General features: G+C 45.4%; 46 protein-coding genes and 2 non-coding genes across 127 annotated transcripts; 26 read left to right on the plus strand and 22 right to left on the minus strand.

The window, feature by feature from the left end:
* The first annotated feature begins 935 nt into the window (after positions 1 to 935).
* fut8b (fucosyltransferase 8b (alpha (1,6) fucosyltransferase)) lies at positions 936 to 67246 on the plus strand. The gene is made up of 10 exons (XM_040160709.2): positions 936 to 1177; positions 37850 to 38461; positions 44432 to 44550; positions 45573 to 45735; positions 49346 to 49460; positions 54420 to 54657; positions 58956 to 59202; positions 63643 to 63819; positions 63957 to 64107; positions 65388 to 67246. The coding sequence occupies exons 2-10, from the start codon at positions 38259 to 38261 to the stop codon at positions 65724 to 65726; spliced, it is 1752 nt and encodes a 583-aa protein (XP_040016643.1). The 5' UTR covers positions 936 to 1177; positions 37850 to 38258; the 3' UTR covers positions 65727 to 67246.
* Positions 67247 to 108299: 41053 nt separating this feature from the next.
* Positions 108300 to 174801, plus strand: gphnb (gephyrin b). 15 transcript variants are annotated; one of them, XM_040159883.2, is made up of 26 exons: positions 108300 to 108450; positions 128432 to 128510; positions 134966 to 135023; positions 135123 to 135215; positions 137794 to 137888; positions 138357 to 138423; positions 141556 to 141828; positions 144001 to 144135; positions 155283 to 155324; positions 156792 to 156866; positions 160973 to 161029; positions 163465 to 163507; positions 164219 to 164356; positions 166770 to 166862; positions 168384 to 168439; positions 169012 to 169131; positions 169325 to 169383; positions 169582 to 169735; positions 169849 to 169869; positions 171311 to 171432; positions 171980 to 172067; positions 172331 to 172404; positions 172485 to 172552; positions 172674 to 172777; positions 173770 to 173866; positions 174217 to 174801. In XM_040159883.2, exons 1-26 carry the CDS (start codon positions 108327 to 108329, stop codon positions 174348 to 174350), a joined length of 2469 nt encoding a protein of 822 aa, XP_040015817.1. In that variant the 5' UTR covers positions 108300 to 108326; the 3' UTR covers positions 174351 to 174801. The 15 variants fall into 15 exon arrangements, with proteins under 15 accessions (XP_040015817.1, XP_040015819.1, XP_040015820.1 ...); XM_040159885.2 differs by having other exon boundaries at positions 172485 to 172549; XM_040159886.2 differs by lacking the exon at positions 169849 to 169869.
* A 3383-nt stretch (positions 174802 to 178184) lies between these two features.
* Positions 178185 to 191635, plus strand: pals1b (protein associated with LIN7 1, MAGUK p55 family member b). 2 transcript variants are annotated; one of them, XM_078093103.1, is made up of 14 exons: positions 178185 to 178472; positions 180794 to 181260; positions 182115 to 182323; positions 184359 to 184436; positions 186580 to 186699; positions 187041 to 187202; positions 187479 to 187556; positions 187650 to 187833; positions 188726 to 188794; positions 188968 to 189042; positions 189627 to 189788; positions 189965 to 190167; positions 190251 to 190361; positions 190641 to 191635. In XM_078093103.1, the coding sequence occupies exons 2-14, from the start codon at positions 180933 to 180935 to the stop codon at positions 190815 to 190817; spliced, it is 1956 nt and encodes a 651-aa protein (XP_077949229.1). In that variant the 5' UTR covers positions 178185 to 178472; positions 180794 to 180932; the 3' UTR covers positions 190818 to 191635. The 2 variants fall into 2 exon arrangements, with proteins under 2 accessions (XP_077949229.1, XP_077949230.1); XM_078093104.1 differs by lacking the exon at positions 178185 to 178472 and adding an exon at positions 180069 to 180148.
* Positions 191636 to 191924: 289 nt separating this feature from the next.
* Positions 191925 to 194698, minus strand: atp6v1d (ATPase H+ transporting V1 subunit D). Its single transcript, XM_040159901.2, has 9 exons — positions 194448 to 194698; positions 193828 to 193945; positions 193650 to 193729; positions 193495 to 193562; positions 193360 to 193404; positions 193176 to 193279; positions 192873 to 192939; positions 192696 to 192774; positions 191925 to 192588 (listed from the first exon to the last, which is right to left on the minus strand). Exons 1-9 carry the CDS (start codon positions 194486 to 194488, stop codon positions 192444 to 192446), a joined length of 747 nt encoding a protein of 248 aa, XP_040015835.1. The 5' UTR covers positions 194489 to 194698; the 3' UTR covers positions 191925 to 192443.
* On the plus strand, positions 194687 to 199243 carry eif2s1b (eukaryotic translation initiation factor 2, subunit 1 alpha b). Its single transcript, XM_040159900.2, has 8 exons — positions 194687 to 194908; positions 195922 to 196164; positions 197036 to 197115; positions 197327 to 197478; positions 197576 to 197682; positions 198163 to 198260; positions 198367 to 198510; positions 198637 to 199243. The coding sequence occupies exons 2-8, from the start codon at positions 195924 to 195926 to the stop codon at positions 198760 to 198762; spliced, it is 948 nt and encodes a 315-aa protein (XP_040015834.1). The 5' UTR covers positions 194687 to 194908; positions 195922 to 195923; the 3' UTR covers positions 198763 to 199243.
* An 18802-nt stretch (positions 199244 to 218045) lies between these two features.
* utrn (utrophin) lies at positions 218046 to 344033 on the minus strand. Its single transcript, XM_040159944.2, has 79 exons — positions 343475 to 344033; positions 341968 to 342133; positions 331820 to 331881; positions 330736 to 330828; positions 329856 to 329933; positions 328730 to 328822; positions 328280 to 328452; positions 327201 to 327316; positions 326445 to 326611; positions 323734 to 323964; positions 322498 to 322679; positions 321931 to 322081; positions 320943 to 321062; positions 320215 to 320316; positions 319963 to 320070; positions 319656 to 319835; positions 319118 to 319269; positions 318910 to 319033; positions 318720 to 318807; positions 318188 to 318432; positions 317541 to 317709; positions 315895 to 316019; positions 314399 to 314536; positions 314188 to 314301; positions 313900 to 314055; positions 313645 to 313815; positions 313315 to 313506; positions 312588 to 312722; positions 311440 to 311589; positions 311114 to 311275; positions 310700 to 310831; positions 310287 to 310460; positions 309993 to 310148; positions 309706 to 309876; positions 309218 to 309397; positions 308678 to 308806; positions 307746 to 307916; positions 307474 to 307530; positions 307197 to 307325; positions 306345 to 306482; positions 306085 to 306198; positions 305740 to 305913; positions 305428 to 305600; positions 304115 to 304265; positions 302834 to 303009; positions 302367 to 302502; positions 301792 to 301941; positions 301472 to 301624; positions 301273 to 301374; positions 300961 to 301081; positions 300289 to 300506; positions 299995 to 300112; positions 299670 to 299875; positions 298684 to 298838; positions 298347 to 298536; positions 266840 to 267012; positions 265414 to 265570; positions 258967 to 259096; positions 257351 to 257619; positions 256525 to 256671; positions 254799 to 254877; positions 253634 to 253694; positions 249112 to 249173; positions 248298 to 248372; positions 246453 to 246654; positions 245733 to 245818; positions 244376 to 244533; positions 241147 to 241313; positions 239290 to 239401; positions 236408 to 236544; positions 232954 to 232992; positions 232397 to 232462; positions 230758 to 230823; positions 225497 to 225661; positions 223735 to 223960; positions 221287 to 221362; positions 220981 to 221064; positions 220051 to 220076; positions 218046 to 219380 (listed from the first exon to the last, which is right to left on the minus strand). Exons 2-79 carry the CDS (start codon positions 342038 to 342040, stop codon positions 219372 to 219374), a joined length of 10596 nt encoding a protein of 3531 aa, XP_040015878.2. The 5' UTR covers positions 342041 to 342133; positions 343475 to 344033; the 3' UTR covers positions 218046 to 219371.
* A 1868-nt stretch (positions 344034 to 345901) lies between these two features.
* trnal-uaa (transfer RNA leucine (anticodon UAA)) lies at positions 345902 to 345984 on the minus strand. Its single transcript has one exon. It is a non-coding gene; the product is annotated as a tRNA-Leu (tRNA).
* Positions 345985 to 347147: 1163 nt separating this feature from the next.
* LOC120808387 (syntaxin-11) lies at positions 347148 to 349512 on the minus strand. Its single transcript, XM_040161278.2, has 2 exons — positions 349028 to 349512; positions 347148 to 348369 (listed from the first exon to the last, which is right to left on the minus strand). Exon 2 carries the CDS (start codon positions 348361 to 348363, stop codon positions 347467 to 347469), a length of 897 nt encoding a protein of 298 aa, XP_040017212.1. The 5' UTR covers positions 348364 to 348369; positions 349028 to 349512; the 3' UTR covers positions 347148 to 347466.
* Positions 349513 to 349752: 240 nt separating this feature from the next.
* Positions 349753 to 353148, minus strand: stx11b.1 (syntaxin 11b, tandem duplicate 1). 2 transcript variants are annotated; one of them, XM_040161277.2, is made up of 2 exons: positions 352159 to 353148; positions 349753 to 351405 (listed from the first exon to the last, which is right to left on the minus strand). In XM_040161277.2, exon 2 carries the CDS (start codon positions 351321 to 351323, stop codon positions 350427 to 350429), a length of 897 nt encoding a protein of 298 aa, XP_040017211.1. In that variant the 5' UTR covers positions 351324 to 351405; positions 352159 to 353148; the 3' UTR covers positions 349753 to 350426. The 2 variants fall into 2 exon arrangements, with proteins under 2 accessions (XP_040017211.1, XP_040017210.1); XM_040161276.2 differs by having other exon boundaries at positions 349753 to 351431; positions 352159 to 352455.
* A 24732-nt stretch (positions 353149 to 377880) lies between these two features.
* On the plus strand, positions 377881 to 405416 carry mthfd1l (methylenetetrahydrofolate dehydrogenase (NADP+ dependent) 1 like). Its single transcript, XM_040160832.2, has 27 exons — positions 377881 to 378520; positions 379361 to 379445; positions 379706 to 379756; positions 379861 to 379914; positions 380524 to 380648; positions 381214 to 381314; positions 382884 to 383020; positions 383331 to 383442; positions 383745 to 383800; positions 383900 to 383997; positions 384133 to 384306; positions 384554 to 384690; positions 384986 to 385032; positions 385471 to 385578; positions 385859 to 385933; positions 386575 to 386677; positions 387376 to 387452; positions 388725 to 388865; positions 389524 to 389592; positions 392336 to 392447; positions 396899 to 397038; positions 397427 to 397468; positions 398746 to 398849; positions 398975 to 399152; positions 399622 to 399729; positions 399838 to 399990; positions 404558 to 405416. The coding sequence occupies exons 1-27, from the start codon at positions 378285 to 378287 to the stop codon at positions 404645 to 404647; spliced, it is 2913 nt and encodes a 970-aa protein (XP_040016766.2). The 5' UTR covers positions 377881 to 378284; the 3' UTR covers positions 404648 to 405416.
* Positions 405417 to 409290: 3874 nt separating this feature from the next.
* Positions 409291 to 444595, plus strand: akap12b (A kinase (PRKA) anchor protein 12b). 2 transcript variants are annotated; one of them, XM_078093113.1, is made up of 4 exons: positions 409291 to 409680; positions 425431 to 425506; positions 437655 to 441812; positions 442489 to 444595. In XM_078093113.1, exons 1-3 carry the CDS (start codon positions 409552 to 409554, stop codon positions 441806 to 441808), a joined length of 4359 nt encoding a protein of 1452 aa, XP_077949239.1. In that variant the 5' UTR covers positions 409291 to 409551; the 3' UTR covers positions 441809 to 441812; positions 442489 to 444595. The 2 variants fall into 2 exon arrangements, with proteins under 2 accessions (XP_077949239.1, XP_040015926.2); XM_040159992.2 differs by lacking the exons at positions 409291 to 409680; positions 425431 to 425506 and adding an exon at positions 433517 to 433933.
* Positions 444596 to 445818: 1223 nt separating this feature from the next.
* zbtb2b (zinc finger and BTB domain containing 2b) lies at positions 445819 to 453190 on the minus strand. 2 transcript variants are annotated; one of them, XM_040159993.2, is made up of 3 exons: positions 452678 to 453190; positions 449974 to 450154; positions 445819 to 449295 (listed from the first exon to the last, which is right to left on the minus strand). In XM_040159993.2, exons 2-3 carry the CDS (start codon positions 450144 to 450146, stop codon positions 447876 to 447878), a joined length of 1593 nt encoding a protein of 530 aa, XP_040015927.2. In that variant the 5' UTR covers positions 450147 to 450154; positions 452678 to 453190; the 3' UTR covers positions 445819 to 447875. The 2 variants fall into 2 exon arrangements, with proteins under 2 accessions (XP_040015927.2, XP_040015928.2); XM_040159994.2 differs by lacking the exon at positions 452678 to 453190 and adding an exon at positions 451771 to 452384.
* A 2834-nt stretch (positions 453191 to 456024) lies between these two features.
* Positions 456025 to 459698, plus strand: dcph1 (damage control phosphatase 1). Of its 3 annotated transcripts, XM_040160004.2 has the most exons (5): positions 456025 to 456506; positions 456908 to 457013; positions 457128 to 457369; positions 457619 to 457784; positions 458148 to 459698. In XM_040160004.2, exons 1-5 carry the CDS (start codon positions 456445 to 456447, stop codon positions 458934 to 458936), a joined length of 1365 nt encoding a protein of 454 aa, XP_040015938.2. In that variant the 5' UTR covers positions 456025 to 456444; the 3' UTR covers positions 458937 to 459698. The 3 variants fall into 3 exon arrangements, with proteins under 3 accessions (XP_040015938.2, XP_077949240.1, XP_040015937.2); XM_078093114.1 differs by lacking the exon at positions 456908 to 457013 and having other exon boundaries at positions 456269 to 456506; XM_040160003.2 differs by lacking the exon at positions 456025 to 456506 and having other exon boundaries at positions 456625 to 457013.
* Positions 459699 to 461130: 1432 nt separating this feature from the next.
* On the plus strand, positions 461131 to 471723 carry esr1 (estrogen receptor 1). Of its 5 annotated transcripts, XM_078092970.1 has the most exons (12): positions 461139 to 461229; positions 461408 to 461460; positions 461835 to 462248; positions 463045 to 463265; positions 463937 to 464053; positions 464555 to 464763; positions 464943 to 465096; positions 467065 to 467203; positions 468067 to 468200; positions 468777 to 468960; positions 469743 to 469855; positions 471494 to 471723. In XM_078092970.1, the coding sequence occupies exons 3-12, from the start codon at positions 461953 to 461955 to the stop codon at positions 471574 to 471576; spliced, it is 1650 nt and encodes a 549-aa protein (XP_077949096.1). In that variant the 5' UTR covers positions 461139 to 461229; positions 461408 to 461460; positions 461835 to 461952; the 3' UTR covers positions 471577 to 471723.
* Positions 471379 to 586403, minus strand: syne1a (spectrin repeat containing, nuclear envelope 1a). 9 transcript variants are annotated; one of them, XM_078093108.1, is made up of 147 exons: positions 586006 to 586403; positions 574149 to 574210; positions 569134 to 569229; positions 568406 to 568489; positions 566721 to 566741; positions 566404 to 566496; positions 565579 to 565760; positions 565300 to 565496; positions 564577 to 564689; positions 562870 to 562977; positions 562360 to 562497; positions 562019 to 562183; positions 561672 to 561784; positions 561413 to 561581; positions 561165 to 561261; positions 559531 to 559736; positions 558883 to 559047; positions 558552 to 558704; positions 558043 to 558186; positions 557769 to 557921; positions 557276 to 557434; positions 556889 to 557053; positions 556516 to 556650; positions 556080 to 556241; positions 555774 to 555982; positions 555575 to 555683; positions 555295 to 555459; positions 555030 to 555197; positions 554449 to 554613; positions 553625 to 553765; positions 553372 to 553532; positions 553048 to 553204; positions 552260 to 552487; positions 552059 to 552157; positions 551579 to 551766; positions 550447 to 550570; positions 550192 to 550358; positions 546829 to 546982; positions 546080 to 546735; positions 545431 to 545610; positions 545099 to 545252; positions 544766 to 544924; positions 543942 to 544124; positions 543720 to 543821; positions 542939 to 543142; positions 542243 to 542450; positions 541525 to 541637; positions 541016 to 541221; positions 540778 to 540939; positions 540407 to 540686; positions 539980 to 540152; positions 538766 to 539075; positions 538513 to 538677; positions 536773 to 537132; positions 535038 to 535174; positions 532333 to 532510; positions 530280 to 530462; positions 529822 to 529965; positions 528181 to 528336; positions 527158 to 527322; positions 526727 to 526899; positions 526379 to 526532; positions 525933 to 526076; positions 525527 to 525691; positions 525112 to 525429; positions 524168 to 524323; positions 522544 to 522714; positions 519966 to 520292; positions 519395 to 519547; positions 519008 to 519175; positions 518041 to 518217; positions 516862 to 517008; positions 516594 to 516719; positions 516333 to 516509; positions 515934 to 516199; positions 515554 to 515710; positions 515069 to 515467; positions 513294 to 514898; positions 512635 to 512972; positions 512360 to 512504; positions 511884 to 512102; positions 510381 to 510661; positions 510078 to 510243; positions 509041 to 509196; positions 508655 to 508807; positions 508082 to 508264; positions 507803 to 507940; positions 507346 to 507531; positions 506831 to 506953; positions 506452 to 506634; positions 505578 to 505721; positions 503466 to 503696; positions 501846 to 501986; positions 500839 to 500952; positions 500556 to 500717; positions 499823 to 500017; positions 499517 to 499690; positions 497727 to 497918; positions 497051 to 497182; positions 496725 to 496825; positions 496347 to 496497; positions 496083 to 496211; positions 495776 to 495949; positions 495434 to 495649; positions 495215 to 495316; positions 494976 to 495095; positions 494687 to 494887; positions 494423 to 494596; positions 494194 to 494325; positions 493887 to 494083; positions 493549 to 493681; positions 493249 to 493431; positions 493005 to 493154; positions 492712 to 492888; positions 492469 to 492624; positions 492226 to 492381; positions 491958 to 492128; positions 491625 to 491758; positions 491315 to 491519; positions 490409 to 490591; positions 490154 to 490300; positions 489837 to 489991; positions 488961 to 489108; positions 488769 to 488863; positions 488446 to 488680; positions 487859 to 488110; positions 486530 to 486655; positions 485423 to 485578; positions 485019 to 485177; positions 484633 to 484799; positions 481879 to 482041; positions 481232 to 481419; positions 480807 to 480957; positions 479817 to 479999; positions 479127 to 479264; positions 478488 to 478679; positions 477805 to 478120; positions 477428 to 477496; positions 476839 to 476972; positions 476637 to 476763; positions 476335 to 476546; positions 475914 to 476120; positions 475459 to 475587; positions 475072 to 475335; positions 474881 to 474970; positions 474202 to 474260; positions 471379 to 472690 (listed from the first exon to the last, which is right to left on the minus strand). In XM_078093108.1, exons 1-147 carry the CDS (start codon positions 586070 to 586072, stop codon positions 472423 to 472425), a joined length of 26574 nt encoding a protein of 8857 aa, XP_077949234.1. In that variant the 5' UTR covers positions 586073 to 586403; the 3' UTR covers positions 471379 to 472422. The 9 variants fall into 9 exon arrangements, with proteins under 9 accessions (XP_077949234.1, XP_040015929.2, XP_077949232.1 ...); XM_040159995.2 differs by lacking the exon at positions 586006 to 586403 and adding an exon at positions 576246 to 577788 and having other exon boundaries at positions 487859 to 488053; XM_078093106.1 differs by lacking the exon at positions 586006 to 586403 and adding an exon at positions 576246 to 577788 and having other exon boundaries at positions 474908 to 474970.
* Positions 586404 to 589889: 3486 nt separating this feature from the next.
* Positions 589890 to 592248, plus strand: myct1a (myc target 1a). 2 transcript variants are annotated; one of them, XM_040161417.2, is made up of 3 exons: positions 590035 to 590398; positions 591149 to 591357; positions 591466 to 592248. In XM_040161417.2, the coding sequence occupies exons 1-3, from the start codon at positions 590344 to 590346 to the stop codon at positions 591694 to 591696; spliced, it is 495 nt and encodes a 164-aa protein (XP_040017351.2). In that variant the 5' UTR covers positions 590035 to 590343; the 3' UTR covers positions 591697 to 592248. The 2 variants fall into 2 exon arrangements, with proteins under 2 accessions (XP_040017350.2, XP_040017351.2); XM_040161416.2 differs by having other exon boundaries at positions 589890 to 590398; positions 591149 to 592248.
* On the plus strand, positions 592227 to 599409 carry serac1 (serine active site containing 1). Of its 2 annotated transcripts, none has more exons than XM_040161392.2 (17): positions 592227 to 592513; positions 593147 to 593247; positions 593333 to 593369; positions 593468 to 593610; positions 594074 to 594163; positions 595238 to 595369; positions 595454 to 595575; positions 595674 to 595802; positions 595957 to 596070; positions 596785 to 596947; positions 597134 to 597284; positions 597367 to 597508; positions 597602 to 597702; positions 597945 to 598042; positions 598212 to 598394; positions 598505 to 598648; positions 598794 to 599409. In XM_040161392.2, the coding sequence occupies exons 2-17, from the start codon at positions 593154 to 593156 to the stop codon at positions 598928 to 598930; spliced, it is 1980 nt and encodes a 659-aa protein (XP_040017326.2). In that variant the 5' UTR covers positions 592227 to 592513; positions 593147 to 593153; the 3' UTR covers positions 598931 to 599409. The 2 variants fall into 2 exon arrangements, with proteins under 2 accessions (XP_040017326.2, XP_040017327.2); XM_040161393.2 differs by having other exon boundaries at positions 592317 to 592836.
* A 169-nt stretch (positions 599410 to 599578) lies between these two features.
* Positions 599579 to 600708, plus strand: gtf2h5 (general transcription factor IIH, polypeptide 5). The gene is made up of 3 exons (XM_040161426.2): positions 599579 to 599666; positions 600158 to 600221; positions 600396 to 600708. The coding sequence occupies exons 2-3, from the start codon at positions 600187 to 600189 to the stop codon at positions 600574 to 600576; spliced, it is 216 nt and encodes a 71-aa protein (XP_040017360.1). The 5' UTR covers positions 599579 to 599666; positions 600158 to 600186; the 3' UTR covers positions 600577 to 600708.
* A 786-nt stretch (positions 600709 to 601494) lies between these two features.
* On the minus strand, positions 601495 to 601658 carry LOC120808557 (U1 spliceosomal RNA). Its single transcript, XR_005709979.2, has one exon. It is a non-coding gene; the product is annotated as a U1 spliceosomal RNA (small nuclear RNA).
* A 1557-nt stretch (positions 601659 to 603215) lies between these two features.
* On the plus strand, positions 603216 to 605055 carry dynlt1b (dynein light chain Tctex-type 1b). Its single transcript, XM_040161425.2, has 5 exons — positions 603216 to 603940; positions 604109 to 604150; positions 604423 to 604546; positions 604643 to 604720; positions 604861 to 605055. The coding sequence occupies exons 1-5, from the start codon at positions 603917 to 603919 to the stop codon at positions 604929 to 604931; spliced, it is 339 nt and encodes a 112-aa protein (XP_040017359.1). The 5' UTR covers positions 603216 to 603916; the 3' UTR covers positions 604932 to 605055.
* On the minus strand, positions 605049 to 611963 carry tmem181 (transmembrane protein 181). Of its 2 annotated transcripts, none has more exons than XM_040161398.2 (17): positions 611525 to 611963; positions 610215 to 610318; positions 609888 to 609955; positions 609158 to 609248; positions 608912 to 609030; positions 608530 to 608646; positions 608270 to 608350; positions 608050 to 608149; positions 607722 to 607852; positions 607540 to 607631; positions 607388 to 607445; positions 607184 to 607286; positions 607052 to 607103; positions 606846 to 606928; positions 606640 to 606729; positions 606488 to 606554; positions 605049 to 606387 (listed from the first exon to the last, which is right to left on the minus strand). In XM_040161398.2, the coding sequence occupies exons 1-17, from the start codon at positions 611647 to 611649 to the stop codon at positions 606303 to 606305; spliced, it is 1566 nt and encodes a 521-aa protein (XP_040017332.2). In that variant the 5' UTR covers positions 611650 to 611963; the 3' UTR covers positions 605049 to 606302. The 2 variants fall into 2 exon arrangements, with proteins under 2 accessions (XP_040017332.2, XP_040017333.2); XM_040161399.2 differs by lacking the exon at positions 611525 to 611963 and adding an exon at positions 610589 to 610723.
* A 618-nt stretch (positions 611964 to 612581) lies between these two features.
* Positions 612582 to 637689, minus strand: tulp4a (TUB like protein 4a). 2 transcript variants are annotated; one of them, XM_040161369.2, is made up of 14 exons: positions 637526 to 637689; positions 635399 to 636337; positions 626963 to 627091; positions 625728 to 625889; positions 625083 to 625263; positions 622667 to 622774; positions 622387 to 622553; positions 621946 to 622170; positions 621561 to 621795; positions 620507 to 620651; positions 619938 to 620082; positions 619578 to 619671; positions 615675 to 619477; positions 612582 to 615493 (listed from the first exon to the last, which is right to left on the minus strand). In XM_040161369.2, the coding sequence occupies exons 2-14, from the start codon at positions 635648 to 635650 to the stop codon at positions 615377 to 615379; spliced, it is 5763 nt and encodes a 1920-aa protein (XP_040017303.2). In that variant the 5' UTR covers positions 635651 to 636337; positions 637526 to 637689; the 3' UTR covers positions 612582 to 615376. The 2 variants fall into 2 exon arrangements, with proteins under 2 accessions (XP_040017303.2, XP_040017302.2); XM_040161368.2 differs by having other exon boundaries at positions 619938 to 620109.
* Positions 637690 to 638461: 772 nt separating this feature from the next.
* Positions 638462 to 640396, plus strand: mrps10 (mitochondrial ribosomal protein S10). The gene is made up of 7 exons (XM_040161415.2): positions 638462 to 638605; positions 638749 to 638801; positions 639212 to 639281; positions 639396 to 639535; positions 639652 to 639760; positions 639835 to 639924; positions 640018 to 640396. Exons 1-7 carry the CDS (start codon positions 638534 to 638536, stop codon positions 640099 to 640101), a joined length of 618 nt encoding a protein of 205 aa, XP_040017349.2. The 5' UTR covers positions 638462 to 638533; the 3' UTR covers positions 640102 to 640396.
* Positions 640397 to 640532: 136 nt separating this feature from the next.
* On the plus strand, positions 640533 to 643385 carry LOC120808471 (mesogenin-1). The gene has a single exon (XM_040161422.2). It carries the CDS (start codon positions 642579 to 642581, stop codon positions 643017 to 643019), a length of 441 nt encoding a protein of 146 aa, XP_040017356.1. The 5' UTR covers positions 640533 to 642578; the 3' UTR covers positions 643020 to 643385.
* A 3860-nt stretch (positions 643386 to 647245) lies between these two features.
* Positions 647246 to 649005, minus strand: LOC120808472 (mesogenin-1-like). Its single transcript, XM_040161423.2, has one exon. It carries the CDS (start codon positions 648092 to 648094, stop codon positions 647654 to 647656), a length of 441 nt encoding a protein of 146 aa, XP_040017357.2. The 5' UTR covers positions 648095 to 649005; the 3' UTR covers positions 647246 to 647653.
* Positions 649006 to 649147: 142 nt separating this feature from the next.
* gen1 (GEN1 Holliday junction 5' flap endonuclease) lies at positions 649148 to 658706 on the minus strand. 2 transcript variants are annotated; one of them, XM_040161388.2, is made up of 14 exons: positions 658599 to 658706; positions 654942 to 655166; positions 654631 to 654829; positions 654363 to 654539; positions 653633 to 653743; positions 653462 to 653535; positions 653254 to 653336; positions 652835 to 652985; positions 652501 to 652537; positions 652329 to 652409; positions 652109 to 652239; positions 651936 to 651997; positions 651178 to 651327; positions 649148 to 650812 (listed from the first exon to the last, which is right to left on the minus strand). In XM_040161388.2, the coding sequence occupies exons 2-14, from the start codon at positions 655100 to 655102 to the stop codon at positions 649545 to 649547; spliced, it is 2685 nt and encodes an 894-aa protein (XP_040017322.2). In that variant the 5' UTR covers positions 655103 to 655166; positions 658599 to 658706; the 3' UTR covers positions 649148 to 649544. The 2 variants fall into 2 exon arrangements, with proteins under 2 accessions (XP_040017322.2, XP_077949247.1); XM_078093121.1 differs by lacking the exon at positions 658599 to 658706 and having other exon boundaries at positions 654942 to 655275.
* ppil6 (peptidylprolyl isomerase (cyclophilin)-like 6) lies at positions 655443 to 658217 on the plus strand. 2 transcript variants are annotated; one of them, XM_040161412.2, is made up of 8 exons: positions 655443 to 655642; positions 655726 to 655821; positions 656549 to 656737; positions 656965 to 657027; positions 657122 to 657269; positions 657529 to 657588; positions 657728 to 657863; positions 657959 to 658217. In XM_040161412.2, exons 1-8 carry the CDS (start codon positions 655565 to 655567, stop codon positions 658068 to 658070), a joined length of 882 nt encoding a protein of 293 aa, XP_040017346.2. In that variant the 5' UTR covers positions 655443 to 655564; the 3' UTR covers positions 658071 to 658217. The 2 variants fall into 2 exon arrangements, with proteins under 2 accessions (XP_040017346.2, XP_040017347.2); XM_040161413.2 differs by having other exon boundaries at positions 657756 to 657863.
* cd164 (CD164 molecule, sialomucin) lies at positions 658613 to 667941 on the plus strand. 2 transcript variants are annotated; one of them, XM_040161418.2, is made up of 6 exons: positions 658613 to 659002; positions 659531 to 659602; positions 662988 to 663053; positions 663386 to 663478; positions 664098 to 664178; positions 664279 to 667941. In XM_040161418.2, the coding sequence occupies exons 1-6, from the start codon at positions 658933 to 658935 to the stop codon at positions 664443 to 664445; spliced, it is 549 nt and encodes a 182-aa protein (XP_040017352.2). In that variant the 5' UTR covers positions 658613 to 658932; the 3' UTR covers positions 664446 to 667941. The 2 variants fall into 2 exon arrangements, with proteins under 2 accessions (XP_040017352.2, XP_040017353.2); XM_040161419.2 differs by lacking the exon at positions 663386 to 663478 and having other exon boundaries at positions 658632 to 659002.
* Positions 667942 to 669630: 1689 nt separating this feature from the next.
* On the minus strand, positions 669631 to 672923 carry cep57l1 (centrosomal protein 57, like 1). 2 transcript variants are annotated; one of them, XM_040161401.2, is made up of 11 exons: positions 672716 to 672923; positions 672166 to 672319; positions 671873 to 672061; positions 671663 to 671784; positions 671383 to 671496; positions 671224 to 671301; positions 670958 to 671047; positions 670779 to 670853; positions 670428 to 670690; positions 670203 to 670347; positions 669631 to 670097 (listed from the first exon to the last, which is right to left on the minus strand). In XM_040161401.2, the coding sequence occupies exons 1-11, from the start codon at positions 672734 to 672736 to the stop codon at positions 669906 to 669908; spliced, it is 1443 nt and encodes a 480-aa protein (XP_040017335.2). In that variant the 5' UTR covers positions 672737 to 672923; the 3' UTR covers positions 669631 to 669905. The 2 variants fall into 2 exon arrangements, with proteins under 2 accessions (XP_040017335.2, XP_077949248.1); XM_078093122.1 differs by lacking the exons at positions 671224 to 671301; positions 671383 to 671496 and having other exon boundaries at positions 672716 to 672852.
* A 9-nt stretch (positions 672924 to 672932) lies between these two features.
* On the plus strand, positions 672933 to 711571 carry sesn1 (sestrin 1). 2 transcript variants are annotated; one of them, XM_040161396.2, is made up of 11 exons: positions 672933 to 673043; positions 673502 to 673846; positions 674885 to 675195; positions 707455 to 707520; positions 707615 to 707815; positions 707900 to 708082; positions 708230 to 708466; positions 708620 to 708877; positions 708968 to 709158; positions 709466 to 709610; positions 709697 to 711571. In XM_040161396.2, exons 3-11 carry the CDS (start codon positions 674926 to 674928, stop codon positions 709781 to 709783), a joined length of 1638 nt encoding a protein of 545 aa, XP_040017330.2. In that variant the 5' UTR covers positions 672933 to 673043; positions 673502 to 673846; positions 674885 to 674925; the 3' UTR covers positions 709784 to 711571. The 2 variants fall into 2 exon arrangements, with proteins under 2 accessions (XP_040017330.2, XP_040017331.1); XM_040161397.2 differs by lacking the exons at positions 672933 to 673043; positions 673502 to 673846; positions 674885 to 675195 and adding an exon at positions 706458 to 706757.
* Positions 711572 to 712336: 765 nt separating this feature from the next.
* On the minus strand, positions 712337 to 734100 carry armc2 (armadillo repeat containing 2). 11 transcript variants are annotated; one of them, XM_078093115.1, is made up of 18 exons: positions 733634 to 734100; positions 731590 to 731883; positions 731433 to 731505; positions 731160 to 731343; positions 730546 to 730672; positions 722420 to 722484; positions 721663 to 721770; positions 720459 to 720643; positions 720235 to 720337; positions 719934 to 720148; positions 719108 to 719253; positions 718145 to 718244; positions 716506 to 716821; positions 714952 to 715074; positions 714686 to 714799; positions 714195 to 714327; positions 713230 to 713384; positions 712337 to 713059 (listed from the first exon to the last, which is right to left on the minus strand). In XM_078093115.1, the coding sequence occupies exons 1-18, from the start codon at positions 733723 to 733725 to the stop codon at positions 712926 to 712928; spliced, it is 2667 nt and encodes an 888-aa protein (XP_077949241.1). In that variant the 5' UTR covers positions 733726 to 734100; the 3' UTR covers positions 712337 to 712925. The 11 variants fall into 11 exon arrangements, with proteins under 11 accessions (XP_077949241.1, XP_040017317.2, XP_040017316.2 ...); XM_040161383.2 differs by having other exon boundaries at positions 722420 to 722487; XM_040161382.2 differs by having other exon boundaries at positions 731590 to 731919.
* An 11097-nt stretch (positions 734101 to 745197) lies between these two features.
* Positions 745198 to 780388, minus strand: foxo3b (forkhead box O3b). Its single transcript, XM_040161391.2, has 4 exons — positions 779981 to 780388; positions 778933 to 779655; positions 749225 to 750693; positions 745198 to 748583 (listed from the first exon to the last, which is right to left on the minus strand). Exons 2-3 carry the CDS (start codon positions 779488 to 779490, stop codon positions 749254 to 749256), a joined length of 1998 nt encoding a protein of 665 aa, XP_040017325.2. The 5' UTR covers positions 779491 to 779655; positions 779981 to 780388; the 3' UTR covers positions 745198 to 748583; positions 749225 to 749253.
* Positions 780389 to 782713: 2325 nt separating this feature from the next.
* afg1lb (AFG1 like ATPase b) lies at positions 782714 to 805862 on the minus strand. Its single transcript, XM_040161400.2, has 13 exons — positions 805268 to 805862; positions 804767 to 805047; positions 801477 to 801561; positions 801285 to 801386; positions 800903 to 801030; positions 797802 to 797901; positions 793995 to 794053; positions 786976 to 787058; positions 786187 to 786257; positions 785629 to 785729; positions 784661 to 784801; positions 784100 to 784207; positions 782714 to 783682 (listed from the first exon to the last, which is right to left on the minus strand). Exons 1-13 carry the CDS (start codon positions 805380 to 805382, stop codon positions 783536 to 783538), a joined length of 1521 nt encoding a protein of 506 aa, XP_040017334.1. The 5' UTR covers positions 805383 to 805862; the 3' UTR covers positions 782714 to 783535.
* A 302-nt stretch (positions 805863 to 806164) lies between these two features.
* Positions 806165 to 816215, plus strand: snx3 (sorting nexin 3). Its single transcript, XM_040161420.2, has 4 exons — positions 806165 to 806375; positions 813342 to 813437; positions 813691 to 813815; positions 815455 to 816215. The coding sequence occupies exons 1-4, from the start codon at positions 806214 to 806216 to the stop codon at positions 815558 to 815560; spliced, it is 489 nt and encodes a 162-aa protein (XP_040017354.1). The 5' UTR covers positions 806165 to 806213; the 3' UTR covers positions 815561 to 816215.
* Positions 816216 to 816708: 493 nt separating this feature from the next.
* Positions 816709 to 823736, minus strand: nr2e1 (nuclear receptor subfamily 2, group E, member 1). Of its 6 annotated transcripts, none has more exons than XM_078093126.1 (10): positions 823204 to 823733; positions 823026 to 823100; positions 820437 to 820582; positions 819744 to 819831; positions 819290 to 819525; positions 818789 to 818935; positions 818420 to 818516; positions 818139 to 818288; positions 817834 to 817939; positions 816709 to 817736 (listed from the first exon to the last, which is right to left on the minus strand). In XM_078093126.1, the coding sequence occupies exons 2-10, from the start codon at positions 823084 to 823086 to the stop codon at positions 817574 to 817576; spliced, it is 1194 nt and encodes a 397-aa protein (XP_077949252.1). In that variant the 5' UTR covers positions 823087 to 823100; positions 823204 to 823733; the 3' UTR covers positions 816709 to 817573. The 6 variants fall into 6 exon arrangements, with proteins under 6 accessions (XP_077949252.1, XP_040017339.1, XP_077949251.1 ...); XM_040161405.2 differs by having other exon boundaries at positions 819281 to 819525; positions 823204 to 823686; XM_078093125.1 differs by having other exon boundaries at positions 823026 to 823736.
* A 13862-nt stretch (positions 823737 to 837598) lies between these two features.
* On the plus strand, positions 837599 to 842886 carry ostm1 (osteoclastogenesis associated transmembrane protein 1). The gene is made up of 6 exons (XM_040161410.2): positions 837599 to 838315; positions 838606 to 838723; positions 839440 to 839537; positions 839637 to 839747; positions 840286 to 840451; positions 841839 to 842886. The coding sequence occupies exons 1-6, from the start codon at positions 837911 to 837913 to the stop codon at positions 841892 to 841894; spliced, it is 954 nt and encodes a 317-aa protein (XP_040017344.1). The 5' UTR covers positions 837599 to 837910; the 3' UTR covers positions 841895 to 842886.
* A 4141-nt stretch (positions 842887 to 847027) lies between these two features.
* otofa (otoferlin a) lies at positions 847028 to 897188 on the minus strand. Of its 19 annotated transcripts, XM_040161356.2 has the most exons (49): positions 896813 to 897169; positions 892275 to 892333; positions 882077 to 882165; positions 877507 to 877606; positions 875864 to 876063; positions 868596 to 868669; positions 868317 to 868443; positions 868093 to 868147; positions 867486 to 867617; positions 866512 to 866574; positions 866111 to 866195; positions 865813 to 865972; positions 865462 to 865648; positions 864857 to 865043; positions 864114 to 864337; positions 863102 to 863210; positions 862776 to 862962; positions 862553 to 862673; positions 861955 to 862055; positions 861574 to 861664; positions 861005 to 861121; positions 860685 to 860837; positions 860294 to 860486; positions 860031 to 860155; positions 859656 to 859790; positions 858762 to 858923; positions 858379 to 858450; positions 858064 to 858183; positions 857825 to 857986; positions 857558 to 857720; positions 856928 to 857094; positions 856713 to 856742; positions 856450 to 856590; positions 856262 to 856337; positions 855412 to 855551; positions 855204 to 855338; positions 854971 to 855108; positions 854745 to 854872; positions 854489 to 854659; positions 854212 to 854372; positions 853717 to 853859; positions 853541 to 853629; positions 853210 to 853308; positions 852890 to 852988; positions 850734 to 850975; positions 850463 to 850641; positions 850210 to 850310; positions 849621 to 849808; positions 847028 to 848730 (listed from the first exon to the last, which is right to left on the minus strand). In XM_040161356.2, the coding sequence occupies exons 1-48, from the start codon at positions 896892 to 896894 to the stop codon at positions 849628 to 849630; spliced, it is 6255 nt and encodes a 2084-aa protein (XP_040017290.2). In that variant the 5' UTR covers positions 896895 to 897169; the 3' UTR covers positions 847028 to 848730; positions 849621 to 849627. The 19 variants fall into 19 exon arrangements, 17 of the variants coding, with proteins under 17 accessions (XP_040017290.2, XP_077949255.1, XP_040017291.2 ...); XM_078093129.1 differs by lacking the exon at positions 849621 to 849808 and having other exon boundaries at positions 859659 to 859790; positions 896813 to 897188; XM_040161357.2 differs by lacking the exon at positions 849621 to 849808 and having other exon boundaries at positions 896813 to 897188.
* A 2805-nt stretch (positions 897189 to 899993) lies between these two features.
* fndc1 (fibronectin type III domain containing 1) lies at positions 899994 to 922174 on the plus strand. 4 transcript variants are annotated; one of them, XM_040161371.2, is made up of 22 exons: positions 899994 to 900120; positions 903702 to 903893; positions 905125 to 905193; positions 907647 to 907895; positions 908085 to 908183; positions 908263 to 908380; positions 908490 to 908677; positions 909211 to 909318; positions 909474 to 909662; positions 909754 to 911925; positions 912104 to 912219; positions 912394 to 912505; positions 912608 to 912964; positions 914025 to 914099; positions 915019 to 915153; positions 917159 to 917395; positions 918676 to 918784; positions 920081 to 920160; positions 920441 to 920470; positions 920957 to 921118; positions 921220 to 921342; positions 921481 to 922174. In XM_040161371.2, exons 1-22 carry the CDS (start codon positions 900048 to 900050, stop codon positions 921594 to 921596), a joined length of 5109 nt encoding a protein of 1702 aa, XP_040017305.2. In that variant the 5' UTR covers positions 899994 to 900047; the 3' UTR covers positions 921597 to 922174. The 4 variants fall into 4 exon arrangements, with proteins under 4 accessions (XP_040017305.2, XP_040017307.2, XP_040017306.2 ...); XM_040161372.2 differs by having other exon boundaries at positions 900008 to 900120; positions 903705 to 903893; XM_040161373.2 differs by lacking the exon at positions 914025 to 914099.
* Positions 922175 to 934451: 12277 nt separating this feature from the next.
* Positions 934452 to 937384, minus strand: sod2 (superoxide dismutase 2, mitochondrial). Its single transcript, XM_040161414.2, has 5 exons — positions 937193 to 937384; positions 936265 to 936470; positions 935971 to 936087; positions 935245 to 935424; positions 934452 to 935146 (listed from the first exon to the last, which is right to left on the minus strand). Exons 1-5 carry the CDS (start codon positions 937225 to 937227, stop codon positions 935001 to 935003), a joined length of 684 nt encoding a protein of 227 aa, XP_040017348.1. The 5' UTR covers positions 937228 to 937384; the 3' UTR covers positions 934452 to 935000.
* Positions 937385 to 938348: 964 nt separating this feature from the next.
* On the plus strand, positions 938349 to 944097 carry wtap (WT1 associated protein). The gene is made up of 8 exons (XM_040161407.2): positions 938349 to 938681; positions 939258 to 939295; positions 939411 to 939466; positions 939541 to 939599; positions 939691 to 939821; positions 940335 to 940513; positions 942612 to 942766; positions 942866 to 944097. The coding sequence occupies exons 2-8, from the start codon at positions 939266 to 939268 to the stop codon at positions 943507 to 943509; spliced, it is 1254 nt and encodes a 417-aa protein (XP_040017341.2). The 5' UTR covers positions 938349 to 938681; positions 939258 to 939265; the 3' UTR covers positions 943510 to 944097.
* A 194-nt stretch (positions 944098 to 944291) lies between these two features.
* On the plus strand, positions 944292 to 947913 carry acat2 (acetyl-CoA acetyltransferase 2). The gene is made up of 9 exons (XM_040161409.2): positions 944292 to 944470; positions 945207 to 945341; positions 945478 to 945659; positions 946252 to 946369; positions 946465 to 946608; positions 946695 to 946817; positions 946909 to 947063; positions 947148 to 947258; positions 947335 to 947913. The coding sequence occupies exons 1-9, from the start codon at positions 944422 to 944424 to the stop codon at positions 947503 to 947505; spliced, it is 1188 nt and encodes a 395-aa protein (XP_040017343.2). The 5' UTR covers positions 944292 to 944421; the 3' UTR covers positions 947506 to 947913.
* A 44-nt stretch (positions 947914 to 947957) lies between these two features.
* tcp1 (t-complex 1) lies at positions 947958 to 953094 on the minus strand. The gene is made up of 12 exons (XM_040161395.2): positions 952731 to 953094; positions 952149 to 952234; positions 951793 to 951921; positions 951372 to 951469; positions 950628 to 950738; positions 950358 to 950539; positions 949943 to 950069; positions 949617 to 949792; positions 949402 to 949525; positions 948986 to 949178; positions 948713 to 948876; positions 947958 to 948344 (listed from the first exon to the last, which is right to left on the minus strand). The coding sequence occupies exons 1-12, from the start codon at positions 952801 to 952803 to the stop codon at positions 948134 to 948136; spliced, it is 1674 nt and encodes a 557-aa protein (XP_040017329.1). The 5' UTR covers positions 952804 to 953094; the 3' UTR covers positions 947958 to 948133.
* An 836-nt stretch (positions 953095 to 953930) lies between these two features.
* LOC120808443 (pleckstrin homology domain-containing family G member 1) lies at positions 953931 to 985222 on the minus strand. 2 transcript variants are annotated; one of them, XM_040161377.2, is made up of 17 exons: positions 984776 to 985222; positions 970955 to 971523; positions 967610 to 967710; positions 966808 to 966877; positions 963630 to 963676; positions 962013 to 962163; positions 961499 to 961630; positions 960623 to 960805; positions 960439 to 960534; positions 960001 to 960087; positions 959702 to 959735; positions 959493 to 959585; positions 959350 to 959411; positions 959074 to 959259; positions 958847 to 958966; positions 956890 to 958750; positions 953931 to 956795 (listed from the first exon to the last, which is right to left on the minus strand). In XM_040161377.2, exons 2-17 carry the CDS (start codon positions 971372 to 971374, stop codon positions 955816 to 955818), a joined length of 4623 nt encoding a protein of 1540 aa, XP_040017311.2. In that variant the 5' UTR covers positions 971375 to 971523; positions 984776 to 985222; the 3' UTR covers positions 953931 to 955815. The 2 variants fall into 2 exon arrangements, with proteins under 2 accessions (XP_040017311.2, XP_040017310.2); XM_040161376.2 differs by lacking the exon at positions 984776 to 985222 and adding an exon at positions 978659 to 979163.
* Positions 985223 to 1005987: 20765 nt separating this feature from the next.
* Positions 1005988 to 1008778, plus strand: LOC144389361 (uncharacterized). Its single transcript, XM_078093141.1, has 2 exons — positions 1005988 to 1006119; positions 1007940 to 1008778. Exon 2 carries the CDS (start codon positions 1007994 to 1007996, stop codon positions 1008366 to 1008368), a length of 375 nt encoding a protein of 124 aa, XP_077949267.1. The 5' UTR covers positions 1005988 to 1006119; positions 1007940 to 1007993; the 3' UTR covers positions 1008369 to 1008778.
* Positions 1008779 to 1009886: 1108 nt separating this feature from the next.
* Positions 1009887 to 1014176, plus strand: paplnb (papilin b, proteoglycan-like sulfated glycoprotein). Its single transcript, XM_040161394.2, has 13 exons — positions 1009887 to 1010018; positions 1010123 to 1010202; positions 1010458 to 1010567; positions 1010824 to 1010884; positions 1010984 to 1011086; positions 1011252 to 1011382; positions 1011495 to 1011812; positions 1011996 to 1012172; positions 1012267 to 1012417; positions 1012501 to 1012581; positions 1012766 to 1012913; positions 1013032 to 1013110; positions 1013548 to 1014176. The coding sequence occupies exons 2-13, from the start codon at positions 1010146 to 1010148 to the stop codon at positions 1013812 to 1013814; spliced, it is 1683 nt and encodes a 560-aa protein (XP_040017328.2). The 5' UTR covers positions 1009887 to 1010018; positions 1010123 to 1010145; the 3' UTR covers positions 1013815 to 1014176.
* A 137-nt stretch (positions 1014177 to 1014313) lies between these two features.
* erh (ERH mRNA splicing and mitosis factor) lies at positions 1014314 to 1016693 on the plus strand. Its single transcript, XM_040161424.2, has 4 exons — positions 1014314 to 1014505; positions 1014957 to 1015044; positions 1015797 to 1015917; positions 1016015 to 1016693. The coding sequence occupies exons 1-4, from the start codon at positions 1014464 to 1014466 to the stop codon at positions 1016115 to 1016117; spliced, it is 354 nt and encodes a 117-aa protein (XP_040017358.1). The 5' UTR covers positions 1014314 to 1014463; the 3' UTR covers positions 1016118 to 1016693.
* Positions 1016694 to 1017002: 309 nt separating this feature from the next.
* smek1 (SMEK homolog 1, suppressor of mek1 (Dictyostelium)) lies at positions 1017003 to 1025730 on the plus strand. Of its 2 annotated transcripts, none has more exons than XM_040161390.2 (15): positions 1017003 to 1018151; positions 1018365 to 1018420; positions 1018511 to 1018609; positions 1018711 to 1019328; positions 1020232 to 1020309; positions 1020416 to 1020532; positions 1021486 to 1021602; positions 1021704 to 1021835; positions 1022096 to 1022198; positions 1022281 to 1022439; positions 1022527 to 1022696; positions 1023222 to 1023364; positions 1023518 to 1023708; positions 1024221 to 1024432; positions 1024515 to 1025730. In XM_040161390.2, exons 1-15 carry the CDS (start codon positions 1018010 to 1018012, stop codon positions 1024644 to 1024646), a joined length of 2469 nt encoding a protein of 822 aa, XP_040017324.2. In that variant the 5' UTR covers positions 1017003 to 1018009; the 3' UTR covers positions 1024647 to 1025730. The 2 variants fall into 2 exon arrangements, with proteins under 2 accessions (XP_040017324.2, XP_077949266.1); XM_078093140.1 differs by having other exon boundaries at positions 1023225 to 1023364.
* A 77465-nt stretch (positions 1025731 to 1103195) lies between these two features.
* Positions 1103196 to 1108663, minus strand: mycn (MYCN proto-oncogene, bHLH transcription factor). The gene is made up of 3 exons (XM_040161406.2): positions 1108492 to 1108663; positions 1107421 to 1108066; positions 1103196 to 1105286 (listed from the first exon to the last, which is right to left on the minus strand). The coding sequence occupies exons 2-3, from the start codon at positions 1108043 to 1108045 to the stop codon at positions 1104505 to 1104507; spliced, it is 1407 nt and encodes a 468-aa protein (XP_040017340.2). The 5' UTR covers positions 1108046 to 1108066; positions 1108492 to 1108663; the 3' UTR covers positions 1103196 to 1104504.
* Positions 1108664 to 1144845: the final 36182 nt, after the last annotated feature.

Below are 1144845 nucleotides of genomic sequence, written 5' to 3' on the forward strand. Positions count from 1 at the left end.
GGATATTGTGAACCAAGGCTGTGAGTTACTGAATAAGCAGGTCTCTGCAGGGAGACTGCTGAGCTCCGGCCTTTACGAGAGGGGTTTATAGTGTGTAGCTGCTGACTAGAAGCTGTGTCCACTCAGGTATGCGGTTTACCAACATAAATGGATGACCATTGCACCAGACCTTTTACAGCAAAGAAATCATCAATCTCTTAAAAAGCTGAGTCATGCAGAGCTGTAAATTGCATCGTGTAACATTAAGACTTCCATTCAGTAGCCCACTCATCCTTTAATTATACTTCAGTAAGACCACTTTGTCATTTGCTCCGGAAAATTGGCGGCGAAAACAAAATGCAGTTGAAGAATATTTTTTTGGGCCATTTGTTGTCAACATTCAAATGTTTTTGTGTATAAGAGTTTAGGGGTTTATTTGGTCACACACTGAGACATCTCAGACATCTGCCATCACCTCAACACAATTTAGACGTGGGATGTTGTCTATGATGGCTAATTAACAAGAAGTTGAATAATAATTTCAAAATGGAAACTTTGCACCTCGTTGTGCCCCTCATCACCCCGGTGGCACCAGACCTGTCTGTCCGATCTGTCTGAGCCCGACTGCAGTACAACAAAATAACGCTGGTGTGCGCACTGCAGCTTCCACTCCACCCGCCTTCCATCCGTAGCCAAGTCAGCCGGTGACAGCCAGAAACACACCGGAAATGAACCCGCCATGCCGTCAAAATAAAACACTCATTCTGCTAGAGAACGAATTTCTGACCTAGTATGTATTGTTCTTAATCTTAAAGGTTGCCTACCGTAATAAAAACATCTGTCATTTCCTCACAGCTACAGCAGTCAAATGCAAATAAATCACTAAATTATAGCTGTTTAAAGGCCGAACCGGTGCGTTGCGAGCTATCCAGTGGCCGCGCAGGCTTTTAATCTGAAGTCAGGACAGGATATGAAATAGCCCCCTCGCCTCCCTTCGGTACGCGCTGACACGCCATCCACCTAGCAGATCCCCACAGAGCCGCCTCGACTGCCGTATTCAGAGATCCCAGCTCCCCCAGTTCCTGTTTCCGCCGCAGGCTTTTTTTTGTTGTTAAGGGAACAGCCATCCTCAGCTGCGCCAGACCGAGTCTCCGCAGCCCCGGTCGGATGCCGCTGGAAGCCGGTATACCATGTCGAGGTAGGCGATACCATCCCCGCCGCGCGGCGGAAACGTTTTTGGTAGCTGCGGTTGCTCGGTTCACAGATTCCCCCTCCCCGCTACGTCGTCGCCCCCCGGCCCTGTTGACTGCGTCGCCGCTGAGACCCCCGGTGACCACAGGGCGCTCGCGGTAGGTTAGGAATCTCTGGTGCCCCGTTACACCGGGTGCCCGTTACTCGGACGCATTCGGTTCGCGGTGTTCCGCCCGGTGAACCTCGCAGCGCCCCTCGCCGCGCTTTCGCCCTTCCGATGGTTATTCTCAGCCGGGCGAAGAGAGTGGAAGTGTTTGAACACTTCCACCTGGTGTCCGTTACCTGCTCCGCGCGGAGTGATGCTGTTTGTTTTCACAGCTAACGGGCATCAACAGGGGCTACAAGCATGTAGCATGCAAGCTAGCTGTCTGCATGGGGTGCGTTTGTTTTGCTTTTTTTTTTTTTTTTTTATATCCAGCAAATTGTGGCCGCATAACTCAAGTTATCACCTTCCGGCGAGGGTGCACTCGCCTTTTAACCCCCACGCGCACACAAACACACGCACACAACGAGGAAATAAGAGACACATGACTCTCGGGGAGGCGCCCTGGCAAGTGTGCGTGTGTCCTCCGGTGTGGACAAAGCAGCTGCCCGTTAGTCCGGCAAAGAGTCCTCGCAGCCGGGCGTGCGTTTCGTTTTGTTGCTCGTCTTGGAAGTGTGTTGCATTTATTTATTTTTATGAATGATTTATAATGCGTCACATTACGTCACATTACGCTCAGTCCGAGCTTCATATTTTTATTGTCACCTCCTCTGGACAGTCGGAGGAAGAAATGGGAGGAGGGGGCACTTTACACAGCGGATGATGATGATGATAGAAGAGGTGGCAGCACAGGCAGACGGTGTATGTGCTTCAGTGTAGCTCATCTAAAAGAGTCTGGCATCCTGGTGCTGGGGGGGTTAGAGGTTCAAACCCCCCACCTCTGTGGAAGATGTGTGTCTGCCTTCACAGACTGTTAAGGATGACATGCAAATGGACAGCTCACACAGCAGATCACCGTGGATGTGGATGTGTGTAATATTGATATTGTCATGATCTCCACATCTGAAGTTGAAAGCCTTTTTAAAAATGTATATTCCATGTGACCGATTTAATGAGCAATACTTCTTTTTGTTTTCACGTGAAATCAATGTGTGATACCGGTGACGAGGCTTTTTGGTGTCCTCAGCTGTAGTACGTCGTATCAGCGTGTCTTTCCGTGATATTACAAGACATATTGCAACACGCTGTGTTCCTCTTTCCCTGTCAGTCCTTCTGTGGCCTGTTATATAGTGCCGCAATTAATTTTTTGATGTTTCGATCAATTTGCGGCCGATATCTACTTTGTTCTTGTTTGAATTGGAGCCGCTGACGAGGGAGAAACTCGACACCGAATTGACAACTAATGCATCATTAATGTTATCTAATAAAGACAGCCGTGGCAACTGGAAGCAGATGGATTGAGTTAGTTGCCCTCACCCATTCCTGAATAAGTAAACAGTCGTGTGTGTGTGTGTGTGTGTGTGTGTGTGTGTATATTGCGGTGACAGCCGTCAATGCCGTGGCATGAGCGCTCTGTCTCCGATTGCAGAGGGATGTGCTCCTGCAGATGGACTCCTGTCTGTGTTTTTAAGCTGTCAGAGGCCGATTATTTGACATAAAGCAAAGTGACTGACTGAGCAATTTGCTTGGATCTGTGCCACGCCATTTTGGGAATGAATAGGCACCGACATTTATATCAGCCAACTGCAAATAATTACACTATAGCAGTTTATTTTAGGCTGTGTAATTTTGATGAAGCACTTGCGTTAAATAGAAGCGATAACACTCCAACCAACCATTGGAATTTACTCGGCACGTTTTGAAGTTTTTTTTTTTTTTTTTTTTTTTTGCAGAAGTTTGTGTTGTTTCCGATCACATTGGACAAATGTTGGACTCGCCGTCTCGTGCTTTGTAACACATGACACTGCATCTTTTAATACAGTACAGTGGGCTCTCTAGAGCGCCTCACTGCAGCTATTTCCTCCCTCTCGCCTCCCTCCGCTTTCCCCCCCCCCCCCCCTTCTCTCAGTTTTTGACCTTTGGTCCCTCCGCGTCTCACGCCGCTGTCTGTCTTCATTCCTGACTAATGACTTCGTTAAACACATCAGTGTTGCTCCGCCGGCGAGGTTATACGCCGTGCGCCTGAGCCCCAAAAATAATGGGCGGCGGCTAATTTCATAGCTCTTTATCTGTATTTAACACCGTGCCCATTCGTCACATGGCGAGCTCAGTTCGCCTGGTTCAGCGCTGCGCTCCGAGTCAAGTGGACTCCTATTATGAAATCGCAGTCAGATTTGTTTTTCATTTCAATTCGGTTGGCAGTACCAGCTTGTCACCTGCACAGCAAGCGCCTCTGTTTGCATGAAAAGCCATTCTAATTTCAAGCATCACAGTGTTTTGGCTCACTGTACTGTGTGTGTGTGTGTGTGTGTGTGTGTGTATAATGCTTGATATTGGCTTCAGTGTGCTGTTCATACATCCCTCTTTTTGCACCCTGTTGTCCCAGGCATACCAACATTTTCTTCCTCCGGTGTCAGGTGGATGAGAGGAGACGGCTGAATAGAGCGACGGGGGGAAACAAACAAACACATTTTGAAGGCATGTTTTCCAGTTTGGGGGGCTTCGTGCTTACAAAACACAAAGGACATTGAAGTGAGGCGGCTCTCTAAGACTCTGCGATGCTCGTAGCGAGCCGCAGTAAGTAGCAATGCTACCAAAAGAGGAAGGCTCAATGTGGAAGCATTGTTTTGTTGCAATAGTTAATCTCTATGCAGGGTATTTCTGCAACCCACTTCCAGACAATGTACTGTAAATAGAGTGGTGGAAAAAAATAAGCTTTTTCGCCTTTGGTGTATCTGAAATGATTATGTATAGATGAATGGAAACGCACTCATTTCTGAGTCTTCTATTATGAAGCACTTGGTCTGTTGGGGAGATAAAGAATTCGCTGCTTCATCCCCATGGTTCAGTGAATAATGTCCAGTGTGGGTATTTGGCCGCCACTTTTCTGAGAGCTTCTGTCTCATCTACCCTTTATTTTTTCTTGCAGTCATCAGTAAATCGATGGAAAAAAACGAATCCCATAGATGCTGATGGAGTGATGTCTTGTACATCAGAGTAGTTGGTACATACGGCTCTGCAGGGTAAAAAACTTCTGCCATCAGTCTTGTCCTGCTGTCGTCCCGCTTGAGGGCCATTATTATCTGTACTGAAAGACAGTGTCTGTCTAGTGAGCGTCCGAGCCAATTGCAGGACGAGTGTGGGGTAGGTTTCCATGGAAAAAAAGCAAGCCGGCCCCTACGAGGCCGCTGAAGCTCAGCCTAAGCAGCCTAGCCCGATCGAGACTGATAGCATGTAGAAAAAAGGCCCCAGCAGGCCTGCCCTGCTGTCTGCCTGTCTAAATGTCCTGCTGCTTGTCTACCTGTCTTACTCTGCCGAATGTGTGAAGGCCGAGTGGAGGAAAGGGGTCCTGTCTGATTAGGAAGCCATTCAGACAGGCACAATAGGAACTGTGCCCGATAGCCATGTGGCATCAGATTGGATTTGTGTAGGGACTCGGTCTAGATCACACAATGCCGTCGCCACAGCTGTCACGGATGGGTTTTCCGGATGTGTGAATGTGTGTTGGGTTTGGGCTGAGGGGTCCGACCCGTCAGAGATCCTGTGTGCTGCCCCAGCTCCGCTCAGCCCTGAGGGAAGGCTACCCAGCCTGCAGTGCACTCGCATCAGAAAGGGGCTGTGTGTGTGTGTGTGTGTGTGTGTGTGTGTGTGTGTGTGTGTGTGTGTGTGTGTGTGTGTGTGTGTGTGTGTGTGTGTGTGTGTGTGTGTGTGTGTGTGTGTGTGTGTGCTTTCTTGCTGTGTCTCTGAGAGTTATTGCTGATCCAGCCTGAGATGGGAAGTGTGTCTTACGATATTCCTTCTTCCAGAAATAGGCATGTACCCTCTACCCATCCACATGCAGTGCTACAAGTCTCTCCTTCCCCTTTCTTTCTCATTTTCAGTTGAAAGCACTGAACTGCCCCTTAGTGCACAGCCGCTTTCACGCCTTTGCATTCAGTGACGTGCGTGTGTGTGTACATATTGTCATTGTTTAATATATCTCCTTCAAGGCTTGGCCCCAGAAGAATGCAGTGAATGGCACCTCCTCAGCATGATGAACTGTATTCACATGGGTATGACACACACTGAGAGTTTTTAGCTCATCAGACATTGCTCGGGGACTCACCACGGGACACAAACTACCACCCTTCCCCATCCCTGCCACCCACCCACATACCTAACTAAAAAAATCCCCCGATGCTTAGTGCCATCAAACAGCCTTGTCGGCCCGTCTGAGTCCTCAGCTCATGCCAGGATCAGAGCAGGCTTGGAGGGATTCAGGGATGCTGCGGGAAATTCACTGTCTGGGCTTTCTGCGCCCACAGCGTCGAACCTAAAACGGGATCTGAACCTACTTCGGGTCTATAAAGGGCTCTTTCGAGAATGGCAACCTCCTGGCAACGCATACCCACACTAGCTGCATCTACGAAAGGAAAAGGGACAGAGATTTGAAGAGCGGGAGAGACAGATGGGTTTGGACGGCAAACTCGGAACGAAAGGAGAGGTAGTAATTGGGACAGCTGCACAGCTCGAGGCGTACAAAGTCATATCACCCATCTTACTTCAGCCCCTCAACCTCCCCCTGCGCCCCCCCCCCCCCCCCCCCCCCCCCCCCCCCCAAATAAAACATTTCCAGAGAGCTAGATACTGGCCATTAGGATCACAGTGACAATAGCCCAAAATTCATTGTGCAGCCAGAACACAGAATGCGCAAGCCAACAAAGAAACACACATGGGGATAGAAGAGAACAAGACTCTGAGCTCATCTGACAGAATGGGTGCAGATCCCACACTTGGGCCGAAAGGTTGTGTGACAGGCTCGCCTCTGCGTTGGGGATTTTGGATATTGTTCGGTTTTCTACAGGAAGTCCAAATTCCCAGCAGCCACTCCACCTCCACCGCCACAAACAAGGACGATTTGAATGGCCCTCATTTAGCCAGTGGTATCCAATACAGTGCTCGCCAGTATTGGGTGGCCCGTATGTGACCTCCACACGGGTCCAGAGAGGGTTCAACCCGGGGCCCTTGGAAGGTGGGACCTGGACCAATATGAAAGGCCTGTATTATCTTTTCCACAAGGGAGGAGGGCGGGGGTGCAGAGGGTGGGGGTATTATGTCACTGGTGCCATTCCTGCTACCAGCAGGGTTTGTTTGCCGTGGGAGTGTCTGGGAATTTTAGCTGTGACACTATTGATCCCCAAGGGATACATTTATCTCAGTGGCCTCCATTGCAAGGCCACGACATAAGGTCTGCTACACTACGTTGTCCTTGTAGCTGAAGGGGACTCGAGGCTTCTCTGACCACTAAGTCGCCCCCCCCACCAACCCAAAACCGCTTTGCCCATTTCAGAGGAGGTGAGTTGGATAATGTGCATGTTGCGATCTCCCCAGCTATCAATGAGTTCATTGTGTGTGTGGCATGTGCAGTGTGTGTTACCGCTGGCTTGCGGTGTACGGCGGCGGCTGAGAGGATTGTAAGGGATCGTGGAGGATTGGCCTGATTGGATTTCCGTAGCGGGAGTTCTGTCACCTGGCTCAGCATGGCGCTTCTGAAAGGCAGCAGGGGAGCAATCAGGCAGCAGTCACATTGTGAATATACGGCAAAATCTGCAGTCAGCCATTGCAAAGAGACCCATCTACTATTCTACACAGAATATGAAGATACACTTCCTGATTGTAGAGTCAATTTTATTGTTATAGTTCAATATCGCAAATCAGAAATTGGCCTCGGGGGGCTTCGTAAGCTGTACAGCAGATAAGCGCCTTCTTTCTTCCTCAGCCCATGATTTGGAAAAGGTACCAAACGGCTATTGAGGGACATGCTCATTTGCTTTAAATGATGAAGATCGACCATCCATTGTTAACCAGGCGGCTCTGGTAATTGCCCCAATAGGTTGTCTCAAAAGACCAAAATGTAAAGCAGGAATCGGAAATTTGTGTTCTGTTGAGAGAACTTGCTCTTGACCTTTTTAAAAATAAAAAGCTCTGAAATGCTTACATTATTTTGTGTCATTTTATCTCTACATACAGATAACCCACATACATACAACAGTTGAATACAACAGTTCCATTGAGTGAGACGGCCCTTTTCTGCGCAGGTTGTTGAAAAGCGCCCTGGGAAATATAGGAAATCACTAACTGAATTCAATTTAGACAGGGAAGGTTGAAAGAAAGTGAGTAACACAAAATCGTACACAATCCCAGCACAACTCCTGGAATGCATTGTTCATCGCATATTGAATATTTTCAACTGTCTGAGTATCTGCGGGTGAATTGTTCTTTTGGGTTATTTTCTCAGAACTGCCTTTTAGGGCTTAGTTGGATTCAATTGAATACATTGGAAAATCATGACTGTCCTGCTTTATAAAGGACAATTTTAACCACATAAGTGCAAACGGTACGTTCAATTTTTATTTTTGTATGCTGCAGTTGGCTGAGTCGGATCCACCTCGTCATATCATGCAAACAGCAGCGGGCAATTCTGGTGTTTCTATCCTTTTATTTGAAGGAAATATCTGCATGTTCGTACAAGTGGAGGACACCGAAGTGTTAAGGTGTTGATTACACTGTGATCCGCGCACAATGATGTGACATTCAGTTCTACCGATCTAATTTGCTCACCCGAAGACAGCAGGCAATACCTCCGAGTTCGTGATGGCAAAAATGTCGACAAAACACCATATATTCCAGATGCAGTGTGTTCGATTAGAATGGATTTTAGGATGTATTTATATAATAAATGGCACTTGATACAAATCGAGGAGGAGTGTGAGAGTAACTTATATAATGGGGCACTCCGAAATGTCCAATCTGTTTAGTGATATTTCTTGATATTAAGGGTCTCCTCAGGGCCAGAAAAGTCTCTTGCCCGATATTATTGAATTAGTTATATAACGATGAATAATTCTTGTGTGGCAGGCGTTGTATTATACTGATTTAATTATTTTATACTACAACATCAATACGCATTTTCTTGCCATGTCAATGCAGTTGCATAAGCAATGCGCATCTTTTGCGAAGCAACATGTATTACAAAAAACAAAAAACAATCCTGTTGTTTGCCAGGCTTTTTCACAATGGGGTGTATCGATTTTTCAGTTCCACATCACTTCTAAAATGTGTTATTTCAGACGTGAGAGGGCCGTGTACACAGTGGTAATCATTATGTTGAGGGTACGTTGAGCTGTACATTTGCTAGACAGCCGTGTGTATATTTGAATTATTATCTTTGATATACCGACACACCTCGCAGAACAATTGTTTGCCAAAGGATGTCTTATGAAACAGACACGTTTCTTGGTTCTATCCGACTGAAGCGTGGATGTCTGCAACACAGTTTACAGCATCTGTCTTCAGGATATAATCTCAGCATGTGACTGATACAGGGGCGGGTTATTAAGTGTTCTCCAGCGTCTAGTGCTTCTAAAGTTCAGCTGGTTGCATGTGGGGAGTGTGATCTTACCAGCGTGAACCCTTAACATTTTGAAGCATCTGTCTCTGGGGCGGTGTGTGGTCTTTTATCAATTTGGGATTTGGGAGGTACAGTTACTGCTTCTCTTTGATGCTTAAAGGTCCACAAAAGGGGAGAAGTACAAAGCGCTCTCTAGTGATCTGTTTATTTTTCCCGCTCCTTTCCTTTTTGGCTCTGTCCCTATTCGCTTTCAGCATTGGTTTATCTCGAAGAGATCATTGGGTTGAAAAAAAAAGGCAATTATAATATCTTTTGCTGGTAGTTCGGCTGGACTGACCCCCCACCTCACCCAAAATGTGCGCTTTGCTCTGTTTGATTCAAAGATGCTCTTTGCCCTCCCCGCGTAAGTTGTAGAGTTGGGGTTCATCGGCATGTCATTGGATCCTACCACCGGACCGACACTTCAAGCTATGACACTCTAGGTCCCCCACTAGGGCTGGCTTAGTACTTTCTAAATATGGAAGGAAGTTAGTTTTAGGTAACAAAACCATTGTGTTTCCCATTACAACAGGAGGGGGGGACAATTCACTTGAAACACAGGGATGTTGTTTGACCCCTTCGCCTCTACGACCTGCACCGAGCAGCAGTGATTTAACCAACAATCAATCGCACTGTTTGAAATCAAGTCTTAGTGATGGGTGTTATCTGCCTATATTCTGTAAGATATGCGATTAGGACCCTCGGCAAGCTGGCTCTGCTCGTTGGCCATCTCTGATGTTACATTGTAAGCAACTAATCCGTGTTGGGTTGGACAGGAGGAGAGCGAAGGGTCCCTTTGGTGGAATTATGACGGGTATGTTCACGTCATAAAATGTAGTTTTGGTGAGGAACTCGAATGGATCCAGGTTTTTTGAAGATGTTTTCCTTAAACAGCAGCTCACAGGACAAAATCTTGTCATTTGTAGTTTTAATTAATTGCTTTTCTCTTGAATGAGGAAAAAACAGGTCACTATAACGAAGTAAAAAGATAACATTTAGACTTTTGTATTGTTTACACTGACTTCAGGGCAGTGGAAATGGGTTTTGGGGTGCACTGACTTATTCGACTAGCTGGCTGTGAGACCAGGTCGTCCAGTAGCTTGAATGAATTGTCCCAAATCCCTCCTCCTGTGCAATGAGCCAAAGCCAGTAAAACTAAAAGGACCGATGAAAGATGCATCGGAGTTTTTGCCGACAGGAAACTGCATCCAAAATGCGACCAGTTATCGGACCCCATTCCCCAGCTGTGCTTTTCTACACGTCCTCCCGCTGCGTTGACTCCCCTCCGTCCCCCCTGTCAGAGTTTGTGTGAGTGGCAGCACAGCGACCACCTCTGGCAAAGCCCCTGGCAAACCAGCATGAGACCATTTGCATCATGTGTTGCATCACAAGGTGTTACCACCCACTCCCTCCTTTTCATGCTGTCCCTGGTACCATCCCTCCTCCCGACCCCCATTGCTCTTCATTGCCGGTGTCATCAAGGCAGAGGCAATTTTAAAAAAAGGCCCCGCCTGGCAGAACCCATTTCTCAATTCTTGCTGTGGTTTGGAAGATTAATACCAACATGCCAGCCAGATATAAGAGCCCTTATTAGGACTTGATGAGGTTACCCAGCAGTCCAAGGCTTATTATGCTGTGGAAGTTGCGGGCCATGTACGAGGAGGGAGAGAGCCGGTGATTGACCACGTGCCAAAAAAGCTTGATGACGTGACTGCCTAGACGGCTGAACCAATAGGGTGTACACATCCGTCTGTCTGCGACCCGGAGCCGCTTTTGACGAGGACGCGTGCGACGGCAGCCACACTCCCAGGTTCTCAAATATGCATCTGTAAAGTGTGACAAGCCGCTCCAGAGAAGCAAAAGCAGCCTCCCCTAGTCGGGTGTTTACTTTCTTTGATCTTGTGACGACAGCAAAGAATTGAAATTGGCACATCAGTGAGGAGCTTTAAAAACCCGGCCAGGGCTTTGCCTCCACACTCTGATTTATAGAGTAAATGAAGGATTACTGTAGACGAATCCAGTGTTACGGTTGTCCTCCAACTCTTGATGTTTAAACAAAAAACAAAGCGTGCAACCACCTGAGCTGCTGCGCTGCCACGTAAGAGGATGAATGAGGCAAACCAAAACCCGTTTAGGGAAACTCACTCTTCATTATTCCACTCTCGCTGTGCAAAGATCATGTTATTTTGAGCCATAATGGTTCCCCGTAGTTGCTGCGTAATAACGTGCTCTTGTCTCCATTTGAGGGGTGATTACATGTACTTGTGCTCGAGCTTGCCCCGGTGAGAGGGGGCGTCTTTACAACATGGAGTGGGTCAAGAATGGCCAAGGTCAATCGGTTTGAAAAACTGACCCGTCCACTCGGTTAGAATAACAAAAGGCTTTTCCCACACTCTCTTTTTTTCCTCTTTTGGCCTCACTCGGTCCCGTCTGGAAATTGGTGCCCTAATTGAGGCACTCTTGAGCCATGTTATCGCCGTGGCAACGTTGCCCTGCCGATAATCATTGTCTTGTGGATTAGCCTAACAACAGAGGAGAGGCTTTGCTTTAATTCCACTAACGCTGGACCCAGCTTCCTTTTGTGTGGGCCGGCCTGCCGAGCTTGTCTTAACTGGGATTAGAAGCATTGGGTGCGTTCGCCCACCAGGCCCCCACGCTGCGCTCCTAGTGCCCCCGGCCCTCCTACTTGAGTGAACCCTCAATGGATCCTTGGAGGTTTCTTCCAAGCCAATCCAGAAAATCTAAATTATGGACCCCAACCCTGAATGTTAAACTTTAGCACCTTTCTAAAATGTGATTTGAGAAGTGTCGTTCACCACTAAGTACCCAAGTCAATCGACACAATGTGAGTCACCCTTTAGGTGCCACCCGGGCCCTGTTTTACAGAGCTGAAGTTATTACTGTTAAGAAAAAGTAAAAGAAAAACATTTTTCGACTTGTTGTTTTAATCCGCTTGTACAGCAAGCCTGATTTTATTTTTTTTTCTTTTCTACAATTTCATTAACTTGTTTCCTTTGCTACAACCTAGACGTTTTGCTGTCAGGCTTGCTGTCATAAAGAGGAACATGATGCGGCAAATTGTTCAAATGGAGATGAGGCCCACATATTCAGGTGTGCCATTCAGTCTTTATACACAGGAAGTGATGCGGCTCACAATGTGGAGAATGGCTCTTGGTACTTTGGCAGAATTGCTGCTTGAAGTAATCACTCTGGTTGCTCGATTGATAAAAACTGACCTTGCATTACTTTTTGTGAAATGGCACAAGGCAGCATCATGTGTCCGAGACCAAGCATGTAACAGTTTGCACATACACTTCAGCTGCCTTTTAAAATCGCGGATTGAACCTCTTGCATCTTGTTGCAGCTCCAATTTGGCAGCTTGTTTGGCTGAACTAAGGAGAAGTTAGTGTCACATTATTGTAGCAGTATCTGAATATCTGAGTTGTGTGTCTTTATACAAAAGACCACCACCGGTGACGATAACGTTTTAAATATCTGACACTCTAGGATGGTTAAATGACTCTTTGTGAAAGTCCCAGGACGTTATCTAAATAATGTTTTTCGTGCTCTCTGTAGAACTGTAGTTCTCAAAACGAATCTGCAGGTCAGACTTTAAATAAATCTGCAACCAGAATGGGCCGAGAAAATTGCAATCGACAAATCTCCACTACTGTCGCCTCATTCTTCGTTGAAAAAAATTCAGACACAAAAACGGACTAGCTGATAAATAATAAAAATCCTAACCATGCAGTAAGTTAACAAGACGGAACTGGCATGCAGAACTGCCTGGCTGGTTTTATGCGAAGCGAGTCGCGGCTGGTGGCGAGTGCAGAGCGAGGAGGCTGGCGTGTGGCGGGGTCGTGGCACGCTGTCCCGCCCTGATCTGTCGCTGCAGTGCAGCACAGGCTCCACGGGAGACCTGGTGGAGCCACTTGTCTGTTTCTGCAATGTCAGTGATGTGTGTGTGTGTGTGTGTGTGTGTGTGTGTGTGTGTGTGTGTGTGTGTGTGTGTGTGTGTGTGTGTGTGTGTGAGAGAGAGATGCACACATCCACAATCACCATGGAGGATTCCTCTGGTAAAAAGCATCTTGCTTCTAAAGCAAACAAGTGGTGAGGCGTGCAAAAGGAATTTCAAGGCCCTCTCGAAAAGATGACCACACAAATGGATGGGACCTCCCCCGAAAACATTAGCAGTCTATATGCTCTCGCCGCAGACTCACAAACACACGCCTCTTTGTCTCGCACTTGATTTATCTGGTTGGATGGTGGTTTCACACTTCTCCTCATGGCTGACATCCTCTAAGCACGTTTCCCTCTGCCGGGCTTCTTTCCAGGCTAATCTGCCGTGTTTAAGGCCACCAACCCACCAGCCAGTACTGTTTAATTCAGTTCAACTTTGCCGTGTCAGTACTTGGCATTGTCACGGCAGCGCAACATAGCCGGTAGCCCCAGATGGCATTTTACTTATTTAGTCCTGAGCGACCCATGTGCACGTCCCGGGAACGTTTTTTTGACCCGCATATGATTCCCAAAACAATCCTATTTACTCCAAATAACCACCGACACTGTGGGCTACTTGTGTTCCCCCCCCGGAGCAGGGATGTTGTACAAGCGGTGGCGTGGTGGGGGAGGGGCGGGGGGCAAGCGGTGCAAGGCGGGCCACTGCAGCAGGTGACATCTGTGACCCAGCACGACAGCAGTGGACGCCGGACACATGCTCCTTCCTCAAAGGCTGCTGGCAGCCTTTCTGCCTCGCTGGGCTCATGCCCACACGCGTGTCCTCTATCTCACACACGCATGCATAAACATATTTTAAGCACTGAATGAATCCACCGTACATGAAGTAGCAAAGGACACGACTCGACATACCTTTAGGATATGAAGGCTATAAAACACATTTCCCCTTGCAGAGTTTTTTTTTTTTTTTGTCTATTACGGTGACTGGAGGGATTCATTTTAGACATGTTGACCTACACGCTCCACACGCCGCCACATGCAGCTACTTTCTCAACACGTTACACTGCCAAACATTAGGCTCATCGGCTTATAGGAAATGACCTCCCGGTATGTACAGCTAAGAGCTGATACTAATCTAAAAACACCACCTCGGGCATGGCTGCTGCTCTGTACCATTTACCAATACAACACACACACACGCCAACATACTAAACATTAACGCGTGCCTACATTGGGGCTTTCTTTAGCTCCCGAAAATGAGACTTTAGATGATTGATCGTGCTGGCTAAGTTATTAACCCAATATATATGTATAAATTATATTGTATTAGCAGCCTAGCAATTTAACCGTTAATTAAAACAAAGGCTGTTTCCCCGCTGAGGCCCCAACGCTCCAGACCATTATATACAATACATGAATATAAATACTCCTCCCACTTCCCTTCCCTCCCCCGTGCACCGTTGGTGTTTTTAGATATTCATTAGCAAGTATTGCAATCTTGCAACAAGTCCAATGGCGTTATTGTTTCATTTTCTGTTAATGGTGATGATTTAACACCGTTTTCCATGCGCTCTCCCCCTCCGGATTGCCCATCCCGTGTCCCCCGCAGGGACGGTGTTTCTCCTGATGAAGCCGATTCTCCTTCTGATGCCTCTAATCGCCGCTCATCTCCTTTCAGTGGAGACGGCCTCTATCTGTTTCATTCCTTCCTGACTCTTTTTTTCCTCTTTCTATCCCCCCCCAATTATCCTCCCAGTGCTCTTAGGTGGCGCCCAGTGCCTCGTCCCAGTACTGCGTGACCCCCCCCTTCCCCCTCCGCTGTTTATCAACCTCTGTCATACATGGTGGCGAGATGCCCCCATTCTGTGGGAGTTACAGATGTGTTGCTTCATATCTCCGGCGGTGCAGCATCCCAGCTCGGTTCCCGCCGTTGACCGTGTGTGTCGGTACTCAAATCCGCCAAACGAGCAGCATACATCGAATCCGATGGGAGGAGAGTGGTTCTACAGCCGAGGGGGCTTCGCTGCGGCCTGTGTTGTTTGCACAATCGCCTCAGCGGGTGCGTTGACCTACAATGTAGGGAACACGGCAATGCAGCCGGACTGCGTCCAGCCATCCAGGCTGTGGAGTAAACAGCAGAGTTGAACTTGTGGTTTAGTTATTTGAATGTTGTTGAGACCAAATAACTCATTTAAAGACATCCCCCTGGAAATACATGCATTTGTCCAAAATGTTTACATTTCGTTGACCGATTTACTAATTGATGGAAGAAATAACTGATGGCAACAAGTTGTGCTCAAGTTTGTCTCTTTTCAACCCAGCAACAGTTCCACACAAAAGTTTACAGCTGTAAACAAGAAAATATCGGTTTAAAGAGTAAAAAAAATTGGGCATCAGGTTTTTAATTTCCATGAGAACGTCTCCATAAAGAAAAGCAATATTTGATAGTGTCGCATATAAACTGTACACAATCTGAGTTTTTCATTAAATGGATCAAGCAGTTGAATGAAAGTGTGCAGCAGAGTTGTTCATATTCTATGTTGACAGCAACGAATTTTCACACTATAGTAATATGGAGAAAAACCCAAGGACGCAAAGGACAAATCATAAAAAGTCAGTTTCAGTTTCTGGTATCTGAGAGAATAATTAATTTTCTGATGCAAGTTGCGAGTAACAAGGTGCCTTAGCTGCCTTCCCTAATCCAAATACCTCTGCTGAAATACTCTTTTATGCAAAGTAACCGCTGAAAATGCGTTATAGGGCAGGGTTATAATTAGTAGTCTGTCCTCTGAGGTATTTCCCTTTTGGGCTTTTTATCATTGTCTCATCCCGAAATCGTCCCTTTCCTCGTACACCGTGAATCTGTTCTCAGGGGCTTAGTCCTGTTTCAACATAATATTTTGCACTATAAACTCTGCATATCCAAGTCAATTCACACACCACCGGGCAGAGTATATCTGATCATCTGTCAGCACAACATTTTTATACAAGCGCAGGTTAGATGTCGACAACGGAGCGAGCAATGCTGACCACGGCCTCGAAGTCAGGAGGGGAAACCGTCCTGCAGCCTCTTTGAGTTCCAGCAAAAGCAATCGTTTGATAGGATTATGCAAGAGAAACCCTATATGCATTTGGAAAACTCATCTTTATCCAAAAACTGTAGTCTTTTCCATGTGAAATCATTTATTCTTCAGGACTTTCCATGTGCAAAGGCCAATATCAGGAAAATGCTAAATATGCTTGTAGAGATATTAACGTTGCATGTTATTCAGATTAACTTAAAGAAACATTTTGTCCATTATTTTGTCTGGGAGTTGACAGTGTTGTACTATGACGGTTGTACGGTGTCTTTTCCTGGCGACCTCGAGCTGGGCGGACACAAATGGACTGTGTGTACTTCCGGAAAGCCCCTGTTGTTCTGAGGGTTTCTGGTACACAAATGACCCTGATCACATGTGACGTATGATATCAAAGGAGCAGTCGTTTTGTTTCGGGACGCCCCCGTCTGTATGATCCGACACACTTTGTAATATCTCTTTTTCTCTCCATCTGTTGCCGCTGCTGCGGCCTTCTTTATCTCGCAAACCGCTTTCCAGCGGCGGCCGACAGATGTAGTTCTCAAATCCTCCCTTCGCACACTCGCAACACACGAGACGTGGTGTGTGGGTGTGGGTTTGTTTGTGTGTTTGTGAGGTGGCCGTCTGCTCTCACCGTTATGTCCTCGGCTCCCACCAGCCTTCCAGATGGCCACGCTGTGGGCGCCACACCTTTTTGACCACATGGCACTCCCTACTTCCTACCAGCGCCGCCCACACCCGCTGACCGCCCTGTTCAAGTACACGGACGCAAACCAAGCGAGAGGCTGCATTTTATTTTATATTTTTAGACGTCTGTAGGGTGTCAAAGGAGGATTGCATCAAAACAAAGTGGGAGGTTGTTGATGTAATCAAATCTTAGTGCAACCTCCCCCCCCCCCGCAAAAAAAAAGAAGCACCTTCTGTGTGGATGAGGATATTTTCCCTGTGAAGGACTTACCAGACACCTATTTGTTTTGCAAGAGAGAAAATGCAAAAGCTTCCACAAACTGCCACATCGCCGGATCAGTCGGCAACAGAAAGTAGAAAAACGGTCTTATTTTCTTTAAACACAGATCATTAAATTATTCAGCGGAGGTTTGCAGAGGATGTTTGCGCTTGTCCTCCGATGCCCTGCTTCACATTCTGCAGGAGATCCACATGTTTGTTTTCTCCACACTGGAGCCCGATTGGGCAGCATGTGCTTTGCTCGCGGGTTTGAGGGCAGGGAGGGGGGGGGTTCTTCATTTGTCCTCACTCGGGCCCCTTCTTGTCAAAATATCATCACTTTGGACTTGTTGCTGATTTCCATTTCTCCAAGTTCGATTCAGTCCGCTTGTTCACCTCCTTTTTACTTCCGCTCCCGTCGCCGCGCCTTCCATTCGTTGCTGCTGCGAGGTTCAGCTTCTCGAAAAGCTGTGTTCTCGCTCACGCAGCCGCATTCCTTTTCATTAACGTGCCTCATTCATTCATTCGCTGCTGTTCTCTATTAATGCATTTCTTATGGAAGTAAATCTGTGTCATCGGATTTTGAAAGAAAAAGGTGATTGAATTTCTAGCACTGAATATTTATGCATTGAAATCATGTATCTGAATGTTTTTCAACGTTAAAATATTCAACCGCAATTCAATGCAAAAATTCAACCGCAAAAATTCAACCGCAACATCCGGGAACCGAAAGAAGAGCAATCGATTCTAGATTCAAGATCGGGAGCGTGCGTCCAGCAAAAGGAGCGAGCGCCCCAGCACAACTTCGGCTTGAATCTAGAATCGATTGCTCTTCCTTGGGTTCCTGGATGTTGCGGTTGAATTTTTGCATTAAATTATTTGCGGTTGAATTTTTTGCAGTTGAATATTTTAACGTTGAATTATTTTCAGTTGAATATTTTAACGTTGAAAAACATTCAGATACATGATTTCAATGCATAAATATTCGGTGCTAGAAATTCAATCACCTTTTTCTTTCAAAATCCGATGACACCGATTTACTTACTAATTTCTCCTTTCACCCCCCCTTGGTGAATTCCTGTGTACTGTACATAGAATCTCCCCATTTGTTGTCCCTATAATCCTCACCGCTGCCCTCTCTTCCTATCCCCTTCAGTTTTTCTTTCCTTCGCCATGTGCTCTTCTTGCCCCCCCCCACTCCCCCCTCATCCCTGCGCGTCCGTCCGGGGGCCTCATCACGCGGCGATGGCGCGAGCCGAGCTGACATCTTGCCACAGCGCTCGGGGCCTCTGATGTCCATGACGCTTGCGCTGACCTGTCCCTCATCCCTCAAAGCCCCGACATCATCAAAGCGCTCTATTAATTGCCGAGGATGGAAATGGAGGCAAATTTCCATTCGTGCCGTTTCCAGATTAGAAGAGGAAGGAGACGAGGGAGTTTTTCATCTTTGTCTTCTCCTTCCCTTTGTCTTCTTATCAAAGATGTATCCCAGCTGGCTGCAGGTTTTTAGGCCTTTTTCATCTGGCTGGTATCCTGCTGTCGCCTCTGCTTGGTGCTATCTGACGGTTGTCGGAGAGAGGGACCACATCAGCACTATTCTCTTCACAGCCTCCCGTCACTTGGGAGACACTTCTCCCTCATCCTCCCCCTCCCCGCACTCCGCTTCAAGCGGCACACCTCGGATCACACGCCCCAAACGCGCACGCAGAATTCCAAACAGCCGAACCGCCGTCCCCCGATGGAAATGAAAGCCCCGGCATCCTCCTCAGTGGAAGAAATTGAGTCACGGCCCTTCTGCTGGCGTGAAGCGACGGGCAAGCCGAGCGAAAGACGGAGTCACAATGTGCGCCTATATGTTTCGGGGAGTGTGTGGCCAATGAGCAGTGGCGCCGTGTGATCCTGTAACAAGCCCATGCAAATCAAGTCAAACCATCCCCGGGCTCATTAAATAAAGGATGGGCGCGAGGACAAAAGGCCGCTCCTACTGCAACCTTGCATTTTCCTAATGAGGGCGCTTCCCTAATGTGGATTGAAAGGATGTTACACGGCTTGACATCGTGTGGCCGGGTGCCTCTCTCTTGTTTCCTGGCTCCTAGGACGAGGACGGAGGACTTTGGTCACACTAGTTTCGCCGCGGTCCAAAGCTGAGCTTTTTTTTTTACTGAGAATTGATCTTTTGATCCAGCGGTAAAAAAACAAGGACCCTGACAATCCACAATGTTGCGTTATTTACTGCTTTGTCTGTTCGGGCTCCACAGTGGAATCTGGTAGCACAATAAAACATGCCGTGTTTGTTCACAACCGAAATTGGTAAGCGCTCTTCAGTCGGAACAGAAGCACGTAAATGCGATGAACAAATTTAATGCGATTATGCCAGAGGTCAGAATATATTAGGACACTTGTGATTGCACTCAGTGTTTGCGTCTTATTCGAGAAGCCAAAGCTGACAACTTAACTGAATATCAGTTGGCTGGGTTTGCTTAGTTCTGTGCTGCAGTTTTAACCAGAATTTGAACTCCTCTGGATCATGCTTCTACACTGCAATTAACACCAGGAGGTCATTTTATAATGTTCACAAAAAGTAGTATCAATAACAGTACCGTTAAAGGATACTCATACCCATTGAGTGCTTCATTTATTTTCTTTTTCTACTTCATGCGATACACCATTTGTCTCCAAGGTGCCTCACGGCTAGCTTAGCTGTTAGCCCCATTAACATGGCTGCCAACAGCGCCATCATTGACGGCCGCGTCGTCGGCTGTAAGGGTTCCAGTTGCTGCGGTATTATCAGGTCGTATTACCTCACAATAATTCATGCATGTGATTGGATGAGATTGCAAAAGGATGGTTATGCTGCTGAATGTTGTTATTTCCTTCAATTAAGATATCTGGTACTAATACCCAGGCCTGCAATAAGTAACCTCATATAACTATTTTCGCTCTAAGCGGGTATGTTCATACGCAGTATTGGTATATTTATTTTAAATAGTTTGTTCACAGTTAATGAGATTGTTGCCACTCAGTGTGCCGCCGACTGTAACCAAATGATTGTTACCAACCGCATGTATAGTTCTATACCTACATGAAGTACGGGGGCTCATACTGAATGTATTTTTTAATTCATTTCTTATCTTTAAATTCTAATATCTTTATTTCATCGGCCTGTCATTTCTAAAACATAAGAAAGGAAAAGGCTTTATTGAGGTGTTCGGCCCTAACTCACTTCTCTGATTCTGACTCGGACCACTACCAAAGCACCGCCGTGAAACAGCCCTGAGGGCGGTGGGCCGAGAGAGACCAGGATTAAATGACCCCACCGGTCAGCAAAGCAGGCTGCGGGAGAAAAGTAAAAAGCAAAGTGAGCCCATTTCAATCAAGCGGCGGCGGTTTCCCTGGCGCAGAGTCACGGGCGAGGGGCCGGCTAAGAGGACCGTGCCAGTGACGGCCAGTGTTCATTAATGTTCCTGCCTCCAATCAAGGGGCTCCACACACAAGCCACCTCCACCACTAAAGCTCTCACACACACACACACACACAGCCATCCGAGCAATGAGACGGGGGTGGGGGGTTGGGTGGTGGGGGATGGATAAGCGTGGGCACTGATGGCTTCGCTGCCTGGATTGATGGGTGCTCAGAGGGTAGCGAGGAGGGGGAGCTGGAGCGGCAGGTCCGCTCCGTCGATGACTCGCTGATAGCCCGAGCTTAGCGCCTCTTCTGCTCAACATGCCAGGCCATTACATTAACCCACATGCCGCCCAGCTGTTTCCATTAAACGCCACGGCTGTGAAAAGCTCTCTGGCTGTCACAAGATACACTACAACCCCCCCCCTCCCCCGTCCTCCCTCCCTCCTCCTCAATAAAGCCCTCTCTCCCTTCCAGGTGCTGAGTTCTACTGGCAAAAAGCTGCAATTTATCCCACAGACATTTAGCCAATGGCCTCATCCAGAGTGGGTGACGGGGAAGAGGGGGGACGATGGAGTTGGCTTAAGGTTCTAAATCGCCATCATTTGAAGGAAGCGATACCGCACTAACTACCAGCCCCGGCACAAGTCCCTCCGTGGAACGCGCTCGCCAGTCTACAGTCGCGGGGGCCGAGTGGGTCAGAAGCGGCGAGCGGCGTCGCCGTACTGTCTGTTTGTACGGTTCCTTCAAATGTTTACCCCCCAAATACCCATCTGGAATGTAATCAGCAGTGTGTGCAATGTGTGTAAGCCTGTTTGGTGGTGCGATTGACTCAAAGGCTGGACAAACAGGCGGAGTGCCTGCGAGCACTTTCCTCAGATAAAACGGACAACTGCTCCCCGTAAGGGTGCGTTGGCACGGATCTGTCCTTGACCTAGACAGCGGGGGGGTAAAAACTAGACCGCAAAGCAGAAAATAAGTGCACTAGTGCTTTTGCAGCAGTTTGGTTCATTCCGGAGGAATTCTTCATCGACCAATCAGAGTTCATTCTGGGTTTCCATTAAACTTCACTGCAAGTGCTTGTCGTGTAATCACATCATATAATGATGTGTGTGCTGCTTCCACCGTGGTTCTTCTATGCAAGTTAAAGCATAACTAGTCTATAAAAGTGCTTCTCTCTTGGCCTAAACAGGAGGCGGATCCATTGATGACCAGAAAAAGTAAAAAGGAAGAAAAACACTTTCTGCGGTCTCATTTCAGCTCCTGTGTTGTTCAAAAATTCCAATATTCAAATGAAAAAGAAGCTGGCGTTTCTCTCAAAATGGACGTCTGTCCATTTTACAAAATGCATCACCGAAACTTTTCATAGCTGATGTTTCCTTTGATATCTAGAATGAGACCTAAATTGGATTTGAAAATCTGTAATGAGGGTGCATGCCTGAAAATTTTTTTCCAAAGTTTTCCATTGACATAAAAGTAGAAGTTGTTTCCTTGACCAGTCCGAAAGCTTCGTTTGCCAACATTAAATAAAACCCAATGTTGTAGTTCTAGATGTAGGTTGTCTATTTGGTGACATGTTTTTTCATGTTCCTCTGTGAAGAATGTTTGTGCGGTCACATGAGACGGTAGTCAGCGGGGGACACGTCCAATCAGTGTCTTTTAGACCAGATGACACGAGTGTGATTGCTGGACACGTCACGGCCAAGAGGGCCGTTTGAGTCGGAGTGCGTCCGTTGGAGTGCAGCAATGAATTCCGGGAGGCTGAGCACGCTAACGAGTTTATTATTCCAGCGTGGTTTAGGAGTAATTACCATTTTGCATCCAAAGTAATTCAAGAATGGCTTGCTCATGTGAAATGTAGCCAAGTGTGAACTCCGATAAACATTTGCATAAGCACAGTCGCTACATGGTGGGCTCCTTGTGACAGTCAGAGTTTGCCGTGGCCATTTTGGATCATTCATTTTCACACATCCCCGTTGGTGGTGGTTGGCCGATCCGCATACAAGACCGTGTCTCTGATGGGCTCAAAGCTCGCGGGCTCATAAATGTGATAAGAACATCCCTCCGCGACTCGACGTGAACTTGTGACACCCTTCCTTTCATGCCGGTCTGCTTTCTAGCTCTAAACCTGCTCTCTCCATGGGTCATTTCCATATTTTTGCATTGATCAAAATGGCACGATCCTAATAAGCAGCCGTGCATGCAGCCTACATCAGATAAGCGGACTCATTTAGGTCTCGGAAGAATCATCATTAATTCTACAGAAGAACGGGCCCCTCTGCTTGTCTGTGTCGGAGGACTTATAGCCCGACTTCACTAACAGTGAAAGAGCAAATGTTTCCACCAAGCGATGGAACTCCCCTATGCATCATTAAATCCTTTTACAGAAAATGTCTAATCAATTTCACTAAAAATTTGGATTCAAGTGCATCCCAGCTGGTGTGTCGAGAGAGACTTGCTCTAATAATGTCAGTAATTTACCACCTGCAGCAGAAACTTTGTGGCTGAAACCGGTGCCTTTTTGGGCTGAAAAAAACATCGCTGTGTAAATTGGAATTCAGAAACACGCCATCTTCATTTAATGGAGCAAGTTACTAAAAACGCAACATAAAATCGTACATCATTTCCGTTTGACACCGTGAAGCTGAAATTGAACTATGAATTCGCTGATTCATCTCTTACCCGTAGATAATGTGTGCAGCAGTTTTTCTCTTCCTTGTATGGAGCCACGCTACTGTGACACCTTAACTGCCTCCGATCAAAGTAAATAATGGCCCAGCGGCTGTTATTAACAGATACACACTGTAGCAGCAAAGCGACATGCTGTTTGGAAGAGGAAAAACAAACGAGCCGCAGCAGCGTCGGCGCTTGAGTTACCGTCAGCGTGAAAACTTCATTTCACCAAGAAATGATCCTGTGGCAGGAAACGCGTTCGGCCGCCGTCGGATACAAATTTTGATGGGAAGTGACACATTACCGCCGTGTGCATTGTGAGCCCACCCCGTCCACTGGTATTCATCACACAGGGTCTTTGTTGTCTTGAATAAATAGACGTATTAGTGGGAGTCCAGAGTTCAGCCCACACTGCCGGCTCGCCACAGGCACACGCTCAGTCTTCAGGCTGCTCCGGCATTAAGACGGGACCACCCTCACCCTCCCTCTCCCCCCCGAGTCAGTTGAAATATGCCGGCGTCACGAAGTAGAAAGGAAGAGATTCGGGACTGACATGTTATCTATTTCCATAAGACACCCGATTTGACAAAAAGATACCGGGAAGTTCAATTAAAACGGACAAGTAAGATGGAGAAAAGATAATTGTTTATTTCAAAGAGATGATATCTTATGATTAAGTCTTGACAGAGTGCGGCGGGAGATTGGTGGCTGAACGAGGAAGCTGATGAAAACGTGCTGTTACAGCGCAATGACCCTCCTAATGAAATGTTGAGGATGTGTGGGGAATAAACCACAGGCCTGTAGCACGCAAGAGTTCAGTCTTCCTCACTGACCTTAATGCTCCATTTACACCAAGTGAACGCACCCGCAGGCCTGCGCTGCATACGCCCCTGCGTGGCTGGATACATTCAAGCATTTCATTCCAAGCGCACACACCACTTCCTGTGTACCGCCTGGAGTCGTAAACTTAATCAAAGAATGAAATCTATTGTTTCCTTGTGAAGAGATAATAATGTAGCAGGTGTCCGCAGGGTATTTAGTTGCTAGGCAAAAGTTGTTGGTGTTCATCTGGTACCGTCAAGTGTAGGAAACGGGGAAAGAGGCGCTTGGGGTTTGAGGTGCGTTTAATGCAAAATGGAAACTTGTCTCGCAAGTGCGTCAAAGTAGGTGGCATCGGTAAAATGTCCCCAGGCTTGTAGTGGTTCGGACAAATTGTCCCACACACGGGACAGTTGTTTACCAAACCAAGGGCCTTTGATTAGCGTGGCCCACTGTCATCGCAACCGTTTCCCGAAATCCCTTCTTCAAACATTTTAACTTTCAATTCTTCTTTTTTTACTTTGAAACCGTGAATCTCAGGCTGCTGTGATATCGGATCACTGTAGGTCTTTAAAACCGCTTCCTCCCTCGACTCCCCAAGCATCGACTACAGCTGACCACGTGAACCCTTGTCTCGTCGCTGTTATTCTTCCTCCATCTTTGGCTTGTTTTATTACCCGCCCCTCTCTCTCTCTTTCTGTGCCCTCTGGCAACCAGTGAAGAAGTCCGTGACATTGATGTGAGATTTTCTTAACACGGTTTCCCATCCAAGCCCATTTTCTTCCTCCGATTGGAAGTTTGGATATTTATAATCTCGGGGCACCAGCTAATGGTATTTGCAGAGCAAAATCAGTTCAGCGCGTGTTTTCCGTAATGGCCTTGACTGCGTGGCATTGCCAGCGGCCCCGTCTTGAGTGGTGGAAGGATGGCTCTAATTTGGGCTAATGGGTGACTCGGTCGCCGTCGTCTTCATCGCGTGTCCCTCGGTGGGCTGCAGACGGCTGCTGAGCCCCCGTTGGAAACGCAGCACAAAACAATGCATCAAGCCAGTGACACGTCAGCCGACACATACGTCCGCAGGGGCGCAGCTAGTTGAGGGGGGGGGGGGGGCGCGCAGAGTGAGACCTGCCCAGCTATAGGTACACAACACACAGCGGAGGAGGTTAATCAGTGGCCGAGCTAATGGAATCGTTTGTCATCAGATTAGATTAAATCGTTTGAACCCTCCCTTGGGCAATCGCCCGGGGAGATAGCTGCGGCTGGTGTAAAGGGGGGGGCCCGCGTATCACTGCGTAGCTGTGAAATCATAACGAGCTAGCAAGCGACTGCTCGCTTGTGTTCAAAGTCTGCTTATCCGCGCGTGCTCGGAAATTGAGAGAAGGCAAGCGAGTCGCCGTAGCAACTGGAACGCAAGGTGGGTGCTAGGCAGGCCGCTTGAACAGGGATGGCGGCCGTGTGTGTGTGTGTGTGTGTGTGTGTGTGTGTGTGTGTGTGTGTGTGTGGGTGTGGGTGTGGGTGTGGGTGGGTGGGGTGGGGGCAAGCAAGCCAAGCAGGAGTGCTGCAGTGGCTAGTTTGCATTCCATAGAGTCCTTGCTCAGTCTGCACACACACACACATTGTGATATATTATCAATTTCAGAAAACTCCATATTTGCTGTTCCTCGACGTTCTCACTCGTACAGGATTCCCAAACCTCCATCAGTCCGTCATTACCTCCACCGTCGGGACACAATCGCATTTTGTCTCGCATCAACCATGGAGGCAGATAACAAACCACCTCATCTGTACCTCCTGGCTCCCCTCCCGCCCCAAAGGTAACCTTGGCAACGGCGTCGTTTTGCCTCATTGTGGTGGGCGGAGGAGGAGGGGGGGGGGTTAGATGATGGGAGGTTGCAGCATGTGGAGGTCAGTCCCAGGGGAGGGCCCAGCCGCTGTACAACTGTACACAGCAGAATAGGCTTTTGCTCCCCCCTCCTCCCCCCACCGTCCCCCACCCACACACACACACCACATCAGAGACCCATTACCAGGGGTGAAAGTTGTGGTCTTGGGGCGGCTCCGCGCAGGCCTCCGTACGCAACCTGCCAAAGATCAGCTGCGTGACCGGAGTGTATATGCAGGGCATGCCTGGGCCGCGAGGAGGTGACCGGTGTCTGCCGTGTATCACAAGCTCAGGAGCTACTAACAGGGACGGTGCCTTCCTCCTCATATGGAATTGAACTTTGCAGCTTGTGGAGGTGAATTAACGGCCCTTTAACTACATTTTTCTATTTCATTTGGCTGGTGTGATGCAGTCATCAGGGTTTTTTTCCTGACTAATATTTCAAGGTTAATTTAACACTGTTGCACATTGATGTTCTTTCTTGCAGTTTTCGTGGTTTTTAAATGGCAGCATTCATTTTTTCCCGTGCACATTCAAAGCTGAGAAGTAGTAAAAGTACTTACTAATGTATTGGACAACAATGAGGATAATATGTTGCACTTGTGATCATTTCTGCTGTAAACTAATGCAACACATACTGCCGTGCCTTTGTGAAGGTCTTTGTTGGTGAAATACTAATGCAACTTTGCATTCATTTTTGACATTGCAGTTGGTAATAGCGTGTTATGTTGGCCCAATGGAAACATAACACCCGACAGCTTATTGCAATACAATACTGAGACGTTTTGCCTTATTGAAATATAATTAAATAAAGCTGACAACATAATGTAATCCAGCACAGCACAAACTACATTGTTGTGTCGATCTCTTACTGACACCATGTCGACAAAAAAAGTATTCATAATAATCTCAAAAGTCGAATATGTTGCTTGGCTGTTTCATAAAATGTACATGACTCGAGATATTTTGGCCCCCACGTCATGGAAACAGATATTTGAACCAGACCCTGAACAACACGATATGCATATAATTGAGGGTATATTCGTCTGACTAAATTGTAGATGATCACTTCAAGTTACTGTCATTAGCTTATTATGCAGTTATGCTCTTGTGCCTGAGCAAAGATGAGATATTGAGCCGACTAAATAAAATGTCAACAAAAAATGCCGCTAACATACAGTCCATTTCAATATGGATAACCAGGGGTGGGCCGGGATTTAAGAGTGTTTTACAAGTAATTAATAGACACATCACACCCCTCCCTCCCTCCCTCCCTCCATCCCCCAGCACTTAAATTCACTCTCAACCATTGGGGAACGCTGCATATAGTAATTTAGCACTTGTGTGTGTTTGTGTGGGTCTTAAAGAAAGCTGTGTGTGTGTGCGTGTGCTTGTGCTTTGATTCGAAACCGTGTACGCTTGAGTACGGCCGGGCTGTGAGAGCCCCGCAGCCCCCACCCCTGTTTCGCCCCTGGCTTTAATGGAGCCACCGGAATCAAATCAAGTCAAACTCATTTCTTGTCTCCCACCCCATTCTAACAGACTTCCTCTGCTTTCCCTGGCACCAACAAAAATATAAGATGGCGTTAAGGAAGCGTGTAAACCTCCCAGCTGATCGCCCACGAGGTCAACGGGGGAACACGCGCACACAATCATCACCGCGTAAAGATGACTCAAAGCAGCGGCACGTGGCGCTCCTTCCCCCCTTTCAGCCCGGCAGGCTCCCAGTGCCTAGTTAAAAGCACCTGTAGCCCAGCGGATACGTCTTTTCTTCCCTCTTTCTCTTTGTGTCCTCCAGGAGACGGCCTGTAATGAGGAAGCACCATTATGGGTCCAGCAGGAGGCTTCACCGCGGTGCGGCTGCCTCTGCTGCCTCTGCTGCCGCAGCTACTCATGCGGTATTTCTCTTTGTTGGTTAAGGGGAAGAGCAGCCGCAGACGTCCCTCGCTCTCAGCTTGTTAGCCAGCAGTAATGACTCGGCTGTGTGTGTGTGGAGGGGGGGGGTGTAGGAGGATTGGCGGCGGGCTCCCAGGCAGAGACGTGGGAAGCCCGTTCTCCTCCGCTGGCTCGCGGCTCACCGACAGGAAGGGGCGCAGAAGTAGACTCCGCCGAGGCGGGGAGAGATTTCTACCCACTAACGGACCGAGACCGAAACCGGCCATTACCGACTCTTCCAGGCGGGAGCCGACACCCCGCCTGCTCCCGGGATGAGCGTTCGATCAATGCCGGCCGCGCTAAGATCAATGCGTACTTTGTACAAAGCGTGCCACGTGGGTCCCCCGGGATCATGTATTCAGAGGGATGTGATTAAAATTTCCAAACCAAGGAAACTTTGTCAAAGGTATCGGCTAGAGGATCTTCCAGGACTCGCTCATGATAAAAGCAAATGAAAAAGACACACAAAAAAAGATCCTGCCTGTGTGCTTGCACTGTGTATAATAAAGTAGTTGCTATAATCTTGCGTGTAACATTTTACAGATGGTCTGTGTTTATCTATCCGTAGCCTTTGCACACACTCGTATCCTGTGTGTTCTGACAATGAGGTATTGTCATGGCGGTTTGTGTTTACTTAACACCGGAGCAGATCAATAATTGACTGAGATACGAACGCCATCTGCGTTACAAGGCAATATAGCACAACAACAGGCCCGATTGTCACCCTGCCCCTTGAATGGTCACCAGGAAACGCAAAGGGTGTACGTCCTGTGGTAATGAATCCGTGTGTGTGTCGATTGTATGGAACCCAATATACATAAAAAGCTGAGAAGTCAGTGCAAAGACTGACTGACAATGCAATACTTATTTTAGTAGTTTGCTTCAAATTGAATGCATCAAATGAGGTATTCATTGCATGTGAACGTTATGAAGAAGATGTTGTTGCATTATTTACATCCTGGTGCCTCGGCCCAGGGCCATAGCCCCGCTCGCTTTTGGTGTATGTGAGGAGGGAGTGCAGCGTTGTGTGAAGTTTCGCAAACAACATCTGCATCAGTGGCAACCAGGCACTCCTTCTGTGCCTCGTTCTCCTGCCAAGTCCTCCCACACTCCCTCCCCCCTCTCATCTGCTCGGGACACGATCCCTTCTCGCCCCCCCCCGCCTTTTCGCTGATTTGATACCGCCGTTAAATTCAAGGAGAGCGACCGCCCCTCTGAACTGTTGCCTTAGATACTCCAAAGGAACCGACTGCCGTAGCCAAACACAGTATGCAGTGTATTATAGATGGCCGTGCTGATCTAACCTTAGTGCTGACGATTACCGCTCCCTTCCCTCTGCCCAGGCATTACTTTTGCAGCAACAAGTTCTTTATTTCTCAGCACTAAATGCTAAATGCAACTTTGGGTAAGAGATTTCCAATCACTCCGCATTAGGCTTTCGAGTTCAGCTCCCCTGTGTTTTTAGCGCGCGTTGCATTCTAGTTCCGGGCCAGTCAAAGGTCAGCGTGGAAGCCTAAGAGGAAACGGAGAGGAGAAAGAGAGTCCCATCTCCAATCGATGCCATCAATCAGGGGAATGTCCTTCGTTTGGCATGCGTCAGTCCTGGAGGGAGAACTGCATATTCAATCTGGAACAATGAACGTCAATCACAGCGCTTTCACCAGACACATGACAGCTGTGAGCAGCGGCTGGTTACACAGATAGAAAATGGAAGCTGCGAGCTAGTGAGGGGAGAGGGAGGTGGGGGGGTAAAGGCCCAAGAGGGGAAACGAATAGGCAACAAACGGGTACGATTAATGAACTTCCCTCCCCCGCCGAGACTTGTGTCAGGACCGATAGTCGGGATGATTGACAGACGCTCATGTGGCATTACATATATGCAACAGGGATGTCATGGGCGATGTGCAACGTCGATTAGTTCCTTGACAAGTCCTCCTTTGTGCAGACGGACAGTGTGTTGTCGGCGTATTGTTGAAACCAGCGGTGCAGCTGCTCCCGGCTGCGTCGCGACGTCCCCGCCGGCAGCGGTTAGCGTCTCCTCTCGAGCTGCTACCGAGTCATGTCGTCAAAACTCCGGCTCCAGCTTTGCAAAGTGTCAATGCTGCCCGCACTCGATAGCGGGAAGGAGCCGAGAGATTGTGGTTTCGTTCCTCCATTTTCCCCCCCTGTGAGAGACTTGAGTTGTAAGGGGAGGGGAGGGGAGGGGAGGGGGGGGGGGTCGCGCTCGTCTGTGCGATTGCATCAGGTCGGAGTCGGGACGCCCCGGCCAGCTGTGTATTGAGCTTTTTGCATCTGCTGCTAGTTAATGTGGTCTGAGCAACACGTCCTGCTTAGCGGCGGGGGGGGTGGGGGTGGGGGTGGGGGGGGGCTGTTTTCTCATCTGCGCTAATGGGGGTCAAGGAAGACAGCGTGCCGGTATTTTTTTATTCTCCAATCGCATTTAAGAGATGCCCAAGAGGTGAGAGTTTTTCTCTTCTTTATTTTCTTCCCAATGAATCTTGAGGCTTTTGTTATTGTCCTCTGGAGGGATACCGAGTCGATCCATTTAGGGCCAACCTCAAATGACTACACTAAAGGAAAAAAGCCTCTTGTTATGAAAAGCCACAGAGGGATATGTTTGCACTGTAGCCAGTAATTGTCAGTTTCATTACACTAACAACCACCATTGGTGCATCCGGAGGCCAAGCCAGACGAGGGTGGATGTAGCGAACGCGAGTGTCCACAATAGAGCAGAACGCCTTCAAGCTGACGACGGGATGCTTTTACTCCACAAGAAGCGGTTTTTCTGCCGGTCTAATTTAAATCACGGCACCCATCGCTGCAGTGGCACATTCCCGACGGAAACTGCTTCCACGTTTTGTTTTGTTTTTAACGTGGAACTGTTCCACGATCTATACATCGACTGCAAACGGGTCACGTGGAAGGAGCATCCGAGTGGAAGTCGACGGGCTGAGCACACACACACACACACACACACACACACTGTGCCCGACGTCGAGACCAGAGTGGATGGAATGAGCACGGACCCCGGGCAGAAAGAACACAACCCGACGAGGAACTCGGGCAATACACCTCGTGTTGTGACGCATTCCGGCTGCTTGTGGAGGCTCTTGAAAGGGAGACGGGCGCTGAGCGTCGGTTTAGGAAGCGCAAAGCTTGGATCTGTGCCTAAGCTTTCTCCAGCTCTTGTGAGGCTCTCCCTAATCTACAACCAAACGCCGCTATATCCAGGCACACTGAAACCCAACGTTTGCTAAGTACTTTCTCGAAGTTAAGTGAGGCTAAGAGTATTTTCACATTTTCAAACAAAGCAATTAAATAGAAAACGCGGAGCTAAAATGAACCCACCCCGTGTCGGTTCTGGGCAGATCCCAGTGCGGTACGGGCTTTAATGTCGAGCGCTGACGAAATCAAAGGGTACGAGGAAATGCAGTGAGGAGATGGCCGGTGACCGGAATAGAGCGCAGCTGAGGGGTCGAGAACCCCCCCCCCCCCCTCCTCAACTTGTCAATTATTCATGTTGTAGTCCGCCTTAACATTTATTCATGCCGCTCGACAGTCCATCGCGCCGGCCAAGGCAGGCAGGCAGGCAGACGGACGGACGGATGCGTGCAGCTGCGGGCCCTTTTCGAGTCTTCATCTCGTGTCGCTTGCACGTCTTTGGAGTGTGGGAGGAAGCTCAGAGGAGGCGCAAACACGGAGGCGGAAGTCCGTGCTCAAGAGACCGGAGCTGAGAGTCAGGGACTTCAGCCTCGAAGGTTATTTTTGATACCTGCGTAGATGGCGTGAAATGAATGAATGCCATATGGCGTTAGAATTTATTTAAATCTCTTAACATTTCCAAATACGTGGAAGGGGGAGCTATATTTCAAGAGGAAGGTGCTTGCTTTGAACTAACGATTAGTCAGGGACTTAAGGTCACTGCGCACAGGAGCTAAGGGTCGACGACGAGGGGACGGAGGTAAAGCAGCACGGAGCCATGAATCTCCCCGAGCTGTGTGTTTCTGCTGTTTACAGTACTCCTTTTTCAGTATTAGTCAGGACTCTAGACCCTCGAGGAACGCTCTTCACCCCCCCTTCCCACATTGCCTACCACGCTTTTTATTTATTTTTCTGTGACTTTAATTCCGGTGTGGTATGTAGCTTTTCTCCCAAGCCAAGTTATGTGGAATTTTAATCACAATGTGGATCTGACCACACTGATTATAATCCATGATCAGCGTAGCCGGGCGTATCACCACATATTCAGATGATAAAATCACACAATGTACAGTGGAGCTGCAGCTGTTCTCTCTGCTTCTCCCTCACATGTTCTTCTTGTATCCCTTCTTTTTGCTCTCTGCTGTGCTTAAAGCATGCTACCAATATGTTATGGTTCCCTGTGCAACCTTCCCAGGTTAATATCCGTTCGTGGACTTTTTAATGTCCTCTAATCTCCTGGCGTGATAAATGCAGAGTGACAGACAGTTCTTTCCCCTTCACCCTCAACCTCTGTCTGTCTCTCTCTCTCTCTCACACACACACACACACCGTTGCAGAGCCAGTTCATCACCCTTACTGACACGGTGAATTTACAACGCTGTCCTTGACCATGTCTGGGCCACCGGGATCCACCCTCACTCGCCAGGTGACGGATTGGGGCTGGCAGATGGGGCCCGCGCCCGGGTCCACGTTTTTATTTGGACATAAAAAGTGATAGAACTGAGGAACGATTGGTGCTTTTTACTGTTAATCATATGTCCTTCCATCCCAATTAAAAACCTGTCCTCCAACCCCAACCCAAACACACTCCCACAACGGACCAGTGAGATTTGTGTGTGTGTGCGCTTTGTCGAGCTATCTCCGTCGCCATGCATGTGTGAGTGCGTGTGCGCGCGCGTGTCCCGCTGTCAGCGAATTCTCCTCAGAGATAACCTTGAGGGGGAGGCTGTGTGTTGCGCTCTGATACCGGAGGCTCAGCAGGCCGCACGGCCACGACTTCTCTGAGACCTTCAGCCACTTGTGTCAGACGAAATCTCAAAGATTGCAATGAGGTGGGCTGCTTTTCAGTACCTTCAAGTGGAGGCCCGGCTCACAGAGCCCAGGCCGAAGGATCGCTTGTCTCTTTTGAGTGAGTGGTACTCTGTCAACACTCCAAATGACACTATGACTTATTAGACACGTTACGTCGAAAGGCCAACGTTATTGGACATCTTCATGTAAATGAACCCGTTGGGCCCCTGTGATCCACCCCCACCTTGCTACCATATGTGGTGCATTCTGTTTGTACGCTGTAGCCTCCAAATTCCCATTTAGTAAATTTCTTCTTACACATGTACGTCAACGGCTTCATACAGATACATTTACTTTACTGCCACAACTTTGAGTGTAAAATGAGGAGTTAACGCAACAAAATGACCACAGTGCGCCAAAGCCGGCCGTAAATACGGGACATATTGTACATTCCTTTCAAACTTTGTTATAAAATGTTTCCTGAGTTAAAGATGTCATTCACTAAACAAAAAACATCCGTCCGTTTTTCCTTTTCTGTTCATCTCTATTCGTTTTACCTAAAAACACTCACATTTAAGAATGTATACCTCTAAAAATGTCCCAATTCAAAACCTGCCGCGTGTAATTTGCTTCTGATTATAAAACCTTGCATGAAGACTCCAGAGTTCTCTGAAACGGCTCTGAGGTGCTGACCCTGACGTTCGCTTCGGGGCTTTCTGTGTTAAAACCGCCGCAGTTACTTGGGGCGTCTCTCCTCTCCCAGCTTGCCATCTATCTGTGTTCGTCTCGCTCTCTCTCTACCAGCCGTTTGGTGCAAGTTAATGGTCTCCTCCACATTTAGCTTGGGAATGTTGTGAAGTAAACAGCCACTCATAAAATATTCACTGCTCTCCTTTAGGCCGTGTGTTAGAGAGAGAGTGCGTGTGCGTGCGTGTGCAGTCAGGTATACCCAACCACGCCCGGTGACTCCCAAACAAGCACTCATGGGCTCACACGTGCATATGAAATGTGGGGGCGCCCCCCACTACCCCCCCCCTCCCCCAAAACAAGCTAACGGTGTGTCTGCATCTCGGCTCGGAGCCAGCTGACGAGAGAAAACGAGCACTGGGAGTCTGAGTGTTCTGCTGCTGCATGAGTCAGACGTTTGCTGCTATTCACATCGATTCAAATAAATAAACAAGTCGCTGAATAACACTGAAAAATGTAATCCGAATGTTTTTGTTGCAAATGGCAGAAGAACAACGGCGGCAACATTTCCGGGTTTCAATCACGTGAAACTTTGATTCAGGATTTTCATTATGTGGTGACTTTGGTTCCGGTGCCTGTGCGTCAGTATGTTTCATCCTCTGACATCGGCGTGATCTATTGCTTGGAAACTGGGGTAGAGGCCGAAAGGTCGCCGGATTCAAACTCCCGACCAGCTGAGAAAACAGCCCACAAAAAAGCTGCTCGGTGGCCATTTGTAGCAATACTTGGCCGCGCCACGCGGCTATCGGGCGGAGCCGAGTGCGGCTTTATGGCAACAACGACAGCTGTTCCTCGAGAACATTGTTTTGGACATCATTCCTGGATGAGTAATGGTCACAAAGTGCAGCCGGAGTTGATGTTCCTCTTGCTGCATCCGTGTCGACCAAATGGCTGCGAGAAGCCCCGCCCCCCCTGTTGTGCTCATGAGCTGGTACAGAGGATCAGACGTCTCAAACCAAACCGGGCCAAAGCCCGAATAGAACATTCATTTCATGCACCGTTGACAGTATCGGCACAAGAATACAGCTGCTGTCCAACCGTCCAGATAAAGAAGCCGCTTTTTTTTTGTGTTTCCATTTCTCTCCCCCCACTGGCATCCTTTCAATGCTACCCTGTATTTACTCCTGATCATCTGATAACTGTTGTTCTCCACCCGTGCTGCATAAATCTTTCCCTCTCACGGTTGCCCGTAGCAACACACGCTAACCCACTCTCCCGCACCAGCGTGGATCAGAAGTGACACACAGGTTATGCATATAAATACGTAGAGAGGGCGGGCGGGAGGGAGGGAGTTGGTATAGATGACGCTTCCTTGCAGTTGTCCTCAAGCTGTAGCGATCGTGTTCGTGAAGTGGGAGCCGTCCTCAGCCGAGCGCCATGCATAATTCAGCGGCGGGGCCTCGTCGCGACGCTCATTGCCTGGAGACCGGAGCGCGCTGATGGATGACCCCTGCCGCGACCCGAGTCAAGTTGAAGATTAACCAGCAGGACGGAAAACGGGTCGTTTTCTTCCCGACCGACCCACCACTTCCCCCCCTCTCGGGGGGCCATGCGTGTTGCTGCGGCACAAGGGCATCCAGTGACGGCGGTGACAATCGTCCCCCGCGGTGCCGCGTGTACCACGGCCAGCCTCTACGGGCCGAGCCCCCCTCCCCCATCTCCGGGGTTGCCGTGGAAGCGAGGCGAAGAGCGTTGTGGGAGACGGATGATGATTTGAGAGCGTGCGGGAGGATGATTTGGGGAGTGAGAGTTCAGGTGGAGCAGAGCGGTTACGAGCAGTAAGGACCCACTTCATCCGGTGACATATTCTATTACGTCCGGAGATCTCGGAACCATATTTCCATTTGACTCTGAAGCTGATTGAAGAGGGGCCCGGTGGAAGAAAAGAAGATTCCTCTAAAATCCCACTGTCAGCAAATCTGTCACACTTCATCATTCCACTGTGGAGAAGCTTTTCTTTTTCTTTTTTTATCAAACTGACATTATTATAATTCCCGATATTTATGCCCCCTGTCCATGGCGACTGAAGTGCAAATGTGAGAAGTTTGAGAAAATGCAAAAATCTTTAGCGCTGGTTTCACTCTTGGATATCTCTGGAATATTCAAAGTCGTCCGTGAAAATGAAACCGCGTATCATCTTGTCTTTAATAAGGCCACATTCTGCTGACACGGGACTCGATAGAGCGCTCCTTCTTTTACTTATCAAACAGCAATCTATCAAAGGGGGGCCATCAACGTGTTTCTTCTCCGCCAAGAAAGACATGTTAAAAATAAACGGTAAAAACTGAGTAAACGGTAATTGCCGAGATGTACGTACAAAAAAAGACGTCTCAAATCATAAAACCAAACAAGGCGATAAACCTCCCGATTTCTTTTTTTTTTTCCCCTCTGAAGCGGAGTACGTCTCTTTTAATAATGATCATTGGGTGCTTCCAGTATCTAATTACAAGTGGCTGATCTCGGGTTCTGTTACCTAACCTTTACACACCGAGCTACGCTCACATTACTCACAGCGCACACACACACTTCTCTGCACACACACAGCAAATGCACCTTAATGTGTAACAGTTTCACCAAAAGCGTCTGCAGCAACTATTCTGCTGCCGTTTCCCATAATCGAAAAACAACATCGATGACCTTTTAGTGTGATTAATGTGTTTTTCAATGTGGTTGAATTGACTTTTTTTAATACAAAGAATATTTGCTCTGTGTTTTTAGGGCAATTAAAGGCACTCCAGCTATTAAGTGATGGACTTTCAAAAAGTTAAAGACAAATTATAAAAGAAAAGTCCTCATCAAAGCAACCAAGGCCGAGATATTCAGATTTTTTTGTCCCCAGAATTTAAAAAAAGCTACAAGCTTCAATTTCTAAAAGGGAATTCCATTAAGGTTATATTGGATCACCCATACCTATTAAACCTCAATTCTTCCATTGTAACCCAGTATTTCTCTCACACACAGCTACACCCTGATGACCTCAGCAGCGCTTGTAAATAAACCAGACTCCTTTTAATGCATTTTGTTATATTCGGTTGTGTATCGCAAACTTGACTAGCTGCTACCCGAATTGACAACCACTGCACCATTAATGACTCTATGACATTATCAGGACAAAAATGTGTCCCATATTCTCTATATTCTTCGCGGTTGCCTGCCTCCCCCAACGCTTTCATATTTATCAATTTTAGTCTACTGTGCACAAACCTTACTATGGCTCCTCAAACACAGTGACAAGGGTTTTGGCAGGCTGCCTTTTAGTAAAGTCCCAGTTGTGCATTAGCTGGTGGAGTGCAACCCTCTCACGGCTCTTTATTTTTACATAATAAAACACAGCTCAGCACTTCTTTGTGCCGCATGCATAAAGAGGAGCCACCCTTGTGTCAGCCTGGGTTAGTCACAACGGGAGCGCCGGCGAGGAAGCAACGTCTGCACACCTTTCAATAATACCACATCATTCAATGAGAAACGAATCGCTGCTGCTTCATTCTGAGCAGCCTCTCCGGTGTTACAGCACGCCACCGTTTAGCTCCGACATACCTCGGCGTGCCGCCATGGCGAACGGGATGAGCGACTGTTAACCCACTTCTGTGCTGCCTGACGAAGCGCGCCGGAGAAACACTTTCCTCCTTCTGCCACGCTCCAAGGCGGAGACACTGAGACATGTCGATCAAGCACATGCACGTCTTCCCACCACCGATCGCACCGAGTCCTGAGATGCCTGCTTGGCATTACTCCAGCGCGCTGCGGTACACGTCCAGAGATGATGGCACACGCGCTCGCACACACCTGCCACTCTTCATCCCGTCACATGACTAGTTCCAGTTGCGTGACTCTGTCTCGGCGGGTTGACAGCGAAGGTTGCTTCGTAAACAAGGCGCCCGTCTCGGGCCCCCTGCTGCTTTGGGATGAAGGGAACTGATATTATTTATTTTTTTCTTCCCTGCGCTCCATTCAGTCACCTTGGCGATCTTGCGTTCCCCTAACCTCCGTGGCCGAATGTAACTGGCATTTGGTGGAGTGAAATACTAGAACTTTTTTAGGGATTTTGGCCTTCGCCAAACCAACCCATTACTGCTCTGGGTTTAGCAGTGCTTTACTTAGAGTGAGGAAGAAAGCGGTTGTGGTTGAAGCTGTGGGACGGGTAATGAGGAAATAACACATCCTTGGTTGTGTGATGCTTATGGATGTGTGCGCAAGCGAGACCTTTCGGGAACTGTGTGTGCGTGTGTGTGTGTGTGTGGGTGTGTGGGTGTGTGAGAGAGCGGGATCGGCAGGACTTTGGAACTGAACATCCTTGTCCTGCCTCGACAGCAATGCAGCTTCCTGAAGCTCAGGGATTGCACATCACTATATAAATGCAAATTGCTGTGTCATGCTGATCCATCCTGTAGGCTGCAGAGGGGGGGTTTACTCGGTAGCCGTCCGCTGCATCCTGGTGTTATTTGTTGGTCTGTTCTGTGCACTCCGTTTCCATATAGCACGTCTCATACGCTGCACCACGCCTTTGCTTTTTTTAAATGTGCTTTTGTCAGACACACACACGCACATAAAAGGTAAGAGAAAACCTCGTGCAATAAGCTCAGCTAACCCCCCCTATGTCTTTCTTTGTTTTCCGACAGGACACAACTCCAGTAAAGGAATCCTCTGGGACTGGGAGGAAACGGCGAGGCGGTGTGGGACAACCTGGTCCACACGGAGCTGGGCGGAGGGGAGGAGACACCGACGGGGCCGTCTTACCGCAGGCATCTGAGCGTGCCAGCCATGCTTTAGCACTCACAGAAAAGGCTTGTCCATAAGCTGGAGACACACCCGGCGCACGGACACACATCTCTTCCCCCCCCCATCCGCCGTTTAGTGCACACCGCCCGGGCGAAGATGCCAGAGCCAAGGTTGTGGCACTTGTGGTGACTGGGCACAGAGTGCGTGTGCGCACATCCGGCAGGCAGGCCGTGGGGTCGGCGCGTGTGCAGGCACTCCGGGAAGGCTTTTTTTTAGGGGGGCGGGGGGTGGGGGGGCGAGGTTGGCACCATGCGGCCCTGGGCGGGGTCATGGCGGTGGATTACCCTGGTGCTGTTGGCCTGGGGCACGCTCCTCTTCTACATCGGCGGCCACCTGGTGAGGGACAGCGAGCACCCCGAGCGGTCCAGCCGGGAGCTCTCCAAGATCCTGGCCAAGCTAGAGCGGCTCAAGCAGCAGAATGAAGACCTGCGGCGCATGGCCGAATCGCTCAGGTAAACCACCAGCCAGACGCCAAGCACGTTGAGTGTCTTTGCATGCACACCAGAGTGGGACATTGCCCCAAAAGACAAAGGGGGGGGGGGGATGCGTGGTGCTCAGCACTCCCTCAGAGCGTGTGTTTAAGTTAGCTGCTAGCTCTGTTAGCCGGGCCCCGCTCACACCAACAACTTTTATACATACATGCAATTGTCTTAACGTCTGGACGTGCAAACGGGGGAAGGGGATTTAGCACAGAGTTCTAGATGAGCACGAACAACGGTAGGCTGAGGGGTCCAGCAGTGTGCGAGAGGAGCTTTTGACAGACAGACGCACACATGGATGCAAATCCATGTTTGTTCTGGTGGGTGTAATGATGATAACAATAATGATAGTCAGACACAACGTCTGATTTTGAAATAAGATCATCCCTTTTAAGTTTTTGCAGGTCCAGCGGTGAAGTACATCCTCCAGCTCCCTAGTAGTCCAACATTAAGAATCCACTAATGAGGCATTCTGACGATTGTTTTTTTTTAGTTTTTGTGAAAGTCTAATCAGTACAAGATTAAATCATTATCCCAAGACATCGCTGCAAATGGAAATTTCATTTAATTTCATCCAAAGCCGATGGGCTGTGCCGTAGATGCAGTGTGCAACAGACAGACGGATGGACTGTCCCGCACGTCGCCGGATTTCATCATGTTATTTTGGCAGACAGCGCGTCGACCACGCGCCACCGTTCACACAAGCTACGTGTAACAGAAAGACAGATGGCTCTGTCCTTACACGCACCAACCCTGAGCGCGGCCGCGGCTGTGGACGACACAGTGGGCATGCGCGTGCGCTCAAATGTCTCCTGGTAGTTGCCGTATCTACGGGCAACTCGAGCTTCAGATGTTGCCATCGCTGCTCTTCTGTGATATTCCGATTCCCTTTGATGCAGGGCCCCTGGTTGGTACACACGCACACAAACATACAAAAAAAAACAGACAGCTGGTCCCTGATTAAATCCCTTGCTTTTGTAATTATTTAGAATTGGCTCAAAAAACAAAGGTGGAATTAATGGCATGAAAAACAAGTGCTTTTTATTTTTTTTTTCAGTCGACCAGCGTCCAGATGGGTCCCCGACACACGGTGCGCTTGTTGCTTGTTATTAGTGCGATAGTTGACCCTGGACTCGGGCCTCCACAGTTGTTTACTGGGGCAGCGGTACTGTGCCTCCTCAAGTCCCTCTAAGCCACAGCTTCAACCAGGTACCTGGCACAGCGAGCCCAAAGCAGGCCACTGGCTGGCCCAGATTAAGCTCCATGAGCTGTCCAGTTCAAAAGTGTTTCTGTGCGTGTGTCCCGAGAGAGTACTGCACCTCCCTGGAGTGGTTCGGTCCTTCTAGGGCCCTAATATACGCAAAGAGGCAGTTAGTGAGCTGCCCGTCAGTCGTGCCACTGGCCCCGGTTCACTCCTTCTCCCTCCCTCATCACTCACTCGCCTCCAAATTCCACTACTAAAAGTGCTGACAGCTGCACGGCAGCCAGCCAGACGCCAGCGTGTAGGTTGTCCGACTGAGTACTGATCGACGTGCTCCCGGCGCGCCGAACCCCGATTCGCCGACTCACACACGTTCTGCAGTTCCGGGCTGAGAAGATTCGCTGAATGTTGCAGAAAAGACGGAACCCGTTTTCCCTTCCCGCTGACATTAGATCGTAAAGGTTTCATCCGAAGCACCCTACATTTTTTTTATGATTCCATCCTTTTGTGTTGAGAATCCCACGACGTTGGGAGTGCTTTATAGTACAGAGGGGGGATTTAACCACACACATTCATCAAATACCTGAAGGGATCTTGTTTACATTTTCTCGTTCAGGCTGATGCAGTTGCATGAGATATTGATTTTTAAATAAATTTTTTCTAATCACAAAATGCACTTTTTTCATCACTGAGAGGATGAAGGCACAAAGTAAGTCGACCTGCTGAACATATTCATAGCACACTGCTCATCGGGTTTATCTAGCTCTGCTGAGTGCAAACGTCATGTGCAATCAATCAATCACCACTCTGATTCAAATTACTATCACCTGCCTGGCCTACAGATTCAGTCCAGTGATTCGGTTATTCAGGCCACCCTTAAGTGATTTCAGTGACAGGCAACGCGCCAACCTACCAATCACCCCGCAGCATTAATGAGAGGTGATCGCCAGGTCGAGTTGCTCAGTCTGTCTGGCTCCGCCCTCTCCGCGGCTGTCAGTCACCTCGGGCGCGAAGCCACGGCTCTCGCGGAGACAGTGACACGCGCCGGCCCGGTGGTGTGACATCGGAGGGAGCGAAGGTTGAGAGTGACAGCTGGGCTGAGCGATGAGGACCTGATCGATTTCCCCCCCGCCTCCACCCGGGCATGCCAACATAGGGTTGGAGGGAGGGGAAGGGGAGGCGAATCATGATGGATGGCGTGAGGACTGCGCCAACGGAAATGCAGCAAGCAGGAAAAATGCGGTGGCGGTGGGAGGAGTTGTGAAGGCTGCCGTCGAATGGCCCTGAGATCTCGTGTGGAACCTTTTGCATCTCTGCGTCATTTGGGGCCCTGTGTTGCAAGTAAATCAGATTCATTCAAATTCATTTACAAAACTATAAAAAAACGTACGTACGCAGTTTGGTGCGCTGGAACCGATGTCCACCTGTAAAGTTCTCGAGCAGCATGTTGGATCACTGATTAAACATCAAGTTAAACCCGGATAGTGAAGACAAGAGTCACACTTGTTTCGACCATTTACCTTACTTCCATTACCACGCTGGTGAAAACTATAGACAACACAAAACGTTCGGTAGACATCAACCTTACATTACTGAGGCCCAGCTGGAGAAGGTTGACCACACACACACACACACACACACGCATTAGCCCCGTTGGTGGAGCTGTGGGTTGTCAGCTCATCTCTGTGGAGCAGGGCTCGGGTGGAGCTGGCTCGCCGTGGCCGCGCTGAGGCTTCACTGCAGGCGACGTGGGAATGCACCGCGCCGAATCGCTTTACTCTGAACCGTACCGTTTAGGTCAGTGGCCATAACAGGAAGACTGCAGAGGAAGGCGATGTCAAGGATTACCTGATTAGACACAATGAAGAAACATTTGCATGAACACAACCGACGCACTGTAGCACATGCACAATGCAGTATTGTACAGTCGTGCACGGTGTTAGCGTTTTTTATTGTTCCGACCGGATGTTCCGCCGTGTTTACCCTCATGTTCCCACCGACACGTTCCCGTGGCTTATTAGCTTGACTTATTGGAGTCAAGTGATGTGCTTGAACACAGTTGAGTTCACAGCAACGTTTGGGACGGATCCGTTCCTTCTGCGGCGCGTCCCCGGATGTAGTTGGTGCAGAGCGAGGCGACGTGAAATCAAACGCCCAGTTCAGATTTTTTTTTCTTTTTTTTTTTTTTTAAGGCAAATTGCGTTCACGTAGCCTGCTTTCATCTACGCCTCCCCGAATACTTTACATCTCCATCCATATGCATGGCTTCCCAGGTCAGCGCATCGGGTTTTCTTTGAAGTGGAGCAGATTACATTAAATCGAACAGCAGAAATATGGATGAGTCACAGTGCCACCCGGGCCGCCGACAATCAAACCGCTCCGCCCGGCTCTGATCGCCGTGTGAACTTCACTGGTTACCGGATGAGGGGGGGCGGGAGCCCGTGGAGCAGCCGTACCGCCATTTCAGAGGAAACTGGGTCGCACGCTGATCCTCACCTGCTTCTGTTTTTTTTGGGGGGGGCTCAGTGCTGTGGCTCATCGGGCCCTGCTGCCATAGCTCGTCTTTTAGTCCGCAGTATGTTACAGTTTTAGCAACACTTAAAGCCCCCAGGGAAATGATGTCATAGTCTGCCTGAACAATGGAAGGGTGGGTTAGGGTGTGGCCTGTGGGAGATCGAGTTGATTATTGTTTGAACGGATTGAGCTACGGGAATAGAGGTAATACTCGAGGAGGAAATTGAACTGGGTCTTATTTCAAGAGATCTGGGACAGGAAGGTGGAGTGAGCAGTCACAGGTTTCCCAGAGAGAGGAAGTGTGAACTTTAAGGCAAATGTATCCCCGTGATGCAAAACGTGTGTGAAGGTTTATCTCCGTCGATCATTCCGTTACATAATCATTCCTTTTCCGTAATTTCTCCGCCTGCTCAGTGAGTGCGCCGTTAAGTCGAAGGCCATGGCTCCCCACTGATGGAGGCTTGAACAGAGAGGAGGGTGGGGGGGTATGCAGCAAGACGGGTCGATGCGACTCCTCTTTATGCCTGCCAGCGACTGCTGTTCCTCACTCATGGAGCAAATTGAGTTTGCATGCCTTGATGACTCATTAGCATGGCCTTTTGCAGCATTTCCCCGATGCCCCGGTGCATTCAAACATATTCTATTTGTAACGTTTTTGTGTAGAGGAATTTATTGTGCGTAATGTCAGCTCCTTGTTTGTTGTTGGCTGATTTCACGTGTATGTTCTATGTTGACTTGTGGATGCATTACATGCACACGGTAGTGTTCATTGTTCATCGACAGTGTTTAAAATGTGTTTTTACCCATGTTAAATAGTTAACGAGGCAAAAAAGCTGGCCCAACATAATTTGCCATTTTGTAAAAATCAGCAGCTGTGAATTTGTACCATAGTTTGCCTCCACAGTGTAAATGATTTACTGTTTGCTACCTTTTATACATGACATGATCTTTTTAGTCCTACAGGGCCACCTCAGGCCTCAGCACACATAGAGTATGAACAATAATGAAAGGCATTTCCCACTCTAAATTGAAAATAGATATTGTATCTATTACAGTTAAAACCTTGGTCCATTACATTTCAACAAGCAGGCGTTCTTAGTTATTGGGCAAAGTCATGGGAGGAAATGTTTTTGAATTACAGTCACAAAGAAATGTAATTTAACTGCCACTCATCTCCATAGTTTGACTCTCATTACAAAAGTCCTTGGGTAGTGAAACAGGTTGTAATTACTGGATGTATGGTTCAGAAGTAGACAGGCTGGACCGTAAAATCACATGAAAAATGATTCTGTGCTTTGTGGATCGTTTTAAAAGAGGACTGTTGTCTGTTGTAGTCCAGAAATGAGAAAAAAACATCGGACAAAGCATGATGAACATTCTGTGTGTCTCTCCAAACTCCTCATTAGTGGCAGTTTAGAGCAGGTGTACACCTTCAAATGAAGCAGAATCCTGCAAAAGCGAGGCCTGCAGTATTTATTGACATGTTTTATTCAGTGACTGTTTTTTGGGGGGGATGGTGGAAGCAGAAGTTCAAAGTGTTTTTTTTCCAAGTTGAAAACCTGGAGCCAAAGACCAGAGACCAGATATGGATTCACACCAGCCGCGTTACTGAACCGCACGAGTGCCCTCTTCCTACTTCCCCTGCTTCCCCACCCATGTCTGAACTTTGCCTCCCCTTTTATCTAAACCACACCAGTGTAGTTGGCTTTCATCGTCTCGCATGGCTGTGACGCAAAACAATACCGACCGCTTGACACGTTACTTTGAATGTAATGACAGGGTTTACAAACGGTCCAGTAGTTTTACATAAAGTTGAGATATGTCGTTGAAATTAACCAGTCGCTAAGAGTGTCAATGAACACAATCTTTGAGAAACCTATTTAGTTTTTTCCTTCCTTATTACTTTATAAAGTAATAAATCGTGATGGCTTCTATGATGGGAAAGCTTTTGTTGCCATGTGTGCGTGTGGAATTACTGTGCTCTCAATTGGCATACATACAATATGCAAAAGAAATAAAGACAAGGAATGTGTATATACAAAAACAAAAAAGAAATATTTAGCCACTATACAATATAAATATGCAAAAGTATGTATACACTTAAACAATATGGGATGATGTTTGATAATTACTTCTGCATCATTTTTCTGTGCGCTTTCATCTCTTTTGCGCGCCCTTCCTTTGCACGCTCAGCTATCACATCCTCTCCCTGTGCCTTCCTCCCCCAGGATACCAGAGGGTCAGGCGGAAGCCGGCTCCCTGGCTGCGGGGAAGCTGCGCTCCCTGGAGGACCAGCTAACCAGAGCCAAGCAGAAGATCCACAGCTTCCAGAAACTCACTGGGGACGGTAAGCAGGGCAGGGCCATGTAAAAGGTCGCTGGGAAGGACTTGGAAATATGAAAGGTAGAGGGGGGGGGGGGTGACTGTGCTGGCCCTTGTGAGCTTTTGCCCGCAGCTAGAAACTCCGTCTAGTCCGCTTCTAAACCTGCTGTGGCTCAGCAGTGGCGACGCCGGCGAGCGGGGTTATGAGTGTATTTGCCTGCTCAAAGCGCCGTTCAGAGGGGCAGCAAAGCTTCCGGGTTGAGCGCGGAAATATGTGAATGAAGTGCATGCGGGCTGAATGCCCCAGTGGCAGAATGGAGGAGAGAAAAGGGACGGACGGAGAGAAAATAAAGAAGGACATGCGAGCGGGGAGGGCAGCGCAGGGTCAGCCTTTCAATCTTGCCGCAGGGGAAGAGAAAGCTAAAAATATCCTGCAGCCTTTTTCTTTTCTTTTTTTCCCCGGTGAGTAGAGAACGTGGAGTGTAAGATACAACGGTAAAAAAATAAATATACAACCACAAGCACCTTCTCTTGCTCTCGGCTGTCCTTATCTTTCGTAGATTTTTCTTTTTTCATTTTTTTGTTTGTTTCTCTCCCCAGAAACCAGAGCAGCCAGCTGTGTTATCGATGTGCGCTGCTCCAGATTGTTGGACTCGGGTGGGGTGTAGAGTTTCTTCCTGTTGTCGGAACAGTGGGAGAAAAACCCATGAGACAGAGAGCCACAAGACAAAAACAGTGATCAAGCGCTCTTTATTGAGGTCAAAGCAACACCCAGGGACAACGAATAATAGATGACCATTTTAATGGTTATATTCCAAACCCTTCCCTGCCCCCATTAGCCTATTTAGACTTGTTTAATCCAATGCTGCACATTCTTAAAGACCTCTTGGCGGTTTTTAAGCCTCGTTCCTCCGAGCCGCGTTCCCGTGGAGCTACTTTGAAGTCCTCCTTTCTTTGTTTAAGATCCTACCTGCGCGCTAAATGTGAGCGCTAATGTGAGCCGCTCTCTCTCTCTATCTCTCTTTCTCTCGCCCTGCAACCTTGCAGGCCCCGGTCCTACTCAGGAGGAGCTGCGGAGGAGGGTGGACAACGGCGTCAAGGAGTTCTGGTACTTTGTTCGCAGCGAGGTGAAGAAATTGGCCAACGGCGAGCTCAGCGAAAGGCTGAAGTATGCAGACACACTCCTGCAGGACCTGGGACACCAGGAGAGGTGAGCATGCAGTTGCTGGAAGGTGGAAATGTGGCACAAGGGTGTGAAGAGAACTCTGATGTATGTGCCAAAGCTACCGTTCCTGTTCTTATGGGAACCAGGGTTTCCTCCCTTAGCCAAAAGTCAGGCGCATCTGGTCATTTTGAAACCCCAAAGTTGGCGGTGGATGTGCGTTTGATTCTCTTAGCTGTGTGTTGTTTCTTCAACTTAAGACGCTCTCAGCAAGTATTGGGAGAGTCATTCCTTCAGGATGTATTTCTTATCAATACATATCAACCCTTGTACACAGTTTGAATGATTCTTAAAAACTTCCTTTAGCTTAACAACTATTAATACATTTCCAAATCCTAAACTAACTAAACTAACTTCAAATGTAGAGTTTTGTTCTTATCTTAAAGACCAGACATTCACCTCTGACAAAATGATCAACAGATCAGTATTGATGATGAATGTAGTCCTCAGTTGATAGATTTGAAGTGCTAATAGTTGTTTGAATAGGAAACAGCTCAGAAACCATTTTTTCCTTGTGGATGTTGATCACAGCGACTGTTTACCAGCTCTGCCTAGCTACGATGTCCAAAGTTGACACATTTGACAGGCGAACTTGAAAGCAGCAGCGCTGAGAAACAAAGGGCAAAGGTCACGGTCACATTCTGTATGTCATCTAGATGGCTTTCACCCGTCTCAATGAAGAAAGGCCCAATCACTTAGCCAAGTGCTTCATTGTAATCCTGCCGAAGTGGCTTACAGGGCCTATTGTCTTTGCGTTTGCTGCCTAAGCAGCTTTCCAGCGACTGATTCCTCGCTCTGTACTCATGGGCATGCTGTCAAGCACACACACATACAGTCCCAGACTTTCGCATGTATTCACTCTGCTCTATCTAAGCCCCACAGGGTTCTTCGTATCAGCTGCAGGCCAGAGGCCAGCACAGATAGGGGCAGAGGTGGAAGGAGCAATGAAATGTTTGACTTGTATGAAAGCGAAGCGCCCTCGTTGAAATTCTACTCAGGGTGTACGGCCCTTGTTGCAAACTTGATTCCCCAAGGGGAATAAAAAGGCTTGCAACTTTGCGGACATCCCAGGGTAAAACAATCCGTGCATGATGGAGAGCTTTTTGTTTCCACGTTTCATTGACATCTTGATCATTCAATAAAGAACGAGACAATACATTTAGGAGAATTCATCCACACAATGTTGTTAGGCATTATAAACGCAAGTATAGCTTGACGATGACGCTGTTGTGTTGTAGGCAGAGCCGTACATGAGAACAGGTTGAGAGATAAAGATTAGGTTAGGGAACCTCAGTTTGCTGTCTACTTTCCACCCAATGGCTCACATCACGCCCTCGACAGACCAGCACTCTATAGTGAAAGCATCCACATCCTCCCCCATCCTCCCCCATCCTCTCTCTCTGCCTCACATGAAACCTTGTACATGCCTTCACCTTGTAAATGCTCTCCCATTGGTGCAGCACCGGTACTCAGAAAAGCTGTGCTCTGCTGCCAAACCCCCCTTCCTCTCTTCCCCCCCACCGGCTACCGCCTCAGCGTCTGCAGTCTGAGCCAATCAGGAGCCCTGGGGAAGCCCACGAGCTTCACACACTGGCTGCACACACACACATTCAACAGCACGCACACACCCCAGTGCACATGGACATCAGGGCTATGTATTGTCTAAAAATGTTGTGCTTATGTGTGCTGTGTATTTGCATGAATATATGCATAAGAGCTCTCAGTCACACAGGATGTGACTGATTTGGGTCAAAGAAGTTGACTAAGCTTGCATAAGTGTGTGTGTTTGTGTGAGAGAAAGACGCAGAGTGTGATGGGTTTGCGTTTCGCCCCGTGGCTGCGAGTATCGGAGCTCTCGGGCACGTCTGTGAGCGGATGGTCACGATAGTTGGCAAGTGTCAGACATGACACAAATTCGCCGTCAGAGGCGTACCGATGGCAGGCTTAATCCAAAACGGAGCTAAACAACCAGAAAGACGCTGCTGTCATCAACCGGCTTGACAAACGCATCACTTTTTTTCTATAAACATCCTGAAAGCGCGATGAGCCTTCGGGAACGTCAAACACACACACACACACACACACACTGTGCCGCTAACATATGCCGGTGGAGGTTCTTATCTAAAGCCCTGTTTAATGTGGTGGGAACTTATGTGGGAGTTTTACACAAACCACATGCCAGGGCAGGAAATAGTTCTCCACATGAACCCTGATTTGGAATAGAAATCAGCATCAATTCTTTTAGGTCGCACTCTAATATGCAAGTGTCTAAACTGAGATGTGTAAAATATAAGTCCATAGATTGTGTCAACATAGCTGTTCATGTTACTTTCCTATTTGGAAATGGAGAAACTGTCACATTATATTGTGTATTTTCTGTACATATGTTCTGATCCAGTGAAGAATAAAGTGCAGTCCAATCATGTAAATCCACAAGTTGACCATAAAACAGCCACACTGATTGATGATTGATTTTAAATGTCTCAGTTGTCTAGGAAAACCATAGATTAAAAGTATCTGAAAAAAAACCCGAAATGATTTTACAAAGTATAGACACCATAGAAAATAAATCCAGAGATTCTGTGATACAGCCTTCATCCAAATAGAAGAACACAAACACAGGCAGCAGGAAGATGCTTCACATATTAACAAGCAGCCGGAGTCAGAAATTCTGTTTTCCTTTTCTGTGTTTTGGATGTGAGATGTGAGAGTGTGAATGTTATTTTACACTCTCACATCTCACATCCAAAACACATTGTTTTCCACCATCATGATTATGACACATAAATATTCCACTCTGATCCCCTTGACATATTGGCATGCAGACCCGGCAGCCGCAGTACACCAACGCCGTCCTATTTAACCCAATTAAAGTGTGTGAAGTTTGAGACTAGTTGGACTCCGTTCCCCGGTTGCTGGAAACAGAAGATTACAAAAAAAGAAGGTTGAGTTCAACCGGTTGTAAAGTTTCCTTTGTGCATTTTCTTTTTTTAATTGTTAATAACAAGGTCAGCGGAAGCCTTCCATCATTCTCCCTGAACAGGCAACAGCTAATTTTCCAAACTAGACCATTCAAAGTTGAGATCTATGTATCTCTCAATCACTCACTTTCCTGGATGGAAATCCTGCCGCACGCTTTCCTTCTCCTCCTGCGCTGCTGGTTTAGCTCCGCCCCTCTTGCCACAGACTCCTCCCACAAGAACGCTTGGTCAGTGCTCCTCGATGTATGGGACTGACGTCCCACGTCACTGTCAGACTGTCAGAGAAGGTGGGCTGCACGTTGCTGTGAATTACTTCCAGTGGGTGTGTTCTAATCCGTTGGAATGACAACCAGTCTTCAGACGTTACCCTCGCTGTCAAAAGGATGACGTAAATCATCTGAGATGTTCAGTTGCTGCGACATCTGCTGTTTAGAGATGTTTACAATTTTGATGTGATGTGGCCAAACATTGTCTTTTTTAATGAGATAAAAAGAGAACTGTAGATCCTGGAGGTTCTTTTCAAAGATTATTAAGTAGCAACCTCTCAGATAGAATTTCTTTTCTAATGGATATAATATATGAACATTTACAGTTTTGAAATGTGCATGTGTCTGCAGATCCATCATGACGGACTTGTACTACCTCAGCCAGGCGGACGGAGTCGGCGAATGGAGAACGAAGGAGGCTAAAGACCTGTCCGATCTGGTCCAGAACCGGATCACCTACCTACAGGTATCTATGGACCCACCTGCAGCCAACTGGACTTGCGCTCTCTTACTTACACACACACCGCTTGTACTGTAGACACAAGCGCATGGTAAGCATTTACGTGAATGTTTCCCTCACAACAACACGTTACAACTTCACGTTTACCTTTTTGAGGACATCCTTCACAGTCACTTGTCTCACACGCGCCACCCATAACTGTCGGCATCAATTTGCACAGGGAGCAAGTGATTGGTGTGATAGCAAACCGTCTCGGCAGTTGGATCTGACAAGCAGGGTTCTTGTTGCTTGTCAGCGATTTAGTGACACACGCACGCCAACGGCAAAAGACAGACACACAAATGCAGACTTGCAAAAATGACAGATGCACACATATTAACTCCGGCTAAGATAGAGGCGCGTATGCTCACAGCACTCGTGCACATCCTGAGACCCACGACACATACATGCAACCCCTCCTCCCGGACCGGCTCCGGTGTTGCCGGGTTCCCGGGCGGCGCGGCGCGACACCGGGCCCTGCAGCATTAATGAGCCGGTGTGTTTGATGAAGAGGACCCAGTCAGTCTGGCTGGGCGGGGACAGCACCACTAACAGCTGCTGTCACCACCGCTGAGGGATCACACCGCTCCACCAGCTGCTGTCACTAATTCATCACACACAGACGCACACGCCGAGTCGCGTGCAGATGGATTCGCCCGCACCTACGAATGCAATTTGGCGCAGGCAGACACAAAGTCGAGAGATTGATGCATCGGTTGGTATGCAAAGAGATGCCCTCTCTTGTGCGTGCGTGAGTGTGTGTGTGTGTGTGTGTGTTGTGCTCACCCTCTCGCTCACACATCTCTATGAACATACACTGACAGACTCCGCCCTCCAATCCTGCTGCCTCTGCCACCCGCACCAGCCTCTCCCTTCACTCCTGGCTTAACTAACTCGTTCTCTGCGTCCGCTCCATCTGTCCACTCACGACGGTCACCGATCAAGGCCGGCTTCCTCAGATGGCTTTCTTTTGAACAAGCTTTTCATCTATCTTGGTATTAATTATTAGTGAGGAAGACGAGTATTTTTCGATCCAAAAAACAATGACAAAAACATTTGTCCCTCAATTAGCCTGTTCAGTATACTTGAATGTTACAATGTGTGAAGAGGCTCTAATCAGTAGATTTAAATTACTATGAGGAACTTTGGCTGGTTTTAAAACGTATCTTCATTTAAAACTATATGACCTATAAAAACTGATGTGCACCTACTTGTCACATGCTGAAACCTGGCTAGACCGCTTGGCGTCCCCTTTCCAACGCACTTGGTAGCCCAGCCCATCGAGTGATGGCGCTCCCAGATAGTAAAGGGTGCCTTTACCGTTTTTCTTAATGCTTGTCATCGGTCCGATTTCCCGCGGAAGCAAACAGATTTGCGGCTTGCCGGTTACTCAGAAAGGCCTTCAGCTCCGACTCCGGCTTTGATCACCTCAAAGGTGATATGAGAGTGTTGTGCTTATACGCCTCGTTGAAAGTAATTCCGTTTTTTGTCATGTTTTTTTGACATGTTTTTTGACACCTCCCAGAGTAAAATTCAGAGTGGATGGTTTGTGGAAAGACGAGAAGGAGAGAAACGGGTGTGTCTGCATCATCATTTTGACACAGAATAGGGAACCTGAAGTCAAACGTGGTCTTCTGCACTGTGTGAAATTTCTTCATTGCACAGGCTCATGATTTCCACAACTTGTCCAGTGCGCACATACATCCTTTCTGTGACTCCCTCGTGTAGGTAAATCATCTCAGTCCATTAGTGGAAAAGGCAAGCTCGGCAAGAATTAAATGAAATATTCAAACCAAGAGGCAATTAGAAAATGCAAAACGTTGAATAGCTTTTACTGAGAAATATTACCAGCAGTAAATGGTACAAAACCAGGGCTTGATATAATAGAATTAGAGTTAAGATCTTCTGATGTGTAATATTTGGGTTTTCTCTCAGTGGAGCTCAATGATAGTTGAGCGTTGTGGAGCTTTTTGCTCTTGCTAGCAACTTATAGCAAATACAAAGTATTTGTAAATGATGACATTATTTCCTCTTCATGCAAAACAAAACTGTCATTACAGGTGGTTTTCCATTGAATAATAAAAATAACCGTACTATTTTACTACATTATACTACATTACTATTTCTAGTAAATAGTAAAAACAAATGTAGTTGAGTTAGGCCTGGGCGGTTACGTTAGATCAGAAAACAATTTATTGCAAAGTCTGTCAAGCCTCTGGTGGCAACAGCCCCAACAAGCTAACAGGCTAACGAGCTAACACTCAGCTACCGGCCTCCTCTTCGGGGTCAATGAATGAATGTGTTTACTCGAAAAAGCTAAAGTTATACAGACACATACCGGGATACCGTCAGAATCTAAATACGGTGATATGGATTTTGGGCCATACCGCACAGGTCTAAGTTGAGTTATGCTTCAGATACCTTGAAGCGTGAGCAGCATCTGCCGCTGTGCTTTAGAACTTGGCCATCACAGTGGATAGATACTTGAGCCTGACACACTGTTTCTCCAGTGGTTCTCAACCAAATTCCACTGCACAAACAATACCATTGAGGTCTTTCTGGAGCGGCTGCCTCTTTGTTTCACACTCAAAAAGCAAAGCGTAAAACGGGCACTTAACCTATAACACAGAGCGGTACTCAGGAGCTGCCTATGTGCACGCATCTGCCGCCATTATCCTTGAACCCAGTCTGTCAGCGCTTCGGAGTCTTTCCAGCCTCATCATCATCATCATCATCAACCAAGGGATCCAATTGCGGCCTCAGCGCCACATGGCTCACGCCGCGAGCGTGCACACATTCCGGCTCAGGTGCCAAACGCTGTGCATCATGCATATTCTTTTGCCCCTGTCGATTATTAGTACAGCGAGTTAGCTATTCTCACCCACGTGAATAGCTTTCAACTGGCCGCCTGTAAGGCGGGAGAAACACCTGCGCAGCCTCGTCTTTTCAGCGGGTCGGGGGCCCGCGCTACGCCTCCGCAATGGGATTGAACAGCAGTGGTCGTAATCAGTTTTTTTGTTTGTTTTTTTTAAGCTTCTGTCTTATTTTCCAACGCGCCTCTTTCGTACTGCCTCTGTCCTTGTTCCTCATTTCATGTCCGCCGTGTCGCTATCCTCTCATCTCCTCTACTATTCCCGTCCCCTCTCGCTCCGTCTCCCTCTCCCTCGCCTGGCAGTGTGCGATAGGCAGCGCTAGCCGCTGGCTGCCGCGCGGCCTGATTACTGTGAACTATCCACAGCTGCAGCAGCCTAATGAGGAAAACACTCCCATCAGCCGGTAATTGCTGTTTAGGAAGCCGGTTGGCACCGGCGTTGCGCCGTGGCTCCGACCGGCTGCCGAGCGAATCACAAACCGCCCGGCGGCGCACCGACAACACAGCATGTGTCGCTCTGTTGGCTGGCGAAAATGAAGAATCCTCGGTTCTTTCCCCGGTGCCTCTCATTTGGCGTTCCTCCCCTTCGAACTGTAAGATGTTCAAGCTAAATTAAGCATGATGAATGAGAGGGAGTGGAGTAGAAAAAGGAGGTAGAGAATGGTGGTATGAAGATGGAGGATGGCAGAACATGGGGAGGGGGGAGGAGAGAGGTGAAAGGTTACTAATCAGGCCGACCGCCCCCTCTCGGAAAAAACTGCTATCTACAATAAAACAATGTTAAAGAAACTCCATTTGGACTATTAGAAAGAAAGAAACTAGAGCAGATAGTAGGCGATTAGACCGTTATCTGGTCCTAGAGACTATGAATTGGCAGGCGATCTCTGTCCTATTAGAAAACAGACACAGAACATAACCAAGCGCTGTCTCCATGTGCACAGATTGGCAATCAAAAAAGGGAAGATGGAGAAAATCCTGGCAGCCAAGAGAAAATAGAACATGTGGCCATTATTCGACAGTTGAGGCTGTGACAGAATACATCTCCTACAATGTCCTACATCTAAGGGAATATGGAGCGTTTACTTTAACAGGCTCAACTTTAATTTCCGATTCCAAAGAGCTTAATTGCCTCTCAAATTAAAAAGTACTCCTTGGAGAAAGTGACTTGGCATATCTTACTGCCCAGAACATATCAACATGCCACAACCAGAGGGACTGTGAAGGACACACGCATTCAGTGTAATGTCATCCGCATTACTGTGATTACTGAGGGAATGATGCTGTTTTCTCCATACTATTCATTAATGTTAACTGGAGATCCTTTTCAGTATGGCTACTGTACCCCTTCATCACACAATGAAACAAACACATGCATAGGATACAGTAAGCCCTATTGTGGTTTAAATTAATTGTTTCCGACTTAGCCTGCGAATTAAAAGGGGATAAATGATGAGAGTACAGACAACACCGGGGATTAATGAAGGCTTGATATAAAAGGATAAGGCTGGAGATTGTTCCTATTGCCAACAAATACCAAAAGACCAAATCCAAAGAATACATCTCTTTATAATTTCTATCCTCCCCCTGTTATTGGCTCGCTGGCCCACTGGCTCCTACTGACAACTTGTTAACAGTATCCAAGAAATATGCCACTTAGTGCAGCGGTGGGGGTTATTTATGCGTTTTCATAAAAAACATCTATATCGGGCTTTGAATACACTGACAATACTAGTTACCAAAGCCTAATACAAATATAGAACATTCTTTAACAACAAGAAGGAAAGAAGCGGGGGTCGGATGGAAGGAAGATGGGAAAGGTAGTGTGAGTCATTTCCATGGCTGTCATCTAGGGAGAAGAAAAAAAACTAGAAGGTACAGAGAGAGAGGGAGACGCGAATCGAGAAACAGGCATAAAGTATGAGTATGAGACGGACAAAGGGAACAAACAAAACCATATCAGCCATGTGTTTATTACAAGTCCGAGCGCAGGGCTTTGAGAGATCCAAATAGAAGGTCAAGCAATAAAAAAACATTCCTTCCCGTCCTCCTCCCAGAACCCCCCTGACTGCAGCAAGGCGAGAAAACTGGTGTGCAACATCAACAAGGGCTGCGGTTATGGCTGCCAGCTCCACCACGTCGTCTACTGCTTCATGATCGCCTACGGCACCGAGCGCACGCTCATCCTGGAGTCCCACAACTGGCGCTACGCCCCCGGCGGCTGGGAGACCGTTTTCCTGCCCGTCAGCAACACCTGCAGCGACCGCGCCGGGGCCACCACTGGACACTGGTCAGGTAGGTACCAAGGTTATTATCGTTAACGAAAACTAACAAAAAAACGAGATGTGATTTTTTTTTTTTCGTGAGGTCAAAGTATGTAGTTCATATTTACCTCATTTTCCTTTGCTAATTTGTTGTTGGCCATTTTGCTTCCACGGAGGGCGTCCTCTGTGACCTCTAACAACCTCTAGAATACAATATTTACACCACTTTCTTCCAACAACAGTTTCCGATTCTCTGCGTTGATTCAATTTCCTCCAGTGGCCACAGATGGTATTACAACGGAGAATCTCCTGTATCCCAAAAACAAAGTTCCGCAGAGACCACTTTTGTAGAATAGAGACATCTGTAAAACTGTTCACACGTATACACGTGTGCAATTATTACTCCAAATGGGTTACATCTGTGTTTCAAAAGCCCCAAATACTTTTTTTATGAACGTTGTCCCACGTTTGTGTCGTGTCTTGGGAACGAGAATGCTTCCTTGGTTAAAGCAACAGCGGTACATGTGTAGAATACACTGTTGTTCAATAGTTTTGGGTCAGTCACAAATGTCGTGGTTTTCCCAGAAAATAATTTAGTTTTTTAATTGAATTGACTCTTCTCCACCACCCGAGGAGCCCCAGACCATCACATTGCCTCCACCAGGCCTAACAGACGGCATGCAGCCGTCCTCCAGCATCTATTTGTTTGGCCAGTGCCTCACCCACGTCCTTCTCTGAAATCTAAAATCCGTCAGTCCTTAACACTTTCTTCCAGTCCTCCGTGTCTTTTTGTTACTGGCCAGTCTGAGACATGGATTTGTCTTTGCACCATCCCAGAGTGGCCTCTTCCCTGTTGACGCCTCTGTACGCCTTTGTAGACGTGTCATTAAAAATCAGCTGCTTACGTGTGCGGGATATTTCTATGTGACCTCAAACTTCCACCGTGTTCAAGGCTCAGCTAATTTAGTACCTGGTATCGACACACCTTGGACTGGCGATCGATGCGCTTGTTAGGGGGACATACGTCTCCCTGTCAATTCACAGGCAGCAGAATCATTGACGAGTGAGATTGCACACAGTGGATAATTTAACGGCATATGTTCGTCTGTTAAGCTGACTGGGATGATTTTGAGGTTTTACTAGACCATGCCTCTCCCCCTTGCATTCATGTGCTGATCACTGCATGCAATCAGCTCTACGTATTTCTCCTATCGCTTCATTTGACTCGTGCTCTCCCTTCTCATCTGCTGCTCCCTTAGTGCATTCGCTTTCTTATTCTCCTGCCTTTTCATCCTTTTCCACTATCTAGTATCTTTCTCGGGTGTCTGTTTTACAGACCGACTCCTATGGACCATGCATACCATCTGACTGCTCCCAGTCAACAGCACAAGAGGCCTTTCAGCATTCTGAATTATTCTCCTCGTGGGTCTTGTAATTAGCAGGGGCAGTTCTTTCTGCTAACAAGCATAGCATAGCTAATGTAAGCCTGTTGGGTTCCTGGCTACTCCTGTGGTCATGTCTGGTTTGTTTACAGGCTAGGTACTATACTCCTTGGCCACAAAGGCACACCGAAGCCTTGGATTAATAAAGAGATAAACAATGAATGTCTCATGGATTGGAGTGTTTTCCCGTGCCAGTACAACTGATGCATTTGGATATGTGCCTGAATTTGCAAGTGTTACAGTATATTATCTGTGTTTTATTGCTATCCATGCAAAGGGCTCGTGGTGAAGTGTGTGCATTGTCCCAGGATAGCAGGGGGCTTTGCAACTTAGAGACATTTTTCTCTTGTTTCTCATGTTTTATCATTCCTCGTTAATACCACCAGTGCTATTTCCTTAATTTTGTGTTTATGTGTGAAATCAACATTATTGGTATTTGTTGGTTTTATTTCCAAAATACCGAAATAATAATCGTTAATATTTTTTAAATAAGTTTGATAATATGACTAGGAATCTTAACAAGTCCATTAACCCATTGGTGCACGTTGCTGTTTTACGACAACTTGTATGTTCAATGGACAACATGAGAGAGCTTTTGGCGCGGACTAAATTCACAAAGGGGAGACTTGTCTCCTCGTGGAACAATGCTTCGCTGATCAAAGAGCTAATTTGCCAAAGAGAGTATTCCTTTGAGCTTCTCGGTAGAGATATTACTGCCTTATGAGTGAGTCAGAGAGCAGCAGAGGAAACATAATGTCCCCCGCCATGTAAAGGCTGGAACAAGAGCTGTGCAAGTTCATAAACCTCATCTTATATGTATTATAAATGGAAAGGCTCCTTACTTTGTGTCTGCGTGGTGCCACTCTTTCTTCAGCAGCTGTGTTAAGTATGTATTAGATAAGTTATGCATCACAGGCTTAAAACACAGTGCAGGAATTCTGTGTCGGTTCAGGCCCATTCGCTTTGAGGCGCATGGACACTATGCCCACGCTTTGTAGTTGGGAGGAAATTTAACAGAGCTTTGTGATCTAATTAAGTAGCTTTGGGAGGCAGACATGCTGCATCTTAGGACATTAATGCCAGGCTGTGCAGGCCTCAAAATATTCCCCCTTATGTGAATTATGCCAATGATGTTATATAAGCAAAGACAGGCATGGGAATCATTTTTCTGTTCAATATTTGATGCTTCCAGTCATTTATATTCAGCTCATGTTCAGGCGCACACGCACACACAAATTGAAGCCTCTGTTTCCGACCTTGTTTTTTCTCTTGGTTTTTGTATGTACCCTTTTTATCAAAGGCCACTTTTAATGGCTCATTATGCCATTTAGTTGGTAGCGTGTTGTCCATGTGCGTTTGCAGCTGTCTGCGGCAGTTAGAGAAGCCGCTTCAGTCTAAAAGAAGCCGGGCCTCCAACTTGTTTTTGTGTAAATCCGGGGTTTATTCGCACGCACGCACGCACGCACGCACGCACACACACACACACACACACACACACACACACACACACCCCGACTCCTTGGGTTTTAAGAATGAAACCGAGTGAAAGTTTTGTCTGCCAAGCGTACACCTTCTGGAGCGATGAGATTAGCTGGGTCTCTTTGTGTGTGTTTGTTTGTATACATTTGTTATGTGCTGTTTATTCGTATTCACGTCAGTTGTCTGTTTTTGATCATATTTTTTTTCGGGGGGGTGGGTTCTGCCGTCGAGCACACGCGTGTTCATGGACAGTTGGCTGTGATCTGGCAGTGCACGGGGCCGTCTTCCCCCCCCCCCCCGTCCAGGAAGATGACCTTTGCAATCAGCCCAATGCTCAACCCTCTGCCTGCAGCTTCTGCCAAGCAGCACTGTCTCTGCTCAATGCCAGACTCCCCCATCCACTCCCCCACCGCCCCCATCCTCCCCTCCTCCCCTTCCAATCCAGGTCCTTGCAGCAGCCCTTGGCCCTACGCAGCCTTGATAGAAAGGAGCTTAACTTGGCCTTTAAACGAGGACAGGCAAAGAGCAGTTGTCAATCATAAAAGCTGGATTTGTGGGGGTTGGGAGACTTGGATTCATGCGGGTAACAGAACAGGAGGGAATGCAATAGGGAAGAAGAATGATACTGAGGCATCTGACTGCATCACAACATCATGTTCTTTTTCTTTTTGACCAAGTAACATATTGTAGAGTAATTGGTTCAGTTAAAAAGACACTGAAAGGTTTAGTGAACCCAAAAACGTTGGTCAGTGTTGTCGTTGGCGTCGTTATTTGACTCTGCTGTCTCCAACCTCATTATATTTAAGAAAGCATAGTTATCTTCAGGAAACAGGAATCATGTCAGAACATAAAAAGACCTTCTTAATCCTACGGAAAGTTGTTACAAGGTCACTCTAGAACATTTTATTTACATAGTGAAAATCTCAAAGGGCTTTACAATCTGCCACTCCTTATATCCGTAGAACCATGAGATAAGGAAAGTGCCTGTACAGGTTTTTAACTTGAGTAGGGCTGAAATGGTCAATCTGCACAAAATAATTCACCAACGACTTTGATAATCCATGAATTATTTTAGCTGTTTATAAACCGTAAATATCAAACATTTGCTGGTTTTATCCTCTGGAATGTGATTATTTGCTGCTTTCTCCGTCGGTGTTATTTGCAAACAGAACCCCGTTTGCCGTTCGATCTGTTGGCCTGACAAATCAAGCGGTTTGAAAACATGAGAGCGTTTTCTCTTGTTTCTGACATACAAGTCAATCAATTGTTGAATTGCTAAACAATGTTTGCGTCAATGATAATGAGCCCGATCCTCAGCTCCGTCCCCAAACGAGCCGGCCTGTTACAAATGCTCAGTATGTTCTGAATAACGAGTAACACTCGACCTTCTCCTCTCTGAACCAATTAGGAGAGGCCCACGATAAGGACGTCCAGGTTGTGGAGTTGCCCATAGTGGACAGCCTCCACCCGCGGCCCCCCTACCTGCCTCTGGCCATCCCCGAGGACCTGGCGCCACGCCTGCACCGCCTGCACGGCGACCCCTCCGTGTGGTGGGTGTCCCAGTTCGTCAAGTACCTGGTGCGACCGCAGACGTGGCTGGAGAAGGAGATCCAGCAGACCACCGCCAAACTGGGCTTCAAACACCCCATCATCGGGTGAGGACCCTCGACCCCCGTCCCTCCTCAGTGGGGCTCGCTCGGGCGTTTATCCTTTTTCTGTGCTTACGAAACACTTCAGTAAGAGTGGCTGTGTGGCTGCAGCGTCTCTCTGCCGTGACGTTTACTAAGGGCTTTGCAATCAAAGCAAACTGAAGAAAACAAAGACTTTGCCTCAAGGGCCTGCAAGTGGGATAGAAACCCTGCTGTGGGTGAGTTAGGAGGTTGAGTGGTATTAAAAGTAACTCAATTGGATGAAACCCTTTAGTTTGGCAGATTTTCTACCTTTTATTCTGCCTGGAAGGCTTTTGCTTTATTATTACGGATACAGCCATATTATATACTATATTCATTAAATAAATGCAATCATTCGTTCTTTTCAAATATTAAGCTTTGTTATATTCTGCCTTGTTTCATTTATTAATGTCCCCATGAGGGGTTTGAGTCTCTAGCCAAATGCAATTAAATGAACACTGAAGACCTCCTCATCAGATATTGGTGCGAACGCATTTGCATAGCAGGCAAAGCAAAACCGTCTCTGACAGATTTATATAAATCAGTGAAACCAATAAAGACGTGAAAAGAGAAGGATATAAAAAAGTGAAAAAAGAAAATGCCCATGCAGCTTTCTTTCTTTAAAGGATCAGAATGGCTGTATTCTGTATTGTTCTTATTACCGTTGTTATTGTAGACCTCATCCTGTGGGAATACATGGATATACACTTACTGCATCCAATAGATGGTGAGATGTTTCGTGTTGGACTGGTAGGCTGACCGACATCCTCGAAGAAAGAGAACTTCCTCATTGCACAACGGACAATGTCCACGTTTCTCCACAACACGCCTCGCCGTCTTGAGTGCCTCCCGATTCAGCAGGAGAACGGCTTCTCAGAGATGGATTCGACATATTTCGACAGTCCTTGTTGAACTCGACGTGCTGTCCGCCGGCCTCTCAGAAATAACTGCAGCAGACTTTGAGCAGGACTTCACACCTGGATCAAATACACTTTGCAAATCCTTTTTTTTTTTAACCCACTACCTAACCTTACAGCGAGTGCAGAGACTTACCATATATTAGGACAATGCCAATAATGACTGCTTATCTGCCTCCCATGAGGCTGATTCCATCTGCCTTACAGTGAGTTGTGCTGTAATCATTTGTGAAAGCAGCCCGGTTGACTTTAATGATTCCCGACACTCTCACCTCCATATGTTCACAGTGTCGTCCTCCAGCTTCTCGCTCTCGCCTTCTTCTTTGCGCCTCTGTGAAAGCAAACCTTACTTTTTCTGTCCTGCTCTGCTTAATTCTGACTCTCTCTTGTTACACTGTGTCTCTCTCGCTCTTCTCTTTGGTTTCTACCTCTCTGCCTTTCATCACCTGGCACCTTCCGTCTCTTTCTTCCAGCTCTTTAAACTCTCCTCCCTTTATTTTTTCCTCAATTTTATTTTTTGCTGTGACTTATCCCAACTTTATCTCCCCGACCCTCTGACATCCTTTCATTTGTGATCGTTGCTCGCTCGTCATTTGTTCATTCGTTTCAGATTGTTCTCCCTCACGTTCCCCGGGCGCTCATCCCTACTTGCAGTTTCTCTTGCTCTCATGGTTTTACGCACAACTCTATCACTGTTCTTTGTGTTTCCCACTCCACAAACCCCCCCCCGCTCTCCTCCATGTGCTCGTATATACCACCCTTTCCTCCCTGCATATCACTTAGCAAAGGCTCACTGAAATGATGTGCTGGGTAGAACAAACTTTTCATCTATTATCCCCCCTCCCTTCTTAGCGCTTCATACTTCCACTCTGCACTGCAACAAAGTGCCTTTGCTATTCTGTCAGCACTGTGGGGGAAGGCAATGTGTGCATGTGTGTGTTGAAAAATGGGGGGGGGGGGGGGGGGGGGGGCACTGTAAGAGATCTGTTGTGTCAATGCAAAAAAACAAGCAAGAGGGTGCGGCAGCATTCGGAGCTGCAGGGGGCGGATGGAGAAAGAGGGAGGGATAGAAGGGCAGCTCGTCCCACGAGCACCCAACAACCAGCAGCCGACCCCCACCCCACCAAAACCACTCTCTCCCCGCTGCTCTCTGAGGACGCGAGACGCAGGGAGGCTGGAAGCCACCGACTGAAAGCAGCCATCAGCACAGCGGCGCCCTGCCACCATTTAATGTGTCCTAATGGCAGCAGGGCTACTCAGAGAGAGAGAGATGTTGCTGCTTCTCTACCAGAAACCACAGCAGCCTCATCGCTATGGCTGGATTTACTATAGATATGTTTTATAAAATCCACTTTTAGGTTTATACCAATATATTGTGTGTATGTGTTCAGTACCAGTCGAAAGTTTGGACACGGTTCCTCATTCGAATAAATGAGAAAGCCTATATAAATATTTATATATATATATATATATATATATATATATATATATAAAATGATGAATATGATTCTAGGTCAGGTATTTCTTCACTAAGAGATCCTCTGGTGAATAACCAGCAACTCATTTTTATATCCACAGTGTATTAATAACTTCCTTTAATGTTATTTATTCAATGTTGTTTTTTTGATCTGTTGCTCATTATAAGAGCGCTTTTTAACAAGAAATTGCGGCAGTTGACATTTTCAGAACAAACCTATGTGCATGGGGACAAAGTAATGTGCAGCCCACCCTAATAGAACACTTTATTTTGGCCTTTCCTTTCATCTGCTACGCCTCTGTAATTTCAGTAACTTAGAACAACTGTGACATTGTTCTGTCATTCTGCAGCAGGCACAGACCCACTATGGTAATTTGTTCTTTATTGTCAGCTGGTCTGCATCCAGAGGTCAAATAATTCATTCAATAGTCAATATATTATTGTCTCTAACAGCCCAAATAAGCATCGGCGTGCTGCGTGTGGGAGGGTTTGATGTCTCTAATGCATGCTTTTACGCCCACCGCTAGGATTGTCCTCCACAGTGTGAATAGTGAGAGGAAAAAATTGAATTATAGAGGCGGTGGTGGGAGAGGTCTGAGAGGGGAGGCCGGGGGAGGGAATAGATGGCTAAGAGCCCGGCGGTGCCCTCAGTGCGGGTCTCCGCTGCTCTGACACACACACAGAGAGAGAAAAGGGTTCACGGGGAACAAAGAAGCAGAAGACATAGAAATGCGTGGGGGGGGGCGGGTGAGATGGACCCTTACAGAGGATGGGAAAGCTTCAAGTCGAGACCTCTGTCTGATCAGAGACACCGGATAAAAGCCTCCGACACACCTTGTAGCCCACTCACCAGCTGACACTCGCACTATTCTTTTGGCTTTCATTTGCCACGTAGGAGCTGTTCCTGAGGGGGTGTGTCCCATTTGTTCCTCTGAACCCAACCTTTTATTCTCCCCCCCCCTCGTTCTCACAAAAGTGGGAATCTGTTCCTCTTGGAATTGAATTTGCTCCTCAAGGCCAGAAGTCGCCATGCAGATATGTTTGGGGGGTTTTGTAATTGAACAGTTGTGGACGGCGTAAAATAGCGTTTCGGCTTCCATCAGTTGGAGGGATGCGTCTGCGTCAGGAAAGGGAAATGTTTTTTCCCCCATTCTTCTCCTCACCAGCAGTGCGCTTCCTCTCATCTGTACAGCCGGGGACAGCAATCTCTCCGTCCTTGTGGACCAAAAAATGTAGTTTTGTTGGATATTTATCTGTCAATTTTACTCTCTCCCTATATCCAAAATCTCTCTCTCTCTGTCACTGCTCACGTTTTATTTTTCTCGCTATTTCTTAATTCTGGCTATTTGATTTTTTTTTTTTTTTGACCTATCATTTTTTTGTTTGTTTTTATACCAACAATTGAAAGATGTCTACGGTATGGCAGTCTAGTTGAAGTCATTTTTAATATATTTCTTTGAGAACTTAATACACATCAACATCAAAGTTTGGACTAGTCGCTCTAAATAAGGATAAAGAAACTTACTAAAGTAATTAAATACAGAACTATGATAAGCTCACAAACATCCTATTTTTTAATAATACACTACATTATGGAGCCTAAATTTAAACTTCAAAGTACATGTAAGCAAAGTGACCGGGACACCATTTCTCCTCCTTGGAAATGTTGAACCACGGCACGACGGTTCTTAACAAAGCAGGGTGGCAGGAAATGTATTCATACTTAAAAGTGTACTGATCCCAAGCTGCTCTGCTTCACGGGACAAACAAACATCGCCTCCCGGTTTAAAATAGGACGTTTTTGCAGCCGACATCAGTCCAGTTGCAATTCACTTTGTCTTTACTCACTTTTCCGATGTTTCTTTGTGCATAATTAGAATAATTAGAAAAGACGTTTGAGGGGTAGAAATGACATCACAGTGGTTGTCTTGAGGGACACCACCACATCTGTGTCCATAGACCCCAGTAGCCGAGAGCGCAGATGCGCCAGCCACCCTGTAACTGTCCGTCCGTGTGCCTGTCTGTCTCTAGAGTCCACGTGAGGAGGACGGATAAAGTGGGGACGGAGGCGGCCTTCCATCCCATAGAAGAGTACATGCTGCATGTGGAGGAGCAGTTCCAAAACCTGGCCAGACGTGTCCACATCGACAAGAAGCGGGTTTACCTGGCCACCGACGACCCGTCCCTGCTGCAGGAAGCCAAGACCAAGTCAGTGTTTGGCAGTGTGTGTCTCCGCGTGCGTGTTGTGTGTGTGTGTGTGTGTGTGTCCAGTTGGTAAATCGTCGTACGTTTTCTCTCTAAATGTTACCTTCTCTGGTTAACGCTGGACTCGTCGTCCCTTCCAGGTATCCAGACTATGAGTTCATCAGCGATAACTCCATCTCGTGGTCGGCAGGCCTTCACAACCGATACACCGAGAACTCGCTCAGAGGCGTCATCCTGGACATCCACTTCCTGTCCCAGACGGACTTCCTGGTCTGCACGTTCTCCTCTCAGGTCGGTCCAGGCTACGCAAAGCGACAACGAGCCGCCTCGAGTACATCATTCACACTGACGGCAGGACAAGCAAACGCACAAAGGGGGGGGAGACCGACGGAGAGGACGGCTGGCACAAAGTGGGACACAAACAACAAGGCTTCTTGGGAAGTGTCTTGTAGGCTTAAATAATACATTGAGACTGAGACAGACCTGTCAGCCAAATAATGAAAGAATAATCAACTAGTTGAAAGTTAGAGCTAAAACATGACTTCCGTGTTTGGGTTTAAAGGCCTGCACAGGATCAGACCGCTTGATGAGTTTATTTCGGAGGAAGAAGGATGAGAAAAAGGCCCTTTGGCCCTTTGACTTGTTTTTCACTGGGGACCGACCTGTATTCTGGGAACAGGATCCGTAAAAGGTTTAAAAATATGTATTTTTACCTGCCAATCGACAGGGAAGCGATGAAGTGGAATAAAAAGAATAATGTTCGGACGTGTGGTAAAGTTATTCTGAATGGACATGAATTGAAAATAAAATACGCTGCCTTCGTCAGTGGTCGTTATCCTGGAGTTCAGTTTGTCCCATGTTGTCACGTGACCAAACTGTTGGACATGTGATCACAATTTTGCTGTTTCTATGAGAACAAAGAGAACTGCATCCACGTATGAAGGCCTCCAGATGAGCCTGAAAGCTCTTTTATCTTTTATTATGAGCTTTAATGTTTGTCAAACTGCTTTTTCCAAGATGTTTGGCTCTCAGGCTCAAAATGTTTTTGCTCTTGAATTAATAATAATAAAAATAAGCAGCATTATGAAATGACAGTTGAAGAAGAATAACCAAGTAATAGATTTAACCTGCAATTGTTACCGTATGCAAAAAAAAGAATTTGCTAAAGGAGTTCAATGTTTTGTGTTAAAATGGTGCGTCACAGAGCAAAGACAATCATCACTTTCCAGTTCGGACTCCGGAACAATTCTAATAGTCACGATCGTGTCATCGTCAACAACCTCATTGTCCCATTTTCAGCCCCATGATTCAAAGCCTATTTTTCACGGCTCTGACATTGCAGTGGCATTTGTCGTCAATCATTCTGATCATCTCGGCTTCTAAAGTGCCGTTTTACTGTAACTTATAATGTGCCGTGATCAGGCTTTCTGCCAGCCCTGAAAATAACGCCGGAGCCTCATATTTCCTCCCCACACTGCGAGGATCTGACTCGCCCCCCCTCATAGCATGTTCCCTTTCCTTATAGATTTATAGATCTAAGAAAATAATCCCCGGCTGTGTTTCCGTCTCAGGTCTGCCGCGTGGCCTACGAGATTATGCAGACGCTGCATCCAGACGCTTCCTCCTTCTTCTATTCCCTGGACGACATCTACTACTTTGGAGGTCAAAATGCCCACAACCAGATCGCCATCTACCCCCACCAGCCGCGCAACAGCGAGGACATTCCCCTGGAGCCCGGCGACGTGATCGGAGTGGCCGGCAACCACTGGGACGGATACTCCAAAGGCATCAACCGCAAACTGGGCCGCACCGGCCTCTACCCTTCCTACAAGGTCAAGGAGAAGATCGAGACCGTGAAGTACCCGACGTACCCCGAGGCAGACAAACTGCTCAGCTCCCAAAAGAAGTAAAGGAGGTGAAATGAACAAAATCAAATAAAAGAGAAGGCGCGAGGATAAAAAAAATAAAAAAAACACATGCGGACTCCGGTTCCGGGGGAAGGGGGCTGAGGGGGCTGCTTTTGTACAGAGGAGGGTTTGCGTACTTGGTGCGCTGAGCTGGGAAGAAAAGAGAACGGCTGCACCCGGGGGTGACGGCAATGAGCACGCACTCCAGGTGTTAATGAGCGCGCGTGTGTGTGTGTGCGCGTGTGTGTGTGTGTGTGTGTGTGTGTGTGCACTTGTGTAAATGCCCGTGCGTGTAACAGGTCAAGGGAAGACCTGCACCCTGCTACGCCCCCCCCCCCTCCCCTGCCCGGTGCTCCGGGTCCGTAGAGATGTAGACATGAACGTTGATTTTATCTAAAGCAAGAAGAGAACAATTCAAATCTACACGACTGACCGAGCTCGCTCCTCCTCCGAGACCAGACTGGGACTACTGTTGGACTCGCACCCCCCCGCCCTCGCCGAGTGAGCTTCGAATCGATGCCCGAAAAAATGATGACAAACTGAGGGGGGGGGGGAGAAGTGTTTTGATTTTTATTTAATTATTTTCAGTGGTTTTGATTCTAATCTTGCCTTTTTCCTCTTGTTTTTACTTTCTTTGTTTACTGAATGTACTGTATCCTCTTCTTGCCATGCTCACCACTGACACCCCCCCTCACCCCCCCCCCCTCCCCCCACACACACACACCCCTTTCCTCCTGCTCACTCCACTCACTGTGCTTACTCCATGTCGTCTCTACATGTGCAATTCATTTTAAAACCACATTGTGCTTTTATCGAGTGTTTTTAACGGTCTTAAATTTGTGCGTGTGGGGCTTGTGCATTGTATACTGTACAGTGTGCGTGTGTGTGGACGGACGCGTGCCTGCGTGCGTGATCGAGTGTGCGCGTGTGTGTGTGTGTGCGTGTGCGCTGTTTTAAGTCGGGCCACATCGACGATGGGCAGCGTGCGTTTTTTTAAATTCTGGCTTTCCCCCCGACTGAGTAGTGTCTGTGTGGCCAGCAGGAGACTGGCAGCGATGGGGGGGACTGTCCCCCCCCCTCCTCCTCCTCCTCCTCCTCCTCCGCCCCCCAGCACTTGGAACAATGGTGAAGTCCAGTCACTCGGCTGGGGACCTCTAGTTAACAATGGTGGGGCTGTGTGGAGTACGGTGAACTCATGGTGCACACACACACACACACACACACACACAGACGTCAGAGCCGTCCCGAGGCTCACCAAAATGAAGCACTCCACCGGGATGATGTCCTCATCTCCGCTGTCCCTTCTGTCCATCTCAGTGTTTGTTTGTTCTTTTTCTTCTTTTTTTTTTTTACGTTTAACATTGCTGTTTTAAAATAAATGAGAAATGATACCTATGTTTCAAAATAATGATGCTATGTCATATCAAACTCAACGTCCCCATCATGAAGGCTATTTTTTTCATAACTTATGTTCTTGGGCATTGTCTTTGATAACCACGGATCGAATAAACTTGAGAAACCAACAAGGCGTTTTTTAACTTTTTCAGTCGGATTCAGTTCGCTCCTCCGTCTCTGAACCGGTGACACCAGCTGGTTCAATGAGGCTGAACGCGCTTCAACTGCTTTACACATCTTCCAAACTGGGAAGAAAGGCTGATTTTATTTTATTTTTCATATTTGAAGAGTTCATTTCCTAAAGGGTATCCATCTATTTTAGAAGAGTAAAAGTCGTTACTTGAAGTTCATCTTTTGATATCTCGTAGAAAGGTCGAGCCCTGCCTCTGAGATCATTTTGGGCATTCAGGATGAGAGGCGCACTCCTAACTTTAAATAAATCATTCAGTTAGTGTGAATCCATTTTCTGTTCATTTCAGAGTGAAAATCTGATTTTACATCCCAAGCTGAAGACCCAGATGAACCAGAGACAAATCGTTCATTCGGATATTCCTCCTGACGGCTACGGGACATTTCTCCTCCGGTGTCCTCCTTCCTACCTCCTGCTTCCTTCATGTGACCTCGCTCTGTGTGTCCTGGTTACTTTCTCACTCAAGGGGCTCCGGGACTTTCATTACAGATCCTTCTTCAATTCCAACGCGGATCTGCCGGCTTCAGCGGACAACCCGTAAGGGCGCTGGTGTGGAAATGAGATGTTTTTGCTACGTGCGAGTAGGGGAAGGGAAAAAATAGTTTTATTGTCTTGTTTTTCTCCTCCCGCCTCATAACAATCCGCAAACCAATTTGGCCCGCGAACGACAGAGCGTCGGTAACGCACGCGGCGCCTCGAGCGGCTCATCGAATGTCTCAATTCAGGGGGAAAAAAGGGCTCCCTCGTGGGCTTTTCCGAGCGCACGCGCTAACTAGAGGCCACTTTAATTAAAACGCTCTGGTTGCTGTCACAGTGGCCTGCAACAAGCCGCTTAAAGAGAGAGAAACGTTAGTTCGGTTAAATATTCCGCTAATTGGAGCCGTCTCCTGAAGGAGAACACTCGGGGGGGGTTTTAGCAGGCGGCTCGGGGGCCGCGGGCCTCACCACATGAAGGCATTCCGTCCCATCGAAGTGTCAACCTTATTTTTATTTTCAAGTCGGTCCCAAAGCAGTAGAAGCAAAGAAACAAGGGGAGTTGGTTCCACGGGAGTAAGAGCCGGATGTGCCTGCAAAGTACAGCTGATGGGAACGTCGGGTTCATTTTGTATTGGATGTAATCAAGTATTTGGGTCACCAGAGGTTGTTGTAAATTCCACCTAATTCCATCTAATTGTTGATGATATTTAATGTTCTGAGACTTAAATGTCTGTGAAAAATGTCACGCCATTGTTGAGATATTTCAGGGCCGAGCGGAGAGGAAGTGATCCACGGATCGCACGGCTCTATGGATTGATGGTAAATCCATAGAGCCGTGCAGGTGGCTGAAACACCAACTCATACTGATGCTAATACATATTCTGCATGCATATGCAACATGGAAGGGTTTTGGTATCGAAAGTTGTTTTTTGTTTCAGTTTGTAGTGTGTGTAGCGTTGACCAATCACGTTCTCGCAGGCTTCGGTTGAATTCAGGCAAAAAGGCCGAAGTGCAATGGCAAAAAATGAGCTTGTTGGCTGGCAACTCGGCCTCAAATCTTGCATTCATGTAACTTCAAGGAAAAATCGTGAACCTGTCGCTTCAACGCTCCCAAGAACCCGGACCAAAGATTTCAACGTGGTCCGTGTGACTCTGATGGAATTCATATTACTGATAAGTGGGTAACCCACCGCCTGCTGGAATTCTAATCTTGTAAAGGGCAGCAGAATTAATTCTGACTCAGTCATGAAAACGGATGGAGGGGGGGGGGAAATGGAAAATGATTATTTCCTCGCCGGCTTCAATCAGCCCGCCGTAGGCGCAGCAGCAACGGGTGAAGTCGGCCCCACGGTACCCGGTCCGCCTCAGAGCCGAGCCCAGGAACTAGAGGAGGAAACCCTCAGCTTGTCCCAAGGTAATAACCCCCCCTGCCCCCCCCGCCCTGCCCCCTCTTCACCTTAAATCAACTCAGCAATTGGCTGCAGTTAGGCTTTTATTAGCTCTGTATTTGAAGCCCCACCTGTTATCTCGACACACTATAAACCTGATTCTTGGCACGGAGCGGGGCCAAGTGAAGCCGCTGTGAAGCGCATCATCGGTCAGAGGGACACAAGCATTTTGTTTGGCACACGTGCTGTACTTGTACTTAACCGTGATCACTGCTCTGAAGCCAATAAATCCAAGTTTCTAACGGCGCATGAATAAGTTTACCTGATATTTACCTCTTTAAACAAGAGAAAATCATTTGCCACCACATTACTCTTCAGGAATAAATGTTTGCTTCATACAGCGAGTTAAACACTCCACTCTGTTGGAGGTGGAGGTCTGGACAAAGATCGTTTGGATCACTTCAGTCTTTTAGAGTACGAGTTGAAGTTGAGTACTAGAAGTTTTCAAGTGTCTGACTGACAAACTGCTGCGATGGTACACAAAGTGTTTAAGCGTTCAGTTGTATACTCATTCATTGTGTTAGGATTATTTAAATATATATATATATATATATATATATAATTACATGTGCATACTCATGCATGTCACGATCAGTCAATAAAAGTTAATAGTAGTGTGATTTTATTCAAACATATCTGCGCGCTTGACAACAGTTGAGGCCGTTGTGAGATAACGGAGCCGCAGACGCTCGACTCCCGGTTGCTTTCTTTGTTGCAAAGCGCACAAAGGGCTTTGTGTTGCCAGCCTGATGAGAGCCCAGCGTGTTATTGACTTTGATGCCACAAGAGTTCATTTCAATACACGGTAATTATGGCAGTGACTGATATTGTGACAACATGTTTTGATGGATGATTTTAGTGTAGTGTAAAGAGTAGTTTTGGCCATCAGCACTATTGGAACGTGGGACTGCATCTTTGAGCAGACAATTATTCAGGATTTAAAGGGATTAGTGTTTAACATTAAATGCCTTTTTAGCCCGTTTCTAATAATGTATTCTGATTTAAATACATCATCTTGTGTGTTTGATTAGTGCCTGACATCTTACACAAACTCCCAGTTCAGAGAGAAACTCAATGAAACGTATGAAATGATTCCCCCAGCTCTACGCAGTAAACATCCAACATGTTTTACAGGCCAAACGTATACTTAGCAGCGTTTGTGCGCCGTGGGGTATAATTACCTCTCACTTTTGCTTTTACCATCAAGTTATTTATCCCTAGGCGATGGATCAGTACCATGGATCATGTGCAGCGGTCAGAACAGGCAGAGTCATGAACCAGAGGAAGAAACACCAGAGGGGAAGACTGGAAAAGCCATGAGCACACCGGGGGAGACCAAAACATTATATATATATATATATATATATATATATATATATATATATATAAGCTTCGTCAGCACGTATCCAGTTATGAACCGCAGTGAAATACAGACCTGAAGAAGATTACATCCCACCTGTATCCCATGTTGTCTTACCGCACTGGACACGATGTTGCCGTCCTCCCATGTACCTCAGCACTTCTTTTAACGGGAAAAGCCTCCATCCCAGATCTCAAAGATGGTCAAATCCCAGAACTTGAGACCCAAGTTGTGAGGAACCAGTGTATTCTGTAAATTGAGGACTCTTTTACAGAAACCCAATGGGCCTTATGGGACACCTGTTCACCTGCACAACACAAAGACCCCACCGTCCCTCCCCATCACCACCTCGGGCCCCCCTCCCTCCCGCCCGCTGTGATGACCATTAGCGTCTGGCTGAGGCTGCGGGAGATAACAGGTGATTTAAGGCTCTCCACCCCAACGCAGCCAGAGAGAAACGGCGGCCGCTGCTTATCTCCCCCTCAGCAAACACTCCACACACTTTTACATTAGGCTCCCCTATTCAAAGCCATCCGTCTTCCCGGTCGGGAGTTTGATAAAAAAAAATCACGCCGGCGTACATCACGGAGGGGGGAGGAGGAGACGGAGACGAGACGCGTCGACAACGTCCCGCTCGCTGAATACTTTATCCACGCCGGCTTGGAGCCCGGTGGGGGGGGGGGGGAGACACGGCGGGACGCAACAACAATAGCTGAGCGCAGCACACAAAAGACGCTGGAGCAGGTTGTAAAGGGACCCGAGTGTGTAACATCACCCCTGGACTAATTGCAAATCAATGGTTCTTGGGAAGATGAATGAAGATGAATGTAGTGGTGGGTGGGGGGGGGGGGGGGGGGATAACCCAGGGCTTCCATACATGCACCATTTGTGCCCAGTGCCAAGCAATTATCACAGTAGGGGCGCCAATAAAAGCCCAGGAGATGTTATCGTATAAGAGGAAACAGACAAAAACATTATATGGGAATGACAGGAATATCATTCTTTGTGATGGCCAAGGCTGTAGACTGGTGATTAGATCTTAATACTAGAACATACTTGGCGCCCCCCCCCCCCCACCCCCAGCAGGAAGAAGGATTAGTTCATCCTTCTTGGATGTGCATATGTGAGGCAATAACCGTTATCTATAAGGCATGAGAGAAAAATAGCGGCCGTTATCTTAAGGGGAACACACCAGCGATCCAGAGGAGATGTAAAGACGGAGGCCGTTGGATGGAGACGTGAAGCGGGAGTTTCACAAATGCCACCGCTTGCTGATTTGGCCACTGGGGAGGCAAAGTGGGCAGTGTCTGTCCTTCTTTTGGTCCCCTGCTCTGTAATTACGGTGTCATTGTGTGACAGCGTGAGCTGCAGCTGAAGGACAGAAAGTCCTCTGGTGTCTGAGAGGAGAGTGGGCTCCGGCTCCTTCGCTCCGTCTTTTCAGTTTTGAGTACTTTGCAGTTTTTTCAACTTTCCGCACCCAGTTTTTCTCAAAAACCCGATGACCAAGCAGTGGTTAGAAGTGCACGTGCAATTATTATACAGCACAGGTTATATCTTTCCTCATGACGGCCAGTTAGGGACTAAAACCTCTATACTCGTCGTCATGAATAAGCGTTCTTCTCTCTCAGAAGAGATGAAAGTCAGAGTGATGCTCTGAATTCTGTTAAAATCCTCTCCAATATTTGTTTGAATATTTCAGTCTGGCTTTAGAGTGTTAAAGGCAGATGAAGAGACTTTTCTAAAGCAAAGCAAAGCAGCCAGCATGGCGGGAAGGATCCGAGCTCCAGGACCTGCACCTCGCTTGTCCACCTCTGCTTATTTTGGCTGCCACTCTACTGCAAATAATGCAAATAATGCTGACGAGCAAAACTCTTTACCGAGGCATGGAGGTGGACAACTGAGTGCTCTAAATAAGAGAGTGCACGTGGCGTTTCAATGGAAAAGTGGCCGCTTTTGATAGTTGGCACCCAACCAGATAGATGAAGATTCATGAATCCAACTTGCTACGATACATTCACTACAAGGCTTTTAATGGACCACGCAAAATAAATGTTAATTACCTGAGTACTAAAAAAAAACATTTCAACATTTGATTATGCAGAGTTGGATGATTGGTTAATTCAGAGACATTTATCTGACATTAACCCACAATTATCCAGATAACATTAGCGGAAGCAGGTGTATAAAGGAGCCTTGGATGAAAGGTATTAACTGTAAGCCTTATTATGAATAAGCCTTTTTAGTAATCAGAGTAATTTCTAAAGGGGATATTTCTCCATTTTTGCTCTTTTGGGGGCATTAGAGGAGGGAGGCTTTTAGCTACTTGCAGGGTGCCACCCCTTGATTTCAGCAAATACATAAAAACATGATACTTTGTGAGGAATGTTCTTCCTCTAAAACATTTAGTTCTGCCTTTTGAAGCCCGGCCGGTTTTATAATTCCATTTTTTTGTCTTTTTTCACTCCCATGCAGACCGGTAGAGCTGTGGATTGGGCAGCTTCGATTAGACCCGCTGTTAGATTACTGCCTGCAGCCAGCAGTTCCCCGTGGAACGACAGCCTCGCCCTTGACCCCACACGCCCCCGCTGCCATGTGAATCTAAGCCGCCGCCGTCGTCAAGGCAAAGGAGGCTGCAGACCGGGAGGTGCTTTTGCGCGTGTCGTTGACACACGGAGGAGCTCTTGAACCCCTTTTTGGAAACGTTTTTGTATTTATTCGCAGTTTTTCCCCCAGCTGATCTTCCGAGATTAGCCCGAGATCGTTCCTGCGGGTCGTGTTTCACTGTGGCCTCAGTGACTGTAATTCCAGCTTGAAAGTCACTTTTGAAACTGTGGTGTAATTTCAGACTCAGTTCAGGGTCACATCACAATTTATCATTTTCCCAATATATCTTCATATGAATCGATTAAACATTAGGCAATGTTCATTTGTTGGGTGCAGATCCAGTTTTCCCTTTTGATTTGAGCACAGTGATTCTATTCTAATGCCCCCATTCAAAGCAATGAACACCTTGCCAGCCGACCTTGTCGCTCGCGCTCTCTCTCTCTCAGCGTGAAAGTGATTAGAAATTATGAGTAAGTATTTATTAGGATGCCTGAGCACGCTGTTCATCAGCCACACAGCGGGAGTCATTTCATTTTTTTCCAATTTTTAGTGGAAAATTTCCGTTATTTATAACATCCTAGATGTTTGCCGATTTGCTTAACATCCATGCGGAAATGCAATCGCCCGAAGCAAACCAGCTCCCTGGCTAATCACAGGTCACTGATTCCAATGATGCCAGTTTCCATGCAACATGACATAACTGTAATGTCACCCAGCCAAAGGGGCGCACACAGCGGAGGGTCGCTAATGACTTTCAGTGCCGCAAACACCTTTTTACTCAAACCTCTTCAAAGGGTCAATTCAACCAATTTATAAAAAAGAATGCCTTTTTTTTCAATCTCACTGATCCATTCTTAAGTTTCATGCACGAGTGATGTTCGAGAATTTCTTGATTTATGTTTCGGGGGGATTTTGATTGTATCAATGTAATGTTTACATTCGGTTAACAGCATCAGTGGTTTTTTTTTAGCTTTATTGGTACATGTGTCGTGACAGCTCCAACAGTTCTGTACTAGCTCTCACACTCCAAAAGCTGCCTCAGTGATGCAGTGTCTTATTGTCTTTTGGTGTAAAATATCACAACAACGAGTTTCTTATCGCTACATTTCTTCAGCTAATTTCCCATAAAATCACGTCCAAGTTCCACTTTGAGAACTTCTTGGGAGACTTCATGGGAATGACACTTGGCCACATGTGGAGCGCGGCGGGCAGCCTCAGGTTTCCCCGTGTAGCCGCTGTGTGTTGATTATGCTAATGACCAAAGCCCCAACCCCTCTCATGAACAGGTGGCCCTCATCAAGTTGAAATGGGCTAATTTACAAGTCTGTGCTGCTTGAAGGGTTTTGGGAATTCAAGCTGGAAAACCCTGAGCAAGTAGAAAGAACAGCACAGCATAGAAACCAAAAAAAAAAAAAATGTTTCTGTCTGATACACAGCTCATTATGAACAGTTTTCATGGAAACAGCCTCTAAAGATAGCGTCTCTGAGGAAACAGTTGACAGCGATCTGTGTGGCTGGTTGGATACCACCAGCGGTAAGTGAGCAAAATGTTTTTGCTTTCACTTGAATTCAGTAACACTTTAAACCTTTGTCTCATGAGCGGTGTCTCACACAGCAGCAAACACAACGTCTGTTGACTCGTTGCAGGAGAATTTCACAGAGTGAAGAATTCTAGATGTTTTTGTGCATCATCTAAACGTACTTTTCATCCCAAATTTCTCCTCCTGTTTCTGTCTTCTCAAACATACATACGGAGTTGGCGAGACTCCTCCCGCAGGTGAAGATTGAGCGGTTAAAATGACCACGAGGATTTGCGCAATTTTGTGCTCAAAAACAGGACAATGTGTATTCGCTTCTTTTTTTAATTTTGCAGATCACCATAAATCCACTGTAGCCCCGGTTGTGTAAGGCTGCGTACTGCGTGTGGCATAATGAGATGCAAAGCAGTTATGTGCAGAACTGTCTCCAGATTGTCAGAGGATGAACTTAGTTGAGTACATAATCCAGGGAATGTTTTTGCTGAACAGGCATGTTCTTTTGCATACTTGTTCTTTTTTAGCTCTGCTCTACTTTACGTTCCGACTATATATATTTACATACGTGCAGTATATTCTCCCAGTGCAGCCTCAGTGTCCCCACTCTTCATATGCTGAGCTGCTTCACTGTGCCGGGTTCCTCCCGCTTTCTCCGGCAGCTTCTTCCAAGCAGGTCTGAGGTAACAAAGACTGGTGTTGTCTCGCCTGTGGGATGGGACAAGACACAAAGTAAGCCTCTGCCTCCTTCTAGATTAATAATGCAGCGACGCCACACAGCGTCTACGCGACTAATCCAAGCCCCCGAGAGCCCCGCGGTGCGTCGGCGTCCTCGTGTAGAGGCTTTTCTTGCATTGTGTTTCGGGCCACTGAGCTTCCTGTGAGCTCGTAACATGAAGCTCAGATCCAGTCTGCCCCAAAAGGAGTTCCCGCTCTATCCGCTGCGTGCTGCAAGAAAAGGCCCGCCGCACAAGGGCGTCATGATCAATATTCCTGGGAGTAATTGCCAAGGCAGATCTTATCCCTGTGTGTGTGTGTGTGTTTGAAGAATTGAGTGGGGGTTGTGAGACGGAGCGAGTAAGCAAGAAAAAGACTGATGAAGTAAGAGTCAGACGGAGAGAGTTCGACACCAACGGAACAGCGTGGCTCCGTTGGAGATAAATGTTGGGGATGCACTCTGAATAATTTAAAAACACCAAATATAAAATCCCCAAAACCTTGTTCTCGCAGATAGAAGAGTTCACTGGGATGCCGGGAGGCCTGCAGACAGAGAAGCATGTTTGGGAGACTGGGCAGGATGTGTGTTTGTGTTGTATCCAGGTAGTGCACCATTCATCTGTGGTTAATTAACATTCATGCCTCGACGTACTTTACTGCTGTGGATTTGGAATTGAACTAGACAGAGGCAATCACTCATGCGCGTCATTTACAGAAAGCCTTGCATTACCTCACAGAATGTGCAAATGGTACCAACGTGGGCTTGGACGCGGAAAGTAAAAGTAAATGCAACTGCCGAATACATACTTTGCATAACTAGATTACTTATTAATGTTGTGCGGTAAAAAATGTCACTTCAATAAATGAAGTCACTCTCCCTCCTTTAAATCCGAGTTTCTTTGTGCCGTGTTAACGTGGTCATGCTGGCCACTCGTTCATGCGTGTTCAGTCCCAGTGTGCACGTCCCGCCGGCAAGTCGAATTTTGATATTGATGAGGCATAATTAAGTATTTCTTCTTCCAAGTTATTGTGTGCAAATGTCCAAAATGAACTCCAGCAGCGGCTCTTGATAAGTAATATATATATTCTTCCATTTTAATTGCCTTTTTCCAAAAGTACAAAGCCCTGTAATCCTACAGGAATATCTACAAAACAGAATTACCCTGCAAACTAAAATCCAATACGACCAAATCGCTTCCCATGTCGCTTTTTTTTTTTTCGAAACTCTACACAAAATTCTGAAATGATAAATTAACTACATTCCACACACATCCAAGGATGAAAAACAGAACGTGTCATGTCCAGTAGACTTGGGTGACTGCAGGCCACTGATTCACACCGGCTATGTGTAAATTGGACGTCTTGTCCAACAAGCTTTGTCATGTGAAACTCTCACCAGAGGTTCCCCATTTTTTTCGGGCATGACGTGTTGCTATTATTATGACCCACGCATCCAGTGACAAAAGTCCAGCCAATGCTGCAGAAAACCAAGACGACAAATGTGTTTCCTTTAATTTCAAATTATTCTTTTAAAGTATCAATTGACTAGAATAACCATTCCAATGAATTACTCCCCATATGTTGATACATTCTTTTAAAGAAACCTTTTTTTTTTCAAGCTAAGGTATTTGTGCTGAATGCCTCCTGTAACGTGCTTGCACAGGCAGACTGCTAGTCATCAATTCTGTTTATGGAGAATTACTTGAAATGGTCAGGTTTGGTTTGACTAAGGATGCTACTGGATAAACAAGGCTCTCATTAAACAGATATTCAATGATCAAATGTCTCTGGTGAAGATTGTGGCACAATGATCCCAGTGGGTGAAGCCAAATAATCCCTCCAGCAAAGTTCACATCAGACTGAAAACCTGTGACTAAGTAAGTAAGGAAGCATTGTCGCTGGCTGAAAAGAATTTCAGACTCTTCTTAAACTAACTTACTCACTCGGCTGTGGGACTTTGTAACAAAGCCACGGATTGTCCCTTGATGACACAAAGTCCTGCAAATCCAGCCTCTGGACTTCTCATGGGGCCTTTTTAGCAGCTGTGTCCAAATTCTCAGGTCTCTGAAAGCCTCCACAGAGCAGCGCGGAGCGCTTGGGAAGCATCTTCAACAGCAAGTAGCTACAGCACATTTCTATTTGGGCTCATGAGATTCATTTTGGCAACACTTACACATTCCCATTTGAAACATTAATACTTTCTGACTTAAAGATGCTTTTATTATTTGGTATTATTGTTTCACTATGCAAGCCTCTTGGGTTAGGGTTAATTAATTCCTGTTAAATGCATTGTGTTTTGAATACAATGTGTGTTCGTGTCACAGCGTTAGAATAGAATAATACATAATTGGTATTAAAGTCAGATAAATAATACGTTTAGTTCTATTGTTACATTCCCTCCACGGATGGAGTAACAAAAAAATCCTCCAAACTAAAAAGACTAAAGATTCTGTTACATTCCGCCTGTGCCTGGCCATGCAACAGAGAGGGAAGACCACGCGGATGAGTTGATTGAAAGAAAATACCGTTTATTAAGGACAACGAATGAGCAACGTAAAGTAAATAAAGTCAGTATAAGTGTTAGTCAGGAGAACTGAAAGCGTATGAAATCAGGGTATGTGAAAAGTCATGTAAAAGGAAACAAAATCAGCAAAACGGTGCAGGAGAGAAGGAGAAGCGGCAGCCCTCCTTCCACCAGGTCTCCCCAGCTTTTAAACCCCTCAGGATACATAAAGCCATCCCAGGTGTTCCTGGAAGGAATCATAGGAAACCCGTCACACCTGTGCTCCGCTCACCTGTAGGGGAGATGCAAATAGACAAAACGAGGAGGAGGAGCCGGCAGGTCCGTAACACTATGCTAAAGCAGCATGTTGTTGTTTTTTTTAAATATGCGATAGAAATGATAAACTCTTACTTTGCTAACAAATACATTAATATTTTTGAGGGAATAAAACATTAAGAAAAATGATTTAGTGTCTATGTTGATGCCATTTTGCCATAAGACAAATATATTGAACTCTCATCCCATTTCCCTGTTTTTGTTTTTCTCAGGCGCATTAAAAATTTTTATTCACATACAATGCGAATAACGCAGTGTGACCTCCTGAAGTTCCCAAATCACTCCATCAAATGTATCTGGGATTCAAGTGCGCACGGAACACGTTTGTTCTTGCACATCTAAAATGCACACGAACACTGAAACGGTTGCGGTGAGAAATAATGAGAGCAGTTTCAAATATCCAACTCTTAATTGTACCAAAAGTTATCACATCAATACCCTCAGCCACCAACCCACACCCACAGTTGTTTGGAGCTCACACATGCAGACACACAAAAGTAGGAAGGCCATAAAATGTAGCAATTAAAGCAAAAGTAATGGGGGGGGGGGGGGGGGGCAACAAAACCAATGGTGTCTTGCCTTGTTAGTGGTCCCATGAGGCCGCGATACTCTGCATGACATGGAAACAAAATTGAGTGGAGGAGAAATGAATAAACATGTTCGGTCTTGAAAGTGCGAATCGAGGAGAGGCCGTGTTTTTATCAATTAAAGGGGTCGGGGAATGATCAATTATAGACGTATCGCACTGCTCTATAATGTCTGAGTTTCCTAAACTTTCATCAATCCAAGCTCTGCTGAGGCTCAGCTGAGTTGTTTTTTTATTGTTTTATGCTACTCCATCTGATACAGCAGTTAATGAGATTTTTCACTTTTTCAGAAATTACTTAATTTGTTAAATGAAAAATATCCATATCCGAGTGCCTCTGTGCTGAACTCGCACATAAATTAAAGTAGTATTATGTTTAAAGAAATCTGGATTGAAAATGAAATCTTGTTTTATTCATGAGCAATATTATCATTTCATTGAGCCTTGGACAAACGGAGCTACTCAGCTATACGACTCACTTGGTAAACATTTAATAACTCTTTTTTTTAATGGAACAGAGGATCCGTATCTTGGTCCTGCAGATTTATTTCATTTAACTGCACGTTTCTGCTGCTTAAAGATAAGTCTCAATATAAATGAGAGCTAATCCAGACAGCATTCCAATAATTTATGAGAAGATTGGACGGGAGAATATTGAAAAGCTGTTATGGTAAAAATGTCCAAATGATTCAGCCTCAGAGAACACAGAGCTGACAGAACCATTAGAATATTCTTAATATTACTTTTTGTTTTACAAGATCTGGGTACACTTTTCAGGCAAGCATGCAATCTGTCTGTATTATACCTTCATTTCTCAATGTAGCAGGACTCCCTGAGACGCCTCCACATGCACCAGACCTGGTCAGAGTTCAGATTGATTCACCTGATGACCCGCTGTTTGTTCTACGCGCTGAGTGCTGAAATGATGAAGATGTGCCTTAAGCTGCTTATTTTAACGGTCGCTGTAAGCTGGTTTTAAGAGGGTCACCAGAGGGAGCAAAAGTAAAAAGAGCCACAGGCATCAGTGACGTTTGTCTCTGTGAACCTAATTTATTAGTTTCTTTACTGTGAACAATGTGACTGCTTTAATTGAGCTATTAGCGTTTGGTCTGGTTATGCACAGTCATCTGGCATAGTTCCTCCCGTTTGTCCTGTGCTTGCTTTGTCATCTTCACGGCATCTATATCACATTAGACGCTTTCTACCCTTAAGCCGTAAGAGATCACAGAGTTATTTAAATTTTCGGATTTTCATTATTGGATTTTTGGTCCCTGAGGGTAAAGCAAAAATAATGATTTATTGCAGAGTTTCAACTGATCCACTGAAAGTAGACCTGTGTCAGCGGCTCGGTGAGGCTCAGTCTCTGACCGCCAACCTTCAAAGTGTCTCCACATCTCATAAAAACAAACCATATCGATACATTGATATCGCACTGTTAAGGAAATCCGACGATAGGGAAATAATTTTGTTTTAATCGTCATTGAAATGTGAATCCTATTATTTCAACTGACACTAAAGTCCTTTTGTCTTCACAGAGAAATGGCCCGGGGGGGCAGCAAGTATCTATTCCCCCAACTCCAATGTGGGGCCAATAACCTTTTTAGGTTACCCGATAAACTTTGTAAGAACACTTTCCTTCTTCCATAGAACTGCATTTGCTTTTGTTTAAAAGCCACACTCGCGTTTTTTACATATTTCATGATAAGCTGATGTATGCAAACGTTTAACTGCCATGAAACCTTGAAAGCGTTGACGTTGATCCCACGGACTAATGTCCCTGTCCCCTATAAGCCGTCTGTGTTTGCTTTCTTTTACCCAGGGCCGTGATCTTTTTCCTTTTTTTATCTACATCAATTTTGTTTTTTAGAATTAAGTCTCTTTTCATTGAAGACGTTGAATATGTGAGCAAACGGTTGTTTATACAAACATCCAGCAGGGAAACGTTTATACGGAGTTGTGTTTCTCTCCACCTGGTGTAAGCCTGTTAGTCGGTATTTGCCACAGTAGCTCTGTTTTGGTCTCCTCCAACTCCTCAGGGGAATATCAGGCTCTTCACTTTATAGATGCTGCACTTTGTTGCAAAGCTCGTTGTCAACGTTGTTTGCCGGTAGTTGGCGGCTGCCAGCTGCATTTGGAAGCCGCTTTCTGAGCACTGAGACTGAGCCAAAACAGCAAAGCTGCATGCAGGAAACCCTGACAGACACTCAAACAAACCGAAGGGAAGATGAGTCGGGTAATTAAGGGGTTGTTAGTTGTCCAAACTAGACTGGACCCAATTGTTGATGACTGCTTTTAGAGTTTGCTTTGATACATTTGTCACAGGCTTTAGACCAGATGTCCTGACTTGGTCGGGCATCGTGACACAATACACCAATCAATCGGTTAAAATCGAAGGAGCGCTGAGGGACGATGAATGATTCTCACGCTATCGCAAACCGTCATCAAGCACAGTCAGACAGGCGGCTCGTCTTCTCACACACGCCCAGAGGTTGTTTATTACATCACTTTGATCCACTTCTAGAAACCCTGCTTACTCATCAGCGTTGACTTAAACCGCTGATCGATGCAAACGGTTTCATTGGTCTCTGGTGATTGTTTAGGAAAATCAAATACATCCCGACAGAAACAGTGCAGAGTGGCGGCGATGTCGGACCGTAAACTCGAATTGAGTTGACAATTCTGTCTCGCGGGCAAAACAAAATCCACGTACGTGTGCATCAATCAACATGACCTCTGTAAATGGGACATAATATAGCCGTAGACCTTACGAATGACGACATTTTTGCAAAACGAAGACCATTACCAACTTTATTACTGAACTAGTTTAAAGTCAGAAGACTTACCTCTCAGGGAAATTAGAGGCCCGTGTGAAGAGGTGTGATAATATGCTGCAGTCTTTTAGGAATCATCGATCACCCTGAAGGTTATCGTACAGGTTGCAGCTATCTATCCGTTAATAGCTTTGGTATTAGGCTGAAGTGAAATGCGCGTGGTTATGAAATATGTATTGAAAAGTCATTTTGCCAGTTTATTATCAGCAGAAGCAGATATGAAACATCATCTCTCTCACTGGGCTGATTTCATCGAGCCTTTTTAACTCAACTTTAATCATCCGCGCATACTTGCTGAGAAGTTGAATTTACTTCTCTCGGATATCTGTCGTATTTTCTTTTGTGTAGGGAAAGTATTTGACTCTGTCTGACCTTATCTCCACGAAAGATAAGTCGAGAACAAGCCGGTGAATAACTTTAATCCACATGCAGGACTCTGCTGGCGATTCTGAAATCCTTTTTATCGGGTCGTCTTCCAGCATCAAAACCAGCCGAGGAACGTAAGCGACCACAGCGTCACATGATTAGATCTTCTTTCTGACATCCTGTCAGGCTTTGTGTGCAACTGTTGTGCAAACTTACACGATCATCATTATTATGGCAGAACTCAAGTGGATTTCACTTTATCAGCCTCATGGCCTGTGGACGGCTTCTAGGTTCTTGTTTTATTTATGCAGGACTAAGTAATACGAGAAGACGGGAATCTGCCTGAATGCAGAGTGTGAACGTACAGTGACAAAGGTCAAAGGTCTGATAAAACGCTGAGTTACAACTTTGATTGTTCTTATTGCCCTCGACCCACCAAGCTGTGTTGAAATCCTATTTCCTGTCCTCTTCAGCTTTTTTCTTTTTACACGAAAGAGAGGTGGCAAAAATGGAGGTCAGTTGGTGATGGAAAACGTACTGCAACAGCCTCTTCTCAGCCAGCAGGTGTACGGGTGTGATGGCGCCCTGCAGAGCCTTTACTTCTTCCCTCTTTTTGAAGGCTTCATCTCTTGGGTTTGGTTTTGCTTGGCACAGTAACAATTTCAACAAGAGATTTAAATAAGAAATAGAATAAATACATTTTGTGTGCTTTTTAAAAAACTTTGGTACTATTTTGTCCAATGGAGTTCAGTAGATTGAAGCGCGGCCTTGATTCTGAAATGTTTTTTTTGCTTTTGTTTCTCATTTTATTCAAATGGAACAATTGCAGCAGTAGGAAAACTTGTATCCGCATTTGTTCAGGGCACAAGAATACAGATATTTTAAAAGTTAGACATTTTATCCAGCGCTTTGGCCGCTTTCACTCTTCCTGGGTGTTTGTGGAAACAATGACGTATTAATCGTTGAGTGTGCATTTTTCTACATTTTTTTTTCTTTCTTAGTGGATGTAGTTGACTTGACCAAAAAGCCATAGAGGCTCCCGAAAGAGAGGACTATCATCTGCCTCCTTCGACAAACCGTATATGCATCGGGAAGGCGTCTCATGCGGAGGTTCTTTTTCCTCCGTTGGCCTGCATGACGCGAGCCCTTTTTTAGAGCCTTCGAGTGGCTCGTCTGTCCCTCTGGTAATGATGGCTGATGCCAGTTGATAAGTGGGACCTGTCAGACAATGTTGAAGAGGCTGATGAAAAGTTCACTCGTCTCAAAGCAATTAGGCTCCTGCAGAAAGGGTGTCACGCCGAAAGGTGAAGTAAGAAATGGACTGCTGGTAGGCTGTCAGAGAGTTTTTACAATGGAGGGCTGCAGAGATTGCAGTGTTGTCAGTGTTGGAGGTAGACGGGGAGCGGAGCAAGGTGTGGAGAGCAGAAAGAAGAAGACGACGAGCGGGACACCGCTTTGTTTGAGGGGGGTGGAGGTCCCTCTGCTCGATGGTATTGGGGATGATAGTAGTACAACGTAAAAAGTAAAACATGGTGAACACAAAATTCCTTTGGTGATCTGCTGACAACATAAAGAAGCTTTGAAGTCACATGCTCTGCATTCCATCCAATCACAACAAACACTACTCGCTCAAACAGCTGGGCAATCTTTAGAGATCTGATTCTTCTTTTTTCTGAATACGCAATACGACAATGTGTGCTGTTTCATCTGCTAGCTGCTCGCGAGCGGTTTGAAGGTGGAGGAGGTTAGCTAGTGTTTTTCACTTTACATCCAATGAGTTCATTAGAAATTGTTGGGAAATATTGGGATACTTGGACCAAAATGTGTTGTTCTTTAACTGAGCATGATAGAGTTAGTTTGTAGCATTTGTTTCCACTTCTCTTTTCCCAACATTGTTTTACGGAGGCTCACTTTGATTCATTGTTCATTGGTTCTGTGAAGCACTTCTATGATAAAGGGCTCCACTAGAAAACTCAATTGGCGTTATCTGTGCTTGTGTTTGGACACAGTCAAGTGTTGTTGATTATATAACCTCAAGACAGAATGAAAGTCAAGTTTAACTGAGTGTTCATTCATTAATGAAGGAGACCTTGGCTGTGTTTGTGTCCATGTGGAGTGGCTTCATAAAAGTATACGCATAATCTAATGTTCCTTATATTGTCGCTCACCGGACGAGATGAAGTCTCCTCCAAAACGTTTTGTCTACTACTCGTCACGTTCATATTCACATATTCAGGGCAGTTAACGTCAAACTATGCTGTGCAGCTCAAACGGTGTGTTCGAAAAAGCTCAAAATAGAAATGCAATGTGTTGGAAAATGGCTTGTAAGTACCTAGAGACACGGTACGCAGTAAAAGGGGCTGATGTGAGAATCCGTTCATTAGTCATTATAATCGGCTCTTCACCCATAACGGTTGTTTTGAAGTTTATTGTCTGCAGTCAGAAATGGGAAATCTTTGTTTTTTTGCAAGTTGGAGAGTTCTCAAGGCTGATATGAAACTGTTTGCCTTCAATAGTTCTCGCCACGAATGCAAAATGGATCTGGTCAGTGGAACTAGTTTTGGCTCAACAAGATGTCCAGGCTCTTTATGCTCAGACACCAACACCAGAGTCTTCAAAACCATTTTTAGTAAAAGGAACATTTGGCCAGATGCACTTGAAACTTTTCAGGAAGGGAATGTTGAGCTCCAGGATAAAGAAAAAAGAGGATTGGGATGTTTTTTCTTACAATAACTGGGTTTTATAGTTTATGCATTTGTCTAACAACTTCCAAGACATATTTTTCCTATAAAGTCTTAACTGCTTTAAACCAGTCAAAGACGATGCATACAGTATTGCTTCACGGGAAGCACCAGTATAAGTCTAACTTTAGCTGATATTTGTGTGTTGATGTAGGACCCCGTTGCTTGTGAATTAATAACAGGGCATTTTGGCGCCACCTGCAACATCTGCAAATTAACTTGATGTTTACAGTCATCAATTATTTAACACCCTGATGGCGCAAATTCCTCATGAGGAATGCTTTCAGTCCGCTGTTGCCTACTGAACATAGTTACAAAAATGTAATTCAGGGTTTTCACTATCAAACATTTTAATACTAACTCACCCTGCTTGTCTGGAGGTGACCCCACTGCATGCTGGGGGAAAGAGGCTCCGGCTGCTAAAGCTGCGAGCGAGCTGTTAACTCGCACACTTATCAGGAGGCGAAAGGACTGTGATGTTATCTTCTCAGGTAGACACGCAGGTATTTCTACTCTGCTGCCTTCCATCTAGTGTGTGTGTGTGTGTGTGTGTGTGTGTGTGTGTGTGTGTGTGTGTGTGTGTGTGTGTGTGTGTGTGTGTGTGTGTGTGTGTGTGTGTGTGTGTGTGTGTGTGTGTGTGTGTGTGTGTGTGTGTGAGAGAGTGACCGGCGCTCAGACGCCGGCTTATGATGACATTGTTGCGGGGCATATTGCTCATCTGTACCCGTTACGAACGCACAAGCACACACCTTTCTTTTTTGTCCGCCCCCCCATCATCTCAAGTGTACCAGATTCTCACATTTTTGTTCCCGGATAGTTCTTCTTCTTTATCCTTTCACATCCAACCAGGCGCCTGCTGCTTTAGCCTCATGATGTTGCAGTGTCGCCCGTTTTGAAACCTTCAGTTTGTAATTTGGACCATTTTGATCTGTGTTTTGTTTTATCCAAAAGTAACATGAGCATGCAGCGGCGTAAAACCAAATACTGAATAAGTCATTTAAAAAAAAAAAAGGTTTTAAAAGGTTAAAACAAATGGGTGCATTAAGCACACCACTCTGCTAATCACAAGGGAGACACACCCTGAATATTAATCAGCTTTATTATCAATTTTGCTCTAAAAGGGACCATCACTTAAAAAACATCATATTTTATTAAATCAGTGTTGTTCGCAATTTCTACCGTCTCACAGACTTCAATACAAGCTGTCTTCTTTTTGCACGTTGAAGACACTTTGCTTCACTTTTCAGTGTAATCTTTTAGCTTCCAGTCCCCAGGTGGAATGGAAAACGTATATTTTTATCGAGGCATTCTTTCCAATAGGCTCACCCACCTTATTTTCCATTGCTGCAAGCAATTAGCTTAGTGTTTTGAGAATAAGTGGAAGCGATGTGTTGATTCAAGACTGCGATGACCTTTTAGATGAGACTATGCAAGTCTCATCTAAAGGTTTCGGCATTTTTCTGATGCTATTTGTCACGGATGTCGCAAGGAAGCTTGAAAAATGGCAGTCAGTGAGCATACGACCTGACCTTTTTGAACCAAGTCATATATGTGGGCAGCAATTCAGAGATCTGGAACCAGGCTATCAACTACCTGCCACCTGAAATGTCTACGCGGGAAATTACCATGACCTTTTACTTCCTACGTTGTTACTCCCAGGACACAACACACCCTTTGTCATTGTGCAGAGGAGAATCACATATTCAAATGTATTTCTGTCACCTGGTATTTGAGTGCATCCCGGGCTTCTGTGTGTCCTCTTCAACAAAAGCAGCTCTGGAGGGATTCCATGTGCTGGTAATGCTTCGCGGCCCCCGGAACAAATGAATCAGTCAGTAACCCCGGCCTGCATTAAAGAAGCTGTATTCAACATCCCGAACATTAATGTAACATGCAAACAGCCATTTGCCCTGTAAAGATTTACTCGATAAATGTTGACCTGTGCGTAGAATGAAGCCTGCTTCTGCTTTGTTAGCGCATTTGTGTTCAGAGCATTCGAAATGCTCCCAATCTTTGTATCTTTGGCCTTAAACTAAAAGCACCAAGAGAGGCAAACTGCTCAGCCAGCCTTTGATCCTCCCAGACACTGCTGGTGTGTTAGATGATGAACGCCGGGGCTACATATCAAATTTTATAGACACAATCCTCCAATGCAGGCATTGAGAACATTATTTGGTGTCAGACCTATTTAAGTAATGGCTTAAAGGGGGAGGATGAAAAGGGCTAATGAATGAAAAGGTAGGGCGCCATCAGAGATGGCCGACACTTGGGCAAATGGAAGTTTCCTGCGCTTTGGTGCGTTTCATCACGAGTAATGAAAATTAGGTCCCTCAACACCGAAATGACCCCAAAGATGAGACGACCCTTTATCTCCCCCCTTTCATCCAAGCGGGATTATTGATTCATGAATGTAAATGATCGTTCGGGGTTTGATGTGCCCTTGAAGGTATCTCTCTCCCCTTTGAATCTTTTATCTAGTCCGTGTTGTCTGCAGTTGGTTAAAATTAAACGTGGCGCCGGCAGTTGGGGGCTATTTGTTCATGTCCTGCAATATTCATACACTGCTGTATTTCATTTTTTTTCCCCCAACCTCCAATGGAAAAATCCTCCCAGCTCTGTGATGTTGATGGATATAAATGAATGAATTTTTGTGCAGCCGTGGACTAATCTCCTAATAATGTTGGTCCGTCTGTGGCAGTGACAACAAGTACAGCACCTTCACTTGATTACTCGATCTCGGTTGACACGGATGGTATTACATTGCCAGGCAAGTCCACTGTCCGATGTCACGGCATCCCGAATCTAATTTACCGTTCCATTTGGGATGTTGCTGTTGTCAGTACACCTGTTGATTGCTAACACTGCTTTCCTCGCGCCTGACATTTTACACACACGCCCACACACACACACACACACACACACCCTCGCTGCCTGCTCTCCCTAAAATGGTTTCTCCCACATTGTTTCCATAGCAACAGTCCGGTTTTAGTGTTCTGTTGTTTTTGACGGAGAGTGTCTAATTTTTGCGAACGCGGGTCTTTGATGATAAAGGAAGCCAGGTTTGGGAGATTTACATAATGAATGGATGCCAGGCCGGATCAGTCGCCACCAAGTACTGATGATTGCTTTTTGATGAATCCCCCCCCCCCCTAACCCCCCTACCGCGCTTCGGTAGCTCAGCTGTGGCAACCCTCTGTGTCCTAGAAGTGAATTGTACACATGCATCTTTTTTAGGGTCAGCTTTTAAAAAATGTCTAGTCCAATTTAAAACACCATGAGGGCAAATGCCAACTTGTCAATTGACACCTAAGACCATTGTTTTTACAAGAGAAAATCGCCCATGCGTGTCTGTTTCGATGTGAAGTCGGGCTTCTGAGGTCACTCTACTTTGGGGCAGACGTAACACCTCAGATCTACCCGCTGCCAAGTGCAAATGATGCATTTCTGTGTGTAAATATGTATAAATCCGTAGATGTTTGTGTGTATGTCAAGGGTGGCGTCGGGGGAGCGGGAGAATTTAATCACACCCTGACAGATGTGTGCAGTATTGATTTGTGGCGTTTTTTTTTGAGTACCGCTCCAGGGCCTGTGGGAGGAACATAAACTCTATCACAGCGACCTCCCCTCTGGGTTTGCAGCGCACCAACATGTTGCATCCATTTGTGTGCGTATGCAGGTGGGCTGTGTGTGTTTTTGGGGGACTCCAGAGGTGAACCCATGGCACTCGTTAAACCACCCCAGCATGACGAGGGAAATGTATAGTTCTTCAGTGGGAGAAGGAGAAGATTGGGCTCAACATATTACTACTTCAGTTTAGGCGTATTGACGGCATGCCAGATAGTTAGGAAATTGGTTTCCTCACAGGAAAATCATCATTAAATTTGTCCTCCTGAGTGCTGGCTTTGATAACAAATGTTTACTTTCCCCCGTCTGAGATGAAGGAAATTACCTCTAATGAAGTGAACTGGTGCCAGTGTGATCTGACCCCTTCTGTCTCTTCTGAGAACGTGTCAAGCTCAGTGTCCCTTCATCCATCTCTGGTGGCCATTGCCTCAGCAGCAGGGGGGGGGGCTGTAAAAGAGTGCAAAAAGTGACCTCCCCGCAGTCTAATGGGTCGCAGAGAGGGACTGCGTTTGCTGCCATGGCTAATATCCTCGTTAACTATCATCTTTGGGGAGTGTGCAAGACTGAGAAAATGAGGGCTGTTCGGGAAAGAGAGGGAGAGGGGGAGAGAGAGAGGGAGAGGAAGGATTGCTTGGGAGTGAAAAGAAGTTTGAGAACGAGTGAGATGAAGAACCACACAGGACGGATGACCAGTGGACTCGTCTGGGCACTTGATAGGTTCCCTGATGGACTGCGATTGGTGCATTAGCCTCTCTTCTTCGGCCAGGCTGTACTATCTGCTGCCCTGCTATATATTCAGCGCACACCACCTTGCAGATCCCCCACTTACATGCAAACAAATACACTAATTAGCAAGCAAATTACGTGGGCAGGCATCCACATACAATCCATTTCTTTAATAGATACACACAGGCGATGGATCATTACGCTAAGTACGTTTTCTGCGAAGACTGAACCTTGAACAGCAACGACCTCTGAGTGACGCCGTGTTATCAGGTCGTCAAAGATGTAAAATGGCACACAGTGCACACTTATTTAATCCAACAACTGGTTATTCTTACCAATACCACATGATCTGATAGTCAACACATTACGGGCAGCGACTTAGTTGCTGCGCAAAGTTGTTGTTTTTTTCTTCTTTACTTTATTTGACCCTAGATTTCAGCTGTTCTTACCCTGCAGAAACCCAAACACTGCATACGGTAGTAACAACTCAAACTCTCTACTCTGACTGCGTACCCTGCGGTAAAATAACAGTGTGCAAAGATTAATCATGCATCACTGAAAGAGGTTGTTATTTCTTTATGCAATGGGTGCAATGACCGGGTGGTTGATGACAAGGAAATAAGGTTGCCTTTTAAGGCCACTTTGCTGTGTTTGCGTGTTCTCATCAGTTTGTTGATGAAGAATCAGAGGGTGAAAGGTCTACACGTGGCTCACTAATTGGAAGAGCAAAGACGGAATTAAACTGTCTCTTTGTGGCCTCCAAGGTAATCTGCTAATGTTTGCAGGCCTCGTCGCAGGTTTCCATTATTTGGGGTTATCTACAAAAGAGTAGTTAAAGAGTACTTAGTTGATATCCAGTATATTAAGTGTGCTGTTGAAAAGTGCCAATAGCATTGAGCTAATCATCCACCCTTTTAGACTGAAAACCGTCATATTTTTTGCTGGCAATAATCAAGAAACCATAGCAACAGTAACTCTGGTGGCTGTGGCTTGAATATCTGACAAACGAGTAGGTCACTGTACTTCAAGTTGAAGAACTAACAGTTATTTTTCCCAGCATGACCCTTTTCAGAAGATTCACCAACACGTTATCTGAACACCGTTGTTACTTTTTCTTATCAGCTCATTTACATTAGTGAGTTAGTCAATACGTCTGTGGCTATGGATTAAGGTGTCACCCTGCCACGGAGACCATTCACTCTTCATTTATTTAATATTGTCTTGCTATTTTTTATCTCTTGTTGTGGAACATTTGCTGTCATGTATGCCACTGATTTCTATTTAATGAATGTCATTGATTTGCCCTTATCAAATCTTCATCGATCGCCATGAAACTGGCAGTCTCCATGTGTGTTCGTCATGGTTACTCTACTGGAAAAGCCTTCACACATGAATTTGAGCAAATGTATAGAATATTTGAATGACACCTGTGCATTAACAGCATGTTCTTATCAGGCCTCACTACCGCCTAAGGGGTTTGAAGCATGAGTATGTCCAGCCGTGTGCACATGCATGAATAAAAGTATATATGTACAGTATGCAGCAGGGAGTTTGTCTTCTTTAAGGCACTTTGCTGGGTGCAACAAACTGTGGCTGAAAAGCCGGCAAACCACTATTACTTCCTCGGTCTTCACAGTGTTTCTCGTGTAGCTCTTCCAGGGCGAGGTGCAGTAGCAGAATGCATATTAAGCTCCATCTCTCATAGTCTCCATGCTCCAGCACCTGGAGGATAAGGCCCAGCATCAGCTCCTGGGCTCTGAGTCAATATTAATCTGCCAATATGAAAGACTGGATTATCACTGGGGTCGATTTGCTCGGGCCTCGTGTAAGAGAAGCGAATAATGGGAGGGAAGAGTCTGAAGGGAGGGAGAACGAAACGGACAGGGCCGGAGGAAGGCTGGGAGAGAGATAGAGAACTACCAGCGCTACTGTATGATAAACCTTGACGTGCGTTTTCGCTGGGGTAGCACCCTGAAATTGATTTGAATCAAGAGTTACAGCAGAGGGCAGAATCCCAGGAGGAGGGAGTAATACAAGGAGGGAGCCACGGGCATTGGAAAGGTGGCTTTCATTGCATGAGCCCATCTGCTGGGGCTTGGTGCATATACATTACACGTGTACTGTGTGTGTGTGTGTGTGTGTGTGTGTGTGTGTGTGTGTGTGTGTGTGTGTGTGTGTGTGTGTGTGTGTGTGTGTGTGTGTGTGTGTGTGTGTGTGTGTGTGTGTGTGTGTGTGTGTTTTGCATTAAACTGCTGGATGGAGAAGGTTGAGGGGGACAAAAGATAAATATTGGCCTCAAGGGTTTAGGAAAACATGTGGCCATTTATTTGCAATCTCCAACGTTTCATTATGATTTCATAAACTTTTAAAGGGAATAAAAAATAAATGACTGTATTTATATATTTCACCATTTGTAATTGTCCATCATTGAAGGTCTATTTGCTAGGCCTCGCAGGAAGACAGGAGTAGTTTAAAAAAAATACAAACCGTATACAGTATTCCTTAAACTACAATAATTAATGAAATCCATTGCTTTGGATAAAAGATTTTTATTCCAGTAAATAAACCGTCCATTTAACTGTATGAATAGGAAATTGGATGAAACAGAATGCACAAAAAAACTATTCAGTTGCCTAATTAGGTCTGTGGCGCTAACTACTAACGTGTCTATGTGTGCGCGCATCTGGGTCTGTATGCCGTCCCAGTTTGCAGCAACGGCCCCCGAAGGGCAATAAAACGTTTTGCGGCAGATGCTAGATTGCGGCCTCCTTCGAGGCCTTCGTGCCTCCTCATCTCCTTTCCCACCAAGATCATTTATGACTTTTTGTCTTCCTTGACTGGCTGTTGAACTACTCCCCCCATTACCCTACGAAACCCTCCTCACACACACATACACTCCACCTCTCAGGATGTTTCCCCCCGTCCAGTTCCTGCCCCGCTCCACCTCCACGCCTCACATCATCTCTCCTGGGCCACGGATCTGGCTCCAACTCCTCGACAGCCGTCTCTCTGCACTGCGACACTTGGTTCCCGTCCGTCGCCTGCTGCCCGCCCGCCTGCCCGCTAATCGGGATTGGTGGGGAGGAATGGATGGCTGTGAGACACGGCCGTCCTCTGGAGCCCACAGAACCAGGCCAAGGTCACTCGCATCACTCTTGTGTTACTGCAGCCCACAGCGAGTGGGGTAGGAGAGAGGGAGAGCAAGGGAAGGGCTGCGGGAGTTAAAGGAAACGGCGATAAGATGTCTGCTGAGCAGTGCTTTGCAATCGAATGAGGTCCCGTAAATTGAAGTGGAGTCAATAAAAAGACCAGGCTTCATTTTATCTTTCAAATGAGCAATTAGAAGGAAAGCGTTGGAATATTATCATCACATCACATGCCTATTTACCCCTTTTTGATATTCTGGCACGTCACCGTGTTTGATTGTGAGCTTACAGGTAACCTATTTTCTGCTCTCTCCTTGATCAACACTCATCAATAATTCACACGTGGCCCATTAGTTTTGCGAGAAATGCCGGGGAGCAACTTAAACTCAGGAATTCATTTCTTATTCATTGTGCGCAGAAACGTACGGATCCGAGAGCGGCTCTCATCGAGGATGTTTAGCGATGCTTCGCCGGGCAGCATAGTCTGCACGGCACACTTAAGGCTCGCAATTAGCCTGGAGATGAGCAATGGCGTTCGAAACGCGACTCTTCTCAGGTCTCTGTCAGCAGTTGGTGTGCTGTCAGTCAGTGGCCCATTTGCCCTCACAGCCGACGACGGCTTTTATGGAATAAGTTGAGCGATGGATACTTAAGTGAGGGTCTCTGTCACAAAAAAGCACACAGCGCTGTCATCAACAAGGCCGTTCTTTTTTTCCAGCCCATTGCTTTGCTGTCATTTGCACTTTCTCTGGCGTTCTCCCCTCCCTCTCGCCGCCATTATTGCAGACAATGTTTTAGAAAATCGCAGCCGGTTTCGCAGCACAGCGTTCACACATTCGTCATCCCCGTGTCAGCAGGGCCTGGGGATTTTGCTGCTTCACTTGGCAAAAAGCAATTGTGCGCGTCAAGCTGCGGCTCCGTCGCGGAAGCTGACACACCTCGAGTGAAAAGGGCTTGTGGGTAAAGACGCCTCTGATGTCATTAGGGGGCGTCCTTGGTTGTGGAGTCCGCACCGTTTAACATGCCCAACTGCAAGCGTGGAACTGGTGTCTTTTTTTTTCTGTCTGGCTTTTGTCAACACGCTTGTCTCTGAGCCCTCTGAAGGCCCGAGCGTCCCTTCTTCCTCTCCAGCGAAACGCTCAAACCGTAACCTCAACGGCTCTTTAAGCGACTCCTCGGCGATGTTTCCGGAGCCCGGCTTCCAGATCCCGGCTTCTCCCTCTGGGTGGCTACAATGATTTTGCTAAATGTGCTGAAGTTTAAAAAGTTACATGTTGCAACTAGTTCAGAATGGAGATTTCCTTTTTAGTTAGTGCGCGTTGTATCTTGTGGACACAGCCGCCGTTTTATTATTGAAGCATATCTGTGTTGTCTGTCTTTGTGTTGTTTTGTTCAGCTGTTAATTTATGTGGGTAATTGCATGTTGCATCTGCCTCGCGGTCGTTATTGTTTCATGGTGATGAGTTTTAGGCACAAACTGCAGAAAAGTGCTTGTCTTGAAATGCAATTCATTGTTGGTTTTGACATAAGGCCTCAAATGTTCTTTAATTGAACCCCACCATTACCGTAGCTTTTTTCTTTTTTCTTTATTTCAAGATGATTTGCAAGAAGTGTTTTTCTTTTTGTTCTTTTTTTTGAAATACTGGATATTTTCCCCTGTAAATGACTAAAAATCGGGAGAGAAGATTTTGCGATATTGCGCAGGGTGAGATTTAGTTGGTGTTACAAACATTACTCATCACCAGGGGAGACTCGATAATTGGGTGCCTAAACCACGACAAGACCATAAGTGGCAGCAGCACTGAATAGTTAGTTGGTGATGTTTGCGAGAAGAGTGAGAGCCACACTCTCATTGCTGAGACGTGCAGCGTGAAGGCGATGAACTGCAGGGGGGCTTTTCACAGCAGCCTCCCTTCTCGCTATTTTACTTCTTTTTTTTTTTTTTTTAAACAATACAGCTGTCAAAAAGGCTTGATGACAACTCTGTAGATCACATGGAGGGCAGCAATCTGTTCCACTTTGCCATCAACTGCAGGTCGAATCCATTACTGCCACTGGAAGAAATGTTTGAGTAATGGAGCTGATTGTTCGTGGGATTACTCAGAGAATATTTGGGGCAGAAAAAGGGCATTTTGATTGCAGGCGGTTCGATGCAAACACCATCGTTCTCCTCTTGGAACCGTTGCTGGCGCTAAACATTGGGTGAGAATGGCTACATTTAGTAGTGGCTCAGATCATGTGGTCGCAGTGGACATCACCACACTCATTGGGTCATTAAAGGACTCCCTGATGCCACAGCAGAGATCAAACTCGCTTACCGAAGCAGCAGCAGCAGCAGTATAAGTAATGACTTTTTCCATTGAAATTGTGTTATTAATTTTGGCAAATATTGAAATGTAGTGGTATTAAGTCACTTACACGCACACACACACGTATGCTTATACTCGATACATATTAATGTGCTTCACCCTTGGCACAAGAAGCGGGGGGGGGGGCGGCATTAATGTTTTCTCTGATTTTCCATACACGCGAGGCAATAAAATCCTGCCGTTAACATCATTAACGCCACGGAAATATATCAACAAGTCATGTTGAATCAGTGTTAATGTGCACGCTGACAGGGTGTGTGTGTGTGTGTGTGTGTGTGTGTGTGTGTGTGTTCCCCTCTGCCTGGATGAAATGCCAGCGTGCTGCTTTCTGCTCGGCGTGGCAGGAGGCCGGCTCCGGATGCCCCCCGTGACCCTCAAACACTTGCTGTTGTCAGGGAAATGGTTCAGATTTTCTGGTGCGTTAAGTTCTTTAAAAAAAAAAAAAAAATTGGATTAATTGGAGTAATAGGCCCTCCCTGCCGTGCTTTTTATCTCTCGCTAATTGCTCCTCCTTTCCTGCCTCCCTCCTTCTCTCAATCTCCAGATTATAATGCTGCTTGCTGACTCTTGCTTCTTGACGCTCTATTTTTCTTCCCTCTTGGTTTTTTTTCCTCCTTTTCTGACCATTGTTTGCCCCTCAGTGCTTCCTTTTGTGATGGAATCTGTGCTTTTCACACACTGGTATTCAAAAGAGGTGCTTTGCTCACTCGCTGCTCTTCTACCTTTTTTGTAAACAGTCCGAGAATGACACGTGGACAAGAAGAGCGAGACGGATAACACACACCAACGGGAGGGAGTCATTAATTAGCAGCGCACACCCATGTGTTGATCCTCAGGATGGGAAGAAACGTGTTGCCATGGTGAATGCATGGATGTGTGAATCAGTGTTTGACAGTGGCATTTCCTTTCTACCAGTTTACATTCACAGAGAATTCCCGCTGTTATAAAGAACATATTGCCGCCCATTGCCAATAAACATTGGCATTCAATATAGGCAGCATTTAGTAGTTCTGTTGAAATTGTTAAAGTAACGGTCTGTACTGTTTTCCAATGGTTGGGCTTGTTTGTGGTGGCACTCTATGTACTTCTATGCTGAAAGAATAAACGATAGAATTTTCAAGTAGTTTCTTAAGCAAACATACTACTAAGTCGGTGGTCCTGCTTCTTAGAGAAATACTTCTACATTTTTGGAACTGCGCTTGCTGAGAGTCATATCTGTTTACAGGCTGCAGCTGGAGAGCTCGGCTCAGACTAAAGACTGACGGTAAACACCCATTCATTACAGTGTCATGTATCTTTTTTTAATACCTAGAAAAACATCAAAAGACACATGTGCTGCACAATTAAGAGTGTGGAATCAATCATATCATCCAACTGTAACAAGCAATTATTTATGTATTTAAACGAAATATTGGTGAAAATGTTTTTCTCTTTTTTTTTTTTTTTTTACTTTCTCAATTTTTCAATTGAACTTTGGGTTTTGCTGTTTGGATACAACGGGACATTTAAAGATGTGACTAGATTTTTGAAACTTTTGATTGGAGTTTTTTAGGGCTGTCCTGCGGCCAACATACTCGGCTAACACATTGTGTTAAACCCAAAAATGTGATGAAATGTAATTAATGGACTGAGAGCAATGATGTGCATTATGATGACTGGGAAAATAATGAACAGATTAATTAATAGTGAAAATAATTGTGTTAGCCCGAACACCTTCATGCCAGAGTTACAGTATGTTAATAAAAAAAACACTGGACCTGACTGACTGTAGTTGTTTTACAATCTCTATATTCTAACAAAGCAGTAACTTTTACGAGCATCAGGAAAAGTAATAAAGGAGGTTACTCGGGTTAACGGGGGACTTCCCTCCGTGTTCAGCCAATAGCAACAAAGGACAAAGTCCAATTGTTAAATGTTTTTTTATGTGCAGTGTAACCTGCAGGACGACGTTGGCCGACAGTAACCGCATGATGAACTCGCTGTGACATTGTCGTGCTACTGCTCGTTGTGCGCTGTGTGACTGGAGTGGTGTCATGTGTCTGGAAGAGCGCACAATAAGGGATTTTATGTCCTCACCGTCTACACACTGCCTTTTGTTTTGTCTCACTAGCCACACAGGATGGGACAAACGTACGTCCTAAGTATCCGACACACTCGCTGATGGGTAAAAGAGATTTATACTGAATGAGGTCTAAGAGGCTTGTGGGCCGGAGGGTCCATAAATCCGGCACTAGGCCATGTCACACTGCCCAGCCAAGCCTGCTCTTGCTTATTAATAGCAATTTACCCGCCTTGTGTTTGATGCAGTGCGGCTCTGGCTGGCCAGTCCACTGCAGGCCGCTCCCCTCTGTACTCCACTCAAGGTTCAATCCCCACGTCTGGTGTCTGCTGTGGAGGTTGAGGCCTACACTGACACCTTCTGGTCGCCAGTTGCACTTTAGTTTGATACCGCCTGTTTCCCAATTAACCCATGCAGTGATCCTGATCCTAGAGTGGTGATGAAAAATAAAAAAAAAAAATAAAAAAAAACGTGTAACACAGCCGAAGGCGCACGCCCCATTGGCTGCGTTCACATGGTGATGGGGGAGGAGGTCTAAGCCCTTTAAGAGTGGCTTAAAAACTCCTTTTAAGACATATTGAATCACGTCCTACTTTCCCCCTCATTCTTTTCAGAAAAACACTATTGCCTTTTATGAATTACAAGAGCGAGGAAGTCCTCAGAGAACTGTCCTACTCTGGTTTTAATACGTCTCTCTTTAGAACAGGCGCTGCATGGGTAATCACTCAATGTTTAAATGGGGAGGAAAGTGTGAGGATTGAACTGCTTTCTCTCAATCTCCCTTTCCCTGCTCTTCCATCAAGTTATATCTAAACTGAGGGTTCTGAAGCTGTGGTATTAAAGCACAGATCGCATATTGAGTGAGTTTGTGTTGTGTGACCCTTTAAATCCATGTGATGACCACTTTCTGTTTCTGTTTTAGACATTTTCGGAGAGAAGGGAAGTAATTTGATTTGAAAAAGGCCCTTTTTTAAGGGTTCAGATTGGTAATTGAGATTAGCAAGAGGTTTATGGTTAGGGTTGTATGTTCCGTTATGATGGTTAAGCTTTGGGTAAAGAGCCAGGGAACATATTACAATGATTAGTACAGGTGTGCGTGCATCTGTCTGATTCCATAACTTGTCATGTAAACACTTAGTGTAGTAGTTCAGAGCTATTTGCCCTCCCCCCCCACCCCCTTCATCACTAACATGTCTTTTGCATTCCCCCGTCAATTTTGCTGAGCGCTAATTTTCTCCCACCCACGCACACACAATCACATCCACACCTCCTCCCTCCTACGAGCTGAATTAAAGTTATTGGCTCTGAGGGAGGATAATAATACAGACATATCATCACAGGCATTTTTAATAATATCAGCAGCATCCAACTGTTTTACACAGAAGATTATACATCATCAGATGGTATGTGGCTTTGCTATTAACAATAAATGCAACTCTACCTCCCACTTAATGCATAAAGCACAATCTCCTCAGCAGACAGTAATATAATGTAATGGTCCAGGGGTTTAAAAAACGACACTGAGTTATTTTGGCAGGCAACCACCTAATAAACATGATTATTGATCCTTCATTCGACCACAGTGAGGCGCAGTTAGGTTTGGGTCGTATGAACACAGGTTCAGGCCCTAATGCATTAGCAGATTACATGCAGTGTAGTTTATTGTTTGTCATGATTACTTAACAATCGTATTGATCCTCATTTAGCACTGCAGAATAGTCCCTTTGGCTTTAAATTGATCTCCTCAATTACAGTGCAGAATAATAAGTGAGGAATTATTCAGGTGTTGATTGGGCTCCTGTCCTGTAATACTAGTCAATGCTGTTGCAAGAAGGACGTTTTGTCCCAAAGAGCTTTGCTTCTTGTTCTGTTAGGTTGATGGGGACCTAACGAGACACTGAAAGTGTTCATTCCAACCCAATTGTCAGTTTGTCTGGTCAGTTGTCCTTAGCCCCTTTATAATGGACGCACTGACTGTGTGTGAGAACAGAAATCTAAGTCAAGGTTGAGTCTAATGCCTTTATGAAACATTAACACACGGTGGTGCTCTTGTCCTCTGGAAGAGCCCCTTGTCAACCTGACGCTGTGTGGCTGCTTAGACTGGTGGACATTGAATGCCTTTTTAATTCCAGGTTTCAGCGGCTGGGATGGAATTAAAATTGAAATATCTGATAGTATATGATGTTAGGGGGTCCATTTTTGATAACTCTGAAAATGTAAAGTTTCCATGCTGAGGCTATAATAAATAAACTTCTTAGAGATTCAATGATCATGACAGATAAACAATTTGTTTTCATAGCCCCAAGAAGAGTTATTGAACGATGTGAAAATATTATTCACAAACAATAAAGTGCCAATATTGCTTGAGGAGAAATAAAGTGCTTCCTTCTCTCCCACCGTGCTCTCTATTAGGACGTAGTCTCAGTTGGCAAGGGCCTTGTTAAATTGGTAGGCAAATTGGGCCATTTTAATGTGATTAAGACACAATTTGAGCATGCTGCCCACCTCCTCCTCTTGGCTCCCCTTTCTCTGGACGATGCAGACGGTCAAGCACGTGTAGCTGGAGAACAGAGGTGGGGGAGATGCCGGGCCCTGCCCCCCTGCATCCTTGACCCAGTCAAGCAGGAGCTCTACAGTCCCGTTAGCTCTATATTACTCTGGAAGGGTGTGTCGGTAACTGGAGTGTGAGGAGGAGACGTTTTCTCGTGTGTGTTTTGTTTTTAAAAGGGCAAAGTTGAAGCATCCCACAGCTGTGATTGAAGCAAAGACGCACTCTGCCCCCCCCCACTCCCCCCCTCGCCTCTGTCTTCTTTTCTGCGGCCCTCTGCGGTCCCCCGGCCGTCCCCAAGTCATTTCAATCTAAATGCAAATTTCATCAACCTCCCTCTAAAAAGACTGATATTAGTATCAAATTCAATGTGTTATGGCGGCGTCGTGTGGACGCGTCACTCTCAATAGCATCTCCAGTGCGGAAACCTGCCAATCTCCCTCCACCATTGAGCATAGATCTCAGCTTTCTTTCCCTCTCTTTTTTTCACTCGGTCTCCGTTTGTGCTTCTTTTTCTTTTGCCACCTCCCTATTATTCCTCTCTGGGCAGCACTCTACATGGCTAACGCGTTTCCTATCTGGACACTCTGTTTTCTCTTAACTCCACATCCCCTCATATTTGGCCTCGTCTAACCTTTCCGCGAGAAGCCCTCCAAATAGATCCTCATTAGCCCTCCATATGTTGTGTTTCGCCTCCCAGAGCCCTCTTGCCCCCGCTCTGCACTTAGCAGCTCACTGGGACTCTGCACATGCTTGCGGACCAACAGAGAAACACAGCAGAAATTCACTTGGCTCCTCTCTGCAGTCACACACACTCTTTCTTCCTCCTTTCACCCCCCCCCCCCCCTCCCCCCTTTCCCCTCTCTGAAAACATCCATCCTCCATTTGCCTCTCCTCTCTGTGTTTGCAGTCAGGTGAGGACAGGTGGAGTTTTCCGGGATGGAGGGACGGGTGGAGAAGTGATCGGTGGAGCCAAAGAGCGGGGAGGTGGGAAGGCTGCGAGAGGAGGCAGAGCACCCCGGGGGGGCTGCGCTCCAGGGGTTGTTAACATGCAGGTTGCATATTTCTGAATTGCAGAGCAGCCTTATCTCTCAGTGCTGGGTCACTGAAGCACTTCCTCGCCCGCTGTGTGCGTGACCGTGTGCACACTGCATTCCCCCTGCAAGCCTGCTCTTGCATGCATGCATGCATGCCTCTATTTTTAAAGTGTTTGTGCATGCATTTGCATGTGCTTATGTGCATGTGTATGCAACCCTTGATTTTAACACCAGTAAATGTGAAGCTCTGACAGGAAGGGGATCTTTCTCGCTCTCTCTCCCTCTCTCTTTGTCTCTCTCTCTCTCTCTCTCACTCGCACTGCAGCAAGAAACACTCATCAAACTGCAACACACATCTCGAAGTAGCCCTCAGATACAGCAGCAGCAGCCGCAGCAGCAGAGCCCGGGCCTCCTGTTAACACACAGACATGACATAGCGACAGGCAACAGCTTAACACTCTGCTCCCAAGCTGGCTCTGCTCTCAGGTGGGCCTCTAAGGTCTGCCAGATAAAAGCTTGCACTGCAGGGTATAAGGCGTTCTAGCCAGGGGATTTGGCTTGCTGATGACTTGCCCCCCCCCCCCCTTTATAACTGTTGTCGCTGACCGACTGGTGTAAGTTTAGGAGTGTGTTCGTCATTGGGAGGCTCGGCTGAAGGCGGCGTTGCATTCCGGGCCCTTACGTCTCCAACATGTGCCGTGTTCTAAATGAGCCTCCCTGCTTAACACAATCCCGCAGGTTTGTCAAAGCGCGGCAGCAATATCAGGGTCATACACGTCGCTGTTGTCATTCTCCAATAACGCAGTGTCATGCAGAGGTCAGAGTTTAGACTGCGAGTTGTGTGTGAACCATACATGAAGACCGTGAACTCATGTTTACCGATGCAATAAATCAAGTAAGGCGTCTCTGCAACCACAGGATTATAATTTGAATGTGACTTCTCTTCTCAGACCCGGAGATTACAGCAGTCCCAACGCTTATGTTTCAAATCAATTAATGATTTTATATATATATATATAATATCCAGGGATGCATATTGTCATCTCACGTCACTCTTTTCGGTCACAACATGTCACTGTATGTGCGCTCATGCATCTTTGTTCCTATGTGTTTGTTTGACTGAGTGTGTTTTCCTTCTTGTCTGTTAGTGTTTTATGTATGTGTGTGAGGAGACTGGATTGGGGGGGGGGGGCCGCGACCCGTCCCTGCGGTCTCTCTTCATGACACAGTGGACTTGCACTTTGCAGATTCCGGTTCAAAACGGCCGCTTATAATAGACGCACTTTGGATCCGAGAAGCCGGCACCGCTCTCGCCTTCGATGGGCTCACGGTTGAACGGAGCATGTACTTGTTTAGAAAATAACATGTCTGTGCTAAACTACGACATGTACATCACGGGTCCTTGAGGAGCACTCTACCAACAGCTGAAGCTTGCTGCTTCCACCTCAGCTGGCTCCATTGTGGAGCTCTGGCCCCTGCAAATGCAAACACATTAGAGCTGTATATTTGCAACATCCAGGCCATTGTATTTTCGGAGAAAATTCCTTTTCAGCTGCTGATATGACTTATCTTAAATCCCCTGGCCCTGCGACGACACACCAACGCAAATGGGCCAGACAGAGACGTGTTCAGGATTTAGAAAGCAAGAGATGCTTATTCTTGGCTCTTCTTTTTCTTGTCAGATCAAAATCACCGGCTTGAAATGATTCAAGATGATGATGGTTTTGAACTGTTTCGAAAAAATCGAAATGGTTTTCCGCTGTTGGTATCATCACACGTGTGTTTATTCATATTCTGGGTAGAATTTATCTCGCACGTTGTTGTTTGTGAACGCTGAGCCTTTTTAGGATTAAAAACTGAAAAAGATGCTGTTTGCTACCTGTCATGTCAAATCTTTGATGCTCAACATCTCAGCGTTTCAGAGCTTAAGGGTACAAAAGTCGAACCAAATGGGTAGACTGCACCTTTTGAACTCAAAGTATAGAGTTAGGAAAATGTGAAATGTGATAAAGGCCTTTTCTATATTTCTGGCGTTCCTCCCCGCTCTAATTTGCCCACACATCCTACTGGCTTTCCCTCTTTATCGCCATACTTTGAATGATGTGTATTTATTGGTGGCGTTCCTTTCCTCTCTGCATTTTATCTCGTTTGCATGGCTGGCTAATCTTTCCGACTGGCCTGGGTGTGAGTAAGGGCTCTCGCGGAGAAACGTGAGCCCATGCAGACGGGTTTATAGCTGACGCTCTGCGTGCGAAACGGACAGGAAGAGAAGAGCCTACGCTCAGGTCCTCCCAGGTGACGTGGTTTTAGGAGCAGCGAATGAAAGGGGAGGGGGGGGGAGTAGACGGGAGAGAGGGGGAGGGGGGGTAAACTGTGTGGCTGATCGGCGGCTGACAGACTGGCGTGCCGGCTGGCTGATTGACAAGCTTAACGGGCCGAACCAGGAGGGCGTGTGTTCGCAGCTCCACGCTACTTCCCATCAGGCACCGGTGGTCCACCGAAGGCCTGGATGTGTAATAGGCCATGCGGTGCTCACCCCTCAACCCCAACTACAGCACCTTCACTTTAGGGGGGATGGAGAGAGGATGAGAATGAAGGAGAGGGTGACGATACGAGAAAAGAGGAAAGGAGAGATTAAGAGAGAAGAGAGTCGGAAATGAGTGCTGTTGGAAGTATCTGGGCTGCAGAAATGAGCTCTGTGTCCGTTTGGGCTCATGCACACTTGAGTACGTACATTTGAGCACATGCATATGTGTGTGTGTGTTGTGTTATGTGTGTGTGTGGGAAGCATCAGGAGAGAGATGTCCAATCCAGTCAGGCTATGCCAGTGATCCCAGGCCACTGACTCTGCTCCCAGGCCCTGTCAGGTCCAGCTTCTCTCTCGCTCTCTCTCCCCCTCCTCGGAGTTTCTTACCAACCCCCAACCTTTAACTCTGCCACGGAGCTGACAGCTTAGCCCCAACAGCGCGCTAACCACATTACCTGAACTCACCACAGTCATTATCCTGCGCTGAACCTACTGGAGCTTGAAAGTCATTCCAACTTCACTGCTGGTAGAGGTTAATAGGTGTGTGGGCGCGAGATTACATCCCAAAGGCTACGTGGCGCCCAGAAAATCCCACTACAATTCTGTCCTGGGAGCACCTTGGAAGGACAGGTGCCAGAGGGTGTATTTTTCTTTTTTTGTCTCTATTTATTGGTTTTATTCCGTTCACGCTTCTTGACTTGCATGTCAGATTTGATGACAAGAGACAGCCACAAGTGTCTGGAACATTTCCGTGCACCTGAAGGCACAAACGTATCAGCAGTGTGCAACTAATGCTGAAGGAGATGCTTCTTTAGGGACTAGACCATAAATTAACTTAAACGACTCTTGCCACATTTGGAAATGCATTATGTTTCCTTAATGTTGCTTTTTACAGCAAGATATCTACACAATAAGAGACATAAGTAAAACAAAAACAATATCATTTTAGACAGATTTATCACAGGACACCAAGCACTTTGTTGCAGATACAATGTCCTTTTATAGCAGTTGTCAATGTAGTTTTGGTTAAGGTGGAATCTTCATCCATACAATGGCATCATAACTGGCTGGTAGCCACCCTATAACAAGATATCTATCTATATTACCTCTAGAAATGGCAATGCAACATGTTGATTGAGCCCCTTTAGCCAGCTAATTAATGAGGTTTGGACTTTAAGTAGACCTTCATAGTCTGTATATAATACAAAGTGAGGCAATTCATCCAAACTATTATTGCTGTAAATACGATTAATGTAATATTAATTAGTTAAAAGTTCAAGGAGGGACAATGAATAGTTTGAATAATGAATAATTTATTACCATTACCAAAAATATTCTAATGGTTCCGAAACAGCTTCTGCCAAGCCCTCACTGGATTTATCAGCTTTAGGGCAGCCTTCAATAAAGGTTCATTCTATCTACTGCAAATTTACTGGAGATTGCATGTAGCTGTCAAGTGAGTTGCGCAGTTGGGACGTAGCACAAACATGATGTGCAAAGCCAACTGTGGTTTGCCTGCAGATCAGCAGCAAGGCTTCCCAGACACGCTGCAGCAAAGGTGAACCTTCTTTTCAATCGCCATTTAAATGGTCAAGTGGAAGTGGAAGTGCCATGTTGCAGATGTACACACAAGAGAAGAATGGAGATCCATCATTCAGCCATGGTCTTTTACTAAACTTCCAAAAGTTCAAGCCGGCTGGGAATCACCGCCAGGAATCCGGGAGTGTTGAGCCCATTAACAAAGGGAGATTTTTTTTTTGTTGCATTAAGGGCAGAAAATCTCTGTTTAACTCCTCTGCACGAGGAGCCAATTATGCGGCTGGAAAAAAATGACCTGGGGTAGTTTGGTGTCCGAGGTTGTTTGTGCTGACATTCTGCTTTTCAAATGCCAGTCTGTTAATTATGCAAATGGTCAACAAGGCCCCTGTGCAAACATATACATAGTCCCCTTCATGTGGACGTAGTCCCACGAACCGGTGAGTTTTTACAGACAATTGTGCTGCATCTCCTTGTGCAGCGATGCCATGCGACACTGGACGGCTTTAGAGAAGGCGAGTCCACATTGCATTAATTCTGAGCAGAGAGAAATCTAGTATCAGATGTAATGGGTTTGATTCCAAAGCCCTGGGGCAATGTTCTGTGCTGCTGTAATGGTGGTGGGAGTCGGCAGAGATCCTGCTCTCATCAGAATGCTGCCTAGCACACACACACACACACACACACACTCCTTCCCTCTCATGTCTGCTTTCTCATTCTTCCCCTTCTTGTTTACTCTTGTCTCATCTCCATCCCTCCATTTTTCTCTCTCCTTGAATGACCAGAGGTGTACTCCAACCCGCCTCTGATGCCGTGTTGTCGCCTAATTACTGTCTCCAAACAAGAGGCTTGGTACCCAGCAGTCCTGAATTTAGTGTCTTTTGCTAATTCGCAGATGGATAATTGTTTTTGTATTTTTTTTCTCCTCTTCAGCTGAGGCCAGATTTAGTGCAGGTATTCTAGAGAATCACTGAAAAAAGGTTGAATAAGCCCCGGGGTAAGTTCCTCTCTCTGCTTTATGCTTCTTCTTTTAATTAAAGCGCAGGGTGCTATCGTGAACAGGGCTCCTCTCCGGGACAACATGTGATTGGTTTTAAGAAGTGACAAGTCTTAATAATTGTTTGCTCCAATCATTGCCATCACAGGAACTCATGAAACTCCCTGAAACAAACTGATATTCTGTTGGCTAAACAAACACACGTCGAGTACAATTTGAAACTCAACAAAATCTTTGACCCCTTATAAAATGATGAGGTACAAAGTTGGAGCCATAAAAATATGTTTAAGCGAAGAGCTCCATTAAACGTGCAGCTGCATGCTTTATCAAGCATTTAACAACATTAGTCTGGTGTTTCTTTTCGGGGGCAGGCTTGAGCTCATTGCGATGGGAGTAAATCTTTATGGCTCTTTGGCGACCATGTCCTATATGCTTTATGGCAATAAATGGATGTTCACCTTTTTCCGGCCTCTTCCCAAGCCCCAGAGGCCTTAAGGGGAAGTCATGAGACTGAAGTAATAAAACTGCCTCCAAAAATACATCCTTTTATTATTGTATAAGGTATGCGCCTTGTAGCATGTTTGCATTAAGGTGGAGTGTGAGTTCTGTCTCCTTATAGTTTCTGGGGAGTTTCCTCCCCAGCAGCCTGAAGACGGGGCTTAAACACCTCTAATGTTGCATAATTGAACCCCTGCAGCAAGCTGCTGGACCCCGGCTTGTACGTTTCCAGCTCCCTCCATCAGCTGGGACCCCCCCCACCCCCCACCCTTTGTATTGTGATGGATGGCGAGGGACAAGGGGAGAGCGATGGCCCTTGCCTTCTCATAACCTGTCCGTGAACAGCGAGTAGCTCCGTCGACAGTGAGGTAATTGTAATGTGCACTTTTGCACTAACCACGCACACTCTCACGCGACATAAACGCGGGCCTGTACACACCAGATGTGGTCCCCAATGCCTTCAGCCCGGTGCCTCCCTCCTTTGCTCTTTCATACATCTCGGTTCTGCTATCTTCTCTCCTCAGCGCTCCCTCTCGGCTCCATCGAGGGATTTCCAGCCTTACAAAAGAGCTCTGCCAGCGCTGGACCGTGTCTGCACGCGTGTGAGCATCTGGTTGCATTGTGTACGAGCACGTGCTCGCATGCATTTTACATCTCCTCTGTTCATGCTAATCCTTCAACGGGGCCTGTTTAGCATTGGGCCCTCTCCATCACTGACAGCTGTGGATGCCATTGTGATGCCACGCCACAGAGGGCAAGATCTCCTGCTCTACACCAGCAATTGGTTTTGTTTCATAGATGTGGCAAGCCTGAGTCAACATGTGAGAACAGGAGTTGATTCTTCGAGAGCCGCTGAAAATGTCGATGTGACCTCTGGGGGGGGTTTCAATTATTATTGCCTTGCTGTCCTGATGTAGTTGTACAACACAACATCACTGCTGGCTGTGGTTACTGGTCTGACCACACAAAAACCACTCCCCGCAATGAAGGTGCACACTGCTTCTGAGCCTCGTATTAAAGGGAATGTTCCACGTTTTGTGGGACACTGCTCTTGCTTTGCTGTGGAGAGTTAGACAAAAAGAAACCAATGCGACTCACGTTGGTACGTTGAATATGAAGCTAGACAGCGGGAAGTTTAGCCAGCAAATGGTCCAACACATAATCCCAATAAAACCACCAGCAAGCTGAAACTTTTCACTTGGTGAGCTTTGAAAGTGCTGGTAGACGGATTTCTTTTCCCTTTGGGGAAAGCCAGCAGAGCTAATTGTTTCCTGAAAGCAGATTCATGTTTACAGCACACTATCATAATCATCTTCTCATCTAATTAACTTCAAGAACGCGTAGAAGCGCATTTCCCATAATGAATGGCCAAAATGAGTAGCTGCAGCCCTCTGGATGGAGAAATGAAAGAAATTGTTGGATTGGATTGTTGAACTCGTCATATGACATGCAGTTGTAGTGGAACGCCACTCCGTCAAAACACAATTCTGTTTAAGAGATCAGCTGTGTTTTTAAAGGTCAATTCCATGTCCTTGGCCGACTCTCACCTCTTGTTGCTAATTGTAACACGGCGGAAGAGGGAATTGGCCAGTAAATAAAGTGTGGTACCTTTGCCAGTTCTTTCGGTCCGGTCATCGGACACGGACTTGGCGAGGCTGTTGAGGTGAGTCAGTCATGCTGGAAGAGTTGCCCCCATTTCTTGCCACGTCACATGCGTCTCATGTGTTAATGAATCATGCATACTGATACATTTCCAAAAGGAGCTCTAGGATGGGCATTTTCTTTCCATGGGAATACACAGGAGAAATTATACAACATGGAAGCTGCAACTAGTCTATAAATAGCAGCTGTGGGGTTTTTTATACTCAGGGATGCAGTTGCAGTTTACAGGTCAGTCTAGGATCTTCTGTTAAGTCTCTGCATTAAGATATCCGGGGTGCTGTCTTGCACATTTGCCCTTTAATCTCTAAAAGCAGCGGTGCATTATGGAGGAAAATATGGTGGGAAAGGGAGGGGATTTTTTTTGTAGTCCGAAATACTTTTATTTTGGAGAACCGACAACGTCCCTCATCAGCAAGGGGGGGTGAAATTGAAGCACTCAAGGTAGAACAGATCTAAAACCTCCGCCAAGCAGAATGTCTCAAATGCAGGACGTGAGAAAAGTTGAGTGGTGTCTTCTCATCAGTCCCTAAAAAGCATTCACAGGAAATCAATAGTGGTCTCCGTGAGACTTAATCGGGGGGCCACACAGCTGAGTGATGTGTGCGCTTTAATCGCCCCCCCCCCCCGCATCCTGCCCGCTCATCTGTAGGTGTCCCGATGATCGCTCGACTTTCGGCTCATCTTGTCTGGTTGCCTTTTTTTTTTTTTTTTGCTTTATCCAAGCCCTCCTCCATCTCGTCCTCCTCCTCTTCCTCCTCCTGCTCCCCTCCCTCTCCCCACCAAGTTCGATGAGATCGGCTCTGGGGCCCTGCCGCGAGTTCTCGGTGCGGGCGACAGCGCTGCTGAACATGGCGTCAGACGGGATGATTTTAACGAACCACGACCACCAAATCCGGGTTGGGGTCTTGACAGGTAAAAAAAAAAAAAAACGCAGATTTTCCCATCGCATCTCTCGCGTTTCTTTCACATTTCCATGAAATCACGTCCGCCGGTTGTCCGCGCGGATCTTCATACATGTCGGTGGATTTTTTTTTTTTTTTTGTTGCGTGGTGGCAGCTTCGAGGCTTTTTTGCAACCTCCTTGAAGTCGATGCTGAATTAAAGCCTGTTTTTTTACCATGTTTGTTTTGCTTTCGTGTTTTTCATTCACCGGCAGACTTTGCGTAAATGCACATGCTACATTGCATCCAGCGCGTACGCGGTGGAAGCGGTAAATGTGCGCGCCGCACTGGTTTGTTTCCGCTCGTGTCGGCTGCATTTTCTTGTCGAGCTCCGGTTTTATGTGTAATGAATAATTAATGCCCCTGTGTGCTAGAAGATGTAACGTTAGCTGACCGTGTGTCGCCGCATGAGATGTTCGGGCTATAGATTGCGTTATTGACACCCAGCTGACCACAGCGGGGGGATTTTTCTTTTCTGAAGTGCCGCTCACGACAGTTGCTGAAGGTGGATGCGCGCATCGTCGGCCTATTAATAAAGACCAAAGGATATCATCTGAGGAAAATGCCTGGCTCACGTGTGTGTGTGTGCGTGCGTGTGCGTGTGCGTGCGCAGGCGTCGGATGTGGGTTGTTTTGTGAACGACAGTGCCAGCCGAGGAGCTCACATGACACATGCATAACGGCCCCGGCTCGGTTCCACCGGGTAAATCCTCCCGACGGTCCCGTGAACGCAACGCGCTGACGGCGCGTCTCTCACGCGCAGATACTGGAAACGTTTTGCGCGTGCATATGCGATGCGAAGCGGCGTATGGGTGTTAGAGCTGGCCCTCCTTTTTGTCTGTGTGTGTGTGTGTGTGTGTGTGTGTGTGTGTGTGTGTGTGTGTGTGTGTGTGTGTGTGTGTGTGTGTGTGTGTGTGTGTGTGCAGCCTATTGCTTTGTCACGTTTCTGATCGGCTCACATCGTGCGGGGGGGAATCCAGCGGCTGTTGACATGATCGGGAGGTATCTTTTTTATTATTTTTTTTGGAGAATGTGGGGAGGGTGGTGGTAGGGTGGATCTGGTATCTCTCTCTCTTGTCCATCCTGCGTGAGGCAGGGTCGATCAATATTTCATGAAAGCCGTGATCTCACACATACGGTATTCCTCCGGACGGGAATCCAGCACGGAGGGGGGGGGGGGGTTATGCGATGCAGCCATGGAGGAATGACTGTGTTTCGAACCCTCTCCCAAAATCTGCCAGGGGAAACCCCCATCACCACCACCAGCCCCAACAACAACAACACCACAACCACCCTTCGTCTCCTTCTCCAGCCCTCCTCCTCCTCCTCCCCCTCCTCTTCTCCCCCTGCTGGAGTGAGAGCGCTGTCCGTGGTTCTGAAATCCAGCATCACTCACAAATCAGTGCGGTACTGACCTCACCACGGTAAATACTGCATCAGCTAGATACACCGAGGGACGGAGGGGGAATAAAAATCCATCTAAAGTCACTTCTTTTTTTTCTCCATCTCCGCGGCTTAACGATGACGTGTTTTAAAGAGTATTTTTAGAAAAGCATAGGTGAGGATTTGGTATTTTTTAGCAGAAATAAACATCCTGTCAGATTGTTTTTCTGTCGAGGTGTTCGTCTGTTACACCAAACACATATGTTGTTCACCAGCTAAAGGTGAGAATAGACCTGTCACTTTTTTTTGTCACACTACATCAATGCCCACACCACATTAGAGAGGTTATTTCTCTATGTGTCATCAGTCACTTGCATCCCCAACTGAATCTGTAGTGACAGATTGCCGGTTTGATCTTGCTGTGCCGTGTTGACAATTCCAGCATACATATGTCGATGTTGAGAAGCGCTGAGACCCAACAGACAGGCTTATTTGTCTCATTTTGATGTATTTGTGTGTGTGTGTGTGTGTGTGTGTGTGTGTGTGTGTGTGTGTGTGTGTGTGTGTGTGTGTGTGTGGAGTAGGAGGGCTTGTACTGTCAGGGAAACAAAGCATCTAATGGGTGAGCAAAAAAACAACGAGGAAACGATGTACGGTGGCATTGAGTTGCCATGTTCTAGCTGACCCTCAACCTTTTCGAAGAATCTAATCGTGGCAAGATTACTTATGCTCCAAATACAGATTTCTTTTTGTAAGATGATGCATTTTGACAGCAAAATGTCCTCTGCTATGCTTCTAAGGGGAAGCAAAGATCCAAATATGCAGGTTGCATCTAAAGGAGGAACCTTTAGTAGCCATACCTCAGTCTGTTACATCCACAGTGTTGATGGCTTTTGGTTTGCTGTGTTGTGGGGCCTGTGTGAGCAGAATGCTGATAGAGTCTTTAGCAGTGCTCAATCTCCCTTCTTGTGGGGGTTAAAGGTCAGCCGTCCACCCCTGCATTCAGTCACCGAGAAGGAGATAAGACCTTGGCTCATCCTCCTCCATCCCATAGCCCCATGGCTCTCCAGGTGACAGAGCCCAGGGGACATCTTTACTTCGACCCTGGACGCACAGTACAGGGGAGTTCAAGCTGAAGTGTGTGTGTGTGTTCTTATTTTGTTGGGATGTTTTAATTAAAATGGGGGTTTTAATTGCATGGAAAGGGCGGTAACTTGGATAATTGGGAACATGCTGTCACTTGTCAAATATGAAAATGTGACCTTTTGTCAGCAGTGGATGAAAGCTTCTCTTGCTGTGCTCAGCTTATTGTGACGTGTGTGTGTGTGTGTGTGTGTGTGTGTTTATGTTTCTCTTTCTACCTACCTGTTAGTACGTGTTTGTGTATTTTGATGCACGAATGCTCATTGCCCAGTTTCAGTTGTACCTTCCTGCTGAGCGTGAGTTGTAATTGTCCCGTGTCACTCTGCCTGGGGGTCTGGGCACACGGCTTCACACTCACTCACGTCAGCTGATTATGTGTGTCTTGTTTCCTGATTCTTGCGTGTTCGTGTATTCCAGAGATTCGGTCGTAAAATAAGAGGAGGTGAATTGTGGCACAAACATACCAAAGATACATTTTTTAGGGGCGCTAGTAGTATGATTCATAGTGGTAATTCATAATGTAATAATAGACGTTTAAAAATTCCTCCACCCACTTTGGAACCAGACTGGGTGATACAACACATCAGATGCCCAAACCAGCTGAGTTTTCCCGCATTTGTAACCACACATTAGTGTGCACATGCTTGTGCGGCGTGTTTTCCCTCAATGTGGGCAGTGTGTGCACATGCACGTGACTTTCCTCTGCACGTTGTCTCTCTGCACTAATACTGCGCTCTGGCTGCAAAATAGAGCTTAGCATATCACCCCAGTCCCAAATATAGCTACAGTGTGCATACGTTCCATGATCACACACTGAGAGAGAGAGAGATGATGGCAAGGTGAAAGAGAGACGCCTTCAAAAGGCATTCGGTTGTTTTAATCAATGAGGAGCGAGGGCAGGAAGGCTTCACTCTGCAGCACACGCTTTTCTTTAGCCTCAAACGTAAATGTGTGGGCGGCTCGCTATCCTTACATGTCTGTCAGAAAGACATGAGTCGTCGGCAGACAGGCAACCCTCCCTTTTGTTAAGTAGAATATTCCTGTGACTCCTTGAAAATGAGTGGAAGCTTTTATTTTGGCAGGAGTTTGTTGTCCATTCCTTAATCGAATGGGGTCTGCATTTGGTTTTCTGTTAAACAGGTGAAGGTTGTCAAAGAAACGTTTTTGGCACGTTCAAGTTTGAGACACACCACGCACACTATCGGTAAAACAAATAGCGATAGTAATCTACATTGAGATAATGCATGTTGAACAGATACAGGAAATTGTGCAAGTTATCTTTTGGTGCAGGGCAATGTGTTGCTTGTGTGAGTGAGCGTCTCCACAAGGGTTTGCAAACATATGCAACATATGCGTGTCTGCTGTTGTGTGTACTTGTCTGGCTGCAGATGGGATAATAACTATTTAATCTGCTTTTCCACATAATTTAATCCTAAACTCACCTCCACAGCTCAGGCGCTAAAGAGGCCACCTAGCGTGCCAAAGCACCTTGACCCGAAGCCGGAGACACTGTCATCTGCCACTGAATGGCGGGGGCGACTGCCAAGTTATGGAGCAATCCCCTCCTGCTGTCCGTTTCCTAATGACTCAATCTAGTGTCTACAAGGGAAGCCAAAGGTGTCGGCTGTGGGTCTCTTAGTAGTAGTGAGCGCCAGTGGCAGACTGTCCTATTAGATGGAAAGAAGTCACGCTGCAGATGCTAAAGGCGGATGGTCCTGTGGGTTCTGTAGCTGCAGGCCTGTTGCTGCAAAGATCTCCAGGGTGAAACATTGTGTGGAGTTGGTACATGAATCCAAACGGTTTAATTTCTCATCTTAGTTCTGCATTCCAATTTAACACAATTGGTCATTTTTGCCGGTGGTATGCTTTAGAGAGGTTGTGTGCGTGCACTGGAGTCAATGATTGACTATTACATGGGGTCTCTGTGATAACTCAATATCGTTTATGTTAAAGTTCAACATAATTCTGTCTGTTGCATCGGTGGTTTCACAATGGATTCAGGTAATTGTGCCAAAGATCAACTTTAATTTTCAAAATGAATCCTGCAGGAAAAAACGGAAATTGGGCACAACCCTCATCCAAATACCTTTTGTTCTAAATCATATTTAAACCAAATTTGAGGGACAGTTTTCTTTCATAGGTGGGGCCTTTATTCACTTGGGTTTAAAACAACGGTATAACCAGAAATATCCATTACATTGTTATCCAAAGGCCATAAAGACAAAATGGCAGCAGTGTTGAAGAGGAAAGCCCTCGGCTGGTTTGTTTGCCGTTAGTTACACTAGCAATATACTGGAGCCCATTGATTGCATGCGGTCAGACACTGATTTATCTTTCCTTGGGATGGGGTACATGCAGTGGTTAAAACACTAGCTGAGCCTTTTTCTTACTTCCTCACTCTCTGCATCACACACACACACACAAAGACGGGACAGCAGTGAGGCGGGCGGACCACGTGACCAGAATAGACAATACAGGATCAGGGACACGAACACAGAATGAGAATTAAGCCTTCACTGCAAAGGAATTATTTTCAGCTTCGAGTAGTGGGGAGTGAAGTGTGGAAAGAGGGTGACTCTCCTCCCCTTTTGCACACACCCCTCTCTTCCTCCCTCACTCTCTCTCTCTCTCTCAGCTTTCATAGCCTTCAGAAGTAATCCTCCCTTACTGTAAATAGTCTTCAATTGGGATGCAAGCTAGAACAACAGACAGACGGTGTTTGGCGGACACGAGCAGAGAGTCTCGTCCGCTCCCGGCTCTTGTCAGCTCTCCAGAGAAGAGCTCCATCGGGGCTTCCTGGAAAGCTGTTGCCCGACTGGATGCGTAGGTGTAGGAGAGTTGGTCCGTGCCCACTTCCTCCTGGCCCAAAGCAGTGCCACAGTCTGTCATTCATTCGAGGTGCAAATCACAAGGGGGATGGCGTTGACAAAAAAAAAAGAAAGAAAGAAAAGAGGAAGATTGCGCTTGATATTTTTGAGAGTAAGCAAAAGAGATGCTGGAGCTTTTTGCTGTCAGCACTTAACTTGTTTTGACAGAACAAGTAGAATTGGACGTGCAGAGCTTGAAGCGATTTCTCTCTCATGTTAAATTGGTGATAAATAGGAGACTGTTTAAAAATGAGTTGTAACACCTTCCAGCCAAGTGTTTGCTGAGCAGTGGGGCAGCTACGTTGAAACCGTTCTTATAATGTGAAACTTCCCGGGTCGGGAGAGGTGAAATTATCAGTCTATCTCAAAAGCATATAATCAATCATATAATCTTATTTGGAGCCTTTAATTTGTATTTACTTCAGTGACATTTATCATTGTTTAACAGGTTTTCCAAACATTATCATTACACTGCCGACTTATCTTATGAAACCGTTTCAGTTCAATTTGGACAAAGCATAAGCTGTAATTTGGCCTATTCAAATATTTTCTTTTTAAAAGTAATAGTGAATGTATTCCTACAAATCGATTTGAAATCAAAAACGCTGCTGCAACAGTGAAGCTTAAAATATCCGTTTTGGTTTTACAACAAAAGACACTTCTGCTTCTTCTGGCGTTTCCTTTTTTGTATTTCTTCTTACATTAACCTGGAGAGAGACGGCACATGGATCCCCTCCGCTCCTTGGCTTGGATCGCTCGCTGGCGATAACCTTTGCAGGCGGAGGACCGCTGAGTGATGGCGATACAGATTGAGATAAAAGATACAGTGGTGCTTTTTAACTGATGAGCAACTGCCGCCGGGTCCCGTGTCCTGTCTTTGAGGTGATAATTAGAGTTGGAGGGACAGGGGGAAGGAAGAGAGGGGGAGGTCGGGACAAGGGGGGAAAAAAGGAGAGGATGGGGGGTGAAAAAAAGTAATTGATTCATCATTGTTGCCCCGTGTGCTGCCGTGCCGCCTCACGTCTTTATCAGTCCTCATCTAATAGGTGTCTGAAAGGTATATCTCTCTCATGTTTCACTTACGGGAGGAGGTCGGCTCGCCTGCACCTGGCATCCATCACCGGCTGACGGGGTGCTGATGTCACAGGGAGCCCCTCACAGATAGCGGAGGGCTATGCTAACACCGCTAACCGTCTCTCCAACTACAGTGTTTTAACCACAAAGACACTGAAATTGAAGAGTCATTACACAAATTCTAAGAAATCATGTTCCTGTTCTGATTGGTTGCTTTATGTTCTTTAGGTTTTGCGTCCAGGGGGGGCAGAGTGTCTCCCACCCTTCAAGTAAGGGTAGCAGTGAAACACTATATGAAAATACTTCCTGCAATCCAAACCTTATTTAAGTCCAATAGTGTTCATTGTGAAATAAAATGTTGCCTGTCAGTGTTTCGCATATGCACATATTATGTTTTTTGCATGAATAATCATCTGTGTGTGTGTGTGTGTTTGTGTATTTTAGTATAAATGCAATGGTTGAGAACGCAATTTTATTTGTATAGCACATTTCAACAACAAGGCACTTTATTGTGAACTCTCATTCGATTGCATCATATTCGTCAAGATCGTATGCTTGCAGTGACCTGTGACCACCATGTACCTCAAAAAGTCAACTTAACCTGAGCTCAAGGGGCTTGATCCAAAAGAGGAGGCTTTATGGTGTTCACTGTACAGGAAGGATGATCCAAAATATAATAAATAAAGGTTAAAGTTACAAAATGGCATGAAGTGACAATATTTAAGTAACTTTTTCTGGCATATTAAATAGTATGGATTTATCTCTTTGTCCACAATGTAGACAGCTGGTGACATCCTCACTTATTTCCAGCACATGTGTTCACTTCTGTTTAAGGCTCATCAGATCTTTACTGACGCGTTGTTGGGTTTCATGTCTTGTCAGGTCACAGACATGTCAGTGTTAAGGGAAGATACAAAGTGGAAACATCCTAGTGGAGAAGTGTCATTTTGTCCGTTTGGTCAGAGGTGAAGTGAACGCAAATATTATGATTTTGATTTTGATTATGATTTTGTGTCGAATCTAAATGAGCCAAACAATGTCTGTATGTTCTTCAATATTAAAGACCGTTTAGTTGTCATGGAGGAATCTGTTTTGTTATGGAAATAGGCTCTGCTAAAGATCTTCTATGTTACAAACAGGAGGATTAGAAGGGCAACATTTAGTTGTATGAAGAGTGTGAAGGTTAGTTTTTCTGGACCTGTCCTACTTTGATTTTTAACATCCTAACATCTTTCTTATTCATTTGCCAATCGCATGTTGTTGTCTGAAAAGGGCAAGATACTTGGTGGTAGCGCCCAAAATCTACATTGTTTGATGCTACTCAATTAAAGAGGCTTTTCTCTTCAGTGTTTTGAGTTGCTAGGGAGCGAGAGTTAGGATTGCATTCATAACTGGCAGCAGTTTTATCCGCCGTTGGCTTGCTCACACGTTTATATTTGCATCACTTTCATTAATCAGTTCCATATCAATGATAATTGAGATCGGGTTCGACATGTTACGAGACTTCAGATACAGACATAACACATTAGTTCTCTCTTTCCCACTCCGACATCACATTTTATCTCCGCCCATCTTCCTGTCTCTCGCGGGCTATTTTTGTCCCCCGTCTCCTCACTTCTCTCTCTCTCGCTCTCTCTGTCCACCTTTTCTCACCTTTTTTTTTTTTTTTTCTTACCTTTGCTGTCTGTCAGTACTGCTCCATCTGCCCGGCAAAGTGAGGGAGCGAGCAGTATGCGGGGAGCATGTATATTTGAATAATTGAGGAGGCCAGCTTCTCCCTAACGAGGTGTGTGTGATGGCCGACCTCAGCCTGTTGTGTGTGTGTGTGTGTGTGTGTGTGTGTGTGTGTGTGTGTGTGTGTGTGGTCATGGCGTTCTCCCATTCTGCTCCTGTATTATTCAGCATCATGCATTTGCCGTTTCTACCACAAAACCCTTTCAGATGATGACACCTGGGAATCAAATGTTAATAGACACCTGCCCACACACACTGGCACACACATCACAACCGTAAATGCTTAACACACGTACACGCGCACAATAACCGGTTTGACTGACGTGACGTGGATTGGCTCGACGGCTTTGTTGGCTTTTTTAATATCATTTATGGTCTTACAACAGGCCTGACTGATGTTTTTTTTTTTTTTTTCGCCACATAACGGGGAGTTTCTCACTCAATTTTCTCCGTTCTGCCTCATTGCCCCACCGGTTCTTTAGCAATCTGTCTTCTCTTATTGTGGAAGCAGATTGATGGAGGAATTAAGTCTCGGTGGGAAATCCCCCTTGAATGTGCTGAGAATCCAGACATGAGAGCCCCGAACATGTTCAAACTATTAGTTGACTGACGAAGAAATGCATCAACTATTTTGTTGGACAATTAATAATTTGATTTATAGATTGTCAATCATTGCAGTAGCATTTCTAATGGTAATTTTAGGTTTGAATAGATTAAATAAACACATGTTGAAATTATCTAAATATCTGATACCAATCAGTCCCCAAACATCTGCAACCAGAGCACCCCAATCCGATGATCAATGACCACAAAGGAAATAATCTGCAGATTAAGCAGTAGAAAAATATCATCGGTTGCACCTATCAGGGATGAAAGATGCATTTGTGATCCCCATCATTCATCTCCATATCATCAGCCACATTTTGCATACCTTTGTCAGTGAGACCTACTTCCCTGTATACACCGTTGCCCAACAGTCAGGATTCATTTCCTCCACAGCACATCAGGCAGTGGGGAAACCCCCCCGAATGCTCTGACTCCTCCCGCGGCATCCCTCCTGGTTTCTGACATGCACATGTATGTGTGTGTCTCAGTGGGATAAGTGATGAGATGTGTGAAATATGGCAAGTGGTGCACTCTATTAGGCAGCGCCCCCCCCCCTCGCCTTCTTTCTGCTCCCAACATCCAGAGAAGCTGAGAGAGCGCGACGTCATCGAGGCTGCGCTGGTGTGGTAGTGGGCCTGGATTTGATGCATGGAGGGATTTGGGATTTAAACAGCCAGTGCTGAGTCAGACACCCACCAACGAAGAAGACGAAAGTGCAGGAACTCGTCTCTGCATTAACCTCAGCTAGCTTAAGCCCTGAGAAGGACAAGCTTCCAATTAAGTGTGTGTGTGTGTGTGTGTGTGTGTGTGTGTGTGTGTGTGTGTGTGTGTGTGTGTGTGTGTGTGTGTGTGTGTGTGTGTGTGTGTGTGTGTGCACGTGCGCATACATGTTTGAGCTCCGACAGTGGGAAGCAGCAATGTAACTGCTGACGCCGTCCAGAGGATTGAATGTAATGAAGGTAGCTGCTTACAGGCTGCTTCATTAGTACAGCTGGGCCCGGGGCACTCCGTGTGTGTGTGTGTGTGTGTGTGTGTGTGGGCATGTAAAACTCTGCATCCTGGGAAATAAGGAGAGTCGACTGGTTCAGACACACACACACTGTACACACGTGTATTACCAGCCACCCACTCACACATTAACAAATGTATCCACAGCAGTTAATTTCCTAAATGTTTTGGCATATTTCTGCAGTTCTAACTGCCCATTTCTCTCTCGTGACAACCCTAATCTGCATTTATGAAGAGATAATGCTGAATGTATTGGGGTGTGATGGAGCAATCCACTCTTATTTCACATGAAACTGCCACCTGATCGTGTTGTTGGTTATCACAGTTAAGCGTAAGCAAGTAGTACCAGGAAGTTCCTTCTCTTTTTTTAAGATTTTTTTTTTATTTTTATTAATGCATTTAGCTTTATGCCGCCTGTCGAGCGACGACATTGATTTGATAGCTGCAGAGTACTGCTTGGTTTGTTCCACTGATTCACAACATTTGTCCGCCCAATGTGCTAAAGCTGCAGCTGTGCTGATCGGGCTTTTGTCTTTCCTTTTGGTAAGCGCGGCTGCCATGAAATTTGGAATTATGGGCAGGGAGCCGGAGCCGGTCATGAGGAGGGCAGCCGGCGGACCAGACGATGATAAGGCCGCCATCCTCGCCTCGTGGGACCCCCCCCCCCCCCGTGGAGATGCGGTTTAGATTAACTTTCCACTTAGTGAACAATGTGTCACTTACAATATGGCTGCGTCTCCTTCTGCCACGAATCGCCTTGACAGCTCGTACCCCCCCTGAGACACGTTTGTCTCATTCGGGCGTCGGGGGGCAAATGTGCATTTGCTTTGACCAGCGATGGACTCCGCTGGTCAGCGTTGAGTGTGACCCTTTACCTTTTTCATCAGAAACCTGCCTTTTTGAGTTTGAACGGCCATCTAGCCCGCCTAACCTTGACCTCTTGACCCCTCCCTCTGTTGCCTCGGTTGCTTCCTTCCCTTCTTTTCTCTTGAGTGAACGACCACAGAGAAGCAAAGGGAGCATTAAGCTTCCCCCATGAAGACCAATCAATAATTAATCTGATTAGGCCCATGCACATACATTCCACTGCAAACCCTCAAAGCCAAAGGATGGAGAGCCCCATTGCTGATGCTAGTCGTCCGTTTCCCTGCCCGAGCGCTCTCCTCCGACCCTTCAATCGAGTGAAATGAACGAGCGAAGTGAAATGAACGAGCGGAGGGTTTTCCATGCGGATTCACGCAGCTTTTCCAAGGATGCAAACTGGAATGAGCAGCTGAGCCGTGGCGCAGCCCCGGGTTTCCCTGCATCAGCAGCCTGGAAGGATGAAGGAGGAGGGGGATAGACGAAGGGATGTTAAAGGAAAGAGGGAGGGGGGGGCTTCTAATGGGAGGTATCAGAAATTTGCGGCTATATTGATGTCCGTGTAAGCACATTTCTATTGAAATCAATAGAGCAGCTCTCGAGCTCATTTTGGCTTCTAACAAGAGAATGGTACCTGTCTCACTAATGGAGCAGCCAGAGATAGCACTCACCGAAGGCGCTGAGTTGGGAGGGTGAATGAACACGCCAGCTCGTTGTGAATTCTTTCATTCATTTGCGTTTCTGCCAGCCTGAAGTGAAATATTGCTTGTGGTCTTTTAACATATTTGGTTGTCTCAGCTGCAGGATTCTATAAACCAGCCAAATTGAAGGGTCAGTCCACACAAATTACACACAAACACTGTTTTCACACTTGGTGTCACAGATATCTGGCAGTTTTGGTGTTATTCGTCTTGTATTTTGAGAACACTCCTACACTCGTTTCTTCGGGTCGGCTTTCCGGGTGGCAGATGACGTAAATTCAATGTTTCCAACTCCCTGTTCAGATCTTCAGACACTTTGTAATAGTAAAACTATTCAATTTAGGTACACAATGTCAGCTGTAACTAATAGAGGATCAAACAAAAAGTCACTAGGTGTGTTTTTGTGTTTCAAGAAGACCAGCTGACTTGTATACATATCATATCAATATTTCAGGCCTCTCGACATAAAAGTGTGTCAAATTAATGAATCAGCATATCTTCTGCTGCTCATCTTTGAACTTAAATAAGGCTTCTCAGCTAATGAAAGGTGATATTTTATTATTCATTCAGTTGCTTTAAAAATGTTCAAAGGTAAATGTAATTGAAAGGTTTAATACTCCGAACTATAGTTGCAGTACTGGATTTGATAAACGTAATCAAACCCTAGCCCTAATTTGGGATGATTAAATGCCATTTAAGAGCTAAACAGTCACTCTTCTCGCCATAGAATGCTTTTTTGAATCCGTACAGTTAACAACAACTTCTATGTTATTGTCCTTCTTGCACTGACATATACTTAAAATGGCATCTACTACAACATTGTATATTAAAGTGCATATGAATGACTTATACAGCAAGTGCACTCTTGTGTTTCACAATGCGCATTGACTTTGTGTGTGTGTGTGTGTGTGTGTGTGTGTGGGTGGGTGTGTGGGTGTGTGGGTGGGTGTGGAAAAAGCTTTGGAAATGTCACCAAGAGCAGGCTAGCCGTGAGTCCTCTGCCACCAAAATGTCATGCTAGCTACATAGAGGGAAACATCTGCAATACCTCATACACGCACACCCATCCAGCCCTCATGCACTACACGCACACCCATCCAGCCCTCATGCACTACACGCACACCCATCCAGCCCTCATGCACTACACGCACACCCATCCAGCCCTCATGCACTACACGCACACACCCATCCAGCAGTGTGATAAGGCCACACCGAGCAACAGACACATTCATCACGCCTGTTGTCAGTAGAAACAAGCCTCATTATACCGAGCCTGTGATTTATGATTAATATTCACAAGGGGTGTGGCGGCTCGTCAAGCCCCTCCAATCCATTGATTTTATTGAACAAGAACAACACAGAGGGGGGAAGACGATGTGTGTGCATGGGCACGGGGGGCAGGGGGGTATGAGGGGTTGGCGTAAAAGCTGCAGGGCATTCCAGGTGGAAGACGAGATGAAGGAAAGTAGAGTGGGGGGGTTGCGTAGGGTGCTATATGCAAAGTCCCTGTATTCACTGACACTGTAAATTGTCTCTGGAACTTTTTTCCGTAGCTTCATTAGTAAGTGTCTTTTCAATATTTATAGCTGTAGTTAATAATACATCTGTACGAGAGGTCTTTGTGGAGAGCCGCAGGCTGAGGGGGGGATACGGTCTCTGGCGCAGGGTGAGAAGGGACAGATAGTGGGCTGACTCGGGAAGTTCGCAGGGTAAAACGGGCCGTTGGTTATCTAGAGGAAGTTAAAGCCGTATTTTCTGCCTTGGTTTTTGGTGATTGCTGTGTCGACTGCGTGTGTGTTTTGTGATGGTGGTGGTGTTTTATTGGTTGCTGACTGAGCACACTGGTTTTGGGGTTTGGTCTCTCATTTTTTAGTTATTCCAGAAGATTATAGTTGAACCCTCTGGAGCTGGGTGAACACTCCGGGTCAGCACAATCTTTCTCCCAATTTCCATGACTTCAAATCAGGACTGAATTAATCATCCATAATCTGTTCGATTTTCTGTCTTTTGATTGATCAATTAGTTTTCCGTCTATAACATGTAAAAACGTGTTGCTGGTGCACAAAGTGGTTTACTGAATTGCTTGTTTTGTCCAACCACCAGGCCGAAACTATTAAAAATATTAAATTATCAATAATGTCAAACATAGAACAGCACAAATATGTGGTTTTATCGGACAGTGTGTCTTGAAAAAATATACTACTCGGTGAAGAGATCATTAAATATTTGGCATTTTTCCACTTGTGAATTAACTTGAAAGAGTAATCAAATACGATACATTCCTGTCAATTAATATTCAGTCAGTAGACTCACTGATTATTTGACTAATAATTTCCGCAGTAGTCACATGCACACGTCTCGTATATTGATTCAAAAGCTCTTAAGTGAGGGTGCTTGTGTGTTTTAGAGCAAATACGTTGCTATAGTATGATAATATTGTGTGCAAATGGGGTGTTAATGTTTCTGTCTTATATTCTTCACATCCGTTTGTCTAACTGTGACCTTTGCACTTGTGCAACTATACCTTGCATCTCTCTTCTCGTAGCATCCGTCTCGCAGTCATTTCGCCGTCTTCCCATTTTACTGCCCTCCTGTTCTACTTTGGGAGTATTCCCAACATTGCTCCCCTCCTCTCCTCTTCTGTCTCCCCCCTCTTCTCACCCAGCAGGAGGTAGAGAGAGTTTGAGGAGCTCGGGCCTGGGACACAGCTGTGAAGAACAGTGCTGTCTCTCCCTCTGTTTTCTCTCTTTCTTCACATCTGGTTCGTGGTGGTGGGTGAGGGGGCGGCCGGCCGGCCATGTTGCGCTGTGTTGTTTTGTCCTCGGCTCAGCGTGGTTGCTGGATTTTGGCCCGGGCTATACGCTGGAGTACATTCGGGTTCGAGAAGCGGATTGGCCCCGCTGCTGTCCCCGCGCCGATGAGCTGGGCTCCTTTTGCGTGGCAACTGATGGGCTATTAAGCCAAACGACTAGTAATTATTAGCTGCAGTATTAGCGTGGGCCGAGTGCCTTCTCTGGGCTGTTCTCCATCCGTAGTGTTCTTCAATGGCTGGCTCAGAGGCAGCAGGTGGAGTGTCGCACTCCTTGCCTTATGTAACTCCACCCCAATTTAGATCTGACTTCAAATAAATGAAAATCAAGCTGCTGGTTGGCTCCTTTCCCCGCCGGATATAAATAGCGTATTCAAATCTTATCTAGAAACAGTGTTGTAGAGGGGAGAGGCTTTGAAATGCAGCCCGACGATTAGGATCCCATTGTTCCGCTCCACACCCCCTCCATTCTCCCGGCTGCTTACAGTAAGCCTGAGGATCTGTGTGCATGTGCCCGAGTGTGTAGGCCTGCACATGTGTGTGTGCGTTCATCTGCATCACAGTGCGATTGAGATAGCGGCTAATGGTGAGATAGCATGTGCGTGGTGTTGTTGGTTTGAGAGTTTGTGAGTAATTGGTGTGTATACGTGTGTGTGTGTGTGTGTGTGTGTGTGTGTGTGTGTGTGTGTGTGTGTGTGTGTGCGTGTGTTGCTGCTGGGTGTGTCTTTGATGATGGATGCTCTGCCTCTGCTGCTTACCCCACCGCTCTTCTCCGAATTAACAAGGTTGCTAAGATACAGTGGGCTTATATTAGATTAGGTTATCTTCTGTTATTGCTGTTACTATATTTTACTCAGCACCGTGAAGCTTTTATTAATTTGGAAATTTCCCCTGCCATGGAATGAAGATGCTGGTATATGTGCACCACTGCTCCTCAGCTCCCCTCTCGTGGCTCAAGGTGCTGAAAGCCCCCTAGCCAGATGTTTCACCCTCCCCGTTACGATCTGGAGGCGGGTCCATACTTCTATTCATCATTAAACTCATTTAATCCAAGGCCTTGGGCCCAGTGTTTCCATTTGACACAAAACAAGCCGGTAAAATAGCGGATAGGAGGCAGTCGTATTACTTTGGTCGAGGCGTATTGGTGTGCAGAGGTGTTGTCCCACCCACCAGCAGATGTCCGCCCAATCCAGTGTTGGACCTCTATGGTAGCTGCTCCAGGGCTGGAGGGCCATTGGCACTGCTGTTAGCAGATAATGTACAGGAAACAATCAAGGTGCCAAGTGGGCCGTTCAGACGCTGCCATCCTTCCACTACTGGAATTTTTACGCATTCAGCCATGATGGGACAATTTGAATGAGCTCTTTTTTTTCAATTCGAATTTAACTGGCAAAGCTTTTTCAAATATATTAATGAATAGTTGACAATTGGAACACTCTATTTCTTGCTTGGTACAAGAATACCCAAGATAGCCATATTTCCTTGGAGAGCACCCTGCCTTAATGATGGATAAGCGCGGTCATAATTGGCCTGCAAGCAGACATTAGCTCAAGCATGCTTAGGCACTCTGTCTTGCACTGCGATTTGTAACTCATGTTGTGTAAAATTGCTGATCCATGGAAAGGTGACGCCCTGTGTGTGTGTGTGTGTGTGTGTGTGTGTGTGTGTCTGTAAGAGAACGTTTGAGAAAACCTGCATTAAGGGAACCCCCATTAGTGTGGGATCCCAGGGAGATGATGATTGCTGACTGCTTTATGTACTGGAAATGATTGAGTGGAACATGGTAGCAGTTCATGAATCCTCTGTGCCAGTGGCTAACAGACTGACAGCCCACAGCCTGCTCGCTCGCAAAGCTGTTGTATCACATATGGAAAGGCCCAGAGCACATCATCAGAAAAATGTCTCCTAAGTTTTAACCCTCCTGTCTCCAGACAGCATCTATCCTTCTTGTTAGACGGAGCTCTGTCCCAAATCCACATAATGGATTTGGACTCAAAGGGGACTAGGGTTGCGGAAAGTTTCCGGAAAGTTTCCACGGGAATTTTGGGAATTTTGAAAAAAATAATGTGCCCAAGTTTCTTTGCAAAAGCATATAACAGGGAACGTAAATGTAGTTGAGAACAAGACTATGCACGCCTAGCTTAGCTGGACTCTGAATGCAGCTGGTTGGGAACATTGTCTGGCAGAAACATACACGTAAATCAGTGGCGATTTTAGGCTGAAATTTCTGGTGGGGCAATTTTGTATGACGTCATGTCACCGTCACAAAAATAGAGGTAGCTGATTATTATAAGCAGTAGGCCTATATAGACCGGTAAAATATGGTATGGGCTGTATTTTGAGTGCCAGCAGGGAACAGAAATCCTATTTCAAATACATTTCACATGCTTCAGCGGCGAGTCAGATGTTGAGGAAGTGGACAGTGAGGAGTACATTGATGAGGTCCAGGAAGAAAGCATTTAGACCTGGAAGGATTCAGGGAAAAACACAAAAAAAAAAATTGGTGTTGGGGGGTGGTGATTTTTTTAGTCAACGTTCATGTTTTTGTTGTACTTAAGTTCTACTCACAAAATGTCAAAAAAGTACAAAATGTCATGTTTAAAAGTTGTATTATAAACGTTTGCACGCATGTCTGCCCTTATGACAAGGTAAATACAGTTAAATTACCCCAAATTTCCAGTTTATTCCCATATATTCCCGTGGAAAGTTGGAAACTTTCCACGGGAATTTTGCAACCCTGAAGGGGACTGAAGTATGTAAGAAATTCTTTCTTGAGTATCGCCGTTTAGATGACTTGAGCCTGCACCACACAAAGGACATGGCAAGTTTAGTTACTTTCAAGTACCGGAACTTTACAAAATAACGTGGATGGATTGTATTCTGATGCCAGAAGTGCTACTTCGTGCGCAACTGTTTGTGTTTGGAGGTGCGCGCCCAGATCCCATGTGTGAGCGGTGCTGCCCCGGCTTAATGCTTCTGAAACACGGCCTCCTGCTCTCCTCCCACTGCTGCAGCCTGGGGACATCCAGGAGACATCCGGGCTGCAGCAGTCAGGCGTACTCACAGGTGGAGGCAAAGACGAGTTGATTGCACTCAATACTACCAGACAATACAGATATAATTGAAAAATAATTACAGAGTGGCTCATATGGATGGATACAGTGTGGTTTAAAACATTAAGATACTTCATCCCATTCATGTAACATATATAATATTTCTCTAGTGCGGTCTTTGGTCGCACTCAATATCACGATTGCTACATATGAAATTAATTGCACTGGTTTGAATCAAAATAGGGTAAATAGAGTCCTCTGGGATGGGAACGGGTCCCTGCATTGCGTCTTCACACGGGACTAGTGGCTCTTGTCTGCGGGTTGACAACAAAGTGGACGTCGGCTGTGATCCCTGCATGCAGGTTTTGGGAGGGACACCGGATATATTTAAGGGCAGGCGGTGAAAGCGGAGCTGCAGAATTACCTGGAGAAATGGTCCGTGGGGGCGGAGCTCGTGAAGTGGGAGTCAGCGAGCGTCACCGATTCTTGCGCTCCTATTTTTTTTTTTTTCCTCCCTCCCTCTTCCCCTGTCTTCATCTCTTGCACAGGATCACATTAATATTCCTTTGAAGCCCGTTTGGACTGCAGCCAGATTTCCTTCTTTCCCACTCTCACCCCTCTTCTCCCTTTCTGTGCTTCCACCGTTGGCTCCCCCCTTGCTTTTTGACTCGATTCCCTGCTATTGTTCTGTAGGAGGGATCATTTCCCTATAATTTCTACTAACCGATGCAGCAGGGAGGGCTTTTATTACCTTCACTCAGGAATTCCCCTTCCTGCGCACACACACACACACACACACACACACGTACGTGAGCATGCACGCACATAGGGGTGGTGGGTACCGATGCCTTTGACAGAGCGTGTTGATTGGTTCAGAATGGTTACTGCCTCTTGTAGGAGAGTGGAACGGCTATTTTTAGATCAAGGGGTAGCTGGGAGAGAAAGACTGAGGAGGCTTCTCTGTGTGTGTGTGTGTGTGTGTGTGTGTGTGTGTGTGTGTGTGTGTGTGTGTGTGTGTGTGTGTGTGTGAGGAATACTGCAGTCTTGAAGGAAGTTCCCTCTTCACACACACACATGCACTTATGCAGCAGTGCCCCTCTAAAGCCAGGGTGGTGTGTATTCCATGTGCTTGCTCCCCTTTCTCTCTCTCTCCCCCCGCAACCTTTTTTCTTGCCCCCCCCACCCCCCCCACACACACCCTTCCCGCAGCCTTTCAGTCGCTCTTGTTTCTCCCTCTCTTTCTGAGCTTGCTCGGTGTGCAAATGTCAGCACTCGACCATTTATTTGCCAGAGCCCAGAGCAATGTCCTGCGCCCTCTGTTTACCTCTGTCTCTGAGTGCTGCCCCATCGCCACTGCTTTTCTACTCGTCCCCCCACCCAAAACCTCCATCTGACATCCTTTTCATCCACTCTGCTCCACCTCGATCTTTTCATTTTACACGCCAACATCCCTTCCATCCGTCGGCCCTGTTGCCCCCCCACCGCAACCTCCCCTGCAACACAGCTTTTTTTTTTTTTTTTACACCATTCTTGCTTCACCCAGCCACTCACCCCCTCCCTCCCTCCGCCCCTCCTGTCGTTCATGGATCATGGCACTTCATTGGAGCAACATCATGACATTTCCAGTCTTTACAACTGGCACATCAAGTTTTTTGGGGGGGAATTACATCGACTGCACCACCACAACCACCACTTTCCACCACTATCGCCGCCCCCACCCTCCGGTGCTTCCTTTTAAAATCTATTTTAAGACACAAGCGTGTCCGTTCACGCTTCGGCCCCGTCGGATCTCAAAACACCTTGTCCCTCTCTTCATCCTCCTCATCCGTCTCTTTCTGTCTCCTCTCACTTTATTTCCTTTCCCGTTTCCCTCCGTGTCTTGGTCCTTTTATCCCTGACTCGCTCCATCCGTCACTCTATCTGTCTGCGATCACCAGGATGACTCATGTGGCTCGCACCTGCTCTGCAGTCGAGGGGCCGCCGTGCTTTTATAAGAAGCGGTTAGAGACGATGAAGACGAGGCTTCACGTCGGGCCCAGTGTGATCAAACAGGGTGTGCAGGGTGAAGGTGATGTCAGTTCACACTGTGGCAACATTTGGTTTGCAACACGACGCGGAAGACAATAGAGCAGTTGCACAAGATGTGATTTCTTTACACGTGTTCACTTATTACAGTCAGAAGTGACAAGTGGGGCTGCAACAAATGAGAACGTTGGATCCTCCCCAATTTAGGCACAGTGGATGAGCTCCGTACCGTCCAGGGTACAGATTATTTTCACTGGCGTGAAATGTGGATCAAAATTTAAGAATGAATACAGAAACAGGCCCAAATTATTCATACGAGGGATCAGAGCGCCTTGGACGTTTTTTTTTTTTAAATCTAGTTTTCATCATCATCATTAAAAAGAGAGATCCTTTTAGTGTGTTTCGTCATTTTCTCCGTCTGAGGAGAAAATCACATGTGGATATCCATTACTCAGATTAGATAAGCGCGATTCTCGGTCAAAGCAAGTGAGTTAGCTGGGAGGAGAGTAGAGGACTTTTGGGAAGAAAAGCATTTCAACTGTCCCTTGTAATGCGTCACAATTAAAAGAATCAGTTGCCGTGAATTGTTTCTCAACAGTGATGTATAAAGTTCTCCTGACGCTTTTCATTTGAGATCATTTATTAGCATGTGCTAATTCTCCTCTCCCCTTTGTGTCTCTGTCTATCCAGTGAGCGACAGCTGTTTTCGGAACCTTGCAGAGGATCGCAGTGGCGTCAACCTCAAAGATCTCATCCATGACCCGTCTCTGTGAGTATTTCATTGCAACTCTGCGCAACCAACTCATACGCACAATCATTTATTCAAGAGTCCTTCAACCGACCTCAAATCAACCCCAAAACTGTCTTTGCGAGAAGAAAAGTCATTAGGGTTACTCTACATTCAGCTGTGTTATTGCTATAAATGCTATATGATCAAATATCAAAAGGCATTGCAGAGATACATTTTGTGTGTGTGTGAATTTTTTTGTTTTTTCTTTTGCGCAGCAATGATGATGAAATGCGATAACGCCAGGCAGTTTAGTGGCATCGCCACAGTTGTCGACTTGCTCGGCCATGAAATCTAATCCAGAGTCCTCTTTGTCATGTAAACAAGTAAAAAAAAAGATGGTTGGTTCAGCGTTGAGACCTTCTATAAATGCAAAAGAGGCCAATCTTTTCTCCGGACATATATAATATTATACTGTTAATGAGCATCACTTTTGTAAATGATTTAACTTTAAACCAAAGTAAATTGTCTCGGGTTAAAGAGTCTAAAGGTAATAATAACAAAAGGAAAGATTAAAAACGCTTATTACCCCGGACGTCCCTTGTGACACGCATGGCTAAAAGTATAATGTCCATAAACCGGTGTTCTGCTCCTACAGTCAATATTCCAACAATAGCATCCCACAGCAGAAAGTGATGAGGTAACGTTTCATGTCAGATCCATCCTGATACCGCTGCACACATCACGCGCTGCCATTCCAAATGTCACCTCAGCCCCCCGTGACTCACGAGCCGCCAACACGAGACCCTCGACCTGCAACCTCAGACGTGCGTCTCCAGACAAGCGGGCCGCGCCGCCATTGGTCCGCTGCAGCAGCTGCCCCCCCCACCCCCCTTCAGTCTCCACGCTGCGGGAGCTACACGCGTGTCAAGTCGTTTTGCGGTGTGTTTTATTTTGAGGCCGACGTGCAATGTGTGTGTGTGTGTGTGTGTGTGTGTCGAGGCCGTGTGACACGGAGAGGCGGTGCGAGAAGGCTTGTGCCACGTCATGTGCGTCACGCTAGACAGAGCGCCAGAGAGTGATTATCTGCTGCACGCTTGTTTGTACAGTACGCTCGGGGGAAGATTTAAGAGGGGGGGGGTTTGTGTACATGAATGTGCTTTAATCTAAGTATGGATTTTTTTTTTTGTGTTTTTCTTTTCACAGTTGTGTATTCTATGAGGTGATGTCCAGACAAAGCTGTGAGAATCCCGACAGCATTGATTAAAGATAATTGTTTGACTAAACACGCCTGTGAGAAGTGGCAGTGCCTTTTCACACACACATGTAGTTTGCGTTACATATACCATCCAAAATAAGGAAGGCGTTTGATGCGTCTGCAAAGTAACAAAATATGCGTACTAAACTTTTCAGGAAATATATTAACATTAATGTTTAATTTTAGGCAACTCAATGCACTTGATCTTGGTTAAGTGTTGAAAAAGTCAACAGGAAGCACCAGACATGATTTACTTTGAGTCCTTCGCTTTGTACACCCACACCAGATCTCTAGGTGCATCAGCCTTTAGAAGCTCTAAACTAAAAGGATTTTGCAAGAGGAAAACACTTTTCCCAGGTAGAGTGCAACAAAAGACTTTTAGACATGTAAGCTGTATTTTACTTGCTTTTTTTAATCTAAAATATTATTTAAGTGAATCTCAGAAGGTAAAAAAAGACAAACATTTGGACGTAGTCGATACATCAGTATGTTGTCATGCGGCTAAAATGTTTCTTAGAAAATAAGTGTGTTTTGTGTTTTTTACGTAGCCAAGTAGTTTCGTTTTTTGGATTTCATCCTTTTTTGACTACGGCGGTAATCAAACGAGAATATGTTTCTCTTTAAACACATTTGAGGATGCAGTTTAGTTCTACAGGATCATGAAGGGAGGGATTGAATGACATGTTCTATTCTCCATCCTCGTTAGGCTTCATGGAATAGAAATAGTGGACTAGCATCATTTAACATTTGGATACAAATAAACGTGGGGCTTCATATTCCACTTTAATGGTACCTATTAGGCTCTATTAGTAGTTATAGAGACTTGTTTCATAAGGCTAAAATCAACTTATTTTGCACTGTCGCCAAAGAGAAAACGCTTGTTAACAGTTAAAAAAATATTACAGCCAATTCATTTGGGTTGGCAAGTTTATTGACGTGATTCTTGTTGGAAAGGTTGTTTCTCTGGGAATCAAATGGACTTTTGCACATGTGGAGTTGAAGGCTGTGAAAAGCCCTTTTGGATCAAGTTGTTTTTACACAAGTCAACCAAGAGAGTTGATCTTGGATCAAACCGGGTGCTGCTTAACACTGGAATTGGACCTTGCAGACAGGCGGCCAGTGTCTGCTCTGCTGTGTCGCGGCTGATGGCGGTTGATGCAGACAAGCTCTGGCTGACCACCTCTGGCCTGAGATCCTCCACGCCATGTCCATCCGGGCCGCGCCACGAGTCAGCGGCTCCATCGGGTCGACCAGCCGGAGCGCTGTGGCCTCAATGTGCCACCCTGCTGTGACAGAGATGCATAGACAGAGCGAGGGAGAGGAGGGGGAGGGAGGGAGGGAGTGTGGGCCCAAGGCACGACGCATAACGTGAACTATAATCACAAGCACACAAAGTGACTCGCGCAAACACACACGCTGGCACGCGCTCAGCGACTCAATCAGTCTGCCCAGGTCGGCCTTCAGAGGTGTGGCAGGTGAGTTTGAGCTCTCTGCTCCTCAGCAACTTGCGTTGTAACAACCATTGTCAATTTTAAGAATCATGCTGACTACGGATAGCCGGGTGTCCATCAGATGGGTGACTGTGGGCTCAATTTTACTATCATGAGACAGTCAGGGGACACACACACTTATAAATTGTACTGCCAGAGATCCATTGTGTTACATTTGACTTGGACTAACTTGGCTATTGCGAACATATTTGGGACAATAAAGTTGAAATGAATCTGAATCCGGGTAAATGTGTAGTTTACATCGCAAGTTATTGAAAAACACAAACAAGCAGATTGTTTTGCCACAGATGTTAACTTTGTTGTTTAAATGGATAAAAGAAGTCAGTTTCATACGTGGAGCAGTCACGATGCTTTAGGAAGAAAAAGGGGGAAGAGACTGTCGGCAATGACATTTATTCTGTAAATAAATAGCACGCGTGTGGGCTGGAGTGGTCTGCAGAATATTTAAAAGTTTGTGTGTGTGTGGTGTGTGTTTGTTTCCGAGGGCGTGCGCGTGCTGTTTAGTGGCTGTGAGTGGAGTCATGAGAGTGGAACCCCTCGCTGAGCACTCAGAGCTCTCATCACGGTAGGGGTTTGAAGAGGTGGGCCAGTCCGCTCCTCCTCCTCCTCCACCTCCTCCTCTTCTTCCTCCATCCTTCTCTCTATCAGCTAACATGTTGAGAGGTGACCCCTTGAGAGCTTTCCTACACATGGACGAGCCGACCACTCTGCTTCGATGCTGCTGCTGCTGCTGCTGCTGCTGCTGGGAGTGTGGAGATCCTCTCCTCCTTGGGCGGAGAGTGTGTGTGTGTGTGTGTGTGTGTGAGGAAGCAAGAGAGAGAAAGCGAGTGAGATTGAGTGCCCTGTACAAAGAGCTTGTATTATTAATGAAATCACCCTGGCAGATGGGTCTTATCTTGGAAGTGTCCCACAACCACAGAGATTTGCAGCCGGCTCAAATGCACACAAGTACACACATACTTTTACTCTCTCTTGTTAAGTGTGCTCCTGACAGTCTGTCTCTCCCTTTTCTCACTTTTTCCATTCCGTGCCCGTCTCTCTCTCTCTCTCTCTCTCTCTCTCTCTCTCTCTCTCTCTTTCTCTCATCGCGCCTTTCACTCTTTATCCTCCTCCACACGCTCGTCTTTTATTCATAGAAAGGTTGGGCCGAGGCGTCCCGGCTTTCAGGCCAAAACTACAGCCGTTCCACCCCCACCCGCCCCCCCTCACCACCCTCCCATCTTCCATTCCTTCCTCGACCCGCATCAGGATTTGTCCACACCTCAAGCAATTCCGAACCACCTCCGGCCTGCAGTCTGAGGAAGAGCTTTATGTGCTGTTACCCCCTGCGGTAGAAAGAGACATAGATGGGTGATGTAGATGAAAATGTTGCAGGCCCCTCTCCTCTCTAATAGGCTTCCCTCAATTCACAGCACATCCACTAAAAAATACAGCCAAGGACTCTAGCTGCAGAGAGAAACGCAAACGTGCAACAAAGGTCTCGAGATGTAATTTCAACCGTGGAAGATGCAAAGCGTATCAGAGCTGTAAATGAAAACCGCCCGAACGCGTCGCAGCTCATTCCCTGATGCCACGGACACGTGGAGGACGTCAACGGACAGGAAGCCAACGCCATCCAGCATCACGGTTCTGCTGACACGGCCCACATGCGTGCGCCACCTTTTTTTTTTAAGCTAACATATTTAGTTAAGATTATGGTGCAACCTGTGCGTGCGTGGACGCCAGGTAGAAGAGCTGCTCACAGAGATCGTATTTCCATGCAGGTTGAGAAGTTTTTGGTGTTGAACCAACTGGTATTTTGGAAGCTGTAGTTTTGTGTAGTACACATAGCAATACGATGCAGTACAGGTAAACCCACATACTGATACTTAGTTATCCAAGTACTCAAGAATACCATACACGTTCACATAAACTGATGTTGTACACTGTATAAGTGTGCATGCCCATATGTCTGTAATACAGTTTGTGCATGTATGCTTATATAAATAAACACACACGACTGCACAAATCACAGCATCCCTCAAAGATACTCAGCGTGCCAAATACTCAAAAATGTCCACTCATCAACATGTTGCTTCCTTCGCACAGAAAAATGGCATCCCCGACATTGACGAGAAAAAACAAAATACCAGCACACAAACTCTCACACGCTCGCAACGAACAACACAGCGACTAGAGGCTTCGGGCAGGAGTGGTTGCCTAGGAAACGGCGCGAAGGAACCCCAGTTATTTGTGTTGAGCATATTTTCATTTGGGCTGAAACAGAGAGGCATTAAAACCCCAGGAGAGAGAGAGGTGATTTGTCCTGACAGCTCCTTTACTCTCCCGAGGTGTAACGCAGACACACGCACAACTAACTCGTACACCGAGAAATGCACGCGCATGAACGCAGTCACACACATGCCTGCCCCCCCACGCCCTCCAAGCACATCAAGTGAAGTAAATCACTCGTGCCATCACATGTCAGAGGAGACAGAGTGCGTGTGTGTGCGTGTGTGTGCGTGTGTGTGTGTGTGTGTGTGTGTGTGTGTGTGTAGACGTTTTGATGCTCTGAGAAGCCGCATGTGCCTCTGAACGTGCACGCGTGCTCGCTGCAGCATTCTGGCGTTTCCTTGCTCAGTGTGTCTCCCCTGCTTGCTCCATCGCACAGTTTAAGAGACGATGGATTCGCTGAATGATGCTTCCGTGATGCAGGGTTTCTCTTTCTTTTAAAGTCGGTGTGGGTGAAGAGAGAGATTTTTTTTGGTGCGTTTTCTTTGTGTGATAAATCTGCACGTGAAAATGCAGAAGATTAGCAGGCGCTTTAATGTGCACGCTGTTCATTGGGTATTTGTCCCAGGAAGGCCCTGGTGTCGTTTTAGTGGCGGATGCGAAGGAGAAACGTGATTCCGTAGTCTCCCTAAAATAGCGGCCTTTAAAAAATAAAAAAAGCAAAGGGTTACATAAGGGGTGTCTGTGCAGAGCCTTCACCTTGAGCCCGAGGTTGTTCCTGTCGTGGTGCCGTTCCCGGTCTGGCCACAGGAGGTCAGCGTGGATTGCTGTTAAGCAGCTGCTGCTCTGTCCTTGTCAGAGCTCCCGTCCTGTGAAAAATCCTTTCAGCAGGGGATGTTCAAGGGCATTCGATGTCTCCTCTTTACTTGCTGCGATGATCTCTTGCTTTCTCTCTCTCTCTCGTTCCTGTCGCGCTCGACAACGGCCTTTGGGTCTTTCCTACCTTTCATACTTTACGTCTCTGTCTGTTCTCTTCTCTCTCCACCGTAATAATTGATCGTTTCACCGGCCTGGATTCTCTTAGATGACAGACGTACGATTACACGATTAAGTCTTCGGTTTCGGTCATGCGTTGTTTTAGTCGGACGAACACTACACTTTTGAATATTCAAGTATTTTCAAGGATACACGTTTGGGTCTTTTTAAGTGGGTGGTTTCCTTCTTTATTACTCTGAGAAATATAGAGGTGAGCCTACTCACAGGACTGTTGACTGCTACCCTGCAGATCTGCTTGGACACTACGGCGGCAGGAAAGTGCATATGGACAGAAGAAACATTCCTCCAACTACTCATGTTCTACTTCTGCTTGTTAAAGAAAGCACTGACGTCTCAAGAAGGTCCATAATTCTCTAGCTGGTGTTTTTAACCTCCCTGTAGAGCGGCAGTAAGACAATAGAGGATCTCCTCTATATATTAATAACTGTATCTGTGATCTAATGGCTTTCTCACCTTCTCAGGTTGGGCGGTATGATCACGGCCTACAAGATAGTGCCAGATGAGATAGACGAAATCAAGGTAACTGTGCGTTCACGTACTGCATCTGTCGTTTTTTATCCAAAGTGATGATGAGTTATGCAATTACAATTAATGCTTTGTGTGTGTGTGTCTGAACAGGAGACTCTGGTGGATTGGTGCGATGAAAAGGAACTCAACCTCATCCTCACTACCGGAGGCACCGGCTTCGCTCCGAGAGACGTCACACCGGAGGTGGGTTTTCTGACGGCGAGCACGGCATTAATTTGCCGTTTTATTGTTCGCAGTATTTCAGAAGGATATAAATTGTATTGTGAAGCTTGAGAGGTGTATTAAAATACACCCAACAAGGACGGCTCGAGGGTGAAATATGGTTTGGTAAGAGGTCGAGGGCAGGGAAGTAATGAATTACAACTACAGCAGAGGTCTGGAGGTACCGTGTACCGATAATGCTGCTCATATGTGTTTTTAGAGGAAAAGGTGGTCGAACATTCCCTCCTGTTACTTCACTCAAAGAAGATCTTCCTGTTTTTGCTGATTACACACACGTGTTGCACCACCGATTAACACGGTGCAATCAGCCCGTTGGCCACGTGGGAAATAAAGAGGCAGAAGTTAGATCCTTATTGATTCCCCTTTTTTTAAAAGATATGGGACTATGTGGCAAGCAATTCAAAATAATGTCTCTCTGGTGTTGGTAAAATAAATACACTACGAGACAGGAGGTCTAGACACACTATTCCACGTTTCATAATTCTTTACTGACTCACACAAATGATCTTACACTTGGAATACGATGGAAAAGATATTTTTCATCCTCGGATTGGAATGGTTGAGTCGACCAGTATTATTTTGCAGTGTGCAGGCCAACGTGCTTTTGGCTATTCTGTCTACTACTGTATACTTTGAAGGCAGTGTAATACTCAATTGTTCTTTCTCAACTCATGTCTCTGACACTTGTTAACCACAGAACTTTGATTATTTTAATTATTGTTCTAGTAGTACCACGTGTTTCAGTCTTTTACATTAAATACAATGGATAACCATGTCTCTTCTGTCTAAAAGTCTGTCTCTTAACTTTGTTGGAAATCAATGTATTGTTCAATTTGCAAAAAAAATAATATTTGAATGACCTGTTGTTCATCATATTTTAGCACAATGTTTGTTTACATCATTTGGTAGAAGGAATATCATTAGATATGAACCTGCAGGGCTACATTTGGTTTCCAAAGGTGGAGGTTTTTCCTCACATAACCACCTCAAATGTAGCTCAGGTACCCCTTTTTACCTATATATAGATATATGTACAGAATATATAGCGTTAAGATTTTCCTGCAATGAGACAAAAAAGCAGAATATTACCCAAAACATACAGTCCGTCTTTTATACTTTGTCTGAATGCCTGTTGTATCAATCAATGTCTCCTCATTGTGTCCCAATAAAAACAACTTTGTATGAGGTATGAATCCAGCCCCACCCCTGTCTCTCTCCCTCCTCCCCTCTACTTTCTGTCTCACCCCTCCTGCCGTCCCTCCCACACTCTTTTCCTTCTCCCCATCTCCATCCCCTCCTGAGTCCGAGCCCACGATGCTCATCAGTGGCTCCTCGTCTCTTTGAAGTCGTTTCTCTCCCTTCTCCCTCGCCGATGGTGCGTTTGAAGTGTCATTCAACTCAAGGGCACCGAACACACACACACACACACACACACACACACACACACACACACACACACACACACACAGCTGGAGGAGAAGGCACCAGCTCCTCTGCCTTCTATGCCGTAGCCTCCTCCCAGTCCCACACATGTGTGCACACTCGGACATATATACAAGTGCATTTGTGGCACACGCACCCTGCAGAGATTGTGAAATTGTAAAAAAAAAAAAAATGTTTTAAAAGAAACATCCCTGGAAAGCATACGAATCCCTGCTGGGACAAAATCACCAGGCTATAGGATGAATTAATTCAACATGGAACTCTTTTATTGCAATGACTGACCAATGAAAAGACCTATCGCTCTATTGATTCCCAAAATGTTATCCATCTTGATTGCTAATTGGGGATTGAGGTGGAGATGAGACAGGTCGGATAAGGATTTTCCAACCTTGAGACAATCACAAGATGGATTGTGCTAGAGGGGATGGTAAATCAATATCGGAGGGGCAGTCCATATCTTTTTAGTCAAGACATGCATTCATGAGGTTAACGTAGGAGTGTGTGACGATTATCAGTATTTCTGGCCAGACATCTGCAGACTTTTTTATTTACCAAGATGTTTTAATGAGGCAATACTCTTAACAGTTGATTTCCTGTAAAGTTGTAAATGCTGTCAAGTATCTTCTGTGGATTTTCTTTCACTCTGAATTATAGCCTTGGCTGTCCGATGCATATGACATGAAGGTTGATTCCTCAAAATGCATTTTGAGTTCAAAGGGGAGTTAAATATTAAAGGTCTTTTTCACCACACAACAAGAATAGAGAGGCGAACCACATTCGCATGTTAACATGCCGCTTTACCCAATGGAATAAAGACGGTTCTGTTTTTGTTTTTGACATTCAAGAATGTATTTGTTTCAGAAATAGTCAAGTTATAAGTAAATTGAAATATTGCAGATTACAGATTCCCTTTTTCCAAACCAGCAGCAGTAGTGCGGTCGGCATTAGTAGTTGTTACGTCGTCATTTTGAATGCTTTATCCAAAGGCTCCGATACAGCCTTTGAATTAATTGTTTACCAAATATGTAAGATGGACACATCCTTTGGTTGCTATAATTACGCTAATGACCCTCGGCTTTATCTTCCCTCTCTGCAGGCCACTAAAGAGGTGATAGAGCGCGAGGCTCCAGGGATGTCTCTGGCGATGCTGATGGGATCCCTCAACGTCACACCACTAGGGATGCTCTCCAGGTCACGAGCGCACGCTCTCACATCCGACGCACAACCATAGCACACATGCTTTAGTTTTACACAATTTTCAATTAATTTGATTTTTTTAATCCTTCTGTTTAAACAGGTTGGTGCATAAAGTCGCAGTGCACAGGGTTAAAACTTAATACTGTATAAACGTAGACAAAAGCACAGAAATCCACAGCAACAAACATGGGATTCAGCACATGCTGAAGTCACCTCAAATTTGAATAACCGTTCTGTTACGGGCAGTTATTCAAGTAGAGTCTAATAGATGAATAATGCACATTTTAAGCTGCTGCTATTCGACTTTGATGTAAGTCAAATCGGCGAGTGGGTTAATGTAGTGGCTGTGATAAAGTGCAGCACGCTGACATCCATCTGAATCAAAGCTTTGAGGTGGCCGTTAGAGGCACGTGTCCCTTCCTCCCTCCGTATTCACGTAAACTTTCTCTGGTGCGTTTGCAGACCTGTCTGTGGTATCCGAGGGAAGACGCTCATCATCAACTTACCAGGAAGCAAGAAAGGCTCCCAGGTAGGAAACACACGAGGGCGGATCTTTCTCCAGTGGACGATAGCGTCAGGCGCAGTTAAGTCAAAGGTCAGGGATCACGCGCCATCGCTGAGTGAATCAGAGGCAAATTGTAAGGCGCTTTGGATCAAGTCACTACATCCAGTATCCATATGTGCATATTGTTTTGGTACAGTTCCTAGATCCCAGTAAATTTATCTTTGAACATTCAAAACTTGTACCTCTTTTTACAAAATGCCCTTTTAAATTGAGGAAAACCATAAAGGACGTTTGGCTGTGTCACTAGTGCAACTATGACGCGTTCGTCTGGACGGCATCAGCTAATGTGACTCCTTATGCGAAGGTCAACTTTGCTTGAGACTCTAACGTGAACATTGTTTGCCATAAACTGATAGATCCAAACAAAGACATCATTGGTGTATGTTTATCCGAGCAGCTATGTGCCTACCGTATACCGTCTAGATTATTTTTGCCGGTACACGTTTTTTGCGTTTTGATGCATTTCTACCAAGACAAAGATGTAGCTGCAGGGTGTGTGTGTGTGTGTGTTTGTTCTCGCATGCGTGAGCGTGTTTATGTATGGTAATGTAACCTGTACGTGTGTGTATCCACCCACTGCTGTCTCAGTGTCCCCCGCCATCTGTCTCCCTCTCTGCTGCGCTGACCTGCGCATCTGTCTCTGTCTCGTTACGCTCCCGCTTCTCCTGATCGATTTTAGTATTTATTTTAATCAATTACTCCACCTCTCCCCCCCCATCTGCTGCCATATTACTGTCTCCCTCATCAACCCCCAGTTAAAGTTAACTGCACAAGCTGCCTATTGCAGGCTTTTATAACGATGATCTGCTGTCACGGCGATACCGATGGAGTCCAGCGCAGCCGGCCAGAAAAGGGGCCTCGTGTCAGAGCGTCGGCTTGTTCGTTGTCTTTGGCCTAGTTTACGCTACTGATACAGTTTCATATGCTCTCAGATAGAGAACAATTTCAATCACCGTTTTGTAGAGTTGATATGTCCTGGTTGTTTGCATTTTGTTCATATTCAGGAATATTCTCAGACTCGGCGGTGGTAGTATTTCCAATGAGACCTGCCGTAACTGATCTACGAATTCATGACTTTGATCAGAAACTTTTAGTTTGTTTCAATTCAAGCAGTAGCAGAAGAGACATTCCGACACTTTGCAACTGCTGGATCCTACGTTTCCCACAATGCTTCACTGTGGTACATCATGTTAAGCCATCTCCGCCTGGCAAATGCCTCCATCTTTCAAACTCCACCTCCCAAAACAGACATTCTGTTTTGAAGTCCACCTTTAATACATTTTTTAATTTGTCAAACTGCAGTTAAATGTTACACAAAAGGAAAGTACAAGGTTGGCTAAATAAAACAGAATATTAGTGTTACAGTCAATGCAACCTGCTCACTTGCACCACTATTCCTTGACATCACATGAAGACCTTCTGCTGTAATGTTGCTGCTGGGTGACACTATTTCTACCCGCAGGAATGACAGTGTGACATTCTGTGATGACCCTTCTGTCTAATAGGAAGGTTTTGTTTTTTTGCCAAAGAAATAGATTTACCCTGTGAGGTATAATAACTGCGTAGCGCCATTTACTAGTTGCTCACGACAAGGTGATGATGTTTAAATAAAAAGAACACAACAAGTCCATATTGTACAAAAGGTCCTCAAAATTCACGAGCTCCGACTTTTACCCTCAAGATTTTTAGTTTTATTTTCTGCTGTCTTTTACCAAATCTCCGTCTCTCCAACTCGCTCCCTATTCATACGTCGAGATCCCGTCCTCCGTGTCTCACTCACTTCCCTTTCTCTGTCTGGTCTGTCACACTCCCTCGTCATCTCCTGCACCCCCCCCTCTCAAAACAACAGTGCCTTCCCCTCATCCTCCATCCTTTTCTCTCCTTTGTGTTTCTCCTCCGCTGGCAGTACATCCAGGGATTCTGCTATTTAGTGTTCTTGACAGTTACTTTCCTGCAGGACAAAACGGAGAATAAGAGCGGTAGAAAAAAAAAAAAAAAACACTCCTGACGTACCTAAAGAAAATTCCTGGCATGCAATGAAAGCCCAAAAGGGGAGAGGAGGAACGTCTCCAGGCTCTTGACACTATCCTCACTCTTTCCTTTGCTCAATCCTCAATCCCACTTCAGCCCAACACTCCTTTTACCCTCTTGCAGAATGTTCAAATGTGGGCTTCTAACACCCCAGCAAGAGGCATAAACCGTCTGCTGTGGGATTTGGTGTGTGCATGTGTACGTGTGTGTGTGTGTGTGTGTGTGTGTGTGTGTGTGTGTGTGTGTGTGTGTGTGTGTGTGTGTGTGTGTGTGTGTGTGTGTGTGTGTGTGTGTGTGTGTGTGTGTGTGTGTGTGTGTGTGTGTGTGTGTGTGTGAGTGAAGGTGGGGGTTTTAGTGGACAGGTTAGCTCGCGGCTACACAGCAGGGCTGAAGGTTTCGTGGTAACCCATTCTATCTCTTTCATCTACCAATCCGAAGAGTCTCGCTGCTCTCTTTTTGTGTATTTTTGATCAACAGTGTTTCAGGATGCTATTCCAGGCATGCATGCATCCGGGTGTGGATCTACGAGCTTTTTTAATTCAGTCAAATCAAGGTTGCGATGTGCACACATAAAATGGGACGTGGAGTGGAGGGGTGGCTCAGAATGCCAGTAGACACCGTGAAGTGTGATTAATAATGTATCTTCTCAATGCTTAAAAAACACAGAAGATAAATAATTGCATAGAGTAGCTCTTGTTCTGGGGGTGAGGAGAACAGGGAACATTTAGCCTTGTGGAGGCTGGGCACACGGGAGAAAATGGAGGGATGGAGGGAGAAAGGAATGAAATCAAGCTGTTATAAATGTGTCCAGAGGGAGGCGCTGTTATCTGCTGAGGCGGAAAGAAGAGAGGAAATCTCTTCCTGTGCTTCCGATGCCTCGAGCATGGTCACTCAATGTGTTTGTCACATAGGACTAAGTGCATAACAGCGTAACCGGTTACATCAGCGCGCTGTAGATCTCAAATACCTCGACTACAGCGGCAGCAAAGCCTTTATCGCCGATCGGACAAAGGGTTTTATTTTGACAACACAAATCCCTGTCACTGACATTCTCTACGCTTCCAGGAATGCTTCCAGTTCATCCTGCCAGCGCTGCCGCACGCCATCGACCTCCTGCGGGACGCGGTGGTGAAGGTGAAGGAGGCAGCGGACGAGCTGGAGGACCTGCCCTCGCCACCGCCGCCCCTCTCGCCGCCGCCCAACAGTTCGCCCTGCTGCCACACAGAGGACAAGGGCGTGCAGTGCGAGGAGGAGGACGAGGAGAAGAAGGACAGCGGCGTGGCGTCCACCGAGGACAGCTCCTCCTCGCACATCACCGCCGCATCCATCGCCGCCAAGGTACCAGGACGGAGGAGAAGAGAGGGGAAGGGGAGGGGTCTGCTGTTGCAGTTTTCATCTGACTTCATCCATTTCAAACGGTCATCTGTACACGTTCATGTATGTGATGTATACAAGCGTGTGCATTTTAACATCAATACAACCTTACCAAAATGATCTAAAGGCAAGACCGTCATTACTGAAGCGCACAGAAAAAACACAGGAAAGGTTGCGAGGAGACGTCCAACATCTTTGCTAGGAAACAGGGGTGTTTGTAGGAATTTGGCCTCAAACGGGTTGAACCTTTATCACCATGTGTGGTCCTGACAGAGAGCGATACACGGGGCCTCCTGCAGGGTCACTGTGTCCAGTGTACTGTAATGAAACGGGACAAGGGTTTAACATTATGTAATTGGTTATTTTTGTGTCTATGTGAAACATTTTGGCAAGTGGGTTGACAAATACGAAGTACAAAGACGTATTGTTTGTAAATTAGATGTTTGATAATGCTTTAATTAGAAGTCTGCGAATTACGGAGGGAACTTTTCTCAGATATGCAATTACTCTTTGGAAAAGAAGAAGTAGCACGTTTGCATAATTGGAGCAGATCCAGGCAGCTAAATGACTGTCATGTTATTACACCAAAGGTACACGATCTTTCTGAACTTGATTGATGCATAAAAATGCTACAGGAAACACCTTTTAGATTCAATGGTTTTTTTTAACCCATACCCTAAAAAATGGCCTCTGCTGCTGCATGCCGCCTGGCTTGAATGGGAATCATTCACCTCATTCAAAATATATGATGAGGTTATTCTACAATAACAGGAAGTAGACAATCACAGATTTCCTTTTCTGGGTTAATTTCTTTCTTCTGAGATTGGCATTCACATAAATGACCCGGATGTCTCGGCGTTCTTCTGCACGCATGCACCCGTCAGGCAAGGGCAGTCGCCTTGTGTCCGATGCTCAAAAGTATCTCTTTCTGGCTGTTAGTGCCTTTTAAAACATTAAGATTTAAATAAGTGCCATTAGTGTTCGTACTGGGAAGTTGATTTACTCTTGGAAGAATAAATGAAAATGCTTATCTTCGCCCATGAGGTTCATGCCAATGAGCATCCAAATGCAGATAGGTGGTAAAAAGATGTGATGCCGTATTTTTCTTCTTTACAAGATTAGCCAAATACTACATAACATTTGCCTCTAGCATGAGGTCACTGAGGGGTTCTCAGGATACATCTGTTATAAGTCTGAGAATGGAAGGCTGCATTTTGAGAAGCGTTCGACATGAGACCTTGCTGGACACGCATGTGGACTAGAGTGTGTAGTCCTGCTCTCAGATACTCGCAGGCCTTCTCTCAGGATTCATCATTTGTCCCAGCTACTTCTTTGCCAGAAGCGATATATATAAAAGTGAAGCCTATAAACACAAAGTAGAATATTCTTTCCAATGCTTTTCATCATTATGAGGACGCATCTGCATAAACTGAGTTTCTTATTATAGTGTCACATGAAGGATAGAATTTCTTGAGTTGAAAAATAGTGAATCCATTCCTTAACATAGGTCTGTCATCTCCGTCTATCATATAACATGTTTGTCTCCGCATACATTTGTGTGTGAGTGTGTGTAGGTGTGTGTGTGTGTCTATTTTGTGCAGTTACATGCAACATCAAGTATCTCTCCATACCCATCATCCTATCCTGCCCTGTCTGCAGCCTGGACCCTGCTTTGTGGCTCTGTTGTCAGGGTAACATCCCACTTCATTGTCCAGTCACAGAAGGATGTTGGTAAGACTTCGCCCCCCGATATCTCATTACTTGTCATCATCATGTCACATCTTTGAGGTCATCTGTCTCTCATCTTCATCAACCCTGTGAGTAGGCGTGGTCGTTTAAGTTCGACATGATTACACATTAGAGGCGTTGAATTATTTGTTGTCTCGGGCTGTTTTCTGTGTCTGTATATAGGTTTGTAGCATCTATATATGTGTGGGTATATATAAATATATATATATATATATATATATATATAATGTGTGTGTGTGTGTATGTCTATACGTCCGTGTGTATGTGTTTTTCCTAGATCTTCAATATCAGTATATGTACCGGACGTTGGGTCTTCGCTGCGAGGTGTTTACATGCGTGTGTGTCTGCATACGCTTTGTGTGTGTGTGTGTGTGTGTGTGATCTCAGATCCCAGACTCCATTATCTCGCGGGGTGTGCAGGTGTTACCCAGGGATACAGCCTCTCTCAGCACCACGCCCTCGGAGTCGCCCCGCGCCCAGGCCACGTCCCGCCTCTCGACCGCTTCCTGTCCCACACCCAAAGTGAGTACACATGCGGGGAAAAACACTCACGCTCAAATATATATTATTAACACAAATTCATCTAGTTTTTACTTATTATTAAGGGGCGATTTCCCCAGTGAATACAATTCACCTCTTTAAAAAACATAATTTTTCTCATGTTTTCTGAACCATTTTGTCTAAATATGCACCCCATCCTTTTAAGTGGGCACTAACTTCAACACATTCAATCAACTTTTCTATTCAGCTTTCAGTGTAGTTTGATATTTGGTAAATGGGGTAGAAAATGGAACTAATACATATGACCGTGACACACAACTGACAAACAACTTGTTTTGCAAGGCATGTTATACACGCAATGCAATTTGTTGTTTAATTTAAAGCCTCTAACTACACACATGCTGTCTACGCTTATACACACAAACACACAGTACGCCTTAGCGCGTCTTTCTGCCTGTTCAGCCCTTCTTTTTGTCTCCTACAGCTCAACCGCGTTTACCTCCACAAACTGATTATTCTAGCTATACTATTTCGTGTACAAAGAAATTGTATTTTTCTAGTGGAATTACTTTTTTTTACTAACCAAGATTTTTGGCTGCGATTAATTATTTAATTCCAGTTATTTTTGGGGGGGAGAGATCATTTACTACTTTTTTCCCTCAATTTTATTGTTGATTGAATTTTGCATGGTTAGAATGTGTTTTTCATTTGTATTTATTTGTTCATTTTGAATCAGTTTCAAATAAAACAACATGTTGCATGCACCAAAACATCCCACACCCACAGGTTCTCTGCCAGTTACTCAACTTTGCAAAGTGCATGTTTTGTGTGCGTTCCATGTGAAGCCCCTGTTGTTTGTGTGTGAGTGTGTATTTGTGTCTATGAAGACAGCAGGTTGTGGTTTTGGTGCTTGGATGCGTCAGCCTACAAAAGTATTCCCCAGGTTTAATTCAACATATTGCAATTTTTTTTAAAACTGTATCCCCTCAGTCTACTGTCCCTGCGTTAATGGGCTACTTTAACATTTTGTCCACATGTTGACGTCGTGGCAGTTTGTTATAATGAAGAGAGAGACATAATGAGTTCTACCTTGTTTTCTGTTTGAGTCACACAATTATTGATGCAAAAGTATCCTTCTATATTTTCACCGATCTCTCCTGCAGGTTTTTAAAATCCCAAATGTCAACTCTTTTTCACCTCATCTGTCAGTCACGTCTCCATGTGTCTCCCGGACAGCAGGCAGGTGCTATGGGAACAGATGAGAGGGTTGCCATGGGAACAGTAGGCTGGGACGTTTGTGGAGGAGGGAGAGCGGGAGCATAGGCGGGTCATGAGACAGAGGAGATCTCTCTCTCTCTCTCTCTCTCTCGCTGCTCGGTGTTCCTAGAGCAAAGACAACCGGCTTAACCTGCAACATATTTCTCAAAATCTGTTACAAATGTCGGTATATAAAATATGCAGATCGGCCATATGTGAAAACAATTGCTCAATGTGGAAAAATGGCTTTGAGAGTTCTCAAATTCCCCGGCTAAAAACAGACCCCTTTTATGATGGAGCAGCGCTTCTTAAGCGTTTTCCAGAAATCTTTCAAAAAAAAAAAAAAGAAAATCACAGACTCCCTGACACTCCAAAGTACGCCTTAAGACACACCAAGTACAGCACAATAGGACTACACAATGTTACTGCACATTATCCCTTTACATCTTATTGACAACATTGTTTTCCAGTTTGATGCTCGATCTTGATTCAGTGATCCTCTTTTTCATTTCATAAATTAACATATTAGCTTAAAGGATGAAATGACAACAGCTTAGACATATTCTTCTCTCATAAAAGCTCATGTAGAAATTGCTGCTGAATCCCCTCTTGTTCTTCATCCAAATTAGCCATACGGTTCTCTTCATTTGGCCCAAAAACGTCAAAACACAATATTTTTTCATTTGAATCTGGCCTCGGCCTTAACGGCCTTGTTTTTTGTGGAGAGATGCTGAACATGGTCGCAGCACCGTGTTCATGCATTGCGTGGCGATTGAAAGGTGTGTGCTGAAAGTTCTTTCCTCAAAAGCGTTGACTTTGTTTTTTTCATAATGCTTCACTGAGCGACCAATGAGACGAGAGCGGCCTTGGACAGAACCTGATAAAACGCCATAAACTGGGCAATCACCAGTGTTTTATTCAGGATTAACGAAAACGCTTTTTTAAATCACCAGCATTTTTTGCCTGTGAGACGGATCGTGGTTAGAGCGCCTAAGACTTAGCCTCGGTGTTTTTGACCACAATAGAGCTCTTCGAAGAAACATAAATAATTGGGGGAGGACTTCTGGGAGCTTTATTGCTGCTGCAGCTGCGTCTGTTGGTGTTGTTCCAATGCAGCCAGCTCCGCCGATGCAGTGAGGCAACCACCTGTCTCTCCGCCGAAGCCTTTCTTTGTCAATGACCCAGTTTGAGCATCGCCGGCTCGTCACAATCACTTGCCAACCGCATTAGTCAGCGTTTGTGTCTTTTCGGGACAGACAACAGACAGTTAACGACTTTCCTAGGTGCAGCTCTTCGCTTATTTAGATTCTGTCACGGGCTGCTTCCCGGCGACGAGCTGCCATATGTTCTTTGAAATTCCCATGTTGCGAGCGGGCTGTCGACAGCATGTACACAATGTCCCCGGAGCCGGAGCCTCTGTTCACTGATGCGTCTCATGTGCCGCTGTGTGGCTGCGTTGATTTCTTAGCGTGGTTTGCCGAGCCACGAGACCACGTTGGTGTGTGTGTGTGTGTGTGTGTGTGTGTTTCATTTGAAAGTGCAGGTAGTTTATGATGATGTGACTAAATTTTGACCATCTGCATTTGCGAAAATGTGAGTTTGTGTGCGCATGCGTAGTCCAAAGGAGCTATGTACCTGATATTAATTAGGTTTTGCAATTAAGCATAAACCCTGTAGGAACTGATGTCCAATCCTATGTGTCTACGGAGTAACAACTGGAAATACACAACCACAGTAAGATCTGGACCCACATTCTTAAGGGAGAAAGGGACAGTCTCACCTCATACGCCACACACACACAAACAAAGCCCACAGCCCTGAAATGCAAGCAGATACAAAATGATTACAAACGGAGCAGTTCTACAGTCATTCATGTAACCAGATTTCTTTTTGCTGGCACACTGTCTCCGACTTGGGCACGCACAGACACACATAGGCCAACACACACAGAAACACACTCACACACACAAGCACAGGGAGGGTAGTCGTACCCTTCCACTCCTGTGAGCATTTAGTACAGTTACGTAAGGGTGAGTTTGGATTAATGAAGCATATGGTAGATGGGGCTTTGACTCAGAGGATGGTTGTGTGTGTCTGTCTGTGTGTGTGTGTGTGTGTGTATCTTGTTCCTATTCTCAATAACAACCACAAAAAGTACTACTGCTCTAGCTTATCAGTGTATCATATTGCAAAAGTTAATTTCCAGGTGCACTTTGAATTAATAGTCCAAAGTTGATGAGACATACTTTTCATTTGACTATTGACTGTTACATTTACGAGTCACTTACCTTGAGATAGTAATTGTGAGGAAATCATCATTATAAGAAGTTAAGAAATGCATACATTCACCTCTTAATAAAACACCACCGTACTTGTGGAAGTTGCTGAAACAGTCAGACATTTTCGGGGACTACTGCCTGTGTTTAGTTGGACTTGTTGGCTCAACGTTGGACATGTACATTTCTGGGTAGGCTCTGGAAAGTTTGTACTCCGTGTGTGCCGATGAATATTGTTTTCGTCTGTTTCTTCCTTTTCTACGCCGTAGAAGTCAGTCATTGTGGAGACACACACAGACAATAGGTTGAAATGTACCTATGAAGCTTGATTGTTCAGATATTTGATTATTTAGACTTTATCAGATTGTTCCCCTGTTATTAAGACTCCCAGGAAGACTTGTCGATGGAAAAAAGTAGATTGTTTACCCTAGTTGGCCTTGCTTCCTTTCAAGTACAATACATGTCACCTCATTTTCTTTGTTTTAATTCAAGGGTTGAAGTAATAATGAGTGCTGAGCCTGAGTGCTTCCCTTCGCCTCCACCCTCCCTCCTCCATCACAGCTTTCACCTTGATGCATCTGCAGGTGCTGCCCATATTTATGCTCTATGTATTGTACGGTGCTCCAAACATCTCTTCAACTTGACTGATATTGGCATTTATTATGATTAAACTATGCAACGCTCTTTCTCTCCCACAATACCTCAAACTCTTTTGGGTGCTGGCTGTGCACATAGAGGACACTGCCTCACTGTGCATTGGTCCCGTAGCTTTTGCTTTGATTAATGGCTTGATGTATGACTGTGCAGCCAAGGCCAAGGCTTATGGAAATCAGCTCGTCCTCTGCTGGTATGTGAGAAATGAGTCACGCGCAGTAGTGCAATTCAGCACACGCCACTTCCATGACCTGCAGCATTTCGTCTTTGACAATGCGGTCACTGCTACAGCAAACCTTGAAACATAGAGGGTTGTTCCTTCTTTGTTTTGGATTAATTGCATTATAAAATATGTAAAATAAGTACATATCATTTCACTTTTCCACTTGACAGTTTTATTGCATTTTGTAGACATATTTCCAAGTGAATTTACATCAGTATTAAAATTGAAGTTGGGAACAGTGAAAAAACGTAAATCTACACATTTTAACAGGAGGTTTTTCCACACTATTTTTTTCTGTCTCATGTCGGTTTTCCTTTTTCTTGTCTTTTTTTTTTTTGTCGTGGCTGTGTGTTAGGGTTGGTGATGGAGCCACAACCCCCGCTGGGTACTGAAAGTAGATCGTTGGGTTAATCGAGATTCACTTTGCTCACATACAAGTACAAGCTCGGCTGTGAACCGTCGTCCTTGTGGGATCTTCACAGCAGTCATTAAAAAAAAAAGTGTGATAATCACGGCCTGTGAATTGCGCGTGCTGTTTGGCTTGAGCCCAAACCTGTATGCAGATCACAGGATCCTGACTTGCAAATGAGTAGCGACAGAGGATCTTTGCCGGAGTGAAGGAGCGATGAATGATTTATGCCCTGGCTGTGTGCGTAAGCGCCACTCCGACGTCAAATGAGCCCGCTGTAGTGTGACGGATCAATGACATTGTAGAGCATCTTCTCTTCCTCCTCTCAGAACAGCACGGGCCTAACTATCAATGATGAACAGCAGAAAGCGGTGGACAGAATGTGTGTGTGTGTGTGTGTGTGTGTGTGTGTGTGTGTGTGTGTGTGTGTGTGTGTGTGTGTGTTGTAACCCCCTTGTCCCTGTGGTGTGTGTTGAGCTGAGAGGATGAAGAGGGGGTGTTCTGCTGGAGTTTCTGTGCTAATGTCCGATGGGGTGCATCGCTCATTCTGCACTGTCGAGGCCCTCCGCGGGGGATTGTTTGTGCTCATGTTTGTGTTTATTTTTGTTTGGGTAATCATATACAGGAACTCGCAACACTCCTCTGGCACATTTTTGAGTGTTGACACATTGTTTTTGTTATTTTCTTTCTTCTTCTTTCGCATTTCAAATTCGAACAAAGCATAGTTCAGGTGTGAAGGTAACAAATGACCGGTTTAAAAGTTAATAGGCGCCTACAAAGATGCACACGGTCGTACTGTGGATGCCGCACAGTCTGAGAGAGACACAAATTGAACGATTTTCACCGAGCGAGTGTGTAACTGGATGGTGTTGTCGTTCTGTTCGGGTGAAGACTTGAGGCCCGGTGCAAAGTGAAGCTGCAGCGTCGTTTTGACAACACGCCCTGTGTCGTCATTCCTTACGATCCTATTCCCCTATGGAAAGTATGGATAGGGGATGTTAAATGTCTTTGTGTCGGTAGCATTCATGTTTTATTTCACCCGACAGTATTGCCCTGCTTGTGTGTGTGTGTGTGTGTGTGTGTGTGTGTGTGTGTGTGTGTGTTCGGCAAAGCAGCGGTACTACTAGATATGTATCATTGTCTTCTAATGCAGTAAAGCTCATGAATGTGACTGCTTGTCTCCTGGCCTGCTGGAGGAGGGGAGGATTTATGATGGAGTGAGTAAAAGGGAAGAGCAGAGGGAGGAACAGAGAGGAGAGCACAGAACCGAGTGGGAGGGCGTGAACAAGCTAATGAGTTGGATGAGTTGGAGAGGACGGGGGACTGAGCGACAGTGGGAGGCCCGTTTGCGTGGACGTCAGCCCGGTAGCTCGCCTCACATTAGCCTCACCCGTCCAACTCGTCTCACTTCAAATCAGTGCGAACGCCACTGAGCGGCAGTGACGAGGGAATACGTGATGAAAAGAAAGTAAGAAAGGGGGCGGAGGGAGTTGGGGGGTGGGGGGGGGGCGCAGAAGTGGAGGAAGCATCACATTTGTCGTTTCCCTTAACACCGAAACGCTCATGGGAATTGCAGGCACACACATGCGCACACACACCCACGCAGACATGCGCACACGCGGACCTTAGTCATGCTTGTATGATTTAATGCAGCACCGTATGTGCAGCCGTACACCCTCCTCCTCATCATCTTCTTTCTCCATCTTCTTGCCTCTTCTTCGGCTGTTGCATTTCCTTTCTGCTCTTTTGCTCTCTTGTGGGTCCTTCTTGCTCCAGCCTTCACTTCTCTCACTCTCTCTCTCTCTCTCTCTCTCTCTCTCTCTCTCTCTCTCTCTCTCTCTCTCTCTCTCTCTGTTTTGGTCACTCCCCCTCATTCCCCTTCTCCCACTTAGTGTGTGTAAAAGTGTGTGTGTTCTTGAGGGTGTGCATGGGCCGGGGAGCTCATTCTGTTCCGACTCCAGGCAGAAGATGGTAAGTCATTTCTTTCCTCTTGCATATCTGAGAGGATGTTTACAGGTTTTGAGTGTGTGTGTGTGTGTGTGTGTGTGTGTGTCCCTGTGTTAATAAGTAAAGGATTTTGTATTATTGGGGGTGTGAGGTTACATTGTGTGTACACTGTGTGCTTGTAAGTAGAAGTTGTGCTGCTATACTAATATATTTTTACGTGTGTGTGTGTGTGTGTGCTGATGATGCCTGAAGGGGGTACGCAGTCGGGCCATGAATGAGATTAGAGTGCAGGGGGGAGAATAATGTAGCAAGGGTACTGTTGACTATCTTCAACTAGCTTGGGGGCTGCAGGGTGAGGAAGAGGAGGGGGGGGGGGGGGTAAATGGGCTCCTGTGCTGTGTAGTGTAGCCGTAAGGTATCTGCAGTAAAGGGATGGTGGGGGGGCGGTGGACGTTAAAGGAGGTTCTGACAAAGGAGGGTGAGTGCAAGCAGGGCTTCATGTCTGTTTTAAATCCAGCGATCATCTTCTCACAAACAGAAACAACCGCATCTCCCTTCCTCGTTTAGCTGCTGGCTTTTACCAGCATCTTTCAGGGAGTTTCATGCAAGAAAGGAATCAGAAACCCCTCAGTACAGATGTGCACGCTGCTATTCATTTCCCCTCCAGTTACCATGTGCTTCCCTGCAGCCACCGACATTAGTGGCTGAGCAGGATGTTGATGTAGCAGTGGAGATCCTAACGATGGCTAAATGTCAGGAGATACATTTGCAGCCTTATCGATGCGAAGTTACACAAAGTTTCCCACTGTGTGAAGAATCATCCAAGCGGTGATTGTTAATGCCCTGCAGAGGTCTATCGGTTGTTCCTGTTTGCGTTACAAAATTACTCCAATAAGTCCAGCTGTTTTGTGCAGAGACCAGAAATAGCCATTGATGATGTCAGGACAGGCCAATGAAATTCAAAATGATGTGTAGTGTAGATTTGGTTTGCCTAAATGTATTTGGTATGCTGCAAGAAACAAGTAATTTCTCAGTTTAGGAAATATGTATGCTTATTAGCTTTCTTTCTAGGGGGAAATATTTAGGAATAATACCACTGTCTTACACATAATATAACAATAATACAACTACCAGTACCTTTAACTCATTAATTAACATGTTACTATAGTGGTAGCGTAAAAAAAAACTAGTCATCTCTCATCAAGAAACCAATCAAACATATTTCAAAATAAAGGCTCGCCGTTACAAAATACATGGCGTTATCATTGGAGAAGTACAATACTCGTATTGCATTGACAGATTTGTTTAACTTTCAGGAGGAGATTTTGCAGTGCGCTTCTCTTTTTCTCCTTTTGAAAATGTGCTCAGCAAGATCTTTCTAAGCCCCGAGGGGAAATACAAAGATGCGTGTCCAGCTAAAATTATATCATCCTCTGTTTGACAACAGATTTCAATAACCTGATTTAAAAGGCAGTTTGATGTTAATTGAGCTGTGAAAAATAACCTTATCCTGGGATATCTGCCGTTTCCAGATAGTTGGCTTGGTCCTACAGGATGTTTGATAATACATATAATGTATTGTTGCTGTGACAAGATGAAGGTAGCTGAGGCCTGAACGAAAGTGCTCTTTTGTCTCGGATTAATGTAAACGCATAAAGCCTCTTCCCTTGCTTTATGGCTCAAAGCACCGATGGACCATTAGGGTCAAGTTTCTGAAGGCCACGGGTCCAGAAGACCTCAGCTGAGCGCAGTGTGCTTGTTCATTGGTCCATAAAGAATGTTTATTATTTGTTATTAAGATAAATACTGTAGATGTGTGTAGAGTGTTTAGACGTGTCCGTACTTCAGTCCTATGAACAAGCATCTGTGTAAGAAGTGCATGTGATATTATATGTGTCTGGAGAAACTCTTGCCCAAAGGGCGATGGAGAGAATGGAATGAGGGCAAGAGAGGTTTGAATAGTGAGATAAAAAAAAAAATAGACAGTCAGGCCGGACGGGAGGAAGACGGACAGACAGACAGGCGCCAAATTAAGGGGAGTGGGATGAATGGATGAGGCCAGTCTGTCCAGCTGTACTGAGCATGTTCATGCACAACACAAGCCTGTCCAATCAGCTGTGTTACCATGCCAACCCGCCTAATAGTTAATTCATTTTCATTGGAGCGCAGCGATGAGCGAACCAGGGCGCGGCTGCAGGGCACGCAGCGCATGCAGCGCATTCCTCCGGTCAGCTGTGGTCACCGGTCGCTTGGCCCCCCGAGTGTGGATTCGTTCTCTCTTTCTGTGCACTCAGAAGGGGCCCGTTGCAAGTTGTGCAAGTTTTTTGTCTTCAGGAACTTGCTGTTCGTAAGCACAAAACTTCAAGTCAGCTTAAAGTGCTGACAGCACACACGTTTAATTTGACAGCGAAAGACATCACCTCCTCGGAATGCTGCACACTCAGCGTGTGTGATGCCACTGCAACTGGATCCATTATTCGGCCAATGTATGAGGAACATACCCAATCTGATAACCGCTGTCTGAGTGTAAGTGTGTTGTATGTCAAACCACTTTTACTAAAGTAAAAGTACAATACATAGAGAGAATGCTAGTGTGTGTCTCTCCCGTACTAAGTTTGGCCATTCTGTCTCACGTTCATTTTGTATAAAAACATTTTGGTGTTTGAATTTGGGATTGAATTTCCTTAATCAGGTTGAATTGTCAGCTTCATTTTACTTTTTTATTCAAAAAGTTCAAAGAGACAAAGTATGTTGTAGAGCAACTATGTGACGCTAGTATAAAAGTCACCCTGCAGGCACCAATGGACTTCAGTATCATTCCGAAGATTCTAATGAAATAATGTACATATGCAGCAAGTGGTTTCAGACTGAATTGAATCAACTTTAAATCATTGAATTGGCAGGGACTGGGATTTTGGTACCTTGAGCTTTGTCTTAACAGAGTGCTAACTTGCTCCTGTAGGAATTTAAGAGATTTTTTGTGTAGTTCACTCCCGTGGTTTCCTGCCAGTGTCCATTACCTGAGCTGTGAGTTGGGCGAGTGCAGCCACTGTGAATCCAAAGCATTTCAATTAGGAGGAACGGGATGCTCGACAGCCCCGCTTTAGAAAGGCCATTTATCACATCATCTAAAACTGTTACTATGTCATGAGGAAAGGTTGGGGATAATCTAATGTCTTCAGTAATAATTCACAGTGAGCTCTGGCTTCCACGGCGACCATTATTTTGCAGGGAATATATGTGAAGGATTTTCCAGTTAGCAGCTAAAACGCCACTGCCAACGCAGTTTTACAATTTTTTTTAATTTTTTGGACAATTTTTCCTCACACCTGTGGAATTAAATTCCCTACATTTAATGTTGCGTGTACAGTGAATGATTCTCACACCAGTAAATTAACGGCATGATCGCTGTAGTTAGACACAAATATCGAGAACAAGATCACCTCTGAAATCGAAAGCAACGGTTATCCGTCCATTAGAATTTAAGGAAAGCTGAGGGGCAAAAGAAACCTCTTTCCAACACCATTAATGTCGGTAATAAAAGCCCTAATGTGCTTTTAGGTGGAAGCAATGTGGTTAGAATTGCCTTACCACAGCATGGATGAAAGTGCTCCAATCATAGCTGACCTCAGTGGAGCAGTGATAGTTGATATTTCTGCAAGCTAGAAATAAACTACATTGCATTTTCCTGTAAATCCTGTGTGGTTTCCGATTAACTCGTCTAGTTAGTCTTGCTTAGTCGGACATGATGGTGATGAAGGGAGATCAAGGAGACATTTTAGATCAATTGTTGACACGTCTATAGATTTCAGGGCTTACCGTCAATACTGTGTTTTAATGAGGTTTTCATCCTTAATCGATTAATTGATCTGGATTTTTGCCACCTTCGCAATCATTGGAATATAGGAATTTTGTCACAGAGAACATGGTACACACATGCACGTGGTACATTTCACACATCCTCCAGACTCCGAGGGTTGGATTTACTAGGAGACATTTAAATCCTGGATTAGGACGAATACATAGAATGGAATAGTATAGCGGCGGCAGTTCATTCAGTCAGGTCTTGTGAATATGAATTGACTTATTGTTAGAAATGTGTGATGTTTCCTGTAACAACTCTGCTCCTATTGCTCTGAAACCCTACCTGCTGTCCTGTCCTTGTCCTGTACTGTCCTATCTTGTCCATGTCTTGTCCCGTCAAGCCCTTTGCTGTCATGGCTCATCCGAGACAGTCACACAGAGACCTGTCAAGCAGATGTCCTCCCGAAAGACAGAGAGGACGGCGTCCTGCTTCCCCCGTCCGTCTCTGTGTGTCTCTGCCCCCGCCCCCCTTGCTCAACCCAGCTTTGCCTCTGTTAACCCTCTTCTCTTGTCCCCTCCTCTCTCTCGCGGGCACCAGGCGCGGCTCCCCTCCTGTTCATCCACCCTAAGCATTGCCGAGGTACTCCTGCATGCGTTTCCAAGACAACGTCGCAGCCTCCTCCCTCACTCCCCAACCGCACCTCTTACCCCCTGCCTGGAATGATTGCTCTATCCCCCTAAACTTCACGCCCCCCCCCCCCCCCCTCGTCCCCCATGTGCGTGCTGTCCTGCCTGCTGCACTCCTGCTGTCTCTGTGTTGTTGTTGTTTTTCAACACACTACCCACAGTCCTTTTTGTGCGTTCTTTCGTTTTTTTTTGTGCGGATGTGGTCTTGTTATCGTTTTACTCTAATTTTTGTCTTGTAGCAAAATGCCCCGTTGCCTTCGTTCTGGTACACGTTCTGTATCTAACCGTCGCCTTGTTTCCACACTCGCACACCATCAACAAAAAAAACAACAATATACCCTCTTTTGGCATCTTCCTCGACCTTATTTCAACCTCAATATTGAAGTTGAAAGATGCTTGAATTATGTATGTGAATGAAAAGGATATTGCTCGCAAGAACAAAGTGTGTTTATGTGCGTAAAAGGGCCTCTCACTCACACAGCATCTTGTAAAAGGCAAAAGGCCCAGTTAAGTGTGTGTAACTCTTCCGTGCTTGTTACTCTGGTCAGGCCCCAATGACTCTGATAAACTGATAAAGACATGGCCTCAGAGCAAGGGCGTGCAAGAGTGCTGACACTTGTTCGATGTGATATCGGGATCCATTAAGTTCCTGTAATTATACAGTAATGACATTTTTTTTATGTCTGCTTCGAAAGCCTTTCAAAGCAGGCAGTATGTTTGCATCATGATCTATAAACATGCTTATATGTATTTTACTATAATTTCTAAGTTTATTTTTCTTTAATTAATTTGAGCAGTGTTTTTTTTTACAACATATTATAAATTATTAGTTTCAATATTAATTAGGAAATAGTCCAAGCAGCATCTCCTCTTTCCTCCCAAAATAATTGTACTTCAAACATTCACTTCAAGCCAAACCAACAGGCCACAACTGGAGTATTTTAGACACATTTTCCTTTCGGGGTCAGACAGGGGCCTTGGGTACGGCCAGGGGTCAAGCACTCACCTGGGCTCATTTGACCTCCACCTGCACACAATAACAGAGAAATGTGTCCACAGCAGCAGCGCTCTTCTGTTGTCAAACCCACTGATCTGGTTCTGTTCTTCATCCATTTGTGATGTTGTCGGTGGTTTTACAGTTGTTTGCAACATCTTTTTTTAATTTTTATTTCCTTTGATGCGATGCAGTGGGTGTCAGGTTAGTTCTGCTGTGTGTGTGTGTGTGTGTGTGTGTGTGTGTGTGTGTGTGTGTGTGTGCGCGCAATTGTGCTCGGAATTCAAAAGCACCGCTAACTGTTATGTTGTGTCGATCAGAGTGGGATTGCTTGTCTGTTGCCTTCACCTGTGCGAGTGTGTGTGTGTGTGTGTGTGCGCGTGTGTGTGACATGAAAGTGAGTGACTGTCCTGTGGCTTCCCCCAGGCCTCACGGAGAGAATTCAGGGCTCACCTGGATGAGGTCATCACGCTCAAGTCAAGGTACTCTACCTTGGACCAGGTAAACCCGCTAACCTTCTACCGAGCTCTCTTCCACCGGCATGCTGGTCACTAGCATCCCACACAGCACCTCACCACACTGGGGACACACACAGAATACAGGCAAAGGGGGCAGCTGAGGAAGAGCAGCACATATAGACATAGACAATATTTCATGTAGGACTACAAAAAGATCTGGTCTTACTATCATTGTTCTACTGATGAGAAACAATATGATCTGCACACTATATGGTGTCTTATGTTAAGCTGTAGCTGGAGACATTGAGACACAACAGTTCAAATTCTGAGACGTGAAGATGTCACAATGCTAACGCAGGGTGATATTGATGGAGTAGACACCAGTTTCGCACATGGTTATAAGGAGTTATCTGCGTCTGGATATCTGATGAGCTCAGGTTTCATTTTTATCTCATTAGAGATTTCAGAGAGGGCTGTATTTTCAGAGCTCCTCTCTCTGGCTTGAGTTGGACAGGGCTCACCTTGTAAAGAGGTGATGTGTACTTTCTATGCACCAAAAAATACTTAAATCAAAACGTAGTGTCACCTGTGGGGATGTTGGCCTTTTTAATGTTGCACTGTTGAACAGCACCCACACCTGACGAAATGGACTAAGGCTGAGTTGTAAAATATTAAACACCTAGAGTTTGTTTGTAACTTTAACTCAATAGTTTTTATCAGTGAGGTTGCAGATGTAACCAACTTTAACCGCGACCGTTAATGTAACAACTAAGATTTAAACTCAAGCTTTTAGAAGGTCGAAGAGAAAAGCGTGAGCAAGAACTCCAAAGAACCACACAACCTACATAAAGTAATATATGTAGAGCTCATACGGCATCCTCCGTTCCATTGACCCAGAACATACAATGTGTGTTAACAAGTCCTGTTCAATTTGCATATCCACGACAGATCTTAAGGGCAAAAATGAAGACCAGAATAGTTATTAATACAAGGTCTATATGCAAGAGCAGTGAGCTGATATCATTATCCAGATACAGAGTGGCTGTTAAAACCAGGTGTGAACGGTGCCTTTAAATTTGAGGTACATTTTTTTATATCCTCATGGATATAACATCTGCAGGGGGAGGTGTGCAGAGCAAAGGTCCTTCAAAGACGTTTTCAAGTTACTGCGGCGATACACCTGGAAGTATAGTGGACTAAACAAATCAAGACAAAAGCGATTTTTTTATGCTGTTTAATGTGAAGAGACACACGGTTAAGCAGCATTTTGTCTCGCCGAGGAGTTTCCCTGTGTATCACCCCTTTTAGTGGTCCTCTCAGGACCTCCACCAGCACTCATTCTCTCTCACTCATTCCACATCTGGTCATTTCATATGATTTGTGTATCAGTGACTGGTGATGCTGTGGTGTTTTTGCAGTGTGTGTGTGTGTGTGTGTGTGTGTGTGTGTGTGTGTGTGTGTGTGTGTGTGTGTGTGTGTGTGTGTGTGTGTGTGTGTGTGTGTGTGTGTGTGTGTGTGTGTGTGTGTGTGTGTGTGTGTGTGTGTGTGTGCTTTTGCACCTGGTCTAACTTGGAGCGCAAGTATTTGTCTGAATTAACAGAAGATCAATGGGGCAACACGAGAAAGCCAGCGGTGCTTCGCGGTCAGGGCAGAGAGCGGAGGCCTTTGCTGAATCCTCTTCCTCGCCGCTCCCCAGGGAGGAGCACTTGGCTGTGGGTCGCCCCCGTAGCGTTTTGCCCCGCCGTCTGCCTGCCCCGCCCTCTGCCCCACTGTCGCTGTCACTCCAGCGCTGGGTCCACCGCTTCGTCGCTCTCTTGCCCCGTGTCCCATGTGGACAGGCGGTCAAAGCTGGTTGAAACTAGCCTCCCTTCGCCTCCTGTCACAGCCCTTTCGTCCTGGAGGCAAACGGATAGACCCCCCCACCCCCACCCCCTCTTTTTTTGCATAATTTGTCTTGACAGCTCCTTTGTTTTGCGCTGAGCACAGCACCTCAGCGGTGACATCCCATAATTTCCTGGAGCATCTTCCCGGCCGGCTGCTTATTGGCGCCATCGATTTTCCTTGGTGGGGCTCGCGGTCCCTGGAGCCACCGGTCTCGCTGACCGGGCCAAGCTCACCACTCTGTGTCTGTTGACACCGCCGCCGCCTCCATCCTTTCCCCAGACCATTGATCTTCCTGGCAGATCTCCATGACAACCCATCGTCACGCTGTTTCCCTGGCGACGACGGGGTCGGCGTGTTGAGTGATTAGTGTTCCTGGCATGAGGGCCAGTGTTTTTTTATTTTTATTTTTTTCTAGTATGTGCGTGTGTGTGTGTGTGTGTGTGTGTGTGTGTGTGTGTGTGTGTGTGTGTGTGTGTGTGTGTGTGTGTGTGTGTGTGTGTGTGTGTCGGCATTCCCAGCATACTGCAATATTCCAATGAGAGTAAAGGTGAAGGTGTCCGGCCCAAATGTTCAGACGCACACACTCACACAGTTGTGTCAACTACGCTTCTCAGCAACATTGTTTTATGTCTTTGCTCACTGAGGCTTTCTAAGCTCTTTTCTTTGAATTTGTGTGTGTGTGTGTGTGTGTGTGTGTTTGCATCACTTGTTTGAGCTCACTGTCTTTTTTCCCGTGGTGCTTGCAGTGGAGGGTAGATTAGAAATGAGTGCCAGAGTGTTTGAAAGTCTACTTTTTTGCACCCGACCAAGCCCTCCGACCCCCCCTCCCCTTAAACGTCCAACCACACCCCATTCTGCTTTTTCAGTCATTCTCCACACACTCACTTCACCCCCCCTCCCCCCACCCCCCTCCTGCAGCTTTACCACTGTGTTCATCCCCATTTGCAACCAGTCTCCCCCCCCCATGGCCCTCTGATGATATGATCTATTCTACTTACCTGTTTTCTTTGGTCATACGGAGGTCTTGTTTTCCACCGGTTTGGGTTTTAGTGTCGTCACTCCACACTGCATCAGGGTTTCTAGCTGTTTCTTAGTGAACAGTGACTGTATATTTGCTGCATTACCCTTAGCTGCAGGGCAGATTCATCATTCATTACTGTAGAGGAATATGTGAAACTGGATGAGGAAGCTTGTGATTATTGTGGTTTGTCTGTGTGTTTAAAGAGACCGGCTAGGTAGTGAGAATCTGATGTTTTTGTCCTGCGTTAAATGTCTCTTCTTTTTATGTTAGATGTCTTTTGCAGTTCTTTTTTAGCAAGGCACACCTTGTGCGAAAATGTACTAGCCGTCGTTAGTTTTTATATGTGCTGTTCAATGTCTGCAAGTTTGATCTGTGTCTTGCTGTAGCTGTATTTAGCTCCCTTAATCCCACCTTTTGCTTTTTTCTGTCTCTTTTTTGTATCATGCCTTTCCTTCTCTCTCCATATGAGGGCTCAGCAGTTGTGGCACAAATCTCTTAGCGACTACAGCTGGTGCCATCATGGAGGTCTACGTGAACAAATCAGCTGTATCATATCTGAAATGAGAATGTACTAATTGAATTATCTTATTCAATTATTATAGATATATATGATACCTGTGACGAGTCTGAAAAGGTTTAAAAGTAAAAGATAATTGAGTACTTACAGCTGCAGGGTGGTGTTATTTCGGGATTGTCATAGAATAAGTATGTTCGTGTTAAAAAGGATATTCGATTGTGGCACTAATATTAGAAATACAGATGCCAGACTTTTCAGATGCATATATTCATTGAGTCAGTCTTTTTTTTTTATTGCTTTTATTGACTCACTAGACTTTTGGTTTAAGAGTAGCCAGGTAGTTAACCATATTAACCACTTATCACGGACCAATCGTTGGCCAACGCGCCTCCAAAACATATTTTTTTAATGCTGTTTAATTGCAAACGATGTCAGCGGTTCATCTCTCCAGTATGGCTGCCACCGAGTGCACTATGACACCTGGAAGCCTCCTGTGCTCTCCTTCCTTCTTCTCTCTCCCCCCTCTCCCCCCTCTCTCAGCTCTCTCTCCTTGCTGCTCCCTCCCCCTGCTAGGGTTGTTCGTCGTAGTGGATGCCCGCCCGTCCGTCTGTCTGTCTGTCCCTCGGTCCATCTGTCCGTTCCTCTGTCCTGTCCTGTCTGTCTGTGTTGTTGCGGTTGCCGGGACAGATGCACTGATGCCTGTGATTCGATGCTTTATCTCCACTAGCTCCAGTGTAGGTTGGAGGGGCTTAAAGATGATCGCAGGAGGACCTTCAGCTCTCGAGTAACTATCCCGCCCCCCCCCCCCTCTCTCCCTCCTTGCCTTTTCCTCTCCCTTCTCCGAGGAACGCGCAAAACAAATGCCCCGCTCTGTGTGCCCCCCCCCCCTTCCCCTCTCTCCCTCTCGCTATCTCAATTTCTCTCTATGTCTCTCTATCTGCCTGTGGCCACTTTGACTCTCCCTCGTCTTCGATCTGTCTATCGTTCACCCTCGTCACTCTTGTCTTACTACTCTCTCTGTCCGGTACGTTTGGAGTCTCCCCCTTTCCACGTCTCCCACGCACACTTTCCTGTCTGTCTCTCTTTCTCTCCCTCCGCCCGTCTGTCCGTCTCTCCCTCTGTCTCTCCGGTTTAACATGCTCTGCTTTCAGTAGCTCTGTCTGGTGTGCTGGATGTCTGTTAAGTAGACGCCGTCAGGCCGCTAGAGTGGTCGTTATTGTTTTGTTCCTTTCCTCCCGTTTTCCCTCCTTTCTGCTGTGTCTCGGCTCTGTAGTTTAGTGAAGTCTGTCAAGTCCGTGCTTCCTGTTTTCGTTTGTTTCTTTCCTTTTTTTTTTTTTTTTCTTCCGGGCTTGTGGGACCACGTCATGCCGATCCTCATCCTTTCGCCCCTCTGTCTATTTCTGTCTCTCTGTCCCTCCATCCCTCCTCCTCCACCGTCCCACCCACCTCGCCACACCTCCCATCGCTCACCCTCTCACCTCGGCTGTTTGGTGCCCAGTGGTGTCACAGTGGTAGCCTAGGATGGCAGTGAGGGAGGGAGGAGGAGGAGGAGGAGAGGGACGGGTGGAGGGACCTTAGCCATGGAACACACACTGATGTATGTGTGTTATTGAGACGCAGCAGTTGCCAGAACACAGAAAAGGTGAAAGACAGGACAGGGAGGACAACGGACAACCAGGCATTCATGCCGGTCAACTAGTCTGAATAAAGGTAGATCTACACGGTCAAATCAAGCCCACCAATTGGACAAAAGCCTGCCCTGATTTTTGGCAGACTGAAAAATATTGGAACCCAAAGGCATCCCAATTGATCCTGACTGGAGTTATGTATTATTTATGGATGTTGGTGTACAGGGCGTGTAAAAAGTATACTTTTATTCTGTGGCAATCTTGTAGCCTGAACACCTCTAACATGTGATTATCATTCCCTTATATAGTCCTTCCCTCAAGCTGAGCTTTCCAAAAGCATGCTCATACTGTGAGACAGGATCTTCTTCATGAGCCTGTAACTTGTAGCTTTTATTAGTTTTCTATAAATACCGTTAACAAACAGCATGACCACTAGGAGGTTGGCGGCTCCTAACAGCAGCAGTGAGACAAAAGGGGACCACTGGCTTGTCGATTTCCCACTTGACAGTTACAATATAGAGCAGCCGTCCGCTCTTTCCTTTGTTCGCCACTGATGATATGCAGTAAACTTTTAAGTATTGAGCAAACTGATCCCAGCTGTATCCCAATTTCACTCTATCAAACAAGGAGGTGTGTGTTGAGCCAACGGCCCTCGGACCACTTTTCAGCAGTCAAATGAAAAGTAATTGCTGCTTGACCTTTTTTAATAGTAGCTTTTCCATATCAACTCAGAAAATAAAGAGTATAGAATATAGTGATGCACTTCAAAGTATGTTGTTTGGAATTGAGACATTAGAGTTTCAAGATTAAAGATTTTACGGCAAACGTGGTCTTTTTTATCTCACGTTAAACATTGGCTACTTTTTTTCTCGTTTTGTTGTACTGCACTAAAAAAATACATTAGCTGTGAGTAATAGCAGCACTACTTATCATTTAGTTAGCTTTCCGTTCGCTCACCATTAACAACCATTAACCGTAGTCTGAAGATGCTTCTGGGAAGCTCAGCCCAGTTGGACCCCTCTCTGTTCTCCTTCCCCACCTTGCCGTAGATTACAGGTAGTAAAGCAGCAGTGCGGACATCCATCGTGCTGCATCAGCGCTCTCCAGAGAAGCCTTTACCGTCCTGCACCACATCTGAACAGCCGCTATCTATGCTCCACACCACATTTTCACTACATTTGATGTGACACCGTAGCACAGTTAAAACATCTGTTATGACCTTGTGATGAGATATTGTCACTCTGTATGTTGTTGCCCTTGTCCATATATATATATTCCTTTTCGTAGTGCTTCAATCTAATAGTGATGGGAAATGTCAGCGCATTTATCAGTGTGAATGTCACCTGTGATGTGACCAAGTAGTGTACAGTAAGTGATGCTAATGCAGGAGATGCTGCCATCTCCCAACAGCAGGACAAAGTGCACAGTGTAGTGTGACACGGCGCTTGTGCTTCTGACTGTTGTAAAAAAATAAAAACAGATTCTCATGTCAAAAGGGCAGTCGGGTTAATCTCAAATTACCACTTCCTCTGCTTTCTCTCTCTCTCCTTTTGTCCTACGTCTTTCTCCCAATCGCCGTCTCCATCTCAAGGTGCAGTCGCGATGCAGCAGCAAAGAAAATATCCTAAGATCAAGTGAGTACTAAGTTTCCAATCGCAAGGCGACACTGTGAGGACGGTTTGTGTGTTTGCTGTGTGTGGCGGCTCTCGTGTGTGTGTGTGTGCGTGCGTGCGTGCGTGCGTGCGTGCGTGCGTGCGTGCGTGCGTGCGTGCGTGCGTGCGTGCGTGCGTGCGTGCAGGATGTTTTGCCAGAGGTTGTTAAGCCTCATGGTAAGCATCAGAATATGCTGAGGAAGCATAAGTATGTTTAAAGGGGAGAAATTGGGTCAAGAGAACTCAAAGCACAACCACTGTTCAGAGAGAGAGAGATGTCTTGTGTTTGGTAGTTTTACTTCTCCTGCTACAGCTGCAAAACCAGTGCAATAAGATCAGTGTTAATTTGTAGGGGTTTTTCCAAAGAAATCTTCTTAAAATACAGTTTTTGTCCTCGGAGATAGTTGGGTGGTTCAGTTCCTTGACTTCAGAGCCTTCACTGTCTTGGGATTGTGTCAGCGCAGAGTCGTCTCCTCTCCCCCTTCCCTCCATCTTTATCTCAACTGTCTAAATAAAGAAAAAAAAATGCTTGACAATATATTGAAAATATTTCATGTGATCAATTTCAACCGGTATGTTTTTTCAGATTTCTATTTTTTAATCCAATATGTCTCTTTTCATCGGGTGAGTTGATCAGGTGAATTATTTCGGATGGGGCATCCCAACTCTACGTTGTTCCTTGTGTCCTCCCAGGTCACAGTGCAGTGGACATCACTAAGGTGGCCCGGAGGCACCGCATGTCCCCTTTTCCGCTCACCTCCATGGACAAGGCCTTCATCACTGTGCTGGAGATGACCGCTGTCCTGGGCACTGAGATCATCAACTACAGAGGTGAGGGGGACAAGAAACCCTGCAGATCGAGCAAATATTCTTTCCACCTACTGAAATGTTCTCATGCTTTCATTCTTCACACACACACACACATCGATTTGGCTACAAAGGCACATAAGATACAAACCCTTCCTCATGATCCAAGTGTCACTTACATCTATTGCTCCCTAAGCAGAAGAAAATCAGTTATTGCTAGTCACTTAAATGCTGTATTAACATAATAGAACCTGTATTCATATTTAAATAAAGGTGAAGGGTCCCACCGTGGGACCACAGGGACATCACATGACTGCAGTCTCTCTGCGATTTAAGGAGGATAATGGCGTCTTTAAGCTCATTGTTTTGGTTTTGTTTCAAGTTACTTTTTAAAAAGTTTTTACTTTAAATAATAATTCACAATGTCACATGGGTTATTGATGACAACACCGACCGTAGGCCTTTCGTACTACACAAATATAATACAAATATTGAAATTAAAAAAGAATAAATGCGCCGCAATCAAAACAATACATGAAGTTACTCATTCAACTTGATCTCTGTGTTTTGATTTTTGATGAATTATGCGCGTCTTAGCGCGGACACGATGCAAACATGCAGAGAGAAGTTGGTTAACACCCGTGGCTCTTGTAAGCCTTCCGGCAGAGTGGCCTCTGAGCCTGCGGATGGGCGACACAGAAACAGGCTGAGGGCCAGAGGGGGAAAACACACTCTCTTTAATTCATCTCTCTGAAAATGGGGTAAGAGAGGATTCGGGGCAATAACACCCTGCAGCTCACATGATGTCGAGATGAATGAAGGTGCAAGGAGCCTCTTTCTTTTCCCAAGTGTAAAGGGATGTTTCATGTTCTTCGAGAGGGGGGGGGGGGGGGATTGCACGATCTGCAAGAACACAGCTGGGAGGAAGACAGAGGGGTAAAGAGGTGAGGAAGATATGAGAGTTAAAATATTTAGAAAGACAACAGCTGGACGCGGTCCTCTGCTGGATGGAGAGGGCCCTGCATGTGGGTGTGTAAAGTGTGCACTGTATTATAGTTTGTTAATGGATGCATATCATGCGTGGGGCATTATAAGGATCAATCTCTTTATATTGTCATCATAATGGTGTAACACACAAAATAATTCCCCAAATGTCAATCCATGTGCAAGAATGTTTGTATACCTTTTCACAGATGTTTGCATTCCCATTTAATACCTATTCCAGTATTTATTTAGTACTTGTATAGAGCCAATACAAATCGGTAAATGTGCAATATACAGAAATACAATGTATTACTGTTTTCACTGAAAATATATATTTCCATTTATAATATGTATTGGAATTATTATTATATTTTTTATTTGTATGACTGTTTGACCGTATGCATGTGCAGTATTTGCTGCATAATTAAAGGAAATATATTCCTTTCTACATATACACAGGTATCTATGTAAATGTACCGTCTTCTAAAGTTTCAGATTGTTTCTAGGGAGACGACTGATGTGACGACGCTCCTTGATTTAATTATCATAATTTAACCCTTTTTAAAACCTCTGTCTGCTGCCAGAGATGTTTTTCGCAAAGCGTCTGATCAAATATATTTTTCATCTTCGGCAACAAGGCACCACCTTTGTTCTATTTCTATTCAGAGCTCAACACATGGTTCTAACAAGCCGTTTGAATAGCAGCTTGGAAGCAAAACCAAAACACACCGAAATCTCAGATGAAATGCTGCCAACTTAAAAAAAGGCACGAGTTTCTTCTTCGACGACTGAGATGAATTATTCACTGCGGCTCGTTGTGATTTCCCTAAGCTGATGCATGTATGTATGTGTGTGGGTGTACTTGCATATTTTTTCCTCTTCAACATATTGATATCAAAGCTTAGATCTTGATATTAACGCCCACGTAATCATAGCATAAAGGCTCTAACAAATGCTATATATAGCCAAACAGCAGCTTAAAGTATTTTTAGTGGCAGGATTTTTCTCCTCCACCCACTCTGCCTCTGTCTGTCTCCATCTTCCTTTCCGTCCCTCACTCTCTCTGAGCTATTGTGTGTGTGCCGAGTCTATTTTCTTACCGACGATAATGTGTTTTGAAGTTGTCTGGCTGGTTAAGTAACGGGAATTGCAACACCCGCAAGCTTCCGCTTGTTGTTTGTGAATCGGTAAAGGAGAGCGTGCGTCCGGGTGTGCTGGTCAGGTAGTGAGTCACGCAGAGAGATCCTGATGCGCGGCGTCACACTCGGCCTCTGTTTAAAAACACACACGCACGCACGTATACACACCGCCGGCACATGTGCCTCTCTGTGTCTCCATCTGATTCAGATGCGCTTTCTCCCCCGCGCTTCTCTGCCCGTCTCTCTCCCCCCGCCGTCCCTCCCCCAGCTTCTCCTCCTCTCCTCACACCCGTGTTCTGCCTCTTCTCCCACAGATGGGATGGGTCGAGTCCTGGCTCAGGACGTTTATGCCAAAGACAACCTGCCACCCTTCCCAGCCTCTGTCAAGGATGGTTATGCGGTGAGAGGTAAGCGCTGAACATTATGGCAGGTTACCTGAAAATAAAGTCCTGTAATTATGTTCTGTCTAGGATAGAAGATGTGGAACGGCAGGGATTTCCAATTTCACTTCAGTAATTAACACCATCACCTAATTAACGTTTTTGTACACCTATATATTCCAACACTGGGTCGTTTAAAATACTTTTTACTGTCCATTTTAATTTTAGGAACCTTTACGAACACCATTGCGACAGCTGTTCATTCAGAGTAGCGCATTGGCCTTATTATATAGTGCTATTACATAGTAAATATTACTAAGTGAAGACTTTCACATCAGTGAATTAAAATAGGTTCCACGACACAAACAATATCTAACATAAAGATTAGTTGTTTGCTGCAAAGTTGATGGCAGAATGAATGTTGGGCTTACTATGTGAACCGTTTGAGGAAAGACTTAATAAAGAGGTAATATAGGATATAATTCACACTTCTGACAAGACACTTGATCACAATTAAGTTTAAGGTGACATTATAATAATACAATATACCGTATATCTGGATCCAATGCCAATAACCTATCCTACACATACTGATGCATTTGCAGAGAGAAGGAAAGAACATTACAGACAAACTTGGTGGTAGATTTATGAATCTAGTTTACCATTTCTTATTTTTTCTTCTGACCAAGTTGCAGAACATAGATGAAGCCGAAAAAGTAACTGGGCCAGTGTGTCTTTCCTCCTGTACAAATGACCTGATTGTGGTTGGAGAGGAACAGGACACTGGGTCAGTGGTGAACGTTCTCAGTAGCAATGCCGCTGTGAACCGAGGAGGAGGTTGGCTCTTTGCATTGTGGGTCGTGGAGGGCGATGATTCCCAACATCTGCCAGGTGACGGGTGACGAGAGATGTGGCTTTTACTTCTGCTCGTGGAGAGTTTGTATCATTCCTATGGCTCTAAAGTTTTGGGGTTGAATCGAGGCAAAGTTTTGGTCAAAGGAGTCCTGCAAAGCGTTGAGGGCGCTGTGATCTTGGCGAGCGGCGCGGCGGCTTGCCGGCTCCAGGCGGAAGCAGGAGCGGAACGCCACGGGTCTCTCTGGGTCGTATGCGTCTGTCCCGAGGGCCCGGCATCGGCCGAGGCGTCCCTCTGCAGATTTTAGGGATTTGAGTTCCTAGACGTTTTGTCATACTTGTGGAGCCTTTAATCCTTTAGTTTAAACCATGAGTCACAAAGTTGTTCACTCACCAAAGGCACTTTGCAATGTCAAAGGGTATTTTGTAGTCTGAATTGGGCTTTTCCTTTGTCTTGTGTGTCCTCACAGTGCGGGGCGTTGTGTTGGACCGTAGTTCTGAATCTGTGAGCCGTGCAAGCATTGGAAATACCGCGTTCAGATGTTTAATTAAAGATCATCGAATGTCTTTCCTTCTCTGCCCATTTGTGGCCCACTGAAATAAAATGACTCACCTAGATGATTCCACACTCCTACAGACACACACACTCATAGCTGCAAACGTGTGTAATGCTATTAAATCTTTCTTTTATTTTAGCGGCTGACGGCCCAGGCGACCGCTTCATCATTGGAGAGTCCCAAGCTGGAGAGCAGGTCCGCGCCCACATTGACACTTTAGACACATACACCCTTTTTTTAGCTCACAAAAAAAAGCCCCAAAACACACGCGCGCAACAACGTTGTCTCCGTCACGCAAACACCCACGCAACCGGAGTATGAAAATAAAGTACTTCACTTTTGCCCTTCGCCCTCACGCCTTGACCGGCTGTAATTGCACGCCAGTGTGTTCCCTTAGCAGGTGATGAAAAGCCCCTTCGCCTCCTAGCGGGACTAGAGAGTCACAGCGCTGCCAAACCGTAAAACACATTGGACCTCTCAGACGGGCGCATGCTGCGGAGATTTATTCACCAACCCAGCCTCTTATCCTGAACAAAATTATGCATACAAATCTCTACGTGCGCTCATGTCCCGTTATTATGTTTTTTATTCTACTTCAGTCTACTTGTCTTCAGCTTGCGAGATGCTTTTTAGGGAAACTTTGTGGAAGACTCACTTCATTTTGACTCATTTTACTTGGGTGAAAAGAGCTATCGCATAGAAAGGCATAGACTGTTTTATAGATATATATCGCTGAAGTTAAATGATGAACTCTTGTTTCCGTGCAGCCCACCCACACGGTGATGCCTGGCCAGGTGATGAGGGTGACGACAGGCGCCCCTATTCCATGCGGGGCCGACGCTGTGGTCCAGGTGGAAGACACCGAGCTGCTCCGCGAGTCTGAAGACGTAAGCGTCCCTTCTGGTGGGGCTGTCTCGGGTCACTTCTGGCGTCAACCCAACCAGAACGAACTTTTGACTCACATTCTCACTCTTCATACTGGGATTGGTCCATTTCAACACCACAGCAACTGAGCATATATTATACACAATGGACATTAAAATTTGTTCCATTTGATGTATTTGCTGGTTTATCTTTTAGGGCACAGAGGAGCTGGAGGTACGGATCCTAGTACAGGCTCGCCCCGGGCAGGACATCAGGTTAGTGTGTTACGCGTTTCTATTAAGAAGCCAAATCCGCCGTCCTCTTTAAGCTTCTCCACCAGGGTGTTTATTTGTGCTACATTTGGTGTTTGGTTGCACTTTAAGTTATACAATATATTTAAATTTAAATTGCAATGTGCTCTTCCATTTCTCTTTATTGTCCTCTGAACTATCGTCTTTGCTGTCCCGCCCTAGGCCCATTGGCCATGACATTAAGCGTGGGGAGTGTGTGCTTGCAAAGGGCACCCACATGGGCCCCTCTGAGATTGGTCTCCTGGCCACTGTGGGAGTCACAGAGGTGGAAGTCCAGAAATTTCCCGTGGTGGCCGTCATGTCGACAGGAAATGAGGTAAAGGATTTAAGAAAAAATATCCATCAACATTTTTTTTTATTTTTTTTATTTGGGAAACTATACTACTCCTCGTGCACTCAACCCACACTGTATCTGTATTTGCCAAAAAGGTTCGGCCTCAGCTGCTAAAGGTAACAACCACGTGCCGTCTCCTCTGGCAGCACACCTTGTTCATATTTTTGCACAATCAACATTGTTTGCCTTGACTGCGGACACCCGAACGACATTCAGAGCTGAATGCGCACTCAGCCGATTCATGTGTGCTTTCAGTTGTGAAGACTGTGTTTATCTGTGACCGGGTGTTTTTTCCTAAACACTGGGATCATATTGGTGCATCTGTGTGACTGATATGCCGTTTAAATTTCATGGGGTGCGTAACCTTCATGGAGATCCTCAGCAGACTGTAGATACCATAACACATTGTTCCCGGTGCTATAAAGGTATACCTGAATTGTGTAAATCAGCTGAGAGTCACCTACCCCATGGCCACATTCCAAACCTGCTCAGTGGTATATCGTCCTCACCTCCCCTCTTTGAACAAGATTGATGGAATGGAGGATTTGTCTTCTCCTTTTTACACGCGGTTAATTTGACCATCCAGATTTTTGAGTATATTCTCTGTGCTACTGCTGCAGATGAAGAGAAACAGGAACACGTGTGCAGAGCTGGCATTTACAACTGAAAGTATGCAGTATGTCTGCCCATAAACCCACTGTGAACCTGCTGAATTAGATGCATGTTCATTTGTGGTGTTGCTTTCCTTTTATACTTATAGTAATTAGGGGTGCTTGTTGACGTTTCCTCAGAAAAAGAAAGTTTAGATTTGATGTTCTACTATAAAAAGAAGCAAAGTCTAAATGTATGAATGTAATGTAAATAGAAGACAAACTTAATGCTAATACACGTCTAACCAAATTGTGTTCGTTTTTTTCTGAAAGGGCTGCAAATAATAATAATTTTTCATAATTCATTCCATATATACAATCAATTTATATTTTTTTCAATTAATCGATTAGTCATTTATTCTATAAAATTTGACAAAATAAGGAAAAGGGTGCATCACATGTTCCCAGTGGCCTAATTGATGTCTTCAAATTGCGGGTTTTATCGCCATCAGTTCAAAATCCATTCAAAACGGCAGAAACTGAATATGAATCTGAATATATATCGGAAAATATATGATATTTAATTCTGTTTTCCGACTAATCGATTAATCATTTCAAAGCACAAGCAACAGCAAAGGTTCAATTGATCCCTTCCAACTTCAGACAGTGTCTACCATCATTCACTGTAAAATGTGTATTTTTAAAGTTAAATTTCATGCGAATCACTTTATTGTCCTATTCTTTCACGAGCAACACATTTGGTACCAAGGACAGAGTAAACGTGTGAGAGCAAACGAGAGATGTTTGCCTTCAACCCCTCTGTCTAGCTGAATAATAAGTTATATATTCACCAAGAATATATTCAGATTAACGTTGAAGGCGGATTGTTTTTTTTCCAACTTAAATAACTACAGCGATTGAATGATTGAAAGTGTTTCTGAACATTTCCCCCTTTGTGTCGTGGTAGCTGCTGAACCCAGAAGACGACCTCCATCCTGGGAAGATCAGGGACAGCAACCGCTCCACTCTGCTGGCCACCATCCAGGAGCACGGCTACCCCACCATCAATCTGGGCATCGTGGGGGACAAGTAAGTAGCAGAGTGCAGATCTTCGCCCGGGTGCATCTGCCGCGACCACTGGTATGATGCCTGATTGAATACAAACCACAATCCCCCCCCTGTGTTTACAACCCAAGCAATTCAGAAGCCTATTTTTTCAGCAAGATAGACTTTCATTTCAACCTATCCGGCCACGTGCATCCGCTCCGTGCAGCTTACCTGCAGTTCACTGTGCGGTGCTTCGTGGCGACGGTTTCACGCTTCCGCTGAACAGAATTGGTCGGTCCTGGTTTAGTGAGCTGTCAGCATTGTTGGCCAAACACTCAGCGCATTCTGCTACCCACTAACAGCCGGGCCCTTCTCCTCCCATTGAACATGAGACTACCACTGTCGCCAGCGCTGGGTTCCTTGGTTCCTCTGCTAAGAGCTTCATTTAACAGAACTAAAAGGAAAGACAGTTGATTCACTGAGTTACATACAAAAGTTGTTGAACACACTGTTTCCGTCCATAATTTCCTCTTCTGTGAGTTTCTGATTAATATGTGCATGTGCGCGTGTGTGTGTGCGTGCCCTACAGCCCTGATGACCTTCTCAACGCTCTGAATGAAGGCATCAGCCGAGCGGATGTCATCATCACCTCAGGAGGAGTGTCAATGGGAGAGAAGGTATCATTGCAGGATGAAAAGTGCACACACGCCATCACGCCGTTGTCTTTTACTGACACCTTGTGGTGGACTGGGAGAACGACGGCCATTATTTGAGAATAAATTATGACAAGAAGCATCAGATAGTAATGTTTTTTTATATTATCTTACTTAATTGTTTGGTCTTTATTTTATTTCATATTCACACAAATTCAAAAGTATTTTAAAAGTAAAATTGATTTTTGTTTTTGTTAAATGCTTTTTAATTACAATGCCTTTTTCAGGACTACCTTAAGCAGGTGCTGGATATTGATCTTCATGCTCAGATACATTTCGGTCGTGTTTTCATGAAACCAGGGTAAGAAAATGCCACTTTTCACAGAAATTTTAAAAATACCAAATAAACCTTTACATAAAACGTTTTTTTTTCTTCCTTAGTCTCCCAACAACATTTGCCACCTTGGACATGGACGGTGCTCGCAAACTAATCTTTGCCCTCCCAGGTAGTGTGTGAAGTTGAGAGAAAGAGTGATTCACTCCGCTGCTTCTGAAGAGGTGTTTCTCATATATTTCTGTCTTTTTTTTCCTCTTGTCGCTGTCCTCTCTCTGTCCGTCCTTCCGTCCTAGGAAATCCTGTGTCCGCTGTTGTCACCTGTAATCTTTTTGTCATCCCTGCCTTGAGGAAGATGCAGGGCATTTTGGACCCTAGGCCCACCATCATCAAAGCGAGGGTAGGGTGCACAGAGCAACCAGGAGAGCCTGATCTTCTGTTGAGGCTCTGGTGGTTGCAAGAAGCTATTTTATCTGTTTAATGACCAGGCACGAGTATTCCAGTAAGGTCAGAGGCAGAAAGAAGCGTCTCTGTATGCAAAAGGATCATTTCTCTTCCACCTATGTGAACTGTTGAGCGTAGATGCAACAAACTGCAACAGAGAAGATAAATTACAACCATACTTAAGTTCCAGGGTGTGTAGCTGCAGTCCGTTGCATCTTAACTCATGACTCAATGCTATTTTATTCATCCGTTTGATACATATTCATGACCACCAAGTTTTTGCTTTGACTTGGCAGAGGAAAGCAATCACGGGCCGACACTGACCTAAAGGCGTACACCAAGAAAAATCATAATGATACCAAACAGCCGCAGACTGTGTCCCCAAGTAGCATCATAAAGTGGAAGGTCTGGTCATTTGCCAAAATGGAGGCTATCCAGAGAGCAATGTTACGTAATTTGCTGTTACAGAACAGTTAGAAATCCACTTCAATGCATTACTGCCAGTTAGTGGTGGGACCGATGGCCTGGGAGCACAGATGGAGCTGGATCATAACCCTCACAGAAGACATCTGACGCAGATCAAACAGGAAAAGAATAAAGTTAGAAGAGTATGGTTTAAAAAAGGCTAAAAAATGTGTTTGGCTTAATTTGGTGGGAAGATAGACTTTAACCCAAGTTAATTACATTTAGTTGATTGTCCAGATGTGGGATTATTTTAGCCTAACTCCTTAGAAGAGAAAGTTGATGTTGGCAGATTAATAATAATAATACTAATAGTGGGGTTTGCAACATCAGCCTGTGCAATGAAATAATCTGCCCATTTCAGCACTCTACAGTAAATCCATCTGTTTTTTTGACGGTGTGAAAGACTTGCAGACAGAAAACCAAGGTGATGAGGATAACTCGCTTATACATCATTGTAATTTATGTTGTATGTTATTTCTCTAGTTATCTTGTGATGTGAAGTTAGATCCTCGCCCTGAATACCACCGCTGCATTCTGACGTGGCATCACCAGGAGCCTCTGCCGTGGGCACAGAGCACAGGTACCAGAGTCAAAGCCTACAGCTACAGTACTGTTTACTGGTAACTAATAAAAGCAAAGAGCCCCCCAAAAAAAGAATTGTGTGGACTTGATCACGGTAGATTGATCACATCTGATGCTCTTTGTAGACACACTAGAAGTAATCATTATCCCACGCCACAACTTCCTCTTTTTTTTTTTAGAGCAACAGGCCACTATTGTAGTTTGGTATTGAAGAGTATGACGACAGACGGCAAACCTAAAAAAAAATCATAATTTCAATATGATGGTATGAAAAGAAAAAAAATAACTATTCCCAATTTGCTTCCTATTAATTCTCATCTAAAATATGATGTCCTCTCTCTGCTGCAGGGAACCAGGTGAGCAGCAGGTTGATGAGCATGCGCAGTGCTAACGGGCTCCTGATGCTACCTCCGAAAACAGAGCAATACGTGGAGCTGCACAAGGGCGAGGTGGTTGACGTCATGGTCATCGGCCGGCTATGATGTCATCACAGGGGGGACGGAGCGAAGGCGTCGTATAGCGAGGGTTGGAATGGGTGGTTCACGGTGCATGTCCACATATCATTGACTATTCTGTAATATGCAACGGCACAGCTAGTTTTTATTGATTTGGATAACGTTGAGGTATAGTCAACATCTTGATCACAACCTAGATACATATGAAAAAAATTACTTTAAAAAGATTATAATATTTCAAAGAAAGAAAATATAACTTTTAATGAAAAAAATCTAATTATAAAAAGAGATTTATTCTGTAATATATTATTATGATTATTCTTATTATTATCATTATTCTTCTTCTTATCATTATTATATTAAGGCAACTTCGTTCCTTTCATTGCAATTGCTTTGTGTGTTCAATGCTAGACCTTATCTATAGCAGTAGCATTTTAATAAACAGCTGTAGGTGCCTGCCAGGACAAAAAAAAGAAAATTATTATTTTCTCTTTAGTGAAAAAAAAATCTGTTTTTTGAAAATGACGAAAACATTGAGAAAGACTCCAGATTTCCCATGGTGCTCAGCTAAAAGGAAGAGGGGGCACATCAAGACCACTTCCTCTTTTGGGCGCCCATCAAGGTGACACTTCTGTTTTTCTCTCATTAGTATGCATCATAATGGCTTCACAAAGAGCTTTGCTTGTTGTTTATCTTGTGAGTCTTGTTCATGTGCGCAGTGCCAAATGCCTGGGCAGGGAAGAGGTGACGTTGGGATGGGGAGGTGTGTGTGGGGGGGGGGGGGGCACAACCCATTCTGCCCAGACCCTGAAGCTTCCTTATATTCACAGTGACCGGGTGTAAACTTTGCCCCAAACCCCTACCCCCCCCTCAGGGGCAAGCTTAACCTGGGAAAAAAATAACCTTTTATTTGATCAACTATTTAAGAATAAAAAAAAAATTAATGAAGCAGCTTCTTTAAGTGCTGACAGCCTTTTTAACCAACTTCACAAAAATGTACAGAAAAAAATAAGAACCATATTGTACAGATATATGTGACCAGCACTCCTAAGGAAATTATTAAGCAATGAGGAGACATTGAACAACGCTGTACTATAACATTTTCTGTAATGATATGAAACTGATGAAAGAGACTAAGATAATAAAAATCCTTGATCATTATGTAAAAAAAGTTCTTGTTGGGTTTCGTTTTTTAATAAAATATATCAACAAAAAAAATAGTGATTTCCTTATTTGGTACATGGTAGCCAGAAGTTTAAGAGAAATGCATGAATCACGAATGATAGAGAAATGTCTTTCCTTCCATAACAACAATTCATCCTTTTTAAAACATTTATCTATTTGGGCGCATTTTCAGATTATTCTGTCAACCGGTTGTTAACAGCTTCACCCTTCCATCTAAAACTCCTCACATGGTTTCATGGAATGTTTTGGATCTCAAAGATCTCCGTTTTGTTTTCTTTGAAGGCAGCAGGGGAGAAAAGCGGTAATGGCAGGTGTGAGTTTGGATCCAAGACATCCAGACATCCAAACAGTGTAACAGTGAGAATTCCCCGGAATGTCAGCCAGTCCCGAATACTGCAAATACAACAACCTGCATCGATTATTCTAATTGTCTTATAGTAACTTAGACATTTCTTTCAAATGAAAATCTCTGAGATTAATATTTTAAATAACTGTTTGTGGCCAAAATAGGTCGAATCATCCAATAATTCACAGAAAACTACAAAATTGATGCAAAAGCTTTTCCAATCTTTTCATCCTGTTACTCATCTCATGACCCCCCAAATCTTTCTTGTGACCCTGTAGGGGACCCCAACCTTGGATAGAGGATCACTGCACATACTATTTGTGGCTAGTTTTAGGTACAACTACTGCAGAACAAGTACTTTGACTTCTATTCTATTTTTTGAACATAACTTTGACGGTAATTGTTCTACTTGGGTTGAGTATCCGAGTACTTCATTCCACATTGCTTCTCAGATGAACAAAGAAAAGACGGCTGAATTTGACTGAAGCAAAGGGGATTTTAACGGTCTCTCTTTCTAGGATGGAAAGTAATTCATAATCAGGGACTGGCAGGAGAGCGCCTAATGAGGAAAGGAGGTTAAGCACAGAGGTGTCGGAAAGGATTAACCTAATAAAAAATATAGCGGGGAAAAAGGCAGCTTCAGGCTTTGGTGTAGATATTTCTGAGGCCGCATGAGATTAGACCGTTTCTGTTCTGCTCTGCAAGGTGAAATGACAGTAGATCCCATTAGTTGATGATTAATGCTACTGTGACGAGAACTTATGTAAATTCATCTTTGTAAATGGGTGGAATGTAAGGGGATCAGTGTGGAGATGACGGTGCAGAATGGTGGTAAATGCTGCATAACTAGTGCAATAAGTGTTTTATTTATTAGAGGATACGGTGACAAAGCAACAATTGGTTTATTCTCTGAGTTTCTTTCTCTTTTTCTGAGAAATACTTCAACTGGCTTTTTTACGTGTTCCCATCCTCTCATTTTTAAATCTGCTAACACACAAGTATTCATTGTGGAGCCGTTCGAGGCCCAATCAAGCTTTTAGAACAAGTTATTTGTAAAGTCACAATGAACCTCTCTCAGGCCTCTGGCTTTTACAACCACATGCTTCTAAGCATCTTAGCACATCCATGTAAATTAAAAATACCAAAATACCTGAAACCCCTACAGTTTAAATTAACACCACTACAACCTTAATTATATTTACTTTTGATGGATGTAATTTCTACTTGAGAAGGCTTGTCATACCTCAGAGTATGTGCTTTCTGCTCTCTTAGTTCACAACTGTTTTAAAAGTTTCAACTTTTCTGTCAAGAAAACCCAATTTTATTGTAAAATTACAATGTGTCTTTTCTAGCTAATACAGAATGACTGCTAATGGATGCATTGCTATGAAGTTTTGTCCATACGTGAATGTTGCCAGAGAACAAACCATACTCACTAAGGCAATACACAGATTTTTCCAGCTTGAAGTTCAATTTTGTGGTTTTGAGGGAAATAGTGAAGCATTTAGCTGCTAAAGAGCCATATGCATTTAAAATAGAGCCAAACGAGACTGAATAAAGGACTTACATTACACATGGGGGCAGAGATTTATCTCTTAATGAACCATAATAATGCTCCTTATTTGCTAGATGGTTAAATAAAAGTTGTTGCTTTTTGCTTCAACTAAAAGCTAATTTGTCAATACTATGTTCAACTTATTTTCACTGATCGCATATATTGTGTCAGTTATTACATGAAAGCCCTGTCTTAAGGACTGTACTTTTGCTAAAGAACCTAAGGAAAATCACAAATTTGACTTTACTTTCACCACTTATCACCATTTTAAGAAATCAAATAAGTATATTTACTCCAGTATTGTACATCTAATTTTACGGTACTTTACTCAAGTAATTCTATGTCATGCATCTTCATACATTGGAGACGACGATACATTATTGACTGCAAAAAGATACTAGTTACTTGTTAGATTCAGGTTAATAATGCATCATCAAAATAATATTGATAAAATCAATATAAATCCGCTTTATTATTGGCAAATAAACTACCTGACAGTTTCTAAAGTAATCAAAACACCCACCACCTTTACCAGCTGCAACATGGAAATGATTCGCCAATAACTATAGTCCATTAAAGAATAATATTCTGAAATTGATCGATGTGTATTACATGATTCCTTTATGCTAATGTATGGTAGTTTCCCCTTCATTAAATTGTGTTTTTTTTCTTTTCTGGTATTGTTTCTTGTATTTATCATTTTTGAAGTTAGGCCTACTCGCTGCAATGTGGGCGATGTGGTGATCACGTGGTGGGGAGTGTGGGGGGGGGGGGGGGGGGGGGGGGGGGCGCTGTTGAGCCGCAGTGTTGCCAGGGAAACGACTCAAAACACCAATCTCGGTTTCGCAGCAATGGCCACAAGTGACTGTCCCGGGACCGAGGGGTCCCGACTGTGCCTGGACTAAACTCACTGCGGCGACTGAACGCGATCCTGTGAAGACCGGTTCGGTGGAGGGAGGAGACCTCGGTGGAGACTTTTTTTTTAACACAGACATTATCGACTGGACCATGCAGGGATAAGCACTTCTTCCCTAAACCCATTCAGCGTCCTGCGGTTCGACTGGTGAGTAAAGGCGGTCTGCTCCGGGACAGAGGTGCCGTAAGGCTACGGGACAGCTAGCATGGTTAGCGTTACGCTACGGGACAGCTAGTCCGGAGTTAGCGTTACGCTATGGGACCGCTAGCATGGTTAGCGTTACTCTACGGGACAGCTAGCCTAACGATGACGCTAAACTACGCAGTTAGCGGCAGCAGCCGCTAAAGTTAAGCTAAGTTGGTTGTTGTTCGCAGGGGTTCTCTAACTCCGAGGGGCATGAAGAGCAGTGTGCTTTTTGTTGGTGTATAGCTGCTATTTCATGCTCTGTGCAAATGTGCAGACTTTACATTATTGCTCTGTCGTGAAGTTTTACGAAAAGGAACAGATTTTTTACAAAATAGGAAATACTTTAATTCCCCGCGTGACTCCGTGAAATACACCTAATCTTGCTATACATTTAAAGTTAACGTTACTAAAATTACAATACTCTAAAATGAGACTTTTCTATTTTTACCTTCAGGATTTATGCTATTTAAGTTAGTGGTGGTGGAGGGTCATTTATCCGAGGCGCAGTTTGCCTTAACTACCCTTCATTTAGGTTACTTTTAGTGCTAAACTTTACTTACATGGTAATAAAGTCAAGTATTTTAACAAATCACTACTACTACACCGTAGGAGCTGTTATTCCAAGAACTGTTGCTTTCATGAACATACTTAGATCATTACACTGTCTGTAAGTGGCTGCAAGTACTCGGACATCTGAATGTTCATTTTTAAGGAAATTGCATCAGGACGTCAATCAAGAAATACAGTGTTACCACGTTGAGGGGCCGAACACACTTGTTGGCAGAGGTGTGAATACTCCTCCAATGAGCGCCATAATTAACCGCATATTGCAGACCATATCCACCCTTATCTCACTGAGCTGAGAGAGAGAGTGACAATGTTGTTGTGGTTTTAAACATGCATTGTCTTGCACACAACACACAAAGCTGCAGCACTCTGATCCATTGTGTAAGTACTTTTTTCTATTTCTATATTTCATTTCGCCGAAACATGTCATCATCCCTGTAATCCCTTAAACTTGCTCCGAATATAGCAATGACACCGAACTCGTCGTATATTGCGTCGTTTTGTTTACGTCTGGGTGGGTCACAAGTGTCCTTCTGTCTCTGCCCTCCGAGCATCCCTCCCCCGTGCTGTTGTGGCCGCTGAGCTAGACTAGTGCACGAGGGCCCGGGCTTAATTAAGCCCCACAGGAGCAGATGGCCCGCTGGCAGCCTCCTCTGATTGTCAGCCGTGCACGGCCACTTTAAACGTAGCTAAACGCTTCTGCGCGGGAGGGGTTCAGGAGCTCCTTCCAAGAGCTGGGGGATAGACCTGCCAAGTGTAATTAGCTGTGGGACGTAGGCGGAGGAGGGGGGGAGGGCCGCCAGGAGGCAACAGGTGGCATGTGTGTGTGTGACGGACTGTATGACGACGGTGGCTTTTGGGAAGAAAGCCGTGTGTGTTCTTTTGGTAATTGAGGGGTTGTCATCTTCCGTGCGTAATTGTGTGGGTAACTTAGTGGTAATAAGGCCACAGATGTAAGTTGAATGGTCTTTTTCACAAATCTGTTTGCAGGAAACAGGTGTGTCGAGCCTACGAGGTATTTAAGTCATTGCAGGTTGGGAGAAAGAGAGCCGTACCTAAGTCTCTGAATGGTATTTAAAGCTAATTTTATTATGTGAAAAAATGAAACAGGCTTTCTGAATACTTGTTTTTGACCTGTAGTGAAAACATTCACTCCTCACTTTACGGGTTCTGTTCTAAAAGATACAATTAATTGTACATACAATGAACTAACTCCAAATGAATTTCTCCCAGAAAGCCAATTCACCAATTTGTGAATCGAGGTTGATGCACAAAGATTCCTTAAATAAATTAGAATCATTTCATAACAACCAGGGGATCTCAGGTAGCCAGTGTGCTCGGGATCTTCATATATATTGTGGGTTTTTTTTATTTTGGGATCCGTAAAGGCTACTGATGGATATTTTCATTAAGCTGCTCATGAGGACGGGACAGTTGGGGACAAGTGTACCTAAGCAAGTGACTGGATGATGTTTGACTAATGGGATATCAGGTGACTAAGGCCGCGGAGCTTTACATGATAGGAGTTAGATTAGTGGTGTAATAGATGGGAGGAGGTTAGAGTAACGTTGGCCTCTGTACACCAGGGCTGGGAAATATGACTAAAATCACTATGTGGGTATGTTCATATCTCCATAACAACATATATTCTTGTTTTATGCCATTCAATAAATACATGATTTTGTATACATTTTAATTCTCTGTTTGTTTTTCAGGAGGACAGATCGCAGACAGAAAATAAAGGACATCCTCCTCTGGCGTGCTATGGCCACTGTTTTGACCAGTGCTTCATATTACTCAAGCAGATCTCAGTAAACACTGGGGTGGTTTGAGCTCTATGCTGCTGCAGCAGGGATGATCATGTCCCATATGAACGGTCATGTGCAAGACGCCTCCGGTCAGGCCAAGAGCCACAGGGAGAGGGCGGTGGACTGTCCAGGGGACGGAAGTAGAATAGTCAAATCTTCAAACTGCAGTGCCCACATGGAGAGGATTCAGCACTACCAGGAAGAACTTAGGAAAAGGAGAGAGGAGGAGAGCAGGGGGAAGCATGACATCGACCCCAATGCTTCACTGAGGCTCAAGAAGCTGTCACAGAACCCCATGGTGGGCATTGACAATCCCACCTTTGAGGGGAAGGAAAAGGCCACCAAAGACGCATTCCCCCAGGATCCAGTCGCTGGTGAGTTGGGGGTCCTTATTGTGGTCCAGAAGGGTGGAAGGAGGAAACAAGGTCACAAAGGAGCGGAGCCGTCCTGAGCAATCAGAGAGCACTAATAAAACAAAGGGAGTAAAACAATGACTATGGAGCAGAGGGTGGAGGGGAGGAGGTTTTATGTGATTACGGGGCCGTCCGCCATTCCTACTGGTTGTGTGGTCAAATTACAGAAAAAAAAGACGTAAGGGCTTTTGCACAAAATGTTTAATTTACTTCCTCACCTCTGCCAAGGAGGTTGAAAAATAACAACCTTTGGGAAAGTTTAGAAGGGTGTATAACATGTCACGGAAGAACACACATTTAGGAGTGGATCTGAATCATAGGGCAGATAACACGCGTTGTTTTTCACTGATGGGGAACAACCTTGTCTGACATCTGCAGGCTCCCAGTGACCTTCTAGTCGCAAAGATTGTCTAGTGAGAGCAGAACCGATAGTTGACTGTCATGCAGAACGTTCTGCTATCTTTGATAGTCCACATGCACAAAATTACATCCCTTCCATGTGAAGACAGTGATGCACGCACGGTTTGGCCTTGCGTGTTTGACACACCTGTTGCAGAAGTGTGGACCAGCAAGCCATACACCTCTATACCTCTGAAAGAAGAGAGCTGGAATCCGGGAGACTCAAGAGCCTACGTCCAGTCTTTGACTAAACACCTCCCAGAGTGATGTAAAAGCTCTTCTGCATATTATATGAAGCTCCACTCAAAGAAACAGACATGTTAGCATTTTGACTATTGCTGAATTGGGAGATGTCCCTCCGTTTTCTCTGTTTTTGCCTCTGCACTCTTCCCTCATTGTCTCCACCTCTTGCTCAGAACTGGCGGAGTTGTTGCAGGCTCTGAAGTGGGCGCATCACTGCCTGGCTGATGCGCAGAGCCAGCAGGACGTGGAGCTGATCATGCAGCTCCTTTCCAAGGAGGACTTCAAGAATGCTTATACCATCTTCATTGCTGTATCCCAGCAGATGAGCAAAGTCATTCCCACCTCACCTCTCACAGCACAAGCAGAAGATCTCTGCCAGGAGGTACGCATAATGATCATTTTGAAACACCAGAAAAAACAACATCGTCTGCAAGCACTTAGACTTTTCTTTATTATTAAAAGTCTTGCTGAATTGGGGTAAGCAGACTTAACTTTTAGTGGAGTAGTGAATAACTCACTTTACCTTTTTGAGAAAAGCATGCCACAAAATATGTTTTGAAGAGAGACCAGCAGTAGTAGATTAGTAAGCGGTGGCATACGCACATAAACACGCTTCGATTGTATTTGCCAATTTGTGTTTTTTGGAACACATTGAGCCTGTCGTTACAGACACGTACCTTGTGGGTGAAGTTTCTGCACAAACTCAGTGAAGCATGAAACATCTTTGCCTGTGGTGATTTTTAATTCAACAAAGCTTCCCAAAAGACAGCAGTGCCAGTCTGAATAATTGTGAAATGTAAATTATCTTTTCAGTCAACAAGGGGAGTGAAAACAATAAATGAGGCATCTGTTGGATCCCGGCCACGCATTTAATTTGTGAGTGCTGTGAATTGAAAAGAGGCAGAAGGAAAATGTTGTGTCGAAAAGATTAAGGTGAAAGAATGGTGAGATGACAGGAACATGGACATGGAATGAAAGGGGAGAAAGTCAAAAGTGAAATATGTGATTCGGTGTCACCAGTTGGGAAATATAACTGTATAAAACATCGGTCTTTTAAATTTCCTGCGACAGTGCTGACCCACCAACCCCATTTCCAACGTACAGACATCCCCAAAAAACGCATCTCCGTGTCCCGGTTTGAGTAGGCGGGAACGTGCCACACAAAACGCGGCCCGATTGTTGCCACTGAAGGCGGGCGACAGTAATTGACTCGTGTCGAGTGTTCCAATGCAGCCACAGACGCACAAAGCTCGGTTTTGCCGACGGAAACTGTGATACGGTTTGCTGTGAATTGGGTCGGGGCTCTGTTCAAGATGACAGGCTACACCCGCTACGGGCGATTCATTAGGATCAGTGTCAACTTCTGATAGGTGTAGCGTGAGAGAATGTAACACTCAGGCTGCCGCAGTGTGATTTTCGGCAGCCGACCTTGTTTTTGACGAAACGGGGCTGCTAGAGTTCATTCAAAGGACAGCGAGCAGTACGGCTGTGGAATCTGTATTTCAGTCTTAACAGAGGTGGTTTGAGGATAGACGGGCTGAGGGAGATTATCTGTCTTTTTCTTGTCACACACACACAAACGGCACGTTGTCTTCCTGCGTACAGTAAAGCAGTGCGTTCACTCCCCCCCCACCACCACCACCACGCACATATCCCAAAGTGCTTAACAACACTTAATAGTTTGAGCTGCAGTGTGTCAAAACTAAGTGCCCGGGCTGTGTGACACTCAGATTGACTGTCGGGTAAACTAATCTCCCGGCAGCCCGTGTGTGAGCGGTACAGCACGTCGCAGGAAGGAGGGCCGGATCTGGGCGGCTAGAAAAAGAAACTCCAGCGGCTTACGGCGGTGTGGGCGGCCAGGGCGAATGGCTGCTCGGGGGGAGGGATGGGGGGGGGAGAAAGTGCGTCATCTTGTTAGCGAGGGTTTGATTAGTGTGATGGATGAACTAAGCTCCAAACAGGCGAGGAAAGAAGGAGTGTCAGAACACTTAAATGCCTTCTTTTATTATTTAATACACAGTCCGATTCAACACACACAACAAAATTAATCCTTTTCTGGATTGTGTACAGTATAGGATTAGTGTCTAGACTTAATATAGAAATATTTACATCCCGACTTTGGTCATGTTGACCTTGTAATCCTGAAGTATATGATTGTTATACAGTTTGGTGTCTGGCAAACCTCTTCTCAAGCCAACATCCAATCCTTCTCAATGAACAATGTTGGGTCTAAGAAAACGAGAAAAGACTCGTGAAAAAGATACCCAGACCAAGCGAGCGACACAAGTAAAGTAAGATGTGAAAATACAGTTTCCACCATTCCAAAGCACAGCACGTCAACCACTCAGGAGCTTTTCTGCGTTTAGCTCAATGCAAATGGTACTGAGACGTTCACACTGTATTGTGTCTCTATTCAGGTCCAGAAGATCCTCCAGTCCAGCCAACATAAGGAGGGTTTGGAGCTCAAGGCCCTGCTCACCAATCCTCACCTACAGGTCAGATGTCAGCTTCTGAGTCGGGACTTACATTGATACCCTTACAGGGCTTTTACAAAAACTCACTCTTCAGGTGATATCCAGATAATTTCAATACTGGAAATAGAATCATTGTTATACTGCACTAGTCCAATTCAACTGTGACGCAACACGCGGCTGTGTTGTGTTTGACTTAAATCCATGTTGTTACTCGTTACACATTGGAATGATTGCCCTTTTAAATATTTGCTAAACAACAATTCTCCCTTTGCTCTGCTTCACAGATTTATTTTGAATTCCCTGATTTAAATGTAGGTTGAACAAAACATGAAGTTTTCATCAGCTTGAATTAGTATACATTTTGATTATGAAATAATTGCAAACGGCCTTCTGACAGATGCTTCTCTTATATACAGTAGCGGTCGACAGACAACTACCACATGCAACGGGTTGGAATGATATCATTACATGATGAAATCAATGACAAAGTAGAGCTATAACATCTCATCTTTATTCTTTATGAGCAAGATTATTGTGACGTCCTGGGAGGCGATCTGCTCGTAGACATCATTTGTGTCTCGTCAGTCAAACAGAGAAGAAGAATCCAATATAAGAAACTGATTTTCAAATTGCATTTGCTCTGAAGTTGCCTGAATTTGTCAGTTTAGGCTTCACTGATTCTTCTGTAGAAAAAAATGTCACCCCATTATCCTCCATTAGAGAGGCGGTAAGGTGAGAGAAGACCCCGGGTGGGTGAAGCTGCTTTGATTCTACGGTTGAGGGTTCTGACAGGCGAACGCCAGAGGTCTGATTTTCGGCCAACATAACTTTGAACTACCGATTTCTCTCTCTGCCCTGTTAAGCCCTCCGCTGAGCTGGATCCATGTAGCCAGCGGGGGCAAAGTGATGTGATGTGAGCCTGCCTTGTGACACAGAAAGAGGAGCAGTTTATGTTGCTCTCGGCGGGGCAGCAGAGGCTCACATGAGTCACGCTGTAGTATGTACAGGTAGACAACCTCGTATCCAAAACCGTATGGGCAGGTACACGTGTGTAATAGGCTCCTTAAGTTGGTTTCATCCTTAGAAATATGAGTTTCTACCCATAACCACTTTTTTTTGACGTAAATTGTTTTTTCAAGTGGTGTGTTTATAAAAATCCAATAATACGCTGTATTCTATAACGAGAGCAAAGATGTTTGAAAGAAGACACCTTTTTTGTTTTGTCTATGAGTTAACGAACAGGCGCAAAGTTTAATGGGATGAGCGTAAATCCGTCTGCACACTTCGACTAGTGATCATCAAAATAGCGCCTCCTTTGAGAGTTTGTCACCACTCAGGATGACATTCATTACAGTTATGCTCACTTCAGACAAGAGTTCTTTGTTCCATTCGAAACCCTTAGAACCCTTTCGGAAAGAAGACTTCTTCAAGGATAGTCAGCCCTTACCCTTTTTAAGCCCCGTGGTTGTGCTCTTGTTAGCACCCTTACAAGGTGCTGGGAGAGGGTTCAGGGTAGAACTGTTAAACCATACAAGGATTCTCAGTAGAGCCTCTGTTAGCTTGATGGATTTATTAATATATTAAGAAAATGTTTAAAACCAAAAAATGGTTCTACAATGAGGATGAGCCAAATAACCCTTTATGGTTCTAGTCAGCACCTGCGTTTATGAAAGTGCAGGAAAAAGCGGCTTTGCAAGCAGGGACAACAGTGATTTATTGATGAGGGGGGGGGGGGCGGGGGTCCTGACTGTTAAATGGAGGTGGAGATTAGGACGGATTGTGTGCACGGCAAAGCTGAGCCCGGTCTCTGCTCTCTCAGGTCCCCTCCGCTCCAGGACAGAGAAACTAATTTGGACCGACGGTTATTAATCGCGGAGCTCAGAGCGCTCTGTCACTTTAAATGAAGCCAAGGAGCAATCCTTGCAGTGCAAACCACTCAATAAATTTGCGTTATGTTGTCAACCGCGCTACGTTATTTTCATTATGTCCAACCTAAGCTTCTATAAAGGTCAACGACACGCAACCTGAAGCCATTCATGCGTTCATTTTCTTTAACTCATGCTGCCTCCTCCGTTATTTTTCTGTCTGTTGTGTGTGCGTGTGTAAAACCTGTGTCTGTACTGTTTGTGTCGCTGTGTTTGTCTTTGTGCGTTCGGCGTGGCAGGCTCTGATGCAGGCTCATGACAGCGTGGCAGGGCAGGAAGAGCCAGAGGAAAATCTGACTCAGTACATTGGAGAGACGGTTAAACTGGTGCGGCTGGTGAAGGCCCGTGACACTCCGCTGGTGAGACGCCATCTAACACTACCCTGCTTTATTGCTGTGTACACACAGCACGTCTTTGTGTGTTTCTACACGGCTGAAACACACACAAGTTGTTACACAATCCTAAAACCTAAGTTGGTACTGTATGTAACACCAGTACAATGGAAATCTTAAATGATCCACGCAGCATTTAATTAGTTATTGACGCAACGACAAAAAGGGTGAATGATAAACAAAGACGCATATGGTTGTATATAATCGTGTTATTTATTGTTGAGCCCAAAAATCAACAGGGCTACAAAATGCCTGTCAGTGTTAGATATCGGGAAAACTAAGATTTTGTTTGTGTGTGCGGCCATCAGGGTGCAACAGTACGTAACGACATGGACAGCGTGTTGGTGAGTCGTGTGGTCAAAGGGGGAGCAGCAGAGAAGAGCGGCCTCCTCAGCGAGGGGGACGAGATCCTGGAGATCAACGGGATATCTATTCGTGGGAAACACGTCAATGAAGTCCACGACTTACTGGTAAAGGCCCAGAAGTTGCTTTGTTATATTATAATTAATATAATATTAGTGAGTTTGACAAACATGTCAAGCCATAGAATATCCAAAGGTGGTCGTTGTTGAGAATTAGTGGGATCCACTCGTTCCTTTTTCTTGAATATTAATTAGACACCTAATGTATTTATTTTCGGAAAGAAATGACAAACAGCAAAACAGTGCTGAAATTTAAAAAAAATGGAATTGAATAGAAATATGATCTTGTCGTGTTGATTCATTGCTTCTCACCTTTTCCATTAGCAACAAATGCAAGGCACTCTGACCTTCCTCCTCATCCCGAGCTCTCAGATTAAACCTGCTCCACACAGGCAGACTGTGGTGAGTCTCTAATGATGGTTGTGTGTGCGTGTGTGGGAACGCCTGTTTGAGAACACGCAACGCCAACCGTGAGGTTTCAAACCCCGTCCACAGATGCACGTACGAGCTTACTTTGACTACGACCCCTCCGATGACCCCTTCCTGCCGTGTCGGGAGCTGGGCTTGTCCTTCCAGAAGGGAGACATCCTCCATGTCATCAGCCAGGACGACCCCAACTGGTGGCAGGCCTACAGGGACGGAGATGAGGACAACCAGCCTCTGGCGGGACTTATTCCAGGTAGGCATCTTGTAAAATGTATAAATGTAGTTAATTGCTTGACAAGGGCAGATAACAACTGCAAAGAAAGAAATTCTACCAATACAAAAAAACAACATCTACTGGTGTGGTCAGTTGCTTCCATAACACATTTACACACATGTGCTGTATCAACACTAAACAGCTGTATGCTTTACTACAAATATACATTTCTCAGTCTCATTTTATGTATTCTTTTCTTAATATCTTGCATTTTGTTCTGTTCAGTGCTTGTGGCTAAAACATATGAGAAAGAATAATTAATAGTTATTGTTACATCAACACAAAACGTTCTGCAAAAAAAACTGTTCTCGGAAAGAAGAACACCTGGTGTTAGAACAAAAACGTGTGGTTAGATAGTAGATGCTAAATTTGAATACATTTGTTTATTATAAATTGTATAACGAGTGCTCACATTTAGGTCCATTTAAAAAAATATTACTGTAATATTACTAGAATATGTCACACCACATGGGACACTGGACAAACACAGTAAGTATCGTGAGTAATAATAAACCAGAAACTACAGTTCTGGCAGGAAACACCACCCATCTGGCACATCAAGCAGATTAAAACCAACACCTTAGAATTATTTACAATTAATCTCTGCTGCAATTTCTGTGCAAAGAAAGGCTGGAAGAAAATGAGTTTAAGTAGTGGAAATTGAAAGAGTTTGTTTGTGGCTTTTGCTCAACACTAATAGGTGGATTATGAAAAATCATTCCAAGCCAAAATTTAGATGGTGTTTTTTTTGCTTCTTTCCGTTCCATGTTCTTAATTCATAAGAGCTTTTGAAATAGAAAACGCCGGTTTCCTGTATGTATATTTACAGTTGGAGAGCTGATCTGCATGTTTTTGCTTTTCACTTTTTCAGGAAAATGCTTCCAGCAACAGAGAGAAACCTTGAAGAAAACTATAACAGACAAGAGTCAAGAGCAGCAAGGTAAGCACCCGATGTGTAAACACACACACTGTGATTCTAAAATACAAGATATCATTTGCAAACATTTTGCTTCAATCCCGACTTAAATCACAATAGAGTTTGTGGTGTCCAGGCGCTTGTGACAAAGTGAATGTGAACCATTCTAAAGCTTTGTTGACTTGTCATTTCTCCAGGGAGGCTTTGGTATGTAAAGAAAATCAAGAGACAGAAGAGGAAGATCATGTCTACTTCGTTAAGCAGAAACACTGGTACGACTCTACTTGTTACTTCCTTTTTTTCCTCACTGGTTTTCTTCAAAAACGTAACATTTCTTGAAGTGGGTCGCCGGTAGAGAAAGTTCCTTCCTCGACGACCGCTGTTGAGAAGCTGCATCCGTAACCTGCAAAGCACCTGCTGTCGCTTCTCATTCAGCACAAGTGCAAGACTACCCCCCCCTGTCTTGAGCAGCTCTCCAAGTGTCCACACATTGTCAGCGTTAACCCTACACGTTAGCCGGAGTTGACACGTCTTGTCGCTCTAGCAGGAGCTTGTCCAGACTTGTGTGTCACAGCTCAGATTAGTCTCGTCTTCACAGAAAGGATCAGAGCAGGCATCAGCAGGTGCTCAGCAGAGGCCTAAATGGCTTGAAGGGGGATGTGTGTGACATGTGTGATGTCGCTAGTTAAGACATTGAAACGCACACGCACGTGGCCTGTAGTAGGTCGAACATGAAGCTGTCCGTTGGTAGGAAAGACCAGAGAGAGGGACAATCTCACAGTTACAGAGCAGCATCCCAAGAGCTACAGAAAAACGCTGTACGGGGTTTCACTGTCTATCCCAACTGTCTCTTCAGACTATGATGACATCCTGACCTACGAGGAGATGTCCCTTTACCACCAGCCAGCCAATCGCAAGCGTCCCATCGGCCTGATCGGTCCCACAAACAGCGGTCACGACAATCTGCGTCGGAAGTTTCTGTCCATTGAACCAGAAAAGTTTGCTGTTGCTGTTCCTCGTAAGTCGGCGCCATGAGTTCAGCTGAGGAGCAAAACAAATGTTTGGAGAGTTGTCATATCTCCTTTCAACCCCGATACCTACACAAAATTCCCCAAATGTCCAATGTCAAAACATTTAACTGACACCTTATAGACTAGGAATGCAGTAATAATGGTCTGTCCTTCTTCATGGCAGACACCACCAGAATCCCAAGGATACATGAGCGGAATGGCCGCGAGTACCATTTTGTGAGCCGGTCTGCCTTCGAAACCGACTTGGCAGCAGGGAAGTTTGTTGAGTCGGGGGAATATGAGAAGAACTTGTACGGCACCAGCACCGACTCAGTTCGACATGTCATCAACTCCGGACGGATCTGTCTGCTCTGCCTCCACACCAGAGTAGGAGACTTGAGTACCCGTTACGGTCTCGACAATTCCCAACACATGTTGTTCCGGTCTTTACATCCTCCTCCTCTTGTCAGTCACTGCAGGTCTTAAGGTCCTCTAACTTGAAGCCCTATGTGATCTTCATCGCTCCTCCTTCCCAGGAACGACTGCGCACTCTGCTGGCCTCAGACGGGAAAACACCAAAGGTACCCGCAGTGTTTCCCTATCGACGCTTTCCACACACATTGTAACTTTCAGGCTTTGTACATCTCGCATGAAGAATCCCTTCATCAAGACGTTAATAGGTAAAAACTAATATATGCAATGAAAGTATTGTATCACATGAAACGGATACTCAGCTGTCAACTTCTATTCAGATCCTTTAATTATAAAAGTGAGAATGACCTTACAAGCATTTATAATGTATGTTCAATACATATTATTCATTCTAGAGGAAACCGTCTTGTTTTGTGTTCATTGCACAGCCTGAAGACCTGAAGGAGGTCACTGAAAAGGCCCGCGAGATGGAGCAAACCTTCGGCCACTTCTTTGATGCCACCGTCGTGAATATGGATCCGGACCAAGCTTTCCATGAGCTGCGCAGGCTGATAGACAAGCTGGACACCGAGCCACAGTGGGTGCCCACGTCTTGGCTGTGCTAGAGATCACAGGCTGCAGCTGCAGGGAGCCAGTGTTGGACAGACGTGAATGTTCCAGGTGATCGGCCGTGCTAATCGTCCTTGGATTTTAACTCGGTCATCGTCCTCGCTAACGGATAGACATGATCTTTACCACATGATGCAGGGATGGACTCTTTCTCACGTTTTATTTTGTTGCTGTGTCTGTGTGCGTCTTTGTGATTTTTTTTTTCTTCCTGTTTTGTTCATTGTTTGTCTCAGTTTTATGCAAATTCATCTATCAATTACATAGAAACGTCTCTATCCTATTAGCAATAGTTATTTATAATTGTAAATATATATATTTTCTAGCCAAAAAGATCAAATATTTTATGGAATTTCCTGTGTGTGTGATATACAAATGGTACACTTGACTTGAAGGATGTTACAATTTTTAAATGGCTTCCTGCTGAAGCACCAAACAGAAGAGAAGCCCCTGTGCTCAAAGTGGCTGCCGTGTCACGGCTTCCCTTCAGTAACACAGATGGGACACAGTGCTGTAACTTGCAGTTTTTGAAGGTACTTCTACACCAGTGTCAGTATTATTTTTTTGTAGTTTCATGTCTCAACTACACTGTGATAACAGACCTCAAATCTGAAGTATTGTCTCTAAGCTGGTGATCATTACACCATGCTGCAAAGTACTGCTTGTGATTGTTTCCACCAGGTTTGTCTGAAACAAACAGCTTATTGGTTAAGGTGTAAATCCAACAAATATGGGATTACTTCTTGGCAGAGAACTTACTGAATCATGAGCACAATTCTTGAAAAGTATTAATAAAATCAGATACATATCTGCACAACTGATCTACGCATTGATTTCGGTTGTCTCGTATTCCCACATTAGAGAACATCATTTGGAATTGGTTGGTAAAAAAAACATGGTTACGATCTCAACCTTTGCAAAGGCCTACAGTAACTAAAAATGTGTTCATGTGGCATTTCTCATCTTGCTCGGTTATTTGCACAAAATGTTTCCTCGCACATGTGGAAGGAAATTGGATGCTGCGCTCCGACCCTAAAACCAAAAAGCTTCCAAATTAGTATAAAAGGGAAAATGATGTTGTGCTAACAGTGTCAAGGAATCTAGGCGATGATTGGACATATTTATTTGAATGACGTTTGGGATTTGTTGACTTGCACTTTACAGCAGGGCCGTTTTCTGGTTCAATGGTAAACATCCTCAAATGAGGTAACACAAAAACTCCACAACACAGACTCACACACTTTGAAATCTACAACCAGCGTAAGTGCCACAGCATGCGATGGGTGTTTGGGTGTTTATGAGGAGCAGGAAATATCTACAAGTTAATCACAGCGAATCCTCCTTTGACTTCACTCACAAACCATGTGTATGCATCTAAGAGTGTTGTTGTCGTTTATGTTGTTTAGTGAACAGTACGTAGGGAACTGATTCCCCTTGAGGGCAACCAGCCCTTTGGTTCTTTACAGTGATAAAATCTGGAAATACACTGAAGCAATAGAACAAATCATCACAGACAAGTACTCAGCAAACCACTTTCATCACTTGCAGACATAAACGTGGCCTTAGAGGCACAGAATAAATAGGATTTTATGTGAAGTCGGGGACTCGTCTGCCCGGAGAGCTGTTCACTCGAACAGCATGTCCTCGTCCGTCTCCTCCGTCAGCATGTTGGTGGGCTCCGCGATTGGACCCAGTTTAGCCAGACGGGCGGCGATCTCCAACTCTGTCCTCTCCCTCAGCTGCTTCTTCTTCTCCTGGATTTTCTTCAACCTGCCAGAGCACAAAATCAGTTCAGTGGTGAGAATGAATAAATACATTAGTTTGAATGGAGAGAAAAAAAGACGGGGAGGGGGGGGGTGTCGATAAAATGTTCTCACCTGTAGAACTCCTCTCGTTCTCTCTCATCCAGTTCTGTGATTATGTAGGTGAGGGTGCGATCAATCCGGGGAATAATCACTGCAAAGGGGGATGGAGATGAGCTTTAATTGATCGGTCTTGGTCCTTAACTACGTGACTATCAAAAGGCAGCGGCTGGGTGAAGCGTGTGAATTTACCGTGTTCAATAGCGTTCACGCGGCGGTTGGTGATCTTTATGGCTTCGTCCAGAGTGACAAAAGATGTCTGCAGACAGAGAGTGGGAGGCGTGACGGAACATCTCATACCGCGCTAACTTTTCTTATACTGATTCGGAGTTCTGAGGTCGTTTTAATTGGTATTTCAAACATTCACTTCGAAAACCTTAGATGAAATTCCTTATGCTGTTTAATGGTTTAATTATTATTCCACCACTGACCAGACCACCTGAGGAGTAATAAAACTACGCTGAATTCCGGTATATGTGTCGGAGCGCTCCCTACCTGCAGGGAGGCCAACTCCACCAGCAGCTCAACGGCTCGGGCGTAGTTCCTCTTCAACCTGGACAGCTGCTCTCCTCCTCTGGCCAGACCAGTCAGCTCGTAACCTGAAAGGCGCCGGCAGGGTGAGAGCGTGTCGCAGTCAGTCGTCACGGAAAACGGAAACTTTTATCCAAACATGACTTACTGTCCCCGCCTTCTTGGTAGAATTCAAAAACTGGAAGGGTGACACCTAAAAGAAAAAGAGAAAACGGTGTTAAGATGAAGCATATAAAAACTGGTTTTATCAAGAGTCAAAGTGAGAAAGTGTGTTCACACTAACCGGCCACGTTGTCCCTCTTGGCACGGACTTTCACTTGGGCTTTGTTGACATTCTGGATGATAGTTGTGCTGTGGACACAATCACAGATGTGAGCTACAGTTGCGTCTTCTTTTAAAAGCCACAACCCGTGACCGTTTAGTGATTAATTTGTTCACCTGAAGTCTCCAGCTGCAAATTTGGCTTCAGCCAAAGAGAAAGCCGCCTCCCTCATCACCTCTCCCATCTTAGTCTTAGTCTGGAGAAGAGAGAACAGAAGTCCTCATTCGGGGAACTATGGAGAGCACTTAAAAAGACACGGATGCGAGGAGAACAACCGATCCTTTTCAAACTGACTTCGATAATTTTGCGAAGGATCTGACGGAAGCGCATAGAGAGGGCGTCGGATTTCTTTTTGAGGAGGTTGCGGCCGGTCTGCGCCCCCTTGAGCCGAGCCTTCATGATGGTCTGGACCCTGCAAGGCGAAAAAACAAAAACACATTTTGAATGCCGTATCTAAATCTCACCAATTACACTGCATGTGTACAAAGATTACATGTTTTTTGTTTTTGTTATGTACATTCTTTGGCACGCATGTAAAGAAAGTACAGCTGGTTCTTCTAGTTCTCTAGCTTTTTTATGGTGGTTTTATTTTATAACATGCAGGCACAGATCAGGAACCCTAGTTCACCCTGAATGCTACATTCAATCCCTCCAATAGATTCAGACACCACCTCAGACTGACAGCTCGCACTGTGATGATGCTAGCAAGATCACATGACTAAAGAAACGCAGTCTTCCTCTTTTAAACAGTCCCCTGGCATCGGCGTAGAAGACACTTTTGCAGACAACAACCATCGTCTAACGTTATACAAGACACTGTGACACAATTCGCAAGTCGCCAAAAACAGATGATTAACATTTGGCTTTGAGGCTACAGTGGGGTTAGCAACTAAGCTAGCAAACAAGCTGCTTACATTCTGGAGGGGAAAACGTCGAGCCTCTCTTTTCCAGACATCTTCTCGTCGTTTGGTCGATGATGGCGGACTTCTGTTTACTGAGCTTCCCCCAAAAACAATGACTGAAACGTTAGCTTTGTTCTACTTGAATAAACACATAACCCGTTGTTTTTTGCGCAGGATTAGCCTTGGTCGATGTTCGTGATCTTGTCCTCCTGCTCTCTCTCTCTCTCTCTCTCTCTCTCTCTGGTGATCAGCTGACCTCGGATCATATGACTGGACCTAACGCGTTCTGCGCATGCGCGGGCCGATAAACCCTGACGATCTTTTCCGGGTCGAGAAAGTTAGCACACCCACGAATGTGAGCTAGCGGGCCCCAAGTCGTTCATTTAGAAACCTCCCAAGGACCATTAATCCGATTTTTAAACGCGTACAATACAGAACATTCAAGTGTATCATTCCGTAACCATATGACACAGGTGAGTTTGTTGTTTTATAAAGAGGGTTTTTGCCGGGTAGCGGCGAGCCTGCTAGCTAACTGCTAGCCTCGGCAGCGGTGCATGTGCCGCATGTGAGTTGTGAACCGGGTAATTAGCCATGAAGCTAACGGGTATCAAAGTGAACAGTCTGTAAAACCTGAACCACCATCTTCTGGTATTTAACTCCGTGATTGTTACCAGTTACAGTCGCTATTAATGTGTTGCCTCCATTTAAGCGCACGTTAACATTTAACATCAGTTCGCTAACTCGCCGGTCTGCATTGCATCATCCCTTTCATAGACTATACAAAAACCGCTAACGTTACATCTCCCTCTACTTATTCTGGGGGGGTATTTCAGTTTTCTTCTGTTATTTGACTTTGAAAAGTGAAAATTGTTTTAAAATCGGTATCCAGAAACTAGCACCAACGTTGTGTCATTCAAAATATCACGTTCAATAATTCTCATTGAGCGTTTTAAACACCCCCTGCGAACAATCGAGTTTAATCTCATCTCAAGTTAAATGGAAATCCATTTGAACCCAAAGTAAATAAGATAAAGTGGAGCTAGAGTGCATTAATACATGTTAGATGTTCATACAACCAGCATGTGCATTGATGAAGACATTTGACATCTAAGTTTGTTTTTCAACGTTTTGCATCAAGACATAGAAAAAAATAACTCGTAAAATATATTAATAGTTGTCGGGTCCAAGATCCAGTCAAGTCCAAAGATGTTAAGTAGATAGTAGTTTGTACTTGTGTCTGTTTTTTTCTTCAATTCAACATGCTCTGTTTTTGAATTCTTTCAGCTTTGAAAATACCCACATTCTCAATTCAGTTTTTCTGTTTTAAAAAAAAGAAATGGGAAAAAGACTATATTCTGATCAATGATCGGCATCATTAGGGTTGTTTTCTCAAACTTTAGAAAAGCCTATCCCACTCGAGAGGATTTTCGCTCACATTGTAAGCTTCAAACATCTCACCTCCTTTCTTCTGTTTCCATCCTCTCAGCGATGCCGGCGCTCAGCTGTCGATTTTACCACCACCGGTTCCCGGAGGTGGAGGACGTTGTGATGGTGAATGTCAGGTCCATCGCCGAGATGGGCGCTTACGTCAGCCTCTTGGAGTACAACAACATCGAGGGCATGATCCTCCTCAGCGAGCTGTCCCGTCGGCGTATCCGCTCCATCAACAAGCTCATCCGCATCGGCCGCAATGAGTGCGTGGTCGTCATCCGAGTCGACAAAGAGAAGGGTGAGTGCCCGGAGGCCGTTATTGTTCAATTTAACCAGAGAATAATTTTACTCTGGTGTGTCTTCTGTTGACACAACTCATATTTGGACAGGTTTAAAAGTATCCACTGCGGGGGTTTACAATAAATACACTTTACGTATTTATTAGTTACTTGCATCTCAACGTCACAAACTTCAGAGAACAATGAGGGGGAAAAACATCTGTTTTAATATTTATAATTAATATTTAATACCATAGTTGTCACCATATTTGTTTCATATATATTATTCTGCGTGGGATGAATACATGCTGTGATAAAAAAAGTAATCGCTTCATGCGTAAATACTGATTCTTTATTTTACGCTTGTTTTGAGATCAATTAGTCACATTTACCGCAAAACAATAGAAGTATGTTTTATAATAATGCAGCAGCCAGAGAACAACTTCTGAAGCCTAGCGAAAGATGAGGAATCGATGAATGAGGATATTGATTAATCAGTCGTGATCAGATATATGTATATCAACATTTAGAGGGATAATGGTCGCTTGTTCTGTTTCAACTAAACACCAAGACATCAAATGTCTGCTCTCTTTCAACATGTAAAGTTTTTTTTAAAGCTTCAAATATGTTTATTTTATGATGTAATTTGCGCCAAAAAATAAGACGACATGTCATTTCTGGTCACATAAATGTATTTAATGGTGCTTTTAAGTTGCTGCTTGACGGTCCCATTCAGAGAGTTTAGTTAGTTAGTTTAGTTAGTTAGTTAGTTAGTTCGCTAGCTAGCTAGTTAGTTAGTTTAGTTTTTAAACAGTAGTGGAAATCTTGTTTTGGAAAGTCTCCTATTGCAGATCTTAAGTTACCACAATAACCCCTGTGCTTTGTCTTCAGGATACATTGATTTATCAAAAAGAAGAGTTTCACCAGAGGAGGCCATCAAGTGCGAAGACAAATTCACCAAATCCAAAACTGTGAGTCAAATTTGCCCTACGGATTTTTTAAATTAAATTTTGAAATGCTTGCCGACGTCATTTGTGTTCAGCATTGCCAAAAGAGCAATTATACTTTCACGATAACATTTTCCTACGTTTTTTTTGGGATCGCTCCCAGCGTTTTTATTTCCGTTGACCTCTCTGTGACCCTTCGGATGCATTGTGACGTCGGCGCTCGTTGCGTCCGCAGGTCTACAGCATCCTGCGGCACGTTGCCGAGGTGCTGGACTACAGTAAGGACGAGCAGCTGGAGGACTTGTACGAGCGCACCGCCTGGGTGTTCGATGAGAAGTACAAGCGGCCGGGATACGGAGCCTACGACGTCTTCAAGCAGGCCGTCTCGTAAGTGGTCGTTTCCCGCCGCGAGGCGAGTGGTCCGCCCAGCGACGGTATGATTTGATGACGACGAATCAAACTTTGGTCCTCTTCCCCGCAACAGAGACCCGGCCATTCTGGACTGCCTGAAATTGACGGACCGGGAGAAGGACGTGCTCATTGACAACATCAACAGGCGACTCACTCCGCAGGCCGTCAAAATCCGAGCAGGTAACGAGTGTAGCAGTGTGAGAGTTTCACTGTTGTCTCCATGGTTACTATCAATAACCTTCACCAGGACAGCTTGACAAATGGTTTTATATATTGATTTAAAAAAAATTTATTTCACTGTTAAGTAACTAAAGCATGGACATTCTTCTAAATGAAGAAAGTCTGCTTTGAGCTTTTTTTCCTGCACAAAAGTCCGGATGGAGTCCTCTTGTCTCTTTAACTAAACAATTAAAATGACACCACCTCAATCAGTTTTTTCTAATACTGTACACGGTATAGCGGTTTATTCAGTTTTGTACGATTTGTATAATGAGATACTGAAATGCTGCAGCCACACGGCTTCCGTATGCTCTGATATCTGATGTTTTTTTTTTTTAGCTATGTCATGATCTCAGTTGGACTTTAATCGAGGAACCCGATGAAGATGTGACGTAGAGCCCATTTTGTGATCATCTTTTTCTCTCGTTTCCTCCCCCACAGACATTGAAGTGGCGTGCTACGGCTACGAGGGCATCGACGCCGTGAAGGAGGCGCTGAGGGCCGGGCTTGGCTGCTCCACGGAGGCGATGCCCATCAAGGTTTTCACCGCAGCCCTCTCGCCTGGGCCTTTTTTCGTTTCCGTGTGAACGCCACGTGGACGCGCCGCTGTCGTGAGACTTAACGCGCTCTTCCTCTGCTTGGCAGATCAACCTGATCGCTCCCCCCCGCTACGTGATGACCACGACCACTCTGGAGCGCACGGAGGGCCTGTCCGTCCTCAACCAGGCCATGGCGGCCATCAAGGAGAAGATTGAGGAGAAGAGGGGCGTCTTTAACATCCAGATGGAGGTGAGTGACTCCACTTGCTTCACGTGCAAAGGAATTCTCCCCTTTAGACACACGATATAACTTTTATCAGTCCCACAGTGGGGAAACAGGAATCCACAAAGATATTATAAATCCCCAATGTCTCAGCCCAAGGTGGTGACGGACACGGATGAGACCGAGCTCGCCCGGCAACTGGAGCGGCTAGAGCGGGAGAACGCGGAGGTGGACGGAGACGACGACGCGGAGGAGATGGAGGCCAAGGCGGAGGACTAGATCCGGTCTGCAAAGCAAACTACATGAGGAGAGATGTGGACAGACCTGGCCACAGCCCCCCCCCCCACCACCCACCTCACCCCTCCAGTCCATCAGATGTTAACTTTCACATTGCAAACACTGGCGTTAGTAGTTCATTGGCAAACGTCCCCGGTTGGCCGCAGCACAGCGAGCTCTCGTCCCGTGCAGATATCGAGGGAAGGTTGAGTTACAAAGCTAAACAACAATATAGTTTTTTTTTTAAATTACATCAATTTGAATAAATCTAAAAAATAAAAGCAGCTTCTTGAGGAGTGGAGCCCAGTGTCTTCAGTGTCCATGGCGCTTAACCTCTGGCGTGCGATTGGTTCAAAGGGGAGAAGCAAAGGCTCATCAGGTGGGACTTATGTGCTTTTTTTTTTTTTTTTCCAGTTAGGTTTTTACTGGCAAAAACTGTTTAGATCACATGACATCAATAAAGTTCTGGAAGTTTTGATCTTAATGTGTCTTTGTGCGCTGCTACTGACTTTTTAATTTTATTTAAAGATTAGTGTAACAGACCTTTATTTCAGCTCTAAGCAATGAGGTACAGAAATGGAGGAGAGTGATCGGGCCGGGCGATCTGCCCCATCGTGTTTGGGGAAAATGAAAGGACTAACAGTAGGGTATAATTAAATGGTCTCCGATGTTTTCTGTAATCGGCATTGTGGGTCATCGCCTGTTCACTGTTTATGGGTTTAATGTTGTTGGCGGGAAATACGAGCCAATAGATTGTTCTGTTATTTTTCAAATGTTACGTGTTCATGAATGGATTTCTCATCAATGCGTGAACGTCAACCAGATTTCAGTACTGTAAGTACACAGGGATCGGGGGCTCCCTATTTCAATTCAACATGTTATTCGCCTGCACCTCCTCCCGCCTACCAACAGCCAGCCAACACATTGACCTAATGAAGACAGGATTTACAATGCAGGGGCTACTGCAGGATGGGCATACTCAAGTTATGCATCTAAACCTCGACTAGTCTTTTCAGTCATTGTGCACTTTTTTTGGGCTATTTTTTTTTTTTTTTATGTCCCTCACTTGGTGACGTCCCAGTCATTGTTTTCCAACCTTTTTTAATCGCATTAAATACTTTAGTTTTCACGTTATTGGGTCTGAAAGTCGCTCGGCGCTGCCACAATTGCATTGTGGGTAATCACCTGTTCACAGTTTTGTGTCGTTAGCCAATAGTGTTCTGTTATTTCTGTGTGTGCGTGTGCACCTGAGAGAACGGTAGTGATATGTCATCCTGATTACCAAATAAGGTGATAATATCACCATGATAACCAAATAAGGTAATTTGGCTCCCAAAACTCACTGACATACCGTACGTCGCTGATATAACATAAAATGTATTTCTTTCTCTTTTTTTTTTTTTTAATGTGAACGTGATTCAGTCGTGTAGGATTTGTATGCAACTTCAAAAACGTAACATTTATCAGATCCATGTTGCAATAAACCAAGACAATCGAGTATCTGGACATGACTGCAAAAACCAAGCCGAAGGCCGTCTGTCACAACCAGATTAAGAAGGTACACGTTGACCCGCACATGGAAAAAAAAGGTAAGCAGATATCCACTGCAATCCGTCTAAATGTAAAAGTATATGTGCATTAATGTCTGCATATCTTAGCTGCTAGTTATATAATCTCGAGAATGATCAATACTCGTTTTACAATCCGCTACAATCGTTGCTCTGAAACAAAATTAAATTGTGAGTTTTTTGGGAGCGTCGCCTCGAAGTATTACCCCTAAGCAATCAGAATTTGTATCCTAAAATGTAATTTATTTTCACTTCAATGCACTAGATTAGCTTGTTAACATTAGCTACTTTACATAAAAATATATATTGTAATCAAGATAACTTAATTACTTAACCTTCATGGATATTAATTGATTGTTCTATCTGACTTTTTTGCAGCATTTTCTGACTACAAAAGTGTCTGCTATCCCCCAAAGAGTGTCCACCTCACTGACTGCACCATCCCACTGCAAGAGTGTCCTGGTCCACCTAACTGACCTGCCAGGCATAAAACGGTGAATGTTTCTGACTGAAAAAGCGATTCCAATGTTGAAAAGCGCATGTGTGATGGTCTAGCTAAATTAGATTTGCTGAGTTCCCATGTGTGTTTTTATGTTTTATATGTGCAACCTGCTGCTAGTAAAGGTTGCTCGTTCTGTTAGGTCAGTTGGAAATTTGATTACATTCTTGTTTTAATATTCGTTTTGGTTTTGTTTGGCTGAGGGGATGTGGAGGTGCACTCTGCATTTGCATTTCTGCACAAGATCCCAGGACTCATCAAGAGAACAAGCCCCAATGAGATATCGAGAGAAGACGAAATCCCTGAAGTCAAGTGCATTTCTATCAGTGTTCGTCACACAGAAAGGTAAGCAACATATCTGCGTCCTCATGCAAATTAAATATTCAATACTATGATCAGATGTTAGTCCGTTCATGTTTTAACACCTGCGGTGTTCATTGTTATGTTTTGGGGGATACAAAACAGCTGACCGTGGCGCGTGGAGTAGAGAGGGTGCGCTGGGAACCGCAGGGTTGGCAGTTCGAACCCTGGCTGCTCCATGTCCCATGTGGAAGTGTACTTGAGAAAGACACCCAACCCCTAACTGCTCCCACTGTGTGGGGTGGGTTATACATGCAAACCATAGCGTAAAAATGTAAACCCTCTAATGCGTCAACTTTAATGACATTGCATTTACATTACATGTCAAGTCGCTTTGGATAAAAGTGATCTTGAAAAACCTTGTATTTACCGACTGCAAAGCCTTCATTTATGAAAAATAACTAATTGTTTTTCCTCTGTGTTGATGGATTGTGGTGAGTGACACTCTCCAGAAGAGGGCAAAAAAGAACCGCTGCATCAGAAACCCATTCAATACTTATATCAATTCTCCCAACTTGACACCTGACATTTGTTAACAAATGCCATTTAAAATTCATCTCATAGCACTTGGTTGTTGTTTAGCTGTACTTAGATGGGGTGTATACATTTACTTGCACTATAATGATGGTAATTATTTAATGAATAAGCTTCAAGTGAACATGGAGGGGTGTTTGTGAGGGAGACTTTGTGAGTGTAGTATAGAGAACAAGTTCTGTTAAAACAAATCCTGTCACATTTTCTGATCTGTATTTTTCTTTATTTTTTTATAAATTATGTTCAAGGTGCAACCTGTACTTTCTGAAGTATTTTTGCTATGTGAATTTGCAGTTTTGTTTTAAAATAAAGGGTTGGAAATTATAGCTTTTTAATGCTGTTTTTAAAAAAAAATCTGATTCATAGATTAATCGAAGAAATAATCAACCGATTCATCGATTATCAAAATAATTATAGTTGCTGCCGTAGTGCAACAAATGACCATCTTGGTATCACAAAGAAGAAAAATGTACAAACATTGTGCCATTATTAGTAACAGATATGTCAGTAATCTTTTTCTCCATGCAGGTGCCAACACCCCTTTAATGGTCCCGCCCACAGTGTGGATTTTATGAATGGCTTTGGGGGATGAGATGATATCAGAGACAGAGAGAGACCAGGTCACGGTGGGTGAACAATAATTGAACGCAGAGCCAAACCTTGGGGAGAGCAAAAAGGGTTCAGGAAAGAAATGATCCCAAAAGAAGAAGCTTTTAATCACAGGTAAATACCAAATAAACTGCCCAGGATCTTTGGTCCATTAGAAAACACTTCAAATTACAATTAACAATATCACATTTAATTCAGTTTCAAATGGATGAAATGTCAAGATAAATAATTAGATGTACTGTACGAATTATTAAAATTAGCCTCGAACTTCCTTTCCTTTCTTGTTTCAGTATTTTTGAAAGTAGGCAAAAAAAAAAAAAAAACAGTCCTAATCTTGGGATTCACGACAAATCACCCCGGTGCATCCCATCAGTCAGCTCTGCAGGAATGTTTATTTCTGACGTCTTTGTGAAGCCTGCTATTTTTCCCCAGGCGCCTTAGAAATTCAATCATGTCCTGCAGAAACCAGGGTGGGAGGGAAGAAATAGGAATGGGAAATGGGACATTTTATGATTTCCAGGGAGGAAATCAGTCTCAATTCTGAATATGTTCCAGAAATTGATGTTGGGGCTGCTGAATAATAGACGGCCCAAATGGCAGCCGACGCACTACGTCTCTCCTGTTTTAATAAGAGGATACTACAGTGAACGCACACTATTACACTACCAAGACACCATTGAACTGGAAAATTGTGAAGCTTAGCTAACGGTCGAGCATAGTGACTATCGAGTGAGGGTAACTTATGAGGTCCTTGTATATACCTCATAACATCACAGTCAATACAGCTCATTATCATTACATGGGCCAATGCCATTCATGCTTAAACTCTAGATTAATTAAACCTTATTCAGAAAACCTGAGCAAATGTGTCCTTCAACCAACTCATGGAGATATTTTGATGAAAAAAGAAAATCCCATCCAATCTCTATATTTTAGGCATCAGATATTGGATTTGAAGCGGAAGTTGGGTGGGTGAGAAAAGACATCTGTGGTAAAGTCTGTTTTGACCAGCAGAGACAGTGACATTAAAAAGCACATTGGAAGATGTCATCAATCATCCCCTAGGTGTCCGAGTGTCCATTTGCACCAACCCCTCTCTCCGCCCACGGAGTAATGAGAGCTGATGTCGGCGTCCTGATGGCGGCCCCGTGTTCAGGGCCGTGGCCGTGCTCTCGCCCTGAAGCCCTGAGCAGAATCTCTTTATTCCGCATGGATCCTCTTCTCCTGGCGGCCAGCTGCTGCCCTACTTCGGTTTCTCATTCGCTGCCTGTGATTGCCCCCTCCGCTCAATGCCTGTGCCACTTTCCTCAGATGGCTATTTGAATCCATTCCGCCTTGAATAATTGTGCAGGTCAGATCTCCGTGTGGACGCGCACGGTTTGAAAAGGTTCGTAATGCAGGTCTGACCTCGGTTTTGTGCATTTCAGTAAATGGGTTCATTTGGAAATGTGTTTATAGCAGATAGGGTCTCCGTTTAGGGCTAAATGTCAGACGTTGAGTCTTTTCAAGTATTTCTCACTCATCTGGTCTTTTTAGTATTCAGTTTGGGCCCCTCATGCACTAATGGAACCTGTTGCATGGGAGTGGGACATTTAGCGCTACTTAAGCTGGCATGCAACTCATTGTAATTAGCAGTGGAGAGAATGTTAAAGGGTTTAGTGGTGAAGCCGCAAGTGTGTTGCATTCATCCCAATCAGATGAGTTGTGCACCGGGCGGTGGATTCACAGAAACATCCGGTGAAACGCCAAGACGAGCCTCATTACGGCGCTCTTCCTTAGCGAGGTGAATATGCGTTGCTGGTTATGGGTGTGGCTTAGTGCTGGTTAGGCGACCTGGTGTCCATTTGTCAGGATTTAACATGTACCTGTGTTCAGGTTGAGCTGATATGTTCCGGAAAGAAGGTCAACCAAGGTTTTCCCCCCTTCACAAAACCCCCATGTGAGGCGTGTTGAATGTTTTTCGTTTCACTCAGTCAAGATTTACAGACACGATGATTTGCTGTGACAGGACAAGTGGTGAGTCACATGTGCAACATGGCGCAGAGCGCGATGACTGACAGGGACAGACAGGAAGAGCAGTCAAGGGGAAAGAGTCATTCCATGCAGTCCCTTCGGTCCCTTAACAGCCAACCCTGATGAGGTTATAGAGACGTAGAGCTCCGCTCTCTTGCACAATCTGCACCTCCACACACTTTCTGCCTGACATGGTTTCCCTAATCTGTGGTTTTGTGTTCAGAGTTCACACCTTCGGCGCTACCTGCCGTCATCGTATCCCGGGCTGCCATGATCATCAGCAGACAGGGTTACTGTTGTGTCTGTGACATTTTCCCTGGAGACATGTTCCAGATGTGACAACCGTGGAAAATATGTGTCCAACTTTTCAATACATGTTAATGTGTGTAACTTTAAGTCTACTTATCCCTTGCAGGTGAACATTTTCTGTTTAGCCAGGCTTGAACACAATGTTCATGTGCGCCAGAGAAATATGTCGACCAATAAAGTCCAATATAGATTTGGTCTCAAAATTGGCACATCTTGTTCTATTCGGACTTGTTTGTAAAACCATTGTTTCACACTTTCAAAAATAATTGGCCGGTGATTGGATCTGCATCTGTCTATCAAAGGCTTGCCTAAGCCAGATGGTAGAAAATTCCAAAGATAATTTCCACTGGGAAAAGCATTTCGGTGCCTTTACTTTTTATTTCAATTAAGAAATACTTTCCCCTTCCGCCATGAATGACTGCAAAGTCTACACCAACTTCCCTAAAGCCACCACTGATGTTATGAATAAAGAGTTGTATCTCTGTGCCGTCTCGGGGACACCTTCACTCCATTGATCGAAGGATCACAAATTTGATTTTAAGAGAAATTTGGCACATGGAGCCCAGAGGAAACCCTCGGGTTACATCTTCTGAACGAGAGCAATGGTGGATTACCATAAAACTGCCATTCTCACATACTTTATATTTCTTGCTTTAAAAGCTGCAATGTGGGGAAAAACAGCCAACTAAAGGGTAGAAAAGCCCACCTGATTAGGGGTTAGATTTTCCCAAATAAACTAAATAAAAAGTTATTAAGAGTATCTTCACATAAAAATGATAGTTTTCATGTGACCTGCTCACATGTCGTGTCCCCCTTGCATCATTTCTGTGAAAATGTTTCACTTTGTTTGAGAAACTATTAGGCTTTATTTCCTCGCCTCTTGTCTTCTCATTCAAAGTGAAGCGCAGTGGAATGATGGAGGTTCGCAGTCAGCGTTTCCCATCAATGAGCTACTGTAGACTGTGGCAGCCAGCCAAAGTCCACTTTGTCCCCCCACAGTTCATTACGGAACTGTGGAACTCAAAGTTGCTTCATATTTAATTGTTTGTTGATCATTTATGATCCATCTATTCAAAATCCAACTTAAGTAAAGAGATAAAAGTAATGTCTTCTAAATATACATAAAGTACACATGTCAATTGATTGATTAGGCCTCTATTATTGGATTTTGCTTATGAAGTTTGCAGCTGGTAAAGAAGGTGAAGTGAACTTCGCAACATATTACTTAATGAAACATCTTGAGTAGCATATCTTCGTCCTGTCCCGTCCTGAGTAGAGACCTACCACAAATTAATAGCTGGCCTGCCATCGCCTAGGAGGAGTTGAATGACTCAGAAACATTATAGACTCAATTAAAAGATTTGCACATATTTCCGTGTGTGCTACTGTGTGTATCAGTAAATTCAATTTCCTTAAATGTTCTCCATCACGACAGCGAAGATTCCAATTACTTATTCATGGCATTTAATGGAAGCAATCTAACTCTGAAGTGGGTAAAAAATGGCCGTTAGGGATTCTTGCAGGAAAGAATAACATGGATATTGGTCTGGGCTTCATGTTAAGCTTACTTACTAATCTCTTTTTTAATGTACAGTTTTATAATAACAAGCGGTTTTCAACAAAATGACAGTACAACAACCATTGTGGCTATTTTGGTGGCAAAACTGGCTTTGGGCAACAGCCAAAAATGGTAAAATATTACTTCAGAGGCAGGAAAATTAGGTTTCAATGAGACTACGGCCCTCTTGTGCTGGCTTTACATCATTGACGCTTAATGCCAAATGGGAATTAATGACCTAATAATCAATTCCAGATCATCAAAGAATGTGTGTACTAATCTATTTTCTTATGAAATAGTCCAGCATTAAAAAAATCCTGAAACTGATACCTTGCAGATAAATTGTTCATTAAGTAAAAGAGCTTGCGAAATGAAAAATAAAAAAAAGATACATACAGAACTTGCAATAAGTGTCACTAATGCATTTTGGACCTCTTCCATGGAAGTAAATTGGATCGTAAAGGCAAGATGGCGCCTTGGGCTCCTTCTCCAATCTACAAAGCTGCCACTGGTCTCCACGTCGGTAATGAGTGGGCTTCAGCCAAATAAGATGGAATGAATATCTGGAATGGATAATGTACTTTTTACGAGCAAGGGTTTCCAACCATTAAAATGTGTTAATATCCATCCTTCCTCCTCCCCTACAGAGAGTTCACTGTCCTTCTGCTTCCCAGAAGGTTAGGGAAGTTCTCCGGGGCGGAGGGGACGCCGGGAAGTCCAGACGGGAACGGGAACAGGAAACCAGTCGGAGGGTAAATACGGGGAAAGTCTGGGCACGATGCAGGGAACAAACTGGCAGCGAGTGAGTGAGCGACTGGGTTTAACGGCTGCAGGGATGCAGCAGGGCAGGCAGGGGAGAGGGATTGGGCTGACGAGGTGGATGTTACATAGCAGAATGTGTCCACTGGAGGGTAACGTTTCCAATCATTGCAAAGAGAACCAACAAAATAACATAAAACAGAATTCATCGTGGTACATCGATTACAGATCACAGACTGCTTCTATGGGGAAAATATCCTCCAGAGTGCTAAAAGAACAAAGCTGCAGGATGAATGCATTCTTCACAATGTCAGTCTACTGGAAAACAACATCACACAAGTAATGATCCTCCACTTTAACAAACATGTACAGAGTTGCGGTCCTCACTATGTTCACCGACACTTTTGCTTTACTCACCACAGCTCAAAAATACGATAGAAAGTCAATGCGATTGATGCATTTTAAATTATGATTATATAAAAAAATTCTCTTCAGATATACAGTATGTACCGTGCTTTATTTTAGCAAAACATTTATTCAAATGTAAACGTAAAACGGGAGAAATGTCTTTGGAGGTTTGTGATGGATGAAGCGCTCCAGGGAACTAAAACCGATACGCCGCTAAACCGATCGCATCTTTTCTTTCTGCAGAATATTTAACCCTCATATGTTTTAAGTGGGTTTGCTTGTTCGTTGTCATGCGAGCTTGAAATAGACAAGAATCTCATTTCATGGATAAACATGTTGCATAACATTGTGATTCCAGCCCACAGTCTCAACAAACCTCTGTTGCTGTGCACCGTTACCATGCTGGGACTCACTGTGGTGGGATTTATTCATGGCCAGTTAGCCGGGGAGATTCAAGGTACTTTTTAGAGGATGTAGATGAGGAATATCACCTCACCATGATTTCTGGGGCAAATGCATAAACGGTACTTACACTATTTCTCCACCAGGTGTCCTTTGGAGAGAGAGCGAGCAAAACGATCTTCATGGACAGGATGCAGATCTTCCCACTGTGACCACTGCATGGACCACACACACACACACACACACACACACACACACACACACCACATTCCCCCCCAAAGAAATTGAAACAAAGTCTGTGCCTTGGATTGCAAAAGGGCGTATTGATGTGTGGAACACCCAAAAACCCTCCTCCAATATACGGTAACCTCAAATAATAATGGCATAATGTATACTAATAATGTTGGATTACGATTACATACTGAATATCACATCATTTTTTGCAGAAGCATTGAATACATCAGCACAGATTTTGTACAGGCAGAGGGCGGGACGTCATTATTCTGACTCATACCTTGCCAGGATTCGAGACATTTGATCAACGTTCTCTTCTGAATCGAAAACAAGCACAGCTGATTATTTTCTCGTGCAGGCAGTTGATGGCTGAGGTCCATCTTCCACACGCTCAGACTGTGACAATGCGATATTATGATGAAGAATAGAAGTGTACACAAAAACAAGAAATCTAATTTACATGTGTAGAAAATGAGGAGAAACATTGCAACAGTTCTTCCTGTTGTCTGCAGCGCAATAATTACACAGTTTAACCTTGAACACCATAGTGTGAAATAAAATTTGACTGCCATCGTTATTTGGCCTATTCAGTAAAATAAGCAATTAGGACATTGACATTTATACTGTTCTTGCTGCGGATCTCTAATAACGCAACAAGAACGCTGTCAAACTGACCGGAGGACAACGAAGGATACGTTTAGTTATATAAGGATTTCAGAATATGTTAAGAGAATACGACTATTGCGCAAAGGTAAATTATCACTTGTTCATGATGTTTTCACATATGATCCTATTAAATGTAGTGCTGGCAAACAACTTGACTAAATCCACTTTACAACCCCATAAATAGGAGTTAGGACCTGTGAAAATAGCTATAAACCGTTTATATTACTTAATTAAAACTACCAAGATTTGTTTACGTCAATAAAAACACAGGAGAATTGGCAGTGAATAGCTGAGAGGTCTGAAGTGTTAAAATGCTGGATATTCATTATAAGGTATCCTTTTCCATCGTAGAATATCATGTGTGACTATGGAAAGCTGCTGTGAGAGCCGGTCATTGACCGGATTAGCACAGATCAGTGTTGCCGGCGCGTCTCATTGAATTCAACTGAGCTTTCCCGATAATTCTGTTGTCTTTGGTAAATAGTGATTTGTACAGAACTAGATAATCCCGTACACAGGGAGGGATTAGCCCGAATCAATAATGACCCCACAAATGGCAACTGGAACTCACCCCACACAGCCGTTTGTTGTTTATGTTTCTAAATCAGGGCTCGAGCTTTCGGTGGTATCTGTGGTTCGTTGTGAGAGAAAGGGAGAAGCCACCCTCCCAAAACGGGTTCGAGCACTAAACCCCATGTGTCGGTTTCCCTTCTCTTCCGTTTCAGGCAGATTGAACAGGTTCTCATTCATGAGCTGCATTAAAAAGCAACGATTAGACACTGAATGTACCATTAAAAATCCCATAATTGTATTACAGTCAATCTTTTTGTCCGGAAAGCACTAAACTCAATGTTCCTCTCATTCGCTCGACACTAAAACCCTGTCGGCAACTCATCATTATCACAGGTCCGGCCAACTCATCAATAAACTGGTCAATGGAGACCACTACACATGCATGGAAAGAGCAGTAACTTTATATCGAGGCTGTTTAATGCTTCTATCACTCACCCTTTGGCACTGGAACTACAACAGAGAGGAAGACTAGTGAAGCACAGAACACACCAGAAAAAAGACAACACAAATAATACCGACGCAAAAGCTTCAAATCCACGGCTCCCAGTTGATGAGAGACTTGTTTCAGGTCCTGACTGGTATCGTGTAATCATGAGGATATTTCTGGCAAAAACAGGGAAAAAGAATGAGACGGGCCAATCACATCGAAGAGAACAGCAAAAACAGGGGCGAACACATGCCAACCAACATGCACATCTTTCATTTACATTCAAATACGTTTCTAGTATGTAACAACTCCTTTGAAACGTAAAGCGTTGATTCGTGTAATTATAATCAACCATTACAGTTTGTTGGGGAGCCAGTAGCACCGACTCCTATGCTGCATTGCTCCTCACAGGTAGAAAAACACCTCGTACGCTGTTCTATAGTTGATTACAAAAGTCAAAGAGGGTTATAGTATCAGGTCTTAGCAACTAAAATGTGACCATTCATTTTGCGTTACAGACTCGTGCTCGTGCTCATATTGGATTTAGTTTTTCTGAGGAGCACAAATGTGCAAACCTGACCCTAGGGATGGTTTTTATTGCCTGATTATATTGTGCGTTTTTAAGTCTTTTCTTTGGTTTGATTGGTTTTTGTGTTGGGTTGCAAAAGGATTACCTCCCCAAGCGGGAGGGTTTGTTCCTTCATTTTCCTCATTTAAAAAGTGGCGATAAGTAACATATGGCCCCAAAAAGAAAAACATTGTCAACAAATGATGAGGCGGTTAGAGTGCTGACCTTACGTCCAAGATGTGTTGTAGTGAAACGAGCGTGCTGACTAATCATCCGCAGCCCGCCTTGTGCCTCCACAGGCGTAAGAAGACATGAGTTGATGAAGGAGTACAAACCAAAAGCTACAGTCCTTTTAAACGCTTGTTTGTCAGATTAAATCATCCTTGTGTTTTCATGTTGCCCTCCCCGCCTCCGGGAGGTTGCTTTGTCAAGTGGAGAAGCGGCGAAGCAGCTATCTGCGATTCAGCCTGTGAGTTAACTAAACCACGAAGGCCTTATGGACAGAAAAACTAAACTTGATTAGCAAACTGCAGACTCGCCATCTCCGCCTCAAATCTATTGCTCTGAACAGTACAGCACGGGGTAACATTCTTCCCCTGCCGTTGGTTGGTTGACTTTGCTTTTTTTGTATATTTGATTAATGACTTTAGATCGAGTGGACCTGGTAGTAGAGGTAACTTGCTCGTAAGATGATGAGAAGACGGCAGCACGAGAGAGAGAAGCAGAATAAGACAGTGCTTAAATGATGCAACAAATGAATTGAAGTGAAGTAATGCAGGAGATGAGAGAAATGTACGGGAAGAATTAACACAATATTAACTGTAGATATGTCATTCTTACGGGTGGTGGGAAGAAGCCAAATGCGAAGAGAAAAAGAGAGATTCATTCATGTAGCGGACGAACGTGGACCATTAGGCGATTGCTGCAATGTTTGCCAATAAGACTCTGAAGGCCTTTTGTTTATTTAGTTCCAAACACAAGCACAAAGGCCACAGTAGTCTCTCACTATAGCTCACTCTCAAGCCGTCTGGAGGTCAAACATTTGACCTTTTCCTCTTTCTGTTTTTTCTGCTCCTATTGTTTCTTCCCCGCATTGTGATAATTAACAATTGACCTTTTAATGGAATATGCTTGTCACAGCTCACACTTAACATGTCCAATAGTTCCATGCCGTGCACAGCCGATACAGCAGCCAGCACACACTTAATATCTCACATAATCCAAAGTACACAGGGTCTGACCTTCTGGCTATTGAACAGACAATTAACCTTTGTGCTCATTTAACTTGATGAACTTTTAATTTCACAGCTGAAATCAAATTCTGAGAACCGTCCCCTAGAAAATCCATATCCAACCCTTGGAGTCAGTAAATGCTCAAATTGAAACCATCCGCACGTTTTGTCTTGGTCTGCCAGCTGCCAGGAACAACAAAACGTCTTACCTGTAGTTAAAGGAATCTGTCTAATCAAACTTTTGTCCAAGAAAATTTCCGGCAACCAAGAAAACCTCTCTCAGTATTGAAATCTCTAATGTGAAAAGCTGTTCATTATGACTGATCAGTGGCACCAGGAGCCTGTCTTAGATCTTCAAGCCGCTTTGCTGCTTCAGGATCCAGAGACAAAGAATTCTCCAAAGCAGATGTTGTTTTCAATAGTTAATGGAAAGAATAAACACTTCCCAGAGAAGAACTAACAAAGCCCAAAGCTACAGACTCGTAACCCACACGGACAATATTCAGGCGCACTACACAACTTAATGAAAGCAAACCCCGTATAAGCTGATTGTACCGCATTCCCATTTGTGTTAACTCAAACGAGTGAGCAGGTTTCTGATATATTCGGCTTTTTGCTCCACTTTTGCGCTTTAGCTCGGCCCTCATCGTTGGTGTTCTCATCAGCAGAACACCGGGCGTGTGGCGGAGACGAGGCCGCCGCCTCTGCTTCAGCGGACGCCAGTAACCGCTGGAGATTGTTCAGCTGCGGATTTGGGAACAGAAACAAGTTGTTGTTTCATCCCTGTCCTATTCCTGTGAAAGGATAACCTGCTTCCCAAATGCAATCTGTATCTCACACACACACACACACACACACACACACACACAGGCCTGATTCACAGCTAATTTGGTTAAAACCACAGCAACTGAAAGGGGCTACGAGGAAACGCATCGAGGGCCTTAAGCCGGATTGGTTTTAGCTTTATTGCAACATTTAGGGATGGGGGACAGGGACAAGTGGGGGGGACACTTTCCCTGGCCATCCACGTCAGCCAAGGATAACGGAACACAGAGTAGAGGGAGCGAGGAGGTGCAATTACAAAGTTTTAATTCCAGCCATGCAAAGGTTCAAGGTTTGATTTAACGCGCTTGTAGCAGTAGTTTTAAATGTGTGTCGGGCTGCGTAAAGAGAAACGTGGCTTTGTGAAAGAGCCATTTAAAGAAAGGTCTCTTTAGAGAACCTCGCTCTCAAAGGTTTACAAGTCGCTAAATTAGTTGAGTGTTTGTTGGAAGAAGAAACCAAGCCTGCGAAAATGTGACGGTGTGAACATCAAGCATATGGGAAGGGGAATGTCAAAATGCGACTGCCGCAAACCTGCAAAATATATTGCTAAATGTGGGAAATGTATTTATTATTTTGGAGAATGCAAAAAGGACGATGTTCTCAACGAGGCTACAAGGCCTGACGAACTGCCGAATAAAGACACAAGCAGACACACAGCCGAACGTCCCCGCACCTCCACGGATGGAATTTGGCACATTCACTGCAGCTGCCGATGAAGTATTTAACGTGTTGGAGCATCGGGGCTGTTACCAGCAGCTTGATTCTCTGTTTACATGTCCTCCTTTTCTTTGGCTTTAGCAAACTTATTATTTCTGCTTATGCCGTGGAAACGTCGCTATTGGCCTTCCTGTTTTTCTTCATTCATTTTGCAGTGTGTTTTTCTAACATATTTTAACATGTAAATCAAGCCTTGTTTCTTCGAAGAACCACTGTGCATTTCCTCATTTCCCTTTGTGAAGCATCGAGTCTTTCTGATGAAGTTAAAGCTTCCCCACATACATTTGACTCACTCTTAGATACAAGTTCAATAAGTATATCAAACCAAACTCACACAAAATGACTACTTGCTGCACTATTCCTTTGACACATTTCCCCTTCGTTCGGATTTGACCGGTTCTTTAAAGGCCTGTGTGAATTGTTTCCTGATCATTAGCAGCAAAAAGAATACAACTAAGCCGGAATAAAATGAAAAACGGGATGCCAATCAGCATGAGAAACGGCGCTTGATGATTTAACACAGTTAAATGGATAAATGGATGCAATGCGATCAAAACAGCCGCTTTCCTTTTTTTACTGGCAAAAGCTTCACAAGGTTCCATAGACGTCGCACAGCAGCCCACTGCGGGGCGCACTTTGCTGCTACTTTGTGTGTCTTTGATGTTGTGTTAAATATTAGCTGTGTATTGGAGATAACGCTGATCTGGGAAACCACCTCAGGTGAAGACAATCCAATGTAAAATTTAATGAACCCCAATAATCAAATCAATCAATGATGGATTGCTGTTCAAATTTAACCTCCTGTGCATAAGCGGTGTATTTTTAAAGTGTGTTGTAAACCTAAAATGTGCTGTACACGTCCTTTTTGAAGTGAAGTTAAATCCAGAGTTTCCATTTTCATTTTCAGGAGATTTAATGAAAGTCAGCATGAGCAGAACACCTGCGGGACCATTTAACAGGCCAGAAGTTCGGCCTCATTTAAACATCAGAAAATCATCTGCATATCAAACAACTATCGCTACGCGGTGGTTATTTTAAATCATAGCGCCTGCTGCAATGCCACAAATTGTTTGTGTAACTCACCGATTTCAAAATACGGACCAATTCTCTTCAGTGCCCCATTTTAAATTCAACCTGTCACTTGGTGGATACTGAATTCAGTGTGGTGCTCATAAAGTACTGACGGCAATCTGTGCATCAAGCACAACCTGTCGGCCGCGGAGGTGTGATGAGCGTGTGATTAAGTTCTGGCAGACGGTTTGATATGAAAGTCAAGGTGTGAGGAACACCTGGCACCTGATGACTGTCTGTCCAAACACAACGTAGGAAATATGGCAATCAAACCGAAATCACTTGGCACAGCATTTTGAATACTGCTGTTATAATGAATTTGAACGGTCCGATACTGACCGATTCTCTGCACACCTCCCACTGCTCTGATTCCAGCTATCTCCTTCCATTAGTCCGTGGCCCGGACCAGGCCTCAGGAAAGAGCCTTTTGCAAAAAGATATAAAAGCTTGGTACAGTAATATGTGCTTTAGAGAGAAAAGCAAGCAGTGTACTGCAACAACACACCTCCAGTGCATGTGCACAGCGTGTGTGTCTGGAATGTGTAATGAGGGGTTGTTAAGGTCAGCAAATGACTGCCTAGAAATAAGAAAATAAAGCAGGCGGAAAGGTGAAAGGTTCATTAAATGGCAGTTTATCACAGTTATTTTAACAAAATTATCTATCACGAGAGAGAAGATGAACGATTATAAATGACGAATATACCAATTTGTTAGTCGGTAGTTTGAGCAGGGCTGACTAACAGTAGAGGGTCAGAGCTTGAAAGCTGGTGCATTGTGCTACATACCACTGGCTTAAAATCAAGTACATGAAATGATTTAGAAAGTATACTTGACATATCAGGTTTTGCTCCCTATTTCAATAATTTAATGCTGATGTGGGACAAACGCCCGGAATATTGCTTGAAGCATCCACAGTTCAAACCCCAAGTCGATGCCCTTCCTGAAGAAGCTCAGTTAGATACTGACAATGAATCGTCGATGAGAGAGCTGGAAAAGTGCGAACGCTAACTCGCTCTGCACACGCAGCATTTCAGGAGATTTCTGCAGTGTACTGGGGACAATAAACCTCAGCAGATAAGTACTGCGAGGTAGTTGTTAAAGCCGGGAGGTTCGTTCGGATATGAGTTCATCGCAGGTTTCCCTGCGCTGGAACATTAACGTGGAGGAACACAACAGAGATTACGAACATAAACGCAATAATGAAAAACTGCTTGATGTATTCATCCCTCCCCTCTCGGTTGCCTTCCTCTTTCCCAAAGTCTGGAGTTCTGCCCGTTTACCACATCCCGGACAGGTCCACCCCCCCATTCTCAACATCTGTTCCCAGTCCTCTGTGCCCCTTTGCCCCTTTGCCACATGCCAGTGGCAGCTACCCGCCAGGACGCACACAGCACCGGCTCCGGCGCCGCCTGCCAAGCTGATCAAAGCGGGCAGCTGTCGAACGGATCTACGTGCCAGCTGTAGCCCCCCCCCCCCCCCCCCCCCTTGCGCGTGAATGGGAAAGGGGCCGAGGGATGGGAACAAAAATAACCATCCCAGCACCGTCAGTCACCGCGGTGCCATCCAGAAGAATGGGCCCGTCGGTCGGACGGCCGAAAGGCCGGTGGGATCGTCTCAGGCTGTTTTCACCAACAGCAAAGAGAATCAGCCGGTCGCAGATAGCGATCGTCGGGGGAGTTTAAAGGACAAAGGGACAAGGAAATGAAATTGATTTGATATTGTGGGTTTTCCTGTGAGACGCTCAGGATACGAGAGGGCATGACGAGTGGAATTAATCTGCATGTGGAGCACAAACAAGGTCGGGAGGTGTTTTACTGCCAAAGAGGGCACCTTTACTAAAAAGTAGTTAACAAGGACAACTGGGATGACTCACGGAAGTTCTTTTTAAGCTTAAAGTTTTTCAAGCTGTGTCCTTTGTAGGCGCCCGAGAGGTTGATGCCATAGTCACTGACCTGTGAATGCATGTGTAGCTGGTCTGGTCTCAAACGCCGCAAAGTCAGATCTGTGTTGTTTGTCTCAGCGTCCAACTCCAAACCAGCCAACTGCTGACTGGCTGGGTTCAATCTAAAGAAAAGAAAATGAGCAGATACTTAGTGTAGTAGTACTACCCGAAACAAATACACGTGTAAAGGAAACCCGCGTGTTAATCCGCAGCGTGTGTATGTAATAATTAGGCAATACGGTGTTGGTACCGACTTCAAAATAAGAGCCATGTTCCAGTATCAATAAATCTGACTAAATTAAAAATAATACATAATGACTGAATGCAAACTTTTTTTAGGACAAATTCCAATCGTGTGAATAAATCAAATATATTTTTAATTGCAAGGTTACAGGAAATTACTAGTTGCCCCTGAGAATGATGGCGGACACCCTGAGAGCATATCAGGACATTCTTATGAAGAATTAAAGATTACAAGCTATTTAAAGTCTCATATATGAGCCAATTTACTTCTTCCGGCCCACCTTCCCACTACTGTATTACCCTTCCACTGTTTCATGTTTAGTTAGATTTCTTGTGGATTTTCTAGCCCACAAACTAATCAGTTAGTGCATCTTCTATGTAGACAATCTTCTTGCAATTCTTGCCAGCGCCTGACCTTCGACCTCCATTTCAAGTGACAAGAGATTTCACATAAATGCATATTGTTTAATTATTAAAACATCCACTAATGTTGTTTCTGTTGTACTGCAGGAGACTCGTCTTTGCTCAGCCAGGCGAGCAGACTGTAACTCACTGGAGCTCCACTGTTTAATGCATTAATTCCCAGAGAGCTCCGTCTGAGTAGGATTAAAATACTTGGAAAGATGGCTAATAAATCATGCATTCTTGCATTGACGATGTTTCATATGAGCACATTAGATTGTTGCAGTAATTAAACCAAATCCTCCAATCACATAATAGCATTATTAATATTAATGTGACAATAAGGCTCTAACGGGATCTAGTGAGCAATAATTACCACCTCTCTTGTTTAAGCTGCTTTGTTACAGAAACTTCTTTGCCAAACAAGCAGATTCCTGCAGAGTATTACAGAAAGGGGATTGTTGGACTAATTAAAGCACCTCAGGGAGCCCAGAGCAACGTTATTGTTGGACCGGAGATGGTAGGGAGGGATATTAAGACAAAACTTGGGAGAGGAAAAGTTAGCACTTTCATTTGGGGAGAATTTGCACAGCCGCCACAACATACATACGGAAAACATCAAGGGATTGATATGTCAGTTATCACCTTTTCCTCAGAGGAAATGAGTGCACGGCTAGGACTCGCCCGTGCACCCAAAGGACAGAGACCACTCATTTGTGGTCTGATAACGGCACCCCGAGTTCAGGCAATTTCCCGTCTGGAAATATTAAAGGTTTGACAGATTGCTAAAATGAGCTGATTTCACACGATTAAATGACTCGCCCAGTCAGATATGATTTATAACCAGCAACAAGTGACAGCCATTGGAAAGGCGCCAATGTAAACCGAGCAGAATGTCTTCAATGGAACATCGAGGAAGCTTCAAGAATAATCGATGTGTGCGGCAACCCGCTGCTCAATCAAAGGAAAATGTGAAGCAACTAAAGGCTAATTACCTTTCATCCTTCATTTGCGGTTCTTAGTAACAGCTCAGCATGTTCACTGCAAACGTGTAACAACACAGCGGCTCCCTGCATGATCAATGCCTGTGATAAACAGTGATGCTGCGGCCCCGGCTGGATGGCGCTGAAGGCTTGAGGCACTAATGAGGCAGGTGTGGGTGTACAACAAGCTTTAAACGCGAGGCCAAGTGCTGCATATGAAAACACTTCAAGTAGTGGAATTGAATTTCTAATCAGTGTTTATGAAGTTCTGCGATGAGGCAGAAGTGATTCATCTGTATTAACTTTAAATATTTACAGCCTCAACCTACTATGAGAGGCCTTAACAACACGATTAAGTGAAGTAATACTCAGGGGAGGCAAACGTGTTATAAAAACTTTATTTAGAGTAAAACACGGCCATATTACACGTAGTGTGGTCAATCTATTTTACATACCTCAGGATAAGCGACACAGTTCTGCCATCATTGGAATCATTAAAAATCCTCACCATCACCATCGTCATCGTCGGTCTACAGTCCGAGGAGGTTATAGTAGTGTTCAGTCTCACAAGTTTTACAGGATAGCACATAGCACGACAACACGACGCAGTGAGGGACCAGTGCTAGTAGGCCAGTGGAAAAACCAACATGAAGCAATACTCGTCATAACGCCTCATCGGGCCACAGACCCACTGTGGTACAGTAATACATTTCCTTTCTTTTTTTTTTTTTTACTTGGCGTCTCCTTGTTGCAGTGTACACCAATACAGCAAGCTAAAGCTTAGGAAGCTAAACCAGGTTGTTCGTGTTCAGTTAATTATCACAACTGTTTTAAGCCAGTTTGAAAACCACAAAAACAAAAACTGTCTGTGAGTCTGAGGTAGCAAGGCAATCATGGCTTTCCTCTGATTTCTGGACAAATATCTTTAAAAAAAAAAGAAGAAAAAAAGATTTCTAACTAATGTCAGCGGGCCTCTTAAAAACCCAAATTCAGAACTACTTTTAGATTAAAATCTTTATTCTCCAAAAACGCCCTCTTTATACACAAACCCTCTTTCATTTATCAACTCTTATCTCGGTCTGACAAACTGTATAGGCACAGAAGGGGTAAAGTTTACATCAACAAATCGCCGTTGATCACAAAGTCCGCCGCCATATCAACGCTTTAAAGGGGAACTTGACATCGAGCATGCTACGAGAAACATTATCAAAGCAAAACGGAGGCTTGAAAAGTGACAAAAACAATCATCCTTCTGCCCGCTAGATGTTTTTACTCAGGAACTGTGCGTGCTCCCAAACATGGAAACCTGTGGCTACTCCCATCGACAAAGGAACCGCAGTGGAATGAAAACATATGTAACATGTTTGATCCTCGGTGAGGGCAGAACTTAAAGAACGAATCTCAAACCACTTGCTGAAAAAAAGAAATGAAAAGAAAAGCATATTTTTTTACTATACAAAGCCTCATCTGCATAACTAAACAAATCACCGACAAACCAGGTTCAGTTTACAATCTACAGTCCATCAAATGTACAGTTTGCATAGTACAAGACAAGGTGGTCAAAGCAGTTAAGTTGTCTGGTCCTGTGCGTCTTTGGGATCGGAGAGGGGGCGTCGGGGGAGGAGGGGGGGGGTGGTGTTTGTTTGGGACTCGTCGACCTCCAACCTTTGTGTCCACGCACACACGCGGCGCGCTCCGCAGCGAGTGTCCTCACAACGCCTGCAAAGCAGAGAACACAAACATTAAGTCGTCCTGTCGGATCGGACCTTCTGAAACGCAGCGGTGCAGTAGGTGTGGGGGCGGCGCGGGGGGGGGGGGGGGGGGGGGGGGGGGAAGGGGGGAGTTCTGGGTATTACTCCCTTTGAAATGTGCGGGAATATCGGATGTCCGAACATTGTAATCAAGTTTGAAAGCTGGTAAATGGGCTGCAGTCCCTGACGCCAGTAACAGCCCATTAGGCGCTCGCCGTGGAGGGGGAGGGAGGGAGGGGGTGATGCAGGGGAGATTTTAAAAACATCGCTGTCTTCTGAGAAGTGGAATGAGGCACTAAATACCAGTAAAAGAAGAATGAGGAGATGTAAGAGGTTTGCTTCACTGCGTCTCCTGAGTGTACTGAGAACACAGTGTGCAATAGAGAAGAGTCGAGCAGCACTTCAGCCACACGGTGGAAAATGCTGGAATGGGGGCGGCGCCATTAGTCGTAGCTTTCTCACAGGCCACCTAACGCGGAGGCCCGAGGCAGGCGGCCTTTGGTGACAGCAGCTGCGGTTACCTCCAAAATGGAGCCCTGCTTAAAGTTCTGGCACCTCGGGCCAACGAGTGGCACCTTCCAGAGCAGACGGGAATACCGACCGCGTTATAGGCGTGTTGTGGAGGAGCTTCGTCTTACCTGTGGTCTCGAGGAGAGGCTCGAAGCTGAGGAAGACAAAAACAAAAGAGCGGTTTAACACTTGATTTCACACACACACACACACACACACACACACACACACACACTCTGCAGTAACCAAACGGTTTCGTAATGCCGGCGCTCTTCTCTGCCGGATTGGAATGGATTTCTAACTAAAGTCTGCAAGTTTTGATTCTTAAATTCGAATACAATTTAAAGTCAGTGAGCTCCGACTCGCTATTCAAACCCTTTTTGCTTATTTCTCGATTTAATGAACATTCTCAGGGGGGGGGGGGATTCCTTCCGCTATAAAGATTAATGGGTTGCGCCGGGTTTTCCTGATCATATCGCACACCAAATTTAAATGATAACCAACAAAACCTTGAGGCTGTTTTAAAATCCGATGTGCTTGAAAAAGCAGAATGCAGTGCATAAACCTTGATAGTAATTATGGGAAAAGCACTCACACCACCTTTATATACAGGACTAGAGCTTCTGTATTCATGACCACAGCTGCTCAGCTGCACACACCAATACATGTGAAAATTCATCATCTACAAACAAAGTCCGATGACAGTACGAGTTAAAAAATAATACACAAATGCTGCGCAGCTAAACGTGAGGTGGGGAAATAGGACAAAGAAGACAAAAGCATCAACAAAAGCAGTGAGAGGACACATTTCTCCCTTCCTGATCCTGTTGGATTAATTGTTGCTGCGACATATGGCCGTGAACCTCGTAGGAGTAAGAAGAAGACGTCCTCTGTCCCGAGCCCCTCGCATCGGTACAGGAACCCCCACCCCAAAAAACTCATTATGTTAGATAGAGGGACGTGCGCTGCCTTTCTGCAGAGCGGCGTCCGTGTGGCGAAGCACAAATCTGCCTACAGGCGGTGAGAAGACACGGTGCGAGACGGGGGGGACAACTTACGACTGCATGCAGGGAAGGAGTTGTTAATCTGCTCCATCACGTCTGCCAGGTCAGAGCTGCTGTGGTGGGACTCCAGCATCTCGTCTGAACGAACACACACACACACACACACACACACACACACACACACACACACACACACACACACACACACACACACACACACACACACACACACACACACACACACACACACACACACACACACACCATCCTGCGCTTACACTTCATATCTTCATACATCAAGATCAATGGGAGTGTGTTGGTGTCGGAGTACGCGAGGTTCCTCGAGCTCGAGCTTCTCACCTGAGTTCTCAGCAAGTGGTCCTCTGTCTTGCACATTTAGAGAGGAGACTCCGTTCACCCTCGAGTCCATCTCCGGCTGCGAGAGAGAGAGAGACAGGACGGCAGAAAAACAAAACGCCATAATTATAAACAGCAGTTATTATTGTTATTATATTGAGATTCCTGGACTGCTGCCCATGAACGATTCAGATTGAACTCTTGACCCCCCAGCCGTCCAGATTCGAAAGACATCCCTCCGTCCACACTCATACGTGCTCTACAACAACGATGTACATTTTCTCCCGGGGGGGACAAGATATGTCTCGCACATCAACAGGTTTGCCGTCTACCACATTTGGAAGTCCCTCTCGACCCGAGGCGAATGTGTCTGACATCAGTGCGGCTGCCACGGTGAATGCTGATGACCCAGATTAATATGAGCAGCGTTTCCATTCACATTGTTCGGGTCAGGGCCTTGTGGGTGACAGATTGCCTCACTGTTCTCTTGGGTTTCTATTCGCTCACGCTCACGTCTGCACTTGGACTGTGGAATGCCTGTCGTGGCCCAAGATGCCCCGGGTATTAATGAAAAGGCCACTTTGGCCAAATGCAGAATAGAAAACTGCAGAGACACGCAGAGGATGATTCTCCATTAAGCTCCAAGTCGTAGTTTGCAGTCGACGTCTGACAAAAGCAATTTCTCAAACCAATGAAAATACATTATGTTGCCAGTACAAAAAAAAACATGCACAACAAAGCCGTATTCCCATCAGTCAATAATATTTAAGGATTGTGTCACTGACGGGCTGTGGACAGATCAATCGGGGAGAACGCGCTCCATCGCTTTCACGCACAGAGGAAAAAGCTTGACGTCTGGTGACATTTAAGGCAGATTCACACACTCGCTTTTCAACTGCAAATCAATGTCGCCTCATTCCCCTCCCCTCCCACGTCTCCCCCTCCCCCCTTTCTCCTCCTCCTCTGTCTCCTCCTCCTCCTCCTCCCGGTGGCGCTGGCGAAGGCTAAAATGTTGGAAACGTCTGTCGCGCGCCGGCGCCGTCCTGAGGCCCGTCTGAGAATAGCGAAGGTCAGCGCTCCGGGGGAGGGAATTTGGTGCGAGCCATCAGGCTGGCCGGGCGTATTATTCTGCACCGGGGGGTTGATGGAGAGACTTGTTGACGTATCGTCGGGACCCGGGGGACTCAAACGTCAGAAAACGCAAGTTCCTATTCAGTGTGGGGGAGTTTTAGTTATTGCAGGTGAGCGTCAACTAACGCTACAACGAACGCACAGGAGGTGATGATATTTGATGAGGAAAATTCTCCCGTTAACTCCTTGACACTTTGAATGAAGGAAGATTTATATTGGAGGGAAATCTCCAATATGGTGAAGGGACGCTGCATCTTTTTATTGTCAAATTGTTAATCTTCATCCATTAAAAATCTGCCGAGTCACGTCAGCTGGCTTCCTCTGGCCATATTTGTTGAGAGTTATTACTGTGCCTCTGCGGATACCAGAGAGCCAATATTGCTCCATCTGATTTGTTGGTTTGGCTTGAGGATTGGGCATTTCTGACTTTGCACAAACAATCCAACCTCAGCGAGCAATTAGTCCGGCCATAAACAAATCTGAGAGGTATTGATAGGAGGACTGCAGACAAATGCTGGACTGCTGGGTGGAATGGAAATCATGTGATTAGGATTTCATCTGAATGTTGAACAGGTTTTGTTATACACACGCACAAAAACTATAACTAAAAATTAAATGAGTCTGCGCGTTTGCATACAAATCTATGTGGAGGTTAATTGGGGGAAAAGAAAATAAAAATAAAAAGATCCTTTCAGAGTTATTTAAATAAATCATCGTGATAATTAAAGGACATTTTGTTTTGGCGTTGGCGTTTTTTAAATGTTTTTTTTTCTCGATTCTGTGGCACTGGAAGCTGGTGTGAGTGAGTCTGTGAACTGTGATTATTGCTCCAACAATAGACTAAGACAAACAAACAGCCCACAATAAAGACACAAATCATCAGCCAGAAAGATACGCAATCTCTGAAAAAAAACGTTACTTGTCCAGCAGTACTTTCAAATGTCACATACTAAACGCATAATTACAGCTTACAAATGCTACCGACTCACTTTAATATCACGGAACTGTGATTAAGCTCCAGGTTTGACGTCCTTTTCCATTAGAGCACAGTTAGCGACGTTCATGTGGTTTTCTGTCTGCTAACCAGCAGAAAGAGCAACCGGTCTCTCTGTTAACGGCCTCTTCACGGCTGCAGTTCGAATCCATTTAAAACAATTCCGCTTTGCAGTTGTCCGAAACTGCCCCGAGGACTCAGCGCCCGCGTGATGTACGAGCCTTCGACTACCCACCCTCCTCTCAGCCGTAGCCCGTAGCTTATTGGAGGGGGGGGGGGGGGGGGAGGGAAAACTACCCGACGGATTAGTGCAAGTGTCCCGTCACCTGGTGCAGCAGCTGTCGGAGGCGATGGAGCTGCGACTCCAGCTGTTTGTTGTGTTCCTCCAGGATGTGCATGCGGGCCTCCAGCCGGCCCTTGTGCTGCCGCAGCAGCTTGGCCTCGGCTAGAAGATCGGCTTCATCCGGACCCTCGGGGTCCCAGGGGCTTCCAGCGGGGGCCCCTCGCTGGCCGTGCTGCTCCCTTAGCTGCTCGTACTCCTTCTGTAGGCTCCTGGGAAAGAAGAGGAGGGGGGGGGGAACAAATCTGTCACACCCAAAAGGTCAAAGAAGTGATGGGATTATACACTGTAAGGAGAGGAAGCAATAGAACAACGCAAAACTAGAGGATTGCAAGTAAGAGTCCTGCATTCTAAAGGTGACTCAAGTAAATTAGGTAATTTGATACAAATATCAGAGGTTGAAGTAGAAAAAAGGCACCTGTGACAAATCGTACCACTATTGTGATTGGATTACTACTACTGATGCGTTAATGTGCATTAATGTAGAACACATTAAGTTGATTTCTGTAAATTCACCATTAACTCCAGATTGTAGATAAAGGTAATGGAGTAAAAAGTACAGTAGAGAAGGATACAATTCAATTAAGTCGAAGAGCTGATTTCCATTGTGATCCTGATACACCTGTTTCCGGTGTTTATTTCTATATTTGTCATCCATCTCAGGGTCAAGGAAGAGGTTGTAGTCATTAGTCCCCACATAAAGTACAAAGGAGAAGGACAGAGCGGTCCTTCACTGCCAAGTTGAGTCTGTATATTTATACATGTTCGAGCGCTTTACTTGATGAACGTTGAGGTCAGTATATACATGTACATGGGAATAATTCCATCTCTCAACTGTATGTAAACTATCTGTGCATGTATTATTAGCATAAAGTATATTTAAACAAGAATTCATACGTATGTGTGCATGCACAGTATTACTAAATACAGTATATGTAGTAACGCGTACATTTTTATCCTGCAGGTTATCTCCTTCTGCTTTAACGGTTGATTATTTTACATTCGTGTTTAGCAGTAAGAAGGTGTGTTGTATTCCTCGGCGGCTTGTATAAATAGATCAGAGGACTGTTCCTGAGAGCGGGGCTTTTATGTTATTATTAGATATATCTTTGCCTTTTTTTCATGCCGCGAAAAATAATTGTCTCAAACTACAAAAAACAACAACTACATTTTATTATAAACCGAGCTTCGAAAACCTCCTTAACTCGGCTTTCTGCCGTCTCAGTGAAATACTTTGATTATATCGTCGATATATACAAACACAACAACCCCCCCTGCGCGCGCCAAATCTCTGGCACGACTCCCGCCTCACGCTTTCGCTCTCTCTAAGCCGCTGTGCTTTACTCGAGTTGGCATTCATGAGCCGGGCAGTAAAGCTCTCCTCTCTGCTCCTCAGAGTGCCCGTATGTGTGCAGAGGCACCACTGCAACAATAGGTGGTGGAGTGGCTCCGTCTGCAGCCTCCAGGCCGCCTGCATTTAGTGATCAAAGCGGGGGACGGACCTGGCGTGCGAGACTGACTCGAGGTAGGAAAAGCGCCCGGATGTCTTTGTATTGGATGCAACAATTGCCTTTGAAAAATGTTCAAGTTCCATTAAGCAGATATTGCCACACTTGGGTATAAATAAGTTCAAAATTCGCCCAATTTTACCATTTCACAATTTTCCAGCGCAGGTCACATTTCGCGTACATTCTCACCGTCTCAATCGACCTCTTTGGTCAGCGACGTTCTTATTCCTGCGGCCTTACCTCTGCTCCTCCTCGAGACGAACGATGATCCGCTCCAGCTCCCCCCGTTCCTCCCTCTCTACGGCCTGCAGGATCTGAGCAGGACTCTGGGGCTGGCTGCTGGGGGGGGAGCCCTCCCCCCCCAGCGTCTGACAGTACTGCAGGATCAGGGCGTGCTCGTCGTCCCTGTGGAGGTGAGTGACGGGAGTTATGTGACGAGGCGTGAGCAGAGACATCTCGTCCCCTCTCGACGGTTTATGTACTGTCCATAATCATATGGAAACGTCAGCAACACTGTGATGAATTTGTGGATATTACAGATTACAGATTACAGCGATCAGTGTGTAAATTGACCCGCAGCCTAAGGCGATTAATCATCTTTTTTTAAAATACAAATACATACGACAGCTTGGAAAAAACGTAATCCAAACAAAAGACTGTGCTTGCTGCCGTGATATGTGCGATCTTCAGCTATTGTGGGTCTGCTGCGGCGTAAGTTCCACAACACACGGTGGAATGTGCGAGTCCCTCCCATCGGATACCGGGAATGAAGGAGGGCCGTGTGGAGATGGAGGGAGCAGAGGAGAGACGAGGCCTGGCTGACAGACGGAAAGATATGGAGGCAGAGAAGGAGAAATGGCTGCTGTTGTGTGTGTGTGTGTGTGTGTGTGTGTGTGTGCGTGTCAATCTCTTTGTGTGCTATCTGGGTGATCTGAAAGGGGCTGGCAGGTCTTGCCGAAGCCCAGCTGTCACCGTCATTGTGAAAACAACCTTGAGCCTTGACGACTAAAACCAGACAGCCACACCAGCACAAAACAACATGGCAACATGTTATTTAATAATCCTTTCCATCGCTAGGGAGACTTTAATTTTCAGTGTCGGTTTGACAACTGGAAATTAAGTTTGTCTGAGAAAGTTGAGGCGCACGGTGACTCAACGTGTGGTTTCCTGTTGTTAGGTGTCGACTCGGTTTTAGTATTTTTATTCGTGGTTCCAGCATCTGAAATATCCATGCTGTTATTCTTTGGCGTCAACATCCTGCAGGTATGTCATATTAAAATGAATATATATATATGAGACTCATGGTCTGCTTGTATATAAAGTATTAAAATCTGAGAACCCTGTTTGTTATGACCACATGTAACTGATTATAGCATAACATGGCTGCAACAAAAGACAACGCACTGACCAACAATTTAACCAGATGATCAAAAAGATGAGGCGATGATCAGCGATCTGAAGTGTCATTAATGATCCGTCTTTGTGCAGAAAACGACAGAAAGGTCGTGAATAGAAACAGCTGAAACCTCGGCCGTACTTCGCTCAATCGGTGACGTCCAGGCACGGCGGCTCGGCACCTTTGGAAAAACGCGGCGACTGGCTGTGAACTGGGTTCACAGACTCTTATCAAGGCCAGGCCATAAAAAGAGTGCATAATCCCCGGCTATAATGAGGAAGTTAATCGAATGCGATCCGGAGGGCGGGCTTGCAAACTGAAATGTCTCAGGTTTTTACACACGACACACCCCCGAATTCCACCAGAGGAGACAATCAATGGGTGTCGCAAAACGATTCAGAACGAGACGATTACACTATTTCAGGAGCGAGGATTGGGCCGAACGGATGGACATGAAAGGTACAGAATGCTGCGTTCACCTCTTTTTACATAAAAGGAACAGAATCCCGAGGGGGGCTTTTTTTTTAATCGTTAACCAGCCTGAGGTTCCCGTAAGTTGAGGGAGTGCACGATTTCTGTCGAGTTGCACCGAGAGGCACAAATTATGAAAGACACACGAATTAAACTTTCCATACGGGGAACTCATTGAAGTACATTTTATTCCACTGCTTTATTTGATGCAACCAGCAGCTCATCCAGAGATATCCAAATGTTCCTCATGCAGTATTTTTATTATGCGTCTGACTTTTACAGTATTTCTGAAAGCTCTAACCGAACATCCCTCATGTGACGGCACATACAGTATATATATATACACACGTAGTATATATATACACGTACTTATTCATCTATTTCCCTCTTGTGGGGACGTGCAGCCACTTCCCGCTGTCGCAACATGCAGCGGCAAACCAACACACACTCACACACACACACACACACACGTGCACGCGCATTTAAAACGTGGATTTGCTGCAGCAAGGCAGACGGGGATGATGAAGAAAGGCTTCGTTCTCGTGGAGAAACTTGACAACCGGTGGCATTATTGTCTGCCGGGCCGGGGGGACCAGGGTCCCGCGCGGAGACAAGAGAGAGACAAGCTACTCGGGTCCTTGGCAACAGGAAGCTGCATCAGGACATTATGGCTGACGGCGGGAGCCCAGAGGACAGCGCGAAGGGGATCATTACACGCAGAGATGAGAACTACAGGAAGCTGAGCAGGCTCACGAACCACCTGCTCTGGAACACCGGGAGCAGAGAGGAAGCGCAGCGAAAGGACGGCATAATGTGGATAATCGTGCTGAATGCCGAGGATATGAGCTACATACGAGCATCTCATCCATCCGACAACAACAGCCAACGAAACACGAATCAAGCTGCTCTTCTCAAGCAAGAAATGATGAGAGATAGAAAAGTATTTCATTGCTCCGTTCCGGTGAGATGTTTAAACCTTCCTCCCTTTTGGGACGGATCACAGAAAAGTCCAGGTGTGTCGTGTATGTAGCTCTGTGCTTAGTGTTCAATCCAAAGGATTTCTGGCCCCAAAGGTAAAACATGAGTAGGCCACAAATAAGAAACATAAAAGGCAGAGGGAGAGGAGGGGGGGGGGGGGGGGGAGTTATGATGAAAGCAGGTTTAAAAAGAATCGGGTGGTGAAATTAAAGGGAGAATGAGAAATAAAGGAGCAAAGTATCAAAAGGCACAAACAAAGGGACAGCACTGTGGGAACCACTGGAGAGGGAGAGATAACCAAACAATAAAGCCGGACGAAAAGCAAAAGCAGAGAGGAGACTCTCGCTCCTCTGTGACGTCCCGAGGCGTCGAGGACAATGCGGTGCTTCGGCTCGAGGTCAGAGGAAATGGGCAACATCGACTTTGTAATTCAGGATTCCCTTTAAGGTAAAAGCAACACAGGACAACAATTATTCAAGCGCTGAAACCACCTAGTGTGCGCGCACACACACACACAGACAAACTCACACAGTATCTCTAGAGCTTTCTCACATACACAAACTTTTACATTTAATTATTGACATCAGTGCAAAGCTTGCAGCTCAGTGTTTGCAGGCAGGAAGCGATCAGAAAGTACAAGCCGAAAGCCAAACATGCATGTAATTGGCAAACGCAGTCATCCATGTTGCACTGCATGTTTTCATGAGCTCAAACACTGTCAAGAAGACACCTTCTGCTATCGCACTCAGCACCGAGATCATTTCTCATTTGCTTATGTGTGTGTGTGTGTCCTTCACACACACACACACACACACACACACACACACACACACACACACACACACACACACACACACACACACACACACACACACACACACACACACACATAATCAGAGCGGTGTAATAGTCAAAGAGTGAGTAAGTGAATTATTCTTTACCGCCTACAGCGAATTATTAGAAATCAAGCGGGCTGTAATGATGAAAAATGACTTGTTTTGTTTCTGAAAATCAGAATTTCTTTTGTTCAAAAAACAGGTGTACATTTCAATATGTTAATCATCCTGCACCCAACCAACAAATAACCAACAGACTAATTGGATGTTAGCCTGTTTGTTTTTGTTTTCTGCACAGTTTGATAAGTTACAAAGTATAAAAGTGTATAACGAGTCCTAAGCCCTCTGTGATGAGAGCATCGTTATTCATTTTATGTATTAAAATAACCAAAACGTACGCACACTCTGTTGCACGCTGATGAGCATGAAGTCGTTCTTGGCAAAACTGTGTGCATAGTTATCAAAATAGTGACTGTTGTTTTGCGGTAAAGTTGAAGGAAAAGCCTCCATGTGTGAGACTTATGGGAAAGAGTCAGTGAAGAACCACGATTATGTTCTGAATGTGTCCTGGTGGGTTTATTCCCTCTGATGTTGAAGCCATTAGCCGTCATCAAAGCATCATCTCCCTCACGTCATCAGCGTGTGTGCGTGTACGAGCATCAGTGTTATTTTGGAGCTGCCAAAGAAAGGAATAATAACGGCATCCTCTCTTAAATAAGAGCACAAAGCAGTGAGGAGGAGTGAGAATAATGCGTTTGTGCCACATTACAAACGCTCCAAGAGGAACATGAATCCACCTCGTGCTCACCACCACATTTTTGTCTTTCCGTTCCACGTTGTATTAATCAGTTGAAAAGCGAAGATAACTTTTTGGGGGGAGGTGGGGGGACTGCAGGGGTGGAGGAGGGTGGAGCTGTGGTCCACACAACACCGGCACGTCAGCAGGGGACGCAACCTACAACAGAACCAAGCCTGATGCTCCATTTCATCTTCACTCAAGCTCCTCTGCGCTCCCGTGGGCCTCACTGTTGTGCTGTAATACTCCTTTTTGAGATTTTTCTATTTAAAAATCCCCAAACTTGTTCTTCCTTTAGATGCCATACAGGGAACTGCTTCTCTCTACAGTTTACAACTACTACTAGTACATTTTAGGCTTTGTGCTACCTGGAATTGTTGCAAATGAGCCTATATTCTGCCTAATTTAAAGCTAATCTTTAAAAGTAAAATGATGATCCCTGATCTGGAAAATATCTACAAGTGTCTCATCAAAGCAGGCGCTCGGAGCGGAAAGGGATGAAAGCGTGTGCCTGTATGTGCGCGTTTCGGTTTGAACGCACACATTAGTGTAACCGTGAGTTCAAAGGGCGTTTGAACCTACGGAGCTCGTTCCCTCCCGATGGGGATCTCACTCAGGGAGGAATCACCTCATAGGCCCCCCCCTTTTATTGTGATTTCTTCTTTGCCCACGTCCCCATGTCCTCTGATGGAAGATAACGGGTCGTTATCAGACATCCGCAAAACCAATCACTCCCAGTTCTCATTGTTGGCTCTCTAATCCATTACGTTCTCACAAAAGCCCAGACCGTCGCGCTGAATTCAACCACGTCTCATTGTCTTTTTTACCCCTTAATCCACACGTATTCTACTCTCTCTAAGCCATTCTCAGTTTCCTCTCTCTGGGGTCTCTCGCTCTCTCAATTTCTTTACAGCAATGCTCAGTGTTTCCTCTACCATTATAACGGGGGTTTGAAACCTGTAAGAAAAAGGTGAATTGAAGGAAACATAGAAACAAACACACAAAGGTCGAAATGGTGACTTACATGCTGCCTGTGGCTGAGCTGCTGTCGGTGGGCAGCGAGCCGTTGGAGCGCTCCATCTGGGCCAACCTGAGGAGGAAAACCCCCGTCAGCGGTGGTGACTTAAATGACCACATCAAAAAACGTCAAACGCGGCCGTCATCTCGTCAAAAATGCAGAGCAACCGCGTCAACAGCGCGCGCATTTTTACCAAAGATTTATCCTTTCAGCCACATGTTCGGAGACGTTTGAGGTGTGTGAGGCTGCGTGCAGACGGAGCAGCCATGCCAGCGAGGCCAGTGACATCTAAGGATGTATTTCTATATGCCGAATGTAGCGGAGAGGAGGATTAAGAACACGATCCACACACTAAACTTTAGGATGAAATTCAATGTGCACAGAGAGATACTTAAAAAGTTATTCTGCCCGGGGGTGAAACCTCATCACTGTGTGCATTTTTCCATGCAAATCTATAAGCTACGCTCTAATCTTCAATGTCGGCGTCTATATTTCAGGGGAAATAGTAATTCCACGAGGCTCCTGTCTGTGTCATTGCTGATAAAACAATGCGAGCGGAAGCGCTGAGCGAAGGTTAATGGCGTGTGACCGATGAAAGGTTACAGGCCAGACAGAGCAGCAGCAGCAGAGGAGCCTTTATGATCGAAGCCTTTCAAGGAAGGACGACGGGTTCCGTTTCGGCAAAAGTAACCCTGCTGCCATTTAGAGAAGATAAGCGTTGGACGGAGAAGAGATTCGTTCAAGAGGCAAAGTGGGATTTGTGACCATTTGCAATCCTAATACTCACTTATCTTAACGCTCAACGCGACGTATCCATTTTCAGTTTGCTGATGTCGGCGATATTTAAGTGCAGATCGCACACTATGTACACGAATGGCAACTACACAGCAGGATCGTTAGGAGGAGGAGGAGGCTGAAAACAGCTGCAGGGTGCGAGCGGCTGCCCGAGTTCACTCACTTTGACATTTAACGTCTTAGATCACCACATGATAGAGACAAGATATATGAAGTGCACATATGGTTTTCTATCTTATAATGTTAAGTTATAATGCTGAACAGTCTACTGAAATCTAGTGGTAGTTGCCATAACAAGACTTTAGTTACACTTTGGGGAGGATCCGTTGCTACAGATTCCTGCCGTGAGAGAAATACAAATGGCGGTCAGATGTTCTGGTGCTGTCTGAGAGGAAGCTGGAGAAGCTGTTTTTGATCCTCTCATTTGCATGTAATTACGTGGTGAAAGAGATCTCAAAGTTCTCATTTTTTGTAGTAAACTTTCTTTCTGTCGGAGTAATGTGCCGTAAATAAAGGAAGTCCATGTTCCCTCAATATGCAAAAATGTTCTTTTGTACAACGTGCTTTGTTTTTTGTTGAACCTCGTTACACATTACAGTGTAATTATAATAAATAATTATTTCCTCAAAAAGCTCAGGGGCCACAAACAAAGACATCCTCCATCTGTGTGATTCTCTGGAAGCTTTCCAGTCGACAGTAAACAATTCTTTATTTGTTTTTCTTTAACCGTTATACTACATTATTACACTCTTTTAAGAGTGGATTAGTATAATTTAAATGTGCTACATCTACATGCAGGTAGGAGGTCTTTCTGTGTGTGGGTTTGTGGCTTCTGTGATAAGATGCGTACCTGATGGCATACTGCTCTATCCGGGAGTGGGTGTCATCATGAGAGAGCTGGGGTGACTGGGACAGCCTGGAAATGAATGGAGCGATGGAGATGAATGAGATTCTGCATGCTCACACAACCTCGTTAACACACAGCGATTCACAGGCACATGCCAACTCACTCGCGCACACACACACACTCTCAGACTCTAATGGCCCCTCACAACATCACCTAGAAAACAAATGTGATGATCCTAGAGGGAGCAATAGGAGAGCGGGATGATCTACGGTGCGGTTGCATGTTTTTGGACGGCCGCTGCTGGGATGAGAAACCTGATTTCTCTAGAGAGGAGCGGGTGACGGCGAGGAGGGAAGTGGGTGAGCTTTTAGTCTGCATGTTCAACCAGTGGACCATGCAGACGAGTGAGCGGGCAGGCAGCATGCAGCGCATTCATGGCTTAGTGGGATTGGGGACTTAAGGGGGGAAGTGAGTGAGGAGACAAGGGAGCAAACGAGGTGTCGTTAAAAGGCATTCCGGTCCGGAGACGAGGTGTTGCTGCTGGTGCCGTAGATACTCACTCGTACTGCTCCGGACACATGCTGATGAGGGTGACGGGACTGCAAGAGAATCGGAGGGAGGGAGGGAGGGAAGTTTAGGTACCACAACACATTTCAGGGTCCAAAACACAGCAGATGGAGGAAGAAGTGGAAGGAACGTCTGAGTGGCCTGAGTCCACGGGGAGCCCGCACATGGGAGGCAGTCACAGATACACACACCGCATGTGGCTATGACTGCTCCCCCCCCCCCCTGACGTTACAACAAACCTGCATCAAAATAGGCTTGTGACACAGGAGGAAAGATCCAGATGTGCATGTGGACTTCTCAGTAATGTACCCAGATATGTCGGTGTGTGTGTTTGTGAAAGCTCGTAAAGACAAATCATAGATTGTGCCTGTTGGCTTTGCTGCAGTAACACACATTTAATTTAAAGTTTTGTTTTGTTTTTAAACAGGACATTATTTCCTAAATTCATGCGCCGTTGTTATTTGTTTCAAGCTGGCTCTACTGAAATAAAATGCGGGCAAAAGACGTACATAATCTGTTTTGCTGTTAATTAGCTGTTGGGTATATTATGTTATAAAAAGGTGCAGTGCGTGAGTGCATGCATCAGTTGATGAAGCTGGTATTAATTAGAGATTTGGGAAACAAAATGTGGAAAGCCAGGATGCTGGAGGCCCCGCGTCTTGGAAGTGCTTTAAAGGTACTGGTTCTTGGTCCATGATACATGAGACGCAGAGCATTACTTGTTATTTGTAACCAAATGGGATTCTCTTATCTAAAGAATCGTTTACACAGAGGAAGCTTGATAGAAATTGGTAAGATAAGGTTGAGGTCGGCATATTTTTGCCTCATGCTTTCGTTCCTGTATTAAAGCAGGGAAATTTAAAAGCAAGCCCGTGTCTCGGTGGTTCCGTTTCTCACAGCGGGGCTGCTAGTGTAGTCCCGCTTCTGTCGCTGCGAGGCAAATTTCCAACGTAGCGGGGGATTCAGACGAAAAAAAAGAGAAAGAAAAGAAACAGCGAAAAGAACAAGGGATCGGGGTCGGCAGGGCAGACTGAGCTAAGTACGCAGGGAGGTCGCCTCGTCGCTCAGGAGAAAAGTCCGTCTGCTCATTTGGTTTTTCGGCAGTGTGGTTTCAGTTCTAGTGAAGGCAGAAAACAAGCTGCTGCGACAGAGAAGGAGAATAAGGAAATAGGACAAAAAGCGGAATGGAAGGAAAGGTGACCAAAGGAAAGGGAGGGAGGGGAGAAATCCCGTCAGCTCGGGAGACTGACAAATGTGGCTGCTGTAATGGTTTGTGTTTAATGGAAGGTTTGTACCTGTTAAAGTGCAACGAGAAGTGAGCAGACCAGACCTCTGGTCACGTTTCCCTTCCACTGGTATTGTGTGAAAAGTCTGACTACTGCAGATCATCATTAGTCCATCTATGACGATGAGTAGCTTCATTTTTATTTCCCCACCTACAAACGGTTGCTTTTCAATGACAATGTGGTGTAAGGAATCAACCTAGTTGCTCTGATAAGAATAAAAAATAGCCAATGTTTTTGCTAAAGATTCTCCTCCTCTGTCGGGGATGAGGGACAATCGGAGATGCTGACACCTTAACGGCGGTTAAAGGCTGAGAGGAGAACACATGTTTTATGTGGAGCCTCAGGCTTATATGCTGTATGCCGACACAAAGCACAGCTACATATAAACATGCAAACAGAAAAACTAATGTTAGGATTAAGGAATACTCGGCTCACAACAAAAAATTAAGTATTTTCCGTTTCAGTAAAGTACATTGGGGCATAATCAAACAAAAAAAAAAGACAAATTTAGACAGTAATTTTCAAATCCAAATTAAGACCGATCAGCCACGGCGAGATCCACTTGTTCTGGTTATGTAGTGTAACAAGCAAGAGCCACCACTGAGTGGGAAACCATTAAAGGGGCTCTTTCACATTATCAAACATAGCTGTGACGAATCAAAATCCCATCTGCCGTGAAAAGAAGCAGAGGTACAAGTGGAACACAAGGGAGTGGGCGGTGCTTAGCGCGCTCAAAGCGGAAAGAAACAGCGGGTGCAATAAAAAAAAATCTAATTTTCTCTTCTGCTGCTGCAGTATTTAAAAATATCACCTTCTTGCCATTCAAATTGGTCCCTTAAAATTGTCAAAACGGTACACAGCAGCACGTACATGTGTTTGTTTTTTTCAATTGACTGATTTATCATTGTTTGATGAGACATAAATATCAAGGTGAAAGCATCCGTTATAATCTGTACATTCATGCATTTCAAACATGGACCGTGTTCCAATTACAGAAATATCCACATTCATTTAGGTCACATGCATTTCAGTGACACAGAGATGGCAAAAGCTCCTTAAATGGGATAATGAGTCTGAAGGAATGCCGCGTTTCCAAACTCGGGTCTCAGTTTTGAGCCATATCCAAGAAAGCGAAGAGCAAACAATACCACATTCAGGCTAATTACACATCGAGCTGTGCATCGTGTACTCGAGTCTGTGGCTACATGCCCACAGTCCACAGGGGACAGCTAATACAGCGTCCTAAACTTCTTAAGTCTCCTTCTTTTAGCCTTTAAGAGACATTTATCAAGCAGGCATCTCAGCAAGAGTCATTTTTCAGAGAGGAAGGGCCGTGAAAATATGAAGCAAGGTGGGAGGTGAGGGTGAGGATGGCCGGGATGGGAGGGAGGAAGGAGGGAGTGTAATCCATCTGAGAAGTGACTGTGTGCGGCTGGATGTCGGGGAAAATCTATCTTGTGTGAACGAGTGAGGCATTGTCAGGTGTTTTTTTGCTGCTAACAAGATGCAAAACTACATTGTTGAGAAGTTAAGAGTCCGAGCGGGAAACATGTGACGGGCAGAGAAAAAGGAAACCGTAAATAGATTAATGGATTAAGTGTAAGAGAAATATCCGAAAAATGTACAAAGGAGTTTCTGAGCGCACAAAGTGAGTGGGCTGGTATTCCAAAGGGCCACAACTCAGGAAAAAAAACACTCCGACGGGGAGGATGAGGAGCTCGCCTGAGGCGTCTGCATAATGTGGGCCGGGTTGAATGGCTCTCCACGGGGGGATTTAAAGCAGGGACATAAATCAGACGCAGCGAGGCAGGTACTGCAGAGGGAAGATCTACGGTGTAGCAGCGGCAACCACGACGCGCAAAAAAACACATTCACTAAGTGGGAAATAAACATGTGTGTGTGTGTGTGGTGATGGTACCTGAGGCCGTTTGGCAAGAGGATACATTTAAACAGGCACTTTATCACGTCACAGAAGGCACTCAAGTTGTATCTTGAGAGGTCAATGAAATGTAATATTTGAAGGTATTTCAAGTTCGAGTTCAGTTTTATCCAGCAGCCAAAGATAACATCCCTTTCACTGTGACTTAAGAACAGCAGGGGAAGCATTGTGATGACAGGGGTTTGAACGTTCTTCAGCTAATTACATTCCAGTGTTACTTACGTCTCCATGTTGTCGCCCTCCAGAACCGTCTGGACCGGTAGGTAACCGAGCCGAGGGTGTTTGGCGAAGTACTTCTTCGATCGGAACTTGTTCTTCAGCACTTTGGTGAAATCGCGCATGTCCTCCCCTGATGTCGTCTGCAGTACGAGAGACGGAGGGAGAGAGGATGTTATTCATTGCAGAGTGTTTGTGTGTGTGTGCGTCTGTGTGGAGGAGAGAAAGTGTTTTGTTAATTAGATACTTAGCAGAGGAGTTTCTCCTGCAGAAGGGGTTTCTGCCTCGCGAGCAAACAACAAATTACAACAACGGTGTGACCGGAGGGGGAGAAAATCCCTTGTCAGAGCAGTCGCACAACCACGGCTTAACACACACACACACACACACACACACACACACAAATGTACAGCTCCCACAGTCGATGGAGGGACGTATATGGAGAGACTCTATCGAGCTCACTTGGCTTATTAACTAATTCTCGCGATTTACGGCGGTGGCTTGATTAAAACAACAGCAGTTACTGAACAATTAAAAGCTGGAGAAGAAGTTAATTCCTGCCTGTGCGCTTTTCGGCTTCTTGTGTAGTTTTAAGCTTTCGTTCCTTTGAAAATGTGTGTACATACAAGGACGGATAAGGGGAGAGAGAATGGGGGGGTGGTTATAATGTGTGCATCATAACCACAAGGCAATCACAAGGCACCCACGGATAATTCATTTTGACATCTCCGCTCAGGAAAGGTAAAAAACATGCAGCTTCTCCAGCAATGAAAATTCCCATTGGAAGTGTAAAAATGTGTGTCGCTCCCATAAAAGTGAAAACCTAATGAAAAAAAGAAATATTGCGGCAATAAAGTACAGAAAAGTGCAGAAAAAAAGAGAAGGAATCTTATTAAACTCACGAACCACTATCAGTCTTTAAATCTCAACAAGATCTTTGTATTGGAGAATCATTCGTACAACACAATCATTTCAAAGGTATAAAATTGAAAGGCATTTGGTTTGGGGAGAGGGGGGATTACACATGAGGCTGATGCTTTCAGAACAAACAGAGGGATTCAAAATGTCCCGATAAGTGGATTCAGGTGAGGTTTCATTTGGTTTTTCGCAGGTGTTTGGCAGGTACAACATTTGGGCCTCAAATACATCCAACAGCCCTCTAGTCTCTTGCAGTTCAATAAAGATGTGTTAAGTTTCGGTGTTAATTTTAGCGTCTCGTCGAGCGTTTCCGAGGTTTTTCTTGCTTTTGTTCTACAGGCCTTCCCGTATCGATCTGATGGTGCTGAATGCTTTAAGGAAAGTGTGAGTAGAAGATAAGCTGTTGCACACGTCTGTGATTCTTGGCACAGCGAAGCCAGCTGTCGTCAATAATTTGCTGGTATTTGGCTCTATTTGCGGCTCCTTTTCTCCTTGTTTGTGTCGAAAGGCCTGCGGACGGTACGATGCTCTCACAGCCATTCTTTAAAAGAGCGGCGTCGGTAAGTTAAAGTATTAATATAATTTGGATTACGTCTAACTGTACTTTAGGGTAGTTTTTATTTGAATTGGGAATAACATTAGCGGTGCACCAACAGGACTTGTACATGGGCCGATACACAGCACTGACCTGAGACCCGTTTTGAATTAATTAACTGTAGTGCTCGTTGCACAGCATGCAGCTTATGTTAACCAAACCTTTCTCACTCTGAAACAAAATGTGACATAGAAATACACAGACAGAAATGCATTGAATCGTTATGTCTTAAAATAACGCTATCCAATACCAGATAGACCTACAACAACCGCTAATCCAGCTAACTGGGTCTGTATCCAAACAATATCTATATCAGTATCACCCAATGCGGAAAAAGTTGTTGGGAATGTGAATTCCTCTCTCAAAGCAGTTTATCTCCTCCTTTTATGGTAAAGCAGCAGAACAGTAAACTCCCGAGTGACTAACGCACCCTGCAGCTACGTAATAATCTTTACACAGCATTTTAAGTGTTTGTTGCTGCAAAACAGATAACCTTTTTCCAAGTTGTTGCAGGCAGCTGCTCGGCAAACTCGGCTCAGGGAAGAGTGATCGCTGCTCCCCGCAGCTCCTCTGCGAGAGTCAATATCCATCCCATTTGCAAAATTGAAAAAGCAAATTAAACGGCAGAATTGAGAAACCTCTCCAGTTGAGTCACTCAAAAGTTTGACGCTGGGCATTATTGGGACGAGTTGCCCCACAAGTGCGCGATACTAATTGAGAAAGAGGCCGATGTTCAATTTCCCCAAGCTCCCCATTCTGTAATATTCTTCTCTCTGCGCAGCCGTAAAGTGGAATATTGCTTTCTGGCAGAAATCATAAAAAGACCTCAGAGAGCCACAAGCATTTCACCTTTTGTTCATGAAAAGTCAAATTAAACCAGCGCTCCGTCGGGAGGGTTGGAACGAGTCGGAGGGATCTACTGAATGCGCAGTAGGAGGTGAAGGCAAGAGGAAGGAGTGAGGTCAACCACCATTCATCACAGTGATGGGATACACATCTGTTCACATCTGTTGTTGGGCACAACACCATGAGGCCAAGTGGTTTTCTGAGCCTTGAACCCGTTTGATCTCCAGAGTCCTGACAGGCCTTGGTGGGCTGTCGGATGGAAAACGGTGCAGCATTAAACAAGTCGGGGTGATAGATGGAGTTTGGAGGCTTATCCGACCCCCAAAAAGAAGCACAGCTCTATGTCATATTACGAGTGGGGATTTTACAACTTGTCAAAGTGTTTTGACCCCTTGTTGCTTCCCGACAGTGCAAAACTACCATCGTGTTGCAAAACGACCCGCAGTGCCTGTGAACTAGCAAACCCTTGACAGCCGACTTTGAAAAACTTCAGTACGAGATTGCGAATGAATGTGTGTCGCCAACTCACCGGCGTGCAGTACTCCACCATGGGGTAGTTGAGCTTGTGGCCCTTGGCGGTTCGCCCAGAGAAGAAGCAGCTCTGACACACGTCGTAGTTGAAATGCTTCAGACTGCGATACCTAGAGAGAGAAAGAGAGAGAGAGAGAGAGAGAGAGAGAGTGTGAGGACACGACAGGAAGCCAAAAGTGAGCCAAGTTGTGAAGTTGTGCGGGTAGACGGGACTTGTGTAAGACCGGAGGAGGCGCACACCCGTCTCAACGCGCTGACGGCGTGACGGAGAGTTGGACCACCAAAACACAACAACGTGACTGTCGGGATGTTGTTCTCAGAAGCTGTAGCCAGGGGGCTGTTTAACAGCTCAATTGTGACAGGACCCATTCAGACATAACGGATCAAGTCTTTTATCTCCTGCTCTCCCAAGGTTAGCTGACTGATGAGCTGCAGGCGGGCCGCCATACATCAAAGGGATGCAACATCGCACACGACACCGGCAAGTCGGAAGCGCCATTACGTACGAACGGGTAGCATATTATCATGAAGAGGGGGTGTTGATTCACCTTCATAGCTGGAGAGGACCCTCCTCTGGATAAAAATAGCTTTTTATTAAGTTCCTTAAGTAAGAAACTGTCGATGTACGATCTATTCAAGAAGTCGCTCGCAGCTCACTGGTTATTGTCACAGAAACATGGATTTTTGTTGTTTTTGATGATTTTCTTTCCTCAAATCATGATTTCATTGGGGTTTTTTTTTATTAATTGCTTCCAGTGGGGCATGTAGAACAAATCGTCAAGTAGCTCAATTGATTTGTTGCAAGTAGTCACTGATTGAAACCATAATAAGATAACTTCACCAAAAGGAGATTAAAAGAAGAGGGAAGTATAACCCCATGAAGGGCTTTTGTCTCGCTGACCTTTTGAGAAGCCATTTACGTTTTAAATTATTGTTTACAGGAACAACCCTGAGAAGCAAGTACGCGAATGAAGCGCGTGTTCAGGGGTCGGCCTGAATGCTCAGGAAATGGTGCCTGTTGAACGATGTCTCAGCCGCCCTCGGCTTTTTTTAACAAGTCGAGAGCGGCTGGGACGGGTTGGCATTTATCAAATATAAGCACGTCTGCTGACACGTTACCCTGCTGGAGTCCGAGGACGATCCCATGTCCATGTTCCCTTGTTCTTGCAGACAGAGGGGGGGGGATGAAATCTACAAAATGCCTGCTGTGCAATTTCCCGCCTCTTTCTCTCTGCCATTCCCTCCGTGGCTCCCTCTCATCGATCAATGACAGAACTTGGCGGCCGTGTGCTTCATCAAATGTCTGACTATATTTCTCTTTCTGCTGGCCAAGCAAGGAATCCGGAGGGGACAATACAGCGACCTCCATTCACTTGGCACAGCGTCGGGCACATCTCCAGCCACGACTGGTCAGTGAAAAACTCAACTGTGGGATAAATTGACTACGGCGACGCACATCTTTTGTGCACCTGTTGAAGACAACATCAGAAAGCAGCTGAAACAGAGGCAGCCACGTGCGTGCGTTGCATGTGTGCGTGTGTGTGAAAGTCCGGCACAGAATCAGAAGCTGGTTCCGTTACGGATCGCCGCGACCCAAACGCCTCTTTTCTGAGCGCGTGAGCGTGTTGTGGCCTTTGTGAGGAGTTGTGTGTGTTTCTTCGCAAACCACCACGTGGTATTTAGTCAGGGGCGTATCGGCTGTTGACATTTAGACAAATGTCTGCCCTCCAGCACCGATCTGCCCTTTATGCTCAACCAGGAGAGAACAAGACCGGACACAGACACGTTGGGTGTTTGCGCGTGCGGCCTAATCACAGGTTGCAACCTTATTTATATTTTACGTGGATGTGCTCACCTGAAGCCAACAATAGGACACTCCTTGCAGATGTTACACTTGGCCTGATGTTTTGCCGTCTCCGCGGCAGCCACCCTGTGTAGGACCGGAAGCCAAACCATGGACTGGGGTTCCAGACGCATCCAATCGACAAACTGCCTGGGCTCCAGCTCCACCTTATTGGTCACCTGGGTGCAAAAGTGGCAAAAGTTCACTTTACAGTTGCCATTAAAAGTTCCCACAAGGCCGGTAAACCGTGAGGACACTTTGTGTCACGGGAAATAGTAAAAACATCCACTGCATCATCCGCATGAATGACAAACAGGCTGTTACTCTTGGCTTGTTGCTGAAAGCCTAATAAAGATGCAGGCAAATTGAAGATGACCGTACATAAAAAACAAACATTCCCTGAGGACACATTAATGCTTTGAATTGCGGAGAAGATTATGTCACTTTTACGAGCTCTCAATTCACATCCCTTGGTTAAAATAACAAACAATAAACATTGATATTGCTCCGTACAAGTAGCTGTAAATTACACCCCTAAACTCCTCTCTACGGCAATCAACTTTTTGATGTGTAATAGTTTATCTGACCTTTACTCGCACAGTGCTACATATGTTGTTTTAGATGGAGTATGGATTAAAAATCTAGGCTTTTCCAATGAAAATCATCTTAAAAAAGGAAGTCTCCAATTTTTCCAACATTTTTCCCTTTTAAAAGCAACCTGTCAGTAAGAAGAAATATCACAGGAATCCAGAAGAAAGAAAGAAATCACAAATTCTATTTGAGGATTTGCTGGGCTGCTGGTTATAATGAGCTCATTGGAAAACTGTGACTTGGTTGCTAAACAAATCCAAGCTGACCTTTCCATCATCCCTGACACACAAAAAGGGCAGCAAATGGAGCAAAGGGCTGAATGCATTTGAAACAGTAGGAGAGAATAATCGGGAAGAATAGGTAGTGGTGTGTGTGTGTGTGTGTGTGTGTGTGTGTGTGTGTGTGTGTGTGTGTGTGTGTGTGTGTGTGTGTTGCTGATCCCCTCCCAAGGCTTATGCCATACAAGACTGTAAGTGTCTTAATATTATTAGCATATCCTCCTGGAAATAAACTCAAACTGCAAAACAAGCAACAGTAGCTAGAGGCCGACCTGCCAATTGGAATCAGGGATTGAGAATCAATCAATTCAGTCAGTTCACAGTAACAACTTTCTCCAGTGAATATACATTTTTGATAAGTTTAAGGAGTTCATAGCCCCAGATATCAAAATATCCCAGTACCAGAAACTGGCATCAAATATTAATTCAGTTGTGCTCTTCTTCACTGATTAAAAATGTCTTCTATTTAATTCATGAAGCGGGTTCTTGCGCCTTTGTTTAAACAATGTTGAACAGTTGAGATATTTTTGTTCAGTTGGAGAAAAATGTGTCTATGTTACTGAAAGTAGATGTTGTGTGGGCACAAGTGTAAATGTAATAGAATGTCAAACGATACTTAGGCCTGAATATTGCCCATTTAATGATTTATCTTTAATGTTCAGTGAAACATATGACCATTTAGTAAAGTTAAAAAACATAAAATCGGTTATTAAAGTGTGGGTTCTTTCAGGTGAGTTGAAGGGCAGACTGTAAGAAGACGGCTGTAAGTTACCGGTTGAAAAATGAGAACACTGACAATTAAACCCCCCCCAGCCCCCTTGACGACATCTCAAATCCTCTCTGCCCCCTTCACTCTTCCTCGTGACCTTCCCCTGCACAATCAGTGCACATCTCCTTCTCTCCTTTCCCATACGTTAGTCTCATCGCCGCCTCCCGCCCCTCCTCCGTGTCATCTAACGGCAGAATTATAGCACTTACTGATTAATTACTGCAGAGGGGAGACGGCTCGCAGGGAGGCTAGACGAATGGACGGACGGATGGATAAATGAAGGAGAGGGACAAAGCAAACGGCGAAAGCGGCCATATTTATGGCGGAGCGCCTCGTTCATCACAGGCCCATTAAACCAAATGGACTGGGTGACTGCAGTGTCACTGGCAGGGCAGACACACACACACACACACACACACACACACACACAGGTGGCTTCGCTTGCATTTGTGTGTTGGATAAAGGAGAGATAGCGAGTGTGTGTGTGTGCCTGTGTTTGTGTGTCTGGTTCCTATCTGCCAACTTGGCTTAATTATTGAATGATTTATGAGAAACTGAACGACAGCTGGCACAACGCTTCCTGAACAAGAGTGTGCGTGTGTTCATGCTCACCTCGGTGTGTGTTCACATGTCATCAGGAGAGTGAATTGTTGAAAACAAGTTCGCCCCTTTCATTATTTTGACAAGACAAGAGAAATAAGGTTCAAACTGCCTCACGCTGCTATTCTGAGAGGCGCGCAGTGCAGGAGATCAGTCTAATTTATAGGTTCCTAATTTTAATGTCTGGCTCCCATTTAGACTGACGAAGCCCGAGCCAGGGGAGGGAGTTATGGAGAAGAATGAGCCGGCAATCCCGGGGGATGAAGACGCCGTCGAATGTTAGTAACGTGCAGTGAAACACCAAAGGACAAACAGCCAGAAGACTGAAGGCCGTTTGAGGTCAGCGGCGCTTAAATATTGAAGCACTTTTGCCGGATGGAGAGAGGCAGGCGTTACAGGACACTGGAGGAGTCTGGGGCGTTTGATGACAATTAACTTTGGGAAGAAAAGAAACTGAATCTCTTACAGTACTAATTACCTGCCAAAAACTATTATGGGTAATGCGAGTCTAAACGCACTGACCTCTTTGACGTACGATTACCGCGACTCTAAAACCGCTACACGTATGAGAAGCTAAAGACAAACCCACGGGTACATTGAGCAGCCAGTGTAGAAGTGTTGGCAGAGACAGTTCTGGCACCGTTAAAGTGCAGCGGAAGTGCGGCAACAATAAATATTTTCATCTTTTGGAACTCACGTAGTCTCACGTAGATGTTAATCCACGTCAAACAGTGTGACAAGAAAGGGCTTTAGAAGAAGTCCTGCTGGGATAAACTACAATTCATTTAAACTGAAGCAGATTGCAGTCCCCAGTTTTGTTTGTCGAGACGGCAAACTCTGTGCCCGTGGAGCTTCTTTCACTCCACCACAGGGCTAAAAACCAACAAACCCTGATCTGGGCGTATGCTACTTCATCAAAATAAGATCGACTAGATATTATAAAAGTTGTGGCCCACTGTGAGACCAGTTTACCATTGGACTGTGTGTCCGTGTGTGAACCTACGTGCTGGAAGCAGCTGCGGACGCTGGGTTCGATGTTGGAGCCTCCGAAGGCGGCCACCTCCCCGAGCTGCCTCGGGACCTGGATGGCCTCGTGCAGCAGCAGACCCAGCTGCCTCTGGTCACACGTGTCACCCGCTGACGCCACCTGGCTGAAGAGGTCTGTGGGAGCAATACAAAACAAAACATTTTAAAGAAGCGAAAGAAGGAGGGTTGGGTGAGAGAGTCCATTCATGTGGGGGATATTTGGAATAAAGATATAGGTATTAGTAGACGTAGAGGGAGAAAGTGTGACATAATAGCACAGCGGGGAAGAAATCAGGGAAGAGACGTATTTTTAATCTGTTTTACTTCAAACGTGCCAGGCTCTTCCTCCTCTAATCTCCCTCCCCACACTCTCCCAGAGATTGAGCCGTTACTGGATAGGGACGCCTGCCCAGTGACACCAGAGGGTGATCCGAGAAACGGGTTGGGTGCCGCACGGCAGGTCTTTCTGCTCTGCTTACAGTCGACTTTGATCTCTGAGTAAAGACTGCCCCCCCGATGCCGGCGCCTGTTAAGTGTGCGCTCGCCACGTGCAAACGCCAGCAGCGAGACGCGCTTGCGACCCGCCTCGTACGCACGCTCCGTACGTCGTCACCACACGTCCAGCTCACTAATGCCACAAAATTACATTCGACATTCAACTGTCACAAAAAACAAGCAACAAAAAAGTATTGAATAGCGTGTGTGTGTGTTGCACAGTAGCCATGTGCATGCGACTGACAGCAAATGAGACTCCAAAAGAGTAAAGGAAGAACCACGCAATCAAGCATGGTCGATACCCTCCTCGGGCTAATAGAAACTGCCAGTGGAACGAATGGGCTCGGGTAGGCCGTGGCAAGAGACGGGGAGGAGGGGGGGATGGAGAAATGAGGGAACGTGAGAGTAAGTAAGACAGGATAGAAGACGAAGGGGCACCGTGGGATGGATGAACAATGGTGTTAGCAGTGACAGCAGTGGAAGATAGACAGAGAGAGATAAAGCAGCCGAAACAAAGAGCGGGGAGCCAGAATGACAGTCTCCTCCCGGGTGCAGCGAGCCCATATTCACGCTTTGCTAATCCTCAAAAATAAATCGGAATAGAAAATTAAATAAAGAACAGGGGAGACGCGTAGGAGGTCTCCCATGCAATTAGGCGACCCGCTCTCCAGCTCCTCTCTGTCTCTCTCTCTCTCTCTGTGAGTTTGATTAATACAGCTGGGACAGCAGCTTTGCTGGAGACGTGGAGGACGGACTCGCGGCCAACAGGCTCGGACAGCGCGGAGCGTTTAAGTGCATGTGTACATCAGCGGATATCTTACCTAGTAGTCGGTACTTACACTTGTATTTCTCCTCCAGGTGTCCTTTGGAGAGAGAGAGCAAACCGATCTTCATGGACAGGACGCGGATCTTCCCACTGCGACCACTGCACGGACCACACACACACACACACACACAGCAAATATGTTATATGCAACAGCAGTGATAGATAGTCATTAAGTGTTTGTGTGTGGGAGGGAGAGGGGGGGTAATTCTAGCATTGTAGGTGAGATCACTACTGCATTTTCTGAATACCCACAAACAATATTTTGACCAGGTAGCACGTTGGTTTGCAGCATGTGAACACATGTTTAGTTACACGGTACGTTCATGCATGTATATGTGCATGTCCGGTAGGTATGCCAAATGATGCACTTGCTAATGCAAGAAGCCTGTTAACATTGCCGCAATATGTATATACATAAGAGAGTAGGTATACCCTAATCGTTATGCACAGACGAAGCCAACGCAGATGGATTTAAACATGCTGGAGCACAGTGACAACTAGATGTGTCAGTTCTGCTGCTTTCATCAGATTCAACATTTTACACAGTGTATTTCAAAGCGCTGGATCAAATGTGTCTGAAAACCCAAAATTATAGCAACCCTGACAGCATTCATTAGTTACGTTTTTGAAAAAGAAAAGGATGCAGGTGGCGACAGGCTTTGTCATAATCTGTGACAAATCCAGCGGAGAAAGAGGCATCGCGCCCTAAATGGGAAGCAGGCGGCGGACATACGTGTCGTAGACGTTGAGCAACCAGTTGAGACACATGTCGACGCAGAGCGGCACGTTAACCAGGTCTTTGTGCTCCTGCTCCAGGCCGTCGTAGATGGACGTCAGGCAGTTGATGACGTCGGGGACCGACAGCAGCTGACTGTTGTTGGTGAGCTTGTGCTGCTCGAAGGTGTTCTGGGCCACGCTGAGGTCCAGCAGGTCCACTGCACGTGAGATGTAGCAGGAGGAGTAGGAGAGGAGGAGAGGACAGGACAGAGAGCAGATTATTGTGCTGAAATATTAATATGAGTGAGAATTCTTTACAGGGATGTTTGCGCTGCAATGTTAGCGCCATATCGTTTGTGCATTAGATCTTGAGACGGCACAGACCTTTGTTGCAAATGATGCCCATTTCATGGTGCTGTCAGCGGCTATAAATCAATTATCTGTGAATTCACCCCACGGCGTGTTGTTTAATGTGGTGGAACCATACGTATAAGGATACGGCGATTATGGTACAAAACAGTTGCTACACATTGTGATACTGTAGGCACAGTGATGCATTTCAAATCTAATGGTAACGTTTCACAGATTAGCCATGGACATGACCCCTCTATTGCTCCCTCTGACCTCACCTCCTCACGTGTCTCCTCATTTGCCCTGTTGCATGCCTCTTGCAAAGCCCCCTCTACGGCTCCACGCCTTGCGTCCCCTCCTGGTCCCCAAAAAGCACCTCATTAGTGTGGTGCATGCGCGTGGAGCGGGCCCATGCAGCAGTGCGGTCTAGCTTCCTTTAGCATGATACCGCGCAAGCTCATTTGTGCTGCACCAACCCCCCCCCCCCCTCCAACACCCCCGGCGCAGACTTAACCCAATTAGACGTTTGATAGGATCCCTGTCATGTGTGTTTGTGTGCCCCACACGCACACAAAAGGTCTCTAAGCAAAAGTTCCACATGAATCCAGGCTAATAACTGCTGATCCTTCTGCTGTGTGTGTGTGTGTGTGCTGTGCGCCTGTACGTCTGTGTATTTGCGGCGTGGCTCTAATCTAATGGGTGAAATTGAATTGCAGTGCCTCCAGTCGAAATCACTCGGGCTAAAGCATTCCCATCAGAAACGCGCGTGCGATCGTACAGCCAATATGAGATAGTGAACCAGAATGTCTGAATCACTCAAACCCATTAACGACCAACAAACAGAAAAACACTCACTGATAGCCACGGCTATTCAGGTACCCATGCCTACTCTGCACAAACACAGGCACGGCCTATTTTGGTGTTCGTTTAGCACAAACGTCCTACAAGCAGCAGGATGTAAATGAGCAGTTGGAGCTCCCGGCGTGTGTGTTTCAAAAATAATGTCAACAGCTGGATAATAGTTAACATTTGTCAACATTATTATTCTGTGCAGAGCACAAGTAGCTGCAGCCGTGCTGGTTGAGTCTTGCATGCACCTGCAGTGTGTGCGAGTATGTGTGTGTGTGCGCCTCCATGGGTTTGATAGCCACCTGAGACCGTAGGTAATAGCCACCTTTATCCAGGCTTAGGTCATAAACTAGGAGACAGCAGCTCTTGTGTTGCGAGAAATTGGGCATAAAAAAAAAAGCATAATAAAGCCTAATGAAATCCCACCTGTGCACACCAAATGAGGCTGGACACAACAGGTGGAACACAATCACCTGCTGTGACTGCATGGTCAGAACCACGCCTGTACACACACCGACACAGCGTATAGCACCCCAGGCTCCTGCACTGTTCTGGCACAGTGTCTGGCAAAGCTCCCAGTTATTGCTGGAGCCGCCCCGCTGCACTCAAGTAAATCAAAATCACGTACGAAGGTGTGTTCGAGTGCGTGCGCCTCACTCACAGCACAGCGCTTTCTGCAGTCTCCGGATCTTCATGGCCGTTCGGTACGCTGAGAATCTCACGTTGTTCAGGTCCGCTACAGATGGGGGGGGGGGGGGGGGGGGGGACAGAGGGATGAAAAACAAGCAGAGCGGGAGCAGGAAATCAGGCCTACGCCGACAGATGTAGTTTTTTTGTTAGTTATTGTCTATGGAGATGACCGGGGGGACGCGGGGGGGCTAATGCGCACTGTGTAATTAGGTTAGTGAGTCCTGTCTCTCGGGGAGCCGGGGCTATTTGTTGAGCTGCTGGCCTAAAGCAAACGCTCCCAAAGTTTCACAGCTTATTACTTATCCGGCTGCTCATTAATGAACGGCCATACTAGCCCCCCCACCCCCCAATCCCCGGGGAAAGACCGTGTGGATATTAACAAGGAGCAGGAGAAAGAGCCAAAAAGATCAAGGTGCAGTTTTCATCACGTTAAATCTAAAGAGTAAACTAACCAGACACGAGAGGAATGAGTCCGCCAGAGAAGCGAGAGACTTTCATCGGAATATTTAACTGAAGAAACGCATTAAACGGTTCACAGCTAATTTAGTTGATTATCCAGAGTGACGGAAACATGAGTTCTGCACTGCAAGGACCAGAACTGAAATTCACCTCCATGCTTTTGGAGTGCAGAACATCTCTGAGGTGTTATATGTGTGAAATAAAACATGTCTGATTAATCCAGGCAACTGAGAAAATGTGTTGTTTTATAATTAGTTAACCCGCTGCAGCCGTTTGGCTCGGGATTATTCCCGGTAGTCAAAATACCAAGCGGTTGTGTTTCTCACCTAGTGACTGGTACAGTTCTGTCATCTTTGGATGGTCCCAGCAGGTCGTCTGAATCTGATGACTGCAAAACACAACAGATGAGGGACGTTAGAATGAAGAAATAAAAACACACAAACAGAACAGGAGCCACTGACGACAACACACACACAGAAACACAACCGTTTGAGGCTCATCACAGAAACCACCTCTGTAATTATCTAGAAACTAAACAACACACAAAAAAAACATGGACCCATTATGACCATCACTTGATGTGTGAAAACATTGTCGCTGACTTCATTACAAACTCTTTTGTTGTTGAGCAGAAATTGACGTCTTTCCTTTCCAAACACCATTACACGTCTGCCTCAGACAGAAGCCTCACAAGTACACACACAACAGACCAACAAACAAGAATCAACTGAAACACCGATGCCATGAAAACAAACAACAAGGCTGATCGAACGAATTGACTTCGCTCAAGAATCTGACTTATGGCTCGGTGTGTGTGTGTGTGTGTGTGTGTGTGTGTGTTTTATCTGCCTGCCACATGATCGCAATTATATCTGTGTGGAATGTTTGAGAACATTTCTGGAAGACCGGCTCCTGGAAAGAAGTCTGCTTCTGAATGCCCCCGTGGTCCTAGCACTGACCGGCAGCAGAGCAAAGTGAAATGAGGCGGCGGAGCAAGATGGCGGAGCAGGGCGGCGGGAGCCCTCCTCCCACCCGGGCCATCGACACTATCGCGGACTGATGGAGCCTTTCCCGCTGCCACATGCATCAAGGAGACGCGAGGCGGGATATCCGGGCCGTAATTGGCCCACGGCTACAGAAAAAATGCTTGTGACGCTAGACACACGATCAATTCCTTTGAGCGAGTTTATGTAAACACACGTATACACACAGTTCCATCTTCAAAAAGATGACAAAACCCGTGCTTACATCCGCGACTCATGAATGCCGTAATGAGGGCGGCCGAGTTGCCAGGTTCGACTGCACTCAGCGCTTTGCCGTCACTGTATTCCCTTTGTAATGCCAAAGGCATCTTTTTTGACACGTCACGCAGCGGGCGAGAGGACAGGCGACAGAGAACATCAAAGAGCAGCGGGACACAAACAGATCCGCACAGACAGATATTCGAAAGCTTCTTGTAAATTGCAGAGGTAAATCCTCAGTCTACCGCGAACCAGCGTGAGGTCAAATCAAAAGCCTTTCTTCCACTCCCAGTAACTCAGGTGCAGTCAACAACTTTCTTGCGCATTTATTTCAGCTCTCTAATTAGTTATTATTTTTGATTGGACAAGCAACAGAAAATAACTCCCCGGTAGTTTTGTTTTTGATGAGGAGACGTGGCAGCGCACTGTCCTTCGATCCGGGCTGGTGTCTTTTCTCAGGGGGTGGAGGCTGACGGTGAGCTTCTGGGGTTGACTGTCCATTGCGTCTTTTTAACATTTTCCTTCATTTAATGATCTCTCTTATTGAGCAGCAACAAATCAGATGAGGTCACAGACCTCTGCAGCAGGCGCAGGTCGGATGCGAACGTCTACGATAAGTGTGCCAGTAAAGTAGGCAAGCATCTGACAGTGCGGTCTAACCCCATCAGGCCAAGAGATCACAATAACAATGAAGCTTAGATAAAAATAATTGCTATTGACCTGCTGACCTATTGCTATTGATGCGAGTGCGTGTTATTGTTCCACACTTCGAGAGCACGGAGAATAATCATGAGTGATTACTTTCCAAAGAGACAGAATTTTGAAAATATCAGAGTATGGAAGAGAAAGATTTCAGGAACTTTTCTTTTTCATTCGGAGACGACAACCTGCCAGATCCCTCCCAAAGTGTCTGTGACAGGAGAGCAGAGGCTGCTTTCACCACCTGACATCTTCTCTCCTCCTTTGCTCTGACAAACGTACACCCGCCCCTCCAGACGCCATCAGCATTCTGCTTTTGACACCCATTTCAAACTACATTTATTCTCCTGAGACCAAACGTCTCCTACATTACTAGGGGATGCATTAGGTATTTTTTCATTCCGACCAGCCAACTACCACTAAAGGTTTCCACACAAGGACACAGAGACTTTCTCAAACTATGGCAGAGATGCAGTCCTGCTATATTTCCCCTAAATTAGCCCACACGGCCTGCCTCCTCCCCCCTGAAGTGCCGTAATGGGAGAAAGTGGACGGCGTGTGAGGTCGCCAGCATGAGACGGCAGACACAGAAATAGTGCAAAAGCCACCCCCCCCCCCCAATGTGTCGCCCGAACGCTGCAGGAGGCGGACAATGCGCTCTCTTAATCAGGGGGCCCTTTGTCAGCCCCGAGAAAGGAGGCAGAGTGCGAGAGGAGATGGAAGAGGAAACGAGGATCGGTTCGGGGGGTAATGAATGTGCCAAAGACTGATGCGGGTGTCCTAAGGATGTCGAGGCACTGGAAGCGACCTGTGATTAGTCCTGGAGATGGATTTAGAGTTCAGCCTCCCAAGGGCTCCAAATGAAGTGGATTTGCACGAGTGTGTGCAGCGGCCTCATTGCGTGCGTCTGTGTGAGCGAGGTCCAGTGAGGGTATTTTAACATGAAAGAAAACCTCACACGGAGGTAAAGGCTGAAAAGGAATTGATCCTTTTCTTGTGGTTTCTGAAAAGCAATTTAATGTTAAAAAAAGAAGAAAAGAAAAGCCAGGCAGAACCCAGTCGGAGTAATCAACAACACAAATGGTGTGTGCTCACTCTGTTGTGTGTTTGGTTAGTGAATCCTAGCTCGTTTCCGGCGGGAGCGCACATGCGTGTGTGTGTGTGTGTGTGTGTGTGTGTGTGTGAGCGGTGGCTTATTGCTTTGTGCGCGTCTGCTTTGTGTTTGTTCCATGGAGCGGAGGCCGGGTCATCGGCTGGGCACATCCGTGATCACAAGGAGGTGTTGACTGTAAAGTCAGAAGCCTGTCCTCGCAGGCCATTCATCTGATCCTCCTCTGATGCCAAGTTGCAGCCTAAACGCACTGCAGGTGTCCCTCCCCTGCTCGCTCGGTCTAAATCCTTGGATTTTGATCTTTGTTGTCCATCTGAAAAACACCTCCTTTAAAATTGAGTCGGACTTATCAGAGAAACGGGAGCGGTTCATTTTAATTAGCTTGTTACATCATTTTGGAGGCCAGCTTTCCAGAATCACTTGAATGCAACGCTGAGCTAAAGTCTTCAAAAACATATACTGTTATCTATCCCGAGCAGACGTAAAAGTCCAAGTAAAATACAAGTAAAAGTACGGACCGTACTGAACCAAAATGGATATGCTTTGGAAAATGTTGCATTAAATCTCTTTGGTGACATTTAACTTATCACAACCCCGGGACGGATCAGTTCATCTCCGTGGCCGAAGCTTTTACGATGGGTTGTTCTGTGAACAATGGCACAAGGGGGGATTTTTAACAGTGCTAGGTTGTCGTTTTACTGATGCGATGACATTCTCAATTCAGAGCAAAAGGCAATTTGAGGGAGTCCTAAAAATGACAACTTTTCTATTATCCTAAATCCCAAAGTTAGACAGCCAAAGCGCCCCAGTAACACGAGTTCTTGATAATGAGGTCCATCCAATTTAGAGAGACGTCATTTCCTGGGAAGCAGCATTGTTTGCGACTTGTATCGACACAGAGAGCTTTTTTAAATAATAACCTGCTGTTTTTGCAGCAAAAAAATAAAACGGGACCAAGACGTCCAGCTAAAGTTATAGTCACTATTAAAACGGGGTGGAGGGCTCCCAGGGACTCAGCCGGGTATTTAGCAACTCAAAGGGAAATGCAAATGGACTGAATGACAAATGTGCAGGTGGAATTTTGACATATATACACACAGGAGCTATTGGGCCGAGCCGAGCGGGTAATTGGGAGCAATAGAAATGAAGTACGTGCACAGGATGTAGATGGGACAGCGGCTACCTGATAGCTGGTGGCTGATGTATGCAGGAGGTCGCTAGCGGTCAGAACTTTTATATGAAGAGGTTGATGAGCATTAGATAGAAAAGATAATGGGCTCTTTCCCTGTCAACTGTGAACATTTTTTAAAAGGGGGAAATATCGAATATAGAAATATAGAAATAATTGGAAATATCAACTCTATTTGCACAATACAGCCCACATTTCCTCTTTCTGGAGGAGGAAATATCAGTTGGAAATCTACATACCAATGCATTTACCTTTCAAAGGCCAGCTAAATTTGCGGATATATTTCTGAATATTCAGTACATTTCAGCTGGTCCAGAATGAATCAACTTGCTTTTTTTTTTTAAACTCTCCAGCAGGAATCTCAATTCAACCCGGGAATGAAGACAAGCGCAGCGGGCACAAAGTAAGCTAAGGGGTCAAAGATCATCACCAGTGCCAAATATTAATAACCTTTTTTTATTCTTTTTCTTTTCTCAAACCTTTGTTTTTATTCAAAAATACTTTTAAAAACAAGCCTGAGACAAGAAAATCTCCCTTAAATTTCGTAAAGACAAACCCCCGGTGAAGACACACAAAGATGGCTATCGAAGTCATCTTTCAACACTTACTTGATGTAATATGGAACCTTATTCTGAGACACTGCACGTTGCCAGGGGAGCTGTACCGAAGCTGCAGACGGAGAGCGACAAGACGAGGGGGAGAGAAAGACAAACGTCAAAATCAAAACACCATCTTGATAAATATTGCAGAGTTTTAAAATGAAGTACAATAATCCCTTTTGTGTTTGACTTGAATATAAATATATAACACTTCCATAATAATAATACAAATAATAATAATGTTACAGCGATGTGTTGAACTTAATACGAAGGAGACAATAAACAGTGACAGACAAATGGCACGTTCACCGTGACGGGCTTATACATTGTAGAAAGGAGCCAGATATAAGACTCTAAGAGAGCCTCTTAAGAGAAACACGGAGCAGAAACGTTTGATTTATTGCCCTTCCACTTTCCCTCCTACTTGACACAGCTATAAGCCGAGATAGAGAGATGAAAACACAGTAAGAGAAAGAGATTAAGTGAGATTGGGAGATGTACGAGATGGAAAGGCGAGATAACGACGCAGTGCTTTATTGATCCCCGGGGGAATATTAAGCTACAAGTGTAATGAGAGCAAATGTGTGATGGAGTAGATAGCGTCCTAGTACCAGGAAGATGAAAGAAGAGACGTAGGGGCTGTGTCGTCTGCTGCGGTTTGCTGGGCTCTCAGCGGGGCTTACTTGGGATATTCATGTCTATTGGAGACGCTGGGGCGAGCTTACCACCTGCCTCTGAGTCACACGCCGTCCCATTTTATCCCCGCGTCTGACAGCCAGCAGAGCAAATGGGGAGCAGCAGAAATAACACTAATGGCCTCATGATTATAGAAATGACATTAGAAAGAGACACACCGCGAGAAAGAGTCTGGCTGCTTTGTTTACTGTTCACACTCGTACATTTATTCTTTCTCTCTGTTGCCTCTCTCTGCTAATCACCGCTCTGAAGCGGGGGGAGGAGGGGGGAGGTATGCAGAGCAGAGCTGTAATCACGCATTGCATTATTCAAGATTGAAACGCTCTTCTGTGTGTGTGTGTGCGCGCCTTTACCCACATATCTCAAAGCACGCGTGGCTGTGAAGCACGTGGTCGAGGATTAGAAGATTAAGCGGGATGTGAAACAGTGTAAGTGAGTCTCGCGTGTTTGTCCAATTCCCCGCTGGCTCTGCACTTACTGGAGAGGAAATGTTGAGACGACGGGCCGAAGTCTCTGTGGGCTTCCTGAAGCAGCTTCAGTCTGTCCTCCACCGCCACCTGACAGACAGACAGGAGAGGAGACAGTCAGCTGTGGGCCTGAGGGCGGTGCTCAGAGTAATAGATCTTTAAAGTTCCTGGTTCATGATTTTCATTTCTGTGAGAGTGGAGTCGCGCGTGGTTGAGAAAGCTTTTCCTTTTAGGAGTATAAACACATTATCTTGAATATACATTCATATGTGCCGTTATTTACCCTTTCAACATCATATCCTGCTTTCCAACGGGACAAATCTCCAGACGCAGATGACAGCGACGTGGCAATAAAACATGGCATTATAACAAAACTTATGACATGACAAAAACAAATAGCTTGCTTATAAATTACACTCCTCTGCCCTCGAGTAAACGGAGTATTGACCTCGCAGGCAGCGCACACGTGCCGTCCGTGGCAGTGGTTTTGCTTCGCTCCATGAGGCTGACTGGCAGGATGGTATTGGCAGTCTGTGATATTAAGACTCACACACACACACACACACACACACACACCTCAGGCGGTATGGAAGCCTGATAACAGCTGTGCACGCAGGCTATTTCTTGGAAATAGGCATAAAAAGGCCAATAGCTCAGTTTCTTTCTGGCTACTAATGGCTGTTATGGCAACTGTCCCACTGAGAGGAAGATGGGAGCTGTCTGCATTTGAAAAGCAAATCATCAAACTGCACAGCCAGAACTGGCTTGTTAGTGAAGCTGTGGCCTCCATGCAGACTGGAAGGTTCAAAGTCAACGGACAACAGAGAGAAGTGTGCAGACCACTGACCACTTTGCCCTCCTCTGACTCTGTATGCGAGTTATGTTTATTCTCCAGGCAGAAAGACTATTAGTGGGTGTCAGTGCAGGGCAAATATCACAAGGCTACAAATTAGCACAGCTGCCCACAACCATCACCAATAATGCTGCATGACAGCATACAAGAACATCCTTGCCTGTAAAAGTTTCCTTGACAGGGACATCTTTGGCTGTCATGTGTCCTCCAATATGATGTCATGTGGTTATTTGACCTACATTCAACCCTTCTACCACTAAGCACCACGGACATCCCCGGCCAGCTGAGCCCGCTCATGCACATCCGAGGCAAAAGTACTTTGGCATCACCTTGTACAGGAGACGTAGAAACGATGACATAAAAAAAAACAGAAAAACTCAGCCAATGTTTCAATGAGACCCGATGGAAAGGTAAACAAATAGAAACAGATGACCCGTGACCTGTTTTAATTAAACAAGTCATCACTTCTCTTCCCATCTCACGTTCCTTCCCAAAATCACGACTCCACAACTTTCCCCCTCGGGCTGAGACATGCTCCACTCTGAGAACAACTCTGGGTCCCACAAGTGGATCAAACCGAGACACCGCGGTGCGTGGAGAGTCAAGAACGTGACTGGTGTTGTGTGAGAATATGGTCCATTGATGTGCAGAGAGAGAGAGAGCGCGGAAGTGAGCACTGGGGCCGCGTTTCAATAAAACAGGTACACAGGCAGAGGGGCAGCTCTCAGTCTCTGAGAAATCAGCATGCATACAGCAGGACAGGAAGAGAGAGAGAGAGAGACGCTGTGAGACAAAAAGCGTCTCCTCCAACCCGAGAGACAGCAAGCTAGAGATATGCGTGGGAAAACCCCGGTCCGCTCCGAACCGAGGAGGACTTCGGCTACCTGTAGTAGTTTCCACCTCATGTTGAGCTGGTCCAGTTGTCTGAACGCGGTGGAGGACAGCTGGATGTCCAACGGCGTCAGCTCCGCCGAAAGCTCGTTGACGTCTCGGACGTCCTGACGTAACGGGGCCGTCTCCTCTCTGAAGGTCTGGACAGAAAGCCAAATGTTGTTGCAGGGTGGAAAGTATTTACTGGGATTTGTTGCTATTCAAAACTTGGGCTGTCTGATCACTTTAACCGTGACGTTTGTGCTTCACAAACAATAATTATGTCGCAGATGAACAGAACGTGGTTATCCTTTTAGTTGATCTTAATTGCTATTTAACTTTTCCTTGTTTACTCTGTTAAAATGATCTCTGGTTTGGAGATGAATCCCGTTTCCGGTTATGTTTTGTTGTGTGACAGATACTGTGGACGTGTTTTCACTGTCGTAACAAGAGCTATTGAAAGATAAATAGATTTGGTCACAGTGGATGCTTACACGACATTGATTTAAAAGAAACAAATGGCCCGACTGTCTGTGCCACCGGGAGGCATCATTAAGTCGGAAAGAGCTGGCAAAGACAATTTCATTTTTGACCATTTTACTGCCGTTCCTGCCTGTAAATCAAAACGTGCTGCTCGTTTCTCTGGGCCAGGTGTCCTTGGCAAAATACACTCTGACACATGCAACCAAACAGGACTCAACCGAACCGCGTAAATCATCAAATAAACAAGTGGAAAATGTGAAGTGAGAGTTCACAGACGTCACTTGTATTAAAGCAGACTTATTTTCCGGATGTGCCTCTGCTGATAAACGAGATCCACGCGGGACGGAGGACACTCACCACGGTCTTGTCGATGTGGTCCTGCAGAGAGTCGATCAGCAGGTCCCCCACCGGCTGCCAGGTGGCTTTGACCTCCTCCGCCCGAGTCAGCCGCAGGTCGAGCTGGTCCATGGAGCTCTGCAGCTCTTGGAGTCGCTCCAGGGCCCGCTCCAACTGGTTGTGCCAGCCCCCCATGTGTCCCTTCAGGCGCTCCCACCGCTCGCTCACCTCGCCTGTCTGCTTGCGGATGGCCCGCGCCAAACCTCGAGCCTTCTCCTCCGCGGTGAGGTCTGGAGGAAGAGGAGAGCGAGACAACATCACACATGGACTTGTGATTGAAAAAAGAGAAACATTCTCCAGTAAGTACATTATAAGACGTTGGGGTTATGAAATATGGAGCTCTGGAAATTAAAAATGCAATTACATCTAAAGTTTCTGAGCAAGCCTTTCTTGGGAACTTTCCCTCTTCCTGAACATTGCTTTCCTCTCGTTTGATTGCAGCTTGGGCAATAAGGAAAACTCAAGAGGAGAAGAGAAGAACAGGAGGTGATAAAGAACAATGCTCTCAATTACAGTGAAAATAGCCTAGGCTTGAGAAAACTCAGAGAGATATAAAAAAAAGAGTGAGAGACACCGAGGATGTGGAGAGGAAAGAAAAGAGGGGGCAGAGGAGAAAACTTCTATAGCCAATTTGACCTCGAAAGAAAGATGAGCAGCTTTTATGAGGTCTAAGGTCTCTTCTCCAGGGTAGTGACACGATTACCATCTTCACCTGTTGCACCTCTCATTTTCCCTCTATCCCCTCCTCATGACTGCATGCGCACACAAACACACACACACACACACACCGCAGGCAACTGAAGTACTGCAGGTGGAACCTCTTAGATACATGCAACGTCATGCTGCCTGTGATAACATGGTGCACAAACAAAAAAAATACAGGTCAATATATTAAATGGCTAAAAGGAAGACAGACTGACTGCTGCAGTGTCACTTTTTTACTTCTACCATCTCCACTGGTTAAACAACAAGCATGGCGTCTCATGTGCAATCAGCTTTTAAAATCAATCTATACAATGTGTCGACACTTTAATATCCGTATCAAAGATCACAAACTACAGGCCTATCGGATCGCACTCAAGTCTTTCCACACCCCTACAAAGCCCTTCGGGGAGGTTTAATTATTTACACAGTTGAGTTTTAGATTGAAGGGAAATGTGCTGACTTAACCGAGACTTCAGCGGCGCATCCGACAGAGACGGAGTGGAAAGGCTGAATGAGTCTTTGCATATTTTATTCTCCTGTTAGATATTGGCATAACCACAAGCTCAGACTTGAGCGAATGGCGTCTCTAGAGCGCTTAACCTCAAAACTGGCCCAAATAAGCCCTGGTGTTTGATTTAAAGACAACCAGACAGGCCTGCTGTGCATGTCTGAGTGCTTTCTGGTACAGGGTGTACTGATTCCAACTGGCACTCCAAGCTGATTAAAAAGTATTCTACGGGGACATTTCTGTGACCTACTGGGCCTGACTCACAGAACATGCAATCGTAATGTATCGAGCACCACTTACACCCTTTTTCACAAGAAAAAATAAAGTGTCCATAGCATGCTTTGATTTTTTTTTTTAAACATGCCTGTCTTTGGCTGCAGGTTCTTGCGCGGCTCCCCGGGACCCTCGATGGGCTGGTCAGCGAGAAACATCCGGGCTTGATCCAACGTGCTGATCACCAAGTACTCACGTTCCTTCAGCTCGGACCGCAGTATCTGCAGGAGAAATGCAACGTGATACGAACATTTATTGTAACAATTAGAATAGAAAAGACAGTGTGCGTTATCCTGGCAACCCTTTTTTTGCAGAGATAGAAGGCAGAACAAGCCATCTCAACGGGAAAGAAAGTGCATTTAATTACCGTATCCCCTGTGCAGGCACGTGTATATATTTGACTCTTTAATCTCGTCAGCACCAGTGAACTCCACATGAACCTGCTGAACAAGGTGTTGCACCCAGATTGCTGCTCGCCCAACTGAAATACCCCGATCTTGCAAATCTGTTTGAATGAGCTCAGACTGTCCTTTTCTCCCCAAAGATGACCTCACAAACACTAACATGGCGAAAGAAGACAAGGGAAAGATTATTTTAAACTTAGTGGTGAGATAAACAACACTCCCGGAGAGCGGCTATATTACGAGGGGCAGCGAGAGAGAGACGGAGAGCGGCCATCGAGGTTCAAACCGGGCATCTCTTTGTATCGGTCCAGTTAACTGTGGAGCAAAGTGAGCAGCTTGGAGCTCTGGCCATGCACAGTTATCAGTATAAAGTTGGCTAGAGATACTGCATGTCCCAGTCATCTACTGCGATAGACACGTTTACTACGCGTGTAACCATCTGCTATGTATTTTAGGACACAAAAAGAATATGGAAAGCAAAGAAAATAAGAAGATGTCCTTACCACAGCAAGATAAAAAGAATAAACAGAGGTAATAAGCATGGCATGTAACGGTATAATTATTGTGGTTTTAATAAAACGGTTTCCCCCTGTTCTATCACTTCGCGAGGAGGCGATGTGGTTGAAAAGACGCCGTGAGGAGAGTTGATTAGACGGGACGACGCGCTTTGAGGAAGTTTCACACTCATCAAACAGGCCCGATTGCGGGTAAAATGAGACGCCGAAAATTTTGTTTTCATCAGGCGCGCAACATTGACTGAGCGGCAGATGTCGAACGCGCCGGGTGCAGTGGGATTGTGTATGCAGCACCATCTGGAGAGAAAAGAAGAGTGGGTGGGAAGTAACCGTCTGCTCGCAGGCTGCGAGATGTACCTTTTTTTCTCGCTTAAAAAACGTTAAAGAAAAGCAGGGAGTAAGTTGCTGAGTGAAGTTTAGACCACTGCAGTGACAATTTCACACGGCGTGCTGAAATGGAACGACCCGCCGAAGACAAATTAAACCACAAGCTGCTAATTAATGGTTTGCTCCGATTTCCGACCTGGAGGAAACAACAGACAGGTGGACCAGGAGAGATGGAAACTAGATGAAGGGTGACTAGGGGAGAGGAAAAGAGGCGTTTGTGGAATTGAGATAAGTAAAAGGAGGGTGAGGAGTGTGTCACACGGCGCTGGTTTGATAAATGCCGTGTTATTTGTGACACTGCAATAGAGGTTGACATTTATGAGAACTACATTGTTTAAAGACGCAGCAGGCTGGTACATTGGCGGCGAAAGTAGTGCCAAATAATTCCCTCTGTTAGAAACCTCTCTGTCCGTCACCCAGCCACTCCGTATCCTTTCAGTACAGACGCACTCCAAAAGACTCCAAACACCCAAATGAATCATTTGAAAGACACTTTGCACTCACATCATCAGAGTGACACACAGGGACACACTTTTCCAGAGGAAGCTGAAATGAAAAATATCAAACAGATGTGCAGCATTGGATGTAAAGAAAAGGCTTTCTTTTAGCGAATCCCAGGTGGTTTATGAGTGATAAGACATGGCTGTCAAAGATTTTCTTTTAAAAGGGACCAGGTTCCGTATGCTTCACTAGTTTTTTTTTTAGCATTTCACAATATGGTTTGGACTACTGGGATTCGTGAAAAGCAGAGGAAGACGAGGCTCCTGTCAATCCCACAATGCAGGATGAGTGCCTCCGACCTTGGTTCAGAGCATGTGTGTGTGTGTGTGTGTTGGAATGATTGTGTCTGCGTGGGGCTGCTTGTGTCCAGGTCTGGGATTGCGTAACACCAACTCTTATCGCCGTGGTGGAGATAAGATACCATCACAACACGGCTACTTTCCCAGCTCCGCCGAACATCCCTCCTTCCTGCTCTCCACACCAGGCAATCTCTGCCTCGCCGAAATATCCCTGCACTCCGCATCTTCAGGAGGAAAATAAGCCTCCGGAGAGGAGCACTACAATATATATATATATATTTATATACGTGTGTTGTAAACATCGGAACAGAACGTGACTGGGGCTCGAAGAGCCTTTGAAATGAGGATTTCACTCACATTCAAAGAAATAACAGACTGTCAGGAAACCGAAGGACTTCAGAATAAAAATAAAATATTTTTTGGTACGATCAGTGGAGGCGAATCATTGACCTTGTAGTCTGAGCCAAAGCAGACTTTACAACAGCTCAGTAAAGTAGCCGCAGCGCGACTACAAAACATTTATTTACACCTTTCCTTTAACACCCACTGTTCTCTCGGAATAGCCAAAAGCCACAGATATGTAGATGTTGTTGTTGTCGTTTGAAATCATACCCACCGACATGCTCCACTAATCTCCTGCTTCCAGCCAGAGACATTTTAGAATGAGTAAAATACGCACAGATCCATGTGTCAGACGAATAGAATAGTAAAGTAAATAATGATGCAAACGGAAGTTCCTTCAGCAACGGTCCCAAATACGACAGTTATTTTATTATTCCCTCTAAAATATGCATTGGATATTCTTATTTTACAACTTAGCTGCCACTGCAATGCTTTGTCAAGGATTTGAGTTCTGTTGCTTCTGGCAAAAAGAGAAAAACCTTCGATTCCCAATGGAAAGACTTTGACATCATATTATTTCTCTCATTTTTATCACCACCGATCATCATCACAACTGTGTCGCAGTTATTCATTCATGTCTTTGTTGATTCTTTTGTTTTTCGTTGTATTTTGTCTTAGTCACTTGAGAGCAGAAACAGACATAATATTTTTTCTCCCTTCTCTATTAGCTGCTGAATGCCCCACTGTGAGTTCGTTGCTGGACAGGCAGCGTACAAATTGGTTTTGAGGATTCATTTGCTAAAAGAGCTGCATGCTGTGCCTGATGAGAGCAGCACGAATTAATCAAAACACGAAAGCTGTGGGCCGAAAAAAATAAAAACAATGAAGTAAAGGACAACAAAAGGCTCCGTAAAGGAAACTTCATATTCATGTGTTATTCATCCGTGTTTTGCTTTTAGCGACCCCGTTCACATACATGTATTGATTTTAGCTGCCACCATTTGATTGTTGATGCTGCTGAGATGTAGAGTGGGTGGAACATTTAATAAGCCACGCACTGAAAGTGAACAGGCAGGCCTACACAACGTCAGGACACAAGCCTGTGCAAAGAATACAAAAGTTGCTCTAAATGAGGCAATTGAGTATTTAGAAATGCCCTTCCTTTCCCGAGAGATACGGTGAAGTTAATTCATTCCATTCTTCTTCACTACCTGTCGTCTGAGGTGCAAATGGTGCTAATCAATCATGCAGGCACAATGATTAAGATGGCTCTCTGGAGTTATACCCTGCTCACTTTAGACAGAGCAATTGTGCCCCGCTTACGCATATTGAGAGACTGCTGTAGAAACCATGGGTGAATACGCTTTCTAATGGAAATAGAATCCCACTTTTTGCCAGTTTACTCGGTTACTTTATTCACAGAAACCCAGAAACCCTCGTGTAGACGAGACTGTTATTGAAAGACAGGAGTCCCACAAGCGCCTGTCGCCTTGTTCCCCTTTCTAGAAGCTGTTCATTTAATTGAGGAGAATAATGAGTTTAATCAGCAGAATGCTGACGGAGGGGCTTTTTATTGGATAATTGAATGTGCAATTAATAGATGCCATTAGGCTCATTTTAGCAGAGGAAAACACGGACACAAATCAATAGAGAGGAAGGAGCACAAAGACGCTCAAGTGAGCAGGGACGGTGCCTTTTACCTCTCTGTCTCCCACTTGAAGCCCTCCTGCGTGTTGCCAAATGAACAGAAAGGCTTTCGGGCAGATTCGAAAGGCAACAGCTGTGGTGGGAACTGAATAACGTGAAAACAGGCGAGTGCTCTGCCTTTGTTGTGTGCCTTTGTGTTTCTGCCTTTTTGCCTTCTCTCTTCCACGTACGAACCTCTTGCTGTCCATCGCTTTCTTCAACCGTTCGGACGACTGCGCTCTCATATTTTTCTCCCCTCAGATTCTTTAATAACAGCGATATCCGTTTCTCTCTGTTGGGTAAAGTGGATCAAGCTTCCCTTTTCATCTCCCAGAAGAGAGGGGGGGAAGACAGGTTTTTCCACTTAGCCCTTCTAAGCTCTCCGTACTGCATCGATACCCATTTCCAAATAGCAATGCACATTTCCCGCATCACATGGAGAGAGAAGCTGTGTATCACTGAGTGACTGTGTGTGTGTGTCTGTGTGTGTCTGTGAGCACAGGGGAATAGCGTGCGCGTCGGTGTAAGCAACTAATGGTGCACGACGTGTTCAAAGCCAGAGCTCTTTGTGCCGCTCAGGCCCCTCATCCCTCTCAGGGTCGGCAAGACCCTCAGGCCTCAAACTGTTAAGAGTACAAGGAGCGGAGGGAAAATACGCCGCAACGTGGTCCAAATGAAAAGAGGGCCTTCAACTCCCACGTTTCATTATTTCCCCATTCCGGCGTTCGCAAAGCTAAGGACCCGGAGTACGAACAAGGAGACGGAGATAGGAAGGACTGTGGCGCGAAGGAGACGCAAAAGGCCGGGGAGAGCGACAAACAGGGCGGGAGGGCGGCGGGAGGGTAACGAGAGGAGGACGGTGGAAGGAGAGACGCGGGCAGATTGTATTCTCCTGCGGTTACTGTGTCCTCGCAGTCACATTCCTTATCGAAAGGACCCGGAATGATGGGGGGGGGGGGGGGGGGGTCAGTTTCTGAGAACAAGACACATCTGTATCATCTCCCACCTGAAGAGGACACGTTTTGATTAACTCGGGCAGTTGTCTCACGGATCAATCAGACAGAAGTGGAACTCAGACGGTGAGTCATTCGTTCTAGTCCTAAACCCACACATGAACACACACACTCTGTGAATCTCTTTCCTTTAGAGAATGAATTCATAATGATCCTTTTAGTTTTTTTGTCCCTGGATACAGTGGACTGGAATTATCCTGGCATGAATTGTTTTAATGATATAAAGATTCCAGCCATGATTATAGGGGAGGGGGGGGGGATCTTATTCTTTTACATAATCAGTACTGTCTTTGAATGATGATGACCCATTCAATGATTAGAAGTATATACTTAGCAGGCATTACAGCAGCCAAGAAATTGATTGTCTGCCGATGCAGAACCCCACTCCGTCCCTACAATAGATCAGTTATCTGCTATTCGCAATCTATTCGCCGTCTTACATTGGTCTTGATGAGATCTAATACTCCTCAAGTTCCTGGACTTTTATTACGTCGAAAATATTCTTATTTCGTTTGACTTCTTCTTCTTCTCTATCCGTGTATTAGTATTGAGGAGCGTTAGTATTCACTCCTTATAATAAAGGACATATCTTATTTAGCTCTCTTGGAAAGCGATTTTATCAGTGTTTTATCTACCAGAGTGACACACACACACACACCGGGATCCATACGCTATGCACACAGCTGTAAACGTCCTGGGCTCTTGTTGCAATTTGTGTAGGTGTAGTAAGCATCAAATACACAAATGTGATGGAATGTATGTGCGTGTGTCAGAGTCTGTTGCAGACGCACAACGCCGCGTTTATTAACTGTCACGGCGTTTTTGGGGAACAAAATAACAGCACGGTGAACAGAGAGCAGAGAAACGCATTATATTGTCAACAGGGTGAGTTGTGTATCTGAAAGCAATTACACAATAACCATGTCACAATATGTAATACAGTGGGGTACGCGGATGACAAACAGCAGTACAGATAGAAGTGTGAAGTCAAGCAGGACGGCACAGGTGTGAATCATGAGAATGAATGAAGGCTTCATTTTATTTAACTGGTGTAAGCAGGTATAATTAGGTACTGGTAACGTTATCAGCAGGGTGCTAATTTAAATTCTCAGTTATCCAGTTGCCTTTGACTTTTAAGGGGCTGTAAACCCACTCGGGTGTTTTTAATTCATCTGCCTGATAAAAACGGCACAGTTGAGGTATGTCAGTACACACCCAAAGAGCTTTAAAGAAAGATCTAATGAGGCAAAGTAAAATATTAGCCTGGTGGGCAAATTAAAGAAGGGACTTTAATACATGGTTAATGAATGCTTGAAAGTAAACTTGAAGAAAGAAAACCAAGAGACACGGCGCAGTGAATGTAGTAATGAGCCCGTGGCCACAGAGCGTACCGTGCAGTGGTTTTGCTGCTGCAGCAGGGTGGGGACGTCCCCTCCGATTGGCATCTGCTTGGCCAGCTCCTCGTCCTTCACGCAGATCCACCTCCACAGCTCCTCCAGGAGGCCCAGCAGACGAGACCAGCGCTCAGCACTCGCCTCCAGATGGGCTCTGCCAACACACACCGCCCGCTTATTCTTTCGAACGTAGCGCTTTGCGTTTCCAACTCTCACTTTTGAGGCCCGTACAGTCCGGGACGCACATAAAGCTGTCGGTCTAAATGACGGATTCGTAAAATAAATGTACTCCTGTTAAAGCCTGAGTTATTCATACGCAGGTGATGACACATTCTTTTATTTCAAAGATAAACTGATTGTATAAAGAATAGAGCCCAGCTCACCCGGTATGACACTTGCAGAGATGCTTAGTAAAAATAAAAAAAAATAAAAAAAATAAAAAGCTTCCCCATAAAGAAGCCTGAATTACTATAAAAGCCCTGAAAGAACCTGATCCCTGACCACTCGATTGGTGGATCATATTCATAAACGGGAGTACAGTTCAACAGTAATAGTGTGGGTGGCAGAACGCATGCAATGCGTGTAGATAAGCACTTTAGCTTCTCTCCTCTAGGCATATAGTTTCTGAACACAGTGTACAGAGACCTCCTCTTGTGTCTCGCTGAGTTAGCCATAATTACACATATACAGCAATTAAGGCATAATGGGCTATGTACAAATCAACAAACCTGGTGCCCCGTCTCCCACACAGACTGATCTGGCACCGTCTATCTTTTCTCTCGCTTGTCTTCCTGTGGAACAGGACCAGCCCATTGTGGCCGCACCGCTTGACCCCGAGGGAAGAATCGCTCCGTACCACCCTTAGTTATGTCCCCTCCTCAGCCTCCCTAACCATGCCACCTGAAGCTTTGTTGTGCTCCTCTGCTGCTTACCCCCCCCCCCCCCCCCGTGTCGTCTTCATCTCCATCTGGGCCCGTCAACTTCACTTCCACCTTCGCTTTCGTCACCCTCCGCTTCGCCACTCCTATTTATTTTATCGTCTCCGTCCTCAGATGTTTACGCGCCACCGCGCCAGTCGTGTTGTCCCTTTTGGAGCAGATTCTCATCCGTGCGCTTCACGGCGTACATGTAGAGCACAGGAGCTACTGTATGCCTCCATTCGAGTATTCCACAACATGCAGTAGCTATTGGTGTGGTTTCCCATGAATCCACGACATGGTGGCGGAGAACAGTGAACGCCCCAGTCAACAAATGCATCATCAGTTGAGAGTGGATTTGCTCTAGATAACCAACTTGTGTGAGGGAAACTCAAGTATATTTTTAAAATAAGTCTGGCTTTTTGGTTGCTTGGTGTTTCAGACGAAATGTGAGAGTTATACTTCAGACACTTTTATCTGTAAGCATTGGAGGAAGTTCTACTGACCGGATGTTGGCAGATTTGGCCTTCAGGTCGCTCCAGCGTTGGTTCATGTCATCCAGTCGATGTTGGAGGAACACAGCTTCCTCTGAGCTGCCCAGAGCCTTGACCATCTTTGACTTGTTTCCCTCCACACTCTTGTAGATGTCATTGTGCGCATCGATCTCAGCCTGGATGTCCTGCAAATACACAGACAAAAATAGAAAGAATTGTCACAAGGGAACACTTCTTAAAGGGAAACTGTCGTCCCTGAGAGTTAAGGGCAGTCAGTGACGCAGGTGCATGACAAAATCATCCAAAGTTTGGACATCAAACTATTCTAGGATGTAATGTATTGAGAAAAAAAACCCTGAAGATTTTGTTTTGTGGACTGCTCTTGAGGAGGTTCAAAGCTTACCACACAAAACTCTGCAGGGGGCAGAGAAGTTTATTTATATTTTTATGAAATGTCTTCAAGGTGCTTTTTGACGCTTTGACTAAAAAGATTTAAGCTTCTGCCCTTTCGCTGACTTCCGAGTCCTACTCGAACCAGAAGCGAGTCCCTAGGCAGTTTGCCTCGTGAGGCTAAACCAGGGCATCGCCAAATCAAGCTTTGATCATTTCATGCTGGGTCACAGTATGCAACACCAGTGAATTGCAGTGCTATTCCAAAGCACTGCAAATATGTGCGTATGCCATTACATTACAACGTGACATAGTACTATTTTTCCTTGTATATAAGTGTCCTTAACGAGGCTGCACTATTACACGAGCATATCTCAAAAGGGAGTGTGTTACTGTTGTGTTGTGTGCGCGAGCGTAGAACCACAAAGGGGGTAGGGGGGGTGGGGGGGAGGTGACGCAAGAGGAGGATCCTGTCAAATGTTTTATTTTTAGATGTGTAAAACTGCTCCATTTTCCCCCTCACTCTCGCTCTCTAGCGGGACTCCCTTCAGTTCAACCCATTTGAACTAGAGGTAAAGAAAAGACACACGGACGAGTGCAGCACCGCCTGCAGCACGCAGACCGATTTGCAAATGGAAAGAAATGAGTGTTGATAAGAGAAGTGTAATGAGGCATGCAGCGTACATGTGTATGTTGATAGGAAAGAGCGTGGTCATCGTGTGTGAAATGACCCTTCTTCAGTGCCTGTTGCTCGTGTATCCGTCACGTTGTTGCATTACAGATTGGAAACCGCTGAAAGCAATCAAGCTTTTCCTTTAAAAAAGTGCTGCGGCACTGTTTTCTTGTAGTCTCCGTAGTATCAAGATATATTTACAATTACCAACAGAAGTTATTAAGAGACTATTGCAATGTTCTCAGCTTTCACAAATCAGTGAATTAAGCAAATTATTCAGTTTGCATATCGGATGCTTTAATCCAATGTGACACATACAGCATACAGATGGCATATATTAAATGGAAATACAGTAATGGAAACCCCTATTATCCTGCAAATATAGACAGCAATATACCCATCAGCAAGGGATTCATGGCTATTAAATGAAGGCAGAGACACATTATTGAGAATTATGGTGTAAGACACAAAGTAACTGGAGCTCAGATGCTGGATGCTTTTGAGCCTCTCGGCAAGTGTAGTTGAGGGATGAACTGATCCGACTCTTTCAAGCTGCAACACCAAAAGCCCAATCTGCTCTTTGGGTATTGATACAGAGTACCGAAGCGATGCCAGGTGCTTAATTTAAAAGCTGTGTGGCTCACTTTGCGGATGTGACCGGGATCCATCTTAATGTTGCACCCCCCACTTTGTAAAACCACTTGTAACAAATACAAATGTCTAAAAGCACAGAATTGTTATAAAGAAAAATAAAAGGTATTCTGTAAAGCTGGGCATATTGTCAATTATACCAGATGCAGTGATTTGACCCGGATTGGTACCTGATATCAGTACGGCGATGCACTACCAGATTCATCTTTCTTAGCCACCTTAAATGCATTCAGGATGTCGCTCAACACGTGACAACATGAGGTACAGTAAGTTGACCAAGTCACCGCTGTTCTTGGAAAAACTAAAAAAAATCTATTAAAATTGGACAAAGTACAATCCAGGTGCAGCAAAACCCAACCACTTTCAGAACAACTATCAATTACCACAGTCATCTGTGGCACCGCGCTGCAATTCGCTGAATGCCAAGCGTCATTTCACAAAGGCTGAAGCAAATCCTCCACGGTGATCTGCAGGGATCATCACCAGCTGGCTTTTTGACACAAATCAAACGCCTCACAAACGCCACAGAAAGGAGAAAGAGAGACAGACAGGAAGAAGAAGAAAGACACTGTACGAAAGACAGGAAGCAGGAGAAAGGCGCGTAGTTAAGGAAAGACAGCAGGACGGACAAAGAGTGAAAGACAGCGGCATTCTGCCGCTGAGCCAGCTGGCCGGGTTTCAAGTCATTAGCCGAGTGCTTCCTTGTTCGTTTTCTTTAGCACTTCTGCCTCCACTGGATGTGCTACTGACGGCACGCTCTCTCCCAGCGTCACAGGAGGCACGGAGCGGGTTGGCATCCGTTTACTGAGCTCCCTTTAGATTTCAAACCCTCCCAATGAAAGACGACTCTGAGGCGGTGGTTCATGTACGCCACGGCGTATCCTGGGGCCACAGGTCACCGGGCCGCTTCCCACAAAAGTCTCTTGTTTGCCACTATTCTACCATTCATTTGCGTGTTGACAGAACTTAATTAAATGTGGGTTGTTCGGTCCTGTCGAAATAATCTGAAATTTACACCAATAGCTTGAGGCTGACATCAAGGACACGGACAAGGTGATGTTTACACTATGTTAAAAAGGAAGTTATTAATTTCTTAACTCTACTACTTAGTGCTTTATGAAAAGAAAACGGTAAACACACAATCTGTGGCTGAAGTCAAACAAACAATCAATGTCCTATTAATGGTCATTTTTGCCCTATATATTATTTCACATTGACAAACAACCCTCACTGGGCAAAGACGTGTTTGCCGCTTTCCTTTAATAAACACTTTAAAGGTCTCATTCTATACCGATTCTCTCTCTGCATGGCAGTGCTCTCTAATACCTCGCAAAGCAGGCCAGAATAGATTACTCCACTTTAATGAAAGCAATAATGAGTGTTGAGACCTTATAGAGCTGACTACATTAGATCCACAACTACAAACACAAGAAGCAGAATCAATGGCGACTGGGTTTGTATTCATGGAGTCAAAAACACTCAAAAGCCACTGTGAGACCAGATCAGATAAGATTGGTACACATGTACCTGTTCAAGCTTTCTGAGCAGCTCCTGCAAGCCGAAGTTCAAGCCAATCATATTGAAGCGTGTGCACAGGCTCCTCCCTCTCCCTTCCGGTGCCTACGTGTTCTCTACTGTCAAACGGGTGGAAGGTCGCCGATGAGTCCACCAGCGGTGGAAACGGGTGCCTTCGAGGCGGAGGCTTGGATCAACACTGAAGCCGAAGTGCGGACAAACTAGAATCCAACCGAGGAGAAACCCGGCTGTGGTAAAGAATTCAAACGCAAGAGGGTCAAATTCGGGTTGCCGTCGCCAAAGAGGCACTTCACACGCCCCCCGGCAGCCCTTGGGCACGCGTGGCGGTGCGTGTGCTCGCCCAATCCCGCCGCATGTTCGTAGCATCCTCTTTGGAATGGCAGCAGTGCTCAGAGTTTGGGTGACGGCTCCCCGGCTGTCACGCTTCGGCGCTGGGACTCGGATTAACGGGCCGACTCGGTGCTACGGTGGGAGGCTGAGTAGCTGCCTTCGGACTGGGCACTAAAACATGAGGAGAGTTCCAACAAGTCGTAGGTCGGACGTGTGCAGAAGGGAGATAACGGGTTGGTTCTCCAGAGGCCCGATGCAGACCCTCCGAATGGCTCCTTCCACTTTACTGTACTTCCCTCCCAGCACGTCCCATCTGGGCCGCGGAGGAAGCCGCTTCAGCCACGTCCGGCATTTGCTCTCGATCGCTCGGATAAAAAGCGCTCTTGTCCCGCAGCTCGGCACAGTTTCAAGAGGTGTGCATGGTTTTCACCCAGTCGGTCCCCCCCCCCTCCTCACCCCTCCTCTGAGTAAAAAGGTAACGGGCTCAGAGAGACAGAGTCACCTCAGTGTCCGCCTCGCCACCCGCCCCTTTTGGCTTCTCTGACCCCGGCCTGGTCTCACTCCATCACACCCTCCTAATCGCTGCCATGACTGGGCCACTTAGTCAAAGAATGCCGCCTTCTTCTTCTTCTTCTCCCCCCGGAGCCACGTGTTCGCAGGCGCCTTGATCCCGGGGGGCCGTCAGCCCGCCGATTATCTTCTCTTTGCCTCTGGAGAGGGAGGAGAGGTCGATTTGTTTGTCATCCTAGTTGCTCCCTTTCCCCCCCTGAACGAGGAAACTTCCATGAAAAGTTAGGTTTCTTCTTTGGGTTTTCGTTCCGAAAGAGGGGGGTGGTGGGGGACACACCAACACTCGGCTGGTGGCTGGTGTCCACGTCCCTCTGTCCTCTTCCTCTGTTGCCCTCGTCCTCTCCGGCCAGTCGTCCCGCTCTTTTGCACAGCTGTTTATTTCTTTGATCAGAACCCTCCCTTTCCCCTCCTCTGCCTACCTTCCCACCTCTCTCTCTCTCTCTCTCTCTCTCTCTCTCTCTCTCTCTCTCTCTCTCTCTCTCTCTCTCTCTCTCTCTCTCTCTCTCTCTCTCTCTCTCTCTCTCTCTCTCTCTCTCTCTCTCTCTCTCTCTCTCTCTCTCTCTCTCTCTCTCTCTCTCTCTCTCTCTCTCTCTCTCTCTCTCTCTCTCTCTCTCTCTCTCTCTCTCTCTGTCCCCAACCCCCCCTTAAACTAACTAAACATAAGACACACCCACTTCCTGAGGCCTGTGCGGGCAGCGAGCATGGTACAGAACATTTAGAGTGAGAACTTCATATGGAATTTAGTAGTTCAAAAAGTATTCAAACGTATGATGGTAAAAGTATAAAAAATGGAGGATTAAAATAAAGAAAGCGAGGGGCAGAGGGAACGGGAACAGAAGTTGACCTGCCTGGTCTCCGGTTTGATGAAAAATACGGCTATTGTGTTAAAAGGGACAAAGGACAGGCCAGAAATGGTCCTCTGTACAGAAGACATTGTGCGATTGAAAGCAATGTTCAACAACTTTCTATGACCGCTGCTATTAAAAAGTTCAACTCCAGGAAGCAATGAGCCGAAGCCTGTCACAGTTGAGGTGCACGCGTGACGAGGACCACATCAGGATGCCTGATGGAGGATAGCTGCTGTTGTCTATTGGGCAAGAATTACACAAAAATGCATTGCATATGGTGAACCTGTACGCGGAGGTGTTTGTGCGCCTGTTTCACTGAGTGTGTGTTGGTATTTTGAACAGCAGGGCAGACATGTGGTGTGCATCAAAGACGTGCAGACAGATGGCTGTCGAGAGAAAGAGAAAAAAAAAGAGAAGACACAATACATCGTTGCATATTCATACGAGAAAGACTTTCAAGTGCGCTTAGCTAATTCAAGATATTTACATACTCGAGGCCCCTTAAACAGCATTTTTTGATTTTTGCTGACACATAAATACTATTTGAGGGCTTTCCAGCGAAGGATGTGAAGTTAACTGGCGGGAATTGGTCCATTTGACAAGCATATCTAATTAAACAATGAGTGGAAGGCGAGACCGGAAGTGATGAAGAAACGTTATGTTCAACTTCTATCACACAAACAGGCACTTATTAAGAATGGAAACACGCACATATGTGGAGCTCAGAGAGGAAGATGTCGGGGTTAATGTTACTAAAACTAACCGGTAAGAATGGAACGGTTCCAATCCCTCTGGACTGAATGAGTGAGAAGAGAGAGGCACTCACGGAGTAACATGATGAATAAATAATAAAAGTCATCAGAGAGGAAATCATGATATAGGAAAGAGTTTGGAAGAGTTGGGAAAAAATAAATACAAGAGAAATAGACTGGTATGATCTATTTTGAGTATAGCTGCCTATAATTAATTGAAGCTTAGAAAAAGGAAGGAGAGGAAATGAAATGTTGAGATATTTAATTGGAAACTCAAGAATTTCTGCGGTGTAAATTCAGGATAACAAACTTATAAACAAACTGTCCTCTCAGCCACGGCTGTGGTCGCCTGCTGCATCAGGGTTATCAACCCGTAAGGCTGCACAAAGTTCTTCTTTCTTCTGCAGAAAATAGATTAACGCTGCTTTAAGTACAGACACATCGGGACCAATAATTCACGATCTCGACAGAACGTGAAAAAAAAAAAAGAGACGCAAGAGTTTGGACGCTAAGAGGGAGTCTAAATCAAGTCTGGCCACCGTATCGTGGGATCACAAACAAACGCCACAGTGAACAAACATGGCCGCTTAAACACGGCCAGTCTGCAAAGGTGAAGCCTCCTGGCTTTTCCCCCCCAGTCGGATCAATACGACTCATCCAATCCCATCTGATCCAGACCTCCTGCCCCGCAGACTAAAATCAATGTAGCTGCAGCATTCCACTGTAATTCTCCCCAATAAAGTCACTTCCTGTGCCCCGAGGTTATCACTGACACTCCCCTTCCTGTTAGGAGGGAGGCACCCATCTGGGGAGATTAGGGCCCCCCACTTTGTTTGTATACTCAGTATGTGAATGCCGGAGTGGTTCTTCTTTGCCGCCCATTCAAACCGTGGAACAAATCACAGTGGGCGTGCGGAGATGAAAGAGCTCCTCATGCTTTGGGGAACTAGTGCTCTTCAACCAAAAGAAAAACACACACACGCACACACTTCTTCTTAGTAACTCTGGCAATTACCCTGTAGTAGTAGGTCTTTACATAAATGCTCAATAATGTAAGACGTGGTTTTTTTTTAAACACGATTACAGAGCGAATAATAGCGTCGGTACTCAGACCCCTCTTTGCTTTTATCAGCACAAGGTCAGTGCAGCTTGCAGCTTCAACGTAAGAACGGAGAGAAATAGTGTGCTGGGTGAAACAGCATCGACCAAGTGGTTCCATAGCATGTGTGCGTCAACTGCATGACGTGTTCACATCCTGTGCGTCTCCCACAAAAAGAGTCATCCAACCTGTACGTATTATAAATATACACGCGCGTATAAAGGCTTTCAACATGACTCAAGTGGAGGATCTACTGTCTAAATCTAGACTTGTTGACTGAACTGCAGATCATAAATAAAAATAACAAAAACGAAGTGAGTAAATTGTAATGGAAATGAGCGCAATGCCAACGGCAACGTCAAAACCGTAACGCACTTTTCCCACGAGTCGGCAAATTGTTAATGCGCATATTAGAAAGCCTCTCAATTGACAGCTGATGTGACAGAGGCGTCATTACCGGGTACAGCTGGGGTCAAAGGTCTCTCACACACACACACACACACACACACACACACACACACATCACTAATAAAGTATTTCAGGGATCCAAAAAAATAAACACAGAGTCCGCCTTATAATTATGAGCAAGAAAAAGGACATCATGAAATTCCTGTGTAGAGTCCCGAAGCGCGATAATCAGCCACTGATTCTGTTGACTCTTGATAGATGCCCTTAAGATTGAGGTGAAATGCAGAAGCCCTCTCCCTGCATGTCGTTATCTTGCTGTGTGCGAGATGTTCCTGGGGTTCAACCTCTGTGAAACAAAGTACCAACCAGGTGCATGATCTTAAGCGCACATTCAGGAGGAGGTTAGGAAAAGGCCGGACGGGGCATTTAAAAAAAAAAAAAACATCCAGGGGAGACCTGGGAGTAAAGTTCAACTTCTACAGCCGTGCTTACGAACCACAGCAATGCAACTGCGTACATGAAGCACTTCCTATGAAAACCTCGAGCAGAACAAGAGTTGGATTTCATAAGCATCTCAAGCAGTGAAACTTTTAACAATTTAGAACTGAAACCGAGGTCACCAAAAGCAGAAGAAATAATAAATTGCCGGATAAACCCCCCCCCTCTTTTGAGTTAAAGGATTTCCATTCATTGAATGTAGTAAAAGAAATTGCTGCCTGAATGGATTTTCAAACCAGAGAACCAGCTGCTCTGAGTTCTTATCTGCCTCCTCAACCACTGTTGTTCAAACATTTCTTCCCTTTTATCGCGGCTTCCCTCCAGCACGGCGTCCGTCTCTCTCCCCCCCCCGTTCTCTATGGGCATTGGGACCCTTTGAAGTGGCGTTCCTCACGGGAACAGAAGCTCTCGGCCGCGGTAGGTGGTCTGTCAGCGTGTAGGGAGCATCAGGGGAAAAAAGGTCTCAGTGATGTCACCGCTCCTCCACAGCAGGCGGAGATGGGAGCCGGCCACCTGTTGTGTGTGACGGAGGGGGGGGGGGCGGGACTGGAAAGGTCATGTGACTGCACCAATTAATACTGTTGAGGTAACAAAGTGCAGTCCCCCGCTGTAGAGCACCACACAGTGTGGGACGAGAACACGGGTGGAAGCTTACGCCAACATGCTAGACCATCACGCGTCATAACTAAGACCTCCCGGTTGGAGGTGAGTGACAATAGAGAAGCTAAAACCGACAATGGGTCGTGCAACACAATCTCTCTAAAAACCCAGGGAGCACTCAAGAAGAATTACCAATGTTACAGATTTTGTAGTTATAATATTTAGTATTTGGCCTGGCCGGGAGAAATGCTCGGGAGAAAGTGAAGCGTTCAGGCAACACAGCGGGTCACTAGTTTGGTTTTAATCATTTAAACGCTTTGCGTCGGGACCAGAGACAACAGAGAGATGTGGGACAGGGCGTGTTCAAATCCTCCTCTGCCAGCTTCTCCCAAAAAAAAACCCCATTCCACCGCAGTTTTCCCGATAACAGCCCCCAGAATGCACCCGGTAATCACGAGCTTTCCTGTGAACTACTCATCAACTCCACCCACACCTCTGTAACGCCACCCGTATCAACCCAATATGGGTTTAAAGGGAGGCGGGGGATGTATATTAATTCAATATTAATTCTCCCCTGCATTTCCTCCTTGACTTGCACCACATTTCTGCCTCCAGGCGACAAACCAGAGCAAAAACAAAAACACCATTCAGAGCTTTCTTGAAGGCTTAAAGTCTCTGCGCACGGCGAGTTTGTGAAAAAGGGCCCTGCTCTTCACATGTGGTTCTCAACCCCAAGTTAGAGGACTTGCTGAACGGCTCTGGTGTCTCAGTTTATTGAGTTCACAGTGTTCTGCTGAGAGGCTCCCGGTCGCAGTGACCCCCCCCCACCTCCCGGGCGTGAAAAACAAAAAGGTTCAGCTTTGAGCGCTATGACAGAGAAAAAACTGACAGTTTCCGTGCAGCCTCAATTAATCGCTCCGTCGATCTCAAAGATAGGCCGATCCAACGGATGTCTGGGTGACAATTAGAGCTTCGTTTATAGTGAAAATACATACAAACATTACAGTTCTCGTTGACTGAACACTGGTTGGATCAATGACCACAAGCCACACTTTCCCCTCCGTGACGCCTGCGCCCCTATTTGAAAAAGTACCACGTCAATGTAATCAAGCATACGGAGAACCAGCAGCGGCTATTAAGAGTCAGATGACTCCTATTTCCATGACCTAAAAATCACACAGTCTAGGTGTGTGTGTGCGCGTGTGCGTGTGTGTTACAGGCGGAGTTCCGGTCCGGTCCCACGGGGACGAGCCGCTGGGTGGGACTCACAACAACGCCACAGTTGAAGGGAAAGATTCAGCTGTGCTGTCACAGTCCACAGTCATTTGAAGGGACCAAAAGATATTTTATATCAGAAAACATTTTACAGAAAACTAAAAAAGGCAATAAAAGAAACAGTGTAAAGATACACAGAGGACACCGAGGCCGTATTCCACTCGACAGGCTGTGATTAACAGGTGAAAGAGCGGCCGAGAAGAGGAAGGCTGCAGGAGGAGGCCACGTCGCTTGTTGGGTCGTCCCACTTCCCCCTTTTGGAAATCTAAACAGAGCAAAGGTTTCAGGATACGCCAAACCTTCCCTTCTGTTCCAGAGCTCTGCCTCGTGATTACTTTCTACGTTTCTCAGTCAGACCCGAGGCGGGGATTTAAAAAAAGAAAAAACTATGGGATTCACGCCTACAGGCCAGACGATAAACAAAGCCGTCCGTGTTCAATGGATACACCATAAGAGTGTGAGACACCTGTGCCGAGGACGGCGAGGCGATGACGGCGAGGCGGTGGGCGCAGGAGTGAGTTATCCAGCCCGCGCGCTCCGTCCACGCGCCTGCTCCTCCACTCTACCGCGCACATGTGAACTTTTCATCGCTCTCAGTCCCACTCGTCTTCCTCCTCTGCTGACGTCAACACCGGCCGCACTTTCCTCCTCCTCCTCCTCCTCCTCCCCCCCCGGGGCCGACTCTCACTTCCAGCGCCTCCATTTCATCGGCTTCAGCCGTCGTTCAAGCAGGACTCTGGGTGGAGGTCGCGTCTTCATTTGTCCTCGTCGCGCCCCTGTGCACCGCCTCCCTCAACTGAGCTCAGTCAATCAGTCTCCGTCGGCTCGCGTTGCCGTCTTTAACATCGCCGCCGTTTCTGACAGAGTGCAATGACTCATTTAATGGTTTGTAATCCATCAGATTCAGAAGAGATGAGAAAGCAGGAGCCGGAGAGTCTTGGCGAGTGACGTCCGGGTACAGTACTCTCCTCCCTAGGGAGGGTTTGCACGGTGCAACAATTTAGCAGAAGGCGTGAAGGCCTCAGCTCGATTTACTTCCCCCCTCCGGACCAGCCGAGAGCCGCTTCAACTCCACCGGGCGTGAGGTGAAAATGAGAAACCTGAAAGGAGAGACTTGCTCCTGTGTTTTCCCCGAATGCTTTCTCTCTCCAAGCTCTTCGTCTCTAGAGGTGCAGGTCTCCTTTTCATACGTGAGGAAAAGCAATGTTCTTTTTCTTAAATGAATCATCTTTGCCCATTTTTTTTCCCATCTCGACCACACAAGGTCTCGGTGGTTTCCTATCGACTTCTACGGGGGTCAGAACACGACCCAATTCAATCATTGGAAAAGGTGCGACGCAAAAGGCGTCTAGTCTGGAACAATGTCATGTTTTCATTGAAAAATAAACTTAATAAAGAGTAGGAGTAACATGAACTATTAAACACGGCGGTTTGCCCATGAAAGGGGATATGACACCACAAACTGCTCGATGAGTTGGTCCTAATGGGATCTTCTAAATTGGATAGTCACGCGTTTTCTCATTAGCGGATGCACACATTTTCGCGACTATACAACAAATGGGCCGCGACGATTCTTTTTATGTTACCCACACGTTTTGGGTGACTTTTGAAACAATACGTGGCCAATCAGAGGGGAAAAAAAGAGAATACACTGGCAGGCAAGTTAGAGCTCGAGGGGCCACACGCTGTTCGACAGGGCCGAGTTAGAGGATCCGCCTCCACTGTGTATAAGACCGACGCTGTTACATGAATCATAAAGTTACACGCCTTTTCATCAGCAGTTCACAAGTTCCCCCTTTCCTAGCAAAGTTTGTGCACATCCACATCAAGATAAGATATGACCTCGTCCGACTTAAAGTGGGAATCGGGGCAAATTGCATCCACTGGCAACCAAACGTCTGAGGTCTGACCTTTGAACTTGCACTCACCAGTACACCAGAGGTTCATGCAAATGAATCTGCGAGAGGGGCCGCGGCGAGGTGGGGGTGGAGAAAGATCGCAAGGTGGACGGTGCGTGAGATATGTCTGCTACCTAAAAGGAAGCTAATGAACAAACAGCAGCTGCTTCCTTCACCGAGGAGCCGGAGGGGGAAATGAGAGCGGTGAGGAGATCTGCTGGTTCTCATTCAGCATTGTTTTCAGGAATAAGAGACTTAGTAAATATAGTGCGACAGTTATAAATAATAATAAAATAAGATATATTAGACACTAGTAGTGGTACTAAAATATCGACTGATAGGAGAGTCATTCCGCCAAACGACTCTAAATGCATTTTCTTTTTTGAATATAACATTAATGTGTTGCAGTCCCTCCCTTCTGAGATTGAGTGGGGAAGAATCCATTAGCGGACGTACCGGCAGAACTCCATTATTGCATCCGAAAGTGGAGTTGGTGTTATTGTGTCGACAAAAAGGAGGTTTACCCATCACTATAATGAAGTACAAAGTACTAGACAATTGGGATATAGAGCAATAATTAACAAGAAGCAGCTCCGTCATGAAATGGATTATTTTTAGTGGCTTGGCATTAATGCAGTCGCGTCTCGTTAACGAGCGGAAAAACTGTGAAGTTCTGTTACCAGGCAACCAGACTCCACGCCATACGCTCACTTTCCTGCTTTATTAGTTTAAAGCAAGAAGATGTTGTTTGCTAGCAGCCCAGCATGAAACTGAGCCAAAAAGGACACTTATTACATTTTTTTGAACCAGCATTAAAAAATTGTTAGACTTCTACTAGAAGAAACAAATTAAAGTACTTTAATCGAAATCTGTGTTTCTCTGGTTTGTTTTGGAATCTACTTTTACGCCCCAGTGGCCACCATCACTTCATATATCTTTAGTCAAAGTGTGATTTCCGTTCCTGAACCATCGCACGAGCGTCGATGTGCCATAACTCAAAGCGCATGCCGTGCCGTTAAATCAGATTACGATTAAGACAAACAGAGTGTCAAACGCGGATGTATCAGTGTTCCCTCAGATGTTCTTTTTCAGTATGCACGGAGGCATCCACGCGCGCATATTTATACCATCTTCTTCTTTTTAATCTGTAAGTGCTGCCTTTGATCTGCCACGACGAGGAGACGCATCATCAAAAAACCAGCACGAGCCAGAGATGAAAGGCCCGTCCAATTACAGTGAACTAGGAATACACGGCTGTTCATAAACACATGTACACATTAGTTTGATAGGCTGCGAAAAAAGAAGGAATACAATGAGCTACTCCTGTACACCAAATTAAAACTGTTACGTACGGTTGATGTTCGATTGTTGGATCGGTTTCATGCTTCATTTGAAAATGGATTGGTCTCTTTTCAAACGGGATTCTGCGGATTACTCGTAAGCCGCACATTAGTTTCTTGGTTTATTTCAAAGGCTTGTCTAATCGCCGAAGTTTGTGGTATTACATCTGGAACACAAAGACGCTTTAAATAGAGCAGAAAGCTGATTCGCCAATGAAGCCCCCCCATTTTTCAAAGGGCTTTTTTTAGTTAGTGATCCTGAAGTGATGTGAAACATTACCAAAGCAGCATAACACTCCTTCAATGGAAGTCAAGCTTCATTTGCTATAGATGCCATATACATATAACTTAAGAGAGTGAACGGAGGCTGTACTAAACAATAACGAGGTTAGTTAACATAATGATATCAGGCTTAGTTTGGGGCGTTAGCTAAGTAGATGAGAGGTCAGGGAACACCAAAGTCATTACAGTTCATCATGAGGAGGATATGAAGGTACCAAATGTCTTTAACTAAAACCCCAGAAAAGTCACTCTGCTGGTGGTGCCAGAGGGAAAGCGAAAGGATTATCTCAGGCTCATACACGCAGAACGTCTTCTGGGAACCACGAGGGTCCATTTTGAAATATAAGTGAAAACATTGATCATTGGAGGGGATCATCCTCTGGGGACCAAAGGGCGAATGTACCAAACTCCGTAGCGATCCATTTAACAGTCGACAATTTGCTAACAAACAGAAATAACACCCCTCTTGATGGTGGTGGAGGGAAATTGTGTAGATCGCATTCTCTTTGGGACTATGGATGTCTGTAAAAAAAACTGTAAATCTACTGCAATCCATCCATTAGTTGAGATATTTCCGTCGGCAGCCAGACCGCTCCGAGCATTACCGCGTTCCCCGAGTGCTCCTTCCACGGGTGGGAATGTAATAACCTTTCATGTCACATAATCACCTTTCATGTCATCCAAAAATCTCTCCTAGCGATGATGAGCTCTAATGTGGAACACACTAATGTCTCACGCAGTTACCTTTTAAGTGGCAGTAATATCCGTGAGGGAAAGTGCAAGATGATGGCGAACATCCATTTTCAGCCTTTGATTTGCATCTATTTAGTGCTCTCGGGTGTGAGTGGTGTCGGCAGCTGCTCACCTTTCTGGTGCCCAATTAACCCTTAACACTTAGCCGCTGTATTAAGAAGGAGATAAAAGAGAGGAGCGCGAGTGATTCAAGACGAAAATACCGTTTCTTTTTAAGTTTGTTGACTTGACGAATTCAGCAGTCCGCAACGGACGGTTGGAAACAAAAACATGAAAATATGGACTAATTAAAACTAGAAGCACAGAGGCTGCAGCGAGACACCTTCCAGCTTAATTTGATCAGTGAGGTAGAACCTTTAGAAGAAGGAGAAGTCCTGAATTACTGAGTAATATGAAGTGATTAGTCATACGTCGGAAGTCCCACTATTTACCGTTTATTTTTCGTCTTTTAAGTCAAAACCACAGCGCAGCTCTGCGTGTGTATGTCATATATTAGCATATGACTGTTCCTGACTGGCATGCAAATAATAATATTACACTTCCCCTCTTTTAATGAAGCCTGAACTGCTGAGCTGTCCTCCCCGATGATAGCAACCCCTGTAATTGAACCTTTTCTTCTTTAAGGTTGAAAAAAAAGACACCACATGCTTTGAAGAATCCAGGACATCCCGGTAAAAGATGTTTACCATCAGGAGTGGAAATAAAAAAATAATACCAATGGCGTAGAGGGGGTGGCTCTGCGCTCAACAATCTAATTGAGTGTAACATTGCTGGATTTTATTAATATTACAACCAGTTGTAAGGTTCCATCGCTTTGTTTTTTAAGTTATTCAATCATTCTCCACCACGAAGGCCGTTACCAGACCCGCTTGGAGTGCGATGCCGGATGGGATTTACGCCTCGTGCCTCCGTTAGTTCACTTAACGCTCCCTGGGAGAGTTGTGATGCAGTAATTGGCTTGACTTAAAGCCCAGTCTCTAAATCACGTTGCGATCAAACTCAAAGCCACACACACACGCACGCACGCGCACACGGCCTCCTTCAGACACATTGGGATTCTCCAAATCAACAGAAGGCTAATTACAGCCTGAGCTGGCATATTTTTACTACCACACACAAACATACAGGCACATTTGATAAAAGTGAATTTAGTAAATGCACCGGTCCAGAATAATGATCTGCATTACAGAGTTTGCATTCCAGGGAAAACAGTATTGATCGGTAACTCAAAAGAGGTGCTCTAAAAGCTTTAGGACAATTGCAGTGTGGCTTATTTCGCTCTACTTGCTTTATGGTTTTTACGGTGTTTACATACTGCAGAAAAATCAGCACTGCAGCACAGCGAGGCCAGACTACATGGTCCCATCTCTACCTGTAGCTGCAAATGCATAAAAGAAACAAACAAACCCAATGCTGTACCTAGACAAAATAAGAAAACATATAGTTTGTGTGGGAGCACAATGGCAGCACGGCTCATGTTAATGGATCCTTTCCCCTCGGATCCGTCGCGTAGGAGCGCGAGTGTGATCGGCACATCCTTGAGGTCAGTGGAGAGTTGTTTTTCCTCACAGTATTGCAGCACCGTGACGCAGACACAAGGCTTGGGACGACCTCGTGTCCGAAGGCCCGATAACATCTGTTCCAGTTAATTGAGAAAGTCTTGGGGGAACGGCTGTATAAAAACACACATCATGATAGTATTTGTGTGTCAGCTACTCACATCGCGTTACCTTGTTTTCTTGGGAAAAAAATGTGTGTTTTTCTTGCAGACAGATTCCAGGTGTTGGAGTCAAAACTCAAAGATTCACAGATCATGTTTTCTCTGCTACAAAAATGTTAATAAAGTTAATCAGGATAAATTGATTGCCTTATTAACAGCCGATGGTAATGTATTTATAATATTAACCAATGAGCATGGAAAGGTTTCTCCGTGCACAGAAAACAAGCAGGAATCCTTCTTTTGATCTAAAAAAATGCTCATGTAAGCAAATCACCTCCCAACCAAAATATGCTGCAGGTGATATTATCACAAAGGTCATCTCATAAAACTAGACTGCATCAATAAAACAAAATGCCACAGAGAGGGAGCATGGCAAACAATCTCACCAGACTTAACCTTCAAAATCAATAGAAAAGCTGGTATCACATTGACTGCAATGAAAAATAGCATGAAATTTGAATTTTTCCTGTTGATACAATAACAATAGCAATCCTCTACTGAGAGAAGAATATGTTGATGGGGTACGGAGAGCCGGCCTGCCAATAATGCGTAGCAGGTGGATTCCTTTGGGCCTCGTATGTTCACCCATCGGCTGAACAAAGTAACGACACATGCCGTCTTCAGTACGACAGAATGAGCTCAACTTCAAACTAAAGGAAACATTCACATTCTGGTGGTTTGCTTTGAGAAACATTTAGCTACAAGTCTATTTTGAGAGATCGACTCACTACTTCCTAGGTCCAATAAAATGTCTAAATATACAAAAACAGCTTCCTAGACTTGATTTTCCATCAAATCCAAAGTCCAACATGTGCAATTTTTGATTGATGCACCGACGAAGATAAAAACATTTGGGATTTTCTGACATCTTCAGCATATTGGACATAACCCGCGTGCATAGAAAAAGAGAAAGAAAAAAAGTAAAAATCAACTTAATATGCATGTAGTTTCTTTGATAAACAAGACAAGTTTGTATTTTCAAATATAGCTAAAATAATTCAATGACTGATTTCCTTTGCTTAACTTCTCGTTACATTTCACACCAAACTAAAAAGAAAAGAAGCACAAATGTCCATTTCAGGACGGCCTGAAACAACCTCATGGTGATAAAGGAAGCAGCCACTTAAGAGATGTCAGTTCAGCCTTAACAAGGCACTTGGTGCCGACGTGGAGGAAGACAAAGGAAAACAGACAAGTCCGAGACACAGTGTGTGTGTGTGTGTGTGTGTGTGTGTGTGTGACGTCTCAGCTGTGTGGCCAATCAGAGTCACATTCAGCACCTCCAGCGCTAAAGCCATTCATCAGCTCGGTCTGCTCGGTGACAAACTCTGTGCACGTCTGTGTGAGTGTGTGTGTGTGCGCTTGGTTAATTAAAGTATACTAGTGAACTGAGCAATTATGTCGTGAGTGACATGTCCGTGGAAAGGTCGGAGCCCCCGAATTGATTTGCCACCCGGCATAAGGACCCGGGCCTGTCAGCGGATGTTTATGAACATAAAACAAGGCGGGCTGAGGGCAGAAGAGAAAGCGCCATCTCACACCGCCGGTGTTAAAGTCACCGGGGCACAGCGGGCCCGTTTCGCGCAGGAACTTCTAAGAAAAATGAAAAAAGGAGAAAGAGATGAAATGGAGAAGAAAAAAACCCTCTGCTCCGCCGGGTGTGATTGCGCTGCACTGAAATTGGAGAATGGAAGTGAATAAAATCCACAACAGACTGAAAACGGAGTTACAGCACAGACACAGCCTCAGGCCGTCTTCCATTACAGCGGCTATTTGTCCCCTCCGATTCAGCCCCTTAATGCATGTAGTTTCCACACAGGCAATTCAGCAACACACCACATCAGCCCCACATCCTTCACGCAGGCGGAAAAACACAATCCTGGTGTCGGGAGCCAATCAGACGCACGGCGGTTTCATTTGATGGCAGCGACATCGTCTGCGATGCTAAAGAGAGCTCTCTGGAGAGATCGGCTGGACGTTAAGATTCATATCCGGGGGCCAAGTGCACAGCGCCTCAATCAGCTGTGGAGGGTTTTTTGATTTCATTGCTCTTTTATATTATTGTATTTTTATAAAGGGCAGCACATAGCTGCCTCATTCGTTTCCATTATAATCTTGCAAATCACAAGTCCGTCAGGTCAAACAGTCGGCATCTGCACCGCCTCGTTTCCTATAAGAGGACATTTTACCCGCAGGGAGCTGAAACCCGATACAATTACTCTAATGCACGCTATTTAACGCAAGCCAAGTTTATTATATTCGAAGCCAGTAAAGTATCCGCCAGCGCAGAGTTGAACGGGTGGGAATAAACAACTAACAGCCTCTTGTATGCTGTCACTTCTCTCAAGAGGCTTTACCGGCAGCGCGGGCGGCCCTTCTTTCTGCTTGACTGGCATTCGTCATAAAAATGGAGACGTTCCTATAATTGTTGCACCCATAAATCACTTAAAATGTGATTAATTCCATGCACTCAGGTCTCGTTTCCTAAGTAATGCTTTCTAATTTTGCATTATTTTCCTAAAATAAAAGCCAAAGCACAGCAGCCCGTTTCAGTTTCATCTTACTTTGACCAAACCTCAAACTAACACGGTTCATGTTGTTGTGCGTGACACGTTTTTAGCTGAGACCGAAGTACCCGCTGCTTCATGTGGAGAGTAAGGAGACATTTATTTATTCCTTCATTATTTTTCCTTTTCATTTCCTCCCGGCCGACCGCTCACTGGTCCTTTTTTTTTTTCCTTGTTTCTTCCAGCCAGTGACACTGCCATGGCAACCAGCATTTGCAGGTCATGTTCACTAGCTGTGAGCGAGATGAGATGAGATGTTGAGTGGTGCTGTGGAAAGGTACGGATCCCGAGGAGGAGGAGGCAAAAGGATATATGGTTTGTTTACTGCAGAGACATAGATGCCGCGGTAAGAAAAGTGCTCTCAAAAAAATATATATATGGTTTTTCCCAAATTCCACTTGAGCAAGTAGAAAAGCAGACAAATGTCAGAGAACACTGAGAAGTCAGTAAAGCTACAGAGAATCATAATACTTCGACTGAGACGCAGCTGAGTAAAGAAAATACATTATCAGCTGGATTCCAAAAGCATGTACTTTATCTTTTTATTTTGTTTTTGAGGATTTTCTTTTCAGTTGAACAAAAAATGCGACAAAATATCGTAAATGACAAAAAGAAAACGTAATTTACATTAATAGGGACTCAGTAGTTGCTCTTTATAATTTTGGATCAGCTTTTTTAAACTAATTACTCATCTGTCCCCCTTCAGTCCTTTTTCCCCAGCGTTGTTCTTGGGTCTTGCTTTGATCACTATATTTCCTCTACAACGTGCACAAAGTTACCTGCACAGACCGATAATGCTTTTGAACGTTGGAGAGAAAAATAACTGCACATATTTACAGCTAAGATAATTGTTAAAAACAGAATAATCAGCAGTCGGTAATGAAGTTATCGGTCAGCTGCATAAAAGAGAAAAAAAAGCACACACATGCTCTCCAAAGTGTACAATACTGTACAAAGACGAGACGGGAAGATTCTCTGAACGACCCACTTTCTGGACAAACATTCTGGGACAGAGTGATTCCGACTGGAGGCGATCCTATGCTACAGGATTCCCAGGGACAAAAAGCTTTAAGATTCCAGATTCAACCGATGTTCAATCCGATGTGAGAGTGAAGCCGCTGCGATAACAAATAGGAGTTTACACTAAACGTGGTCGCGTTTGTTTTTTGCTGCGCGTGTGAGAATGATTTTGAATCGCGTGGAGCCTCTATAGATAACTAACTTTTTATTTTGATTGTTTTCTTGGATATGGGCACGGGGATCGTGTGTAATACTTTGGGTTTATTTTTTTTCTTGGGAATCACAGTGACAGCATTTTCGGTGCGCTTTCCTTCGAATGAGCAGCTATTGACGCTCATCCTTTTGACCCTAAACAAAACGCCGCTGCTGCTGCAAATGTAACACTTGACCTCCTGTGCACACACTCTGCTCTAAGAAGCACTGAGCTACGCTGTTATGAGCACAGCTTGTATTCTTGAGGATTAAAGGCACAGTGGATACCCACGATAACGTCAAAACAACTCGCTGGTTAGAAATACATTGAAAGCGTAAACTGCACGTAAACAGGGAAACTGACACATTAGTAACACCTGAAACCTCATTTCCCCCTCATTTTCAAATGGTACTTAAAAACTTATAATTAAAATAAATAAAAAACAGACAGCTCGACCAATATACAGGTACAGAGGTTGAGGTTAAAGCGTAATCACTTGTAGTCAAGTACAGCTGGCGTGTGAATGAGTGCTGTATGAACGAGTGTTTTATTACCCGCGTCCCCTCAGGGCGCCGGGTACTCGCTCTGCGTGAGAGGGCGCGTTTGGCGGCGGCGGCGCGCCGAGCCATCCAGACTGAGTTATGCTCTCACACACGGGAAAATAGACAGTCAGACGCTGGTGATGTCACAGGAAAGGTGAACGGGAGGAATGAGAGCGTTCGTGCGGGTCGAGCACGCTTGTCCATTGCCCCGTCAATCATTCAGTTGCCATGGCACTGCCTGGCAGGGCGGGGCCTAAAATGGGCTATAAATAGAGCTGGGTGGGACGGAAAGAGGACAGAGGACAATTACGATACGTCGACCTGGAGTAGAGGTGTCTCCCTGGATGTGTGTGTGTGTGTGTGTGTGTGTGTGTGTGTATCCCCAGAGATGTTAGTAGTAATTAAAGGTCTCTCTCCGGGAAGGAAAACATCAATCCAAAATGAAATTGTGTTGATCTACCACAAATTGACAGACTTGAGTGCAAAGAATGCATACAAATGTAGAGAAGCCGCACCTCAGATAAAGGCTGAGTTCAGTAATCTGACCCGTGTTGTGTCTGTTTTGTTGGATTATTTTATATAAATAAATAATCTCAAAAAAATCCAAGATCTCTCTCATTCAAACCCAAAAGAGCAAATGTATGTAAATGGAGACTTAACGTCCGATGGGAAACAGGGACAGAGCTCAGTTTGACCAGAAGAGACCTGCACTTTAAGTCATCAGCGGTGGATCGTTTATCTTCCTCCGCAGCGCCGACGCTTAAAGAGCTTCGCCATTGTGCCGGTGCAAAGGTCGGTTTCTGCCTCTTAACTGTTCACACCTTTGTCCAGTTCAACTGAGAAAGAAATCTAGAGTTTACCAGCCGCGTTCATCTGTTCGTTATGGGAAAGGCCGTCATATATTTATCAATTGGTAAGAAAGATTATTTTCAGATCTTGTGGTGTTGCGTGCTGGTAGTTGACTATTTGTGTGCTTATCAACTTGCAGGAGTTGTTTTTTTGTGTTTGTGTATCGCTATTGTCACTTGAAGTGGTTTCTCCAAAGGACGCATAGAACTGTCAGTGGAGCGGGTTCACTCAGGTCTGGTGTTGAGCGCCGTGAGTCGGGTTCGTTTTAAGAATGTTCCAACATTTTATCATACATTTCGTATCTTTTTGGCTCCAAACAGTATCAACAGTCACCCAAGACCCACCCGAGGGTCCCGAAATCCCTCACATATAAATCTGCAGTTATACGAGTGAACACAAAAGCATCGTTTGTACTCAGAGAGATCAGTCAGTGATACAGTGAAGCACAAAAACACACACACACACACACACACATTTGGCAGATTTCACTCCGTCTATGGTCTCCAGTATGCAGGGTTCATCAAGGACGCTTCCCGGTGAGTCTAAGACAGATGATCTAATTACTGCCAACATCTAACTCAAGCTTTAAAATGAAATGATTTGCTCTGGTGCCTCCAGTGCAAACCTGTTTCAGGGTTTCAGAGAGCGAAAAATTCAAAAAGGGGAGAGAGAGTAAGAGAGAGAGGGACAGTGGGGAGGAGGAGGGAGCGTGCCAACCAGCTCGTCAGGGAAAAGGACTTTTTCCTCTGAGCGCATCACTTGCCCCTTTAACCTCATAAACAAACGCACAGAGGCCACGAGAGGCCGAGGGGAATGAAGCCCCCTTCTCCACCGTTTCAGCCTTCACCCCTCTTTGCTGATTACCAATTGTTTGTTTTAATCCTCCTTTAATTTCAGCAGACAACTGCACTGTGTCCGTGTTTGCTGTGTGTGTGTGTGTGTGTGTGTGTGTGTGTGTGTGTGTGTGTGTGTGTGTGTGTGTGTGTGTGTGTGTGTGTGTGTGTGTGTGAGATGCACGCTGAGGGTCCGTCGCACCATTCGCCAGATTAGTCGAGCTACTCCTCGCCAAGCGTCGCCCGCAGCGACCAAAGGTAATTACTTTTTAATTAAGCCCCCGGTGCTAATCCCAGTGATATTTAGCAGGCACGAACCGGCACACACACACACACACACACACACACACACACGTGCGCTGAAGAGGGCACGGAGACTAAAGGAGGGAGACACTAAACAAGACCTACCTGGCTGTAAACTACACAAATGCAATAGGCTTTGCTGGCATTTCTCCTTTGCACACAGTGGGAACCAAAGGAGTCGTGGAAATAAAGTCGGTGTAGTCGATGTGGTGAAGCAATAAATTCATTTTCACCCCACGTCCAATCAGAGAAAATGCTTTAGACTGAATACGAGCACTTTGATCGATCAAGTGCGTGTGTGTGTGACCCTCAAATAAACCCGGCAAACCTTAAAGATGTAAAAACGCTATTGTACATTTCTTCTGTCTTTCTCCCCACGCCTTCTCGTCCAAAATGTGAATCTGTTTTCTGTTTTCCATGCATCCATAACGTCATGGTCTTCTTATACCCATCACCCATCCTTTGGCTCATCATCCTCGCTTCCTTTTTGAGGATGGGACGGGGAGGGGGGGGGGTGTTAACTCATCCCCTCCGGGGTGATGAGTGAAAATGTCCCTCTTTTCAGACATTTCGCTGATAACTATGAAATAAGCCGAACCAACAAACACCCACAGTTGCGGCCCCCGTAGTGAATCTAATGTGGCTCCTCGACGCGTGGAACCGCTCCGGGTTCCCTTTCAAGTGTGCGGCCCGATGGTCCGAGGTGCCGCTCATGCTGAGTGAAAGCCGTTTGCTGCTCACACTGATTCTTTTTCTGATTTATGGAATAGAACACATCTTTTAACCACGATGCAATGAAAAAAGGACATTTTAGATTTGATGCGTCTTTTTTAGCGCAAGCTTCTTTGGAAGCAAATTATCACGTCAGCAGCGAGAACTCTTTTTGGGCAGAGTTAAGATATTATACTAAACTAATATCTCTTTGGACGGCTTCTGACTCCCCATCACATCAATTTGACTCTGGCTCCTCATGCAGGCTGTAGCCCCCTGCAGATTACAAACTATATATAGCTCGATTTATCTTTAATCTCCCCGTGACATAACAGTGCGACCGTTTTCAGCAGCTCTTTTGTTTTTGCCGCGCCACAGAATTTACTTTGGGGGGCTGGAGGAGGGAGGGGGGAAGGCGCTGCTCCCTCCACTATCCACCTCCTTTCAATATATTGTTGACACCTTTATTTATTGTATCATTGTCTTGCAGAGTTGGACATTCACTAATTCATTCTATAGAGGCTGCTGGGCAAAGCGCTTTCACACTCAGGTTCAGGCACTCAAAAAAGCGTTTGAGTTGTTGAGGCAGATCACATGTGACGTGGGAGTGGGCGTTTAAGTGAGGGAAACAAGCCCCCCCTCCCCCCGCCGCATATCTGACCCTGCTTAATTACATTGTGCCGTGTCAGAGGAAGCATTTGATCAATGTTTCAGCAGCATGTAATGATCTGCCTCATAAGCAGGACATCAAGGCTTTTTCAAGTAGCGTGTAAGCCATCCGTCTAAAAGCCGTGCAGGAGATGGGCAGAGAGTTTTAGGGAGAAGGGAGGAGGAGGAGAGAGGGAGCATGAATGATTTAAGAGTGGCATGCAAAGAGCAGATGACGGCATAAATGGAAAGTGGATGATATGAGACCCAGCATATGCTAACTTACTGGCTTACTGAGGGGTGGATTTAGGGAAATTGGAAGAGGCAACATAAGAGGAAAAATACAGGTACAGCCAGAGGGGAGAGTTTCAAAATGCTTAATTAGCATAAGAAAATATGTTTTGTCCCGATAAAAATGCAAATAACAACAACAAGACCTGAAACCCAAATGCAAGATTTTGGTGAATGCTGTTTTTTTTAATACAAGTATATTTTAAAACTAAAATGTGTTTTCTACAAAAACACACAAAAGGATTTGTACTGAGTGCACAGTGAAAATAAAATGGCAAACCACTGGGACACAAAGGGAAGCAAAATGTGCCACTTTTCAAAGAATTAACTACCCTTGTAAGGAGAGGAAGAAAGGCCAGAAGGAAGAAGAACACTGAAGGGAAATAACCAAAGCATTAAAGTGAAGGGGTTTATTCTGGGTAAACAGGAGGGCAGCGAAGAGCAGGAAAGAAGTGTAAGCAATATATATTTACATAACAATAAATAGGTCAATGCCCTACTGATCATTATTCCGGCCTAATGTTCATTAATCCGGCCTAATGTTATTGATTGTGCGTGTGTGTGTGAGGCCGACTGAGTCGGCCACTATGTGTGTGTGTGAGTGTGTTAGAGCGAGGATTACACACCATAATCACTCCTCAAATCTGAAACTGTGATGTGGGCATCACAGCAAGGCAACACAGAGTTACAGACGCGCGCGCACACGCACACACACACACACACACACACACACACACACAACTTGGAGAAAATCACAACCCGGGCGGTGAGTCAGCACAGAGCTTAGCGTAGATATTGGCAGGGGGGTTGATCACAAGGCCAGGAAGAGAAGGAGCGCAAAGAATATCGAATGCACTTCTCGTTTTATTCCCCCTCACCTAAGCTGCCCCCCCCCGAACTCGGTGTGGCAAATGGTCCGGCGACGTAAGGGGAACCGCCACATTTATGCTTGTGCTACACAAAGAAGATACGATGGGTTAATTAAGGAGTTTCAGAGGTGCTTCTAGATGATTTTTTTTCCCTTCTGCTAATATCCCCTTTGTTTTTGCTCCAAAAAACAAACTCCACTTGCCAAATGGTTGTAAGGAGTAAAAAGTATTTATACTCAATAGTCGTGATCATCATTGTCCAGTAAGTGAAAAGAATAGAATTTGTCTACTTAATCGAGTCAGGAAAGTATTGCTTTGAAGATTGTGTTTCAAATCACATCAAACCAATTCAGAGACGGCCAAAGCAATATAAATCCCATCCTAATATAAAAATGAATGCAACTCTCCATGGATAGCACTGCGTCTGTCTCTCCCTCCTTTCCACTCCACCCTGACCAGTGCACGTTGTTACATTCCAGCTGACGACAAACCGCACACGCATTAGCATTTAGCCTGCTGCTGCCTGAAAGCCACTAATGGAAGTGAGTGCCCAAAACCCATTGCAGTAGTGCATAAAGACACAAACCCAATACCGGCTCAATAAGTAGGTTTACTGGTTGAGACAACGTGGGGTGAGAGAGAAAAGGACTTTCTCTCCATTTATCTTTGAATCTAATAATACAGCCCATAGTTTATTGCAGCTTTCATCTAATCTCCGGATGGCATTTGTTCATCACATGTCGAGTTTCTCCTTATCTCCAGCTCAACTCTGGGCTGTATCCATGATTTAAGTGCAATTTAAAACCCCTACTCCTGCCATTAGCAGCTCCATCTGCGTTGATCGCCATGTAGTCTTGATTGCGAGCAGAATCTCGTCTTCATTTTCTTTTATTGTTCTCTGTTCGCTCCCAATATGGTCTTGATGAATTTAAATCATCTACACTTATGAATCAGTTACCGTATAATTCCCTTGTCTGCGACTCATCACTCAGACTAGCTGTTAAGTAAGTAGGTGTGTGTGTGTGTGCACTTGTGGTTGAGTGAGTAAATGTGCACATGCACGTGGATGAGTGTGTCTAAGTGTGAGAGTGAGCAGGATGCATTCTGGGCATGTGTGTCGGTGAACTACATTCTTCAGAGTATGCGGGAAAGAAAAGAAATCTGTAATTTGAGTGTGACCCAAAAACAGTGAGAGTGTGTGTGTGTGTGTGTGTGTGTGGGGGTGGGGGGAGGGGGGGGTTCCGGTGGCCCCTCAGGCGCTGACCGCTAATGCTACCACCTGCTAATGACCCACAGGACCCCGTTGGAGCTCAAGGACGGGGAGGTCAGCCAGCCGGGCTACATGCCCGAATCACCTGCCCCGGGGCAACGGTGAGCCACGAGTAAAGGTGGATGGAGCGAGGAGGCGACAGACCAATGCGTTTGCCACAAAAACCACAGGACCGAGAAAACATGACTGAACTCTATCAACGCTTTGGAGGGGTTTTGTAATTGGGTTTTGGCTGATGCGCACGCGCACACACACACACACACACACACACACACACACACACACACACACACACACACACACAGTAGGAGCCAATGCCACAGTAATGAGAGCAGGAGGACACTCCTCAGGAGGGACGTCGGTCCTTCAGCCAATTGGCAGCAAGTGATCACACACACACACACACGGCAGAGCAAAAGTTAGGCGATGAGCTGAGCTGCCGGGGCCCCCTGTATGCCAGAGTAAGCTAACTGAGGAGCGCTCTCAGCCAGGAGGCACAAATGTGCATGCAGGCGGAGATAGGAGCGAGATCGCTGGAGAGGAAGGACCAAAAAGTTAAGTGAATGTGAAAGGAAATAGTCGGGACAGTGCAACAATTCACATCTACTTGAAAAGCCTTCAGTTGCCGCCTTCAATGGAGGCGAGTGCCGTTCCGTTTGTGGCGTGAATACTATAGGACCATGCACATAAAAAAAGCCTTAGGGAGCAGCACTCTTTGGATGTGTTCCCTAATTGCCTACAAGCTCATTAAACCTTATTTCGATGAATTGCGGGAGAACAACAAAAAAAAAACACAATACACAGCACCAAATAATAGATCCAATTTTCAGAACTGTTGAAGCTAAATGGCTTCTGCTTGCAAAGCCTGCAAAGCGCAGTATTATACATCAACGTAATGAGTGCTTTTAAAGAGGAAAACAAACAAAAGCTACCGACGAAGGGCGGTTAACAGAAGAAGAAACAAATAAATTGTTAGTCGGACATGATTCATGAGACTTTATAACACATGGATTCCATCCCTCACATCTTGGTGAACCGGCCTGCTTCATGCTGCCAGACAGTGAGACACAGTGAGGACCAACATGACGGTGGTCCTTGAGTTTTCTTGAAGATAAGTTTGGCTTTGATGCTCAACTGTGCTGCCACGTGCTCACGCCACAGAACGTTGCCACGGTCGGTCTAAATCGGCTGCCGAATGCTGATTTCAAGGTACGGGATGGTCTCCTGAATAAAGAACATTTAAGCTGCCGCTTCTGATTGCTTCTCTCAAGGATTTCTCTCGGTGGTTACGTAGCATTAAATCAATATAAGAGGGGCCACCGGTTTATACAAGTACTCATCATCCCGAGTCAACGGCCATGTGGGCTGTTTTCCCGGAGCAGAACGAACGGCCGGACCCTGGAGGGTGAGCCCCCGAGCAGATCCATCACGCACAAGTCACTGTTCCAGTCTGGCAGCCAGTGAGCGCACCCCAGGGAGGCAGGAAGACAAGCCCAGCATCACAGAGTCCCCGCCCCCCAACTACCCCCCCTACCTCCAAGGGAAGGCCAAACGATGCTGAAATGACTGATGCAACCCAGGGGAGGCTAATCGAGTGTGGAATGACTGATGCCCTCTCGCCGGTAGGGACGCATTCCAGGAAAGGGCGTCGCTTCGGGATGCCCAACGGAGCCAAATAAGCGGAAATGTTCGACCTAGAGGGCGAGTGTTGAATGTGCAGATTCTGGGCACCTGCAGGGGGGGTGGGGGGGGTCATCCAGCTTCACTTGTTTTGCCCAGGAATTGGTTGAACTAGCAGCAAACAAACGAAGCATCAACAAGATGACGAAAAATGCCTGATGCCTGTTTACTGCTCTCCTCTGCCCTCAAAGTCTTGTCCTTGTGCCACCCGTCCAATCCATTCAGTATCCGCCTCTTTGAGAGACTTGAGGGGTGAACCAAACAAAATATAGTAAAGTGCAGTACCTGAAGTAGTGAGAAAACAAACAAAAAGAAAGGGGCGGAGCCCTAAAGAGCGATGAGTTGGTGGATTAAAGCCGGATTAAGTCCAACCACCACATGTTTTTTTTGGAGCATGATTGAAGCTGGCACGTAATCGGGACCTTCACTGATGCATTAGTCTCTCACGCTGTCCGATCTCAACAGCTGGCCCCCTCTGGCCCCTTCCTGAGAGCGGGTCAATGTGGCGCAAAGGCAAGGCGAGAAAGCATTCGGCATCAGCAGTCAATAATAATCAACAGCTCTCGTGCACTTTGTTTTCACCGAGCAGAGAGCATCCCGGTCAGGACGCCTCTCGCAGACCGCAAAGCCCTCAGACGCTCACTCTGAAACGGCACCGACCCCGCAGTGCCTTGTTGGCGTGTTTTAAAATAAACAGAAATAAAGGAGAAACACTTGGATGTGTCCCAGATTACTTGGGGAGTGATTGCTGATTTGTGACATTCACGTTGAAAAAAAATGACACATGCGCTGGAAAGATTTTGTGACGTTCTCCCGGGAGGCACACACGCATCATATGAGCAGAAATAATCTAGATTAAAAAAATTATCCAAAGGGGAGACTCCAAAACATGGCATGAAAGTTTTAGGAGTAAAGTCAAAATAAATTTAAAAGAATCAACTTTACTCCAGCTGAAACTTCCACCTAATTTCCACCCAATGTAGTAAAAGAAAACCCATAAACAGAAACTCTGAGAGGCTCTCCCTCCTCCTCTCTCTCGCCGAGTCCACGTACCTTGCAGAGTTTCTGGTAGCGCGGCGAGGAGATGGCCATCCTCTGGAGCCGGTGTAGGAAGACCACCACTTTCTGGAGGGAGGTCCGGACCATGGCCATCATCTTAAGACTGCTACAACTGTGCAGCAGCCTGCTCCCGGTCCGCATTGCTAGCACTGCCCTACCTCGCTCATATCGTTCTCCTCCCTCACTAGCCAGCCGACCAGACCCCAGCCGAGCCGACGAGATGCGCGCACACACACATGCACACGGAGGGGAGAGCAAAAACACACACACATACACACTTGGAAGGGTACTCAGCTCTGCATGTGTAGTTGCATACACACTCAAACACACACACACATACAGAGGACACTACCCACAGTGCGTGCAGCCCCAGTTCTCGCTCTCTTTGTAGACAGTGACTCTCTCACAGCTCTCAGCGCGCACACTAATTCTCTCTCTCTCTCTCTCTCCCTCACAAACACACACGCATACTATGATGCAAGACGAGACACTCACTTTCTCCTCCACGCGGACAATCACACGCGCACCTCGACAGCAGAGCCAAAAGACAATCAGACAAATCATTTGGTACGGAGTCGGAGGAGGGTGACGAAGGAGAAGAAAAAAATAAATGAAAAAGAAAGAGAGCGGGGGGGGGGGTAAAAAAAAAAATTAAGAAGGGAGTGAAGAGTGGGAAAGTGCCGGGAAGCCGGGGGTTGGAGAGGAGAGAGGAAGGCGCCGTGCGCCGTTCACTTTTTACTGCCAACTGGACCAGAGAGAGATGGAGAGGAAAAGGGAGACAGTGCTCCCGTTAGATCACGTAAAGAGAGAGAGAGAGAGAGAGGAGACGAGAAGGAGCGAGCTGGAGCAAAAGCAGCAGTGCGATGGAGGACAAACGCTGCCTCTGCCGTGAATGTAGAATGATATTACGCACGACAACCGACGGATCAATGAGCGAGAGACAAGCAGAGAGAGAGAGAGGGTGGGAGGGCGAGAGAGATAGAGAGAGAGCGTAACTGTGAGTGGGAACCCGGCGCACAAATGAGATGCAGACACACAATAGAGTTAGGGAGATGGAGGAGTTCTTTCTACCGCCGAGGGTTCCTGGTAAATGTCCCATTCGTCTTCTGCCGTGACCGTTTTAGAGCGCGAGCACGTCCACGGATGCACAATAAAACTCTAGTAGTGGAATCACGAGGACAAAGCCTGAGTAACTAGGAAAAATTGGGTCCAAGGGAAAAACGAAAACAACGGCGTACTGATTAAGAGCATTTTGGGGAAATTTAAATTCCTGACGTGTGTACCAATGACACCGGACTTAAAAGGAGAGATTAAAAGGTGACTTCCGATGAGCACATCTGGTCTCTTCTCCATTTAAAGGCTGTGTGTTTAGCCAGACAGGACTCTGCACCAAGTTCAGACCTTTAATTTGTGCCTTCCATATGCGCTATCATCAAGTATCCAAAATATACGGTTGTTTCAATGCGCTCAATGACAAGATCTTATTAAAAAAGGAAAATACAGCACAGAAAAAAATAGTTCAGATACCAGCAGCTCCTCCTACTTGCAACTGTGTGGTGTGTGTGTGTGTGTGTGTGTGTGTGTGTGTGTGTGTGTGTGTGTGTGTGTGTGTGTGTGTGCGCGTGTGTGGGTGTGGAAGAGAGAGCGCATGTGTTTGTTATGTATTGTGTTTAATTGTTATATTACATAATAGCTCACAAATCAGCTGCAGTAGGAGAGACGATCTTATGTACTACAAGATGACAAGATAACAGAAGAGAACAGTTTATTTCTAACAAATTGAACAGACCAATCGTTTGCAGTTAATGAAATAAACAACAACTCTGTGTCAACACACACACACACACACACTCTGATGCTCGAAGGTTGTTTTATTATTCCACTTTCTACCCATGAGGGACATCCATAAATCCTGAATCCAACTGAGACACAGCGATGGAAATGAGAAGGAAAGGATGATAAAAACATTAACGCAGCAGTATTATTTTAAAAGTTAGCCTCGAACAGTAGCTTCATTACTTTTGTCATAAAACCACAGACTTGACCTTTGACAAGACTTTGAAAGACTTTTAGGAATAAAATCCAATAATATAAAGAAAGTGTCCTTTTAGAGCTTTAAAAGGACTTAAAATGATGGATCATGTTCGACAAAACAAATATAGATCCCTGTGACGGACGGATGAAAGTGAAAATCGTATCATATCCTTTCCCAATGGTCAGAATTGTATTAGACTAAATCCAGCCAAGGCCTAACAGTGAGTGAAAAGTTCCTTAAATCCATACCAAGTTAATACATTCTAAAGGCCATTCATGCAGTGATTCATTGTCATTTTTCTCTCTAGCCTTGGCCTCCTTTTGGCTAATTGGATACTGGAAACAACGCTGGCAATCAAGACAATGAAACCAAAAACTGTTATTGGCCCTAAGCTTTCGGTTTCTAAAAGATGTACGAGGCTGCAGCAATTTCTCAGGGACAAGTGGAAACTTGGGTACGTGCACATCTTTGTCAATGTCTGAAAAGCAGGTTGTGCAAATGACAGCACCTCAGTGTGCAAACTGAAAGAGGTAAAGACGGAGGTGACAGAGGCTTTGTCAAAAAAAAAAAAAAAGAAAGATTTACAGTGCCCATTTTATCCGTCGCATGGCTGAGAAGGAGCGATTTGGGGATTAAAAAAACGTTACATAAAGCATTAGACGATGTGTGTCAACCGATCCCTGAAGGGAGGTCTGAGCAAATGACAAGCTGGTGAGAGGCGGCGCAAGAACGCACGTAAACAACGTGCAAACTCGCGCACACTGAATTTCTGAGCAGCGCGGGACAAGACGATCAATGAGCAGCACTCAATGCATACAAGCACTCACACACCCGTCTGCCTGCCCTGAGTCACACACCTCAAAACAGCCACTTACACATGGATGCACCCACACCCACACACACACACACACACACCTCTGTCTTATTAGTGAAGGATGCCCTAATGGAGACTGACACTGAGATAATAGGCCAGCATCTTGGCAACCATTCCACACACAAAGTTTCTCCATCCGTTTATGTCCCTACCTCCAGTTGTCGCCTCAGCTCTTTCGCGTGGGCGGAGTCCTGCGACAGGTCTTCCCTGTGGGAGGCGTCGGCCAGCACGTTGACCGTGGTTTCCGCCTCTTGGAGCCATTTGAGGAGGGACTCCAGCTCCCGGAGAGACATCTGCAGACCCTTCAGCTCAGTGTCCAGATGGGCGTGGCGGTCACTCGCCCTGCCAATCAAATACGGCGAGTCGAACGCGTCACTTCTCATGTGAAAAGATTTAGGGGTTTAACCACCGAAGCGGGCAGAGCGCGAATAAATAGCGTCAGGCCCTCAAAGTGTGAGCACAGGTAGACAGGCGAGTATGTGCGTGCACCTGTTGTTGATGCCGTTCCAGGCGGCGTTGTGCTTATCGGTGACCTCTTTGATCCTCCGGGTGTCGTCGATGGAATATTCCCGCAGAAGGTGACTGGAGAGCTCGTTGAAGGCCACAACGGCAGCTTGGCCTCGACCCAGGTCTTGGAGGAAAGCCTGTGGCACCATCAACACGATTGGCATTAGGCTCATCGCAACAGAAAATGGGACAAATGCGACTTGACAATTATGTGTCCTTGTGGAGGGCTCTGCAGGCTCATTATTTTTGAGCAGGTATCATATAAGTTATTAACGACCCGTTGTACACACTTCATGAATATCTAATTAGACTTCAGGCGCCAAAGACACAAAAGGCATTTGTTATTCTACCGTTCAGCAATCTGACATTGGGTTCCTAACCTCTACTTAATCAAGCAGGTTACATGAGACAACTGTTATTCATGAGGGCATTATTACTTCAAATTTAGCATTAGCAAAAAGACCATCCATATTTGACCCCCAGGTCCCTGGTCTTGTAACAAAAAGGTACACTTCACTATCGTAAACGGACAATTACTCACGGTTACAAAAGCACATGAACCAGGAGGAGTAAAAGGCTGTTTGTCCTGCTGGATTCGCTTAAACTCAGTTGCCCTCTAGTGTCTGGTCCTTGTAACACGTGAGACACTCGTCCTTTGTTTCAAGAAGCTCTCACACAGGTCTACATCATATTAAAATGATGGATTACGTGGTGTTATTAAGGTTCAAAGTTATACTGCAGAGAGGTGATTTATTCATTCCTCCCGTGCACAGACTTACAGTCATTAAAGCACCTCTGATACTTAAAATGAAATAAAGTTCAGTTAGCATACGATTTTTCTCTCAATTAGGAAAGTGAGCGGACAAATTCCCCCGGAGTATATTTCTAGTCTACCGTGAATGACCGACGGAAGGACAGACACCCGGAGGACGTGGAAAGAAAGTCTATTAGTTTCACTTGTCCCTGACCTTGTTGTCAGCAAGCTGTTTAGTCAGGGGATCGGCAGACTGCTGCAGAAGGTTGTGGAATCGTCCTTCATTGTGCCCAATCACAGCGTTCACCTCCTTCCTTTGCTCCTCCCACTGGTTGCTGTGGCCAATCATGTTATCCAGCTGCTGAAGACGAGCCTCGACACCATGCTGGGTGCTGTCCCACTGGCTGTGTACCCTCTCCACTGGAGACGGACACAGTGACAAAATCATTGAGTAACAGTACCACCTTTCAAACGAGACATTGTATTTTTGTATTGTATTTGTTTTCCTTAAAGCAGCGGACGTGTCTTAAACTGCTTACGTTTCTCGGTGATGGATGTGCGAACGTCCAGATTGGAGGTCTTGTTCTTAATGTTCTGTGCCAGGGTGAAAATGTCCTCCAGCTGGGGGTGACGCTGTTCCAGGTCATTCTTTGTCACCTGCCGAAAAAAGGGCACCAAAAAAACAACATGTTTGGCTTTAGGAAACCGGATTGCAATTGACGTTTCTTTATGGAAAAAAAAAACACGTACTCTTCGATTAATAAATGTTTGCCACACAAGCACGTCCTCAACCTTTTTTTTTACGCCTGTCTTCCCGGCTCCGCATGACTCACCTGAAGACGTCCCATCGTCGCCCTGATCTCCTCCGTGTCCCCCACGGTCACAATGTTAGACTTCAGCATCTGAGTGATGAGGACAAGCCAGTTCGCCAGCTCGGTGGCGGTCTCGTTGAGGTCGGTGGGCGCCACGGACTCGGGCGTGTGCGGGGTTTGGTGGTGAGGGTCCTCGCTGACCAGGCTGGCCATCTGCACGGCCGAGGGGACAGGGGACACTGGAGCAAGGGCGAAAAAACAGGCAGGTAATGTTGACATGCCGAGCTTCTTTTAGAAGACGTTATAGCGAGAGGAGGTGCTGCTGTCAAATGGCTCCCAGAGGACTGTGGCGTCCCACTAAATCATGATGAATGAGGCATCAGGGCTTGTTTGCTCACCTCTTGTTTCTCATTTTATCCTGCATTTTCATGCACCGGATTAAGCCAAGCCTATATCGAATGTTAAATCCACCACCTGAGTACTTATTACGGTCACGTGTTTATATGTGCGTCGCCAGCCTGATAATGATCGAATATCTCATTTCTTCTCTCTCACCAGAGGCTCAATACTTCGATGCAACATTTTTGCATTTTTTTCATACCGTTACCGGTGACGATATATGGAGAGCCGTGGATAAAGAAATGAGAGGAATTTAAAAGGAGTTTTAATAAGCGCAACCCTAGATATCTTTACCAAGCGGCTGGTGCTGGACGAAATGTTGTTGCTGTGTCCACGGAGAGACGGGCGGTTGGAGAGTTTCCCTCAGTCGACAATCCAGAGCTTTCCAATCGCCTGCCAGCTGCTCTACCTCCCCCTGCAAGCATGAACCCATAGATGGGGGATGTATAATTAAAGACTAATGATCAACAACAGGAAAAAGTCTGCATCAGCGTTTAATAAGAAAGCCAATTAAACTTGTGGCATTTTAACAAGCAATGTGGCTTAACTATATGTAACAATCAACAGTATGTCATTATTAAATTGTATTGCTATGGAAACTGGGACCTTTTCCTGAGGCAGCAGCTGCTGTTGTCTCTGTAGCTCTATAGAATGAGCCAACAGGTCCTCCAGGTCTTTCTTCCTGTCCTTCATGGAGGCCTCCAGATCCTACATCGATAAGAAATCATTTTAGGTATTCATGTATGTGTAAATCTTTCAGTGGGGTTTGGTGTCTTGGGCCTTATGATGCATTCAGACAATCTACCTGTGCTTGGCCGGGGCTCAAGCCTCTGGTGAAGATGGTCTGTTGTGTGACGACGATCCAGTCAGTGAGCCTGTTCATCCTGTCCTGGAACTGGGCATGACTTCGCAGGTTATTCTCCACCTCCCCGACTTTCTCCAACAACTCCTGGGTCACCTGTGGAGGACAGAAGGTGAGTGAGACAAAGGACAGGACGTGTTGCAATGTTGAAAAACATGTTAGGTTTTACAGTATCATAATGTTTACATTTGCATTGGTCTTTCAGCCAATAGAAAAACTTGGAAGACAACGGTAGAGTAATAAAAGTAAAAGATAGTTGGCACCTTGCTCCAGCTGAGGTTGATGGCTCTTAGTTTGCCAACATGCTGGTCTCTGTTCTGAGAGCTCACACTCGGGCCGGTCAGGATCTGAGGCGCATGCTTGTTAAGCCATCCGAGACGTTCATTATGTGCATCCATTTCCTCGGCAAGGACCTGGCAGGAGGAAGAAGCACCAACGCTTAATCCCATGAAGACGGACAGATGCGTTGATGAAGTTAACAAGGAGAAATCAGGAAGTACATCTAAACAGGTGAGCAGCGGGACAACACGAGCTGCTCCATAACGCCTCGGAATCTCTCATTGTACTTTTGGCAACATGTTGTTGTTCTTTTTTTGTCCAGAAGGGATGAAGGCCAAAAAAAAAGATGCCAGTTAAGCTTGTGTCTGTTCACTGGGTTTGACAGGTCTGGCTTGGGATTGAGATACAGGGAGCGACATGGCGGCAGAGAGGAAAAGAACAAAAACAGTCAGAGCTGACCATAAAAATAGCTGATTCTTCCAGCCCCGAAGCGGAAATAAAAGAATCCCTGCGCTGCCATGAGTCACGCTAACATGGGCGCGTCTGGGCCTCGGTGTACCTTGAGTTCTCTGAGGTCGCTGTCGGTGGCAATGACGGGTAAGGAGCGGACGGCGTTCTCTGCCTGCTGCAACCACGCAGCCAGCGTCTCGCGTCTCCTCACCAGGTCTGACAGGGCCTGGTCTCCTCCGGCCAGCCTGCAAACACACACACACACACACACACACACGTTGTGCACTCAGATTAGGATCTCCATTTCCTGCGCGTTGCAATCCTATTGTTAAAATTTACATTTAAATTACTGTTATAGCCACGCTGGTGATGTTAACCTGCCAAACACTGATAAAGAAACAAAAGACGGTCGGTGATGGAGAGTGACCTCTTTGCTAAACTATACTGTAAAACCAAAACATTACACAGTCAAGACGCAGCAATGATGTTTATCGTATGTGTGAAAATCCACGCTTGACCTCGTCCGCTTTGTATTTTCGTGTGACAGCCTGTGTGTTTTACCCCAGTATGCATTACCTGCGCTGTCTCTCAAGCACATGTCGGTTGACAGCTCTCCAACGCTGAGCGAGGCTGTCGAGCTTCTCCTCAAGCAGGGATCCGTCAGGGGATGACAGGTGCCCAATTATCTGTTCCCCGCTGTGCGTCAGCTCAGCGAGGACAGGCTGGTGGCTGACGAGACCTTCCTCCAGCTCCTAAAATACGTGTACAAGAAAGGAACAAGAGCATGACAACAAAAAAATGTGAAAAAACGTGGATCAACAGCTTAAGCCGAACTACTGCGATCCAAATCCTGCGATCCAGCTGGAGGCCGTCTCCTCAAGGCAAATGCCGGATTGACACAGAGGCATCATTTGCAGCACATCAAGATTGAAGCTGCTAAATCTCTATTTCCACCGAGAGAGATTTAACTTGCCAAGACAGACCCCAAAACCAGGGTGAGCGAGCGCCAAGTCCGCTAAAAGGGCGAGTAAGCTAATTGATCACTCGATTCCCATCCACTTGATCCCTCGCATCACTCCCAGCGAAAGAGCTCGACAGACAAGGTGCGGCTCGGACTTTGCGGATCAACGATGAAAGTGTTATTGGCAAAGCAGCGCCGTCAGCGTTAAAGCAGCGGCTTCAGAAAACCTAATTCTCACCCTTGGAAATTGAATTATCGCTTTCAATTCAGACAAAGCTCAAAGCTGAGGCCCTTCTTGATCTCACTTTTCAGTTCATCTCTCGCTGTGCATAACAAACTGGTAGACGTGCAGGGCGTTTGTTTATTATTGCACTTATTTTTCCCACTGCTGGTACAAAATGCAATTATCTCTGGTGTAACATTCCCAAACATCAGCTTGTAAGCTCACTGTAAGGGATACAAATCTATATTTGACTTATTTAGTGGGGAAATACCAGAAAGGTTTCGTATAGTGACTAACAATATGTAAGAACATATAATACTCTGTAGTTAGTAAGACATTACATTACATTACATGTCATTTAGCTGACGCTTTTATCCAAAGCGACTTACAATAAGTGCATTCAACCATAGGGATACAAACTCAAGAAACAAGAAAGTGCAATTTCCTCAAATAAGCCAATTTACAATTTTTAGTCTTTTAGTCGAGGTAGAGTCTGAAGAGGGGTGTCTTTAGTTTGCGGCGGAAGATGTGTAAGTCTGTCTGAAGACCCCAGGACCACAGAGAGCCTTCACAGGTATTTGGATTATGTTATAAATCATGTGAAAACACAGCAGCGTGCACATGCAGTCACACATATGCGGATGTTCCCGAACTTCCATTACTCTCCGCTGACCTCTTGGTGTTGTTTGGCACAGTTCAGGTCCAGCTGTCCATCAGGGCAGATGCTCTGTGACAGCAGCGTCTCCGTATCAGTCAGCCACTGGTTCAGGTCGTTCATGTCGCAGTGGAACTGCCTCCACTCCTCCACAGCGCGGTCAAACCTCCTGCAACAAAGAGACAAGCACCAGGCCTTTCTTGAGTGTAATGGAAACGTGTAACAGAAAATCCTACAAAAACAGGTCGGTGTGAAAGACCCGTCGGTATCTGGCAGGTGGCTGCAGATTGCAAACAATGGATAACTGCAATAAGATGAGGTGCAACATGCAAAACGTGGAAAAAGTATTTTGCTTCCCTCAGAGGACATCCGTATTGTAATAACAGAACAAGTTCCATTCCTGATTATGGATCCCCCGGAATGTTACACACCGTCCCTTTAAGTCAATCGCAACAAATTAAAGCTAAAGATACAGCAAAAATTTGCATTGGACACTCTAGTAAAGAAATCCAAAGTTAAGTTCATTGATATCAATGAACTTATGAGCCCAATTGATCTTGAGAATTCCGGCTATATTTGCTCCTAAACAAACAATGGCACCTTCTTTTATGATAATGAAAAATTACACGGTTGACCTCTATCAAAACACCACACAATCTCGTAATAGTCAAGAAGCCCTGACAGCACAGAAAAGTTCACACAGATGCTACTGAATAAATAGGCGGGCCGATTACTTAAACTGCCTAATATAAAAACAGATATTTATCTCATTGATGGTCTTCAAGAGGGCTATTTCCTCCTACAGCACCGCTTGGAGCACAACAAATCTGATGAGAGAGACATGGTGAGGAAAAGCAATTTTGCAAAATGCACGCAATTCTTTAGTTTTTTTTTTAATGATGCCCAAAGGTTATTGTGATTGCAGACAAGAGTGCTTTTGCATCAGCGTGGACTCTTTAGAATGAGCTTAGTTCATTCTCAGCGTTTGCACATTGTGTGCTCAGCAAATGAAGACTGTTTATCCCAAAGGAACTGTGTTGATGGTAGTCAAGGTCACCCAGTATTTATGTACGTGTATGTGTGCGTGCGTGTAAGCACATTGAGTGGAAACGTGAATAGGCATGAGATAGTTTATGCCAGAGGAATTGTTTTGATAGTAATCAAGGTCAGTGTGTGTGTGTGTTTCCCGACATACAAATTCACACACCATCACGTTTTAAGGGAGCGGCAGTTTTTTCTGTGGACGACTTATTCGAATTTGATTCTCCACCATATTTCTACTTGACGGGTGCATGTGCAGTGCGATCTGTGTGCGAGGTTGGCGCACGCACCCCTTGCGGTGGTTGTACATGCGGTTGAGGCGGTCCCACTCGGCGTTGAGCTGCGTGAGGGCGTCTCCGATCTGGGCAACCTCAGCGGGGGAAGCGTCCCGGACGACGTCGGGCTGTCGCTCGTGGATCCCTGTGACCTGCTCACCAACGCACTCTAGACTCTCTTTGATACTCTATGAAAACATGCAAAAGGCAAAAGAGGGGAGTGGGGGGGGTAGAGGGGACAGTGAGTGGGGATAGGGGTGTGCACAATAGCGACAACAATACAATAGGAAGTTTTTGTGACGTTTACGATGACTCTTTCTGACCCACCCTCAGCGTGTCCTCCTGGCTGGAAAAGTCTTCGTAGAGTCCGCCACTGAGCTCAGTGGAGTTCAGAAGCAACTCGTTGTCGGCCATGGCGAGGAGCACTTTGTTGATGTCTAGCAGGTAGTCGGAGCTACCCAGCGGGGGGGCGCCGCTACGCTGCACTGAAGACATCATCTCCTGCGCCGAAGATGAGCCAGAGAGGAAAAACACAAGAAAGCTGTAGCAACGCATATGGGGCCACCAGAGGATACCGAACGTCACTCCGTGATAAATGAACACGACAGTCGAGCCAATCAAGCACAGCGCACAGTTTGGCTATTAGAGTTTAGTTAGTGTCTGTGTACGGACCATGTGCTTCTCCATGTGGGAATCCCTCACTTCGGCTCTTATCTGCTTTGTGAAGATGTGAGCAGGCGTCTCCGCAGAGACTTCGGCCTGCCTGAGTCGTAGCACTCTCAGTTCCTAAAACAGGCAAACACACACACACACACACAATAACTGAACCGCCAGAGTGCAAACTCAATAGGACATAGAGATAGATTGAAGAAAAAAAAAATATTCCCAAAAAAAACTGGTTTAAAGGAGACGCAGCACATTTAGTTTCTCACCCTGTGAGCAGAATATTGGCTCTGCAGCCGCAGCAGTAGGAGCCTCAACTCCTCCCGCTGGCCTTCGTCTGAAGTTTGCTGCAGCAGTTCGTCTCCTCTTCTTAACAATACTTCCACGCTGGCTTTCTCCTCATCCATCTGGTGCAGAGAGGGTAAATGAAGAGCTCAAGAGAGCCGGCGTTTAATTCCAAATAGCAGATTCTACTTAAATTAAACTCCAGCAATTGTCAATGCTTCTTAATCTAGTCATGCAGATACCGTAAGAAACGACTTACACACGAGAAACTGAAATCTGCATCTAGGTGCTCCTGTGCTAAATGAAAGAGAAGGCGATGACGACGCTTCTCAGCAAAATACTGCTTGAAAAACACAAGAGTTTCCCGACTGGGACAATGACCTTGCTTAGGACTGGTCAGGTCTGCTCAGGCAGCGCGCTTTACGTCATAAACCTTGATAACACAGATTGAATTCCAGACCTGTTAGGCTTTAAAAGTCACCAATCAAAGCTTGTTTTATTAGGTGGCAGCTTTATATAGACTAGCACGTCCCACGTAGAAAATCACACTGAACTTCAGAAAGAGAATAATAGGCAGCCTGGGGGCATTTTTTTTTGTTTTCTGCGGCAAACTTTTAACAAAAAACTTTGCTTGACAACAGATTAGAGTGCCCTTATCCCTATTTACAAGACTTGGGCATGTGGGGCTTAACAAAGCGGTTTCCCCTTGTGTACGAGTACATATCATGATATTTGCAGCTTTACGAATCGTCATTATTCCAAGTAACGTTTTCTTTGAAATTTTCAGTAAACAAAATGAAAATGCGACAAAGTTTAAAGGCGACCTGGCCGCTTACCTCGCAGTCATCCAGGACGTTTGTTGGGTCGTGCTGCAGAGCCCTCAGCGTGTCGTGGAGCTCCGCCTGAAGGTCCGTCAGCTCGCTGCTGACCAGCGTCCGACTCGGACTCTCCGGGCTGCGAATGACCTGACGAGAAAGAGCGGAAACAGTCCTTGATTCACAACAAGCTAAATACACCAAACCACCTGGCTGCTTGCTTCGGGTTTTAAAACGTGGTGTAGTTTGTGATCTAAAAGGCTTTGCAGCTCAAGGAGTTTGGACGAGATCTCTGTACCTTCTGAGGGACCTGCTGGTTGAACTCAACACGCCCTGATTCCAGACATGACATCATCTGAATGCAAAAAAAAAAAAAAAACACAAAGAGATTTAGAGAGCTTTTTAAGACGGCACTACAGGCTTTCTATTGGACAGCCAACCCTTTTTTTGTCAATGCAGAATTAGGTTTAACACTGTATTCCCCAGTGTCAGGGTTAGGGCTAAATGCATTACACGGTACTGGCTTGTTTCATGCAGTTGTTTTAGCCTCCATACAGGGTACTTTTGTACCTTGGCAGTTTTGATGTGTTGGGAGACTTTGTCGAAGTTGCAGTTGAGTTCTGCCAGTTTGGGCTCCACCACGTCCCGGCAGGCGGGCCCCCTGCTGGTCATCAGGATGACGGCCTGGTCCCTCACATTGTCCACGCGCAGACTGATGTCCTCCAGCTCCTCCAGCATGCTCTGCGGACAGACAACGCGCCGGCTCAAATCAAAATCACCGTGAAGCCTCGGTACAGAACACAAAGCATGGCACGGCGGTGTTGATTCGAGGTTAGCAGGGCCACACGCACGCTGGTACCTAGTGGAGACCTTTGTGTGAGGAAGGGAGGTGTTAAGGATTTAATAAAACTGAGCTTCTCCTCCTCCCCTTTATATTTCAACAAACCGCTATCTGGCACCATCTAGCTTTCACTCTACTTCTCTTGAAATTGGGATTCTTTAATAAAAAAGGTTTTTTTTTTTTAATGAAGTTGCTAAAGTAACTTTGAAATGCAAATGTCCAAATGTGCATTCCTTGAAAATTCCTATCTTCTGTAGCAACAGTGGCCAACTCCGGTAATGGTAAATCTCAAAATGATTGATCATAACCTTGATACTCCTTTCATGAAGAAAAATTGAAACATAAAACCTCTGCATACTGCAAGGTAACAGGAGGCGGCATTCTTGATGGATTCTTGCAGAATACATTGCTTTGTATTCGTTGCCAAAGTAATTTAGATACAAATACCAAACTACTGTTGCATACTGCTTGTCAGAGTAAAGCTCTGCCAATTCTCACATATTTTCAGGTTTCTAATCTAATAATTTTGCAATGATAATTCGGAAAATCACCAACCAGTAACAATCGTCTAAGTGCAGAGTATGCTGTATCCGCCCTTCATTGATTAATATTGATAGTGACGCTTCTGTCTCTCCCCTGTTGTGAAAACTTGCTGCCTCACCTGTACCACCTTCTCCCTCTCTGTCGGGCCGAGCCGCTCGGCCTCGTCCAGGTGGATCTGGGTCTGGTAGAGCCAGGTGCTGATGTGAGCCAAGTTCTCATCAAAGATTTCCACTTCATTCTGGTGACTCTGCTCTCATGCAATACAAAACAAGAGGAATCAATGTTTCTGTTAGAATTACTGTTAAAAAGGTCCCCCCCCTCGGTTTTCCCCATTCACTTAATTACATTTCTATGACTGCAGTTCACAATTACAAGAAGCTAGAACGATTACGATACGTAGCGTATCGTTTGAAATACAAAACATTAACTAATCCAGCACATATGGATATGTACTATATGTTCAGTGATAATTTAAGGAATAATTCTCGTTACCCACAAGTAAGACAAAAATACAAGCGTTCTCCCAAGACCAGCCATGGTTCATTTCAATTACATTATTAAAATTAGATTTATTTCATTCTAAATTAGTCCAAATAAAAATAAGTAAGAGTTTAGAACGCAAAATAAAGAACACATAAGTATAAATATCAGCACCCACCAGAACGGCACTGAGCCAGTCCTCGGTCCAGGTACGGACGCGGCCCCAGGCCTCATTGATGCCACCGAGTTTCTCCTCCAACGGAGGCCCGCTGTCCTCCACCAGAGTCTGCAGACCAGCGCTGGTCTCCGTCAAGCTGGTCAGCTCCACCTTACGACGCTCCGACTCCTTCAGCAGACCCTGGAGGAGGGACACGTACATACAATTCAATCACCAGATGACCTCCGTGTTTTAATTATTGTCATATCAGCTGGTTGTTGCTAGGACGTATTTTACAGCAGAAACACACTGCAGCACACCTTAGGCATGAGTCGGGTCAGTATTAAAATTATTTTCAACTGCTTATAAAATTTTAAAAGCCAAAGACAAGTAGATCTGCAGTTGAATATTTGACTCCTTCTTCATATTTTCATGTACCGTACTGTGAACCTGTGACTTCAGTCTTTATACTGTTGAGAGTTGATGGAGGTGTTTGCACTGTTACTCACATTAGCCCATGCGATCTCAGCATCAATGTCAGCCGGCATGTCTCCGCAGCCGTTCTTCCGCTGCAGCTCGGCCTCATTGGTGGTCAGCCACTCCTCCAGGACGGCGCTCTCTTTTTGGAACTTTTGAGACAGAGACAGAGCTTTTTCCAGGTCCTGCTTGCCCTCCGTTACCTGTAAAGAGGAAGAAGACAAAAAAGTGTCTTGAATTGGCACTCAGAATTATTCAATATTACAAATAATCCAAGTCAAGCAAGGAGTAGATACACAAATCAGATACACAAATCTACCTGTGCCCCCAGGTCATTGTAGAGCAGTTTGAGAGCAGTGAGCTGTTCATCCATAGCCTTGGGGTTCTCCGTCTGCTGTTTCTGCACAATCTGTCGACCTGTTTTTATCACCGTCTCCACCTCCAGCTTAACCTCACTTAACAACTTGTAAAGTTTCTGTAATTAAAAAAACAAACAAAAAGAAAATCAGCAGAGGGTGAGATAGACTTTGGCCAACGGAACATCCCACAATCTGCCATGAATGAACCATTTGTGCTCGCTCATGAGAGAGGTGGAGAAAGCTGTAGCTCTCACCATGCAACCGCTGAGGTGGGACTGGAGTTTCTCCGGGTCCACGTCCGTGACATCCAGAATGTGGAGCTCAGCCTTGGCACCGTCCAGGACTCTTTTGCAGTCCAACATGCGCTGCTCAAAGTTAGCTGGCTTCTGGAACAGCTGGTACTTTGTGGAGATCTCTCGCAGTTTCCTCTGCGGCGGGTTAAGAGAGAGAGATACTTGAGGAAATTGCACTTTCTTGTTTCTTGTTCTTCTGAGTTTGTATCCCTACGGTTGAATGCACTTATTGTAAGTTGCTTTGGATAAAAGCGTCAGCTAAATGACATGTAATGCATATGTATAACTACATAGATTACACACTCAAACATACATACATACACAAACATGCATTCCTACAGTTACCCATGTTTCCCAGTAGAGGTCAGTGTTACCTGTAGATGGTCCAGCATGGTCCCACCTCGCGCGGCCTTGCCATCAGTGGCGGCGGGAGGCAAGTTGGCCACATTCCTCTTCCTCATCTCCTCCACTGTCACCTCGTGGGCTGCAATCTCTGCCCCGATGGTCTGAACGACGAGGGGAAACAAACACACACACATTGTGAGTGTATGTGCACACAAACAGACAGTCTTCTCTCACCTACTGATGACAGAAGAATGAATTTAATCCTTTTTTGTGTGAATAATAATTATAACATTTTCATTAATACGTTACTACTATTCACAGGCCTCTAGGTAAAGACAAGTGAGATTACAACAAGTAACAATAGTAACATAATTTCTGAGGTTTGGAGACTTCCTTGAGGTTCTTGTCTGGTAGCCGTGTGCGAGTGTGCACTGCACATGTACCTGTGCCTCCTGTGCGAGCTGGATGGCGTCGATGCGGTCAGTGAGGTAGGACGTGAGCGTTTGGTCCAGCTGGCTCAGAGACTCCTGCAGCTTTTGGAGAGCCTGTTCGTTCTCCTTCAGAGTCTGCAGCTGCTGCTCGAGGCCGACCTGCCTGTTGACCGCCTGGAGGGGTACGCGTACATTAAGTTGTGGGTTTGAATATTTTCGCCAATGTCAATTTGGAATTCAAGCAATTGAGGGGACATTCCAGTCTTTAAAATATAAATTGTGTCATTGGTAGGATAAAACATCAATGGATGCCGTCTCTCTACAGCTTAACGCCTGACCTGCTGGTTGAGTTGCTCGTAGCGGGAGTTGAAGGCCTCTAGTTTCTCACTGATGAGTTCGTCCAGTATGCCTCCGTCTATCAGCGTCTGACCCAGCTCTCGGATTTGCGTCCTGTTGTCCCCGGGGTGCCGCAGTGCACCCTCCAAACCCTGGTGGTGAATGACCAGATGGACAACGGGGTAAAGAATCGTGAAAATCAAGCGGGAAGAGGGAAAGGAACGGAAGTGAGGAAGTGAATAAAGAAATAGAACAGTCCTTTGAAAAAAAAAATCTGTTAAACTGCTTCACAGCTCCAAAAATGTGCCAAAGGAACAAGTTGAAAACCGGATTTGTGTGAAAGATTAATTAAGTACCATATAGCTGATAGATAGATGGAGTGCAGATGCAGAAATCGCAGCAGTGGGCGTGTGAGATGAGGCAAAAGAGAAAAAAAAAGATGAAAAGTGAACCAGTGAGAGAAGCTCGTCGAGTGACGACACATGTTTGGATTCCACAGCCAATGTTTTTTTGGGGGGTTCATTAAATCAGATTTTCTTTACCGGAGGTAATGGAGAAAGAGCGACAGCCCCCCTCCACAGGGGTGAGTCTGTTTGCGAAACTGGGAGGGAGGTTTAGAAGAAGGGAAGCAGGAGAAGGGGAAACATTGTCTTTAAGGGTCTTCACTCCCCGTCATCTCTATGCGATGTTACAGGAGCAGCACTGTGAGTGAAGCGAGCTTGACAGTCGCGCCGCAGGCAAGTCCACAGAAATAGCAGCAGAGCAAGGCAAAGTCAATGAGGTTATCAACAGAGTCAGAATATTAAATGGCTTGAATGATTTATGAAATATACGATTTTTCCGTATTACCGCACATCAGTCCTTCTAAAGGCATTATCTAGTGAGCATGTTGAATGGTTGGGGGGATTTTATCTTGGCTAACTAAATTTCCGGCTTTCTATTGGATCGAACAGCAGCTTCTCTAAAATATAATATGATATAAGTACAAGTATGGAATAAATGCATCTAAAAAAATTGAAAGATGGATGGCTGCTCCAACTTTACAATTAGTTGTTAAAACGTGTTATTCATAACTCAGATGAATTAAATGTGTTTACAGCGTGTGTGTGTGTGTGTGTGTGTGTGTGTGTGTGTGTGTTTGCATTCGTACCTCCAGAGCTTCGGTCACGGCCTCGGTGCTCTCTGCCAAGTTCTCGGAAGCTTGGACCTTCTCCCCCAGCGTGTTGAGCCAACCCTGCTCCATATCCAGGTACTGAAGCAACTCCATCCAACAAGACCAAACCTCCTGCACATCAACGGCCAGTCAGTGACATTTAAAGGAAGCTGCGCACAGCCAGAAGAAATGAGACTACACAAGGGAACAGCTGTATTAAGAATGCCCTCCCATACAATCTTAAGAACGGTATGAAAAAAACACTACCAAGAGAGAATAGTACCCAATGGACTTCTTGAACATTAGCACCGCTCATGTTTGACCTTTCCCCCCCGCATTCTGACGGATGATGGACCAAAAACCGCCCCAAACTATGACCTGACACTCGCGGATCCAGCAATGCCCCTTGCAGCTGCTCTTGTTCTTTGCATGAAAATGAACAAAAATGAGCCAGAGAAATGACACATTGTGTAAACAAACATGTCAATCCAGTGGTGAAAAGTGGGATTTGCAAGGTGACGACGGCCAGAACAGCGCATTCATGCATAAAATGTGTTAAAGGAGTTTTTAATACCAGAAAAAAAAACACATTAACTACATTAAACCCACTATCAGCCAATGAGAAGGAACTGATAAACAGAGAGCTTATGCACATGTATAAAAGGATTTCTAAATGATGTGAACTTTACCCCCCCCCACACACACACACACACACACACATCACCTCCAGAGTGTGACACTTGCTCTTGAATCGGTCACAGAGCTTTTGATAATTAGCGAGAACTCCCTCCAGCTCTGAGGTCAGCTCCTCTGAACCTCTTCCGACTGGAGGCGACGTTCTGGACACCAGCAAGTTGATGCTGTCCTTCAGGATCTTCACCTTCACCTCCTTCTGCAGCACGTCCTCTTTGGCCCTCTGTGCGAGAGGTAAGCAGACAGTGGCAATGTTAGCGGAATGAGAGCCCTTTAAAGTAAAAAATCTGAGCATGTACTTATAGTTCTCAAAAGGTTTCCGAATGTTCCTGTTATGTTAGAACCAAGCTCCCCGTCCCACCTTCATCTCCTCCAGCGATGCTTCCAGCTCCTCGGGACTCTTGTACTCATAGTCTCTCATGAGAAATTCCTCATCCACCTGGGTCATCCATTCCTGCATCTCCGCCAAGTCCTTCCTCAGATTCACCTGCCTTTCCTGATTCTCTGCCGCGCGCTCCTGGTGCCTGAGCAGCTGCGAGGACACATTTGCTTTGTGAGCGAAACCAGACAACGAATTCAAAAAACGCAATGCAAATGGAGAGAGGTTCTTCCTCACCTGTTTGCCGAGCGTGTCCCATTTCCCGCGGCACTCGTCCAACTTCTCCTGCCCCCACTTGGCTAGTCCTGGGACTGCAGCGCCCTGTACGGCGCTCACGTTCTCTCCCATCTGCTTCAACGAACCCTCCACTGACTCCATCTCATTCACGTACTCCTTGTTAGCAGAAGGCAGAAGAGTAAGTGAAATGAATGCAGTTTTCACATAAACCGATGGAGAAGGGACTTTCGAGCGCTGAGGTCATTATCATTAGCAGGTTAAAACGTGTCACAATGCACCGCTCCTGACCTGGCACTGGTTAAGCTCTTCCTGTACAGTCTCCTTGCCTCCCAACGACGTGGCGTCATGAGACAACAGTTCCTGAACCGCATCCAACCAACTTTCAACTTCCCCCAAACGCACCTGACGACATTAAAACAAATTAATCAAAAACATTGAAGAGAAAAAAGAAATAACACACTCTTTAGGTTTTTGATGTCACCGACTACAGCTACTTTACCTGATTGTCCTTCATGCTACCCAAGATGCACTGCAGTGTGCCCAGCTCCTCGCGGGCCCGGGAGGAGAGCCGACTCCATCTTTGTAGTTCCGTAGGATCAGAAGCTTGCTGCGTTTGCTCGATCTCCAGACACAGGCCCTGAGGTCGACGAGGCTTATTAGAATTACATTAACAACCACAATGTCTAATGAGTGTCATCTCTTAATGAGAAGACACCACGTCTCTAATCTCTTTGACTGAGGCGGTTGTGCCCTTCGACAAAAAGGATTCAAATGCCGTCTGCAGCTTTCGTGTCGTCCAAATTGTTTGAGAGAAAAGAGAAAGATTCTTATGTCTATGACTTCATGAGCGTTTAACAGGGACACATGACATGAGAGTTTAGGTGTGAGGGTTGACACTACTGAGCATATACAATTTGGGATTAATCACCTGGAGCGACTTTGGCGGAAATGAGGCTCGTGTGTTTGTCTGGTTTTCAGGTACGTTACAATTATTATACTGCAAATCAAACTTTTCCAAAATAATTGACTTTCCCACCTGTTTATTAAACTTGACAGTAGAACTATGTTGGTTCTACTCGAGTTGGGAGACTGGTAGTTACAGTGGCAGTGACAACCCGTTCGTTTTGCAGCTGTCAGTCGGCGGCAGTGGAATGGACACGACATGACTGGCGTGCACTGGCACCTACTTCACAAACGTCTGCTAAAATGTGCTTTATGTGATGACAAATTCAGAATTTCAATTCAGATGTGTGTGTGTGTGTGGGAGACGATGAAGCCATTTAAACACAAGAGAGTCACGTTGCTAATGGGAGTGTGTGGTGCTTGTCGGGCCGGCCAACTGGTCGAGCACCTCTCGGCCCCCCCCGCCGAGCTGTTAGGAGCTCCATGCGGCATGCACAGGCACGCTGCCCGGTATGTGCCAACTCCCCGCCCCTCTCCCCGGCACCATGCCCTATCTGCCACGATAACAGGACTGAGCCACATTCCAGCAAGAGATGGAGGAGGAGTGAAACACACACACACGAGAAACACAACAAAGCATATCACAGAGCTGCATACCATAACACACACACACACACACACACACACACACACACACACGCGCGCGCTATGTTCCTCCTACACAGAAGTTTGGTACAGTGCAGGGGGAAGTGACTGGCTGATAAAGGGGACCTGTTGTTCGCTAAGACACAATCTGATTTACGTAGAGGGGCACACAGACACAACAATGAAATCTTTTTAATCATGTGTTATCAGTTTCCAGATAAACACAAAATACACCAACACATGAGTAAGCAGTTTTTCTGTAGTTTCTACTTAATCTCGTTATTTATTTTAATCATTTGAATAAAAAAAAAAGAAATCTTAGTGGCTGGTCTTTAAATCGAAAGTATTTTTGTTTGTTGTTGAAATGTATAGACTGCCAGTTGAATGCAAACGTTTGAGAAATAAGGATATTAGAAGAAATTGTGTCCTTCATGATGCTGGACTCACCTGAGCGCTCTCCACTGCGTCCTCCCCTGTAGCGATGTCCACTATTCCTTCTCTCAGAGTGGCCAGTCTGGCCTTCAGCCCGTCCACCTGGTTCGACACCCGGTTGGCCTCACAACTGGTCAAAGCTGGAACAAGGAGGATTTATATATCAAGTTAAAGTATCAGGGCTTTTGCATCTGGATTTAAACATCAGGATTAGATCCACAAGGGGGCAGTGAGCAGGTTTGCGATTCCCCAGATATTCGACAGTCTCAAGGGATGTTCAGCTGAGCTCTACAGACAAACTCATGCACATGTCTGATCATCTAGCAATACGCCGAGACGAGAATATATTGCTTTTTTTAATCCCACAGAAAAGAAATTACTGAAATAAGTCAAATGATTTTAAAATATCTCATCCATACCAATATGGTCGCTAACCAAAAAGGAACCATTGAACCAACTGCAAGATCACAAGTTAGAGCTTATACAACGCTTTGAATACCTTCCCCCCCGTGGAATCCCCGCCGCACTTTCACGTTCTAATGCCCGGACGCTGATAATCCAGCGATAACATCTACAACACATTTCACACGGACATGGAAGGACATGCCGGATCTCATCTTTCGTCATGCCTCCTCATCTGTATAGTCTGTGGAGATGTTTACGTTTTGTTCCTGTGTCTGTAATGTAATTGTGATTCGGTCTTCTGTGCAGGAATTTTAATGGAGTCGGGCGTCACCGTAACACATTAAAGGTCACTAGTAACGTATAATAATAATAATAATAATTAAAAAAGGCAATAAAATCAAACCAATTATGACGCATGCATTTTAAAACTACACAAAAGTGAAGTAGTGTCCATTAGCGACTTGTTGAACCTCATTTCTACTGAATGGTTGTAGTCTTTTGTGTACATTCTCTCGCCTCATCTCTTCTGTCATTTCTATAATTACCAGGTGATTTAATGCTTACTCAACATGGCTCTGTTTATATACACAAAGAGCAGAGCTGGAGTGGAACTGGGGGGGAAATAGAGAGAGGCCCTGGAGGGAGGAAAACGGCCCTGATGCAGAAACAAAATGGTTTTCCTTGGCTTTCAGCCCAATCCTCACAGTCATAAAAGCCTAGGAGGCACAGTAAGACACACACACACACACACACACACACACACACACACACACACACACACACTATGTTCTTCCTACAGGATGTACATTTCAGGGTTAAAACAGGGACTGATTTTCTGGACTGCTGCAGGTTGTGACGTCCTCAGGTCAGGATGGAGCTGACAAGGAGGGATGATCCCACACACAATCGCTCAAGTGTACACACACACGGCTTTTGGAGGACATATAAGGACATCACAGATTCATATAAAAGCTGATGTCAAATTTACAGAACCCCTGTGGGACTGAGCCCTGCACATCTTAGTTATTATTCTTCCAGTCACCTTATAAACCCGAGAGCCTTGAGCCAAGAGCAAGAAAAGAGAAATAGGTATTTGTTTTAAAAGGTAGGCTCAAATCTCCTGTACTGCGTTGCTGTGAAATAGGAGGATGCTTCAGGGCTGACACATACCGTTAATACCTATAAACCGCCTCAAAGTTTTTGGTACTTCTGCGCCCATTTAAAAAGCTCATTTCGATGCAGTTCGGCCAACGAACCTGTGTTGACCTCTTGCTCTCTGCTCTGTAGCCGCTGCAGTGTGGAGGCGTGATGCGCTGCTACCACCACCATGTTGTCTCTCAGAGAGGGCATGGCTCCCAGTGACCCGGCCTCCGCAGAAAGCTGCTCCAAACGCGGACTCGAGGCAGCGACCCCGACAAGTCGGGACTGAAGAACGTGAGAGAAAGACACAAGTTGCCTTCATTTGTAAGAACACAGCTGTTCAAGGATAAGTCTTTTGTACCGTCTTTGTACAGCCACACAGAAGGGGATAAATGTGATAAACTTGGCTCAAGTTAAGAATATCGTCTTTCATAATAATGTAAATGTAAAGTTTATGTCGCAGAATTGCATTTCCTTGTATTTGACTTATTTAATCTTCTCTGTCAAAAGGAAGCTGGAGAGTCTGGAGAGAAATCCACAGGCTCCAGAATGTCATGCTTCCTCAAAACTCAAAGGGAATTCATTTATACTGAGAAAAATCGCACCTCCACCCAACATGATAGACCAGAAAGGGGTTTTATCAGACTTAATTTGAACATGTTTTATTGACTTTTGATTGAAGGCACTCCTGTCTGTTAAAGAATTTAATCTCAGCTCATGTAGGAAGGGAAGGGTCGAATCAACGTGAATGTGTGACTCCTACCTGACATTCTCCACTCAGGCTTCTGAACTCTGCCTCGTCACGCTTTTCTCCGGCCGAAGTGGCGTCCAGCCACCGGTCATGTTCCTCGAGGGCTCGGTCCAGGTCCGCCAGCTCTGCAGACAGCGCCGCGACGCGGCATTGAGTGTGAACCCGCTCGCTGGCTGCTTGCAGCTCCCTCGCGCACGCATCCCACTCAGTCTGGGTCAGGTTTATGTCCGCCCTCACCGCGTCCACACACACTCCCTCTGCAGGGGGGGGAAACAGACCGCGGGCTCACTTAAAATGTACTGAACGACTGATTAAGTACACTAGGTGAGAGCAGTAGCAGCCAGCTGTTGGTGCAAGTAAGAAGAGATTAGCAAAAGGAAAAAGTTGTATTCAACAAACAACGTTTCGGATGAGAGAACCGCAGATACGAGGTAAGAGAATAACAGTAATTGTGTGTGTGTGTGTGTTAAATAAGACTAATACAAATTGGGAAAGTTTTTCTGTCTTAGGCCAAACGTGGTGTTCGACATATAATGAGTCGTACCTCTCTCCAGCTGGTCCATCAGGACCCGACCATCCTGGATCACTTGACTAACTGTGGCTTCCTTTGCATTGAAGTCCAACTCCAAACCCTGCATTGATTGGTCAACACACGTTCAACAAAAATAATTCACATGCTCTAAGTTTTAAGTTGAAATTGTTTGTTTTTGAGCCGTATCAACTGCTGGGTCAACCTTAAGGGTGTCCTGCAGGTCTGGTGTGTTGGGCGTAGCGTCAGGGTGTGTGGAGGCCAGTGCCTGAGCGGACGTCTTCCACGTTTTAGTCCAGCTCAGGGCATCAGAAAGCTTCTTCTCAAACCTGCAGAACCCAAAACACAATGAGTCTGTAATTCCTCCGCCTCACGGGCAAAGGAAGAATCGTGCGTGCCGTCCCAGTTCTTACAGTTGTCTGACTTCTGCATCGGTCTCCACCAGTCGTTTCTTAGGAGGAGCCGGCGGGGCCAACTCCTGGTCAGCGAGCGAAGCAGCGGCCGCATCCACGGCGTCCTGCTCTTCCACCGGAGTCATCCCAGCATCCGTCACGGCCTCCATTACCTTTGCGAGAAGAGAAGGAGAAGGTGGAGAAGCCATAAGGATGAGACCGAAATCGACCACTCATCAAGTCAAAACCAAGCTTTATTTTCATTATCTTCTTCCAAGGAGATCTACTATGGCTTCCCAAACACCAACACGCTACATTTAATAAATTAGCTTATATCCTGTAGGATTTATGCCCTGAATTTCCACGGTATCCATGTATTAGTTCAGTTACAGTATGCAGGAAGACAAAAGCCCATTCTGAATAATAGTACATGCAAAAAGGATGAACACACACACACACACACACACACACACACACACACACACACACACACACACACACACACACACACACACACACACACACACACACACACACACACACACACACACACACACACCTGGAAGGAGCTGTCCTCCAGCTTCTGAACTAGGTTGTCCCATCTATGTGCCAGCTCTTCTGTGTTGTTCCCGATGGTGGCTCGCGCCTCGGGGCTCCGCAGTAGCGATATCACATCCTGTCCTGCATCAGAAAGCTGGTCGAGAGTCCTCCTTTTCTTTTCCATGTCTTCCTTTAAAATCTGCAGAATTTGCATTACTTAAAAGATCAATGGCTAAGCTAAACACAATATACTAGATACTAAAGTTCACCAACAAATGGCAGTAGTTAAAGTATCTACAACTACAAATACTAGGAAGAGAACTTACTGCTAATTGGCGCACATTGATGTTCATTTCACTTGGGTCTTTAAAGTTGCTGGTCTGTATTTCACTCAAGGCCTCCTCTTTTTCTTCTAACCACGCATGAAACAAACTCTACGGAGAAGGGGAGAAAGTAGTATCGTCTTGAAATACAAAGAGAATATTGACGTCTTGTTAACGTCAAAAACAGTCAGGGTTTGGAATTCAGCAATCATCCCACAAAAAATACTATACTGAAAATACTGAATCTGAGCCAACCTGGTCTGATAGGAGCTGCTGCCACACCATGAAGACTTCCTGGAGCTTGTGCCACCTCTCCTCCGTCCAGCGACACACGGCCGCCCAGCGCTCCCCCAGAGACTGGAAGACAGGAGAGAAACGTTGAACATGTATGTTCTCAGAAACACAACGTGAAGAAGAGCAACAAGCTGAACACATAGAACAAGGGCGGCCCAAAACCCAAGGATGAACCCATCCATCGTCAAACCGCTTATCCTGCACACAGGGTCGTGGGGGGGCTGGAGTCTATCCCAGCCAAGACGGGGTACACCTTGGATTGGTCGGCAGCCAATCGCAGGGCTACACAGAGACATACAACCATTCAGACTCACATGCACACATCTACGGGCAATTTTTAAGTCCCAAATTAACTTGATCCCCAGAGCATGTCTTTGGGGGAGGAAGCCGGAGAACCTGGAGAGAACCCACGCAGACACAGGGAGAACATGCAGACTCCACACAGAAAGGCCACTGGGCGGAGTTGAACCCAGGACCTTCTTGCTGTGAGGCGACAGGCTGACCACCACGCCACCGTGACGCCCTCCAAGTTTGAACGGATTAGCATAATATTTGGCAACCATTTTTGGATTTGTGAACTTGCTGTTGAAGCTCTCCATATATACAGAGGTCAAGGGTCATGGATTAGTGTTACTAGAGGAAGACTCCCCTCCTTCAGCTGACAAATTCTATAAGGTCCGATAACTTACTTGCAGTTGCTCCTCCAGGGCAGCGGTGGCACTCTCGCCGCTGTTCTCGTCTACCACCACCACCATGTGCGTTAGGGAGTTGACCTTCACCTGCTCCGCCTCCAGGTCGTTCTGAAGCTCCTGGACAGAGAGGCAAATAGTCAATCAAGCGCGGCGGCACATTAGCCATTAACAGAGCTGGCAGAGAAGCCACTGGGCGTTGTAGTGACACGGTGGATGACTCATGGAGGTTCAGCCTCAAACACGAGACTGAAGGCTGCCGCATGCTTCTGCGTCGTTGCGTCGACGCACTCGTTTCAATTCATGGTTCTAAAAGTCTTGCGTGTGTTGCAGAGCAAAAACTCTCTGTTTTTTGTTGAAGACGACCTAGAGAGTCACGTATTTCTGTGTGGAAGTCGTTGGTTTGTTTATTTATTTATCATAGACTTTATTGCCCCGTGCATCGCCACTGCTGCTTTTCATCGCGGACACATTTGTCCCGTATTTCCCTCCGGGAAAACGCCGGTTCGCCGGTCGAGAGATGCACAAAGTTGTTGCACCTCTCGACCGGCAAACCGGCGTTTGTGGCGATCTCCCTCCGTGACTCCAACCTGCTTATACAAACCGCCAATGACGGCTTGTATAAGCGGTCATATTTACGCATTTCTTCCGACAAAAGTTCTCAAATCTGATCCGTTCTCTCGTAAACATTCTGCGTTTTAATAATGGCGGTATTGTGCTATGAAAACGGAAATGTGAGACTCCGTAAATGATGTGATGTGATGTGATGATGATGTAGTTAGCGGACCAATCACAGCCTTGTGCGATGCGGGAGGCTTGAGGCATTTTTCTAGGCTTGCGTCGCAAGCATAAACTAGGCTTAAGTGGTCACAGGACAGTTTGACGCCGAGAACCGTGCAGGGAGACTGAATCATTTTCATGTTCTACTCCATCTTTTCCGTTCTGCATTGAATAGATTTTGACAATTTGAGAGGGAAAACATATTTACTTTGTGTTGTTCCAGCTGTTCTCTGTACAGCTCCAGGTCTTTAGCCGGCGGTTCTGTCTCTATCTTTTTGATTCGCTCCTCTGTTCGTGACAGCCAATCAGAAAGCTGCTGTAACTGCTGCTGCTGGAGATCCATCAGGACTTCATGGAGCCTGGGGAGGGAAAGAGTCAGCGCAGACGGTGAGGAAAGAAGGACATGATAGCCGTCGGTTTAACAATCTTTACGGTGAAACTGCTTATTCAATCGCCTCACATGAACAACTGTGTGTGTGTGTGTGTGTGTGTGTGTGTGTGTGTGTGTGTGTGTGTCTAAAGCAACTTGTTGGGCCTTGGGGGGCTCAAGGCTTATCAAGTGCCACCTTCACACAGTTTGCAGCCATGTACATTCTTCACAAGGGAAACTCTTAAACATTGGATGTCAACAGTGATACTGACAGGAAAATGACCTCTGCTGGGTAAATTGTGCCTCATGTGCAGTGTTCTTTTTACTTTACATTATGTACTTTACTTTGCTATTTCGGTCTACCGCCAATCGTACTAAATTAGGTGTACACAGAAGTGTTTCAACCTGGCCTGGCGGTCCATGCTGGCCACTCGGAGGCTCTCCCAGCGGGAGTTGAGGAGGCACATCTGCTCCCGAATTTCCTCCTCTTCCTCGTCTGTCAGATTGCCCTGTGCGATCAGTTGGTTCCCCGCTTGGAGCACATTACCCACACTGCTCTGGTGCGCTGTCAACTCCATCATAAACACCTTTTGGGGAGGGGGAGGAGGGGGAGTCATAAACATGTTTTACTTCAAAATGTTCCAAACAAAAACACTTCTCTGCCCACCCCCCTCCCGTCTCCCCTCTTCCTTCTAGCTCCTAGGTAGGTACATCCCTTCATAAAGCGTTGCAGAAGCTCTGGGTATCACCTCTGCACCCCTGCCTTAACGAGCGTTGCCGTAGCAATAGTCAGAGAAGCCTGCAAGCACAAACTGAAGAGCAGAGTCTGTCAACAGCCGACTGAGGCCCATTAAAAAACAAAAGAGGGCGGTGAAATACTTCAGGAAGGAAAACAAGCGCGCCTTCGAGGGAGTTACGTTGCTTCTCAACTGTTTTAACGGGGCTGCCTTCGGCCGGTCTTTGTTGTGAGCAATATGAAGCCCAATGAATTGAGTTGTTGTCTGCTTTGAGTGAGCTATTAGGATGTGTAAGCATGTTTGACTGCACCTCCAAGCACATTGTTCTTGATGAGGCTTTGCCGGGGAAGTTGGAGTAAGTTTTAGACCTGCTTAGAAGCCTGGCAGTTAAAGAGGCTTTGTTGCTCAGTCTAACTACCAGCTTTCAGCTTTGACCTGGATTCCAGACATTAGACTTTAGACACAAATACTCACATTTCAGCCAAGGGAATCCAGCCAAAGCCCCTTTACACACATGCACAGACACAAACCCCGCGGCTACGACTTCTCAGGCAGGCGAGGAAGGTTTGTGCCAGGGCACCACGGGGTGCTGCGAGCCCGTGAGCAGCAGAATTCCTGACATTCCCAACATGGACGCAGCATGTACTTTTGTACGGCTGTGCATTACACACATACACATCTACACACATTCAGGCTCAGCAGTTCACTTCAGTTCTTAAGAGTTCCAGTCGGACAAATATTGCAATCGCCATTTAACATATTGACCACACAATGCATCATTTTGTCACTTTATTAAAGTGTCAGAGATGCAAACGAGTATTATGCAAGTTATGCATGATAGATACATGTGCAAGCATGTTTAAATTCATGCAAGCCCCAAGGCGGCCTGCGGGTCTCCTCCTACCTCGTGCGTGTGAAACTGCTCTTTGACTTCTTCCACATCGTCAGACACCTCCTCCTGGGTATGTAGGGCATCCTCGGCCGACAGCAGCCAGGTCAGGACCTCCTCCAGCGTGGTCTGGTAGCTGTCCAGGTCCACTTCCAGCAGGCTGCCCTCCAGCTCCCCTTCCGTCTCCGTCAGGGTGCTGGGGGTCTCGGGCCGGGGGCTGCTGCCCGCCTCCTCCATCTGCACATTCTGTAAGACACAAGCGTATTTCAGACACGCGTCATCATAATCGTGGTAATAGGAAATGTTCGACGATAAAAATTACAAAACCGCCATTCGTCTTTTGGTTTTATTTCTATTTGAGCACAATAGTTGGTACGTTTTGAAAGAGTTTAGACATTTAGGAGGGGCTAGTGTTGGTCTGGACCCCGCAGAGCAACCCGTCCTGCTCAGTTAAGAAGCAAAACAACACAACTGTGCGGCTATTATAGGATGCTAGGAGGGGCCCTTTGAATGCCGGGCAGGGCAATGCTCATTCTAGGACTAGCAGCAAGTTTGTTCTGGGTAAAGTTCTGGGTTGAGTGTACAGTCGGATATGAATGGAGCAGGAGAAATGTCCCTAATTGCTTTAATTACTAGGGGAAAATCATGTTTGAAATTAAACGAAATTGGTCGGTAGTTTTGTCCTTCAGTACAACTTCCCGGAATATATTTCAAAAACAAAAACACCATAAAAAAAAGGGCAGACTATTACTGGTTTCCATTTTTGGAAGGAAAGTTCAACAAAAAAGCTCAACAAATCAGTCCAGCGCTGAAATACACAAGAGATAGAATCTTTGCAGCCAGAGCCATGCCAAGTCAAAGATTAGACGAGTAGAGACTGGCACAGTAACAAGTCAAATGGACCTTTGTCTTCCAGGATGGAACTACACAACGGCGCTCTCTGTGTAGCAAACTCTCAAAAAAGATCACCCGCTGAAAATATGTGATTGGCCTTTGGATGTTAAATACTGTATGTCCTTATGTTAGACTGGTGGAGGCTGGCAGAGACAAAGCAACAACTAAAGAACGAAAGAGAGAGTGGGCGGGGCAGCGGACAGACAGACGGAGAGAAAACTGCAGCCGTGCTCGTTTTATTGACATGAATGGCTGTAAAATAGCTGTGGTCTGGCTCAACAGAAGACTTTATTACAGCCAGATGATTTGCCCGACTCAATCCCTGAATCCATCATGTTTTACAATGTGGAGGTCCTGGAGCGTGCAATGCCTCATCACGCAGACGAAGACGCACTACTGAGACACCATGAACCACTAGCATGCACGTCAAACATCAAGAGGGGAATAAAACACTGTTATCCTACACAAAGGGGGCCCAGCTCACATCCAGCAGCATGACGCGTCACTTCCTATGGAGAGAGGAACTGTGCCAGGAAAGTGAAGGAAAGTATAGGCCCCCGTGGGTAATACAAACTTAAGAGGTGGTTTCTGGGATGTGAACCTCTGGAACATCCGCACCAGGGATGCAGACACACGGGGCTGCGGGTTGATGTGCTGCAGCACAACTTAGCCAAACAGCAGGAAAATCCAACCGAAATCAGGGTGAGACATGAGACACTCTGAAATGTTCACAGATGTAGAACATTGAACAGCACCAGTGTGAGCATGTAAGGCCTCCCGCCAGCACGCAAGACAGTCTTAAATGCTCAAATAACCTCAACTCTCTGCGCACACTCCCGTTCTCACCAACGTGTTCCCTCATTCCCTTACGGCTCCGTGTTTCCAGCAGCAGGCAGTTAGGTCTGTTGGCTAATGTCAGAGGGGTGAGTCATGGCTCTGCTGTGCTTTTCATGAGCCGTGCTGGAGAGAATGAAGGGAGACGGCTTTTTCAGGGTGGGAGGGACTCACTCTATCTGGCAACGCACAATGGGACACTTACGCACAATATTCCTTATGCTTGCACATAACGACGTTTGTGGCCTTCAAGCTGAATGTTATCAGAGACGCATAAACAGCAGCAGAGGTTGAAGCAGTTATGTTGTTTTTTTGCACCTTCAGCTTTTCTGTTGTTGAAGGATTTCTCTGTTAATAAAAAGGAGGCACCGGTTTGTTTCCACAAGGGGGGGGGGGGCGCACAGACAGCCAGCTACAGGGGAGCACTGTGTCAATATTGCAATAACCGAACCATGGGAACAAAAGAGTTAGGACACGGTTTTGTTTGTTTCTTACCGGGTGTTTTGATGCAGAAAATGATCATAAACAGGATGTCAGTCTGGACATCAACTATGCAACTATACATAATACGTCTTGGGAATATGTCTTGTGGTAGACTGTCTTGGGACTAGTCTACCACAATTTATTTGTAGTACTTATACTTCCTATTGGAATTTGTTTATATAAACCCAAATATTAAAGTCAAATGAAGTCAGTTCGTGCAGGGTGAAACTTGATACTGAGGTTAGTCAGCATTTTCAATCTCGTATTAGCTCTGAACTGCTTTTTAATTCCATGTATAAATTCCTCACGTTTGGACTTTTTTTGACATTGCTGGTTACCAGCTGTGGCTTTTTTAAGGTTTGCCCATAAAAGAACACCTTAGTATCTTTGAAAGACAGATGTCTCTGTGCAATCTGCAGTTTAAACAGGCTGTGATAACTGTACCGTGACTCTTTCACATGGACTCGAGTGTCCTTTCCACTATGCCCCGAAATCAGCCGCGTTGTGCCTTGTACCTGCGCGCTGAGGCCGGACCCGAACTTCTCAGACTCCACTTTGTATTTGCGCGGGAGGGTCTCCACTTCTCTGATCGCCTCCATGGTCACGTCTTTGGGCAGCACGGCGAACAGCGAGGTCACGTACATGATGATGGACTTCTTATCTGGTAACTGCACTGCCACGTCTGGGAGGGACGGAGGGAGGGAGGTGGGGGGGGTGGTGCAGGGGCAGAAAGATCACAGGTAAGAATTAAGCAGGAGGAGGAGGATGAGAGGGGGGAGCAAAGCAGAGTAGAAGATGGAGTGAGATAACGGTTCGGGGGACCGGAGGAGATAAGGTGGGAAGGAAGGGGAGGGGGATGGTTGGGGGAGAAAAAGGGCAAGATGAGGCAAGTCGTGCTAATTAAAACAAGGCTTTGACACAGGTCAAGTGTGACTAGCTCTCGGTCGGCACATAACAAGAAGTGCATGAACGTAGACAGCTCGAGTACGTGCAACACTGCGGAATCTCCATGTAAAAAAACCAACAAAAGCTTCTTGATAATCTGCAAGCAACAAGGCATGTGCTCCACTGCTGGCACCACATGAAGGCTTGTTTAAATATTTGAGGATTTCGGACAGAATAATGGGAGTCATGTGGGACTACTATGAAAAAAGGTGGGCAGGTGCCTTTTTCTTTTCACAAAACAGGTTTTCGCAGTTATTTTTTTCCAAATAATTCCAACAGGTGTAGAACGCAGGTTGAGTGTTTTAAACCGCTGGGACGGGTCGTACCTTCGGCATCCAGCAGCCTCTCAATAGCCAGCTGGTCTTTGGCTACAGTGAAGGCATGTTCCAGTCTCTCCACCGGGCTCAGTCCGACCACCTCATCCCAGCCGAACGCGTTCGGCCTGAAGACACAGAGAAGAGCGGCGATGAGAAAAAGCAACATGCAGACATTCAAATAAAGTCTCAGATAATCCATAAAAACATACATCATGAGCATATTTCTCAAAGCTAGTGGAGGAAAAGTAAATGATGGTTAACCCGAATCATTCATTGTTTTGTTGGAACTGGAAAGTGCTTGGAGTTAAACAATACCTTGTGCAGCATAACCTGTGTGCATAGAAAAAGGGAAGGCAAATACTTGGAACATATAATCTGTCCTCTGTGCAGAAAAGATTCTTCTGCAGGGGGGTGGGGGGGGGCTTGTGTTGAGACCAGTTGGGTCTGGAATGTTTGTGTTCAGTTATCCACCTAAACCCCGGCCCACCTCTAAACCAACACTTGCCTTCCTCGTAGCTCACAGGCCTGCTGGTGTGTGTGTGTGTGTGTGTGTGTGTGTGTGTGTGTGTGGTTGTATGCGTGTCACTATTAAAGACGAGGGGTTACATAAAGCGGGCAAGAACGCCTCTGCGCTTCTCCCGCTCTCCTCACAGAGCAGCGTAAAGCCAAACACCCAGCGTGTGTAAACACGGGCACGGCAGGCGTAAACATAGCAGGTCAAGTCGGCGTACACACACCCGGCAGGCGCTGACCTGTGAGACGGACCTCCTGCCACTTAGCCAGGTTATTTTAACTCTCACTCTCTCTCTCACACACAGTCACACACAGCTTTCTAAATTGGTGTGAGGAAATTTACATTCAGTCAAAAGAGGATGAGTCAAATATGTAAAAACAACTCAAAATGTAGAATTCCTCCAAAAGCAACCAATTTCAAAACGTGGCACATGGCACATACATGGTACAGAAAGGGAGTGTAAGAAGTTAATGCAATTCATACTAAACGCACCAAAATTCAAAGACACAAATGAAGACAGAGAATGTTGTCCATTCATTGAGATACGTGTTGTACGAATATGATCTGTGCTCACCTGAAGTGATGCAGGATGCTGTTGAGAGCCAGGCCGTCCGCCCAGCTGGTGGTGAAGTTCAGCACGTTGACCTCTGGGTACGAGCGGCTGCACTGACGAACCCAACTCAGTAGGATCTTCTCACTGTTGGTCTGCTGCAGGTTGGACATGATATCCTTCATGATGTCTTTCACCTACACAAACGGAGCAAACAAAACACAAATAAACAAAGAGGGATTAGTGTAATGATCATCGTACTAACCGAGGCACCATGGCAGATAAGAGCATCATGTGACTGGCGTGGAGAAAAAAAGAAAAAGACAGCTTGTAAAATTCACGTGTGTGTGTGTGTGTGTGTATACTGATTTTCCATCACCCGTTTACCGTCAGAGGAAACATTCATTTATGTGGGTGGAGACAAAGGAACAGCCCATGTGTGTGTGTGTCTACGTGTGTCTAATGTGTGCTCACCTGCCAGTGAAGGATAATACTCCAGATGAGGCCCAAAGTCAGCTTGTGGTTCCCATCCACAATATCTGTCCCGCCTATGTTTACCAGATCAACCTGAGAAAAAAAATGAATAATAATACAAGCGATGGCCCCAACTTGGGTCCGGGCTGGAAAGTAGAAGTGATTCCTGTTTTAAGCAGATTAGCTAGAAAGCCCAACCTGGTCACACATAATAGAAAATAGAGGAAATCTTTTGCTTGCTGTAATCCTAAAATCTGTTCAAAGAATACGCTGGTTACAGCAGCAAACCCTTTGGAGTAAAACGCAAAGTCACATCTGACTGTCTTTACGTCCATACGTTGGATCTTAATGCGTGTCCACACCGACACAGCTGAAACCTTTTGAGCCGTGCCTTTACAGCGCACGCTGGATTAGACGGCCCTAATTAGACCCTTCCATCGGTACCCGTCAAGTGTTGCACACGAATCACACGAGGAGCCGAGTGTGTACTGATTATGTGTAAATATGTTTGAGGGGATCAGAGCACAGAGCAGAACATGAGGTCCAGTGTCTGGTCAAACTCCAAATGGAACTCTGTGGCTGTCAGGCAGCTTTGATCTCTGACCCTTCTCTGGTCCCCATGACTTCAACCCTGCCACACTATGCCTTCTTCTATGTTTAATTCCAAGGCCTTGGTTCCTTTTCTCCAGGCATTAGACATTAAAGGCTCGATGGAACTCCGGCCTTCACCTGAAGGAGAGAAACCAGCTGGAGTTGCCTGCAAACTCACGCTTCTGTGACTTCCAATGAGCACAACCTTCCCGTTATCTCCCACTGCATTAAGCCCAACTAGTGTACACGGGGAGGAGGGGGCACGAGGGAGGGGAGGGGCGACATTCATACGGGATGGAAACGTACACATCTATGATGCTGTGAAACAACGTCGAAGCATTTCTGGATTTTTACTTCAACAACAGCGCTTACACAGTATAGTTCCTCATATTTGGCTGTACGGCTAAAAGAAAAGCCTGCAGACTCTTGGAAGCACCTGGTTAAGAGCCAAAGATGTCCTTGATTTGGCTAAAACCCTCAGTCAACAGAAGCGGCCGGAAACCAAAACAAAACACAGAAAACAGCAGATACTCACATTGTTTTGATGCAGGACTTGAAGAACTTTGTTGACATTGTTGAGAGCGTGCACTCTGGTCGAGCCTCTCTCTTTGGTCTGAGGAACAGGAAGCACAACACCGATCAGGTGACAGCATGTTCAGTGTTATCGTAAGCCTGCAGGAGTCTTTGACGGTTTATTATTGAACCATCCGAGATACATGTAGTAGTTCCTTCCAAATGTAGCTTTTGGCACGTTTATTTCATGTAGTCGAGGCACTCGAGGAAAGAATGTGAGGCATTGCTGCACGCAGAAAATGAATACCATCACTCAGCAGAGCGTTTCTCTCCATACGTTAATCACAGACATTCACCTATCAGCATTGTCCACAGGCCAACTTACGGAAAGAATGGCAGGATGAAGTGTCGCCAGCTGCAAATCCTTTTTAAGTCTGCACATACCTCTACCTCACATTAGCACCCCATTATAGAATTAGTATTCTGGTATTGGAGAGATAGCACGTTCACACGTATGTGGTTTGGCGACAGTTGGTACTCAGTGTGGCTGCAGGTGCTAGAAAGCAGATATGCTGTTGAGGAGGCGACATGGATAAAAAAATTTTAAAAAGGAAAACCCCCAAAAGGTTAGTCACTGAAGACACTGAATAAAGGGTTTTCATCAATTTGTTTCATTGGTTTCTTAACAACTCTTCTTTAAGAGGTCCCCTGAGTGGCTCTTAACGTTTACATGAAGGGTTTGCTTGTTCTACCTTGAGTGGATGCAGCAGTCATGCACTCCTGTATTTCCATTGAATGCATACCAACACAAATCTCAGCAATTTGAGGGTTAAATGATACATTTCCTACTTTGTTGGTTACCGTGTGACCCTAATATACACAGATTTATACACGTAACTCACCAGCACAGTGCCAGTGAGACCCTCCAGCAGGTCCAGCAGCTTCTTCCCATCCCTCAGGTCAGAGAACATCTCATTGATGGGGGTCTTCCCCGTCTGATGAGAGAAAACGGCAGAGCAGGTCAGGCTGTGTCTACAACGTGGAGGCACCAAAGATGAGAGCGGCCGAGTGTGGCTGCAGCTCAGAACCAATAATCCAGATGTGGCTGCTGTTCAATAAACAAGCCAAAGAACAATCGCACAGAGATATTTGTACGGGAAGGTTAAACGCAAGCAGGTGAGGTTAGATAACTTGGTCAATACAGCACACACACACACACACACACACACACACACACACAAACACAGGATTTACTGCATGAATTTACTATTTTCCATTAGCAAAAATGTGGCAAATCTTCCCATGAAGATATTAACTTTGAATCAATCAATCTAGGAAGATTTAACGTGCACTATCAGATGGGCACTCAGAGGACATTTTTTATGACGAAGTGCAATTAAAGTCCAGGAGGCATAACATTTATGCACATTTTAATAAAGATTAAAATGTGCCGTTCAACCACCCAATGAAGCCTCAAATATGGAAAGGATGAGGAGAAGTTTGGCAAGACATAACCAAAGCCATTACCATGGATATTAAACGCTCAAAACAGAACTTTCTAATAGTCTTCAGTGAGCATGCGTCTGAGGAACCGGTTGCCGGGTGGATTAATGGACTCAGACTGGCATTAAAACAGGTGATGTTCAGGTTCAGCTCTGAACTGCGACTGTTCTGAAATACGGTTTGTTCTTCCATTTGACCACATTGAGAGATATACGGTAAGTGAGAGTGACAACAACATTTGCACAATGCAGCAACGCGAACCTGCCGACACAAAATAAAATCTCACAGGGAATAAAGTAAACATTGTAGGACTGAAATAACCTTGACATGGCCTCGTCACTTACGTCACTTTAAACAGTATGTTGTTTACATATTAGGCAGATGAAGCTCCTTCAAAATCAGCATCGCGGCTTTTAGTGGACTTCGGTCTGAATGCATTTGTAGTTAAAGTTCGACCCTCACGTCTGCAGTGTTTCACATTACCTTGGATAACTGTGCATTTATCCATTTGGTGAATGTTTTCTTCTGTACTGAATCATGCTCATCTGTGGAAGACAAAGAAGAGGGATTGTTACAAAAGGTGGTTGATGGACAGATGGTTAAACAAAAATATATTGGACATGGACGGAAAGCACAGTCGGTCTTATGACAAAAACAGAGAGCATTCAAAGTCCATTTTCATTGTGAGGAACCCACTGGCCAAATTCGCTCTGACGGCATTATGCTGGTAAATGGTTACCGGAGCCGTCACGGCTTAAAAGCATCGCGATTTATGCAGCTGGAACACCAGAAAATTACAGCCACAAGAGGGGCATTTGATCATTTGCAGAAAAAAAAAAATCTAACAGGTGTGCTGTGTCAGCAAAGGAAACGCATGTGCATCTGTGCACAAGTCCATGCTCAGTTATAACACTGCCCTGGCCTCTGAACCCGAATGTACAAATATTTCACATTCCCATCCCGCTGGAGTCCCTCCCTCCCCACGGTGTTGTGCCTGGGCGATGGCTGCCTCCTGTAATGGATCAGAGGAGCCCGTAAAAAGCCTTGGACTCCAATCAGAAAATTTATTTTCTCCACTTAAGTGGAGACTTATCCCACGCTTAAAATAATTAAATATTAGGACTGTAATTAAATCTTTACAATTTATTTTGGCCCGTGACATAAAGGAGACCTGACATGTTAAGATGGGTGTTTCACAATCACGAATGAAGACAACCTTTGGTGTCTTCAGCTGTGAGTGAAAAACCTTCATAGAGGAGGCCCCTGCAGCTGTTATGAAAAGTGTAGACCAGTGAGAAATAAAGTGGAAAAACACGTCACCTGTTTCACACCACAGACAAAATGAGCAAGTTTGGACAAAGAATGATCCCTTCGGTTTTGATCAGGATCAGACACGATGCTGTCATTTCCATTTTCAATCCATTCGATTCAGACAGAAATTCGTTAGCCTTAGGTTACATAAAAGCGATCCCAGTGAGTTCCTTGCAGCAAGAAGGTAGTGTTCAGATTTAGAATTGGTAAAAAAAAAGAAGAAAAAAAAAAAAAGGGGGGTGCTGGGACCGGATTGGTAGGGATGATTTGCGCACTAGCATCACATGAGGCAACGAGTGTCATCCGCCACTCTGCACCTCAGGTAATTAAGCCCGCCGTGTTCAACAGGTTTAGTTTCTTTCCCGCACGTGTGCCTCTCCTTTACTTTTAACCTCATAAATGATCCCTTCATTAGGTTGTCACACCTGAGGGAGTCATTACGAGAATAGACAGTCTTGGCTGGAGGTGCAGAGGACTCCGTGTGTGAGCATTAAACGGTCACTGTCATTCAACCGGCCGCTGTGTAAATACCATAAACTGAACAAAAGGTCAAAAGGTTATGATCACCAGCCCCAACAGTCGTCTGCGTCTTTGTTATGGTGTGTGTGTGTGTGTGTGTGTGCGCGCTGGGTGAGAAGAGGGGGTTGAAAAGGTGAGAGGGGGAGATAAATAGTGGTGGAAGAGACAAGACTAGACTAGAGATGGGCTTTTTTGGAAACAATGAAGGGTCAATGTATGTCTCCTATACAGATAATTAAGCCCTTCAAAAAGGGGAAATTAGTGAATTTTGGAACAGACAGACAGAACCCGACTTAAACGAGTTGTGAAGATAAGGTAACAAAGTTTCAACATCTCCAATTTAATCATTAAAGCCTTTTACAACTTTTAGTGGTCAAACAAACGTGCTGTAAACTATGCAAAAATACAGATGCATGACAACGCATGTGAGGAAGTTTCACAAAGACCAGAGAAGACGATTGCGGCTGAGACGATGAGCATGTTGTTTATTTCTGTGGAAAAAAAAACGAGAAAGAGACCGGTCACTCGTGTGCACTGCGTTATTTTCTCTGTGTCATTGTCCAACTGTAAAAAGGCCGTCCTGGGAGTATGTTGACCTATTTATTTTTACCGCATAAATCTCAGGCGGCAAAAATGCAACCAAAAGGAAGACAAGGACGGGACAGCAGAGGGAGGGAGATATGGACGGAGAAAAGGACGCAGGCACTCAATCACGGTGGAGGACTTACCGGGGGAGAACGGCTTAACATGTCCTCACGGAGGGAGGAACAATGAAAGAAAGGTGGACAAAAAACAAGAGAGAAAGAGCGAGAGGACAGGTATGGGACATGGGCCCTCCGCAGGGTGCTGATAAGACTGACCGAACAGGAGGTCCTTTCAGTCTTATCAGCACCCAGTGGAGGGCCTCCGTGAGGAGAGGCTCCCCCAGGGGGTGGCGGGGGGGGCTCAGGTCTCCTGAGGCTCTCCATCCTTCCATTCTACCGACCTGGACAGGACAATACGCTCGATTCATGCTCCATCTGTCGGCTGCTCCCACTCGCCACAGCGCAGGAATGTCTTACTGGTGGACGGATCAAAGCGGCGACGGGGCCGCGTGTGTGCTCAAGAGAGCGTGGGTGTGTTTGTAAGGGGTAAAAAAAAAAAAAAATAGCCTGACCAAGTCTGTAAAAACATCGCTAACACACCACTGCATGTCTCCACTCATGTCCCTTTTGCTTTCCTGCATGCAATGTAGTCCTGCGTGTGTGATTGAGGTGTTCGCAGAGACCTGACTGGCAGTCCCGATGGCGGCGATTAGAGAGAGAAAATATTGATAAAGAGATAATTACAAATGAGGTTACATCCAGGGAGAAGAAAAATGAAATACAACTGAACTCTATGTGCAAGGTGTGTTACTCTGGTCTCCTTGTAGTGTTCTGCAGTGTCCACTTCACCGACAGGAATTCCTGTTTATGTTTAGAATTGAAACCCTATAAGCTCCCGTGCACAGCAAATGGGCCGAGATGTTTATTTTCCTCAACGGCCAAACAGGAAGTAGCAATTACATCACGAAGAATAATCCCGCTGGTGTCGTCTCACAGTTCACTGAGCAACAAACACACATGCTCCCCATATATTGTTATGTACACACACTTGCGCACTCACACAGACTATCTGTTGTGTTTCATGGTTTTGTGTCGGGTTCCCTTTTGAACAAAACAGAAACAAAGACCGTACGTAATTGTTACACCATGTATCAGAATTAGCTGGCTGCTCCCACGTCAGAAAAATCAGCAGAAAAATCAGCATGACTGAGAAGTTTGAGGAAGAGCGAACCGCAAGAAGTCCTTCAAAACCGGGGCCACAAACACACATGTTCCTCACAGCAGCCAGCTGGGAACACAGAACAGACAGAAAGCACACAGCGCGCCCCCCCACCCCGGTCTATTAGTGCAACCCTTCCTCTCACAGGTGGAGAGACCCTGTGACCACACAGCATGGAGAAGGGGGGGGCGGGGGGGCACTGAGGTGGAAATCAAACACACCATCATGGTTTCCACGGCAGCGTTGCACAGTCAACACCAGAGCTTAGAGATTAGACAAACAGAGAAATATTTACAAAGTTCCGCTGCAATAGTGAGCAGCAATTACCTGCCGCTAAGCTATACTTAGCTGCAGCTAAACGTTGTTCCCAGCCATTGATTCATAGAACGTGCATGAAACGTTAAGGAAGGCTTAAGCCTTGGCTATAAAAAGGACGCTTTCCAGGGTGGACGTCTCGGGCTCAGCTTGGGCCGTCTCGCCTCTCAGCCCTGCGGCCCGGTGGAGGTCACCGACTCCTTAAGCTGGGTTTACTCTCACGCTCGGCCGCCGCCAAAGTTACAAATGCACTCACATGGAGATTTGTCACACCGCCGGTTTCTAAGGCATCTAAAAACGAGTTACGCCTTCTGTGTGCAGTCCCTAGATTTGTAGGACTAGTGTTTTACTCAAAACACCAACGGCCCTACAACAATCAGACTGTTTCAAGCCAGCCATTACCCATCACCGAACTTCACAAATCTCCCCTTTTTGTCCTATGTGTTTACATAAAACAAAACCGGCACATAAACTTAATCCATTTAACAGTTGGGTGGCGGAGTGTGTCATTTTGACTTACAATGCGAGGAATTGCTGTAATTTCCCCCCACGCATTCCTCCCTCCAGTGGTCACTTGTCTAAGCTTGTCCCAGGCACAGCCTTGTTGACACTCTTCCCATCGCTAGGATCTGGGAATTTCTAAAAGGAAAACACTTTTACCGCACGTCCAGAGAGATCACGCCGTGTGCCCACTTATCAGCGTGGAAAACACCAGGATGGGGGAGGTGGCGGGCGTCTGGGCGCAGGGAGGTCAAAGCAGGTCGACGCAAGAAGCAGCGTCTAAAAGACGACGTCTCCCAGTTAAATGAGCATCTTCACACACACACACACACACACACACACACACGTTGGGTTGCAGGAAAGCACTAAATCAACACGGCGCCGAGCTACGCGCCACTCATACACCAGTTAAAAGTTCCTACCTCGGAGTTTGAGCCCATGTTCTGCCATCATCTACCAGAAGCCCCCACAGCGTTGCACCGAAGAAGCCACGAAAAAGGGCAAAAAACTAAAAAGGTAGTGCGAGAGGTAATCCCAGAGTGTGAGCACAGAACAAGAGTGTGACATCCGTGCCTCACTCTCATCCTCCTGCAGCCGTCACTCCTTGACCAACGAGGGATGAAGAGATCAGAACAATGCTGCTGCAGCAGAGAGGGGGAGGGAGGGAGGGAGGGAGAGAGAGCGACACCGGCAATGAAAGCAAAACAGTTCGGGGGCAGCGCAGAACGCGACGGGGGCAGGCCTGGTGTGGGCAGTGAGAATGTGACACAGGTAAACACACAAACACTGTGAAGGATGGCAGGCCGAGACGCAGAAGGCTTCGACTTTCAGGTCGCCATCTGCGAGAAATATTCCGATGACGTGGGGTCATAAAATAACTGCAGTGATTCTGAGGGAGATGAACTCAACAACGTGGAGTGTGTGTGAAGCCCGAACGAGAAGTTCAGGGACAAAGAACCGGCCTGCACTTTGAGAAAAGAAAACTGAGAAACATGACGCAAAAAAAGATTTATTTTTAAAAATCGATTTCAAATACTAACGTGATGCCGTGTGAAAGAGTGAAAAAAGGAGCAAAGCCTTATTACAACATCCCCTTTGACGCACACGTTTTTGCATCCAAAAACATTGTACTTTGGTACAAGTCTGAAGTCTGTACCAATGTTGAAATTCAAAAAGGCAAAAACCCGAACAAGCTGCATGCGAGCCACAGCGAGGCGCTTAAGATGCAGGTCCGAAATCCTGTACTGTTAAACTCCCCCTCTGATGGACAGTAATACCGATGTGCTCATCCACTTACCTGGATCGAGACTATCTTCAGGCTTTCTTTTCCTCTTGAAAAGGTTACGCTTCCTCCACGACATCCACTTACTCAAACTCATGTTGCAAAGTAATTCTTCATACAAGAGAGAGAGAAAACAAAAAAGGAGAGAAAAGGCCTGAGAAACAAAGAGAAACAAACCCGGAACAGGAAGGCAGAGCGGCGGTGTTGTCGGTCATAGTGGGTGAAGAGAGAAAGAGGAAGTATGAGGTGTGACGGCATACATCGAGTACGCCGGGTTCGTTTATTTTTACACACACACACACACACACACGGGTGAGAAAAGTGAATGACCAGAGGGCTGACGTGCTGAAGTGACAGGTGACGTAGAGGCTGGTGGATGTACACAAAATATGCTGCTGTGACAGACAGCTGATTCTCGGCTGAAAAAATATATATAAAGCACTGACGGATGTGTGTGTGGCGAGGGGGGGGCTTCACGTGCCACAGACGACAGACGAACGCAATCCACGGCGACCTCTGACCCCTGAAACATACGGCGGCCCAGCGCGGGCTTCAGCAGCCACTGAAGTGAAACGTTTGCCCATCAAAGAAGCGACTATGCAGCGTGCGCTTCCAAGCGGCGACTCGGGACATTTGGTTCTGTGGAACAAGCAGCCGGGCAAAAGGTCTGAGTCCATTTGCTCATTGACACATTTAGTCAATGAGGGGCGACTGAACAAACAACTCTATTCCCACAGAGAGGGTCAGATTAGGACAGGGAGCAAGACTGGAGTGGGGAAAGAAAAGAGGGAGGGAGGGAAGGAAGGGAGGAAACATAGAGAAAGTGACTTTCCCTTTCTTTTGTTTTCCTCCAAAAGGGGGAATAGAGGAGGAATACCAGCCCCGTGACGGGCTTCCTGAGTGTGACTGAATGAAATGTGCGTCTTCCAGGGAGGGAGAGAGAGAGAGAGAGAGAGTTGTAGCAGCTGGCCACTCAGGGGAATGACTTGCTCTGGGTGAGGCTGGGTGGGGTCTGGGGGAGGCGGGCTTTGGCGGCGACTGAAGGAAGCAGGAAACCAAAAAAGGGACTTTCCCCTCGGCTGCATCGGCCCCGGGGACCAAAGACGAGCCCCCCCCCCCCCAACCATCCTCTCACACACACCACATGCCGAGAGCATACATCAACATGTGTGTACGTGTGTGCGTGTGTCTCCTCCTCCGGCCGACCGACCAACCAAACCTGCTGACCCACTCGCGGGAGCAGACGTTGTTATGATTGTCATCTCAACACACAGGAGCACAACATGTAGCAAATGCTGAGAATGGATTTCATTTAAATGTATTTCCGCTGTTTTTTTTTTTTCTTTCTTTGAAACACATAGAAAAAGAAGATGAGTCTCTGACCAACGTGCACGAGACGGCAGATACAAATCTCTCCAAATGCCAAAGGCCTCCACCCTGGTAGGGTGGAGCTTTTATTTGAAATGCCTTGAATGAACTATTATTGCTACTTTGTTTTATCCTGGGAGAAAGATCCCTCCTCTGTTGCTCTCTAATGAGGCATCTCCCCGACCTCGGCTCTTCTAAAACGGTTACTTAGGACGACATTTTTCAAGCATGTGTGTACGGACTGTAAAGCCCTCCAAGGCCAATATGTGGAATTCAAAAATGAATGAAATCCTCAAAGTCTCTTCGTCGAGCTTCTCACCTTTTCTCCCCCCACTTTATTCCCTTCATCTCCACTGAACATATGCAGTATTGGACAAATACAAAAACAATAGCATATGATGAATCAGCAATACGTTTGTAAGACTTTAGCAGCCACAGGAACATCCAACACTGATTATTCTCTGCCATTTGCAGCTGTTTAAATTTCCGCCGGGTGATGTTTGGAGGCCTCAGGGAGCGCACGGCCCCTCACATGGACCAACAAGAGTCCCACACACCCACACCCAGGGGAGACGTTTTTTTTGGCTGGTAAAAAAAATAAGTGCAGGTCATCACATCTCGGAGCGAGAGGGCGGCCACAAGTGAGAGCGTCTTTGTTTGGATCGGTGTTCCGTGCTGCCCATACATGCCCACCAAAATGGAAATCTAGTCAGTGGGTTGACAAATCAACAATATGTAACTTCAGATACTGCAGAAGTAGGTGGGTCTCTGTAGAGCGCGACAGGCGGCAATGATCAAGATGTGAGATTCCAAACCGCTTCAAAGCTGTAAAAGGAGCTGGGTTCCCCCACCAAACCTTTACCGATCAAACCCAAACAGAGGCACTGAGTCACCGAGCAACAGGAGAGAGAGAGCAAAATTAAATAAGAAAAAAAGAACAAGGGCAAGTCAGCCGGCAGAGCCGTGAGCGGGCAGAGCTCTCCGGTGACAAATAAGCAGAGAGGAAATAAGGTGTCCTTTACTGTGGAGTGGATGATATGTGACCTTTCACCCCTGTTTTCACTCTGGAATGGGGAGTGGGAGGAGAAGTGGCCAGGGCAGCAAAGGGAGATAGAGCTTCAGGCGGTTGTGGGCTGATCCAACCAGGACTCAGTCAGAAGATGTTTGGAACTACTCTAACATCTGTTTCAGCCCATTCAAAAACAGCTGTGGCGTAACCTGAAGACTCACATCTGGTTTAAAACAGTCTAACGGTTCGGCCCCAGGGCGGCAGGTAAACATTCCTTCATTGGAGTAGATTATTTTTTAAAGACGTTATGTTGCCTGAAGATGCGAGGAAGGAAAACAAACAGCAAATACTCACAGTTGAAGAACAGGAACCAGTTCATTTGTTGGATTAACAACTTCAACTGTCAAAGCCTTTTTCAGTGGCGTGTACTGAAAAGCTGCATCCCGCCACCTCAGCAAACGAGCACGACAGGTACGCGTGTTCGACACATTGTAATAAGGCATGTTGAATACGTAAACCCGCCAATCACACAGCTACCAAAGTAGAGTCCCTTTTCCTTCCCCACAAGCACTACGTTCTGCAGCCCCACACGGTTCTACCCTGCACATCTTTTTCTCTCTACCTGGTCCATCGCGAGGCGGCGGAACAAATGGAAAACACGAGGCGCCTTTTGACAGGCGAGAGCGAGCAGACGTCTGTGAGAGGGACACACCGTCCATCATAAGGCGCAGGAACAACACACGAACACCCAAAAAACACACACGCTTTAGCGCACATGCTAGTTTACATACGGAGTTAACCGCTACTGAAACAAATTGGTTCAAAATGACACGTTGCGTATCCTCTCTCCACAAGATCAGAATGACCTGCGTTAACTTCCACTCCGTCGGGAATGATGAGGAAAAATTGGTTGTGGACAGGTGTGGAGGAGAGATGAACGAGTGGGAACAATTTTAATGAATATTCGTAATTTTCTCCATTGTTGTTGACGTGTGCAGCTGCTCACGTGTACTCAAGGCCCACTTCATATTTTCACAGAACTAGAAATAATTTGGCAAAAGCCCCCCACATGTAACCTGCTAAATTCTTCTGCAGGGTTTGTTTTTGTGGCCAGCCGAGCTACGTGCTAAATGTTCCCCCTCTTTGCCAGAGAAGAAAACATTACTTCTGGGGTTGCCAGGGAAACCCGATTCTCCGTGAGTAAAAGCATTGTGGTCTGGATACAAGCGTCCTAAATTACAAACTCCGGCCTTTCCGGGGCGGCCGTGGAAAGCTGGCACACGCAACGGACGGACCTACACACTTGTCCTTTTTACCAATTTTAACGTTCCCAGTTTGGCAGTCAGGACCGAGGAAGAGCGAGGGTGGGGCGGGAATGGCAAGCGGGACTGGGGGAGATCCATCCATCCATCCATTGTCAAATCGCTTATCCTGCACGCAGGGTCGCGGGGGAGCTGGAGTCTGTCCCAGCCAACTTCGGGCGATAGACAGGGTACATATTTCAATCATGAAGCACATGCAAAGAGGAGTCCAGGCGCACATTCCTGACGAGGTTATCGATCCGATGGAAGTTACGCATCGATGTTTTTGCTGGATTAAGTGTCAGAACTTCAGCTTTACATACAGGAATTCGTTGGAGGGCAACCGTCGCCTTAGTGTGTTAGTCCAACATACTTTGTTTGTAATAAAGAATGTGTGTACGTTTTCCTCACATTTTCCTCTGTGTGTAATATAATACAGTGGCAAGATTCAAGATGTGGGCTTAGTTGTATGACACTTGAAATGAAGCATTCATTAAATAATTCACTCAAAGTCCTCATTATTACCAGTAACTAACCACATCATCTACCAAGCAAACTTCCCAAAAGTAGAATAGTTTAGCTTGAGTATTTAATAAATTCATAGTTGCAAAGTGCCTTTGTGAAGTTTCAGATTAAAGTCATGTTTGTTAAGAATATGTTTTTATATATGATGTAATGTGTTAATCCTGAATGTTTACAGCTCGACTGAGGCCCTCCAGGTACCAGAGCAACAGTGTGTCGGTGTGTCTCACTTTCACTCTCTCTTTCAGAGGTTGGCGTCTACAAAAGATTAACCTACGGAATGGTATGCTCCACGGAGAAAGCAATCCGAGGGTGCGGCTCTCTACAACCATCCCCGATTCTTGTCTTTTTGTCCGTTTTCTCCGCTGTCATTGGTCACCTGGCTGGAGACTTTTCTGTTTCTCCCGGCAGGCGCGTTTCAAATCAACCGTCTCCTGTTCCCCTCGTCGCCTTTGTTGCTTTGCTTCGTGGGTTCCTTTCCTCGTTTCCATGGGAACCATGCACAACAGGATCTCTGGCTCCGTAGGTCATTTCTCTCAGTGGCTGCTTGTGCACGTACAGCCAAAAAAAGTTCTCACGATGCACACGTATGAGCAGACAACGGTTTTCCTTTCCTTTTTTTTTTTTTTTTTTTAAATGCTCCAACACGGAGCGTCGAACATTAAACATGGCCCCGAGGTGACAAACTAAAATAACTTACCGGATCTCCACTTTATGATGTCGTTGAACTCTTCGTTGGCTCCTCCCTCTGCGGGGTCCCCGTGCGTTGCCATGGTAACCCGTAGATTTAAATGCCTTAGCAGCTCCAACCGTGCGAGTCAGTTCCAGGCGCTTTGACCCACAATGCAACAACCCTCTTTCAGCACCTGTGATTAAGAATAAAACTTTAGCTCCTGTCTGCTTTAATGGGATTTTAAACAGAAAAATTATCTTTAAAAAAGTAGGAATCCAGAGTGGTGGGGTCACATGCTCTTTAAGCTTCACACTCAAAACATTTAAACATGGTCAAATAGCATGCTGATAATCTGAGCATTGACTTTAGTGCAACACAAATTCCAGAGTAATCAATGATGGATAATTGAGAAGCTCAAAAGCACTGGCCGATAATCTCAGAACTTCATTTTGGGGTCACACCACATAGAGATTGGTTTTGCTTGCTTATTTCGCGTTGGTTGGTTGGTCCCCGCAAATCATCCTCCACAGAACAACTCCCAACAAGTTGAACGCGTTCTTCAGATGCGCAGTTCATCTTCACGCTGAATTACCACGTTCTTAAATGAATTATCTGGTGGCTTTATGTAACGAGGGAGGTTTATTGTCACGCTAACACTGAGCTATGAATCATCGCAGGTGGTGAGAGTTTCCAAAAACGACAGCGAGTGATAAGAGTTTTTTCTTTTTTTTAAAAGGGAATGAATCAAATGTTTGTTTCTTTCCTTTGATGGTGAGATCGTGTTCCCAACCTTCAGTGGCTCCAATAAATGAAACACACTAAGGCATAACTGCCTAAATTGGATTTGGACCCAGTGGACAGGTCAGCTGTTGCCGGACTGGTCGTTTCTCAGCACCTGCTATCAGGGTGACATGCGTTTCATTTAAAAACCTCAACTATATCCACTCCCAAAAAATACAAATGAAAGCAGTGAATGTGGAGGGTTTCGTTGTTGTGCTTCAGACATGCTGCAAGTCCCCAGAAGTAACAACTGTGAACTGAAGGAAAGGACAGGCAAAACTTTTACAATTTCGGTTCCCCTCTCTGTGAGTGACGTGGTTTTAAGACAACCGAAAGCCACAAGGGATCAATGCATTAAAAAGGGACCCCCCCCCCGTGTTGTACTAATCCGACGAGATTATTATCACTTTGCGGCCATAAAGAGAGAATCACACACAGGGATTTTTTTAAGCGTAAACCACGATCAGTTAATGTTTTATCTCTTAGGTATTTAGGAGCTCGCTGACTTTTAATCAGGCACATTTAAAGACAGGTCGAAACGTCCACTGAGCGCTGCGTCGGTGACCAGCGACTCTTTCACCTGTTCGGTTTAACTTTTAGTTTTTTTAACAGCTGCCTCACGCGCCGGAGGTCTGACCCGTGTGACCTCGCGACCACCGCCGCCGCCGCATCCCGCGGACACGGGGACGGCGGAAGGTTGACGTTTAACGTCACGGGTCCGACGGCCCGTCGTGGATCCTAATCGAACACTCACCTCCGCTGTCACCGAGGAGTCAGAAGACGTACTCCCTAAAAAACGAGTCCAAAAAGCGTGTGGAGAGGTGGGGTTGAGGGGGCGACGGGGGCAAGGGGGGGGCAAGTGACGTCAAATGTATCGGGAAAAATAGAGAAAAAAGTTTTTTTGGTAACGTTTAATTAGTCCGATTTATCTACGGCATTTTCTGCCGCTCTTCTTAACTTTCGCTAGCTGAAAAAAAATCCGTTCTCCAGCGCATCCAGGCTCCACAATGTGCCAAAAAAGAAAAGATAACGCTTTCATGGACGCCTTTCTTCAGCGCAAAGCAGAACACGACTCTGCTGGTCTTCCCAACTCACGGCTGTCTGTCTGTTGGAAACGGGAAAGATGGTTATTGCGTGTGGGAATCAGGTCCCGCAACTTTGTTCCTGTTGCTTACTTGACTTTTTCTCCCTGCTGTTACAGCGGCGTGGAGCTGACGGCTAAACATAGCGGAAATGCTAGAACGGGGTTTTCAAAGTAAAGGTGCCCTGTGTGATAACCTCTCAGAAGTCATTGAAATTAGCAACTTCACAAGATGTTAACTGATTGACATAGTCTGCATTATGGCCGTAACAGATTAACTCATATTTAAATGTGCTACGTGTTTCTAGTTCATACTCGATAGTCATCATTTGAGGTTGCTACTCGTTACGTATTGCGTCAACGACATTTATTGTGAATGTGTTAACCGGAAATAGAAGGTTCACTTTATGCTCTTTATGCTCATCGCGAGTATTTTCCCTCTGGCTGTAAAAGTTCTCCCAACGCAGAGATGGAAACATGGCGCGGTGGGCGTCACGTGACGTACCATCAAAACCAGTGATTCCCACTGGGAAACACACAACTTTACAACACACTTTAATTGTGGAAAAATAACTGGAATGTTTTCCTAGCAACAAAATGTGGTAAACTGTAGAAGGTAGCACGAAATAAAAATACTCTGGTATGAATTGTTCAAAGGTGTATGGTATAGTCCTGCATGTATTCTAGTTTCCTTAAAAAACATTTAATTTAATTTCCATTATTTTAGTTATACAGTTTTCAAAACATTTCCCTCTGTAAGAATGGACATTATTTATGTAGCACCATTATCTATGTAGCACCATATATTGCCCTTTCAATAAACATTTTTTCACCACCTTTTGTATCAGGTTTGTTGAAGTGAGTGAGGAGTTTGCCTGAAAAGCAACAACTTCTCCGCTACCTGATTAATAGATTAGGGCCCCATTAGAAAGAATCCCTGGGGCATTTTGGGGATGCACAGATGTTGATCATCCATTTTAAGCACCCCTCCGTCCCCATCCCTCGTCTCAGCTGTCAGGAATCTTTTGTGGGCTCTTCCTCACACAGCTCAAAGAAAAAGCTCAAGTTCACAAATTAGTGCTCTCTGAGGCCTCCAACACCTCAGCACAGCTATTGAGTGGTGAGCATAGAGAGAGTGGGGGCAGGCGGGAATGTTTCCCTGTGGTTCACTGACGTGTTTAAATAGATCATTGAGTCAAATAAGGAAATCTGAAGTAATAATATTGCAGTGAAACTGTCTTACTACCACCATTTGTCACAGAACCGCTGTACAGGAAATACGTGTTTACATTGATTGTTCTGTAGCACTGAAGTGCGAAAGACTTATTGATTGTCGTTGGGTGGAGAACGTTTTTAAAGGTTTCCATGCACGCCTCTTGGATCCATGTGACAACAGTGTAACACACTTTTCTAAAACAACTTCAAAAGAGTTAAAGCTATTTCTATCTGTGAAGCTGTTCCTGTGGCAGATGTAGATGACGGGGTTTCCATGAGTCCAAGGCATCGCCCTAACTTTGCAATTATAGGGGTTGAGAGTGTGCAGGCCTTCAATAAACCAATGTTGGACACCACCCCAAGGACTGCAAGAGAGGGTTAGAGTGCCCTCTTCTGCCCCTGAGGTGCAACTGCTCCTACAGGCCACATTTACCTGGAGGACCAAACAAGTTCACTTGAGTGCTCAGATTATTCTGTTCTTGTATAATGAGTACTACTTTCTTGCCAGTCTTGACAAAAAAAGTAGAGAAAAAGGCCATTCAAAAGACAATAGCGTATATGAAAATAGACTGCTAAGAAAAACGGAGAAGTGGTTTGAAAAATGCCAGTTAAATCGCCACTGCTGATCAATAGTTATAATATCACAACAAAGGAGTCTTTTCAATGTTTTCCCTTTTAATGGGTGGTAACATTCTTTCTATTTTAAGTCATAGCTGCAACTATCAATAATTAGACCTAACATGCCTCTTCTAAAGTTACATTTGTCTTCGTCTGTACCAAGTATGTACTGCCTTATCAGGCATTGCAGGCTAAAATCGTCTCTTTTTAAACAAACTTCGTGTTGAGAATGTAAATATACAGTCAGAGACACCATCCAAAAACATATACCAGGAGTGGGGTTCGAACCCACGCGGACATATGTCCATTGGATCTTAAGTCCAACGCCTTAACCACTCGGCCATCCTGGTGTATACACCGCATTTCATGCCCTCTACTATAATTAAACCTATGACAGTCATTCGGTCGGCTCTCTGTGACTATTGTGACAAACAAGCATTGTACGATGACTGACTGAATATGAAAATGTCTCATCCTGGGTGGAACTGATGTTGCTAGCGCAGCTTGCAGCTAACATGTAAGGTTGCAAAGTGAATAGAATGCTCGTGGACAACTAACGTTAGCTAGTTAGCAAGTTAGCTACAGGCATTCAAACGGAGAGCTAACGTTAGGGCGCTTAGCATATAGCTGTTTAGCTGGTTTTCAGCGTTAGCAGAACGCCCCTCACAGAGGAAAAACATTTTGTCTCGTTATCTCTGCAATTTTTAACACACGTCAACAGCGCTAGCTAACCTTAGCTAGTTGGGCTAACTTTAGGATATTTGTCCGTGAACTGTCCCTGTAACGTTACAACTTCCATACTGTTTGGGGTTTCCATTATGATGAATTGTATAATGTATTTTACGTAATGGTCCAACTAAGCCAACAATTTCATGTTCGGGCTCAAAGCCACCATCCCCTAAATAAAGCTTAAGAAGCCGAGCCGACATGAAATAGGACTAACTGGTGGACGCTTTTAGTTACACCGGGTTTTATTTTGCACAACTAAAGCAAGATTTAATGTGATGCATCTTCTTAATAGGACATGTACTTATAACTCAACAGCTCTTAAACTTCATTCGGTTTTTACTCGTGTGCATTTCAGTTGACGTCACCCAAACTCTGTTTCCGCTCTGGGGGGCTTATGTGTGCTTGTGGTATCTTTGATTTATCAGCTTTTTTGGAAGGTTAACTTCAAACTTTTATGGCGTTAAGCCACATTAGAGGGCCTGGAGCAGACACACCAAACAGCACGTTTCACAGGGGAACGTACCTGGAGACACTCAAGAAAAGGGGGACAGGTTCCCCTTTATGCACCTTTGCTTAGTTGGGCCGGACTATAAGCCGCTAGCGTTGCCTAAATGCAGTAAACTCCAGGTTTTCTAGACCTGACCTTGGAACACACACGTTTGAGCAAAGCCATCCTCATTGTGCAGGGGCAGGTAGCAGGTCACTGATATGGAATGGTGTGGTTTTTGTGCACATGACATATCTACAGTGTGTTTAAGAAATAGCATGTGGAAACTCCTAAAAACAGGTTTAAATGGTTTATTTTTTACATATCTGGCAAAATACATTTGTTTTCAAAAGTTTCAGAAGAAGCGCAATGATGAGCAGATTTGATTAAAACCAATTGTTTTCCCTTTTTGATTTCCGAACACAATGAGTGCGGGTAGACAAATAGAATGCTGACCCAAATAAGTTATTCAAGTGTAAATTACATTTTAGACAGTAACTCTATACCATGAAAAAATTTAAGCCCCCCACCTCAAGTACAGCATGCTGCCCTTCAACAGCAGTTTCTCTTACATATTGTCCTCAACTGGGTCCATGTAAACATTCTATATAAAGCCCTACAGTAGTCGGTTTTGATTCCAACAGGGTAGACATGGACAACATTGTTGACAGGGATTCTTCCGCTTGTACTGCAGGGCCCTCTTGACATTGACATTGATTTTCTCAGTATATTCCTGTGTGCCACACACATTGGCCTCTATGTTATTCACTTTGGAGCTCTGCTCCTCCACCAGCACGGCCATGTCCAGGAACAGGTCATGGACCTCCTTCAGCCGGACCTCCAGCTCCACCAGCTCCTTGTGTCTGCCTTTGATCTCGCACATGGCCCAGCGGGACGAGCGTGCACCTTGCAGGCTCTGGGACAGCTCTGTCCATCCCTCGCCACCTTTGTCCACCATCCCGTCCAGCTGCTCATCTGTGATTTCAGTCCCTATTATAGAGGCCTGCCTCTTGATCCTCCGCCGGCAGGCGCTCCTCTGCATCTCCTCTGCCTCATTGTAGTCATTCATGGCCTTCCGGAACAAATGGGACAGCGTGTCATGCTGAGCTCGGGCGATGCGACTCACGGCAGAGTTTGGACCCTCTCTTTCCTCGAGCTGGCCGCTCTCCTGACCCAGGGCCTGAAGGCGGATGTGCAGAGCCCCCCCGCGTTGCTGGATCCCCCTGGCAATGGAGTCAGAATCCTTTTTGAGTAGGGTGAGGCGCCGCACAGAGGTGCCAAAGCGCTCGTTGTTTATCGTCAGGCGCTCCACCTCCAAGTGGAGTAGGGAGATCTCCTTGCTTATGGAGTGGGCCTCCTTCAAGATGTCGTCAATAGGGGAGGTGTTCTCAAACATCACCGCCTGTTGAGACAGCGTCCCCTTGTCGACGTCGTACTCGTCTCCATATAACTCGGGCTCGTAGTCCTCCAGCTCCTCGCTGATGGTCTGCAGCCTCTGCAGCATGTCCCGCATTTTTGCCTGTGAAACCAGTGAAAAAAACAAAAAAATAATTAATTTGAGCTATTTGCACTTTTTTGTGTCTCTAAAAAATAATTATGTTAAATAGTTCATAATTAATTTATCCAAGGAAACTACACGCTAATCCATAGCGAACATGTCAGTATTTTACAACTACAGCGACGGTCAGTTTGTGTGTGGCAGGTTCTCATTCTCTCAGGTGACAACAATGACAATCGACGCGCAAAGGACTTTTTTTCAAACCAGGAAGACGAAAGATGTTATCTTATTAAAAAACCTGCATTTCTTTTTGAATGTGGGGCTCAGGCAAAAAAATACTGTTGCATTATTTACGTTTTAGTATTTCTTCTCCATGTCCATTTTGTCAATAACACTGCGACAAATATTGAAAATTCTCAGGCTTGCATCAATCTGAGATTGATTGTTTTATAGTTTAAGCCTGAACACAGAAAAAACATTTCCTCATACCACAATAGTACAACATCATTATTCCAAAAGCTGCCCTACAGAATGATAAAACCATTAAATGGGATCTTTTTGAAAGTCATTCATTTAGCTTTTTTCACTGATTAGGTCAAATCACACACTTCTCGTCCAGGTGCTCCTGCTCCACACATTACTTTCGAAAAATTAAATGAACAAAATTCAACTAGCTTACCTCTCGTGACGGCTTCCACAAAATCAAAGTAAGTAGATCTCTTCAAAGCGTTTGGGGCACATTTATTTGGTCTAATGCGCTTGGAAAACATATATTTTTAAGATGATGAAAGAAGTCATCCGTCTGCTGTGTTCAGTGTGTGTGTGACAGCGTTGTGCCTTCCCACTGCAACTCTCAATACTTCCTTGAAGGAAGACGCCTTCCTTTTTATCATTTTTCTAGTCACTTCAGGGTGGATTGAGTAACACGACATTCCTGTCAAATCATGCATCCAGGACAAATGATCGCAAGAAAAAAAAACATTTTTTTAAAGTTTGAGGAATTTGACTTTAAGGCCATGTCTTTTAGTATGCTCAGTACTTAACTAAAGAGAGATATTGCTTCTTGTAGAAGTAAGAAAAAATATTTTGGATTTTGGGGTGAACTTTCCCTGCATCTATTTGACAGGCTACACTGGGCAAATGCAATTTAAGCTACCGTATATGTTTGGCAAGTGAGGACACTGGTTTAATTAGAACCTGAAGCGTGTCTGGGATTATTGGGATTATTGGGATTCAACACACCTGTGATTAAGCGGCTGCAACCCACATTTTATTTTGCGCTGCCCCGTGTGAGTCACTGATTTAAAAATTAAGGACTTTATCAAACTCTACTTTAATCCAACCAGGTCTTTGTCATATGTTGATGTAAATTTCATGTTTAAGAAGAATAAAGCGACACTCACATTGATTTTAATATAACCGTTTATGTAATACACACATGCCACCACAAAAGAAAGAAAGCAGTTATAAAATATTCGTGGAAAGTAAGAGATTTGGATTAATCACATCCAAAAACGAGATGGTCAATATAAGATAGTGGTGGATTTTAAGCAGATGAATAGCAGTTTACTTTTAAATAAATCAATTTCTTAAATTATGTTAGTATGGCAGAAAAACGGACAATCTTTATCAAGAACACTAAATTGTACAATTTCTTTGAGCCGTACATCAGGGACGTTCATTCTTTCACATTGTGACAAAGTTCACCTGATTCACTTCTTCAGACATTAGGAAATAATCTTAGGTAACAACAGGATTTATATGTTTTTTAGTTTACTGCATCTGAAACCAGCCAGCTTGTCCAGCTCAAACTAAATCCTAAACAATATTGTCAAACAGTTTGTTTGAGCCCTGGGGGCTGAATTCTGATTTGAGTTAGTAGATTACATTACTTTAAAATACTTTTCCCTTGTCTCTCAATCTAGACCGTTTTAACCCTTCATTGAAACTCTTTACTTCCTGGTAAGGTATCAGCTTGACTTTATTCTAATGATACAGAAAATTGATGTTATCCTTCGGACTCCCCCTTGTTTTTGTCTGTACAGCAGACTGCATATTCCTCTGTCCCTCTACAGTCATCAGTCGACACATGGGAAACAGCTACAAAACATCTTTTTAAATGGGTTGTTCTTGTTATGGCGTTGGGCCCTGCCGATTTTGACCAGGGCCTCCTTTACGTTCTCGTCGGTTTTCTGAACGTTGGTTTGGATGCTGTTCAGCATGGGGCCCTGCTCCTCCACCAGCAGGGCGACGTCCAGGAAGACCTCGTGGATGCCGCTGATGCGGCTCTCCAGGTCCACCAGCTCTTGGTGACGTTTCTCAATCTGGGACAGCGCCGATCGCGCCGTTTTCCCTTCAGCCATGACGTTGTCGTTGAAGGTGTTCCACTGACCTTTCTCCATCATCTCCTCCACCTCATCCCCAGTCACCTCACGTCCCACCACCTCCATTTGCCGCTGGATCTGGGCTTTAAGGTTCTCCCGGTGGCTCATCTCGGCCTCGTTATAGTCAAACATGGCATCGCGGAAGCCGTTGCTGAGGGAAGCATACTGGGTTCTGGCGATGCGCGTGACGGCAGAATTTGAGCCGTGTTCTTCTTCCAGCTTGCGGGCCGAGTCGTCCATCTTCCGCAGGCGGGCCAGCACATCCTCAGCACGACCTTTTATGTCGGCGCCGATAGCGTTGGAGTCCCTTTTGATGATGCTCATGGTGGTGACGGCCTTGGTCATGCGAGAGTTCTGCTCGCGAAGCTTTTTGACGTCCAGGCGGATGAGCTGGATCTCCCTGTGGATTTCCTGTGTCTGGGAGAAGACCCCGTCCAGGGCAGGGCTGCTGTCGTACACCACGGCCTCGTGGGACAGCTCCTCTTCCAGGTCCACGTTGCTCAAGGTGTCGGAGACAGTGGAGTCCGCATACTCCATCTGCTCCACGTGGCCGTTGGACATTTCCTGAAGGTTGCCGAGTCGGTCCCTCATGGTCGGGCCGGAGGATAAGCGAAGGCCACAGACGTCAAGAGGATCTTCTCTGTCCAGCTATCGTTCCTCTTCTACCACGCATCTGTAAAGGGAACTCATTAAGGATGGCTGTCGTGAAAAAGAAAAAAAAAACATATTAGATTCACAGCTCGTGAATTGAATATGGCTTGATAAAGCAAAAGGCAAAAGAAAAGGACACAAGACATCCAAGATCCTTACAGAAAAAACGTTTTGCAAGTTTAAAAACACACCCAGTGTCTCATTCAAGCCAGCATACCTGTTTAAAGGCCTTTCCCTTCAGCCACCCAGCACTGGCTTAACAGGTTCGACAAAGAATAATCAAATGTGTTGTTCCTCACCAGACAGTTCGTTTAACTTGTGATCCGTCTGACGTCTTTATCTAGATTTCTTCTGTATCTAACTCAAGCTTAAGAATCTGCAGTTTGAGTAATACAGCAAAATAAACATTTCCCATGACAAATTAGGAGGCCTGTTGACATTAAAAGGCTTTTCAAAATCCTGCTCCACCAAATGTTCTTACCCTATATTGTTGCAGTCTTTTTCCATTTTTATCAATATTACTACAATACTCAATTCTGTTAACACAGCTTTTTAATTATTAAAAGGACATCCACCTGCTCAGTCTTGTTAGTCTTGTTAAAATGTCAGAATTAATGCAGCCATGTTGTGGGTTTCTACATTGGAGACATTTAGTTTGATTAAAGCTTTTTAGAAGATAAATGAATGCCATGTATCTATATAAAATTGCGACCACAAGACGCATGTGACACAAGCATGAATCATTTCATACAAGCCCAAAAGAAAAGCTTCTTACCTGTTGTGCTCCGATGAGAAATGACATCAAACGTTGTCCTTTAAAGTAAGGGGACCGAGGCGCCTCAGCACCATGCCAAAGCCAAGAAGTCGACTGTGAGCAGGAACAAAGGCCCCTATGCGCAACAGCAGCTATCTCTGGAGGCTAAACTGGTATTCAGCTGTGGTTTTGTTCGGGTGGTGGATTGCGCCACACCATGCAACTGTGCTGCTGTGACTCCAGGAATGAAAGCCGGCTGGTTTGGCTTTTGGAGTGACGCTGCATGTCAGGAGCGTCAATTGGATGGGAGGAGGTGTGTGAGCAGCTGGTGTGTGTAAACCAAGTGAGTGCCAATTTGAGCCACTTTATCCTAATGAAGGTGAATTGTATCAAAGCGTAAAGAGAAGCCCAGGACAACACAGGACAAGTGATTTGATGAGTCTCAAATTTCAAACTTTCACACTTCACTAACTTGGATTTCTTTCTGCTGTATTGGACTGTTGGCCAATTAGCTCAGTTTGTTTAATATGGCATAGCGTCCTCTATTGACACACATAAAGGCTTTTTGCAAATGTCAAAACTTACGACGCACTTGTTGCCAGTCTATCAGAGGTCACCTGGTCAATCGCATTCTATTGATTCCAATGAGACTCATGATTTGCATCCTTTGTTTCCTTTGGTCATATTAATTAGGCCCCCTCATGGAGCGCCTGCAGTGCTTCCTTTGGTGTAGACTAGAGGCTATGCTTAATGTTACTGTATTCAACGTGTCTCTGCGTGGTTTATAATTTAGAAACTTGCTGCATTGACATGTATTCATTGAAGTTGCTCCAAGCTGCCAATAAGTAGTCAAATGCACAACATTCAGGTCCTTTTAATGACTGGTTAAATGACTCTTTACTTTGGCCTCCACCCTGTCAAGCTTTACTCGGCATCTTTTTTTCCCCCAATGCTGCTGTTTTCAGGGCACCTGGTGGTGAACAACATGTAGGACTTCTTCCAAAATATTTCAGTCCTGTCGCTCTTTTACTATCAGCTGTTGTGTTCAAAATGAAGAAATGCCGGACGGACAAAGGGCATCGCAGATCGAAAGGTTAAAATTTAAATGAATTTAATAAAAGAAAGGGTGATAAAAAGAAGATCTCAGCTGAGGAGCCGCTGGTCTTTGCAACTAACAGGCCACAGGGCCCATTGACCCACCAGTACCTGTCTGTTGCCTCCACCAGCGAACTCGAGAACAATGGTTGCCTACAGGTATTTATACCGATCCGTAAAGGTGTGAAAGTTAGTGTCCACACCTCTGGGAGTGGTCTTCTGGTGAGTTCAATGTAACTCGGATTTTGAATGTCTCTGAGTCAACACCAGTTGTTGTGCTATTGAGTATTACACGCATGCATTCCAGGTGATTACATTACATACAATCATAACTGTACATTGATGTTATTTGATTACAGTTGCAGAATTACAGTGGTTTTACAATATTGCCATTACTTTATTGATTACAGTTTCAGAATCATGGCCGTATTCTGGTGTACACTATATGCATTTTATTAATTTATGAACCGGATTGTCAGTTTATTTCTAATATCCTACAATCCATCCCTTTACACCAATTTTGGTGTAAAAACTAATCAGGCGGACGACCATCGGTTCATCAAATTCCTCAGTTTTGTCAGATGTGTCGTCTATACTTACGAATAGGGACATAATTTGTTTAGCATAACGTTTGCCCCAATATGATATGCTTGATCTTACACATTCCAATCATAACTTGTACATCTGGACACCACTTGTTAACTTGTACCTGGCACAGAACAAATACTCCCTCGAAACCCCTTTTGGGAATAAAACGAGAAAGAAATCTGTCGGAGAGATCTTCTCCCAGGATTTAACATTTCCTCACGGATGTCCTTTGTACAGTATGAATTGACACAGGACACATTAATTTAATAAAACCTTATAGCATCATGGGCCTGGTCTTCTTGGATGATTGCGGTGGTAATGACTCTAGTGAGAAGACTTGCTTTCGACGCAAGCCCTACGGTGGCCCTGAAGTGGAAAACACAACGACAAATAGGAAAACTGTCGGTTATCTCCGATCCCCCTGAGTTGGTTTGATCAGAAGGATCGCAACACGTTGATCAATTAAAGTCAAAAAGTTAACATTCATTTAGAAGAGAATAAGATTACATGAGCAATTCTCCGCAGATACATCTGGCTCTATTGCTTGCAAGCAAGAGGTCGAATACACAAGCACGTATTTCATCTGAGCAGTAAGAACGCTGAGTTTTTATAGACATCGAAGGCCATGCTCAGTGCCAGTTACGAGAAGCTGCAAATCAGGTTGAGATAAGAACCCAGGTGAAGATGAGGGTAACACACACTGTTCGAGCGCCTGTGAGAGCAAGTTAACTCCCTTCTTCAGACACAGCTGCACATGGAAACCTTAAATCTTTCTGCTTTTGCACATCAGGGTCAAATACAGACACTTGAGACATGACTTTAGCACAAGACAAATGTTACAAAATATTTTACCATTACATGCATCTCACAAAACACAACAGCAAATAGGAAAACACAACGACATTAACTTGTTACGGAAGAGGTAGGGCCTTATAGCAGGAAGCAGAGGACGGACACTTCTGATTGGACAGACGGACTGTCTTTTAACCCTCTTAATCCAAAGCCTTTCGCCGGCAACAGAAAGTGACATGGTGGATTGACATTACCGTGACTCCTTAACTCTTTGCACAATCGGATTCTGAAAGCTGGAAAATGCAGATTTCTAGATATTATGGCAATCAATAAATCCGTGGGGGGGCTGAGAGCCTGTGACGAGCGGTGGAAGTGAGCGCAGCAGAAAGTCACGCAGAGACGGCGGTGTTTTACGAGTGTCTTAGACGTGCCTTACTAGGATTTCACCGTTGTTTTACCGGTGTTTTCTTGTTCAGTTATATTTAGGTGTTGTAAATAAAAGGGGGGGGGGGGATGCCGCGGACGCTACGGCCGACACTGCTCGGAGACCGGAGTCCGATTCCTTGGGGTGAGGAATTGGATGTGTGGGGGGAGTGCGTGACACTTGAGAGCTCTGTATAAGATAGGACAGACAGTCCGCCTGTCCTATCAGAAGGGTCCGTCCTCTGCTATAAGGCCCTACCCTTTCTGTAAGGAGTAAATTTCATTGTGTTTTCCTATTTGCCGTTGTGTTTTGCACTTCAGGGCCACCGTACGAGCCTCGCAAGCCTCCCGCAGCGCACCAGGCTGCGATTGGTCCGCTAACTACGTCCTTTACAGAGTCTCACATTTCCGCTTTCATAGCACAATACCGCCATTATTAAAACAAAGAATGTTTACGAGAGAACGGATCAGATTGAAGAGCTTTTGTTGCGTGAATGCGTAAATATGACCACTTCTACAACCCATAATCTGAAGTCAATTAAATGAAGTTTAACTTAAATAAATCTAGTTGAAAGCGATTAAACCATTCATATCAATTCAACTGTTCAAACTATATTAACCCAACACAATAACATAGTGTAAGAGTAACGTAATTGTTTAGCATAGAGAGAAACCAATTTAATCTGTGGAAATCCTTTCCATGATTTTTTTAAAAGCCAACGAATAATTTTTTTGAGTGCACCTCTGCAACAGTGTGTTCCCGCCAAAAAAACAACTGCCCCCGGATGAGAAAAGTGCCCCTTCTGCTAGAGCCTTTTCTGTCTTAAGTTGAGCTACATGACAGTCTGGTGAGGTATATTGTGGTATATTATTAGTGTAATGCTGATTATGCTTTAACTCTGTCAGAAAACAGTAAAAAAATGTTTGTGTGTTAACAGCTGCATGATTAAGTTACATTTGATTATTATGCACAACATCGTTTATCTCATTTACAAAATTTGCAGCATAATGCCAAGAAAAGAGAGTCCAAAAGCAGGACAGGGACCAGCAGCACGACCGTTAGTTGTCTCTTCATGCTGTTTCTCTGTTGTCTATAGCAACAGGCGGGATTATTGTCTCTAGGCTACGGAAATGTGATGCACAACGTTTGGTGGCTATTTTTGCTGAAAGGCAGCTCTTTACTTAGTATTTGTAGTTTGGAGGCTTCCGCTAACAACACCCTCGGACTGTAACATTATTGACGATAAAGTACAGCCTCTCCTACCTTATTGCTTGAGTACAATATGCCTGGTTTTGTCTTTTTTTGCCTGTTATTCATTCATTTATACACTTTGAATTAGTTTGTTAACACAAATAAATATACAAGTTGATGGGGGGCAACACGGTGGCGTGGTGGTTAGCACTGTTGCCTCACAGCAAGAAGGTCCTGGGTTTGACTCCGTCCAGTGGCCTTTCTGTGTGGAGTCTGCATCTTCTCTCCGGGTACTCTGGCTTCCTCCCACAGTCCAAAGACATGCTCTGGGGATCAGGTTAATTGGGGACTCTATATTGCCCGTAGGTGTGTGAATGTGTGTGTGAATGGTTGTGTGTCTCTTTGTTAGCCCTGCCATTGGCTGGTGTACTAGTGATGGGAATTCCGGCTCTTTTGGCTCGGCTCACTAAAAAGAGCCGGCTCTTTCGGCTCCCAAAAGGCTCTTCGGATTTTTTGGTCCTTAAATTAATTTATCACCAACAATAATGTAAAATTATGCACAATATGAATTACTAATGTAAAAAAAACACTATATCAAATGTTTATTATATAAATACACTTTTATTTATACAGAGTGCTAAAAAAAATAATTATTCATCCATCTTCAGCCGCTTATCCGGGGTCGGGTCGCGGTGTTCCTTCCACTGCCCGATAACCTCCTCAGTTGCGGTCAACAGGGTCCCATCCTTACTGTACACAGCTTGGATGGTTCCCTGGATGGTCTTCCAGAAGCACTTTGGTACTGACTGAAAGTCCTTCTCCATAGTTAACCCGAACTCCTCCTATACTCGCTGCTTTGCCTCCACCACGGCAGAGGCTGCTGCCCTTCGGTACACTGCAACTTCTACAATGTAAATCCGAGTCCCACCGGATATCATAACCCGGAAGGCCTCCTTCTTCAGTCGGACGGCTTCCCTGACCACCGGTGTCCACCACGGGGTTCGAGGGTTACCGTCCCTTGATGCACCTAAGACCTTGAGGCCACAACTCACTGCTGCGGCTTCAGCCGCAATTCAGAGAATGTGAGCGAACCTCCGCCGGAGGTGTGAGTTGAAAGTCTTTTGGACCGGGGCCTCCTCCAGACGTTCCCAGTTCACCCGCGCTACATGCTTGGGTTTACCGGGTCTGTCCCGAGTCTTCCCCCGTCCTCTGACCCAGCTCACAACCAGATGGTGATCAGTTGACAGCTCTGCCCCTCTCTTTACCCGAGTGTCCAGAACATGCGGCCTCAGATCAGACGATACGATTACAATATCGATCATTGATCTTTGGCCTAGGGTACTGTGGTACTGTGGTACCACGTACACTAACATCCTTGTGTTCGAACATGGGGTTTGTTATGGACAATCCGTGACTGGCACAGAAGTCCAGTAACAAACACCCGCTCGGGTTTAGATCAGGGAGGCCATTCCTCCCAATCACGCCTCTCCAGTTATCTCCATCGTCGCCCACGTGCGCATTGAAGTCTCCCAGTAGGACTATGGAGTCCCCTACTGGAGCCCCTTGCAGGACTTCATTCAGGGTCTCCAAAAAGGCTGAATACTCTGAGCTGTTGGTGCATATGCACATACAACAGTCAGAGTTTCCCCCCCACCACTCGAAGGCGTAGGGAGGCGACCCTTTTGTCCACCGGGGTAAACTCCAATGTACTCAGCCGGGGACATATGAGTATTTTTGAACCATTCTTAGTCTGGCCCCTCACCTGAGACCACTTTGCCAAGGGTAACCCTACTAGGAGCACAAAGCTCCCAACAACACAGCCCTCAGGGTCATAGGGACACACAAACCTCTCCACCGCGATAAGGTGATGGTTCCCCAGAGAGGAAAAAAAAGAGTAAAAAAATAATAATTAGAAAGTGCAAAAACAAATAACTATTTACAAATTAACTTAACTAACTTTTAACTATTTTAAACTTTTAAGTATTAAAAAGTTAACAAATTTAAACTGAAACAACATACAGAACCTTACAGAATCACACAACAAAATATAAATTAAAATGTGTAAAACAAAAAGAAAAAAATCAGCATCCAGAGTTTTGTCCTTCAGCGAAGATTTACATTGAGAAAGACCAAGTGCCTCAGCTTTGAGGGGTTGATCCTGTTTCTTCTCTCTGTAATTATCTGCCCTCTACCCTGAATAGTGTTTTTTTTTGCCGCTGCGGCACGCTCACCTAGTTCAAAGTTCTTTCAATATTCATATCGAGGCGGTAAAGTTTACAAGAAAACTTTTGGTCAGGGGGGGACATGGACGCTATGGTCCAGTGGGGGGGGAGCGTGCTACAAACAGGCCAAGTGATTTAAGATGTGTCTTGACATATTAAGCCACACCGCTGAGTTAAATGGTCGTTTTTAAGGAAAACCCGATGCACCGGGAGAAAACCATAGCTGTTATGGCAATGGGATGCCTAATTACCTTGTGTGCCCTGAAGGGTGCTCTGCAGTTCCTCAACCTGACCTGATCTCTTAGGGGCTCGGAAGGGTCTGCACTGGAAATCGATGGCTCTGATGTGACCCATGGGTCTGATGCCTCTGCTGGGCTGTCGTTCTATTAGTGTGAGGTGGTCCGGGAACTGCGCTGTCCTTCAAAAGGGAGACCGGGAGATTTGCTGGGACACTTTCTAGATTGGTCGTTGTCTTGCTTTTGGTCCTCCTAGAACGACGCTGGTCTTGCTTCTGGTCCGGCTCTGCGCTGCTGGTCCTTCTGTGGTTGGTCCTGGTGCTTCCTTTTGGTCCACCGAGTTCAATATTCTTTCAATTTTCATATCAGGGCTGTCAAGGGGAGGGGGTACGGGGGGGACGCGGATGCTGGGCGGACGCTCCGGTCAACTGGGGGGGGGGGGACTCTGGTCAAGGGGAAGGGGGTACGGGGGGGACGCGGACGCTCCGGTCGACTGGGGCGGGGGGCGCTCCGGTCGACTGGAGGGATGCTCCGGTCAACTGGGGGGTGCGCGCCGGTCAAGGGGGAGGGGTACGCGGACGCTATGGTCAACGGGGGTCCTTTTGGTCCACCGAGTTCAATATTCTTTCAATTTTCATATCGGGGCTGTCAAGGGGAGGGGGCACGGGGGGGGGAAGCGGTCGACTGGGGGGGGCGCTCCGGTCAAGGGGGAGGGGGTACAGGGGGGACGCGGACGCTCCGGTCGACTGGGGCGGGGGGCGCTCCGGTCGACTAGGGGGGGGGGCGCTCCGGTCAAGGGGGAGGGGGTACAGGGGGGACGCGGACGCTCCGGTCGACTGGGGGGGGGGCGCTCCGGTCAAGGGGGAGGGGGTACAGGGGGGGACGCGGACGCTACGGTCGACCGGGGCGGGGGGCGTTCCGGTCGACTGGGGGGTGCGCGCCGGTCAAGGGGGAGGGGTACGCGGACGCTATGGTCAACTGGGGGGAGGGCGCTCCGGTCGACTGGGGGGGACGCTCCGGTCAAGGGGGAGGGGTACGGGGAGTGCCCTACTAGTTTTTCACCATTGTTTTACCGGTGTTTTGTTGTTCAATTATATTTAGGTGTTGTACATAAAAGTAAATAAAAGGGGGTGGACGCCGCGGACGCTACGTGGGTGGGGTGGTGGTGGGGGGGGGGGGGGGGGGGGGGGGACCGCATGAGGAATTGGATGCGTGGCGGGAGTGCTGCAATCCGTCTGTCCAATCAGAAGTGTTACTCTGGCTCTGGTGACATGTGGAGCAGATAACAAAATGTATGGCCTAGTTAAAACAACTTCAATTTTTTCGGGCGAATAGTGTTTTTTGCCGCTGCGCCACGCTCGTAGTTCAATATTCTTTCAATCTTCATATCGGGGCTGTCGAGTTTTCAAGAAAACTTGGCGCGACATTTTGTTGGGTGTGGACGCTACGGTCCAAATCTAATTAGGCGCCTTTTGCCAGGAGTGTAATTATTTCAGACAGTGCTTTTGCTGTGGCAAATTATGCTACATTAGCACAGTAGACACCCATGTACGGTCATTTTTAAGGAAAACCCGGAAGAAAACCATAGCTGTTACTTCAATGGGATGCCTAAGGGTGATTAGGTGTCTTGTTCGGGACCAGCCGGCGAGGGTTCAAACCACCAAGGCCTTTTCCGGTGCACCCTTTCTACATGCGACGGAGGACACTTGCTCCTCGAGAACATCCAATTGTCTGTTATCGATCTCGTTCTCTGCCCTTATTGCCTCGTTGCACTCTTTCAGAGGTGCTTCTTTAGCGGCCTCTTCGTGGAGCTGTTGAAGTTCTCTCAGAAGGTCGTCGTTCAGTAGCTTGTTGGCGTTTTTAACCGATACCAGGGAGTTGTAGATACAAGTCAAAACATGCGTTCCCTGAAGGCTGCTCTGCAGTTCCTCAACCTGCCGCTGCAGAGTGCAGTTTTCACCCATCAGGGTTTCGCTCTCGGACTTTATTGCGTTGTTTTTTTCCTCATACTTCTGCTCTTTTGAGAACTTGTTTTCCAGGGTCTTGTGTTGCTTTTCGAGAGTTTTATTCAGTCTGGTTGCAACTTTTATATCTGTCTTCATTGATTTGTAGTTTGCCTTACAGGCGTCAAGATCTTTGAGACTGTTCATTAGACTGAGGATATTCTCTTTCCACTCATTGTTCTTCAGCTCCAAGGTGTCTTTTAGTTCCCTCTGTGCGTCATAGCCAGACTTCCATTCTTTTTCACTGAGTAGCTTGTTGGTGGCCTCCGTGTGGGCCTTAATTAGCTGTCGCTGCTGCGTCTCCAGAACAGTCTCCTGGACGTTCAGTTGCGCTGCCAAAGATTCTCTGGACGTGAGCTCTTCGTTGAGGTCCTGGATTTGCTGTTTTAAATCATTGGTTGTTCTCTCCAAAGCGTCCTTACGGTGCATTGCGTCCTCATTTTGATGGCGTTGGTTTACAAGTTTCAGGTTTATTTGGCGTTTTTCTTCCCGCTGAGCCAAAACCTGTTTTTCTAACTCCTGTGTCTCTGCAACCAATTCCTTATTCTCGAATTGCAGACGTTTGTAATCCAAGTTAGTCAAAGCGGTTTTGGATTCCAAGTTCTTCACCAAAGACTTCATCTCATCAAGCTGTTGGGCACCTCGTTTACTGGCCTCAGATAAAATGTCACATTCATAGGTTACCTTTTGCAGTGCGGTCTCCAGGAGCTTAATTTTTTGGTCATACTCTTCGTTCTCCTTTGTAATGGATGCAGCGTCAGACTCCACACGTTTTAAGTGGTCCAGCTTTCTCTGCTGCATGTTCAGCTCCACTTGTAGCGTTTGATGTTTCAACAACGTTTCTTTGTTTAATGCTTGTTGGTCTCTGTAGATTGAGTCAAAATGTTGATGATTTTTGACCTTATTAAGGAGACTCGTCACCTCCTTTTGAAGGATTTCACATTTTCTCCTAGCAATGCCTTCCTCCTTCCTGTGATCGGCAAACTTATCATTTTTAACCTTCAAAGATTCCCATCCTGCAACCTTTATTCCGCTCATGTGAATTTTCATTCGCATAGACTTAAGAACTTCGCTGATTTCCCTCAGGCTCATATATTCAGCGTTGACCTGTTCAGATGACTCTTCTGGTCCTTGGTTTGAAAACGGCAGATTCGTTGAATGTCCTTCAGCCATTTCTCCTGTTTGATTTAAATGCTGGTTAAAATACACGATGCAACTTAAAAACGTTGTATTGTCAGTGATCAAAGGTTATGAACTGATAGAGGACTGAGACGAGAAAGCATGCAGCTCTCACAAAGTCCAGTGAAGTTATGAGTGACAAGTGGAACCTTGTTCAGATCAGATTACGGTGACATCACATTCTATTTCCTTTGATGTTAGACATGACTTTCTATGATGTCACTGGCTGGTTGCCTTGGCAACTACCTATGTCATAGGTAGGGGGGTCATGAAAGAGAAATCAGTTTTTTTAAGCTTCAAAAGTCATATATATATCAGGATATATGAGTAAAAAATACAAACACTTTCAATATTTCAAAATATAAACAATAGAAGTTAAATTCATATTTTTTATTGAATTATTTGTATTTTCCTTATTATGAGATAAAACGTTGGCAAAACAGAAACGCCCCCTTGGTAATCGTAGTGGACCGTAGATGACAAACAGCTACAACCATCATTTACCATCATTACTGGCACATTAAGAGCAATGCGTCCAGCTCGCAGACCGGTCTGTATTTGTAAAATACCGGGAAAAAATCTGAATCTGTGAATATCTTGCCGGCTTTCAATACGCATCGACTTTTTGGAAAATCGAAATAATGAGATAAGATATGAGCAGGCTCCTCCATAGTTTGGTAAAGTTGGCAAGATATTCAGATTCAGACTGACAGACCGGTCTGCGAGCTGGATGCATAGCATAGTTTTTATGACCAGAGGAAATAAATATCTCTTGGCAACAAGGAACTACCAATGTCAGCGATTCCCAAAGTGTGGGCCGCGAAGGTACTGCAGGTGGGCCTTGAGAGGTCATTTACAATAAATAAATAAAATGTTTTTAATTTTCAATTTTGAAAAGTTTTAAATTACTATCAAAATATTTATGATGCGGCACATTAGTTATGTGAAACATGAATTGATGAAGCACAAACTATTTAAAGGAAAAGATTAATAAAACAATAGGGCTCTTGCTCGAAGCGAGAAAAGAGAGTCCAAAAGCAGGACAGGGACCAGCAGCACGACCGTTAGTTGTCTCTTCATGCTGTTTCTCTGTTGTCTATAGCAACAGGCGGGATTATTGTCTCTAGGCTACGGAAATGTGATGCACAACGTTTGGTGGCTATTTTTGCTGAAAGGCAGCTCTTTACTTAGTATTTGTAGTTTGGAGGCTTCCGCTAACAACACCCTCGGACTGTAACATTATTGACGATAAAGTACAGCCTCTCCTACCTTATTGCTTGAGTACAATATGCCTGGTTTTGTCTTTTTTTGCCTGTTATTCATTCATTTATACACTTTGAATTAGTTTGTTAACACAAATAAATATACAAGTTGATGGGGGGCAACACGGTGGCGTGGTGGTTAGCACTGTTGCCTCACAGCAAGAAGGTCCTGGGTTTGACTCCGTCCAGTGGCCTTTCTGTGTGGAGTCTGCATCTTCTCTCCGGGTACTCTGGCTTCCTCCCACAGTCCAAAGACATGCTCTGGGGATCAGGTTAATTGGGGACTCTATATTGCCCGTAGGTGTGTGAATGTGTGTGTGAATGGTTGTGTGTCTCTTTGTTAGCCCTGCCATTGGCTGGTGTACTAGTGATGGGAATTCCGGCTCTTTTGGCTCGGCTCACTAAAAAGAGCCGGCTCTTTCGGCTCCCAAAAGGCTCTTCGGATTTTTTGGTCCTTAAATTAATTTATCACCAACAATAATGTAAAATTATGCACAATATGAATTACTAATGTAAAAAAAACACTATATCAAATGTTTATTATATAAATACACTTTTATTTATACAGAGTGCTAAAAAAAATAATTATTCATCCATCTTCAGCCGCTTATCCGGGGTCGGGTCGCGGTGTTCCTTCCACTGCCCGATAACCTCCTCAGTTGCGGTCAACAGGGTCCCATCCTTACTGTACACAGCTTGGATGGTTCCCTGGATGGTCTTCCAGAAGCACTTTGGTACTGACTGAAAGTCCTTCTCCATAGTTAACCCGAACTCCTCCTATACTCGCTGCTTTGCCTCCACCACGGCAGAGGCTGCTGCCCTTCGGTACACTGCAACTTCTACAATGTAAATCCGAGTCCCACCGGATATCATAACCCGGAAGGCCTCCTTCTTCAGTCGGACGGCTTCCCTGACCACCGGTGTCCACCACGGGGTTCGAGGGTTACCGTCCCTTGATGCACCTAAGACCTTGAGGCCACAACTCACTGCTGCGGCTTCAGCCGCAATTCAGAGAATGTGAGCGAACCTCCGCCGGAGGTGTGAGTTGAAAGTCTTTTGGACCGGGGCCTCCTCCAGACGTTCCCAGTTCACCCGCGCTACATGCTTGGGTTTACCGGGTCTGTCCCGAGTCTTCCCCCGTCCTCTGACCCAGCTCACAACCAGATGGTGATCAGTTGACAGCTCTGCCCCTCTCTTTACCCGAGTGTCCAGAACATGCGGCCTCAGATCAGACGATACGATTACAATATCGATCATTGATCTTTGGCCTAGGGTACTGTGGTACTGTGGTACCACGTACACTAACATCCTTGTGTTCGAACATGGGGTTTGTTATGGACAATCCGTGACTGGCACAGAAGTCCAGTAACAAACACCCGCTCGGGTTTAGATCAGGGAGGCCATTCCTCCCAATCACGCCTCTCCAGTTATCTCCATCGTCGCCCACGTGCGCATTGAAGTCTCCCAGTAGGACTATGGAGTCCCCTACTGGAGCCCCTTGCAGGACTTCATTCAGGGTCTCCAAAAAGGCTGAATACTCTGAGCTGTTGGTGCATATGCACATACAACAGTCAGAGTTTCCCCCCCACCACTCGAAGGCGTAGGGAGGCGACCCTTTTGTCCACCGGGGTAAACTCCAATGTACTCAGCCGGGGACATATGAGTATTTTTGAACCATTCTTAGTCTGGCCCCTCACCTGAGACCACTTTGCCAAGGGTAACCCTACTAGGAGCACAAAGCTCCCAACAACACAGCCCTCAGGGTCATAGGGACACACAAACCTCTCCACCGCGATAAGGTGATGGTTCCCCAGAGAGGAAAAAAAAGAGTAAAAAAATAATAATTAGAAAGTGCAAAAACAAATAACTATTTACAAATTAACTTAACTAACTTTTAACTATTTTAAACTTTTAAGTATTAAAAAGTTAACAAATTTAAACTGAAACAACATACAGAACCTTACAGAATCACACAACAAAATATAAATTAAAATGTGTAAAACAAAAAGAAAAAAATCAGCATCCAGAGTTTTGTCCTTCAGCGAAGATTTACATTGAGAAAGACCAAGTGCCTCAGCTTTGAGGGGTTGATCCTGTTTCTTCTCTCTGTAATTATCTGCCCTCTACCCTGAATAGTGTTTTTTTTTGCCGCTGCGGCACGCTCACCTAGTTCAAAGTTCTTTCAATGTTCATATCGGGGCGGTAAAGTTTACAAGAAAACTTTTGGTCAGGGGGGGACATGGACGCTATGGTCCAGTGGGGGGGGAGCGTGCTACAAACAGGCCAAGTGATTTAAGATGTGTCTTGACATATTAAGCCAAACCGCTGAGTTAAATGGTCGTTTTTAAGGAAAACCCGATGCACCGGGAGAAAACCATAGCTGTTATGGCAATGGGATGCCTAATTACCTTGTGTGCCCTGAAGGGTGCTCTGCAGTTCCTCAACCTGACCTGATCTCTTAGGGGCTCGGAAGGGTCTGCACTGGAAATCGATGGCTCTGATGTGACCCATGGGTCTGATGCCTCTGCTGGGCTGTCGTTCTATTAGTGTGAGGTGGTCCGGGAACTGCGCTGTCCTTCAAAAGGGAGACCGGGAGATTTGCTGGGACACTTTCTAGATTGGTCGTTGTCTTGCTTTTGGTCCTCCTAGAACGACGCTGGTCTTGCTTCTGGTCCGGCTCTGCGCTGCTGGTCCTTCTGTGGTTGGTCCTGGTGCTTCCTTTTGGTCCACCGAGTTCAATATTCTTTCAATTTTCATATCAGGGCTGTCAAGGGGAGGGGGTACGGGGGGGACGCGGATGCTGGGCGGACGCTCCGGTCAACTGGGGGGGGGGGGGACTCTGGTCAAGGGGAAGGGGGTACGGGGGGGACGCGGACGCTCCGGTCGACTGGGGCGGGGGGCGCTCCGGTCGACTGGAGGGATGCTCCGGTCAACTGGGGGGTGCGCGCCGGTCAAGGGGGAGGGGTACGCGGACGCTATGGTCAACGGGGGTCCTTTTGGTCCACCGAGTTCAATATTCTTTCAATTTTCATATCGGGGCTGTCAAGGGGAGGGGGCACGGGGGGGGGAAGTGGTCGACTGGGGGGGGCGCTCCGGTCAAGGGGGAGGGGGTACAGGGGGGACGCGGACGCTCCGGTCGACTGGGGCGGGGGGCGCTCCGGTCGACTGGAGGGATGCTCCGGTCAACTGGGGGGTGCGCGCCGGTCAAGGGGGAGGGGTACGCGGACGCTATGGTCAACGGGGGTCCTTTTGGTCCACCGAGTTCAATATTCTTTCAATTTTCATATCGGGGCTGTCAAGGGGAGGGGGCACGGGGGGGGAAGCGGTCGACTGGGGGGGGCGCTCCGGTCAAGGGGGAGGGGGTACAGGGGGGACGCGGACGCTCCGGTCGACTGGGGCGGGGGGCGCTCCGGTCGACTAGGGGGGGGGGCGCTCCGGTCAAGGGGGAGGGGGTACAGGGGGGACGCGGACGCTCCGGTCGACTGGGGGGGGGGCGCTCCGGTCAAGGGGGAGGGGGTACAGGGGGGGACGCGGACGCTACGGTCGACCGGGGCGGGGGGCGTTCCGGTCGACTGGGGGGTGCGCGCCGGTCAAGGGGGAGGGGTACGCGGACGCTATGGTCAACTGGGGGGAGGGCGCTCCGGTCGACTGGGGGGGACGCTCCGGTCAAGGGGGAGGGGTACAGGGGAGTGCCCTACTAGTTTTTCACCATTGTTTTACCGGTGTTTTGTTGTTCAATTATATTTAGGTGTTGTACATAAAAGTAAATAAAAGGGGGTGGACGCCGCGGACGCTACGTGGGTGGGGTGGTGGTGGGGGGGGGGGGGGGGGGGGGGGGACCGCATGAGGAATTGGATGCGTGGCGGGAGTGCTGCAATCCGTCTGTCCAATCAGAAGTGTTACTCTGGCTCTGGTGACATGTGGAGCAGATAACAAAATGTATGGCCTAGTTAAAACAACTTCAATTTTTTCGGGCGAATAGTGTTTTTTGCCGCTGCGCCACGCTCGTAGTTCAATATTCTTTCAATCTTCATATCGGGGCTGTCGAGTTTTCAAGAAAACTTGGCGCGACATTTTGTTGGGTGTGGACGCTACGGTCCAAATCTAATTAGGCGCCTTTTGCCAGGAGTGTAATTATTTCAGACAGTGCTTTTGCTGTGGCAAATTATGCTACATTAGCACAGTAGACACCCATGTACGGTCATTTTTAAGGAAAACCCGGAAGAAAACCATAGCTGTTACTTCAATGGGATGCCTAAGGGTGATTAGGTGTCTTGTTCGGGACCAGCCGGCGAGGGTTCAAACCACCAAGGCCTTTTCCGGTGCACCCTTTCTACATGCGACGGAGGACACTTGCTCCTCGAGAACATCCAATTGTCTGTTATCGATCTCGTTCTCTGCCCTTATTGCCTCGTTGCACTCTTTCAGAGGTGCTTCTTTAGCGGCCTCTTCGTGGAGCTGTTGAAGTTCTCTCAGAAGGTCGTCGTTCAGTAGCTTGTTGGCGTTTTTAACCGATACCAGGGAGTTGTAGATACAAGTCAAAACATGCGTTCCCTGAAGGCTGCTCTGCAGTTCCTCAACCTGCCGCTGCAGAGTGCAGTTTTCACCCATCAGGGTTTCGCTCTCGGACTTTATTGCGTTGTTTTTTTCCTCATACTTCTGCTCTTTTGAGAACTTGTTTTCCAGGGTCTTGTGTTGCTTTTCGAGAGTTTTATTCAGTCTGGTTGCAACTTTTATATCTGTCTTCATTGATTTGTAGTTTGCCTTACAGGCGTCAAGATCTTTGAGACTGTTCATTAGACTGAGGATATTCTCTTTCCACTCATTGTTCTTCAGCTCCAAGGTGTCTTTTAGTTCCCTCTGTGCGTCATAGCCAGACTTCCATTCTTTTTCACTGAGTAGCTTGTTGGTGGCCTCCGTGTGGGCCTTAATTAGCTGTCGCTGCTGCGTCTCCAGAACAGTCTCCTGGACGTTCAGTTGCGCTGCCAAAGATTCTCTGGACGTGAGCTCTTCGTTGAGGTCCTGGATTTGCTGTTTTAAATCATTGGTTGTTCTCTCCAAAGCGTCCTTACGGTGCATTGCGTCCTCATTTTGATGGCGTTGGTTTACAAGTTTCAGGTTTATTTGGCGTTTTTCTTCCCGCTGAGCCAAAACCTGTTTTTCTAACTCCTGTGTCTCTGCAACCAATTCCTTATTCTCGAATTGCAGACGTTTGTAATCCAAGTTAGTCAAAGCGGTTTTGGATTCCAAGTTCTTCACCAAAGACTTCATCTCATCAAGCTGTTGGGCACCTCGTTTACTGGCCTCAGATAAAATGTCACATTCATAGGTTACCTTTTGCAGTGCGGTCTCCAGGAGCTTAATTTTTTGGTCATACTCTTCGTTCTCCTTTGTAATGGATGCAGCGTCAGACTCCACACGTTTTAAGTGGTCCAGCTTTCTCTGCTGCATGTTCAGCTCCACTTGTAGCGTTTGATGTTTCAACAACGTTTCTTTGTTTAATGCTTGTTGGTCTCTGTAGATTGAGTCAAAATGTTGATGATTTTTGACCTTATTAAGGAGACTCGTCACCTCCTTTTGAAGGATTTCACATTTTCTCCTAGCAATGCCTTCCTCCTTCCTGTGATCGGCAAACTTATCATTTTTAACCTTCAAAGATTCCCATCCTGCAACCTTTATTCCGCTCATGTGAATTTTCATTCGCATAGACTTAAGAACTTCGCTGATTTCCCTCAGGCTCATATATTCAGCGTTGACCTGTTCAGATGACTCTTCTGGTCCTTGGTTTGAAAACGGCAGATTCGTTGAATGTCCTTCAGCCATTTCTCCTGTTTGATTTAAATGCTGGTTAAAATACACGATGCAACTTAAAAACGTTGTATTGTCAGTGATCAAAGGTTATGAACTGATAGAGGACTGAGACGAGAAAGCATGCAGCTCTCACGAAGTCCAGTGAAGTTATGAGTGACAAGTGGAACCTTGTTCAGATCAGATTACGGTGACATCACATTCTATTTCCTTTGATGTTAGACATGACTTTCTATGATGTCACTGGCTGGTTGCCTTGGCAACTACCTATGTCATAGGTAGGGGGGTCATGAAAGAGAAATCAGTTTTTTTAAGCTTCAAAAGTCATATATATATCAGGATATATGAGTAAAAAATACAAACACTTTCAATATTTCAAAATATAAACAATAGAAGTTAAATTCATATTTTTTATTGAATTATTTGTATTTTCCTTATTATGAGATAAAACGTTGGCAAAACAGAAACGCCCCCTTGGTAATCGTAGTGGACCGTAGATGACAAACAGCTACAACCATCATTTACCATCATTACTGGCACATTAAGAGCAATGCGTCCAGCTCGCAGACCGGTCTGTATTTGTAAAATACCGGGAAAAAATCTGAATCTGTGAATATCTTGCCGGCTTTCAATACGCATCGACTTTTTGGAAAATCGAAATAATGAGATAAGATATGAGCAGGCTCCTCCATAGTTTGGTAAAGTTGGCAAGATATTCAGATTCAGACTGACAGACCGGTCTGCGAGCTGGATGCATAGCATAGTTTTTATGACCAGAGGAAATAAATATCTCTTGGCAACAAGGAACTACCAATGTCAGCGATTCCCAAAGTGTGGGCCGCGAAGGTACTGCAGGTGGGCCTTGAGAGGTCATTTACAATAAATAAATAAAATGTTTTTAATTTTCAATTTTGAAAAGTTTTAAATTACTATCAAAATATTTATGATGCGGCACATTAGTTATGTGAAACATGAATTGATGAAGCACAAACTATTTAAAGGAAAAGATTAATAAAACAATAGGGCTCTTGCTCGAAGCGAGAAAAGAGAGTCCAAAAGCAGGACAGGGACCAGCAGCACGACCGTTAGTTGTCTCTTCATGCTGTTTCTCTGTTGTCTATAGCAACAAGCGGGATTATTGTCTCTAGGCTACGGAAATGTGATGCACAACGTTTGGTGGCTATTTTTGCTGAAAGGCAGCTCTTTACTTAGTATTTGTAGTTTGGAGGCTTCCGCTAACAACACCCTCGGACTGTAACATTATTGACGATAAAGTACAGCCTCTCCTACCTTATTGCTTGAGTACAATATGCCTGGTTTTGTCTTTTTTTGCCTGTTATTCATTCATTTATACACTTTGAATTAGTTTGTTAACACAAATAAATATACAAGTTGATGGGGGGCAACACGGTGGCGTGGTGGTTAGCACTGTTGCCTCACAGCAAGAAGGTCCTGGGTTTGACTCCGTCCAGTGGCCTTTCTGTGTGGAGTCTGCATCTTCTCTCCGGGTACTCTGGCTTCCTCCCACAGTCCAAAGACATGCTCTGGGGATCAGGTTAATTGGGGACTCTATATTGCCCGTAGGTGTGTGAATGTGTGTGTGAATGGTTGTGTGTCTCTTTGTTAGCCCTGCCATTGGCTGGTGTACTAGTGATGGGAATTCCGGCTCTTTTGGCTCGGCTCACTAAAAAGAGCCGGCTCTTTCGGCTCCCAAAAGGCTCTTCGGATTTTTTGGTCCTTAAATTAATTTATCACCAACAATAATGTAAAATTATGCACAATATGAATTACTAATGTAAAAAAAACACTATATCAAATGTTTATTATATAAATACACTTTTATTTATACAGAGTGCTAAAAAAAATAATTATTCATCCATCTTCAGCCGCTTATCCGGGGTCGGGTCGCGGTGTTCCTTCCACTGCCCGATAACCTCCTCAGTTGCGGTCAACAGGGTCCCATCCTTACTGTACACAGCTTGGATGGTTCCCTGGATGGTCTTCCAGAAGCACTTTGGTACTGACTGAAAGTCCTTCTCCATAGTTAACCCGAACTCCTCCTATACTCGCTGCTTTGCCTCCACCACGGCAGAGGCTGCTGCCCTTCGGTACACTGCAACTTCTACAATGTAAATCCGAGTCCCACCGGATATCATAACCCGGAAGGCCTCCTTCTTCAGTCGGACGGCTTCCCTGACCACCGGTGTCCACCACGGGGTTCGAGGGTTACCGTCCCTTGATGCACCTAAGACCTTGAGGCCACAACTCACTGCTGCGGCTTCAGCCGCAATTCAGAGAATGTGAGCGAACCTCCGCCGGAGGTGTGAGTTGAAAGTCTTTTGGACCGGGGCCTCCTCCAGACGTTCCCAGTTCACCCGCGCTACATGCTTGGGTTTACCGGGTCTGTCCCGAGTCTTCCCCCGTCCTCTGACCCAGCTCACAACCAGATGGTGATCAGTTGACAGCTCTGCCCCTCTCTTTACCCGAGTGTCCAGAACATGCGGCCTCAGATCAGACGATACGATTACAATATCGATCATTGATCTTTGGCCTAGGGTACTGTGGTACTGTGGTACCACGTACACTAACATCCTTGTGTTCGAACATGGGGTTTGTTATGGACAATCCGTGACTGGCACAGAAGTCCAGTAACAAACACCCGCTCGGGTTTAGATCAGGGAGGCCATTCCTCCCAATCACGCCTCTCCAGTTATCTCCATCGTCGCCCACGTGCGCATTGAAGTCTCCCAGTAGGACTATGGAGTCCCCTACTGGAGCCCCTTGCAGGACTTCATTCAGGGTCTCCAAAAAGGCTGAATACTCTGAGCTGTTGGTGCATATGCACATACAACAGTCAGAGTTTCCCCCCCACCACTCGAAGGCGTAGGGAGGCGACCCTTTTGTCCACCGGGGTAAACTCCAATGTACTCAGCCGGGGACATATGAGTATTTTTGAACCATTCTTAGTCTGGCCCCTCACCTGAGACCACTTTGCCAAGGGTAACCCTACTAGGAGCACAAAGCTCCCAACAACACAGCCCTCAGGGTCATAGGGACACACAAACCTCTCCACCGCGATAAGGTGATGGTTCCCCAGAGAGGAAAAAAAAGAGTAAAAAAATAATAATTAGAAAGTGCAAAAACAAATAACTATTTACAAATTAACTTAACTAACTTTTAACTATTTTAAACTTTTAAGTATTAAAAAGTTAACAAATTTAAACTGAAACAACATACAGAACCTTACAGAATCACACAACAAAATATAAATTAAAATGTGTAAAACAAAAAGAAAAAAATCAGCATCCAGAGTTTTGTCCTTCAGCGAAGATTTACATTGAGAAAGACCAAGTGCCTCAGCTTTGAGGGGTTGATCCTGTTTCTTCTCTCTGTAATTATCTGCCCTCTACCCTGAATAGTGTTTTTTTTTGCCGCTGCGGCACGCTCACCTAGTTCAAAGTTCTTTCAATGTTCATATCGGGGCGGTAAAGTTTACAAGAAAACTTTTGGTCAGGGGGGGACATGGACGCTATGGTCCAGTGGGGGGGGAGCGTGCTACAAACAGGCCAAGTGATTTAAGATGTGTCTTGACATATTAAGCCAAACCGCTGAGTTAAATGGTCGTTTTTAAGGAAAACCCGATGCACCGGGAGAAAACCATAGCTGTTATGGCAATGGGATGCCTAATTACCTTGTGTGCCCTGAAGGGTGCTCTGCAGTTCCTCAACCTGACCTGATCTCTTAGGGGCTCGGAAGGGTCTGCACTGGAAATCGATGGCTCTGATGTGACCCATGGGTCTGATGCCTCTGCTGGGCTGTCGTTCTATTAGTGTGAGGTGGTCCGGGAACTGCGCTGTCCTTCAAAAGGGAGACCGGGAGATTTGCTGGGACACTTTCTAGATTGGTCGTTGTCTTGCTTTTGGTCCTCCTAGAACGACGCTGGTCTTGCTTCTGGTCCGGCTCTGCGCTGCTGGTCCTTCTGTGGTTGGTCCTGGTGCTTCCTTTTGGTCCACCGAGTTCAATATTCTTTCAATTTTCATATCAGGGCTGTCAAGGGGAGGGGGTACGGGGGGGACGCGGATGCTGGGCGGACGCTCCGGTCAACTGGGGGGGGGGGGGACTCTGGTCAAGGGGAAGGGGGTACGGGGGGGACGCGGACGCTCCGGTCGACTGGGGCGGGGGGCGCTCCGGTCGACTGGAGGGATGCTCCGGTCAACTGGGGGGTGCGCGCCGGTCAAGGGGGAGGGGTACGCGGACGCTATGGTCAACGGGGGTCCTTTTGGTCCACCGAGTTCAATATTCTTTCAATTTTCATATCGGGGCTGTCAAGGGGAGGGGGCACGGGGGGGGGAAGTGGTCGACTGGGGGGGGCGCTCCGGTCAAGGGGGAGGGGGTACAGGGGGGACGCGGACGCTCCGGTCGACTGGGGCGGGGGGCGCTCCGGTCGACTGGAGGGATGCTCCGGTCAACTGGGGGGTGCGCGCCGGTCAAGGGGGAGGGGTACGCGGACGCTATGGTCAACGGGGGTCCTTTTGGTCCACCGAGTTCAATATTCTTTCAATTTTCATATCGGGGCTGTCAAGGGGAGGGGGCACGGGGGGGGAAGCGGTCGACTGGGGGGGGCGCTCCGGTCAAGGGGGAGGGGGTACAGGGGGGACGCGGACGCTCCGGTCGACTGGGGCGGGGGGCGCTCCGGTCGACTAGGGGGGGGGGCGCTCCGGTCAAGGGGGAGGGGGTACAGGGGGGACGCGGACGCTCCGGTCGACTGGGGGGGGGGCGCTCCGGTCAAGGGGGAGGGGGTACAGGGGGGGACGCGGACGCTACGGTCGACCGGGGCGGGGGGCGTTCCGGTCGACTGGGGGGTGCGCGCCGGTCAAGGGGGAGGGGTACGCGGACGCTATGGTCAACTGGGGGGAGGGCGCTCCGGTCGACTGGGGGGGACGCTCCGGTCAAGGGGGAGGGGTACAGGGGAGTGCCCTACTAGTTTTTCACCATTGTTTTACCGGTGTTTTGTTGTTCAATTATATTTAGGTGTTGTACATAAAAGTAAATAAAAGGGGGTGGACGCCGCGGACGCTACGTGGGTGGGGTGGTGGTGGGGGGGGGGGGGGGGGGGGGGGACCGCATGAGGAATTGGATGCGTGGCGGGAGTGCTGCAATCCGTCTGTCCAATCAGAAGTGTTACTCTGGCTCTGGTGACATGTGGAGCAGATAACAAAATGTATGGCCTAGTTAAAACAACTTCAATTTTTTCGGGCGAATAGTGTTTTTTGCCGCTGCGCCACGCTCGTAGTTCAATATTCTTTCAATCTTCATATCGGGGCTGTCGAGTTTTCAAGAAAACTTGGCGCGACATTTTGTTGGGTGTGGACGCTACGGTCCAAATCTATTTAGGCGCCTTTTGCCAGGAGTGTAATTATTTCAGACAGTGCTTTTGCTGTGGCAAATTATGCTACATTAGCACAGTAGACACCCATGTACGGTCATTTTTAAGGAAAACCCGGAAGAAAACCATAGCTGTTACTTCAATGGGATGCCTAAGGGTGATTAGGTGTCTTGTTCGGGACCAGCCGGCGAGGGTTCAAACCACAAAGGCCTTTTCCGGTGCACCCTTTCTACATGCGACGGAGGACACTTGCTCCTCGAGAACATCCAATTGTCTGTTATCGATCTCGTTCTCTGCCCTTATTGCCTCGTTGCACTCTTTCAGAGGTGCTTCTTTAGCGGCCTCTTCGTGGAGCTGTTGAAGTTCTCTCAGAAGGTCGTCGTTCAGTAGCTTGTTGGCGTTTTTAACCGATACCAGGGAGTTGTAGATACAAGTCAAAACATGCGTTCCCTGAAGGCTGCTCTGCAGTTCCTCAACCTGCCGCTGCAGAGTGCAGTTTTCACCCATCAGGGTTTCGCTCTCGGACTTTATTGCGTTGTTTTTTTCCTCATACTTCTGCTCTTTTGAGAACTTGTTTTCCAGGGTCTTGTGTTGCTTTTCGAGAGTTTTATTCAGTCTGGTTGCAACTTTTATATCTGTCTTCATTGATTTGTAGTTTGCCTTACAGGCGTCAAGATCTTTGAGACTGTTCATTAGACTGAGGATATTCTCTTTCCACTCATTGTTCTTCAGCTCCAAGGTGTCTTTTAGTTCCCTCTGTGCGTCATAGCCAGACTTCCATTCTTTTTCACTGAGTAGCTTGTTGGTGGCCTCCGTGTGGGCCTTAATTAGCTGTCGCTGCTGCGTCTCCAGAACAGTCTCCTGGACGTTCAGTTGCGCTGCCAAAGATTCTCTGGACGTGAGCTCTTCGTTGAGGTCCTGGATTTGCTGTTTTAAATCATTGGTTGTTCTCTCCAAAGCGTCCTTACGGTGCATTGCGTCCTCATTTTGATGGCGTTGGTTTACAAGTTTCAGGTTTATTTGGCGTTTTTCTTCCCGCTGAGCCAAAACCTGTTTTTCTAACTCCTGTGTCTCTGCAACCAATTCCTTATTCTCGAATTGCAGACGTTTGTAATCCAAGTTAGTCAAAGCGGTTTTGGATTCCAAGTTCTTCACCAAAGACTTCATCTCATCAAGCTGTTGGGCACCTCGTTTACTGGCCTCAGATAAAATGTCACATTCATAGGTTACCTTTTGCAGTGCGGTCTCCAGGAGCTTAATTTTTTGGTCATACTCTTCGTTCTCCTTTGTAATGGATGCAGCGTCAGACTCCACACGTTTTAAGTGGTCCAGCTTTCTCTGCTGCATGTTCAGCTCCACTTGTAGCGTTTGATGTTTCAACAACGTTTCTTTGTTTAATGCTTGTTGGTCTCTGTAGATTGAGTCAAAATGTTGATGATTTTTGACCTTATTAAGGAGACTCGTCACCTCCTTTTGAAGGATTTCACATTTTCTCCTAGCAATGCCTTCCTCCTTCCTGTGATCGGCAAACTTATCATTTTTAACCTTCAAAGATTCCCATCCTGCAACCTTTATTCCGCTCATGTGAATTTTCATTCGCATAGACTTAAGAACTTCGCTGATTTCCCTCAGGCTCATATATTCAGCGTTGACCTGTTCAGATGACTCTTCTGGTCCTTGGTTTGAAAACGGCAGATTCGTTGAATGTCCTTCAGCCATTTCTCCTGTTTGATTTAAATGCTGGTTAAAATACACGATGCAACTTAAAAACGTTGTATTGTCAGTGATCAAAGGTTATGAACTGATAGAGGACTGAGACGAGAAAGCATGCAGCTCTCACGAAGTCCAGTGAAGTTATGAGTGACAAGTGGAACCTTGTTCAGATCAGATTACGGTGACATCACATTCTATTTCCTTTGATGTTAGACATGACTTTCTATGATGTCACTGGCTGGTTGCCTTGGCAACTACCTATGTCATAGGTAGGGGGGTCATGAAAGAGAAATCAGTTTTTTTAAGCTTCAAAAGTCATATATATATCAGGATATATGAGTAAAAAATACAAACACTTTCAATATTTCAAAATATAAACAATAGAAGTTAAATTCATATTTTTTATTGAATTATTTGTATTTTCCTTATTATGAGATAAAACGTTGGCAAAACAGAAACGCCCCCTTGGTAATCGTAGTGGACCGTAGATGACAAACAGCTACAACCATCATTTACCATCATTACTGGCACATTAAGAGCAATGCGTCCAGCTCGCAGACCGGTCTGTATTTGTAAAATACCGGGAAAAAATCTGAATCTGTGAATATCTTGCCGGCTTTCAATACGCATCGACTTTTTGGAAAATCGAAATAATGAGATAAGATATGAGCAGGCTCCTCCATAGTTTGGTAAAGTTGGCAAGATATTCAGATTCAGACTGACAGACCGGTCTGCGAGCTGGATGCATAGCATAGTTTTTATGACCAGAGGAAATAAATATCTCTTGGCAACAAGGAACTACCAATGTCAGCGATTCCCAAAGTGTGGGCCGCGAAGGTACTGCAGGTGGGCCTTGAGAGGTCATTTACAATAAATAAATAAAATGTTTTTAATTTTCAATTTTGAAAAGTTTTAAATTACTATCAAAATATTTATGATGCGGCACATTAGTTATGTGAAACATGAATTGATGAAGCACAAACTATTTAAAGGAAAAGATTAATAAAACAATAGGGCTCTTGCTCGAAGCGGCTGCTCTTGTCCGCCTGTCGTTATTCAACAAAAGGCGCTGCCAAACAAAACAATGTCAAATGGGGCGCCCTCTTATTAAAGTTAGTATTAAAGTAAATATACCGCATTTCCGCACTCCAAGGCGCACTTAAAAGCCTTTTATTTTCTCAAAAACGACAGTACGCCTTATAATCCGGAGCACTTTATATATATATGGATCAATTGGCTAATCGGTTGATCCATACTGGTTGAACACGACGCTCAAGGCGCTCTGCCAAACATGCCAAAGCTCGTCTACGACGGCGAGATGCTGAGCGGCGCTCAAGCGCGTGAGATATGGAGCTGCTTTCAGGGCGCGTCGGAGAAACAAAGCTGTCGTTCTTGCCGAGCACTTCACGAGATTAAAGAGCGAGAGACGGTGCCCTTTTCTCTACAGTACACGGTTCAAAAAGTATTGCGTGTGTTGCAGCGCAATTCACCTCCAGAACAACAGGTGGATTAACGTGTTTTTTGTCGAAGACGACCTAGAGAGTCGCGTCTTTGTGTGTGGAAGTCGTTGGTTGGTTTGTTTATTTATTCATCACAGACTTTATTGCCCCGTGCATCGCCACTGCTGCATTTCATCGCGTCCCATATTTCCCTCCACAACTTTGTTCACACCTCGACCGGCAAACCGGCGTTTGTGGAGACCTCCCTCCATGAATCAGATGCCGTCCGCGCGTCCTTATAGTCCGCCAATGACGGCTTGTATAAGCGGTCATATTTCTGCATTTCTTCTGACAAAAGTTCTTCAATCTGATCCGTTATCTCGTAAACATTCTTCCTTTTAATAATGGCGGTATTGTGCTATGAAAACGGAAATGCGAGACTCCGTAAAGGATGCAGTTAGCAGGCCAATCGCAGCCTTGCGGTCTGCAGGAGCCATGAAAATGTGTCGACGCACGTGTCGACACACAGGGGACGCAAGCACGTGTAAAAAGACACACAGGGGGCTCTTGCGTCTCTCTGAAAACACATAAGCATAAACGGGGTTTAAGGGGTTGTTCACGTAATCCCTCCAGAGTACTCAGATATCCGATTTCCCCTGAAGACGGCATACCACCATCAGGACCCTGTTGCCACTTCAACTTTATTTTTTTACCCTCCGGGGGGCGGGGTCCTTCTTGCTAACCACCTCCGAGACCAAGCAAGGAAAGCTGAGACCATCACCAGTACACACAAACTAAAAGAAACGACCATGAAGTTGTCTATAATTCGCAGTGCTTGCGGGAGCCTTCGGATACATCCAGCCCGCCGAGGAAGCGGGGTCGGCGGCTTGTCGCGGAGATGCCACCCGGCGTTACCGACCCACAGCCGGGTGATCCTCCGGGCGGCGAGCGCCGCTTCCCGCGGAGGTCACAACCCGGTACCGGCCGTCCACTTCGGGAACCCACCCCGAAAGGAGGACGGGTTTGAGTACGACACTTCGTTGAGGTAAAGTGTGTTGTTTGTTTGTGTGTGTGCGACCGGACATCACGCTGTTGAATTGCTGTTGTCTTCGCACGCGTTTTACCGGCAAACGATAAAAGGATCCCGTACAGTCAGCGTGGCACGCCGCTGCTTCCGGTCTCATGGCCGCACGTGTAGCCGAAAGCGGTTGACTGCAGCAAGCTGATGTAACTTTTCTCCGTGGTTGCCATTCGCACCGCGCTAGAACAGTGTCTGGATTTACAGAGGATAGAGATGATGATAATAATAAAACGCGTTCATGAGTGGAAGGGTTGTGCTGTATATTTCTTATTTTTATTTTAACTGTGTCGGACATGTTTTGTCGGACATGTTTGTTCGGACCTATTTGATGGTGACAATGTTTACACTCTGCAGCAGAGTAGCTCGGTGTGGAAACGGGGTCGTTTACATGTTGGCTCCTCCCACGATTCGTCACGTGGGCAGTAACGCTCTTCGGCGATGGGTAAAAACCACACAATGGATATTTTGTGTTTATAAAGTTATTATATATTTATTTATATTGTGATGGTACCTATTCGAGTTGGATGTGATGTGCCTTTACCTGCTGCAAATCACTATTACATATTTTGTATGGGTTCCATTGGGGGTGGGGGGGATAATAATAACGTATAATAGTAATAAGTTTGCCATCTTTCTTCCTATGTTCGCCCACAAACTCAGGATAAACCATTCTAAATGTTCTCTCCTTTTTGGTGTTACCTTTTCCAAAATCCAAAATCTCACATATTTGTCTGTGTGTTTCACGTTAAGTGAAAACCTAAATATATGAATGGTCATTGCTAACTAGGTTGTTTTCTCTCGTAGCGAGGTGGTTCGGAGCACCAAGGAGGCCATGTTGGCTCTGCAGAGAAGAAATTCAACGGTCCAGCCTTTGTTAGCCATTATACAGGTATTACAAAAAATCAAATGTGGGTTTTGTGTTTCCCCTTGTAGAAGGGAGTCTGTGTAAGCACATGTGCACGTTACAGTTTTGTGGAAGGATCTTGTATTGCCAAACATAGCATGGAATACTGGTGCTCGGTAGCTGCATTTCATTTGTGTTAATTTACCCTTTTCACCTAAGGATTGTCTGTTTAAAGCCAATAAAGATACCTTTGTCCTCAGGCGTCCACATTCTCCATTAAGCACATTTTCTTTGTTCTCTCAAAGGCAGGTGAAGACGACCGCTTGTTGGAGATCAGCAAGAAAATTGCAGGAAGGGTAGGTTCTTGTTTTGGTGTTTCTTCATTTCAGGCTTTTTCACAGATCTGCACAATTATTCATGGAGTTTAACCCTCCTTTTGTTTGTCCCTGTACGTCCACAGATTGGCTTAAACATCACCCAGATTTGTCTGGAAAAGGGGTGCAGTGAAGATGAAGTAAGTGAAGCTGACCCACAGATTTGTTACTTTCCCCCAGCTCATAAAAGAAGAAGATATCAGAAAAATCAGTGCCTCTTTTACAGTTTTATCATCTTCAAACCTGTCTTTACTAAATCATATATTTATTTGTAAATGGCCTAATCCACTTACTTACTCCTTAAATTTCAATTTATTTTATTTTAGTGTTTTACTTAAAATGTTATTACTTGGGATGGGATGCGGCCTCTAAGCTGTGGCTCTCTTTGCGCATGTTGAAGTTGACTCTTTAGAAAGGAGAAACCCTGTAAATAGGCGGATGATTTACTTCCAATTCCAACTCCATCTAAAGGCCTCTGTATTTACTCACCATCGTCTTTTACACATCTTTCCTCTTTCCATTTTTAGAAAATGCCAAAAAATGTTATGCCCTTTCAATGCCGACATTGAACATGTTGGCGAGTTCAATTTGATAAGTGGAACTTATTGGTTCCACTTGTTCTTAATCTGTTCTTTTATGTCTCAAAATATCAAATATAGAACTCATACCTGCAGATGCACCATTAACAACTCCTGCTACACTACCACTTATTAAAACACTCTTTTTGTGCGTGTTTTGTCTTTGTGTAGATCGTAGAAGAGGTGTTGAAGCTCAACGAAGACCCCGGTGTGCACGGAGTCTACCTCCACCTCCCCCCTGCTTCACTCACCAGTCGGGTGTTGAACACACTCAAACCGGAGAAGGACGTTGATGGGTACAAACAACTAGCTAACCATGAGCATGGAATATAACAGTGTTCAGTTATCTCATGCAAAAGTCTCTAACTGTATTGCATCCGTAGTCCCTTAAAATGACCGGACATGTTGATTAACGCTCCAGTTTCTCCTTCCCAACAGGGACAAATGTATTCACTCACATGGTTGTCTTAATTAGAAAGGGGCTGCTCAGAATCACGGCCGCCTAAAGGCAGCGTGTGACTTCAGCACATGTGTGAATGCGGAAAATCTGCGAGGCCCCCTCGCCAATCAGCACAGATTGAGTAGCGATGGCTCGACTGACAGCAAATTATGTTAAAAATAAATAATTGCGATCAATATAAAATTAGATTGTATCGTTCTTTCGAGATCCCTCTTCAGTGATGAAATGTTACTCAGCAGTGTAGCGCTTTGCCGTTGACTAAATTACGCGTAAATCACGTGTTTAAATCCTCTGAATTACCACAACACTGTCACTGCACCTAACAAGACACCTCAATGCAGTGCCCATATAATATAAAAATATGATTTGTTTTGTTCTCTTCTCTTTTTTCTTGTTCATAGGATATCCGATTTGAATATGGGCCGCCTGGTGCGAGGAGACATCAGTAAAGGCTTTGTGCCGCCCGTAGCCAGTGCCGTCCTCGCTCTGCTGGAGAAACATGGTATGCACACGGACGTCATGGCTGTAATGGTGCTCGCATTTCTTTCGGAAAGGAGTCAGAGACATCCAAGCATGCAAAATGCATTTGTAGGTGAACAAATGAATTTAATGTCAGCTGGAACAGAAGAAATTCCTAATTATCACTAGTATTGTGATACACAAGATCCTACTTGTTACTTGCATGGGATAACTGCATTAAATAACAGAAATGTACTATTTTCTATGTTTAGACATAAGTCCTCGCTGGATGTCGTCATTTTCACAAGTTCTCTGATATAACCCACTTTTAAGTCCAATAATAGTGGCGGGTCTTTTGCTAGAGAGGCAGACAAATCAAAAACACTTTTACACTTGTCTCAATTTCTTTAGTTATTAGTAATCAGTCTTCTTCAAAGGCCATGTTTCTCTCACTGATTTATCCAGGTTGAAACTCTCAGGTAAAAATATTTCCTCGTATAGAGAAATGGGGGCTTTGCAGAATGCTGATTGCAAATAGTAGACGTGCACCTCTCAACTGAGAATCCTCCTGATTCACTACCGTACTCAAGCTGTTAAGAAAATTGGACACTCAAACATTTAATGAATTCTACGGTAATTTTAACAAGTGCATTAAAACTACAAATGAGCGTGTAGAACATACGCTAGTGTGTCTTGCTGCTTCTAGAATACATTTTGGGACTTATTTGGGGAAACTGCAGTGCTCCATAAATGTTGCACAAGAAAAAATGCTGAGCACCAGACTTGAGTTTGGGACTAATTTAAGACCCACCCCGAGGTTCAGAAGATAGGGGTCGAAGTTCAGGTGTACACAGGGTCACAGTTATTCTGAGAGTTCCTAATAAAATTAACATTAGTTGCCAACGTAATGCAGTTTGTCAACATGCAATGTCTTGCAAATGAAGACTGGGTGTTCCAGTTCCAGTAGTATACAAGGTGTTGCATTTCTAAATATATACCAGTTGGTCAACTAAGCGAATAGCCACAGTCAGCAATACAAACCCAAAATGTCCCACATTCTGCCTTCTTCACCTGCGTTCAGGGACATCAGATTATTTTAACCCAATGGCCTATTTTCCGAAAGGTTTCAAGTTTTTTTGACTGCGGTTACATGTAAATGCCCTTCATATAATGTGTAAAGTGCCACAAATCAGCACACCTTATTTGTAATTATAACACAAAGCTATTAAATAGCAACTTTTCAAATTTTTTTTTTTTTTTGTGCGTCACAGACAAGAAAAAAACAATCCAATTACAGACAAATATTGTCTATTTACAAAAAATTATAATTGGGGAAAAATCCGATAACATTTTAGAGGGATGAAATGTATAAGTGAGTAATTACAAACTAATGAATAAACAGTTAGTAGAAATTAAATAAATATTACATGAGCTAAAATTAAAAATACAAAATTTCATTTGGTGTGTACTATGCAGTAAGTCATTTCCATCCATGGTCCTCATTTTAATAGACTTGACTATTAGCGCAATATTTACCAGTCCAGGAAAAATGAGACACTTACTGCACGAATGAGAGGTTATGCCCCAATGTTTCATCGAACTATTCCTGCAGATGGTCCTTTGGAAGGGAAAGCTGTGCTGATGGTCGGAGGAGAAGGGCCCTTCGGGGTGGCCCTGCAGTGCCTGATAGAAAGAAGTGGAATGGTAGCGTTCAAGAGTCACTGCAGCTCCAAGAACCTCCAGAGTCAGGTGTGTGCGTTTTGTGCGACTCTCCACACGTTTTACTCAACATTTATATTTTTTGTATAAATGTACGTGTTAATCAGTTCCTCCCAGGAGACGTAAAACACGGCTGACAAAGGTTTGTAGCACGGCCTGTTGTGTTTGGAAAGACGTACCGCTGAAACAATGGCTCTATAATTAGAAAGACTTCTTATGCTCCATGCCCTCAAACACACACGTCTTCTATGCTTATGAATTTTCGTAACTTATCAATCTTTGTTCTTTTGCTTTACCTATAGTCTTTTTTTTCTTACTGTTTTTTTCCCTTATTTCAAAGGTGATGCAGGCGGACGCTGTGGTCCTATTGGGAGCTGAGATTGTGGATTTCCCCTCCACCTGGGTCAAACCAGGGGCTGCCGTCATCCGCTGTACGCCGACTCTGGAGTCAGGTAGTGTGAAATGTATTGTGATAGTCCTAGAAATCACCTGCAGGGGGCATCCAGGTATCTTACTTGGCAGAGTCCTTCTTGCAGCAGCCCGGATTTGAATCGGAGCTGTGGCCCTTTGCTGCATGACTTTTCAGAATAGATTCGGTGGGATTATAGCGGAATAAAGAATTTGAATGCAGTTTCCATCGACATACTAGTTTAGTTTGCATTTAAAACAAATTTATTGACTTTTTTATGCATTATAGAGCTGTTAGATAGAAAGTATTTGCAGCATATCATTGTTTTTTTTGCTTTTCTCTTAGATGAACATGCCGCTGCGTTGGGGTTGGGGTCCCTCACAGCCGCTTACAGAACACAGGTGCGTCTCCTCCTTTCTGTCTCCGTTATCGATCCATGTTTTTACTGCCCGTTTCTTCTTCAGCCACCTACCTCATTGTCTCCCCTCTGTGTCTACTAGAACGTGGTGCATAGTTGCGGTCGGTGGCTCCAGGAGCAGCAGTACCAACCCTGGCATTTGCGCAGCCTCAAACTGCAGCCCCTGACCCCTGTACCAAGGTATGGACTAGTATCTGTCAGGGTCTATCAGGGTGTTTTCTCATGCCACATTGTTCTTTAAGTTCATTTGTTCATTTGGCACTATTAAAATCAAAGTGCACGAGACTGATGCGTCCACCTTTCTGTATTTGTTAGTGACATAGAGATCTCCAGAGCTCAGACACCCAAGTCAGTGGACCAGCTGGCTGAGGAGGTTGGTTTGCTGCCAGAAGAGCTTGAAGCTTACGGCAGGAGCAAAGCAAAGGTCCGACTCTCTCTGTTAGACCGCCTCCACGAACAGTCCGATGGGAAATATGTGCTGGTTGCCGGGTGCGTGTGACCTATTAACTGAATCATTGTTCTTAACAATCTGTTCCGCATATATTTGTGATGCAAAAGAAAGTAATCTTGACTGGTCCAAAGCAAGGTAACGAGGGTGAGCCGTCTCTCAGCCCCTGCTTCCTTTTATGGCATTAAGTTTAACACGATGTGTCAATGAATTTGCTACAGATGTGATTGAGACTCGAAATGAAGAGATGTGGAATTGTAAAATACTCTGTATGTTCTGTATGTCTAGTATAACTCCCACTCCACTGGGCGAAGGCAAAAGCACGGTGACCATTGGCCTTGTCCAGGCCCTCACTGCCCACCTTAAGCTCAACTCCTTTGCCTGTCTGCGACAGCCTTCCCAGGGACCCACCTTTGGGGTCAAAGGTCAGTAATCACTACTTAAGCCCCCCCTCCTTCCCCCACCATGCTAGTTGCTCATGATATATCCTGTGCTTTTTTTGGAAGAGGCCAGAGACAGGCTCCCGAGGAGCATTTGGGAACGTCTCGAGTAACTGTGATCGGCCATCTTTGTCAGTGTGGGGCTGGCATTTCAGACCCTGCTGCCCCCTGTGCAGGGGTGCAGCGCTCCACTCTGACTACACCGCTCGGCATTCCTCCTTTTGTGCGTCCCCGTCCCGTTGGCTTGCGTCTGACTGTGTTTCCTCTCGTTTGTGCCTAGGGGGAGCCGCAGGTGGGGGATATGCCCAGGTCATCCCGATGGAGGAGGTAAGACACACACAGACACCCTCAAAGCTGCCCAGCGGGACTAATGCAGGCTTCAAAGACTTAAGATATGCAGGGACTCGCAATAGTGTTCGCACACGGACACAACTCCTGGAGCTTTGGCATATTATTGTCTGACAAATCGCTGTCCGTGAGGGGAAGGAGGGGTGAGATGGAAACAGCGCGATTTTAAAGCTGCAGTCTTCGTTGCTCGTAGCAAAAATCCATATCTTTACAATATTTAGTTTCATTTAAAGATGGAGAAAATATGCCGGAATACTTTTCGCGATCGAGCTGAAACCATGAGTCAATTACTCTGTTTGAATTCCATGTCATTTTACTGTAATTCCACTGGTGCCACCCAGAGCTCCAATGTGTACTCTTTCACACTCTTTCTGTACGTCATTCCTGTTTTTTTGTGGTTTTCCTTCTTCTGTTCAGTTCAACCTCCATCTGACTGGTGACATTCATGCCATCACAGCATCCAACAACCTGGTGGCAGCAGCTATCGATGCCAGAATGCTTCACGAGGCGACGCAGTCAGACAAGGTGACCTCAGTAATAACGTTGATTATGTTGATTAGATGTTATTCGTTGTTTAAAAAAAGGAAGCCCTAAACATGTGTTACTAAGCAGATAAACTAATGAATGTAAGAGCATGCTTTTTATGTCCCAATTACATTTATCAGTCCCAACAGCAGTGCTTTTTATATTTGGAGTAATGCATTCTATTCACAAAAACTATTTAATCCCTTGATGTGCAATTAAATGTACTTTATATGCGTATAAATGTGAAGTAATTAAATTGTTTTTTCCTCATTCCTTCAAGGGCCTGTACAATAGACTCGTACCTTCAGTGAATGGAGTCAGACAATTTTCACCCATCCAAATCTCCAGGCTTCGTGTAAGTCCAAAACTTTCAACAACCATTGCTAGCAACTGTGATTTAAAAAAAAGACCCTTTCAGCCATTAGGGGACCTCAGTGAGCCTTAAAAATTCTTCACCGTATCCTCATCTCCCAAATCTATGTTGCCTGAAGCTTCTATACGTCTACAAGTAATGCTGTTTTTTGCGGTATTGATGAAGAATGCCTAATATCAAGTCATGCTAGATAAAACACAAGTGACTTATGTATTGGAGATGGAGTTTGATCATAAATCAATGGTCCGTCTGTCCTCCTGTATAAAAGTCTCCTGGAGGAGAAGTTAAAAGACTATAAAATATTCATTGGTCTTAATGGATCAAGTGAGAGATGAGAGTTGTGTCTATTTAAACGATCACTCCCAGTGAAGCGCATGAACCTGACGGCGGGCTGATCGACTCATAGTCATTGATTCTGATTTTGTTTACACATGCCGGGGGGCGATCCTGCGTCCAGCTAATGTGGACGCAACAAGAAAAGTCCCGCTACTTGTATTTGGGGGGAGGAAAGTAACTGTATCTGGCAGTAGCTGCACAGCTGGGACCGAAGCCATAATGTTGACACACGCATCACAACGCACTCGCGGATGATCCTCTAACGGTCTTTGTCTCTTCGATTCCAGCGTCTAGGGATTAACAAGACAGATCCCGCGTCTCTGACACCGCAGGAAGTCAGCACCTTTGTTCGTCTTGACCTTGACCCCTCGAAGATCACCTGGCAGAGAGGTATCTAATCCAAGTGTGTGGAAGGGGGGGGACCTTCATATGGATTCAACGCGCCTAATGCGACCGCTCTGAAGTCATGAGCTGTGCGCATGCAGGGAATGGGAACCGCTGCCTCAGTGGTAGCCGTGTTTGCTTCAAAGTCATCAGTGAGAACAACCAGCTGGGCTCTTGCTATGACTGATGTGGTATTTACTCCAGTGGCTCCGGAGGGCACTTTTAAAAGACGGACCGTGGAGATTAAAAACAGATTTACAACCTAATGTTATGCGCCTGCGATTGTGTGTCTATGTGTTCGTGAAACAAACCATGTTTTTCACTTTCCCTTTCAATACATCAAACCAACATGAGGATAATGTTTGACTAATGGGGTTCCCCGGGCTCGTTGTAACAACAGTAGAGCCACATTATCGGAGGGTAGGCCAAGTCCTGAGGGAATAAACTTTAGGTAGCAAATCCCTCATCTTCAGTGTGGCATCCACGACTATAACTGATAAGAATCTTTTGTGTCAATTATTTTTTACATTCATGCAGGATCAGGCTGTAAAAACATAAATCTTTTGTATGTCTCAGGCATCCAGGTTAAATAAATTGTGTTCCGTCATTGGCTTAATGACAGTTTTCCGGCTCAAAGTTGCAGATTTTTTTTGGAGAAATGAGCAGGAAACTAAACCTTTTTCTTTTTGTCTTTTGTTTTCCAGTTGTTGACACAAATGACCGTTTTTTGAGGAAGATCACAGTGGGACAGGCGAGCACTGAAAAAGGACAGATAAGAGAGGTATGCTGCCCTCGTGCCTTCACAATCATTCCTTTTGAAATGTTTTTCACCCACCGGCTTTGTTTGTGCATCTGTGAGATAACCGAAGGTTATCCCTTCATTTATGATCCATTCATTGCAAATATTTCCTCATTTCCCTTTATGACAAATGTTGATTTCACTGCAGGTTTTTCTATCGCAGAGGCTTTGCTTTGCTGAGTGTCATTTTTAAAGGGGTAGTTGAGATGTTCTGAATTGGCCCTGCATGAGGCACGTAAACACAGTCAACGTAATGCCCACTGTGGAGAACGGTCAGCGCTCCCAGCCTGGAGGAGATCGGTTAACGTGCACCGTATACGAACTTAAGCCTCACAATAAAACAAAAACATTCACAGAAGGTAATGCACTATGGATCCCTACAACCCCACCTCTAAACATCTCAACTATCCCCTTTATGGGAGCATGAGTTGCATTTATTAGAGGTACTTGTATAAGAAAACTCTGATTATATACAATCTTTTTAATACACACACTCTCCTCCATTTACCATCTTCTCTCTTTATGATTAAGCCCGGGTGTATTTCATCCATATGTCTGCAGTAATGACGGCTAAATGAAATCCTGTAAATAAACACTTCACCTCAATGGGAAGCAAACGGGCTTAAGTGAAAGCAAATGTTTGAAGGAGAAGAAAAGTGACCCCCACACACTCACACACACTCACACTCGCGCACAAAGACACACACACCTGGAACCGCCTCTGAGCTAGTTCAGCAGATGTTTACATTTACCGCCATCAGTTCCTCCATTCTGTTTCCTTTCTCATTCCTCCGTCCTCGTCCTTCCTCCAGCGCTGGACACACTATAGCCCCTCGGGGCATTATCGCTGGGAGTAGAAATGTGTTCCTCGGTGGATTGATGCGGTTTAAGTTCTATTTCTTGTTTCTTTTGACGTGCAAGGGACACTGCCTTGGTTTTTCCATACTCTTCCCATAGGAAATTCCACATTCCATCCATTTTTTTTTTTAGTTTGACACAAATCAACACGGAAAGTCCCGACTAAAATAGTTGATAACACTACGTGATAATAGAATCCTGCAAAACTAGGTCATAATCCTACGACTTCCCTCTCAAGCTGCTTTGCATCGTAACTGCAATCACGCACACGATTTCACACCATGTTTCGTGGTTGATAAATGTATCTGAATGTTCTCGTAGTCCGGGTGCGTCCACTGCAGTGTGTCGGCCTTGTAGTTCACATTGTGCGTGATGTTACTGTTCCTCTCTCTGCAGACCGGGTTCGACATCGCAGTGGCCAGCGAGATCATGGCCATCCTGGCTCTGGCGGACGGCCTGGAGGACATGAAAAGGCGTCTGGCGCGCATGGTGGTGGGCACCAGTCGCTGTGGACAGCCCGTCACCGCAGAGGACCTGGTGTGTGTTTGTGTGTTACTGTGTGTGGTCCTCTTGTTCAGAGAGAGTGTGGGAATTTTAACGCTGACCAGCTCACAGCTGGATTTTCATCACTACATCTCCCAATTGCAAAGGAGAGACTTTCATGTGGCGTCGGGCCTTTGTCTGTGTTTAATGCAAAAAAACACGTACAAAATATGTTGAACTTGCTGTTTAAACATTGCCGGTTTACCCAGATTCCCTTAAAGCACCACTTCCCCTCTTCAAAACAGCACGTCTAATATAGGTGTCAGCTGGTTCTGGATTTGCACAGAAGACCGAGTCGAAGAGGAGGATCGCTTAATAGAGTTACATTAGTCTTCTGATCAGGCCCGTTGCAAAAACATCACCGCGCCTTTTTTAGACCCGGCCCCGGTGAGGCAATGCAGTACGAGTGTGTGTATACTAAATGTGTGTGTCTGTGTGTGTAGATTGCAGACAAGACATATTTTAGAAAGCGAGCACCTACAAATGGACTGTGGTGGCATTAAAAAACTGTAATGGACGACCATTTAACCCGTCTGTACATGAATACGAGGTTCCAGTGAGGTTAAATGTTTATCTGAATCCATCTAACTCGTTCTTGTTTCCATCCCCGCTCCCTTTTCTGTTTTCCCCCCCCCCCCTTCCTGCCTGTCAGGGCGTGAGTGGAGCCCTGGCGGTGTTAATGAAAGATGCCATTAAGCCCACGTTGATGCAGACCCTCGAGGTGAGACACGCATGTAACCCCACTTAAATAGTCGTTATCTTCAGGTGAATGTCCCGTGGAATGAATAGGCTGGCGGTCCGCCGGGGACGTTGAGGTTTCATTACAGCCAAAATCCGCTGTCAGAGAGACGAGAGCGAGCGCTCCGCCGAGGGCTTTTAAGAAAGCATGATGAATTGACTTTTTCCTCCCGCAGCTTGTTATCTTCTGATCAGCTGGGAGGAGTGTAGCGGACAGGTGGAGCCCTCCCGTGCAGATTCATTGTGTCCTAAGTCCCTGTGACTACTTGAACCATAACTCTGCCGCTCGCAGCATCTGGCTCTCATTGGGTTTATGAGACATTACAGTTGGATGAGTGGACACGTGGTCACTCAGGAACATGAGCACATATTTATTCCCCTCTTCTAGAGGGAAAAAGCCCAACCCTCGAGGTGATTAAGGGGGAAATGGAGAGCAGCGGAGTGGAAGGTTGAAATCATGCAATGTATCAATAACAAACCAGGCATTTACTATTGATCTTTGGCCTCTCTGGTATGGCGAAAGCCCACATGAAAGAAGACGAGCCCTCTAACTGTTATTAGACTGTATTAAGTAGTACGGTTCATGGGCGTTCACATATTAGCAGTGTTTTTTTTATAATAAGTCATTCAAGTTAACGATGTTAGCAGAAGGTTTGTGTTTTGCTGAACTATTTTTTTGATAGTTTGTTGGTTTTTGAGAGTTTTGTTACACATGGCAATTGGGTGGAGAAAATAAACACAGAGGGGGTGGAGTGTTGCATGCAGCAAATATGTGTGGATATGTATTTTTTTTCTTTTTTTTTTTGAGGAAGCATTGCGGCCGTGTTGTGTGACAGAGTTTCCTGTGGCTCCGGTCAGGGGACTGGTATCGGCCACCGGCAGGCCCTCGTAGCTCCATGAGAACTTTCCGTTCAGCTGGGCTGCCTGCGCCCTCCGTGCCCTCTTGGCTCGTGATTGTTTGTGTTGAATACAGATTCACACAGGAGAGTGGACTTGGCATGTGGAAGCCAGTTTGTTTTTGTGTGTGTGTGGGTGTTGGAGCACACGTTTCTGTGTTGATTCAGATGGGGTTTGGAGCTTTTCTCAAGAAGAAAGGGGGTAATTTTTTTATCCTACTCCCTGTATGCATCTTTCCTAGCGAGAGGCAGTGGAGGAGGAATAGACAATCAGGCCACTGACCACAACTTTGAATCTGTGTGCTGTCTATGAATCATTTTCGTGTCCCCTATGAGTGTGGCACTGGTTCTGGAGCCGGCGTAGTGGACCATACGAGAGATTAACAAAAACAGGAAGACGGAGATCACGTCACGGTTTCCCTCTCTTGTGCATTTCCCTTTTTTTCCTTCATAACGCTCTCGTTCAGGAGTGGGAAAGGGGACTGACCTGAATTTTATCATCTTTCCGCTTTCAACAACCTGTTGAGGCTAATTAACTGCCCGTCTCTTTCCCTCTTGTACGTAGGTGGAAAGTGTAAACTGGTTCATGTTAAAAGTTCAGGAGGAGAAACACAGATGGGAATAATGTAGGACTTGAGTGGACTTTCCTTTTGAATACAGAAAATAATAATGAAATGGTTACTAAAAGGATTTCTCTTTTTTTTGTCTTTTTAATGTTTAGTCTTTCTCTTTTTCCTCCCAGCTGCCGCTCGTTTCCTTGTTTGCTTGTAGTTGGATACTGCTGGGATCCCTTCAACTAGTTTTCATGTACAAATAGACGGCGGTTGCCTTGTTAAATGGCTGATTTACTCCTCTGAGGGGAGGCTGTTTATGCGGGCAGGGGGAGAGGTATGCAAACAAAAGCTTAGAAAATCAGTCCTTCCCATCCTTCCTTTTTACTTCCCTCAAGGAATTCACACGCAGCTCAACAATGGGTCAGGTGGCTTTTCCACAGTTTTCTTCTTTTGTCATTTCTGTTCCTTTATTTTTTTTTTATCAAGTCTGCGGCAGGATTGTTTTCTCTCCTCGTCTCGCTCAATGCACTCAAAATAGCTTCCATCTTTGAGTGGATGTGGCATTCAAACCCTTTTAGGATGAGTTCACTGCCGCTGTGGCTTTAAATTGTTATCAGCAGAATTTCACTCGATTGAGAAGGAAACGCATTAGTTTTTTATAAAATCGATACGAGATTTGTATTATTAGTCATGCACTCTAACATAGTATTTCTATTCTGCTTGTTAACGCTAAAGTGCAAACAGCCCCAAACAGCCAATACCTTGGAAGAACAACATAAGTGGGTCCATAGTAAATTGCACATGACACACATGAAGAGAAAGCTACACACTTCACTATGTTGTGAAAACATTGCATGAATATCCATCCATTTTGAACACATTTCTGTGAAGTCTCTGAGTGAAGCCTGATCCAGGTACAGGCAATATGATAGATGTTACATCAACAGAGAGTAGTGTGCAGATAAACCGTGATATCTGGTAACCTATACTTCTAAAATTCTTTTAGTGTGTGTGTCTCCAGACTTGCAGGGGGGGGGGCGGAGGGGGGGGCTTGGCCTGTATTCGGGCTTCCACGTCAGTTGAGTACCTCAACTCGAGCCTGCTGCTTATACGACCTCAGTCACAGTCACAGCGTAGCCACACTTCAGCATTTATTCATCTTTCCGAAAGATATTGAATTTAGATCGAGTTAGTCTTTATTTGAACTTGGTCGGGTGGGTTGCACTGTTTTCTGAACCCTCCCCTGCGTGTTTTTGTGCCCCTCTTATTGTTGCAGGGTACGCCAGTGTTTGTGCACGCTGGGCCCTTCGCCAACATCGCCCATGGCAACTCCTCCGTGCTGGCAGACAAGCTGGCTTTGAAGTTGGTTGGACGGGACGGCTTTGTGGGTGAGAACACAACCCGCGCATACAGATCCAGCACGCGCACGCACACACACACGCACGACCACAAAGCCTCCAGAGGATGACCGACCGCGAGATGTTAATAGCTGAGTCTGGGAACCCCGGATGTGCAGGCCCAAGCTTCCTAGCCATGCAGATTAAACTACGGTTTACACCGGTGGTGAACTTCAGCTTGCTTCTACGACCTCGGTTCTACTTTCATCATAGTTCTGCTTCTCTCCTCCTTCGCTCATCCCCTGGATGACTAGTGTGCCGTGTAACTCTCTAGGAAACGGCAGGAAAGATTGCTGTGGGAAAAAAAAAAGAAGCCCAGCAGAGGAAGGAAGCTGATTGATAATCTTCAGAGCCACTGGAATGCTTTAGAGTAAACCACACTAATCCCTTCAACGTCAAAGCATACTTGAGCATTTCCATTTTTATCCGTCCATCTATCCCGCTGCCCACTTTCTGTCCTCTTTTACTTTGCAGAAATATGTTTGGAATGTGCATGTGTGCGTCGTTGGGTTGGTCGGGTGAGTTTGATGTATGTGGGTGGGTGGGGGGGTTCTGTGGAGGGCAATAACCGGTGGAAGGGAACGGGACACAAGCTGTCATCTGTGAGCCGGTGCAGCGTGAGCAGAGAGTTGGGTTTCACAACACTGGAGCGGAGAGAGGCTCGTGTGCGGTTTTTACCCAAACTCTCCACTCCACCAATTTACACCCCCCCCCCCCCCCCCACTCCGCGCACTCCCTGCACTCCCTTTCCCTGTTGGTGTGTTTGTTACCAGACTCTCAGGTATGCCAAGAACTCACTCCTTTCCCTCTCAGGCCTTCATCTGACGCTATACACTTTGCCTTATTTGGCTCCAATGAAAGGGATCATTCAAGCGAAATTGAGTAAATAAATATACCTGCAAATGCAGTCTGGACCGAGTCCTGATTTTTATGAAGTAATTGCCAAAATGAATCAGGATGATGACGTCTGAAGGGCTTTGGCTATCTGTACTACTATATTTGGAGGTGAAATGAAATTCTAGTAATCCGTCGCTGCACAAGAAAACATGCATGACCACACCACAAGTCCATGAGCGCCGATTTAAAATATTCATTGGATTGTTATGCTTGTAAACGTACGGGTACGTTTGTTGTTCACTATGTTTGGGTTGATATTTTCACTCCCAATAAGCGTTCAACTGTGCGTAATGTGAAACCGACAAGAGAATTATCATCCCCAGTTCACCCACTGCTCCCGTCGGCGTGTGACACGGCCGGCAGCTGTTTTCAACACAAAAAGGGCTAAAACGGTACTCCAGCTGTGTGGTACGGTGAGCTATTAAGTTCTTAAGACCCAGATACTGTTTCTAGAAGGAAGTCCAAAAGAATGCCATTGTTATATATATGTGGGTGAATTTTTTTTTTTTTTGAGTATTCTTGCTGCACTCAACCCCCCCACACACACACACCCCTAGAATCGGTTAATGCATGTGTAAAACCAAACGTCTCCTCATATATAATATTGAAATAGTGTTAATAATACTCTGTATTGAGTCTTATAAATAATTCCACTTCTCTTGAATATTTGTATGTGCACCGTTGTGACAAACCCTCACTTCACCTCACTTGTATTTTTTAAATCGTTGCAAACGGTTAAATGAATAAGCTAAAGGAAATTATGGCATTCTTAAGAAATTAAGAATAATGAGAAATTTAAATTGAATTCGTTCTTAAGAAATTAAGCATAATGAGAATTAATAAATCTGATACTGATTTAATAATTCTTACCATAGAAATGGATAGGGTAATTAAAACATGAAACTAAAATTAAACCCAAACCAACTGTTATTATTCATTTTGTCTTTGACACTGATGTAACCACAACACAGCGTCTTACAATGTTTTATTAAAATGTATAATAATAATAATTTATGGCCCCTTTTTGATTATCTCTACAAACTCTGCTCATGTGCTGAAGGAAGTAGATGAACTCGCTGTGAACTCGGTGAGGCTTGTTGGGGGGGGTAAATAAATTCCCAGACACCCTTCATCATGCTCTGTATTATTGTGGGTCACTCTGAGATCTGGACTTAAAATTGAAAAATGCTGCTATTGCGACGAGGAGGCTGCTGTGAGATGAATCCCACATGCTGGATGTGATTGATTCCTGTGTCATTAGCAGTCTGCTGTATTGAACGCAGTCAAACCCCCCCAACGTGGTTTTAAACTAAAGCGACAAATCATTTGGTCTTTTTAGAGAAGTCGCCCCTGAGAAATGATTATATAATCAGCGTGTAAACCTCACTGGAAAACCCCTTTTGACGCCACATTGAAAAGAAAATCTACTTTTTAAAATTCTCCATCCTATTTGTGTTTGCAATACACATATTTAGTAGAACATAATCCCTAAAGATAAGTGCATTAAAGTGACCGTTCCACACACCAAACGTTTGGAAAGACACTCGTGGGACGGACGCCAGAACAGCTGATGATTATTATTCATGACGTGTGCTTTATTCACAATATTTTCCCAAACGGGGAACTGAGAGTGAAACGTAACCGCAGTGAAAATATTGTTAATGTACTGTTCACCTAAACTAATATTGTTCTTTGGGTGGTGTTTTAGATGAAAATGTGTTTCAGGTAGCTAAAATCTATATTTTTCTGCTGTTCCCATTCACGGAAGTACATTTCCCTGCTCCTGTTATCGCACTCATGGCTGCTTTTCCAGACCGGGAACATGGGCACCGCCATTGCATGTAGCTGTAAATGTACACATGAAGAAGTAGTACAGAAATGATGTGTAGGTTTACAGATTAGTTGGCCTTAAACTGGTGTTTAGCAACTAGTAATAGTTTTTAAGATCAAATGTTAATTTAACCGGACAATTTGGCCGCTGGCATGTCGACTATAATTAAGGGCCACTTGAAAACAAGTTATCCCTTTTTGAGAAAAAGGCCATAGTCCAAAAAAAGGATTTGGGCCTTTTTAAAATACATTTTTCCAATAGTTTTAAACTAACTAACTAACTAAATGCAACAACCGGCCTGGAGGTCGATACCGAAGCGCTGACTCGTCGCGGTAACGCCATCCGGCTCCCTTGTCACTCACTGCATCGACCTCGTCTTCCCCTCTCGCCCTTTCGCCGTTTTCAAGGCCGCCACACAGAACGGGAAGCTGGCGAGCGTTTCCTCGTGACCTCCTGCCGGGTGTGATGTCTACTCGCTGTCATTGTGTACTCGCCGTCTTTCCTTCCATTCTTTGTCCTCGCGTTGCTGCGATGCATAAGTGCGTGAGCACTCCTGTGGCGAGCTGGTGGGAGGTCATCACACAAATATCTGCAAATCCTGATTTCCCCCCCCCGAAGGTTTTCCTTGGCAGGCTGGTTGACGAGAAATAGCCGGCTATCTGTCAGCGGTGGAGGCCACACATAGTCTAGTTACATTGTAGAGAGGGAGAGACTTGTTTTCCCGCTGAGGCCTCAACCACTGTAACCAAAGAATCCATTTTTCCAAAATGTTATTTTTTTTCCACGTTGAGAATCAATAATGTAATATATTTTCCATCCTTAGGGAACTGATCCAAATGATTCTCTCATGGCAGCTTAACTGTGCTTATAAAACAGGCGGCATTTAGATAAAACCTCCAAACGTGAACAACATCATATTTAAACGTCAATTGAATTTGTTTGTCAATATCGTCGTTTTTAATTGAATTGCACCCGAGGCTGTTCGTTGTGTCCGGGTGCGAGGCCGCCCTCACAAAGTTCACGCAGAATGAGAATGCAGCTGTTTTTGTACTAATGTTCAGCAAAGTGCACCTCTCACTGTGGGAAACGTCTGTGCTGCACAGCTCAGGGAATCCAGAGTTTAACTAAACCAGCCTTCTTCCTCCATGTTGCCAGTTCTTGTGTAACTGAGATCTGATTTTCTCGCTCTCTCTCTCTGCTGATCTCATTGTTATCTTATAAAGACTTTGTTTCCTTTTTTAAAAGCTGATTTATTTTTCTGACTGAGCAGCTTTCTTTTTACGGGTTTGATTGTTGATGTCATCCGAGTGGAGTTCTGAAACCTCTCGGGCTCGACTGAAGGGCCGAAACTAAAACTGCAGTCACGTCTATCATTAGTTATTCGAAATTCAAACTGTATTTCCCTGAAACCAGACACCATTTTGGGGGCGGGGAGGTGCAATGCGTATTGCTCTCCAAGGTTTAAATGCCGTTGTTCCCATCAGGCTGCTTTAAATGGAAGCAAAGAAAGAAAATCTCCAGAAGTTGTTCTCACTAAACACGTTACGCTCCAAATCCACCGCAGCCTTCGTCTACAGACGATACGTGGTAGGAAACCGTATCCCGACGAGGCCGTGATTCCAGGAGGACTATTTGTTTGTGTGTGTGAGTGATGCACTGTTAGGTTGACGTATAATTCTGTGACGATTCTTAAAATGCACCCGTTCCCTCGCAGTGACGGAGGCCGGATTCGGAGCGGACATCGGGATGGAGAAGTTCTTCAACATCAAATGTCGGGCTTCAGGCCTGAGGCCCGACGCGGTGGTGCTGGTTGCTACGGTCCGAGCGCTGAAGATGCACGGCGGTGGACCGAATGTAAGTTTTTTCTGTCATTAGGACAACTGTCCTTTTTAGAATAACACAAAGGAGTCCTGCAGCCCGGCCCCCACCCACGCGTTTCTTCTGATGTGGTAGAATCAATCAGTGGCACCAATGTTTTCCAGCAACCTAAACTAGAATATGACACAATAATGCACACAAACACACCCAGTAACGTGCTGCTTATGGTCATGAAGAAGCTGCCGTGCTTTTGACTGAATTGCTATTCTATAAGTACATGTTCATCTGCAGATGTGTACACACAAATTTACTTTGTGTGTTCCAATATTATCGTCCAAACTAGATGGGAAATAAGGTGATACACTGCTGGTTGTTACTCATTATTAAAGTGTGTGAATATTTGTTGTCTTTGTCTGTTTTCCAGGTGTCTGCTGGGGCCCCTCTTCCCAGAGAGTACATTGATGAGGTATGAGCCATTCACAGACGCATAAATGCACCCAAATAGACAGAAAAAATAAGAAGCGTAGCCACTGGGACAAACAAGGGAGACGTGGTGATTGTTGTAATAGTAATAATAGATGTGTGTTTACAAGTTATGACGTATTTGATCAGGAGGGTCTGGGAGCTGTTCCATCTCCTCCAATCTTCCAAATCTTTAACTAAGCCTCTTTTATTACATTTAGCTGTTTGTTTTTGCCAAAAAACTGTATAAAACAGTGCAATGTGCCCAGTTAGGATCGAGTGAGAAACATCCTACATCAGTGATGATACATTGAGTTGCGGCTTTTAACTTTTTTGGATTGAAATGTCTTCACTTGGACGTGTGGTTAAAGGGAATGGCTCGAGACAGAGTGCGTTGCGGGACTTGCAAAATGTGGGACGTGTAGTAAAACGCTTAACATTTCCAACATGGTGGAGCCAACACAAACAAGGTAGCTAACTTCCCCCCCAGGGACAAAACGTGACACCCGCTGCTCGCAGCAGTGCTTCCCCCGTCCGTCATCAAAAATGTTGACGTCTTGTGAAAACACAACTTTTCAGGTCGTATTACCCGACAGCCGCAGTGTGTCATTAATTTGAGTTAAGATATAGTGTGACTCTTGTGACATTGATTCTTTGACTCTTGACTCCTTTTTGTTATGTAGCCGATGCACAAATTTATGTCCATGAAAAGTAATGAAAGAATACTGGAAACATAAAAGTAAAAGCTAACATGGTTAAGAGCACTTATTTGATTAACTGCACAAACACAACCTTCCTGTGAAGGTGCGTCTGAGCAAACTGATGTGTGTGTTTTCATATCTGGCCCAAATCACTGGTCTTTCAGGCTGCTTCGGCTGAGTAAATAATGAAGCAGTAAAAGTTAATTGTGAAGCCTGTAATGAAAACCAGAAGTACTTGGGAAAACAGAGCCATGGAAATGAATTTATTGGACCTGTATGGCCTCACTGCTGTGACGCACAAACACACACACACACACAAAGTGCAAGATTGGATTACTGCCATCAAACTTCCAACGAGTCACACAATGTGCAATTAATGTTCTCTGAAATAACTGGACTTCTGCACATAATGGTGTACAATGTGAGAGTGATGACTGAATAGCTGCACACAGTAGGACACTACCGGTCTTAATACACGGGGGGGGTGAGGGGGGGGCGGCCGGCAAGCGTGTTTTAGTTGATTTTAAAATAATACATTCCTGACCTTTTGCTTTGTTTCTTTTGTCCGTTTCTCCTCTAGAACCTGAGTCTAGTCGCAGGCGGTTGTCGAAGCAACCTCAGGAAGCAGATCCAGATTGCACACCTGTTTGGGGTACCGGTCGTGGTGGCACTCAATGTCTTTAAGTAAGACGCATCCGGGTACCCTGGATCACGGGCCGGCATGACTCACCATGTTTTCAGTCATGTACGCCATCTGTTTGCGGACAGCGAGCGTCCCGCTGAATATCTTTCCCTTGGTGATCCTTCAGGACAGACACCCAGGCGGAGATTGACCTTGTGTGTCAGATCGCCAAAGAGTGCGGCGCGTCGGACGCGGTGCCGTGTCACCACTGGGCGCAGGGCGGCCGGGGCTCCTTGGATCTGGCCCGAGCCGTGAACGAGGCGGCCAGCAGGCCGGGCAACTTCCAGTTCCTGTACGACATCGAGGTGAGGGCAAGATGCCGCCGGAGAATTCGTCCCATTTGTTACAAACGTCCAGCGTGTGGTCAAAGGTCAAGAAGAGCCCTGTGTGCTGGGACAGACGACCTCGGGGACCCGGAGTCTTGGTAGAGCGGTGACTTGAAGGGTGGAGGGGAGGAGGAGAACAATCGAGAGTCTCTCTGAAAAAGGAGGATCCAGCAGAAGCAGTGCAGCGAGTTTGACTCTAGTATGCAGGAACAGAATTATGTTCGCTAATCTCACCCATCCTAGATTCTTGCAGTATTAAGAAAGGAATGCGGTGTCTGGTACGAGTCCAACAGTAAACGTCAAACATGGCGCATGATTTTCATCGCTGTTATTAATCTTGACGTCACGCGGCTGTGGATTCGCAAATTCCAAGTTCTTCATTTATTCCCTTTTTGAGGGCTTGTTTCTTTCCACCTTTCTCTGACGCACGTTTTTTTTCCCGCCAAAGATGCCGATAACCGAGAAGATCAGAACGATCGCACAAAAGGTATACGGAGCTGACGACATTGAGCTGTCTCCAGAGGCCAAGGACAAGATCGATTACTACAATAAACAGGTGAAATCACTGCTGCTGCAGTAACAACCGACCCACAGATCATCTCCCTCAATCTGTCTCATCTCGTGTCTCAACCTGCACCATCGTTTCTCTTTTGCCTCTAACTAGGGATATGGTTCACTGCCCATCTGCATGGCAAAGACTCACCTGTCCCTGTCCCATATGCCTGACAAGAAGGGCGTACCCACTGGGTTTGTCCTGCCTATCAGAGAGGTCCGCGCTAGCGTCGGTGCTGGTTTCATCTACCCGCTCGTGGGAACGGTATGTAAAGATGTGATGCACGCATGTACTGTAATCCACGTAATGCACATACGGCGTCGTCGTTAAGGACCGGAACCTCAGGGCAGAATAAGTTCTGTAGGCTGCACTTGATATCAGGCTGCACTGCGGAGATTTGAATGCAAAATGTGTTTAGATTCTTATAGCGTTGGCAACTAACCTGTAAAAAGTCACTTTACAGGTGAACATTTAGCAGCAAAATAGTCTGACGTGTACTTCTACAGGAGATGGTGATAAAAAATAAAAAGGCACAGCTAACAGGACTATTGGACCTAATTTACCACATAGAAACAAACCCACCTCTCAAGTGACTGATATTGTTTCTCCATAACAGCTGGCTGTGTTAATAAGCAGCTGTTTGTTAACAAGTTCCATATCAACTTGAAAGGTTTTCATATTCCACAAAGTATTTTCACTGGTCCCAAGTAGCCAAAGAAACGCTGTTATTTAGGTTTAAAGTGAAATCTGGAACGCGTTACGGCTTCACCCGGAGGGCTTAGGACGTGTTTTGGCTTCGAACCAAAGATTGTGGCATTGTTGCTCCACAGGAAATCATAGCGAAGTGTTTAAGATGAGCTTATGATATGACCCTGTGCACACAGCCTCCATACGCGCCTACGTCAGTGTTTCACTGGGAATCTAGTTTCAACGTGTCAATGCAGCTTTCAGTGGCTTTTTACGGCACAAGACCATAAATCTTAACTGTACGACATGGCGCCCTCACCTTTACTGTAATATCAGCGCAAACACGACTCTGACTTCTCACTTCGATGTCTCAGTCATTAACTCCTTAAAAGCCTGAACTGTACTTTTTTAACTTCTAAATTCAAGCAAACTGCAATGAGAAATAGGACCTCGATGAGTTTTCCTAAAGCCTCTGGGGCTGGGCAGGAAGGTAGTGGCTTCCTTAGCGTTTTGCCCCCCTGCTGTTTCACCAGTGCCCTGAGGTGAGGGGGGGGGGGGCTTTGATAACGCCGGAGCGGAGGTGTCAAACACCGAGCATGCTGGGAAGGCACGGCAGTGTCTTGTTGTGGCGCCTGTCCGGTCTCCCGACCTTCCCTTTGATCTGCTGTGGCCCCGCGGAGCCGCCGGCAGGATGACAACCCTTGAACTGTGACTCCCAACCCAAAGGAAGCCCCCAGATTGTTCTTTGAAGGTTGAGGTTTGAAGCCAAACCTCAACCAAATAGATATTTGGTTAAAAGCCCCATGGTGTTCAAATGTTACATCATATTGGGGAACTCTTTCCAGACTGTGTCAGATTGTTTACAGGGAACAAGACAGGCGAGCATGTAAAAGGGGCCGAGCATCTACGGCTCTCTGTTATGCTTTTCAAGCATTGCAAACATCGTTGTTTTACAACATCTGTACAGTATGTTTGCCGTTTTTCTTAGTGTCAGGGCACCCGGGACCCCGCGAGGAAGACGGGTCTCAATACCGTAGGTCCTGAGGAGGGGGAGTGGACGAAGGGTCTTTACAGGGTGAAGAATCAGGAAGCGGCTGATGTCATTCTTCAGATATGTGAGGGAGGGGTCGCAGGCCGAACAATAGGTCTCTTTAGAGTTCATATCCCGTTAGAAATGCCTTCCGTGCAGCATTAAACCCAAAAGGGCTCCGATGGGCTTTAAGCGCTGCGCGGTCCCATCCGGAATTAATCCGTTTTTAAGTTCTAGGACTGCAGCCTGAAGCTTTGTGCCTGTGCAGAGAAACCCTGCTTCAAATATGTTATTGTTGAATGTGTGACATGTTATTGTTCACTTGACCTGCAGAGTAAATGTTTGCAACTTGTCCCGGTGACATTCAAAGTGCTCCCCTGGGGAAATAATGAATGTTTCAATCCCGCCAATGTAACCCTTCCTTTCTAGTCAATGGGTAATTTAAAACATTCATTCCATGCAAAGCCACTGAAGCAACTTCACGAGACGAACACTTAAGGAGAATCCCTTTAGCTTTTTTTCACACAGACTGTAATTTGCACATTTCCTCCCTCGAACGGTTCATTAATCTTAAATGGCACAATTCCATAATCTCCTCGATCCTTTTGTGTAGCAACTGTGCCGTTGTTGACCGAGGCCCCTCTCCAGAGTCCGTGGGGGGTAGAAATCCAGCTACATTGTCTCCTCCAGGGTTTCCTCTGACAAAGACGCATTGTGTTTGGTACAATAGAGGGACTTATTTGGCCGAGTGGAGTTTCCAACTTTAGCCGCGGAGTGTAGTGTCACTTTGCGAGTGCCAACTTGTTCTCAGACCGGCAGAGGCGACCAGCAGAACAGAACCTCCTTTGTTGCCACCAAGACCGTGACCGTTAGACGGTTACTCTTCCCATTTTAGCACCGGTTTGATATTTAAATGTGCAGCCTGATGCGTTGAACCAAACGGCAACCAAAAATATTTGGGAGAATGAATATCAAGGTTTTATTACAGTCCTACTTTGCTTTTACATGCATTGTACATGAGTCTTCTGACCACATTGTATTGTAATTACAGCTCAATTCTGTGGTCTTAAGTCCCGTTTAGAAGCTTAAATACGACCAGGAAGCTGCTTTTTGTGATGCATAATGAAGCCATGATGCTTTCGTTTGGAACATTAAATACAGTTACTATTGACTGTTTCGATGGTTCTTGACAAATGTCCCTAAATTCTTTCGTCTACCTTTTTTAAATACACGTCCTTGTACATTTTTGGACTTTTCATTAAAGAACCCGATATTGTGGCTACCAAACCACCTGATGCAGATAAGGTGGTCTCGTTACAGCACCGTTACATCCTGCTGTAGATTTAGCTTGAGTCACCTGACGTCAATGGGAAATATTTTCAGCAGCTTCTCCCGCATAGCAATTAGTGTTCGGACATGTCGATATTAAGTGATCGCTCTGCCATCATTCTTCCTAATGCACCCATTAGATCAAAAGGAGATGCATTGATATTAAATTCCTTCAAATCTGCACGTAGCCGGAGTCATCTGTGGTGATGGAGGTCGTCAGGTCGCCGTTGCGTAACGGTCTGTTTGCATTGGGCCGCAGAGCGTCAGCACTTGGCGTCCCCTCCGTCGCATTATGTAAGCACGTTCCCTTCATACTGTCCCTTCGTTTAAATGCAGCCTTTCCTCAGACAGGAAATTGGCTGCTCACTTCCTCCCGTCTCATTTCCACTAATGGGCCCATAAAACTGGCCCCGGGTCAGATGAAAGGAGGCACGCGAAGAATGTCGCTCCCTGTCTAACGAGCGAGATGATTTCCCTTTATTGCTCGGACGGGAGGATGTGGCCGAGTCTCAGGAGAGGGAAAAGTATTGCCCCCCCCCCCCCCCCCCCCCCGGATGAACTAACCAAGTCCATCTTTTCATTTTTCCATACAGGAAACGCTGCAGTTGAAATGTGATTTTGAGCGGCCGCGCTGTCGCTATCTGTCCTCGTTACCTGTAGGCGTGAGCCTTCGCTCACATGCTCTCTGCTGGGCACGTCACAAAGGGGCCATTAGGAATAATCGCCTGCTGCCTGTTCCCCCCCCCGTCCCTCCTCCTCCCCCCCGCCCTTATTGAATTTGTCTCAATAAAACAACACATGGATCTCCCGGATAGATGTTGGTTGTCAGCTGGTCACAGCCACAGGGTTGTTGCATGCACCGTCGCACCCACTCGCCCATAACGTGCAGGTGGACGGCCTCCAGCAGCGAGCCTTTTAAAATATGTTGCTTTTTGCACACTGCAATTTATTCTCGATCGGAAATACTTTGAAAAGTAAATGTCTTTATTATGTTGTACTTGATTATTGTCAGTTGAGGAAACTCAAAACAAGTGAGTTAGAGGAAATACTCTTAATGCGGAGGGGAAAAAACCCACTCACAGTCGATCACTTGTACTCATTTAGGAGCATTTCCTTAATGCAGTTACGTTGTTAGTGTGTTCTATCATTTAAACTTGTGTTGTTCGCTTGGCTTCTTTTAGCTACTTCTAGCTAATTCCTCGGGAAGGAAAGCTCCATTAACGCCACCGGTTCGTGTACAGTCCGTAAAGTTTGCCTTGTATCTGTGTGGTAACTACCGTTTCCTTTATTTTGGCCACAGTAAGAACAAAGGCATAATTGTGTGCGGCTAAATTCATTAGTGCTAAAGTGTAGGTTGTCGACGCGTTGATCAATCATAAATAAGTCTTGATCATAGTCATAGAACCTGTGGGGGTTGATCTGATTCTCATTTACTCAAAAGGGCGATACGGAGTCTCTTGGTGCATAGCAGCTGTGTTGTGGCAAAGGCTTTAATATGAGGTTTCACTTATTATGGGTTTCAATCTTATTTGGTTTGGTTTTGACGTTGCTGACATTTTTATGAGACCGACCGAGAATATGAACCAGCTGCTAATATGCACAATGGAAATGGAATCAGTGGGTTGTTTGTCTGTAGCAAGTTTAACAACAACCTGAAACAAAGGGCTGAAAAAGGACATTAAACATTTCCTAACATGGGAAAAGGGTTAACAACTGGATTTTGATTGCAGTCATCTGCTCCGCCAGGGAAGTTTCTCACCTCCTCTTTCGCTGTGTTTCCCTCAGATGAGCACCATGCCCGGCCTGCCAACCCGACCCTGTTTCTACGACATCGACCTCGACCCGGTCACAGGGGAGATCACCGGGCTCTTCTGATCTCTTCAATCAAAGAAAGCATCCCAAACAAATGTTGTGTAACTAATGTTGTTGCGGCCGTCGTCTCTGTAACTGGACTTTATTTCTTCCCTCGAGTTTGTGCGACCGCATTCACTTAGTGCCACGGCTCTGGTCTGAAACGATGCGCTCTGCGCACACTTAAAAAGCGTCATCCTGTTCTTATACCCGGGAACCCCAGATCCATCCACCACATCTATGACCGGAAATACTTTCTTGCCTCCCAGCAGCCCAAACACACTCCAAACCACAGGAGCAAGTAAAGTAAATGTGTGCCAAAGATGAACACCTATGAACCACGTCACCTTTATCACATGTGCTAATGCGTTTGAACCTCCGTGTTTGTTTGTTTGTTTTGTATGAAAGGGTCAATTTAAGTCATGAAAATGGTCATTAAGTTTACTTTTTTGTGTTTTCATGAACTTTCAATTTCTGTTTTTTTATTTTTTAGAAAAATAACATTTAAATGTTTTAAAAGCGCTAAATTTATTGCACGTCATATGCTTTTCATTTGAATGAAGCGCAGCTTCTTTTGATTTTTAACAAACTTGCTTCTCTATGCACCAAAAGCCATAACTGTGTTTATCGCGCCTTGATTTCTCTAACATGCTGACACACAGCTGCTGCTGCTGCTGCTGTAAAAGGTACTCCAGTCAGATCCGCTTATTATAAAGAAAACAATTGCGTCTTGCAAATGTGATGTGATGTGATGTGTTAACAGCAATTTATTAAAGAAGCTCCATTCTCCGTGTGAAAGGTTCATTCTTAATTCAACTACAGACACGTGCACTCTTTGTTTTTGCCTTTTTCTTGTCTTCTCACACAAATGCAGCTTGGAAGCCAGAGCTCGGCGTCAGCCGCTGTCATTATGGGCTGTTTTGCTTTTCCAACAAGGAGCAAACCTGCATGTGTGTACCTGTCACAACTGTCAGTCCACACCTGCGGAGTCTGTCATTCGGGGTGCTCGCCAGGCGGGATCTGGCTCTTTTTAACTGCTGCCGAGGCTGCAGGAATGCTGTCATCCATACAGTAGTGCTCAAGCGGCGTGTTTACTGCGTGTGTGGGAGAGAGACCGAAACCGCTCGTTTGGAGCTGATGACAGATTTGGGGGCCTGGTTTCGACGAGGAGGGAGTTTGTCGTTGCAACGTGCCGGGAAAAAAAAAATCCCAGTTTTGTCCCAATGTTGTTCAAGTCGTGCATGTTGAGTCTTCTGATCTCCAGTTGCTTGAGCTCTCGTCTTTTAACGCTCTTATGTGATAGACTGGCTAATTTCAGAACCAAGGACAGGTCCCTTTTGAATGTCTGTGTTGATGTAACTCAAAAGCGTTTGCTGGAAAATGGCTGGTGTGATTCTAACGATGGATTACCATCCGTACCCATATTGTTTTGCAGCAGACCCCTTAAATTGCTGCTTGTAACAAAGTTTGAGTTCGTCCCTCGCTGTGTGTGCGCAGGCCTTCGCTCTGCACCCGCGCCAGACAAACCACCCTGTGGGCCGCGTCCTTCCTTCACTGCCACCGTCTGATAAAAACACAGTCGCAGTCGCATTTAAAGAAGCGTACGCGGCCTGGTGTCAAGTGGAAGTCCTGTGGGAGTGTTTGCAGGTATACGCAGCATCCCTCTCGGGACTCGCAGGCTTTTGCTGATGTAATAACATTTGCTTGTGCCAAAAGGTCAGAGATCATCTCAGTTTTACCATCAGCCCTCGCTATGCAGCCGCGTGTCCCGTGGTTTGGATGTGTGTTCCTTCTCTCCATCTCCTCACGTGCCTCGAGACAAGTTCAATAGGACAAGTGGGAAAAACCGGCAGCATTTGTTTATTAAAGTTACCAAACGATTACGTGCGTGCGTGCGTGCGTGCGTGTGTGTGTGTGTGAGAGAGCGAGAGAGAGAGAGAGAGAGAGAGGCGCCATGCCTTGTGCCTTTAATGTACCTTAGCTTTTTTTATTGAGCAGAAACCACGGCACATCCGGTAAGGCTTTCACTTTAATGAGAACCTCCTTCCTCCAGCATCCCTCCCTACACACACACACACACACACACACACACACACACACACACACACACTCACACTCCCTCTTTCACATGACATCAGCATTGCTGCTGATTGGTCTGCCATGCTGAAGGTCATTTATTAACACATTATCTACACACACTGCACAACTTTAATGCGGTTATCTGTCTTGGTTTCCGGTCTTGGAATACACGTGCTTGAAATTATTTTATAATTTTACAAAAACGGACGTCTGGGCTTTTTTTATGCCATTTAATGACTTTGAGGTCATTTTGTGTCACAAAGGTGATGAGGATCCGTAGATGAGAGTTGGTTTAAAGCACCGAGCAGTTTTAGCGCAGTGCTCCACTCTGCTGCTGCAGTGACTCCGTTTGAGATTTAAGGGAACACAAAGTCAGTTCTGTCAATGGTTTTCATTAAGTAATATTGTAATGCTGTTTGTGTGAAATTAGGACAAGATGTATTTTGGCTACTTCTTTAAGATTGCTATTGTACTCCTGCCATGTTTATATTTGATGATTGCAAAAGAGTTTTTTGGTGATAAGAGTCTTAATAATGAAACTAGGAGCATAATGGAGACATCTTCTATAATGCTGACAGAATGAAACCAGAAGAAATGCATTTAAAATCCAGGGCTATGCTAGTTTATAATCAGTCTCTGACTGCATCTAAAGATCAGTGGACCGACTATTGCAATAAAACATGTACTTTAAGTAAGGAATATAACATTGAACAGAGTTATTCATGTTTGAATACATGTTCCACATGATGCGGCTGGTGGAAACTTCCCATGACACTAGACATTGTTGTTACAATATAAATCTCTCCATAATTTCCTTTTATATATACAAACCATATCAATTAAAATAAAATGTTGTAGGTAAAAAAGTTCAGAAACCTACTTTTGTCATTCAAAGATACCCAGCTTTTCACTCCATTGACATATCTCAACAATCTCCCGGGACCTGAAGTGGGCCTCCAACATCGAGCCCATCAGGAAGAAGGCCCAGCAGATGTTGGACTTCCTGTTCTACTGTCTGTTCTCTGCCCTTCCATCACTGCGCGGGTCGGATCAGACTACAACGGAGAAAATCATTGTCTCCATCCTGGGCCTGCAGAGCTCCAGAGTCAGGAAAAACATATATTTTTTATATATATACTTTTGGGATACTTATTTATGTGTAGTTGTTAAAAAGTAGAACGGATGTAAGTAAAGGCATTTATGTCGTCTTTTTTGTAAAATGGGCGACTGCGCCGGCCTCCCAGTGTCACCTGGTCCACAACCGACATCTGAGAATATTTTGGGTTTTCTAGAGAAGGCGAGTGAAGTGTCAAGTGTTCTGTTCTGAATTCAGTATTGCCGTTATCACATCAAGTCTCCAGACAGTCGACTCTCAAGTGTAAAAGAAGTTCAAGGTCCAAGATGAGTCTAAGTCGTCATGTGTGTGACTTAAAGCTGCACTTAACGGAGCAATGTTATGGTTTTGTTTCTACCTCGTTAAACATATTTTAAAGTTTGTCTCAGGGTAAGTTGCTCTCCCCTTTTAATACTTGTCTATGTATCAGCATGTTTGTATTTTCAAAGTATGTGCGTTGTTGCGTTATAGCTTTGAGCTGCAGGAACCCACATTCTAGGCCTGTGTGAACTTGGCTTTCAACGCTCAGTTTGTAATTTATGTGTTTTTTAAATTCCAAACAAATGGTATGTGGCTCAACGTGCAAATGGCATCCTGAGCAAAACGCACGTGCGTTTTTTTAAAGAAAGCCATGTTGAAAAACGCTGTTACAAGTCGCTTTGGATAAAAAGCGTCAGCTAAATGACCTGTAATGCACCATGGCCAGATGTCATGTAGTATTATGTATATATGTGTGTGTCAAAGCCAGAATGGAGTTCTGCTCAGAGGTGCAAAACATGCATTTTTGAGCGTGCAGCTGGTTCCAGGGCTGCAGTGTTTGTCTGCTTCATATTTCTTTGTGATAAGATCTCATAACCTCCAAAATGCTACACTTGCAAAACATTGTCTTTGCATGTTAAAGCGGATGCTACTTGTTAACCCCGAGAGAAAGATGGGGAGAGATAGTCAAAGTGAGAGAAAACAAATGGAAGCAAAGTTTTAACGTATTTGAAAAGCACTGAATTTTTTATTTAAAGTTTTACGTTCAAAACTACTTTTTTTTTACTACTTACTCATTAAATTAGAAAAAGTGTTCTGACTGTATTTTCCAATAATCCCATTTAAATGAAGTATGGTAAACATATGTAAGTTTCCTATTGATGGTTCTATAACATTTCTTGTATTTCCCACTCACTCCTAAAATACAATTCTCCTTTCATACAGTACTACATCAAAAACTTCTCGCTCCAATGTCTTGGTTTTAAAGTCCCCAGTTATGTAGGTTTTGCTTTCATTTCCCACTCATGTGTCAGAGGCTCATAACGGCTCCAATTCGGATGGATCCATTTCCACGGATGAACGAAACTTTAAACTATTCGGCTTTTATTCTATTAATCAATTCTCTCTCACCCTGGACTTTGCGTCTTGATGCTGCAAGGCGTGCCGCGGCGCACCGGTGCCCCATGTGATACTGACGGGGGGAGGAGGAGGAGGAGGAGGAGGAGGAGGAGGAGGAGGAAGAAGAAGAGGAGGAGGGGGGTCGTTCCTGCAAGAGTGAGCTGGTCCTCACTGTTCACATCACTCCACATCCCGGCCACCCTCGGGGCGCAGCTGCACTGTAGAGCCTGTCGGTTGGACGCGGCGGATACCGCCTCGCAGCTTAACGCAGTCGCGCCGCATCTTGGAGGGCTGTTGTTGTTTTTGTTGTTGTTTTTGTTGTTGCTGGGCCTGAAGTTCCTCTTCGTCATCGTCAGCCATGGGAGCGGAGAGTTCGGTGCCGCGGGACGGGAAGGACCAGGAGGATGCTTCAGCTTCAGCCTCGGGTCCGGAGCTGCGTGCGGAGGCGGATGCGCTCCAGGAGGAAAGCAGCGTCCATGACAGCAAGGTACAGGCGATGATGGAGCGAGTCGGGGGGCCGGGGGGTCGAGGGGGGGGCCCCTGGGTGTGCTTGTACATGATCATTTAACCGCGTTAACTTACTGGGGTTGGCCGTGCTGTTACTAACTTACCCCCCCTCATGTCTTACCTGGTGTTCCCTGTGACATACCTGACGTCATTGCGCCACTTCAGGGCGCATCGGTGCGCATCCATGTGCGCCGTGTGTGTTTTTTTGCTGAGTAATGCTTGGAGTTGTCTGCAGTCCGCAGTAATAAAAAGGAAGAGCTGCGCAGCTCGCTGCTGCTCAGCGGGAGACGTTCAATCACGACTCTTTTTTCCAAAAGCTTTGGCGCTTTGCAGACAAGCACGTGGGAGCAATGCAGTAACGGAGAGGGACTGCAGGGCATTTAACGTTTGAGTTAATAACAGGGTCACGTGGGACTCATTTATGGTGCAGTTTGGTTTGTTTCAGTTTTTTAAAACATTTTTTTATAACTAAATAAAAAAACTATATTATTTTCAAAGCAATCTAAAATTGACTGTTTTATTCGCATTTAAGTAACGAGATGGAAATCAGACTTACAACACAGACACTGAGAGACACTGAAAATATAGAATAATTTAATGAATATGAGAAAATATAAATAAACAGGAATAATTTGATATACCTGTGTTATATTAAATGTAATCATTTATAAAAAATGTATCAAATAAACTTATCATTTAAATCCTCATGCAGAATATATGAACGTTCCATTTAAAATAACGTATGCCAACAACCACTTACAGCATATTTTGAAGAGCCCAGCTGACATCCACGAGGGATCTTGCAGTCTCTGCACAGTCACCTCGGTGTAAATTTGTTCAGTGTGGTGTGAATTAATATTTGGAACCTGCTCTATTCACGCCACATATAAGATTTGTTGATGTTTTTGAGTGACAGAGGTCGGCGGATGAGATTTTTGTGGCTTTGAGTGAAAGGTCAGCAGAAAGGTCACGATGACAGTGAAGCAGACATTAAGAGAAGCAGAGGGCTTCAACATTGGGTGACAATTTCGAATCGTTGCTACCTCATGAATTTTCATGATGGTTTTCTTTCTCAAGGATGTGAGTTTTTGGCTTGTTTTTTTTTTTACAAATTGGCTTCTTCCGTTTGACTCACAGATGTTTTGATAAGCTTTGAGTTGTTATCATCGCGGTAGCAGTGTTTTTCGCTTGTATTTAACCAGTTACACTGGAATGTATGAAACAGGAATTCACTCTACACACCAATAAAAATAGATTTAGAGGCATATTGTATAATATTCCGCAAAAATGAGAGGTACACATTAGCTCTAAGGATTTCCATTTCATGCTACATTGTTCTTTAACTCCTCTATACGTTTCAAAAGGAAACATTGTGCTGTTTTATTGTTTTAGTGGTTCAAGATGAAATCGTCGGTGTGTATAGTTGAGGTTCCTTGTCACATCTGAGATGCCGGAGTGGTTCGCCGCTCCACAAAGGAGACATTTGAGACTGTAGGACAACACGTATGTGCAGCGAAAGTTTTCTCCCTCATCAATCAACCCATTAACTTGCACTGAATAATCTTGTGACCATTTGGACCCAATGTCGGCAACCACAGAAAGAGTAAACACTGTATTTAAAGTAGCTAAAACGAGATGCAGTGAAGGGTCATTGCACACATCTGCATTAACCAGCATTAAATAACATATCGCTTAGGACGGCCGTGTTTTGGCAGAATTAGTTACTCTTGTGTGTGTTTTTGGAGTCTTGCTGCTCGATACACAGTCAATAGAAACCCTCCTCACTCTACAGTGGAATTTTAGCACTATCTCTGTCTTCGCCACCGTCCCACCTTCCTCATAGCTCTGTTAAGTATCGGAATTATCACGTTAACGTCACGATACCAGCAAGTCTCCAGTGTTTCCCCGCGGTGTACAACTTCATAGCGGTCGGGTTGAGCTACAGTTCGGCCGACGGGTGGGTTGTTTGCAGTGTTGGGCAAGTTACTGAAAATGAGTATTTAGTTACAGTTACTAGTTACTTCTTTTAAAGGTAATTGAATTACTTACCAGTTACTGTGTTTCAAATGTAATTAGTTACTCTGGAAATTAACTTTTAAGTTACTTTTATGTCTGCTTTTTAAATGTAATGAATATAAATAGTACTGAACAGTCAAACACAATAAACATATTTTTTAGACCTATTTATTGTAATCAACAGGGCAACAGGCCTTCAAATCAAGCAGTAGTACCAAAGTCCTTTTTAATACTTAACTTAATACAAAATAACAGTTTGAGGCATTTGCCTGTAAGCAACTGACTCGACAGTTGACAGGATGCATCTCATCTTCAACATACCGAGCAATCAATCTATTCAGCTCTGCCCGGTTTATCCGCTGCACTGCAGTCCGTGTAAAGTGGAGCCGTGGTTGTTTGCGTGGAGCGGCGCATGCAGCATCCGCTTCGCGTCACAAAAGAGAGTAACACGAGTAACGAACTCATTTCAATTTCAGTAATTGTAACTGCGTTAATTTATTTAAAAAAATACTTCATTACATGCTCGTTACCGCTAAAAGTAGTGGAATTATACAGTAATGCGTTACTTTTACTCCCAACACTGGTTGTTTGTATCCTGGTGCCACGTGTGCGCATCCACGGACGTATTTGTTTTTTGTTGATTTTTTGTTGTTTTTACCAGACACTTTCCGGGGGGGTTACATTGGTGGGGGGAAACACTGAGTCTCTACATAGTCAGTTTCCCAAAGGTTGTGATGGCGGTACACACAACACTGCATTCATGCTATAAAAAAGCTCGTATTTCAGCTCATTTAAATATCTGGGAAGGTGTCCAGACATTTTGCTTTCATCCTCAAACTGTTGCCGTTTCCCATCAGCTTGAGCCATTTCCACTAATTACAAAATGAGAACAATCATGCAATAAAACATTTAATCCAATCTGGCCTCAATCAACTCGTGTAATCTGTTTAAGAATTTTAAATACATTTCTTTAGATTAGATTAGATTCAACTTTATTGTCATTGCACAGGGTACTGAGGCAACGAAATGCAGTTTAACATCCAACCAGAGTGCAAAATAGCAAAAAGTGCAGAGTATGTGCATATGTAAAGTGTAATAAGTGAATAAATAGTCAACCAGACCCATTCTTACAAAATTATTATAGTTCTGCAGTTGTGTAAAGATGCACATAAACATCTGTCCAGATCTACGCAGCGAAGGAAGCTGTAGGCCGCTGTAGGTTGCAGATGTTCACACAGAAGTACTTCTGCTAAGTCTCAGCAATGAGACCCAGTGATCGGAGTAACCATGCGAAGTATAAAAGATCCGCGCCTCTTCTCGCCACTGCTCCACGTCTTAGTAAGTAAAGATGAGGCTTCAGGCCGAAGGCCAAATGAGCCCGCCGCTCGCCTCTGCAGAAGGACTTGACGTCATGGTTCCAATGTGGGTAGTAATTTAATGTTGAGCAGAGCGATCACACTCTATACAACAGTTTGCATGCTGGACTCTAAAATGTCCTTTGTGCCCTGCCAGTGATTTGGATTTTACGGCTTGGTCTCGCTGACTCCTCCCCTTGACACCCCCGTGTGCTCTTTCGCACCTGGAACTGCACCCATGTCTGATGTGGCAGCGCTTCGAAAACACACGACCACACCGACACGAGACAAGTGTCTTTTTGCTCCTCAAATCTGCAGTCAACGTTACCACGGTGACCTTCACAGAAACGAAGACGGCAGCTTGCCCCCTGACTCCAATGAGCGACATCAGGTTATGTAATGTAATGTCATGTGTGCTGATTAAGGCGGGTACGTTCCTGGGTAACGAGCTGCAGCTGATCGGATCCTGCTGCGGCTCTGATTATCCTGTTTAGCAGAGAGAGACAGTGGGTGGGGGGGGGGGGGGGGGGCGGCGGAAGGGGTCAAACAGAGAGTCCATTGAGGATGGGCCGGGACCGCGACAAGCCGGGGGCCCCCTCGTGTGCACCGGCCCAAAACAAGAGGAAGGAACCCACCAGGGAGGGGAGGGAGGGGGGGTGGGGAAGCGTTTTGGGTGGGCAGGGGAAGAGGGGACGGGTGTGGAGCCCAGAGAAGACAGGGAAAGGGGGGGGGGGGGGGGGGGCGGGGGCGCCATAGTGACACAAAGGCAGATGAATCAGCCGATTGTTCCCTCGGTCCGGTCTCCCTCCTGGTTCTGTAAAAAGACACAGATGACAGAGGTGGAGTGAAAAGGGTGCAGGTGAAAAGAAAGACAATGTTACAGTGTGTTACAGAGGTGTGGGAACTCATCTGCCCAAAATCTGTTCTCCATGTGACGAACAGGCGAGTTATCAGGAAGTTATGAGGAAACAACACAGAAAACGACAAAAATGATTCACTGTTCTTCACCAGACAAGGAGATTTTACAGCTCCAGATGTTTCTTTGTCAACCAGCTCATCTTTACATTGAGTTCAGTCTGTCAAAGGTCAGTTCAATCCATAGAGGGGAAGACAGACAAATTTCTGTAAAAGGATAAAACGTATTTCATGATTTAGCTGTACTTGCCACAGACTTAGATAGTTTTAGCTTGAGCTGTACTCCCAGTTATAACTGAAAGATTTATTGTGTTAAATTATACATCTAAAGTAAAACAAAGAAAGTGCAAATATTATATATATATATATAATACTATAACGTTCTGTGAAATACACTTCCGCTGTTGAAGATCTGCAGCAGATACAATGCCACAGCTCGGAGAACTAGTAGAAAACTGGAACTTTCCACGATGATTATTTTCTCTTTTTTCTTGTCAAAGTGCAACAGGAAGTAGCTTTCTGCTAATTAGTCGGCCCCTCCACCAGCTTCCTATCTTCTATCTCTCTGTTTTACTGCCGGTAAAAAAGAGACGCGTGTTTGAGGATTTGAAAAAACTGAGCTTGTTTGTTCCGTTCCCCTTCAAATTAGATTTCACCCCAATAATTAGATTTAATGATGAGATCCCAGGACAAAATAAAATCCCCAGAATTCATCCATATCAAAATGTCACAGAATGCTATAAACTGTTTTTGTCTGCAGTGCTTGTTTTTGTTCATATGGTATAAATGAGCTGAGGACATGGACGCCATGTCCTCAGCTTGTTTATCCCGTCTCTGTTTTGACTCCAGTAACGTCGTTCATCTTTCCACTGAGCTCACTAAAAGTCGTCTATCAATTAGGTTGGTTGATCTCTTACTTAAAATATCTCATTGTAGCTGAAGAAAACAGTTTAAGTCTCATTAGTTTAAGTGTTATACAGTCAATGTAGACTATAAAGTGAGACTATAAATCACAGTTTTGCCCATTAATCCAAGGGATTGAGGGCAGTCGCTCACAAACTGTCATGTTACCAACAAATGCTTCCCATCTTGTTTCGGGCTCTTGGTCTATTGTTGTTGAATGCAGACAGAAGGAACGAGAGACTCGACGCGATGCCACGGTGACGAAAGAACAGCAGAGTGTTTCCTGTGGCTTTGCTCGGAATTGCGTTATCCCAAATTGGAAAACACTTTTATTCAATCAAGACGTCACAGGTTGGATTCACTTTTTCCGTGCACAAACACACATGACCATCCGGCATCAGCCATCAGCTCCTGTGCGTTGTTGGGGGAGGTCTGAGGAGGGGCTTCCCCCCCCTTTTCCCCCCAAGCTGAGAAGCAGTGTCCCGTCGTAATGATGTAATGATGTGCTATTGAATATGTGAGCTCTGGTCTGTCTGACGCCCCACAGGGACGGTTACAGCTCCTCTGTCCCCACCAATCATTACGATTGGAAGACTCTGCACACGTCAGCGTCTTTATCTGCGTTTTTTATTTTTGTATCCTCGTGCAGCAGAGGAGGCTGGAAGGCTCTCGGATTTAATTGATAAAGGAGGATACGTCTGCTTGCATAAATCGGTCGTGGTCTTGAAAAGAAATCTGATCACGTTATTTGGTTCTGTTTTCTTTTTTTTCTCCATTTTGGACACTTCTGCTCCTCGTGTCATATGAGCTCCTCCTATCTGCTCCGTCTTCTGTGTGCATGAAACAGGGAGGATCGCTGTGTCAGATATTGTGTAAGTTGGAACTTGTGATGCATAAAGAGTCTCGTGGTTCAGGTTCGGAATTTTAAAAAAGACGTCCACTGCGACACTGTGCTGAAAATAGCATCTGTTACATCACAAGCCTCTGTGGACTCGCTCATCCATTCTGCCTCCACTTCTTGTCCTCTCCGTTCACCTGTTAGCTCTTTGCTCTGCAAACCAGAGTGAAAATGCACCGGGTTTGTCCGATTAGTTTCATAACTTCTTGCATCTGCTGAAAGAAAATGTCTCTTTTGTGGGTCCACGTTGCTCCAGTGACCCGGGTATGACCTGTCCAACAAGCCTTCACACCTCCACGACAAAATGCTCCTTTGCCTTCTAAATAGAACTCTGGGAGCCATGTCAGCAGAAAAACATGAACTAGGGTGGTGAACAGTTACCATTCTGAAGAATACAGGAGGTCACGTACCAGGAAAACACTCAGCATCTCACCCTGTAGATGCTTAATGTGACCTTCTCCGTACGCTGTTGGGCTTTGTGGCTCTCGTAGGCTCATTCGTTCGGGACTAGAAGACGAATGCTCAACCCCTCTGTGATGAACCCGTTCACCTCTCTCGCTGCCTCGCTACTCTTTTCTTCCGCATCCATTTTTCATCAGCACACATGTCACATTGTGTGTGTGTGTGTGTGTGTTTTGTACAGGTGTGCTTACACTGCTGGTGGGCGTCGGACCATTTGAAGGACAAACTGTGAATCACGGCCTCAGTGCAGCTGCTTTCTGCGTTGGCGTATTGATTCAGTTGAGGGGCCTAAGATTTAGTGTATTGACCAAACGTTTGTACGTATATTACAATCCTCGTAAATAACGGTAGAACCCATTGGCCTGAAAAACATAGCAAAGGAACGGTGGAAAGTACTCTTGTTGTGTGTCCAGTATGTCCATTTCATGCTGCCTTAGTGTAAATGCTACAGTACATTTTGATCTAATCTCAGTTAATATGGTGCTTTGCCTTACTGTAAATTCAAATATCCTTTAGCCGAAACTCTGTTTGTATATAAATGCATCAAAAGAAATGTGCTGCTCATCCTGTACATACATGACATGTAATGTAATTTAATGTAAAATGTACTCAACATTTTAGTTTAGTAAATTTCTGAATGCTTTTCCCATAATATTAACCTACTAATTCTTTCATACAGTTTTTCTGCACAGAACTAACTTTGGGAGATTTTTGCAAGATACAAGTTATCTTGGTAAACCTGGTTTTATTCACATGAGAAAGCATTTGGTTTTCGGCTCTAACTAGCACCACACCAAACGGATTCCAACTGTGATTGAGTTGTGACTAACCTTCCCACGTAAAAGCACATACTGCATATGGTGTTGGATTTGGACCCTGTAAGATGAGTCTTATGATACCCAACTGTCTCAGGATAATTAGGAACATTGAAGTGAATTAGCTGGTCGCTGTTTACTCATTTAAGGTGAATGGAAGAGTTGTCTTACACTGCTAACGACTGCTCATTGCTTTATTAATATAAGCATTATGGGACTAATTTCCCATCAACTACCTCCTGAGTTGAGTAATACTGAGTTGGTTGTTCTGGCCTGGAAAACATACTTCTATTTTAGGCAGATTTTTTTCACATGTCTCATTAAATGAAGCCGACAACATGTGAGAAAAACAGAACAGATTGTTCTTCTGAAATACATACTTACTAAACATGTTTGCTCTCGTGTTAAAGGCTGCACTAATTAATATTTTTATCCCAAGAACGGATCAAACTGCTGCATGTAACGTGAAATGGGTTGCTGGTTCGAGCTGTTATAAGGGAATTTACACTGTGACGACAAAAATGTTATTATTGTGCCTTACAGTTAAGTTAAGTAACCGGTTTGACATTGATAATAAATTCGGTGTGATATAAGACAAGTTACACTTCATCTCTGAGCGTGGAACTTTGAACCGTGCTCACATTTTGGCGAATAGTTTGTTTGTCTCCTATTTTTCCATCCAGTCTTTACATTATTACGGGGAAATCAAACCGTCCCAGTTATGTAAACAAAGCACGGAGAAACACGCACCGAGGAAGAAGAACTCTATTCTCACGTGAACATTGCTTCTCTAGATCTTTATAGTTGTTTGCTTCCGTATGAATGTTCTGAATGTTGAATGTTGTCTGTATTTATTGTATTATTACCTCCATTTTATGTCCCTCTTGCCACTGATTCGCAGCCACATTCACCTTCAAACTATTTCAATGCCTCCAACTTAAAGTGACCTATTTGCCCGTGAATGTTGTCTCTGTGCCAATATTTTAAACATTTAGACACTAGTAGGGGAATAGTTTGCTGCCCGAAGCCAGAAATAACAGTCTGGTTTAAATATCTGACTAATTGAAGCCATGTTTGAAGCGTTTTGGGTGCGTTCCAGACACCCTCTTGCACTAGTCATCATCTTCTCTCTCATACGACTCTGCAGCTCAGATGCTTATCGGTGCTCAAAGATATTTACAGATTCATGACAGGAGGGTCAGCAAAGGGGGGGGGGGGGGGTGGATTTGTTATTTCAACCCAGTCGGAGAGGCAGGCCCCCGGGGTCAAACGCTGGCCTGTGTGGCCTGATTGTGATCGTGTCCTGGGGGGTCTTTCCTGCGAACCACTGTTGTTGTTTGGCTCCGTTTGCTGTTCAAGTGTAGCAGCCGCGCAGATGAAGGGGCGAGGGTGATGAAAAACAGACAAATTGTGGGAGGTATTGAGACTTTGGGTTACGGGGTTAGCGATGCACTGATGTAGGTACAGCGGGACAAACCTGTTTTGATCTGTCTTCATGAAATGGCGGCTAACAGGTGCGTGACTCCTGGGGGTCACTGGGCCTTTTTGTTTGCATTTCATTCTCCCTGCTCGGTCTCCCTCTCTCTTCCCACCCACTGGCGTACGCATGCGTCTCTCTGCTGTTTCATCTGTCTAATTCTGTCTCCCTCTGGTCGTCCTCTCACGTCGTGCACGTCAACTGGCCGGAAATGAAATAGAGCTGACTGTCATGCCGACAGGCAGATGTTGTTTCCAGTGCTGCACAGAAATTGGCCACAAAAGTATCTTCCGTTACATAGTTTCATGTATTTATTTTGATTTCGAAAACAACTACAGACCGGTCTCTCTGCTTCCCTTTTTGTCCAAAACCTTTGAACGTGCGATCTTTAACCAACTCTCCTCTTATCTCCACTGTAACAACCTCCTTGACCCCCACCAGTCAGGCTTCAAGGCAGGCCATTCCACAGAGACTGCTCTCCTTGGTGTCTCAGAGCAACTCCACACTGCTAGAGCTGCCTCTCTCTCCTCTGTCCTCATCCTTCTGGACCTCTCTGCTGCATTTGACACAGTCAACCACCAGATCCTTATCTCCTCCCTTCAGGAACTTGGTGTCTCAGGCTCTGCTCTCTCCCTTCTCTCGTCCTACCTCGACGGCCGCACCTACCGGGTAACCTGGCGAGGATCTGTGTCGGAAGCTTGTCCTGTTACTACTGGAGTTCCTCAGGGTTCCGTCCTGGGTCCCCTTCTCTTCTCGCTCTACACCAACTCTCTTGGCGCTGTCATTCGCTCGCGTGGCTTCTCCTACCACAGTTACGACGATGACACCCAACTTATTCTCTCCTTACCTCACTCGGATTCTTCGACCCAGGACTTGACGGTCAACTTTGTTAACTCCGTGCTAACGCCCACTTTGACTGCAGGAACCTCGGCGTCATGGTCATGGTCAAACCCAACATCCCGACCCGCACTCTCCGCTCTGCATCTGCAAAACTGCTCGTCCCTCCCTCGCTGAGAGCAAAACACTCGACTAGATCTCGACTCTTTGCTGTCCTTGCTCCGAAATGGTGGAACGAGCTCTCTGAAGACACCAGGACCGCAGAAAGCCTTCACATCTTCAGACTAAAGACACACCTCTTCAGACTCTACCTCGACTAAAAGACTAACAAATTGTAGCACTTAAATTGTACTTGTAACGCCACTTATCTATAGCAAATTATAAATTAGCTTATTTGAGGAAATTGCTCGTTTCTTGTTCTTCTGAGTTTGTATCCCTATGGTTGAAGGCACTTATCGTAAGTCGCTTTGGATTAAAGCGTCAGCTAAATGACATATAATGTAATGTCCTTTCTAACCTTTTATTTGATATGTCACATTTCATGCGGTTTTTATCAAAGAAAATTAATTTTTGGGGCAAAAGTCACGTTTATGCTTTTCAATACAAATAGCAAGTCAGTTGAAGTCTAGCACAGTATGTAGGATGTCTGATGGGAAAATAGCTCGAAAAACGTTTGATGGATTGCAGTGGAAGTTTGTGCTTGTGTTCACACGCAATTATGGCAAATTTCTTTGGCAACCCTCCAAGGTCCCCAAACTCCAAACTGTCATTTTACTTTTAGTAGTTTGAGTAATCTAATCCTGACCCGGTCAATTATATTTTTGTCATGAATTGGAGAGTTGCTCTTTCCAGACTGTTCAAACATTGATAAACTAAACAAACGATGACACGTTCACTTTGGGTTACAAACCAAACACATCCAGCTTGTGTGAAGAGTTGACAGATTTATTGTAACAGTTGCCTTCCGGAAAGCCAGCACCATAAAAAAAAGTGTATTATAAAATCTGCTCTGTGTGTATGGCAGAAGAGGATGACGCAATTGGGATGATAGAGGGACAGATGTAGTGTAACAAAAAGAAAAGAGGATGGACTTTTCACATTGTAAATCCGTTAAACATCTGGGTATGACTTGATGTTGTCAGATGAGACCTCATACAGATGTTTGAGGGAATGCCATCTATATATGATCATTATTTGGTCAACCAGATCTTGTTATTATTAAATCAGTGTTTCTTTATTTTTGCTTTAAACTGCTCTGGACTGCAACAACACACACACACACACACACACACACACACACACACACACACACACACACACACACACACACACACACACACACACACACACACAGCAACAGCAGCAGCAACAGCAGCAGCAGCAACAGCAGCAGCAGCAGCACAGGTACTCACTGTCTGAGCACCTGAGCAGAGTTAAAGGTTGTGGAATAAGTGAGAGTGCTCTTTGGGGGTCTTGTCAGTCTTTGATCTCTGGTATGTACTGAATGTCGGGGTCAGGCGTAATAGATTGGGGGCTGACAGAGGCGAGGAGACATGAAGGGAGGGAGACGCACACGATGGTCACACTGGGCCCTGGAAACCCCCATTAGACTAAGGGGAAATACCTTTAGCAATTTGATTAAATCTACTTTAGCTTATTTATGGAGTTTTATTTATCAGGATGAGGGTGAAGCTTCTACCGGCCAGACGTCATCTACGCGGGGAGGTTGAAGCTAACTTTATTAAATACTCCCCATAACTTATTAATGGAGCTTGTTCAATCTAAATGCAGGTTAAAATTCATTTGATTGTAGAACAAATGTGCTGCTGACTTAAACTACTTGTGTAAGTGCTTTAATTTTCGCTTAACCTACAACTTAATTGCAATTTCATCGTCTATCTTTCTTCATGAGTAAAAATGAGGGAAAGTAATCTTTCGTGTTAATAATTCAAACTGAACCAAAAACAAAAAGCGTTTCAAATAGACCATCAAAATGATTGAACTGCCATGAAAATTAGGACTACTTTCCTTGGACTACTTTCTTCCCATCCATTTCTCCTCATTCCTTCTCTGCTTCTCATCACCTCTCTCTCTCTCTATCTTCACATCTCTGCTTTCACCTCCTCTCACTCTTGCTCTTCTTTGCCTTTATCTCTCCCCTCTCAGTCGCCTCCCCCGACAGCCTCATCCTCCTTTCGTCTGCCTTGAGACTGTCTACACCTTAGGGGTCAGAGGTCGCCGGGTTAACTGTCACGTACAAACTACGACCCCACAGAGATTCTTTATGCCTGTTATCTCCTACTGAGGGTTTGCGTGTGTGCGCATAGCTTGGCAGTAATCTCATCGTGATGGTTTGTTAAGTCACTCATTGAGACAGCAGGAAATGTTTATTCTCAAAAGTTAAAGACATTTTCTTTATCTCTGTTCTTTGTTATGGGTGAAAAGTACAGCTAGATTCTTGGAAAATCTGATCTGCTGCTCGTTTCCACACGGACTCTTAAATCGACTCAATCTCCAATAGTGAAAGACTTTAAACCATCTCGACAGTCACTTGTATAAACCATCTCAAAGACACCAAATAAAAGGAGTCAAATGCGAGCCGCAAACCAAAACGAGCCTACCCAAGTCAATTCTGTTTTTATTTGAGCGGATCCGATTTAAACAAAGGTCAGCGAAACACTTTTGGCCGATTAGTTCCACCTCTTCTCGCCTCCTTCTTGCTGCCTGTCCTCACACGCTAAAGCCCTGAGCTTTAGATGGGATTTGCCAGCTGCGTCATCCTCTTCTTGTCCATTAAACCCCTCCTCCTGCGTTCTGTGTTTGGTTTAGGTGATATAAATCTCCTGCGCTGGCCCTTGTGGAGTGATTTAGGAGTCGGCGGGTTGTCTCTCTCCTGGAGTGGAGAGGTGCAGCCGGGAAGGGGGAGGTACATGAAAGAAAAGGAAGGACAAAAATGACTAATTTAGGATAAAAGTAAGACAGAAAGGGAGCTAAAGTTAGAGAAAGGATTACAAAGAAAGAAGACAAGTCATTCTGCTGCTCAGCTTAGTCTTACACAGCAAATATGATGTTGCAGCACAGGTGGTGTAGACACTAAAAGTTATAAACCTTGAACTTGCATCACTTTCTGTGAAGCCAGGTGTAGGATTATTCTTTATTTTTCTTATTGTCAACAAATACCATGAATAGATCCTAACCAACTGTGCACGGCTCTGCCCGTTGACTTTCCTGCCTGGGCCTCCGAGCCTGAAGCCCGCTGGTTCCTGTTGTAGATCTTTGGCACAAATTGAACGATTTAAATGCTAAACTATTTTCAGTAGTGGAATAATGCACAGCCTCAAAATAAACTACTGTGCTGGAGCTCATCAAAAAGAAAGAGCACGTCATCCAGTGCAACAATGTGGCTCATTGATGCGTTTGAGGACAACAATGGAGCTCAACGGCCCTGAAGAATACGCTGAATCAGGCTTAGAATCGATTCATTGTGTGCTTTGGCCTTCTCGAGCAATTCAGTGACTAAATGAAAGAATATCCCCGGCCTTATTCTCTGATGCCGATAGCAAGGATTTATGATTTGTCTTTACCCGTCTGCCACGCATTGTCATTAGACAAGCGGTGTACATCTGAATGGTGACACAGCAATTACCGTAAGCGCCACACAAGTCTGCTGGCAGACAGATACCAAGTGCCTAATGGATGTGTAAACACTCCAGTGAAAGAGGCTGCAAAGGGGGAGGAGGAGGGAGGAGATAAAATCATCCACTGCGACTATCTGGCCTCTTGTGATAAATGAAGACGAAAGCCAAGAACAAATAAAAAGAACCTGTTTGAATCCCTTTTTATTTGTTCTGGGCAGGAGGTGTAAACAGATACCGGATACTTCAGTGCTACCTGTTTATTAATATAATGTACACACATCCACATAGACAGAGTTTACCTCCCGCTCACGAGGAAAGGCATTTGTTTTTCCTGTAATTCTGCGGGATAAGGCTGCTTAAATACCAGACAGAAGACCAAACAATGTTTTTTTTCCCCCCCTGCTGTTGTTTTGTCGAGCAGATGTTTTTGTTTTGTGACCAGCAGGTCTAAGTCTTCTTTTAGGTCTTTGTGGCAAACCATGATGACCAAGCAGACGTTAAAGAAACCGCACTAACTGGCAGTAATGGGAACTTGCATAAGGAATTCAGAGCAGCTCAGTCAACGCACTACTTATCAGTTCTTGGGTCAGTTTAGTTTCAGCAAAACTAAATGTCAAGCTCAAGCAGGGCGGGACTCATCCGCTCACAGGAAGGAGTCTGATTGTATGGAGGTCAAAAATTAGATAATCCCTCTACTTCTCACTTGATCTGTTACCTGAGTTAACATCGTAAATATAGGTTTGTGATTGACAATGTTTATTTATTATTATAACTATGGTGCCATTTAGAGTAAGACGCACCATAATGTGTGCTTTAGGGCGGGTTTACTGTGATTGACAGGTTGAAGCCATTGCAAGAGCCGGGGGTCTCTACTTCAATCCTCGGCATTCCAAATACGGCAACTTTTATTTACCGGATGCAAAAAGTCATGATGACAAAGGTCATTGCTTCATAACAGCAGTAGACAAAGCAATTGGGATCCTGAGTTTGACTCGAAGCTGCCGTCACTCTGTTTGACCTGCTGTCCAGTCCGGCTGCAGTGAGAAAATAGCAGCAGCATTTTTGACCGGCAGAAAAAGGGAGTGGCATTTTGACGGGGATAGAAGGGGCTTATGAGGTAACTTCGGGACAGAGGTGGTCAAAAGGTGACCGTCTGGGGGGAAGGTGGGCTGTCGGCAAGGAATCCTGGGAATGCCAGTCATGAGGCCGACTGGGGATGGGCGGGGTCGATGAAGGCCTGGAGGTCACTAAAACACAATCTGATCAGAGGTCCCTTTAAAAGGAGAAGCATTACGGAAACATCCTATGAACATTTGTACCTACGAGTTTGTTAATTCCACTATGTGGGAAAATCTCTTCCGGCTTAAAATGTATTGCTTCTATTACTTGTACAGAATCAGGGGCTTGTTAAACAAAGGGAATCTGTTCCTTACGTGCAGATCTCAAATGTTTCATAAATAACTTGTGCTAACTCGTGCATGGGTTACAAGTGTGGTATTCGTTTCATGAAATGTCAACATTAAAGGCCGATGGAAATGGTGGAGAATTGGTCTAGAACTTTAATGTGCGCTAAAATTGAGTTTCTGGAGCACTTGGAAGGGATCAAACGAGGGTAAAGGGCGTGGTTGTATTACGTTTTCGCAGTCAAAGTGTCCGACCCCATCTACAGTCACCTCAAGGCACGGACATCCAAACCACCTGACGTTTTCTGGTTTGGCATAAATAGAAGCCATTGCAAACAAAATCAGCCATCTGTGCATCCAATAAAACTGGAGTTAAAATGTGGGTTTAATGACCGGTTCTCCCCCTTTTCATGAACCAGCTCTCACCTTCAGTTTCTCATCTTTTAGTCCGTCCCCGCCGACCCGTCTCGGGTCAGAGTCTCCTCTGTGTGGTGTCATCTTTCAGGGCTTTCCTGGAGGAGTTCGGGCTGATGGGAGTGGAGCCCGCGTTGTCCATTAGTAAGATTAGCAGCTCTGTGGGGAGGCTCTGGTTCCCTCTCCCCCCGGCCCGGACGGACAAAGCTCTGACCTGCCTGCCATTGTGCGGCTGTCAGTCGGAGCAGGTCGCTACCAGAAAGAGGATCCAGATCGGGCTGATATGGTGCCGTGAGCCAGACACTGTGTTATTTACTTGTTAACACACCGTTCAGAATGGTCTCTCCGCCTCCCGTCTGCCACAACACTCTTCATCCGTCCACGAATGGCAAAAATGCCAAAAGCTGATGTTAAATTAAAGGGATGCAAATCTCACAGCCACCATTATGAAAGCACTGCAGGCTTCACTGATAAAAACAAGGCTCCGTCCTTCGGCCCTGAATCACCAATTTACCCCTGTTTTTGTTAATTAACTTTTTCTCTGAAGTTTGTACTTAACCAACCTCTTTAACGGTCTGTTCTCTGTGTCTTTTTCAGATTTTGGAGAAAAATGGACAAATCTCCAGCATGAGCAGCCTGAACGGGCACTCGGAGGACAACACGCTGGCAGAAGGTGTGTGTTTATGTGTGTATCTGTTCAGTCAACACGGTTTATTTACAGTGTGGGACTTTGGCTGATGTTCCTGTGGTTGGTGTGCTAAGTGATGCTTGTGTGTGTTTGTGTCTGGGATTTTGTACTGTTTCTTCTGCAGAAGGTAAGACTGTTTATGTGGGTTGGGTTGTCTGTGTGTTTGTGTGTGTGTGCAGATTCTTGTCTGCATTTGACTTGATGGCTTTGAAAGATTTACTTGATCCTCAACTAATCCATTTGTCAACACAAGGGGAACACCTACATGGGCTTTTTGCCCACACACACACAACATATTCACTATTTCTAAACCCATCGAGGGATTGCATGTAAATTTCTACTTGCTACACAAACCCCGTTTTGTAAGGCGCTTGACCTCAGCACAGATGTAAAAATTCGTTGAGCTCTGATCATATCCATGTGTGAACCTTCCAAAACTTTGAAAAGCATCTTTGAAAACCTTTTTTTTTTTGTGGAAGCAATTCCGTAACCCTATCGGCTATCGGCCCGACTGATGAGCCTGCGGATGTTTCTCGGGCTCCAGTGTAGCCAATGAATATCCGGGACATGACTTCCTTTTCCAACTGCCGTTGTTTACGGTCCGAATTTGCAACTAAAGATGCATGACTGGAGTCGCAGATGAGAGCCGACGTGCACGCCAGGATTGTTTCACAAGTTGCCAGTTTACAAGCAAATTGCACAGACGTTTTTTTCTCCTCCTACATATTCTGAACATGGATGCAAACTCTGTTAATGGAGATTATAGTAAAAACATAGTAACACAGAAGTAGGCTCCATGTTTCTCGTTGTTTAAAAGCTTTGTGGAAATGTCAAAAGACTTCTCTTTTTAGTCTTGTGGAAGATGCTCTGAGAACACAATGCCGTTTTTAAGATGCGTAACAGGTGTTAATCATCAACCCGTCATTAATTGGCCAAAATAGTTTCCTGCACCTTAATTTAATATGTGAAGCAACCTGCTCTGACCATCTACCGCAGCACCCTCCAATCTCCAGTGCTACGTTTGTTTATTTTCTTTGCCATTTCTATAGTGTCTCCCTCAATCTGGGAGGGCTGCAGGGCCTGTACACCATCCCTAAATATTTAGCAGGCCGTGACCTGGGCCCCGCACAAAGCAACCTGTGCATTTCATAATATGTTATGGCCCTGGGGAAGAGGTAACCCTACACTACTTAAAACACATAGATATGTCACATACCACTCCGTCAAATAACCAATTTAATGAAGCGATTCTGTCCGTTTATAGAGTAACCCAATACGGCCTTTGGAGCCGTTACAGAGCGCAGGAGGAATAACAGAGAGTCATTTGGTTGTTGAAATTCTTCCGTGGACATTTACTGGGTGTTCATTTGTAACGTGCAAAGATATAGATATAGTAAGGAGTCCACAAAACCAACTTCTTCTTCTTCCTCTTGTCTTAAAAACACACTACAAATGAAACAGCCAGTTCCCTCACCGAACCTGGCGCTCTAACCGGCAGGACTGAAGACTGGTGACAAACAACAGAAAACCGCTGAAGTTATGAAAAGAATTTCAAGGCTAGAGATTAAATGAGAGCAGGGGAGTGAAAGGAAGGGAGATGCACTTCAGGGAGAGAAGATAGTGAAGCAGAAGGTACGGAAAGGTCTCACATCCCAACACTTCTCTACCCCGTCTGCAGGCTGATAAAGACCCCGGCGCATTGTGGGGTGACAGGAAGAGAAGGGGGAATCTCGCTGATAACAACGAAAAACAACAAAAGACAGGCGGCACATCAAAAGACTGACGCATGAGCAAACACGCGCGCACACGCATGCACAGGAATACACGAATGCACAACCGCAATCTTCCTCTATCGGGTAAACTGGTGTTTTTTCAGTTTGAAGAACCCTCAAACACACATGCCGCCTTGGATAACATCACAGTCTTGCTTTAAGACAACGTGAGACGCGTTCCTCGCTTTCCTAAAAGATTGTTTTGGTGCTTATTATTTATATTTTAATTAGTAAGTAAAAGGTTCTGGATAAACATAATATTGGACACGTCTGCAGACTTCAATAGGCATTCGCTTGTCAAGTCGAATATATACGTATATACATATAAAATAGCATCAAAGTTATGAGGATAGTGAGGAGATAAGTGTTCCAGAGGGCCCCCCCAGGAGTCAATTCAAACACGGAATGCGTTTGCCTTCAGTTTTGCATTAATATTGCAAACAATTTGGCTCGGCACTGTTTGAAAATCATTCTGTAATTCAGGTTTTTACCTTCTCGCCGTCCTTGGTGGGCTGAGAAAAATCCCAGGCTGGAGAGCTCAGGCTTAGGAATGCAGAGTTTACACCGAGTTATTGGACAGAGAGGAACTGAATAAATATTACATGGAAGCAGAGTTTAGAAACGAAATGTTCCTTCGCCAAAGAGCAGAGAACGAGGCCACCAAAGTGCAAGAGAAAAGAAGGTGTAGAAATAGAAGGCAAAGCCGGTTAACGTTTGTCCATTAATGCATCGTCGCATTGGCCAATAATAAAGTGCATCATCATAGAACCTCTCTGTGCAACTACAATTATATCTGTGTTGTCAAAGTAACCACGGCAATCTTTTAAGACGTTTGTCTCGTCAGTAACAGTAACATTTTTTTTGTGGTGCTGTTTTATGTCGACGTGCACACCTAAGCATTTGTGTTTTGATCGCTCGTATTCTGGGCGTCGGCACATGAGGCGCAGAGGGAGCCCAAAGTCTGACATCATCGCTGATGTCATTTACTGGCCGGGGCGTTGAAGGTCCCTCCCAGATGGCTCGCAGGCTTTGAGAGAGAATAGATGAGGTTTCTTGGAAGATTTTTGAGGGAATGCTGAGTGTGTTTGTGCGTTCTGGTGTTGGTGCAGTTAGTGTTTGTGTGTAACGCAACGCTGTGCGTCCCTTATAGGTCCAATCCTGCGTCTCTGCTTGGTTCAGCTCACTTAGGGGACCAGAAGGGTGCAGTTCACCATATTGAATTAGTCCGTTGAATTTATTCATTAAAATGTGTACACGAGTCAGTGTCAGAATTGTGAGTTGTTGGTCCAAAAAAAGAATAAGGAACATCTGTTGCTTGCTTTTCTTTTGCTCAAAGTAGTTTAATACATTACTTTATCAAATAAAACTTCTTCACGGTGGGTTTGGCGATGTTTCTCTGTAATATTATCCTGGTTTTTCTAATTTTATGGACTAATTATTAATATAAATGGTAGACTTACTCAGGCTCGTGGGAGATTTATAGCCATGTTGCCAAAATGTTCATCATGCCTGTGGAAGGGACCCCTCCCTTCACAGTCTGGTCTCTGCCAATGAGGCCGTTCAGTCATCATAATGCAATCCAGCCCGCCTGGACTGTTCCTTTTCTTTCCTTTTCGATGGCAGCTTTCCTGTTAAGATGTTCGTGTGCATCTTTTTCAACTGTAGTCACACTGCTGGGAGGAATTATTTGTCCTTGGTTTGTACTGTATTTGTGCAGATGCTGATCCATCAACTTTGTGCAAGACATGATGAATGATTTCCCCCCCCTCAGAGGATAGTATGAGGGAGGCAGAGTTTTAGGTTGGAGTGCTTAAAAGGCCCTCAGTCCCTCAAGATTCATCACTGTCCAGTCCGTAGCTCAATTATGTTCATCAGTGCCACATATTTTATTCAGTCCTTTGTTATGAAGGGACAGCTTGAAGGATGCACTTCAGGGCGAGAGGGGATGGAAGAACTCTATTAGAAAGCTGTGATTTGTCGACTGCTGTCTCAGGCTCTGTACTGATCAGACAGAAAGCCTTTTTCTTCCTCTTTCTCAAACACAATGGGCAGCTAATTGTCAATATATCATTCTATTGTCTACCGAGACATCACTCTCCCTTTGCCTTGAAACACACCAAACCTACACCTCCCCTTGAACTTACCTGCATACGTGAAAATGCACTTGTGTTGTTATCTACAGCTTATTTTTGTAGCTTTTATTATTAAACACTTACAGCCTAATAACATATATAGTATGCTATGCATTGTCTGTTTTGACAGAGCCCTGTCACCAACATTAATTAATTACTATTGGGTCTGGACTTGCAAGGAAAGCTTGTAGATTTGTTAGGTTACAGCGCCGCTTTGAGCTAAATGCTAACGTCAGAAAGCTAATAAGTGCAGCCCCGTCCCAACCACATCAGTCTTTGAGGTATTGAAAGGAGTGTCCCAGGTACATCGGGCCCTAAAATTACAGTAATAAGTTCCGACTCATGATAGAGCTCCCAGACCCCCCAGGACCCTCTCGTCTCCAAAGGCTCTCTTCTCTCATCTTTCCTGGCATCAGGGAACCTAATCTCCCTCCTTAAAACCCACCCTCCCCCAGGCACATGTTGGATTGAGAGAATGAACAAGGAATGTGACTGACCCCCCCCCCCCCCCCCTTTCTCTTCCACCTTTCATGGCGTCATGGCCCCGGTTTTAGTACCGACGGTATACATATGCTGTAATAACTCAGTGTCACCTTGCACATAATGATCAAATCTGCTATAAATATGTGCCAAGAGCGTGTCCGTAAGGCGTCTCTGATGTAAAAACTAAGTCTAATCTTCTTGGTGCTGGATGCTCGACACGTCAGTAATCATCCTGCTTCCGTCCTGTCTTAAGTTATGCTTGTTTGTTTGTAGAGAAATATCTCGAAATAAGTCAAAGTGTTGTGAAAACAAGTGGAATGACTCAGTCCAGTTGGTTATCTCCACTGACCTTTGCAAGAAAAGAAAAATATTTAGACAGATTGATTTGTTAGGATTACCATTTCTATTAGTTCAGATGAAGCGCCCATTAATGGGCCTCTGCCAAATCCTAAACAGAGCCATACAAAGGGCTGAGGTGAGGAAGATGGAAGCCAGGAAGAGCAAGAAGGATACGAGCAATTGTTCTCATGAAACACAGCTGGGGACGGAGTGGGAACCCTCTTCTTTGGCTCACAGAGTAGAGGAGCCACTTTTTGGGCCGGCCTTTTCCTGCCATTTATTAAAAACTGCCATCAGCAGCGCATGTGGATACACACAATCTTTTGAAACGCCCATTTCTCTGGATAGATCGAAGCATCGTGTCGACCAGCCGACCGTCCGCTCTCATTCATCTCTTTGATCCACACTCGTTTGTAAATGAGCATCCCCAAATTTCCCCATTTTCACAATTAAGTCTGCAGTGGAGGGCGAGACTATGCATAACAACAACAACTGGAATGCTGTTTAGATATTTCAGGAATGCAAGTATAACATTTGGTAAAAAGCTCAATATCCCCCTCTGATGAATACTACTCCTCACTTAAATTTAAAATGGCCGTTTTTTTGTCGTGGGACCTAAATCGGACCGCCGTTGAGACCAACAGTGACAGAAGCACGCGTACGTGATCTCGAGTTTATTTGTTTACAGTTACGTGCAAGACAAGATTGCCTTCACGGAGCCACAATGTTCTCCCTCTACGCTGAAAGCTCCAAACAAACGTTCTCCATTGTTTTCCAGCAAACCTAAACAAAGGATCACAAAATTCTTACACTTAAGACGTCACATCTACAGGGTTCATCTCATCACGCCGCACGGAGTTATGTGCAGAAATAACGTCAGCGAGTAAAAAGACGGAAGGGTTGTTGGACAGAGCGTGCAGAGTACAGGAGGAAGTGAAGATCGAGGAAACGGGCTAGAGGAAGTGAAGATGTCAAGAAAAATGACTGCGTTTCCTGCCCGACATTCTTGTCCATCCCTCCGGCCCCGCACAGGGGTCCGGATGGGGCCTCTCGAGAGGATAGGAGAGATAGGTGGAGGGGGAGAAGGACTAAAGTCGACCTGTGTGGATTCTGGAGGTAAAGACAAAGTTGTGAAAGGAGAAGTGCAGAATATGACAAACGGAGAGGAGAGGAGAGGCATTGAACCAAGAATCTCTCTGATCTCATCCAGTTTCACACACTCGTGGCCCTCGTTTCCCTTTCCTCCAATTATTTCAGCATCGTCCTATCCAGTTCTTGGACGAGTAGTAGGCGGTTTCTCCTTTGCTGTCCGATGATGTCATTTACTTCTTCACAGGCTGCGAAAAGCTCCTCCGCCCAGCAACCCCCAACCCCCACCCGCCTGACCATCGAAGACCCCTCCTCAAACATTCCTCAGCTCAGGCACGCTTTTGATTTGCAGAGATATGAAGGGCGTCACCGTCTCAGACGTGGCACGGTTTTCTCCCGACTTGATTTAATACAATATACACTTTCATTCATTTATTGCTGTGGTTGAAATATAATTGAATTAAATTAGCTTTTATCTAATGAATTAATTTTCATTAGATAAAAGCTCATTTAATTAAATTAAAGTGCCCCGTTGACACCCTGTCCTTCCTTTTTATTTCCTCTTAAGTAGCTTTAAGGTTTATCATCTTTTTTATATCATCTGATTTTAGTTCTTGATTGAAGTTATCTGATGTTGCATTGAGTGAAATACCTTTCTTTGAGTATTTGGGCTGTTGATCAAACAAAAAACAAAACTTGTCACACTTGGCTGTGGGAACTTATGGCCGTTTTATAAAAAGGTCGATGCATCGTTACTTGAGTTTGAAATGAAGGTTTAAACAGTGTTTGGTGGCAGATTTGGTTTTAAATTATCCTGGTCACAGCGGGTTTGTGAGCCATAATTGGTTAACCAAATTAGGGGGGGGGAAATAAGTGATTTATAGTATTTGGTGAACATAAAGACGTATTTGTTAGCAGAATAAAGTCAGAGCTGGTGTAGCCCGAAGCTCTGCCTAAATTAAAATATTTCAGTGTGTGTGGAAGTCCGGGAATGTGACTGATGTGTGTGTGAGTCATTTAAAGGAAGTTGGGAGTGAAAGGAAGACGCAACAGAGATACTCTCAGCAACCCCTGAATTCCCTTTGGTGTGACTCACTGTTCACTCAGCATAATATGGAGTACAGTCAAATGTGGTACAAATAGTGAAATTCCCACCGGATGAGTGATTTGAACAATTGAAGGACTCACTGGTGTGTCAGAATCAAATGTGGATGTGTGGATGACTGTGATCAAATGGAAGGGTCCTTCATGATATACTCTTACTTATACTCTCTACCTCATGATGCTGGTCCCCTTTGCAAAAGAAAAGCAAATTTTGTCTATAATGCGTTGAAGATTCCCTAAATGATCCTGGAACTTTATACTGCAAATATGAGGTCACTAGATCTGTAGCTCTTTTCTTTCCTCCCCCCTTCAGCTCCTCAGTTCTCTGGGAGCTTTTGGAGCCAGTAGTCGCCTAGTTGTTGCATTATAAAAGTCTAAACGCTTTTGGTACCAGGCGGCTTTCAGACGGTACTTGGTTACTGCTGTTATCACCCGTTTGGGAGCCTTCTGGATGGAATTCACACATTCCTCTGGGACAATGCCGAAGTGTGACAGACCTGATTGTGCTGGTATTTACCTGAGGATTTATCTGCATTCCTTCTACCCCCTCTACCCACACCTCCTCCAACAAAAGCTGAGCTAAACGTGTCTGCCTTGGCGTAATTGAGAGGGGCCTATTAACATTCAGATGGGGCATGCAGCTACTCAACAGCACCCCGGTCCAGGTTTCGCTTTAAATCATTTGCAATTGGTTGATTGTATAGTCTGATACACACACACACACACACACACACACACACAAAAAGAAATAATTCAGATGTAAAAATCTTAAATACCAGTAACTCCCTGAAACACCCCTCTGGTTTTCCTCCGTCAACATTCCTGCACATGGACCAGTGACATGAGCCATGAGATGTGGGGGAGACAAGGGGGGAGTACAGGGGACCTGGGTGTGGTGGCTACTCGTCTGAAAGAGTTCAGTGAGAAACCGCCATTTGGGGACGGATTGGGTTCAAGACCAGGGAAGAAGCGTAGTGTGGAAGCAACGTGCAATGTGCAATCGAAGGAGGCGAGTGGCCTGTGGTGGCTTTGGGGGAGAAAACACATGATGAGCTCCGGTCATCCAGGCTGGACAGTGAGGTCGGAGGGAAGGGGGGGGCATAGGGGGTTGCAGGAGGAGGAGGGGTGCTCATTCAGAACAGCTGAAGAAAGGAGGGGGAGGTGGGAGGAAGAGGGAGGCGGGGGTGGTCCTAACATGACATGTGTGTCAGCCTGTTGAAATGTGTGTGGATTCCTCTCCTCTGTTCATACTGGCTGAGAAGCGCTGCGAGAGAGAAGCAGGAACACACAGCTTCTGTCCACAGACAGAGTTAAGTAGCGCAGACGGAGCAGATCTTATTCAATTAACCGAGTGTTTCGCCAAAGTGAAGGAAGGCACGAGAAGGGACCAATTTTAGAAATATATATATTTTTTAGATTTCTTCGTTTTTACAAAGATTTTGAAGGAAGACTTTTTGGACTTTTACCAATGCTTGGAACGATAACTTTAACGGGTAAGAAACCATTTTTTTTAAATGTGGTCTCATTAATTACATTATAAGTGTTCTTTAACTGTGCTAAAACAATGACTTCTATACGTTGATTTATTTTGTGAAAACTACAAATTTATTCAGGATGTGCCTGACACAAGAAACCGTTGGTTTCTCTTCACACCAGTGGGAATAGCTGAAGGTATTGTTGTGCTGAGGGTGTGGTTAGTTAGCATTGGGTTTGTGAATCTTCTGGCTCAGTGGGTGATGGTTTGGATTTGGCCACTGCAGAGCCTCCTCGTGTAGAAAGTCAAATCACGTTTTGATGCTGTAGTTTTCTGTTTTGATCAACTTTTGTTTCACACTGCAAGGAGCTTAACTTCAAAGGTGCATCATCAGATGGTGTTTCACCAATTGTGCAAATCTGCAGTAGTTTGTACAAGAAAACATCCCCTCACATTCACATTATCCCTGCAATAAAATCCTGTTTATCGACTATATATAACATCTCACATATTAATATAGATGCGCTGAACTATGAAGGATATGTCCTCCACCACCACCCAACCTTTGACGTGAGAATAACTCACACATGCACAGCTGCCCAAAATAAACATGTGAAGATGCCTTCATAGAAACATTTGGAAAGTCTGCGTTTAGCTCACATCCCGGTCTGAGCCAGCTGTCCCGTCATGTAAAGCATTTCATTAGAGAGTGGGGTCCTAATTCCCAGTGGGGTTATTCCGCAGCTTAGCCACAGAGCTCGAGGAGGGAGGAGAAGGGGTGGAGTATAAAATTAATTGCATGCCAAGACCAATTCTTCTTAAGTTCATAATTGGGAGTGATGGTTGAAATTAAGCAGAGCTGTAATGTTTTTCTTTGTGGTGACCTCAGGTTTTGGGTTTCTGCACAGAAAGCAATGATGCGTATCTGTGTTTACGGTTCAGACTTTTCCTTGATTAGATAAATTGTGCTACAGTGGGTGTTGTTCGTGCTGATGGTGTGTGTGTGTGTGTGTGTGTGGGGGGGATCCTTCGGAGAGCCTTCGACCACACCTTTTGATGCAGACAGGGAGTGCTTGTATGGTGTCTGTTGGGGGATGAGGGGGGGGGGGGGAATAGTCCCCGTGCCCTCTTTTTAACTGACTTCTTTTGTTTAAAGGGCTTCTCCTCCAGACTGATAATTACAATCACGATTTACATATATTTGCCAAGTTTGCTAATAGTGTCCTGGAAGAATGGCTCCCATTCAGCTCCCCCCCCACCCTACCCCCCCCCCCAGACAACACACAGACACATACTAGTGCTGAAACAGGATCTGATCTCACTGAAGGAGAGTTTAATTGTTTTTTTTTGGGGGGGGGGGGGGTGGTATTTGATATGAGAGCATCACTTTACCAAATGCTCCGACTCGCACACAAACAAAGTATTTCAGCGAGGAATGTGTGTGTCAGACATATGTCACACCCTCTAAAGTGAGTACAGGCTTTTGGCCCCAAGGGCAGAGACCCTACCCCCCTTTAACGCCACCTCTTAACTGTCCCGTCCTCGCCCCCCGTAGCCTCGCCCCTCACACTCACATTCTTTCTGGTGGTCGCTATTCAAAACACTCAGCATTCTCCACCACACATTAACCTCCCCTAACCACAAACCAAATCATTGAGGGATGTTAACAGTTGTGTGACTGTAAAAAAAAAAAAAAAAAAAAAGGAGATCAAAAAGACGGGAGAGATGCCAGTAGTCTGTTAAATCAACATGGTTCCCGTTTTATTATCCATGTAGATACACATGGCCTCGTCTGGCTTTCAAACAGTGGGAATCCTCCCACACACACACACACACACTTAATTCAAAAGGTCTTTGCTTTGCTACACCAGATCTTCATTGGCTTCATCTTAGAGGAGCTGGTTTAAACATGGATTGCTGTTTTTGCATAATTGAGCTGAATCTGTTATTGTGTTCAGGTATTACAGACACCCTTTTTTGGGGGGGGTTGTTGTTCTTCTGGTTTGGCCTTTTTGCTTAACAACTGTGAGATGGGACCCTGAGAATAACACCTATGTGAGAGACGGAGCCCACTGCCGTGTAGTTGTAGTTTGTAAATCACCCAGGCCTTTTAAATGTATATTAACACTATTTTGGTTAAGTCAGCGGACCTCTCCCAAGCTGCAGCGTGTCTTTATAATAGAAGAGTGGACCACCCCCCTTCCTTTATTTTCGGAGGCCAGGGAGGGTTAGAATGCTTTTGTTTGCTTGAGTGTGAGTGGGGGGTGCGTCCCCCTCCATCCTGCTGTTGTGGAATTTGGGTCAAGGAGATTGGGACTTTTTTTAATTTTTAATTTTAAGGAGGGGGTGGTGGTAGTAGAGGCCTTTATTGTTTGGTTTGAATCGTAGATGGGCAAAGTCAAACCCAATGAAAATAATAGCATTCCTGTAAAGTAAATAAAGTCCCCTGTTATTTAAATTCTGATTGCGTTCAGGGCATCTTTATATACATTTCCCAAACATAGCTCACATTCCACCTAGGTCAAATCTATGCATAAAATATGGGCGGGCCCTCACTAACAACATCGGGGTATGAAAACATGTGTTTATTATATCATACAAATTTTATCATACAAAAACACTCCTGTTTGCTAATTTCTAGATATTATATATATATATATATATATACTTTTTAAATTTAAAGCTAAATGCAGTGCTACCGAGTGAAGCATAACGGCTATAATTTAGGAAAAGGATGTGGACAGAGGTGGGCGGATAGAAAACATTTTTAAGAAGAGTCAAGAACCAAAATTCATGTTTCTATGTAAAAACTGTATCCGATTTTCATTCAGCGGGTCATAGCATATAATTTTAGATGTGAAATGGTATCCAACACCTTGTTTGGAACATAGTATTATTCCAAAGGAGGTAATTCCCACAGTTATGTGTGAAAGCTGATAGCTTGGAATTAAAGGTCCCGGGAATTTGTTTTGAGAGTCCAGGGGTATCAGATGTGAGGTTTTCCTGTAGTGGGATCTGAGGAGAAAGGCATAGGAAAAAAACACTGACAGGCCGTAATCCCCCTGCGCCTTCCTCTGTCAAAACACAGACACACATGTCGGGCAGACGTTGTGTGTGTGTGTGTGTGTGTGTGTGTGTGTGTGTGTGTGTGTGTGTGTCGCATCTGTGGTATGAGATGTGTAAGTATTGTACCTGGGAATTAACCACAGTCCTGGTGGTTGCCAGATGTTCTAATCTAATGGGTCTGCTCCCATGTTTTGGTTCAATAGTTCACAAATGTCCTAAAGCATTTCTCGCATGTGTAACGTTTTCTATGGAACTCCCTTTGGGGATTTATGTTTTTTTTGGTTCAGCGACTCATCTTTTATTTTTTCGACGTGTTTGTCAAGCACAGTATCAGCTTGGCAGATTTCATCGTCCTTAATCAATTCAGTGCTCTAATGTTTGTTAAATCTGCTCAGGGGGTTAAGATCATAGCAAATCCTCTCTATTAAACGCTTTTGATGAAATGCAGATGGCAATGAACCCCCTCTCTTGAGTTGACGGGGTCCCCCTCCATTAGTAATCCCATAGTTTCTTCATTAAACGCAAATTGACATCCTAATCGTTACCCAAATATAATAACTTGTGAGTTACAAATCCCAGCTTTATGTGGACAGAATGTGAATACTGTGATGTTTCACAGCAGCAGCTGTGAGAGGGCGTAGTAAAGCTAAAGTGAGTTTTCTTTGTCTTTTCAGTTGGCCAGCCTGATGGTGTGGCTCAGAAGGAGGAGGTTCCTGAGGTGACGGACGCCATCCAGGGCGACATGGCTCCTGAAGTAAACAGCGACAAAGTGGAGAAAGAGTCTCCTGATGCCAATGACATCTCAGCTGTAGAGGAAAAAGCAGCGGAGGAGAAACCCGAAGATGCCAACGAAGTTGGCTTCAAGAAGATCTTCCGCTTTGTGGGCTTTAAGTTCACACTGAAGAAGGACAAAAGTGAGGAGAAAGATCCTGTTAAGCTATTGACCGTCAAAGATAAGGAAGAAGTAGAGGAGGTCGGTGTGACTGGTGAACCCGCAAAGGAGGAAGAGGCTGCCACTGCCGAGGAGAAGAGCTCAACTGAGGAGAAGAAGGCGGATGCAGAGGCATCTACTGATGAGGCTGAAGCCATCGAAGCCGACAATGCCGAAACCACTGATGCCCCAGCTGAAGACACAGCTGCTGAAGCTACTGATGAAGGAGCTGAAAAAGAAGGAGAGACCACCATGTCCCCCTTCAGGAAGCTTTTCAGTGGAGGACTATTCTCTAATCTGAGAAAGAAGGCCAGCATCAAGAAAACAAAAGAGGAGGAAGACAAGGTGGCTGCCGTTGAGGAAGAGACAGCTAAGACAGATGACACTGCTACTGCTGTGGAAGAAAAGGAGGAGAAAGACGACGTTGACCAAGAAACTAACGAGGAGACACCAACTACTCCCGAGGAAGTGAAATCAGCGAGTACCACTGAGCCTGAGGTCGCCGTGGAAGCCCCTGCAGCTGCGACTACTGAGGAGACCAAACCAGAGGAGGAAAAAGCACAACCGAGTGCAGAAGAAGAGAAGGCGCCGGCAGAGGTGACTACTGAGGCTGAGCTGCTATCATCACAGGAGAAGGTCAAGCCCCAGGGAAGCCCCCTGAAAAAGCTTTTCGCTGGAGCTGGCTTAAAGAAGCTCTCAACTAAGAAACAGAAGGCCAAGAAAGACGCTGAGACAAAGCTCACTGCTGAGCATGCGGCTGAGCAGCTTCAATCCTCCACTGAGTCGGCAGAGGATCCAAAAACTGACAGTGGGCCCGCATCTCCTGAGGAGGTGGGAGAGGATGTCATTGCTGTGGAGGTGACCCAGAATGAGTCCAGCCAAGAGACTGATGGGGAAGTTGCCTCTGATGGAGAGAAGAAAAAAGACGGGATCATTGCCTGGTCCTCCTTCAAGAAACTAGTCACACCCAAGAAGCGTGTCAAGCGGTCTTCTGAGAGTGAAGATGACGCCACAGCTGAAAAAACAGCCAAGTCAGCCACTCTGTCCTCTTCTGAGAGTGCCCCGTTAGCAGATAAGAGTGTTGAGGAGGAGGCCGAGGAGGAGAAGCCAACCGAGAATGAACCAAAGACTGAAAACACTGAGAAACTGGCCAGCAGCACCGAGGAGCCCAAAAAGAAAATGGACAACTCTGTCTCCTGGGAGGCTCTCATGTGTATGGGTGGACCCAAAAAGAGGACGAGGAAGACGTCCGATTCCGACGATGAAGAGACCAAGGTTGAAGAGGAATCGGTGGCAGCAGCGCTGGAAGTGGAGCAGGTGGGAAAAACCGAGGCTGCCCTTGTCAGTTCCCAAACCACAGAGAGCGATGGAGAAGTTGGTTCCTCCACTGAACCTTTGAGCCCATCTGCTGAGAAGGAGTCCACCTGGGACACACTGAAACGCATGGTTATGCCAAAGAACAAGGCCAAAGTTGAGGAAAAGCTCGAGGACAGTACAGAACAAGTCCAGTCAGACAGCGAAGCACCAAAAGATGAGTCGTCATTCTCTTTGAGGAAGCTCTTTCCCGGACGCAGAAAGAAGAAATCTGAGAAACAATCATCCACCGAACAGAGCGAGGAGGACTCTGACACCCCGGCTGTAGTTCCACTCTCAGAGTATGAAGACCAGGTCGAACAAGCCGAACAGGCGATCCAAGAAAAACCTGCGGACGTCCTCATTAACGTTTCCGCCGAAGATAGATCGCCTTCATGGATCCCAGCAGCTGTTGAAGACGGCGACAATAAACACGAGCAGCTCAGTGACATCCCGGAGGAGGCGGAGAATGCTGCCACGCCAAAGTCAGTCGACACTGACGTCGCAGAGGAAGAAACTGAGGACAAGGACAATCTGACTCTTGAAGTTCCCAAACGCACAGGGCGCAGACTGTCCACGGCCGAGGTAACCTCTTTTGCTCCGGCTCCATCTGCAGAAACTACACCTGTTCCTAAAGGACCCAAGGCGGAGAGCGCAGAGGAGGTGATGGAGGGCTTACAGGCTGAAATTTGTGAAATCCCACCCCAGACGAGTGTGGCGGTTGAAGATGTACCAGTAGAGGTAGGTTCTGATCAAACAGAGTATGAACCACCGTCTGAGAAGGCAAAGTCAAAGACGTATACCGTCCTGGAGCCACACGCTCACCATGACGCCACGGCCATCTGCACCGGCCTCGGAACCAAGGAGATTGCCAAAGTAGCTTTTCAGAAACCGGTGATGCCAGTTATAGAGGCTGTGGCTGTGATCAATGATGGTCTAACCTCAGAGTTGTCAATGGAAAATAAGCCAGCAATTGCAGAGGAAGCCGTCTCTACGGAAATTGCCATCTGCAATGCCCAACTGCACCAGGTGGACACCACCGAGCTTGAGCCTGTCGTTGAAGGTTCACCAGGTGATCTGAGTCAAGCTGCCGCTGAGAGCCACGAACCCGAGATTGAGATGGTTGTGAGTGTCAACACCGTCCAGGGGGAGTCTGAAATCATTCAGCCTCCCACCGTGAGCGAGAACCTCCCCAAGGATGTCACCAGAGGCGATCCCATCACACCAACACACGAAGCAGCCATTTGCACGCAGGGCGTACAAGTCACCGAGCCATGTGTGGAAACCAAGGAAGTGAAAATGGATGTGGAGCAGCTTGCTGCAACCGAACAAAATACGGTGAAAGAAGAAGTTCAGTGTGTGAGTGCAGAGATAGTCTCCACCCAAGATGCAACGGTGATATGTGTCACAAACGAGACTGAGCAAACCATTTCGGTGGTTGAACCAAGTGACGAGGTTGTTATCTCCCAAACATTAATCCTTGTGGCGCCAGTCGCTGCGGCGGCATCAGACCTGATGGCCTTGGAAAACACACCAGAGGCAGCCGTTGATGAATCCGTCCAGGTGCAGCAGACCAAGGAGGAGGTTGAAGCACAGGAGACTGTGGAGGCCACGACCGACATCAGCGCAGTCACTGAGCAGCCCAGCAAGGATGTGGAGGAAACCGTGGCGGAAGGGGTGCCGACCGGGGAAATTGAGGCTCAGAGCATCGCCATTGCCCAGTCTGTCATTCAGGATGCCGTGGATAAAGTTTCAGAAGATGCCCCTGAGCCTGAACCCAAGCCTGCCACTCATACACCAGTCCAGGCCGTAGCAACAATAGAGGAAGCTATGGAGACCAGCCAGGTTATCTCTGACACCCCTGTTGCTGTTGTCTGCGAGAAACCAGCATCAAAGTCCCCTCAGCTGCTCCATGTTGCCACGGAGGTCATGGACACTGTCGCAGTGGAGGTCACAGAGAGCCTCGGTGCCTCTGTGGAGGAGAAGAAACCAGCCGAAGGGTTGCTGAAAGCAGTGGAGGCAAAAGTAAGTGAGGAAATTGTAGTAGAGGAAGTCGTAGAGATAAAGGGTCAGAGTCAGGCAGGCGTGGAGAATGGACAAGTCGAGGAGGAGCAGAGCAAAAAAGAAGCGGAGGTTCACGGAGCAGGTGTGGAAGAAGCAGCCGAGGAAGTGGAACAACAGTCGGAGGAATCAAAGTCAGAGCAGAACGAAGACAAAGTGCTTGAGATTCACATGCCGGTCCAAGTGGTCCTGCAGACAGCGCAGGTGTTTGAGGAGCCGTCAGTGGAGGAAGAAGTTGCCGAAGGGTTCGATTGCAACGGCTCTTTGGCCGAAGACACCAACGTGAAGACTGCTGTGACTCAAAGCAAACTCCCAACACTGTCAGAAGAACCCCAAGCCGCCCCGGACCAAGTCACAGAAGCAGAGGCACCAGAAACACCGTCGGGGAAGTGCGCAGAAGTGATGGCGCAGGTGATCGAGGTGATCGAGGAGGCCGTGAAGGAGATTGAGCCTGTTTCCACGGAGATCACAGCAGCATCATGAGCAGGTGAGACTGATCTTACAACCTCAAAGGGGAATTGTTTACGTGACAACAGTTTTTAATATTAAAAAGTCATGATGCAGGTAATCAAAATGTTGATTCTGTTTAGTATTTCCATTCTACAAACTACGAAAGTAACAGTAAAGGATGTAAAAACCTTGTTATTTTCAAATTCCTTCGTTGGCCTATCAAGCAATCTTCTCTCAGTGGCTTTTTTTCGAGACATCAATGGGCCCCACTTTTATTAGGGAGTAGGGGAGGGGATTTGCCCGCTGAACAGATGAAAAAGCTTTTGTTCAGGGTATGCGTAACCAGGGGACCTTTGATATCAAAGTAGGAATGCCGCCGTTGACCCCTTTTTTGCAGACCGGGGTCTTAAAGGGAAGCGCTGTGTGAGGGGCAGATGAACTTGTGCTGAAAGACTGATAATGAATCCTCCGCTCCGTCCTTCCTTCCATCACGGGCTCCGTACGGAGTCAGGAAACCATGTCGGACTACGCATTTGTTAGATTAAATTACAAAGCCTCAAAGAGCTTAAGGGGGCCTTTTCGGTTGTTTTGATTGAATTATATCTCGACCATGTAACGGTTAATGTAATCTCAGATACATTTTGCTTTTTTGCCAGAGTTTTTTCTTTTTCCTAATGCCTTTTTTTTAATTATTTCTCTTCTCTCCACCGCAGCTGAAGACACAATGACTGATGCCTGGGAAACCCACTGCACCAGGAAATGAGGGATGAGGGAGACCGGGAGAGAGCGGCTCTGTGGTAACACACTGAGACGAGGTTCTGCCCACAAAGACTGAGTGACACTACCTCCCCTTCCACCTGTACTCCACCTGTATTCCAACCCCATCCTGCAGCCCCGTCAACACAACGTGACGCCACACCGCCAACTCCACCCACTCCCTCTCATTCTCACACACACACACACACACACACACTTAAGCATCCCATCTGGCTCGTTACCAATTAGATGTTTTTCCATAGTCAGGAAGTTCCTGCATTTGACTTGAGTCTGCCACCTGGTCGAGTGTGTGTCTGTTCTCACGTAGGCGCGAGTGTGTTTGTCCGTGTTTAGCGGGGAGAGTGAGATTGGGTCAGAAGGTGAAGAGATGGAGGATTATTATCTTGTATATTGTATTTATATTTGAGTTATCTTTCATTCTTCAGTAAGTCTTTATTTTGTTCATTTTTATTTTGTTTGGACATCGGTGCCTTGATGTTTTTTTTTTTTAATTCCCACATTAAGCTGTGATACATCGGGTATTCTTTTGAGCAACATGATTACAGTAAACGTGACGGCTGCTGCAACAAAACAAGACTGTTGCCTGTAAGTCGGTGTATCGCAGCTTCTACTGGTCATAGCCAATGATTATTTCAAAACTCTGTAGCAACTATAACTAAACCATGGTACAAGTGTGATTCCACGGACAGTTAGTGATGACACTGACTGCAGAAAACTACCAGAGGGCAGAGAGGATAATGATAGGCAACAACAAATGTTTTTGACACATTGCATTGCCACAATATGTTTTCACTCTGCACCACAACAAAATATTTAAAAAACGTCATGTAGATAAGAAACAATCACTGCCTGATAAACTGTGAAAAGACATTGTTACACATTGTGTCATGTAATAATACAATAAAATGCTATTATAACACCCTCATTTGATCATGCGGCGGAGGTATTTGGTAAACAGTGACAAATGAAGCCATTTTGGGTTAATGTGTTACATACTGTATGTATTTTTTACATTTAACACCTTCCTCACCTCACTATGTTTATAGTTCCTGACAGTATGTTGATGCCCTCTGTCGCCCACAAAAAGTACTGCATTTTTTAGTGGTCATTTTGGCTTTAACTGGGTGATGAAGTACGAAAATGTTCAATCACGTCTTATGGTACCTGCTCCTATGTTGTGTTCTTCACTCAGCATGATTGCTCGGGTTCCTTAAACTGGTTGGGGCTTCGGAGATGCACAGACACAGACTGCGTTGTACCAGAAGCAAAGATGAGATCTCTTTTGACCTTAATTTAAAAGCCAAATCAAGTTAAGATCAATCAGGGAGTCATGGTCTTTCCATTGCTCACAGAATCAGGCATGAGTTGCATCCAATTAAATTCCCCGAGCATTGACTCAGCTGCTTTAAGTCACACATCAAACCCAAGTCACAAGGTCAGAGCTCATTTTGCAAGTTCACTGGTAAAGTGGGAGAGGTTTTCAGGTGGAGGAATATCGGTTTCCCCACCAAAGCTAACGTGACCTTGGGGCTGCACTGGTTTTTGTATCTTAACCAAATTTGGCAAACTTGCACTGCGTCCCTTCAGGATTCTTTAAGATTAAACAAGTGTTTCTGTTACAAATCCGCATTTCACTCAGCCTTATGACCAAACAAGAGAAAGATCAGGTGTGGTGTGGACCCCACTTAGGTCACAAATTCCCTTTACCTTGACTCAAGAGAACGTGTCACATTAATTCACGCTTTATGTTAAATATAAGTGATTCAAGACTTTTGCTATTGTTGAATAATGTAAAGCATTTAGATGGGGACACTTCAGCCTGCTTTTTGTAACACACTTAACTGTGAACCTCTTAACATTTGTACAGATTGTATACCTACTGTATGTACCTAAAACCTTGTTGTGATATTAACCAATAACCAGACATTTAACATAATATTCATGTAGCATGGTCCTAATTGTATTTTATATTTTCCAAGCTGTTAATAGTAAGGATAGAGAAACTTGTCTATATTTCATTCAATAAAGGTAGAGAAAATGGTATGTGCCTTGTATTTATCTTTTTGAATGATACATCATCAATAAAGACATTAATAACCACTGGGAAACTGAATAAATTTAGCATCTAGACGCTGTTTTAAGAAATGGTTTATAGCATCTTGTGGGGCTTTTATAAGCGGAGAGCGTATGAACCAACAATAACGTTAAACACAGGTATAACAATATGAAATATATCTTCATAAGGAGGTTGTAATCTTAAATAAACACTTATATTAAATTATATTATGGTGTGCAATAACCATGCATGCATGGATGGACAAGAACTAATGACAAATCCATTTTGTTGAGGAAGATGAGTCAAAAGCCTCCACAGTTATAAAACAAAATGTCTTTATTGTTCATTCTTCATTGAAAGAAAAACTAAATTGTTTGTACTCACGTTCCTGAGAACACATATAGATCACAGATGGGCATTGGGGAGCGGGATCATGGGTTTGAAATGAATTATTTCAATACAGAGTGGACAGAAGGACAAACTTCTCATCTCCCTGAGATGTTTAAACACCCACACACACACAAACCAATGCGTCACAAGTCCAGTCTGGCAGAAGAACGAATACGACTAAATGAGGAAGGATTTAGACTTTTCTTAAAGATGTGCACATTTCTGAGCTCTGAGAAATTAAAGTCAGTAGTACATTTGAGCAACTATTTCCTCTTTTTCATTTTTGCCAAAATGTGATGTCTTATTAAAGATGGTCTTATGATTGGAAATGTCATGACAAAAATACTTAGCTATCAATTCAATTTGACAGCCTTTTCACGCCCGGACCTGAGTAGACAATAAAGAAAACGGCTCCATCTAGCTGATCACTGGGCTCATTGCATCCAAACCGCAAAGCAGGATTCAAAGCACAAAAATCCCACTTAAACCTGCGCCTTTTCCTCTCCGTCACAGACCTGTACTCGAGGCTGCCGGGAAGGGGCTAAAAAGAAAAACATATGCATTTAAAACATACTAGGGATGGACCTACAAAGACTATATTTAATAACACCTTTTATCCTATACATATATGTATGAGCTTCTGTGCGGCTTAGTGAAATAGTCTGCTTTAAAATGATATTGCAAAATCCTTTGATTTGTTAAATTGGTCTCCGGGATGAATACCTGTCATAGCAGTGTCAGCTAGACATTTGGAAAGAGAAATGTACACTTTTAATTTCTAATGGGTTGGTTAGTATTTGCAGCAAAAAAGGCAATGTTGTTGCAATAACATTACAATGCAGAATTTATTTTCCACTGGAAGGGACAATAACAATATTAAGACAGTATTAAGACACACCTCCCTAAAATATAGTTCATATGAATAATCAGGCCGTAAAGTAAAAAAACAAAACAAAAAAACAATTTAACTGAAGATACTTCAAAACCTGCCCAACTCAGATTCAGAGGCGTTTAATTAAGAATTATTTTCCTGAACAACCTGCTTTATGCTTCTGTTACAGTTGACATGTTTCAGCATGAAAAATAATACATCTGCTTCACATTAACTCAACATGTATGTAAAGACTTCTTCACAATTTCCAGTCATCAGTAGTTCTTATAAAAAGTTTCTGTGATCCCAAACAAGGGAAGTCCTTCCAAGTTACAATTAATGGCATCTTTTATATTCACATAACCACGTGTCCAGACAGTCGAGTACATGGAGACGTCCCCCATAGGTCTTTTCTTATTAAAGCTAGCTGTCCCTGCGTCACACCGCCATCGCTGCCTGAGTTCATATGACCTCCACACTGACAGGTGGAGCATTATTGTGTCAGCACATCTGCACCATAGAAGCTTCTACACGTTTTCCACAACGGTTTCTAGAAAAGGACCTACTGGTGCAACTACTACTTCCTTTTGTGATTGGTTAGAGAACAAACATCAATGTCAGAAGGTCTCAACCATACGCAGAAATGTTTCCCTTTAATGGAGGTTAGCATAAGAACTAATTTGGGAAGGGGAAGAGACTTCAAATCTAAACTTTATTCTCACCTATTTCTTTAAGAAATGATCATGTTCATTTCTTATACATACAAATTTACAAAACCAAATGTAATCCTAGTTTTAAAGCTATTTGTCTACCAATATACATATCTTTGCAATATAAAGTAATCTTTGAAAATATATTGTTGTATTTAAAACTAGAAAAGCATGTCAAACAAAGAGTACGGGCTTGTAAAAGTAGATTGAAGCAAATTATATAAAGATGTACAACATTGTACACAACAGCCTCCAATCAATTGTGTGTCTGAGGAAACACGTTGCTCCAATCAGCAACAAAGAGTTGTACAACTTAAGTAAAAATGAAAAAGTTAAATTGAATCAAAGGGCTCAACTTTAAATTCAAGAAACACTCTTGCTTGTTGTGACCAATTTATTTAGTGGCCCAACTCAATTGTAAAGAGCAACTGTGCTTTAATCGGGTGTAAGGACACATGAACCATAACCACGCGTAGCACAGTCAACAAATAAACAACCAACAACTAAACGGTCTGAGAAGGATGCAAATAATGGTTGTTACTTTACATTTCAAGTTATTCATTCTAATGAGCATAAAAAAACCAAAATATGAACGGAAGACATTTGTAATTTCCTGCAGATCGGGCATATAGTGAAAAGGGGGCACAGATTGTCTCAGGTCTGAATAGGTCGTGTGCTTTTAGCTGGAATCATACTTGATACCGGGTCTGCAGAATGAGCCCCTCATTCGCGACCATGAAGAAACGAGACATCTGTGCAGCGCTTTCTCCCCCTCAAACCTATCACAGCACTCATCTCACAACATGTGTGACCTCCGGAACAGTCTCAGCTTCCTCTTCCTCTTATACTCCAAGTATGCGTGTGCAGCCTTACCACAACTTTAGCTGTTAAGTGAAAGAAGAAAAAAAACAACAACGTGGTGCAGACTGACATGTGTGCATCTAATACCAATGTACACCGCCATAAAATGACAAACCTTCATGTCCCTTATTGGTAACTCAGTCTTAAGGTCAAATTTTAAAAAGTTACTTGCTTTCATAATCATGTTGGATTGAACTCCAGTGAGCTATCAGGGAATTGCCCCACTATTTAATTCACTTTTAGTCAGGCTCGGAACCATGAGTGTCCAAAGTACTGTAACCCCAACCCCCATTAAACTAATGAAAATAAAACCGTTTTAGTAGATCGAGGGGCTCAAACACATACCCTGACTAACTTAACCTGTAGCTTACCTATTAACCATAATTTAGGAAGTAAACACACATGTTAAAAAGGACACATAAGAAAGTTTTGGCACTACTCTACGAGGATCTCCTCAGTCTTTAATGGTTCCAGCGGGGTGCCGGAGTTGGACAAATCGGAGCCGTCATCTTTGGAGAACTCTTCGCGCTGGAGCAGCATCTCGGCGCCCGCGTTTCCCTGCAGCGCCACCAACCCCCCTTGAGTGAAGCACAAATGTTTGATCACCTCGTTGGGACTGGAGAAGGTGGTCGCACAAATGTTGCATTTGTAAGGCTTCGACGACCCCAGGAACATCGCCTCCATCTGGCTGCTGTCGTCCCCCGCGGCGCACAGCTCCATGCTCTGACGGTCCACCATAGTGTAGGTGTCGGCGCCCTGGTTCAGGCACACGTGGCGGGCGGCCTGGTTGGCCCGGCAGAAGCTCTTGCCGCAAGCGCTGCACTTGAACGGCTTGCCCGTGTGGATGTACATGTGCTCGCGCCAGTGGCTCTTCTGAATGAACTTGCGCCCGCAGGTGGAGCACTCGTACTTCCTCCGCTTCACCTCGCGGTCGAGGTCGGCACTCTCCAGGTTGTCGATGTCCGCAATGTCCGACGGAGGCGGCGTATCCGCCTGGGAATTCACGCCTCCCACCCCCCAGCTGGAAGTGGTCACCTCAGCGCGCGGAGAGTCCGAGTTGGTTCCCGAAACCGGCGTCTGCTCGTTGTCACTGATTATCTCTACGGCTGTGGCGGCGGCCAAGGCCCCTAACACTGCCTTGCTTCCCTTCAGGACGCCCTCCAACTCTAGCATGCTTTGTTCTACGCTCAGGACGGGTGAGAGAGCGCTGCTGGGCTCAGCGGCCGCCTGCTGTAGAGAATGGGTGTGCTGCAGGAGATGCTCCCTCAGCAGGCTCCTCTGGGTGAAACGACTCCTGCACAGATGACAGGAGTAGTGCTTCCGGAAGGAGGAGTTCCTCTTCATGATGCTGGGCTTCACGTGGAGGATGGCAGTGGCCGAGGAAGCATCCGCGCTCAGCAAGTCCATCGCCCCCTCCTCACCTGCGGGCTTGGTGCCGCTGGTCGAGGCCTCCATGTCCGGCGGCGACGACGCTACCTTGGACAGTAAGGAGTTGTCGTAGGAAGCCGCTGCAGCCGGCGTGGATAGATACTTCCCCTCGGAGCTCAGCTGCTCCGTGTCAAAAGGGGAAGAGAGCTGCCGTTGAGAGGTCAATCTAGCCGACAGCCCTACCTGTTGGTCAGAGATCTGGATGCCGTAGAGGGAGGTGGAAAGGTTGATGCTGGGCTGCTCGGCGTGGGAATACACAGACTGGCTGGCCTCCTGCAAGAGTGGGTAGGCGTGCAGGAACCTGACCCCCTGCTCCAGGCGTGCAGGGTCTATCAACTGGGGGGCGAGCTTGCCTGTGTACATCAGGTTGAGGAGGTAGCTGAAGATATCCGGCTGTATGTCAGCGGCCTTCAGTCGCACACAATCACTGAAAGGCAACGACATTACAGTTAAGTGGCTAATGATGTCTGTAAATAACAATATTAGACAACGCTGTTCATTATGAACACCCTCAGTCCTTTACTGTATAAAGGAAAGGTCTGCTTAAAGCTAGAGTTGGTAGTCTTCTTCAAAATATATTTTGTTATATTTGTTGAAATTACCTTTACATTCCAACAGCAAAGAAATAAATAAAATCCGTCGAGAAAGGGGGACTGTAACATGCCCGTCCTATCGATTCAGACAGCCTTTTTCAGTTTGATCATTTAAAAAAAGTTTTCTTAAGATAACAAATTGTAACATTAGGTTATTAGTCGGAGGCTGTTGAAATCTTGCGTGTGAATAAATCGGTCTGTATGTCCTTCAGTTAGGAAATGTCGCCATAACACATTATCAGTGCAGCTAAGATACCTTGTTTTGGTTTCAATGCCTTACAGGCCCTCCAATTGGTCACTTCAATTCGTGCCATTGACCAAACAACGGCATTAGTCGCGGGTCATCACACTAAAAACATTTAGATACAGTCCAGTGCTCAGCTACGGAGAATGAAAACGTTCAGTGTCGGCATCGGTAACTTTTGGCAGCAGTTGAGTAAATTCTCTGATGGGACAACAGAAAGCTATCGGAGCTTGGATCTGACCGCCCTATTAACACATTCTTCCTGTACCTGTCCTGGTGAATGAAGAGCATCCGGAAGTAGTTGGAGAAGGCAGCGAGGACGGCTTTGTGGGCTTTGAAGAAGACATCTCCTATAGCCACGGTGCAGTCGCACAGGAAGCCAAACTCCCTCTGAGCGTTAAGCTGCTGCAGCAGGATAAGACCATGGTTGGCCAACTCCATTCTTCAACCTGCACAAAAGATACACACACACACACACAAGCAGCAATGAGTTTCCTGTCTGGAAGGAGAACAGAGTTTATTGTGACCACAAAGTGTCAGGCTGATGGGGGTGATCTAACGACCTTGTAAATTCTAAACACAACAGTGAAGAGTCATTTTGTGCCGTTGGAGGCAATTTATCGAGCACTAATGTCACAGAACATTACGCCATCAAATGGTGCGACTCAAAATCATCAGTGTCTAATCTGTTTCATTTTATTGTTCAAGTGGGTATTTGGACATTCTGCAATGTTGAGTAAAAATCAATGACAACCAGAGTGGCCAGAGAGAGGGTTGTCTATTGATCGCTTATGATGAGAATACCATCCTCACATAATCCCTTTGATGTTTGTCTGGTTAGCACAAGATGTGCACGCTAATTACTGTGCAAAAGGGTAAATCGGATTTAATGTTTATCCTGCTTTGACATCAGGTTTTGCAGAAGTTGAGCTGCGGCGGTTTCTGCCCCCCAAATACCAGTGAGATGTGGGTCAGATGGAGCCCAAAACATCCAATTGAAACCTCAAGAAACCCACATTTCCGAGCTACGTGCGTTCCGCTGACCAATAAGATGGTTTTTGTTGACCTTAAAAGGTCACTGGAAGACTACAAGGGCTCCAGGCCATCACATGATCAGGGTTTGGGGTGTTGACACACATTCCTAAAGCAAAACTGGTTCTACCCCCGTACTCCCCAGTTGAGAATGAAAACCGCCTGTGGGCAGGGCGAATCTTCTTTCTCCAGACTGTTCTCCACGCCACACCGCCTAAAGCGTGAAGCTACATGGACACAAGGCGGGGGAGACCACGTCCCACGATCTACCTTCAAAAGCATGAACGAAGAACGCCTCTGTGTATCTGCTGCTGCTCACAAGAAAACGCTGATCTAGCCCCCCTGCACATATGTATTCCATCAGAGAGGTCAGAGTGCAAAGACATTGGCACTGCAGCGCTCCAGGAAAAGGCTAGGTTTCCTTATCTTGTGGGAGGGGAATACAGCAACAGCAATCCCTCAAGATGCAAGGTTATTAAGGTAACACTAGCAATTAATGCGGGTTATTACAACAGTCCTGCATTGAAAATGTGTTTTATCAGCTGAATAGTCCCTGCTCGCCGCTTCTAAAATCTTTATTGAATATTCGACAAAAATGTAACCATGCTTCTGACTAGCTTTTGAACGGTTGTTCTGTCAGACAAATCTATTTCCAATTTAAATTGTTGCCCTAGTTTCTTAGAATTCATAGGAATAGGAATCAATCCCTATATTAAAAGGCAATAATCCAGGGACATTATTGCTGCAAACTAAACACCCCTTTAATTGTAATGCAATGTATGTCATTGAGTATAAACTGATTATTACACATATCCCTAGAGGCATCTAACATTATTATAAAGTTAAAACCAATACCCCTCAAAACAGGCTTCGATGCAGGGCTGCTAGTTTCGGACAAATATACCTATAAAATTGAAACCGAGTCCACAAATCTTGTCAGTACAGTATAATTAACCTGCAACAGCTCGCCCTCGCTGATGCAATCAAATACTTCGAATAAACAAGACATATTTGTATTAATGGTTGCACCTACCTCTTACTTTTCATTCACGTTACGGCAGCCCTAATACTGCTTATTCTGTTAAAATTCTACTGAGCTGTACACATAATTAAAAAAATCCAGACCTGAATATTTTATATTTTGAATATTATCTATCTCTTCCTGGTTTTGCATTGATTGTTCCCAGCGGCACACCACTGTTTATTTGTTACAGCAGGATCCATGTCTGTAACTTCCAGTGTGGTTTGCCTCCATCATGTGTGTGTTGGTTGGTGGCTCCACAAGCCTCCGAAAGATGCCTTAAAAGTGGAATTATTAACGGATCCGGCGGATTAGCACCACTATCGATCAACAGCACAACTACTGACGTTAATCGTGTGAACTCAGCTTGAATTCGCCGTTAGCTGCCGTAGCTACCATGTGTGAACCAACGCCGACTTGTTTGCAACAATGACGCGCCGCCCCCGATGTGACGTAGCCACGTGGAATAGTTACTTCCGTAGATTCATTTACTGTTACTCTGAATACAGCCCGTTAATACGGCTCGCCAGGTAACGATGCGGGGTAATAAAACAGAGCCAGTGTGCGGGTTAAAATAATAACAGATAAAGTATATAAAGCGGGGGGGGGTAGCCTTTAAAAACGAGTCCTGCCTCGGCCTCGGGTCTCTGCTTTTGCTAGCGGGAGCCAAGCGGACATGCACGCACGCACCGAGCTCGCTCGCGCGCGCGCGCACACACACACAAGCGCGGGAGAAGCGCAAGGGGGATGGGGGCTGGTCACCACAACGCGTTTCTTTTAACTACCCCCCCCCCCCCCCGCCACCACCACTCCACACCCGTGACTATCACAGTTGAGTCAAAGCGCACACAAGTAACCGAATAACGAATCACTACCCGCGTGCGAACGAGTGAGCGCGCGCGTGTACAAACCGCCGTACCTGCGACTCCGGTGAGGTGCGTGGAGTTTGCCGTGTCGCGCCGTTGTTTGTTTGTTACCGGAGGAGGGGGGGAGAGGGCGCGGGGGGAGACTCGTCCTCGTCCGTCCTCTCTCTGGGCTCGCGGCGGCTCGCACTGCTGCTGCTGCTAGCTAGCGCTGCGTTCGTTGTTGGCGGCGGCGGAGAGGGTCGTCCGTCGCTGTTTTCCGGTTAGGGGGTTTTACGTTACAATCACATGACTGTGGGTGAAGAAAAAAAAAAAAAAAAACAGCCAAGAAACGGCCGTTGTAAAAAATCCGTTGAGCAAAGGGGGCGGTTGAGTTAACGTTAATTTATACGCGCTGTGTAACCGCCGCGAGATCAACCACCGCTAGACGGTTTTCTTTTTTTAATTTATTTTGACAGCCGGTGAGTTTGAACATTAACAGCCATCAGCGTCGCTGACTCACCGTGCGGTTGTTAATCGGCCGTTAACGACACGTTACACATTAAACCGAAGCGTGGCGTTCGAGTGTGACGCGGTACTATAAGTTACACTTGCGCCTTCGTTTATAAAAAATAAACATAAAATAATAAAATAGACATTTTCATCAAGGTTTGATTACATCTCGTTTGAGCGTATATGTTTATTATATTCATTGGGACATTATTAAATTAGACAAGACATTAAAAGTCATTTATGATTCCGAATGACTTTTTAAAAAAGTATGATTATGAAAATGACAGAAATACCACATTAAAAAATAAATTATTCTTCAGGTTTCAACAAACTGTAATCAAAGTACATTTGTCTGGGAACTCATTTATTTTCTCTTGAATGTTTGATTCATCTATTCTCGGAGGTTTTGATCTCAAAAGTAATATTTGTAGAGGCTAACAAAAATAGATGATACCATTTTTTTTTATTTACCAATTTTGAGTACATAGTGTAATATTAGGCATGGGTACATAGTAATTTACCCCTGATCAGGGGTATGATTGAATTCACCCGGACAGGGCTTTTATAGGCCTATTAATTAATGCACGGTATAATTCTGACAAAAAGTATTAACTGTGACACAAGCTATTGAATACAGGTTCAACAAATTTTCATATTCGACAATATTGGTCATTGGAAAACACTTGTTTGCATAGTTTGCATGCATACATTGTGATGTTGCACTCATTTTGGAGGACATCATGTAATAAAGAGTACAGATATTAGCAGATGAATTAATTGAATTATGGCCAAAATTTACAAAAGGATACCAGTATCCTAACTCTGCTGTTATGAGCTGCACAGCAGCATCGAACAAACCTGTTTAGAGTAACCTGTGTTCCCCATGCAAACCATAACCAAAGTCATTGACCACTGTAAACTGAGTGATTGAGCTGGTAGAATTTGTGTGATTTCTTTCTTTTTGTGTGTGAAGAGTAATCCTAGCTGATTCCTGCAGCCTACATTCTGATGGGGTCTTAAGTAACAGCTGTTATTTTGTCATCCCAACCAAGGCTGGCCTTCCTGTGAATTGGTCAACTCAAATATCAATGGAAAACCCTTCTTGTAGTAGAAAGAAGTACCAAAAGAAGGAAGTGGAGGCGTTGGAAATAGATTTCAACTATACCACACATTGCCTGCACAGAAGAAGCATGAAAACCTACGCACAACCGCACTTTGGAGTCACATCAATATTTTGTCAGCAGACGTTGCCCCATAGAGTAAACACAAATTTCAGACCTGTCGCTATAGATTTGTTTTTCAGCCTAAGGGCAGGGAGTCCACAGGAGGACCAGATTAAGCAAGTTGTAGCTCTGTAAACGCTTACTCGGATGTCAGAGAATAGACAGAGAGTTTATTTGTTGTGGTGATGTGGGAGGGGGACAGAAATATCTATGAAGCAGACCGTGAGGACCTTAAAGTCTCTGCCCTGCCAACAAACAATACACCTAGAGCTGATTCTGAAACGAATTAGCTAATAAAAATGGAGACCCGTGGTGGTGTTAAATGTTTCACAAGCAAAAGATTGATTGAGGTAACTTGTGGAGTAATAGTAGATAATAATGACTACAGAACAAAAGCATGTTTACTTTGCTCAGCAGGGGTTTATTTAAGGAACAGATTAACTGTTACCAAGTGGCTCATTGTTTTTCATCATTAAGCTCAATGTATTTTCATCAATAGTTTATATATATATATATAATGCTCTGCCATTAGCAGAAGCCTGTCTTATGCACATATGGCTTCCTCACGCCCCACTAATCCTTCTGCTCCTTTTGCTCAGAGAAGCACATTGAAAAGACACACAGACTTGCCTTCACTGCCCTGCCGCTGATTAAAACTAAATAGATTTTCTTGCATAACGCATTTTGCATGAACACAACCGAGACTACTTGAAATTACTTAACACGTAAGAGTATAGCGACATTTACTCGAATTCAGCCGTTCGTGACGTCAGGACACTATTTAAACGCAACATCTATTTGCCGAAGCCCACTGTTGCATTAGACGACTGCGTGGTGAGCTGAAACACCTGTTTAAACAGTGCTTTTAACGTCCCCCCCCCCCCCCCCCCCCCCACACACACACACACACACACGTACACACAACTCCTCTCCACCCCCCGTGGCCTGTTTTGAAACCGGAGTGGTGAGTCACTCCTTTCTCGGTTTAGAAAAACAGATCCGGCCGGGCTGGGGCCGGCGGGGGGATGGGAGGCCGGCGGTGGATGAACACCGGAGGTGGACGCAGCTGGACTCCCACTCGCAAGGACCCCACATCCTGACAACGGCCCGTCCTGTTCCCATAGTGACCGGGGCTGATCTGAAAGTGGAGAAGAAAAAAAGAACACCGCCAGAGTGAATTGATATGCGTGTTTTTTTTCTTTTTCATCCTAGTTGTCGTGGGGGCTGCAAATCAATTGGTCACGTTCTTCCAAAAGAAAAAAAACAGGAGTTGGGAGACCTTCCCGTTCACGACTCTGAAATGGAACGTTAACCTTGGATGGATCTCTTTTATCTTTTAGTTTGAGACTTTGGTTCAAATGATTAACAACAAAAACGTTCTCGCATTTTTCCACTATACTAGTTAATATATTGAATATAATAGAAGTATATTAGCTCGGTTTTTAACCAGAGTCCCCAGCAGGGACTCACTGGCGTACTGCTGGTCCACCCCCTCCTCCCTCTTTTCCCGCCAAAAGCCTCAGGGGTTGGGGGGTGGGAGTGTCGAATTCTGTGTCTTTCTGATAGAGCGAATCGATATCGCCATGACAACCGTTGCTCTGGACGACTAGAGATGCTCGGGGTGCTGCCGCAACAACAGGATGCCATGCGCATTGCGGCAGCCCCCCGCCCCCCCCCCCCCCCCCTCTGTGATCACTGAGACACCCCCGGCAATTCATTTTCTAAGCCATAAACGCCGAAGACTGATCTGTGTGTTCTAGAGAAAGAAAGTTATCCAAATTAAACAAGGCGTGATGTATTATCTTTAAAATGCAATGTCAGCCTCAAAATGCGTAAACCCGAGCTTTGCAGTTTAAGCATTGGCCGCTAGATGGCAGCAGCTTCTCCTCAATCAAGCCCATGTTCACAAGGAACAAGGAAATACGTTTCAACGTGTAAAACGCTTGTGACCAGACACAGAAGACGTCAGGTTCAATACAATCTGCTCCGTCAATTAACATCCGTAGTCACGCGTCGCGTTTGAGGCTCAAGCAAACTCCAAAACGTTGTTCTTGTCCTGGAAATTGTGTCAATAAAGTTTGAATTTGAACCGCCTCGAACTGCTAAAAATGATGGCGGCTGACCGGACGGTGCACGGAGTCCCCCCTTCACTGTCTGCCAAAGTGGTTGGGTATGTTGACGGTTGACCTGACAACTTTTTCCACCATGTTTCACGATGTGGCTAACCTAACCTAACGTTACCTAGTCCTACCTTAGCGACCAGCACTGTCATGTGCGAACCAGCATCATTGGGGTATTGCTAACACGAAATTCACAAAGTTGTTATTCAACGTGCAAGCATACCGTGTTTACTCGATCCAATATCAATATAACCTTATATTTCGACGGTTTCATTCTGCCACTATGTATGATTTCACTGTAGGGAGGGCTACAAGGTTCGATGCTAAGCTCACCTTTACGTCTAGCTAGGTGCATTAGCTCGCTAGCTTACTGGTGCGCACACCTGCTCGTGTTAGAACGAGCGCACGAGCGCGTCGGTGGAGCGTCAATGGTCGTCTCGTTTCCCCGCAGGTCGTTCGCCTATTTGACTGTGAGAGACCGAATGCCCACCATCCTCACCAGAGTTATCGATACAATACATCGCAACAAAAACAAGTTTTTTGAAGAATATGGAGAGGTGAGAATTTCAAAAAGACGAATTCGAGTTGTTATCGTCAACTAATTAATGTTTTCTCCATCTTGTTTTTTTTTTTAAACCTAAATTTGGCCCCTTTTTTGTTGTTGTATGCAGGAAGGCATCCAAGCAGAGAAGCAAACTATATCTCTGCTGTCTAAGATGAGAAATGAGCTACTGACCGATAAGCCACTTCTAGAACTGACAGACAGCCTGCAAGACACCGAGTCCTGGAATCAGTACCTGCAGAGACAGCAGAAGCAGCAAGGAGACCAGGACTCTGTCAGCTGGTTCAAGTCTCCTTGGCTCTACGTGGAGTGCTACATGTACCGCAGAGTACAGGAGGCCCTCTGGCTCAAGTGAGATATTTGCATTTTATAATGGTATCTTTTGCTGCCCCATTAACTGTTATTGCATTACATCAACATCAGTTTGTTTTTGTTCACACACATCTCAATCAAGTAAATGGAGTTGTAATTGTTTAGCGCTTTTCTAGTCTTCCGACCTCAAGGTGCATTTCCGCCTGATGTCATTTGTACACCGATGGCACGGGTTACAATCTGTTCTATTCCTCTAGTCCACGATTGCATTTCTGATTTTCTTTTCAGTCCTCCCATCAGTGACTATGACGTCTTTAATGAGGGAAAGACTCAGAGCTTTTTTGAGTCCCAGCAGGCTATGATGACCTTATGTACATACGTGGAGGGCGTCAACAAGAACATGGAGGGACTCTCAAAGAATCAGCTGCTTGAGCATTTCAACAAACTGCTACAGGTATGTATCTTTTATACCAGCCTAATGCATGACAATTAAATGGGGTGAAGGTGAGAGCTGCGGTATTCAAAATTACATTAACAATACTTAAAATGGTGATATGTATGTGAACAGGTTTCTTTTGGGATAGATTACTCTATTCTTGAGTTCCCCCTTTTGCGAAGGATTTCAACATCTTTAAGGGTATTTTTCTGTTTTTACTTCCTCTCCGGCTGGTGTAATTTTTATTTTGTCATTCTAACAGACAAACAATGTGACTTGAGTCATACAAAATAATGAGTCCATTTTCTAGTTATTCTTATTCATGGTCATAAAGAGACACAATTGGTTTGTGTTTTACTTTTTTATTTGGACTTTTCCTAGGTTTCACTCTGGGGGAACAAGTGTGATCTGTCTATCTCTGCTGGCCAAGACAACTCACAGAAGACCAGTCCCATTGATTCCCTGGACAGCCTGCAACCCTTCATCTTGGTAAATGACTCTAACAGGGTATGGTCGGCTCTTATTTCTCCTCAGAGGCCGGGACAATCTAAGGAAACCGCTTTGGTCCGAGTGGACATTGTTCTGGACAATTCTGGCTTTGAGTTATTCACTGACTTGGTCTTAGCAGATTTCCTCGTCTCCTCCCGCCTCGCCCATGAGATCCATTTTCATGGCAAATCCTTCCCATGGTTTGTCTCTGATGTCACGGCTAACGATTTTCAGTGGACCATCCGGCAGACCACGGCGGCCAACCACAAGTGGATGTCAAAGAGCGGCGTCCAGTGGATGAGCCACCTGAAGGATGGCGCGTGGTCCTATCACGATCATCCCTTCTGGACTCAGCCGCATGAGTTTTGTGACATGGAAGCCGATGCGCCTGACCTGTATGCGACCCTGCAGGGGGCAGACCTGGTGCTGTTTAAGGGGGATCTCAACTACAGAAAGCTGACCGGGGACCGGGAGTGGGACCACACAGCGAGCTTCCACACCGCACTGAGAGGTTTTGGGCCTGCGCCACTGTGCAGCCTGAGGACTCTCAAGGCCAACGTCCAGGTTGGTCTGCAGCCGGGCCAAGGCGAGCGGCTCGGCTCCCAAGATCCTGAGTGGATGACCAGCGGCAAATACGCTGTCGTTCAGTTCGACAACGCAAAGTCAGAACAGAAAGACTGAGACGGGGCGGTGTGGATTCATCAGAACATTACAGTTGGAGGTACCAGCAGAAGGAGTCTTTGCACCTCATTGTCAGTTAGCTCTGCACCACCCTGGATAGAAATATTTACTGTAACAGAAAGGTTTTAGTTGTACAACATATTTGTGCCATGTCATACTTCCAATGTTAGCCAACACTTCATTTTTCCCGATGATTTGAGCACAATTGTTTACGGTCACAAATTTATCCTCCGAGGTAACAAATTAAAAGTTGTTTGTTATGACAAATAATGGATGTTGTTCATTTTGATGCAAAGAGCTTATGTCCTGTTCACAATATGTTTACAGGTTGTGTAGATGCAATTGACTATGTCAGTATGAATTGGGCTTTAAAAATCAGAGCAGCTGAGCCGCTCAATGGGTAATGTAATATACAACTTCTTTTTACTCGGCTCCGGTTGTTTTATTGTTTCATTCTGTGGTATTTATATGCACATATCGAAACATGAAGATGGCAATTCAAATCCAAGTAAAAGCTATCATTGTTTGATAACCATTTTGGTTAATTTGAAAGATGGCAGACTGTTATTGGGGAAGTGGAACAATAACAGTTACAATGTGTGCTTGTTTTGTTTAACAAGGCAAACCAGACCTTCACTGACGCTGTTATGTCATTTAAAGTGTCCTCATCAGTACCTCGGAGGTGTTAACTGGATTATTCTACTGGATGGATTTAGGATTTCCATTAATGAGTTTGATTTAATAAAGAACTGCACAGCTGTTTTTTTCTTCTCCCCACTGTCTTACTTTACAAACATTACAGATAGAAGATTAGAGACAAGTAAGCAACTCGCGTTTTTATCTGGTACTTAAAACCGCATGGTTTATTCATCTCAGTCAACAATGTTCAAGCGCAGCAGCAGAATCTTCAGCCAAATATTGTGAATACATTCACTTAAAGTGAGCAACTGCATCTGCACACGGACAGTAATTCATTAGGCAACGTAAATGTTCCCTAGTTGTGTGACATTGTTCGTTGATATCTTATAACCGTTGTTGACCTTTTATTTGCTCTGGGTCAGTGTGGACTCAGAAGAACATCTGGAAATGCTGCAACATGTGCATTACAATTCCAGAATGAGCTGGGAAAACCAAATGGAATCATCAAGGCTGCTTTTGTAAATGTGGTCCGTCATGAAAATGACATGAATCAAGCCGGGACGCATCTGAAGCCATTTAGGGGATTTGGCTGTTTCTTTATAACCCTTAATTTCCCCACTTTCTCATTCAACAGAGTCTTCGTTTTATTCCGGGGGAAATGTAGAAAAATAATATGTATCATCATCTGGGCTGCTTGTTTTCCACTTGACCTGACATGTCCTGAAAATTGGGCTGTTTACTCAAGAAAGATGTTGCAGAGAAGGGAAAATGAAGTGCGTGTGACAGGGCCCTCGGCGGGGGAGGTTGTTGCTGCTGATCATCTTTATGAGTTTCTGACTCTTCCACCCAGAAATAAGTACGTTTATTTCAAGATGTTGATTGTTTTTAGTTTTTATTATCTGAAATCTGGGATTGACAATTTGATATTTTTTGACATTGAACTCCCTTTGCAAGTGGTTTTATTTAACCCTTCTCCTAAATGTTGGAAAGTAATTTATTACTTTTTGAAGTATTTAAGCTCTTTTCGTGCTTTTTGCATCTTAATGCCTGGTCCCAATGCCTGGACGAACAGGATCCCTGACAATCACAACCCTCGAACTTTGGTGCAGTTAACATGCACGTTTAATTCTTAAATCTTAAGTTTTGCTTTGATTTGTTTATATATAGTGTTCTATTTTATCTGTGACTTGACCTGATCAAGTAATGATTAACTGGTCCACGTTGTGGAGTAATAATATCCTCCTTTCCATGTAATGTCACTCGGAAAATACGATTTTTTATTTTATTTTTTATATCTGTCATTATTTTGTTAACGTTTGTTGAAATATATAATTTATGGCATCCACCATTCCATTAAAATAACCATCAATTCCCTCATTTGGGATGGATTGTGTAATTATTGGCTGGCGCAATGAGATTTGACCCCCTGCTCTGTTTGCTGTGTTATGGTGACCTGGCACCAAAACACACCGAGGTTTGCTTATCGATTTGGCCTCTTCTTTAATTTGTTTATCCTCTTTTTAACCTTTCCCCTGTCCGACGTTGTGTTCGATGAACCCAGCCACATTTCCCAGAGTCAGCGAGAGCAGAGCGACGAGCGAGGAGGAAGAGAGAAGTCTCACAAGCGGATTTGAGGATGAACCCCGTGTGAGAGGTGAGCGGAGTACGACGCTGGATTTGGGCTTTTGTTTTACCCTCCATAGATTAAAACCATTGTCTGAATGTTTCTCATTCCCACAGTGATTTAATGTACTGCAGTCTCAGGTGTAGCTTGCCGAGTATCTGGTAAACATCCCTCTGCTACTTTACAGATGTGTTGTTTTTTTCTCCAGGTGCCAGCTCCAACCAGGAAAACATTTTCGGGGTAGGAAACGTGAATTTGGAGGTGAACATTTTACGGTTGTGTTGTGGGAGAGTGAACCGGGAGGTTATTTGGGAATCCCCGTTTCTCTGTCCATCTTTCTCGTCCTTATCCCACCAGCATGGGAGGAGCCTTCTCGCATGTCTTTTTGTTTTTTTCTGCTGCTCGGTGGGCGGGAGCCAGATAGGGCAAAGGCACTGGGAGAATAGTGGACCCTTCAAGTTGCCTGACGGGCTTTTGTTGGAATAGAGGCAGGAGATACAGAGTGGAAAGAGAGAGCGAGTGTGGAGAGAGAGAGAGAGAGAGAGATACTCGTCTCCACTCCCCCTCCCAGAAATTGGGAGAGCAAGTCTAAATCATGTTGCATATCAGTGCTGTTGTGCTGTGATGTTGCTCAGGCAGAGCCCGACGCAGAGCAGACCAGTACTCAGAACCCGGATCAGCCCAGCCCTCTCAGAACTGGAGACCCGCTCCCCGCAGCGTCCCTCGCCTCCACCACGTGCCCACTTCAGTGAAATGTATCCTGAAGAGAGCCGGGGGTCCGGAGGGGTAGCCACTGTGGACTTCCTGGAAGGGACATACGACTACGCTGCGCCCACCCCTGCCCCGACTCCCCTCTACAGCCACTCCACCCCTGGCTACTACTCCGCTCCTCTGGACTCCCACAGGCCGCCCTCAGACGGCAGCCTGCAGTCCCTGGGTAGTGGGCCCACCAGTCCTATAGTGTTTGTGCCCTCCAGCCCCAGACTCAGCCCCTTTTTGCCCCCACCCGGCCACCACTATCTGGAGACCACCTCAACGCACGCCTACAGGTGAGCCAATGCAGTTTAGTTTTGATCACTACAGTCGACGGAGGTGTTTGTGTGTGAGCTCGGACAGATGTTGTTTTTTATAGACTCTGCATCAACACGTATGAGTCACTGCTTTCATTCGTGGTGAATATTCACCATACGTTTTATTTGTGCATTAATAAATATTTAATTGAAAGTTGACATCAGTCACATTTCTTTTGCCAATTTCTTTTTTCTTTTTAGATTCCAGCACAAAGTTAAAGAATTATATCCTATATACTGACTTTGTGTTTTTTCTTATGAGCGGCAGTGGGGCATTTTGCCACATAACTGCATTTAATATCTTTCACTCACAAATCACGGCATTAGTAATCATCACGATGCATTTTTAAACAAAACACGATAATGCGTGCATTGTTTTATTAGTCTTTGGCTTCAAACAAAACAATGCCACTATCTCAATAGAAGGGATCAAGCTTTACCCTGGTTTCTAATTCCAGAGATTAAGGACTTTGTCAAGGACCTTGAGCAGGGAACAATACGTTAGAACAACTGAAGTACACGTACAGATTGCTTCCTGCCTCAGGTGGAAAATGGTTCTCTGCTTGCATCAAATTAAAGTTGTTGAGGATAACGATTGCAATGACAAACAAGTAATTGCTTGCTCTTACTTTTTATGAAACAAGTGTTTGACAAAGAAACAAATGTCGCACATTTCTTCTATCTGCATCAAAATTGATTGCCGCCGTCCTTGAAGATTTCCCGAGATCCAGTAATTAAACTGACCCGAAAAATCCACGTCATGTGACATGTCCAGCGTACCATCCAGTCAGCAGTCGGTTTCCAGAGAGGACCAGTCCACCACCAGCGAGGAGTCGTACAGTCTGGGGGAGTCAGGCGCCGGCGCGGAGGCCGGGGGCTTTGAGATGGCCAAGGAGACGCGGTTCTGTGCCGTGTGCAGTGACTATGCCTCTGGGTACCACTACGGGGTGTGGTCCTGTGAGGGCTGCAAGGCCTTCTTTAAGAGGAGCATCCAGGGTAGGTGATCTTCCTGCTCCACCCATTTGCGACCAAATGGATTTCAACTAGTGAGAGATAATGACTGAGAAATGCCCAGACGTAATGTGTCTCTCGTGGAGTGTTATTTCCCGACTGGTCCGTAGAAAATAGTTTTGGCGTCAGGCAACAAAATAGCACTTAGTGTGATTTAATTAAGAACATCCACAACAGTGAATATCAAAGTTTTGATTTGAAAGGACAGGGAATTAGTCCCTCAGCAGCTTATTAGGCTTGTGGATTCCAAGTGCAGTGCCTGTAACCTCAACAGAGAAATAAGCAAACTTAAATTAGTTAATTATAGGTTTCTCTATTTTTATTTCCACTTTATCTTATCCATGTTTGCATCTCATGTCATTCATGCTACGTGATGGACAGCCTCCATGTACTGCGCCTCTGTGGAGATAAACACTTCTGTTGTCGCCTACAGCCATGTTTGTGATATGATGCTCTGGCATATTGACAAGTTGTGTAATGAAAGACGGGTCATACAGAAACCAATAGTCTCCATGGCAATGACAGACAAGTTTTAATTTTCTCCATCTCAGATCCATTTAAAATGGGAATAGAGTGTCCCCGGCTACTAAATAAAATAAATCTGATCCGAACACTGAAGTGGGGGTATTGAAGTAATAGATTTTCTTCCATTTCAGGTCACAATGACTATATGTGCCCGGCGACCAATCAGTGTACTATTGACAGGAATCGGAGAAAGAGCTGCCAGGCTTGCCGTCTTAGAAAGTGTTATGAAGTGGGCATGATGAAAGGAGGTGGGTAGACACGCTTTTATTTGTTTTATTTCACAAATGTACTTTTTCCAATTGGATGTCATTCACCAACATTATCCTGTTGTTTTTACTGTCATTTTATTTATTTTTCCTTTTTAGCTTTTTATATATTGTTTTAATGCCGGCAAATGCTCCACATTTGTATCACCCTGTTCTTAAGAAATTTAAAAAAGGCCATGGATCAACCGTGGCCTTTTGCTGAGAGGTTTGGCACAAATATGAGTGTCCTGGTGGATGCAGATAAGCTCGAGACTAACTTTAACATGACCTTGAAGTTATTTCCTCTTAAGGAGTACGACAACTGATTAAAACACACCCACATTTTTGTTTTCATACTTCTTGAATCCCTCAGGCATCCAAGTAATCTGCACTGCTGGACTTTGTGGTAAAAACAGGATATACAGTTATGTGTGAGCGATGTTTGTGCGGTACACGCATCTCTGGGGTTTGTGTGTACTAAAAACCCCTTGCCGGGTGTTTAAGGTGTGCGCAAGGACCGCGGCCGCGTACTGCGGCGGGACAAGAGACGCACTGGCCTCGGTGACAGAGACAAGGCCTCTAAGGACCTGGAGCACAGGACGGTGCCCTCTCAGGACGCAAGGAAGCGCAGCAGCAGCAACAGCAACAGCAGCAGCAGCAGCGGTGCTTGTGGTGGAGGAAAGTCGTTCCTGACCAGCATGCCTCCCGACCAGGTGCTCGCTCTCGCGGAGACACGTGTTTCTTTGTTGTTGGTGTCGTTGGCCAGGAGCAGGAACGCGAATGTTCGTACATTCACACATAGTGGCCTGGTGTCTGGGACGCGGAGACGTTTGTTTGTAGCTTTTGTTTTCTCGGGTCACATTCTTATTCTGTCTGTCTCCTGCTTCCCCAGGTGCTTCTCCTGCTCCAGTGTGCCGAGCCGCCGACGCTGTGCTCCCGCCAGAAGCTGAACCGACCCTACACCGAGGTCACCATGATGACCCTGCTCACCAGCATGGCGGATAAGGAGCTGGTCCACATGATTGCTTGGGCCAAGAAGCTTCCAGGTACTGTATCGACTGAAATAGTTCTCAGCACTAAACCCTCTTATATTGAGTGTTTTTTATCAAGTTATATGTTTTTTAAATATATATTCTTTAATTAAATATTACTAAAATATAAATTTAAAGGAGCAATACGTTTTGCAGACCCTTGTATAAAATTCTTTAACGGACATTGTCTGACAGATTAATTAATTACTTTATATTTTGGCCGCAATTTGGCGAAAACCTACAAATAACTGTTTAGAGTCTCTTGAGACTTGCCGGAAGCCTGATAACATTCATGGTCCATTAGCATCAAACATATCCTGTCTGTAGGGAATTATCACAGTGGGTTGTGAACTTTTTTTCAAAATGAGCCAACTGCCCTTTGACCCCACAGTTTGAGATTCAGCAAAACAACTGTGATGTTTAACAGATTGCGTACATCCATTTAAAACTTTCCTAAAACATCATGACACATGACCGAACAGTTAAACAATCATGAGCTCAGTTTTTATTAAAGTCAGGCGCGATGTTGTGTGGGTCATTAGTGATGAGCAATAAGTCTGTAGATTATTTAAGATGTTGTTGCATGTTAAACCTCTAAAACGCGTCTTTGGCTTCCAGAAACACAACACCACAATAAAGGCTTTAAAAATGTCCCTTTTAAAGTTAATGGATACATGATAAATATCTTCACAAACCGCACAACTGCAGCACAAAATACTGTAGAATTCTAGGTGAAATATAAGCCTCTCAGTGCAAACGGGTCACTGACATCAGGTCTTCGATAGTTGAAGCACACACACACACACACACGCACACACACACACACACACACACACACACACACACACACACACACACACACACAAATGTAGAGCCATTACAGCAATGGTGATTACAGTCGCCACCTTTGGGAGGATTGTTTGGCCAATCCCCTAACCCCCCCCCCCATCGAGCCTAAATGCAGTGTAGGACACATCACCCTCTGCATGTACACACACACACACACACACACACACACACACACACACACACACACACACACACACACACAAGCTCCCTAAGTGAGCAAGTCTTTATTTTGAGGTTTTACCACCTTGTGCGTCACTAAAAGCCCAAAGGCGCAGCGTTTTAATTGCGAGAGGTCCCAAACAGGGTGCAGAGGGGGACAATGGGAGTGAATTGGCTGTAATTACCGATGAATCGAGACAGCTGAGTGCCGGCGATAAGCCTTTGCAAGAGTGCAGAGATTGCAGGTGCTTTAATTTAAGTAGCCATTCCCGGGCAGATAATAATAGTGCGTGTAATTTTATTTTTATAAAAAGAATGAAGGTGCACAACAAAACATTTATTCAGCACCGAGTGAACATCATCCTCTCAAACACCAGATTGTTGTGTGTTTTCATTTGGTCTTAAATCCAAATAACACCGATGATCAGGACAAAACATGTATTGGGTCTCATGCAGCAACATTCTCCACAAATTTCTCTTAAATGTTCTATTCATTTGTCTTTTAAGAGAAAAAATAAGATATGTCAAAACATTCTTGACCGTCCATGTCCAGAAGGGCTGAATGAGGAATCCCATTTGAATAATAACTTGTTCCTCATGTTTCAAACTTTCCGCTGCACAAACCCTTTGTGGTCTGTGAAAAACAAGATGCATCGAGTGCTCTCGGCTACTATTAACATTTTAACAAAGAAGAGCAAAAATAAGAAAACTCTGGTGAATCTCAGAAATCAATTTGATTTGGAACAAATTGTGAATTCTAACCAAAACGAGAGGACATCTGTTCTCATATCGCCTTCTGGCATGAGGCCCATTGTCCAGTATTGTTAGTCAAAGGGCCGACGTGGCTCCTGGACGGCTGCTATAGAAACGTGTTAAATCTACACCGGGTGTGGATCACCTTGTTCCCTTTCCCGGAATACTCGTACTAATGCGCTGTACGCACGTGTGTGTGTGTGTGTGTGAGTGTGCTTCTAGGTTTCCTGCAGCTGGGCCTCCACGACCAGGTGCAACTGCTGGAGAGCTCGTGGCTGGAGGTGCTGATGATCGGGCTGATCTGGAGGTCCATCCACTGCCCCGGAAAGCTCATTTTCGCACAGGACCTGATACTCGACAGGTAGCCAGGGATACGCGGCTTAAATCCTCTTTCTCTGCACGTGGTTTTCCTCCTTGTTTTTCTATCTACACTCTCGCACACACCTTAAGGGTGATGCATCATCATAGATTTTCTATTTCACACCTTTTCCAGCCATTGTGCCGCCCCAAGAGTGAGACTAATTACATGTCCCCCCCCCCCCCCCCCCCCCGCGGAGTAGAGAGCAGCCTCTCGCTTTCCCCCGAAACACTCCTCATCATTACTGTGCTGAGCTGGCAACCAGAGCCGAGATTTAATCAAGGACTCAATGCAAGGAATGAGGGAAAGGGAAGAACGGAAGAGGAGGCGGAGGAGGAGGAGAGAGCTAAATGACAAACAGACAAAAACATAGACATGCAGACATGGTTTTCTTCTTTAGTCGGCACAGCCTGTTCCCTACATTTTTCCCCATGTTCACAATGAACAAGATGGTCAGACCGTATCTACCTCTGAGTGGGGAAAAAAATGAGAGAGAGACAAGGATGAGGGAGGACAGCTTTTACCCTGCGATGTGTCCGACGGTCCCCGTTTGATTTCCTGTTTTGAGCGTCCTCGCCAAGTGGCCGGGATGACTCAAGCGCTGTGGGTCCGGGTCGATCGATCCCCTCGGCTCCGCGCCGTCCAGTTCAATCCGGCAACTCTTAACCGCCGGACGTTATCTGTGCTTCTGTCACTTCCCCGACAAAGGGAGCGTTACGGCGATTCAGTCCGCCACATGTTTGCCTGGCCGCTGTCAACAGCATCGCTGGTTGAATCCGTTTTTGTTTTTTTCTGATTTTCCTATATAAAAGAAAAGACAAAAATAAAAACATTCCGCCGTGTTTTCCCTGAACTCTGCTCTCCAGAAACGAAGGCGACTGCGTCGAGGGCATGGCGGAGATCTTCGACATGCTGCTGGCCACCGCTTCCCGCTTCCGCTTGCTCAAACTCAAACCCGAAGAGTTTGTCTGTCTCAAAGCGATCATCTTGCTTAACTCCGGTGAGGCGACGTGTGTGTCTGTGTGTGCGTTCTGTACCAGCCTTTTTAATTCCACACTACTTTGTCGCGGGTCGCAGGTTCCTGTTCCCGAGAGTAAACGGCGTCGAACTGCACCCACAAAGGTGTAGCTCTGAGCGCCGCTCGGGCACATCGGGTGAACACAGTGTTCTAGAAAGGCCTGCGCCCTTAATATGCTCGATAACTGTTCCCATGACAACCTGAGGCAACATGAGGCCCGTGTTTGTCCCGGAGATTGAGATATTCTATATGGGAAGCTGAGCGGCCTGAGATGCCAACGGGATGACACAGCAGGTACAGCTGCTGGAGCCGGATGAATGTTTGATTGCTGTGTGGGAAATGCTGCATGTGCTCCAGACCCGTGTGTGAGGCGCATCTTTCATCAAGATCAAATTGTTGTTTTATTTATTTTTTGAAGCTTGTTGCAAGCAGAGCTTTTTCTTCTTTTTTTTTATCACATTAGTACATCAGATTTTTCTCTCTTCACGAACTGAACGCTTTCAGTCACTATTTAATTAGGACGTTCCCATTTACCTTCTGTTGTTTCTCTCCCGTCAGGGGCCTTTTCTTTCTGCACAGGCACAATGGAGCCTCTCCACGACACCGCAGCGGTTCAGCACATGCTGGACACCATCACAGACACTCTCATACATCACATCGGCCAATCCGGTTGCTCGGTGCAGCAGCAGTCGAGACGGCAGGCCCAGCTGCTCCTCTTGCTCTCCCACATCAGACACATGAGGTGAAATTGAATTATGAAATATCTCATTTGCTTTTACCATGGTAACAGTCTGTCCTTTTCAACATATTCTGCAGAGAATCGTGTTTCAGTAATCCAGAGTGTTTTTTGTTGTAGGAGCTTAACCGGTGAATTCTTTAAAAGCGTTAGGGATATTTCATGACATATAGAAGGTGGGCAGCTGCTTTTCTCATCACCAGACCTGTCGATTACTATGGATGTCTGAACTCACTCACTTATTAAATACTCCCTACGCTCTATGCAAGTTCTACCTAAAGGATTATGCAGGGAGTTTTACAATAGTCGCCTCATTTCCCATCTCCGTTTCATTGCTATAGTACATGCAATGCAAAAACTATGACAAACTATGCTAAGATATTTTTTATGACACTTATGACAAACTAAACTATGGACATTGTTCATGACATTTTAATGACTTGCTATGACATTTCTGTTTACATTTTATTAAATACTCTACTATTACATTTATTATGACACTTAATGACTACTGTACTGTACTATGACATCTTTACGACATACTAAGCTATGACATTTTCATGACATACTAAGCTATGACATTTTTTATGTCATTTTGACAACATACTAAGTTATGACATTTTTATTAAATCCTTTTTACGCCATACTATACGATGCCTTTTAAATGACATATTTATGACACGCTATACTTGCCCTCATGGTTCATTGAAAGGTAGGTTCCCCCATTAGCTCTATCTTGTGTAACTGAAAAGGTCCTGTCTCTCAATTTCTAAAAATGTTCTCTGCAGCAACAAAGGCATGGAGCATCTCTACAGCATGAAGTGCAAGAACAAAGTGCCCCTGTACGACCTGCTGCTCGAGATGCTGGACGCTCACCGCCTCCACCGGCCGGACAAACCGGGTGAGTCGTGGTTCCACGCTGACGGAGAGCCTCTCTCCTCCACCACCATCGCCGACATGAACAGCGGCAGTGGCGGCGGCGGCAGCAGCTCCACCTCTGGTGGTTCCAATGCAGGACCCCGAGTCGCCCACGAGGTTCCGATCAGAGCCCCCACTGTCCTGCAGTACGGAGGGTCCCAGTCTGATTGCACCCACGTCTTATGAGACAGAGCGCAGCGAGGGTCATCTGGAGGTCACAGATACGCGCAGCACGTAATGAGAGGGGCTTGGGAATGACATGTAATGGTTGTATTTTAATTCATTTCATGAGATAATTATTTATAAATTCAGTGATTTTATAGTTGTAGCTGTATATTTTTCCTTTGCAATACTCAATTCACTAAAATCTGCGCGTAAATGCAGTTAATATTTTGTACTGCCTTTCATATCTGTGATTTTGAGTCTGCTTATTATTATTAAAGCGGCAGGTGTGTAGTCACGTTGTTGCTTTGAAGTGACGAGCAGCTGATTTATTTTTGTTTGCCTTGACCAAAGTGCACTTCCTCTGCGTTTTAAGAGGCTATTGTGCTTTATTTTTACTTTTACATAATAAGAATGATTATGCACTTAACTATGATAAAAACCCGGTTGAAATAACTAATTTATTTTGTTTAAATTACAATATATCAGGTATTGTGCACACACAATTTTAAAATTAGATGTAAATCCTTCTAATGACGAAATGATCAGTGACAAAGGATATATTTTGAATTTTGAATAGTTAAAGATGGTCCCCATAGCCACAGCTTTTGCGTGTAATTAGTTTGTTCTTTATGCTTACCTGCACCAAGGTGTTTTTTTTCTGACTTTGCCTTAATTATGTGTTTGTGTTGCTCCACTCGGATTTCAACCAAACAAATTGTTTTACCTCTCGCACAAACTCGTAGACTTGTATCCGTAGACTTGTATTTCATGCATAGATTCTTGATTCGATGCAGTTGTTCAACAAACCTACAAACCAGTCGCTGTTCATCCGCTAATTACATCTCGAGTTTGCCTGGATTTCCACACCTCTGAAAAAATACATAATGTGGGTGCACATATGCGATTGCTTTTTATTTCTGTTTAAATGGACATATGTATCATATTGTCTACAAAGTATATATTGACTATCAAGGAACTGAAACCTATTTGGCATTTTTGCTTGAAAAATTACTAATTGCCAAATAGTTCTTGAACATATTCCTGTCCAGTGATTTGTTGCCTTTAGCAATCAAAGTTCAAGCAGGTATGTTGCTAGGAAAGAAATACTTGACAAAAAGAGGACAACAGTGTTGTTTCAGGTAGTTCAATCTGTGGTATGTGCCACTAAGATGTGAATGGAAAGCCCCCATAAAATATATAGAAGTAAATGATCATTTAAGTCCAGGCAAACCTGAACTGACATGTCACTGGTTTACTGTGCATACAAATAAAAGCATTCATGGGGAAAGTTGTTTATCACCTTCTTTTGAGTTTGTATCCCAAAGTCAAGAGTATGCAGAGTTAAATAATTCATGTTTTATTATTTGCAAAGAGTATTCTTCATGAACTTGGCATTAGCAAACTGTACATACATAAATAACATTCATATTTCATTTTTCTTTTTTTTTTTTTACAGATTCTGATGCGCAGAATAATTGTCGCAGTCATTACAAAGCTCACTATTTGATGTTGCAGGCGTCTACTAAACACTACCAGTGATTGTTTGGCCTTCTTAAAAGCAGGGGACTTAAATACAAAAATAACTGCCTGTATTCAAAAGGCATTTCAACAAACATACTTCTATCTGTTAAGAGCTATCTCTTTTTCATCCCCAAATAAAATACTGAAATTCAAAACAGGAATAAATGCCTCAGCGATTGGGGAAAGAAGTCGGCCGTCTTCAGAGCAAGTAACTCAGACAGTGCTCATGTCAGTGCTCTAGGTTCCTTTTTAGTTCAACCGCATTTAGAAGTACTCCTCTTGAGCTGATTTTTATGCTGTTTCAGTCGTCGGGTCCGAGTGTTTTTTCCAAATGTGTCTGTTAGTAACAAACTTGACATCTGAGACTGGTTGCTACTGAAACGGAGGCACAATACCCCACACTCAAGGGAGTTCTGTAGTTGAATCAATACTGAATACAATCTATAAACGGATCGAACCTTAAATAAATAGTAGCAGCCCTGGATATCATTGACAAAAAGCACGGTCGACTTTGGCGCCCAACATACAGTATATAAATAGTGCTTTTGTTCTCATTGTTTTCTCAGGATTCTTCATACACCTTGAAAAATTATACACTCATTTAGTTTAAAACGGCAGGGAATACCTAGATTGAGAAAAGGGGGTTCTCCAAATGAACGTCGATCTATTCTGGAGAGTGGATTTAAAGGGTTGAGGTGATTTCGCGGTGAGCAACGTAACAGAGAGAAGTCTTGGTATCACCTCTGAATCACTTCGTAAAGCATGATAGCAGGGTTTGTTACTTCAGGGCACTGGGTGAAGAGGAAACATTCAGTGGAGTCCTCAGCAAAGCAGCTGGTAGATCAGCTAGTTCAGCTGCTTGATTCAGATGGGTGGAGGTCCGTTGGTGTAGCGCAACATGGGGTGGAAGGAGCGGGCAAAGTTGTTGGCGTGGTGGCAGCTGTAGTCCTCCTCCGTCATGGGCACCAGGCACGCGAGACCAATCAAGAGCAGGAGGATCAACTGGACGGGAAGCGCGGCCCTGAGGACCCGCAGCAGGAAGGACTGGCCTTTTGAGGAGGAGGAGGAAACGCCATCCGGAAGGTCAGAACGGGAGGAAACGCAGCCAGCGGCGCTTGGTGATCTGCTCCGGCTGCCGGAAGACACAGAGTTGAGTTAAACACAGAAGAGAACAGACCCGAGCTCACTAGCATTTGCAAATCAAGTTAAGTCAAAATTGTTTTTTAATTGGAGGTTTTGGTGATCTATAGTGAAAGGGGCCTTCAGCCTCAGAGTCATTGTGTTTGGGAATTTGGAATATTGTTTACAGATCCAAAAGTTAATCCAATCAATGGGAAGCATGTGAAGGCAAAATCCGGATTTTCCTTTGGTTGAGCGCCGTTAAAATGTGTAACGGACAAAATCTTTTCCTTTTATCAAATTTAATCAAACAGAAGGTCATCAAAATTTTATTTATCCTAAAAATGGCAATTCTTACATTTCAAAAGAGGTAAAACCAACATGTTTGCAAATACTACTTCACCCACGTCTGACCAGTGAACGAAGCCTCAACAAACACTCAACGGGAAGGAAATTGAAGATGCAGCAAAAAAGACCCAGATTCAAAGATCGAAAGAGTCACAAAGGCACAAACACACAGAAAACCACAGACGCTCGTAGGTAGCCGGCTGCGTCTCTCTGGGGGGGGACACTTCGGCTTTAGAGCAGAGTGTGCGAGACGTCAACACCACGTTGCGTTCCAGAAAGGGGCAGGAGAAACGCCAACTGGCTCCGCGCAGATTTCCACGGTTAAAGCAAAGACTCGAAAACTCGTGTTCTCACCAACTCATCCTCGTAGAGGATCCCTCACACTACTGCCTTCCAATTTAGGCCTCGTGCCGCAGGCACACGAGCAACATTACACATTCAGAGATGTAGTTCATGGCACTGCCTCATGCGTTGCTGGATTTTTGTCTCCAAAAGCCTGTTCACAGGTAATAGAGTACTTGCATTTCATATAAAAGGACTATAAAAACACTTATTGCAAGACTTGATTTTTTGTTGTTGTTATAAGTTAGATCAGAACAATCTGAAGAGAGTCAGAGTGAGTTAAGATGTCTGGAAAGGAACCGTAGGAAACAAGGTGGGAGTTAAGGTAAAAGGAAAAAGAGCAGGAGTTATTGCATCATATCCTCCTTTTAATTATAAAGACAATAAAACGAGAAGGAAACACAAAAAGGGCTGTGGGATCAGCGGGATTCAGAGAACGACATCTAGTGGAGGAGAGTGTCAGTCACTCGGAGACAAAAGGCAAAAAGTATGACGGAGCAATATTTCATGATGCCATTCAAGAAGCAGCAGGGCAAAGAGAAGCAGTGAGGTAAAACATTTAAAGGAGAAGAGGAGCGATTCCCCACTCGTTTAAGAGCTGACAACATGGTCTCTAGAATAAGGGAGCATCATGGAACACAGGGTTAAAGCCCAAAAACAAATCAAAGGAGCTAAAAATCAAAATGGTCGAATAATGTCTTTCACAGCAGGTAAGACGCAGCTTAATGAGATTCATTGATTTTTCTCATGGATTGAATGAGTAGAAATAGCGTTTCTAGGCATAGCTTTGGTTCCATCATCATCCCACGTTTCTAGAGTCCAGGAGAGAGGTACCTGTGGCGCGGGCCGCTCTTAGGGTGTCCTTGGTGGGCCTGACTACTTTTGCCTCGAGGCTGTACCGCGTAATGAGCAGGGAGGTGTAAAAGAAAGAAAAGAATGTTTCAGTCAAGGGCAAATGAAGACAAAGCCTCAGATGAGAGAAAAACATAAAGAGCCATAACATCGCTAGAGGAGGAATCGTCAACAATAAAAGAGCAGCAACGTAAACAATGACGGTGATTGACTTTCAGATCCAAGAAATCTGGCTTCTCTAGACTAAATTAGTTTAAGTCATTTAGAAAATGACATAATTAAATATGCATAGCTGTTAAAGTTAAATCGTTAGAAAACAGAGAAAATTGTATTTCCTTTATCTATGAAATCCAAAATGAGACCTAAACTATTGCTATTAAAAGAACAGTTTTATCATGTGAACAGAAAAGCCAGGTTTTCTTGTACATTTTTGGCAGATCAACATGATGTGGGCAGCAAAAACATCTAAACAAGGGAGGGTCGGGAGGGAGGCAGCAAAAAAAAAATCTCAGGTACACTACAGTACAGCAATCGAAAAAAAAGGACAAACATTTAAACTATCCATAAAAATAATATGTGGTACTTAAGTTAGAATAAATGAGTAAGTTGAATTTGATGTCATTTTTAGTGAGGGGAGGAACATTACGAGGGGAAACATTACCGATCGCTTGCGACTTTTGACAGTCACCTCTGACTCGGCACCAGCTGATCCACAGATTTCCGACTTGCCGACAGGCAACGCTAAGCAATCCTGAAAAAATAAACACAAACAGCGACAGTCACTACAGCGCTTTGATCTAAATAAAACTGCTAGTAAGCAAGTAACAACTCGGCGGGCGTTTTTTTTCCGACCTGCCGCGTGTCCTTTGTCTCCAGTCTCCTCTCCAGCTCCTCGAGGTCCGAGCTGACCTCCCTCAGGAGCAGCCTCAGCCTGTTCAGGATCACGTGCACCTTCTCCCGGGCCTCCAGACACTCGCCGCCCTGAGCCCGCGTCTGCTCCGAGCCCGTCGACTGCAGCAGCAGCGTCGAGGGTTTGGTGTTGACCAGCAGCTGAGCTGACAGCTCCTGAAGAGACGATACCTTCTGCTGTGAGTCCAGCAGCTCTTGCTGGATTTTCTGCAGAAAAAAAAGAAACAAAAGAGACGCAGGAAGCAGCAATGTGGTCAGCAATAATAATAGTAATTCATACTGAGGAGCTTCGAGTCTGCTTTACACAGACCTCGTACTAGAGAGACATACCGTCAGTGTTTTGTGATGAGCTCGCAATGTGTCACGGCTCAGTTTGGGGGGAACCGGCACCACCTCGTTTCTCCTGCGGTCGATGTTCTCCAGCCACAGCAGCAGGCCGTGGCTCATCTCATGGAACTCCTGAAATGTGTTTTAGCGTTGTTACGACATAAAGTCTTAGTATAGTATGTCATAAAAAGTCCTGTTCTTATAGAGTAATTAAAAAGTGAAAAAAGTAATTAAACGGTCTTTTCATTCTTGTTTCAAAAATTAATATACAAGGAGATGACTTAAAGTTTATGCCTCCAGACATTGTCTTTGTTTGTGTAAAACCTTTCAATGCTTTGAGGGTCCTTCACAAAATTCAAAATGTAGAGATTCCGGAAAGTTGAAAAAGAGATTTTTGCCAATAAAATGGATTAAAAAGTGATTATTTTCCAGGAATGTGTATGTTTTGTTTTTGTTACCTGGCACTGCATCAGCGCCCTCTGTAGCTCCTCCCTCCAGTGCTCCAGGGAGGAACCCAGTCGATCCCAGCGCGTGTTCATCTCTTTCAGCCTGTCCCTCAGCTCCCACGCCTCCTCGGAGTCAGGCTCTGATTGGAAGAACTCAGCACTGCTCAGATTGATGGACAGGACCTCTGACTTGTGGGCATCGACCCCTTTCAGCAGCTCCTGAGGATTGTATCGAAGGGGAAAGTAGTCAAAACAGCGTCTGCATGCGGTAGATTATTGACCGCAAAGCCGAATCAGGAAAAGACAGAGTAGGCTGAGGAAACATGGCCAACAGTTGAAACTACAACATTTAAAGTACTATCCAGTTAAACCGTGTCGGAGAAACTCCTGCTGCTCCGATGCAGCAACTGAAACGCACAGCGAGGAAACGAACCTTGAGCTTCTTGATCCTCTGCTGGATGGTGTGTATGTCGGTGCTGAGCTGGAGCCCTCGCAGCTGGTTGAGTTCAGCCTCAGACTGACCCAGCCAGCCCCACATGGTCCGCAGATCGGACATCAGCTGCTGCCACTGCTGCAGGTTCTGCTTGTGCCTGTGCTTGTCACTCAGAGTCTGAGCCTGGATCAGCTCCCAGCGCTTGATCACACCTGAAGGACCACAGACGGCGCGAATGGAACTTGGCTCACACGGCGTTTATAGGAGGGAGGGTAATCCATCGGGAAATGGGTGTAACTGACCTGCGCTTTGACCGTCTGTGCTGGTGGGGTTGGTGAGTCCTGGCATGTCGTCCTCGTCTTCAGTCAGCTCTCCCTCCGCCCTCTTGACGGCATCTATACTGCCTCGGCACTCTCCCATCAGACGCATCTGGAGGGATGATGTTAATGATAAACATTTTGGCTTGTAATAAAAGTTAGTACAACCCCATGTGCCGTGACTCACGTAGCCCATGTACGTGGAGTCGACGTCGGGGCTTGAGCTGTTGACGGTGGACTCCCTCTGCTGGAGGTGGTACCGCCCCGCATCCAGAGCCTGATCCAGCTGCCTGAGACTGGCCTCCAGCTGGCCCGACTCACCTGCAGAGGCCACAACAAGGTCGAGAAAAGTAAGATGTTAAGGGGAGATGTTTCAAAGTCTTTTCATTAGCATGCTGTTTTGGTGCGGAGGCTGATTCTGTGACGGCATGCATTAGTCTGAAATGCAAAATAACAACAACAAAAAACACAGATGTCAGGTTATTGTCGTATTAATAACGATATTAGATACACCCAAAAAACAGGCGCACTATTAAGGATGCGATGGTTTAGATTAGCATTTAGTGACCCGGACATCAGCATGCAACAACGTTGTGCACTTCAAACATGCCAACGTTCATCCGGATGATGGGACATGCAACCGGAACGATGCCTTCTTGTGCGGTGACGAAAAATAAAGAATAAAGAAAGCAGTGTTTTAGCGGATGTTCATGGCATGCTCTCATTTGTCATGCTGTGGCATTCCTTATCGGAACCAGGGGGCTGCTGCTTCCTACCGGAGGACGATTTCAATGTGTCCTCAGTCAGTTTTATATAGGCCTCTGGGCTCTCTGGGATAACTACATCTGGGAAAAGAGGCATACAACATACACTACTTACAAATGTGGCTATGATTGAATGACATATCGCTGGTAATCTACAAACGTCTTTAGGATAAATTAAAAAAGGTGGGCCATGGAGATTGACTGCCGCCAGAGCCTCAGAAACTACTGGACCTTATTTGAAGACTCCCTCAAAACACATCCATAACATGGATAACATATGTTAATTTTAACACCATATGAATGTTGGGATAAATATAAACAATATATTCATATTTGATTCAAATTGCTTGTATGTACTCGTACATAAAAATCTATTTGATTTCACCAACCTGACAGCACTGCGGCAGCCGTCCTCAGATACTCATCTTCCTCCTCTTGCGCTCGGCTCCTTTCCCCGCCTCGTCCCCCGGGGCTGTCCAGACCTCTGCTCAGGTCGTAGTCGTGGTCCCACTCCAACGGGATGGAGTCCACGCTGGCCGGCGTGTCCCGTCCCGAGCGATCCGCCCGGATAAGGGCGGTCGTGCCGGAGGCCGGGCGGCTGGACGTCCGGGGCAGAGAAGAGTCACCCCACTGCAGCTCGGAGAGCTCGCCGCCTTCTTCCATGTCCAGCTCTCTGTCCGAACCATCGAGCTCGTCGTCGGCCAGCTGGGAGACAGGGAACCATTGGTAGGTGATGGGAGGTGCACGAAAATGCGAGGGAGAAAATTAAACACTCTAACAAACAGAAAATAGAGTGAGCCACTTTAAATGTTATTTAAAGTCACTTAGAAATGTGAGCGTGCACACTGACGTCAGTGTGTGTGTGTGTGTGTGTGTGTGTGTGTGTGTTTACATAAAAATGTTACATGAGTCTGAACTGTGGTGTTCTCAACATACTTGCTAATGGAGTGAACACTTAAACATGCATCACTCTTATTAACTTATCAGAAGGCTACGTGCATTTCAACCAGAGGGGAATGTTATATTGTGGGATTACAACAAGTACTTGAGTCCTGTGTTTATCTTTACTCACAGGCAGTCGAGTGAGTTTCTTGTAGTATCTGTCGATTCGTCCAAAAACCTCCTGACAGTATCTCTGCAGCTCCTCCAGCTCTTCCTCGATGACGGCCGCGTCCAGAGGTTCACTCTTTTTAATCAGAGCTTCCCCCTGTCTGAACACCAGATCGATCGTCCCCGTGTTCAGATAGATCTCTTGCTGGAAAGCCTGAGCAGCACATGTACATTGCAGAGGTCAGAAAACTGCGTACTATTACTTTAGTACTACTTTAGCAAATACTTGGTAATTTTCTTTAATAATAGATTAACCAAATATTGGTTTCACCACAGGAACACAACAAATGTTTTTAAAATGCACTTATCTGACTACGTCTAATAATAATAATCTTAGTATACTACATTTCCCCACTTAAATCATTATAATTTACCTGATTTTAATCAATTTTCCTCTCATCTTTAGAAAATAATAAATCAATAATAAATGTGGTTCCTCTATACTGTAGCAGATAGTATATAATACTATGGAAAGTACAACAATCAGCGCATATATTCTTATACATTCTGTACTCATTTGTGGAGACACTGTTCTTGCAGTGGTTGTGTTATGTATCATGTTGGCGTGTTGCATCCTCTGCAGACTATAATTCTGCCTTACCCTGAGCTGTTTTATCTTGGCCTGTACGTCACACTCAGAGAAGTGCTCTATGTTGGTCAGTTGGAGGTCCATCTCAGTCAGCCACACCAGCATATTGTCTCGTGCAGTTTCAAACTCCTCCCTCTGGCTGATGAAATGCTGAATATAAAGAGAGAGAAACAAACAAATACATGTATTGCTTCTCTTTAACTGTAATTTTTCATTCGTTACTTTGTCGTCACTCGTCACTATGTCGTCACTATGTCACTTGTTCGATAGTGCACTTTATTTTTAATATTTTACATTTTTAACTTTCTCTTATTTTATACTAACCCATTGCATTAGCATTGCATTCATTTTATTTTTATTGTATTTTATTAATTGTGCACTGCGGTCTTGTTGTCTATTGTGTGTTTTGTGTCTACTGTCACGCACCAACCGCCAAGACAAATTCCTTGTATGTTTGACATATTTTGGCAATAAATGTTTCCTGATTCCTTATTATTCTAACTTAGTTAGATTGGTGGTCCAAAAAGTGACTGATTAAGTACATTATTGGATATGGACACAGTTCATTGATTTTGCATGTGGACAGATGACACTAGAAAGGGTTTACAGAGCTAATGACGAGCTGTTATGCTAGAACCAAAGTTGCATCAGTAACTCTTGCAAGCGCCAGTCATTGAGCCAACAAACTAAAACAAATGTTACCTTGAGTCTGCGTAAGATAGCGGTCACCCTTCTCTGCAGGTTATCCCATCGCCTGTTTCCATCATGCACCATTTCCCTGAGTCGGCAGGACGAGTCTGTGCGGTTCTCCCGGGCCAGGCGACGGTACTGTTTGTTAATGAGCTCCAGCTGGGTGAGGCACTCCTGGACCTGACGCTGAAAGGCCTGCAAAAATGAAAGAATGAATGAAAGAAATGAAAGTATGTACATGTATCCAAACACGGACTCATTAAACGTCTGACACACATTTGAAATTTGTTTTTTACTTTATTTTATTACTTGTGCACTGCTGTCTTGTTGTCTATTGTTACACTGTCTACTGTCACGCACCAACCGCCAAGACAAATTCCTTGTATGTCTGACATATTTTGGCAATAAATGTTTCCTGATTCCTGATCCTGATTCCTGATTCATGAAAACACACTAACACAATATATTACTTTAAAAAAATGTATGTACATGCACAAAGAATACAACATATAAACAAGAACTACAGATGGCTCCAAAATGTGAAAATGTTTTCTATTCTGCAGTTGGAAAGAAATTAAATTAAAAAACTGATAAAAATATAATATATTAACAAAAAAACAGTGAAATAATTATTAAAAGTTTGTTAAATATTTGAAATATAAATCTGTAACCAAATTCAACTTTCCATTCGGGCACCAACTGTGCAGATCTAAATGGTGGTAAAGGCCATGCAGCAGGAATGTGCACGTGCACAGAGATTGACTGCAGCAGCTGATCAGACCAGTGCAGACGAGTTTGAGCAACATGACACTCTTCTCTCTTTTTCCTGTGATCTACTGCTCACATGGAGGAATGTAAATGTCTGACAGGAAACTTTAAAAAAAGTAAAGCACGCAGGAATAAAAAAACACAACATTTAAAGCAAGCTTCCAATCCAGCTTTTTTATACGTGCAAACTTTTATTTACAAGACACTCTGATCACAAGAGTGAAATGGACAAACCTCAAACTTTTTCAGCTCCTCTTTAGCGACAGTATACAGAACTCCAGCGGAGTTTGGCAGAGCTGCGGTTCTTTCTGACGTCTTCAGCCAATCTTCAAATCTGAAGTAATCATCCAGAAACCTCTGCCACAACCTCCACGTCTCCTCGATCCTGCACGGACACATTTACTCGGTAATGTCAAATTTCTAAAATATAATAGCATAATTAGTAGTAGCATAATCAACAATGGTATAGTATACTACAGAAGGGAGTGACTCTGGTTGGTATCTAGTACATGTTGAAATATTGTCATACATCTAAATGCTGAATTACCTATTCAAAACAAAGATTGAATGGACCTTTGCAACTTTGAAAAAAAGATTGCACGAGTGCGTGCATTGTAATGCAGATATTGAAAATTTGCATTCGTCATAGAGGCACTAACTTGAGCCTCCTCTCCATGGACATGGCACAGATGTTCCTCCAGCGTCTGTCCAGTCCTCTGGTGGCCTGCTGGATGGAGTCACACTCGGTCTCTGTGGAGCAGGCGTCGCAGTCGTGGAGCAGGACTTCACACAGGTTCAACACTGACGCCACTCCCGTGCTGTGTTTCTCTATGTCCCTCTGCAGCTCCTGCAAGTCAGACAGAATAAAAAAATGATTTTTTCAGTACTAGCATGTGTGGTCTTTAGCATTCCAATAAATTAGGTTAAATGCTGCTTTTTTGTCCTTCTTTATGGTTTTGGTGTAAAAAAAGGAGCACAATCAGCCACAATAAGCACAGTAAATGCATGTGTGAGCTAACTTTGCGACTGTGGAGAGGATGGAGGTCAGTAGCGTCTCAGAATCCAGTTTGCATTAGAGATGCATGTCAGTAAGGGTACCGGCTGAAGGCGAGCTTTAATCAGCCACCCAGAGATATATGCACGAGTCACGCTTTGATTTCCTCCTGTGATTCAATGCTACACCTTTTCCACCAACGTAGTTTGAGTCATAATGTCCTGCTGTTATTTAGTTTCTACAGTTTGTAGCATGCCTGCAAGACGTGATGTAATTTCTATTGCTCCTGAATGTGTGTGATGTCCCACTCGCCTGCTGCTGGTTGAGTTTCCTCTGAATCTCCTGGTCGTCACAGGTGTCGTAGACGATGGGCCTGGAAAGCTCCGTCTCAATGTGAGCCAGCCATGAACGCAGGCTGCTCATGTTTTTGTCTAACTGCTGCACCGCCACAAGGGTCTCCCTCAACTTCTTTACCCTGGTAGACAAACGGATTCAGAGAGCGAGTCAGAGTCAAATGATGGGAAGTGCAAACACAGAGGCATGCCACATAATAACGCAAGGCTTCAGGAAATCATAAAAACATACATATAAATCACTGATTGCTGCATCAAATAAAGCAATATTAGAAAATATACTGATTTCTAAATGCATGAAAGTATGATGGAAAGATGTCTTCCAAGTTATTTTTGTAAAGCTGTCAAAATGTAACCCAAAAAATGCAATACAGGAAAAATGTTCATCTGAGATAGTTACTGAAAACATTTGTATGTGTGCCACGGTCAGCAAAATAGAGCAGCAGAAAAATATGAGTGTGAGGAGGAGTATTTCTGATCTGCACAGATGATCATGTTGAAAGGAATGAATCTTTCCTTGCCTCTACATAAGAACTGGGCACCATTTGTCATGTATTTGCTAATTGGAGTGAAGGAGTTGGTGATATATTTATGACATAAACATCTGGAAAGAGTAGACACATGTAGCAGGGCTACTCTACTCGCACTGCAGCTCTAACGTTCTAATGTGATGTGGCAGTACGTGCTACATGCCATCAGCTGCAAACCACATTCCCAAAATCCCTGAACCAGCGTTGAGGAATCTCATAATGTGCTGTAGGACACAGTGATTTGTTTACATCACTGTGTGATGCTATATTGCATAGCAATATGTGTGATGCTGCATAGCATATATTGCATAGCAATATGTGTGATGCTATATTGCATAGCATCACACATAATCTACTGCCATTGCCACTAAATATTTTTAAACACCATGTAAACCAGATTCCCAAAAACAAAATAAATAAACATTGCAGGAAGAAGATTAATCTGTATAATGTAGAGCAGAAACATACTAAAAACATATCTGGATGCTGTAGCACTCATAATAAATAATCCTTTAAAAAGATTATTATACACAGCAGTAGCTGGATATTTAAAGAGAATGAGAAGAATAAGCTTTGCACGTTGGAAGCACATGGAGCTATTTCGAGGCTGTAGACTCTAGTTGTGTAAGTTAAAGTCTTAAAAAAGTTTGTCCTGCCTGTTGACATCGCAGTCACAAATTGGCAGATCCTCACTCGGGCATCCCGCCATATTATCCGTCCCTAAATCCAAAACCATGGGGGTGCCGAGGTCTCAAAGACTGTCAGGGAGCGTAGCGATGTTGATCCAAACACGCTTCTCTCTTGACTGTGTGCTCCACATGGGACTTTCTCTAAACTCTGTGCAGAGGGGGAGGGCAAGCAGGTAGTGGTTGGGTAGCACAACTGTGACTACTCAACAGTTACTCTCCGAGGTTTAAAAAAAGAGAACACCAAGAGTCATGTGTGTGTGTGTGTGTGTGTGTGTGTGTGCGTGTGTGGGTGCCTTTAGAGTGACAAGTGCTGCTGTTTCTAAATAGAGCCTTACAGTCAGAGGCATGTGCCACAAAGCTGGCCTGTGTCTGAGTATCGTACACTAGATACACACAAATGGGATGGTGAACAGAAGCGGAGGCTGGACGCTGCGTGCAAATCAGCAAACCGCTATGGATAGTTCACATCGAGAAGAAACGATGTGCGGTAAAAACCAATCAGCTCAAGAATTAAAAGATCCTTGTTTTTTTGGAAAAATAGAAACATCCAGACGCTATCAAAACGTCGTTGCACGGAAACACAGTACATTAGAAAGCAGCTACAGACGGCCTGTCCTGTTGTGTTTAAGAAGAGGACGTATATAAAAGACAAAGAGAGTACAGCTGTTTGCATGAGGTCAGACCCAGTCTTCCCCTTTATTCCTTCATCCATTGCAGTCCCGGAGGACAACAGCCGGAAGACTGCTGTGGGGGTGGGGCAGCTAGGGCAGTTTGAGTCAAATGTTTGGGGTCATGAGAGTTTCTAATCACAGCACACAGAAAGGAGTTCTTGCTTTTCATATTCTCAATTATATTCAATATTTAATTGACTCGTCGCAAACACCATGTTGCCAACTGCTCTAAAATTGCAACTCTGGTAAGGTTCAAAAAGTCGGATGAAGAAATAAGGAATGAGCTGAGCTGAGATGAGGAATGTGACCTCTCTCTCTCTGCTTAGTCTACAGCTTCACTAAGTAAAAACCCCACTGACACCACAAAGGAACTCAGAAAATGCCTCAGCAGCATTGTGGTAAAATGTATTCTTCCACACGTGTCATGAAGAACGTCATGGAAACCAAACAAGGACTGATTAAAAAAATCTCTTCTCTACTTGGAGGAGTGCAGAAGCACAGCATCTGAATTATGAAGAGTAAGCCTTGTGACTAAATTACCTCTCTTTTCATCGAAACTTTACTCTGAGGACTCTAGTTTCTGCATTCCAGAACCAGAGGGAGGGTAAATAAACCTGCCTACAAACTTTTTAAATGTTAATTGTGTCGATGCAGTGGATATTATCAATGAATCATTAAAGACCACAAGTAGTTTGAACCGTATTCCTGGTTCACTTTAGGACTCATGCTAATAATTTGCCTCAATCTCCAGTCCCCATTAGCTACTAAAACTCTACTAACAAACAGCGCTCTGAAGCTGCTCTTCCGAGTCTTGTACACCCACCTGGCGGCAATGAGGTCCAGTAGGTGTTGCCAACGCTCGCTGACCTTGCCGAGTTTGTGTTGGATCTCAGCTGCCTTGCTCTCTTGGCTGGACCCGGCCAGGCGTGCGCCCATAATCTGCAGCTGCTGCTTGTTTTCCTGAGCTTCACCGATCTCCTCTTGGTAGTCCTGGTAGAGAGGCATTAGGTAGGTTAACCACCAGGAGGCGGGAGTGTGGGGTACAGTGCTTGTGTGTTCATGCAACTGTGTATTAGCACTGCAGATGAGACTACTACTATTAGTAGCTAAAGGCAGAGTAGCGTCGTTTACACCAATTCACTAAAAAAATATAAACATATTATGACTGCATAAAACTTCATTGAAATATTATTTTTGTGTGTAAATCACCTTGCGCAGCTTTTCGATCATCTCTTCAATGCTGATGTCTCCATTCTGAGAGACCTTGCTCTCCATCTGTGTGAGCCATTCACACAGCTCCTTGTTTTTCTCATTGAACACTGCCCATTCATTCAACTTCTCGCTCACCTGCTGCCTACGCAGCGAAAGCTAGGGGGACACAGGGGAGGACAGAGTGGGGAAGGGAGGACATGTGAGAAAATAAGTGGAAAGGGATCATTGTAAAAATAAGATAACGATGGAAGGGTCAGTATTGTTGGAAGACAAACTCAAATAAATCATTTTAATACAGATAATTGAGACTAGTGAAATATAAAAAAAAAAAAATCAAAATACCGCCAGCCTTTCAAAACCCCCCCAGATAAAGTATCATAAGGTGTACCGTGACAATATACCTGGTGGCAGACCTCCCCCCACTGACGCTGTAGTAGCTGGAGGCGTTCCCGAAGGACTGTGATGTCATCGGCACTGACCACGCCCTCCAAGGACTCCCTCAGCAGGAACAAGGAAGTGATGTCATCGGTCCAGCCCTCCACACTGCTCTCCAACTCCTGCATTCAGATGACATGAAAAGAAATGATTTACAAAACACAGAGTGACCCATTCCCTTAAATGTGAAGCCCGCTATCCCAAAAGTCTAATGAGGCTCAAGTGCAGCTGCTGCAGCCTCAAATGGACGTGGAGACAACAAAACATTAAACTGACAATAGACAGAACAGCAAAAAATGCCAAGAAAGATAAGAGTATTTGTTCAAAATGCAATAATTTACATTTCCTGAAAAAGAAATAAATAAGAGTAACAAGTTACATTCGAATATGAATACAAAACAGTTGCATTGAAGGTTAAAGGCAAGATAAGGTAACAGACGCATCAAACCTTCTATCGCCTCCTCGTCCGTCATTGTGACGGTTTTGCGGCGGTGTAATCGTTCGTTGACCTGGAGAACGTCTCCATTATGCAATAGGCACAGACGGAAGCACACACACATAGAGAAATATACCCCCACTGCAAGCAGGGATGCTCTCTCTCTCTGTCTGTCTTTCTCTCACACTCTCATGCGCACGCACCCTCCCTCTCTCTCTCTCTCTCTCCCCACCCCCTCTTCTTTTTGAGCTGATGCTAACTGTGTGTAGCTATTCTCACAGGCCTCCTCCTCCCTCAGGAGCTCTGGACGAGTCATGCATGAAACCCGACTGCACACAGTGGTTAAGAACCAACTGCGAATTATCATAATGTGAATTTTCACGCAAAAATTAAAATTCAATAAAATGGAATACATATTCAAAATGATTGAAACAATGTTTATACCAACAGTCTAATAGGACAAACCGTAAAACAGCAGCAGAAAGATTGATATTTTTCATATATTTTTCCTCATAACCAGACTAAAAGGGCAAAGGTGAGTGAATGTATGACAGAAAGAGAATATGAATGTACATCTGCAAAACATAAACCATGATGAAAACACAGTTTAAATATGTGTGTATCATATGCTTCTCACCTTGCATCGGATTTGCTCTGAGTGCAGCTCCTCGTGGTGGTCAGGCAGCGGCACAGACAGCTTCCTCTTAAAGGCCCTCAACTTCTCCAGTGAAGCATTTATGCCCTTGTCACATCGCTCCCAGTTCTAAACACACACAAACACACAGTAAGAATTAGGTCACAAAACACACAGAAAAAAAAAGGAACATGCCTACACACAGATTGCGTGTCTGCAGCTGCAGAATACACACACACACACACACACCAGCGCAGTATTTAAGTCAGGTCATATCAACTAGTATGCCTTATTCAGTTCACTGAGCCTGAACCTCATAAGCAGCCCCATGGAACGAGTGATTCAGCAAAAATCCAACAGACAAGAAGAGACAGCGCTATAAAGCGCTTCTGCTCCAAAAAGTGCAGATTAAATCTATTTTTAGAGTCTGGATAATGTTCCTATTCAGAAAAAACGGTAATATTTGGAAATAAATGCATTGGTAACATAATTGAAGCACAAGTCATGGCAAAAGAGCAGCCAGGAAAGAACAAAATTACCTTCAGAAGCTGCTCTCTAAATGTAAACCCAAGAGACAGAGAGACAGTAACTGAGATTGTAGGGGAATAAGATCCAGAGGAAGAAAGGGGACAATCTTTTATAGTGCGTCCCTCTGTTCCATTCAAAACAACAACAACTGTGCGCTATCACAGCCTGACAAATCTACCTCGCAAAGCACAAAATGATTACAGCTCCCTGTGCCGTGTCCCCAATCTGCATGCGTTTTTCTGCTTAGCTGCATGCGTGTCCTGGCCTGACAATCATCTTTGTGCCATGTTGTGCTACTTTGTGTGCAGATGCTATTTATCTGGCAAAAGAAGTGAGTGTGCTCCTTCCTCCTCCGTCCTTCACGTCTTCTCGGGAGTTAAGATGCAGCGTTGCATAATTCATGTGATGACCTGGTTTCAGTGTCCTGAATGTACAACCGAGCGGACTCATTAAGGGCTCAGATGCCCTTCGGCACCCTTCACTCTGCAGCACAGTAGAGGCACAGCTTTTGACTTCAACACAGACTTTGCTCAAATGAGGCCTCACAAACCTAGTACAGGATGTCCTATAATAAGAGTACTCAGTAATCTCTTGTATAATGGAAAAATAAACAAACTCTCCCAATTTTCCATGCCAATGTGTGTAGGAACCGAAGCATAAAATGGAAAAAGTGGAAAGAGGCGAGACAGAAAAATATCTTAATAAAATTAAGACGTTTTTTTGTCTTGTTTTAGACAAGAAAAGACCCAAGAGAGCAAAAGAAATAATATAAAAACCCAATTCCAGCTGTAGTCTTTGACTTACCTTGAGCAAGCCGTGCAGCTCCCTCCTCCGCTTGTCCAGGCGGTGGTGGGCGTGTCTCCACCTGTCCTGAATCTCCATCAACTCCGTCTGCAGGGTGGACTCGGTCCTGTCATCGGCCGACAACAGCAGGCTCCTGCCGGCCTCCACCGTCAGGATGTAGCCTCCCTGCTGCCTGTGCAGCACTCGCTCCCTCAGCTGAAGGAGCAGAGACAGGGACAGTGGGCAGAGAGGGGACAGGTTAACTAAGGGAGTCTAAGGTTTGGGGATGAGGTGAGGGTTTGTTAGTCAGAGGACAATTTAGTGTTAAGTGTAATTGACGAAGTGTTTCTTAAATTAAAGATCTGCATAATTCAAATTATTTTAAAGTCCAGTGGCCTCATAAATAATGAAAACCTTTAGGATAAGCTTTCAGGCAAAATAACTAGTTTGGGGCAAAGCGGGAATGACTGAATCCATCATCTCATCCACCAGAAATGTACTCAAAATTATGTTCAATTGGGACTTGCAGATAAAAAGAAAATGTTTCACAAAATGTCCTTTCAGAGAACATTAGAAATGTGACAAAAGGTGATAATTGAGAGACTCACCTGAATCTGATCCAACAGGTTTCTGGCCTGCTGCAAGGCGACTGGTTCCCCTGGCTGATGTTCATCCGTATCAGAAGTCACTTCTTGGAGCCATTGTAGCAGCTTCTCTGCCATCTCCCGGTAGTTCTGCCACTGGCGGACCAGACTATCAATAATGCCCCTTCGTTGCTGGGCCCGTCTCACCACACCTTGCCACTGATTGCTTAACAAGGCCAGCTTCACACTGAAATCGTCTCTGTTATGGGCACAAGAGAGAAACAGAAGCATGTATGCTCCACACAACTGGATATATGAAATATATATAGGATTGTGTGTCTTGTTACCTGTCGTCCACTTGTCCCTGTTCCAACATATGATGGCCATCATTGATGATTGAGTAGAGAATCTGTTGCCTGCTAAACATCTCTGCCTGGAACAACTGCACACATACCAAAATAAATATGTATATATATAGCAACAATACATAACACACTACCTTCAGAGAGCATTTACATGTACTTTGATGTTTCTCTGACCTCATGCTCCCTCTGCTGCTCCACCAGATCGAGGTAGTTTCCTGAAATGTCAACAGCCAGCTTCCGTTCGGTCTGCGACAGGAACTCCATCCACACCTCACACTTCTGGAGGAAACTCTGCTGCTGGAGCAACACTGCCTGCAGTTTACTGGAGAGGGATAGAGGGGACATAAACAATATTAACATATAAGAGTTGTTTTGTGTCAAATTGCACTTTTTTAAAAAGGTGTGTCTTTGTATAGGTCTACAATACAAAAAGAAAATGTAACTTCAAAGACTCACTGGCATCTAACATGTATAAGAAGGTAAAAAGACAATGAATCTGTTTTTATTCATGACTTGTTGATTTCATTGTAATGTTTGGCCTGGCTCTTTAAAGAAAAAATTACCAGTCAAAAAGCTGCGATGTGCAGGTACGTGAACATGAAGTACAAAATAAAGGCCGAGATAAAGGGTAAGTGCCCGTCCAGGAAGCTCTAACGAGTAAAGAGAACGCAACCACAAAGAGGCAGGATTGTTTTGTTGGTCACACTACACGTCACATTTATTGGTTGGGAGATTTTGACAGAGTTGTTGCACAATAAAAATAAAAAAAGAGCAGAGGAGAAAACTGGGAGCAGAGAGGCCACTTGAGTGTGAGGAAAGTGTGTCATATATTTTGTAAAGGGTTTTGAAAGAGACGGAGAGAGAGAGAGAGAGCATTCAAAAATGTAAAAGAAATGAATAAGTCATGTTCTCACATTAAAATGATTATGCTCTTGAATACAGGAAGGAAAGAAGTCCATAGTTTACATTCATAGTTCTGTTGTATGATGTAAAGTTAAATTCTTACATGCGGCACAATTATTTGATGTGAAATCTAAAGGTTTTAGGTACCTGAACCTCTCAGAGAGGTGAGCGGAGTGAGCGGCCCAGGCTCTGTTCAGACTTTGCAGCCGTTTAACGTCTCTGTCACTGACTGGCAGTCTGTACACCGACTCGTTAACACGCTCCAGGTCTGGAGATAGGCTGCTCAGCTTCAACAAGTAAACCTGGGAATGCATTTTTACATTAAACATCTTTTTTCTCCACCAAACATGCTTATTCAGTCAAAGGAAAGTGAATATAATGAATTGAATTAGTATTAAAGCTTTTGAAATGTTTTACATAATCAATTTTGTGAAAATGCAACAAAGCCAATAACTGTTTTATACCCTCAATCTTTCCATACGTGTCTCGACCAGAATGAGCTCTGGTGAGCCGACTGGGTCGGACTCCTTCAGAATCTCTTCGGCCTCCTCAGCCTCACAGATCAGAGTGTCCAGCTGCTCTCTGAAACCCTCACAGGACTGAGAACCAGACTGCAAACAGTCCGACAGAGAGAATACCAAAGTGATGCCACAACACATTCATATATTGAGGTTTTAGATTAGTCATTGTTTCTGCCCAAAAAATCCCTGCTTTCCTACCTGCATTACTTCCTGCTGCCTGTGAAGGGCGTGCTCCAGCGTTGCTAGGCGTTGTGTGAGCGACAGGTGGTCGGACTGGAGGGCTGCAGAAGAGGAGGCGTCGACTTGGCTCTTCAGCTGCTCCGCTAAAGCCTGCAGCTGCTTGAGGGATTGTTGCACTGACGCCTGGTCCCGAAGACACGCCTGCAACAGTAATGGCATCATAGAGAGGCATGTTAGTAACAGTGAGTAAATTTTTGGAGAGCCGTGAGAAAGTTATGGTATTTATATGTACAGGGATAGCGCAAGGCCGACAGGATTATATCTGTACTGCAAAGGAAATGAATACATTTGTAATGGATATAATATTGTGAATAGTTATGTGTTAATGCAGAAGCTCTGAAAGAGCGTTAGAACCTTTTGCTGAAGGTTTTGTGTAAAGCATTCTAAAAAAAAGCTTTCCACAATGGAGATCTAATGGAGAACCAGTTAAGAGTTCTCAACCAATAAAAGACCACTGTAAGTTTGAATCAGAGATCCTCAATAAAAGAACAACAGTCTGCATATAGTATCAGGACAGTCCCTCTACAGACATGGCACAGCATGGCCCTGCCAGCCCAGCGTGACACTGGATGACCCCTGTAGTGTAAATCAGGGGCCTGTCTTTTGCTTTGCAGTCTCCTTTTCAAAGGGCTTTTGTTCGATTGTGCTGTGAATCTACATTCAAGCAGACAATGGAGCAGGGAGCAATTTGGTATTCTGCAGAGGGGATAGAGGCTTTGTGAATCCTCAGTGAGCTGACAAGCCGCTTTGCAGCTTATTCATAAAATATCAAAAAGGAGGCAGAGGGTAAGCCTCAACTGCTGACAGTTTTTGTTTCACAGAACCGCATAGTGGACGGCGCTACATTGTCCCTTCTCTACCCACATCGCAGTCCATTATCCAGGTGCTGCTCTCCTCCTCTGTGATCTCCCGGTCGGTGGCGCTCTTCAGCAGGCGATCAGCACGTTCTTCCTGTTTCTGAACTGCTGTCGCACACTGGCCACACGATGACCTGTAGCGCTGCCACAGCCCCAGTAGTGCTTTACAGCTTCTCAGCTGCTCTGAGATCTGCTCGAGTAGGCTGTTCCACCTATAACAGAGAAGGAGAATCATATCGGTACGTATTGACCTCAGCTCAGAAGTTGCCGCCATTTGAGTTGAAGTCCCTCGGGGGACCTGCTTTGGTTATGCCTACCTAATGTTGACTTCCTGGAGGGCTGTGTTGAGGGTGTCAGCTACAGATGGGTGACACTCTGTCAGTAGCTGGTGTGTTACGGAGACAAACTTCTTCAAGCTGCTCTCCTGTTTGTCCATCTCGTACTGCAGGTTCTTAAAAACACAGAAGCCCGCAAAAAAGTTAGTTAAAATCGTTTCTTCAAAGTTTCCAAGAGATACCACTGACAGTTTTCTATTGGACCCCAAGCAGATGTTTCTATTCAATCTGACACTCAAGCAGGACTTTAGGTACTAATAATAATACTAAGTGTTTTCAGTGGTGTGGCACTCTGCACACATCTGCACTCCTCACCTCCAGACTCTCCACCTGTTGCTGCACTGCCTCAAGAGACCCATTTAGCAGACACAGCCTGGCCACAGAGTACCTCCCCTCCATTAGGTAACCATTAATCTCCTCTGAAGCTCGCCGGTACAGCGTCCACTGCTCCAGCATCAACCGCAGGCTCACCTTCATCTGGCTTATCTGATAGGAAGGTCAGGAGAAAAAACGTGTAAGCATCACAATGCACAATGGGGGGCTTTTAGGCAGGTCATGATGGTAAGAGTTGCAGGAAGCTCACCATGTGGTCCAAATGAGCCCAGGACTGGTTTAATCTTTGTAGGGTCTCCTTGACAACAGAGCAAGCTGCTCCTGTCTTATCCTGGATGAGAGAGTTTCCTCGTTCCTCTGCTTTCTCTCGTTCCTTCTCTTTTTCCTTCACTAATTCCTCCAACTCCTGCGACAAATAGACTTTATTTTTCCTTTCTGAAAAATAAAACTCAAACCATGCATTGCATCCATAGCACTGTATATGCATGTTTACCTGACAGTCTTTAAGTGCGTTCTGCACAGATGCTACATCCTCTATCTTGTGTCTCTTCTTCAGTTTGTCCTCCTGTAGTGTCAGCCAGGTATTCAATGCCTGAACTCCATTTTCATGTTCCAACCAACCTTCCAAAAGTCCTTCCAAAAGCTGAATCTAAAATATAATTGGGATTCAGGACAATTTCAGAACCTAAAAACTAAAAAACTAAATACACACAAAAATCTGTGACTGAAAAATTACCTTCTCAGCAATGAGCCCCTGTAGAATCTGCCATCTTCTGTTCATGGCTCCCAGCTTCTCAGCAAAGTCTGTTTTGTCACTGCGCTTTCCCTCCACATCTTGACTGCTGATCTGCAGCACTGACTGGTTTACAAAGTCCACAGTCAACTGCTTACAGGTCAGATCAATGCGGAAACCCTTTGGAATATGGATGAGACACCATGTGACTGATAAAGAAGATTGAAGAAGAGAAAATACACACCAATGCATAACTACTGAACTCTTCTTGGTATCAGAAAAAAACTTTTGTCTACCTTGTACTTCTGTAAGAAGCCCTGGACCAACTCTGAGCCTACAGCTCCCATGATTTTGTCCTGGTCCTCCCGAATGAGGTTTTCCAAAAGCGAGATCCAGCTCATCAGCTCTGTGATGGCATGCCGGGATGCCAGCTTCTCCATCTGCAACTAAGGGGATGAGAGCAGAGAGGCTACAATCCAGCCAAAATACAGCACCAAAACCAGTGCAACAATTGAAATTCAACGGCATCGGTTCTCAGACCTGGTGTAGCTTCTCTTGTACTACAGGAATATGAGTCAACAGCTCAGCCCACTGAGTGTCAATGTGGCCCAATGCCGTCCGGAGACTCGCTGTATCCACTCTTTTTAATCGCAGCAGCTGGTTGCCTGTACTAAGCACAGATGAGCGCAAGGACGACTTAGCATCCACTTCTTTGGAAAACTCCTATGAGAGAGAAAAATGACTGTGAGTTAGGTTGCAATTTAACCATGCGCTCATCAATAATATGGATGTTATTATTTCATTTAGGTGGGTGCTTCATTTTCTCTTGTTCAAACTAACCAGGAAGGCACAGAGGTGATCTCTGACGGTCTCCAGCTCCTGAGGCACCGTCACTGACTGTGTTGTCCAGAACTCCAGCTGGTCCAGGGCCGATCGCAACCAGTGGCTCAACTCTGCTGACTCACTCTGGTACCTGAAGTTGATACACAGCACAAACAATATTAAACTTATTTTTTCAGCTGCAGCTTCAGAAAGATTAAAAGTGTTTGTTTTTCATTCTGTATTCAGCATCAGCGTAGCATAAACAGGATTGCTTACTCACAAAGCTAAATTATTGATTTAACTATTTGGCACACTATCAAACAAAAAAACCCTCAAGACTATTATTAGACTCTCACCTGCTCCAGTGTTTAAGCGTGGAATCGAGGCGGTGCAGCTCCTTGTTGACCTTGGTAGTGGAGGAGAGCCAGTGATCTCCCAGCTGGTTCAGCTGGTTCTCCAAGTCTGAGCAGCCAACAGACAGGAGGAGCCTCTTACCCTCCTCCAGGACCTGGTACAGCTGGGACTGATGCTCCGTCAGGCTGGCCTTCAGACGCTAGAGGATACGGGGAGAATTTACATTATAACAAGCTTGCTTTCAGTGAGCTTTCTTGAAAGTGCCTGGCAGTTTAAATGTGCATGCTTGTGTCTCGTTGAAATACTGACCTGGAAGAGGCCAATTCTTTCAACAAGTCTTTCCTCCGTCTCCTCTACCAGGCCCACAGTAGGAATGCTACACTCCACAGCCTCCAGCTGCCTGCATACAGCCTGGTAGTCTTCCACAAGCTTGCTCCATGACTGTTAAAGAAGAAGAGAGTCGCTAAGTAAATTCATCCGAAAAGTTTTAATTCACGGTTGCCTATTTGCTATATTTATTTGTGTCACTCATTCCCACCTCCAAGATGCCCTCTAGCTCCACTCCCCTCCTGTGGGCCTGCTTGAGCACACTGTGGGCTAAGGCCATGGTCTCCTCCAGGGCCTGGCTTTCCCTCTGAGGCACCAGACTAGTCACTTTAGTGTAGAAAGCCTGGGTGAGGATCATATGGCATTCCAGACCCTGGAAATACTCCTGTTTTTGAAACACGTTTTAAAGACAACGTTAGAAAATAATGATATATGTTTCTATTATACTGCAACACCCTTTGACCATCCTCCTTACTTTGTGTTTGTCCAGTAACATCCGGACCTCTACGACGGAAGCCACAGTCATCTTCTGATCGGCAGCCATCTTGTCCTGGGCGGTGTCCACCAGGTCTGTGAGGTCATGAAGTGCGGCTTCGTACTGAGCCTTCAGAGACAACCCGTGGTTGAGGCTGCTGCGTCTGGAAGCCACCATGAGAACCAGCTCCTCGTATGCATCCTGCACAAAGCAGTCAAAGTGTTATCACCGTATGGATACAGTGTGGGGGAGAAAAGAAATAAGGTAACAATGGAATTGTTGATGTTACCTGTAGTTTGAGAAGTTCCTGGTTGGAGATTTGGTCAGATTGGAGTCCCTCTGCTTTGGTCTTCAGCTCAGTCACTCTCTGGTCAAACTCTCTCAGACTCTCCTCTACCTCTGATAATGTCTACAAAAGACAAAACACATTTAACGAACACGTCTTCTCAAAAGCAAATGCAAAGTCACTGCTTCTGCGGGATTTATGTACTTTGTATTGTGTATCTGCGTACAATGCAAGCATCATACCTCTATCTGTTTGGATGCAGGACGGTCCACAGTTCCCGCCATCTTCTGTAGCAGCAGGTGTTTCCTTTCACCAAGCGCAGTGAACAGCTTCCTGAGTTCATTCTGTCAAGGATAACATAATCAATATTCTCACCGGGTGAGTTTGTTTTTTTATTCACAAAAAAAAAAAATCCTTCTTAGGTTTACAAGTTTAATCTAAATAAGACGGTCATAAAGTACCTGGAAGCTTGAGTATTCCTGTAGCCTGTCCCTCATAGCATCACAATGCTGTTCAAGGGTGGAGTCAAGCAGGCCCATCCTCTCTTGCAGGCCCTCCAGTGTGTCCTCCATCAGGGCTTGCTCGTCTCCTCCACACAGACGGCCAGCTTCTCCACCGAGAAAGTCCCTGCACTGGTTTACCTCCCAGCTCATCACTTTCAGCTGTTTATTCAGACCCTGAATGGAAGAGCAAAAGTCAGTAACATAGGAAAAAAAAAAAACTTCGATCCAGTAGAGATTGAATTGTGTTGTTTGTATTTCCTTCTTTAGTGTCTATAACAACAACACAAGTGTCATTAATACCTCTAGATTGGAAAGTTGAGTCTCCGTATCATCAGACAGCAACACAGGACCAGAAAGCAGCTGATTCTCAGCAGCATCCAACCAGGAGGAAGCCGCTGAAACTGCAGCATACAGGTCCTGTTGGACTGCTGTACCTCCTGAAGACGCTGCCAGTTTGCTGTCACCATCCGCCGTCTGTGAGGAAGAACCAAGAATAATTACTCAGTGCGCTGTCAGCAAAAAGGATTTTGTCTTATTAAAAGACACAGAAACGGTTCCCACGGACAAACACCAGATTGAGATAAGGTAGAAAATCTGTGCTTCACACCTTATGGGCAATTCCTTCCAGAGTCTGACTGCAGGCCTCAAACAAAGCTCTAGGAGAACAAGAGTCTTGGCTGGCAGTCGTGCTTCTAAACACCAGACTGGGGCTGGGCAAACAGGACCGATGGAGGACCTGGTGACAAGAGTGACGAATGAGACAAGAAGGTCAGACTGGCAACAAGTTGAAAAAATGACCTACAGAACGCAATCAGCCACGAATAATGAGTTCATCAAAAACATCACGCTGCGTGAAGTATGGTATGTGTACCGGGCTAAGCTGATCCTGTTCCATGGAGTTGAGGGAGAGCTGCAGCTTTGTGCTCTGATCTTTATTCAAGTTTTCCCAGCGCTGTCTCATCTGGTCCAATGGAGACAACGTATCTGACTCCAGTAACACTCCCCCTGGGATGGACACCTCCCTGTGGGAGATAGAAGGGGAGAGAGGTGGTAAGAGATTGGGTATTTTACCAGCAAGTTCCTAATAAAATGTTTACCCCATCTATTATATAAATAAACATCAAAATAAGAAAAATCACACATTACCCAAAAATCACAGAAGCACCATTATAAAGCGTGACAGAGAAATGTTCTACCTGTGTTAGGAATAACAATGTAAGTGTGAGAAGAATAGAGGGAGGAGGGTTACCCGTCTCCATTAGGTGTGGTCTGTTGGCTGAGTAAGTCCTCTCCAACGCTGGCTACAGACTGGAGGAGCCTCTTCTGTTCAGCTACTTGCTCCTGCAGCTCCTTGGAGGTCAACATACAGCATTTTAATCCGATTTGTCTAGAAGGGACACTTCCCATCTGAAATAGTTTCAATCAAGAGACTTGTTCCACCCGAGAGCACTAACCTAATTAAATTGATGTGCACAAAACATGACAGACGGTTGGCACTCAAGGCAATAATGATGAAATTAGCTCAGGCCTGTTAGATATACAACTATAATTACTACAAAAAAGTTCAGCATTTACCCTCTGTCGAAGGAGGTTGTCGTGGTACTGCTGTGTGCGTGTGGATCTGGCCTGGGAGAGCCAATCCTGGACATTAGGACTCTGGGACAGAGAGGAGTCTGGCTCACTGTCCTCCTGCTCCTGCAGTGAACCCTGGGGGATGAACGCAAGGATGGCAACACTTTTTAAAAAGGGGAGAAAAGGGTGGGAAAATATATTTTCTTTCTAAGGAAGTGGTGTGAATGTTTGTGGATGGGAAGATATCACCAGCACCAAATGAGATGCCAACTCTTCAACAATGCATCTGTATTTTCAAGCATTCAAATCAAGATTGCAGCCAGTATTTCAAATAGACTCAGAGCTTTTGTATTTCCATTATTATTTTTGTTCCCCAAAAGGGGCCAAAGCCAAAATGTTGTGTCATCAAAACCACACCTGCTGCAGTACATAACTGCCAGCAAAGGCTCTTGTTGTTCCACAGTGGAAAACAGCAGACTTTTATGAAGGAGCATGAAACAACCTTTAGTATTTGCACAATGCCACCATTGATACTGGTACACGGTGTCATACAATGTAACACAGCACAACAAAAGTCACACAGAGGCAGGGAGGACGGAAAAGCTGGAACATTTGAAAACGTGTGGAGGGTAAGGTGAACAGGAGAACACCAAGGGCCACATATGACCTCTGATCTCACCTGTATGCCAACTTGTTTGTCTTGCAGCATCTGCTGCAGCTCCATCAGGCTGTCTTTGAGGGAGTGCAGTTTGAAGGTGAGTTGCTCCGCCTCGCCCTTGGTCTCGGCCCGACCCTCCAACAGTAAGCTCTCGCTGTGGACGGAGAGCTCCGACAGATACGACACCTTCTGCTCGATCTCAAACAGCATATTCTGGAAATGTAAGTTGTATTTATAATGAACCCATTGCTATCTAAAAAGTTCAATAACCATCACTCTTTACAGTAACCTGAATTTAAAGTGGAAAAAAGCTTTTCGTAACATGCTGCATTCTTAGTGTATGTTGTTATAAGTTATAATCACATAATTCTCATTTTCATGCTGTTTCCCACCAACTCCTATTCAAAATGTCCCATTGAATCCCCTCTTACATGCGGTGTTAAGGGAAACCACAGAAAAAAACAGACCCTTATTTTTCACATCTAATGTTGTGTGTGAAAAGTGGTTTCTTTGTATTGAAGAAAGGGTGGTGCAACCTTAATCCCCACCTTTCACACCAGGACACAAGGGCCCTTGACGGAGATTGTTTTTTCCCCAACAATACAGAGTGGCGTCACATAACTCATTTCCTTCTATCCGGTGCTGTGATTGTGTGTTTCACTGAGAGCCACCTCTCTCCTCCATACGCTTTACCACGTAATAAAAACTCTAATTCAAATCCTCTTTTGACCCAGAAGCCAACAGCATTTGCAAAACATGTAATGCTTGATGCAATCAACACAGTTAAAAGAGAAAGGTTCTTTTTTATACTCTTGTCACAATCTGTGGAAGAAGTTTAGACTCAGCAAAGCCCCGACCCGTGAGAGGCTGCGCTGAAGTGGTCTCTGAGCTGCTTACTGTGTCTTGATTTTCTTGTACTGAGTGTTGAAATTAGTTGTGGTGATTCAGGAGTTTACTGCAAAGTTTACTCTGTCACACAAAACTGTGAGCAAAAAACACCTAAAAATAAATATCGTCCTCTTTTCATTGCATCACTCTGATAATCTACCCTTCCAGTTACGCAGAAAGCAGTTTCTGGAGATGAGAATCCGCATGGACCTGAGCTCCGCAGGGGCCATATGTGAGCATAATCAGCTTATTGTCTCCCGGCTGCTACAAACACACACACTCTAAAGCACAGATTTCCTTTGCCCGAGTAACAGAACCAACAATATTATAGTTGAGAAGCCAATTGTAGTAGATGATAGAAGGAATGTTTAAAATTGTATTTGAATCAGTTTTGCTTTTTTGTTTTTTAACTCCACAACACCAATCATGGAAAAATCATAATAAGGACACATGATTGTTGATTAATGTTGTGACCATTTAGCCATGGATGCCAATGACCTCTGAATGAAAGTGACGTTACCATAGAAACAGGATAAGTAGGGGAACAACATTGTTCCTGGTGGAAGAATCTTTTAAGAAAAGTCATGAAGGTGATCAGGTCACCCCCTGATACTGATCCAGATTTGTTAATCGCAAAAATAAAGTGTAAAGTTATTGGGAAATGGAGTCCTTATTTTGAAACAGCCATGGAGTATTTCTGGCACAGCAAAGCAGCCGGACACTTCCCTTTAGCCTCAGATATATCACACTTGATAAAACAGTAGCATTCAGACTTTCATACTGGGCCTGAGGCAGTGGTAGGTTTTTCTCCACTGAGAAAATAATTACAGTTTCATTGCTATCGTTGGGAATCAAAACAAACCATGCAGTGCTCATTCAACAGTCTGTCCAGCCTGTGATGAAAGGGGAAACATCAGTCTCACCTGGCAGTCGGTGAGCTGCTCCTCCATGTCCAAGTGCTCATTTTGGGGCTGAAGGGCCGAGCTTAAAGTGGCCCGAGTGCTGAGCAACCAATGGTCGAGCTCCTCGGCCTCGCTGTGGTACCGCTGCAGCGCCTGTTCCTGTCGCTGCTCTTCCAGCTGTTCACTTAGTCTTTCCTGTAATTGAGACATGATCGATTCTATAGGTGAAACAATTCTGACATCATAGTCAAGTTTAGTGTTTGCAAGAAAAAAAAAAAAACACGCAAATCGGGAGATGTATATGAATAAGATCTTAAAGCGCCTCACCTCGAGCAGCTGCCGTTTCCCAGAAGCCTTCATTCGAATGGTGGCCATCCTCTCTCCCAGCACAGTGAGGGTCGACTGGAGAGCCAGTTGGTCGCCAGGCTCCCCGTCGCTGTCGCTGTCTGCCAGCTCCTCAGAGAAACACGTTTGCAACTCTCCGATTTCTTCCTGCAGCATCAGGATCTCATCCATCACAGCCTGGACATACGGAGAAAAAAAGAAAGAAAAGACAAACGCTGTAGACAAGTGGGGACAGCCCATTCAACAGCAACGTCCTGTCTAAGGACATTAAAATAAAAGAAGAATAAATTGGAGAAGTGAAAGCAAAAACTGAGAAGAAGACGACGATGAAAGACAGCACTAAAATAGGGTTTGTCCAAACTGCCTGACAGTAGCCTTTCAAAAATGAGCTGTAACTGCTGTCGCTGTGAAGTTGGCATAGCAACGCCGAACAGCGCCGTGCAGGCGGTGCAACCATTGCACTAGCTAGCTCAATTGTTTTCTCAGAACAGGCTTGTCTTTTGTCAGCTTTGAGTTTTTTTCCACGAGAGATGCCTTCTGTCTGTGTGTACCATTACGTTCAACTTTATCAACACTGCACTGCACTCTGCCACACACACACACACACACACACACACACACACACACACACACACACACACACACACACACACACACACACACACAGAAGACACACAGCATTCCCAATATCTCCGGACGGCCACCACACCCTCACCTGGTGTGCAGCCATCTGGCTCTCGGGGCTCTTGGTAGGCTCCAGGCCCTCATTGAGTGCTCCCTCGATGGACTCCATCTTAGTGGAAATGGACTGGAGCGACTCCTGATAGTGTTGCTGCCTCTCCAGAGCCTCGTATAGACTCTTCTGCTTCTCGCTGATCTGTTGCCAGAGGGACAAGGTGGAAAAAGAAAAGAAACGGAAAGAATGATTCCTAAATCAAGACGGTAACTGGAGAAGCAAAAGTGAACCATAATGATAGGTAGCTGATGATGCTCTGTACCACGTTCTTGAGTGTTTCCCAGGATCTCTGCAGGTCATCCAGGTTGGCAGCACTGGTCTCCATGGACGGGTCGTACAGCTCTCGGAGGGGCGCTCGGCTTAAGGCACCTCGACCCTGTGGCACAACAACACAGTGAGTGTAGGCCTGTTGTATTGTAATCGTAATCGCCACATTAGGAGGAAATTTGCCCACATTTACTGCACGTACAGTAAAATATATACTGCAGCGAGATGAATGTATGAGATAAATTAGAATTTAAGATCTGGCCGGCTAAAGTCAGATCTGATTTGTTTAAAACCTCTCATGATAATTTAGTTTGATCACAAACACAATGTCTTTACATCACACAATGAAAAAAACTTTTGTTATTGCACTCATGACAACAAAAAGCGTCTGTTTTACTCGTGCATGTCATAGATTTCACAGCTACTCTTTCATTCACTCATTTAAAATGAACATGAACAGTGAAAAATTGTGTGGCAAACATGCAAAATAAATCTGCAAACATAATGCTGACAAAAAAAGCAGGGACATCACAGCAACTCTCCAGCTGTTTCAAACATCCACCGTGAAGATGGTGGTAATGATGAGGAGGTCATTGTTTGGTGGTGGGAATCAGGTGGTGGTGATGGGATGAGTAAGCATGTCCATCTTAACAAGTTCAATATTCAGTCTTAAAATCCTATATTAATTAATTCTATATTATTTTTTTCAAAGTGAACACGTAATGAAAACCCTCGCATCCAGCAATTTGATTAGGTACAAAAACATTTTTGAGCGATGTTAATCTGCATGGAAAACAGTATAGCAATCAATTACAGGTTGTGCAATCAATTCAAGCAGAAGAAGTAACTTTATGCTTGGTGACTCATAAAGATGGAGATTTGGTTTCTTACGAGTGACAATTTGAAGTGTAAGATTTAACAAAGACGGTGGTGGTATGGAGACCGGGCAGGTCAGGTAATGCTGGAGGGCTGTGGAGGAGACCAGGGTGGGGTTTGCAGTACCTGGCTAAGAGGAGTGTCAGCGTTAGCCCCCGGGGAGGGGGAACGACAGGCAGGGGGAGAGGAGACCTCGCTGTTGGTGCCCTCCTCCCCCGACTCCTCCGTCACAGGGGAGAGAAGTGTGTGGCAGCGGCCGGCTGTCATCTGACCACGCACACATCAAACGCGCACATCAAAAGAAGCAGGTTTAGGAAACGGGAGGCGAATCAAACAGAAAATGCCCGGATGTGAGTGAGGAGACAGAGAGAAAAATGAAGATAGAGCATACAAATTAATGGGGGAGTGCAGATTAGCCAGATTGCAGTGAGTACATTGATGATTAATTAGAAAGTCAGAAATCAAATACTGAGAAGAGACCAGATCACATTGCTGCTATTGACATCACAACTGGCAATACTTTTGACAAATTGACTCTGTACTTTAGCATTATAACACTGGATTTCTCTTTCAATAAATGAGCCACTGTAATTTTATACAGGATACGTCATAGGAAAGGAATGGCCATTACCAGGAAGTTGAAAATCAAACATTCAGTAAGTAGTAGACACAAGCACACACTGAAGTTATACTACATTAACAGCAGGAAGACTTTCTGAGGAATCCAGATGGTAAGGCATTGCATATTGAACCGAGAATACAGCAGCTGTCCTGGAAGTACCACAGTTGTCTGTGGGCCTGCATGCTTCAGTAGAGAGGTAGAGCAGAAATGTGAGCCAAGCCGTGGGCTGCTTTTTGGCAGTGAACTTGGCCGACTGACTCGAGACCTTGTTTTATTTGGTAGACTTTTTTGCCCGGGCTTTATGATGCAATGCAACGCAACGAAGAGGAGGGGCACAACAGCGCGTGTGGGAAAACTATTCCAAGTACTTAGAGGCTGAAAAGCACAGTCCCAACACCGTGGTTACGATGACACGGCACTAATAATGTTAAAACAATATCCAAGATATCAGCAGTCCTGGCAATCCATTTCTGCCACACACACACACACCGACTTATCAGGCTGGGCTGACACACAAACACGCACGCATGCAGTAGTATCCTGTTTCCTGGTATGCTGAGATCAAACACACCACAAACAGCAGCAACAGAGCAAAGAGGCTTTGAGAACTAAATCTGAATGAAAGACAGAGAAAGAGAAGGTATTAAGGTAAAAAAGCCCTGCAAGAATCGGGGTAATACGAACTGAAATTACACAGCACAATGTCAGTGCGGCAACACACTAGAGGAGACAGTATAGTAACACTTGCGGTTACATGGACTACAGGATAGATGCACAATTTGAGCCTCTGATTGAGCCTGCTGATCAGAGTTTAATTGCACAGACATAAACGTGTGACCTGTAATTATTACTGTCATCCACAGACACCCTCTAATTTGGGATAACTCTAGGCCAATTCCCATCATGGTGAAATGAGCTCTAAACACCCTCTATAAACTACTAAATGGTACCTGGTGTTTCCTTTTTGCAGTTTTGAGAAGCAGTGGTGTGGACAGAATAGGAGAAAGGATAGAAGCTACACACACACACACACACACAAACATTGCCCTCAAGAGGCATACAGCCATGCGGTACGTCATGAGTTAGTTTGTGGGTGTGTGTCCAAAAGAAGCTGTTCCACTCACCATGACGACAGAGGGGTGTGCTGGAAGCTGCTTGTTGGCCGCACCGTTGGTGGTTGCCAGAGAACCGGGCAGCTCCTCATCACTCAGCTCCTCCATGCAGTCCGAATGGCCGTCCACCTCGTTGACCGTCAGCAGCATGGTGGCGTGTTTGGCTTTCACCGTCAGCATCTTACACTTGGAGTGGAGCGAGGCTATTTGCTCCTGGTAGCTGCGGATCTTCTGGCCCAGCTCCTGTCAAAACATCCCACCATAAAAGACAGAAAACTCCACCACCCTCCGGGGTCAGGAGAGTGTGGTTCAGTCCACAACGGATGATCAATAGTTCCTGGTAAAGTAGGCTGCTGAGAGAGAAAAAAAAGGGGATGGTTGCGTGGGTTCAGCGCGAATGTGGTGCCGGCTTGAGAGTTGACGCAGTCTCTTTCCTCCCCGGTCTCTTGCTTTAGGCTTCACACTGTGTAGGACTGGAAAAGAGAATAGCACTGCCTCACTCTCTCCTTTTGCTCTCTCTTCTGCATCTCCCGGCCAATCGGAGCAGCACAGAGGCGGGTGACTCGGAGCAGCAGTGCAGCCAACAGACAGGATGTTTGGTTGAGAGAGAGAGAGACCCTCGCAGAAATAGTTCAAAATCTCCCAGACACTCCTACTCGTACACATACACGATTGGCAAGAGAAAAACAGGAAGTGATCTCACTGGCTCCACCCCCTTCCCTTCCTCTGCCCAACGCTTTCCTCCTCCAACAATCCTCGAGAGAGATTCTTTTCAACAAAAGGGAGTCGTAAGGAGAGAGGGAGCATTAAGGGAGTAGGACAGCGACAAAGATGGTGTCAAATTACAGCTATGGCATGAGGCGGGTTCCAACTCCTCCTTGCCTCCTCCCCCCTTCCACTCCCTGTGTCCCGCAGATGGTCAATGCACTCATAATCAGGTCATGTGACTAACTGGGCCAGTAGCGCTGCAGCTTTCTGCTCAGCTTAGAGAGCAAACAGACATAAACACACTCCCTTGCTAAGTCACTCTGCGGCACAGAGATTGCAGTAGCAATAAAATACCTACAGACAGCAGGGTCAATATTTTCCCCGTCAAGTAATAGGAATAGATCAAATCTGCCCGAGCCGAGCATATAAAGTTGAAACGCAATAATAAAAGTGTTTGCTTCTGTTTCTTTGCAGGTCTTTGTCTCTCAGTCTGCCACCTCTCTCCTTCCAGCAGGAGATGAAATGCTTTTACACAGCAAAGTTGAACTGCAACCAAAAGCACGGGCCTCGCAAAAAAAGATACACTTCACAAAGAACTTTTTTTCCAAGGAATGCAGACTATCTTTACATGAACCATCAGTTACTGGAGGAATGTTTTTGAGTTGGGCTTGTAGGGGCACAACCCAAGGTTTTTTCACACCTGCCGTATCTGGTGGCAATGATCTGATAACACATTGACATTTGTACTGCAGTATTTAGTCGAGAGTTTATGGTTTTATAGAGGCAACAAACAATCCCTGATTGTTGAATCAATCAACAAAATGGGAAAGAAAATATAAATAAATTGCAGAAAATTATGAATTTGATGCCTTCAGAAACAACACAGGCTGACAAAGGCTCTGACTGCTTCCGTCGTCACGGTTGTCCACGACTACTTGAAGATGTGCAGCATCAGTGCTGCCTTGACTTGATATCTTACACTGTTGCAAAGCACAGGAAATATATTATGATTCAAACATCGGTGCTTGATTTGGGCCTTATTAGAAACGTTTTTAGACAACAGACAATCACCGTCTTGTCAAATGCCAAGTGGCCTCTCTTCTGTTATCCTGGTGATGTGATCTTCTTATCTCCATTACAGTCAATGTCCAGAAACTCTTTATGTCCCTGTTGCTTTGCTGTTATTTCACAGCCTACTTGATGATAACAAGCTGTGCATTTCATCAATAAAGACTAATCATAAACTGCACAATATGGCCAAAAGTGTTGTTCATGATTCCTCATCCTCCGGCTACAGCTTACAATGATATCATAAACAATATTTTGCTTCGAACTTTGTGGAAAGTCAAAACCAGATATAAGTTGTATATGATATATGTTTTAATAACTATATGAGAGAGAATGTTTCTCACTGACCTCATGGTGGTGTATTTGAGCCTGAAGTTCCTGGATATTATTGGTGGAGACGGGTCGGTCCTGGATGATGCGGTGAGCCTCTTCTATTAATCTCTGGAGGTTCTTTACTTCCTGTTCATACTGCTCGTACTGCACCACAGCCTCCTGGGAAGGAGAAATCATAACAAAGAAAGCTTGAAGCCGCATATTTTGTCAAATAATTATAAAATGTGACACATATTACTTTAAGGGAGTCAGTGTCAGACATCATCTCTTCCACCATCTATGTCACAATGCTTTCATGATATCGATTACTATGCACAGTATCACTAAGTGTAACTACATGCATATCCAGTGGGGCATTTGACAGAAGGTGATGAAGACATTATATTCAAATATCTTAAATCCTAAAGGTAGACATCTGAGATTTGCTGCTGTTGGAGTAAAGACACGTTTTAAACACCTCTTCTGTTGATTATGAGATCTCAAAGTCTGCGTAAGCAAAACCTCCAAGATAAAACTTATAATATTGCAGTTATTGATCACACATTTGATCCTCAGAAAAGATCAGACAGACTGACTCTTTGTTTCAAATCTTCAGTTTGGATGAATCATCATTACAATGAGCCCAAAACCAAGGATAGGAGGATAGCAGTGGTCTAATAGGGGCTCGACAAAAACACAGGCATTCCTGAGATGGCCTGTTGGCACGCTGCAGCAGGAGTTTGAGCAACCAGTGGCAAGTCAATGTAGAACTCTAGAACTCCTCCCACAGGGTGACAAATGACCAATATAGATGTCAACCGCTTCGAGGCATGACGATTTTTCAGTTTTTACAGTTCTTATCTTGACAGATCATTTGGTCGTTTTAGGGGGGGACAGAACTGCCCTCTACCTGCAGGATGTTGCACTGCTGGATGGTGGTGTGCTGCAGTTGGCTGGCTTCTTGCTGCAGAATCTGAGCTGTGCGGCAGATAGTCAGGCTGGCCACTACCTCCTCTGGAAGCCGGAGGGCGCTCTGACACTGCTGTACTGCCGCCACCTGCTGCTTGAAGCCCTCCATTTCCACCAGCAGACGCTTATAAGGGAATGGAGGGTTGCAAGAGAGTGAGGAGGAATTGTTGGGTGTGTTAGTAAGCAATGCTGTAATGAGAAGAGTTGCCTCTAAGTTGACGCAGTTTATTACAGTATTTGTAATTGTCTACATGCAAACATACATGTGCAGTATTCTGTTAATGTTGAAATTCTGATCTTTACTAAAACATTTTTATCACCTGTCTCTGTGTGAGCTGCTCTCTGAGGCTGAGTCTGTTGAGGTCTGGCGAGGCAAGTGTGATCTGGATCTGGTCTACAGCAGCATGGAGGATCTTCACCTCCGCCTCCAAAAGCAACATGTCCTGAAGGCAACAAATTACATGTTATATTGTATTTCATGTTATATTCAATTTACATTTGTAACAAAAGTCATGCTATATCTACACTCTAGACCCAGAAATCTATAAAAAAGCACAAAATATTATTATTATACCACGTGTATGGCAATAAGATTACCGTAACAAATTACTGCTGCACGACAAGATAAAGCAGTGGATAAAATTATGATGGTGCAGTACTCATTAATGACCACGGCCACAGGCCACTGTTGTGTTGTTGTCCTTGTTTTGCACCAAAATGTTCTGATTTAAAAAAAAAAAGTAAGTACGTTTCATAATAAAGATAATTTGATGAGGCTAAAAATAATTTTGAGGTGAAGTAGTACTGGTGTCTAAAGGCAGTACGTCGTTCATACCTTTGCTGCATCCTGCAGACTCTGGAGGCGAGTCTTGGCAGTTTGCTGCAGCTCCTCGGTGTGTCTGCTGAGGTGTTTCACCTGCTGGATCCACCCCTCCGTCTGCAACACCTCCCCTAGCTGCCCCTCCCTCTCCCCCATGGCCTCCAAGTCACCATGGAGACCACGGCACTCCCGCAGCAACGCCTGTCACCATAGGAACATACATAGGAACATAAATTACACATCAGACAGAGGAGCATTTTGTGTTGTGTAATTATACTAATTAAGGTCGGCCAACAGTACATGACATTTCACTGAAAATCCAATAAGTGAGAGACCCTAATTAACTGTTAATTTGTGGGGCGTCTTCAGATTAACTAAATTGATATAGGGGATATTAATATTTAATCTTTTGGACAAATAAATATAATTTCTTTCAGAGATATTAAAGCCATCTCTACTGTAGTGTGCTCACCTGGTGTGCTCGAATTTGCTCCTGCATCTGTGACGCAGACCCCCAGATTATACCACCAGTCACCAGAGCTTCTGCCTTCTCTGTCCAGCCCAAAATAAATGCCTTCATACCCCGATATTCCTCCACCTGTCTCTCTGCCTGCTCAGCAAAGGAAGAACAAGACAAACGTTTAAGAATGACAAATATAACACTGTGCACTGTATTTTTGGTTTGTTTATGGGAGCAACATTGTGAACTGACAGAGTCTACATCACATGTTGAACTGAAAGAAAGTCTCACCTTCTTCAGTCTGTTGGCTCTGTCCTGCACCTGCTGCGTGGTGTGCCGCTGCACCTCTGTCAGTTTGGCCACGGCGTCGCCCAGCTGCTTACACAGCAGAGGGTTCTGCTCACCAAACTCCTGCACCACTACTCCTAACTCTGCCACCGAGCGACCACAGCATTGACATTCTTCACAAAGAACCTGCAAGAGAAGGTCAGGGCAAAACGACAGGAGAGAGGAGAGGAAGTCAAGTTGAGAAAAATAAAAGTGCAACTGTAGTGAAAGTAAAATAAGAAATTGTGGTTTTACAAGAGAAGAGTGTGTAATTATAGAGCAACAGAGGCTCCGGTATTCATTTAACTACACACACTTCAAGCCTTGTGGGTCTACAGATGGGCAGAAGAGGAAAAACGTTGGGCTGTGTCTCCCATCTGGGATACTCCTCTCACAAGTGGGTCATTGTTGAAGGCAGAATTCAGTTCATGCCATTCATACACTCCAACAATCATTAACCCCAACATCTGCAAAATGAATAGTCAATTTAACAGGGGTTAATTGCTTGTTAATTAGTCAATCTGTCTAGTTGATTACTTTGGTCTCTTCTTTTGCCTCCTCCAGGTCGGCGCCCTTGTCTTCCAATTTCAGAGCGATGGTCTTCAGTTTCGCGTCAATGTCCTGGAGTCTGAGGCTGAAGTCCTCTTTCACATCTCTGGTCTGCTGAACCTCCCGTTCTCTCGCCTGGACCTAAAGCAGATCAAAAACTAACATTTTAACATTTAACATTTAACATTGACAATGTCATAGACCAGACCCGAGTAGAACTCATACAAGTGAGTGGAAGCTTTTCAGTGGTACATACTATCATAGGCTCACTGCTTCACTTTTGTTATGCGCTTTTAACTCGATTAACTTACTAAACTCACATTTTACAGCTCTAATTAGTTAATGCCAGTTAAACGCTGGCCAAGAGAGGTCACCTGGTCTTCAGCGGATCCCAGAGCCAGAGCCACTTCAGCCAGTTGCATACTGAGCTCAGAAGGAAGACCCGCCTGGAGGTCCTGGTACTTGGATTGTTGCAGCTCTGTCATGCGCTCCACACTCTGACGCCTGCTGATGACCTCACCATGTGCCGTCTACAACACAAACAACATTACATTGCTGCCAATCGTGTTTTTTTCTGTCAGGACTTGACACTATATTTATTTCCAAACAGGCCAGAGAAGTTCTGTACTTAATTGCTGAGGATATGTATGTTTGTCTTTATCAGTGTTGGGATTACTGTATAATTTCACTACTTTTAGCGGTAACAAGCATGTAACGAAGCATTTTTTAAAATAAATTAACGCAGTTACAATTACTGAAATTGAAATGAGTTCGTTACTCGTGTTACTCTCTTTTGTGACGCGAAGCGTAGGGCTGGCAAATAGTAAGTAAATAGCTGCCTGTCAGCACAAAATAGTTGTGGCCACCAAAAGTTGTGTGTCACAGAATCGTCGCCGTACGTGCACGTAAACAGCATCGCGTCGCTCATGACGAAAGACCGCAGGCCCGCGGATGCTGCAGGCGCCGCTCCACGCAAACAACCAAGGCTCCACTTTACACGGACTGCAGTGCAGCGGATAAACCGGGCAGAGCTGAATAGATTGATTGCTCGGTATGTTGAAGATGAGAAGCATCCTGTCAACTGTCGAGTCAGTTGCCTTCAGGCAAATGCCTGAAACAGTTATTTTGTATTAAGTTAAGTATTAAAAAGGACTTTTGTACTATTGCTTGATTTGAAGGCCTGTTGCCCTGTTGATTACAATAAATAGGTCTAAAAAATATGTTAATTGTGTTTGACTGTTCAGTACTATTTATATTCATTACATTTAAAAAGCAGACATAAAAGTAACTTAAAAGTTACTTTCCAGAATTACCTTTAAAAGAAGTAACTAGTAACTGTAACTAAATACTCATTTTCAGTAACTTGCCCAACACTGGTCTTTATTACTAGTGTGTGCATTTAGTGGCCTACCTCTAGCTCTTGCAGCAGTGAATCCAGGTCTGCGCTGGGACTCAGCAGTAAACCCCGAGTATCCTGGATCCAGCCTTTGACCAAGCCCAGCTCCTTCTCAACCTCCTCTCTCTCCCTCAACTCCTGGTGTAGCTGCGCTCTGCTGGCTCGTACCCGCAACACAAGGCTAGACAACACACAGTGGTAACAAATCAAGGAAAAACATTAGACATTTTAGAAGATGTTAATGCAATGGACATTTTTAGTGTCACAAAGTCATGAGGGTCTGGTTTGCTGGAGCAGCCACAGCCCACAGTCGCCCACCCGTCATATTGCTCCTGCATGCTTCTGATCTGTTGTAGGCAAGGAGTCTCCTCAAGTCCATTCTCTGCATTTTCCTCCATGGCCTCATCCTCCTCTCCTCTGAGGCTGCGAGTATGTTGCCTCAGCAGGGCCAGGATGGACTGCTCCCTCTCCACCTCCAGGCCGTAGGAGTCATGGTAGTCCAGGAGGCTCTGGAGCGCCGCCCTGGTTGCAGCCCTCTCGACTGTGCTGTCCGGGACACGACTGTGAAGGTCTTGGGACACGGAGCGCACTTTCTCCATCTAAAGACAGTTCAGGTGCAAAGATTGAGGTTCAGTTGATGCAGCCCATTTAGCGTTTACAATTTACTCTTTACAAGCTTTTTTATATTTACAAAAAATTTTCAAATAAAAAAAGGGCTAACGTCACGAGGAATGAAACACATTCAGCACACTATTGTAATCATTGTGTGATTTTCAACCTTTTCAATCGGCAAATGCTTGTGTAGGAAAAAACTAAATAATATATATATACATTAAAAAAAACTAAAACATTCTAGACTGGGGAATAGTTAACATTACATTGCTTGTACCAATGATATAATGTGCCTCAGAATGTATTTTAATGAGTGTATTTTAAAAGTGTGAGTGCACATGACTAGGGAATACACAGTGACTGAAGCACAAAAAGCTGATGACCTTTGAGTCACCTTAAGGATCACCTTAAGGACCTTAAAGACCTTAAGGATGTACAATTTATGCACACTAAACCCACTTAACTTTTTCAGTCTGATGTGTTCACCTTTAAGTTTGACCACAGCCTCTCCATTAAATTGAATGACATAATTTTAATATTTTCATGCTACTGAAGGACATCCACAACAGAGATTCAACACATTGTGTTCAAATATCTCCTGTTGAGCTAAAAGACTGTTTAAAATATATATTTAATGAATTATGGTATAAATAGAAACAAGTGGTCACTCTAAATAATAAAATCAAAGAGATGTATAAAAGTATATACATGTATACTTAATTTCCAAGATAATATTTCTAAGATAGTCTGATAAAGGCAAAGGCAAAGAAGTCCAGTGAATGACATCATCTACAGTCAAACAATGGAGCCAGAGAGAATTTCTGAACAACAGGAAATGTGGCATATACTGAATAAGGAAGTGACCTAATTTTCCTTTCAGTAGCAGTGCTTTGTGGGAATTGTGGGGCGCTGACAGTGTACAAATTTGAAATAGCTCAAAAGGCGGGAAAACGCTTCATGACACATGGTTTTGGCAGGAAACCCCCCTGGCCTGAGGCCTGCAGTTACATCACAGCACACCAACTGCTATTGAGTTGTCGCTGTGGTTGACCTAAATCCGTGAGAGCAGGTCTCATTTCGCAGATGTTTGACAACTGTAAGTGTCTTCTGGGCATTAACAGCTTCTGTGGACCGCCGGCACAATGTTGGTTAGTTTTACACTGTACACGCGTGTCATTGAAGCGCCATTCTTGCAATAAACACGCTTACCTTGTCAGTGAAGGTCCTCCACTCCCTCACAGTGTCCTCCAGAGCCCTCTCCTGGGCTCGGGCCACACTGCGGAGCCGGGTCCACCGTTGCCACAGTGACGACACTGAGTGTCCGGTGACAGCTTTGCTGGACTCAGAGGCGATCTGCTCCAACTCTATCGTATTCTCCTTCAAAGCGCTGAGAGGCAACTCGAGCAGATTGATGTGAGCCACAAGAGACTAAGGCCAAAAGAAGACAATAGAGACATAGGAGTTATTGCATTAATGCAGTCTAATGAAACATTCACACACTGGGAAAAAAACAAAAATCTGTAACAATGAATAAACACCCCATTGATTGAACATTAATGTGCATCTGCTGCATGACAAATGTTTGAATTTAATACAACAGGACGCGAAATCCCACACATGCAGGTTATACAATTCCTCTAGCTGGACCTTTTTTTTTTTACAGAATCTCTGTTTCATGAGCGTACCTTATATCTCTGGCACTTTTCCTCAGCTTGATGGATACTCATGGCTTTAGCTGTTGTGAACATGGCCATCTTTCCCTCTGCATCATTCATCTGTTCAACTAGCATCTCCTTCTCGTGCTGGAAGGATGCCCATAGAGCTGTGCAACTGAGAAAATTATACAAATTACAGACTGCCATTGACGGGTGTCTATTATTAAAACATGCATCGAATGGGCTGCACATAGCAGCTGTGTGTGCATATATTACTTGTCTCAGTAATACACAGGAATACACACCTCTTCAGCATCTGTCTGTAAGCATCCAGTTGCTGTTTGACTTCTGTATTTCTCAGCAGCACCGCCTTAACTTTTTCTCTAAATTCACCCATCGCTTCTGCCTTCACAAAATCCTCGAGCAGAGGATCCAAAGTGCTGAGCTCCTCTAAACCGGTTGTAAAGTTTGTTTCCCAGGCTGAAACGTCTTCAACCTCCCACACACAATCTGCCTGGTTCTCGAGATCCACCCCCGAGCTGTTCCTCTGGAGTAAAGCTGCAGCAGAGTCCAGACACGTCTGCATGGACTGCAGAGATAAGCGGTGTCTCCGGACCAGGGAAAGCGCTTGATCCACAGCCAGCTAGAATATGCAGAAGGTGATTTCATTAACCTTTCAATGTTTTTGCGTCTTTCTCTGCAGGAATTTCTTCAAAGAACTGAAGTTACAAATGCAAGGCTAAATGTGATCCAGAGCTAAACTTTAGGTTATAGTAACTTTATTAGTGGTTAATTGTAGTATTATGTACAGTAAAAGGAGTTGTCACACATTGGGAAACTAATTCTGGAATTAGTATACAGCAGGTTCGTGCCACAAATGATGAGTTCAGGGTATTGATTACAAAAATCAAACGACGAGAAAAGTTCTTCATGACTGTAATTTCTGAATAATAAATAAACATACCTGTTTTCTGCTAATTCCTCGGTGAACTTCAGCTCCCAGCTTTGCCATCTCCTGTAGTTTCTCTTCAATGTTGGCTGGAACCGTTTTGTTCTTACTAAAATACTTTTGTTTTTCTCTTGTGCCTAAAGCATCTCCTATCCTTAATCTACTTTTCACTTCCTCCTCTACAACCTTCAGCTTTTGCACCTCCTCATTAACCGTCTCAATTCTGACCTCTGAAAGACTCAAAGGCTCCTCCGATTTCTCCTTGATAGTCCTGAGCCATTCCAGCAATTTCTCAGTTTCTTCTGCGAAATCTTCGTCCTTTGTGACAGTTTCACTTTCATCAATAAAACGCTTTACTTCACACCGTAGAGACTGCAATGATTCAAGCTGCAGTTCAGTTTCCTGAAAAGCTTTGGGATCCAACTTCAGCCCGAGGCCTTTGTTTTGTCGGTTACATTCTTCGGCTTCAGAGCCTACGCAATCCAGACTTTCGAGCAGTGAATAGAGATTTGTGATTCTATCCACGGCACTCTGTTCCCTATCTGACTTAAGTCCCACCAGCTTCTCTTTCGCCGACTTGAACTCCGAGTCCAACTTGGTTGACACTCGTTTGTGTTCAGGTAGTGGTTTCAAGCAACCATCTAAGTGTTTAATTTTCTCATCGTTAATCTTTTTCAGTGAGTTGTGGAGGTTGACCAGCTGCAGTGTTTCCGCAGCTCTAAATTGCTGACCCCAACTGAGAAACCCCTCCGTTTTGCCATGAAGTTCTCTCACCGCGGGACTAACATGGAATAAACTTTCCTCAATAGTTCTGTATTCATTAATTAGACGACAGACAAGTTCCTCCTCACTAGTATTGATAGTCTGCTTCTCCAGATTGTCAAACTTCTCCTGAAGCTCCTCCAGTGCATTACGAGTGATATCAAAGAAAGTGCTGAATTCTTTCCGCTCCGAGATGACCTGCTGGACTCTGTCTTTTTTCTCTTTGGCGAGAGCCAAGATGGCGTTGTACTGCTGAGGCAAGGCGTTGAGCCTCTCATCCAGGTAGCAATGGTCAATCTCGTTCAGAGTAGGGAGGATCTCCTGGCCTATTCTTTGGACGATAAGAAGAAGGTTCTCGTACTCAGAAGCTTGTTCCAGGACATTCTGAAAGCTAGACAGTTGTGTTTGCAACTCTGAGCTGTCGTCAATGTTGCTGAAATTAATTTCGGGGAAGGTGATGGCATCTGCTCGTCTCAACCAGAGGCAGATCTTTTCCAGGTCAACCTGGAAGTACTTCCTTGAGGTCAAGGCTTTCTCCAGGTCTGTGAGACGCTGGGTTGTTGTGTGAAAAGCGGTTTCAAACACTGCCTGAAGTTTTCCAAGCCTCTCCACAGTTTCTGCTCTCTCTTTGTCTGTGGCATCTCTTTCAATCTCTCGCCCTTGGGCCCAGAGAGATGCCAGCTCTCTCTGGTACGCCCGTAAACCACACTGGACGCCCCGACAAGCGGCGACCTGTTTGGTTAAGTCCTCAGGGAGAAGCGCTATGTGGTCATCTATCAAAGCCCTCCTCTCCTGTTGCTGTATCCAGGACAGTGCTCTGCCCAGGCCTTGAAGGAACTGCGTCCTCTCCGTGAAGGCCTAGAGAGAAATAATTAATCAAATAGCTTGAATATTTTATTATTATTATTAGTTTAATTCAACCCAGCGGGTTTCTTGTTTTTACTAGACAACCAGTTTAGAAAAAAGTTAGGTCCAATAGGAGATCATTAAATTTTCCTTGAAACCAATATAAAAATCCAGATGTTTACCTTACTGAGGTACTTCCTCCTTTGGGCTACTCGAGCCCCGAGAGCCTCCACCTCAGTCTGGGCTTGTTCAACGAGCTCCTGTAAGAATCTCTTCTCACTCAGCCCCAGTCTGGAAGCCACAGCCTGGGCCTCGCTTACCGCCTGACCCAGCAGCTGCTGACGGGCCTCCAGTTCTACGCACACGCTCAGGTGGTCGAACAGGAAACTCTGGGCCATATCGGGGGTTGGGCTGGTTTTCAGCGCCGAGGTGAAGGCAGGCCGCTGCTCCTCCACCCACTCCCGGGCATCCTTTAGCTGGGTTTCAACCCGGGCAAGATCCTCCAGTGTCTGTGAGGAGTCCTGGATCTTCTGTTGAATCAGGGTTTCAAGCTGGGCCCAGCGCTGCTCCAGATGACCAACCTGGCGAAAGGCAAAACACAGTGTAACTCTGGGCACAATAGTTAAATATCAGATATAGCAGCAGAACTATAAAAATTGAATGGCACCTGTTGCTTGATCAGCTCCTTGTCTAGCAGGCTGAGTCGTGGCAGGATCGCTTGTCTCTGTTCTCTGAGGTCTTCCAGAGTTGCTCTCTGCTCTTCTAGGTCACTGGAGAGCTTCTTCAGAGCCTCTAGATGCTCACTAGTACTCTCTGTGTCAGCCCTAGATACACAAAGGCATGAGTTTAGAGATATCAGGTAATTAAGATAAAAAAGTGAATGCAAAAATTGTATCCTGAGAGGAAATATGCTCACATTTGGCAAATACTTCATGTATAACCATATCAATAGATACATAAATACATCCACTTGTAAATAAATGGACATCATGTTTAAAATTCTACAAGAAAAGAAAACATTGCAGCCTCTTCAGAAAAACTAGATACCTTGCGAGGTAGTCCCATTCCCTGGATACTTGGTGGAAGAGTTCCTCCACAGCAACAACAATCTCCTGGTACTCCCCACTTCGCTGCATGTCCTCCCCCCGCTGAGACTCCAGGTCTTCTGCCCGCTGGCCCAGATCCATCCAGCTTCTCCTCAGTCTCCTTATCTCCTCCAGGGCAGGAGAGACCTGTCCGTCTGTCATCTTAGCAACGACGTCTGTCAAATGGGACACCTCGGACTGTCTCTCCCTAATCTGCTGAAGGAATTCCTGTTGGAAAGATAATGTTTTTTTTTACTTCAAACAATCTAAAAGTTTGCCACGGCAATGACAATTATTATTTTTATAACAATACAGCATTGTGACTCAAAATAATTCATAAGCATGCAGACCAAACACGGACCTGTGCCTTGTCCAGCTGGTTTTGTGCAATCTTGGGCTCCAGCTCTGCATGTCTTCGGATGAGGTTCTGAAGTTGCTGCTCTGTCTCCCTCAGCTGGGCCTCCAGATCCCCCTTCTGCTCCTCAATGTCCCTCCAGCTGTCTGCTACCTCCTCACAGAGCAGCATGCGCTCCTCAATCTGGACAAAAAAACACACAATGGAATCAAAAGTATTTTGTCAAACAACGTAAACAAATGAGAAGCCTTGTAAAAGCTGACTAACCTGCAGCTTGACCTGCTGAATAGCCGCCGCGGTCCCCCTGACCCTCACTTCGGACAAGTCACATGTTGAGCACACAAGCTGGAGGTAAGTGCTTGCCTGTTCCTGGAGAGCGCGTTGCTGTTTCACCTGTCCCCCAAAAAAGTTTGTTCATGCTCCTATAGTTTTATTGACTCATCACATTATCCCTTCATCCGCATTACAGTCCCAATCCAGACACAGGCCTTGAAACAAACATGTTAAAAAGAAATCAGGGCAAGAAATGCTGTACCTGCTGTAGCGCCTCCTCCAGGCTGAGAGGAGGATGGGCAGGAGGCTCTGGTTCCTCTGAAGCAGAAGTCAGCCAGTTCTGGCATTGCAGTAGGGTGTCTTGGAGACTCACATGTCTCTGTAGCTCATGGTCCAGACTCTGATACACCTATAAGACACAAACAGATTTATTTCAGTGTAATACTAGGTAAAAAAAACGGCTAGACGCATAGCTAGGAAACCGGTATAGCACGGCCAAATACAAGAAGGCATTACATTCTATAACTTGTGAAAGTTGCATTTATGCAGAGTGATATTTGACAGGTGTTGAATGTGGAGGCGTCCACGCCCTGCAGGGGAGCGCAAAACAGCAAGGTCTGATTGACAGAGTTAATATGAGAGCCTGAAAGAGGGATAAAAGGGGGGCATGCATTGGCAGATCGCCCGGCGTATTTGGCAAAGTCCTGAAGGTTGGCGTGGTGGCAAGTGGCAGGCAGGATATTAGAGCTGTGTTGTGCTGGGACACAGTTGGCAGCCGTCGTAACACTGGAGGCGCATTTGTAGAGAAGCCAGCAGCGTAGTGGTAAAGTGTGGCTGGATCACACAATGCCAGATTGGATGTGCGAGTGCTGGTGGAGGTGGTGCCTTGGGAGGTGAGCTATGATGACAGAATAGAGGTTGCCAAAATGACAGAGCGGGCCTGGATTAGAGGGCTCGCCAGAGCTACTGAATAGTGGCGTGTGACCACTTTTGGCTCAGTCATGAAAAAGTGGAGTTGACAGGGGATATGCAGAGATTAATATGGGTAGATTGCGTTTGTGATTTTTGCTTGTGTGTTCTGTCTGAGCGGGGCTGCTGTTAGGCTCCACTTTGGCTGCCTTAATTGCTCGTGCCCTCTACACTGACAGGGAAGGGCTGTCTTGAGAGATGGGTTTAAGTGTCAGAATGGGTAAGGATGTGGATGCCTAGGCTGTTGGAATACTAATTGCACGTGGATATATGTGTGTTCACATACATGAATGTGCGAGTATCCAACGCAGCAGAAAGTCTAATATGACTTCCACCATGAATATGTGAGAACCATTTCTTTAAATAAATAATACATCTCAGCCGTCATCCCACCCTCCTCCGCTGCATCCCATCCCTCTATCCCTCTGTCTGTCTGTCTGTCTGTCTGTCTGTCCATCTCCTCCTCACTCACTCTCTGTGCTGTGCTACAGATGGCCGAGTAGCTGTCTCTGGTGCCTTGCTGGTGAGCCTGGACCTGCTGTCTCAGCCTGCTCTGCACACGGTCACTGCAGCCTTGTACCAGGTGGTCTCCTCGCTTCTTCAGGGCTGCCAAGCGATCCTCAAAGCCCGCTATTTCCTCCATGATGGCCTGTAGTGGACAAAGTACCAAAGTAGGATCACGTAGGAAAGAGTCTCCAGTGGAGACATATTGCAGAATAATATGTCAATGACAATGGAGGTCAGAGCAGACTGATGTCAAACCGGGGTGTCTCAAAAGACAGGACTCCATAAATGAGCTTTGAAGACGATTGAAAGAATTATTGTGAATTTTAGAATGACAGTAGCTCATTTAATTAGAACTCTCGTTATTATCTAACTTCAAGTTATCTTCATCTGGACTGAAAACTGTGAGAGAATTTGTTTTTGCAGAAAGTGAATCTTTTTATTTTCAAATAAATATACATACAGTATTATTCTATCCAAATTCATTCTATGTCCGACAGAGGAAGAAATTGAATGGGGCTCCTTCGAAAATAATCAACTAAAATCATATTTTGGCTTTGAGGTAGACAAACACAAGCACGCAGATGGAATAAAAATTGTATTCCAAATCATGGATGAGAAAACCCTCAGGTTACAAACACAGTACCTAATGTTTCTATATCACTAAAGATGAATAAATCATAACATCAGCAAGTAGTTAATTAAATAACATTATTTACATCATAAGAACTGATAATTAATACATTTATCAATACAAATATTGTACGATTTAAACTCTCTAGGTCATAGTAATGCTTGAACAAAATAAAAAACATTGCAGTAGGTGAAGCAAATCTTCAGTAATTTTGCAACAACCTGCGGTTATTGCTCAAGCTCTATTATATGCTACAAACTCTGCAAACAACGGTGAAGGATCCAGAGATGTGATTAGTCACCTTGTGCCTGGACAGCTGTTGAGTGGCTGCCTCCAGGCTGCCACCCACAGCGGGATCAGGAGTCACCATCCTGCTGGACATCTGGAGCAGCCAGCGCTCCACTTCTTGGAGTTCGTTGTGGTAAGCTTCCTGTTCCTTCACCTGGCCTTCCAGATTCTCCACGTGAGCCTGGAGAGCATCATTCACAAAATGTGAGTATACACACAGAGAAATCATAGTGATTAGAAAAGCAATGAAACAAACCCTTTGAACCACCTTCCCGAGACAGAACTACATGTTCTATAGTTTTGTTTGCCTCGACTCATCTGTCTACTGGCATGAAAGCGCAATAATCATTTTCTCCCTCTGTCGATCAAAACGTATGTCATATGAGCACATGTTAATCACCGTAGCAGTGTGACAGAGTTCAGTGTAGTCCCTTTGCATCCTGTTCATTTTCTCTCTGATGGAGGGGTAGTGCACAGAGGCCAGCAGAGCGTCTCCTTTCTCCACCACTGACCTGATGGATTCATCGTGGGACTGAACCATCTGCAGCAGAGCCTGGGGACACATTCAATATGTATCCTTAGTTTCATCTTGTATTGAATAACAACGATTCTCAGCAATGGTACTTGAATTTTGTGGAGTTACTATTATCGTATTAGATCATTGTGCAAAAGCTAAGGTTTTTGGCAACTATACTGTCACTTTTTACAAGCACACATCCTGATGAAAAGCGACAATCTGCTCAGGAAAATGCTAAACAGTTGTCGAAAGTAAATTCCATTTTGTAGTTAATGGACTACAAATTGGAGGACAAGCAAGGACGCTTGTGTGGTACCTTAAGCAAATAATAATAATAATCACCACGGTCTTGCTGCCATTTGGAACCACTAGTGCAAATGCACTTATTGTAAATGTGATTTAAATTTCAACAGTTTATTTTTTATTTTTAGAAATTACATTGTTGCTGCCATACCTTGTACTTAGCCAGCAGTGCTCTCCGTTGGTATAGTTCAGCCTTGGGCTCCAGAGGAGATTTGAGCAGTGCCCTGGTTTCCACCAGCCACTGGGCTTGAGCCTTATATCGGTCCTGAAACTCCTTAGCCATCAGTAATGCCCGCTGTAGAAAGCTGTGCTCCTGCCTCAGCCCACCTGCGAGCTCCTCCAGCTCGGCAAGACGAGCCTCTACCTCCTCTCCTAAAATCTCAGCTCTAGCATCGTCCAGGAAGCCTGCTGCCCGCTCTGCGCGCTCCCTCAGTGATTTCAGCAAACAGTGACCATGTTGGAGCTCGGACTGGAGAGCCTAGGGGAAAGAGGGAGCAGAAATACAACTCAGCAAGGAAGCTGCTTCAATTTTATCACCATTACTTTATACTTAACGAGGTACTTTGCACAAAAGTTGCTCAGGGACGAGGAAATAGAGGTCATAGAGGTCATAGTTTTAATGATTCGGGATCACTGATTTCTTCCAGTGCAGCCTCAGTCATCCAGACCAGCCTGGCATTGTGTTTGACAGTCTTTGAACCCATCAGGTAGGCTGACACCGACGTGGTGACATGTGGAGAAGACTTGGAAGTCATGTAGTGGTGAAACCACAGTGAATAATATGAAAAGGAGGACCCAATTATATAGACCCTCAACAGACAGCCGTAGCTGCAGGGGTTTCCAGGGCAACCACAACACGCAACACACAGACGTCCACTCGATGGGACGCCATCTAGCTTTCATCATCGGTCTGTTATTGTTTGAGTGGAGAGAAGCTTCAACCTGCAACAACCCCAGTCCTCCAGCTAATAACATAACGAGACCTGTGTCTGCACGTACATCTTTGCGGCTTAACATGACACTTCTGTAATGATCATTCATTCCAGTCACAAATGTGCCTATCTGCAGACCTTTGACGGTGACACTCAATATACCTCAATTTTGTACAATTCCGTATGGTTTGACATGTGAGACGTGTACTTGCCACTTGTCTAATGTCTTTACATTACATTACATTACATGTCATTTAGCTGACGCTTTCTTATTATATCTTGTCATGTACTGTCTGACTCACCACCTCCACTTCATATTTAAACATCTGCTGCCTTCGCACACCTGGCAACGAGTCAAATAAAGACTTGCAAGATTAGCCTTTCATTCCTGATTTGGTCCCAATTGTGCATTTCATATTCAAGACCATCCAAACCTTTGAATGATCATTCAAATTCAGTCATTTATAAATGAAAAAATACTCATATTTCACTCCGGCATGTAATTATTTCAGCAAGGACAAAATACTATTTCAGTAGTCTTACAGAGTTTAATCTCACAATCTAGCCACTGACAGGAAACTGGAAACCTCATTGAGTTGTACTAATACTTTGATTCAGTAGACAGTTCAGTCTAGAGAACTGAAGTCTACATACAACTAATGGCCCTTGACATGGCTATTGACTACTGGTCTTTGTGTCATTGCATAATCATCACACCCCACGGAAAAGCCCTGTAGATTTCACTACAGGAGTACGAGTAAGTGAGGGACCAGTCGGGTATTATCCGCAGAGCTGGAAGGACTCATGTGGTGACAGCATGTCTTCGGTCCTGATGCAGAGACAGAGCATTGATCCAAGACAGGGATTACTGCAAAGCCCACACCAGATGATGAATTGTGAATGTGTGTGTCTATAAATGTGTTTCTGGACATGTTTGTGTGTGTGGGGCGGGGGGGGGGGCTGTAACAACAAAGAGACATGTGATGTAGTGATAACTAAAGATATGCATTGGAAAAATGTGTGAAACCAGAGAGGAATCATTGATTAGAAGGTTTGCGGCAGCTTGTTAATACCCTCGTTATCTCGTTATATGAAATGAGTGTAAGAGGAGAGAAATGTGTGTGAATGCTTGTGTGTGTGAGGTGATGTGAAGCGGTAAGAGCACTGCATCAATTACAGTGTCTGTGCCAGCAGGCTCCTGACACCGGCGCTTCTTCATCCTCTACTTCACAGTGGGAGGTCTCTCCCTGCGTCCATGCTTCCTCTAAAGCGGCCCCCACTTTGTCTTCATAAAGAGCGGATCGATACACACGCACACTCATCCAGTCCTCTACACACTCGATATGGACTGAGCAAAGCAAAGGCTGCTGGTGCTTTTCTCTTCACTGCGCTCTGGACATGTTTGAGCAGAGATCATTTCCTCCAATGTCCATTAAAAAAATAAAAACACAAAGACAAATTTCTACATTTTTCCCCCAGTGAATTTCTACACCTACATCTAAAGAAACACTGAACGTTTTAAAAACTTTTCACTTGGCGATCATATCGAAGCTGCCAAAGAATTCTGAAAACAGTTGATGTTTCTAAAAGGTTTTTGGGTTACGTGGCAGGTATCTCGCTAACTCATCAGTTTACAATGATAATAAAACATCTGAGCAGATTTATTGTAACTTGTTCATGGAAGTGTATTGGTGCCACACACGCATCTAAATGCATACAAATTGAGGTTCAGAGCTTTGGCTGAGAAAACATATCACCACACAAGTACAGTACAGATTTTAGTAAATGAATCGATACCTCTAGTTTTTTAATCTTCTTCTCCATGGCGGGTCGGTCGAGGGGTTCAGAAGTGTCAGTCAACGCTGTGAAGTTCTTCTGAGTGGAGCTGAACCAATCAGTGAAGGACACGCAAAGATTCTCAGCCTCTTCGATGCTCTTCAGCTCCTCCTGAAGCTGCTTAATGGTGTCCTGAAAAAAAAACATTGGATGAGGTCAAAATGGAGTTGAACACATTTTAAATAATGATCGCAAAACATTGTTTTTAAACGAATGTACGGATTGCTTCATTCTTTCAATACCTACAAAAAAACGTAATCATATACCTAATGATATACCTGGAAAACATTTAGTTGTTTTGGGGTTTTCTTTCTTTCTTAAAGGTGAGTAATGCTCACTTAAAATGGCTGTTCCCCTTTTGCTGTTTGTAAGGTTAGAACTGAAGACTCGCTCTCAGACTTTATTTAGGAAACTGTATTGCTTTCTTTTAAGCTGTGAGATGGGCCTCAGCTGTCTTACCTCGGCCACTCAGGACCAAAAACTCTCTGATCAACCATCAAAAATACCCCCCTCCTCTCCGCCCCATTCATCTGCAGAACATCAATAGCCTCACCACAAGGTGGAGAGGGGTCTTTACGTTTTTGAAGAATTGTCCACTTGACGGAGATTTTGAGTCGATAGCACCATCAGGATGAGCAGGGGGTTTCTCACAAGTTCGACACGTTATTCACTCAACTTGCAAATCCTGTGGTGTTGCAAGACGCGCCAATTAGCAGATATTGCTGAGTGCACACCTTTTTCCGACGAGACTGAGGTAACAGCTTCCCACTTCAAGCTCATACGGCCCCCTCTTCACACTGTGTAATTACAGGCATCCTTGGCATGAGTGGGTTGCCATGGGCCTGCATATGTATGTACCGGCGTCAGTGTAAGTATGTGCATACTTTAGTCAATTTTGAGAGAGGAAGGAAGGTGTGTGCATGTATAACAGAGGGAGAGTAGTGTGGTGGAGACACGCGCGCAAAAACTCACGTGTTAGTGGAGGTGTAAAAAAAATCAATGTAGCACAGGCAAAGCTTCGCCACTGCTGCTGCCAAGTGTAAGATTGCCTTCTGTAGCGTTTAATTATGGCCTTAGCCTCAGGCCAGAGGACCCCCATTGATTTTGCTTTAGTCCGCCCCTCAGACAAATAGAGAGGCGGGATGGGAGTATACAGAGCAACATAGGCTAGACTCACAGGCATCAGTCTCAGAGCAACTTCAATGGGGTGTTACAGAAACAAAGTCCAAACTCTCACTGGAGCAATTTCTATGGTGAGAGATAAGCATGTGTGAGAAGCCCCCTGAGGGAAGAGACCCTAACGGCAATATACACAGCTTTAAGTTTTCCTTATCTATAATTGAGACTTACGATTAAACCAATATCGAGCCCATTAAGGCCTTTTGTTTCTCTCAATGAATCCAGCTAAATGTTCAGCCGGACCGGAAATTAAGTGTTGTGTATGTGTGCAGACTCCCTGACCAGCATAGGCTTTTTAACCCCAATATATCTGAGCATTGACATCATACTAAAGTTAGGCTTCTGTCAAATTGAAAAACATATGACGTATGCATCATTGAGCAGCATACAACGGAGACAGCCTAACCTGTATGTTGAGCAGCAGGGAATGGTAGCGGGCAGTGAGCTGGGTGGCAGTGACGCTGACACGACTGCTGATGTAGGTTTCCTCCAGAACCTGCTGGGCCAGAGAGGAAAGGCCATCGACTTCTCCCTGCCGTGCAAACACTGCCTCAAGACACCCCTGTTCACAAGGGACACGTAGACATGTATAATGAGCAACATGCTAGAGCTATGAATAATTCAATATCAAATTGTGTTGTTTAATTAAATTAAAGGACAACCAGTGGGGAAAGGAGAGAGATGAAATAGCAGCTCACAAACAACATATGGGGCCACAGGTTGTGTGTGTGTGTGTGTGTATGTGTGCCACTCTTTAAATGCAGGAGGAAGAGCACTTTGACTGTCAGAACATTTTGACACTGGCAGGAAACCTGCTCAAACAGCAGGTGACCTTGCAGGGAAATATTCTGTCCCCTGCTTGTTTCTTTCAAATGCATAATGTGAGTGGAGTGTATGTAAAAGTGGGGATTGTGATTTATTGCAAGGCCCTGGAATGATTCATATCTTATTTTTTCAAAGACACCTTTTTGGCTTAGATATTTCTCTGTTTTGATTAGTTTGAATTAAAAGGACTCTTTCGAAGGATGATAGTAGTTCTTTCCTATTAATGGCCTAAAATTAGTATCCCCTTGTGGTCCAAAAATATTTAGTTAAAGTAACTGTTGATGTACAGTATGATCCGGTGTTATTAGATAACCGGCAAAGAGAAAATAATATATTGTGAAAATATTACAGGAGGGGATAATGTCTAAAGAAAGACTAGATAATTCAGTATGTGTATGAAAAATGGTTGTTTTGGATGCAGTAACAGTTCTTTGCTGTTTATTTAACAGGACCCATCTTCTATATGAGATTTAAACCACTGACGCTTGAACAAGATATTACATTCCACGTCTTCTTTTCTCTGACCTTGAGTTTCTTCAGCTGTGTCTCTTTGGTGCCTCTGTCCGACCGTCGGTGACCTCTGATATTTGCCGCCTTCTCCATCTCCTCCAGCCACTGTGCGAGGCTCAGGAACCTCTGGCCCATCTGCCTCAGTCTGGTCAGTGTGGTCCTCAGCTGAGTCTGAGTCTCCTCCAGACGGCCCTGGTAGGCCCCCCACTCCTGCTGAGCAGTGTCCAGCACTCTGTCTTCGATCTGAGGTATACCCCAGGGGATTACTCTCTCTCGGCCGTTCAGCACAGAGGAGAGCAAAGACTGGCCATTTGAGCAGGATTCTTGCAGGAGCTGTAAGGGAAATAATGAGGGAAGAACAGATGTACTATACTAGGAACACTCTGTTTTTGACATTTAAATAACACAAAATACTCCTCGGTATCAGTACCTGTAGCTGTTGCAGTGTTTTCTCGAGTGTATCCACGTTTCCATCTGGATGGGACAAGGAAGCCAGAGTGGCCTGTTCCTGCTCCAGCCAGTCCTCAAACACATGCAACCCCCTTTGATATTCCTGATGGACCAGCACTAGGCCTTTGGCCTTGCTGACCGCATTCTGTAAACAACAATTTAGACTTTACTGGAAAGAAGGGGCATGTATTCATTCAATACACAAGACCTAAAAGCCCGACTACGGACTTCAAATGATTGAAATTGAACAATTTAACTACATGTTAACATGATTTCTGAGGAACAAAAGTTAGGGTACTGTAGGATACTCCGAAGCTATAAATACAATTTAAAAATAATTTACTACAGTAAAAAGTTACACCGTATGTTGCGTGCACTCAAAGTACCTTGGTCTTTTCTTTAAGGGCGTTGTATCTACACTGCAGCTGCTGCACCTCCTGCTGGGTAGTGTAGTGTTCTGCCATATTGGACCCCTTTGTGGCGATGGTTCCCAGAGGACTGCTGTGACTCAGTACTTCCTCGTAGAGAAGCTGGAATGAAACACACGCACGCACTGGGTGAAGTACATCTCACGCTGCTGGGAGACGGTGGGGTATGAATGTATTGGACTGCATGTGTATAAATTAAATTAAAAAAAGAGATATTTTTAAATGGAAAAACAGCTGTTCTCTAAAAATAGTGGAAAGGTTTTTCCAAAAATAGAAAGAAAAACAGGCAATAGGGTTGCACATTTCAATACTTAATGTATGTTTAATACGGTTTAAGTAAAAAAAACGTTTACAAAACATATTCTGTCTTTTTAAGCCTGGACATTAGTAATGAGATGTGCTACCTTGGTCTTTCCCAGGTTAGCAGTCTTGTCTCTCATCTCAGAGTACTGTCTGTCTGAACAGCTGAGTGTCTCCTCCACCCGGTCCATCCACATCACAAACTGACTCACGTCCTCCTGATAGCTGGTCCATTGAGACAACGCGCCCTCCATCTGGCTGTTACACCGGAATTATAATGTTAACACAGTGAACAGACGTTTCGCAACTACGCACACAGGCAATGCACACATACATTTAAATTTAATCGTCCCTGTAACCTTTCAACCAACTGACATCCATCACGTTCGACTAGACGCTTCCCAGTCCCATTTATCAATTGACAGACTGATTGATTGGTTCATGATCACCACCTTTTACACTGAATGGAGGCAGAGAGCAAAGAGTCCCATGAGTCTTTGAGGTCCTGGATCTGTTTGCGAATTACTGGGACTCCCTCAGCCGAAGTGTTCCTCTGGACCGCTTCCCCCCGCGTCAGAAGCATCTTGAGCTGGATCTCCCTCTCCTGACGAGCAGCCAGTAAGGCCTACAGACAGAAGTGAAGGGACACGCTTAAAATAATCCTCCCAAGTCTAAACATTATTTGTAATTTGGGTTACAGGTCTGGTTTTCTTAATTCTGAGATAATTCTAGTTCTCTTTGACTAAAAAAAGTCAGGATGAATTGATGGAAAGTGTTGCTGGAGAAGCAAGTAAAATCAACCAATAGCCAAATCTCTAATAAATTAAATTAATAAATTAAAGTTAGTTTATGGGGTGCCATAGTCGTCTTTTCCCAAACTTACTTCCAGCTGTAGCATTCGATCTTCTAACACACCCTTGTCAGTGGTGGTGGAGATGCATGTTTTAAGGACGCTCTGGGCTTCACACACCCAATCCTGGAGCTCTTTAAGGTCCTGAGAGAAGAGGCGGTGCTCTCCCACAATACGCTCTATCCTGGAGGCCTTGTCCTTTAGAGATCAGAGAGCACCACTGTTAGCATTCTCCCCTCATAATGGTTTTGAGAAACAGGTTGGCAGTGAGTTAAACACATTCGGTGCACAAGAACAACCTCTTCATATGTTTGCATATGAAATCACAGTCTTGTTTTTCTTTGCAGACATGTCCAGAGACCATTCTACCCCACATGAAAGTACCAACGCAATGTCATTTTTTGCAGTAATCCCTTTCAGAGTGGAGGCAGAGCTGCAATAACTATCTACAAGTGGCAATTTTAAATGATTTCATTCCTGTTTCCATGTCTAGCAGGGAGGAGGGCCTAAAAATAGCTGTCCACTAGCTAGCCGACAAAGTGAATACGTCTCTTCATCATCGCCGGGGCATTCTCATTGTCCTGCGGGAAGTGGATGGTGCTTTGTGGTCAGAGCAATGTTGTGCTCTACACCGTATCAAATTAATCATAAGAGTGTTACCAATCTAATGAGAGCTTAAAAAAAGGTTAGGTTATTTGGCACTGGCACATTTCTGCTCTGGCATTTTAAATGGGCTTCGGCGGATGAGAGGAAAGCGCCACGGCCAGGGCCTTTTGTTTTGTTGATGAGAGTGCAGCGGCGTGGCCTTTTTGGGAGGTAAAAGATAGATTATTCTGCTCAGGTAAATTACTGTGAGTAGCTGCACTTTCTTGGACGCAATCTTTTAAAAGAAAAAATCTGATTGCAGCAACCATGACAAATAAACAACACGGCTGGACACCATTCTCACACCGCACATGAATCAAGCAAGGCACATGCACGCTGCAGCAGCTTTTCGACAGAAGCACAGAAAGAATAAAGGCACGAGAAGGGGGGTTCTGGGTGGGGCTGTGTTACCTTTGTTAAGTTGCTGAGGGCTAGGTACTGGGCGGACAGCTGGGATACACGGTGGACAAAGCCCTTGCCGGCTGCTTGTCCCTCCCAGAGACGATGAGCTCTTTCCTTCAGTTTGCCCAATTCTGCCTCCCGACTGGCCTTCTCCTCCAGTACACACTGGACCAGTATGGAGCAGGATGGGGACGAGATGGAGAAATTAAGATGAAGGAGCAACAGGATTAGGGATAGGCCGGGTGGGCAGGAGAAGACATGAAGTACATCGGAGAGGACGGTTGCATGTAAGCATTATATTTTTAGCCATTTGGAAAATAGAAAGACAAAAAAAACAAGACAGCGATGACAGAAAAGGGAGATGTGGGGCAGAAAGTTGAATTAATATGTCACAGGAACCGACAAGACAACACATGAAAATACATGAATAAAGACAGAGGGAAAACCAGCATGGAAAAACAATCAGTATTTCTGCTGTTTTTTTAAATAGAAATGCTTGACAAAAAAGTGCGATGTAGGGGTGTATGTATACATGGAAAAAGGTAAGGAGGATTTTGCTAACACAGCTTTAGATACTAAAGCCTGCGTGTATTGCATTGTACTTCAGGTGCTGGGGGAAGAAATGTAATTGCTGGCAGGGCCAGACAAAAGGCAGCGAGGAGGGGAGCTATAGTTGGCTGACTGAGTAAATACAAAAATAGCAACAACGATAAGGGCAGAGCTTTGAGATGGGCTTGATATATTTCTTCTCTATTGTCAGTTTTATCTTTTTAACGCTCAGTGGCTCTCCTTCTTTTTTGTCTCAGCCAGACATGGCGGAGACTGTTATCACATCTTGAAAGGCGCCTTTTAGCCACGCGGCGCTTCAGCTGTGACAGAAGGAGAATTAATTAGATTTCTGGACTTTTCCTCCGACGATTGTGTCGCTGCCTATTAAGACGCCGCTCTATTTTGATGCGTTGGTGCTCGACAAATGTAATTAGTTCCTTCTCCTTTCCCAGCTGATTTTAGATTGTGCTTTAGGGATGCATATCTGATGGAGAGCTACAACTACTAAGTGTCCTTAGAAAATCTACTTAATATTCAATTTATGTTGTAATGATGGGGCTTACTTTTGTTAGGAGAAGAAAAGAGACGTGTGTCAAGGATAATAGCTGAGGAGAGAACTGTAAAAGGCACACTCTCAGCATGACCTAATGCAATTAAACAAAAAATCCTACATTGGGAAAACATATTGCTTGAGGAGTGGCTTTTAAAACACTGTAAAAACTCAGGACAGCATGTATAACCACTGTAATTAAAAAGAGTTAGTCAATTTCAAGAGAGCTTTGAATGTGGATGGTGGAAACATGTTTTTACCATTATTTGAGCAAACTTTGTATTATTTTTGGAGTGAAGTCATTTTAGATCATTCCTATATGCCCTCTCAGAGGTCTGTAAGGCAACTCACGCCATGTGCATATAATGTACTTACACAGACAGGTGGAGAGGTTTGGAAATAAATCAAATTGAGTGAGTGGGAAAAGGGAAGATGTACATTTAAAGACATTCCCAGCTTCTACCTTCCCAAAAAATCTACTGGTTAAAGAAACACAGACGGAGTAGATTAGTGTAAGTCTACGAGGAGCTTGACTTTGGGCTCCACACTACCTGTAGTTTGGTGAGCTCCTTTTTCTTGGCTGGAAGGTCGTGGAGACGAGCACTGCTCTCCTGGACTCTGACCTCTGTGCTGTTCAGCCAGTCCTGCAGAGGCTCAGCACTAGCCTCAAACTCCGTCATCTGGGACTGCAGGTTCTGGAAATACAACATTTGCACAACTAATCCAAATACAAAAAGAGATGGTCTCATTTAAATAGAATTTGCACAAACTAAAAACTAGTTTTCTTAGCGGAATTAAAATGAATAAATAAATTCATCATAGTCTGGCATCAGGTATGTAAACTGTTAAAAAGAAAAAAATACATAAATACTACGTACAGATACTGAGTCTGTATTCATTTTCACCTCCAATCCCTACAGTTAAACTGCATATAACACCCATCCCCTCTGAAATCCAGATTGACAATTTTGTGGGCAACGCATCCACACAAAAGTGAATATGAACCAACCTTGAGAGCCTCCTCCCTCATCTGCAGATTATTCATCAGGCTCTTCCAGTCTTCTCTGGCGTTTGCCACCTTGCCCTTGATTCCCTCCATTCTGTCTTTGGACATCACAGCCATGAGCAGCTCCCCACTGGCTCCTACTGTACTCAGCCTGGCCTGGCCGTGCTCCCTGTCACTCAAGAACTCCTACGGGATTACACAGACAAAGACAAAGGAACTGTGACTATTTAACACACACAAAGGGAGGAGGGTGTGAAAGTAAAAGGAGAGGGGGGGGTAAATTGACTGAATGACAATCCTAAACTTCTCATGTATTCCACTTCTCATGCAATGGCTGATGGGTAAGTCGGTACGGCCATTCTTTACATAGCAAACTAGTCCCCGGATCTCACCGTACACTGTCAAAAAGCAGTAATTAGCGCGAGCCATTGCTAATTCCATATGAGTGGGCAGAAGGAATGGCTTGACCCAGGGAGGCAATCATAGATAAGGACAGTACAGGGAGGCTGAAATGTGTGTGTGTTTTTTTTTACATAGCTCGCATTAAAATGTACACACACCCACCCGCACCCTCCCATCCTCAAAGCTGAGTCGATGACAGTAGCGCAGCGGGGACCACTCCACCATCTGTGCAGTCAGCACATCACTTACACACACTACTGCTTCAGCCCCTCAAAACACACACACACACACACACACACACGGTGCAGTACAACCACACACCATCATAGGAAGTCTTTCTTCATCTCTGCGTCTCTGTATTTTCTCTCAGTTCATCCACGGTTTCTTTTTCTCCACCCTTACCACCACTCTCTCCCTGCCAACGTTACACTATACCACCAATTAAGCATGACACAATGGATGCCCCCGCCCCTCCCACCCTGGCCCTCCTGGAGGTCAGCCGTGTGGAAACATTGTTCCACATTCCTCACCAAGTCAATAATAAATAAAACATGCGTTTCCTCTCTTCTTCACCGCCATCTACTCTATGACATTCACGCTCATCCTCAAGGCTATCAGAAAACTTCTGACGGAGCACTGAAAAGATTAAAAATGATGTCTCCAAGGAACGCAATCTTCATTTGACACTCTTTGAAAACCTGAGTGAGACCAGAATTATCATTTTACTATCAGTTCAAAGCAGTAATTGTATTGTAGTTCTTTATTGGTTATGCTTTTTGACGCAGATATTTTAGATTTTTGACGAGAGTGGCATGGAGCCTTTCTGCTATCCCTCTTGGCTATGCGTCACTCCAACGGGCCCACCGGAGGATACTCAACAGTCGGCATGTCAATACAGGAATCCCCTGGAGTAATATCCAATTGAAATTGGATAGATTCTTCAACTCTATTTTCACTTTCAACTATTCCTTTGTGTAAACCATCGTTGACCAGCCTGCCCGGTTCATGCAAATAGATACAAAATAGCCCTGGCAGGCATCAGGGGCCGTCCAAAGGTGGAAAGAAATGTTTTAATTTTATTACAAGAAGAAGGTTGACTTAATTTCCTTAAACAGGCTGATTATTTCCAGTATTGGAAGTGAATAAATGGCCATTCCTTACATGTAACTCCACCATCAGCAGCTACTTGCTGTGAAATTATTTCTGCCTCACTGCAGCTGCTTAATTAGAAATAGCGACTATGTGGCCATTTTGTATGCCGATCAGACAAGGCAGTATACATGAGTATTAGTCCCTATTCCCCCCACCAAAGTTATTAAAAATGTAGGTATCTCTCAAAAGGCTGAAATGAAAGTTATATTCAGTGACATTCAAATAAATATCAGTTCTACTACTCTCTATTTCTGAATAACATAACACAATGTGGTTCAGTCTGTTTATTTGCTTGGTGGGTCTGCCCTGGGGTGGTGCACTTCATGCCTTCAGCAGCAGAACAAATAATCACAACTTGGTAAGTAAGCAGCAATAGCTGAAAACGCTGAACAACAGTGCGAGTGCAAAAACAGCATGGTGAGGATGGCACAAGACCACAAGTTTATGTCACCAATGTTTTAAGGACACGGTAAGAATTGAACAGAAAAATAAGTTATCTTACTTGAATCCTCTGCAGAGCGGTGACGGCCTCGGCGACACTCTGTGGCACATCAAAGCATTTGGCTGTGCTGATTTTGGCATTGATCAACCACTGCTGAAAGTCTCGCAAGGCTGCACGGAACTTCTGCTCCAGCAAGCGCTCCTTATTTTGACACTCCCTGGATGCACGAAGACTCAGGCTGTGTTGGGCAAAAGAGAATTTTGCGTCGCGGGTGAAATTAACGAAGACAGACAGTTACAACCAGAGGAGAGTGTCCATGTGCTGATCAAAACAAAGAGGATGCGTGTGCAGATGCTCAGATACTGTAAATGCTGCCTTCACATGATGCGCAAGGAGAAAGAGACGCTTGGGACACGAGTGAGAAGCGGGCAGGTGGAGAAATGGCAAAGTGGGTGAAGTGGAAGTAATGATCACTGGGGCAAAGAGGGGGAGTGGGGGATGGTGGTAGAGGGTTAGGGTTAGGAGGGGGCTGAGAGGACACATATGAGTGGGGTAAGAGTTCACAGGGGCGACAAGCTGGAGAGAACAAGGGTTGACAGATTGATGCTGTAAGAAAAAGGGTGAGAATGAAAGAATATGACAGGGATAGGGAGAAGTTACAGCGGTGGGGCACATATCAAAGGGATAATTGGACATCTCAGTAAACTGTATTGTATCAGCACAGACTAATAAAATGCTGAGAATTCTTTGTGTGCCTCATTTAGTCATCAGAATCTACAGAAGAAGAAATTAACAGGGAAGGACGTCACTTCAACGGCTACATTTTGAGGTCAATCGTTTATTGGCATAATTGTGCCAAATCTGAATTTAAGTTCAACGACAGAACCTCTCTATGTCCAGTGCCAGTGTTTATTCTCCCTCATTACCCTTTGTGCACATGGCAACTACAGTATGGTCAAGGTTAGTGAACGATTGGCATACATTAAATGCAGGTCTGTGATGGGACACTAATCCTTGGTTCCTCTGTAAAAGTCAAACATGCATGACCTCAAATCTAACATCCTTTTTTTTTCTCCTCGTCTGCGATCTAGGAATACTGGTCTGTGTAATTAGCTTGTGAGATATAATCCCATTCTTCATACCTCGAGCAAAGTGTGAACCTTAAATTGCATAGACAATATTTACTTACTTTGTATGCAAAATCATAATAACCACAGAACACAAATGAGGATGACTAAGAACAACAAAGGAAAAGAGCCATTGGGAGTCACACATATCGGGCAGTGGGTAAAGGAGGTGAGTGAGGGACGGAAAGGATTACGGCATGGAAACAAGGTGCGCAGCTGCTTGAGTAAGGGTTGGTGTCCAAAGGGAGGCATGAAAAAAACAGGCAAAGGCACACACAACCTTTCATCCACGCACACTTTAACGCACACAAACACCCTTGAGTTTAAATGATGCGATGAGAGCATGAAAGGGTAGTACAGTCGGGATGGCATGAGAGTGGTGGAGGCACTTTTTTTTCTGCTGTGCCAGACACAATCTGTTATGTGCTGCTAAAAGGATGGGGGAGTAACTACCTTTTCTTCATCTCTCTTTGACTCTAATTTTTTTACTCTGTCTCACTCCTTGCTCTTTTTTTCCACAGTGCTAAATGCAGGACAGGTGCAAAGAGCATGAAGGCCAAGTTTATTACAGCTTAAAAAGCCCAGTGAATGAGGAAGGGTGCTGTTTTTGCAAATCAGCAGCCAAAGCCAATTACCCGCCAAAGAGCCGACCTCCCTCAGGTTGTCAGCCAGTAGATGTTAGTCACAATGCCCTACACCCAGTGCCCTCACTCTCAGGCATTATCTACTAAAGTCCACACGCCATCCATGCAAATTAGGTAGATCATTAGTGTTACAGTAGATGTTCATACGTGTGTATGGTTTTATGAACGCACGTTCTCTTTAAACGCACGGTTGTTGTTTTGAAAAGGCATCGCACGTACGCAATCGAGCACTAAATGAACAGAGGGTCACTTATGGGCTCAGAAGCAGGCAATTAGAGCACAGGGAAATATACCATCCAAATGCATCTGATTTCCCTCAAATCACACTTAGTATTGCATAAAAAGGAACTTGAGAAAGACAGTGACCAAGCCGAAGTGAAGGGAAGGTAGTTAAACGTTGCATAGCAACTCGTGGCTCTGGTGCTCTCTGTCACCCTAAGACCTCGTTTGGCACATGTCACAACAACAATGGCCACACACACACAAACACATGCCTCTGACACAAATAAGCTAGTGAAACTGCTCCTGACATTTCGAACATATGAAGGCCGCAGTTCTTCTACTTTGGTTATGGTCCTGTATTATGGAAAAAATGTGCATATTTACGCATGGTGTGTGTTTTGTGTATGCAAGACACTTTCCCATTTATGAATATAACGGGCTCAAAAATCACAATGTTATTAAAGATGTATTCATTGTCCGTTATTAGAATACAGAACATGCAAAAATCATTAAAATGATCTAACCAACATTGGATTATGCAAAGCTGAAATATACTATTATATATATATAGTTACAAAATTGACAGCTTGATCAGAATTGTTGTAACCACAAAGTGGTAAAATAATTTCACCGTGATATAAATCTGTTGAAAGTCCAGGGATTAGAATATGATGTATTAGCCTAAGCAAACGGAACCTAGCTTGATTTCAAACAGACACCAAAAGTATTTTCCGCCACACGCTGTCTCCTAAAGCAGAAAGATTCAGCTCACCTGTTGTGCTGTTTGATAAGCGCGGTGACCCGGTCGGATTGTGAGCCCAGGTCCCCGGAGTACCGCACCAGGTCGTTAAGTTGGCCTTTCAACCTCTCTGCCATCGGCTCGGCGCTCTGCAAGCCCTCCAGTACATCCTAAACAAATCAAAACAGACACCATCTGGCTCAAACCGTGTGTGTGTGTGTGTGTGTGTGTGTGTGTGTGTGTGTGTGTCTGTAAGAGTGTGAGTGCGTCAACTGGTAACGAGCACCCTACAGATCCGCATGACACCCTTCAAAAAAGTGCACTCACATTGCCAATCTCACCCTGGCTTTATCTTCTTAGCTCCTCTCTCTATATATCTCTCTCTCACACACACACACACACACACACACAGTCCAACACATACTCACAGTGCTGCTTGTACAATAGCATTTCTGTTCTTCACGGAGTGTGGCAGGAAGGAGCTGCGGATAACGTTCTCCCGCTCTCCTCAGCGTGCTTCACATTCTGCACTAACACAGTCATGAAATCCTGTCCCATGAAATATGTACAAGTCCGATCCCCCTCTCTCTCTCTCTCTCTCTCTCTCTCTGACGCTCGCTTGTTCTCTGTCCGACGTATTACCAATAAACAACCCTCCCTCCCTCCTTCTCCTGGACTCGCTGCTGTCTTCTCCTTCCCTCCTCCCAACGTTCTGCTACTTTCTCTTCCCTCCTCTCCCCTCTTTCTTTCTCCCTCCTCCCGCTCCTTGCGCTCTTTCCCTCTCACACATCTTCCCTCCTTCTCACGCTCTCTCCCGGTGGAATTCAGCTGTCAGCCCTCACAGATGCGGGATTGGTTCAAACGCGCACAAACGAGCGCGTAACGAAAACACGGCTGGACACAGGAAGCAGGCTGGAGGAGGAGGAGGAGGAGGAGATAGAGAAGCGGAGGAGGGGGAAGACTCCTCCTCTGTTCCTTGACAGCCCCAAATTGAGAAAAAACAGAGAAAGGCATGGCCGGAGAAGCCAGGGAGGACTGTGAAGGTGTACATGCTGGCGTGGTCTTGACAACACAGAGAAATTGTCACGGTGTAAACATCCTGTGGATGTTAGAACCAGAGCAGCAGGGGAGGTGAGGAGCAGAAGCATCGGAGAACCAACCCCTGCAGTCAGAGAAAGACGTCACTACACACTGGAGTTTGAACAAGTCAAAGTGCCGACAGGGGGAAGAAGTAGGAATTGAAAAGCAGGAATAGAAAAGAGGAACGTTTGCGAGGGCGAGATAGTGAAGAATAACGGCTAAAAAAACAAAAGGGGGGGAAGGGTGGAGGGGACAGAAGACAGATTGAGGAGAAAACAAGAGGAACTGATGGGATTGTCCCTGTCACTCCTTCGCCATCCGAGTAAAGCTGATTTACCAACTAATCTGTTTTTAGGATTTACAAATGGAATGGTTAATTACTTACAGAGAAAACACAGCTGAATGCAGAGGATGCAGCCTAAGTCTGCAAATGCTCTGTATATGTACGATTGGGGTTACTTCCCATTAAACAATGCTAATCCCCGCCTCAAAAATTAACATAGTAAACTGCAGCACAGTGGCCACTGTCAGCTTTTCTTTTTTTACACATCACAGTTCCCTCGACCCAAATCTCAGTCGAACAGAGTTTTTATTATCTACTATTTTTTTAATTAACTATTGTGAGCAGATGAACAGTGAATACTTCAGGCATTAAGCTGCCATATATTTAACTGTTGTGCTCTTATACCTTAGCCAGCTGCCACCCCGCGACTGCTTCCTCGCCGTTGCTCCGCCCTTCAGCTTTAAACAACTCCTGGCTCCACACCCTCAGCCGCCCATCCAGCTCCCTCAACTCGTCCTCCAGCCGGGCAGTCAGACGGTGGTATTCCTGCTCCGAGGCTGCAGCGGCAGCCAGGGCCCCCTCCAAGTCGTCCCTGGCCCTCAGCGCGGCCCCTTCCCACTGCTCCAGGGCCTGGGACAGCGCTCCCAGCTGGCGGTCCATGGCCTCGCAGCCGCCTGCCGCCGTGTGTTCTGCGGTGGACGCCGCACTGCGACGCACCCGGCAGAGGCGCTCTCGGCCCTCCAGTAGCTGACACTCCACGCGCTCCTGGCGAGATGGGGAAGGTAGATAGGAGACGAAGTTGCTACGGAAACTGTGGCTACGGAAACCGCAAGCTCTTATTCTATTTGAAGCGGCGTATGTGTCCTGCTCTATTACTTTCTGTCTTTAGCCCTTTGATTCTGTCTTTGGAGCATTAGTTATGATGTCCTGTATTTTCATCCTCGCGCTAGATATAATTTCATCCTGTGCCTCCATACCTCGACGCCTCCATCTCTCATTCTGTGTACAAAGGTAACACTTAGAAGGCAGAGGACGTGAAAGGCGAACACTCGACTGTGATGCAACAGCATTGAATTGATGACAGGATTGAAAAAATGTGGAAAAATGGCAGCTGAGGAGTTTTGTTTGTGAGTAGAACGATATGAACATTGACCTTGAGGCAATGAATGGGAAATGAAAATGGTGCAACTCGCTTGTGTATACAACCAATTATCTTTCCTCCTCTACTGAAATAATTCACACCGTGATTACAAACACAAGACAAAATAATGCAATAATAAGTGCCCACGTGTGAAATTTATTTATATTGCCTCTCATATTTTCTTTCTTTAATTGCAGAATTATTGAATAGTCAAAAGCTTAGCCAGCTCTTGTTATATTCATGGCTAATTAACTGTTCAATTCTTCATCTTTTTTATTTTACTGTAATAGCCCAAAATAATGGCAGTGAGATATTTGGCAACAACATGGAGACAAACTGAGAACGAATTCCTATTCCTTACATAGTTTGCCTTCCTCTATAGCGGTCAACTAAGATTAGATGGGTTCAGATAATTCAGCAATCAGTTACCGTAGCATCAGTTTACACATATAAAATCTTTCATGTAGGTGTATTTTCACCAATATACTACAAATCCTTAAAGCATGCTGTGCCGTAAATTCAGAGAGACACCGCTTACTGTTACAATCTCAATATGAAAGATGTTTTTATAATCCACATCCAACTCATGTACCCTTCAATTATGAAAAACTGATGTTTATGGAGGTGCTATTTCAATACACATATGAGTGACTCCATTCCCTTTTAAATTATCATAACATCATACAAAAGGGCCAGCCAACACATATGGTCAAAAATGTAATATATCAAGAAATCCAAAGAAACGACTTATTTGAAGTGCACACATTGTTTATAATTAAAATACAAAAGGACAACTGGCCATCTCCATCTGCTGACAAAGACTATGTAGCAAAAACTCAAGGAAAACCACTTTAACGGCACACCCATGCTTACTCTACAGCACAACAGGCTTGTCACCAGTCAGCACATTGTTATGATTAGTGTAGTTTAAATAAGTGTATACAAAGAAAACAAAAGGAGTGTCAGCCGGCATCAGCGAGAGGATTTCTTTATATCTGCCTTACCCTCACTTCTGACAGTTTCTTTTTGATGGAAGCAGAGTCCCCTGACGTATCAGACCAGTGATGTAGCTTTTCTCCGACACCCATCAGCCAATCAGTGAGCTCTCGAACAGCCTCCAGGTATTCTTGGTGTTCCAACACAACGGCCTGTGATAGACGTACTCTCTCCTGAAGACAATGAACACAATCAGTCAACATTACTTTAAAATAACAAAGCACTTACATGTAATCAAATTAAGATGAAGTAACGTTATACCTCCACCAAGGCTGTGAGGTCATCAAACTGGCCCTGCAGTTGGGTGCGGGCACCGTGATTAAAGCTGGCATCGCCAGTCTTCTTGAACAGTTCTCTGGCTTTCTCTTCGAGGCTGGACAGAGCCACCTGATGGTCTTCCAGATCAGCCAACAGAGCTCTGAGTCTCTCCAACTGGGAGGCCTTCTCTCTGGGCCCTGGCTGAGGGGTGAGGGGGGCACACACCTCTCTCTCTACAGCCTCCATCCAGCATCGCAGCTGGGAAGCACTCTCCAGGTATCCTCCCCACTGCGACACGGTCCACTCTAATCGACTGGAGGAACAAAACAAGATATTTTTGTGGTTGTCTTTGACTGGAAAGTGTGGAACATGCATTTTTAGTCAAATCTGAATAAACATGGGAAGTATTACACCGTTTTCTTATGTGTTTCTTATGTATCTTTTCACTGTGCAGGTACAGTGTATATTTGATGATGAGGCCAATACATCTAAAAATGGGCTGTAATACTGGCTTAGTACCTTTATGCCCTGGTTCAAAACACACAGATTCACACAATTTTCCTTTGCCATCTGTTATCGCTTCATGTACAAATATGACCAATAGCCGTTCCCACACACACACACACACACACGCGCACTATTTCACCGGATACCCCAGGCCTCCTGATATCCCCTTCACCTTAAAACACAAACACACCCCGTGTGTGACTAACGGTTTTCCATCAACCATTTAATCCCTAATGAGATTCATTTTTCTAATTGCTCAATTAAACAACAACACCCACTGGACTGATGCACGTGCACAGACAAAAAGAGAACGTACTAAATCAAATACGTTAATCAGATTTATCAAATGAGACAAATACTGCTCATTATGTATTTAACCTAATGGTATTGAATGGCATTGAGACATCAATCCGTTACGGTGAAATAACCTGTCCGAAGAGAGGATTTTTTGGCACATGAGGTAAATGGCCTCTAACATATCCAGGGCTTAATGGATTAATAGATAAATAAAAAAAACAGAAAATCGATAATGGTTTGCTGTTTATTATTTGGCAGTTTGTCCAGTTTCTGCTATTGTGAATGCAATTCGGCAATGATGACATAACTCTAAGTTAAGGGAAGGACCTATTCTTCCTTTTGGCTTTAATTGCACACATAGAAGCTAAACCATCACATACTTTGGGTGATGAAAAAAAAGGTGAACGCTCTACCTGTGGCAGCTCATGGCAGTCACAATAAGCGTGGCCCATGCGTCCTCCACTTCCTGTAGCTGAGAGCGGACTACTTCCTGTCCGGCGGCTCCATAGCTGCGCAGGGCCAACTCGCCCTTACCCATCGCCATATTCAGCTTGACCTCGCCCTCCCCCTTCAAAAGCAGGATGTCCTGTGCAAACAGATAGAGGTCAGAGTGATCTGGATTTAGACATCAGAAATATTGATGAATACATTCTCAAGCAAACAGCTCCATCTTGTGTTTACCAGAACAACTGTAGAAAAACTATTAGTGTAGTTTAATCAAGTAAAGAAAAAAATACGTGTGGGCAATCCTAAAGAATCCAACCCCTTTTATCTCATTATATAAAATTATTAGTGTAAATTACAGATACATATAGCCTACCAGTCAAAGCCCCTTATTACCTGCACAGTCTCCAGCCTCTGCTCTAACTGCTCTTTGGTCCCCATGGTGCTGTCTACAGTACCCAGTCTCTCCTGGATCTCCTCCAGCCAGGCCCAAACCCCTTGGAGGGTCTCTCCAAAGGCCTGGCTCCCTTGGCAGCCTCGCAGCTTCTCCCTGGCTGCCTTCAACAGGGCCTGGTGCTCCATCTGGAGCTGGCCTGTCATTCTGACCTCCCCTCCTGATCCCCGGCATGCTTCAGACAGAGACTGGGCCTCCTGGCCGAGATGCTCGATGGAGTCCCTTGCAAGAGACAATGATATTGTTACGAATGTTTGACAACCCACGCTCGGGCGTCGACAACATATGGCTTCACACACCCACGTATGCACACCTTTTTGCAAGCAATTCCTCATGGAGGTTTTCTATCCTCTTCAGCTCTTCTGTGATGTCTTGGGCTCCTTGCTGGCACTCCCCCCCAAGAACGGGTTCTCTCTTGAGGCTGAGATCCATCTGCTTCAGCCAGTCTCTCATTCCCTCCACACAGTCATTAAAGCTGGAGAGGAGGTGCGTTGGCGTTTAATTATGATTTATTTGCATAAACACATGACACAACAACAATAGTAACTTACTTTCTCATGAGGTCAATACTCTCTTCCAAGTCTCGTTGGCTCTGAGAGCAGCAGTCCAGGTAGCTCCTCCAGTCTTTCTGACAGGAGGAGAGATGCTCTCGGATCTGTGCTGCTCCAGCTTTAGGCAAGTGGAGTTGTAGCCTCTCGGCTTCCACACGAACCTTAGAAAGACACTCTTCCCCCTCAGATCTCCGCTCGACTGACACCTGTGGATGTGTACAGAACATGTACAGACTTATAACACTCATATGTAACACTCAATTACTTCCTAAAAAGTGGTATAACGATATAAACAGCACACTTCATCTAAGAAAGATGCTGTAGTTTGTTCAATACAAGCCCAGATTTAGTTTGGCACAATGATGACATTTTGTATAGGGTAATGTAGTAAATATCAACAAGTGCAGTTACTAAAAACTGAGAGACTTGTGCATGATTTTGGTTTAACACAATTCCCTGACAACTGCACCAAAAGAAAAGCATAATGGAAGTATGGAATATAACAATACCTTTAACCGCTGCAACTTAGCTCCAAGCACCGCAACATCCCCTGATAGATTGGAACATTCTTTCAGCTCCAACTTCAGATCTGTGAGCCGGGAGTGGAAGTCTTGGATGAGATCTGCTTAGAGTAACATAAAGGACTGGTAAACAAAAGGCAAAATAAACAATGGCGACAAGTTGAGGAAAACTGAGGTGTTAAAATAAAGGCGCAGAATATTTAAAAGTGAAGGGACCCGAAGGAGGAGAGTGGGAAGAGATGTGTTGCGGCAGATACTAAGTGCGGGCGTGTCCGCGCTGTTGTGTGCTGGGTTGCCTTGGCAACAAGCCCAAAATGACACCCTCGAGAGCAGATGTGACAAGAGCGGCATTAATCTCTGAGGCACAGGTGTGTGTCTGAGCAGTTAGAGCACCAGTGTAACACACAGTGTGCAAACAGAGTGTGGGCTGTTGTGGATGGATTGAGTGTGCTATGGGAAAAAATGTAGGTTAATCAACAATAAATCTGTGCACCAATGACAAATAACCTCCCATCATGTAGTTGTGCACTGTTTGATTGGATTATTATAAGATTTTGAAGTACTATTAAAATACATATTTATTAAAGGGGAAGTTGTGAAGGTAAAGAACAAAAACGCCATCCAGGAGATCATTTAATAAAACATTAAACTATCTGGATTGAAATTGTACTCCAGAATACCCTCTTTACAGATACACAGCGATTACCGTTGAAGTGGAGCTGCAGCCCATCCTGCAGGCTGCCCTTGGTCTTGGCACAGCGTTGGGCAACAGCCTCTGTTCGCTTGACAATGGAGGTGAGGTCAGAGGAGAGGCATGACAACTCCTGAGAGGGATGAGACCTGCACAGCGCACTCAGAGCGTCCCTCGCTGAGTCCATGTCTGCCCTCTGTTGCTGCACAACGCTTTGCAGGTCCTGTAAATGAAAAGTGAGAAATAAGAGGATGTATATTGATAATTGGGGTTAAAGGGTGGTGGAGAGGGCAGAGTGTACATGTTCATCCACCTCGCAGATGTCAATTACTGCCAGATTAGAATGTATTCTTATGAAGAGTCTAAGCTCTGATCTCCTAAAGAGGGTCATAATTGAGGACAATAGGATACCAGGCGAAAATGTTCTCTGTGTTTAAAACATGCGATAGAAATAAACTAGCATTCTCTTAAGCCATTTAAATAATTAAGGCTTCACAAATGAAATGTTGTCTCATTGTATTAACTCATTTTGTGTTTTCATAGTGTAGATAGGAAGTAAAAAAGATGGTAATAGAAATAACTTTTGAATAAGAGGAAAGACTGCATGGTTACTTCTGGCATATTCTTTATGTACTCCTATGTAATCTGATATGTATTAGAATTTACTCATTGTGTTTTTGAATCACATTAAGGGAAATGATAGTGTCATACCTTTACTGTACCAATGTCTTCGGGAGAAGTAGCTTCAGTGAGGTCAGATAAGGAGCCCTCAACTGCCACCAGCCGCTCGGCCATCTGGGACATGAGGTCCTCCAATCGCTGCTTCTGGAAACTGAAGTACGTCACAGTGTGTTTTGCCTGGTTGTACACCTCTCGAGCATGGGCCATTTTCTTCCTCAGGTCCGACTCCAGGACCTGGTTCAATAAAGAAATGAAATAACATCATATCACCATATTCCCACGGAAACAACACACGCACAATGTGCTTTCAGGTGCTTATGATCCTTTTTTCCCATTTTAGTTTTTTTTGATAATTTTGATATCTACAAACAAATAAACCGAGCAGATGACCATGGCAACAAACAATAATCTGAAAACAAATTGAAAAATCGGTTTTGGAAGTAGTCTATCCCCCCTTTGTTCGGTATTTGGGGTCCTGAATAATGTATAATAATTTATAATAATAAATCCTTACCCCGTTCTTATAGTTTTTCATCGTCTGCCTGGATTCTACACATTTCATGACATTTACTCATCTACTCATGTCATGTCATTTGTGAAGCATTTGTGTTTATGTTCCATCCATTTTTCTTTTATATATTTTGTTAAATTCCTATTTTTGATTATGTATTTAAAGTACATGATCGTAGGTATTTTGGTTCTTATTTCTGCACCATTGGGAGTTTTGTAACAGAGTTTAAAATGCCCTGGCCTAAATGTCAATAGAAAAAAATATTTTTTAGCTGTTATATTCAACACTTTTACTCCCCACCTGCATTTGAATCGGAGTTTCTTGCAGTTTAGCTCGCTCCTTCAGCTCTGTGACTCTCTCTTGCAAGGTATCCAGCCTCAGTTCCCTCTTTTCGACCTCAGCCTGTAGATCAAAGGGCCGGACATTACAATAAAATCACACCCACTATGAAGTCACTTTGAAAACGACACCACCACAATCATTCACACACTGTTTCATGCAGACGGTCCAGCCTGCTCTGACCTGAAATGTGGCGAGACGGACCTCCGTCTGCTCTTCATCACCGAGGTTGGTAACACTGTCGGTGATATCAGCGATGGAGCCGGCAGCCCATTGGTTGATGTCGTGCTCCATGGACTTGAGGTCATTCCACAGTGCTACACAGTAGCCCAGTCTCTCTGTGTTGGTTTGTATTCTCTCTGAGACCTGAAGGAACAGAGACCAGCAATCTATTTAAGTATGGAATTGGACATGTCTCAATCAACAGGAGACTAAGGGGAGGTAGGATCTGTCTCCCTCTTTGCGTGTAGTTTTCTCTCGGTGTAACAAGGGACGGCACGCTTTACTGGGAAATGGAGGGAAAAACAAGACTCAATTGGTTTGACAGATGTGGGGATGAGAAGTGAGAGGAGGAGAGAGACAGAAAGGCACATAATGTGTCTAGACTTGTTTATATTTCTGTCTCATTTGTGACAGCTAAGCAGGCAACTAAATCTCTCAAGAGGAAAAAATTAAAAAGGGGAAAAAATTAAATAAATATCATTATAAGAGGAACAGCAAGTGTTTTGCTGAGCCGTAATGTGGATGTCAATATTGATTTTCACATAAAACCACACCACAAATCCCTTCTTAGTCGTTATCACATTTCAACTCCAGACAGAATTCATAAAGTACCCACGTGTCAGAATGGGGACAAATCACTACAGTCCTCAAGTATTATTTCACCATGTCCGAACACCTAGCTCAATTTGTCTATATAAAAAAACAGCTCCATGATTTCAGCCGTCTGGGCTTTTTCACCAAAATAGTGGCAGGGCACAGCATGCGTTATATCGACTACCATTCACCTCCAACCACTGGTCTCTTAACGTCTCCATGTCTCTCTGGATGGAGCTTGCATCAGAGTTGGGAATCTTCTCCAGTTCTCTCTGCAGGTCCTCCACTGTGCTGATGAGCTGGTCCATTGCTTCCTGCTTTTCTCTCAGCTCGGCTTGGACCGTATCATGCTGGAGGGACAGAGAAGAGTGCAGAGGGAATGATATGAGAACACCACTATCGGGAGAGATACTGTAAACTCTGTGATTTTAAGAAAGGAAACAAATAAATCTTCAACTATATGATAATATACATGACATATATAAAATAATCTGGACGATAGATTTAATAAAAAAGGTACTGACTCGTGTTAAAATCCTTTTGGCCTCCTGAGCGGTATGGCTGTGGTCAGGCAAATTGTAAGAAACAGCTTGAGCACTCTCAACGACAGTGATGAGGGTTGACTTCAAGTGGTGGAACTGGCGGAGAAGATCTACTACAACTCCACTCTGCTCTTGACTGAATGAGAAAAAAAAAGTCAACAGCGTTATTAGACATATAATTTGGCACTGGATTAAATTACAAAAAACTATGCAAGCGCTGTTTAACTGTTGCTGCTCTATATCACGAAAAAAAAAGTTATGGAATTTATATGATACAAATAAGTAAAAATGCCTTTGTGCTCCTCCATTCCTACCCCTTGGTGATCAGAGTCCTGACGCTCTCCCAGGCGGTCTTCACCAGTGCTACCTCTCTGAGAGCTTCCCCAGCCAGCTCGCTGTCTCTCTGGGCCAGCTGGCTTCCCTTCTCCTCCAACCACTGCTGGGAATGCTGCAGGGACTGGAGCTCATCATCCAGCTGGACAAAATAACGTAACCTGGCGAGGGAAGAGATGCAGAAGAAAACAATGGGGATTACTAGCTTCAGTAAGCTAGATTTCAACATATTATATCAAAATTCCTAGTTTAACAAGTTGAAAAAGATTAGAATCTATGGTTTAGCATCATTCATATGATATGTTCTCAAATTTTGGCTTACAGTAAGTTTCTAAATAAAAATGTAATAGTATATTCAGCAATATATCTTACCAAATTTGGCTGGTATGAGAGCAACATAGATTTTTTTCAAAACTGCAGGATACACAAAAGCACTAATGCTTTAATGTAGTCTGTTTTTAAATCAAATGAATCTTGTCAATTTAGCCTTTAATCCAAATAGATGAGATGCATCATGAAGTTATTCTGCAGTTTAGACTAATACCAATATTGCTTTTCAATAGCTGAAACTATTCTGATGGAAAATGTAATAAAAGAAAATATCAAGGACCCTGATTGCAATTTACAAACCTGCTTTGAAAAGCTTGCACAGAGCTCTCTCGGCCCCCCTCTCGCTGCGCTTCATTCTCCAGTTTCTTCAAATTCTTCATCACCTCCTCCCTCCTCTCCCTAAAGGAGCTCCATAATGCCCCTAGAGTGTCTGCCTCACTCTGCCTCCATCCCACATCCCTCTGGACCTCTTCCAGAGCAATCATGAGAGCCACTACCTGCCCCCTGCAAGACATTTTTGACTGACGATGGCTCACGTCTTTGGAGCCCTGCCACTCTGTCCCACTCAGGTTAAGGTGCGCTTTGCTTAGCTTCCCATCTAACCCAACTGCCTCAGCCTCAAGTTTGCCCACATCTTTACTCCTTTCTCCTATTCCACGGTGCAGCTCTTCAGCTTTTGAGCGGTCCCAGCTCCCTCTGCCCTCCACGGCCTCGTGAAGGCGGCGCACGGCCTTAGCCGCGGCTCCATGCTTCTCAAAAAAAGCTTTTAACTCAGCGAGGCATTCTTTACGGAGGAGGAGGAGACGCTGGGATTCATTTAGGGGCTCTAGGCAGTCCTCTCTCCAGGCCCGGAGCTGCTGTTGGGCTTCTGAGGTGGAGCGGCGAAGCAGGGAGGACTCTCTTTGCTGAAGAGTTTCTCTCAGAGATGCATGTGCCTGCAGTTGCACCTCATGCTCCTGCAATGACATTATTCAATTAAACAGATATGAATTTATTTGATCTTGTAGTGATCAATATATCCTTTCTGACCAAAAGTACTTATTTCTCACCTTCAGCTTACTAATTGCAGACTCAAGATCAGCAATATCAACCTGGGAAAAGCTTCTCAAGCGAGACATGAAGTCTTCACTGCTTTGGGTCAGAGTCAGCAGTGCCTGATCCATCTGATCCAGCTGGGACAACTGTGTCTCCAGCAGCTCAAGCCTAAAAGAGAGGGGGAAAAAAAGGTGAACCGCGATGAATAATTTCTGGATGCCATTTAATGGAGGGATATATAAAGTCAAATTATCTGTGTGATCGGGCACAGCCCGAAGGAGTGACGCGGCAGCCCAACACTCTACTCCCCATGGGCTCACCACCTGTGGAGGAAACCGATGGGGTCGGGTGCGCTGCTACAAGGGTGGCAGTGACAGTGGGGGGTCTAGACGGAACAGACCTGGGCGGCAGATGCTGGCTCTGGGGACGTGGAACGTAACCTCTCTGGGGGGGAAGGAGCCGGAGCTTGTGCGGGAGGTGGAGCGTTATCAGTTGGATCTGGTGGGGCTTACCTCTACGCACAGCCTCGGCTCTGGAACCAAACTCCTGGATAGGGGGTGGACTCTATTCTACTCCGGAGTGGCCCATGGTGTGAGGCGCCAGGCGGGTGTGGGGATACTCATAAGTCCCCGGCTGAGTGCTGCTACATTGGAGTTTACCCCAGTGGACAAAAGGGTCGCCTCCCTACGCCTTCGGGTGGTGGGGGGGAAAACTCTGACTGTTGTCTGTGCATATGCACCAAACAGCAGCTCAGAGTATTCGGCCTTTTTGGAGACCCTGAATGGAGTCCTGCATGGGGCTCCTGTAGGGGACTCCATAGTCCTACTGGGAGACTTCAATGCGCACGTGGGCGACGATGGAGATAACTGGAGAGGCGTGATTGGGAGGAATGGCCTCCCTGATCTGAACCCGAGCGGGTGTTTGTTACTGGACTTCTGTGCTAGTCACGGATTGTCCATAACAAACACCATGTTCGAACATAAGGATGTTCATAAGTGTACGTGGTACCAGAGCACCCTAGGCCAAAGATCAATGATCGATTTTGTAATCGTATCGTCTGATCTGAGGCCGCATGTTCTGGACACTCGGGTAAAGAGAGGGGCAGAGCTGTCAACTGATCACCATCTGGTTGTGAGCTGGGTCAGAGGATGGGGGAAGACTCGGGACAGACCCGGTAAACCCAAGCGTGTAGTGAGGGTGAACTGGGAACGTCTGGAGGAGGCCCCGGTCCAAAAGATTTTCAACTCACACCTCCGGCGGAGCTTCTCTCACATTCCTGTGGAGGTAGGGGACATTGAACCAGAGTGGTCTATGTTCAAAACCTCCATTGCTGAAGCCGCGGCGGTGAGTTGTGGCCTCAAGGTCTTAGGTGCATCAAGGGGCGGTAACCCTCGAACTCCGTGGTGGACACCGGTGGTCAGGGAAGCCGTCCGACTGAAGAAGGAGGCCTTCCGGGTTATGATATCCGGTGGGACTCCAGAGGCAGTTGCAGTGTACCGACAGGCTCGAAGGGCAGCAGCCTCTGCCGTGATGGAGGCAAAGCAGCGAGTATGGGAGGAGTTCGGGGTTACTATGGAGAAGGACTTTCGGTCGGCACCAAAGTGTTTTTGGAAGACCATCCGGCACCTCAGGAGGGGGAAACGGGGAACCATCCAAGCTGTGTACAGTAAGGATGGGACCCTGTTGACCGCGACTGAGGAGGTTATCGGGCGGTGGAAGGAACACTTTGAGGAACTCCTGAATCCAACTACTACGCCCTCTTTGGTGGAGGCGGAGCTGGAGGCGGAGGAGGGATCATCGTCAATTAGCCTGGTGGAAGTCACTGAGGTAGTCAAACAACTCCGCAGTGGCAAAGCCCCGGGGATTGATGAGATCCGTCCAGAGATGCTAAAAGCAATGGGTGTTGGGGGGTTGTCTTGGATGACACGCCTCTTCAACATTGCGTGGAAGTCTGGGACAGTGCCAAAAGAGTGGCAGATCGGGGTGGTGGTACCCCTCTTTAAAAAGGGGGACCAGAGAGTGTGTGCCAATTACAGGGGTATCACACTACTCAGCCTCCCGGGTAAAGTCTACTCTAAGGTGCTGGAAAGGAGGGTTCGGCCGATAGTCGAACCAAGGATTGAAGAGGAACAATGCGGTTTTCGTCCTGGTCGTGGAACAACGGACCAGCTCTTCACTCTTTCCAGGATCATAGAGGGGGCTTGGGAGTATGCTCAACCAGTCTACATGTGTTTTGTGGACTTGGAGAAGGCGTATGACCGGGTCCCCCGAGAGATACTGTGGGAGGTGCTGCGGGAGTACGGGGTGAGGGGGTCCTTGCTTGGGGCCATCCAATCCTTGTACGCCCAAAGCGAGAGCTGTGTTCGGGTGCTCGGCAGTAAGTCGAAGGCGTTTCCGGTGGGGGTTGGCCTTCGCCAGGGCTGCGCCTTGTCACCAATCTTGTTTGTGGTCTTCATGGACAGGATATCGAGGCGTAGTCGGGGGGAGGAGGGTTTACAGTTCGGGGGGCTGCGGATCTCATCGCTGCTTTTTGCAGATGATGTGGTCCTGATGGCATCTTCCGTCTGTGACCTCCAACTCTCACTGGAGCGTTTCGCAGTCGAGTGTGAAGCGGTCGGGATGAGGATTAGCACCTCTAAATCTGAGGCCATGGTTCTCAGCAGGAAACCGATGGATTGCCTACTCCAGGTAGGGAATGTGTCCTTACCCCAAGTGAAGGAGTTCAAGTACCTCGGGGTCTTGTTCACGAGTGAGGGGAAGATGGAGTGTGAGTTTGGCCGGAGAATCGGAGCAGCGGGGGCGGTATTGCACTCGCTTTACCGCACCGTTGTGACGAAAAGAGAGCTGAGCCGGAAGGCAAAGCTCTCGATCTACCGGTCAATCTTCGTTCCTACCCTCACCTATGGTCATGAAGGATGGGTCATGACCGAAAGAACTAGGTCACGGGTACAAGCGGCCGAAATGGGTTTCCTCAGGAGAGTGGCTGGCGTCTCCCTTAGGGATAGGGTGAGAAGCTCAGCCATTCGCGAGGAGCTCGGAGTAGAGCCGCTGCTCCTTTGCGTCGAAAGGAGCCAGTTGAGGTGGTTTGGGCATCTGGTGAGGATGCCCCCTGGGCGCCTCCCTAGGGAGGTGTTTCAGGCACGGCCAGCTGGGAAGAGGCCCCGGGGAAGACCCAGGACTAGGTGGAGAGATTATATCTCTGCACTGGCCTGGGAACGCCTTGGGATCCCCCAGTCAGAGCTGGTAGATGTGGCCCGGGAAAGGGAAGTTTGGGGTCCCCTGCTGGAGCTGTTGCCCCCGCGACCCGACCCCGGATAAGCGGTTGAAGATGGATGGATGGATGGATATCTGTGTGATAAATCTAGCAGGATAATTGCCTGTGTGATGTGCTGTTCTTCACAGCGGAGCATCTTTCCTGTAGTTGTACGAGATCATTGCTGATCTTTTGGATATGAGCTTCGGGTGCTGTGGGGTACAGACATAGCGCGAGATTCACAAGACCCTGCAGAAGAACCTCATAGGATGCTGTCTCCCCCTGCATCTCCTGGAAGGGGAAATGGGTGTTTAAAAGGATGCCACAAATGATGTCGCAAATTGATGCTAAAGAAGCAACTAATAGTAAAATGACTTACTTGTATATTCAGCAGTTCATTCCTAAGCTTTATTTTGTCCACACAAAGCAGGTCTGAGTCTGGACAGCAAACAGACTCACACCTGCTCAGCCAGGTTTTCATGGATGAACCCTCCTTTTCGAATCTGTGGATACAAAGGTGGCACCCTAAATTTAAATGTAATACAAATTATGCAGAATTGTGCAGAATTGTACTGAAAAATAATCATTCCTCTTAGTCACTTGTGATTTCAAAGTAGATACAAGCAATGACACATACACAAACACAGACAGTAATACAGTCTGTGTGATATCTTGTTATTATTTGACCAAGTCTCAGTATCAGTTACAGGGTCATAATGCGGCAACCTATCTTGCCAGAGCACCCTGTGCTGCAAGTAATCCCTCATGCATACACCTGCAGGGGAGAAGATTGACTGCAGAGAGTCCCACACAAACAGGCAGACACACACACATATACGCAAAATCAGTTTAAGTTCAGCATCCAAAATAAAATGACTTGACCAACAACCTAGCATGGATTAATAGGATAAAACAAAACAAGCACTGACGCGTTGACTCTATAAACAGCTTACATGTGACAAATATAGAGAGTGAGAAACAATTGCTCCAGTCCTGTCTAAGTCTATTGTGTGAGAAAGTGATAAGAAAAGCCTATTATTAGAATTGAAAGGCGATGGTGGAGTGGAGGACAGACAGATTGAGTCAAAGACAAGATCTCGCTCCTCCACATCCAACTAGGATGAGAGAAGGATTCCGGGAAAAAAAGGGAAAATTGGCACACGAATGAGGATTCAGCAAGAACACAAGTGCAAAATAAAAGTAGAAATAGCAACGTTTTTACAATCAGAATAAGACTCATTTGCGAATCCAAATTATTATTTTTTTTATATTCACACACACTCGAATGGCTCAAATAAAGATAAAGGCATCACACCAGCTGACCACACATCCTAAATATTATCAAGGTCATTTTGTCTTAAAAGCACAATGCGATGTATCATTTGTGTGTTTTCAACGAGCAAAGCTGTCTGAGATGTGTGTCTTTTTCAGCTAAATGTAAATGCATGTTTATTTTGCAGATGCAGATTATCAAAACATTGATTCAACAACACAGGCACATACAACTTTACCTCTGCCAAAGTGCTAGAAGGGTCTGTAATGTCGATTGCTTTTCTGTTGCCTTTTCCGAAAATTCTCGCTGTTGCTTCTGGAGGTTAGCCACCTCTTCCTCCAGCTGGCTTCCCTCTCCGAGCCTCTTCATTGCCGAACACAGAGCCATCAGCCTCGGGTTCAGCTGCTCGACAGCCTGGCAGACCTCCTGCAGGAAACGGATATGTACTTGTCATTAACTCCGCGGAGGCCGTTAAACCTCAACGGCTACAAAGTGAACTCATACATGAAGCCTACTGACATGACAAGTAACAACGAGCTAAGCAATTTCACACAGTCTCATGCTGGGGATTACTGCGTAACCTGAAAAATATTCAGCAATAAGTTGATTAAAATACTATTTATCTATGAAAAAGGAAAAGGGAACTACAAAAACAAAAACAAAGTTACAACCTGCAGGTCCTATAGTGATGTCACATTAAGGCATTCTTTTCTCTTACTATATGATCCTGGAGGTTTTTGTAGGTCTCTGATGAAGATGAGCAGTGTGTGACCGGGCAGTTAAGCTTCTCTTTGAGGTCAGTCATTGTTTTCTTGACCTGATGATGACAACAGCTTATTTACTAGTATATTTAACCGATGGTGATGAGTCTTAATTAGAATTTCTCCACCAAACTACTCCAGTACGCGTTTCTGCATACCTGTTCGAGATTATTGTTGTATCTCTGCCAGTACGAGGCGCTCTGGTTGAGCTGTCCTCCCAACTGTTCTACTCTCCCCATCAACTCTTCCCAGTGGCGCCTCATGTGTGCGAGTCGAGCCCGGATACGTCCGGTCTCTCCAGGGGTCACAAACCCCGACAGGGCCTCACAGTCCACCTCCATGTGGGCTAGTGTGGCCTTTCTCTCCTCTAGACCTTCTGCCACAGCCTGCGCGAAGGCAAAACGAGAAGAAGATGAAAATAAACAAGACAGAACCTATATTATGCGTTGTTTGTATATGACAGATTCAGGTTTGTAGAGTTTTAGAAGAATTGAAATGCAAAAAGTTGTTTATGAAAAAAAACTGACTGTGCTGTTTCTGGAGGAAAGTGTTTCCAAACTAATCAATGTCTGCCGCAGGTCTTAAAAAGCTATCCCAAATGTTTTCGACATTTCTTTGTCCCCTTCTCAAACCTCCATGAGATTAATAAGGTTGAGGTCTGGAAAACCAAGATTATATATTTGTATTATATTTATATTTATTTTCTATATCCTAGTCTTCGCTGCTGCTCTCTGACCCAGTTTCCCTTGGGGTTACATTCAAATGTAATCTTATTCCATCTTAGTATCCCTCCGGCCTCACTGATATCGTACACTGCAGTCTACTGTCAAGACAGCAATTTTGACCAATTTTCGTGTGAGCTACCAAAAAGCATGTGTATAGTGCACAATTATTCACCAATATCAGAAGATAATAATCCTGAAAGGTATATAGATGCATAATATACCTCCACCGTGCTGATGTGTTTATCCAGGGGATCTGAGGAAGAGGTGGAGTTCACGGCCTCCAGCTCCATCTCTTTCTCCCTGATCCATAGAGAGAAAGCCTCTGATTGGCTGCAGATGCGCTCCCACCACATACACATCTTCTCCAGCTGGACAACACTGGGAGACACAAGATTATAAAGGATGAATGTTGTAAAATATACTGCATAAATGTCTAGGTGAACTTCTGCTTCTTCACTTTCACAATTTTCAAAAACTGAAATTAAGACTGAAGTTTGAGTAGTTATTAAATTGGATGGGAAGCTGTGAATGAGGATGGAACGTACTTCTTGTTCAGGAGGTCCTCAAGCTGCATTAGTGCTTCTCTGGTTGAATCGGCCTGCTGTAGAAGAAGAGTGTGATTCTTGGGACCAAGCTGAATCTCTTCTGCCTTCTCTAGTAGGAAAGCTGCACGCACCAAACACTCCTCAACCTTTGTGAGGAGCTCCTACAGACAAAAATAAGAAGCATGTTGTTTGAGCAAATACGGAGCAGGCACTACATGCACATAACCACATTTATTGTATGACCTTGTCATACCTTGTTCTGTTCCAGCTCCGTTTTCAGGCTGTCCAGATTGTTGAAAATAAGCTCTTTGTGCAGCTCTTTTCTGGTATTGATAATAAACCTACAAACTGTTTCTTTTTCTGTTTCAAAACTCTGCCAGGAGCTCAACGTTGCCTTGAGATGATGAAAAAACAGCAGGCTCATTTAGTGGATAATGTTTCATTCAGAAATATGAACATGAATATACAGAGTTAATGGGTCGGGGATGATTGGTTTCATTCAAGAAGGAACATTTTTTAGAAGTAACAAAAATTTAATTTTCTATCTCTATCTTTTTCAATGCATACTCAACAACTGCATCTCTCTCTCTCTCTCTCTCTCTCTCTCTCTCTCTCTCTCTCTCTCTCTCTCTCTCTCTCTCTCTCTCTCTCTCTCTCTCTCTCTCTCTCTCTCTCTCTCTCTCTCTTTAATTATTCAACTCTGGTGTAATAAGATCTGTCTAGAATGGATCTTTAACTTTGATTTATTCAGGGGGATGTAGACCAATACCTTTAACTTTCAACCCTGAAGTTTGGATGTATTTTACAGTGGGTTTCCCCTTGAAAATGTAGTCGTGCTCTACATTAATCTTGAACATTGTCACGTGGACAGATGTTGATTTTTTGATCAATTCGAAGGCAGAGATAGAATAGATATAAACGAATCACAAAACAACAGACACGAACATGATAAACAGTCAATAACTGTTTAAGGTTTAACATGGAGCAATCAATGATGACTGCAGGGGTCTGTGTGGACACTCACTTATGCAAACATTAGCATAATGACATTTGGGGAAAATCCAGATTTGGGTTTACCTGCAGGTTGTGCTCTTTTGCCCCTGAGTCATGGTCGACATCTGTGAAAGCTCCTTCGAGCTCCCGTAGCGACTGACTGAGCCCCTCCCCCTTCGGCAGCTGGTGGCAGTGGGCCACCAGAAGCTCCGCCTCTCTCTTGGTAGCATCCAGGCGCTTTTGGTGGTGCTTTCACAAACACAGAAAACAAAATAACTTTGTGGAAATTTGTTTTTGTTGCAGGAAAATCTTTCCTCATCCAGAAGTGTCCATGGTAGCATGTCTATCGACGGCACTACGTTGTGCATCTGTGTACAATGACAACAACCTTGTAAAATTGTAACTGTACATTGATGTTGCAGGGTCCTTGAGTACACATGAACAGCACTGATAGCAGTTGAACCACTTGAGGTCAGTAGAGCTAAGACAAAAATAACATACTCAAACTAAAATACTTTTTTCCTTTGCAACGCAAGACATTTTAGATTTTGTTCACTTTCAAAACACCAACTCATTTCCGTGTGGTCTGATGTAACCTTTTGATAGAAGCTTCTGTAAATCAAACACCTGTACACAGTTGACATCACCTTTCTCATTACACTCACCTGGTGAATAAGATAGAGTTGATTGGCCTCCTCCAGGTCCTCAGCATTCAGAATCCTGCTGGTCTGCTCCTCAGACTCCCTTCGCACTCTTAGAACCTCGTCCAAAGCACCGTGCACCTCCTCCCTCAGCTCCTCGTATTGGAACCTAGCAGAGCCCTCCTCACCCCACTGTGAATGAGGGAGGCAAAGAGTCAGACAGACGGATTTTGTTGCGATAACACAGGATATAGACCAACGTTTAAGCATTTGGAATATCTTTGAATACCTGACAGAGAGAAGAAAGGAGTGCGCGCAGGTCAGCTGAGAGTTTGGCCAGAGCCGTTCTCTGTCTTTGGACCTCCAGTTCAGAGCTAACCTCAGAAAGTGCGGCCAGGCGGCTCTTAAGCCACAACAGGCTCTCCTCTCTGGCATCTACTGCTTCCTGCAGTGCCTGGCAATGGTGGAAGCACAAAAAAAAATGGAATGCAGTTTTACTGAGGCTGAGCTGCCTTGAATCATCAGCTGTTCTTTGTGCCTACAGCAGCAAACACAATGTGCTAGCTCACCTGAACACCTGCATTAACTTGCTCCTGATGGGCAGAATTTCTTGCTGTCTCTCTCAGGAGCCTCAGCTGCCTCCTCTGAGATGAGAGCCAATCAGAAAGCTCACAGAACCTACCGGAAGGAACAACTACTTTGAAGCCCCTTCAGTCACTAAACAATGTCAGACCTCCCTGCGAGGACTGAGACTTCATCAACTTTTACCTGTCGTTCCACTTCTTCCACTTATCAGGGTGATGCTCCAGTTTGAGGTGGGTGCTTTTGATTTGCTCTTTAACCTCTTCTACAGCTCTTCTTGTAGAGTCTAGCATTCGATAAGCCGGGTCGTTGTCGTGCAACTGATGACATAGATCCTCCATGTTTTTAATCCTCTTCTCACACAAAGTCAGAGGTTTTCGTTCCCTGAAGAACGTCTGGAGATAAAAAGAGGGGATGTTGAATTTAGAATGCTCTACAATACATATACAATACATTATCTTTCTTTCAGTTTCAACCAAATCCAAGGCTCACCCTGTGCTCTTTAATCATCCGCTCACTGGTGCAGGTACCAGAGAGGGCTTGTATTTCTCTCTCTAGCTCTGTTTTGCAGTCTTGTATGATCACAGCAACTCGACTTTGCTCCACCTTCACTTTTAAACAAAGCAGGTGAGAGGGTACCTCGCCTTGGACGTCCTGTAGAAAACAGTGAGAAGGAATAAAGATAGATATACCATAATATAGATGGGTCTCTTATTATATCCTGCTCAAACTGTCTGCCGAGACAAGATATCCTCAAGGGAAACTGCGAGTAGACTTTGAGAGTTTTGCATTTGAATCTGTCTAAGTAGAGGTTAACTACAAACACACTGGAGGGAACGCTATAATGGTCATCCGGTTTTCCTGAAGCTCAGCGGCTTCCGGATAGTACAGTAATTAGTGAGAATATTAAAGCATGGTGAACCCTGACCTTCCAGTGTTTGTGCAGCCTGCGGACCGTTTCTTGCAGCCCCTGTTGCTCCTCCTGCGGCAGGATGTCAGTCAGCTCGTCACATGCCTTCAAGAATACACTCAGTAACCGCTGGTCTAGTTGGCCCAAAAAATCCTGTGCAGAATCAAATACAAGCGATGAGTGTAAAACTCAATTCTTGAGTTGACACTAATGAATTTCTTTTGTTTGCAAGACCAAACAACAGAATAACTTACATGTCCATTTTGGTTTATGTTTTTCTTTGGTTTTAGACACTGTAACTGTTTTTTTCTTTGTGATCAGTAAAGGTTTACTAGCCGGTGTTCATTTTATACAGGTAAGCTAAAGCAGGAAGCTACGGGTTAGATCTTACATGGTGTTTTTTAAGTAACTCCTCAGCGTCTCCGGTCTCTCTCAAGCAGCTCTGAGATTTTTTCAGTGCTCTCTCCAGCTCTTGCCTTGATTCCTCAAACCTCCTCCTCAGGCAGTTGTTGGCCTCCTCCTGCCTTCTCCATTCTCCAACCTCCTTCAGCAAAACCTGAGAGGACGGACAGCAGGTAGTCGTGAGTGTGACCGGTCTCATCGGTAATTGTGTATAGAGTGTAATTAAATTATTTGTCTGACGTCGAGCAAATGAGGGGCAAACTGTTGCCTCCTGGGTGTTTTCATGTGCTTGCAACTTAATTAAAATAGTCAGTGATGTGGTAATGCAGTGTCTGTGGCATTCTGGTTTGTGAACGCGTAGAAGTTTAACACTGACCTGCGCCGAGCTCTGTATTTCAGCCACTCTCTTTTGCAGCAGGGAGAGGTCGACGTTTCGGAGCACTTTACTGGTGGAGAGCGCCCTCTGCAATGTGTGGTGATTCCTCTCAATCACTGACAGACAGCGTTTACAGCTCTGCTGCTGATTTAACAAATCCTGAGGGAATTCAGGGAACAGGGTTGGAACAAGAAGTATGGAAAACTGTTAATAATAGTGCATTCAAATATTTCTACACGTTTCCTATATATCAGCTATTCCCTTCCGATCAGACAAATATGTTATAGTACAAAGATGTTAAAAGAGTAATATGTTTTTAAAGAGCTGGGAATAGTAAAGAAGGAAAGAATAAAGAATAAGAGATTTGAAAGTGGGCCAGCAGGTAGTTATATATAACTTATTTTACACCCCGAATTATTTATTCATTATTCTTTTTGCTTATGATAACATACCACTATTTAAGTTCAATCTATTCAATTTCATCATATCTGACCTGCCACTTGTGATTTTGTTGGTTCTGGCTCTGTGTGATGCGGCTGGCCCGCTCCAGGGCTTGGTAAAAAGCAGTGATGTGTTTCTCCATCTCTTCCAACAGTGGCAGAAGGACATGACACTCCCTCACAACGGAGGGACACCGCTCTCTCACCTGCAGACAATGTGAAGGCGATGTCAAACAAGAATATTATTTTAAAAAGTCTCACTGGAAAGTAAAGACTTGAGATACATTTAATTGAGATTCACATGTTTCTGACGTTATGGATACCTACCTTACTCAGTTGACCTTTGGCTGTGGTCATAGTTGCCATGACCCTGGCAGCCTCATCCTGCGGTGCATCTTTGGCAAGGAGCATAGCGCTGCGGGCAGCCAACTTGTATTGTGTCTCCATGGCAACAACCTTTAGCTTGGTATTCTAAAATGAAACATTGAGGCAAATGGTTATCTTGAAAGTCCTTAAATTCAATCGCTTTTCATCAAAACTTTTGGCGCTAAAATGAATTCAACAAGGTTGTCTGCAGCTCTTACTTCACAACAGCACTTACACAACATTTTTACCAACAGTTTATCAAAAGTTAAAAAATGCAAATGCAAAATCAACTGGGAGAATTGTGGAGCATGTTTCTGACTGGACTGTTTTAACCAAATTCATTCTAAAGGGGAAAAATGCTGTTATGCATCTTGTAAATGAGTCACAGGCCTGTCTGATTACAGCCCAAATGTTAATGACTAAGTGATCTAATCAGCGCCTAAAAAAAACTGGCACTTTGATTTTCTCACCTCCACATCCTGCAGAAATGCTCTGACATTGAGGAAGGACACCTGGACATGAACGTTGAGCTTTGCCTCTGCTGTGTCCAGTAGCTCTTTAAGGGCTGACACGGCCTTCAGATAGTCCGTTCTCCACTTCTCCAGCTCATCTGCACGGGCATACTGTAGCAAAGGAAAGTTAGTAAAACTATAGGTACCTTTTGTATATAATATTATATACAAAAATATATAAAATGTTAATGGAGAGATGTATATTCATCAGGCTTGGGTCAAACAGTAATAGACATTAAAAAAGAAGAATACCTAAACTTTTTTACTGGCTATTGTTTTTGTTAGTTACTTGTTTGACTTTGAGGAAAAGGTCTCTCCATCGTCCATTCAAAAGAAGCAGCTGCTGCTTGAGATCAAGCGACACGGTTTCATCGCATGTTTCAATGAGAAAATTCCCTGCGTCGTTCATGGCTGCCTGCTGATCCATCCAGTGGCTGAGATTCCTAAAAAAATCCTGGATGACAGACAGACTCATTAAAAAGACAGAAAGAAACCGAGACAAATTAAGAGAAACAAAGAACAACCCGCAGAATGAGTGGCAAAGAATGAACAAAGAAAGCTAATCTAAAGGGAGACAATGAAAGGAATTCATAGAAAGAAACAAAGAAAGGACAATAAAAAACTAGGGTAATTAGCCGTCTAATCCTTGGCGAGGATGTGAATCCGAGGTAACCATGGCGATTTGACAACCAGAATATCCTTAGTGGCTTGTTGTAAGTCAAGGAGATCATTTGATACTTGAGTGGAGACTGCTAATAGGATTCCACTTAAAAGACCAAATGCTTGAAATTGGGATGACATGGATGTGATTGCCCCTTCTCTGAGGCATTTGAGTCCATCAAATAAATGCATGTGGGAAGAGAACGTAATCTGTACACAAAAAATTATAACTTTGAATCTATGTATGGTGGGGTTTCCTAAAATATTAATATTGTACCCGTTTTATATTGTCTGGCTGCCTCAGGGCTTCCTCAGCATCCTCCAGCCAGGCCTGGAAGGAGGCCACTGTTGAGGTGTACCTCTCCCAGTTGGAAAGCACCTCCTCCAGCATGCTCTTCACACTGCGCACTTCCATGGACAAACTCCTCCACTGGGTCACCACCTCCCGCATGAACCGACGCACTCCCGTCTCACCATCGTCCACTGGAAGAGCGACACATAAACTTCAAAAACAACAATTTCTAATATAACACTAAGTGGCCGCACAGAAAGAATAAATCACTTTTTTCATTTGACTTTTTAAAATTACTTTTTAATTCTGTTTTTTTGTTGCGTCATTCCACCACAGCTTCAAGAGTGGTTCGCAAAATGTTATCTAACATAAAAGTGGGGCAAAAAAGGTTGGGGAACGCTGCCTTATACTACGTTTAAAGCATTTACATATAGGCTACTGTGATATAACGGTCCCTTTTGCTGTTTAGCAAAAGTTTCAAAGCCTCACTTTGAGGCACTGCATATAAGAAATCACCAGCAGTAGGGAACATGAGGACTGATAAAGCTACCAGCCGTTGCCGTCAAATCTGACCTCAAAACTCTCACGCGAGGGAGACGTGTTATCTTTGCCTTTACCACCAACTATTGTCAGCCAGTGTGCAGCTGCTCAATGACTGATTAAAAACCACATCCAAACACACCTTTATCAAACAGTGTGTTTTTAAATGGTTAATAATTACCTATCAATTCCACTGTTCTCCTCTCTCTCATCTCAGTTTAGTGAAATCCTCAAACTGATCTCTCATCCACCCAATTAGAGCCCAGGGCGCTAACTACCAGCAGGGCTCTAGTCGGTATGGATGGTAGTGAAGGTGAGGGGCTCTTCTTTTGTGGGTCCACCGATCAAGCCTCCAATGTCCTGATTTCTCGTTATACCTCACTGCTCCTCTCTGCATACCCTGAAGCAGCACAACCCGGAAACTTAATGAAACCAACAAACTAGCTCGGTTTGCGCCCAGAGACCTGCAGAAGTGGAGCAGCCCCTAACTAGCAAATGGGGTCGTATTCCCCACTGGGAGCTGGGAATGGAGGGACCTCATTTAGTTGTAGCCTGCAGACTCTCCCCTTCTACTCGGGTGTAAAACCAGACAGCGTCAGGCTGAGCTAGTGGAAGAGACAGTCTCATTGCTGGGTTACTGACAAGGGACAATAAAGGTGAGCTATGTGTACAATATCTACAACAACAATAACATTTACACAGAGATATTTGACCCTGTGATATGAGACCATTGAGAGTGATTACACGGCGTCACTGAGCAGGACTGCTCCATTGACAAATCTGATTTTCATGTGATTTTGAATCACAAAATAGTAGAAATGGACATTCCTGTATGCTGTGCATATAGTGTGTTCAAACATGTTCCTTTCTGCTACAATATCAGGAACCTTCAACTCAAGTTTTTAATTGATTCACTTCCCAGAGGATCTTATATGCATCAGCAGCACTTGAATGCAAATATTTGATATTTATTGTATCAGTAGCGGCCACATGGACGTAACATGTACATAAAACGTCATTCCTATTGTGTACAGTATAAATACAATAATACATTTATACCATACAGTCAGATTTCTCACCTGAGCCATCAGCATTGACATAGGCCTCAGCAGATTGTTTCAGGGACTGGAACAACGCCTCGTAATTCTCAAAGAAATGTTGCTCCTCCACAAATGACTGATGCAGAAAGAATTAAAGATTAAAAAATCTCTGCATGTGCATCACACAGCATATTCAGCAGTAATACATTGTACTATACAGAACACCTAAAGTTTAAATTAGCAGTTCAGTAAATCCTGTACAGAGGGAATTTAAAACCTAAGCTTACAACATAGTTGTGGAGCATCAGCTCCACCGACTCCTGACGGCCGTATTTTATGATCCAGGATTTGAGCTTGGACTCAGTCAGAGTGAGGAAAGCCTGCATGTGGTGTTTGTTCTCCAAGAATTCCATTCTTGACAGGTGGATGCTGGAAGACGTACAGACAAAGTTCATCCTAAAAAAAACACAAAGTTAACAAAGGACATCAGACCTGCAGCTTGACCCGCACATTCTACTTCTGCTCCTCTCCAGGTGTCTTGATTACCTCTCAGCCATGTCTTGGAGCTGGTCTGGGTGAACAGGGACTCCATCGACACTTCTGTCTTTATGGATCCTCTGAAAGATCTGCTGGTGACTTTCCAGGTCTTTCAACACATCCTGCAGATCGTAGATAGATATAATAATACTATTCTTCTGAACCTGGACATTTTCAAACAAACCAAAACATTCTAGGACTGTATTGCTCTCAATAGTGAGTTATTTTAAAGATGTTTATTTGATTTCAGTTTTTTACGTAGGTTTTACAATTAAAAGAGTACATTTGAAATAAATAGCTCTACAAACAAACAAAAACAGAGATACTATGAAAATAAGAAAACCAATCATGCTAACCTTGTGCTGTTCCAGAGCCCCGTGGACGGCGTTGGCTGTCATGTCGTGTGCCTGTTGTATGACAATCTCTTGTCGTAAGGCGCCTTCAGCCTCATGCAGCCATGTCCCCACAATATCCAGAGGAGCTGGCAGGGACCTGTCCAGCTGCAGATGCCAGTCTAAGAGCTGAAACAAGGGACTCAGGTGAGGAGAGACAGAGACTGTGCAGATTGCGATTGTCTAACTCATTGGATAACACAAAAATGACTGTAATTAAAGACAAAACGCACAACATGACATCTTTGGTTTGAATCTGTCTGAAAATATATGAGCAGATTGAATGTCCATCCTGCTTCTCTCACCTTATTAGAGACTCTTTCCCAGGCCTGTTTGACCAGAGCCTGATCCACAGTCAGCATTCCATCCTTTTGAGTGGACTGCAAAGCTCCTTCCACCTGCTTCCTCCTCATCTCCAACTGGACGTGCAGCCTCTTGAACAACTGAAAAGTAAAATATACTTATAATCTACCACTCCAAAATGAGTATTCAAGTTACCAAGCATAGTGCTTTCTCAGGGGTTACACCCTGTTCACGCTGGTATCCAATTGAGCCGTATTTAATCTATGGCTAACTGCCTCTCAGTGCCTTGCTCTGCGGCTTCAGATTTGTCGCATAATGTGCAGAATATGAGGGCATCCCACATGTTCCTGAATATGGAAAGTATCCCGAGGCTTGGTGGAATAAGCCAGATTGACTGAGAATTCGATGGCTGCTGTCTGATCCCCACAGTGTAATGCGACTGATTAAGCTAATAATAGGAGCGTCTGCCCAGTTTCAACTGCACACACATCGACACACATGTTGACACTAACCTGGTACTGTTGAGCGAGATTTCCCTCAGTCTCCTGAGCCTGTATTGCATCTCTCTCCAGCTGGTTGAGCCACATTTTGTGCTCCCTCAGGCTCTTTCGCTGCTCTCTCTAGGAGGCCGAGGTGGGTGAGGGATGGTGGGGTGAACCACGGGTGGAAAGATGAACATGGAAATTGGGAAGCACGGCGGGGGAAATGGAAAAAAAAGTAGAAGAGCGAAGGGAGGAGTGCAAGAGAAAACAGAAAGGGGAAAACAGAAAGACAGAGCGAAAAGTGATAATAAATAAATGTTGGAGGGAGTGATGAAAGGGAGAGGGTGAAAGAGAGGGCATGTGCTGTTAAACATGTGTTCTCTTAATCCACTGTGTCTCCCTGTTGGACAAAACGTCAAAAACCCACAGCTGCCAAAAACACTCAGCTTAAACAGAGTACTTTGTCTGAGACCCCCTACTAACCTTTCATTGGATTTTCAGTAACCATGACGATAATACTTTGCTTTTCAAAAGCTTGTGAGATCTATTCAATTCAGTTTTAAAGCGGTTCAATCTGATTTAATTCGGTTTTAGCACTTTACGTCAACTCCTGTAATAATATCCAACTTAAAATGAATGGAGCTAATGCTGAAGTAGACCTTTATCCGTTATACTGTGCTGAGTGTGGTGTAAAACACAAACACAACCAACATCAAGAGCCTCCTCAGCGTTGTACAAAAACAAACACAGTGCTAACCTGAATGCAAGTGGTGAGCACAGCTTTAAAGCACATCGCTGTTCTTTCCACTGTTAACCTTAAAAACGAGCAACTCACAAGCTTTCCATCAAATACGCTGTATCAATGCCAGAGGCCTTCATTGTCATGCTAATGGAACCAGAAGCCATAGCGGGAGGTAACGTTAATAAATGGTAATAGCACGTCTTATAATACTGGGACGTCGTTTTGTTAGCATGGCTCCGAAACCCTGCGGCAGGAATATCACATCAGGTAAGATAAAGAGCAAATATTATCATGTAAGCTTTATTGTGACACGGGAAGAACAGTGTTTAATCGCAGTCATACATTGTACAGTAGGGAGTGATACTGTAATCCAATAGTAGACCCAGCAATGTAATTAGTCACATTTATGTGGAATCCATGAATCTGCATGGGTGCTGATTGCATTGTGCCATGGAAGATGGATGAAAACTTGCCCCTGGGACTTTCTGTTCCATAACCCACCTCCAACAATTCCTCTGTATTGCGAGGAGTAAAACCAAGCTGTGAGACAGAGGCCAGAACAACCACCACAGGAAAGCAGTGACCACGCAAACACACCACACAAAGACAAGGAGACACAAAGGGAGAGATGTGCAACAAGGAAAGAGAGACAATAGGCCAGACGCTGCCACTTGTCCCATGACAAGTGCAATTATTAACGTTTGTTTTAACCTACGTTGCACGGCGGATTACTGGTGCTTACCACATCAGACATTTTTAGAAAGCATAAAGTAACTTCATCCGCCTCATCCACAATGTGTTAAAACAAGCATCAAACAGTATTTAGAATTGTGCACACAATACTGAGTTAACACACACAAAGTGCCATGTATGTATATGTCATAGCTGAGGTGTGACACACTAACTGGGAAATCTGATGAGAAGGAAAAAAAACACACGGGATAAAGATTGAGTGAAGAGAAGGAATGGCGTATCCAGATGAATTAGACTCTTACCTCTTCATCTCGCTGTCCATCTGAGTCGCTTTGCTCTAGATCCGGATGATGCTTCAGGAACTGGGCTATGTATGTCATAATGGATTTCTCATCTGGCTTGTCTACGTCGACATCTGAGGATGGAACCAAATGAATGCAATCAGATGCGATACCAAGTCGAGGCCAGCTGATAACTGCACCACAGATCTCAGATGGATATCAGGAATCCATGTGTTTGAATGACATCAAACGAGAGACAACGGCAATCTTATATGAAAACAACCGTCAGCACTTTAGATTGGTGTCCAAGTTTTGTTTGGAGGTTCCAACACGGTGAATCTCATGGCCTAATGGACCTTAATTATGCTGATGTCAAGCTCAATTTGTCAGAGTTCATTCTGAAGGGCAGGCGTGAAGGGGCACAGCTGGTGGTTGGAAGTGAACCTGAGCTGCACATCTGACGCTGTGATAGATGCCCACTATTAGCACCATGAAAAAAACAGCTCTACATGATGGAAAATGATATATAAGGTAAATAATTTATTATTCTTTGAATATGTAATACAGAATCATGTTCTTCTGTTCTTTAAAAGCAAGAGAAAAATACAATGTAATACATTGGTAATACAAGGCAACATGGGAAAAATTCATTTCATGTAGTTATATAGCTAATGTATATATTTTTCACTTTTCATCAACTTAATGACAAAGTCTTGCGTAAATGTGGTAGAAAATGTAATTTACCCTCTGGGTCAAGAAGTTGTGGAATGCCTAGCTCCTTCTCAGCCAGTAAGAAAGCTTCTTGCAGGTTTTCTCGGTTGGGCCTCCTCCATACATGCTCCATGTTAACTAGATTGGGCCGAAGGGCATGGATGACTGCAAAGAACGCTAAGCCCGTGCGCCAACTGGGACCAAAGTCCTTCACCTCAATCCCCAGGCGTCTAAAAGATTAGAGCATCAAAATGTTTGCATTTTGCATATCTGGTTTCGAAGAGCGGGACAATTTTTAGGGAGGCTACATACTTGGTGGCTGTCTGCTGAACCCATCTCAGTAGGGCCTTTCTGGCTCCGCCCTGCAGAGGTGGGAAGGTTTTTCTTTTGACCAGTGAGCTGGTGATCTCAGTGCTGCTGGTTGAGCTGTCCAGTGAAGAAGTGCTGCTGGCCAAGGCCTGAAGTTCTGGAAGGCTACTGGTTAACTCCTCAATCTAAAAAGTCAGGGCATCATGCGTACACATTTACTCTGAAGAGTCGAGAGAGTTGAAAATCATTATAGTAGTACTTGGTCATAAAATAATTGTATTTTGTGTTGCAACAGAGGCAAATTACGTCCTTCCGTGACACACAGGTCTTTGTCGTCATAATTGGTCTAATAAAAAGACCACAGCTGGCTTTACATAGGGCAAATCACAATTATATTTTGGTGAATCATATAGTATAGAATGTTTATGAATATACTTCCCAGTTTCTCCTCTCTGTTGCCAACTCGGAGATAAATGGGAAATACATAAATCATGGAATAAAATACAACAAAGTATGTAAGTGAGTCAGGAAGTAAAAGAGGACATTGTTTGTTGGAGTAGCAGACATCTGCATGTGCTGAAGGCACCAACTGCCCATTTTTCATGGGACATCTAAACATTACATTTAAAGTATTTTATTTTCCTAATAAGACAGTTTGAAAGAAGGAACACGCTTATGTTTTTGCATAATACGTTTTTAAGTGGTAAACTGTCTTCTCATATTCTTGTTTCATTATTTAACTTTTTAAAAGTAATATCCTGAATTACGTATATTGCATTTTTAATCTGATAAATAGCACTTATGCAAATCAATTTAGAGGAATGTTACCTGAAAATAGAGGATGATGGTCCACATCAACCCCAATACAATTGATGGCCGTCCATCAACAATGTCTGTGGAGTTGATGTTCACAAGCTTGATCTGTGTCAAAACACAATATCCAATATATATCATTGTAGATTAAATTCCAGTTTATTCATTCACAATTCTCTATAATATATATATATATATATATATATCAAATGGAATAACTACAAACAATTTCCCTCACTCCGTATAGTACAAAATGATCAAGTATGAGCGTAATCCTCAGTATCCATTTCATGTCCTGAACAAACAAGGGCAGTGACGTTGTGCATACTGACCGGAGATCCTCTGTAGGCAGACTGGAGGGCAGAATAGAAAAGAGGAGCATTTTGATCAGTCAGGTTGAAGAAGGATGCCTCATTGACTGTGAGAGATCACAGACTACAGCATCTCTGAGGTGAGATAACTCAAGTGGTTGCCTGAGAGGGGAGATCTATCACCACTGCACAGGCAACAGGGATTATATCCAGTCGAGATGAGCGCAGAGAGAGTGATACGGGGAGAGAGAGAGAGAGAGAGCGGCGCACGAAAAGGGAGAAAGAGAGGGCGGTATCTGTTGATATGATGAAGTATTCTATATGATCACACAGAGGGTTATATTACTGTGGTGCCGCAGCACAACAGGCCAGCACATGTTACTACTAGCCACTCCGTATGTGCACAAGCATGGGAGACGAGATTGGGGGCAGGCGCGGGCAGCGTGGGATGGTGGCTGATAAAAATACATGCAAGATACGGTTTTATATTAGAAAACACAGCAGGTCATCCCGGCAACACAATGTTTTGTGTTTTGTGTTGTGTCAGCACACACAAGAATAAGAAATACAGGTAACCATACAACTGTAGTTGTATTTAGGAGTAAGAAATCTGTGTAGTTGCAAAAGGTTTTTATACCAAACATTTTCTTGTTCAAGCTTCTTAAAAGTGCAGGTTTACTGCTTCATGTCATTATTACGTTTAATCGATTAACATCCTTTTGAACCAAATCAACAGATTCATCGCTAATAAAAATAATTGCAGACCTTGTGGACACTATAGCTATACGTTTAAACCTCACAGCTAATGCATTTGTAACAGGGTTCAAATGGTTAAACTGTAAAACATCATAAAACACTTTTCTATGAGGAACATGCTCTAAAATTCATCCTCTAATGCAAAATGTAAATACGGTCTAGACAGACATCAGATTTACACTCAGAAAATATTTACATTCCATTTTTCTACACACAGAATTATGAAGACACACATTCACAGAAAGACATAGACAGCAGAGTGCCCACCAATGTCTCATCTCCAGACTGCAGATTACTGGTGTAGGGTTTATGGTTTTAACCCTGTCACACTTGAGGATGACAAATCAATGTCCCTGCAGACACCAGCTCATGCTTATGTCTTTATTTATGTATATCCAAGGACGGGCTGGGTGGAGCTTCGAAAATGTTTAACTAATCTCACGGAGGGGCAGTTGATGCAGTTGGATGATTACGTCCAAACCCAAATTAGGCATTTCTGGTTGTACGTCTGTCAATGAAGCTGGGAAAATGCAATAATATCACAAAGTGGTTGTGTGTGACCAGCAGTTGTGGTGGATCAGCTCAAGTGTAAAAGTCGTGGTCCAATCACTACATTTTATGGACTTTTTGTTAATTTGTAGGCAAACAAACAAATGAGGGATAATTCAATTTAGATATAACGTAGCAGAAATGTATCAAACCTGCTGTATGAATGCCAGACTTTCTTTGTCATTTATATACAAACCATTTGCAGGGATGTGAAAACAAAGCATAATGGCGTCAGATAAATCAGGGGTGTGTAAAGGTGGACAGAGTACGAGGCAGAGACGAAGGAGAAACAGGCCACACAAGGTCAGGATTCAATGTCTGCACCCACAGGGCAGCAGCTGAGCAAGGAGAGCAGCAGAAGGAGAAAAAAAAAACATAAAAAGAAGGCCCTGAACTCTTACCTTCCTTCCCTGAAGGAAGTTTAGAGCTGTACCGACGTTGGCGACCCAGTGGATCCTCTTTAGCTTCTTCCCTGGCTCACATGGCTGGAAGGAAAAAGAACAACGGAGATGGGGAGAAAGAAATAGTGAGAAAGATTAAAGATAGTGTGGATAAAACTAAACAGCACAATAGAAAAGAAGATGTATGGGACTTATAGTGGGAGAGCACACTTGGTACAACACAGACAATATTTGATTCTGATATCAGATTTTGTCCTTTAATTGTTTTAATGTATTTGTGTTAGTTAATAAAGTGAGAAAAAAACAAGAGGTCCAATCAGAGATGTATTTGACTACAAACAGCCGGATCAATAGGACATGGGCAGCTTGGACCTAAGGCAACACAGGCCAAGGTAAATCCTCACCCTGTGTGTGTGTGTGAATGTCTATAATGTAAACTATGATCTGTCCTTGTTAATCTGGGCTTTTCGATTCAATTCAAACATCTAAATAAAAGCCGATCAATACACATTTCTATGCAATTGTGGCTCGGTTCCCATGTACTGTGCTAATAGCTTTGGAGCTCTTTTGAGATTTGCAGCAGCAGCACCACCGTCTATTATTCTATGTGAGAAAAAAAATCTCTCTTTTATTGAACGAGTCTGTTCCGTTTTATATTGGATCCAGTTCAAATTGATTTCGAGGGGGGGGATTAAAAAATATGCAGTATAAATGACCGTGAAACTCACCAGTTTATGTCCAGAAAGGATTTCCAGCAAGGCCAACAGCATCACGCCATCTTTGATGTCCTCAAACAGGTCCGTCACCACCAGCGGAGGGACACGCTACATAAGTAAACAAGCATACCCATGAGAATACATTGCGTAAACGTTTATAGACTTTTAACAATATGTGAAAACAAGCCAAATAGACATTACGTAGTGCCAGTGGGAAAGGAACAATTTTTATTCTGTACAAAACTCATTTCTTAATAGGTGCATGGGTATAATTAGCTGCGTAAAGTCACTGTTTAACTTTCGTCGCCATAAACTCATACAAAGGATTCTCAGTTTTCATGGAATGCTAAACCTTGGGGTTTAAGTCTTAAAAGCTCTTGCAATGTACGAGAAAGCCAAGAGGAGTTTTTTCCCCAACATTATCCTACTCTAAGTAGCACATCTTATAAATAAACCAAAATACAATAAATGCATTACACTGTTAGACGTTAATTTCAACATATGTTTATCTTTTAAAAAATCCTCGAAGAAAACTTCAAGCCTGAAATATTCCTGACGGAGTCAGACAAGCAGAGGCTCAGCAGGCTCTGAATGGGGTCCTCAAATCCTAAAATATGCTGATGATTTCAAACAGTATCCCTCTCATTGACTTCCTTCCTGACCCGACACAGACTTCTAGACTCGGGGAAATCCACATATCTCTGTTGCTTGCCAGCGCCACATCAAGGATTTCTCTTAAAGCACAGTCACATGCTGGGGCTGAGGAGAGGTTTAGAGGGGTGTGTGTGTGTGGGGGGGGGGGGCACTCATACGAACCAGCCATTCACAGGGAGATTAGTGGCAAAAGGAGTGAAGGAGAAAGAGAGAGACGGCGTAAGCAGAGATGTATGCCTAAGGATGTCTGTGTGGCGTAGGGCAAATGGAGTGTGTGTGGTGAAAAAGGCAGAAACGTACAATCCCCCAACATGGTGGATTAACTAGAGGGGGATAATTGAGGAGAAAGAGCATCGGCAAGAGAAATGATAGAAGGCAAAGGGAAAACTCACGTCTTTCAAAATTAATTACCAAATACAGCAGCTCTTTTTGCTAATTCCTCTTCTAATGTCATATCAGGGTTTTGCATATTAGAATATCCAGCACTTGTACCCCATCACGACGTGACTGAAGAAATACTTACAAAGACGCCTTCAAAGGGATCGATTATGCCATGAGCTAATTGAAGATAAATTTACCTATTTGTTCACTATAATCCAAAAGCTAATGAGGACATTTCTGACTAATTACAAAATGAGAAAGTAATATTCATTTCCTCTGCTCAGCCAAAAAATGAATCAAGGTCTTAATGTGCTAATTACATATGAGAGTCTGGGGCATAATTGATTGTGAGTTTCGGGAAGTAAGTTTCGGGATGTGCGTCTGTCTGTGCTCTCTTGTCACTCCTCTGGTACACTTTGCACACTGGATTCCAAAAGATCCACAACATATAAGACAGAGGAAGGGGGGAAACCGAGAGAAGAACGGAAGTATTCACGGACGGTTTCATTTTGAATTGCAATCTAGTTTAAAAAAATAATTGACACCAGACGCCTCTCATGCAAATCATTAGGGTAAAGTTGTTTGCAAGTTTCTGAATGGGTTCAATTCATTTGTAAGTAAATTGCAGCAATGTAAATTTCTTTTACATTTTGAAAATCAAGAGTAATCGTTTTTTAATTTGCTAAAATCCTGCATAATCTTAAATACTTTTGGCAGTTAACTAGAAAGACATCACATGGAAATGGCTGCTGACAAACCCAGCAACAAAGGACGGCTTGACTTCTATTCGTCTACATGGCAAAACTGTTGGAAAATATTTTACAGCATGAGCGTGCTGACATTTGGTAATGCGCACTAAACACAAAGTACAGCTTAGGCTTTGTCAGTAGTTGCAGGTGTTTTGTCACAAACCCAAAACTTCCAAATTCCAAATTTGACCCTGTAGTGGAGTGAGATGAAAAGCGAGAGAATCACCAGAGTTTTTACAATTTACCACAATTGAAACATAAATGTGGTGTACTTATTTTAACAACTTTCGAAGAGAAATATAATTTATATCACCAAATGACCAAATCAGTTCTTTAATAACACATACTACGCATCAAGAAGTGCCGGGTCTGACTTTAGTGAGCATCCCTGTCCTGCCCCACAGCAGAAAGGGGGGGAGGGAAGTAAACATCGAAAGAAGAGCTTCTCCTCGCTGCTGCTTCGGTAATCTCTAAGAACACTTGGTTCACTGATTGCTGTACTGAGTCGGTTTGCCTGAGTGACGAGGAGACCTCAGCCGCTCACCGCTGGTCACTGGGTAATTAAGCTTCAACCTTCTCAGAAAGGATTTGTCAAAATGGAAAATTGGGGCCCTCTCACTGAATTCCCCCCCATTTCACTCCACTGCAGCGCGGTGTGTAATTTTAGAGCCAGATTCTTACACGAGAACCAACGTTCTACTATTCCGAGCATTATATCCTGCAATACACTATACATGTTAACGCAGGTTCACAACAACCCCTATTTAAATGAAGGAAACAACAAAAGTACTGTTTCACTGCTTTTATAGTTCATACCTCTGGTCTATAACAGGTGACTTAATTTGGTGAGTAATGAGAGTCATTCATCTTATGTATAAATTCCCAGCACCAATACATCCTCTCGTTGAAACTCTTTGTCGGAGCTCATACGACTTCTTTTGTTAAACCTGTGGAGTGGAAAAGTATGGGGGAGGGGAGGGATCGTGAAAGGAAGCCCTCGTGTCTCAACTCACCTAACGATTAATCACATACCTTTAGGCGCTGAATTAAAGACCTGTGATAACAGCAGTGGGCTAATCATCTGCGTAGCCAAGGGCATGATCTCTCCTTCTGAAAGCAGAACCGAGCTAAGCTTCTTCCCTCTCTCTATGATCCGGACCGTCTCTCTTACACATTTCTGTCTTTTCAAAAGAGTATTTACACATTTGAGGTGCCGCTGTTTTAGTAATTTATGGTTAACGGAATGACATTTTAAAGAAATACACTGATTACAACAGATCCTGAGCACCTCCCTCCCCCGACCCCACGTTTCACTCAACACACCGGGTCTACAGCCCGAAAAATGGCCTTGCGTCGTCACAAAGTTCTCCGTACCTTTACCAAGCTGCCATGACGACCATGACATTTTTGAAGACAAATATAAGCCAATCAGTGTCACTACGGCAACGGCAGACTCCGGGTGAAAGGGTAAGCAGTTTCACGATGGTCGAGGAGAGCGAGTAATTTCATCAACAAGGTAGAGAGGGAAGCGTCTCTTCACTCTTCTGATGGACAGGTGTGATAGTATCACTTATCTATTGATTTGTTCAATTAATCAAAGTGAATCTTAATGGAATTCAAATTAAATTTCCTTGAGCTTGAGGTTTATTGCAGAAAGAATTGTACTAAGAATTGGGTTTCAGTTTCAGGACTGATGGTCCATGTTTGAGCTTCTAACGCTGTCGGCTCAGCCATTGCCATTGTTAGGCGCTGTGGAGAGGCAATAGGCAGGCAGTCCATTTCTAATTCAGCCCATTTAAGTTAAAAGAATAGTTAGAGATTCAGATTTTTTTCCCTTCTTGCTGAGAGTAACATGAAAAGGTCGATGCCGTGCCATGTTGTAGTTTCACGAGAGGTTATGTTCCGGACGATTTCTTGTCTTGGAGCAGCTCCCGGATTCCAGCCGAGAAATAGTTTGACACAAAAGCTGCCGTGAAAATGCACGTTATCATTTTTGAATAACAAAGATGTGTTAATTAGTAAGAATTAAAGGCCACCCATTTTCAGTCTTTAGGCTAAGCTCAGATGCTGCATCCAGAGTCTACTCTACCATCTGCATGTTTACCATGCAGACGGTAGAGTGGTAATAATCTTCTCATTTAACTCTCCGCAAGATATCAAATAATTGCCTTTTGCAAAATCTTGAACTATTCCTTTACTATTTAATCTGTTTGAGGAATCCCTCAACCTAATATGCCTCTAAATCCTTACCATCTTTCCCTAATCACACAAACCCCAACATTTTCAGTGACCATGAAATAGCAAAAAGACTACTAGCTCTGGAGCATCAATAATTACTTGATAAATAAACTATGTGCTTCCATAAATGTTATAAAAAATTAAAGGAATTTAAGTATTGGGCTGTTTGTAATTTTCTGCTGGCACAGTCCTGAGACATGATATTTAATATTACGCCACGGTTGTTTCCCTCCTGAGTGGTTTTCAAATGAATTTTCTGCTCCATGTCCCCGTGGTTCAAGGCCTGCACAGCTGTCGTAATCGAATAGGAAACCTTGAAAGCAGCGTTGCGGATTGAAATAACGCTTAATTGTGTTGCACTGTGCCATATTTGCCTTGTCCGCCCGTTCTTGACACACTATTCAAGCAGTGATGGGTTAAATTGTGGAGCCTAATGCGGTATAATATAAAAATGACACGCATGCAATGGCCCACTGGCATGCAGCTGCATCAAGTGTAATTGTTTAGTGTAAGTGACAGATATACTGCGGTCCAAGCTCATGAGGAGGTAAATGAAATGCAGACTTCAACTAGAAACTTATCTTGAACCATCTAAATTGGCCCAAATTGAGATAGAAGGCTCACAGGTTACTAAGACTTAAATCATTGACAGTAGCTCGCAGGGAAAAACAGATATACAGTGTATTAAATGCCGCGATGTAAAAGCAATAATTAGAGTGAGAGTAAATCCTTGCTACAAGCTATGTGAGATGGGAGGTAAAAAAAGTAATATGAAAGGCATGCGAGTCAGAATGACTGTGGTTGTGTGTGGTCTTAGCTGGCACAGTCCGTCCCACCCCCCCCCCGCCCCAGAGAGCAGAATGGATGGAGCAAAGAAGATGAAAGGGATTGGAAATGGAAAAGCAATGAGACAGATACGTTTACATCCACACTCACCAGCACCAGTGTTTGTGAACGGGTACACACAATGCTGGCAGCAGCAGTGGGAATCAACTTGACTCTTACCTTTGCCAAGTGGGAATTGATCCATTTTGTGAATGTCCTTTTCTGCACAGCCTCCTGCTCATCTGTAAATCAGAGCCCAATGCACCATTATCAGTCACATGTTTAACAATGAGGGGATTTAAACATAATCTTCTCATTGTCTATTGTTTTGAGACTTGATTGGGTTTTCAGAGCAGGTTGGCAACCCTAATTAACTTTTATATTATTGCTAGTCAGTCTCACGTGTCTGAACGCAGTCACACCACATCACACCACATCACACCTCACACTGATGTAGTAAGAAAAGGCTTTTGACATTTAAAGATGACATTTTGCCTGGCTGGACAAAGAAATCCTGCCCTCAAAAATGCCCCTTAGATGATAGAAGGGCAGTGGTTCCTTCCTATGTAACGACATGCATCTCCGCAATAATCTCTAAGAGGATGCTATTCACTTCTGCACACTGTCCAAGCATGCAATCTGTTGCTACAAAACTAACACACACACAAACAAAGCCGGTCGAATGTACTGATTTAGCTACATTGAAGGCAGGACATTGTGGTGGCTACAGTGACAAACCCACATTGAGTAAAGGCACAATCAATAGCATTGGTGTCTGTTAAAATAGCCACTTAACCTAAATGACAAAATGAAAACAGAAATCAAACCTCATCTTTTTCAAATGTGCAAAATAAATATCAAAATATAGTACAAAAACAAACATACACACACACACACACACACACACACAGGCAAACATAGAATAGAAGCGTTAAAGTGTACATGTGTGTTCTGCAGGTATAAACGATGTAATCTTTCCATCCCGATTCCCTTTTGACACCAAAATTCATTGTTGCCTGCAGCCCACGCAATAATAATTGGGACTTTTGCGACGGTTACATTAGTAATTGAACAATTCATGTCCAGCTGACACATGCATCCCATTATAACGTACACAAACCAAAGGTTGGATTGCCCGGGACTCTTAAGGATCCGATCACGTACAGTGACTGACAGATGTGACAATGTTTTGTTCTGTCCCGTCTGCGCCACAGAGCAATATCCTCCAGATAAGCACATTATCAGTGAGAGGGGACGTCTGACACAGTGCTTTTCTTCACCTTAATGAAATATGCTGACGGCTTGATTACACTCAAGCTGGTTAGTGTGTCACTAGGTATCGTGGGCAGGAGTCAAGGGGAAGGGGTGTGTATGCATCAGAGGGGAGGGAGGGGGGGAGGGGGATTTGTTCAACCATAATGCAGATACATTCATACAAAGTCATATGTGAGCAGGTCCCTGTTCTGTAAATTAATCCTTTGATGGGGGTCCAGGAGTGATGAAATATTCATGCTCGGTAACATTGGATGAGAATGAGAAAGCTTTAGCCCCCTTATTCCGGAGCAGGAGCATGTGTGACAGAGGACTGAACGAGCGTGGTGCCAGCCTCTCGCTCTCAGGGACGAGGTGACTTTGAACTACGCGCACACACGCACACACACACACACACACACACATACACACACACACACACACACACACCGCACTTAAACACACACCCACATTCTTCCAATATCACAAAGGCAAACAGCCGTCCCCAGCAACCAGGCCTCAAAGCAGTGTTTCAACACACCTGATTACCTTCTCTGCTAGTGTGGAACCATCATTGGTCTCTAAGAAACATTGCAGTAAAGTCTCTGGCCGCCTGATCTAATCTATCAGACGGTGAGACAGAAAGCTGAATGCATGGTGTCTAAATACAGATGAGCAGACAGAAGGACCACCGAAGTGTCAAAAACAGAGATGCAAAATGGTCTGCAGGCTCCGAGCTCAGCAACCTCTGCGCACACACTCTGCCAGAGTGGAAACGCCCCCCCCCCCCCCCCCCACACTCCCCACCCCATGTTTCACTCAACACACCGTATCTACAGCCCTAAAAATGTCCCCTGCAGGGAACTTTTAGTAAGAAAATGACACTCGCATAGGCACATCCAGTCCATACTGCAGTGCCATGCTAAATCAAACACACACACACACACACTGTGAGCATGCCTTCATTTTCTCACACTCTCCATCTCAATAGTGGACACACATTGGCGCACACTCCGTCCCACTTACCGCGGAGGTAGTGAAAGAACCCCGTCACCAGGTTGAGGGATGTGGTTTTTTTCGGGGAGCCTTCGCCCGCTGTTCTCCGTGCCATCCTGAACCCCGAACTACACCAGGAATCCTGCCCGCTCTCATGAGGACACGAAGAGGACATTCACGGCAACCTTCGCGAGACGCTGTACTTGCCCTTGCTCCTGCCCTTGCTGCCTCTCTTCCTTTTTCAGGGGGACGCTTCTTTGAAGAGCTCCCTGGAACGCTCGACCTCTGAAAAATGACAGCGGTGGAACTGTTGCTCTGAGTCAAACCCCGGACGAAGGTTTCACCCTCCTGGTCTCCTTTCGTTTCGCTGTCCTCCGTCCTGTCCTGCGGCAGCAGGCTGCCGACTCAGTCAGACTGAGTGTTTTTCCTGCCTATTAAGCAGCTTTAGAGTGTAATGTGAGTGTACGCATGAGACTGTGTGTGTATGTGTGTGAGGGAGAGCAGTGCAGTATCGGCTTGCCTTCGCATCAATCTTTCTTGCTTAGTCCCGTTCTCCCTCTCTTTTTCTCCCGCTCACTCTCTCTCTCTCTCTCTCTCTGTATCGTTCCCTCCCACGTTCATTCTCTCTCTCTAAATTTCTCACTGTAGGCTGCGGGAACAATCCACTTCCCTCCATTGGCCGGCCAATCAGAGTGCGTGGGAATGAGTGATGTCACAGGAGCCCCGTGCTGATGAGGAGGGTGGTGGGTGGGTTGAAGGGTAGAACAGGTTAGGAGGAAAGGAAGTGTGAGCTCTACTCTGACTGCACACACAATGTTCAAACACAATATCGGGACAGAAATGCATCTCTCTCTCTCTCTCTCTCTCTCTTTCTCATCCACACAGATACCATGCAGTGTTGGAGGCTTTCAACTCTCTACTCTTTAGAGCCTGCAGGAGCTGCCCATCTGATCTGCTACTGTAGCATCTTCAAAAGGGATCTGCTTTCGTCTGAAACAGCCGTCACCTACAGTAGATCTGTTTCTCCCAGGGAGAGAGGGCTGTATTGAAAACAATAGAACAGAGGTGAACAAAATATCTGAGGATTTGAGGTTTGTGTGTTTGTGTGTTTGTATGAGGTTTGTGTGTGGTCTGTATTGCAGCAGAAATTATGCCACTGCTTGTAAATTCGTCATCAAAGCAAGCACACAGCTGACAATGGCAGTATTGTTCACTCAATAATTTTGAATTCAGCACCCAAAGACACTACAACTGCAAGGGTTATTAGAGTGGTTACTAGGAACTGCTCAGGCAAAGAAACTCCCCCAACCCCCTCCAGTGCTGCAGTAAAATTACATCGGGAAATACTAGTGGTACTTGCAGTACTTGAACCTCTTCTTTTCACTGTCTGATTTCTAGCTCCGTTTCTGTCTAACCTATGCTCCCTCTTAGTCAGTCTGTCAATTTCCTCACATCTTGCCCCTTATATTCTCAAACACACGTGGAAACACAGACTCTCACACACACACACACACACACACACACACACACACACACACACACACACACACACACACACACACACACACACACACACACAAGATTTGGCAGAGTAAAAAACATTCGGTTCTTCTTTGAAACCAGATTCAGAGAGCAATTTTGCGGTGGAATAGCCTGGTGGGTCTTATATCACCCTTATAGATGAAAGGACCATTCATCATTTGTGTGATTTTCCCTTTTGTTCTTTGGGTCCCCCCATAAGGGATTTTAATTATGAAAGTCATCAATAACCAATGGCAGCTGTCATCCGCTATCTGTCTGCTGATAATCACACGGCTGACACTCCTCCCTTTAACAGCCCTGAAACTGGCCACCATAATGCCATCGTGAGCCTACTCCACAGACCTGTCTTTGAAAGGAATGTGTGTTTTAAATGTAAAGTGCGATCACTGTGTATGTGCCTGAGCGTGTTTATGTGTGTGCAGCTATAATAGATGGACTGAGCGCAAGAGTTTCAAAGAAATAATCCCGCAGCCTTGCTTTTTTAAATATTTACATATACATAGCCTTTAAGCGCACACTCACAATGCCTACTCAATCATATTACTTAAGACCAGAGTACAAAAATGTATGTTTTCTTTGTGCAGCCCACATTAAACTGTAAACTGTAAATGTAAATAATGGATCAGACAATAATGGACAATAATCCCTTGCAAAATGTGTTATTCCAGTCTCCACGTTTTGTAAGGTTTCAGCTGTTTTATTTCTGATCAATTAAATCAGGGATTGAAGGGAACTATCCAAGGTGCTGAAACTGTCAATGAGAATCATTTTAGCCCCATAACGGATTTGGTTTAATACAGTACATTTACATGGAAGCAACAGAAAATTAGAAATCAATTACAGATTAATGGGACTCCAAATAGTCCAATAAAACAACATGCAATGTATATGTTTGAGAGATATTTTACCAGCTGTGCAGCAGAAAGCTGAACTTCCCTGGTGAGCTAAACTGTTTAGAAAAACAACCCCGGGACAAAATCAAGACAAGATGGTGAGGATTCATGGGACTTATTAGGTCTCACCATGGGAGTTGGATGAAATGCAGGGCGGGCAGGTGCATTCTCACAAACACACAAACACACACACTAAACATCTGATAAAAAAACAGGAATGTTTTCTCTGCTACTGTATGTGCAAGAATAAACCAATAATCTCCTTTAGGCTGCAGTCCTCAAGGGTGTTGCAAGAGAGAAATGAGGGAGATAAGGGGGGTGTTGGTTGGAGGCTTAAAACAGACTGAACCTCAGCTGGTCTTGATCCCCAATGGGGCCACTGGCAGCCATTCAAAACATCAGACCCTCTCTGAGGTTATCGAGGTCGGAAGCGGGTCGGCCCCTGGCACTCACACAGGTATGGCTGGACGGGAGGAACATCCTCTTTTCACCCGTTAAAAGGAAAAACAAACAGCCTACTGGAGGATAGACTAACGCCGTTTCTGCTCATACTGTACTCTGTTCACCCCGGGGATATTTGGGTTTCTTTCTGAGCAGCCAAGACTATTTCTATTCAGCCACTTGAGTGTATAGAAACACAGCGCCACCTAGTGGGTAAGTACAGATTGAAGTATGCAAAGCTCTCTTTATAAGTGTCTGGTCTAAGGTACGGTGCAGAGAGAAGAGCAGACAACACAGGAAAAATCTCAGCTTTTACAATCCAGCCTCCTCGATGAACCATGAGCCTTTTTGATTTCTCTTAATCTACTGATGACTCCACAAGTCATTATGGTCTAGCAGAAATGGAATGGCGCTGCACACATAATGCACAAGGTTACACATTCTGCTCGAAAGCATTCATTTATTAATGCATTAATTAATTACATTATATTTATATCATTCAAGCCGGCGGACATATGAATTCCAACAGGAGCATGGAGGCATGAATAGCTCCACTGAGTCCCGATGGCCATGTTGACACCTTGCTGCTGTACGAGATCCTGCTACACTCCTATAGAGGTAATGCATTTTTTTCCTCAAAATAAGAGGCCATTTAAAGCTATCATGTACTAAATGGATGTCTTTGTGTGCACTACAGGGGCAGCCTGTATTTGCTTGATACAAAACACATTCACAAGCACACACCCAACACACGCAGAAACACATTTATTGACACGGTAATTTGACAGGTTTTGGAGCTTTTCTGCCCCTCGACTCCCCCCACCCCCCAAAAAGCTTCTTCATCCACTTTCTGATTCCGGCGCTTCTCTTTCACCCCAACAATTCCTAATTTAAAAAACCCTCCTCAGCACTTCCGCCGGAGTACTTTCACCCTAACACTCAATAACACCCTCAGCACATCCACTCGAACCTTACACTCCTATTCAGCCTCTCCATCCGCCATCCCACCTCATTGACAGCACATTTTTACCAGTCCCAACATAAGTGCCGAGACGGAAGTCCAAATGCCAGCCCATTAGCATAGCTAATTACATTTCAGTAATAATGAACCATATTAAAGAGAGTAAGAAGGGGGGAACAAGTCAAAGTGATTATCAAAACAACCCCTTTCCTCTCTCAAGCACCATCACTCCCCTTTCAGCACCAGATGTGCAGAGAAGACATTCTGCCTGTAACAAAAATGTCCAAATATCAGCGTTCATTACAGCCAGGCCACTGATACGGGGATTTCAACACCTGCAGTACTGACACAAAAAAGGAATTTCTTTTATGTAAAAAATAACAAATAGAAGACCGTGTTGTACAAATAAAATAAAATACAAAAATCCAACATGAAATTAAAAAAAAGATAAAGATATGTAAACATTTTAATGATATAGTTTTGCCTCATCTATGAAAGGAATGATGCAGAAAACCCCGCAAATACTATGATGTGTCAGAACACACCGAGTTACACCGTGATTTATGTGGATTTGAGCTGCAATTTCCATCCTCCTTTTCAGGGACCCTTTTGTCAGGTAAATTCAGTTAAACTGAACAAAACCACATTTTACCACTATACAAAAAGCGACACAGTGAACATGAGGCAGATACAAAGCATCTATTCCAGGGGAGCTACCAGGGGTCACATCAAAACGCCACTCAGTGGCACTAAGAGCATTACAGAGACTCAATTTGGCTTTGAAAAAATATTTTTAGCTCAGTGTTTCTCTACTGCTCTCTCTATGAATGTGTGTGTGTTTGTGTGTGTGTGTGTGTGTGTGTGTCTGTGTGTGTGAGCGCAGGAGTGGGTCAGACAGTCTAAGCTCTTTATCCAGGTTCAGTGGCCCGCCACACACTATAGGGAGAAGGAAAGTGAAAGGACCGGCGTCAGCACAACTAAATAAATCACTGTGGCCAGAGCAGTAAATTCAGTTAGGGGTCTTTGCTGTGAAATAAAAAATACTGACTGGAAGCAGAATCATCTACAAATGATTGTTTGACGCTTGTGTGTATTTGCTCTTATTCAGCTGGGGGCATTTTCTGTCTTACTAAGAATAAATCTGAATAATCTTTACAACCAGCATATGTATTCCTCTTTCCTTCCTAAAAACACCCACCTGTCCTGTCAGTAATACAGTTGAGGCATTATTCACATACTTTGAATTTCCTAAACACGCCTGAATGCTCACATTTTCTCACTAAACGTTTTTGAATTATTAAAAAGCTGGACACAGAGTTTGATGTGTCAGGTGGCTGGTTATGTTTGTTTGTCGGCAGCGGGAGCCTTAGTGAGAGATGTCAGCATGCAGCACAATGGGAATTTCATAGTCCCAGTTTTCCATAATAGGTAAATGAAAATGGACCATGGACTCCCTCCCAGCAGTAAATAATGACACAAAATAAGTGGAGAGCTGAGAAAATGTATTTTTTTAAAGGGATATTTAGAACAAAAGTTGGGTTTTATTAACATGATAAAAGAGTAAAGAAAAGGTTCAGTCCAGCTTTAGTCCACTATAAATGTTAATGCTCTATTCAGTGAGAGGCAGCTTATATGAAAACATCTAAAGCTGTGGAAAACCCAAACCCATCTGGTACTCCAAGCAGATTGAATTAAAATTACTTATTTCACTACTGACTCAGGTATGCTGATTTAATCACATTCTTCTGGCCAGCTGACCCTCTCAGAGGTCACAGCGTCACCGTCTGACCTCTATTTAAAAACCTTCGAGTGCTAAATGGACCGCCAGAGGCAGAAGTCTCCACTGAAGGAAGAAAAGGTGTCTGTGGATGAAAGATAAGCACATGCACGAGACTCAAAGTAATTCAGACAGAGGCGGAATGCGTTTCAGGGTCACGGGCTGAGGTGTGAGGATTTTATCTGTGAGGACATTGTTCTGCACGTCCGTCAAAACTATCTGATGCTTCAATCTGACAGAATCGGGGCCGTTACAGCGGAACTTTGCTCCGTGTTAATGGTCCATACCGGTTCCACGGTGCCTTAAATTGTCCATAATGCCTGCAAAACATCCTTTCATTATATTGGAATACACCTTGACCTTCATGAAGGTGTGATCTTTAAAAGAGGGTTGAAAGTAGATAAAGGCGGGCCCACGCTACATATTGGATGGGTGGGCCCTGTGTGACCTTATCTCACAACTTGTCACTCAAACCTTCACTGACTGATCTGATGAGCAAAGGAAGCTGTCACTGAGACACTAGCATGAACTTACCACAATAAACACCTCTCGGTATACAGACACACACACACACACACACACACACACACACACTTTATCACACATTATGTCCTGTTGCAGTAACAGAAGCTGAACAAGACGTGGCCAATAAGCCCACAGGGCGAAGAAAAAAATCCTGTGCTGGCTGTCATGCGACTGCCTCTATGGCAACAAGTCATAAACACAATCTGGAAAGACAGAAAGAAGCAGCAGAATAAATAACTCTGCAGCTCTATCCCACGCTGTCCCTGCTGCCACAGTTCTGAGGCTGCAACTAAGTAATGGCTTCATGTTAACGGTCTGGCCTTGAAGGCTCGGCCCATGTTTGTTTAACCATCTAGGTGAAACTGCTGACTCCCAGAAGTATGATATGGAGGGGGGGGGAGAGGGGGGCATCAAAGCTATTTTTAACCCCATGTGTTTTATTTGTGTGTGTGTGTATGTGTGTGTGTGTGTGTGTGTGTGTGTGTGTGTGTGTGTGTGTGTGTGTGTGTGTGTGTGTGTGTGTGTGTGAAGCTGTTTTACCCAGAGCCGCGGACGATAAATGGTGGTGTCAGAACTAAACAGGAGGCTGGCAGGGCTCAAGGTGACCGTCTGCTTGGTCCTTCCTTGGCTGCGGCCGAACCATAATGTCGCCCCTGGCAACAGGATGTCACCCTGGAACTGTGCCAACGTGAGGATTTGTGCCAGTCCCACCAGCAATCAGGAGCTTAAAAACGTGTGTGTGTGTGTGCTGTCTCTGTTTTTCTCTCAATCCCTCCCTACTTCCCTGCTTTACCGCTTTCTTTCTTATTTCATCCATCAATATGCTGCCGACTGCCTTTGCTCTCTTTTTTCACCGTTCTTCCTGCCCAGCATCCGCTTTGATCAACAATTACAGAAAGTGACAATAGAAAATTGCATTGCCAAGCATAATACAATACGCAAAGCTATATTGTTTGAGAAACTCAATCTGCTGCAATGTCCTTCTGAATTATTGGATCAAAAGCCAATTGCAAGTATAGAATAGCACATAGACTACTCTCACAAAACTCACACAGAGACTCGGCAAAGTCGTCCGCGTGGTGAGATAGCAGTTGGTAGAACCCAGAGGTGTGGGTGGGAATGAACGCGAGGAATTGAAATAGGAAAAACGATGCATTGCTTTTCTCATTAATGAGAGACAACAAAACGGGCAAATTCCACAGCATATGGAGGAGTTCAGGCTGGGAGGTGTTCAAAGCGAACTCCGCGTTCTCTACCATATGGTGTCACTAATTGCTGTTTTTTTCCCGCTGCAAAATAGAGGTACACCAAAAGAGACGGTTAAAAGATGAAAAGCACCAACCCATAACTGGGGCAAAAGTTTTGATGTCGCGCTGAGTGGTTACTTACAGCTTCTAAATTGAGCCTGAGGGGTGTACAGTTTATTTCATAGTTGCTGGTGATTTGTGGAAGCGGCTAATTTGAGAACATCATCTCAAGAGAGGAGGAACAATATATGCTAATTTTATCAGGCTTTAAAATACATAAATAACTGTATTGTATTACCTTTATCTGACACTCCAGTGTTTAGAAATAAGATCATATTGAGGTTCACGGATAAAGTGAAAATAACATGTCAATGCAGTCAATTTGCGAACACATATCCCACTGGAGAATTACTAGCTAACCATGGGAAGTGAATAGCAAGCCACCCTGAACAAAGGGGACATTGATTTAATTTAGAGATCTAATTTGCCACAAAGCTCATGTCTACCTAAAGAAGCACTGCACGATACCAAAGACAACAAACACATGCTCATGATAGCCTTAAATTAGCTCATATTATGTTCTCTTTGGTGTTTCTCTTTGATTCAGACAGAACACGTTGATGATATCATCACAGGTTCAGCGCTCGTCTCCCAGGAGACTGATGCAAACCAGAGGTGTGGTGGACTCATTTTATATGGCAAAATGAGTGATTTGTATGAAAAGGAAAACATTGCTGAAATAAAGCTAATCAGATGACACCACAGGACGCATGTGAGACGTGTACATCTCTACTCGATACTACAAGCACGCCATTTAATAGCCTTTATATTCTCTGTTGTTCGGGCAAATGTTTAAGCAGTACTTTGGACCCTCAATCCATCCTTCCGTAAGCATCACCACGGCAACAAGACCATTATTATCTCAAAGGCTTGTATGACACCAGACAGTGAGAGTAAAGCAGGAAAGAGACCGTTTGTGATGTAATTAGATGATGTGGACGGACCCTCGTCCATAGTATTTTTGTCACACAAGCCACAGTTGGGACAGAGCGGCTTCATTTATGTAATTTAGTGTCTTGTAGTGTTAAATGATAGTCCTGAATTTATGCATAATTACTACATATTCTGCATAGATTAAATATTACGCAGCTTCCAAAAAAAAAACACTATTTTTTTGTGTGTGAATTATATCCTTATTCATAAATAATAGTTGTTCGGCAGTGCAATGTGATAAATCATCTGATTCTCTGATCGGTCCTTGCACAGGAGAGACATCTTCTGGGGGAGCTTCTAAAATTAGATCAATCGGTGTGCACCAACACCTGCACACAGTGATGCAGAGGAGCCACGTGGCTGCTGATGCTGTTCTCAGCTTTCACAGAAACTGCCACCTCAGAAGCCACACAGGGAGCAGCCATGTTGGATCCCAGTTCCGGTGTCAGCTGACTTTCCTGCTACTTTGCAAGTATCATAAATCTTATCATGAGGGATGTATGACGCCACACAGGGATACATTGTTGTATGGTGGTGAAACGGCTAAGAAAAAATACACGCTCTTTGTTTGACTTGCAGGAAAATGAAAAACATGAAAAAATATTTAGATCTGCTGCAAATACGGTGTTCAAATGAAAGAAATAGTTAGAACAGAAATAGAGATAAGAGCAAAATGAATTGCTGGTTTGGATGCATCATGAGTATTTTTTTTAAATGGCTGTTATTCCCCCAGTGAGTGTGAAGTGTCCACATCAAGGAATGGACTTCACCCTGTCAGCTTCAGCTTCTCTGGGGATTAGCTATTCTATTGTCTGCTTCCCAGTCTATCCACAAACAGAAAGACATAATGTGCATGTGCACACATGTGCACACAAAAACACACACAGCAGGTTTGTGAATAAAATACAACAACCGAATCTCTCACACGCTGGTTCATTCAATCTACTTAGTTACTGGTCCTATTCCCGCTAAAGAATATTCTGTAAGGCATTAAATCTACCATACTGCAGAGTTCTACGATGCATGCATCTGCATTAACGATCAAAAAGCAAAAAACAAACTCAACAGAAAATAAAGCCATGTGCTGTGAGACACTGCATGTTAGACTAAACGTAATTGATTCTAACGTATAAATATCCAATGTGCTTGAGCACTGCACGCTGTGATATTTGCATGTCCAGTTCTGTCATGCCCTTCACGTAGCACACGTTTATCAGCTATTTGAACTCGAGCAGAACAAGGTAACACTCATAGGCAGAAAAGGTAACATACACATAGAGCTGTTTTACAGTAACAGTAAATCTCTCCAGCTCACACGGTTTTGCTGTGTCATGCCAAGCACTAGGTCACCCCTAAAAACGCTGCAGAACCGAGGTGGAGGGTTTTGAGTGAGTAAGCATTTTACACCTACCTTGCAGCTTCTGCATCACATTGGTAATATCCCGCGTGGAGTGTCCATAGCGCCTGGGTGATGCCATGCTGCTGACCCGAGATCATCTAAATCACGTCCCAACTTCGGTGCGTCACCCTGGCAAGTCTCTGATGCTGATCAGGACTCAGACTAAGCCGCAGTAGTTTGGCACTCCCCACTGACTGCAGGCTGTCAAAGCTGAATCCTGTCCATGTTGCATGCTGCGTTGGTGTTTTCAAGTCATCGGACTTGCAGCAGTCGTCTGCAATCCTCTCACTCAGAGAAGCTCCTCCCCCCGACGATGATGATGTACGTTCATACTGTACGTGTATGCCAGCAATCACATACAGTATGCATGAGCCCTTTCTACTTCTGCAGTAAAGACAGCTTCCTGGTCTGCTTGTGCTGCCACCTTCTGTCCAATCAGAAGGGATGGCTCTTCCTTCTCACTTCAGGACCAATGGCATGAAAGGAAGCGTCCCGTGCCAACCGGGGCCACTGTAAGATGAAGAAGTGTGGGAGAGAAAGTGTTTGTCAGCAAGCGAGAGACACAACGGAAGATCAGAGGACAGAGTTTGCTGCAGCAGACCTCGCCTTCGAAGACAACAACACATTTCTTACTGGATGTTCATTTACATGAAGCAGTCGTACTGACTATGTTAAAGGATAAATCCATCTTAAAACGGAATTGTCATTGTAATTTCCTTGTGACGAGCATCACGACTGAAATTGATGATCAGGTGATCAGGTTGAGGAAATGTAAAAAATAAGTGTATATTTATATAGATGTATGAATATGTAAAGCAATTTACATACAATGTATGTGTGCATGAATAAATATGTACAGTATGTATGATAGACCAATACGGGACATCTTGATGGATTCAGATGAGTGCTTAGTGGGCTTATTATAGTTATTAAGTGAATTTAAAAATGTAAATTGATGATAAATCGGCGGTTGTAAACTGAATTATGACGTAATTGATAATGTAGTCAACTAAAAACGATTAAGTATTAAGTAATGTTTGATTTGCAATTTTATAAAAGTCCCTATTTGATTTACGATGAATTCCTGTATTATTCGCTTCATCTCATCATTGCCTTCTTCCATTTCAACAACTTTTCTGAAAACTAAGGAGCATTTTAGGCCACAGTGCATTTTCCTTCTAAAATAAAGTGTGACACGTGGAGTTGGAAAGAAAGGCATCGATACGAGTAAACAATCGATCAAAACACACCGCAGCCGATAAAACGTCTCTCCAAAAACTCTGTATCCGCCATTTGCCATCGCACAGCAGATCAATGCCACTCTCTGAAAGGCAGGAGGGAGGTGTGATGAAACACTCGCCTCGGAGCACTTATCACGATGTGTAATCCCATTAGACAAGTCCTTTCATCATCATCTCAGAAGAGCTCAGAGCGGCCTAAAGGGGACCTACACCACTTTGGCCACAGCCTCGGCCAGCAGAGTGAGGGACTCCTCTGTCCCTGACATAAACAAAGTGGGCATAGAAGCTGATAAATTATTATTGATTTCAGATCACCTTCACAATTTGGCCGATGAATGCCACCGACAGAATGCACAGATGCAGGGCATGTTGATTCAATCTGTTGTGATGACGTCGTAGTGCAAGCTGCTTCGAGGATTAATTTATGGAATGGCTTTATGTTAATAAGATGCTGGCATTAGAGCAGGTGAAGGGGGATGTGGGGAGGGCGAAGGAGCTTACGTTATGTACTAAATATGCCATACAGAGGATGATATGCTTACCCAATCGCTAGTGTCGTATGAAAACCAGGAGCAAATCAATTCTCTTGGTAGTTAAAGCTCAACCCACACGGGAACAACTAAATACGCAATGCATCACAATAAATACAAATCTAACCATTTTTGTTGTTGTGTTGTCATAATCAGATGTTCCGACTGTTCAGCCACTGTGATAAATTGTGGGATTCGGTTGGATTTGTTGGCTCCTCTGCAGCACAGACGGACTGCTGATCCCCACATTTTTACGCAGCTCTGGTGGGGGTGACCTCTGCCGCCCGGAGCCCTGCAGGACTGAACGGATTCAGCAGGACAGACAGCAAACATTGCTGCTGCAGTGAGGGGAGACAAAGCACGTGGGTCAATAGAAAATCTTCCTATAGTAGCCGACCCAGTCTCCATTAAGAGCCGTTTTCTTATCTCATCAGAGCACGGGCTGAGAGCCCGGGACCGAGACCGCCTGTGTGGTAATCTCTTCCATGCACAGTCAGCAGTTTTCTAAAATCTCATTATAAAGTTTCGCGCTAACCTGAATGTCAAAATCAACATTATGCAAGAGAGAAATCCTGTTTGGTAACCATACATGTACTGAAAAACTCACTCAACAAGACATTTGATCTAGTATTGAGGTTTCCTTTCCTTAATTGGTGATGTTGCATGTTAAATACTAGATGTCACTTTGGCTGCTATATCATTTCTTTATAAAAAAAAAAATAGCAGTCGATTTGCCAACCTGGAGGTTTCTTTCCTTTGGACTAAAACCGGCTGGTTGGTTCTGCATGTTGGATAGTCTCTCTGCGGCTTTCAGGACACATGGTGAGACGTGCTGTGAAGTTATCCTGGAGTATTACGCCATCTACTGTTCATAGACGGGACAGAAAGACGCCATAGCAGAGACTGTCAGTCCCTTGCTGTTGACTCCATCTCTCTCAATCAGAATAATACTGACGACAGTGGTCAGTAAGTGCTGTCGCAGAGGGGCACATTGCTAAAAGCTAATGTTCAGGAGATTAATGAGATGTTGATACTAATCTACAAGTAGAAACTCCTCACAGTTCTGTATTATTTAACCACAATAATATATCCATCGTTGTTGGCTACGTCCTTGAAGACCATAACCATGTTAAACATTACAGTTTGCACACTCTAATTCCCCACCACTCTGCCCCATGACATTTTGATAAGGTTATGAACTCCAGCCAAAATGTTTAAAGAATGTGTCCTCCACCTATGAGCCCATTCCATTGTAGTTACTCTCTAACAGAACACAAAGGCCAGTGGCCACACATACTAGTGTTATGGGTGTTTGCCCGGTATTTAGGCAACAATTAAAGGAAGTTCGGGCTTTGGTCGGGTTATTTTCACTCTATTTTACAGTGAGAATGCTGCATGTTGTCAACTTTTAGGTTTAATACACTTTAAATGAATTTGTCTGAAGATGAACTTTTGATATCACTGGAGAGGAATAACAAGGAAACTTGAGAAATGTTGAGGTTGAATTTAAGGTGAAATATGGTCCAAGCTGATGGAACAAATGGGGTTGGTCTACATCAGATGCATACCAACAGGACTACTCGCATCCTTCCTTCGGCCTATACTGATGACCTTGCATATTTAACACTGCAGGATCAAGAATGAGCAACACGACGAGCTTCCTTTTCATTCACCATCACATAACTGTTCAAATGTAGAAATGTCGGTGCACTGAAAGAGTAGCCGAGCTGCTTTTCCATCTTATCAAACTGGAAATGTTTTTACTGGATCATTCCAGCTGAGAAAGGATCAGACGTCCAACGCAGGCCCCGCTGACATGGCAGACACTGTGGAAAGACTGAGGTTACTAACAGAGATGCTGGAAGTGAGAACAGGCAAATATCCACACAGCCTGTTCAAAACAATACACCAGGTCATAATTAACTGAGCATTAAAAGCACTTACAGTACTGTCACCGTCAATTCCAGCCGTGGTTTTGTGTTCTGACACCCGAGTCAGGCCTGTAACTGCCAGTGCATCGTATGCTAAACTGTTTCCTGTGGGCTCTGTGGTGGATGGAAAGAATATGAGCGAGATTGAAACATTTATCATTTCTGAAAGGAAGAAAAATAGCGGTGAGTGTGGTGGACTTTCCAACGGTGAAAGCTGTAGTCTTTTAGCACTCTGGTGATTTCACATTCATCAACCAGACGGAAATGATGGGAGAGGAAGTGATTACAGCAACACCCCGTCTCCCCACCTCCAGGATCTCTGTCCTGGATAGATAAGCCACTCCTGTTGCTAATTTCAAGCAGCAAGGCAGGAAATGTGACAGTGTAGTTTTCCGCTTCCATAAACAAGACGGCCCGCCAGAGTTAGCCGCCAGTGCCGCGTGCCTCTGGGCTCAGACATACTGACAGAGAAAGTGAGCAAGGGGACAGGAAAGGGGAAAAGTGAGAGAACAGGAAAGAGGGGAGGCAGAAAGACGGGAAAAGCAAAGGGAGACGGTCAAGGAGCAGCAGAAGAAGAAGAGAAGGGAGAAGAAGAGAGTTAAAGACAGACTGAACTGAGTATCAGTCGCTCTTCTTCTCCTCAAAGTCATGGCCGAGAACGACACAAATCTCTTTCTGGAAATACTTCGGTCTTTTGATGCGGGTGAGTTTTTTTCCAACTTCCCTTCTCTTTTAGCAGGTCTTTTTCATGTGGTCTCTGTGATTGGTGCTGTTCTTCTTACGAGAATTTCAGCTTTGATCACCTTTAAAACAGATTAATATGTGGGCATGAATCATCTTGTAGACATGTCAACTTTTGCAACTAAATCCAAATCCACAAGGTGCAGACATGTTTTCTTAGTTCTTTTCTCCTTTGTTTCTGTAAATGATTTTTCCAGATGACTTTTGTCCAGTGTCTCCTTTCCCTTCTCGCTAAAGAAAGTCTGTGGAAACATGGACTGGTAGAAAAACAGCTTCTGTTTTTAGCTTAACGGCATTGAGAGGAAATTGATTTGTTTTTGCTGGCAGCAGTCAGAAGCATTTGTTTAAGCCGCTACATTCTCTCTCTTCTCTCAAGCACACTTATGTGGCCACTACTGCTTCCAAGGCAGAGAGAAGTGAAATAGAATCAGCTCACTGTCTCGAAAAACGTGGTCTGGTAAACATGAAAGAGGAAAGACTACTATAATTTAGTCAAAAAGCCATCGGCAATCCTTTATTTGTAACAAACAGATGTTGTTGTAGTATGTGTTAAAATACCTTCCATTTCCAAACAATAGTCATAGCCAAAGGCAATTAATATCGTAGTAAACGTGGGTTTAAAACAGTTCATTCTGAACAGAAAATGTAAAGTAAAGTATAAGCCAAGTATCCTAGAAAAAAAAATGTAGAAAATGGATTTCTCTCTTTCCAGTCCCTTTGATCATAGCTTTCTGTGTGTCCATCGCGGTGGGCCTGGTTTTGGGGGCCTTGGTTTACGTGATCTTGACCTGGATGTCCCGACGCAAAGCGGGCTCTGCCAGGATCACCCGCCGTCCGCCCCGCCAATCACGCATGTCCCCCCGCGGCCGCCCGGGCTTCAACCGCAACAGCAGCTACGATCGGCGCAGCAACAACAGTTTGGTGAGCGCCGCCTTCAGCTTCCACCGGCAGACTTCCTCCGCGGATCCCCTCGATCCGCTCGGCCACAAATCCAGCTTCAGGGCCTCCACCTTCCACCCTTTGCTGCAGTGCAGCCAAATCGCGCGAGAGGCGGAGGAAGGGAGCCAGACCACGCTGCCGCGTACGCCGACGCTGACCACGTCAGCTGGATCGCCTCGGACGGCAGCCCGGCCGGCCGCCGCCCCACCCAGACCAGAGTCGTTTTGGGGGAACAACGGCCTGAAGGGTTCCTACGCTACACAGACCCCACCTCCAGCATACGAGAGCATTATTAGAGCATATCAGGAAACATGCACTTGAGAGGAGTGATTGCCGGGTTGACTCTTAACTAATTGAGCCCAGAGTTGTAAATGGATCTACGAATAACATTGGAATGAATCTGTATTGATTTATGTGACCCAGTGGAGCAGAGAAGACAACAAAGACATTGAGGTAAATTGCGTGCCCTGTTCAACACTATAACACTATGTCTTTTGATTTGTTGGTATATATCTGGTATTGACGTGAGCATTGTTTCCTTTTTCAATGCCAATACAAAACATTAAAAAACCCTCAGTTATGCGGAGTGCTCATGAACAGAAAGAATCCCACTTGAGCTGCCTGTATGAAGACGTACAAATACATACTGGTGACATGGCATTTATGAAGCAAAAGAGTTAATATCTATGAAAAAAATGAATGATTGTGTATGTCAGCCCCAAAGGGTCAAAGTGGAAATTAGTTTGTAATTTAGTGTGTCTGCGTTTGTGAGTGCAGTATGTTTGATCGCGAGAGACTGTTTTGTTGTTTGAATTTGATTGTAATTTAATGAACTTTCCCCATAAATAAATGCAATAAAATCCAGAATGAAAAGCATTACAACTTATTCTCCACCTTAAAAACCTCTGGTCATCACAAAAGAACAATGATTACTTTGGAGAAGTTCCCAGGTGTGCTTCTTGCAGGTTAACGCCACACTACAACACAACATTACGTTACATATTTACAACGGCGTTAGCGAACACGGGTGACGCGTAATCTGCGCGATACGCAGCTGCGCTCATGAGAAAAAACAGGGGCGCTGCGACCGAAGGAAGACGCGACTCTGTAGCCTCTCCGAAGTTCTCCCATGAATACGGTAATGCCAATATTCATACAAGAAAACCCTTTAAACCGATTGACGTCCGCTTAATCGGCCACGCCGGTTGGCTCACGGCGAGAAGGCGTTTCCTACAAGCTAGCGTTAGCCCGTGTTAGCTAACGGTTCACTAAAGCGTTTGACCGGAGTGTTTCGTGTTTACTTTTTCGTGGTGCGTGTCACTCGGCCGGATTTGGTTCGAGCAGAAAGCCGGGACGCGCAGCGGCTTGACGGGCGAGGAACAGGCCGCAGAAGGCTTCGCCCGTAGCTTGTCGTTCCGTGTTAAACGCGGCTAACGCTAGCTAACGTTAGCGAGAAGAGCTGTAAGTGATTTGATTATTAAAGTTAGCTCGCTAATTGCATAACGTTAAGTTAACGAAGTTGACCACTAAGGCGGGGCGTCATTTATTGTTCCTAGTTGGTTAAATGTTGTTACTGCCGGTTGTTTAGTCGACAGAGCCTCGTCTCATTAGTTAGTTGGCTGGCTGCGCATCATTTACCTTAACCTAAAGTTGGCTAAAGTAAAGTTATATCGTTACGTGATTCACATAAAATCACGTGTGACTCCCGGGAGTGTAAAGCGTCAGGTAGTTGTTGGTCTTCGTTCCTTTTAACGTGCTGCGGGACGCGCAGGTGGAAGATGTCCGGTGCGGCGCTGCGGTTGATCCGCTGTCGGAGACTGAGCACATCTGGGCCGCCTGGAGTGAGGAAAGTGCTCCAGTGGAAACATTTAAGTAAGCGACTATGAGACACCGCTTATTGTGTCAGCTTGGTGTCCTCTAAAGACCAACCCGTGTCTACTTTCCTGCTCACATTTAGGAAAGGTGGCTAAGGTGACTGGAGCAGTGGTCTCGGGGTAAGTTACAGTAATTATAATTTACATACTTTGACCTTTGAACTTGTGTGAAAAGAGCTCTCACTGTGGGCCACGGCTTATTCGTTGCCTCTCTACAGGGGCTGTCTTTTTATCACCTACGAAGTGGTGGCCTTGAACAAGGCTGTGACCATTGACACTAGTGCAATTCTTCAGGAGAAGTACAAGTCTTACATCTATCTGAAGGCCACTCCCTCCGATGAAAAGGAAAACTTCGCTGCAGGTACTGCGTGTCATCCACCTACACTTTAACAACTACACTGGGATATGATCTTGTATTCCTTACAAAACTGTAAAGAATAAGACCATTGAGATTTCCTTTTAGTTTAGATGTTTTCTTTTGGACCAGCTAGATAACTTTAGGAATATGCTGAATAGCTGCATTTATTTTTATGTGAGCACAAAATTGTACAGCGTGTGCAGGTGCCCAGTGACGTCTGTTTTCATGGCTTCCAGTCTTTCCTTCCCCTCTCTATTATCTCCCCTGCCAGAATGTTTGGGTCAGCCCGTTGACCGATCACTTCCACTCTTCAAGGTTCTCTTATTAAATGGAAACGATTACGTATCGACCTGAACTAAGATACAAATGAGCAAAAATGACTAAATGGCTTTAGTAGTTGGGTACGGCTTTTATAGAAATAAAATTCTAATTGCCTAGATCATTATTTTTTTCACCTTGTGTCTAGGGCTTACACACAAAGCAAGGAGGGAACTTCATAAAGCAGCAAGGCGGTTCGTGGAAGTATCATCTAGGGTTCTGCTGCAATCACTAGACGGTAAGAGACCAACCGTTGCCATTACATATACAATTTCACTGTTTGAGGCCATACTACTGCCCCTCATGTTTCCAGAATTGGAAAGGAGAAGTTGCTGCTATTAGAAGAACAGATATGTAGTTTCATAAAGCTACGACTCATTTCTATGTGGGGTGTGCAGATTAAGGCTAAAGGAAACGCCTGCTTTGAACATGCACATCCTGTTTTTGTTCCATAGTGTGTGCAATAAAGTGCATATGGGAGCTATTATTTAGTTATTTATTCCTAAATACTGTTGTTTGGTTTCTTGGGTTGATTATAATATTAAGATAGCCTTTTCTGTTTTCGTAGTCAATTTAGTTTCATCATTTTTTGTCACTAAGTAACCCTAACCCTAACCCTGTGTAGTTTTGGTTAATTGGACCACTAATTAACTGGGCACCTGTAGGTTATTTAAGGGCATAGCCAGGAGCCAGAGGAAAGCACAGCATAGGAAAGGCAGCCATGTTATATTGTATGTGTTTGTTGCCTTCTGTGGAATAAATGAGAAACAAAAGGAAAAGATTGCCTGGACAATCCGCTCTCTTGCTGCAAGAAAGAAACAAACCAGTAGGTGCAGCCACGACAAATGGCCACTACAGTGCATATTGTACGATTAGTTGCAATATACATAGTTCATTGTCTTGCCTTTTTTATATTGCCTCTGGATTGATCAGTCTTGACTTTTGTTAATGTGAATTCGGATTCTTTTGAATTATAGAAACGTGACATCTTTTTCATGAAATTCTATTCCTATCTGATATCTAATAAATCAACTTTTACTTCTTGAAAATGAAAAGCTGCAACGTTGATGACACAGGTTGTGAAACCACAGGTTGTGAAACCACAGGTTGTGAAACCACAGGTTGTGAAACCACAAGGTGTGTAACCTTTTAGCCGTGAAATCTTAATGTGGTGGTGTAGATAACCGTAGTCAGGGTAGATATGGTGTGAATGCAATTGCCACAGTACCTTTTAGCAATGTACTAGTACCCCGTATTCACTTCATTCTGCGAACGTTCAGCTGGTCAAAGCGCTTTCTACTCTATATCTTAGAGCACTTCAGCCACGTTGATGCAGACCCACACGAGGTGGCCTTATGGGTCTTACTGAAGAGGACGATGTCGGCCGATAAAGCCATCAGACTACAAGCCGTTCAGGAGCTGGCAGAACATCACCACTGGCAAGGTAAAATATACAAAATTGTTGATTATCAATTCAGCTTCACAGTAAACCTGAGTGATCAGTTCACGCCTGTTGTTAACAACGCAGACTACCAGTACCAGACAGCCGCCCAGGCAATAGACCAGCGAACAGCAGTGGGCCTGGCCCGGATTCCTCAAGTGGATCTTCGATTCTTCCTGCGCTCACCTGCACTGCCCGCCCTAGGGGATGTAAGTATCTCTGTAGATTGGTCTATTATGTAAGACCCCCTAACTATTCAACACTATCAATCGATTGCATATGTACATAAGATGTGTCCACTTCACAGTGTTTGTCAGCAGAGGACGGACTTAGGCAGTTGCTGGCGTCTCTGCCTCAGTCTGAGGTGGACAAGTGTGTTCAGTACTTCACCTCGCTGGCCCTCCGAGAGAGCACCCAGTCCCTGGCAGCTCAACGGGTAATCGAGACGGAATGCATCACGAATGCACTTCTGAACACATGTCTTTTGAAGACTGACTAACTTGCACATAAACCGGCAGCTTTTGTTCAAAAGGGCTGAAATCCGAATCTTTAAATCCTCATACTAATAGAGATGCTCTCCCATATTCAAGGGTGGTCTGTGGTGTTTCGGGGGTAATGGGCTGCCTTACGCCCAGAGCCTCACCTCTGTTCCCTCTGAGAAGGTGGAATCCTTCTGTTTACAGGCACTCGTACAGCACTCCAAGGTAATTATAGCCATTGTGCATCCTAACGAGATCTAGTCTTGGGGGAAGTTCTTGAATTCCCTTGATTGCATTGATCCTATTTGTTGGTTAAACACAACACTGAAGTTAAAAGCTAATCCTCTTCATCTTCCCATATTTAAAAGTAAAACGCTAATTCATAACACTGGACTGAATTTGATAACTACAACCTACTCAGGTAATTTGGCTCATACCTGGAAACAGATCTCAATGGACTAACTCCTGTTGAAGGTGGTTGATATTGATGGCTAAGCGACTGCAGAGGCCCGAACATATTTCCAATGTATGACTTAAAGCCACTTGGGACGGACATATTCGTACAGTGTTATGCCATAAACAAATTATCTGTCTGGTGCGTTGTGTGTCTTTCAATTCGTGACTGTAGCATAAAATTACCAATCTCATGCCCTTGCATTACATTATATCTTGGTTACATGCACCACACAGGATAAGACACCCCCTCGTTGACACAACAACTTGGTCAAAAACTCTTTTTCCATCCACACCTGTTCTCCTTAGCAGTCACTTACCTATATGCCTTTTAATGGTAATGTGCCACCCTGTTTTCAAATGTAGGAATTACGTGTCCCAATTCACCCAGTGTTTCCGTCAAAGAAAAACAAACCAACAAAACTACGTTATGGCTCCACCAGTGACTAAATGTTCTGAGTGTACTGAAACACTTCCGGTTTGCAGGTCCAGAGCCACTGTGACCACATAGTTGCCAACGGTGGGCTGCAGCTCCTCCAGAGGGTTTATCAGCTCCGCAGAGACTCTCTGAAGATTCAGAGGAACATTGTTCGTATCATAGGAAACTTGGCGCTCAATGAGGGTGTTCACCAGGCCATATCCCAGTCTGGTAAATGTGCAACTCGTCTCGTTGTTCCATAGAGATGTTGAGTTACGTGTCATCTTGACTCGGTGTACCGAGTATGATGTGTTTAGCAAATGTGCCCCCTTCATAGTAAAGATTTCCCCATTCTCCTGAATAACATTTGAATACATCCAATATTATCCTTTCTTCCTACCCAAACCTCCCCTCCAGGCTGGATCTCGGCCCTCGCTGAGATGACGCAGTCTCCTCATGTCATGCAGGCATCTCATGCCGCCCGCGCTCTGGCCAACCTGGATAGAGAGACAGTAAAAGAGAAGTACCAAGACGGCGTTTATATCCTCCACCCACAAACACGTAGCAAGTATGAAAACGATTCATTCATTGGTATTACTTTAATGTGGTCTTGTATGTAAAGCAACACTTGACCATGTGTTTGTTTCTAGCCAGCCGATTAAAGCAGACGTACTCTTCATCCATGGGATTCTTGGGGCAGCTTTTAAGACTTGGAGGCAGAAGGACCGCGACGTGTCCGAGGAGGAGAAGGAAGCAGAAAGCAGGGAGGACTACACAGAATGTTGGCCAAAGGTGAAAAATCAACATCCATTTTTTCATTCAAATGAAAAAGTTTCAGAGTTATCTCTCACTCTTCTCCTGTGTTATGTCCTATCTTATTGACAGTCCTGGTTGGCTGCCGACTGTCCAAATCTGAGAGTACTATCAGTGGAGTATGACAGTCACCTCAGTGACTGGATGGCCAAGTGTCCTGCAGAGAATCAGAGGTGAGGAATCTGCAGTTTCTTAATGTGCCCACTGGGGTTTAAGTATAGAATAGTGTACTATTTTGCATGCAACTTGCATTACTTGCCAATAGTAATGCATGTGGACAAAAACTCATCCAACATTATGACTATTTAAAGCTAATTAAGCTAAAGTTCTTCATGAGATAAATGTTTAATTCTACTTGTTGTGGCCAACGGACTCTTGATAAGTCAACTATTGAATCCATCTTTGGTCTTCTCAGGAAGTCCTTGGCCTACAGAAGTCGAGAGCTACTAAAGAAGTTAAAACTTGCAGGAGTTGGAGAGAAGCCGGTGGTCTGGGTAGCTCACAGTATGGGAGGTATTCTGTCAACTTTCCTTCCGCCAGTACTTCAGATTTTTACTCGCATCTCTTGAATGCAATATGAAAAACAAATGGCTTTGTCACACCTGGACCTACATGGGATATGTGTATCCACTTTAAAAGTTGTGCACACGGTCTGTTTGTATCCTCTTCATTTTTCTATCAGGATTGCTTGTGAAGAAAATGCTGCTGGATGCCTCAGAAGACCCAGAAATGCATGGCCTGTTAAATAACACAAAGGGCATTATGTTCTATAGTGTCCCTCATCGTGGCACCTTTATGGCAGAGTACTCGGTCAGTGTCCGATATCTTCTCTTTCCCTCCGTAGAAGTCAGAGAACTTTGTAAAGGTAAGTGTTTAAAATGAATTACGAGGTCCATCACTTTTTCATAGACACAAACGGTGATGATGTGATATTGTGCAATATTAATTGTGGGTTGTTGCCCATGTCCATTTAAGACTCACCGGCACTGCGTGACCTCAATGATAACTTCCTGAACATGGCCAAAGAAAAGGAATTCAAGGTGCTGAGCTTTGCAGAGACGCTGCCAACAAACATTGGTCCCATGATCAAGATACTGGTTGTACCAACGCAGTCAGCAAGTACGTTACAATAATGCACATGTGAAAATTAGACAGTCATTTGTGATGTATAGCTTGAATTTGAATGCAATGTGCAAACCAGCAGATCTTGAAAGCAACAAGTCTTGTTCTTTTAGCTCTTACTTTGCTCCTGCTCTGGTTTTAGATCTCGGCATTGGGGAGCTCATTGAGGTGGACGTAGATCATCTCAACATCTGCAAGCCAGAGAAGAAGGACTCGTTTCTTTACAAGCGCAGCCTTCAGTTCATCCTGGAAGCATTGCAGAGCTACATCAGTCACTGATGGAAATATATCAACGTAACAAACTGATAAAAAACCTACTAATAACTTGAAATGGGGGGGGGACCACTGTCACCCATCTCCCGATCCTTAATGCGCACTTGCATAAAAAAAACAAATGTGACATTTTATTTGGAAAATGTAATATGTATTTTTTACAAATAGATTACGGTGTCAATAGTCATCCTACTAGATTGGTCCCTCATTAGTGAGTCCAGAATTTTAAAGAACACTCACATTTTTGAAAGTTTTTATTTTGTATTGTATGTATTTTATTCTAACTACAGTATTTCAGTCATAGTGTGCCAGACTTATTCCTTCCTGAAGTTTACCTCAAATGGACCTGCATTAATATAATTTGGGGTTGCTTTATTTTTTGTACAGGACTAACAAAGCAATGGATTGTAAATCACAATGTCTTTGTTGTCCTGATTGCCCCTGGCAATGCTTACAATGAATAAAGCTATGAAGGTGGAGACGGATCTGTCAATGTTTTCCATCTTTTTAATCACCACTTTGCAATGGCTTATGTGCAAATCATTGAACGGGACCACTTTATGGTTACACTGGACTTTTATATAATTTACCCACAACAATAACATGTTTTCATATTTCTTAAATGAATAGTAATAATTAACTACGATATTTAAATGTCACATGCCCAATTTGGGGATCTCAGAAGATTGTCCCTCGGGTCGCACCGTACGTCCTCGCACCGCTCTGTAACAACAGCTATCAGGTTGGTGAAAGTCTCTCGTCCACCTCGACTTCTTCTCCTGAGTCTAGCAGTGTGTGTGATCGCTGTCGGTGGCGTGTTAGTTAGATTTTAAATCCCAGTACCTCGCAGAGCAGCCGCAGGGACGAGTTAAGTCACGGTTGAACAAAGATATCGTCAGGGGTAGCTAGATAACGTCAGCGCTAACTAGCTAGCTAACGTTAACCTGTCTGTACCCAAAAGCCACCGCTAACTAAGCCGTTTGGTTCTTGAAATACTAACCTTACTAAATGCTGGATTGCTTTTCCGAGGCAACAGTTTAGGCGTGCTGTCTCGTTTTAAACTAATATCAAGACCTAAAAGTGTCAACTTTTATCTTAACTGGGTTTTAGTGTCCGGAATTATCATGTTGCCTCCGCTAGCATGTCTTCGTTAGCATGTCTCTGTTGGTAACTTAACTTCAGTAACAGCAGTTTAGTGTGTGGCAGGTCTGAGGATGTTCTTTTTCTTTTTAGCGTCGACTGCTGAACCTCTACCTGTCAACATGGTCAACGTACACAAAGGTGTCCTTGTTGAATGGTAAGAAAATGCATCTGCCAAAAATATTTCTAACCATATGGACATAAAGTAATTCTATCAATATTCCTCTATTTACACACAAAAATAAAGCTCAACTGATGTACGTTATTCCTCACATTTGTGTAGAATGTAATGAATTTATGAAGCTGTTCTCTTTGCTGCTCACTGGACCAGTGATCCTGCCATGAAACAGTTCCTCCTCCACTTGGATGAAAAAATGGCCCTGGGCAAGAAGTTCATCCTCAAGGACCTTGATGATACTCACGTCTTCATCCTCGCAGAGGTGGTCCAGACTCTGCAGGAGAGAGTGGGCGAGTTAATGGACCAGAATTCATTCACCATCACGCAGAAATGACAAACGTCTTCCTTCTGGAACCGGGGACCGTTTAAGAGTTTGTTGTTAAATGGCCAATGTTTGCATTGTTTTAACTGTAGACCAAAATGGCACTGTTTTTTGTTACAATAAATGTGAAAAGTGTGACCTAAATCTGTGCTATCAATTGTGTATATTTAGAAATGTGTGTACATTGATTCTTCGTTTGGATCGGCAAAAGCTAAGTGCAACAATCAGAATTATTTGTCAGTGGATTTCATGTTTTTCCCTCCATTTAAACAGTCATTTTGTTGAAGGAAAGAAATCACTCAATGTTTGGCTGTGAGAAATGTCATTACGTTGGAGTGGAGGGCTATAAGCAGAACCAACCAAGTTAGTCCTCCTTTTAAGGGCCGTAGACATAATTATCTGAATGTAATTTCATACTTTACTGGGGGGAAAAAAAAGTTGAAAAGTTAAATAACCTTCTGTTAAAGGGCAAAACAAGCCCTTATTCCAGAAATCTATTTAATATACACCGCTCTAATGTAAGGGTCGTTGTGGCGCAACAAGGTTGGTGGTTCGAGTCCAGGCTGCCCCATGTTCCATGTTGAAGTGTCCCTGAGCAAGACATCTAACCCCTAATTGCTCCCCGGGCAAAATTGTGAAAAAGCCATGGGTTTAAAGTGTAATGTAAGTCGCTTTGGATAAAAGCGTCTGCTAAATGACCTATAATGTAATGTAAGGGAACACAATAACCAAACCTTAACAAAGAAACGACGTAACATTAGCGTAGAGTAAATAAGGGAAACCGTAGTTCTACTATATATATATATCTATATACACACCTAAACGTATGACACTACATCATACCACACATGTATTAAATAAAGCAACAGTGGGTGGGAGCCTCACATTAAGTCCTAATATTATTGGTTATTATTTCTTTTCACACTTCATCAGGGGAGAGCGCGAACGCAGTCCCCCACTACCACAAATTATGCAGTCGAGATTCCCACATTTGGGGAATTCGCAAAGGTCAGCTCAGTCGGAGTGCAATGACTGAGCCTCGCCTTGGGTGAACCGCCTTATTGATCATGGTATCTCCCCTGCCAGGTAAGTATGAGTTGTTCATGTTGGTGACTGGAATGTCTCTGAATCACTTCCCTATCAGAATGATGGTGCTAACTATTTTAAATTACCAAGACTACAAAGCAGGTGATGCTCTATAAGATTGCATAACTATACACACACACACACACTTTAGTCTAAAAAGTCTTACATGATTATTAAAATATAACAAGAGGAACTGGTCAATATCCCATCATGCATTGCTGTATGTTAATATCAAAAGTCAACCTACAATCATATATTTTAACTATTTGACTCAAACAAATATGTAACAGCTCAACAGTAAGTTCAAATATGATGGCAACAAACCATAATACAATTGCAGGCGGTTTGATTCGCCTCTCAAATTCAGAGGAAAATATAAAAGCACACATTTGCCTTTTCCCATTTCACGCTCTTCCTGTTAGTGGCCAATGATCATCCCCGCTACTGCCGCCTATCGGTCTGGAGTGTGAACAACGGTGCAGCACGAAGAGTTAATGCTTAATGCTGTTTACAAACGTTATAATAGTTAATGCTGTTTACAAACACTTGATGCGTCACTGCCCAACAATGTCTCTAACGCTAAGTTAATAACTTTAGTGGAGTTAAAACTGTAAACTGTTTTTTTCCAAAAATCCAACTTAGCCATTTTTAAAAACAATCGACTTGTGGACACCCTGAGATAGGCTTAACGTGCATCAAGCTTGCACCAGAACCATTTCACTTTCCGGTATTGGTTTTCAGAATAAAATGTATACTGGGCGCAATAACGGTCTACATTTTGAAGTTTAACGTTAGTCGCTATAAAGTACAACTGGTTAAAAGTATGGCCGATTTATAAATTGATATTAAGCTAGAGTAATGTGATGGTAAAACAACTAAATTACAATTGATGGGGACCTTTAGTGCGAACTTCAAGGAGGACGCGAACTTAACGGTTTTCCCGGAGAACCTTGACATCTGACTAGCTAGCTCGTTAGCCTTAGCTAGCGTAGCTAATTGATTCAATTAAGTTCGGTAAATTAACGATAGTAGTAATAGCAATGGCGCACTGCAGTGAGCGAGAACATTAAAACGGTCACTGTTAGCTAGAAGGAAATAGGTTAAGGTTAATGTAAGGAAATGGGTAACAACGTCTTACCTTAACAGTTAATGTTAGTTAGCTAACGCTATGTTACCTGTGCATTACTGTTCACAATGGGCGCTTGGTTCCCGATGTATTGCTTTAACGCATACATTAGGTAAAATTAGTAAAAGTAACACCAATTAAGTTTAGTTGGTTGTTGACTGTTATTTTAGCAGGACAGCTCAAATTAAATGTCTAACCGCCTTCCCCGCATTCCGTCCCTGTGCCACTTAGTATGACGTATGAGCCGGCCTAGCTAGGCTAGCAGTTACATTAGCAACACCACATGAACTAGAAACTCGACGAGAAAACACCGTATCGTTATCCTGTGCATTAACAATACATATTACAGCTAGAGTTCATTTCAATTTACCGTGAGGAATAGTTCCATAATACGCTGTCCAAAAAGTTGGTTTGTAAAAGCATTCATTTTCACCTACCTGATATCATCCTCTAATTCAGACCAGCGATTGAAAAGAGGGCGTCAGCTTGATGTTGTGTAACGTTAAATGAGACGTTTTCAGCAAGGGACGGCATTTCCCCCTTTTTTCAAGTTGAGTGTTTGTAAGGTTTGTTTTATCAGTACAATGACAATTTAGTATTAGATCAAATGTCATCCAATGTTAGTTCTGAAACCAGTGCAGTGCAATCATTGGGTTAATAGCAATAGTTATTGAACTATTACTAAATAACGTTAGGTTAACATGCGGGACTGCCACAATTAATACTCCTAACGTGAATAGTCTTACATATTAATAGTCTCAATATGTTAGCACTTTATGTTAGCACAGTTGGTGACTATATTAATATATTAACGTTTCTTATTGTTTGAGGTAGAGAAATATTTGAAATTAGCTAATGTACATTGAGTAAATCAATGACATCTTGACTAAGCCGATTCTATGACCATTGGTGATTTTATTAATTCCGTAAAATGTAGCGAACAAAGGCTTTTCACAACAGTTACATCTTATTAATTCTTTTTTCAGTTGTTAAAAAACGTGTTCAGTCGGTTCTTTTATTCTAAAGACATATGACCGGAAGTATCGTTGGCAACTTGGTTCCTTTTTATGTGAGTTAGCTAACTTAACTTAACGTCTAATTTACAGTCTCTGCTCGATTCACACATCAGATGTTCTAGTAATGGACGACTATCAGACAGAAGAGGTGGGTTTCATCCTTGAAACAAATTATTGGTTATCTTTTCTCAGATATTAACAGTTACACACCAAACTGCCCCGTTAATGCTAATCGTTCACCGACAAATTCATGTTAAAAGATCAGGCATTACGGCTGGTTAGCATTAACTAAAATGTTTTGTATATTATCAAACAGACTACGTTCGTCGTTGAAGATGTGAGTAAGATCATTAAAGAGGTAAGTAAAAAAATACATGGTTCCTATACGTTTATATTTTCATTGCTACGGCTAGCTTGCCACTTTTATGTTTACCGACCTGTTGGTTGCTAAGGGCACAGTATCCGTTGCTAGGCACCATCCGCAATGTAGTACTCGAATTCATACCAGATAACAGAATAGTCACAACGCTTCCCCCCACATGTTTTGTACGTTGTCGTGCTGTGTGTATTGTAAGATGCGGGTCAAACCGGCAACACGCGTACATGACTCTGTTTAAATTGTCTCGGCAGGCATTGGAAGCGGTCATAGGAGAACACGACTACCAGCACAACAGGGTGAACCAGTGGACCAACCTTGTATTGGAGCAGTGCCTCAGTCAACTCACCAAACTCTGGAAGCCGTTCAAATATATTGGTACATGCGCTGCTGCGTGTCAACAGTACTACTACTGTGCTTCTTGGGCTTTATTGTGTGTATTAAAAGACAGTGTCCTGTCCCCCCCCCCCCCAGTAACCTGTATCATCCTTCAAAAAAATGGAGCAGGTCTGCAAACAGCTAGCTCATGCTTCTGGGACAACACCTCCGACGGTATGTTGTAATGATCATGTGATGTCATGTTTTCTCTTGTCAGCAACCATCAATGTGCTCTTGATCTTTTGGGTGGTCAGCTTTCACACATTTTAAATGTGTAAATGATAGTAAATGCATTGTGTGTTCTGCCCCAACAGGAAGCTGCGTAGAGAGATGGGAGAACAAGTCCATGTATTGTATCGTTACCGTTTTTGGAGTTGCCATCTGAACCAACTAAAATGCAATTGAAGTAGTTGTGTACTTCTTCAAAACCACCAGGTTCTATTTGGTCATGTTGACTAAAACTGTTATGTTTTTGTATTATGAGCTGATTAAAACAATCCTGTGCTGAACACACTTTGCTTTATTTACACGTGACGCGAGTGCTACATTAACAGCTTTTATTTCATGAAACAAAACTAAATTGAATGTGCAACATACTAGGACTCCTAAACCTAATTTAACCACCGAAAACTACAATAACATCCAAAGAATAAAAAATGTACATTTATCTCAAAGCATTTATACATTTACAAGAACCAAACAAAGACAAGGCACCTTCTTGATTATAATACATGTTCTGGCGTTTTTTTGTCCATAACCAGTTTTATAAAATAATGGAAAGGGCAGAAAATGTTACATTGCAAACAATATAGGGAAAGTTACGGCATAAACGGTAATTGCTTAAATAATATTTTCAGAAGGCAAAATCATTTTGGCCAATGGTGTGGGGATAAGGAATATTTAACATAAGTCAGTAGTTATCTACATTCAGTTGTGTAAAATCCCAGCAATTATCAAAAGCCATTCTTCCAGGTAGTCAGATAATACAGTATCAAGTAATTACTATTTAGCAAAATAAATTATATTTCTAAACACGTGCAATTACAGAGTTGCTTTCCGAGGGAAGAAGTAGTTAGAAAGAGAGAAGCCCTAGTCCTGTATTTGACAAAACAAACACATGTCTGATTAAAAGAGAATTTGTCAATAGCCAACATTACGATGGCTTTTTAATTAACGTTCTCTCATGCCGTTGCTGCAGGCCTCAAAATGTGCACTGCTGCAGCAAAACAAGCTTTCTGTACTTCCTTTAATCAGTATCATGTAACTCCACTTTGGCCCAAAAAAATTCTCAAAGAACAGAATGTAATGGAAAAAAACAACACAGTGCAGTAGAGTGACAACAATGGTTCAAAGCAAAACAATACAGGCAACATTGATTTGGCACAAAAGAAATCTTGAATTCATTATAGCACTGTACATTTAGTACAGATTAGGTTTTGAAGTATTGTTGTGGGGAAATGAGTTTGCAAATGTGTAAAACGTTGTACTCATTGAAAACAAAGGAAACATGCGTACAATTAGATGGAAGGCATAAAAAAAAAAAGAAGGAAAAAGGTTGAGTGGCCACTTGCTCCAATTGAGTAAAATACAGTACATTCAGTAGACATGGAACTTTTTTAAAATATAATTATGTACACGTAAATAATATAATTTCATATTACCTATTTATTTACACATACACATGTTGTTAAATTCTATTCTCATAGATTCCAAAATGGACACAACAAAAGGAACAAAAAGCCAACCAGAGACCCCATCAGTCAGTGTCACTCTCATCCTGGTACTTGGCGGTAGCTTTGATGGCGCGTCCATTTTGTAAAGGCATGTCTTCATAATCACTCCTTTACAAAGATAAAGAAAAGCATCAGCTGGTTCATGCAAGTTCACACTGAACACTACTGTGCAAACTGTAAGAATTTGGGAGAACAAAGGATGGCTCACCCATATATTACTTCATCATCGGAGTCATTTAGCATGGAGAACGCAGGGTTATCCTTCAACTGGGAGTCTGGCAAACACAAAGAAACAGTTGGATTAATATATGAATTTGCCTTCATTATCTACTGAATTTTAAATTGTAGTATGCCACCTACCGTAAAGTGCATTTTTGGAGGGGGAGTACACAAATGCCAACGTGTACAAGTAAAAGTTGAGTAGACCGTAGAATGATAAAAATTCAGCTGGTATGTCTGGAGTTAAGGAACGTTTTCTCACTTACTTAAAGCCAGCGACATGGCATCTTACATGTTATATTCCAGTAAAACAACTGTCAAAAAGGAATTGTCGTTTTAAAAGATATAGTTTTGGTAATGAGTGGACAGTTCAGCGACAAAATTGTCTTGGAGAGCCTTGGCACCAAACCTCAGGTAGAGAATGGCCATGCTGGAGGAGGAGGAGCAACAAGGTCAACCGGACGGAATCAACCACAAACTTTAAACAACTCTTTCTCTCTCTCACACACGCACAGCAGGTTCCTTTAGCTTTGGAATTTTCCTTAAAACCAACCTGATAAGAAGGACCACAAACGTCAGAGCTGTCAGAAACCTGAGCCGCAGATCTAAGGATTCAAAACACACGGCACGTTAATGTTGTCATTTTAACAGCAGGAGACTTGAGAGGCGTTGTGTGCTGCGATACCGGAGTACGGCATGTTTTTGAGTTCCGAACAAGCTCTGACGACCAAGAAAATCAGATAGAGGATGTAGAGGGCAACTACAATCAGGAAAAAGATCTTCATGCCCTGGTGAAACAACAGTGGACGTCATTAAACTGCTGGGCAAATGGAAATAATAATAATACTGTCCAAACATACAACGGCTTTGGACATTAAAACAGCCTCACCTGGAAGTTCGCTATGTCCACCTTGTACTGATAGGTAGGGTCTTGGAGTTCATTAACCCTGAAAATTCAACAGAGGAGAGCCGATCTTTTCAGGCCTGTTTTTATTCATAGTTAGCGGCGGGCTTTTTCACAGCCAGCGGAGTGCGACTTACGTCTGCCATATGCCCAACGTAACCGCCGACAGCCACAGGAGACCTACGATGATCAGCTTCGGCAGGTAGAACGTCAGACATTTCCTTTCCCCCTGTTTAAAACGAGGTAAAAACACACGCAAAAATCAGATTCATAATGCGCTTGAGTGAGAACAAAGCTTCGGGTGTAGCAGTTTACCCACCTGAACCCTGATGCCGTGATACACACAGAGCCAGAAGAGCAGCAGCGCACACAGGAACAGAGCCTGGAAGAAAGTGTCCAACGTCCCTGGAAACCAGCTGTTCACCAGGAACGACAGCGGGAAAAATGGATCTGAGTGGCAAAAGTAACAAAACACACTAAGCAACACACCCGACATTGCAGTTGGACGTCTTTTACGACGGACAGGACAAATGCAATAAATCACACGTTTGGCCCGTGAGCATCCTGGAGCGGTTATAATGTCAGAATGTACAGGTTGCGTATTAAGGGTTAAATATGTCTTGAAGAGGGAGAGTACAGAAACTCACCATTGTAGAGTAACAGCATTGGGAGCAGGATGGACATCCACTTCTGTTCTATGCCCCAGTCCCTCATGGAAAACTTACGTAGAGAGTGTGCAAACAAACACTGGGAAAGGCAGAGAAGAAAGTTTTTCTTTTATCCACCGTCTGGTTTTGGTACAATTGGGATATTGGTTAAGTGACATTAATTTAGATTAAGAACGAGAAAAGTCATCTGTGCTCTTACCGTCACCATAAAGGTCAGCACCACAAAGACGAAACGGAACCAGATCTCCACTTGAGAGAAGGTGGGGTTGTATGTTTTCCACTAAGGGGGCAAAAAAAAAAAAAAAAACACATCTCAATTGCAACAAAGAGACAATACCAGAGCTCGTCTCATGAGCTGGGAGCAGCAGCCGCGTTTGCCAATTTTGAAGAGGATTCATTATGCAGACTTAACAACAAATATTCTTCACCGAAAAAGTGTAGTAGTGTGCAGTCACATACCACAAACTTGACTTTGATTTCATATGTGATATTTTCGAGGCCGTTGAAGCTGACCATGACCTGATACTGGGTGTAGTTTAGATAGCCAAGATGCAGGACGATGATCTCATCACATTTCTGTAAGGAGAGACAGGACACACTGAGTCACTGTTTGCTCAGTCAACAATTCAACTTTACTTTAAAAAAAAACCTAAACGGATCTGAGGATCCTACTGTGTTACATGATGATCAAAATGAAATCCTGCACTCATGGTTTATTAAAGCCAGAACAGACTTCGTTATCACACTGTTGTGCTGGTTGCTGCCGCCCGACTAAACGGTTAACGACAATCCAGCATGCTGTGAGACAGGAAGAGGGCTGCGTTTGCTGATCGACACTTACAGTCCCGCAGTGAAGCGTTCTGGATTTCTGGTGCGCATTGTTGATGTGCATCACGCTGGCGTCCTGCATCACTCCTTTTAGCTCAACGTTGATCTCAAAAGGCTGCTGGAAGTCTCCCACTGACACAGACGGCATTAAGACATGTCGTCACTCACCAGAACAAAGTACGTTTGCAAAATTATTAAGAGGCAGAGCTATTCCTCTCTTTGAGACAGTTGTTATCTGGAGATCATTCGGTGGTCTTACCATTGCCGTGTTGAGCCTGCATCACGCAGGTCAGCCATAGCTGCTGGTTGTAGGTGGTGAGGGGAGGCGAAACTAGATTGAAAGGCCCAGTCTGAAAACATACAAAGAATTAGATACATCGATTAGAAAAATGAATCTGGTACTAAGGGATACTTCTCAATGGAAGACACACGCACACAGACACAATATGTTCTTACTGTAAGAAGAAGTATTCTTCAAACAAATAGTCTTGAAAGGGCAAAAAACATTTCAATGATAAAATGACTTCTGCTTTACAGGTTTTATAGTCGAAAAATGTGAGATGAGTTGAAGCAACACGTAGACTAGTAGCACAGACACACACACACACACACACACACACACACACACACACACACACACAGGTATTCAAACAATGTAACATGTAAGGCTGGTAAAAACAAAAGGCAAAGCAGGAGTTGCCAGACCGCAGAGCGTTACAGTTAAAGACGTCTCTAGTCCGCTCACAGGAAGGGTACAATTGCACCTCACAGTAGTTCAAGTAAAGGGAACAATTTGTTCAAACCAAATTTAGTAAAAAGAAAAGCATGCACATGGGCAACCAACAACCAATTTGTCACCATGAATCTGATTGCATTTTTGTAAAAGTGGTGTAATGGCAACTATTACATGTTACCCTTACATTCACATCGAATACAACTATCAAACAGTCATGCATCCTATTAGGGCGACAGAAACCACGTGGCCTTACCTTAACTGAGAGGTTTTTGAGAAGTAACTGATCACCGCTGTGCTCTTGCTCAGAGATAACCTTGGGACCTGCACAAATTAAGCAGACATAATGAATGCATGCTTCACAGACTGAACTACGGGACTACCCAGAAGGGATCAGAGAAGTGTTTCAAAACAGTTGTTGGACTTTTAGTTTTGGGTTATCACAGATAACAGGAGGTGACGAGTCAAGCAGAATTGCTCACTAACTTTCTCCGTGACGTTATCTGTAAACCCAGTCTGTTTGAATGACCTCCGACCCACAGCCAGCTTGGGCCAGTGCTGCAGAAATGTGTATCGGCCATACCTGCAATCCCAATGAAGACTGTAAGGCCAAAGCAGATCAGGAAAAACACGAAGACCAGGACAAAATGTCTTTTGGACAGGGTGTAGAGCCGCATGGGGGCCAGTCTGTAAAATGGAGACATTTAATGAATTAGAGATGGAACACACATAAAAGGTAATTATCAGACCCAAAGATGGAGTAACGTTTTGTGTTGTTGTTATTGTGGCCAACGCTCTTAGCCTACTGTGGATCAGGTTTGTCAACAGCTAGCTTCCATGCTAGTTTGTGCTAGCAATAACAGATGGCAGGAAAGAGGCTCTAACACAGTCCGCGCGCACGTTTAAACATCGCGTGACACATCTCGCACGTTTCCGCCGAACACATCTTACACTTACAGCTCCATTTCTTTCGGTTCGCCGTGTCGGTGCCGAAGGGGAAAAGACAGGGAAAAAAATTTTTAGCTAGTGAATCCACATCCGCGTGTCAACATCAGCCTGCGACTATGCAACGTCATCGAATGGGAGGGGCTTGATCATGTGACCCCAGGAGAGGGCTTCCCCCTCCTTTATAAAATCTTGCAGCGTGTTTATTCTACGTAAAATAACCCACACCTATGGTCGTGTTTGAGTGTTAGACGGTAGGTTGATCTATAATCTGCGCATCGGTGATTGAGACTTTCGCAAAAAAAGGCCTACGGTTTAAAGTCTTGAATGCAACGGTCGTCTTTTTTACGTGGTTCATATACGTATTGCGTAACACGTCTACGTCATACGTCAAGGTTGAGTTTTAATTTCTAATGAGCTAAAACATCTGATACGGTATTTGTTTTTTTTCTTTAAACATTTAAACATCATATACATTTTAAAGTAAGGATGTGGTAATGTATGACCGTCTAATGCAGCTGTAGTCTGCAGGTGCTCCTCTGTATGACAACACGTGTTGTCTTCTCCTTAAAGGGATCAAAAGGCCCCTACCTCGTTTAAAAATGATATACAAATTGAGTACATGAAGAATGCGTAAAATGAAGAGTTCACATATGTATCCGCTGTCTGCTGCTGTGTTACTGTTGTATTCCAAGCTTCGTCTCCCCCTCAGTGAAGCATCATGGAAAACATTAAGCGGCAACATACAATTATAATTTTAAATAAATCTCAGCAAGCACCTGTTTATCTACCACCGCTCCACAATATGCCCGTACTTAAAAAATATTCTTCCAGGTGTGCGTTGCTAAAATCTCATTCACACAGCGTACAAAGCCAAATAAAGAAAGCCACAATATTAAAGCGCAGCGGGGAGTCGCGTCTGCCATTGTGTTTAAACAGGAGACCAACCTGTAAAAGCGATCATCCCGGTAAGGCGTCAGGTCCTCCTTAAATTCATTGTAGGCCTCCTGTATCTTCCTGCAGAAGTATTTCAGCTCGGCATACAGAGGGTTTTCTGAGTAGTCGGTGTCCATTATCACAGCGAGCCGTCTGAAAATGGCGATGGGGAAACAAACCCGCAACCTGCAGATAACAGCGCGACGATCGGTGTGTATTGTCACGTCCTTTAATTGAAAATGCAGCCGAAGCTGTTTTTTTGTGTGTGTGTGCCAGTCCAAAGGGAAGACAAAACAAAAGCTGCAGGGAAAAAAAACTGAAAGGAGGGGGGGCGGAAACCCATAGAAAGCACACGGGAGGAGGGTCACGTGGTCAGAGTTCAGCACCACGGACAGAGGATGACAGCAGGGATGCCGCAGACATCAGTGGGCGGCTCCAAAGATGCACTATAACAAGGGTGGCAATCACTCCACCCATTAATGCCTGCATTTACATATTAAAACCTAATTCAGTTATCTTCGGGGTGTGGAGGATCCCTAATAGCAGCTGTTACATAAATTTCAAATTGTGTGTCTGTGTTTTTAATCTTTACAAGTAATATAAAATCAAATATCTACTACAAAGCATTCTCACAAGCATGACAAACATGCAATATGAACATTATGTGTAGGTGTGGTGTTATAAGATCATAATTTATTTAAGTGTCCGGGTGTTGTGCATAAGCATTCACATATATTGAGCTGGGCCATTATTAGATATAGATATTATATATACATTATTGCTTTTTTTCATGCAAGTTTTAATCCAGCTGTAGTTCAAAATATAAGGCATCTGTATGTTTAGACTTTGCCAGAATAGTGCCTCTACCTTTTAGTGTCCCTATCAAAGAGCACCATCACCACACTGTTTGATCTTCCAAGCAATGTAGACCTCTTTTTGTGAAGGCATAATATTTGCTTTTTTATACAATAGAACCACTTTGTGTAAACCTTACTTCAGTCCAATAGCTGGGTTTGAACAATGCATCTGTCAATCCAACAATAAACTGATCTGTTTGAGAAACAAGACATTTTTCAGAAAACAATGACATTTTATTCAAAAGATGCGTGACATATACAATTATAAAATAATTTACATGGCATGCCTTACTATCCATTCACTATAAACGTTCAGTCACCGAATCAGACTCTTTTCAAGTGTTTTTGTCATTTAAGTCTACATCTATAAATACAAAGCACATACCTTTTCTAAAGAAAAGCTGAATCCTACATTATCTACAAACAGGTCATCTCATGAAATCAGTTTGAAGTGAATCCTTAGTTTAAGTCCACAGGCAATTCTTAACATGAACTCGGTGGCTTAGACTTGTGAATTAACGTGAATGTTTATGTATGTGTGTGTATGTGTAAGAAGCCATGACCACACACACACTTAAATATAATAGATTTAACACTGATGGGATTGGTAGACTGCACAGTTGAATACAAACACACCTTAACTTGACAGTTACACTTTACATAACTAGTCTACAAACTACACTAAACTGGGCACTTACTCATTCACATCTTTTCCATCCAATGCAAACTTCACAGAACACAGAAAATTTGCCCCCATCCCAACCGAACCCCATGTTCCCGTCTCACCATTTAAGCTACACAAATTTTATCAACACAAAGAAATGCTCAGAAAACTCCACAATATACAGTATATATAGATACTATATCTCCTTCAGGAAATAATCTCATAAATAAAATGTACAGATCAGCAACTGAGAGGCTGAACTCAAAAATGGCATCAAACTGGTCAAAATTGATGAAGGATTTTTTTTCCTCAAAGAAAATTATTGCACAAACACTAACACAAAAAGATTTTCTTCATGACATGCTCACTTTCTTTTTTTTTCTTCTTTTTTTTAAGTGTCATACGAGACTTTTTGAAATTCTTATTTTCAATCCACATCCCTATAACGCCCCTCTGACAGACATGCATCTTGTGATACAGAGATCACGCAAAAAAAGTTGCATTATCTCAATTCAAAGACCAAAGCAGAGCTGGTCCAAAGTGATAGCATTTCTTTAAATAAAGAATCGCATTACGTCTCCCTCTGGACCCATTTCTCCCCCCACTATACATTTGAGCATATGCATATTTTGGCACAAAGGTTAAAAGTGACCTAATGTAACTGCCCTATTTAGATGGGTTTCATTTTATACCAATCACATAATTGCAGTGTGACTAATTTACTCTTTCCCCACAGTCCTATCAGCTTGGTGTCTCTGTGCACAAATAAAGGCTCGGCTGCCTGAAAAATAGAAAAAAAGAAAAAACAGCTTCTCAGATTTCAGTGTCCGCTTACTAAATAAACAGATTTCAAGCTTCATCCCTCATTGGAGTTCTGATTTCAAATATTCAGCGACAATGATCTCAGCTTCACTGTTGACCTGTTTTTGTGGTTGTAGGAGTTGACACAAACGGTTTTACAGCGTCACTCCACCCCTGAAATTACACCTCAATACACAGTGAGGACAGGTGTAAACAGACATCCGTCAAAGTCGCCCAAGTCTTTTTTACAACATGTACATGACTGATATTTATTTACATGACTTCTGAAAAGAGTATGAAATGGCATAAGGGAAATACAGAAAAATATTTCCTGTACCTTGCTTAAATGTTTAGTGTGGTCTCAACGAGCAGGGACAGCGATACCACCCCCCACAACTACACACTCACTTCACAGAAGTGACAGCAGGTGACAAATCCCTTCATGCCAGAGGAGAAGTTAATCAATCCGGGCATGGCGACTTCTTTTGCGCCTGTGTCACCGTATGTAGATATTTCACCAAGTGCAGGAGATATCAGTCGAAGCTATTAAGTACACCCCTTCCACCTAAATCACTCCAGACTATGCAATAATATTCAAATTCAGTCAGTTCTCCCAAATAAAGCAGGCTAGTTGAAAACCATGTTGATTGTGGTGTACAATCTTCACACCCTAACAATGACAATAATGTAAAAAAATCATTTCTGAATAGATAAGGAACAACATGTACATATAAATAAATCCGTGGAGTAACACTTCTTCCTTCAAAGTCACAGGAAAATATATGGAAAAGACTGCAGTTCAACTTATCTCCATTTACTACTTGACCTCCCTCGTTTTTTAAAAATTGACTCACATTTTACTACAGTGAAATGCGTGACCTCTTAGTAGTGCTCCTGAATCTAAGCCTGAATTCCAACCGAGATGGACAGACCGTAACAAAAGGAATGGCAGAGGAAAAAAAACAAAGACTGTGCTACCCTCCACGATGTTTAGTAATTATATTAAATCCTAAAAGCAATACCAGTATAATAAAGTGGTAACTGTTTCACTATAGTTGGTACAGCAATGGATTTCAGTGCCCAGTAGTACCTGTGCGCTCTAGGGAAAACACGGCGGTGATCTCCAGAGTTTGGTTTTCAAGTATTACTGCGGCTTCTTTTGAAAGCTGCACCTTGACAATTCTTCCCTCAGTCAACCAATCGGTTATCATGTCTAAAAGCTTCTTCTAGCTAAAGCAGCATTTATTTTGCATGACGATTACCAAAACTCAGCTCTTTGGCCCTACATGCATTGCCAGGTGCCACGGACTGCCGAACGGAGCAATTCCGAGGGCTTCCTTGGCAAATGCAGCCAATGCTTATTGCAACAACTCTAGTGGCAGCATTGTGTAGTGCAGCGTGATTGTACCCCTCTGTATGACCAGGGCTGATTGGAGCCTTCCCATCAAAATCAAAGTGAATCCCAAAGGAAACAACTGTGTCCCTTCAACAGATTGCGTTAGAATCCCGGATATAACTCAGGGTGGACAGGGAGGCGACATCTCATTTGAGGCGTTGGGTGACGTTGGCTAAAGCCACTGCAAAGGCCTGCACAGCAGAGAAGGGATACTGAAAGTCCAGGATGTAGGCGTTGCCATCAATCCTGCCGAACTGCATCACCTGTGAAGAAAAAACGGACAAGCAAAAAAAAAAAAAAAAAAAAAAGTCAATACAGAATGTGGAAGCTACTTTCATCACCATATCCTTGTGCACGCAGCATCTCAGCTGAATATATGTAATGGTCATTTAATATACAGATAACATGCGGTGGAAGATATTCCTTGAACAAGAGCTCTCATACCTGTCTGCCCTCCAGCTCAATTTGAAAGTTCTTGGCAGACTCCTGCGTGACACGCCCCCCAAAGTCCAGCTGGTAGACCTGCGTGGCCTCGTTCCACAGCGGCTGCTTGTTGGCCATGACGTACACGAAACCCTGGCTGCCCAGCCCTCGGTCCTCCTTCTCGTTGGCCTTTCGACACTTGATCTCGTCAAGCTCACTGGCGGCCCTCAAGTTCCTCTTACTCTTCCAGCCCTTCTTACCGCTCTGGCACTGATTGAGCAGCTCATCCCCACTGATGAACAGCTCCGGCTCACTTTCTGAACTGTCCTGGAACTCGCTATTGGCAGTGGCTTTATTCAGCTTTTTGGTCTTCAACTGCTGCTCTTTCTGTCCCTTGACCTTCTTCTTGTCCCTTCCTCCCAGCCGCGGACTAGAGATGAGCGAGTTGAAATCCCCTAAAGCTCGGCCCTCCTTCTTCAACTTGCTCCCTTCGGCCAAAGGTGGCACGCTAGCCTCCTCTGCGCGCCCATCGACCCGCTTGCGGTTCTTCTTGCCAAACTTGTCGGACCGCTGTGGGACAGGGCTCTCAGTCAAGGAAAGCACCTCCTGAAAAGCTTCCCCGGCCTCTGCCGTGGCCTCTTGTAATCCCTCGTGGCTCTGCGGCTCTGCTGGCGGTGCGGGTGGGGGAGGAGGCGTCGGCGGCAAAATTACTTTGTCTACTGCCATGTGGGAGGCTTTGGGCGGTAGTGGCACTGCAGGACTGGGCATAGGCGGGCAAGAATTGTAAGTACCCCAAGGAGTGTGAAGGGAAATCGGGGGGATGGGTAGACCGGAACAAGCACTTCCTCCTGGATACATGGGTGGCAGCGGGCAACAGGCCAGGTTTGCAAGGTTTGCCGGGTAACCAGGAGGTAATACAAGGGTCACATCCTGTTGTGGGAAGGGGACAGGGGCCACCATCTCCTTTGGTGAGGAGCAGGGGCGTGGTGATCCTGGTATGGGCTGCAGCTGTGCTCCAGAGTAGGCAGTCGTTGGAGGGTACTGGAGTGAGATTTGGTAGCCCGCCGCTGCTGCAGCAGCTTGAAACGACGCAGCACTTGGGCTTGTGGGCGACTTTGGAGAAAGGACAAAAGGCAGCCTGGACACATCCAAGTGCTGAGGCGGGCTAAGAATAAGCGGGGGCGGTTTGTGGGGTCCAGGATGTCCATTGGGATTCAGCGCTGCGGTCCGTTCCTGCGGAACCCACACCTCCTCTGTGGCGGCCGGGTCCCACTGATAGGGAGGCGGCCGCTTGACAACCATTCCCGGTGCGTCATTGCCTACGAGCGCCAGGTTCCTCAGTGACTGGTTCAGACTTTCATCCTCAGTGAATGCTGAATTAACATAATCACCTCTGTCTCGGTTATTTCCTCCTCCTGCTGAGGAACCTTCAAGAGCGCTCAGAAGGCTGTAAGAAGACTGGGAGGCCAGAGGAGTGGTGCTGTTGGAGTGAACAATAACTGTGCTGTGTGGCGCCCCATTCCCAGGAGGGAAATCCTGTCTGATGATAGTTCCTCCCGCTATTCCGTTCGTGCTCCCCGGGGCAGTGCTTCCAATACTAGATCCACTGCTACACTGACTGCAGGTGTATAAGGCTGTTGGCACCCTCTGCTGGAAGGAGGCTGCTAGTGCACTATTATTATTTTTAGCCTTTGGAGGCAATGGTCTGGGTGGCTCCAGCATCTGGGAAACTTTGAGAGCGGCCTCTCGGCTGTTCCTCCTGAGAGTGGCATGGATCAGACTGCTGTCAAGTCTCTGCCCGGGGTTCCTGCCGACAGCACTGTTCTGATTGGCCGCGTCAGGGTATGGGGGCGGATCTCCACTGGGTATGGAATAGCGAGGGGCAGTGAGCCTGTTGAGTGTTGCAGAGGTGTAGGGCAGCTGGATCTTCTTGTCTGAGGCGGAGGAGGAGGAGGTGACCCTGAGAGTGGCCGAGCTGCCAGGTCCCTGCAGTGTGTAGACATTCTGATTGCAGACGAGGCGCGTCCGAGGACGACAGACTTCCTCCACATTCCCACTGCTGTCGAATGTAGTTATCCTCTCATATCCAAGTGGTGTGGGGTATTGCGCTAGTTGCTGACCTGAAGGATAAAGCGATAACTCTTTCTTCAGACAAAGCTCACCAGGGGGAGAAGTCCCGTTGGCGCTCCCGCCTGACCCAGATGCAGGATGGGAGGCTGCAGCCGAGGCCGACGTTGCTGCTGCAGCGGCAGCGGCAGCGGCCACGGCGGCAGCCACTGTCCCAGGGTAAGGGGGCGGGGGATTCATCTTGCTGAGCTCCAGAGGGGCACTGAACACCAGTGTATCACCCTCAGCCATTTGTGGTGTCGACCGAGTGGTTTTGATTTTTAGCAGGTGCTCCTGTTCACCCCCCACCGCCCTCTCGGCCGCCAATTCTGTTGGGGGGTGAGGGATCTGTATCTGCAGCGCCCCCTGCGGAAGCTGGTGCACAGCTGCACCTGACAGCTGTCCCGACGACATGGGGGGGACGGGGATTTGAATCTGAAACTGCTGCTGGAGTTGATGGTGGTGCTGTTGATGTTGCTGAATCTGATGCTGTTGTGATTGCTGTTGGTGATGTATTTGTTGCTGCAGTTGCTGTTGAATTTGTTGATGCTGCTGTTGCAGTTGCTGCTGCTGTTGTATGTGCTGCTGAAGCTGATGTTGATGCTGCTGCTGCATGTGTTGGAGCTGCTGCTGTATGTGTTGTTGCTGAAGCTGCTGCTGCTGTTGTAAGTGTTGGTGCTGGAGTATCTGCTGCTGCTGCTGTTGGAGTTGTTGCTGCTGAAGCTGCTGGTGCTGGTGCTGAATGTGTTGTTGGTGTTGTAGTTGGTGGTGGTGATGCTGCTGTTGATGGTGTTGCTGTGGTGGCTGCTGCTGCTGCTGCTGTTGTGATTGGTGTTGCTGTGGTGGCTGCTGCTGTTGTGATTGGTGTTGCTGTGGTGGCTGCTGCTGTAGTTGATGGTGTTGCTGCAGTTGCTGATGGTGTTGCTGCGGCTGCTGCGGTTGATGGTGTTGCTGCGGCTGCTGCGGTTGATGGTGTTGCTGCGGCTGCTGCGGTTGATGGTGTTGCTGCGGCTGCTGCGGTTGATGGTGTTGCTGCGGCTGCTGCGGTTGATGGTGTTGCTGCGGCTGCTGCGGTTGATGGTGTTGCTGCGGCTGCTGCGGTTGATGGTGTTGCTGCGGCTGCTGCGGTTGATGGTGTTGCTGCGGCTGCTGCGGTTGATGGTGTTGCTGCGGCTGTTGCGGTTGATGGTGTTGCTGCGGCTGTTGCGGTTGATGGTGTTGCTGCGGCTGTTGTTGTGAAGAATGATGAGAAGGTGGGGGCCCCACCATTAGGCGACCCATTTCAAGTCCACCGAAGATGACCTGACCAGGACTGGAGTACCTGGTGGGAACTGTGTACTGGGCGGTCAGGGTGGTGTCCTGGCTTTGGTCTGAGCCACCGGCAGCAGCACCAGCTGAGGTTGATGTGGGATTTGTAAGGACATCCAGCTGAACATTTTGATTGGCTAGAAGTGACTGGACCAGACCGATGTTTTGGGCGGGGGACATGGCCTGGGCGGGACTGTGGATGGGCGCGATGGGTATGTTGACAGTGCAGGGCGGGTTGTCATCCGTGCCACCAGCAGGGCCTGTGACAGGTAGGTCGTCTTCATCCTCACTGAAGACGTTGGGGCTGAAGACAGGGAGATTGATGTAGTCCATGGAGATCTTACGCACTTCCGGCAGGTAGATGGTCATCTGTCTGGGCTGTAGATGGAGGAGGCTTGTCTTATAAATGACTGAGAGGAGAGAGACAAGAGTATGATTGATACAAATAAAAGCAATGAGAAGTAATTCAATTCCTGTTAAATGTTAATTGAGAAGTTGTTGATCTGATACCTGCACCAAGATTAGTTGGCAAGAATGTAGAAAGTCCCACAATCTTGAACTTTGTTCCCCAAATATTGGATGTGACCTGAGCAAGATAATTTTGCTGCAACACAGGATCAATGATTATCGTATTATTTTCTCTGAAATCCTTCAAACCAATCTGCCGAATAAATATGCTTTGTATGTTCTGTAGTATTAAATATGTGAGCGTATCAACATTAAACAAAATACTGCCCCCATGCCTGAACAACCTGGCTATTCCACAGCTAGTTTCCCTCAGAGGCTTCCCAACAGACGACCAAGTGTGTCTGATGTCATTATTTCTATTAAAAGGACTGTAAATAACATAACAAATAACATGAATCTTACCTGAGTGATGTCATCCAGAGGAAATTCCCTTCGTGTGAGACTGGGTGAACCAATTGAGGGTTTCCGTATTGGTAACCGCGGCGACCTGGATATCTCTTGTGTAGTGCGGGATAGCTTGGGAGATTTTCTGGGATCAATGTTGATCCTGTTGGTAAAGGGACAAACTAAGTCTCTACAGAGAAGGTAGCAAATACAAAAAGAAGGTTTAGGCATGCAGTGAACCAAAACAAGTGAAAAACATTCCATTATAGATATAGGTTAAATATCTTCATATGCATCTTGGTTCTCTGTTGAAACAGAAGCATCAAAATAAACACTGAAGAATTGGGGGAAATCATGTGGGCAATTAAATTCTAGAATTTCTTTTTGAAAAAATGATGATTCAAGTTTGATGAATATGTGAAACCAACATTGACTTGATTTAAGCATTAGTGTATGGAACAAACTATATAATCTCTTACTCATTTCACAGAGGACTTTAGCTGATATGTTTCATATAGATAAAGCTGGTAGTTAAAGGTAGTTAAAGCTGGCACGATACAGTACACACACACCAGTTGTCTGGTTACCTGGGCAGTTTGGGGGATTTGCTACCCCTGGATATCTTTGGAGATTTCTTGCCAACCCAGTCGTCGCTCAGCTCAATGTCACTGGAGTCTGAGCAGTTACAGCTGTCAATCATGGCAGATATCAGACTGTTGCCGTACATCTCATCTGAGGAGAGAAAACAAGATTGGCGATGGAAAGAAGGAAGTGAGTTTCGAGCAAATGGATTGTAAACGTGTAAGTCTTAAGGAAAAATCTGCTCGTGGCATTATTTGATGATGCTGCAAACCTACACAACCTTGATGCAAAAAGATTATACTCTGATTCTGGCTAAAATGTTCATAATGTTGCCATTTCAAAGTGTATTATAGCGAGGACTAAATCAGGGTGGAAAGACAGGAGTACAAATATGAGCTCCACAAAATGGCAGTATTTGGCAAATATTATAATTAAGTTGGAATTGCAGGAAATTTAGTCCAACAACTTAAGAGGCAGGCACCTTCTAATTGCTAGCAAAACATGACGGCAGCAGCAATGTTGAACCGTTTGTACAGATAAACATTTAGACCCATTCACTTCAAACCCCAGCTGTATCAAATCTTACTTTTTCCTCATTCATCTGTGAACCACTGCTGCTCCAGTTTAGGTCAGGCTAATTTATTTGATGGGCATTAAAGTGTGAATGGGCTGGAACCATTTCATGGCTGGCTTCATTTATCACTGCGTGGGCAGGGTGCGGGTTGATTTATGAGAAGCCCAGGGGCCATCACAGCCCCCATTAAGGAGTTTTTAATTAACATTGGCCCAGTCTGCCCTATGTGACTAAAACATACTCACTCTGAGTGCCAACTCAAGAAACTCAAATAACTGTAGGAGTACTGGAGGAGGACGACCAAATTTAGCAGTTCTGTTTGAATCGTTACAGTAAAAGTAGATAAGATACATACAGTGGTATGTATCTAAAAGCCCCTGTTGGGAACATCTAGTTTATTCAGTAGATTCTAATCAGGTAACATATTAAGTGGTGTTCGTTTGTTATTCGGTGAAGTTGCAAAATTGGAGGAACCTCAGTTTTACCTGTTTTCCCATCTGTCTTGGGGTCCATGATGACAAACTCTGGACGCAGCTTACTTATTCGACGGCCTTTTAGGATAGGCACCAGACCTCCTAGATACTCCAGGTAAAGAGTGTAGCAGGGTCCCCCCACCTCCGGGTTATCTTCCGTACGCTTCATTGTACAGTGCAGACGCTCGTTTCCAGATGTTGGGTAGCTCACAAAATCCCGCATGTTGTTGGGCTCAGGGATGGGGGGCTGAGAGAAAAGGTGAGTTTGTGTTTTAGTTCAAGCAAGGAGAGTATTTCTAGTCTTAGAAGGCTGTGAAAGCGATGCTGTGCAAAAAGTAAATTTAGTAAACATCCATTTTCCGTGTTTGCTTTTTATTCCACGTTTGCCCTTTGTTACCTTGATGGTGGGCACAAAAGCAGCTGTGACGTAAGAGCAGAGGCGGAAAGGCATGGTGAGCTTGGCGACATCTTTTTCCTCCTTCACCGCTGTGGCGATGCTTTGCTGGCAGAGCAGCTGCAGGTTGGAGACGCGGTGCTCCACTCGCACCAGGTAGAGCGCCGAGCCACACGCCAAGAACAGACGAGAGTCCCGGTGACCCCAGCACAGCGTGGTGATCGGCCGCTGCAGGGGAATCGATTGGTTAACGGTTACTTTATGTTAGTCTATTTCTTATCTACTCGCTTTACAAAAGAGGCTCAGTTAACTTTTTGTTCTAGCTAGTGAAAACTAGCCTCTCATCGAGCCTCATCCTGCGGAGGAAGGGAAATACGATACATACAACGGTACGGTGACTCAGGCCAATTGTCATCCACGGTCGACCCTGTTAAAGTTGATCACCTGTGCTGGTGTGTCCAGTGTGTAGATGTGTTCACCCCCAACGTTGTAGAACTTAACGAGTGCGTTCCTGGTGGTGGGAGGGCAGGAGGGCTCGGCGGAGAGGAGGGTCTTCTCCATCCCCGCCACTGCGAGGAGGTCCCCCTGCGAGCACCATTGGACCACCACATCTACAGCATAGAAAACACAAAAGCCCTTGAGACACTGTTTGTAAATATGTTCAAACGAAGGAGGAGTTCCAGGAACACTTTGGTGTTTTTTTATCACGGAGAAGCCCACACACCTTTCAGACCGGTGCGGATGAGGATGGGAGAGAGGTCGTCATAGTTGTTCATCAGGCTGATGTCTCCAGAAGTGAAGCTGACTGTTAGCAGTGGTTTCTGGCTGCGCACTGGCACGAGACAAAAGTAAAACACAAAACAAGGCAATGTGGGAGCAACCAAATGAGGTGTGCGACAGCTTAAAGTACACAGTAATACCTGTAAATACAGAGAACGTCTTAAATTGTTGTTACGTCACTTATTACAACCACAGTCAGGCATGAAATTAATGAATTGCTGGCCCTGTTTCAGCTTCTCAATGGTGAGGATTGCTGCTTCTTTGTTTTTTGGAGGGTAAAGTGAACACCTTATTTTGGAGTGCTGGTTTGACCAAGAAAAAAGGAGATTTGATGGAATTACCGAGGGATTTAAATAAATACGATGTGGCTTTTCCCAGGCATTTCATAGGGGAGGAGATAATAACATGCATTTTAAGACTAAGCTGTAAATATTGTCTGCGTGTGTGCGTGCACGCGCTTATTTTAAGGCCGTTGCGTTTGCTGACGTTAGGTGAGCGCTGCTGTACGAGAGACAAGTACCAAATTATCAACATAAATAAAGATTATCCAGCTGGTGCTTTTCTACTTTGGGCACAATACAGTTACTAATTCTTTCTAATTAGTATCCAGTTCACAATAGGGTTCTGCACTAAATGAGATATATGCTGCTGCTGTGAACGCAGTGTGTTGTGCTGTGCAGTGATAATGGGTCATCATCATACATCACAATAGAAAGATCTGGCAGGCGGAGGCAGAGGCGGTGTAGTGTCTCAGTCAGGTTTTTCGACTTGAGAGATAATCTCTATCGGAGCCAATCAATCACTATTGACTAGTTAAATTAGTGAGTTAGAGCATAATCAGTGTTCCAGCTAAGGCAAGCAGTTTTCAGCTTTACCACGTGGCCTGCGGGGAAGTGAGAGGTGAAAAGATAAATATCACAGCAGGAGGACAGACCCTCAACAATACAGCCAAAGCAACCGGGACTAATTATGCTCAAGTACCGTGAACTCCCCATGTCCACCCAGGCTTACTGTTCTTAATTACTACCATTGTATACGTCGGTTTTCACGTAAGGCACAAATAGAAAAGCTGACGTGACCTGCAGATAACAGCTGATCATGCGTGTCTGAATGGGACTACAATAGAGTCCCAGTGCAAGAAAAGTCCCAAAAGAGTATTAGTCTATTGCAATACATCAGGGCCTACTGATAACAGCAAATCATTTAATCAAGGACAAATTTAGAATAAATCTTCTGTGGAAGAGGTAGTAAAACCAAATACAATTATTTTTTAACTCCACCCTTAAACACCAAGGACAGGAGGAGCTTGTCCATTACTGTAAGTAATATTTTTCTGTGAAATAAAACTATACAAAATATTACTGAGGCCCACCTCAGAAACTGGCAAATGGCCATTTAATAACCAGCGATTTGCCACTCTATGGCCCACTGACCATTAACGGACCAGGACATGTGCAATGTGTGTGCATGAGAAAGATGGCACTACCCCCCTGTAGGACAACAGCTCCTGCAGCACCAAAAGCAAACAGGAGGTTGAGTGGCAACGTCAGCGCAATCCTCCTCCACCTCTTGCCCTGCACCGACCTTCCATTCGAGTCTCTCCCTCACCACTGGAAACTGAATCTCCAATTAATGCATCGACTGTGAGATCAGCACCACAAATGACTCTTCATTATAACATCCTGTCCTTCAAACTGTCGGCTTTTTTGCACTTAATCCAGGCAGAGTTTATGTCAACTGTTGTGTCTTGGTGTTTCACCCTGTTAAAGAGCGCTTGTTGGGAGTTATTAATTGTTGTTGTAAAGTTATAACCACGACTCAATGTCAATACAGGTAAGACAAGTAGCTGACAAAATATTTTGCTGCCTGCCAAAGAGACACATTTGTTACGTTGTGAAAAATTATTACCGTAAGGAAATTTTTAACCAGTATACCAGATAAACTTATACCGCACAGCCCTAATGTCCACATGCACGTGTTTCAGAGCATAAAATATTCATGGGATACCAGAGGGCTGAGGCTGCTATTTGCTATATAATGCAGACCTACAAGCCATAACTTGTTTCCCCACCTGGTGCACCCAACTATGGACATCTCTCCCGCTGTCTAAGGACTAAGAGTGCGAGGACGAGTTAATAGAGCAGTAAAAGATGGCGGTAAAGCAGTGGGAGCAGTTCGAAGCTAACAGATGGTCCCACATCTGCACCGAGGGAACTACGTGTGAAACAACTGAACTACTTCAGCCTTCCACCACCTTACGGCCACAGCTCTGATTAACTAAACTAGTTTCTCACTGGCATGTTTGTTGTGTGTGTACCTGAAGAAGCCACAACGCTCAAATCCGACCCAAAGCCGCTTACCTTGCGGTGGGGAGTAGTCATCAGAGTCCGTGTCGCTCTCACTGCTGTCCTCCACCAGGAAATTGGGGTAGTTCCAGGACATGCTGACGATGCCATCCGACTCATGCAGCAGAATGTGGGCCAGCATGCGCCCATGGCAGTCCATCACTATCACCTGTCCATCTGCAGTACCAAACAACACCTAGAGAAAAACATTCAAGGGTTATAAGGGAGAACAAGAAAGAGAACAACAGACATTTAACTGAGACGGGGGCCAGGCACACATAGAAATAGACAGAGCAAAGACCAAAAAAAATGCATATCACAAGGAAAATAACTTTGATAATTAGTTGTGCAGGGAAGGAAGGTGATGAGCGTCTGATGATGGCAATGAACAAAGGCAGAGACAGAAAGTTTGATGATGTCCAACCTAAGCTGACAACAGCATATACAGGGCTTCTCAAAACATTCAAGACTGAGAATAGTTGCTGTCACTCAAAGACTATCTCCCTCGGGGCCCGTCTCTGCCATCTGAGTGACAAGTCCAAATACAAAAAGTGGAAAATGACAACCTAAAACTTTGACGTCCGTCAGCATTCAGAGGCTGGCATACAGCCGGGCAGAAACATTTTACCCGTCACTCCCTGTGGGATCTGTGTGCGTTACCTGCTGGTCATCGGGGGTCCAGATACCACATGTGATCTGGCTTTCGAGGTTGATCTCGGAGGACCAGTGCCTTTGCCCGCTGACTGATCCCACCAGCACGAAGCCATCCCGGTAAGAGATGAGCGCCTGGGTGCCATCGTGGGACCACGTGAAGTCACTCACCTACAGAGCACCAGACACATCAGTTCAGAGGGAATCGATGGAGGATGAGACACCAGCTGGATTATCAGAATGCATCGCTAATAGTTATATGACAAATCCCACTTTTCTAAAATATTGGCTGCAACATCATGAGCTTCTGATGATGTCATTGTGAACTTCCATTTAATTTAAAAACTGAAATGATTACTCAATTCATCAATACATTAAGCAAGTAAAACGGTTATTGATAATTCACACAAACTCCCCCACAAACTGATCATTTGATAAAATGTAATGATGGTGAAACGCATGTTTATAGTGTTTTAGTGTAATGCAGTCAAAAAGGATAATTTAAAAAGCTTGAGATGTTTAGAGCAACACCGCCTCAAGAAGTGACAAACAATGGTATTTACATCGTCACCAGTTTCACCCCCAGTAATGTGACCAGGGATGTCAGAATAGAGCATTATAAAAAAGGCCTCCTGCAGACCGTTAGTGCAGACTTGGTCTCGCTTAACTGAAATTAACACTCTGCTAATGTCAGTGTAAATGAATATACTTGTGGGAAATTAAATCTTTACCCGCAGGGGAAAAGATACCATTTTAAACCCTACAAGCCGTTTGCTCGTCACACTCAGCTCAACAGATGACAGTGATTGATTGCCTACCATTTGTACCTCGCTTGGTAGTTATCATCAAAATTTAGCAAGTGGAATGTCTGCGTGGTTCTTTCCATGTTTGAGGCAAATCACTCAATCAGTAGCAGTATGGTAGAAATGTGGAAGAATGAAGCAATTCCTCCTTACAAGGTCCTTTTCTGTTTGAATGTTTGTCATTGCTAATACTTGTTTTTCTTTTTGTTACATTATTGTGTCTGTACTAATTACACATCTGATTGCAGGGTAACCGGCTCTCCAACGGAGTCAGTCAAAATATCAAATCTCAAACTCAAACAGTAGAGTATTGAGTTGAAAATATTAGATATTTAGAGTTGTACATTGTTCTAAGCAACCGGCCTAAAAACATTGACATATTATCTATAAGGCAGATCGCCAAGTCCTAATTCCATGCCAAAGCAAAAACACGTATTTTACCTGGGCTCCACGGTCATTGACCAGCTCCACGGACCAGCGGCCTTCATACTGGATCCAAACAAAGATCCCTCCGTCTGTATCACAGGTAGCCAGCTTCTGGAAGGGCTCATTCCATCGCACCAAGACCACCTTGAAGACACATACAAATAAAAACGGGAAGAAAAAAAAAAAAAAGGGACAAACAACGATAAAGGAGATTGTCTTGTCATTACGACAGCCGTTGTCTCTGTGAGAGATATGAAACTGAATTCATTGAAGTTTGGGTGGCCTTCCGTTGACACCGCTTTGCCGCTTTAACTAGATAATGGGAGTTGATCAACAACAGTGTCTCGTCAGAGGGCCCCTTGATTAAAACTGAACTGCGGCCGGCAAACTCAATGAGTCACACTAAACTGACATGTCAGCTGAAACGCCTCAAATCCACAAAGCAAAAACCAAGTTCCCACATTTCAAAGAGCTAAATTTAGCATTGAACCAGATACAAATATAATCACAAAGTGGGTCAACCTCATTTTTAAAAAGTTCCTTTGCAACTTTTTTAAAATGAGGTTGAGCTTCTTATACATTTATATATGAGTAATACAAACAAGGAGATTGAATTATGTTGTTGAGCCACCATACCACATTTATAACATTCCTGAGTGTTGTTCGGGACTTAATATTGATGTTGTGCATCCTTCAGGCACAACGTCACTAGCGGACTTTTATATAAAGCACTTAGTTGGTCAAGATAAAAAAATAAAAAGAATCACCTTCTAACACTAGTGACAGATACGGGACTTTTTGTGCCAGCCCAGCAGATACAGACAGGCGAGAAGAAGAAGTTTGGATCACTGGTAGAGAACAGTATAAAAGTACAAACCGTCCATAATCTTTCTCAGCCAGCATCATCCATCCCCAAAGGTACCCATTACAATCTCCATCCAGCCACCTCTCCCTGTGTGCCTGGTCCTCCATAGCGTGACTCAGCCTATTCCCAGCAGAATAATCCCAACGAGAGAGAGAGCGCGGCTGTGCTCTTGCCGAGTGAAGCACGTGGGCTGTGCACGTCCAAACACACAACACGGGGAAGCTTTTACTGGGGCTTATGCCCCTTGAGTGCGAGAGATCAGAGCCTGAGAGTTGGATAAGCCTGCACGGTCTTGCTCTTCCCCCTCCCCCCCTAACAACACCAGCACCATCCCCACCCGACAAACGTTCAACTGGAGCACGGGCAGATGGGACTAAGTGTTAATAATTAATAATCACACATTTTAGTTTTGTTCTTGTTGGTCCAAGAAGAGAAAGTTCCAGAAGTTTGACGAAAACATAACTAACCAATGTGCCCGCGGCACGTCTGCCGATCTGTTCCGGTTACAAGTAGTTTGACTTTGAAACCCGAAGAAAGAGAAATTTATAACAGACATTGTTGTGGCTTGAAATGAGGACACAGACAGGAGGAACACACACATCTATCATATTTAGTGGTTTATTCCCATGCATGCAGATCAGAGTAATCTCATTCAGCGGCTCTTTTTGCAGCAGCACAGCATCACACCAGGGCTCTACCAAAGGTCTCATTCCACATACAAAAACTGCTCAGGATTTGAATGAAACGTTCTGGCAATAAGTTTGAATAGTTGAATATTAATTTGAATGAGTAGCCAATAACCAAACTTCTATATACACAACCATCGTTTCTTTTTACCACGGTCAAAGATGGACAAAGTCTCAGAGACGTCCTTTGTGAAGCTTAAAGTGGGTGGTTCCGGCGGTCGCCATCTTGGCAGTGCCCACGTAGCCTAACGTGTGGCTAACCGGGGTGACGCAGCAGCGTGGGCTGCTAGCAGCTGGCCACCTGCGACGGCACACAAATCTGCCACAACTTCAATTTGCCCAATTTTAAGCCTTAATATAATTTTAAGTGGCGAGTTATATAGAAACTTCTTCTACCGCAGTTTTAATGAAGAGACACAAACTTTTTTTTTTTTACTACTGTGGAAGCATTTTAATTTGTGCCAATGAGTTGGGGGATCGCTGTCACGTTCAGGCTGGGCGTCTTTCCCTTCGGAGCTTAGTCACGATATGCTGATTCTTGATGCATTCGTGACTGTCGTAAAATCTAGTTTAATCCAACTTCAACTAGTGTAATATGCTGTTTCTTGATGAAATCCGAGGGTGAAGTGGGTCAATTTCTACCTGCAGATGATAGATCAGGGGAATGTGTGGACCGTACCATTTTTAATTGCCATGTACACAAGGAATGCTTCGATAAAGGACATTTAAACCGGGTAAAACACAAATGATTTGAACATTTTTGAGCAGAAGATGTCTCCATTATATTATTAGCAGCGGTAACTCCCGTTAACGATCACATCTATTCTGCCGGGTTCCTCGACAGTTCCCAACAGCCATTGCCTTATGTATGTCTGAAGTGATAGAAGACAGGGTTATCCTAGGTGGACTCGACGTGATCCGTCTGACACAAACATGTTTATATGAATACACCATGTGCAGCCCTCAAGCGTAATGAGCAAACAGTAGGACTCATCGCTCTCCGGGCCCTGCTCCCTCAGCAGTAAGGTGTCCTGTGAGCCAGATTTACTGTTTATTCACTCCCGATCCCAGCGGTATAAATCCTAATGTTGCATCCGTAGATGTGCCTCAGATGCAGGAGAGAGGACACAATGAGACCTGGCCTGTTGCAGGTCTGCGGCAATTTCCCTCTGACTGAGCAGACCATAATCACGGACCGTCACAAACGGCCTGCCGTCAATCAGCCACAGCAGTCACTTAACGCGGCTCGCAGCGTTTGGTGGGCATGAAGTCGACAAGCCTCAGCGGTGGTATTGTCATGCTCACAGATCTCATTTCGGGGGAATACAAATCAGTGGTGCTACTCCGCTCGCTCGCGGTCTGTAACCTCTGCTGAGCACAACGGATTTTTTCCAGATGGCATTATACAACCTAAGGCAGCTCCAGCTTGTGTATACAAGAGGTTTGAGATTAGGTAGGAGCGCCAGGTTGCATAAGGCTAACATCATTCTTCACACTGTGCATGAACTGCCACAGAAGGGCCAAAATAAAAACGTGCATGTGTGCGAGGGCGCGTACGTAAATTCGGCTCAGCGTGGTGATTAGTGTGAGCTGGTCAGGCATCCCGCGAGGAGACAGCTGAGCACCTCGCTGTGACGCAGCAATCTGGGTGATCAGACGTCATGTGGACAGCGAGGAAACCAGAGGGATCAACGGCAGGGCAGGCTCCCCCACACATACGAACACACACAGCGTGGACCCTCATCTCATTGCAGCGCGGTCAAAGAACAGACAAAAATGACGCGCTGTGCAGCAGTTGATTAATGCCTGTGTCCGCAGGAACCCAGTCGAGGCACCTTGGAATTAGGAATTAGATACACAACTGGGACATTTTAAGAATACAGCTAGACTAAAAAAAAAAAATTTTAAAAGCAGAAAGATTCACCAATTGATTGGCTAAAAACGAGACGATTATGTAAAAAAATTAAATCTGAATCTACCAAGAAAGTTGCACTCTGGTGCTAAAGTCACATGCTGTAAGCCGGGCAAACCAACGCAAACAATAGACGACGGGACTACATGTGTAGGAGCCCTTTAATACCGCACCTTTGGCCACAGCAGTGACCATAGCCAACTTCTCCTTGGGAAGTTGGCAGCGGCTTCACTCCCGCAGAACGTGCCTCGTTGTTGCCACTGCAGCCCCGGCCTCCGACTGGGAGCGAGCTGACCCCAGCAAGCTAACTGAACACACCAAATCAAATCAAGGGAGAGCTTTGGGTTACATTGGAGTCAGCAGAAGTGAGAGGACACGGTGACAGTGCAGCGGCACAGTGGTGCAGTCGTGAGCACAGTTGGGTCCACGGTGGCACTCGTCCCCCGAACGCCAAGGAGTTTTACTTTTTTGTTGTAGGGTGCTTATGAATGAAGTGGCTGGACTGGTTGTATGGGAGCACAAGTAAAGCTTAACATTGTTTGTTTTGCTCCAGTCTATGCACGCGAATTCTTAATATATGACATTGCGAACTGCTCGACAACACTCCACATGCGGCACACGTGCACTACAATAAGTAAAGCAAGGTTTGTAACCAGAATAAGATCAGTAAAACAGAATTTTAAAAACAAATCTGAAACATATTTATTTATTTATTTTTCAAAAACATCCTTGCTTGACTATTGATTAAAGAATGATTGACCAACAAGGGAACAATAAAATCAGATGCAGTGCTAGCAAGAAGGAGAAGATGGTCCCTTTCTCTCCATAAACAGCGTCCCCTCTGAATCTGGTTCTGGCATGATATTAAATCAGACGCAAAACCTAATTAAAGAAGCGCTGCGTTGTGCGGATACAAAAGCAAGGAAGCCAGAACGGGCGGCAGTGATTTGCAGCGTAAAGGAAAGGGCGGCAGGACGGGACCTTCAGTGGAGGTTGAATCTGAAAGGTTTATGAGTAGCCAATAACCGATAATAGCAATTACATTGGTTATCACTGCGTGCGAATGGTGAAACGCCCAAGAAAAAGTAGCAGCGGGCAACAGAGCCAAGGCTCTGGGTGTTGGAGGTGGACGCAGTGATGCGCAGTTAGATGCTTTAAAAATCGCGTGATTCGTCACAATTCTACTTTCCTTCGATGCGTTTCTAGACTGAGTCATTTGTAGAAAAACACTTCAAACTTGAGAGAGAGAAATGTGCACAGTTACGCGCCACGCTGTCGCTCTCTGAAGAAGCTTCCAGCGAGCAGACAAGCCCGCCTGGATCCGAGGAAGCAGCCGAGCCGAAGTGTTACGCTCTACAACTTCTCCAAGGATGGATTAGCACACTAAAGCCATTTCCGCTAAGCCCATTTGGTGAGGCCCTTTTAATGCGCCGAGTGTGTCGCGTTCTCCTCGGCCCCGAGCGGGGCTTCTAATGTCAAGATGCCAGGAGAGAGCAGCAGAAAGGGCCCCAAAAGGAAGGAGCGGGTGGGATGGCGCAGGAGATGATGATGGAGGGAAGGAAGGAGCAGGACTGAGGGAGGAACTAATTAGGCAGTGTGAAAAGACAAGGGAGCGAGCTTCAGATAAGAAAAAAAGTGTGTGGACATAGGTGACGATGAGGAGGGGGGGTGGAGGGGTAGACTTTCCACACATTGCAGTTAGTTTAGTTGCAGACAACTGCCCAAAGAGGGACGAGAGATTTCTTTGCCTGGTCGAATTGCTGCCGAGTGTAACGTCCGACCGTAAGGTCTATAAAGATGGTGGAGACAAGGTGGTCGTCCACAGCGGACCGCACCTCAAGTCCAACGTTGAGGTGCTGGCGCAGCACTTGGTGGGTTCAGGCAACCGGCACATGACTCCACAGTCCTTCATGTGGACGTACGCCCACAAGTCCCCCTCCAGCACAACGGGGAGCTGCGGCGTATTGTGGAAGCTCTGTGTAAACGGGGCGAGACATACGCGCTTCCAAATGGAAACCGGAGCAGTTTGGACACAAACACCAAGAGAGCGATTCCTTCCCTCAGATGCATGATGATCAACAGCCTTATTAGTAGAGTTTGAAAGTTACAGTTTCAGAGAACAACAACAACAACAACAACCGAAAGAAGCTGCGCTGGGAGAAGGAGCAACATGGTGACGGTGTAATCCTGAGCTAGTGCCCTGGGGTTACACGTCTCTTTTGGATTGGTGCCTTAGACAATTAGTCCTTCTCTGCCTGAACAAATAACCGGGATCTGGCTTCAAAGGGAGAACACAAACAGGCAGGACAATAATCCACCACTAAGACTCATGGGAATGGCAGCGAAGGGGTGTATGATCGCATGTTCTCAACAGTTCCAGCAGACACTCAAAACTCATCACGCATCACCAGAAAAACTGCGTTAGCCTCAACAATTCATCAACACGATTACATTACACTGAAGACTTGTGACAACATTAAGTGGATATTTTCATTGGAAATTAAGGACTTCCTTTAACTATCAACGCACATTTGATTGCACCGTAGGACCAATGGCACAGCTGGCAGTTGATGGGATTCTGACAGACAATTTGCTCAAACTTTATGTCGCGGCCGCTATTTCCTTGTCAACACGCTGACAGTCATTGTCGAGCCTGTCTCGGATGTTCAGCTCCTGAGGAGACAGAACGGACTCATAGTGACTGTCTGCTCCGTCTGTTCAGCTTCTGTAAGCACTATAAACGGGGAGAGGGAAAAAAAAAGAAGCCCTGGGACTGTCAAAAGAGGCGTTGATCTATTCTGATGCACGTCCCAGAGGGATAACGCCACAACATCACAAGTGTAGTCATTTAGAGAGACGTGAAACTTTCATCTATTTTTCTATTATATTTTCAGTTTAATGCAAAAGACACAGCGGCTGCTAAAAAAGGTCAGAAGCTCGGCTTAGAAAACGTTATAAAAATAGTTGCAGGATATTTGAGGATACATCTTTCAGTAGAACCTTCATTTGTCTGGTCGATTTATTTTTAGTCTAAGAATAAATAAATGTTAGTTTGTGTTGCGGCAGGTATAATCTGAACAAAACCTTCACAACAAAACGTCATTCAAAATCAACCAGATGATCAATCAGCTTGAATCACTTCAAAACAACCAAAGCAACAATGTTAAACAGAGAAATTAGGCGTTTTTCTGCATCATTGTTAAATGAATAGTGGCGGGTTGTGGACTGCTGATCAGAGGGCGTTTTGAAGTCGCCATATTGGGTCATGAGACATGTGATTTCTATTTGAAAGACCTCAGATTAAGCAATGAGGAAGTTAATAAGAATAATCAGTTGCCTGATTTAGTCCAAGCACTTCTGCACCCAGTCTCACTGAAGAGAAATTAACCATTGAATAGAAAGCAGTTTTCTCCTGACACCCACTGTGGAAAGATGTGGGAGACCAAACAAAACAGCACGTCACCAAACACACACATTGCTCCCTTTTTGAAGCAGTTACGTTAGTATCTCTCTCACCCCGGCTGAAGGGGAATTAGAAAGCAGAGAACAACAATCACAGATACGTTACTGGCCTTCGACCTGAAATACCTTTTAATTATCTGGACGATTTCTTGTGGCGTCTCAGGAACGGGCGCTACAACAAGACAACCGCTGAGTTTAACCTGGAAACGTAATGCTTTTATCTTCCGGTGAAATGGGTGCAGACTGGGTGGACCACAAGTGAAATTTTTTTTTTTTTTAAATGTTATCGCAGGACAGGCAGCGCAACGCTCTACGGGAACACGGTAATTATGTGTGACGGCTTGAGATCCGCCCTGTACTTTACTACATTCAATGTATTGGGCCGGGTCCAAAAGACACATTCAGACACTCCTTTCCATTAAAATAATCGCAGGACACTCTGATCTGTGCATCAACAGGACTAAAGGCCAAAATGAAGGATGTTGCCGTGAGTATTGATCTTGGCAGCACTGGACTCGTACGGCGGGAATTCATGTAGCATTTGTGTGTGTAGTCATACATAACACGACCTGAGCTTATTTACCTAAAGGACACTTGTCACCGGCGACTATAAGGGATCGATGACAGTGCTGACGTTTAAAGGGCACGATGAAAGGTTACCAACATAGGAAATGTTGGTTTGAGGAGATATCTTGCGTGTTAAAAAACAATTCCAATACCGCAGAAAGAACTGCAGACTATATACCGCGCTCTGCAGCGGGGGGGATTGGTCATAGCTTGACAAAATTCATTAGGCAGTGTGATTTCCAGCACTGTCAGAAAGCCCAAATTATGCATAGGGTGGACGAGTCATGGATTTTGCATTCCCCAAAGCATTTATTTATTGCTTCATATCAAATATAGAGTGGGAATGGAGAGGACATTACTACTTTCATTAATGGTGCTGTGCTGAGGGCAATGTGCAATTTTCTATCACTAGCATGTGTGTTTGATGAGAAAAGCCTCCGGATAAGTGCATAAATGAAAGGAATAGTTGTCTAAACAGCATGCACCAAATAATAAAAAGGAATTTTTAGGACTTGGACCACATTCAAGTGGGCAGAGTTAAATGACATTTCTGCTGCGCTTCAGTCCTTCTCTGTAGGGATTCATCCACTCTCCCCTCCGCTGCCGTATGGAGCGCTGACACAGCACCTTGCTCCATCTGACCAACAGCTACTCACTGAGAGAGGAAAACGCAACCTGTTTGCGATCTACTTGTGCCAGCACCCGTTACACCGGCGGGTACATTCATATAGATGGTGGGTGGGTGACCTACTCATCGGATCTCTCCAATGATAGAGCGAATAGCCTCAGTGCGCTAGTTGGGGGGGGAACTCTGGGTTACAAAGACAAAATATGATCACCACTTAATTTTATAATTTAAGTCATAACTTTCACAATGTTTTTTTGCTTGTCCTTCACCGCTGACACAATATTTAATAAAGCAGGAATGACCTGATAGGCGTTTCCCCAGGAACACTCACCTCGCTGTTGTGTCCTCTGAGGTTGAAGTTGACCCTCTGCGGGGTCGGCCGGTCCCGTCTGCAGTGGCTGGACGTGAACGTGACCCCGACGACTCCTCGACCGTTGCCGGTGGCCAGCCAGCCCTCCTCGTAGTAGCGTTTCCTGCACACCGGCTTCTCCTTCTCGCTCTTTGGCACACGGCCCTTCCAGGACAAGCACAGGATGTTGGAGTCGCTGCAGAGGACCGGGCCATGCTCCACGGCGGCGAACATCCCTGTAGCTCTCCTTGAAGCCCCTAGATGAAAAATGCAAAATATACCCTGGGAGGGATGTCGGCGGTTCTTCCGGAGGGGTCGGTACTGCTATGAGCGCCTGTCCTCCGCTTAAATTACCGGTTCGGTGTCGGATGTGAGACGGCGACAACGGTGCATAGTACTTGCGTTTTCCCCTCGGCAGTCTCGGGTTATTTACAGTAACGGTTTATACGGTGATAAGGGAACACTTCCCAAAAAGGTACAGAGGAGGTCACGCGGCTGTGGACTTCAGCGCAGCTGTATTGGGCTGCATGCACAGCGAAAAGGCACTCGTTCAAGTCATTGTGACGCGTCTGATCAGTGAGCGGCCTTGTTGGCGGTGTTTAAAATGACAAGGCAACAGATGAGGATGATTATTTAAAGACTCGCTGTGGCAGATTCCAGACTTCCAGACCCCAGGAATGCGATCAACAAAAAAAAAAAAAAAAATGAAGTTCCAGTTGGTGTAGGTAACGTTTCAGTCGAGTTCAGTGTGTCATTTCAGGGCTCCGTGTTCGTCCTCCTCATGCGACCCCGGCAGTGTGTGAGAGGAGGAGCAGGGACTCCATCAGCTGTCAGCCCGCAGGAGGGCCGCTTCTCCCGGTAACGTCATCACCTCAGACAATCTGTCTTTACAAGCCGCCTCGGTGATCCCATGGAGGACCGCTGCTTACCAAAAAATAAAAAACAAATAAATAAGGTCATTATTACACAGAAAATTAACAAGTAGTACAACATTTTTACAGTTTGAATGATTTAATTAAGACTGTTTAAAAAGAGGGTGTGAACGGTGCACCCACCACAGTTAATTTAACGTCAAATATTAATGCGTTCACCTAAAATTAACTATCAATTTCCGTTACTCGTGCAGCGATGACTTTAGTACGATTACTCCTCGGCGGAAGGATATTAAACAACCGATTTATTCAAGAGAGCAATGTGTCATTGTAGGTCCAATTCGATGAGGATAGCACTGGTGAACCAAAGTGACAGTAAAATAGGATAAAAGCGTTTCAATATAGTAAAAAGAGGGACGAGGAAAACAACAACGAGACACAGAAACAATTACGAAAATAAATCCAACGAGTTCCGACGGACACGCAGACCGCGATTTGCTATCCGCCAATAAAATTAGACCCGGTGGATGTCGTCAACTGTCGCAATGAGGACATATATTATGTTAAAACAAAAAAAACTAAAACAGGTGGCAGTACAGTATATGTTACAGCTAAAGTGTAGTTTGACTTGCCTATTTTATTTTAAAGACTCATTGGCAATATCGTTATAATATTGAAAGTACTATTGAAGCCAGATGATGAAGCCAAAAAAAAAAACCTAACAACCATCACCAAGAGCCGCCTGCTAGCAACAGATAGCTAGATTCTGGATGTTGAATCAAGAAAATAGAACTGTGTGGGCTGCATAGATCAAAACATGTCAGCAGCGGCATTAATCTCCCCAGTTAGAATGTAATAGCTTGCCATCGTCTTTGTGTGGCAAGTCGAATCGAGCTAGCCCAGATGATCGGGAATCCAGTCAACATCAACCAGCTGTCTGTGTTGTCTACCGCTACAAAGAATAGCCAACAGCTATAGCTAACCCACCAGCTAGCCGAACGAGAACAACCATCGGCGGAGACTGGCTCCGTCCATCCGCCGCTGCCACTGATCGCTAGCGGGCTACAGCTAGCATGTTAGCCGACTATTTATCCCGACGTTGTTGAAATATCAGCACCCATGTTATCCCCCACACACACACACGTAAAGGTCGGTGACCTTGTTGACATAGTGGGGTGTGGGGGAGTTGATAGCAGTATTGTAGCCGACATCGTCGGAAAGACGCAGACGGGCTTACCTCTGTTACTGCTTCTTCCTCTGCCCGCAGCCTGCTGCTGTGTACGCTGCTAGGGCCCCGACAGCCGTGTCACGTGACAGACACGTGACACCGACCAATTAAATCACCGCGGTTCACGTTGATAAATGTGTGTGCGTGTGTTTTTACGCTCATGTACGGTGTGTGGTTTTCTACCGCTGATGTCTGGTAGATATGCGCTGGATTCTGGGTGTGTCGTAAAGGTCAGACAATATTAAACAACCTTTTGTTTTAGACTATATACAGGGGTTGTTGAAACAATTACAATTAGAAATGGGAGAAACGTCACTTGAGTTAGGGGAATTATAGGTATCTTGAAGTAACTGGTTTATTTAAAGGGATATACTAAGATATTTATGAAAAGGAGAGAAGAAAGGTGAACCGTTTTGTAACAAAAGACCTAGAAATAACTGAATCAGGAAACATTTATTGCCAAAATATGTCAAACATACAAGGAATTTGTCTTGGCGGTTGGTGCGTGACAGTAGACAGTGTAACAAGACAGCAGTGCACAAGTAATAAAATAAAGTAAAATGAGATGATAATGCAATGGGTTAGTAGAATGAGGCTATGGGTTAGTATAAAACAAGAGAATAAAGTTAGAGTTAAAAAATTTAAATATTAAAAAAGTCTAAAAATATTAAGCAGTGCAGTAGCGAACAAGTAAAGTGACGAGTGACGACAAAGTGACTTTGTTACTTGAAGTAAACATGACAAGATTGTTTTATGTATCAGTGATATGTAACTACTAATTCTATGTTCAGATTGTGTTGTGTTATTCCATTCGTGTTTCCTGCTTTTGTTCCGAATTTATTAATTCCTTCAGCATTTCAGTTAGTGAATATTTGGAATTTCTATCTCCACTCCGTGCCACTTGATGGCGCTAATGATTCTTAACACTATTTATTTAGTAAATATACATAAAGAAAAAGAAGAAGAACAGCTTTTTTTTTTCTCTCTCTCTCTCGTCCGTCCCACCTTGTTAAAAATATGGCTGCCCCCATGGCCCTCAGACGAGGTCTATTTTCTCTTACAAGGATCCTTGGAGGAATCGCACATTCGGTACAGTAGCCGACATATAATTTTAATTATACATGGCACAGTTTGAGAAATGATCGGTGAATCTCGCAGTTTTCTCACTCGCAGCGGCCTAAGCTCGTCTTTTCAAACGTCACTTATGTGTCATTCTTTATGTTTACTTGCAGGTACCAAGAGCTTTGGGGGCTTGTTCAGCTAACAAGACATGTAATATATTCAGGTAAGTTTGGTATATAGGGAACATCCGCCCACGTCATCTTTTGAGGAGCTGTCATCGACAGTACGTCGAGGCAGCTGTTTATACTTTCAATCATTTAAGAATTCAATCTTCTTCTTTTGTTCCAGCAAACTGTATAAACAATATTGCAAATATTCAAGTTAATTTATCTACAACGTGCTTGAATTTGCACGGATAAATTAAAAAGAACAACAATTACTTATATTGTTATTAAAAATGGTATTTCATGAACTAAGTTTATTCCACGGTTTTGATTAGTGGAATGAGCGTGGCTCCTACGGTTCTCTTTAAAGAGTTGAATGATGCTAAAATGTGCTCCGACGCACAAGATTGAATGAGACCATTATGAGCTTTTCATGGGTTTGTTTGTGTTAACAGTTCTGTTCCTGCAGGTCCCGTCTCCCATTGGCATCCAGCACTTACTTCCACACGGCAACGGTGTTTTCATCACAGCCTTCATCGGTGAGTTATCAGTGCAAATTATTCATCTCACACGCCTTTGTAGCATTAAACAGTGTGAGACGTCCACTCAAGTGCAATGTCTCATTTCCGGTTTACATTCTCGCGTTCCTGCAGATCACTGTCACCAAAGAGCCCGACGCGCTGTTTCAGAGGGTGTCACTGTTGGTCAAAGGTCATGACAAATCCGTGTTGGACAGCTATGAGTTGTTTGCCACCATGGCAGCTAAAGAGCTGGGCATCGCCATTAGCAAAGTGTGAGTACTGAACGAGTTAAGCTGCCACAGAGGACGCTAGCGATGCGGACCAGCTACTTACAGACATTGTTTTGTTGATTTGATTTGATTTTTTCCTTCTTTTTGTTCTGCCACAGTTGTGAGCTTCCCAAGGACACAGAGAGGTTTACACTCTTAAAGTCAGTCCACATCTTCAAAAACCACAGGGTCCAGTATGAGATGAGGACACACTACCGGTTCATTGAGGTGACGACCCTGAACGCTGCATTTTAATTTTAATTCCATCATGACTTTAAGATGTCTATGCTCTTGTGTTGCAGCTGTCTCACTTAACGGGCTCCACGGCACAGGTGTACCTTGAATACGTTCAGAGGAACCTCCCTGAAGGTGTAGCCATGGAGGTGACAAAGGTGAGTTTAGGCAGAGTCAAATCTACACCCATAACAATCCCACCCGCTCAATCCCAAGTCTAATGGATTTCTCCCACTTTTTGTTCATGCTAGACTGCCATGGAGAAGGTTCCAGATCACATCCTGAAACCCATGTGGGAGGAGGACCCCATTGATAACAAGCTCAGCCAGGGATGAAAAACAGTGGAGGTTTATAGGATATAACCTGCAATGTTAACATAGTTGTCATGGACCTGGGATCTGCTCATCATATAGATTCAAACGACAGAAAAGGTGTCAACCATAGAAATTGCTTTCATCTACTGCCGTTTGCGTTTATGATTAAATTCTGCATTTAAGTCCCCTTTTGTGTTTTTTTTTTTTTTTTTTAATAGGAATTATGATCTTAACAATACTTCTCAACAATATTTTTTAGCTGTCCAGAGATATTGGATTTGTTTGTTATTTTGTAGAATAAAAGACCCAAATACAATACTTTTTGCATTTATTGAATTATTAGCATACAAAAAGAAAGGATCAAGAAAGGATAAGGATAAAGAAATCATTTAACTTCACATCCATCCTGTGCTTGTGAAAACAACATATGTATCCTGTGATTGAAGACTAACACAGCTCAATAATAGTGCCCATATTTATGCGGACAATAGCCCCTCTCTTTCTGTATGAAAACGTCATACGGAGATGGCACAAATAAAATCATGATGCCGTGCATGATCACCTGTCACTTCAAGTGTCACGTCGCTGAGGAAGAAGGGGAGAGACGTGAAGAAGGGCTTCCTCCGGGTTCCTGCAGCCTGGAAGGTTACCTGTACTGTGTGCCCGCCCCCCCTTCAGTCATTAATTCTTAGAGTCATTAAGAGTTAGTCTACTATAAATCAACCAAAAGGGAGAAACAAGAAGGGACTGCGGAGATCGAAGAGGAATCTAAATGTATTGAAAGGGCTGAAGAGGATGGAAAAGATACAGAGGAGAAGGAAAGTGACACACCTGACGTGGCTAATTTGCTCAACCGTCGACCACAAGCACGGGGGACGAAAACACAAAGCAGAGAAGCTCAGGTGGTAACCAAGAAGCCGAACCAGATGGACTCACACGAGGACGTTAACTTTGAGCTGGCTCCCCTCAAACACATTTCTTACCATAACTCAAAACCAAAAATCCAGATCTCCAGTAAAGGAAAGGCCATTGCAAAAAAAAGAGCCGCTCTCGGTCAGAAGGCAGCGTGCAACAAGTGAAGCAGGGACAAACGCTCACAGCTCAAAGCAGCAGCTGGGGCCCGCGGCTCAAGTGAAGACAAAGGACGATGGCGAGTTCCAAAAGCCATTTCACCATCTGCGCTGCAGAGGAGCCACTCCGACCTGGCTCAAAGTGCCAAAGTGTGTTTGTTTAATCAGACATCAAATTAAATTGTGAAGAATTATTAAGAAATAATGAAGAAAAACACAATCTGCTACTGTGATCACTTTCTGTAAAAATACAGGTACAAAAATAGGACCCTTTTTTCATTCAGATTTTAATACGCTGTTAAGCAACATGAGGAATTGTGTTGCCAGTGAACAAAAAGTGTAGTTGTTAAAATAAATGTCTGTTTTGTATCACCAAAGACGGCCTTGCTGTACTCTGATCACCTGATGGTAAAAAGGGGGGAAAGGATGTGGATTAGCACAGTTTTCATGTTACACCATGTAACGGCGTTGCATGTGTTTTGTTTTTTTTACCCCTCCTTTCCCTCCACTTCTGTTTGACACGCTGAAATGTCATTCCACATACTTAGGGGGACACAGAGGACGCTAAGCCGCGGGTTTTACAACCTGCCTGTGTCGCCCCCCCCTTGATCATGAGTGAGGCCTTGCACACCTTTTCAGACATGAAAGGTCTGGCGGCAGCTTGCTGACAGCTGCATCCTCTACCCAAATAACAACGAGAAGTGCTGGAATACAACAGTTTGTCAGGCTGCTGCTGCTGCTTTGTTTTCCAGGGACGATCCACTTGTCTTCTAGTTAGTTGAGTTGTGTAATTTCCTTGTGATGTGTCAATATCACACTTGATAGAAGCAGGAAACGCCGCACAGAATAGTAAAATATTCAATTATTTTGGTCTTGAATTTCACCCGTTCCACTAAGATATCTGTTGCCTCTTCTGAACATTTAGTGCACAGGTTCTTTTGTTCTGTAAGGCTATTCTTGTGATGAGTTGGAACTGTAGCATTGGCTTATGTTTGTGCTATAAATGGCTCCAGGCTGAAGACACACGCAGGCCTGTCTAACCAGAGGTGTGAAGATCTCAGGTGAGGCCGCGTCCCCTCACTGCTTCATTAGACACATCACAGCAAACTGATAATTGTCGTCGAGCTGACTTTAAAGAGTCATTTCCCGCAAAAGCAATCTAATTATTTTTCTTTCTATCACATGATGCGTCTACTTGGCCCGATTCACACCGCAGTGATAACGAACGACGTCCTCCGAGAAGGTCGCATTTTGCCACTTGAGGTTTTCTTTGAACTTTTTTTTTCCGCCTGAGCCGTGAACCAATAAACCTTCCGGAGATCTGCTTCTGTATAAAAACGCTTTGGCCCAAATCGGCTGGACAGAATCCGCCTGTCGGTCGCCGCTGATGTCACTCGGACGCGCGGAAGTCTCGGGCCTATTTCAAACATGAACCTGGACGTTGTCACCGCTCAGCTTCTGTCCGAGTGGAAGAGCCACGAGAGTGCGTTCGGAGAAGATCGGGGAGAAGATCGGGACTCGCTTCAGTCCACCTCGCCGGAGTCCTCGCTGGACTCCCTGTGCTCGTCCCCGGAGATGTGCTTCTCGGGCGGGAGCGGGGAGCTGGAGGACTTCTCTTTCGGCTTCACGGGGCGGAGGGCTGCTTCGGCGCAGAGGCTGGGCAAGCCCAAGATGTCCACCAAAAGACGCATGAAGGCCAGCGAGAGGGAGAAGATGCGGATGAGGAGTCTCGCGGAGGCTCTGCACCATCTCCGAGACTACCTTCCGCCGGACTACAGCAGGAGAGGCCAACCCTTGACCAAGATTCAAACCCTCAAATACACGATCGAATACATCAACAAGCTTTCGGACATCCTGAGCCGCGCGTAACGGGACGCACAGTTGACTTTTTACGCACCGGGTTTAGTGGACTTTAGTGGATTTTATGAGAACTACGACATCTTTGAGATAACTTCATCTTATGATCTCATATATTATGACCTTGGTTTGCAATTTTCTTGATTTTTATTTTATTTTAGTGGGCACTTGGCAATTTTTTGTAGCCTATGAGGCTTTTTTGATGGAGATACAGTGTGCTGTTTGTTGTCATGTATGTTTCTCTTGTGGTGTCTCAAAGCTTATGAAATATAGTTTTCCTGATGAATTGTCTCTCTTTAGCAGATATGGTTGTGTTAACATATAACTTGGTGTCTTTGGTGTTTTGTGTTTTTAAAGTAAACTAGAGTAGCCGGATGATATGGTGATTTGTTTTTTGCAGCTGGCCGCCTTGTGAAGCTGCGCCTTTTCACTTCTTCGATTTCTTTATTCCACTTTTGTGCAATACAATGCAATGTGATCTGTTGGAACGTAAGCTTAAAAGAGAGACAATATTAGCATTATAATTAATGATAATAATATATATGTTGGTATAACCTCACACGAGGCACCATTTGTTGGGCACAGCGTAGAGGCTATGTGTTGGTCAATAGTGTGAAATGAAATCATCAATAGAATTAGAATAGAATTGCAATAGAATTATTAATAATCGCTAATAATAATAAGAAAATTCACAAAATGAATAAATAACAGGGCACCACCCGAAAAAGGGACTAATAACCAAACTATAAATCTCATAATTGATATTGACACATTAAGTGCAAGGAATTGAAGGTCTGAGTTTGTACACTGGCTTTGTTTCCAGCCATATGCACAAAGAAGTCACAGAAAACTGCTCCTTAAGGTATAACAAGGTTTATTAACTTCAATACTAATCTGATCAATACAATTTGTAATCAACAAAAGCTATTATACGATATCCTAATGTATAAAAAACAAAGATCTGAACGTCTCAGACCTCATTTTAACGTCTTTTCAACCGGCTAAAAAATATAAAAAATGTAAATTTGTTGATAATGTGTTGGAACGTAAGGTTGAAAGAGAGATGACATTATTATTAAGACAAATGTCCACAAACAAAATTAAAGAATTGGAATATGTGTCACAGACACAGGAGCAAACGTTCACACACGATATTGAAGACATGGAAGACAAGTTGAAGAAGAAGAAGAAGAGGAAGAAACAAACGCTTGTACGCTCCAATAAAGCCTTGAAAAAACAAGCTGGATGAACAGAAGAACAAGTATGAAGAGGCTGGCAGAAAGAATTACAGAGAATGAAAGACAAGATGCTCGAGAAGCAGAGAAAGAAGGCGGGAAAATACAGCTGATTTTTTAATTCAGCTACGTAAGTTACTCCCACCGGTGTAGGTGTCTAAGTCGGTTTCCTCCTAGTTGCTAAGGTTTGCCCACATGTCTATTGACATGTAAAAAAAACAGACACCTGGGTTGGGGGATGGGAAAAAAACACCTCCGCGCCATGATCTGTGCTAGCCAACACACACACACACACACACACACACACACACACACACACACACACACACACATATACACGCTGTATATGTCATAGGTCTGGACGGTTTTCATCAATCACATTCACAGGTTCAAACAAACAAAATGTTATTTTAATTACAGAGAATAGACTATCTATAACACTTCAAACACTAACTTCTTGTCCTTAACTGAAGCAAATATATTATAAAATCTACTTGAAATCTATTTGAATAAAGTATTCATTTTCCGGCGTATTCCATTTTGCCATTACAAGATAGATGGCTGAATACAAACATGCAGTAAATGTTCCAAACAGTACTGGTATCATAAAGTAGCTGCACAGTAAGGGTTGGTGAGGTTATAATGCTTAACTATTTCTATGTAGCAAAGGGAAGGTGAGAGAGATACATAGTGCAACACTAGCGGTGCTTGAGATCTGTTATGCTTTTCTTCAGTAATTTAGTTCACACATCTTTCTCCACCTTAATGAATACAGTGTCACCCACATCTTCTTTAAGATTTATGAAAACGTGTCTATAGGCTCACAGGGTGACTGCAACAAGTGTGTCTTCATTTAATTAACTTTGACCAGAAGTTTCCTTCTACATAACCTTCTCAACTTTGTCAAATTAATTCTACAATACCAACAGTATACAGTTAACAAAGAGAACCGAATGCCTTCACATTGTTAAAGTTGTGAGGGATTATAAGCTGTTATTGGTCATTTTCACATTATTTATTTTCCATTAGACAGTATAAATAAGCAGACATTTGGCAACAAAGCATGTCATAAAGCTACATTAAGCAGACTTATTGTAACACATAATTTAGGCCCGTTTCAGTAAATGCACCACCTTAGGCCCCTTTTGTTTGGTTATTGTTTTTAGGGCAGGCTGTGTTAAAAGCTTCGGCCACCAGGGGGCCGTGGGCACCTCTGGCCTCTGCCAGGTGGAGGAGAGACCGGTCCATTGGTAGCTGTATAAAAGGATAAAATCACGCATTGGATGCTTGGCTTCGGCCACTACGGGTCACACTTATAAGAGTAGCCAACTCAACTGTTCCTGTCGGGGATTTCATCCAATTTAAGTTAGGAAAATACTGCGTAATGTCTTCCCCAATTCCATTGACTATTTAAGAGTCTGGCTTAAAATAGTTGAGCAGATATTATCAATTATATTTACAATCTAAGTTAACATTCTTTGAACATTTGCTGTAGTAGGACAAAGGCTATTAAATCAATTTTATTTGATAAACAAACTGAGAAAAAAGTGATGCTGATAGCGATGCTGATGACCCTGTTGACGCAAATGTAGGATCAGTTGAGTAAAACACACAACTAAACCTCCAATAAAAAAAGAGTAGGAGGATCATATCGAAATCTTAAGACATACACATACATGGCTGTCTATGCATGTGATTGTGCGAAAGGTGCTTGCATGGGTGGGAAGAGCCTCTGAGATGCATGGGAGAGTGGGGAAGGAGGAGGGCCCATGCCCATTGGCCCATCCATACCCATTGGCCCATCCATACCCATTGGCCTCAGCGGTCCAGGTAATGTCGCATCCTCCTCATTCCTCTGCAAGAGACGGGCAGGGAGTTCACATTTGTTTTCAGTTTTTAACTGAAACGCATTTTGATTAAAAGAGCAAAACTGTTTAACCTTAACCTTTAACACCACGCCAGTTCAAACATTAGGGTGTTCTTCCACTATTACTTCAACCATATACACGCATCTCTGCACACTGGCAAAACCCAAAGGCTGTTCCTTAACATGCATCCATCTGAAATGGTGAAGATCAATAATAATAATAACAATAATATTGTAATTAAATCTTCTAATTTGTGTGTATCTGTAACCTGCCCATAACATATATTTTTACATACATAATTATGTTTAGCTTCCAAAATGCTGAAAATAAATCACACAAACGCTGCAATATGTTGTATTGAACATTCAGCACAAGATTATAAATGAACAACATCTTGCTTAAATGAATGAAGTCTAAAAAAAAGAACCCTGCAATTAATCCTACCTATAAATGTTATATTTCACGATATTTTGTATGTCTGTAGGTTTACTGAATCCAACGATGTTCTGTCCTCATAGTACATTAAACTGCACATCTTCACATATATTTACACGGGTATACACAGGAGCTGCAACGACAGTGCCCGTGCTATTGAGGGCTGTTAAGCATCGTCATTTCAAAGTAAACAAGCCTGCAGAGCAAAAGGCACGTCGAACGTCACAGAAACATGGCATCCTGGTGATTGCCCAATTGAAAATAGCCGCACACCCGGTGTTAATTGTGTATAAAAGGCGCGTTCCCGTGTTTGTTTGTTTTAAACGCAGTTGCGCCGGTGAGAAATGGAGAGACTTACGTTAGCTGATGATGGAGGCGAGGTATTCAGAGAATATTACAATGTTCCTCAAAGCTAATAAAAAACATATAAATGGATTAGAAAAATAAAAAATGTTCAAAAAAAGTCCCCACGCTTATTTGGTTGTTCGGCTTCCTCAGATTAAATCGCTTCCCTGGTTTTAGATTTGTTTAAGAGAAGCACGTGGGCGCCCCGGGAGGAATACTGGTGTTTGATTGGCTACTCGTTGCTCCAAATCAGCCTGTTGTGCGATGTTTTGTCAGTCTGATTGGAAGAATCTGAAGACGTTGGTTCTGATCGTTCTGTTCAGATAGCAGAAGGGAATAAACAAATGACTCGCCATTTAGAAAACACAAGAGGCCTTATTATTTAATAGCTTTCATCCACAACAAAACGATCACATATCATGTGGCTTACAAAAACACCAAGACACAAAGTTATGTTAACACAAAAATGTCTGCTAAAGAGAGACTATTCATCAGTAAAACTATATTTCATAAGCTTTGAGACACCACAAGAGAAACATACATGACAACAAACAGCACACTGTATCTCCATAAAAAAAGCCGCATATGGGCTACAAAAAAATTGCCAAGTGCCCACTGAACAATATATACATCAAGAAAATTGCAAACCACGGTCATAATATATGAGATCATATGAAGAAGTCATCTCAAAGATGTCGTAGTTCTCATAAAATCCACTAAAGTCCACTAAACCCGGTGCGTAAAAAGTCAACTGTGCGTCCCGTTACGCGCGGCTCAGGATGTCCGAAAGCTTGTTGATGTATTCGATCGTGTATTTGAGGGTTTGAATCTTGGTCAAGGGTTGGCCTCTCCTGCTGTAGTCCGGCGGAAGGTAGTCTCGGAGATGGTGCAGAGCCTCCGCGAGACTCCTCATCCGCATCTTCTCCCTCTCGCTGGCCTTCATGCGTCTTTTGGTGGACATCTTGGGCTTGCCCAGCCTTTGCGCCGAAGCAGCCCTCCGCCCCGTGAAGCCGAAAGAGAAGTCCTCCAGCTCCCCGCTCCCGCCCGAGAAGCACATCTCCTGGGACGAGCACAGGGAGTCCAGCGAGGACTCCGGCGAGGTGGACTGAAGCGAGTCCCGATCTTCTCCCCGATCTTCTCCGAACGCACTCTCGTGGCTCTTCCACTCGGACAGAAGCTGAGCGGTGACAACGTCCAGGTTCATGTTTGAAATAGGCCCGAGACTTCCACGCGTCCGAGTGACATCAGCGGCGACCGACAGGCGGATTCTGTCCAGCCGATTTGGGCCAAAGCGTTTTTATACAGAAGCAGATCTCCGGAAGGTTTATTGGTTCACGGCTCAGGCGGAAAAAAAAAGTTCAAAGAAAACCTCAAGTGGCAAAATGCGACCTTCTCGGAGGACGTCGTTCGTTATCACTGCGGTGTGAATCGGGCCAAGTAGACGCATCATGTGATAGAAAGAAAAATAATTAGATTTCTTTTGCGGGAAATGACTCTTTAAAGTCAGCTCGACGACAATTATCAGTTTGCTGTGATGTGTCTAATGAAGCAGTGAGGGGACGCTGCCTCACCTGAGATCTTCACACCTCTGGTAAGACAGGCCTGCGTGTGTCTTCAGCCTGGAGCCATTTATAGCACAAACATAAGCCAATGCTACAGTTCCAACTCATCACAAGAATAGCCTTACAGAACAAAAGAACCTGTGCACTAAATGTTCAGAAGAGGCAACAGATATCTTAGTGGAACGGGTGAAATTCAAGACCAAAATAATTGAATATTTTACTATTCTGTGCGGCGTTTCCTGCTTCTATCAAGTGTGATATTGACACATCACAAGGAAATTACACAACTCAACTAACTAGAAGACAAGTGGATCGTCCCTGGAAAACAAAGCAGCAGCAGCAGCAGCCTGACAAACTGTTGTATTCCAGCACTTCTCGTTGTTATTTGGGTAGAGGATGCAGCTGTCAGCAAGCTGCCGCAGACCTTTCATGTCTGAAAAGGTGTGCAAGGCCTCACTCATGATCAAGGGGGGGGCGACACAGGCAGGTTGTAAAACCCGCGGCTTAGCGTCCTCTGTGTCCCCCTAAGTATGTGGAATGACATTTCAGCGTGTCAAACAGAAGTGGAGGGAAAGGAGGGGTAAAAAAAACAAAACACATGCAACGCCGTTACATGGTGTAACATGAAAACTGTGCTAATCCACATCCTTCCCCCCCTTTTTACCATCAGGTGATCAGAGTACAGCAAGGCCGTCTTTGGTGATACAAAACAGACATTTATTTTAACAACTACACTTTTTGTTCACTGGCAAAACAATTCCTCATGTTGCTTAACATCGTATAAAATCTGAATGAAAAAGCGTCACCTGAGGGTCAGATGTTTTGAACCTGTATTTTTTACAAAAAGTGATCACAGTAGCAGATTGTGTTTTTCTTCATTATTTCTTGATGATTGAGAGAAATTCTCATATTTGAGAAGCTGGAACAATAAAAAAGACGACAAAGGGGTTCCTGATTCATTTTCCATCATTTGACTGGTAGAATAATTGTTGTTCTTTCTGTTTTTTACAGGATGTCAAACTGGACCCTTGAGGTGGGGCTTTTGGAAGAACCTCCAGAAATTCCAAGGTTAAGAATAAAACATCGTCCCGCTCACTTCAGGAACTTCAACCTCAGTCTCTCTGCCAGCGGCAGCGGACTCTCGCTGCAAACAACCGAGTCATCACTGTCCAACGCGGCGACGGGTGATGCTGTTTTCCGGAGGAAAACATCCCCGTCAGCTGGCGGGGCGTCCTGGCATCTGCTCGGAGTTGATACAAGTGTGCCGCTCTTCTCCGTATCTGCACCCTGGCTCCGGGGTTGCGGGGCTTTTTTAGGTCTGAGGGGGAAGTCCAAGGGGAAGCCGCCCCTGATCTTGCTCACGGGCCTTGTTTGCGTTTTTCTTTGCGGTCCAGACTGCAGGTTCTCTGCGTCGCTTTCCTCGCTCGATGAGCACGCGCTCATGCACACGCTCTTCTTGGTGGTCTGCGACGCGGACACCTTGGCACTTTGAGCCGGGTCGGAGTGGCTCCTCTGCGGCGCAGATGATGAAATGGCTTTTCGGACGAATTTGTATTTCTCAGGAGGCTTTCTGGAGCCATCGCCATCGTCCTTTGTCTTCACTTGAGCCGCGGGCCCCAGCTGCTGCTTTGAGCTGTGAGCGTTTGTCCCTGCTTCACTTGTTGCACGCTGCCTTCTGACCGAGAGCGGCTCTTTTTTCGCGACGGCAGATTCCTTTCCTCTACTGGGGATCTGGATTTTTGGTTTTGAGTTATGGGAAGAAATGTGTTTGAGGGGAGCCAGCTCAAAGTTCACGTCCTCGTGCGAGTCCATCTGGTTCACAGCGGTGTTCCTCATGAGCAGCCTGTCCCTCAGAGGACAGTCCGCGTAGCTCAGCCCCGCAGCAGCTCCGGAGACGGCTTCTTGGGTACCACCCGAGCTTCTCCGCTTTGGGTTTTCGTCCTCCGTCTCCCCGACGTCCCCGTCCGTGGCTTCCCTCATTTGGGGCACAGTGCTTGTGGTCGACGGTTGAGCCGGAGAGGACGTGAAGGACAAAGCATCCCAGTCAACATCGCTGAGGTGCAGCGCGTCGATAACGGCGGAGACCGACGGTGATGCAGCGGCGTCTGATTCCGCGTGAGACCGAGGGGTACGGGGCCGATCGCCCAGACTGCTGAGGGCCTCTATCGACTCCAGATGCTGTTTACGGTCCACCGGAGTGTCCAAAAGCACCACTTCTGGTTCATCGGTGTTTGAGGCGGCACGGATCACCGTCCGTGTGTCTGTGTTAGAGGAACTCTGAAGGGTCATCTGGGCCAAGAGGTCTGAAATACCATCGGAGACATCAGATGGCTTCTCCTTTTTATTCTTTGGCCTTTTCTCTGTAAGAAAGAAAAGAAGAAAAAAAAAAGGTTGAGACTGGAGGTCTTCCTATGCATTAGGAAGTGAAACTCCACAGCAGTTAAGAGCGGATGGAGGGGGGGGGGACAGACACCTCTTGGCTGCATCAAAGCCTTTAGAGAGAGAACCAGCCGAGCTGCCAAACTACAGTTTCAGGTGTCAGAGCTGCAGAGGCGGCCTTGAAAAACCCATCAAAGCACCAGGTGCCTTTGATCAGGAACTTCTCAAGTCTGTCTGTGTTAGTGAGGAGGGGGGCAGCTTGGTAGCAAGTGGTATTTTAATGTTGTATGTTTATATAGTACTATTAATTTAGCATGCAAGTGAATATCATAGATGATCGTCTCACTCTTGGTCTTGTTCTCTTCGGCCAGAGCTTTGTCTCTCAGATAGCTGTCCACCACCTCCGGATAGGCCACACGGAAGAGAGACTCTTCCTCCACCGTCCTCACTTCAAGCTCATCCTCCGCAGGTCGATCCTCAGGAAACACGTAATGTTCTGTGGGGAAAAAAATAAATAAATAAACGCCAGGTCTAAAATATGGTCTCTATAGAAAATCTAGTAAGCATTTTGTTACCTAGAATCAGAACTCTCAGTGTTACAAAGTGAGTTTACCATCTCTAATATGTTATTTAGCTTTCAAATATTTTGCATTTCTGCTTGACGTAAGTGATTAATCAACAATCAAACTATCAATTCTCTGTCAGTCAACAACATATCATAAAAGGTAATTACATATGCATTTGCAATCATTGATTTCAAGTATTGTTACTTTAAAGTATACACTCATTAATGGTTAATACAACATTACTCTTCCATTATGAAAATCATATATATATATATATATTTAATACAGTAAATGAGGAGCCCCATTCTGAACAAGCCAAGTTTCTCTGGCCGCTCATATGACAGACTTCCTGTCCTGGGAGGAAGACGGTTTAGCACCTAGAGGCTGTTGTGACTGATCTGTCACCTCTGGACCCGAAACTCACAGCGAGTCACTAACAGACAACCCGGTGTTACTCAGCCCGGAAGAGGCATTATAAAAAAAAAATCACCATCTTCTAATATGAGAAAAAGAAGATGTTGAAGAGATCAACACTGACCTGGTGCACTCCAGATGATCTCGAAGCAAGCGACCCCACTCCTCACCCTGGGTTTGAATATTCTTTTGAGGGAAAAATGCATTGTACGGTGTTACGATTCTACTGAAATGAACTTCTTTACAACAACAATGCCCCTAAAGCAACAGTTTTGTTGCTGTTAAACAATTAACTACCTGAGGGGCTTGATTTGAGAAGACATTTCTCTTCCGTATTTTCTGTTAATCAACTCTGCGTAGGTTATCAGGACTAAAACCTTCTCGCTGGTGTAGTGCTTCGGCCACTCCATCTTGTCATAGGCAAATTTCTGAAAAACACAAATATGAACATAAACTTAAAGATATCACAGACTCAAACAGACTGAACAAGTGACATAAATGAAAATAAACCCATTACCTGCATCGACAGCAAGTTTGGCGCTCTCCTCTTAAAATGTGACACAGGCTTATCCTTTGCAATCAGAAACTCACAAATGATCTGCAAGAGGCAATTCAGGTTTAAAACACATTTAGTGTAGATTATTATACGACAAGAATATAGAAACCACTGCCGACGAAAACAGCTGTACCTCTGTGAAAGGGAATTGTTGATTTTCCAGTGTTTTCCTAATAGAGAAATGAAACAAAGGAGCAGACTTCCATTAAAAATGATTACAACAATTGATTTTTTTTTTTTCAAATAGGATCCGAGTTGCTGCAAACAATACATTCTTTGACAGTTTAGCTTGGAAACGTCTTTATTAATTGGAAAATTGCAAAACCGAGGGAGCATTATAAGCTAATCCCCTTCATCAGGCTGAGAATGATCATCTAGATAGACTAGACTGATATAATGACTATAATACTACCGGCCTTGTTAATTGTTTGCATTCATTCATTTACTATTTTGGTAGAGTCACGTACTTTCTGATATTTGCCTCAAAAGACAAGTGCTGCCGGGCTTCTTCATGGCGGTGCCAGTCACAGGGACACTGGTAGTCAAAGTCCTGAGGCTGACAGAAGTGCTTACTGTCGCAGAGCACACAGCCTCCGCGTTCGTGTGCCTTTGTTGAGCCTGAAAAGGGGAGAAGACGAATTAGAATCCCTATTTGATAAAGGAGAAAAAGGAGTAGAAGAAGAAAAATCAACACACTGTGAGAACTTGGGTGTAAAGTCAGAGGCATATTCAGAGCAAGCCGTCTCTCATGTACGTGTACGTTTTAACACGACGGGTTGAAATGGGTTTACATCAGCCATGTGTCAGACCACGTTCTCCCAGGGACCCCCTCCCCACTCTCTCAACGGGAAAAAGGGGTCAGAGTTCAAAGCAGGGCTCCACTCACCGGGATGTCGACATATGTTGCAGTGAGGAACCTTCTTGACTCCCTCCAACACACCTGCATTCTCCTCCTTCCACCGCGTAAACCTCAGGGGATGAAAGACAGCTCAGGAGCGCACAAACACAACACCACTCACACCGTCTAAGTGAGGCGGCGAGAAACACTGTTAATGTACAATGAAACCGTATTAAAAAGAATCTGTGTTTACTACCTCTGCAGAAGTGTTTGTCCATTCAGCATCCGGATGAGCCTCAGCGCTTGTTCTTTACCAACGCCCAGAACGCCCTTATGGAAGAATGACATTGCACAGTTACCGTAAAATCGTTTATATGGAGGGGTTTTGAAGTTTTGAAGAGATTTCAGATAAGGATGTAATCCGTACTTTAGGAATATAATCACAGCCGAGGAGGATGGCCAGACCAACTAGATTCTCTCTGGAGAGATGCAACTCTGTTTGGACTCTCGACGTCCTGTAACAGTCCACCTGTGGGTCCTGGAGGGAAAAGTGGCAAACAATATTAAGCAGATTCAATGTTAAGCAAGAATCAGAATCAGACAATTTGTATGTATTTTTACTTGATAAATATAACAAAACACTAATAACGAATACTACTATTTGCAATAAGGATATTGTTATCTTCTTACTTAATTACTAGATTTATAATTTTTCTCTATGAAAATAAAATTATTTTGTTCTCTAACCATATGAAATTGCCACACTTCACTTCTTAAACTAAATAAAGTAGTAGTCTGTATAACAGGAGCCATAACTAATCAATCCCTATTGCTTATCCATGTAGGAGTTTCAGAGATGCAACTAGGAAGACACAGAATATAGTACTTTCTTCTGGTAATCAACAGGGAAATTGTGTTTAAATGTTAATCTGAGAAAGAAATCACAGCTCGGACAGGTGCCCAGATGTTGCGGATTAATTCTTATCTAAATCACTCGACCCTGTTATGATCACATTCAGTACCGAACCCTGGAACGGCGAAGAAGTCTTTTGAATGAGCAGTGCAGCTCCTTCAATCAAGACTCCAGTCAAATGATTTGGGTTGAAATGTCTCCAGGATGTTTTACTCCATGGACTATTATATTGTCACAAACATACTTTACTGTTCATATTGAAGTTCCTGTACACAGTCTGGGCTCCGTACAAGAAGGCATCTCCATCGTTGGTGATGCAGCCGTCCACCAGGCCTTGTGAGTCCAGGTATGCACACATGGCCTCAGCCTCCCCAGCAGCTGTCACCCAGGGCAAACCCAGATAGTCCAACATGTCTGCACACTGCAGGTGTCAGAGAAGGTCAACAGTGCATTTAAATGTGGAACGTATCAGTAATGCGTCTGAAATGCAGGTGAGTGGCGGAGCGGCTGACCTCCCGAAGCACAGCGTTAAAGCGCCCTCTGCTGGTGGTCGCCGCGGCCTTCGGCGCAGAAGCCTTTTTGAATCCTCCGTATCTTGTTTCTGTCCTCTTGCTCATGGTGTCCGCTTTAAGTTTAGGGGCTTGTCCTTCCATCACAAAGACGAGCTTTACTCCCATGAGGGTGAGGGAGGACGCTCTGAAAAATAAATTCCTGGACACAAAAGAGCGATGCGGTCGAGGTGACCAGAGACCACCAGACGCACAAAGAAACAAACGTTTTTTTAAGTCAACATATTGGAAGAATTGATTGAATAACAGTTTACCTCAGGTGGGGCTTGGTAACTCTCCCCATCATTGCTTGGACGTGCTGGGCCTCGCAAACCCATAGACTCAGGTCAACCGCCAGCGTCATTCCGCTCAAACTGTACAGCGGCACCGACTCGCGAACCGGCTCGACGACGGACCACAAATCGTGGACACCCATATCTGCCGCAAATGACGGCTTTTGAATCGATGTAGCCGAGAGGACAGTGTGGAATATGTGAATGCTAGACAATACAGAAACACACAGAGAGGCGACACGATTTCAAACAGTGGCGCCCTTGGGCCGCGTTCCAATTCGTGGAACATCATTTACTACGCTGTCTTGCTCTTACATTGACTGTAAAGATATGGAAAATAACGTAATTTTGATGTTCGAATTGAATATGGTTAATCGTAAAACCTTCTTTGACGATAATATACCACGTTTAAATTGGATTTATTTAATTATTTCAACATCCAAGTGAAAAGAAAGGAATCAGTCCAGCGAAGTCGGTCGAAGCCGGAAGGTTTAACGTCAACGTCATATTCAAGCGCCTCTATTTGCCAGTTGCTAAGGTGACAGGCTCTTGTTTACAGCTGGTCAGATCACTTTTTGAACCATTGACTGTTTATATTTTCAACGATGGACACAAAAATACTCCTAGAAATTACCGGCTTAATTAAAGAACATACTTTCCATGTTGCCAGAAGTATTGCCGAGGTAAATCGTTTTTTAGTATCTTTTGACATTATTTCTCCTGAACAATATCAATTCCAACACCATCTTTTGTCGGTGCACAACAGGCCCTCAAACAGAAGTTTCCGGAGGCATTCCTCGATCCAAAAATTCAACCCCTAATGGAAATGGACTGGCACACATATTTGTCCCAAAAGAAAATGGTAAGTTGTCTGTTTGTGTTCCTTGAAAGTCCAACCCTCCACCAAATTTATTTTAAGGCGCAAACTTCCAGTAACTCTGAATCTCATTAAAGCAGATACAAAATACACTATAGAGAAGTGGTTAACAAATATCCTTACAACAGGGACCTTAGCAATATTATGTATAACATGGATGGTTAAAGGTTGTAATATATATGTGTATTTCAGATTGTCAAATAAAGGTATCCATTTATAAAGAGAAAACGAGGGAAACATTTACTTAAATCATCAAGATAAAGCATTCATTGGGCTGAAGTACGGCCAGTGTCTATGTTACATTACTACTAGGTTATTATATTATTATCAAAGCATATGAATATAAAGGATGCATTGTATGGACAGCATTCAAATCCTGTAAGTAGAACTAATGTTAATTAATGTATACATGGCTGGCCATTGGGTTTTATAAATGCTTATATATTTAGTATGTATAATCTTGATGCTGCTAATTTAAATACTCAAGTGAAGTAGAAGTACATAACAATTATACAGTACTTGAGTGAATATGTGTGTTACTTTCCACCATTTCAGAAGATTATGTAAACTGCAGCTGCTTGCTGAGGGTTGTGATGCTCTACTATACGGCTAAACACCCCGACAAGAAACAATACAGCTGCAGTTTGACGCCATAGTTATTCTGAAAGGCTGAATCACAACACGTCTGTTGTTCAAATCCATGTGACTCAAGGAGATGCGTGGTGAAGTGTGGCAGTACTCCAGCAGCCTGATGTGCTTTGCGGACTCCGTTCTCCTCGGTAATGAGGAGGATCTCGCCTGCTGGGCCAAGAACCAGTGGAGTTTCTCTCTCACTCGACCACAGGCTTTCTATATGGCTCTCACTGAAGACTACTACACCAAGCACCTACGCAAAACTGGGGCAAGTCAACAGCACTGACAAAAATATAACCCATTTTGATTGAAATAATATGGAACAAAGTTTGTGGAGGGTATCAGGAAGCAAGTCATTGACATTAATACATGTTAGGGAAATCTGCAAACCATCAGTCCGTAGGCATTGTTACAGTTAACGGCTTATTATTAATATTTCCTTGACCTTGAAAAATTACATTTAAAGGAACACATGTCTCTTCCTTTTCAATACAGCAACAGTTTGTCTTCATGGACATTGAAATAGCAGGAGAGGATGTGGGGAAGTTATTGTTTCAGGTAAGGAACAAACTGATGTAGTTTCACTTGCACATACTACCTGTATCGTCTGAAACCACTAACCACTAAGGCACATTATCCTCCCTTTGCTCAGCTTTTCTCAGATGTTTGTCCAAAGACATCGAAGAACTTTGAGGCTTTGTGCACAGGAGAGCGAGGTCTGTCACCGAGCGCCATCCCACTTTGCTACAAGGGCTCTGTGTTTCATCGTGTGGTGCCCAACGGCTGGGTCCAAGGTGGAGGTATGGACCACATTTGTCTCGTAACAATGTTAGACCAATTAAAAACAAATAGAGTTGCATAATCGCATGTCCAACTTTAGCATCGGCGCAGTAAATTTGTTCACGGAACTTCCCGTCACCATTACTCACTACAACCCAACCTATGTTTAGATCACAATAGCTACTAAAGACCTCAGCACAACTGTTGTGAGATTGAGGAAGTGAATTTGTATCCTGGGCTTATCGCACAATACATACACTATCTTTATCAATTATGCAGATATTTCTCCAGAAAGGAAAGGTGATGGAGGGGAGTCAATATATGGTCCAACATTTGAAGGTAAAAACACTAATAAACATTCCAAGAAGTTGACAGTATTATTGTGATAACCCACTGTGCATGTGTATATATGAGAGGATTTCATTTCATGTTCTGTAACATGTAAATTCACCTCAACATCTGTCTTTCCTCATTTGAGATGAGAGCTTTGCCATTTCCCACAATAGACGGGGCATTCTCGGAATGGCCAATAAGGGCCCACATAGCAATGGATCCCAGTTTTACATCACCCTGCAGCCAACCCCCTGGATGGACAGGACCTATGTTGCTTTCGGGTTTGTAACACACCTATTTGCTTTCCCAATGCTGCAATATGTCAGATCTATCATACAGTTTTGCTCAGGCCTAACGTCTTTATTTTCCATTCTAGTCGTGTGGTTGAAGGTGTTGACGTCCTCAAGAGATTAGAAGGAGCTGTAACTTGCAATGAAAGACCCAAGTATGAATGTAGAGTTACAGATTGTGGAGTGTTAAAGTTTTAAGTGTCTGAATGCTTGCTTTGTATTTCTGTTCTTGTAATGAAGTAAAACAATAAGAGACACATGACTGTCATTTGCTTCTGTTTGGTATGTCTTTGCAATTTTGCATTCTGTTTACATGACTCAGATAAAGTAGGTTCTCTATCTTTATGTTGTCTCGCATTTTATGATCACATTCACATCAATTACTCTTTCTATGTATATTTCAATATATTCTTTACGGGTTACTTTGTGTTTTTGAGAGTAATGTTAATCCACACATCCACAAATTCTAAATGACCCTTTATCTGTTTTTGAAGTCAGTGAGAGATATCCTGTTTATCCCGCTGAATTGTCATTTTGTGTCAGTTAATTGATTCTATATAAATAACACGACTCTCTCTGGGTGGGCTGAGATAAGATGCTTCTGGCATATAAACGGTCCAAATTGTATCCCACTCCATAATGCTCGCAAAAACACTATTTATAGTGGATGCACTGGCGCATCAGGCCACGGATGCGACTTATTTTGCTGTTGCGTCACATGTTTACCTTTAATCTTTTCCGGGACGGAAAACGGAACCCTGGCAGTTTGGTTAACGATAAATCCCAAATAAGCTTCCCCCTTTCTCGCCGTTGACGTAGTGAGCAGTTCACGTGTTCACTGGTGTGTTTTTTTTGTCACTCCTCCCAGTCAAAAGAAAAAGTGCCACATGACCTGTCAAGTAGGAAGTGGCGAACGAACGCGAGCAGCAGCAGCAGTAGCGACGACTGGAAGAGCAAGACGAGGAGCAGAGAGATACACGTCTCAAGTCTCAATCTCGACGTTTCTCCTCAGATACGTTTCCCCCGTCGGAACAGAAAGAGCGATAAGTTGCCAGCAGTCATGTACTCGAAAGTGGTGTTTTTCGCCGTGGTCCTGGCTCTGGTCGGCGCATCAGCCGCAACGGACTCAGGTAAGTTTGCGACCTCTCAACGCTGAGCTAGCAGCTAGCGGCTAATGAGCTAGCGGCTAACGGGCTAGCGGCTAGCATGCTAGCTACGACCCGCCGTGTTCTCCTCAGCCCGGCGAAGACGTCCACCAGTACGCAGAATATAATCTTCCTTTTCTTGGCTGGTTGCAACGCCCGTTTGACCCCACACTTAGTATCGCAATTTTCACTTTTGTTTTCCTAAAAATATATAATGTAATATATAATTGTTTGTATTATAAAATTCAATTTGGTGGGAACGTTGACTCCAATAACAATAATAGTCAGATCCTGTTCATCAGGATCCAGATGAGCTTGTTATGTAACTGCTCACCGTTCCCTCTTTTTTTGTGTCTTAACAATTGTCATTGTCTGTTTTGATCCCTTTTTGTCAGCTGTACGATTGTACACCTGAGGAACTGGAGTTGGTTTCATTTTCTACCACGTGCAGGAGAAAGTTACAATAACTAATAAATCCCACGGCTAAATTGGATTTTTTTTTTCTTTTCTCAGATGAATGTGGATCCAAGTTGTGTGATACGTGTGTCCAAAACGATGGCTGCGGGTGGTTTAACTGCACAGGAAGTGAGTATCTGCCAGAAATGTGTGGCGGGTTTGTGGAGCCACAGGTTGGTCTTTGTCTGTCCCAAATTGCCCAGACAGCTGGACTGATTTGACATGATGCCTGAAGCCCGTACTGTATTGTGATTGTCCAACGGATACGCTGGTTCTGGAGTAAATTACTGGCACACAGGTCTGCAGGGGGAGAGAAGTCCAACCTATTGCATAGACTCACTTTTTCTTCCCACAATAATTTAATTGTATATCTTTTGTTCTATTTTTTCTTTTTCTGCCCTTTTGGCAGCAGCTCTGTACAGCTGTCGCATCATTTAATTAAGTAAATGGAAATGTCTGCCTAAACATGACTGCTCCAAGTGTGAGAAATCTCTCTTGACTTCTGCACCACAGTAGGAAGGATGTGGAGAAATATGCCGTAGTGGTGGTTTTCAACACTTTGGAAGTGCACTGCTTGTGGTTTAGGATATATTTATCATTCAGTAAAAAGGAGTTGCCATAACAAAACTGCATGACAGATTGTGTCCTGGGTCAACTGACGGCTTTCTTCCTCAGTCTGCTCCTGTTTATGGTTTCTCCTTTTATAGAGCTGGTTGTTATCAGTTTTGGGAAATGAGGTTACTGGTTTGTGTTTTGCATGATTTATGCTACACTAAACTTATGCTCAAAGCCTAGTAGGACAAATCCAGAACCTTGCAGCTGAACAAAAAGAAAAGCCTTGTGATAATTGACGAAATCACCCTACAAGGCAGCACTTTAATGTGTGTAGTCCGACACACACACACACACACGCACACAGTGATTGTGTAGAAGATAAACAGAAGAGGAAGCGAGGGGATGTGTGACAGGAAGGTTGAAATATCCTCACGCAGGAGAACGGAAGGACAGCGAGGATAACGGCACAAGTTAAAGGAAAGAGTGTGCAGAAAGGACGGAAGATCAGTTTTATGTGACCTGTTTTCATAAAGCGTGCTTTGGCTGGCGTTTGAGGGACTAACTGTGCAATGTGCTCAAAAAATAATTAACAACTATTACTAGTTGGGCTTTGCTCCAACATCAGTCAACTCAAGTAAGTCAAGCACAAGTGTTTTACTTCTCACGGGGTTCGACTTGTCAAGTTTCGCTAATGAGGAACCGTGATTCTCTCAAAGTTCTCACACCCCCGCTTCTGCTTTGTCTCCGTCAAAGGACCCTCGCACGAGGCATTACTTAATAACGCGTCGAGCGGTTGAACAGGACGGGTGAGACCGCATTCGCGTCCCTCCCGCCAGAGCCATGGGAGACAGGCTCAGCTTGTTGTGACATCCCCAAGGGATACGCCCTCACATGCGCCCCCCCACCCTCAACTGTATTTAGAGCTGTCAACACAGTCCGTGTTGAGTTTCAGGGAGAAAGGTTTGAGGGCGGGGTTGGCTGATTTTGATATTGTTTGCGTTGGACCCTGCTAAGCTGAGATTTAAAGCCTCTCTCTCAAACCCAAGAATGGATTCGCCTTTTTCTTTTTTTAAATGAACCCCGCAGGGAAAAAAAACTGTACTGGTCAGTTCTGGCCACTGTAGACGGCTTTTTCAGAAGCACAGTGCAACCACAATGCCGCCACGTTGGCATTATCAGATTTATCTTTGGTTTGGGGGATTTGTGTAAACAGCCTTTGGCGTCGGACATGTTTCCCTGCAGCTCCACAAGTCCACACGTGTACATTGGAGTTTCCCCAGCGCCTCCGAGTACATGCCGGAGGTCTTAACCGGGTCGCCGGTTTTCCGCGCGGCAGATGAGGCTTTCTCTCGCACCTTTTTTAGCCTGAGCATGCTGTGAACGCAGCTCGTAGTGATGGCGATGATGTCACCATCTTGGAAAAAGGGTGAGAGTCGGTCCTGCTTTTCACAGCTGCCCGCGAGATAACAGCCTTCTGAGTAGTGACCTGCAGGGGAGTTTTGGGGGGGGGGGGGGGGGGCAGTGCACAAAGACCTGCCACAAAACGCATCCCTCTGAGCCGCGGAGGACGTAACGCAAGCTGGAGAGTTATTCGCGACCCCGTTTGGAGAAAGCCAAAAGACTCTTTCACACAACGGCTGCGGCCCCACTGTTAAAATTGACGAATCTGTAGTTTCTGGGCGGCCATCTGGTTGCAGTCGTCGTCAGGTTTTACGGCCCCGGTTGCGGTACGTTGAGTGAACAGAGTTCCCTTTATGGTGTTCCTGTGAAAGGCAATGATATGCTCATATAATAAACAAATTCAAGAGCTACTTTCTTCTGTTACCCTACCCATGTCAGTATAGGTAATATTAAAGCTTCCCTTTCACTGGAGGCCGTAAAGCTTGCAATGTGTGAAATGGCAGCGAAGGCATCACTGAATCCATGTCCAAAAGTCGGATCCTCATTTATAAAACACGGCTCAGCAGGTTGTGTGTAATGGGATGAAATAGGGTTTTTACATTTGTCGCAAATGGAAAAAAGAATCTCCGTTAGAAACATTCCAGCTGAAATATATTCTCATTCATTTATTCCTGCGGCATTTTTGAAAGGGGAAAAATTAGGATTGCTTAAAATAGTGGTGAGGTGTTGAACAGTGAGGTGACATAACTGGGTGTGAAAAGCATCTGAAGTCACAAGGTGCCGTCTGACTCATAGTTTCCTCACGGTGGCACAAGCCGAGTCGGCCCATTAAAGGAAACGAACAATTCTATGATTTAATCGAATTCTGTTTATGAATAAATAACTAAACGAGCTATGTCTGCGTCTAGAGTACGTGGGACAAGCAAACCTTCATGGCGGGGCAAAGTCCCTTTCCGTCTTAGTTAATTAATAATCTGATGTTACATTGTAGAATCCTAGATGATCAGACTGAGAACCAACAAAGTGAACATTTAGAAAACCAATACAAACCTGACTGAAATCAGGTACTTTGATAATTCTACACACTGGATATTTCCAAAGGAAATGCATTTATTTGACGTTTTAGTCACTTTTTTTATTTTTATTCTCTTATATTGCCAAGAAGGGTTATGATGTGGCGGGGGGGCAGAATGAAAGGACAGCGTATTCCCAACACCTGGATTTGGGCCTTTGTGACTAACTGCGCTGACCTTCCTGTGTGACGTGATGATAGAAGTGGCCCCGCGGCGCATCATGTTGCTCAACTCTTTTGTGTACACACAACGTGCGTCACACTGTGTGTGCGTAGGAAAAAAACCTCAAGCCGTTATGGTTCGGACCAACGCTGTGGTGTCGGGCATTATTCTTCTTCTTTGTCAGCTGTATAATGTGACTTTTATTTCAGATGCTTGTTGAGTCATCTTCTCCTCAAATCTACTTTATTCGCTCGGGGGGGGGGGTGAATGTGTCCAGAGAGTGAATGGGGCACTTAATCTGTGATTCTTCCGTCTCTTTGCAGATCTCAGCTGTCGCAACGCAACCCTGTTGCCGGAGAATGGCACCTGCATTAGAGCTAACTGCTCAGGTGAGTCAAACCGCAAAGTCATATTTAAATATCAAGTTGGAAATTAACATTTTGTATTAACATGTTCGTTTGGGCCCCAACATTTTTTTTTTTTTTGTTAAACAAAGGGTCACATTTTTGATTCTGTTTGGGTTTAGCTACATTTTAACTGAGGTGTTCCGCCACGACCCCTTTGGTCCCGTCTTCTTTGGCTTTGTTTGTGTCCAAAAGACTAATTCTACACGGTGACGAGGCAGCGTTGTGTACTTTCCTGGCCGTTGTTGTCGTTTGTGTGGCGTCTCTTGCTTTCCTTCCCTTTTTCACCCTCGTCTCGGTGTTGGTTCCCTGTCCAGCTTTTGTGACTTCGACTACTCCCCCTCCCACTTCTGCCGTCCCTGTTGTCAGCACCACCACTGCTCCCACCAGCACCGCTCGGCCCACAACAGGTAACCTGTCCGTAGCAACCTCTGCTTCGGCCCGTGTTCAGCACGTCTGCTTTGCAGTGGTCTCGCTATTACTTTTATTGAGTTAGCTAAAAGATAAGGGAATCTTTTTTTTTAATTGGAATTCTGTTGTTTCAGAATCTGCTTTATCGACCATGCAGGCGTAAGCCAATAAAGCTTTGTTCTCTACATACGTTGTTTATTTTACAAATCAACAATATAAATAAAACAAGGACGAAACCAATGTAAGCATAAATGTACATGCACAAAATAGTAAAATTGGGGTAGAAAGTGCACATGGAGTTGCAGTAAGTCTGAATAACTGCTCATTAGGGAGGCGGGAGGAAACGGCAGCACGAGGACGTCAATAGTAAAGACAAAGTGGTTCATTCGAAAAATATAAACTCCCACTAAAAACGGCACCAGTGATTATTTCTGACGAGGAAGCTCCTCCAGGAGCGTTTTGCTTCAGTATTAAACGGTTCTTATTAACGCCACGAGTAACTGCAGGCGTCTGCTAATCCACTGGTCTTTTAAAACTCCAAACTCCCTACTAAGCCGACTGGTTCAAAGTGAGACGTGTCGAGGTTAACCGATGTGTTCTCGCTCTGCCGCACTACAGACAATTCAACCTCGGGTTCCACCGTCGCTCCCACTCAGAGCGCCAACGTCACCGGCACCACGGCGCCGTCCTCCACCTCATGTAAGTGGGCACTTTTTGACACATTTCCCGGATCCGCCCCGCGATGTACAGAAAACGACGGTAATCTTTTTTTTGTTTTGTTTTTCGCTTTTCTTCACAGCTGGAAACGTCACGCAAACCACCCCGATCACGCCCGCCCCTCACAAGAACACGTTCGACGCCGCGAGCTTCATCGGTGGAATAGTGCTGATCCTGGGCCTGCAGGCCGTCTTCTTCTTCATCTACAAGTTCTGCAAGTCCAAGGATCGCAACTACCACACCCTTTGAAGCGGCCCCTCACTTTTGGATCCGACCCCCCCCCCCCCCCACTCCCCCGCCTGCAATGGACTCAAACAGTGTTTTCAAGCACTGGATCTTTGATGTTTGTGCCATTTGTGGTTTAGGCCTTTATTAGCCCCGCTGTGGTAGTATGCATTGACAGTAACTGTTTTTAACAGAGCAATTACATAAACCCATAGTTACTCCCACCGTACCCATGCCCTTAATTATCCTTCAAAACCCCCCAAACCTTTTTTGCAGGACATCGAGGGGGCTCTTGTTATTTACAGCCCCTCTCGTCGTGGCCTCCTCAATGAAATGCACCACAAGAGTGTTAAAGAATTAGTCATGTAGCCAAAGCGGCTTTCCTGCTGCAGGCTGAGGAGGAGTAAAGCCTCAGACTGGTAGCCTCCACGTCTTGTTTATTCTTCTCTTCCTCGATTTGGAAACACTGTTTGAGTCCACAGCCGCTCTTCGACGTCACGACGGCGATGATTCAGTGTTGCTTTTAGCCCGTCGAATCGTGGGTAATGTCCCTCGTCCTCCGAGCGGCAGCGTTGTGTATGTGTTGTGTAAGCAACGTAAAAGTTGTGGGGTCGCCTAATGAGGGAAGAAAAGCAACACCCAATCATCTGAGGTCACATCAAAAAGAGACAGCCGTCCCTGTGGGGAGTCTCCCGTGGGCTGTTTGTGTTCTGCTCTTGACCGTCCTGGGGAAATGTTACGATACGAAGTTAAAAAGCCAACTGCCAGCAGAGCAGATCAATGCAATAAATCCCACATAGAGTTAATTTCCCATTGTTTTATCTCCCGGTTCTTATCCCTTCTTTACCGACTTTAAGACGTACCTACTCTGGCCGCTAATGTCAAGCTGGCCCTTTTTTAGCCGAATTTCTGTGGGGAGGTCGAAAAGCACCCGTGGGTCGAAATGAGAGATTGTAGAATATTTCACAAACGTCAGGTTTTAATAATGTTTAGTACAGAGGATGGGGAGATAAAGGAAATGGCGTGCACCTTCTTGATGTGGACAGTGATAGCAGTGAAGTGCCTTTAATGTCCCGTGTGACTTAAAGAGAGTAAAGGAAGAGGACGAGTCTTGTTTGAAGCGTTGTCCTTGGTTTGTTTTTAAGAAAGAAGCGGCGCCGCTGTGCCGATATTGGTGAGAACCGTCGTATCCCAGCTGGACTGAAGAGCCTTTTTTATGGAGAATGGAGAAAATAGTTGTGTTTCGAGGGGCCTTGGTCACGCGAGAGGGAGGTTTTCTTCTATAAAACGAGGACTATATTCAGAACATGAAACCTACGGTCTTATCACTGGTGACTTTGTATAAATGAATATTTAAAAGTGCTCTCCCTTTTTTTGTAGCGCCCAATACTAGGCCCAAACATCCTCCGTCTCACCATTTATGTTTCAAAACATTCGGGTAAAACAAACATGAACGATGAGCTTGCGGGATGTTTTCGGGTCGCTGTTAGGTGCGTGTTAAATCATGGAATGTAACTTTAAAGAAATGGCAAACGTATTGGGCTTAATTAAAAAAGAACATGAGTATTGCAGAGCCTGTATTGAGGTCAAAATGTTGGACTGTTTGTTTGTTCAAATGAGCATTGCGCCTCCTGATTTCTTACTTTGCCGTGTAAATGAGAGGATTGTGAGTGAAGTGCAGAACTGCAACAGCCGAGCAGCCGTGCCAGAGCCCGTGTCACATTCTCTAATTCGCTTGCTGCTGACTGACTATTTTTCGTTCCAGTTTGTCCCTCCTGTACATAGCCACGTCCTGTTTCTAACTTCTACTTGAGGAAAGGCGACATGAAGGAGTGTTTATCGGTCAAAAGATGTTTTAGTAAATGCCTTCTGTTAATTGTTGCATGCTGGATGCTTGGAGCTGTGACTTCTCCTCCCATTACATTTGCTCTTAAGGATTTCGACGATATAAACCACTTGATTCATTGTGATTAGCCGATATGCTAGTTGAAAGAATGCCTTGAAACGGTGTGCTTTGAGCCAATGTCCTCAGTTTTGGCATGGAAATTGAGCATTGCACCGACGAGCTTTGTTTTGTAACTAAATGTTTTCATGCTTCAGCCCAAAAAAAAAAAAAAAAAAAATGTTTTAAATACTCAAGTCTTGACTATTTACAAGATCATGGATGAATCATCTGTATGGCCACATACCGAAAGAAATGTATGAGTGTGAAAATGTTATTTTCTTTTCTCATTTTCTCTCTTGGCTTTAATAATTTTGGATAACGTGTATCCTGCTGCTCACCGTTGACACGCCTTTTAATGACCTGCTGGCATTAGGCTGCAGCCCAAAGACACAGCTATGGCGGAAGAAAAGCGCCATTGTTTCGCATCAGCTGTGGAGCGCCTTCGCCCCCGAATTTAAGAGAAATATTTTGAGTTTTAGTCCTAGCCGTAAAAGTGGCGTGCTGCGTAACCGCTGCAATGCAGTCAGAGGGCTGGATGCGTTCGACATGGTGGCTGCATTCCATTAGACGCAGCATCACGCGGCGCCATCGTGACGCGGCGCAAAACACGCGTACCAAAAAGATCTCCATTGTGTTGCCTCGCCCCAGCGTCAACTACGAGCTGCTCGCTCAAGTCAGTGCACCACTTCAGGAAAAGTGCCTTATTCAGTTAATGCCCATCTATAGTCGGTTTGTAAAATATGACATTACACACCTATTGAACAACGACGTGACTCCGCACTTTCAGACCCCCGTGAAGTGGCTTTCTGTGTTGCATTCTGCTTCAATGTCTCAGCCTTAACTTGATGAACAGTGTTTGCTAGTGACGAGCTGTCCAGGCCACCACCACGCTGTCTTTTGTTTGGAAAATTGCTTCTCCAGATGTGTATATTGTACGAAATGTTTTGGCCCTTATTAGCATTTAAGTGCCTACATTTCCACCAATTATTACAGGACTTTATAAAAACGCTTCTGAAATGGCTTTAACCAGCTAATGTGTGGCGTAGTGTTTGACTAGATGACGCCTTGTTGTAGCCTGGTCAACTTATCACCGGCAGATTGTAATAGAATAACTGCAACACATCCTTCATCACGCCAACAGTGAATGTAATTTTTAATTGTTTTTTTTTTAAAGAATTCTGTCGAGAATGATTTTTTTTTTTTGTTGTTGGTAGTTTTAGTTTTCTCGGTGAAGCTTTTGTCAGCGTTTGATTCCAAGAGCAACGAGTTAAAAAGCTTTTTGATTCCCTCCTGTTTGACCCCTGGCTTACTCGTATGTGCACGCGTCGTAGTGCCATATCCTTTTTCTTTTGTGGTGGAGGCCATCGGTCACGTAGGTACGATATTTCGCTTTGCTCCTGCCGCACCTTTGACACACAGGCTGCACGTGTCCCAAAGCCTCCTGAAATGTGCTGTGCTTATTTTGCGCTCCTTCATGCTCCCTCAAACCTTTTTTTTTATTTTGTGCCTTGTCTTTCTAGTGTTGCCTTGAGTTCACGACGTAAAGCCAATAAAGTTTGAATATTGTTAAACAAATCACTAAGTCCCTTTCATTTTCGTGCAGCAGGTCATTTGGACGACAACCAGCCAGGTCTCCGCCTCCATTGCCATGGTTACAATTGAATAGCTAGTTGCCTGGACGACACAATGTATCAAATTCAGGCTTTGTGCATGTGTGTGTCGTGTCGTGTTACAGAAGAAAACGATAGCAAAGCAGTGCTGAACGAACCGTTTCTTCAAGTTAACAGCAACTTTACAGACTATGTTGGCCCAGATACGACATCTCTCCTCACCCAGCAGGTCTGACACCTTGTGACTGCACACCCAACTCTTTGGTGAGAGGAGTACCAGCGATGTGCTAGGAGAGGCAATTTAGGTAAGATAGTTAGCTTCTAGAATCTAGGCGTTGGAAAGTTGTATCTCATTTTATCGCAGCTTGAGCCGCCCTTTAGTCTTATGTGCGTTTGGTGTTTATTGGAAAGAACCAGCAATATAATTGAACATGACCCAGATCCACCCTCCCAACAGTCAGTACCCTGGTAACCCCCCCCCTCCCCGTCTAACCAGAGGGGTCGACATGCATACGGGAGGATGTCCCATGCGCGCAGACTGTAAAGCACTCTGACAAATTTGCGTATATTGTGCTATACAAAATAAAATAAAATAAATGACTGCTAACTTATCCTACAAACGTGCACCCTCACAATGAGGTTATAAAATGAATCCTGAACTTAAGATGTCCTTTTTATCCTTGTAGGATAACTGCTGTTTTCCAAATCCCCACACGCCCAAAACAAAATGTCTTGCAGACCCACATCCACGCAGCCCTCCTACACACACTGCCCTACTAGCACGTTGCTGCTATTCCTCACCAGGCAGAGAGTCACAAGGTATCAGCGCTGTGGGGTAAGGAGAGATGTTGTATGTGAGCATGGAGGGGGCTTGACTTGCCTCCGCTAACCTGATTGCCGTGTCCAGTCATGCTCTGTAATCTAATATGGGAGCACAGAGGGACAATGCAATTGGTTTAGACCTTCTCTCGTAGGCCAGCTCAGTCCATTTAACCACGCCGTGAACTCGAGTCATGCCAAGAATACCAGGACCAAGCAATTTCGGCTGGATAATTAACTGAAAAGGCTGAATGCGGATGGCAACAACAACCAGCTGCCCTCGACTCCCTCGACCCAGAACCTTCAACATTGAGATGTTTTTCTTTTAGGAAATGACTCAGTTAAATGCATCTTGCTCATCAAAAATGTGACATGGTGTGAAGATACAAATGTTGACTGAAGCCTGATAATAGATTATGCTTGAATTATGAGACCGCGTGTGGTTGTTTCCTCCCTTCGAGAGTGGGTGGCTAAAATAAACAGCAGAGCTAATCTGGGCTGTCATCTGAATAGCATACAATTAAAATGTATAAAGAGTAATGAATTAACTTTTGGCAGTGTGAAATGGAACAATGATGTGGCAAAAAGCAGTTCCTCCTAGTGCAAAGCAACAAACCACATCCGTTTGTCCTGTGGTCAGGGCGACATTTACTCAGCTGTCCAGCCTGCTGCTGTAACAGAGTTCAGATATCTTTGCTCAATCTGTATGACGGAGTCTACAAGACAGCCCGAGATGAGATCAGCACTGCCACCTGGTGGTTCTAAATATGAATGACAGATCATGGTGAAGCAGTGCAGAAAATAACATGGCAGACGTAAAATGCAAGAAAGAATATTTCTAAAATATGCAAAAAGCTTTATTAGAATGTGAAAACACTAAAAATAGATCAATCCAGTGTTGTTTGAGATGAGTTTTATTCCTGAACTAAAATATTTATAAAAAGGACCCTGTATGGAAAATATTTCATTTAATTAAAAAACACAGGTTTTATGAGCACGTGATCAAAGCGTCCTAAAGGCCATTTGAAGAGTGGAAAAAAAACGTCAGATGGGGAACCTAAAGAGTTTCGTGGTTCGACCAGCTGAAGACAGAAAAACGGTCTCAGAACCTCACGTTTCCCAGGAGAGGTCATCCTGTTTTAGGCTGTTTCTGAACTTCTGTGTGTCTCGAAGAAGCTGCAGGTTGTTGTGATTGGCCCCACCTTTCGTTCTCTTACTCTTAGCCTTCACGGGAGAGGGTACAGGTGGTCTGATCGCACCCGACGTCTTGGCTGCGTGTTCCTCAGCACACAATTTATGGACCTGTGCGGGAGCCGAAGACAGCAACATTAGCAGACTTAAACCATGTAGACTATTAGGGATGGAGATCATCTGCCGCTGGATTGTACAGAATGTGGGTCCACATACCTTCTGCTGATGTTTACGGAGCTTCGTGATCTGAGCTCCCTTCTCCTCCATCCTGGCAATCAAACTCTCCAATTCTCTCTGAAGATCCGGCTTCTGCTTGCAATGTTGGGTCGACTCTATCTGATGGACCAACTCTTGATGCTCACTGACAAATTCAACACACAAACACAGATTATTAAAAAGTGGAAAAAAAAGAGGAAGAGGATTGAAATCAAGCTTACTCACAAGCTCATTTGTCCCAGCTCGTCCTGCAGAGCTAAGAGCAGCTCAGAAAGTGAGCCCAGTGGATGCTCCGCTTGTATTGGATCCCCGTCAGTCTCTGGAGATGTTGTGGAAGATGAAACAAAGTCCCTTTGGAGACTTTTCTTGGCCCCACAACCAGACCTGTGCAGTGTGCTCACTCGTTCACACAGTTGTGGCTGATGGTGCTTCATCATGTGGAGAATACTTTGTACGTTGGCGTGGACCGAATGGCTTGGGCTTGTCGACTGTGACAGAAAGAAAATTCAACGGAATTATAAAAAATAAAAGACGGGAAAGTTAATAATAAAGGGCAAAGTATCGGAACTGACTTACCGTTCCCGCGACAAATGGCATTATTTTGTGCCTCGGGCCCCTTGGTGACGGCAGCTCGGTCTGTCTGGAGGTTTTCTGAGGTACAGAACCGTCTTATCACAACTTATTGCAAACAATTTTTTTTTTCTTCTCATTCACTCATACAGGCAGTTAATTAGCTTCATCAGCGAGGAAAGTACCTTGGGGTTTTTTGGGGTTTTCTTCTTTGGCTTAATTTCATCAGCAGTCGGCACAGACAATTGAAAGTTGATCTCCAGCTCCCTCTGGAGCTTTGGACATGGAAAGAGGTTTAAGTCAGTCTTTTTTCCTTTTCAAGATCCTTTGTTGGAATTTTCGTGCATATGTGGATATTTTCAATAGGAAGTCAAATGTATGGAATGGTATTGATTATTTGTATGTATGTTAAATTCTCCTTAAGTCTAAAATGGAGATTTTGTGGACTGACCTGGTCAGCTTTTTCCTGGACAATTTTACGCTCATGCTCTTCTTTCAGTAGTTTTTGCTCAAGAATGGCAAGTTTTGTCTAAAAGCAAAAATAGCATTAAAAAAAGTTCTTGATGGTTAGTGGTTAGACTAATCAAGTATTAACAAAAATGTGAATAACCTCTGCCAGAGTTTGTGTCTGACTCAATTTAAGACACTCTGATTCGAGTTTCTCCAGTTTATCCCGCTGACATTGGGTGTTTGAGCTGCACGGTTGCTGGTTTTGCAGTGAAGCCTAGTGCCGATGTAAACAGAGATTATATGGTTAGTTAGAAACACACATGGTTAATTTAATGTTGTTTTAAATAATATATGAAGTGTTCTTTACCATCAGTTCTCTATAATACATTAGACTGAGGGTCTGATTGCGATGACAATTTGTTCTTTCAGATTGTGAGCACCTGATTCTCCATGAGGACATTCCTCTCCTTCTTAGCGCTTTCAACCATCTTCCTCATGTAGTCTAGCTGCTTCTCGAGGACCTTACACCGAGTCTCTGCAGACTGCATCTTTGAGTCCAGCTCTGACATATAAACACACACAACTATTAGAAGAAATCTACAAAAAAAGCCTGCGGATTGGCCTCCCCCTCTGCTGCTTCCATCAATTACCTTTCTTGCCCGAGTTACCAGTCGCAGGTTGGCCAGCTACAGCTTGACTGTGCACCGCGTGAGAGCCTGTGACCTCTGGACGCCTCCAAGCATCCTGAGAGAATTGACCATAGCTCTTCTGCGCCTGCTTCCTTTCCAGCTCCAACCGCCTGATTTTCTCCTGCAGGGTCTTCAGTGCATCAACAACAGCTGAAAAGGTGTAAACAAGAACAGAAATGCAAATATGGTAACTGCAGCAGGTGGGCACAAACTTATTACGAGACAAGAAGATGGAAATAATGGCTGTGCCATACCTGTGCTGTCTATTTTGGGTTTGGTAGTCATCTGTGGGTCGGTGCTGTTGGATGAGCGGCCAGGAAACTCAAGCTGTCTCGCTGTGGGTACAATCCTGTTGGGAGGCTGGTAATAGCTCCCGATGTAACTGTTTTTAGAGGGTGAGTCGAAAATCTACAGACGAGAGTTGGTATATAAATTAATTTAACATATGTGCAGGATCTAGCGGTAAACTACCTGACGACAACGAACGACCCGTACTTAAATCTAGACGCTTTCAGCAACAAGAGGCGACCATCTCCACAAAACCCACCGTTATGCTCGAAAAAGCAAACTGTCGAAACTGAAGACGTTAAACGCCCCGCTGACGAAAACAACCCATTTTGTTTACAAACCGCGCTAAAGCGGCAACACCCTCCGCAGTTGTCATTGCGGGAGTTTGTCCAGATGAACGTAACGAAACCCATGTCGAAAATGCTCCTTAAGGTAACATTGCTAACGTAAACAATGCTAACGTAAAGCTAACGTGTTAGCCACATTCTCAGCTAACGGCCGATTCGCCAATGTTACCTGATCGTGATAAGTCTCCATTTTTGTGACACTGCGGTTTGTACTCGCTTCAAAACGAATTTTATGTTCTTTTTGTGTTAATATTGTCCGACTGCTGGTGTTAATTGGCGAACTTATTTCTCCAAGCGCCCGAGCTGCGCCGGTTGTCCTGTTCGCTTCCTGTCACTTTGAGCAGTCCGCACTTTTTAAATTTCCCTCCGTCAGCGGTTCCGCCTCCGCGCAGGTTCCCCCACAGACGCACGCGCGCACACATACACACAATGGCCCCTAAATATCCTGGGCATGACCTCTTTGGCCTTGTTTGGCGTGGGAAAAACCGACCCTGGAGGTATGTAAAATGAGAAGGTGTAACGTCATAACATCTCAACAATTGTCGATGGCATTTTCTGATCACGTGTGCTACTGGTGTCTTTACCCGGTAAATGAACCAATGACTCCGTAAACAGTTTAAAAACAGTGTGCAAATAGCCTGGTGCAGTGACATGCAGCGTGTGCTCCAAGTGCGATATAAATTACGCCTTTCCTGTAAAACTAGTTTACCTTGTGGGTACCTTTTGCATGCATCTTTTGTAGATTTAGCAGAAAAACACCATTATGTCCCTTAACACAGACATTTTGTTATGGCACAACAATTAACATTTTGCTAATACATTGTGATGACCTTTGTGTTTGACCTGCTAATACAATTCAACTGGCATTGACCGTCTCAGGGTGTAGTTTGGTGTTAAAAATGGAAATGTACAGTCTCTCTCTCTCTCTCCCCCTCTCTCTGTCCTCCGCTTTCAGACAAACAAGCTTAGGCGGGGTGGGGGTTGCTTCACGCATTCTGGGAGATGTAGTTTTCAGACGCTTACGTTTAAAACACTCACCGAGCCAAGAGAACTCAACTTCCATGGTACCTTGCACCAGCGGCTCGCCAACTCTTCTCCAACCAATCACGTGTCGGGATCCTCATGACACCATCGCCCACAATGCCAAGGGGCTCCTCTCATTGGTCAGCCCGTCCTGCCACTCAAGCGTTAACCCTCAAGTTGTTGCCTCCCGTCGTTTTCTGCCCTGCCGGGAGTAACGTAGCTGGTCAGGGCTGTGGAAAGACGTCCCGTAGACCTGCACCCAAAGGATGTGGATAAAGTGAGTATTTTAGAATGACAGTTTCTGCGTCTGAACCACAGTGAGAATGTTTGTGTGCAGGAATGTTATTTTGGCCGCTTTGTTGTTGTTATTTAATGGTGTCTTTGTTAACGGGGCAGCTTGAACGCGTTTGCACTGAAGGAAGCCAGGGAGCGATTGAATGTACTCACCAAGAGACAAGTTTCCTTTTTGTACCTTTGCAGTCGTGATATGTCTAATATTTAAATATAGATAATGTCATGAACAACAAAACCAACGTTGGTAAATAGTCGTTTACAAATGCTGTGTGGTTGTACCACTTTAATTGCCAGATTATGTTGCATCAGTAAATAATCCAGACATTTTTTTTAATGGAAATTGGTAACGGACAAAATACCAATGTTGCCAGTTTAAGCATGATCTGTGTTTAAATCCCTTTTATTCAGGCCACAGCCTGACCTAACTGTTTCTAGCTAATACTGATATTTGAAAGTTTTGAAAATCAGACAGACTGCTACTCTTCTTATATTTTATTTTTTATTCTTAAGGGTGTTTATATGATATGAAGTATGTTGAAAGACACAGTGCGAGAAGATATGTTAGTTGAACATCATAGTTACCTCCTGATTATACCCTTTTGATATGTAAAATGAGGTTATTAGCAAGCAGAGATGAGTTTAAGAGAAATATTGTAATTTTCCATGGGTTTTTACATCTACTTTATGCCAGGTTTTTCATATTCAATATGCTGGATTATTTAAAGACCATACAATGCTGTCTAAATTTACCATATTCATATTATCCATTTACACACCTTTTTTATTGATGGGATATTTTACAGTTGAAGAATAAACTCTTATATGTAATTGCAACATACACATTTTTTACATATATGTTTGATATTTTCCTGTCCGGCCATATTATCAGATGGGCTCTAATTCCTGCTGCGTTGTTTGTCATAAATAACCTCATAGGTGCGTGCTGCTCGCGCGAAAACAGTTTACGGTTGTTTTCGACGGAAGCGGTGACATGTCGTGACCTGTGCTTTTTGTTGCGTAGCCTGTTGTAAGACGGCACAAGCGTTAGTCCGACATCCGAAGATGCAAGTGCAGGTCCAGGAGCCTCTGGGGAGATGGAACGGGCTGGGCAGCCGGGATGCCGTCTCCAGATCTGAAGCCATGGAGAGCATCCGCCAGGACATCATGAGGAAAGTGGAGGCCATCGGACCGATTCCCGCGTCCCCCCCAGCTTCAGGGAGGCCTCCCAACAGCGACCTGAACGACGTGCTGGCTCACCTCCTCATGCTTTCCAAGCGGTGTCCCTTTGACGACGTCAAGGACCGATGCATTCGGCTTCTACAGGGCGTCCAGGTAGGAGGTTCATACAGCTTCCAACGTGATCATAGTGAGCATCTTGTTCTAAGTTGCATTACGCTGCGCGATAGTCTCAAATGTCTCCTCCCATACTAGCGCTCTGCTGCCATCACTCCTCTCTTCGCCTCTTCATAAGCATCGCAAACATTGTGGTTTATTCAGGAGGCGACATGTCACAACCATCTGACATCATTTCTGTCTAGTTTTTAACGTTATTCCAGATGTATTGGGGTCTTATTTGGATTGAGGTCACAGCATGGAGCCAAATGGGTTCATGTTGGCGTTGATTCTTTCTAAAAAAAAAAAAAAACGGGACCTTCAAAAATAATGTGTATTAACGGTGTTTTGTGATTAATTTAGTAACAAAAGAATTGTGGATTTTTTCTATTTGGTTAAAATTATCCTTATTTACTCACAGAACAAAACGTGAGCCGCCGTGGCCTGTTCTGCTTAACGAGTCCTCTGTTAGGATGCAAAACTAAGCCTGACAACTTTTGAAATGGCCTGTTATTATTTTGAGGGAATAGACTGTCTCGAAGTGGCATTTATTCCTGTTTGTGCGGAAGTGTTTTTGGAATAAGGTGCAGAGGGGGGGGAGAGAGAGAGAGAGAGATATATATGAGAGAGAGAGAGAGAGAGAAAGCTGCTTTGCGGGTTTAGCAGTGCACCATGGTACACGCCGTCTGGTATTTTTGAATTATGCTAAGCTGCGTTGGCTGTAGGATATCCGAAGGGTGCCGTTATGAGCCCATTGTGGCAGCTCATGTCTTTCTAGTTCCACTGTTAAAGACCCCCCTGACCACCACCACACACACACACACACACACCTACCTTTCTCACATTTCCGGGGATGGAGGGGGGTAATGGGGGGGGGCTTGTGCTCAGACGGACCTCTAATGCCGCAGATCCGCTGATTAAAGACAAAATCTTTGAAAGCACAGACAGTCCGTTCCTCGTGGCAACCCCCTCCCTCTGAAGAGGAAGGCCTCCTGCCCGGTGAGAATAATGTCTCTTAATAAACTCACGGCTTGCAAATATTTGGCCGAGAACTATGTGTTGTGCGTGTTTGTTGCTCCATTGTGCCGATCCGCTGTCTGCACCATTTTCTCATCTGTGGGAGAAAATGTACATAAAGAAAGGAATGCCATTATACAATGTTTGGGCATGGCATGAAAAATCTAACTCTAAGCACTTTACAGTAGAAGGTAATAAAAGCCTTCAGCATACCGCCACCTCTAGAGTCCACAAATGAAAATTGTCTCTTAACTGGCTTGTTTGTGAGATCGGGAGCATTTCAAATGGCTCTGAACATGCTGGGGCCTCCTAGCTGACGACACGAGGGGACACGGGGGGATGTGGGCGGTGAAAGTGCTGACGGAGCTGATGATGTTTACCTGATGGTGGGTGCATTATGCTTCTGTAATGAATCTGTCAGTTGGGCCGGCTGTTATCAGCAGTAACCGGCGTATGAGAGCCGTGCGGAGCGGAGGCTGTGAGGCCGAAGCCTTTGTGTTTGGTGGACGGTTAGAAGAGGGATTTTGATCTGCTCATTTTAACTCACTTTAAGACAAGTGTGCTCATTCCCACTGGCACCGATCCATATTTTTCCTGCAGTTTTTTTAATGTTTTGCTTTTTTTAGTTGACAAAAGAGACATTCGGAAGCATCTACTGGTTAAGTTTCCAGTTCGAGGCAGTCACTTCATTTGCCTTTTGGAAAAAAAAATGTTTCTCCTCTTGCTATCCAAGCCCCCCCCACACCCCCTGCTGTGAATATGCAGGCCAAGCTGTGTCCGCAGTTAAAGGACTGGGCGCCCACTGTCTGCTGTGTTATGCTGCCCCAAAATGTCTGGGGTCAAGGGTTACGGGGCCACCGCTGAAAATAGTCTCCCTTGTGCGTGGGAATGGGGGGGTTAGGTTCCCGCGGGCCAGTCCTAGTGTAAGAATCCGCCGGGGTCAAAATCCCTTACCTATGCAATCCTGCGCAACGGTAAACACACACACACACAGACTGTCGGTTCATCACAGAGGGGCTCAATTTATCTAACGCACGTCGGGAGCGCTGGATGACGGTGTGCACAAACCCGACGTAGACGATGGTGTTTGTTCTGAGTGCATGAACGGGGAGGGCAGACTCCATCGGGCCTGTTTTCTCGCTCCAGTCACCACGTCCCCTCGCTGGATGAAAGGAGGCCAGTCCGAGACAAGGAGGGGTTTCTTCTTCTGTTATGTAATTGCTCCACAGCGTCGGCGCAATACTCTGACTTGAATCAAGGGGCTTGACTTGAATCATTGACAACAGCTACTGCATTTTGCATGGTACTTTAATCCTTTCTGCATTTTATTACATTTTTTAAGGAAGTAAGTTTGCTTGTTTTTCTCTTATTTTAGACAACAGCTGTGAATGTTTCGAGCGTATGCGCACCCTAATTTTTTCACATACTTATTCAGCTTATTTATGGACATTTATGCTGACTCTGCAGCTCTTGTAATAAACACTTGTGTGTGATTAATTAAGTGAAATAGTTTCCTGGACCTGGCCTCCCAGAATAACCCAGAACACATGTCTGGCTCTGGAAAGCTCTGCAGGCCCTCGGAGATGACATCGGTTATTGATCACGTGCCTTTTTCTCATCTGATTCACTGTCATACAGTTTGTTGAGGGTGCGCACACTGAAGGGTAATTTTGCTTACTTGAATAGAGTGAGGAGGGCCCATGGAGGTCTGGATAGATCTGCTGGATTATGGGCAATCTCTGCTCCATCCAGGTCAGACAAACTCCATGTCTGGTGGGGGGGAAGCAGCAGCAGCAGGCATTGACCTTTGGCACAGTAACTGTACATATGGAGGATGTGATGGAGAAGTGGAACTCCAGCTGCCAGCTAGCTGCACAGAGTGATGGGACGGCGCTGAAAGGAAGCGATGTGTGTCGGGGCACGGAGGTTTGTGGCTTTTTCAATCTCACAAAGCCACGTGAAGCCATCCTATTGGGACCACTCGAGGGTCCGTTCCTCCAATTCTCTTGTCGTATGATTAGTTTTTTTAGCGCTGTGGATGCTGATACTGTGATGATTTGATTAAACTATGATTCAGTGAAGTATTTTTCATACTTTAAGCATGGATTCTTGGAAAATGTACTGGATATTTTAGTAAACAGTGAATTGATGAAGAATGTGATAATAAACCTGGTTAACAACATTCAGTTAAATTCACTTTATCATCAAATTTGAAATAGGCTTTCATGTATTTGAATAAAACACACAATTTCAAATCCCAATGTTTCATGAATTCACATATGGGTTGTATTCATTATATACTGCAGGAAGATGCCTGTTTTACCGAGATATTAGAGACCATTTCAAATGATGGTAGGAAAGCATTCAAACAAGCCCCCGCTTTGATCCTCCAACCCCCTTCCAGCCAGTGCAGCATGCTGCCGGCTGTAGACTCGGGAGGACTAGTGAGGGGGGGAATGTGGGAACTGTGCAACTAGGTCACTCTCAATCCGGTTGTAAGCCTGAATACAATTTTCAGTTTTTTTTGTCATTATTTCATATGATAACAACTGCAAGAAACAAAAAATTGTAGTTAATTTGTTCCCTCTGAGAGTCATCAGTCTGATTTGTCTTCTACTAAAACAGGTAACACACTGAAGCAGAGATGGGCTAGTGTGAGGTTCGGGCTTCTGCAGAGCCAAAGCAGTCGTCATGGTACCAGCAGCGCCCCGTGCAAGGATGGGGTGGGCTGCTTGAAACTGTTACTTGGGGGGGGGGGGGGGGGGGGTCTGCTTGTCTGTGATTATTTCTGGCAGTGCTATTCAGGAATTGAGTGAAAGGGAGAAGGGGTAATGGGGAAAAAATTGAAGTGGAAATGTTGCAAAACACGATGTCAGTGCATTGAAGGAGACATCGAATAGATCATGCAGGCCTAAGCAAGGTGAAGCCTGAATTGTTTCTGGTCTATAACCAAAGTGTAATGTATTCAAATGCCCCGAAATCACAGCAAAGTCTGAAAATATCATAATCGTGAAGTTGATTATCACTTTGTCAGCCGAGCCCGGATCCCTTCAATCCACCCTGGCCTGCAGTTGTCTCCCGTCTGATCAAGCGTACATTATCTTCATACATCATGGAAGCATAACAGACACAAGGCTCAGCTTGTCTCACCCACACACCCTCAGTCCTGAGGAGGAGGAGGGGTGTGGAGAGAGAGGAGGCACGGCGCAGGACAACAATGCACTGCAGCAGTAGGAGGAAGGAAAGGAATAACAACTCTTTTGAGAGAGACACACACACACAAAAGAGTCGCATAACAGAACAGCCGGTCCAGGCTTTGAGTTCAGTGTGGCTGCAATAATTGGGCATGTTGTCCATGTAATGCTTTTAAACTCAAGCAGGATTTACTGTGTTGCTCCAATCAGGAGATCACATGGTGCTGTTGAATACACTCTCTCTCATTGCGCGAATGGGATATTTATATCCTGCATAAGGAATTAAAGTTGGGAAATTATTTATAGAGTAAAGCCTTCTGCTGCTCCATTAGTGCCCAACTCTCCTTTCTGTTGATTTAATGTTGCCTGTTAGCACACATAAGTCATCATATAGGTGAAGTGCCTGAATGTCAACAAAATTATGTGGTTTTAAAGATATATTTTTGGAAAATTGAGCCTTTTTTTAATTTGGCAGGGGCTATTGTAGGAATAGGGAGGAGTGAAGGTACGACATGCAACAAACGCGCCTCAGTTACATGGATGAGCTGGAACCAGCCTGCTGGAACCAGCTCATCCACATGCACAGCTTAAAAGTATGCACTTTTAGTTCTGTGGACCCTCTTTTGATCAGTACATCAATTCTAGGTAGGAACCACACAACGGATGCCTAGCATGTGCTGGTGTTGTGTAAGTGGGCTTTCTGACACAGTTTACTTGGACACTATTGGAATGGAGGCATTGTTGTGTTCTTAATTACACCTGTGCGCTCTGAATATGTGCAGAAACGACCCCGTAATCTTGTGACTGCGTTATATTCTCCTGGAGCAATCAACCTTTTTTAAAACCCTACATTTCGACATGTAAAAGCAAAGATCTAAATAGTGAAGTCAATGATGGCTGATATTTATAATATAAATTATAAATATATATAATATATATATTTATAATGTAAAAAATCTCATCTTTCCCTTTTATTTAAATTCCAAACATCTACAGGGAAAAGGCCTTTCTATCTATTTGAATATTTCCATGACGTTGGGATCCAAATTCCATTTAACTTTCAAAACGCCTACTTTCCATTCCCACATCTTTCGGACCAGGGAATGTGTGGAGGTGAAACGGCAAGCTGGTTTTGACCTTCGCCCAAGCCTTCTCGTTCTTTTATTTATTTCTTGACAACTCTCTGTGACTTCTTGTATTTCCACATGAGTGCAGCACTGTGTCTTTGCAGACAATGGCCCGTCTTGTACGTTTCTGCCTCTACTTCTTTCTTTATAATTACATTTTTTGTAAATTTCTCCTAAATGAAAGCCAGCAGTTATCCTGAGGGAGAATGGGGACAAACAAAGAAACACACAACAAACAAAACACAAGTAAACTCCAAGAGTAATCTTCCTATAGAAGTGGTTGCCTGCACATCAGCCCCTTTTCCTTTTGGCCTCGAACCACTTTCATCTATCAACTTCAGGATTAATTTGATCAAGTTCATAAATTAATGATGAAAGCTATCGTCCACTGGAGGCGGTATTTCAAAACAAAACAAAAAAAGAATCAATATGCACCTTTTTTATCCTCCACCCTCTTGATGCTTGGCTTTTTGCTTGGCTTTTTACTTGATAGAAAAGAATGGCCCATTGAGTGGTTTCATCAATCTCACAGTGCGTTGAGGGACCGGCGCTGCTGCAGTTCCACTACGCGGCCACACGGGGGCGCTCTGTACCCGTCTGTGGGCCGCTTCTGCTCTCAAGTCGCTGGATGGGAATTTTCCATGCACTGGTTTCAAGACATGCAATGCGTGCATGGTTTAAATTGTTCCCTTTTGGCCTGGTCACTGGGCATTCATCCAGGAGGGGGGTGTGTGTGTGTGTGTTGATCTATGTATATGTGTGTGCGTGTGTGTGTATTTACAGGTCTTGAGCGATTTATAGCAGTGAGCATGCAGCCTTTAGAGGCATCTGGAGATCAGGTCACAAAGCATGAATAGCCCTGTGGCTGCGGTCCAGACCTCAGTTTGAGGTAGCCCCTATTAGGATACAAACCACACAGGCTCAACACCAGGCTTAGCCAGCCGGAATACACAAACACAAGTTGAGGGACACTCCCTTCTGTTTGGTTTAGAAAGTATTGTGCAACCACTGAAATCTTGGTCAATGATTATCCAGCTGGAAAGCTGTGATTTTTTTATTGATTTTACCTAAAGTTTGCTGCCTTTGACTTGAGCAAAAGATGATCCACTCATTTCATGCTGGATGGATTGTTTGAGTCATTGATCATGTGTCCACTGGTTCATTTTGCCTGTTGGATATCAACAACAATGTCTAACAACATAACAATTTAATTGGGTTTGACGCAGTGATTTGAAAAAAGCAATTGAAGGCAACACCGTAAGACTGGAGACCTTGCCAAGGACATTTTTCACCTATTTGTCATTTTAAATTGACGCAATGATTCATTATTTTAAGATTCGATTCTTGCAAGCCTCAAGAAAACGCGGGTTTAAATATTGTGGGAGTTGGTCAGCAACAACGGGGCAATATATAAAAGCTAAAAGTCCCCTAGCTGCATGCATAAAACCTACACGGGGAAACGCACAAGGCTTCCGAGATCTCGTTCACCCCTGTGCACTTCGTCCCGTCTGGCACGGGCTCAACGCTTTGAACCATGAACTTAGCACCTGATGGATCGTTTCCCATCGCATGCATTGTGTGGTGCTGCTCACCAAACGCTGTCGCTCCACTTCATCCAGCGCCGCGTTGGCTTAGGCCCGGCTACCGTGTTGCTTCAGCGTGCGTGTGTGTGTGTGTGTGTGGGGTATTTTTCGGGCCCCAGGGTGTGGTGGTATTGTGCTCCAGGGGGGGTTATTGTCCCATGCTTATGTATGTCTGCTTGTTTATGTTACAGGCTGGTTTGTCACGGCGGTGACAGTTTCACGCAACGGGACCGCCGTGTTCCCACAGTCTCTCACCTCTGACCTCAGCTCTTTTCCTCCGATATCAGGTCGAAGTGTGCGCGCGGTCAAGCAGCGAGAGAGTCGTCAGTCATCGTGTGCGATTGACATGCCGGGTTAAAAACAAATACTTCACAGTGATAGCAGAGGCTATGTAAACTCCTTCACAATGCCCAGTGCGTCTGCCTTGAATATGGACACAACTACGCGTTATTTTGCGTCTTCTTACAAACGCACGTATTGTGTTGGCTGAATGTTTTCAATGAATCAGTGACCACGAGCTTCATTTTAATGTATCCATATTAACATGGAGTGAGCCACGTAAGTCTTGTAACATTTATTATACATAGCCCCCGATTTTAGGAGAAATAAAGGAAGACGTACATTAATGAATATACACTTCAATAATGTCTTCTAGTCCGTTAAATGCAGGCCATTTGTCCCTCACGCTGTGATTTGGAGTGAAACACAAATACACACATGAAATCCTGTTACAAACATAACAAGTCCTAGCAGGCCACACGAGCAGCACCCTCAAGGTCAATGTTGTATTTTCAGGATTTTCCTTCCTGCTGCATTGTCCCAAATTGTCTTGCTTGGAGGCAATGGTGCAAGAAACGCCGCCGTTCAGTCACTTCGGCTCGTAATCCATCATAATAACAGGTTTATAAATGTAGCTTTATCTGCCACATTCACTCAATGTTATTCACGGTTTTGGGTTTCATGCCACTTTTGTAAATGTAACCAGATACCGTGCCAAAATACTTTAGCTGATATTGATCCCACTCACCTGTAACCACACACTTTGCGTATCAAGGTCTATTGTTAGCGATACAGTTTCTCCCTACAATCAACTAACGGAAGAGTTATTTTACCAAAAATAAGTCACTTAAAAAGGCAACAGTACATATTTCCATGATAACAATGCATCACTCGTAGTGGTGAACCTGCAGTGAATTATCTGCTGAATCTGCAGCTCCCGTCGGCTCCGCGGTCACAGTGAAATTAAGCCGGACCGGCTTTCAGTACAACTTCCACTGTACGAGTGGAAACAGCTGACAAAGTTGGCGACCAGCTGGTGAATTCTGGGGAGAAATAAACCGGTAGAGATGCAGATATTTCACAGCTAAAGGAGCGCTGCATCTTAAGTGCACAAGGTGGCCAGAAAAGAAAAGATCTAAAATATACGCCTGTGTGTTTAAAGGTGATGATCTATAATTGGGGGATGACTGCATTCTATTCACACTTGCCTATTCTCTCTGTTAGCACTGAAACTCAAAGGTGTGTGTCTGTGTGTGTGGTTGCTGTCTCTTGTGATTTGGTCACGTCAGATGCTTGTTTTCTGGTGTCAAACTAAAAGAAGACTCGCGTGTCAAAAAGGGAAATGCTTTTGTTCCCTTTTTTTTTTCTTCGTTTTTTTCGTCAAACAGTTCAACGGTTTTAGAGTTCAAGGACAAAAACCTCATGCACAGAGTTGTTTACCCTCCCTAACGCTCACAGTCCCGGCACAGCAGTCGAAAGAGATACCGCCACGTAATGTTGCCATCCATCACTCCTCGAGGCTTAGTCGGACCCCCATTAAGGGGACACACATACGCACACACATCCATTACCCAAAGCACTCCTGGAATGTTATGATAGCACATCATCCAACAACTCCACACTTTTATAATGTGTCGGTGTAAACCGTGTCAGCATTTTTGTCATACTTCAGTGACTTGTTTTGCAGGGGTCCGGTTGGACCCGAACCGGAGGCGGCTCTGTGAATCCATCGTGTAACGGGGAGCCGCGTGAGCCCGGCGATCTGACTCATCAGCCTTCTAAGAACAACACAGGTGTTTGGTTGTTTACAGCCACAATTGAGGTTGTTGTGTCCTTTTGAAATATTGCCATAGTCACTATCGTGGTGCTCACTTCTCCATAAGGCTTTTGTTTTGTCCGTTTAATAAAAATGTTATTCATTAGGAATAAAAATGTTGTTCGGTAGGAAAAAAATGTGTCGCAACATTGACTTTGAGTGAGTAGCTTTTCACTAGAACTTCACTGAACTGGAGGTATTTGAATGCACGAGTGAAGTGAGCAGAAAGAATGCTTGAAAAAGAAACGCTAAACACAGTACAGGAATTTAGTGGAGGGAGACGTGCAACCATGCAGCAAAAAGAAGACACATTATATATATATACACACACACACACACACACACACACACATACATGTCTGGCTGCGAAAAGGAATCTCTACAAAAACAAATCATGCACCCGGGAGAGGACCAGGCTCTTGGTAGAGGGAAATGTAGAGAAGAAAAACCCAAATTTCCTCAGACCTTTTGGGGAGCTCATACAGTACACGAATAAAGGAGCGAGAACAGAAGTATGTAGGCCATCGAGGGGTGGGGGTTGCGGGGGGATCAATGGCGAGAGGGACAAAAACAACTTCTCCATCTGGTTCCTGAATAGCCTCTGCTGGCAGGTTGCCACACCTTGTCCGTTCCTCTGCAGGTCTAGTCGGGCTGCAGTAAACACTCGGAGGCCCTTAGGAAACCAGGCATGTAAAGGTTGGCCGTGGGCCAACGGGCAATAGACACAACCCCCCCCCCCCCCCCACGACTCCCAGCCACCTCATTCGTGTCCTCCCCCCCCCCCCCCCCCCCCTCCTTGAACGCTGTGAGCCAACGCCAGCTTTCACCGGTCGCATTCGGACAAGCGCTCCTCTCGGGGATATCAATCAGCGACGTGCTCTCAGCTGTTGATTGGCTTGCTTTGAGGGAGTGTCGGTGCTCACTTCTCGTTACTTGATATCAAGAGAGGAGGGGGAGGAAGAAGGAAGCAGGAACTCCAGAAGGAGCTTGTCAGACAGGGCTCAGGGCACGGCGTGATGTCAGACGGGAAAGCAAACGAGGGGTGCTGGCTAACTTGAATAACTTGTTCCAGTTGGGCTTTAGTTAATCATCAAAAATGCACACATGAATCGGTCCTTTGAATATGGGTTTGATTTGGTTGAATACTGTAAAAGATCTCTGTGACCTGGCACGTGTCCCCGCATGTTTCTGACTGTGGCCATCCAGCCGGGACGTCCAGCCGGGACGTCCAGACGTCCAGACAGCACTCGCCTGTCTCACAAGTTTTCCCTCATCGGACATGTGACGAGAAGAAGAAAAAAATACAGTCTGTTCATGCCGATGCAAACTCACGCGCTTGTTTTCTAGTCCGATTTGATGGGGTCGATGGCGGTCATTAACTCAGCGATGCTTTTTGTTAACCGGTCGGCTGATATCGCAGGAGATACGGGCCGTCTTTTGCGCAGCATTTTGCTTTTAAGAATACTGGAGTTGCAAACAACATTCACGGTTGCTTGATTGGGCAACGTAACCGCACATTTAGAAAAAAAAGCCCTGAATGTTTTCCTTCTACACATTGTCTGTTTCTCTACATGACTGCTTGAGGAAAACGCTGCCCTCTCTGAAACGTCCTGTGCTGTGTTTGCAAAAGACAACTTTTCACTGAAACCGGATCTTCTATTTTGAAGTGGTAATCTTGCAGAATAATCTATTTGTTGTTGACTGGTTTGACAAGTGACCAGTTTTTGTACTGAACCGTCTTACCACTAGTGTGTGTGTGTGTGTGTGTGTGTGTGTGTGTGTGTGTGTGTGTGTGTGTGATATGCAAGAAACAAAGTCCGGTCTGTCTGTTTTTGAGGGGGGGGGGGCACGAGGGATAGATTATGATGAAGACCATGAAAATGCTGTAAAGGTTCTCTGGTAAAACAACAAAGTGTACATGCACTATTCACTCACACACGTACACTTTTAAATTTGGGTGTAGCCCCCGACTAATTGTGGGCAAGCACTCAAAGTCTATTAATGCCTGACCTCCTCTTTACTCCCTCCATCCATCACTCGGAGCGCAGTAAACCCACGAGAGCACCAAAACAACAACTGCCGTTAGCAGGCGAGCTGGCCCCGCCCCCACCGGCCGCTCTGATTGGCCCAGACGCAGCGCTTGAGAGGGCGGCTGTTGGCTGAGAGGCGACACACCTCTAGAATCTGTTTATGCGCAGCCAGAAAGCGAGGAGGGGGCATGTGCAGGAAACGAGGGGAAGAGATTTGGGAGAACGGGGGGGGGGGGTCGTCTCTGGGTAAACTTCCATTGGAGCTGGTTCAGAACCTTCTAGGAAAGTGGGATGTTTGCTTGGTTGTTTTTCTGTGCGCGCTTGAGGCCTCTGAAAAAATCACAACCAGGCTCACCTAATTTTGTCACGGGCCCTTCCCGTAAAGTTGGCCGACGTGACCGCATGTACGCCTGGTTGTGACAGAGGAAAATTGACGTCTTTATCGGCGGTAATCGGATCCGCGTGTGTCTGCGCTCAGGCCTGTCTTTGCAGAAAAGAGCCAGTTTAAGAGCAGCTATAAGCGACCCACGCGGGGGGGGGGGGGGGGGGGGGCATGCATACTGCGTGTCTCACAGTGTATCGCTCTCTGCAGCTGACGCAAGCCAGACGGTAACAGTAGGTGGGTCTGTGTCTGGAGCGCCGTTGTTTTTCTAATCACAGATGCCAAGGATGTAGGAGGAGCTTAAGATGTTTGTGTTCTCGGTTCAGAGGCAGAAAAAGTGCTGTATGTAAAAGTACGTTATGTTCTGGAGGTAAAAGTTCAGCCGCCGTGTCAACCGGTGAGCCCGGGGTTTACTGATTCCAACATGTTCATATGAACAGAGTATGTTCCGTGAAAAAAATTGAAGAGTGGGACAATGTCATCAACAAAGATTTAAGTAAAATACATTTGACCTTTTCGTAAATGTAACGGCCCTGTTACTACAGTATACATGTTGTTTGTTTCTTCCCAATAAAAGTTGATTAGTCCAAAACTCTGAAGTATCCAATTCCTGATTATGTAAAACAGGAAATGTGTGTGTGTGTGTTTAATAACCGGGTTCAGGCCAGGGATTTGTGCTACTTATGAAAGCTGAGATTATGGCAGCGTCCATTCCGTTCTTGTTTACCATCTCGTCGTGTATTTGTGTGTCTTTCTTTGTGTTTGAGTGTCTCAGAGGCCTCTGGTCTCGCTCGAGGAAGAGGTTACGTGTTAGTGATGTGCTCGCTTACGTTCACCTGCTCATCTAAACATCATATGACACAAACTGACACACCAGACCTCCTTTTTATGAAGCTACGCCCCTCTAACTTGTGTAATATTTGTTATTTGTCTTCACTCTTTTGGGTTTTGGCATTTCTATCTGCCGCTCGCTGATGCTCTGGCTGCCAGAACAGAGCTGCCTTTGTCCAACCAAGCGGCCGTGTGTTTGTGTTCTTGCATCAGTCCTGGATAAAAAAAACCCTGATTACTTGGTAATGCTGCAACATATTTAGAATGCCTGCCTGTTTGTTCGGATTCTTAAAAAGTAAGGATTGAGTTAGTGAGCAGAATGTACTGTGAGAGCCGACAGTCTCCTTGTTTTTCCAGAGTTCTTTCACGCCAACGACGTGGATGACTTCATGACAGGTGGTGGCATGCAAGCAATCGGGAACTAAACGACTTAAAATGTCAATCCCATGATGTTGCTGATGTCTGGCTGCTGTTGTTATAATGTAGGAAAAACATAGTTTGGGCCAAAACGCAACAAAAAAAGAAACTGACAAATGCGAGTGTTTGTGTTTTTGATAATAGAAAAAAATCCGAACCATTGCGCCTGGTGGGTAAATTCACCCAAGTACAGGACAAAGCCGACGCCCTGTACTCTGCTATCGGTGCAGCAAAGGTCAAAGTGCACAACCTACTTATAGCCTGAAAACTATGGAAATCTGGCTCAAATTATACTTTGGGAGGCTCTGTGAGCTACTTATGTTGGTAGGAGATTAAATTAAAGCCAATTACACTTTAATTTATGTGCTTTTTGTTTCTTGGAAAGACCAACAACAAATTCCACCACTTAACTTGTTTCCTGCGTTGCACTCTCACTATTGCCCCACATTCCCCCGCTGCAGCATGTTGACGAAACATCCTACAGTTAATGTTCAAAAGACACGCGTAGAAAACTGCTGTTTGGAGGAGAGGTTTTATTGAACGGTTTCCCCGTTGGCCCATCGACACATTTTCCCCTCGTTGCGTCAAAGCCATGTCATGTCTTCTGCACAGATGAGTAAACAACTGTTATGATGCTGTGCGTTTGTCAGCGTACGGGTGGTACATAGATTACATTTCACCGGCGTTCCTGCCTCCTGGACTGGATGTCCTTTCTGCCAATGCGTCACTTTAATGGCGCGTACGCTGAGCCACAGCCGTACGTACAGAAATAAGCGAGAATGCATACGCACAAGGTAAAGTGAACCCATTCGCTCTCGTGTGCGTGAGCGCGCAACCGTCTCTTGCGATCGACCGGTGTGCGTTTTGTGTGCCGTGCGTTGGGATATTTCTGTGAGGTATGTGGTCTGTGTCTGTTGGCTGGAGCCCACAGTCCCCACTGGTTCAAACTAGTTCATCCGTTCATGGTGGCTTTGTGCGACTGTGGCCTCGCCGCACAAAGCCACTTGAAGTAACGCAGGTTTTTTTTCTTTTTTCTGCCGTGTTCGGGCAGATGTGAACTCACCGGTTTTGATGCCAACAAACTTGCTTCTTCAAAGAGATGAAGCGAAAACCCGCTTGTGAAACCGTCGTTGCACAAATGAACAGACACGACAACATCGAGGAGGAGGAGATAGTACGTTGATTTTAGAAAAGGAACGTTGATGCTGAGAAAGCTGCGCGTGTCGCTCACAGGAAGTGAGCGTCCGTGTGCGCTGCCCCGCGCAGGAAGTACAGGAGTGGGTAAGAGTTCGTCCAAGGTTTCAAACGTCTGTGTGATATCCACTGTCGCCTACGTTTAAACGTCAGCGTTACTCCAAGCACACTGTGAATAAGAAGGAGGGGGGGGGGGTTGTCCTTACTGTGATGTCACTCTGGGGTTTGTGGACTACGGTTTAAAGCCTCTAATTCCACTTTTTCCTTGTCTCCATCTTGGTTTTTTGGAAGGAAGGGGGGAATCATGGTATTTCGGCATCTGCAGCATTTGACAACTCCCTTTAGTTAGTGGTCAGTTACTAGTTAGTTGATAGCTAGTTAGTAAGTTGTCTTGTCTGAACTCTCTCTGAACTTCGTGGATGCACAGACATGAAACATGAAGTTTGACTATTTCAGGTTTTATATTATTCCAAACTGTATGTCTTGAGTGAATTGCAGGTATAACTGAAGATCAGATGTCACGTTGGCTGACGCAAACACCACCCTGGTGATATTTACTGTATCGCACTGCCTCGTGTCCCATATGTGCATCATCTTTATATATCTCAGTTTCTTTAATATTTCACGCAACACTCTCATGTTCTCAGTCTATTACTTTCCTTCTTGAATGTTTTTAACACCCGTCTCCTATGACAGATGGTCTTTATTTTTTTCCTTCACGCATGCACTTTGAAAGACGCACACAGAAAGACGCACGCACGCACAGTGACTAAGGTCGGCTTGTTGTTCCAGGCAGCTGGCGGAGAGCTTTCCTGTCCAAGCAGCCCAAACGCTGAGGTGGCAGAGCTGTGAGGGACGGTGGGAAATATACAGAAGAGAGGGAGACCGAGAGAGGGAGAATATGCCAAGTGAGATGACCACTGGCTAATCCTCGGCCTCCCCGGGTGGGTGGAGCAGGAAACCGGGGCATGGGAGAAGGCCAAAGAGTCACCCCCCGAACGGCTGATATGGCTGCCTCCACATTCTCGCACATGCATGAGTTTGGATGCACGCACACACACAGACACACACACACACACACACGTGTACAAAGATGCATGGGGGGAAAAAAACATGTACACAAACGCATGCTGGGAATTATTTTACAGCATGGAAGCCCAGCCTGAGCCGCCACACCGCCCGCCGAGTTTGTCAGTGGGAGATTTGTGACACCGGCTACCTCCCGAATAGCTTCATCCTCGTACAATTTTCCTCCTCTGTTCAAAGAGGTCGCTGAAGGCCACCTTTTAGGAACGTGGGCGGAATCAAGTAATTCTGTGTTGTGGTTCAAGCTCACAGGAGTCATATCTCAACAAAGCCCCTGAGCTGAATCCTGCAGACTCATCACAGATAAACAAACCGTACAGAAGTGGGGAAGTTTACGACGCTGCTAAAAATCTGTTTACATTTTTGTGCGTTTTACGTGCAAAGGGTTAACCCCTGACTTTTTTACTCTCTTTTCGTATGTTGTTTAAAGTTGTGTTTTAAGTTACATTTCTTCTCCACTTCTCAGCTGAGGATTTGCTAGCTGGGTGGATTGGCTTTGGAAATGTAATTTTACATTTTTGACAATTCTTGGATATTTAGTGATGGAGAAAAGTGATCGTTGAATTAAGCATGGCAGCTTCTTAAATTGAATGCTTTCAAAATAAATTTAGTTGAATTTCATTAAATTGTTTCATTAACCTATTGGAAGAGCCAGAAAGAAATTGGATTTAATTCATACTTTGTGGGAGATCGGCTTTTGCAAAATATGACTTTTGCAAAATGTGTCAATCTTGGCAATGAGACTATGATCATGAAATTGATTGGATGTAAAAGCCTGATTTTGGAGGATTTTCATGGCCACCACTATATAATCACACACAAATCAATTGGTTTAGTTTCAGTCTTAGAACTTTGCATGGAAGGATCTAACAATGAAGATACTGTGAAACCAGCTCTTCATCCCGCATAAGAAATATCATGAAGTGCTTTTCTGGCTTTATGTAAAACCCAACATGCACTGAGTTAAAGATAAAAGTTTCCATAAGCACTAATCCGTTCCACAAACCATCTTTATTTTTTCTTGAGGTGTTTCATCAAAAAGTTTGAATGTAGATTAGTAGTAGTTAGGTTTATATGCTGCAGTGAAGCCAGCGGCAGCACTACGTGTGATAAAGATTACAGCTAACTGTGAAGATGTTTTCAAAACATCAACACAAGCAGCAGAGGTTATACGCTGTTTTCCCAGGGTGAATGACCTGAGGTGCAACCTGCTGAGAATCATGTGACACACACACACACACACACACACACACACACACACACACACACACAGTTCAGCCCCTCAGTGTTACGTAACACCGGAGTAAGAGGGTCTGCTGTGGAGGAGGAGGGGGTTGGGGGGGGTTATTTCTGTTCTTTGACGCTCTGGTGTGACATTCTGCACGGATCCAAACTGATTCGTCCTCTACTTTGTGTTTTGCATGAAGAAACGCTGAGCGCTGACACTGCAGGGGGAACTGCCCAAAACCCGTAAAAAGGGGAAAGTGTGCAGACGCGCGGAGCAGCGGGGACTGTGTGCCATCTCGACTCTGTGTTAAAAGTTAGCTTCGGCCTCGTTGCGGTGTTTTCATTCTCCTTATCAAAGTCAGCGGCTCTGACTCCACTCTCTGTGTCCGCAAGGAAGGGCAAAGGGGGAGACAGCCTGAGGGGAGGGAGAATGAGCAGATTGGGAGTTTGGGAGATGACTGAGGTGAGATAGTATTGGGAATTAGAGAAGGAAAGAAAAACATTGCACATTTAGAGATGCTGAATGGACAATGGAAAGACCGAACTAGAGAGGACAGCGATGTTCTTTTGGCAGACGGCCTGTGCAGCTGCTTTGGACGAGGCCCCTTCGCAGCAATGATCAGGAAAAGGCCTCGCTGCTGCACACTTCACTCGCATTTACACACGCGCATGTCATGTCAAGACCTTCACCTTTTGGCAGCGGACGCTTGCATTGTGTCGTCTGTGAGTGGTTAAAACATTAAATCATTTTCAGAAATGCGAAGGCACGGGAAGCTCCTGGTTTTGCTGAGAGACTCCTTGACAACGGCCATAAAACACCTTAACGAGCCACGTGTTTCGGGGATTGTTTGTTTGTGTTGGAGGAAACTGGCTCATCATTGCTGACTGCGCAGATAAGACTCTGGGTCATATGACACGCACGTTAACATGCAGTACGCACGGACCGGGACGCGTCCGCGGGGGACACGGCACTGTTGTGACCCTGCAGTCGTAAAGCATCGGAGGAATATTGGGAGCAGCTAAGGTGACGTCTCCACTTAACGCGCTTGTGAGAAACCCTGAGCAACAACTCTGCTGTGTTTTCTATTGAGGCCCCTTTTTAAATGTATGTCACGGTCAATGTTCAAGCTCATAACCGTGCAGCAGTAATGCTTTGTGTGTGTGTGTTCTGTCAAAGTCCTCGCTTCCTGGCTGTTTCCTGATCAGATCAAGGGGTGTGTTCCACTTCCTTCCTGCGCTGCCACAATCTTGGTCAGGCTTCCTTTTTCTCTTCCAAACTCCATGAAATTCACTGTTTGTGTGCGTGTGCCTCTGTACACATGCGTGCATGAAACACACGCAGGTGTTGCTGGTGGTGAACGTGGAAAATCGGGAGCTTCTCTGCTTGTTCTCATGTGTCCCTCGCTCCGTAACAGTGCCTTACACATCAGGGGTCAGAGGCCGATAAAAAAAAAAGACATGAAGTAACTTTCCCACACGGTGATGTCAGCGCTTGTGAAAGTATCGTCATGAAACCAGCCTGTCTGCGGTCACTTTTATCTGTTTGGGTTCTCTCGCTCTGCCAGCTCTTTCATCAGTCCCACCTGACCAGACTTTGTCCCGCGACACCGATACCTGCAGACAGCCGGCTCAGGAAAAAAAGCAGCAAAGGCTCTTGCTTATCTAGTTAGCAGTTCTCCATCGTTGGTGAAGTGGCCACTTTCTTGCAACATAGAGGTATGTTTCTGTTTCCTGTCTGGCTGTTTTTTTACTCCTTGCAGATCTAATTGGCTGCTTGTGGTATGACACCATTTAAAGTCTATAGAATGCCCGGGGTGCACTGGATATGACCCAATAATGTTATGAACTGTATTGTTTAAAGATAAGCTTTTCAGCTGGAGGAGTGTCAGCGTGGGTCGATGACTTGACGTCAAAGGGCCATGTTTGTTACTAAAACCTTTTGATAAAGAAAAGTAGCAAGGATTACCATATCGAGCAGGACTCGAGAAAACTGCTGCTGCTGCAAAAGATAAAACACATTCTATGCAACTTGCAGTCTTTCTGGAGAAAAGAATCCAATCAGACATAAAACGTGTGGCCCCAAAGGCAAAGTATTAAAGGGAAACTTTGGTATTTTCTAACCTGTTCCCATGCTTTTTTTTTGTGCCTTCATTTAAAGGCGTTCAAATACCAACGGACCAAGGCAAAGACAAACTAACCGTACACTGACCACAACAGTCTTTTGAAAAAGGTCCAGTATTGAGCGAGGAAATTGTATGTACTGCAAAGCGAGCTGCGGGGGCAACATGAGCCTTGCTGAAGTAATGTTACGTTCATTAAAAGCGCCTCTTTGTCACAGACTGCGATTATGAGGGTAATGTGAACATTATGGGAAAAAAATCCTTCAGAGGAAATAAGTTTCCATTGTCCAGTGTCAAAGTGTCCAGGAGAACTCTCATTGTGAAATATTATATCTGTCGGCTCAAATGAAAACTCCTTCAGAAGCTTCTAAATAACCGGCTATGCCTTCTGTACCACCTCGATTTCTCCTTGAGTGAGACTGTCAGACACTTCTAATAAGCAAACAACAGCGAACAAAACATTCTCCTTCATAGCCCACAAGGCACCAAACAACAACCCCCCCACCCCTCCCAAAAGAATGGTCCCTCACTTGGCTTTAAAGAGAAAGCACAACCTGTCTTCAGAGACAATCACTTTCCATCATCCCACAACTACTCATGCAGGAGTGTCAGCGCGGGGAGGCGCCTGCGCGTCACCGGGGGGAATGTTTGTAACCAGGACGAGCCGATAAAGAGAAGTAGCAATGATTGCGGCGTGGAACCGCAGCTACGAGGAACAAAAAGTGGTGCTAAAGGCCTTGAAATCGGGAAGAAAAGTTTTCTTCCGGCAAACACCGCGCTGGGGAAGGGGTCACTGGTTTGGGGTGTGTGTGTGTGGGGGGGGGGCTGCGGAGGGGTATAAAGTGGTATTCTCCATGCGTGATGTTCCTACTCTGTTCCTCTTGGACAAGCCCTCAGTTTTGTGGAACATCTGTTTAGGGCCCTTTTTGTTTTGTGTTCTTTTCTTCTCTTTTTTCTTCTCAGAGCTGCTGAATTTGCAGGGGTTTGGGCTGTTGCCTCCGTTGCTTTGAGGAGGGGCCGGCCGACTGAAGCGGAGTCTGCTTGTTGCTCAAAAGGAGAAAAGCACAGCTCACTATATAGGTTAACCCCCCTCCCTTCCTTCTCTCCCTCTGCTGTCTCCTGCCTCGCTTTCTCAATCTATAGACTTGTTATTCTGAGCTGGGTAAGGGGGAGGGAGGGAGGGGCCGGGGGAGTTGGACCTAACGGGGTTGCGCTGCTCCCAATGACTCCGTAGAGTGTTCTCGTTAAATCTAGAAGAATTGAAAAATTGACTGGGAATTGGCATTTGATGCTGTTTTGCAAAAGCTCTGTTAGAATAGTTGAGTTATTGGTTTGCCTGGAGGTTTTTCTAGGAAACTGGCAGTTCCTAGGGAGGCGTTCGTAGAAAGACTGCGACTGGAAAAAGGGGGAAAAAAAATACCTAAAGATTTGCTTTGCCCCACGGCGACGGCAAGCATTAATATTATGTGTCCTTAAGAAGACATGTCCGGCCGAGCCCTAATTCCTCATTTTTTTCAACCATTTCAGTATCTGCTTACACACACAGGCGTGACGCGAGCTTCTTCTCACGAGACGACTGGACGCGTCAGTCGGCGCCCTCGGGCGGGCCGTAATTCCTGTGTTGATCACACGGTTCGCAACCGTCCCATTGACAAAACAACAATTAGAGTGAGCGGGTTCAGGGGGCGATGATGAAAGGAAACGGGGAAAATAATTAGCAAAGCAGTGGAGGAACAGGGAAAGGCGCCCGGGAGAAGAAGAGTATTGATTGACATAAAGTCTATTGACACACTGGCTCAGTTTTCTCCACCCGTCCCTTATTTGCTCTGTCACTCTTTTTCTTTTCTTTGACCTCTTTACCTCTTTCTCCCAGTCTCATGGCCCCGCCGAACGCTCTCAAACAAACATGTATTCTTCAAGGAGGCGCTGGCACAGAGGCGCCATTCATACAAAGTTGTTTTTCTGAGCTTTTACGTCTTTTTACACCAGAGCACAAATGGCTCACATGGCTCTCCCGCATCCGCCGGCCCGCCGCAGCCAATGAGTCCTTATATTTATGCAGGCTGTGTGTTATGGGTTGAGCCACCCCAAAACAAGCCTCCTGACACGCTACAGAAAATAAAAGGAGGAGAGGCCGGGCTGCTGTCTCCTTTTTGTCTCTCTTCCCCTCCCCTTTGTCCCCCTAGCTTGCATGCAGCAACTGGTCAACAGGATATGAAACCCTCTTTTCTCTGTTTTTCCCTTTTTTCTTTTCATGTAGGAATTGACCTTTCCTCTACTTTAGCCGCTCTTCTGCATTAAGGCTCGCTCTCTGCTGGCCCTGTGGTTCGCTTCCTTCGGGTCGACTCTCTCATCCCGTGTCGTTCCCATCGCGCTTCACTCGCCGTGAACCTTTCCGTATCTGCGCCGTCGCTCCGTGCAGATGATCGGAGTCCAGCTCATTTGCTTCGTGGGTTGCGGCCGAGTCATTCCCATGTACTCGGGGGGGGTGTACGCTCGGAGACGGGAGACCCCTCTGCCTCACCCCTCACCCTCACCCCTCCCTCCTGACTGGTGTTGGTCGGAAGGGAAGATGGCCATCTGCTGCCCCAGTTGCCGACTGACTGGACAACAGCCTTCCCTTATGGCACAATTCCACTGTTGATCGCTTGTGTGTGTGTGTGTGTGTGTGTGCGTGTGCGCGTGTGCGCGTGCGCATGCGCATGGGTTTGACCGATTGTGTGCAAGCAAGTCTAACCTGTGCAAAAAGAGCTTGTGTACTTCTCGTGCGTGTGTGTGCGTGTGCGTGCGTGTGTGTGCGTGTGCGCGCGTACCTCAAAGGGAGCCAAGTATTTTGTGAAGCTTTCCTGTGGGACTCCCAAAGAGAGCACACCCGCACCCAGCCGGACGGCCGTGCGCGCTGATTCGTCTTCCAGTCGGGTTAGCGGAGGGTCAGATTTGTGGGGCTGTAGGCCAAAAACTTTGTGTTGCATCAAGAGAATAGATTTCCTCTCCAGACATGTGTGCATGATCGCACACTTGCAGAGGACAAGGGCACACACACACACACACACACACACACACACACACATCTCCATGCACTCTATTGTTATGGAGCTCATCATTAGCCTTCAAGAACATTGTGCAAAACTAGTGTGTAGTCAGTCCAAAGGTGTCGCACAAAAAATCAAACGCAATCACGTCCAAGGTGTCGCCCCTAAAAGGCCTCAACTGTCTTTTTGTGATTCGCAAATCTTTTCGTCAGATCCTTTTTTATATTGCCAAATCATCTATATGGCCATTAAAAAAAAGATGCAGGTGTTTTAGCCTGCAAGAGAAGACAGGAGGGCAGTTTTGTTATAAGTGAATATCTGCAAGTAGTTACTGACTAATGTCTCACTAATGCCGAAGGCAGACAGACAGACGAAAGGTTGTCGTGTCCGCTTACTGTTTCTATGTTTTTGTTTTTACCTGCCCAAAACAAACACGGAAAGATCAGCTGTGGCTAACCAAACAAGGGAAATATGCAGCACTTTTTTTTTTTTTTTTGAGGCCGAAACCTGAGCCGTTCTGTGTAGGAAAAAAAAAAAAATACACCCACTCAGCAAATGCAACTTCATCTCTGTTGCCTCAGGAAGTTAACACGCTGTGCTCAGAGCAGCTAGTCATTTTTTAACATTTCTCTCACAATTTCGCTAAACTGTTTTAGTGATTCAAAAGTTCCATCCTCCTTTCTTTTTTTTTTGCCGTCCTTCCTGTTACACGCGGTCTCTCTCACAGGTGATGGTTACTTATTGTCCCCCTTCAGACCTGGCCGTTAGCTACCTGCTCTTCCATTGCTTTGCTTGGCAGGAGAACAGCGGGTCTCTGAGAGCTCGGAGCACCAAACTTTTTCTTCCAGGCCTTTAGCCGGGGAAACAAGCCCAGACTTCTTTTTTTCATTTTTTTTTTCTGCCTAAATGAAATAATCTTGTGGGAAAATCCAGCTCCAGTTGTGTCAATGATGCTTAAAGCTCAAACGCACACAGACACGCTATCTGGGGTGACGACATTTATGAGAAGCTCGTTGACTGGAGCCAATTGCACACCGATGTGTGCTTATTGCATAATAATATAATATGTTCAGTGGTCAACAGTAAGGCATTTGATGACAATCAATGGCAACTGTGTTTGGCAAACATGCCGCCAGAATAAATACTCTCTTGCATGTTTGTTGTATTAGTGATGATTGAATATTGCCATGAAAGACCCAAGTGGAAAAATACTCGCTGCGTTTATGTGCACGTTGTTTTGCCTTTGCATCCGTTTTAGAGACCACGTTCAACCAACCCATTGACATCACAAGCAAATGTGCAAATTCATTTAACTGTAAAAGAACCAGATGAACCAGAACAAAATGGTCTTGGGAGGCAGTATCGTATAGATGTCACATTTGTAGCATTAAGCTGACGTATAGCTGCACACTATCTTAATTACTCACCATATAAGGTGACTAAAATTGCCGATCATATTTTCGCTCCTGAGAAAAACAGGGTGATCCGGAAGATTTGCGGCTGAGCCACACTGCTTTGATATTAAGTTGTGTGTGCGTGTGTGTGTGTGTGTGTGTGTGGGGAAACCTGACAGGAGTGTGATAACGCACAGCCATTATCCCCTTCAGACTTCAACGGTGGGAGCTACACCGCACCGTGGCGGCCACTAATCCCTTAATGGGCTGAATCTACACTGAAGCGGCACAAATACTCCTCCTCTTGGTCAAAACTGACAGCGGGTTTGTTTCTGTTAATGCTCCCCATGCATGTGCCCTCCATTACGGTGTGTGTTTGTGTGCACACACCGGTCGTGTGTTTGTGTGCGCCCGCTCAGGTGAGTGGGCGCAGATAGGTAATCTAGTGCACGGAGTCATCGCTTTTTCCTGCCGCACAGGAAGTGTCTGGTTATTGATTCCCAGGGACAATGATGTCACTCCAGAAGACGCGGGGTGTTTGCTCATCCACGATAAGGGACGAGGCGCTTTCTCTGCGCACTGCTCAAATAATCCGCTGCCTCCGCGCCCTTACCTTTTTTCATCACTCTTCTCTCATCACTCTTTCCACGCTCCATCCTTTCATTCGTTGCGAATGTCCTCTTTGACCCCCCACATCCATTACGTGTGACATAATCACCAACCAGGTGGGTGTCATTTACAAAAGTCACGCGTTCGTTGTCGTCTGTAATGTGAGGATTGTTGCCGTGTCAAAGACTTACAAACCTGTTGTTTGCTATGGTATAAATAAATGCATCTACATTTAGAGGTAGATTAAGGACATTTAATTGTGTATTACAGGAACGTATGGACACATCATCTGTGCAGCCTCCTTCCATCTCGCTTTAGTGTGACATGCCTTACCGCTCATCACCAACACGTTGCGTTGTTGGAACATATACAAACTTTTCTTCATGATGATGCCACACCCCGTTCTTTCTCTTCCTCTTCGTCCTCGGACACTACAAGCACCGTGTGTAACTCCGTTTTAGTAGTTTTTTTTTTTACTGCTTATCGACTCACTCGAAGGATCATTATTTTCATCAAAGATGTTCGCGTTTGGAGTTATGCAATACGGTTTCTTGCACATCAGCTGACGTTCAGCTGGTCGTAACTATTTAATGTTACTGATCATCACAGTAATATGAGCTGTGAACGCTACAATGGACAGAAGGCATCTTATCACCAAATTATATTTGACGCATCAAAGTTTGCTGCGCTATTTGAATCCGATCTGGGACCACAAAGGGAATGATACAGGAGAGTTTTGGCTGTTGCCTTGTTCTCTTCTCGGCCCCACAGGCCTGTAATTGATTAACCTCGGAGCAAATATATCCAACACTACCTGGACCACACACACACACACACACACACACACCTACCGCTGTCAGGGTCATGAGGTCCATGGAGAGTGTTGTGAAAGTGGAGAAAGCAAACGCAAAAGACCTAGAAGTCGAACCAATACGTTTTTTTAAAGCACAAGTCAAAAAAATTAAACATTTTAAAAGATTTTTTTTTTTTTTTGTTGAAAATAAACACAATTATTGTGAGAACAAAACTGTTTTGTTTACATTTTACCACCCTTTAGCTTTTGCAGAGCCTCTAAGCATCCAAGCATATAAAAGCAGATGAACGATACCTTTTTTTTAGAATGTATTTTATACGTAACAAGTGATTGTTGAAAAAGCTGCTACACGCTGATCTCATTATTATGATCCGCATCTTACGGTTGTTTTCTCGGAGACATGCGAGTGACTCGGCTTGTGCAGTTTCCGTAACAAGGGTGCGCGGATGTGCATTACACGCATTACACGTGACGATAACGTGCCGCGGTAAGCATTTTCTGCAGATTTCCTGTGTTGTCTTTGCCAATAAACTCATGATCTTGTGTCATGCCCTTGTGTTTGAGGAACTCAACTGTGCATCGTCTCAAGAGGAAGATGTGCTACGCAGTTTGGGCTACCTGTCCCTATTGTGTTTTCACAAACTGGCTCTGATTGCTTCGCTGGGTCTCCAGGAGCTCAGTTTAGGGTTGAACTCGAGTCCATACTGTAATATGTGCACTTGGGTTTATTAGAAGGTACTGGTTCTGTTGTTCAGACTTCTCCCACTGACCTGTCTTGTTGGCAGGGTTGATTCAGAGTCCCCCAAGGAGAGTGAAAAATAAATAAAACTGGATCTTGGAGCGAAAACGAGCTCAAGTTTCCTCTCGGCTCTGCATGTTCTGAAGACATTTTGTAAGATTTTGTAAAACCATCAAAACACCAACGGAAGTATAAGTAATGGATTCAACTTTATATTTGTTATCATTTCAGATGCAATGGCCAGCATGTGGCTTCCCTGCTACATATTTAACCCAGTTTTACAAACTAACCGGTCCTACGTGTTTTTTGTCTCCACGGAGCCTCGATCTTTGATGCTAATCCGTCTACGGTAGCAGAAGCAGGTTTGTCCTGCTCTTAATTGGATTTTGGGGAAGTTAATACGCCAGAATCTCCAGCCAAACCTGTTATCAAGATAGTGGTGTCTTGGCAAACACACTCCCCCCTCACTGAAGAAATTAGAAGCTTGAGTTGAATGGTCTGAGGTGATTTCGCAATTCTTGAACTATTTCCAAACCGTGAAAATATGTATTGGATATTTCTCTTGTGACAAAACATCAGTGTCTTAAATGTCTTCTAAGAATGAAACGTTGTGAAGATGCAATCAGACCGACATTTCATAAATGATTAATCATTAATGGGGTCACTGGGACGTCGCACCGGTTCTGCCGGCTATTTTGTTCTGCCATTCGGTGCCGGGGCTCATTGGCTATTAATGAAGCAATAGGACACGGACAAAATGCTTCAGGAGGCCATCATAATGCAGAGCGGCGAAGGTTACAGATCGGGGCCTTTGTCTGCCCAACACACCTCCCACTGCATCGCTACTCTCCAGGCCGTCGCCGCTTCTTGTTGTCCTGTATGAAAACCGCTCCTTTTGAATCGATAAAACTCTTTTTCGGCTCTACGGTTGTTGTTGTTGTCGGGTCGGGTGACCCAAAAAGGGCCCCTTTGATTACCAGCCGGAGCGCCTGTCTGCCGCGAGCTCCGGTTGCGGACTTGTTGTTTGTGCGTTGGTACGTTCTGGGAATGAATCACCCGCGCCCTGTATTCTCCAGGCGACAGGTGAAGGGTTGATTCTTTTTTGTGCTGGGTTTTAACAGCGCCCATCCGAAGACTTGCAGAGCGATCAACAACTCTCTGGACAGCATCCCAGTGAGATGAGTCATTTTTTGCTCAGTCAGCCGACCCGCAGTCTTGTCAGAGAGCGAGGAAAGAGCGAAAAAACAGCTGTGCATGCGATGAGGCACACAGCAGCGTCCGACCTGCGGGGGTGTTTTCATTCGGGCTGTTGGCGTCCCGACGCTGGCGTAAGGTCAGCTCTGTTGGTCCCGTGTTTTCAGGACAATAGCCTGAGATATGCCCCAACCCCGGAGCTTGTCTCCGCTATCTGGGACCTTTTTGTCGCAAGACTGAACGTCTTTTGAACCCTCGCCCCGCAGTGTCGTGTCCTCTGTCGGATAACTTTATGGAGAGGGGCAGTCAAAGGGCCGCTGGGGTTGTTATCAGAGAAATGGTGTGATTTGTGTGGAGAAAGAGAGCACTGTTCCTTCTCATTGATTCGCGGTTGCCCTTTTTATATCAAACTAAAGATAGCACGGGTAGGGTTTGGGATTTTTCTTCTTTTTTTTTTTTCTTCTATGGGATATTTTCTCCTGGAGCCATTTCGTATTGTGACAGCTGCCCCCTCCCTGTAAGAACAACATCCCCGGGAACTCTTCCTCACGTGCACACCGGAGTTGGAGGCCGACGCCTTTTTCTCCTGCATTGTAGCCCACTGCACATACAGATTATTTAGGGCATTGTGCATGTTCATGTTTCGCTGTGAAGACACTAGGCTTTTTTTCTTGTGTGCTCCCTGAGGTCTCTACAGTTCCTCTGCGTTTCGTGGAATACAGGGAACGCCGCTTCCTCTCGGTGCTGGTTTGAGCTGGTCCTGGACGTGCCGGTCTGGTGGGGAGGGGCGGGGGGCCGGAGGGGGGGGGCCTCGCCTCGCCTCGCCTCTCCTCTCAGGAAAGACGGCGCTTGGCGAGACCGCTCCACTCTGATAGACTGCCAGAAAACACACAGATCAGAGGAGAGGCGGCCGGGGGGGGGGGGGGGGGCGGCGGGGGTCGAGGGGAAGGAGAAGAAAAGGGCCGAAAAGGCAAACACCAGTTCAGTTAATTCCCCACATTGATTCCGACTTTGGCTTCGAGGTCTCGACGCTGAATCGAAAATAGCAAATACAATAATGACCACACGACATCTCTCTCCCAAACTGGCGCTGAGTCATCAAACCCCGTTGGTCACGAGCTTCAGAGGACGGCAACTGCTCTGCCGGAGGAGAGAGCGGTTTGCAGGTGGAGGGCAGGTCGGGCAGGTGGGGGTTAACCCTCCAGTCTGCTCGGTTAAAAGCTCAGTGCTCGACACACGGAGCTGTGTTTGAGGAGTGGGGGATGCCCTCTTAGTCTGCAGTTTTCACTCTTTGTGCACACGTTTTAAAACGTTCCTCCTGTTTGTAGATCTTTACTCCATTGAATTGAATGACTTATCTGTTAAGCCACTGTCCGTTTGAGGGAGTTTGTTTACATTGGGTTGAGTTGAGTTGTTTTTCGCAGACGAGAGAGTTGCTATTGTGAGCCTCTGCGCCAAGTTGAAGCATTTGATTTTGTGTTTGCTGTGAAAACATTTGTTTCGCCTCCTTTTTTTGGCAGAGAAACTCGAACGGATACACAACTATAACCCGGGCAGGCACATCAGTAGGCTGAATTCCCCCAATGAAACAAACCAGATAAGTTTGTTCAGTGAACTTCATACCTCGGCGAAAAAAGAAAAAAGTTCTTGTTTTTTCTTTTCTCTTTTTTTTTTTTTCTCTCAGAGAAACTAGAGAGGCCGAGCGAGCGCGAGCAAAGATTGGTTCCTGTAGGTGTTGTTCTCCCCTGTGATTGGCGGAAGCCTGTTGCTAGGCTTGTGTCGCCGTTCCAGAGGCCTCTGCTTCCTCTCCTCTGAGCACTGATAGGTTCGCTCTCAACGGGCCCGGTGGACTTCTGCCACTTGTTGAACATCCCCACAGTTTCTGCGGTTCCCTCGCGTCTCACTGCATGAGAAAACACAGCGGCTGCAGCTTTGGAACACATGTGCACAGTTTACGTCTGGCGAGGCTTCCTTTCTGTGTGTGTGTGTGTGTTTTTTGTTTAATCGTATTAGCTTTTATCATCCTCTTTATTGGTTCAAGCCTGTTGTTAATTCGTCTCCACGGCCATAAAGAAACTGGAAGCAGTGGTTTCTCTAAACTTCAAATTGTTTCTCCAGTAATCCACATAACTTTGCTGTGAAAGTAATCTTAACTTGAGTTACATTTCTGTTTACTTCCCGAACCCTTGAAGTCCTCGGCGTCAACTTTCTACACTTTACGTGGTTTCTCCTTTTATTTTCCTGCGGTGCACGCTTCACGCTTCGCTGACTGATGCCATGTTGGATTGTGTGACGGCCACAAACACGGCGTGAACTTGAAGGCTTCTGGCTGTAAAACATTCAGTAGTCTTCTCATTCATCAAGCAGAGAGACGGCGCTCACATTGGGTTCAGGGCTGAAAACTGGATTCCAAAAAAACTACAAAACTTTTTTTTTGTTGTTGTTGCTCTGACTACGCATCACTATACACCAAGATGTGGCTGAATATACTTTCTAAAATGTCAGCTCCCTCTTTCTCCTCCACGTAAGGTGAATAACGTGAGGCCACATTAATGTGTTTGTATGTGTGGCCACATGAAGCAGATAATGGTCAACGCTAAAATGTACCGTACACAAGTCTGGCAACTTTCTTCATAATTCAACATTTAGTGTGTTCAAGGAAGATTTTTTTATTTTCTTATTTTAAGAAACGTACAAAGTTGAAGAAGCTCCAGTTCAGGGGAAAATGTGAACGAGGATCTTCTTACAACGGCCATGAAAGTCTTCACTTGGAAGGAAATTAACTTTTGATCTGAACAATACTCAATGGGGATTTATTTATAATTAACGTTATCGCTATCTGATCATTGACTAGAATCGGGGACAATTCCTGCTGTTTCCAGGAGCCTCCGTCATAACTAATCTTCTCAACGTTTCCCCTAACCCCGCTATTCCCTACAGACACACACACACACACACACACATATATCCAGGGTGACACAGTGTCTTAGTGGCCAATCGCATTGAAGAAGTGAGACGCCCAAAGACGCAGGTCTTCACGCGTCGGTGAGACACCTGCAGTGTGGTTTCAAGAAGTAACACAATGTTCTAAACCAGATTCAGAAGACACCACGAAGTCTCCCCGGTTGAATGTACAAGCCAGATGTAATCTATTGAAGTCAGAGGTACAAAGATTCAGGCTTTGGAGCTTAATGTAGAACCCTTTTTTTACATTTTGTAAACCATAATGACTCACATGCAGAGCTAGCAGTCTTTTTTTAACCGCTTAGTGAGATCTAGAGTTTTGCTGGTGGAAGATTGATTCTGACAACCAAACGTACAACAACCAGACATTTTGATGATGTAAAAAGATCCCTCTAACTTGTCTGGGAAAAAAGACACTTCCGTTGTTAACATATACGCACATAATCATGATGACGGCTGTAAAATCATCAACAAAACCTTTTTATCAACCAGGCCGGAGACAGTGAACTGAAGGCGTAGTCACAGCCTTGATGAAAGAACAAGGAGATATGCACCGGATCACCCCCCCCCCACACACACACACACACACACACACACACACACACACAGATACTCCTGGTGTGAGTACAGTAAAGCCTACAGAGTAGTCCGTGCGTGCACTCTGACAATGGTGTTTGGCCCTGTCCGCGAGGCCGGACCCCTCGAGCCTAAGCGCTTTTATGTGAAAGGGTTCGGTGTGTCGTAAGCCCCAACGCTGACCAGCCTCTTCTGCAGCTTTGCTGAGCCATGGGGCTCCCAGCGGCCCCGGGGAGTGCTGACTACAGCCCTGGGAACGTGTTTACCGCCGCCCCGCACCCCACACTATGACCTCAGGAGGGGTTGCACACAATGAACCTGCTGAATATGGTGCTATCATAACCGCGCACCCGGTAGTCAGGCTCTTGATCGCGCTGCTCATGGGCGAACTTGCCTTTTCTCCACCCGCCTTCTCCTCGTTACCAAGTTTAACCCGATGACAATCTTTTTAAAATGTTACCTTAAACGCTTTTGCAGACAGAGTTGTTGCAGTGAATGTAATGCATTGTCTCACACAATGTCACTGTGTAGTTGTCCTTCCTATAGAATGAGTCTCTGCACTTTTTGCTTTAGGTTGGGAAACATATTGAAGTCTACAGCTGAAAAATGTCACCTTGTTGTGTGCGTGCGTGTGCGTGTGTGTGTGTGTGTGTGTGTGTGTGTGTGTGTGTGTGCACGCTCCCACATTGGCCAATATAGGGATGCTTTTCTAATGTGGTTGCTGGCAATCCAATGAGGAAACGACACTTGCACCAGCATGTGTGGGGAAAAAGTAATTTCCACACGCCGACCTGTTTGTTTTAATGAAAGGAGCTATTATACTGTGTAAAATTAGCAGTACACGCACACTGTTGTTTTCAGTAAATCTCGTCTCGTATCACTTTGAGTAATTATTGACTTTGTAACCACCGCGGTGTGATAAACCAGTTATACACCGTTGCGATGAACGTGTTATTGCGGAGCTGGGATAAACAAAGCCATAAGAACTGCCTGGTCGCTTGTAAAGGAGTCCTTACTGCTGGAGCCTGATAGGTGGATCACATTATCTGTGGTCTGATAGGCTGCAGCACAAACCCACTAACTGAAGGGCCGTTGTTGTTGTTGTTGTTGCAGCAGCTCCTGCAGCCATCCAATCCATCTCATCCTGTGCTGAGCTTTCGCTACCTTCTTCTGCTGGTCGACCCCCCCCCCCACCTCTCTCTCTCTCTCCGGTGCACCATGTAGGCAATGGGGGGGGTCACGCTGCTGTACAGCGCTGGCTTTGGGTTGTTGTTGGTGCACTGAAACGTTTCACTGAAACCACAACAACATTTTACTGAATGCACATTAGTGACGATCTTGCAGATACCACAAATATGTCTCTTCTTTTTTCTTTCAGCAACATTTGGCAGTGACTTAAAACTGTTTCTAGTAATCATGCAGGCTGGTAACTCCAAACCACGATTGATTTTAAGGTATTGAGTAGTTATAAGGGGGGAAAATCCAGCGAGCAAACACCTTGAGTTGATTGCAATGCTGTGTCTCTCTCTCTCTCTCTGTCTCCGTCTGTCCGTCTCTCGCTCGCTCTCTGTTAGCCCCGCCCACACGCGCCCCTCCCGCCGCCATTGGCTGCGCGAGAGGCTGTTTTCGCCACCCGATTGGTCGCCCGGCACGCCAATCACACCAGCCTCGATTTATTTACCGAATGTATGAGCGAGAGAGGACGGTATTCTGCTGTAGGGCTGCAACAGCTGACAGCCGAGCACTTTACCCCCAGTGCCTCAAGGAACAAAGAGAGGAGGACAGAGCCATTCAGAATACGCTTTCAACGTCGTTTTATTCCCTCGAAATAAGCAATGAGGCACGCAGTCGCACCGGCAGAAAACGTGGAGAACAATTATTTTGCCGTGACAGACGTGTTGAAGATATGTTCCCATTGTGAACGGCTAAGCAAAAAGGTAAGGTAAAAAAGAGGCATCGGAGAAATAACACTCTTTCAATTCTAAAGCTTCGACCTGGGTGGGATTTTTAAGACAATTGTGTCCACGTTCGGGCCGTTTTTGTGTGTGTTTCTTCTAAACGCGACGCCTCCTCGGAAGAAACGAGCTGCAGTGCAGTCTTTTGTGCAGCCGCCTTGTTGACGAGTAGAGAAGAGTTTGCTCATCGGTCGATATATTTCTCGCAGTTGACATGTTTCCCATTGCGAATGTTTGGGTGAAGTGACGCTGCTTTTTTGTTGTTGTTGTTTAACGCAATGTATTTTCTGGGTAATATGAAGAGTGGGTGCTCATTCATTCATCCGCTGCATTGTGCGCTGCGGGACGGTGTCCACCAGGAGACATGTCCGGACAAGGAGCGGAAAGTTACAGGACACAGAACAGGCGATGGGGTTTTTTTTTTGTATGCATGCAAAGTGTGTGTGTTTATATTTCTCGTTAATCATTGCACGAGTTTAATTACTAATTGTATGCATTAATGTATTATGACTCTGTTATTTGGAGAAAACCTTTTTGGATGCATTTTTCTCCGTAGAGCAGGACACATCTCACAGGTTATTGGTGTCAGCTCTGATTTCATCGCACTGGTTAAGAAACACCGTGACCGTAGAGCGAAGTGACGATCCTTCTTGAACGTTTTCTACTTTCTGTCTCACAGGACTTGGGAGTAAGGATCCCAAGACCCTTAGGAAACGGACCAAGCAGATTTATCCCTGAAAAAGAGGTAAAAGACAGCGTGTATCTCAACACCGAGTCACTTGCAAAACGTGACGCACATGTAACCGGCCCCTTGCCTATTATTTCTTTCCCCCTGTAAGATTCTTCAAGTCAGTAAAGTGGACGCCAGGACACAATCGATATTTGAGGATGCATTCGCAGCCCTCGGTCGCCTCGACAACATTTCTCTGGTGATGGGCTTCCACCCACAGTACCTGGGGAGTTTTCTCCGGACGCAGCACTACCTGCTCCAGATGGACGGACCCCTGTCTTTGCACTACCGACACTACATCGGCATCATGGTACGTTCTGCCCTGCGATGTCAAACCCCACGCCAAAGTCAAGCAATTTGATGTATTAAAGGTTGTTCTCGACCCTCCCTGCAGGCGGCAGCTAGACACCAGTGTTCCTACTTGGTCAACCTCCACGTGAACGACTTCCTCCAGGTCGGCGGGGACCCCAAGTGGCTGAACGGCCTCGATGGCGCCCCGCAGAAGCTGCAGCATCTCGGAGAGCTCAACAAAATCCTGGCCCATCGGCCGTGGCTTCTGACCAAGGAACACATTGAGGTGAGCGGACCGACGCGGGCTGGTCGCATGAGGTCATGGGTGTAGGCCAGAATATTTCTGCAGCTGTATAACTTTGAGTTGGAATAGAGTTGGTTTAGTAGACGTATCGTGACGGATGGGGTAAATTACTCCCTTCCCTTTTTCCAGCGCCTCCTGAAAGCAGAGGAGCACAGCTGGTCCCTCGCCGAGCTGATCCACGCCGTGGTCCTCCTCACACACTACCACTCCCTCGCCTCGTTCACTTTCGGGTGCGGCATCACGCCGGAGATCCACTGCAACGGCGGACACACATTCAGACCCCCCTCCCTCAGCCAGTACTGCGTCTGTGACATCGCCAATGGCAACGGGCATGCTTATCACCACGACGATCCGCTCAGCAACCAGGTGAGCGGTAATGGATGCCGTGTGTGCAGAGAGCTGGAGCGTGCAAGGGTTTCTTCTGGCTTTTCTGGCTAAATCAAGGCAGCGGGTACGATACCTGCACATCTCGTGTGCGGCTTTTTCTTAACCGTAGACGCGCGCGCTTTGTTTCCACAGGAGATGTGCGGCGAGGTGGAGGTGCTGATGGAGCGCATGAAGCAGCTGCAGGAGTGCCGCGACGAGGAGGAGGAGGCCAGCCAGGAGGAGATGGCAACTCGCTTTGAGAGGGAGAAGACTGAAAGCATGCTGGTGGTCACGGCGGAGGACGAGGAGTGTGTCCCCTCCAGAGACATCTCCCGGCACTTTGAGGACCCTAGTTATGGCTACAAGGACTTCTCCAGGAGAGGGGAGCATGTGCCAACGTTCAGGGTGCAGGTAAAGATGAAATACACTCAGAAAATACAGTACACTAAAGAAGATGGTTCTATGCAACTGTTATATACTCCTTATTTCCCTTTTCCCCAGGATTACAGCTGGGAGGATCACGGATTCTCTTTGGTCAATAGACTGTACCCCGATGTTGGTCAGATGCTGGATGAGAAGTTCCAGATGGCCTACAACCTGACCTACAACACCATGGCGACACACAAGGACGTCGACACCAGCATGCTGCGCAGGGCTATTTGGAACTACATCCACTGCATGTTCGGCATCAGGTCAGTCGCTGGATACCTGTGCAGCTGAGCTGTTGCCACTGTGACTGCTGTAGGGGGCAATAGTCAGACTCTAAGACGCCAACTAGCCCGGGCAACCGCCCCTTCGACTGCCTTGTGTTGGCAGCATGATGAATACAGCACCCCCCCGGCCCCCTTTTTTTGTACTAGTCAAATTAACTAAAACGTATATTTCAATGTTCGTTCTATCTACTATAACTATTCTAATTCCCGTGGATCACCTTGTAATGTGTGCCTCTATATTCAAAATCATCAATGTTGCCTAACATTGCGTCTCTGTGTTCTTCAGGTATGATGACTATGATTACGGGGAGATAAACCAGCTTCTGGACCGTAGCTTTAAAATCTATATTAAGACAATGGTGTGTAGTCCTGAGAAGACCACCAAACGAATGTATGAGAGTTTCTGGAGGCAGTTTCAGCACTCCGAGAAGGTAAGATCCTGATCCATCTTTGCATGAACAGGTCTATTAGTGTTTGATTGTCCAGTGTTCAATAACCGTCTCTTTTTCTCTGGCAGGTCCACGTTAATCTGCTTCTTATGGAAGCGCGAATGCAGGCAGAACTGTTATACGCTCTGAGAGCGATCACCCGCTACATGACATGAAGTGCTTTGGGCCTTTTTTTTTTTTTCTTCTTATTTTTAAACGTTTGTCGTTGTTGCTCACCACGGGACACTTCAAGAAAGAAAAAAAAAAGATAATATAAGGCAGCATGGGATTCAACATAGATGTGGAGGAGCCCTGGGTTGTGACAGTGCTCGTTGGATCGGTGTTGAGAAGAGGATCAGAACAAAGGAAAGCAAGAAAAAAATCATCATCATCTCAAACTACATGTGGTTGCCTGCAGTGCCAAAACTGACCAAGAGGGGGCTGCCTGGAGCAAACTCCTGCCCTGCTGGTGAGGAGTTTGTGCCTGAGCACCGACACCGGAGGCGTCCAGGGCGATGTTTCAGTATTCCAGCACGCAACGCAGTGGTTGCAGACCTCTTCTGCCTCCCAGTAGAGTGAAGACCCACAGAGGAAAAAACAAACAAAAATTTAAAAAAAGAGTTGTGCAAGTTGTCTGCACTTTGAAACTTTTTGTCACTGTTATATCTGTTTAGTTTCTTTAAGACCTTTTTATTTCATTTTGTATGAAGAGAAGTGGATGTTGTTGTCAGTGTAGTTGCTGTTAGTGGTAACTGGAGATGGAAGCATTAACTTTGTTTTTTTCATTTTATTACCTTTTTTTTGTACGTGTGCCTGAACTATCCGGCACAGTGTGCAGATGTGCTGATGATGCTGCTCCCATAATGTGTTCACTGGGGTCATATTGATCCCCAAATCACCCCCAAGTCCCTGTCCATTAGAAATCCACTGCATTACCCCCCCCCTTTGTCCTCAACCCCCATCAAAAATCTCAAATGTCAATTTAAGCTAGTCCAAGGAGTGTGTGAAAAAACCAGGAGGTTTTTGAAAGAAACTCAAAGAACACTGTCTGAGCCCTGTATTGAGTTTGTCTGTAACTGTGTGGATGAGTTCTGTGTTTATGACGACTGAGGTGTTGACCGATTGTGTGTGTTTGTATTACAGAAATGACGAAGAAAAAAAAATGTCTTTTTGAATTTCATGTGTCAAAAAAAAAAGAAAAAGCGAGGCGTTTTGAAGGTAAGACTTCTAGCTTCTGCTGTAGCTCTGTTTATCGTGACATGACTGTCTATCATTTGTTGTTAATGACGTCTTTATTTTTCTGGTAATGAGAAGAAAGAAAGAAAAATAAAAAAAGCTAATCAAGAAGAAAGTTTAAAAGCCAGAGGGATTTGCTTCCGGTCGCCCAAACCACCCCTGATCCGTCTTCCGCCTGTCCCGGCGTCCTGGCCACCATAACACTTTCAGAGCTTTGGATTGTGAATTTACCAGTAAATGAATACCTCTTTTGTTTTTCTCTGTAAAACGTTTAAGAAGTGCTCTTTGGGGAGCGGAGACTCTTACCGGGTTGCCGTGTTCCCGATTCTCGGGGGCGGGCAGGCCGGCTGACCGCGGTCGAGTAGCTGTCGAACGCAAAAGGTTGTAGCCGTGCTTATTTCCCTGCTGGGGAAGTCTAACCAGTGCAAAAGCAGCTTTTTTTTTACTTTTTATTTTGAGCAGGGGTGTGAAACCTCTCTTGTTTTTTTGTTTACTAAAACCAGTGCTGCGTTTTGAGGGTTGGTTGTGCGAATCAGACGAATGAATGAGTGATGAGGAGGAGCAGGAGGTCTATAAAAGAATGGTACATTTGGAAGTTGTTTGAGAGAAGGTTTTTTTTTCTTCTTTTTTTTCCAAAACTTCTGAATGTCAGTTACTGGCACTTAAAAAAAAAAAAAAAAAATCTGAAAACACACAAAAAGCATGAAAAAAATAAACTATGATATTGATTTTTTTTTTTTTGTGTATCATTGGTAATTTTCTTCGTAACAATTTAATTCCACGGCTTCATCAAAGATGTCGTGTGCAGAGGCCGGAACAGTCACAGCACAATCGGTGTCACCATCAGCTCACTTCCTGTGTTCAGGTCCTCAAGTATAGGAAGTCAAATAAGGTGACATAAAACAATATCTTATTCTAACTCTTCATGTTCCAAAGTACACTCGGCTGTTTGTATGCGGCTCCCTGGGAACCAGGTAACTGTTCCCGCGGTGCCATAATCATCCAAGTCTCTTGTTCATGGCCAACATTCGTGTTAAGATAAGGGGGAGTTCCTCGCGGGGACCCTCACCCCGCTCTCTCTCCCACTTGCCGTTGTGGGGAAAAATCCTTCACCTCCCACATGAGGCGGTCTGAAGTTCAGGGTGTTCAAACCCGGTTTCAGTGGCGTTCCCACACACATACGTGGAATAACATCAGTTAAGCAACCGTGATATCAGCCAGTCAGCTGTCCTTCAAATCAACCCGAGAAATTCTACGTAGAGAACAATGTTTATTAGCTTTGGTTAAACATTGCGGTTGTTTTAAGGTCACTCTTTTGCAAACTGAGAGAACTTAGTTTACTTTTTTTCTTTTTTTTTTTTCTTTTTCCAAGTGCCGTTTTGAATTTGTTTTGTTGTGATTTTGAAATGCTGTACTGAAGGCTACTTGGTGTTACTTGTAAGCACTGCCTGGCCCCATATCTGTGTAATAATAAAGGCTTTGAGAAGCACAAATGTTTTCCCACCTACTTCTGCTTTATTATGTACAAGTTCCAATGTCACACAATGTACAGACATTATTCTAGGTCAGTCAGCTGTTTTCAAAACCACATAGAGCCTTTACAACACAGCAAGTTCACAAAGCAGATCAAGTCTGTTACATAAAAGTGCAAAGAGCTTGTTTTAAATGATCCCTGTACATGTGAACGTACCCAGAGATGGAAAGCTTTTGCAAGCTTTACTGGAATTAAAGTGCATTAATAAATATCCTATTTATAAAGTCTACACTAATTAGACAAAAAAAAAAGATTTTCCCTGCTTATTTGTTGTGTCATGTTAAATACCATCAACAGTCACAGGAGATCGAGCATGTGGCCGGACGGATTAGAAGGGAATTTCGCTGCAGCAGTTGTGTGAGATGTTATTTTTTTAGGCCTAACATAATTCACTGTGACTTGCATTTCTTGCTTCACCCTTTAAAAACAAACCCCAGCCCCTTACAGCTGCGGGAGGTGAGTTTTCAACCGTTAGTATCGACCGGGTTTGAGTTTGGAACCGTGATAAAACCTCTATGACGACACAAGACTCTTAACGTCCCATCTCGTCACGCCGTCTGGTCCGGAGGCTGAAGCGTCTTCATCAGTTTCTGAGCGACTGGAAGGAACTCGAACTCCCAGCATGCCCTGTGGAAGTCCCTCACGTCGTCATCCTCTATCCACTTCAGAGCCGCCTCCTCATCTGACACAAATAAGAGCCAAGTTAGAGGCTTATTATAGACTTAAGTGTCCCTCCTTTTCCCCTGAGGGTCGGGGATGAGAAAAAGAGAATGTCCTTAACAGCATCCCCCCCTCCACCCTCCCTCACCTTCCTTTGTTATGTAAGGGTGAGTAATAACCCTGTGTACCAACCTAAATATGTGGTGAGGATCTTCAGCAGTGACTCTCTCTCCCGTGTGTCCAGCAGCTTCTCCGGCCCACAGCCGATCATGTTCCACAACGCCTGACAAACCTGGCTCACCAGCTGCCAATCACCTGGCCCGAAGTCTCTCAGACAGTCCACAAGCCTGAGCGCGCACACACACACACACACACACACACACACACACACACACACACACACACACACACACACACACACACACACACACACACATCGCGTGACTCAAGGGGTTCACATGACCGGCAGGTTTGTGGGCATTAGCTCCACTTCATTGGAAGTACATCTGAAAGACAACTATGTGTGTGGGAAGTGGAGATTTAAAAGTTCAAAGAATGCTACATTTGGAGAGTGAGAAGCTGGTACTAGAAGATCATTTATATTTTATTTGTAGTTACATTTAATTATATCACTAGTGTATATAAATAGCATGATTATTGGCATCTTATTCATGTTAGTGGCGTTGTTGAGCTCATGGTTGTCAGGATGCTTTTGACTCTGTTGCAACTGGTGATGCCTCTGCAAAAAACATCCAGTTTCATATTCAAGTAATATTTCAACAACTTGAGAAAGTTATGAAAACCCTTCCTTTTCTTTGTGAGAGACGGATGAGAACAAGATATCACTTTCATATCAGCCTGCGAATGGCGAGTAGGCAGTTAGCATAGCTTAGCATAGCATAAAGACCAGAAACACTGGGCCTGACTGAGGGTTATAGTAACATTTATTTTAGAGAGAAATCTAAAAAACACAATACGTTTATGCATTAGAAGTCATGGATTCTGTTTCCTACAAACAAAAGCCTTGTCTGAGCCAAAATAAGCTGAGCTAACCGTGTCTTGATATGAGCTTCATATTTGATGCACAGATGCTCAGAATGAAAAGATGTGACCTCGTACATAACATGCCGTTAATCTCTAGTTGCATTAGTCCTTACTTGGCTATTGCTCCCTCCCCGGAGAGGCTGGCCCTGTTGGGAGGGTCCTGAGCCAAGTTGGTGAGGACCCCGCAGGCTGCAATGCACATCTCGGTGCTTTTTGAGTCGAGCAGTGTCACTGCAAACTGGTGCACTGAGAAAGAGAGAGAGAGAGAGAGAGAGAGAGAAAGATGATTTTGTGAGGGAGCGGACGAGGACAAAGTAGATAAGAAGGCAAGTTAAGCCTGACTGTAGCCGGCCTTGCAGATACGTCCAGATGAATACTGTACTGGACATTCTGTGCCAAGGTCCTCAGCATTCTGTATAGTTCAGTACATGAATGATAAAACTTTAAAACATATTGTATGTGCAGTTAGGCCTATATCATTTTTTTAATTCGAACATGACAACTTTTACCTAACTTTCCAGAGAGAGTTCTTGAATACTATTGCTTAATCAAAATAGCAATGATTATAGTCTCATGTTGGAGATTTGTTTTGTCCGTCACATACCTTTGTTTTGCATGATAAAGTCCCGTACGTTCTTGGACTGTGACACATTTCCATACACACGGGTGGCCTCAAGCATGGCGTCCATGCTGGAACTGAGCACCAACTTTAACATCACTGAAGTAAAAAGAAAGAGTGAGCAGATGGAAAAAGGGGGGAAGGGAATTGAAAAAAAGCCAGAGGGGAAAATCAAGGGGGCGAGTTGTTCAATCAGGAAATTACAGATGTATTTATTTTTCATCTCCACATCTGAATCATTTTAGTCTCACGCTTTGCCATGGGGAGTTGACTGCGTCTCAATACAGAGCTATCCTCCCGGTAGAAGGACAGGTTGTTGATGGTGGCAGCCACATTCACCAAGAGCTCCTCGCTTTCCTGCACACACCTCAGCTCTGTCATAATAACACAAAATGGAAAACCACTGGTAAGCTTAACCTTGAATTAACATAATTCAAAACAGCTTTCTTGAAGTAGATGTCCTAGATTTTTCCTTCAAAAAATATAAATACAAATATAAAATACAACCAACAGAGGGAGCGTCCGCACTGACCTTCAATCCCTAAAAATATTTCTGTCCTCTGCCTTTTTCCCGTTGGGAAATTATAATTAAAACTTTTTTATTGACTTGAAAAGAACCTGTGCATTTACAGAGGATTTGAAATTTACAGCTGCTTTACTTCTTTTTATGTTGATAAAAAGGAGAAGATAAAGTACGAGCAGATAATTCATCCATAAAACAACTCTTTGGTTGTGTAAACTGGGTTATAGGTACTGTATTAACAGGTTGGTTATATGAATTTGCAAGTGCAATGTGAATGTAAATTAAAGAGTTAATTATTCATTTACAGATAAATAGAACAATTCTATGACTATTTATAAATACATGCAAAAATACATCCGCTGCACAGCACAGCTCGGGCCTCACTGGTTATCATAAAAGGAGCTGTCACCTGTGGTTTTTGCTTGATATAGATAGTTTGGTCATGAGCTGGCATTCAAAAGGTCAATGTGACCCAACTCAACCAGCCGTGGCACCGAGAGCGGCGTGTGCTCGGTCATAAATCGCGGATACTGCGGTCGCTGTCAACAGGTGTCACACGGAATTTTGTTTCTGTTTCTGACTAGAAATGCTGCTTTGGTGTGTGTGTGTGTGTAATGTAAAGCAACACCGCCTGTCTTTGACTAGATCAAAGCAGCTGTCACCCCAACGCAGCTTTCTCCCTTTTTCGCTTGCTTTGACCTTTTATCTTCAATTACTTGATTTGATCCTTCATCTCAAATACCTCCTTATTTGGACTTTGAACATTTCGCACAAATTTGTTGTCTGTTGTGTTTGTCTAATTTACTTTCCCAACTGCCGTGAAGCGTGTCGGAGGCGGGCAAGAGACAGATCGAGAGTTTCACAACCACCTGCGTATCAGCTCAACCCGTCTTGAAACCATCTAACCACATAGGAGAATTTCTGACACACACACACACACACACAAACCAAGTCGTCTGAGGGACGCGGTGGAACATCCTGCCGGTGCAGTGAAGCGCTTCTCTCTATCCGACTTGAAGGAACAACAGGTAAACCAAAAGAGGATGTGCTGCGTATAAAAAGCACTGAAAGGAAAGCAGGCAATGGATCCAACACACAAACGAGGCGCGTGTTTCCGACCAAAGTCACGTCTTGTTCTCGCTTTGCAGCTACTGTACTCACGATGCACTAAACATATTTTTCTTTTAAGCTCAACTTTGCTCCTTTTGAAGGACAGAGATGTAACGTGTATACATCCTCTACTTTTTAACTTAAGTGGTTCAATTAAACGCTGACTGCTCACCAAGCGTCTCCATCAGCAGCCGGATGCAGGTTGCGTTGGATGCCAGCGCCGGACCCACAGCCGGGTGGATGCACATGTTGGCCAGCACCCGGACCAGCTTTACCAGCACGTCCTCGTCCTGCTGCACTGTCCCTGGAGGGGCCCGAGGGGGACCTTTCCGCGGTTGCGTGTGTGGCGAGTCGTCCCTCCGCTGGTAGGTGTCGTACAGCTGCAGGAGCGAGTCCACGCAGCCCTCGCACTGGAAGAGCTGCCATCGAGCCTCGTCGCTTTCGGCCGCGAGGTTCCCGAGGGTGAAGAGAAGGCGCACAACAAGATCCTGTTGGAGGAGAGATGGAGAGGCCTGGTAACGGTCCATATGTTCTGTTTGTCTTGCAAACATTGCGAAAAGGCCAAAGTTACTTGATGGCTAGAATAGGATATCTATTCTTAGTCTTCTCATCTATTTGCATGAATGGATCCTTTGGGGATGCTCACATAGCTTCACTTAGTGTTTCTGAAAAGTCTGTTCTTGACAAAGTGTCTACGTTTTGCCTCAGGTTCGTTACCTTCCCGTGATCCCGTGATCCCAGGCTTCCTGTCACACCGGTGTTGCCAGCTGCCGTTTCATTGTACTTTCGCTCAAGTTTGTCACTTAAACCAATTTATTGTGCCGCCGCTCAAGACAATGTATTCAAATGTCTTGTTTTGTCTGATCAACAGTCCCAAAAAATGTTTGACCCTTTTGCTTGATGGTTATAATTCTTATAATTAGTATAGCATAGTTACTGCATATGTTGTGTTGAGCCTGCCGTGTCATTTTCCCCCAGAGGGTTCATAGCTGTGTAGACATGTTTAAGGTAACCACGCCCCATCCAGTCAGTTATCACACCCTTGCTGAGAAAACAGGGACAAACGACACCTTGTGCGTCACTCTTGTATCCCGACTCCACTTAATAAATAACACGGGGAGCAGGTGACCCGAGAAGACACTATTTCCTCCCATGAACCACCACTGACATTGGTATTAGGACAGGACGGGCTGTCCAAGGACGAGGTGCTTATTACATATATTGCTATCCAGTACGTGTGTGTGAGTGTGTGTGGGGGTGTGGGTGTATTTGTAGGCGTGGGCTTGTGTTTATATCCATCGGGATTAAGAACACATGTCAGTCATGTATGATTGCCAAAAGTCCCACCTCTTTCTTCCTCTTGTCTATGACTCCTCCCCTCAACCTCTGCATCACCTCAACTGTTTTTATCTACTCAAGCTCACCTCATATTTTTACTTGTTCTCCTCCCTCCGTCCCTCCCTCTGTCCCTCGCTCTGCCCCTTTCCTTGACTTACTCAGGCCCTCTGGAGATGATTAAATGTCAAAACACACACAAGAAAGAGACGAATGTTTCGTGCCGATGGACACAATGTTCCGGGACTTGCTCTGGGGGTAAACACGTTCAGTGGATGACATCAGGATCGCAAGAGATGTTCTCTTCGCTTCTTTCTAACACACACACACACACACACACACACACACACACACACACACACACACACACACACACACACACACACACACACACACACACACACACACACACACACACACACACACACACACACAGACTTAGACACACAAACGCAAGAGGAGGCACGTCAACTCACCTGTTTTTGGTGATGTTTGTTCAGCAGTTCTAAAAATAGTTGGTAGCAGTTGGGGGTCTGGGCCAGAGCGAGGCGGCACTCCGAATAAGAGGAGAGTTTACTGAGGGAGAAAAAGGACAACAGATACCACTGACTATCCCGCTCGCTGGCTGCGCCGCCGTGTTGACTTAATTCGGGGGGTTTTAAATCAACACTGCTAATGGATAAGTTGCTGAGATTTAACCGTAATGCTTTCATCATCTTGTTTCATGTTGGAAAAACCTAACGTGGCTAATATTAGCTAAGGTCGTAAAGTTTTCGGGAGATCCAACTGTGTAATTGATAATATCGAGTGAGCACTTGTTGCTTCACTAGTCTTACAAAAGTTGCATCAACTCCCTTTAAACTTTTGCATGGTTATATTTTCTTTCCGAGTACCTGCATGTCACATGAAACCCAGTTGTAGGTTATTTCAGATTAGTCTAACCTTGGATGTGCCTTCTGTAAACAAGGCCGCCCAGTATTTGTATTTTCTAGGGGCTCGTGTGACTTAAAAGCACCTTAGTGGTGTATTTTTCACATTCTGGGTGAGCAACACAACATCTCATTTTTGTTAGTTATTGTCTAGATGTGATTGTGTTGAATACACCAAAGGCCTGCGTTTGAGTGACTTACAGCTTGCTGTGTTTCTGCCCTGCCATGTTTTATTTTTACGATGTTGACACAAAAACAGATGTGTAATTACTTTGCCATGGGCCATGTTTCTCTGGAAACACTTGTTTTTCTGCGAGAGCCAATTACAATAAAGACTCCTTGTCAGAGGGAAAAATAAAGCACAGGAAGTAAGAAGCAAAGTAGATAAGGAGATAAACCAATATAACCCGCCGCCAACTCACAACAGGTTGGAATGGTTTATGTTAGTGAGTCGACGTGAGGAGTAGGACGATGTAGAAATGATGCTGAAGTTTGGTGCACGTGTGATACCTGTATATTCTGGAAACGTTGGTGCAGATGTCCGGGTCCTCGCGGTGATTACTCAGCACCACGCAGAGCTCCGACAGTATGGAGAAGGAGATGAACAATGGACGGGAATCAGGGTGATCTGCGAGGTTCCTCAAGGTGGCTGTTAGCTACAGGGGTCAAAGGTCGACAGAGAAGGGTCTGAGTTTTGGATAGCGAGAACAGATGCACGCAGAGATTCACTTGCCGAACCAAAGCGTCATTGATTTATTAAGGCAACACACAATGTTGTTCATGTGCTGGTTACGCCTGGCCGCACAGGGCTCCATTCTGCAGGGCGACCGGAAACTATTCAATGTGGACATAAATCATTATATCATAAAAGGGAAACAACACACGGCAGCACCGGGCCTTCTGGAAAGTCGTTGCCTGCGTATTTATGTACAGCACACTGAGTTTTGTTGGATATCAAAAGGAGCTCAGGCTAAAAAGGTTCGCTCGGGCCAACGTGTGCAGTTAGCGGTAATTATTTTCGGAAGAGTGAAGCACTGTGTGTTTTAGAATGGATTGCCCGAGAACATAAACCAGACATGAACCAAAATATCTTTGTGAAAGTCTACATCATCCAAAAAACACATGAAGAACATTAATTAAATTGTGCTCCTCCATGTTGATCTTGGACGATTCTTTTACAACCCGCAGTCGAACTGTGGAGAAAGTATGACTAAACAGGGGTAAATCTTTCCACCAATAGTGGTACACAAGCTATTGGTTTGCATCAAATAACAAATAAATCATTCAAATCAATTGTAAATATCCTGTAAACGTTCTCCTGCCGAGCCCGACACACCTGGACGAGGATGTGTCCTGCTATTGTGAAGTCGGTGTCGGCAGCTGTGCACAGCCTCTGGATGAGTTTCTGAGCCGCCCCGACGCAGTTCTTCTCCAGCAGGAGTCTAAGGATCGCACAGTTTCCTGAAAGGAATTTCAGAGTCCCAACACAGTACAGCAGAGCTTCTCCAGATGTGGACACATCTTCGTTGCTCAAAATGCCCAGAAAGGAGTCTAGACGGACAAAAAAAACCAAAACATTGGCAACGCAATGACCTGGTAAAGAGGTTAACAGGATTGTGACCTAGAATAGAGTTCACCTATGACAGAGCTGTTCTGGAAAAGGATGTCGTTGCTCTCCCTCCGGCTGATCTGGAAGATGAGCTTACAGATGTTAAGCAGGTTGTTTCCACTGACACACAGCTGGAAAAAAAAAAAAAGAACGCACAACTTTAATACTTAGTGCCCACGTGCCCCAGATGGCCCCTGTGATAGGGACGCAGTGACATGCTGACAACCGCACAGGCCCCGACAGGCGACTCACGGCGAGGCAGAGCTCAGCGATGTGCAGGTTGAGCTGCGCGGAGTCGAGGTCGATGAGGCGGAACAGCGTTCGAAGTATCCCCGACCTCCTCTTACAGCGTCGGCCGAGCATGTCCGCCTCTGCCAAGGTGCCGCGGAGGCCGTCACACAAATCACACAGTCGGTCCACCGAGCCCTCCGAGCCGCCTGGCATCGCCAGAAGCCCGATATTGCGAAAGAAAGCCGTGTCAAATTCAGGCCACCGTGTCAAACATTCACAGAGAAAGCAAATATCCCAAAATGAAAAACACCTTTCCGTGTGTGCTGGGAATGAATGATGTTTTGTGTATTTAGTGTTATGTACTGTACGTGCAATATACTTTGGCTCTACTGCAAGGTGTGGATTTATCATTAGCACTCCTCAACATCAATAATGCCTCGGTCAAACAGCAAAGTAACACTCCCCTTCCTTTTTCTTCTGAGAAGCAGCTTTGTGTTTTCAATGGCCAGATGCAGGGGAACAATTCTGCAATGGGCAGCTGCGATCTTGACGCAGAGGAAGAGACAGGGTGGAGTCTTTTCCTTGTTTTTGAGGTAAAATAAATGTTTTCCCTGCATAAATAGCATCGTATGGCCATTTCTAAAAAAGGTTGGCTGCAGTCTCGCTGTCAACATTTCACTGCAATTTCCCACGGAATCTAAAAGGTGTTTCATGCATGAGCCGGAAGGCACTTGGTAGAATAAATATTTAATATTTATTTTTCAAATGAATTTTCCATTAAAATTGTAGAGTGTTAAAATATTTACAGCCACATATTTCATTTCACGGCTGCCAGACTGCAGCTTCAGTTTCAGACAATTGGATGGCAAACAAATTACTATTTTTTTTGCCTTTCTCAGTCGAAAGTGTGTTTTCATTTGGCAGGACTTCATGCATGACTATCTGTCAATGCTGAAAACCTGTTGGATGAGGAAACATAGAATAGATCCTCGTAGGCGTTACTAAGAGGATCTTATCTCTTATCTTATCTAAAAATAGACCAGAATCACTGCGCCAACATTATTTTAGATTAGTCTTTCTTAATATAAACATAAAAACTTTATTTTTGAATGTGTTCTGTGAGTGGTTGGTAACAAAATCTTTACATTCTTTGGATTGAATGAATGGATCTGGTCAGGACCTTCACTTTTTAAAATTGGCTTTCTAATTGCATTGCCCAAACTACCTGCAGCCACACTCTCAAGTTGTTGGAGACGAGGAGCAATCATATTATTCCACACCAATGACTCTGCATCCTCCTCTGGGCTCATTGTGATGTCTCTGTTCCCCTGCTCTGAAATGTTAAAAGACAATCAAAGTCATTATTGCACCGACAAAATTAGAACCAAAAGTGTAAGTGTAACTGAATGAACCCCAAAATCCTCAGCTATGGTGAAAATGAGCGGCGAGCATGGTTCACAAGTTCGCCGTCTTAAAATAAAACAGCAGGAAGTTTGATGCCGCAATGAAAGGTCACCATCCACAGTAACACTTCCTCTGATCTCTGTTTCTGTACAGCATGTACCCTTTTTTGCTTCACATTTGCATACCCTCTTTCTGGTGTGATGCAGGAAACTGTTGTTCCCCAAAACCACAGGCCTCTCTGCTATTGGCTGTCTGTCTCTCATGGTAGAAAACGTGGCTCTGAACAATAACACCCCAATCAGGTGTTGCGTTTGACATTCAAATGAGGGTGTTCGCTTACTGAGGGAGAAGTGGGCCCATATGGTGTGGGAAATATGCGGGTTGAAGTCTTATTATAATGAGAACCACCTGGGTTGATTTCAGTTTGAGTGTACAAAATAGACAAATATTAATATCACTGATTGGTGGAGTGGTATGTCAGGAACAGTTGTTTGAATATTTTTATTTTACATGCTCTACAAACTTAAAAATAATGAAAAAGACCACAGAGAAGGTTCAATTAGTGTATGCGGACAAACCTGCTTTCCGTCCTGCAGTGCACTCAGTGAGTCCATCGCCTGAGTCAACACCCGGCTGCGTTATTCTACTGAAACACAAAGACATCACATTTAGCAAACAAGACAGGCGGTGTCTGACTGCAGACTACAATCCTTTTACTTAATTGACGTTCACTCATGTAGAAATGAGATCGATAGTTAAAACAGGATGCATCTTATCAAAGAAAATGAAAAGTTTATGATTTTATTCCTTCACCAAGGCTACATATGTATTCTCATCAGCAGCCACTGGGTGTCACTGTTGCAGCAGCCGCTGAGACTTCTGTGCAGTCACTGTTATCAGTAATGTAATGTAATGTAATGCGCGTGTTTGTAGATTTGCATGCGGGTACATCCGTGTGTATGCAAACTGTGCATGTGTGTGTGTGTGTCTGTTTTTGCGTGACTGCCTGTGAGTTTTTGTGTCTGTGTGATCCTGCAGGCGCGTGGGCCGTTGTGCCTCACAAACTGCTGCAACCCCCAACAGACAGGAACTAAGATCTCAGCTCTGTGGGCAGTTTGGTTAAAGCTGTTCATGCCTCGTCACTGTGAGCCGTCTCCACCGCCTCCGTGCAGTAACCGTAAAGTGCGTCAAAAACACACAGCCCTTGTCATGCAATGCTATACATGTTGTGGCGTGCCCTCTGCATGTCACTGTTTTTTTTATCTAACTCTTTGAATGTCCCTGTTTACTCGTCACATACAACATGAATGACTGCAACCATAAAGTCTGCAAAAACAGGACAGGTAGTGATACTTATGACTACTTGCTGTGTGACCAAGCGAGAGAATAACTATTAATAATAGATCAACACCAGCAGCATGGTGAGTGATCCTAATTACCGCTATAACTCTTTGATTTACATCACAAATGAGTCAATGAAATGTGAATCAACCTTAGAAAATATGAGAAAGTGCAATCCTTATCACGTTGCCAGGACTCTGAAGCTTTTGCAATGATATTAGAACAAAAGGCTGACTCTCAGCTTATTGAGCTTTTACACTCAAGTGAGCCTCTGGTTTTGCTGACAGGTATGAGACTGAAAATGGTATCGTAAATACGTCTCTGTTTCATTCTATTGGAGCATCACTAGCCGGCTTTGCTTGATCACATTAGCATTGATATACAGCATGCGGCTGTGACTATGGAGTGCACTTTCATTTTGGTGGAGATTATAGTGATCGGTATAAAGTGGCACACGGGACACACGTAGCAGGGGAACTGGCCAAAGCGTGCTGCGGAGAGAATGCCGGAGAGGCGGCTTTTGGCTCTGTATGATAGGATTAGGAGCCCGATAATAAGGACTCTTTGTGTGATGCTGCATTCTCAGAGACATGACCTCATCCCTTAGTCTTAGGCCTGCCCCGTGCACTGCAGTCACAACACACGCTGCTGCCAGCCTTGCCCAGATGGGCACCCAAATCTAATAGAGAGCCATTTGGAGCCATAAAGCTCCGGCTTATTGGAGAAAACGAGCCTAGTGGATGTCTAATCTCCCCCTATCTTTATATCTCATCCAACTCCTCATATTAATCTGTCATGCTGTGCCTATACTTTCACTGGCAGTCTGTGTACTCTTGAATATCTCTTGTTCGTGTCTGACCCAGCACCAACCAAGGAGTCTTTAACCGTAGCTTCTTAAATCGTGAAATGACCACAGCCTCGTGGGACTTCTCTTGGTCGGCAACAAGTTACATAAACATTGCGTGTTAACTCGGCTCGGGGGGAGGGGGGGGGCAGGTTGTGCTCTGGGCAGCTCAGATTTCCGGTTAAAGTGTTTTATTGTCCCCACCCGCCCCCTCCACTACAGCCTCGGCTGCCCAATCGATAGGCGGATGGATTGTAGCGACGGGCCCCCGACACCGCGGCCAAAATGATGCCCCCTCGCCCCGTGACGCAGCTGACGAGGTCGGCAGATTAAAGCGGCGCCTTCTGTACTGTGAAATTGTGGAAAGCTGTGACATGATCGTAGCGATGGATGGAGGTAGTTTCACTGAAGATGGAGCCGGATTCCACCGTGTCCAAAATGTAGTGTGCAGTGAGGAATATGAGGTCCTAAAATGGGGTTGAGTGTCATTAGTTGTAACACCATTGCCGATCTAACTGACGGCATCAGCTGTCAGTGGCTGAATGTCACACCGCGGTGAAATTGTCTGTTGTTTTACTCTGTGGGGCATTTTGTCTTGTCATTTACGGTTTTATTTTGAAATAATAACTCCTCTCGTTTCAGGTCACTTACTCTTCCTCATGTGTCACCAGTCTGATTGTCTTCCCTGATTCCTGATTGTGTCCACCTGTTCCCCATTCCCCTCCATGTGTATTAATAGTCTGCGTCTCCCTTTGTCCTGTGCCAGTGTGTTCGTCATTACCCATGTGTTCTACCTCGTTCTGCCACGTCACAGGTTCCTTTTTGTTGTTATTCAGGATCTTCGATCGGCCCAGTGCCTTCACCTCCACGCAGGTTGTTTTTGGTTTTGCTTAAGTTTTGTATTCCTAGGTTAGATGCAACATTAATCTTTCATAGTTCTTTGTTTTTCCTCCTATAAGGAGTGATTTTTGTTTTGAGACGATGCCTCCGTCAATAGAGTGCGTTGGTTACTTTGATAAATTTAAAAGCCTTTTTGTTTTCCTCCTAGAGCGGAGTGATTCTGTTTTTGATAGTTTTATAGCCACACTTCTTCCTGGTTTATTTTATCGGAAGAAGTGTGACCTAGGATAATTTCATAGCCCGCTTTAGACTCTGTCTGGAGGACCTTCGCTGCATAAATAAAGATCTCCTTTCCTACCTGAGAACCCTGCGCCTGCTTCCTATCTTCCTCCCGGGCTGACAGTACACACTGGCCAGTATGGAAGCAGCAGGGGAGGACCTTCTCGCGCAGGCCCTAGCCTCTCAGGGGGAGCGTCTCTTCCAGCAGGAAGAGCAGATGACTTCACTGAGCCAGGGACTCAGAGGCCTGGCCCGTAGTCAGGAGGACTTCAAGGCTGCTGTTTTTGACCAGATAGGGGGTCTCGCGGGTCAGCTTCAGCAGCTTCTCAGAGGTTCTGAGAGGAGGGACCCGGCACCTCCTGCACCTGAACCTTCGCCCCCTCCCACCTTCCCCTACGCAGGAACTGGGGTTCGGCTGGCACCTCCCGAGCGATATACGGGAGACCATGGACAATGTAAGGCATTTCTCATAGACTGCGACATGCATTTTGAACTCTCGCCTCAACACTTCCCCACAGATCGAGCCAAGGTGGCTTACGTAATCTCCCACCTGTCGGGAAGGGCGAAGGCGTGGGCCGTCGCAGAATGGGAAAGCGGATCCTCAATCTGCGACTCCATTCAGGATTTTAAAGAAGGGCTCCGAAAAACTTTTGATCCGGTCACAACAGAGCGAGAACGGGCAAGAGAGCTCAGTGGGCTGAAGCAGACAAGAGAATCCGTCTGTGACTACGCCATTCGCTTCAGGACTTTGGCGGTGCAGAGCGGCTGGAATACCACAGCGCTTTATGACGTCTTTCTTAAAGGATTGGCTGCGCCCATCCAAGAGCGATTGCTGCCTCTGGACCTTCCTCCAGACCTGGACTCCCTCATCGCCCTCGCTATCCGAACGGATAATCGGCTCCTGGAATTTAGGGCTCTCCAGGGACAACGCCTAGACGCTCCACATCGCTCACAGCACTACCCCGCCCCCTCCGGGTGGGCTCCCGGCCGGGCGCCACCAGATCAGCGCCGGTCTTCTTCCCCGGTTGGCGGAGACGAACCTATGCAGCTGGGTGGTGCTCGGCTCACCCCGGAAGAACGGCAGCGCCGATTGAGGGAAGGTCGGTGTTTCTACTGCGGGGAGCTCGGTCACCTGGTAGCCGCATGTACGGCCAAGACGCCGTGGTTAGGCAACCGACCCACGGCTCCAGGCTCATCGACACGGGTTTTGACCTCCATTAAGGTACAACACAACACCACAGTCATGACGTTGGATGTTTTAATTGACTCAGGGGCTGACGAGAGCTTAATGGACTGGGGACTAGCAAACAGACTGGGGTTAAAGACAAAGACTCTCGCACGTCCCATCAGGGCTAGTGCTTTAAGTGGGGAAGCATTATTCACCATCACACATGTCACTGAGCCTGCTGTACTTTCCATAGACAATCACACAGAACTGATGAATTTTTTTTTGTTTCACTCGCCGACAAGCACCCTAGTACTGGGATTCCCATGGCTTGTTCGCCACAACCCCCACTTAGACTGGCCTACGGGCAAGATCATGGGATGGGGAAAAGACTGTGAAGGGAATTGTTTGCGGGAGGAGCCTCACCGACCCATCACCACTTTAATAAACACTGTTTCTGCTCACCCCGTCACAGAGCCCCAGTACCCAGATCTGACCTCCGTTCCCCCCTGCTACCATCATCTCAAGGAGGTCTTTAATAAAACAAAGGCCACGTCTCTCCCTCCACATCGACCGTATGACTGCGCCATCGAGCTCATCCCCGGCTCCACCATTCCTAAGGGTCGCTTGTATTCTGTGTCGGGACCCGAACGTCAGGCGATGACTGAGTACATTGATGCATCTCTGAAATCGGGGCTCATCCGGCCGTCATCGTCACCTGCGGGTGCCGGGTTCTTTTTTGTTAAAAAAAAGGATGGGTCTTTGAGACCATGTATAGACTATAGTCCACTTAACAACATCACAATAAAGAATCGCTACCCACTTCCCTTGATGACCTCTGTTTTTGATCAGCTCCAGCAGGCCACAGTCTTCACAAAACTGGACTTGCGCAACGCGTACCATCTGGTCCGAATAAGAGAGGGAGACGAGTGGAAGACTGGGTTCAATACACCGAGCGGTCATTACGAATACTTAGTCATGCCTTTCGGCCTCACCAATGCTCCTGCCGTATTCCAAGCCATGATTAACGATGTCCTCAGAGATTTTCTTGACCACTTTGTTTATGTTTACCTCGACGACATTTTAATCTACTCACCAGATCTAGACACACACAAACGCCATGTACACCAAGTCCTTGAACGTCTTCTCTGCAATCACCTGTATGTGAAAGCAGAGAAGAGTGAGTTTCATGCCGACACCATCTCCTTCCTGGGTTTTATTGTAGCCCCTGGAAGAGTCCAGATGGATCCGGCTAAAGTAAGCGCGGTGGCTGAGTGGCCTACGCCCGATAGCCGCAAGAAGGTTCAGCAATTCCTGGGGTTTGCTAACTTTTACAGGCGGTTTATCAGAGGCTTCAGCGCGATAGCTGGTCCCCTTCACGCCCTGACATCCCCCCAGGTGCGGTTCAACTGGTCCCCAGATGCAGAGGAGGCGTTTCAGAACCTCAAGTGTCGCTTCACCTCGGCGCCCATCCTTACTCTGCCAGACCCACAGCGCCAGTTCGTGGTAGAGGTTGACGCTTCCAATGAGGGGATCGGGGCCGTCTTATCGCAACGGTCAGCGGCCGATGGCAAGATGCACCCCTGCGCCTTCTTGTCCCGGCGACTAAACTCTGCACAGCGGAATTATGACGTGGGCAACCGGGAGCTGCTAGCGGTCAAGGTGGCCTTGGAGGAGTGGAGACATTGGCTGGAGGGGGCACAACATCCGTTTATCGTGTGGACAGACCATAGGAACCTCGAGTACATCAAACAAGCGAAGAGACTAAATTCACGCCAGGCCAGGTGGGCATTGTTTTTCAACCGCTTTTGCTTCACCTTGTCTTACAGGCCGGGGTCCCGGAATGTTAAACCAGATGCCCTGTCACGCATCTACGACCCGGAACCAGTGGCCAAAAAACCAGAACCCATCCTTCCACAGAACTGTGTGGTGGGAACAGTTTCCTGGCCGATAGAACAAGAGGTGAAGCGTGCGAATGGGGGGGCGCCTCCACCTCGTGGGTGCCCAGAGCATTGTTTGTTTGTTCCAGTGGAATTGCGCCCAAACGTGATTCGGTGGGCCCACACCTCGCTGCTCACCTGTCATCCAGGAGTCCGGAGAACAATGTTCGCCATATCTCAGCGGTTCTGGTGGCCATCCATGGAATCAGGGGTCCGGGAATACGTCGACGCATGTCCGGTCTGTGCTCGGAACAAAACGGCCACCGGGGCACGCATGGGACTGCTGCAACCCCTACCCATCCCATCCAGGCCGTGGTCGAACATTTCGATGGACTTCATCACGGGGCTCCCGGCTTCAAAAGGTAACACCACGATTTTAACCGTGGTGGATCGCTTTTCCAAGATGACACATTACATTGCCTTGCCTAAGCTACCTTCAGCTAAAGAGACTGCCCAAATCATGATGCAACACATCTTTAGAATTCACGGATTTCCCAAGGACATCGTGTCAGACCGGGGGCCCCAGTTCATCTCACGGTTCTGGAGGGAGTTCTGTCAGCTCATCGGTGCCACAGCCAGCCTGACTTCAGGTTACCACCCGGAGGCCAACGGCCAGACCGAACGTCTCAACCAACAGCTGGAGACAAGCCTCCGATGCCTGGTGTCACAAAGACCGACGGCGTGGAGCTCCTATCTGGCCTGGGCGGAATATGCCCACAACACGCTGCCCACCTCTGCCACAGGTCTCTCACCCTTCAAGTGTGTATACGGTTACGAGGCTCCTGTATTTTTTTACTCTGAGCAGGAAGTTGTAGTTCCCTCCGCCCATGCCCTGGTTCGTCGCTGTCATCGCATCTGGGCCGCCGCCCGTCAAGTGCTCATCAGACAGGGGGACAGAGTAAAGAAGGCAGCCGACCGAAGACGCCGTCCCGCACCAGAATACAAACCGGGACAACGGGTTTGGTTATCAGCCAAGGATCTGCACCTCAAAGTCCCTTCCAAAAAACTAGCACCGCGGTTCGTTGGGCCCTTCCCCATTTCCAAAGTAATTGGCCCCGCTGCCGTCCGTCTCCGTTTGCCCAGGTCAATTCGGGCGTACCCCACATTCCACGTCAGTCAGGTCAAACCCACCAAGGAAAGCCCCATGGTTCCTATCGCTGAGCCCCCGCCGCCACTGGAAGCAGCCGACGGAGGCTTACTCTATAAAGTCAAGAGACTATTGGCCGTACGCAATAGAGGCAGGGGTAAACAGTATTTAGTGGACTGGGAGGGATACGGTCCTGAGCACAGACAGTGGGTCCCGCGGCGCCACATAGATGACCCTTCACTTATTCAGGACTTTTACAGAGACCACCCTGAGCTACCTGGACCGTCAGGTGTCGGTCCTAGAGGGGGGGGTTCTGTCACACCGCGGTGAAATTGTCTGTTGTTTTACTCTGTGGGGCATTTTGTCTTGTCATTTACGGTTTTATTTTGAAATAATAACTCCTCTCGTTTCAGGTCACTTACTCTTCCTCATGTGTCACCAGTCTGATTGTCTTCCCTGATTCCTGATTGTGTCCACCTGTTCCCCATTCCCCTCCATGTGTATTAATAGTCTGCGTCTCCCTTTGTCCTGTGCCAGTGTGTTCGTCATTACCCATGTGTTCTACCTCGTTCTGCCACGTCACAGGTTCCTTTTTGTTGTTATTCAGGATCTTCGATCGGCCCAGTGCCTTCACCTCCACGCAGGTTGTTTTTGGTTTTGCTTAAGTTTTGTATTCCTAGGTTAGATGCAACATTAATCTTTCATAGTTCTTTGTTTTTCCTCCTATAAGGAGTGATTTTTGTTTTGAGACGTTGCCTCCGTCAATAGAGTGCGTTGGTTACTTTGATAAATTTAAAAGCCTTTTTGTTTTCCTCCTAGAGCGGAGTGATTCTGTTTTTGATAGTTTTATAGCCACACTTCTTCCTGGTTTATTTTATCGGAAGAAGTGTGACCTAGGATAATTTCATAGCCCGCTTTAGACTCTGTCTGGAGGACCTTCGCTGCATAAATAAAGATCTCCTTTCCTACCTGAGAACCCTGCGCCTGCTTCCTATCTTCCTCCCGGGCTGACACTGAATGTATTTAAAATAAAAACACCATCAATTAAAAGGGGAGGAGGGGGAGGTTTTTTATGAAAGGCACAATGATAGTAACATTTTGTAACGGCTGCGCCTGCAACCTCTGTGTGCCGTCCCGTCCCACTGTCGCTTGGGGGGGGCAGAACAAGAGAGACGGACAGACCGAGTCGAATAGAGGCCGGTTCGTACCTTTCACTTGCCGTTCTGCGGGGGCCCGGTTTGTGGGGGCCACCGCGGCCCTCGGTTTTGTCTGTACCGGGGGGTCGTTTAGCTGGCAGCTGCTTTTGTCCTGGACTTGGATAAGATTGTTCTTTACCTAAACACGCAGAAAGGATGTGGCACTAAGTTATTTACGGGTTTCCTCTGCGTGACGCAGCAGCGCTGACGAGCTAAAAGTACATTTCTTAAACCATATGTGCACGCGTGTTCAATTCAAAAGGTTTTTCCAAATGAATTGAATGCATTTTAAACATCCTCATCATCTGTCTACGTTGCTCCAAATGGTGGAGCAGATTTGCAAGACAGGGTTTGAGAGAGAGCACGAGAGAACTCATTTCTCACTCAAGCAGCAGCAGCAAATCAAGCTTTTCACACAGCTCAACAGAAGAGAAAGTAAATGAGGTATAAAGTCAGCAGGTGAATGCCTCCACTTATTTCCCATTTGAGAAAACTGCTCTCGCGCTCGTGCTTTACTGGCGTGCAACGAGTAAAAATAAATGGAGTGTGGTTTTATTTTAGAATTTCTACCTGTTTTACAAATGCACCATCTAACACCTGCTCATATTATAGACATTTAGACTTACAGCCATATTTGTTGTCACTCTGCTTGTGTCCCTCTGTAGGAGTCAATGCGGTGAGAGATCCAGTCCGGAGGAGGCGCGCCCGCATCCCTGGCGGCCCTTTCTTCACCTCCAGCGGGGCACTGGGGGTTTTGGGAAAGGACTTGAATGGACCCTCAGCATCACAGAGGACGGGAAACTTTGGCTTCTGGTACCACACAAACACATTAGTGGAACATGCACTATTTGAACCACCACATACAGAATAGGTGTGTGTGTGCGTGCTGGATAACTTACATGGTCTAGAGGTGAGAGGCGTGTCCCTGAACCCGGCCTCGAATCGGGTGCATCAAAATTTTGAGCATGAAGACTGAAGTAAAAAAAAAAGAAAAACAAGTTGAATTAACTCCTACATGACGAAACGCCTGGGGTTCAAATGACCTTTTTGACTAACCTGAAGGCAGACGGTGGCCTGCTGTCGCGGTCGGCGCGAACATAGCTCTTTCCAAAAAGTTGCCGGTGCCCATCTCTGGGCGTGAATGGTCGCCGGGTGGACTGGACCCGGAGGGACTGTCTGGCTTCACTGACAATTTCCGCACTTGTTTTCCTCAGTGCGTTGCGCCGTGGAATGAAGGGGCTGCAAACCTCACGTTTCCCATCCATAGAGGCCATTTGGGGCTTTTGTTGAAAATTTGCAAATGACTTCAGTGGTTTGAGTTCATCATGCAGGTGGTTACAGGGTCTCGCGCTGATGGGAAACAGTTGAATGAAATGAGGATGATGCCTGGGCAGAAAATGAAGAGCAGGTGTAAACTTTATTGGAGGTGGGAATGAATAACATTTGTAATGTTAGGATGTAGAATTGTTCTATGGCAAATAAAAGTCCTGCATTTAATCTAGGTAAAAGTATGAAAGTATCATCAACAAAATATACCTAAATTATTCAAAGTGAATACTCCATACCATTGTAACAACGAGTCTGTTTAAAATCCACGTAAATCTACAAGGCAGCTAACTATAACTGCCTTATGAATGCAAGGTAAAAAGTCAAACATTTCCTTTTGAAATGTGGTAAAGTAAATAATAATAACAAATAATCATGTTTGCATTTTCATTATTTTAAGAATAAGTCAAAAAGTACCTTGTAAAACTCGGTTGTTTTCTGAGGACTTCACGTGTTAGTGAATGATAAACACCCCTGCGCGTTCACGCTTCGTCTCCATGGCGACCAAATGACGCTTTGGTAGTTTCGACAAACAAACCCCAGATACAAAATAACCATTGCATTCAAGACGTATGTACAAACTTGTAATTCTTCCCAGTGAGAGAAACTTAGACCTTGCATCCTGCAGCAAGTGTACCCGACTGATAAATAACCCGACCGAGCGATGAGAAGCAGGAAGCGGGTGAAGAAACCGGGAATCGAACAGGATACGTTCATATACAGATGTTTAAGCAAAGAAAACACATACCGTTAACCGTACCGGAAATAATCTCCCTGGGTGGCATCTGGGTCAGTTATTACTCATTAACTCAGCTCCCATCGAAAGAAAAACCACAATCACAACACCAGCAACTGATTGGAAAGTTCTGCAGCCTGCGTCCTGCAGCAAGCCACTCCGACGTGCACGAGCTTGTCCTACGGGCACTCTGGCGCGCGACTCCGTCACGCGCGTCACCCCGAGGTGTAAAAGTCGCTCGCAAACTTCAGCTTTGCACGCCAGGACTGATCATAAGGATCCATTTGCAGGGAAATGTATGTGATTTAAATTGCAGTTCAAGATGAGCGTCTGCAAGTTGAGAGCTTTGAGGAAGTGGTGGATTTTTTTCATTTGATAGGATTTTGGTGTGGCTTGTGGCTAGTATATTAAACATTTTCTTGCATTTTGTTTTAAAGACACTAAAATATGTATATGTGTGATGAATACTGTTCATAAGAAACAAACTTGAAAGTGAACCTTCCCGCCCACGTGTCACCTACTCAATACAATGAAGCACAGGGATTACAACATAAAAGTGTAAATCATTTTGTTCTTACGAATCTACACTTTACACATGCTTTATTGAGTTAAAGAAATGCACCAGTTCCTCTACTGCTTTCGTCCGCCGAGGTACCTTCTGAGGTCAGTGAGTTATTGTGGTCGTAGCTGTAACCTACTTTCACCCCTCATTCATGGGAGAGACACACAGCTTGTTCTTTTGACATATCTGGTCTCTGTGACACGGAACAACATGTGTGGGCTAAATAAAGGGAATAAACTGTGTAACAGACAAGTCTGAAAAGTGCATCATAAACTACCTCATACAAGCAATGTACACCTAATGATAATCTACTATAGGAACATTTCTAATATGCACTTTAGGCAAAATCGTTAAATCTCGTCTTCAAAGGATTTAGCGCTGCCAGCCCGACGTCCGGATTTGTCCGCCATTTTGTCGCCACCCTTAAACGATGACGTGTCAAAAAAGGAGTGGACACAAAATGGCTGCAGACTTACGCTGCGAGTTGGTCAGCGAGAGTTGAATTCTCCAGTCGTGGTCCACTGCGGGTCGGCCTTTTGATGGCACAGCCCTGCTCCGTTTGCACCATGAAGGACGCGCAGCTGTCTGACACGCCGTCGTCCTCCGGCTTTTACCGCCTCTGTTCTGCCCGTTTGATCTTTGCCACGCCGCCCTCGCTCGCTCCCCGCTGCACGAACCGCAACTCAGACATCGGTGCTGAGACAAGGTGGGATTTGATCGATTTTCTTAGATAAACTCAAGGCTCAGGAGGAGTAGATGATGCAGAAGTTCATTCATCCAACATGCTCTGGGCTCTTTAACTCAGCTAGATGGGCCGAGCGCTTTCAACACCACTGGGGTCTGACTGGATTTGCACATTCGTCCACTCGTAAACCCCCCCCCCCTTTAGCTTTTCATTTTTTCTGCACCGTGAAATATACATCTGAACAATCTTGTGAGTCTCTGGTTGGATTTAAATAGCCTCACATGCTCCAGTCTCTTGGATACAGTGAACGTGATTGGACGAGAGTGAATCCCGGGCATGTCCAATCACAGGGCATCACCGTGAGGCTCACCGGCCAATGGGAGGAGGAAGACGGTCTCTGGGATTTTATTGTCACTGAGGAAGGGGGGACACATACTGCCAGGACGGTTGGCACTAACATGCTGAGCGGTGGACTCTATTATGGTCGGAGTCTATATGTTCAAGATAACCTGTGGAGCGTTGCCAAGGAGACGGGAGCAACAAAGCGGCTGTAAAGACGAAGCTCTCCTCCGCCAGGAAGCCACACGGGCTCACGGTGCACTGGCGTCAACGTTATCGCCGCTGCTCACGTCACAGGAATGAATGGGTTGATCTGCGGGAGCCGTCGTCCCGCATGGTGGAAGGTGATGTGTCTCCTAGGCAACCGGCTCCATGGCTCGGGCCTGACGGAGGGCACTCGAAACGGGTTTCTTTACAGCCACTCAATTGCCATTCAGTCTGGGTTTGACCCCTGAAGAGTGACATCTCTCCTTCCCTCCATCTGTCCCGCCGTGTTCTTCTTCCTCCTTGACCTGCTTTCCCCCTGTTGTGTTTTATCTCCTTCATGCCTCCCAAATCCAAGACAATATGTTATTTTTATTAACATGCACTCCATGTTCCAGTGATATTCATTTTTGCTGAAAACAACCATAACAGTAAATTTTGGCATTTTTGCAGGACAATTGACTTATCCTGTAACTTGCTATTGTATATTGAAAAACAAACACCTCCAACACACTCACACACATACGCACAGACGCACACACTTTCTTTGCTATTCTTAAACTTTTTTTTTTAATCATTTATATTCTATCATGTTATAAAAGTACTGTGTTTGAAGTGCAACTTCAGCTGCACTTAAATAAGCAGTAAAAATACTACTAATTGCACTTACTTCCTTTAAATATGTTTCAAGAACTCACACGATGAAGCAGTTCACATCACTTTAAGTGTTTCAGATCTTTTGAGTATAACAGGTCATACTCAGAATCTGGAAAAAACCAAGTATACCACCCAATGACTTGCGGTATCGAAAACTGAAAAACATACAAAAGTTCAACGCAGTGTTTCCTTTGATGGCATCAAACGGGACTTTTCTTTTGAAAAGAAAGCGCTCGCTCATGTTTCCTGTTTGGTCCTGTGACTCATGAGGCCGTAACACTCCCGATACGACAGGTTATTCTTTTTTACTGCAGACCTCTTATCTCTCTCCCCTCAGCATTCAGCCTTGTTTTAACACCGTCGTCTTCCAGCAGTAAGAAAAGTCAGAGCCAGCAGGTTGACAGAAATCAGCAGTGAATCCTTCTGGTTCTGGTGGGCTTTTGTTCTTTGTCAGCGGCTCGCTCTTCTCTCGCAGGCGACACCAAGAATCGTACTGAGCACTGATGCTTGAGCAAGATACCACTTGGCCTTTGAGTTTCTTCAAGGGGAGTTAGTAATAAGGGGAGACGTCTCATGCGATCCGTGTTTTGTATATCTGTGAAGATAAAAACATGCTGCAGTAGCTTTTCTTACATGAAACCAAGCATTTTTTTTCACTTGACCTCTCAGTTTTATTAAGGACGAAAAGGCAAAAAATAGACTTAACGACCACCTGATGTACAACCGCGACGTGTTTTTCCCGCGCAATCATTTTGCTTGCCAGTGTTTATTGTAGTTGTGTAAGCCCGATGTTTACACACGCAACAAAAGGCAGCGTGTATTAATCGCATGTCATGAGATTGAAGTGTCTTTCCACCCTGTTCGGGCGGAGACACGGCGTCCCGCTGTCTGTTAAGTCACCTGACACTGCACACAGACATGCAAATAAAGCTGACACGCAGGGCCGACAGTCGCCGCCTTATCGCTCATCTCTTTTAGTGTGCATGGAAAATAAAATATCTCACATGCAACCACACGCACACACACGCTCATGATACGCACAGATGAGCTCATACGGGCATAAAGGAGACACAAGCAGTTAAACATATGGGCATGCAGGCGTACAACACAGCACGAGAAACCGTAGATAAAACATCTAAAGTTATAAGTTCAAAACAACTGGAAAATTACAGTAAAAGTACTCTGTTCACTTGTATAGTATCGGCCAAACAATGAAACCCTTTTTATTTACATTGATTTAAAAAGTGTGAAAGGCCCCATTTGAAATGAATAAGTTGGTGAGACGTTGTAAAATTGATAGTTAGTAGCCAGTTAGCTTAACCGGAAGAAGACAATCTTCTCACCTGACAGAAGCCAAATGTAGAACTGTTTTTATGTATTCATTCGATAGTTTTTGAAAATGTTGCACAGGTCCACAGAGGAAAGGTCCCTGGAGAGATGTGATGCCACATCCCAGTGAGGCGTGTCCGCCTCATTTTGTATGCTAATGTGAAAAATGCAGGCAACTCAGCCCTATCTTGATGGAGCTCGTGCCTGTTTCTATGAATAGATGCGGGTGTGGGTGCTGACCTTTGCTCCACCGTGTTCCTCCCCCCCTGCACTGGTCCTCGCAGCACTTTTCACCAAGGCCATCTCAGAGACACATTTCCACCGACCCTCAAGCGTGGCAGGTCTCGTCCCCCCTCTCCGCCTCTGTATTAATCTGTCTGTGAAGCATTTGAAGACTGTTCTAATGTCTGTTCAGTCTTCCGACAGACCGTTGCTGCTTAATCATGTTGTTAGACCTCTGAAAAAAAGCATTAAAATGGTTTAAAAAGTGAGCATCATGGCCTGTGTTGGTCGCTCTCACAATGGGCTTTTGTGAAGAAGCTCACGCGCGGGGGGGGCTGGTGAAGGCCATCGGCGCTCCCCTCGCTCTTTTACAGATGCTACATTCTTTGTCCAGGCTGCAGCGCGTTTATCAGGGTGCCGCTCGTGTAAGTGCATTTGTGTGTCTTTTTGCGTTTGCGTCGCCTTAACAAAACCTTCTCCTTTTAATGTAAACGGCTTTTGCTCATTTGTGTTGCACCTAAGAAGTCAAGCAGGTTGAAAGGCCTTTCTGGGGTTTATACATTTCAAGCTGTCACATGGTTCCTCTGATGATCACACGGGGAAACATCCCCATTTGGCCGTGCAGAAACGCTGAGCCAAGTGGAACACAAAACAGGAAGACATACACGGCACAGCGTTCCCAGCTGAGCCACGTGCGTCGAGCCCAAACCACCGTTTCTGAAACGCGTGCGCCAGCAGGACATTAAGCAGAGCATCTTGTGGAGCTCTACGGTGACCTGCGCTATATCAACCGGCACACGCGCCGCATCACCGCCATCGGCGAGGTCTCCGCTCAAACATTCAACCAATTTGTTAAGATCTCGTAATGAAAGACAACTTGACTCATTCACAGGCACACACGCACAGAAACAAGAAAGCGCAGCGATCATCGCGTGTCCCTGCGGAGGTTTGCGTATTTCGCTCTCTCGTCCGAGGGGGCCTTAATAAACAAACCGAGAGACTGAAGCCACAAGTTTAATGAACTCATGGACACAGAAACATGTAAACACACGTCAAAAGCCAGAACGCAACCCTTCATAAACACATGTGCATCACAGATGAGAGGGAGGCCTAAGAGAAGGCTGGAGGAAACCAGTCACACAAGCATCACTCACGTAAACACACATGAGAGCATGTTGTCACACGCAGGATGTGGACAAAGAGACACGATCTGAGACAGACGAACAAAATGAGACACAAATTAAAGTAATTAGAGACCATTTTCCACATTTGACCCGACTCGTTGGAGCCAGGCAGCGTCGGGTCCGTAAAGTGGTCACGTGTGGCGTGTCGGCAGTGTATGTGCACAGTTCGGCTGGACATTCTGGAGTTGGGGGAATTTGGGGAATGCATAACTCATACATAAGAATCTAAAGTCTTTGAAGCTTGATTTAACGCTGACGCACTCTCATTCTTTACGGTAGATTAGCTCCTCTTTGTCTCACCATCACCACCATAAAGCGAGGACACGGCGGGAGGGGGGGCGGTGGGGGACGGAGGGTGGAAAGGGACTAATGAAGCTGTGGATGTGCTTCCCCTTGTGGTTTGGATGGTGAGTGGTAGCTGTAATTCACCTGCACACACACGCACGCGGACACACATGAATGCGTGTTCTCGCACGATTGTGCACATGACACACTGTCACACGTGCACGCAAGCGCCCGTAGCAACACTTTTGACTCTCTCTTTGTGCGTGTCCTGCCCCCCATTTAGGTCAGTGCAGAGAAGATATATGGATGTGGGAAACATAGCGACCTTGACGTTCCGTGTCTGTGTGTGTGTAGGGTGGGGGTGGGTGAAGGTCTACATTGACTGTGCCCCAATGCACCCATCACCCATCACCCATCTATGAATCATTATAATGATGCACCGGCACATGAATTTTCAAAATACGTACAAAAAAACTACAATACATCACGTGAATTCACTGAAATGCCTTCAGCAGAGGACTGAAATGGCTGCTCATCATGTGATTACTGGCAATAATTTGAAGTGATATTCAGAATATTACTGGGAAAGGACCTCCCGTTGGTAAATAAGGACATTTAGAGGATTAAGTTATATTTACCTTACGAGATTACATGATTTAAGACCCACTAGCTTTTGTAATTTAGTGCTGCAAATGACACACAGTAAGTCATTAAAATGAGATTATTTGGAAAATGCCCCAACATATGGGCTTTGAAGACATTATCAATTGTTACCAAAACATCAAGATAACAAACACATGTTTGCCGAAGGAATCTGTGCCTGGAGCTAATGCAGTATAACACTTATCACACAGCTGTGTCTGTATCTGAATACACTATATAAGTGATCTGCAGAAAGTCATGGAGCTCCCGGGATGCTCGTGAGGAGGACATCGATGGAGCAACGCTGGTCAGCTGTGACTTCTCATGAACTCTCCTCCACCACAAAGGCGCAGCAGGGTAGAGTACCGTACGATGTGGTTCTGACCCGTGGGACACATGTAATAGAGTCACATGCGGCCACATGCTACGGGTGACGCTCTCATCCAGAGGGAGGGGGAGGGGATGTGAACATGATGGGGGTTAGTGGGCTTATGTACGGCAGCAGGATTGAGAGCAAGCCGAGCACGATGCCGCTCACATCGGGAAATAACGCAGCCGAGGTGTGCGTGGTTGTGTGTGTGTGTGTGTGTGTGTGTGACTGGTGAATTCTATTGGCTTGATTGTAGGGAGCCGGAGATGTGAAAAAAAACACACGAGAATTATAGAGGAAAGAGGTGTGAGGATGAATGAAAGGAAGGTGAGAAAAAAAGAGCGGATGAGGGAGCACAGGACCAGGAAATGAGTGCAAGGGAAGATTTTATGGTGTCGTGTTCTTTCATTTCTTTTTATCAATTTATATGACTAAATAGAGCAGTGGATACAATAAAACCAAACAGGCTTATTGCCTCTAACTGAAGATTACATCACGTGTTCAAGCCCCTTGTAAGTCCTGAACGAATCAATTTGACAAATGAAAAGCATCCATCACAGCAGTCATTTGCCCTCTTCTAACAGTTCACTCGTGCACCGCCGTGCGTGAGGTTGTCCATTTCAATCCCATCGATGGTTCCCAAGCTTATCGATTGAGACGGGGGGAAAAACTAAATCATTTGGAATCCATTGCGACGCTTCACCAAGGTGGATAACAAGCAGCAGCAGGGACATCCATCTGCCCCTTTCTTTATTCTCATCCCCATCCCCCGAGTTTCATTAACACTTCTTTTCTCTTCACATTTTGTTTCAATATCTACGGAAAATAGAAGGACGATCTTCCTCCTCGGCCTGCACACATCAGGGGGACAGCGAGAGAATGTGTGGAAAATACTGAGGGATCAGATAGGGATTCAAACAAAACAAGAAAGAGAAAATGCGTCATCCTCTTACACAATGTTTCATAATGAGACATGAAAGATTACAAAATATTGCTTCCTTTATGAGACTACTTTATGAAACTAAAACTCATTTTGGACGCAATGTCTGTCCCACCGAGACTCATATTGCAATATTACATTTAAATTCTCAAAGCACTCAATTTGTTCAACTTGCTGCAACGTGTAACTTGTGCCCTTTTATGAAACAATCAATTATCAATTATTAAAAATTGACAAAAGGTTCAAGTTCAGCTTGGAGAATGTAAGCAAAAAATACCCCTTTATTAATTCTACAGTACATTCATTTTGTTAATCTATATCCCTCTCTCGATTTTACTCTAATTATTTCTTTTCACAGCTAAATGAAGAGAGCAGTACCTGGAAATAGATGGCTATTATGGCTGTGATTTAGATATCCATCCATCCAGTTATAGAATAGACAAAACTTTGCGACATGAAGTTCAGAAAACATAGTTTTCTGGAATAGTTTTTAATTTGGTTATCAAAACAAAACAAAAAACACAATCAACTGGAGAAAAAACACCTTTTTTTTTTAGGACAGATCAAGACGAAAGATCTCAAATCGTCAAATTAGTCAAATGCAAACAGAATCTCACAGGCTCAGTGAAGATGAAAGCAAACGAGGGGAACAATGCCACGGACGCAGCGGCGCTGCCGTCACACACAGATACAGTTCACAGGCAGCGGCCTCTGGTATTTAGTCCTTTATATCAGCTGAAGCGCTTTGATTACGCACGTTTCTCCTCTTTCTGCGAATCCAATCATTACTTCGCACTTCCTCTCATGTCTCTATTTCTGTCATTGCACCTCACCTCTCCCTATCACCTCTTCCACACTGTCAATCCCTAACGGGAGGCCCGTGATTACGTTGGTATACACAATTACATAGAGATTGTTCCCACATAACAGCAAGGGATGTGTGTAAACCCACGACGACGACGATGATGATATTTCCTTATTCTTCTGCGTCCGTGAATATGTAATTACAAAAAGACTGAGCAGTGCGAAGCAATCTGTCGCCCCACCACAGGCTGTTAGTCCGAGCTATAATCTGCCGCGATGACGCTCGTCACAGCCTGTGAACGGAGGTGCTGCGGGACAATGCTCAACCGCTCTGTGCCAGTGTTCCATTACAGAGATGACATCATTCCACTGCAGCACTTAGCGCACACACACACACAAGTATCATTTACGACTTCTCAGTTCTCAGCCACCCCTCCCCCCGTCTTGGATTCATCCTCGTGTGGCCAGCAGCAATTAGTGTGTGTGTGTGTGTGTGTGTGTGTGTGTGTGTGTGTGTGTGTGTGTGTGTGTGTGTGTGTAGAGCCAGAGCTTAGATAATGTGTAGAGATACGGCGAGCGATCGAGATGAAGAGAAGCCCTATCACATCCATCAGCGGAGCGGTGTTGGTGCCGGGGGAGGAGGTGGGGGTGAGAAGCCCACTAATGGCCATATCTCAACAGATCCATCACGTCTCCATCTTGTTTACACTTTAAACCCCTCATCACGTATTGATGACTCACCGCTCATTAGCCAGTTGGTGCACGTGTGCGCGCGGCGCCCCAGTTGTGTGCGTATGTGCACGTGGGGAGAAGAGAGCGAGACAAGTGGGGTGATTCAGGGGCGTAAATACAGCGCGGGCAGTGAGGGAGGCTCGCAGAAAGAAGCGGGACCTCCAACAAAGTCTCCCTCCGGCAACGGGCGGCCATTTGTGATCGTTTTCGGGTTTGGCGTGCTGTTTACACTGTATGCCTGGGTTTAGAATTACTGCACAGAAGTTGTAAGTAGAGTAAGTGCTTTTATATTTGCCTTTGCTAAAGTCAAAACAAGTATGTTGAATTGTCTGTTTGATCATATTGCGAGAAGATGCCATATTTGTTAGCTAGTCCTGATAGCTTTCTCTCTACTTTCCCAACACGATATCATTGCCGGATGAACTAATTTCACCATTAAATCCAACACTTTGTTGTATTTTAATATGTGTGTGCATGATGGATGGATGGTGGAACAATTCAACAGGCCTGGGTGCTACTTATAGCTCTATATTTGGTCGTCTTCATGTCAGAACCAACTCGTCATCCAACCTGTCATTATGACTCAGCGACTTCACATCCTCCAGTCTGGTCGGGCGGAGTCGGTCTCTTGTTATCAATGCTTTCTGTTGTGTTACATTCAAGGTTTGGTTTCAGGCTTTTCATATCTTTTATTTGTGGCTTAACTCATGAGGTCCATCAGCAAATAGACTTGGATTAAAAGACATGACCTTTAGTCATAGGTCACGAGGTTTGAGAAAGGACTACAAAAGGACATATTACAAGATATAGTAGTAAATAGTATAGTATAGTATAGTGTGTCCAGGAAATATGCGTCTGCCATTGTTGGTTTGCACGTAAATGCTAAACAACTTTACTCAATCAAGCAACACACAAGGTTCCAAGCAATCTGATGACCAGAGCCCGACCGATTCCAGCTTTACTGATCAATACAAGATTTACTGGAGGCTGACACCAATATCAATAGCTGAGAATTAAAAAAAATCCAATAATAATATATACGAACCGATGTACGGTACAGCTCTGTAATTGTCATTTATTGGCTTACATATACCACGATATTGATATCTGCAGTAAGCGTCTACTATTTACCGCGACTTGTTCTCCCGTCAGGTGATTGAACGTCTCCTTCTGTGGTCGCGGATCCGTCGTGAAGGGTGAAACTGTGACTCAGTCCCGGACGCCGTTACATAATACATCGCGACCCAGAAGCTCATTGCATTGTTTGCCCGATTCCAGAAGTCTGAATCACTGCCCATAACTCTTGTGTCGCTTGTCAAACGGGTCTGCTGTCGTGCGTCTGTCCCTCTAACAGGTGGCAATTATACAACTGCACTGACAAAGTCAAAACAAAACTAGGCCATAAAAAACACGACATTCTATTTCACTTCTCGTGCTACAGTACGTGAAATGACACGACACTGCAATGTCCTGCATGGCCACAGGCACCTGCTGGTCTCCGTGCTTCATGGTTTCACAGGTCTCTAAAGCTTTTTAGTGTCAGTCAGAAACCATAAAATGTGAGTGCGGACGAAGACAGCGGGCGAACACACAGAAAAAAAGTTTACTACGACATGGCGGGAAATCTGCGGGCGAGACAACGAGCAGAATGCCGGGACGGACAGCAGACGGGTGCTTATTTTACCGACTATAAAACAAAATCTCCGCATAGCTTTGGAATGTTTCTACTATATCGAATGTAAAATCAAAGCAACAGTTGGAAAGCAGCGTTTAGTTTCATGTCAATTTATAGTTAAAAATAATGCATATCATTGGCCGGCAGTTGGCTCAAATTCACTGTATTTTGAATCTGGGTGTCGTTGCTCTAAAATGAGAGTTCAGAAGAGTTTGCAGCGGACGAGTGACCTCAGTGAACTCACATGGACTGACGTGACTGCAGCCAGACCAGACGAGTCACGGCTATTGAAGTGCGGGTTTTGGTATTTGTAGTTCTTTCGGTCATGAGGCATGTTTGTGGATTTTGGAGTCTGCAGTCAACTTGTGAGCTTGTGCAGCGTCTGTTTGGATGAGACATTTTCATTTCTAAATGATCTATACATGAATGTGTGCCTGATTTTGTTTGTTTGAGGCTCTTTTGTATATTTGGGAGATAAAAGGAAAGGGTTGACCTAAAATACGTGACACATGTCCTGGGTTTGGAAACAATGACAAACAATGTGGGTATGAATGTAACAAACTGTTTACGTCACTGCCCGGGTTTCACTTTTTTTTTTTTTTATGACACTGACAAAGTGAATCAGAGGACTGTTTCAACAGACCTGAATTGCTAGGCGACCGTCTGGGTCCATGTTTACTTCCTCTCAGGTGATGTTCACAAATGACGTCATCCTAATTTTGCATACGTCCCAGACTTTGTTGCCAGTTCTGTTGAAGTGAATGTGGCGGCGTTGCTAGTTCCAGGCCATTTTTTAGGCCTCTGCTCAAAAATGGCATACCCATGATAACAAAAACCTCATCCCTGATCTAATTAACTAATTTGTCCATCTGGAGGAATTTTGCTGTCGGGATAAAGGGGAACATCTGTGGATGGGATCTGATGTGTAAATATCAGTATATATGTTACTGGTTACCAAATAAACGAAGATGGCACACACACACATAAAATTAAATTATTTAAAAAACACACACACAAATGGTTTTGATTGTAACTGTTGGGCTTAATGATACGGTCGGGTTGGGTAAATACAGGACCGTATGCTACACTGCCTGCGGTTTGCCTCGTACTAGTTTCAGTCACAGGACATCTTACACAACCATCAGCTATTGTGACTATTATTAGAGCATTAGAGGTTTTGTTCTATTGACAACTTGGCCAAGTTAAAACATTGAAATTCATTTTTTACAAAGTATTTAGTTATTTAGTAATTTATCCTTTTTAACGTGGTGTAGTAACAGCTTTGAGGTGCAGCATATTTTAAATAAAATTACATTGAAATGATCAAAAATGCTGCCGGAAAGTCCCTTAAAAAAAGTCTCCTGTCAACTAACGTCATACGATACTCACTGAAACACACACTGAAACACACCTTGTTTACACTTGCTAACATCACCTGGCCTAATGTCTTCATGATAACAGGCCTGACCTCTGGCAGAAGGGAAAGCGACCTCTTGGCTTTTCTCAGCAGGCGGGAGGTAAGACGAGCGGCCTGGTCCGGGTCTGAGTTACCATCTCAGACGTCTGACTGACCCCCATTCCCGACTGCTCCCCCTCTCCCTTTTCCTGCTTACGTTTCGCAACAACCGAAGAAAAGGCCCCCGGGCCTGGTGTCGGGTATCGGGAGGGCTGCTGTACGTCTGCTCTGTTTTAATGCAGCCTCACACAAAACAAACGTTGTGCAAGAGGACTTCCAGGAACTTGAGAGGAACACAGAGCTGTTTTGGTGTTTGGATCCCACCAGACAAAGAGACTTGTCTCCTGAAAAACACCAGGCGAGATCACCAGGGAATTAACATCCCACGTACGGAAGGCGAGAGCCGTAACGTTTTCTTTATCCGGCTGAACATCTGTCTCACACTCATGAAAATGATCCGTCACTAATGCTTTCAATTCCTTGACAACGCAAAAATCATTTCACAAGAACATGGAATGGGTGTGGAGCCTCACCAAGCTTTATTTACATGCGCACCATTTCTTATACAAACTAGATTACAATTAAAAATGGAATACACAGGAAAAATACCAACTAACATCAAGTCGAGAAGAAGCAAGATTAATAAAGGAAACAGCTCAGAGGACGTGAGGGGGGCAGCTGACCTGGACCTCTAGAGAATCATGAAAAAGTTCCAAGAGAAGTTAATGAAAAGGGAACATCGAAGGTGATTAAGGTATCTAGTGGTATGTTTACTTCTATTTTTTTTGCTTTTCTTAGCTTTAAATTTGCACGTGACGTGCTGCAGGTGTGTGTGTGCGTGTGTGTATGTGTGTTGAGCACGAGGAGATAATCTGTGCATCAATGAAGCAGTAGCACTGAGTGGTTGTGTGGAAGGCCTGCTCCACTATGACAAAGTGTAAACTACCTCCCCGAAGAGCCAAAGCATACACAACGTATGTATGTTTTATCAGGGATCAATAACCCCTCTTTAAGTAGAACGGGCTTTTATGTTGTCAGTCCTGTTCACGGGACTAGTCGAGTGCTTCTAGCATTTAGCGCTGTCATCGTGGATAGATCCAAATGCCTAGCAGTGACGGCTCGGGGGTTTCCATTCCAAGCACGTGTGATAAATGCTTTGGAGATTTTTAGATGTGACAAGGGTGTAGGAATCTCCAGCGCGTTGTCAGATGGGGCTTCTACCACATCAAAATGACCAGCAAACATTCTGCGAGCACCGGGACGTTAACCTGCTGTACTCCACGTGGAATAAAACAAGTGTGAAGCCGAGGAACGTCCGTTGAGGAGGATTTCCCTGTGTCTGCCTTGATGTGCACACACTCGTAACAATAAACCCTTTAACGCGGGAGGACTCAGCTTTGTTAGCCCCGATTTAAAAAAATAGAAAGTGTGTGTGTGCTTAAGTGCTAAAGACACAGGGTTCCTCTGTGATTTACAATTTCTGTCGCAGGACGGCACCATTGGAAGGATGTAGGGGTACAGCTAGGTCATGCACTAAACCTCAGATAGCACAGTAGATCATTCTAGTCAACCGTGCACACACACACACACACACACACACTCCTCCGACCTTGGCTTCAAAGGGATATACACACACATCTGTACACTATTATACACAGCGGGGCATACACTTCATGTTGCCACCCCGGACAGAGAGAAGGGATCCCAGGATGCCCAGATGCTACAACAACGGTGCTTTCCACCATTTGAAAAAAAGAAAAAAAATCTGGTTCAACAATTAAATTGCTGGTAACAGTGTTCCTTCCTACGGGGGGATGTAACTTTGTTCATTACTTCTTCAACTTTACCTTCAGAGGTTTCATGAAATCCAAGGGGGTCAAGTACTACATGAGTATATAAGTACAGCGAGTATATATGCATTTCACACGTTTTCATAATGCATAAACACATGCACGCGTACAGTCGGCTGTGCTGTATGCAGCATGAGGGATAGTGAGGGATTACACATCCTTGTGAGATTAAATCAACAGAAATAAATTCCACAGATAATCACGTACACGCACGCACATAAACATGTACTCGGGAGGTACGGGGAAATCACCTGGAGGAGCACCAGGCGTGTCCACGAGGGGGGATGTGTGTATGCGCGTCACAAGTCCGACAAGGAGGAAAAAAATAAAAGCCATGACAGCAAAAAAAAAACAGAAAAATAACGGGCCGCGTGATGTCTTAATCCTGACGTTTCTTCTCCTCCTCCTTCATCTTGGCGGCCAAAGTTCACAGGTTACAAGTTCACGAACACAAAGCACTACTGTTTTCTATCAAGAAATGTTAAAATACCATTAGAATGTGACTTGATGTTACTTAAAATGGGAAGCCTCCCTTTCCCCCCCTGAGTGATTCTATATATGCATAAGAAGCCTCACACGCCCGTGACGGGAGAACAGCAGAGCTTAACACAGATCCCTGGTATTATTTCTTCTACGTGTGTGCAACAAACGTGTGTGTGTGTGCTTGTCTGTTAGTGTGTGTCGTGATTTGGCTGCCAGCATATCCTACTGTTTGTTTCAAGTAATTTGGCAATATACAGAGATAGCTTATTATTGTTGTACTCAAGAAACAAATGGCTTCTGGAGGAATGAGCCGGAAACCCTGCGCCCCCTCCCTGCCCCCTCCTCCACCCGCCACCGTCTGCAGGTTCAACCTCGCCGTGCTACAAATGGCTGCAGCTTTGGGCATCTGCAGAATGAGGGTGAAAAACAGAAAAAGAAAAAGACCAAACGAAATGCACGGCTTGCTCTCTCCGGGTCGGGCTCAACACTGTTTACAAAGCACCTGTAATGGTGTGGAAATGTTCACAACCCCCAGGACACAGGTAATCATTTTGCCTACATCATATGCAGTGATAAAGCCATCTGACAAAATCTTTACCTGTCTTTCTTGAACTCTACACCACTCTGGACTGTACAAATATCCATGACAAAGATTCTCTTTCTCTCGTCTTTTTTTTTTCTTCAGTTTTTACAGTTAGATTACAGATTTACAGATATTTCCTTTCGTTTTTTAATTGTTTTTTTTTACAAATGATAGCAAATATTATTTTAAATATTCAGCTAATGGTAATTATAGCCCTCAGTATGCAACTTAATTTAATTGAAGCAACAGATTTGGAAGTGCATGGCATTGAGTTGAGCAGTTTTGACTCGTACGGGTCCTGGCGATTTGCAAACTGGGGCAAAGAGTCGGTCGGTCTGTTGGTGTGTTTGCATGTACGTAAAGATACTCCACGTTCATCTTTCCATTTCATCAACACACCGAAGACATGTATGATGCAGACAACAATGACAAGATAGAAAGTCCCCAAAACAAACACTGAACATTTAAAACACCAAAAGAGAACAGAGGGATATTGTTTTTTCCACAGAACACATCCCAGGAAACCCCTGGATCAGATTTACACCACGGCACCTCTGGATCTTTTCACTCTACACTTTGTTTTTGTCTTTATTTTTGTTTTCAAAGGAAACAACTCCTTCAAGCTTTGCTTTATATTAAATCCTTGTATATCACCCGAGACACCCTTCTGATGAATCTGTGTCTCTTTGATGTCCACAGACTGAGCGTCAAAGGAGAATTGCATAATTTGTGAGTTTTACATTAACTTCCTCGTTGTTGTTGTTGTGGTGGTGGTGGTTTCACAGGAGGCTTCGAGGGATGACGTGCAGCGTCTCTGGAGTTTGTCTGATCGTCCGTGGTTCATCAGTGTGGGAGCCGAGGTAAAGCTCTCGTGAGAAAATCTTCTTCTGTAAACACACGGTTCGTATCTTTACGTTGTGCTGATGGCAGGTTTGGCAAAAAGGATGTTGTGTGTCTGATCTTCTTTTGCACTACTTAGTTCAGACCTGGAGACATAAAGAACGAGATTATTACGACTGCATGTTCATGCTGTAATAACTGAAAGCAAGAAAAAAAATAATTTCTGTTTATTAACCAAATGTCCCCAATCCAGCTTTTTTGTCCGCTGCATTAATCCAATGTGCTTAAAGATACCACGGGTACTTTCCTCATGTCGCTCACAATATATGCATTTTGGGAACTTTACTGTGAAACCATGAATGTTTAAATTAACTTTTACAGTTTCCATAAAAAGTAAACACATTTTGTGGGAGAAGCTTTGTTGTTTATGGTTGAAGGAAACAGTTGAAGTGGTTTTGGGAAAGGACTCAGACTTGTGTAATTATGCTGAGAGAACTGTTTCCATGTGGATTTACAGCACAATGAGTGAAGCATTGACTGTCATTAAGGTTTAAGACAGCACGAAATGAAAACAATAACAGTTCACTTCCAGAAAGCATGTTGGTGGATGAATATTTACACTTCTAGCACACCGTCATATAAAATTTACCGATAAGTAAATCCCTTTTTTCTAAAAAAAGGTATCGTATTTCTACTTGGCATTACATTACGTTTCGTAATTCAGTGAAAAAAGGTGCATCGCCAATACAAGGCTGCGCTCGTGCACACGACCCCCGAGCATACACACCTGCTCTGCTCTCCCCCGGCCCCGGCGCCTCAGCCGGGCACCCCGCTCTGAGAGGTCTGCTTGGTGCTCGCTAAGCTGCCGACTCCGTTCATGTTGACCAGAGAGTCAAAGTTAAAGTCCAGGCCGTCCGCCTCCATCATCAGCTCGTTCCTGATGATGGAGTCCACGTCACACTCCAGGCTGCTGCTGCTACACGTGAACATGTCCAGGTCCAGATCTGTGGGGAAACGGTCCTGGCACATCCCTCCGCTGCTGCTAATTGTCCCGTTTAGGAAGATTGAAGTGTCGATCTGCATGGAAGAGGAACCATTTCCTCCCAACGGGGAAAGCAGGAGGTGCGGCTTGGCATTAGCCAGTGCGTTAGCCTCGTTGGCTAGGTTCAGGCCTCCGTTCAAAGACCGCAGGTTGTGGTTGTTACTCGGAAGAATCTCCACTTGGCTACCCTGAAGTCCACCAGTTACGCCGAAGGTCATGACGGGATCATTGCGGAGCATGAGGCCCCGGCGGGAGTTCTGCGATATGACGGCGGCGGCGCTGGCCTGCGACATCAGCGGGTCGGACTGGGTCATCATGACGTCGCTTCGGCCGTGGCTGTCCGAGTTGAGCAGGTCTTGTAGCGTCTGATTGCCAAAGCGAGAGAGGCCCGAGAAGGACGTCTGCTTGTTCTCCTGGATGGTCTGCATGGGGGCCGGGCGCAGGGAGGAGCCTGGCGCGTGGGGGCCAAAGATGGAGTTGGCGTAGCCGTTAACGCCACCGTTAGTAGAGTTGGTGGACGGAGAAGAGTGGGTGGAAGGTGAGCCCAGCCCGTTGGGTTTAGACACAAAGTTGAACACGGAGGAACCGCTCGGAGCCGCCGGCCCCGTCACGGTTGGCACCAGGTCGATGTTATCCAGCAACTCGTCCATCAGGTCGTCTTTGAGTCCGTCGTTCAGGTTCATCGTACCCGCCAGGTCTGCGAGGCGGGGAAGCTCAGCCGGCGCAGGCTTCGCGCCGGTCGCGGCGTTGCCCGGAGACAGCGCCGTGCCGGGGCTGGAGTACAGCATGGGCGAGAGAGGAGGCTCCTCGTCGGGCACCTCGTCCAGCTCAGGGTTGGCCAGAATGGGCGAGAGGCGGCCGCTCACTGTGCTGGCGTTGGAATTAGTGCGGGAGCGGAAGTCGGTCCAGGCGTCCAGCTCCTCGCTGCTGCGTGACGTCGGGCTGCCGGGCCACTTGGAGAGACCCGACGGACTGTCTGCGCCGCCCTCGCCGGCGGCAGCGGCGGCCTGCAGAGCCGCCTTCTTCTTGGCGGCGCGGCCGCGGGCCGACTTGGTGTACTTGTTGCTGTTGTCCATGGAGACGGCGCGGCGGCGAGGAGCCTTCCCGCCCTTGCCTCCCTCCGGGTTGATCATCCACCAGGAGCTCTTCCCCGTTCCCTCGTTCTGCACCCGGATGAAGCGGCTGTGAAGGGAAAGGTTGTGCCGGATGGAGTTCTGTAACGCAAAAGGAAAGGAAGAGAATGCGTCAGGTGATGTGTTTAAAATAACTCTCTCAAACAATGATTTCAGTATTGGTTTCTTTCGGTTATATTTTCCTTTTACCAACACAATATTCGAAGAATATATTAAGTCCAACAATCATTAACCCATAAACAACCCAATACTATGCATTCTGCAGCAATGTCAAGTTGCTCTAGTGATTAAACACACTGAAATCAAATCAAATAGTTTAAATTGTTCACTGAATAGACAGGAACACGTTAACGTATGGCAGCGCTTGGCGCGGATGTCCACGTTGTTCCCCTGTAGCGCTTATAAAGGAGACAGTGGTCTATAATCTAGCCTCTCCTCTATTATGAATGACGCGTACAAAGAGGCCTTCTTTCCCAAGGAGCTCGTTCTGTGTTGCATCACGTGTGTTTGCAGGCAAGTCTTGTCTGGTTTGTATCGATCAACTCGCCCCCAGAGGCTCACAACACAGAACCAAGGCAATGTGAGTTGGTTGCACCACCACTTTGGTTTTCATTGTTCCCAGATGATTACGCTTGATGCAATACTTTGTGTTATTAACACTAGCTGTGTATCATAAATGTTAGTTTGTTGCATGCAAAGTGCGTTTAACATCAGCGTGTTAGCATTATCATTGTGAGCAGCTCAATGAAGCTCACATCACCACTAGCGTGGCTGTCGTCTCTTAGGCTTGTTGACTTATGATGTGTGAAGAGATTTTTATGGGGCCTATTCCCATATACAAATGTTTTTAATGTGAATTTGCCAACATTTCTCCCATTTGGATCCAACTTGTGTAACCGTTGACACTGTGCAGTCTCACAAATAATTGCAGTGCTAATCCAGGACGTTAAGAGAGCTGGATTTAAATCATTAATGATGAACAGGGATTGTAGGTTGTATCTAAACCTCAAGAAAAGTGTGTCGAGGGAAACACTTTCCTGTTTCATGAAACTCAGCGCTATTCTTAGAGGCGTAGTTCTTGTACGTGTTATTGTTGCGGGCCATTATTGGTTCCCATTTGCACAATAGACAGCAACTCCGTCAATAGTCTTCTTTAATAATCAATTAGTGAGTTCAATTCTCCATTTTCCTCCACGTCCAACAACCTTGTTGAATAATTTTTTTTTCCCAGCCTCCTCTCTTCATACCTCCTTTGCAGTTTCTGTTGTTTCACAAACACGCTGCTCTTACGAGCCCCGAGGAACTCTGGGGCGATGCTATATCCTCCCATCTAAACAAGCCAACCGCCATCCACAACATGCACGCATTCTTCCCTCTATTCTCCTCCCTTGTATATTTTCACTCCCCGAAATGGAAACAATTCCTGGGTTCCAAATGGCGAAGGCCAAAATCATTGAGTTTTTTTTCTGGGAATCACAATATTGTTTTGCATGGAGCGGCCCCCGTCTCTCCTGAGCAACGCACTGCCGATAGTTTAGGATTGTTTTTCTGGTCAAAGGCAGTTCAATCAGAGAGGAGAAATAGAAGCTTAAGTTACCGTTGCGAACGCCGTGTTGGCAGAGTTAAAACTCGGATCTCTGGGGCCCAACTAAACCTGTGACCCCGTGTGAGTGCTCACATTTCAGCACGCATCTGTGGCTTTCAGATGGTTATTTGGACATGCCTGGATTTTCCATTTGCAAAATGTTTTAAAAAAGGGACGTTGTGCTTTTTCCGCCCGTCAGCAAACCCATAGAAATTTGCACGTAATCATGAATGGTTTGTGTATACGTGAATGTGCATTCCCCGAGTGTGTGTATTCTGTGCAATGAGGTAAGAAGAGACACCAGGGGGACCAGTGTTTATCCGCCCGCATCTCTCGAGGCGTGACGTAAGGCCGCTTTATTACGGGACATTTCACACACAGACATGCACGCAACACACATACCGGCTGAAATGTTTCCAGCTGCCAGAGAGATGTAAATACAGGCAGGAGATATTTTGTTAAGGAAAAACGAGAACTTTTGGAGGGATGAGTGAGAGCGGAATGAATGGAATGCGAGTTTCCTTCTCGCGCTGCTGTAAACATTTACCTGCCAGCTCCCGACACTTCATCAATCGCTCTCCCATGCTTCATCCGCCACCACCTTTATCCCCACTCCCTCCACCCAACAAAGCCACTTGTTTAATGTTTCTCTTTTCCGTGCCACCGATCACATCTTTCAAATGTCAGGGAGGATATTTCTAACTCGGCTTGATGGAGCGGCAAAGAAGGAAACGGGACATCTGCAACCGAGGCACGGACAGTGATGAATAGAAGGAAAAAAAATGGGATGCCAAGTGAAAATGTGTGAGTGATGGTGAGAGAGGGTGAGAGGACGATGACTGCAAGATGACAGAAAGGAAACTGGTATAATTAAGTCGAGTGGATGGTAATAGTAGATCCTCACACACACACACACACACACACACACACGCTCATCCTCACAAACCGTATGATTATTATTGTAATTCCGGACATTTCAAAGATATACGTTTTATAAAGTTTTTTTTTTTTACAGAAAATATAATTCTTACAGGGTTTAAGTACCATAAACCAAAAGATGTTCACCTTCATGTAATTGGGATGAAGCACAAGATGTTGCCAAACGAACAAACACACTTGTGGTTCTGTGAGTTGAGCTTTATTATTTCAGTGGACCGGGCTGTTAATCTTTTGTGTTTTGACATTTCCTTTGCTTCACATTTCATGGAGACATTCAGGCTCTCCTGCAGACCGCAATGTCTACTTTCTGGCTGCCATGGTTCCTACTAATGACAAAGCCAAACATATTATTTACATTCTAGGAGCTCACTGAACTTCAAATGTGTGCGGTCATAATTAGCGTTATGGTAGGAAACTCAACGTTCCTAATTAATTAACTTTGCGCTGTCTGGCACGCTAACCGACACACCCAAGATGTAGCAGACCTATTACGTAGAATCCTGCTGCTCAATGCTGTCATGCTTGTAGCTCCCCTGTTACCTCTGTGTTCCCTGTGCATGTTCGGTCTTTGGTGAGATGTTCAAGCACTTTCTTTTTGTTTTTACTATTTTAAGTTACTATGAAGTAAAAAATACTTAAAGTCAAATTTATTTGACTTGATTACATGCTGAAATTGAGAATACTCCAGAAGGAAGGCAGCTGAAACGTTCGTACCTTCTACCAGGCAGGTATTGAGGAACTTATAATTTGATTCCACGCTTGATTTACTCTTTTTACCACAGCTTAAATCACACATTGAAAGCAGCCTCCATACTTAACATTACTTTACTAAAATGTGGGCGTCTCAGAGGTGGAAGAAGAGTCTCCAAAGCCTCTCGGTGTACAAAATATTTGGTCTCGTCTCATAATTGAAGTAGATGTAACAGCTGAAATAAAAAATAAAAAACCCAGATGTTATCTGAAGAAGCGCTTCAGGTGTAATTTATGTTGTTCCGTGTTTTGTTACTGGCAGAACGTATGTCCTCTATGAGTTTGTGTTTGTTTGTGCCACGTGTCAGTGCGAGGGGGATGCTGTCGCTCCGCTGGGATACGCCCGAAGCACAGCGGCTCCGAATCATTACTCCTTCCATGCTGCAACAGGAGCCTAATAACACAAACACCTTTTTTTCCCCTTTAAGACCTAATTAGTCACCTCCTCCTCATTCTCTCTCAGTTGAGCATTTACCGACCCTGTCTCACCGTATGTTAGTGAACTAACTTTGGATTTTTCACCAAATGTCTTCAGGAAGATTGACCTCACTTTCATATCATGTTGGGTTAGATTAGTTTACAGCTTTTAAAGTTCACAGCAAACACAACAGATTTCAAGAAGTCACTGAGCCTGGCCATAAAATAATCAAGAAATAACGTGTCAATTAGAGGTGGATTTTGTTATTTTTATACAGTCGGAAAAATAGTTTTGCCAATCTTTCCGGATTTTGTGCAAAGGTTACTCGCTGCAGCTGTAGCTTCATATTGAGTGTACACAAATTAGAGTCTGATCTTCTCATCGTGTTCCCGGCACAAAAGCGAACACATGAATTTCCCCAAATATCAAATTATTTCTTTATTGGGTCCAGAACAGCGGTGCAAGGAGTCAACTGTTCAGAAAACTGGTTGTGCAGCTTCACCAGCGTATTTGAAGCAAACACAGAGAAAGCCAGACAAAGCTGAGCTCGCTTTGTGAGACAGTCCCCAGCTGTATGTGTGTGCGTGTGTGTGTGTGTGTGTGCGTGTGTGTGTGTGTGCGCCAGCTGCAGCCAAAGCTCAGGAACACAGAGGCCTTTTTGTCCGTCAGCAACATGTGGGAACAATTAATCACTGTCGGCAACCACGCTAGGAATCTCCTTTCCCTCATTATTCTCATATTTGAAGGTGCGTTGGCGGGAACTCATATATTTGCATTTGTGTGTCAGTCTAAATGAAGAAAGTGTGTGTGTCTGTGTGGACTTTTTCGTAAGGGAGTGTTTTAAGAAGATCTCAAAGTGATGTGGGGGAATGATATCTATGCACCCCGTATGCATGTTTTAAATCAATGGAGATGAATACCTCAGACCCCTGGGCTTACTAGAGCAGGTTCTTCTGATTGGAGCAGATGATTTTCAGGGCGCTTCCTAATTGGTTGTAGCTGTCCTCGCTCCATCCGCGCTGATTGGTGGAGTGAAATTGCTTCGCGTAGCCAGGCAGTACAGAGAAGGGAGGGTCTGCACGGTGTTGCAAGTGTATTTCATCAGCCAGCTACAGCACGTACGCGAATGGACGGCCTGGGTCAGTTTCCCTTTGCCTGGTTCCTGTTCTCTCTGTGTGCCCGAGAGAATATTTGTACTGGTCAGCCCAACCCCAGATACAAATGCAGAGAAGAACACACCAAAAGGCCTCAACACACACACACAAACACACACACACACACACACATACATACAGACACACGACTACAGCTTGTGTGTTGTGCTCCAGGAAAGCGAAGGGTCAGAGGTTACAGTTTCACAGAGCCAGGAGACAGCAATATGTCAAAGGTCAAAGTGCTTTGAAGTCGCATCTCTCGCCTCGAACGGCCCCGCCCCCTTGACCCTGCTTCTACTGCTGTGATTGGACCAACGACGTGACCTGAGCCTCACACGTCTGGTGTGTTTAACCATCCACTGACACAGTGTGTTCAGTGTGAGGCCAGACGTAACCACACTTTCAGCCATTATGTAAACCAGCTCTAATCTGTCAACGGCGAGCGCTGCTGGGTCAAGCAGACAACTTGTGCAACATTAGTTACCATTTAAGAAAAGCCAAGAAAAACAATTGCTTATGAATGATAAAAATGTTTTTCTCGGTGTATAAAATGTTTGTTCTTTAAAGAATGGAAAAAAATACAACTTTGTGAGGGGAAGCATATGAACCAGACACACATGTCTTGGAAACATTAATAAAGTAAACACAACATGCCGAGACAAAAGAGCTCATTGCTTTTCAGAGAAAGGAGCAATTGTTTGAATCCAGCTACGCTCGTGAGTTTGCAACTTTACAAGAATATGACCCAAGACGAGGATCATAGTTCCTGCAGAAGCACCACTTATATTCTGGCTACAGAAGTCTGTTGCACACTAACACACAAATGCACACTAACACACGCAAAACACACATACGGGTCCAGGTTCCAGCTGTCCTGAGCTCGGGACTGCAGACAGAACATTCCATTCTCTTCAAATCATATGTGCTTTTGTGTTTAAGTTTTATTTATGCACATGTGTGTGCGCGTATTTGTTCACTGCATGGAGATCTGGAGCTCGCTAGAAGGAATCCTGTTTCCCTCATTCTGCTAATATCTCTACTCTTGTTGAATAGATTAAGGTCTTTATTGGAATGCAGACACCCATCAAATAAACTCTTTTTATTATGAAAAGGATATATCTAATTGTTGTTGTGAACACACACAGACAAATTCGCACACTGCTTAAGAGTTGTGACCTTGTTCAAAAACAAAAAAACCTGGCCACCGAGAACTTATTACTGCAATGTCAACCTCTATCTCTATTTTTCCATGCCTCCCATCTGTCTCCCTCGCTCTCTTCTCTGGCCTGCATGCAGCGTGTCCCGTGTTGTGTAAGGCCACATGCTCAAAGAACTCAATGTTTACGCTTAAGGATCCTCCAATCGGTTGGCCTGAGGTGGGGTAGCGAGCCAACCCAGCCCCCCTAAAACAGCCAATCAGCGCAGGCCGGTGAAAAGGCCCGGCCGGTCACGTTACCCGAGTAACCCTGGCAACGTGCCGGGCGGAGCCCCCTCAGCGCCTATGGAGCGTTGGTTCGCGGTCACGGCCTGGAGTTATAAGCACACAGACCCACTGGAAGGAGAATCAAGGACACAAAAGCAAGAAGAAGGAGCAAGAAAATTAACTACAGGCGAAAAAAAAAAAAAAAAGTGTCAGTGGTTCATTACGCCTCAGTACGGGACGTGCACACTTTACTTTGGAACAATACAGGACATCCCCGCTGGACTTTATCAACCGGAGTTCCAGGACACGGCGTCCTTAAGCTGTGGAGCGCCTGCGCCTGCCAAGAACACACACGCACACACAAACACACACACACAAACACCCGACAACAGACACTTTTCAGCAGAGACAAAGACGCCGTATTCAGATGGAGAAACAGAAGGAGACACAAGCTTGCAAGAGTAGAGCCGCAGTGAGGGAAGTAACTACCAACGTGTCCAAGCACAACAACAAGGTTTCAATCTATTTTCCACAATTTCAGGTCACAATACTTGCACACATTATCCTTTATAATTTCATAAATATGCAAAATAGCCCACAATGAAATGACCGTAGAAAGGGGGTGAACTTTGAACCAGAGGGGCGTTCTGCAGCTTTGATGGTAAAACCAGAGATTTATGAGGGATAATTACTTCTATGTACTTTTCTTGTCTCTGTCGATCTGTTATGAAAACAAAAACACCCTCTAGAGTGCAGCACTGGAGGGGAAACCATGTGCCAGTCAATAAATAGACTTTCGGGTTATAAACTGCCGGTGGATTTGCTGTGTGACATTTATGTAGTTTGACCGGCCAGACCGATCCTTCGCCTCTCACGAGGATGCCGCGGTGGCTCGCAGTCTGCCCTTTTAAAGAACTTCAACTATTTCAACATCTGACGCCTAAAAATAGACAGGGGCCGGAGAGAGCGGCGTCTGCTGGCGACGATTATCATATTTATCCCGGCGTAGGGGCGCGCCGATGGCAGATAGTACTCTAACACACAGTGGACGCACAGTGTTGTGTTGGTACATAACGTACATGTGTATATAGAGACAAGGGTGAACAAGTTGGGGGAGGCCAACCATCAAATGATCCCAACGGTATATGCATTACAGAGCTTTTCAATGGGCACAAGTGATTAATGAGACCCACACACTGTGTGTGTGTGTGTGTATGAGCGGCATTGACGGAGATACAGTGAGATAAATACTACACGGGGGAAGACAGAGAGATCGAGAACAAGAGGGCACCCTCAGTATTAAGTATAGCCGTGTGTCTCAATGATTAATTACATCTCTGCACGACATGAGGAGCCCAGAGGAGTGGAGGGGTGGAGGCAGGAGGGCAGAATAATTCACAATCATCGGGAGGAGGAATCTTGATATTCCCGTGGGACGGCGCTACGCCGGTGACGAGGAATACGTTTGGGAAATGAGTCGGCCGTCTACACCTCAACCCACAGACCTATTTCAGCAGTAGTAGCCGCAGTGGGAGCGTTGGATTCGGGCGTTCACAGGTTAAAATGATGTTTGACTTATGTGTAGACAGATTCAGGTGACTGGCAGCTGAAGGACTTTGTGGGCTTCGTAGATATGGCCTCAATAAGGGAATACGCAAAGTCATTATCACCTATGCTTTTTGCCTTTGTTGGTGCCTGGCTAGCTATTTGGGGAAGATGTCATCTCCATACTCACTCCTGCCTGGAAAGCTCTGATTGGTTGATTGCTTCCTTAGCCAGAATAAATAGCCATCAAGGAGCGCAGCAAAACAACCTGTTTGATTCACTCACTTCTGGATTCTGGACCGGTCTCTAAATCAATCAAAATCTGTAAAAAGTTCAAACATATTTCCACTCTGTAACTGCACTGGATTAAGCAAAAGTGAAAACTTTGTACGGAGGGAGAGATGATTTATTTAATTAGTGGAAAAGGAAAAGCAGGAGATGGCCGGGTCAGAGAGGTGCAGGAGGACAGTGGGAGGAAATGACAAAGTGCTGCTTTATGTGCATAGCTTGGGTGAGAGGTTGGTGAGGTTATTGGCCTCCATTAACGCCACCCTGCCATTGGTGCGTGCTTTTATTTCTGAGGACGAGCTTGAGTTTAGTACGGACCAAAAAACAAAGGTTCTCTATGTTTTTGATAGTGTATTGATTTTTGATCAAATATCCCCTCCCCCTCAACTCTGATCAAGTAAGTATTCGTTGACAAAAACATGCTGTACCAGTCAAAACTGTGGACACATTTTCTCACTCAATTCAATGAGAAAGAGCGTTGGAACTTTCGACTGTTACTGTACGTTGGGACCCAAAATGGAAAGAGAATTAGTTCATGTTGCCACATGTGGACCCACAAATCTGCCTCTCTGAAATTAGGCATGGTGTCACGGTTAATGACACTTGTAAGCGTCTTACAGCCAAAGAAATTCCCTTCACTTTGTGTAACATGTTCAAACGTCCAGCAGCGCACTCGTGCCTTTCTCTTGGAACTTTTGTTTGGTGTATTCAGTGAACGGACACACTCACGCCAAAAGACACAAACACCTTTGCCACTGGCTTTCCCAGTATGCATATATGTAATTTATCATTACAATGGCCTGCTAGATTTACCTTTGCTCTGCAGTGTGTGTTGGTCATCGGTGTGTGTATGTGTGTGTCCCTTTGACCCTGTGTTTCCACAACACAGCCTCCTTAAAGCCCCGAAGGCTCTATCCAGGTCACGCCCACAGGACTTAGTTTGGCATGCGAAGGCGTTTTCTCATCCGTCCACGTACGCCGTTTAATGACCTATCAAACCTTCACTTAACTCCGCTGAAGGTGAGCTATGATCTCATTGAAACAGATTACAGCAATAATAGAATTACGCATAATCGTGTTGGCAAGCTAAACAGTGGGAAGCAGATCTCGTTTGAGTGTTTGGAACCCAAGGGTGACGGTTCTTGTTTGTAATGTGTGCATTTGTGCGTGTCGTGTGTGTGTGTGTGTGTGTGTGTTTTGAGTTCTGGTGCAGCGGTGGAGTTCACATCTGGGCCGGATTAGCGTCGGGGGCCCCGCTGGTGTTCATGGTCTAATAGCGCTAAAGACAGAAACACTAAAACGGTACACGCCATGACACGGACACACACGCATACAAGCACAGGCTGCACTGATTCTTACCGCATGTTGCACCATGACACATATTGAAGGATAATTCCCGTTCATTACGATTTGGGTTTATTTTCTTAGTGCTTTTCCTAAAAATACACAGGAACCGTTGGAATTTGAAGTGAAATCGAAGGCAAATCGTTTTGTTTTTTTCCCCCAAACTGTCCACTGTAAACATTTGTCTTAGTTTAGTCAGACGTCTAGTTCAACTTTACTTGTAGTTGTGGGATTATTTTGGGTTTTAAACTTAAAACCTAGTTTTAAGTTTAAAACTAGGTTTGATATCGGCGGCGCAGACTCCGTGTAGAGCTGCCTGTGCGTTTTAGTTTCCAGATTTGTTCTAGTCTAAAGAGCTGCGCCTGCTAATTCAATACTCCGCTATTAGTGCAAGCAAGAGCACGGACTCTGTTTCCATTCAATCCATCTCTCAGTCCAGAATCTAGAGGTCAGTTTAACTCGCTTGACCTTAATACCTGCACATCTGAACTAGAAAGTGTTTGACCCTGTATTTGTGTGTGTGTGTGCGCGCCTCATTCTTAGCTGATGTCAGCACTTCCAGGCCGGTCAGCCCTGAGCAGCTGGAGAAAGGGAGGGAAGTGGCGGTGTTTTTTTTTGACACACATACCTTCACTCCGTGCAGCCGTATCCCCGAGTGTTTATTTCATGTGTGCTTTAGCGTGGGGCGAGAGCCTAACCTTTGCGAGGAAAACACTCGACGGCTGACACACACGCACACGCACACACACACATGCACGCACACTAAGCCGGACAGAAAGTGAGGACGCGCACCAACGCTCACACTTTAGGAGAGTTTTCTCCCGGCAACAGCGAGCCTCTTCCTCCGCCCTTTGAGGAGTCACACGACTTCCTGCTTTGAGATAAAAAGGAAGGAGAGCAGCAGGGTGGTTGTCCTTCTCTCTGCTTTCTTCTATGATTCTCCTCACTTGGGACTGGACATGTACTTTGTAGTTGGTATTGTCACTCGGTTTCTAGAGGAAAGCTATTGTTCCAGGACAAGCCACCGGCTGTGTGCCTGCTTGTGTTTGCTTGTCTCTCCATTGTGAATGTGCTTGTTTACACGTCTGCATCGTTGGAGCTCATGTGCGTGTCTGTGTGTGTGTGTGTGTGTCAGCTGAGTCCAAGCTTTTGTTTATACATGCCTACCTGCGTGTGTGGAGTACATTTCAGTTAAGCTTATTAATCATTGCCAAAGGAGATGATGACGATGACGATGACGTAGCCTCCTCTCCGCTGGTGTCAGCTAATATCTGCACGCTCTCCTCCCCTTCATTCAGCCAGTGTTGTGTATGCGTTTGTCGCTTTATCAGGTCTCCGATCACAATATAAGACTTTTCATCAGTTTACTCTTCATGTAAGGTAAATCTGTAGTTCTCAGCAGACATCATTTATGCACAATTTATTCTCTGATAAAGGAGAATGCATTGAGCACATAACAGAAACTTTCATCTTTATGTTGAGGAATAGAAAGGGCCAGTTTTGGGGATTCTTTGTGTGCCACCTCTGCTTGGAAATACGTATCCTTCATAAAGACCTTCTGGTGCGCAATATGTCTGCATCAATTGCTACATGTTATTTACTGCAGAAAGAGACAAAGCAAGAATGTCACACTCTCTGAAAAAAGCACTTAAGCAAATTGACCCTTTCATATTCTCGATTTCATAATACAGTTTTATTGCAAGGGTAAGTTCAAACTCCACACACACACACACACACACACACACACACACACACACACACACACACACACACACACACACACACACACCTCTTTTCTGTCCTCGCTGCTTGAAGTGAACTTCACTGCCATGGTGACAGTGTTGGAATTTCATTAGTCGAGCGGACTGTACATTGTTATCAGCTCTCAGTATGTATTTTGGGCCCAAGGGCAGAGTGAACTTAGATGCCCCCATGCTATAGGGGGGTTATTTGGGGGTGTGGGCCCCAATTTAGCCTGAGCGCAGAGGGTTCAGTGGGGACATAAGAGGCCCTCCTGTGCCTTCCTTCGTCCTCCTCTTTGTCTCGGCTCGGTCAGGCGCTCACAGCTTAGAGCTTGGCTTCATACATGACAATGCACACGCAAACCCACTTGCTACTGTTCACAGGTCAGGCTGTTGTTTCCTCACACCCTGTAGCATGTTATGCACATCCATGAGGATACACAAACACAGACGGACAAACGCACCCCCGCGCTCTCACGCACACACACACACACACACGCACACGCACACCGTCAGGGCAACCGTGGCCTCTGCTGAATCAGTGTGCCCCCCCCACCCACCCTCCCTCCCCCCAGTCGAGCTCTTTTCCCCACATGCAGCACTTTGTATTTATATTACCCAGCTATAATTAGACCACTGGCAACCACACTGCTATCCCTTCAGTCTCCTGTGTTTGTGTGCATTTTTATGTTGTGCAGTTCCTCCTTTTTGTTTCACCCTGGCTATGTTTAAGTTCTGCTTGTCTCTGTGAGATGTGGCTGTTGGCATGGCGGGAAACGACGGCCCCGCTGGTGATCAACCTCATCTCAGGCAGAATTACCACTCAGCGACACATTGACATCAGGGTACTTTAACTGGGGAAATAAACAAAACTGCAGAGAGAGAGTGTGTGATGGCCAAAGGAAAATGCAGGTGTTGGGAGTGATAGAAGGACTTAGCTGTGGTCTGATCTCTTTAATCAACTGGACAGGCCCATGAATTAGTTTGGTCTGCTTCTCCCATCCCTAACTTCTCACCATTTGTCCGTCCTCTCCCTTACAGCTGCCCTTTGTGATTGTTTCTCCTCCTCTTTTTCTCCTTCTCCTCCTGCTGCTGCTCGGACGTCATCTCATTGCCCGGTTTCTGTACTTTCCTGTCATCTCCCACTCTTTTCTCTCCCTCTCTGAAAGGTCCTTTATAAGTCAACCCTCTGCACAAAAGCGGCATGGTGGCACTCGCTGGCCGCGGGCCAAAACGCAGCTCTCTCTCCTCCTGTTCTGTGTTGGTGAGCAGCAATCACTGCTTCTTTCTCTCCTCTTTCCTCCTCGCTTGTTTTAGTTTTTTTCCGCTTGCACTTTCTTTTCTCTGAGGAGGAGGCAGAGTGGGTGAAAAGTGTAAGATCTCGAATGCTCAAATGTTCACTTTCTCACACACACACACACACACACACACACACACACACACCCACAAGCTGTGAGGCGAGTGAGGAGCTGTAAGGCTTGGTGCTTGTAAGAAAGGGTGCGCCTGGTAATCTTTTGTAGCTTCTGAGCGTCGGCCTTTAAAACTGGAGAAGGGAGGAAAAAAAAGGGAAGAAAAAAGGAAGATTGTTGGGAAAAAACAAGAGAAAGAAATGACCGACAGGCCTTTCAGCCGAGCGGGCCTCTTTCTGATAGTAAGCTCAGCAACGCTGCTTCAGCGTGCTAATAAAAAAAAGAAAAAGCACGCATGACGCTGACCTTTGCGTGTGTGAACCTTTCACGGACCGGGAAGAGCTCACCTCCAAGATGATTGACGCCGCCTTGGACCAGACATCCTCACGGTGATGAAAAGAACGCTAGTCACGCAACGAGCTCACATCGCTTCAGGAAACGAGTCCACAAGGAGGCGGAATAAAGCGAAAAAGATCGAAAGGGGTGAGGGTAGGTACCAAAAGGTACTCAAGGACTCGATGCAATGAGCCCAAAACAAAGCGCACAGTGAGGCCTGGGCATGGACAGTGACCAACGTGCACCGTCGGAACAAAACCCAACTTTTACCGCTCAGAACTCACGTGGCGACCTTCGGCCCGCTCACTACAACGTGGCACGAGCAGTGGGAGGCCGTGAGCCTCAAACTGACTGAAATACCCGGAGGAAAGGGGAAGTGGCGGCGTTACATCGGTGCATCTGTCCGTCGCTCGCTTCCCCCGGTCACGAGCTCGAGGAGCTGTGGCCCCTGTGCCGTTTTTAGTCATTTTGCTGTGAAATCATACAGCTAAATACTCTGTGCTATGGGGAACAAGCGCATTGCATCGTACTCTGTGTGCTACATAAATGACCAGAGTGTGTTTAAGTTTCAAAGTGTGGTTAAATGATTTTCTTTAGGTTGTGTTTGTGTGTGTGTGTGTGTGTTGCTAATTACTGAACATTCCTCCAAAGAAGTACCTAGAAATTAAACCAATAATTACTTTGAGGGCCACCCTTACTTGCTTGCTTTCTTGCAGAGAATAAGAAGGGAAGATTCACTCTTACTCCTTTGCGTTCAATATGGAACTTGCGGCTGGTTAGCTTAGCCTAGCTTAGCGATGAGCTGGAAACAGCAAGCCTGGGTGAGTAGCGAGGGAACTAAATCTGTCAACCAGCACATCTAGAGCTTATTAACTAACATGTTGTAAGACAATGAATAAGTGTATTTCCCAAGATGTTGAACTATTCATTTAAAGGAGGGCACACAACAGGGAGACTCAATCATATTTAATAAGGCTCCTTGCATTAGTAATGTAGATTACTGACAGTCTGCATTTATGTGAGTTGCTGATCTGGTGACGACATCAGTGGACCAACCAGTATGAAACGTAACCCGATGGCACCAGAGCGCGCGTTCCACCGTCCGCATGATCAGACTCTGAGTAAACCCGTCCTTTGTGTGCATGTGAGTGTTAATGTCAGTATGCATTGGGCATCTTTCGTAGTTTTTCGCTTTGTTTTCCAAGAGCGCCCCCGGAGTAAAAAGCCTGCTGTCTGTCTGGTGTTCAATACCTCACTAAGTGGGTCAGTGGTTGGCTGAGTAAGAGGGTAAAGTCAGGCCAACCAAACTCACCCAGTGTGTGTGTGTGTGTGTGTGTGTGTGTGTGTGTGTGTGTGTGTGTGTGTGTGTGTGTGTGTGTGTGTGCGCGCGCGCGTATATGTGTAATCCACATCCACCAAAATCAGTTAAAAAAAAGGTAGTGCAGAGTGAGAAGACAGACAAAAGATATTTAGGATATTTAAGGAAATCGGAAAAGCCAGACATCCAGGAATGTGCTTCACCTCACGTGGGCAAAGCTCCACAATGTGTGACTGTACGAAATGAACAGTTAAATACAGGAGGGTTTAAAAGGGCGAGATGTGCACATAGAGAGACAGACATTAACGGGGGGAGGGGGGGGGCTGCAGAGAACACAAATTGCTGAGGGGGGCTATTAATGTGAAGCATGCAGACAGACACTGCCGCGGAGCGAGTAGTAGAGTGAAGAGTACAAGACTTTATTTTGTCTGTTCCACAGTCTGCTCGTCTGGGTTAGACTACTATGGGCAACGCCTCGGGAGCACCACTCGCAGTGGCTGCTTGTGCGTGCGTGTGTGTGTGTGTGTTTTCTGTGTATGCGTGGGAGCACTTAGGGCTAGAGTAAGCACTGTAGCAGAATTTGGGTTAGCGTGAATTATTCACTCGTTGTAGCCGGGTGCAGCTTCTCCTCGGGCGGCGCACTCACTTTAAGAGCTGCGACGGGGCCGCGTGGTGCAGCTCTGCCGGGACGGCTGCGCGCATCCATGGCGACGCAGCGTCCACACAATGTCACAATCCCGCAAATTAGTTGATCAGTCAATCTTCTGTCTATTTCGTTTTGGGGGGAAGTCTACAAGTCAGCGTCTGGGTTACGCAGCCAGCAGAGGGGCTAGGAGACTAGGAAGCACCAAAAGGAGACTAGGAAGCACCAAAAGGGGTTTGAGATGGTAGCGGAGTCAACAACAGACACCGTTTGGGGCTTTATTCACTGTACCCCCACCACATCTCCCGGTACATTCAAACGGCGAGAAAATAGATATCCTTCCCTGCTTCATTTGACAGGAGTGGTCTGTTTGGATAATGCATGTGTGTGTGTGTGTGTTTGTGTGTGTGTGTGTGTGTGCGCGTTTAAACCACACACACACGCACACTGTACTATTGCACTGCTGAGTGCAACAGGGCACCTCATGCTAAACCCCCCCGCCTACGCTCTTCTGCTCTCTTCTTTCTCCTCCCCCTCGCCTCTTCAACTTCCCTTCCTCTTTTAACCTCCCTTGCTTTATTCCCCCCCCTTTCCTCCCTTTCCTCCCTTTCCTCGGGTCTCGCTGGGTTTCAAAGTTGGATCATGGCCAATTAACACAACAGCCGGCTGAGGTGGTGGAGGAGGGGAACGGAGAGAGAGAGAGAGAGAGAGAAGGCTCACATCGCTACACACTGACCTACATACACATCCACCCAGCTGATTGAATCTTAACGTCGAGGCCCGCGGCCAATGGCGGGTGGGGGTGGAGTGCCAGCCAGCCAATGGCATCCGCCGCTCTCCGCGAAGCTCTTGCACTGTCTCCATACAGTTTTCAGTAATCATACAGTGGCAGAGAGGACGAGGGAGACAAAAATACGCGCTCGGCGGATGAGAATCACAGAAAAATGAGCGGAAGAAGAAAGAGGCAGACGAGCGTTTTGGGGGCTGAGAGACAAAAATAAAAAATGGAGAAGGCGAAGCTTGGAGACAAAATGTAGCTCAGACAGACAAAGATAAACCTTCCTTCCTCGTCTGCTCTGCGCAACAGTGTCTTGTGGCGCTACAAGAGTAGACAGATGAAGGTTAATACTGGCTAATGTTAAACAGTGGATTATTTGCTTCTTTCCAGCCCGAGGCCCAGACTCGCTCTCTAAAAACACCCCCGTCAATTCATTGAGAGACGCTCAGAAATATCTAAAAAAAGGTCACAATGTTTGCTGCGGTTTCTCAAAAACCTTGTGACTAAAAAGGCTTCGGTGATTACTGTGGTTTAACCCGGTTTCATGACCCTTTGACTTGTCAGTCATAACATGTTGAATTGCTTGAAAGTCACCTTCTTGCATTGGGGTTGCCACTAGTCGATTAGTCGAGTAATCCTCGTGGTCTCAGTCCACGACGCTCTCTGCAGTCAATTAGTCTGTTGTGTGAACCTACGAGCCTGTTTCTGGAAATCACAAGATTCCAATTTGTGCATTAGCACGATTCTTTGTGGAGAAAATCTGTCTTTTTATCACCTTAAAATCGATTAGTCGACAATGTTTGTTTGTGTGATCAGCCCTACTGGTTGTTCAGTACCGGTTGTCCACGTTTAGTAGTTACACACCGGTTACTGCATTTGATTTTGCATATTATCCGTACTATATTGTTGCTCTTGCACAAAGAAATCCCACATGTACTGCAGGGGGACTTTGTGGCAGATAAAGGTGTACATCATTGACTGTAGAGACTAACAAAAGTGCTGAGCTCATCCGAACACCGGCCGCAGACAAAGATACAGAAATATCTCTCTCCCACAACAAACTACACACAACGAGCACTTTCTACACGTGCACACCACTTATATACAAACACACACCTTTGACCGCATGATGCCAGGGCAGAGAAAATGAGGGCATCCCTGGCACCAAGCGAAATGGAAAAATCAACCCGCAGCCAAGTGACTGGAGGCTCCGAGAGAAAACCTCACAGGAGCGATTTTACACCCAAGGTCCAAGGCAGATAACGCCTCCCCATTCTGGTCTGCTCTGTGTTTCTCGGCTTTGCCGCGGTGGCAAACAGACTGCGGGTGGAAAAAGGGTGTGTAAAGCGAGACAATAAAAAAGCCAAAGTGAAGGTAAAAGAAGGGGGGGGGGGGGGGGGGGGGGGGCGCAGCGGGGAGGTGCAAAGAAGCAGTGCGAGGCACACTAACCCATATTTACAGAGATGGAGGCTTATACGGCCCCCACAACAGAGCCAACTCACTGGAAGTGATGGATTAGGAGAAGAAGAGGGAAGACAGACAAAAAGATACAGTATGGGACCATGGGGGACAAAAGGCAGAGACGGGATTTGAATCATTAGGTGCATGTGCGAAAATAAACACATTTAAACATGCAGACATTCATGCACTGAGCTGAATTATGCATGCATATATATATATAAACACACACTGTATAATTATCAGACTAAAAGGCTTTTAACCTCACAGTGATGTCACTGCTCAGCGATAATTCATCCCGGAGGATGCAGCGGTCAGCAGAGATCTCGCTCCCGCCGGTGGTCCATATATGCCACCCCCCCCCCCTTCGGCCTCCCTCTTTTCAGCAGAGAGCGGAGTCTATCGGGGGGGTGATGGGTCTTCATGAATAATTTGACTCGTATGAAAATGGATTCCTGACCGATATTGACCCGTCTACTTGACGAGCAGCACTTTAAGGTCTCTCCAGGGGGAGGTGTTCAGTACTGGACCGTGTAGTGAAAGTGAGAGGCCTGGTATGGCCGTCCAGCTTTAATGCCCCGCCATCACGGAGCACCCTCACAATGACGCGAGGAGGGGGCCCCGTAGCGAGACGCGCTAGAAGACCGTTTCCACGCGGGGGGGATTCCACGGTTGTACTTTTTCCACAAGGAACCAAACAGTAGCGACAAATTGTGGGATTTCAGATCAGACACCAGCCTCACAGCAACTTTCTTTTAATGGCGGGTCAATTGAGAGTTACAAACTTAGCTGTCTTTGGCTTCTATGCATTCTGTTCCACTGAGCTGCATGGATAGCAAGTGCACCAGGCTGGGACTGCTAGCTTGACTCTCCAGCCAGATCACATGAGCCCCAGCACTGTACATACCCATCCCCCAACACCAATATGCTGTGGGAATGACAGAAGAAATGGAAAGGAGGTAGACAAAAAGGGAGAAGGAGGCGAGATGCCCACTTTCTCGGTTTCTTTAAGTCCTCACACACGGAGGTGACATGAAGGCTTCCCTCAGGATGGAAAGCAGGAGAGAACGTTGGCTGTGCAGGAATAGTAAGGACATCAGGGGAGAGATGTACAGCAGCAGCTGAGGACAGGGCTTTTCCCTGCATCAGCCCAGCCCCCTCTGTGTAGAATACTACACATGCACATGTGCCTATATCATCACAATGAACACAAAGCCCTTCTATATTCAAACGCCTGGAGCAGAGAATGGGGAAAAAAAGAAACTTGCACTACACAATATCTCCCTGGCGAGCTGCTTAGTGCATTGCTCCACTTTTACGTACGCGTGTTACATATGTGTAATAATTCATGCTCGGTTCCCTCCAAATGCACATGTGCTTCTGTGTATATTCGGCATCCCTCGCCGCGGAGGCATTTTGAAACAATATCGGCTACTCTCCTCAGCATCGCAGAAGGACTAAGTGATTGATAAGCAGACGGTCCGCCGGTTGGGATGAAGGTCACCGCGGTAACAGAGGGATGAGCTACAAGTTGAGAGGAATCACACATGCGTTCACCCGTAATGCCTACAAACACAGCGACAGGGTGAAGACGCAGGAAGGGCTGAGGGAGAGAGTCTAAAGCAGAGAGGAAGGCTCTGTGTGTCTGGCCAGAGCGGTACTCAATGTGCCTTGGGGCTTTGGAACGATTTCATGCCCTCATAAGCAATGAAACGCACAGTTACAGACACACACACACACACACACACACGTAGGAACACACACCCACTGCAGGGCATTCTCCCTGCCCAGCTACCCGCATCAGATGAAAAAAAGCATTGGCACGTGGTCAGAGGCGAAGACGGACAGAAGAACAAAGATAAGCAAAGATAGAAGTCTGCTACGACACGCCTTCACTGCGGGGTGCAACAGAGTGCTCCATCTACCCGTGCAGCATTTTACCTTCAATGGTATTGACTAAAAATACAGTGATTCAGACGTCTCAGTCCACATGGCGGGTTTCCAGTTTAGACCTGGACATCCGATGCGACACTCAGATGTTGAATTTTCTACAGAGCAGAGAAGCTGAAAGAGGTCCATTGCTCCCGGGGGAGAGGTCCTAAAGAAACACTTCTCTCCGGCCCGCATTCAAGTTTTGACCTTAACCTTCGTCCACCTGCGGTAAATACGCCCCTGCCTTCAACCCCGGAGTCACACTTCACTAACTCACAAAACCGAATTCATCTGCAAGAGCTCAGCTCTTCAAGTGTTGCGTTATTCCCCCCCCCCAATAAAACAAACTAAAAAAGGTCAAGGCCGTTTGTGCACTGTCAGCAAGCGCATGGGTGCAAGCTCATTAGATCCACCCAGGTCTGCTGCTGCTGTTCTCTGCAGGCATATCTGATCCTTATCACCCCCCCAACCTCCCCCACTCGCTCTCTTATAAAACCCAGGTGTGCAAACACAAAAGGTTTACCTAGGCGTCATAAATGATAACAGGTAAGGGGAGAGGGGGGAGAGGGGAGAGGGGAGGGGTAATAAAAAGAAGGAGGTCCAGCTCCTCAGATCCACAGGGAACTCCTAATCTGACTAGTTTTTTTTATCCCTTGCACAGATACACAGACGTTAATTTGTTGCCTGATCGTCTCGAACCAATTCTGTCAAAAGGAGGTGACTGATTTACGTTATCTATTCAATCCTAACGGTGTCAAAAGCTGGAATACTGATACGAGGCATCTACAAACTTAAAGCAGGTCTCAAGGCATCGCTAATTCTACATGACATAGAGGCTGCATCTTTGCAAAATCCACAGTGGGGCTTCAAGCTAAATGCTAAAGTTACAATGCTGACCTGGTTAAGACTCCAGAAAATGTGAAAAGTTGAATTATGGAAAAGTGTGTGGGGGGGCCAATTCAAAAAGAAAAGAGATAATGAGTGGAGGAGATAGATCTCAGATCCAGACTTCAAACTTCTCACAGTCTCCCAGAGCAGATGGTTGCCACCTTTTTAAAGGGCGGCTTGAGTAAGATAAATAGTCTCATTGAAATTCCTTCCCTTGCGCGTTTACCTCTCCTGCAGTGACATCTTCACATTTGATCCACGTGGAAAAAAAACACAACAATTTTCAGCACACATTAAACATAAACTAACACATTTTGACACACTGACGCGCACACACACTCTTTGTAACTTCAGCCGCTGCAATCAGCCTCGTCTTTCTGTTTCGGTGTTCAGTGGCTAAAGCGAGCTCAACAATGGCTTGCCTTCTTCCCACAGCAACCCGCCTATACACACACACACACACACACACACAATCTCAGAAGGCCAGGGCCACAGTCAGTGGCGACTTCATGAAGAGAAGGATTAGTACTAAGAGGCTGCTGTGTGTGGGACCTTGAGGCAGTCGAACACAAAGGACTACAAATTGCCAGCTACATGCAACCATTGCGTGCAGCACACACACACACACACACACACACACACACACACACACACACACACACACACACACACAAGGCCACAAGAATTTTATTTGGGCGAATCACCGCGAGGAAATTATGGAAGCAATTATCAGATGCCCAGAGAGAACGGAAAACATAATTCCCTTGTTGTAATGGTGCGTGGAGGAGCCCCGTGTGTGTACGGCAACGCATCCCAAGCCGTGTAATTCATACCAGAAAACTGACACTGGTTTGCATGGATTACTCCGACCTATAGGATGTCACAGAGACCAGAGCATCCAGTGTGTCCACACAGAAAGCCCGTGGGTTGAACAGGTGGCTGGCAGGCTCGCTGCTCGGTGGCACTCCTAATCTTTGCTTATCAAAAATCTGGGAGTGCCACGTCTGTGGTTGGAAAGCTTCCACCGCGGTAGTTGTAGAAACACAACAGACTACACAATGGGAGTCAAAGGTTAAACTCGGGGAACACCTGTTGATTGGTTGAAGTAATATGCTATAAGTTATTTGATGGTTCTAGCCTCTAAACTTTATTTGTCTTAAGTGATAGGAATACTAGGAATGGTTGCTTGGACGAAAAAAAGCAGTGTGTTGAGTCGTTTTGGGGATATTTGTTGATGCCAGATTCTCAAATGTGAGGATTTACTCCCCAGAAACCGACTGTCAATCAAGCAGCGTATTGAGGATTGCATCACCATTTCTTCCTCACTTCTCGCTGCTACTACGGAGTTCTTTGTGTTTTTTTTAGAAATATATATCGCACCCCTTCCTGTGTGGTGCAGTATTTTTACTTGGAAGTTAGACATTAGAGAAGCACGCTTTTGTGATCTTGGCTCTGTTCTGACAACCGAGGAGTTAAATGCCTATGTCTTCTCTCACCACAATGTTTCCTGTCTTTATCTCTACATGCTAATAAATGCAAAAATAAAAGCATTTTCAATGTGCATTTGGGTTACAGTAAGACTTGTACGACGTTGTTTTCCATTTGGATAAGTCAGTAGCACATCTCTCTCACTACCGACCCCCCATTCCCCAGCTTCCCTCCTCTGACACAGAAAGCTTTATTGCGGTCAATTAAATGTTAATCAGGAGCAGTAGCTCAGCCCGTCCTTTGCAGACTCAGTGATGCCAGATGGAGTGGTGCAATAGAAAGAGACAGGCTCTGCCGAAAACAAATTAAAGTTTAAAAGCCCAGAGTCAGTGGGGAGTCAAATTCAGAGATGATCTCTTCAAATCAGATGACCGATGACAGAGGACAGAGAGGGAGACGCTCAGATCTTCATCTGCCTCTTCACCCCCTTCAAATAATTAACAACATCTTAGTTTCAGAACTGCTGCCTCAATAACAAATACACACAATCATTGACTAGGAATTTGGTCGAGGTCGTGTGCGCCGTATTATGGTGTGTGGTGGTGGTGGAGAGTCAGTGACTTGGCCAAGAGAAAAGGGGCCCACTTTAGCAATGTGGTTATCGGAGACACGGAGAAGCAAGACCAGAAAAGGGAGGTACGTACATTCTGACCGTGTGTGTGTGTGTGTGTGAGAGAGCAAAAGGCATAAGAAGATGTGTTCGGTGTGTTCGCTCTGTTATCAGCGGTCACACAAACTGCGTGTCCTCCCTCCACCTGCTTAACAAATTATCAGTTGCCATGGAGAAATACAAGTAACAACCCCCCCGGCTCCCCCTACGCCTGTTGACACAAGCACGCGTTACTCTATGCATGTCTGCACACATTTTGAGCTGAGAAAACTTATTGAGTTCTTGATAGTCACTATCTCAATTCTGCACTCATAAAGACTCCCTTTCTACCCAGTGAGACTTTCTGTGGCTCCACTGCTTATTTTCCTTTATGGTATAAAACAGAAATAATTTCTCCATTGAATTCCAGCAGACTCTTCTGTGTATCGGTGCATTAAATGGGTTGGATGACAAGAAGGTGGAGGAGGAAGGAGATGAAGGGAAAAAACGTAGATGACGCAGTTAATGAGGTGACAATTACGTGTCATCCGTCAACGTCCCACCAGGTAGACAGACTCAAACGCTACACGCTCACTTTAGGAACCCTTTGACATTTTGGGAAAGGCAATTATTTGCTTTCTTGCCAAGACTTAGAAGAGCAAATCAATATCAATCTCACTTAATATATTGTTAGCCAGCAGACGGTTAGCTGGGAGACCGGAGACATCTCAGGGACTGTGCCAAAGCTATTATCACATTATGTTCAGGTCCCACTATTTCATATCATCTTTAACCTGACTGTGTGCAAAGGTAAACAAATGATCAATTGGTTGCCGGGTGGTTCTGGATTGTCCCTCTGGGACACGGAGGCTCGTGTACAGATTGCCAAAGCCCTCCGAGGCAAAATGTGTTATTTTGAGCGATACACATTTAATTGAATCACTGTTAAAGCTGCTAGTTATTCATAAAATAATCAGTTGTGCTGACGCATTAATGAAATGCGAAAAAAAATCATTTTGCAAACAGTGTTTGCTTAAGTCTAAGTTATGTTTTTGGTCCTGTAGGTGCATTTGTCTTTTTTCCTTCATGTTTTTATGAATATATCTTATGCAATTGCAAAATGTTTATTCAGACAAACCGATTGTTCGCCGCATGCTCTTCCAGTCAGACGGGTATTTCTGTATCCTCTCTGACATCACCAAAAACATTCCTGTCACGTTGAATTTACTGCTGGAGAAAATGGTTCTTTAATTGACCCTTCTCCGGAGAGTTCAAAGGTCAGGCTCATCTGCTTGGAGCTGTGAGGATTATCCCTGGTGGTTTCTAACCACAGGACAAACCACCGCCGTCCTCTGCTCTGGAACACTGAGCAGCGCGTTGTGTGTTCGTCCTCATGTCAGTAACTCCTGCTTTGTGTTTTTCGAGGGAATTCACTGCACGTCTTGTTAATCTACCATTTTTTCGATGAATTCTTGTAACTTCAGATGTGCCCTTTGCTACGTTATCTGGCTCCAACAGATCGGTGCAGTCGGATGTCGTGTAGACTACTGAACAATTGTTTCGTAGCGTGAGGGTCATTTGATATCAGGATAAGAAATGTGGGTGATTCAAGAATCTGATGGAGAACTAAAACTTCATCGTTATGCTTTTATACTGTAATGAACTATTTTAAGTGCATTTTTGAGATGGCTAAGCATTAGCAATTCTTAGTCATTTCCAAAATCAGCTCAGACCAGCAAGGTTTTAGGACTATTTATTTATTGTACAATCCGCATATTTTCACAGCAACAACAACAACAGTGTGGCCATAACATCTCAAGTGTCTGCAAACGCTGCAGTGTTACCATGATGGCCATGAAAAAATACAAGAAGAAGGCAGTATGGGGCCCAACGAGGGCAGAGGCCCCAGATTTAACTCCATTCATTAAAGCCCACCACTGATTTCAAGAGTAGGGCTTCAGAGGAGTGAGCTGCAGGCGGACAGCTTGCTTTTGCACACCACAGCGTTTCACATGCGGACAAATGAGGGAGCTGGCAGGACAAGAAATGAGGGATGTGTGTGAGAGAGAGAGAGAGAGGCTAGTGAAAAAGGAGTTAGAGCAAGGAAAGAGAGATTGAAAGAGGTTTAGCCCTTAGCCGAGAATAAGCTCTAAAAAATTAATACTGTCATCTGAATTCATCCCGAGCACATTGAATAATTGAGAAGTGTCTTTGAGGGGAGCAGATATTGCAGAGTGTGACATGGTGGGGGTTGGCGAGGACACAGAAATTACTGGGAAAACCTGTTACTGTTTGTCTGTAAGTTTCAACAACCGGTTTCAGCGTATTTGTGACGGAAAATATGACAAATCATGTGTCACGTGCTTGGACATGCAAACAGAACAGCAGGACCAGACAGCGGGACAGTAGAAAATGGACATGGATATAATGTGGGAAGGAAAAGATTTGTTCATTGATTGAACGTGGAACTAGAAGAGCGCCTGGGGCTTCTCCTCCACACGGGGCTCTGACTGACACTATAAAGACTTCGAGGGGCGTCGGGAGCGGGAGTGTGTTCCCATAACCCATCGGCCCTTCAGCCTCACACAACCACGGACCCCTCCATTGGGCATCTGAGCCACAGCGCAGATGGCATACACCAATTTAGAGCAAAGGTTGTCTATTTACCCCTCACCTCCCCCCTCCCTTCTGCTGCTACACTCTTACTGTCTCTTACCCCCCCACATCACTCCCCTTTTTATTGCCTTTTTCTCTTCAGTTCCGTAAGGTTTTATCTGAGGGGCCTCCTGATTGTGTTCTGATTACACACAAATTCTAAAAAACAGTCCCCCATTTCTTCAGCATCTTTTTCCATTTTTAAAGTATTTTCTTCAGTATTATAAGAATGGCCGGGTATCTCATGCTCTCAGATAATGAGCAAAAGTTATAGTTCTATACACCGGTAGCCATGTCTTGCAGGGATATTAATGGTGGACCACTCTGCATTGGGGGAAAGCCATGAAAGGAGTTTTGTTTAGTCAACCTCGTCCTGCTTTGATACGAACAATACATAATTGCAGCCCCAAAGAATCAGCGTGGTAGGCTTTAAAACATGATTAGCAACATCTATACCGTCACACAACAACACATGGGGGAGAGCAGAGCGGCAGCCTCAGTGTGTTTGATGGTTGTGCAATGGATGCAGCACTTTAAAGTGGCAGATTAAATGAGAAAAGGTGTGTTTAACATGTGTGGTAATGAGTCACTTGTTTGGGGATTGTACTGCATGGAAAGTACCTGTAGATACCCATCTGTTAAACAACATAACACATAATGACTAATGCACATGTTCAACCACTTCATTTATCACCTCAGAAGACATTGTGAACGTAACTTTATGGTGTAACTATCTCTAGTTTCAAGTTGTGTTCAATACAGCCTGATGTTCATTTAGAAAATGAAGATCCTATTTAGAGTATAATAGACCATAAAGTATGCTCTGGGTTTAGCGTGGTTCACAGGTCCCTGCTGCAACCCAGAGCCATTAACGGCGGCTCTGCTTCACGAACACAAATACGGACACCGGCCATTCACTGGTTGCAAAAGAAAAAAGATGGCGACAGGCCGCCAGGTTCGCCAAATCCAAAGCCATAAAACATCGACTGGTTGCAAACCTCGGGTCTTTAGTCTTAAAGATTAAAGTAATCTCATGAATGAGTTCTAATGAGGTAAACTCCGCAGCAGAGGCTCAATGTCCTGAACACTGGTGATAAGCCCAAACATGACTGGGCAAATGCACTCTACATGTCTGGGCGCGTCGGTCTGTGAGGTAAAAGTGGAACACGTTTGAAAACTTCAACAGTAAACTTTATTTATATAGGTAGACAGAACTCTATGTACCGTACATGTGAGTGGGAGCTGAGTCCGCATAACTTTAAATGAGAATTTCAGACGTGTGAGTATGTGTGTGTGTGTGTGTGTGTGTGTGTGTGTGTGTGTGTGTGTGTGTGTGTGTGTGTTTATGTGGAGTGTCACTGTGACATAACTCGGCCTGGGATGTGCAGCTGCTGGGAACAGGGAGCCTGTTACAACAGGGTTAAGTAACAGCAGAGCCCAAGGTTCAGTGCTGCTAGAAATATTTACACACACGCACAAAATACACCTGCCTGACACGCAGATACACACAAGTGCACTTAATCTCCCGATTATGCAAAGACACACAGGCACCTACAAGCATGTACAGGTGCTATTTTGAGTTGCAGCTTGTACACTCCCCGCCATACCGAAGCTTCGCTTACTGCACATTTCACAAGCTCCGCACCACACCGACCCCTCGAACGCTGGCTGTGTTGCATTTGTTCGCACCAGCTTAAGTGTTGACCACTCCAACATTTAAGAACTAACTCGTCTAACAATAAATTGTAAACGTTGACAGCAGTGAGGTTCGGTGAATAGCCCTTAATGAGATTGAGAAATGAGAAGGAAGTAAAATCAATGTTATATATATAATTCTGCTAAAGTAAATGACCAAACCTTGTGTTACTTTTTTAAAGTTTACTCTACAAGTTAATGGCGGCCCGAGGGTGATGAAATGTTGCACTTGGCAATCTACCTTTCACCAGTTTTAATGATTGACTGACAAACATATGAAAAATAATGAGCTAAGTGGGAACCTGGGAGAGAAACCGCAGGGGGATTACTTGGATTTGCTCAGCAAATCTCCTCAACAAAAGGTGCCCTGGCTGCACGAAGCTGTAGGTGTTCGAACCCGGCTCCGTGTGAGGGTGAAACGTAAGCGGCGTAAGAGAAATGGAGAGCGACGGGACTGAAAAAAAAAGCAGAGGTAGTCCTCCGAAACACCTTTTTTAACAAGCCTCCACGCTGGAAGGGGCCGGCTTGTCCGTTTGGACCTGTGGAGAGCCGTCATCCTGGGTATTAATGCGCCATCCTACGCGTCTCCACCACTACGAAGACAAAAACAACTATAGTCCGTGATAAAGAGTCACTTGTAAAGGAAACTTTATTTAAAAAAGGCCACAGGAGATTTATTGACTTTGGGTAACACTAAACCACTGACAGCTTGGCCATCGTGCCCGAAATTCCAGGAGTAACAGCCCTGAACGGGGACAGTGAACCCGGCCTTGACTACGCACAGAACCCCCCCGCCCCTCTTAGCTCTTCACTGAAGCATATCACATCACATAACTTGAGAAGCACTTACAAAATATGGCCTACAGGCTCCACGCCCCATGGAACGGGTCCTTTAGCCTCTAACCTCCGGGTGTTAATCTATGCCCTCTGACCTTCTGCACCTCCCTCCTCCCCGGTGCCTTACGCTTCATGGGTGACCGGATAGCTGTCTTTCCAAAAAAAAGAAACGAAAAGCTTTTCCCCCCTTTACCGCTCATCTAAACTCTCAGCATCCAAATAGTTCTGTGATTCCCCTGCAGCAGGATCAGCAACCTTGACCCGAGAGACAGATCCCTGCCAAGGTTTACGTAACAAATGGCCCACTGTGGATACGGTAGCATGATGGAAATTTAGCCTCAGATAGCAAAGAAAAAAAAAAGCATGGTGTGACAAAAACACGGCGTATCACGTGGATTTATTTGTATTTTGGCAGAGGTATTTAATCACACGCATGCGCCGAGCATGTTAAATCTTTTGTTTACATCCAGTTCCTTGTCGTATTAATGGATTAGCTGCAGTTCAGTAAACTGTCTTATGTAATTGTTTCATTCTCTTAGCTCTTAAACAGGGTTGCGTCACTTAAAATAGCCTCCTGTGTTTCCAGACAAACTGGTTACAACCTTTCTGCCTGCTCGAAATTCCAGCCAAAAGACATGTGACCGAGGCCTCGGAAGAACATCATGCACACGTGAAGTAAAGACAAAGGACGCATTGGATGCAATTTCAATCCACAGCCTAATTTGTCTATTAAATGTGAGGGATTATGTGCAGGATGCCGCGTTCTGGTCAATTTATGAGATGAGTATGTGTAAGGTCACCAAACCCCACGCTGCTTAAAGAGATTACTGATCCTAAGTGCCTCCCTGATGTGATCCCCCTCACCCTACCTCGTGTGCTCAGCGTTTTCAAACGCATTTCCATCAGAATGATGCAGAGAGGTACAACGAGGAACGCGCTTTCCAAATAAGCGCTCGTAAAACTGCGCGGGGATGGATGCGCGCCCGTGTGTGTGTGTGTGTGTGTGTGTACGTCAGTGGGTTTACAAGCCACATGCTTTCTTGTTTTTGTTTTGATGGAGGAAGGAGGGGGGGCGGCCGGCCGGGTGGGTTGTGAGCGACTCTTACCTTCCATCCTGCAGAGCTGTTGCTGTCGCCTTTGTCTTTGAAGTAGGGGATGGATCTCACCATCCAGTCGTAAATCTGAGACAGCGTCAGCCTCTTGTCCGGCGCGCTCTCGATCGCTTTGGTTATCAGGTCGGCGTACGACAGGTTCCCCCAGGCGTTACGGCGAGATGACGCTTTCCTCGGGGCCTGCTGGGCGGCCAAGCCGCCGGGGTTCGGCGCGCCGGAGGCGGCCGTCGGCGAGTACGCGGAGAGCGGGGAGCCTGCGCTCTCCTGGCCGGAGGAGGAGAGCGCGCCATCGGCCGCTGGGCTGTTGCTGCTCTGGTCCTCGGTCGCCAAGCCCGAGCCATTGACGCTGGTCGACGCAGGGTTGGCGCCGTCGTCTTCGTCGTCCTCTTCCTCAGGTATAATGTCTGCGTCGTTGCTCTCCGGTTTCGCCGCGTTGGAGTCCGGCCGCGGCAGCGGCCAGGTGCAAGATCTGGGCCGCGTCTGGGGCTCGAAGTCCGGGTCAATGGCCACGTCCAAATCCGGGGGTGGGTCCGGGAGCGAAGCCTCGGCCATTATTCTCCGATAGCAACCTTACCCCCGCTGCCGGGTAATGAAGTTAAAAGACGAGAGACGAGGAGCTGTCAAAGTCGCGTCCCATGGATGCGCGCTCCCGTCCTTTGTTGCTATTCCACGCCGGCGGAGTCCCAGCCGGGCCACGAGCAACTTAGTTACGAACGCCTGTTGAAGACATGAAGACAGAAGAATGAGCCCGACACATTTTCGGTGAGAGCCAAGTTAGAACACAGCGCTGCGCAGGCGACCCGGGAGGTCCAACCGATGTCTGTCAATGAAGCACCGATTGATGACTTCTTTAAAATAACAAGGATTTAAATCGCCTTGCAATTAGAGTTATTCCTAAAGACTATATGTTCACGATTAGGAGCTCTACGCAAAAAAAAGCGTCCTGGTGCACGCGTCCGAATCCTCCCACTGGTGTCCGATGCCTGAGGAGAAAGTGCTGAAAGCTCATCATCATCATCCCTCTGTCAAATAAAATACCTACCACGGCCGGTAATGTGCTGCGTGGTGCCCCCCCCCCCAAAAAAAAGAAAAGAAAAAGAAAATCCCCAAAGAGAGATCAGATCCCGGATCGTTCACTTCCAGATGCCATCTTGACTCTTTCCTCCTTCTGCTCCTCAAGTGCGCTCCGCGATGCCGGGACACGTTGAAAGTACGCAGCGCGAGCCAGCGTCGATGCACAATATAAGGCAGCCGCCTCACTCACACGGGTTACTACTGTATCTCCACGCAGCGCGCGCCCGCACACACACACACACACACACACACACACACACACACACACACACACACACGTACATGCACGTACGTGCACGCGCACACGTTCACATGCACGCCCGCTCACACGCGTACAATCACGTACGTGCATACGCAAACACGCGGATGGGAGTCTAATCGAGGGCCAGCCCCCTGCATCCTGCGCACGGGATCGCCTTTTAAAGAGACACAGTCCAACGGGACGGAGCTGGGACACGTCTTGACATGTTGGTGACATTTATTTTAGAATTTCTTATTATTATTTGTTTTTTTTTAATGTTTTGACTGGGGAGGCACTGAAGGTGTTTTGCTGTGCTATCCATTTATTACTTTTTTCTTAAGCTACTGAGAACTGTAAGTGAATGAACACCTGTCATTATCAATTAATCAATCAAAAAACATTCATAACTTTTTCCGAGAAGTAAGTTGACCGATAGTCTTCTGAACTTCATGTCATTTTTTAATGACTAAATTTGTACTTGTACTTTGTACACATTGTATTTGTATGTGCATGTGTATTAAAACACGTGTCATACATATGTTGCTGACATGAAAGTGCTTCTAAAAGAAAACATTTGAAAAACCTGCTCTGATTTTAGCTTTAACCCGCAGTGCCACTCAGAAGTTCGGACACATTTTCTCATTCAGTTATTCAGTTCATTGACAAAGTCCGTCCACACGCTGGACACTATGTCTTTTTGTACGTTCACGTCACCCTCTGCTGTGCCTTTAATCGGCGCACCAGTTTGTCAATCATGTCCGTCGCGGTGCTCAGGCCACGCCCCCCCTTCTGGAGCCCTTCCCACCTTGATCAGGATGACGTCATCCCGTTCACTAACCAGAGGTGATGGGAGAAATCCTAGATGCTGCTCCATCCTGAAAATGATGTTCTGGACCCCTCTCTCCCCCTTCCCTCCCTCCTCCTCCGCGCCCCCCCTCTCTCCCCTCCCCGTCCTACGGATCAAAACAGCCTCGTCCAGGTCTTCTTTGTTTCGAGGGCTGCCATGCACGGTGCGCGTCTAGCATGCGCGTGCTCGTGGTATGTGTGCCGGAATGCGCGTCGGCAGCTGATCATAATGAAGTGTCCCTTCTGAATGACATCATGGATTTATTTGATGTATGTGATACTTCAATGCATAGCGTCTTTTTTCTAACTATTTGACATCACGATGATGTATAATATCAATTTAGGATATTACAGTTATTGTATGTTTTGGGCAATTATTGCAGTTCATTTCCTTTTATTCCTTATTTCCATGCGCTCTCAAATAGCCGCACATTATTGTGTAATTGTGTTCAGTGACTTCTATTCAACCAGGCAGATTGGCCCAGAACACAGACGCTCGTGTACAGAGTCTGGAGCCTGAATACTGTACAGGCTTACAGGCAGAGAGTCGGTGGCTGTACCACATATTGTGTGCTGGTTTTTGTTCCCCTTCACATCAAAGAGAATACCTGATGCAGCAGTTTGTCTCCCACAGTATACAGTTAACCATTCACTGGATGTACAGAGGGAGGTTGTGGTGTCTGAGAATGTGTGTGTGTGTGTGTGTGTGTGTGTGTGTGTGCGTGTGGAGAAATGTGTTATGTAGTCAACTGTACCCGCCCAAGATATTTTAAGTACAGATAAAGATAAGTGGTTTTAGTGCCTATTGAGTAAAGAATAGGATTCATTTGGTTTCCTTTTAAACAAACAATAAGCAGACCTGTAGAGTTTGAAACTATTGTACTACTATAAAATTTGTCTTTGTCAAAAATCCCATCGCTAATGTTTCTGTACATGGGGCTGCCTGCAGTGCTCTTTGGGTATTCTCTTTGAAGAGTTCAACCCCTTTCCTTCAAGAGCACCAGTATTTCATTATTGAGTGCATCCCATCGAGCTCCCCCTCCTCGTCTGAAGCCTACAGACATTTTGGACATTCTTAGTTTTGTACCTGCATATTTAAGTTTCCAGGTTGTTTTTTTTGAGCAGTGTGTCGTCATATGAAACCAGACGTTCACCATCGATACCCCGCTGCAGCACGCCTGGCATTTGGCCACTATATTTCGCACGGGAAAAGATAACTCTGCCTTAGAAGCCCCTTTGAGAGCTATAACGCAGCGTTGCTGCAGGACCCATAGACGAAAAAACAGACATGTGCATGCATCCGTGCGCACACCTGCACACAATCTTTACTCTGGGGTGCTTGTACTTCAGCTGCTTGGTGTAAACCCAGTATCTTCTACAATGCACGCGGTTTGGATGATGTAGGTGTTGCTGGCCGTTGTGACTGTAGTTATCAGGGGCTGGTCCAGGCTAGAATGGTGCACTACAATGACCTCATCCTTAGATGGACGCAATAACAAACCTTGTAGCAATGTGTTGCGCTCTGCTGCCACCTACAGGCACTCGGCAGGAATCTCCACAACCGCACACACAAAATATCTGCCCATTGTAACTAGAGATGAAAAACGGAAGATGTTCCTGCTTATATTTTTCTTTTAATTATATTGCAATTTAAGCGTTGTGGTGTTTGTCATATACATTTTGAATCGTTAAACACAGAAACAGAAAATCTTTTACCTTAATCAAACTGTCAAAAGTATCAAATATGTCTGCATGGCTCCAGTATATATTTATATATTTTTGTAGGGTGACAAGAAAAACACATAGAAGAGGCCCCTCCAATGCAGAGTAATTAAATATAAATAGCAATTTTCCTACTCTGAAATTATCACATTTTGTCAACTCTTACACTTAAAAGAAACATCGACAATTTGTAAATGTAGTGAAGTTTGTGTTTGTCTTAATTATTAATAATTGCTCCCCCGGGCAAAAATGTAAACACCATGGGTTAAAAAGTCGCTTTGGATAAAAGCGTCAGCTAAATTACCTGTAATGTAACGTAAATTTACACATACCACAGAGAACAAAAATTGTTCTTGAAAACAATTCTCACATTTGTCCACCAGAGGGAGGCAGCCAACTGCTCCGAGGTGAGTGAGAACACCTGTTTCCCTTGTCGTTTCAACATGTTGGGGAGGTTTCCATATTCTTTAAAGAAAATATTCCACAAGGGGGAGAGAGCACTCCTCTTAGAAGAGGACCACACAGTAAAAAAGGTACAACACACATGCATGAGATCAGTCGGATCTAAATCCAAGACAGGTTTCATTTTTTTTTGCTATATATTTACTGCGGCTATCAAGTCTTTTTTTTTTCCTCGCGCTGATTCTGAACTTCTCTTGAGCAGCATTCGCTGTCTGGAGGTTTATGTGATTATGAGGCGGTCAGCGGTGGATGTCAGGTGCTGGTGGGTTTCCTGGTGTGTCTGCGGTCTCCCTTCATCCAGTAGGACTCCGTTTGCATCTCCGTCAGTCTGGAGACGGTCCTTTGGAAGGCAAAGATCTCCTCCTCGGCCGTGAACAGCGTGAGGCGCTCGGCGGCCTCCTGAAGAGGGGAACCGAGGCCGGTGTGAATGGCTGACACACTCAAATCAAACTCAAAATGAAACTTATTTCGGGCAGAGGAACTGGATAGCGGCAGCAAAAGGTGGCTGCTTTGATTCCTGGACACGCAGGATCAATGTGAGAGCAACAGCCTCTTTTTTTCAGGAATACTCACACCCACAATGTCATGTGTCAGTTTTTATGACTTTTATTCTAATTAAAGTGCAGCCATCTATGATGGCAACTGAACTGAAAGGAGGTATTTTATTTGATTCTATTTAACGTTATCTGGACCCTGAGTCTGAAATAAAGTTTGACGAATCGTTTAAAGAGAAAACAGTGCTGTGATTTACAGATGTTGCGGTCTTTAGAATAGCTTGCATTCGTTAGTGAGAGGAAGTGATGGTTATAGCTTTACCCCGCTGAGGCCCAGGTCATCCAGCAGTTGTCTGTCCCTCTCATTGTCCCCTCCGGTGTGGACAAACAGCCGCTCTAAAGGCGAAGCTGCCAGCAGCACCACTCTCACCTGGTGCATGAAGGGGAATAACAGAGACAGAGGAATGTCTGAATTATTGATCAAGGTTACTTTCTCTATTATTAATGATAACGTGAACAGTTTTTTTTATACGTACACTACATAGGTGGCTCTTAAACATATACGTGCATTTATGCATCCATGTGATGACCTGCGAGAAGAAACTGTTTTCATGTCTGGTTGTTTTACTGTACGTGGTTCTGAACGGCCATCGAGAAGAGAGCCGATCTGACGGGTCGTGTGAGCGGTGTGCGTGGAGGCTATTGAATGACGGCTGGGACGAGGTCTTGAGCTATGGGCTGCAGCATGCACAGTCTAACTGGAGCTGCAACGTTCGTGGTCACGGTGTCTGCTCAGGTGCTCTTCGGGCTGCACGCGGCCTCACAGAACCCCGGATGGGTGGCGCGACACGTTACACTTCAGTTTTTCAATCGGATGGGGCACCTTGTTGTCGTAGAAGTTGTCAACGAGGGTGGTGAAGCGCCTGGCCTGGTCCTTCAGGGTCAGCGTCAGGATCGGAACGTGGCGAATGAATACCGTGTCAAAGAGCCGCGCCATTTCCAGGTAGTCGCTGGCACCCAGAGGCTGAGAAAACAAGCGAGCGTGTTACAAGAGCTTCTGAACGACAGCGGCACGTCGCAGAACGGAGGGTAAATGCTTTCCGAATGGCGCAGATGCACGCGCGCCCACAATGTGAGTGCTGCAGTGTGGCTGCATCGGCTGTACGATGGGGCATCTTGTGCGAAAGCCTCGGGCTGATGTTCAGTCCCTGTCCTTGGTCGCTCTGCCATTCAGGATGAGTGCTCTCAAAATGAAAGTGGACATGCCAACGTGCGGCATGTCGTCGGATGGAAGAGGGAGCCTTGAAGCTCAGATGCCTGCAAAAGCTCACCGCTGTCCATCAGGCTTGAGGCTTGAACACGCGCGGCAGATTGATGTACCGCGCTGCTTTATTTGAGACACAACAGGCTTAAATATTCACTAAATCGTCAATAGACTGCTTTTTGACATTGAGCAGAAAATAGTACTGAGATTGAGGGAAGGTGATTCAGCTTAAGAGCACTGGCTTGGACAATAAGTACACACAGGCGGGAAGAAACAGCATAATAAAGAGGCAAGAGAAGTGCTTTGAATTTGAGCAGTTTTGATTAGTGGTGAGTGGATTGTGTGTGTGAGAATGAACTGTGTCCGTGTGTGTCTGTCTGAGTGAGCGTGCGTGCAAGTAAAATCTGTGCGCCCTTCCTGCATCGTAAGTGTACCTTTACTGCAATTACTCATTTACGTTGTCTTTTTCTTGTAACGTGGGTTGAAAACACATTGAGGACAAACGTTGAGGACAACTATACTAATTCTCAGTGTTGTTTTACAATCACAGGATTATAAGACCAAACAAATCAGGATAAAACACTCACTTTGCCACACAGCTCATCAAAACTACAGTCAGCGATGGAGCCACAGGTCTTTTCCAGCCTCACGTCTCTGCCCAGAACTGTGAGCAACCGAGGGCCTGTAACTATGGAAACACACACCCAATAATACAAATATCGTCAAACTGTAACAGTTGAATCCTATTAAAAATACATCTACTAAGAAATGAATTAATCCTAAACATGGGGAAAATCCTCCTCATTTTCTCCCGCTTTAATTAATTTAATATGCAGATTTCTCTACAATTTGTCCAGAGGTTTCAGATGGATCAGTACAAGAAAAAACAGTTGTAATCAATTTGTAAAATTAAAATGTGTTTGAAAACCCCCCCCATAAATGTTACTGCGCAACCATAAAACATTTTCCTCTTACCTGTCGTGCTTATTTTTTTTTAAACCGATGTGATTTGTTAAGTTCAGGAGTAATTGGCTGTAGAGATGACTACCTTATATACCTTATCACTGAAGAGTTTGGCATCAGAGTAAATTATTGACAGTACACACGCAGTACGCGTCGTCTGAAGATGGCGTTAACTTCCCTACCGCTCTTTTGACCCGAGGCCAGCTCCTCGAACAGCGCATCCAGGAAGGCCGCCGCGCCAGGCTCCCCCGAGCTGAACAAGACGCACGCGCAACACACCGGAGAAGACAAAAAGGAAAAAGGACATTAATAACGTTGAAGTGGCCACATCAAACGATGGCAGGAAAAGAGTGCGCCGGAGGATGGGCGTACTTAGCTTTTCACTCCAAACGGGTAAAAAAAATAGGATGTCGGGCTCTAAACCTGAGCATTAGCCTGTGAATACACGTCAAATGAGATTGTATAGTGCGCGTGTTTGTGTCTGTTATTGGGATTGTGTTTTAACTCAATGTAATAACGGGTGTTGTGCTCTTTTTACATACAGAGAAAGGACGAAAGCACTTGAAAGCTCCAATACGGCGATGAGCCACAGCGGTGCCATTCATACCTCGCTCCTAACAGCGTGCGCGTAATGACGCAGATAGAAAGCTGGCTTTTAAATCTCTACCTTTTTCTCATGTTCTATTGATTCCTCTTTCCTCTTTTCATGGATCGCTCGTGGTAATGAGGCTCTTTATACATCTCAGAGATTGTTTCTCCCCATTTGTGTATCTCTTTCTGCCCTTTAAAAAAAAAAATTCTCGATGATGTGCAAAAACATTTCCTGTGTGTGTGCGTGTGTGTGTGTGTGTGCGTGCGCATGTTGTGGATGCAAGTTAATGTTGACTCTTTACCAGACCTCTGCTCAGCTTTAGAGTTGAGCTGGATGCATTATCAGTGTGTGTGAGTGTGTGTGTGTGTGTGTGTCTTACAGGTAGTAGTGTTTTACGGCTGCAGCGTTGTTCAGCCTCCTGTAGTCGGTACCCGAGTCGAGACGGATTGTGTGGCAGTACTCCTGCACACGCACAAACATTAACACAAAACACAGACATACAGTAAGACAAATGAAAAGTCGCTCAACAGTAAATATTCAAAGTAAGCCAGTCTATATTTAAAAGAAATGCTTGAAGGAAAAGTATAACTTTAGGGTAATAATTATCACATAACATACATAAGACATTTTAGTTAAGACACTCTATTAGAGTAGGTTATATTTTTTTTACATTATACATATTTTTTTCACACATTTCCCTGCATGTATGGAAATAGTATTTCTATTTTAATTTCTTCTCAAAAAAATCCATTGAAAAGAACAAAACCAACAATGCTTTTGTTTTTCTGCAACACGTTGCAACTTCCCCCCTTTTATATCATCATTTTGTATCATCTCATACGGTCAGGAAATACGCAATAGCCCCAACTTGTGCTTATTTATGTTATTTCAGTGTGGCACCAACTTTCACTAAAATTCAGTGATTTCCAATTGGGTTTTTGTTTGAGTCACAGTTTGTGCGAAGGTGTCTATTCGTTACTCTCAGCCTGAGAAAATTTAGTCTGCGACAACAATATAAATATACAGTTCTCTACTTCTCGTCTGTCGAGGACAAAAAGAGCAAATAAGAAAAAAAGTTAACAAATTCAACAGCAAGTCACTGCCGTGACGCGTCTTCGTGGTTTATGGAGCCGATCTATTGTTCCTGCAGCCATTCAAGTGTGTTTCAGCGGGCTGAACTTGTGATGCAGGGTTCAAACTTTTCCGCATAGTGTAAAACGTCAACAGGATTCATGTCAGGGAGAGCACCACAAACTGTAATCATCATCTCCAGCGTTCTATCAAAGAGAAGAAAAGAATTGAATATCATCCCATCAAAGCCGGCTGACTGAGTAACGACAGCTCGGGGGGGGGGGGGGAAATTATGAAATCAGCGAATTTCTACCACTGGCCCTCTTAAGCTGCAGGATAATTAGTAATCATCACATAGCAAGGGGACGGAAATAGTCTATTCTTCTCCGCTGTCAACTTTTTATCTCCGTGTCCGCTCACACAAACGGGGGGTTCCCACTCTGAGCCAATTGGCTGAATCAGGCTTAATAACAACCTGACAAACTCGCCCTCCCCCACGCACAATAGGGAGGTGTCATTTCATCAACCTACTGTGACCCCGCCAACCGGTAAATAGTCCCTCCGAAATCGGGGGGAGAAAAAAAACAACAAAAAAAAACTTGTCACTATCGCAGCCACATCATTAAGAGTCTCAGTTTGTCTTTTTCTTCCGCCGTCTCCACCTGCGGTAAAAGGCGGTGGATGCATTTCGCTTGACGGAGAAGACGAGGCGCAAATAAGAGAGAGAGAGAGAGAGAGAGAGGGACAGAAAGACGGGAGGACTGGAAACACAATCAGCGGTGATGATTCCATTGGTTATTAATAATCAGATAAGGCCGAGGCCTTGCAGGTCATTACTTGATTAGCCATCTTGAGGGGATTGTCAAGTTCTCACTCCTCCAAGATTTCATCCGCCCACGCATTGTGATCCCCCCCCCCCACACCTCCACCCTCCCCTCACACACTCACTCAGTCTAGTTGGCCACTTAGTGTCTCCCACTCGGCTTATTCTGTATGTCGTGCCGTACAGCAGGACAGCAACAATATAGATATCTATCCATCCATGGAGGAACATATATACACGCTAAAGATGTCATGTTGAAGTCACTTTTTGACGATACCTGCTCAGTTAACTCACTTACTCCAAATTACATTTGCGCCTAATGAACCAAATATAACAGACACTATTAATCTGGATTGTTTTTTATATTGCAATGGTCAAATGACCAATTTCTTCCGTACGCTAAGGCCTGTGTTGACTTTAGCTGTTCTAAAAATACTTTTCTATTTGGAAAAGTGGCTCAAGATAAAGTGAAGTCCAACTCACCTGAACCTAAATTGTTGAGTTGATTAACACAAACTGAATTGGCTGAAACTTTATAATTGAACAATTGCCCCCAAAAAGTTACCCTTGAGCTGTGGGAAAACTGCATTGGAAACTGGCTAATTTTTTTTTTTTTCCCCCTTCTCAAAAGAATATGTCATTTTCATGGCAAACGGAATATTTTGGGGGTTTTGAACTGCTGGTTGCACAATAAGAGCAATCTGTGGTGGTCACATTGAGCATTTATCAAGGGCGTTTCTCAATTATTTTCTGACATTTTTAATACCTAACTCTAATTTAAAAAAGAATGAAATTGACAGATTCAATTAGTAAAGAAATAACTCAACAGTTCCTTTTTTTAAATTCTCGCCAATAGTCACGCCGTAACATTGGCTTTTTGTACGAGTGGTGTGAAAACTAGTCCCATACGCGGCCGGCCCACAGAGACGCAGCGTGGAAGCATTAAGAGTTCCACCACTCGCTCGACGGCGTTTACAAGCTCACGGACACAAGAGGGGCTGAAAAGAGAGAGAGAGCGAGAGCGAGAGCGAGATGACAGACATGAGAATCACAGTCTCTTTAGAAGAAAGTCATCCAAACACATGTAGCTCCAATCATGTCATTGTCCAAGCCGTCCACTGCTCTCTCTGGACAGCCGCTTAGCATAAAAACAGAGTGGCTTTTTTCCTTCTTTTTTTTATTTGTCGCTGCCCCCCCCATCCCATAACCCCCTCCAGCGCCCGCTCCCTCTACACGCCATATCTCCCTCCGTCCTTTACTCCTCAAAAAGTTGCTTTTGAGTTTTTTCAAAGAGCGCGGTGCTATTGAGCTGCAACAAAAGCCAAGGATAGCTGACTATTGGGCCCTGATGAGGTCCACTCCCTCATTACCCGGCAGCAGAAAACATTTGATGCTTTTTTTTGTTTGGCCCAGAGAATTGACCAGGCCTCAAAGAAATGCGGGGTGGGAAGGCTGAAAAAGAGACGAAGGGGGGACGGGGGAGAAAGGTTGTCGTCCATTCAACCATGTGTGTCTTACAGCCTTGTGTGGAAGGACAGAAGAAAAGGGGGCGGGAGGGATGGAGGGGTCGAGAGAGACGGGGGAGGAAAGAGAGAAAGCTTAAAACACTGCCTTTATGCCGGCAAGTTCTGGACGACTCTTCTGACATCAAAGTGTTTTCAGTAACTCGGGAGCTGCTGTGTGTGTGCGAGTGGGGGTGTATCTGGTGATTTTATTCATTCTTGGGCAGCCGGGGAGGAGGAGGGAGGACGGGAGGGAGGGGTGGGGGGGGGGTACGTGACAATGTGAACACCCTAATTACACCTAATGATCTATTCCCTTAAAGTGTGACCGCCTTGGGCCAGCGACGGTTTGTTCTGAGGGGTCGTTCTCACAACCTCCCCCTGCCTCGCCCGCTCCTCTTGGGGAAACATCTTTTGAGTTGCAGGCCCCACCTTTTCGGGATCCCGGACCCCACTGGACCCCCCACCCTCAACCCCTCTCGAGCTCCAAATGGGGCCCAAAACCAGACCCCCCCCCCCCCCCCGAAATCCGCGTGGAGTCGCCGCTACCTGCACCTGGCCAACGGCGGCGAAGCGCTTCGGCCCTGAGCCGCGCTGAATGGGCTCGATCCGGTGTGGCGTCGACTCAGCCTCGACCTTCACAGGCTGAGCGGGTCCCCCCTCGACAAGGAGGCAGGTTGACGATGGACTGTTGACACACGCAATGTAAAATACAGCGGAACTCCGTCGTCTCCCCGGTCCAAAAACCACCCGCCGTTCTTTTGGAAATTAGAGAGTAGCGGTTTAGATTTAGAGACGCTGGCCTCAAGCAGAGATGAGAGACTCTCAAACCTCAGATGGTTCACTAGTTTCACTTTGCAACAAAACGGTGCAACAGTGTTTTTTAGTATTAAGAGTATTGTGATCAGGAGTGACACATCTTGCATCTGGCGAAGCGGGTGATGTTAATTAGTTGTCTTATTATTATTATTCACTATCTGCAGTAAACACACACTAAATACTCTTTTCTTTACATTTATCAATTTGTTTTTTAGTCCGCCACTATTATCAATTTCATGTAGTTTCCTTTTTACCTGACAGTTGTGTTATGTGAGTACTAACGTCACCAACAATCTATTACTGAGATGTGAAAGATCTGCTTATGCTCCTGTAAACAAGTGTATCTTCATAAAAAGAGAATCTCTTTCCACCCATAACATCTAGAAAGCGTTCATCATACTGAGTGTTAGGACTGAATAATGTCATGAGCACACAGTACACCCGATATTACGATATTACAAATGTGACAACAAGGCAGAACATCAAGAGGCGAGCGGCTCGATCGAGAGTCGGACAGAGGTTTTAAATATACATGTTAATGAGGCTCGGCGACATCTCTGAATTAACCGTTGCCTTCACATTGCAGGTGGCCTGCTTTACAAATCAACACATACTGGAGCGAATAAAGCGCCTTTGTGCTCGATCAAACACATTTCACGCGCTTACAATAAAACAGTGGGAAGACATCGGCCATGCGGCGGGTAACTGGATCGATCCCAAATTAGGCGATAAATACTGGAACTCATTCATTGCGATCAAACGGAGAAAAAACAGATTTGCCCCGTATTAATTGTTCGGTTTTGCCGAGGCGAGGCACTAATATGAAAAAGTGAGGTACGCCCTCGAGGCATAATGAGAGCGGCACGGCCCCGCCATTAAGCGCTGTGGAAGACAACGAGAGTCATCAAATATCAACATTAATTTGATTTGAACTGGCAGGCTCTTCACAGGCAGTCCTCCTCACCAAGGTCTCCATTGGAGGACCACGGCCCTCTCAGTCTTCACTTTCCTTTCTTTATCATCCCGTTTTTTTTTTTTTTTTTTTTTAAATCTCATCAGCAACCGCACAGCACACAGCAATTATTAACAATAAGGCAAAAAAAAGGGGAAGGAGAGTGGATCAAAAGAAAGGTTAAAAACAGCCGGAAACGCAGATACTCAAAATGGCCTCAGGGTTGTTGTCATGTTTTCCTCCCCTCGGCAGGCATTGTAAAGTCACTATGCTACCAAAATACAGAGGCCTGACCTTGGGTAAGTAAAGCCAGCGAGCAGGGATAGTAATAGAATAAAGAGCGGGGATGGAGGGCTAGAGAGAGGATGGGCGACGAGGAGTGGAGTGGAGAGGGAGGACAGTTTGTGAGAGAGAAAGAGTGTCTTCGTTACAATACTCGCGGTATCCATTAAAAAAAAGCCCTTAAACCCTGTATTTTGCAGAACTCTGAGCTCTGCCATGGCTACAAAGAGAGGGAAAAAAAAGCCCCAACAACTGAATGGGTTCCCTGATGTAGTCTACACAGAGACACTAAAAGGACAAGAAATTACAAATGACTGAGTGGATGGACAAACTAGAAAAGGTACTAAAAATCGAAAAAGCAGCAAGAGACTTTTAGGTTTGGGGAGATGACGTGCTTCCCATGTCTGGCAAGTGAGTCAACCAGAACATTTCTACTTGATTTAATTAGTTCCTTTTACTGCCACAAGGAAACTAGGGGATGATGGATTTGAGAGGAAAGGGGGTCCAAACTAATCAGAAGTCAATAGTTAAATACAGATGTCAACCCAGGCGGACACAAGCAGCAGACCTCTCGCACTCCGGCTCAGGTGATAGGGAGGAGAGGTCAGAGGCTATTTTCGTACTTTTTTTTTTTAACACCCTCATTCACTCCCTCTCCCGCTATGGAAGCACAGGCAGGCGCGCTGCACCAGGGAGGAGGACCCTGCCAGCATTAATTCAATCCACCAAGGGTCAGCTAGTTAGCGGCGTGACCTCGCTAAAACATGCTCTAACTTCACAGGACGGTCAGCTGGGGAGAGCGAACCCCCCCCCCCCCCCCCCCCAACCCCAACCCCAAAAACCAGATGGCCTCACAAAGGGGAACATGGAACCCTGAAAGAGAGGAGGTTGGTTCGGGGCAGAAAGGGACAACAGGCATTCAGGACCTTGATAAGGGTGGATTAGAGAGGGCAAGGGTGCTGCCGGAAGAGTGGGTGGGGAGCAGCGTGACTCCAGGACCCCCCCTCCCCGCCACCCCCCCAAGGGTTGTAGTGCGCGTACGTTGGTGTGTGTTTGATAAAGATAAAGTGGAGCTCTAATGATCATAACTGGCACGGTTGTTAAGAGCACCAGTGTTGTGCTTTACTATTATTATTTAAATGTTAAAAGCCATGAAATGAAACTCATTTTCAGAAGAACAGTGTTTTTTTCTACTCAATTATATTGGTGTAATTCAGCAAGACCTTTGCTGAAAAAAATGTACACACATTTTACATGACCTTAGTTTGCTTTAAGTAAGTTTTTCTAATATATAGTCTAAGAAGCCACGGCACATTTGTGGCCTCATACGCTTCAGTTGGTTATTGCCATTACTGTTTAGACTAAATACCAATAAAAGGTGCAAGAATGCTGCCCTCCTCTGCTGCAAAATGCATGACAGGAAATTATTATGCAATTATTTATGATCATGATCACTCCAAACACATCAATGATCGCCTGAGATGCAGCCGGGATAATGGTGCTACCTGCTTAAATTGCAAAGCAGATTTTTTGCTGGAAATGCTAACCACCACATCGCTCATCTCCTCTCGCCTCCCCTTCCACCCCCCCCCCCCCCCCCTCCCCCTCCTCCTCCTCCCCCTCCTCCCCTTTACTTTTGAAATGCAAGCAGTCTGGGTCAGTCACTCAGCTCATCCGCCTGTCTCTCTTTCACATTACCTGTGCTCCCTCGCTCCCTTTCCTTCCTCCCCGAGGCCTGGTATGATCAAAGACAGCTTTGTGACACTGCGCGAGGCATCCGGGAAGCACACAACATCAAACCACTAAATGGCAACTTGCAAGACGGACACAGAGGGATGAGGCGCACATGCAACCGCGTGTGTGTGTGTGTGTGTGTGTGTGTGCGCGTGTGTGAGATAGACAAATGAATTAATTAACCAGACAAGAGAGAGGGATGACTTTGTCTCTACCTTTAGCACGTCGATGAAAGGTAGGAAGGTGTCCCTCTGAAGTCCGTTTTTGTACAGATCTGAAAGAGGAGGGAGGGCTTGTATTAGAGCTGCTGTTTAGCCTCCTAATAATGTCATTCCCTCGCCGCAGATTGGCAGATAAAGTGGCTTTTGATGAACTGAAGGATGGGTGGGGAGGCACGACAAAAGGACTGGGACCAGGAGAGAAAAATGGATTTCTCTACCGGCAGCGGCAGCAACATAAAATTCATTACATTCCCAAACAATGGTGGCGGGAGAAAGGACCGTCGCCTTTTCAGCGCGGACAATGTCCGCAGCAGCTCCCTGAATAGATGTTTCAATTAGCTCGGCTGGAACAAATTACATCTGAAGTAGCATCCCTGATAGACGGATAAAACAGATAGGGATTCACACACACACACACACACACACACACACACACACACACACAGCGCGCACAAAGACGCACACCCACGGACACATGGCGAGGCTTAAGCTCCCTCCGACCGAGACCGTAAACAAGCACTTGATGTTGATGTTTGGGCTCAAGCTTATTACGGACAGTAGACTCGGAGGCGACGCGCTCGCTGAAAACTCCTGTATTGTGATCCACGACGCACGGCGGCTGCTGCCGGGAAATAGTTCAAAACTTTCAGACAAAACGCCGGATTTCCTTCCCACGCTGTGTCAGGAGACGCAGTGACATCCGGGAAGACAGAGGACAGCAGCACGGACACTGGACAGTGTGGATTTAGTTATAGGTTACAGAGATTTCCTGCTAATGATCATCACTCAAAGTGTCAATTTACACTTTGTTTGTACAGACTTATCATCTTAATGTGTAACTCTTAGAGGTATAAAGCAAAGCATTTAAGCATATTTTCCAAAATGTCAAATGTCTTTAAGACAGTAAAACGTGTAAGCTAAATCAATCATTTTGTGTTTTAAAGGACTATTATGATAATCCCTCATCGGGGGGGTTTAATAATGACGTTGTACTGTATATTGCTTAACATAAATGCAACCAATGGTGCTGACGAAGACAATTATTACTGGTTAAATTACTGAATAATTGAACCGACTCACCGCCTTTAATGTAAACTACATGCACCGAGGGTGTTCCACTCCAAAAAAACACACCATTTATTCATCTAACCCCACTAAATCCAATTAAACTCCTCCAGCGTATAAAAACAATAAAATGCTACTTTAGGCGGTTTTCCTAAATATCCCCCTCAAAACACATCCAGGGCCGTTTGATACCGAGATCTCCACATCAATAAAGATGGGAAACGTATGCCTTTCATGTCCAGTTGTCTCTTATGGCTTTCAGTGTTCCATTAACCATGTAATTAATACCAAGTAGCCTCTCTATCAAGTTTGCAACGGTTTCTGCGCTTTGTTCTTAATAGCTGGTAAATATCAGAGCCGGCGTCTTTGTCTCGCAGAGCCATCTTGCTGCCATCCACTTCTACCCACTCAAGACTTTGAGACCACGACAAGAAAGAAAGACCTGAGATGGCACATTGTGCATTTATCTCCACCTTGATCACCGCCTTGCTCATTCTTCCTCCGGCCCGCTGCACCGCCGGCAAATGCGACATCAAAGCTTGTTTAAGGGTCGTTGTGATGCCTCGAAAAGTGAGCGCTGTACCAAATGTTCCGAGCCTTTTTCCTCGCCGTGTTTGCTGTTGACAGGACGGAGCTCGGCGCGGCCTCGTGAAACACAATCGCTCCTTGCTGGAGCCAAGCACTTCTGAATAAATGAATTAAGTGAACATTAAGTGAGTAATGGAGATGTATGCAAAGCAGGTGAATAATGCGGCGGGTTTAAGGGGAGGCGAGGCTGACATTGATGTTCCGGGGAATATAAACTTGGTATTTCAGCTGCAGGTAGGTGGCGTGTGTCGTCACTAAGAGGACCTTCAGGGTTGTGGCATCGTTACTTGTGTTATATTGTCTATTTGTCGGGAAAACGACTGGCCAGGGCCTCATTTATAAAATCTTGCGTAGGATTTGCGCCAGAAGTGGCGTACGGATGAAACATAGGACGTGCGTACGCACAGAAATATTCAGACTTATAAAACCGTGCACACGCACCTCCTACAGTTTTCCCTTAATAAATCACAATCACTTCTAAATGCAGCGCAGCTTTTGCGGCTTCATGTTGCCCATATATAGTCTGTGGAACGCCCACAAATGAATATTCATCGATTGCGAAATCATGACTAACACGAAAACGAAGAAAAGCAACTTCACTCAGTGTGAAGTTGAAATGATCATTGGCGAGGTGGGAGGGAGAAGTAAAATGCTCTTTGGAGGCACAGTATGGACGTCACTAATGCCAAAAAGGCACTTGAGTGGCAAAAGGTTGCAGAGCAGCGCTGCAGCCTCACAACCTCGGGCCGTGGCCGAAATAAAGAAAAAATGGCCTGACATCAAAGTGGATGCAAAAAAGCGTTTATCGCGCCATCGCCAAAGTGTGTCTGCCACGGGGGGGAAAGGGGACGCCGGAGCTGTCCCCTCTTGATGAGAGACTGGCGGCAATGATCGGGGATCGGGGACAGGGTCTGGGCCAACATCGGCGTCAAGGGGGTCGAGGCACGTTTGGAAGCTGTGCCACATTATGTAGCACAGCGCATCACGATTTAGCTCACATTTTCAGGAGTAAACAACAACGTCCCTCCAGTGCAGCCGAGGCAGCGCCATCTGCCCTTAAACAGGCCGATGGTGGGCTGCACTACAGCGCGAATCCTTCCATGTGCCACGTCTTCTAAGAGCAAGATCAGCCATCAGCGTCATTACGCATTGTGACGGCATTATGGCTTTTTATTCCATTTGATTGCATCTGACAAGCAACAGCTGTGTTTTGAGGATGAATTGCATAACATGCCGATATTATTGCAGAACATATTTCACTTTTCTTTTTGAAAATGTGTTCATTTGTATTTCTGTTTGTTTTACGCTGCAGATCGATCAAACACGTGTTCGTGTTATTTATGGAGAGGCAGTATTGGCATTTCCTTTACACAACAGTCTAGTTTTACACACTTTCACACACGTTTGCGTGTTTCTTGCATTTGCCGACGGTTCTCAATTCACCCGTTTTTGTGCGTACGTATGGGTCTGAGCTTGCGTGAAGGACCGCACATTTATCCGTCGGGTTTGCTTTTTATAAATACCAATTATTGCGTAGAGAGCTGCGTACGCCTTCTTTTGTGCATACGCAACGTTTTTAAATGAGGCCCCTGATCTTTTATCAATAATGTGGAGAGGAATAGTGTCACGTGGACCAGATTGACCTTCGTGGGGGCCTGAGCTCTTGTAGCCTGACAATGTTTCACTGCCGACTTCAAAAAAGTTTCCGTAGATTTCCATTGTTGAAGTGGTGAAAGTCTTTTTCTGGTTCTGTGGTTCTTGTTGCAAAAGCAGATTTCATTATTTTAACTTAACAGCAGGGAAATACGCTGCACTTATAATTTGGTTGGTTCACGTTTTTCTGGCCATAACCTTCTGTTCCATTATTATCTATGATTTGACAAACGGGTTGAAGGGCATCTTTATGCAATAAAACTTGATTGTGGCTTCAGTCAGCAACATATCAACAGATTAAAGACGGCGTGAGAAAGGATGCTGGCCGGAGTGGGAGCGGGTTGTCCGCTATGCCAACAGTCCGCAGGTCAAAGCGTCGAGATACTGAATCCCAGAACGCTTCTGAAAGGCCGTGTGAAGGACTATTAGCTTACGTCCTGATGGCGAACGCACTTAGCAGTGCTGTGCCGTGTGCTTGCACACCAGTGGTCCTACCATCAGGGGGTCGGTTGGAGGTGGCCACCACCACCACGCCGGTCTCGAACAGCGTCTCAAACAGCTGCTTCAGGATCATGGCGTCGGCGACGTCGGTCACCTGGCGCGGCAGAACCAGAGAAGAAGAGAAGAGGCATTCATGAACGCTCATAATTCACGTACCGGTGTGCCTCTAAAAACGGTCAAACCGCGCCATCAACACTCCATGTTGATTAGGGTCATTCAGGTGGGCAATCCCTTTGTGTCTGGTCACGGCCTATACACACACACACACACACACACACACACGCCTCAGACCACTTCTACTGAGGACAAGTAGCCGCGGCAAGGCAGCGGCCAGTGAGCTAATAACCTGAGCGGACGTGAGAATGATTGAACGCCAGCGAGGAAACAAGTGGAAGAAAACGGGATGAAGTCACAATGGCAGATGAGGCTTCTACGCAAGCGCCCGTATGAAAGGGTGCGCGTTGTATGAGCTCCACGCGGCGATTATACACCAATCCAAATGTCCGCTGGCTTTTTCCATCTACATTATTTCCACGAGTCCACAATGAGAAATGGTCGTTGACGACACTGCAGCAAGGACGCTAAATGAAGAGCTCTGACCTTTGCAGTAGTGATCCAGTGCTCTCACTTGTGTTGGTTATCTGTCTCTCTCTCTCACCTCTGTTGTTCTTTTGCACGGTAGTCAAAGCAGTATGTAGAATGTCTGACGCGCCTGATGTATCATATTATACTACGTGACCGCAGCTTTTTTTTAAAGGAGAAATATTTCACAGAAAACAAGCCACCTTTTAAATGAATTGAAACACATGTGAAGTTACTTAGCTAATATCCTAAGAACTGGGATGTCTCGAATAGCGGGAGGACTTCTGTCCCTCTCCTCTAGCCCTCCTGTATAGAACAGGTACTTCTGATGGCTATACCCACACCATATGCCTCTTTTCATTCTCTGGAGAGTCGTCTGCTTTTGCATATTAGCCCCACTGCCCTTGCCAATACTTGATTAACATTTGTGTTAAAGCCTTGATTTTGTTAAGGAGAGGTGGCTCGGGGCATGAAATGAGTGTGTGTGTGTGTGTGTGTGTGTGTGAGAGAGTGTGTGTGTGTGCGGGTAATGAGAATCAACAGAAGCCAAGGCTGTGTGTTTCTCTGAAGGGGCCCCCATTTCCTCCGACCGCAGGATTTTATTTTCATTTCAAAAGAATCATTTAAAAAATGACCTTTTATACAACCTGGATTTGTTTATTCATGTGCCCTCAACATGGGCATAGTATGAGGGGCAATATTGATTGCTGAATGAGTTGGGGGAGAGGGGAAGAGAATGGGTACCCACAGAATGAGGAAGGTGGAGGGGACTGATGTAGCACTTGTGGAACACAAAAATAATGGCGCAATCGCCGTCAGCCAATGCCGATATTTAAATGAGCATCCAATTACTCCAGCGGCTGTCAGTTTACAGCGAGGCACACGGGTGCAGAATTAAACCTCTTTTGATGTTACACCTCTTTATGTACACAACCTATGAGCAATTTGACAGAGGTTGCACGGTGCCCCGAGACAATGGCGCTCGAGCGTTTCCTTCTCACTCTTCTCGTCTTACTTCCTCGCTCTCTTCCCATCTTTCCATCGCGGGACCTCTCAATGGCGAGTGTTCATTAAGGGGGAGCCGGTTGGGGGCTGTAAAAGGACGGAGGGAGGGGGGGGGGGGGGTTACAAATTACTGATAATGGCACGGCGCTAATGAAGAGAATGGAGAAATGTCATTAGCATTTAAGAGGATAAGATCCATCTGACCCGCCGCCGCCGCCAGTCGCTTTCTAGCTCCACTCACTTAAGGAAGCGGGAGAGTGCGACTGATACCCAGAGCCTCATTTGCATGGCTGAGTGGAGGAGGATGCTGATTGGTATAGATTTCCCCCCCCCCGACTCTCCCAACCTCGCAGCCTCTTGTTTATGCATCACAAACAACGTGCACATGTCTGCTTGTTTTCCCCTCCATTCACCGGTAGCAACAGTCGGCGCGCGAAAAAAACAGCGACGGCAAACAAAACGAATCAATGAGAGCGCACAAACAGCGCCGCGGTTTAAAATGAGAAAGACGGAGTGGATGAAAGGAGCAGCTCTTGATCCTTACAGACGCGTAGAGAGTGATTAGAGGGAGCAAGCGCACCTTCCGTGACCTCTGACCTGCTGGCATTAACTGTAATGATATCAGTAAGGGGAAGGACATTGTGCCGCTAACAGATGTGTTCGGCTGGCTAATGACGGACGCCAAAGCGCGCGTCTTTCTCTCCTCGGGGAGCGACCAGCTATCGGGCTGCAGTAGTGGCGAGTAAAATAACAACAAGTCCTGTGACGCTAATGGCTGACGGTGCCTTTCATTTCTCCAAATGATATTTTAAAAAACTATCGGCGACTCGGTTTGTTTCATTGTCACTGGAGGCCATCTACAATTTTATAACATTGTTGTATCCAAAACGGCCACTAGGTGTCCTCAGTCCTGTGTTTGTGAGGTTAGGACCCAGTTGTTCAGACAGGAAAGACACTGACTTTAATTGAATTAAAAACACTCAATTCTTGAGTTATATACGCCTGACGCAACTCCTGTGGCATCCAACTAATGCTGGCTTTGTGTTTGGTTTTAATCTCCAACATATCTCATGATGGCTTGCCTTTCCCTCTGGATAAGGACCAAATGATGACCTAGCATGACTGTAGGTCTGTTTATCTGGAACATCACTTTACCTAATCAGGATATTGTTCAGCATCGTGGTCGTTTGGGATTTTTTTTTTAATGTCATGAGACATTATGCATCCAACCGACACATAATATGCTCCAAGAGCTAAGAGTTTAATTTGAAAGACTACATTGGTATTAATTTTTAATCATCCTAGCCAGTCAATTTTTTTCATTATTGAATATAAACTTTTACTAGCAGTATATTTACTTAGCACTCTTGTCAGATTAGTACTGTTTAATCAAACGTATGCGGTTGATGTGGTTTGCTACTTGCAACTAAGGAGCAGGTTTTAAGAACACACACACACACACACACACACACACACACACACACACACACAGTAACAAACTCGCTCACCTGAAACTCATCAAAACACAACAGGCAAACTTCATTGCTGATCTCCATGGCAACCGGTGATATGGGGTCACAGGTGAACGTTTCCCCTGGCCTTCTCTTTGGCAGGCTTTGTCTCCTCCCGTGTATCCCTTTAAGCAGGACACAAGTGTCAGGCACATCTTAAAGCACACCTGCATTGGCAACCCAGACCCAATGACAATACTGAATAAAGAGGTAATTTCGGTTGTATGCATAATGGTAGACAATTAGCAGCGGGGCTTCAGGACAAACAGAGGGATATAAATATAGGATTTGCGGCGCGCGAGGAGTCATTAACTTCTGTGAAGTCAAGCTGGCAGATCTTCAGCGCTTGCCGCTGTGGAGGGGGAGGGATAGCACTCACTTTTGTGGATGTCCAACATGAAGCCATTGAAGTGGACTCTCTTTTTACGAGTGTTTTCCACGTGGGAATAAAACATATCCATGAGCATGGTCTTCCCTGTGCCTGAGAGGGATTCAAGAAAAAGCAATTGTTGCAACTCCTTGTAGAATTTAGCACCATAGAGAGTAGTATTTATTTCTTTTGTGATCCTACCAACATCTCCATAGATGTAGAAGCCTTTGGGAGGCGGTGGTGGAGGCGGTGGTGGTGGTGGTGCTGGTGGTGGAGAGGGTTCCTCCTTTGGGGAGACAGAGAGAGATTGAGGACTTGACGAAAGTACGTTTGTTTTAAATAAACATATTTTAACAGCCGCTCATCCCAAACAATAGTGTAACGCAGTTTAATATAAAGCACCCTGGTTGTATAAAATAAATTCCCGATTAAAAGACCAACCACCATAGCTGGTGACCTACATAAACTACGTTATATTCATTAACATACAAGACTGATCCATCGTTTAATAAACAAAGTATGCTGAGGCATTAAGCCACCACTACAGTGTGAGGTTTCACATTCTCCAGACTGGCCCACTGCAGGGGAGGAAGACAAAGGGGATCTAATCAACAAGACAAGCCAGGGTTCCCACGAAAGAAAAGCATCATCAGAGGAACAATGGGGGGATTTGTCAGACAAAACGGAGAGGACTGGATGAGGCTCCATTCGAGATGGAGTGGACTTGTCTGTGCAGCCTGTTTAGCGCTGCTAATTGTGATACGGTACTGTTGCATTGAGGTACCGCTGGAAGTCATTGTGCTGCCTGCCTCGTATCATCAAAAGGTCCCCGCTTTAAAAAAAAAAAGAAAAGAAAAAAGAAACGTCTTCTCTGTGACCGAGCTGAGAATATCAAGTATAGTGAAATGTCTCTGAGCCATGAAAACACATGTGGCCTCAGTTTAAATCATGATGTGCAACGATAACTTGCAACATATTTCCATGTAAGAGAACAAATGAGAATTGTTTAACACCGGGTCCATCAACAGTGCGGTCGAGAGTTGTCCATCTCTGTAACCGGGCAACGGTGAATAGCTTTGGAATTAACTAAGCGCCAGATGGAAAGGTTTGTCCTCTTAAAATTCAATTTAGCAACTATTTTATGGAGTCGGTACCCAGTGTCCACCGCTCAAGGAGCGCTTGACTCTGGCAAATGCAGACAATAGCCAATTGAAAACCAAATGAAAAAAAAAAAAAAACTTGTTACCCATCCTCTCTTGCTCTCTCTCCCTCCCTGGCCCCGTCCCCCCCGTCCCTCTGTGTCGCCTGTCCTGTGCCGGAGTGAAATACTGGAAGAGCAACAAGCCTTTCCTGTCTGCTCTGGCATAACAGTGTGTGACTTCTCCCTGACTTCCCAAGCTGCCCTCTGTCATGGCGGGGTAATTGTCAGCGGTGGCTGGAAGCCATTTCTGCCACGGAAGAGTGGAGAAGGACAAGGCTGTCCCACAGCCACTCCGTCTAGCTGAGCTCTGCGGCCTTGTCTCACCTCCCGGAGGAGTATAGCGACCGGCACATGAGCGGGAAAGTTCACATGACAGGACATGGTGACTTTGGCTTGGAAATGGACGTCTGCGGCCAGAGACGTTGTGTCTCTCAGGGAAAAGCTTAAAGAAGGAGTGATGGTACGAGGCTAGGCTGGGTCTCAGCGGTACAACTATTCTGCTGGAGACCAGCGCCAGCGTACAGGAGGACTCTGCAGGTCTGACTTGTAGAGAGTGGCTCCCTCCAAACAATGGCCCATTGTTGGCCGACCATCCGCAAAACCACGCCACATCGGGTCAAAATTAAGTCAATTGTGTTCTCCTTACGGCCTTGGTCAGTTAGCGAGGACAATGGCGGCTCTACCAAAAGGGAGAGCAGACACCAAAAGGACATTAGTATGACCTGATTCCAACCAGATGAATTGCATAAGTCCTTCAGTCAGAGAGTGTGTGTATGTGTGTGAGAGCAAATAAGGTGCAAGTGGGGAGGGGGCGGTGGTGTTGATAGCCTGACACCAAAGTATTCGTCAGAGTCCCGAATCAAAAGCAAAAAAGGACAAGAATGGCCCAGACAATGGGGATCCCCTCATTACTGCATGGAGACGGTGAGAGACTGAGAGGAGCGCCGGGACGGGCCCAGCGGGAGGTCTGCCCCGCTGCCGTCCAAAATCTCTGCCTAACCCTATTCGCCTGTGCCAGCCAACCAACCAACAAAACAACTCCCACCACCGAGTACTAGACAGTCAGCTCCCCTGACCTAAAAACAGCGGCAGCCCCCCGACACTACGCCGCTCTACACGTGCACAATACGCTTCCCAGACCCCCTACCCTCCCCTTGACCCCAGCCCCCGCTGGCCACAATCAGCGAGACAACTGGAGTACAGCTGAGCAGGACTCCGCGAAGACCCGCGTTAAGACGTCAACTAGACTTTAGAACGGAAAAAGAGTCCCGAAACGAACCGATGCCGTCGCTCAAATGGTAAACATATAATCACCCAACGTTTTCCAATATTTCCACCTATCAGTAGAAGAGCACAGCTTTTCCAGTGAGTACTTCTAATGAGTGTATATTATGTAGGGAATAGTGAAAGGGTGAATGGGTGCATGACTTCAGTCAAGAGCATGAAAATTCATTATTGAACAGGAAATAGTAGATGGACCAGACAAACTTACGTACTGTCATTTTATTGTAATTTCAACCACCTGACATAATTGTTATGAGGGGGTGGAGTTTTTTTATTGGTCACAGAGATTAACCTGTTGACATACAGGTCCAGTGGCTGTTTTTTTGCCTCTCTGTGAGAACTGAGCAGACTCCGCCCACGGATGAAGACGTATCATAAACTTCTGCAGAAAACGGGCTGAGATGCGTTTGCATGTTTGGTCAAGGTCTTGGTTATGCAGGCCTGGTGGTCTTGTATTGCTCAGTTTAATCTACAAATTTAAATGATTAGAAATTTAACGATCAGATTATGTTTAATCACATCGACACACACTTGTCTCTAATGCATCTTAAGGATACTCATGATGTGTTATAATCTCCTTATAACACTGTATGAGTAGAGTTTTAAGAACTAATAAATATGCTTAATGCTTCAAGTTAATAACACATCACAAAGAATTGTATCATGACTTTTAGGGTAAAGTAGCATACAATTTCGTGATTGCTACTCACTCACTGAGCAAGGATCATTGTTTATTAGTCCCATTCTTCAAATGAATAATAATATATTAATAGTGCATTACAACATTGTATATGAAGCTTTACAGTGGAATTATATATCACTCATAGGGGACATTATACAACATTATGAGACTTGTTTGTGCATAGATTTAATATGATCTTTACTTGACTTTAGAAACAAGGCTCACTCGGAGTAACTCTAATGATATTATGATCATGATGCACGATTGGCGTGTTTAGAGTTGTTTATAGACACTGCGGCGTCATAGAAGGTGTAACTCCTTTACCTCAGCAGCAGGTCCACCACGCTGGCCTCCAGCTGTTATTGCGCGGGACTCTTTCCCGTCCGTCCACTGACCTCGTGGGGGTGGATTCAGGTAGATGTCGTTGCTGTAGTTCTCCATGGTGCGCTGCAGCTCAGCCAGCCGCCAGAGAACCTGTTTCTGCAGAGCATCTTCTCTCAGGGAGCCGCGCTGCACAAGGCGGCCATAGTGTCCGCTGAAGGCGCAGGTGTCTGCGGCCGGGGACTCCGGGGAGGAAGTGGACGATGTCCTCCCACTGGTGCAACCTTGGGAGCATTATAGCAAAAGCACGCGCTGTTAAATGGGGACACACAGAGCTCACATTCGACACACCGTGAGGTGCGGCTGATCGGATAGAGAAGGCGATTCTAAAAAGGTTATGGACGGTGTAACTTTTAGTTAGTTACCCAAGAAGAGGGCTTTAACACGTCATTTACCCCACAACCTGAAACCTGTTGACTCATAATATAACGGAAAGACACGCACCGTTTCCACAAGAAATAGATGACAGTCGGTAGATTGTCCTCGGTGTCAGAAAACTGTCTCTTAGACAAATAAACAGTGAGTATCTGGAGGCTGCGGGGAGCATGCACGCCGCCATGATGTTTCAAAATCCCCAAAGCTTTATTGACAACACGATGACAAATATCAATCACAAGACCAGCATGGCAGTCTTGAGCTCAGTTTAAATCCAATATTAACCCATTTTCCATCGATTTATTTAAATAAACTCATTTAACTTATGAGGAATACTAAGGAAAACATAATGTTGCACATTTTGGGCAAAATAGATCTCTGTTGTTTATTTTGGATTATTATTAATCCGAATACATTTGTCGTTTTCCACGTCAATGATCTTTAAATAAATAATGTTTAAGTATTGAATCCAGAAGCACTTAAATTAAACGTAACGGCAGATGAGTTGTGTTCTTATATCTTGGCAGCAATAACGTTACACTTGGTCTGATCATACTTTTGAAATGATTAAATGCATGTCGTGTATGTTCTCCAAAAAGTTGATTATGGCCAATGTGCCCACTGGCAGGTTGTAAACAAACCCGGAGGCTGTTGGCCGACCAACGTCAGCTGAACTTCAGCTGATCGGAACTGCAGCTCTCTGGCCTTTCAAGCTCGCTATAGTGAGACGCGAAGCATTATCGGAAGTTGCGTAAATGGCCTTCAACATTAAAGGTTCTGTTAAACTTTTACAAGCGTTAGCGGGTTTTTTATGTTAAAAGTACGCAAACAAATATATAGCACCAATAAATTATGATACTTCTCTGATATAATGTGCATTTTAGTCTTTTATTGTTATTATGCGGAATTAACATTCACCGAATGTTTTATTTTGAAGACCCTCAACAGGATGTAAATATTTCTATTCTGGACAATTTAACTGACTTTTCCAGCTGCTCGAAGGACAGGGGGAGAAATGGCTGATACCGTAGCTGACACAAGAAGGCTTTTTTCTAAGCCTCAGAACTTAAATGATGCTTATGGACCTCCAAGTAATTTTCTAGAGATTGATGTGAGCAACCCTGAGACCACCTGGGTTGGCAGGACCAAATATACCACGTATGAAGTGAGACTGAAGGTGAGCCTGCAGTAACAAGTGCTAATGACGTTAGCTTTACGCGAGCTACCTGAGCTACCTAACGTTTTTCCTGCAGTCAAAGACGGTGATTCGCTCTTGACATCGGGGTTGCTACTGTCAAAAAGACGTCAACATAATGTCGATGTCGATATTTAAATATCTAAATGATAATGGTTATTTAAAAAGAGTTGGCGTTCAGTGCAAAACGAGTTGGCCAACATTAGCAATCGGGCTAGTAGCTAGGATCTCGTTAAACTAGCTAACACTGGTTAGCTTGCTGACATTAAGCGTTAGTTACTGGTGTTAATGATCGGTCGACGTTAATTGATTAAACGTTTTAGGCAATCGAGAGATTTGGACAGTATCAACAAGTACCAATACTTCATTACAGTGTTATATACTGGCAACAGACATGTTGCTACTGCTCTGCTAATGAAGGGAAGTTGTTTACATTAGCCTCAAGTATGCCACCCCCCCTCGACCCCCCAAACAGTGTTGTGACAGTGCAGCTGTTTTACCGAGCAGAGAAGTCACATGTGTTCAAATAAAAGTTATATATCCCATGCAGCAAGCTAATAAACCGTGATGTAATAACTTCTCCTAAAAGTTGAACCCTCCCTGAGCAGTCTGGAGTTGAACTGCAGCCACACCCCATTGTCTGACTGGAAAGAATAGATAAGAGGATTTGTGACACTTAACTTAATGACCAACCTAAAAGGTCTGTTTAGCCAAATGCTCTGCTTACTCTTTCCATATGCTAATGCTAATGCTAATGTTCAGAGCAGATGTTGGTCGGTTTAAGAACGGTTTATTCATTCTTGGTTGTTCATCAGATGTTTTCCAAAGGGGAACATAACTCAGCAAGTCAGCTTTTCTGCAACTGTAGACAGGATGTATTCTGCTGCCTGGTCCTTTCCAGTCTCTCCCACCCCCGTTTACTCATTTCCTTCCTCCTACTCTTCTGAAGAACTCGTACTGGAGAAGACATGCAGGTTCTACTTTGCTGCCACCATCAATAGTTTGTAGTTGATCAATATGTCAATTCCAAATATATACATTTCTATTTGTAATTCTTTTTTGTACAGTGGACAATATAATAACAATATATTTTTACAACATACATACAAAAAAGAGAAACTGCCAAATCTGCTTAAAGAATGGTAAAAACGAGTAAGGAGTGATATTATCTTTTACAGTGCATTTCTGCAGGTGACTGCATGTACATTCCTGTAAAGAAGCATGTGGATCCTGTTTTGCCCGTTAGGTTGTTGCCTCATACTATCCAGATGTTTGACATTATTGAGCAATCGGGAAGGGGAATAACGGTGAGACAATCTTGGCCATTGCAAAATACAGACCCTGCTTCCATCTGTGAATGATCATACTAAACGATTGCCCCCCAAAACAAACATTTCAAGTTCCACATTCCCTCTCGTTTTGGACCATGTGGCAGCAGATAACAGTTTGCTCAGTTGTCACCAAACTGTAGATGTTCAGACGTAACCCACAGAAACCAGTCATCTTGTTTGTATGGCAATGAACATTTTTTTCACCTGCTGTTTCTGAGATTAAGAATGATAATCAAGCTTTGGTGAGGGCAAAGTTTCAGTTTACTATAATATGATCAGCTAGAAGAGTCTTTATCCAATAGGTGGCCAACACAAACTTGCAAGAAAGAGGTGTGATTCTTTTTTCCTATTTTCCATTACCAGGACGTGACAGAATAAAGGAAATTTGTACATTTCGTTTTCCATCACCAAATAAAATGTTGCATAAATGAAGCTATTCCTGTACTCTACTGTATGTACTTTTAATGTGCAGGCGGTATTGAGTCTGAAATTGCTAGACAGTCACTAATCACATCTGATTGGCCAATCTCTTGTCTTTAAAGTGTCATTTCAGTTGACTGACACCCGTGTAGTTAGTGGCCTGACGTATTTAGATTGGTGAGCGTCTCAGTATTTATAGTTTCGCTTCACCTTAAAGGAACGGATTGAGGGAAGAGAAGCCGTCTCCAGGCATTAGCCTGAAATACAAGGCCACTGTACGTGATTAGCGTGTAATAATTAGCATATGCGTGTAATCACCATTATTGTGCACCTCATAGCCCCGTGTGACCCTGCTTTGCATAAAACCACAGAAGAAGCGGCGCATCCCTCACCTACGCAAACGTGGTGTCAACTTAGCTTTGCATCTCTCCTTCTTCTTTCTTTAGAAGCATTTCACCCCGAAGAGTGTTTGCCACAATGCCTCGACCTGACATGCCTAGACTACGCTTTGTTTAGTTTTTTCTGTCTCCATCTCACTTACAATATTTATTTAGAATTTTAAAATGAAACCCTGGTTTATACTGGACAGTTTGTCTGTAACATGTCTCCTGTTTGCCATTGCTGTCCTGCTATCGGCTTCGAAAGAGAGAGCGAGAGAGTCTGCCTAATCCCCTCATTGAGAGAAGAGAAGAATGAAACGGGCCAGGGTGTGGGGGAGCCGGAGTTTATTCCCCATCCTTACCCCCGCATCCCCCCCACTCATGGGAGGGCAGAAAGCCACCCCCTCACCAGCCTTCATCCCATTGCCCACTTATCCCGTTTGCCTCCCAGCTGTGTGCAGTCAGTTGCCTGGCTCATAATGTGTTACTCAAGCCCCCTTTTGATTACTATATATGGTTGAATGTATAGTGCCCCCCTCCCCCCCCACACACACAGCTGAGGCTTGTTCCTGCTGGGAAATTATAAGGGTTAGCTTCACTGTATTTAACTAAATCACCTAGCGGTCACCTAGCGCATTTTGCCTGTCGCTGGTTAGCAGCATTTGAATGTTCAAGTTCGTGGTGAAACAAAGCGTATAACGATTGGCTTGTCGTGTGAGGGGGGCCAACTAGTCGCAGTCGCACCGTCCCCTGTTGACAGCCCCCCCCCCCCCTCCTTGCATTTGGTGTGTTTTAAAATCAATGGGACAAATGTACTCCTGTAGACGACGTAGAAGCTAGGTCCTTGGTGAAAGGAGGCGGATATCTCATTTTGCCTGAGCAGACTCGTAATGTCCAGAGTTGTGCTGAAACAATGGATTTTTGTCCCCCCCCCAAATCCCCTTCGTTTTTTTTAAGCGTAGTTTCTGAAATGGTTTGTAGACCACAGGAAGCCGGTGGCTTTCCTGTTCTTTCTTTTCTGCCTTTGCACGTTTGTCATGTTTCTAATGGACTGACTTGTCACATCACTTTTTGGTGATGGGATCTGTTTTTTTTTTTTCTTCTTTTTTCTTTCTGGGTTGAGAGGAGCCCCCGAAGCAGCATACTGTATTTATTTGGACCTTCAGCAAATCCGGGGGGGTGAAGTTGACGTGTTTGTGAGGTGGGAGGAGGTTTTTTTGGGGGGTATTATCAGCATTTTTTTTGTCTTTAGTTGGTTCCCATCTCATCCCGAGAGGACATTCAGGGGAGCAAACTTTGGGATCTCACTTTGTTCATGGGCGGCAGGACATAAAAGGCCTCTTATAGCTGCGTCGCTCCCTCTCACTCGGTCTTCTACCCCTCCTCCTCTCATCTCCCATTGCATCTCCCTCGCTCTTTCTTTCTCTTCTCCATTTGGGCTGTGGGGCGGGCGTCTTTGGTCATTAATAAAATGGGCAGAGATGGGGGAGAGAGTGTGTGTGTGTGTGTGTGTGGGGGGGTGAGGGGCTTGTCAGGCACAGTCAAGTGTAATCCAAAGTCTACAGCATCCTCTTCGACAACTATTTTAATGGAAATGGGGGACATATTGTATCAAGGCTACCATATCGTACTTGAAATGACAGTATCAAAAGTGGGAGTTGATGCTATGGTAACAAAGCGGCTTTTTGCCAGCTCGGCGAGTCGGAGCGAGGGTAGGCTGTCAGGCCGCAGGAGCCGGCGAGCGAGTGAACCAGTGAGAGGGTATATGGAAAAGGCGAGAGCAAAAGACCAAGCCCCGACGCTTTTGTTCCCCGCCTCCCCCCCCATCCGTCCCCCATTTTGGAATATGATGCAATGAGAAGGTATTATGTTGCCATTTTTTATGCCATTATTGTGAAAAGAGAGTATATGGGAGCGGTGGGAAGAGGGCACGGGGGAGGTTTAGGATGCACACACTCAAACTTGACTTAATCCATCTTGCTAAAAGCTAATGCATGGTGGCCTTGAACCGTTCTTTGGGGATGTGAGTGATCTTTGTCCCATCTCTCCCGCTCTTTCTGTATGGCTGTTTTTAAGGGTTTCTTTTCAGCCCATTTTCAATGAGCCAAAGGTATTGTATCCCACACATTATGAATAACATGCTCTTCCTATGGAGTGTAGAATGGAAAGTGAAACTAGAAGGTCTGAGGAGGTACATAGCTTTATGTTCCTATTTTCTTTTAAACCTGCTTTTAACGTGACCATTAATTCCTTATTTTAGGGTGGACATTGCATTTCTGTCCTTTCAGCTACCTTCGTTTTATTTGACTGCCCTGTCCTTCCGTCCTCCTTTTTTATTTATTACCTCACATGGGAAGTGAGAAAGGCAAAGTGTGTCTTTTTAGATGATTCCGGAAACGCTGAGACGTGCCTGGATGTGTAAGCTGAGACAACCGGGCCCTGACCTTTAACCAGCCGTATAGGGGAAAAAAAATACCAGGGAAATCTTCTCTTTGACTCGTAGAGCTCTCACGCACCGCCTCTTTCAGTTGGTGTGTGAGTGAGTGAGACTTCTCATTTTTCAGTTCCGTCGCTTTCGTTCCTCCCCTTGTCCTGCAAGGCCGATCTCTTAATCACAGGGTTTGAGTGGGCGAGGGGATTGAAAGGCCAGGTGACTTTCTTTCCTTACACTCTCACCGCTTGCTTCATTGTGCGGGGGGGGGGCATAAATAGACTTGAACGCCCTGGGCTATTATGTTTACATTGTTAACTGTGTGACTGGTCAAACCTCGTACTTAACACCTGCGCATGCATTCTCCGTGTGTGTGTGTGTGTGGTGTGTGTGTGTGTGTGTGCGCGAGCGCACACACACACACACACGTGGTTAAGTGTTTTCCCCCCGTGTGCACATGATGGGATTAGAGTCACGGCGGTGGCAGATTACCTGTAACTGTGATCTGTTGTGGTGGGGATTAACTCCATGCTGTGAGGTAACATGACGCAGCGGGGCCTGGAGGAGAGTGGAGTGGAGTTAATGCCGGAGCACCGGGCTGATAAAACCAAGATAATCCACTTCTCCCGGCGACCTGAGAGAGAGGGGGACGGAGTGAGGGGCTCGTTGACCGCTTCACCTGGGGTGAACCTGAAAATAGGTGGGAAAGGGTGTGCGCACGCAGCGCGGGGTTCACTCAAAGGATCCCAAATAGGAAATAGTGAGTTTGTTTGAGAAGAAACGGCTGCGAGGTTAGTGACGGTCAGTGTGAAAGCGTCCTCGTGTCACGGTCGGCACTGACGTCGGCGCCAAGTGAAGCGAGAGATTTGGAAAGCGGGTGGAATGGCAGACAAGTTTAATGTGATCATCCGTTTACAAAACACACACAAAGAAAAGGAAACTCTGGAAACACTGCCGATATCTAAAATAAATTTAGTCAATTATTAGGAACATCCAACCTTGATGAAGATCACATAATCGTAGTAGCACCATGTCGTTTATGGTGCTGTTGAACTTTACTTTTGACAGAGATGTGTTTCTGTTGTTCAACCCTCTTGTAGAAAACAATGAGCCCCACAAAATACATCCAAATGTACGTATATTGCAGGACTGTTGCAGTGAATTCATCTTAGCAAGGTGTTTATGTTCGACTGTGTCTCTTCAGGGATTCAAGAATTGTTTTGCAGTCAATCACCAAATCAGTGCGTCGAAAGGCCGCTCTCATTTTCATTATCTAAATATGATCAAACCCGTTGGCTGAGTCTAATCAAATCTGGGTAGCATCCGTCATTATTTGAATTTCTGTAGGGAGGACAGAGCAAAGAGGGTAAAAAACAAAACAAATGCCTGCATTTTCCCCATTGAAGCCTCACAAGAGGAGTCTCAAGGGCATAAAATCTGACTTATTATCGCAGAGCGAGGGAAATAAAGAGGAAAAAGACTGAATGGGAGAGACCATGAGAGTGAAAAGACCACTCCTGCTCTCCCTCCTTCTCAATTAGTCCTGCACAGACCAGATGAAGCTCCCGAACCCCTCTGGTTTTTCCTGCTCTTCCCTACCTCCCTCCCCCTCTTTTGTTCGGCTTATTTACTCAGCCTTCTGGTTAACTCTGCGTCCCCGTTTTGCGTCGCCCGCTTATCGATCAGCCCTGCAGCTCTCACCGTCTCCGCGTTTTGCACTTTGTGATTCCTTCTTCCGTGAATTCTGACCTTCTGTGATTGTGAAATGCCCCCCCCCCCCTCGTTGGGGCATTGTCATGGGATGGCCATGTGCTGTCGGGACTATTGAAGAGGTTTGGCATTGTGCTGTGACGTGCCGTTTGCTCAATGTCGAAACATCTTGCCCTTCTAATATGAAATTCACTCTCAAGTGCTTGTCGGCAGCAGCTTCCATCGATGTGCACATCTGCGCTTTGGTGTACGCGCTAAAACGGCAAAAAACATCGGAGTGCGTCAGACCATGGCGAGCGAGACACAATTCTTTGCTCAATTTGGATGCTTTTCAGCAGGATTGAGAAAGTGGGAACAACCGATGTGGAATGAAATGACTTGAACATTGAATGATGATGGAAAACACTTTGCTCATTAGCTTTTGTGGGTTTTAGAAGGAGTCAGTTGGTTCAGCTCTACAGGTTACCATTGATCATTCTAATATAATAACACACCATTAGGTCAATGGAGGGCAAATCAGTCATCGGCTAAACTGCCGCCTAATTTCCCTGAAATGGACTCAAACGATTCTTCCATTTGCTGGCAAAAGGATAATTTCTCTTTAATTTACACTTAAAGGAGAGACGGCTATATAGCAATTTTCCAATTGTGTGTGTGTACGTGTGTGCGTCCACAGACCAACCTACCAATCTTCAAACTGAAGGAGTCGAGCGTACGGAGGCGCTACAGCGACTTTGAGTGGCTCCGAGCCGAGCTGGAGAGGGAAAGCAAGGTGAGCCATTGAGGTGAACTCCACACAAAGGCTCCGGCGTGCTCGTACTTATTAAATCAGCATATGATAATGATCACATGTGCATCGATTTTTACATGTGAGAAAAGTTGCAAAAATGTCTTCACCAGACCGTTACAGGACCTGATCTCTGTTTAGTGAGCTGTTTTTTCTTCCTTGTAAGCACTAAAATCCTCCCTAATAAGACTATTTAACTGCGGTTCTAATGACTTTCTGCGTATCCGTGTTATCGCAGGTCGTCGTCCCACCTCTCCCTGGAAAAGCTCTCTTCCGGCAGCTTCCGTTTCGAGGAGATGATGGAATATTTGACGACTCTTTCATAGAAGAGCGGCGACAGGCTCTGGAGCAGTTTCTTAACAAGTAAGCCGTGTCACATTTCTGTTGCAGCTCTTATTGAGGTATTATTCTAACTCTCGATAACAATAAAACCCTTTTGTTCAACAAGTGCATTTAACTTTTTCACAGCTCTCCATATTGTTAACAAACTGAACCAGGCGGAGACGGCAGGTCTTTTTTCTCATCGTTCTCCTTAATTCCCCGTTTATAATTACCTCGCGAAGGACGAGAACAACCAAAAAGGACTCAAGTGTGCGCCCCCACAACATCATCATTTTTCCCCACATTTGTTTTATTGTTGATGTGTAATTTATGATAATTGCGGCTCAAATTACAGCGCGGCGTTCCGTTGGATCTGGTGTGTACCTCTGCTTATTTCGGATCCAGCGCGTCCTCATTTTCAGCTGCAGAACAATAAAAGTTACAGTGTGATTGTAATTATTTGCTTTGATTGCAGACTTGGCCATTATCTTTGTTTCATGTGCAAATGCATCAATGTTTCCTTTTGGAATATTAAGTGCTCAAAGACAGTTTAGAAAATTAAAAATCCATAAATATGTTTTTGAAAGAAGACGAGAATGTGTTAGTAATTAAGACCCCCCCCCCCTCTGCTTCTTCTGAATGAAACCCTGCTGTTGATCATATCATTGTTCAGACTAGACTTGCAGCATTGTTTAATCTGTGATTGAGCGCATTGTGAAGAGGAAATCTTTTGGAATGGTAAACATGATTGTCGCTGTGAAACACAAGTGAGAGGGAGGAGAGAGGATCACCATCAGTCTTTTGATTAGGGTAGTCAAACATAATTCATGCTTCAGGTTCAGAGGAAGAGCTTACGGGACGTACTTTTGAGAGAAGAAGAAAAAAAAAGGCAAGCGATGCCTTGACATTTTAACGTGCAATGTCAACGTCTCCGTTTGGGGAAAACCTATTAAACAGAGTATGTGGGCGCGCGGGCTTGGTTTCTCCAGTGATTGCCTCGCTATTAGACCCCAGCCAAAGCCGTTTCATTTGTCTAAAATATTTCCTGTTGGAGGTTAAGATGGATGCAGATGTACAACATCATGTTGATCTGTTCGGAGGGAGCGCTTTTCGGAGTCTCAGGTGCGCTGGCTTGTTCTCGTTAAGCTCCTCTTGCCTCGTATGAGGGGTCATTCGGGGAGTCTAATGTCAATGTGACTTTAATGGAGGAAAGCAAGAGGACGTTGTGCAGCAAAGGTCCCTTCTCCGCTACGCTATCACCTTATGCTCCCACAATGCTTTGCACAAAGGAAATGGAGAACATGGGATAGTTGTTGCTGGTGAAATGGCCTCAGACAACAAAACAATAATTGGCCGTCTTGTTTCCTGTTAAAATAAAGTACTAACTAACCATCATGTATTTTCAAGGGGTGTGTTTTTCCTTTCCATGTCAGGAAGACACTAAACCTGCATTGGACCTTTAATCAGAGTTAAGCGTGTCCGTAGTGTTGTCATTTGAATCACTGGAAGACGTTTGAGATGGTTGTTGGATCCGTGCGTTGTTGACGTCGCCCGATCGGCGCTCTGATCTCCGGGTCCAGTTGCCCTAACGCCCTGTCAGCCTGCCCACGAGTGTGTCCTGTGTCCAAAGGTCAAAAGCCTTGTCTCGTTTCACCCCTTGCCTCTTTGCTCTTTGTTGCAGAGTGGCAGGACACCCTCTGGCTCAGAACGAACGATGCCTGCACATGTTTCTACAGGACGAGTCCGTGGACAAGACCTACACCCCGTCCAAAATCCGACAAGCCTGAAGAGAAGAACGTGGCCCGGTCCCACTCGGCTCTTTAACCCAAAGCTCTCTTCACTGTTCACAAACGTTTCGATCACAACCCCCCCCTCCAAAATGATACCGTTCGCTTCCTTCAGTTTAAAAGTGACCCGTATTGCCGTATGTTTTCACTTTCTAATTGGAGTAAAGAATGTTCGACACATAACTGTGGTTGACAGTAATTTATAGTAATTTCCTTCTATGTCTTGACTTGCCACTAACACGTTATGTATTTATCATTTAGCTAGGTCTTGAATATATTCATTTATATAGAAACATTTATTGAGCGGCCTGTGTATGCAAAGCTCTTAAGTAAACCTCAGTTTCCCATCATGTATATATATAATCACCTGGCATGTTGTGCACCATAATTAGACAAACACACACACATGCACATATATTTGATGGGCCTTTACTTTAAAACCCCACTTGATCCTCTTTCAAAAAGGAATCATGCGTGTATATCGACCATTACCCGCCCCGTTGTCACAATGATTTTCTAGTACGGAAGAAGTAATTTTCACAGAGGGAACTGCAGTATTTCTACTGGCTATATGCATTTTGAGATTTGTATACTGCTGTGCCATTTTTGTTTATTTTGAAGATTTTCCAATAAAATAGGTGAAATGTCTGCATAATCACATTTGTTGGTTTGGACTGTTGACCTTTCAAACAAGCAAGCTGCCACAACTATTCCAGCTAACCCCCAAAATGTATTATTACATTACTTATTCAATGAATACATGATCTGATGTTTTCATCACAAACCACTATGTCCAATACGAGTTAATTATTCTGTTTCAAAAAAGAAATGCTACTTCTAAATGAGTTTCAGTAACAGATCAATGTAATATGAAGAAGTCACACTTCATGGAAAATAAATAGTGATGGTTAATGTTGAATTAGCCTAAATTATGATGGTCTGATTAGCCTTCTAGTTGCATGAACTCATAGCATTGATAATTTCTTATACATGATATTTTTTTCATTTCATTACATGTGCCACTATTAAATAGTGTTAATGGGAAATCTTGATATCTAGATACTGTACATCTGATAGAAGCATCTTTGTTATTTGGCCGTCATGTTTCAGCTGGTGGTTTACAGCCATGTTATTTAAAAGCAGTTCAATTCAGTGTTTTTTTTTATTATCTCGTCGACAACTAAATAGTTATAACTCCAAATATTTACAACATGATAAAAACATCACAATCCACAAAAAACATTTCCAAGTGCTGAACATTTTTCATCCAGTGTTAGTCGCTAACTTCAAAAAGTCGACCTAAAACCGCCTCAAACAGGACGCACCGACACAAAAAGGACAGTTACCACTTTTAAACACAAACGCCCTCCTCGGGCGAGCGCCGTTTGACAGTCTGGAGGCAACGCAAGCATATCCTTTAAAAGTACGTTCAACTCTAATGCTCCATGGAGTTGGCGCCTCTTCTTGTCCGCCCCGCGCGTTTGGTTTCAGCACCAGATCGAGGGACGGCGATTCACACTCCCCGGTCGCGCGTGCGTCATCAGTTTTTTTCTTCTTTTGGTTCCCTCCACTGGGGTCGATCACAGCGTTAAAAGACTGACTGACTGACGTCAAGCTCATTGGTCTCACCGACACTCGGGGGGGAAAAAAAACAAAAAAACGTAATATACAAGATCTCTTTATCAGACCTACTTGGCAGATGCTCTCCGGGGTCTTTAGGCGATATTTAAACTCTTGTGTGTGTTGCCTGTGCCCCTACCGGCTGTTCACTGGGAATTTTAATCAAAGTTACAGGCTATTCTTTAACTACAGCGACTGTTAACGGGCTACTGGCTGAATTCTGGCTGTGTTGCAGTCCGAGCTTGGACCTCAATAGGCCCTTTCAAGACAGCCTTAAGGGATGTTGTGCTCGCCAATAACCCGCAGTTACACCTGCTTAAGATTTGACATTCTGTTGAATGCGGCGAGGGTCTCCGGGCCTTCAGCTTCAAGTCTTCTCCGCCTGGCGAGAGTTCATATGTCGCTGGACTTGTACATGTCGGAGAGGAGCCTGGTGATGGGAACGTTGCCGATAGTCTTTTTGAAGAACACCTCCTCTATGGTGGACGGGCCCACCGAGCGGAGCGCCGGCAGCAGCAGGAGCAGCTTCCCGAAGCGGCACGGCTGGGTCGGGTATCTGAAACGCACCACTCGGGGTCAAAAACTGCTTTATAATCTGGCTGCTGATACCTGCAGGAGAAAGTTCAGCATATAGGCGATAGATGTGATTTTACCTGGTGTGTATGTAGCTGTTGAGGGTGAGCTGTGCCTCGTCCTGCAGTGCTGCAATGGCGCTGGCGTTGCGGAAACCTCTCAACTCGGTGTTGCCGTGGGTCGGAACTGCAAGACGGAGGAAGCGTTTTAGATATCAAAATAAATCCCGTACATGCATTGAACAGCATGTCTTTTGCTCTTATTTGTCTTGAGTTTTGTCAGCGGAAGCTTCAGTGCACTTTTGATGGAAGTAGTAACTTGCGGTAAAGTACTTTTTACCAATAAGTTCAGTTAAATGAACGACAAATGGGACAGAAGCACTCACCAGCTTTAAATGTCACGATGCATTTCAAACAGGCGAACTCCGTCGCATCGAGACGCATCTGTCGGAATCTGGTCACCACCTCTTGGAGTGCTTGTATCTCGGATATGATCTTATTCATCCGCTGAGACTCAGTGTTTTCCGTGTTCATTCCTACGAATGATTGAGGAGAACATGTCATCATGCAGGACAACCTTTCATGCAGTCCCCTATTGTCACAGTCAACACAGGCCCAGTCAGTTGGCCTGTAGTGAGATGAGCTTTCTGGTGCCTTGTTGACGTACCAGAAACGGCAAGAAGAGTGGTAGAATCCACCGGAATGGCCCATTGCGCGATGCCAAGAACAAACAACTCCCTCCAAGCGTCCTCCAACAGAATCAGCTGCAGGGAGGAATGATTGTGTTAAACTGCACACCAAGAAAAAGAAATTGATTGATTTCAAGCATTCTTGGATCTTGTAAGGCACCAATGCAGCGGGAATTACTACAATACTGGACATTTTCTTCTGTGGCATTTGGCAATGTAAAAATACCTTGAAGTCTAAAATGGTATCAAGTCAAAATATCTTCGCTATCGCCTGCGGACCAAATTGACTGGTGGCCATTTTTCTTGGTTCTTCCTACAAGGGTCATTTGGGGGTTTCCGAAACGTACCTGATCCGATAAGGGGAGGGTGGAGAATGCGGGAACACTCTTTGCCCACTTGATGCTCATGAAAAGGAGGCGCGCCGCTGACTCGCACACGGACTCCGTCGCCACCTCGTAGAGGTACAGGGGGGTGCCGCTGACTTCATGGGGATACTGGAAGTGAGGTTAAGTGAAATTAAACGTATATAGTTTATAGTGGGGTGAAAAACAAAGGTCAAATTCCAAGCCTGAGCACCTGGTTTTATAATCATTAGTGTTACTTGTGGTGGATTTACAGTAAGAAATAGGAGGATTTGCTGCTAAAGCAGGACAAGAATTTCAACTTCTAACTCTTTCGGAGAAAATTGTAATCCCATAATAACATTTTAGAAGGCTGTAATAAAGATATTCTGTAATTGTCAAGAAAACACAGATGTATTTGTACAATGGTAAATAAATTTCTTCAAAGTAGAAAACTACTTACAAGATGTTAGATATTAGAAAAGAGAAAAAACGTACAAAATATACCTTGGGGGTGGGCTGTGCCAGACCCACGATGGCCTGTCTTTCCGGTGTGGTGGCGACTGCGCTCATCTCCAGGTTGTGAGGCTCCAGTTGAGTGACCGTGGTGAAGAAAGGGGGGCCGGACAGAGAGGATCCCGGGAAATGGGTCGATGATCCGTTCACCTCTTTATGGCCTCGGAAATATAGGGCGACTTGTTTGCGGATAGTGGAAGTCCGGGGTCCCCTCTCGTGTTGAACGGCTGTGAAGCGCGACATTTAGGAAAAAAGGTATATTTTATATATATATGTATATATTTTTTTATGCACAACATAGTCAATTATGTTATTGAGCTGAATATCATACCTGAAACTAAGTAAAAGTGAATATTTTGTTCTTCCCCATTAAAAACAAAGATAATGTAGCCTATCAACCTGTTACTTATTCATGCGGAATGATGATTTGATTAGAGCAACTTACCGTCTTTATTCATGTTGACTTCTAGACACTTTTTCAAACGGCACGCTCGGCACTGGTTTCTGTGGGTTTTGTCCACAGGGCAGCCACCCTGTCAGTGAGAAAGAGAGAGAAATTAAGAATAAATTGACTTCCTGTCATCATCATCTTATCTAACTGGGAGGTAAAGTCTCCAGGAGAGAGGTGGAGCCATTATGGTGGAGTTATTGACCTGCTCCCATGCGGCTCTACGCGGCCTCGTCTCGGAGCACGAGTAGAACTCTATCCCGCCCTCTGCTGCCTAAATCCTCGCCATCCAGTCATCGCATCGGATTGGATTACATCTGCTATGTTACAGCAGATCAATGTTTAGCCAGATACGTAATGGTGCCGTCATGAGATAATTAGGCTCATCAGATTAAACACGGTTCCATAACGAAAAAAAAAAGAAACAAATCTGCGCATTCCGTGCGTAAAGCGGGTCAAATTTCAAATATTTTTTTAGGTATCACTCACTGCATTTCCCGATTGGATGTAACGTTATCTCTGCTAGTTGCTTGACCCCCCCCCCCCCCCAAAAAAAAGAATGCACAACGACACAATCAATAAATGTACCTGTGAAGTTTGCACTATTGCAACACACTCCTGTGTTGGAAAGCACAGATCGGCAACGTGCGTTAACTTAGGCTATATCATAAATAAGAAGAGGGGCCTCACCTGAGAGCCAGATTTACAGACGTACGTCCTGTTCCTCCGGATGCTCCTCTTGAAGAATCCCGAGCAGCCGTCGCAGGCGTAAACGCCGTAGTGCTTCCCCGAGCTGCGGTCTCCGCACACTTTGCATGGGATGTCCAGAATCCGACCTGAGAACGGCCCAAACGTGACTTAGACACCGTTCACTGAATGACATGTCGTGTCCGGATTATATTCCATGTAGTAATATTTAACATCTGGATACACTGTAAGAGCAATTTACAAAGTTGATACAAAACTTTTACTGAGTTTCTCAGTAAATTAACCCTGTGGACGGACAGTTAATCTCCCAAGATTAACTGGTTTTAGACGCTGTGGAGCTGTAGAAAAAGAGCCCTACTAATGAATTATTTCTCGTCAAACAACCCGCAAAACACAGGTGCGCGCACACACAAACGCGCGCGCGCACACTGGACAGAGTCCCGCGCTTCGGCCGAGCATGGGAATTCAAGGCGCACATTTCAAGAATAAAGTCCGGTGGGAAGCGTCATATCTGAGCTTTCTAAAACAATGGCCCGAGGCGGCACAATGGAGACATTAGGGGAAAGTGTTAACTTAATGATTTTCCCCCATTGAACCTCGTCTGACTGCCTGGATCTCGACAAGCTGCCAACTCCCCTTCATAATGGGACTCGACAGCTGCTTTATTCCGCAGGTCTATAGGCCCCAGGATTAGGGAGTGACACTGCACCGGGAGAATAATGCGCACCAACTCGTTTCACCAACTCAAATGAAGTGTATGTAAATCGACCCCAGTATAGATGAAAAAATGTGATTTTTCTTTTTTTTTTTGGGGGGGGGGGGGGTTGTATTCAAATCTATTAAAAAAAGAAGTATATTTGTATGTAAATTCGAGTCTTTTTTTATTCTGGAGGGAAAAGCCGTCTATGTAATTACACTGACGTTTTGCCACCTGCTCATTGATTCACCAGTGACCCGTCAAAAAGGGTAGCATGGGAATAACTACTGAGAGGCAAAAACAATGACTTCAGGAGGAGACTTATAGGGCTTCAATTGGCAGATTATTAAGAATCAGGAGCTATTTAACTGTTGGCCACAGCCGTGTAATTGCAATAAAATAGAGAGAGAACCAACTTTTTAGCATTTGTGTCTTGAACTGAAGTTTGTTTGGCCTGTTAAAAGTCATCTTTTCATCACAGCAGTGGTTACAAAAACTAACTCCTGTAGGCCTGAATACTTTATATCCCCACGTTTAATTATCTGTAGAGTCCATCATTTTTTTAATGAATGAAATAAATTTGACAGCAGTTATTAAAGTAAATTACAGATACACGTTTAATCAACTGACGCTGGACAAGTCAAGTTCATTTGCGCGCCCCCCAAGTTCTCAGAATTTAAATTGCAGATGAAAGAACATGCCCCAAAAAGTAAACTCAAAGCTTTTATCTTATTTAAGACTGTAGTTTGATGAGGGTCAATTAAATAAAATGGCGCATAATTTTGTTGTGAAGGGGGGAAATGTATTTAATTCCCCGCTGTGGGGGTCCAATTCGTCTCCATTGTGTTGGGTAATAGCTAGAAGATATATGGCATTTTCTATTAACGTAATCACCATCATGGCCCAGAAGAACGAAGTAAAGTTTGATGTAAATGTTTTTACTGGCCACCCATAATGTGTGTATGTGAGAACTAAGATGACAGGAGTTGTAATTCTGTGGTGTTTTTATTTTAGTACTATTATTATTTTTGGTTATTATCTCATCATATGTAAGCAATTAAATGATACAAAACACAAAAGCAGCAGTTTGAGTGAATAAATCGTGTGGAGAAACACGAGCACAATTAATAGAAATATTCTACGTTTGTAACACAACGATAAACTATTTTTAAGCCTTTATCTTATTGAGATTTAAATTTAAAATGATGGTGAGGCCCAGTAGAGATATAACTGCTAAGTTTAATACAACAATCAAATATAATTTCAAACCTAAATATAATTTCAAACCTTGATACGACAAGCAAAAAATACTATATAACTTAATTTAAAACCATTGAACCATTAGTGATTAATTTATTTAATTAAGTATTTTTTTTATCTTTTCAAAGTTGTACCCAAATAAACGGTAATAGACAGATGGATTCTGATTTTAATTAATCTAATATAGCAATGCAGTAACGTACGAATATCTTAACAACTCTCTCAAATATTGCTTCAGATCTCGTAGTTTCATACAAGTTGCTGTAAAACAGCGTTACAGGCAACGTGTTGCATCTTGCAGCATAGATATTATTTATTTTCCGTTTTGAAAAACTTGGTTAACACCCCCCCCCTCCCCAAAAAAAAGTACGTATCATATGTAAGGGGTGTCAAAGTGAGGCCGCTTTAACGACCGGTCCTGCACACACGTTTTGCACAGCTCCCTGCGGGTGTTTCTCCCCCCACGGATCACCACTCACAGGAACGAACCCACTTCATCAACGAGTCTTCGTGTTTCTGCACCCCGTGTCACACAGAACAGGCCCATCACAGACCTCTTGTTCTACCGGGACACTCCATATTCTCCACGGAGCATCAGGGAAATGAACACTTACTTGATTTGACATTCAGAATATCCAGACAGCCACTTGTTGAGCCGGCGGGTTTGCTGCTCATCGTGGACACTCGACCTTAATAACAAAGTAAAAAAAAAAGTCCTCTTTTCTCTTCTTTTTCTCGCCGACAAAAACAATATCAAACTCGCGCCACGGCAGCGTTTTTTTTTTTTTTTACCGGCGGCGACGAGATCGATAAGTCAACGTGCCGACCGGCCCAACTTGACGGACACGATCGCAGATCGACGAGCCCCAATTAGCACGCGCTGATGACCATTTCTAATCGACGGGCAAAATGTTCGCCTCCGGTGTGCAGGGAGGGGGAGGGGGGCGGGGGGTCTCCGTGCGGAAGGTGAACCGGTGTGCGGCGACCAATTGACGGCCACAGCAGCCCCGCAGCTCTGTGAGCAGCAGCCCGGTGTTAAAAGTTGGGAGTTGGAGAACAAAAAAAACCCACCACAGCCTGCAGCGCATCCGACGGTGCCAAACCGGTTGCAAAAAAGAAAAGAGTATAATCTTGTTTCGGATATTCTGACAGGTGCGCTAAACCCCCCCAAAACAAACAGGACACGATGTGACTTTGTGGTGCCAGATCCGCGAAATACGCCTTGGTAATATTTATGAGATGTGTCAGGAGGAGGCTGGAGGGTGGAGATCTCCACTTCCTTCATCCACTTGGCTTTCTACTCCAAACTCCAGCCTGACGTCACTGGCGTGTGAGCGAGTGGGGTTGTGTATGTGTGTGTGTGTGTGTGTGCGTGTGATCGTGTGAATGTGTGTTCAAGTGATGGGCAGTGCTCATGCATCAAGAGGCGTTGCAAGCAACAAAAAAAGAGAAAGAAAACACGTGTTGCGCGCATACTTTCTGTTACATTTTTCACTTTTTTTAAAACGCCAGATTCATTTATTTCGGCAATTCTCCCAATTACCAATTAAAATGCCGAAATACACTTTAAGAGAATACACAATTACAAATATCCCATTGCATATTGGACATTTAAAAGTAAAATGATCTTAATTTAAGATGTTGCTGCCGAAAACCTATGACCATAAACCATACCAGGTTCACTTATTTATATTGTTTTAACAATAGGCATGGCGTTTTTATGAGTCTGAATGCTCCTCACGTCTGTCTGGTTACACGTGCAGTCATTCAGATGATTGATAAATGCTCTGTGTCTGTGTGAGTGTGTCGGAGACACTTTGTCACAGCAGCTGAGGAATAAATTGTTTTTTTTTCTCCTTTTGGCTACGTTAGAGATTTATTGGATCCTTGTTATACTATAACATATTAAAACTGCTACAGAATCCATTTTAATTCAAAATGTCTAAGGTTGTTGTTCGTCAGCAATTTCTCTTTTCCTTTGTCAATGTGTTAATTTAAAGCTCATTTTAATGCTCCGCTAATCACTGTGTTTTTCTAATGTTGCCTGTGTTAAGCCTGTTATTTGGGGTAATTTAAGAGTGTCTCTTTAAAGGATTTGCCTTCAAATTATGATGTTAAGTTCTTTAATTTGACAGACAGACATACAAACACACACACTGTGAGGCTCCTGTGATAAACAATTTTTTTGCATGAAAGGCCCAATTTTACACAATATGGTTAAAAAAAGAACAACAATCTCTTTCACCCCTTCTGCATTTTATACAATATGACTTTAGCAAACGTTAATAAAATAAATACATACAGAATAAAAAGTCAATTAGTGCATTTACATCACATCTTGTCCGGGAACAAAAATAAATCAAAAAAGTACATCATCAGATACAAATGTATTCTGCAATGCCTTCACATCCAGTAATCAATTTACCAACTGTCTCATGCACGGCTACAGTTGCTGATGATGCACACCTCCCATCACCCGTGCCCGGCGGTCCAGAGGGTCGGGGTCGGGCTGCAGGGCCCCGCTCACTGACACCCCGACCTTGACAGCTTGCTGCGTTTTTGCCGGGTAACTCCAGAAATCCATATTCTGCTTTTAATTGTGTTCATTCCCACGGTACACTAAAGGCCATATGGACTCACAAAGTGTCGATTTAAGCGGACAGGGGCGAGGCGGAGAGGCGTAGTTAATTGCAATCAGCTATTGTTGTGTCTTTCAGCCCTCCCTTGAACGGCCTAGGCTGGAGACTAACAAGCCTGAGGAGAAATCACTATAATATTCCTCTGATTTCCCCGCGAGGACTCACAGAAAGCCGCGTCCTCCATTGGAGGTTTATATTGTGTTTTTTTTACTTTCTCTAAATAGTTCACACAATAAAGGCTAAAATACACTTTTATAATGGGGCCACAAAACAACCTGTTAAAAGTTGACAACCAAGCGTTGTTAATAAATAGAAATAAAAATGTGTTCTTTTAGAGTGACTCTTTTAGAGTTCAAAGAATCATTTGTCATAGTTAACGACCACCCGTTTTATTGACAATTCCTTTTCGAAACGAAATGCTAAACACGGCAAGAAGCAGAATCAACTTAAATCCTCTTAAACTCAAACCCTAGAAACCGTGTGTACATTCTCACAGATCCATGACATTTTCAGTCATTTTTAAGTGTGTGCACATGTGTGTGTTCGTGTGGGTGGCTGCCGGGAGGGGGGGGGGGGAGTGAATGGTGAATGTGTGACATAATCTCCTTAACTCGTCCTAATCCTCCTCATTCACTGATAGCCTTTACACAAATATAACCAACATCATGGTTGCCGGGGTTGCCTTCTTTCACTTTTTTTGTATTAGTGACTCTCTTCTACTCCAACAGTCAATGAAATGACGTTTACAAAGGCGGCAGTGGATTGTGTATCTGTTTTTTTTTTGGGGGGGGGGGGGCTCAGCATCAGTATGCAGATACTTGACATGCCATGGGACAGACTTAAACAAGGAGAAACGAGTGAGAGTCCAACAAGTCACTCCAAAACAATGCGTGGCCTCCAAATGTCTTGAAATGAATTGAAGTCAGATAAACACCTGAAGAAACAACGTATTGCATTTCAATCATGGGGAAATTATAATAACAATACACTCGTTAATTGGGATGGCTGTTTTTGCTATTTGCAGTATACATGATTGTCTCTCCTACAGAATGTCCCCAAATGGATGCCGGTGTTTAACTATCTTTTTATGCACCGCTATCAGGCCCCCCTAAACCGACCGGGCGTAAACCAATGGGCTTTACGGAGAAGTCACAAAGCTCCAGAGAGCAAATAATGGGGAGAATTCAAGGCGGCCAAAGACCCACGCAACCATGCGTCCTTTAGACCTGACCGGGCAGATCAGGGTCGTCTCGCGTCCCACAGACACCGCTGCTGTTCGGCTCAGGAATCATTCCGCAGGTTCTTTTGATGATGGAGTGGACCTCTTTTTTTCAACAAAATTACAAACAAGAAGATGTGAACATCTCCTGAATAATGCTTGAAAATAGTCTAAAGAAAAAAAAAAAAAGATTATACTTTCCAAAAAAGGGGAAAATTGGCAGCTTTATTTCAGCACCACGGAGAGTTCTGCACCAGGAGTCATTGAGGGTCACCTGTTCGCCTGCTTACTCAAAGACATTCAGTGGAGATGCAGTTAAAATTCTATTACGTTTGTTTGAGTTTAAATGTAAAATCTTTGTATTTAAATCAATTCATCTTTACCGCATGGAGTCAGTGTTTTAGGGCTGATAAACAGATAGAACCTTTGTTATTCGTCGTGGGTGTGATCTCGACCGTTCTTCCTTATTCAGTAATCATTCTTTTGCTCAAAGCTCTCACATGAGATGGTATGAGCCTTTTACTTCATAAACTAATGAAAACTTTAAGATACACTGTCCTTAATTAAAGCCCTTGAAAGCTTAATCATTAACATATAATATTAGAAATTTGTTCTACTGAGAAACAAAGTATTCTTCTGTCTTTCAGATGGAACCTGAAATGGTATTTGTGATGTGTTTCCCTGTTATGATGAACTGAGGACTCGATGGAAAGCAGCATTGGCTTGACCTTGTGAAATACAATAATTTGACTATTATTGGTCCAGTAATAGAAGATGATATATGATGGTGTGCCTTTTTCAACTTAACAACTTGGCTCCAGTGAATAAACAAACCCATTGAACTGTTTCCTTTCAAACTCATTGTTTGTTGGTCATAACACAAGATAACACATGAGATTACAAGCTTCTACTGACGAATGGCCTTTAATGTTTTTTAATTTTCTGGTGCCAAGTGGTGGTATAAGGTCAAACAGTTCATGGTGCTTTTCAGATGTTAGAATCTATGACTATGACTTTTAACTATTCAAGTTTTGATCTATTCTTAAACATTTTGAGGTTATGCGGACTATTGTTTGTAAAGGTGAGACACAAAAAATGAATAAACTAATTACTCAATGATCCGTATTGAAAATTATCATGAGGTGCAGTCCAAAATACCTAGCTCCACTTTAAACAGCAATAGCTGCTATTTGAATACAATATAATCACATATCATTATTAAACAAAAGTCAACAATGTTAGGATGTAACATTATTAATGTCACACTTTCCGCATTGATTACTTTTACTTCTATACTTGAAGTATGTTCTCCTGGTTACACTCACACACTTATGCTTTTACGTGGATGATTTCTGAGGCAGTATTTTTTTCATTGCGATTTTATAACTCTTTTAGAGATCAGAAGAGTTTTCCCAGCGGCGTCGGTGGCCCAGGAGGTTACAGAGGTGTCCGACGTTCTCACAAATCACGGTGCACCCAGTGAGGAGGGATCCCAGTGCCTCAGGAACACCACACCAGTGACTTTACCCCAGTCCTACCATCTCCTCCTTCACTGGTGCGTAATCCACACCCAGACACACCTCTGCACGCGCACACACACACACACACACACACACACACACACACACACACACACACACACACACACGCAGACTCGTGCGCACGCGCAAAGGCCTCCGAATGGAAGAAGGCCACCAAGAAAACCCAGACCCAGAACCCAGACCTGCAGACCCACAAGTCGGTGCGGTGCAGTTGGACGCTCTGACAAATCTATTTGGGGCAAATTGTCAGTGAGAAACTTCCGCTCGAACTGCCGTGGACAAAACTGGCTGTTGGGGAGAGCAAATCCCGCTGCATGAGGGTGGGGGACAATGGGGGGCGAATGTGTTGATGTGCGGCCGGTGGCTGGGGAGGGACAATGGACGGATTAGTCAGTCCTCTGGCTGACTGATTTGAGATGGCTCCTCTCAGCCTCTCACTGTGGGGAGTCCCATTGTCCCGCTTCTGATTCCCACTTCTCACAAACTCCAAACAAAAGTCAATCTCTTTCTCAAGGGGTGGGGGGAATATCGACCGGTGTTTCAGCTGGGGAAAGTGACTCAAAAACTTGTTTGCAAGAGATGACTGAGTCTCTCTCTCTCTCTCTCTCCACTTTTTAAAACGTGCTTTCCCCTCGTCTTTGCCGTCGTCCTCCTCATTTGTAGTCTTCATTGCCCGGCGGTGGTGGTGGCGGCGGATAGTGGGGCGTTGAATGATCCCAGTTTTTCAGACTCGAGTGCGACTGGGGCACCTGTTGGAGGCTTAGAGGCGGCTTTGCGGCCGGGATCATTAATATTAAAATATACAGAGATGCCATCACGGGCTGGTCTGAAATCGGTCTGATGTCGCCCCTGGGTTCCCTCTGGATGGACCTCAGCTTTCAGTCACTCGTGAAGAGCCTTCTTTTCTTTTTTTTCTGTCTTCTCTTTTTCTTTTTTCCCTTCCTGAAAAGACTCGTTAACAAATTATGACAGCTGAGTAGAGGGGCTTAGTCTTTTCACACTGCAAAGACAAACTTGTGAGAGCCAGGGTGCGCGCAATGTGATCAATGTATCTACAGTTCATTTAATATTCTGCCTGCAAGTGGTGTGTGAAAATGCCAGGATTAGCCAGAGTAAAAAAAAAAAAAAGGTTTCATTCCTGCAGATGTGACTATGTTTACTATATTCGTAGCTGAAAGCTTTCATTTTCATACATTATCAAGTTGACAGAAACATTTACTCTCAGTGATTATACATTGAGTAAGGTGTCACTAGGGCTATTAATCTGTATTATTTTTTATTTTGAATTGGTATATTTTCACTGATAGTTTGAGTTTTAAGACCACGCGGCAATTTCCTCATGGTAATTGTCGTGAATATTTTTTTCATCACACCCTCGAATAATAATAAGAATATTTCACAACAACAACAACAAACTGCAGTATAAAATTAAAATATATAATATACAGTATACAGGAAGGTAAACAATGGCTAAACTTAAGAACAGCGTACAACAAAGCAAATATAACATATTAGAATGTTAGTAGTTTATTCAAACGTTTTAATATTTTTATATGTCTGCATTTACAGTATGACGTGGTCTATACATTAAGTCATTAAGTCATTAAGGTCTTAGAGTAACTTCAAAAATCAAATCACATGATATTTTACATCTTAATGAACAGGTAATTTCTTCTTTTAGATGTATAAATACCTCACATTTATCAACGTTATTTGTTGGCTAAAGCACAGTTTGTGTAGTTATCTGATCTTCAAATTTACAACTGATTACTCGGGACATGTTTATTCATCATGTCAAAGATTCAAATACTTTACAGATGAACAGTTGGCCCCCTGTCAGTGGCATGTTACAAAAATAAACTTTCATGTATATGTGCCTTCCACACACACACACAGTTTCTAATTGTCCTTAAAAAGCACAAAACCACAGAAGCGGCTGTCGTCAGCAGCGCTTCACCTGCAGTCAATCTGACAGTCCTTGTGCTGTTTATCCCGCTCTTGCCCCGCTTTCCCCTGATGTTATTCCTCCGGCTCCAGGGGTCAGGTTCACCGGTCACAGTCTGGGGGTCACAGTTTCCGCTCGTCATTAACCCCTCAGGGACCCCCGCAGCACAGGAGCTGTCATTAGGAGGCTCACACTCACCTCATGGGTCTTAATAAACACCCAGACACACCGGGGACCGGTGCAGTAATGAAAGAATCAGGGCATGCGTGACCTTGCCAGTTTTCAGACTGGGGCGTAATGTCTGTGATGAGGCTCTTTGCAGAGCAGGTCAGTGGACAAGTGTGTGTCAGGTGACATGATAACAATATTAATGAGCATGTGGTACTTGTACGGTCCTGACATATACTTTGCAGATAGTCCCGTACACCCGGTGATTGGCACTGTGGGATCTGTAGTCGTTGGTTAGTTGAACCTAATATAATGACAATTCCTCTGTGATTGTTGCGCCAGATGTGTTCGGTGGGAAGTCCAAGAAGATTAGTACTGCAAAGTTCTTCATGTAGCGTAAAACTGAAATTTTGTATATTCAAATTAACTCTAAAGTGCCATGAAAAACAAGGGAAGAAGCTCTAATTGGAGCTGAGTCCAATCTAAAGCACACATGGTGTGTGAGAAACTGAAATCAAATTTTGAATTCTAGCAAACTCGACAGAACTGAGTTAGTGGAGAGACCACATTTGGATCAGGGACCTTCATCAGACCACTGCAGAGTTTTAAAAGTGATGCTCTCGTAGCTACATGATTACTAGAACCAGCTTTTTGCCTGCACAGCGATCTTCCAAACACACACAAACAAGAGAAAATGGTTAAATGTTCAATCCCAGGAAGGAATTATGTCATGCAACCTTTAGCCCTCTAAACACACTTTGCAAATGAACTTTGTCTAAATGGTAATGGTGGAGCAAATATGTGGACATTTCCCCTCTTCTGTCATTATTTCTTTACTTTTATAATATTATTCGTATTGATCTATTATAATATTCATATTAACCCATTTATTTTATGTTACGTCTGCTGTTTCAGGGACCAGACTGAAGCACAGACAGAAACCAGATTGTAGATGGGCCTTCATGCAAAAAATTAAACTACATAACTGCAACCTTTTTGACAGTGTTCATTCATTGAATAGTTTGAGATGTAATGAGAGAGACAGAATGCTGACAAAGTGTGTGATTTAAGGTTGCTACCCTTTGCACACATCAGACTACTACAACATTGCAAATATTCTTCTTTACTATCAATTATATATAACACGCATGTAAAAAAATAAATCTAAAGCAGTAAATTGTTTTTGTTTGAACCAGTAAAATTGTTACAACAATGCTTGAAACTGCAGTTTTAACTAACAAACCCCCCCCCCCCCCCATTTCATTAACAAGAAAACATATTTAAAATAAAATGATGTCTGTTTTAAGTAATGAAAGGAAGTCACAGAATCTGTGCTATGTGAAGATATTTCATATGTAGGCTGGTTTCAATATGACAGTTTTTTTCTTCTTTTAACTTTGCAAGATAAAGATGAAGAGTGATGAAAGCGTCTGGGAGACATGTGGTCCTTTAGAAACACCCCAACAATGATGAGGGCAAAGAGGCACTTGTTTTTTTCCCTCATATTCACCACATTTTACTGAATCATCCGCCCCACCTCACGGGGAGCTCAGTGCTTTCCCATCCTCAAATTCCCTCAAAGTTTCAGATGCTCACAATTCCACAATGCCCAGATGCTGTCCTTTGGCCCTTTACCCCCCTCAACCCAGAGCTATCATTCATAACCTTTCTGTGGAGCTGGGAGTGAAAGAGGTGGGATAAGGGAGAAAGAGGGGGAGCGGAGAGCAACATGGCAGCTTATTTAGAAGACTTCCTTTATTGGAACATGTGCAAGCAGTTCACTCACAAAGGACTTAAATAGGATATTTTCTGTTCCCTATAGTTGCTTTCCCCTTTTAAGTGCCGAGGCAAAAAAAGTAAGTTTACAACTCCCTCCTCAATGGGGGCTCTTCACTCTCAGGTTGCGGGGACCTGAGTGACCTGGGAAAGTTAATTAGGAGGCGAACAAAGAGCGAGTTGGAGCAGAATGCCGAGCCTCTCCTCCAGCCAAAGATGTCATCCATTAATTAGGAAAATCTTTAAGGTGGCCTTATTGAATTTACAGAAAGCCCTGTGGTTGGCGGGCAACAGTTTTTTGATCAAGCCCTGACTCAAACAATGCCTTTCTGGGGGTTAAAAAAGAAGAAGAAGGGAGGAGATTGGTTGTAGAAGAAGAGAGGGGAAGGGGCGGGTGTGTGTGTGTGTGTGTGTATGTGTGTGTGTGGGTGCGGGGGGGTGTATGGGTTTGCGGCGCAGTACAGTTTAACGTGTGTGTGTGTGGGGGGGGGTGGTGGCTGGCGATTGTGACAGCTCAGATTCACATGGGTATGGGGGGGCATAGCTTGGGGATGATGTCATGCAAAGGCATCATGGGGGCTTCGGGAAGTAAGAAGGAGGGGGGGTGCTGAGCTTGAGCCACAGGGGCCACTCAAAGTTAACATCGCTGCGTGCATCTGGGCCAAAGGCTTTTCTTTTCGGGCCCAGGAGAGGCTTTCCTGAACGCCCGGCCCTCCAGCACTCCTCCCACTCCCCCCCCCCCCCCCCGTTCACTAACCAGGGCTCGCTTTAAAGCTAACCCCGTGCTAACAGGCAAGCTAGCTGCCTTTTCTTTCCCGTCCAACTGCCTATTCATCCAGGGCCCACAATGAATAATATAACTGGACGGCATAGAGCTTTAAGGCGGCTTCTTTGCTTTTGCAAAGTTAACTAACAGCTTTTATTTTTCCGTCTGACACAATCCTTGATGACATGACCTGGTTTTTGAAAAACAAAATGAATTCTGTGTGGGTTTTAAATGACTCCTTTTTTTACAGCAGGATTTTCCTGTTACCCTCCTTTAAATGTACTCTATATTTAACGATGCATGTAACAGATAAAGGTTTGGGTAATTAGTACATTACTTTACCTTCACTTTATACCTTAAAGTTCCGACATATTTTCACAGGCCTCAATTTGGCAGAGCACTTTTTCTTTTTATGCAAAGGACCACAGTAATTGATTGTGTGCTGTGCTGCCCCATGTGCTCCCCTTTTGCATTTTGTTTTCCCTCCAACTTTTCATTATAAATTATTCATAATAAAATATACAATTTAAGTAGGTACCTATAGTTGAATTTAACTTTCAATCCCTGCAAGGGGCTTTGTTGTATTGTTTATTTCCAGTGCTTTAAGTGAAAAGAAAAATCTTCAAATAATCTCTTTTACACTCTGATTGCTAAAGAACAACGGTATAGGAGATGGTGATTTTGGGAAGTCTGACTTCAAGAAAGTTTGAAACATTGAGAGTTAAAACTAAGCATTTTCACATTTTAGACCACTATCATTATGATAAATAAAGCCCCAAAAGTGTTGAGACTAAATAAATATTGATTGTTAGATATCATACCATAATTTACAGATATCAAACCCTTCACCTGCGAATTGTTTTATTCTGTTTGACGTGTAAAATTAAATTTAAACAATTCAAATGAGCTTAAAATCTGTGTCATTTTACTTATTTTAGTATTTTAGTATTCTGACAAACATTAAAAACAACATTTCAAGGGATATGTCTTCTTCTTGATGTTGTGTAAGTGGGTTAGCATTGACAAATGAATAGAAAAAAGTATATTTTTGATTACTTTCAGCGCTACAGAATAAAAAAAGCAGCGGCTGCATATGGTAATTTACGGAAAAGTAATTTAATTTTAGTTTGGAGAGACAGACGCACATTTAAGGTAGAAAACTTGAATCAACTTGGCTTTGTTTTATAACCCACTAAACCCCTGGAAGGAGCCCACCAGCGTGGGGCTGGATGCTGGAAGTCACATGCACGCTCATGCTCTACTGGCATGCTGTCTGCCGATGCGTCTCCTGGGACATGAACCCCTCACCCCACCCCCCTCCTGGGGGACTAATTTGAGGGGAGGGCGATGTGTTTTGTTGCTTGTCAGAAACAATCAACCCCGGCCCATTACATTTACAGCACGTCGTGCTTTTCAATGCCGTGACACGCTGAGCTCTGAGAGAGATAGATGGCTCCGAGGGGACCGCGGAAAGAGTCATTTCATTTACTCATAAACAGTTGACAGACATTCCGTGAATGAGGCCCAAAATGCAAATGTTGCGTTGTTGGTCTTTAGGAACTCGATATGCCAACATTATCTTTTTTAACTAGAGTAGCTTTGGTGTGGTTTTTCCCCTCGAGATGTAAGATTAAAGAGAATAACAACTTTATTCAGTGTGCCCTTTGCCGCCCCCGCCCCTCTCTTGTCCTCTGTCCCGGCCCACCCGTCCTCTCCCTGTTCTGTTTGGGCACTGGAGGTTGTCAGTCGGGGTTTATGTCCAGTTCACTGGAGCTGAAAGAAGTCAGTTTCATGTCTTGTTATGGAACAAGACGTCTCGGCCTCTCGGGAGTGATGAGAAGTGGTCCGGGTGAGCCGGGTGAGGCGGGTGAGGCGGGGAGTGGGAACCATCCCCTTTCGGGGCGACCAGCAGTGAGGAAGTCAAAGCGGCTTTTGTGTCGCTGCGGTCGGCTGCGTGTTCGGTAATTATCCCCCTCTATGTGAGCACGGACCCGGCTTTCCACCAGCGGTCCCGACCCGACCGGCCCACGGGAGAGTGCACAACACCGTGTCACCTACGATTAACTTCTCACAGCGCTGCAGAGACGGTCTGATTGGGGGAGACGCAGCAAATACGGAGAGCCCCTCATGGGTGACGAGCTATGAGCAGATCTGCAAAGTCAGACTGTTTCAAACTGTTGCAGTGTGTGTGACACCTGTAGAGCAGATGGATTGTGACAACTGTGACACGGCGGCACGTCCATCCTTCTTCTCCGCTTCGTTCTTACTCTCATCCGGTGGGGGAGGGAACATTCAGCACCTTCACTGCAGTATACTACAAGTAAAAAGGGATGAGTCCAAAATAATGATTAGCATTGCTCTTAACTTGGGAAACAGTGTCAATTTAAAATCAGCGAGGTTGGGCTTCGCTACTTATCTCATACAAATGCATTTATTGTTCATATGTAACTATCAGCCTCAAACATAATACATATTATGTTAATTGCTTAAACTAACTACCTAAACTTGGCCAATAAAGCAGATTCTTATTCAAATCTTATTCTCAGCATCACCATCTTCCTCTTCCTCCGTGATCACAGTCATCATCCCCTTCTGCATTTTTGCTCCCTCAACCTCATCATCACCACTCCAATGCATCATCATCATCATCTTCATCAGCATCTGTATACTTAATCTCATCATTGATGATGGTATCACCGTCCTTCTAAGCAAAACTCGATCATAGTAATCTTCTCCCTCTTCCCCATCACCAACACTTCCATCATTCTACATACGTATCACTCACAATTACTGTGTGAGCCCTGACATCCCCATCATCACAATCTTCCTCACCTCATTCCTACTGTCGTCCTCGTCATGCAGTCTGAAGGTGTATGTCGCTATAAAATGAAAAATGTATGAAAAAAATATTAATGTCAATACTTTCCCCCCCAAAACCCCCACTTTCAATTAATTTGTGGGAAGCAAACTGAGGGGCATCCGTTCCTTCCATTAAAACTCCCTCATTTTAACCCAGCTCAGCTCAGGCCTTTTGAAAAAGGGGCAGAATAGGTCTCCCTTGATCTGCATCAATTGTCATCCCGAGGCTCAGGGGCACTTCGGCGGCCAGTATAGCGGGCGAAGTCAGGGCTAATCCCCGGAGAGGGGAGAATCACGGGAGAGGAGAAAAGCAACAATAACCAAGTCAAGCGTATAAAATGAAAGCGAAATCTCTATTATCACTCCCCGCGATTCCCAGCAAAGTGGTGAAAATCAGGGTTAGTTTGTGATTCGAGTCAGACGCGGAGGGAAGAATATGGGGGTCCCCCCGGGTTGGGAGACTCACACGACGAAAAGGGCAATATTCTGGAGAAAAGGGGAAGAAGAAAGCCCCTCTCCCATCCCGACATAACCATTAAATGCAGTCTGACTTTATGTTGTATAGAGAGGGGGGAACAAGAAAGGAGGCACAGTTCTCCGATGAAAGAATGAGGTTTTTGGCGGATTAGGGACGGCCCGAAGGATGAAGAATAACTTCTGCATAACTTTACAGCTTGCCTATTTTCTCTCCCCACGCCAAGAGCCAAGTTTAAGGCTCAACCGGTTTGAGTTTACCTCTTTGTGATTGTCCAGTTAGATACTTTCACATGGAAAGGATTCAAATCGCAATCTCAGATCCCAAAAATTCAACAAACTTTACCGTATAGCCTCTATTTCAGGGGCAGAGCTGAAGATTTGAAAAATTGTATTTCCCATGGTTCCCAATCTAATGGTAGAAATCTAATTCATACTTTTTGTATAGCTCATAGTTCTTCATAAACTCTTAAATTATATTTTGAATGCAGTACTTTGACCTGTATATGAACTGTTTGTATTTATTTCTTATTTGTACGTTTAGCTGAGAACAATTCCAGAGCTCCTTTTTAATGGTGGAATGAATTATTGATATTTGGGCATACTGAGATCCACAGCATTAGTTTGTGCGATTTCCCAGAGTTATAAGCTACTTTCCTTTGACCATTTTTTTCATTGCATGGTCATGCTGCATATGGTGCGCCAAATCACGACGAGCCTCTCGGACAGAGTCTTGCCTTCGTCTCTGAAGGGCTCTCATCATCACCGTCTCTAATTTATGGGCCTAATTAGTGATTTTTGTCCTCTTGGTTTCTCTATCTATCACATGCTAATGAAGACATTTTCCGCCATCTGACAATAACGGTCATCTCAAATAGTAATGATATGCCGATTATACTTGATGCTCTGCTGATTAGCCCGCAGACGAAAGACATCCAAAACTTAGTGTATAATGTGAGTGCAGACACGCTATATGTTTTATTTTCATTGGATAGTAATATTAATGCTTATATTGACATTGATATTGACCAACAACCACTTTCCGAAAAAACACTAATACTCATACTATAAAATATGTGTTTCTAACACATGGTTAAAAGCTAAGGTGTATAGTGAACAAAGCGCACAAAAATATAAAAAGAAAAAAAAGCAGGATCGTTAAGGTAATTTCTTCTCTCCGAGAGCTACACTAGGAAATGACTAATAAAGGAATGGGGAACATCTGAACAATTATGTGAACCCTGGACAGGAGAAGTAGAGCTAATAGTGCCACGTGCAGGAAGAGGAGCATTAGAGGCCAGAATCCATATTTACCACTCGAGTTGTGCGCAGGCATCAGAATAGGCCGCTAATGCCGAGCGCTTTCTCTCCCCCCTTATTTTCATTAGGCTCTGATGACTGCGGAATTGAGGCGGCCTGCAAGTTATCAAGAGCCACTAATTTCACATTAACGACCATTGACTGCAGTTGCTTGATTCGAGGGGGTTTTTGACAATTATCACAATCAGGATTGGAGCCCAAATCGTTTATCTTGACTTCGTGATTATTTTCTTCGAGCCGAGCGCACATTGCAAAATTGTATGGTGTCAAAAACCCTTAAATAATGAGGAGACCAGCAGGAGCGGCTATCGCTTTTCAACTCACACGCACGTGCTCGCACACACACTTCCTTATACAAAATGTAGATAGTGACCTATATAAGTGTGAATAGCTTCAACTTTTCCTTGTCTTTTATGATTCTCTTGTATTTCACATCATAACTGTACTTTATATCATTTCTATAGGCCTAAATAATTTTTTTAATTTTTTAATCAGCTAGAAAGTGCATTTTTTTCTGCATAAAATGTGCTGTTATTGATAACATTTTTTTCCCCCCACAGTTTAAGTGACCAAAGTACTATAGATAATAGTCTTTGTGAGAGAGCATAGGATTAGAGTGAATTTATATATTTCTTTCTCATGTGAAGTCACAGTTGCATTGACTCCGTAAAGATCATTTAATCTCGCGAGATTTAACGGCCGTCACATGATCACGTTGGGAGACAAGCAGGAAGTCATGGGTTGTGTACGGTGACAGAAGAGGAACAGATCCCTTAATCTCCGTTTTCGACGATGTCTCTTTACAAAAACAGCTCGTTTTGGGTTCTGTTAATGTTAATATATATCTATACCCTCGTGTCTAGTGGCGAAGTAAACGTCCTCGCGACAGATTCAACGGACAAGATGAGACAAACTCCGTCTTTCAGCCCTGCTCCTGCGGCTGCTGTTGTCATGGGCGACTCGCCAGCGTTTAAACCCGGCGTGGAGGCTCTATTCTCCCTCAATCTTCTCTCGTCCTTCCCAGAAGACCTGGAGATCAGCAAATACTGCAGCGAGCTGCTCCTGATATTCGGACAGAGATACGTCGCCTACGTAAACTGCCTGGTGACTGCCGCGCGGCCCGTTCAGGTTTGCCAGAAGTGTTACTCCAGCTACGGAAGCCTCGTTGACACCTACGCGAACATCTCGTCAGACCAGGTGTGTTCTCAGTTACAAAGCTTGTTATGTTTTTTTTTTTAATTTTGCCAATAAACCGTCTTCCCGCGTAAATGGGACAAGTCTGTATTCGGGACGTCTCCGAGAGTCACGAGTCTTGTGATGCGACTGGCTGCTGGTGACAAATTAGAGGAAACACTGAATTCTTCTGCGTGACTTGCTATCAATAGCAAGGCGACGGACACATTTTGCTTCAGCCGATCTGTCTGACCCAAAGGGAATCCAGACATGTGAGTGATCTGTCCTGATGAATTGTGCCTGTGTGTCCTCAGATGGGTGCCGGTGATAATGACAGCTGCCGGGACAGCCTCCTGCGTAGTGACCGGCTGATGCTGGTTTACCTGCTGTACAGCAACATGCAGGAGCTTTGGGCAAAGTCGGACTGTGACAGTGAGTCCTCGTCATTTTACGTTAAAGTAGATGTAACTTAATGACGGTGGGTTCTGTGCGTGTAATTGGGAACTTTCCTTTGTCCGAGCTTCTGACTCACACACTTACGGGTGCGTGTTTGACCGCAGAGGTCAGAGTGCAGGGTCAAGTAGAGGCGGCATTCAGTTCACTTCAGTGATTTGGGTTTTAATTGGACGTGGAAACTGAGATCGAACATTTCTATAGGCCTTTGGCCTATTATCTGCCCAGTATCCCCCATAAGAGCCTGTGACTGTGTGTGGTTTGTTATAATTATTTTTCCTTTATTTACTAATTGATTATTCATGTAGTTAATGTTTTATTAGGTTTTTAAAATGTCTACAGTCAACTTTCCCAAAGCCCGGGTGATGTCATTTAAAAGCTTGTTTTATATCTCATATGACAAACACTCTAGTTAATGCAAAGGTATTCCAAACCTGTGTTATAAAATAATGGAGTTTAATAACCTCATTTTTTTTTCTCAATAGATTTTTTTTTATGCAGACACTTTCTTTGCTGAAATTAAACAATAAGCAAAGACTTATCCAACAATTGTAATGTTATAATCTTTGATGACATTGGGGGGGAGGAGCAGGGTTGTAATGCATGCTACCAGGCTGAAACAATTATCTGATTTCATTGGTCCGCTTTTGTTGAGTAAATAGACCTAAGCGATATTATTACTTCCTGTCGTGCAGAGTGTATCACTAAAGGATTCCAGAGCCCAACCAATGACACGCTGTACTTCATGAACACTCACAACCAAACCGTCACCTGCTTTAATAAGTATCAACAGGTACGCCGTAAATTAGACAATGATGTTGATGATGTCCCGTCCATTTTTTAAAATTTTTTTATGGGTTTATGTTGAGAAGTTGAGGTCTGTTCTTTACAGGGGAACTACACCGAGCTGTGCAAAGACTGTAAAAGCTCATACAAAAGCCTGAATGAGCTGTACAGCAGGATGGAGACCAATCAGACCATGTGTATTGACATAGAGGATACGGTATGTATGTCGAGGTTTTATACAACTCTCCTTTAAAGAGATAAAAGCTACACGCTTCTGCTAATATGTAGAACCTAAAAGATAATCGTATGGTTCCACACTTGTGTGACCAACAATGTGTTTAAACACAAAAAACAGGAAGTGTGATTTTCTTGAACCTTTTCCGCTGTCAGAGTAGATGTTTTAGCCTTGATTATGAAATGACATACACTTTTAAACATACATTTTACTCTGGCCTTACAATATCTCAATGGGTGCTGATTTCATATCAGAGGGCGTTAATGGAAAAAACCCCCAAAAAACTAGAAAATAGAGGCTTGGATTTTTGATTCAGAAACAATCTGTTGTTAAAATAAATGTCCTTATTTAATGCCTGAAAGATGTTTGTGGTGGTTAGTGGTCCGCTGTTCTTTCCGTAAGATTGGAAGGATGTAAAATCCCTGAGCACAGTAAACATTTGCGAGTCAAATTAATAGTGTCCTATAATTATGTGCTCAGCTGAAGCTCGTGTTGCGTTTGGCACTTTGCTGCGTTTCAGATGAATATGACTCGCAGACTGTGGAGTAGGAAATACAATTGTTCCTTCCCCCGCGAGGAGACGGTGCCTGTCATCGCCGTGTCCAGCTTCATGCTCTTTCTGCCCATCATCTTCTACTTGAGCAGCTTCCTTCACTCTGAACAAAAGAAACGCAAGCTCATACACCGTGAGTAACCAGCTTAATTCTCTCTTTGTCGCACGGAGAGATTTTTTGACAGGGTTTTGAGGGGTTCGGGGTTCGGGGTCTTTGTGGGGGGAGCTGGGGGGCGTTGACTGACTGATATAGGAGTTTGGTGGCGATGGAGGAAGGAGGCAGTTGCAGGTTGATTTAAAAAAAATAAAAAAATAAATCCTCTGGGTCATGGGGTTAGGGGATTGATTTTGGTGTCCGTATTGGTGGACGGTGGTCTTCAGGCATCACAGCGTGCCGCTCCCAAATACTGAGGAGGGTGTTAACGTTTTTACTTGGGTTTTGGTCGGAGATTTCTTCTTAAGTAGCACGTAGGAGGGATTTTAGAGAACAAGGGAACGTTTGATGTTGGAATTATATCAAAAAATTCAAGTTATTCAGGCCTGCCGTACAGATGTCATGTACAGATAGTCTGCTTGCTGCTCATTTGATTAACTTGAGAATTTTACTTTTGGAATTTGGAGTTTCAAAGGGTTTCAGGAAAAGGTGAAATAGAGATAAATGGGTCAAACCAACTTAAAACATCATTAATTATAACCTCCGTTTGTCTCTGCAAACCAATCTAAATATTGTTGGGAACACGGTGTAACATACTGTGTGGACCCCCTTTCCAACATCTCCATGACTTTTGTATTCCTGCAACTGCTTCCTTTTCTTTATCTTGTAACTTCAGTTCAGACGATATAAATGATGACGTCCTTAAACATGTTGTGTATTTTTTTACACAAAAATACTTTTTCTCTTCGGGGGGGAATGTTTATGCCTTGTCTATGACCAGAGGCTTTATCTGTTCAGTTGTACGCCTGCGGTTTATTCCTTTTTGAATGAAACACCTCAAGAACGCCGGATGCATTGTCCTCTAAATTGACCCAAACGTCCACCTGGACTCAAGGAGCAGTTGATTACGTTTTCGATGTCAGCGGTTACAGTCACTGTGACCTCATGTCCGCTCAACTCTTGTGAATGTGAAATTTCATGACCACCTTTCAGGGAATTTCTTCATATTCAGCACAAACTTGCACATTTTTGGCCAGAACTTCTCCCCCGACAACTACCTGGTATGCTAATTATGACATTGTGAAGGAAATTTTCCCACAAATGGAGCGGAACAGGAAGCTTGATTTTATAATTACGGGGCAATAACTCTGCAAGAAGACACAATGTTCTTGCACCAGGACCATTGATTTATTTGCAGCCCTTCAAGATTCCTATTAACTTTATTATTTCCCTGAAGAGTGATCATTTATTTGTCTTTAACCAAACTACTATCAACACGCATATAAAAAACTATTTGACAAATATCTTACAGTTTAACTTTATCAAATGTAATTTAATTGTATTTTTGTAAATTCTCATTTTCCAGCCAAAAGGGCAAAGTCATACGCCAGTCTGGTGAACATTCAGAGCAAACTGAGCTGAAGAGGAGACCGGTGATAAAGACTAAACTGAAGGACAACGCTTGCATTAGAAGTTACACCACGGGAGAAGATTGGACTCCTCATCATCTTGTGCCGGATGTTTGAACGTAGCAGACTCAACAACAGCATCTTGTTTTTGTTCGGAGGACTTCAAGAAGCACGATATGAGGATTAAAGGCTTTGGACACTTTTTTTTTTGTGCATACATGTGCTTTCACTTTCTCAAAAAACTCTTCACAACATGTAATAAAATGTCAGGCGTGCATACAAAATATCTTTAAAACCCAGCAGAAGAAATTAATGACACTTACCGCCATTATTTGTGATGAGCTTTCATTTGTGATTTTATTTTTTAGGGGGCTAATAATATAACTAATCAGATTATTCTTCATGTTGCTGCACAGATGCACCGTCCTCTCCTTCCTTTCAACTCGTTAACAATCTTCACGTTTTTCAGTGCATCCCGTAGCCTGGTGCACGCACACACACACACACACACACACACACACAGGTATCACCACAAAAAGTGAGTGGCTTGTGCGTGCGTGTGTGAGCTCTACTTATGGGTTGAAAAAATGGGTTTTCTGTCTCTAATGTATGTCCAGAAGAGAGCTGCAGAAAAGGAAGCACTTGATGTCCATTAGTGGTGACATGGATCAGAGTGGGGGTGCACATCAGTGGGGCAGGGGGATAAAGACATTACACACATAATGTAAGCACACTCCAGAGTACCACACTGGGATGTTACCTGTTTTCCAGTCAGTTTATTTTTTTATGGCTGCCTGAAGCTTTTAATGTGCTTTGTTGTCGTTTTCCACAGATGTTTAACTTAATTTGTTAAGAGGCTTCTGACTGCTCATGAGAGCAAAGTCTAATTTATGTCTCCTGAGTGTTGAATTGAATTCTCCTATTAAAAATGCTTTTGCTGTGTAGTAATGTAAACATTCATTTTGAATGCATAAGCCTAAATAAATACTTTTACGCCAGAAAAAACTTGCATGTGCTGTAACTTAACCACGTCAACTCCTTTCTGCAAATGAATTAGTGGTGAAAAGACTTGATTAGGTAAAATATTGGTATTTCTATTTTAACATTTATCTAACATTGAATGTGCAAATGTTGGACTTTACTACCATTGCATAGGACAACTTAGTTACATTTCAGATCAACATTTGTAAAAATTATAATTATCAATGAACATAAAAATAGAATTTTATCAACATTCAGTACAAATAACCCGCAACCTTCTATACATTTGAAACAATGTGAACTTCAATCCTTTTTATTTTCATATTAATCGATTAACCGATCTGCACAATTAGCACTTCTGCTTTTCATACTTTGATACTTTGTTTATTTCCCATAACTCCCCTACTCTTGAACAAATACCTTTACTGTTGCATGTGTAGCCTAAAGGGCCCATGTGTTGAGGTGAAATCGGCTTCTTCGCACAGTACCGGCCCTTGTTCTCAGGTTACATGGCGTGTGTGTGTGTTTTTTGTGTTACGTTGTTGCACCGAGGTTTTCCCCCTCCGTCATTAGCAGCTAATCTAGATGCGGGATAAAGATACTTGGCCAAATAATCGCAGCAACACATCCGTTAAACTCCTTTTGGCTTTTTGGTCTTGTGGAGCAGCAGCTTTTTAAGAGCCTTACGGAAAATGCCGAGTCATGTGATCCGGTTGCCGGGGCAGCCGAGCGGCCGAGGACACGCGCTTTTTGTCGTGTGCGCGCTCCCGATGCGCCCCGTTGAAAGTGTGTGTTGGTCGGCTCGTGTGGGGCGCGGCCCCGCGAGCCTCGAGGATGACAGCTTTGATTCCCGTTTTCTGCACCACGACGGGTCCTTAGGGGGGGGGCTAAAGTCATTAAAAGGGACCCGAGGCCGTCACGTGACTCACAGAAAGATATGGGAAAAGATGCGGTCAGTCAATGGGGAACAACTTCATACACCAAACTATCCGGTACAATGAAATGTGCACATATGGGGCAGAAAGCTGTAGCCTTCTTAGGCTCCTTGTAAGGGGAAGTATTCATACGGGTTAAAGTCGGTGTGCATTGCACTGGATCCTACGCTGTATCATTATTATTAGGTTATAGATACTTGTGCATATAAGCAGACTTTAATAAGCTAGTTGAAACCAATCTTTAACCCCGCTCCACTCTTTTTTTCTTTAAGTTCTCCCCGCGTATTGATGTGTAGAATTTGACACAGAGTGCTTGTTGATAGACAATCGGGGATCAATATGCAACCAACAGAAGCGTGCTGTGGGAACTGAAAAGTGGGGGCCATGTTGCGTCTGGTGAGGCAGCGAGGATTTAAAAGATAGAAACATTTGTACATTCACTGGGATTTTTACAAAAAAACACACGTATTTAATCACCGACTAATTTTCCCTCCAAACTGAAATGAAGCAGCATCTTAAAGAACTCACTACCTGGGTAAACGTAGTGCTGTCAGCTGAGGCCTATCTCAACTTTACATCAAAATATGTCATACAGAATAATTAAAGCCACCCAAAACTTTCCTCAGACCATGTCTGATGAGGAATAAAGGACTCTGAGGGGACGGTGAGTGGGCTCCACTGCACACACCTCGATATAATTGTATTTACTACAACTCACTCTATACCTAAAGGTTTAAGTTGAGCATCTGAACATGCAGAAGTACGTTGGGGAGAAGCTGCATGCCTTGTTTGCTGATCCTGCTGATGGCAAAACATGCTTCCCTTTGCACGAGTCACCTTGATACGAGGCCGGTCCGTTTTATACTTATAGCGTGGGGGGGGGGACACACGCGTCATGTTGTTCCTGATTCTGGCCTTCTCTTGTTGTTTATTAAAAATAATTCTTGCTTAAATGAGCGATTTGTTCTCTGACAAGGCCTTTGGATTCTTTGCTCTCCTCGGCTGCCGTCCTCCACTCTCCGGCATTCCGTCCGGTGCGCCGCGCTTTACGGCGCCGCCGACGTCTCCTGCGTTATCGCAATATTAAGAAACAGTTAGTCAGGACTTTAGCTGTTATGCAACCCCCTCCTCTAAGCTGTCAGTTAGTTAACTGGCTGAAGGTCAGGCTTGGATTTTGCACCTCTCAACCCCTGAGCAATGAATATGATGCTTTGTTGAAGAAGGAGTAAACATTTGCCCCCGGGCAGTTGGAATTAGCAGACACACACACACACACACACACACACACACACACACACACACACACACACACACACACACACACTCATGCACCCTCTCTCCCCGAGCATATGCAGAGTGAATGGGGCTTATTATACACCTGGGAGTGGGGGTCAAAGTCTGTCAATCCCTAGCTTACGGTATTATAATAGATTACAGAATCACTCTTTAATGGCAGTCATTCAGTTTGTAATCTCTGGAGCTTGATGCGAAAGCACTCAGCGTTCCAGCTAAGGGTCTGTTGAAAATAAGGCCTTCTCCTCATTCATCCCTTACCCCCCCCCCCCCCTCACGCACCCCCCTCTCTCCCTTTCACAAAGGTCTTATGACAAGTCAGCTGTTGGTGACATCACAGATGCTGGATCATATGTCAAAAACCTTTGCTGGCTGACTTACATCCCTCGTGGCTCAGTAGCAACTGAGGCCACTTGAGGCCAAAAGAGCGGCGAGGTGCCCCGGAGGGGGAGGATGGGGGGGGGGGGTCGAGGGGCATGATAGCTGCCAAGAGGCGGAGATGGTAGGGGGGCACTCCTGAGGGCAGGAACATGTGACCCGTGTCAGGATTTGTTTGTCTCAGCGTCCAGTGGGCCCATCTTGCCATCAGCTTGAGAAGACACCGTTTGTGTTGGAGTGTGTGGATGAATTATAAAGTCTGAATTTTAAGCGGGCAAGTGACTGGATTTGGTTTTGAACATTGCACGTGAAGCAGACGTGAGGCTCCTTCATTTGCATGTGTTTGAAATATGCATCTTGTCTAAAATGAAACGTTTCTAGGTCTTTTAGGTTGTGCAGTAGCATTATGATCACAAGGCCCGTAGCGCCATCTGCAGTCAGCCGGGAGGATAACGTTGAAGGTATACGGCTCAGAAACATTTCACCTTTTCCCTTTGATCAAAATCAAGAATGTTTGAGTGAACATTGAAGCCGTTCAGTGGTATTTGGTATTTAATGATGCCAAAACCTTCAATCAATATTAAGGTGATTAATCATTTGAATTTAAATGTATTTACCAGTTATATACCATGTTTTGGATTGCTTTTGTTGTTGTGTAGATGTTATCATCATTTTTCAGACACTAAATATTTTAAATATTTTGCATAGGTTTTATTTTACAGCTACTGGTATTTTTGTTTAGTGGTCATACTGATCAAAAAAATGAGAGCTTATTTGAAAGGAATGGTGTTCGGAATTAGCCGAATATGAGCTGTGTATGTTTGATGCCGACAAAACACTTTTCCAACCAGCTGTAAGTAAAGCTTTCTGTGAATACACACCTCACCTGTAAAAATACCATGAGCCTTTTGATTCTATGCTCACATAGCTCCTTGCCAATATAATACGTGTCCAAACTGGATGTTTGTATGTATGTTTGGATACAACAGAGGATATATGTGTGGTGACGCTCACCAGAAACCTGCTTTGGTTTACAGTGGAGAAGTTTGAAGATGCTGATGAACGCTTGATGCTGCCACTAGATGACAGCATCAAGCCACTTATGACGTGTCAATGATCTCAGACTCTGGTTCACTGCATTGCTAATACTGTACGTGAAAACTAGTATCTATATGTTGCTGTATATTTGCAATAGTGCATAATAAAACAAACAGGTGGAACAACTCCATCGACAATAAATGCAACATTTGTTAAATTATTTCCTGACATTAATGAGGACACACGTTACAATGGCTTCTTAACAACTTCCTATTCTCTGCCATTTACATGAAAAACTATGAAATGTCTTTTCCATGTCATACTCTGCACTTATATTTGGTGACATTTATACTACTTCTAAGAAACTTTTGCTGACATACAATACATTTTGTTGAATGTTGAACCATATGTTGTTAGATTTTTAGAATATACTACAACATTTTTTCATGTCTTTTTATGTTATTTGTATACAATAAAATGTTCTGACATATATTACCAAAAATATACTAATCTCAATCTTGTCCATGGAATTAAGTTTATTTTAAATTGCCAAGAAACAAAAAATAAATATTGCACACCAGATATATAAACACCAATTGTAAAAACAGGCAAGTTTAGTGCAATCAATAAGTCTGTGATCCGTGAAGACAGAATAACAAACAAGGACTTCAACACAAAGGAGGTCAGGAGCAGGCAAATCTGAGGGGGAGGAACAGACACGGCAAACATGGAGCCAGAGTTTAGAGAATCAAGCCCGGACCCCATTCCCCACTTATCCCAATGGAATCATCTCTACACCATCTGCAAAGTTAAAGATATGAAGGTTGGTGATTCGGAGAGACAGTCATGCTCACACACATGACCCTTGTGGTCAATCGGTACTAAGACGCATGCATTTTGACAATACAGATTCACATTTTGGTAGAAATCCAAACCAGTTTTTTCAACTAGTTATTCAAATGCAATTCACAAACAATGTATCTTATTTCTATTTTATTTGAATCATATATGGCTTGGTTGCTTTGATCCAAAAAATTAAACATTGTAACATTGATGTTGAACCTAACTCGAATCAATTTTGGAGTCATCTGGTGTCTTATTAGACTTGATTAGGAAAATAGTCATTAATAATGTAGTTTCTACATTATTAGTAAAGTGTGCAAAAACTGCAAGAGCTTAATACGGTATAACACTTAACTTTAATCCCCTTACTGAGCATTTATGAACAGAAAGATGCATTATCAGTGTTTATTCATGTATTCATGTATGTCAACAATTATACCTCCCCATGTGGCCACCCAATAGGAGAATGTTGTATAAACACATAAATGATGTAGTAAAATATAGATGTAATAATATAAAATGTCTTGAAAGGAGAAAGTATAATTGTTATATAATAACTGTACATTAATAAACCCTTTAATGTCCTTTATTCCTTCTCATAATATGTCAAATGTAATATACTGCTCATAAATGCTAAAAAGAGGGTTTAGAGTAGAGCGTTAATTAATGTTAATGTGGTGCCTAATAACTTAAAACAACAGCAGACATAATGGAATTCAAGAGCATCACCTGAAATAAATGTCCATGCGATGTGATTTAACTTAATGAAGGAGTTCCAAGTTGAGCAAACAGACAAAGACACATTCATTGTCATATGTCAGGGGTTACGACGCCTTGTGGAATAACGATTGCTGGTTTTTGTTAGCTGAGGGACGTGGTCCCGATCCTGAGCGTTGGCTTTGTTGGGCTCGCCGCAGGTCGGATACAGGATTACACAGCTAGTGGTTCTCAGGACATGGAGCAAAAAGTAACTTTAGGTGGTCTCGGCCTCTCTCCACGGGGCAAAGGTGGAGGTGTGGCCAGCTGTTTGTGACGATGAGTCGGATTGGAGAGGAGAAAATAATGGTACTCCCAACGCGCTTTCTCCTCCCTGTGCCTCCCTTCCTGTGGGTGAGACTCCTCCGTCCTCCTGCTTTGTGCCTACACGCTCCTCCTTTGCATCTGGCTGGCCACCCCCCCCCCCGTCCTCCCCGCGGCCCCTCAGGCCCCGAGCAGCTTCTTGACCAGGTAGCCCGGCATGCTGTAGAGGAAGAGGCCCAGCATGATGAGCAGCAGCAGCGCCAGCACCACCTTGATGATCAGCCACTTGTAGCGGTTGCACACCAGGTAGCGGATAGCTTTCAGTGGGCTCAGGAACCACAGGAAGGTAGTGTCCGGGCGACTGGAGGCGGGGGGTGGAGAAACGGGAGGAAACATGGAGAGAGAGAGAGACTTGGCATTAGTGGTCAGCGAGACAAGTTGGAGTTGTGTTTTGCAACAGCATGCTAGGAATGTGTTGATAAAATGTCATCAACAGTAACTTTTGTTTTTAAACCAGACAGCCACTGGTACCTTTGAGGGGTTGGACAATTTCCAGTACAATAGTAGAATTGTAGCTTAGTGTCAACCAACTTCTGATTTGGTTCATATTCAAGAATTTATGACAGGACACTAGAAACATAGTTGTTCATATTCACATATAATAATTCTGTTTTTTAGCTGCCGTTGTCCTTAAACGTATGATTTCTTCCAATTCATTCAGAACATAATATGCACAATAATATATACTTTTGTTATGTTAACTAAAACTAAAAATATTTGTATAATATCTAGCAAATGAGGATCTGTTGTGTTCTGGATCTGGACATGATTTAGAGAGACAGACATAAATGTCCAGACAGAAAACAAAGAAACCTGACTGTGTCTTGTCAGTTTAAGTCATTTTGTGATTAAACTCAGTTGTTATGTTATGTTTTTAATACATAGTTTTACTCATTTTTAATCAGACCATCCATCCTGTATGATAAATGTGTGGACGAGGCATTTGGTGGCTGCCGGCTCTCAAATGCCCCCAAAAGAACACCCAGCGTGTTGCTTGGACATGAGAATAGTTGAGACAATTTACAACAAAAAAGAGAGACTATCCTATTTACTTGGACAACGCAGGAGCAAACAAGAGAAAGCCAAAAAAGAGCTACAACACAGGAGGAGCAACGACAGGAACATCCAGGGTGCAAAGGAGCTAACTAGAGCAAACGGAGACAGCGAGGGGGGGGGGGGGGCGGAGGCTACCGGCGCGTCAGGCCCCCAGCATCTTCTTGACCAGATAGCCAGGGAGTGAGTAGAGGAAGACGCCCAGCATGAGCAGCAGCAGTATCAGCGCCAGGACCTTGAGGATCTGCCAGCGGTAGTTGTGCCAGATGAAGTAACGAATGGACTTCAGGGGGCCCAGAAACCACATGAGACTGGTGTCCGGGCGACTTTGCGGAAGGAGGTAGAGAAGAAGGAAGGAATGGAGATGGAGGCAAAAACAGGGAGAAACGGTGAGGAGAGAGGGGGGAGTCGCACGCGGGGGAAGGAGGGGAGGGACAGAGGAAGACAGTTGAAGAGATGGTTGGAGGAGAAGTTGCCTTTTGACAGTGCAAAAAGGCCAAATCCAACTTTTATCAAATATTAAGTCCTGATTTATAGCAATTTGTTGTAGTTGATTCAATGATTTTTGCACTGTGATGACGGCTTTGTCCCGGGGGGGGGGGGGGAGGTTTAAGGGAGAGCACCACGCAACCATCCTCAAATGTTATTATTGAAAAAGGTGTGTGTGTGTGTGTGTCTCTGAGAGTTTAATACATACATGTACTCTGAATAAACGTCAACATCTTACTTTGGTTTCTCCAGTGGATCCGGCTCATTTCGTCCAAGACCTACAGGACTTTTCTCCGCCTCCTCTGCCGTCACCAGGTGGAGCTCAGCTTCAACCTTACCCTGTAATGACAGCGTGACACGTGTGACGCGTCAAAGCGAATCAGCTGGTTACGCGCCTGTAGCATTATCCCTGCTCCAGATCTACGCAGCTATCGATTCTGTCTCTATAGATGAGACACCGCATTCAAATCTGTGGAAAACGACTGACTAACCGTGAGCTCCATCTCATCGTTCTCGTCGCGGGCTACGAACGGCCACCAGCCCTTGACCCTCTTTTGTTTGAAGATGGAGATGGTGGGTAGCTCCTGCTCGTTCCGGATCATGGCGAGGGAGCACTGCTTGGCCGTCTTGGCCCCACGAGGGAACCTGTTCAGGTCCAGCTCAATCGCACCTGCGAGTCAAATACAGAATACGATGATGCCAAAGCATCTTTGGAAAAATCAGACGGATGTTTTTTTTTTAAACGTTCCCTTCAGGCCTCACCGAGGAAGTCGTCAGCAGAGAAGTGGTCGGCGTCCCAGACCTGCAGCGTGAGACGAGGAGGGATCTTGTATTCGGTCTCATCCCAGGAGAACATAGACTCCTTCTTGGAGATGACGATCTTCTCCTCAGCCATGAGGTAATCGAAGGGGAAGACGAAGCGCCAGTTGAAGTTGCCCTCGCCGGTGAGGGAGTGATAGTGCACATCTGTGTCCTGCCTGTCCTCCTGCTGTCCCTTTAGCCATCTGCAGGAAGTAGCACAGATCAGAGTTAGGTTGGATTATGCTTGGGATGAGTGGCCAGATTGTGGATGAGTGGATTGATTTAGTCAGTCATGCACTTCTAATTTATATTAGGAAGAAAATTGCATTTTTCTGTCGGTAACTGAATATTCATTTTTGTTGATTTAAACGAGAGCATAGGACAGGTTAAATGTGCCAGTGTGCCAACAAGAGAGATGATGCCAATTTGTCATAATCAAAAACACATAATGTGGCTCCCCAAAAGCAAATCAGATTAATGTGTGTGTGCGATAATGATAAAAAGTTGTTGAACGATAAAACCTGATTTGATGTTGGAGCTTCACACTATTATCAAAGCCATGCACACTCTAAGCCAAAACGCCAACACTTTCATCTTTAGTGCCTGGATGCAGACGGTCTGAGCTCTCTGGAGTGAGACTGACTTCATACGTGAATAGTGGCAAGTGCTATCTTTTGGTGATGGAGATGCACTGGCATGAACTAGACTGGGGTCATCGAGGTGAGAGCATGTTGGGTTGTTGCTTGACTACAAATCACACAAGGTCACTGAAACTTGCTCGGTCTCACTGTATCGCAGCGTTGGATCCATCCGGATAGTTACGGTTAATGCAAACCGTTTTGGTCAGCATCAAACTCTACTGCGCTGCATGAAAACATTGATCTCTAATATTCTCTATTCATCCTCTGTTTACTGTGGGTTGATTGAGGATGTCATCCAGTTTGTTGCAGTGCCGTCATGAGGTGACACGTCTATGGGTGACACAGAATCAGCTGACGGAAGAAAAATGCATTTGATGCATAGATGCAGAAGGGAGGAAGCTCCATCAAATACGGACATTTATGACTTTAAACAGGAGTAAAATATTTAATGTCTTTTTTCATTTTAGACATTACGCAAGAATTGACAAGAAAACTATAATTGCAATGAGGTTGTGTATAATGGCTGCGTTGCATTTAGGTGTCAGTTCCTGATTATTATTATCCAGATTATTGTCATGTACTGCGATCACTTACTTGGACAGTTAATGAAATGAGACATTTATATATTTTAATGCTATTAGTTCCCCCATTGTCACATTATACTGTAAGCCTGTCAACGTCTGCTGCATCTTACTTTTTTAACTTTAATGGAGGTTCATGTGATAAATAAAGTAAGGCATAAATTTGCTATTCAAATTATTTTATGATTTTCAATATGATTCAAATCCAATGTAGGGTCTCTTTAAAACGAAATCAAATCAAAATATCTACTGCGACCAGTCTGCAAAATGACAATGTTATCAAACCCATTGGAGCTCTGTAGTTCTACCATGCGTATTCTTTGCTCATATACATGCAAGAAGCTCCAAACACCTTTCAAAATTATCCTAATAACCTACATGGTCATTTAAAGTAAAATCTACAATACAGGACCAAACCACAAACATTTAACAAACTTGCGTTTTTAAATACCAGGTAGAGAAAAACAAATTTAGTTTGGTAAAATAAAAATAAAATAGTAGTTTCACAGAATATGAAAATTATATTTTAACAAAATGTAGTAGCCTTCTAAAACAAAATAATGAATAAATTATTTGATAAATAAATTAGTAGCAAGTAGTTAAAATGGAGGCATGATAATGTAGATGTTCAGACTTGAATTACTTTACATATAAATTTAATTGAATCCCAGTATACCTGTGAATTGCTGGCATACATACGACGATATGACAACGATGGCACTCAACAAGTTGTTCATGTGGTTTGATCCTGGCTTTGTGGAGAGTTCAAAACAAGCAAGGTTACGTGCTGGATGGAGATTTGAGACAGGAAGTGACAAAGGGAAAGAAAGAAATGGCTCCAGGAGGAAGGGAGGGAGGTAGTAGTACGAGCCATGCTATGGAATCGTGTGTTTACCCCCTGACATAGATGTCAGACATCTTCTCTCCTGTCATGAAAGCATCGTCCTCTAGAATTACGTCATCAGTGTTCCAAATAACAACACGAAGCTCAAAGCTAGACAGCGTCAGAGCATCGACCAGAGGAGAGAGAGAGAGAGAGAGGACGACAGACAGGAGACACACCACAAACACAAACAACACAAAAAACGCACACACAAAAAATGGAAACAAAACAAAAGAATAATGGTTAACTGCAAAAAAAAAAGAAAAGAAAACCCACACACGGCTCACACCCACGGGACGAGGCAGTTGGGCGCCGCATCCCACTGTACCTACCCCCTGACAAATATGTCACTGGACTTTTCCCCAGTGAAGTAATCATCGTCCTCCAGTATTACTTCGTCTGTATTCCAAATAATCACCCTGAGCTCATATCTGGTAAGGGGGGGAGGAAGGAACACACAGTTGGACTTGTATTTGACAATAAATGGAGAGCTATCTAGTCAAACACACTCACCGTTACTTAAGCTGGGGATAAAACTACGCATTCTGTTGGAAAAACTGAACTTCAGACGCTTCAGAAAATGGAAATTAGCAAATATCTTTCCCATCGAATCTGCATCGGGTGAAGAGTTATTCACAGTGAGGTCTGTCTCGGGGGCCGTACCTCTTTGGTTTCCGCGGTGCCGTGTCAATCGCAGGTCCAGGAGCCGGCATGTCCATGGGAAACATGTCCACCCACATCTCAATGCGGCCCTTTGAACGCACACAGAGAACCAAAATGCAGTCCGGCCGCGATTTCAACCTCCCTCGTCACCGCGGACGAGCGCGGCTCCCTCCTACCTGTTCGATGCCGGGTTTGTCCGGGTTGAGCAGGGGTCTGGTCTCCACGTGTTCGGGGACGAGCTTACAGCCCACCCTGGGGATCTCCTCCCAGTGGGTCAGCACCGTCAGCGCCAAGTGCTCCTCCGTCTGCTTCTTCAGACCTGGAACATCCACACAAACACAATGCAAACTGCTTATGTCGGACAATCCGGACATTTGCATCCTCGTGTTAACGTAAACCAAGGTGATTGTATGTTAGCAACCTCGTTGTTCGGGTTGAAATATCCTCAATAGAAAACCAAATGTCATATGTGCGTGTGCATTTGAACTCTTTCTTCTCTGTTCTGATTATAGCATTGAAATCAAGAGAGCTATTTATTAAAGACAAAGAAAAATCAAAGGGAACAATTCCTTTGCTAACCACCCCCCAAATATTACAGTAAATGTTCTTCTTATGAATCAACATCGTTTGGATAGTGGTGTCACAGTTCTAGGAGCAACATGCAGCCATACCGTTTTCATCCTCAATCTCTGTAGGTCCCTGGAATATTCGATTGGCCACTTTAACTCTGCCTCCGGGCCCGTAATGAGGTCCATCGATCTTGCCGTCCTTGCAGAGCTTCGCCAAAATCTGACTGGGCTTCAATGGGTCGCGCCAAACATTGTATCCATGGCTGACATGAACAGATAATGGAGAACTTCAGAAGGTATTACTATTGTTTCATATGGGGGCACTGTAACTAAAACAACAACTAAAAAGATATCAAAGATGAAAGACAAGGATGCTCACACAGAATAGTTGGATGAAATGCCACAGGTCGCTCGGTATTTGCTGTAAAAACGATTCTCCAAGTCGATCTTTGTCTCTCCGATCAAGTCGTCAGTGCCGACCAGGTCCCAGTCGTACACGGACACCGTTAGCATGGACTCCATGGGGAACGTGGCCTCAATGTCAAACGATCTTGGCACAGAGAAGCAGAGGATGAACAGATGAGAAGCAAATGGTAGAAGAGCAACATGCCGTGGCGGCCAAACTATCAACCTACTTGCCAAACACGGGATTGAGCTGTTTGGAGATGTAGTTCTCTTTGTCCTTGACCTCCGACTTGCCCAGCTTGATGACAACATACGGATCGGCCTTCCCATTGATATCAGCAGGATGAAGATCCGTTGCCTGGAGGAAAACGGACCAACGGACAGAATCCGAGAAACATTTGTCAGTTTCCAGTTTATTGGGATGTTTTTTAGTTAAGTGATACGGACGTCACTCACCCTGACCACATAGACACGGACGAGGACGTTGATGGGATCGTTATGCGGGATGCTCTGGAACATTCCCATGTTAGGATCGAATCCGGCCTCTCTTGTGATTTCCTCAGACACGGGTAGCTTGTACATACATAGGGATCCCTGGGGCAGAATATAAATGAACGGGGTAAAAGACAAGTGTATGATCATTGGTCAGTAAGTGTGGGCCATGACATACTTGTTTGTTTTTTTCGCACCTTGAATCTGCCAACAATCCTGTCGTCGTCCAGAGCTTGTTCGTCGTCATCCCCGGCTTTTCCTCTGTACAAGTTGAAAGTGTGAAGCCAGTCCTCAAAGTTCCCGTACTCACTTTCCAGCTCCTTGTCGTACACCTGCAAAGGTAAACGAACACGTCGAGTGTCCGTCCCTGGATGTCCGATAGGAGTGTGTGAATGACACACTCACCACGAGCTCGTCGACTTTCGCTTTAACCGGCCGTCTGTCGGAGCCGTCCGCAGCCTTCTTCTTGTCCTTGGAGCTTTTCTTCTCTTTGCTCCTTTCCTTCGCCCTGGAGCCTTTCAGAAGAAGGTCGTCGTGTGTGATATCTGGTTGGAGAGGTGGGGGAAAGTGGACGGAGTAGGTTTGAAGTCATGTTTCCCAACATGAAAGCTGAACCGACATGTTTATCCAGTATAAGGACACTTATGACAAACCTAACCCAGCAGTAAAGCTACGGCGAGTTCGTCAAAGCGCTGTCGCTCAGCGTAGTGTTACACATCGGGGCGAAATAGCCATGTAATGCAAAAAAAATAATGCATCAATAAATAATAAATGGACTAAAGTGAAACAACATTGTGAGATTCTCAGGATGAAACAATCTGTGAGAAGAAAGATAAAGAATATTCTGCAAGGATTGGAGTCTTTCAGATGATGTATGTTAGTGGAAATGTCGCTCAATTCAGCCGGTGTGTATGAGCCGGCTTTCATGTGTGCTGCACAGACGGGAGGTCATGCTGATGAAGATCATGAATACGGTAATGATGATAAGTCCAAAGCAATGACGAAGGGTGAATCCACTGCAGCAGGAAGCACAGAATAATGCCTCAGTGTACAGTTCACATACAGAACCGTACGCCCTTCATCTCGAGGCTCATCAACTCAAAATGAATAAACAACTGAAAATCGTTCTTCAAAAAGTCAATGTAGAATCCCCAACTCAAAACTCAATATCTGTGACACATCCCCTCGAAGGTAATCAAAGCCTCGGGGCCTTTGGTCACGCTGGCCAGCAGCCGAGCTGATTTGGGTTCGATACCTGCTGCCTCCGCTGCTATCTCCAGGTCCTCTCGCTCCTCCGCCTCCGCCTGAGCGGCGTCCTGGGCTCTCAGGGTCTAGAAAACCGGGTAAAGAAAGGCTGTCAGTCTAACAGGACTTCACTTTGCGAGGGCCGTAAACAAACGCGTGTAGACGTGAATAAAATACACGAGAATGAAATAGTCAAACCTCCTTCAGTGTCTCGATTGAAGCAAAATATTTGGACCACCAGTCAAGCATCCTCTCATCCGTCTCCTCTTCCTCTTCTACTCCTCCCTTCTTCTTCTTCTTCTTCTTCTGCTTTTTGTCTCTGTCGCTCTCCTCCTCGGTCTGTTGGAACGGTCCAGAGACATTAAGCGACCGGCGGCGGCTCCGTTTGAATGCAAATGGAGGCGCACGTTAACTCCAGCACGTATTTTCATCGCCAAATTCCCACGGGAACGATCACTTACCATGTCAACTTTTACAATGGCGTCAGACGTCTACGATAGGAGGCGTTACACATAAAACAACACAAGGGTTAATACACACAACGGATGATGCAGGTAGGACCAGCACACACTAGGCAGGTAAAGAGGACTGGACACAAGCAGTGCTCTAATTGACACATATGCGCACGTCGTACAATAGAAATTAGAAGGCAAGCAAACTCAAAGGAAATTCTTACGGCGTCCAACTTGACCACCGTGTCCATCTTTCGGACCAGATGCTCGGCGTCCACGTTGACCAGGATGTCACCTGCGGGGCGAGAGAAGGTGCGGGAGGAAAGGCTGGGTGAGGAGCGAGGCTGGGAGCCGCCGTTGGTAAGGACCATGTAGCCATTCATTAGCTTAGCTGGAGCGAGGCCCAAGGGCAAAGACGCCAGCAGGCAGGAGGACAGGACAGTGGAGGACGTGCGAGAGAAGGAGGAAACGCCGCGGACGGAGGGAAGACAGGAAAGAGAAGTGGTCAGGCCAGAAAGCAAGAGGAGACATCAGCACAGTTAATAAAGAATGAACATTCATTCTTTAGTGACCGCAGAGCAGGATCAGAAACACTTCAATTGAATTCTTAAAAGATTGTTTGAACCTCTTCTTGATGTAGAATATAGTGCTGTCATCTAAATGTTAAAGCCCCCCTGTCCAACCGACCTTACAAAAAGGTTAATGCAAAGTCTAAAAATAGGACCAGCAGGTATTTTATTTCAGGGAAACCCAGAAATGTCAAAGAAGTGAACAAAGTTATATTATACATATTCTACATGTTTCTAATTCATTCACTACTGCTGTTTATATATATGTAAATATGTAAAGCACACCTGCAGTGGCCCAGTTGTTGGAGGCCTTGTCCGGGGTGGTGTAGATGAAACGTCTCAGGCTGCTTACAGCGTGGGACCCAACCAGGATATAACGGCCAAATGCCCGGCAGTCCACCACCCGGATGTTGAGAGGAGGGTGGAGAAGCTCGTTCTCCGGAAGGTCCTGAAGGAACACGATGAAGACGGTAAGCTGTTGAGGTGGTATCATTCCTGCAGTAGGTCACAACGTGTGTTGCAGTTAAGCGGAGGCAAGCGGACTTGACTTACCACTTCAAACCATTTAACCAAGGTGCTGAAGTTGGGGTTTTTCTTGTAGTTCTGGATGAGGACAGACTGCACACCTCGACCTGCACACTCTATGTCCACACGAGGACGATCAACCTGAGCCAGGTTGATCCTCTTCAAGTCCCTCAAGCCCCAGAACAAAACCTGACAGGGAGGAAAGCAAAGCATTAGGATGAGGGAGAACTCGAAAAAGAGATAATCTGGTTCAGTTCAAATCTTGCCTCTATGCGGTAGCGACTCAGGATCGGTCGGATGCCCAGCGGCACAGGCAGAATGGGTCCGCGCTCGGAGTCCGTCGGCCCTTCGAGTGGGGGGAGGTCGTCCCTCCCTCCTTGACCGATCTAATGAAGGCGGAGAGAGCAGAGGTACAACTCACAGTCAAAGGATGGAATGCTTCTGTGACGTCTGTGTAGTGATACAGCTTGAGACCCATACCAGTTTTCTTCACTACAGTCCTAACATTTGTATTAATTGTGTCTTTTCTTATTGTTAAAAAAGAAAGTGGGACGAAAGGAGGGAATGCAAGAAAAGAGCACCTTTATTTGAGGAACAGCAAAGTTATGCACAGCGATTAGAGCTCGTCTAATCGCCTCAGCATCAAAAGGTATCTGTAGGCGGCAGGAGGAGGAACAGCAAGGAAGAAAGAGGCAAATGGATATGTCAAAGGAGAAAAAAGGAAAATGTTAGTATAAGGAGGAGAGACGTGACATAGGCGGCAGAAGAATTTTATTTAGATGAAAATATTTAAAGGAAGAATGTGAAGAGTCGACAAATTAAACTTCAAAACTCCAATGTTTCATCTTCATTTTCCCAGATGAATTCATCTTTAATAGGACGGTGGGACTTGTGTGTCAGTGTGGGTGTGTGCGCGCTTGCACGTGTGGAAGCATTCACTCATGTGTGTGTGTCTTTTAGTCACCTGCAGAAGCTCAAATGCAGCCAGCAGTTCCCCGGCAGCGTGGTTCCCTCTGTAGATCTGGTAGTACTCCAGCTGTGGTGGGAACCTCGGGGGGCCGTAGTGCTCGTCGCACATCTTGATGGTGGGCTTCGCAAACGTGCGACCTATGAACTCTGCCTTGCCCTGGAGACACCATTGTGACAGCAGGCAGCCAAGACAGTCAGGGGGGCAAGGGAAGGGATGTTAAAAAGGGTGAGGAAGGTGTAGTTTGCATGGCAGCCACTTGGTGTCAGTACTGGTCAAAGGGGTGGAGGGTTTTAAAAAAACGGAGAATTTGAGAGGGAAAGCTTGCGGCAAAAACAATGTCTTATATAACCCGACCAAAATCAATGGCTGAATATTACAGTGTTCAAAAAGAGGCGTGCTCCTTGAAAAGACATCTACGTCAGCGTTTTCTCATCTACGTTTCGTGGTCGAGTATTGTGGGGGAGGTTTTCTAGACCTCACCGCTGCCGCTGCTGCACACGCATTAATGCTCCTGCAGCCACTGCTGCTACAAAGTGAGCGAGGGAAAAATGGAGGAGACACATGCAAGTTTGTTCCAGAGCTCATCAGCAGCTAGATGAACCTGACAGTTGCCAGTAGCTGTTACAACATCCCATGCAACACAGTAGCAATGCTTTCACACTCTGTCTGGCGAGCACAGCACGGGCAAGGCCGGGAACCGGGTGAAGGACGGGGTGGATCGAAGCAGAGGTGTACAGACAGTCGGCACACGAGGGAAGCAGAAGCAGAGCACTTTTAGTCTCCTTCGCTCAAAGCGAATGCTTTAAAAGATGCTTGACAAGCTTTGAGACCTCTGCTAATCGGTCACTAAATGATCCATCTATTCATTCGGATGGAGTGAGATCCTACCACGGTGTCCTGGTCAAAGATTTCAACTACAATGATGGGAGGGTCATCCCTCAGCTCGCTGGCCTCTCCGAAAAGCTCCACATCGTCAAACACCAGCAGCTGGTCCCACGTCGGGCAAAGAGTCTCGCTCAGGATCTGCAGCGCACACGTCAAATCACATGAGCTTTGCTTGACACGCGTGTACACAACGCGTCACACAAAGTGAAATCAAGCCTGCGTTTTAACCCTTCGGTTGGGGCAGCTTTCGGTGGTGTCCAAGGCCTTGCTCAAGGGCAACTCCGCAGTCCAAGTCCCCCCCACGAACCGAGTCACTACTGCCAGCGTCAACTCTGTTAGCACGAAACCAATAATGGATCGTTCCGTTCGTGATCCTACCTCAGTGACCTGGCTGTGTGTGGAGAAGAAGACTCGGGCGAAGGGATCCGACAGGCCGCTGTTGTCCGCAGCGAACAGACTGCGAGCCTGGTACATGTGTGCTCGGAGCTGAAACACCTGCTTCACTGCAGGGCGCACACACGCGACACACCGCATTTACACATAATCAAAAGCCTCAGTTAACATTTTTTTGGGAAATTAGAAAAGTGAACCACAGAGTCAAATGTTTATGGGGGCGTTTTTTCATATATTCATGTGCTTACTGTTGTAGACGAGGCTGACGGGGGGCACCGAGTGAAGGCCGTGGCTCATTTTAGCAGATTTGATCTCTTCAAAACCGTTAGGCAGACCACTGAGAAAGTCCTTCCTTTGTTTGTTGAGGCCGAGCCACAGATACAACTCCAGCTTTGACTGCACTGTCCAGCCTGCAGGACCAAACCCCTTTTTACCAGGCAGCTGTGGGCAGAATGAATACACATTACAGTGCTGTTTTTTTTCTTGTGTATCACTACAGCGACTTAATCATCAAACATTATGCAGACGGTGTCGAAACATTTGATGAATTCAAAACCCGGTCATCGATTTTACGATGGTTGAAAATGAGGAATGTGTGTTTCACTAACAGTGTTTGACTAAGGCAGACGAGGATTGCACCTTGAGGAAGACAGCTTTGACTTTGCCGCAGTCTTTTCCCGTTTCCTCATCCACTATGGAGTAGAGGATGTCCTTGGAAGGAACCCGGGCGTAGGCGATGCGCTTGTTGTTGCTCATCATCCAGATGAAAACATCTGGGATGCTGTGCTGAGGCTGAGACAAGATAAATAAAACTTATTCCGGATTCTTCCCCCATTTTAACTTGTGTGACAATAGAGTACAAGCGTGAGTACTGTGTATTGCGTCTTCGTTAACAGCTGTAAGTACTCATTCTGTGTCAGCTGTGTACCTGCGGTACGGGTGAGGGTCGGGTACAGTACCTCGTCTGCTAGGAAACGGAGCTTCTGCAGGAAGTTCTGCACCAGCTTCAGCTTCTCTTTCACTATGTTTTTCTTCACCTGAGTTCGGATCTGCTTGGCCTGCTGGCCCATGCTGTCCTGCGGATTACATACAGACATAATGTACACAAAGGCACACATCAGAGCTGGCGGTGTATCTGTGTTCACACTCGAGGGGATTATCTTATCAAATATAGAAAAATGTTGTGGTTTCAACACACATTTCTTTTCTTAGTATGTGTTAAGTAGACACACTGAGGTCAAACAATATATCTTTTTTATAGCACACATTATTCATAGCACAACATCCAACACAATTCTTTGGGATTTTCTCACAAATCAAAAGTGTACTTGCTATCAAATACAAACGTCATTCCAAATATGGCAAATGAGGACAAAATCATCATTCCAGGAAGGGACAATGTATTTGACTCATGAACTCAAAACTATTTACGCCGATTAAAGGCTGAACAGCGGCCAAATTGATTAATCAGTTCTTCCTTTTCTCGTCCATCACTCACGCTGCTCTAGCCGAGAAACATAAATCATACCATCTCCCTCATGCACGACTTGAGCCGCTCTCGATCCAGTTTGGTGCGGCCCGCCTGGTTGACGTCCTTGTTAGCCAGAGTCACAAACCGACTGGAAATAACCACAAGACACAGAGGATGCACATGAAAGTACGTTGACTCTGTATAGCTTATTCCTCTGTGGTTGTCACCATTACAATCATAAAGACCGGCTTTTAGAGACGTCACAGCCGCTGTCCTCCGTTGTTTTGGGGTCATTAATGAATCTGATAGCAGTTATGTTAAAGTTTGAGGTTTTACATCTTTCAGCATCAGGGGAAACTCTGTGCTGACCACCGAATCACAAAGACAGATTTAATACAAGACCATGACAGCTTATTGTTAGTATTTAAGCATCTTTGCCTGCAGCCGACACCGAGCTCTTCCAGCACGCCGCGCAGTCTGCGCTCTGGAAAAGCCTTCTCCGTCTTAATGATCTCCTGAACGTCATTCAAACCCTCTTCCTGTTGAGACAGAAACAAGTTGTTAGGATTAACAAGGTTTATATAGTTTTAATGTCTTATACATAGTGAAACAGTATAGTTTAAGGATATATATATAGTATCTTTATGCTATAAAATGTTATACAGACAATCATGCCCAGAGGATAAATCCTACGGAATTAAAGGATTCCTCGACTCTTCCTCTCCACCACATTGAGGTTGACATTTTCGGTTCTAAGGGAACTATTGAAATATCTATCAGACGAATTTGATGGAAAATGACATAATCACTGCAAGATTTTCCCAATTTACTGGTTCCTGACCTGTAACACTCACAGTCCTATCAGCTGCCTCAACCCGCTAACACACCAAACTAAACCTCCTTAACCCCAGAATGTAAGCATGTCCATGTTAACATTTGCCTACTTTATTTTATTGTTACTAAAACAACTCACGTTAAGTTCTGATTTAAACCAACCTTTGCATATAAAATAAAGGGAATACAGGTTTATACTGACCAGCTTGTCAGCAATCTTGTCCATCATGTTGGAGTTGTAAAGTCGTCGTCTTTGGTCCTGCCACCAACTTTTGATGTAGACACACGGCTTCTTTTCAAAGTAGGGAAGATGGAAATAATTCCTACAAATGGAGAAAAAAAATGACTTGCCTATATTCTTAAGCAGCCCCAATTGCACAGAAAACATTGTGAAACCTTGCCCCTTGTGACGCTTGACCCCTGACCTGTCAGTGATGACGGGCTTCATTGGCGGAGTGGAGGAGACAGAAACCAGGTCCCCGTCCTCGTCCGCTTCGTCGTCACTGGAGTTCTGTATGAGCTCGCTCTCCTCTTCTTCGTTCTCGCTATCTTTCTTCTTCTTCTTTCTCGACGAAGGCTTGCTTACGCCGTCTATCTGGTTGCCGTAGTTACCTGTTAGCAGGCGGATGAATCGTGTTGTCCCCTGAGTTTGCTCGGTTACATTGATTTTTCTATGTCACATCTCTTTGACAAATTGTAAAAGTGTGCAGTGCAGGTCAATATCAACAAGATGAAGGAAACGTTTCTTTACCTATTGTGATTTCAAAACTTATCGCTTTGTCACCAATCTTCCTATCTATCATGGTGGCCTCCAGGAAGGAACCAAAGAGGAAGAACTCATCTATTTTCCCAGTGGCGCTCTGATGGAGGGAGGAGAATTAAGAAATAGCAAAACATTCCATTGAACTAAAATACATTGATTTTGTTGTAGAGTTTTTTGAAGAATTACTGCATTTGCTCTTTTCTGTGATTCTCTTACCACATGAAATGCTCCTGCCTCTTCTCTAAATTAGTGAGCCACTGGATTTGTTCTGCCCTATATTGATTTTTCCACATTCAAATGGTTGTTTGAAATATTATTTTGTTTTATAATGATTACCAAGCGTCCTCCAAATTAAGACATAACATTGACCCAATTCTTAAAACCATTCCATTTCCTCAAAATGACCCTTTTTGCAATAACCGTAAAAAACATTAAAGCCTTAAATGGTTTAACAGGGCAAGTCCAGAACAGATGGAGCTGATTCAACGGGACAATCCAATAGAGATTGGCATCTCCAACAACCTAAATCAATCAGACTAACAGAAATGGACCAGAGCCAGCTCAACATATTCTCCACCAGATAGTGAATATTGTTTTTTGTTACAAAGTAAATACATTAGTTTATTTACAGTATTTCTTATTTATTTGATTCAATTAGGAATCTGACTCTACATCAAAGCTAAGTACGTGACGGCTGGCGCAGACTGACCAAAGGATCCACAGGGGACAGATTTATAGCAAAACGGCTGGCAAACTTACTGCAAGAAAAACCCTTAATGTTTCTTCTTTCACTGATGAATAGTTGACTACACATCTGCAGACCCTTTGGTGTATTGTGGTACTGAATATTTTGGAGATGAGAGGAGGTCTTCTAGCATGTTCTCATGAAAAAAAAAGTCAGGATAGAACAATATCACAAAAACCTATTTTGTGATTTCCTATCAAGTACAACAGCCAAAACCAAACCCACTTAGCCGCGTCCGCATTTGGGTCTTCTTACCTCGGAGATGTTAGAGACGCTCTCCACCTGCACTTCGGTGGAGCTCATGAGCTCGGGGGAAGTGGTATCGAGGATCTCCACGGCGACAGAGAGCAGGAGGCGGGCTCTGAAGGACACACCTTCTCCGAGACCCTCGTTCAGGTCCTGGTGCTCGTCCATCAGAGTGTACTGACGGGTGGAACCGTACATGTTGGCCCAAGCGGGACCCAAGGTGGGCAGGAACCCTGGAGATGAGATGACGTGGTTATTTACAATCACCCTTTGACAGCGCCGTCATGGCAAACATAGCAAAATTGTACTTCCTTTAATACGACTTTTGCCTCAATTTGACTGTATATTGTTTTTTCTAGTATTAAAGAACTGTAAGCAAGGTGCCACGCTTGATTGTCTGATGCATAATGGTGGAAATCACTCATCATTCTCAACAATTGTTCCTCTACTGGTAAGAAGTAGACAGAAACAGCACTGTATATTTGCTTTGTGGTGAATTTCCCCCAGAAATTAGCGATATTAATGGAAATTACACTTTCATTTAATATATGCTAATCTATCCATTGATTGCAAGTAAATTTGAATGTAATCCCCATAAATTCACACAGCAATTTCCAAAGGGTCGGGTGACGATGTTCGATTCATCAAGCACAGCTAATTACCACATACAGTAAAGTAATAAGTAGTTAAGACGGACTAATGAATATTCTTGACAGCCAATCAATACTAATGAGACCAGTGCATTGACCTACCTTTATCACCATCATTTGATATTTTGCGAAGGTCAACAAAGTGGGTTCCTATGGCAACATCGTTGACCTTATCCGAGTCTCGAATCTGGACCTTGATGCGTTTGCAGAGTGGAGGGAACAGCTCGGTGAACACGACCTGCTCGTTCCAAATTGGTTCGTAACTGCTCTTCTGGACTGAAGTCTTCCCCTGAGGAAAACATGAAGGAGGGATACTCAAATATTTAAAAAAAAATCTCATTAAAAAAATCCCATTTGCAATGAGCAGTTAGGTGGGAATTATGGTGGTACATCTCAAGTTTAAACACTTATAGTATAATACTCTAATAAGAACTGGCATCCTTCTTCTTTTCTGTCTTCCCCTTTGTAATCTATCGATACTGTATGGGTTTTATGTATGTTTGATAGGTTTTTGTGTTAATTTGTGTGTGAGATGCGTGGAAAAGCTTGAATCGAGTACACATGCTGCAGTGCTTTCCTATAATAATAAATAATACAAAATGCTCATAGAAAATTCCCACTACAGATGTGGGGATGCGATATTCTATGGGAGCATGAACTATCCCTCAGGGAGAAATTGCCCTCCTATTAAATAGCAAAAAGATTACTTTCTGCCCAGCAAACTGCACTTGAACGTAGGGGTCCACCAGGTCTCTGTTCTCTCCTATGAAGGCCTTCTTCACGTTAGCCATAATGTTGGTGTTCATTTTGGGAAGTCCCTCAGCACGGTAGATCTTCACGTAAAACCTGGCCCACTGCCTCTCCACTGGGATGCCCTCTGGGAGAAGGAGGTTCCTGGAAGCAAACAAAAAACTCATTGAGAGACGAGATTGTGGAGTTATTACCCGCGTTTAGGAAAATCAAAGATGGTAGAATAAGCTTTATTAGGATTTACTTTAAAAATATTCGACACTATATTTACGTCCGCATGTCAAAGAAAACGGGTAACGGCACATTACCCCTCCAATTCGTCTTCGTCGGTCTCGTTGGCCTTGTGTGGGGTCTTGATGTTGTCGCCCTTCCCCACCACGGCGATGTCGCACTTCACGTATCCTTTACACCCCGCTGTGATGTCATCAGGATCGGACAGGATGGCCCATTTGTGGTAAAACTGGTGTTCTAGGATGGACGTCGATCAATTAGTCAATCACGCGCAATCATCATCACGCATTCGTTCTTGAATATTTCGAAGAAGACAATGAATGTGTGTTACGATCAGCTGTTAGATTCATATTGCAGCTACAGCTCGCAGTTTACCAGGCTGAGAGTAAACAGTCCCTACATCCATCTTGAAGGTTCCCACCAATGTCCCACTTCGAAGAAGATTTTTAGAATGAATGACCTACGTAGAGAGAATTGAGAATAAAACATTAAAACAAAGAGCACTACAGTATCGTGCTTTTTTTTTTACTGAGAACAACAATATATTTTCATGCCGTCACACTCATTTATACACGGAAAGGTCAGTCATTTTAGTGTAGCGGTTTGATTATCTTCACCATTCAGTTGTTGGTCATTAAAAATATATATATTTGAATTGGATGTGCTCTATAAACATTAAACATTAGATTAAAGCATTACAACCAATGCACCACAACATGTACCAAATTGTTAGAAAGGGTCTGTTTAGCATTATCTCTGTTTGTGTTTTTACTTACTGAAAGCTTGATGATCTTATCAAACATGACGTCAGGAGGGACGTGGAAGTCAAAGACGAAATACTGCAGAGAGTGGAGAGAAATTCAATTAAAGGAATTAAAAACCTACGTTCCTTATTCTACTGGATAACAGTCTTTCTTCTAAATTATTCTTGAAGTTTAGTGTGCAGTTATTTATCAAAGAATTGCCACACCTTTTCTGTATGCCACTCTGCTACGGGCAGCGTCAATCAAGCGCACACTCAAGCACTCAGATTTGTCTCATGGGATTATTTTGAAGTTGTCAGATTGTTTAATCTGTTTTTAGTGTTTGTTCACAGTGGACACACATAATAACACTGAAAAACCAAAGCACTTTACGTCATTGACTTTGCTTCAGGCTACATCTCAAACCACGGAGCTATTATCACTTCAAGATGAGAGAACGTGTGCGGTTAAGTCAGGATCGGATCTACTGAAGTAGGAACAAAGCAGAGGGACACGGGACGCACGTGATGAAAGCTCGTATGATGTGAGCCAAGAGGACCAGATGTGAATCCAGAGGACGAGTCCTGAAAAGTCTGCACCTGTCTGCAACAGCACGGACTGATACGAGGAGAGACAGCATGGATTGTCCGTCCACAGGGGACTTACAGAGCGGATCGATAATATAGATGAACTGTTCCTTCCTTTCCCTGCAGGACACAATCCAGAGGCTGAGCTCTGAGTGACCCTCGACATTACCAACGCGTCCCACCGAGATATACGGTCTGCCGTTTAGGAACACTTTTAGGAGCCAAAAGCTTTATATGTGGCATGTTAAAGGTCAATAAATCTCTACATCATTAGACCATCAAAGACAGCACTGACAGAGCAGTAAATGATCCATCGTGGGCTTATCTAACAGACGTTGCTGACATTGCTGACGTCGAAAGGAAGTTCTCATTTAGTTTATAGCTGCGTTCCTGCAGTGAGTTCTTAAAGCTGAGTCTCACCTCATTGTAGTACGGGCAGTTGGTGGACTCCTTCATAGACGTGTATTTCTTGTCGTCTCCGATCTCCACGCACACCACGGGGTCCATGTTTAGGCCTATCAGCTGCCGGGCCTCGATCACCGTGATGCTGATCTGATCCACATCCCATGTGATTATTATATGAAGACAAGTTGAATTGTCCTCCAACAGTCTCTATCGCCTTAAATCCTGTTAATTCAAGGTAAACCCCCATAACCCTCCCCAAAGCTTGATTGATGTTCCACAAAAATAATGATTGTGATCCCAGTCAGTGTAGCTTTTGCTACATTGTGTGTTTTTTCTCTCTTGGTTTGATTAATGAAGCATTGGTTGGATGAACTACATTATTCCTGCGTCCAAGTTATATCCCACCGGTTTAATTAGAGGAAAACAGAGGAAACCAGAAGAAAGTCTGCAGCCAATAATGATGCTGGGATTTATCTTTTAACCCAAATGAACTATTTCGTGGAGGGTACATTCAACGGCACAATTTGAAATAATTTGCATAGCGAACATGGAAGCTGTGTGGACACAAATAGAAATAAAAACACATATGTGTTCACGCACAAAGACCCAGGTACACACACACCTGATAGTCCACTGGGCGTCCAGAGCTCGGCTCCATCTTGATGTCTGGCTTTGACCTTAAGAACCACAACACAAGAATGACATTCACCTTTGCTTCAACATTGAACATTGAAGTCTGTGATTACCAACTAATTGATGCTAATTAATGGCATATATATATATATATATATATGCCATTAATTAGCATCACTAGATATTTCTCATGTCTCAATGCAGAAATGAGACCTCTTGTTGGAGACGTTGGTGGTGACGGCGGTAACAGAGGCCAGAGAAATGGTGTCCGGGTCCACGAATCCAGCGAGACGCATCGCCTTCCGGTCCAGGTCCTCCATGTCCAGAACCGCCGGCTCATCTGAATGACAAAATCACCCCAGAACCCAACATGAATGTTTTCTTTATTTTGATGGCATCCACTTTGCCTCCTTTGCTGAATTCCAGCATAACAAAAAGTGTAAAAATGTAATTGATTTAATTTAATTTGGGGTTAAATGGATGGTTCTTTACCTCCTCTCTTGTGATCGTCCCTGGAGCTCCTGATCTTGCCGAGCTTCATGGCTGAGAAGACTCCCTTCCCTGCTCTGGTGGAGGAGAAAGAGCGAGCAGAAGAGAGGAGGAGGATTTTCATTATGTTCTCATGAAAATCACTCTTCACTCAGAAGACTCGGAACCACAAGAGAAATGGATTATCACTGATCGTGACTCGCTGCGGATTTAGCCAGAATTGCTACCCAACACCAGAATTTATATCATGGACATCTATGTAACTCGGCTAGACATTTCATTTCAAAGGATTCAATCCCCCTCCCCTGCTGCACACCACCGAGCCCTCAATCACAAAGCCAGAGTATCCGGTGTCGCCACAATGAAATTGTCTGGATTAAATGTCAGGGGCAACAACAAAGAGCATGTGATGTCATCAGAGGGACGACAAATGAGGGGCCTTAATAATTAAAAAGGAGCTAGAGCGTCCAATTAGCTGCGGATACGGATACGTGTAAAGAAATGAACGTTCAGAGTTGAATGTGTCCGAGTTTGATTCCCGCTTTGATCTTTCCTCAGGTGGTCTTGAGGTGACCTCCAACCTCATCGATGGAATGTGGACAAGCGGATGGTTTTTCCATCTCGTTAGAGTTATTTGTAAGTAAAAGTCTGGAGGCATTTGGAACAGTTATATAAAGACGGACGGAGGAATCGCTCATTGATAAAATGAGAAACACTTTTTTGGTAAAATCAAATCAAGGTCGCTCACACTGCAATTCTACGAAGCAACGTTTGTATTTACTTACAGCAGAGTAATTTGGAAATGGCTTTGGATGTAACACCTGTTAACTCTAACTGGAATGCTGAAACAATCAATAATTGTTTTCCAATCCGCAAAAGTCCAAAGCTATTGAAAAAAAGGCATCCGACCCGGAGTAGAAAATGAAACCCAGTAACTGAAAAGCACTTTATAGATAATCTAATTACGGCGGGTTGTAGCGTCGGTTCATCGCATAATCAGACGGTCCAGTTCACCTGCTTGTCTACTTTATGATCCAGCGACGAGCCACCAAAACAAAAGACACACGTGCCACAATGTGTGAGACGATGTGTTCCATACATACCGCATGAAAGACACCACTGATCCTACTCAACTCCACAGAGGTCAGATCGCCTTAAATCTGCCCAGAATTCTCCCCGGAGCTTCTTTCTATTCTACAGCCTCCACCTGTTAGCTGCAGATCGTCCAGGCCAGCCGGGCCACAAAGCAGCTCGCCAGATCAGTGGGGGATGCGAGAGAGAGAGGGGGGGAGAGAGAGAGAGAGAGAGAGAGAGAGAGAGAGAGGTGGCTCTACACACCACCAAAGAAGAGTTCATAACGAACTGACGTAAACATCGTGTTATATTGAACTGAGAAAAGAAAACAGTGTTTGTGTTTGTAAAAAAAAGAAGGGAACCTTAGTGGCATCAGGTCAGTGTTTGGAAATATGCAAATGATTAAAGATTAAAATTACCTTTACATTCGACCAACTGGGGACCAAATATGCTTGAAAATAAATCCTAAATGTTAATGTTACTTTCCTGCATCCGTGCATGAAGAAGACCTAGAGACAGAGAAGCGTTAACAATACTCTCTGCTCAGGCAGCACTTTGTCTGACCAAAGCTATTCGGTAATAGAAATAATCCCGGTTTAAAGTAGAGAGTACTCTGTGTCAAAGTCAGTCACAGGATGGTACACGTTTTTGGCACTATAACAAAGTCCTGTTACCTCTGCCTTTGCTTCTAGGAGCAATTACAAGGTCACAGTAACATGTCGGGAAAGTGTGAGCAGTGATTGCTCTTTGGAAAAAGAACAGTGACTTCAAGTAAAAGAAAAAACAACTGAGCCACCCGATGTTTGACTTACTGGAATCCCTCCAGTTTCTTTCCTTTGCCTTTCGCTGAGCCGAGAGAAGAATGAATACAGAGACAAACATCAGAGTTTAAAAGTAGATGTACCTTGAAAGTTGTTTTACTTCCTCCCTCTGCTGAGTTACTCACTTAATAATAACTGACAGAATTAAAAGGTCAAGACGTCGGTGAAAAGGCAAACAGAGAGTTTGAAACTGGGGTTTCTAATTTGAGTCACAGAAACATGCAAATACTAAACCTTAGAAGAAAAATACAAAGGAAGGAAGGAAAGACCTCTTATGAAGGTTCTTAGACCTTTTGTTCCCCTGTTCTTTAATGAACTACATATGCATCAGTTACTTTCATATTAACTGCAAAATTAAGCGCTACTTTGTCCTGCAGATTTAGACATAATAAGCCCGCTGTTCCATCCATCCATCCATTGTCAAACCGCTTATCCTGCACACCGGGTCGCGGGGGGACTGGAGTCCATCCCAGCCAACTTCGGGGGATAGACAGGGTACATCCTGGATTGGTCGCCAGCCAATCGCAGGGCTAACACAGAGACATAGAACCATTCACACTCACATTCACACATCTACGGGCAATTTAGAGTCCCCAATTAACCTGATCCCCAGAGCATGTCTTTGGACTGTGGGAGGAAGCCGGAGAACCCGGAGAGAACCCACGCAGACACTGGGAGAACATGCAGACTCCACACAGAAAGGCCACTGGGCGGAATCGAACCCAGGACCTTCTTGCTGTGGGGCAACAGTGCTAACCTCCACGATAAGCCCGCTGTTGCATATTTAAAATGTACTAAAGTATATCGGGGGGGGGGGATTGTGCAATAATTCATAATCAGACCATGCACCTTGTACCAAGTGTAAATGGCATTGATGAATTATCGAACAGAAGCTGGTTTACATCAAAGGTACCTGGCAACGTCATTTCCATCTCCTTCATAAAACTGTGCATGAAATATGTTCCCCGCCGTTGTGAATTCCTTTTTAATGCGCTGCGGAGCAGACGATGAGTGTGTGAACCGATGCTCACTCCAGATTCTTTGGAGAGAATATGGAGAGAAATGGACATCTCTGTAAGTGAGATATGTACTCACAGAAAGTGGTTTCTGTTCTGCAGGCATCGCTTACTTATTCGGAGTGGTAAATAGGATCTCTTCCATTACTGTTGGGTTCATATGGGAATTCGTTGAGGTGTGGTGGCTTTGCCACCAGTGGTCTGGTCTCTCCTGTAGCTTCTCTCTGTGACGCCTCGGATCAGCAGAGCTCGGCGGGCTTTGATGTGACTCGTCTCTGCATTAATTACTGTGCATATTGAAGTCTTATTGTACTCTATCTTTATAATGTTATGGACTTTCTGTGAGGAATTTATGTTCTTTCTGGTAATGAGTTGCCAACGTTTAGAGAGGCATGAATCCAGTTGTTTTGTTTTATTTTGAAAATAGGACGTATGGTATTTATCGCCATTATGTAAGTGACGAAGACGTTCCCCTCGCCTGCCTGTGTGTTGTCCTTTTGCGTGCGTTTTTATAAGTAAGGAAGATAAAATGAACCCCACCGGCGATCAATAATTCATTGACGTATACTGTCAGGTGCGTTCTGCTCTGGGAGCTCTGCTTAATGGGCCTCAGTGAGATATCCTAAACACTAGTACACTCCGTCACTTACTCTCACAGCCATAGATTGGATGCACATTATCTGGATGCCTGCTGGAAGGACTGAAGCCGGACAAAGATCGGTTCTACCTGATCTGAACACATTTGAGACATGAAAACATGCTGAAACCTCTGAATGGTCGACAGTCGTCTGTCAAGGCGGATTTCTTTCTTTGTGCCCCACTTTGACAACGTCTACGTTACTACAACTGCTAAAATCAACATCTATATATCCCTGTAATATTGGCCTCTCTTCTGGAGCACTTTGGTTTAGTTGCTTAATTTACCCAGAAAAAAGCAAACGGATGCAGTAATTGATATTCTTGCATGGGAACTTGCCAACGTAGCTCGTGACCTTACCCTCAATATGTCTCCATATTGTTTTACGGTGCATTTCTGTGGCTAATCCTCCTCAAAAATGCAAACTGAGCAAGCAAGAAAAAAGAAGAAGAAAGGCAGTAGAGGAAAATGAAAAGGGAGATAAGAGTAAAAGAAAGTACATCTATTTTTGCTGGTATGACATAAAAAAGGACTTTCATCCTCAAAACTTTGGGGGCTTTCAGAAACAAAATGTACATTTCTTCTCAAAATTCCTGATTACGTGTAAGGGATTCCAAAGGAGTTTCCTTTTAAGTCATCTCACGAATAATATTCTCTCATGAGAAGACTCCTATCTAACTGCATATTACAGCTAGAGGCATTTCCTCACGTCCTCATCAATGCAATGTTTTACACACTGTACTATGACGCAAGCTGAGAATGAAAAACCGCTGCAGGCCCAAACAAAACACGAGCGAGGAGCTGACAGACACAAAGCAGCCTCACAAGAGAATGAAGCTACACAACAAGAAACAAGAAATGCCCAAAAGACATCTGCTTAAATTCAGCCTGTGCAAAAGGAAACCAAGCAAAAGAAGAAATGACCAATACTTCCTTCAGTTAACTTAAAACCACGAACGATCGATTTGGTAAAATTGCTGTGATTTAATGCCTGAGCGGAAATTGATTGCGTGAAGATTCATTTCTGATTGCAGTGTGTCAGCGATGTGTCAACTCGCAGAAGGGCGTACTGTGCTGTACATTTGAAAGCTGACAGTAATCCAAATGGTAGTAAAGACACAAAATCTATATTTTAAATTCATATTCATTCAATATCGTATAAGAATCGCAGGCTTCCGCATTCGGCGAAACGTCTGTTGTTATGAAAGTTTCCACAGGGAGTCGGTGCTGCAGTAAGCTGCTGATAAAAAAGGGCCCGTCGACACCTGCATTATAGCGCCGAGTGAAGATGCATCACATGCACGTGTGATGCCAGAGCTGCTTCTGAAGAAACAGCAATTTATGCCGATGGACAAATGAACAACACACTTTGAAAAAGAAATCATGACACGTAAATGAATGATTGTTTCGGTAAACGAATCCTTTCAACGGAAGCTGCGCCCGTGCTGAATGATCTCCTTTGAGGGCCTATTTGATGTTATGCAAATCAATCATGCATTTTAAAAAGGTTTGAATAAACACAATAACTGTTTACAGCAATACTTTGCAGTGAGGCGAAGCAAAAACAATTCATGACTTGTTTCTAAAAAAGAAAGAAAACTATTGGCCTGTTGCACCAGTGTTAAAGTATGATCACACTCTAATGTGCAGCCACGTTTCATCTCTTTGTTGTTGTCTTTTTGTTCACATGAAAGTTGCCGTCCCAAATCATCTCTCTTCATTTCCGGCATATGTGCTCTTCTGCATGCACCATTCAGCAGTTCTGTTTTGCTGGCAGTAAAACCATGGAGACGGTTATTTATTTATTAAGATTAATATTAATAACAGAAACACTTGCAAAGCCGGCTCATTGTGGCATCACAGTTAGCACAAAATACTTCATTGGCACTGCCATGAATCATCCTGCAATGTGGAAGCTGCAGAAATGAGAGGTGGTAGCAGTGGGACGGTCCACTTTGCGTGCAATTTCACTCAATTAAGGGGAGGAGGGACCAGATATACCCTACCAAGCCAGCTACACCTGCAGTCAAACACAGTTAAAATGAAATTCCCACTGAAAACTGGTGTGAGCAGTATCAATGACCCTCAGGCTGCAGGTGTGGGTGGAGTTCCTCGTACCATGTAGACACAGTTCTTCTCTTTCTCTGCATCCATGCGTTCAACTCATAGGTGGTGCTGCTCTGTGGGGAAGATTCTCAACAGAGTAGTTCTCTGAAGAGCGTGCAAATATAGTATAAGCAGTGTTCTTTCAACGTGTCAGAAGACTCAGAAAGACTTCAGACAGCTGATTGCAATACTTTCACAAGTTCTATAATATAGTTGTAGTCTTACGATGAATTTGGCTTAAAGATTAAAAATATTTCTGAGGTGAAGTAGCTGAGGAGGAATTTAGGATATATCCCATTAGCGATATATGTAACATTAGGCCCTGGCTGCATAGTGAAAGAACTCAGGACACAGTGGAACACTTTAAAAAATAGATTCATTCTAAAAACATCTCAAGCAGATAAAATCTGAACGGCTCGAAATTCATGATCTAAAGGGGTTTGGATGAGGCGTGGACATGCTATTATGGATGCTATAATACTATAATGGACATGCCATTTTTTACATGCCCGTCTGGCCAACACCAGTGTGAGACACATTAGAGGTGGATTTGCTGGCGATGCTGGAAGTTAGTGAGCAGCAGCTCACTCAACTCTGAAATGAAAGCCTGACTGACGGCTCTGTGCAACCTCTGCAACTTGATGACAGGTGCCCTCATGAGGAGCCAAGGACAGGTGGCTTTTTCTTTTAGAAAGAAATGTGAGAAAAATGTAATTCAATTTGGTATTAAGTTTTAGCTTTATACGTAAAATGACTTATTTGATCCCACTTTTATTGAACGCTTGTACACTATTTCTCCATAGCTGTACTTTTTTTTCCCTCGTTGACAAAAAATGAAAACACTCTCTTATATAAACACTCGTGGGATGCTCTAAAATTTAGATTAGTCAAATTGACCTCAGGCCTTTGCCTCTCAGGGTCAACAAACACAAACATGCAGCTCACAGTATTCGGCTTCACACATACATACATTAACACGTGCATTCCACATGCACTTTAATGAAGAGTTTGGTGGTCTTGCTATGTTGTTTTTCTCACTGGAAATCGATTCCACCCTCAAAAAAACTTTATATATTAAATATATTAACTTATATCATATTATCATCAATACCACACACAAACATCGCCATATTCTACTCTGCAGAGACACAGCAAGCAAACAGGAGAAGACAAACAGTCCAGTGCTGTTGTTCAGAGGGTCCTACGGTGACTTTGTCGCATCCAAAATAAATACAAACAAACTAACCGATCAATGGAACATTAGACCAGCAATCCGTGTAACCTGAAAAAGAGCCAAGAGATGGATATAACAGCCTCAGTTCCCTGTCGGTACCTCAGACAGCCCCACTTCAAACGACAAGAACTATCCCTCCATAACAGTGACAGATGCTACATCAGCTGGATCCATACGTCAACTTCAACGCAGTCAACTCATTGTTTCCCTAATGCGTCCCGTAATGGCACCGTTACAGTTAACGAGCGCTAACTGAAGTACATAATTAAAACTACAATTTTTTTTTGCTGCTGCAGAGAGTCGTTAAATATTCAGAGACAAATCATCAGCGTTTCCCAGCTTGATTTAACTGTTGTTGTCGCGTGAATGTGTGTTCGACTCACTTCCTGAAGGTCGGTATGGATCCCTGCAAGGATCGTCCAGGAGACGTCCCCGAGCCGCGGCTCTGTCCTGACAACAAACTCTCTGTTTCGAAGGCAAACATCCCGTCGCGGTCCTCAGGGACGTCAAGGAACTCGCCGTCGCTCCACACCCCCACCGAGCCGTCCATCGACTGGTATCGGATCTCTATGGTAACGCTGGTCTGACAACAGATGGAAATGAGCAAACTGTCAGGAACAAAGGCAAAGGTCAGAGTGCACCTTAAAGCATTTGACGTAAAGGTCATTTTTCTTAATGCATGTATAAAACAGTTATACTAATAACATGTGCTAATGTATTTTGAATTTAATATGACTTGATTAACATATTTTTGGAATGTCTCAATATCAGCAGACATCGCAAGTTAGTTTCTTTTGCTTCTTTCCTTTTTTAACACCCGCACAAAGTATCTGTATCCATGGCAGCAGCTTTCGAATTCTCACATCTTAAAAAACTCCAAATTCAGACGGATCCTGTCTCTGGGGTTTGATTAGCAAGACTCGAACCAAGAACCCCCATGATAATTGATTAGGCTTAAAGATGGAACCAGAGTGTGGGGAGTTGACCATCCCGTCTGATTTCAGTCTTTCAATGTAAATTCATTAAAACGTGCTTCAAAATTGTCGTATGAGCCGTGGGAATTCAGCGCACTTCATCCAGGATAGAAACGTCGATGACGCTGGAGTTCGTCTTCTGGGAAGTCGTGTTTGGACAAATAAGACAATAAGATTGCAATATACCCCTCGCACGAGCATGTTGTCGCCATGGCAACCACACCAGGGCAGCTTTAGTTAAAAGACTTTAGTTTGGATTCAGTTTCTTCCTGCAGGGGGTTACTGCTGGAATTCTCTGAAGTGTGTGCGTGTGTGTTTTTTAATGCGTGATTTCACGGGAAGCTACTTGCACATACGTCAGCGTGTGTGTGTGTGTGTGTGTGTGTGTGTGTGGGTGGGTGTAAGCCCTTAAGCAGTCCCATGCTGTGTGTTATCATCTCAGAAACGTCACATCAGCACTGCCAGCTCCACTAACACAATACTGCCCCCCCGGGTGCTTTCAAATCTCAAATCATTCAAACGCTCATCGTCACCACTTTAGCTGTTCCTAATCAATAATAGAGAATATCTGGATTAATGTTAAGTGTTGTGCTGATGGTGTTAAGACACTGTTGTATTTCCATCAGATATCTGTTCATAGATGCCAGTGTCTTAATAAGCATGATTTATTTCTCCACTTAAATGTCCTAAATGCTTGAAACTGCATTTTCTAAAATTCTATTTCAATTCTACTATGCAATAATAGCTAAACGTTACCAATACAAACCATTTTATTGAAGCTTTTGAAAACTATTTCCCTTTTAATTATATCCTTGATGACCTATTTGTTATTTGATCTTAAATTCAAGCTATACAAAAGAATTAAACTATAAACTCATTTACATTTACAATACATTTTAATGGTTGGTCCATATTTAAGTATTTTAAATGCCTTGAGTATTATTCTATACAAATCTCATTCCAATATGTAACCGGTGTTTTCTCCTCATTTCTTGGCTACATATGAACTTATATTAGTTGATTCTTTTGACCACCAATGCAACAACCTTTACCTTTATGGAAGTGTTGTTGTCGTCGATGAGGGTGTCGGTCAGCTCTAGGTGTCCCTCCTCAGCCACCTTCTGAAGCACCATGCAGAAAGTCCCCACCAGTCTGCAGGGACCAGCAGAAGAGAGTCGCGCTTCATTAAAAACCAATGTCTGATCGATACAAGTCAATTCACGGTGTCCTTTGTTTGACCCCCTCATGCCGCTCCGCTGCCGTATGTGTGAATCTTTTTCTATGTCACTGTCACATTGGTAATTTATCAACTTGTTACGTTACGTTATTAAATATCGACAAATAGTATCTTTGCCACAAAGTGGCATTTTGCGTTACTTCTTTATAATATACATTAAAGCACTGTTAAGAACACAATTTAAAACGTTGGTGTGACAATAAGCGACATTCTTATTGTATAAGCTTATCTTGATGTGAGAATACCACTCCCCTGGTGTTACATTTAAGCAAACAATAAAACATATACTGTATTCCAGAAGCTTCTTCTTAACCACTCAGTTCTTTCAACATTTTAGAAAGCTATTTCTCCCGAGCCAATTATACTGTTATTGATGCCAGCAAGGTCAAGTAAATAAAAGGATTCACTATTTATTCACCCAGCATGCTGAATGAAAATGAATATGTTCTAAAGTTACCATTTAATTACAAGAAAAAGATGTTTTGTCTCCGTTTTCTTTCATCTAAAAGCTGAAGGCTACAGACACCTTACATTAGAAATGCGACACATTTTAAATTGAACAGCTTGTTGTTTCTTCTAATTGACATGAAAAACATTCTACTTCATTAGATTAGTATATTAACAAACATTATCTGGCATGGTACATTAAAATAATAACATATTTCATAAAGTAAAAACTCATGGCTGAATTAGTGGAATATTTTAAAATAATTATGTATTATTCATGTCATCTTGGCACATCTGTAATAATCAGTTTGGGATTATCAATGGTTTTCATATCGAAAACCAAATTGCAATTCTGATATCGTTTTGAATGCACCAATAAAACAAAAGTGCCTAAAAACCAACAAACATGTGTCACCTAAATTCCTTTTTCAAGGCATTGAAACTAAAATCTATTAAATATAAACTTGAATTGTCATTACATGGCATTTCTAATTTTCAAATACCCATTTTTAATTGGGAAACATTTCAACGTGGGTTAACACAACAGCCTTTTTGGGGTTAAGGGGATCTTCGTTATCATGGTCGGAAACATTGGAGCATTGGATTTGTATTGTTATCACATATAATCTTCAACATACAGTTCAGTTCTCCGCTGTTCGAGGATCCGTCACAGAACATGACAGTGGGAGGAAACACGCTACAGTCCCCATTCAGCTCGCCAATTAGAGCTGGTGAATAATTTAAAGAGTTTCCCCAAAACAGTGTGTTGTCCACTTCGCAATCAGCACCACCCGATAAAGACGCAGCACAGCCGACGCTGAGCCGCAGCCACGTGCGTTACTTCTAGAGTAGATGAGTTTCAGAAACCCGTCTTTTCTTGTCCATCTCCGTCTCTCTGTCCTCATCTGTCCTGTCTTTCCCCTGCGGCCTGGTGGTGATGAATTTAACGCACAGTCGAAAGTGAGGCCACATCTGCCCCCAGTGCTTCGAAACTTGATAATGAGGTAAGTTCAGAAGTCTAAAACTCAACTGAACTTTTAAGAAAAGTTATTAACAAAACGAATGCATTTCCCCTGAAGGCGTCGGCAGATGCTGGCTTTGTAAAGCTGCTGGCTCGCAGCCGAATCCCTCCGGGCTTTTCCACTCACGAGAGGCCGGAGGGATATTAATTGCTTTTCTGAAGTCAACTTTTTCTGTGAGGAGGAGCAGACACCTGTGCTCATCTGAGTGACATCAGTAAAGTTCTAACCTAATCCGTCCCCAGACAGCGGGGATCAATACTCCCCTCATACGGTCCGTAGTTTCCTTTCTGCAATTGTAGCATGTGTACAGGTGCTGAATAATTTACCTGGAACAAGCCTATCAGGTTCTGGTTCGCTTTTTAGCACTTCAAAAGGTGCCATTCATTATTGATCGAGGTTTTGCAAACAATTGACTTTCATCTGGTTTTTGTAATGCAGAGCTGCCTTCCATTTCAAGCGGTACACATTTCCTTTGTGCGCCTCGAGGTTCTCCTGAGAACCGAGGCGTGACTGTGAAATAAATAAATCTATGGTTTAGGTAACTTAATTGGAGGTGAGGCCAGCTGTGGAATATAAAATATTTGTTGTTCTGGAGGTGGCATTAATCCACCACAGATGCCGGTACAGTAACTCTACTCAGACGGAAACTGTGTGAAATGAAAAGTAACGAGGCGGCACAGTGCACACACACACTGAACGTCTATGAATGTCTATTGATTCACCTCGACGCAAACCACATCCCTATGTCCTGTGGCTGTCGCTCAATCAAAAACAGAAATCTAAACAAAAACAATGCAAAGACGAGGGAACGTCGATAGGTACAACATATTAAAGTGTCACATTTAGAAGCCCTTGATTTATGAATTATTTTAAGTAATCTGTGTAAATTTGTTTTGTAACTGCACACTGCTAGAATACTTAGTGCAAACTTCTGTTTCACCGGGACTTGGTCATCATCTATTGCCGATGAAGATAAAACATTGGCGATTGATTCTACGGCCCACTGATAAAAGTATTGCAATAGTTGTAATATCACAAACTGGAAATGAATGCTTCCTAAATACTGTTCATGAATTAAATTATGTTCACGTGCCAACAAAAACACTCCCGACTTCTACACTTTAAGGCAATTATGGTTGAAATGACTTGAGCATACAATCACATGACCTGCTCCCATCGTCGATCTCTATTTGTTGTGGTAATATGATCGCACACGCTGTCTGGTGGCACAGTGTGACACACTGACCTCACAGTGTGTTGGTGCAGATCAGTTACTCTGCTAATGATGCGGCTTATGGACATATGGAGCAGGTGTGAGAGCAACGCAAGCTATGACTCATATTGAATTATTTACCCACTTCATTAAGTGCGGGGTTGTGTGTGTGTTTGTGCGTTCAAGTGGCTTTTTAATGCAACTTTACAGCAATACGACAGCAAAAAGCATGTTAGCATGTTTGCTAATTATCACTGAACACAAAGTATTTCAAGACCGATAAGAATGTCGTCTGCTCTGCAGGAGTTTGGTTTTAGTCTTGGACCAACTTCACCTGAAGAAAGATTAAAGTAAAAAGATCCACAAGCTCATTCAAAACTATACGGATAAACCAGAGACCTGAAAGTTCATACGCTATTATAGGAATGTGGGTCTTACATTTGTTGACATATAACATGAACAAAGTGAAGAATAATAAAGGTAAATGGCAATTCAGTCTGGTTTTGAAATGTCCTCCACTTTCTGACTCAGTTTGAACTGTTACTGTCCTGTTTCCGTTTTCCTCTTTCACACAATGGTACCAGAAAACCATCCTGATGACCTGACAAGAAGTTTCCATGCGGTAGAACTGATGAACCACCTCCCTCTGCACACCTGTCAGCGGGTTTCAGCTCGGAGGAAATTGTGGGACGCATTGATAAATGCGTCTCCGCCTACACACATTCACACATGGCCGACGTGATACGGTTACACAGACCAAATATTAAGGTTGTAGCACACACACAGAGCACATATCCATCCACAAACACACAGGGACAACCGGGATTAATGACTGTGTGGGCGACATAATGTGTCCTCAGTCTGGACACATCAACCAGCGAGCCAGTTAGACGGACGGAGCAGCTGCAATGATCTGAATGGGTTTGCTATGGACACACGATGTGGACAGACCTCCTGGCACAAGCAGTCTACGTCTTATCCGACCTGGAGGCAGCAGAGGAGAACACACTTCAGGGGGAACTAACAAGGAGAGAGTCAAAAACTGAAGAAGATAAGGAGGAGTAATGAGGAATTTGTTTTTTTATTACGCCCTTTCAACCATCAACTCTGCACAAATGGTTCATTTGCACTCTATGGAGGGCTTTGCAGATCCTGCGGGTTTGAATATCATTGCATTGCTCACGCACCCCCTGGTTGTTGATGCAAGAACTCTAAATAACTCATAATTGAAATACTTGGTTTGGATTTATTCTGAAAATCACACAAACAATGAAAGAAAAATGTGTCTGCGCTCCAAAAAATCGTATTGTGTCACAAACACACTTTAAATAATAATAACAGCATCAAACGGATTCTATGTGTGATCCAATTTGCACTGAAACGCCCAGCGTGTTTTCAAAGTGACAAATACGCCCATTACCGAGGATCCACTGCAGTTTCATTCCCACTTGGCAGGAAACTCATTCACGGGCAGCTCTGTGCTTTGCAGTCACTTACAAACACAATCAAGTCAATTTAGAACAAGCTCCCAGGGAATACGAGCTCACTCTCCTGCATCCGAGAAACCTGTCGGTCTTAATAGGTCACAGGCTGTGACAGGGAGCGAGGAAGGGCACTGGGGCCACAAACAGTTTATTCTGAAATGCTGTTTGTTCCGTCAAATGTGGTTAAAGGACAAGCTGCGGGCGGCAGTGCAACCTCACCTGTTGGAAAATACTTTGCTGTAATTGTACACTTGGATTTCCAGCATCTCGTTTCCATCCAGCCGGCTGGCGATGGGCCACCGAAATATCTGGGAAAGAAAAAAAAAAAAAGATTTGAATCCGTTAATTGTCGTTTTGAATTAAAATTCAGTTTTGTCCGAACCAAAGGTGAATCACCATAATAACCATCTGCCATTTTAAAACTGTCCAAGTCTGTATTGTTCCCTCATAGTTTCTACAATGGAACCCAAAATGTCAAAGTAAAGTCTGTGGAAAAATGTGATGTATTACTCAGCTCCTGTGGATTGATTGACCCGAGGAATGAAGCTCAATAGCGCAGACCAGACGACACTGATACTGTTCCATCCCTAAGCCCATAGCTTATTCATCATGCATCTGACAATCACGCATGCTCACTCATTATTTCCACGCAGCCATTGTTTAGATCAGCTGATCTTTTCTATCCAATAAGCACAACAAAACGATGCCATTGCAAGCCCATCATCTTTACCTTCTCTCTACCTTCAGTACGCTCATGCTGCTGTTTGGCATCCCTCCACCTTCATCGAATCCATCGGCACCATCAATTCATCATTCTAACAGGCTCATCAGCCAACACCACCACCAGGTCCACGCCGCGGGGGGATTTATCTCGCTGCTGCTCGAGGCAGATGTCCATCGATTACAAATCCCCCTGTAGGGTCTTTATCAACACATATAATTTATTAATAATAAAACAATTATCTTTCTTCATCTGACTTGTCTCACTCGTGGTTTAAAGGGATGTTGTTGTTCTGTACTTCATTTTGCTATATTGTTGTGCTTAGAGACATGATGAATTAATTTGTTTGATTCACTTTTAGTAAAATCACCTCTGAGGCGTTAATGCCGTATGAAGATAGGAAGGTTGCACAGGTGATTTAAAACTCATTAACTCCCTGCTGGTTTTGTCCTGGGATTGAGGAAAACACTGCACGCCATCAGGCACACAATCCTGCAGGATTGTCCCATTACCGAATCCTGTGGTTCCCACCTGCTACCGGTACAACTGCCTTCAAGGGATCAATCTGTGGAACCGTGTGTTTGCATGAGTGCACCGCACTGAACCGCAGCCCTGAGCTCTCTGCACCCGGAGGCTCTGCAGACTCTGGTCTCTCCTTCTCCATCACATGAGTGGCACCGCTGCCCATGGATCAGTTGCATTTTACTATACTATATACTGCGATTATAGCTAACATCTCAATCACAGCTGAATCTGCTCCAATGTGTTTGAATAGACGACGGAGGAGAGAGAGGCGCCCCAGCGTGGTTTCGATGCACTAATGACAGGAAACGCCGCTAATGGAGCAAACAATGCCGAATGCGCACATCCCAGAGCATAACACACACACACACACAGTGTGGCTAAAACTCAGATACCACAGCAAACATTGCTATCTGTTCTCAATACATCACAAGGGACAACCATAAATTCCACGGAGTAAAAAAAACAACACTCATTTTAATCCTCTTCATGGTACATTTATGCACAAACGCGGTCGTACAAACATTAAGCTTTTCTCGTTGTCATTCTCTGCTGTTCAAGACAACTTATCACCTGAAAAACACACATGCAGAAATCCACAGCATGAAGAAGTAAGCGACACGACGGGCAGAAGGGCTTAAACTGCTTTGAATACGTTCACAGTGCAGACAGATCCAAAATATACACATTATACAGCTAAACTCTCCAGGTAGAGAAAAACATTTTATTCACTCAGCTCTGTTTATTTTTTTAACAGGAACAATAGGCATGATTATGTGATGGCAGTGGTTTAGCCAAACGTCTAATTTCAGTCTGCTAAATAGACGCAGGCACACTTTCTGTGAGGGAGTTACATAACTTCCGGGTGTTAATTTGTGGAATAGCAAATTCTTTTTAAGATATAAAAAATGTTTTAGGTCAATGTTGTTTACTGTTGCCATTGTCTGCGTTCCCTGTCGGCCTCCCCTAATTCTACCTTCCTTAAAATGATATCTGTCTTTCACTCTCTCCTGCCTGGTTCCATGTGAATGCAGCTACAGATGCAGCGTGAAGCTGGCGAAGCATCTTACATCAGAATGGTACAATTCGTTACTGCAGTCGAGCAATAAAGCAAAAACTATTTAGAGACTATTCCATTCATTGTCTCGTGTAAATGTTCATGTTTGATCAATATTATAAATACAAGACGGAGGGATTACATCACAATTACCTTTACCTCTGCACCTTCAGCACCTCGTACAATTTATCAATACACAGCGCAGTTACTCTACAGGTATCCCGCTCAAGTCCCCTTTGATATGTTAAGCAGGGATTCAACCACCAGCGGCCTGTTTGGCATTCGATCGCTCTTCCTTCTGAGTCACAGCCGCTTCACTGTCCCCCTCTGCTTTTCAGATAAAGAAACTGCAAAAAAGTGAAAACAGCAGAGTGTGTTCAGGGCTGTTTCTCTGTGTTCTTGTTCTGTTTTGCACCGTGTGTAAGAGATCAGACTTGAAGTGGTGCGTGTGCCTCAAACACTGGCTGATGTAAACAGCTGCAATGCGCCTAACTGTCTATTTCTGTCAGACTTTATGAAAATGTATCAAAAGACAGATGTGGATATAGAGTATATATATGGATAACAATCTGAATAAAAATCATTGATAAAAAACACAACACTGGTCTCTAGATTAGACTCTCCTCTTTAGTCCTAGAGCCTGTCGGAAGAACACATATTACTACTCCAAGCTCTCCTTCCACTCCGCGGTACTGTATGCTTGAAAGCCTAATTGGCATTGTGAGGCCGGACATTAAAAGTATGATCTCACAAACCAGAAACCCTCGAGCCCACAGTGGCCGATAAGTGGGGCCAAAAGCGCTCAAGTGGAGATCGGCTTCCTCTGCTGGGATCCCACGCCGGAGCGCTGGCCTCGCTGTCCTCAGCTCAACCCCTCTCGTCATATCTCGTCACGTGTTGCCATGGACACAGAGGATTTAAATACCTCCACGCTCAATTATAAAACGATATGTTCTATTTGTCATGTTCACTGGCGGCCGGGGACAAGGTGTTCCATTAACAGCAGCATTCGTTATGCAGTGCGTAGTTATTGTGTTGAGCTTGAAGGCTCCTCGTGGTCTTACGTGGGGATGCAGTTCCGTGCAGGCTTACATGTATATTTAAAGGTTGAAAGCGATAGAAGAGGTATGGACCAAAGGAAGAGGCCATATAAGCTCCCGATATAATTACATCTGCCTTTAGCAGCATACGCAAAAATGCTATGCAATATTTAGGAAGGTTAGCAAAGGGTTTTCTCTGAATTTGCTGAACGAGAAGATAAAATAGAGAGTCCATCCCTGCAACAGTAAATTATTCAATGCTGCAGCTTCACTCGCCTTCAGTAACCTTTCTTTATCCTGCTTTTAAAAAAATGTTTATGTTGGTTTGGTTTTAGTCCGGTACAGAAATGATGACGAGGCACACAAAAGGTCTTTGACAATAAAAGTCAGTGCTTAAGCACTAAAATCTTCCACTGAACTCAAACAGACGGACAAGACAAGGGTCTTTCTCTCTCTCTCTCTCTCTCTCTCTCTCTCTCTCGCTCTCTCTCCAAAGCACTTTAAATCTACTAAAGATGACCGGCCAACGCTTGTCTCTCGCTCATCTCCGCTCGGGCTTGTTGTCGTCTGTTATCGCGCTTGTAAATCTGCCAGTGGCTGAAGTCTCTGTCGCACTCAGGCAGTAGCAGAATTATCAAATGGTAGAAAATGGGGACGTGTTGAGCCCTTTCCGTAAGTCTACATTGACCAAGGGAATTACCCACAAGTCATTGCAATGGGACGTTAAAAAGGTAAAAGAAGTTAAATAAAATTAAAATGAACACGTATGCATCACGGACTGTACCGGACGCATTTCCAATCAGCATGACTTTGACGATGTTACCACATTAAAAGGCATCTCATTGTGAGCATTTCTTATTTTTATTTTTTTTCGTCTCATTCTCCAGTGTTTCATTCTACCAACACCAGCGGTTGATGAGATTCAGTCTATTCCGGGGAGGGGGGGGGGGGGGGGGGTTCCCATCTCTGAGTAGGGCCGACACTGAATAAATTATAGTCCGAGCCGAATATCTACGTTGCAAGTTAGAGGGTGGCTGAAAGCTAAAGTCTGTGCCACAAGCATTAAGCACATTGGAATCTTCAGTGGGCCTTCGTGCTGCATAGAAACGTATTTCTTCACACATTCGTGCGGGTTGAGAATGCTGTTTCTTTATTCACAGTTTCTGTCAGTGTGGATGAAACAGCATCTCTAACAAGATGGTTCTGCCTGTCTGAAACTCTATCTTTTCCAGTTCACTGACTTCCCGTTTTCTGCCCACCACCATCACAACCATCCAAAGCCAGTGTCAATTTTCTTTTTCCTCCCAATTGGACTGTCCATCCGTGTCTTCATTTCCACCCGCACTCTGTTTCCCTCGATGACAGTTTAACTCGGCTCTTCCTGAATTCATCTCAGTCTTCATTGTGTCAAATTAAGGGCCGCGGCTGAAGACGCGTTGACATTAATACAGTCAGAAACTTCAATCCAACCAGAATGCCATTTATCAGCGTTGCATTCAAGTAATTGCGCCCAGCAACTCGTACACAGAGGGCCGCTGATTAGGAGTCAAACTACGTTGCTGAATAGCTGATCCATCTTAAATGAGACCAAAGGCTAAATGATCCGCTAATCTTGAGGTTTAGACCTTTTTTAATCAGTCTCTCTCTCGCTTGCGCTCGTAAATTATATTAACATTTCTCAGACGTTTGACCAAGATGCAAGATGATAACAGTTATTGTGAGAGCTTGGCTTTATTCCCAGTAATACAGCCCTGTACCGCCTTATCACCGCTAAACAGGGCGGTGCCCCGAGGCGTACAGCTATTTACCGCATTCTTTGCCCAGGGCTCTCTGCAGTGCATCATTCTGTACCTGTTATCTGAGGCGGGATACCAGCTTACATGCTAAACCGTGGTGAGCATGATAGACATCAATACGTTAGCGTGCTGAAATACAGAAGAGAAGATTATGTTTCATAGTTTGGGTGTTTTTCGGGTAGTGTGGTTACCGTGGGTACTCGGGTTTTGGCTTTGTCGCTCTTCAGAGGGACTCATTAAGGCAGCAGTCACGAGCTGATGCACTTAGTTACACAGAGAAACGGCAAAAGCAAGCTTTTTTTAATTCAACTTCTATGTGGGGGCTCACACAGCAAAGCAAGAATACAACATTCTCTACAGAGATTGTGTTTTGTTCCCTCTGTGTGCAGCAGCAGCAGAGTTTAATTCTGCTGTTTAGATCCACATAATCAATACGTAAGAGAGTTTCTTTACAGTAAGTTCTGCAGCCGTAGGTTATCTTTGCTCATTCTGGTTACTCATACTTCAGTTTTTTTAGCTTCCCTCAAACTCTAAACTGGCAAGTAAAATATTCTGCTGCGATCATTATTTATTCAGTGCACTCAGGGCTGGGAAATCTCCCTCGAGCAGCCCTTTATTTCAAGAACTGGTGAAGTTTATAAAATGTATTTTTAGCACCCGCTTCTGCCTTCTCCACAGGCCACTTCTACCCCTCCTCTTCCTCTTTGTGGTCAAGTGGTCGTAGTATCAGAGGTACAGTGGTAAATGAAGTTGAAATATGACCTCCAGGGTAGATTTCCCTGATGCATGAAGTTCTGTTGCTTTATTCCCCAGTGGGTGTGAATCCTGTACGGCATGAGGTCTATATTAGTTTTAAAAACCTAAACCTGATGGTGGAATGTCCTCATACAACAAACACGCCTTCCATGAGCACTAACGTCCCAAACCTGATAACAGAGGCGGTCGGGGGAAGTTTAGGGGAAGTGACCTCGCTGTGGTCCCTTCCCCTTCCGGTCTGCTGCAGCGTCCTGATTTAACTAATGAGGCTTCCAGTCGTGCTGAAAAGCATTAACGGGGACACTAAAGTCACGACTAAAACAGCCACATGCTCAGAACACAAGAGAAAAAATGCCAATTATATCATAGCAGTGCACTCCACTAGTTATTTTATCATACATTTTACAATTTCTGAGCTTGTGTTTTTTCCTTTTGACATTGAGACCCCCCCCCCAAGATCTGTATTCGTTTGGAAAATTGTTTAACTTAAAATAGCCCTGATGTTGGCAAAAAAAATAAGAGTTTAATTAATTGCTGGTGAGGCACCGTCGTATCTTAAAGAGCCTGTAACACCTTATTGCCCTACAAGGCAGCTGCGCTCCATAGATGCTGGGTTACTTGTTGTTTCTATGGTTTTAAAAAGTAGGCTGGGGGCCAGAGCCTTCAGTTATCAAGCTCCTCTTTTGTGGAACCAGGTTCCACTTTCAGTCCGGGGGGCAAATTCGGTCAGCTCTTTTGAAGTAAAACTTAAAACGTTCCTCTTTGATTCTGCCTATAGTTAGGGCTGGCTCAGGTTAGCCTGGACCAGCCCTTAGTTAAGCTGCTATAGGCTTAGAATGCCGGGGGAATTCTTAGGACACACAAGCTCCTCTCTCACGCTCTCGTTCTACAATAATTCACGTTTTATTAATGCACATGACCAATTCAGCTTCTTTCAGGGAGTTTTTTTTGTGCTTTCTCTCCTAGCAGGTCTCCGTAGATCGTAGTTCCTTCTGGACCCTGGTCCTGACACCTGCCGTGGCCCTGCTGACGCCTGCTGCTGCCATCATCATCATCATTATTTTAGATATTAATCATATTACTGTACTCATAAACTAACATTACCCTCTCCTAAAGTCTCTGTGCTCTCCCTCCCCACAGGCTTCTGTGGATGGTGGTTCTATCTGATGGTGGTTGCCCCTGCAGTGGTCCTGCTGTGCGCCTGGCTTACTACTCACAATTACTTCAATCATTTCTGTCATAGGAATTGCATGTATTATACATTGTTCATTCTGTACACATGGCATCCATTGTAGTCTGTCCATCCCGGGAGTGGGATCCCTCCTCTGACGTTCTCCCTAAGGTTTCTTCCCTTTTTTCCCTCTTGGAAGGTTTTTTTTCTTTTTTTTTTCCTGTGCCGACGTGTGGGTTTCGGGACAGAGGATGTCGTATGTGTACAGACTGTAAAGCCCTCTGAGGCAAATTTGTAATTTGCGATTTTGGCCTATACAAAATAAAATGAATTGAATTAAAGAAAATAGACAATACGAAAATAAACAACACACAAGATTAACATGACATGTTATGTAATTTAAGGAAACCTTTAGGCCCTTAAGGAAATCACTCATTTCCAGACATTTCCAGATTATTACTTAGGCTATAGGATTTTCTCCCAAACGTCTTTCCACCTTCTTCTTATTATCTCTTTACACATCATATTACTTGTTACAATCCAATATGTCATGTGTTTAACCATATGATCGATGATTGAAACGTTGAGTATAACGTTTTTACAATGATATGGAACTTTGTTGCAGTACTCTATCAATGCTTCCTCATTAGAGAAAATAAATAACAGAATCCGGGCAGATTTCAATTGCAAGCCTCCTTCGTAGAAGAGAGTTTAAAACATTAAACACACAATGGCCTAAAAGATTTAGGATTTTGCATTACGTAATAAGAGGTTTCTCATTAAAGAGTCAGACTGTGCACTTAGTGCACTGTGAGGAGGTAACAGCTTGAGGCTGGAAGAGAGGGAATATTCCCGCACTCATTATGTGTGCATTCGAATCTTGTGACATCCGGTTTGAAAACTTAACAACCAAATTCCTGATCAAATTCTTCCTGACACCTCCTGCCACACACACACACACGTGTAAATTAGCTATACGGCATCTAGAGGCGCATAGAATGACCCTTGTGGTCACATGCAGCACTTTCTGTTCTTGGCTGCAGTCTCACCAGCGAGGGGGAAGTCCTGCTGTACTGCAGCTAAAAGCCGAGTCCCACCACGCTGTAAATAATGAATACAGAATCCCCATCCAGTCTTTCTGCATCCTGGTTCAAAGGCATCCAGCTAGACCATGCGTGAAGCAACTAGACACACAACTTTATGCTAATGAGCCTCAACTTGGACTGAGCTTACTGAGCCGTGCAAGTGTTCCAGCGCTGAGGGAGAAGACGTCGGATGAGGAGGGCGTGATGAGAAATCGCTCAAGAGTATGTGGGGGGGGGGGGGGGGGGGTCGATGCACGTGAATGCTCATGCACTGGCAGCATGTAACAACGTCCCTTGCATGCTCACACACACACACAAATGCACACACAGGAAGTACTGGGAGCACAAGTCGTTTCATGGGAAGTCCTGGCGATTTTATTGATGCTTAGTGATGCTAACGACCTCGCCGGCGCAACAGGACGGAGGCGAGGGCATCGGGTGAGGCGATCACATGAGATCACACATCAGTGCCAGCTACTCAGTTCCATACCAGTTACTCTAGTCAGGTCACAAAAAATAACATAATGCACCAGTATAGTATTCTTTGTCACAGATGTGTGTGTGTGTGTGTGTGTGTGTGTGTGTGATTACGCAAGAAAATGTTTAGTTATTTAGCCATTTTCTTGATTAGCCTGAAAACAACCAAACAAAAGCCCCAGTTATCAGCAAAGGAAGCAGCCTTCTGCCTGTGAGCCCATCAAAGGAAAAATGTTTTTCTCTGTAGAAGCAGGCAGCTCAAAGAGAAGAAAAACTCCCTTGGGGAACTACTTTAGGTGTTTGAGGCCCTGTTTCTTTTGTTTTTTCTCATTTAATTCCCTGACTTTACCCCGCTGCTTCTGTTCTTTCTCTTTTGCCTGTAAGTATTTCCTCTCTTGATCCCCCAACCCTCATCTCTTACGTGACTCTTTGCATTGCAACTCCTTCGTGCCGCTGGTCTCTCAGTGTAACAGGATCCTGCAGGAATCCTGTGCGGAACATTTCCCTAGAATACCACAGCAACCGTGGAGGAGATGGACCGAGCACGACCCAGATGGGCTGCATTAAAATCCTTCGGGTTCTGAGAGGCTGTGGCATGATTGAGAAAAGTCAAGGTACTTGGTAGAAAAGCTTCTTCAGGGACGAATGAGCTCCCTCTGCAGTCTTGAGTGTCTAGTTTAATTAAAACTGAGCAGGTATCCGCGTGATGCATGGAAGGAGACCTCTGCCTTACCGCTCAGATCCTTACACGCCATAATTGAACAGGACAGGGTCATTAGGAGGCATTTACGAGTGGGAATAAGTTTGACTTGGAGAAGTGACACTGATGTGATTAGACGTGAAACTTGGCGGGTTTACGGTTCAGCACCGTCCCCTCACAGCATGTATATGCTCATGTGGAGGTCCTATATGTATCTCCCCGTGTAAATGCACAGTGAATCCTGGTAAGTCCATAAATCCGCATGGAACAATAACCCACCTTGAATTGTAAGTGCAATGCCAATTTACAAGTGCCAGAGCAGGAAGAAGGATGAGCTGCGTGTAAGTAGCCGGAGGTTAAGAGAGAGCGAGTTGGGGAAGTGGACGGGCGCGTAGCATGTCAAGCTTCAGTGTCCTTCTACAGTCCGTAATAGACAATAAGTTCAGCTTATCTGATAACTTTCAATTGCTCTTAATTCTAATATTCATCAACCCAGAATCGACGCTTCTTCTAAGCCAATGCATCGAAATGGACCGATGGATTGAACCGATCCTCCGAAGAGATGGTGATAGATAACAGTGTATCAATGTCATAATCGAAATGGACCTGCAACAAAAGCGGAAGCTTCTTTTCAGAATAAAACTATGATAATGCAAACCGAATAAAACAATAATATAATTCTCCGATCAGCTGATCAATTATTTTTGAAGCGTGAATGCAATCTGCAAAAGTAAAAAGCTGACATTAGGATATAGATGAACTACACCTCGGCCGCATGACATCGCATCAGCACCACTAAGCTAAAGACGGAGTGGTGTGCAGCGCAATAACGTTCAGTACACCAGACGGTAATGGCGGTGAGAGGGGTATTTACTGACATCTTTGAAGTAGTAAAGCAGAACTTAAAAATCAATTAAGCTTGTGTTGATTCAATTATCCCTCCTAATTATTGATTGAGGTTCATTAAGAAAACTGCCGGTGAAATCAGCGTGTCGTTCTCTGCAGGGGAGGGACGTTTGGCGACTGTTTGTATTAAGTTGAGAGCTAATTGTTCGTCCTTATCGAGGTGTAAAGGGAAATAAAGATACTGACCTCATTGAAGTGAGCCACGTCCTCACAGTTCTCTGCCACGCGGCTGTAGAAGGACAGTCCTGAAAAACGAGAGGGAATATAATGTATAATGTTTGTCAAAAATCTGTTTACATAAAAGACAAATCAAACGACAAATGAACGTCTTAAGTATCTGATAAAGACTCAAATGAGTCAAGCTGCGTGGAGCCTCAGGAGACGGAAAACAAATGCAGACAATTAAACGGTTGCATTATGACTCATTATGCGACTAAACAAAAGTAAACAGGGAGAAAAAAAATCAGCAGAACAGAACTAAAATAGAAGTGAGATCAATGGCAGCAATAAAATGATTTCCACGAGATAAAATCATCCCGAGGACAATAAGGTCTCCGTGCCGTGTGTGTGTTTAGGGTTATCCGCACGGCACGAAGCCATTCGCTGTACACTGGAGTGAGTCTCTCGTATTCACCGCGTTGCTTTGTGAGGCTCCTGAATGGTGCCGCACCGCTGGCATCGGGGCTTTGTTGCTGTAGTTTGCTTTGTGTATCTGAGGCTTTGTGTTGGTGTTTGTTTGGGGGCACGTGGACAGCCGATGTGTACAGATCACAAATTCATACATACATATCTACATGTAGTCACACACGCTCGGAAACCTCCATAGTTAATCACATCCCATGTCTGTTTGGCCGGAATAATCCTTCCGAATAGAAAATAAAAAAGGTTATTTTTGGCCCCTCGGATGTGCGTTTTTATTTGTGTCTTTTTGCTCATTCACACAGAAAACATGTGCGATTAGAGAGAAAAGGAAACACAGAACGATATGCAAAAACAAAACTTTAACAGTTTATCAATAAAGTTTGTCCGCGAGATGTGGGTTTATGAAAAGTAGACTATGTGAGGCTTATATAAGGTGAGCACGCACAGCTTTAGCTTCATCTAAAGCAGGGGTCTCAAACTCGCGGCCCGCGGGCCAATTGCGGCCCTCGGGACGATATTTTGTGGCCCCATCCTTAATATGAAAGTGTAATGTTAGTGCGGCCCTCAAGTTTTATACTGTAACCCCACTGTCAGCTGCTGTGTGGGACATGTTATGATGTTCTGGTTTCCTACTGTGTGCTTGTCCAGTGAACGTGGCATGCATGTGACTGACATGGGGGGCGGGTCGTGTGTGTCGGCGGAGGTGCAGAGAGCACGAGGGTGAAATTCAGTTTCCTGCCCTCTTTCGCGCAGGTGATCATGTGACTAACCGTTAGCATCGCTCGTTTAATAAAGTTTTCCTTTACGACTCACACTAACAACACATGAAGCATCTGACGTCACCGACAAGCGTCTCCGTCCATTACTACGCAGCTGTGGGCTACATCTGGCCCGCAGCTGATTTGAGTTTGAGACCCCTGATCTAAAGGGTAAACAGAACAGAAACGGTGTGAACCTGACCAACCGACCGACCAAAAAACAGGCCGTTAACATACTGATAAGTATCACAAATCAATCCAAAAGCAAAGTAAATATACCTCTTCCAGCGGAGGACATAAAGGGTTTCAGTGTTTTATGGGGAACAGCGAGAAATGAGTGATGCGTGTAGGACACAGCAGATAAAGTTTCAGCACAAACAAATATGAACAATGTTGAGGTTAAACGGATGAAAAACAAAGAAAGAGAAGTGGGATGAATGAAGCAAGTTGAAGTGGAATATCGTAATTTCATTTTAATGATAACCCTGATGTACAGAGTGTGTGTGTGTGTGTGTGATCCTGCAGGCTGCTGTGCAGAGACCCAACCAGCAAGCAAGTAGAGCCAAAGTTTCCTCCTTTGATAAATGTGAGTGCTACAGATAACAGCGCGGATCCATCAAAGACGTGCCACAAAATCAATTAAGTTTACATGCCTCGTCTTTGAAGCGGACTTCATTGCCCGCGGTAAAAGATAATAATAAACCATTCTGCGCCTTATTGAACGGGGAACTCGACACTAGTTTCTGGCAGATGATGATGTTTGGGTTTCTATCCAAACGTCACACGTGGAATCAGCCTCACGTTGCATCGCCCCGCCAGCCTCTCAAGGGGTCAAAGGTGGTTTGAGATGCTCAGGGCGATGCCGGGGTAAAGACAGACCTCGTCCTCTCCAGACAGGAAGTTGTTTGAGGTGAAAGCACTCAGGAAGCACTACTGTCGGGTTACCAGCAAAAAGCACCGCAACTCAAAAGACCCGGGACAGAAGACTGAAGCGCTGTGATGCAACGTCAATTAACATACGGGATCGGCCCGTAATATCAATACGGATTATTATAATACCATTATTATATCATCTGGGAGAAGAAAGAGGTACAAAGATTAAGGGAGAAGAAAAGGACACATTCATCTTCAGGATAATAAAAATGATTTCACTGTATTAGTGACAGCAGCTTTAATCCTTTCACTGGAAGACACATTTTCCTAGCGTGAAGCCAAATACTGAGTAATACATCAACCAGGAAAACCAACCAGTATTTGTTTTAATGAAACTAATCACATGGTGGCCACCGCGGGGATTCAGTGTAGGAAGCGATTGATCTGAGCTCTGATCTGGTGTTGCTGCTTTCACTCGCTCATCTTGCAAGTGGTTGAAACAGGCCGACCAGAGACGGACTAAAAATCCAGATCTGAATCCTGTCGTTATATACATGAGTTTTTTTGTATGTTTTTAGGTTAAATCTTCTTTTCACCACTAGTAGCTAACAATCTTGTATCAATTACCCCAAGTGAGTCACACTGCTGCTGGATTATTGTTGATTGTATGAATAAGCTGTTGAAATGTCATTGTGGTGTGTATAACTTGTTTTACGCCGCTCCCAACTGGCTAAAACCAGCAGATATGGCGATTCTGTGACCTCAGAATGTCAGATTATCTCACCCTCGTAACTTCAGCCAGTTTGTGACGGTTTGGTTTCACGCTTATTAAATAAGCGTGATTCATGCACGGCTCTGCCACTGTGGTCTCCTCACTCGATTCTCTGTGTGCGTGTGTATGTGTGTGCAAAAAGGGCGTGGCCTTCATCACCTGGCGCATCCCCACACCTGCCGGCAGTCAACACTGCTTAAATTCTCCTCTCTCCACTCATCGCCAGATTATTTCGCCAGTTCATTGTTGGTTGAATCTCGGCCGCTCTGCGTCTCACCTGACTTTGTACTTTCTAAACGGCCTTTTTGCAGTATGAAAAAGACCAACGTATAAGGTTTGCACTGTCACGGCTATTAAAAACTAACATGTTTTGCATTGTAACTGTTAACAAAGGAGATTACTGCTTTTTTCTTTTGAAATACAGTACGCGTTTGACATAAAGGTGCACAGAAAATCAATGTAAAGCCACATGTGTCTTCATGCAGAACTTTGAACAGAACAGCATTGCCTGAATAAGATGAGACAGAAAATGGGGTACAAAGGCACTCGTACATCGTTGCAGACTAACAATTTAGAAAACAGATGAACTGCAGCGACAGGGGAACCTGTGCCGACAGACCTGTGCCGACAGGTTCCCCATGGGAGGAACAGCCAGACATCCTAATCCTTGACTTGGATGATGCGGTTCATGTAATATCAAGGTCCTGGGGAACGTCCTGCAGCACAACACTGAAAGCCGTCCCCACACACCGCCGTGCACACACGCAATCACACACACATACGCAGCAGCGGGGGAACAAAAGGAGGTGGTGGTCTCGTAACACCCCACAGACACCGAAGCTGCCAGCGGGAGGATCAGAGATTGGATTGAACGCCTGGTAAGAGAGTGGAGCGATCAATCCGAGGTGCTGAAATACACTCGCTGCTCCTAATTCGCTCTCTGTATCACAGTGGGACAAAACGGTTGATGTTAAGGGACGATTCCCTCTAAAATCCCTTCCAGTCCCACGGAGATCCCTGTTGTCTCCTCTGAACAGAGGCAGAGCAGATCAGGTGTTCACTTGCTTTGAGCCAATTGCCATCTATAGAAACCCCCTATAAACCCTGTACGTTTAGTGGTAAAATCAATATGTACATTTGAGAAATAAATGTAATGACACTATATTCCCGGGGGACTATTAAGATTTTCAATAATTGATGAGAGAAATCCAGACCGGTGTGGGGAAAACTGGCATAGACGTGATGGATCATTTTTAGTTATCAATCACAGCAGTGTAAACATACGTCAAGTCAGAAGTCAGTTTGCTTCTATAGTACTTTTTAAAATGTAAGCGTACACATGATTGGAAGAAGAGACACGGGAGAATACAAAAATGCTTAGATCAGAATTATGAAATAAACTGGTTTGGTTTTCGTGTTGATCCTTTCAAATCCCCTATAGGCTAAATAGTTTATCTAATTTTATCTGATATTATTATATTTTAACACATGTCCAGCTTGGATACCTGCATAAGAAGCGCGTTTCAACGTGAATCAGAGCCAACGATCCAGGAGGGGAGGGGTCCCGCAACTTTTTACGCATGCGGGACCGTTGATCGTCCTCCATCACGACAACACAGAGACAACACATGGGGACAGAACACGGGCTGCAGCGCCAATGGAAAGCAACGTTGTCCTACCTCTGAATGTAACTTTGGCCATTCGGTCCCCTTTCCCCCGCAGGTGGCCGGCTGTCTTCAGGTGAACCATTAGAGACATCATTAGTCCCCCTCAGGTCAGGGGAGTATTTCTACCCCACACGGGAAAAAAAAAAAAAAAACGACCTGCTTTGGTGCAATCTGTGTCACACCGTCTTTAGGTGATCTTCTCTCCCCGCGTCTGGTCACATCGGTTTTTTGCGGCGCATGTGGAGAACTGTGTTGTTGTTGTTGTTGTTGTTGTTGTTGCTGTTGTTTTAATCAAACGGGAGACTGCGAGTTGATGATAAGCTCCAGTTCGCGTTCCGTGTCGCTGCGTGCTGCGCGGATGCTCCGTCCGACGCGCATTTCATCCACTGGGTTTCTCTCTGCTCGCCGTGCAGGAAGGAGGGGGGGCTTCATGGGTGGGGGCAGTAGATGATCTGGTTGTAGAAGATTAGTCCAGGTCCGTGATTTGAGGGGAACTTCACTGCATTGTTTTTTGCATTTAGAGTAAATATAGTCATTACTGATAATAATGATTTATGTTCTTTATATTCTCTTCAGATTGCCTGGTCAGATAGAAAAGCCTCTTGGATTTATTTAGATCTATTAAAAAATGATTATATATTATATACTATTCCAGCAAATCACGCAGTGTAATTTGAATCTGGTTACAGAAAATAAAATAAAAACAGAGCTTAAATAGTTATACGATTCTAGAGCTTGTCGTAAACAATTACGTCTCATTTACATTTTGCTGCAAAGACTTAGAATTAAAAGTTTCTTAAGGAGATCTTTTCTTTAGGACCCAAATTACAGTTGCTAGGCAACTTCTGCCCCCCTCCCCTTTATATGGATGAATTAAGGTCAGGGTGACGTGAGCTTGGGTCTGCATGCTGGGCCATGTTGTCGTGTTCTACCTGTGATTCGTTTCTATGTTACAGTGGAAGACGGACAGAGAGGAAGCTGTACACGCTGGTTCCTGAGGGTGGACACATGAGCACCGCTTTAAACTGGACATTTAACATTTAAACAACATACTTTAATCAGCAGAGTTTAACAGTTTCAACAAAAGAACATTAAAAGCATCCATCAGAGTTTTAAGGTTTTAATGCAGAACGGTTTCAGTAGAAGGTGTAAGAAGGCCACAGAGGGCTCATCTAAAGAACCCTAAGCAGTGTTTCCCCCCAAAGCTTGGTATTAATGAAACTCTATTTTTATTTACAGCCTAAGACAGTTCAATGGATTTCTTTTTTCTTTCCACTCTCCGGGAAAATATACAAAATTAATGCGGAAAAATAAAGCTCATTATCTCTCTGTATGAGATACTCCAGAGGAGTAAGATAACGTGGAATATATATTCTGCTGTCTCCAAGTGGGACAATAACACTGCAATTAACCTTCAATCCTTCAAAAACAGTATACAGACAACCGTTACTACGGAACCAAGTGTGTGAGACGGCATGTGTACCTAAGAGGGAATGGTTAGATTAACAGCCTGCCACGCAAACGGCAAAAGATACGACAGCTGACAGAACTGGAGCACAACATCATTTAACTCAGCTCGACACGCAGTCCAACCCGGTGCAGTGAATCAGCTGAGATGGACCATTTCGTCACAAGCATCATGTCAACTCACTTTTGGGGAATTACAGCAGGACTTGACATAAATAATCCCTCGGGCATGCATATAACAAGATGCCTGAGGGGCCGCCTAAACATATAATATGTATATATATTTATATATACACAGTATAGCGAGAGAGAGAGAGAGGGGAGGGGGGGGTGCTTGGAGAGACTCAATCAGCAATAGTAATTAGTTTATGATGTTGTGATTTGGGCAGAGACAACATAAAAAAGACAAACAGCAGTTGCTTTATTCGCCCCCAGGGGCCCGAGAGACGCAAACTGACACAAGTATTGATTGTGTGGCAATTCTGGCCCCTTTTCTCAGCAACGAGTACAAAAGAGCCTGTGGAGATTGAGTCGTCCACAGTAGTTTTTACACAGCAGATACGTTGTGGTTGAAATCTAACACTATATTTAAGCCACCGATTTTCTCTGTGACGTCCTGAGATTCGGCCTTTAGAGGCAGTGAATGAGTGGCCGTTGAAATCGTTCCCCCGTGTAAATGAAGCGTCTAACCAACAGAGGGAGTTGTTGGTTGGACAGAAGAAATCTTCTCTTGTCTCATTATGTTGCATTCATATTTCAATATGAATCTCTGACAGATGAACCCGTTGGTTCAATAACTGCCTTTCTGTCACTTTTCTGCTGATTGCAGTTATAACAAAAATGTTTTACAGCAAAGTCCAGGGAATTCATTGGAAACATTATGAGCTCTTTAGTGCTACAATGGTTTGCAGTGAGGCGCAAAACCTCTCTGACTTTAGTGCGATAGTGACCGTGAGAAAAGTAATGTGGATAATGAGATGTTCCAATGCAAATGTCCATCATTAACTTATAGAATTATACATCTGGCAGCATCGTACATGTTTTAGTCAGCAGAAGCAAAATACCACGTGTAAGGTCCATGTTATGCATGCATTGTTTTTAGCATTTAGTCACACATTCGTTCATTTACATCTCATTTAAAACTTCCCATTTGCTGCTCCTGCTGCATATGACCAGTTCTAATCACACGCTTACCTTTACTGTCTTTAAAAACGTGTCTTGCTGCTCCATCTAGCGGTCGACCGACTCCTCCTCAATGCAATTTTGCAGACACAGCTTAGACGTGTCGTGCAATCCGGTTCTAACACCTGGTGAAGCCATGGACATGTTCGATCCTGAAGAGGGTCAGGTCTGCAGGAACAGGACAGGTGCAATTAGACTGCTTGCGTGTTTTAAGAAACTAGACCTTCAAAGTTGGCATTGAAAAAAAGGCCAACCCCCATTCCGCAATAATATCAGAAAAGTATGGTTTCAGGTAAACAATAAAAAGAGAACTGTAGCGGCGATTTAATAGTCGAAACATCAGATCTGAATTATTCTGGCACGAATTATTGGTTGACTTCCCGCAGCCTTTTACTTCCCCTCCACCTGCTTGAGCTCACGTTTTGGAATATGATCAGTGGCATTTGGTCCATTCGATTAAAACGTGAAAATCGGCGGTGAGCATACAGCCATCGTGAGGGGGGAGTGTGTGTGTGGGGGGGGGGGGGGCGCAGTGTCCCAGCCCTCCGCATCCAGCTGGTGCGTCGCCGCGCAGCAGCAGCAGCGCGCCACTCTCGAAATGGCTTTAGCCGCAAGCAGGACGCTCTTGGCGCTATTCGTTGCGTTTTGCGCACCAGCAGGCGGATGGGCAGGTAAAAAAGATTTGTATGCTTTTGTATGAAAAAAAAGTGCATGTGTTGCGCTATTACGTTTTTCAGTTGTTGCTTTTTTTGTGGTTAAATCCTCAAGAGGTTGGATTGATCATAGCAGCTGATGCTGCCCAGCTTTTTTTTTTGCTGCAATCTGCGAGTTTTAGTGCATTAAAATGTAATGAAGCTGTTATTTTGAGGGTAAAGAAACACAGCAATGTCATGCGCGTGCTGTAAATGCAATTTTTCTAAATAGTTGCAGTGTTTCCATTTAGCTGTGAACAGTTTTGTGATTTACCTTTGACAGTAGTGAAAAAGTTAGTTGGACTGAGACAGCAAATGAGAACTTTGACTTTGTTTTTCACTGCTGGAGAAAATATGATGTGGGCAGCTGGTCTCTTAACAGCAGTCATGGAACAAGTCCTTAATGAATTACCTCGCACGGGGTGGGCACGTGCTGCAGGAGCAGTGATCAAAAATTAGAAGATGGTGATGAATATCAGGCGGCTTCTTTTTGCTGCTGAGGGGTTTCGTGTCTTATCTGTGGCTGATAAATAACCTGCATTGGCTTTAAAATCTATTTTTCGCAGGGTTAGTGTTTGTGTCATGGCGTCTCCTTTCTGTCACTGGTCCTCTGTCAAAGGTTTGAATATCACCAGCATTTAGAGAAGAGTGGTGGAATTCTACAGAGAAAAATGATTGAAAGAAAACATTTACTTTAATTTTTATATCATATTTTTGGAATCCATCTCTGCCTGTGGATACATCAAATTACTGTACTTTTACTGTATTTTAGGTTTCTTAAGTACTATTTATATAGATTTCTTCTCTCCTTTTCCTTCAATGTACCAACACATTATCCATTGACCTGTAAGTTCATGCCTCCTTGTTAACTGTGCTCTCCTGCATGAGAGCATTGCCTTCTCTGAACACCGGCAGCTGCTATTTGTTATCTTTTCCTCTCGTTTTCTTTTCCGTCTTTTAGGAAGTACTTTCAGAATGGTCCCGCTTCTTCTCTGCAACACCCTTCTTCTCATTCGTTCACTTTGGGAGCTTCTCAATACAAACACAGTTCCCCGCTGCAGGCGACCGAGCAGCTCTGCTGCTAAATGTCTCCCTCTCGGGTGTTTTGACAGTAGTTGTTAAGGGTGAGGTGAGTGTTCCTCATTAACTTTCTCCACTCACACGTCATCAGCTCGTCGGTCTAGAATTCTTTACAAAAGCGGGTGAAGTTGGGCACCTCGGCGGGAGCAGTGCAAAGAAGGAACAGAAAGAGACTTCATTTGGCTAATAAATAATGTCACTTCTTCCATGCGGCCACAGTCCATCAACTCCAGAGTGCAGCGAGTCATTTGGAAAGAGACTGAGGGGAAAAGAGGGAATCATGTCTTTGCAGGCCAGTCGAAATGCATTTCTCTGCTCCACTTAACATGATGGAATGCAAGAGCTCCCGGTGACAGATCTGACAGACAATGTTTAGGATCAGCAACTTTGCAACTTGATAGAAAAACACTGCTAAGATATTCCTCTTATTTCCCACAATACTGGGTATGTTTGATCCCCTGACGTGGCCTGACCCCGTACCCCCCACACACCTGCAACCTGCCTGCCCGTCAAACCTGCCAGCGATGGCGTGCGTCGGGTCATGATGTCATACGGTTCCAGTTGTTTAAACAAGTACCGCCTGGGCCACGTGCACACCTGTCACAGCACAGTAGACGTCAGCAAAGGTTTCGCAGGAAGATGTAGCATAAACCAACCGCAGATGTCGGCCTTCATTAGTGACGGGACATTTGAATAGAAAGTCTGTTGGTTGAAGTTTTTGGACCACCAACACTGCAATGCAAGGCGTGTTTTTAGACTGTTTTTGTTGTGTTTGGCTCCATATGGTAAAAGTCACAGGTGATGTCATCTTTGTGCACGTGTAATCCTTCCACGGCTCCATTGTTGCTTAAAATTAAATATGTCCTCACTCAAACTTCCCTTATAATTAAGGCTTAACTTCCAATCTAAAAATGTCTGTATCTAGTTTGTCATTCTGGTGAATGACTGTGCCTGTGGGCATGATGTCGGGTTTATGGTCATATTTATTACTGGCGAGAGTATATTGAAGGTCGGAGGTCACAGGGAGGTTGACAGAGGTGCTACAAAGAATTCTATAGCTCCTGGGAAGCTCTGACACTAAGGCCCCCCCCCGTGGTTGGCCCGTGGTTTCTTTGGTCTTTTATTTTTTTAGATGTTACAGAATGGACAGTCCTAGCTCAACATTGGTCCTTACTTGTCAACACATAGCGCCTCCGACTCTCGCACCCTCACAGCAGATCTTGACGGTAGTTTGTGAAAGAAGACCGATCCGGGGTTCGTTGGGGGCGAGCTGGGGGTCCGAGTCTAAGGTGCTGTGGTGCTGTTGTCAAAGTGGAGCACATTGCAGGTGCAGCGTCACAAGTATTTTGTGGATTCCTGTGACCTCAGGGCTTACCTTAGGGTTTGCCTTCATATGCTACTTGTACCAAACATGCACATACACGTGCGCGAGTCTATCTCACACATTCTTTAATTTAAAAAAAAAAACAAAGCACCTCAGGCCCTGTTCTGATTCTTTATGTGCTTAATTCTTTCCACTGTCTTACTTCATCACACTGTCCTTCATCACACATCATGTTGTATTATTGTTGGGTTTCCCATGGCAACGCTCTGGAACCAAGTCTCCCTCCGTAAGATTATGATACTACATACAGCTCAGTTGCTTAACTGCTTCCCAAACTGTTTATTCTTGGATGGGAATCGTGCATTTGCTGTGCTTGAAGGGGTCTTGATTTAATCAGAAATATCTGCTTTGCCCTTGAAACATAAATACCAGAGAGGCCAAATCAAAGAGTGATGTCTGGACAGAGGTGCACATCCCTTCCTACGTAATACATGTCCTTATGGGAAACAGGCTAGGAGTGATGAAAGATGGCCCTTTTCTTATTATGTTTCATTATAGTTTTATGGTTTTATTACAAATGTCCGTCAGCTGAGGTTTCAGTGTCCATGGCAGCTCTCAGGCACGAGGCCGTTACTAATAAAAAAAATAATTAATTCAGCTGTTTTGAAAATCTCAAGTTTTTGCTTTTAATTTCTCAATATGTATGCAGTCCCATGTGGGACCATTTAGCAGCTTTTCTTCTTTGATACAAGCTGAATTCATAAAATGAAATTGTGTTAAAGTGACACTCAAAGCAAAGAGGCAGTTGCTCTCCAAAACACGGAGGAGTTCCTGTTTTCTTTGTTTTGTTTCAAGTAAATCGAGCCAGGAGGGGAACTAATGATTGCCTTTTGTCCCGAGCTTTCAGCCATCCAAAAAGGTTCTCATACATTTAATAAACTGCCAAAATAGTTTCTACTTTTCATGGCCGCTTTACATATAAATGTATTTTTAATCAGAATCAAAGTTTCTTTGGATGGAAACAGTAATAAATACAGAGGAAATTGTACTGCTGGCAATAAAGAAGAGCTTGGACATAAAACCATGCAGTGCTACAATGGGTTGGGCAGCCAGCCTTTACGATAAGGAATGAAGAAAATACTCATTTGTTTTTCAGCAGAGAAGTCCCTGCGGTCACAAAATGGGAAACAGACATTTGTGGATAAGGGCCCGAGGGAGAGCTGGGAGCCTTCAATTCATCTAGATGGAAGACCTGTGGATCGCTTTGTCATCAGCTCCAACAAACCCACGAGGTCTCACCGCCTCACCAAAGGAAAGGACAGTCGCTCGCACGTACTGGAGGATGTAGGTAAGGCAGAAACACAGAGAACGTTAGAAAATTGACGAGAGGCAAAGCTCGGACGGGGCTTCAGATGGTGTGACGCGAACAAATCAAGCGGGAGCTGATGAGTATGTTTCTAAGCGACCCGACGTCGCACTGCTAAAGACCAAAAGAAGTCATTAAGAGGAAAACAAATGCATGGAGAGCAAAGGAAATTAAGTTTGGCCTAAACGTGGCAGTAATTGTTCAGATCCCTGAGCTCTGCACTTTCTCAAGACAAAGGGCCAAGAGGAGGTCTGTGTGCAGCGGTAATGAGTACGTACCTGCATGCACGTACCATGGATTTTTTTATTGGAGGATTGCTCCATCATTGGATGTGATGTCATCCAACTCCGCCAGACAGAGAGAAGGAGAACTCGGGGTTGGCGGCGAGCATCAGTCCGCCTCCGCAGACGGCAGTTATTTTAAGCTAAGAACGAACGTTATTTTTAAGGTCCTAACAGCTCCTTCATTCCTAATCCTACCTTGTAAAACACAAGTCAAGTCTCTTCGTGCAGGCTGCAGCGTTGACACACTTTAGCCTGCTTTTGTCATTATTCCGCTTTCCTCTGTCCTTGGCATCTTAGAGGCATACTTCATCAGCAGCGCAGAGCGGTCTGCAGCCAACCCTTCTTTTCCACATCCAATCCCGGCCCGGCGTCTTTAACTCAACGGCCTCTGTTGTGGTGACTTGCTGTGTGTTTGACATGTGTAGGTTTGGTGGTGATTGTGGTGGAGGATTGGGTGGATCCAAGCGTTGACTCGTGCATTGTCCTGTATGGTGTGTCTGTGCGTTCAAATAGTGTTCATTTGAGAGTCTGTGTGTGTGTGTGAGTGTGTCGTCAAGTGTGTGCTGCAGCGGCCTTGTGGTCTCTCCGTCTCCGGTGGTTTGCCATAACTCCCTTGCGACCGAGTCTCAGCACTGCAAATTCCTCGCAGATGGAGTGTTGTTACCTCTGCAGCACGAGGGCCGCATCGGTGGTCATAAGTTACACCATGCTGTTTAGCCTCCATATGATTAATGTGACAGAGACAAAATTTATCGGGGAGTGATTGGGGGACAACTCTTCTCACTAAGGCGTAAAAAACGTATTAGTTGACCACAAGAAAGAAGAATGACATTTTCACTTTCACTTTCATTAAATGTGTATACTGCACGGTCGGCTTACCAAGTTTCCATTGGCGACACCATTTAACCTGTCATTGTTTCGTTTTTCAGACCCTGAATGGGTTAACCTGGATGGCTTTGCTGTGTTGGGCGGCGCACCGGTCAGGAACTCATCAGCAGGTAACCTTGATATTACGGCATCTTTAAAAACATGACATGGTAGTGGTGTGTCCCATCCATCATGGATATAAGAGGAACCGCCGCATCTAATGGAATAATTATTCTCTATGAAATTTCTTGGAGCTCACTCGTTTTGTCCTATGGTATGTTGACATGAATTTCAATTAATTGAATTAATCAAACAATAAAAGAAAATAGTTTTCAATTATGGAAAAAAAATGTACCCTTTAAATCCTTGTATATTTAATGCGTTTTGACCTTTGGGCTCTGTGAACTGATAATGGGCATTCTCTTTTTTATTCAGACTGAATTAAAAAATAATCAATACTTTTTTACAGCTGTATTTACTTCTATTTAAGCCTTTTAGTCATCTCATACAAACACACAAAAAAACATTCTTGAATTTGAATTCAGAAATTATCTGTTTATTTCCGCATGGTCAAGTCTCTCCACAGCACTTGCCTTGGCGTCATCATACTAGCTAATGTATACTGTATGTATGAAAAAAATAGTGGGAAGAGTAGTTTCCTTCAGCTGTTTCATATATTGTATAAGTAGGTAGTGCAGAACTTACATTAAATAAGTAGTAACACTATTATATACATATTATAATTTTTTTTTTAAGTTTGACACTTACTTTGTTTGCAAACTGATACTGATGTTATTTATTATCCATCCTGCAATAGTTTCTGCTGTTTTTTCTGGATGTGGAAACTAGCCTATTCATTTCCATCAGGTCTCCTGGTAAATCAAGACCAGTCAAGTGCACAATCCGATTAGCTACACAGAGACAGACTGATACCGATGAGATGTGGCCTCAGACTTCAAGTCCCTCCTATTTTCATTTGTTATTTACTTGCAAAAGTCACGCTGCAACCTTGATTATGACATTTTTAAATGAGCAACCATAAGATTTTTTGTAGAAAAATCACATTTTCTATAAATACTAAACATAATCAGCCGTTATAAGACAATTTTACTCATTGCCACCCGACAGATACATAGGCAAGCAAAGTAGTCCAGTTACCAAATAGAGTTTTTTTTTTTATAGTAGGAGTAGCCATTCTTTCTTCAGCGTTGAGCTCACATTCTTCTGTCTGAACACACTGAGGTGGCTGTCCACTGCAGCAGCAGTGGTGTGTCTGTCTGTCTGGAGGCCAGCCTCACAGAACCTCCGACCATCGAGCTTCCAGGAAAAGAAGGACAGGATTTGGCAAGTGCGAGCGTTGTTGAGTCAATGGTTTAGTGGTCTGCGGCAGCGGGGCGAAACTATGTACCGGGACAGATTTCCAGAAAGCCAGAATAAGGAAGAGGAAAAGAGGGAAAGGGAGGGTTAGGTTGATTAAAACCAAATGGTTTCTTTCTTAAGTCATATAGTACGACGAGAGTCGGTCCAGTAGGTATGAGAGAAAGGATTGGCCCATATTATTGTTATTCTTTATAGTGTTGCCTCAGTAGCAGTCAAAAATGTCCTTGACTGATGATCAAATTAACTCACAGTTGGCAAATTTCAATACCCTGAATCTTGAGTTCCTAGACTTATTTCTAGGTAATTTTAAAATGGGTGGAAATAAATGAGAGTCCACCAATTTAAGTCTAAGAGATAAGTTCCATAATATGAATAATAAAAACTAAAGTAAGTAGTAAGTAGGCTATATGATTTGTAGTAAATTAAATACAGCAGTAAAAACAACAAAGTAAACAACAGTCTAAGTGATTATTCGCTGTAACAGACGAGACAGGTTATCCATGACACTTTTCACAGGTGCAGGAACATCTTGGACGGAATTGTTTTTAATGCAACATGCAACACCCTCTCTACCCTATTAAGCCACGACTAACGAACCACGCTTTGGGTGTGGTAGCCTCCGTTGGCCCACCTTACCTGTTCAAACCGTTTTTTCCACCCCTAATAACCACCCTGAATTTGGTCAAATCCACTTTCTAACATGAGCACTAACCCAGCTGTGCATGCAGCTTTCCTCATAGAAAACTGGGCAGACATGTTTCCTCTGACAGTGATTGTGAGAAGCATATGGATGCGGGATGGAGGGAGGAAAGAGAGAAGAGATTTTTTTTGAGTTACGCCAATGCTATCGCTCAACACTGCAGCCACATGAGGGGGATTGTCTGGATGTCTGAGTCAGTATTCAACATGGAGTCACTATTAGGCTGGAATTCAAGCAGGATGTCTTGGAACCCGGAGGAGATGACAGATAACATTGAACAAATCTTTTGTGTGGTAACTTTCTATATGTAAACTGACACTGTTGGCTAAAGTCATACGTAATTAAGATTTGTCTTCATTGGAGCAATTATGTTCAAGGGTGTCTGTTAGTTTCAACCAGACTCTAAAGACAGATCAACCGCGGAGCACAAATTATGATTGAACTACAGGGACACGGAGCTGAGGTGGACTCTGACCTTTGCCCTCAAACATCATCCACCCGCAGGTCAAGCCAGGTCTCCACAAACTGCTTCCAGAAGTCCGGCTTCAGTACAGCGGTCCACCAGGGTGAACAGAACAGCCCAGGCATTGGGCGGATCCAATACCCGGAGGACACACAGGCGCGCCCCTCAGTCCTCCTCGGGTCCCAGGCAGCCCGAGAGAGCTCTACCAGGAGCTCCCCCGCTGGAAAGGAGAAGGCAACACCACACCAAGCCCCAATCTGACCAGAGAAACCGAAACACAAAGAGACTAAGTAAGAGGACTCACACTCTGCAACATTCACCGCCAGATCGAGTCAAACATGAGCCTGAAAAAGACTGGCAGATTCCAAAATACATTTTGCAGATGTTTTGAATTCTCTGTAAGAATGCGCTAAATGTATTACTCTTTAGTGTGCACAGTGTAAACCCCCGCCGTGCCTGGTATCCCTTTCTATTCATAGCGTCTGAGTCCGTTCATGTGGTGTCACTGCAGGCACAGAAAGCCCTGGGCCAGAGCGCACCCGCCAACAGAGCAGCCGCAACCAAAACAATCGCATCAGGTACCTGGAGGTGTACAGAGAATCACCCCTCACTTACCAATCTGTTGCGTAACCAAATATATGTATGTGTGTATGCCAGAGCCACCTGAGTACGAGGCCCGGGACATCAGTGTCAGGGTCATGTCTCCTCAGTCAGTCCTCATCTCCTGGGTTGACCCCGCTGTTGAGATGGGAAAGGTCGGCCCCGAGGACATCAGGTAGGAGCACGCGTGGGAAATAAAGTGAATTCATAAAAAAGATGGAGGCAGAGAGACCCACTCGAACTTCCCCTGGAGTAAAAACATCCCCTTTTTCATTTCAACCCAGATCCTACACAGTTAGGTACCGGGAGAAGGGCGAGTCAGCACGGTGGGAGTACAAAGACAGCACCCAAAGGAGGATGATGATAGACACACTGTCTGCTGACGGCATGTACGAGTTCTCGGTCAGAATCTCTCAGAGAGAAAACCATGGAAAGTGGAGCGTCTCCGTCTTTCAAAGGACCCCCGAGTCAGGTATGCACATGCAGCCACTGCCACAAGATTATTTTGTAGCTCAGTTTAGGAAAAGCGATGAGTTGTGAGCCAAGAGTAAAGGTTACATGGAGCTACAGCCCAGAATTTTCCGTAGAATATAAGCAAATCTATGTTTTCGCACAACTTACTTCCTCAATATCAGACTTCATCGTGTTAAATGCCTATTTGATGCTCGATTCCATTTTTGGCTGCAGCTTTGTGAAGATTTCAGCTTTTAAACCTTGTGACAGGAGACCCTGCTGCGGTTCACTGGCACGCCAGCATTTACTGCCTGGCTAACAGCTTGGATATCAATCTGCAGTTTCCATTCATAATTCCAAAGAAAGGTTCCTGACAACATATGGCAACTTTACTTCTCCTTTTTGAAGCCTCCTGGCACAAACTCACTTTTTTGAGATTCCTCAAGCGGCAATTTCCTCAAAGTGTTCTCTAGATTATGCTTCTGGTTTCTGTCCTGCTCCTCCTCTGGATACTGGCTTGACATTCACTTGTGTTCTTTTCCTCATCGACAGCACCATCTGGGCCACCGGAGAACTTTGAGGTCAAGCCACTAAGAGGGAAAGGAACTGCTGTCATAGCAACATGGGACCCACCTGAAGAACCCAATGGGAGGATACGAGGTCCGGCCGGGCATAATAAATTAATATAGTGAAAATAGTATAAATCTTTCCTCCGCGTTTATTCGATTTTTTTTCTTTACACTTTTGAAGTTTTCTCCTGATTGGTCCCATTACTTCTCTTCAACAACAGTTCTTTATGCTCTACCTACACGCAGAGTACATCCTGTCTTATGCCCCTGCTATGAAGCCATTTGGAATGAAAAGTGTGACGCACCGCGGCAGCAGCAGCACAGCCACCTTGGATGGTCTCACGCCGGGAGAACGGTACATCTTCAAGATAAGAGCCACCAACAGGAGGGGCCAGGGCCCGCAGAGCAAAGTCCTAAGCGTCGTCATGCCGGGATGTAAGCACATTTTACTATGATCAGTATCGGCATGTGTACCACCAAACTTTGACTAATCCTACATTTTCCAAAATGTTTGTCAACCTGCCAGCCGGCAGCGCTGCCTCGACGTTCTCAAAATCCAAGGACGTCGGGAGGACTGTCCACACCCCTTCCGAACAGGACACCGACCACGATGAATCGGACGCTCAGTCGGCAAAGGCGACGGAAGAACCGACCACTCAGCAGCCCCCTCGGCCTCGCTCCGCCGCGCCGGCCGTCAGGCGCGTGCGCCCACTTTCCCAGTCGCGCTCCTACCACAACGTCTTCTCCTCGGTGAGGGGATCAGTCAGGAACACAGTGAACAGAGGGTCGTCCCGAGGGAGAGCTCAAGAGAGAGAAGACGAGGACGAAGAAGAAAAGAAAATATTCACAACGGCATCTCCGGTGGAAGAGACGACGACCGCGGAGGTCGTACTGGAGAAAAAAGAGCCGGATAACGATGTTTCCCCTGAATTTGAAGACGGAGTGCCTCAGACTACTGAAACTCCCAGCCTCAAAGTTTTGACGCGCTCCCCAATTATATCACATCCCAAACCTCCTCCCAGGAGACCCATTAAGATCCGGGTCCACAAAAAAACAGGATCCAAAGCTGCTCCCTCTTCTTGGTCTTTTTCCTCCTCATCTTCCCCCACCTCCCCCGCTTCTGCCTCTTCTCTTGATTCCTCCGTGTCCTCCACTCCCGCCCCACAAATTCAAGAGTCGGCCGCAAGTAGAAAGGATTATGTGGCTTTGACGCACCCAGAGACTAAAGACACGTATGACAAACAAAGCACAACACAGACTAAACCCTCCTCCAGACTTGTAAAAGACAGCAATCCACAGGAGACAGAGGCTGCGTCTGTTGGACGGGGTTCGGTTTCGGCGGATCGCACGAAGGGGTCCGGCTCCAGATACGGCTACAGTCGAAAACATCCCGGCAATGTGTTTCGGGGGAATTCAACTCGATTGCCGAACGGTTACAAACCTGCCGTTACCTCACAGTTGAATTTACCGAGCGGAAGTTCAAACCGGGCGACTTCAAACGCGCGGAGCGCTGCAGCGTCACGGCCCGCCCTACAGGACAGGACGCCGCCCGAGCGAGACACAACCAACGGGGCGGGAAGCGACGACAGCAACGACAAAGGCGCAGGCGCAGAAGCGACCAAAAAGGAAGAGCCTACTTCAAGCTCCTCACAAACCGCGGAGGAGGAGAGAGGGCAGGAGGAGGCGAGGAAGGAGGGTCGTAGTGAGAAGCCTGTGGTTGCTCGTACAGGCATTAGCCCAGCGTTTGCTGCGAGGTTCCCTTGGCTGGCCAGCCGTTATCCTGGCAGGTTTGGTTCGGGGACGAGAGCTTCGACGCGCAGGCTGGCCGGCAGGACCTCCGTGAACGGGACGTCGTCCTCCGCCGCGGCTGGTAGATCCGCCTTGAGGGCGACAACTGGTGCGGCGTCAGCGGCAGCAGGTGCTGCAGGAGTGTCCACGATGCAGGAAACTAGTGACGATCTACGAACGGCCGATTCACTAAAGAATGTGGCGGGCGTGGGTTTGGTTAAGCCTTCGTTGACCAATAAAAATACGGCCTCTAGTGATGCTAAAAATCCAACTACCTCATCCTCGTCATCATCTTCCTCTTTTTCAGCAACTTCTTCAAACTCTGATCCACATCATTCCTCAGGTAGACACACAGCCTCAAATGAGCCAGTCCCTCAAGAAACCTCTAATAGTGATAACAATAATGATCATAATAAGGATTACCTGGGTGGGGAAAAGGGCGGCAAATATGATGAAGTTGCTATAACTTCAGTTGACCCTAAGATACGTGTGGAGGACAATGACGGTGTGGAGACAAGAGAAACCTTCTCCAGGAAAAGACCTGAATTACCATCTGGAGGCACTCACTCTTATCGTCGTCCTGGCGTGGGGGGGAACCGGCAGTTTGGTGGCGCTCGACTTCCCATCAGACCAAAACCAGCACAAAACTCTTCAACGTCCGGGTCCTCCTCGTCATCGTCTGACTCCTCTTCCTCAAATCTGCCCCAAGTAGTTTTGACATCGGGTCGTGACGTTGGTAGCGGTACTACTGTGTCAAAGGCAGGGGGAATAATTGGAGGAAACTCCCAGTCCACATCGTCATCCTCAGCATCTTCATCATCATCTAGGGGGCAGGGAGGTCAGCCTCGCTATCCCATGGTCAGAGGGAAACCCACCAATGGAGGGAAACTCAAACCTACAAATGGAAACGGTAAAGTAAAGTGTATGTGATGCAAAGTTGCTGCCAGTACTACAACCGGCTACTGTATTACTCAAAAGGGGCAAGGTTCTGCTTAACTGATGAGCTATTCATTGATGTTAGAATACAGTCATCAGTTGATTATTTAGCAAGGAAACATCATTTTTCTTGGATCGTGTTATTGTTAAAGGTAAAAATGGACGACCAAACCTGACAGCAACGAGTGATAAGGATTCCTCCTCCGCTCGGGAAACCAGCAAGGCCGTTGGTCAAAAATTTATCACAGGACCTGATGGAACCAACTGGGTAACTACGCTATATGTAATGTTTTAGTGATTGTAACAGTACATGCAATATTGCATTGTGAAGCATATTATTCGTGCATTTTTTCTCCCGTCCTGGAGAAATTATCTCCAAAAGATTAGTTTGATCTATTTTAAGTGGTTTTTAGATTTGGCGAAACATGTTTTCTCTTAACAGATAGTAGACTTGGAGAAGGGGGTTCTTATGAACCAGGATGGACAAGTTCTCCAGGACTCCCAGGGCCGGCCCAAGAGAGTCGTGCTCGGAGCAGACGGACGCACGATTTTTGGTGATTTGCTTCTGTCTGCATTGCATGACATTCAAACAAACAGTATACAGCTTGATAATATGACACGTCATGTTTCTGCTCCTCCACTCCACCTCCCACCAGACGACATGGGCAGTCCTCTGTTAAACCAGGAAGGTATGGCTCTGTTTGGCCACGGCCGAGACGGCCGGCCGGTGGTCAATCCCAAAGACAAGGTCCTCATGTTGGGGGGGAAACCGGTAGTTGGCTTGGACCGTCCTCGCCTCAGGACCACCACCACCACCACTACAGCTCCTACCACCACCACCACCACCACAGCTCCTACCACCACACCTGAACCCACCACCACTGGCTGGATCGGGGAGGAGTCTACCACTGCCCCACCGTTCCCAACCTGTCCACCTGGAACCTTCTCCAAAACAGATGAATATGGGTATCCACTGCTTGACATGGAAGGAATATTGGACTGTTATCCAGAAGGTGAGACTATGAGATGGGCAGAAGTAACTGAAATTCATCACAATGCACTTGTATAAAAGATTCATCTACAAAGATAGTTATGCTACATTAATGTAACAAAACACTGCTGTGGCCCAATTTAGTAAATAGACTTTCCTCATAACTGAAGTTAAGGGGAACGTGAATCATTTTAGAGAATAGTCACTTCACCAAATTGCTCTGGCCAAGGCCATTAGTGTTTCCTATATGAGTCCTATGACTTTACAACTGTGTGTGCTTTAACTGTGATTTGCTGAGTGTGTGTGTGTGTGTGTGTGTGTGTGTGTGTGTGTGTGTGTGTGTGCGTGCGTATGTGTGTCTGTGTGTAGATTTGACACCACAGAAACCACATGCAAGTCTCCACATCTGGTGCCTCAATGTGGTCAGAGTATTGCATGTTTAAACACAAGAAGAGCTGTCACTTGTGCATTGCCATGTAGGTCATTGTTCAAAGACAGTAAATGAAATATAGTAAAAACACATGCATGAAGACACACACACCATGGTTATTATAAGTATTAAAGTAAACATTGCAGACAAAATTTAAATAATTGATCCAAACCAAGAGTAGAGGATCAGAATTCTAGATTTGCTATTCACCAAAACGCAAAAATAAAACCTGGCAAGCAATGAACAGATTTCTAAAAATCTGTAACTGTAAAAGTAATGATGATTTGGATCTTCAGGCCATTGTTGTTTAATAACTGATCAAATCTGGGGGGGAAAGCTCATTATGCTGCAAATACCTTTCATAATAAATTGCCATGAAAACATACCGAGACAACAGCTACAGCTGAAGTCTAAAGCAAAGAAAGCAGGTGCATTTTCTTACAACACTTTTACAACAATTACAATTTTTTCTCTTAAAACCTCATGACACAATTAAATTCACTGAAATCTTCCCAGTGTTTCAAAAGAATCAGCGTGTGTATTAGTGCTGGTACGAAAGGTGGGTGTACATGTCAAAGTGTGAATGCAAGCTCAGAAATGTGAACATCGTCATGTGAGATTGATACTACAGCTTCTTCTACTTTTCTGACAGAGGAATCCTCAGGAATGGAAATGGACGTCATGGTTACAGTGAACACAGTGCCTGATGCTTTAGAGCTTAAGAAAGGTATTGGCTGAGTTTGGCTTTGGAACTATTTCTAATGGTCTTAACTACACTAAATGCTTATTGTTTGTTGACTGTTGACTGCGCTGTTTGTTTGTTCTGATGATGTGTTTGCTAGCTTATCTGGTCTCTTGCCTGCGGTCCTAGTTTCTCCTCTTGTTCCTTTGTCCGGCCTGACCTCGGTCCATGGCTGAGGTTGTGGCTATTTTGCCGTTTCCAAAATCATGACGATGTGAACTGCATTACCGAGAATGCCCTCGCTAATGACTGAATGCAATGTCTTCGCTGGTGTTGAAATGTGATAGATGAACTAAAGCCTCAACTGAACACCAGCTGAGTGAAAAGCTGCAGCATTTGATTGATGTGAGCCGTTGTTGTCATTCCACTTTGTGGGTTCGTATCTATCAAGGATTATGTTGCACGCGAGCCGCGTTTGATATTTGCCTTATTTTGGGGGTTTTCGCTTGACATATTGAGCATTAAAATGTTTTCTTACTATTTCCCTGCCATGGCTCAAAGCTGGTAGCATGTGTGCAGACCATGCTGTCACGCCAAGGGCCACTAACGCGGCACAGGGGGAGAAAACAACTAGTAGAAGGAACTAATAGGATTCCCCCCATTTGTCAGCCGTGCACTTGGCACTTGTCAAATGACCGTTGTCTTCAAGCCCCCCTCATATGGAAAATATGGGTAGCCAATCATTACATAAGAATACAGCTGTGGGTGTTCGGGGGGGGGGGTATTTCAAAGTGAGCTCACCCATCTACCCACAATTAATGAAATCTATTTGAAACTCTTATTCCACAGATCATGGTGCCAATTGCGAAGGATTAATGAAACACATCAGCATGCTTTAGAATTTGGGTGCAAACACCAAACATCTATTTCAATCCATGCTCACTGACACATGTGTTGTTGCTAGATGAGCTCTTTGTCCAGACCACCATGCAACCCACAACCACCACGACAGAGATCCCGACTCCAGAGCCAGACACCAGAACATCCAACCACGGCCCCTCATCCGAGCTCGACCTCAGTGGGAAGAAGCGATTCACAGGTACTCAAAGACTGAAATGCACTTTGTGTTATCCAACAACAATATGCACGGTTATATTTACTCTCTCTCCTTTCTTTCTCTGTTTCTGTGCACACACTAAATCTTCCAGGGCCTTACATTCCAGATTTAACATCACATTTCTATTTCTTTTACGACAGCCCCCCTCAGATAGAAATAGTAAGTCATACTGTTTTAAATGTGTTAAAAAAATCTTCTTCTCAAGGACCAAAATTAGCTTTGAGGAAAATTTGCATGTTACAATTTTAGTTTTATCATTTTTTATGTGTGCAAATTAGTTTAGAGACAAATTATCTTTAACATACAGTGCACTAATATCTAATAGTAACTAATAGCATACGTCTCTTACTAAGCAAGAGTGGGAGCATGATTGACAATGTATGCTTGGCTTCTGAGTATTACGCGGTTGTTTTTTGTCCCTATTTGTGAGTGTGTGTATGTGTGTGATGAATGTGTGCTGTAAATAATGGTAGGCAGTTCTGTTTTGTTTTGTTGGCTTGTAATACATTCGGACCTCTAACTTGGCTTTGTGAGCAAAAATCTATAAGCTATTATTTCTTCATCCATATCATAACGTAGATTATTGCAGCTACAGTCAAGCAATCAATTAGTGAAATATACTGTACATCCATATGTAAAAATAGCAAAATGCAATAGTTGTATCTCTAATGGTTGATTCAAATCGGTTCCATCCATCTGCGATTGGATCACAATAACACAGTTCATTGAGGGCAAACGGCTCAGGCTCTCCAGAAGTGATCTCAGTAAATTTCAGCCCCCTGCTTTCGTCCCACTTGCTTGCTTTGGCCTCTCACTTCATCTGGTTGCACAAACAGTGTGCAATATTCTCAAGACAGTTATAAATGCTGCATCTGCTTAGCTCCAGCCTTTAAAATACGACATAAGGTCAGAGGTCGTTCAATAGTGGTTTTTATGCCTTTTACTTCACACTGTCTCCACTATTGTTATTTCCACAGCTGAAACAACAATTGTGGAGATACTGTGACCACATGCTTTGATAGTACATATGCAGACAAATACCAGCATTTAAATAGTATGTACCCTCTTTCATATTTATTTTGATATAGTTTAGGCTCAATTCACTTACTCACATGATTCTCCTGCCGGAGATAATAAAAGCAGTTGCATGAATCTGTTAGTTGGATACAGATGTGCAAACATAGCCGCAGTGAATTTGAAAAATTAGGGCCGGGATGTTTGGACTATTAGAATGATAACTAATGCCTCATTGGACTGATATTACAGTTGACATGTTGTGAACTGTACAGAAACTGTTTCCCATTGTCATCTGATCCATCTGGCTCACACAACTGTATTTGTCTGGGTGTTTTGCGTTTGGCTTTTCCTCAAGCAGAATAAGACAGACAGGAGGACAGACAAACAGAGAAAAACATCTGGATCTTCTCTTTGCATGAGCCTGCAATGATCCCGGACATGTGGATGCCGTTCAGTACCGCGGCCCGACAAGCACCCTGTGTGTAGAGAGACATATTTCGGTGTATCAGTGCAAAATACATGAGCCATTTGATTGCGTAACACACACACACACGGTAGGAGCTTGTAAACGCCTGAACCCATACAGCCCGAAAAGAAGGTGTGTTGACGTGTAGACAAGCTACTGACATGTGTTAGACTCTTTGTATGTGCAGAGGGAAAATCATCTTGGAAGGTCAGACTCCAGTGGGTCCCTTCAAACCGCTGTCTCACTAGGAATAGAGAGAGAGTCAAAGTATAGAGAGTCAAAGTATGTTCAGCCTTCCCAGAAAAAAGAAGAAAAATAACTACAAACAAACCTCAAAATTAGGCTGTTTCAAAAATAGTATGAGCTAGAAAAGTATCATCTTTTAAATTTTGGTACAGGTTTGCGCCCATTGAGATGAATGCTTTTTTAAATATTCTTGTCAATGATTAATTGCCGACACGAGTCAAACTGGATCACTTTCCATCTCATTTCTCTGGCCATCAGCTCCCTATATGAACTACATCCAGAAGGACCCAGCGTCTCCTTGCTCCTTGACGGAGGCTCTGGAGTATCTTCAGGTGGACGTCTTGGAGAACCTGATGGAGAAGGACAGCCTTGCAGTCAATCAGAACCAGCCTCCCAAACACAAGCCTCATAACCTCACCGTGGTCGCCATGGAGGGCTGCCACTCCTTCATCATCCTGGACTGGGGTCGCCCGCTGAGGGACGACATGGTGTCAGGTACTCATCTCATCAACCTTTCATCCGTTGTGTTTTGGGATATGCCTTTAACGTGTTATCATCTCCCAGTCAGAGTTTCTGACCGTACTCCTGTTCATTGAGAATGAATCCAGAAAAGGCCGCGTTAAACTCCTGCGGAGTTCATTGGAGAGAATCCAAATTATTTTGCCGGTGGGTCGGCGGTTGTGTGACAGAGCAGAGAAGGGAGATCACAGCACTCTGTATGAGACGTGGTGGACTATCAAAGGTAGCGGCTTGGCCAGCGAGAGAGGCACGAGGTTTTCTTTGGCAGGAAAACACCAGCTCCTGGTCATGCGGAGGGCCGGTCCGTCCGCAGATGTCTAAAACAGAGACACTTTTCCATCGCTGTTGTTTTCTTCTCCCGCTCTCTTTCCATCTGCTGCCCCTGGTGTTTCCTCTCTGCTTGCACACACTGCAAGTTGGCACAAGCCTTTTGGCACTTTTCCCCCCTCATCACAATTTGGGATTGTATCTGCATGTAGTTATTAGGGCGTGTTTGCAGAGACGCGTCAGACGGGTCATTTGTCACAGCTTTTAAAACAAGTGTAAGTGGACTCAAGAGATGACGGTCATTGACACCCAACTAGTGGTTCCATTAACTTGCATGCATTTAAGACTTTTTCCTCAAAGGTTTTGGGGGAAATTTACTATTCTTAACTATAAAAACTCTTTTGAAAACGCCTAACGCAGAGAAAGAGTCTACATACTACTCTATCAAACCCCAGTTTAATAACATAGAATGGGGAAAGAAGAAAAACAAAGCAGCAAGTATTTCCCTTTTATTCTGTCAGCCGCGTTGGTGTGGCTCCAGTAAAAACAGACATTTAGACTGTAAAGTCACAGAGGGATAGTTTTTGTTTGATGTGCGGCAGAGCTGTTCCCCATAGTTTAACAGTGAGTGACTGAGAGCTGCGTGACCTGAGGTTGCTAACCGGATTCTAAGGATTAGTCTGAGAAGAAGAAAGCACACCGGCAGGCTGGATGACTTATTTAAAGAATTTACACTTTTTTTTTTTAGTTTGTATCTTTATGGTTGAAATGCACTTATGGTAAGTCGCTTTGGAAAAAAGCGTCAACTAAATGACATGTAATGTGACGACAGTCAGCACAAAATCACAGAATTATTGAAATCCTAACATAAATGTTGTATACCGAGGGTATTAGTTTCAAATTAAAATGTTACATTGATGTAAAGAATGTCTTCCTAACTTATCGTCTGTTATCACCTACTGCCTTGAGTCTTCATTGTGCCCCTGCAGGATACATGGTCCACAGCGCTTCATATGACGATGTGCTCAACAATAGATGGTCCACTAAACCCTCCAGCGGGAGCCACCTGCCTTTGGAGAATCTCAAACCAAACTCTAGGTAATAGAAAACCCCACCTGCTGTGTGTTTCTATCATTGTGTCATATAGTCTCACTCATAGAAAAAGCCAACCATGCCAACGGCGGTGGGCTTTGTTGACAGATGTAATCTTCATAATGAGGTTGCTGCCTCGCCTGCAGGTGATTGGCCGTTTGCACTGAGAAGAAGGGAGAGTTTTTACCCCAAACATCTAAATTCTTGCTTTGTTTGAAACAATGCATGTTTTTGCAATGTACTGTTGGATGAATGGCACGTGGGACTACAGGGACCACATGTCGGTTTAATTATGATTCAGTCAGTGCATGAGACACGTTATAAATTGCAAGCTGTCACACAAACATCTGGTGGAAAAACTGTTTTAAATGTGTGAGTTCAGGGAATCAGGTAGAATCAGATAGGGGTATCCTCTCACCCAGCGGAGGCAAACATTTGCAGTGTTATGATAAGAGTGGGCCTTGGAAAAACAATCACTGTCTGGCTCTGTGTAACGGTTAAAGTTTTCCGAGAGTCTGCAAAGAGGGATTACCTCCTATGCAACCGGTTTGTATTCATGGCGTCTCGCGTGATTCCAGTGGATCCGGGCAGAGCTCATGTGACACTGTTGGCATTTCCTATCCTAGAGGCTCCTTCTGGTTGCCAGAACTGCTGAGGTACAATAGGCCTCTACTCAGACATACGTATGTAGATTCACATTTGGACAAATTAGATCCAAGAAGTTTTCCTACAGATAAATTGAGTGAATTACAAATTACCGCTTGTAATAATTCCAGTTTGCATGAGTAATTTCATTCTCTTCTTTGTTGGTCAGACAAAACGAGGCACCGTATGATGATATATTTGTTGGTTACTGTTGTGGCGTGGCCATGGCGATTACTTACAAGGGATTGACTCAACGTGAACTTAGTGAGACCTTGCAGAGTAAAAGGAAGCACATATGTGCACGATACAGCAATGATGAACACGCACTTGCAGTTTACACATTAGCCAGCTACAGTGGAATAATTAGCAATTATATCTAAATTTCCTTTACGTTTTTATTGTCTGTTAATCTCGTCTTTTCCTCCCCTCAGCGCCTTTCCCTCCTTCTCCCTTCAACGCGGGCCAAATAGTTATTATATTGAGCCGCGCTCACTTTGGATTTAAACGAATAGAAAACAGACCTCTCTTAAATCAGCCGGACTGAAGCCTGCAGAGTCATCTGCTCCGGTCATTAACGTTTCACAACAACACTGGCGCCGTCATGACACTTTCGCTCTCGTGTAAATCCTTGTGTGCTGTGGTGCGTTTTTTATTCAGGTACTACTTCAAAGTGCAGGCCAAGAATGTGTTCGGTTTGGGACCCGTCAGCGACACGCTCACCTATGTCACCGAATCAGGTTTGTCACTTATCAACACACCTGCAAAGTTAACGCTCTGAGATGCCTCGCTGTGGCTGAAGGTCACGGTGAAGTTCGTTGTAATGCAATACGTGATGTTCAAATATAAATCCGTCGTCGCAGTGAAGCCCGACTGGAAGGTATACTCGGCGTTGAGCATTATGGGTATTTCATTCTCAATATCAGGGAAATGCATTAAATGTGCAATGGTGCCTGCATGCTTTTCCTCCCTTGGGAAATGATCACATTCTTTCTTTCTTTCTTTCTTTCTTTCTTTCAGACGACCCTCTTCTTATTGAAAGACCACCTGGTGAGTGCTGTTAGGATTTAACCATTTTCACTACATAACTGTTTAGGATACTTTGTGTTGGCAAACATCTCTCTGAACAAGCTCTGAGAGAAGAAATGATTTATTAGATTACACTGCAGAAATGGAAAGAAAGGTTTTTGGTAATTCAGAAGCAGATTGTCAATAAAAGTGTCATTTGCAATAGGACATTAAAACAAAAGAAAAGGAGACAAAAGTAAACTAACTGTGTAATCTAATCTTCTCACCCTGATTCCTTCGCAGGGGCAAAGTGCTAAACATAAGCTATGAAAAGCCATTATGATATGATACGAGAGGCTGTAAATAAATAAACAAGCAACCTAACAACATTTGCATGAAAAAAGAAGATCATCTTGCCATATTGAAAGGTTGCTTTTGAAGAACTGGGTGTTCTAGAGTTTGTTATGCGTGCGGCTGTGGCACAGAAACCGAACCACTGCGTGATGCGTCTCCTCCTCTGCTCCTCAGGGGGAGAACCCATCTGGATCCCCTTTACCTTCAAGTATAACTCGGCCCACAGCAGCTGTAAGGGCAGCCAGTACGTCAAGCGGACATGGTACAGGAAGTTTGTGGGTGTGGTCTTGTGTAACTCTCTGCGATACAAGATCTTCATGGGAGATGGTCTCAGAGGTAACGTACGACATCACCTGCACTCACATTTAAACCTGTTATGCTCAGTACGTTTCCCCGTGCAATCGTAAACAATGCTAATGATGATTCCCCTTCGACAGAGCCCTTTTACAGTATAGGCGATACATTTGGCCAGGGAGAAGACCAATGCCAGTTTGTGGACTCCTACAGGGACGGAAGGACAGGACCGGCATACCTCTCGAATAATCTGCCCTCAGCACAAGGTAAACGCCCTGCACGTTTGTGGCTTTGATCCTTTCGCCCTAACCTCTGATCAGATGCATTGATCAGATGCATTGATCGTATGTGAAGAATACAGATGGGTCATACTGTATGCGTCTCTAAATGTCTTCCTTTTGCAGGATTTTATCGCGCCTACAGACAGCAGCCCGTTTCATTTGGAGTCATCGGTCGACGTACACCCCATCCGTTCGTGGGCTGGTACGAATGCGGCGTTCCCATCCCCGGGAAGTGGTAGAACGGGCTCTCGCCATCTCTGGTGCTGCCGTTAAAAACAGACTTCTGCCTTACCACTACCATTTCATAACAGCATCACACACAGAGAATATACTACTTTTTAAACAACTCAATGTATATCGTTACAATGCACTTTTTAATATAAAGCAGTCTGTATATGAGGGGAAAAAAAAAAAAGAAGCATGTGTGCTTTCGCTTATTGTAACTCTCGTCTTAAAGTGTCCATGTACTATTCCCGACTGTCCTGAAGACAGGTCCTAACCCAGTGTTATTTATCTCATCAGTAATGTACTCACACAGTCAAGCCAGTGACATTGGACCAAAGCACAAGCTGCAGAGCAAACTGTAAGAATGGGCACTTAAGGTGTGTACAGGTCTGTTAATTTTCAATCGCGAGATATGAATTTCATTTTTTTTAATACCTTTTGACAGCTACTTTTGTTGTTTATTTGTGTTCTTTACCCGTTATACTGTTTTTTTTGGTATCCTGTTGGAAATCATCATATTTCCTTGGAAGTTACTGTGTAAGGTTTGTGTGTATGCAGACAAAGAATAAAAGACCAAATATTTGCTCAGGAATTGTGAGAGACTGAATAAACGGTTCTGGAAAACCGCAGCGATCCAAAAAACACGAATAATATCGTATTCTCCTGCTGCCACATTCTTTCTGAGCAAAAGCTTCCAAAGCCGAAACAGAACTCCTTAATCAACATAATGAAAGATTCGAGTACGCTTTAAGTCAAACGGTGAGCCCCACAGCCGGGGCCAACACTGACGCCGCGCTGCTGGAGACCCCCGATGTATCGCCGGGCCCGCGGGAGGGAAGGGAGACCCGGGAGAACCGGAGCCAACAGCTACGGTAAACTGAACCAACCAAATGAACGGAATGGAAAATTAACATGAAAAATGTCACCTAATTAAGATAAAGAAAAACTACACTGTGGAAATACTAGATTACTGTAGAAGTCCTGCAGTGAGAATGTGTTTAAACAAAAGCATCAAGTATTCAATGTAATTATAATTGGCCACTACCAGTGTGATTGTATTTTATATCATATTACTGTATAATTATTGCTGTATTATTGATGCATTCATTAGTTAATAGTAGTGAGTTTAACATGCAATACTATTTAATGCAAATGCTATGTGACTATTAACGATTCAAATATTGTAGTGGACTCTAAAACACAATATGTACATATCTATATACTGTGGTGGAGTAGAAATATAAAGTTGCATGAAATTGAAGACAAAGTTTGTATCTTACGGCTATAAATTTCAACTGATCCTCTATCAATGACTGAAGGATTGAGTCCACACGCCTCAGAACATGGCTTTTGGATTTGAAGTTTGCCAATACTAATACTTGTGTGGGCAGTCTTTCGAAAACTTCCTCCAACTCTGCTTGAAATAGTATCTTTATTTGCATGGTTAGATTTTGAAAAGCCAGTGGTGAGTATTAAACTAATGATTTACTCCAAATGTTGAACAACTGAACACAGATAAGATCTTTCACAAGGAATAGACGCTGAAATCCAATTCTGGTGCTCAGACTTTGATGTGATGTTTGAACACGAATTATTGTCCATCTGTGTGAAATCACTTATAAAAGAAAAAAGGAAAAAGTATGACCATGACTGTGTCAGCACCACATTAACCAGGTGGAAAACAGATGGGGGCTTAATAAATGGCAAGATGTCTTATTTCTAAGTGTTGCCAATTCATTATTACCCCATGGGATATTCACAACGCTTTTAAAAACGTTTTGCTCTTTCCGTGACCCAACAGCCCAGCCGGTGTTTTCCTCACTGCTTGCTCAGAGAATATTACTGTCTTGACTCTCCCAAAAATTAATTATATCCATTTTCTACACATAATGCACAATTCTGCCTCATAGCCAAACCCAACATTCGCTGGGAAAGGAATCGGGTCTGTTTAATTCAAGAAAGTGGATCAAAATAAACAGGTTAGTGCACTGAAATATAGCCGTTAATGAACCTGAAATGAACCAAATCCTCCTCGTTGAACATGTGTAAATCACCCACTGGACAAAAGGTATTTCTCCAAAAACATGACTTTTATATAATATAATTATATTACATTGAGCGGTTGTATTACTTCCCTTACTTTAACTGAGCCCTTATCTGAGGAGCGTAGGCAGTAGTTTGTTGAAGTTGGCTCCAAAGTGGTTATTTTGGAGCGATAACAGTTCAATTTGTCAACACTTTGTTGGACGGTTGTCATATTTTAAACTAATAAACACGTCTTCAGTGAATGATGAACCTCCCTTTGCTGCAAATATTTCCATTGGCCACAAGTGGCAGGGAGCGCTGGATATTGTCGGTTAATGCGATGCACCTCATGGAACCTGATTCTGAAGATACAAAACAGGAATCGTTAACTGAGAAGACGTCTTTTTTTGCTTTAGAAAAAGAAATAATGAAATTAAGACAAAAAACAGGAAAAGACCAGTGGACAAAAACAGATACAAACTGCTACAGATGTTAGAGAGAATAAAGACATGCTTCAATTTGTACGTGTGCGTGTGTGTGTTCCAATACGAAATGATGACTGGCGCGAGGGGAGGGGGGGGGGGGGGGGGGGGGTTGGCGCATATAACCAATGCAACAGGACCAAGCGGAACCACGAGCAGGAAAACAGGAGCGCCGTCCAAGACGTGGACTCCACACCACTGCTTCTCCCACCAGGCGTCAAACAGCAACGTATCAGCAACAACACCGGGAGCGTCACGTTAGCCGTACGTGCGCTAACGTGCGTGGGCTATCTGGGATTGTTATGTAGATATAAACCGGATAAATATGTAAATCTAAATCTATGAACCGCTGAACCCTGTTTATTTCATTTGCAGCATGTGTTGGCGATGGGATCACTTTTATTTTTCTGACGTTGCCGCTCAATTTCCTCTGTGTCTTCGAGCCGTTTGTTTGTTCCCGCTGCTTTGATCAAGAAGCGGTTGACGTTCGTCGCCGGCACCGCCGACAACCGCACGCATACAAAAAGCAGAAACACACAAACTCTGCCTTTTAAATCGGTCCAAAGTTGTTGGGGATTTCGCTTTCCCTTTCAAGCCGAGGCGCCCGTGCTGAACGGCGCGGCGCTAAAACATCAGCCAGCCGTTGCCCCCAGCGTCAGGCGTTTGCTCCGCACGCAGCAAAGCCTCCGGCTCTTTCCCTTTTTCAGAAAGGGGCAAAAGGCCACGACGGCTTGATTGAGTCCAGGCCCGGCTGAGTTTCCACACGTGGCTCTGAGATTATAGATTCAGATATTTTTCAAAACCGGCTGCTCAATGCCAGAAACTAAACCCCCCCCCGGCCATTATTGTGTTGATTCAGAAGAAAGCTCGTTGTCGTACATTTGAATACACCGCACATTTGTTTATTACAAGACCATTAAAAATCTTTTGTGAAAGAATGTGTGGTTGTGAAGGAATGCAGGTCTTCTAACTGTTTTCCACATGCTGCTGTTTCTTTTTGATGGAAGTGGGTCACGGGGCTGCTTGGAATGGAAAAAGTTAGGCTCCATTCTAGAGAGCTGAAATCATCGCAGGATGAATCAGTCGAAGGTTGAAGAGAGGAAAAGCTAAAGGGAGGTGAAACGGGGTGACAGACAGATAGTCAAAGTGAAGAATTTTTTTGGGTTCAGAAATGGTTAAGCAAGCGATGCCTATTAAACTGTGAGGGGGTTTTGATGAATCCATTTCAAATGAGGCGTGTGTCCAAAAACTTTCAGCTTTGTTTTTCAGGTAAATTTCCGAAGCAGATGTTTTATTTAGTTTACTTTCTCTTGCTGTTTTGGTTGAAGCGTGTACTACTCCTGATGACCTTTAGACAAAACCCTTAGACAATACAGGTCTAAGGGTTCAGCTCTTTAATACCGTGTACAAAAAAAGCACATGCTTTCAAAGAGGAGATATGCAGAGAATACAGGAGGATCGTGATTATCATCACCGGCTGGAATGATGGGAGAAGAAATGCCTCGTCCTTCCAAACAAACTTTTCGTCTGCATTGAGAACCCAATTGGTCAGAGACGTAATATTTACCGACAAAGATGACACAACAAGCAAGTGACTCGCTGTTCCTCTGATGGGGTTTGGATCAACGTTAGGGCTCCTTTCTTGTTACCTCATTGTAAAAGACAGTTTTGAACTTTAGCAATTGCGTCATTCTTTTGGCACTACGTCACGCACAGACCTGAAGAGACTCGGGGGCAATTGAAAGGTGATCGTGTGGGAGTTTAAAGCCACTATTCATTTTTCAGGTTAACTCTGGTTGGACTGGTTATTTCTTAAAAGTTAAAATGACGTCGAAAACAAACCTCATTGACACATTTCCTATCACGGGAGCTTGGAAAGTTAGAGGTACCATTTATTTATTTACCATTAAACTCAGCGACTGTTAACCAGGAAATGTTCATTCATTCATCAGTTAGAACAAACATATTTTTTTAAACGTTGCTTTAGGAACACATAATCTAGGGCGGTCAAATAAGGACAGCCCTATTTTTTTATGGCAAAACCTTTTCCAGGTAATCAGGTCGGGCCGCAGCACAGCTTTACAGCCGGACTCAATTTATGACACGGATGCTTAAGTTCATCCACGTGAGACAAGCTTGAAGAAACAGCAGATTGGAGACATGGTTAACTCTGGGAGAGTATTCACTTACACTAAAGCGTTGACGTTGATTGCTGCTGACCTTCCTCTGGGACTGCGTGTGAGGTCCGAGGTGATGTAACATTTCCCTGCGAGTCGCCGTGCGATACCGATCATACACAACTGCACTTGTGTGGATGCACATCTTTAAGGCGCTTCGGTTTATTCAATTTAATGAGCAGATCCCTCATCCTTCAGCTTCTAGAAATTCTCTTTAACTGGCACATAAAGCCCAGGGATCTGGGTTTGGATCACGGGTAATTGTTCCCATGACTTTTCTTGGCTCAGTTAAACATTATATCATCCTACCTTGCATGAATAGATCTGATAAGTGTGCAGCGGAAGAGCTTGAGTGAGTTGTGGCGTCTTTACGGTCCTTGTTAAACTCTCGATGAAATCAACGTAAGACGTTCTGATCGATTGATGAGGCTCCAAAGTTTCTCCCTGCCAGGAAAGAGAGCGACTTTGACTGGACTTTGAAAACCAAGTTCTATTACTACAGAAATAAAAAGTGTGCATTATGTAAATAAATGACGTATTTGAGAAGCTGCACTAAAAAGGGAACATGGTTTCATTAAAAGAAGGGAAATAGAACTGAAGGTGTACTGCGTGAGGGAAGTAACCAATACCTAGACTACTTGGGAGGGGACGTGAAGTTTAATGTGTGCTTGATTGCATGACAGTGCGGACTGTTGATGTTCGACAAAACGAAAGGCGGAAAAGCGGTAAAAATGTCCCTTTCATAAAAATTATATTGCCTGTTTACCAAAATCCCGTTCATGGGCGCTTACCAACTTTATTTGGAATGTGTAAGTAATAAGTCTCACGTGCAGAAACACAAGATCATAAAATAACCCCCCCCCACAAAGTTGGACGATTTAATATAAATTCTTCTCCAATGTGTCCAGTTAACTGTTGTAAACATCCATCAACAGTGTTTGCTGCACAACGAGCAATAAATATAAAAGAATGACGAAACCACCTTAATGAGTCCCAAATTGTCAAACATTTATTAAAAATAATTTGATTTTGCAGAATGACGTTGTAGACAAATGTGTTGTTTTTGAAAGCATTGGATGTAATATGCTCTATTTCATTCATGCAGCAATCTTCTTTGTTTAATAAATACCTACATCTAATTTTTCTGCAAGGCCTGATTTTAGAAATAATGAGCTGGAAAAAGTTCTTTAGTTGCTTTTGCGCGATTTCAAAAGAACAATGTGACGTTTGGGGAAGTCCGCTACCTGCTTTCAATGACTCAGGGAGTCAACGATCAGCTCCTCCGTTGGGATGTAAACTTTTAACAGACATATAAGAGCAGTGTCCACCTTTAAGAAAAGGAGACAGTAACAACATATATTCAGTATGTTGGTGTGAGTGACAGCTTGGCTGATCCATCCCACCTCATCTGATACCGCACTCTACTTGTTAAGTTGCTCAAATTTTCTATGACTTCATTATTATCCTCCAACTCTGCAGCAGATGCAAATGCGTCATTGGAAAAGTCTGTGCCAGCGGAGGCCGAGGGCCGGCGGCAGAACGTATTAGCAATCAAAACACAACGTTGGCAACGGAATCGACTTTTAACAAGTTTATTGTTTTTAGATATCATTTTGCTCCGTGACAACTTTCCAACACGGTGGCCTCCATTGTTGAGCTCAAAGATATGTTTATTTATATTGGGTTCATTTTTTGCATCGCTGTAACGTGACTTGTATGAACCAAAGACACAAACATCCTGTTTTGATTGTGCAGAGTTCCTTATAGAAAAGGGATTTGTTGACGCTGAATTCATTTTTTTACTCCCGATATGCAGAATTCCCCTGTCAACGCTTCAGTTAGGTACAAATTAAATACATATTTAATTGTCCAGAAAACATATTGGTCGCCATTGGGCCGACCAATGCGTTCATTTCTCCTCAGATGGAAAGGAGACACGATCAGGGAGCGTCCCCAAACAACAAAACCCCGTTTCTACCAATGAGATGAGGAAATGCAAACCACATTATTCCCAGACGCCAAAACAATGCACACAAGTCAGAAGACAGAAGAAAGTTATTAAGGCAGTGCTCCCTTATTCTCCACCTGGATACCGACTCCCATGTTCTGTTGAAATGAATGCGGAGGTGCCCTTTATATTCGATGTAGTGACTCGTGTCTCAGCCAAAGATTGGAACACACTCTTCAATCTGTCCTGAAACTCAGGAAGGTTGCCGGGATGTTACGTCACATCTCGTGCATACGGTTAAAACAGCTTGAAGTCAACAAAAAGAGGTCCAACGATGACTCCCCAGTAGACGAAGGGATGGATTGCATAATCAGACCTGTCTGAACGTGAGCGTGGAACGGAAAGTGTTTTAGTTTATTATGACTCGCTCTCTCGGCTCGTTTATTGAACCTGAGAGGATCTGACGAATTGACTTACTCGTGTGTGAGATAAGGCTGGAATAAGCGCGTTGCTCTGTTGGAATGTGCCCCCCCCATATGTGGCTGTTGAACGGTGCTGCTCAGCTCCTGCGATCCCTCAAAGTCAAGTAGCCTTGGGTCCCGACGTCCAGGAGGGAAAAACATTTGTTGCAAATTATTATTAAAATGTATTTAAACCCGTTGGATCAGCGCAGGAATAGAGCAGGATCCGCTCTGATGGAGTCCGGCGGGTCGGCTGCCAAAGGGAACGATCCACAGACTCAGTCACGGTGCAATGCTTTTGACATACGTGTCAAAACTCATCAAGTGCTCTGCGCAAGTAAAAAATATGGTTTTTCACCACCTCTTTGCTTGGTCACCTTTAGATTTAGCTCTATTTTTTCTTCATTTCCATGAGACTATTAAACTCGCTCCCACCCTGTCTGACTTTTTAGAGTTGTAAATATCCAAACCTCGTGCCAGTGGCTGAGGAGACAGACAGACAGCACAACAACACACAGGAACAATCGGGCTTAACTGGCGTCTGGACGCAACCAGTAGACCTTGTTACTTGTCATTTAACTGCCATTGCAACGCAATTCAGCGACCAGATTTATACATCTTAAACAAAAGGGAGTTCTTCCAGGGGGGGAATGTAGAACACAGATCCCCAAAGCCAACGTTTGACTTCACTCCATTATTAATCACTGCATTGAGCCAGAAGATGATGCGATGAGGAGCTTTGGATGGAAAAGTCACATCCCGACAGGAGCTGCCCGGCCCGGCTGGTGGACCGAGGCCAACAAACGGAAGCTCACGAAAGGGACAAAAGGAGGCTTATGGAAGCGGAGGGTGTAACTTTACAGCGACGTGGTTTCTGTTGCTGGATGTAGGAAAACAGAAAAAAAAAGGGCAACTGCAGTGTCATTAATTTGAGGCAAAATCAACTAGAGATCACTGCTTTATTTTGACGTTGTACCCTTTATGGTGGTGCATGTCTCATTATTTCTTATTGTTCATGAACACACAAACGTTGTTCTGATCCATACGTGAGTTGTGTACCGCCTGCTCTTCATGTTTGATTTAATGTTGCATGCCGTGTGCTTCACTGTTGAACCTGAATACCCTGACTTTTCGTCCAAGATCGTCATCTACTACTTCTGTCCAAAGAATTGTTGGCAGCTCTGGTTCATCTATCTAACAGTCCTCACAGAGAGCAAGGCTGTTTTGTGTGTTGTCTATCTGTAATGCTGAAATCAAGCCATTACCTTTACATTTAAAGCTTTTGTTGTGATGTCATTGTGTTTGAAGGGGAACTCACGCTGCTAACTAGGCACTAAAACAAGAATCTCTTCCACAGACGTGTGTTTCTCCTGCGTGAGTGCTTTAAAGAAACATTTGTGCAAAACCAACTTTATATATGAAAGGAATTGCTTCCTTGCCTGCAGACTGTGATATGCAATTTAAACCGTGCAACGCTCTTGCGTTTGGACGGGTGTTTGCTGTTGTTTGGTGCCCTGGTTTGTAGAATACTGCGGCAGATGTGTGAGGATGAGGTCATTCACCTGCTGCTTTAAAGGTTTGGACCGATGCAGACTCACGCCACGTGGACACGGGGCAGCAGAGGGAGGAGGGAAGGGACAGCGAATGAATCAGACTGCACACAACTAAGGCTTACTTTAAGCATTAATGAAGGATTCTCATGTAATTGGAGGATTTCAGCAGGCAACGTGTCTCTTAAAGGGTGACAATAATCAGTGTGTTTGCTTTGAAACGGATATCTGCTGAGGAGAAGACAAGCTCAGGGGAGGAAAGTGAACACGAGGATTTAGTGTGGCCGAGGAGGTTGTGTTAGAAGCAGGAATGATGTTGAGAAAGTGCAAAATGATCTGGGAGAATGCATTGAGGGCTTATTTTCTAAGACTACTGGTCTGACTGCCAGTTCTGCATCTGTTTCTGAATGCAGCTGTGACTATGGAAAAAACCCTGGCAGGGAAAATCTCCACCACACACACACACAACATGTGTGACATTGGTCCATTCAAATTGATTTGAATTGAATGAAGTATAACCGACTCCTTTACGTCTTCACTGGAAATTCATCTTTTTTCAAAGTCCGTGAAGAGGAGGTGAATAATCGGCCATTGTTACATTTGAAACACACCTTCTGACCTCAACTTTTTTTTTTTTGGTGTGTGTCTTAAGGTCCATTTTTTCCATTCTGCTTTCTGCTCCTAGTTTTCCACGTCGAGATGTGTGTGTAGACCGACAATGGAATATAACCGGCCAGAATGATGAATGGGTTCTGACACCTACCATCCAGCAAGCTTTCATTAATTATGTCATATGAAGTCCGCTAAAAGCATTTTTTAGATTTACATAGCTTCATCTTCGGTCCCATAAGTCCACAAGCTGATCAATAACTGTTTTCCATGAAGACTGTCCCGTGAATTGATTACTAAACTGGCCCATGTCCCCCAAAGTGTCACGTGTCTTTCTGCTTTCAACCGCATGAGGTCATTAAAAGAGAAAATAACTTCAGTAGTACAAATGGAGTCGCTGTTAATCTTGTTTCAAGACATTCACGGTGTCATGGTGAATGCAATCGGCTGTGCACACAAAGAGCTTTGTGAGGAACGGAAAACACGTTCTAAGTAAAACCTGCACTTGAGAAAGTTCATGACCTTTTATTGATTGAATAGTCGGTAGAACATTTCATCACTAAAATAATTGACGGCTGCAGCACTCTATAACAAACACATATATAATAAACAAACAGAGGTATCACACGATCAAATGTCTGGCTTCCAACAGTGTTCCATTCATTCAAAGTAAACATCAACTGCCTTCATATTCTTATTTCTCCTGCATGATGCACATCTGCTTGAGTGGCAGTTTCCCAGCCAGACAATTTGCTATGAGGAGAATCTCCCCAGAGAAAAAGTGTCTGCTGCAGAAAACACGGCACACCGTGTTGGCTTATAGAGGTCTGGTTCAACCTCTTATGCCCTCGGGAACCTGAAACATTTATCAGGATACTTTTTATGGGGTTCCAAGATGAAATAACATTGTCGGATCTCAGCAAATCCAAACTCTTTAGGCCTCTTATTTTTTTTTGCTGTGTTGTGTTGTTCAATGATCATCACCAGACAGACGTGCATTTGTCTGGCTTTTCCTTCAGGCACAAGGTAATAAATTGCAATTTGGGGAAGTTCATCCTCAGCCAATGTTGCGCTTTTATGGAGGTCTGTTGGTAATAGGCCACCTGGAGACGCCCACATGACCGCTCTCAGCACGGCGTTGTCTCCCTCCCAGACAGGAAGTCAAGTCAGCTGCACTTTTATTATGATACTCAGGTCCTTGGGTATCCTCCAGAAAGTCTTCATTTCTTTTCCTTCTCTTCCACTGGGACATCCTGAGTTGCCGGCCAAAGAGGATCTGCAGAGTGCTGACTCTCAGCAGAAGACTCATTCGCTCTCTTCAGTCGGAGTCCAACAGGCTCGATTGCCAAGATGAAAAATACAGAGATGGAGATTCTGGATGTGAAAAGAGGAAAAGCAGGCAGAAGAAACCACAAACAAAGGGTCTGTGTTATGAAGCAGCTTACAGGGCTGCAGTTGTTTTCATGTTTCTGAGAGAAAAGTGAGGGATGCTTTTGTGAAGCTTGGACTGATCTGAAATAAACCTGAATGTCCCCGAGCACGCAGAGATTTATAACACCAATCTGCCTGAACGACGGCCACAAGCCTTCAGACTCAGACTCAATAGAGCAAATGACATAACGGAGAGGAATTAACCAGAAACAGCCACACCCGCTTGCTAAAACTTCTCTTCTCTTTACGGCAAAGACTTTCTCAGCAGGGCTGAAACCGTCCAGAACAAACCATTTGTTCTTTTTTCTTTTTAGGACCGTGTTGAAAAAACTTTGAAAACCAGAATGTTGGATGAACTTAAATTCATTCGATAGGTTTGATACTGGTAGATATTAGTGTTAAATGTGGATTTTCTTAAAAAAGGAAGCAATTAGTCAATATTATTGCTCCTTAATAAAGTAACTGCGTGTTGTGTTCAAATGACCTGATTCATTGATGGACTACTCGGCGGAATACTTGATTGCAAAAATAACATACAGCTCTATTTTTCGGGAGAAGAAATAACGTTAAGTTAACGATCAAATAAAACTCTAACTGGAGCAGAAGAGTCTGAGTCATAAACGCCTGATGAAAAACACTGTATGCACCTACACTTTATTCAAGCTCTTAAGGCCACGATGAATCCATCATCCTGTCGCTGCCTCCGACCCACTGAGAGGTCTGTCTGCGGCTCTGAGCACTCAGACCCAAGAACAGACCCAAACCCGGGTGCCCCCGAAATTCAGCTCCGGCACCCACCATCTCTGCCAGGAACATCGGACGGCCAAACGCTGGAAAGTTTAGACCTCCTGAATGTCGACACTTTTGCGCTTTTTTCGGGCGGATTTGCAATCCAAAACGGGACAATGGCGGCTTGTGTAGGGCGACCAGCTCCAGGAACCATGTGGGGCCGCTTTGCAAGGCGGAAAATGGTCTGGGGGCTAGAAATGTAACGACAAAGCTGCACGGGCCGAGAGGAGATGTTTAAGATGTTTCCAGTCATTTCCAGCCGTATAGAAAGCTACCGAGACATCTCGAACGCAGACACCTCGTGGGACTAATCAATCATCCTCATGGTGGTCGTGTTCCAGCTGGTTAACCTTTCTGCAGGCACAGACCTGATTTACTGCTCACGTTACAGGACGCCATATTAAGCTGTTCTCTATTCTCCTCGAATTTGAATCGATTATCCTTAAGAATTGAGTTTGGGACATATTCTTCCACAACAACGTTGTGTTTTCGTGTCTGGGAGTATATAAACAAAACAAGTAGTTATTTTCTGATGTGTGTGAAAAGAGGTACGAACATTCCTCACATGCCTGATGGACATTAAGATATTCCAGCGTTAAATGCATTTCAGTCTTAGGTTTTTGTATTTAATAGGATTGTAGGAAAGAGCCCTAAAAACAGAGAGGCAAAAACAGATTGCAGTTCCAATATTTGTCTCCCTTCCCAGCCAGAGGTTAAAGAAACGTCCTCAGTGAGTTCCACCTTTTCCTACGAGTTGTGGAAGAAGGGAAACCATTTGTGGCATTTAGACAAACCGTTGTCCTAGGAATCGGCAGGCTAGCGTGGCTCCGATCAATTCTTTGTTCCTAGCGGGGGAATGAAGCACATTGTTAATTTCTTTCGCTTCACACCGGCGTTTGCCTGCAGCTGTTTTTTGCCACTCAGGTTGTATTTCAATATGAAAGTCCTTAAGTCGAGTCCCCATGTGGAGGAACTCACGGCGTCCGCTGGAAACCAGCTCACCTCTCCATCGTGACACCCCGCAGGGAGAAAGGGGAGCTGTGCAAACTAAATGAAACTCTTAAAAATATATATTAGCTTACTGCTAAATCTCATTGAAATCTACTGCAGGATGAAGTGGGTTTTTGAAAGTCTATTTAAGCCACGAATCACAACTCGTTCATCGCTTTGATGCACTCAAGGTTTCTTTGCAAAGAAAACGCCTGCAAACAACTCAACGAGTTCTCCAGAGCAGCTACATTCAAGCTATTTAGGGAACACTTCCCTCTTCTGGCAGCGCTGCAAGGAGGCCGATCATAAACTATGTGACCGGACCGTTCATGCAGACTTCAGCAGCAGGGGAGCGCTCCCTCTGGAATTACCATCGTTTCATTGGACTGAAGCCAACTCGTCAGTGCTGGAGGAACAAAAAAAGCGCTTTATTGCTTTTCAAAGATTGTCAATGTAATATCCATCACTGCAAGTAGAACTACAACGAATCCCCAATTAACAAGAATTGTACAATTGAAATATATTTTTTATTTATAATACATCAAAACATCATTCAGTTTCATAGTGTGACGTTAAGTGTGAATGTGCACTCTGGTTATCTGACAGATGGTTCACAACATCAGCAGCCAATATTTGGTTGGGATTAACGAAAGGCAGCGTCGAGGTGACGGGCGGCCAATTTGTGCGTTTGGAAAGCAGCAGCAGTCGGGAACGCCTGCAAATAAGTTTCTTTAAACTCTGCAGGGTTCCAATTTTGCCATGAAGGCCACATTATCTGGCCCAATGTGGGAAATATTCTAAAGTTAACTTAACTTTAATGTAGCCGATCATATGAAAAGTTCAAACTGAGTGCAAAACCCACCATCACTCATGTGCGCCATGCAACGTAAAACTGAACATTTGCAACTACTATTTCACCCGGGTCAGGACCAAAGGGACTATTTGAAGATCGGCTTTTACTTCTTGGCAGACTGGAGACGCTCGCTCACATTCTCCCAGTTGACTACATTCCAGATGGCCTTGACATAGTCGGGCCGCACGTTTTTGTACTGGAGGTAGTAGGCGTGCTCCCACACGTCGATACCGAGGAGCGGGACGAGACCTGCGGGTCAGAGACGGGGCAACGATCACTTTCAGGTTAAAGAAGAGACCTCTGAAACAAAGCCAGAGACCAATATTTTTTTTTCCCCCCAAACGGACCTGTGGTTCCATGCAGGGGATCCTGGTTAGCACAAGCAGCTACGCGAAGGCTTCCGCTCTCCTTGTCGTAGCCCAGCCAGCCCCAGCCAGAGCCCTGCACGGCCACGGTGGCCGCAGACATCTTCTCCTTCATCTTCTGGAAGGAGCCAAAGTCCCGCTTGATGGCCTCCAGCAGCTCACCTGCAGGAAGTGACACAGACCGGTTATACTTCAGGGAAATACCAGATATTAACATGGAGAAGACAATTCAAAAAGCATTTTTTGCTGGACCAATTCAAAATGTTTTCAATACGAGTTACGAAGCTGCTGTGTCAGCCTCACATTAGCTGAAAATGTTTTGCCAAAAAAAAAAAAAAAAAAAAAAGAATAAAAATCTAATTTTAAGGTATATGCTGAAAGACGGCTCCACAAGTAGGCAGCATCTTTGACCACCAGGAGGCAGTATGACAAAAGAAAACCACCATAGTGTCAAACTGATGGTAAGGAAGAAAAATACAACGTTTGCAAGGGGTATGAAACCAGAAACAATGAGCTTAAAACTGAGTCCTCTGTGCAGATTTAAGCTCAGTTGGCAGTTCACTACGTGCAGCACGATTAGCAAGCCGGTCACATTAGAGAGTCATGTGTGCAGGTGCATACGAACAGGAGAACAATGCAGTCAAGGGAACGCTTTGATAACAAGCCGTTCAGAGGATAACAAGCCGTTCAGAGGTTTACACGCCGTACCCTTTGGCTCGTCTCCACCCTTTGGGGAGAGGTTTGTCCAGAAAATGGTGTGATTTATGTGGCCTCCACCGTTGAACTTCAGAGCGGGCTGGAGGGCAATCTGAGCGGTCACATCTCCTAAAATACATGCAGAAAATTCAAGAGACACATCTGTTCATGCGAGGGACTCATTTAGAAAGGACACTTACAAATGTTTGTTGGTCAACATTCATTACAACTTTATGTGGTTCATTTCTTCCATAGAGAAAACAAAACTAATTTGCTGATTAGTTGACACGGGTTTGTGTCGCGTACCCTTTGCGAGTGCCTCCTGATATTTCTCCTCCGTGACGTTGAGGTTGTTCACGTACGTGGCGTGATGCTTGCTGTGGTGCAGCTGCATGATCTCGGCATTGACGTGGGGCTCCAGGGCGCCGTAGTCGTAGGGGAGGTCAGGCAGCGTGTGCTTCTGCTTCGAGGCAGCTACCTGGCTTATGGTTTGGCCGAGGCCACCAGCACACCTGGGGGAAAGAAAAAAGAGCAGAGGACAAACCTACCAGCCATTGGCAATAAAATTAGCTTTTTGGTCGGGTTTGCAGCAGCTGAACGGTCCCTATAATCCCCAAACTAGAGTGAAAAAGCTAAAAAAATAAATGTGTGATGTCCTCATCAAGAATGAAACCGCGTCCATGAGGTGACCCAAGGGGATATGTCGGAGTTTATGGTACATATTTTTGCTTTTAAAACTAAATATAGTGCAAATATCAGGAGGTTAATTTGAGATTCTTACAGGTAAAGTTGTGCTCCTTTTATAGCTTTCAACAGCAACAACACTGAACAAGACAACAGTGGAACCCGCACAAATGGACTGACGTCCCCGGATGATTAGCAGGTGTTGATTGTGGACCGAGGGAAGTTAAGATAGTTAATTGACCTGTGAGCTGATGGTACCCGGGGCAGTTTACAAATATAACTGCGTTCATTTTAGACCCACGACTCAACACATTCGTAGAGGTGTTATAAACACCTCTACAGGACTATGCAAAAGTTGCACTAAATCCCTCATTTAGTGCGCCACAAGCCTCGCTGAGATGCTAAATGCAGTTAGCATCCTTGGCTAGCTGGCTGTTAGCTGCGGATAAACAACTCAAGCGCAGGAACAATCGTCCTCGTCGTCCTAATCCCTTGTGCTCGTTGATCAGGAAAAATGGCCCTTGGTGGTAAATGTATATGGGTTTTTTACCTGCGTACTCGACCAACTCTGCACAGCATGTTCATAGTAGCGCTCACGGGGTAGACGGGACAGGGCAGACGCACCAGTAACTGCCCTTGAAATGTGCGAGTTCAACTTGACAGCGCAGCCGACCGTACCATTGTTGCGGTGTTATGGGGGTGCGAAGCCTTGAGATGAACACTCAATTGCGAATATTAGCGGCCAAACCTCTTTCCTGATATATTGATTGTCTATATATGATAACATGTATGATGGAAATGTGTTATTTTAGAAATAATGTACATGATTGATTACGGAGACAACTCCCCCCTAAACGTATGTCTCGTTACACAACTAATCTCCTCATCTGTGCTATATAGATATATTTCATTCTATTTCAGTTTGGGAACCCACAATAGGTGAATGAGTTATAAACATGCAAATTAAATACAGTCGTAATAATCTTAAAATAATTTGCACAATTTAGCACAATTATCGAAACTACCACAAAACTAACAAGATCACGTGAACGCCTCTTCTGCCACAGCGGAGGCAGAGTCAGAGGTCGTCTATAATGAGGCAGATGGATCGCTCAGATAAACGACACATTTCACAGACATAAAGACAATAACTACCTAATAATTAATCTGCACTGCAGACGTTATTATTATGGATAAATCAATGCATGTTATCGCTTAAACCACGTATGCTGGCGAACATAAAAGTCCCCAAAGGAGTTGTCATATAGTAAATGTATCACACTAACAATATAAAATAAATGCCATCACAAAATATCAATTACTAAAGACTGTTACTAATTATTTTCTTTATAGATTCAGCTGAATATTTTTTATTAATTAATCATTTGGTTACAAGAATATCTAAAACTGTGTAAAATATCAGTTATATCTACTCAGAGCTCAAGATGATAAAAAAAATGACTTGTTTTGTCCAACCAACATTGTCAAATCTAAACACAATACAAAATTATTTATTGTTAAGGCGCTAGAAGTAGACAACTTTTCGTCCAGGATCAATTAATTGATTCTTGAAATATACCCTTAAATTAAACATGTATGCATGAATGAAATTGTTTGTCGCATCACAATCCGGGAATCTATGGTAAAAACAAAGAGCACGAAGAAAAAACATAGATTGATTTCTTCAAAAGAAACAACACCTTAATATTGTTCCGTTATTGTTGGGCTGAATTCATTAATGGATTACGAGCTTTTCTCCTCGCTCGGTCACGTTTTAGATCCCGTAAATCGCGTCGGAGTGAGAGGTCCGTGTTCTCCTCTCTGGTTGTTCTCTGCAGCAACGCGAGTGCAGCAGCAGCTTCGTCCACTGTTCTCCCGTCAGTGACGAAGATGATTGCGATTACGCAGACGCGAGCCAACTGCACATAATAATTTGCTGCTGTTTTTTTTTTTTAACGCGGCTGCAATTTCGATCACCCCGGCGAAGAATCCGCGAAGCCGAGAGGTTCCAGAAACGTCGAAAGAAAACGGGGCCCTGGGTATGTGCTTCGGCGACCGAAGGCCCGAAATCTGCAGCTAAGAGCCCGCTAGTTTCAGGAAAAGGAGCGCAGGGGAGGGAGTCATTTCCTTCACCGCCATTTTGTGATAACAAGGAGCCGAAAAACAGTGCCAAGAATTGCATGCCGCCGGGCTGAACACAAAACAAAAAACACTGTCGCCTCACATTGTGATATTATAGCGCGTATTTTATTTTTTTTGTGCTAGCGAATGCTAAGTGTTATTAGCAGCGGGGAGTTTCTGATCATCGGCGTCGTCGCTGGCTGCCACACCAGCTAACGTAAAGCACGTCGGCGCTCACCGACCGGTCGTGGTTAACTTTTATTTTTGGGCGTGTGGTTTTACTTTTTTTTAATCATTATTATATTTATTATGGGCTATACCACCACGTCACCCCCCCCCCCTCCCCCCACACACACACCTGAGCTCCCGCGAGCCAGCCAGCTTCTTTACCCGGGTCACATTAGAAGTGCGCGTGGGCAGCCGGAGATGTTGCAGCACCGAGACACCTGGCTGTGATTAATGCTCGTTTGTTTAAATCTCCTGCTCAATTCTAGAGTTCACCATGACCAACGAGGAGCCTCTACCGAAGAAGGTGATGCTTTTTTTCAAAAAGAAATATTTTTAAAAAATATTTACTTTCTAGTGTGTCGATCACGTGCCACGAGTCTTCTTCATTTAACCAATTGTCGTTTTTCTCCCCCCTGCAGGTTCGCCTCAGTGAGTCTGACATGAAGACCCTGACCAGAGAGGAGCTGTGCACGAGGTAGATGACCGCTCTGCTTTACTATTCTCCACCTGTTCAGGTCGAGCTGCTCACACTTGTCCTGCTCCTCTCAGGTGGAAACAGCACGAGGCGTACGTCCAGGTCCTGGAGGCTAAATATACGGAGCTGTGTTGTAAGTACCGAGATGTCATCCCAGCGATACTTTTTATTCCTCCGGACCCCTCTGACTTTTCTCCTGACGGGATTTTTCTTCGCCGGCTCAGCCAACGACGTGACGGTGCTGAAGGAGTCGGAGGAAAAGCTCAAGCAGCAGCAGCAGCAGGAGTCTGCGCGCAGAGAGAACATCTTGGTCATGCGGCTCGCCACCAAGGAGCAGGAAATGCAAGAGTGCACGGTACGTGTCGGCGCCTCCACCTTTCTTCGTGCCCGGTTGTAGCCTTGGATCCTCCCTTTTTCATCGCCTGCAGCGCTACAATGTACCTGTTATTCATTTGCGATCGCGGCGTGCAGGCGAAAGGTAAATAGTGCCTAGGAGGGAATCTCTGGCTCCCATCGGGTTGACAGCTCAGTGGGTCACCCAGTGGCTTTAAGGAATCACACGCCATTCTCACAGGGCAGCTGGTCACAAACACAACACGCACTGAGAGGTTAGAAAGGTTTGTTTCCCTCCTAACCATAGAGGGGATGTGGTTGGATTTGGTTTTCGTATAAATATGTTCAATTCGTTCTTTGAAATTCAAGGTCATCGTGGCTGTGAACGCGGCAGGTGAGCTTTTGTTGGTCTCCCTTTTAAAGACCAGACAGGACACCCAGCAGAGAATAGGTTTTTTATCTCCACAAAAGCTTTAAAGATGCTTTAATGTGATATAAGATGGATGAGTAACACCTGTTTGTTTTTGTCCCGCAGACCCAGATCCAGTACCTCAAGCAAGTCCAGCAGCCGAGTGCAGCCCAACTGCGGTCGTCCATGGTGGACCCGGCCATCAACTTGTTTTTCCTCAAAATGAAGGCTGAACTAGAACAGACTAAAGACAAACTGGAGCAGGCCCAAAATGAACTGAGTGCCTGGAAATTTACACCTGATAGGTAAAGACAATCAAAAATAACCCCGCTCCCCTCCCACAAAAAAAAAAAGTCAAGACTTCCTCATGCCCCCCCCTCCCACCCTCACTCTCACTGCAGGCATGCAGGGACTATGTTGGGGGGGGGTAAGACTGACAGATGCTGTACTCGCCACGAGGCTCAGACTTTACAGAAAGCCAGTCACTGCCAAACCAAAGTGTTTTTGTACTCGTGCACTGTGCCAGCTACGTATCACGTAACCCTAAAAGCGAAAGGACAGTGTGGTCAGGTGACGCTTGTGTTTCAGCTCCCCCCCTCGCATCCCCCCCTCACCGTCCAAAAGGGCCCGAAGGAGTCCGGACTGTTCCCGAAGCGGTGGTCGCTCACTTCCCGTCACGGATACGCCCGCCCCCCCCCCCCCTTCAGCTCAAAGCAGACAGTGCACATGTTAAATAGGGGCGGAGGTCGAGTCAGGCCTAAAGCAAAAGCAATCGAACACTTACAGACGATCCGTTTCATAGAGACGTTTAACTGTGGATTACGCCACGCACGTACCCTGTAGTCGACCCCAGGAGTCTTAGATACGTTTCAGTAACGTGAGGAAAGCGTCTAGGATTAAAAGTAAGACTGTGGGCGACGGGTTCGGGGGGGGGCGGGACGGGGCGGGCGATGTTGAGACTGTGAGCGGAGCCAGATCCTCGGTCCACAGAGGACTGTGGTTCAGGGACGGGGGTCCAGACGCCTGTGTCTTTGAACATGGGCCCACCCACGGTAGAGTGTATTTACATGTTTTATTTTGTGACTTGTGTCTTTTGATTGCCATTTCATTTGATCTTCCTCTTGTTCCTCCAAAACAGCCACTTACTGCAGTGTGTGTGAACCAAGACGCATGAGTGCCTTTGACTGTTTACATATTGTACATATTATCCCGGTTTATGATGAATTAAGCTTTGCTTAATTTCTTTCCGATTCATACTGAACCACACTGCTGTAGGTGCACTGGAGTCCTGTTTAAAAGTTGTGAATGATGATGTCTTTAACAAGTCATGTTTTGAGTATATATTGTTACTGTATTGTATATTTTCTGTGATTGACCTCACTATCTTTCCCTCAGCCGTCTACGCTTTAGCCCCTTTTTATACCTTTTTATTTAATTCCCACCTGTTTGGCGCAGGTCTTTGGCCACTGAATTCAGAATGAAACACCTGGGACTTGTGACTTGTGTTTTCCTGTCTTTAAAAAAACAAAACAAAAAACATCATCACACTTAGAGCCGGTGAGATTTGACCCATCGAGCGCTCGGCGCGCCTCTCCCAAGGCCCCTCGGGGAGCTGAGTTGTTATGCTAAGCAGTGTCATTGTGACGAGCACCACTAGCGAACGGCTTCCACCGCTTGTCTCACCTGTTGCCACTGTGATGACTTCTAAAAGCTTACGGTTGCTAAGTTACTTTCTGCTGCTGTTAATATTCCCTTTTCCTCCGGCCAGATGACTTCCTGCGGCATCGAATGTTTTTTTTGTTTTTTGTTTTTTTTAATGATGATTACACAAAACCAGTCCCTGGTTCTTTGGTTTCATATTTTTCGATAGTTAAGTGTTATTTAAATTATAGGGTTTCTTGTAGCGTGTCAATGTAATATTACACTGTTACATTTGTTCATTCTGCTTTGTGTTCAAACAGTGATGTAGCTGCAGGTTTGAATTTGAGAATTGGTTGCTAAAGAATTGCCTCTTTTTTTTTTTTTTTTGAAGCACTGACTTCCTTTAAATATTCAACCAGGTGAATTGACTACAGTTTAAGAACGGATGCATAAGTTCCACAGAAATGTAGGGTCAAGGAAGCTTGTTTTGTGTTTCAGCCACGATGAGCAACTTGTAGTTTTCACACATTATTATTAATACGCTGGAGAGAATACGTGAGTTTTTAGAGTTAAAAGAAACCAGTATGTGTGCAGAACTGGTTTGTCAGTCATTTCTGAACGCATTTGAATATAATATTGGAGATCCGGTCTTGAGTCATTTAGTCTGTTTGCCTTCAGCCATTGGGACCGACTAATGGCGTCACTTTACCTGCTGCTGTCTGCTGGTTCACTGCGTGATGTGAGACTTGTTTCCCCTTGCAGCCAAACAGGGAAGAAACTGATGGCCAAGTGTCGAATGCTGATTCAGGAAAACCAGGAGCTGGGGAGGCAGATGTCCCAGGGACGCATCGCCCAGCTGGAGGCGGAGTTGGCGCTGCAGAAGAAGTACAGCGAGGAGCTCAAGAGCAGCCAAGACGGTGAGAACTCGAGCGGCACTTCAGCGGCCGCGTCTGCTCGTCACACGTACGTCTCTCAACGTTCTGCTACCCCCCCCCCAACTTTCTGTCCCTCCGCAGAGTTGAATGACTTCATCATCCAGCTGGACGAGGAGGTGGAGGGGATGCAGAGCACCATCCTCGTCCTGCAGCAGCAGCTGAAGGACTCCCGCCAGCAGCTTTCTCAGACTCAGGGCCCGCCCAGCGGAGCGGGGCCCGGCCGGACGTCCGCCGAACCGTCCGCACAGCCCGAGCAGGCCGGAGCCCCCGCCGAGCCGATGGGCAAAGACTACGGTAGGGTCTCCAACGGGCCGAGCAACGGCAACTCGTCCCAGCGCAGCGAGACCACCACGCCCAGCCTGTACCGGGAGGTCAGCAGCACCGAGGAAGACTTTCCCATGTCCCCAGTGGCGTCCAGCCCCGGCGAGGCCGAGACCAAACTGTCCAACCACTCTGGGGAGGCGTCGGGGAGTCAGACGACGAAGGCGGCCGGGAGGGTCGGCGGGCCGGTGGGTTTCGGGAGCCAGCTGAGCGCGGGGTACGAGAGCGTGGACTCCCCGACGGGCAGCGAGACGTCATTGACTCAGCACTCGAACGACACAGACTCCACCGCCGACGCCCACGAGGACAAGGTGGCCCCGGTGACCAAGGGCACCAGGACTGCGGGCTCACGGCACACGCAGAACGGCCTGGACTCCGGCACGGGCGACACTGCTGTTTTGTAATGTACTTTTGACATGTACTGTCCTTTTTTCTCGTTTGTTTTTTTTTGTTGTTTTTTCTTTTTTTTTATACAATATACAAACAAGGCAACAAATGCATAGTTGGTTACACAGCGCTGCTGTCCGAGACGGTCTGTTTTCACCCTCCTCCCCTCGCTTATCGTGATGCCTCTGTCACATTTGTGTTGCTAAACAGGGATGTAACAGTTAAAGGGTTAATGTTAGATTTGAAGTGAGTGGATGTATGATTTAAAAACTAGTACGTTTCATTCTGCTGTTTCTTTGAGCATGTCCATGCTGTTCTCGTTTGAGGTCTTGACACTGAAAACAGGCATCTGGTGTTGTAACTCATCGTCAAATTCAGTATCACTGAATTACAGTAGCTTCGCAGTATTGAAGGTCAATTTTAGATGTTGGCCTGTTTTTGTTTTTTTGTTTTTTTTAAAGCAGTTTTAATTTTTCATTGACAAAAAAATTATCTTCAAAAGACTGTTGAATTGTGAGTAGTTTATTTGCGATGTTCATATTATTCTGACTTCAGTCCTTTTCATGTACTGACCAAATACCAATAAAGATTTTTAATACTACAAAGTGAAACCAATTTTTTAAAAAATAAAATATTAGTTGATCCGAAGCATAATAGCAAGACTGCTACTTAAAATACGTTTTTATGAATAAAAAAAGAAATGTATATCTGACGTCAAGATAAATCAAAAGCTCTGTAAAGCATTATATATTATATAAGCCGGTAACAGATATAGGTGCGTCATGATGAATCGGAGACCCTCCCAACCTCACGGGGGCGCTGTGGTTCTTTCCTGCGGCTACAGCGGCACACAGCTCGGCTCCGCGTAACCGGGACAGACCAGAGCAGCTACTGGAAGCAAAGCACTGCTTCTTCAGCCGTCAGTCAACATGAACCCCGAGCCCGTTGTCATCGTCTCCGCTGCACGGACGCCCATAGGTGAAGTCCGACTTCCTTTCAGCGCCGGACACGTTCAATTTAAACAGTTTTGATAAGTTGCCACGTTGTGGTTCGTCGTCGCGGCGGTCGCGTTGACTTTAACCGTCGTGGGTATTCATTTATGAAAATGGCGTTTCGTGTTAATTTGTTAAGACGTACGTGGATGCTGCTTGTTTTTATCCTGGGTCTTGTTTTTTAATTAGGCAGAGTGGTTGATGTCATTCACTTACACGCTTGGAGGCTTGCAGCGCTCTGATTGGTTCAGCCGTGTGTCCGGAGTGGTCCGCGGCCAGTGATTGGCTGGCTGTTAGAGCCAGAGAGCTCTCGCGTCCCGCCATTGGTTGCTAACAAGTGTGCGTTGGGCGTGTTGCAGTGAGGTGATGTGAGGGTTACTGGCCTCTTCCAGAAGCAGCTCCACTAATATTATCAGCTTTATTGGCCATGTATGCATGTGCATATCACCTGAGATGTAATTCAGATATTGTGATCATACAAATGCAGAAATCGTGCAGACATTCCATGTATAGCTCAGCTGCCTTGTTAGAATGGAAAGTACTTTGTGAAAACCACTGGGTGGTCTGATTGGGAGCTAGGTGATCATTAATGAATATAAAGTATAGTGCATTGCTGATGGCTAATGTCCAGCTGAGAAAAAATGTTTGATAAATAACGCATTTCTTTTTCAATTAAGTATACCGTGATGTGTTCCTTCATCTCCCATTTTCTTTTTACACAGGTTGCTTGAACGGCGCCCTGTCCACCGTGCCTCTGCATGACCTCTGTTCAGTTGTGATCAAGGACGTTCTTAAGCGGGCCGGGGTGAAACCAGAGGACGTCTCCGAGGTTATCCTGGGACACGTCTTAACAGCAGGTGAAAGCTCAAAGCGTGGCTGTAATATGTGTCGTGTTAGCGGCCGTCGGAAAAGATATGGCTTCTGTTTTTGCAATACCTCATTTTGTCTCGTTGTTCTTCACCTGTGTACTTTGTCGCTTTCTCTGTCCTTAAGGTCACGGGCAGAACCCGGCCCGTCAGGCCAGCGTCGGGGCGGGTATCCCGTACCCGGTGCCGGCTTGGAGCTGCCAGATGGTGTGCGGCTCTGGGCTGAAGGCCGTGTGTCTGGGAGCTCAGTCCATCCAGACCGGAGAGTCCTCTGTGGTGGTGGCGGGGGGGATGGAGAGTATGAGCAAGGTAGGACATCGATCGACTCAATCAATTATAAATAAACCATCTGACTGTATGAAAATAAAAGTTGACTGTTTTTTAATATTTTGAGAACTATGGGTATTGTGGTAATACAAGGATATTTCTCAAATGAAGTAAATGCTTTAGTTATGTGAGTCTATATGCAATACTTCTTCTTTAAGATCATTTGTGGCATCCACCAATTTGATGATACTGTGGTAATAATTAACAGTTCTCTATTTCCTCACAAATAAGGGCATGAGTCTAATAAGAGTGTAAATAAATGTTAAACATTATAGCATCTAATTTCTTACTCTACACAAGAACTGACATGATCGCACGACTGACTCCTCTGTCATACTACACAGGCGGATTTGAAGCTCTGCAGTTTGAAACTCTTCTTTTTGATCTTGTGCAACATTTTCGTGAATGAAACTTGGCCACAGGAAACAAACTGATGGCATTAACCCAGTTGAAACCAGGGATACTGGAAGTGTTGGCAAACACAATCTGGAATACTTTTAGCACTAATTTTGGAATAAACCCAACATTTTTTCTCAGCACGTCCAATGTTTCTTTTTCTCTGGTTCCCCCTCAGGCTCCTCACACGTTGCAAATGAGGGCCGGGGTGAAGATGGGCGACGCCTCCCTGCAGGACTCCATGGTGGCTGACGGCCTGACGGACGCCTTCCATGGCTACCACATGGGCATCACAGGTGTGCATATACTTACTGCGTGTATATATAACACCTGGGCCTCACATCTTAATGAGTTATTCATAATAAATCGTCCCTACGAATCGTTTCGTCAGCTGAAAATGTGGCGAAGCAGTGGGGAGTCAGCCGGGAGGAGCAGGACCGGTTCGCCGTGCAGTCCCAGAACAAAGCGGAGGCCGCACAAGAAGCAGGACATTTCGACCACGAGATTGTCCCGGTGACGGTGTCATGCAGGAAAGGCGAGTCGTCGAGTTTTGTCATGGTGACGTTGTCTCATGTTGTCCCTGGCGTGCATGTGCTTTAACAACCGTTTTGTCATCTTCAGGTCCAGTCGAGGTGAAGGTGGACGAGTTCCCTCGCAAAGGCAGCAACATGGACAGCATGTCCAAACTCAGGCCCTGCTTCGTTAAGGACAGCAGCGGCACCGTCACCGCCGGCAACTCCTCAGGTTCGACAGTTTTTTGTTATAGATATAAAAAGCTAATGTCATCAACTCCACTTCTGTATTGTCAAAGTGCATCTTTTTTTTTTTACCGTAGGTATTAATGATGGAGCGGCAGCAACTGTCCTAATGAGCCAATCAGAGGCTGGGAGGCGCGGCCTAAAACCCATGGCTAAAATTGTGTCTTGGGCTCAGGCTGGCCTTGACCCGTCCATCATGGGAACTGGGCCAATACCAGCCATCAGGAAAGCGGTGAGAAAACAGGGGCAGCTAAAATGTAAGAATTGAGAGAATGAATCTTTTCTATTATTCGTCATGGTTGTCGTCCTCCGATAGATTGAAAAGGCCGGCTGGAAGCTGGACCAAGTCGACTTATTTGAGATCAACGAAGCGTTTTCTGCCCAGTCTATCGCTGTGGTCAAGGAGCTCGGCCTGAATTCCGACAAGGTAACTTTTTTTGACATTTGAAATTGCCATTAAAAGCCGGAGGAAGTGTGTAAAACAGCATCCCTGCTCCCCTCAGGTGAATGTGGGCGGGGGGGCCATCGCTCTGGGCCATCCCATCGGTATGTCTGGCTGCAGGGTGCTGGTGACCCTGCTGCACGCGCTCCAGAGGACCGGTGGCCGTAAGGGAGTAGCGTCGCTCTGCATCGGCGGAGGGATGGGCATTGCCATGTGTGTGGAGCGGGTTTGAGGAACCTCGACCCAAACGCCGCTTAGATCGCACTCGATCCAATCATTAATCTATAAGGGATACTTAACTCAATGTTTACGCTGCGGGACATGATCTAAAATGGTGCACCACGGTTCTTCAGCCACTGGCCGACGTGATAACGGTTGTCGAACCGTAGCGAATAGCTTGCCATTCTCACTGTGAACCCTCCTCAGGTAGTTGTGTAGCATTGTTTATGTACATAGAACATCTCTGAAAAATATTTCATCACGTGTTTAAGTGCTCTGTTGCTCCAAAAACTGGTTCTGACCAACATTCCACTTTCTACTATGAAGCAGCTTGGAAAAGCGTCATGTGCCAAACGTTCTCTAAACTAGTGCTTCCTGTATATCTCTGGCTGTCTACATATCAATAAAGAATTATAATCCATGATTTTTTATTTTACTTCTTAATCAGCAGTTACTAAAGACTCATTCTGAATCAACAGCGATTGAAGCTTTATTAAGTGTCCAAAAACAAACAAATCACTTACAGTTCAGGAAACAAGGAAGTGGGAGAACAGTAAACGGGCGAAGTGCATGGCCTACACCATGAAGAGCTCCTTATGTATATAAATACAGATGAACATATCTGGACCAATCACAGCTTCTTAACCCTCCAGAGATCCAGACTGCATCGCTTCCTGGTAGCCGCCGCCCTCCTTAGGCTCCGGGAACAGCTTGATCATGTCGTCGATACGCAGGATGGTGATGGCCGCCTCAGTGGCAAACTTGAGACTCTTTGTCTTCACCATGGTGGGCTCGTACACGCCAGCCTGGCGGTTGTCTCGGGGCTTGCCGTTGACCAAGTCCAGACCGATCCTGTAAGACGGAAACGAAGAATGTTCGACATTAGAGATGTGAACCAAGCAGCTGATTAAAGCTCAACATGAAACGAAAACTACCATCTTTAATACAAGTTGTTTACGACACTCAAACAAGCTCAAATATTTGAAAAAGGTTATTTAAAATGGGCAAACTGATTAGTTTGTGCTGCACATAATTACTTTATTGATTAGTTTGCTTTTAAGTGTTAAATTGTTTTTCCCAAAGATTTTATGTAGACGCTCTTAATATGATGGGAGCAAAACAAAATAGCATCAACATGGCCTTATACTAATCCACAGCAGATGGCTAAATATGCTACAAAAGATGTACAGTTCAATGACTGGTGCAGGAAGGAGACTCACCACTTGAGATTCTTGCGTTCGGGATTAACCTGAGCCTCATTGTGGAAGGCCCGGAGCTTGGCCACCAGATCAGTAGAGTCCTGCGCGGCGTTTACAGCCAGCGTCTTGGGGATGATGAGGAGAGACCGAGCAAACTCTGCAATAGCCAGCTGTTCTCTGGAACCCTGAATGTTAACAAACGAATCAGCATCGAAAAACAATAACCAGGAACCCTCCACCAGACACCAACTATTGCTCGTAAAAATACTAAGTTTTCAATAGAATACGTCTCACCATGCTGGTAGCATAATTCTCAAGGTAGATTGACAGCGCGGCCTCCACAGCGCCACCACCTGGCACTACAGACTTTGACTCCAGAACCCTCTTGACCACACAGAGAGCATCGTGCATGGAGCGCTCCATCTCGTCACACATGAAGTCGTTGGCCCCGCGCAAAATGATGGATGCTGATGTGCGCGCTTTGGTGCTGAGCGGATGTAAGATTAGGAGAACAGAAGCAGCAGTTAATAAGAGTCAGACTATCTGCAGACAGGAGGGACATTACTGTCCAAATTCATCACAGCTCCTGCTGCCAGAACAGACCATTAAATGTCGTCAGCCTACGATTGTACAGACATAAAAATGAGTGGACATTGTGTTGAGTACTTTATAGTCAACATGAGGTATACATATATATTTGCAGTTCCTACTTCTTGACAAGAATGAGCTCGTCGTCACAGATGCGCTCTTGCACAACCTCCTCTGCCTGGCCAAGCATGGTGGCCTCAAATGTCTCCTCACCCTCCAGATTGGTCAGAGAGGGGCAGATGGTGGCTGAGAGAACACACATGTCAACATGATATTTAACCATTCAAATCATATTGAAAAAAGAATTGGCACAAACTTCAGAGGACTTCCATCCTACCTCCTGTGGCCTTGGCAATGCGTTTTAGGTCTTTCTTGAGGACCCGTCTCACCGCCATGGCTCCTACATCCACGAAGTACTTCAGACACATGTCATCAATGCCCCCGGTGGTCAGGATAACCGTGGCGCCCGCTGACAAAATCTTTTGAATCCTCTCCTTTGTGATATCAGATTCCCTGGAGCGACAAAAAGCAAAACACTTTTGATTCAGTTTTCCCAGTTACATTTAAATACAATATTAGCTATTCCGTCAGCATAACAGCAAATTTAAATGAGATTATGTGCAATGATGCAATTGTGACGATGCAAAAGAAAGAAATATGCACCGTTGTCTGATCTGGTCAAGCTTCTCTGGGTCGTTAATAAGGACTTGGACTCCCATCTTCATCTTGGTCTTCTGCAAGCTGAAGTCCAGGCAGGCAATCTTTGCATTGACGACACGCTTTACCATGCCTTATATTTAAAAAAATAAAAAGGAGAAATATCCTATGAATAATTAATTAAAACCCCTTATAGCGTACTTGACCGTATCAAATATTGAAACAAATTTTGCATCTGTGGCATTATTGAATTGTCTGGCAAGAGACGTTCCATGTGTATCACTGCTGATGCCATCAGATGAGACAGCTGCAGATTTTAATGGGAATTTTAGCAGCGGCAATGCACAAGGCCTCACTCCACGCAGTCAAGTAACCCGTTTTGGAATTCAACAAGCTAACTAAGAATTATCAAAGAACATACCTTGTGATCCAACAGTGCAGTTGATTGCATAGCCGTTAACCAAGAAGCTCTCCTTCTGGCTGCGCCCATGCGCCTTCAGGACGTTGACAGAGTTGATGGGATATTTTGCTACTCCCTTGCTGTCCACGAACTTCACGGCGAGTGCAGCCTCCACCACCATGTTAGCAAAGAATTCTGAATCACTGAGGGTTTGGGGTTAAGGCGTATAAAGGGCTTTCTTCACAAACAACCCAATTAAATCGTTGAGCAGGGGGGGGAAATAAAGGATACACTCCAATGATTTTGGAGGACATGGAGGTCTTGGCTGCATTGATCAAGCACTCTTTTCCAAGATCATCGGTTCCAATTGTGAGATTCTCATTAATGTAGCGAACTGCTTCCCTGAAAGATAAAAAGGCCATTTGCATGTCAAAACATAATTAACAAATCCATTCTGCAGCAAGATCTACCTAAAGGAATGTCACACTTGTCACACATCAAACTTGAGAATAAACCCCCAATAAAAGAAAAAGGGCTAGGATTTTCAAATTGTACCAACGTTTCATTAGGGGCGGCAGAAATGAGGCTGCTCAACCCCTTCAGATATCGAAGGACAGTTTCTCTTTCCTGTTAGCATAGCCAAGCATCCGTGATAGAGGCAGGTGCTTGGTACTATAACAGGATAGCAGTTGATCACCGGTGGTATTGGATCACAAGTTACCACATAAAAAGGGCATGACACCAATAAAAGGATGGCAAAACATTAATTTTAACAATATTTCACTTCAATTAGTTTCCCTGAGAATTTAGATAAAAATGCATTCTTGTTATTTAATGTAAACTACATTTCCCAACATTCCTTGCCGTTTCTTTTGGCTCCTGCTAGGTCATGCTGGCCTGCAAGTGCACTTGACTTTAGATACAAAATTCAGTTTCACTGTGGAACTGCGATGAAGTATTTATGTGACTGTTATTTATCTGAAATACTCTGATGAAGAATTAGTCAAAAACATATAAAGCATGTTGGCATATTACTTGCAAGCCAGACGGTATCCGCTGATGACTGAAGTGGGGTGAATCTTCTGCTTCACCAGCTCGTCTGCACTCTTGAGCAATTCTGCAGCAAGAATTACCTAAAAAGAATGTCACAGTAAAAATTTAACTACAGACAGACACGGACATCATAGCCAACTTGAGAATACTTTGTTCAAACACCAATAAAATGGTAAAAAGGTAGAAGTTTCATATTGTACCATCATTTCATTAGGGGCGGCAGAAATGAGGCTGCTCAACCCCTTCAGATACTGAAGGAGACTTTATCTTTCCTGTTAGCATAGCCAAGCATCCGTGATAGAAGGCAGGTGCATGGTACTATAACAGGATATTACAGTGCAGTTAATGCATAAAGGATGCATAACACTACACTCATATCGGAGCAACTGCTGACCCTACTCACCACAGACGTGGTCCCATCTCCGACCTCCTTGTCCTGCAGGTCAGCCAGTTCACACAAGACCTTGGCGGCTGGGTGCTCCACTTCCAGCAGCTTCAGGATGGTCGCTCCATCGTTGGTGATGGTCACGTCCTGTCGTGCAATGCATATGGGAGAGATGAGCAACTCAGGCCACATTATTTGCCATCTGATTACAATACGAAGTAACGGAGGTTTTGCCATTGACATGTCACTGCTCGGTAAACACAGGTAGACTTGATCAAATGAATCCAACATGCACAAATGTGTTTACCCTGCAGTGAGATGTAACGGTACTGCTTGGAAAAGGGCCCTTAAATTTTGCTATGCGTGAAACAAACCCCAATGTCGTCGACCAACATCTTGTCAAGGCCAACTGGTCCCAGGGAGCTCTTAACGATGTTGGCGATGGATGATGCGGCCATGACTGCGAAGACAAGGGGGAAGCGGCTACTAGCACCTCGTGACAAAACAATGCACATTTAAACAGAGCCGGTGCATCATTTAATACATCGGACTTCATTTGTAAAGACATTTATATTAATTGTGTGTTTTGACAATTTGTTGAGTGGGGTTCTCTACTACTGGGAGCCACACCTTCAGACCATGACAGTAATTTTCTATCCCATTAGCATAGCGATCCATTCATGACGATGCGAAGGTTAAGTACTGAAATGGGGTTATGACGAGACAAACGCTGGTAGCTGAAGGTGCCCATTGTTCAAAAATAACAGGCGTTGATGTAATTTGCGGAATTTCACTTGAGTCGGAGCAGAGGCTTAAAGTTAACACAAAAGTTAGCTAGCGTTAGCATTAGCCACACGTGTGGTACACGCAGTAAAATAATTCACTTCTCGTATCGACTATTGGTGACGCACATGAAGTGCAGGTGGAACGCCAACTGAAAGGACATCATAACTCACCATTTTGAGTGCGAACAGATTCGCCAGATGTTCTCTGGCCGAGCACATTTAACGGACCATCTAGCATCGACATCTTGGACTGAGACACAACCAAGAAGAAAGGAAGCCTCGCGGTGCACTATGGGTAAACCGGCAATAAGCAGAAGGTTCGAGAAGAAGAAGAAGAAAAAATCGCCATATACGGGATTTTCATTATTCAAACGATGAAAAAAATAAATTTGTAATAATATTTCACTTCAACCAGCTGCTTTGTCAATTTAGATAAAAACGCAGTCACATTATTTCTTGCAAACTACATTTCCCAGCATGCTTCCCATTTTCTTTTGGCTCCCGCTAGTTCATGATATGCTGCAAGTGCGACCTCTCCTGGTGATTTTGGATACAAAAGTCATGTTTTTAGGTGGAACTGCTGTATATACGACTAGTGTTGATATCTTTTTTTTGTATAAATATATTTCTCTTACATTGTTAAAGTTTAATTTGATCCAATTCCCTTGATTTAGTTTTTGTTGTTGTTATTCTTATGTTTTTGGAAGAATTGTTTGTTTTATTAATCTCTCAATAAACTGGTCTACCAATTGTAAAATTTGAATTTCTCGCATCAATTAATTACTGTTCTTATCTCACAGAATCACAGAACAGTAATTATGAATGTATGTCTGATGTAATTTAGAAACTCTTGTCACAATTTGTACCACCATATAACTTTGACAAAAAGAAAACGTGGTTAGATTAGTGGTTATATTGATTAATGAGGGTCTTTTCAAAATTGGGCCTGAAACGTGTAGTATTGGTGAATAAATACTCCCTATTATGGAGGACCAATCTAACTTAGTTATTGTATGGGTATAATATTTTGTATCCATCAAAATGTAATAATCAATTGGTCCACTCAAAAAACCTCAATGCCGTGTTATGTTATCCACGTGAAAGTGATATCCCTGCTGCGATGATTCCAAACACGCTGTGAAATAAGTGAAGAATTAATTATTGTATCCCTCATTTTCTTTCCAAAATGATTAACTTTCCAACTTTGTCATATTTTCAGGCTGCTTTGCTTGTATTTGATTTCTCACAATTCTCCTTGAATTAAAAAGCAATCCATGTTTCGGCCTGATTAACATAAGCTGTGAAGGGATATCAGCTGCTGCTCTGCACCAAATTTATATTTAGCAATTATCCACACCACAAGTCCAGAGATGAATTTAATCAATTTATTACCTGCAATACAATGTTGAGCGATAACAACTAGGCAGTTAAAAAAATACAGTACTTAACTTAACATTACACCATGATAAAGCATACCTATTACATACAAGAATAACTTTCTAAAATGTACATCTTTACAGAGTGTTTACAAATAAAATGTAAAAAAGACAAAAGTGCAAAAAAAAGATACTCAATGAAGACAAGACAATCCCCACCAGTGAAACCGAGCAAAATATACAATGAAAAATAATCATACTTCATATTCCTAATTCGCTTTTGATCCATATTTCCGGGTACTAGAATTAGGCCGTGATAATGTGATATTTATTTTTTTACATGTTGTGATTTGGAACTTATGGCATGTCACGCAGTGAGGGATAGAAAACCCACTTAATATTCACAGTATTTGATTCAAATTTAGTCTGCACCCTTAAATCTGAATGAAACCATATTTTAATAAATAATTTATTTTACAACGAGTCTGTCTTGAATAGGGATTAAGGCCCAAATAACAGCTCTGCATTTAAATAAATAGGACAACTTTAGTGTTTTTTGTAAAGACAGTGTGTGGTGATTCCTGGGAGAGAAAACAATTGTGTCGCATGAACATTATTAAAGTGATTGAGATCACTGTGACTTTCTTTCTGTGACTGAAGATGCAATTTCAGTAGTGTGACCGCTGGAAGTGTCCCGACGTTAACAAAGTAAAGACTATCCATGTGAGAAAAACACAAATTATACATCAAATGCAGTACTGTAGTGTTTTAACTGACTGTGTTCTCCTTCCTGGTCCCTCGAAAAACAAAACGTTAAAACATGTGAGATTTGAAAAAAACCAGCAAAAAGTACTTTTTACATGATGAACACCTCCAGACCGCAACACGTGAAAACCTCTCTGAAGTACTCCCAGATTCAAAACAAATCTGAAGTCCTACGGTTTCTTATAGATTATCTAAACTTCTCTTGATTTTAAAGCATGATAACCTATTGATGAAAAAGATGGCAGGTGGAAGCAAGTCCCAAAAATTTAACAGGTCTTAAACCTACGGGTCTAAGTGAAGTTATACTTAACCTACTGGATGTTAACCAACATGTTTTCTTTACAGCTGCATCGCTTTTGTAACAATTATTGCTAAAAAGCTGTTAAAAGTGACACAAGCCAGTGTAGCGAATTTCAACTACAACTTTGTAAAGCTGCTTGTTCAGAGCAATTTTATCCCTTTAAGCACAATTAAAAACACGGCTCCTAAACAAGTTAAGACCAATTAGTGCTGAGAAAGCAGTAAATATAACTTTGACAGCAGATTGAGAGAAAGAAGTACTCCCAGCGTTGTGAGTTAAGATCCGCCAAAGGTCATCAGGTTGTTAATGCTTCTACTTCGGTTTGAGACAACGGGCACAGGCAAGATTTTATTCCTTACAATTGGTAACAGACATCCTGAACTACTGTAACTGTACAACAGTTTGACACAAAGTTCTCCAGCAGAACCAATTAATACGACTCCAATTGCCTCTACAAGGCGCACGCGTAAAGCAATTAAAGAGTTTGAATTCCTTTGACTATTGAAACCCATTCAGTCACGATGAATGCCTTTACAAATGACTGAGAGCCTTTTGAAGTGCTGAGGCAACTCACTTGCAGGCTTTTGACTATTAACAGCAACCTATTGTTTATGTTTACATTGAAATTCTGTAACAGTAAGTTGTCACAAACAAGAAAAAACATTCTGAACTACGCTGCTGATGTGTTACGTCTGCGGATTTGTATGTAGAACGGCTGATGCCCCTCAGGGCAAAGCAGCTGTGTCCGTTTTGTTGCTATATGCTGTACGTTTGTTTATGTTTAATGCATTTGGCTTTTGTTCGTCGTAAAGACTCAGGCAAAGCTACTGGAGCTCAGACACTGGAACTTCTCCCTCAAAGACTGGACGATTTTGGGTTGGCTCTGCTGCGGCTCGTTCCACAGGTACTTCGCCAGTTGCTCGCGCTCCAGAGACCTCAGCGGGTCGCAGGAGCGTGCCGGTGTGCACGGGAGACTCTGGGAGTGGACGGGACCCCGGTTGGGATCCGAAAGGGCCGCCGAGCCGTCGCTTCGCCCCGCCAACCTGTCCTGCTCGCGCTCGCCTTCGTCCTCGGAGCGGATCTCCACGTAGTCATCGTCGTCTTCCCCGTCGTCCTTGAAGTTGGCCATGTAGTTCTGGGTGGCGCCGAGTATGCTCAGAGCAGAAGCCCGGTTCAGGACCACCACTTGCTGACCGTCACGCAAAGTGAGCTCGGACTGTCCTGGGGTCGGGCGCTCTGGGAGGCTGCTCTGGCGACCTGTGCGACCCAGACTGGGGCCATGGAGTCTGTCTGTGGGCACGGCACATCTGAGTCCGGGCTGCTCGGCATCCTGCCGCTTGCTGCCCAGGGAGCCGAGTGACTGACAGTGACTGGACAGGGGGGACTTTAAGGAGGGGGAAGACGGAGCGTTGAAGGAAGGGTGTCTCTTGATGGAGCTGTACACGTGCTCCTCTTCTTCGCTGGGCGCCGACATGCACGAGCTCCACCTCTGGGACGCCGGGTTAGTCGGAGATGACGGGGAGGTCCTGAAGGACGGGGTGGAGCAGGCGGAGGTGAGTCTGCGCTGCGGCGTAGAAGACGCTCGGGCATCATCCAACTCGCCGGACGAGGACATGAAGCTGACCAGCTCTCCGTTGCTGTAAGTGGAGTGGAGCCACTCCTCCTCCAGGGACGTCTCGGGCATGGACGGAGAAGACAACAGCCCTGGATGGCCGTGATGTGGCCCGGTTTGCCCGGGAGGATCCTTAAACATCACCTGGTCGTAGAGATGCGAGTACTCTGCTATCCTTGCACCTGGAGTGGGAGCACAAAAGACGTGAGTCAGTTAGTCAGTTTGTCACAACTACCATTAATTCTGGCGCTAAATCATTTGTTTATTGTTGTTTACCTATGGCGGTGCCCCCTTGTTTCTTTTCTTCCAAGATGGCTGCCAGGTCTTTCTGCTTCTTCTCAGTTCTCGTCCGACAACAAGCGTCTCCGGGGTCCATGCTCCTCATGCGCAGCAACTGGTTGGCTTTCTTGATCTTCTGGCTGTACTGCCGGGCCATCAGGAACACCCGGTTCTTTGATTTTTCAATCAGATCCAAGTCCGCGGACTCCGCCAACAGTAGAGAGGAGGAAGCCAAGGGTGAGTCCAGACCCGCCAGCTCCCCTGGGAACAAGCTATGAAGGTCCTTGAGGGGAAGGTCCTTTTGAGGGATGTTTCGTGGAGGAAGCTCCACCAGGTCGTCGTCCTCCAGTCGGAAGCTGCCGCTGCTGAGGCGTGCCAGTCTGTTGCGGATGCTCTTCACTGTGCCAGGGGGGGGGTCTGGGGTGACAGGAAGTGGGTGAGTTGTAGGAGCAGGGCTCTGGATTTCTTCTACACTGGTGCCTTCACTTGGAGGTTCCTGGAGGTTGATGACTGGGATGGTGAATGACGGCATGGAGGTGACAGGTGGGGGTTTAGGCTGATGTGTTGGGGGACTTTTGGTTTGAGGGCTGGCCGCTTGAGGACTAACTACAGGGGGGCTCTTTGGATTGCGGTCTTTGACTTTGGCTGTTTTCGCCTTCTTAGGCGACTCGCCGGCACTGACGGGGAAAGCCGCGGGGTGTTTGTCGGCTTTCTTCTCATTGTTCTTGATGTAGTTTTCCAGATCGTTCCAGATCTCGTCGACCTGCTCCGACATCTTATCCCCTTTCTGTGAGCGGCGAGAGAAAGTCTCGGAGGCAGACGAGGAGGAATAATCCGGCTCGGAGTGACATGGCACACGATGGGACGGGTCTGGTCCTTCGTCCTCCCCAAAGTGCAGGCTCTCCTCGGAGACAAACGCCCCAATGCTTCCAGTGAGGTCTTGTTCAGAGGCCAGCAGACTGTCTCTCTCTTGTTTCAGGTTATCACATTCATGTATTTCTTTCAGCACTGTTGACGGGGGCTCCCTGAAGCAGACAGTGTCATAGACATTCTCCTCTACTATCTTGAGCTCCAACGTCCCAACAGGCCTACCCTCATGTGTGACGGGCTGACTGCTCACTGGGGAAATGTCTGGTTCGATCGCAGGCTCTGAGACCACAGGAGCCTCTGGAGCAGTCCTTGCCCTTGACGCCTGCCCCTGGAGACCCTGTGCATCTGCAGCAGTGTCTTTCCGTGGCAGGCTTTCCTCAGGGTCCCTTCTGACAAGGCCCATGTTCTTAAGGTCCTCATAGCTGATGTTGTCATACACATTTTCAATATCGTCTATCGTCAGCTGCTCCGCCGAGGATGATCCAGAGATCTCATTGCTGGAGGACTCGGTGTGAATCACTTCCAAATTTCCGTTACCTGCCTGGTCATCGCCAGGACTCTGTCGAACCTCCGTCGCCTTCTCCCCTGCACTGCTCGCCCTCCGCAGGACTTGGCCCCCATCAGTCGGAGGGTCAATCTGCACAGTGGGGAGCTGTTCGACGTGCCAGCTGCAGGGCCGAGCCGCCGCGGGTGAGGAGGTGGCCGCTGACCTCTCCGAGGGCACCTCTGGTTCTGGTCCGCTCGGCTCTGTCGGGACAAACATCTGATAGATGTCCTCGTCCTCATCCTCCGGCTGCATGGTTCTCTGGCGGGTGGGGAACATGGCTCTGCGAGCACGGTGGTCGGCCCAGATGTTCCTCACGGAATGGTCACTTTCTGTGACTACTACGGAGGGAGTTGCGGGGTCTGGAGGCTCCTCCGTTACACGACGTGTCCTGACGAGCGGCGGGTGGTGACTTCCTTCCCTCACCAGGGATTCTCTAGCTTTCTGTGGTAAAAAGTAAAGAAGAGGTTGTTGTGGCTATGTTTAAAAACATCAAGATAGTGATAGATTAAATCACCATAGTGTACTTGTTATTTGTACCTGTAAGTCTGAAGTGCTCATATTAAAGGATTTCCACTGTTCTATACTGTCCACGGATGCCTGAGGGTTCAGCCTCTTCCTACTGCTTTTGCCGGGGACTCGCAGCCGCTTTCCACCTCCCTGAATAAGGAGTTTTCGGCATTAACATCATGTTTGAAAGCCAGACAGAGGAGAGGAATCCTGCAGGTGTATGTGCGAAGAAAATCAATCATTGGCTTTAAGCTCACCAGGCCACTGTCATCTTCATCGTCAGCATCTTGCTGATGTGGCTCTTCTTCTCTGTCACTGTGGTCATAGTGATCTCCCGGGTCCAGCGACTCCTGAGATTGGTTGATGAGGCTGCGGCTGCGACCGATGGTGCCCAAAGCCAGCTGGGACATTGGCGACAGCAGCGTGGCACCCAGACTTATTCGCTGGAGAGGAAAATATTTTTTCAGCATTTTGACTCTAACAACGTTTGCTTGAATGTGAGCGAGTGACCTCATGCTTCTTTAATCACTGACCTTTTCGCCTTCTGTATTGGCAGCATTCTGCTTTGCATGCTTCAATAACTTGGATAGAGGCTCTGGAGGGTCAAACAGAATATTGGTTCATTTTATGAGTTGAACCTTGCCGTGTTACTTTTGAAATATCTCTCACGTCTTACCTTTCCTGCGTCCTCTACGAGGGGTTGGACCATCCTTGGTTTGATGGGAATCTTTCTTGTCTCCATCAGGGTTATAATGAAACCCAGGATGATCTGGATAAATTATATAATTATTGAAATGCATTTAACATGTTTAAATGTGGCAAAAGCAAACATACACAAATTAGAAGTATATTATAAAATATGGGTGTCTTTAAACAGTTACTTACGCATAGCATCCATCTCCAAAATTGCTTGCTTAGCCTAGAAAGAAAGTTATAAAATGAGAGTTCAACAGGTTGGATTTTGAATGAACATAGATGTTGACACTAGATGGCGCCACATCACAGTCCCCTCTCAACAGGTGGGCGGAAGTTTGCCACTTAAGGAAAAGTGGTGGGGGAATGAAATATGAAGATAAAGGAGCAAGGATGTGTGGAGTGACATTTCCAAACCATCCCACTCAAAGTGTGAGTTCACGCCATTGGCGAAAAAGAGCGGGAGCTGTCACGGGACGAGACGCTCTTACCTTGGCAGGTATTTTGGCCGGATGGTTTTCAAGTATGAGCCTCTTGAGGTGCAAGATCCACATGCGCTTGTCTGGTTGGGATTTGGCCTGAGGGCAGAGCACAAGACATCAGAGGGAATATAATATCAGACGCACAGTCCTAAAAAGGCAGCTGGGAGGTGGGGAACCATTTGAAACATGGCTTTCTTACGTCATGCCAATTATCTCGTATTTTTCTGGGCTGTTTCAAAACACAGTGGTTAGGTAACAACAATGGCCGCCCTTAGCCCCTAAACACTCGACATGTCTGTGCAACTCGTTGAGGTGAGCCTGGACAGCTGCGAATAATCTTCCTGCTCTCTAAACGGCATTCTTGCTCAATGTTGCTTGCCGCTTCACGGTTCAAATGAAACGTTCACATAAATTCACATTTTGAATTTTGTGACGATGTTGCCGTACCTGGACCGTGTGCTGAAGTTTGGGGTTCTTGTAGTGAAACACACTGAAACTCAGTGGTTCTTTTGGAATAACTTCCACAAGCATCAGGTTACAGCACTGCAGAAAAGAGGCAGGAAGAAGTTAAAAACCCCTTTTACTGAGGGTGAAACATTTTGGGACGTGTCACGCTTCGAGCATGACTGACCAGTATGTGGGCCTTGTACGTGTAGGTTTCTTCTCGTTTCTTGGTGATGAGCAGAAGCTTGTCAAACAGAAAGAGAGTTCTCTCGTTTTTGGCTCGCTGCAGACGAAATGTTCCTTCCAGAACCAGCTCTCCATAGCCGATGAGATCAGGGCCTTTCCAGTTGGTCAGCAAGCTCTGGATTTCCTGCAGATAGAACATTTTACAAACACAATTACAAGGCGCTGAACAACGTGACGAATTAAAACAACTTATCAACATTAACAGATAAACTTTTGTGGGGGGAATTCTTAAGAAAAAGCAAGGATGAGGAGAGAGGATTTCTGTTGTGCTACGGAAATGAATCGTAACAGAAGGAAAATAGAAAAAATACATGCTAAATAATAATGAAGAGGCTCAAACCACAACAATGGAATTTCTATCGAGCCAATTCGTTTGTGGAGTGAACGCTTCCACACACATTCCTGCGCTCATCCTACCCTTCTGGCTCCCAGCTGATGAAAGAAACAAGCTTCCCTTTTATGTGCCCTCCTTAGGCAAGGCCATCATTAGCAATGAGTGGAAAACGCAGTGACTTGCGTATGAGACGCGGGGAGGATCAGATCCAGGGCCGATTCAAAGCAGGACTTAACGGTTCTGCACAACAACCAAAACGATTTGGCTCCTCGAAGAGGTTCTAAAGTGTCCCGTCGGTTTTAGTTGTCCAAATAATGAGAGATGTTTGCTGGAAACGTCACGGAGGAGACCACACGCCCAACATTTATTGGATTCATGAGGGGTATCGGGCAAGTGGGACAACACCCATTTGTACACAAAAGGATCCCAAATAAGCTGCGACCTTTTGTATCGGGCACCTTTCTTGTTTTGTGCTCATCATACCTGCAACCTGACGGCGTGCTCGTGTTTCCTCTTCATGTCGTTGATGTGCCAGGCCACTCTCTGCATGGTGTCTATGGCTTCCTGCACAACCTCGTAGGTCTCCGTGTCCTTCTCCATGCGGTTGGCTATCTCCTGCACGGACAACACACACACACACACACACACACACACACAATGCTGGGAGTCAGCATGTGCGCAGGAGTACACTCATACAGCCAACCGTGTGCGTGTGTGTTTTTCTGCACACAAACACACACTCATGCGTTTACTGTAATGCAATGAACGTACACCAGAACATACATACCGTGCACCATATGTCTAAACATTTGGCTTCTCCAAAGGAGATTTTCATCGGGGGCCGAGTCAGAAATCCATTTGATTTTGGTATGACCGAAAAAAACATGGTTTGTGTGTGTGCGGGACTGACAAGTGTGTGCCTGCGCTCGCGTTTCCGGATGGTGAAGAGTAATTGTTTGCGCGTAAGTGTTTTTTGCAGAGCGAGAGACACACGTACATGCAGCAGTAGGTGGTACTTGAGGATCCTCTGCACCGGCTTGAGCAGGTAGGAGCCCAGGGGCAGGGAGTGCTTCAGAGATTCCTGGCGCTCGCGAAGAAACTTGGCCAACGCCTTGTTCCTCATGCACTCGGTTAGCACGGCCACCGACCTGTGGAGACAGAGAGGTGGGCGGTTAACGTCAGCGATGTGTAGCAAACCTTAATTCGACATGATGATGTTGTAATGTATGTAAGGAAAAGATAAAAATCACGATGAGTGGATATTAAAGATTAGGTCTCGCGCTGAAATTGATACAATATGAATGTGAGTGCTTTTGTGACATCTAAATGAGGGCTATATATTACATAAACAATGCAAGCTGATACAGTCTGTATTTTAAAATGTAAAAAAAAATCACAAGGAATTTAAGTGAAATCAAGTCATTACCTTAAAGCAATACTCATACGTAAATTGAACACAGTTTTTGTAATGTTTTCATACTGACCATTATAATATCCCTCCCTATGAACCTCTACATTAAATGTTCAATTCAAAGCCAGTTGTATTTCATCAGATTTCTTCAAAAATGTAGAAAAAGGAAGATATTATCCATTTTTAAATGCAATATTTTAGCCTCAGATCTCAATCCTCATATTACATGTTCTGCTAAAACAACAGAATTATAAAACAAACTGGTTCCTGGAGTTGGAAAGAAAGAAAGAGACTTTCTTTTGCAAACAAAATTGAACCTTTGTGTGTGGAGATGCGTTTGTGTGAGTGTGTGCATACATATGCACGTTGTAAAAAATGAATGTCAGCTGGGATTTACCCCAAACTTTCTTTCTGTGTCTTTTGCATGTGTGTGCGCATGCACGTGCACGCCTGAATTCCAGTGAAGCCCCACACAGGCCTCGCATTGTTCTGGAGGAAACCCGACCTTAGACCGTGATGCATCTGTAGGCCTCTGTATGTGAGGGGGTGTGTGTGAGCGAGTGTGTGCGCGCGTCTCCCGTGTGAGTGTGACTGTCGTGTGTGACCTTGGTTAGGGTCACCAGCTGTGGTGTGGATGTGGGAGACGGTCTATCTCAAACAGCTGACAATAGCCCGCTCAAACACGCAAGGTCACACACACACACACACACACACAGACACACACACAATCAGCACCCAATTAGTCATCATTAGCGCTTGACTAGTTTCTTCGCCCTCGTGCCTTTCTGATCAAACACCAGTGTGTTCGGATGGCGCGGTTTATCTTGGCATGGAGTAGCATCGCTTTTCACACTTGTTATTCCTCCCACAGGACCCCACTTGCACACAAAAAAACATTAACAGACATCGAATATGATAAGAATAATACCCCCGTCAGTCAGCCTGTCAACTGTGAGCAAGAACACGATGGAGGAAATGGGCTCGTAGGACGGAGGGAGGGAGGGAGACCCTGAGGCACAACTGCAAGCAGACACTTTGACTCCCGCTGAACCGATTTCTATGGAGTGTGTCAGTTCATCGACAGGGGGGGGGGTTAGGCATTGATCGAGAAACACAATGGAGCCACGTGAGACGCTGGGAAGGTGAGATCAAGACAGGATGACGGCATGACATGAGCGCACACACTTCGGCGAGCTGTCTTACCGTGGGTAGTTGGTGCAGTACTGGGTGTAAATGTGGAACTCTTCACTCTGCAAAAAACGCAACAGGGCAAATTAGTTGATGCATTTAGGTAACATGAAATAAGACTCCGGAGTTAAGTGAGTTTGTCTACTTGTACAAATGTAGATGTCTCCGTATGCTCAGGATTACACAACCAAAGAGAGTCTGCCATTGAATCTTAATATCACATGAAAATGACTTGAACACATTGAACCCTGCAAGAAGAAGTTGGCTTCAGTCACATAAAGAGCATGTGCCCTGTAATCAAACCGAGCAAACAAAGCTCCCGGTAGTAAAACGAGGCAGTGGTCCGGTGCAGTTTTGATGACTGGCCCAGTTATTTCATGTTTACGGGCCGGCACACTCCGAGCCCTCAGACAAGGCATCCCCTCTCCTCCACTCACTGCTACTACTTGAAAGTCAAGCCTTTGGTTTATGATTAGCCTGCGTCCTGGCCTTTAAGTCTGTGTTGATCCTGATGGCCCGCAAGCGCTCCGATTATATATCCCATCATACTTCATCGCCGCCCCTTTAATTGAGACCTTCCCATCCCGCATGCCTCTCTGAACATCAGAGACACCAGAGACAACTTAACTGATCAAAGTTTTTCTCACCGCTCTCAAAATCTCGGGGATCTTTTTGGGGTGATTTTTCTAACTTTTCGGTATCCCTTTTGATTACATAACGAAAGTTGTAATTGAACTGTTTGTGTCCATAAACACTTGGGGGTCGCAGGATGCGGGTGCCACTGAGGAAGCGTAATAAACACACATGGCAGATGACACTTACTCGCACACACACAGAGCGGTGTGGACAATACCACATATTTCCTAACATGCAATTCATAGTGTTCAAGTTGCACTTTGCATATAGTGTGTGTGTGTGTGTGTATTGATGTTTCTTGCTGTAGGTAAGGTTCAAACAGCGGCTCCCACCAAAATGTACCGAATGCACAAACACACACACACACACACACACGCACACAGACAGACTGTCATGATCTGTCCGCCCGAGGTGCTCCGTGGGAACCGTCCTAAATTGAAGAGCAGAGCTCTCCTCCGTGTCTCCAGTAGTCTGCCGCCACAGACCAGTGCTAAACACAACCAGATGGGCCACCGTCGACTTCCTACGATACACATACCAAACGCACTCCTAATACACACTCTTAATATCCCTCTGGAGCATGGACACAAGACCACTAGATACATAAATGCTTCTTTGCAGTACAAATTTCTGCCAAGCATGCACATTTGCACGCACTGACTTTGTCATTAAGGCGCACATGTCAGCACACACTCTTTGAACCCAACCAGGAAAACCAGCCGTCCCTGAAATAGCTCACATCTATGATATACGTCCCTTTTGGAAATATATACACGCTCAGCTAAATCGTATAATCATCAAATCCAAATGCCGTAAGTGACAGTTTTGGCTCCAATACGTGACACAACTTATATAGAGAGATGTTTTTATATTTTTGGTGCAGTGGCTACTAATCCCGACTCTGTGAGTCGGATCATTTTTAATGAGAAAGTCATACTTCAGCAGTTATTGTTGAGCTGTCAGGACTGGACCGGTCACACTGAGTCATCGGCTAAGCAATGAACACAACAGAATCACCCCGGGTGAAAGAAAAAAAAGCCTCTTGTTCTAGTTGTAATGGAGCTCTCTGCGCTTCAGTCAGCATGTAGCAACCCATAAAACGCATTAAAGGCTTACTCATCACATAGCGCAGATAAGACTTGGTGGAACGGAGAGGAACATGAGGATAGAAAGCCAATTATCTGAGAGGTGGAGGTGGAGATTTACAACTAAGATGGGTCTCCTCTTCAAACAAGGAGCCAAGTTGTGATTCTTGGCTGCTCAGACTGCACAAGTACCAACTCCAGTAGAGGTTTTAGTGTTTTTTCTGGGTATTAGCAGCCATGACGAACAGTCAGAAAGACAAAGGGGCTCTCGTTACAGCCCCGTCACCAGAAGTCAGTGTGTGAGAACGGGAGGTCGCACAAACTTGCACTCCTGACGAACAGCTTCAGTTTAAAATTGAATTGGTCTCCTGAGAAACCAATGAAACCTGCGTTGAGATTATTTTTTATTTGCAACAATAAAACCTTAACGTAAATGGTATTCATGCGTGTGACCATTAAGAGGAGAAACACAACAGAGGCAGGTGTCCTGGAGCAGCACTTCTAATGGTTTTAATGGACAGCCTCTTGAGAGGAAGGTAATCAGAGCCAGGAGGATGTGATTTGACCTCATTGTCATCTGGCTTTGTCCCAATGTAACCCCGGGCTATGAGGAAGCCATACTCTTTTTTTGGGGTAATAAACGCTCTACTGGCTAGAAGTCCTTTTTCCAGGTTAGTGATGCCCTGCGATCGGTCCATCATGAGACGTCGTGGTGCTGGTTTTGTTTATGGATCTCGGCTAATTATTCAGAGTGGGCTGCTATAAAACCGCTCGGTCTAAACAACGGCAGCTCTATTTAGGGAGTCAGTGATGCAGACTGCGGCTTGATTTATTCATTAACGGTCAGACAGTTGCTCCGTGGTATCGGGTGTAATTGCAGTCGGGTAGGGAGGCAATGTAAAATGTCAAAGAGGAAGTCCTGGAATGCAGCACATAGTCATGGGAGATAATCAGGCAATCATTTCTTTTTTTAAGGGCATGGGGGCCGCGGGGGGGGGGTGTTTGACGAGTGGAAGAAAAGCTGAAACACCCTGACCGAGTCGCCAGTAATACTTTGACAACAGTTGCGGAGTCCACTTTTTCTTGATGAAGCACTGCTATTATCCCCCTCTAGTAAAAAAGGTGATTATATATTTGGACGGTCCTTAAAATTCCTCTTGAGTTTTCCTTTCTCCCACCGCCCTGCTGCACTTAAACTTCACACTCCTGCCCTTCAAACGACGCTGCTAGCATCAATAAACGTGCTTCATGCAGCGTCCCCAACTAATCGCTGAGAACAGTGCATGGCCTATTTCTCATTTCCTGTCCCGTTTGTGTCCGTGTGTCCAGCTGTCTGGTCAACCAGCAGGAGAGAAGTTTAGACAGTTCTACAGACAGTAGAAGAAGTACAATAATGCAAAAAGACGTCATTTAACTAAAAAGCACCAACTAAAGAAAATAGAAAACATCAGCAGGGAGGCGGCTGTCGTTACCTTGGATACGAAGCAGTCTGCGATGGCAACGGGGTCAGCGTTGCACTTCTCAAGATCATGAAGAAGATCCCTGAAACAAACAAAGTGCTCAAATAAAAATACGTATTTGATGGCAGAAATCTGCACGCACAGTTTACGGCATCTTGACACATAAGAATATAAACTTCTCTCCCACGATTCATTAGCCTTGACAGAAACAACGTCTTATGGTACTTGGCCCTGAATAGATGAGAAAATGCCATGAGTTCATACAGGCAGCTCCTGTGTGTGTAGTTGTGTATGTGTGTGTCTTTGCACACTGAGGAAGAAAAAACAAAAACCCACTTTTGGAGTTATTGTCTCATGGCTGAAGTATGAGGTCATCGCGAACGGCTTAAGCTGCTTTTATGTTTCCTTTTACTGGCAAGTTTGTCTGAGCATGACAGCTGAGAAATGGATCGGAGCAGAGAAAAGAGCGTGTGCGCGTTCGCGTCCCCGGACCACCGTGGGTGGCGACGCACCGGGATGCTCAGCTAGCTACCTCGGCTTAGACCGGTGCCAGTGGGGACAAATATGCAGACGGTGTCACACTAAGACACACACACACACACACACACACACCTGACAGCCACAATGCTCCTGCAGAAACTAACAGGTGGTCCCCCCAGTTTCACTACTCAAAATACCAGTGAAAAGTCTGAGGTTTAAGATAATCAAGCCTGATTAGACTTTAGCGGGTCTTTAAAGGGGGTCTCTACCGATCTTTCAATCCGTTACAATGTAAACGCAGCGTTAAGTCTCAGGCCCCGTGAGTAGGTTGTACCTGTTAAAGTGGTAGATGTCCCGGATGTTGCCAAAGAGGGAGCCTTTATCCTCAGAAATCAAGGCCAGCTGAGACTGATTGCTGATACACTCCAGGTAGTCCTGTGGGGAGAGAGAGGACAGAGTCATGACAGAGCAGTAGCCAGCAGCAAAGGCACCGATTGTTTTACACGACCGCTGCGGGCTGGAAGTCATTCTCATTGCACTTCATTCCTTCCAACGGTAATTCATTTGCCGTTATTGTTTCACATATAATCTTTGCCCTCAATAATGTCGGCGTCATCGCGGCCTTGAGTCAATAAATCACGAAAACAGTTACACAGGAAGAACACTTGAAACAGCAGAGCACGCACATCCGCCCCCCCCCCCCCCTCCATGTCATGGGGGGCTGTATTTACATTTCAAATTGAGAGCAGGTGCAGGTAGAGGGAAAGGGAGGAAGCATCCAGTGAAGAAATAGTTTTCGAAACAGACCACAGTCTGCAACTGGGCAGGACAGACGTTACGACACTGAGAAAAGTACTGGGCTGCTCTGAACGCCCACCCACGCCGGTCATTTCAACACACACACACACACCTTGTAAGAGACGTATGAGGATAAAGATAACCTCTTTCTGCTCGCTCCCGGGTCTCATTGTCTGAAATCCGGTCCATCATTCTCAGTATTACTACAGTAGCTGATCCTGAGCAGTGATTTGAATTAGTTTGGTTGGAAAAATTGCAATGCAAGATGTAAACAAGTGAAAGACTTTACTTATCTCAGCTAAAACAAGGACCGTAGACTGACAGATGTAAGCCATCGTGGAGGTTTTGAGGTTAAAAGGTGAAACAGGACCTTTAGGCCAAGATTTGGGTTTTGAGAATCGGAGTAACAGAATAAGACTAACGGACGTGTTGGTGGAGATGTTTGGGGGTCAAGTCAAAGGGTCATGTTAAGAATTTGTCTTCTGTCGGAGATAATGTGTAATGTGATGCTTTATTAGCCGCAGGGTCACACACCTGACTTGGCCTGACCCGTTCAATCATCACATTCAGCCAAAGCCTGACGCAACACACACACACACACACACACACACACACACACACACACACACACACACACACACACCTACGTACTCCCATCAGACATCACATGTAAAAACGTTTTCTCACATTAACCATTATCCTCCGCAAGCACAAGCACAAGCACAAACACAAACACAAACACACACACCTGAACACCAAAACCGACCCCTTACTCCAAGGTTATGCATGGTCAAGTTATTCCATCCAAATCTAACTACTTTCAATGTCTCTGCCAGTCCAGAGATGTTCCCTTCAACCTGAATTTCCAAATTCCTGGCCAGCTTCAAATGGCTTGGTGATGCGTTAAGGGGAAAAGACATGGGGAGGAGTAGGGAAAGAGGGATCAGAGCTTTGTCTTTGAGGTTGTTTGTGGGTGACAGTCTGGCCTCATTACGCACACTGATAGGGCCGAAGGGGGAGGGGGGGTGGGGGGGGCGATCACGCAGAACTAACAAACACTGCCGAGCACAGAAGTGAGCAGCGGCCCCGAGGGTTCAACACACTGCAACTTAGGGAAAGACGGGCAAGTAGAAAAGCAAATAAGATAGACGATTTGGGGGGGGGGGGGGGGGGGTTGTCTGTGCCTGCAAGCCTGTTGTCACATTTGCACTTGTTCAGTGAAGTTGCAGTGCGCGGAGCCTTCGTGGCCTCCCTGGAAACATCCACTCATCCGCCAACCTGCAAACCGCGTGATGCTGACATGTACTGTGATTCACGCTCACAGCTTACACATGGTCAGGCGCCTGTGTGTGCGTGTGCGTGTGCGCCTGGACCACAACACTGCCGGTGACAGACGAAGCACAGGTGAGCCCTTGGGAGTCCGGGTAAATATTTGTGTTAAAGCCGTCACACCCTCTTCTACTGCAGGAAGCAGGACGGGCAAAGGGCTGCAGCACCGGCTCGTATGGGACGCTGCTGATAATAGATAATAAATGCGCAACTTTTTTTCCACACTGTGTGTAAACCGCCTTGTTAAAAGCGCAGGTCGCACAGATACAATCTTTGCATCCATCCGTCCCCTCTGTGCACTCACTGGAACCGTCATTAAAAGGAGTGAAGAAAAGCTAAATGCACGTGTCTTTCTCTAAAGTAATGGTAAAGAATTAGCTGTCTTGCCGTGTAAGTGTGGTCTTGCAGGGCTGGGTGGTCTGCTTCCATAGTGGCAATAGGTGGTCCGCGGAGCGGAGAGTTATTAAGAACAGCTCATAAGCTCTGTTCAGTGTTTTCTTAACCTACTTTAGACATTGTTATCTCAGAGCTAAATCCCTTCACATACCTTCCTCTATCTCTACCCACTTCCCTCACCTTCCAGTCCCGAGGAGGGGAGGAATAGAGGAGCGGGACAGGTCGGGACATCAATCAGGGGTGACAAAGACCATACCTCACTCCCGCTATTCATCCCGTCTCTTGGGAATAAGAGTTTCCTGCTCTCTTTTGACAACAGACCTTTTTAACCCTAAATAACAAACAAGTCCAAATGCACACATACACACACACACACACACACACACACTGGTCCATAAACAGGCCGCCTAGAGGGGGGGAGGAAGCACTATTACGATAGAGGATTATGGAAAAAGGTGGGCAAAGCTCCAACACATGCCGGCTTATACACAGATGCAAAACAAAGCAATTTGCACGCAAACGTGTTGTCATTCTACACCACGATCAATCCAAATTAAGCTGCAGAATGTAAAGGCCAAACACACATCACATGTATGCACCGCAGCTTTACAGAGAACCAAAAAGAGCTGAACACAGGAAAAAAGAGAAAGGAGATCGACCTTTGATGCAAACCACCAAACCCAAATCTTAACAAAGCCGCTTAATGCACTGACTGGAGACCACATGTGCCCTTGCAGTTCAAAGCGGGTATTTATTTGAGTGTGTGCATACAGCATTGTCTATGTGTTTAAAGCAGAACCGTGTGCCTCTGTGTGCAGTCATACCGGTGCCGTGTAACTTGGCCACACCCCTCATGCAAGCGCACGGGGCCTCGTTGTGTCGCCGGTTTCCCGGTTGTGCGTGTCACACACACGCGAGGGGAAAGCACAAAAAGCTAAAGGATCAGGTGACACAGAGCAGCATCTCCTGGGGTTCCACCGCTTCTTGGGCGTCAACCGGGTGAGCCGGGAAACATTTCAAAACCGGGACCTTTGAAAGATTTTTATTTCCTTAATAATAAGTTTCTTCAAGCTAAATGAAAAATGCTAATAAAGCATTGAACTCAAGATGTAAATCCTTACACAGTTTAATGTAATAGCAGGTGATGGTTCCTCACCTCCACAATGCTGCGCAGGTCCTGGACGTAGGTTCTCTCTGTGTCCAGTATCTCCTGCACCACCCGGTCCACATACGTCCTGGGTCCCTGCACCTGACCCGTTGGCTCTCCTGGTCCATCTGGACCAACCTCGGGCTCCGAATGTTCCGTCAGAGTCTGTCCCTGTCTCCCTTGCCCCCGCCCCGTTTCCACCCGTCCCTCATTTCTGTTGTCTTCCTCCCGGCACCCCAGCTGCCGGGCGGGGACCAGCTCCAGCCGGATCGCCCCAGAGTCCCGGTCCGGCTGCGCCGGGTTGCAGTGCGGGGCGGCGACCAGGGCGGAGCGGCTCCCCAGCGAGCAGTGACTGTCGCGGGACGATGCTGAGGAGGAGGTAGAGCTGTAGCTGATGGGCCGCTCGGCGCTGTCGGGAGAGGAGTCCATGCTGAGGGCGGAGCAGTAGCGCGAGGAGGTGTGGCGGAAGGCCGGGTTGCGGAGGCAGCGGGCCGGAATGTCAACGGAGCTCAGGGCCGAGCCGGGGTCCGGGACTTCAGGGAGAGGAGGAAGCGCATCAGGCAGGTAGTTGTAGTCGTCTAGAGGGGGAAATGTTGTGGTCAGTCAAACACATGACAAATGTATAACGATACTTCAAATATCTAAATAGCTCCTGCAAAAAAACAAACATTTTCTATTCTGTCTGTTCTATTCCATTGTTGTCTCAGTGGCTCCAAGGAAACGCTTGCATACAGGATAGATGTTGTTGCCGTTTGCAACAATGACGTTACGACCAGAAGAACAAGACCAAAAGAACAGCGCCCGTGTCCTGCTCAGTATCGAACATAAATATTTAGAAAAGTTAGATTAGGTCTTTTAGGCAAAGTTGCATTTGTTTGATCGTAACTATATGACTCCGTAACGGTAAAATTAAAATCAAGTTCACACATGAGACAGGCACCGACTGAGTTATTTGTTTTCCCCAAACTACTCGCTGTATGTAACTCCCAACAGCTACAACACCAATTTCATATTCCTACAGTGTTATTCTGTTTAGCATCCCAATTCCTGACATTCTAGCTGACCACAGTTTGACTGACCACCCTCCATACAAGGACCACCAGCCCTCCCAGATTTCTACTCAAAGAAACCTTTGATTTCTAATATATTTCTGAAAACGGCGAAGCTGTGTGTGAGAGAGAGCCTTTTTGCAGCAGGACAGAAAAAAAATTAAGTTTAATGACAGGATTAGGAGTGTAATGCTGAGAACACTCCACTCTGAGGCAATGAATGAGAGCCCTATTAGGGTGGAGGAGAGACAAGTGTGTGTGTGTGTGAGTCTACAGGAGTCTATTTTGCGCCAGGCCGGTGCCGCTGCTCAAAAGCGTTTACCGGCTCCCAAGGCCCCCCCACATGCAGCGTATCAGACGGCCCTCCGGGTTTCGCCTCGATGTTTTCCAAGGTCCGGCTCAAACAGAAACGCCAGCTTTGATGGGAAGAACCGGGAGAAAAATCAACAGAGCGGAAAAGCAAAGGGGAGGACGGCACGAGGGGGCCTCATACCAGCTCAGCGGGGAGTTTGACACCAGTCTTCATCATCAAAGCCCGAGACGCCGGTGAGCCGGCAGCACTGCTGTTGTGGCAACATTTGGATCCGATGCCTCACAGGGCAGCGTCGCTCTCTCTCGCCGCCAGCAACGCCGGGCCGAGGCTAACCCTCGCCCCGCCTCGCTTCAAAGCATCCAAGATCACAGGCACGAAAGACATGAAACGTGAAACCGAGAACACGCTCAAAGAATCTCTCACCTTTCAAATAGGTGCCATGGAGCTCTTTTTATGACATGGCGACGCCTCTTTTGAAAGCACCTTAGCAGGCGGCTCGACCGTTTGAACGGTCTGTGATGGAGAGATCACAGGTTTGATAGCGGCAGCCATGACGATGTTGTACGAGAAGATGGGTTGGACTCTTTTCCCAGGAATTCACTGAGTTTTCAAAAGGCGATTTGTATCCTTTCAATCTGCTGACATGATCGCAGATTGTTTTCAACAAAATAATGATGTACTGTGCCGGCTTGGAGTATAATGTTCACTCTCCTTTTACCGCGTTTTTTTGAAGGCTCCACTTTCTACACCAGCGGCCGCTTCTCGCTTCACTGCTATGCGGAAAAACAGGAAGGAATTAGAGCATCCAAAAACTGAGATGGCACGAAATCTGTTTCCTCAGACATGTTTGGAACGGGTTCACCAAGCATGCGTGTCCATCCGTACAAAAATCGGTCCCAATCCTGACCCACTTTCTTTTAACAATTACAGATCAGAGAGGAGAAGGAATCCGGTGAGTGAAAACAACACAGTCTTGGTTTTTGGATGAGCGATACACTGCTTTCAAGTTAGCGTACACAATAAACAAAGGCTTTTATTAAATCACACACCGGAACATTAATAGGTAACATTTTCTTTGACAAATTTGTAATATATCCACCCGTATCACTATTACATCTATTCTGTGTGTGTGCGCGCGTGTGAGTTTCACACATAACGCATTCAGTTTATCGCCCCAAAGATAACGCTAACTGAGCTAATAACTTAATGGTGCAACACCATCAATTTCAGCTAGATATGAGACGGCAGAGAGTGTACAAGTGCAACATGAGTGCGCGCACACCTACACACACACAAACTGTGTTTCCGTTTGCCATGAAACTCGAACACAACAAAGGGAGATTGCTCCATCTTGTGTTTACCTAGCCCCTCCTTCCTCACCTTCCAGCTACATGTTTGGGGCACTCCCCGGCCGTTTCCTGGGTGAATTGGCTCATGCACACAGACACACACACACACGCACACACAGTTACCTGCTGTCCAGATTATGTTCAACCTGATCCTTGTAAATGATCTCTAATTATGCTCCTTAGCATGCAGGTTGGGACTGATTCTCCTCTGTGTGCGTGTGTGTGTGTGTGCACCAAGGATTAGGATACTGTGAGATACCAGAGAGAGAGAGTGAATCCGTGAGCGCCTGAACAACTTGGCTTCAATCTCTCCGGCTTTCATTTAACACGACAAAGACAAAAGAGTTGAAGAGTCGATTACTTTTACGTGATCCGATTACAATGTATTGATCTTGAATTAGTATTTGACCGAAAAAATCTCAACACAAAGTCCATTTAGTGGCTCTTCTGGAGCTTCTGGTCATATCAAACCCCCGTATTTGCAGAGAGAAAAAGTTCCCAATTTGTCATGGGAACATAAATGTTAAAATCTCAACCTGCTGTCACACAATTAAAAGCCACTAAATTGACTTGTGGCACTTTAATACTGCACAATTACAGCTGAGACTGAAACAGCAATCAAGCCAGAGCCAATGATCATCGGTGTCTGCTCATTCAAACATGTGCACGTATGTGATGTACGAGGCTGCAGTCAATCCGACAAGGCTCACTGCTGGTCCAGCCGTGTTTAATGACTCGCGCTGCACTTAAAGCGTGCACTTCAGCCGGGCTCTTTACGGTCCCTTGAAGGGCTCTCTATGCTGGAGTGGTCAGCAAACAGCCGTCACCGGCACCGTGGCCTCTTTACGGCCCCCGGCGCTCATCACTGGTAGCTCGAACAGCACAAACGGCCCTCAGAGTGTTTCGTAATGGGCATGTGAACGCCCCACGTAGACATCTAAACCACAGGCAAGTTTAAATATTTGAAGGCATCGTGTCATTTGGAGATGAGCGCTAAAAAGTCCGAAAGAAAACAATCTCAGTGTTGGGTTTAAAACACGTGTAATAAACTCACAATGTGAATCCAGCAACAAAGCCCACATGCGACATCCAGGGAGTATTACTGCAGCAATAAAACACAGCCCTGTAAAATCAAAGAGAGGATTTCATACTGAAAGGAATGCAACTTTGGAAAATACCCCCCGGTTTGGCTCACTCTCAAGGCTCACATTGGATTCAGCCGGACTGTGAAAGGCAGTGTTGCAGGGAGGACTGTCGCGGAAGAGAGGGTGCAGTTCAGCGTCAATTCGGAGAGAAGGAATGAGTCTAGTGAGCGATGCCACGGTTTGAATTACGCTACATTGGCCGTGGATTTACTCGCAGTTCTACTTGTGCTGCATTGGTGGTCCAAAATGAAGGGAAGGGTTCGTTTTAGCGGTCTTACACAATCCAATTTGATGTAACTCTAATCTGGCAAATGAGAAGTGACGCTACGAGAGCTTTCCTCTTGGTGCCCATTGTGCATCCAACAAAACTACCCGCAAGCAACAGCAGCCAAAGCACGATCCACAGGTACTCACTGCGCTACAAAGCCGTAAAACCACTCGATTTGTGCACTAAATAAATTCACTATGAGCACGAAAAGAAGAGCGAGAGCAACACGGTCACTTATAACATGGCATCAGTGAGGAGAGGTAAAGACATCACGTAGCGACCCCTCCATATGCTCACTCCTCATGCCTTATCCAGCAATAACAGTTGCATCCAGCGTCTGCTTTGAGTCTTGCCATCTTATTTTTCCATATGCCATTCATTTCTTCCCATTTCTTCTATTTCTATTTCGGTTAATGTTATAAATATGTTTTTGGCAGCATGAAGTCCCTCAATGTTTGCAGTGTCACATGAGCTCCACTAAATATCCCTATGGGGTCAAATTATACCATGCATATATTTAATATGAATGTAATCAGCTATACAGTAGAACGTCAATGCAATGTGAACACATTTAACACTCATGCACATATCTATGAGGATATCACAACGCACAATGTGTATCTTATGGGAGCATTTAAAAAAACTTTAAGTTGTTTCCATTTCTGGCTGAATGCTAAATTATGTTCAATTAAAAGATTTCCTCCAAAATTTAAAGATGAATTAAAATGGAAGGGTGACTTGAAAAATTAAACAGATTTTAAAAAACAAACAATGCAAAGCCAGAAAACTTAAGCAGACCATATGAAATGATGCCATATCTGTCCGCATGAGGAAGACATTTAATAAAACAAGAGTTCAATCTGCCTTCAACTGTTGGCCGCTGAGGAGCACAACAACTAAATGAGTTGGAATAAAACTGCTGTGATATTTGTCTGCAAATACCCAACATTTGAAGGAAAATACCAAAGCTTTTGTCCAAGTCAGGACGTGACCACACACTTAATTAACTTTGTTTGTCTGTTTGTGTTCTTGTTTACGCTATGAAGACCAAATGGCAACTGAGTTCAATTCCATGCAGCTCATTGCTGCCTTTTTACAGTCTTCCATCAAGAAGGAGGATGGATTGTTTTTGTGGAAGGTTGGAAGCAAAAGCGTCTCAGTACAAGTTGTACTCCATTGTTTTTTGCCTTCGCTTTGGCAGCATCTTGGGAGCGCTGCAATTTAAAAAGACAACGTCATGGAGAAACGTGGTGGGAGGAGGACATGTGCGACTGGGAGAGAGTGAGAAATGTGGAGGGGAGGACCTGAAGGAATGAAAGTAGGAAGATCAGATGAGAAAAAAGTTCAAAAAGGTCAAACACCCACTCCCTTGCTTATTTTCTTTTCCATTTCCCACTTGCTCGGTCTCATTTTGAATCCAGTCTTTTGTTGTACATTAACCCTGAGAAGTATTCTGCCGAATGATCTCGTCATCCTTAAGAAGTAAATACAAAAAACACGCTTCTGAGGGAATTTGTTCCCCGCAAGCTGAACAAAGCACGTTTTTTTTTTTTAGGGCAAGGCCTCACATCTTCCGCTGCGTCCACTTAGAGGTCAGTCCCCGATTCTGATAGAGACGCAGTCCTGATCTCAACTGACGCTAAGGACCTTAAAGTGTCACTCACAATTTCACAGCGCAGCCAAACGAGGAGCCGAGAGAGAAAAAGAGGGCGGGCGGAGGCGGGCGAGAAGGAGGGACGAGGAGGATCGCATCGGGAGACGGGAGGCGCGCCAACCGGCGCTGGCTGGGTTGTGCATTATAATGCAGATGTTTGCAGATGTAGAGGGAAAAAGAGACCAATTTCTCTGCAAAACAAGCTGCACAAGACGATGTCAAGGCTGCGTTTGAACCACCTCGACACACGCTGAGACTGGTTAAGACCGAGGTTTAGAAGTGTGACTTAATAGACTCCTGTGGCTTTCATTGCCTCACAAAACATGCTCAAAGTAAACACACACACACACACACACACACACACACACACACACACACACACGTGCACACACAGCTGGGAGGCTAATTAGCAACAAAAGGCTTTTTTCTCACAATAAACTAAAAGCATTGAAACATCGCAGGCGGTGGCATTCACGTATTTGATGTACAAAGATCATCCCCTCATGTTCAGGTTGTGTTTCGGAGACGCGAGTTAAATCCCAGCGACGAGTTAAGAGCTCCTCTGTTTGTTGTTGGACATCAGCGAGGAATGTGCCGCATGGGTTTGGCCCACGGCAGCGGCGTTCAGCCTCTGTGGGGAAAAAATGTCCACCTGCAAACTTATATACACCCCGTTTATATTTCCGGACACTGACGCCCTGGCTGAACGCGCCCCTCGGCCCTCCCTTGTTATTTGACCCGATTGGATTGCGGCCCAAAGCTCGCAGCTGGACTCGGCCCCCGCTTCAGTCTCTTGCCGTTCAGTCCTGTGTGGACACAGCAGCGTGAGATTAAAGAACTATTAATTAGTTTTCTATATTAGGCAGATTACTCCAAAGGGGATCTGCCCCCGCCATTCTGCACCCGTCCACCCTCGACAGCTTTGAGTGTGTGTGTGTGTGTGTGCGCGTTGGAGGGGGAGGGGGGGAGGAGGAGAGGGACGGAGGGGTGCATTGTCTCCGGCACCCCTGAACCAAAGACTTTGCTCTAAACAGTCATTACCCCCCCACTCCCCCATCCGCCCCCTCCTCTCTGTTCGGCTCCCCTCTATCCCCATTTGTAGCCCCCCCCCCCCCAACTGCTGCCCTCAAGGCTCTAATTTGGGTCACCGGCTGCAGAATGGCATCTCAACACTCGGTCAAACCCACACCCGGCAAAAGGAAACCGACACATGTGCTGGCCCGAAGAGACAGAAACATCTCTGGGTTTTTAATCACATTATTTTAGCAAATATTTAGTGAGAAACAAACCATAAGATTTCTGCAAAGCAACATGAGTAACATGAAGATCCACATGATCGCGAAAGCTGCGTGCACCAAAACGCGCAGAATCATTGAGAATTTACCCCCCCCGGTAAAGCAAACATGCTCCTTTCTGCATCGGGGGGGGGGGGGGGGCGCGCACCTTGTTCCTACAGCTGTACTGCAGAGAGACGGACGCTGCAAAGGCACTTCACACAGCGCTGTCAGCCGAGGAAAAGATATCACACACACACACACACACACACACACCGCCCAAAAGCGCCGCTGAGGCAAACAGACATCACCGGCTTGTAAGCGGACCTTTAGTTTATAAGTTGCCGTCTGCAGTTTGAGCAGACGCCCCTTGAAGAGGACTACTTTTTGACATAGATTTTTGTTGTTTGTTTGTGATGTCATACTTCTTATCCTGATCATCGGTAGCTTCGTGAATTAAGGCGTGCAAACACAGCATATTTTATTCTCCACAATTTGAGCCTGAGGCTTGTAGACATGCAGTGCTTTTGACATAAAAATCTAGTCCCACCACATCACTGAATCACTTCACCTGAGGAGAGAAACTTGTGTCTATAATCTGCACATGCTGGGAAACATCATTGAACCTATTTGAAGTAGAAGAAGAAAGGTTGCTTCTTACCGGTAGGCATTGTGGTTTTCTGGCTCCAATTTACCAGCAATGAGACTGAATCAGTTTTTGTTTGTTTTTTAGATTTAAAAAAGGAAAAACAGGATTTCTTGAGCAGGTCACATATCCAAAGTATTCCCAACCCTGTTTCCCAGCAGCCTGGACGGATTTCCTTAGGTTTCCTAAATCATTGCGAGTCCTTTCTTCTGGGAGCAAACGTGCAGTCCGCTCCACCAAGATACACACTGGAGCAAACACTCTCAGGTTTTCTCCTGCACGCACAGACACACACACACACACACACACACAGGCGCACACACACACAAACACACTCCCCTGGCTGATGTCTTTTCTTTCTCTCACTTCAGTTTGCTAAGGATCTCCTCTGTCTGAATGCCTCTCTTTCTCCCTCCCTCTCTCCTTCGGCAACACATCCACCGCATGCGTGTGTGTTTCTAAAAGTGTTCATGTGTGTGTGTGTGTGGGTGTGTGTGTGTGTGTCAGAGTGAATGGCCTCTGCTCTCTACTGCTCCCTCCCTGCTGGGTATTCCCCTCCCCTTGACTCCTCCTCCCTCGCTCCCCGCAGCAAATTACAAGGAGCTGGGAGTTCCTCCTCTCCTTTTTTCCCCCTCTTCTTTTATCTCCCCCCACCTCATCTCCCCCGTTTCATTACGGCCTCTTCTTCGCCCCCCCCAAAATCTAACTTTTAAGCTGGGTTCGTAACGCTTGCAGGGTGTGTGCGTCTGAACCGCTGCTGTTGGCGCACGGCTCCAGAGATCACACACGTATACACACTTTACAAGGAGGTGAGGGGGGCTGAGGGGGGTGTTACGGCTGATCAATAGAGCCGGCTCAAACAAAAGCTCCTCGTCCACTGCACCGCTCATTGTGTCCCACATCAGAGGGAGGCCGGACTGGTTTGGGCTTTTCTTTTTCTTTCTTTTTTTTTCAATCCCTTACTCGGTGAAATAAACATGTTTAACAAGCTTTTACACAAATAGTATTTAAGAAAACGTGGCAAACTTCTCAGTGCTGATCTGTGTTTTAAGGCCCACTCTTATGTTCAATTCCGCTTCACAGTCATCGTCGTCATCGGGGGGTTTATTTTGTCATGGGCTTGAGACTGAAAGAGATTACCGCCAGCTTTCCAACCGGCATCACCACAGCATGGGCGGCGCATGCAAATGTGTAATGTTACACCTCCATCCACGATGGCAGCACCCCGAAGGCCTCCGGGCATTTGCTCTCGGGCTGTTTGTTCAAGCTACAGATTGTGCTCGAGCATTTGTGAATGAAATTTCGACATTAGAATGCTGGAAGCGAACAATCGGGAGTGGAGAAATCACGGCGTACGGAGGAGGAAGAAGACCGCCACGGCATTTGACACAACGCTGTGGCTGGTTCACTAATAATATGTATTAAATGCCAACTTTTGATACTTGATTTCCCAAAGCAACAATCTACTGAGCTAGGAATTGTTTATTTGTGGAACTAAAATCAATCAATAATTTGTTAGTAAAAAACCCCAGAAGAATGAGAGGAATGTTTGGCAAAATAAACAAATGCTTAACAGAAATATCTTTGTTCTTATCTAAGGACCCCTCACAGGGGTCCCCATCCAAAGGGTTGGAAGCCTGTCCTCTAAACTCGTTTCATTTCAGAAATCACTTCTGGTTCGGCTAAGCGTCCCGTAAAGAAGACACACGTGAGACAATGGGCCCTTAGTCTCACGCACTAAAGCAAATGTGTCGACTATTTGTCGCCGCTCTTTAAAGACAGTCACTGGTCCCAGCAGCATGAGGTCCTGCTTACACCCCCCCCCCCTTCCCCCCTTTCTCCTCACCATAAAATAATAGAGAGCCACTGGACTCTCCCCTCTCTCGCACACACACACACACACACACACACACACAACCTGAAGAAGCACGACTCCTCCCTCTAAAGGTCTGAGGGTCCGTTGACCCACGAAGCACCTAAATCTCCACTCCCAATCCAAATACTGTCCACCTCCCCCTACCACCTCTAACCCCCCTCGCTCCAACACACACACACACACACACAATGGGCACCTCTAGGTCGGCAGCGTCTAAACTCCTCGGTTCAGCCAAGCACGACCTGTCGATGACAGAAGCATACGGCGGCAGCGCGGCTCATCTGATGCCCCCCGCGTGCGACCAGAGCAACAATATTGTTCCTCTTTTTCTGGGTATGATGATCGCTACACGAGTTGCTACCCACGTGGAGACGGTAGGAGAGTAAGAGGGGAGACGGAGAGGCTAGAGTAGAGAAAGAGTGGTGATATAAAGCACAGATTAGTTGGTTGTTTTGACTACAGATTTGACACAGCGAAAAGAAAACTTCCGCTAAGAGTTCTTATCCGATCCCCAACTACAGCAGCTTGTGGCAAGTACTCCAGTGATGATCCTTATGGATATTATGTGTTGATTATAATTCATTATTGGTCATCAATAGTCTTTAAAATTATTTTAATTTGAATTAATTTTAATTTTTTAATTTTTACTATAAAAAAGTACGCTAAGAAGCTAGAGCCAGGAGGTCGTTAATGTAGCTCAGCATAAAGACTGGAAACATAGTGGTGGGAATAGTAATCATTGCATCTCATTTGTTAAAGCAATGCATCAACAATTAGTGAAAGATGCTGTTAAGTTGCATGATGGGTAATGTAGGATCCAATGTTCCACATTCAAAACAATCTCTAATCTTTTCTTTAATCTGTCCATCAGAAAGTTCCCAGACTTCATAGAGGGGCTCTGCTCAACAATCAAAATGTGAATTGACTGACTACTTTCTGCACTGCTTGCAGTCAAGTCAATAATACATTTTCCACCACGCAGGGCGGCCGGTGCTCCTCGCCGCTGCCCCAACTCTCCTCGCTCCCTCAACTCAGACAGCAGATTTCCCAACAGGCCTCTCTCCTTTTCACGGCTCACAACCAGCTACACACGGACAAGCACCCTCCCAAACTCACGCCAAGCACCCGGAGGGACAGTTTGAGAGTTTGCCGAGTTGCCAAGATGATCGGGAGCCACAGCGCCGCGGTGGTCGCTATGACGACCGCGAGGCATTCATCACCAAGGCCGGGCGGCATGTGGAAGGACAGTGAGGGAGGGAGGGAGGGAAGAAAAATACTTATTGTGAACAAACCCACTCCATTTCACACAACACTTGGGCAACGCAAACAGTGACGCGGGGCACAGGGTTCATACATACTACACTTTTACTGGTGAGCGCACACACACACACACACACACACACACACACACACACACACACACACACACACACAATCACTTGCTTTCCAACAGTATTGTAAACTCCTACTTAAAATACTACAGCCTATTAACATGTTTCAGTGTGTGTGTGTAATCAGAAATAAAAACTGTCCTAGTCCACTTAAACCTCTTCTGGAGGGAGGGGGTTTGCAGGTTGGGTGTTGTTGCTGTGAGCAGCGTGTGTGCGTGTGTGTGTGTGCGCGTGCATGTGAAATCAGTTTGTCAGTGAAGTGAACGCTGTTTCTGTGGTAACCTACGCAGCACATTTCAGGACTAGACGGAGGACACACAGTCCGATAGATTGAGACTCAGGCTCAGAGAGACTGTGACTGATGGCAGTGGTTTGTGTGTTGAGGGGTCATTCATATACAGTTTCCCCCTCCCTCTGTGACCGTGTCCGTCTTTGTCACCAGCGAGATGGATCACCTGCAGACACACTCTGTCTCGCGCGAAAAAACAAACACACATTCCTTAAGTGCCAGAAAAGGGTTGATAGGTTTCTTGGAAATAAACCATAAAACAAGAAACATAAGAAAACTAAATCAACCAGAAAGAGTAAGTGCAAAACATGCAATAGGTGTACTTGTTGATTATTATCGTGCAGCTGGCTTCTTTTTTGGGGGGGAGGATATTTGATTATGGTCTTACTAACCAACCAGTGAATTGCTAAAGCTAGAAGCAGGTAAGACTTTTCCCAGCGATTCAAAAACATGCTAATTCATAAGGAATGTGACAAGTGGGGTTCAAAGAGAACATCTGTATCAGGCCGATGGATGGAAAGAGACTTTTAGCTTAGTTTTAAAATGGTGAATGGAATGTACTCGTGTGTCGACCACTCAGAGCACTTTAACTGGACGTGATTCACCCATTGTCAACTTGGCGATGCAATGCAGCACACATTTGCTGCATTGGATCACGAGAGTCCATAAATCATGAAGTGAGCTGCAGCCAACAAGAGCCGGGAAGAGACTTTCATTTTCCGTCTAAGTCCCTCTGCGTGGAAAGTCTGCATTATCCTGTATTGATTTTCCAGATTCAGGGACGGTGTTCCTATGCGGCAGCAACCGTCTGGTCGCAGAACCAGGACAAGTCCAGGAATTCCGGACGCCATCCAGAAACCACCCTGAGGCAACGGTTTCAGCAGGAATACCTCAAAATTGTCCCGGATGAGCGTCCAGGCGAACAAGGAGCGTCTTCGCCGCTCAAGCAGACTAAACAACAGCGACACAGAAATAACTACAGCTGCTTCGTCAACAGCGAACCGGGTCAACAGCCGCCGCTAATGATAGCGCAGGGTGGCACCGCGGCCATAGCGGAACCCGGGAAAAACATTTAGGATGGGAGATAATGTCAGTTGAACTATGCAGCGAGTGGATGTTCATATTAACAAAACAAGAAGAAGATCACAGGGAAAAAAAGAGGGGGAATAAAACAAGGAAATATAACTTCCATGTCTCATGAGTTAATGTATTTGGCTGCAGGGATTGTGAATAGAAATGTCTCTCATCAACATTATCAACATTTTATGAAGTGATACATTGTGCTTGTTATTTAAATTGAGTTTGCGCAGTGAACAGTGCATCTCCAATATGGAAAGGAAGTTGTGTGCTGTATGTGTGTTTGCAGAGTTGCTGTGTGTTCAGTGAGCATGTGAGCATATGCGGCGGATACTCGGAGGAAGCTGTGTTTGGCCTCAGATTAAAATGCAGGACGAGGGTCCCGCTCCAGGAAAGGAGACCAGCAGAAAGCAGACCCGGGGATTTTTCTCCCGTTAGGGAAACACATGACACACTAAAATAATACGCAGCATAGATTGAGAAAGTAGTCTTCTTTAATATGCACACTTTTGGCATGTTTTTTTGAATAATAAAAAGGTTTACAAGGTATTTGCCTACATTTATGCAAAGGAATCGCGATGTGCAGTGTCCTATAGTCATGCTTTTGAAGCAACCAAACACAACACCTTTCTGGTACCAACTGTTTGAGTGTATATGTAAGGAGGAGAGTTCCTTCATGCATTTATTGAACACTATGATAATATCATCAAAGTCTTATCCAGACGGATAAAGATTTGTGACATAAGTCCCCTTCGACAGAAAATGAGTCCATCCCGTTTTGTCCGTCTGTGTCCCTCAGAAGCTGGGTGTTCCAGTTAGAGCTCCCAGAATGAGGACACACCACAAAGGACACACACACACACACACACACACACACACACACACACACACACACACACACACTCACTCACTCACTCAGGTCAAACATCTTGGCTATTATGTTAAAATTACACTAGGACATAACCATGTTTGAGGTCAACGTTGACAGATTACTATCTAGTGTCCCGCGTTGGAGATGTAGGGCTTCAAAAACAACGACTATCCTGAAACTTAAAACCCCACAACGGATGCTTGAATAGCACTAAAAACATTGTTAAACGAGGTGTCAAATCTAGTCAATCAACGGATCTTCAACCATAACACACGTACCAACCATCCCCTCAGAAACACAAACGGTGAGTTTGTATTGTTACGAGTCTGTCCAGCATTGACTCCCGGAGCTTAAGCCTAACCGATCGTCCAGGTACAGCAGCACGGTTCCTAATCAGACAAGTGGGCGCCGCCAAATTGAGACTTTTGGACCATGTAATTGGAGGTCAGATTGGGTTTAGTGGAGTCAACCAGTGCCATTATGATTCAATAAAGAGCTGCGCTATTACGAAGAGTAGCAGTGTCACCTAAGGATGTTGTGAGCGCAGAACCATTTACCCAAAATCGGAGGCCCCTCTCCGCGTCCTGGCAGTGTACAGCGCCACACGAAAAGACCGTTGACCACTCACCTCAAGAGAGACCATCCGCCGCGATCAGCCCGCTCTCAGCCGCTGGCCACCCTGTGTCCTCTCATCACACGTTAGATCCATCACCAGGCACTGAAGCGGTTTCACGCCAAACGCGCAGTCATGGAAACCCTAAATGGCTTCAGATAAGGCGGGTAGGACTCGCGTCGAGGGCCGCCCCGGTTCGAGGTCCACCCCTCTGTGAGATGAGCTCAGAGAGAAAGAGGGACGCTGGGAGGAAAGAGTGAGAGAGAGAGAGAGAGAGAGGGGAACAGATGGAAGCATAACACAACTGAACTGACTTCCCACTGGGAGGGAAGGGAGGGGGGAGAGAGGGAGAGAGAGAAGCGCTAGCAAATCCAAGCAGTGCACTTCCTGACCAATTACTGGTGCAGGACTAGCCTCGTTCCCTCATTTCCAACTGGGCCCTTGCTCCGTCTCTCACTCTGCGGGGTGGTTTGACCCCGCAGCACCGAGGGCGACGCCAGTGACAGGAAGCGAGCGCGAGCTGGCGCTGAAACTGTGGCTAGGAGTGATAGGGGGGGGGGGGGACAAGGGTGTGGGTGTGTGTGACCAAAAGCTGATGCAGGAGGGAGAGGAAAAGAGGGCAGCGCACGGACGAGTCATCTCGTCTACCCCCCGCCCCCCAAAAAACTGTGGGTCACATTACACACAGCATCAGTATGGAGCTTCTTTTTCGGCCTTTTTCCTTGGTCTTGACTTGCCGGCCATCTTTAATATCACAGCTTCTTGAATGTACCTAAGAAAACAGGCAGAGATTGCAGGGGTCAGTGCAACCTGCTGTGAGCTGGTCTGTGTGAGCGCACACAGAAAATATCCAAGCCAGTGGTCATTGTATGTGTGAGTAACTGGGTCATTGTTCTGCTTCCTATCAGAGCAGGATGGAGGAAAGTCCCCTTTCTCTGAGCCACTGGCTCCAGCCTCCTGGTTGCAGGGCTTCCTGGGATTGACGAAGCAGCTCCTGGGTCTGTCGGCGCGCGCACACACACACACACACACACGCGCACACAAACACTTTCTCACTTCCTAGTTTTTCACAGGTCTTTTTTTCCAGGAAAAATACGAAATGCTCTGGTCGCTGTGAGATCTCAGACATTAACCTTTGATATGGAACCAACGACGGACGGACTTAACTCTGAAAATAATTTACCTTCACCCTCTTAAAACCACTCGAACTATTTCAACCCCGCTTTCTGTGACCCGCGCTGGCAGTGAACTGTAACGGCCCAAAAAACAGGGCCGATGTGGGTCAGCGACTGGCTGCCATCACCCTAAAACGCAGTCCTTTGTAAACCAACACCACACCTTGCACTTTGAAACACACGGGGACAATGACAGACTTTGGCACCGTGTCCGAGGAAAAGCAAGCTGATAGCTCGCTGCCAGCTGGAGGCTCTCAGCATTGTTTTTTATTCGGCGTCGAGGTTCAGGTAGGTGGAGTTAGTCGGGCAGCTTGTTCCACGCGGAAAAGGGGAGTGAATTGACAGTTTCCAGTGATTGTTTGAGATATCCAAAGTGTCATAGTATATGGTTATGAGAACACTCGTTGGCCGGAGTATTCCTCAATGTCCTGTTTGTGACGAAGGTAATGTAGGTACTCTGGTCATCAGCTGCTTGTTTACTGATGAAGGAATCAAACCAGATGAGATTTCATCTTGCAGGTGAATCACACTGCATGTGATGGTTTAGTCATTATCGCGTCACCAAACATCTCGTTTTTATCTCCCCCGCCCAGAGGTTTCCTGGTGGCTCGGAATTGACAGCACAGGAAACGCTAACGAGTGAAACTCGTTTCTAGTTTGTTTGTTGACGCAACTCTGTCCAGCTCCGGCGAGTGTGCCTTTAAATAACTCCAGAGCCGCCGCACCTCCACGTTTGAATCAATAGGCTGGGAGACAACGCGCTGTCACTTTGGTGGAACGGGAGGAACTCAATTTATGCGACCACACATTCGAGATAAGTTATTAAACAACAATCGTTTCGATTGAAAGTACATTTCTTCTTCTATCTAGTGCTGATGTGTGTGTGTGTGTGTGTGTGTGTGTGTGTGTGTCGGCCCGTTCCCTTTGACCTGTGGAGGCTTTATTTCTCTCATACTTTCATATTGGGCTAATAGTCTGCGTTTCCCGTGCCAGTGAAAACCCTGGAAGCCGATCCCTCTGCTCTCTTTAGGGAACCGAAGATGTCACCGCGCACAAAAGGAGCCGTGAAAGCCGTCCAACTCAAGCAGGGGCCATTATTTACAGTACGCTTCCTCTGAGCGTCAGCCGTCTGTCTCCTTGTAATGAACTTCCCCCTATTTTGCCCTTTTCCAGTCCTTTCACTTTTCAAACTCTTTTTTTTCCGACATAGCTTCACTTTCATCCAATCGTTTCTCTCTCTCTCTGTCTGTCTCTAACCCTCTCGCCCCAACGTAACAAAGTAAATAGTGGGTTTTGTAACCAGTAAGCCCAAAATTAGGAGTAGGCCATAAACCGATGCTTTGCCAGTCTTCATTGAGCCATTCAAAACAGGCAGTAAAATCAACACTAGTCATACATGTTCCTCGGAGAGGAGAAACTCTTATTAACTGCCAAAACAAATACATGAAAGCGTTAAGCGACTCTCTCTCTTCTTTTAGGGGGATTTAAGTTTGCACATAAAAACCTGCACAAAGTTGCAGAAACAATGCAGATCAGGCCAAATACCCCCATCAAGTGCATGCATGGGATCCACCTAAACAAGTATAACCTAAAGCAAATGTTTCTAGTCGAGACACTTGTGAAGCTTGTTAAGAATTCCTTTCAACAATGAATCTAAATTTGAAGGACAACAATGGATACCAGACCGCGTGAGACCGTCTGCCCACAGTTTCCATTAAGGTGATCGTCTCGCAGATGCCGTCTAGCTTACGGAGAGATATTAGTTTCAGGCATTAGCATAACAGGTTCTCGATAGTTGCTTAGCAACATGACCCGCTGGCGAGCGCTTTTTCAAGAAATCGGCCAGCCTCTCAATTACAAGCTACTGTGTAAACAGCAGCCGAAGCTGTGGCACAGAGACAAGTATGAGGTCACGTGTCACTGTAATAACAGCTGGACACAGAAACTTCAAATGCATCTCGAGTCCTTCTCAAAGGAATTGTTAAAAGGCCCAGGGACTGGAAAAAAAGTTCCTCCTCTTGTGTTTACAATGGATACAGATGTTAGTGGCAGGTCTTAACGCGATCCATATGTGACCGAGAGGAAGGAAATACTTCAAACCGTCCAGACAACACTGAACGCACTCTCTGCACCCAAGAGAAAGGATGATGAGAAGAGTCGCAGCGCAGAGCGCTGAGATGTTAGACTGCGATAACTGCGGCGCTTCCTGACAGCACAGCGGTGAAGCGCGCACACAAAAAGCAGCATTTACAGACCGTTCTGACGGTTTTGTTTTTGAATGTGATGAGAGTTGACACGGACTTGGTTTGTGCCGGGTCTAAAGATAAAGGACACCTGGACCGGCACAAGCAGAAGCGACTGAGCAAAAGGTCAAAGGTCGCATGGACACGTGTGAGACCGTGACGCCGGCGAGAATGTATGGCCGCGGTCTATATGTGTCCTGGATACACGAGAGCCGAGGAGAGCGCGCTGGATGGAGGAGGGAGGAGGGTTCTTTATTTTAAGCATTGTTGCCCCGCGCGCTTATCACCAGGATGTGATTTAGAGACGAGCTGCTAACTCAGCTTCACTGCCCGAAACGCCTGCCGCGAGGCTTATGGATCGCTGTTAGGGGGAACCGTCGCGTTGCTGCTGGATATAAATAAAAGAAGTTTAACTTTGAATAACTTGAACCAAAAGGAAAGTTTTCGTGTGGAAACGAGGGTCGATAAAATGCAACTTCCCAAAGTACAATTCATTCACATCAAACAGGATCGCACACACAGCACAAGACCTCCACTCAGGCAGACGTAAGAGGCTATTTATACACCACTTCCTTTTATTTACCCTGCTCATTGTTCAGACCACATCTGCTGAGGGCCAAGGGCACAATGGCCAGTCCGTGTAGCTGACCACACACACACACACACACGCACACACACACATAAACTAAGGCACAAAGACTAAGGCAGCACTTAGACACTAGCCGGCATTCAAAAATATCCAAAGCTTTTGTTCTGGGACCGAGTGACCAGCTCCAAAAGCTGATACCACCTGTTACCCAGTCTGACATTCTTTCAGGGACAAACTGACAGACACACACGGGAGCTCAGCTCTCACGCACACACACACACACACAGGTCACACACGTATATCCCAGCATGCATTCATCCACGCGCGCCTTCACAATGAGCTGCACAGATGCTGCATGTTAGTTCTTTTGCCACGGTTGGACATTTGGCCGCAGTGCAGAAGATGACAGCTCATTACAGCCCGTCTGTTTCGTGTCAGCTTCGATTCAACAGGAAGTCAGTGCGGGGCTTTGAAGAGCCACCGGACAGCTCATAACCTTCGTGGCCCGGAGGCTGGCGGCTCACGGCACACCGCATGTCGCATATAAAATCCTGTAAGATTGACTCCGCTGCCAACAATCACAGGCATGCAATGATCTGCCATTCCCGTAATTAGAAAAGCGTCGCCGTTGGTTTTAGTAGTTATTTTCTATTAGCATAAGAGCTTAACAGCCACTATGTTCCTCACTGCCCAGCAGCAGGCCGGCGAAGAACAGGAAACCTCTATGGTTTCATTTTCAAACCACTAACTGAACCGTATAACCACAGATGTGGGTAAATCAGATCCAGGTACACAATAGCATGTTGTTAAAGTCTGCACTTTAAGGTCATTTACACCCTCCACTTCAAACTGCAAACTCATTCGGCTTTACTTATTAGGTTTTACTGAAAGTGTTGAGATAAAAGTTAGTCTAAAAAGGTAGAATAAGTGCAACAATGTCAAGCAAAGATGCACATTAAAGAATAAAAGGAAAATAATCTCAGCAAAAGTCTTATCTACTGTAAGAAAGAACCTAGTAATGACGACTCGAGCTGAAACTGGATCAACACAACAACAACATGAGCCCCGGGGAATTTCAGGAGATCATCATCTTTACTGCAGTCTGCATAACATTTCCTCAGTAAACACACAAATACACCCCGGGGCTCTTCCTATAGGGCCGCGCTGATTGGTGGTTAGAGGATCAACCCGCGTCCTGCGTGTTTTCCTGAGGCCGCCGTGCTTTTTGGCTTGGGTTTCAGGAGTGGAGTCCGCTCCGGATATTTCGCCCCCTCTACATATTTTCTCCTCTGTGCAGGAAACAGTCGTTTGTCAACACATAAATTATGTTCGTATCCCGTCTTCGACTGGGGATTTTTTCGGCCCGTTTGGCAGCGGAATGAAATATTGTGGTGCTGACGTCCGATGTTTTTCTAAGCTAAGCAAACCATGAAAATATATAGTTTGGAGGGGAAAGGGATATTCAGGCCCAATGTCAAACTTGTAATTAAAGCTTATGAGATTAACGCAAATCAAACAACCAGGTCTGTGTACTAACCAGGTGGGAGAAACACAGAACTAACATTCTGCATTAAACACCTGTCAACACTACAACAAAATGACTGGACTAGAAGTGTAATACGAGCGCAAAGTGCCCCCTCGGCACAGAAGCGCGTGTCCAACTCCGCTTCACATCTGAAACAGGTGTTCAAAGTGAGGCCGGACCGGGCGCGGGGGGGGGGGAGACAAAACTAACAGCTTCAAAAACGCCACGAAGCTCATTTAGACAGCAAATGTCCGACCGCCTGTTGTAATCCTCGGGCCTACCCGGGCATCCACACTGCTGCACCCCCAGCGTTCAGAGCGGCTCGGACCCCCGGCCAACTGCAGACAGAGGGGGTGAGGAGGGGGGGGGGTTCCCCTGCCCAACAATAAAACAAAGCCATCCCACTGTCTGAAGGGGGGGGGGGGGGGGGGGTGAGCGTGCAGGGAGGTGCAGGGCCGGGTGGAGGGAGAGCGGAAAGTGAGAGGAACAGCTGCTGAGTGGGAGAGTTGGACGAAGGAAAGGCGGGGAGGGAAGAAAGCTGGAGAGGGGGAGGGGGAAGTTCTCTCTCTCTCTCTCTCTCTTCTTCTCCCTCAGTGAAATAAATCACTTTTATGTCGGCGGCCTGTTGAGGGCGACGCGATCGTCGGGGTGGGAGCCCCCCCTCCGGCCTCTTTAGGCGTACACAAATTGACAAGCGCACAATGACACGGCTTATAGCTCTACTGTTCTCTCCACAATAATGGCTCAGTGTGCCGTGTGGGCTCAAAAAAGCTTTTACATCCTGACGCACACACACGCACACACACACACACACACACGAATGTGCTGCCTTCCCGTCTCCTGATTAGTCATTACGTCCCTGCGTGGCGCTTCTTCGCAGAGTGCTGACAGACTTGCTAAAGGCAGCGATGGACAGCTAGGAGCTGGAGGCTGTCCAGCTGTGTGTGTGTGTGTGAGTGACAAAGTTCTACCGGTCGGACTTCAGCGTTGCCCCCCTTTCTAGAATTACTTATTGGAAAAGTTCTCTGTGGGGTTTTCAACCACTACAGAGTAGTGCATTCATCTTCCTCTAGTGGGGGGGGGCCTTAGCCTGCAGGGGACACCGTGCGCATATTTTGGGGTTCTTCAAATTCGCCCTTGTTGAACTGAGAAAGAACAGCTCTTTTCAGGCATAATGATGAATTTAATTCCTTGTGGTATCAAAATTGTGACAAATAAATGGAAATACTAAGATCCTGATATCTACAGCCGTCATTCACTGGCCTCCGTTTAAAGACATTTATAACTGAATGGCACACGTGCACTCATTGATTGCTCTGCACGTCGTAAAGAAAAGCTGTAAAATGAAAATCCAAACTATCGCCCTTTGCCCGTCACGTCAGCAGGAACACAAATAGAAGCAGTGGAAGCACATCTGGACAGCTCAGAACTACATTTATTTGGGATATTTTGGGGTTCTTAGGAAAGCTGGTCTCTATTTTAATACAATACGGCTTTTTATTTTGGTTGAGCATTTAACGGGCCGCTCTTTCACGCTTCCCTCGCCCTATATGCTTCTCCCACTCGGATGTGCCTTTCACATGTACATTTAAGCCAACGGAGGCCAGAAATAGTGCAGTGTACAGGGGGGAGGACTGCAGACATAACAAAACCAGGGAGGAGAGAAGCCAGCCGCATATCCGGGGCCTTGGGGAGTTCCGTGGTGGAGGAAGGAGAGCAGCAGTAAGGCCAGTGAGGCCACACAATCACATTCTGCTTCAACCTCATTATTTAGTGGACTTTAGTTGGAAGACCACAAGGCCGCAGTGTGAATGAACCCCCCCCCACATCAGCATAATCAATGGTTAGCTCAATTAACGTTTGACGGGTGACAAATCGCTTAGATTCAGGAAAATTTGGTTATTCAAACTCCAAACATTATCTGGTTAAGTGCAATATAGTAGCCTATTCATTAGTTATTATAATTAACCATTGATCATCTCGCCTGTAATTTGGTTGCGTATCTAAATGACCACAGACATGAAACCAAAAGTATTTTCTCACTCCCGTCATCAGACTTTGATCTTTGCTTTAACATTTTTTTATATGCTTCATAAAATCTCAGGTCTGAGGTTCACCACCGACGGAGCCGCCCTAAAGGACAGAAACACCAGGGGATTTCATAAATGACTTTTGATATTTTGAAAAATAGTCAAAGGGTGGATATGGTTGAGATGACAGTGTAACATAGTGAAAAGAAAAGTACGACAAAAGTACAATAAAACTGTTGATTCAAAGACGCAATTATATAAAACCAGCACAAAATACAACTGCCGCATAGTTTCATTTGGTTGGCTTCACCAACCAGATAAACTTAGCGAGGAATCCACCCGGCTGGCACAAAAATGCCTCTGCTCATCATGGGACATTCTCTGTCTATAGTGGACCGGCGACCCTTGACCCCCCAACCCGGAAACTTCCAACCGATCCTTACAGGAGCGTTTCACTGAGGGACATGACGAAGTGAGGGAACTCCATATGGAGCCTGGGAACTTGGCTTGAAGCTGCTTCATCGCAACAAGAAAGACAAGTAATGCATTTGAATGATTTTGTCAAAACTAAAAGGAAATACAATAAGTCCGTGAGTCCATGCATGGTTGTTTCTAGAAACTAATCCTCCTCGCAAGACTACGACAGTCCCACAACACCAGCAATCCCACAATGCTTCCTACAGAAAAGGAAAATAAAAACTTTGCTGGTATGGCATTGCGTGCATCCTTCACACAGGTGAACATTTCCCATAATCATCACAGCATTTACATAGCAAATATCTAAGAGTATATCACGAGCACACATATACAGCGCAGCTACATTGCAAACATTGTTTGATGTTGTTCTGTAAAGAGGGTTGGTTGATAACAGGGGAAGCATGTCCACGTTTTTATGGAGGAATAAATTGAACCTTTAAGCACCTGCAGGGCAGGGCCGACCAAAAGTACACAACGTAACCACACGAGCACACAATGAGGACAGAGCACATTAGCCACTTGATAAGCAGGTGTGTTTACATTCCCTTATTATCCGGAAGTCAGTCTTCACTGTACTGTGAGTTGGGACACACTTAGTGGAAAAAGGAAACTATGCACTCAGCCCTTCATAACGCTATACAGCCAGGTACAATGAGAGAGTGTGTCGACTCACCTGCACTCCCATATATATATATATATATATATATATAGCCACTATACTGTTAGGATTCCTTTGATGCTATCTGGAATTAGCCCGCTGCATCCAGAGCCGGAGTCTTTCAGTATCCCTCCGGTCTTGACCTCCGACCTCTGTGCCTTTAGTTTACACAGCCCCAGCCTGCAGGGAGGAGTGGGCCGGGAGAGGCAAGTGCATGGGCAAAATACTTCTGAAAGCTTCTGCAGTGCACACAACAAACAGTGGCCGTTTGTGCTTAAAAGTCAATGCAGAAATCCAGGGGAATAATCGGTTTTATTCCTCACATCTTTCCTGAGTCTAAACACGCACCTACATCACTCATCATATAACTCAATCACTCACGGTTCTGGAATCCCTGTGTTTTTAATCTTGGCTGGTGGAACACAAAAGCGCTTAGAGGTGGTGTCATGACAAAATATTTAAAGATGATTAAATACAATGGAGTAATTAAAACACATAAATAGAATGCAATAATATAAGGATTGCATTAGAGTCTTTGTGCATTCTGACACTATTGTATTATATACGCGAGTGGTTGGTATTATCTTACCTGGACATTGTAATCCATACAAATAGAAAATCTAGGAAAAGATCAAAAATAAATAAAAGCATTCCAATTGGGCCTATGAGCTTGTTAATCTTTCTCTTGAAGAACACCTCTTGTTCAACCAGGCAGAGTATTAAACCATGTTTTCAAAAAAGGTTGGCGTTTTAAACATTTAGGTCAGCGGGCCACACTTTCTCTGTGCTCGTGATAAACCTTGCAATTACACTACGTGGGACATGTTTTTACAGTCAATCTCTAAAGTACTTTAAGTGGTTGTTAGTAGTATAAAAAAAGCAAACATGCACTTAAAACCCAGCCTATAGGTATGTCTGCTGGAATGTTTTCCCCCTGCTGAACAAATACAGACAGCAGTGTGTTGCTGTTATCAGATGCACAGGATGCGTCTTGACTTACAGAACACACACACACACACACACACAAATATGCCCACACACGCTTAATCAAAAGGTCTGAACCAGACGTATGATTGTGATTATGATGTGTGTAATCAGCAGGTTTGACATGTGCTTCTTTGGCTCCATTGTACCGCCAGTAATCCAAATGTGTCGGCCATGTTTACTGACTTGAAACAGGGACACACGCGGCAGCGGCAGCCGCATACAGCGGTGTAAATTTTAACTTTTTCAAGAGAGACTACAAAGAGTCTTTCAAATTAACACAATACAAGAAGATCCTGTGATAATATTAATTTAAAAAAATGAACCCCGGAGAAACCATAGTGACTGTAGTAAAAAGATCCTTCGGTCGAGAGCTTCAAATCGATTGAAAGTTTCTAAGAGCATAGCACACAATACAAAAATAACTTCAAATCAACGGTAAAAAAGAAGATTCCAAAAGAAGCAGAAGTCTGCTGAAGGTATTTGCTTGGTAGATACCGCTGGGTTTATGACAGAGTTTATAAACCTCATTCATCTCAGGCATCTTGCGGCTATAGACGGACCAGTAGCTCCCATTACTAGTCCTTCCATTCGGAAAAATCTATGCCAGGTCTTGAAAAATCATCCATCTACATCATGAACACTGCGCTTCTCCAACACTACATCATTTATAAATCCCACCTCCTGACTGTCAACTAAACTTCTGCCTGCTTCTGGCTACATGGTCACCCCAGGATGACACACACATGCATTAGCTGATTCTGTGTGTGCACGTATGTTTGTGTGTGTGTGTGCGAGTGAGTCACTACGATCAGGTCAAGGTGCCCTTTGTGGGTTATCTGTGAAGATAGCTTTACATCTGGATCAAGACTTTCCAAAGTCACTTTGAGAAAATCCTTAAACCTTTAATCTCACGACTTCAGAGGACTGTTAGCCACCGTGGGGGGGTTGGTTAGAACCACCACTTTATCCCACCCTAGAATGCTGTAAGTAGCATTACACACTATGAATAGAAAGTGAGTGGCCTGTGTTGACCATCCAGCTTACAAAACCTGGAAAAAAAAAAAAAAGTTTGCTTTGAAAGGGAAGTTCCTCCAACAGCCCCCTCAGAGTAACAGTCCAGAAATATCCCGGTTCAGCGCGGAGCAGAGGTCTGCATGTCCTTCTGCTGGACCACGGAAACATGGGCCGGAGTTGCAGATGCACAAGCAACCGCAAACGTTTCAGCAGGAAGCACATGGGCGATATGGACACCGGCCTATTGTCCTCCGACGTGCACCCGAGCAGATGAACACACAAGTGACGTCAACCTGGGATTTTTAGAGCAGGAAAGAAGCGCGGGAAGCAGCTCGGTCACCAAGCAATCTCTAAATATACGAACATGACCATCAGAACCAACATCCCCGCCCCCGCACCTTCCTCGCCAGACAGACAAGTTTGTGCACTTTGTTACAGGTCTTCACTTTTCCACCTTGATGCCGGGCTCCACGCAGCTTTGCATGTAAAAGAGCCCACTTTGCATGGCGGCCCAGGCTGGCGCTATTGTTTGCATCTTCACTCACGAAGGGAGAAAATGGCAGGCGCTCTAATATCTGGCGGGTGGCGTCACACTACCGGTCTTTGCTGGCATTTCCCCTCTAGATGAAACGCTTTCTACCGGCGGGGTGGCGTTAAGGCATTCTGACTCACCAAAGGTTACAGTGACGGTCACAGACCTCACAAGGAGGAGTTAGCACAGCCTACTCTCCTCCTCGCCTGCATGACGGGCAGGAAAATGCCTCTCAGCTGTGCAGATGCACCCTGGGTTGTCCGACGGAGACGACGCAGGGTGACGATAGGGGTGCAACCACGGAGGGACTCGAAGTCGCCTGTACACTATTAGTGCACGTTGGACTATTGTTCGGTCAACTATGCTTCCATCGTCTCTGTTGTCGACTTCAACACGCCTCAGCTCCTACATGTGACCTCCAGGTAGGGGGTTAACTCTGAAAGTTAACCCTGAGAAAAGGACTCAAACTGCCTATTTGATGCAACTCCAAACCAGGGACAGAAACCAACGAGCTGACACATAAACGACTGAGGAAATAAGTTGGTTTCTCTACAAATAAATCAAACTATCATTTTCTCATGAACTCGCCTTCAATTGTATTGCTGCTATAGAATCAGCCTCCCAAGAAGTAGCGTAGCTGCTCTCGTTATCCAATGTACTCCGGATATGCATCATCCCACATGGAAGCACAGTTGGATCTCTTCCGCATGCTGGCCGTTTGAACTCGTCATGCTATCTGGAACTAATTTAGGCAGAACAGAGATAAAAGCGTGTGATCCCGCTGGACACCAAGATGGAAGGTATATTAGCATTAGACAAAAAGGCATGTACAAAAAAACACACACACCCAACTATTCTTCCCATAAATCACCGCCATCAAACACACAAGTGCTGTATAGTTACACACACCTCACCCAGACTTCAATATAAAATGAGGCAAGTTGTGGGGTGATTGAAGTGGTCTTCAAGCGAGAGAAACGTGATACAGCGCGAGACTAAAGACATCCTGCCGAGCCATCCGTCTCAAAGGACCTCCAGTAAAAACATCAGTCAGGAGGCAGCGAGGTAAAGCTACCTGACAGCTGCACTCATCGCGAACGCGATCAGCCGCCAACGCTGCGGTTTTATCTTTATTCATGTGACAAAAGGTGAGAGCAGTACAGCAACACATGGCTGCGTATCGGTCGCCTCTTTTCTATTGTATTTCACAAGGGGTCTACGGCCGTGTGACTCGGACACTGTACTCTGTGCTAAATGCTAACATTAGCGTGATTAGTAACGCTCACCAATGAATCAAAGTTCTTTTGAAATGCTAATATGACAATTGTCCCTTTTTACAGCCACGTCAGGGTAAATTATTAACATTGATTATGGCCTTCTTCCATTTATGTTGCTCCTTGGAATGGCTGTAACCCATTTAATAGAACTGGAGCGTAATCCATTATTTTTACACCTTTGTTGAACTTGAAAATGTCAAAATGACAAAAAAGGTAAAATCCCGACCGTACGATGGTGCCAGACTAAAAGTTAAGGAATCAAAGTCATTGGACTTTATCCCGAGGAGTAACGAAGGTGGTACCAAAAAGAGAAGCTCCTCCAGCCACATTCTGCTCCATAAACCCGGAGCCTCAATGTCACGGGAAGCCGAGCGGAAGACAGTGAATCAAACTAGCGACGGGACATGAGAGAGAGAGAGAGAGAGAGAAAGACTGGGCCGTGCTGCGTTTAACATTACAGGACGGCGAACCGGGAGGTGAAGGTGCTAAGGTCATCCAATCTCACATTACATTCCCACAAGATTTTGAAGTGGGAAGAACACCTGCCATCCGTCTCTTAACTGTGGCGAATGAAACTGTCATGCGGCGAACTTATTCGTACTGGTCAGTGACGGAGTAAAGCTCAGTCTGTCTTTTAGAGATGACCTCGTCGCTTCTTCAACTCATATCTAATTTGACTGTATAGCACAAAAATCCCTATCGCTGTATAATCATATATATATATATATTCCACTTTCTTGTCGATAGATGAATGAGAAGATTGATGCCACACACACGGCCTGCAGCTAGTTAGCTTAGCATAACGAGAAGACTGGAAACAGCTGTGACCAAAGGTAACAAAATCTTCGTTCCCGTCGCGATGCCTCAGCGTCACCCGAGGGGAGAGGACGGAAGCACATGTGACTTAGACATTAGTTTACGTCGGGCAGTAATTGCTTCAATTGTGAAGTGTCCAATAGAGACGCTCCCTTTTCTGTCTAATCAAAATATCAAAATATTAATACCAATCTTAATCTTAATTAGTTGTTCTGCATCACGTCGGTCCAATTCAAGGTGATTTTAAGATCACCGTTTAATTAACTGCAATATTTTTCATTGGTGCACTTATTTTGCCTCACATTATTGTTTCCGTTGATGATATCAATGCAAGTGATCATTTCAATACCATATTGTTTTCTGCATCCAACAAACACATACAATTTGAGCTGATTTGGGCAGTAAAACACAGATCTCCTCAATGGCCTGACTGAAGGGGTTCTCGGTAACCTGTGTGAACCACCCCGAGGTTCAAATTGTTTTAGTTTCTGTGCCTTCCTTTGTTTTGATATAGTTTCCTAATCTTGAATCACTGATCTCGTCGCCGGAGGAGGTAGTGTTTACTTCACGCAGAGCCAATTTTGAAGCCTCTGTCGTAGTTGTAATTTTTGAGAATAGGTCATTTTAATCTTTATGCTATCTGTGAATCATGTTGTATTTCACAGGCAGGTGTGGCTTCAACCATGTGAGAGCATAGAAACATTGTGCTCGCTAATACTGTCTCTTGGATGATCAAATCATTGATAAAACATCTTGTCTTTACTAATATATCGTATACCTCAAAACCTTTCTCTGCAGGGATTGTGTTGCTTAAAATGTAAACATTTGGACAACATTTTTTTGTCACACAGACATTAATAGTACCAGAAATTGGTTCCAGAGAAACAGTCTTTACCAACTGCTCATTTCCCTGCCTCACCTCCCTATATGTTCTCTCCATTTATATGGACATGAAACAGTGTTTAAAGCAGGTGCTTTAGAGGAAGAATATATATTTGTTTGAACAGCATTAACAACACAATGATGACACTTCCTTCGCTTGAGACGTAGCGGTCTGCCGACTGCGTATTTGGCCCTGGCGCGGCCTAAATTAGCCTCCCTCAGGGGGGATGGAGCTCGGCCCTGCAGACTCTCCGTCCAAGATCATCTTTCGCACAGCGCGACGATTTCGTTGTCGACTGAAACCTTTAAAGTCCTGAAAGTGGGAAGGATTCGCCCCCTCGGGTGCAGCAGCTGAACAGACAAACAAAGGCCAAAGCTGTCTGTTCTGGTCCTCTTAACGTGTCAGTATCTAGTCCTCCAGTGAAAGAAATTACAGTTGGATAATAACAGTTTTTCCCCGCACGTGTATCGGCATGCCTGGCCGTTTTCAGTTAAAGTCCCATAGTCCAAATAGTTTTAAGAAGGTTATGAACTTCTGATAGCTTGAAAACAAGCTTCTACACTGAAGGTGATTAAATTAATTTTATATGTTTTGATGACAAATTCCACCTCCGAGCATCCTGCGTTTCTGCTTAGTTTTAAAAAATACCTGAAATTCAGATCAGATTTTCCACGTGTCCTGTTGTAAGCGACGCTTTGCAGCAGCAGGAAACCATGTGCTGTTCAAAACAGGCGTTTCTCTCAGATGACGCGGGCTGTGAGACACAGAAAATGACTTCCTGACCTCAAAAAAGATACTTCCTGCGTTTAACGATGTTTATGCACGTCTGATAACGAGCACACGCGATTTGTTGTGCCGTTTTCCAGCCAGAACCGTCCATTTGTGCTCACTACCTTCTCAAAGTGTAATATTTGCAGTACTTATAAATAGATGTAAACATGTGCTGGGACAGTTCCATTTCATTTACAATGTAATTGACACTGAATTCCATAGAAACACATTTACAGCTTTGGTTATTTCTTTATACCGTTGTTTTCTCAAAAGCTGATCCATGATTTATCAATGTGGTTATTCTGTTGTACCTATGCTGCTGCCAATACCATCTTAGCAATTTACCTTTGGGCTAACTGTTCGATTTTGTGAACTCTCTTTTAAACTATTTTTATGTGGCCGGAAAAGGCCGGCAGCCACAAGTCGGCCTCCCCCTTCTGCTGCTGACACAGAAGCTTTAACGCTCTTCTTTTTCTAGACCAGGTGCACCCTGAGGAGGACGTGCAGCACACGTGGGCAGAGCTCCTGGGGGGGTCAGCAGCACTCTTGTGTCATGCTTTATAATGAGAAGCTTATTTGTTGTAGACTGAAGAGGAAGGTATATTTAAGGCTGCTGTTGAGTGGAGTAGCTCTAGACATAAACAACTGTTTACGATATTGTAGAGCATTATGACAGATAGCTACATAAAAATAGCTACATATTGCTCTCAGACATACGAGGATGTAACGGGGGGAAAGATGAGGGCAGACATAATAAAAATCGCCTCGGCTGAAACCGTCCATGCTAAAACAATACAGGAAAGAATCGTGGGATCAAACACGATGCTTAGCTCATGCCCTCATGTCTTTAACCTCAACACCCCCTTCCAGACGTTTGTGTCACAGATTTTGTACTGCATGTTTTACAATTTTCCGAGACAGATCGTTCCCTAGGGCTGAGGCGCATACATGGCAGATCTCTGTTTCACCTCTCATGCATGCACGCACAAGTATCCGTACACCTACACCCATTAAAATGCTTATCTTCAGCATCGGCTGTGAAAGTCTGAGAGCCCCGGTCTGCAGCTTTAAGTCCAGGCTGACGACTGTGAGAGAGAGAGAGAGAGAGAGAGAGAGAGAGAGAGAGAGAGAAAGAGAGAGAGAGAGAGAGAGAGAGAGAGAGAGAGAGAGAGAGAGAGAGAGAGAGAGAGCCTTTGTGATATCAGACCCTGAGACAGAAAAAACTGCAGAGAGTTTGCCAGGATTAATGGAAATTAGCACATGAAGTTGTGAAGAAAGCAGGAAACGCCACAGGAAATTCCTCAGAGGGAGGGTAATGCTATCTCTGATCACTGCCCATGTGGCACCCGCATTGTGTAAGCCGACGTGGTGGGAAAATACTGGGGACTTTGTCACAGGGGAGATGTTAAATACACTGAGATATTTTAGAAATAGCGCTTGTGCGTGTTGATGTTACCAGACATCGTGTTTGCCAGGGATTTGAGTATATATCCTATTTGATTTACTCGTATTAAAAGTTTGTTTTTACGATACATGTTGCTTTTAGCAGAAATATAATTTCAATCAGATGTAAACCATAACTATGCATAACAGCAACTTCCTGCAATTTTGACAAGAACATCAACTAATCATCACTAATACCAGATATTATTGTATGAAAGTCTCTGTGAACCATGTTCACTTCCTGTGTGAATTTCATAGTCAGTGAAACAGAAAGGTGTTGTGTTGGTAATCTAATCTGCACTAGAAGAAAGTACCGTGTGTCTGTCATCACAGTCACGGGCTCATGTGTAATCCTCGGAACACACAGGTTGACACTTTGCAATTGTACTGATTGACTAACAATGAAACTCCTTTCTTTTTGGCTCTGCTGAACGAATCAAAATAATGAAGGTGGACGTTCAGGCTGTCGGCTGGCAGATGCCAACTTGATCCGAAGGACAATCTGAGTTGCTTTGTTATTGGTGTCAGGAAGGCGATAAGATCATGTTGATGTCATGTGTCATAAATCCACTTTGTTGGGCCAAGTAATGTCCGCATGTACGTTTCGTATTCAAACAAAGACGCAAGATTGGACACTAAATGAAACGTCCCTGTGAAGAAACATGACGTGAGGTCTTATGTAAAAGACATGAGAGAGAGAGAGAGCAGCACGGACCCACCTGCAGCCTCACAATCTATTAATGGTTGACCTTCAAGACCATTTCTCTTCCTTATGTAATGTGTCCCAGCCCCTTTCTTCTATCTTTAACAGACTTATTATTATTTTATTACATCACTACCATTTGACAAAGCAACTGCCTCTTAGAGATCGCCATGGGGACTCATACAACTCAATGCTTCAATGGGTGCAAGGAATTTATGAAACAAAACTGGAAATGTCGCCTAACATTATGATGAAGATTACGTTCATGTTTGAGAGAAGTTTGAGCTTTATATATATATCATATAAACAGTGAAAAACAGTTTCTCAGTTGACTGACTAATACTGTAAGTGTGTGGCAGGTGGGGCTGTCGGTTGGAGGTGGGTGTCCGTTTTCCTCCGGCTCACCTCGCACGAACTCCGGTTCCGTCTGACAGCCACAAAGAGGGCACAGTTTCAGACTTGAAACAAGGGCCGTCATTATAACGCTGCCAAAGTGACAATGTGTGTGAAGCTTTCAATCTCACTTGGTGACGGAGCGACGTTTCCCCCGACCCGTGTTTGGGAGCGTGAAATCTTTTGAACTGTGGAAATACTTCATTAAAGGGACTATTTCCTTCAACAGAAATAACTTCCAATGACAACCGCTGTCAAGAATTGACAAGAACGATTTTCCACGCAATGAGGTCAAAAATGAATTTCTATTAAACTGCATTGAATTGATTTGAGGCAATAAATAATATCTCAAACATAAAGGCCTCCCATTCCTCAGAGGTCCGACAGTCTGACGGATCAAAGGATTTAGTTTGTCTCCGCTCTCGCAGACACGACACAGTACCTGGAAACTCCATGTTGAGTCTCAGTGAACCAGATGCGTGATTGTGATCCCCCGGCCTCAGTCTCCTTTAGTGTACTGCCAAACAGACAAAAGATCATTTGAACCAGACCGGAGCGGCTCGCGAGCCCCCCAGATAAAAGTCATCGACCAGAATGTTCTAAAAGCATCAGCAGACTCTGCTCGTCCTCCCTGCTGGAGAGATAGACGGACGGAACTAGGCCGACGCTCCGCTAAAGTTAGCAATGCAATTAGTTCACACGCTAATTAGCTGTGAGAGGAGCAGAGGCTCTCCACGGATTTCCCTGGTGTCTGAAACCTGTTTCTCGGCCCTGAATAAAAGTAAATGAGGTCCTGGCAGCTGCAGCAGGAGGTGTCCAAAAAGAAAAAGCATGGCACATCCTACATTACATAGATAGTAGTAGTTCAAAAAGGGGATTAAGTCAGGTTTAGTTATGGAAAATGGGAACGATTTCTTACACTTCTGGCTGCTTGATCAATGGTCAGTAAAAGCAACTTTCTGCATAACAGCGGTTCCCAAACACAAGAGGTTGGACGTTCTTTTGTAGTTGAATCCACGGCACGACTTGAGAGCCGTCACTTGAGGCAATTTATCCTCCAGCTTTAAACAGCTTTTTGTACGTCAACAAAGTATGATTTTTATCACAAGACAAAACTAACTTTAAATCTCTATTATGGGGGAGCAAGCAGTACATTTTAAAATGTGTTAAATCTTTTAAGAATCCAAATTGCAGATTGAAAAAGGCTTTGTATTGCACTCCACCATAACGGTTCAGAAATATCCCTTTAATGTCCCTCATGCTTCCTTCTTTACTCAACTCTGCTCGGCCAGAAACGTGGTTTCACTTTAGGACACACATTCCCACACACTTGTATTCATTAGCACTTGCCAAGCGCAGCAATTCATGGCAACGCAAATACAGCGTCTGATTAGTTTTGCTTTAATCTTTGCGTGTACGGACACACGCGTGTGAGTGCGCGTTCGAGGTGAAACTGCCAGCCCAAGAATGTGGAGGAGACATAAGACAATTAAAGCCCTGTTGAGGGAGGGTTGGCGACCCAACGGTGCTCTGGATGGATGTCATGTGTATCATGACATCATGCTTCACTTGACGGCCTGTGGACACATCCGGCGTTCATCACGGAGGAGGTCGAGTGGATGCGTTCGGCCTCACATGACATCCCTGCAGTTTGAATTCCCAATCTGGGGCTGTTCTTCCAGACAAAACCTGCCAAGAGATATTTAAAAACGTCCCCGTTCTCTGTAAGAAACGGGTGTCTGACCAAGAAGCGGCGAAGGCTTTACACCGTGGTTTGTCTGACAGTGGAGAAGAACCTCTCTGGTGGAACATCAGCTATTCATACACTTGTTCTCCCCTGGAGGGACGGGATTGGGAATCCCACCCATTTACGGGAAAAGGGCTGCGTCTCAAGGAAACTGATCCCGATCTGATAGCTTCGGGTTTTTTCTCACACGAAAAAAAACAAAAAGAAAAAAATCTTGCATTCTTTTCAACATTATTTTTGAAAGGCATTAACTCTTTCTCTCCCGGGGATTCAATTGTTAATAACTGATACCTGAAAAGAAAACTGAAACAGACAGTTTGAAGACAGTTGAAACAAACAGACAGTAAACCTTTTCAATGTAAAGCATGTTAAATGGCCTTTTTCATAATAAATCAAATTCTTTTATAGCTTCCCTGTATCTTTAGTTTCAAGCACTTTAAATGCACACTCTGTCATCCAGCACCCGGTCAAACAACCCGAGTATCGACGACGGAGACCCATAAATAACAGGCCCATGTGCACCCGATAGAGTCCACAAATAGTGCAACAGTCCTGAGGGTGAAGACGTCGTGGCAAGTCTCTCATCCTCCAGAGGCAGCGAGCCAACATGACAGCCGCTGGCCCGTATAACTCCCATATTCCCTCAGTGACAGAGAGCCTTTTCATGCTCTCATTAACTTGTGAGTAAATCATAGAGGGGAAACACTGCCGTGCACTTATTCCCGAGCCTCGACCAGCGGCGGTTGTCTGGAAGCGTTCTGCAGAAACAAACCAGATGTCGGCCTGGAGATCGTGTGAGACGAAGAGAGGCAGAGATAAGGAGTAAGACAAAAAGTTACGACAAATCATTGAGTTATTATTTCATGCAGTATGATGGAAGAAGTGATAGAAAGCTTTCAGAGACCTAAGATGATGCCTGACCTGCTACTACCTTTGCTGCCTTGATCTCCAGGCATTCAGCTTTGAGTCATAAAGTTGCATTTGGGACCATAATAAATACACTTCCTTGTCTATTCTCATCCAACACTTCCTTGGAAAGTAACAGCCATCCGTTACAGCCATCGTGAGGCGCATACAGATGCCAGACCATGAGAATTGATACATTTAATCCCTCCGCTATTGTAACAGGGGTTCGGTCGTGGTCACAGTCTGAGGGGTCAGGTGGTTGTTTCTGTTGAACCCCCACCGACTGAATCTATTTTCCCGAGGCACCTACGACACTCATCTGGACCACAACAATGCCCCCTTTCTCCTCTCCGCCTCACGCTCGGCCGGCTTCTCTCAATACGACGCAGGGGCAAAACAATCCGTACCCCTGAACCCCCACACAGCCCTCACACACACGGTAACACACACAACGAACACACGACTTAAATGGTCACACGTGTGGGGGGCTCACTGAGACAAAAGTCTCACTTGTAGACTTCACAGGCACATGCGTAAACATTGAGCAAATTCTAAACGCCTGCACGTGAGCTCACGTGTAAAAACACGGAGAGAATAAAAACGATACACATGAGGAGGTTTAAAGCTCAAACATCTGCGAGAGCCGAAATGGGAATCGGCCACTCAGAATTACGACACTGCCCTCACGTGGCGACTGTGAAGAAATACAAATGGTTTTCTTCATTTCTTCCTCACAATTAGTTGATATTGTTCCCAAAATCTGAGCAATTTTGACTGAGCAAAACTGAGCAAAAATAATCCAATTCACACAAACTTATACAAGGGAACCCGGTGACCTTTTGACATTTACGTGGATGTAATAGTGCCAATGTACAGCCGGGGACGTATGTAGGCTTTAAAATGATTCGGTAAACTCCTTTCAGAAATATGTGTATATACTGTACATATAGTACATATTGTATTAAGCGGTACTGTTAATCATAGAAGGTCTGAAGATGCTTCCTGTCGCACCACTAAACGTCCTGAGTGAGCTGCTGATAAGCAGCTGTCCCGACTGTCGTCACTGAGAGAATAAAGTTGCTGTGAGGAGGGCAGAGCCGCCGTGTTGTGGACAGGAACCATTCATCACACGATATCTGACCTTCAGGCCTTTGGGTTGAAACGTGCTCGACAGTAAACAACCGAAACAAGTAAGAGTTTATTTTCTCATCATGTATTTCTGTTCAATAGTACTTACTACAACTTTACTATACCAACTATTTGATAGTTTTCATTTAAGTTGTTGTGTCGTAATGATTTTGTGTCTCAGAATCGATAACTGATGATGATTAACCGTTTTGGAGAGCTAAAGCTTTGATATTGAAATCCAAAAAGCTCCGACATTCCTCGCCAGAACATATTGGTATTGAAGCTACTCTTTTACATCTTGGTACTTATGAAGCAAATAGAAGCTCGTCTGCTTAAGTTATCTTTGCATTTTGTTAAATAATATAGCTGCAGTTGCAGCAACTGAAATGTCGCCTTGTTTTTATGATTTATTGATTAATCCTATGCACCACTCATCCGGGATGGCCCATGTCGACATCCCTGCACTAGAGCGTAGTCTCGCCCTAAAACCGGCCCCCCGGGAGCAAGTTGGTTTGTTTTGATAAGAAGTTGAAGGTGGTGAAGTCACCATTTTGACATCTTATCTCTACAGCCATTTACGGGGCTGGGGCCTTGAACAGCTCTTTAAATTGTAATTAAAAACACACATTTTAAATATTCATTTCTCATTTCACTGTTTAATTCTACGAGGTGTCCGATTGAAAAAGGTTGGAATGTGCTCTTGGAGATGTTATAGAATATGCTAATTAATATGCTTTTTATAGACTTATCTCATTTATAGTATTATAGTAAAATATATGTAATATAACAGATAACTCAACTTTTAGGCAGATAAACTTCTAGAACAGCCTCTTGTATGTGTGTATTTCTCAGTGTAAAAACAGAAACAATAAAACACTTTTATTCCAGATGATTGAAATGTCACACGTGTAATTCTACATGGAACTGGTCATTTCTGATGAACATACACACGTTAACCGACTTGAAAAAATGTCACTATAAATTACAAAAATTTCCATCACACGTTCCACACATTTTGTAAACATTTACGTTTTCTGAACCACTTCAGTCACATTTTATTTAAAGTCATAATTGTGGAACCTTTTCCTTTTTGTTTTTTTACATGCAGTGTCCTTGCCCAAAAACCAATTAAATAACAATCCATCAATTAAAAGTAGTATTCTCACTACCTTCTTTCTTAAATTTGTAAATCGTTTATTTTATTTAATGGACCATTTGATTTACCTTCATGACACAGGGACATGTGTGTGTGTCTAGTATGACTATGAAGTAGTTTAGACATAGAGTCATACGTATACATACCGGCTTTGCGTCATCATGTCTTAAAAAAACGATGTCAGTGTGATTAATCGACACATTCACAAGCGTTTGGCCCAAACAAATAAGTTCATCGTCAGAGCAGTGCCTGCTGGGAAGGGAGACAGACAGACAGACAGACAGATAGACAGAGGGTGAGACAGAATAGAAAAGAGATTGTAATGTGCGTATGAGTGTGTACGTATCATTGTCCAGGCCTCCCACTGATCTACTCAGAGGGTCGAAGAACAACGTGATCAGGTGACCCGTCCGCTCCGGCCTGCAACGGGTCGGGACTGGGGGGCGAGTTGCTCGGGTAACTTCCCTAAATGGATTACAAGACAGCATACGTCAGTGAAATGGCACCTGGACATACATACACACACATATACACACACACACACAGAGATTAGAAAGTTTTTCATTTTTCAACCCCTGAAAGGAGCTTGAAGAAGAGACACGAGACGTTGGCCTCGACTCTGCATCTTTGACGTTTCTCATCCCTTTTTTTCACTCACTGTTTAAACCCTTTGACCTCCAACCGCGATCGCCTACACCGGACGAACGATTCCCCTTTTTCTTCCAGATATCTGTTGTCTCCCTGAAATCTGGCCGGAGCCTCAGCTGCCTCGACAGAAGGATGGCGTCCAAAGACGACGGCGAGTTTGACGCCCTGGCTCCGGACAACAGCCTGGTCTGGACTCCGGACACGTCCGGGCTGGAGGGGACCGCCGACCGGCTGGAGCAGGTGATGAAGAACATGGAGGAGCTGCTGTTGGACGTGGAGCAGCTGCGGAGCGAGTGCAGCCTGCAGGCATCTGAGCTGGTCCGCGCGGCGGGCGACCTGAGGCAGCAGCAAGAAGAGCTGAAGGAGAGTTACGCTGACTTGTCCAAAGACATGCAGGAGATCATGGAGTCGTTTGAAGAACTCTTCAGCAGCAGGAGCGACTCGGCAAGCACAGTGGAGCAGGCAGATAAACTGAACCAGCAGCCCACGGGGAAAGAAAGTGACTGATAGACTTTGTTTCTCGTTGAGTGTGTGGTTTTGAATTCGGATGTGTGCGTCAAAATGTGGTTTGGATTGGTATCGAGGTGGGGCGGATGTTTTGCTGCAACGCTTTAATGAGATCCTTAAATTTGATTATATACACTTTTCTGTAGTGCAAATTACACTTTCCAGGTTCTATATTTGACAATCACTTGCACTGGAAGGCAGTTTGTAAAATGCATTGTTATGTGTCATTAAATAAATGCAAATGCACGCAGCCTCAATAATAGCTGATAAGATGAAACAAAACCTCTGTGGAGTAGTTTTAATAAAAAGGTCAATGAAATGTTACATGGGTGGAATTTGGGGCATTCACGTTATATTTCCACTCGTCTTTAACACACATTAGAGAGACCTGCGTGTCAACAAATGATTTACTTTGACTTCCGCTGTCGTTCTTTTTGACCCTACACACACACACAAAAAACACACACATACATACATCACAACTATCATTTTCCACCACCATGGGGGTTGAAAGTATCTTACTCCTGTCAGCCTGGATGGATCCTCCAGCATCTGTGGAGCAGCAATGTTGCTCTTTGTCGCCTCACTGTCGCCTTTCTTACAGCTTGCATATACTCCTCCATCCAGGCTCTAAATAGAGCAGTGTGTGTGTGTGTGTGTGTGTGTGTGTGTGTGTGTGTGTGTGAGTGTTATTTTCAAGTGGGTGAGTGTGTTCCTCCAAAACGCTCCTCTGCTGTGAATTACTGGTGTGTATTTAGTGGTTATGGGACGTAAAAGGGACAATCGGTGGCCAACGACTTCAACATAAAACCATCAACGCTGACTGGTAACTTGGCAAAATCTCTCTGACCCTCAATCTCACTTTGGTGGGTTTCTAAATGTGTCAACTTTTGAATGTTGGCTATCCTGCAAAAATTGGAGCCAGTTGTTGCTGTCACAGTGTTTGTGATATTGTTGAGTTTTTAAAGAATGTGCATTCATCATTAGAGTCTAATCCCAGAGCAAACTAGATTAATCCATCCCAAATACTACAAAAAAGTTTATGGCATGACAAGATAATATGATTATATGAACCACAGCTGTTTTTTCTTGTGTTTCAGACAATGGAAAGCACATCGGGTTGTATTTTCTATCTGGGGACACATGCCGGCTATAAATAATATGATTTATGAGCACATATTGTTTATTATGCATTCAATAAAAAGTATTATCACATGTGAACGTCAAGATTAAAACCATTAAACTGTTTCCCTTGAGATGTTTCATTGTTGACTGTAGGGATGGTAACAAAAACATTATCCTAAAAAAATTCTCCCTCGACAAAGAAGCTTTCAATAATTGTCCAAAGGATTCATGCAAAAGGCATCATTTATTCAATTGAAACACATGCTGTACGGATTTGATATTAAATTACAAGGGTTTTGACCTGAAACACCGTTCAACACATAGGATATCTCAGTTTAAATTCAACGTTTAAAAGAAGATCACTTCGTTTGGAATTTTCTGTGTGGTTGAAACCGGACACTTAATGAGCCGTGGTGTTGTTGAGCAGAGAGGCTGAGGAGATACAAAAGCCGGGCGTCAGTGCCCACCTCCATCACGAGAGAGGAGCACAGCCCTCTGGACGTTCTACGGATCCCTTTGGAGAAGGTAAGACAAACCGATACGTGCATCTGACATACACAATGCATCATGCGTCATGAGAAGTACTTGTACTTGGAATTTCATTCTTTTTATTTTGCAATCCATGTCAGTTGTGCAGCAGTTTCTGGTGAAAATGAACGTCCTGCAGGTCTTGGGTCTCCTACAGCTGCTGGCAGTTCCTGCTTTCACTGTGAGATATTAGCTTTAACAATAGCAATGCCATTTAAATACCCATATCAGCAATAAGTGCAATTGATGCTATTTATATGCCACAAAGAGGTGTTGTGCAACGTCCTGAGGACGGTTTGTGGCTGAATGTTCCTACTTCTATTTTGGCGTCTCTGGTGTGCAGTTAAGTGTGTGTTAGTGGTTCGCGGCGGGCTGTGATTTGACGTGTGAAAGAACACTTTGTGTTCCAAAAGCCGAGTTGTTTTCCTTCTTTCAGCTGGGGCGGCCAACCCGCGACCACTGGGGACAGTTTGGGGCCTACGGGCCCTGCAGCCGCACCTGTGGAACGGGGGTGACAACGAGGACCAGGACATGTATCACTTCCAGGTGGGACATGGAGACATAGAGCGACGGGACGTCTCTTCTATTGAATGTTTTGCAACGCGGGGCCCTAATTTTAATTTCTAATGAAAGCAGCACAACATATGTTTCGATTTCTGCTGTTGCTCTCCATTATCTGGCATTGCGCTGTTTATTCTTTATCGATCGTTTGTAAAGTTGTGTACATCATCTGCATTAGTAAAGATGCATTAAAGAAGAAAGAGAGAAGCAAGTGAATGACATTATTTCTTCTCTCTTACAGGACAGATGGTGGACATAATTGCATCGGCTCCTCCAAGTCCTTCCGAACTTGTAACACACACGTAATCGTCTTCATTTTGATCCTCTTGACAAATTCCACTCATGAATAACCAACACAGATGTTTCCGATGCCGACGATCCATCATTTTGTTTCACGGCAGGAATGTCCGGTTGGATCCAGGGACTTCCGGGAGGAGCAGTGCTCCCAGTTCGACAGAGCGGACTTTCAGAGCAAGAGCCGCACGTGGGTGCCTTTTTATGGAGGTATCCAAAACCCACCATAACTGACTTTATGAAAAAATACTTTTAAATAACTATTTGTGTTACAGTGGTGTGGATGGTTTTTAATTATAAGAATGTTTTTTTGGTTAGGTTAGGTTAGAGCAGATATTTTGATCCCTTGATCTATGTGCTATTTGTTTCCCCAAGCATACAACCCATGTGAGTTGAGCTGCGTCCCAAGAGGAGAGAACTTCTTCTACAGACACAGAGCTGCCGTGGTGGATGGGACACCCTGCTATGTGGGCCAAACTGATATCTGTGTGGAAGGCGTCTGCAGGGTGCGAAGAAAACCGGGCTTCCACGTTAAAAAATTACAGACTTTCAGAACTTTTGTTTCATAGTTGCGGTAGTGTAATAAAACACAAATTCTCTCTCTCTCTCGCTCTCCAGATACTGACCCATGCAGAGTTCGTGGGCTTGGATGGCGACGCTGACGCAGCTCACTCTACTGCTGTGGCTGCTGTCGCCCCTCCCCCGAAGGAGACCCTCACGTACATCTACAAAGTCGGTGTGTATGGCCAGTGCTCCGCCTCCTGCAATGGAGGCACGCAGCATCGCAGCGTGGAGTGCCGGCTTGAGGGCCGAGCGGACCCCCGTGCGGCGGAAGAGTCTCACTGCGTCGGCCAGCGCCTGCAGAGGCCACACAGCCAGCAGGCCTGCAACATGCAGCCATGCGTTGCTGAGTACAGCGTCTCCAGCTTCAGCGTGGTATGTGACATCATACAGACGTACCCAAAGAATGGGAAGAGGTCCGAGACCTAATGAAAATAAACTTGCAGAATATTTATCATGTAAAGCACAAGAGAAACCACAGCATAAGCATATGACTCAATGTACACTTTTGCTGTATTTCCACACACTCCAAGAGTAACTTTTTTTTGTGGTGGTCAGTGTTCGGTGACTTGTGGGGAAGGCAAGCAGACGAGGGCGGTGACCTGCGTGGGGTCAAGAGGTGAACGTCTACCTAACCGGGCTTGTGTGGGACTGGCAAAACCCCCTTCGGTCCAGGCCTGCCGCAGACCCGCCTGTTACACGCACGTCACCTGGCATGTGACTGACTACGGACTGGTGGGTGAAATTGAAGAAAACACAATTGGAGTCGGTGCACTGGGAAGAACGAAAGCCTCTTTCCTCTTTCCCCTCTTACGTTCTGTCTGTGCAGTGCACCAGGAGCTGCGGTGGTGGTGTGAGAGAGAGGCGAGTGAGCTGTTTGGATATGGATTTGAACTCCTACCCAGAGGCCCGGTGTGGAACAGCTACCAAACCTCTCGCTGTGGAAACATGCAACGCAAAGCCGTGTCCCGGAGCTCAAAGTCAGCCCCAATCTGATCCAATGAACTCTTTTGGTTTGATTGTGAATGCCTGTTTGTATTTAACCAATGCATTTTATATCTAGTGGTTCCAAGTGTGCAGGATCCAAGGACCCGTGAGAGCACCATGACAGGATTTGTACCTCATGTTCCAGAAGACCCTCCAGGTATGTATAATCCAGTCCAGGTTTGAGGTTACATGAGGTTACTTTCCATATGTAGCTAAAGCAGTACGAAACAAGATGCACAGAGAATGTTTAAAATGATTGACAAACATTTCAATGCACAGGTAGACGGCATGTACAGTAAGGTTGTTTGACCATGTCTGTATCTGTGTTTGCTTTGCTTTAGCTCCCAGGCGGCAAACGGACATTGCCTTCCCTCCTGTGATTGGTCCTTACTGTGCACAGTCATTACACGGCTGCTGTCCTGACGGGCACACCTCCGCCACGGGGCCGAGGAACGAGGGCTGCACACAGGACGACTGTGTTCGCACCAGGTATCACAACTTCCTGCATCCGTCTCTTTAAACCAATGTGTGACATAAGTTGAAACGATGAATATGCATCTTGGCTCTACACAAATTCTGGCCAACATTTAAAAATCTCTCATACCAGGTACGGGTGTTGTTTGGATGGTGTGACTGCAGCTGGAGGATTTGGAAGGGCTGGATGTTCAGAGTACCCGACCGCTGTGGTAGGAATCATCTCTGTGATCACGTAGATCTCTTGAAATTAGTTTACTCTTCAAGGAATGTGCTACCCGTCCCGTGCAAATGGTTGTACAGGGCGTTCTTTGGCTCTGCAGAGGCTGTGGCAAGTCTGAGCAAAATCCTCAAGGAAATTTATGAACCAAAGCGTTGGCTTCAAATAGAGGGTTTTGATTTTGAAACATGTAGTTGTTCACTAGGCAGGGAGGATCTATTTAATTAAGTGTGTGATCCAGTGTTTTAGGAATTCAACCGATTTAACACGTCTAGATTTGAAAATTTAGATTTTAATCTATCAATTAATCATATCACTTTACCCCATTTTTAAACAAGAACTGCCCGTATAGCCCCTGCTACACACATCAACACACACACACACATTGGCTTTACAGTGCAATTTACTTTTTCTTTCATTTTTCCTAAGCAACACAAGGCACCTTCTACCCTTCCATCCTCTGGGAATGTGTGCTCCATGCCTCGTGATGAGGGCCCCTGTGATAAATGGAAGGTCCGCTTCTACTTTGACTCTGGCGCAGGAAAATGCACTCAGTTCTGGTATGGAAGCTGCCACGGCAATGCTAATAACTTTGTGTCCATGGAAGCGTGTCAGAGAGAGTGTGGGAACGTGATGATGACGGAGTCCGGCCCTGCACCTCACAAAGGGACCCCAAGGAGAAAAGGCACAAAGTAGTGCTTTGAGGGCACGGGCATGACCCTGCTCCCCGATAATTCCTCCAAACACTGTTATAATCAGAGTTTGAGGCTACTCTTGTGATATTTACACTCTTGAAATTCACAAACATGTATTCTAAAACTTACCAGATCCCGCCCTTATTTGAAACATCAGACTTTATGTTAATCTATTTAGATTGTCTCACAATAAAACTGACATGAACTCTGCTCGTGGTTCTGATTTTGTTAGTTTGAGCTTTGTTTTTGTTTGATGCTCATTATATTTTGCTTTTACACAAGGACTACGATGAAACAATGTCAATGTGATAATAAGTTACATCTAAAACCTAATCAATAAACTTTGAGCTATCTGGTAAGAAATATGTTTATGTGTTAATGTTTTTTCCCTTCTTTCATATTGAAATACTATACATTGGGGCACTAATAATAATAACAATACAGAAATCAAATATAAAATCGAATGTATAGAAGGCTTTTATTGTATTTATAAGGTCAGACATTTATTTTGAAACTAAAACTTTATTTTTGACGCAACCGGAAACATTGTAGTTCATTTCCTCTGACTATTCACCCCTAAGCAGCTAGCTAGTTTAGCTACATTGCACGGAGACCTGAGAAGCATTAAACACTGTTTTTCCCAGTTTTGCATGTCCAATAAACAGACAGGCCCCACAGTCGGCACAAACATGGTAAGGAAATTTTGTTTTATGCGTTAAGACGTGGAATTATTTGCATTATCTGACGTTATATCACCTGTTAGCTCCTGTTAATCCACCATGGCTAAGCTAACGCTGCGTGGAAAACGCTTAACGCTAACTCGCAGACTCCAATGTCTTTCCTTTGCAGTTAACACGTATTATACACGCTGGTTTGCTCATTTTCAGTTGTCCCCCTGAATGTGGATGGAGTAAAGTTAACTTCGTCCAAGATGAAGAAGATGATAATTGCATTAAAGTTACAGTCGGATCTGTTGCTAAACAACCAACGTTTTTCTCGTATTTTAAAACCTCCGGGAGAAGGCGAACACACGATGTATCGGAAAATATTAATTAATCTGCCCATTAATAGTTTGCGGGTTTTGTTGATAAATGCCACTAGCTGCCTTTATTGTGTATTTAATGTTGTTAATCGTCTTTACAGTCGCACACAATTTTGCTTGTTCAACCGACCAAGAGACCCGAGGGCCGCACTTACGCTGACTACGAGTCGGTGAATGAATGTATGGAAGGTAAGTGTTCAGGTGATCCCTTCTTCATGTAATACCATGAGGGACATTACGTTATCATCTGAGTTATAGTCCTCATCGAGGGCAAAGAAATAATACGATCTTAAGCACGATATTGGCTCCTTGTGGTCATTCAATTAGTAAATATCTCATGTCACGGATCAAAACATATTTAAGAATATTTGCAGTTCATGGTTTGTTTGATGCGCCTTGAATGCCGTTTAATGGCAATCTGTATTAGAGTATTAAGTTTATATGGTTTTCCATTTATTTTGTAATTTCTTGGTTATTATCCTAAAACCCTTCCTTTTTAGTGAAATCTGTGGTGTTTTTTACTTAGTCTCTCGTAAGAATCAGTTTTACAACATGAAACGCTGCGATCGAAAAATGGCAGATGCAAGTTCCTTTTTCAGAAAGGCAGGTTCCTTTTTTCAGACCGGCATAAACTGATCTCAACGGACGGAAATTGCAAAGCTCAAAAAGATACATTATATTATTTAAGACGCTGTACTACTTTCAGGTCACTGTTTTGTGTTAATTTCTCAATAGTTTGAAACATTTTGTGGGATTTGCAGGAAAGACAAGGAGGCAGGTCGATGCCTTTCTGAAAAAGGAACCTGCCTCTTTTTTGATTGTGTCACTCATGAAAGCCTCGTACTCTAAATTAAGTTTACTTTAATGTATGCAACATTTACTTTTCTATAGATGCACAATAGTTCTACTTGCATTCAGCCTGTCTTGCACCTGTCTTCTAGGTGTTTGCAAAATGTATGAAGAGCATCTTAAGAGGATGAATCCAAACAGTCCGTCCATCACTTACGACATTAGTCAGTTGTTTGACTTCATTGACGACTTGGCCGATCTGAGCTGTCTTGTGTAAGTATGATTTGGCTTATAATTTGAATGAAAGCAACTTTGAACTGGGTGTATTTCGGTCACCTCCACTAAAAATCTGATTTGAACTGTTGTACAGGTACAGAACTGACACTCAAACGTACCAACCGTACAACAAAGACTGGATCAAGGAGAAGATATATGTCCTCCTGCGGCGTCAGGCTCAGCAGGCAGCAAAGTAAAGGCATCGGTGTGGAGTTGTCCGGCCACACACACTTGGAAGGAGTTTATACTGCACTGTATTTCCACTGTGTCTTGAAGACCTTTGTTAAAGGACACCATTGTCAGTTTGACAAGGGGAGGGTTTTCATATTATACTGTATATGGGAAAATGAAAGGGTTTGAAAACTGGGGGGGGGGATTTGACGCTTCATTTAGAATTAGAGTCCTGCTCTGCAGCATACATGTTAAAATGCTCAACGGGTTAGGTAAAAACTTTTTGTCAAATATTTGGTAATGTGCTTTCAGTTTACCCAAAAGTTGTGGACTTCTTTTTTTGATGTATCATTTACAGGGCTGTTTTATTTGAAGATGCTGTGGATTTTAAATGCAGATGCTTACTTTTCGAATGCCTGCAGACTGACCAATCCATTCATGTAACAGATCCCATACGATTTCTTTTCCGTATTTTATCTGTTATTGTCACTATATCCTACCATTATTATATAAAATCTTTTTTTTATGTTTTGCGTAGTATCTGATTTTAACTATCCACATTGTTTTCTTTTATTCTACCAAAATAAACTATTGTTTTCAGACTGGTCTGTCCTGCATTTCAATCCAAACGTTATCCCCTCATTTAGACCTCATTTAGTGAGTCTTGGAATAGCAATTGCTGGTTGACAAGCATTTACACGTGGATCCATTTATCTGCCAAATGGATCCCCTACTTGTCGAATTATGACAAGCTGCTGGATGGTAAGTGATATTAAAGCCGACAATGTTGGATATTTTTCTGGAGGCTTTCGGCGGGTCGTTCCTGCTGATAAATATAAGAAATTGAATTTGTAGGTTGTTGTGTACTGTCTCTTTAAATGTGGCGGACTGCCCTGTTGTTGCTGTGCTGGAAACCCCGTACGTATTCTGAAGGGACCCAAGATGGCTGAATACTCACGGGGGGGGCAGTTAGCAATTATCTGAGCAAGACGTCGGAAATGAATGGCATATAGCAATATAGTGTAAAGTGTTACCCTGCAATAATTATACGACTACCGTTTGTTGGTTTGCACACTTTTTGGGATGCATGGATACCATTAAGGAGAGAGTAGTCCCTCCGCGGCCCCGAGCCAGAACATGGCGGAACACTTGGGGGAGAAATAGCAGCTAATACTAGCTAACGTTAGCTGTCGTATTACTCGGACTGAATTAGAAACATTAATCTAGGGCGAACACGGTATCTTCGATCCGCAAGTGTGAAATAATGTTATCGGTGCACAGCTCTGGGCGTTTCGCTTTAAAACGTTGTTTAACATTGAATATACGGAGCGTAGGCACTTAGCGTACTGCTAGCTAACCCGTTTGGCTTTCTAGCTAACGCAACTGGCACTTGTGCAGTTTAAACGCTGCCCGTACGAACTGCACAAATAAGCAGGTTGTCGGTTTTATGGGACGTGTGTCGCAACGGTGGGGTTTGTTGTAAATACATTCTATCTACTGCGTGCTAGGACGTCCCGAAGTCTGTCTGCCCTCGTTTAGTCGATTAACACGTTAGCTAACGTCAATGCCCTCCGCAACCGAACTGTCGTTAGCTTGCTACAATGGTACGTGACGTGATTTCGTGTGGCGCGTTGCCTACAACGCTGGCGAGATAACTTTTCTTTGAGGCTGCTCGTGAAAATACGCAGATCTTGCAGAATCGATCGGGCAAATCATCCTGGATACTAGCCGGCGTGTTCAGCCTGTAAGGTCCTCCAAAGAAACGATTGCTCGGTTGACCCCTGACACTCACGTATAGTTAGCGTTGCACTAGTGATCGGCTGCGAAAGGAACTTGTGGCGCTACCAGGTGGAGTAGACACCCTGTAAAAGTCAAAGAGTTTCCGGAAAGGGGCAACCGGTCACAACTACCTGCCAGGATGACGGACACTCGTCGCCGGGTCAAAGTCTACACCCTGAACGAGGACCGGCAGTGGGACGACCGTGGAACCGGCCACGTCTCCTCGGGCTACGTGGAGCGTTTGAAAGGCACGTCTCTACTCGTCCGGGCCGAGAGTGATGGTAAGGCGAAGAAACGACCCATGGAGAGGGGGGTGGGGGGCTAATGGCACATGCCGGCCAACATATCACTTGCATCGTATCGGCCAATGTTACAGCAGATCGATACTTACTATATGTAAACAATGCCTTCGAGACGCGTATTTTTATCAGCTGGAAGCATGTATGTGAGGCTTCCTTATGATTTACAACTCAACACCCTTGTTCACCTGACAGGTTCTCTACTCCTGGAGTCCAAAATCAATCCAAACACAGCCTACCAGAAACAACAGGTCGGTACATAGCGCGGTGTAGGATGCTCATCTAGAACATGGATTGTTTTGGCAAATCTAAATCGGCTTTTTTGTTTTTCTTTCCCGAAGGACACTTTGATAGTATGGTCAGAGGCCGAAAATTATGATCTGGCACTCAGCTTCCAGGAGAAGGCTGGCTGTGACGAAATTTGGGAGAAGATATGCCAGGTAGCCGCACTTTCATCGTGGCTGTGTGTGTTTTGTCCGCTCAGTCTGTGGATGTTTTTTTGATATCCTGTTTCAACATTCCGCTTTGTCTCGTTGTTAAGGTTCAGGGAAAGGACCCATCAGTGGACATTACCCAGGATGTGGTCGACGAGTCTGAGGAAGAACGCTTTGATGACATGTCCTCGCCGGGTCTGGAGTTGCCGCCATGTGAACTGAATCGCTTGGAGGACCTGGCAGAGATGGTGGCCTCCTCCCTCCCGTCACCGCTGCGGCGCGAGAAACTGGCGCTAGCTGTGGAGAACGAGGGTTACATTCGCAAGATCCTGGAACTGTTCCGCGTGTGTGAGGATTTGGAGAACAGAGAGGGACTGCATCACCTGTATGAAATCATTAAAGGCATCTTCCTGCTTAATCGCACTGCACTCTTTGAGGTTATGTTCTCGGAGGAGTGCATCATGGACGTCATTGGTTGCCTGGAGTTTGATCCGGCACTTGCGCACCCACGGCGGCATCGGGAGTTTCTAACTAAGACGGCCCGCTTTAAAGAGGTGATCCCCATCTCGGATCCTGAACTTCGTCAGAAAATACACCAGACGTATCGGGTGCAGTATATTCAGGACATGGTGCTGCCCACGCCCTCTGTTTTTGAGGAGAACATGCTGTCCACCCTGCACTCCTTCATCTTCTTCAACAAGGTGGAGATTGTGGGCATGCTACAGGTGAGATGGGCGAGTGTGACAGGCATTCTTCTAAAGGCTATTTCGTATTTTCAAAATAAGACACCGGTCTTCCAAGTTTCCCTTTTTTTTAAATTATGTTTTCATACGAAAATCAAATAATGCAAAAGTAGATTCTGTACAAGCTTTACAGAATGACATCTTTCCGTAATATCAAAAAGCAAACTTAAGAGAATATTTGAATAAATACTTGAAATCATATCAATTGTAGGGTTGTTCAACGGTTTTAATTAAGGCGGATTGAGCTTCACCCAGTCTGAGTTTGTCTGCTATTCTTTTATGGTGATGTGACCTTTGTGTTTTTGTACTGTGTCAACTCGGCAGTGTTTATGTATGGCCGTCTCCATAGAGATGGGGAAGTGTTGTGTAAATCGGTTATGCTGCGCTGGAGGAAAACAAACGGCCAGGCTGTTGACTTCGGTGCACCGAGCTTTGTGAAGTTCTGAAGTCGAACGCTCCTCATATGGACCGTCTCCTATTTCTGTCTCGTCTCACGAACGTGCCAAGTGTCTTATTCAAGCAAGCATTTGATATACGGGATTGTAGATATTATTAAGAATGGATTTTCTTTGATGTAAATGTTAACTTATAACAGTGGAATGAATGTACATGTATTTGATAGTGCTTGTCAATTTATTCCAAAAACGATGATTATAATACCATAGGATGTTGCAAAGTGGTAAAAAAGATTAGTTTCTTGGTAATATGCATGTGACAAATACCCCAGTACTTCAACAACATTATAGCAACAGATTTAACAGAGTGCGGAATTGGCCCAGGATGATTGATTGCGATTGACAGGGTAACTTTCTTGTATTATAATAGGTTGACACTATGTGATACTCACTACGTCTTATCTACTCCTGTTGTTGTTTTTTATGTCAGGATGATGAGAAGTTCTTGACAGACCTTTTTGCACAGCTAACAGATGAGGCTACGGATGATGACAAAAGACACGAACTGGTATGCCGGACCTTCCATCAACGTTATTTATCAAAAATTTTCTTTTAAAAATAAATCCTTTGCTCTTCTATCACTGAGGTTTTTTTTCTTTTCTTCTAACTTACAGGTGAACTTCCTAAAGGAATTTTGCGCCTTCTCACAAACGTTACAACCTCAAAACAGAGACGCCTTCTTCAAGACATTGTCAAACATGGGCATTCTACCGGCACTAGAGGTCATACTGGTGAGTATTTTATTCTTGAACATGCAAATGAACTTTCTGTGAAACAAATCAAATATTTCTTTAGTATTTTTTTAAATGTTATGTTTTGGCCCCATAGTGTCAAACATTGAGAATTACCATATATTGATAATTTGCCATAAGCATACTAAAAAATATAAATCAATCGTCAAGGTGGCTGCTGCAGGTTGTCCTGGTACTATTTGATCTTAAGGAGGAGCATTACTGCATTTGGGTTGTGTTACAGCCCTGGTGTAGTTGGGCACATATTGACTGGGGCATCATCATACCTGGCTGCGTCATTGGTCAGGAGAATACACTCCTCTGCCCCCCTGAGATCCCCTTTCAAATGTGTTTGAAAAAAAAAAGAAGCATCAGTCATGTGTAAATATAAATGCAGTGAGGCTGCCAAGCTTAGCCTTACAGGCGAGGGTGCGTGCGGGCGTGTGTGTGTGTGTGTCCCAGCATCATCATTCAGTTTGAAAGGTTTAGTGTGGACAAAGAGCGCTGACTTGATTTACAGCTTATTAAGTTTTGCCTCACAGAATTAAGCCTGTGCACTTAAAACAAATACAAACACATTCTGCAAGTGCCTCGAATCCATCACAATATGATTTCAGAAACCTCCTTTTATTTTGCCCAACCAACCATTTTTTAAAATTTATTCCGACATGTTCATTCCCAGCTTTAATATTGTCTGTTGGAGCGGTTAGTTTGATCGCCAACGTGTGTTCTCATGTTGAGCTGTGTGTGCACACGTAGGCCTCCACCTTCACGCATATAGTTGTTTTTTTGAGTAATACCTGCTTCATCCCTCCCATGTCCACTTACACCCTTCTGAAGTACATAAGCTGGCAAATTAAACGCAGTTGGGTCGTATTTTGTTTTTAAGCCTTAAATGATCTCTGATGGGGGGGTTCACAGTCCACTGAACATATTTCATGTTCATGAAACAGGGAATGGATGACGTCCAGGTGCGTGGGGCAGCCACAGATATTTTCTCTTATCTGGTGGAGTACAACCCTTCCATGGTACGAGAGTTCGTCATGCAGGAGTCTCAGCAGAATGATGATGTGAGTTCATCAACAAAATCCGTCAGAAATTCAACAAATAGTGATTTACTTCGAATCCTGTGGATTTATGTGTTACTAATGATTGATTATTTGCTTTCCAGGACATCCTCCTGATCAACCTGATCATAGAACACATGATCTGTGATACAGACCCGGAGCTGGGGGGAGCAGTGCAGCTGATGGGTCTGCTACGGACTCTGGTGGACCCTGAGAACATGCTGGCCACTGCAAACGTGAGTTTGAGCGCTGCCGCTAAACACGGCGCTTTCCACCAGGCGATGGCTTGACCTTAAACCAGACACGTCCAGCCCGCGTGTAGATGTGTGTGTAGATATTGTTAAAAGCTAAAGAGCTGCACTGTGCCGCTAACCGAGCAACTCTCCAGTAGTTCAGAGGCCAGAGCGCACCATGTCTTTCTTTTGCTTTCTGTGAACATTTACTTTATAATCAATGATACAAATACAATTCAGTTTGTCCTTTTTTTCCCCTCCAGAAAACGGAGAAGACGGAGTTCCTGAGCTTCTTCTACAAGCACTGTATGCACGTCCTCTCGGCTCCGCTGCTGGCCAACACCACAGAGGAGAAGCCGAGCAAAGGTACTGTGTGTGTATCTGTATCTACGCACGTGTGCTGGCTTTGTAAATACAGCGCTGACCGCTCCCTTCGTTCTCCTATTAGATGATTTTCAAACGTCCCAGCTGCTGGCCCTGATTCTGGAGCTGCTGACGTTCTGTGTTGAGCACCACACCTATCACATAAAGAACTACATCATCAACAAGGACATCCTCAGGAGGGTGCTGGTGCTCACGGCCTCTCAGCACGCCTTCCTGGCACTATGTGAGTCACACGGGGTCATTCTAGGTACGGGACGACATTGTGAAGCTTTGTAAAAGCTCATTTTAGAGTCTGTCTTCCTGTGTGCAGGTGCCCTGCGCTTCATGCGGAGGATCATCGGACTGAAGGATGAGTTTTACAACCGTTACATCATGAGAAACTTTCTGTTCGAGCCGGTCATCAAGGCCTTCCTCAACAACGGCTCACGCTACAATCTCATGAACTCGGCCATTATTGAGATGTTTGAGTATGTCCGTGTGGTGAGTATTTTCTCCAGATGTCCCCAGCAATAGTTTCCTTACAAGTTAACATATTGTACAATGTATCTTATGCCAGCCTTTTATACTCCTTCCATACTCAGAAGTAGACATTTCTTTATATTTGATCATGTTGATCATGGTCTACTGTGCTAGTTGCCTGCTTCAAGTCTCTCAAAGGAAAGCAACCGTCCGTCAAACAACACGTCTTTTAATTGATCTTCTTTTCTGGCTCAAGTTCATTAAGCATATTACTGCATTTTGCTTATGCATACTAACCACACTACGGTCAACCAGTTATCAATAGTTGACCATTGACATCACGATGGAACATGGCAGATTGTTTTGATTCATTTTAACTTGTTTGGTTTGTTGCCCCCCCCTTCATGTCTCCCGCTTGCTGTTTTTCTCCACACTTCATTGTTATTCTACTCTCCTTTTCATACCCCCACCCCCCCACCTCCTTCCTCTCATCTTGCCCCACGCTGTGTCTCTGCGCTCCCCCTCCTCTCCTCCCATTGCCCCCAGGAGGACGTGAAGTCTCTCACGGCTCATATAATAGAGAACTACTGGAAAGCTCTGGAAGACGTCGACTACGTCCAAACGTTCAAGGGCCTAAAGCTGCGATATGAACAGCAGCGAGAGAGACAAGACAACCCCAAGCTGGACAGGTGAACCAAGCACAGCTGCTCTGCTATTACCATTGGATGGTTTCCAGTGTGCATTATGGGTATTCTTTTGTCCAGGGTCTTGTGTCAGTTGCTATGGGCAGTGCCTCTTATAATAATAATAATAATAATAATAATGTTATTCATCCTCTCCAGCATGCGCTCCATCCTGAGAAACCACCGCTTCCGTCGCGACGCGCGGACGCTGGAGGATGAAGAGGAGATGTGGTTCAACACGGATGAAGACGATCTCGAGGACGGTGAGGCGGTGGTTCCTCCATCCGACAAGATGAAGAGTGAGGAAGACCTCATGGAACCTATAAGCAAGTTCATGGAGAGAAAGAAATGTACGTATGGAAATACATCGTCTTCTTGTTTGTTGCAGGGGAGAAAATGTGTGGCAACAATAATGACTGATTTGTTTTGGAATGAGAGATTTTTCTATCCTGGTATTTGTGGTTTCTAAATTGTTTTACAATTTAATGGGCTGAGCTTTTATGATGGTTCTATCAGTGTAAGATAACTTGGTAGGAACATCAAGAGGAGGACTGAGGAGGGAATACCATCAGAAAGGGAGTTTTATACACCCGCCCAATATAGTCACTTGCAATTAGGTAGATATATAATAAATCAACCTTTTACGAGCTATTGGAAATATACTGTTGCATATTGTCATTTTTACTCTCGGTCTCAAAATACATTTAATTCTAGTTCTTTGTTAGTCTGTTGATTTTGGGTGAGACACACACAACGAAATGTGTCTTCTAAACGCTTGTGTTCCTAGAACATATACTTGTTCACCTGTCGAGTGGTGAAAGAGGACGTGATGACCCTGTTTTCTCCCTCCTGTCCCTCAAAGTGAAAGACACGGACGACAAAGACGTGCTGGGGAAGTCAAGCTTATCCGGCAGGCAGAACCCGAGCTTCAAGCTCTCCTTCTCTGGCTCCACCAAAACCAGCCTGTCCAGCCCTCCTTCCTCTGCCTCGTTGAACCCGGGCTCTCCGGGATCACCGGGCTCTCCGGGCTCGGGGGCGCGGAGCTCTGCCTCCCCCACAACTGTAACCACAAAGGTAGCCGTCGGCGTTTTAACGCTTTAAGCGCCTGAAAAATAAGTCGGAATGATGTGATTTTTGACTTGTGTTTCCTCTCCAGGGAGGCTTGGTGGGACTGGTGGACTATCCCGACGACGACGATGAGGATGACGAGGAGGACGAGGACGAGGAGGACGGCGAGAGCAAAGAGGACCCTCTGCCTCCCTCGAAGAAGTCCAAGCTGAGCTCCTAAAGAAGCTCCGCTGCTCGGGGCGGGTGCAGCCCACAGACCTTTTGCAGGGTTGATCAAGCTTGTAAACCGATGAATGATTTTAGAGCCACGCAGCGGGCGGCCACACGGAGGAGCAGACTGTGCACGGATGCAAGGCCTCCTCAGACTAGTCCGCTTCATACAAGTGCCAATCAGGAAACCCGGAGTAAAAAAAAAAGAAAAAGGAAAAAAAAAGAAAGAAAAAACGTCTGGAAGCGTGAATGTCGGGGGAGGAAAAGATCCGCTCGGTAGGTGGTGGGCGCACTTCGGGCCGGTTACTCAGACCGCATTCGAAAAAAACATGTACACACCGACTGAAACCCCAGAGAGCCTGCCGGCTCGGACAACAACCCACTGCCCCCCCACCTCCCCTCATCCCTCCCACCCCCGCTCCCACCAGCCCCCCCCCCACTCAGGGAATGACATCACAGCGGCCCAAATAGGTCGGCCAGTTCAGACCCAGAACCACCACTCGCACCCCCCTCCCCCCTTGAGAATTCACCTTCCTCCTCGTTCGTTTCCACCTGCTTCTTTTGCTTCTCTTCTTTTTCCTCCTTTCTTCATCTGCTGCTTTTGAACCCAGTTTTTTTTTTTTTTTGTTAGTGTATAATACCAGACGGGAGGCGGCGTGCGGCGCCGTCCTTGTTGTCGTTTGATGATGTCATCAGTGTTGTCGTTCTTCAACGGACATTCTTTCTCGGAAGAGAAAAAAAAAGCCAGCAGTTTCTTCATCATTTTGTTTTTGTTCTCTATTTGTCTCAATCTTTCTCCTGTTTTTTGTAAATGATGACAAAAAAAGACCTGCCTTTAAATGTTCAGGACGTTTTCAGTCAAACTTGAACAGGTTTTTAAAGACCTCAGTAGGTGAGCTAGTTTTACCCTTTTTGCCCTTTGAAACTGCAGATTTTTTGGAGAATTTGTAATCCCGTCTTGATTAAAGATTGAGTGGAATTCTAGATGTGATGAATTTTGTCATATCTTTTCTTTTTTTTTCCTTTTACATTAGTGTACACTTAGTTGTTCAGAATATTTGGGACCATTAAAATGATCTTTGCTGTAAGATGTCCTCCTCGCTGCATCGTGCTGTTATTGATCTGTCCCGGTTGCCTCGGCAACACGAGAATATAACTGCAGTGCAGAAGGTCCGGCTGGGTTCAACTTGGTTCCACAAACTATTATCCGGCAGCTCAACCCGACTCCACGTAGATTAGGGAAAGACCTCCGATGCCGCCCTAATACTGTAAAAATGTGAAATTTCAGTGTACATTTTCATACTTTGAAACATGTCTGTTATTACCAAAACAAATTGATGTTGTGAAAACCATGTACATGAGAAAATATATGGTCAGCTTCTGTTGTCTTAGGACAAACTTTGTTGATTTGACTCAACTTTAAAATGTATTTTGAGCCCTTGGTTCTTTCATTTTTCTTGGCGTACCTCAGTTGCTGATGTCGTTGTGATCCACCAGGTGGCGCTCTGAGTCCATAAGAGAACCATCGAGAGACGCGCGATGCCCGTCCTTGAATTCTTTCACTGGATGTGTTTGGGATGCCGTCATTTTGGCACAACCGCGGTTAAACCCCGCTGAAGGTTTGATGCGTCTATTGCATCAAACCTTCATCCTATGGGTTTATTATCCTTCCAGTACCACGGATTGTAAAGCAATTCTTCCGCATAAACTAAAATATCATATTCAATAACTCTAACTTCATCGCATGGAGGTTAAAAACAAGGTTGTGTTGCAGTGAAAGATTATACTTATATATTTGTTGATCTGGTCCTTTGGTGTTTATCAGCTCGAGGTGACGTGCTGATTTAGCACCGCTGCACGCTGGTAGACCATAAAGTGTTGCCTTTTCTTTTTTATACAAAGAGTGAAAATAGTTTACAAAAAATGTCAGTGCCTCCCAGCCTATGTGGTCGCCTCGGTGGGGGTTTGAGAGCAACTCCAAAAACAAACCGCGTCCAAGGCCACCGAGGAGTCCCTGTGTTGTCCCTCCAAGTGCATTGTGGGGCCCCCAAAACGCCGCTTGTTATTTCCAGGAGCCGACAGAAGCGGATTGCTCGGGTACTCGGCGTGCAGCGCGCCCCAATCCAGGCTCCCGCTCGCACGAAAGCCGCCGGCAGACAACAGCAGCTTTTTTTTTTTTTTCCAGGAGTGGCCCCATCCTGCCAGCCTCCGTCCGCTCCGCAGCAGGAATGTGGCAGAATGTGTGTGTGTGTGTGTGTCTCCCTCTGCCACTGGAGAGGCCAACCCGCTGCCGGTGCCAGCCTCTGCTCCACCAGAATGCCGGCTGCCCTGCCGGTGCCAAGGCGCTCACCCGGCTCTGCCCGCCTGAATGTCTGCCAGACGGAGGAGTCGCCCATCGGGAGACACTGCCGTCCAGCTTCCCGCCGGGCGCATGAAAAGCTTCTTTGACGGCTCTCTCCGTTTGGCTCGTCTTCCCCCGGCTGCCAACTGCCACTTATCGGGGGGGAAGGGAGGGAGGGGGGGTGTCGCCTGTGACTGATCACGTCGGTAGATTTGTGGGCAGATGACGATGAACAGTGGCGTGAAATCAGGCAATGCAAACAATATTGCGCCTTGTTGGTGGATAAGTTGTGCGCATGTTTTAGTGAGACAACCATAATTACGCATCGTAACCCGGGGAGAAAGTAGACATTATTCTCCATCCACCCGACCCGATACGCAGACCCCCCCATCTCAGTTTTGGGTCCTTGGATAAGATACTAGACTAAGCCAAATTCACAATGTAGTGTACTTTTTACGACACTATAGGTGTTTGAAAGCTTTAGTTACTCTTCAGATATCCAATAAAAGATCAGTTAAGAAAGTAGTGGTTTCCATCCATCAAGATATTCTCCCTCCAAACGTCTCACATTGTCTCATTCAAATCAGGGTTTGAGTCCTGAAGGTAAAACTCACAGAAAAGCTTGAAATTAAAAAAAACGTCTTAAAGATAAGATCCCGAGGTCTGTCTGCGTAAGGGGCCCTGACCCACAGTTTGGTAACTGCCGGATTTAACGATAAACAAAAAAGTCCTTCCGTTATGAGCTCTTTTATTCAGTGTATCAATGTTCTGTCATTTGGTGCAGGGAACAGTGGGTTAGTTGGTTCTTGATGCTTAGTACTTGTGTTTCTAACCCAAAGAGGCTCACCCGTAGGGGGCGATGGAGACTACTCGGGTAGATTTAATAAACTCCAGATCAATAGAAGAAGAAATAACTCATTAGACGGTCCTGGTCGTGACAGGAAGTCACCTGTCACTGCAGTTTCCCCCACCAAACCTCTGTGCTACTTTCTGCTCTCGGGGAGCGTCCTCGCCGCTATCAAAGCAGCGATCCAAACACTGCTCCATTATCTTAATCCCGTGTAATCCTCCGAACCGACCCGGGATATGAAACAGGAAACGTGGCGCACACATGCAGGTTTTTGTTCGGAAGCCGAGGTTGTCAAAACACCCGCTCGGAGTCCACCGCCGCGTCTGCCCCCGCCGGGGCCTGGCGTCTCGGGCCGGACAAAGACCTGTGTTTCCCCCCCCGGCACAAAGTGCTCTCTGTGTCCGCCGGAGCTCCCCTTGATTTAATGGGGGAGGTACGGAGGAGGTGGGGGGGGCTGGTCCATGTTCAGCTCGCCGCTGCGTGTGATTAATCACCGTGTTAAAAACAACCCCCCCTCCTCCCCCCGTCCGGGGTCAGCGTCCGTCGGTAGCGAATGAAAGAGGAGAGCACTCGTCACCCGTCACATGTGGTTCGCGTTAAAAGGCGGAGAGGTGAGACGCAGGGAAGTCCGACGTGCCTCTCATGCCTCACCCCTTTGAGGTGGCGCGCTGAACTGATGTCTGACACGTGAACTGAGTCGAGGGGTCAGCGCGCGGACCCCCGGCGGACACCGCGGCCCTCGATGAGTGCGCAGGCCGGGAGAAGGCCCATTTCTTGTGTGTTTGAGACATGAAGCAGGATGCTGACTAACTAAACTCAGCCTAATGACTAAAGCCCAGTGCTTTTATTTGAGGCGTCCGCTCGTCGAAGTCGGCCTCCATCAGTGGTTTTTATTCATCAAACTAAAACAGGGATGTTCCGTATAGCGACTCGAATGGCCGATTGTCTGGTACTGAGTGAAGTTTCCCCTACAGCTCATTAATTAAACAAACCATACATATTGATTCGCCAAAGTCCAGATATAGTCTCTGAACTAAAATGCTCTAGAAATGTGCTCGGTCAAACCTCTAAAATGTCTAAAATGTGCCTCTTTAATTTGTCTCTGAATGTGGAAGTGTTGCTTAGAACCTCTGGGAAATTGTGGTTCCAAATTCCTCCCCATGATTTATTGTCATAATGGTGATTCGATTCTAAACCAGAATATTGCAAATAATATTTAGAGGGTCTCGATCCCCACGTCTGGAACCATCTGAGCACAAACGTCTTTTTGTCTCTGCTCATAACTTGCAGCTCAACACTTAAGCTCAGAGCACCTACAACTGTTCCCAAATGTGCCCCCATAAAAGCGGCGGTAAGCCTGCGCGGCCTTTGTTTCCTCCGCAGAAGGCCGTGGGTGCCTCCATAACTCTTGTCGCTCTAAATCAAAGACAAGTAATGAGCTTTTCCTGTGGACGCGTCGGCCGCGGGGGGAAGAATTTGGGGCCTGATCGGCCGTCGCTAAATGTTAAGTGGTTGGTATTGTGCCTCAGCGTGGGGCACGGGAAACATGGACGTGAATGTAAGAGCTCTTGGCCCTGTGTTTTAAATGGAAATGTCACAGTGATAAAGGGCGCCCCTTCCGCACTGAGGCGTTTGTGTGTGTGTGTGTGTGTGTGTGTGTGTGTGTGTGTGTGTGTGTGTGTGTGTGTTGTACTCTGCAGGCACGCTGTAAATCCACACCACGAGCTGCAGATAGCCGATCACACACTGACTTCAGCACACCCGGATCTATTCCTAGAAGCCGCGTACTTTCCAGGAGTTTACAGTTTAACGGCGGAGTGAAATGTGTGTGTGTGTGTGTGTGTTTATGTGTGTGTCTGCTGGGGTCTGACAGATATAATCCCCAATCATATAAACGTCTGCGCCCATTAAAAGCGTGTAAAACTCACACTGAATAAAGCAAAAAACAACTTCACCAGCCGTCTGCGGGGAGGGGGGGTGAGGGGGGGCACACAGCGGCCCCCGGACCCGTTGTTTGGGCGCCGGGAAGACAGAATGGCTCCTGCGAAGGAGAGCGCAGTGAGAGGCCGCCATGTCGAAATGGCCGAGCGGCGATGAATCCACCTCACCCATCGTGGCATGAATGAAGCCCTTAAAGGTGTCCGCCTGCAGGACGCACGGTTCAGCAGGAGTTGAACATGTGGGACCAGTAACACGTGCACACACACGTGCACACACGCGCACTCCCCCAGTCGGGATTCTACTGTGTACATTAAAGCCAACAAATCAAACCTCGAGCTGTATGTTAACGTCCCGGCGGGCGGCGGCGTCTCGCCGGTAACACAAAACTAACCAAACAGAACTTTTCCCAAATACAGTAGCAGTCAAAAAAAAGGCTGTTTTGACATCGACAATTTGTGTCCACTCTTCGCTCCCGCAGAGACGAGACGCTGTTTGTGGATCACAGGGCGGTTTGATTCCCTCCCCGGCTCCCGCTGCTCGAGTGTCTGAGGCCTTTGACGTCGCGCGGCGCCGGCGTCCGCTCTCTGCCAAGGCGGCGTGTGTGGTCGACAGGCAAGGCAGGCTGGTGGGGCCGTAGGACAGCGAGAGGAGAGGGGGGGGGGTCGAAAGCGGAGGCCCCCCCCCCCTCCCCACGCCCCTCTCTTCGGTCCCTCGCCACGTCTCCGTTCGGTGTCCCCGCTTTCCCCTGGCTGACCTCGGGTAACTCTTACCTACCGTGTGAGGCATGTGCCTCTTTTATGAGTTTCTGCGCGGTGCTAAGACACATTTCCAACCTCCCCCCCTCCCCCTTCTCCTCCCCCACCGCCCCCCCTCGCAAACTTACACCTCATCTCTCCCCTCCGCCTTGTGGCCTGGGGGCATATGGTTTTGGCTGGGCAAGAGATAAGAGAGATGTGTCAGCCTGTGGTACTGAACAAACACATCTTTCATCCCCCCCCCTCCACTTTTTCTTCTCTCTTCCCTTTGACCCCCCCCCATCCCACCCGCCGTACTCCTTTCTCCTCTCCTTCTCTCCTTCCTCCTCTCCTCCGCCGATCCGCTCGCCTCCTTCCTCTCCGCGACGTCTGGGTACGATTAGGAGCGAAGGGCCCTCGGTCTCATCGCGTCGAGAGAGAGAGAGACGTTGTTGTATTTGTGGGTGATGGAGAGAATGGGCTTCAGATGGTCTCTGGAGGAGGGGGGACGGGAGGAGGGGGGGGGGGGGGGGGTGGGGGGCCAAGGGTCCTGTAGGAGAGGAGACAGATCTCCCAGCGGCGAATGAAAGGCCCTCTTTCCTCTCTGGTAGGACACATCTGAGGCTCCTCGCTTCGTATGGAGGAAAAAAGTGGTTTCCACCAAACTCTGCTTCCATTTATCTCCGGCTCGCTCGCCCTACTCCCTGTGCACACACACACACGCACACGCACACACACAGACATCCGCACACGTTCACATTTGTGCTGCACGTGCACTCTCGTGCGCATACTGTACACATGCTGCATTTGCTTTGATTCTTGATTGCTTTGGTTCCTGCGGTGGCTTGATCAGGTTACTGTTCAAACTATGTGGGAGTTAGTGTGTGTGTGTGTGTGAGTGTGTGCGTGTGTGTGTGTGAGTGTGTGGAATTCAGATGATGGTTCCACAGCCAGCGGTGGGAATAACACAGTGTTTCAGCTTCTATTATTAGCTCTCTGTTCCACAGGCCTGATTCTTTCCCCGTGTCTGCTGTCTGACTGACACCAGCGTTTCATTACTATCTGGCTCGGCGCAGGAAGGGCCACGCCATCACGGCCTGCTGTTTGGGGAGGGGGGTCAGATGGGGGGGGGGGGGCAGCTTCCTACAGTTCCTACAAGGCTTTTTATAGCCTCTGCCACTCCTGCATACTTTGTGTTACTGTTAACTCAGTGTATGAAGGGTTCGGGCAGGGATGGTGGTGGTGGGGGGGGGGGGGGGGGTAATAGTTCCAAGGGAGCGCACACCGGCTAATGTGGCAGATGTAAACCCCCCCTCCCACCCCTCCCCCACTTTGACCGCTGAGTATTTCAAGGGCCGCGGTCCTCGCTCTGGTCCTTCCGCCATTTAAACGCACTCACCGCATGCTGAGACAAAACTTGTGTGCCCCCCCCCCCCCAACGGCACCCCTCCCCCTGGACGAGGGGGCACACAAGTTGTCTTCCATTACAGATAAGTGCAGCAGTGATATTGACAGCGTCCCGGCAGACCGAAGCCGCCTTGACCTTCTGAAGCTTCTTTCCCTCGGGGCAGCCAGATGGTCACAGAAGTTGACCTCAAAACATATTCCACCTACATTAAGAGGACTGTATAGAAGTGTAGTGAAAGGTCTTTTGTTTGCCGTTGGGGGGGGGTCTCCGTGCTAATGACTGATGCACACTTGTTTGGGTTTGAGAGTGTGCGTCCACTCTTATGTAATTAGATGTTTTGTCGGCATTTGACTCGTACGGCTCCGAACACAAATAAACTTACAGTGCAGCGTGCTGAAATCAAACCGTAGCCCCTCTGGATCGATGGAGCCTCGGACGACTGTGGAGTGTTAGAAATGAACACACATCATGAGCTCACATCCTCACCAAGAGGATGTGAGCTGTTATCCCCGTTTTTTTTTCCTTCCCTCAACTCTTGAGCCTCGATTCCTAGAATCCGTTGGGAACTATATTTTCTCCCGTCCCGTTACAGTACCGAGCGTTTTTTGTTCCTGCGGAAGCAGAGGAGAAGGAGGAGGAGGAGGAGGTGGTGACGGTGGAGGTTGGGGTCCAGTTAAACCTCGGACTCGCCGGTCGTGCCGCTCACGAGGTGCCGCGGCAGGAGGATCTGATGCCGGCTAATGGGCTGAAGCGGCTCACTGTGAGTGCCACCGGCCGGCTGGGTGGTCGCGTTTGTCAGGCGGTGTTACAAACTGGTGCTGAAAAAGTTTTGGGTCGGGTCCAGAAAAAAGTCCTTAGCTGGCCTTCTGGCTGCTCCTGGAAAGATGTGAAAAGATTTGTCTAACTTGGACTTGTGGAGAATTTATTTGGGTAACCTGCTGACAATGTCTTCTTTTCAACCAGCCTCAAGAAAGGGGGCACTTCTGGTAACAGTCAGTTGTTTCTTCATTCTTGTGCAGTTTTCTTAATCATACATTTAGAAGAGTGTGAACTTGCGTTAGATCTCAATTAAAACCGTATTCGAAATATCATTTCTAATCAAATCTCTCTTAAACATGTAAAAAATAAGATTTCTGCATGTCTTGAAAAGTGCTGACTTTGGCGTCCGCAAGCTGCTGCTGACATTAATGTTAATGTGTATTCACATATAAATTCAAGTGTGATTTTCTTATCGAAAAATGACGGAAAAAAATGGTTAATCTATCCAGCCATTTGAATGCATTTTGTTCTGTTTGCAGGTACAGGTCGTGTTGCATGATTCAATAATCAAATTATTAAGAACTAGAAGAACTGAACTGTATGTTATAAACGTCAGTAATTCCTCACATCCATTCAGCTTCATCATTCTGACTGGTTTTCTTTGACATCTCCCATGCTTTGGACGTTATGACCATGACAAAAATTGCATTCCATGGAAATAAAAATGTCTTGAAAAGTCTCAACCCCGCAGAAACCTGAGAAAATAGTTTTTCGTAGCAAAGGTCGCAGTGAGAGCCTCTTAGCGGCTCAATGCAGGAAAAAAAAAAAACGAAACTAACTGCACCGTTGTTGATGGCAGAGAGCCAAAATAACCATGTGGTTGTTGAATAAAGTAAAATATCAAGCCTGGAAAACAGACCCTGGAGTCACTGGACCAGACTAGGGCTCAAAGCAAAAAGAGCTCCGGTGGGACGTCCACGTTATTACGTTTGTGTTTAATGCGTAAGAACTGTCAGAGGAGTGTTTGCTAGCAGGATAGCACAATGAAATAGGTAAAACATATGTCTCTTCATCCTGTGGTCCGCTTCCACACACACATCTCCTCCTTGAAAGCAGTCTCAATTTTATCAATGCTTCCACACACACGGCCCGAACGCCGCAACCTCCGGCCCGATGAGGTTAAAGGTCGCCTGTTTGAGATCTGACCCCCCCTCCTCGACCTTTACTGGTGTGATTGAGCACAAAAGAGCCGCAGCGAACCCTGTGTTTCGCCGAAGGTTCTGTTTGCCGTCCGTTAGCCGCGGCAGGGGGAAGGAGAGGGGGGGGGAATGTCAGAGGTCAGAGAGATGCCACATGCTCGGTCGTCTGTCACATGGCTCGGCCCCCCTCTCGGATGACAGTGGATGGCTTTGAGGGGCCGGGCCCAGGCCCCTCTAACGTCCCACCACTAACGGATGGATGCGATTCATTCAGGCTATCGGTTCCCCCTGATGAGGGCGGCATGTGACTTATTGAGCAATCCAGTCTTTAGATGCCGTGTGGCGGAGCACAAACCAGGGCTCCTTGGCTTGGACGCCCTCATTTATTGTAGTGTTTTGATATTTGCTGTTTTTTGGGTTTATTCCCTTTAAAAGATTTTAAACTAATTGATTGAAGCATCTCTTTTGTTAAGAAAAATATCACTGCATTTTTTCTTAGACTAATTATAACAGATGTCTTTTTTCAGATCTGTTTTCCTGCATCAGTCTCTCTCTCACACACACACACACACACACACACACACACACACACACACACACACACACACACACACACACACACACACACACACAGACGTATAGATTTAAGGTGACCCTGTCCAGACGGGATGTAGGGCTTAGTTCCATGGCAAAGCGCCGGTGTTACTGCTGAGGAGGTGAAATGTGAGCCGGCTCACTGTCCCGGATCGATGGACTCGCCTCTGCTGCTGTCCCAGGAGTCTTTTGGCTCTCTATCACTGTCACCACTCCCTGTCTCTCTCTCTTCCTCCCTCTCCACGCCGGCTGTCTCGGTGTGTCTTCTTCACTCCTTCTTCTATACTCTTCTCCTCCCTTTCTCTCTGTAGTAGAGATCCATCTATGTCGCAAAGCCAGAGATTATACTACTAATCAACAAAAAATACATTGAATAAGTGTTAATAAATCAAAAGTGTGGATATATATGGATATATTTCCACACTTAATTCTGCCTGTGTGAGTATCTGTGTACACACACGTTTTAACCTTATTCTGTCCTTTTCTCCTCTACACATCCTACCCGACCTTCTCGCTTTCACTCGCCCTACTCGATCCTTTCCTGAGATACTTTACACTCTATTTTTGTCCTATTTTGCTTCCATCGATCCGCCGCGGAAGCAACTGGTAAGTCCGTCTGCTGCTGAGGAAGGAATGTGGCAAGGAAGCCTTTTCATTCATATGGATTCAACTAGTGTGTGTGTGTGTGTGTGTGTGATTACTAGCAGGCCGCAACAAAAAGTCTACTGTAAATCGTATATGTGTGCATGTCTATGCGCACTGTACATCCTTGTGAGTGTGCACGTACCTTTAAGCCAGCATTTATTCTCAGAAATGGCCTCATTTCTTTTTTTTTTTACCGATATCTGGGAATTCAGAGAATTTGACAGAAAGCAGTTGGATGGAACAATTAACATCCAGTTCAATTAACTGTATTTTACAGCCTGTCTGCTCAAGCTCAATCCGTTACTTGGTGTACGTCACGTCATCGTGGGCCAAAACTATCAAACGAGGCCCAAGTTGTGATGAACCAGAAGTGTTATTTATGACTGGGTTCAGGTCAAGGTTGGATTCCGGGTTAAGGTTAAGGCCGTACCCACCATGCATCATGTCAGCGACGGCCCCTCAAGTACACTACAACCGCGTGTTTGTGTGCGCGGCGATGTGCACAGCAGCACTCCCTTCATTATCACTCGGGGAACACTTTGCCGCCGCGCAGCCATGACTGCGACCGTGTGTTCGGAGTCCAATTTAAAAAAAAAAAAACGAAAAGCGAATTCCAGCCGGGAGGATTTTCCTGTAAACGTCCTCCTCTGGGTGAGAGCCATCAATCCGCCTCTGGCAGCGTTCCGCCCGGAAACAAGGATCACATCCAGTCCAAACAGGCCAGTGTTTGGTTTCCACCGCGAAACACGGTTGGACGCCAGCGGCGAGGCCCTCACTGCGAGCCTGTGTGTGGGAAAGCAAAGGGGGGAGGGAGCGAAGCGAGCCGTGAGACACAGGTGAATAGCAAACCCCTTGTATTAATTTGTTAATTTGCCTGGAAGTGCAGAAAGCCTTGACAGTCTGGCTTTCTTAATGCCGCGAAAGCTTTCATCTCTTGACGCGTTAATGGCCCACTAGCGCTGGCTGCTGCGCTGCAGGAGCGCACGGAGGATGCCCGGTCTTCCCCACACATGTTACTGTGCTTTGTAATGAGTTGAAAACGACCCATCTGCAGCTCGGGCCTCTGTTCTCCTTTTTTTTTTGTTGCTCTGGGTCAGAGAATATACGCCATTAATCATCACCTGGGTGTGTGACAGCCAGCGTTTGATTGGAGGTTTGATGCCGGCTCTTTGACAGCTTTCTCTTCTCTGTTTGATGCTGCTGGAGGGGCGAAGGCAGGCTGGCGGGGGGGGGTTCTGCGTGTGTGTTTGGGGTGTGGGGGGGGGGGTTGGAACACACATCACAGGAAGCGTAATTGGCTGTGAGCGAGCGCTTACTGGATCGGCGGCGGCGAGCTCCCTGACTGAGCGGTGTGTGTGTGTGTGTGTATGTGTGTGTGTGTCGGCCGCCCCGGAACCCCTTTAAAGCAGCCGGGGATATTTTTCATTTACCTCCGACATCAGCCCTCAGGAATGTGCCCCCCTCCACCCCTCCCACACCCACCTATGTATACCATACCCCACCCCCCTCTTTGGTCTGCTTTCCATTATCTTTATTTGAAATGCAGATCTATATTGACTCATCAGAAACACATGTTAGTATGCACAAAGTACTTGGACGACACACATGTGCGCTTGGGCACACAAATTCACTTACTCTCAGTTGGAAAGCCGATATGGGGGTGCACTGTAAAATAGGCCCAAGGTGCACTCCGGAAATACCTGGCAGCAGGAGCACAGGATGCAAGTTGCTTTATCCTGCCGGGTCACCAGAGTTCAGGCTTTCTTCACAGGCGAACCTCTCCGATTGATCTGGATCGGAACGGAATGGTTCTGCCTTAGGAACCGTAGGTCGGGTTGGTAAACCGATGCACCACCAGGTTGGCTCTGGTTGGACGCCGGCTGAAGGGGGCCTGCCGTGGCCTCCACCCCTCTCCTTGGTTCCACTGTAGGAACTGGATGCTACAACGGCTCCCTGGGATTTCATTTTTTTGTTGTTGCCGTAGCACGGTTTAAAAAGCTGTGTCTGGCCAATACCGAGGCCCCAATACCAGTACTTTTTGAATTTCTTGTAACAGGAAGTGTTTATCCCCCACTAATTATGCCCCCGGGAAAACCAGGCTTCCCGGAATGAACCAGTCGCGCTCATACACAAACATTCAGCTAAACTGGAACCCTGTCGCCCTGCGACGCTGAAAGTCGCAGGGAGGCCGACTTTAGTCTTAATAATTAGCGTTCACTTTGCTCTTTGAGAGATGTGATAATAAGTGATAATCTGACACGCCGCTGACGGGCTTTGCAGTGAAGCCGAGAACATTTTGAGGATCCAAAGGCTTTGACGTTTTTCCTGCGATCCTACCACCAAAGGTTACAGGGAGCTTTGGCAGGGTTCACTGCCAAGATGTGGACATGTGTGAGTGTGAGAGAGCAAATGCCCCGGCTGTGTCTTCATGAACGTCCACCTGAGGACAGGCTGTTTCCGCTGTCACGGTAAATTCCTGCGCTGCTCTCACAGTGTCAGCGCCGACAGCGGGCCGCCTTTGGGGTGGTCGCACTCAAGAGGCCCCCTGTTTCAGAAGGTCCCTCAGGTCGCGCCCCCCCCCCCCCCACCCCCCCCCCACCTCCCCCCGCCATGCCTGCCGAAAATAAAGAGCCTCTCTGTCTTTTGTGCGGTGGAAACATCAGTGAAGTGTTATAGCCGAGAAGCTTGTGTTTCAGCTGCCAACGCGGACGTTGGTCCACAAAGTTAAAAAGATGGCGGTAGAAGCTAAAGACTATGTGTCAAAGCGTGAAAGCAAACTACCACGGTGGGATCGAGATGAAGGAGGATGAAGGAACATGGCTGTTCCTGTAAAGCCGAGGTCTTCGGTCAGTGCTGCAATGGTTAAGAAGCAACCATTTAGATACAGCCTTCAGTAGCAATAGGTTTCCACACTGACATTGATTCAGTCTCAAGGTCAGACGCTGTTACCGGATTATTTTTATTTTAGTCTATTCTCTTCATCTTCATATATCGCTTTGTTTTTCAGCGGGCGGATTCTTTTGCAGTGTACCATCAAGGTGCCCTTGAACAAGGCACTCAACCCCCAGCTGCTCAGAGATGCTCAGCGACCAATAAATGAGGACTGGGTGTACCGGGCGGCTCCCAGTCGCCCGCGCCTGGAACTGTGGGAATGTGTTCAAACGTGCCTCAATTACGTTCCATTTATGAATACAGGATAAGCCTGATTGCCGCATAATTTCCGCACAAGTACGAAATTTCATTCTGACTGTGTGCTCTGGTTTGGAACGCATTGTGCATCAGATTAGAGCACGATAGTAATCTCCAGCCAATTAGGATTAAAGAACCAGATAATTGGTGGTCTCCTTTTGTCCCTGCGTTCATTATCCTAATCATGTCGGCTGGAGGAGCCACCAACATGATGCATGTGTGTGCAATAAGTGTTTTATTGTTTTTGGGAACTAGACCGTGGAGGAGAATTGGATGTGGGTGTGTGATGAGGGAGGGAGGGGGAGGAGGGGGGGGGGGGGGTGCGGGCTGTTATCTAATAGACAGATTTTTCCACCTGCAGATGTAACAAAGCCAGGCGATTCAGACGAAGAACAGGGCGGGGGGGGGGGGGGGGCTACGCAAATTCATTTCCCATTGCCGTTGTCTTTGTCTTTTACCCCATATATTTCCCATTCATGTTGACCGCACTTCCTCTCCCCTCCTCGCAGCCCCCCCTTGCATCCCCGAGCATCCCCTCCTCTCACTGAAATCTTTCTCCCTGCCTCCCTCTCTTTCCTTTGTCCCATACATCGGTGGATATAGTGATGCTATAGATACATGACGTCACCCTAGCGGTTGCACTCATTACTGTAACAGCCCCCCCCCCCCCCCCCCCCCCCCGCACTCTGCTCGGGGAGGGGGAGGCCAGACGCATTTTTCCGCTGTATTCTGCATAGGTAGAGGTTCGTCCCCCTTTGTCTGTCCCTCTCGCTCTCTCGTTGTCTGTCTCTTTGGGCCTTTGTCTTGCAACCCACCTTTCTTTGTTGCCCCGTTTTCTGCATTTTGTCTTTGTCCCTTTTGTTTTCACTCTCACACTTCTGCTTTTCCTTCATTTTTTTCCCACCATTTATCTCTTTTTCTACCCCCACACCCTCCCTCCCTCCACGCGCCCCCACCTTGGTCTCTTAATCCCTCTACGCCTTGGCACACACACACACACACACACACACACGTCTCTCTCCCCTTCCTGTGTCTCACGGCAGTTAGTTGAGTGATGGAGCCTGCTCTTGGCCATATAGTGCTCTCATAACGACCCTGCGGTCTTGATGTGCAGGATGTCTTCCGCCACTAGGACCCCACTGGGAGGTGTCAGTACCACTCTGCGATGGGGTTGTGTGTGTGTGTGTGTGTGTGTGTGTATGTGCGCATATGGCCTCCCATGCGTGTGTGTTTCACTGGTAATGTAATGTAAATATCGTCCGTGGCGGGAGGAGAAAATGGAAGATCAAAGCCGACGGGGATACGGGAGAACGGACGGCTGCGTCTAAATGTGTCTGGTCTCCGATATCAATGATGAGCCTGAAGTGTTTGGAGACGAGCGAAGGTCCCGGGAGGCCTCGATTCCATCAAATGTGAAGTTAATAGACGCACTTGATGAGAGCATTAGTCCGTGAGTGGCTGCTGTGTGCGAGTTGCCATGTGCCTCTGGTATTTTTCAGGACTCTCGTGCATCTGCAAGGTTCTTCCTGAGATATTGGAGACGGGCGGAAAGAAGCAATTGAATAGAAAAAAGTCGAGCCCCTTAACGCAACCGGGCAATGAGAGATGATGGGTGCTGACAATGCACCCTTCAACAAAAAATGCGCTTCCTCACCGCTGGCCCTCCATCTCCCCCTCGCAGCTGAGAACCTTCGAAGGGCTCCAGGGCCCCACCAAGCCGCCTTCTCCAAAAAACCTGGATGGCTGTCACCCCGGGCTCCCTTCAGCCACGGAGCCCCTCCGCAGGGCCTCCGACCAGGAGCCGCGGGGAGGCGCGGGGGAAACTGTAGAAGTCTTTTCGTATGATGTGGCCTGTAAAACATCCTTGATAGAAACCAAATGTGACAACGGCAAATTACCGCCCAGCCGAGGGCACAGAGGCCCGAGGGAAGCGGTCACACAGCGGACTGCACAATGACTAGCACAAAGCTACTGTCCCGCTGCGTTAGCTGTGTCTAATATTTATCTCGCTTGCTCTCGCTGTCTACCCCCCCCTCACGGCTGTCGCGCTGAATGAAGCCGGAGGACGTCCGTTTGCCGGACAGAAGCGGGCAAACTGTCAATTATCGATCTCACGTGTGATTATCTTTGTTTTTCGTGTGAGCTCCTCCCAACTGTGTGTTGGATTAAAGGGTCTGCTCGGCTCACGCCACGCCGATTTTTATTTTTCTGCTATTGATCACAAGCGGGACATAATTAATCCTCGTTGTCCCGCTGCTGCGTTAGGGACAAATATGCAAGCGTCTAAGGACAAGTCTGAGCCCGTCGGCTCCTGCACCGTACTTATCGATCCTCCGGGGTCGATCACGCACGAACGCCGCTCCTCGCAGAGCAGTCTGCACGATGCCAGTTGCTTATAATCTCACCAACTTGGCGGAGGTGCACACCGGGCCTGGGTGGTCGGCGTGACAGCGTCCCAAGGGTTGTGCAACCCCCCCCCACCCCCGCGCCGAGGGAGTTGTGACTGGGGACTGATAAGGGCATGTGATTCCCCTGCAGAGGAATTAACACACGCCTCACTTCATCCCTGATCCTGCTTCCAACCCCAACATAAAGCAAATTACTGCTAACAATCTGCGGACAGGCCGGGCAGCGCAGGCGGCCCCCGGCTCCTGGAGCAACGGGGACAATGGCATTGTTCTCCGACCAGCTCCTTCCCGCACTCCGCCCCGGCAAATTATAAGTACCCCACTGGGCTTCCAAGAAGCCTGTCGGCCTCAATTCCAAGAAACTTTACACATCTAAAACCGTCTTCGTAGATGGCCGTGAAAAGAAAATGTTTCTCTTTTCTTTTGTGCCCACAGTTCTTGATTGTTTTCTAATTGATGGTGCTTTCAGGTTCACGTTCATCGCATATTTTCCCATGCTCCTGACGGACTGTGTGCTGATTGGACGGACAGGGGTGCTGGGAAGGTGGTGACACATGCAAACACGGAGGCGACTTGACACCTGAGTGAGAAGTAACACGATTTGAAAAGCTGGAAACAAAAACAAAAATCCCAGGTTCCGTCTAAAATCAACAGGCAGAGTCTTCTCCTTTTGATTCGGTGCTAAATTTAGTAAATACAAAAGGCGAAAAGAATCCCCTGTATTTCTTAGCATGCCAACCGAAAGGTAAATACAGACAGATGTGTGTCCTGAAGGTCACCTCGGCAGTGGTTGTAGACTGAGAGCAGGTGTGTGTGTGTATGTGTGTGGGGGGGGGGGTGGTTGTCATAAAGCAAAGTGCAGCATGAGACAAATGAAGAGTAAGCACAAACAAGGACACCCGACACACGAGTGCATGAACCGTCAGGCTGAAGACATTTTCCATGCATCATGCTCAAGATTGAAATCCCCCCCCCCCCCCCCGGGATCTCATATGAAAACATCTGAATGTCCCTTTTTTAGGAATTCGGAAAGCACGTCTGTGACTCAAGAGCAGGCGGGCGGCCTTCTGCCGCGAACCCTTCGGAAGAGTGTTCAGCCTCCATCAGCGTCTTCCTCGGAGTTGTGTAACGCCTCGCCGGCCTTTGCTGCCGCGCTCGTCGTCTCCATCACTCCTGCGGAAAAAGGGACATCGAGCGGGACGTCAAGAGGGGAGAAGCGCGTTACTCCGTCCGCTTCAGCAAAGCCCTTAAATGACGTGAGCTGCCCCTGTCGGGGTCACCTTGTGCCCCTTTTGCTCGTGATGAATTGTCCCGCTTGTGAACTCGTGCCCAAGTGGGGAGAAAACAATGCAAATCTGAATGAATTCACCTCGCAGTTGGCTTTAACTGCGGATGCTCGTCATATTTAATCGATTAACATATCTCGCAGCCAATGCTCAGGAAGATTAATTAAAGCCATTTATCTGCTAAAGGTCCTCGCTGTGCCTCAGGACATCCCCCATTTGTCTTTAGCCAGTAGCTCGGTCTCTTTTCCACTGGAATGTCGTCTATAGAAAGCAGCGGGGACAAAGGAGCGGTGGAAGAAAAACAGCTCTGTGTGTACGCGTCGGAGAGATTTAAGGCGCCCGAGCTGATGACATTCTGTACATCATCTCGAGTGCATTATCCTCCCTCAACCCGGCTGTTGTTCACACCGCACCCCCCCCTCCCCCCTCCGCCGCCCCGCCCCCGCTCTCTGCCCCCCCCCCCGTCCCCTTCTTTCTCTTGCATAATAGCCGCCGTGGCCGTGAGCTGGTAGATGGAGCGGTGAGCTCACAGGATGCTCGACCCCGCCCACCAAACCCCAGCCGTTACTGAAAAGCTGCCAGTATTTCATCATCCTCTGTGTCTCCCCTCAATGACCCCTGTTGCAGCTATTCTCCCGGCCCCCTCAGGGTGGCAGCGCAGCCATGCTTTTTTTTTTCCCCCCACGAAGCCCAGACACGTTGTCCTGTGTGTGTGTCTGTGTGTGTCTGTGTGTGTCTAACGGCTGCCAGGAACAACTAACCGCCTGGAGTCTGCAATGCTCTCTCTCTATCTCTCTGTCTCTCTCTCTCTCTCCCTTTCTCTCTACAACAGTCTGGCACTGGCCAAAACCAATAGACACACAAGTGAGAAAGTGAGGGAGAGAAAAAGAGAGGAGGGTGGAGGAGGGAGGAGAGAGTCTGCGGGGAGAGAAAAAAGGACAAAGAAAGAGGAGAGAGGGGAAATGTAACGCAGAGTGGAGGAGGAGGAGGAGGAGGAGGAGGTAATGCATAGAATGATGAAGTAAGTGAGAGAGATGGAGAGAGACACAATAGGATGCTCTGGGACCTTGAGGGATTTGCGGAAAGAATTTCCGGAAAGGAACGAGACTGGGAAGAAGAAGAAAGAGACAAATATAGAAAAACACAGACAAAAGGCCGACACATTGAGACAGATGAGGCGAGAACACAATAGGAGGGAAACAAGAGATGAAGAAAGATTCAAGGTGGAGAACGTAAAGGAGGAGGCGGCGATGCACCTGAAACGTCTTTGTCTTTGTATATCTGGGCCAACTTCATCTGCAATGCAGAGGACGTAAATCTACCATCTGACAACAGCAGGCCATTAATAGGAATGTGTGTGTGTGTGTGTGTGTGTGTGTTAAGGCCAAGGGCGAGGTTTGTGTGTATTAAGCATGTGTGTTAAGAAGAAGAGGAGCCTAAAGGCCGGTCTGGTCTCGGGCCGAGTGGTGGCAGTGCCTGTTGTAATGGCCGTAAGGGGGTAGGAGGGGGGGGCGGGGGGGGGCATAAGTGGAAGGAGGAAGGAGAGGGGCTCTTAAGTCAGCACCTGTCGCGTGCTGCCCCCGAGGGAGTGTGTGTGTGTGTGTGTCTCTGTGTGTGTTGGTGGTGGGGGGCTTTATGGGGGAGGCTGGTGGGTTCGTAGGAAGCAAAAAGTGCTGGAATCCAGCCCAGCCCCTTGGCGTTACCCCCCCCCCCCCCCCTCATCCCCTAATGATTCCTCATCTCTCTTATATAACCCTGTGATCCCTGCACTTGTCACAGAGGCAAAGAGGGAGACGGCGACAGACACACGCGAGACACACGAGGCACACGCGTGTGCCGAAAGGTGCAGCTATCTTCCACAGGATGGAAGACGACGTTGGCCGACGGTTGTATCGCTTCCATGTTTTTTTTCAATACATGGAAATCGAGTAGAGCTCAAACTGCGCCGGCAACTTCCCCTTCCTCCCGCTGGCTCCGCTGCTCGGCCAGCTGCCCGGCATGCCGGGGGAATCACACTTACTTACTTATTCTTCTTGTTTTGAGCCGAACACACGTGCTGCGGCTCCCCTCACTGTCATGTTTCACGTGCGTGCCGTCCTCACGCCACCAACCGAGCATCTGGAGGCTCGGCCGTCTGGTAATGAGGACGGAGCGCTGTTTCATTCCTCGATGCTTATTTTTGCCTCACTGTTGTTAAAATCCCTTTAAATGTTCCCGTCCATATATCATGTTTATACCCTGGAAGTGCCGGGTAATTCCTTTCGAGCCGTAATGGCAATGAAACCATTTGATCCCAAAATGATACGTATCATTTTCAGGCATCAACCCCCATAAAGATTTAAGAATCTACCCCGTTAAAAAAAAAAGAGTTAAAGCGAGCCGTCTGGACACTTTAACTGCACCGTGACCCACTGATGTGACCTTTGACCTTGTACGCACAATGGGGGCGCAACGAAACACCAGGGACGTGGTAAAGAAGTGGAACTCCCCAAGGTCGACGACTATGTAGGCCGGAGGGAGAAAAGCGAGGGGTGACGCAAGAGGAAAGGCGAAAAGATGAGAGGAAATGGAAGTGACAGCAGAGGTGGTGCTCGTAAATTAAAAAAAAGAAAAAGGTAATTGTTAAGTAGGTTCCATCTCTCACACACACACACACACACACACACACACACACACACACACACACACACACACACAGTAGCCTACTTTCCCACTGAAGTGGCCAAAGCGCTTGAGTTGAGATCCCCAAAGTAATTATGTTATATTTAATTACAATTCCTTGGGGAGCGACATGGAAATGAGCTGCCATGTTTCTGTGCCACCAGGCGGAGAGCGGCAGCGAAGCTGGAAACGTCAAAACCACAGCTGATGCTTCACACGACTGGGTTTGACGTTGGACGAGCCGTGAAAGCAACCCGTCACCCGTTGCGGCTGCGAGTGGAGACTCTCGTGATGTGAAAATTTCACAACGGGCTCGGAAATAGCAAACCACCTACACTGAACCGCGGTCAACGAGCCATTAATCCCGCCAGCCGGCCCAACGCGCACAGATGTGCGGCGAAAAACAACGCGATCCAATCACGTCCCCCCCCCCCGACACCGCGGAATGCGGTCGGATGCCATAACAATGTACGACATCAAAGCCTTCGCGGTTGTAAGCCCCGAGGGGGGGGAATAACCCCTCAGATTAGCGCCGTAAGTCATGGCAGCCACCCCTGCTCTGGGACCCAGACGTCATAAACGCCCCCAGACACTGGGCCAGTGTCGGGCTCGGCCTCGCTGACCCCCGGGGTGGACGTCTCAGGGTGGTTAGATTTTTTTTTTTTAGTTATCCGGCGGTATCCCGAGGTTAGTCGTGCTTTGTGTCACGCTGAGTGTTTTAAATTGTACCGGGCGGAGGAGGGGAGGGGGCTTTGTTTTAGGCGCTCGGTTCTGACTCGGAGGCCACGGAGGAGCCGTGCGAACGGCAGCAGCTGTTTTTTGGGGCACGGTGGGGGCGGGGCCGCACCCACGGGGGTTGAGCCCGTCTACTCCTCGCGACCTCGAAGATCCGAGACGCCCTTGAGTGCCACTAATCTAGGCCAATGGAAATAAGTCTTTTTTTATCTGGAATCTTTATTGATTCATGTACAATTTTGCCCCAGTTTTGGCCTCTTGACGACTCGGACAAACCTGCCACTAATCCCGTGTAATAACAGGGTTATTATGCACGCTGGAAACCTTTTACTAAAACACATTTCCTTAACCACCTAATTGACATTTGTTACATGAATATAAAATAACACAGTTTTGGTCGAGTGTTTCACCCGCCCCGTGTGCCGAGGCGGCGTTATGTGACTGGGCATCAACAATCGCCTTGATGAGGGCGGCTTCAACCACGGTCCCCATCACCCCGTTCACCCCTCGTGTGACTACACGTGGTGAAAGTCTGAGGATTATCCCGTTTTGTCATAACCTTCGAGGTGTCCACGTTCTTCAATGGTTTCAAAGCACCATGGGGGAAATGGAAAGCGCTTGATCACTGTTCCCGTAGTAACTACAAGCGGTTTCCACTGTTGTGTAAATGAATGACCACTGAGAAACTCAACTCATATTTCGCAAGCCTGGCTTATGGCCAGCTATTAATATTGCCACCTGGAATCATCTCGTGTGCCGCCGGCAAAGAAAGACATGAACATTTTTAACAAATATATTAATAATTCACAGAACGACTAGCAGTAGAATGTAATATATACAAGATGACAGTGTCAAACATGATTAAACACTTTAATGTAGTGCTGCTTGGTATGCAAGACAGGTGGGCTGCAACATCAGGAATCCTGTTGTTCTCACACGTGGAAGCGTCTCACTGCTTCTATAAAGGCCGGTTTCTGTCATTGCTGCAGCTGCTGTCTCTCAACCCTTCTCGTCTGACCCAGACAGGACGTCCCTGCTCTTTTACTACTAACAACAGGTGTATGTCTTAACGCAGGAGGAGGAGGGGAGGGGGGGGGGTACGCCCATGATGAACAATGCATGCACAAAAGAGAGCTCCGAGTGGAGTGCAAGCCGAAGAGCGGAGCTGCTGAATGAAGCAGGTTTAGATGAAAGAGGCTCTTTTCGGCATCGGCCGGCTGCTGAGTCTTCGCTGGCTGCCGAAGACCGGTTTGTGCCAACTGGGCAGATGCCGAGGGCCCCCCCCCCCCCGATATGGAAGGGAAAGTCTCCTAAGCAAGTGAAAGGGAGAGAGAGACAGAGAGAGAGAGGGCGAGGAGACGGAAAGCAATTGCGATCGGACCAGAAAAAACGGTAAACCGAGCGCCTTTTCTCTCCTTCACTGTGCGTCCTCCTCACACAAAGACGTGCAGAGATCACATCCGCTTAATCCTGCCCCTGAGCGGCCGAGTCATGCTTGTGCTCCCAGGCAGGCGGTGCATTTCTAATCATTTTACAGTCAGCACGTAAGCTGATGTTCTTGGCGTGGACCCGGCTGATAAGAAATCGGGCTCAAACCTCCAGCATTGCACCTCCAGCTCTCGCCCCAAGGAAATGACGGGGGTTTTCTAAAGTCAACAACTGCGGTGATAGTGCTTTTTTTATTTGTTATACTGCAAGGAATGCTAGTTCATGGTAGTCAATAAAGTTGGTAAGGCATATGTTCGCAATTGTGTTGTGAGAGACATTTAAAGCACTCGGTATGGTTATAAATATATCAGTCGGTATTATCGCTCACTTATATCGGATTTTTCCGAATGCAAATATTCAACCCATTGAAAAGCAGTGTCCCGGTTTCTGATTCACAGCAGTTTTCAGATTTTCCCTCCATTTCAACAGCAGGAACTTGGTTCCAAGACTTGCATCATTCTTTTACACAGTGTCCTTTTATTTGACTGTATTTTGAAATAGTAATTTTACGGTTAATCCCCTTTTTTTTTTCCTGATTATTTTCTTTCAGTCACACCCACACACATTACAATTCTATTCAAATGTATTCTAATGACATGACTCTGTCCGTTATCAGTTACAGAGGCAAGCTGGGGCAAGATACCCCCCACCTTTCCTGTCTTTGTGTTTCTCTGTCTCTCTCCATAAAAACAGTTTAAAGTTTCTTCATGCTGCTGACGTTCAATCAACAGCACGATGCCAACAAGCCTTTCCTGCCGACAGGAGAACGTGTACGATGCAAGAAAGCTCAAGGTGGGAGGATTGAATGCCCTCTCACATCTTCAACCGGCTCTTGTTCCTGCAGTATATAAATGTCTCATTTACACTGATTGTGGCACTAAAACACAACAGTAAGTGCAAGTTAAACAAAGCCATCAATCGCGAGTCTGTTATTGGTCCGGTTTGCCTAATCTTTGCGGTACTCCAGATGCGGTGGAAATGCAAACAGACTCACTCAAAGCACTTCCTTATTGAGTTCCTGATTTGAAATCCCAGCACTATTTGCTTTTCGGAGGCCGTGGAAATGTTACAGGATATATAGGAAGAAAACAAAGAATGACTCACTGGTGCAACGGAGAATATTTGAGCAGTGAAAGTGAAGTTGGGTTCCCTCCTAACCGTCGATGGCTTTAGGGACTTTCTCAGGTACTTAATCTTCAGGCGATGCGGAAGTGCTCCTTTGACGGTTGGTCTCAACGTTTGCCCAACAAACCCTCCCTGGCACAACGTTTGCGACAGAAAAAGAAGAGATTAACACACGTTCATCCCGCGGTTTATTACACCCGTGCTACAGATATTATAGAGCAGCTAAAGCAAATGTTCAATCACATTTAAAGAGCAGCGGAGGAAGGCCTGCGTTGACTTAGCAGCACATAGAGATCCCCTTGTTTGCCGCTCTCTAAGTGAAGTGGAACACACGCCAGTTAAACTCTCTCAGATGGCCTGAGTGTTTTATAATGTTCAGCATCGGGCTCTCATCTGTTTCGTGCCCCCACGCGGTCCCATAGGCGTAATGCATGCGCACGATAGTATTGATATGATCATCTCGAACCTACGCAGCCTCTTTGATGGTCTAACACACGTCCTGTGTGTGTGTGTGTGTGTGTGATCCTGTGAGGGAGGAACTCAGGATGAGGCTTTCTGTAAGTCACAAACACTCTGGGATTTGTTGTTGCTGCCCGGGAGCCCGGCTGATTCATCGCCGCAGGCATCCATCATCACCGCCATCATCATCATCATCACCACCGCCGCCTCACGACGAGAGGAACTCGCGCACAGGAAGTCAGCCGCGTTTGCCAGCGGATGCAGCGTGCGTGGAGACCACACAGCGCTACCGGCTACCGGCGGCGGGAGCGCACGGATCCCCCGCGGCCCCCGCACATCGTCCACCGTGACATCACAACGCCATGTGAGCTTGACTGACAGGGCCCGTCTGTTTGTTTTCCTCTTCGGGACCGAGTCCATTTCCTGTGCGCTCCCTTTGTTTTAGACCGAAGTTTAAAAAAAGAAACGCTGTGTTTACATTGTGTGAGCGCTTTGAGCGAAAGCACAAAGCCGCCACACAGTGGGTGGATTATAAACTTGGACCGGGTTTCAAACAGACTGAATTCATAAACACAGAATCCCCCCCCACCCCCCCCACCCCCCCCACACACACACACACTCGACTTGTGGGTCCCGGCCCCGCTAGCATATTACCGTGGATCAAACACAGACGGGGCCTTGCACTTTGATGAGCTCATGTGCGTGTGGCGGCGTTGGCATTGTGTTTGCACCTACTTGTGTGCGCCTTCTTTAGTCTGCTTTCACACTTGTGTGTGTGTGTGTGTGTGTGTGTTGGCATGACGGCATCCTCGGCGGCAGCACCTCGGTGGGGTGATCTCTGGTTGCCGCGCTGTACGGAGGCACGCGAGGGGGACGACCTGGATCTCCGTGTCGTATCGAAAGACGACAAGGGGCCTGAATAGCCATTACGTGCCAGCTGTTCAGAATGAGGAGTAATTGCGCTGTTGGCAAAGCTCCACGTGGGGCCCCGCGCTGTGGCTCGGACCCCCCCCGTCCACCCTGGGCCCGCTGCCAAGCCCTCCCGCATACCGCCTCCCTGACCCGGGCCTACCACCACCCAACACCCAGGCCCGCCCCCTACGCCTCAGCCCGCACCACATCATCGTCCCCCAAACGCTTGCACCCATTACCACCATCCTCTGTTCCACATTCCTGGAGGGGCACCGGTTCAATTTAATCCCATAACAAGACACTCAGCTGCCCAGGAAAGAGAGAGAGAGACAACTTTCCTCTGGTAAACTCTAAACTCCCCCCCCCCTGTGCCCTTTTTTCAAGTGGAGGCAAGATGACACCTCGCCCCGCACCCCCTCTTTGCCCAGTTCTCTTTGTCTTTTGTCGGGCTTGATTTATCTTCCTTTCTCTCGCTCCTTCGTTCGCTCAGTTTATTTCGTGCTAGCGGTATAAGATTGCCTCTGTGTCGTGTCCCCAAAACAGACACATAGGAGGGCCATTTTTTTACCAAAGGGGCCACATGGCTCTATTGTGAAAAGACCATACGCGCACACACACAACCTCCCGACACAGATGCAAGCAATTTATACGTATTTTTATCCTTCCTGCAGTTCGCTAGGAACATTTGGGACATTCAGCTCTTGAGTTGAATGGTGAAATCTAGATTTATTGGGATTTGTACCTTTCACCTAAATTCAAATATACTGTTTAAGACCCACATAGGGATATTACGAAAATGGTGCTTCTACACTGTAATTAGTCTGCAATCCCTTCAGTGCAAGTAGATTTATGCTTCCAAGTGAGGCAATCGCTTGTGTGTCTTTGGTTTTTGTTTGACTTAATTTGTCAACAACTTGTGTGACCTTGGCAATAAAAGAATTAGCTAATCGTTGGGGAATAGTGCCGGGTTGAAAAACTTCTCCTGCTATCTAATAAATCAGATAACTGGATGGGATGGAATCTGTATGGGAAGACGTGCATCAAATGTGTGATCACATTTCTTCTGGACATAAATGTACGTATTTTTACCCTCATTTTATTTTTCTGTTTTTATTCGTATGAACTCTTTAATACAACTTTTCAGATATCATGGATCCAATGGCTCCAACAAACATCTTAATGTCTTAATTAGGCCATGACTGCGTCGATTATTAGTTAATGTGATTCAAAAGATTAGACTTTCTTACAGTCGTGAGAGTGTAATCTGTAATCTGATTGTAATTCAATTATTGAGCGTTTGCTGTAAATGTCGCGGGGGAATGAGGATTAGAGGGTTAGTGTCAGAATCTGCTGAATCTAATTGACTCTCAACTGTACGAAGCATGACTTTCTGGTCATATGGAACTGAGGTGCGTGTATATACAGTATTTGTGCCTGGATGCATGTGGAGTGTGTGTCCGTGTTGAAATCACTAAACATGGGTTATCAGCTATGAGAGGGGTCCAGAATGGGGGAGAGAAGAATAAGGGACAAAGAAATATTAGCCATGAACATTATTCTATCTGGTGGATGGAGATAAAAGATGATGGATCGTACCAATTTTTCTTAAATCCCAAATATTTATACATTTATTTGACAGTTTATCACTACGTCACTGTTTCTCTTTCCCCGTGTGTTTGTATCTCCTGCTGCTATAATCAGCTTCGTCTCGCCTCGGCTGCACTATTTACCCGGCCTGTTAATTCCGGTGAAACGAAGAATGATTTAAGGGGGGTGGGGGGGGAGGGTGACGTTGCTCGTGTTCATTGGAGAGGAAAAACCAAAACAACAGATGGACCGCGTTGTGTCTTTAACCCAGATTTCTACCCCTCTAATCCCGTCTTTCATTGGAGAACGTCCACATCGCATGCCAGACCCGACCCGCCGAAAGACAACTCAGATTCGAACCTCTCGGAGCTCGGGACACAAACGGGGTTGAGTAATGACTGTAGTCACCTTGGGCCGCGTGAAGGTCGTGGGCTCAAGGTCAAGGTCGAGCTGCTGACAACTTGGACGGCCGTCCTGGAAATGTTATTTCGGTGTCGGCGAACTCGCTGTGAATAAAAGTGAGCAGCTGGACAGTCAGCTGTCGTGGGCTCGGGAGGGGTGGTGATGGGTTAGCGTCCGTCAGCTGATTTAGTGGAGGCAGGGTGGGGGTCCGTCAGCTGATGGGGGTTAGGAGGGAGGGTGATGTCAGCTGGGGGACCGTCATTAGAAAACCAGGTCATTGGTAGCATTACCAAGCCAATCCCCTCCTCTCCTGCCGTCTTCCCACACCTCCAAATAAATTACCCGGCTTTGTGTTTTCTTAATTCGTTCGCGTCTTCCAGCCTTGATGCTCGCCTCACGCGGTTTTTGCTCGCCATAGCTTCGGCCCCACGTCCTTACGTCAGCCGGATGATTCTCCTTGAATCCCCCATCGAACCTCCTCTCTAACATACTGCTCCCCCACTATGCTTCATTTCATTCTTCGAACCTTTAATTCCATCCCATCCTTCTCCCCGCCCCTTCGCCACAGTCAGCGCCGCTCAAGGCCAGGGAGAATATGCCGAGGTCAGAGGTCTTGCCTGGTGCAGGACATTGCGCTGTAAATTAGTTGATTAGAAATCCCTAATTACACGCCTCTAATCTGTCTCAGGGTGCAAGTCTTCGGCTTAGTTGTCTCGCCAGCTGCCTTAAGCGCAGGAGAGAATGAGCAGGAGAAGAAGTGCAAGGGCTTTAAGGAGCTCAGGGGTGATCTTAAGGTTGATCTGCACTTAGAAGTAGTGCATGTAAACAAAACCTTTGCACGGCATGTTTGAGCATTCGGATTCTGGAATAAAGGTAGTTCATGCACATTGCGATGTTTTTAGGGGGCGTTTTATGCGCTTTGTCGTGAGATGATTTCGTTTTTCCTTGATTGTGTTATGCAGCGTTAAACATTTAATGAATACTTTCCAGACACACATTATGCCAGTTACTTTATCATGTTATTACCACAATTATCAGTGTTGGTATTTGGTTTTTCCTCCAACTGACGGCGTCATAGCAACCCGCTGTTTATGCTCCCAGACATTCACTGATGGCTGGTCAGCGCTTCTGTTGATTCTACCCAGAATCAATACGATAGCAGGGCTGACACTGCAGAACTGGAGCCAGGCAAAGATCAATGGGTCCGTAACGGGATCAGAACCAGCAGAAGCTACGGAGCCTTCCAAGGTTACAGCTCTCACACGGGGGTGTGATTGGATCAAATCGGCCGGTATTAGAGACGCTGGTCATCAATCAGAGTTTGCAAGGGTCATAAAGTTCAAAGAGAGTCAGAGACATAGAGTATGTGTGCTTGATTTCGGGGGTGGGGGTTTGACATAAAGGACAAAGCCAACCCCTCCCCTTCTTTATGCACACCTCCAACGATTCTGGCATTCCTAGTTCTCCATAACAAAGAAGAGACAGCAGAGGGAACTGGAGCTCAACTGAGACCTGTTGACGCATCCTGAAACCTTAATACCCCCAATTAGGTAATGATGCGTTAAACACAAAGCTTTCTCGGGAGCGGCGTCGATGCAATCAATGAGAATCAAAAGTGAAAGTTCTTTTGACGAGAGGTGGGACACGGGGGGCGTGGGGTGGGGGTCCGCGCCTATTGAGTTTAGCCGCGGCAGAGGTCACGGGCAGACGATCCGGCGGCCGGGCAGACGAAGCCGTCTGAATCAGCAGGGGTTATGACCAGTAGGATATGAGGTCAAGGGTCAAGGCCTTGTCCGGTGGCCCTCTGCTCTCCAGACGGCCATAAACCGGCTCCTTCATTAGCAGAATTTCAATAGCGTCGGATCACCGTAATGACCGTTGGGGTGTCAGTCTTCTGTGTTTTGACTGTGTTTTGTCGTAAAAGTTAATAGTGCTGAAACGATGAATTGATTATTTGAAATGTTTCGGTAACAAGATATTTATCAAGCCAAAAGGCAGAACATTGAGACTATACTGCCTTTTTTGACATTTATTCACTCAGAAAATGTCAAATAATTGAAATGTTATTAACTGTTTTCATCATTACTGTGACTTTAATTTTACCGTAACGTGCACAATTGGACATCATAATCTTTCAGTTGGGAAGAAGAACAGTTGTTTGTTCCGGCTTCCAATGCAGAAAGTGTCCGTCAGTGCAGATGTTGCTACAGAATCTATGGTTGAATAATCATTTAGTTGATTGTGAAATTAAATATTTTGACTGCATATTTCTATATGAATTCATAAATAAATTAATTGAAGAAATAATTACCGGATTAATCAACATTGAAACGTATCGTAGCTGATGTGCATGTGAATCACCCAGACTTTAATGTGGCTGATATTTTGTCAACAACTTCATGTTTAATTTGGTTGAAATGGATTCAAAGCTTTACAACATCTGATAAAAGAAATAGACAAATTCAATTTAGCGCCAAATAAAGTGAGAAGGTTCACAATGAAGTCTGTGTTGGAACGATATGATCTGATGAATTAAATCAAACATCTGAAGACTCTCCACTGTCAATACAGAGCTCAACCTGTCTCTCAAGCCATCATTACTCTCCCTTTCGTCTCAGTTCTGTCCTGTTTGAACTTGTCTCATCTCAAACACAGTTAACAAAATGAGATGTATAGAAATCGACACAATGGATCAGGAGGAACAAATGGCGTCACTGAATGTATGTTTTCATTTTCTGTTGGTGTTCGAAGCCCTAATCCCGCATTGCCGGGAGAACCTGAAGCACAGAACCTCAAGTGACCAAATGCAGAGAGAGCGAGGTCAAGAGAATGAGCAGCAGAGGGACGGAGAGCGGCAGGAAGGGGAAAAAAAACCAAATGATTGAGCGAGAAGCAGAAGTGTGAGTTTTTATTGGTGTCATGAGAGGAAGAATCCATAAAAGAGGTGAAAAAAACCCCTCCTGCTTTTAAGAGCCCCATCACCGCGGCAGTTAAAGGGGCCTTCAAAGGGTCCGTCTAATCAGCGGTTAAATAAAGATAGGCGCAGGCGGCGCTTTAGATGGCCCCGCTCCTGTAATCTAACACCTACTGCCCCGGACTCGGTGGCCCCTTGAACTCGTGTGTGTGTGTGTGTGTGTGTGTCTGTGCGTACGCACACTTGTGTGTCTATACGTCTCTCTCCCCTCACACATGTTGGCGTACAGAGTGCCCTGACGCGTTTCTGACAGCTCGTATGTGGTTAACAGACTCTTAAAGGGCCCGATTAGCCCGTTTAAACTTCCTCCGTTCGTCCTTCCCTGTCAGTTCCTCGTGTCTGACCTCTGTCTAAACCCGAGTGAGACAAAGCAGATGTGTGCGCCGACCGTATACATATTGCAGTTATGGCGAGGCGGCAAACCCTCTGTACCAGTGACCCCTTCCGCTTACCTGCCGTCTTATCTGCCGCGCCGTAGACTCATTCGTCATGTGTGTTGGTTCTCACCGTGATAAGGCGGGGGCGGGTGAGTCAATACTCCAGCCTTGGGTCTGTCTTGGCGAGCCTCTCCCTGCTTAGAGAGGCACTGTGTGAACAGAGCAGATACCGGGCTGAGCAATGAGTTTGCTTCAGGCACATAGAGGGCCAAGGTAGACAGGTGAAAAAGGCCCTTTTACGCAATGTCAATACATCTCATTCCGCAGTGTTAAAGTTTACAGGGCGGCCTGCTTTAGTTTAACCTTGGTATGCAGAGTTATGTTTATTGACATTCATTAGTGCAGTGCAGATGTTGGCAGATGTGTAGGCACTCACATATAGTCAGCTGCAAACGCCGTCGTTTCAAAGACTCTTGGTGAGTCTTTTAACAATCTTTGCACTTGTTAATATACACTTAATGAACAGTTGAGGAAAAAAAAAGATAATTTTTTTATACCATGCACACTTCTTCCATGTCAAGAAATGGCGCTTACGTTACCCACAATGCAACCCAAACACTGACGGTTCAGTCAGAGATGTGGTATACTGCTGTGAGATGAGGAGCTCACGTCTTTCTAACCGCACCTCTTTTGAAATATTTAGATGCATACTGAATTTCACACATGCAATAGTGATTAGTGAGGATGTTGAGCATGTTTTTGTTGCACAGTTTATTTCATATCTAATACAGCTCATCGTATTTTAAGATTATAATTTATTTTCAAAATGTCGCCACTTATAGTAATAAACAAATAGTTTTAGCATTTTATGATAAGGATTTATAAACCTACATTAACAGCCATCATGCTTTATACACACCTGTGGTAGTGGTCTGCGGTACTTGCACTCGTTGTCATTCTGATGTTTTCTAAATCCTTCTTACCTCCTCCCCATTAACCCCTGACACCTTGCGCCCCCTCCCCAGAAAATCCCTGTGGTTAAGCCAGCATTACCAGCGGTCTCATTAGGACAGCATTAGTGTCAGAGATGGACACAGTGATATGGCTCCACAGCTGGATCAGACAAGCCAGAGAAGACCCCAAGATGTTTTTTTCCTCTTCTTTTTCTTTAATCTACTTCCTGGCCTCTTGGGCCGTTCATGCTATTGTTTAGGGATGCCTGAGTTCTGACACCCGAGGTCGGAGGTCACTCGTCCGCGGGAGCCATCCCGCTCCTTCTCCCCAATGCACTGTCGCTACGATTCACCACTCACACAGGTCCCTGTCACTCGGCCCCGACACAGCCGTCACTCACACCCGAATGCGCGTAAATATGCAAATATGCACCACGGCCGCGGGGCAGACGCACACCGCCACTGCCGCCAGGCCGCCTCGTCTACCTAGAATTTAAATGCACAAAAACCTTCAACTGCGGCAACAAATGGCCCAGTGTTCATTTGAGATGTGATTTTATTCCGACTACACGTATAAATAGTAAATAGAATAGAAAATAAATAAATAGAAAATACACTCGCACATGTTTTGCTGGGGACTGTGTTCAGGTGTGGACAGCCTGCTTTTGTCGTGTAGTAGTTTGGGTTCCGTGTTTTGTGTGCAAACCGTGACATTTTCTACTAGAATCTAACATTTTCCCCAAAATAGTTTTTGTAGCTTTTTTGAGCGGTGCGCTCCTTCAAACATCAAAGGATTCAAGGGGAAGCAAAAAAGCAGATAGTGAGAACGGCCACTAAACGATTAACATTGGTCCGTAAAATATAATCGTACTACATAAATGTCGGATGGATTTATTATAGACTTTAGGAAAATATTAGCTGCAAAGGGGAGTCAAAAAAGCAGGATGGTTATTTTAGCACCTGTGACCAACCTTTTCTAAAAGACTGCAGACTGCACACTGTGATGTGATCGGGCAAATGGGTGTTTCAGTCATTTTCATGGTAGTGTCCAAATGACGGAGACAAAACGTCCCTCTCCTCCTCTTGGGACATCGCTAATGCTTCTCTGAAAAATGATTTCACTTTTCTCCTCATTGGAAAAAATAAAGATGCTGGCGCTTGGAAAAATACGCCTTCTGGACGCGTAGTTCTGATTTTTGGGGAGAGAACCCCATTTTCTGTTTCGTTTTAGCATTTCCTTGTACGATTTTGGAGAAAGATAAGAAAAGTAAATTAAAAAACGGGATTTTTCTGAAGTAAGAACAGCTTTGTTTCCACCATTTTTTGTTTCAACTATTTTATTTGAAATAAAGGAGTTGTTTTGCCTCTGTGGGGGCGTGCTATAGTTTAGACGTAATGCTTTGCCGGACCTGAAAGTCACCGTGCCGTGTCGGCATCTTTTCCACGTGAAGCCGGGGAAGAGTGACACACTCACAGATAAAGACCAAGCAGCCTTGGCCCTGTGACCCAGATAGCACCACTTAGGAAACCACTGCCCACATTCCCACCACAAGCAAATGGCTCCTTCTCCTAATCATTAACACACAAATGGACCATGTTCTTGTGTTCCGATTAGTGTGTTTGTCGCGTATTTTGTGCTCGACACAAAGCCGTGATAGACACAAAATGACCAACTCCCAGTCCATGTGTATATTTAGAAACCCGCGGTTCTTTCAGCCACAGTGACTTTACTCCTCTTTATCTCTCTGGATGTTTGAATGGGTGTGTATGTATTAAAAAAATGAAACCGGTACACGATTGTTTGATCACTGCAGTGTGTGTGTGTGTGTGTGTGTGTGTGTGTGTGTGTGTGTGAGACAGTGTGTAGCTGCGCTGCTCAAACTGGGCTCCCTCACCTTGTGTTCACATCCCATAAAAGTATCCGAACGCAAACGTCTAACTGTGATTTTTAAAGCCTTGAGGCCGTTTGTTAAAAAGAAAAAGAAAGAAATCGGAGCAGGTGAAGAGATGGAAAGCAAGAAAAAGGCCCCGGACTCAACGGTATCAGGTGTTCAGGTGTGCACACGCACAGACCGGAGGTGGCAGGACGTGTGAGAGTGAGCGCGGGACGGTCCGTCGCCTTGTTGCAGAAGCGACTGGCTTCGTCTCTGTCAGGTGACCTTAGCAGCATCCCACCTCAAGGGTAGGTCAGAGAGGATGCTCGGGGCCTGAGGCGACAGGCTGGGGTCAAAGGTCAGAGGCGCATGGAACTCTCCTGACCAGGAACGTGCGCAGACATTTTGGAGGGGGCAGTTGCTCGAACCAAAACAAAAGGGCACCAAACGGCAAAATGGTTCCTGAAATTAAAAATAACAATAATAAATGAATAAATACAAAAACACAAGATATGTTCAACTTATATATACTCACTCAAATTGAATTAATAAAGAATAACAGGCAAAACCAGACAAAACAAGGCCATATTGTACAATGAGGTACAAGAGGCAGTACTGTATAATAATAATAATAGGTTGGGCCTGACGCGCAGCGTCGGAAACCCTCAAACTTACTTTCAGCAGAAAATAGTTGTAGCCACAATACGTTGTGTATCGCATTTCAGTAGTCTAGAGAAAATAGTTATGAAAGCTTGCATTGCGGCGTTTCCGGCGTTTCTGGCCTTTTTTCGGCGATCGCCACGAGCTAGAGGCTGAAATGACAACTAACTAACTGCTGCAGCTTCCCGTCCTCCTGCTTTTGTCTCTTTTCTTTTCTTTGCAAATTTTGTAAATGAGATAAATCGATGTTGTGCATAAAAATCAAGAGTGACTCTCTATAAAGCTGACAACACACACATGTTTTATTTTACTGTTTTCTGACAGAGTTGAAGCCTTAGGGGGGCACAAGGGGTGGGGCTTGTGAGCGCCGCGGAGCATGTCGGGGCGAAATTCTCACAATAACTGAAATAAATGCCCCGTCGGTTATCAAAACACATTTGGGGGGAATTGATGACACAGAGAGTCATTTTTATTCTTAAATATTGATGAACGAAGAAACAATTGGGCTCCAGCAGAAGAGGCACTTTTCTCATTTAGGGCAAAAGGCCGCCATTGGGGGTCATGTGCACGGTGCCTGCTCCTGGTGCAAAAACTGTGCTGCCTTTAAACCTGCAAACACCATTTTATGAAAATATGTGAAAAAATTATGGATTTTTTTCTGTGCTAAATATGCAATTTGCTGAAAACTACACATTACTATCGTTTAACTTTTCTATTTTATAATGTCATAAAGGCTAAACAGAAGTGACATGGGTATTCACAGCTTATAAACCTGACTTCTTCTCAAATGTATTGCAAAAAACAATGTAGAGAACATTAAAATAATTATAAATATAACAAAATCAAAGGAAAATTAAAAAGTAAAAAGTTTCAATGCTCAAGAGCATCTCAGCAACGAGGAAGAGCAGTTACTCTCCCATCACAGAGAGGATGCAGCGGCCCAACAGTGGTCTTTAGGAAGGGAGAGCGTGACACATCGGTTCTCCTCGCTCAGAAATTCTTGAACTCGGGCATTTGAGACATCAGCATTGAGCCTGTTCCTGTAAAAAACCTGCGTGACAGATTTACCGAGCTGCTTCCAAAACTATTCCTAGTCGGGTTACGCTCTCCATCTTTGAACGCAGTGTGTGCGCGCGCTGGTTTAAAGGGACAGTTTAACATTCTGGGAAATGGGCTAATTCACTTTCCAGCGGGGAGTTGGATGAGGAGATTGATGACACCCTCACATCTGTCCAGTAAATAAAAGGATGCCGCGAGGGAACAATTCTATTAGCTTAGCATACGGAATGAAAACAAGGGGAGCCAAGCCTCTCGGTCCACCCAAAGCCAACTAATTAACACATCACGTCTAAGCTCTTTAAACTGTACAAAAATGTAAGAGCAAATATATGGTCCCGACATCTAACCCACCTTAAAAGGTGAATTGCTGTTTTTGCACTTTTGGTGTTTGTAAAGATCAAGCAAACGAGATAAAACATGTTGGTTAGTTAGTTCTGGAGCTGCTGGTATGTGGATTTCGTGAGCTTTGGACAGAGCCAGGCTTGCTGGTTCCCCCCCACCGCTTTCTGGCCCTCTGCACTAAGCTAAGCTAACAGGTTTATGCCAGTAGACTTGTGTTCAATGGAAAGATTCGACAATGCGGCTCCTTTCTCATCCAGAACCTCCAACGGAAAGAGAGAATTAACACATTTCCCCGGATCGTCAAACCATTCCTTTTAAGAATTAAGACAAAAATCTCGATGTTGTAAAATATGTTGACTCTGGTCTCCTCTCCGGAGACCTATTGGTGTTTCCGGTGGATTCGCGGCGGGGGACTGCCGCTCTCCGCCGAGGGTGGCCTTGCACTACACCCAAGTGTGCTCAGACATCATTTGGAGACAGACACAGAGCAGGTAGGATTAACATAATCCGGCCTAAACCAACTCTCTGGATGAACACAGAGCAGCAACGGCGTGCCTTTTGCCCCCTTCCCCCGGTTCATTCAAGAACATGTGTGGCATGATAATTGCATGATGCGCCTCACAGGGAAACCGTAAATCATGCTTTTTAACCGATGAACACACCTGCGTACACCTGAGCGCTGCTCACTACCCTCGGCGGGCGCAGCATGAAGGGAGGACGCACCTTATAATTTGGTAATATTGCCCCAATTGAGGATCCCGTATATAATGAGCGCATTGGAAGCTTTACCCACGGCGTACGTTTTCATAGAGTATTAAATCACTTCCCCCTCCCCACGACGACGTCTTTGAACTGTCACGGAGCAGACATTTTCTCGCCAGATATGTGGATTTTTCACCCACCCCCCTTAATTTAAGTACAACACAAAACAGAGTGAGGAACGGGGGGGGCGGGGGGGGGGGGGGGGGGGGGGGGGCAGTGAGCAGTGGGGGTTTGTGTCGTTTGATGTGTTCTTACTCCAAGTAAAATATCCCTCCAGCTTTGATGTGTTACCTTTAAACCCCCCCCCCCCCACTTTTACCCTCTGGGTTCTTCCAGGAAAGCTACGCGTAATCACGCGCACACATCAGGTACACATACGTACAGTACATGAGACTAATGAAGTGTGTTTACATACGTGTGTGTGTGCGTCCAGTGACCAGGATGCCTTTATTCAAGCCGCGCTGCAACGGGGATTCGACGGGCTTTGGGAGATTTAATCGCTTCTGGGAGTCTGAGTGAGCGGGAGGAAATACCCTTAACAAGCAGAGTCAAAGTTTGATTAGCGTTCTTTTTTTTTCGGCAGCCTGTTTCTGGTGACTCACATCCCTCAAATAATGACACATTATCCCTCAACACACACACACAGTAAGCCCCCGCTACTTTACAGCCCTGATCAAAAGCAGTAGTGGTGCGTTTTACGTTCACGTTTCATCACTGTTATCCACTAACTAAGCCCAGTCATTGCCTTTATGACATATCTCAAACTTTAAATCCTTGTTATTGCTTTCATACGAAATCCTCCGGCTATGCCCGTCACCAGTCCTCAATTCGCAATTCTCTCTCGATTATGAAAGAAATGTCAACCTGGGGACGAGTACTTCTGTTTGTGGTGAAATCCTAACCGTAAACCAGCTGTGCGGCCTTAACGAGGTTCTACCAGTTCGGTCCGGCGGTAATATAGTTCCCCCCCCAAGTCGGACACTAACGAGACGCCGCGCGCTGACCTCTGCGGCGGCTCAAATTAGATGTAAATTGTGCCTGATTTTTACGGGGGTCCCTAACGCGATCCAGATCCCCCGCGCCATCGCGGCCAGGCGGGTCAACGGCGTGAGAACGTCTCGCTCCCTAACGACATTTGGAGTGGTCGATGAGAGGGGTCATGGGTAATGGCGACCTCACTGGCCTACACTTCACTTCCTTCTAATTAGAGCGCTGGGCCAGATCAAAGGAGCCAACCGCATCGCAGCAGGAGGCCTCCTCGAGGAGGGAGGGTATTAAAGACGAAGAAGACGAGGAGGAGGAGGAGGAGGAGGAGGAGCAGGAGGAGAGGCCTTTTCTATAAGTAATGGGGTCCGGTGAGGATGGAAGGGGGGGGTGAGGGGAGATTATTTATTTTTTTTCATTAGTCCTGGAGGTCGGAGGGGCACTCAACCTGCGTGCAGCGGGATGCCCCCCCACACACACACACCCCCACACCCCTTCCATAGGTGGCAGGAGCGCCTCAAAGAGGAGAGACTAATGGAGAGGTAGCGGACGGGAGAAATGCATTTGTGTCGGAGGCGGAGACGGAGGCCAGAGGGACGCGGGGCTCAATCACAGCAGAGAATAAAGCAGTTTTTCAGGCTTTTCCGGAGAGCCACGTAGCTCGGCGCTGTCTGCCGGCCTGCTCTGTGTCTGGCCACAGCTGTGGAGGAGACGGACCCAGACACACAGGAAGTGGAGCATTTAGCACTTCCTTCCTCGTTGATGTGTGTGTGTGTGTGGCTAGCGCCCCCAGCTTGCAACATGTAATGGACGAATGCAAAGTGGGCCGACACACACAAACACACACACAAACACACGCGCACATACTCGTTTCTCGTGGAAGCCGGGGACACACGAGACCGTCGCGAAATAACGAGCGCCAGATTACATCTGTTTCCACGGTTACTAATGAGAGCGCAAGCAGGCTGGATTAGAATATTTAATTGAAAGTACCCGCTAGGGAACATCATGTTCCAGGAGAATAAGCGCATGTGGTGGTGCAACATATCAATGCAGACATTTTTCAGGAATCCTGGCAATTTTTTGTCGGTTAAATAATGATTTTCAAGCTCTAATCAACTGTCGGATATTTGTATGCATTTTATAACCCTTTGTCTATTTGCATATGTTTATTTCTCCTAAATCGGACAAAAGTCAGCATGAAAAAGTTTGCATTTTTGAACTTTAAAAACCATTGACTGAAATGTTTGGTTCTAACTTAACCATTAGACTCACGGCACAAACGGTAGTCAGTGAAGTCTGATGGAACAGAAGGAAACTAAAGATGGATTTTGTAGTTTGTTTACGTTACTGATGACTGAAAAGCTTTGCCTTCAATAAACCAGTAATAAACGGATAAATCAATCATCGCGCCAATGATTGATTTAGCATAACGTAGTTTGAGTCAGGGAAAGAAGAATGGGGGGGAAGCACATGGTTCCCTTGAAGGATTCATGAGAACGCCGCGTTCCTTCCCATTTATGAACAATATGTTCCCTGTAGTCATGACACGGCCCCAAAAGGCACTGGGCTAAAAGTGTGGCTTCGTCCTTGGGTTTGTTGTTGTGACTTTTGCCTATATGTTGTGATTTTTGTTGCGTTATTATTGTTATTACATGGTTATTGTCATATTTTTGGAATGCACCGAGCTTGTAATTTTCCAGTGATCTGCGGTCCAAAGTCCCTCAAATCCATTGGCCTTCTGTCTGTAAGCTGGGCTGAGCAAAGCATGCCGCTCCAGTATGCGGCTCGACTCTCCTGTGTGTCTCATGAGTGTGCTGTGGATGGGGGGAGGGGGGGGGGGGGGGTTTCATATGCTGAGAGCTATATGGGGAGTGGGGGGGGGGGGGGGGGGGAGGATCAGTGAAACCTGCAGCCTGGGAAGTTCATGGTGCTTTGATGGATCCAGAATTCCAGGAGCTTCCCATAATCGTGGGATGAGGCTGTGTCATCCCTGTCACTCACCTGGATTTATCAGCAGGAAATCTGGAAATGAGACGGCATTCCTGCCCGGGTCGAACGGCCGACAAAGAGGGCCACAGTCACACACGCGTGAGACGGGATTGGACGCTGTGCAGACCGCCTTCTCGCGCTCTGTCAGAATACATCCTCTCTCAGGGGTGCGTGCCGTAGGTTTCTCAACCAAACTACCCGGAGAGGGTTTTGTTAAAATAAACCTCTCAAAGATCGCAGTGATTAAAAACCTGTTTGTAAAAGTCAAAAACCAGATCCTCCTCGGGCAGCCGCGTAACCCCCCCGGGGGCGAACCAGTGAACTATGTGCAACCCCCTACTATTGATGTTGACATGTTCGCTGACCTAGTCTATCAACATATACACACTCACTCACACACACACACACACACACACACACACAAGCATAATTGGACGGCCCTCTCCGTGCTAACCGGCGCTGATATCATCTGTGTCGTCTGATATGCTCTGATCTGACCCCAGTATGGGCCTCGCCTGCCCTCTGGTTCTGTTTGTACCCATCAGAGCACAAGACCCCCGGTGGGCTCACTGACCCCGAGATGGAGCTTCTCTCTCCGGGACCCTGCAGGGCTTTAAGGCCCGTCTTTCATTTATTGGATGTGAGAGCAGCTCAGCCACAAATCACTGACAAAAACGGTGTTGTCAGCTTGTGCCGGATAAAATGTTATTTTCATAAACAAAGACCCACATTCATGCGGATGAACCATTTTCGAATGATGCCTGGAGGCGTTTTTTGTAAAGAACCACTCATTCACAAAAGGTGCCATTTATAAATAATTCAGGCTTATTTCGGATCGTTTAAGCTGTAAAGTAATAGCCAAAAATATAAGGCCCTTTATGTCTTCGTAGACCACAAGGCGACGTCTTTAGTTGGATCAACCGTCCAAAACCCAAAGATATTACATTTACAATGAGATGACAGAGAGGCAGATACTGTGAGCAGCTAGAGCCCGAGCACATTTGGCATTTTGTGCTTGATAAATAACCTAAACAATAAGTTCAACAAAATTGTTGTACATAAATCTACTGTCGATTGACACTTATTTATGAACTATGAAGGGATGTTTAAACCAAACCCGACATACCATAGACATCCAACATATTGTATTTTGCAAGACCTGGGGTAATGTTATTTATAAACTGCTTTGGACTGTGCTCTGCTCCACTCTGCCTCATGTCAAAGCTCCTATAAGGACAATGATGAAAGCCTTCTTTGGTACTCGGCTGAAAGTATATTGATATTTTGGCACGTTAATGTCAGGTGGGGGACTTGGCTGGACCCAAACGCAGAACAGACAGACACAGCCGTCAGGAGGAGAGTGAATTTAACAGTTTATTAATCGACACGACTGTGGAGGTGCAGCAGGAGCGGGCGTGAGGAGTGCAGATGAAGGATGGGGTCCCGGGTGATGATCTCCTCGACAGTGCGCGGTGCCCAGTGCTCCTCCCACGTGCAGGAATCCAGACCGGTGTCACTGTAACCGAGGAGGTGAGACAAGGGGTAAGTAACAGGATTAACACTGAATGAAAAGAGAACAACAGCCAGCTCTCGGCTTGACTGGGTGATGGTCACTGAGACTCGCGAAGACTGAGGTCGACATACGTGACGTGAGTAACGATCTGACGTCGGCCGGTTGTCAGGCTCTCCCTCTTATACCCTGGTGATTGTGGCTCCGGTGCAGGTGCGTGATTGCAGAGCTGAGACAGGTGCGTGCGAGGCCAACCTCTCCCAGATCCACCAGAGGGAGACCAAAACCAGCCTTTACCTGGGTCTGGAGGGGGGAACTCTGACAGTACCCCTCCCCCCACGACCGCCACCGGGCGGTCCACCTGGAGCCCCCGGCTTCCGCCGATAAAACTCCCGGATCATGCTGGGGTCCAGGATCAGGCGCCGGGAAACCCAACACCTCTCCTCCGGCCCATAACCCTCCCAGTCTATCAAAAACTGGTAGCCCCTCCCTCTGCGTCGGGAGTTCAGAACCCTCTTTACAGTAAAGGCTGGGGCCCCGTCAATCATTCGGGGAGGCGGCAGAGGAGGTGGGGGGGGAAGGAGGTGACAAACAGACGCCGGTTTAATGCACGATACGTGGAACGCTGGGTGTACACGAAGGGACCGAGGGAGCTTGAGACGGACCACCGTGGGGTTGATGATGCGTTCGATGGGGAAGGGGCCGATGAACCTTTGCGATAGCTTCTTTGAGTCCGTGCGGAGGGGCAGGTCCTTGGTTGACAGCCAAACCCTGTCTCCCACTGAGTATGAAGGTGCCGGGGTGCGTCGGCGGTTAGCCTGTCGCTGGTACTGCTCAGAGGTTCTCAGCAAGGATGCCCGGGCGCGGTGCCAGGTCCGATGGCATCGGCGAAACTGCTGCTGTATCGACGGTACGGCCAGCTCCTTCTCCTGGGACGGGAACAAGGGAGGTTGATAGCCGTAAACACACTGGAATGGGGACATACCTGTCGCTGTAGTGGGAAGCGTGTTGTGGGCGTACTCCGCCCATGGGATCTGCTCAGACCAGGTGGAGGGTTCAGAGGAAGCCAGGCATCGTAGGGTCGACTCCATCTTCTGGTTGGCCCTCTCTGCCTGGCCGTTAGTCTGAGGATGGAACCCGGAAGAGAGGCTGGCAGTAGCTCCGACTGCCGTGCAAAAAGCCCTCCACACTGCTGATGCAAACTGAGGGCCACGGTCCGAAACAATGTCGGTAGGCAGGCCGTGAATACGAAATATCTCCCGCACCATAATGTCCGCTGTTTCCTTGGCTGATGGGAGCTTGGGCAAGGGTAGGAAATGAGCAAATTTACTGAACCTGTCCACGATTGTTAATACCACCGTGTTACCCCCGGACGGGGGAAGTCCAGTGACAAAGTCCACGGCTAGGTGGGACCAGGGACGATGAGGGATGGGCAATGGCCTCAATAACCCCACGCTTGGCCGGTTTGAGCCCTTGTTTTGTGCGCACACCGGACAAGCCGCCACATACATCCGAACGTCCTCCCCCATAGCAGGCCACCAGAACCGTCGCCGCAGAAAGGACATGGTACGTGCGACACCCGGGTGACAAGTCAGCTTGGAGGCATGGCCCCACTCCAACACCGCCGGTCGCATTCCCTCGGGGACAAACAGCCTACCCGGAGGTCCCTTACCCGGGCCTGGGTCCTTCCTAAGGGCTGCCTGAACCGCTCCTTCAATGCCCCATTGGAGGGCTCCCACTACCCGCCTCAATGGCAGGATGGTCTCTGGCGTCCTCCTCGTCTCCTCCTCCTTTGAGAAGACCCTGGACAGGGCATCGGGCTTCCCATTCTGGGATCCGGGTCTGTAAGACAGAACAAAATCAAAGCGTCCAAAGAATAGCGCCCACCTAGCCTGTCGGGAATTTAGTCGTTTGGCACTCCGGATGTATTCAAGGTTTTTGTGGTCCGTCCACACCACAAACGGTTGGTCCGCCCCCTCCAGCCAATGCCTCCACTCCTCGAGGGCCAGTTTCACCGCAAGCAACTCCCTATTGCCAATGTCATAGTTCCTCTCTGCCGGTGACAGCCGATGGGAGAGGAACGCGCAGGGATGGAGCTTGTTGTCCTCCTTAGCTCTCTGGGAGAGTACCGCCCCAGCTCCGACCTCCGATGCGTCGACCTCTACTACGAACTGTAGGGACGGGTCCGGTTGGATGAGAATGGGTGCCGACGAGAAACGCTCCCTGAGCTCCTGGAAGGCGGACTCTGCCCCAGGAGACCACCGAAACGCTCTGAGATTGGAGGTAAGGTCAGTTAGGGGGGCTGCAATCTGGCTGTAGTTGCGGATGAACCGCCTATAAAAGTTAGCGAACCCCAGAAACCTCTGTAACTCCTTACGGGAGCTGGGTCTGGGCCACTCCAGGACGGCCTGCACCTTCTGGGGGTCCATTCTTACCTCTCCCTCGGCGATGACATAACCCAGAAAGCTTGTGCACCTGGTGTTAAATTCACACTTCTCCGCTTTCACAAAGAGTCTGTTCTCCAGCAGCCGCTGAAGAACCTGGCGGACGTGTCTCTGGTGTTCCTCCAGATTCTGTGAAAACACAAGTATGTCGTCCAGGTAGACAAAAACAAAGCGACCCAGCATGTCACGTAGGACGTCATTAACTAGACATTGGAACACGGCTGGGGCATTAGTTAAACCGAATGGCATAACCATGTATTCGAAGTGGCCCAGGGGGTGTTGAACCCTGTGAGCCACTCATCCCCCTCTCGAATGCGGATCAGGTGGTAGGCGTTGCGGAGGTCGAGCTTTGTGAACACAGTAGCGCCCTGTAATGAATCAAAAGCAGTGTTCATTAGTGGTAACGGGTATTTGTTCTTGACAGACACGTTATTCAACCCCCGATAGTCAATGCACGGCCTGAGTGTGCCGTCCTTCTTCTTAACAAAGAAAAAACCTGCGCCCAGCGGAGAGGAAGAGGGGCGGATGATTCCAGCTGCCAGTGAGTCCCTGATGTAATTCTCCATGGCCTCTCGCTCTGGTCTGGAGATATTGTAGAGTCTACCCTTGGGTAGGGAGGCCCCGGGCAGCAGTTCAATGTGACAATCGTAAGGCCGATGAGGGGGTAGAGATAGGGCCCGCTCTTTACTAAATACTTTGCCCAGGTCGTGATAAGCAGGCGGTACCAGAGTGAGGTCGGGGCCAGGCGTCAAACTCCCCTGCTGGGGACCCTGGGGACGGGCGGACTGTAAACAATTAGCCAGACAGAAATCACTCCAACCCAGAATACAGCTGGTGGACCAGTCAACTGAAGGATTGTGCTTTGCTAACCAGGGGTAGCCCAGCACAACCGGTACCAGAGGGGACTTGAAAACAAGAAAGCTGATCTGCTCAAAATGGTTACCTGATATTTGAAGCTGGACCGGCTCCGTTCTGTCCGTGATTCTGGCCAGTAGTCTGCCATCTAGGGAGTTCGCCTCAATAACTTCCTCTAACGGAACTCTACGGAGTCCCAATCGGTCTACAAGGTTATGATCCATAAAATTGTCATCGGCCCCGGAGTCAATGAGTCCCTCCACTGCCATTGCTGCAGTGCCGTTGCTGACTGAAATCTTCAGCGGAGTCCGTGATATGTGTGGGGAGGGGCATAGACTCTCGCTCGCTAGAATCCTCCTTACTTCCAGTGAGCGGGGCCGTTTCCCCCCTTTAATGGGCAACGAGAGCGAAAGTGACCCGACATGCCACAATAGAGACAGCAGTTAGTTGTGCGTCTGCGCAGAAGCTCCGCCTCCGAAATTTGGGTACGGCCCAGTTGCATGGGTTCAGGGTCTGTAACCCTCTCAGGAGTGTCGACTCTGGAGCACGGCGATCCCCTTGGTGCAGAGCCCTGCTCACGCCTCCGCTCCCTATTACGGTTATTAATCCGTGTGGTGAGACAGATCAGCTCCTCCAGTCCCTGTACCTCGGGGTAGGAGAGTAGACTGTCCTTAACGCACTCATTTAGTCCGTTGTAGAACACCCCCTGTAGTGCCTCCTCATCCCAGCCACTCTCCGCAGCTAGGATGCGGAACTCTATGCTATAATCGGCGACACTGCGTGTCCCTTGCCGCAGTGATAACAATCGCTTTGAAGCGTCCTTTCCCCGAACGGGGTGATCGAAAATCTTCCGCATCTCCGCGGTGAATAACTCACATGATTGGGCGATTGCGCCCTGCTTCTCCCAAACGGCAGATGCCCATTCCAAAGCCTCCCCGCGCAGTAATCCAATAATGTAGGAGATCTTGGCTCGCTCGCTCCGGTAGGAGCGGGGCTGTTGCTCGAACACCAGTCCCACCTGTATCAGAAACGAGCGGCACCGGCCGCTGTGTCCGTCATATCTCTCCGGCGTGGGGACCTGGGGCTCGTGGTCTGGCATGGACATGACCACAGAAACGGGTTCAGAAGGGCTCGGAACCGGAGGCTGGGGTGGTGCGCTGATGTGCGCCTGGATCGCGGCGATACTGTTCGACAGGGAGTCCAGGCTGGCCATTATTCCCTGCAGGGAGGACTGGTGCTGTCCCAACATGGCTCCTTGGGACGAGATCGCCTGACGTACCGTGTCGAAGTTTGCTGGGTCCATAGTTGGTCAGATCGTTCTGTCAGGTGGGGGACTTGGCTGGACCCAAACGCAGAACAGACAGACACAGCCGTCAGGAGGAGAGTGAATTTAACAGTTTATTAATCGACACGACTGTGGAGGTGCAGCAGGAGCGGGCGTGAGGAGTGCAGATGAAGGATGGGGTCCCGGGTGATGATCTCCTCGACAGTGCGCGGTGCCCAGTGCTCCTCCCACGTGCAGGAATCCAGACCGGTGTCACTGTAACCGAGGAGGTGAGACAAGGGGTAAGTAACAGGATTAACACTGAATGAAAAGAGAACAACAGCCAGCTCTCGGCTTGACTGGGTGATGGTCACTGAGACTCGCGAAGACTGAGGTCGACATACGTGACGTGAGTAACGATCTGACGTCGGCCGGTTGTCAGGCTCTCCCTCTTATACCCTGGTGATTGTGGCTCCGGTGCAGGTGCGTGATTGCAGAGCTGAGACAGGTGCGTGCGAGGCCAACCTCTCCCAGATCCACCAGAGGGAGACCAAAACCAGCCTTTACCTGGGTCTGGAGGGGGGAACTCTGACAGTTAATGCATCTTTTCTCGCTGTTATTGTTGTTGTGCCTCCTTGTGCTGCTGTCTGGGCCAGGAAACGCCTTGAAAAAAGAGACGGGGTAAGTTGTGTTCTATGTGGCTAGTGATGCCTTCTTGAACATGCACTGTTCTGCTGCTGACATAAACACTTCTGAGGATTCACATGGAGTCATTTAGGCCTGAAAGTTAGGTCGCAAACATGCTTGGCAACAGCCAGCTATCCACACCAGCTCATTATGGTAACAATTATTGAGGTAATCAATCGGCCAAATTATAGACCAATAACTGAGGCCTCATTGTCTGAGGCGGAAGACAGCGTCCTTCTTCTTCGCCCGTCCGACCCGAATGCATCATTTCGGGCTTGACCCCTTTGCACCCTCCACTCCGCTCCCCACCCATAATACCTTCCTGTCTCCATTATCGGGCTGTGGAGGTCACGCTGTGTAAAGGTCAGGGTTTAGGGGTCATGCTGTCACTCAGGCGGGCGCCAAAAATAGGCGCTGTGTGATTTTAACCACGGAAGAGCCGCCAGCTACGCTCCGACAGCCGGTGAGTTATGTGTCCACGTCGCTGAGCTTCTTCACGCCGAGCTTAGCGCCCACTCCCACGCACCCGCACATGCGTACACAAGAGAGTGCGCTAATGTACATGGACTACATCAACTGTACGGATGTTGTTTGACCCCCCCCACCCAAATACAGACTTCGTTGTTTGCAACACAAAAGGAAACAAACTGGAAGAGAGCAGCCCGCAGGAAATCCAGCGATATTAGCTGTGAGGAGAGGCGGGCCGGGCCGTTAAAAGCGCCGTTAAAAACCCCTCGGGGTCGGCTGCAACGGAACTCTGGCTCTGAATGCACCGCTTCGATGCGAGCTGGCACAGGCGCAGGCAACGGACGCGGCCCGCCCGTGACACCGCTATGCAAATCAAAGGCGCGCTGCGTTAGGGGGCCGCAGGATCGATCAATCACGTCCCTGCCACCACAGTCTGCAGGCGCTGAATGGGCCTGCATGGCGGGCTGCATTCCCAAACGGTGTCTCACCTGCTCAGCGTTGGCGACCTGACTTTCTATGGAGAAAAAAAGACAGGGAGGTCTTCTTCCCTGTTAACACACAGACTTACACCCACGCTGTGACATATGTCCCTCTGCAAGTAGCTGTCACATGAGAAGACTTCTGAAGGCCCTCGTGAATAGGATGAGGTGATGCAGCTCATAAACTGACACGCACTGCACTGTGCGGTAAGTGTGCGCGTCTTCGGTTACCTGTGAGCTAAGAGGGAATAGTTCAGCTTCCAAGTCAGGCTATGCATGCAAGAGATTCCCGCATCCGCTGTGGGAGGGTGTTTTACAAGTCCTTGTAACATTGAAATAACGGCGCACTAAAGAGATAGACATGTCTTTCTGTGTCTTTAACAACGTGCACAAATGTTGCATGTTGCAGCCGAATCTCAGAGAGACAGATAGACGTTTCGTTCATTCCCGTTTTCTATTGTTAGGCGTTTGCACGGGGCGCCAACGGGATTTCAGTTCCGTCCTCAGTTACTTTCCTCGTGACAAAAACCAGTTTTGAGACACAGACAAAAATGTCAACATTTCCCTAGAAAGCAAAGAAATATATAAATCACACCTGTGTGAAGCTTCCTTCCTCTTTCTCAAGGATGCGGCTTCCCGTTCCTGGTGCTATAAAGATTCCTGCCTGTCAACCTGGAAAAGGAAGGCCTGTAATAAGGACCATCAAATCATGTGATTGATTGGCGAACACCGCTGAGAGGAGACGAGGCAGCAGGCAGGATGGGCCGCTGCTTGCCAACGTCGAGGATGGTATGTGGGCGTGTGTGGAAAACCCCAAAAAAATAATGTGAAGATGAGACAAAGCGAGAGCAATGGAGGGCGAGAGTCTTGTTTCATATTGGAGGAACGAGGGGATATTGTTTTTCCAGCGAACGCATACGGAAGGCAACAGAAAAGTGACTCGAGAGGAAAGAGCAGGCCGGACGAGTTACAAAATGAGAGACGCCACCGACCTGCAGCCGGCGGTGATTCTCACCGCAGAGTCTCCCCGTACTTAAAGCCTGAGTGAGGAGACACTGACTTGACGGGTACCTGCGAGCGTGATGAGCCAAGAGGAGGAGGTGGAGGAAGGAGTGGAAGAGTTGAGCAATTGTTCGTCCTCCTTTTTGCATACCGGTTGTCACATTTAAGTCTTTACAGCTCAGGGGTTTTTTTTTCAAAGCGGTTGTAGACAAGTGGCTGCACATGTAACTGAGTGGGCGTTCGGATCTGGTTGAGGCTACTTGTAAAGTTTGCACTTATGGTGTGTTGTCTTTCCCCTTGCGGCACGCGCAAATGCCGACGCTCTTTCAACCAATCAACGTCCTGCAGTGAGTCTAGCTCCACCCTTTAGTACCAAACGACTGTGCCAGGTACCCCAAGGGAAGGGTACCCAAAAAGTGGTACAGTACGGTTTGGATTTTTGGTACCATTCTCAACTAAAAGGGTGCCGACCCGACCCGTACCGTACCGTACCGCTCGGTGGAAGCGCGCCATAAGTTGTGTTTGAAGAATCACCTTTTTTAAAAAAAACAGCAGAGAAACTGTGATATGCGGGTGTCATAATCCCCTCTAATCCGATTACAGTTTCATGTATAAACTCTGTTCCGCGGGCTATGAGGGATGAGGAGCCACACACACACACACACACACACACACACACTGTGTCTCTCCAAGACCTCATCACACCTGGTGCTCCCAACTTACAGTTGTCACACTTGACTGAACGGAAGTCCCTGATTAGGATCGTGGGACTCCGGGTTCAGCAGACACAAGAAGCTCGGGGGGGGGAGACAGAGAGAGAAAGCTGTGGGTACGCCGCAGTGTCTAAATGTGTGCATGGTATGTATGTACCCCCGGGTGGGTGCGGTGTGGAGGCGTAGAGGGTTTCGCGCTTGGGTGGGGTGACAGAATGATGATGGGGGCACATCGGAGTCCAAAGCTGCTTTTTTAAGGTAGGAAGGGTTGATTTATTAATGGTCTCAAACCCCCCCCCACCCCCCCTGGGTTGAACTGTACTGTTCACACGTGTTGCCTCGAAACTGTAAAAAAGGATTCCCTTCCTTAGAAAATAAATCAAACAATTCACTCAAACGTCAAGTGCTATTTCCGATGTACTTTTATGATGTCAGGGTAGCCATCGGAGTGGATTAGTGAATTTAAATATTCTAGCAAATGTTCTTTTAGAACCTTCTCCTGTGGAGAAACAATAGGAATAGTTGTCAGTCTTTTCTATTTAGCTGAAACTACATTTCCACTCACACCCAGTGGACCTCCTGCTCAGCTTAAGCCCCGAGGATGCTCGGGCAGCCACAAGGTGCATTGTAAAAGTACAAGTCCAAAGGAACAATGGAGGTTTTGTGAGCGGCGTTCTGCGGAGGCAGGGAAAGGAAAAGAAGAAAAAAAAAGTGTGGTTTGAGCAGAAGTTGTTGTGCAAGTTAAGAAGGAATGCAAAGTGTTTCAAAAGATTTTAGACAAAACTGGCAGAACATTCTCGACGTTTGGCTGCGAAGCGCTGCTGCGAACGCCAAGCCTCGTTCCTCCGGCAAGGCCCAGTACTGCAAGTGAACAGACTGCGGCGTAACAGACACCGGCTGGATGCACACACACGCACACACTGATTGCCCAAGGGGCTGTTAACAGGTTGGGTAGTGAGATAGGAACTGAGAAATGTATTCACTGTGTGAAATCGGTTTTAATTAGTTTGGGAATGGAAGATTGCATAACAACAGTTGCAAGAAGCTGCCGTCGACTGAGTTTTTCCTGTTTCATTGTGTCAGCATCCGGATCGCCCCCCCCCCCCTCCCTGTCCGTCGGATGCGATGGTGTGATAACGGAAACAATCAGAAAATCTCCGCAACATCAGCTCTTCTAGGATTTTCCCGAAAGAAACAAAAACCCAAACGAAATCTCTGTGTTTGTATTTGACATGACGGGTAACCATAGCAACAGTACCGCCTGACACTCACTGGTGAAACGCTTTATGTGGATATGGATGCTAAGTGAGTGTATAAGAGACGACACTCTTAAGCGTCTTAATATGGAAAATTACAAATGATGTCCTGCTTTGGCTTTGACTCTTTGTACTGTTTCCTTTTCCAACAGCAGAACACTTTGCTGTTGTGCAATGTTGTTAACACGTACTCCCACTCAGCTTTTAGTTTGACTGCTTGTATCACTGCTGTTGCTGCTTTAATAGCACTCACACGTCTACTGCTACAGCCTCATTCGCCTGCTATTATTGTTGCTCCCGCTATACGTCATCGATTTAAAAGATATTTAAAATGTGGACAGAAAAACCTTTTAATGACCTCTGAGCGGAGGCGCGGAGTTGGAGTGAACAGCCGGTGATGCATGTTAAACCGGGTCGCTCGCCGAACGGCACGCAGGGAGCCTCTGGACCACAGAATGTCCCGACGCAGCGCTTTTCATTTTCCACGCATCGCAGCGAGGGGGCACAGAGGCTGACGAGGTCAAATGCAAACACCAACACGCTGTGGCACTTGGGCCCTGGAAAATCTGCTGACACGTCTGCCCCCCCGAGCAGGCGGCGCTCAGTCTGTGGCGCTGCAGGAAGGGGGTTCGGCTGTGTTACCGGCCGCTGGTGATGTCGCTCCTCGGCCACCGGTGGCCAGAGGACGGAACGCGGCTCACAAGCAGCGGTTTATAGACGCAAGGAGGGGAGGAAAATAAAATGATTCGGTAAGCCGCCCGCTGAAAGATGGCTTCTGTCTGCACGAGAGACCAGAAACACACACACGAAAAGCCCACCTTTAAATGGCACATGGCCTATTTTTTATATTTGCCATATTTATATTTAATTATTCATATCCCATCTGCATATTTAACAGATTTGAAATACATAAAATATCCTCTTTCAGGGTGTGGCAGCAGTTTTACTGCTGACTCACCTTTTGAGCTCCTAGACAGGAAAATCAGACATCAGCCTTTTGCCCTTGATGTGTTTGGGCTGAGATGGGGAAAGTGGGTCACGCTGAAACACCCCTGGGGAAGAGCGGGATGGACGGAGGGGTGTGTGTGTGTGGGGGGAGCGGGGAGGTAGCATTGAAGGGGAGAGATGAGGAATCGAGGAGACTCAGGAGGTAATCACATCTACTCATGCAAGAAGAGGAAACTCTTGAACCCCCACAATCTTGCTCTTAAATCATCAAAATTGTCTTTACGAATCAATCTGTCCGGAAAGATACCCGAGATTTAACTTTTTTTAACAACTCTCATTTTCTAATTATCATGTTCTAAAGTATTAAATGCTCACATTTGAGATGACATGAGGTGTCGCGCTTGCGATTAATTGCTAACCACAAATGTTGCTTAATTTTGGGGATTGCAACTTTTTGCAAGTAGTTGCATGTTTGATGGTTTGACCGTGTGTGACGTGCCCCCCCCCCCCCCCGTGGTATACGGCAAAGAAAACAGAAAAGAAAGTGAGCATGAGAGGGGCAGACAGAGAGAGCAATGAAATAGTAATGAGAGGAGATGGGCCGGCCACTGCCGAGCATCGCCCTGCGTGCCCTCTTCCTCACCCCCTGCTGTGATAATGCCCCCCCCCCTCCCTCCCTTGTCTCGTCTCATCCTCCCGTCTCCCAAATCTCCCATCCCAACCTCCAGCACCTTGAGCATCCTCGACAGCAGGGGAGAGGCAGCCAGGAGGGCTGCGAGACGGTGTCCCCGTTGAGCTCTGCCGTTCCCTCCTCCGTCTGTCCTCCTCACCCTCCGTCTCTGTCTACTTCTCAGCGTGTTTATTCAGCCCGCCATTGTTTTCCTCTCTCCTTCGTTTTCCAGGAGAGAAGCTGGGAGAGCGGAGTGTGATTCAGTGCATTCACCGGGGGACAGTGGGAGCAACCGAAAGAAATGAAAAGACATCTTGGGGGTGGAGTGTTGGGTGGGAGGGTGGGGGGTCACCCTCTGCTTCAAAACACACCAGCCAATTGGGGGGGGGGGGGGGGGGGGGGGGTAAGGCTCCCATGCCAGTGAGAGGTGGTGGTGAGGTGGCGCCGGGAATGGAAAGAGGGGCCCCTCCGGGCCGCGCCCCTGCTGATTGAGATGTACCCCGCGCAGGCAGAACCCCACTCCGGAGCGCCTCCGCGGGCGCAAACACCCCCTTTAGCCTCCTTGGGCGCGCCAGTCCCGAGTCAAGAGCCCGCTGGGAAGCAGCGTGTGTGTGGGGGGGGGGGGGGGGGGGGGGATGGGGGTGTAGGGGGGGGGGGGGGAGACTTTGACATGCCGCTGGACGCGGTCTAAAGGATCTTGCAGGGGGGGGGAGGCGGGCGCAGGGCCGGGATGGGGGCACCGCTCTGTGCCACGGTTGCCCTGGTTACGGGCAGAAGGAAGAAGCACGATATTCTCTCAGTGTCTTGGAGGAAGGTTTGTGTGTGTATGTGTGTGTGTGTGTGTTGTTGTCGGGTTGTGTGTCGCTCTGCCGCTGTGGGGACGCTCCGATCCCTGCTGCTCGGGTGTCTTCACCGCTACCCTTTGATGAGCAACACACACACACACACACACACACACACACAGTTCCATGGACAAACACACAGGCGCGGTATGAAGAGGGCAAAAGTCTCCTACGCGCCGCTCTTCTTTGATGCCGCAGGAAAAGACACACGCTCAGATTACGCTGTAAATTAAAGCTCCTCGGTGATGTCTGGCAATTGGTCCCATTCAGCTGCTTCTGTGATGGGCTGCTCACATTAGTTTGAGGAAGGCAGAGGCGAGCCGACAGATTGATTGTATGTGCAGTGAAGTGCAGTGTGTGAATGATTACACGGGTCTGGTTTTTATTAGGACATAAGGCGGTTACTGTCCCGTGAGCCACTGAGGTGTTCTGGTATCCATTTGGAGGAATCAGGACTGATGATTGAACTGTTTCGGAGGGATGGGGCTCACCCTGATAACTGCTGCGCTTCCCTGATCAAACAAACCACCAGCAGAGACCTCTTGTCATGCTCGCTTTCATTTTATAATCTTTCTTTCTCGTTTTTCTTCTAGTTTTGTCCTTTTTCTCCTGCTTGTTTCCCCTGCATTAACTTCATTCCATCTTCAAGCGCTCCAATGAAATTGGCAACATTTGCAATCAGCGTTTTTAAGATACCTGCAAGTTTTCCAGTATTATAAGCACCGAGTCGGAGAGATAAAGAGAAAGTGAGATGAAGAGAGGAGAAATGATCCGTGATTCATCAAGACTTAAATGTACAGAGGAAGTGCTTTTTTCCCCCCTCTTGTCTTTAAAGGCAGCAAAAATGATTCAAGTGGAACTTTAAAAGAGTCATTCAGGCTCCCGGGTGGAAATGTTATACCTGCACACATATCTAGAGTGACACGGGGAGGGATGAGGGGGATCAAAGGCCTTCTTGGGCTGGAGGAAGCCAGACGATCACCCTAAAACAGATAATTGGCCAGTGGGATTTATAATGGGGCTGTCAAAGGGCTCCCTTGTCACAGCACAATGGTATTTGTGTGTGTGTGTGTGTGTGTGTGTGTGTGTGTGTGTGCACCACCTGTATGTGGACGGACTGGCTTTTAACACTGGGGCTAAATCTCGGTTTTAGGGTCCCTATACGCGTCTGGAGAATGTCCGCAGAGACGGGAAGCAGGGACGGCAGAGAAGGACAGATGGGACGGGAGAGTTTGGCTCATCGCGGAGCGGTGGGCAATATTACGATGTGCGGTTGTTTCACTTTGAAGGCCCGGATTGTGCTGCTCTGTCCTCTAGTGCAAAACGCGTTTAAAAGGAGCAACATCTGCAGCTAAAGATTGTTCATCTGTTCTTTGATTAAAAAGAAAACTAAACTAAATACGAGGTTTACTTACTGGACTATCACCGGAATATCAGAAACATCTCATGGACTGGTGTTGGACATATATACACATACCTACTATGAGTAATGTTTTATGCCCACACACACAGCAACATTTTCCGATGTTTTAGCAATTAATAGCCAGTGTATTTGAATCAATTGGGCAGTGCACAGGTTTAATGACCGTAGAGCGGCTACGGGGGAACCCAGAAGAGAGGAGGGGAGATTGACGTCCCTAATCCCTCCTTGGTGGCCTGGCTTCCCTTCAACACAACAGGTCCCATAATTACCCCCCCCCCCCTCCTCTGGCAGCTCACACTCACAGCTCTAGCAGCGGGGAACTGGCTAATACTCTTCATCCTCACACACACACACACACACACACAAAGCTCGTGTTGTTGGATCTGTCTCGAGCTGGTGACACGCAGCAAGAAGGACAGACAGAAGGGGACAGTGTGGTCGCCGTGACACTCGTCCAGAAATCTTCAAGAAAGTCACTCGGCTGGCAGAAGGTGCAGTCGAGTGGCCGCCGCGTATCGTTCCCTCGTCTCCTCCTGTGCGTCTGTCTCTCGCTGGCTGCACCTAATTAACACGGCAGCACGGCCAAGGGAGCGTTTGGCGGGAAAACGGAACAACGGTTACAGTGCGGCACAGTGTGGTTACAGGATGTGTGTGTGTGTGTGTGTCAGCTGGCGATGGGACTCGCAGGTGTATTCAGATTGAAATTTGCAACATGGGGACATGCTCAGCAACAGGAGAGGTTTGACACGTGTTGTTGCAACTTATGCGCTTATTTAATACTTCTGTTGCAGTAAGAACCTTGTTGCTTGTTGCTCGTTTATGTGTGGAAAGTGTTAATTTGCAAGTTTGCCTGTCAAGTTCACATGAAAGATGTTTTTAAATGCAGACTGTTAGTAGTAGTAGCACCCTAGTCGTGGCCTCAGAATGGTCTATTTTCTTGACAATGGTCCAAAGTTCGTTTTTTTGTCACTTTTTTCCCCTTTCTTCTTCTTCTTCACCGTCGGTATCAGATTTTTGACATTGAGGATCATGTTCAAAAAGTAGTTTCTGGACACATTTTGCGTGTGACATTTCAAAAGATTCGTTTTCATAAAGGAAATTTGAGAGGCCAAGAGGAACGCTGTCATGTAAATACTCCTTTTACCTTGCTGATTGTCTTTCTGACCGGAATAAATCAATTGTCTGGAAGCCGCAGATGAGCCGCCGAGCCGCAGTCGGTCAGTTGGAGGCTTGAAAGCGTCTCTTCAGACTGCGGCCTCCTCCACACATGCGCTCGGTTTGCTGTTGGGCTTCTATTTATATGATGAATAACTGAGTGAAATACTAAGATGGAGCTGTGAGGTCTACCTTGATGCCGGTGTCGTCATGGCGACAAAACCCTACATTTTACACAACACCTTTTGGGATTGGCGTATTCTCTTTGAACTAATCGGGGCAGAGGTCATAGAAACACAGTGCATTAAATGTGTCTAAATCTATCTTTTAATGTAACTCTAATTCTCTAATTACCTTTAAATGAGTTATTCATTAAATTAAGTCTAGACGCATGCGTGTCACACATCTATGTGAAATTGCAATTGTGTGTGCTTTTGTTCAATTATCTCACAGTCTACACTCTTCACTGCCACTTCCAGACTGACACCATTGTGTTGTCATGTAACAATCATGACCCTTTCTATGCGAGTGTGTTATAAGTGTGTTTTTTTAATTAAATCTTCAGCATTTGCTATCAAGCACACCATGTTTTTTTTTTCATTTTCTGAATAAAGACTGACTCTTGTAGAGCGATAAAGAGCCCTTTGCTCCGTCTCCATACTGTAGTTTTCATGTTTAATGCACCCGCCATAAAGGACTGCTCGGGACATTAATAATAGATTAGGTCTGTCTGGGTCTTGATACCTGCTAAATAGCTTCTGAACATGATGTTATGACATCCTCCGGAATCAATGAGTAACTCTGTGCACTTCAGCCCTGGTGGATATTTCAGCCTTAGGTCTGTAGATCTCTCAGCGCTCAGAATTGATTTCCTGCATCTTGTTCTATTCATTATACGTTCCCCGCTGTGGTAAACCTGCCCACTGGATGCTCACTTTCCACCGTGCAGGCGCATCCTACAGTACTCCACACAGACGTATTGACGTTGGCGCTGTGTATCCTGCTCCCCACAGCTTCAACCCCTCCCACGCGCTCACTGGCGTCCGCTTCATACCGTGTTGATGTGTTTGCTGCTCGTGAGATTAGAAGGTTTCATATGTTTTTAGTTATTATTGTTTAGCAACATGAGTTAATCATATGCGAACAGTATCTTGGCCTCACCCTCTAATTACTAAATCAAGTTTCTTACTTATTGCGCAATTCACGGCCACATTCTCAATTATTTATACGCTACTGCATATTATACAATATGTATACTTGACGTTGATCATTTTTGTCAAGCTTGATATTGCATAGATTATATGTACAAGTATGTGAGTCATCATGATGCAAGAATGAACAACGAGTTTTCCACAATGAGTTTTCCAAAACATTACAGATGTGGACATCAAAAGAAGCCAGAGAGTCCATTTTAACTATACTTTTGGTTTTATGGTTTTAAATACATATTTTCTATAGTGAATGTATCATTGGCACGGCGTGGTCGTAGAATAACATTTTTTATTACAAGCTGTTAGAGGAAATAGTCGTTTGGTTTATTCTGATATTCATTTCAATTTCAAATTTAGATTTTCAGTTTAAATTTACATCCACATGTACATAAAGCCTTACATTTACACCAGATTTAAGGCTTTATATTCATGCTGTCTACAATATGTTTAGTTTTTTTTTGCTGCTGATGAGAGTGTTATGTAACATCTCATTTGCACATCATGGCAAACGGCTGACCTTCTTTTGCAGGGAGCAAAGCCAACCAAATAAATGTGTCTCTCAGGCAAACGCTGAGGTTAAGGGTGAAGGTGAGTGATTGACTTTGTGTGCGTGTGTCTGTTTGTTTATGTGTGTTTGTTTTGTGTGTGTGTGTGTGTGTGTGCTGGGGAGGGGGTCAGGAATCCCTATTTAGAATAGATGAACAACACGCAAAAGTTATATTTGGATTTGATAATTAACCAAATTGACAAAAGCAGAAACCTGTATGAAAAAGGACGCTGCTCATCTTTTCAAATGCATCCACAACGGATGGAGGCCTCTCACCCTCTCACCCTCTCACCCATCATTCTGTAACTCAGTTACTGCTGTAAAAGATAACCATCCTTAGTTACGCAGCCAGTCCCCCCCCACCTCCCCTCGTCCCACCCACATCAACCAGCCATGACCCCCCCATGGGGGTCATACAATGACTGTCATGCATATCATTATTGGTGGGGGCCTTCCTTCCCCTCTGGGGGTCCGCTCATTGACCTCCTGACAAAGGATGAAAGTGTCCCGTCCAGGGGAGGGGGCTGGCCGGGCCGACGATGGGGTGAAGAGCCCTGCGTCCTCCTCCGGGTCGGGATAAGACCCAGCAGGGCTTTCTTCACGCTAATAGGCACGACCCCTGAACCCCACACAAAGAGCATCACTTCAGGAGCCATGGGCACTCAGTGTGGGAGAGCAGGGAGGAACCAATGGGAGCAGGCTGGGGGCTCTGGGTTCCTTTGAGAGCGTCGGACCACTGACTTTACAGAGGGAAGGAACAAGAGAGAAGGAGGGAGAAAAGAACAGGAGAGAGAGAAAGGAGATAAGGGGAAGATTTTTGTTTTTATTTAGGCAAAAGGGCTTTTTGCAAGAGTTCAAAGGGCTCCTCTTTTAGTGCAAGGGTCTCCTTTTCCTGCTTTTCTTCTCCTATTCTTTCTGTCTGTTAATGGGTGAAGGTGGAAGGATTATTGTGCCTTTCAGATTCCTTCTTAATTACTTGGTGTGTGTTGTAAGTGTCCATAGATTACTACAGTGTTTAAAGTGGTGTGCTGTTTCTATGTATTAGCATGCGAATGCTTTCTTTTCATACATCCAGTCTGTTGCTTTTCAGGTTGATTGAAAAGAGACTAAAATACTGTTTCTGCATTGGTTGAGAACTTGGATCATCATAAATTATACATGTGATGTCACATATTTGCATTACTCATCACCCGGTTGATGAATGTGCAGAATTATACCCTGCTGATGCATAGATAAATATTATCTTTGTACTTTTGTCTCTTTATTCTAACCGTTGAGTCTGTGAAATGTTGTTCTGTTCCCAGAGCTGATTACTTTGATGGACCGAAACTAAACATATTCAATTCTATTCATGCAGAAATTTACTAACAAATCTGTACATTTGAGAAGCCGGAACCAGCAAGTTTCTGTCAATTGAAACATTTATTGATTGATTAAACGTTTCTTTAAATTTCATTAAAAGCAACTCATATCCACTTTACAGCACTACTCAATGTAGCTGTATCAGCATACATTAACTTTTAGGGTCGTTACAGTGTTGTTGATGAAGCGTTGCACCCACCTTCCGGTTCCCCCTCAGGTAAACACTGTTAGCTCAGTCAGCACTTCTGCAGACCAACTGAGCGTTTTATGCACAGTTATCACCCTTAGTTATCGGCCACTAACTCGACTGCTAACATGGTGGAAGCCATTGAGATGGAAATGCTACCAATGTCGGATCATCCTGCTTTGACTATTCACATTCACGGGTCCGATATGCTTCTGGTCAGAAATGCCAGACCAAGCATCCATTTTTTCATTTATTTTAAGTTATGGCCTTTTGGGGGGGAGGGGGTGGGATGGTGAAGGCCGGGGGGTATTGCAGGGTGGTGGTGGGGAGAAGAGAATAGCTACAGTGGGGTTCGATGTGGGAACCGGAGGCCCCTCCTGGCCTCCTTGTTTCAGCTCCATTGATCAGAGGGGAGGTTTGAGAGGAGGCGGGGTACTGTACCTGCAGGGAGCTGGGGTGTGGGGGGGGGAGAGAGCGAGAGAGAGTCCACTTTTGGTTCTGGTATAATCCATCCACAATGCCTCTCTTCTCTTCTCCCCTCCCACTCCACCTTCAGTGTGACAGGTCCCAAACCAAGCTCTCAGTCGTCAGACACACTTACACATCATGCAGTAAATATGGAAGGAGAGAGATGAGGGAGGGGTGGAAGCAGAAGGGGGAGAGAAATGAAACATTTGCCAACGAAATGTCTTTCCCTTCAGGCTCGATTGCTTTTGTCGACAGAGGCTTTGTCGACTTTTCGGACAAAAAGAAAATAACGTTTCCTGACTGGTTGTTTGCTAAAATGATGATGTCTCTTTGTTTGTTTGGAGCCAATTACAGATAGAACGAGTGCGTTGCACACCTGATTTAACACCATCATCAAATAAAGACACCACCACTTTCGCAAACACACAGGGACTCACATCTCTGCACACACGACACCTTTGCACGGTTCACCAAATGTGCACTCAGACTGCGATGGTGATGACGTGCTAATGTTTTCATCATCGCCGTGAAAGAGTTGAACCAATTTCCGACTCGGTAATGATTGTTCCTCGGGGAACCGTGTCCCCGGTGGCCTATCACATGTTGAGATAATCTCAATCATTCCTGTAATTAATGAGGCCTTAATGAGGGCTCTGAAATTCTGCCTCAGGTCATTAGCCACAGGAACACACTGCTGCTACCGCTAAATGCTACTTCACTCTCAGCTGTTGCAGACCTTTTAGCTTGTCTTACAATATATAATTAGAAAGACAAGCTGTGGGAGAACAGGGAGAAATTAAGACATCATTTACAAAACACTTCATTGATTTGTGCTTTGGCTATTTGCTTCCAGTGTAGGCAAATGGCAAATGTAAGAAAAAATCTGTTCCGCTCGGAATACTGGAGAAATCTATGTCATGTCGTTCCTTTAGATACTGGACACCACACCCACGGACACACACACAAACACACACATACACGCAGACCAACATGGCCTGGAAGAGTGTTATGTCAAGTACCTCCCATCCTGCTTTGTTGCTGTGTAGTGGAGTGAGTGAAGCGAATGGCAATTCTTCATTCTCACCCTTCCTCTCCCGCCCCAACTTTCATCCTCTTCTGCCTCCTTTCCTTCTCACTCCATCCTCCCTCCGTCCCTCCCCACTGTGGAGCTGCACTAATCCATATGGAGGAAGCACACCCCCCACCCCCCCAACTCCCCAAAGTTTCCGCCCCGTTCTTTCCTCTCCAGCCTCCTCGTTTCTCTTTTTTACTTCTGTCAATTTTCAGTCTCGTTCACTCCCACCATTCAGCTCCTGTGCACTAATTTCCTCCATGTTTCAAATATTCCAACTGCCGACCGGCGATCCCTTTCTCTCGCACACCAGAATCGGGGAGCAACTTTGCGGCTTAGCGCCGAGATGCCCCCCCCCCCTTCCTCTCTCCTTCCTTGCCCGCATCGCTTTCCACTGTACCAATCAATCAATCTCCATTTCTCACATTCCATCTCCCCTCTCCAGCATCCAATCGTGGACCAGAAACAAAGCAGGCAGCCATTATCCCCCCCCCCCCCCCCCTCCCACCTCCCCCCTCCCTTCGGACCCTCCCACCCACCTACCCTTCAGCCCCCGACCAGGATTGGCTGGTTAATCTTCCCGAGGCGTTCAGTGTCTAACCGACCCCCCTGATGCCGGCAGACAAAGACAGGGCTCCCTAATTCTCCCTTTCTCTCCTTTAGCCTCACCCACCCTCACCCTTTTACCGCCCCCCCCCCCACTTACATTCTCCATCCATAGGGCCCCATAGCCAGCGGAAGGACTTTGATGAGGGGGGGGCCACACCCCCTCCCAGCCTCTGCCTTCCATCCTTCTGGTACACCCACCCGTCAAAAAAGAAAACTGCACGGCCGAGGCTGTCAGGGTGGCCCTTCCTTCTCTCCCCCCCTTTGTTGGGTCCTGTGTACCCCGCTTTACATACCCCAGAACCGTACCATCTACCCCCCTCCCAGACCCCCCCCCCCCCCCCCCCCAACCTCCCACCCAATCCAGTTCATGAAAGACCGACCTGCTCAAGAATGTTGTTTTTAGCTCCTTCCTTTTCTCATTGAGCGGGTGATTGGTGATGTGCCCGGTTTTGTTGCCCGTATCAATGGTGCCACTTGATGACAATTTGGCGGGCGAGACGGCCATTTTTAATCAGACGTTAATTTATTGCGCTGCACCCTTGCTGGCGTGACTTTGGTTAAAGGAATGAGTAGGGTGTTGTGTAGCTTTTTGTCCCTTGTTTTGTTGGGGAGTGTGGCTAACATTAATAGCGTGTAGCTATAGTCCTTCTTTACAGAGGCCTCCAGCAGCAGCCGCGCTTTGGGCGAACAGTCCCGGCATTTTCTCAAAGCCCTAAATACATCGGAGCACAAATGCATGAAGGAAACAACACCTTGATTCTTCAGTTATAAGAGATTCTACTTGCGGTGCGCTGCACTGTGTTGGCTACATTTGAAAAACACCGTTTATGTGTGGGAACATTTTTAGGTTCTTTAACGGTAAACAGAAGGAAATGGCTCAAAATATTGACTGTTCTTTTCTTCGGTGTCGAAAGAGTGGGACAGACACCTGCCAGTTGAGGGAGTCTCTGTTGGTCAAATAGCAATTAAAATCTCGTGAGCCCACAATCCAACCAGTCAATCGAGGTCAATCGGGAACATTTTCCTTTCACTGGTCAAATCAAACTTTACATAGATCAGATGTTTTGCACCTGGGATGTACGAGGAACTCATCCATTGTCTGTGTGCTACCTAGAGTCAATTGCATTGGGGAAACCCCAGTTTGGAGAAGCAGGCGGGAGTACCGGTGCTGGAACAAGCAAGTACCGCAGTAAAACCTATTTCAGACGACCAATAACAAAGGCCATCAGCTCAAGTGTCAGTCAATGTGTGACAAGTACTTCACAGACCCCTTCAGTCATTTGTTTACCATGAATAACACCAGCGGGGTCACAGCGTTTTCACAAAGGAAACACGGTCAACAGGTTACTGCGTTGGATGGATGAGTGGGTCAATGCTGGGTTACCTGGTCTCACCGCATTAAATCGCCGCTGGATTAAAGTAAACGAGCGGCCAGAAATCTGAGCTCGATCTGTGACCAAAGATTCAGCGCCGGTCCTGTCTGTCACTCTTTCACTCCGCATGCGGCCTTGTCTAACAATAATCTTTTGGTATTGCACCTTTTATTGACGCTGGTGGCAATCTTCGCATATCCGGCCTTTAACCACATTCCCGAACCCATTACCAGTCAAAGGTGGGTGTCTGTGGGCGGACACCTGAGTGAATGACATACGCACAGCTGGAAAAATGATCCTACTTCAAACGGCAGCAAGAATCGGAGACGTACCACTACCACCACCCACTCAAAAGCAATAAAACAAGAGCAGGGAGGGGAGCGGTGTGTAACTTCCAAGAAGGGAAGAAAAACTCGTGAGGAAGACGATAACCAAACAGGAAAGTTGTTGAACATTAACAGAACACATCTTAATAATCTTATTAATCTTTTTCCTGGTTTTATGAATCAATGTGGCCATTGTTCTGAAACAACCCCGCAACGCAATTGTGCCAGTTATGTAATCAATGTGCTTCCACAGGTCAGGTATGTATGCGGGATTTACATAGATCGGGATGCACGCTTCAAGGGGGCCCCAAGTCAAATAAGACAAAAAAAAACGAGGGCAGGATATGAAATCAGGACTTGAAAATACCTCAATCGTAAGAACGCGAGCCTTAGGGCATCACTTGTTCACACACTGGAGTGTGTGAACCCTTTTCAGAAGATTGCCTGAAACATGTGTCATTATGTCAAGGCTATATAACTAAAACCTGATATTAATAAAGAATCAGTCAGCTACCTCTAAATCCAAATTCCATTTATAGGAAATGCCTGCAACTTACAGAAAGCAATAATACTCAAAATACTTCAAACAGTCTTCACTGTACTCGCCTCTTTTTGTCCTCGCTGAATCTTATCACAATAGGGTTTTATAGAGCAGCACAGGAAGATCAAGATTTAATGGAACTTTTCCAGCTTATTATCTGCACCACACAGAGAAAGAGAAAGAGAAACAGTGGTGGGATTGTGAGAATGAGATAAAGACAGCAATAGAGTGATAAAATAAAGGAAGGGGAAAAGACCCACTCAATTTAAGAACACTGTGATGTGTGTATGTGTGTGTGTGTGTGTGTGTGTGTGTGTGTGTGTGTGTGTGTGTGTGTGTGTGTGTGTGTTTGGATTCTAATTGAAAGGCGAACACACATTTTGCCCAGAAAGCTTTTTCAGTCTAACCAGGAATGGAAAGTTTTATTTTACAAGGAAAATGCTTTTCTTTCAAACTAGTATTGAATCAAGAGAAAACAAAACAAAACAAAAGTGTTTGTTCGCAATAGTGTAAGTGTGCACAGATATATACACAAGCCGTACACATGCACTGATGCAAGCAAAGAGTCAATTGCTCCCTTTTATTTTTTAAATGTGTGATGTAACAACATGTAATGCACATTGAACGCAAGCCCTCCAGACGCATACAAACAAACACCCACCCGAACTGCTTGAAGTGTAGCAAGTAAAATAGTCACATTTCATACACAAATCATGTGATTCTCCATAGCGTGAACACTTAATAGTATAAGGCTTTCAAAACATCCTTTCAAGCCTTGCAATGCTGTAATTACACACCTCTAAGCTGTTTTTTATTGCCTTTTATATCATAGAAATGAGCTACAGGCTCACGCATACGTCTGGTACTTAATTAATTGTGTGCTTAAAAGCACACGACAAATTATCAAATTATCAATCGTGTCCGAGCACTTTTTCCTTTAGCTTGGTTCGTCCTTTCAGTAAAACGTATTTATTCTGAACGGCCCAAGTAGCCTGTGAAGTTTGACTGATCCTCAAAGCACCATCCGTTACTTTACCATTAATCGGGGTTGACAGATGACATTTTTGATATCCCTGAACCATGCAAATTAAGGTTTTTCCTTCCTACATTAGCCTAGAGGGGGGCTATCTCTGTTAATAAAACGCTTATTATAATTGGTCCGTACCTTCATGCTCTGATTTCACCATCGACCTTTCATATTTCTCCTCCATTCGTTACAGCCTACATCCCTGTGAGGCCTATTGGATGCATATAAAACATGATTTTAGGCCCAATATAAACCTGTTATGTACATACAAACGGCTTTTAATGGCTGCCCACTTCTATTCTGTAGCGTTGGCTTTGAAAGGGGGAATAATTTCAGGCTTTGAGGATGATAAAGAGTGATGGAGGCCGCTGTATGGAAAAGCGAGCATGCGTTTCCCATATCAATCAAGGCCTATGGATGGGGAGGCTAGTTAGCAGCCCCTGATTGTTTTGAGGCCCTTGGCTGGGGTTCCAGTGTATCCCCAAGGCCTGTCCCTTTTGGTCGGCCCAGTGGGGGGGCGAGGTGGCGCCTCCGCAGCCCCAAATCCGGCCCACGTTCATGCGTCCGTTCGGATCTATCACTGCAGGGCGGAGTGGTGGGGCAAGGGCAGGCCTTTGTCCAGCGCCGCATTCTTTGGCCCATTGTGCACGGGCCGCAACCATTTAGGGATTTTAAAGGCTCGTTTGCACAATTCCTTTTGTCAGCGGCCCTCAGCACAGAAAAGCAGGAGAGCAGCGTAGAGGGGGGGGTGGGCCGGTTTTTCAATGTTAAAAGGAAAAAAGGATGGAAAACAAAATGAGGAATAAAAAAAAGAGGGTGAAAGATGAGGTTTGTCGTTGATGTTCTTTTTTAATTACTTGGAGGGGGGATTTAGTAAATCTGGGCCCTTGGCACGTTACATGCGCTCGCCTACGCCTCCATTTCGCTCTGTTGTCCCATCACTTCTTCGCAAAATTCTTATATCCCCCCCCCCCCAGGCAACAGGCAGGCATACTTTTCTCATGGCACCAAAGCACATGTCGTAATGGGAATACAGATACCAGCTCAGACAAATCACATGTTCTCATAGAGTAAAACAAACGCTAAGCATAACAAGATATCATGGACCCCCCCTCTCAGCTGCCCGTAAGAAAACAGCATGTTATCAGAATATTTTCCCTTTTCTCTGCATTCCTGTGTGTACGACTTAGCAAGTGAGGGCCGTTGGTTGGAGAGCTTGTTTTGACTGTGATGAATGCCATGCATATTGACGTGTGTGCGCCCACGTGTTCTGTTGCATAACCCAGACCGTCTGGCATCGCCAACTACATCATAACGTACAGGCGGGATGCTGGGATGTCTGACTGACGATTCGGGATTGACTTCCGTGGATCGAGCATCTCTCTACTCCATTTCTACCTGTCCTCATTCGGGTTTGGACTTTTAGTATATGACGCATTAATCTCGATGGAAAGGAACATGATTTTATTTCCGTTGTGACATGTCCCTTTTTAGAAATGTGTAAAACCTGAACGGGGGGCTGAGTCAAGTATGAACCCGTAGATCTGGTTTGAAGTATCAATATGAGGATGTGAGTAACAGCGTTACATGTTACTTTATTTACGTTCACACAGAATTTACTCCATCGTGGAGGCATGCGAGACAAAAGTCGTGATGAACCGTTTTTCATGAAGAATTCAAGCTGGTGTTCATGTACAAATGGTCGTTTTAGGGGGAGAGACTTGTCTTGAGATTTGATCCCCAACCACGTGCAAAGCCAACCACTCCTTGTGTCCGAAGGTTAAGATAATGTGTGTTTAGGAAACAATATCAATGCTTTAGCATAAGCTGCAATGACTTGACAAACCGACCTGATTCATTCATTGATTTGTAATCAGCTAATTGAATAACCAGAGGGATATATATTGCAGAATATAAAATATATGAATGTGAAAGAGGTTTTTGTGTTTCCTGGTGTGAGTGTGTGTGTTTGTGTGTGTGTGTTGTTGTTTATTGTTGGCCTGACGATGCACATGAATAGCTGTCCACAGGGGGTGGGGGGATTGTAACATGCTAATCTGATGCTCTGGAGGATAGTTAAAGTCTCTCCTAGTCCTTTAAAGCGCATTGTTATCATCCTGATTTGGTTTAGCACTCGAGCATAAACCAACGCATTCCATGCCATTGTGTTCCACTCGCCGGAAAAGCTGCAGAGAAACAAAAGGTCTCGTGCATCACAATCTGGCCCTATTGTTGCTCATACAGTGACCTGCAGAGTCTGTTAGGACGTTTTATTGACTGACCCAACACTTGCCTGTGTGGAATTCCAGGATTCAATCACTATTTACTTTTATTGAAGAGGCTTTTTTTTTCAGATTGGATTTCTGGATTCTGATCCTCTTGAGGGAGACCTGGGGGGACAATGAGTGAGGGTTGTGACTTCTTGCTGCAGGGGGTCAGGGTTGAAATGACATGCGAGGGGGTGATGAAGCAAGCGGGAAAAACAAAGTGTTGCTATGGGACAAACTAATGGCATTTGAGTCGAGACCAAGCCCCTGAGAAAAGCTTTCAAAGTAGTCTCAACCGAAACTTCCACAGTGCAAATCTGACAGGAGATTATTCAAGATGTTTGGAATTACATGCCCAGACAGATGTGAGTGGATTCTTTACCTAATCTATAAGGACATGCGTTTCGTTCTTTGATCTATTCTGTTTCCTCCACCACTTGTGGACCCTGTTAACTCATCTTGCCAAGTTTTGTAAATATGTTCAGAGCAACTAACTTGCACCGACGTGTTCTTCTCTGAGTCAAAGGATGGTATGCAAAGAGCAGAGGAGCTCAAAGCTGATTCCAGCGCTGCGTTGACTGATTTAGTCTCCCGAGTGCGAGTGAATTCAGACGCACACAAAACCAGGGGTCAAGTGTGTTAGCATGCAGAGTCCCGTCAGGAGATGCACACCCGCACACATGCACATGCACGCATGGGAGAGTGGGTGCACAGTGGCACCGCCTAAAAAGAGCAGACAACCTCCAGTTTCTTTCGGGCAAACCACCTGACCCTGCCGGCAACTCAATATGCATCCTCCTTCTCAGCTGCTCCTCGTTGTCCTCCCTTTCTCCCTGTTTTTTATTATTGCATGCCCTTTCCAGCAGCAACCCACAGGAAGCCATTCACTTCCTAATTATCTGCACATCAAACAGGGGTCGCCACGGAGACGCAGACCATAAATCCAGCCCCCTTCCCCTCTGCTGTGGTGCGATAGCGCAGCAACAGCTGCCTCTAATTGGGGCTGTAGGTTCAAACTGCTAACATATGACTTCCCTCCCATTCGCTAAACGCGCTGTCTGCCGCCGCCGAGGCCGCAACACACGCGGACCGGGGTCACCAGCGCCGGGAGGGATGAGGTTTCGGATAAAGAGAGACAGAGCGAGAGGAGAGGAGAGAAATACACCGCGTTGATTGCGCGGGGAGCTCCGTGCGGTTTTGGGATGGGCTCTGAAGTGGTCCGGCGTGCCCCCCCCCCCCGCTTCCACCGCAGAGGGGCCCCCCCGGGTCAACAGGAGCTCACCCAGATCGACAAAGAGAAAGAGAGGGATGGAGAGGGGGAAAAAAGTGACAGGCCGCGATAACAAAGGCGACTACAGTGCGGTTTTCACGATGGCTCTCTGGGTGAAAAACGATGAGTTATCAATTCCGGCTGGGCCAGATGTTGTATCGCCGCGTTTGAAAAACTCTTTCACACTTAACGGTTCAGCCAATCCGTTACTGAAATGTGAAGCACCTTTATCTGTCTCTCCGTATTTAAGTGAGGGTCAGTTACGGGTTTCTTTTTTGGCTAAAGGACACTTTTCCTTAAAATGCGGACAGTTGGATAGATGTTGAAACGATAAACCACGGCTCGATTAATGAGCCGTTTCCAACGCATGACCAAGGGAGAGGTGTCAGGAGAGGAGTCGATACTCCAAAGGGCTGAAGAGGCTTTAGTACCTTCCACTGGCATGCAAATTGGACCCTCAGAAAGTGAATGAGCCGGCCCACTGTCTCTAATGGCCTCTTGTTTGAAAAGCCGCCTACGGTGTGAATTTTAGTCCGCAGGCTCCAGGGTACGTGCATGGGCACTTCCTATCGTCCCTTAAGTTTACTGCATCCAGCAGGAAACACAATTAGCCCAATCACAGTGAAAGGAGGGGGTCGGGAGAGAGGGGGGGGGACTGAGTTTTATGAACATGGGTGGTGAAACGGCAGCGTTGTGACGGCAGAGAATATTAAGAGCAGCTTTTTGATGTAGAGGACTCCTTGGCAGGCGTCTGACTCTTGTTAAAATGGGCCGACGTACAATTAAAGATATATGGCCTGGGACAGCCGTGTGATTTGGATACATTAGCGGATTAGATTTTAAAAGGGTTGTTTAAAGGATGGCCAGTAAATTCAGCTGTAGTGTGCGCTGTGATGTTTGCAGTGGATTGTTTAAGAGCAGCATTTTTAAAAGCATTTTAATGGAAATCTGTTCAAAAAAGGGATGTTGGGGGGATTAATTATTGTTCCACAAACTGCTGTGTGCATGGATCCTCATTGCGAAAATGTAATCAGGTAATAACCAGACGCTATCACACTCACATTATTAATCACATTATTATTTTTTATTTATCTTTATCTTTGTCTTTCATAAACAAACCTTTCCTCCTCTGTGTTAAGACGTTGTGTCAGGCCTTCACTGGCCTCACTTTGCATTTGTCAAGGATGCATTTCAGGCTAGACTGGTCGCTTACCCACAATGCTGCAATGGATTTCCTTTATTATGAATGAGCATTTTGTTTTATTAAAATGTTGGTTCCTTTGTCGCGACAATGCTTTTACGGAAACAGTTTGAGCCAATCGCTACTAAAGGGCTTACATGTACAGTCTGTATTATTAAACAGATGTGAATAGATTTCTACTCTGCATTTTGGGCTTCAACGCCGACTAAAACCAACATTTGCAGCGCCTCAATTTAAGGAACGCCGTCCAGGGTGGATAAATTAGGAATTGGTACCTGTGTTGATGATGTTAGTGGCCTAGTCGGCTAGGTGTGAGGATTAGAGTTGCTGCTACCGGAGGTATATAAAAGAAAGGGTGGACAGCTATTTAAAAAGTTATTGAATCAGGACATTCCTCAAACACTCTGGGAGAGTACGGATAGGGGGGGAAGGGGGGGGGGGGGGGGGTGGCGTCATTGCACGGCTTAGCCGACCCTCTGTATCCACCCCTCTCATACCCCTGGATGGACTCTAAAGTGGGCTCACTAGATGTCCCTTAGTCAGCACATGCAGGGGGTGCGGACAAAAGATCCATTCTGCCAACAATAGGGGGCATTTAAACCATCACATAGCCTGGCGACTCCAAGGGTGGGGACGTTGGGGGGTGGTAGGTGAACGAGAGCGGAGATAGGAGAGCCTGGAATTTCAATAGGGAAAAAAAAAAGAGTCAGTGCTGTTCAAAAGCTAAGCTTACCTATGGGCCGGGTCAAAGGTCAGGGACTAGACACACAGAGGAATCCCTGTAGTAAAGCAAAGGTAGTGGGGGGGGGGGCTGGGCTTAATCACGGTGAGAATTGTAATCGTGGGCCATTTGTTCCTATGAGATCACTGCGTCTGGACTATTGGTGCAAAAACAATACTGGGCCAAAAGTTGGTCCTTGTTCTGCGTTACAGGTATTACAGTCCCCGATACGGCGAAACACCAGGTAGCATGTTTGGAGTAGCATGCATACAAGCATTGGCTGAGATGAGCTAATTGCTACATTGATGATGCTGTAATATCACTTGCCGTACTTTATCCGGCTCTTTTAATACATTCGCTGTCCTGGCACTGTCGGGCCTTCGCTCAGGTCGGATCGGATCGATACAGTGTGTCCCCTTCTCGCCTCGCCGGAGAAACACCGCAGCAACGGTGCTGGTTTACGTTCGGACATGATGTCGGATGGACATTTGTTGATGAAACGCTTGCACGAGCATAATGCACAGAGGGTGGGGGACAAGCTCAAGGGGACAAGACACTTTCATCCAGCAGAGGACTCCCCCCCCCCCCCACCGTCCTCACACAGCTCCCAGGTGCCCCGCGTGCCCTCCCTTCCCCTTTCTCTGCTCCGAAATCAAAGGCTGATACTCTAAACGCGGTGAAGGACATTGATCTTAATCTGCGAGGAGTAAGGGTAATTTTGATGGGTGTGTGTGTGTGTGAGCAGAACAGAGGGGAGGTCACGGGGGTCTGTGCAGAGGGGGAAGATGATCTCCGTGCTCCGGCGGGGCACAAAGCGAGGGCGCGAGCTGCAGGAGCGCTCTCCCTTACAAAGCACCCCGAGGATCGTTAAGTGATTGTGTTACAGAGAACAGGTGAACTGCGTCTCTCCGCCTCGTTTTTTATATTTTCCTCTCCATTATGATTTACAGGGCTATTCTTCTCCCCCGGCCACCACGCCGTAACCTGTGCTGTTCTTTTGAAGGCGGCCTGCTCATTGCTATTGTACCTGGCCGGCTTTGAAGTGCCTAAGTCCTAAATGACGATGAGACAAGGAGAGTGGTTTTCTTTAACACCCACGGTAAAGGAGGCTCTTGTTTCTGACAGGTGTCTTTTATAGAAGGGAGTGTGCTGGACTGGTGGTTTGTTGGGGATCAGGTTCCGCCCTTCCCCGTCACCCGCTAATCGAATAACACCGGCTTGCCATCTGTGCAGATTTACTGGAACTGACCTCACCGTATTCTTTAGATTGCAGATTATCCATAAACATAGTCATGTAAATGAAGGCCATTGTTTGGACAAAAAGAACTTTCTAACGGCTTAATTGGGATTCATTTTAATCACCATCACTTAGCAGGAGCTTTACAGAAAACGAGTATGGTTTGTTCCCCCAAATTATTAATTATTATCTGTTTTGAAAGTAGATCACACTTTCTTTCTTTCTTCACTCTTTTCTTTTCTCTAAATTTGACAGCTGCATACAAATATGAGGGCTACTGACAAATCACAGTTAAAAAAATGGAAATTCACAGTGGTACCCTCAAAATAATCTTGCAGCGCTGTGAAAAGAACGACATCATGAGCTGTTGTGAAAGAGAAATCTGACTATTAGAGTGTGCTGCTTCCCCTGCTGCGACCTTGTTCACTGAGGTAGTTCAAGGACAAGGTGTCAAAGAAAGACCACTTTCACTTATGTAGCACACCCAACGCGGTGAGTGACATCAGGATCAAGTATCTCCTGTGGAAACTAACAACATCCGCTGTTGTCATTAACTCCTAAACGGTCGTCCCTGTTTTGGTGTGTGTTTGTGTGTGTCGGGACGCACGCGTGTGTGTATTTACTGTATGTATGTGCGTCAAAGAGACCCTGCAAACAGGGAGAGTACGCACCCAGATCGATGCATAACTCAGCGTGAAGGCGTTCGTCTTTGTGTGTCAATGTGTGTGAGAGTGTGTACCTCAGCTTCGCATCACTGATTCGTATCCCAACCACAGACAGGACCACCTGGGGCCGGTATCCTCTCCAGTTGAGGGTGCCGGGTCTGTTGGGGGGGGTGGTGACGGGGGTGGGGGATAGAGGTGACAGGACTGTATTACAAGAATTGTGTGTGTGTGTGTGTGTGTGTGTGTTCGGAGGCAAGGCAGAACAAATACAGCCCTCCTCTCCTCCATCCGCCCGCCTCAAACCAGCGGTATGATAGAGAGAGAAGGGGGGGGCTGAACACACAGCTGTCCTCAGCTATTATCAGTGATGGATGAAGCCAGAGTGGAGCATCAATGGCATGCCCGGCGCTCGCTCACTCGAACGTGTCCGTGTATGGGTGTGTGTCTTATTTAACGGTGTGTGTGTGTGTGTGTGAGATGTACAGAGAGAGAGAATGTGATGGCGGGCCAGGAATAGCTTGATAATTGCCAATTAATCACTCTGAATGTTTTAAACAAAAGAATGAGGGCAACAAAAGAGGAAATATGTGAATAATACGTTTCCTGTGGTAAATCTTCCTGTCGTCATATCGGCGTCTGAGCGGCTATGATTTTTATCAGTGCAGCTGTTCCAACTGCCGGGCCGTTCTAGCTTCCTCCGCCGGCTGTGCGCCCGTACCATGTTGGTACAGCATGTGTCCTTCTGTGAAGGGTAGTTTTAGCTCTCAGGCTCAGGGATTAAAACAAGGAGCTTTTCCTGGAAAAAATAATTAATATCAATAGAATTTCCATGACGAGTGGATCCGCTCAAATCTTTCCCATGGAGGTCGGGGAACTGACAAATATAAAGATTCTGGAGACTTGCGCTACCATGTTTCCAGCTTGCTGGTGAAGTAGCCGTTCGTTCACCGAGGAACTCTGTGTGGTAACTACGGCACCTTTAGCACTGTTTTTCAAAAAGGTCCGCGGATCAATTTCGCTGTGCCATTTTCTGCTGTGCCGGGTCTTTAAACGCGTCAATAAGCAGGTCATTTTCCGTGCAGTGCAACTTAAAAAATCCTGAAAAATCAATGTTCTTTAAGGTCATACTAGAGGACACTGGGAAGTGCTTACGAGGCCTCGGCCCTTGTGGGCCGTTCTTTCGGCCTTCGTTCACATCAGCCTGTGAATAACATTACCGTACCCTCACAAACGGTAACGCCATTGTCCCCTCAGAATCTAATTCTTCCAAATTTAACCTTGTGCGTAATCCTGAGAGCGTGCTGACGGATGTCCCAAAATGCTAACTCAATCCGCAGCCACGGTCTCCCTGATCAGATTAGTGCGCACTGACTCATATTTGCACAATGCTGTCGTCTGACTCAACAGCTGTCAAGCACAAGAGAGATGGACATAAGCCACCAATTAAATATGCTAATATATTTCATCCTCTCAGATGGGCAAATTGTTTGTGTGATGAGGATGGATTCGGCGTCTTTCGTCCTAATTTACGTCAGTAATTAAAAGCTTAATTTCGTCAGGGTCGACTTGTCGGCACACATCCTTCAGGAACAGTAACCACTGCAGGGAGATGGGAGAGTAGACGTGGTGTCTAATACGAGGCGGTGATTTGCATCTGTGTCGGGGGGCTGCAGAAAGGCTGGTGCTATTAAAATGGAGACTGGTGGTTCTGTGTGAAGCTCGCCGATCCATCAGACAGAAGTGACAGCCAGGCAGGACACGCCTGTAATGGACTGGTCAGAGACCGAAAAGCCATCAGAAGGATACACAAAGATTTGCCGTTGTATATTGGACCCACCTAACGGTCACATTGACGGTACATCACATACATGAGCACTCACGTCAAAAACAGACAGAACCATCTTTTATTTCCACGAGAAATTCGCTGTGACACGTCAATGGCGGTTTCTTTGTCTTGCAGACATGATCTATTGTCTGACATCCTTTTCATAGGTCTTCACGGATGTACCACCTACTGACCTCCCTGTCTCCGCCTCCCCCCCGGCGGGCGTGCACATGAGCGCCGGTCCGACTGATAATGACGGGGGGGAAAACTGAAAGACGAGTCGCCCTGCCGCCACCCCCCCCCCCCCCCTCCACACGATTCATTAACCCGATTTCCACTGAGCGCTGTCCCACATGTGTCAGCGAGGCTCCTGCTGAGGATTCTGCCGCCCCGCCCGGACACGTCCTCTGCCCCGTCGCCCTCCGGCTCGCCATCAAACCGACAGATAACTGTCGAGGAGCGAGGTCGCCCCGGAGAGTTGGTAACCTTTTTATGTGCCCTCTCAAGGCCCTGCGCCTCAAAGAGTGGCTTTTTTTTGTGGTTGTTTTGTTTACATGCTTGGCGCCGTTGCCTCGATTTAAAACAGGCGGTTTAAAAGCTATTTCAAATTTGCTAAATAAGTCATATAGTTGATAACAGCTATGAATTGTTACGAAATCGGAAATCACGTTTTGCATCTTCATCAAGCAAACGAGAAGGAAAAAACGCAAAGAAAGAAATCAACAGGCTCTCAGGGACGTGAGTGTAGGAGCGGTGAAGGCATTAATTGCGGCGTACAGGTCCAATCCTGAACATTCATATGCTGTCACAGGTGTGTATCTCACAGAACTGATCCCTGCTCTGAAACTGTAAGTCCTCTGCAAAGCCTCAGAAGAGAACAGCAGCACATGTCGTGTGGGTTTTTCCCTCAGTTGGGGTGTGGAGGAGGGCTCCTGCTGAACAGGCAAAAATGCGCCTCGACCTTGCCTCCACAACTGCATTATACATCCTGCTCTCGCCCCGATCCAGGCCCCGTGCAAACCCCCCCGTGGGAATGCAACCAGGGATTTGCAGTGCACACTGTCATCGGAGACTGGATGAATGGACTGACCGGGCTGCTATTGTTGAACAACATATTGTTTATGTATTAAAACACATCCTCTGGTCGTAAAACTTTGACATAAGGAGATACGTAAACAAAATCCATTACATGTTAAATAAAACCACTGCAAAAAAACTATGAATTTGATATTTCCTTCCCTTGGAAAGGATGTTTCATGTCATTTTTACTCACTCAAACTATAATTACTTATCGAATTATTTTATCTACATCATTTTTGTGTATACTATACAAATCAGAGCTTAAAAATCTCCACCAGCCACCCACCAGTCACCCCCCCCCCCCCCCCCCTCAACAGACATAAAGGGTCAAGGGTCAGACACATCCAAGCTCTCCCATGATCAAACGCTGCACTGATTCAGCCCCCAGTCGACCCGAAATAAACAAATCAAATCAAATCAACCATTGCGTCACCACGGAGCATAGAAATTGTTCAGATCTCAGACATACGTGAGCGCATATTTTCTCCTTCTCTTTTGCCCTTTTTTCTAAACTTGTAAGGCGAACTTCTGGCAACATTTGGTTTTTCAAAAAAACGCAGCAGCAGCCAAACATGGCCCCATTCAACCAGAAAGTCATTGATAGGAAGCATGAACCGCCGAGGAGTCTGGGAGGCCCGCGCAGGCCCGAGGTCACACCGGCACTCCACAATTAGCCCACAATCAATCTGTCTCTCACTGAGTTTTCCCGTAGCACAGGCCAGCCATTCGGCCTTGTGCCGAAGGTCCGGGGCGCAGGATGGTTTAGTTTAGTCTAATTTGGTTTACGTGCAGGCGGTGTTTATTGGACCAGAAAACCATTTGTTATCTGTTTCCTCTGGAGGAGCAGCCATGAATCAATCTCGCTACAGATGTACAAACACAGAAGCGCCCCGGTGATTACTCCAAATAAATACAAGTACACACATACACAAGCACTTATGCATGAACACACATAAACAAACGGAGGCGGCGGTGGATGTGCACTTGCACACACACGCACACACACACACACAAAACTATCACGAAAAAAAAACGCAATTGTGCACAAACAGAGAGACGCGCTCTTGCTTTGAGAGAAGTGGTCATTTGAACATCGAGGCTACGTATGTGTTTTCTGTGATGTGTGGCTCTTACAATAATAAGTCGTGCTGTAATTGTGGATCCCAATATTTAGAGCCCACCCATATGCAACGATAAATCAATATGACAACGTAGGGCAGTGATGAAAGGCGGACAGCGGTACCCACTGAGTTAGTCGCAAAAGGCGAAAATCAACATGTGGTTAGAAGGTTACAGGTTCAGTCTGGGTGAGTATGTTTTCCTTCCTTGTCAAAATAAAACAGGTAAAGTGTGCCGATGGATTTGGTTTTATTTGCTCATGTTTTTAGATATCCCCATCTGGGCCTTCAGCTGCAACCTTGATAACGAAAGTGATTTTTTTCTTTGCAGAGAATTGAAAAATGAGATTGTAAAAACTCGACGGCGGGGTTTTATTTCTGGAACGGTGTCTGGGCTACCCCGAAGAATGTGAATAGCTTTTCTTTTCTCCATAGAAAGTGGTTCCATTGAATATGTATATGTATATATATATATATATATATATATATATATATATATATTTATATATATATATATATATATATATATATATATATATACATATATGGCTGGTGCCGTGGGGGACTTAATGTCCTGACCATGAAAATTTCCATCCCCGGTGTGAATCCGGCGAGGACGACCTTTCTGTACGTTGGAACATTCATCCTGTTCTCCGATCTCTTTTCATCTCTCTCCGGCTCAACCTCACTCGTCTCCTTTGCCCTTTTCATTTAGATGTTTGTGAAGAATACCCTTCGTTGCGCTTCGTGCCCACGTTGAATCACCTTGTCTCTCTCTCTCTCCGTCCTCTATAAAGCCCTTTGTAACGGTTTTGAAAAGTGCTCCGCGAGTGACTCACTAACAGCTGTGCTTCTTTAAAACGCGAGGTGTGTAACACGGTGAGTGAGGTGGCTGTTGATATGCAAACATTAAACCCTGATATACTGTCACACGGGGGCTCGGCGGCGAGTCGGGGCTGGTTTGGGACCTGCAGCGTGGCCTCAACGGCTCGATGTCGTGTTGCGCAGGAGTTCGGGCTCCGACAGGCACGTGGCCGACGACGCTTGGCACAGCGGTCACGTGGCCAAAAAGCTCGCCTCAGAACAACAGCTTCACAGTGACATATGACTTACATAAGAAGACCGCACTTCTGTTCAACAAGGGCACTCAAAATCAACATGGACCGAGGAAAGGCCGAGCTAAAGGTCGACCGAAGGGAGTGAATGGATGTCAGCACACATACGTGGAGTGTTTCTATAATGCCAACAGGAAGGTGAACTTTATTAGCTGGATCTGTTTTTAATAAATAACGCTTCTTCCCACTGTTACCGCAGTATTTTATATCACTGCCTTTCTAAAATATGTTATCTCTGCTTTTTTCTCTTCTTCTGTCTCCTTGTTTTTTCTTTCTTTTTCGAAGGTGCTGTGTTGTGCAGCCAAGGCCGTTTCTTCCTCAGAACATTCTCTTAAATAGGCTATTCATGGATTCTTCAATGAAACCCTATTACATTTGTGTGTGTGTGTCAGAGAGAGAGAGAGAGAGAGAGAGAGAGAGAGAGAGAGAGTTGAAGAAAGAGAAATAAAGAGAGGGAAAGGTATTCCGGGGGCCGGGCTACAGTACCATCTGTATGCAAATCTCCCTCAGACTTTGGTAAACTTTGATCAAACACTCTGGCCTCCTTTTCTCTCCCTTTCACCCTCCCTCCCTCCCTCCCTCCCTCTCCTGCCTCCCTGTGCACTATGTGCTCTGCAATTACTGTAGCTCCACAGCTCTTTGTCAGGGATGCATATTACTCAGCTTGGGCAATGGGTTCCCCTGAGGAACTGCCCCTCGTCCTTCACCACACACACACACACACACACACACACACACACACACACACACACACACACACACACACACACACATATGTTTCCGGCCCCAATACCTCCTGATACCCTCCTTATACAGGCTCTTTTACCTACGAAAACCCCAACACTCACCATTTCTAAGCACCTGCGAACACGCCGGACCCCCAAACAGATGGTGACACACACACACACACACACACACACAAACAGAAAAAACTCCCCTCACAGATAGCAGGGCTCTTGGCAAATGGAGCCCCGTGTGGCGCAGGGTGACGGGCATGCCTTTGTGCAGAGGTTGGGCACATTGAAGGCAAACACACACACACACACAGCAGGCATTGTTTCCTCCATATGGTAAGGTTAACATGTTGAATACAGATTGGGTGTCCGACAGGACAATAGACGTGTTTGGACAAGTGCTGTCAATTGATGCGAGCGGCAATCAAGATCTCAAAACAGAGGACGAGACGCACGCGTGCAAAACACAAACACAAACACGCCACATCATCTCCTGTGTCGCTTTAACGTACATCCGCCAGCGGGGGGTAAGCCCATTAGAGTTGTGCTTGTGTGTGTGTGTGTGTGTGTGTGTGTCTGGGAGGGCAGCTCCGGCCGGGCAGTCAGTGGGCAGAGGGATAATGGGTATTAATCGGGGAAAAGCCACGGCCATATGTCTGTTTATGGGAGACGTTCCCTCAACGCCAGCTCCCTATATGCTCAACCAGCCTAATTTCTAAGAGTAGTTAGATTAAACAGGGTTGAAGTGTGGGGGGGGGGGGGGGGGGGGGGGGGGGCTGCGCGTTCCGATATCTTACACTGAGATGCCACTGATGCCATCCGAAGCAAACTGTCGTTTTTTTCATTTCCATTTTCTCTTCTCCTGCATGTTATTGTCCGTGAACTTGTTTTCATCCTATAAGCGAGCAGGATAAGCCATCAGGCAGATGGCAAGGGGAAGTCCCAGAAGAGGACACACGCACACAAAGACACGAGATCCTGCGCCTGCACGCACGCTCACGTGCACGGTAAAGTAAGCGCACAAAGGCACCCAAACCCACCAGACTGCTGTTACGTAATCCAGCAGTTCTACTCCCCCGGCAAGAGTCTCAACTGCAGAACAAAGTCATCAGTCTTCATATGGCGCTGCCTCTCACTGGGCGAACATACCTGTGGGCCGTTCCTCCCGCGTGGATGAACGTGGAGTGAAAGGGGTTCAATGTGAAGAGGGTGGCAGTAAAAGAGCCAATTTGGAGGGATTTGTTCCGTCCTGTGAACTGTCTCTAAGTAACTTAACGTTTCAACTGATGAAGTGAGAGTCGCATGATGCTGAGCAGTCATTGTTTTTATGTGTAAATTCAGTCATTTCCAGTATGTGTTTTTGATGTCCTGGTAATTCCCTTCTCCGCCAGCCTCTTTCTCTGTGAAACACGCCGTCGTGCTGAATGGCTACTCGGACCGTGGCAACAGATTTCCCTTTCAGCCATCTCCAGAGAACGCCCGGCCAGACTCCTGAGTGGCACATATTTGGGCTTAGGCCCGGCACTGGAGGCACAGGGGGAAAAGGAGGAAGGAGAAGGAGGAGTAGGTGAGGAGGAGGAGGAGGAGGAGGAGGAGGAGGAGGGCCAAAGCCATGTGGCTGATGTTGGTAAACAGTATCCAGCCTTGTCCTGGCATGGTGGCAGGCAGGGGGCACAACGTCGGAGATATCATGAGCCCCCCCCCGGGCCACACACAGACCGGGACAAAAGGTGGACGCACACATACAGACATTTGCATTCATACGCACACGCACACGCATGCAGGCAGAAAGACACGGACTACTAACAGACAAATAAAAGACTCGCTCTCTGTGTCTGCCACTCAGCAGCTGCTGCAGTTTCCATGGCAACGGCCTGAACAATGTAGTAGGAAGGGCTCTGCCGGGGAGAGAGGGAAAGAGAGAGGAGAGCGTGTGTGTGTGTGTGCGTAGGTGTGTGCGTGGGTGGGTGTGAGAGGCTACGGAGGGGGAGGAAGCCGCAGGGTGCTGAGACAGAAGACACTCTCTATTTCTTTGTCAGGGTGGATCTTTGGAGAACAGCAAAACAAATACGGAAATGTTGAGGCAAATGAAAGAAGTAAACAGAGAAGGAGACAGATATGAACGGGGGGGGGGGGGGCTGACGCTGATGTCCAGCAGAGTAAAAGATCCACACACAAGGGCCAAGGTGAAGATTTTATGATGTCTATTTATTTTTCAAAATGAGGTATTTCAAAAGTGCTATGAGTTGCAGCACTAAATGTACATTTTAAAAGTCATAAAAACAAACATCTTATATCCGTTTACCCAGTTCTATGCACCCGATAGTTACAAATATAAACAAAAGAGGGATAAAGAAAAAGGCCAGGTACATGATAGAACACATTTGCTGTACAAAAGAATTATTTGAGATAAAAGAGAAAAAAAAAGACAAGAGATAAAGTGATGTCTAACTCATTTTCATACGAAAATATAAGTATCAAATTTAGTATGTATCAGTTTCACACTAAAAGCATACAGGTGTGTAGAATTAGTAATATGATACAATACAAAGGAAAAGAAGCTAAAAAAAAACAATATATTGTTATATTACAAGTTTCATGACTTTCAAAAATTGAGGCCTTACAGTACTTTTAAAGGTATATAAACTTCCAGTCTGGTTATTGGCAGCTTCCTGACACGTATAAAAAAACGAGGACAAAATGTATTAAAAAACAAGGCAGATCTGAGTTTATTTTGTCTGTACACTATTGTTATATACAAAAGTGTCGACTAGCAAAGGTGCACAGTTTTACATCCACTGACTTGGTTGGAGCACCAGTGTGAGAGAGGAGTGAGAGAAGAAAGAGAACCTGTAGTGGCATCGCTTGTGTGACCCAAAAGTCGGTACATAGTCTCTTCAGTTTTTTTGCAGTGGTGAAGGCAAAAGTAAGTGTGCACTGCGTCTGGTACGTGAACTCTCCAAGCAAAGTGCCCTCTTATACCCATCCTCGTGGGAATCCCCCGATTCCAGGCTGGTGTCACAGTGAGTACAAAAAAAACAAACTAGATACAAATGATATATAAAATTAAAAAAAACGGAGGGAGCGAAGAGGAAAACAAGGTCCCCTCTCCTTCCTCAGTCTTTTTTTTTATCTCTCCTCAATGTGACTGGATTGAAAAAGTAAACCCTAAACATTCTTAACGTCAACAAATGTGCAAAAAAAGTGGCGGCAGTGAAAGTCCGAGCATCCCCTCCCTGGCCGCCCGCTCCTCCTCCTCTCCCCCAGGTGTGTGTGTGTGTGTGTGTGTGTGTGTTGGCATCTGAAGATAAACGTCCTCCCGGAGACCTTTGTGTGTGCACGTGTACACCAGATAAGCGGGCCTATGTGTGTATGCATGGAGTTGAGGCGGGGTGTGAGGGGGTCGCAGAGGGCAGGGCCTTAGAGGTGGAGGTGGGGGGTGGGGGGGGGTCGTCCACGGTATCTGTGAGTGTTCCTGTGTTGTAGTGGTTGTGTGTTAGCGAGTCCTGGCCTGCTCCAGCCTGCGCATCAGCTGCTGCCTGCGGGCCTTGAGCCTGTCCTTCTCCTGCTGCAGCCTCGTGGCCTCCGTCTCCAGCGAGCTCACGTACTCGGTGGCCTTCTTCAGGATCAGCACCTTGGCCGCCTTCTCGTTGTGCGCCAGCTCCGGCACGTGGTCGCGCAGCGTCAGGAAGCTGGAGCGCAGGTCGTTGCGGCGCTGGCGCTCCAGGATGTTGTGGTTGCGCCGGCGCTCGCTGTCCTCCGAGTCGTCGGAGCTGCCGCGCGGGCTGCTGTCCCCGCTGGCGCTGCGCTTGCTGCGCGGCCCCGACGCGCCGCCGAACGAGCTGCAGGACGTGGAGGAGGACGAGGAGCACGACGAGATGGTCCTGGCCGGGGGTCGAGGGGCGTCCAACGTCCTTTGCTTCTTCGGCGGCGGGGCGGGGTCGTCGTCCGAAGTGTACGGCGAGGGCGCCGCGTAGTTGTGTTGCTGCTGGTGGACGGTGCTCCTCTTCAGGATCAGCTCCTGGGGGGCTCTGCCGACGAACCGGCTCACCACGCCGGACCCCCTCGCGTCTTGGCTCTTGGGGTGCACGGAGATGGTGACCGTCCCCGCCGCCATGGGGGACGCCTTGTTCATCGTGGAGCGCCTTTTCTCCACCGTTACCACGTCAATCTCCTCCTCCTCCTCCTCCTCATCATCATCGTCCTCATCCTCCTCCTCTCCTTCTTCGTCGTCCTCCTCGTCGTCGTCGTCGTCGTCTTCGTCGTCGTCTTCCTCTTCTGGGAAAGGGAAAACAGAACGTGAGTGACTTAACCCCTGTGACACACCAAGCATCCCCCACTCTGTCATCCTTGTATCAGCAGGCGACAGGTATGTACGAGAGTGAGATCTCCACGGCGGGAGCGACAGCGTTGCTCAACAGAACCCTCTTAATGCTTAGTGTCAGTAACTCCCCAACTAATCTACTCGGCAGGCGTTGACACGTTGAGTCTCAGCGCTGAGCAGACAGGCTGGATCTCTGCCCCCCCCCCCCCCCCCCCTCGCCTTTGAAAAGTCCCTTAATCTTCTCCAGGGAGACGAGACAGCTTCAGTCTGATGCCTTCGGTCTATCGTGGAGCCCACCGTCACTGCGGCGGGTTGGCGAGGCGGTGAGAACTTCCGTTTAACGTTGACCTCTGATGAAGTCAATTGCAAAATGAAACATCTTTTTTTTTTTTTCTCCCAGCTGAGCACTTTGTCTTAACCCTCCGCTGAGTCTTATCGTGGACCGGCGCCTTTGAAGATGGGAGGAGGTGGCCGATGGCGAGGCGGAGTGTGAGGCCCAGTTAAAATGCCTTCGTGATAATGGCTCTCATTATCAGCTCAGGAGCATCTGAAGAGTGTGGCATTTTACAGCTTACAGTAACCCACTTCAGACACCACTGCACCAGGGCACTGTCTCAAAACACTCACTGAACACACACACACATACACGCAAACTCAATCCTGCCCTGTCATCAAAACAAAACTGGGCACAGCTGGGTGGATGAGGGGGCGTGGCCGCCACATGTGAAGCAGATTGATGTTCCATTCTCGGATGGGAACGGCTCATCTACTGGAGCTGGAAAGCCCACAACTGGGAGGAGGAGGAGGCCGTACAACACGTCTATCTGGGAAGTGGAAATAGTCGTAGGGTGTAGTAGGAGTAGGGTGTCCATTGTTCCATTGCAGGGCCCAATAAACAGGAATACTGGCCTAACTGTGGGGAGAAGCTCGCATTGTCCGCCCTCTAAAGTCCCGTCTCTTTGATGAGAGAAGAAACAAGGCCCCCGCCGCACAAAGAAGGACGCGTCTTAACGCCGCGAGTGGCGGAAGCGCATTGGAGCGGCGCTTCGCGCGCAGGGTGGCGGGGGCGGCAGGCGATCGGATCACCAGCCTTTAAGCCCGAGAGCTGGAGCGGCGCCAGGGAGACAGCTGTCGCGATGGAGGGCCACCCCCCCCACCTAAAAGAAGAAGCCAGGGCCCTCCTCCGTCCGCTTTTCTTCGCAGTGGAGGAGGTGTTTGGCAAGGCTGGCAGAGTGAACCCTCTGTGCCAAGCTCGAGGTCTTTGTAGTGCTGTTTCACAGCGAAAAACACGCTGATAAGGACTCGTGAGTGTTTGTTTAGGGAACGTGTAGGCGGTAATAGACGAGAGATGAAGTCTTGGGGCAATTAAGGTACACACAGCACTCATTTCCCAATGAAAACACACTGCACCGTCAACGTTAGACCTACACAAATGGGATCTGTGTATTGTATATCTGGGTGTACAGCTTGATCATTTTAGCTTATCAGCTGAACCCAAGGCAGCAGTTTGTACCAACGATCCGAAAGAAGGGCCAATTTCTCACCCGCTGTTGGCAAATTGTCCCTTAATGAAAGCCTCGGTGGCACTTTTGTCAGTTCATCACATTGCTGAACACCTTTTTCATCCCACAGCCGGGTGGCACCGCAGTCACTAACTGTGGCTGCTTTTTGTTTTGGCTCCGAGGGCAACCGAGTTCAGCAAGGCGCACAATTCCCCCATTTTACCGCCATCTGCCGGATGAAGAGCCCGCGGATTGGCGGATTACATAAACCTGGCTCACTGTGTTACTGGTCCACCGCGAGTGTGTGCGTGCGTGTGTGTGCATGTGTGTGTGTGTGTGTGTGTGTGTGTGTGTGTGTGCGTGTGTGTTTGCGCGTGTGTGTTCGTGGAATGCAACGAGATAATCCGATCCGTGCAAATCATTATTAACAACAAGATGATTATAATAAAACAACAATAACAATGCCGGTACTTATTGTGTAGTAATCGGAATGCAATGCTATTGCAGTGTTGGAGGTGTTTTCTTCATAGAATTATTATTATTTTTATTTTTTTTATAAAATAAAATCCAGTCTTTAATTTCTTACCGGAGTCACTGGGAGCGCATCCCGGGTTTGTGGGCGTGTTAACGGTCCCGGTTGAGTCTCGGCTGCCGTTCTTCTTGTTGACCGGGAAAGGGAAGACCACGGTGGGGTCCACGCACTCCGTCACCGGACTGCGGCTCGCCACCTCCGGTGCTTTGACGCACGCGCTCCTGCCGCCCGCGGTGGCGGTGGAAATAGCCTTGCCCAGTTTCTCGGTGACCACCCGCTCCAGCTTCTCCCTGGCGGAGAAGCCGCTCCACATACAGTCCTGGATTATGATGTTGCTGGGGTTAGTATCCAAAGGGGAGCCAAACAGGTCCCCGTCGTCGGACGCCCCCCATATATCGTCCTCGGGCAGCAGCAGGAGCTCCGATGCCCAGTCCAGCGGGTCCCCGAGACCGAAGCCCAGAGGGTCTGCTTCCGCGGAGGCAGTCGCCGCATCCCCCGGTAGCGCGGCCCGGCTCGGGGAGAGGGGCGGAGTGGGTAACAACTCGAATTTCTTCCAGATGTCCTCCCCCGGTGGCGCGGAGTCGGGACCACAGAGGTAGAAGTCGTCCTCGTCCGGGTAGAAACACGGTTGTAAGGAGTCAAACTCCAAATGGGAGTTTTTACTTACGATCGCCGGCATTCTATCCCACAATCGAAAAACCTGGAAAGGAACAAAAGATACTTTAGTCTCCAAAAGGGACGAGCGTCTCTCCCCGTGCACTCTTTCACACCTGAATACTGCGCTCCAGGAAAGAGCATGGATCAAAGCCCACACACAGACACACGGTCTGCTCCTCGCTCACCCCTCCGTGGGGTTTAAATCCCACATAAAATGTCTCAGGAGAATGTGCGTAAATGTGACCCGTGACGCACGGAGGGTGCAGATCGACGCATTGGCTCACTGCTGACTAAACATGGCAGAAAATGTCACTGAGACACAAAAAAGAAAGTGTGTTTACAAAAAAAACAAACACATGAGATGACATTACATCTAATAGACATTCCGCTTTGTGTGTGTGGAAAAAATAACAATAATAAATAACAGCCCGCCTCTGTATTTAACCGCTGGAATTAAACGATGCTCACCTTGTCCTGACTTGGGATAATAATGTGCGAGCCAAATATTTCTCGTAACTCGCAATCAGTAAAGCAGACACCAGATTTGGAGCAGTCATCTACTCGGGGAGCACAGACAGTCCTCTGACACACATTGCGCCCGGCTTTACCGTGTTATACACTCGATCTGCGGGAGGGGAGCAGACTCCGCCCCCCTCCCCGGGCGGGAGGGGGGCGGAGCAGTCGGGCTTTTGGGGGGGTTTGATGCGGCGCGGCGGACGCGGTTGTGCTGGGAGCTTTTTCCTTCAAGGTGAATCGAGAAAACAGCCAAAACACTGCACGCGGGAACGAAAGCGACGAGGAAGGAGATCGAGGAGACGTAAAAGAAACACAATGTATTTTATTGACAGCCTCAGTACAACTGCCCCCCCCCCCCCCTACTACCCACACCTTTCCACTGGGATGTCCGACCCAGGATCAACCACGAAACAGCGCAGGTAGTGGTTTGAAGTCTTGCTCAGCTTGCTCAAGGGCACTACAGCAGGCCGGGTGCTACACTCACCCGAGGGGCATCAACCAAGTGAAGGACATTGCTTTTTTTAAACCAACCCCCTACAAATAAAGGTTCCCTCTCACACACACGACCCTTACATGATGCATCTATTACACATTGGAGTCTCAAATTAATTGTTTGGTTTAAGAGATTGAAACAAAATAACCTGACCTTGATTTGGTTAAAACGTTGTAAATGCAAACGGAGGAATGCTTATTTCTATTTGTGAAACACGCAAACGCGAGCTGTTTATGAACACGCACTGGTAGCAGCGATGCGGTACACTGCCCACCGGCCTGTGGGCCTCAGCAGCCCGTTCTCTCTTTTGTCTGAGGGTCATCCAGCATCCCCTGGATGAAAAGGCCCCACTGCGCCCTCACACGGACGCGCGGGGAACCACAGCGGATCCTCGCACCTTCTTCACCCCAAACACGGCGAGACAAAGACACGAGGGCACAGGGTCCTCGCAAAATGAGAAAAACAACAACAACAACAACAACAACAACAACAAGGAGATGGCAAGGAATGTCAGACAAATCACACGTCGGGGAAACAGCTTGTGGGTTCGGGGAGGATTCATCTGCGTCCGGGACAGGAGGTCCCGAGAAGATACATGTTACGTAAGCCTGAGCGGTGGTTGTAGCCTGGAGTCATTCCCATTCCCTTTTCTAATGACAGATAAGTTGGAATGGTGCATCTGTAATTATGCAAACAGGCGTACACGCAGGTCCTTTATACTGACTCATTCAGGAAAAACGTTTTCCGAGCGGATTCCACGTCAGCTGTGAGCTGCGAGAGTGACAGTTTATTTGGCAAGCAGAAATAGATGATAACAAAAAATAATTTGGAGGATAAAAATAGATTTTAATTTTAACTTTACGATATTTTGGTTTTACAAGATTTACTGTATACATTAATACATATCAAGACGCTATTTCTAGATGAATAAAGATGTATTTCCATTTATTTGATACCATAAACCTTTTATTCGTTGCTGACTTCAAACAACCACATGCGTCAGCCAGCGAAAAAAGTGAAAATCTGCAGCTGCTTGGTCTACAAAGTGGGAATCTCGGGGAGTTTCCTGGGACTGGCGATTGCTCCCAGGAACTTGGGAAACAGTTTGGGATTCAAAGAAACTCCCCACGGGCCCCCGGGTCCACCCTGCTCTTTGGCTCCTGCTCAAACTGACCCTCTAACAGCGGCAGAAGCAGCTTCCTCCTCTGTCCGAATGGCAAAGAGGGGGAGTGAGAACAGTATAGGGAAAGTTTTCCTCGTGTCCAGTCAGTGCAGATGCGCCAGGACAGGAAGCTGCGTGCATGCTGCTGCTTTTCAGTGGACCAGAAGATTAAAGAAGAAGGTAAAGAAGCCGATGGATGGATGGATTGGGGAAATTGGCATCAGAGTTCGCTCACAGCGAGACCACCTTAGATAAACAAGAGCCCTCCCCCCCATTAAGTGGACACAGGCGTCAGCCAGAAGTGCACTAGCGTCTTTGCCTGTTGTTTTTATGACAGTTGTGGCGTGCCCACACCCCCTTCCCGCCACTCACAACTGGACCGGGACATGGGTGGTTAAGCAATCAGGCCAGTTTTGATAAAAGATTCCTAAGTCACCCTTGTGGATAGTGCAGACAAGCGTATTGTGGGTAAAAACAGCTGCAGTGACATCAGGACGGGCTGGTTGGGTTAGAAAAGAAAGCACGCACAACATATCAATATTTAACGCTGTTTATAGTGGGTCATTTTTGGTGTCATGGCTTTGTTTTCATCAGAAACATTGAGGGATACAACGACGGATACAGCTCAACCTCGTGGTTGTATTGCTCTTTAACGGATGCCGACCGACGTGTTAAACGTTGGAGAAAGGACAGTCTCATGCTTTATTTACAAACATATGTACAACATATATATTATGGCCATGTTTATTATTACGAACCCAGATTCAAAGTGTTATGCAGGCCAGTTTATTCTAACAGCCGGCCTCCATCGAGCTGTTGTTCAACCAGGTGTTAATGTTTTCCCCAAAGCAACTTAGCAGCAAACCTCAGTCCAGCTTTTGCATCCTGGATGGGTTTTGCCTTTTGTTTGTTTTAATAAATACGGAGGTGAGAGACACTTTATTTGACTTCATTGACTGTAACATGTGGGTTTTGTTTGTCACCACGAAAAGCAGTTGTTTAGATAACTGCACCTCGTCGTTGTCCATGACCCCCGGGTGATGATTCAGGTAAGAGGCGCTGCCAGTGATGACTTCACCAGGCTCTTGCGGTTGACTTGGCCTTGGAGAGAAAAGCACGAGCGAGTCGCAACAAATCCCTGAGGAATTTGAATCAGATCTTACAGTAATAGAAATTCCCTTGTGAAAAACCTTATGAAAACCTTTTTTTTTTCAAATATAAATCAATATGACACACACACAGGGAGAAAACTTTTTTTTTTCTCCCATTTTGGGGGATTCTTTCCCATCAGGTCTATTTTGGGAAAATAAGCTGGTAGAGGAAGTATTTTGGCTTTTTTGATAAAAGTGTTCTTGTATATGAGCTGTTAGATTTGCCTCCGAACTGTTTTACCTCCAATCCGTACCTGTACAATCATACCAGTACTTCATATGATTCACGGAGTATACGAACAGGACTTTTTCCTCTTGAATAATGGATCTGTATGTTTTTGCCAGGATTTCTCGAGCAGTTAATCCTCCTGGTGTCAGATAGCAAATGTTGAATATCGATAAAGAGGCGCGCGCCTCATGGGAAACTAACAGAACATATTGCAGGGATGTCCAATTCATCACCAGAGCTTTTACATAGATATGTTTCACGAGTGAGAATGTCAAGTACTTTTTAGATATGTATCATATCTCTGCTGCTGCGCTTTCATTGTGGCGTTAAGGAAACCTAGGACACGTTAACTGGGAGAAATGCAATAACCTACCAGTAGACTATATGAGAAATGCGTTGAAGATTTCACGCAGATGGTCTCCAGGCATTCTCACCGCGTGATAAGATAGGAAGCGAAATGCACGTTTCCACATCGGAAAAGTCAAAGTATAGATTAGAAATAACCGTTATAATAAGAGAGGACAAACGTTCTGACAATAAGCGTTGTATTTCCTTCCTTTCATATTTCCACGTGGCGTCACGGTCATTTCTGCCTATTCATTTATTGCATTGATCGGCAGCACCGGTTCCCCATTGGAGCGTAAAAACGGGAGGTAATTTTGCCTCCCTGTTGTTGCACGGATCACATTACTAGTTATAGATCCGGTCGCAGCCATGAATCGATGAGTTTGGCCCTGAAGGTGAACATCATTAGGAGGCCTGACGATCAAACGGAAATCAATATCAGTGATGGATTAACAGATTGGGCATCAGCAACACGATCCGGTCGGTTTGACGGGGACGTCTCAGAATGAGAGAGAGAGTCCTTCTGCCAGCTCGCTCGCAGTCACTCAGACGCTGTATCCCCCACAGACAGGGTGCCCGCAGACACCCACTCTACCCCCCCCCCCCCCCCCCAAGACTCTGCCCACTTTCAGAAACCTCTCCCAACTGCCCCGAGAGCAACGCTGTGGCTCGACTGTTTAAAGAGTCGCGCGTAAATTTAGTTTTGCCGTGACAGTTTTACGGGCCCATTGTTGCCCTTTGTGAAGAAAAAAGAAAAGAGGAGGCTTCGGTGAGTTTGTAGGGTCGTGAATCAGGGGAAGGAAGCCTTATTTAACTGATGTTGATGTGGGGGTCAGTCACACGGACAGGAGATCCACAGCTTGTTAAATTAACCCATATAAGTGTTGCCATTCGGGGGCCCAGCTCTCACGTTGAATAGTTTGTTTCCAACAAAAAGCTCTCAACAAATAATTTGCTGCGTGTACAAGAATTAGACTTTTACTCAGCCTGGTGCGTCTGTTCATTTCAACACAGACGTGCTGTGAATATGTTAACGGTCGTCGTGTTGCACCTCACCTGACTGGTTGTGCAGCTGTTGCTTAGCTTTGATAGAACGACAGATAGCAATACAATAGCAGCGCGAGATGGAGAGCCGATGTGGGTTTGAGGGGAAGAAAAGTAGCCAGATACCGTCTTGTTTATTGTGATTAACACCGATGGAGGCAGAGATGTTGTGTTCACTCCAAACAGACTCACTAGAGCGCACTCCAGTACACAATCACCATTGAATTTGCTCTCTAACTTTAATCGGCGCATGCTCACGTACACGTAACCCACAGCCCGCAGGAAAGAACAGAAAGAAGTCCTTGGCCCTTGTGAACCCTGCAAAGCCCTCCGGGAGGTCAATGAGCTCTTTTTTCTTTTTTTTTACCATTCTCCTCCTCCTTTCTCTACCCGTCTTTATCTCACTGCATTTGTTTTGATCATTTGGGGTCATTAGCCAGATTAAATGTTTGTCTGCTCACAAAGACAGATGGTTAATATGTTTCAACGCATCCATTTGTCAGCTCTCTTGTCCCTGGGTGCACCGCGTGTGAAAGGGGAGCTCGGCGTCTCAACTGGCATTTCAAGACTTACAAGCATTTCAACACCTCTGGCAAGAGAGGCCTTCGGTTTGTGTGTGTGTGTGTGTGTGTGTGTGTGTTGATGTGTGCGCATGCATGTGTGTGTCTAAATACATTCCTCCTCTAGGGTTGGGTTCCCGGCCTCCTGGTCGATATATCACCCAAGACATCATCAATGTGCAGTTTGCAGGAGAAAGAAACTGGAAGGTGCTCACTTCCTGCAAACATGCTCCGTCCTGTCGCTCCTCTCCAGTCAGATTAGAGTGAGTTACGAGAATCAGGACCCGGTCAACGAAAGAAGAAAAAGCGTGAAGGGGAGAAGTGAACTCAATCCAACAGCGGGAATAATTTGCCTTGGAGGTGAGAAGAAGGAAACCAAGGCCATAAATTTGGGTTGAATGTTTGTGTTGACAGGAAGTGGTGTTGTTGGCACCATTTGAATGGTATCATGCGCAACACTGGGCTAAACAGGAAGTCAGCGGTCAAGGAAAATGCCCGTCCTAACAGCTTTTAGCTATCAGTGTCCAAAGGATCCATTTGTCCCTGTGATGAGTGATTTTTTCCTCCTGGGCTGGACCCTCCTGGTCTTCAGAGCTCCAGGTTTTGCTCGTCATTTTGGTCCTCAAGATGTGTCACGTCTGCTGAGAGGTACAGCTTAGTCGTTGTTGTAGGAGTACTAGTATTATTAGGAAGGATGAGAGGATGGGATGTATGTGCAGAATCTATACAAAACATCTGCGGTACAAGTGAGTGCATGTATGCAAGCAAATGTATGTTGCTGGTAAGCATATGTTCAGTAAATTCACAAAATTAATTATATATGTATTGTATATGTATAGTTGAAAATGGCTTTTTAAATTCAGAAAACAGCGATTAGACTTTCAGACAGACCTAAAATGTTTAAAAAATTGAATCTAATTTTATCAAAACTAACTCTAAGCGAACACTCAGCCGCAGATAATAGAGATTTGAAGGATAATGAAATATCCAGCATTAAAGAGACAAAAAAAGAAAGCTGACGGAGCACAAGATAAAAACATTCTGATCCAAAGAAGCTGAAGTGTTTTCATGTGTAGAACAAAGTGAGACATCTCAGACACAACAAACGATCCTCTTCAAGTGTGTGCTCTGAGTGTGGGTGTTTGTGTGTTTGTGTGTGTGTGTGTTTGTGTCCTGGTCTGCGCTGACTCACCTTGAAATAAATCTGTGATGACCTACTGGGGAATATAAGTGTGTGTGCGCTTCACCTGTTTACTTACTGGACAAGTCACACAGCTAAATGTTATACTATTTGTTGTTGCGTCACTTGCTTTTAATGCAGCCTGAGGAAAGTAAACGGTACAGAAACAATAAAGAAACGCAGCGCTGCATGTAGATATCTAATGAATTATTCAACAAACACATTAGAGATTATTTGCATGACGTACGCCGTAGAACTGGACGTGCACATCAAGTTGTTTGGATCGTATACTTGGACGTGACGCAGGACGGTTTTAAAAGCCTTGTTGTTAGAAGGCAGTTAAGTCCTAATGAGATGTAAATGACAGCAGGAGGTGGTCTCCCGCTCACTCAATGGGACGCCCCTCCAACTTTGAAGTCCTGATTTTGGGGCTCCGCGGGTTGTCATGGCGATGCTCCCTCGTCCCCCCCCCTGACCGTCTCTGGTGAATTGGCTTTGATCGGAGTATTGACAGGCATGTGGCAGCCGCCCTCTCTCCCCCCCTCCTCCGCCCACCCCTCCCACATCCGAAGAAAGCGCTAAGAACCCAGACAGCCTGCGACGTACTGCAGTGGAAAAGCATTCTTCGTTTCCCAGTGGCATCAAACACCCACAATTCAGAGACAATTCACGCGAGGCATTTATATTTAGAAGCTTTTGTTTTTTCGGATTTGTTGTTTGTTAATGTATTCAGAGGTCAAACTGAAACAGGGGGGGTGGAGGGGGGCTATAAATAACTCATGGAAGGTGGTCGACGACGCTTTGCATGTAGCTCACGGTTTGTTTGGTGCCAGTGTGTCAGGGACTTTAAATCTGGCCACAGAAAGACGGTCGTCGGGGGAGAGGAGCCGCGGGCATCGGGTTCAGCCTGACCACCGGCAAGGTAACCTGCCAGACAGACCATGCCGCTCCATCTGCTCAGGCCGAGAGTCTATGTGTGTGTGTGTGTGTGTGTGTGTGTGTGTGTGTGTGTGTGTGTGTGTGTGGCAGTCACAAGACATGTCGCCCATCTTGCTGCGAGACAACGTGCACAGCAAAGCGCACAGCGTGGAAGAAGAGGGGCAGAGAGCCGGCAGAGAGGTTGGGGTCTTAGTCTTAGAGACGCCGAGGAGATGACACAGACCGTGAGCACAGGGACGCAGTGTTGTCCTGTCTTGTCATCATTGATCATGCTCAGCTGTCAATTGATGTCAATCTATGAGAAGGGATGGTCTTTCTGGATGAATTACTTACAGGCAAGTAGCCTACAGGCCTGCGACCTTTGTTCCCCGCACAAGGTCAACACCCTCCATCCTCCCAAAATGAGAAAAAAAAAGAAAAGAAAAACTCCTTCTCTCAAGACCTCCATCATGTGGCCCTTTAATCAATTAAGCCGCATGTTACATTCCTCTGGTGTGAAGTCACGCCAACATTTCCTCCGGGGGATTCTCTCTGGAATGACTTTTGCCCCCGTCTTTCTTCGCCCTGCGACTAAGTGCCTTCTGCCCCACTCGTTCAGTACGAGCGCGTGGCATTTGATTAGCAAGGAGGAAGTGGGTAGTGGCACATTGCATCTGTATGTGTGGCCGTACCTGGACTCAGAGAGATCAGTTGAACATGGGTGCCGTTATCTCCAGGACAATGGTGGGACGGATTAAAAAAGTATCATATGTTTCTGCAAAGTTTTAAGGTAATTTGGAATAAGAAAAAACACTGATTTGTTTAGAAAAAGAAGTCTTGTGTGCAGAAACAGCTTCCAGCTCATGTGACCCGCACTGTCCAAAACAAGTGGTTTTCTGTATTGTCAGGATTTCTCTGTCGGAAGGAATCTTTTTGGATGTGAACCAAACATTATTGTGTGGGGAGCAAAACCTGTGACCAACATGCAAACAGGGCGTTTAGATGCAGAGTCCAGATTTCACCACATAGTGATGTTAGCACTGGAGTGGATGAGCATGTAGAGTGTCAGACCTTCATGCAGGAGACTGGAGTGTAGTTAATTTAGTTAATTTTTGCCTTCTATTAACCTTCAGCTAATTTCCAATGGAAGCCCGTGACATCAGGCCAGCAAGTGACGGCAGACACTTTACTGCGTGGCGGTCGACACCCGTTAAAGTTAAACGTTTTTCAGGTTTTTATCCCCGTTCCAATGATGCAGTGAAGATGCATCATTAGATGCATCATTGGAACATAAATCATATGTTTTTGTCCCACCTCTCTCTCCTTCCGGCTAAAAAAAAACACCCAGTTCTCAGGGTTTTATAAGGTCTTAACTACCTAACCAAGCGATTGGACCACACTTAACCATTAACCCAAAACTCAGCCATTGTCGAGACAATGTATATGGCGACACATGGCCGCTTGGTTGCTTTCCTCGCTGGCGGTGTAAACATCGCATCTTTCCCAGCATCAGTAGCATTAACTATTTTTGTTGCTACTTGATAGCAGTGGAAAAGAAAAGGTTTGGGGTTGCAATACCAAAATAATGAAGTGAAAAAAGTTTAATTTCTAAAAGCTTGGGGAAACAGTTTGTTTGATCAACACCAGAAATCCACGGCCATAATACATTGAAAACTTATTTTAAATTTGTTATAATCTGCTCAAGGAATAAAATAATTCAAGTTATGAACCACCATAGATATTAGGCCAGATTCTAGGTCACAATGCATCACAGACATGTGGGATCAGAAAAGTGGTTTCATCACTAAGAGTGACACCTTTTGCACTACACATATCTATTCGATGCATTGTTAATGTAAAGAAGTAAGGACACCAATACACAGGTATAATCATTACAGTTGAAATGCCAACAGTGGTTCACAGGCATAGAGACATATGTTCCAATGTTTTCAAAGACATGAGGAATACTTTGCACCACTTTTGAATTGGCTCAGCAATGGAATGAAAGGTGAGAACATGACTGGTCACAAACGCATGGCTTGCACTGAAATGCCACTTGAGTGCTTCTCACTTTTGCCTTATTTTAACTGCGCAAGAAGTGGGCTGCATAGAGGGCAGTACAGTACAGTCTGGTGAGCGTTGAGCTCTGTACAAGTTACAAGGTTATTCTAATATGTCATTCAATGTGCACTATGCAAGTTCCGGCCCACTTAAGACCTCAGGTGTGCAGGAATTTCTGGAAAACATGCATGAGTTCAAGCGTCTCCTATAACGCATTCTGCTCCCTTTGCTGATTTGTCTTTCAGAAAGCACCATAACATGTGCATCGCTGGGGTGTTGGGATTGCGTTGTAATCTCAGTACCGTTAACAATGAGGCCTGATAGGGCCGTGCCTCAGTAACACTGCCATGTTCAGCTGCAAAAATGTGAGGCCAAATTGACAATAGCCCCACAGAGACGTTAAGCTTTATAATCTAATAAAATGATGACAAATGGAGTCTCTGAAACAACTTACTCGTAAAACTGATAAGAAGAGTCCCAGACAAAGGTTTTCAGCATAAATTAACCTGAGTGCAAGGTCAGGTCAGGTAATGTATAAACTCTTATTTCCTCGAACATTACTTTGCCCTCTCCATGCAAGCTCACGTCCTCTAAGACCTCGGTGTGTGTGGCTTTACCGTCGGCCGCAGAGGCCCATAATCACTCTCAGTAATCACTGTGCTAAATTTAACATGGGGGGGGGGGGGGGCAAGGGGAAATCGGGCCCAAATGAAAGGCTTTGTTATCTACTCAGTGCTCATAATGTAGATTATGAAACGGCACAGCGGTCTGATAAACATGGCGAGCAGCACGGAAAAAAAACATCTGCACGCCTGCTGGCCACACGGTAGCAGGGAAGACTTTATCCCACTGCCAAACTGACTGTGTGTGTGTGTGTGTGTGTGTGCGCGCATGTGCAAGTTTCTAGTAAACCCCTTGGTCATTAATTGTTTGGCAACGGGATGAGGAAACACTCGGTCCTTGAGTTACCTCGGGGACCGATTGTGTTTGAGTGGAGGAAAGGAGGGGAAGAGGGGTCGTTTTTTTGGGATCAAGAGGCAGTTGGTGGAGGACTAAAACGGGGGGAGAACAGGAAGACAGATCGCCTATGGCAAACGGGGACTTTCTGTCAGATCCAGGTCAGCAAGTTGCGGCGTGACACTAGAGGCGGGCTGGGGGGGGGGGGGGGGGAATGGTCTCTAATCGCAATAATCAACATGATTAGCTGGAGCAAGTTGCAGCCCCAAACCTCAGTCTGCCACCCAGGCTGCTGCTGGCCTGAGAGCACCTTCAGCGCCGCTGCATGGGAACGATGGAGGACTTCAACTGTTAGTGAGGCAATAAGACAGTAGACTGTAGGAAAGATTAGCTGTATGTCATATATAAGTTAAGGATTCTGGACTTATTTAGACGACTTGACAGAGAATTCTGGGAAAAAGAGAGCAACTTCCTCCTCTGCTGTGTCACAAACAAATAGCTCCCCCCTGGGAAACAACTTAGAGACATTTATTATATCACGGCCCTGCTGTGTCGTTAATGTCTTCAGCCAGATTAATTATATTGATCCACGCACATCGTGTCTTCCACAGACTTTTTGACCCGGGAGGCGAATATGAAATGCAATTTGTGATCTCCCTCCCAAAAATGGGCGGGGCTTATCTCACATCTGACTCCTGTGGTTGAAAAATCTCCCCATTCATCAAATGGAAAGCGACTGCAGGCAAAATGTGAAAGAGGCGGAAGATAAATGTATGAAAGTAAACCAGAAGAAACGAAGAATACACAAAACTAAAAAAAAATGGAGAATTATTATAATAGGTGCAGAAAAAGGAAGCACCTCCGTGCCCTGCAGCATCTATTCGAAATCCGGTCAGTGAGCGGTGATTTATCACTGAGTCAGCGTTCTCCCAGTATCCATCTCTTTGTGTCCAAACAGACTGTCAATCACTCCACTGGGACTTCCTGTTTACCTGTCCCATTGACCTCCTCTTTGGAGAGCCACCGGTGCTGAGTGCTCTGGGCAGCCCCGAGGACAAGCACTCACACGGCCAGCTTCAAAGTTAAGGCAAAGTTTACTCAGAGTTGAGCTTCCACAGGCTGCCACGCCGTCCACTGGGGTTGTGTGCTCAGATAAGAAGGCCGCTTCCTGGTCCAAACATACACATACAAAGAGAAAAGAAAGGCAGAAGGACGGGGTGAAAGAAAAAGGGGAGTTGGAGGCAAACAGCGGGGTGTTGTCACAGGTATCGTTTGTTTGAAAAGTGACTCGGTGGTTTGGAAAGACGTGGTGGTGTATGAGTTTGCTGTGGGCTTTGCCTAATGCACTTTGTGCATTGTGCTGTCAATGCTACTGAATTGGAAAAAAAATAGAACAGAGTAGAACAGGCTTCACTAGGTTTAGATGATTAACGTTTTATATACGTCAGTCCTTCGTAACATTTTAAAGTCGCTCACGGTGATAACCCTGTTTTTCCTGCCAAGAACATCCAGTGCCTTTATTTGTCGCATCTCTCTCTCTCTCTCTCTCTCTCTCTCTCTCTCTCTCTCTCTCTCTCTCTCTTTCTCTGTGTGTTCCCTGTCTCTTTATACTGTAACATTATCACCCAGGACGGAACATGAAAAGAATCAGACAAGCTACAAAGTCTCAAAAGAGGATATTTTTAAACGTGTGGGGATTCTGAAATTGCCTTTCCAACATGCACTTTTGATGAAGTATAATGGACAGGAGATGGGGGGAGGGGGGGTGTACAAAATCCTCAAGCTTTGCACGACACCAAGCTCCGATTTTGATCCTATATATTCCGTTTTTTTTGTTGCAAAAGCCAATTTGCTCCTGATACATTCAGAGCAGCATCAGTAAAAAGAGTGCTTTAAAAGACGTACAAATAAATGCCCCAAAATTGCTCAACTTTTCTTTACAAATTGTTTTCATGCACAAGCCGCAGTGTCTGATTGCCCCCCCCGCTGTTCTTCTGTAACTTTGAATAAACTTGTGGCTTGTGGCAGAGGCCTCATGTCGCGTCTCTCTCTGGGCAGTAGACCCTTTTGCATTTAGGGGAGACTAAAGTTATTGCTGTTAATACAGACGCCTCGTAGATGGCCGGCCATCATCAGCTCCTATGGAGTCCAGCGGTGACCGCACTGTGAACTGGGAACATAATGGCCGTTCTGTTCCTGCCATCTCTCAATGTAATGGTACTGTAAACCAACGGCCCTGCAGCCCCTAGAGCCACATTGCCTTGCTGCATTGGTATTTCTACAACAAATTAGCGAGACAAACTTAAATATTGGGTCGTCTGTCAACGTGAAGGGTGAAAGGGAAAAAAAGAGGCCATTTAGGCCTAATGTATTTCAATTAGTGGCCAATTTCTAACGGCCGAGCGGACTTCCGCATAGAGAAACATGTCCGAACGTGGGTCTGCAGTTCGGGTGGGGGGACGGGGGGGGGGGGTCTGTAAGCATAAATAAGGCCCCGAGGCTATTAGTAAATGAGCAGTAATGTCCCCTGAATGATGTGGATAATGATGCAGTGGACAGGACATTGGATTTTGATTGGGCCGTCTCTGTGAACAGGCCATAGGACACACAGGAAGTGCCTGTTTGTTCCAAGCAGCACTGTTTCCTGTCGGACCGGCTGTGTGGGCGTGTGTATGTTTTCCACTGCGATAATCAGGACGGGCGTGCGTGCGCGTGTGTGTGTGTGTGTGTGTGTGTGTACTTCTTCGTTTTCCTCTCATGGCCGCCGGTTCAAAGCGCCGCTGCTCGCCAGGACGGAAGTTCCTTTGCGACCAAGCATGAGATCACTGCGCGCCCAACAAGGGACTTCCTCCCCACACAGGAAGTGGAGGCGCAGCTGAGAGGGAAAGGGCCTTTCCTCTGCCACCGCTCTTCCTGCGTCCTCCTCCGCGATCCGTGTTTTGTCTCCGAAAATTGAGATAAAGCGTCGCTTTCTCGCCCTCTCTACCTTCTCCCTCTGGGCGAGCAGGAAGCGCAGCCTGCTGTGTTTACGTAACGGAGCTCCCCTCTCCCGCCAAAGTCACCCAAAGGGTCTCTGGGAAAGAAAAAAAAAAAACGGGAATCCCCCAGACTTCATATCCTCACATTTGTGAAGTGGACATCCATCATGGATTGACAGAGCAGTGCATCTGCATGTGTACACGAGAGAGAGAGACGTAGAGGAAGAGTGACGAGAGGGAGAACAGAGGAGCATCTGTGCTGATGTTGATGACCTTTTCCTGAGAATATTTTTTTTCCTCTACTTAAGTTGACCCCTGCTGGAACTGAAGCGAGACTGGACAAGGAGCCCCATCGTCGGCCTTTCTGCCGTTCGGCCTGGGCTCTTATCTTCCTGCACGTGATTCCAATATTCACCATTTGCACTCGTTTCAGACTGGAAGACTTGAGATGTGAATGCCACCGGTGACGGATGTTACACTGTGTCTGTGTGTGCCTTGTTCTTTGGGGGAGACGTGCACACTCATGAGGCTCATGTGACCGGGTGAGGGTCCACAGAGAGTTGTTCTATCTATTCGAAAAGCCCCCGGAAGACTGTCTGGTAACCATTATAGAACGAATGAAGACTTGTGAGTGTGCGGAGGGGAAATGGTTATTTTGTCAATTGGAGGCAGAGCTGGATGAGTGTTTGTCTGTGGACGAGCGTAACAAGCGAATGGTTGTAACGGTACGAAAAGATTGAAAGTTTGACTTAAAGGCAAGTATGTGACTAATGGCATTATTAAATTACAAATTAACAGGGAAAAACGACATGCTTTCGTCGGGGAATTATTTAAACGGAAACCCCTAAAGGTCAATTTAAAACAATGTGACATTTCTTAATGGAATTTAGGAAAGAAGAAAAATCTCAATTTTTTCTTTTTGTCGTTTTTCTTTTGCTTTCTGTTATATACAATAATCTGTTGTTATTTCTAATGCTTTTCTAAAAATAATGTATATTTCTAATAAAGAGATGTGTGTAACTACTAATTTGTACATTCCTCTTGGGTACAGTTCCAATCAATTGAATGAGAAAGTGTGTCCGTACTTTTGGCTGGCACTGTATCTGCTGACAGTATTTCTATTGCCAATAAAATAACAAAATTGTACTTTCTTTCCAGGTAATGTCTTCTAAGAAAAATCTCCACAGCAAAACCTCTTTGTATTCTTTGTTTTGTCTGATCAACTGACCAAAGACCAGTCTTAGTCATTTGAAAATCATGAAATAAATGGAATGTTTTGCACATTTTACTTGATAAATAACACAAACTCCTAACAAAACAACAACTATTCCCCGGTCTCTTAATTTCTCTAACAATTTTATCGTTCACTTTAACTCCAAAAAACATACCGTACCCAATCCTGTCCACTTGTATGTACGCACAAGTCAAAGTCTTTGTCTTGCTTTCATGTGGGGTCAGCGCGGTGAAGCGTTTGCATGCAGCACGAGTGTCCAGTTTACTAAAGAGCCCGTCTTGGTGCTCACACAGTGGAGGGTTTGAGCGGCTGCCATAAGGACCGATGGCCTCAGGACTTGCTGATGGAGGTCAGTGAGTACAAGAGGCGACAGCTGTAGAAACGCTGGGAGCCCGGTGCAGCATGAATACGGCCGATTATAGCCACCATCACGCGCGCCCACACCCACACAAACTCAACACACCCACACGCGCACAGCCTCAAAACACACAGGGACCAGATCCTTATCTAAAGGATATATTGTTTAGAGGTTGCTGGCGGGCCGCCTCACAGGATACAGGCAACTGTTGGAAAGTGCGTCCGTGTGCGTACTATATGTGAATGTGTAACAGGATACAGGGTTTTTTGTTGTTTTTTGTCGCCACCGTAAGGTGACGGTGTGGTCGTATAATTCGCAGGAAGCTGAGCCGGTCAATATAAGTCGGTGTCAGTATGCGCGAGCAGCACTGCAACTGAGATCTCTCAGATAAACGGTGGATAACTGCGCCGACTGACCCGGGGTCAGATGTGAGCGCGAATGTCTTCTCATGCAATCAGTCCTCGTTCAAAGAAAGAAGAAAAATACATTAAACAAGTGAGAATGTTTATGCTTCATGATAAGTAATGGTTTCATACGACTTTTATAAGTAAGGCTCGAGTTGAGCATCTGGGCCGTTGCCATCTTGTTCTTTGCAGCCCAGCGGGAAATGAGGCGGTGGAGCGAAGTACAGGAGAGCTCCAAATGGGTCGTTTTCAGGCGAGCAAAATGTTGCATTTTACTTTCACGACTGAAAGTAAAAAGTTTAAGAGAGAATCACAAACTCCAAGAGCAGACAGCGCCACTTAAGAGAGCTGTCATCACAAGGCCCAAAGCACACCCTGCTTCGTGGTCTATTCTACTCTGAAGGACCATCATGGGTCCATCATTTGCTTACTGGACGTCAAGCTGTACTGAGGAAAAGTCACACTGGTTATTTCACCAAGGAACCTCATTCAAGTGTGATGTGAGAACACTGTCCAGTGCATTTTGATACAATGAATGAAACTCCACATATTTGTGCTGTCATAAATTCACTCAGCAGCGAGTTTTTCTGGATCCAATAAATCACAGGCAGAACTGTGTAGATATTCATGACATGTGGCTGTGTGCCTCCATGAGGTGCTGCAGGTTTCATTGCTTGCAGCAGCGGATTAGTTGGTCTTAAATTATTTCCGGCAATCCAAACAGTAGTTTTCAAGAATAGCAAACGAGAGCAAACACACTGAAGTTGCGTTATTACTCAACTTTTCCATTGATGTTACATTTCTAAAAGGTTAGCGTTAGCATAAACAGTTGAATCATTGAATTTTGTCTATTTATTCACCTTTCAACCCTTCAATCGGGCGTCTGAAATGTTCTAAATCATGTGACATGAGTCTGCGGGGGCGGGTCCATCCACCAACACTAAATCAATATCAGATCATTATTTTCAATCAGAGATAAGAAATTGTAGTTCATTGTCTTATTTCTCAAACTAAGGTGACTATTAGATCCACAGACATGAACCAGTACCTTGCAAATAAGGCACAGAAACCTCGTTCCCCCATTGCACGACTCTCTGAAACAAAAGCATCTAGCAATACATCATAAGCGGTTTCCCTTTATTGAAAGGGTATTTTTGGGCCCTTGGGGAGGGACTGGGGCCACTGACCTGGATGACCAGGGAGAGGTGTTGCAGCTGGGATGGTGCTCGGCAGAGATGTTGCTGGCGGGAGCAGCTGTTGTGTGTTAGATTGTCAACACAGTAATGGAGGAGGAGTCAAATCTGGCACAAGGAGTTTTTGTTTGAATCACGGGTCTCAGGTTACATTAATATCTACTCGGCTTTACTTGCGATGGTCTGGAGATGGATGTCGTTAATGGTTTCGCAGTAATAAGGGGGGGGGGGGGGGGGTACCACCCAGGCCTGAGGTATTAACATTTCTGACTTCTAGATTCGGAACATCTTCAGGGCGACCGGTATGTCAAAACATTGAGGCCGGCTTCAAACCCTTTCGACACCGGCATCATCATCATCGTCGGGGTCTTCAATGTCTGAGCCCCTCCCCCCTCCCCCCACTCCCCACCTCCCCGCTCTCGTTCTCATGGGAACTTCAGCGCCTTTCAATGAGCCGCCTGGTTCACCTCTCAGCACTGGCCGCTCAGGGGTTAACTCCAGAGGGGAAAGGTCACAGGATCACAGGCTCCACAATGCCTCAGATTGTTGATTGTTGATGCCGAGGCGGGCACCGAGAGGAGGGGAGGGGCCCGCGTGTGTCTGCGTGTATGTTTGCATTTGTTTGACCGCGCACGTATTTATCTGTTTGTGCGTGCGGGCATTGTGCCGTTGTGAGCGTTGGTTGTTTTTTTACATTTTTTTTTTTCTGCGTGCATCCTGACACGTTTGAGAGGGCGCTCATGCATGCCGGCGCGGCGCGTGCACAAACGCAGGGACCCGATTGGCCGGACCACCGTGGCAGATGAAACTTGATGGACTGCAGGCACTCTAAGCTCCTGTTGATGGGGATTTGGAGGCCTGTCTTTGAGGGAGGAGGGGGGGGGGGGGGAATTCAATTTCCTCCCCTTGCTCGCCGGCGCTGTTTGGATAGCTTCGTGCCGGATTGGAGAGGGTGTGTGACGCTCCAGATTACCGAGTCACAGAGAGTCTGCTGAGAAAGTGGTGTGTGATCTGCCTGCAGCGTGCCGTGACTCGACACGGGAGGAATGTGGCACGGCGGAGAGCTGTCAGTCTGTCTGTCAGCCGGCTTCCGCGTCTCTCAGTCCTTTCATTTCTCTTTCTTTTGCAAGTTTCAGTGAGCTACAACACGTTTTTCAACAGATTTCCACTCTGAACTAATGCTTTATTCAGTTATTGATTTTTATTAGAGCAGCGTATATGCAAGCGAAACCTTTATTGACATTTGTCATCACATCGATTGGGCGCGATCAATAGTTATGGTAAACAGTTCACGCCTATTTATTACGCACTGTGGCGATTCAGTCAGATGTTTTTCATTAAACTAAAAGTAACTTTTAACGGAGCTGAAAAGCTGACAGACAAAGAAGTTTCAGTCCTTCATGCGACTGAAGTCAATTGTTAACTTGAAACATTACATTACAGGTCATTTAGCTGATGCTTTTATCCAAAGCAACATACTTACTTACATTTTTAACCCATAGGTTTTTTACACTTTTGCCCAGGGAGCACTTAGGGATTAGGTGTCTTGCTCAGGGACACTTCGACATGGTGCAGCCGGGGCTCAAACCACCAACCTTGTGGTTCCCAGAGCACCCTTGCTACCCCTGCGGCGAGCACGGCATTCAAAAACTTGGATGTTTTTCTTTGGTGGCTTTTAAATATAAAACCAACGAGGGGGCAGGTGACCATGATGCAACCAGATGTCTTGTTGATTGTCAGCCAAAGCTCACTTCTCTGCTACCCGGTGAGTCTCCCCGCTGTGCACCGGCGTCCGACCACTCCTACCGCTGATCGTTTGCAGATAAATAACTACCATCTAATCTCTCTCCTCTTATGCTCATCACGAAGGAGGATGCGTCATTTTGAAATTATCTTCCACCCCACACACTTGCTTAAGCAAGAACAGCGTCCTCCATTTGAATTTAAAACACTGAGCACGCCGTGAGCCTTGCGACGCATTGAGTGTGCACAAACAAACCCAAGCCACAGTCCTGCAGGGGCTCGTGTTCCACCTCACCAGGAATGCCAATTACCTCTGCATTGTTTGCTGTGTTGTTTGTTTGTTTGACCTGGTGGAAAGCTGGGATAGGGATCAGGGGAGGTGGTGTCGGTGACACTCGAGCTGTTTGCCTCCTCATTACCTTCGGCCATCCCTCTCTCACCTTGCCTTAAAACGGAGGAATGTCTTTAAAGCCTCATCCAGTTTTACTGGAGCGCTGACCACTTCATTACACGCAGATGTTGCCAGTGCGGGTTGTCTGTGGGTGTGCCAGAGGGGTTGTGTGTGTGCGCGCTTCCTGGGTCACGGCATGTTATTGTTCTTGACAAACCTTCTTGATGGAGAAATGTGTTGCCTGAAGTCTGGTATTTACTGCCGGAATGAAAGGAACAGGTTGAAGCAGAAGTATACGGCAGAAAGAATGAAAGCTAAATGGGTTCATTTACGAAACCTGCTTTGTCATGCGTGGGCCTGAAAAAAAATGCACAACATCAAAGAATATATGGAGCCAATTAATGATTTAGGAGTGAGGCTAAAATAAATGGAATTGGTACTATATATGCATTATTACTAGGTTAATTATTAAGGATAACAGACGTGGCAAAATGGCGTTACATACTAGATTTGAAGCTAAAGACCTTTTATAAAACATTTTATTCACTGCATAATTCATTGGGAACAATCTGGAGATTCACAGATTAGGGAAACATGTGAGTGTTGTCTCTGTTGGGGTCTAGTTACTTGTTCTTCAATTCAACAACAGACTCTCCATCCATCTACTCGTCTGTTTTCTGAACCCCCTGCTCTGAAGGGTGTGTGTGGGGCGCCGGGCGGGGGAGAGGGGGGGAGGGGGGGAGGGGGTATTGATGACAAGCGGTTTGGTCAGTTTTTCGATACCCAGAACAATGTGCTGAAAATTATATCATACTTATCTTGCAACTGTCAGAAAAGTGAGACTCGGCTCATCAAAAGTCAAATGGGATAAAGATCAGGTCCATTAAGCGGCAACACCTTTGTCTTTTTTTAGCGTTTTAGCTTCAAAAAGACAAGGAGGCGCGGCTCCTTTGGATGGAGTAATCCCAAAGTACTCAGACGATTGGGGATCAGCTCCCGATAGATAAGACGTGACCGAGGCTGCGAGGCGTTTGCTTTGCGTGGGGATTGGCAGCTTCCTCTGCTCTCACCATTGGTTTTACGTTTCAGCTCACCTCTGCTCATCTGCTCACCTCCTGTAACTAATCAGGTGTAAAGCACAAGTCCAGGCACCGACCGGATGCCACTGGTGTTTCAGACATCCCTCACACCTCGCCACTTCTGTTTCTGCTGCGACGCGAGAGAGAAACTTCACGCCGATATTAAAGCTTCCGCCGCTTCTTCCAGGCTTATCTGCGCCTTTTGATCTACCTCGGGTTCATTTCGGTGTGTGTGTATATATATATTACTCAGCCCCTCCTTCTCTTTCCGGCCGTGACTTCCTCTCTCCAGATTAGTCCGGCATCCTGCCCACCTCGGTGGCTCACGATGCAAGCAGCACTTCAAGATCACAGGTCAGAGGGCAGGTGGGGTCGAGCCAGGAGCGTCGTAACGATGTCCAGACTGGACAGACTGGAGAGAGTGTGTGTGTGTGTGTGTGTGTGTGTGTAGGTAGTTAAATGGTTGAAAGGAAACTGTCCATCAACGGGAAATCTGAAAACAATTTGACTGCATTAAGGCATTTAAAGCGTCTCCACTGATTTCCCCACTGGCCTCTCGTCAGCACCACACACACGTTGCTGTGTGCAGCGGGGACGAGCGCACAGAAGGCCTTTCACAATTATGCATTCACTCGTCTGTTTGCTTCTTCATTTACACATTTGTTTATTCATTTATTCATTTGCTATTGACTTTGTTGTGCTCCAGCTGTCATCTGCTTTATAACAGATGAACTGCGACTTCTTGTTGTTGGACTTGTAAACATGCGTGCACGCGTGTGCACGTGCCACATGCATGCTGTGTGGTGGAGTGGCTGGAATGCAAGAAGGACATATGAGTGTTAACAGGTCTCCTTGTGCTTATAAGCTGTTCCCACTCTAATTTACTCAGGCGTCAATTGTTCAATGACACATTACAGCGTGATTGATAACCGGGTGCTTTCCCCTGAAATGCAGAAGCTGCATCGAACATGCTGCAGACCTGCCAGACCCCCCCCGTCTTTATTTGATTTTAACATTTGTAAAGCAGCACAGTTCTGGTGGAATCCAGTGCACTATTTTCTCTGGATAAAATGTTTATGAACACTATTTTTCCCCCCCTGATGTACATGAACATATTCCTCTGTGCACAGTTTACACATTAGTACACATGTTTATGCATCTCCGCCCATGTTTAGCATACATTACGCTCATGACTCAACCGTTCCACCGCTGCCACCGGGGCAGTTTGTCGGCCTCCTCACTCCACAAACAAGGCTTTTCTCCAAAAACTCTCCCTACCCTTTCCCTTGGCTGGCCGTTGCCTTTCCCATAAAGGAGCCTGACGATGCCTCCTTTAATTGTAGCGTGTAATCTGCCTTAAACACAAGGCTGATAATAGCGCCGTCCATGTGGAGGTTAGGTTTTAGAAAGGCCCCTGATTCCTACCAGCTCTCTTATTATCCCCTCAGCCCCAGCCGCAAGGAACCGAGGGGCCGAGGAGCTCGTTTCAAGCAGCGCCAGTCACTCCGTGACTCATGTAGGTTTTCGAGAAACGTTGGAGGAGAATGGAGCCCCTGTTTTGGTGTGTCAGCGTGCCGCTTGTGGCTCTCTGACAGATTGGCCGTGAGACGTGAAGGCGAATCTCCTTCCTCGCCGCGTGAGTATGGAAAATACAGACAGCCTCACCTCAAGTTATGCAGCCGGGCCGCACTCGCAGAGAGCCGCTGGGACTGTCAGATTTAGGCTGCATATTTGAGGTGAAGGCTACAAAGGAGGTTACAGTGTGAGCCATTCTTTGAAAGGTGGAAATGATGTTTTTACTGGCATTGCGTCGCTCGGCTCTTCCCAAACACATTAATTGTGAGCTCTCTTTTTCAAACTTATAAAAATACAAGACGTGAGTAATCACGTCTCGTATCCGCTCCTCCTATCATTTGATATAATACCGGGGGAAAAACAAGACGGTTTTCTATTACATATTACTTTGGCACTGCTCTCCTCATTGAGAGGGTGTTCTAGGGTTGAATACGCTTTTGGAAATGCCTTATTTGTAAGTATTTTTTTATCTAAATTCCTTCACGATAAGGAGAAAGTTCAATAGTATGAAACTCTAACAGAAAATCACATGTATTAGTGTAAAGAAATCGAGGTGAAAATATACTGGCATAATACATAATACTTTAAGGTCCCCAAACATAACTTACATGTCTAGAGAAAATGAAAGGCCACGCGTTTTTCCTTTAACTGATGCCAAATTGCTTTTTAAAGAAGCAGCTGCTAAATGGCGACGTTCTAAGCGTCCGTGCTCTCATTGGTTAAGCGGTGTTAAGCGTGGGCCGATGGATTAGTGTTGTGCTTAAACGACCGGCAGTGTGCATCAGGGAATATTCCACTCAAACACTCCTGATCGATGGACATGTTTAATGCTAATCAACCGCTACCCCCCCCCCCCCCCCTCCCCCTCCTCCTCCCCGTTATATTGATTCTCACTCGCCGCCATAAGAATGACTCCAGCTGTAGTTGGGATTAGACACACACACACATGTTCACCCACACACAAGCGGGTCCAGCTTGTTTGATGAAGCCGGGGCGAGCCCTTGTATTTATTGATCCTCCGGCCTCTGAAGGACAAGGTCGTCGGGTCATCTGTCACAGACGGCGACGACACACAACGCGCACATCAAACAGAGGGGGCGGTCGGCGCGGCGGCCAGAGGTAGGCGGTTAATGAGGGTCACGAGGGAGTGCAGGTTGCGGCTGGGGCAGAGCTAACATTGTTAAGGCCGCATTTGATCATGTCGGACGAGGTATCTCGGAGGTTACAGGAGATAACCGAGGACTACAAAGGCGGCCTGTGCTGTCAACAAGTTTCGGGGGATTTCCTCACTTTTTACCCACTTATCATCAGGCTTGATCACCTGGTGTAAACTCTCCAACTGATTAGACTGGATAGCAGTTTACTTGATGTAAGTGGGGACCACTAATGCAGATATATGTGTGTGTGTTTTTCTGAGTGCAGGAACAGAAACTTGAAGCGAGTATTTTCATCTATCTGCTCTATGTTCTCATTGTATCAGCTGAAATAAGAGAGCGGCTCACTTGAGTCCACTGCCCAATGCAAAGAATGCCGCTGACGCAGCCTGAGAAGTATTCCCGCTATGCTTTATTCTGTTTCCGCGCCGTTGCATCCTCGCTCTGACATTCGGCCGTGATAAGAGGAAAAAGCCTTGAATCCCACACATGTCCACAGTGAATTCCGACAGCTACAGAGCGCTGGATCCTAACTTCCCTCCCACTCTGCCGTACAGTAAGACTACCGCGCAGTCCCTTTTAGACAATGCCCGGATTCAGGCTGCATGCATGAGGCCCATTCACACTTCCTATCGCTAGCATCTGCAATGCTAATGACCGGGCGACCGAGTGTGTTGCTCTCTCGCTCTCTCTCTCTCTCTCTGGAAGGGCGGTCGTGATTTCTCTATGCGTCTCTTTCTCCATCGCTCCTTTTCGTGGCTCTGCAGTTGCGTGGGCGGCGCATCACAAGTCGCATCAAAGCGCCAGACGTCAAAAGGGAAAAGCCGTGCGGCTCGGCCCGTGCGCACACTGTGGCACAGTCTTGGTAGAAAATGTCATTTGGAAGATTGTTTACAACATTTCTCTGCGGTTGCGCCATCGGATGAATATTTTACAGTACAGTTGTCGGACTTTCTTCTTAGCTCATCTCTCCTCCGAGCCCAAATATCCGTTCAGCACCAAACATCTCCTTGTAAAGTCATGAGTCTATTCCTACCGCACAGGATTTATTCATCCTGAGAGATGTTCTTTATTAATCTTAGACAATCCTCCCCTTTCCCAGTCTCTCTTTAAATCTCCGTCTGCAACTGCTCTCCATCCAGCAATCTCTGGAATTGACGCGCGCGGAAACCGAGCACACTGGGATCTTTATTAAGACTTTGTTGTATCAGTCTCAGTTTTGACTTTCCTCCCTTAACCGGTCGCCGGCCAGGCCGAGGCAGCGATCGGGACTTCTGGCTGCGCAGGGCGCCGTGCCGGAGGTGACTTCCTGTTCAACAGCTGGGCCCTTGTTCGCCCCCCCCCGGGCCCCGGCTCTGCAGCGATAATCTCCCGTGAGTCTTTCCACATGGGCAGAGAAGCCGCCGTGTCGCACCACTGTTTTTCCTGCCGTCCAACAAAGAAGAAAAGGTGATTGTGTTAAGACCTCTCAGCCCCTGCTTGGGGTCCAAATGTGTTTGTGTAGCACGTGTGAGTGTGTGTGTGTGTGTGTGCGTGTACGCTGTGAATCAATTTGCCACCGGGATGAATGCATGAATCAGCCTTTTCAGTCGGCCTGTGGAGCAGTAGCTGTAGCAGAGGTGTAGGCCCGCAAGATTGGGAGCGTTCAGCTGTCACCAGCTGACCTCACCACAGACATACTTTGTGCTCAGAAGGAAACAGGGCTTCTCTCTGTCCCCCCCATCCCCTCCCCCCTTACAGAGAACACTTACACCTCAGTTGGTTATCCTTAGATAATCAGGACTGAGTTGTGTGCGCTGCATGTTGGAGGGGCCAGCTTCCATCTTTTTAAAGATCCCTTTTCACATCGTACCCTCTTCCCCCCCCCACCCTAGTTGCCATGACCTTTGGCTCACTGCGAGCCCCGAGGCACCCCTGGGCGCAGGAACTGACCTGCACAGAGGTCGCCCGGGGTCACCTGAGCCGGCCTGGGTCCTTGTGTGCACTGATAGGACTTTGATGGCTTATTAGTGAACGTAATGGTGGGTAAAATAGTGGGAGTCCCAGACTGCACCGCCTGCTGCGAAGAGAACTAGACCGACCTGTTATTAGAAGGGTTATAGAGGAAGGGAGCAAAGGTAAACACAGAGCTACCATGAGAATCATATATTAGGCCACTGGGTTGTTGTTGTTTTTAGCCAAAAGCAGATCTAGACTGTCTAAAGCTGATTTCAGATACCAGTATAAAAATCTGTTTCTGACGCTTAGTACTTTAATTAGTCCCAGAATGCATCGCCCACATGTCTCTTAAAAATCTATTTTGAATCTGAATGAGACTCATAATAAATGAAATCCTTTCTGTTGCCGTTGGGTTCACACAGCGCTATTCTGAACTTCATTTCCAACTGAAAGGCAGATGACACACGTGCAGCTACGATTGGACTCGACAGCTGCTCCCAGGATGTACAGAGGGCTTTGATTGGCCTTGGCAGCTGCCCATGCCGAGCTTTAGTTTTAGTGCTCGCTAAGTGTGTGTGTGTGTGTGTGTGCATTATCAGTGAGGTCACCACTTTACCATACCGTACTAATGCCTTTGAGCTGATGTTTATCCCGCTAATTAAGTTATGGTTTGGACCGTTGTGGCCGTCATTGAAAGGAGGGTTGTTCAAAAAGCTGCAATGTGTGTGTTGTGTCCGGCGTCTGTTTCAAACATTATTGAGTTCTTTTGAGCTGGAGGGGGGGTCAACCTGCATAAGTGCTTTGAGATTACTTAAATGTTGAGGTAATTCTCCAGGTCGCGGTCTTGCGGGAATGATCGGACATCTTTAATGGTGGCTTTTAGGACAACCCTTGTGTACTGTAAAACAGTAGCTGTTTTTATGCATTTTCATTTAAAACAACAACATCTTGCCGGCAAATAATTTCATTCCAATGCAATCATCTGCTCAAGGACGCCGAAAATGTAACTTTTCCAAATATCTGCCAATGACAAATATCAAGCTGACTAAACATTGAATAAACATCATTAAAAACTGAAAACAGCGTACGAGTTTGCTGATTGGCATCTTAATTTTACATCTTCATCCAATGTTGTGCAATAGTGAGCGAAAGGAGGTGAAAGGAGCGACAGGACTAGTCTCCACGGCACACGCCTACTTCAGCCGGACGAGCTGATTCGCTCAACGGGAAGACGAACGGCCACTGACCAGTTGCTTTGAACCTCATAGCTGACCCCTGAAACACAAATGGAATGTGAGAACTGTGAACACCCGCGAGCACACACACACACGCACACACACACACACACACGCACACACACACACACACACACACACACACACACGCACACACACACACACGCACGCACACACACACACACACACACACACACACACACACACACACACACACACACACACACACAGTTATTCGTCGAGTCCTGTTGGAAGACAAATTCTGAACAGCCAGGAGGCCGCGGCAGCCATCTTGCCTCCCTCTGTGGTTTGATTTGAGCTCGACTGACAGCTGAAGCGATTACATAATCGGGCGCTCGCGGAGGGCCGTGCCACCGCTGCGACGGGAGGGATGCCACCGCTGGCCGCGCCGCAGATGGCGGTCCAGGCTCGCCCGCACCTGTGAATCATTTGGACCCAAATTGTTTGTTTGGCTTTTTCCTAAGTGCTACCAGTGTTTCCTCTGGTGCATTTGTGTCCCCTTAGAGAAAAAAGCATCCACCCCAAACAGCCCGACGTCCCTCTGGGCGATACACCATCAACAAAATAGGGCCAAATGAACCCAAAGGACACCCTCCACTTCCCAGCCCTTCTTTCCTCAGGCTGTCCACCAGCAGAAATGCACCTCAACCAAATAATGTGGCAATCCAAACAAGTTCTTAATGAAGGACTCGCGGAGCTGTTGTTTTTTGGTGTTTGTTGTTTTTTTAATGAAGCCAAAACCTGTCACGGTGTGGTTCACTTCCTGTTGTATTTTGTAGTTTTCTGCCACTCGTGTCCCCGGGTAACTTCACTTCCTGCCTTGTCCCGTCATCCCCTGTGATTGTCTAATAGTTTCCACCTGTGTCCAATCACCTGCACCTCCCTTGTGTATTTAAGCCGTGTGTCTCTTGTGTCACTTGTCGCGTCATTGTCTATCGTCGTGGATGTCCGTAGTTTCATGCCTGCTGTTTTTCCCCTGGTTCCTGTGTTTTTTGGCCTTTTGACTATTAAAGTCTTTTTGTTTTCAAGAAGTCTGCGTTTGAGTCCTGCCTCCCACCCGCATCCCTGACAAAACCTCTCCTGCTGCTGTTCTAAATGTATTTGGGTTTGCTGGTACCGACGGCTGCCGTCTCTTTCGTTGAACATTCCTCTACGACCGTCTAAACGGCAGCGTGCAGCGGCCGACAGAAGCACGCGGTCAAAATTGAAGGGCTGCGAGTCGCGGCTTTGAGGTTGTCGGATGATGCGCACACGTACGCGCCGACCGCGGCTGATGTTCTCCGCGGTGGTGAAACAACTCTCCAGCACAGCGAGACAAAAGGGAGAAAAAAACCCTGCATCCAACCCCCCCCCCCCCCCCCCCAAAAAAAATGTTTAAAAAAGTGGAGCTCTCATGCACATTGTAAATCAGGCTCATTATCAAACAGCGCTGTGTTAACCAGCACCGCCCTGGAGAAGCGTACAGGTGCCAACGAGGTCCAATCCATCCTCCTAATGAGATAACCAGCAGGCTAATGAGGCCCTGAAAGAAGGTCATGATGTAATGGAAACACGCAGCTCACACCAATACAGTAGTGTGAAAGATGTACTCTTATGGGGAATAAAGTATTTAAAAATGAATATGTAATAAAGTAGGCTATTATAACTAATCCCTGGTGGGGATGTCTTTTAATAGGAGCTCTGATGATTGTAGTCGAGAATGGCACATAGTGATAAAAGAAGGATTAAACCAATTACAATGAAGGGGAGATGTTTCTGTTTACAATTTGTCCAAGATAATGAGAAGAGGAGAGATGATAATTAGGAGAGCATCCAAGGACATGAGGAAGACACATCTTCGATGTGCTTTAAATAGCACAGTTGAAGTAAATCTTCAAATACAGTCTGATGATATCACTTTTTCGTCATTAAGGTTTCTGCTGTGTCAACGTTTGAGGATTCTTCTAGAGCGGCCGGGGTCCAGCGTGTGAGAGCCTTTGTTGATTGGCTGTCCCGTGCCGTCCCGTCTAATGGCAAAATTGTCCTCCGCTGTCTCCATAAATTCTCCTTCTGGGTTGAAACAAATCGGTTGGCCGATCTTAGAAAGCGAACCTATTTCCATATTCAGATTGTTGATGTGTATCTTGTTGTTCCGGTATTATTTGTGACATACTTTTACTTACATAAGAAGGTGCACACATCTACCGTGCACATTTTTCTGTGATGGCGTGTGCAGCCTCGGATCTGCAACACCTCTGTTTCTATGAATCAGTGGAAAATTCCAAGATTGCCTTTGTGCTGGTTTAGAAAACATGGAGGCTTGTAACCAAAGCTCCGGCTGTTTCAGTCGTAATCCCTCGTGCCTCTCCCTGCACTGCTCCCCCATCAAAGGAGCGCTGATTACTGGGAACTCCGCTGGGAACGGGGCCGGGAGACTGGAAGTGGGCACGGAGAAGGACGTGCAGACATGCTCCTCACCGGGGGACGTGGTGCTGAATAAAAAGATCTATGCGCACCTCTAGTGTGAATCGTTTCCAATGTTGCTCAGCTGATATGAAGTTTATGTTCATTTTGCAGGACACCGGCTTTTGTTACAAGTAGTAGTTAGAAGAAAGTGAGGACGTTTTAATCATTGAATTAACCGACACTCTAAATTCACGCATTTTGAAACAGGACACATGTGTCCAGCAGTGTGTTATATTGTTTTATGCTAAAACCATTGAAGTGTTAAACGGTGACATGAACAGTGAAAGAGAAGAAGAGCGACTCGGTGAACAGACTATTATTGATGCCACTTACGCGGTACTAAGGCATTGTTTGTATATATCAGTCAATGCATTACCTCCAAAAATGTCAGCTCACACTTTAACCTAACTAAAGGATTCTGCATAATTGTATATCTGCTGGAAAAAGCCCTTACTGAATTAAAATATCCTTAATTAAATGATTAGAGACTTTTCATTTGCTGAAGAAAGATTGTGTGGCATCTATTCCAAGATCAAGAGAATCGAATCGAACATCTGAGTTTGCACGGAAACACTTAATGTGCTTTGTTCAAATGGAAGCGCTTTCACTGTTTGCTTCTAAAAGGAAGAGAAAGGTATTCAAAACAAATCACAGCAAAGGGTAAAATTGTCTGACTCACTGGTGGCAAAAGGCAGGAAGCAAAGGATGCTTAGTGTGTGTGTCGGTGAGTGCACTTGTGTATGTGCGTGTGTGTATTTTCAAAGACCGAAAATAGATTCGGGAGTGCATCCGCACATTCTCTAGTCGTGTTTTTAATCTTCCTGTCCATTTGTCCATCATGCAGAGGTGCAGCACTTCCTGTCTGTGTCGCGGCGGTGATGACTGCGTTGCAGCCAATAAAAAGTCAAACAGGAAACTGAGCGGAGACCCTCTGATTGTTACCGAGGTGTCTGTAGCAGGAGGGCCCATTGTGCACCCGCCGTGCTTTTTCCCTTTTCATAGCATACACACACACACACACATGAACACGGAAGTATATGCACATAGGCAAACAAACACTCGAGATAAGCAGGGGCAAAAAGGAGCATGAAACTGTGATTTGGCACAAAAAGGAAATGAAGTACATCTCAAACATAAACACAGCGGATGGCTCATTTTGTGCAGAAAGATGCAAACACACACGTAGGCTCTGCGGGCCTGTAAGGAGGGTGGAAGTAGGTTGATGTGAGCAACAGAACAGAGACAGGAACACAGAGCTGCTGGATTTGCGATGGAAACGGGCCAAGAATAGTTAAAAATTATTTGTGTTTTGTTATTTCCTGCACAGTGCAGAAAGGGTGGGTGCGAGAAAAACATTTCAGCAGCAGTCCCTCGGCCTAAAAGCACGCGATATTTACTTCCCGGTATTCCCCTCGTCGCATCTTTTCACATTTGCTATGCATCGGGATGATCAAACAAAACTAGCCGAAATCATCCGTGAGCAGATAACCAGATTCAGCAATGAGGGTCTCTCACAAAGAACGGGACGTGCAGACAGTTAAATGAGGTGGTCCCGTGTCCCAGACAGGGTGGGATGTGCGGGGCTGCTGTCCGAACAGGAGCCACCTGGTGAAAGGCCAAGGTCTGGGCTGTAACCCTGGAAGGAAGCGGAGGTCCTGAGGAGCATATGAGAGGCTACAGGGGGCAGGATGTGTGGGAGGGGGGCTGGAAAGAATCTCCTGCTTTTCATTATTGTTCCACACTTTGCACCTTTTCTGTTATATTCTATTCTGTTCTACTTTTGATCGATTGCATCCTTCTTCTGTTCAGTTCTAATAGTACTTTTTATCCCTTCCATTGTGGCTCTGTCAGGGGTCCGACTGATTTTATTCTTTTTCAGGCTCGTCGAGTGAAATATTGTGCGACAGTGATGCTTGTTACCCGGAAAGGCCTTTTAAATATAAAGTTGTAGACCGGGCAGAATGGAGCTTGCGCCTCGAATAATCAAATTGTTGCTAAATGTACCGCCGTAGCTGCCAATGAAAGTGTTCTAAAATGCCGAATCTGTGAAAGCGTCTTTTGTTTTGTCCCCACTCCCAGATTCTGCTGTGCTTTAACTCATTTTACGCAAAACACAGCGTCGCACAATGACCGCGCGCGCCAGTTTCATTCAGTGTTTTTCAGCCTCAGCCCAACCCGTGCGCAGTGCGTACGCACAGACACGTTGTTGCCCATGGCACGAGCATGCACTCGCTTGTGTGTTTGCCCAGAACACACACTGGTATAATAAAGCGATGAGAAAAGGAATTATTTATTTCCACATCATCTTGTTCACACACACACACACCTCAGTGCACTTTAGTGAACAGCAAGCCTCTATAATATGATTTCATAACAAGTAGGTTTATAGTACTCGGTGTCACCAGCTCATTGTGTCTTGATTGAAAGTCTCACAAGCTTGCAACCTATTTTCTCTGGGAATCAGCTAGGGAGAGGCTGTGGGGTGTTGCTGGGCGCTGCGTGCAGAAGCTTGTGCAAAAAGCAAACCAATTACAGACAAAGGCTTGAGCTTTCATTTGGTCTGGACTCAAACGTTTCACTTTATTCTCCCACGACATCGTGGCCTCGATGTGTATTCCTGGCGGGAAAAAAAAAGGTTGACGCGTGTCAAGTGGAGGCTCACGTCACGATCGGGCCAGCTTTATTACATCTCTGGTACGACCATCACACAGAGGCAGTAAATGTTACGTGATGTGATACCAAGGAAACAGGGACGTTCTCCTGGTATCTGCTGACGATGAATGAGTGGAGTTATCTAATTTAGCCGGGATTCTGTCAGGGGTCAGAGAGCAATCTCCTCCTGCGCCTTTGGAGTTCCCGTCCTGCAGGGTCAGCGGAGGTGAGGGCACAGCCGCCGGCGACCGCGGAGAAACGCACGGCAGCCGCGCTCTATCTGAGGATTTCTAGGTCAACGCAAGGTTTCTCCGGGTCTTTCAGGGGGTTTGAATCGTTTGCCTTCTGGTTCCTGCAGAGATCACAACCAGGGTCGGTCATATCTCTCCTCCCTGTCCTCACTGTACTGGGACCCCGGGACACAAGAGGCCCGGTCGCATGTTACGTCTTCGGACGAGGACGAGCCGAGCAGATCAAAGCTCTGGCTTCTCTCCTTTAACCGAGTCGGACCCGCAACGGAGACAACCCCCTTCGGCCCTCTGACCCTGTGAACTGTGCGTGTACAGAGCCGAGGCGTAACTAAACGGGTGGCTCCGGCGGCGTCATGAGAAGAACTCGCCGTCATCCATGCAGAATGCGTGTCAGGGGATTGGGTAACTCCACCAAGGGAAAGAAAGGCCGGCTGCACACACTGCACACATTGTTGAAACAGAAGACATCTTACTTACTCAAGACAAGTGCGTAGTGTGTGCGGAGACCCTGCGCGTGTGTGTGTGTGTGTGTGTGTGTGTGTGTTTGTATGTGTACGTGAAGACTGCAGATGTGTGTGCTCGTGTCCATGTGTTTGCATGTTCCCCTCTGTTACTATTTATGTGTATAAAGTAAAGCAAATACGTAAATACGTCTATTTCTATGCACTGTGCATCAGTGTATGTATGTGGCTCTTTGTGCGTCTGAGTGTGTCTGCATGTGTTATGCCCCTGGTCATATACCCCCTATAACCTAAACATATTTAGCCCAAGCAAATTACCCCTCATTACTCAATGTGCCTCAATCAAAGGTGAAAGGTCACTTCTGTGTGTGTGTGTGTGTGTGTGTGTGTGTGTGTGTGTGTGTGTGTGTGTGTGTGTGTGTGTGTGTGTGTGTGTGTATTTGTTAGTGTGTGCAAGAGCATCCTTGCATTAGAGCAGGTTTTTGTGTCTCTGCCTTTAGACTGTGTGTGTGTGTGTGTGTGTGTGTGTGTGTGCGCGTCATCTATCACAGAAGCTTTGTTTTCCCTCCTCTCACAGTGTTTTTGTTTACCTGTAGCTGTGATCCGGCCCCGCTGGAGGTCAAAGTGACAGCACGCCCACGGAAGGTTTCTGTTTGGTCGATCTGAAGGACGGATCACGGGGGGGTCGCCTCCCGTCTGGCATCACTTGCTCGCCGCCACAAACAAAGATCCGTCCCACTCTTCGGACGTGGCTGAAAATAGTCCCGTTTCGAGGGATCGTTCAGGAAAAGATCTGTTGTTTGGAAAACTACGGTTGGTGTTGACGGATGTGGTTCCAACCGTCTCTCAACCGTCTCTTTGGTTTGTTCATTCAACAATTCCAGTTTCACCCTGGAATACTATTGTGTGTCCCTGCCGAGCAGACGCAGCCTGTCCTCCATCAATGGCACTTTGGCCGCCGTTGGCAAGCTGCTGTATCTTCACGCCTCAGAGGCCGCACAGCCTGTAAAGGCCCTTTCCCTTAAATCTTCCCACCCTTCATCTACTATTTTGTACCATTGACACCTTTTGACACATGGTTTACATGCCAAGTTTTAGCATAGGTACCAAAGGCAAAGGTCTGGTAGAGCTTTAATCAAACTAATCAGGTCTTCTGCCTCAAATCCCTATTTCCTTTTCTGTATCAAACCAAGACCCCGATCTATATGGGTTAACGCCACGGATCGAACCCATCAACGTATGTTTATGTTTCAGTGCACGTGTGAAAAAAAGGCACCTGAGTCAGCGCTGTACAGGCCTGAACACTATCGTGCTGGAAATGAAAACAAGCCGTGGGTGTTGAGTTGGAAAAGATTGCGCTCGCCAGACCTCTGCGGCTCCTCATTTTTCCGACAGGTTGAAGTTGGGTTGCATTGTGGGTAATGTAGACGTCATATTTTAACAAGTAAGACGAATGAAAATCAAAAAGGACAATTTTCGTCAATTTGTGTTCGTTTAGTGTCAACACTTTGTTTCTTGGCAAAAGATAATTAATAACATTTCCTCATGTTGATAGAACAGTAGTAGTGCAGTTACATTTGTCGCTGCAGAACGATACGATATTTTGGTATTTTCTAGCAGATAGAGTTGTTTAGAAAACTTGCTGCTTCCTTCTTGATTAGTTAAAAAGTGATTGTTTTTCTTATCATCATCATCATCATCATCATCATCATCATCATCATCATCACCACCACCCTTGGCCGTATCCGTTTCCCCTGAACCCCACAGTGCTAAAAGACAGCAGTCATGCAGGCCGCGCATACAGTGAGCCCCATTATGGGTTTCCTGAGTCACATTCCAACCAAACGAGCCGGTCGACTGATGCCCAGCACAGGGACGGCATTCCCATCCTCACACTGATCCCAGCACATGCTCCTAACTACACCCATGCTTTGAAAACATCCGGGGCCCTATCGGATGCCCGGCGGAACGCCGCCTGGCGACTCCTGGCGTCTCCTGGCGTCTCTCAACCAGCTGGCTCACATAATCAGGAGCTTAAAGGAGACACTCGGGAACGCTGGCATTCCCTTGGATATCATTCCCGTTCTCGCCAGCGTTGCTGTCAGCATTGAGTAAAAGGGGCTCAGGTTCGGCACCAGCTATGGTAATGGGATGGACAGATGTTTAGATGTGAGGAGCCGGGAGCACCCCCCCCCCCCCCCCCCCCTACTCCCCTCACCCCCCCTGGGGCCCCTACAACAGGACTCTCTGACAGAAAGCAATCAGCTTGATGTGGAGGAACAGAATACTGTACGGCACATTCACAGAAAGAGCTGCAATGGGAGCCTGGGGGGAGGGTTTTAGATACAGGGATGGATACGTGGAATAAAAGAATGAAGGTTCACAGAGATGAATGAAGGTGCTACATAAATAGGTCAAGTAAATAGTCATTTTAAGATTTTAACAATGCAAAAAAACTATTTGAAAAGTGCAAGAGATGCAGTTTTAAATCATGCGATTGAATTCTTGGATAGGCTACTGAGCGAGACTGGGAGTATGACAAAAGGGGGAGAGGAAAGGAAGGGAGAGGGGGGTTGGGGGGGGTGCGGATAAAAATGAGTCATGTTGGCAGCAGCGAAGGGGGAAACAGCTGAGAGGTTTTTTGAGGTGCGTCTTTGGCTCTGATCACACTTTTATTTTGGCTGAAGTAAGGTGATACTTACGAGCAAAAAGGATCTCTTTCTCTCTCTCTCTCTCTCTCTCCACACACACACACACACACACACACACTCATTCTCGATGTCTTTTGCTCTTCTCCCCCACCTCCCATCTGTCCCTGCCAAGCTTTTTTTTGGTCCTGAGGGTGCTTCCACGTGTGTTCGGCCAGTGCTACTAGTTTGGCTTCCAACACTGACTCGACACAAAGACGTCTTATGGAAACATAAGAGCGAACAGGGACGAGGCCGTGATTTCCTCATGGGGGTTTGCTTTGAACTTTAAAGACCCAGGAGAACCCAGCAGTTCCACGGCTATTATTATTGAGCCAGTGCAATGTTTCCAGCCATATTTTGACTTATTTTTAAGCATTTGTTGATTGTTCTTTTGTTTCAAGAGTTTCAGATACTTTTTCAAGGCTGCTGGGGCCGGACACTGCGACGGTAATTGGGATGGATCGACACACGCGGCTCACGGGGCCGAGGATCCTTAATTTAGGTGAAATAAACATTGGTGTGCCGTCGGCACAGCTGGCATCCCCACACTCAGAGAGACAAGAGAGAGAAGAGGATTCTGCTTCACTCGGGGCAAGTAGCAGGGGCGGCATCCAATAATGAGCCTAAACGTAAGGACCCTTTACTTGAGTATTACATCTCATACTATTACACTTCAGAGGGAAATATATGGCGGAAGCCAACGTGGGAAATGTTTCACTCGACTACATTCACAGCGGAGGAGCACTTTTTATGTAGAAGTTGTGCTCGTATCACCAAAGTAAAGATTCTGAACACTAACAAACGTTGCGAAATCACCTCGGCTTTTAGTAACAGCAAAATAATGTTAATCTTCAGTCTTTTGAAGTTGACAATTTGTTGCCATTTCTGTGGAGGTGTGCGACCGCCGCGGCGAGCAGAGTTGCTCTCTGTGCCGGTAGTCGTGTAGTAAAGCACGGTGGAGGAGGGGGTGGAGGAGGAGGAGGGGGAGGAGGAGGAGGAGGGGGAGGAGGAGGGGGATGGGGATGAAAAGGAGTCCGAGGATAAGACACACACGCACACACACACACACACACACACTTTTCTCTGTCGTCCGTTAGTGCCTGCCACCGTCACAGTGGGGGGGCTGTGGCCTCTGCATAGCCTGAGAATGCTAAAGGCTAATCCTACAGGAATTCCCCAGGAATGTGAAAGTTGAGTCAGGGATTGAACAAGAGAGGGGTGGAGAACAAGTGGAGGGGGGGAGAGGGGGGGGGGGGGGGCACGCAAAGAAAAGGGTGGCATTCAGGAATAAATGAAATGAAAGACAGAGACAGAGAAAACGGAGGGTGGGAGGTGGATTTTGGGTGCACGCAGAGTAAAAAGAGAGGTGGAAACGAGGAGGAGAAGTTGAAAGAAAAGAAGTTTGGAGAAAAAAAGCAGAGAATAGGAACAAAGACAGAAAACGAGTGGAAGAGGGGGATTGGCAGGAGGGCTGATTGCTGAGTGTCTGGTTCTAAGACAAACGCCGGGATGCTTTCTCTCCTTTTATTTTTCCCCCACCGGTGTTTAACAGCATTTGTTATGGAAACAAAGCGAAACCTGCTGGATTGTTTTTAAGACATCCTGACGTGCTGCAGGTACACGGAGATCGTCCCGATAGTTTCGCCGAGCCTGTCTTGTCATGAAATGAAACGAACTTTGTGCAGCCTTTCGTAACAATGGCAGTTAGGCGTCCGCCGTTGCAGCTTAGCTGTCAGGATGAGTCTCTGCTTGTCCTCGCTTCCTGGTCCCTGTTATGGCTTTTCCGGTGACGTAGCCGAACTGGCAATACGGATCCCGTCGGGAGCTGGTTTGTGCACTCGTCCATCTACGAGTACGTGGGGAACTGATGGTACTGTTTTACTTGAAAAGAAATTAGGAGAAGGAAGTGTTCTCTTGAAAAAGAAAAGTGGGTAAAAAAAAAATGTACCAGATAAAATTATATGACGTCTTCAATTACAGGTGTGTGTGTGTGTGTGTGTGTGTGTGTGTGTGTGTGTGTGTGTGTGTGTGTGTGTGTGTGTGTGTGTGTGTGTGTGTGAAGTTATGTGTTTCTGCCCGAATGACTGCTTGCATCTGTAAAAAGAGAAGCTGCCTACACTGCACGTGTGTGTGTGTGTGTGTGTGTGTGTGTGTGTGTGTGTGTGTGTGTGTGTGTGTGTGTGTGTGCTTTCCTTGTCTGGCTGCTCTTGTGAAACAGTAATTACAGTTGCAGTTACGGTTACAGTTAAACTTGCTGACAAAACAGTGCAGGCAGCGCTCGCACACATGCAGCTGCTTCAATATTGGATGTGGGTGGATGTGTTTGTGTGCGTTGATGCAAATTTGTGTGAGCGCGTGTGGGTTCTGAGAGAAGAAATGAGGGGTGATTAATATGATGAATTAA

Source organism: Gasterosteus aculeatus, chromosome 18 (assembly GCF_964276395.1).
Source record: "Gasterosteus aculeatus chromosome 18, fGasAcu3.hap1.1, whole genome shotgun sequence".
NCBI lineage: Eukaryota > Metazoa > Chordata > Actinopteri > Perciformes > Gasterosteidae > Gasterosteus > Gasterosteus aculeatus.

Bases quoted from the DNA above. Each gene is read 5' to 3' on its own strand.
- gen1 (XM_040161388.2), bottom strand. From the start codon at position 655,102: ATGGGTGTCCACGATTTGTGGTCCGTCGTCGAGCCGGTTCGCGAGTCG. The intron at 654,540-654,630 runs GTCAGCCGCTCC...TGACACCTGCAG, and splicing joins TTAACGCTGTGCTTCGGGAG to TGTGCAGACATGTTGGACTA. The intron at 651,998-652,108 runs GTAGTTAATTGT...TTCCCTCAAAAG, and splicing joins TCTCAAATCAAGCCCCTCAG to AATATTCAAACCCAGGGTGA.
- tcp1 (XM_040161395.2), bottom strand. From the start codon at position 952,803: ATGTCGATGCTAGATGGTCCGTTAAATGTGCTCGGCCAGAGAACATCT. The intron at 950,070-950,357 runs GTATGTTCTTTG...TTTAAATATAAG, and splicing joins CTGCACTGTTGGATCACAAG to GCATGGTAAAGCGTGTCGTC. The intron at 949,179-949,401 runs GTAGGAACTGCA...ACATCCGCTCAG, and splicing joins GAGCTCATTCTTGTCAAGAA to CACCAAAGCGCGCACATCAG.
- acat2 (XM_040161409.2), top strand. From the start codon at position 944,422: ATGAACCCCGAGCCCGTTGTCATCGTCTCCGCTGCACGGACGCCCATA. The intron at 945,660-946,251 runs GTAGGACATCGA...GTTCCCCCTCAG, and splicing joins GGATGGAGAGTATGAGCAAG to GCTCCTCACACGTTGCAAAT. The intron at 946,818-946,908 runs GTTCGACAGTTT...TTTTTACCGTAG, and splicing joins CACCGCCGGCAACTCCTCAG to GTATTAATGATGGAGCGGCA.
- ppil6 (XM_040161412.2), top strand. From the start codon at position 655,565: ATGGACACAAAAATACTCCTAGAAATTACCGGCTTAATTAAAGAACAT. The intron at 655,643-655,725 runs GTAAATCGTTTT...GGTGCACAACAG, and splicing joins TTGCCAGAAGTATTGCCGAG to GCCCTCAAACAGAAGTTTCC. The intron at 657,864-657,958 runs GTTTGTAACACA...TTTCCATTCTAG, and splicing joins AGGACCTATGTTGCTTTCGG to TCGTGTGGTTGAAGGTGTTG.
- cd164 (XM_040161418.2), top strand. From the start codon at position 658,933: ATGTACTCGAAAGTGGTGTTTTTCGCCGTGGTCCTGGCTCTGGTCGGC. The intron at 659,603-662,987 runs GTGAGTATCTGC...GTCTCTTTGCAG, and splicing joins GTGGTTTAACTGCACAGGAA to ATCTCAGCTGTCGCAACGCA. The intron at 663,479-664,097 runs GTAACCTGTCCG...GCCGCACTACAG, and splicing joins CACCGCTCGGCCCACAACAG to ACAATTCAACCTCGGGTTCC.
- ostm1 (XM_040161410.2), top strand. From the start codon at position 837,911: ATGTCTCTTTACAAAAACAGCTCGTTTTGGGTTCTGTTAATGTTAATA. The intron at 839,538-839,636 runs GTACGCCGTAAA...TGTTCTTTACAG, and splicing joins GCTTTAATAAGTATCAACAG to GGGAACTACACCGAGCTGTG. The intron at 840,452-841,838 runs GTGAGTAACCAG...CTCATTTTCCAG, and splicing joins GAAACGCAAGCTCATACACC to CCAAAAGGGCAAAGTCATAC.
- tmem181 (XM_040161398.2), bottom strand. From the start codon at position 611,649: ATGGACACCGACTACTCAGAAAACCCTCTGTATGCCGAGCTGAAATAC. The intron at 607,853-608,049 runs GTGAGTTTCTGT...TTTGCCACTCAG, and splicing joins AATGCTGTTACTCTACAATG to ATCCATTTTTCCCGCTGTCG. The intron at 606,929-607,051 runs GTTGGTTTTAAG...CTCCTCCTCCAG, and splicing joins TTTGTGGTCCTTCTTATCAG to CATGGCCATTCTCTACCTGA.
- atp6v1d (XM_040159901.2), bottom strand. From the start codon at position 194,488: ATGTCTGGAAAAGAGAGGCTCGACGTTTTCCCCTCCAGAAT. The intron at 193,946-194,447 runs GTAAGCAGCTTG...TTCGCCTTGCAG, and splicing joins GACGTTTTCCCCTCCAGAAT to GGTCCAGACCATCATGAAGG. The intron at 192,775-192,872 runs GTAAATTCACAC...CCCCCTTTGCAG, and splicing joins CGTGAACGCTATTGAACACG to TGATTATTCCCCGGATTGAT.
- paplnb (XM_040161394.2), top strand. From the start codon at position 1,010,146: ATGAACGTCCTGCAGGTCTTGGGTCTCCTACAGCTGCTGGCAGTTCCT. The intron at 1,012,418-1,012,500 runs GTCAGCCCCAAT...TTTTATATCTAG, and splicing joins GCCGTGTCCCGGAGCTCAAA to TGGTTCCAAGTGTGCAGGAT. The intron at 1,012,914-1,013,031 runs GTATCACAACTT...CTCTCATACCAG, and splicing joins GACGACTGTGTTCGCACCAG to GTACGGGTGTTGTTTGGATG.
- stx11b.1 (XM_040161277.2), bottom strand. From the start codon at position 351,323: ATGAGGGACCGACTCGGCAACCTTCAGGAAATGTCCAACGGCCACGTG.
- LOC120808387 (XM_040161278.2), bottom strand. From the start codon at position 348,363: ATGCGGGACATGCTGCAGAGGCTGCAGACCATCAGCGAGGAGCTGGAG.
- fndc1 (XM_040161371.2), top strand. From the start codon at position 900,048: ATGGCTTTAGCCGCAAGCAGGACGCTCTTGGCGCTATTCGTTGCGTTT. The intron at 915,154-917,158 runs GTACTCAAAGAC...TCTGGCCATCAG, and splicing joins TGGGAAGAAGCGATTCACAG to CTCCCTATATGAACTACATC. The intron at 921,119-921,219 runs GTAACGTACGAC...CCCCTTCGACAG, and splicing joins CATGGGAGATGGTCTCAGAG to AGCCCTTTTACAGTATAGGC.
- akap12b (XM_078093113.1), top strand. From the start codon at position 409,552: ATGGGAGCGGAGAGTTCGGTGCCGCGGGACGGGAAGGACCAGGAGGAT. The intron at 409,681-425,430 runs GTACAGGCGATG...TGTCTTTTTCAG, and splicing joins GCAGCGTCCATGACAGCAAG to ATTTTGGAGAAAAATGGACA. The intron at 425,507-437,654 runs GTGTGTGTTTAT...TTGTCTTTTCAG, and splicing joins GGACAACACGCTGGCAGAAG to TTGGCCAGCCTGATGGTGTG.
- mrps10 (XM_040161415.2), top strand. From the start codon at position 638,534: ATGGCTGCCCCCATGGCCCTCAGACGAGGTCTATTTTCTCTTACAAGG. The intron at 639,282-639,395 runs GTGAGTTATCAG...GCGTTCCTGCAG, and splicing joins TTTCATCACAGCCTTCATCG to ATCACTGTCACCAAAGAGCC. The intron at 639,536-639,651 runs GTGAGTACTGAA...GTTCTGCCACAG, and splicing joins GGCATCGCCATTAGCAAAGT to TTGTGAGCTTCCCAAGGACA.
- tulp4a (XM_040161368.2), bottom strand. From the start codon at position 635,650: ATGTTCGCCGCCGTGGAGCATGGCCCGGTCCTCTGCAGCGACTCCAAC. The intron at 627,092-635,398 runs GTGAGTGTTCCT...TGTGTCTTCAAG, and splicing joins TCAGAGGACACAACAGCGAG to GTGGTCTTGGTGCGATGGAA. The intron at 619,672-619,937 runs GTAAGATTCATG...CCTGTGTTGCAG, and splicing joins CTCTGGATGACATCACTCAG to CAAAATTATCTTGCTCAGGT.
- foxo3b (XM_040161391.2), bottom strand. From the start codon at position 779,490: ATGGCCGAGGCTTCGCTCCCGGACCCACCCCCGGATTTGGACGTGGCC. The intron at 750,694-778,932 runs GTAAGAGTCGCT...TTTGCGTTACAG, and splicing joins ACAGCTCTGCAGGATGGAAG to AACTCCATCCGGCACAACCT.
- gtf2h5 (XM_040161426.2), top strand. From the start codon at position 600,187: ATGGTCAACGTACACAAAGGTGTCCTTGTTGAATG. The intron at 600,222-600,395 runs GTAAGAAAATGC...TCACTGGACCAG, and splicing joins AAAGGTGTCCTTGTTGAATG to TGATCCTGCCATGAAACAGT.
- otofa (XM_040161357.2), bottom strand. From the start codon at position 896,894: ATGATGTCTCTAATGGTTCACCTGAAGACAGCCGGCCACCTGCGGGGG. The intron at 892,334-896,812 runs GTAGGACAACGT...CTCGTTTTTCAG, and splicing joins GGCCAAAGTTACATTCAGAG to GACTGTCCTTCTACAGCCGC. The intron at 868,148-868,316 runs GTCTCATTTCTG...GTGGTTCTTAAG, and splicing joins ACCAACGTCTCCAACAAGAG to GTCAAAGCCAGACATCAAGA.
- mycn (XM_040161406.2), bottom strand. From the start codon at position 1,108,045: ATGCCGGCGATCGTAAGTAAAAACTCCCATTTGGAGTTTGACTCCTTA. The intron at 1,105,287-1,107,420 runs GTAAGAAATTAA...TCCCTTTCCCAG, and splicing joins ATGCGCTCCCAGTGACTCCG to AAGAGGAAGACGACGACGAA.
- smek1 (XM_040161390.2), top strand. From the start codon at position 1,018,010: ATGACGGACACTCGTCGCCGGGTCAAAGTCTACACCCTGAACGAGGAC. The intron at 1,023,365-1,023,517 runs GTGAACCAAGCA...CATCCTCTCCAG, and splicing joins GACAACCCCAAGCTGGACAG to CATGCGCTCCATCCTGAGAA. The intron at 1,023,709-1,024,220 runs GTACGTATGGAA...TGTCCCTCAAAG, and splicing joins GTTCATGGAGAGAAAGAAAT to TGAAAGACACGGACGACAAA.
- gphnb (XM_040159883.2), top strand. From the start codon at position 108,327: ATGAGATCGGCTCTGGGGCCCTGCCGCGAGTTCTCGGTGCGGGCGACA. The intron at 108,451-128,431 runs GTAAAAAAAAAA...CTGTCTATCCAG, and splicing joins CCGGGTTGGGGTCTTGACAG to TGAGCGACAGCTGTTTTCGG. The intron at 128,511-134,965 runs GTGAGTATTTCA...TCACCTTCTCAG, and splicing joins CTCATCCATGACCCGTCTCT to GTTGGGCGGTATGATCACGG.
- wtap (XM_040161407.2), top strand. From the start codon at position 939,266: ATGACCAACGAGGAGCCTCTACCGAAGAAG. The intron at 939,296-939,410 runs GTGATGCTTTTT...TCCCCCCTGCAG, and splicing joins AGGAGCCTCTACCGAAGAAG to GTTCGCCTCAGTGAGTCTGA. The intron at 939,822-940,334 runs GTACGTGTCGGC...TTTGTCCCGCAG, and splicing joins AGGAAATGCAAGAGTGCACG to ACCCAGATCCAGTACCTCAA.
- syne1a (XM_078093105.1), bottom strand. From the start codon at position 576,390: ATGTCCTCTTCGTGTCCTCATGAGAGCGGGCAGGATTCCTGGTGTAGT. The intron at 495,950-496,082 runs GTGTGAAGCACA...TCTTCCTCACAG, and splicing joins TGGAAGGAATTGCCCATAAG to ACGGCGGATGGTGACAGCAA. The intron at 481,420-481,878 runs GCGAGTGGGACA...TCTGACTTGCAG, and splicing joins GGAAACTCAACCAGCAGCAG to GAGCTGCAGAGGGACATAGA.
- esr1 (XM_040159846.2), top strand. From the start codon at position 461,824: ATGTTGCTCAGGCAGAGCCCGACGCAGAGCAGACCAGTACTCAGAACC. The intron at 463,266-463,936 runs GTAGGTGATCTT...CTTCCATTTCAG, and splicing joins CTTTAAGAGGAGCATCCAGG to GTCACAATGACTATATGTGC. The intron at 468,961-469,742 runs GTGAAATTGAAT...TGTTCTCTGCAG, and splicing joins TCCCACATCAGACACATGAG to CAACAAAGGCATGGAGCATC.
- LOC120808443 (XM_040161376.2), bottom strand. The intron at 962,164-963,629 runs GTAAGACAGCTC...CTGTCTCCACAG, and splicing joins TACTGCACCAACTACCCACG to GTCGGTGGCCGTGCTAACCG. The intron at 958,751-958,846 runs GTACAAATAACA...TTTTTACCACAG, and splicing joins TGAGCACTTCAGACTTACAG to AAAGCTAGAGAATCCCTGGT.
- nr2e1 (XM_078093124.1), bottom strand. From the start codon at position 823,086: ATGAGCAGCAAACCCGCCGGCTCAACAAGTGGCTGTCTGGATATTCTG. The intron at 819,526-819,743 runs GTAAGTTGCTCT...CGCGCTTCACAG, and splicing joins AGTCAACATGAATAAAGACG to CCGTTCAACACGAGAGGGGA. The intron at 817,940-818,138 runs GTGAGTGCTTCT...TCCGTCTTGCAG, and splicing joins CATCGTGACATTTAAAGCTG to TTCCGACCCACGGCAACACC.
- sesn1 (XM_040161396.2), top strand. From the start codon at position 674,926: ATGCAAGTGCAGGTCCAGGAGCCTCTGGGGAGATGGAACGGGCTGGGC. The intron at 709,159-709,465 runs GTCAGTCGCTGG...TGTGTTCTTCAG, and splicing joins CACTGCATGTTCGGCATCAG to GTATGATGACTATGATTACG. The intron at 709,611-709,696 runs GTAAGATCCTGA...TTTCTCTGGCAG, and splicing joins AGTTTCAGCACTCCGAGAAG to GTCCACGTTAATCTGCTTCT.
- armc2 (XM_040161381.2), bottom strand. From the start codon at position 733,725: ATGGTGCAAACGGAGCAGGGCTGTGCCATCAAAAGGCCGACCCGCAGT. The intron at 722,488-730,545 runs GTACGAACCGGC...TTTGTGTTTCAG, and splicing joins CGCAGAACGGCAAGTGAAAG to TAGAATAACGCAGCCGGGTG. The intron at 714,328-714,685 runs GTATGTGACGGA...TCTCTTTCTCAG, and splicing joins CTTTATCATGCAAAACAAAG to TGCACCAGTTTGCAGTGACA.
- dynlt1b (XM_040161425.2), top strand. From the start codon at position 603,917: ATGGACGACTATCAGACAGAAGAG. The intron at 604,547-604,642 runs GTACATGCGCTG...CCCCCCCCCCAG, and splicing joins GAAGCCGTTCAAATATATTG to TAACCTGTATCATCCTTCAA. The intron at 604,721-604,860 runs GTATGTTGTAAT...CTGCCCCAACAG, and splicing joins CTGGGACAACACCTCCGACG to GAAGCTGCGTAGAGAGATGG.
- LOC144389361 (XM_078093141.1), top strand. From the start codon at position 1,007,994: ATGGCGTCCAAAGACGACGGCGAGTTTGACGCCCTGGCTCCGGACAAC.
- myct1a (XM_040161416.2), top strand. From the start codon at position 590,344: ATGGCCGAGAACGACACAAATCTCTTTCTGGAAATACTTCGGTCTTTT. The intron at 590,399-591,148 runs GTGAGTTTTTTT...CTCTCTTTCCAG, and splicing joins ACTTCGGTCTTTTGATGCGG to TCCCTTTGATCATAGCTTTC.
- erh (XM_040161424.2), top strand. From the start codon at position 1,014,464: ATGTCCAATAAACAGACAGGCCCCACAGTCGGCACAAACATG. The intron at 1,015,045-1,015,796 runs GTAAGTGTTCAG...CCTGTCTTCTAG, and splicing joins GGTGAATGAATGTATGGAAG to GTGTTTGCAAAATGTATGAA. The intron at 1,015,918-1,016,014 runs GTAAGTATGATT...ACTGTTGTACAG, and splicing joins GCCGATCTGAGCTGTCTTGT to GTACAGAACTGACACTCAAA.
- pals1b (XM_078093103.1), top strand. From the start codon at position 180,933: ATGATCATGTCCCATATGAACGGTCATGTGCAAGACGCCTCCGGTCAG. The intron at 187,557-187,649 runs GTGAGTCTCTAA...CCCCGTCCACAG, and splicing joins CTCCACACAGGCAGACTGTG to ATGCACGTACGAGCTTACTT. The intron at 187,834-188,725 runs GTAGGCATCTTG...TCACTTTTTCAG, and splicing joins TCTGGCGGGACTTATTCCAG to GAAAATGCTTCCAGCAACAG.
- snx3 (XM_040161420.2), top strand. From the start codon at position 806,214: ATGGCTGATACCGTAGCTGACACAAGAAGGCTTTTTTCTAAGCCTCAG. The intron at 806,376-813,341 runs GTGAGCCTGCAG...GTGCGTCCACAG, and splicing joins CGTATGAAGTGAGACTGAAG to ACCAACCTACCAATCTTCAA. The intron at 813,816-815,454 runs GTAAGCCGTGTC...TCTTTGTTGCAG, and splicing joins CTGGAGCAGTTTCTTAACAA to AGTGGCAGGACACCCTCTGG.
- dcph1 (XM_040160003.2), top strand. From the start codon at position 456,777: ATGCTAAGCTCACCTTTACGTCTAGCTAGGTGCATTAGCTCGCTAGCT. The intron at 457,370-457,618 runs GTGAGATATTTG...TTTTCTTTTCAG, and splicing joins CAGGAGGCCCTCTGGCTCAA to TCCTCCCATCAGTGACTATG. The intron at 457,785-458,147 runs GTATGTATCTTT...GACTTTTCCTAG, and splicing joins ATTTCAACAAACTGCTACAG to GTTTCACTCTGGGGGAACAA.
- zbtb2b (XM_040159993.2), bottom strand. From the start codon at position 450,146: ATGGAGTTGGCCAACCATGGTCTTATCCTGCTGCAGCAGCTTAACGCT. The intron at 449,296-449,973 runs GTACAGGAAGAA...GTTGCCTTTCAG, and splicing joins CTCTTCATTCACCAGGACAG to TGATTGTGTGCGACTGAAGG.
- fut8b (XM_040160709.2), top strand. From the start codon at position 38,259: ATGCGGCCCTGGGCGGGGTCATGGCGGTGGATTACCCTGGTGCTGTTG. The intron at 38,462-44,431 runs GTAAACCACCAG...TTCCTCCCCCAG, and splicing joins CGCATGGCCGAATCGCTCAG to GATACCAGAGGGTCAGGCGG. The intron at 63,820-63,956 runs GTCAGTGTTTGG...CGTCCCTTCCAG, and splicing joins CTGCAGGAAGCCAAGACCAA to GTATCCAGACTATGAGTTCA.
- LOC120808471 (XM_040161422.2), top strand. From the start codon at position 642,579: ATGAACCTGGACGTTGTCACCGCTCAGCTTCTGTCCGAGTGGAAGAGC.
- LOC120808472 (XM_040161423.2), bottom strand. From the start codon at position 648,094: ATGAACCTGGACGTTGTCACCGCTCAGCTTCTGTCCGAGTGGAAGAGC.
- serac1 (XM_040161392.2), top strand. From the start codon at position 593,154: ATGTCCGGTGCGGCGCTGCGGTTGATCCGCTGTCGGAGACTGAGCACA. The intron at 595,370-595,453 runs GTAAAATATACA...TTAACAACGCAG, and splicing joins AGAACATCACCACTGGCAAG to ACTACCAGTACCAGACAGCC. The intron at 595,803-595,956 runs GTAATCGAGACG...CCCATATTCAAG, and splicing joins AGTCCCTGGCAGCTCAACGG to GGTGGTCTGTGGTGTTTCGG.
- cep57l1 (XM_040161401.2), bottom strand. From the start codon at position 672,736: ATGGAGACTTATCACGATCAG. The intron at 671,302-671,382 runs GTTATTCACATT...TTTTGCTTTTAG, and splicing joins AGACACAAACTCTGGCAGAG to ACAAAACTTGCCATTCTTGA. The intron at 670,691-670,778 runs GTAAGTCAGTTC...TTTCTGTCACAG, and splicing joins TGCCATTTGTCGCGGGAACG to TCGACAAGCCCAAGCCATTC.
- afg1lb (XM_040161400.2), bottom strand. From the start codon at position 805,382: ATGGCGGCGTGCATGCTCCCCGCAGCCTCCAGATACTCACTGTTTATT. The intron at 801,387-801,476 runs GTAGGATCACAA...AATCCCTCTCAG, and splicing joins CTACATCTATGGAGATGTTG to GCACAGGGAAGACCATGCTC. The intron at 794,054-797,801 runs GTAGGACCACTG...CTCCTCTTTCAG, and splicing joins CTCCAACCGACCCCCTGATG to ATCTGTACAAAAACGGACTT.
- sod2 (XM_040161414.2), bottom strand. From the start codon at position 937,227: ATGAACATGCTGTGCAGAGTTGGTCGAGTACGCAG. The intron at 935,425-935,970 runs GTACGGCGTGTA...CACTTCCTGCAG, and splicing joins GGGTGGAGACGAGCCAAAGG to GTGAGCTGCTGGAGGCCATC. The intron at 935,147-935,244 runs GTCCGTTTGGGG...TCTGACCCGCAG, and splicing joins TCCCCTGCATGGAACCACAG to GTCTCGTCCCGCTCCTCGGT.
- eif2s1b (XM_040159900.2), top strand. From the start codon at position 195,924: ATGCCGGCGCTCAGCTGTCGATTTTACCACCACCGGTTCCCGGAGGTG. The intron at 197,116-197,326 runs GTGAGTCAAATT...TTGCGTCCGCAG, and splicing joins AATTCACCAAATCCAAAACT to GTCTACAGCATCCTGCGGCA. The intron at 198,261-198,366 runs GTTTTCACCGCA...TCTGCTTGGCAG, and splicing joins CGGAGGCGATGCCCATCAAG to ATCAACCTGATCGCTCCCCC.
- utrn (XM_040159944.2), bottom strand. From the start codon at position 342,040: ATGGCAACGCACGGGGACCCCGCAGAGGGAGGAGCCAACGAAGAGTTC. The intron at 320,317-320,942 runs GTAAGTTATCGG...CCTGTCTTCCAG, and splicing joins CCCTGGAGGAGCAACTGCAA to TCTCTGGGGGAGCGCTGGGC. The intron at 314,537-315,894 runs GTGAGTCCAGCA...CGTCGACCTCAG, and splicing joins ACGCAGTGGAGAGCGCTCAG to GGCCTGTGTCTGGAGATCGA.
- mthfd1l (XM_040160832.2), top strand. From the start codon at position 378,285: ATGAAGTTGTCTATAATTCGCAGTGCTTGCGGGAGCCTTCGGATACAT. The intron at 379,757-379,860 runs GTAGGTTCTTGT...GTACGTCCACAG, and splicing joins GCAAGAAAATTGCAGGAAGG to ATTGGCTTAAACATCACCCA. The intron at 383,801-383,899 runs GTGCGTCTCCTC...TGTGTCTACTAG, and splicing joins CAGCCGCTTACAGAACACAG to AACGTGGTGCATAGTTGCGG.